General features: G+C 45.2%; 17 protein-coding genes, 3 long non-coding RNA genes, 3 other non-coding genes and 2 pseudogenes across 49 annotated transcripts; 12 read left to right on the top strand and 13 right to left on the bottom strand.

Moving 5' to 3' along the window:
* Positions 1-3,707: 3,707 nt before the first annotated feature.
* LOC148129865 (uncharacterized) lies at positions 3,708-15,485 on the bottom strand. The gene is made up of 3 exons (XR_015750582.1): positions 15,399-15,485; positions 12,610-12,653; positions 3,708-3,842 (listed from the first exon to the last, which is right to left on the bottom strand). It is a non-coding gene; the product is annotated as an uncharacterized LOC148129865 (long non-coding RNA).
* A 40,106-nt stretch (positions 15,486-55,591) lies between these two features.
* On the bottom strand, positions 55,592-88,001 carry LOC148129864 (uncharacterized). 5 transcript variants are annotated; one of them, XR_015750667.1, is made up of 5 exons: positions 87,755-88,001; positions 65,428-65,563; positions 61,489-61,571; positions 60,741-61,083; positions 56,172-56,647 (listed from the first exon to the last, which is right to left on the bottom strand). XR_015750667.1 is itself a non-coding variant. In XM_087971899.1 (4 exons), exons 1-4 carry the CDS (start codon positions 87,047-87,049, stop codon positions 61,043-61,045), a joined length of 318 nt encoding a protein of 105 aa, XP_087828025.1. In that variant the 5' UTR covers positions 87,050-87,096; the 3' UTR covers positions 60,432-61,042. The 5 variants fall into 5 exon arrangements, 1 of the variants encoding a protein (XP_087828025.1); XR_015750665.1 differs by lacking the exons at positions 56,172-56,647; positions 87,755-88,001 and adding an exon at positions 66,444-66,516 and having other exon boundaries at positions 59,493-61,083; XR_015750666.1 differs by lacking the exon at positions 56,172-56,647 and having other exon boundaries at positions 60,432-61,083.
* Positions 82,280-82,398, top strand: LOC113422998 (U5 spliceosomal RNA). Its single transcript, XR_003372322.2, has one exon. It is a non-coding gene; the product is annotated as a U5 spliceosomal RNA (small nuclear RNA).
* Positions 88,002-88,076: 75 nt separating the features above from the next.
* Positions 88,077-248,061, top strand: CNOT1 (CCR4-NOT transcription complex subunit 1). 9 transcript variants are annotated; one of them, XM_087971876.1, is made up of 49 exons: positions 88,077-88,237; positions 105,667-105,938; positions 108,730-108,837; positions 117,210-117,308; positions 119,558-119,626; positions 120,346-120,400; positions 121,407-121,610; positions 122,315-122,483; positions 124,112-124,238; positions 126,379-126,489; positions 140,313-140,483; positions 141,065-141,192; positions 142,252-142,492; positions 146,001-146,120; positions 150,272-150,394; positions 150,633-150,784; positions 154,288-154,438; positions 157,019-157,223; positions 158,682-158,822; positions 160,634-160,758; positions 163,184-163,470; positions 188,812-188,890; positions 189,741-189,971; positions 191,009-191,149; positions 191,797-191,976; positions 192,933-193,049; positions 193,183-193,293; positions 203,246-203,323; positions 203,659-203,836; positions 212,772-212,902; positions 213,005-213,301; positions 217,789-217,929; positions 218,009-218,113; positions 223,252-223,371; positions 223,728-223,919; positions 226,702-226,844; positions 228,205-228,313; positions 228,404-228,573; positions 230,297-230,549; positions 233,427-233,675; positions 234,188-234,351; positions 236,846-236,963; positions 240,620-240,721; positions 241,705-241,878; positions 244,243-244,392; positions 244,748-244,928; positions 246,458-246,590; positions 246,844-246,978; positions 247,062-248,061. In XM_087971876.1, the coding sequence occupies exons 2-49, from the start codon at positions 105,837-105,839 to the stop codon at positions 247,138-247,140; spliced, it is 7,149 nt and encodes a 2,382-aa protein (XP_087828002.1). In that variant the 5' UTR covers positions 88,077-88,237; positions 105,667-105,836; the 3' UTR covers positions 247,141-248,061. The 9 variants fall into 9 exon arrangements, with proteins under 9 accessions (XP_087828002.1, XP_087828005.1, XP_087828001.1 ...); XM_087971879.1 differs by having other exon boundaries at positions 158,679-158,822; positions 189,741-189,875; XM_087971875.1 differs by having other exon boundaries at positions 158,679-158,822.
* Positions 154,569-154,702, top strand: LOC113423000 (small nucleolar RNA SNORA50). The gene has a single exon (XR_003372323.1). It is a non-coding gene; the product is annotated as a small nucleolar RNA SNORA50 (small nucleolar RNA).
* LOC148129863 (uncharacterized) lies at positions 197,691-198,769 on the bottom strand (annotated as a pseudogene).
* On the bottom strand, positions 198,808-199,962 carry LOC148129862 (uncharacterized; annotated as a pseudogene).
* On the bottom strand, positions 245,399-246,593 carry LOC148129861 (uncharacterized). The gene is made up of 2 exons (XR_015750670.1): positions 246,001-246,593; positions 245,399-245,945 (listed from the first exon to the last, which is right to left on the bottom strand). It is a non-coding gene; the product is annotated as an uncharacterized LOC148129861 (long non-coding RNA).
* A 7,014-nt stretch (positions 248,062-255,075) lies between the features above and the next one.
* Positions 255,076-270,245, bottom strand: SETD6 (SET domain containing 6, protein lysine methyltransferase). Of its 7 annotated transcripts, none has more exons than XM_026684174.2 (8): positions 270,109-270,245; positions 269,665-269,809; positions 269,183-269,324; positions 268,303-268,497; positions 264,108-264,228; positions 263,596-263,776; positions 262,541-262,683; positions 255,076-255,679 (listed from the first exon to the last, which is right to left on the bottom strand). In XM_026684174.2, the coding sequence occupies exons 1-8, from the start codon at positions 270,217-270,219 to the stop codon at positions 255,377-255,379; spliced, it is 1,341 nt and encodes a 446-aa protein (XP_026539959.1). In that variant the 5' UTR covers positions 270,220-270,245; the 3' UTR covers positions 255,076-255,376. The 7 variants fall into 7 exon arrangements, with proteins under 7 accessions (XP_026539959.1, XP_087828015.1, XP_087828017.1 ...); XM_087971889.1 differs by having other exon boundaries at positions 269,183-269,321; XM_087971891.1 differs by lacking the exon at positions 268,303-268,497.
* A 123-nt stretch (positions 270,246-270,368) lies between these two features.
* On the bottom strand, positions 270,369-305,856 carry NDRG4 (NDRG family member 4). 6 transcript variants are annotated; one of them, XM_026684177.2, is made up of 17 exons: positions 305,745-305,856; positions 298,208-298,299; positions 297,366-297,410; positions 285,291-285,396; positions 283,209-283,329; positions 282,251-282,313; positions 281,450-281,510; positions 280,241-280,327; positions 279,049-279,105; positions 278,283-278,386; positions 277,294-277,350; positions 277,159-277,210; positions 276,357-276,404; positions 275,684-275,719; positions 273,769-273,820; positions 272,880-272,918; positions 270,369-271,914 (listed from the first exon to the last, which is right to left on the bottom strand). In XM_026684177.2, the coding sequence occupies exons 1-17, from the start codon at positions 305,779-305,781 to the stop codon at positions 271,760-271,762; spliced, it is 1,212 nt and encodes a 403-aa protein (XP_026539962.1). In that variant the 5' UTR covers positions 305,782-305,856; the 3' UTR covers positions 270,369-271,759. The 6 variants fall into 6 exon arrangements, with proteins under 6 accessions (XP_026539962.1, XP_087828020.1, XP_026539964.1 ...); XM_087971894.1 differs by lacking the exon at positions 272,880-272,918; XM_026684179.2 differs by lacking the exons at positions 297,366-297,410; positions 298,208-298,299; positions 305,745-305,856 and adding an exon at positions 287,140-287,470.
* Positions 293,006-299,720, top strand: LOC148129860 (uncharacterized). The gene is made up of 2 exons (XR_015750669.1): positions 293,006-293,035; positions 297,968-299,720. It is a non-coding gene; the product is annotated as an uncharacterized LOC148129860 (long non-coding RNA).
* Positions 305,857-309,604: 3,748 nt separating the features above from the next.
* Positions 309,605-323,249, bottom strand: GINS3 (GINS complex subunit 3). Of its 2 annotated transcripts, none has more exons than XM_026684191.2 (3): positions 323,040-323,249; positions 322,161-322,391; positions 309,605-310,927 (listed from the first exon to the last, which is right to left on the bottom strand). In XM_026684191.2, the coding sequence occupies exons 1-3, from the start codon at positions 323,220-323,222 to the stop codon at positions 310,697-310,699; spliced, it is 645 nt and encodes a 214-aa protein (XP_026539976.1). In that variant the 5' UTR covers positions 323,223-323,249; the 3' UTR covers positions 309,605-310,696. The 2 variants fall into 2 exon arrangements, with proteins under 2 accessions (XP_026539976.1, XP_087828024.1); XM_087971898.1 differs by lacking the exon at positions 323,040-323,249 and adding an exon at positions 322,687-322,960.
* Positions 323,250-323,937: 688 nt separating this feature from the next.
* HYDIN (HYDIN axonemal central pair apparatus protein) lies at positions 323,938-609,777 on the top strand. The gene is given in 88 exon segments (XM_087971902.1): positions 323,938-325,184; positions 326,526-326,657; positions 328,211-328,336; positions 330,184-330,303; positions 333,643-333,777; positions 334,798-334,997; positions 343,463-343,587; positions 345,613-345,814; positions 347,193-347,376; positions 351,084-351,183; positions 354,374-354,492; positions 358,798-359,021; positions 359,298-359,365; positions 372,223-372,458; positions 385,994-386,094; positions 395,015-395,150; positions 395,566-395,730; positions 406,602-406,754; positions 408,639-408,877; positions 415,554-415,812; positions 426,450-426,593; positions 433,858-434,001; positions 435,930-436,243; positions 450,486-450,599; positions 458,970-459,063; positions 460,198-460,314; positions 461,450-461,659; positions 465,068-465,205; positions 473,248-473,425; positions 474,509-474,636; positions 474,881-475,014; positions 476,189-476,325; positions 480,169-480,296; positions 481,824-482,015; positions 482,658-482,804; positions 483,305-483,544; positions 486,022-486,172; positions 487,897-488,091; positions 491,452-491,622; positions 494,706-494,879; positions 505,808-506,010; positions 506,013-506,069; positions 507,439-507,576; positions 520,452-520,635; positions 520,887-521,028; positions 521,239-521,407; positions 521,899-522,549; positions 523,155-523,370; positions 526,392-526,585; positions 527,254-527,436; positions 528,134-528,253; positions 528,922-529,081; positions 529,163-529,335; positions 531,718-531,916; positions 532,853-532,952; positions 533,859-533,958; positions 534,437-534,605; positions 534,707-534,945; positions 536,785-536,911; positions 537,343-537,547; positions 545,585-545,820; positions 546,437-546,588; positions 546,666-546,855; positions 547,517-547,628; positions 547,781-548,035; positions 548,508-548,650; positions 549,192-549,410; positions 549,949-550,109; positions 550,286-550,401; positions 550,890-551,121; positions 554,786-554,998; positions 574,489-574,627; positions 575,111-575,276; positions 576,205-576,352; positions 579,626-579,833; positions 581,070-581,291; positions 589,475-589,644; positions 590,250-590,448; positions 591,117-591,275; positions 591,739-592,019; positions 601,264-601,483; positions 603,144-603,356; positions 604,302-604,465; positions 606,097-606,247; positions 606,672-606,902; positions 608,892-609,116; positions 609,226-609,413; positions 609,415-609,777. Coding segments are annotated over 87 exon segments (15,402 nt in total). The 5' UTR covers positions 323,938-325,184; positions 326,526-326,537; the 3' UTR covers positions 609,713-609,777.
* Positions 609,778-609,864: 87 nt separating this feature from the next.
* VAC14 (VAC14 component of PIKFYVE complex) lies at positions 609,865-650,295 on the top strand. Its single transcript, XM_087971886.1, has 19 exons — positions 609,865-610,085; positions 610,169-610,319; positions 615,246-615,413; positions 615,813-615,875; positions 617,191-617,298; positions 617,993-618,102; positions 618,531-618,637; positions 623,239-623,373; positions 624,305-624,460; positions 625,539-625,599; positions 625,880-626,024; positions 628,433-628,498; positions 635,671-635,830; positions 637,623-637,755; positions 644,425-644,599; positions 645,380-645,498; positions 646,628-646,707; positions 647,848-647,998; positions 649,858-650,295. Exons 1-19 carry the CDS (start codon positions 609,982-609,984, stop codon positions 650,030-650,032), a joined length of 2,367 nt encoding a protein of 788 aa, XP_087828012.1. The 5' UTR covers positions 609,865-609,981; the 3' UTR covers positions 650,033-650,295.
* A 449-nt stretch (positions 650,296-650,744) lies between these two features.
* Positions 650,745-717,629, top strand: MTSS2 (MTSS I-BAR domain containing 2). 3 transcript variants are annotated; one of them, XM_026684186.2, is made up of 15 exons: positions 650,746-650,981; positions 664,264-664,325; positions 680,603-680,676; positions 683,626-683,710; positions 684,529-684,620; positions 684,812-684,886; positions 685,571-685,579; positions 697,564-697,721; positions 703,646-703,753; positions 707,620-707,720; positions 708,400-708,520; positions 709,451-709,570; positions 712,021-712,185; positions 713,032-713,197; positions 713,960-717,629. In XM_026684186.2, exons 1-15 carry the CDS (start codon positions 650,763-650,765, stop codon positions 714,724-714,726), a joined length of 2,322 nt encoding a protein of 773 aa, XP_026539971.2. In that variant the 5' UTR covers positions 650,746-650,762; the 3' UTR covers positions 714,727-717,629. The 3 variants fall into 3 exon arrangements, with proteins under 3 accessions (XP_026539972.2, XP_026539971.2, XP_087828013.1); XM_026684187.2 differs by lacking the exon at positions 709,451-709,570 and having other exon boundaries at positions 650,745-650,981; XM_087971887.1 differs by lacking the exon at positions 685,571-685,579.
* A 1,402-nt stretch (positions 717,630-719,031) lies between these two features.
* Positions 719,032-758,321, bottom strand: SF3B3 (splicing factor 3b subunit 3). The gene is made up of 26 exons (XM_087971885.1): positions 758,188-758,321; positions 757,662-757,767; positions 755,724-756,050; positions 751,800-751,972; positions 750,646-750,787; positions 749,552-749,664; positions 748,795-748,932; positions 748,611-748,714; positions 748,231-748,396; positions 744,730-744,825; positions 744,109-744,181; positions 733,561-733,712; positions 731,991-732,146; positions 731,248-731,403; positions 730,616-730,759; positions 729,592-729,714; positions 727,465-727,619; positions 726,897-727,071; positions 726,041-726,246; positions 725,733-725,889; positions 725,169-725,294; positions 724,149-724,361; positions 723,619-723,717; positions 721,484-721,627; positions 720,566-720,670; positions 719,032-719,655 (listed from the first exon to the last, which is right to left on the bottom strand). Exons 2-26 carry the CDS (start codon positions 757,729-757,731, stop codon positions 719,515-719,517), a joined length of 3,654 nt encoding a protein of 1,217 aa, XP_087828011.1. The 5' UTR covers positions 757,732-757,767; positions 758,188-758,321; the 3' UTR covers positions 719,032-719,514.
* LOC113423001 (small nucleolar RNA SNORD111) lies at positions 755,147-755,229 on the bottom strand. The gene has a single exon (XR_003372324.1). It is a non-coding gene; the product is annotated as a small nucleolar RNA SNORD111 (small nucleolar RNA).
* A 25-nt stretch (positions 758,322-758,346) lies between the features above and the next one.
* COG4 (component of oligomeric golgi complex 4) lies at positions 758,347-781,314 on the top strand. Its single transcript, XM_026684183.2, has 19 exons — positions 758,347-758,492; positions 758,566-758,648; positions 758,735-758,849; positions 759,573-759,747; positions 764,058-764,251; positions 765,165-765,270; positions 765,974-766,131; positions 767,038-767,096; positions 768,552-768,685; positions 771,252-771,370; positions 771,905-772,071; positions 772,696-772,861; positions 773,516-773,578; positions 773,970-774,086; positions 774,414-774,506; positions 777,397-777,480; positions 777,722-777,823; positions 780,356-780,484; positions 780,640-781,314. Exons 1-19 carry the CDS (start codon positions 758,400-758,402, stop codon positions 780,772-780,774), a joined length of 2,292 nt encoding a protein of 763 aa, XP_026539968.2. The 5' UTR covers positions 758,347-758,399; the 3' UTR covers positions 780,775-781,314.
* A 60-nt stretch (positions 781,315-781,374) lies between these two features.
* On the bottom strand, positions 781,375-807,806 carry FCSK (fucose kinase). Its single transcript, XM_026684182.2, is given in 24 exon segments — positions 781,375-783,708; positions 783,925-784,148; positions 784,716-784,815; positions 793,086-793,273; positions 794,061-794,180; positions 795,106-795,249; positions 795,736-795,963; positions 796,882-797,048; positions 797,369-797,495; positions 797,498-797,578; positions 797,798-798,162; positions 799,114-799,187; positions 799,788-799,958; positions 800,476-800,577; positions 800,861-800,988; positions 801,194-801,365; positions 801,566-801,685; positions 801,791-801,871; positions 802,668-802,765; positions 803,037-803,109; positions 805,697-805,822; positions 806,268-806,318; positions 806,569-806,720; positions 807,610-807,806. Coding segments are annotated over 24 exon segments (3,255 nt in total). The 5' UTR covers positions 807,680-807,806; the 3' UTR covers positions 781,375-783,615.
* A 21,253-nt stretch (positions 807,807-829,059) lies between these two features.
* On the top strand, positions 829,060-843,151 carry ST3GAL2 (ST3 beta-galactoside alpha-2,3-sialyltransferase 2). The gene is made up of 6 exons (XM_026684190.2): positions 829,060-830,148; positions 833,057-833,250; positions 837,370-837,549; positions 838,780-838,825; positions 839,636-839,755; positions 840,594-843,151. Exons 1-6 carry the CDS (start codon positions 829,819-829,821, stop codon positions 840,765-840,767), a joined length of 1,044 nt encoding a protein of 347 aa, XP_026539975.1. The 5' UTR covers positions 829,060-829,818; the 3' UTR covers positions 840,768-843,151.
* A 2,116-nt stretch (positions 843,152-845,267) lies between these two features.
* On the top strand, positions 845,268-882,906 carry KCTD19 (potassium channel tetramerization domain containing 19). The gene is made up of 17 exons (XM_087971864.1): positions 845,268-845,361; positions 846,964-847,074; positions 847,160-847,485; positions 847,562-847,733; positions 847,830-848,021; positions 848,741-848,872; positions 849,796-850,021; positions 854,351-854,511; positions 855,187-855,290; positions 859,060-859,202; positions 863,667-863,750; positions 865,177-865,282; positions 869,504-870,089; positions 880,547-880,732; positions 881,291-881,445; positions 881,624-881,725; positions 882,770-882,906. The coding sequence occupies exons 1-17, from the start codon at positions 845,268-845,270 to the stop codon at positions 882,881-882,883; spliced, it is 2,994 nt and encodes a 997-aa protein (XP_087827990.1). The 3' UTR covers positions 882,884-882,906.
* A 3,280-nt stretch (positions 882,907-886,186) lies between these two features.
* Positions 886,187-917,335, bottom strand: PLEKHG4 (pleckstrin homology and RhoGEF domain containing G4). The gene is given in 24 exon segments (XM_087971863.1): positions 886,187-887,310; positions 887,520-887,704; positions 888,959-889,192; positions 889,285-889,401; positions 891,376-891,546; positions 891,991-892,180; positions 892,418-892,642; positions 892,760-892,849; positions 893,340-893,589; positions 894,266-895,041; positions 895,459-895,653; positions 896,973-897,098; positions 898,366-898,504; positions 904,303-904,451; positions 904,681-904,779; positions 906,995-907,113; positions 909,613-909,799; positions 910,020-910,113; positions 910,400-910,523; positions 911,193-911,411; positions 913,187-914,617; positions 914,619-914,921; positions 916,266-916,445; positions 916,590-917,335. Coding segments are annotated over 24 exon segments (5,724 nt in total). The 5' UTR covers positions 916,705-917,335; the 3' UTR covers positions 886,187-887,304.
* Positions 917,336-929,499: 12,164 nt separating this feature from the next.
* On the top strand, positions 929,500-963,340 carry FHOD1 (formin homology 2 domain containing 1). The gene is given in 26 exon segments (XM_087971874.1): positions 929,500-931,041; positions 933,763-933,869; positions 934,820-934,884; positions 946,300-946,367; positions 946,507-946,612; positions 947,459-947,553; positions 948,075-948,186; positions 948,431-948,525; positions 948,612-948,755; positions 948,833-949,014; positions 949,172-949,282; positions 949,978-950,001; positions 950,554-950,607; positions 953,973-954,088; positions 954,179-954,972; positions 954,974-955,063; positions 956,233-956,385; positions 956,518-956,700; positions 957,077-957,196; positions 957,968-958,129; positions 958,226-958,416; positions 959,878-960,070; positions 960,246-960,417; positions 961,276-961,452; positions 961,659-962,436; positions 962,480-963,340. Coding segments are annotated over 25 exon segments (4,263 nt in total). The 5' UTR covers positions 929,500-930,375; the 3' UTR covers positions 961,742-962,436; positions 962,480-963,340.
* Positions 963,341-987,573: 24,233 nt separating this feature from the next.
* Positions 987,574-1,006,393, top strand: HSD11B2 (hydroxysteroid 11-beta dehydrogenase 2). Its single transcript, XM_026684197.2, has 5 exons — positions 987,574-988,129; positions 1,002,250-1,002,462; positions 1,002,962-1,003,147; positions 1,003,668-1,003,805; positions 1,005,434-1,006,393. The coding sequence occupies exons 1-5, from the start codon at positions 987,865-987,867 to the stop codon at positions 1,005,793-1,005,795; spliced, it is 1,164 nt and encodes a 387-aa protein (XP_026539982.1). The 5' UTR covers positions 987,574-987,864; the 3' UTR covers positions 1,005,796-1,006,393.
* A 1,840-nt stretch (positions 1,006,394-1,008,233) lies between these two features.
* ATP6V0D1 (ATPase H+ transporting V0 subunit d1) lies at positions 1,008,234-1,049,451 on the bottom strand. Its single transcript, XM_026684204.2, has 8 exons — positions 1,049,020-1,049,451; positions 1,043,409-1,043,580; positions 1,035,336-1,035,514; positions 1,035,047-1,035,126; positions 1,033,560-1,033,637; positions 1,010,899-1,011,075; positions 1,010,172-1,010,249; positions 1,008,234-1,009,411 (listed from the first exon to the last, which is right to left on the bottom strand). The coding sequence occupies exons 1-8, from the start codon at positions 1,049,153-1,049,155 to the stop codon at positions 1,009,250-1,009,252; spliced, it is 1,062 nt and encodes a 353-aa protein (XP_026539989.1). The 5' UTR covers positions 1,049,156-1,049,451; the 3' UTR covers positions 1,008,234-1,009,249.
* Between the last annotated feature and the right edge of the window lie 1,547 nt (positions 1,049,452-1,050,998).

The following is a 1,050,998-nucleotide window of genomic DNA, read 5'->3' as shown; positions in this document are numbered from 1 at the left end:
AAGAAGGAGACAAACTATTCTCCAAAGCTCCAGAAGGCAGGACAAGAAACAATGGTTGGAAACCAGTCAAGGAGAGATGCAACCTGGAATTAAGGAGAAATTTCCTAATAGGGAGGACAATTAACCAGTGGAACAGCTTGCCCAGAAGTTGTGGGTGATCCATCCCTGGAGGCTTTTAAGAAGACTTATCTGAAATGGGATAGGTTCTCCTGCTTAAGCAGGGGGCTGGACTAGAAGACCTCTAAAGTCCCTCCCAGCTCTATTCTAATTCTAATATTCTAAACTTGCTGGTTTGTGCTATAACATCACAGAAAGAATAAAATCAGTTTAAAGACCCCATCCTACATCCCAGAAAAAGACAACAAACAACCTTTCAGAAGAAGTATTTCACAGAAACTCTTTTTCAACTGGTTAAAAGAGCTGTTTGTCCCCACCAGATTTTACACAAATGCTTTGGATGTTGCTCCTGGTCATCCCATCATGGATCTCTTTTGAAGGTTTTGCACAATCCCGGCAGACAGCACAAGAAAACCAACAAAGCAGACACAAGTATCTGCCATAGTTTCTCTCCTTGGTGCCGCTCAAATGTTTTGAGAGATACATGTACAGGATAGAATACAGAATAATAGAATTGGACGGTCTACGGAGATTCTCATTCATTTAGTTTTCTTCCAAGTTTTGTTGGATTTTTATTTTTGTAAGCATACATCAATATCAATACATGAACAGTGTGGCCTCTGGGCATAATTCATTTTGATACGAGCAGCAATAACGATAATCATAACAGTTGTTATATTAATCAAACTTATATAATCCTAGTATTACTATACATGGGTTTTTTAGAGTATTTATTCAATATTTCAATGTTCCACTTTACTGGCAATGATATAATAAGCATAGATGATAATACCATCTTTCAACCTCTGATCTTTTCCATCAAATTATTACTTATATTCTGTTATATAAAATTTTTACCGGCTAATATTCCCCCTATTTCTTATTTTTACCTCTATTGTAGCTTCTAACAAGGTCACCATTGCCAATCCTAACATTAATACACATGTTTATATTAAGACATAGTCCTCCATTATTTGGTTGTTGAAAAGTCACAATGCGGCATCCAAGTACCAGTCTTCCTATTATTTGAAAACACTGTCCATCAGAGCTGAAGAAACTTCTTGGATGAGGAAGAGAAATGTCTTCGAAGAAAAACCAGAACGTCCAGTTGCTTCTTGGAGAAAGCACTTTTGGGACAATAGGATTGGAAGGGACCCTGGAGGCCTTCTAGTCCAACCCCCTGTCCAAGTAGGAGATCCTATGCCATTGAGAAACCTGGCTGATATCATGGGATGAATTTATTCCCATTGCTAATCTGTTTGTCATGCCCCTGTCGAAATCTGATTCCAAGGGGGAGGCCGAGCAGCTGACAGGGGGTGGGAGTGTGACTCGGTTGGCTGTGGAAGAAACTGGGGAAAGGCAGGGAGAGGCAGAGCAAGAGAGAGGGAATTCAGAGGAAGACCCAGGCCCACCCCCTCTTCATCCTAGGGCATGCTGGGAAGAACAGAGAAGGGAACAACATGAGTTGCATGGCTTACGGGGAGGAAAGGGCCCTGATTCCCTTCATTAGCTGCAGCTGGGAACACAGGGAGTTTGCGCACAGCAACTTGTTGAAAGCAAATCGCGAGTTATCTTTTATTGTCAAGGCTTATCTGGATTCCTGGCGTCTTCCCAAGTGTGTGTGTTTTGTTGGCCTTTGAAGTCTGCAAATTGCTTCTCCTGCCCTGTCCAGTTAATTGCTGCAGCGTGATTTGTGTGGATTTTTATTTACAGGTTGTATGTACTTTGTTTTCAGACTGAATTACCTCCACTTAAAGACTGTTCTTAGGAGAGTTTTTTTCTCCAGCCGAAGGTAACTGGACATTAGGGGCAAAGTTGGATGTATTAAAGGGACTTTTCTTTCTTATGTGACTGTGTTGCCTTTGTGCCACGCCCCTTTGGGTCATCACACTGTTCCACGGATTAGTTGTTCTCACGGTCAGGAAATTTCTCCTGAGTTCTAGTCTGGATCTCTCCTTGACAAGTGATGGAGCACCACACCTTCCAGAGGTGAGTAATTCCAGTGATTAATTATCCTCATAGCCACAAAATTTCTTTGTAGTTCTAGTTCATGGAATTTTCTTCAATCTGATGTCCCTCCCCTGACATCTTGGGATTTTCTCAACCGATGTTGGTTGGGCAATTCTGGAGCTCCACCAAAAATTGGAGAAGGTGACACTAAGCCACCATATCTTTCAACTAGCTCTATACCCCTGCTTCACTACGAAACTCTCTGGTCGGGTTTAGTTTTTGAGGAGGAAAATAAGGGGGAGGGGGAGAATTCTGCCTCTGCCTACCAGCATCCAGCGGTATTCATCTGGCTAGCATTCTGTCAGTGTGTGAGAGAGTTGAGGGCTGTTTGGAAATTGAAACTGTTTGCTGTGTGAGCAAGGAGACAGCAAGGAGCCTGGGTGTGGCTTAGCTCAGCTGTTCTGTGCTAAAGCTGCTTGGTGCTCTGAAACTGAAACTGAAACTCCTCTCCTCTGCTGTGTTTTGCATTTGGAAGAGATTTCTTTCCAGGTGGGGAGAGGGAGTAGAACTCCTTAGCATCAGAGCACGTTAATAATAATAATAATAATTATAATATAGGAAATTCTAATGCTCTGATGGTCATTTGGAAAAATCCTTTCTTAGTGAGCACCTGGAAGGCAAGAGGAACATACGGGCCAAATGTCAAGTTCGTAGGCTTTACGGTTGTGGAGATTTGGTGATGATGCGTGAGTGGTATTTCGCTTTTATATATAAAAGAAGATTTGGTTTAGCAGGAGGCACGAATGCAGACGCTGCAGTTTGTAAACCATTTGTTTCTTCAAAGAATCTGGTCCACCCCAAAGTCACAAAAAAAGACCACTTCTATTGTTAGAAGGAACAGGTAATCTCTTTCTTACCCTTTCCAGTTTTATTGGCCTAAATTCACATTTTACTAAATTGTCATGTGCCTTCTCCAAAGTAATCTCTGTGCTCCTTGATGCATGTTTTTCTCCTGTCCAAAGTCATCCCATGCAGAAACCAAGTGACTCTCCAAATGATCACCTATACAGGTAGTCTTTGACTTATGACCACAATTGAACCCAAAATTTTTGTTGCTAAGCGAGACAATTCCCAAGTGAGTTTTGCCCCATTCTATGACTTTCCTTGCCACAACTGTTAAGTGAATCACTGCAGTTAACACAGTTGTGGTGTGAATCTGGCTTCCTCGTGGACTTTGCTTGTCAAAAAGTCACCAAAGGGGATCACATTAGTCCAGGATATCAGTCAGCTGCAAGCATCTGAATTTTGATCGTGTCATCATGGAGATGCTGCAACAGTCGTAGGTGTGAAAAAAAATCATAAGTCACAACCATAGAAGTGTATGCGAGGGCGGGGGGGATCCTGTCACTTTGTTTAGTGCCATTGCATCAATGAACTGTTGTAAGTCAAGGAAACCTACAGTATCAACGTGAATCTGAAATTAAAAGGAAGAACGAATTCCCCTGGACTGGCATTTGTTGGAAATGGTGTAGGATCTCCTGCTTGGGCAGGGGGTTGGACTGGATGACCTGCAAGATCCCTTCCAAGTCCTAATCTAATCTAATCTAATCTAATCTAATCTAATATGGCGAAAGGGTTCTTCTGGATATGAGCTGCCAAGCAAGATTTGCATCTTTTTAAATGCCCAAAACTCACCTCCTGGATGGGTGGCTCCAAAAGACTGATCAATTTGTTCAATGGTAGGAGGAATAGCTTGAGAGTTAAAATGAACACCACTAGGGAAAAAAGAAAGATTCATTAAAATCGATCAGTCAAATGGAAAGCTACCCACGCGTTCACAAACTGCTTCATTTTTTATTTTCACGGTTTCTTTTGTTGCTGATTTCCACAACCTAAAAAACTAGAATGTCCCCATTTTTTTTTTTGCAGCGTGGAAGAAACTTGCAACCAAGACCAACTACCTTGGCTCAAAGCTATTTGTGATCTGAGGCTTCAGGTTAAATATCCTATCTCTGCTTCTAACCAAATCTGCTCAGACGTGAAATTCTAGGGCAGAGGTCTTTCGGTAAAAGGTTCAAAAATGTATTTTAATGCACTTTTGCGTCATGTACAAAATGCTTTTGTTGCAACTATTGGCTTTAATGGGGGTGAGAAAAACAGAATGCTAGTTCAAGCCAAGTCCATGCTTTCTTACTTTCATCAGATCTTCTGCAATTACAGTTTGAAATTTGTAAAAAGAAAAAAAAGGGTTTAGAAGAGAAAGCCCAAAGAATTAACATGCATTGTTGCTAGTTTCTCATCACAGATTAAAGAACTATTTTTGTCTCCATCATGCCAAATATCTTGCGAGAAATAATACAGGTAGTCCTCAACTTAGGACAAATGAAGCCAAAATTTTGGTTGCTAAGCAAGATGTATGTTAAGTGAGTTCTGCCCCAGTTTATGACATTTTTTATTAGGTGAATCACTGCAGTTGCTGTTCCCTACTTTTTTCCCCATACGTGTAACAATGCATCCCTGACCATATGCCTTTGAAAGTACCCATGTGTTTTCCCTCTCCTGTACCACAAAAATGCGTGCCAGCCCATTTGTAAATCATGTCCTTCCAATGTTAATAACCTTTCATAGTATCTCCAATTAGGCAATCCAAATCCTCCTCTAGTTCTGGCATCCTGTAACAGTTTAACATTAATTCATGCTTTCTTCCCTTGCCATTGAATTAGACCAAGGCCATTTATTTCCTCCCCAAACCTAGATTCTTTTGCTGCAATGTTTTCCAAACGATCATCTTGGAGAGGTTGTGGCTCACGTGTGTCTCTCCCTCGCACGCTCCCTCACACATGCACAGACTGGGCGTTGGTTCTTACCTGATACGCCCCTTCTCGGCGAGCAGCAGGAGCATCCAGAGACTGGGATGTGCTTCTGAGTCCTCTTCTTGCAGGCTGAGCTTTAGATGAGGAAACGCTCCGCCCCCTCACGTGGTATCGCGCAGCGCTCCCCAGTTTTTTGCGATAACGAGAAGAGAGGTTATTAATTCTTTCTAATCTACTATTGGCTCCTTGGCTGAAGCAAGATTCCCCACCAGACGGAGAAATTAGGTGGGCTGATGCTCCTCGCGTGCTCGAGAAGGGGCGATCAGGTAAGAACCAACGCCATTCTCCCTCGAGCCGCTCGGAGCATCCAGAGACTGGGACATACCAAAGCTGGGCTGTCCTACGGGTGGGACTCAGCTGGCCCGAAGGCCCCTCCGGATCACTGATGACCCTCTGTAAGACCCGTCGGCCAAAAGAGGCTTCCGCTGAGGCGCACGTATCTATTTTATAATGTCTGATAAACGGGACGGAGAGGACCAGGTGGCTGCCCGGCAAATGTCAGCGATGGGGGGCTTGTGTGGCCCAGGCCGCCGAGGTGGCTGCACTTCTGGTGGAATGGGCGGTTATTCCACCCGGAGCGGGCAGAGAATGGGAAAGGTAGCACCTCGCAATAGTAGCCCTGATCCAGCGACTGATGGTGGAAGGAGAAACCTTAAGCCCCAGTGACCTGGGTTGAAAGGATAGGAAGAGGGATTCCGACCTTCGCATGGATTGAGTGCGCTTAATATATATACGCAAGGCCCTTCTAACATCTAGGGTGTGCCAGAGGACCTCCTGCCCCTGGAGGGCCTAGGGCAAAAATTTGGTAGAACCAGTTCCTGTGACCTATGGAAGGGAGAGTTAATTTGGGTAGGAATGTGGGGTCAGGACGAAGGACCACCCGATCAGCGTGGAATACACATAGATCGCTCCTAACTGACAAAGCTGCTATTTCCAAACTCGACGAGCAGAAGTAATAGCTACTAGAAAAACTACCTTAAAGGTGAGAAACTGAAGGGATGAATCCTCAAAGGTTCTAACGGGGAACGTAGTGAGAGAAACGAGGACCTTGTTGAGGTCCCATGTGGGGAACCTGTGAACAGTGGGAGGGCACAGGTTGGTGGCACCCCAAGGAAAGATCTAATTCGGGGTGATGAGAAAGGGAACCGTAGTTATCACAGGAGACCACGGTTGAGAGGGCAGAAACTTGTCGCCTCAGGGTGTTAGGTGCGAGCCCTTACGAAGGCCTTCCTGAAGAAAATCTAGGATCTGAGCCACAGAGGGAGAGAGGGGATCAACCTGAGACCCGCTACACCACTTGCAGAACCCCTTCCAAGTGGCATCATAAATTGCAGTAGTGGAAGGTCGCCTAGCGGCCAAAATAGTGTCGATGACTTGACTCGAGAGATTCTCACTAGTCAGACGGATCCGCTCAACCTCCAGACGGTTAACTGGAGCCATTGAGGCTCCGGATGCAGAAGGGGCCCCTGAGAGAGGGAGACCCTGTCCGGGGATCCTCCATGGGGCGCTACGATAAATGCGGAGATCCGCAAACCACGGTCGCCTGGGCCAATAGGGAGCCACCAGGAGAAGGTCTGCCCTCTCCTGAAGAAGTTTCTGTATTACTCTGGGAACTAACGGGAGCGGAGGGAAGGCATATAGGAGCCCTGGGGGCCATGGGCAAAGCATGGCGTTGTGATTCTCCGACCGGTGAGATGGATACCGGGAGAAGAACCGTGGAAGCTGAGTGTTGGACGGGAGGCGAAGAGATCCACCACCGGAAGGCCGAATATTCTGGACGCTTCCTCGAATAGGGATGGATGGAGACGCCATTCTGCCTGGTCCACCGTGGCCCTGCTCAGCCAGTCCGCCTGAGTATTGTCTACTCCGGAGATGTGTTCGGCTTTTAGTGATAGGAGGTTGGATTCTGCCCAGCGCAAAGGCGCCGGCTTCCCTCATTAGCTGGATGGACTGGGTGCCGCCTTGCCTGTTGATATGGGCCTTGGCCGTGACGTTGTCCGTGAGAACGAGGACGTGATGTTTGCGGATCTGAGGAAAACTGCGCAGGGGCCAGATGGACAGCGTGAAGCTCTAGCCAATTGATGCTGCACCTTTGCTCGGACGGCCACCATCTGCCCTGTGCCGAGAGCGAGTCGAGATGAGCGCCCCAACCGACAGGCTTGCGTCCGTCGTGACGGTGAGTCGTTGAGGTTCCGCCAAGAGGTGGCCTCTGTTGATGGCGGGATTGGTCCACCATAGAAGAGACGTGAGGACCCTTGGAGGGACCCTGACTCTGGCCTTCGAGTTGCTTCTTCCGGATCGTTGGAACGGGAGCAGGAACCACTGGAGGGATCTGCTGTGTAGACGGGCCCAGGGAATAATAGAGATGCATGACACCATTTTGCCCAACAATTTAGAGAGGTCCAGTAAGGCCACCCTCCTTGAACGCCTGATCTGTTTGACCAGGGCTTGAATGCTAAGGAACCTCTCCTGGGAGAGGAAAACTCTTTGAGAAACCGAATCAATTATGGCACCCAAGTGGTTGATTCGGGTGGAAGGGGTAAGTTGGCTCTTTTGCCAATTGACTAGAAACCCGTGTGCCTGTAAGGTGGAGAGGGTGACCCTGGTATCCCTGACTGCCTGGGATTTGGACGGGATAGAATAAGGATATCGCCCAAGTAGCAGTGGAGGCGGACGGGAACGCTCCTGAGATGAGCCGCCAGGGCCGCCAGGACCTTGGTGAAGGTCCGGGGGCCGAGGCCAGTCCAAAGGGAAGGGCCACGATTGATAATGAAGGCTATTATGACAGAACCTGAGGAATTTGAAATGGGAAGGCCTGATTGGAATATGGAGGTATGCCTCCGAAAGATCTATGGAAGATAACCAGTCTCCCCGCCTGGTGCCTAAAAGAATTGATTGCAAAGTGTGCATTTTGAATCTACGCTGGATAAGGTGACGGTTGAGCCGTTTCAAGTCCAGGATGGCTCTCCAACCCCCAGAGTGTTTGGGCACCACAAAGAGATGGGAGTAAAACCCTTTCCTCTCTGATCCGGAGGGACAGGTTGAATGGCCTGGATGTCAAGAAGATGATGGATGGCTGCATCCATTAGTGCACGTTTGGAGGGATCCCTTGAGGAGGGGGAGGGGAAGAAACAATCAGGGGAGCGGACCTGAACTCCAGGGCGAGGCCAAACCTGATTGTGTCCCTAACCCATGCATCGGATGTGGATATGTCCCATTGGGCGGCGAAGTGGCTGAGGCGGCCGCCAATGGGGGAGGAAGAGGCTCTACCTTCTGCGGTAGGGCCTTCCTCCCGATCCCCGAAAGGGTCTCTTGTAGCCGCCACCGCCTGGATCTGTCGCCCGGTCCGTGCGGTCCTGGGATCGGAAGGAAGGGGTCTAGGGTATCTGGGCGGGAAGGGGGTTGGTAGAAGGGGCGTGGAAAGCTCCTCCGAAGGGCTGAGAGCCCCTGGCCTCCGATCTTCGAAAAGGGAGGGCAGATACTTTCTCTTACTGCGCCCTCGACCAGCAGTGGTTCCAAAGCTGGGCCAAACAGTTTATCTCCCGTAATGGGAGCAGTGGCCAGCTTGACCTTATTCTTTACGTCCGCCTGCCAGTGTTTGAGCCATAGCATGCGTCTAGCCGTGACGTGCGACGTGATGGCCCTGGAAGAAAATTTTACCGACTGGTAAGTGGCGTCAGCCGAGAACTCGGCTGCAGCCACTAACTTCGCTATATCCTGGTGAGCTCTGAGATTGGAAGCAGGGATGTGGTCCTTGAGCTGACGTAGCCAGCGGATAGAGGACCTCGTGAAAAATGAGGCGGCCATAGCTGATTTAATGGCCCAGGCGTCAGATAGGTGAGCCCTGCGTAGCGCCTGCCCGCCCGCCTGTCCTCAGGTTTCAAGGCCTCTAGGGCCTCACTAGGGGTAGAGGAGGAGGCTAGACCCACAATGGGGTCATCAACCTCCGGGATATTCAGAAGGTTAGACAGAGCCAATCGAGATTAAAGAATCTCTTGTCTTGGCTAGAGGGAGTGGGAGGGGTCCCTGAGGAGGTAAGTTGCTTCGCTACCAGATCTACGAAGATGGGAGGGGATGGGATGACCTCAGCTTCCACCACTGGTTGGGTGAAAATGGAGTCTTCCGGGCCCTCTGGGACAGGGGGTTTCTGCAGTGGACTGGGAAAGAAGGCCAGAGACATTCTTGGCCTTAAGGAGGAGGGACTTGAACATATGCGGTTTGAACAGCCCCCAAAGGAGGGTTGGTCGGGGGAAGGGTCCTCGTCCTCCCACATCTCCCCTCCATGATGTCAGCCTCTAAGAGGGGTTCACTGTAGCGGGAGGATCCCATCCGGGAATCCTCTTCCTCTTCCCTGAAATCCCCAAAGTCCCCTTCCTCCTCCACCTGGGCCCCAATCGGAGGAGGGCTGTCCCTCTGAGAGAGTACCTGATCAACTGGGGGACCGGTTGTGGAAGGGATCTGATTGATATCGAGTCGTGCTCGGAGGCTCGCGGAGAGAAGCCTGATCTTGTCATGTGTTGTAGTCCTCTGCTATGCCCTGGCGGATGGCTGATTCCATCCAAGCCCTGATGTGAGGTGGAACCCCGGAGGTAGAGGGTTCATCGTGGCGCAGACCAGCGGCTGTGGGTGTAAAGGTGGCTTCGGGGTCCGTCTGGTCGGAGGTCCGGGGTCGGAAGACCCTGGCGAACTGCGCCTAGGTAGGGAAGAGGGGTCTGAGGGGAGAGATTGAGCAGAGGTAGAAGGGTTTGGAGGAGGAGGTATTGACGGCTCCGAGCGGGACTCCTTGAACGCCGGTCAAACTCTTTTTCCAACGCTTTGTGGCGCCTTAAGGCGTCACGTTGGGCGGCCTTGGAAGGTTCCTTGTCCTGTCTAGAGCCCTTAGGTTCCTTGTCCTGCCTGCGCAAGTAGTGGGACTTTGCCTTAGCCTTCAAAGAAGGACGTTTAGAGGGATTGTCGCCTGCCATGTTAGATACAAATACTAGCAAAGGCGGTTGGCTCGCCCAGATCAGGCCTGGATGAGGCCGGGTGAAGGTGAAGCTGGCCCTCTCCCCTTTTGGAATTTGTTGTGTACAGAGATAACAGTAAGGTATCTAAGAAATATAGTATGTACAGAAAAATAGATACTCTAGTTGTAATTCTTCCTTTTCCTTTTGATTGATTTTTTATCTTTATTATGCTCTTGTACCAAAAGTATATACAGGTTATCCGTATATATTTATATATCTACGAAAAATATTATTGTACAAAACAAAAATTATTATTATTTTTTTTTTTTAATATATTCCTTTGTATTTGTATTAAGTATATATATATATATAGATAGATTTCTTTTCTTTCTTTTTTTTTTTTTTTTAAACAGTAACCGTAACAGTGAGAACTTCGTATATCTCAGTACAGGCCAATCAGTCAAATAAACACCTGAGGCCTATGGTAGAAGAAAGAGCCTCTGGCAGCAGGCCTCCAGACAAGAAAAATAAAACCGGAGGGGGGCTGCAACTTCGCCCGAAAACGGGCTGCGGAGGCCAACAAGTAATAAAAGAGCCAGCCAGGTGGAAGAAATGGGCAGCTAAGCTTTGACCCAAGGCCTGGGGCTCCAATTCACCGCAGCTAAAGAAATTCAAAATGGCGCCCGACCACGATGCGGAGCCAAAATGGCGGCCGCAAGCTGAACTGGCCGGGACGCCTTCGGGACGGAAAGGGAGGGCTTTGCTGGTCAGCTCAGCGCCTAGGGCCCTAGGGGCGATGACCCTCCCGATCGGTGTTTAAGGTGGGGGAATCCAGCAGTAAAGAAAACGCCGTGCCACGAGGCAACGCGGAGGCAGCGGCGATCTGATAAGGGTGGGGGGTCGCGCTATCGCGCTGCGAGCCCGCAGCTTTGCCCCAAGGACGGGGAAAATTTTCCCTTAAGTCCAGACCCTTTGCGCAGGAGGAGGAAGGAAAGGCAAACCTTATCAAGACGAGAGGGTTGTAATAGGAAAGAAATGTGCGATCAGCCAAGGAGCTCTCTGAAAACACAGCCTGACTCTTCGAGGCTGAGCAAAAGACTGGGGAGACGCTGCGCGATACCACGTGAGGGGGCGGAGCGTTTCCTCATCTAAAGCTCAGCCTGCAAGAAGAGGACTCAGAAGCACATCCCAGTCTCTGGATGCTCCGAGCGGCTCGAGGGAGAAGCGCCCCTCCAGCAAGATCGACGCAATGGGGTGTGGAGGATGGGATAGCATGTGGCGGAATTTACCTGCTTTATTCCTCCCTCAGAAGATCAACACAATCCTAGCCCAACAATTTGACGGATTAAGATCAGTCGAACGATAAGGGCTGCTCTAAGACACCAGGGAGGGAATTTTGTGACACAGAATTTAACAATGAAGTTGTGGTAACCGGATTAGGTTATACCAGCCAGGATTCCCAATGCCACACGGAGCTGAAGATCCCACTTTGCCCTAAAGGCCGTTTCAAACAGGCCATGTTTCATCCTGAAAATAACCATCGTTCTCCAGCAAACACGCAGTAAGAAACTGTCATTAAATAGACCTTTTTGGTTTGCTGGTTCACCCATCAAGGGTAGGCAAAAAAATCTACCTTTGTTTACTTATTAAGCTACAAAGGGACAGTTTGTACAAGATCAGATTTTTAAAAAGATGCTTGGTTTAATGGATATTTCTCTCAGATAAATTAGGAAGGCAATTGGTCATACAACAGCTATCCAATAGTTTGCAACCAAAGCTTCTATCTGAAATATATATATATATATATATATATATATATATATATATATATATATATATATATATATATATATATATATATGGATCTTTGTTATTCGGGTTTTCTCACGAAGATTGGAAGTGTCTAGGCAACGCTGATGAAGTCTCATTCATCATCTTCAGGCTTGTGTCTTCTGCTCTGTGCCTCTGAGAAGCACAGAGCAGAAGACACAAGCCTGAAGATGATGAATGAGACTTCATCAAACGCTTCCTAGACACTTCCAATCTTACGCGAGAAAACCCAATAACCAAAGATCCACATACTGCTGAAACGTTGGTACAACATACACACACACACACACACACACACACATATATATATATATATATATTATAATATAAATAACATTATCTGGCTTCCTCATCTGAGGTAACTCAAAATTCATCTGCACTGTGCTGGATCGGAGAGGATACAATCTGTAAACTCCAATCTCTCTTTTCAATCTTCTAAATTTCCCTTTTGAGCATGTTTAAGCAAGACACGGCTCTTTCAAAACCCACCAGTTTTAACCATTTTCCTTCAAGAAGTATCTCAAGAAATTTGATGTCCTTGGGGTGAGTCCAAAATGTCAACTCGGTAGTCACAACTATATGAATTTTTCTGGTGTATATCAGGAGTCTCCAAACTTGGCCAACTTTAAGACTTGCGGACTTCAACTCGCAGAATTCCTCAGCCAGCAAGGCTGGTCGAGGAATTCTGGGAGTTGAAGTGCACAAGTCTTAAAGTTGGCCAAGTTTGAAGACTCCAATGTACATAAAAAAGGCAGGAATTTGGTTGCATAATTGGAGCTACCATCCTTTCTCTTCTGACATGCTCCTCCTATAGACAGCCCAGCTGTTACAGAATTGAAAATGTCTTAATAGTCTTTTTTCGTGGCCATTGGAGAGACCATCTAGCTACTTACCAGTACTTTAACTTCACTTTAGTCAAGTCATAAACTTCAATCACCTAAAAAAGAGAAACAGAAATTGTAAAAACGATGATAAATTAATTAATCAATGTCCCCTGGAATTGTAGAGCATATTTGACTTCTGTAAGGATGTTAGTCAAAGATAAACTTAAAAACATACAATTACATGGGAATAAAACAAAGGGAGAGAAGGATATTTAGTTCCAGTTCTATTTTTAGTTTGAATTTGCTTCTTTAGCATTAGTCCCCTGAAGAGACCTGGATTTCATCTCCCAGAATTCCCCAGCCAGCATGTATTTATTTTATTTATTTATTTTGTCAAACACTTACAATACAATAGAAATAAGAATAAACCTAAGTTTAAATACATGAAATAGGAACTAATAATTGGGGACAATAGGACAGGGACAGTAGGCACGATTGTGCGCTTATGCACGTCCCTTACAGACCTCTTAGGACAGAGGTTAGTTTGAGGGTAAAGGAGTGGGGGTTTGAGCAGGTGACAACAGAATCAGGTCGTGAGTTCCAGACACTGACCACTCTGTTGCTGAAATCATATTTCCTGCAATCTAGTTTGGAGTGGTTTACGTTCAGTTTATATCTGTTGTGCGCTCTTGTGTTGTTGTGGTTAAAGCTGAAATATTCATTAACTGGTAAGACGTTGTAACGTATGATTTTATGTACTATGCTTAAGCCCAATCTTAGCCAGGGTAGTTCAAGGTTGTCTAAGCCTAGAATCTCAAGCCTGGTGGTGTAGGGTATTCAGTTGCGAACAGAGGAGTGTAGTACTCTTCTTGTAAAAGCATGTTTAAGTCCATGCTTCTTAAAGGGGCCAAGGTTGAAAAACAGTTTTAATGCCCGGAGCAATGGATCTGAAGATGTGTGTTACGGAAAGCAGGAAGGATACGAGAAAAAGTAAGAGACGAGGGTGGGCTAGAATGGCAAAGAAGCAGAGGAGGAGATAAAAAAGAAGAAATGAAAGCACAGCCATAGTAAAGGAACACAAACCTTTTTGGGTTACTTTTGGCCTGGATGGTTGAATCTTCATTTACATATAACATTAACAGAAGTGTGTCAACTCATAAAACATTCCTATGCCTGTTTTATAGTTGCCATAAACAAGGGGGGGAAGGAAGGAAATCTGGAAGATATTTAATTGGAGAATGTGACATCCAGCCCGTGAAGGTGCTTAATTGGAGAATCTGATTTATGACACACTCAGAGTTGGCTTCATAACAGGTGCATGACCTGTATGTCGCCTCTAATACATCTTTTGAAGTTTTTTGAAGTTTGGCTCGAGAATCATGATTTAATTAGGGCGATCGCTGGAATCCTGACAGAAAGCCAACCCTCGTAACAATGACAAAGTGGTCAACGCAGAAGGCCAAAGCCAAACATCATCTATCAGTCTCAAAAGCTGCAAAATCAATGTTCAGCTGCTGCTTTGCATATCATGGTCAACCATGGTTTGCTTTTCCCATGAATCAACTATGGTTCGCACATGATAAACCACATTCTGCCCAAATGCCACTGGAGAGAGTGACTTCACCAATGGCTTACTTCAAAAGCTTCCATAAACCCGGGCAGCACTAAGTTGCTTAAGAGAGCTTGGCTGATCTATGAGAAGACATTATTCCCCCCCAACAAATTCTGCCCCACACCTGCAGGAGCTTCAACAGGGGGAGAAGCATGGCTCCCCTGGTTGAGAAGGAAGGCAAAGCTTCTTAAAAACTCTAAAATACTTTGCCCGCATGGCACAAAAAAGGAGAGGAACAGAGGTTCTTCTAGTAGAGTACGGGGTTGGACTAGAAGACCTCCAAAGGCCCCTGCCAATTCTGTTACTCCATTATGTTCCAATAAAGTAAAGGGAGGCCCACAGGTTCTGCAAGATGCTGCCAAATAGCAAAATTGGATATGACCGATGAGAAAACGATTAAACGAGAATGGCACAATTGGGCCGGAGCAAGGAAGGAGCTGCCCAAGAGATAGTGGGCAGCCTCTGCCAGCCCAAATATGGAGAAGGGAAGCCAAACAGAGGCTCACCCATCACCTTCCTTATACAGGTAGTCCTCGACTTACAACCATAACTGAACCCAAAATTTCCGCTGCTGTGAGACTTAATGTTTGCCCCATTTTACGAGCTTTCTTGCCACAGCTGTTAAGGGAACCACAACTGCTGCAGTTAAGCCACATGGTCATTAAGTGAACCTGGCTCCCCCATTGCCTTTGCTTCTTAGGTCACAAAAGGGAATCATGTGATCCCAGGATGCTGCAAGCAACATAGATATAAATCAGTTGCCAAGCACCAGAATCTTGATCGTGTGACCATGGGGGATGCTACAAGTGTGAAAAAATGGTCATAAGTCACTGTTTTAGTGCGGCTGTAACTTCGAACAGCCACTAAATGAATATTGTAAGTCAAGGACTACAAATTAGGGAGGCTTCTTCTTGTGAAATCCAACCTCCCTGCTGATCCAAAAGCTGTCAGGATATTCTGGGCTAAAACAACACGCTCAAATCTTGTACAGGGATCTAAAATTAAGGCATTAAATCCAGACCAATAAAAGTGTCAGTATCAATATCACTGCAGCAGCAGCAGCCAGACCAGTAAACACACACGATGTAAATACTGGGGAGAAGCAGTAGCCATGGAGACACAGCTGCACGGTTGTGGCTCAGAACATGGTGTCGGTTTTGCAACAACCTGTACTGCCAAACATGCATGGACTCTTTTGGTTAGATGCGCAGAAAGGGAGAACTGTAACTTTTGGGCGTGAGATTACCTTCAGTCTTTGATTGAAAGCATCGAATAGCAGTTTGATTCCGTCCTGAGTCAGGTTAAGGATGAGGTCATGGCTGAGAGGAGACTGGAAAACAAATCAAAGAAATTCATTTTTGAGTTGCTGGCAGAGAATTCCTGGAGCTGTGTGTGATGACCCAAAGGGGCATGGCACAAAGGCAACACAGTCCGATAATCAGTCGGAGTCCCTTTATTAGCTCCAACTTTGCCCCCAATGGCCCGGTTACCTTCTGGCTGGAGAAAAAACTCTCCCAGGAACAGCCTTTGGCTGCAGAGAATCAAGGCCAAAACATGGTCAACAAAAACTGTAACTATAAGTCCAGTCAAGGCAAGATGAGGTCATTAGTCTGGCAGGTCAAGAGAAGGAATTTCAGACGTGAAGGCTAAGCAATAACTCCACACGGTTGGGAAAATGCCAGGAACACAGATAAGCAAAGTCAACACATGAAGAAAACTGTCAGATCGCTGCCAAAGAAAGATGTCATTCCAACGGCGCAAATGTTTACAGCAGCCAGTCCCAAATGGATGCTCTTCTGAGATACAAGTAGTCCGCAACCTTAACTGGGATCACAATTCCCACTGCTAGGCAAGAAGGTTGTTGAGTGAGTTGCGCCCTGTTGTACGACTCCCTTTTTTTTGCCACGGCTGTTACGCGATTCACTACAGTTGTTAAGTGAATCACACAGTTGTTAAGCGAAACCGGCTTCCCCCATTGACTTGGTGTGTTCGGAAGCCGGCTGGGAGAGTCACAAATGGCGATCACGTGGCCCAGGATGTTGCAAACGGTCATAAATACATCCTTGGTTGCCAAGCGCCCAACTTTTGTTCACGCCACTTTGGGGAGATTGCAATGGTGGTAAGAGTGAGGGCCAGTTGTAAGTTATTTTCTTTCAGCGCCGTTGCAACAGTCGCTAAAGCGAACGTTTGTAAGTGGAGGACAACCTCTGCCTGCCTTCAATTTCTACAATTTCCAATCAGGATGGGCTCCCTTGGGTGAGCATTATGGGAGTTGGAGTCTTAACACCTCTAGAAGGCATCTGTTTGGGGAAGGATGTTGAATATGGAACAGTAAGTCAACCAACATCTGATGTTCACAGTTTAGATCAGGGGTCTCCAACCTTGGCAACTTGAAGGCTTCAACTCCCAGAATTCCAGTTGCCAAGCATCTGAGTATTGATCATATGACTATGAAACAGTCGGAAATGTGAAAAACAGCCATAGCCATGAGCCTCGGTGGCGCAGTGGTTAGAGTGCAGAACTGCCGGCTGCTTCTGCTGATTGCTGGCTGCCTGCAATTTGGCAGATTGAATCTCACTAGGTTCAAGGTAGACTCAGCCTTCCAAGGTGGGTAAAATGAGGACCCAGATTGTTGGGGGCCAGAGGCTGACCCTGGAAACTGCTTAGAGAGGGCTATTAAAACACTGTGAAGTGTTAAATAAGTCTAAGCGATACTGCTATTGTCATTATTTTTGCCCTTCCCTTCCCTTTCCTTCCTTCTTCTCTCCTTTCCATCCATCCATCCATCCATGATACGCAGTGGTTAGAATGCAGCGTGGTAGGCTAACTCTACCCACTCCTAGGAGTTAGATTCTGACCAGCTCAAGGTTGACTCAGCCTTCCATCTTTCCCAGGTCAGTAAAATGAGAAGCCAGATTGTTGTGGGCAAGAGGCTGACTCTGTAAACCACTTAGAGAGAGCTGTTACAACACGGTGAAGCGGTATATAAGTCTTAAGCACTATTGCTATTGCTATGTCACTCTTTTTCAGTCCTGCTGTAACTTTGAAAGGCCACTAAACTAATGGTTGTGAGTCAAGGACTACCTGTCTTCAAAGGATTAAGTCCAGACACATGGCTAGTCAGAAACAGTCAATCACTCATGACGGAGACTCCTACGATACATTAACTCCCATCTCTGAAATCACTTCCTACAACTCTTGGGCAAGCTGAAAGAGTGAGTAATAGGTTTTGTGTACCTTATAGTTCCCCATTCCACCTATTGCTTTGAAAAAACTTCTGCTCCTCACGAGGAGTTAAGAACCGCACAGGCAGTTGCAGGCAGATGTCTAAACTCATTTCCAGAAGCCAGCTGTTTTACACTTTTTTTTTTTTTTGGTTAATGGCTTTTGACCTCCTCAACTGAGAAAAGCTAAGCTTAAAAGAATTAACAAGGGATATAAGTGCACGCAAGAACCTTGGGCTAAATTTCTTCAAGTGAATCCTTTCCCACCCTGAATGATTTGCTTGGATAGAGCCAATTGCATTTGCAAGCATATGAGCAGTGCCTCTCAAAAGTTACCGCTTCTGCTACTCAGGAAATTTCAAATGTTAGAATGAATTTCCTGAGCAGTGCAGAGCAGTAACTTTTGGAAGGTGCTGTTCAGATGCTTGCAAGTACAACTGGTTCTATGCAAGCCTTAAGCGCCATTCTGTTTATTTTATTTTATTTTATTTATAGTCTCTCAAACCTTGTAAAACAGAGCACGATCAAAACAAGAGTTACATTTTCCTTTCTCAAAAGCAAAGCAGAATAGTTTCTGTCCAAAAGAGCCGTGTTTTTCAACCTACTCAACTTTAAGATGTGTGGACTTCAATTCCCAAAATTCCTCTCTCCACATACTGGCTGGGGAATTCTGGGAGTTGATGTCCACATATCTTAAAGTTGTCCCGGGAGACAAAAACACACCAATATAGGAAGACACCAAGGAAAGCAAATATTGAAGCATTTGTTAGAACAGCTATAGAAACATCTAGTCAAACTATATAAACAACATATGCTATTATTTAATTGCATATTGCTATTATTTATAAAGGGTGTACTTTGCAAAATCCACCTGCCTAGTGCTTGATCTGCACACAATTCTCTCTAAGCAAGAATGCCTGTGATTGGGCGTTGGTTCTTACCTGATACGCCCCTTCTCGGCGAGCCGCGAGGAGCATCCAGAGACTGGGATGTGCTTCTGAGTCCTCTTCTTGCAGGCTGAGCTTTAGATGAGGAAACGCTCCGCCCCTCACGTGGTATTGCGCAGCGTCTCCCCAGTTTTTGCGATAACGAGAAGAGAGGTTATTAATTCTTTCTAATCTACTATTGGCTCCTTGGCTGAAGCAAGAGTCCCCACCAGACGGAGAAATTAGGGTGGGGCTGGATGCTCCTCGCGGCTCGCCGAGAAGGGGCGTATCAGGTAAGAACCAACGCCCATTCTCCTCGAGCCGCTCGGAGCATCCAGAGACTGGGACATACCAAAGCTGGGCTGTCCTACGGGTGGGACTCCGTCTGGCCCGAAGGCCCCTCCGGATCACTGATGATCCTCTGTAAGACCCGTCGGCCAAAAGAGGCCTCCGCTGAGGCGTACGTATCTATTTTATAATGTCTGATAAACGGGGACGGAGAGGTCCAGGTGGCTGCCCGACAAATGTCAGCGATGGGGGCTTGCGTGGCCCAGGCCGCCGAGGTGGCTGCACTTCTGGTGGAATGGGCGGTTATTCCACCCGGAGCGGGCAGGGAATGGGAAAGGTAGCACCTCGCAATGGTGGCCCTGATGCAGCGACTGATGGTGGAAGGAGAAACCCTAAGCCCCAGTGACCTGGGTTGAAAGGATAGGAAGAGGGATTCCGACTTTCTCATGGATTGAGTGCGCTTAATATATATACGCAAGGCCCTTCTAACATCTAGGGAGTGCCAGAGGACCCCCCTGCTCCTGGAGGGCCTAGGGCAAAAGTTTGGTAGAACCAGTTCCTGTGACCTATGGAAGGGAGAGTTGACTTTTGGTAGGAAGGTGGGGTCGGGACGAAGGACCACTCGGTCTGCATGGAACATGCATAGATCGCTCCTGACTGACAGAGCTGCTAATTCCGAAACTCGACGAGCAGAAGTAATGGCTACTAGAAAAAACTACCATAAAGGTGAGAAACTGAAGGGATGAATCCCTCAAAGACTCGAACGGGGAACGAGTAAGAGAAACGAGGACCTTGTTGAGGTCCCATGTGGGGAACCTGTGAACAGTGGGAGGGCACAGGTTGGTGGCGCCCCTAAGGAAAGATCTAATTCGGGGGTGATGAGAAAGGGAACCGTAGTTATCACAGGAGACCACGGTCGAGAGGGCAGAAAATTGTAGTCTCAGGGTGTTAGGTGCGAGCCCCTTGCGGAGGCCTTCCTGAAGAATTCTAGGATCTGAGCAACAGAGGGAGAGAGGGGATCAATCTGAGACCCGCTACACCACCTGCAGAACCCCTTCCAAGTGGCATCATAAATTCGTGTAGTGGAAGGTCGCCTGGCGGCCAAAATAGTGTCGATGACTTGACTGAGGGCTTCTCACTAGTCAGGCGGATCCGCTCAACCTCCAGACGGCTAACTGGAGCCATTGAGGCTCCGGATGCAGAAGGGGCCCCTGAGAGAGGGAGACCCAGTCCGGGGGGATCCTCCATGGGGGCGTTACCGATAAAAAGCGGAGGTCCGCAAACCACGGTCGCCTGGGCCAATAGGGAGCCACCAGGAGAAGGTCTGCCCTCTCCTGAATGAGTTTCTGTATTACTCTGGGAACTAACGGGAGCGGAGGGGAGGCATATAGGAGCCCTGGGGGCCATGGGCAAAGCATGGCGTTGTGATTCTCCGACCGGTGAGACGGATACCGGGAGAAGAACCGTGGAAGCTGAGTGTTGGACGGAGAGGCGAAAGGGTCCACCACCGGAAGGCCGAATATTCTGGACGCTTCCTCGAATAGGGATGGATGGAGACGCCATTCTGCCTGGTCCACCGTGGCCCTGCTCAGCCAGTCCGCCTGAGTATTGTCTACTCCGGAGATGTGTTTGGCTTTTAGAGATAGGAGGTTGGATTCTGCCCAGCGGCAAAGGCGCTCGGCTTCCCTCATTAGCTGAATGGACTGGGTGCCCCCTTGCCTGTTGATATGGGCATTGGCCGTGACGTTGTCCGTGAGAACGAGAACGTGATGTTTGCGGATCTGAGGAAAAACTGCACAGGGCCAGATGGACAGCGTGAAGCTCTAGCCAATTGATACTGCACCTCTGCTCGGTCGGCGACCATTTGCCCTGTGCCGAGAGCGAGTCGAGATGAGCGCCTCAACCGGACAGGCTTGCGTCCGTAGTGACGGAGAGTCATTGAGGTTCCGCGAAGAGGTGGCCTCTGTTGATGGCGGGATTGGTCCACCAGAGAAGAAACGTGAGGACCCTTGGAGGGACCCTGATTCTGGCCTTCGAGTTGCTTCTTCCGGATCGTTGGAACGGGAGCAGGAGCCACTGGAGGGATCTACTGTGTAGACGGGCCCAGGGAATAATAGAGATGGGTGACACCATTTTGCCCAACAATTCAGAGAAGTCCAGCAAGGCCACCCTCCTTGAACGCCTGCTTTGTTTGACCAGGGCTTGAATGCTAAGGAACCTCTCCGGAGAGAGGAAAACTCTTTGAGAAACGGAATAAATTATGGCACCCAAGAGGTTGATTCGGGTGGAAGGGGTAAGTTGGCTCTTTGCCAATTGACTAGAAACCCGTGTGCCCATAAGGCGGAGAGGGTGACCCTGGTATCCCTGACTGCCTGGGATTTGGACGGGGATAGAATAAGGATAACGCCCAAGTAGCAGTGGAGGCGGACGGGAACGCTCCTGAGATGAGCCGCCAGGGCCGCCGGGACCTTGGTGAAGGTCCGGGGGCCGAGGCCAGTCCAAAGGGAAGGGCCACGTATTGATAGTGAAGGCTATTATGACAGAACCTGGGGAATTTGTAATGGGAGGGCCTGATTGGAATATGGAGGAATGCCTCCGAAAAGATCTATGGAAGATAACCAGTCTCCCGCCTGGAGCCTAAAAGAATAGATTGCAAGGAGTGCATATTGAACCTACGCTGGATAAGGTGACGGTTGAGCTGTTTCAAGTCCAGGATGACTCTCCAACCCCCAGAGTGTTTGGGCACCCCAAAGGAGAGTAAAAGCCCTTTTCTCTCTGATTCGGAGGGACAGGTTGAATGGCCTGGATGTCAAGAAGATGATGGATGGCTGCATCCATTGGTGCACGCTTGGAGGGATCCCTTGAGGAGGGGGATGGGATGAAATAATCAGGGGGACCTGAACTCCAGGGCGAGGCCAAACCTGATTGTGTCCCTAACCCATGCATCGGATGTGGATATGTCCCATTGGGCAGCGAAGTGGCTGAGGCGGCCGCCAATGGGGAGGGAGGAAGAGGCTCCACCTTCTGCGGTAGGGCCTTCCTCCCGATCCCCGAAAGGGTCTCTTGTAGCTGCCACCGCGTCTGGTCCTGTCGCCCGGGACCGTGCGGTCCTGGGATCGGAAGGAAGTGGGTCTAGGGTATCTGGGCGGGAAGGGGGTAGATACTTTCTCTTACTGCGGTCCTCGACCAACAGTGGTTCCAAGCTGGGCCAAACAGTTTATCTCCCTTAGTGGGAGCAGTGGCCAGCTTGACCTTATTCTTTACGTCCGTCTGCCAGTGTTTGAGCCAGCATGCGGCGAGCCGTGACGTGCGATGTGATGGCCCTGGAAGAGAATTTTACCGATTGGTAAGTGGCGTCAGCCGAGAACTCGGCTGCAGCCACTAACTTCGCTATGTCCTGGTGTGCTCTGAGATTGGAAGCGGGACGTGTTCCTTGAGCTGACGTAGCCAGCGGATAGAGGACCTTGTGAAAAAGGAGCGGCCATAGCTGATTTAATGGCCCAGGCGTCATATAGGTGGGCCCTGCGCAGCGCCAACTCCGCCCGCATGTCATCAGGTTTCAAGGCCTCTAGGGCCTCACAAGGGGTAGAGGAGAAAACCAGACCCACAATGGGGTCATCAAGTTCCGGAATGTTCAGAAGGCTAGATAGTGCCGAATCGAGATTAAGGAATCTCTTGTCTTGGCTAGAGGGTGTAGGAGGGGTCCCTGTGGAGTGCTTCGCTACCGGATCCACGAAGATGGAAGGGGAAGGGATGACCTCAGCTTCCACCACTGGTTGGGTGAAAATGGAGTCCTCCGGGCCCTCTGGGACGGGGGGAAGGTTTGCAGGGGACTGGGGAAGAAGGCCAGAGACATACTTGGCCTTAAGGAGGAGGGACTTGAACATGTGCGGCTTGAACAGCCCCCCAAAAGTGGGTTGGTCGGGGGAAGTGCCTCGTCCTCCGACATCTCCCCTCCATGATGTCAGCCTCTAAGAGGGTTTCACTGTAGCGGAGGATCCCATCTGGGAGTCCTCTTCCTCTTCCCTGAAATCCCCAAAGTCCCCTTCCTCCTCCACCTGGGCCCCAACCGGAGGAGGGCTGTCCCTCTGAGAGAGTACCTGATCAACCGGGGGGACCGGTTGTGGAAGGGATCTGATGGATAAAGAGTCGTGCTCGGAGGCTCATGGAGAGAAGACTGATCTGGTCATGTGTTGTAGTCCCTCTGCAATGCTCTGGCGGATGGCTGATTCCATCCAAGCCCTGATGTGAGGCGGAACCTCGGAGGTAGAGGGTTCGTCCTGGCGCAGACCAGCAGCAGTGGGTGTAAAAGTGGTTGGAGGAGGAAGTATTGACGGCTCCGGGCGGGACTCCTGCACGCCTGTCAGACTCTTTTTCCAACGCTTTGTGGCGCCTTGAGGCGTCACGTTGGGAGGCCTTGGAAGGTTCCTTGTCCTGTCTAGAGCCCTTAGGTTCCTTGTCCTGCCTGCGCAAGTAGTGGGACTTTGCCTTAGCCTTCAAGGAAGGACGTTTAGAGGGATTGTCGTCTGCCATGTTAGATAATAAATACTAGCAAGGGCGGTTGGCTCGCCCAGATCAGGCCTGGATGAGGCCGGGTGACGATGAAGCTGGCCCGCTCCCCCTTTTGGAATTTGTTATGTACGGAGATAACAGAAATATATATACTCTAATTTGTAATTTTTCTTCTCCCTTTATTTATTTTTATGTTTTATGCCAGGTGAATATACAGGTTCTACGTATACCTCTATATATCTATGAGAAATATTGATGTACAAAAAGAATTTTTTTTTTTTTTTTGTATTTGTATTTCACATTAGGTGACAATATGCCATACATTAGCTTCAGGAGCTAAACAGCCCCTGGTTTTAAAAATATCTTTTTTTTTTTTTTTTTTTCAATGTCATTGTAACTTTGAACAGTCACTAAACAAGCTGCTGCAAATCAAGGATAATATGCATTGTAGCCACAGATTTTTCAATGGGATTAAAACCCTCTGTCAGGAATTGAACTCTTGGTGTTTTTTTTTTTTTTTTTTTTTGAAATCTATAGAAACAGTAACCGTAACAGGGAGAACTGTATCTCAGTACAGGCCAATCAGTCAAATAAACGCCTGAGGCCTAGAGTTGAAGAGAGGGCCTCTGGCAGCAGGCCTCCAGACAAGAAAAAGAAAACCGGAGGGGGGGGGCTGCAACTTCGCCCCGAAACGGGCTGCGGGAGGCCAACAAGTAATAAAAGAGCGGGCCAGGTGGAAGGGATGGGCAGCTAAGCTTTAACCCAAGGCCTGGAGCTCCAATTCACCGCAGCTAAAGTATTTGAAAATGGCGCCCGACCACGATGCGGAGCCAAAATGGCGGCCGCAAGCTGAACCGTCGGGACGCCTTCGGGACGGAAAAGGAGGGCTTGCTGGTCAGCTCAGCTCCTAGGGCCCTAGGGGCGATGACCCTCCCGATCGGCGTTTAGGGTGGGGGGAATCCAGCAATAAAAGAAATGCGTGCCAAAGGCAACGCGGAGGCAGCGACGCGATCTGATAAGGGTGGGGGGTCGCGCTATCGCTGCTGCGAGCCCACAGCCGCCCCAGGGACGGGGAAATTTTTCCCTTAAGTCCAGACCCTTTGCGCAGGAGGAGGAAGGAAAGGCAAACCTTATGAAGACGAAGTTGGAATAGGCAAGAAATAGGCAAGAAATGTACGATCAGCCAAGGAGCTCTCTGAAAACACAGCCTGACTCTTCGAGGCTGAGCAAAAGACTGGGGAGACGCTGCGCAATACCACGTGAGGGGCGGAGCGTTTCCTCATCTAAAGCTCAGCCTGCAAGAAGAGGACTCAGAAGCACATCCCAGTCTCTGGATGCTCCGAGCGGCTCGAGGGAGAATATATTAGATTAACAGAGTTGGAAGGGACCTTGTAGGTCATCTAGTCCAACCCCCCTTAGAAAATAGACTTAGATCAAGACCGGGCTGGGTATAGCACCAGGGCTGTGGTGCTTTGGGGGAATAACCTTGGGGGCATAGTAGGTAGAATCATAGGGCTGGAAGGGACTTGGAGGTCTTCTAGTCCAACCCACAGCTTAAGGCAGGAGATCTTATACCATCCCGGTCAAGTGGTTGTCCAGCCTATTTGTCAGAACTGTTACCCTTTGTTCCAGCCCTGCTTCGCTAGATATTAGCATGCCGTAAACTATGGGAGGAGGGAACTGGGGGAATGGGGAAACCGAAACTAAGCTTAGTGCCTTCCTGAGACATCGACTCAACATCCCAAGGTCCCAGGCCTGGGAAATGGAATATAAGGGCTCAAGATCTAGCCTGCCTTTGCAGGGACAGTTACCAAAGCAACTTCTTTGAATATACCTGGAGAAATGGGAGATGGTGTGTGTGTGTGTGTGTGTGTGTGTGTGTAATGAGAAAGGGAAAGTTAATAGAGAAGTTTTCACATGCAAAACCTCCGTTCTGGCTTTGATCTACTGTAACCACTTGGCTTTTCGTACAAGTATTCTTTTCACTACAGATAGAGTCGAGAGTCTTACTTTCCTAGAAGACCAAGTTGGGACAGGGCTGATATCAAACCAGGGCTGACACTATTTGTGAAACCCTCCAGTTGATGGAGCAGCCACAACATGTTCTCACTGTCTGGAAATTTCTCCTTAGCTCTGTGTTGGATCACTCTTTAGAATTAAGCTTACTTCTTGTCCTGGCCCTCTGAATAATTTCAGGGTCTTAGTTATAGCATTTGTCCCAACATGAACATGGAGAAAGGGATAAGTGTTGTGGCTCACTGGAGGCCTGCGGAGCTGGCAGCAGAGTTGGACAGTGGGGAGGAACATGAGCCAGTCCCGGAGTCTCGGACAAGGGTCCTGCATCCGATACAGAGATGGGGCCAGGGCCATCTGGGAGTTGTGTGCTGAATCCAGAGCCTCCAGAATCTGACATCAGTGTGGCAGAGGAACAGAGGGATCCGGTTCCCAGTGTGCGTATGCACAGAGCTGCCAGAAGGCAAGAACAGTTAAGACAAAAGGGGCGACTTGGGACTAAGGCTTGGAGATGATTGGCCCTCCCATAAGACATAAAGGAGGAGCAAAGGGACATGAGCCTTTGCAGGAAGCAACCTTGTTCGTACTGGTTGGTTTAAACTCTGAAGCTCTGTGCTGACTTCGTTCTCCACTTGTACAGCTAATTGGCAATTTAGTCATTGGCAGCATTTCAAGGGAAATAAAGGTGGGTGCCTATCAGCCTTATCCCGAAAGACTATGGCAGACTTCTTTTGGGCTATTCATAAACTGTTTGGGACTCACTGCGGGCTGTGAATGCATATAATTCACAGCCGTTGAAATTTTAAAAAAAGGTTTTGGGGAACAGCGTGTGATTGTTACTGTCTCAAGAAGCCTTGGTCAGAACAATAATAATCAGAAGTGGAATAAAGAGCCGTAGTCTAAGCTATAGTCAAATAGGAGGCATTAGGCCTATGCTCTTATCTGGCCACAGACAAGGCAACAATCAGATTTAAAGGTAGCCAAGCAATGGAGAAAATATTTGCAGAATTCTCCCATGAAACAAACTGGATATGTGTGATAAACACCCTTACAGGTTTTTCAAATTAACGGTTATGGATAGACATTGTTGATTAAATAGTATCTCTGTGGTGGAATAAAGGAAAATAATATTGACGAAGAGAGAATAAACAGGGCAAAAGATATATATTAAAAGTTACAAAAGGCATTTCAACAACGGCATGTATCTGTGGATAAAACCAGCCAGATACTGAGCACTGACAAAAACTGGGACTATTTGTGGATAAGAACATAAGCTCTTTTCAGTTTCTTTCTTCCCAAGAAGCAAAATCCATGTCACAAGGAAATCAGTGATTCCTGGGTTTTTCTTTTTAAAATCCTCCCCGCCTTTCCTTACCAAAAATATAACAGAATGCAAAACAAAAGGACGCTTCAGTTCAGATGAATAGGAAGCATTGTGATGTTAGACTGCGAAGTGTGAATCTGAAAACAGGGCTTGCGATAACCAGAATGAGATTTTAATCATGTATGAACAGTTGTTTCTTTAAAGCGCCAATATGTCATAAATTCTGCTTTTAGTTCTTCTGCTTTTACAGGAGAATTAATTGGCTTTGATGAGGTTCAATCCCTAAATTTCTTATATTTAGGGATTGAACCTAATCAAAGCCACTATCTGTGAAAATCATCATAATCTCTTGAACAAGGGATTCTCTATTAAATGTTTCGCCATTTTGAGATATGCCATGGGATAACTCCACAGGAAAAGCTCTGCCACGAAAACCATGTCATTTTTTGAATGTATTCCACCCCAAGAACATGAAAATGAGCTTAATTTTGAAATCCGAGGTCAGATTCAAAAGTTATGTATTCCTATAAATTGAGTTCTTTCCTATACATTGAGTTCTTTCGCCATTTTGAGATATGCCTTGGGATAACTCCACAGGAAAAGCTCGCCTACGAAAACCATGTCGCTTTTTGAATGTATTCCACCCCAAGAACATGAAAATGAGCTTAATTTTGAAATCCGAGGTCAGATTCAAAAGTTATGTATTCCTATAAATTGAGTTCTTTCGCCATGTTGAGATATGCCTTGGGATAACTCCACAGGAAAAGCTCGCCCACGAAAACCATGTCGTTTTTTGAATGTATTCCACCCCGAAGAACATGAAAATGAGCTTAATTTTGAAATCTGAGATCAGTTTCAAAAGTTATGTATTCCTATAAATTGAGTTCTTTCCTATACATTGATTTCTTTCGCCATTTTGAGATATGCCTTGGGGTAACTCCACAGGAAAAGCTCGCCACGAAAACCATGTCGCTTTTTGAATGTATTCCACCTCGAAGAACATGAAAATGAGCTTAATTTTGAAATCCGAGGTCAGATTCAAAAGTTATGTATTCCTATAAATTGACTTCTTTCCTATACATTGAGTTCTTTCGCCATTTTGAGATATGCCTTGGGATAACTCCACAGGAAAAGCTCGCCTACGAAAACCATGTCGCTTTTTCGATGAATTCCACCCGAAGAACATGAAAATGAGCTTAATTTTGGAATCCGAGGTCAGATTCAAAAGTTATGTATTCCTATAAATTGAGTTCTTTCCTATACATTGAGTTCTTTCGCCATTTTGAGATATGCCTTGGGATAACTCCACAGGAAAAGCTCGCCCACGAAAACCATGTCGTTTTTTGGATGTATTCCACCCCGAAGAACATGAAAATTAGCTTAATTTTGAAATCCGAGGTCAGATTCAAAAGTTATGTATTCCTATAAATTGACTTCTTTCCTATACATTGAGTTCTTTCGCCATTTTGAGATATGCCTTGGGGTAACTCCACAGGAAAAGCTCGCCCACGAAAACCATGTCATATTTTGAATGTATTCCACCCCAAAGAACATGAAAATGAACTTCATTTTGAAATCCGAGGTCAGATTCAAAAGTTATGTATTCCTATAAATTGAGTTCTTTCCTATACATTCTGTTCTTTCGCCATTTTGAGATATGCCTTGGGGTAACTCCACAGGAAAAGCTCGCCCACGAAAACCATGTCGCTTTTTGAATGTATTCCACCCCAAGAACATGAAAATGAGCTTAATTTTGAAATCCGAGGTCAGATTCAAAAGTTATGCATACCTGTAAATTTGAGTTCTTTCCTATACATTCAGTTCTTTCGCCACTTTGAGATAGGCAACTCCCTCCTGCTTCCCCTGGACCCCAATCTCCTCCGGCTTCTCTGGGGAACCAGGGAGCCATGCCCAGGGTGGGTTTTGAGGGGGTTGAATCTGGGGGTCTCACTGCCTGACAAAGTCATTGACCAACCGTAGCAGTTTCAGTAGGAATTAATGATATTCTGGGAAGCCCCAGAAACTGATTTATCCTGTTAGAAGGACACCCAGTACAGGAAGTCCTCGACTTTCAACCCCAATTGGGACAGAGAAGTTTGTCATACAGTGAGACCTCACCTGACCATGACTTGCAACCTTCCCACTTGGCTTCCCCGTCGACTTGGCCTGTTGGAAGCCCCTGAGAAGGTTGCAAATGGCCACCACGTAACCCTGGGACCCTGCAACCATCCTCAATGGGAGCCAGTGGCCAAGTGCCTGGATAGCGATCGTGTGACTGCAGGGACCCTGTAACCACCTGCTTCTAAGTGGTGTTTCTCAGCCTGGTCATGAATGCTAAATGAATGGTCATAAGCCAAGAATCACAGAATAGAAGCTGTGAGAGGAGACCTTCGTGATCATCTAGTCCAACCCTCTTCCCCAGTGCAGGAACCCACGGCCACAAATACACCATTGACATAGACGGAACTCTCGTTCTTGTATTTTAATGGGCTTTTCTTTATTTTTATCAGGGAGAATTATTCAGAGCCAAATCTGATGTCACTTCAAGGAACTGGGTGTGACCTGGGAGGAGAGTCACCTCCAACTCAAAAAGGACCTCAGAGGCCGGAGGAAAAGCAGCCCAACAGCCAAGAGGAGAAGCCCTTTCAGTGTTCGATGGGTGGAAAGAGTCTCAGGAGGAGGAGATCCCTCCCTTCCCATCAAAGGATCTGCCCTAGTGTTTCTTTTGGACTCTGCACAATTAAGTGGCACCAGCTGGTCTCTGTAGATCAGTCACCTACAGGAGTTCTTCCTCAGTTCTTTCTCTCTGGAAAAATCAGAAGGTTAGACATGAATTTGGGCCAACGATCAAATATTCTTAGCTAACAACAATGGCAACTCCAAATGTTTTTGGGCAGCAGGAAGTGTGTATGTTAAATGGAGGAGAAAGAAGGGGAGGAGCTGAAGCTCTTTGCAGATGTTTCAAGCCATTTTGGGGCTCTTGTTGGGATTCATCAGGAGCTTCTCCAAGTTCTTCAAGCAGCCATGAAGCCATTTTTCGTGAAGCAGTGGAGGTTCTTCTGCAAATGTGAGGCTTTCTAGGAAGCCTTCCAGCCACTGTAGTGTCCCCTCCATGGGTCCTTCATAAGACTGCTGCCTGAGGCTCTGGGTGGACTCTTCTAGAGGCCTTTTTCTTTGGACTCCTTGGATCCCTTCAATGGAGGCTTCCAGCCATTCCTGAGTCCCTCCTGGGGGTTCTTCAGCTCCTTCCTCCTCCAGGTTCTTTATTGATGTTTCAAGCCATGGCTTGAAATGCTGTTTGGACCCTTCATGACCTTCCTCCAGCAGGTTTCTCAAGGTCTTCTGCAGCCGTTCTTCAAGAGCAGGTCTTGGTCCGTCTGAGAGAGAGATGTTGAAATGTTCTTGAAGCCACTTGAGTATGTTCTCCACAGATGCTTCAGGAGATTCCTTCTTCAGGGCCTCTATGGGCTTCTCCAGCCACCCCTTTCTCCGAGACCCAGCCTCTGATTCCTGCAAGGGTTCCATGCCTTTCCTGGAAGCATCCACCCTTTCCTCCTCTTTTCCTTTTGATGTCCCAGCGGCCTAGTCCCGGGTTACATCTTTTGGTACAGACATAAATCAAATTCATGCTCACTTTATATACCATTTCATACCTTATTTACCATTCTATATTTTCTATATGGCTTCTCCCCTCTTTTCACTCTCTTAATTCTATTTTATTTATTTCATCTCGATTTAGATCATTATACTGATATCTTTTGTCCGTTCTGTAATCATCTATTTTTCTTTTCTTATTAACACAATATTTCTCCTGGAATCACTAATTGAAGTATGACGCCTTTATATCTTTCCCCTAAATTTAACACTTAAAATAATATATAATTCTCATTCTGATTCTTCTTAGCACATTCTAAAACTACCTACTACCTTTTAAGATAGAAAAATAATAAATTTATAATATTATTGAAACAATAATCCATAGTATATTAAACTTTATCATTTATGCATTTTTGGTATTTTGTTAAATCATATAAAGATCCAGTTTTCTAACATTGTTTCAAGTAAAGATACAAGAATACAATCTTATGTACTTTTGCAGAATCTCTTTTGTAATCCTAGTCTTTTTACCCCCCCTCCCCCCCCCCCCGTCTCTCGATCTCCACCGTCTTGGTCTCCACTCTCTTCTGTAAACACAAGCTATTTCATTTAGCCCTTTCTTTTTAAACTTTCTCTTCCTGGGGTCTATCTTTCCCCTAAATTTAACACTTAAGATAATATATAATTTCCATTCTGATTCTGCTTAGTACATTCTACATACATTTTAAAATAAGAAAATAATACGTTTATAATATAGTTGAAACAATAATCCAAAGCAAATTAAACTCTATCATTAAATCTTAAACATTTTACATATTCCCTTTAATATTTTATTAAATCATATAATATTCCAATTTTCTAACTCTATTTCAAATACAATACTACAATACAATCTTGTGTGCTTTTTGCAGAATCTCTTTTTTAATTGTATTTTACCCTTTGTCTCTGAAAAAGATCTGTTGTTGTTTTTTTAAAACAATTTTATTAGTTTTTAAAAACAAACAAAACAAACAAAACATAAAAACATCCGCTTTCTTTCATAAATATATACAAACAGTGTGTCGGTTGGTTCATCAGTTTTGTGCATTCATTTCATAGTCTCAATTGCAGTTATATTACATAACAACTCATATTGTCAATCCAAACTTATATATCCTAATATCGCTATTAATAAATCATTTGACTATACTTTTAATCATTCATATTTTATGAGAGAACAAAACTTCAAACCGTTTATTCTATAACAAATCATATAGTCATACCAAATCTATCCTAAAAACACTTTATAGATATATGTCAAATAACATAGGCAAAAGAAAAGATAAAAGTATTCCTTGCTATCTAACTTTCTAAATATTCTATTATCGTATTTTGTCATCTAACCACTGATAAAAAAGATCCCAAATTTCATAAAATTGTTTATCCTCTTGCTCTCTAATTTCAAATGTCAATCTACTCATCTCAGCACATTCCAATATTTTCTTAATAATTTCTTCCTGTGATGGTATTTTCTCATTCTTCCAGTTTTTAGCAAATACAATCCTAGCCGCTGTTAACACATTTACAATCAGGTATTTCAAATCTTTACTATATGTATCTGGTAAGATTCCCAATAAAAAGAACTCCGGTTTCAAATCTATACGTTTTTTTGTCATTTTTTCCAACCACATGCGAATTTTAGTCCAATATTTTTTAGCGTCCTCACAAGTCCACCACATATGTTAATATGAGCCAGGTATCTGATGACATTTCCAGCATTTTTCAGATTTGTTCTTGAACATTCTTGCTATTCTTGTCGGGGAAAGTGCCACCTGTAAAACATCTTATACAAATTTTCCTTATATGCTGTTGACATTGTCATTTTATAATTTTGAGACCACAATTTTTGCCATTTCTCTAAATCAATCCCATATCCAAAATTCTTCCCCCAAACAATCATAGTTTCTTTAACTTGTTCTTCTTCTAATTTAATTCCCAATAAATAACCATATAATTTTTTAATCACCTTCTCATCAGTACCCATCAAAATCTTATCTAGATCAGTCTGTTTATCATAGAATCCCTCTGTTTTAGAATCTTCATCATACCTTGAATGTATTTGCGCATATGAAAACCAATTCATCTTTATACCTTGTTCCTCTAAACTTTGTATTGATTTAAGTTCACCCTTTTCATCCAATAGTTCCCCATATCTAACTGTTTGTTCCTTCTTATAAATTATAGGATAGGAAAATGCTTCAATAGTCGATAACCAAACTGGAATTTTCAAATAACATTGTCTTTTTATCTTCTCCCAGTTTAACCACAAAGACTCCCGTATATAATGTCTTCTAAAATAACCCTGTGTTTTAGTTCCCTTATACCATAAAAAAGCATGCCAACCCAACAGCAAATCATGACCTTCTAATGTCAACAATCTAGTCTTTCTTAATGTTATCCATTCCTTAACCCACATCAAACTTGCAGCTTGATAGTACAATTCCCAATTGGGCAGACCAAAACCTCCTCTAATTCTAGCATCTTGCAAAAGCTTTAGCTTTATTCTCGCTTTCTTACCTTGCCATATATACTTCAACATAATTTTATTTAAATCATCAAAGTAGTCTTTTCCGAGCCTAATTGGTATTGTTTGAAAGAGAAATAGGATTCTAGGTAAAATATTCATCTTAATTGTTGAAATTCTCCCTATTAATGACAATTGCAAGTTTTCCCATTTCTTCAAGTCTATAGCTATCTGTTGTTTAAGTTTAATATAATTATTCTCTTTTAATGTGCTACATCTTGCTGTCAAATGTATCCCCAGATACTTAACCTTATTCGTAACTTGAATTTTCAGCAGGTCTGGCAGTTCTTCTCTTTGTCTCAGTAGCATGTTCTTTGTCAAAATCTTTGTTTTGTCTTTATTTATTTTCAAACCAGCCACCTCACCATATATCTCTATCTTTTCCAATAACTTTGGAGCTGTTTCTAACGGATCTTCCAAAATAAAGACTAAGTCGTCAGCAAAAGCTTGCAGTTTAAATTCTTCCTTTTTAATTTTCATTCCTTTTATGCTTTTATCATCTCTAATATTTCTATTCAACACTTCCAAAGTCAATACAAATAGCAAAGGAGATAGGGGACATCCTTGTCTTGTGCCTTTTCTTATATTAATAAAATCTGTAAGTTCTCCCTCCATCATTACCTTTGCTGTCTGTTTATTGTATATGGCTTCTATTGCTTGGACAAATTTTCTGGCAAAACCCATCTGTTCCAATAGTAATAACATAAATCTCCAGTTCACGTTGTCAAATGCCTTTTGAGCATCTAGAAATATCAAAGCCATTTGCTTTTCAGGATGTGCCTCATGATATTCCAAAGTATCCAAGATTACTCTCATATTATCTCTAATTTGTCTCTTTGGCAGGAATCCATTTTGATCTGGGTGAATAAAATTATTTAAGTATTTTTTAAGTCTTTCTGCTAAAATTGAAGCAAAAATTTTATAGTCTGCATTTAATAGAGAAATAGGTCTATAGTTCTTAATTTGCAGTGGATCAGCCTCTTCTTTTAGAATAAGTGTAATATAAGCCTCTGACCATGTTTTAGGTATCATCTTCTTTGACATAGCTTCATTCATAACTTCAAGCAATGGAATGCTCAATGATTCTTGAAATGTTTTATAGAATTCTGCCGGAAGCCCGTCTGGACCCGGTGCTTTCCCATTATTTTGTTTCTTAAGTGCTTCAGTTAATTCCATCATTGTTATGTTGCTTTCTAGCATTTCTTCAATCTCTTTAGGCATCTTCGGTAGGTTAGCATTCTGTAAATACTGTTTAACTTTTTCTTCATCAATATTCTCTTGTTTATATAGTTGCCCATAAAAATCTCGAACAATTTCCTTTTTCTCCTTGTTACCATAACAAACTTGGCCTTGATCATCTATTAACTTCAATATTTTTCTTGATTCTTTCTCTTTTCTCAATTTATATGCTAGCCATCTACCTGGTTTGTTTGCGTCTTCAAAATAATTCTGTTTAGCATTTCTAATTTTCTGCACCAATTCTTCTTTCTCTATTAATTCCATTTTATGTTTAGTTATATCCAACTTCAATTTAATTTCCTTTTTCTGTGGCATTTTCTGTAATTCTTTTTCAAGTCTTTTATATTCCTCTTCCAAGATCTTAGTGGCTTGCCTTTTCCTAATGTCCTTTCTTCTTGTATAATCTATTATCAAACCTCTAACATATGCCTTCATTGTATCCCAAACATTCTGCAATGAAGTATCTTCTTTTTTATTTTCCCTAAAGAAAAAAACCAATTCTTTCTCCATCCATTGTGTAAAATCTTTTTCCTTTAAAATAGTATTATTTAATGTCCATCTCGATCTTTTTTTTTTTTGTCCCTTCCATTTAATTGTCATTGGGCTATGATCTGCCCAAGTACTTGTTTCAATATTTGTTTCTTGAATATTAGATATTAATTCTGATGAGATCCAAATCATATCCAATTTTATTTTCCCTAAAGAAAAAAACCAATTCTTTCTCCATCCATTGTGTAAAATCTTTTTCCTTTAAAATAGTATTGTTTAACGTCCATCTCGATCTTTTTTTTTTGTCCCTTCCATTTAATTGTCATTGGGCTATGATCTGCCCAAGTACTTGTTTCAATATTTGTTTCTTGAATATTAGATATTAATTCTGATGAGATCCAAATCATATCCAATCTGGACCATGATAAATGTCTATTTGAATAAAAAGTAAATTGTTTAGCTTTAACATTTCTTTCTCTCCAAATATCTTTTAAGATTAATTCATCTGTCATTTTAAAAAAAGATTTAGGGAGAGTCTTTCTATTTTGCTTTGTTGTTGTTGCTATATAATCCAGTTTATTGTCCACAATTCCATTAAAGTCTCCCATCATAATTATATTAACATAATCCAGTCCAGTTATTTTCATGTGTAATTTTTTATAAAATTCTTCTTGTTTATCATTCGGAGCATAAATTGCAATCAAGAGTATTTTCATGTTATTGTCCATTATTTCCACCATTAATACTCTTCCGTCTTCATCCGTATAGATCAATTTTGCTGGGATGACCTCTTTAATGTATAGAACCACTCCTCTTTTCTTACATTGAGTCAAAGAAGTAAATATTTTCCCTAATTTTGGTTGTACTAATAGTTGTTCATGTTGCTTTTTAATATGTACTTCTTGTAAACAAATTATATCAAATTTTAATTTCTCTAATTTATGAAAAGTTTTCCTTCTTTTAACAGCTGAATTAAGTCCATTTATATTCATTGTAATCAATTTTTTTTCCTCCATGATTATGCTTTATATTTAGGTCTAACAGCTCTCGTGGATCTCACTTCACGCTGTTCTTTCCTATCCACCTGTCCACCTACTGCACCTTCCTCTTCTTCAATCTCCAATTGTTCCTCTTGAAACTCAATTAATGTGGTTTTTTTAATGTATTCCACCCCGAAGAACCTGAAAATGAGCTTAATTTTGAAATCCGAGGTCAGATTCAAAAGTTATGTATTCCTATAAATTGAGTTCTTTCCTATAAATTGAGTTCTTTCGCCATTTTGAGATATGCCTTGGGATAACTCCACAGGAAAAGCTCGCCCATGAAAATCATGTGGTTTTTTTAATGTTTTCCACCCCGAAGAACATGAAAATGAGCTTAATTTTGAAATCCGAGGTCAGATTCAAAAGTTATGTATTCCTATAAATTGAGTTCTTTCCTATAAATTGAGTTCTTTCGCCATTTTGAGATATGCCTTGGGATAACTCCACAGGAAAAGCTCGCCCATGAAAATCATGTAATTTTTTGAATGTATTCCACCCCGAAGAACATGAAAATGAGCTTAATTTTGAAATCCGAGGTCAGATTCAAAAGTTATGTATTCCTATAAATTGAATTCTTTCCTTTAAATTGAGTTCTTTCCTATAAATTGAGTTCTTTCGTCATTTTGAGATATGCCTTGGGATAACTCCACAGGAAAAGCTCGCACACGAAAATCATGTCGTTTTTTAAATATATTCCACCCCGAAGAACATGAAAATGAGCTTAATTTTGAAATCTGAGGTAAGATTCAAAAGTTATGTATTCCTATAAATTGAGTTCTTTCCTATAAATTGAGTTCTTTCGCCATTTTGAGATACGCCTTGTGATAACTTCTCAGGAAAAGCTAGCCTCCGAATATCATGTGGATGTTCAATGTTTCCCACCCCGCAGAACAGGAAAATGAGCTTAGTTTTGAAATCCGAACTCTTCTTCAAAAGTTATGCAGCATTGCTTCTAAATTGAGTTGGACCTTCCAGTTTGAGATACGCCTTGTGATAACTTTTCAGGAAAAGCTAGCCTCCGAATATCATGTGGATGTTCAATGTTTCCCACGCCGCAGAACAGGAAAATGAGCTTAATTTTGAAATCCGAACTCTTCTTCAAAAGTTATGCAGTATTGCTGCTAAATTGAGTTGGACCTTCCATTTTGAGATATGCCTTGCGATAACTTCTCAGGAAAAGCTAGCCTCCGAATATCATGTGGATGTTCAATGTTTCCCACCCCGCAGAACAGGAAAATGAGCTTAATTTTGAAATCCAAACTCTTCTTCAAAAGTTCTGCAGCATTGCTGCTAAATTGAGTTGGACCTTCCATTTTGAGATATGCCTTGTGATAACTTCTCAGGAAAAGCTAGCCTCCGAATATCATGTGGAGGTTCAATGTTTCCCACCCCGCAGAACATGAAAATGAGCTTAATTTTGAAATCCGAGCTGTTTCAAAAGTTATGCCTTGGGATAACTCCAGAGGAAAAGCTCGCACATGAGAGCCATGTACATTTTCAATGTTTTCCACCCCATAGAACATGAAAATGAGCTTAATTTTGAAATACGAGCTCTCTTTCAAAAGTTTTGCCTTGGGATAACTCCACAGGAAAAGCCTGCACACGAAAACCATGCGGGTTTTCAATATTTTCCACCCCGTAGAACATGAAAATGAGCTTAATTTTGAAATCCGAGCTCTGCTTCAAAAGTTATGCCTTGGGATAACTCCACAGGAAAAGCTCGCACACGAAAATTATGCCGATTTTCAATGTTTTCCACCCTATAGAACATGAAAATGTGCTTAATTTTGAAATCCGAGCTCTGCTTCAAAAGTTGTGCCTTGGGATAACTCCTCAGGAAAATCTCGCACATGAAAATCGTGTGGATTTTCAATGTTTCCACCCCATAGAACATGAAAATGAGCTTAATTTTGAAATCCGAGCTCTGCTTCAAAAGTTATGCCTTGGGATAACTCCACAGGAAAAGCTCGCACATGAAAATCATGCTGATTTTCAATGTTTTCCACCCCATAGAAAATGAGGGGAGTGTGTGTGTGTTCTCGCCCCAAGCCGCTTCTACCGGCCGAAGTGGCTGTTGAGCGCACTTGGGGAGCTTCCCTCGTGCAAAAGAGTCTGCTTTAAAGGCGAGGGGACAGGGGCAGCCACGCCTCGCCCGAAGCAGCTGGGGACTGTGTCCTTTAGGGAGCTTTTGATGGGCAGATAGAAGCGGCCTGGCGGCGAGGGGAGTGTGTGTGTCTACCAGCCGATCGAAGTGGCTGTTGAGCGTGCTTGGGAAGCTTCCCTCGCGGAAAGAGTCTGCTTTAAAGGCCCTCGCCTTTAAAGGGAGCTTTCGATGGGCAGATAGAAGCGGCCTGGCGGCGAGGGGTGTGTGTGCGCTCGCCCCAAGCCGCTTCTACCGGCTGATCAAAGTGGCTGTTGAGCGCGCTTGGGAAGCTTCCCTCGCAGAAAAGAGTCTGCTTTAAAGGCGAGGGGACAGGGGCAGCCACGCCTCGCCCGAAGCAGCTGGGGACTGTGTCCTTTAGGGAGCTTTTGATGGGCAGATAGAAGCGGCCTGGCGGCGAGGGGAGTGTGTGTGTGCACTCACCCCAAGCCGCTTCTACCAGCCTATCGAAGTGGCTGTTGAGCGTGCTTGGGGAGCTTCCCTCACGGAAAAGAGTCTGCCCTAAAGGCGAGGGGACAGGGGCAGCCACGCCTTGCCCGAAGCAGCTGGGGACTGTGTCCTCAAGGGAGCTTTCGATGGGCAGATAGAAGCGGCCTCGCGGAGAGATACGTGCACATGGGCCGCTCTAGTTGGGGAGGAAATTCAGTCACCCCCGAAAAGACGGCCTAGCTGTTTTTTCAGGGGTCAAAAAAAAAATAAGGCCCGGCCTTATTATGTGAGAAACACGGTATATATATATATGTGTGTGTATGTGTGTGTGTGTATGTATATATGTATGTATGTGAATATATATATGTATATATGTATATATGTATATATGTATATATGTATGTATATGTATGTATATATATATATGTGTGTGTTATGTCTCCCCTTTAATTGCAGGCGAGCAAAACAAAAAGCAGCCGTTTCAGAATTAGTTCAAATCAAAAACAAACCCCCACAAGAGAACGGCTGGAGTAATTCCAAAACACAGCAATAAATCCACACTCTGTCCGGCAATCCTGGCGTAGCAGTAATTCACAAGCCTCAGAGAGTTTATTGCATATCTTCACTCCATTTAGACACTTTGCTTCTGGCGAGTTCCACCAGCCCAGCCGTGTCCTTTTATCCACTTATGGATCGTGTTAATTTCCCTAATTAATTACTGGCTCTACGCCTCCTCCCTAATTGCAATTGGCGTCTGAGCCTCCTTCTGTTTCTGACGTCAAGCCATAAGTTCTCCAAATTGTCATCTCCGCTGGAAAACTCTCTCATGCCTTCCCTGTCAGCCATTCCCGGCTGCTGCTCAGATAACGAACCAGAGGAGGTCGAAGGTCCTGACAACTCTATTAAATCAGGTTTATCTCCCCTTGTTACATCCATCTCCTCATCCTGGCTACTATCCAAGTCACTAAGCAATGCTGGCTCATATTTTGCTGCCATATCTTCGTCGCTCAAACTCATATCTGCCACAGGAGCAGATTCCAAACCCGGAGCCACAACAGTATCCCTCACCGCAGGGCCCTTCCCCCGGGTCTGACGATCCGGATGCGGTTTCAAAGGGAAACATTCATGAAAGTCCCGAATAATGTCTGGAGCATGAACTGCGGACGCATCTGTCCACGAAAAAACCTCCGAGTCATCCACTCTCCTCCCGACTAAGTACTGGAAACAACCCTTTAGCCAACGCGAATCAGTAACGCTGACCACCGTGTCATCAACATCAGCCTCCTCACGGGGTGTTGATGGGGAAGCCGTACCAGCGGGAGCACGCAGAGGACACTCCGGGGAGTCAGGAACCAAGAGGGAATGATGAAAAACAGGGTGAATGCGCATGGAGCGCGGTAAGATGAGTCGATATGCCACAGGGTTGATGACCGCCTCAATCGGAAATGGACCGATGAAACGATGGTCCAGCTTCCGAATTGGGTGATCGACCCAAAGGTGCCTTGTGGATAACCACACCTTGTCACCCACAGCTAACGGAGGCGTTGCTCGACGTGACCGGTCCGCAAACCGTCTTCTTTCGCCCTTTCGAGTTGTTGCACTACTAAACGGTGAACCGCTTGTAATTCCTTCCAGAAAATCTTGTGTCTCAGGAACCGGGGAATCCATCAAAATTAACGGGAAGAATCGCGGATGATAACCCACATTCGCGAAAAACGGCATTACATGAGTGGAGGTATGTTGAGAGTTATTAAAGGCGAATTCTGCCAATGGGAGGTATTTCGCCCAATCGTTTTGTCGATGATTGACAAAACATCTCAAATATTGAGTGAGAATGCCAATAACCTTCTCAGTCCCGCCATCAGTTTCCGGATGGTGCACTGATGCTAGGCACACCTGAACTTGTAACGCCGCCATTAACTGTTTCCAAAACTGCGCAGTAAACTGGACCCCATGATCCGAAACCACTCTATCCGGCAGTCCATGTAGACGAAAGACATGCTGTAAAAATAACTGGGCCGTAGTGCGGGCCGATGGTAATTTCCGACAGGGAATGAAATGAGCCATTTTAGTCAGCATATCGACTACCACAAGCACCGTCGTGAAGCCCGACGAGGATGGTAAATGCGTGAGAAAGTCCATGGAGATCGCTCCCCATGGTCTGCCCGGAGTAGGCAATGGTTGGGAGGAGTCCAGGGGGCGCACCCGACGCCGCTTTCGCTTGTCTACATTGTATGCAAGAAGCGACGTAAGAAAACACACTGTGTCAAACCCGAGGCCACCAAAAAGTCCGGGTGACCAAATGCAAAGTTTTATAAAATCCAAAATGACCAGTAGCGGGGTTGTCATGACATTGCGTCATGATGAGAGCTCTGAGCGACCTGGTGGGTACATACAATAAACCCCGATGTCGTAGCAAGCCCTCTTCAAAGGACCATGGGGAATCAGGTCCAACGTCCCCCCGTCTCTGCTGCGTCCACACGTCCAATTGTTGCGCCTCCCGTATGCGAGCCCGCAAATCTACTGGATCTTGAAGTATGGCCAAGGATTCCGGTGGCAACACCGTTCGTGGAGGAAGAGGATCCTCGGGACCGAGACAACACATCTGCTCTCCGATTCTGTTCACTTGGAACATAAGTGACGGAAAAATTGAACCTTGCGAAAAACAACGACCACTGGATCTGACGTTGGTTCAACTTCTTGGTGGTAGACAAATGTTCCAAGTTTCGGTGATCCATCCGAACCTCCACCTTGTGCCGAGCCCCCTCTAGATGATGTCGCCAGGTCTCAAATGCAGCCTTAATAGCCTTTTCCCAGATGGTATAATTGCGCTCAGAAGCTGTGAGCTTCCTAGAATAGTATGCGCAAGGGAAAAGAGGTGCGCCATCCTTCGGAGCTTGCAACAATACCGCCCCGATAGCTACATTAGAGGCATCCATCTCGACCACAAATGGACGATTCGGATCAGGATGCCTCAATATCGGCTCGGCCACGAACGCTTTCTTTAAAGTTTCAAAAGCCTGTTGTTGCGGAGGCCCCCACCAGAACAGGACCTTCTTACGGAGGAGCTGAGTGATGGGATCCATTAACTTAGCAAAATCTGGAATGAAGGTCCTATAGTAATTGGCGATCCCCAGAAGACGTTGTACGTCCTTTACTCGATGAGGGGCTTCCCAACTACACAAGGCCTCAACCTTTTTAGGGTCCATAGCAATGCCCTCGGGAGAGATGATATGCCCTAAAAACTCTATCGATGACTGAAAAAAGAAGCTCTTCTCCAGTTTCGCGTAGAGTTTATGCTCCCGAAGACTCTGAAGCACTTGACGAACCTGCTGAAGGTGGTGATCCCTGGACCGAGAGTAGATCAAAATGTCGTCCAGATAAACCACGACAAACCTATCCAGCATGTCCCGGAAAATGTCGTTCATCAAATGCTGGAATACCGTGGTAGCGTTGGTCAGACCAAATGGCATTACGGTGTACTCGAAATGACCATAACGAGTGCCAAACGCCGTCTTCCACTCAACCCCCTTGCGCATCCGAACCAGGTTGTAGGCCCCATGCAGATCGAGTTTAGTGAAGATAGTAGCCTCCCGCAACCGCTCCATCAATTCTGGAATGAGTGGCAATACAATACAGTGGCCTCCTCATGATCCCCAATAATCATACGCACTGGCTGGGTGGCGAAACGAATGGGCCCAGACTTGAGCTCGTGCCCATCCACGGTTTCCACCTTAATGGGTGGATCCAAGCAATCAATGGAATTTCAAAATGCTTGACAAAAGTTCAGTCCTTAAGGTGGTTGTAGCCTCTGAGTCCACCAGTGCAACGGCGGGAATTCCCTCCTTCTGGGACTGCAAAAAGATTCGAGTGTCCAAAAGTAAATGCCTAGGAGGGCCAGGATTTACTTCAGCCATTTGGGGTGGAGGTGTGGAACGTGCCCGACCTAGGGTTTCCCCGAGGTCGGGCCTACCCTGTTTCCCGACGGGCCAGGAGTGGTTTCAGGCACGGGTCTGCGAGTCCCTCTCCGAGTGCAGGAATTAGCAAAATGTCCCGGACCCCCGCAATAAAGGCACAAGCCTTCCTGGAACCTTCTCGAACGTTTTCGCACAATTAAGCGAGGGCGGAGTGCGCCTAACTCCATCGGCTCCTCAGTCTTAACCGTGGTTTGAAAAACTTTCGGTGGCGTGGTTTGTGCACAAGAAAAAGAAGGTGGTTCCATAACGGGCCGTTTGCTTCCGCACTGTTGTAAACGGGCTTCAATACGTAAGCACTGGATTACCAATGCATCCAGAGCTGAAGCCCGCTCTGCATAGACTAACTCATCCTTGATGGTATCAGACAAGCCTTCCTGGATAATCCATATTAGCCGGTTTGTTCCAGTTAGAGTCCATACACAGCAAACGAAATTCTGCAATGTATTCCTGCAGGGGACGTTTCCCCTGATAAATGTCCCGTAACCGTCTAGCCACAGTTTGCATTTTAATTGGATTTTCAAACATAATCCTCATTTGTTGTAGAAAATCCTGAAAGTTGTCCAACGGGCTATCTTGAATTAACAAGGGAGTAGCCCATTTGGCAGCCTGCCCAGATAATAGGCTAATCATAAATCCTACCTTAGCCCGGTCATTTGGGAAATCTTCAGGCCTCAAAGATAGAAATAATTGGCACTTCCCCATAAACGCCGGGAACATGTCCGTTTGCCCTGAAAATTTCTCCAGCATGGATACCGGGCTTTTCCTCAAGGGAGGGGCTGAGGGAGCAGTAGCAGGGCTTTGCAAGCTGGAAATATGATTCACTAATTGTGTCACCTGATTTTGAAGAGTCTGGTTGCTCTGAATCAGTTGATTTATCTGTTGCTGTTGCTGCTCCACCAAACGCTGCAGTTGGGTTTGATCCATCTTGGTTTAAAGATGGTTTGTGTGACCAGAAGCAAAAATGTTATGTCTCCCCTTTAATTGCAGGCGAGCAAAACAAAAAGCAGCCGTTTCAGAATTAGTTCAAATCAAAAACACCCCCACAAGAGAACGGCTGGAGTAATTCCAAAACACAGCAATGTCCGGCAATCCTGGCGTAGCAGTATATGTATATGTATATGTATATATATATGTATGTATGTGTGTTGTGACTGGAAGGATTGAGCCTGCTAGGAGTTTTGAATCTGATGCATCTGAAGACGGAAGGTTTGAGCCTGCCGGGAATTTGGAGTCTGAGGCATCAGAGGATAAAGATGTGAGCCAGGAGAATGAAGGAGTGTTGGAGACACGGTCATCTCCAGAACCTTCCACTTCATTCATACCTCATGTGTCAGTAGCTGATCCACAGAATGAGCCAGAGGCTTCGAGTGATGACGAGACTGACGGATGTTGGCTTGATGCTAGGACTAGAAGAAGATTGAAACGTCAATCTCAATCTGAAAGGAGACATCAAGCCAGAGATTAATTAGAGAGACTGACACGCCCCTCCAGGGGATTTAAGGAGGCATGCTGGCTCGTAATCCTTGTCTGAAGCAAAGTGCATTTTGGGATTCGTAGAAGCCGTTTTGACTCTCTTAGCCGCAGCGTCGTGATTTATGGTCAGCTCGGACTTGCCAGACAGATTCTAGGAAGACTGCCAAGGACTGTGTAAACAGAAACTATTAACTCTTCCTTGTCTGTGTTTGAGTATTTGGACTTTGGAACTTTGGTTTCTCACCTGTGGATACAGGTGAGACAGAACATTTTTGCTTCAGACCTTTACTCCATCTTATAACCAAGATGGACCAAACACAACTAAAGCAACTGGTAGAACAGCAGCAGCAACAAATTGACCAGCTTTTACAGAATAACCAGGTTCTACAACATCAGGTAACTCAGCTGGTTAATCATGTTACGCAGTTGCAGGCTCCTGTTGCTCCCCCATCTTCCTCCCCTCCTCCCTGGTTGTACCTCAGGTGTCGGCAGATAATCAGGAGAGAGTGCTGGAGTCCTTGGCTGAGGATCAAGCCGAGGAATGCTGGTTTGATGCAAGGCAAAGACGCAGGCAGAAGCGTGAAATGCAACGTAAAAGGAAATGTCAAATCAGGGACTGACTTGAGAGACTGACACGCCCCTCAGGAAATAAAAGAGGGTGTGTTAGCTCTGAATCCTTGTTCGGGACAATTTGTTTATTCGGAATAGAAGCTTTTACAAATTCTCTGTGTGGCGTTTGCCTTTTGATTTATGGTCTTGTCTTGTTATCGGACTTCGCAGGCAGCTTCTGGAAGACTGCCAAGGACTTCTCCAGTCAAAGGAATTTAACTCTGTCGTTCCTGGTCCTGTCTGTTTATTTATATTCCTTTGGAAATTTGGACTCTGACCTCGTGGTCACAGGTGAGACAGAACAGGCTGCCATTGTCTATTTCCTTTTCATTGTATCTTTCATCTCCAAAGAGGGAACAAATCAGGGTTAAAAGAATCAAATGACTTTTTCCGGTTTGAAAGGCTTCGGCGGTGGCAGGAATCTGCGATCGTGCGCAGTTCCTGTCGCGCTTGCCGCTGGCGTGCCCCCATCCAGCTGGATTTGGGGGTTAATAGTCACCCCGTAGAGGTGACTGAAGATAGAGGAGGCCCAACAGGGGTCCGGCGGGATCGCAACCCCCCTCCTCAGCTGGCTCAACTCCTTTCTCCAAAAGTGGTGAAGCGGCGGTCAGCAATGGCCGCCACAAAGAAACTTTCATCCAGACAAGACTGTGCAGGAGGAAGCTGAGAAAGTGAAAGTTTTTGGCTGAACCGGGATAACAAGTAACATCTAAATACCCTGGAAATTCAACTTTCTTAAAGATACATTGTTCCCTAAGAAGATCGTAAAAAGCGGCGGAAGAAAGTTAAAAGGGAAAGGTTTTTTTTCCCTCACTCTCCTTCCCTACGGAAATAGTAGAAAGAAATCGGAAAAACCCGTCTTGGCAACAGAAGGTAATTAAATTTGAAAAAGGGGATATTATATCCCCTTGGATATACCAAGGGGATATTAAAGATTTTTGAACATTGGAATCAAAAAATTTAAAAATTCTTTTTTTGCTATAAGTGGGAAGGGAGAGATAAAGAACTTATATTAAGACTTTGCTGGAGGAGATTGCTTGGAGCTTATAAGATCAGAGACAAACTGTAATAAGACTTCTAAAAAATACATTTTGGAAAGTATAAAAAGAAGAAAGTGCTAAATGAAACAGTTTGTGTTGATTAGGGTTGCTTGGTGACTTTTGGGCTTTTGGAAACTATTTTTTGAAAGACTAAAAACTTTTGGGTTGTTTAAAAAATCTCACAATGGCATTATCTGTTGAAGAATTGAAAATGGAATTTCAAAAGTTAAGAGAAGAGGAACAAGAAGGGAAGGGCTCTTCTGGATCTGTTTTTCAATTTTTGGAAATGGCGATTTCTACCTACCAGGAATTACAACAACAAGAAAGCTGGGATGAAGAAGAAGAAGCCATCTTTAATGAACAAATAACTTTAGTTGAGGAAGAAAAGGGAAAGAGGGGAAAGAGAATGGAGAATTCAAGACTTAAAAAAACAACCAAAAAAAGGAAAAATAAGGTGAAAAATTGATACAATGTCAGAAAGCAACAGAAAAGAGGAATACAACAGAGAGGGGAGATTAAGAGGGTGGAGATTAAGAGATGGGGGGGTAAAAAGGCTAGATTGGACAAGAAAGGGAAGAGAAGTTATAAAGGTTTGAAACAAGATGTAAAAAAACAGATCTTTTTCGGAGAGGGGAGGAGCTGGCGTCGCGACGGTATGGTCTGCAATCGAGCTCCAAGATTGCAGCCGCTATCTTCGCCCCTGGCCGGTCCAAACGGACCTAAACCGTCCCGTAGAGACGGTGATTGTGAAGGGCACATCCTGTGGATCCCAGGGACACCGCAAAGTCCCTGATTGATCCAGGAGAAGTCCCTTTTGCTGGCGGCGGAGAGGCAGCCCCACAGCTCCAGAAAGGAAGAGATCGAAAGAGAAAGTGTGTCGGCTGGGTGAGATCTTTTTTTTACTAATATTGTGAGACTTGAAAGGACACTCTAAGTATAAGAAGAAATCTGTAAGATTTTTGACAAAATTGAATAAGCGGCGATTTTTAAAGCGAGACGTCAAAGTGAGGCTTGGCTTTTTTTTTCTTTACTTTTTTTACTGGACTTTATCGCGACTTAGCAGTTAACTGGACTGAATTTTCCTTTATATATATTCTTTTTTTCTCTCCTCCTTGATTTCTCAATTTTTCAGATTAGAGGCTCTCTTTAGTTACTTTTCTTTTTATATATATATGTATATATTTTCTCTTTTTTTTAATCTCAATTACGTTTTTCTGGGAGGAGGGGGAAAGTGAGAACAAAGAAACTTTGTAACACTGCCAACTAGAGGCTTGAAAATATTTTACTTGAAGTGGAGAGAACTGTGAAAGACTCCTTCTCAAGGACATTTCAACTTGATAAAATAGAGGGAAGACCGCGGCAGAATATTATTACAGATGTTCTTCTGGACTTCTATCAATAATTTAACACTTGAAGCTTGGCTTTGAAGTTTGTGGAGAAGAGAGTCATAATAAGAGCCTTGGATAATTAAATAAAGTGCAGTGTGTTTTTTTCTATTTTCTTTTAGTTGTGTTACCCCTCCTTACCAGCTTTACTGTAAACTTTTATCTTTGCAATATTTTAATTTTTGCTTTTTATTTTAAAGGGAAAGCCTCAGAATTTCTCCTTTTTCTTTTTTATCCTCTTTTCCACTGGGATTTTTGCTTCTTCCATCCATGTTCTTGGTCTATTTTGGTTTTTTTTTATTATTGAGATTTTTCAATTGGATTAAGGTGTGAAGAACCTGAAGAAACTTTTCTTTTTATTATTATTACTATTGGGCTTTTTTCTTCTTCTTATTTTTATCCTCTATTGTGGATTATAATTGACTATTTCATAATTGGATTAGGGTCCAGAAGAACCTGAAGAATTTTTTTTCTTTTCCTTTTTCCTTTACTACCATTGGGCTTTTTATCATTGGGTTTTTTACTCCCTACTATTTTTATTTTCCATTTTGGACTATAACTGGCTACCTTACCAATTGGATTAAAGTTTAAAAGAACTTGAAGGTCTTGAATCGTTTAAAATGAGTAGGAAACTCATACTTTCTGGCATCTCTACCTCTACTTCTGCCTCCCCACCATCTGGAGGACAACGTTTAATTCAGACAATGTTAAAGCAAGATAAAGAACAAGAAAAAGTGACTCTACAGATGATTATGCAAGGAATCCAAGATCTCAAGATAAAATCAGACACCATTGAACAAAGAATAGAGAACATTGAACAAAGAACAGGGAAGACCGATGAAAAAATTGAAAATATTCAACAAATGATGGCGAAGTATGATGAGAGATTCCAAAAAATTGAAGAAGAAGATAAACAAAGAGAGAAGATTGGAAATATTGATAGCAGATTAACAGTGGTTGAACAAGATAAAAGTGGGATGCTGAAGTGGGAGATGGATAGGTCAGAATTCTATATCAGATTTCAAAATATAGAGGAAGAAAAAGGACAAAACTTAGCTGCGATAATGATAGAAATTCTGGCTGAAGCTTTGGAAATAACAGAGGAAAAGATGATGGATGGAGTAGATGAGGTATACCGAGTCTTTACAAGATATGCGATGAGAAACAATTTACCAAGAGAAGTTCACATCAGATTTACCAAAAAATCAATTAAAACACAAATACTACAAGTGGCAAGAGAGAAGACGTTGAAATACAAAGACAAGGAGATTGTGGTTTTAAAACAAATACCTAGAAGAGTGAGAGAGATGAGAAGAGAATATCGATTTTTGACTAAAATGCTATTGAAAAAGGAGGTGAATTATAGATGGTTGATTCCAGAAGGACTAATGTTTACATGGCAAGAACAGAGACACAGAATTGATTCAACTGAGAAAGCAGAACTTTTTACGCAGAATTTTTTGGAAGGAGAGAGGAAGAGGCAGAAAAAGAGGTCTCACTAATTGAATTCCAAGAGGACCAAAAGGGGACTGAAAAAGAAGAAGGCGCAGTAGGTGGACAGGTGGAAATCAAAGAACAACGTGAACCAAGATCTACGAGAGCTGTCAAACCTAATTATAAAATATAATCATGGAAGAGAAAAAACTGATTACAATGAATATAAATGGACTTAATTCAGCTGTTAAAAGAAGGAAATTTTTTCATAAATTAAAGAAATTAAAATTTGATATAATTTGTTTACAAGAAGTACATATTAAAAAATAACATGAACAATTGTTATTACAGCCAAAATTAGGGAAAATATTTACTTCTTTGACTTAATGTAAGAAAAGAGGAGTGGTTTTATACATTAAAGAGGCTATCCCAGCAAAATTGATTTATACTGATGAAGATGGAAGAGTATTAATGGTGGAAATAATGGACAATAATATAAAAACACTCTTGATTGCAATGTATGCTCCGAATGATAAACAAGAAGAATTCTATAAAAAATTACACATGAAAATAATTGGACTGGACTATGCCAATACAGTTATGATGGGAGATTTTAATGGAATTGTGGACAATAAACTGGACTATACAGCAACAACAACAAAGCAAAACAGAAAGACTCTCCCTAAATCCTTTTTTAAAATGATAGATGAATTAAATTTAAAAGATATATGGAGAGAAATGCCAAAACCAAACAATACACTTTTTATTCAAACAGACATTTACCATGGTCCAGATTAGATATGATTTGGATCTCAATAGAATTAATATCTAATATTCAAGAAATAAATATTGAAACAAGTACTTGGGCAGACCATAATCCAATGACAATTAAATGGAAAGGACAAAAAAAAAAAGATCGAGATGGACGCTAAATAATACTATTTTAAAGGAAAAAGATTTTACACAATGGATCGAGAAAGAACTGGCTTTTTTCTTTAGAGAAAATAAAAAAGAAGATACTTCAATTCAGAATGTTTGGGATACAATGAAGGCATACGCTAGAAGCTTGATAATAGACTACATAAGGAAAAAGAACATCAGGAAAAGGCAAGCCACTAAAGTCTTGGAAGACGAGTATAAAAGACTTGAAAAAGAACTACAGAAAATGCCACAGAAAAAAGATATTAAACTAAAATTGGACATAATTAAACATAAAATGGGTCTAATAGAGAAAGAAGAACTGGCACAGAAAATTAGAAGTGCTAAACAGAACTATTTTGAAGACGCAAATAAACCAGGTAGATGGTTAGCATATAAATTGAGAAAGGAGAAAGAATCAAGGAAAATATCGCAGTTAATAGATGATCAAGGCCAAGTTTGCCATGGTAACAAGGAGAAAAAGGAAATTATTCGAGACTTCTACGGGCAACTATATAAGCAAGAGAATATTGATGAGGAAAAAGTCAAACAGTATTTACAGAATGCTAACCTACCTAAGATATCTAGAAACTGAAGAAATGTTAGAAAGCAATATAACAATGATGGAATTAATTGAAGCACTTAAGAAACAAAATAATGGGAAAGCACCAGGCCCAGATGGGCTTCCGGCAGAATTCTATAAAACATTACAAGAATCATTGAGCATTCCACTATTAGAAGTCATGAATGAAGCTTTGTCAAAGAAGATGATACCTAAAACATGGTCAGAGGCTTATATTACACTTATTCCAAAAGAAGAGGCTGATCCACTGCAAATTAAGAATTATAGACCTATTTCTTTATTATACGCAGACTATAAAATCTTTGCTTCAATTTTAGCAGAAAGACTTTAAAAATATCTAAATAACTTTATTCATCCAGATCAAAATGGATTTCTGCTAAAGAGACAAATTAAAGACAATATGAGAGTAATTCTGGATACTTTGGAATATTATGAGGCACATCCTGAAAAGCAAATGGCTTTGATGTTCCTAGATGCCCAAAAGGCATTTGATAATGTGAACTGGAGATTTATGTTACTACTATTGGAACAGATGGGTTTTGCCAGAAAATTTATTCAAGCAATAGAAGCCATATACCATAAGCAAATGGCAAAGGTAATGATAGAGGGAGAATTCACAGATTTTATTAATATAAGAAAAGGTACAAGACAAGGATGTCCCCTATTTCCTTTGCTATTTGTATTGACTTTGGAAGTGTTGAATAGAAATATTAGAGATGATAAAAGCATAAAAGGAATGAAAATTGAAAAGGAAGAATTTAAATTGCAAGCCTTTGCAGATGATTTAGCCTTTATCTTGGAAGACCCTCTAGAAACAGCTCCAAAACTATTGGAAAAGATAGAGACATATGGTGAGGTGGCTGGTCTGAAAATAAATAAAGATAAAACAAAGATCTTGACAAAGAATATGTTACTAAGACAAAGAGAAGAACTGGCAGACCTATTGAAAATTCAAGTCACGAACAAGGTCAAGTATCTGGGGATATATTTGACATCAAGATGTAGTACATTAAAAGAGAATAATTATATTAAACTTAAACAACAGATAGCCTTAGATTTGAAGAAATGGGAAAATCTACAATTGTCATTAATAGGGAGAATTTCAACAATCAAGATGAATATTTTACCCAGAATCTTATATTTTTTTCAAACAATACCAATTAGGCTTGGAAAAGACTATTTTGAAGACTTAAATAAAATTGTGTTGAAGTATATATGGCAAGGTAAGAAAGCGAGAATAAAGCTAAAACTCTTACAAGATGCTAGAATTAGAGGAGGTTTTGGTCTGCCTAATTGGGAGTTGTACTGTCAAGCTGCAAATTTGATGTGGGTCAAGGAATGGATAACATTAAGAAAGACCAGATTGTTGAACTTCCGGTTTGTCGGCTTCGCGAGCGGCAGGGATTCGCGATACTGCGCGATCCCTGCTGCGCTAGCCGTTTTTGGTGCTCCGATCCGGACGGGTTTGGAGCTAAGGCTGCCCTGCAGGGGCGGCTGAAGATAGGGGGGATCCGGAGAGGGGTTTGGGGGTGTTGCAGACCCCCTCCCCGGCCGGCAGAACCCCCTTTTCCCAAGACGGTGCAGCGGCGGTCCGTAATGGCCGCCACAAAGAAGCCGGCAGCTGGGTAAGAATGCGCAGGAGGAAGAGGAGAGAGCCTTTGAAAGTGAAAGTTTTTCTTGGTTGACCCAGGACTCTAAGACATATTTAACATAATTCCTGGAAATTATGGCTTTTTGAATGATACTTTCCAGAAGAGAAAACAAGCGGCAATTTTGAGGTGCTGAAAGTTTACTCTCCTTCCCTACGGAATCAATAAGTGGATACTGAGAAACCTGTCTTTTTCAGGTAAAAACTGGCTTTATGTGATAAGTGGGAAGGGAGAGGACAAAAAATATATTTATATGTTAAGATTTTGTTGGAGGAGATGCCTTAAGGATCTGAAGACTGAAATGTATTGCAATAAGGCTTTAAGATACAGATTTGGACTTTCTTTTTTTGATTGATACTACCCCAGGAAGAGAAAGTGAGAACTTTGTCTTGGCTTGGATTGATTGATGACTTTGGGATTGTTCTATTTTTTGAAATATCTTGGTTGTTGCAAGAAGAAAGAAGGGGAAAAAGAAAAGAAAAGAAAAGATTTATAATGGCTTTTTCTGTTGAGGAACTGAGAAAAGAATATGAGCGAACAAAAAAAGATGACAAAGATGGTGTAAAAGAAGCCTTCCTTTTCTTAGAAATGGCGCTTGCTACCTATCAACAAACACTACAACAGATGGAGGCAGAAGAAGAAGAAGAAGAAGAAGAAGAAGAAGAAGAAGAAGAAGAAGAAGAAGAAGAAGAAGAAGAAGAAGAAGAAGAAGAAGAAGAAGAAGAAGAAGAAGAAGAAGAAGAAGAGGAAGAAGCCATCTTTAATGAATTTCAAAATTCAACTAAGAAAGAAGGAAGAAAGAAAGGAAGGAAAATGAAGGACTTAAGATTTAAAAAAACACTCAAGAAAGAGAAAAATAAGGTGCAAAATCAATATAATGATAGTAAACAAAAGAAAAAAGGAACACAACAGAGAAGGGAAGCCAGTAAGGCAGAGGCTAGGAGAAGGGGGGGTAGAAAGGTTTGGTGGGAGAAGAAAGAAAGGGAAAAGGTGGAGAAAAGCCACAAAGTTTTGAAATTAGATGGGAAAAGAGGAATCTTTTTTAGGGACAAAGGGTAAAGTATAATTTCTTTAAAAAAGATTTTGCAAGGTACATAAGATGGTATTGTAGCATTTGTATTAGAAATAGAAAATTAGAATGGTTTAAGAGTTAATAAGAGATTAAAATGTTGAAATGTTTAGTAATGATTGATTTTAAAATTTAATAAAATATTAAAGGGAATGTTTAGAATATTGAGTTTCAATTAAAAAGTTTAATATGACTATGGTATTGATGTTATTATAAAATTATTATTGTAGCATTTGTCTTTGGAAAAGGCAATGGGAATGTTATAAGATTCAATATTTAGATCTATTATTTAACATTTTGGATTTATTATTTTTCTCTTATTAAAAAAAAAAATTAGTAGATAGAATGTACCAAGCAGAATCAGATTGGGTATTAGGTGTTATTTTAAATGTCAATCTAATTAATTTAGGGGGAAGATAGAAAGGCATCATACTCTGATTAGTGATTTCAGGAGAAATTCTTTTTTTTTTATTATAAGGAATGAGACAAAGGGATAATAAAGAATGGACAAAATATACAAATATAATGACTCAAATTAAGATGGATTAAATAAGATAGAATTAAGAAGAGTGAAATGTGTGGAGAAGCTAATATAGAAGACATAGAATGGTAAATAAAATAGGTAATGATATGTAAGATGAGCATGAATATAATTGAAGTCCATGTAGAGAGAGGTACCTGGGGCCAAGTTACTTTCCTAAAAGATTTTTTATAGGTTTGTGTGTTGTGTGTTTATGTTTTTGGGAGAATTAATAAAACCTTGCAGAAATATAGAATGAGAATAATGGTAATCAAGTCAGAAAGAAAGAGATGAAATAATAATAGTGAAATTGAATAAGAGTAAAGAGAAGTAAAGAGAAATTGGATAAGAGGTATTTGTATGCTCATATGGAAATGGTTTAAAATAGAATTATATTGTATAAAATAAGGTTTTATTTGACTTGTAAAATTTATAATGGAAAAAGGTTCAAGTATGTAATGGTTAATGATGATTTATTTGTCTTTAAAATCAATAAAATTTGTTTAAAAAAAAAAAAAGAAAGACCAGATTGTTGACACTAGAAGGTCATGATTTGCTGTTGGGTTGGCATGCCTTTTTATGGTATAAGGGAACTAAAACACAGGGTTATTTTAGAAGACATTATATACGGGAGTCTTTGTGGTTAAATTGGGAGAAGATCAAAAGACAATGTTATTTGAAAATTCCAGTTTGGTTATCAACCATTGAAGCATTTTCCTATCCTATAATTTATAAGAAGGAACAAACAGTTAGATATAGGGAAATATTGGATGAAAAGGGTGAACTTAAATCGATGCAAAATCTAGAGGAACAAGGTATAAAGATGAATTGGTTTTCATATGCGCAAATACATTCAAGGTATGATGAAGATTCTAAAACAGAGGGATTCTATGATAAACTGACTAATCTAGATAAGATTTTGACAGGTACTGATGAAAAGGTGATTAAAAAATTATACGGTTATTTACTGGGAATTAAACTAGAGGAAGAACAAGTTAAAGAAACTATGATTGCTTGGGGGAAGAATTTTGGATATGGGATTGATTTAGAGAAATGGCAAAAATTGTGGTCTCAAAATTATAAAATGACAATGTCAATAGCCTATAAAGAAAATTTGTATAAGATGTTTTACAGGTGGCACTTTTCCCCGACAAGAATAGCAACAATGTTCAAGAATAAATCTGAAAAATGCTGGAAATGTCATGATACCCGGCTCATATTACCATATGTGGTGGACTTGTGAGGACGCTAGAAAATACTGGACTAAAATTCGCATGTGGTTGGAAAAGATGACAAAGAAACACACAGATTTGAAACCAGAGATCTTTTTCTTGGGAATCTTACCTGATACATACAGTAAAGACTTGAAATATTTGATTGTAAATGTATTAACAACGGCTAGGATTGTATTTGCTAAAAATTGGAAAAATGAGAAAATACCATTGCAGGAAGAAATTATTAAGAAAATGTGGAATGTGCTGAGATGAGTCGATTGACATTTGAAATTAGAGAGCAAGAGGATAAACAATTCTATAAAATTTGGGACCTTTTCTATCAATGGTTGGATGATAAAATACAATAATAGAATATTTAGAATTTTAGATAATAAGGAATATATAAAAAGATATTTTTTCTTTTCTATGTTATTTGATATTATATCTATAAAATGTTTTTAGGATAGATTTGCTATGACTATATGATTTGTTATAAAATAAACTACGTAAATTATAGTTATCTCATAAAGTATTAATGAATAAAATTATAGTCAAATGATTGTTTTATAGTGATACTAGGATATATAATTTTTGATTGATAATATGAGTTATTATGTAACGTAATTGTAACTGAGACTATGAAATGAATGCACAAAAACTGATAAACCAACCGACACACTGTTTGTATATATTTATGAAAGAAAGCGGATGTTTTTATGTTTTGTTTGTTTTGTTTGTTTTTAAAAACTAATAAAATTGTTTTAAAAAAACAACAACAGATCTTTTTCAGAGACAAAGGGTAAAATACAATTAAAAAAGAGATTCTGCAAAAAGCACACAAGATTGTATTGTAGTATTGTATTTGAAATAGAGTTAGAAAATTGGAATATTATATGATTTAATAAAATATTAAAGGGAATATGTAAAATGTTTAAGATTTAATGATAGAGTTTAATTTGCTTTGGATTATTGTTTCAACTATATTATAAACGTATTATTTTCTTATTTTAAAATGTATGTAGAATGTACTAAGCAGAATCAGAATGGAAATTATATATTATCTTAAGTGTTAAATTTAGGGGAAAGATAGACCCCAGGAAGAGAAAGTTTAAAAAGAAAGGGCTAAATGAAATAGCTTGTGTTTACAGAAGAGAGTGGAGACCAAGACGGTGGAGATCGAGAGACGGGGGGGGGGGGGTAAAAAGACTAGGATTACAAAAGAGATTCTGCAAAAGTACATAAGATTGTATTCTTGTATCTTTACTTGAAACAATGTTAGAAAACTGGATCTTTATATGATTTAACAAAATACCAAAAATGCATAAATGATAAAGTTTAATATACTATGGATTATTGTTTCAATAATATTATAAATTTATTATTTTTCTATCTTAAAAGGTAGTAGGTAGTTTTAGAATGTGCTAAGAAGAATCAGAATGAGAATTATATATTATTTTAAGTGTTAAATTTAGGGGAAAGATATAAAGGCGTCATACTTCAATTAGTGATTCCAGGAGAAATATTGTGTTAATAAGAAAAGAAAAATAGATGATTACAGAACGGACAAAAGATATCAGTATAATGATCTAAATCGAGATGAAATAAATAAAATAGAATTAAGAGAGTGAAAAGAGGGGAGAAGCCATATAGAAAATATAGAATGGTAAATAAGGTATGAAATGGTATATAAAGTGAGCATGAATTTGATTTATGTCTGTACCAAAAGATGTAACCCGGGACTAGGCCGCTGGGACATCAAAAGGAAAAGAGGAGGAAAGGGTGGATGCTTCCAGGAAAGGCATGGAACCCTTGCAGGAATCAGAGGCTGGGTCTCGGAGAAAGGGGTGGCTGGAGAAGCCCATAGAGGCCCTGAAGAAGGAATCTCCTGAAGCATCTGTGGAGAACATACTCAAGTGGCTTCAAGAACATTTCAACATCTCTCTCTCAGACGGACCAAGACCTGCTCTTGAAGAACGGCTGCAGAAGACCTTGAGAAACCTGCTGGAGGAAGGTCATGAAGGGTCCAAACAGCATTTCAAGCCATGGCTTGAAACATCAATAAAGAACCTGGAGGAGGAAGGAGCTGAAGAAACCCCCAGGAGGGACTCAGGAATGGCTGGAAGCCTCCATTGAAGGGATCCAAGGAGTCCAAAGAAAAAGGCCTCTAGAAGAGTCCACCCAGAGCCTCAGGCAGCAGTCTTATGAAGGACCCATGGAGGGGACACTACAGTGGCTGGAAGGCTTCCTAGAAAGCCTCACATTTGCAGAAGAACCTCCACTGCTTCACGAAAAATGGCTTCATGGCTGCTTGAAGAACTTGGAGAAGCTCCTGATGAATCCCAACAAGAGCCCCAAAATGGCTTGAAACATCTGCAAAGAGCTTCAGCTCCTCCCCTTCTTTCTCCTCCATTTAACATACACACTTCCTGCTGCCCAAAAACATTTGGAGTTGCCATTGTTGTTAGCTAAGAATATTTGATCGTTGGCCCAAATTCATGTCTAACCTTCTGATTTTTCCAGAGAGAAAGAACTGAGGAAGAACTCCTGTAGGTGACTGATCTACAGAGACCAGCTGGTGCCACTTAATTGTGCAGAGTCCAAAAGAAACACTAGGGCAGATCCTTTGATGGGAAGGGAGGGATCTCCTCCTCCTGAGACTCTTTCCACCCATCGAACACTGAAAGGGCTTCTCCTCTTGGCTGTTGGGCTGCTTTTCCTCCGGCCTCTGAGGTCCTTTTTGAGTTGGAGGTGACTCTCCTCCCAGGTCACACCCAGTTCCTTGAAGTGACATCAGATTTGGCTCTGAATAATTCTCCCTGATAAAAATAAAGAAAAGCCCATTAAAATACAAGAACGAGAGTTCCGTCTATGTCAATGGTGTATTTGTGGCCGTGGGTTCCTGCACTGGGGAAGAGGGTTGGACTAGATGATCACGAAGGTCTCCTCTCACAGCTTCTATTCTGTGATTCTTGGCTTATGACCATTCATTTAGCATTCATGACCAGGCTGAGAAACACCACTTAGAAGCAGGTGGTTACAGGGTCCCTGCAGTCACACGATCGCTATCCAGGCACTTGGCCACTGGCTCCCATTGAGGATGGTTGCAGGGTCCCAGGGTTACGTGGTGGCCATTTGCAACCTTCTCAGGGGCTTCCAACAGGCCAAGTCGACGGGGAAGCCAAGTGGGAAGGTTGCAAGTCATGGTCAGGTGAGGTCTCACTGTATGACAAACTTCTCTGTCCCAATTGGGGTTGAAAGTCGAGGACTTCCTGTACTGGGTGTCCTTCTAACAGGAGAAATCAGTTTCTGGGGCTTCCCAGAATATCATTAATTCCTACTGAAACTGCTACGGTTGGTCAATGACTTTGTCAGGCAGTGAGACCCCCAGATTCAACCCCCCCCCCCCTCAAAACCCACCCTGGGCATGGCTCCCTGGTTCCCCAGAGAAGCCGGAGGGAGATTGGGGTCCAGGGGAAGCAGGAGGGAGTTGCAAGGATTCCCTCTTCCTGCCTGAACCGGATTGCAATGAGCACCTGATCTGCATAATGACCTCCGTCAAAACGGTCACAAATTGGGTCTGCTTTGACCTGATCACTGCACCAACTGAGGGCAGAGATCCCAGTCCCAACAATCCAGGGCTGCCTGGGAATAGAATGGAGGGGGGGATTGGCCTGAATTCTGAACCGGGCAGTAAGTGTCCCCTGGGCTTCTCAGCCCTTTGGCTGCCCAATGCAGGTCAGCTGGGGAAGGTCTCCTCCCTCTGGGCCTCCAGGGCTGCATCTTCCCCCCCAAACGTTACAGGGTTTTACTGAGACGGGACCTGGACACGGAGAAATCTCATAATCAAAGTGAGACAGAAAACCTAAAGCCTCTGGGATTTTTAGGCAGGAATGTAATTGCATGTCATTCATTTCATGGGTTTCAAGGAATCTAAAATGTCCCTGACATTCCATAGTTTCAGGTGATATATACACAAAGCTCTCTGCAGAGGGAAGATTTTATGAGTCACTTGAATCTGAATAGAGCTGGAAGGGACCCTGGAGGTCTTCTAGTCCAACCAACCCACTGCTCAAGCAGGAAATCCTATACCATTTCAGACAGGTGGCTCTCCAGCCTTTCCTTCAAATCTCCCAATGAATTAAAAATTAGAATTTCACAAAACAAATAATAAATTAGAAGTGGAAAATTAGAAAAAAAACCCTTTCCAGTCCATCTGAGTGTGTCCGGAGGAGTCCTAAGAAGGCTTTCCCTGACCTGGCCAGAGCAATGGGGAAAGTGAGGCACAGAGACGGTGAATCTGGGAAACCCACTTTGGGGTCCAGACCTTCCCCATTTCCCACAAGCTGCAGAAGGAGAGAAGCAGCAGCTCTTCCGGTCTCCTCCTCCTCCTCCTCCATGATGGCCCTGGAGATGCTCCCGGGTCCTTCCTGCCCCCTTTGCTCTGGGATCCCTTCCTGGGGATCCTGAGGAGCCTCTGATCTTTCCTGGCCACCATGGGATTGAGTGGGAAAGGATCCCCCAAGGAGAGAGATCCCTGCATTGGCCATGATGGCAGCTCGGAGGGGGCAGGAGACCCCCATTCTGGACAGGGAAGAGGGACGGCTGGAGGGAGGAGTGAAGGGATCCATGGGGGCCAAAGCGGAGGCTCCTTCCCTCCATGGAGGCTCAGACACAACCGCCCCCCGCCATTTCCTGGGCTGCTCCCTCACCAGCCCCCAGAAAGGTCAAGAACCCCCCAGTATTTCAGAAGTTGGTACGTTCCAATGACTCTCTGCCTGCCCAGAATCCCCCGTCCAAGTGGATCAGCCCAAAGAAGCAGCAAAAGTTGCAGCTAATAAAAAACAAACTCCATTGCCATGATGACGTTTTCAGGCCTCCATCTTGACTTTAGAATAGAATATAGAAATAAAATAGAACAAATAGAATATAGAAAAGAATAGAATATAGACATAAAATAGAACAGAATAGAATGTTTAATAGAATAGAAAATAGAATAGAATAGACTAGACTTGTTTGTCACTTTAAATGTAAACTGATTGGTATAGATTAAAATGAAATTTCATTGCACACAGCTGTTGAGTCTATGTGGTACCTTCTATCCCGATTCTGAGCCACCCTGGCCCTCCTGCGACCTCAGTCGAGCAATGGCTGGAGGGATCCAAGAACCTTTGAGGGGCCAGTGTGACCTTCCTGACCTTCCTCCCCCTCCCCTCCCCTCCCCCGGGAGGTTCCCCCGCTGCTCTCCTGCCCCCCAGCGCTTCTCCTCTGGAGAGATCCAGGGCACCCCGACCATCCCTGCTACCCCCCCAGCCCCACCCCCCATTCCTTTGGAAAGAAATCTCTTTTTTCTCCTTTCAGCATTTGGCTTCGTTCAGTCGGAGCCTCCGATTTCCTGTTTTCCCTAAAAATGGGGGCTCTGCTTTAGTTGCGTCTCCCTGATTTTGCCTTTGATATTTGTCTCTCTTGTCTTCTTTCAGTTTATTGGGGTCTTTGTGCAACCATGGTGGTTCCTTCTGTGATCCTCCTTCCCTTCCCTTCTTTCCCTATTCTTTTTCCTATTCCTTTCCTCCTCCCTTCCTCACCTATTGACTTCATTTCCTTCCCATCTTCCTCTTCTGCTTCTTCCTTTTCCTTCCCTCCTCCTATTTTTTCTTTTCCTTCCCTTCCCTTCCCTATCCTTCCCTTTCCTTTTCTTATTCCTTTCCTCCCTTCATCTATTGACTTCAGTTCCTTCCCATCTTCCTTTTCTGCTTCTTCCTTTGCCTTTCCTCCTCCTATTGATTTCCTTTCCTTCCGTTCTAATCCTGCCTTCAAAAGAAAAGCTCCATGGGTGACTTCGAACTATCCTCAGGGGAGTCTCAGTTCCCATGGAAAGACAAGGGGGAGAGACCCATCCACCTCCTTTGTGGGTCTCTCTGACCCTCCCCCCGATTTCTTCCCCTCTGCTGGGACTCGGGGGACCCTGAGCGGGTTTCCCTCCTGCCTCCGTCCCGACCGTTCCAGGCAACCTGGCTGGGCCTGTCAGTCAGCAGAGGAGCCACTTTCCCTCTGGCCCCAAGTGGCCCCCCTCCCGTCAGACTCGGGGAAGGAGGGAGGGGCAGGAAAGACGGGGCTGCGGAGAGGAAAGTCTGAGGAACTGGGTGGTGGTGGGACTCATGCGGTGTGGGGGTGTGTGATTCTGCCTACCGAGATGAGGTGGACCCTGTTCTGTCTTTAAATTGCTGGCTGAATATAAAGACAGTCAGGCAAACTCTACAAAGACTTCCATACAAAGTTTCTTTATTGAATCACAAGGCATTCTTAAGGTATAACTCACAGTTATGTCGAGATTCATCTAATGTCTAAATCTTTGCATAGCTGACTTCATAGTGTGAAAGTATAGTGATCTTCATCCCGTAATGATGGAGCAAAGGGTGAGACTCCAACATGCTGCTGGGGTCCAAGCAAGAGTAAAGGCAACTCCCCCAACCCAACCAAGGGTCAATTCAGTGACCAATCAGGATTACAGATGTGACCACCTGACATGAACTACATTTCCCATGATGCATTAACTACATTTACCACAACTACATCCCTACATTTACAACTACATCCCCCTTAAGGGGATAGCTCCCAATTCTCAATTAACTATATACTGTCTGGACAGCACAGTCCAGTTGCTTTCATGGTGTGGAGACAATAACTTGGTTCTTAACACCAATAATACCAAGGAGCTTCTAGCGGTCTATAGAAGGAACAGATCAGACCTCCAGCCCTTGCTTATCAATGGAGACCGAGGGGACCTTCAAGGAAGGCAGCAAAAAGATGCAGAGACACTGCAGGTGGTACTCGACCAACAGTTCATTGAGCGACAGTTCAAAGTTACATCATCACTGAAAAAAGTGACTTATGACCGTTTTCCACACTTACGACTGTGGCAGAATCCCCATGATCAGGTGATCAAAGTTGAGATGCTGGGCAACTGGTTCCTCTTTATGACGGTCGCAGTGTCACTGAATCAAGTGATCCCCTTGTGCGATCTTCTGGGAAGCAAAGTCAGTGGGGAAGCCAGGTTCACTGAACAACCCTCTCACTAGCTCAACAATTGTCGTGATTCACTTAACAACTCTGGCAAGAAAGGTCGTAAAATGGGGCAAAATTTACCTAACGACTGTCTCCCTTAGCAACAGAAATCCTGGAGTCAATTGTGGTCCTAAGTCGAGGACTCCCTGCTATGGAAAATCTGGTGAGATCCAGCCCTGGGGCTTGGAGTCTGGGGGAGGTGAAAGCAAACAGAAAAGAGGGAAAGAAAAAGAGAAAAAGTCACTTTCTTGACTCATCACAACATTCCCACAAACCTCACACAGAGCAGAATGAATGGTGGGTGTGGGCAGGGGTAGTATTCGCACTCGTCACCAGAAGAAATCCAGCTTCTGAAAGGGAGAAACTGACAGTCTCTGTTTCTGAAAAACTCTGCAGGGTTTTCAACTGGACAGTTTGTTCTGGGTACACACACACACACACACACTTTATATGGGGAAATGAGCCCCCGAACCCACAGCCACACCTCCCTGGTTGGGCCTGCAGGGACTTTTCTCCCCGGATTTCCTCCTCTGGGCTTCGCTCAGCTGGGAGAAGGAAACGGTTTGTGGAAGGCAGGTGGATAAAAAACTCCCACCTTCTTCTCTTCCTGACAGGTGTGATGATGCCAGGAGGCTCTTTGTCCACTTCTCACCCGCCTGGATGGCTTCCGATCGGAGCCTGGCAAGAGAGGAAGCCAATGAATTCACCCCAAGGAAGCAGAAGTGGGGGCCCGGGGCCCTCCCCTCCCTGGGCCCCTGACGATCCCCCACTTCCTTTGGCAAAGCTTCCTCCCCCAACCAGAGAGCCCCTCCAGCCACCGTGAAGTCTGGGGTCGCTCCAGCCCTCCAGGCCACCTGCCTGCCTGCCGCTGCCCCCCCAAAGTGGCTGACACCACCACACGATCAACTATTTCAAACTCGTACAATAAATTTATTCACAGAAGAAGAAAAACTGGCAGGAATTTTTGAATAATTATGATAAATTAGCCAAAAGGGAAAAAAATTGATTCTTGCAACCTGAAATTTTTGGATTTGTGTGTGTGTGTGTGTGAAAAGAAGAATATACAATAAAATAAAACTCTGCAGCTGTTCTTGTGCACAATCTTTGGGTGAGATTTGGCCCTGCAGTTGAACAGCTGATTTTTAATGGTCTGGAGACTTTTTCCTTGTAATTTCTTTCGAACATAGAATAACAGAGTTGGAAGGGACCTCGGAGGTCATCTAGTCCAACCCCCTGCTCAAGCAGGAGCAAATATTAGCCTCTACCTTGGATTGAGCTCACAGCCTCCTGATTGTGAGATGAGAAGTCCACCTCTAGGCCACCGCACCTTTAGCTTTGACTGCACACAAGAGGGAGTCCCTCAAATTGCAAAAGCCCCATTTCCCCTGCCTTGCCCTATGGATGTTTGAAAGGCATTAAAAATGGGGGGGGGGTCCTCCCCTCCATCCCCCTCCCCTCTCTTTTCTTCCCTCAATATTTCTCTTGCGTTGCTTTCGCTCTCTGGGCTCCTGGTCCTCTCAGTGGCCTCTCTGAGCTCCGCTCCTGCCTCCCTCCCGCTGTCCCAGCCCTTCCCCTGTCCTCCCCTGGGGCTGCCCCAGAGCCCCTCCAGGAAGCCTGGCAGGAGCACAGGGGGCAAGAGTTGGGGGCACCTGGAGGGGCTGCAGGCATTGAGGGCAGCTCTACACCTCTTCCCTGTTGGGCCATGTTGGGGCTCCGTCTCCAGAGGCTGCGGGCGCCCCTGCTCAGGATCCGGGCAGATCCCCTGGCGCCCCTTTTCCAGAGCAGCCCCTCCGCTGAGGAAGAGGCTCCCCTGGGGGATTCAGCAGCCCTCCCGCCCCTCCCCCTATTATTTAGGGAATTGTGTTTGTGGCTTTTTGTGCTTTTTCCACATAGCAAAACATTTACTAGGGGAACCATTATAAGACATGCTGGTGGCTATTGACTTGCATGGATTTTTAAAATTATTTTATTCCTGTATCGTACATCAGGTTCCATTTCTGCAGCGACAGTGCACTGTCTGTGTCGGGGCTTTTTAAAAGATCCATCATATTTTACGCCCCGATTATGACCGTTATTCTCCTCATTGTACAACGGAGCCTCTTTGGAAGAGACTAAGATGGGGTGCCGTCATTATAACCATTGTTCTCCTCGTTCTACCACAGACTCAAAGGAACAAGGAGCGCTGTGATTGGATGAGACGCTCAAAAGGAAAGGCGCCTTTTACCCAGACAGGAGCTGAGAAAGAACGCGGGGGCTGAGAGCTCTGGCTCCCCTCAGAGAGGAGCGGCGAGGGGTCTTGGTGGGGGGAGGGGATGAGGATTTCGGGGTCCCTGGAGGGGGTGGCTGGTCCGGGCCAAGGAAGCGGGGCGGGAGAGGAGAAGGGGAGAACCGGGCTGTCGGGGAGGGCGGGAGGAGAGGGGCGCTTCGTGCTTGGAGAGGGAGTGGGAGAGCAGCGGGCAAAGCGCCCGAGAAAGGCGGCAGAGCCGCAGGAGAAGCGAGCTGAAAGGGCCCAAGAACAGTTTAGTGGCCCTCAGCAGTGGGGAATCCACGGGGTCCTGCCTAAGCAGGGGTTGGACTAGAAGACCCCCAAGGTCCCTTTCAACTCTGTTATTCTGTCTACTCGCGTAGAGTCTCCCGCGGCGGCTTCGACGGCTCAGCTGGCAGCGCAGCTGGAGCATCTCCGGTGCTAAGCAGGGATGCTGGGGGGTCCTCCTCCCCTCTCTTATCTTGCCTCCACTCCCACTCCTCCTCCTTTCCCTCCTTCTCCCCCCTCTTTCTGCTCCTCTTTCTTTTCCTCCTCCCCTCCTCCTCTTCCTCTCTTGCCTCCACTCCCAGTCCTCCTCCTTTCCCTCCTTCACCTCCCCTCCTTCCCACTCCTCTTCTCCCCTTCTCCTTTCCCCTCTTTCTCTTCCTCCTCACCTCATTCTCTTCCTCTCTTTTCTCTTGCCTCCCCTCCCTTCTCTCCTTCATCTCCCCTGCCTCCTTCTCTCCCTCTACTTTCTGCACCTCGTTCTTTTCCTCCTCTCCTCCCTCTTTCTTATCTTGCCTCCCCTCCCCCTCCCCTCCCCTCCCCCTCCCCCTCCTACCCCCCTTCCTCTCTCCCTTCCCCTCCTCCTTCCCTCTCCTCCCCTCCCCTCCCCCTGTCCCTCTCCCCTTCCCTCTCACCTTCCCCCCCTCCTCCCCTCTTCTTTCCCTCCTCCTCCTCCCCTCTTCCGCTCCACTCACTTGCCCTCCCTTCCCCCCTCCTTCCCTCCTCCCTTCTCCTTTCTCCCCCTCTCCTCTTCCTCTCTCCTCCTCTTCCTCTCTCTTCTCTTTCTCTCTCTCTCTTCTCTTGCCTCACCTCTCCCTCCTCTTTTCTTCCTTCACCTCCCTGTCAGCCTTCAAGATTTTCTCCCTTTGCTTTGCATCTTTCGGCTGTCATAAGTAACGGGGGGGGGGGGGGGGAAAATATGGGAAGTGAGCTGGAGGTGTTACAAACTAGCACTGTATAAACTGAGAGGGGGGAAGAGTACATTCTTGCTTAGGTTTCTATTTTTTGCTTAGCTTTCTTTTCTATGCGCAGCTGCAACCCTTTATCAAACTATGCCAAGGTCAACGGACAGAAGCCTCATCACCACCTGAAGATGTCCACATGATGATATTCACAACTTTTAATTGGAAGAACCATTTGAACTATTGGGGGTGGGAACATTGCCATCACTTTGTATATGTGATTTACGCGCCTATTTCCTCAGATTCAGAATTCTTTTGTTGCTACCACTTGCCTTCCATTAAAAGGTATCTTTTCTCTAATTAAAAGAGTCTAAGTATTTCTTTCTTGGATTTTGAATGGAGCACCAGCTGACACTTCCTTTCTTTCCCCTCCTCTTCTCCCCTTCCTCTTTCCCCTCTTTCTCTTCCTCCTCCCCTCCTCCTCTTCCTCTCTCTTATCTTGCCTCCCCTCCTTCTTTCCCTCAGTCACCTCCCCTTCTTCCCATTCCTCTTCTCCCCTTCTTCTTTCTCCTCTTTCTCTTCCTCCTCCCCTCGTCCTCTTCCTCTCTCTTAACTTGCCTCCCCTCCCTCTCCTCCTTTCTCTCCTTCATCTCCCCTTCCTCCTTCTCTCCCTCTTCTTTCTGCATTTATTTTCCTCCTCTCTTCTCCCTCTTTCTTCTCTTGCATCCCCTCCCCTCTCCTCCTCCCCCTCCCTCCCTCCTCCTTTCCCCCTCCGCCTGCTCCTCCCTCCTCCCTCCCCCTTCCTCCCCTCTTCCCCCTTGCTCTCCCTCTTCCTCCCCCCGTCTCTCTCCCCTTCCTCCCCTCTTCCTCCCCTCCTTTCCCCTCACCCTCCTTCCCAATCCCCCTTTTCCTCCTTTCCCTCCTCCTCCCTCCCCATCACCAAGGAGAGGATTCTCTGTCTCTGCCACATCCAGCTGCTCCTGCAAAGCCTCTGAGAGCCAGGCAAAAGTGCCCCCCACTGCATGACATTTTGGGGGGCTTTCAGTGCCCTAGGACTCCGCAGGCTGTGGTGATGCCATTCCCTTGATCAGGAGCAACTTACCTGCACAGGTGGAGAAGTATGCAGAGGCCAAAGAATACATAGGCCCCAAAGACAAACACTGTCACTTTCCAGGGGTCTCCAAGGACGTTCTGGGGTCTCCCACTGGATGTCTGCAGGAGTTCATTCGGGTCCATTTCTGAAAGAGAAAAGGGATGGAGGAAGAAGAGAAAATGGTGGTTCCCTTCCAAGACTAACCATCCCAAGGTCAAACTCCCAAGCAAGAGAAAAAATACCGGAGACCAGAGGCCAACATAATGGATTTTCTCTCTCTGTTTCTCTGTATCGATCTGTACATCTATTTATGTACCTATGTAATTATCTCTGTAACTATCTCTGAATCTATGTAAATATATATTTATCTATCTACGTACAGTAACTGTCAGGAGCAACTTCCCTTCCCTGGTGCAAAAAGACTCCAAAGATTACCAAAGTTATACCTCATTATGCTTATTGTGTTTCTTTTGTACACGTATACAGTACATATATAACAATGTAATACATCTTTTGTTCAGTTTCTTATTTATATTTGGCCTTGGAGCTCTAATAAATAAATTGTAAGTCAAAATTGCTGTCAAAATGTTTCTTTTTTCAGATTCTTGTTTTCTTTTAGGAGTTCTGCCTTCTCCCATCTTGCTTTAGAACCAAGCAGATAATTGTTCTCCCTTCGAAGGTTTTCTGCCTGCAAAGCTTCATTTTAAATATTTTTTTTCTCTAAAATACCAAGACCAGAATAAAATTAACCTCCCAGGTTTTTACTTGAATTATCAGACTTGTTTAAAATAAAACCTAATTAAACAATATTTTGTTTTTATATGTAGCCTTCCATTTTAATTACTTCAGTTTTGCTATGTTTTGAACAAGTTGAAAAGAGTCACCTCTAATTTTCCCCAACTTTGTTCCAGGCAACATAGATTAACCCAGAATATTGTAGAATATTTGTTCAGGGGAGGAAGCTAACAAGAATTTAATATGAAATTCTGGAAGAAAAGTCGGGGTTGCTACCTAAAAGTTCTCACCTACTCAGTCTCTGTTCAAAATCTTTGCAGAGCTCTTTCTTTTCTGCAAATAGTTGGAGATTTTTCTGTTGTGTTCCTGTCAATTATGAAGAACAGAGAGAAATTAGACTCCATAACTTTTTTTTTACTTGAAACTTTCTTAAATTATAAATATAATTTCATGTATTTGTGTGTCTGTGTGTGCGTATAGAAATCCAATTCTACTATTTCTGGTATAACAACCAGCAGTTTTTTTTTTTTTTTTTTAAAAAACAGTTTATTAGTTTTTACAATTAAAAACAACCAACGATACATACACAAATAAACGAGGAAAAAAAAAAGAAGGAAGAAAAGAAAGAAAAAAGAAAGAAAAAGGAAGAAAAGTTAAAAGCATTCTTATTTTTACAGCTTGCAAGATCTTTTTTTTTCATAGCCTTTGATTTATGTCATATACACACACCTATTCTATACATATATCGCTATCTCATTATTATAGGTTAATACTTTCCTCTTATGCCTTATGGTATATAATTTATCTTTGATCAATCCAATTATACCAACAATTCCAACTATCATAATATAGTGAAGTATCTTTTGTTTTTTAGTGCCAAAGTCAGTTTGTCCATTTCTGCACATTTTGAAATTTTATCAATAATCACTACATCTGGTGGAATTTGATGTTGTTTCCAATATTGAGCGAAGGCTAATCTGGCCGCGGTTAAGATGTGTATTGTTATGTATTTAGCTTTTTTGGAAATTTGTTTGTCAAAGATCCCTAGTAGGAAGGACTCTGGTTTATATTCGATCTGCTCTTTTGTAATTTCTTCCAACCAAGTTTTGATTTTCTTCCAGTAATTTTGGGTTTCTGTACATGTCCACCACATATGGAAAAAGGTTCCTTCTTTTTCTTGCATTTCCAACAATACGGACTCATGTTGGGGTGCATCTTCGCTAGTCTCGAAGGAGGGAGATGCCATCTATAAAACATTTTATAAAGATTTTCCTTGTATGCTACCGATTTTGTGATCTTATTATTCCTGCCCCAAACTTTTTCCCATTCCGCTAGTGTAATACTACGTCCTACGTTCCAACTCCACGCAATCATATTCCCTTTTACAATTTCTTCTTCTAATTCTGTTTCTAGTAAATAATTGTAAAATTTTGTTATTTTTTTTTGTCCGGTCCTAATAAAATTTTATCTAATTGTTGAAGTTTGTTGTTAATTCCAAATTCTTTCTTGTCTTGTTTGTACCTACTTTGAATCTGAAGGTAAACCCATTGATCAATTTTTTGTCCCTGGTCCTGAATTTCCTGCCTCGATTTCAAATTTCCTTGTGGGTCCAATAATATTTAATCATTTTAGAAATTTCCAGATTGTTTGGGTGAATCATCGCCTCCATTGTTGAAATCCATATTGGTATTTTTATGTAATGTTTTTTCCGTATTTTCTTCCAAATTGTTAGTAGCGCGTCTCTAATTAAATGTCTATGAAAATATTTTTGACTGGTTTTCCCTACATCCCATAAGAAAGCGTGCCACTCCCTTTGTAAGTCGTGGCCTTCTAGAAATAATATTCTTTTATTAGTTAAATTCACCCAGTCCTTCAACCAAACTAACGAGGTGGCCATATAATATAACTCCCAGTTTGGGACTGCTAACCCTCCTCTGCTCTTCATATCTTGCATTGCTTTTACATTTATTCTGGGTTTTTCCCCTTGCCAAATAAATTTGAGAGTTATTTTCCCAGATATATAAACAATTACAGGCCGATTTCACTCCTAAATACTGATTATAAAATATTCACTTCTATTATAGCAAAAAGATTAAAAAGATTGCTAAACTTGTATATACATGAAGATCAAAACGGATTCCTTCCAACTAGGCAAATAAAGAATAATCTAAGAACAGTATTAGACGTACTAGAATTTTATGAAGCCCACCCTGAGAGACAAGTAGCACTCATGTTCCTAGATGCAGAAAAAGCTTTCGATAATCTGAATTGGCAATTTTTAATTCAAAAAATTTATAATTTGAATCTGGGTACCAAATTTGAAAATATTATAACAACTATCTATGACACACAACAAGCCAATATAATAATAAACGGGGAACACACTCGCCCAATAAAGATAGAAAAAGGAGTGAGACAGGGCTGCCCACTCTCTCCTCTGCTCTTCATATTATCATTAGAGACATTATTAACGCGAATTAGGCGAAATTCAGATATAAAGGGATTAACGGTTAAGAAAGAGGAATTTAAATTGCAAGCATTTGCGGACGACATGATTTTTTTCATTGAAGAACCAATAGATAGGGGACTAAAATTGATGAAAGAACTAGAGAAATTTGGAGCAGTAGCAGGACTTAAAATAAACAGGAAAAAAACCAAATTAATGACCAAAAATTTAACAGAAAAACAGAAAATAGAATTAGAAGAAACAATGGAAATACAAGTGACAAAGAAAGTGAAATATCTAGGAATTTGGCTAACACCACACTGTAAGTCACTTAAAGAAAATAATTATGACAAATTGTTACATCAGGTAAAGAAAGATTTAGAATCATGGAGTAAACTTCAAATTTCACTATTAGGTAGGACTGCCACCATTAAAATGAACATTCTCCCCAAATTTCTATACATATTCCAAACGATCCCAATTAAATTACACAAAAAGTTCTTCGAAGAACTTAACAAAAAAAAAAAACAACCAGCAATGATTTCTTGGGTATATTAGAAATGCTCAATGAAACCGGGAGATCAGGAAATTTTCATAGACTTTGAGTTACAGCTAAATATTTATACGGCCACATTATTCTAGGTCTTTATTGTTATTTCCCCTCTAAAAAGTTTTAGAGAGTTTTTCAAGTGAATTGAATTACTTGGATGTTATATTAAAAGTGGAAAAAAATCTGAAGTGATTTACCTTGGTCTGTTTGGGTTTGTTTGTTTTTTTGTATCTCAGAAACCTCTCAGCCTTTTAATGGAGTCTGCAGACTTTCTATGTCCACCATGCAGGTGACCCTGGACTTGTGATCACAATGGAGCCCAAATTTCTGTTGCTAAGCGAGACAGTTGTTAAGTGAATTTTGCCCCATTATACGACCTTTTTTTTAAATAAAATTTTTATTAATTTTTAAAAACAAACACAAACCCTAACCCTAAACCCCTAACCCTAACCCTGAATTTTGGAAGGAAGTAGACATTGATTTTCAGCCATCTCAGCAGACCCAAAATTTGTTCATGGAGTTGGCCTCCACTATTGCACATACTTTAAATGTCTCGAGTTGTTATCAGGCATGATATTCCCTCTGAAAAAAAAATCGGGCCGGCCAAGAGACCCCCCACCGCGCGCCAAGAAATCGCCCGCCCGGCCCGCCGCTCCCGGCCCGCCGCTCACCCGCCCGCCGCTCGCCCTGCCTGCCCCGCCCGCCGCTCACCCCACCCGCCCCTCGCACCGCCCGCCCGCCACTCGCCCTGCCCACCATTCGCACCGCCCGCCGCTTGCACCGCCCGCCGCTTGCCCCACCCGCCCGCCTGCCGCTCACCCGCCCACCCGCCGCTCGCCCGCCGCTTGCACCGCCCACCGCCGCCCCACCCACCCACCGCCGCCCGCCCGCCGCTTGCACCGCCCGCCATTCGCACCACCCGGGCATTCCCAAAATCGGAATTCGATTTTAATCGGAAAAATATCATGTCTGTGTTATGTATGTGGAGGGACCAAGATTGGAGATCAATGGCCTTGGGAAGCCCAGGAATGGAACTATTCTATTGCATACAATGTCTCTGCCATGCCCTGTCACCAACCTGAATTGAGGTGGGAGTTGGGAAGAACTATTGTGGCTCAGTGGTGTCTCGCTAGTTCCCAGGGAAAAGGGCCATAGGTGGGGGAAACCACCTGTCTGGAGGTTCAGGAATGGAATGCAACTTCCAATTCCTGGGCCTATTGGCCTAACAACACTAATAATTTCTGGTTAAACTTCTCTTCAGAAAATATCACTGAAGCTCCCCCTGGAGTGCATTGGATTTGTGGCTTATGGTTATAGCACTCTCCCAGTGGGTTGAAAAGGTATTTGTACCCTTGTAGTAGTAAATCCTGCTTTTTTCATGCTACCCCTTAACCAGCCACAGGTATTGGAGGTTAACCATTGGGAAGGTAGACATATATATACATATAAGCCACCGTGAAGCAGATGGCAGCCAGGAAGCCCATGTAGCTAAGGGTGACATAGAACATGACAACGGCGCCTTCGTTGCATTGCAGGATGATATCTCCAGACTGGGAGCAGAGGTCAGAGTCAGGGAAGGGGGGAGAAGCTTCCAGCCAGATGGAGCAGATGATAATTTGGACACCAGAAGAAAACAAGATGATGGAGGGGGCCAAGTTCTTCCCCAACCAACTCTTCGCTCGGTTTCCTTACCCTAACCCCTACCCCTAACCCTAACCTTAACCCTAACCCATACCCTAACCCTTAACCTAACCCTAACCTTTAACCCCTAACCCTAACCCTCACCCTAACCCACACCCTAACCCTCACCCCAACCGAAACCCTAAGCCTAACCCCTAACCCTAAACCCCTAACCCTAAACCCTAACCCCAACCCTTACCATAACCCTAACCCTAACCCAAACCCAACCCCTAACCCCAACCCCTAACCCCAACCCCTAACCCCAAACCCTATCCCAAACCCTAACACTAACCCTAACCCCTAACCCTAACTCCTAAGCGTAACCAACTGACATTATTCTGAATCTTGACATTACCAGCCCACCCAGAGAATTAATAAATTTTGTTCCAAGGGGGTCTGAACACAATGTCAAATCCAGCCAGCGACCAAGAAGACCTGGGAGCGACTGGAGGTCAAGATTCCCTGCTGTTAGAGGCAGCAGGGAAGCTGACTTGTTAGCAGAATTAAGTCTTGGCGAAAAAGCAGCTGTAAAACCCAAATGGTCCCTGGGAGTTGGTTGGAAGGATCCTGAGGAAAAGCCTCCTCCAGGAGTGACCACTACCCGTCGGCGTGGAAGAGAGGAGCCATGGCAAGAGAAGGAAAGAAAGAATTTTCTACTAACTCAAGCCATGCATCTTCTAAATGAAGCTATCGGAGAACCTCAAACTGATCATTTGCATGAATACTGCAAGGGCCCCCTGTAGGCCAAATGGAAGAACGTTGAATTGGAAACATCCCATTGGGCAGTTAAAAGCAGTTTTCCATTCATCCCCTTCCTTAATTCGAACTCGGTAGTATGCTTCTCTCAAGTCGAGTTTTGTAAAAAATTTCCCTTTGGCCAAGTGGGCCAACATATCCTTCATCGAGGGGAGGAGGTACACGTTTTCCACTGAAATAGTGTTGATGTTTCTATAGTCAACACATAAACGAAGGGAGCCATCTTTCTTTTCACAGAACAATACTGGGGGCTGCTACCTGGGGTCTAGCAGGTTGGATGAAACCACGTTCCAAATTTTTATCGATAAATGAACGCAGCTCTTCTAGCTCCCGCGGTGTCATCGAGTACAGTTTCGGTTTTGGGAGTTTCACCCCTGGTAAAATTTCAATGCTGCAATCTGTTGAGCGATGGGGGAGAAGCTCGTCCGAGGCCTTTTCACTGAATACCTCCTCTAAGTCCCAATATTCCTCCGGAATTTTCTCCTCCCCCTTCAGGCTCTTGGTGCCAGTGGAGGCCAGCTCAGTGGGATTCTTAAGTTTCAATTGAGATTGCTCCTCCCCTTCTGGGCGTTGGTCAGTACGTATGCGCAATGATCCCCTCCTCCAATCCATGTGGGGTTTCCATTTCCGGAGCCAGGGCAACCCTAGTATTAGGGGACGCTCCATCCCAGGAGCCACAATAAAACACAAAGTCTCTCTATGCTTCCCCATCGTCATTTCTATTGGTTCCGTTATGAAATGTGCAGGGCCACCCCCAGCTACTGATCCATCCAGTTGGCAAAAGGCTGATGGTTGATGCCAGAAGGCCTTTTGTTCACTTGGCAGGAACAAAGACACAGAATTGACACAGTTGGAAAAGCTGAGCTATTCTACTTGGAATACTTTAGAGAAAAGGAGGAAGAAGAGAGAAAGGAAGAGTCACTAATTGAATTCCAAGAGGAGTGTATAGCAGTAATTGAAAAAGAAAAAGAAGAAGGTGCAGTAGGTGGTGAACTCAGAGAACAACGAGAATTGAGATCTATTAGAGCAATAGAGAATTGAGATCTATTAGAGCTTAACATGGATGAAAGAAAATTGATTACGATTAACATAAATGGACTTAATTCGGCTATTAAAAGAAGGAAAGTATTTCACAAATTAGATAAATTAAAATTTGATATAATCTGCTTACAAGAGGTACATATTAAAAAGCAACATGAATATATACTAAAACAAGAAAAATTAGGGAAATTATTTACATCACTGGCACAATCGAAAAAAAGAGCTGTGGCATTATATATTAAAGAAACAATTTTGGCAGAACTAATTTATACAGATGATGGAAGGATTTTGATGGTGGAGAAAACGGATAACAGCATTAAAACACTTTTAATTGCAATTTATGCCCCGAATGATAAACAAGAATTCTATAGGAAATTACATACAAAAATAACTGATTTGGACTATGTTAATATCTGCATGATGAGTGATTTTAATGGAATAATTAATGACCAGTTGGACTATAAAACACAGAAAACAACAAAGAAAGTTAGAAAGATACTACCAAAATCCTTCCTTCGAATAACAGAATTTAATTTAAAAGATGCATAGAGAGAGAGAAATACAAGTAAGCAATATACTTTTTATTCAAATAGACATACATCCTGGTCTAGAATAGATATGATATGGATGTCAGCAGAATCATTGACTAATGTACGACAGATTGAAATAGAAACAAGCACATGGGCAGATCATAATCCAGTATCAGTTATTTGGAAAGGATACAAGAAGAGATCTAGATGGACTCTAAATAATATGATTCTGAAAGAAAGATTTTAAACAGAAAATAGAGAAAGAACTTGTTTTCTTCTTCAAAGAAAATAGAAAAGAGGATACATCTTTACTGAATCTCTGGGGCACGATGAAGGCCTACACAAGAGGCTTGATAATAGATTATATTAGGAGAAAAAACATAAAACAGAAAAAGACATTTAAGACATTAGAGCAGGGGTCTCAAACACAATTTACCTGGGGGCCGCTGGAGGCAGAGTCTGGGTGAGGCTGGGCTGCATAATATTATACTTTATATTATACTTTATATTTATATTATACACTAATATTATACTTTCATATCACGGTGGGGGCCACAGGATATCGTCCTGCGGGCCACAATTGGCCCGCAGGCCGTGAGAATGAGACCTCTGCATTAGAGGATGACTATAAAAAACTGGAAAAAGACTTACAGAAGTCCCCACAAAAAAAGACATTAAAAATAAAATGGATATAATTAAACATAAAATGGGACTAATGGAAAAAGAGGGATTAGCACAAAAAATTAAAAGTGCGAAACAGAATTACTTTGAAGATGCAAATAAACTAGGCAGATGGCTAGCTTATAAACTGAGAAAGGAAAGAGAAGCAAGAAGAATTAGCCAATTGATAAATAAAGAAGGACAGGTTTGTTATGGAAATGAGAAGAAAAAAATTATACAAGATTACTATGGAAAACTATACTTTCAAGAGAATATTCAAGAAGAAAAAATCAAGCAATATCTTCAGAAAGCGAACTTACCTCAGATACCCAAAAATATTGAAACAATGTTAGAAGGAAGTATAACAATGATGGAACTAACAGAAGCCTTAAAAAAATGCTGGGAAAGCTTCAGGTTCAGATGGGTTGCCAGTGGAATTCTATAAGACTTTTCAGGAAATATTGACTTTTCATCTTCTAGAAGTTATGAATGAAGTTATGTTAATGAAAAGAATACCAAAAACATGGTCAGAAGCATACATTACACTTATTCCGAAGGAAGGTACAGCCCTACAGCAAGTTAAAAATTATAGACCTATATATTTATTGAACTCAGATTATAAAATCTTTGCTTCAATTTTGGAAGAAAGACTAAAAAGATACTTAAATAATTTTGTTCATACTGATCAAAATGGGATTTCTGCCAGAGACAAATCAAAGACAATGTGAGAATCATTTTGGATACTCTGGAATATTATGAAGCACACCCTGAGAAGCAAATGGCCTTGATGTTTCTAGATCAGTGATGGCTAACCTATGATACGCGTGTCACTCGTGACACGCCGAGGCACTTTGACTGACACGCCTGTTGGTGTGGGGAAAACCTGCACATTTTGAGGCTGCCTGTGCTCTGCTCCAATCCCTGCTCCCTGCTTGTTGCGTGGAGGCATGGTGTCACCGCTGCTGCAAGATCTTTGTAGCAGAGAACCAGTTTTAACCGCCATAAACTGAGGTTTGTCAGTTTCATTACCTCAGGAACGCTACAGGAGGAAAGGAGATCCATGAGGTTCACAGCCCTGTAAGGTGGCCTTCCGATCCCCACATCCTGCACCTGCAGCCCTGAGACCAGGGAGACGAGTTTCACAGCCCGGTGTGATCACCCTAGCCCAGTCCTTCATAAACCAAATTATTGATATTTCTTGAAGTGACACACGACCCGAGGAAGGCTACACTTTTTCCCGATTTTCGACACACCAAGCTGAAAAGGTTAGCCATCACTGTTCTAGATGCTCAAAAAGCCTTTGACAATGTGAGTTGGCAATTTATTTTACTGCAACTGATACAAATGGGCTTTGGTAAGAAATTTATCCAAGCCATTGAAACAATATATCATGAACAAACTGCAAAGGTGATGGTGAATGGAGAATTAACAGAATCCATAGATATAAGAAAAGGGACAAGGCAAGGCTGTCCATTGTCACCTCTGCTGTTTGTGCTAACATTGGAAGTGTTGAACAGGAATATCAGAGAAGAAAAAGAAATAAAAGGAATGAAAATTAAAAAGGAGGAATATAAATTGCAAGCTTTTGCAGAATGCAGATGACCTGGTATTTATATTAGAAGACCCAATGGAAACAACACCCAAATTAATAGAAAAAATAGAAGAATATGGAAAAGTAGGTCTGAGAATAAATAAAGACAAAACAAAGATACTAACAAAGAATATGTTAATAAGACAAAAGAAAGAGTTGGAAGAAACTTTAAAAATACAGGTCACGTACAAGGTTAAATATTTAGGGATCTATATTACACCAAGATGCAGTACCCTGAAGGAAGATAACTATGTTAAACTCAAACAGCAGATTGAGACAGACTTGATGAAATGGGAAAAATTACAACTATCATTGATTGGGAGAATATCCACAATTAAGATGAATATATTGCCTAGAGTTTTATATTTATTCCAGACAATTCCTATTCAATTATGGAAAGAGTTTTTTGAAGATTTAAACAGAATTGTGTTGAAATATATTTGGCAGGGTAAAAAAGCAAGAATAAAATTAAAGCTGTTACAAGATGCAAGAATAAGAGGAGGGTTTGCCTGGCCCAATTGGGAGCTGTATTACCAGGTGACAAGTTTGATGTGGGTAAAGGAATGGATAACACTAAGGAACAGTAGATTATTGACTTTAGAAGGCCATGACTTGCTGCTGGGATGGCATGCCTTTCTCTGGTATAAGGGAACTAAAACACAGGGGTATTTTAGAAGACATTATATTCGTGAGGCATTGTTTTTGAGCTGGGAGAAGATTAAAAGACAATATTACTTAAAAATTCCAACATGGATATCAACTCTTGAAGTTTTTTCTTATCCAATAATATATAAAAAGGAACAAACGGTTAAATATGGGGAGTTATTGAATGAAAAAGGTGAACTTAAATCTATGCAAACATTGCAAGAACAAGGTGTAAAAATGAATTGGTTTTCTTATTTGCAAATACAATCTAGGTTTGATAAAGACTCCAAGGCAGAAGGTATTTATGATAAGTTGACTGACTTAGATAAAATTTTGATGGGTACTGATGAAAAGGTAATTAAAAATTTTTATGAACATCTATTACAATTTAAATTGGAGGAGGAGCAAGTTAAAGGAACGGTGATTGCTTGGGGGAAAAATTTTGGATATGGGATTGATTTGGAAAAATGGCAAAAATTGTGGCCTCAAACTTATAAAACGACAATGTCAACTGCATATAAAGAAAATTTGTATAAGATATTTTACAGGTGGCACCTACCCCCGACGAGACTTACGAGAATGTTTAAGAATAAATCGGATAAATGCTGGAAATGTCATCAGATACCTGGTTCATATTACCATACGTGGTGGACATGTTCAGACGCATAGAAATATTGGACTAAAATCCACACATGGTTGGAAAAAATGATAAAACAACATATAGACTTTAAACCAGAGATTTTTTTATTGGGAGTCATACTGGACATATACAATAAAGAACTGAAATATTTGATTGTAAATGTTTAACAGCAGCTAGAATTGTATTTGTGAAGAACTGGAAAAATGACAAAATACCTATGCAGGAGGAAGTTATCAAAAAAATTATGGACTGTGCTGAAATGAGTAAACTAACATTTGAAATTAGAGAACAAGAAGATAAGCAATTTTATATGATATGGGATTTGTTATATCATATCCACAGTATTTCGCTACTAATCTAGTCACTAATCTACTAATCTAGTCACTATGTTGAAGAATGAAATAAGATTGGTTTGGCATAATCTGTTTTTAACAAACCCATGCTGACTGCTAGTTATTACTTTACTCGTTTCTTGGCAGATGTGTTTTTTTATTATCTTTTCCAGTATCTTCCTGGGCATTGATGTCAGGCTGATTGGTCTGTAGTTTCCTGGGTCTGTTTTTTTTCTTCCTTTTTTTTGAAGACGGGGACCACGTCAGCTCTTTTCCAGTCCTCTGGTAGTTCCCCGGTGCCCCAGGATTTTTGAGATATGGTGCATTGGTTCGGAGATGACCTCTGCCAGTTCCTTTAAAACTCTGGGGTGTAATCCATCAGGCCCCAGTGATTTGTGTTCATCGAGATCAGACAGGTGTTATCTTACTATTTTGTTGCTTATTTTAACTTTTATTTCTGGTCTATTACAGTTATGTTTTTGGAGGGTTGAGCTATAGTTTGTTTTTGCATGAAGACCGATGCAAAGAATGTTAAGCAGCTCTGCTTTCTCTCTGTTGCCTGTTACTGCCTTGCTGTCTTCACTCCTTAGTGGACAGACTGCTTCCTTGATTTTTTTCTTGTTATTTATATGTTGGAAGAAACTTTTTATTATCTTTGACTTTTGTTGCAAGTCTTTGTTCGTTCTGAGCCTTTGCAGATTCTATGTCCTTCTTTCCATTTTTTGTACTTGTCCTTTTTTTCTTTCAATTTGCCAGATAAATCTTTGTGCAGCCATGCTGGTTTCTTCTTGGATTTCTTGTTTTCCCCCCTCAGTTGTATTGTACTGTCTGGGCTTCTATGATTGTACTTTCCAGAGTTTCTCAAGATTCTTGAGTTGTTTTTCCTTTTCCTTTCCTTTCCTTCCTTGCTCTCATTTCTAGAACACTGGCTCTATCCCAGGAGTGCCCAAATGCATAAATGCCACTGCTATGTATGTCTGGCTGAATCGAGACGACGTCCGGCGGGCCCTTCACATTCCCCACTCTGCCAAACTGGGAACTTTTCAGGTGACTGGCTCTGCCTCGGACACTCAAAGGCTGCCCAGAGCAAAGGATCTGCTGCTCAGCACTTAGAGCAGCAGCAACCAAAGGCTTCAGCTAGAGATGGAAGTGCCCTTTGGGGCAAAGGGTCTACCAGAGAAGGGCAGACCAATATTTCATGGCCATTCATCTCTGCAAGTATTTGGGGTTAACTGGCCACAGGCAGTTCTGCTCCTGGTTGCCCTTTTCCACTGCAGAGTGGATCGAAATACAGCTAGTCCTCAACTCGCAACCACAAGGGAGCCCAATTTTTTTTTCTTGCTAAGTGAGACAATTAAGTGGATTTTGCCTCATTTTATGACCTTTCTTGTTATAGTTTTTAAGCAAATCACTGCAGTTGTTAGTAACATGGTTATTAAGTGAATCTGGGCTCCCTATCGACTATGTTTGTCAATAGGTTGCAAAAGGGGATCACGTGACCCTGGGACACTGCAACGGTCATAAGTATGAACCAGTTGCCAAAGGCTCTGACTTTTGATGCTGCAATGGTTGTGAAAAAGTCATCATTTTCAGTGTTGCTGTAACTTCACTCACCATTGTAAGTTGTAAGACCACCATTGTAAGACCACCTATGTCAGCCATTTGCCTTACAAATGTTGCCTTCCAGATATATTGTCTGCAAGTCCCATAGGCCCAACCAACTTTAATAGAATTTCAAATGCTTACTTTCAAATTGTACTTCCTAGACATGACTAAGTTAATCTATAAAGCCACTTTGCTTGAACATTATATCCCATTCAATAATATAGCAACTATTTATTTCAATGTATAGGACCACCTACCTCATATCATAACTCTGGGCGGCTAACAACAGTCAAAACCTAACATAATTTTTTTTTTGAACAAATTTTTTATTAATTTTTAAAGACATACAAAACATACAAAAATTCAAGACATAAAAACATAAAAAATCTCTTTTCTGAAAGTTGCTTAATCCCGGGTCAAAACTCTTGGTACAGACACACATTCAAATTCATATTCATTTTACATACCATTCCATATCTTATTACATTTTCATTTTTCTATATAGCTTCTTTCTTTTAAATTTTCTCAATTTTATTTTATTTATCTCCTCTCAATTCAAATCATAATATTTATTCTTTGTCTGTTCTATTTCCAACTATCCGTTTATCTTTCTTCTTAAAAGAAAAAAAAAAGAAAAACCTTCTCCTGTAGACTGGTTGGAGTATGACGCCTATGTCTCTTTCCCCTATATTTATAATACTTGATTTAAAATACATAACTTACGTTGGGATTCTGTCTGGTACATTCTGACATTATACAATATCATCAAAACCAATACAAATCTATTCATTAATATTAATATTTATTCATATCTTAAACATCTAGCACATTTCTTATCAATTAGGTCACATATTTCTATGGGAGCACCTATGCCATATTAATTCCATCCCCCACATCACATATTATAAATCATTATTACATTACATGTTCCCCTCTCCCTCTTCAAACCTCTCATTTCACAAGTAGTTTCAATATTATAACATAGCCTAATCATTGGTGTTAACATTCATTTATATCTTTAGACATTTTACACATTTCAATTAATTATCATACCATTATGGGAACACTTCTTATACTTTCCAAAATTATTCCCCCCCCCACATCACCAATCTTAAATCGTTATTTCATTAAAGTACTCCCCTCTCTTAACAAAAATTTCACTAAATTATACTAAATATTTATCACATTTTAAATTACATATTATTTCCAATCTTCTATAATTATTTCTAAATACAAATATAAAAATGCAATCTTATGTACCTTTCTAGAATCCCTTTTCCAATAAAATCTATCCATTATCTCTAAAAAACTTTTGTTTTTTTAAATTTTGCTCCCCACCATTAAAGCTTCTCATCCCTTCCTTTCTCCCTTGCTTCTTCTTCTCCTTATTCTCTTTACCCCCTTGTCTCTCCACCTCCCTTTTATCCTGTTTTCCCTCTTTCTGTTGTTTCCTAACACAATATCCTCTTTTCACCTTATTCTTCTCTTTTTGGATTGTTTTCCCAGGTCTTAAAGTCTTCTTCTCCTTCTTCTCCTCCTTTTCTTCCCCAACCAAAGTCACATGTTCTTCAAAAATGGCTTCTTCTTTATCCTGCTCATACAATTTTACATAAGCACAGACCGCCATTTCATAAACTGAAAAAGAGTGCCAAAGACATCTTTCCTTTCTTGCTTTTCTCTTTCATATTTTTGATGTATAAGTTCTAGTTCATCCACAACTAATGCCATTGTACAGAGAAATTTTTTTTTCAGAACAACCACCCAAATGCTTTTAGTCTGGGATAATTCTCATAAAATCCAAAGTCATCAAACAGTCCAATCAGCTGATTCTTTTTAATACTTTCTCTTTTTCCACTTTCTCTTTTTGGGATAAAGTTTGATCACAAAGTTCTCTTTAAAATATATCTTTAGTAAGTCTTATTGCTGTTTAGTAACTCTTTAAAATTAACTCTTTAAAGTTTTAGGCAGTCTTCTCCTTATTTTCAGGTTGCTCCAATTTTTTTTTTCCCTCTCCCTTCCCACTCACAGCCAAAAAAAAAATTCTTATTTTTTTTTTCCCCTTTGAATATTCAGAAATCCTTGCTCCTTCAATATTCATTTACCTCCAGAACAAATTCCCGGATTTCTCTTATGGTTCCACTGCTGTCACATTAGGGAGGAGAGTGAAAGGCAAGAAAAAAAAACACTTACTTTTGAAATGTTCGCCGCTTGTATCTCTTTCTAGAAACAAAGTATCCTTAGCAGCCTTCGAGGTTACAGGAACTCTCTCTCTTAACTTTATCCCAGTCAGAAGCAACTTCCACAGCTCTTCCCTCTTCCTCCATCACAAATCTTACCCGGCTGCTGGCTTCTTTGAGGCGGCCATTACTGACCGCCGCTCCACCACCTCAGGAAAAAGGGGTTATTCCGGCTGGAAAGGGGATCTGCGTTACCCCAAAACCTCTGTCTGGATCCCCTCTCTCTTCAGCTGCCTCTACAAGGCAGCCATAGCCCCCAGACCTATTTAGATCGGGGGCACCTTGGCAGCGAACGCGGCAGGGATCGCAGAGGCGTGAATTCCTGCCGCTACCGAAGCCGCGCAAAACCGGAAGCCCAAAATGGCGAAAGAACTCAATGTATAGGAAAGAACTCAATTTATAGGAATACATAACTTTTGAATCTGACCTCGGATTTCAAAATTAAGCTCATTTTCAGGTTCTTCGGGATGGAATACATTCAAAAAACGACATGATTTTCATGGGCGAGCTTTTCCTGTGGAGTTATCCCAAGGCATATCTCAAAATGGCGAAAGAATAGGAAAGAACTCAATTTATAGGAATACATAACTTTTGAATCTGACCTCGGATTTCAAAATTAAGCTCATTTTCATGTTCTTCGGGATGGAATACATTCAAAAAATGACATGATTTTCGTGTGCGAGCTTTTCCTGTGGAGTTATCCCAAGGCATATCTCAAAATGGCGAAAGAACTCAATGTATAGGAAAGAACTCAATTTATAGGAATACATAACTTTTGAATCTGACCTCGGATTTCAAAATTAAGCTCATTTTCATGTTCTTCGGGGTGGAATACATTCAAAAAACAGTATGATTTTCGTGGGCGAGTTTTTCCTGTGGAGTTATCCCAAGGCATATCTCAAAATGGCGAAAGAACTCAATATATAGGAAAGAACTCAATTTATAGGAATACATAACTTTTGAATCTGACCTCGGATTTCAAAATTAAGCTCATTTTCAGGTTCTTCGGGATGGAATACATTCAAAAAACGACATGATTTTCGTAGGCGAGCTTTTCCTGTGGAGTTATCCCAAGGCATATCTCAAAATGGCGAAAGAATAGGAAAGAACTCAATTTATAGGAATACATAACTTTTGAATCTGACCTCGGATTTCAAAATTAAGCTCATTTTCATGTTCTTTGGGATGGAATACATTCAAAAAACGACATGATTTTTGTGGGCGAGCTTTTCCTGTGGAGTTATCCCAAGGCATATCTCAAAATGGCGAAAGAACTCAATGTATAGGAAAGAACTCAATTTATAGGAATACATAACTTTTGAATCTGACCTCGGATTTCAAAATTAAGCTCATTTTCATGTTCTTCAGGGTGGAATACATTCAAAAAACGACATGATTTTCGTGTGCGAGCTTTTCCTGTGGAGTTATCCCAAGGCATATCTCAAATCTTTCCCCTTTTACTAAAGATTTCCGTGGGGAAAACCTAACATAATTAAGGTTCCAGTTATAGAATTCAAGATGGGAATGAATTTTTACTCCAGCACACACAGGTGTCTTAACTTCTCATTCAGTTATTGTTTGAACTTGCAATGGTGCTGAGCAAGTGGCAATTACCACCGGTCATTGCGCTTGCGTTGGTGGTAGCATCCCTGCGACCACGATTGCAAGGGCTCCATGTCTGACTTGCAATGACAACAGTGCAGTGTCCCAGTCGTGTGACTGCAACCAGTCTTTTTCACTGGCTTTTTACAAGCAAAATCAATGGGACAACCAGGTCACAAATGGAGACCATGTGAAATCCTTGCTTAATAATCTGCAGTGATTTGTTTAATGGCAATTGTATTTCCAATGCTAAAGCACAATCACGTCATGCTTTATGATGCTTAGCAGTGGAAATTCTGGTTTCAGTTATGATCGCTGAGTTCTCTTTTACTTTCTCTGAGACATGAGGAGTGTGTAATATCTCGGCCCAACTTGGCACTCAGAAAAATTCACTTAGACTTCTGCTGGCTTGTATGAGCAGAAAAGAGTTTCCTTAGTGAAAAAGCAACTGAGAACTTCTTGGTCCTTGTACTTGGGACATGCATGATCTAATTTTAATGGTGGGAAGAAAGAAGGGACAGCCCTTTCACAATCTTCTCTTGTTACAGCTCACAGATGTCTGCCACCTACCAAAGACAATATATGGATATGGCTCCCTTCTACAAGTTTTTGACACAAAATTTTCATGCATTGGTTTATAATGGTGATGTGGACATGGCGTGCAACTTTTTCGGGGGTGAAAAATTCATTGATGCTTTAAATCAGCCTGTAAGTACCTGAGGAAAATGTTTCTTTCTTCTAGGCATAAAAAACTGTTTTAGGAATGGAAGATTTGCAACAAATACAGGTAGTCCTCGACTTACAAGAGTTGTTTAGTGACAATTCGAAGTTACAATGGCATTGAAAAAAGTGACTTATGTTTTTCACACTTACGATTGTTGCAGCATCTCCATGGTTATGTGATCAAAATTCAGATGCTTGGCAACTGATTCATAGTTATGACGGTTGCAGTGTCCCAGGGCCAGGTGATTCACTTTTTGTGACCTTCTGACAAAGTCAGATTCACTTAATGGTATTACTAACTTAACAACTGTTGTGATTCACTTAACATTATAAAAATGGGGTAGAACTCTCTTAACAAATGTCTCACTTAGGGACAGAAATGTTGGGCCGAATTGTGATTGTAAGCCAAGGACTACCTGTATTGCAGACATTTGTTTTTCACATTTCTGAAATGGCTGCCTTCTCAAAAATGGGTGCTTCTCAAAGACCCTTCAATTATTCTGTTGAAGAAAGCATGCAAGAGGCTATTGGGAGACAAAGGAGAAGAGGGAACTGTTGTGGCCTATCGGCCACTGGCCCCTCGACCAGCTGAATCAGAGGAGGCAGTGGCACGGGAGTCAGGGTCAGCATCAAGGCAACCTGAGAACTCCGATGGGGAAGGGGAGTGGAGCTGGCAGAGAAACAGAGGCAGAGCCTGGGCCATCCATCAGCCCTCAGATGGAGAGACAACAGCCCCCAGGTCTGGAGGTGGCTGATGAGGAGGAACAGCTGGGTCCAGTGCGTCAGGCACAGAAGGCAGAAAGGAGAGCAGTGGAAATCTATGGGCCGGTCCTTGGGACAAAAGAGCCACCGCTGCCAGTGAAGCCCCACCCTAGCTCTGGGGATAAAAGGCAGGGGGCGGAGATGAATAGATGTGGCAGACAACTATTCATCTTCCGGCCAGATGGACTTGGTAGCCTCCAGTGAGAAACTTTTTGCCAGGGCTGCCAGCGCTTCTAATAAAGGAATCTTTGAGTTAACTTCAGAGGGGTTGTCGTGTTTGGGGAACTGTGTCAGAACAGAAACATTCTGGAAATCTTCAACCTTCTGATAAATGGCCATTATCAAATATTGTGAGAAAAACCAAACCTGATAACGGTGTCTAACAAAAGTGTCTTAAGTTCCAAAATGGCAAGTAACTGTTAATTAAGCTTACTTTTTGTGGGGAGAGCCAGTTTGGTGTAGTGGTCAAGGCACTGAATTGGAAACTGGGAGACTGTGAATTCTAGTGTCAGAGTTCTCCCTAAGGACTTTGGGTCAGTCACCCTCTCAGCCCCAGAAAGAATGGAATGGTGAAATTTTGCCAAGAAAACATCAGGGACATATCCAGACAGTTGCCAGCAATCAATATAGGCTCGAAAGATTGTGTACTTTCAGTGACATCACTGAGCTTTCTGTCTTCAAGTGGGACAAGACACAAAATGCAAGAAAGTACTTTTCCTGCAGGAATTGGCCAGAATGCAAGACCCCATCTACTATGCAGCAAAGCCAAGGAGAGGAACATTTTTACTTGCTTGCTTTTGTCACCTGGAAAGGGCTCTACTTTCTCAATCTCTTTTCCTATAATCTGGTCACCTGATCTATTCCTGTTCTGCTTATCATTTCCACCTATGGTTTCTATTTGTTTTTTGTAATATTAATATAAATTTTTATGTTTTATATCTGATTCTTTTTTACATTTGTTGTATTATTTACTTATTGTGTACTCCCCAGAGTAACTTGGTGAAATGGGCAGCAATATGAGTTTGATAAATAAGTAGATAAATAAGACTATTTTAAGTAGATCATAGAGAAATCTGGTTACAAGCTCTGGAAAACGATGTGGCAATTACCAGAAGCAAGCATGTATTTGACATGATCAAATCTTGCTTTATTCCTTTTTTAAGGCTAGGGAACATCTGTAATAAATTGTGGAAAATGTCATAGGCATAAAGTAACTTTAGTCAATAATTTCTCAAACTATCCCACAATGTGATTGGGCTGGATATCCCAAAGGTGCTTTTTCAGGAGGCAACTGGACTTTCTTGTTTTTTTTTCCCTTTTGAAGACATTTTGCTTCTCATCCAAGAAGCTGCTTCAGCTTTGACAGGATAGTGGGGAAAGGAGCTGAAAGAGCCACTGCCAGAGCTGAAGAAGCTTTTTAGATGAGAAGTGAAACGTCTTCAAAAGAAAAAAGAAAGAAAGTCTAGTTGCCTCCTGAAAAAGCACTTTTGGGACAACCCATGACCTGGATGACTAAGAATCTCTACAGACCTATGGGCTGGATGGTTAATTAACTAGGCAAACTGCAGCTAATTATGTGATCCTGGAAAAAAAGCAGCAGTTGCTATGTGAGCATCTATGATATGCTCTGAAGCATCTTTTCTCCTTTGAATGCTTTGAATTCAAATATTTAGTATTGAGAAAAGATAAGAAAATATGGTTATACAGCTACCTAAACAGATGCCATACAGATGGATAAAACCTATTATCTCTTGTTCTATAGAGCATGATATCAAACAATGGATTTAAATTACATAAAAGTAGTTACCAGCTGAAAGTTAAGCAGAACTCATTTAGGAGTCTGGTAACACCTTTTCTGACAAACAAATTGGCATAAACATTCGTAAGGTAAGGGTGATTTCATCAGATATATATGTAGCTCACAAAAGTTTACACCTTTAATTGTTGGGAAAAATGTTATCAGACTCTTGATATTGGGCTACCATAGACTAAAAGGGGCTCTACTGGATACTAGTAGTTAACAGGAAAAGCTATTTGACAGTTGAATCATTCTCCAGGGAGGCTAAAAGAAGAGGCAGAAAACAACCTTGTGTTTTCTAATAGGGAGTCATTTGTAAGAACTCCCAGAGATGTGTCCATTAGTCCAAAAAGTTGGGATCTCCAGTTCATTGGATGGTAAGCAGGTTTCTCCCTGAGCTGATCCTTCTGCCTTTCATCATACAGGTGCTTAGTGAATACCAGCCATGATATTTCAATGATCAAGTGGCTGGATTTTTTAAGGAATACCAAAACACCACATTCCTCACTGTAAAGGTCAGTGGACAATTATCATCTAACAGTCGTTCTTATCAAGGCTCACATCAAAGAGGCGAAAATCTCTCTTTTCCCCTATCCATAGAAGCTAACAATTACTTTACTAAGGGGTGGATGTTGTTTTTCAAGGCACAATGGCCCTTGTGTAGTTGAAAAAAAATAATTTTCAATCTTTGGAAGGAACCTCTATGGCAAAGTGGAGATGCTTTGACTCTCCCACTATTACTGAATACTTACTTGTTATAAAGTTTGCTGCCTCCCATCTCAGCTTTATGAAAGAACTTGTGAAAAACAGCTCCAGCACTGATCACCAGAAACAAAGCAACAGGCTGAATTTTCACACTACACTACACCATAATAGCAATAGCTCTTAGACTTATATACTGCTTCAGTGCTTTGCAATCCTCTCTAAGCCATTTACAATCAGCATATTGCCTCCAAGAATCTGGGTCTTCATTTTACCACATCGGAAGGCTGGAAGGCAGAGTCAACCTTGAGCTGGCAAGACTAGAAACTGCCAGCAGCAGGCAGAATTAGTGTAATGCTGCATTCTAATGCATCTTATTTGGTTCCAACTTTGTGGGATGTGTGAAACAAGGTATTTCGTTCCAGGAATCAATTACAATAACATACAGGTAGTCCCCAACTCACAACAGTTCATTTAGTGATGTGTAAAGTCACAATGGTTCTGAAAAAAGTGACTTATGATCATTTCTTACACTTACGATTGTTGCAGCATCCCATGGTCATGATCAAAATTTGGCTGCTTAGCAACGAACTCATATTTATGACAGTTGCAGTGCCCTGAGGTCACTTTTGTGATCTGATAAGCCAAGTTTCAGTTTCAGAAGCCAGATTCAGTTAAAACTGTTACTAATGTAACTGCAGTGATTTGCTTAACAACCATGGCAAAAATTGTCATAAAAGAGGGCAAAATTCACAAATAAAGCAACAAATTTTGGGCTCCATTGTAGTCGTAAATCGAGAACTATCTCTATGGGGGAGAAGAAATCGTCGAGTTATGACAATTGGGACCGGGTTGCCATCGCTCAGCCATGTGGTTGTAAAGCGTGACATCAGATGACCTTACTGCTTAACGACCCCCTCGCTGACTGCCCGTGGGAGGCGCCCCTGGTCGCAAGGCTGGCCGTTTTTCCTCCTGCCTCATCGGCTCGCCTTTCTCGCCTCCTTCTCCGCAGGGCGCTGGACACATGGTGCCGCAGTACAAGCCCGGACCGGCCCTGGAGATGTTCCGCCGCTTCCTCGCGCCATCCAGCCACGCCTGAGCCGCTCGCCGGAAGGCGCCCCTGTAGCTGCCCCCGCCAGTCAATAAAAGGCCCCGCCTGATCTCGCTGTCTCATGTCGTCACTCCGGTCGCCCCGCCCAAGTCGCCGAAACCAGGTGCCCTTTCTGAAGACCTCAGCCTCTCGTCCCACCTCTGCCCGTTGCGCACGCGCGTCTGCTCTCGCGACTGACGCTACCGCTTACCAGCGGCGCGCTGCGATTGGCCTCACCGGGCTCGATACTTAAACTATCCAATCGCAGTCCTACAAGGTCTTCTGAGTCTCCGCAAGGTCTTCTGAGTTTAATCGTCCCCGCCCATTTCCCGTCTCCATCAACTTCATGAGGGCATTTTTGCGGCCCTCCGTCTACTAGAGTGCAAAGGAGACATCGGGGTGTCCTTCTAGGGATTGGGTAGAAAACTGGAGGCGGACTCGAGGACCAGCTGGGACGGATCTCTATTGGTCAAAGTTATTTCTGCGCAGGCGGATTGAGCCTCAGGTCCAGGTCCCGCCTCCTTGCTTTGCGTCCTGCGCGGAGGAAGACGGGAAGAGAAAGGCCGCGACGTGAGCGCGCGGCCCCGGTCGCCATTTTGTTTGGGGGACCAGCTCGAGAGCTGACTAGGGAGAACGCGAACGGCTAGTCCGGCGCCTGGTCTGGCCCGAGACCTCTCGCCCCGAGCCACACGAGGTGAGCTCCGCGCCTGCGCCCCAGGATGGAAAGCGACGGAATTTCCAACGCGCCGGGGGAGGGGAGCAGTCTGCCGGCCATTCCGGACGCTTCTCCCGACGCAGCTAAGTGGGGAGGCCTTTGCGGCGGTCCTTCTTTCGTATCCCGGGCGACTGCCGGGAGGTTGGAAGTCCCCCGTGGCGGTGACGGACCAGGCACAGCTCCCCGCGAAGCTTTCCGGGCCGCCGCTGCCCTTCTCTCGGGCAGCACGTGGCGGTCCGGGGCTCTCGGGGGCCGCTGCCGCCGCCTCAGGCCCGAGCGTGCCTGGAGCGGTTGGGCGGACGCGGCTGGCGGGGCCGCTTTCTCGGCGGGACAGGGAGTCTTCCCGGGCGGTTCCTGCAGGACTCCAGGAGGAAGATGTGCTGTGAAATTCAGCCCTTGAAATTCAGTCAGTCAGAGCTCCTCGTTCCCTACCATTCTGGGTGCCCAAGGCGCGTTTTTCTTCCCGTGGGTGGAATATTGAGCTCGCCGAAGAACTTCGGCAAGTGGCGATTGAAGACCTTGTGCCCGTGAACTTGCCAGGTTGTAAGACAAACGGCAGGACTAAAAAGAACCGGTTCCAGTCTCGGCCCTGCAACTGCTGCTAATTTTCTTGATTGAACGAGATCTCTGTTGTAGGATTCTAGCATACAGAATAGTTTTTAATCTAGAGTTTATGAAAATGGATAAGAGAGCCAGTTTGGTCTAGTGGTTACATTAGAAAGCAAGAAAGACCCCGAGTTCCATTCCCGCGTTTGCCATGAAAGCCAAATGGGTGAATTTGGGCAAGTCACAGCCCAACTCTTGCCCCGAGCCATATTGTGGGGGAAATAGGAGGGAGGTATGTTGGATATTTTTCCGCCTTATTTGTAAAATCAATAAATGCAGGATATAAATAAAAATAAGCTGTAAATTGGGAAGCTGCTGATTCAGATCTGGGCTCTGCTATAATTTCTTTGGTAATAAGTCTTGCAGTTTTATCTGTAAATATGGTAGAAGCATTTGTAGCATTCGTTTTAATATCTTTTGTCCCATCTATCATGGTTTGTAACTTAAATCCTATTTTTTCAATAGAATGTGATTGTCATATGTGATTGTCATATGGATTGTTTCTTCCTGTTAGTTTTGCCTGTAGAGGTCATCCTGAAGGGACAGCTCTTCTGTTAGATTCCAACTTGTTTCTTAATGAAACTGTTGGGAGATTTGTGTGGAACTTTGGGATGAGGAGCCTCTTAACTATGATTATGACAACTAATCTTGCTGGCCAATTGTAAGGATTTTAGGCTAAATTCAGCAATGGACTACAGAAGTTATAATTAGAGACAGGTAAGCTAAAAGTTGTGTAGATAGTTGGGAAACCAAGCTTAATAATTGTGATTTGGCTTATTCTGTATGGTGTCACACTTCCTCTGAGCAAGTAGATCCACACTCTAGGAATGTACTATTACCAACTTTGCTAGATTTCTAGGTACTGAGAAGGAATGCATTTTCACTACTTTGTTAGCTTTCACTACCTCTGGCAACAGTTGCACATTCCTTAGTTGCAATAGGGTTAGACTGCTGAAATATACTCTGCACAGAGATATTTCCATAGTTTCCAGAAGTTCATTTGGTGCTATGCTTCAATGTAGGACTTTGCTTCTAACAAATACTGCACATTGAATACCTGACATTATGAATGTAGACATATATAGGTATCATGATAGAATTAGAGTGAACATTTTTGCTGCAATGTTACATTTCCTTGTAATTTTTATTGTAAATGCCTAATCCAGCATCTTTACATCAACACTGCTGTGTATGATATTCCTATTATAATTTTAACCCAATCCCTTTCTTTGTTAGGTATTTGGCATCAATAAAATGTAGTTATCAAGAGCAGGTAACTCAAATAATCTCATAGGAAGGTTGTCTGAGGTTCATAATCTTTCGGTTATTTTTTGTGATGTCATTTGCAGCAGACCAACCTAATTGTAAGTGTGATATGAAGATTGGGTGGTGGTGGTCATGATGAAGATAATTAAAAATTATGGATAATTTTTGGGCCTTCTGCTTGAGCAGGGTGGTTGGACTAGAACAGGGGTCCCCAACCGCCGGTCCCATGCGGACCGTACCGGTCCGCGGAACAAGTCTTACCGGGCCGCTGGTTGCTGGGCGCCGCCATCTTTTTGATAAAAAGTGCTTCCGGTGAGCTTTTCCGGGTGAAAGCTCACCGGAAGCACTTTTTCATCAAAAAGATGGCGGCGCAGCGCTCGTGAGCTTTTCCGGGTAGAAAGCCATTTCTACCCGAAAAGCTCACCGAAGCGCTGGTGCCGCCATCTTTTTGACGAAAAAGTGCTTCCGTGAGGTCACCGGAAGCACTTTTTCGTCAAAAAGATGGTGGCGCCCAGTTGATGCCGGTACTGGGCCGCGGCACCCAGCTGATGCCAGTACCGGGCCGCGGCGTAAAAAAGGTTGGGGACCCCTGGACTAGAAGACCTCCCTTCCAGCTTTGTTATTCTGTGGGGCTTAGATTTTTTCTTTTATGGACAGCAACTTAGCATCATTAGTGTTTTTTTTTGTTCATCTGTTCAGTTTGAAAGTAGGCTTAGACTATTTTATGTGGAATTTCTGTGTTCTGAATGTGCCATTTATCAATATTTATATGAAGCCCATGAGATCTTCTAAAACATCAGTATCTTGGGTTTTTGAACAGGATTAAGGATTAGTAGCATCTTTTTCAATGTCCTGATATGTTTTGAATACAAAATATCTCATTTGAATCCCTAGCAGCTACAGTTGGAAAAATTATTTTCTTAAAGCCCTGGAAAGCAGCTCCTAGTTAACATAGACCAAGCTAGATGTCCAGAGTCCAAATCAACATAAGGAACATTCTGTGTGTTCCTTGAGTTTTTAGAAGAAGTGGTTCCCTCGTATCAATGAAAGCTGCTCTTTGAAAAAATGTTGCTGAATATTTCATCGTGGTATTTCTAAGCATGTTGAATAATTCTAGTTCTTTATGCTTTCTCCCAATTAAGATAATACTGAACTGAAATTTTTACAAACATGAAAGCGACTAAGTTTAATATATGTAGTTAGGCAATTGTTAATTTTGGTTTGTAATATTCTGTGACTATTACAGTTGCCAGGGTTTTAAGAGCCTTTATTCTTTTTGTGAAATGATACCACTGTTGAATAATAAGAATAAGCTGTGGATGTTTTGTTACTTTGGAAAGAAGGAAGGAAATGGAAAAAAATGTGTATATGTTAGAGATCATAAAGATAGGAGTGTAAGTCTGAGCATGAGGAGGAGAATCTGAATAGAATTTTTCTGGTTCATATTTTCTGTTTGAAGGTCTTTCATAATTAACCTTATACCTTCACTTCTCTGCATATATTCATAAATCCTCCTCATAAAGGCAGACCACTTTCCCATTCTCTTAGTTTCATAAATACACACTGTATCTATCTTTCACATTATTTGGTAATTAATTCTCTTCACATTTATTTGCTATTCAAGCCACAATCTTCCATATGCCGTGCTGTTACTGGATAAAGTCTTAAAATGGTAAGAGAAAGTTTGTGAATCTTTGAAATCTATAATCTTCCAGTACTACAGGGAGATCAGAACTCAGTTTAAGTCTTATTAATAGATAAAGAGTTCTGGTGGAACAAATAACATAGAAAACAGTTTTCTATGATACCCTTTATAGCAGGGGTCCCCAACCACCGGTCCGCGGACCGGTACCGGGCCGCGGAACAACTCCTACCGGGCCGCTGGCTTGCTGGGCGCCACCATCTTTTTTTCACGAAAAAGTGCTTCCGGTGAGCTTTTCCGGGTAGAAAGCTCACCGGAAGCACGTTTTCATCAAAAAAAGATGGCGGCACCCAGCTGATGCCGGTACCGGGCCGCGGCGTCAAAAAGGTTGGGGATCACTGCTTTATAGTACAGGTGTCAAACTCGAGATGTCACATGACGTATCTGGACTTTTCCCCACTTTGCTAAACAGCATGGCCGTGGCCAGCATGTGATGCATCTATCTGCCATGCATCTGCCAGCCCTGCTTTACAGGTAGTCCTTGACTTACAACCATAATTGACCCCAACATTTCTGTTGCTAAGTGAGACAGCTAAGTGAATTTTGCCTCATTTTATAACCTTTCTTGCTGCAGTTAAGTGAATCACTGCAATTGTTAAGTTAGTAACATGGTAAGTGAATTTGCTTTCCTCGTTGGCTTGTCAGAAGGTTAAAGAAAGTGATCACATGACTCGGACACTGCAACCGTCATAAACCGTTGTAAGCAACTGAGTTTTGATCACATGACCATGTGGATGCTGCAACGATTATAAATGTAAAAAATGGTCGTTACTTTTTTCAGTGCTGTTGTAACTTTGAATAGTCATTAAATGAACTGTTGTAAGTCAAGGACTACCTCTATTGAACATGTTCCATTTGTTGGAAAAAGTATATGAAACGTTATATTTAACAACTGATAGCACCTCCTTTTAGCAACAGTGAGTTTAACCAACAATGAGTTTAACAGTTTTAACATTTTTCCCATACATTGGCTTGGAAGTACTTGACCCTTCTTTAACAGAATTAGTCTGGCTCTTACTTTAGGGCTATCTTGTTGAAGATGCTAACAATTTATGCCCATTGTTTATTAAATTTGTTTCCAGTATTAATTGCATGTGTGCATTACTAATATTAAATCATTGGAGGTCCTCTAGTCCAGTGATCCCCAACCTTTTGACGCCGCGCCCGGTACCGGCATCAGCTGGGCGCCTCACCGGGCACGCGTTTTCATCAAAAAGATGGCGGCGCCAGCGCTTCCGGTGAGCTTTTCGGGTAGAAATGGCTTTCTACCCGGAAAAGCTCACCAGAAGCGCTGCGCCGCATCTTTTTTGATGAAACGTGCTTCTGGTGAGCTTTCTACCCGAAAAGCTCACCGGAAGCACTTTTTCATGAAAAAAAGGCACCCAGAAAGCCGCGGACCGGTAGGAGTTGTTCCGCGGACCGGTACCGGTCCGTGGACCGGTGGTTGGGGACCCCTGCTCTAGTCCAACCCCTTGCCCCAAACTAATGGTTAATATACTATCCCAGACAAATGGTTATCCAATCTTTTCTTATTGCTTAATCATTCTTACAGTCAGGAAATTTCTCCTTTCCAAGTTGAATCTTCCTGTTGACGAGTTTCCACCCATTGCTTTTTATCCTGCACTCAGATGCTATGGAGAATAAATGGACACCCTCTTCCCTGCATGACACATCTAGCCCATGGGCTGCGAGTTTGACACCCCTGCCTTAGCCAATCATTTTGGCAGCTGCAACACATTGCTGGCTCATACTTAAGTGGTGGTCCACTAGGACTCCTGTATCCTTTCATAGTTACACCTGTTGAGCCAGGTGCCTCCTATACCTGTTTTTCCTGTCTAGCTGCAGGACTTACTTTTCTCATCACTGAACTGCATCTTGTAGGATAGGGCCTGATACTCAAGCCTGACAAGGTCCTTCTGAATCTTGAGCCTATCTTTCAAGGTGTTCTCCATTTCCCCCATCTTGATGTCATTTGCAAATGTGCTGAGTTTCCCTTCTATCCCCTCATCTAGATCAATATGTAGATGTTGAAGAGTACTGGGCCCAAGACCAAACCGTTAGGTAGCCCACTGGATGCTTCTCTCCATGTAGATGTGGCTCCATTGAGGATCCGCTGAGTGTGGTTGGACAGCCAATTGTGAATCCATCTGGTAGTGAGACACTCTATTCCACATTGTTCTATCTTACCAAGAAGTTGGCTGTGATCTACTTTGTCAAATGTCTTACTGAAGTCCAAGTATACTCCATCCACAGCATTTACCTGATGTAATAATTTAGTCCTTTTATCAAATAAGGCAATTAAGTTTATCTGGCATGATCTGTTTTTAACAAACCCATGCTGGCTTCTAGTAATCCGCTGTTTGACTACCTTTTCCAGGATTTTCCCAGAAAACTAATTAGTTTTCTGGATCCACTTTTTATCTTTTGAAGATTACAGCCACATCATCTCTTTTCCACTCTTCTGGTAGTTCCCTTATGCTCCAGCTACTGGTTTTAGAACATTCTGCCCCATATGCCCAAACACATATCCAAAGTATTACTTCAAAACACATATCCAAAGTATTATTTCAAATACTCTTATACTATTCTCTGCAAATTTTAGGGCTTTTGTGCAAGCTTTGTGCCTTTAATCCTTTCTTGAAGTGCTGAAAGTTATTTATTTCATAAAGCTTATAGCATCAAGGAAAACAAAAACATAATAATTAAATCTAGAATGATATCAAAACCCCAAAATATCTACATAAAATTCCAAATAAAGCCCAGGCTGGACAGTTGCATATAGTCAGCTGGGACCAAAATAACTGTCCAAATTTTCAGCAAGGAGGGGTTGCCTGTACTTAGGGAGAAAATATTACAAAAGTGGAACTATTAACTGAGAAGTCTGCCATGGACCTTTTGAGAGGGAACTGCCAGCATGTCCAATTTTGATGGACAGATTTGGTTCTGGCAAGGCTTTACCAGATTTATCTTAGTGTTGAACTGAGGTAATGACTAGCAGTTTGAACTGGGTCTTAGAAATGACTTCACTAGATAGGTAGTCCTCATTTAATGATAACAGTTGGAACAGGCAACTCCATCATTAGGCAATGTGGTTGTTTTGTAAGACATAACTTGCAATAGACTTAAGATCTCACTTCCATTGTGGTCATTAAGTGAGACACCATGGGACTGCAACTTGCGATTATACAGCCTGATGCTGCATTAATTCTGCTTATTGGAAGCTGATTCTGAAGCACAAAAATGGCAGTTGTGATTGTGGGAGTCTCCAATGATCCTAAGAGGAAGGACTGGTTTTAAAGTTACTTTTTCAGCGCTGTCATAACCTTGAATGGTTGATAAACAGCAGTTGTTAAATTAGGACTACTGGTAGATGTAATTCTATATTGGTGAGCTATTGTGCCAGTAGTCAAGCTGCTGCAAGACTGCCCCACATACAATACATTTCAGTAGTCTAATAGAGTAGTGATAATGCCCTATGCTAGGGGTCTGCAACCTTAAACACTCAAAGAGCCATTTGGACTCTTTCCCCACAGAAAAGAAAACCCCGGGAGTCAATAATTTAACAACCGGTGTGGCCAACTTGATGTCACTCACTCCCACCCAGCCACCTCCTGCTCTGGAATATGGAGCGAGTCTCCATCCCCCGCTATTACCCTTACCTTCTCAGGCCAGGCGAGGAGTGACAGGGAGGGGTGGGGCCAGCCAGTGGGAGCCACAGCAGAGGGCTGAAAGACCTGCATGTGGCTCCAGAGGTTGCAGAACCCTGCCCTATGCTGTGTGATTCACTGTAGCAAAATCCTCCCACTCCTGGTACCATTAGTGTCAAAAGCAGGACATCAGCCAAAGCCTTCCTGGCCATGAAGCATATAAGTAACCAATAAAGGAGAATATTTGTAGCTCAGAGTTGAAATGAAGATCCTTGGTGCTCTGTTGAGCTTGGTTGTTTTCTTGCAGACATTTCATTACCTGAACTAATCACCAGTCTAGCAACCTATCCCCTTCATTGCAGATCCCAGGTCAAAAAGAATCCCAGGTACTAAACAAGATTGTGTCCCAATCATCCTTCTGGATCCTATTGGGGAATCTGGGTGACTTTCATTGAAATGTGCTGTGTAGAGGTTGTGGGTGTTGGTTGTTTCCAAACAAAACAGGAAATTCACTATCCAAAACGTTTGATGGAATAGTAATTTGTTGCAATCGAAATGCAAAACAGAGAAGAAATACTGCTGTTCATTATTACAGAAATTATAGAATTCATTATAGAAATAATGAAGTGAGAGAAGTAATGTCTAGAGCAGGGGTCGCCAACCTTTTGGACCTCAGGGACCACTAAATTCATAATTTTAGATCCTAGGGACTACTAACCGGTTCTGTGGGCATGGCCTAATTTGTGGGTGTGGTTTGGTCATGTGACTGGCTGGGCATGGCTTGTATGTAAATATAAATATTTATATAAATATTGAATTTTTTATTAAAAAAGAGCAGCTTTTACCCAAAATCAGGCAAAGCAGGCAGATTGAATTGCTCACAGAATCACAGATTCATTCAGAGATCTATCTATCTGCCATTGGTTAGCTCAATCTGTCACATAAAATTTGCTTGCAAGCAAACTCACAAAATTAACTCACAACACACCATGCATGTAAATATTGAATTTTTTATAAAAAAAGAGCAACCTTTACCCAAAATCAGGCAAAGCAGGCAGACTGAATTGCTCACAGAATCTATCTGCCATCGGCTAGCTCAGTCTCTCAAATTTGCTTGCCGTGAGTCTGCACTAAATTTGCTTGCAAGCAAACCTTTAGTCCTAAGGGAGGTTCGGCTGTGCTGAGCCGAAGTTCTAAAGACTAGCTAGAAAGCAAGAAATCCAACCATTTCCTGCTTCCTACCTAATCTAAATCTCCCGGCACAGCAGAACAGATGATGGTCGGAAAAAGGAAAAATAGCAATTTAGCAGGCAAGTTTATCGGGTAAGGAGTGAGTGGGCGGGAAGGGTTCGTGCCAGCCATGTGAGCGACGCAGCCTTGTGTTTCTGCGCAGCCTGGATTAATTGTTTTGTGGGGGTGCTCTGGGGGTGAAATTTCTCTGCGGCCCACCAAAATTTTCTCACGGCCCACCATTTTGTCACTGATTAGAAGTGTTTTGTATTTTGCCATTTCACCAACAGTCCAGCTTTGTCCCTGTGCCTGCTGTGCCAAGTGCATAGCACTTGTATATATCTCTTGTTGGTCTCAGCCATTGTGATACCACTCACAATGATAACTGTCACGTCCAGATGTCCCAATGTCATTGTCATCCTCACTGGCCCGTTTCCGTTTCCGGAAATACAGGAAGTGATGAAACGGGCCTATTTTTTGGCCTGCAAAGGCTTGAGGGAAGCTGAAAAAGGCCCGAAAATCAGCTGGGAGGCACACGCATGCGCAGTGAGGTAAGGTTGCCTGGGGCTCACGTGCCTGCACAAATGGCTATGTGTGCCACAAGTTCACCATCACGGTTCTAGGGTGTTAGCTATTTCTGCCAGCTTAGTACCGTGTTTCTCCAACAATATGGCCTCCACCAATAGGAAGACCCAACATGATTTCTAGGCATGAGGTGAAATTTAGCCCACCCCCAAAATTTAGGCCTATTTAATCCATGCGTTTCCCCGCCATTTCTCATATCGTTCGTTAGAACTACATGTGGTGAAGAGAAATGGGGGGGGGAAGGGCGGGGGGGAGAAAACTTGCCTTTAGGAGTGCCCTGCAGGTAGCCTAGACTAGAATACCCCGATCTACCGATAGAACATCAGCCAATAGAAGCTCCACGAAGGCAGAGTCCCCAGCTGCTTTGGGGCGAGGCGTGGCTGCCCGTGTCCCCTCACCATTAGGCAGTGTCTTTCGGGCAGTGGAAGCTCCCCAAGGGCAGTCACCAGCCACTTCGATCGGCTGGTAGAAGCGGCCTCGGGGCGAGCGCACACACACACTCCCCTAGCTGCGAGGCCGCTTCTACCGGCCGATCGAAGTGGCTGGTGACTGCCCTTGGGGAGCTTCCATCGCCCGAAAGACACTGCCTAATGGTGAGGGGACACGGGCAGCCACGCCTCGCCCCAAAGCGGCTGGGGACTCTGCCTTCAAGGGAGCTTTCGTCGGTTGATAGAAGCGGCCTCGTGGCGAGGGAGTTTGTGTGTGCGCTCGCCCGAGGCCGCTTCTACCAGCCGATTGAAGTGGCTGGTGACTGCCCTTGGGGAGCTTCCATTGCCCGAAAGACACTGCCTAATGGCGAGGGGACACGGGCAGCCACGCCTCGCCCTGAAGTGGCTGGGGACTCTGCCTTCAGGGAGCTTTCGTCAGCCGATAGAAACGGCCTCGTGGAGAGGTACATGCGTATGGGCCGCTCTAGGTGGGGGAGGAAATTAAGTTACCCCCGAAAAGACGGCCTAGCCTTCTTTTTGGGGGTCAAAAAAAAAAAAGGCCTGGCCTTATTTTGTGAGAAACACGGTATCATCTGCAAATTTGGTAAGTTCCCCTTCTCTTCCCTCATCTAAGTCGTTTATGAAGATATTGAAGAGTACTGGGCCTAAGACGGAATCTTGTGGTACCCCACTGCTTACTTCCATCCATGTAGATGTAGACCCATTAAGGACTACTTGTTGAGTACAGTTTGCCAGCCAGTTATGAATCCATCTGGTGGTGATGCTATCTATCTCACTTTTTTCTAGCTTACCAAGAAGTAGGTTGTGGTATACTTTGTCAAATGACAATTTCATTCTTTACTATGTTGAAGAATAAAATAAGATTTGTTTGGCATGATCTATTTTTAACAAACCCATGCTGACTGCTAGTTATTACTTTATTTGTTTCTAGATGTTGGCAGATCTGTTTTTTTTTTTAAATTACCTTTTCCAGTATCTTCTCAGGTATTGATGTTAGGCTGATTGGTCTGTAGGTCTGTCCACATCCCTTTTTTTTAAAGATGGGAACCCACATCAGTTTTAGTTAGTGTACTTTATTGTCATTGCACCTCGTACAACGAAATCAAACACCATCTTTCTTTTCCAGTCCTCTGGTAATTCCCGGGTGTTCCAGGATATTTGAAAGATGTGGGGCAGTCGTTCTGAGATGACCTCTGCCAACTCCTTTAGAACTCTGGGATGTAATCCGCCAGTTCTCCTATACGCTGCTTCGAGAGTCCAGGATGGGTTAGACTCCTCCCTATTACATCATAAAGCTTAGTCTGCTGTATAAAAGGCCAGCCTCTAGCCAGGTCCCCCAGCTTTGACTCAGCTCCTAGTCAAAACGAGCTTTCTGTCTTGGAAGCAGAGTTAAGGATAGTAGCTAGCAATTAGCTGGAAAAGGTTGCAGGTTTGATGTCAAGCCTCTGATACACAGCTGCTCCGAGGCTAAAAGTTTCGCTCCTGGGTTTCACTCTTTGCTTGGGGCTCTTAGAGCATATAGAGCAGTGGTTCCCAAAGTGGGCGGTACCACCCCTGGGGGCAGTGGGATGCCTTAGGGGTGCTAAGAGGCAAGGGGGCCAGCAGGGGGCGCTGGAGGTGGGCCCTCGCAGGGCACAATTCGGGTGAGAAAAATCCTGCTGCCGCTGCATTGGGCGAGGCCCTGCAGGATCACCCCATTGACTTGCACACTTCAGTGCAGGGGGCTCAATGGGGTGATCCTGCAGGGCCTCGCCCAATGCTCTCCTTTCAAGCATCCTGCCGCCACCACATTTGGGGCGAGGCCCGCAGGATCACCCCATTGACTTGCACACTCTGGTGCAAGAGGCTCAATGGGATGATCCTGCGGGGCCTTGCCCCGAAAGCAGCGTTGGGAAAGGAGAGCAAAGCCACTCTGGCTTTGGTCTCCTTTTCAAACATGACGATGACGCGTTCGGGGCGAGGCCCAGCAGGTCCACCCCATTGAGCCCCTTGCACCGGAGGCACCTGCCCAAGCAAGTCCGAATGGAGTGGTGCACAGTCAATGGGGTGAGCCTGGGAGACGGAAAGAGAGAAGGAAGAAGACAAAGAGAAAAGGGAAAGAAAGAAAAAGGGACAAAGAAAGAGGGGGAGATGGAAGGGACAGAAAGAAAAAGAAATAAAGAAGGAGGGAGGGAGGAGAAAGATAATGAGATATCTATTCTAGTCCAATCACCTGCTCCAGCAGGGTTAGAAGGGAGTGTGTGTGTTTGTGTGTTCTCCTTGTAATTTACCAATACATTTTGGTTTTGCCTTCTTCAGAATTGGCACTGTAATACATTGGGGAAAAGTATTTTTTTAGGATGGAGGTTTGGTCCAATGGATCCTGTTTAAAGCCTCAACAAAATGTGAGAGCTTCCTGATAGTCTTGGCCATGTTTCGTCCACAAAATCTTTTAATTAATAGAAGCCAAAGATGCTTCAATGTGCTGGCAAAGATGCTGGCAAAGATGTTTCAGTGTGGAAAAGGGCCTCTAAACTAGGCCTCATTTCAATCTGATGCATCAGGTCTCTCTCTCTCTCTCTCTCTCTCTCTCTCTCTCTCTCTCTCCCTCTCCCTCTCTCCCTCTCCTCTCTCCTCCTCCCCCTCATTCCCTCCATTCCCCCTCTTTCTTTGTCCCTTTTTCTTTTTTTCCCTTTTCTCTTTCTTTTCTTCCTTCTCTCTTTCCTCTCTTTCTTTCCCTCTCCCAGGCTCACCCCATTGATTTGGTGCACTGCTCCGCTCGGACTTGTTTGGGCGGTGACTCCAGTGCAGTGGGCTCAATGGGGAGGACCTGCTGGGCCTCGCCCCAAACGCGGCGGTGGTGGCATGTTTGAAAAGGAGACCAAAGCCAGAGGTCTATAATTTTTGCTGCAAAGAATCACAAAAGCTTCTGGGTTGTGCACAAGAAGGGATACACATGTCAATGCAATTCAGCAACATAAAATAAAGAAATTCAAATAAAACAAATCAACTAGAATCGGCAAAGCATCTCTGATTAGATTTTATTCACTACTAGAATCTAATCAAGATGCTTTGCCAATTCTAGTCCAATGATCTGCTCCAGCAGGGTTGGAAGGGAGTATGTGTATATGTGCGTGCATGGCTGTCAAAACTCCAAAAACAGGTCGAGTAGTTGTGGGGAGGCCAGTCATAAATTAGAACACTTGCTAAGCAACCGGCCATTAAGTGAGGACCACTTGTATTTGGTTTGCCAGTCACCAAACCACACCCACCCAGTCATGTGACCAGCAAGCAACACCCCCAAATTAGGCCACGCCCACAGAAATTTGAATCCCGCTCCTGGGTGGGGGGCATTGAGGATGAGTTTGTAGCACCAAGGGGGCAGTGGACTGAAAAAGTTTGGGAACCACTGCTATAGAGCGACAAAGGCCCTCCAACAATTTCGTAAAGGTTGCAGGTTTGATCTCAAGCCTCTGACACACAGCTGCTCCGAGGATAAAAGTTTCACTACTGGATTTCTCTCTTCGTTTGGGGCTCTTAGAGCCTATACAGCAACAAAGGCCCTCTAACAATTTCTCCTCGTGCAGGCAGCCATTTATTACCTCAGCAGAAAGCATGAGGCTGGTGGCCATTTTAATTGGCCAGAAGCGTCGGTTTGTCTTATTCTATGGCAATATTTCTGAGAAAACTATCAGTGAGATCAAGGGACACATATTGAGGGTTGCTTCCAGCACCTCTTGTGTACCCCTGGTTTGATCATGGAGGCCTTCAAGCAGACAGAAGCCTCTGGATTAGAGGCACACACACTCCTGGCCCAGAAGAAGAAGAAAAAAAGGAAGAGTCAGGATGGCCAGTCAGCTCAAAGGGAAGCAGTGGCAAAAATCAGGGCCAAAGCCTTCGCTCCAAAGAAAGTTTCCCAAGCTGAACTAAAGGCTGAAAAAAGGAGGCATGCTGTGCTCGAGAGACAGTTTGCTAAAACTCTGGACCAAATGAGGGGACGTTTGCAGCAGGCTTCCCTTCCAATGGAACCACAGGTTGGCCAAATTGTGCGGCCCAGGGAACAGGGAGTCCATTCTTCTTCCTTCTCCTATACCCAAACCTGGTCTCCTATGGTAACAGAGGAGGAAGGAGGTCCCCAAGACCTTAGCAAATCAGGACCCCATTTTCTTCAGGCCCCTACAATTCCATCTCCCAACCAGACCACTCAGGGTAGCATTAGACATAGGCCCGAAGCTACCTTCACCCCCCGCTGCTGGCCTACGTCCTGGAGAAGCCCACTCAGGCAGTGGTTCCTCTGACATTTCCCTAGTAGTCTCTTCTGCCATTCAATGAGGATTAGCACAGGGCTTACAACAGCTCTTTCGGCCTCTGGGGGTTGAAGATTGGTTCCCCAATCCCTCTTTAGGGGCCTCTCCTAAACACAAGGAATACCCTAGACCTCAGGAGGTTGGTAGGCCCTCTACTCAATCTGATTGGAGGGGATTATGGGGAAAGGGATTACTCACTCCCCTCAGAGCATAGCCACTCCTCCAGGTCAGAGGAGGAAGAGGGTGAGATCAGAGATCAATATATGTCTGAGGCAGAAAGTTTCCTCCAGGACCAGCCCCCCCTCAATGGAGGTCTTTAAGCCAGCCTTATTTAAACCCCCTATTACAGAAGGTCTTGGTCACTGCCCAATTGACCCTGGAGGAGGTGGCACCTGAACCCCAGAGGGATCTTTCAACCCAAGGGGATACTCTTTTCTCTAAACCTGTGGTCCACACAGAGGTTTTTCCTTCTCTGTTATTTTTGGACCTTGTTAAAGAACAGTGTGCCACCCCTGCTGCTTCATCACACGATCGGCATTTCTACAATGTAGGACCAGCCTTGGCCTCTACTCTTGTGGTCCCTTCGGAGGAGGAGGAGTGGTCTCCTCCTTCTCTGGCACCCCCACCGAACCAGAGGACATGTCAAGTCTGAGGACAAAAGATCAGAGCAAATGCTCAAATGTAACCATCAGGCCTCAGCTTAGGCTGTCCAAGCATCAACAGCAGGGTCATTTTTTACCAGAGCCTCACTCCCCTGGCTGCATCAGTTACAGGAGCGCCTTCCTCCGTCTGATTTTAGATCTCAACAAAATTATTGCAGCGGCTGAATTTACGGCGGATGCCACTCTGAATTCAGCAAAATTTGCCTCCAGAGCCATGGCCTCTCGATCACAGCTAAACGACTACTTTGGCTCTGGAACTGGCAATCCGAATCACGCTATAAGTGGAAGCTGGCATCGGCTCCTTATGCGGGTGAGGCTCTGGATCCATATTTGATCGAGACCAGGGATAAGAGGAAGGTCCTCTCCTCGACAGGTAAGAAAGCGGATTACCGCCCAACCCCTTATTTCCATCCCTCATCTTTCCGGGCCGAACCCTCCCCTTGCTTCCCCCGTCATCAGAGGGCCTTCCCTCAACACCAGGAGCAGTGCCCTGAGGTGAATAACCGACAACAGCACCAATATAAGGGTAGATGGTCCTTTCGAGGAGGAGGGGGCCGTGCCTTCCGAAGCTCCAAGTGAACGCCTGTTCCCCCCTCCCATTGGAGGTCATCTGGCCTTCTTTATCACCAGATGGGAGGAGTCTACATTGGATGCCTGGGTCCTCAATACAATCAGATCGAGTCTGCAACTAGAATTCCTTTCACCTCCTCCAGAGCATTTTGTGACTTGCCCCATATCACGGGATGATGCCAAAAGGGCCCTAATGGAATTGGCCATCCAGCATCTTGTCAATATTAGGGCTATTCAACCAGTTCCTGTGCACCAGCAAGGGTGAGGGTTTTATTCCAGTTTTTTTGTGGTTCCAAAGGCATCGGGGGGGTGGGGGTGGCATGCCATCCTAGATCTGAATTTTTAAACAGGTTCATCCCATACAGGTGTTTCAAAATGCAGACCTTACATTCCATCCTAGAGAGCATTCAGGAGGGCGACCTCCTCTCTTCCATAAACCTTACGGAGGCCTACTTCCCCATTCCTATCTGGCATCATCACCGCCAGTTTCTTCATTTTTCCTATCAGTACAGGCATTCCAGTACCGGACCCTTCCTTTCGGGCTGTCGGCTCCCAGAATTTTCACCAAAGTACTGGCATTGGTGGCTACCCTTCGGGCAGTTCCTGTCAGACTTCAATGTTACCTGGACGACATCTTAATCCAGTCCACATCACACTGATCTGCCCTACAATCTCCCCTTGGCTCATAGTCTGCTGGGAAAGATGCTCTCTTGCGTTGGTATCATCCTGTGGGCAAGACTGCACTCACTGACTCTTCAGTGGTTCCTGCTCCTCTTTCAAAGAGCAGGCACCAGCAACTCTTGCTCCAGGATGCAGATCCTCCCACAGGTTCTGCGCTCGTTTCCGCTGGTGGCAGTCTGTGGTGCTTTGGAGGGGGCATCCGTTCAAAGAGCTGGACATATTGCTGATCACAACAGATGCCAGCTTCCAGGGCTGGGGGGCCGTGCTGGATAGCGAGATGGCCCAGGGACGTTGATCATTGGCAGAGGGGTCTTGTCCGATAAACTGGTTGGAACTCAGGGCTATCTTTCTGGCCCTCAAACACTTCCGTTCAAGGGTGACGGGGCCATGTACTGGTGATGACAGACAATATGGCCGCAAAGGCACATGTCAACAGACGGGGGAACAAAGTCTAGGGCCTTGATGAGGGAAGCCGAATGCCTAGGGCGTTGGGTAGAGAGGAATCTTCTGTCCATCAGGGTGGATCACATATCTGGGGTCGACAACTCTCAGGCTGATTGGCTGAGTCGGAGTGTGGTCGACCATGCGGAGTGGAGCCTCCACCCCTCTCTGTTCAGGGAACTACCCATCAGGTTCAGACCTGTTTGCATCTCCCCTGAATGCTCAGGTAACCAGATAGTTCACTCAGATTCTACACTCAGGGAGGGAGCCAATGCGCTTCGGAGCAGATGGCCCCCAGGTCTCCTCTACGCCTTCCCCCCTTCCGATCATTCTGGCGGTCATTCGAAAGATGTTGGAGGAGAAGACGGAGCTGATTCTCCCGGCACCTCATTGGCCCAGGAGACCCTGGTTTGTGGATCTGGTGAATCTATCGGTTGCCCACCTTTGGAGAATCCCAGACCACAGGGTCTCACTTCTCCAGGGACCCCTGGTTCATCCGGAGCCACAATGATTCCACCTAACCGTGTGGCGCTTGAGTGGCAATACATGAGAGATTCGAACATTCCGGATCGAGTCATCCTCACTGTTCATACCTCATGTAAGCCTTCCACAACGCACATTTACGATGCCACATGGAAGGTTTTCTACCAGTGGTGCCAGAAGGCGGACCGGGTTCTCACCACAGCAACTGTAGCTGATGGTCTAATGTTCTTTCAGGTTGGGTTGGATATGGGGCTTTCACCCAATACTCTCCACCGCCAGGTGGCGGCCTTATCTTGGCGTGCCCGGAGAGATGGCTCTGCATGCTACTTCTGGCATGCATGGCATAGGTTCACCATCACGGTAAATGGGAGGGGAAGAATGGTTGGACCAGATGGCTGAGTATGTTTAAGGCCTCTCCCCCCCTCCCCAATTCTGAAAAAAAAAAAAAAAACCCTTGGGGACTAGTTTGCAGACTGTGTATTGGCTGTATCTGAAATCATTGCTGTAGTTGACTCAGAATTCATGTATTTAGCATGGCAGGTATAGCATTTTAGTGCATGATTAATAGAATGTTCAATGAATGAACAATGAAATATAGAAAAATACCGTCATATTTTAGGAAGTTTCTGTGCATAGGAAATGATGTTATGGATCGGGTGTCCAAATGTGCCTTGTCTCAGGTTTGGTCTACTTTTTCATGTGTTAAACTTAGTTTGCAACTCTTACCATTTTTCAGAATAAAAATGGAAGGTAATATTATTTATTAATGCTAACGTAAAAATGTCTGCTTTATTTTTCAGGTGCCATGTTTCAGGACATAGTGGGAGTATTGGGAAAGAAGAACTAAAGATACAACATAACTTGAGATACAGGCTAAGTGGAAAAAAATTAACCTGTCTCTGAGGTGACTAAAGGGGAATAATGGTGATTTTGCGCCGGGCTCGGCCGCCTGCTTCCGCCCCAACCAGCAATGAATCTTGACTCGCTCTCGCTGGCCTTGTCTCAAATCAGCTACCTGGTGGACAATTTAACTAAGAAAAACTACCGAGCCAGCCAGCAGGAAATACAGCATGTAAGTGAGGAGCGTCGCACTACTTTGAAATTGTGATGGAAAGAAGATAAGCTTATTCTCAGCTAATTTTGTATCACTGCTTTTCATACTACTTGAATTTCTTCATATAACAAAAATGGATCTTACTGTAATCCATTTGCTGAAAGCTGTGTTTCATCTGGTGACATCGACAGTTTGCTGTCTCCAGATTAGTATCCAAATTGTGTTAGATGGCTTGGACTAAGTTCATTTACCACTTATTAAAATTCCTGTGCTTAATTTTGTTTGCTGTCAGAAGTGTCAGAAGTGCTGAGTCAAGAGAGTCCATGCCAATAATTGCTTTGCCCCTTTTTTTTCTTTGAGAGTAAGAGTAGATCCACCCCATGTTTTTTTGGCCAGTCTGTCTTTATGGATATTTTCCATGTTTGATTGCATTGATACAGCAAACATCTTTGATATTTCTGGATCAGTAGGATGAAGAAAATGTTCTCTGGAATATATTGTTACGCTAAAAAACATGTTTTGTATTTAGCCTTTAAGATAAGTATACAGTTAATTTTTAGTTACACATTTTTGTGAGTACATTTGATATTTTTCAGGTTAAAATGTAACTTTATATTCTAGTACATTCTAGTACAGGAATTGATGCAGGTAATTCAGTTTTTATATAGGCTGCACACAGTTTGAAAGCAAATTGACTCCTTTTCCTGACTTTAATCTTTTTCGACTTGAGGAAGTAGATAAGATTCTGGTTGTTAGCTATACCAGCTCTGTAAATATATGCATGTCTCCCCTAATTGGCTAACTTGGGAGATAATGTGGATGCATCACCTCTTTGAGAGATGGTTCCATTGTCTGTTAAGGAGGCTCCTTCCTTAAGAGGCCATCATGGACACAATAGTACTGGACAATTTATATTGAGTTTCCAACATTTATCTTTGGGGTAAGGTAGTGGAGAAGTTGATTGCACAACAGCTTCAAAGAACTATGGAAGAAGTGGATTAGAGTAGAACCTCTGGTCACGACCACAATTCATTCCATAACTTTGGCGATTTCTTCGTCTTTAGGAATTTCTGGGTCGGGTCGTGTTTGATCGCCACCCGAGTATGTGTTCATGACCAGATTCAAAAATTTTGTGAATTTTTTGGTTGGAACCCGATTTGGTCGTAGTTAGAAGCGTTCGTGACCAGTGGTTCTGTATCTGGATCCCTTTCAGTCAGGGTTCAGGCCCAGGTATGAGATGACACTGATGGCATTCTTGAATGATCTCTGACGAGCAGGACAGGGGAAGTCTTGACCTTGCTCTTGACCTCTCAGCAGCTTTCAATACCACCAGTCATGGTATCCTTGGGGGGGGGGGTGTTTGGTGACACAGTGTTATGCTGTTTTTCCTTTTGAAACTGTTCCAATTGGTAATGATAGGGGAAGGCAGGTCCAGTTTGTGGCCTGTCATTTGGAGTACCACAGTATTTGATGCTCTCTCCTTTCCTGTTGAACATCTACATGAAGGTGAGATCATCCATGGGATCAAAGGGAGAAATAAATAGTGTGCTAATGATATCCAGACATTTTTGTCCCAGACTGTGCAAGTGATGCTATGGAGGTCCTGTTGCTGTCCTGGAGGCTGTGGGGCCTGTATGGGGAACAACAGGCTCAATCCTAGTAAGATTGAATTGCTTTGGGGTTTAGGACTCCCTGCTTCTAGGAATGTTCCACCCAGTGTTTTAAATTCTACTCGGTTCTAGTAAGTTCTACTCAGGCAGATCCTTTGTACATGCATGGAGGTTCTCCTAGTCTTGGGGCTCTTGCTTGAAATACAGGGTGGCAGCCATGATAAAAAGGGACTTTGTACATCTTTGTGCTATGCATCCATTCCTGGATAGGGAAGCCCTGCTCATGGTTATTCACATCTTAGTCATCTCCCTCTTGGATTATTGCAATGCACTGTATCTGGTGCTGCCCTTGGAAAGCAGTTGGAAGTCTGCACTGTGCAGTAACACAGGCAGTTATGAGTGTCAGTCACTTGCTCATGGACACCGTGCTCCATGAGCTGCATTGAGTGTTAGTGTATTTCTAGGTGAAATTTGGAAGTGGGGTGGTGAAAGCCCTTCATGTCTGGGGACCCGCTCTCTCCAGTGATGTCTACCATCCTGTTAGAGCTGGCAGGCAAGGTATGCTCTGACCCTGCCCCCCCAAAATGCCAGCTTGTTGAGCCAGGAAGAGAGCTTGTCTGCCCCCAAACCCATCCACTGGAACATTCTTCCCCCATAAATTAGAGTTGGTCCACTCCTGCTGGCGTTTTGAAAGACATTGGAAATCTGGCTTTGACATAAAGCCTAGGGTCCTGAGAGTTCTTGCCTGCAGAGTTGGTTTAAGTTATATCTTGTTTTCAATGGGATTGTGTCTCCCTCCCCCCCCCCCCGGTTTTTAACTTCTTGAGCGGCAAAGTCATGTCAGCGGGACAGGTGGCCATATGAATGTAGCACATAAATTCCAAATGCCCTCTGGCAGAACTTAACTTCTGGAAGGATCCTTCTTGAGGACATCAATTAACTTCCAGGGGAAGTTATGGACTTGAGAAGCCTGTATTGCCTTAGCTCCCCATGCCTCTTTAAAAAAAAGCACTACTTTGGGCAGTTTTTCCCAAGATAAAAGTATTGGGGGAATCCTTTTCTGGTGGGAGAAATGGTCCTGCAGATATCTAGGTGCCTAACTAAAGCTTTGATCTTGACTTATATTTTATCTTGAGGACATGTCTATGTGTTTCAGCTTGGCTCTTGAAGCTAATTTGGGGTTATTTTCTGCATCTTAGATTGTGAACCGGCACGGACCTGAAGCAGACAGGCATTTGCTACGCTGTCTCTTTTCTCATGTGGATTTCAGTGGCGATGGTAAAAGTAGCGGTAAAGATTTCCACCAGGTACATTTGTTTGTTTGTTTATTTAATTTATATTGCTGCCTATTTGCCCATGGCGACTCGAGGTGGCTTACACAATGTAAAACCATGTTTAAAACAAAAAATAAAAAACAATAAAAACTAAGAAAAAGAATCAAATAAATAAAGTACAATAGAACAAAACCTGGAAAAAAAATCACCTCAATTCCCACCCACCCCGCTCCGATGACAGCAGATCACAATAGCCATTTGATGGGCTCCATTCCGCTCTGAGTTCCCACCCTTAGAGAAGGCAGGTTGAAAGCCCTCAGAACTATAAGCCCGGGGAATTCCATCACCAGCCCTGCGGCGAGGTCCAGGAGCCCAGGTAGGGAAGCTACCTTGCAGCAGGGAGCTGGTACAGCAGCAGCAATCCCACTTGAATTGAAGTTGAAGTGAAGTGAAGAATTTTCTATTACTCTCCGTTGCGCTGAATGGAGGATCCAAAGTGTGGGTTGGCTCTGCTTCCTTGCTTGAAGGCTGAGTCAATCAAATGCTTAGTCTTCCTACTTAGTCTTCCTACTGAGCATGCCCAGTTTTGACTTAGTCTTCATGCAAGTAAGATGCGTGGAAAAGGGGCTCTAAAGCATGAAATTTAGAACACGCTTTGGATCAAGAGAAAAAATCCCACAAAAACAGAAATCAAGCTAAATAAGGAACTGTGAGTAACTGTGTTAAAGCTGCCTCCACGAACCATCGGAGCAGCCGTGGGGCGGGTAACAGCTGTTTGGTGCTTTGAAGAAAGCCGCTGCCGCTCCATATGAGCGGGCAGAGGGGCACTCAGCTATCCTGAACAAAGAAGGCTTGCCACATCAAGGGCTAAAACCCACAGGAATGGGAGGAAAAGAAAAGGAGGATCACTGCTCAGTTACCGCTGAGCAAATTCCAAAAGGCAAAAGCATCCAGGACCCACAGCCATTAATTTGGCTCAGAAAGGGAGCCAGGACCCTTAAAAGACCTTGAAGCACAGAGGGCAACAGCACTGATCAGTTTCAGCTGGGCATACTTGCAAACGGCCAGATTCTAAAGGCCTGGCTGCAGGGCTCCACTGTGAGTGGGACAAACTGTCCCACAGCACAAAGGGGACAAACATGCCGGATTTCTCGAAAACGGAGGCAAGTGGGGAGGTCCAAGCCCAGCCAGAGAAAAAAGCTCTGAAGGAGCCAGGGTAGTCAATAAAACAAGTGAAGGAAAAGAAAAACCCTTGCACAAAGTTTCTAAAGCTGATGAAAGGGGGGCTCTAAGGAGGCAGAAAGCCATTGAGAAAAGCTTTGCAAGGGCAGAAAAGGAGGCGGAGAAGAATGAAACTTCCCATGCTCCAGCAAATAGACCAATAGAGATAAAGCAGCAGGAAGGGTTGGCTATCTATCGGGAGGAGCAACTAAGGGAGACAGATTTTTCTGATGAAGAAGAACCGGTGATAGATACCCCAACATTTACGGGTCTATTTCGACCTCAGTTGTTCAAAATGCTGCTAGGCAAAACCAAAGCGGCAACAGGTTTGGGTACTGACCCAGTAACAACAGAGGCACTTCCAGATTTAACAAATCTGAAGGATTTGGTGGGATTCAATTTTTTTTACTATCGGTTCTGTGGGTGTGGCAGGGGAAAGATACTGTGAAATCTCCAGTCAGAGGTGGTATTTGCCGGTTCTCTGAACTACTCAAAATTTCCGCTCCCGGTTCTCCAGAACTGGTCAGAACTTGCTGAATACCACCTCTGATCATTTCTATGCAAGGCCTAAGGTGGACTGTGAGAAACTACATTCACCTGAATTGTTCAGAGAGGTGACACAAGGACAATTGACCCAATTGGTGTCATTCCCAACACCAGGCAGGAATGAAAAGAAAATTTACAACATGGAATTGGATGAAATATTACAAGCTCCAACAATAGATGGACCAGTGGCAGCTTCAACATCCTCGACCATCTTAGCCAATGAGGCAGAGGATAGCCTGAAGGGGACAAAAGAGCCAAACAGACACCCCAGAAGGTCCACCAAGCAGCTGCATGGGCAGTAAGAGCAACCTCAACTGTGTCCTTTTTCAGCAGGGTGGTCTTGATCTGGCTTCACCAGATGCAGGACAACGTAGTGATCTTTGATCACATCAGGACCTAAATAAAATAATAGCAACAATGGAACTTATAGCAGACACCATTCTCAATGGCGCCAAATATGCTTCCAAGGCTATTACATCATCGTTGGCAGTGAGGCACCTGGTTCGACTCTGCCATTGGTAGGCGGATTTAAAACACAAATGGAGGCTAGCGTCTGCCCCAGTCAAGGAGGACAAGTTATTCGGCGAACGAATTGAATCCCTGCTAGCAGAGACTAAGGACAAAAGAAAGGTTTTGTTTAAAATATAAAGCCAGGCAGACATACGTTCCTCACCTTATACACAAAGGCTGTCTTTTCCGGCCACAGATGTGGGGGCTGGGTACCAACATTCCCAGAGACCATACACACATGGACAGACACGACAACCAGACAGAACCGGGTTTTGAGACAGAGATGGACAGCAGTTTCAGGGAAGACAGCCATTCAGGGGCTCAACCAGCAGGCCCTTTCGCCATACCAAGTAACAACAGGAACCGTGCACTCATCGACGGAAGATTGGGCCAGTTTGTTGACTGATGGGAATCAACAATGACGGACACTTGGGTCCTAAACACAGTAAGATGAGGCCTAACTCTGGAATTCCTCTCCACACCTCCAAACTCCTTCAGAAGACGCCCGATTTCAAGGGACAGATCAAAAAGGAGCATCATGGAGGCAGCAGTTCAACACTTGTTGGACATCCAAGCTGTACAACCAGTCCCACGGGACGAACAGGGGCAAGGGTTCTACTCAATCCTGTTTGTAGTTCAAAAGTCGTGGGTGGGGGTGGAAAGCAATTTTAGATCTCAAAAGACTAAACAGACATATAGAGTACAAGAGATTCAAGATGCAGTCCCTCCAGTCAATTCTGGGGAATATCTGAGAGGGAGATATCCTCAGTGGACCTCACAGGCATATTTACACATCCCGATTATCCAATTCCATGAAAGTTTCTGCATTTTCACTATGCAGGATGACACTACCAATACAAGGCCCTCCTGTTTGAACTATCCTCAGCACCCAGAACATTCACCAAGGTACTGGCAGCGGTAGCGGCACATCTCAGAACAATACCAGTGCATATTCAATGCTACCTGGATGACATATTGATACAGTCCTCCTCCCCCTAAAAGTAAAGGAGGACTTAGAGACTACAATACAAACATTACAAGATCATGGATTTTCCGTGAACTTCGACGAGTCATCTGACTCTGACCAAATGACTGCTACACTTGGGAGCAGTCATAGACACCAACTCCTGCGAAGTTTACCTGTCACAGGAACTCCAGGACAACATAAAAGCAGTAACAGGTCAGGTAATCACAGCCCCAGCCGTAACCCTGGACCTGCTCTCAAAACTGCTGGGCAAAATTATATCCTGCATTTTGGTCTTGCCTTGGGCACATCTGCATGCAAGAACCCTACAATGGTTTCTCCTGCCATATCACAGATCAGGCAGGAGCAATGCGAAGATAAAGGTGCAGGTCCCACCAAAAGTGAAGCAATCCCTCCAGCGGTGGAGGTCACAAGCCATAACCAAGGGCTGCAAATTCAAGGAGCCCAACCGCCTGATCATCACACCAGTTTGTTTGGCTGGGGTGCTCACTGCCACTCCCAAATCACACAGGGTCAGTGGTCCAGAGCAGACCTTAAAAACAACATCAACTGGCTGGACTCAGAGCGCTGCATCTGGCCATAAAAGAAATTCCAAGCAGATACAGAGGGGCCAACCCATCCTAATCCTGATGGACAACGTGGCCACCAAGGCCCACATCAACCAACAGGGGGGACACACTCCAGAACACTCATGCAAGAAGCAGTAAGCTTAGGCTTCTGGGCCGAGAAGCACCTCCTATCGATCAGAGCAGAACACATCTCAGGAACAACAAATGTGCAGGCAGATTGGCTCAGCAGAACAATAGTCAACCACTCAGAGTGGCGCCTGCACCCAGATCTGATCAAGGAAATGACAACCAGATTTGGGAATCCATCCCTGGATTTATTTACGTCCCCAATGAACACACAATTGCCGAGGTTCTATTCAAGATTCCTGACACTGGGGGCAGAAAGAGCCAACACTCTCCATGTAGCGTGACCCAGGGGACTCCTGTATGCCTTTCCTCCACTTCCATTAATTCTGAGGGTGATCAAAAAAGTGATAGAGGAGAAGGTGGAAATCCTATTCATATCGCCTCACTTTTCCAGAAGGCCATGGTACGCAGACCTGGTCAACCTATTGATAACCAGGCCACGGAGAATACTCCCAGACAGGGTCGCCCTTACCCAGAGGGCCTTACTGCATCCAGAACCGCAATGGCTCCAACTGACCGTCTGACACTTGAGCAGAATACACTGAATCAACTCAAATGCTCCACCAAGATCATACAGACGCTCTAGAAATCTAGGAGGTTGTCAACCAACAGGATTTATGACGCCATTTGGAGGACCTTCTGTGGCTGGTGCTCCAAAGCACATATTGATCCAACCACAGTGTCAGTAACACAGGTACTAGATTTCCTTCAGGAGGGAATGGATAAAGGGCTGTCCCCCAATACCTTACGTAAACAGGTAGCGTCAATAGCATCAGTCTTGGGCTGCAGGACCCTAGAGTCTCTAACCCAACACCCATTTGTGCACACCTTCATCAGAGGGGCAACCAACTTAAAGCTGCCGGTAATCCACAGGTATCTCACCTGGGACCTAACCAAGATCCTGAGAATGCTCATGATAGAGCTGTTCGAGCCACTACGTTCTGCCAGCTTACGTTTTCTCACCCTTAAGATGGTATTTCTTATGGCCATTACCTCAGCCAGACGGATATCCGAACTGGCAACTCTCTCCATAAGGGAGGGCCTTTGCATAATACACCCAAACAGGGTGGTGTTACGGCTGGATCCCACCTTTCTCCTGAAGGTGAATTCCACCTTCCACAGGGCCCAAGAAATAGTACTGCCAGACTTCTGTCTGAGACCAGTCCAGGAATTGGAAAAGAAATGGCATTCTTTAGATGTCAGTAGGGCCATATGCATCTATCTAAAGAGAACAGCCACTATTAGGAAAACAGAATCAATGTTTGTGTCAATCAAACCTAATTCTTTGGGCCACAAGGTTTCATCATTGACCATGGGTCAGTGGATTCGGGCATGCATCACAAAGACTTACGAACTCCAGTCTTTGCCACTGCCTGGCCGAGTGACAGCCCATTCAACTTGGAGTGCAGCCAGAATGGCAGCATGGAACACACAAGCCACTATTGAAGACATCTGCAGGGCAGCAACATGGTCTTCACTGTCCCCATTCATCAGGCACTACAAAGTGGATGCATTCGCATCAGCGGAGGCGGCCTTTGGCAGAAGAATACTTCAAAGAGTGCATACGGAGGTGGGACTCAGAACCAGACTACTACCCATCTTTAGGACAGCCAGCTTTGGTATGGCCAACACTTTGGATCCTCCGTTCAGTGCAACAGAGAAAGAGCGTTGTCTTACCTGAAGCACATATCTCATTGTGCTGAAGGAAGATCCAAACCCACCCTGGCAACCATCAGGTCCTGAGCCCAGGAGTAACCAGAAAGAGCACCAAAAACATCCTCCTTCAGTGCAGTGAGAATATGCATTTCAGGTAAGACAATGCTTTTTTTGCTTTTTATATTTGTCTTGCAGTTTGACAACTACACTACACTATTCGCTACATGGGGTTGACATTGAATACCACTTAGACACTTCAACCAGAACATAGTGACACAGGCCGCAACAGGCATGCCTTAGTGTGCCATGTAACACCTTTACAAGCTGCATTGGTTGCCATTTGCTTCTGGGTGCAATTCAAGGTTCTGATACTAACCTGTGAAACCATACATGGCATAGGGCCTGGCTACATGAGGGATCGCCTCTCTCCCATAACATCGGTCTGGACAACTTCATCCAGCTGGGTTGGTGCACTGTTGGTTCCTTCAGTTAAACAATGTCTCTGCTCAAGACTGTAATAGCACCTGCCCTCTGGAATGAGGTCATTCCCACCCCCCCACCCCAGATCTGGATACCCCCATTCCGTGAAGCTTTTCACCCAGGCCTTTGGCAAGGGGCAGGGAAATCTTCATAGTCACATTCAGGTGCTTGGCAGCCCACCCACATTTATAATTTCAGCATGTGCTTCAACTGCCCACATACACACACCTCTATCGTTTTGGCTGCCTTGCATTCTGCCACCAAAGGCTTATGAATGGCCAGCAGCTACCTTGGCCAGATAGTCCTTGTTAGTGGCAGGAGAAAGAGATGGAGAAGATCAGTTGGGGGTAGCAGGGCTAGGTATCCGGAGCGGAGTGCAGAATGTTCAATGGGCAGAAATGGGAGGGGGGGTAGGTGAGGGCAATTAAAGCAGAAGCAAGCATGACATGGTGATGGAGCCTTAGGGTGGGGATGAGGCACTGGGCAGGAGATGGGCCTGGCCCTGGCCTAACAGCTGCAATCTAGATTACCAGGTCAACCATTGCTAAACTTGCAGCAATCATGTGATGTTTTGCTTAACAACCACTTGGCCTTGCAAGGGAAGTTCCAGTCCTAGTTAGGCCCCTTCACTTTTGACAGAAGTTGCCATCCCAAGAATACCTGTATGTATCCATATACCTAGCCATTTGGAGGAGAATCAGGTGATCTATCCTGAGAGGGTTTCAAAGTGGAGTTCCTACCAAAAAGCCCTGTGCCTTCGCTCCTTTATTCTCTGCTTTAGCAAATAGAAAATCATAAAGATTCCTGAAAACTAAAAATGGAGAAGGAGCGTTTTAGACATTGCAACAACTTGGAATTGCATCTCACTTTACAGACCCCTCACATCCCAGAAATAAACTGTTTCAACTCCTACCCTCAAAACGATGCTATAGAACACTGCACACCAGAACAACTAGACACAAGGACAGTTTTTCCCGAACACCATCAAATTATTTGCTAAACAAATAATTCCCTCAACCTTGTCCAACTATTTACAGAGTCTGCACTACTATTACTATTAATCTTCTTATCACTCCTTATTGTATGACTAACTTTTTCGTTTGTATCCTTACGATTCATATGGACTGTTTCCTAGTATGATTTGATTGCTTATTGTACCCTATAACTATCATTAAGTGTTATACCTGGTGATTCTTGACTCTTCATGAATGTATCTTTTCCTGAGAGCATTGGCACCAAGACAAATTCTTTGTGTCTCCAATCGCACTTGGCCAATAAAAGAATTCTAGTTCTAATTCTTTTAAAAATGTATAGAGGATCTCAGAAGAGCCTTATGTTTTTTGATATTGAGCATATTAAAATTAAAAGTGAATATTGTGGAATATTTATTGAATTATTGAAAAATAACAGTTAATCCCATTAGAAATCAGCATAAATAAAATAATTTTCATAAAATTCTACTTTTTTTAACAAATGACATTGTTTTAAATTTTTGCAATTTTTTAACTTCTGGCAACTGATTTTGTGGACCCCTGCAAGGGTTTGGGGGGTTCCCACAGGGGTCTTCAGACTACACTGTAAGAAAATCTGGTTTAAAGTAACAATTCAAGATACAGCTTCTTTCACTAATAGCTTTGAATCAAACTCTTGTTCTAAGGGCATATTTTAATCTAATAGTTCTTTTGGTTTTAGGGCAACTTTTTACTTGTTTTTTTATATAAAATACTTATTCATATATCTTGGGTACCATCCTCTTTAAGTACATATCATGATAATATGTTACAGTGTACATACCAGTAATAATTATGAATTATATCTATGTTCTCATCTTTGAGAAAGATAACCAAGCAAACTGTTAGCTGTCTAGTCTCTTCCACAATATTCCTTTCATAAGAGCTTGAAGACCTGGCTCTGCCAATTGGTCTGAGGACCCTAGGGAGGAGTACCACACTGGAGTTGGCTACTAGATTGCTAGCAAACCCCCCTCGCTAACCCATCTTTCATTCTCATATCACTGTATTTTCAGTGTTTTCTTTTTCATTGTTTATTCTATCATTCTGTTTGTTTGCTACTTTCATCTTTAAACTTCTTTTCATTTCTATTTTTATTGTTGTAAGCTGCCTATAATAGCCCCACCCTAGGCAAGCTTACAACAGGTTGGCAATAAATCAGTTTATCAAATAAACATTAAAAAGTATTTCTTATACATTCAATGGCAAAATGGTTCAAAGAAGAAGCCATATGAATGGTTTTATAGTTGTATTGTCAGGTGCAGAGAAAACCTTTTATATAACCATCTCCTTTCTTTCCAGACTCAGTTTCTGATCCAGGAGTGTGCATCATTGATTACAAAGCCAAACTTCATTTCAACACTGTCCTATGCTATTGAAAATCCATTGCATTATCAAAAGGTTTGTATAAACAAGTCAGAATTTGTTGCACTGTTCAGCCAGTGTTGCCTAATTTATGATTGCAAACATTATTTTAGCCCTTCAAGAATGTTTTAAGATTGTGAGATATTGAAACCTTAATTTGTGCATATCAGACTCAAGCAGCAATGAATTAAAGTATAAAAATCAAATGTAAAAATGTAGCTAGGAGAAGCAACTTTAAAACAGATTACAGGAGATTCTCCCATTTTAAGATTGGTATGCCACAGTCGTTTGTTTATGCAATATCAACTTCATAGAAAGACTAAGATAAAAATGATTGTAGTTAATCAGCATCACAGGAAAGTTGTGTTAATCTATAATAACCAAAAATCAAGAGGAAAGTAGTAGTAGTTTCTGATTAACACATTTTATTAAAAGACATGAGTTTTTGTGTACTGCAACTCACTTCATCAGATGTAAAAAGTATTTGGATTGACAAAGGATTTATATTGGAATTGGGGAGAAGGGAGGGGAAAATTTCAGCCAACCTCAGAAAGTTGTAACTGAGTTTTTAGCATATTACAGGTGCTGATTGATAAGTTACTTCTCATCCATTTCACACATAATCTATCTGCATAACCGCCTTGCCAACCCTCCCATTCCCTCCACCTCATCCAATCTAAATCTTAACTCAGTCCAGTTGTTTTGCGTATCTAAGCTTATGGAAACCCCAGGCTTTTAATAAAATGTATTAGTAGGAAATGTTAATGTGAGGCTTCAGAGACTTGATTGGATGAAATAGGAAGGATAATCATTTATAACTGAGATATTCTTAATAAATGTGAGCTTTCTTTTTCAGTAGGGGTTGCTCAGCATCCTTATATAAATGTTGAAGAACTGGGGAGGGGGACAATCTGAAAATCTTCAGTATCCCATGATTAAACTATGAGTATAATTGTGTTTGTTCTCTGTGAAGTAGGAATAAGTCAGCAGAATGTTGTGAGTTGTTTTCTGATTCAGTCTTGATTTTCCATGGGTTAATGCAGTCCTAAGAGCCAGTTTGGTATAGTGGTTAAAGCACCAGTCTAGAAACAGAGATGGTGAGCTCTACTTCCCCTTGGGACAAAACCAACTGGGTGACCTTGGACCAGTCATTCTGCTTCAGTCCTAAGAAGCTGGCAGTGGCAAATCACTTCCCCAAAAATTTCTGATAAAGCTGCAGGGATTTGGAAGCTGTCAGGAGTCAGTGTTGACTTGAAAACATGCATGCATGGATGTGTGTGTGTGTGCACATACACACAATTAAAAATCTAGACATAAACGTTTTCAGTCACAGAAGAACTGAGATCATTCTCTCTCATCTAAGTGGGTGGTTTACAATGGTGGTTGACATTCTGTGATCTCAGTGGCTGGACTTTATCATCTTAATAGGATCAAGAATATTAGGCATTTACAAAAGTTGGTTGTATAGTAAAACATCAATGCAAAATGTAAAATGTAATAAATATTGAGTATTGATTTCAAACTCCTATCATGTTTGTCAGAGCTGTTATAAGCATACTCGGCATGCAGAGTTAAGGTGCATCAAGTTCCTGAATTCAGTAGTTCTCTTCCTTCCAAAAACCGATAATGAACATTCAATTTTTAAAATATAGGTACTATAGTCCTCACTTGTTTAGTGGCCATTCAAAGTTTCAGTGGCACTGAAAAAAGTGACTTAGGATTGGTTTTCACACTTACAACTGTTGCAGCATTCGCAAGGTCACATGATCAAAATTCAGACACTTTGCAACTGGCATGCATTATGACAATTACACTATCCCGAAGACCTGGGATCATAACATGGCTTCCAACAAGCAAAGCCAGTGAAGGAAGTCAGATTCACTTATTCACTTCACCTTGCTAAGCAAGGTGGTTACTTTGCTTAGCAACAGAAATGTTGGGCTCCGTTATGGTTGTAGAATGGAGACTTCCTCTGAAGCATTGACCAAATATTGCCCAACAAAAATAAGCATCCGATTTGTGAAGTGCAGGTGTGCTGTTTGATAAAAGGAGACTATTTGATACCACAATTTTTCAAACCAAGATGCTTATAGTGGTAAAACCAAGACTTATTATGTTGGCTTGGGGAAATGCTGGAAATTGTGGCTTCATGAATCTGAATTATACTGAGAATCCTGTTTTTGTCTTCAGTGTTGTTTAGAAGTTTGTTATTGGGCTGCTTTTTTTGCTTTCATAATTTTTGTCTCTTCTATTAAAATTGTGTACAACATTCTTGTTTCTTTCAGAGTCTTAAGCCATCACCCCATCTATTCACCCAGCTGAGCAAAGTGATCAAATTAAGCAAAGTTCAAGAGGTGGGCTTTCTATTCTATTATGCTCTCAGCATCTTGGGGGGTGGGAGGGGAGCATCCGCATATTGATGGAGTCATAGAAATGCCCCAGCTAGTATACTTCTCTTAGCCTTGATAAATAAGTAGGAGACAATCACCAGCAGATCCTCCACTTTTACCCTCTACTTCCTGACTGTTGTAATATTTGTTATTACTGTACTTCAGAATGCCATGACCATCACCCTTGTAATCTTGATCCGCTGGACGGATGGCAGGTTCTATTGGGCATAATGGGGAGGGCTACAAAAGTGGGACATTAGAGCAACAGTATTCAATCTTTGCTCTGTCTGGTTGCCAACCCCGGTTTGTCATTAGAAGCATGAAGTGGGAAGGAAGCCTCCCGATCTAGCCTCTTGCTCAATGCAGGAATTCAAATTAAAGCATCCCAAGCAGAAGACATGCAGTAATGGGAGTTCATTCCCTTTCTGGTTTCACTGTCAGATTGTTCTTATGATTCAGAATTTTTCCAAAACTTAATTGGAATCTCTTTGCAACATTATACCCATTACTCTATGCACTCTGATTTTGATACAGAATTGCCCATGTTTCTCTTCTGTGGGATCATCTTTCAGGAATTTTAGTAGTGCTATCATATTCCCCCCCATTTTCTTAAGAGTAAGCATACCCAGGTTTGATGGTACTGAATTATAATACATTAACTTTTAACTTCTCTTTATTAATAGGTTATTTTTGGCCTTGCTTTGTTGAACTCTTTCAATCCTGATCTACAAGTTTTTGGTAAGATATTTTAAATGGTAACTGGGTAGGAAGCTTCTTTCTGAATTTTTAACATAGTAGTTTTATTAGCACAACATACTGTTACTTTAGCCATTATTGTAGTTCACCATTTTTATATTCACATAATACAGAGAACAAACTAAACCACAAAAATAATTAAATCTAGTCCTAACATGTTATGTATATGGAACCGTAAGATATATGTCAATGTCATTTTATCCTTGTATCTGTAGAAAGTGAAATGTGGAATTTTAAAAACCTGTACTGATTGCTGAATTGCAGAAAAAAATCTCTTCCCCAAGGCATGCTGAGATATGAGATTAATTGGAAAGCACTTACTAACTCACTATTCCTAACTGTCCTATTTTACCTTTAGTAGGTGTTTCTATAATATAATGTCTGTACTGGTAGTCCTCAGCTAACAAGGGCAACTGGAACTGGAATTGCTATTGCTAAGTAACATACCCATAAAGCATGAGGTTATGTGGTGGTGCTTAGTAATGCTAATTACCATCCTTAAGCAAATTATTGTGGGTCATTGAGCAAGGACTTCATATGATTGCCATTTCTGATCTCTTGTTAGTGTCCCCATTGATTTTGCTTGTCAGAAGCCAGCAAAGAAGGTTACAAATGGCAACATGTGCCTGGCATGGGATGCTGCAGTGGCCAGATTTCTAAGGACCAGTGTATACAAGAATCTCTTGTATCATTTACTAGAAGGCAGTTTTAGAGATACCCCCAAAGCAATTGACTAGCATGCTAACAGTTTCTTCCCCCTTTTTTATAGGATACCCCTTTGAATTTAATGTCTAAACAAAATTCTGAACTTCAGACGATGTTATGTTTGTAGGAAGGGTCATGCTGAGTGATTCTTTGATATGGAGCTCTTTTGTAAGATAATCTAAACAATGCACATGCATTCCTTTTAAATCACAAGAAAAAACATTTTGTGCTTATTCCTAAAACAATCGTTAATTGCGGTCTGTCTTTTTTTTCTTCTTTCAAGCTGCTCAGTTTATTAAACAGAAGCTTCCTGATCTTCTGCGCTCATATATTGACGCAGACGTCAGTGGTAATCAAGAAGGTGGCTTCCAAGATATTGCAATAGAAGTCTTGCACCTCCTCCTCTCCCATCTACTTTTTGGGCAGAAGGGAGCCTTTGGGGTTGGACAGGAACAAATCGAGGCTTTCCTCAAAACATTGCGCAGAGGTAAGTTATACCCATCATGTGTCTCTTTGAAGCCCACTTCTAAAGAGCCTTGCAGGAAGTAAATTAAGTGGAGTTCTCTGAGTTATTGTATCCCTGGCATGATTATACTTGTTGATGACCTCAGTTGGGGACAGGGGAAGCAGTGGATCCATGTTGATCTGTCGATATATCAGTGGCTTCTGATACAATCCCATTATTGTTAGCCCTACAAGATAGATGAGACCAAGAAAGAAATAACGTGGGTCTAAAGCTTTTTTTTAAATAAAACAGCTATAGTAACAGAACCTTCCATGTCTGAATGTGCTTCCCTTTTTTAATCTTCCTGTGAATTGGGGGTTGTGGCAGTCCCTCCAAGTTGCTTGCATAAATCACTTAGGATTTACTGGAAGAATATGGCCCACCACCTGATCTACTTTGGCCTGCAGTGGTCTTAAAAAAGAATTCAAGTTTGTCATTCTATCTCTGGACTCATGTAGAACCACGTTATTTTAATAAGTTGTAACAATCTGGCTGGGGTTTCTCTTCCCCCCCTTTCCCCCTCTCCTAATAAAATTAGTAAATCCCAACCATAACACATAGAATGAAGAAGACAATCAACAATTAATTGCTTAATAGCATGATTTAGAATAAAAAACAGAAGTGATAAAGGAACCTGTTTTTATGTATGTGCCCATTGTGAATGCTAAGCTTTCTTTCATCCCTAGATTTCCCTCAGGAGCGTTGCCCTGTGGTGCTTGCACCACTCCTATACCCTGAAAAACGGGACATTCTAATGGACAGGATCCTGCCTGACTCTGGAGGGATAGCAAAAACCATGATGGAGAGTTCTCTTGCAGACTTTATGCAGGAAGTTGGCTATGGCTTTTGTACAAGGTATGTAGGTGGGAGTTTCACTGAATTATTCAAAGTGTTTTTCAAAATGAAAGAAAGGTAATTTAAATATTGGGAGATACAACATTGTAGTAGAATGCCAAACTTGCACAATATTGATGTGAAATAAATATAGAATTTAATGCTCTATCTAGAACTTCCATGTGATAGTTCTTTTGCTTAGTAATCTTGGCCTTTGAGATTTGAGGAGGATACCTGGATCTTTCCCACCCAAGCCAAGAAGCAACCAATTGCTCTACTTTAAAATAGTTATTTAACCACTGCTTTGTGCTATTTAAATCTCCGAAGATTGCTCCACCTGTCTGTTATTCCCAAAATCTGACTGCGGGTTTCATATTGGAGCCCAATGTTTACCCAAAAAGAAAGTGCTTGAAATATTGCTTCAAGCAAGAATCCAAAAGTCCCCAGGGAATTGCAGAGTGAGGTGTCTGAAGCTCTAATTGGACATAAATAGACCATGCCTTATCCTGAATCTTCCATGAAGATGGGGCAGAAATGTTTATCTCTGGACACATAAAGTCTTGAGTAACTGATATATTTTTGGGAAGGCCCTCTTTTTGGAAAGATATTCAGGTTACTCAGTTATTCATTCATCTCAATTTTGGACCTAAAGTCATCTTAAGTCCAGCCAGAATTATAATTGATTAAAAAGGCCTGATGAGAGAATTTCAGAACCTTTGAGGATTACTGGAGAAAAGGCCTGCTTATGTATCTGTCACTTATATCTCAGCACATGAGGACACCTTCTTTAACAGTCCATAGGCTCAGGTGAGAATCTTGAAGGAGAGGTGTTCTTTCAGGTATGGTGGCCTAGTGTTGGGGAAACAGAGGGAGAGGTGAAAAGAGAGATCAAGCTAGAATCACTACCTATCCACAAGTGAACTGCAGTGGTACATTGGTGCTCATCGCTAATTTGTTCTGGGAGAAGCGACAAGTACTAAAAATGAGTACTGAGGAAATTATGTGACTTATCACGTGACCCTTTATTTCGGCTGGAAAGAGTAGCAGGTCATGAGGCAACTGATGCTAGCAAGTTATATTTTATGTGTTGAGTCCAGAAGAAAAGTACCAGGACAAGATTTTTGCTTCAAAACGCATTGAGTACCGAAAGTGGACGAGTTTTGAAGCAGTTGCATACCGAGGTATGACTGTAAATCCAACCCCCCTTGATTGCTATTGACCCATAACTAACTTTAACCAGGTGCTGATCATTAGTTGAGAAGATTCCAGTGCAGAAGGTTTTAGCAATAAGTCAGTTAAATTCGTGCCTGACACCTAGAGAGCCTTTTCATTTAATATATATAAGTCAGTTAATGTTCTCCAGGGTTTCCAAAGGGACAGAGTCCAATGTGAAAGACTAGCTTCTTGGACATTTTTACATAACTTGTCTACATTATAGTCTTTTGGAATTAAGTGAAAACCTTTTATTTTCAAACAATTTAAATAAATAATTTTAGAATTATTTTTATTTCTGAGATCTTCAAATTATTATGCATTTGCTGCTTGTATAAGCCGCCATTGTTGTCTTAGAGTTACTTAATATGTAAGAAGAGAGCTTCATTAATTGGGCAATGTAATATTTTTAATAAAACAAACATTATCTTTCATAGCGTGGAAGAATGTCGCAGTATCATCACACAATTTGGTGTTGGGGAGGTTACAGCTGCCCAGGTTGCCAGGGTTTTGGGAATGATGGCTCGCACACACTCTGGATTGACAGATGGCATTCCATTACAGGTTTGTATTTAAAAGGGGCTTTAAAGATAAAGGTTCCCCTGCACGTGCATGCTAGTCATTTCCGGTTCTATGGAGGGTGCTCATCTCCGTTTCTAAGCCGAAGAACTGTCTGAAGATGTCTCCGTGGTCATGTGGCCTGCATGATTAAACACTGAAGTTGCACGGAGTGCTTGTTACCTACCCACCAAAGTGGTCCCTATTTTTCTACTCGCATTTTTTACATGCTTTCGAACTGCTAGGTTGGCAGAAGCTGGGACAAGTAATGGGAGTTCACTGTTAGGTGGCGCTAGGGATTCAAACCGCTGAACTGCCAACCTTCTGATCGACAAGCTCAGCATCTTAGCTATTGACCCACCGTGTCCCTAAAAGAGGTTTTAGAACTGTCAAAAATCAGGTTTTTTTCTGGAGAACACGCCATTTCTTTGATAGCACAATCTGTCGTGGTCACTATTGAAAGTCCACATAAGACATTTATCAGAAGGCAAACTGGTGAGGTTGCTCCTTGTACTGGTTCATCATTGCCTTTTTTTCTGGATAGGCGAACATACCATTGAACAAATCTCTGAACTGTGGTCATCTGCCTTTTTATTTTCTATCTAGGTCCAGGAGTATCTTTGGAAATAAGGATGGTTTGGGTGGTTCTGTTTTACCTTGTTAAAAATGAAAAGGGAAATAGTAGTCTTCATTTAGTGGCAATTTGTAGTTGCAACAGTGATGAAAAAGAAACTTTACAACCAATCTTTGCATATAGAACCTTTACAGCTCTATAAGGTCAAAAGTTACTGTTTTGTTTAATAACCAAGTTGCCAGTCCACTGTTTGATCACTAAACAAGGACTGCCTGTATTTAAGAAATGGGGATAGGGGTCTTGGTGGGCATTAAGCAAAATGTCCCTGGGTGTGAGACTACATTACTCTATTATTAAGTGAAATAAATGATTAAAATTTTAATTGACTTTAAAGTCAGCTAGAAGGGAGCTGAAATTTTCTTTTTAAACACTGCCTGTTGAAATCGTCTGCAGTTTGTGCTTTCAACTTATTGATTATTTAAGTCTGTCTTGTAGTCATACAGAAGCAGCTTGTTGAATCAGTACTTGGAGATCTTGACAGCTTATTTCCCTGATTCAGCAGTTGCTGCTGGTGTTCTTGCTGCTGTCATTAATACAGGTGTTCTGACCTAGGCTTCCCCAAAAAGCACTAAGCAAACTCATTATCCCGGCAAAACCCCTTTTATTAACCTAAGATGAATTTCTTGCATTCACATTCAGCCAAAGGCCTGGCAAACACCTCTTTCGAGGGTGTAATTAGGAGCACAAACCTTATCTAGCTTGGAGAGCTGCCAAGGAAATATTTTCGCACAGAGTCTCTGAGGTGCACAGACAGATCTTCACACTGCTGCAACGAACGAACGAATTGTTTCCTGCAAAAGCCCCCTCCCCTTTTGCTCCTCTTTTAATCCCTATGGGAGGGATTAAAAGAGGAGCAAAAGGCCATTCACCTGTGGCCTTACTCCCACATCAACCCTTAGTTCGTAATTGTTCTTTTCTTTTGGCAGCTCTGCACATGCACAGGCTGGGAACCAGCTCCAGCTGCTCTCCCGCCTCACTGCTGTCCGACTCCAAAGGCAGCTGATAACTGCCAGCCTGTCCTGGCCCCATCTCTGCCTCTGATGCAGAGCCCTCCTCTGAGCCTTCCTCAGCCTCCAGGACTGGCCCATGTTCCTTCCCAACCTCCTCACTCTCTGACTCTGCTGCCAGCTCCACTAGTCACCGGCAGGCCACAACAGTGGGATGGTTTAGCAATATGAACTGAAGGCAGAAAAGGCAGTGTATTGGGACAGAATACTAATCACAGATTGCACTGGAACATCCAAGGGTACTTTTCCCTAGAAAGTTTATCAATTAGCTGAGAAAGACTTACTAAAATATGTGGCATGATTTGTCAGGATAATAAATCTAAAACTGCAAAAAAAGGATAAAAAGCGGGTTGCTTTGCTACATGTTTTCGCATGCTTTGAAGGCTACCATGTGGGAGCTGGGAGACTGCATCCATCTGCATGACTTAAATATTTTACTTCATCTCCAGAATACATTCCTTCTCTAAAAATAGTATAAACATGCATCTACATGTTTCATTTGCAGTCTATTTCTGCCCCTGGAAGTGGAATTTGGAGTGATGGAAGAGATAAAAATGATGGAACACAGACTCATACATGGAATGTTGAAGTTTTGATTGATGTGCTTAAAGAACTGGTATGTTCATAAAATGAAATCCAAAAATGTATTTCTGGAATTAAGAAACTCAATGACTACTAGGGCTGCTGGTGGCCAAATGCTAAGACAAGACTTCCCTCAGATCCTCCCTCCTTTACATTCCCATCTCCTTCCTTCCACCAGGGTGCCAGACCCCGCGTGCTTTCCGCCTCCTGTGCATGCGTCCTGGCAGAGCACCCAGCCTGTGGGCTAAGGCAGCAGATGCTGGCCCATCACTGTCTCCAGGGAGGCCCTGCGTGCCAGATCTAACCACATCACAGGCCAGATTTGGCCCGCGGACCTTGAATTTGACATGTCTTATTTAGATGAAAGTTAGATGCATCTATTTATAAGATCAGAATATTGATCAAGGTACTTTTATAAGCAATCTCTTGATTATTAAGAGCAGGCAATAAAATGTAATTGAAAACAGGTAAAACTGTTTTTTTCTGCATTTCCAATTTATTGAGGGAAGTCTTAACTGTCATAGGAGTTAGTAGAAAGTGTACTTTTAATTCAGAATACATGATGCTTTTGTCAGTACAAAGGCTTGAATGCATTAAAGAGCTCATTATGCTAAGACCTGTACATAATTAAAGTTACAAATATTTTTAATAGTATAATTTAATCTAGCCTATATTTTGCCATTTCTCTAGCTAGAGATTTTTTTTTCTTCTGTCACCATTCCCATCCTCCATGATTTCTCAAGTATTAGAGAAAAGTCCCAAAGGTACTTTTTCTTTCTTTTTTTAAATATATTTCTATTATACATTTTCTTTAATATACATAACTATTCATAATTATACAACATCATTGTGTACTAGATACATCAAGTCCCTTTTTCCCTTTCCATCGTTATACATCCTCGCTAAAACTATCATATCGTATAATCCAGTGATCCCCAACCTTTTTTATGCCGCGGCCCGGTACCAGCATCAGCTGGGCGCCGCCATCTTTTTTTGATGAAAAAGTGCTTCCGGTGAGCTTTCTACCCGGAAAAGCTCACCGGAAGCACTTTTTCATCAAAAAAAGATGGCGGCGCCCAGCAACCAGCGGCCCGGTAGGACTTGTTCCGCGGACCGGTACCGGTCCGCGGACCGGTGGTTGGGGACCCCTGGTATAATCCCTCCATCATACCATATTATACATACAAATGATATCTATTATTTGTTTGTTTCCATCATAATATACTATTCCAATCCTCACTTTATGCATTACATGTTCTCTTCATGTACAATTCAAATATATTCATTTTTACATTATTTATTCTTACATCTTCCTTTATCCCTGAATAAAAGTAATTTTGTTAATCTTCTTTCCTTATTTAACACTAATATCTGCAAGTACCATTGTAAGTCTGACCATCTCGGCATGCTATAGTATCTTTTTTATTACTTCCTCCTCTGTAGGTGTCCTTTCACTTTTCCACTTTTGTGCGTATAGGATTATAGCTGCATTAATATATGAATGATTAAATAAATAAGTCTTTTATCGTATTTCCCTGCTATTATCCATAATAAAAATAGTTCTGGTTTCATATCTGTTTTGTTGTTTCAACATTTCTTCTAACCAATTCCTTATATTCAGCCAGTATTTTTTCACCACCGGACATTTCCACCATATGTTATAGTAGGATCCCCATTTTCTTTGCATTTCCAACATTCAAGTGATATATTAGGGAACATTTTTGCCAATCTTGCAGGTGGCAAATGCCATCTGTAAAACATTTTGTATGAATTCTCTTTGTATGCTTCTGATAATGTTAGTTTATGGTTTCTCTCCCATAATTTTTGCCATTTATCCAATTCTATGGAGTATTCCAAATTCTTCGCCCGAACAATCATCATTTCTTTTTACATATTCTTCTTCCATGCTGACGTTCATTAAATAGTTATACATTTTCTTTATTAATTTTACATCTGGTCCTAACATTATTTTATCCAAGTCTTGGGGTTCCTTATATAATCCATACATTTCTCAATCTTTCTTGTATCTTGTTTGAATTTGAATAAGCGGCCACCAGTCTAGTTCTATTCCCTGTTTTTTTAGTTCCTGATTGGTTTTCAACACTCCCTGTTTGTTTAAAATGTCTTTGTATCTTAAAATCTTATCTGGGTCTAAAACATTGGGATATACACTGCTCAAAAAAATAAAGGGAACACTTAAGCAACACAATGTAACTCCAAGTCAATCACACTTCTTTGAAATCAAACTGTCCACTTAGGTAGCAACACTGATTGACAATCAATTTCACATGCTGTTGTGCAAATGGAATAGACAACAGGTGGAAAGCATAGGCAGTTAGCAAGACATCCCCAATAAAGGAGTGGTTCTGCATGTGGTGACCACAGACCTCTTCTCAGTTCCTGTGCTTTCTGGCTGATGGTTTCGTCACTTTTGAATGCTGGCGGTGCTTTCACTCTAGCAGTCGCATGAGACGGAGTCTACAACCCACACAAGTGGCTCAGGTAGTGCAGCTCATCCAGGATGGCACATCAATGCGAGCTGTGGCAAGAAGGTTTGCTGTGTCTGTCAGCATAGTGTCCAGAGCATGGAGGCGCTACCAGGAGACAGGCCAGTACATCAGGAGACATGGAGGCCGTAGGAGGGCAACAACCCAGCATCAGGACCGCTACCTCCACCTTTGTGCAAGGAGGGACAGGAAGACCACTGCCAGAGCCCTGCAAAATGACCTCCAGCGGGCCACAAATGTGCATGTGGCTGATCAAACAGTCAGAAACAGACTCCATGAGGGTGGTATGAGGGCCCGATGTCCACAGGTGGGGGTTGTGCCAACACCATGCAGGACATTTGGCATTTGCCAGAGAACACCAAGATTGGCAAATTCGCCACTGGCGCCCTGTGCTCTTCACAGATGAAAGCAGGTTTACACTGAGCACATGTGACAGATGTGACAGGGTCTGGAGACGCCGTGGAGAACGTTCTGCTGCCTGCAACATCCTCCAGCATGGTCGGTTTGTCAGTGGGTCAGTAATGGTGTGGGGTGGCATTTGTTTAGGGGGCTGCACAGCCCTCCATGTGCTCACCAGAGGTAGCCTGACTGCCATTAGGAACCGAGATGAGATCCTCAGACCCCTTGTGAGACCATATGCTGGTGCGGTTGGCCCTGGGTTCCTCCTAATGCAAGACAATGCTAGACCTCATGTGGCTGGAGTGTGTCAGCAGTTCCTGCAAGACGACAGCATTGATGCTATGGACTGGCCCGCCCGTTCCCCAGACCTGAATCCAATTGAGCACATCTGGGACATCATGTCTCGCTCCATCCATTAACGCCGCGTTACACCATAGACTGTCAAGGAGTTGGGGATGCTTTAGTCCAGGTGTGGGAGGCGATCCCTCAGGAGACCATCTGCCACCTCATCAGGAACAGGCCCAGGCGTTGTAGGGAGGTCATAGAGGCACGTGGAGGCCACACACACTACTGAGCCTCCTTTTGACTTGTTTTCAGGACATTACATCAAAGTTGGATCAGCCTGTAGTGTTTTTTTCCACTTTAATTCTGAGTGTAACTCCAAATCCAAACCTCCATGGGTTGCTAAATTTGATTTCCATTGATATTTTTTGTGTGATTTTATTGTCAGCACATTCAACTATGTAATGACCAAAGTATTTAATAAGAATATTTCATTCATTCAAATCTAGGATGTCTTATGTCAAGTGGTTGACATCTTATTTTTGTGTTCCCTTTATTTTTTTGAGCAGTGTATTAATGCTTCTATCATGGATAACCAGACCGGAATTTTCATGTAGTGGTTCTGTCTAACTTTTTCCCATACTGATATCACACCGTTTCTAATGTAATGTCTTTGAACATATCTCTGTGATTTATTTTTCCCGTCCCATAAGAATGCGTGCCATCCCAATTGCAGATCGTGTCCCTCTGTTGTTAACATTCTTTTATTTTTTTAATTTATCCATTCTTTTATTTTTTTAATTTATCCATTTAATTTATCCATTAGAATTGATGCCTGATAGTAAAGCTCCAAATGTGGAAGCCCAAACCCACCCTTGTTTTTGGAGTCTTGAAGCATTTCCCTTTTAATTCTAGGTTTTTTCTCTTGCCAGATGAATTTAGAAATCACTCTGTTTAGATCCTCACCATACCTTTTTCCTAATTTTATCAGGGTTGTTTGAAATAGAAATAGTAGTTTCAGTAAAATATTCATTTTTATTGTAAATATCCTTCCAACCAGAAATCGTCTTCTTTGATGGATATACATCTTGATGTTAACCAAATTCCCAAATATTTTACCTTTTCAATCAATTCATTTTTCTGTTTATAAGATTTTTTGTCAACATTTTGGTCTTTTCCTTATTTATTTTGAGTCCTGCCACTGTACCAAACTCTTCTATTTTCTTAATTAGTTTAGGTCCTGTTTCCAAAGGATCTTCCAAAATAAATACTAAATCATCCGCGAAAGCTTGTAATTTATAATGTTCTCTTTTTATTTGCAAACCTCTTAATTCTGGATCTTGCCTAATCAGTCTGAGCAGAACAACATTAATATGAATAGAAGGGGGGGGTAATGGGCACCCTTGTCTCGTACTTTTATTTATATTGAATTCCTCTGTTATTTCTCCATTTATTATAACTCTCGCTATTTGATTGGAATAGATTGATTTGATCATTTCTACAAAAAAATTACCAAAATTCATATTTTCCAATTGCTGTGGCATAAATTGCCAATCTATATTATTGAAAGCCTTTTGTGCATCAGTGCTAACTGCTTTTTGGAGTGAGTTTCATAGTATTCCTCATTATTTTTGAGTTGTCTTTTTGGTAAGAAGCCATTCTGGTCTGGATGGATAAATTCATTTAGAAATCTTTTAAATCTTTCCGAAATTATGGAGGCAAATATTTTATAATCTACATTTAATAGTGATATTGGCCTATAATTTTTTATTTGTTGAACATCTGAATCTTCCTTTGGAATTAGTGTGATATATGCCTCCATCCAGGTTTTAGGTAGTTTGGCCTGTAGTAGAGCTTCGTTATAAAGCTCCAACAGTATTGGTCCCAATATATCCTATAGGTTTTTACATAGTTCTGCAGGTATTCCATCTATTCTGGGTGTTTTATTATTTTTCTGCCTTGATTGCTTTGATTATTTCTGCGTCCGTTATCCTTTCATTCAGCATCCCTCTTACTGAGTCTGATACTTTGAGTAGTGTTGCTTTTTCCAAATATTGTATAGTTGTATCTTCTGGTCTTCTTTCTTGTCTATACAAATTTCTGAAAAATTCCTGCGCTATTTTCTTTTTATCCTCATTTTAGTGGTGGAGAATACCTTTTTCATCTAGTAGTTGATGTATCATTTTCTTTTTTTCTTCCTTTTTCAATTTGTACACCAACCACCTCCCCGGTTTGTTTGCATGTTCAAAAAAAATTTGTTTCGTCAATTTAATTTTTTTGTGCTATTTCCTCTTGTACCTCTTGTTCCTCTTGTAGGTTCAATGTATGTTTTGTTAAATCTCTTTTTTCTATTTTGTTGTTTTTTGGATTTTTCTGCAAATCTCTCTCTCTAGTCCTTTAAGCCCTTCTTGTAACCTAATTTGCTGTTGTCTATTTTTCTTGTTTCTTCTTGCTATGCATGTTATCGCTAGACCTCACATATATGCTTTCGCCGTCTCCCAGACAATTTGTAAGGATGTTTCCTCTTTTTTATTTTCTTTTTTAAAAATCCATTTCTTTTTTCATCATTTGTCTAACCTGTTTGATTCATTGTCTATCTCAATTTCTTTTTTTGTCCTTTCCACACAATTTTTATAGGGTTGTGGTCTGCACATGTGTTCGTTACTATCTCTACTTCATGAACTTTCCTCATTCCCGACGTCATCCTCACCATATTTATTCTTTAACATGATTGATGCATATTCGGGTAGAAAGTATACTGATTGGTCTTTGGATTAAGTTCTCTCCAGATATCCTGTAGGCTCATTTCATGTATCATGTCAGCGAAGGCTTTTGGAAGTGTTCTTATTTTTTTGTTTCTTTTGCTACTTCTGTAATCTTTTTTGACATCCACGATGACATTGAAATCCCCGATGATGCATATATTTTCATAATCCATTTCTGGTTTTTTTTAATGCAATCTTTTGTAAAACTCTTCCTGATGCTTATTCAGGGCATATATTGCAATCAAAAGAATTTGTTTCTGATTTATTATTATCTCTGTCATTAGTATTCTCCTTTCTTCATCTGTATAAATTTGTTTAGCTTGTAACGCTTCTTTAATATATAATACTACCCCTCTTTTCTTTTGGTATGCTAATGATGAATACAATTTCCCCATTTTAGGGTATTCCAGTACATTTCTGCATTGCCTTTTAATGTGGACTTCTTGGAGACATGTAATGTCCAATTTTAACCTTTGTAATTGTAAAGATTTGTTTTCCGTTTGTGGGGAGTTCAATCCATTTATGTTCACAGAGAGCATCTTTACTTCCTCTTCCATCTTTTTCACTTATATATAGGTCTTACGCTTCTGGTTGTTCTTACCTCCCTCTGTATTTTTATTCTTGCACTTTCTTGTTCATCTCGCTTTCCTTTTTTCTTCCTGTTCTACTGTTTTTTCTTCTATTTGTAGTTCATCCTGACTTTTACTTTCTACCTCTTCTCTACTTTCCTGTTCTTCATTTACTGTAAAGTGATGTTCAAAGAACTCATGTACCTTATCTATAGTGTCTATTCTGAATTTTTTGTCTTGCCAAGAGATCAGCATTCCTTCCGGTATCAGCCATCTAAATGTCACATTGTATTTGATCAGTTGTGTTGTTAAAAATTGATAAATGGAAGGCTTATCCTTGCAGACAGCTAGTCATTTGCATTCTTTTAGAGAGTTGTTGAGACCATGTAGAGGTTTATCTGTGTTGTCAGGATCACCTGAATGGTGCAAATGGGTATGAGCCTTCTTGGAACTGTTGAAAAGTCTGTTGACTGCAGATAGATGATGTCGTATCCCTCCACTCTGTTGAGAGAGGGCAGTTCAGTTTTGATAGATAGCCTCTTTGATCTCTCTTTCAAGCCAGCAGTCCTCTCCATCTCCGGACTTTGCTGTCTTCAGAATTAACAGAGCTGGAGGTCATCAACAAATGGTCTGCAAGAATTTTGGTGGTCCACAGTGCAGCTGGGTGAAGGAGCTGCTCTGGGATGAACAATGGGCAGTGCCTTGTAAAATAGCTTGACTCCCTCCTCTCTCTGGTAGCCCCTCAGATATTGGAAGACTGCTATCCTGTCTCCCCTGGTCCTTCTCTTGGCTAGACTAGCCATGCCCATTCCTGTAACCTTTCTTCATATGTTTTAGTCTCCAGTCCCCTAATCATACTTGTTGCTCTTTTCTGCACTTTTTCTAGAGCCTCAACATCATTTTTGTAGTGTGGTGACCAAAACTGGATGTAGTATTCTAGGTATGATCTTACTAAGGCTTTATAGAGTAATAATATACGAACATATATATACGAACATCAAGTGAGAGCTGCACTGAAGGCTTTGAATCCCAGTAAAGCTGGGGTGCTGGGGATAGTAGTAAAGACTTGTGCCAATCAATTAGCAGGGATCCTGACAAAGATCTTTAACATCTCCCTGCAACTGGCCTGTGTTCTGTCCTGCTTGGAAACAGCCACTATTGTCCCAGTCTCCAAGAAAACAGCAATTAACTGTCTAAATGACTACAGACTTATCGCGTTAACATCAGTAGTGATGAAATGCTTCTCCAACACCTTAGGATATGCCTCCCACCAGACTTCGACAAACATCAGTTTGCCTACAGGGGGAGCAGGTCGACAGACGATGCCATAGCTATTGCCTTACATTTTGTACCGAGCCATCTGAGAAACCCGGAAACTATATCAGGATGCTTTTCATTGATTACAGCTCGGCCTTCAATACTATCCCGCCGAGCATCCTTATCGAAAAGCTAACTGGTTTGGATTTTCCATTTGCGACTGGATCAAAGACTTTCTGAGGGACCGACCACAAACTGTGAGGGCTAGTTCTGTCACATCCACCTCCCTGAAGCTTAGCACTGGCTCCCCACAGGGTTGTGTGCTCAGTCCCTATCTGTACTCACTGTACACACGATTGTGTATCGTCTGACCCATCCACTGTGACCATTAAGTTCACAGATGATACATACAGATGATGTATTGGGTCTCATTACAGGTGGAGACGAAACAGCGTACAGAGGGGAGGTTCAAAAATTATTCTCATGGTACCTAGAAAACAACCTGCACCTAAACATCAGCAAGACAAAGGAGATGGTGTTAGTCTTCCAGAAGAAGAGAGAGGAACCCATCCCACTTTACATCAAGGGGGGCTGTGTGGAGAGAGTTTCCTCCTTTAAATTCCTGGGAGTCTACTTCCCAGGAAAACCTGGAAGATCTTACCTGGAAAACCAACACAACCCAGGTGGCAAGAAGGGCCCAACCAAGACTCCATTTCCTTAGGGTCTTGCAAAAGAATGAAGTGGAACAATGAATGATGACCTCCTTTTACCCATCCACAATAGGAAGTGTCCTCACATACTGCATGATGGTGTGGTATGCTGGCTTGACAGCTGCAAATAGAAAGATAGAGCGTAGTCTGCACAGCACAAAACATTGTGGGCTTTTCCCTGATACCACTAGATGACATCGCCAGGGCTTGCTGCCTTAGAAGAGTGAGGAAAATTCTCAGGGACAACTCACATCCCGGTCAGCACTTCTTCACTCTCCTACCATCGGGTAGGAGATAGAGAAGCAGAGCCAGCCGCACCAACAGGCTGAAGAACAGTTCCTACCATGGGCTGTCAGACTTCTGAACGGAAAATAACTTCATTTCAAGATAGTATGATAGACTTGCAGGGTCGGCGCGTTGTCACCTAGGCAACAAGGTCACCTAGTATAAAAAGATTGGGACTGGGTTAGGGACTTCTTCTTTTTTTTTAATTAAAGTTTATTTGGGTTTTCACACACAAAATACAAGTAAAACATCTTTTTTGAAAAATAGCATGGTCCCGGGTTACACTTCTTTAAACAGACACAAACTCAATTTCATGCTTATTTTTGTGTATATCTTATTATCTTATTACTATTTTATTACTTATTACATATCTTATAACTATTTTGCATTTTCTATATAGTTTTTCCCCTTTTTTAATTTTCTCAATTTTATTTTGATTATCTCATCTCAATTCAAATCTTTATATTTATACTTTTGTCTGTTCTGTTTCAATTTCATATTATCTTTTCTCATTAAACAAATTTTCTCCTGTAGTTACTAATTGGAGTATGACACCTTTATATTTTAATTACATCCATTCAACTCTTATTTAAACTTCAATATATACCTTAAGGTTGTGACATTCAATATAATACATAATACATAACTTCCAATCGAATTCTGCTTGGTACATTCTTATAATACACACTATATTCTTTAAAAAAAGGATTATAAATATATGGAATTAAAACCCTCATTCCATTCCAATTCAGTTCTATCATTAATATTAAAATCTTAACATCTTTAACATTTCTTTTCAACTAAATATATTTCCTTGAAGACACGTATAATCTCCATAATTAATTTTTCCCTTATTTCTCTTCACATATGTTTTATAAATCATTAAATATTCATTTTGTTACATTTATTTATTGACAAACATTCCACTAAATTACGATAACTATTTTATCAAACATTTTAATCATACATCGTTTCATATTTTCTAAAATTATTTCTATTTCTAATATAACAATACTATCTTATGTATCTTTGCAGAATCCCTTTTTCGATTAGATTTTCACCCATTATCTCTAAATAGGCCCTGTTTCTCTATATTTTGTTTCTGTCCTTTATAACTTCTTTTCCTTTCTTTCTTCCCTCTCTTCTTCTCCCTCCCCTTTTAACCCCCTTGTACTTCTAATTCTCTCTTCTGCATTTCCCTCTTCTGTTGCTTTCTGATTTTATACTTATTTTTCAATCTATTTTTTTTGGGGGGGGTTGTTTTTCCCAATCTTAAACTTTCCATTCTCTTTTCCCCCTTTCCTTTTTTCCCCCACCTAAGATTGCTTGTTCATTAAAGATGGCTTCTTCTTTGTCCCAATCTTCTTGTTCTGCAGGCATTTCTTGTTGTTTCTCATATTTCCAAATCTCCATTTCTAAGAACTGTAATGTGAAGCCAAAAGAACCTCTCCCTTCTTGTGCATCTTCTTTGTACTTTTTAAGTTCCATTTTCAGTTCTTCTAAGAGTGGAGCCATTTTAAACAGTTTTAAACAACCACCCGATTGATTTTAATCATTCAAATACAATAACCAAAAATCCAGAGATCACCAAGTAATCCAAATGCTCCCAAGCTGTTTCTTCTTATTTCTTTTTCCACTTTCTCTTCCTGGGGTTTTATTATTTTATTGCAATGTTTCAGTTAAGATGTATCTTTTAGAAGTCTTGTTGAGATTTTACGGTAAGTTCTTTTTAATTCCAGGCAGTCTCCTCCCTTCCAGATCCTGCCCTTTTATTCTTTTTCTCCCCTTTCCTGTTTTCAAAGGCTTTTAAGTATCCAGAAATCTTTATTATCCCTTTGACTTTTTATTTTCAGCATTAAATGCCTATTAATGTCAAAGTGGATTTTTTTCGAATTTCTTGCTTAAGTCTCTTAGCTGTCAGTATAGGAAAAGGAAAAGGAAGAAAAAAAAAAGAAAACCAAATCTTTTCCCTTTTCTCTCTCCTTCGCTGCTTAAAAATCTTCTTTGGGAACAGTGTTATTTTTTTTACTAGTTTCAATTCCAGGGTACCTTGTTTGTTGCTTTTGCTGTTTGACCTGGTCAACCAAAACTTTCTCTTCTTATCTTCCTCCTGCACATTCTTTTCTGGTCGAGTTCTTCTTTGTGGTGGCCATTTCTGACTGCTACAACTGCCTTTGGGAACGGGAGTAATGGCCAACTGAGGAGGAGAGATGCGGCTCTCCTCAACCCTGTAGGCAGTCTCCCCCTTCTTTACCACCTCTACGGAGTGGCTTAGCCCCGAAACCAGCCGGCTCGGGGCGCTCCAGCGGCGAGCACAAATCGAAACCGCGCAGAGTCGTGGTTTCGGTCTGTCGCTGTAGAAGCTCAAACCGGAAGTCCCCTGGGTTGGGGACTTCTGTCCTCACTGAGTTCTATTGGGGAGAGGGGTGCACGAAGGGAGGCTCATTGTACACATGAGGTCAATCTTATTGTACACATGTTGTACTCTGACAATAAAAGTAGTAGCAGTAGTAGTAGTAGTAATAATAATAATAATAATAATAATAATAATAATAATAATAATAATAATAATATAATACCTCACTTGATTTTGATTGTATCCCTCAGTTAATGCAGCTTACGATTGCATAGGCTTTTTTGGCTGCCGCTGCACACTGCTGGATCATATTGAGCTGCTGCCCACTAAGACTCCAAGATCCCTCTCACAGTTACTGCCTGGTTTCTTTACTGTTTCCAGGATGCCCCCACGGGCCAGATCTAAGCACCCCCGCAGGCTGGATCCAGCCCACGGGCCTTGAGTTTAACACCCCTGCCATAGACAATCAGAGAAGAGGCCACAAGCTGGCAGTCCCAGGTTCATTCAGGAACTGGTCTTGGTAATTTAAATTCATTCATAGTAGTCCAGTGCTTTGACGTAATCCTGATGCTTTCCTAGGGTTGCTACTCATGTTAAGGGTCTGATTTATTTCAGGCCCCCAAAGTAAAGCTCCTTGTTCCTCTCCTACTATTTCTTGCAGCCCCTCCCCCTTTTGTGCCTTTGCTTTATGTGAGTGGTGTACGCGCTTTCTAGTCATGTGAACAGAGCTTCGTGCTTGAGCAAAGGGCACTTGTGATCCGTTGCAAAGTTCCACTCACACGAGTGGAGACGCTCCATTCACATGAGTGGAGGTTTGCACATGCTTGCAAGCGACCTCACTTCATGCGCGCTCATCTCTCCTGGTTTCAAACAGGCCACAGCCTGTTGGGGACCCCTGCTCTAGATCTCCTTTTAACTCTTAGTTTAATTGATTTCCTCAATTGCCCACATATTTGTCTCATTGGAACAATGCCTGGTTGTACTGCGGTGGTGCAATGGTTAGAGTGCAGTACTGCAGGTCACTTCTGCTGACTGCAGCTGACTGCAATTTGGCAGTTTGAATTTCACCAGGCTCAAGGATGACTCAGCCTTCCATACTTCCAAAGTCGGCCAAATGAGGAATCAGATTGTTGGGGGCAAGAGGCTGACTCTGTCAACCGCTTAGAGAGGGCTGGAAAGCACCGTGAAGCGATATATAAGACTTGAGTGCTACTGCCAGTAGCTTATCTTTTCAAAAGTTCCCAGCATTTGTACATCGTTTGAGCTGAGGAGGTTTTCCATGGGATCCTGTCTAGTCCTTCTCCAAGCTAGCTAAGATTGACTCTCCTGAAATCTTGTGTCCATAATATCCGCCTTCATTGCAGCCTCTCTGAAAACGTTGTTATGTTGTCCAGAAGAATCTTATCCAGCTCTTCTGCCTGCCTGACAACTCCAACCTCATTAATGTCTGAGATGCTATTACCTCTGAACTGAACCTTGTGCTGGTTTTCAGTGATATGTGCACTTCATGTAGAGTGCTACTTATCCTTCTCTTCTGTCTGTTCTCTTCCTTTTGAATACATCCTGCCCTTCAGTCCTTACATCCCATTCAGGAGTTCCTCCCGCAGATTTCAGTAATGCCTGCTAAGCTAGCCTTCTCTGCTTAAGAACTTGCTTCTTCTTTTCCATGCTGTGTGTATTTGTATAGCAACATGGGGATCCTTGGCTCACCTGGGCACCTCTGTATTCTGCAGACTCCTTCCAACCCCATCCCATTCTCGGTGCTTGGTCTTGTGCTGTTTCTGGGCTATTTTCTTCTTCCTCCATAGCTTTCAGATTTGCATGTTGCCTTTCAAACACATTCTTCCCGGTTTTGTGAGATACAGACCATCTCACCAGGAGTCTGCTGTTTTGAAAATGTGTCTCATTATCAAAAAACTAAAGTTCGCAGTGCATGATTACTTGTTGGCTTCTAATATATTTTTTATTCTCCCTGGATCCAGTTTTTCCATTTTCCTTCCCAGCCCTTCATAGTTCCTTGCAGTGTCCTTAAAGTTGTGTCTGGCTGAGTCATTTGAACTATCTAGTGGATCAAGAGAATGGGCTAATTCTCAGTGGATGTAAAGAAGTCTTTAAATCTTTATGTTCATACCATATGTCTCTGAGGGAGAAAGAACTACTTTGTTCTCTTGGCAGATTATCCAGCCAATGCTGCTTCAGCCCCTCTCAATAGGGTGTTGCAGTCACTACCTCCCTTTTGTCCAGGGCAGAGGCAGGGATCCTCCTTCCCTTGCAAAGGGGCTGGAGTCTGATTTCTTGATTCCTGAGGTGGAAGTTAGCTGTTCTTCCATCTCCATTTAGGAAACCTAAAACATCATCAGTGGCAAGGAAGGGAATATATTCTCAAACTATAGTGAATAGCTTTGTGGGGTCACATTCCTTCCTTCCACACAGCATCCTCTTGATAATTATTTTTTTAATCTTCCGGGAGGCTTTTTGCTATCTGTGTCCTTGCATAAAAGCTTCCTATGTCCAATCCAAATATTCCCTTCTTTCCTTGATAAACTTGGAGTAAACTAGTCACTTCATCTTTTTTGTTGTTTTGTTTTGTGTTTTAGGGCTAGGAAAACAGTAAACCTCACCTTTTCTGTACTTTTTAAAATGTATTCATCTGACTGTGCTATGTTAATCCATGGAAAAGTGGGAAATATTGCATATTAAACTACTGCCTCTTTATATCCTCTGCAGAACCCAACCTTAAATTTCAAGGAAGTAACCTATGAGCTGGACCACCCTGGATTTCAAATTCGTGATAGCAAGGGCCTGCAAATTGTAGTCTTTGGAGTTCAGCGAGGATTAGGACTGGAGGTTTTTCCAGTTGATCTAATATACAGACCTTGGAAACATGCTGAAGGCCAGGTAAATATGCAGCTCTCAGATTTTTTCTCTATTTTAATTTTTTATAATGACTATACCACTGTTTATGAGATTTACTTATTTGTTAATTCATGAGTCTTCACTTGGGTGTAGCATGATTTAGAATTTTTAAAAAATAGCTGATCTTTCAAATGATAAGCTTTTGAATGAATGCTTTGAATTATTAGTACATATTATTGGGATTTCAAAGAATTAGGATTTATAGCAAGGGAGATAGCAACAATCACAACATCTTTGCTGATTGTAGATGTTAACTAAAATTAAACTTAACTTTGAGAGTTACAAGGAATAAAATATTTGCTTTAGAAACTGAGCTTTAGGCATATGAGATTTCCCCCACCCCCTTTCTAGTAATGCAATAATGCAGTGTTACAAATGATAAATTGGTTGTGGCAAGAGAACAAATCAATGTTTTAAATTTTGTTTTGAAAGTGAGCAGGAAAATCAAAACTAATTAAATGCATAAGAGTGGGGGCAAAATGTGAAGGAAAAGATGATGAAGATCCACACGTAATGTGGTTAAAGGCCTGAAATGATGATTCCAATGATGTCATTTTTTGCAGCTCTCATTCATTCAGTATTCCCTCATTAACCCAGAGATCTTCTGTTTTGCTGACTATCCCTGTCATACTGTTTCCACGGAGATCTTGAAAGCACCACCTGAGGATGATAATCGAGAAATTGCCACATGGTAAGCATATTGCTTTTCTTAAGATGCACTTGCTTGGCGGGGTCATAGTGAGGACAGTATTTATCATGAGACCTCTCTGATGGAAATAATTTTTGAAGCTCCAAGAGCACAGACAGTTATATGAATCAACCAAAGAGGGGCATTTTTGTTAAGGCACCAGATAGAAACCAGGGGATGTTGAATTCTAGTGCTGCCTTAGGCATGAAAGCCAGCTCAGTGACTTTGGGCCAGTCACTCTCACTCAACCCAAACCACCATACAGAGTTCCTGTGAGGAAAAGGGGGAGAAGAAGAAATGTTTGGTATTTTTGCGGCTTTGTGTTATTTATAAAAATAATAAAGGTGATATATTAAACAAATAGTAAGATTAGTAGGGGAATAGTTCCAAGCACTGAATGTAGGGGAATAGTTCCAAGCACTGAATGTATTGGCTAGACTATAATAAGTTGCATAAAAGTTAAATGTGTAAATTCCATGGATGGTCCCATTTTTTTTATACTTTGCAATAATGAGAGATGAGAGACAAAAAGAGGGACTTATGTAACTCTGAAGCTTTCTTAGCCTGTGTTTTTAATTCTTAGCCTGCCTTTTTCAAACCTTGAACATTTATTTACAAGATTTTTCCACTGATAAATGTAGTCAAAACCAGTATAATTCAGGACAATGAAAGCTCATTAAAAAAGCCAGTTCGCAAATGTTTCCAGTATACACAGTGACTATGGTCTTTCAGGTCCCAGAAATTTGGAGTTTTCTGTGCAATAACTAGTGTTTTGAATTGCATCCAGATTCAAACTAGCTATTTTAGGAAGGAATCCTATGTACATCGTAAGCAGGTGCAGAGTCAGTCTGGCTGTCGTATTCTGGGCCAGTTGTACACTTTTCAAAGCAGTCTCATGTAGGACATTATACTGTAAGAATCCAAATGGGAACATGATCTTTGCTGGAGTGTACAAAGAGTAGCAGCATTCTCATTGCAAGTAACAATGTAGAAGTATTTAAGTAAAGCTAAAAAGCCATGTGAACTTGCTCATAAATTTCAATTTTGTTTCTTTTTTGTTAGGAAGAGCCTAGATTTGATTGAGTCCCTGTTGCGGTTGGCAGAGGTGGGCCAGTATGAACAAGTCAAGCAGCTCTTCAGTTTCCCTATCAAGCACTGTCCAGATATGTTGGTCTTGGCTTTGCTACAGATCAACACTTCTTGGCATACTTTGCGGCATGAACTCATCTCCACCCTTATGCCCATTTTCCTTGGCAACCACCCAAATTCTGCTATCATCTTGCATTATGCATGGCACGGGCAGGTAAGGATTTGAAAGGGGCAAAAGTGGAGATACCTTGCTTTTTCTTTGGCCTCAGAAGAGTGGTGTAGTGTGGATTTAGTTATGTGATGTGCCTCAAGCTGAGCTCTGTTGTTGTATATGCAAGAGGCCCCCAACCTTTTCAACACCAGGGACGGCTCTGTGGAAAGAGGTTTTTCTGTAGACCTGGGAGGCATGGTTACGTGCTCTGACTACATTCCACGTGTGTGCAGATGGGGTTTCACTCATTTGTGTGGCACCAGTTTCTGGACTGGTGGCCAGTTTGTGGACCTTGTTGTATGCTATGAAGTCATTGAGAGAGATTGTCTAGACTCGCAGGGGTTCCCAACCTTGGCAACTTTAAGACTTCTGGACTTCAGCTCCCAGAATTCCTCCTCCAGTCAAGTTAGCTCAGGAATTCTGGGAGTCGAAGTCCACAAGTCTTAAAGTTGCCAAGGTTGGGAACCCCTGGTCTAGAGCAGGGGTGGGCAAACTTTTTGGCTCAGGGGCCTCATTGACTTTTAAAATTTGACAGACGGGCCGGGTCAGCACAAGATTTTTTGGGAATCGCCCCCCCTTCCCCCCCTTCTCCTTCCCCTCCCCTCGGAGGCCCCCTGAGTCAGGAGTTGCTACCGCCGGCGCAGCTCCGCGCGGCTCCAGTCCCGCGTTGCCTTGGGAAGGGAAAGGCAAAAAGGAAGAGCCGCAGCAGCGGCACTGGAGGCTCAGGCTCAGCGGCTCCTGGTTTTGCCTTTCCCTTCCCAAGGCAACGCAGGACTGGAGCCACGCGGAGCTGCGCCGGCGGTAGCAACTCCTGACAGCCCCAGCCGGACACCTAAGCGGAGCCCGGGTGGAACTGCCTGTTGCTGCTGCGGGCACTGCTGCGGGCGTCTGGCTGCCCAAGTAAAGAACCGCACCAGCTCAGGGCAACTGTGAGGAGCAAGAGGGGAAGCCAAGGTGCTCATTTCATAGCAGTCAACTTCGCTCTCTTTTGCTCCAGTTAGGTGCTCCCGGCATGCACAAGGAGCATGAAGGGAGGCAAATACCGCACGGATGCGTTTTAAAAGTCAGAGAACTTTGCCCAAGACTTCTCGTGTATTCAGGGGCTACACCTCTCCCAACGATGAGCTGGTGGCGATCTAACAAAACGTCTTCCAGCTCTTAAAGATTCACTTTAAGAGCGCCCCCATGGAAGAAGCCAAGAACGAGAACAAAAGTAGAGGCGGCGGGGGCAACAAGGGCATGTGATGGGTCCCTCCATGGTCCCCTCCCAGGTGACAGCCAGGGCTTTGACACCTACTTTTTTCCTGAGAGGTGCGGTGTCTGCCTCCCTTCATACTCCTTGTGGAGGGACACACATGCCCCGTCACCCCTGCCGCCACTACGTTTGCTCGGCTTCTTCCATGGGGGCACTCTTAAAGTCGACCTTTAAGTGGTCCCGGAACATCCGCCCACCTGCCCGGCACCCGCCCTCCCGGAGCGCTTTCTTCCTTCTTCTGGAGAACGTGCCTCTTCCAGCCCGGCCTGGCCCAGCCAGCCAGCAGGTGACCACATGTCCTGGGGCTTGTTGCGAGATGCCTGCAGCATGCTCTGTTTTATGTGTCAGGCCCAGCAAGTCCGAGCAGCCGGCGCATAGAACAGGGTGGTGCCGGACCATTGGAGAAGCGGAGCAAAGCCGGAGATGAGTAGCTGCCTCTTTCAGCGCAGAAAGCTTCCCCCAACCAGCCGGCTGGTCCCCTCCTCCTCGGCCATACAGAACAAACAGGCAGAGAAGGAGGTGACCAGCTGGCCAGTTGGGGAGGCTTCTTGTGCTGCGAAAGAGGTGGCTAATGATCTCCGGCTCCGCTCTGCTTCTCCAACATCCGGCGCCGCCCTGTTCTATGTGTCAGGCCCAGCAAGTCCGAGCAGCCGGCGCATAGAACAGGGTGGTGCCGGACCATTGGAGAAGCGGAGCAAAGCCGGAGATTAGTAGCTGCCTCTTTCGGGGCAGAAAGCTTCCCCCAACCAGCCAGCTGGTCTCCTCCTTCTCTGCCTGTTTGTTCTGTATGGCCGAGGAGGAGGAGACCAGCCGAGAAGCGCGCTGCCAGGCGGGGGCCACGCGGCGCAGGGCAACACGCCACCGCCCGGCCCTGGCAAGGGAAAGCAGTGGGCGTTCCCTGGGCGGTGACCTCGACCCCGCCACCAGGGAAGCGGCTGCCCAGCTCCGTGTTGTGTGTGCGATTTTTTGGCGTGCGGCGCGGGGTGTCTTTTGGCCGGCCCCGGTTTTTTTTTTCCAGAGGCGGGCCGTATTAAAATGACCAACGGGCCAGATGTGGCCTGCGGGCCGTAGTTTGCCCACCCCGGTCTAGAGCCTTGGAGTTCACTCTAAATAGCCTGATGATTTCCCAGCTCTCTTTCATGCTTGTCAGATCCAGGAATAAAGAAGAGACAGTACTGAAGTACTACCTGGAATCTGTTGTGAGATTGTTTGGAATAAAGAAAAGTGGAGAAGAGCCTGCTGTGGCATATGCATTTGCTGTGTTGGAGAGAGAGGAATGTTTTTGTAGAGTTTTCTTATTGCGGATTCCAACAGCACTAATTATCAATGCTGTGTGGCCTGCCTGATTCTTCTGGGTGCCAAATACCCTCCAGAAAGAAGTTGCACTTGCATTTAATTAGCTATCTGAATAAATGCCTTTATGGAAAGGTGGGGGAAATATTTAAGTATTTGGCAAACTTTAGCATCTTTGATCACAGGAGAAGCATTTGAAAATCAATTAAATGCCACAGTTGTTGCTCCCAATAATCCTCTTAATTGGCTTCCCTCAATGCTGCTTCCTACAGACCAGGCATGTCTGGCAGTGTGCTGAAAGTAAATAATTGCAGTAAATAAAACATCAAGAAGTAGAGGTAGTGGATGTGGTTTCAACTAAGAGGGCAAGAGATGGGCAAGAAGAGCAGAAGTGGGACAGTGTATTTCCTATGTGTTGCCTACCTCTGGTTTCCACTTGGTGTTGCCTCTCCCTTTGATGAAAGGCTTTCAGAGTGGTGGATTTTCATGTGTTTTGCCTGGATTGCCCCATTGAGAGACCTGGATCAGAAATGTCCGAAAGGTGCTTTTTCAAAAGGCAACTGGACATTCTTGGATTTTTTTTCTTTGAAAAGGTTTTGCTTCTCATCCAAGAAGCTTCTTCAGTTCTTGGGTGAGAAGCAAAACGTTTCTAAGCCCCAAGAAAGTTCAGTTGCCTTTTGGAAAAGTACCTTTGGGACAACTGTGACCTGGAGGATTGAGAACCTCCATAGGCAATTCCCTTCTTGCTTTGAGATTGGTGGATGGATTAGAGGAAGGTCATGAGAGTTAGTGCTCTCAGCCTTGCACCTTGACGTTACTGTGGCCCTGGGCTCAAATCCAGCATATCCAATTACAGTGGATTATCACGGATTATAATAATAGAGGAGCAAGAATCTGGTCTCTGTCACCAAGCCAACAACTAAATAATTATGGGACTAGACTAACATTTAATTTTGTTCTTAGGGTCAGTCCCCTTCAATTCGTCAGCTCATCATGCATGCTATGGCAGAATGGTACATGAGAGGAGAACAGTATGACCAAGCAAAATTATCACGTATCCTAGATGTGGCCCAAGACTTGAAGGTGAGTCCAATTTTTGTGTTGCTTCTATTTTGGATTATTATAGTACTAGTGTTGGTGCCAAACATACAGTTCTGGCCCAGAGGAAAACTCCATGTTTTTTTATTTTTTTGTGCACATTCCTAAGTCAGTGTTGACTTCTAGTGACTGCCTGGACTAATCTTGGCAAGATTTTGGAAGTAGCTTGCCATTCCCTGCTTCCTTAGGCGAGACTAGAACTCACAGTCTCCTGGTTTCTAGCTAGGGCCTTAATCACAATACAATACTGGCAAGCTGGTTTTTATATACCATATTACAAAAGTTAATGTAATACATAACAAAGTATGAGGTTTAGTCTTGATTACACTTGTGTGGTAATAACTCTTTGGGATAAGTCAAGGAGAATCATGCCTTGTCTTTAAGTTAAGATGCTGCCATATTGCTAAATTGGTAAATTACAGTACACAGACATAATATTTTTCCGATTAAAATCGGAATTCCGATTTTTTGGGGAATCGCCCGGGCGGTGCGAGCGGAGCCCGGGAGGGCGGGTGGTGCGAGCGGCGGGCGGACAGGTGGTGCGAGCGGCGGGCGGGCGGTGCGAGCGGCGGGCGGGCGGTGCGAGCGGCGGGCGGGCGGGCGATTTCTTGGCGCGCGGTGGGGGGTCTCTTTTGGCCGGCCCCGATTTTTTTTTCAGAGGGGAATATCATGCCTGAGTACAGAGGATCCTTGACTTTCAACGAAAGTTGGTACCGGAACTTGTATCACTTAAGCCATGCAGTTGCTAAGTGATTTATATCCAATTTTATGATCTTTTTTCCTGCAGTCATTAAGGAGATCATATAACCATTAAGCAAATCTGACTTCCCCATTAACTTTGAAAGGTTGTGAATGGCATTTTTGGGATCCTGGGACACTGCAACCATCATAAGTGCAGGCTGGTTGGCAAGCACCTGAAGTTTGATCACGTGACCCCAGAGACCATGCGACGATCATAATTTTTTTACATTATTTTAACAATACTTAGAAACAAGATAAAAACCATATATCAAAATGATCAAAATGACACATGTAGCAGAAGACAAAAATGAACAGCAACAGTCATGACTCAAAAAAATGCAATATTATAAGGCAAATTGGGGCAGTGAAAGTGAAAATCTTTGCTAGCTTCAAATTTCTACTTTGGGACTTCTCAGTGGAAATGGGAGTTTTCTTGGGTGTGTATGTGTGCATTTTAAGACACTTGAAAGAAAGAAAAAGAGAGAGAGAAAGAGAGAGAGAGAGACAGAGAGAGTGGGAGAGAAGTTCTTTCTTGTGCAAAAAGAAAGTTCAGATTTTTTTTAAAAAGGAATTTATATAAACCTCAGAAACACAGAGGCAGGGAACGCCCAGTTTCATAATCTATTATCAAGCAGCATAGCTAAGGCATATGGTTCCATTCATTATGCAAGACTCTTTTAAAGAATCCAAATTTAAACTGTATTAGAACCAAATAATTTTATACATTTATAAATGGTTCTTTTATTCCAAACACATTTCTATAATAAATTGGAAGTGTTTTCAGTAAAACAGTGCTTCCAGATTTGGAAAGTAAATACTTAATATTTAATAAAGTATGTTTTTCCTTTGATTTGATTTGGATAGTATTTGCTTAGAGGCAAATACCAGGCAGGAACTGAAATGGATTAAAAAAAAAAATCCTGGAAGCGGACTTTAAAGTCCCAGGAGTTGAGCTTGATACACACACACACACACACACACACACACACACACACACACCATGCTTGCTTGATGTAAGGGAGACTATCTTTACCTCAATTTGTTCTTATATTGCAGTTTTATTCTAAAACGTGTAAAGAAAACAAAAAGCACCTTAAATTTAGGACTTGAGCCATCTTTAATACGGCTCCAGGCGCAACCCTATTTCTACTATGCAGTTTGTAGCACATTTTTGTATTATATTTTTAAAATTGTAAAGGTGAAGGGGAAAAAATTGGCTCGGATCACCAACCACCCATATCTCCAGAAAAATGTTACACTGAAGAACAAACAATAACCTCAACAAATACCGTGTTTACGACCTATCCCAAAAGTAAGGCCTAGCCTGATTTATTTGGAGTGGGCCTAATATAAGGCCTATCCGAAAAAATAAGCCCTAGTGAAGGGGGTTGGCGTGGCCAGCACAGAAGGCAGCCCTTCCCTTCCCCAGTCACCTCATGGATGCAGTGGGAGGGAGGAGGAGATTACCCTTTCCTCCTTTGGGCTTGAAACACACACGCACGCACATGCTTGCTAGAAAGGGACATGCTGTGTTTTGCTTCTACAGTAAGGACAAGCTTCCCACAAACTTCCAGAATTGCTTGAAATTCTCATTAGTGTGAGAGGCTACATGCTGCTTCTGCAGGGGGAGGCTTAGTCCCCTTACGGGCCCTGGCCCTGGTGGATGCTACAGCTCTCATGCTGCCCGTGTGAGGCAAGCATGGCACTTTCCCTGGTCGCCTGTGGTGGCTCTGCAGCCACCTCGCCTTCCGCCCAGCGCAGCTCACCTCCAAGCCCCAGTTGCTACCTAGCAGCCTCCTACCTCCCGCTAAAGCTACCCCACGCACTGCTGGCATGAGAGCTGCAGCACCCACCAGGGCCAGGGCTGTAGCACCAAGTAGATGTGCAGGCTGGTGCTCAATAGCCCAAAGGAGACTCCTTCCAGCCAGAGTTCCGTGTCCAGCCAGGGAGCGGTTCCCAGGAGTGCCTGATTCTCAACCTGCATGGCTGCATGGTGGGAGGGAGCTTCCTGCCCACCTGAAAGAAAGACTGGGTCGTCTCCCCCCCAAAAAAAACCTCAAGCACCAGGCTACAGACTCCACCCCAGGGAGCCTCAACCGGGGCCTAGCTCTCAGCATGCTCCACCCACCAGGAGGGCGAATCGCTCCCTAGTAGATTGGATACAGACCATGCCCCTCCTGGATCTAATGGGATAGGTAGGTACAACTGGGGGGAAACAGGCCTGTACTTAAGTTGTTCCCAAGCCAAACTACTCCCCAGCTTCTGCAAGAAAATCTAGGTAGCCATAATATAATACATTGATGTTGGGTTTGACAGATGAACAAGCTACCTCAGTTCTCAGATAATTATAATAACGGAATTGGAAGGGACCTTGGAGATCTTCTAGTCCAGGGGTCCCCAACCACCCGCGGACCGATACCGGTCCGCGGAACAACTCCTACCGGTCCGCGGCTTGCTGGGCGCCGCCATCTTTTTTCATGAAAAAGTGCTTCCGGTGAGCTTTTCCGGGTAGAAAGCTCACCGGAAGCACGTTTCATCAAAAGATGGCGCCAGCGCTCGGTGAGCTTTTCCGGGTAGAAAGCCATTTCTACCGGAAAAGCTTACTGAAGCGCGGCGCCATCTTTTTGATGAAAACGTGCTTCGGTGAGGTCACCGGAACTTTTTCATCAAAAGATGGCGGCGCCCAGCTGATGCCGGTACCGGGCCCCGGCGCCCAGCTGATGCTGGTACCGGGCGCGCGCGCAAAAAGGTTGGGGATCACTGTGAATCTAGTCCATTAGTAGCTGTTTAGGAGAGGAGAGGACAGAACAGAACAGAATAGTTGGGAGGGAGCTTGGAAGTCTTTGAGTCCAACCCCCTGCTCAGGCAGGAAACCTATAACATTTCAGACAAATGTTGTCCAATCTCTTCTTAAAAACTTCCAGTGTTCGAACATTCACAAGTTCTGGAGGCACTAATTAATTGTTAATTAGTTTGTGAGATAGTACTTACAAACTATTAGCTTTTTTTCTTCCAGCATATTAGCTGTCCAATATGCAGTATACAGTATTCCAGTATTATTGGGAGCTCCATCCAATCATCAAAATACCTACAGTTCCTGGTCCAGTGTGAAACAGTGGTAAATCTGAACTAGAAGGATGTAGTCACCAGTTATGATGCTGAAGAGGAGGGCCTTTCAGTCTTCAGCAGGCATGCCCTTTCTGGGGTCATTGATTTCTCTCGCCACATTAACCCTGCTAATTTTTAGGATTCCCAAGGAACTTCCACCTGGGAAAACAGGTGCTTTCTCCCACCCCAAATGCTGTGCGGTGGAAATGAATTTGCAGGACCGCTACAGGAAAGCTAGTAGAGAGGTCAGGCTTGCCATATGGACTAGCAGCTTTTTTTTTCTTCAGGCATTGTCTATGCTGCTGAATGGTACTCCATTTGCCTTTGTTATTGACCTTGCTGCCCTTGCCTCTCGGCGGGAATACCTCAAACTAGACAAATGGCTCACAGATAAAATTCGGGAGCATGGGGTAAGTAGGGTTTTCTTAATTCATTCTGCAAGTTGTTTTCTGATTAAAACAGTTGCTTATTTTAAAGTGTCCTTCTGTTTGTGCGTGCAAAGTATGCCCTAAAGTGTGTTGAACTTTAACTCACCCAAAGCGTATCTACTTCTATTTATTTATATCCGGCTTTTATAATTTTTTAATAAATATTTTGTGCTTATACTATATGCAACTCATACAGCTTTGCACTTCTTCTTTTCCCTAGGAGCCCTTCATCCAAGCTTGTATGACTTTTTTGAAGAGAAGATGTCCCTCTATCTTGGGTGGTCTTGCTCCAGAGAAAGATCAGCCCAAAAGTGCTCAACTTCCACCAGAGACTCTAGCAACAATGCTAGCTTGCCTTCAGGCTTGTGCTGGGTAAGCAAATCATGGTCTTCTTTACAAGGATGTCTGTTTAGGGCACGTTGACAAGGGAAGAGGAAGGCCAGGCTTGGGGGATGCCCCCACCTCGCAAGATCCGTCCCCGCCATTCTCTCCCAGCTCTCTTTGCTGGCGGCAACAGTGAATGTACCACACCGAAGGTGGAATGCTCAAAGGCAAGTGCAGGGGCGCTCCACTCCTGCACTAAGGCTCCAGCCATGCCACTGCCGTGACAGGGTGATGGCTCTTTCATCCTTCTGCTGCGACAGGGTGACAGGGAGCCGCAGCAGAGGCCCAGAGCTGCATGCAGCTCTGGGGCTGCAGGTTGCTGACTCCCGGTTTAGGTGCTAAAGCAGAGAAGGGGAGTTTAGAGTGTAATATTCTGTGGCTCAGCTACAGACCCGCTTGGCCAATAAGGTTGAGGTAAGAACTTTGTGGACAAATAGCAAGTGGAAAGGAGTTATGGATTTTAAATATAGAATACATGGATAATCCTTAACATTGTTATATGTAAAATATTATTTGTCTTAAACCAATAAATGTTTTTTTCTTCTATTTATATATCCCGTATTGGATCTACATTTAAAATTTACAGCATCAAAATGCATGTTTCTTGGGTAATTTTCTTGGCAGCAATATGAAAGTGGTTTACTGCTGCTTTTTAGCCTGTAGCCTCTTGATGCACTTCCATCAAGTACTAGTTAGGTGTAACCATGCTTAATAGTTATTTTCCTCCACGTAAAACGGTGAGGTGAAAGACAGAAGGGTCTGTGTGCCCCTTCTCAAGAGGCCACCCTTAGACCCAATCGTGTTAGACAACTTTCATCCAATATCGAAACTTCCTTTTGAGGAAGGCTGTTGAGAAGATGGTTACTGCTCAACTTCAGAGAATCCTGGATCAAGTGGATTATTGGACCCTTTTCAGTCTGGGTTACAGTATTGGTGTACAATACTGAGATGGCATGAAGATCTTTAGAGGACTTATACAGCATGATGCAGCTAACTAACTCTAATGTTAACCCTCTTCTTTAAAACATATAGAGATAAAGTACTCACAACATTCATCCCAATGTTTTAAAGATCTTACAGTCAGGAAGTTTAAACAAATTATATGTAGCTGCAACTTGTCATTTTGGATCTGGTGTCTATAGCTGGAGAAGGTAGTTCTTGACCAACTTCCCTGTGGCTTTCCTTTATCTATCTGCACCAGTGGTAGTATTCAGCCGGTTCTCACTGGTTCAGGCTAGCAATGATTTGGCATTGCGCGCCAAACTGGTTGTGACTTCTGGCTGGCCACCCCCCTGACCTGGTCGCAGCTCTCTCGCTTGACCCACCCGCCCGATGCTTGTGGTGGGTAGTGGTGATCCGTCCGGGAAGGCAGGGACCCGGCTGCCTCCCGTAGCAGCGCCTCTGCCACCTCCACCCACTTCCTTTCATTTTTTCCCCCGGGAGAAGTGAGTGGTGGCAGAGGTGCTCCGTCCAGGAGTGCACGTGGATGTCCTGGAGCTGCTTGCTTTCTTCATTCTCCCGCTGCCTGCTGCTCTGGAGCTTGCCAGATCAGTTTGTCCCAGACCAGGTGTGAGAGAGAGGAAGGTGTGTGTGTGTGAGTGAGAGAGAGAGAGCGAAAGAGAGAAGAAAGAAAGAAAGAGGAAGGAAGGAAGGAAGGAAGGAAGGAAGGAAGGGAAGGAAGGAAGGAAAGAAAGAAAGAAAGAAAGAAAGAAAAGAAAAGGAAGAAAGAAAGAAAGGAAGGAAGGAAGGAAGGAAGGAAGGAAGGAAGGAAGGAAGGAAGGAAGAAAGAAAGAAAGAAAGAAAGAAAGAAAGAAAGAAAGAAAGAAAGAAAGAAAGAAGAAAGAAAGAAAGAAAGAAAGAAAGAAAGAAAGAAAGAAAAGAAAGAGAAAGAAAGAAAGAAAAAAAAGAAAGAAAGAAAGGAGAGTGTGTGTGTGTGAGAGAGAGAGAGAGAGAGAGAGAGAGAAAAGGAAAAAAAGAAAGAAAGAAAGAAAGAAAGAAAGAAAGAAAGAAAGAAAGAAAGAAAGAAAAAGAAAGAAAGAGGTCAAGGTTGCAGACCCCTGTTCTAGTCCAACTCCCTGATCAGGCAGGAAAACGGAGGATGCCAAACTCTGAGTAGAGGTCCTGGGAAAGGTGTCAGAGTAACAGAATAACACTTAGAAGGGACCTTGGGGTGAACCCTATACCATTTCAGAGAAATGGCTGTCCAGTCTTTTCTTAAAAACTTCCAGTGGTTGAGCACCCAGAACTTCTGGAGACAGGCAGTTCTACTAGTTAATTGTTCTCACGGTCAGGAAGTTTCTCCTTAGTCTTAGTTTGCTTCTCTCTTTGTTCAGTTTCAATCCATGGCTTCTTGTTTGCTTTCTGGTGCTTTGGAAAATACATTGCCCCCTCTTTCTGGCAGCCCTTTAAAAGCCTGCTGCCTATCACACCCTTGGGCAAAGCATGTTCCTCCTTTCAGTGGTCCATGAAAGTATATCTGTAGCATGTAGATAATAAAGTCAAAAAAAGTTGAACAACATTTTTACAGAACTATAGATACGTTGAGGCTGGGTGACAAGGAATGGCTGGGAAGGGAGGGGCCAGGCAAGGCACCCTTGACATGAGTGACATTGAGTTGGCCACACCCACCAGGCACATCACCAAGCCATGCCCACCCAGTCACATGACCACCAAGCCATGACCACCCAGTCACATGACCACTAAGCCGCGCCCACTAACCAAGCCACTGCCACAGAACTGGTAGTGAAATTTTTTGAATCCCACCACTGATTTGCACATAACTCCTCTACATGCCCATCCCACTAGATCAGAGAAGGTAGCAGCTCCAGGTGCCTTCCCTGACATACTGCCATCTGTGGTGACCTAGTAACCCTGCCTTTTCCATGGCTGCCACGCCTTGTGGAACACTTTCCCCCTGGCCATCCAACAAGTCCAACTGTTTTAGCCTTTTGGAAGGCTATCAAGTCCTGCCTTTTCTCCCAGGAACTGAGGTAGTCTTGAATGCCTAGGCATATTTATTGGTGGATTCTGGGAGGGTGACTGAAGCACCAGGTTTTTAGTTTGGTTTTATGGGTTTGTAGTTTTGTTGTGGCAGCCTAAAAGTTGTGCTCTAAATTGGGAAGCCATACAAAACTTTTTAAAAAAAGAAAAAGCAACCATCAGTGCCATCATTCTCCTCCTAGATACAGGCATAATCGACATCTCAATCCCTGACAACCAAGTCTTCATCTCTGAATCTATCTTTGAGATTGTTTCATGTCCTTCAGCCCTTGTTTGCTGGGGAAAAACTGTTAAAATGTGTTGAGTTTTTTGTCCCTCAGTTATACATTTATATATTAGAATGCATTGGAAAAAAGAGATCTAAGCTCAAACAAGCCAGTTCTAAGATAGAGGATTTGCTAGCTTTTCCACATAGCCAGGACCAAATGCAGTTCTTGAACAGTGCTAAAACAAACTGAATTTAAGTAAAAATAACTTGGTTTCTCCATTAGAAGTGTATCGCAAGAGCTGTCGGAAACTATTCTCACCATGGTAGCCAACTGCAGCAATGTAGTGAACAAAGCCAGACAGCCACCGCCTGGCGTGATGCCCAAAGGACGTCCCCCCAGTGCTAGCAGCCTGGATGCCATCTCCCCTGTGCAGGTATGTAGCAAGCGTGAGAGAAGCAGGTAATAGTTCTTTTGCCTATTGGTTTTTCAGTGTGCAGAATTCAGCCTCATTCAAAAGAAGTTCATCCTGTTTTCTTTGCATGGTGAATGTTACCTTGCAGGTTAAGCACAATCTTTGAACCTGATTGGCCCTTTACAGCTTCTCAGGCCAAGCATCAGTGCTAGATTGTAAGGGCTTGTGATAATGGGGCTCTTCGGCTCTCAGCTGAACTGCTCTTTGAAAAAGCAAGGAACAATTCTTGGACTGCACTCACATGTGCCCTTTCATTATTTATTTTCTCAATATTGTATTTGGCTCTATTCTACTGATTAAAAGAAAAAAAAATGAATGAAAGATAGGCATTTGGGCATATGTTTTAAGAAATTATCTGCAGTAAGGCCATGCTGAAGTATGGAACATTATGGTCAGTTGGAAGATAGTTGTTCTGCATGTTAATCGGGTGGGATGCTATCGTTTGGGCCCGGTTCTATAGAATCCGTAGCTCTGAAGAGTAGCAGACACCGAGCCAGTTCGGTGTCTGCAGCTCTGTTTGGCCCAGCCGCCCGCCCGGGCTCTTGGCTGTCCTTTATTTCCTGCTTTTTCAACCTCAGCTGCTTTGCACGGCACAGATGAGGTTGAAAAAGCAGGAAAGAAGAGGAGTTTGAAATGCTGTGCATCTGTACGCAGCGCTTGTCAGCTGTCCGAGCAGCACAGCTGAGGTTTTTTGGAAATGGTCTACACACACAAGCACAAAACACACGCTCACCAGGGGTGGGATTCTGCCTGCCGGAGAACCAGCAAATCATGGCACTGGCTGGCCCCGCGCACTCACTCCTTACCTGGTATGCGCACCGTCAAACTTGCCTACTAAGTTGCTATTTTTCCTTTTTTTCCCCGACTATCAGCTGTTCTGCTGTGCCGGGAGATTTAGATTAGCTAGAAAGCAGGAAATAATTGCATTTCTTGCTTTCTAGCTAATCTAAAAGCAGAACTGAACCTTCCTTAGGACCAAAGCTTCTATTTTTCAGTTCAGACTCAAGTAGCTGATTGCAGATAGATAGATCTCTAAGTGAATCTGTCATTCGGTGAGCAACTCAATCTGCCTGCCTGCCTGCTTTGCCTGATTTTGGGGAAAAGTTGCTCTTTTTTAAATAAAAAAAATCAGCATTTACATACATGATGTGTTATGAGTTAATTTTGTGAGTTTGCTTGATAGCAAATTTTATGAGTTTGCTTGCAAGCAAATTTTATGTGACAGACTCAGGTAACCGATGGCAGAAAGATAGATCTCTGAATGAATTTGTGATTCTGTGAGCAACTCAATCTGCCTGCCTGCTTTGCCTGATTTTGGGTAAAAGTTGCTCTTTTTTATATAAAAATTTCAATATTTATATAAATATTTATAATATTTACATATAAGCCATGCCCAGCCAGTCACATGACCACCAAGACATGCCCAGTCAGCAAGCCATGCCCAGCCACACATGACCACCAGGCCACACCCACAAATTAGGCCACACCCACAAAACCAGTTGTTAAGAAATTTGAATCTCATCCCTGATGTTAATGTCATCGTTCCAAGTAATGGGCCCGATCAATTCAGGACTCTGAGGCTGTGGCTTTTCTCAAAGATCAATTTTATTGGGTATATCATATCAACACATTCAAATGTAAAAGCAACTCTAAACATTTTCTGCGTTTTGTTATAATAAAAAGAAATAGATATCACTGACCCATCCCTAGTGTCACTGGTCATGTTAACCAACCAGGTGGATGGCAGGTTGCTCAGCTACTCCCTCTAGCTGTTACAAGTCTCGTTGAGATGGCCTTGATTCCCACAGGCCTTATTGCTGTTATGTCTGGCATCTGGGAGGAAATTATCCACACCCCATAGTAGGGCAACTAAGAAATGAAGTAAAAGGAATATGGCTTCAGCTAAAGGCATTTTGAGAGTTGACAGTTCATTTGTAATCTAAAAGAGCCATCAGCAGAATTCTGAAGAAACATCTCTTTGATGGATAACATGACTTCACTCTTATTTATTATGCTGATACGTTCAGAGGCCGCATCAAACTCATTGCTTTTCACCAGCTGTCCTTTATTTATGCTTTGATGTAGGTACACTTTCAAATCCAAGCTCACTTTGGCTTATGGCATTCTCCCTCTCCAGATAGCTCTGCTGGGTGTATTTCTCCTCTTAACCTTTCTGATTACCTCTGTTTATTGTGATTTTATGTCCTGTCTCTTTCTAGTCTGAGAGAATAAGGCTACCTTCAGTCTTGAGGGCCATTCTGTATATCATCTAATTTCCAATTTTGTAGGCAAAACTACAGTTGATCTTTTAGCTTTTCAGAGCTGCTGATTAGCATTTGGGGAATAAAAAGCCACTCGAGGTGGGCTTTCGTTTCTGATCTTCATGATTCTTCTTATGTTGGTAGGAACAGACCCATCATGTCAGGATTTGATGGAAAATGTTACTGATTTGGCAGGTGTGATCTAAATAAACATGATAAACCATTTGATACAAATATATAAATAACTGTTTTCTTTTCCTTGATATTTTATTCTTGTCAGATTGATCCGCTTGCTGCTGGGATGGCATCTCTCAGTTTAGGTGGCCCAACGGTTCCTCATACCCAGAGTATGCCTGGATTTCCTCCAAACTTGAGTTCTGCTTTTAGTACTCCTCAGTCACCAGCAAAAGCATTTCCACCACTTTCTACACAAAACCAGAACACACCTTTTAGTGGGATTGGTGGGCTCTCTTCACAGCTTCCAGGTACGGTTGTATTCAACAAGCTTCTGCTCATTAGGAAACAATTCTGGAAGTTACTCTGCTTCACCCTCCTTTTGGAGCCAGACATTAAATACTATGGCTTGTTCCTCTTCTCACTGAAGGCCTTCTGTTCCCAAGAACCAGTTCTTTCTCAAGAGATTGTACTTCCCAAATTTTCTGAGCTTGTAGAATGAAAGCCAAAAAAAAAAAAAAAAAGTGGGATATGCAATAACGCATTTCTGAATACATGAAAAATAGAGGAAGCTATTTCAATATAACCAGTGTTATTTGGTGTGTACAAAACTACCACTATCATTGATGACCTCTGCAACGCCCTTTATATTTTCAGGGTAGTGAAATCCTTGAGCCCTGTACTTTGAACACTCCTTTGTACATTGGATCATTATATCAAGGGAAATAGCAATAACAATAACACTTAGATTTATATAGTGCTTTACAGCAGAGGTCCCCAACCGTTGGTCCGTGGAGCACTGGTGGTCCATGAGATAATTTTGGTGGTTCGCGACGCACCTGGGTGAAGCAGCTGCTCTGGGATGAGCAATGGGCCAGTCCTGTGAGTAGAGCTCTGGATTTTGGGACAGGACAGGCAGCTTATGGTGGGGCTGGAAATCTCCGCTGTAGAGGTGCAGGAGGTGCAAGTTGCAAAGAGTAGTGCAGCCCTCGTGGCAGGAATGAGGTAATGATGCTGTTGTGGTGAGGGGGGTGGGGGTGGCAGCACAGGCGGTCCAAAGCAATGGCTGTCGGCAACCCATGGCCCTTTTTTCCCCCTGCTGTGGCTTACTGTCGGCTGAATCCACCATTGGCTGGCCACGGCCCTCACCCACCCCTCCCACTCACTCCTCGCATGGCCTGAGGAGGAAGGGAGAGAGAGAGATGAGGGAGAGAGAGAGAGAGAGATCAGAGAGAGAGAGATGAGAGATCCTCGTATTTTGTTTTCTGTGGAAAATGGGTCCAAGTGGCACTTTAAGGTTGCAGAAACAGGCAGCCAAGCTAAGTGCCTGAAGGACTCCATTCCATCACTGTCCAGCTGCTTCATCCAGCGGTGCGCTGGATTCATATTAGTGGTCCATGGGATTTAAAATTATAAATTTAGTGGTCCATAAGGTTGGGAACCCCTGTTTTACAGCACTCTCTGAGCAGTTTACAAAAGTTGGTGTATTGCCCCCAACAATCTGGGTCCTCATTTTTTCAACATCAGAAGGATGGGAGGATGAGTCAACCTTAAGCCAGTCAGGATTGAACTCCTGGCTGTAAGCAGAATTTGCCTGAAATGTTGCATTCTAACCACTGCACCACCACGCCTTTTGAGGAATGGGCAGTTAAGAAATATGAAACATAAATAAATATGAAATATATACCTAAAATATCAATCATTCAACAGTTGGCCTTTTCAAGGATAACTATACTGTTCTGAAGTCAGAGATTTTGTTTTTTCAGTAGGTGGTCTCACAACCGGTAGTCTGGGTATTGGAACTGGCAACCTTGGCCTCCCTGCAGTGAATAATGATCCATTTGTGCCAAGAAAGCTGAACACATCAGGATTGAACCAACCCACATTCCAGCAGAGTAAGGTGAAACCTTGTAAGTGGTGATGTTTGATTGTTGACCAGCCCACAGCTTTGTTGGTTTAGGCTGCATGGTGCTGTGTATGTAACAAAAAAGGAGTGACTCTGACAGCACCGGAGCTGTGGACAGCCTTTCAGTCAGTACTTTGCAACACTCCCTTTAGAAGAAATTACAGCTCCCAAAATTTCCTTTAGCCTGCTAAAGAGGTCTCTCTGTTCTTGCTTTTGGAAACCTCTCTCCCATTTCCTTAAGGAGCTGTCACAGTTCAGTTCTCAAGCATCTTTGAATGTACAGCATGTTTGAGATCTTCCCACAGATGTTCACTCATATTGTATGGGAGTCCAAAGACCATTCCAAAATGTGTATCTTTTGTGGCCAGTTTGAAGCTACACAGTATGCTAGATTTTTGTCTTACTGAAATTTCCAATATTTTTTCAGCTTATGGAATTTCTTACTGAAATTTCCAATATTTTTTCAGCTTCACTTTCCTATAGGACCCTGATGGCAAACCTATGACATGTGTGCCACAGGTGGCACACAGAGCCATTTATGCCGGCACGCAAGCTGCAGGCAAGCTTACCTCACTGCGCATGTGTGCGCCTCACAGCTGATTTTTCGGCTGGTTTGAGGCCTTTTTCGGCCTCTCAGAGGCTTGAGGATAGCTTCTGCAGCCTTTGCAGGATGAATAATAGGCTCGTTTCATCATTTCCTGTAATACCGGAAGTGATGAAACGGGCCTATTATTTGGCCTGCAAAGGCTGCAGAAGCTATCCTCAAGCCTCTGGGAGGCCGAAAAAGGCCTCAAACCAGCCGAAAAATCAGCTGTGAGGCGCAGTACAGGTAAGGGAGCATGGGGGCGATTGCGCGCACATGCGCAGGGGGCATGGGGGGGGCACGTGTGTTACCTTCTGGGTGCTGGTACGCGAGTGCGAGCACAATTTTTGGCACAGGAGCCCAAAAAGATTAGCCACCACTGCTATAGGATATGTTAATATTGAATCATCCTTTCTTCCACCTGCACAAGTATTCCTGTGCATTGGTTGGATAAGCCTTGTGGTTTTATTGGCAACTTTTTCAAAAATGGTTTGACATTGCTTATTTCTTAGGGTCAAGAGAGAATGATTGGCCCAAGGTCCCCAGTTGGCTTCATGCCTAAGACAGAAATAGAACTCATAAATTCCCAGTTTCTAGCCTGGTACCTTAACCACTACCCCAAACTGATTCTCCTCTTCAAATATTTCACTGATTTTTCTCTCAATGTGTAGTTGAATAGTTTAATTTTTGTTCTGTTAAATCCAAAGTACTTTGTTTCAAAGTTCTCTGTCTTTTGTGCTTTCTGAGCTCAGTTGTTTTCTGGCAGACATTTCATTACTCAAACTTAGGTCACATCATGAGAGCTAGTCTAGTGATGATGATGATGATGATGATGACATAGCCCTGATGATATGACCTAGGCACTTAACTCACCCACAACTATTAAGTTGTGTCCTATTTTATATTTCCTGCCAAGGTTGTTTCATTGTGCTCTCAGCCTCTGCCCAAATCTCCTTTCTGACCTCAGCATCTGAGAGATGTTTGGTTTTTTGGATCCTCAGCATCTGAGAGATGTTTGGTTTTTTGGATCCTCAGCATCTGAGAGATGTTTGGTTTTTTGGATCACATGACCACCTTTCATCCTCTACCAATCGGTGTGCTGGGTACCAACTTCCCTGACTAGTAGAGGCAGTTGAAACATTGTAGGGTGGCTTCTGTTAAGTTGGTGCCATAAAATAAATGCATTTTCCAGCATTTCATGTTTTTAATTTGTACGTGCCTTTTTCCAACAGCTGACTTATCTCAGGTATGGCCAGAGGCTAATCAGCACTTTAGCAAAGAGATTGATGATGAAGCCAACAGCTATTTTCAGCGTATTTATAATCACCCACCCCATCCCACCATGTCTGTAGATGAGGTGAGTTTGGAGAGCAAATGCTTTTATTTCAAGTATTATCAGACACTTGGCATTGCAGGTGCTGACAATGGTACTTTCTTTTGGGTTGCAAAATAATGACAATTGTAAGTTTTGAAACATTGCTTTTGTACAGTTACAGCCAACCTTTGCATTTTCAGTATATGCTGTATGCAAAACAAAATTGCTGTAGGTAATTCTCACTTACTGACCTTGTTCAGAGGCCTTTCAACCTTGGAACAGCAGTGAAAAATAAGACTTACTTTCAGAGGCATTATATTAGGAATGCATTATTGCTAGTATGGGAGAAACTAGGAGAACAACACTATTTGAGGATACCAGTTTGGCTTTCGACAATGGAAGCACTGGTTCATCCAAATGTTAACATAGAAAATATTGTTATATAAAGATATTTTGAATGAGAAGAGGGAACTCAAAAACAATTGAGTGATCAAGGGATATGACACAGTATTCACAAGTACACTTACATTCTAGATACGAGAAAGATGCAAAACTATATGGTTTTTATAAAGAACCAACAGAACTAGACAAGATACTAACAGGGACAGAAGAGAAATTAATAAAGAACATATAGTTACTATTACATGAAATTGGAGGACGAACAAGTAAAGGAAACAATGATAGCATGGGCAAAAAAAATTGGTTACACAATTGAATTAGATAAATGGCAAAAATTGTGGGATAGGAATTACAAATTAACAATGTCAAATGCATACAAAGAAAATTTGTATAAGATGTTTTATAGATGGCATTTTGCAACAGCGCTGTTGGCAAAAATGTTTGAAGATAAATTGGCTAAATGCTGGAAGTGCCACCTGGGTCATATCATATGTGGTGGACTTGCCCAAAAGCAAAAAAATACTGCACAAAAATATATATGTGGTTGGAAAAAATGATAAAACGGCATATTGATTTAAAACCAGAAATAATTCTATTGGGGATTCTACCCAAAAAATACAGTAAGGAAAATGTATATTCATGTATTAACTGCTGCTAGAATTATATTTGCACAAAATTGGAAGAGTAAAGAAATACCAACAGATGAGAATGTGATTAGGAAAATATTAGAATGTGCAGAAATGAACAGATTAAGGAGAAAGAGCAATTAAGGAGAAAGAGCAAACTGAATATTATATGATATGGGATCTATTTTATCCATGGTTAAATAATAAAATGGAAGTTAGAAACAGGGAAGCAAAATAAAGAAGATATGTTAAGAGATAAGTAAATATTATAATTAGTATGTGGAATATTACTATTTTAATATTGTAGAATTAATATCAATGTAACAAACGATGTTGCAAATTTTGATGATTGTTCAACTAAGATATTTGTACCCAGACAACACACTATTCAACTGAAGATGGAATGATACATTTTAAAAAATAAAAATTTCATTTAAAAATAAAAAAATTATGGGGGGAAAAAAGACTTACAACTGGTTCTCTAAGTTGCAGTCATTGATCACAATTTGGGCACTTGGCAACAAGTGTTCATTTACTATGGCTGCAGCATTCTGCAGTCATGTGATCACCATTTGTGACCTTTGAAACTGACTATAAGAAAATCCATGGGGAAGCCGGCAGAAAGTCACAAGAAATGGTCCTATCACATCACTCTTACCAACTAGTGATTATTCACTTAATGACCAAGCCGGTACTGATGTCATAAATCGGTGTGGTCACTTGATTTGTGCTTAATGACCGCTTACCAACAGAGTTGCTGGTCCAAATTGCAGTTGGTGAGTGATGACTACCTATATTTTAAACATTAATCTATTAGTAAATCTCATTGCTGATGTATTTTATTAAGAATGCCTTATTATATGCCAGATAATAAGAGGGTCTAGCAAGTAAACTTACACTGGTATTTTTGAAAACGATTCAAGCTTTAACTGAACCCAATTTTAAGGAAATATTCTTGTCCAGAACAATATTTTTTTCCTTTGCATGCCTCACAATCTACTTAAGGCAGAATTTTGCCATCTTTTAATGTCAGGATGGTTTAAAAATATGAATTGGATCATTTTATAGTCCCTTTAAAATGTGATTCATCAGTATTAAGCATTACTGTAATATATAGCCATATACATATACAGCCACTGAGCTGGGTTGTCTTGAAAAAAACAAACATGGCCAGATAATTGAATTTTAACTGAATGTTCCATGAACTCATCAGGAGTCAAGGTCAACTTGTGGCAGGCTTGAACTTTTCTTCCTTTAAAAAATTGTAATAATTATTTTTAAAAATCTTGTGATAACTAGCCTAATAAATTAAAGTTTTATTTACCACCACCTTTACAGAGAGCTCTAGCCAAACTTTGGCCGGATTAACTGAAAAAACTTTACATTTTATGTAGGGCTCTGCACAAATGAGTTTTCTTTATAATATTCTGATTTTCTTACAGGTGTTAGAAATGCTACAGAGATTTAAGGACTCTAACATTAAACGGGAGCGAGAAGTATTTAACTGTATGCTGAGGAATTTATTTGAAGAATATCGTTTTTTCCCGCAATATCCTGATAAAGAGCTCCACATAACAGCCTGCCTCTTCGGTGGGATAATCGAGAAGGGATTGGTGACCTATATGGCCCTGGGCCTGGCCTTGCGCTACGTGCTTGAAGCCTTACGAAAGCCTTTTACATCCAAAATGTACTATTTTGGAATTGCTGCACTAGATAGATTTAAAAATAGGTGGGTGTCTCTTAATTCTTTGTTAATTTATTTCAAAAATGTTTGAATCTTTATATAGATCCCCTTTAGCAGTATATTTAGTTACAAAATTGGTGATATATTGTTTATTTAAAATAAACTGCATATTGCAATTTTTAGATGAATTCTATAATAAATATATACATCCAATACACATTTAGATTAATAAAAAGACTTCACATTTTAGAATGAAGGAAATATTCCTAACCCGGACATAGGTACAAGATTTAGTTTGAAAATCCTGGCTGCTGGATTTTCAATCTTGGCTAAAATTATGGCTAATGATAATTATCTTGTTCTACATACTTTTCCCTTTGGATGGTTGAATTATAGAGTGTATCAATATATATAGCTCACATGTGCACTCATATCTATGTTCATATTTATCTTTAAACATAAAAATGGACAGTGGCGTGAATAGCAAAGAACACTGTAGCCAATTTATGACTGATTAGCATCACTACCAGGACTCTTTCCCCACAAAATACCTCAAAATGAATTTTGCTCAGTATTTCTGATCCATGAAGGATGATTTTTTTTCCTTAGTTTCTTTTGCCTGTAGTTTTCAGAACTCTCTAGAAAGAAGTAGTAAGCTATAATATATTTGTCTTGTCTTTCTGAGTGAACCAGTCTTTGGTAAATTTTCCTTTCTTCCCAGAGCAAATGAATCTTTGCACTTGTACTTCCTTTTTGTCCTCTGATATTCCCACGGCTATAGTTGCTTTTGCCTCATGTTTCTTCATCTCCCATGATTTGGGTGGGACCAGCAGATCATACTGACTGCAGCCTCACCTAGGAAAGCTTGCTCATAGGGAAAGAATTTATAATTGTTTTTATTTTACATTGTTTTAAAAGAGTTGCATAGCTGCCCATTTTGTAACAACGACCCAGAGTGGTGAACAAAACAATAAAAGCACATACCCTGCCCCAAACAGTTGGAATAAAAATCAATAAGAACTCAAAACTCTATGAAACTCATGGCGCTCCAGGGCAGCCCTCTCCTGCACATGTCGACATCTTCCTTGGGCTCATCCTATCCCCAACATTTGTGGGGAAGGCCAGGACTTTAAGGCTTCCTGGAAGGCAAGGGGTGGGGGTTGTGCACTGTTCTGGTGGGATCAGGGCCAGAGCAAATAATATTTTAAACTCCTAGCAAATGACCAGGATGCATTGAGGTATTTGGGTTTTCTTCATAAACGTTGTCCTCTGCATTTTGGGCAGCAGAGGCGGGGTAGTGGTGGAAGCCATTGCAGGTGGGAAGTCTCCCTCCAGCGCTTACTGTCATCAGAAGAGGAGATGATATGACTAAAAGAGGAAATGGGATGAATGTAGAGGACTAACAACTAGGCTAAAAAGCTAAACCATAGAGTATGTCACTGCCATCTATTTTGTTTGCTAATGCCCATTCCTTAGAGCCAAAAATGGATCACATGAGGCTAGGTTTAATAACAAACCTGGGGATGAGAAACTGCTGTGTCGTCATTGCAACAGAAATTTGGTTAAAGCTCTCTGTCCCAGATAGTGTTGTTAGCTTGGTGGGATTCTCAACATTTCGGCTGGACCACAGTTTGGCTCTTAGCGGTAAATCCCATTTGGGGGGGGGAGGGTGTTTTCTTTTTATATAAATGACAGATGGTGTAATGTCAGTGTGGTCTCAAGTTTGTGCTCCCCTGATGCTTTTGACTGCCAAATACAGATCTTCCTTTTTTTAATGTATTTTTATTGAGTTTCTTTTATTACATCATAAAATATCATAATTCCAACAGCATTCTTAGCATCCATACAGGTTCTTAATTTAAATATCATAATACATTATATTATGTTTATCTAATATTAAATAATAGTTTCCACTATAATTACTATCCTTATATCTTTATATAGTTTACATATTTACATTTTACTCTCATAAGGATTATTCCAATTAGATTTCTTGTCTCCTTTCTTAGTTCTGTTTGTTAACCATTTATACCAAGTTCCAATTTTAAAACAATTCTGAGTCATCTTTTTCTCTCAGTCTCAATGTTAACATGTTCATCTCAACACTTTCCATTATTTTATGTATTATCAATTCTTTGTTGGGAGTATTTAGTGTTTTCCATACCTGCACAAAGGCTATTCTGGCGGCTGTTGTAATGTGTAACAATAAGTATTTTGCCTCTTTTGGTAATTTATCCTTGATGATTCCTAGAAGGAAGGTTTCTGGTCTGAGCTCAATCTGGTACCCATTAATCTCTTGTAACCAATTTTTGATTTGGATCCAATATGTCCTGGTCTCGGGGCATAGCCACCACATGTGGTAAAATGTACCGTCAACTTTTTTACGTTTCCAACATTTGGGACTTACATTGGGATAAATTTTTGCCAATCTCGAGCTAAATACCATCTATAAAACATTTTGTACATATTTTCTTTGTATGCTGCGGATACTATTAGCTTATAATTTACGTTCCATATTTTCTCCCATTCCTCTAATTCTATAGTATATCCAAAATTCTGTGCCCATGCGATCATTGTACCCTTGACTGTTTCCTCTTCCATTTTAAAGTCTAATAAATATTTATATATTTTAGTTATAAGTTTTTGTTCTGATCCCATTAATATTTTATCTAATTGATTCTGCCCTTTGTCAAAGCCAAAATCTTTTAGGTTTTTTTTTATATTTATTTTGGATTTGCAAATATGGCCACCAATCAATTATGATTCCATTTTGTTTTAGTTCTTGATTTGATTTTAATTTCCCTTGACTATCTAATAATTCTTCATAGTTTACCATTTTCCTTAAGTCTAATCTATTTGGATGGATTATGACTTCCATGGTTGACAGCCATCATGGGATTTCCATATAGTGCTTACCTTTTCCCAGGTTGTGATCAATGAGTCCCTTATTAAATGTTGATTAAAATAGGTATGCACTTTTGTTTTCCCACAAAAATGCATGCCAACCTATCAGGAGGTCATGTCCTTCTAATGTTAAGATTCTCTTGTCTTTTAATTTAACCCAATCCTTAATCCAACTCAACACCGCTGCCTGATAGTAGAGCTCCCATTCTGGTAATCCAAAACCGCCTCTGCTCCTATTATTTTGTAATAGTTACATCTTAATATGTGGCCTCTTGCCCAACCAGACAAACTTAGACATTTTATTTAGTTCTATAAAGAAAGGTTTCCCTAATTTAATTGGGATCATTTGAAATAAATATATTAGTTTTGGTAAAGTATTCATTTTCAAAGTTGCTATTCTTCCTAATAGAGATAATTTCAATTTGGTCCATAATTCTAATTCTTTCCTAATTTGTTTAATCAATTTAATATAGTTGTCCTCTTTTAGTGATGAACATCTGAGTGATAACCAAATTCCCAGGTATTTCACCTTTTTTACTATTTGCAGTCCCATTATGTTTTCTAATTCTACTTTTTGTTTTTTATACAATTTTTGACTATCATCTTAGTTTTGTTTTTGTTTATTTTAAAACCTGCCACTTCCCCAAATTTTCTATTTGTTGCAACAATATTGGTCCCGAATTCATTGGATCTTCTACTATAAATACCAAATCGTCAGCAAATGCCTGAACTTTATATTCCTCATTTCTAATTTTAATTCCATGAATCTCTGGGTTTTGTCTGGTTGCAGCTAGCAACACTTCTAAAGACAAGATAAATAGCAGAGGCGATAGTGGACACCCTTGTCTCATTCCTTTTGCAATTTCGAAGTCTTCTGTGCGATCTCCCTTTAGTAGTACACTCGCTTTGTGATTTGAGTATATTTCTTGTAAAGTTTTTTCTATATTAGTGTCGAAATTCAGCTTTTTAATTTGATATAACATGAATTTCCAATTAAGATTATCAAATGCTTTTTGCGCATTTAGGAAGATTAAAGCTGCCTGTTTTTCTGGGTGAGCTTCATAATATTCAATTGAATTTAGTACTGTTCTAATAGTGTTTTTGATTTGTCTATTTGGCAGGAAAACATTCTGGTCTGTATGTATAAATTCACTCAAAATTGGTTTCATTCTTTCTGCCAATATTGTCATAAATATCTTATAGTCCGTATTTAGCAACAAGATTGGCCTATAGTTCGCAATTAGTTGTTGAGTGGTGCCATCTTTTGCAATTAAAAGAGATGTATGCCTCGGATCAGGACCTCGGAAGTCTAGCTTGCATTAATGCCTCATTATATAATTCCAGTAATATTGGTTCAAATATTTCAGATAAATTTTTATATAATTTGCTGGGTAAACCATCCGGACCTGGTGTTTTATTATTTTTTTGTTTTTGTATTGCCTTTTGTAGCTCTATTAGTGTTATTTCTTTGTTAAGTGTTTCTCTGTTTTCTTCAGAGATTGGGCTCAGACTGTTTCCCTCCAAGTAGTGTCTAATGTTTTCTTCCATAACTTCTTGTTTATAAAGCTCGCCAAAATACCTTTGCACAATTCTCTTTTTATCCTCCATCTGATAATACAACTGTCCCTTCCTCATCTTTAAGTTGCTGAATTAATCTTTTCTCTTTTTCTCTTTTTAATTTATGGGACAACCACCCTCCTGGTTTGTTTGCTGATTCAAAATAATTATGTTTGAGAGTTTTTAAATTTATGTGCATTTTGCTCAATGTCTATCAAATTTAATTTGTGTCTAATTATTCCTATTTCTTTCTTGGCTTCCATATTTTTTGGATCTTTTTGAAGCTCATATTCAATTTTTTTAATTCTTTCTTGTAATTTGTTCTGTTTCTTCCATTTTTCTTTATTTTTCTTAGCTACATAAGCTATTGATATACCTCTCACAAAGGCCTTTGTGGTGTCCCATAAATTTTGTAAGGTGGTATGTTGTTTTAGGTTAACCTTAAAAATACTTCTAATTCATCTTTAATTCTTTGAATGTATTCTTTTTCTTTTGTTATTTGTGGGTGTAGTATCCATCTCCTTTCCTTTTATTCTGTCTTTTCTATTTAATTTTTACTGGACTATGATCGGCCCATACATTGGGCATTATTTCTACTTCACTAATGTCTTTCCCAATTGCCCCATTCACCCACACCATATCAATTCTAGACCAAGATTTATTTATTTTTTGAAAACAATTTTATTGGTTTTTAAAGACAAGCAGAACAAACAAAACATAAAAACATCCAGCTTTCTTTCATAAATATACAAGCAGTGTGTCGGTTGGTTTACCAATTTTTTGTGCATCCATTTTGTAGTCTCAATTACAGTTACATTACATAATAACTCATATTATCAATCAAAAATTAAATACCCTAGTATCACTATTAAACAATCATTTGACTATAATTTTATTCATTCATACTTTGCGAGATAACTATAATTTACTTAGTTTATTTTATAACAATTCATGTAATCATACCAAATCTATCCTAAAAACATTTTATAGATATGAATCAAAAAAAGAAATATATCTTTATATATTCATTATTTTCTGGAATTCTAGATATTCTATTATTGTGTTTTATTATCTAACCATTGATAGAAAAGGTCCCAAATTTTATAAAATTGTTTATCCTCTTGTTCTCTAATTTCAAATGTCAATCTACTCATTTTAGCACATTCCAATATTTTCTTAATGATTTCTTCCTGCGATGGTATTTTCTCATTTTTCCAATTTTTAGCAAATACAATCCTAGCCGCTGTTAATACATTTACAATCAGGTATTTCAAATTTTTACTATATGTATCAGGTAAGATTCCCAATAAAAAAATCTCTGGTTTCAAGTCTATGTGTTTCTTTATCATTTGTTCCAACCACATGCGAATTTTAGTCCAATATTTTCTAGTGTCCTCACAAGTCCACCACATATGGTAATATGAGCCAGGTATCTGATGACATTTCCAGCATTTTTCAGATTTATTCTTAAACATTCTTGCTATTCTTGTTGGGGGAAAGTGCCACCTGTAAAACATCTTATACAGATTTTCTTTATATGCTGTTGACATTATCATTTTATAATTTTGAGACCACAATTTTTGCCATTTCTCTAAATCAATCCCATATCCGAAATTCTTCCCCCAAGCAATCATAGTTTCTTTAACTTGTTATTCCTCTAGTTTAATTTCCAATAAATAACCATATAATTTTTTAATCACCTTTTCATCAGTACCTGTCAAAATCTTATCTAAATCAGTCAATTTATCATAGAATCCTTCTGTTTTAAAATCTTCATCATACCTTGAATGTATTTGCGCATATGAAAACCAATTCATCTTTATACCTTGTTCCTCGAAATTTTGCATCGATTTAAGTTCACCCTTTTCATCCAATATTTCCCCATATCTAACTGTTTGTTCCTTCTTATATATTATAGGATAGGAAAAAGCTTCAATAGTCGTTAACCAAACTGGAATTTTCAAATAACATTGTCTTTTAATCTTCTCCCAATTTAACCACAAAGACTCCCGTATATGATGTCTTCTAAAATAGCCCTGTGTTTTAGTTCCCTTATACCATAGAAAAGCATGCCAGCCCAACAACAAATCATGTCCTTCTAGTGTCAACAATCTGGTCTTTCTTAATGTTATCCATTCCTTAGCCCACATCAAATTTACAGCTTGATAATACAACTCCCAATTAGGCAGACCAAATCCCTCCTCTAATTCTAGCATCTTGTAAAAGTTTTAATAATAATAACATGAATCTCCAATTCACATTATCAAATGCCTTTTGCGCATCTAAGAATATCAAAGCCATTTGCTTTTCGGGATGTGCCTCATAATATTCCAAAGTGTCCAGAATTACTCTCATGTTGTCTTTGATTTGTCTCTTTGGCAGAAATCCATTTTGATCTGGATAAATAAAGTTATTTAAGTATTTTTTAAGTCTTTCTGCCAAAATTGAAGCAAATATTTTATAGTCTGCATTTAGTAAAGAAATAGGTCTATAATTCTTAATTTGCGGTGGATCAGCCTCTTCTTTTGGAATAAGTGTAATATAGGCTTCTGACCATGTTTTAGGTATCTTCTTCTTTGCCATAACTTCATTCATGACTTCTAGCAATGGAAGGCTCAGCGATTCTTGTAGTGTTTTATAAAATTCTGCCGGAAGCCCATCTGGACCTGGTGCTTTTCCATTATTTTGCTTCTTAAGTGCTTCAGTTAATTCCATCATTGTTATATTACTTTCCAACATTTTTTCAGTCTCTTTAGGTATCTTAGGTAAATTAGCATTCTGTAGGTACTGTTTGACTCTTTCCTCATCAATATTCTCTTGCTTATATAGTTTCCCATAGAAGTCTCGAATAATTTCCTTCTTCTCTTTATTGCCATAGCAAACTTGGCCTTGATCATCTATTAACTGTAATATTTTCCTTGATTCTTTCTCCTTTCTCAATTTATATGCTAACCATCTACGTGGTTTGTTTGCATCTTCAAAGTAGTTCTGTTTAGCACTTCTAATTTTCTGTGCCAATTCTTCTTTCTCTATTTGACCCATTTTATGTTTGATTATGTCCAATTTTAGTTTAATGTCTTTTTTCTGTGGCGTTTTCTGTAGTTCTTTTTCAAGTCTTTTATGCTCATCTTCTAAAACTTTAGTGGCTTGCCTTTTCCTTATGTTCTTTTTCCTTATATAGTCTATTATCAAGCCGCTAGCATATGCCTTCATTGTGTCCCAGACATTCTGAATTGAAGTATCTTCTTTTTTATTTTCTCTAAAGAAAAAGGCCAATTCTTTCTCCATCCATTGTGTAAAGTCTTTTTCCTTTAAAATAGTATTATTTAACGTCCATCTCGATCTTCTTTTTTGTCCTTTCCATTTAATTGTCATTGGATTGTGGTCTGCCCAAGTACTTGTTTCAATGTTTGTTTCTTGAATGTTAGATATTAGTTCTGTTGAGATCCAAATCATATCTATTCTGGACCATGATAGTGTCTATTTGAATAAAAAGTAAATTGTTTGGTTTTAGCATTTCTTTCTCTCCATATATCTTTTAAATTTATTTCATCTATCATTTTAAAAAAATATTTAGGGAGAGTCTTTCTGTTTTGCTTTGTTGTTGTTGCTGTATAGTCCAGTTTATTGTCTACAATTCCATTGAAATCTCCCATCATAACTATATTGACATAGTCTAATCCAATTATTTTCATGTGTAATTTTTTGTAAAAATTTTCTTGTTTATCATTCGGAGCATAAATAGCAATCAGGAGTGTTTTCATATTATTGTCCATTATTTCCACTATTAATACTCTTCCATCTTCGTCAGTATGAATCAATTTGGCTGGGATATTCTCTTTAATATATAGAACCACTCCTCTTTTCTTACATTGAGTCAAAGAAGTAAATATTTTCCCTAATTTTGGCTGTACCAACAATTGTTCATATTGTTTTTTAATATGTACTTGTAACCAAATTATATCAAATTTTAATTTCTCTAATTTATGAAAAAATTTCCTTCTTTTGACTGCTGAATTAAGTCCATTTATATTCATTTTAATCAGTTTTTTCTCTTCCATGATTATATTTTGTAGTTAGGTTTGGCAGCTCTCGTAGATCTTGGTTCACGTTGTTCTTTGATCTCCACCTGTCCACCTACTGCGCCTTCTTCTTTTTCAGTCTCCATTTGGTCCTCTTGGAATTCAATTAATGAAATCTCTTTTTCTGCCTCTTCCTCTCTCCTTCCAAAAAATTCTGCGTAGAATAATTCTGCTTTCTCAATTGAATCAATTCTAAGTCTCTGTTCTTGCCATGTAAACATTAGTCCTTCTGGAATCAGCCATCTATAATTCACCTCTTTTTTCAGTAACATTTTAGTCAGGAATCGGTATTCTCTTCTCATCTCTCTCACTCTTCTAGGTATTTGTTTTAAAACCACAATCTCCTTGCCTTTGTATTTCAACGTTTTCTCTCTTGCCACTTGTAATATTTGTGTTTTAATGGCTTTTTTTTTGTAAATCTGATGTGAACTTCTCTTGGTAGATTGTTTCTCATCGCATATCTTGTAAAAACTCGGTATACCTCATCTACTCCATCCATCATCTTCTCCTCTGTTATTTACAAAGCTTCAGCCAGTATTTCTATCATTATCTCAGCTAGATTTTGTCCTTTTTCTTCCTCTATATTTTGAAATCTGAGATAGAATTCTGATCTGTCCATCTCCCACTTCAGCATCCCACTTTTATCTTGTTCAACCACTGTTAATCTATTGTCAATGTTGCCAATCTTCTTGTCTCTTTGTTTATCTACATTTTTTTGGAATCTCTCATCATACTTCGCCATCATTTTTTGAATATTTTCAATTTTTTCATCGGTCTTCCCTGTTCTTTGTTCAATGTTCTCTGTTCTTTGTTCAATGTTCTCTATTCTCTTTTCAATAGTGTCTGGTTTTGTTTTAAGGTCTTGGATTCCTTGCATAATCATCTGTAGAGTCACTTTTTCTTGTTCTTTATCTTGCTTTAACATCGTCTGAATTAAACGTTGTCCTCCAGATGGTGGGGAGGCGGAAGTAGAAGTTGAGGCGCCAGAAGGTATGAGTTTCCTACTCATTTTGAACGATTCAAAATCTTCTAATTCTTTTAAACCTTAATCCAATGAGTGAAGTAACCAATTATAATCCAAGGTGGGAAATAAAAGTGGTAGAGAGTAAAAGGCCCAGTGATAGTAAAAAAAAAAAAGGAAAGAAAAATTCTTCAGGTTCTTCTGAACCTTAATCCAATTATGAAATAGTCAATTGTAATCCAAGAGAAAAAGATAAAAATAATAAAAGGAAAAAAGCCCAATAATAATAAAAAAAAGATGAGAGAAAAATTTCTTCAGGTTCTTCACACCTTAATCCAATTAAGAAATCTCAAAAATAACAATAAAAAAAACATAAATATAAGCCAAAAGTATGGATGGAAAAAGAAAAAGTCCCAATGAAAAAAGAAAAAGGAAAATTTTTGAGGCTTTCCCTTTAAAATAAAAAGCAAAAGTAGAAATATTACAAAAATAAAGTTTTTTTTTAAAGAAAGAAAGGAGTACAATAGAGCTGGTAAGGAGGGGTAACACAACTAAAAATTAAAAAGAACACACTGCACTTTATTTAATTATCCAAGGCTCTTGTTATAATTCTCTTCTCCACAAGCTTCAAAGCCAAACTTCAATTGTTCATAGAAATCCAGAAGAACACCTGTAATAACACTCTCCCGTGCTCTTCCCTCTATCTTATCAAGTTGCAGTGTCCTTGAAAGGGAGTCTTTCACAGTTCTCTCAACTTCAACTAAAATATTTTCAAGCGGTTGGCAGTGTTACAAAGTTTCTTTGTTCTCACTTTCCCCCTCCTTTCCCAGACAAAACGTAATAGAAGTAAAAAAAAAAAAAAAAAAAAGGAGTATATATATATATAAAAAAGATACCATATATATATATATATATATATATATATATATATATATATATATATATATATATATATATATATATATATATATATATATATATATATATATATATATGGATCTTTGGTTATTCGGGTTTTCTCCCGCGTAAGATTCAAAGTATCTAGGCAACGTTTCGGCGAGGTCTCACTCGCCATCTTCAGGCTGGTGCTTTCGGCTTGGTGCCAGTGCAAGCAGTGTGTGACCGGAGCTGCCATCTCTCTATATATACAAGTGGTGGGGGATGGTGTGCTGGGCTGGTTGGCTGTGCTGCAGCCTCTTGATTGGTTGATGGAGTTGATGTTGGTATAATGGGCTGTGATGTAGCATTTTGGGTTTTTAATATGGCTTTGAGTTTGGGGTCTGGGTCTGTGTTTGTTTGGCTTCGAGTTCGTGGTCGTGCCACATCTTCATGGTGGGGGTCAGTTCGCTTCATGTATGGTTCAGAGGAGTTTGAAGTGGGTAGTGATGCAGCTGCAGTGCGGCTTCTGGTCTGTGGTCGTGTCTCATCTTCTGTGTGCGTGTGAGTCTGATTTTTACGTGGAAGTGTGGTGGTGGCATCTTGTGTGGCCCTCATGGGTGTGGGTCTGGTGTCATTTATCATGTTGGGTACTCGTCTGTTCATGAGGGCGGGTTTCCAAATGGCTGGTAAGCGGGAGGTGTCATCTCTTTTATTCATGCTGTGTGGGCGTTTTTCTATCTCTATGGCTTCTCTGATTATCCTGCTGCTGTGGTGTTCAGTTTTGGCGATAGTTCTGGTATTTTTAAAGTCAATCTCATGTCCTGTGGCTTTGAGGTGTTGGACCAGGGAAGAGGTTGGTTCTTCTTTTTTGATTGAGTTCTTATGTTCTTCAACGCGTGCACTTATTCTTCTGTTAGTTTGTCCAATGTATGTGGTGAGGCAGGCAGTGCAGGGGATTTCATATACTCCTTGGTTTGTTAGTTTGACCCAGACCCCAAACTCAAAGCCATATTAAAAACCCAAAATGCTACATCACAGCCACCCGCTCAGGACATCACATCAGAAAACTCAAGAAATTACACCTCAAGAACTCAAGAAGTCACAACACAGCAAATGACCCAGGATATCACAGCACAAGACCAAGGATACCACAGCAATAAATCTCACAAGGTCATCACACAACCCATTACCCAAGCTGTTACTACACAGGAGGCTAATCGAAAAGAGATCAAAACACAAACGACCCAGGAGATTACAACGCAAGACCCAGGATACCACAACAAAAGAACTCACAAGCCCATCACACAACCCATTACCCAAGCCGTTAAAACACAAGAGGCTAACGACCCAGGAGATGACAGCACAAGATCCAGGATATCTCTACAACAAAAAGGCCATTACACAGCCCATTATACCAACATCAACTCCATCAACCAATCAAGAGGCTGCAGCACAGCCAACCAGCCCAGCACACCATCCCCCACCACTTGTATATATAGAGATGGCAGCTCCGGTCACACACTGCTTGCACTGGCACCAAGCCGAAAGCACCAGCCTGAAGATGGCGAGTGAGACCTCGCTGAAACGTTGCCTAGATACTTTGAATCTTACGCGGAGAAAACCCGAATAACCAAAGATCCACATACAAATACCAGCGAGAACCTCAGAAAACATATATATATATATATATATATATATATATATATATATATATATATATATATATATATATATATATATATATATATATATATATATATATATATATATATATATATATATATATATATATATAATATATATATATATATATATATATATATATATATATATATATATATATATATATATATATATATATATATATATATATATATATATATATATATATATAATATATATATATATAATATATATATATATATATATATATAAATATATATATATATTGATCTTTGGTTATTCGGGTTTTCTCCCGCGTAAGATTGGAAGTATCTAGGCAACGCTTTCGATGAAGTCTCATTCATCATCTTCAGGCTTCTGTCTTCAGCTCTGTGCTTCTCAGAGTGATGTGAGCTTGCAGCTGCTTCTTCCTTTTAACTGCTAGTGGGGGTGTGACTTGATTGGGTGGGGGCTTGGCTGTGTTCTGATTGGGTGGGGGTGTGTTCTCATTGGTTGGGGGTTTGGCTGTGTTCTGATTGGTTGGGGGGTTGGGGGGTTGAATGACACCAGACCCACACCCACGAGGGCCACACAAGATGCCACCACCACACTTCCATGTAAAAAGCAGACTCACACCCACATAGAAGATGAGACACGACCACAGACCAGAAGCCGCACTGCAGCTGCATCACTACCCACTTCAAACCCCTCTGAGCCATACATGAAGCGAACTGACCCCCACCATGAAGATGCAGCACGACCACGAACTCGAAGCCAAACAGCAAGATCACAGCTCACCAGCTCAACTCTCCCAGTAACTAAGACCAACCTGAGCACAACCGAGCCCCCACCTGAACAGAACACACCTCCAGCCAATCAGAACATGGCCAACCCCCCAACCAATCAGAACACAGCCAATCAAGTCACACCCCCACTAGCAGTTAAAAGGAAGAAGCAGCTGCAAGCTCACATCACTCTGAGAAGCACAGAGCTGAAGACAGAAGCCTGAAGATGATGAATGAGACTTCATCGAAACGTTGCCTAGATACTTCCAATCTTACGCGGGAGAAAACCCGAATAACCAAAGATCCACATACAAATACCAGCGAGAACCTCAGAATATATATATATATATATATATATAAGAAAAACCAGTCCAGTTAACAAATGCTAAGTCGCGATAGAAGTCCAGTAATAAAAAAAGTAAAAAGCCACGCCTCACTTTGACGTTTCTCTTTAAAAACTGCCGCTTATTCAGTTTTGTCAAAACTTTTACAGATTTCTTCTTATTCTTAGGGTGTCCTTTCAAATCTCAGAATATTGGTAGAAAAAAAGTTCTCACCGAGCCGACACACTTTCTCTTTCAGTCTCTTCCGTTCCGGAGCTGTCCCAACTTCAGCAGCTTAATGGCTGCCTCTCCGCCACTGGCAAAAAGGGCTTCTCCTGAATCGACCAGGGACTTTGCGATGTCCCTGGGATCCACAGGATGTGCCCTTCACTATCACCGTCTCTATGGGACGGTTTAGGTCCGTTTGGACCGACCAGGGGCAAAGATATTGGCTACAGTCTCAGACCCCCGAGATTGCAAGCCATATCGTCGTGACGTCAGCTCCGCCCTCCATTCTAGACCAAGATTTTTGTGGACTAGAATAAAATGTAAATTTCTTCTCGTCTGGATTTCTCTTCCTCCATATATCTTCCAAATTGGTCTCTTGCGTTAGGTCAAACAAGGGTTTTGATAGAATTCTTTTTTTTTCTTCCTAGTCTCTTCTGTACTGATACAATCTTTTTTAACATCAACAATGGCATTGAAGTCCCCTATTAAACAAATATTTTCTTCACCTACACTAATTATTTTATCATATAATCTCTTATAATATTTATTTTGGTTATTGTTGGGGGCATATATCCCCACCAATAGTAATTATTTTTGATTAAAATTAATTTGTATCATTAAAATTCTTCCTTGCTCATCTGCGTAATTTTTTTTGCATTTATCCCTTTTTTTTACATAAATTGCAACCCCCCTTTTCTTTTGATCTGCCAATGCTGTGAATAGTACACCTAACTTGGGGTATTCTAGATATTTTCTGTGTTGTTTTTAAATATGTACCTCCTGTAGGCATATAACGTCAATGTTTTGCTTAGTTAATTTAGTTAGTATTTGTTTCCTCTTAATCTGGAGTTTAATCCATTGATATTTATTGAGAGTAGTTTGATCTCTTCTTCCATTGTTAATTCTGTGTCTACCTATATCTTCTGTTGATTCTTGCTTCTCTTTGGGGTCTTACTCTTAATGCTTCTCTCCTTGAGTATTCTCTCTTTTCTTTGCCTCTCTCTTCTTGATCCATTTCCTGTATTCCCTATTGTTGGTCTTCCTGTTGGTGGTCCTAGCTCTTGCTTTCTGACTCCTCTTTACTACTCCCCTCTTCCTCTATTTCTGTCAGCTGGTCATAGAATTCTTGCGCCTTTTCAATGCTGTCAATTTTTACCCTTCTTTCTTGTCATGTCACCAGCATTCCTTCAGGAACCAACCCTCTGAACCAGATATTTCGTTTATTCATCGAATAAACAGTATCGCCAGAGATCTGTAATCCTTCCTCAGTGCTCTCACCCGCTTTGGGATTTATTTCAAGGTCATAATCTCTTTTTCTTTATACACCATCGGCTCGTCTTTTGTGATTTTATACACAATATCTCTTATATTTTTCCTAGCAAACCTAATGTGGACCTCCCTTGGCAGCTTATTCCGTCTGGTGTAGTTTGTGTGGATTCGGAAGACCTCATCCAATTCTTTCACTATTTCCTGTTGATCCTTTTGCAATGCCTCTGCTATCAGATGGGACATTATGGCTCCCAGATCTTCATCTTTGGATTCCAATACATTTTGGAACCTCAGATAGAATGCTGCACGCTCCATTTCGAGATGGATGATCGAATCCTCTAAATCTCTGTTCATTTCTGTTACTTTCCTATCCATCCTCTCCAGTCTCTTGTCTGTTTGTTCAGCTTTGGTTTCTATATTCCTTATTTTTTGTTCATTCTTTTCTATTGTCTGTTGGATCGTTCCTATCTTCTCATCCAGATTTTGGATCTTACCCTTCATTTCTCCCATTTCTGTCTTCATATCTGTGTGATTGTTTACCATTGTCTTCTGCATTTTGAGCATTGTTTCCGGGATGGCTGTTAATGTTGCTTGCATTGTCTGCATATTAGCAGCATTGCTTGTTTTTTTCTGTGTTCAACATTCCTTCTATTGTTTTTTGGCCAGCTGGGGATGCGATAGACACTGATGAGCCAGAAATCGTTTTTTTCCCTTTCAGAGTCGTTGCCGTGATGTTGCCAGAGTCATGTTCCTAACTTTGTTGTAGACATCTTCCCACTTTATCATTCACTATTTAATTTCCCTTTCGTTGTCAATTCTATTCAGTAATTTCCTTTAAAATGTATCTTTGCACCTCTCTAACTTATAGTATTACCGTATATGCCGGCGTATAAGATGACCCGGCGTATAAGACGACCCCCCAACATTTCCACTCAAAATATAGTTTGTTATATACTCGCCCCCTCTTCCGCACGCCTTCCACTTTTGCACTTTTTTTTTTTTGAGGCACTTTTGTCTACCGTGGAAGCGAATCCCGTGAAGCCGAAAGGAGCAGCCAGCCTTCTCCCAGCTCCCAAGGAAGCGAGGCTCGCACCGCCCGGGCTCCGCTGAGGTATCCGGCTGGGGCTGTCAGGAGTTGTTACCGCTGGCGCGGCTCCGCACGGCTCCAGTCCAGTCCGCGTTGCCTCGGGAAGGAAAGGCAAAAGGAAGAGCCGCGGCGGGCTTGGCAATGGCAGCAGCGGCTCCTGGTTTTGCCTTTCCCTTCCCGAGGCAATGCGGGACTGGAGCTGCGCGGAGCCGCGCCAGCGGTAACAACTCCTGACAGCCCCAGCTGGATACCTCAGCGGAGCTCGGGCGGTGCGAGCCTCGTTTCCTTGGGAGCTGGGAGAAGGCTGGCTGCTCCTTTCGGCTTCACGGGATTCGTTTCCACGGTGCGCAAAAGTGCCTCAGCCGCGGGCAGCCGCAGTGCTTCCCAATTACTATTTGCCGGCGTATAAGACGACCCGGCATATAAGACGACCCCCCCAATTGGAGGCATCTTTTTCAGGGCAAAAAAGTCGTCTTATACGCCGGCAAATACGGTATATATTATTCAAAGTTAATTCAATCTTATATAAAATCTAAAGCTAACCGGATAACCAATATTAGAGAAGAGAAAAAGCAAGAGGGAGGGCAGGAGGAATGATATTAAAGTAAAGAAGAAAAGAAAGGAATTGTATGATAGAATAGCCTAAGATAGATAGATAGATAGATAGATAGATAGATAGATAGATAGATAGATAGATAGATATGCTATAACTTATTCTTGTACAACTATGTTATGTTACTATATTATAATATGTCAGCTATATTCTTTATCCTTAGTTATAGAATTCATATAGAATTTCTTTTAAACAAGTAATAGATATTAAAATATAAAGTTAAACAAATCTAGATTCTATTATATATATAACCTTATTTCATTAGTTATTAATAATCAATAAACAAGATAATATCAATCTTCTCACATTTAGATTTTTAAATTCCTAATATGCAGTTTTTAAGTTCCTAATATGTTCAATCAAACCTTAATCAAAGTATTATTTCAGTAATTATGATCTGTAGAAAAAGGTCCAATATTGTTCATTCGCTTTCCTTTTCCTGTCCGTTCACATTTTGTTTAGTCACAGTCTGTTGCATCAGCTTCTCTTTTCTGTATAGTCTCAAAATGTCACTTCCGTTCTTGTTTCTTACTTTTTTCACCATTCTTCTTCCTTTACAAGCCACAGGTCCATCAAATTAAACTCCAAATTCCTGAATAGTCAGTCTAAACCAACTCCAAATTTATCAGAACAAGTCCAGAACACAATCAATCTTTAATCAAATAAGTCAGCTTCAATCTTGTCTTAAAGGTTCCTGGCTTTCATCACCGGATTCCCATTTCCATTCGGACTTCTGTCCGCTTTTATAAGACTCACAGTTCTGCCATCTCTCCTCGACTTTCACTTTCCGTCTTCTTCACTTTCCAATCTGATCTGTCAATTGAAGCCAAAAATGCTGTTCCTGCTCTGGTGTCTTCCTCACTGGGTTAAGGCGCCGCAGCTATGGTCTGCCATCGAGATGGCAGATCACTCACACGTTGCAGCAAATGGGGTCTCCCTCGAAGCTGTCAACCGCCACCACCGTCAAACTTCTCCTCAGGCTTCCTCACACCTTCGTCCCTCCAGGATCTACGTGCCCTCACTGGGGCCTCTGAACACGCAGATTGGGGATGCGAGAGCAGAGCTTGCTGTTCTCTCCCCACTCCGCCGCAGCACCACCCCCTTCCTCCCAAATAAAGACCGTTCTATCTGTCTAGGAAATGTTCTGTTATCATTATTACAGCTGGCTATATTCCTCCTTGTGCAGAGATGAGGCTCTGAATGTTCTTTGTAAATACACTCTGTCCTATCATGTTTTAAGATGGCCATTATTTTGCCAGTGCCAAAAAAGTCTACAATTACGGATCTCAATAATTACCATCCAGTTGCACTTACATCCATCATAATCAAATGTTTTGAGAAACTGATGAAGGACATTATTGTATCCAGTCTCCCTCCAACATTTGACTCGCTTCAGTTTGCTTACCCTCCAAATTGCTCTAAGAAGATGTTATTTCTTCTGTTCTCCATCTGAGCTTGGCACACTTAGAGGAAAGAAACACTCATGCAAATGCTGTTTGTTGACTTCAGCATTTAATACAATCATCTCTCAGCATTTTGTAGACAAACTGGGCTTTTTAGGCTTTAATACTCCTTTGTGCAACTGGATTCTTGACGTTCTTATTGATAAGCCCCAGTATGTGCGAGTTGGGATTAATATATCTAACACCATTTTCTTGAGCACATGTTCTCCTAGGGCTGTGTCCTAAGTCCACTATTGTTCACTCTGTTGACCTATGACTGCTGTGCTAGGTTTACCACCAACCATATTGTGAATTATGCGAATGATACAACAGTAGTGGGCCTTATTCAAGATGACAATGAGGATGCTTACTACAAGGAGGTGGGGGTTTAGTGAACTAGTGTAACAAAAACAGCCTCATTTTAAATGTAGGAAAAACTAAAGAGGTCATTGTCAATTTCAAAAAAGGCAGGCAACAGCCACAAACCTTTATGTATAAATGATTGACCTGTGGAGGTGGTTAGCCGCATCAAGTTTCTGGGTGTGCAGCTAATGAGTAGACTAGCTTGGTCACTCAACAGTGAGACACTGGTGAAGCAGGCATAGCAGTGCCTGCATTTTCTGCATCGCGTGAGAAAAGTTCATCTTCCTCTGTCCTTACCACTTTCTATATAGGGACAATTGAGAGCATCCTGTCATATTGCATTACTGCCTGGTTTGGAAGCATTACTGCTTCAGACAGGAAGGCAGTGTAGAGAGTGGTGAGGATTCCAGAAAAGATAATTGGTAGTTCACTTCCTTCTATCCAAGACATAGCATATAAGTGATGCTTGAGCAGAGTCCGCAGGATTGTCTGGGGCACTATATCTCCTCTTCACAATCTGTTTTCCTTGTTACCTTCTGGGAGGAGGCTTTGTGGTATCCGAGAGCAGGCAACAGAATTTCATTTTTAATGTGGGCCAGTGTGCTCACAGTAAAAAAAAATTACAGTAGAAGTTATCTATCTATAAGGTCAGTATGGCTTGGGCATTTCACAGCAAAACAGATTATTTTAGTGTTGGTTATATTGAAGTGAAAAGAAGCATTCTAGTTCTTGGGGAATTGATTTCTGCAGAGGTGGTTTTGCTGAAGACTCCTGTCACATATGACAACCTCTTACTGTGGCTGTATTTTCCTTGCTGCAATAGTAGACCTTTTCCTGATAAATTGGCTTGTTTGCAGTAGGCTATTTCTTAGCAACATGTAGTCACAACTATTAGTTCAGACTTTTTAAAATAATTGTTGGCAAAGGTGTCTTCAGGATCTGATACTTTCATCAAAAAAAATATTTATTTTTGTCAATTGCTTACAAGATAATAGGTATAAGTAAAAACATAGTTATGAATACATGGATACATAAAAGAAAAATAAAAAAACAAAAGAAACAATATGACAGGGACGGTAGGCACGTTGGTGCGCTTATGCTGTTTGCTCTTGTGTTGTTATGGTTGAAGCTGAAGTATTCATTGACAGGTAGAACATTGCAATGTATGATTTTATATACTATATTTAGATCGGACCGAAGGCAGCGTAGTTCTAGGTTTTCTAGGTCTAGAATGTCGAGTCTGGTGGCATAAGGTATTCTGCAACGAGTAGAGGAGTGAAGAACTCTTCTTGTGAAATATTTCTGGACTTTCTCAACTGTGTTAATATCAGATACGTAATGTGGGTTCCAGACTGATGAGATGTATTCGAGAATTGGTCTAGCAAATGTTTTGTATGCTCTAGTTATTAGTGTAATATTACCAGAGAAAAAGCTACGTAAGATTAGGTTAACAACTCTTAACGCCTTTTTGGCTATGTAGTTACAGTGGGCTCTAGCACTTAGGTCATTAGAGATGAGTACTCCAAGATCCTTGACAGAGTTTGGATCATCAACAAGGTCTTGACTATTCAGCCTGTATTTTATTTTCTGATTTTTTTTTTGCCAATATGTAAGACAGAGCATTTATTTGTTGAGATTTGAAATTGCCATTTGCTTGACCATTCTGATACATAGTCAAGGTCTTTTTGAAGGGTAGCAATATTGTCTGTTGTGTTGAATGGCTTTACATCATCAGCGAAGAGAACGCAGTTGCTCTCGATATGATCACAGAGGTCATTTATGTAGAGTATGAAAAGAGTTGGTCCTAGAACACTGCCTTGGGAGACACCACTGTTGACAGGTACAGAATTTGATAGGACGCTCCCAATTTTGACCATTCGTTGTCTGTTTGACAGGAATGCTTCTACCTAGTTATGAAGGTGTTCAGAGATACCGTAAGATTTTAGTTTTAGGAGTAGTTTGTCATGTACCACTGAATCAAAGGCTTTACAAAATTTTATGTAGATTGCGTCTATTGCTTTACCCTGATCTAGTGTAGTCCATATGTTTTTGCAGTGTAAGAGTTGCAGATTACAGGATAGTTTTTTCCTGAAACCAAATTGTTTATTAGAGAGTAGGTTGTTTGTTTCTAAGTGGAGGATGATGGATTGGTTAATAATTGATTCCATGACTTTACAGGTGACGCAGCATAAAGAGATTGGTCTATAATTTTCAACTAGGCTGGGGTCTCCCTTTTTGAAGATGGGGATGACCATGGCTTGTGACCATAGTTTTGGCAAGGAGCTGGTCCAGAAACATTTTTCAAAGATTATGCTTAGAGGTTTGGCTATGGCAGTGGATAGCTTTTTTAAGAAGTAGGCACATATTCCGTCCGGTCCAATAAATAGAGATGGTTTTAGATTGCATAGTGCTTTTTCAACATTGTCTTCTGTAAAATCGAGGTGTATTAGATCATTGTAGTTGTCTGTGGTTCGACTAGGAAATACTGGGCATGATCCATTGCTGTTTACAAATACTGAGCCAAAGAATGTGTTAAAGATGTTGGCTTTAATGGTGTCGTCGTTGCAGTCTTTACCATTAGGTCTATCGGGTGGGATGGACCTTGAGTCTTTTATTTTGTTGTTTACAAAATTGTAGAAAGCACGGGTGAAATTGGTGCATAGGTTTTCTTCTTGTTTAATGTGATAATTGGTGCATTCAGTTTTTATCTGGTGGCATAAATTTTTGTGTCAGCTTTTGAAGTTGGCAATGTGACCAGATTTGTTTTTCTGCCAAAGTGATTTTTTTTTTTATTGAAGCTTCCTTGTTGTTATGGGTAATTTGTTTCTTCTGGTTTTGGGAGTTGTTAATGGTACATATAGTTTGATGACTTGAGTTCAAGTAAAAATACGTTGTAATGGTCTTCTACAGTATTGCATCCAGAGAATAGAAATTGCCAATCAAGGGATGAGAGATCATTGTTTATAAGATCATAGTTGCCTTTTTTGAAGTTATAATTGGGGATTCCATCGTGATGATTTTTGTGTGGACGTATGTTGAGACAAAAGTCTATCATATTGTGGTCATTGTTGGAAAAGGGTTCTTTAATTTGTATTCCGTAAATTGAATTCAAACTATTGCAGAAGATGAGATCGAGGCAGTTGTTAAGTCTAGTGTTGTTGGTTACTAGTTGTTCTAGTCCCAGATTTGTTACTGCATTGTAGAAGGTTGCATGTGTGGGTTCAGTTGTACATTCGTTAAGGGTCCAGTTAATGTGAGGTAGATTGAAGTCACCAAGAAAGATAAAAGCGTGTGGGCAGGATGCTGCCCATGTTAGTAGTGTATTTCGCTTGTTTGCATGTTCGATGTCATAATCAGGGGCTCTGTAACATAGTAAGAACCGAAATGTGATATTTAAGGACAGTTCACAGACGATGGTCTCAGGAATAGCAAGCTCCTGGGTAACTTGGATGTTTTTTAGATGTAGGGACTTTTTATAGAAGATAGCACCACCACCTCCTCTACAGATTTCACGATCTGATTGGTAAACATGATAGTCTCTTACTGTGGTAACGGAGTCAGGGAGAGATGCGTTGAGCCATGTTTCACAGACAAATATAATGTCGAATTTAGCCATATTTAGTAAGAGGAGAAATTCAGGTATTTTATTTACAAGGCTTCTTGCATTGAGTAGCTTGCATTTAAGGCCAGTTGTGGTTGGAATAGAGGTAGTTAGTTGCCTACTTTTGAGTGATGTTGGATTGGATGGGGTGGGGTTGGATGCGGAGTTGTGGGTTGTGTGACTTCCTTTTGATGCAATCAGCTCGGTAGTCAATGTATAGGTCCTTTTCTCCATTGTCTACACAGTTTTTGAGTTCTTTCCAGAGTTCACAGGAGCAGATTCTTTGCAGTATGGATAAGTGTGGTCTTGAGCGAAGTTTTTTGTGGTTGGTATTGGTTTTTGCAATGGCGTTTATTGTATGAATGAATATGCGTTTGCTGGACTCAGTTTTGCATACAACTCTACAAAATATTGGGGCCATAGAGCCGTCATTGTATTTGTACCCAGGGCCATCTCTGGTTATTTCAATGATATCTTCAGGAGAGATGCTTGTTGTATTTAAGTTGCTTATGATATTGCGAACTTTGGTGATATCGTCTGATTTGTTGGTGTCTTCGAGACCAAATAAGATGGCATTTGCAGACATGATATTCTTCCGATTAAAATCGGAATTCCGATTTTTTTGGAAATCGCCCACCCCCCCTTCCCCCCCCTTCTTCTCTTCCTTCCCCTCCCCTCGGAGGCCCCCTGAGTCAGGAGTTGCTACCGCCGGCGCGACTCCAGTCCCGCGTTGCCTCGGGAAGGGAAAGGCAAAAAGGAAGAGCCGCGGCGGCACTTTGCAACAGCAGCAGCGGCACCGGAGGCTCAGGCGCAGCAGCTCCCGGTTTTGCCTTTCCCTTCCCAAGGCAACACGGGACTGGAGTCGCTCGGAGCCGCACTGGCGGTAGCAACTCCTGACAGCCCCAGCCGGATACCTGAGCGGAGCCTGGGTGGTGCGAGCGGAGGCCACTGAGCGGCAGGAAAAGGGAGCTGGGCAGCCACGGACCATCTGTCTCTCCGTGCAGCATGCCACCGCCCGGCCCTGGCAAGGGAAAGCAGCGGGTGCTCCCCGGGCGGCGGCCTTGGCCCCGCCCCCAGGTAAGCGGCTGCCCAGCTCTGGAGCTGATCCACACGTGACTGGCTGGAAAGGAAGGGTGTGTAGCGTTGGTGTTGTGTGTGCGATTTCTTGGCTCACGGCGCGGGGTCTCTTTTGGCCGGCCCCGATTTTTTTTTCAGAGGGGAATATCATGCCTGCATTTGGATGTTTCTGCTCATGTTCCATGGTGTCTCTGATGAGTAAGGAGATATTATTTGTGGAATTATTTGAAGGAATAGTAATTGTTTGTGGCTGTGGTTTGGTGGTTATTTTTGGTTGTAGTTGTGATTGTACTTGAGGTAGTGGTTGTGGTTGTTGTGGGATTTGATTTAGAGCTGATAGGTACTCACTTATCTGTGCTGTATTTTTTTTTCAAGAGGGATTAGGCTTGCTTGTATAGTTGTTTCAAAACGTGTTGCTAAGCGTTTTTCTATTGAGTGAATGAGTGATTCTATGTTTTCAACTCTGTCAGGTAGGGTATTCATTTTTTTTAGGTTAGGAGAACATGATGGATGTAGATAAAAGAATGTATCTGAATTTTTAACCATATCAGGCAGGTTTTTGTTTGCGTTTAAGCAGGCAGGGTGGGCTAGATTGTCTCATAGGCGGCATTTGATGTAAATTTCGCTTTCATTGATGGTTTCAAGACATCTGAAACGTGCAGGATTCTGGGAGGTCATTGGTAGATATATTTTTCTTTTGTTTTAGTTTGGAGTTTTTGGCTGGCATGGTCAATGGCAATAGTACACTAAACAATTACAATAGCTAGTTAATGAGATAGGTAGACAGTTACTTAATGAATGTTGGTAATTAATAAATGTTAATTGATATGTTAGAGAACAAATGAAAAGTAAGGTTACTTATTACTAAAAATCAATGAATCAATCAATTGGTTATTCAAATCACTCTAATCAAAATAATTTTGCTAAGCAACAAACAGCCTAATTTATTACAGTAATTACTAAACACACTGGTCAATTAAATTAACTAAATCACTGATTTTACTAATCAGATATTCAGTAATTACACTATATGCACTAAACACTCAATCATAATAATCAATAAAAACAATAAATCAATTAATCATTTGATAAAAATTAATTGTTTTAAAGAAATTGATTTGGAGATATCATTATCTAATCTTTGATATAGGTCTTGAGGTAGAAAGTTATAAGTTTTGAGATACTGAAAGTAATGAAGTATTATTGAGAGTAAGTTTGCTTTGCTTAGCTGTTGCTGATATCTGAGAATAGGTTTATAACCCTAATAAACTGGCAGGAGGCCTCTTTTCCTGGGCTGGAGAAACAGCAGTTTCTTTGTGTCAAACACTCTTTCCTCTTGAAAACAACCAGTGAGCAAGGGTTTACACTCTCTGTCTTGTTTTGTAGATTGAGTTTTTGAGATAGTAAAGATGCAAAGATGCTGAAGGGTGGGATCTCTGGCACCTTCTTCAGCAGAGATAAACAGAACAATTCACAGGGAGGCAACAGGAAACTTTTTTTTTGTTTTCCCTTGATGAATGGGATTTCTGGGTCCCTCCTAGTTAATTAAATACACTTTCAAAGTTTGTTGCTTTAAGAGAAAGAGGCACGTAGATAGTCTTGCACTGACAATTCAAACAGTTTATATTTTTACTATGTAGACTCAGATTTGTATTGAGCATTCGCTCCTGGCTTGAATATACTTCTGCTTCTATCACAGGAAATAGAATTGCTTCCAATCTTCACAGGAGTTCAGTTATAACAAAACTAAGTTACTGTCCTTTTAAAGAGGGAGTCTGGATTAGCAATTTGGTGAAGAGGGAAGGAGGGGTGGCGGGGGAGGGGAAGCAGTCTGCTTCACACCCTGGCTGCAAATGTCTGAAGACCAACTCACAGCTCCCGGTGCTCCCCGCCCTGCAAGGATGGGATGAATCTCACCGTCTCACTGCCTTACCTTCTAGTAAAGATGGGTCGAGTTGCAGATCGTTGAGCGCTTTTGAATAGAGGGCTTTACCGAGGAATGAGCTCTTTTCTGGCATGCTGGTCAATGATGGGAGGAATCAGAAATCTCCGAGTACTTTTGAATTGAGCGTTTACTGAGGAATGGAGCTCTTTTCTGGCTTGTTGGCAAGTCTCGGGCATTAGGCTTTCCACCTCACCATCTGGACCCGCAGGGATTTGAGGGCTTGTTGCCTGGCACTGCCCCTCACGCTGCCGCTACTGCCGACACCATCAATCAGTCAATCAAACATTTATTGTCAATGTACAACGTGTACAATGAAATTGAAAAAGCAGTGTTGAACCATTGCACCATCATGTCAATTTACCTATATGACATCAGGGTGCATATAACCGAAGGCAGAAGCCTTGTGTTGCAATGCCACAATACTGCTTTTGTCACTTCACTCCTTGATCTTCCCTCTCTGGGGTTATTTTTAGTTGCTGATCAGAAGCAAAACATTCATGAGGCAATGGCATGGCTGTTTTGCAAAGATTAACTATTTTTATATTATGCTAATAAGTTATGGATCAGACTGTTTATTTCCTACTACTAATAGCTAATTTTGTTGACAGATTGAAGGACTACCCTCAATATTGTCAACATCTGGCATCTATTAGTCACTTTATACAGTTCCCTCATCACCTGCAGGAGGTTTGTATTAAATTTATGGAAAGTAAATCAGCAAAGGTAGTAAAGCAGCATGAAACAAATTAAGCTTGTGTTCAGTATCACTTACAAAAAGGCATGTAAGGATTTGTAAAAATTCTTTGCAACAAGCTTTCATCATTTAAGGGAAGAAAAACAAGTTCCTGCATGGAAAATTGCCCTTAGCTTTAACTCTCAGTGTATCACAGTTACAGAACAGCTAACTTGAATTCCTTCTAATTTTTGCCAGATGTTTTATAAAGGGTTATGAAAAGGGGTGGAGCAAATGCCTGTTGCTTATACCTGGGTCCTGAAAGTAGCCAGAAGAAGAACAGGGGAGTTAAGCTTTTAAAGATCTTGTATTCTACAGGCCTAGGAGGTTTAGGATCTCTGCATTAATCTTATGCCAGTTGGAAGAGTTTCTGTACAAAGTAGACATATTGCACTTTTACATGGGACTACAAACATTGTTAACTATAAAGATTATGCTATTACTTAAAAATTCCTGTACTCATCATTTGTCCAAAATTGAAATTGGCTTTTTTTAGTCATTATAGAAACCTTTTAGTTTTTTTCACAGAGAGAGAGAGAGAAAGAGAGAGAGAGAGAGAGTATGTGTATGCTAACACTTTATTTCAACCAAATGTGTATATCAGTGATTGCATGATCTCTATAGATGCCATGCATGAAAAAAAATAACTATTTTATTTATAGTCACATATCAAGATTAGAAATTAGAAAGTATGTATGTATAATTAAAATATATATTAAAAACAGATTAGATATTTCTGCAATGGCTTCTAGGATTAAGGTTTGTTGTATGTGAATTTTAACAACCTTTCCTTGTCTGTCGAAGTACATTGAATATGGACAGCAGTCGAGAGATCCTCCTGTGAAGATGCAGGGGTCCATCACCACCCCTGGAAGTATTGCCCTGGCCCAGGCCCAGGCCCAGGCCCAGGCTCCAGCAAAGACACCTCTCGCTGGCCAGGTTAGCACTGTAGTCACCACTGCCACCACCACCAGCACTGTCGCAAAGACAGCCATTGCGCCTGTGGGTCGAGTCAGCTTCAAGAAAGATGTGCCAGTAAGTCTTTGCTTCCATGCATCCGGCAGAAAGCACCTGAATAAAGGAGGTTTGGGATAAATGAATGCAATGGTTTTCGTTTGTCATTTGAAACCAGAAACTCTGGTCCTTAAATAAGGATATAGTCAAATAGCCAAGTTGCTTTGTTGTATTTAATGCCTTTCAGGTACTCCACTTATAACCAGTCCTCACAGTTACCACCATCACAGCATGCCCATGTCACATGATCCAAATTTGGGCGCTTGGCAACTAATATATATATATATATTTACAACGGTTTCAGTGTCCCAGAATCATGTGACTTCATTTTGCAACTTTTCCAGCAGGCTTCTGACAGATAAAGTCAGTGGGGGAAGCTTGATGATCTTAGTGATTCACTTAACAACTGCAGTTATTTGCTTAACAATCAAGGGAAAACGGGTCATAAAATCAGGTGTGATTCACTTAACAGCTGCTTTGCAGCTCAGCAGAAACTGGTCTCAATTGTGGTCATAAGTTGAGGACTCCCTATATATAATTAACTCTGAATTGTATTACATATACCAATTATTGCCTACATTCTGCTCTCTGCCTGCCTTTTTGCTTTGCAGCTCTTCAAATATTTTATCAGTCTTGCTTTAAAACAAGGGTGGAAATTCTTCAGGTGAAAGTGTCAATCTGTCATTGTCCTCCTCCCCCTCCCCCTCCCAGGGAATCTGGACATGAGAAGGAGAACTGATTCCCATGATCAGCTCATTCCATGTCTTTGTGCACAACCAGAGATAACAGCAGTTAAGCCAAGGAGGATCTGACTGGAGTTCTTGACGCATGCGTTCATTGAGATGTGGAAAGGCTTCCCTTGAACAGCTTCATTGCATGAATCTAACAAATTTCATTTGTTGTTGGCTCTCCAAGGAAGGATTCTGGCTTCTGTTCTCCATAGTAGAGTGTGGCATCAAGGCTTCTCTGGATCGGACCCTATTATCTAAGAATGCCTGTGATCTATTGCAGTCTTACCTAAGTTAACTCCTACTCTCAATGTGGTTTGTCTTTTGCAGCCTTCTATTAATACAACAAACATTGATACTCTGCTAGTGGCCACAGATCAAACAGAGAGGATTGTAGAACCACCTGAAAATGTTCAGGAAAAGATTGCTTTTATCTTTAATAATTTGTCTCAATCCAACATGACTCAGAAGGTAAATATTGCACAAATTTAACTCTGATTTGGAGGAGAGAGGAGAGGGACTTCCTGTGTTATAGTCACATACAAAGAAAGGAGTGACTAACCTGATATTTTTGCATATGTGAAAGCTTCCTTTTCCCACCACTCTTCTGTTTGTTCCCGGGAATGTTTAAATATGATCATGTTGATGTAGCAGTCTTTGAAATGTAAATCTGGAACTTCTTCAACATTGCACGTTATTTTTCCACATATCCAGATATTTTAAGACTTTAAAGGTTATCTTAGGCCAGCTTCCTGTAGAACCATTTTATTTGCAATTGATGAGTTTTTAAAGTTTCTGTTTTGTAAATGTGCATTCTGTCAAAGTGCATAAGCAAATATATTTAGTAACACAATTGATCTAAGGCGCTTTTTGGGAAGAATGAGGTGCTGCAAATATTACTATCAAAAGAAAAGTTTCAACATTGAAATATCTCAATATAATTTGTATTTGAGCAATTTATTGAAAACAGAATACACATTCTGTCAACTTAACAATTTTCAGAAGTTATTGTTTTATTTCAGATCTTTATAATTCCTCATCTGTATGAATTGCAGAATCATTTCCAGTTCTATTACTTCATTAATCCCTTTCTGTTTCTTGTTTGTTTATGGAGCCAGGTTGAGGAACTGAAGGAAACTGTGAAAGAAGAATTCATGCCTTGGGTTTCACAGTATCTTGTGATGAAGAGAGTTAGCATTGAGCCAAACTTCCATAGTCTTTATTCAAATTTCCTTGACACTCTTAAAAATCCAGAATTTAATAAAATGGTTTTGAATGAAACATACAGAAATATCAAGGTTGGTGCCATACAGTCATATTTTCATCGTAGTGCTTTGCAAAGGTAGATCAATTGTGCAACAGATATGGAATGCATTAATTGAAACTTAGCAAACCAATCGTGATTTAGTTCAGGGGTGTCAAACTCAAGTCCCGGGGGCCAGATTCGGCCCATAGGGTGCTTAGATCTGGCCTGTGGGGCCAACTTGGAAATAGTGAAGGACTGGCCCACAGTGCCTCTGCCAGCGAAAATGCACCCCTTCTGAGCTCCATCTTTGCTAGCAGAAGGTAGCAGGAGACCATCCCAGCCAAAAATGGAGCTTGGGAGCCTGTTTTCTCTAGCAGAGCACTCAGGCCACCACAGGTGCCCCTAGTATGAGTGATGTTAAGCTGGCCATGCCCACCCTGGCCTCCGAGGCCACGCTCACCCTGATACATCCCTAAATCAAGTTTGACACCCAGATTTAGATACTGTAACATACATAACTTTTCCCTCCCCAATTATTTTCCTGTTTATGGAGGGGTGTTAAGATATTGGCTCCATCCAATGCAAATTAAGAGGCCTACACAAAAAAAGAGATCTCAGATGTTCAAGTTGGCTTTAGAAAATGCCAAGAAATACAAGGCATTATTTATAATGTACACTGGAAAATGGAGAAAACCAAAGAATACCCAAAACAAGTCAGTTTAATTAACAAAGGCCTTCCATTGTGTCAATCACATCAAGTGCGGAATGTGTTTGTAAAATGGGAATCGCAGATATTGTCTTCATGAGTAATGTATTTACAGGTCAAGAAGCCACAGAATGGCAGAACATAGTAGAGTGGCTCCCGTGTTAAAAAAGAGTGAGATGAGGCTTGTATTCTTTATTCAGCCAGTATGCTGAATAGCTTGAGCATCCCCAGAAGAGCTATTGTGTCAGATTTGCACTCTTTCTTCTTGACAGAAGCTCTCTCTTCTTTTGGAAAAAACGTAGGTGCTGCTTACATCGGATAAAGCTGCTGCCAACTTCTCAGACCGTTCGTTGCTGAAGAACCTGGGTCACTGGCTGGGGATGATAACACTGGCAAAGAATAAGCCCATCTTGCACACGGTGAGGATCCTTCCATATTTTCCCGTTCCCTGGTTTCTGCATTGACCTACAAACACAGCAGGTATAAAGAATGAATAAAATATGCGAAAGAAACCAATTTAGCTTCTGACATTGTCTCATTTATTTGTTTTAGGATTTGGATGTCAAATCTTTGCTGCTAGAAGCTTATGTAAAAGGACAGCAGGAATTGTTATACGTTGTGCCATTTGTTGCTAAAGTATTGGAATCCAGCGTAAGAAGCGTGGTAAGTCTAAAGCACAGAGTACTTAGAATGCAAATTACATATAGAAGTAAGAATCTCCCATAAATTTCAGTGCTTTTAATAACTTCAATGGTTTCTAAGTCTCTTGTGACATGTCCACAATGTGATCCTGAAATGGGATTTAAAATATTGTCTTAAACAGGATAAGTTCCCGTTACTTACCCCAGCTTCTGCCAAACTAACAATTTATTTGTGTTAGAAGCATCACAATTAAAATAAGGCATACTACACAACATAACATTTAAAATACAAAATTCAAGATTAAAATATTTACAAATTAAACAAATCTTGCCCAGAAACTAGCAACATTAATTGTGTTCTGTCGTGCTGTGTGATTACCCAGGGCTGGGTATAGAAGCAACACAGCCAGAACAAAGGCTTAACTCCTCCTTATTGCTCCACCTTTCTCCTAAAATTCACTGCAAGTCCAGGGGCAAATCTCTAAACATGCACCTCCAATAGTTCCTGGCTGCTATTAGTCCAGAGGAGCAGCACAATTCTGAGAGCAGCCACAGTTCAGCCCCCTCCAAGTGGTGTCACCATGTCTCGAAAGTGATCTTGACTACCAACAGCTCCTTGTCCCAGATTGCATAATTCCGTTCTGCCACTGACAGCTTCCTGGAATAGTAGGCACATAGGAACAAGGTTCCATGAAGAGTGTAAGCCTGGAGGAGCACGGCCCTGTTGGCTACATCTGACCCCTCCATCTCCACAACAAATGGCCACAATGGATCACAATGCTTGAGAATAGACTCAGAGACAAAGGCAGGCTTGATGGCTTCAAAGGTCCCTTGCTCCTCCACACCCCACTGAAACTTTACCCCTCTCTTGAGTAAAGTGGACAAGGGGGTTGTCGGTGGCAAAATGGGAAATGAGTTGGCAAACTGCAACAGACGTTTTATGTCCTTCACCTGCCGCAGGGGCTGCCATTGCTGCAGTGCCTCCACTTTATCCCAGTCCATCTCCAAGCTGCGCAGGAACACAAGGCTGCACCGCCCACATGGCCCGCGGGAACCCTCCCCGCCCACTCATTCCATACCCGGCAAACTTTCCTGCTAAGTTGCTATTTTTCCTTTTTTTTCTTCTTCTGACCATCAGCTGTTCTGCTGTGCTGGGAGATTTAGATTAGCTAGGAAGCAGGAAATGGTTGGATTACTTGCTTTCTAGCTAATCTTTAGATCTTTGCTCTGCTTTTAAGCACAGCCGAACCTCCCTTAGGACTGAAGATATTATTCAGTGCAGACTCACAGCAAGCAAATTTTATGTGACAGACTCAGGTAGCTGATGGCAGATAGATAGATCTCTGAATGAATCTGAGCAACTCAATCTGCCTGCCTGCTTTGGCTGATTTTGGGTAAAAGTTGCTCTTTTTTTATAAAAAAATCTATATTTACATACATGGTGTGTTGTGAGTTAATTTTGTGAGTTTGCTTGCAAGCAAATTTTATGTGACAAACTGAGCTAGCCGAAGGCAGATAGATCACTGAATGATTCTGTGAGTAACTCAATCTGCTTGCCTGCTTTGCCTGATTTTGGGTAAAAGTTGCTTCTTTTTTTATAAAAAATTCAATATTTATATAAATATTTATAATATTTATATACAAGCCATGCCCAGCCAGTCACATGACCACCAAGCCACACCCACAATTAGGCCACACCCACAGAACCGGTTAGTGGTCCCTGGGATTTAAAATTATGAGTTTGGTGGTCCCTGAGGTCCAAAAGGTTGGCAATCCCTGTTCTATAGTCCACTATAAGCTCCTTGGTCTTATTATTTCTCCTGCTTAGCAAAGTGGTGGTTCGCTCACAGGCACTGCAAGACCTGCCGGACATGGTCCTAGTGCTTTCACAATGAGAACAAATAGATGAGGATGTCATCCAGGTAGATGACCACAAACTGGTCCAACAGATCTTGGAAGACATTGTATATGAAATGCATAAACACACCGGGCATGTTGGTCAATCCAAACAGCATGACGTTGTACTTGAAGTGGCCATAGCACATCCATTTGTCCCTGGCTCAAACTTGGACAAGGTTGTAGGCTCCCCTCAAGTTCAACTTGGTAAAGATCTTGGCCTGGCAGAGCCGCTCAATGAGTTCAGGAATGAGCGGGAGTGGGTTCCGATTCCATACTGTGGTTGCATTAAACTTGTGGTAGTAACAGCACAATCTGAGCTCCCCTGACTTCTTAACAAAGAGCACCAGCGTGGCTAATAAGGAGGTCAAAGGCCAGATGAACCCCTTCCAAAGATTCTTATCAATGAACTCCCACAAGGCCGCCAGCTCTGGTTCTGAGAGTGAGTAAATCCAGCTGACTGGCTACTTCGCATCAGGCATGAGCTCAATCAGGCTTAGGGTTGTTGCGGAGCAATTGATCCACCTCCTTCTTCCTGAATACATTGGTGTACTCCACCAGCTCAGCTGGTTAGTCCAAGACTGGCCCCTCCACCATACCCCCTGCACAAGTATGAAGATGATGAGCAGCAAACTTCAGGCTGGTGAATGCACCACTCCGGATGACCAAATGACCTGCGGTTCATGATCCAGCAAACACTCCAACTCAAGCACCAACGGCGAATTTGGCGCCGCAGCCATGTAAAACACCAACTTCTCCACATATGCCCAAATATGCATGTGAAGGGGTCTCGCCAACATGACCACCGGTCCTGACTGCACAGCCGACTGTCAGTTGTTTCCACCAATACCAGCTGCTGCGGAATGGCCCAATGCGTAGCAAAGTCCAAATCCATAAAGTTTGCTGGTGCCCCCAAGTCCACCTCTTCCTGACCTGGCAAAGACACAATCACTGTGAGAATGAGATGCTGCAAAGGGGTTGGTTATGAGGCTGGGGCGATCCCCATCCAAATGAGCCCTGCCTACATAGCCCTATAGACTGGGCCCTGCCCTTTCCCCACCACCAATCCCGCCACCGGTTTGGTTGTCTTTGTGGGGCACGTGGCCGCTATATGCAAGCAAAGGCCTTTGCGATGCCACTGGTCTTCCTCAGCTTAGGTCACGCGCATCTGCACACCCAACTGCATAGGTTCTTCCTGTGGCAGTACCGTCGCCGTCTTGGGTGCGGACAAGGCCTCTGTGCATCAATGCATAGTTTAGTTTACTTTATTGTCATTGCATCTTGTACAACAAAATTAAATGCCATCTTCAATGTACATTATACATAAAAAAATAAAACACAAACACATTCTTCACATTCTATACAATTGAATTGAAAACTCCTGATATTGCATAAGTATTTATTTATTTATTTGATTTATATTGCCGCCTATTCGCCCATGGCAACTGAAGGCGGCTTACACAATGTCAAATCATATTTAAAACAAAAAATAAAAACAAAAACAATAAGAACTAACAAAAAGAATCAAATAAATTAGTAAAGTACAATAGAACAAAATTTGGGAAAACAAAACAAAAACAAAAAACAACTCCCACCCCTCCACCCCGATGACAGCGGGTCACACTAGCCATCTGATGGGTTCCATCCCTCTCTGGGTTCCCCAGGCCCACTGGCAAAACCAGGTCTTCAGTGCCTTTCGGAATAGTATTAACGAGGGGGCCATTTTAATCTCTGGGGGAATGATGTTCCAGAGAGATGGAGCCACCACAGAGAAGGCCCTTCTTTTAGGTCCCACCAGGTGTATCTCCCTCAGGGGTGGGACCCTCAGCATTCCCTGCCTCCTCACTCTAATGGGTTGAGTAGATGTCACTGGCAAGAGTTCTTTCCCCAGATAACCCGGACCCAAGCCGTTAAGGGCTTTAAAGGTGACAACCAGCACCTTGAATTGCACCCGGAAGCAAATTGGCAATCAATGCAGCTCCTGCAGGAGAGGTGATACATTTGCACACCGGAGTCTGCATAAAACCATGCGGGCCGCTGCATTTTGCACCAACTGGAACTTCCGGATGCTCTTTAAGGGCAGGCCCATGTAAAGCGCGTTGCAATAATCAAGACAGGAAGTGACCAGGGCATGAGTGACTATGAGTAGGGACCGCTGATCCAGGAAAGGGCGTAACTGGTGCACAACCCGCAGTTGCGCAAAGGCCCTCCTGGCCACGACCACCACCTGCTCTTCAAATAAGAGTCGTGAGTCCAGGAAAAACCCCAGATTACGCACAGGGTCTGTTTGGGGTAGTGCCACCCCATCCAAGACTAAAGGTGGTAATTCTCCCTGAACCAATGAAACCCAGACCCAGAGCCACTCGGTCTTGCATGGGTTTAATTTCAACCTGTTGCTCCCCATCCAGCCCCTAACAGCCTCCAGGCACTGCAAGAGGGAGGACACAGCAACACTTAACTCACCACGGGCTGAGATATACAGCTGAGTCTCATCAGCATATTGGTGATACCTCAATCCATGGTGATGGATGATCTCACCCAGCGGTTTCATACAAATGTTGAACAGGAGCAGAGAGAGCACCGAGTCCTGCGGAACCCCGTAAAGCAGTGGGCGAGGGTTGGATCTCTCCACTCCTATCAACACTGACTGAGAGCGGCCGCAGAGGAAGGAAGTGAACCAAGACAGCACAAGGCCTCCCACTCCCATCTCCTGAAGCTGTCCCAGGAGAATCCCATGGTCAATGGTATCAAAAGCTGCCGAGAGGTCAAGTAGAGCAAGGATGGATGCACTACCCCCATCCCGCTCCCGCCAGAGATCATCCAAAAGTGTGACCAATGCTGTTTCTGTCCCAAATCCAGGCCTGAATCCTGATTGGTAGGGGTTGAGATAATCCGTTTCATCCAGAAACCTCTGGAGCTGCTGCGCGACCACCTTCTCAAACAACCTTCCCCAAAAAGGGAAGATTGGAGACAGGTCGGAAATTATCCAACCGGGTGGAGTTCAGCGATGGCTTCTTCAGAAGAGGGCAGACCACAGCCTCCTTAAAGTGCTGGGGCACCGTCCCCTCCTGTAGAGAAGCATTAATCACTGCCAGAGTCCACCTGCCTGTCACCTCCTGGGAAACTTTCACAAGTCAGGAGGGACATGGGTCTAAAATACAGGTGCTCACGCGCATACTCCCTAGGATCCTGTCCACTTCCTCAGGAGCAACAGGGTCAAACCGTTCCCAGATAACATGGCAAGAACCTGCCACAGAAGCTTTCACCGGATCAGCAACCATGCCGGCATCTAACTGGGAACGAAGTCGAGCGATTTTGTCTTCCAGAAAATCCGCAAATTCCTCAGCGCGTCCCTTCAGGTGGACCTCTATCTCCTCCTTCCATAAGAGGAGACAGCTCACTTTAAAGAGGGTCACTGGGCGATTATCTGCAGATGCAATTAGTTTAGAGAAGTATTTACATTTCGCCTCACGAATCGCCACAAGGTAGGCCTTAGTAGCAGCTCTTACCCGTGTTCGATCAAGTTCACCTCCTGTCTTCCGCCAGCAATGCTCTAGACGTCTCCTCATGCGTTTCATCCCTCTTGGTTCCTCTGTATACCATGGAGCACAGAGAGGTCTATGGGTGAGGAGAAGTCACAAGGGTGCAATCCTATCTAGAGCCTCAGTCACCTTCCTATTCTAAATAGTGACTAAAGAGCTCGGCTGGACTGCATAATAGATCTGTAGTTATAACCCCCACCACCTTCTGGAACCTATCTGGATCCATTAGTCGATGGGGATGGACCAACCTAATAGGTCCTGCCTCCCTGTGGGAGGAGGCAGCTTTTGAGAAACTCATTGTCACCAGACTGTGATCTGACCATGACAAGGGGAGCAAGGAGAGGTCTACCAATTCCAGGTCACATAGACACTGCTCCAACAAGAAAACCAAGTCAGGACTGTGACCACTATTACTAGTCAGGCTCTGAATAATCTGGGACAGGCCCATGGAAGTCATGATTTCTATAAAATATCAGGCTACCTCCGACCCTGACCCCAGAGAAGGCAGGTTGAAGTCCCCCAGAACTATAAGCCTGGGGAATTCCACTGCCAGTCCTGCGGTGAGGTCCAGGAGACCAGGTAGGGAAGCTGCCATGCAGCAGGGAGGCTGGTATAGCAGCAGCAATCCCATCTGATCCCTTGAGCCCAATCTGAGAAAAAGGGTCTCACAGGGACTTGTTGAACAGTGCCTCTGGAGGCTACTAGAGATTCTCTGATGACAACAGCCACACCTCCTCCCCGGCCCTGAGGTCTAGACTGGTGCCATGCTCGATAACCCACTGGGCACATTTCTGCAAAAGGAACGCCTCCCTCTGGGCTCGGCCAAGCTTCAGTTATACAAGCCATATCAGCCTTCTCTTCGAGGATCAAATTGGCAATAAGGCTAGCCTTATTGCAAGCTGATCTCACATTTAAAAGCAGAAGTCTAAGACCAGGGCCACCACAAATCTGCTGACCAGGAAAATGAGGTGAGTGCAATGGGGCAAAACATGAGATTGGTACTAAACACTGAGATTGTGTTCCCCGTGCCTGCCCTCTCCCTTGTCTCCCATATCTCCTGTTACTCGACACCATTGAAATAGGACGCACTCCTCTGCCTTCCCTGAGAACCATTCCATCCCCCATCCCGAACATTCTTCTTTAAAAAGGGGAAAAAAGAAAAACTACTTTCACTGACAGATTGTTGGGGGCAAGGTGAGTTTTACAGGCACTCTAGCATTTGCTCTCAGCATCCTCAAACTCACATCACCCATTATTGCTGCAGAGGGGTCACATCCAGCTCCTCTTATCTCCTAATATAATCAGAATACGTCCACTTGATGCATAAACAGCGCCCTGCCCAGTTGCTCTCACCCACCAAACAGGAAGCTACTCTTCCCCCCACCAGGTCTCACTTGGGGGAAAGGGACCAACATACTCTCATTCAACTATACAGTAGAATTGAATATAGTTCAATTCTCTGGGATAGAAGCTGTTTTTCAGCCCATTTGTCTTTGTTTTTATTATTGTCCTGTACTGTGCCAGATGGTAATAGTTGAAAAAAGGGTGCCCAGGATGAGATGGATCTTTAAGAATGTTTTGAACTTTCTTAAGGTAGCGGGAGCTATAAAGCTCTTCCAAAGAGGGGAGAGGGCAACCAATGATCCTCTGGCCAGTGATGTTAACCCTCTGGAGTGCTTTCCTATCTGCCACTATGCAATTGGCAAACCATACACAGGTGCAGTAAGTTAAAATACTCTCTATGGTGCAATGGTAGAAGGTCACCAGTTTTTCATTCAGTTTTTTCCTGAGAAATCTCAGGTAGTATAATCTCTGCTGGGCTCTTTTGCCCAGTGCTGCAATGTGAGCACCCCAGGTCAGGTCCTTTTTTATGGTAACTCCCAGAAACTTAAAACTGGCCACTTGCTCCACTCAGTCTCCATTGATAAGCAAGGGCTGGATGTCTGATCTGTTACTTCTGTACTCCACTATAAGCTGCTTGGTCTTATTGGTGTTAAGGATCAAGTTACTGTCTGCACACCATGAAAGCAACTGGTCCACCTCATCTCAATAGGAAGACACATTCCCCTGGAGATGAGTCCCACCACTGTTGCATCATCTGCAAATTTAGTAATAGTATTACTAGCGTGAGTTGGAATGCAGTCATGTACATAAAGAGTATAGAGTAAGAGACTGAACACGCAATCCTGTGGCGTACCAGTGTTATGAATAAGGGCTGAGGAGATAGGATTATCTAATCTGACCCTCTGAGAGAGACCAGACTGGAAATCCATAATCCAAAGGCAGATTAAATAAGAAAGTCCAAGATCCGTAAGTTTAGACACTAGCCTATGTGGAAGAATTGTGATAAATGCATAAGTGCATGAGGTCAGCCGCAACTCTCTCAGATGCTGGTTCACTACCTGGGCCTTGACAGGATCCTCAAACACTGCCCATAGCTAACAGCAAAACCCAGCATAGCTGTCCAGCAACGGGTTGGGATGGATTAGCAGGGGAGTCGCCCAGCGAGCCGCTGACCCCATCAAAAGGCTAATAAAAAAACCACATGTCCTGGTCAGTGGGGAAATCCTTGGGCAGAGGCTTATGTACAGCTGGCACTGCCCAAAAAACAACAGGAATTGAGCCAGTGAGCCATCATACTAGCCCAGAACAGTTACAGGGCATTTGTGATGCAGCCTGGCAGCTTGCAGCTGTGCGAGCTATGCAGAGAGGAGGGCTACTTGCTGAGATAAATGTGCATTGTCTGCGTGAAGCTGTTCCATTTTGTCCAGCAACAGCAGTTACGTACTCTCCAAGCGCGGTGAGAGGAAACAAGTTAGTTTGTCTGGTCAGGACCAAAATGTGATTACTCAAGGCTGGGCATAGAAGCAATACAGCTGAAACAAAGGCTTAACTCCCCTTTATTGCTCCAACTTTCCCCCCAAAAATCCCACCATTCACTGCAAATCCAGGAACAAAGCTCTAAACACGCACCTCCCAATAGTTCCTTGCTGCTATTAGTCCAGAGGAGCAGCACAGTTCTGAGAGCAGTTCAGGGATTTTAGTTCCAAGGAGTCGTCATCACAGGAAGAGTTCCCTGCTGTAGCACAATCCACAGCAGAACTTTGTTGCTGTGAACTCGCACATTGCCAAACAGGGCAAGACACAGTAAAGTATCCAGAGGTCGAGACTGGAAAAAGGCAACACTTCTTCCTGACAAGAATCCTTCCCAACAGCATCTCTTTAAATCTCATTCCCAAGTCGTCAGGTCGCCCTGCCCTGATCCCGCCTCCTCTCCATTATCGGAGGGGGGGGGAATTGCTCATCGGCTGAACTCCGTCACTCCTCTGCTCTGCTGTCTGCCCTCCTGTCCCCTTGCTTGGTCATCCTACGCCCTCTCTCATTCACTTCCCAGGCCTGGGGGACCTGGGACTGCTTTATCCTGCTCCTCCAGTTGTTCTTCCATCAACCCAGGCTCTGACGGCCATGACATGCTGCCAGGAGGTCGTCAAGTGTACTCTGGTCAGGACATAAAGGGCAGGTATACATATCTGTTGTTTTTTGCATATCACCACAATTGCAAAGAGCAGAAGCAACCGACAACCCCATTTATTCAGAGGATCTCTGAATCTTGTACCCATACACAGTCTATGCAATGGTTTCCATACGTTCCAGCTTTCACCAAACCCAGGTGCCAGCTCCTCTGCTGGTTCCATCCAGTGTTGATTCTTTGTAGGTTTCCATAGGCCCACTCCACTTTCAAATTCTTCACATTTCCATCAACCTAAGAAGCTTTTCCTGGATTTTTAATCTTTGATGAGCTAAATCTAGCAGTTCAAAAGCATACAAGTGCGAGTAGATAAATAGGTACCCTTTCAGCAAGAAAGTTACTGCATTCCATATTTCATGCTGGCCACATGATGAGAGAAATGTCTCTCAGACAGTGCAGGCTCCCTTGGCTGAGAATTTGAGATGAGCACTGCCCCCTTGAGTCAGTCACGACTGGGCAGGGTTAACCTTTAAACCTTAAATCCTCTATAGTGTTGAAGGCAGAAAAGCACAATTCCACTCATACTTTAAAAAAAAGGAAATGAGCAAGAATAAGTATGCAGTACATTTTGTCTGTGGCATTAACTCTGTGTGATTTTCTGTGTCAGTCGTCACTTAATATAGTGTTCCTAGAGAATGTCCACAAAGCTTTTGTCCAGCCCTACACAAGTTTGTCCTCATCAGCTGGGAAAAGCTGTCCCAGATCCACATGCATTCGAAAGATAGGATGTCAATTTTTATAGAAGTAAATAAGTATATTGGACATCTTCTATTTGGAAGATAGGGCAGGGGTGGAAAACCCCTGGTTCTACTAAGCTACAGCCCCCATCACTCCATACCTTTGGTATTTCAGACTGCAGTCCTGAGAACATATGGCAAACCACTACTCATCTCTGGATAGAATTGTGCTGCTCCCTTTTTAACATGTAATAGTGTCAATTCTATTTTATGTTTCCCAATGCCATTTTTAACACCAGGATGCTGATTTTCTTCCTTCTCACCTTGTAGGTTTTCAGGCCCCCAAATCCATGGACCATGGCAATCATGAATGTTCTTGCAGAACTTCATCAGGAACATGACTTAAAGGTAAATTGTATGTTACTTATACTTTTCAACTGTCTCTTGTTTAGAACATGAATGTGCTTCAAGGTTTGGGCTCAACTGCTGAATATGATTAAATCAGATCAAAATGTTGAACCAAGGATATCCTGCTAAAGTAGTCGCTGAAGTAGTCAAATACTTTTATGTTTCTAGCACAGTTTAGATTTAATTTTCTATGTAATCTTACCTTGAAAGGAATCATTATTTTGCAAAGTATGCCATGATTTGGAATGATGGATGGACATTATTGTGAAAAATCACTATCAATATAGCTTAAAATAATTACATTATTAAATCTGAAATTGTTAAATATTGTACAGCTGAATCTGAAGTTTGAAATTGAAGTGCTCTGTAAAAACCTGGCCCTTGACATCAATGATCTAAAACCTGGTAGTCTTCTAAAAGACAAGGACCGGTTGAAAACCCTGGATGAACAATTATCTGCTCCAAAAAAGGATATAAAACAAGCAGAAGAACTACCACCAATTACTACTACCAGTAAGTATCAGAATAATTCTTGTCTGCACTATACTAATATAATTTGTATTTCCCAGAGTGATGAGTAAAACAAGGTTGTTCTCAGATTTATTCTTTGTTAACAATTGTCACCAGTCTTGTGCACCAGCTTCATATGAAACTCAAAATATTTAAAAACAAAATGAAAGGTCTGCTGCCATGTCTTCTTTTCTTTGCTGCTTGGTGGAGAGTTTCAAACACTACAAACCTTTGTGAAGGACAGGTCTATCAAGGGCTATGGGCCTCGAAGACTCAATATTATCTTCAGCATGTCGTAGCTTCAAATACTAATTGCAGGGATTGATGGAAGTTCCTAATCTCCCATTTGTTTAATTTTTTTTTAAGTTTTATTATTTTTTTAGACAAACATAGACAAACACAACATAAAAACATCAGCTATCTTCCAGATATATACATGCAGTGTGTCGGTTGGTTTACAAATTGTTTTGTGCATTCACTTCATAGTCATCACTTACAATTTCATTGTATATGTTCTCATATTGTCAATCAAATATTACTAAATACATTAATATCATTGTTAATCATTTGACTATACTATTATTCATGTTTTACAAAATAATCCATACTTTACTTGATTTATTTTATGACAATTCATATCATCCCAATTCTATCCTATAATTATATTGTAGTTATAATAAAAATAATACATCTTTATATATTCCTTATATTCTAAAAATCTACATATTTCATTATCATGTTTTATTGTCTAACCATTGATAAAATAAATCCCAAATCTTATAAAATTGTTTATCTTCTTGTTCTCTGATTTCAAATGTCAATCTACTCATTTCAGCACATTCCATTATTTTCTTAATAACTTCCTCCTGCGATGGTATTTTCTCATTTTTCCAATTTTTAGCAAATACAATCCTAGCCACTGTTAATACATTTACAATCAAATACTTCAGTTCCTTCCTGTATATTTCAGGTAAAATTCCCAATAAAAGTATCTCTGGTTTCAAGTCTATGTGTTTTTTTGTCATTTTTTGCAATCATGTGTGGATTTTAGTCCAATATCTTTTAGCATCCGTACACGTCCACCACATATGGTAATATGAGCCAGGCATCTGATGACATTTCCAACATTTTTCAGATTTGTTCTTGAACATTCTTGCTATTCTTGTCAGGGGAAGTGCCACCTGTAAAACATCTTATACAAATTTTCTTTATATGCTGTTGACATTGTCATTTTATAATTTTGAGACCACAATTTTTGCCATTTCTCTAAATCAATCCCATATCCAAAATTTCCCCCCAAGCAATCATTGTTTCTTTGATTTGTTCTTCTTCTAGCTTAATTTCTAATAAATATCCATAGTTTTTTAATCACCTTTTCATCAGTATCTGTCAAAATCTTATCTAAATCAATCAATTTATCATAGAAACCTTCTATTTTAGAATCTTTATCATACCTTGAATGCATTTGCGCATATGAAAACCAATTCATCTTTATACCTTGTTCCTCTAGTTTTTGCATAGATTTAAGTTCACCCTTTTAATTCAAAATTTCACCATATCTAACAGTTTGTTCCTTTTTATATATTATAGGATAAGAGAAAGCTTCAATAGTCGATAGCCAGACTGGAATTTTCAAATAACATTGTCTTTTAATCTTTTCCCAGTTTAACCACAGAGCCTCCCGTATATAATGTCTTCTAAAGTACCCCTGTGTTTAGTTCCTTTGTACCATAGGAAGGCATGCCACCCCAAAAAACAGATCATGTCCTTCTAATGTCAACAATCTAGTATTTCTTAATGTTATCCATTCCTTGACCCACATCAAATTTGTAGCTTGATAGTACAATTCCCAATTAGGCAAACCAAATCCTCCTCTTATTGTAGTATCTTGCAAGAGTTTTAGTTTTATTCTCGCTTTCTTACCTTGCCCTATATATTTCAACACAATTTTATTTAAATCTTCAAAGTAATCTTTTCCAAGCCTAATTGGAATTGTTTAAAACAAATATAAAATTCTGGGTAATATATTCATCTTGATTGTTGATATTCTCCCTATTAATGACAATTGTAAGTTTTCCCATTTCGCCAAATCTAACGCTATCTGCTGTTTGAGTTTAATATAATTATTCTCTTTAAGTGTGCTACATCTTGCTGTCAAATGTATCCCCAAGTACTTGATCTTATTTGTGACCTGAATTTTCAAAACATCCGCCAATTCTTCCTTTTGTCTTGATAACATATTCTTTGTCAAAATCTTTGTTTTGTCTTTATTTATTTTCAAACCAGCCACCTTTCCATATACCTCTATCTTTTCTATCAATTTTAATGCTATTTCTAGTGGATCTTCTAAAATGAAAACCAGATCATCTGCGAATGCTTGCAATTTAAATTCTTCCTTTTTAATTTTCATCCCTTTTATATCCTTTTCTTCTCTAATATTTCTATTTAGCACTTCCAAGGTTAACACAAACAACAAAGGTGACAGTGGGCACCCTTGTCTTGTTCCTTTTCTTATATCAATAGAATCCATTAATTCTCCCTCTATCATTACCTTTGCCGTTTGCTTATGATATATAGCTTCTATTGCATGGATAAATTTTTTACCAAAGTCCATCTGTTCCAGCTGTAATAACATAAATCGCCAATTCACATTGTCAAAGGCCTTCTGTGCATCTAAAAATATCAAAGCCATTTGTTTTTCAGGGTGTGCCTGGTAATATTTCAAAGTGTCCAAAATTACTCTTATATTGTCTTTAATTTGTCCCTTTGGCAGAAATCCATTTTGATCGGGATGAATAAAGTTATTTAAGTATTTTTTGAGTCTTTCTGCCAATATTGAAGCAAAGATTTTATAATCTGAATTTCATAGGGAAATAGGTCTATAATTCTTAATTTGTAATGGGTCAGCGTCCTCTTTTGGGACAAGTGCAATATAAGCTTCTGACCATGATTTAGGTATCCTCTTCTTTAACATAACTTCATTCATAACTTCTAACAATGGAAGATTCAACGATTCTTGTAATGTCTTGTAAAATTCTGCTGGAAGTCCATCTGGGCTTTCCATTATTTTGTTTCTTAAGTGCTTCAGTTAACTCCATCATTGTTATATTGCTTTCTAACATTATTTCAATCTCTTTAGGTATCTGGGGTAGGTTAGCATTCTGTAAGTACTGTTTAACTCTTTCATCATCAATATTGTGTGTATAGTTTCCCATAGTAATCTCGTATGATTTTCTTCTTCTCTTTACTTCCATAGCAAGCTTGTCCTTGATCATCTATTAATTGCAATATTTTCCTTGATTCTCTCTCCTTTCTCAGTTTATATGCTAACCATCTACCTGGTTTATTCGCATCTTCAAAATAGTTCTGCTTCGCATCTCTGATTTTCTGTGCTAATTCTCCTTGTTCCATTAATCCCATTTTATGTTTAATTATATCCATTTTTAACTTAATGTCCTTTTTCTGTGGTGTTTTCTGTAACTCTTTTTCAAGTCCTTTATACTCATCCTCTAATGTCTTAGAGGCTAGTCTTTTCATAATATTTTTTTCCTTGTATAGTCTATTATCAAACCTCTGGCATATGCCTTCATCCCATACATTCTGCATTGATGTGTCTTCTTTTTTATTTTCTTTAAAGAAAAAAACCAATTCTTTCTCCATTCTCTGTATAAAGTCTTTTTCTTTTTGTATGGTATTATTTAATGTCCATCTAGATCTTCTTCTTTGTCCTTTCCATTTAATTATCATTGGGTTATGATCTGCCCAAGTACTTGTTTCAATGTTTATTTCTTGGAGATTAGCGATCAATTCTGTTGACATCCATATCGTATCTATTCTGGACCATGATGAATGTCTGTTTGAATAGAAGGTGTATTGTAGCCTAATCTCCCATTTGTGAGTGCCACAGAGTTATCCAATTGACCCCTGTAAAAAAATAAGTTGCTGGATACAATGTCTTGGACTGATCCATGGGGGCATTGGTGAACTGTCCTTTGGGAGAGAGGATGTGGTGGTTGTTATAGGGGCTTGGTAGATTGAAGATGGGGATAATGCCTACATGGAACTTTCTTAGGGGCTGGGGTTCATGAAGTTGAAGAAAGTAGACAGGAGGGAGGATGCTCATTGCAATGATACCTAAAGGAATTTATGGTGGGAGACATAGGGAGAAAGATGAAATTTGATAATAGTCCCCTTTCAGGGGTCCAAACCTCATTTTTAGAATAAGGTCAGACAGTCTTCTGCTACAGCTTCTAGTCTTTTTTTTCCTCAATTTTTTTTATTTCAATCTACATATAACAACAATACATTAACAGTGTGGCATCAATATATCATACATCTCTCATTGCATATATTCATATTAATTCATACTTCTTCAATATTTATTTTCAACCTTACTCTCTCCAAATGCCTACCACCATATCAATTAAACATACCTAGTAATTCCATTATTCAATTTTCTCCCTGTTTTCATTTTATTTTTTTAAAATAAAGAATTCTCATTTGGCAAGCAGTATGATTCCAGGTTTCACATCTCAGTACAAACATGACCATAGTTACCTATTCATTTTATTTGTTTAATTTCATATTGCGTCATCCTTGTCATTAATTAAATATTAAGCTTATCTTATCCAATCCCAATTCATGTTCTCATATCTTATTTTACAATATCTAAAATTCTCATCTCAATTCTGTTCATCTATTCAATTCCAAATCCTGATATATCTCCTTCCATTTTTCTTAGTATATTCTCATATCTTATTTTACAATGTTATCTAAAATTCTCATCTCCTTTCTATTGTTATTTCTCATATTTTTTTCTGTCACATTTGTCATTTTATCGATCCTTATCTGTAAATATAATTGTCCCCTCGAATTAGTAATTCGAGCTAACCACCTTCATTCTTCCTTAATATCAATCTCCCTATCTAGTATAAAACACAAATATATATATATATTTCTCAGATTCTGCATTATATTTTCTCTATAAATCATCTATACATTACAAAATGCTATTTTCAATACATTCTTATACATCCCAACGTATTGCCTTGCGGAATCCCCTTCCTAATCCCTTTTTTCACCCATTATCTCTCACTCTTTGAACAGTGTACCTTCTTTTCATCCTTGTTTGTTTCCTGTTCCTCTTTATTTTCTGGTCCTTTCTCTTAATTCCCCTTTTCCCCATTCTTATTCTCCTTTTCTCGTTCCAGTTATTAAACTTTTCTCTCTCCCTCTTTTGATTTTTCTTTTGCACTTACTTTTTCTGCTTTTTCCTTTAACCCTTTTCCTCTTTAACCATTTTCTGAATCATTCTCCCTTTTATCATCCCATCAGACCACAAATTTTTAATTCTAATTCTTTTCCCCCCTGCTTAGATAATTGTTGTTCATTTTGTCCTTCTAAGTTGGCTTCTTCTTCATAAAACTCCTCCTCCTCTGGTTTATTATGTTCTTGTGTATGCTGAGTCACCATTTCTAATTTCTGTAGTACATAATTACACATTTCAAGTTTGATTTTTATCATGTTCCTTGTATCTTGCATATCCGATCTTATATCTTGTGAGTCCAGTCTTATATCAACAAGTAGCTCCTCCATTATATCTTCTCCTTTTTTCTTTTTCTTTCCTCTTCCTTAACAGCTGAAATCCTCTTCTTTAGTAGATATATTCAATCCCAGAGTCCAGTATATTATTTCAGCCAATATCTTTTGAGTTTATTTTCAACAATTCATACTCTTGAGTCTTTATTCCGAATCCTCTAATTGGCCCCCCAACTGTTTCTCAAATTACTGGCAGTAATAAAGTTCCTTTTATTTTCTTTCCAGTTCCAAGTCCAAACTCTCAAAAAGACCAGACACTCGTTTTAAAACATACTAAAGTTTTCCTGTACCATCAGGTGGCACTCTTGAGTCTTTTTCGTTTTAACTTTCTTTGTTGAATATAAATTTTTTATTAAGTTCGCTAATTTCAATCATTAGCTATTCTTTTCAATACACCCAATTCCAGCATTTAGTTATGCCCTTTAAGTGCTCACAGTTCAATATCTGTCCAGTTTAATTTTTAAACCTTTGTTGTGTTAATGTATTTTTCTTTAAATTTCTCCTCCAAATTAGTCCAATAGAATAATCAAATCCAAATTTAAAAACCAATTTCTTTCTCATTTTCTGTGGTGGCCACTTCCACACACTTTCCTCCAAAATAGCCCTTTAATTTGATACTGGGGTACCTCAAAAGCGATGTCCTTTGCCTGGTTCACACTCTGCTCGCTACTTCTCTCTCCAGCACAAAACTTAGTTTCCCGGAGTGTTCTTTATCTTCATGGTGGCCATTTTAGAACCACCGCTACAGCTTGCCTTTGGGAGGGATTTTCCTGTCAGGGAGGGGAATTGCGGCTCCCCTCGACCCTCTCAGCAATTTCTCCCTTCTTCACCAACCCACCAGGGTGGCTCCGGTTCCGATTGGGACCCTCCAGCAAGTGAGCTCAGGCAAAACTGCACACGATTCCGCAACGACACCGACGAGGAACAAACTGGAAGTTCTGCTACAGCTTCTAGTCTTGAATACCAGGTCTGTCTCATCATGGGCAGACCTACCTTGCATTATTGAGACTTGGGTCAAGACTTGAGAGTTGTGCTTTACACCAACCAGAGCTTTAGGCAGAGAACATATAGTGGTGATCCCAGAGGCTCTGAAGTGTGCTAGAGACACTTTTCTGCAATAAACAGAATTAAATGCAGTATTTGAGGCAGGATAGAATGGAACTGCATTTCTTTTGATATGGTTGGGAACTGTGTTTCTGTAGATGAAGCCAAAAATTGCTTTTGCCGTTCGTTTATTACTGAATTTCTATGCTGTTGCCTATTGTTTTAACTTGTATTCCATTTGTAATCAACTGTTATTTCAAACTCTGAATCATAAGTTTTTATATAACTCCTTCAGTCTGTAACACAACTCATTAGTGGAGTTAAAGAAGGTGCTAGTTATAAAATCCAGTTCTCTTTGGTGCTGGCAGGATTATTTTCATGGTCATCTACCAGATATATTCAGATGCATTTCTCTTGGTGGACATCTGAAAAAAGCCTTATGCTGCTTATCAGTTCTGAGAAACAGACCACTATACATTTTTTCTCCCTCTACCCTGGGATGAGGAGTGGAGATACCCCTATACATAAAGATAGAAAACTTGTTTCTGCTTGATACACCTCCTAAAAGACCTTTTCACATGTTCAAATATGAAGGATAAGTGCAAAGAGCGTTCCATGTAATTGGGGGCAACCCTGTACAATTTTTTTTTATTTTTTTTTATTTTTTTTATTGAACAAACACACACAAAAAGAAAAAAACAATGGTCTTGGTGTACCACACCTTAGTTGTCTTATAAAGAATAATACATCTTTACATTTTATATACATAGTATATAATATATTATATAAACATTAATCCTTGTTTATATTTTTTTATCTTTCCTGGTTTCCAACCCGTGATAAAACTTTCTCCACATTTTGTAGTAATCAGAATCATCCTTATTTTTTAATTCTTGCGTCAATTTATCCATTTTGGCGCAGAACCAAATTTTCCTAATTATTTCTATTTCACCTGGAGTTTCTTTACATTTCTATTTTTGGGCATAAACTAATCTTGCAGCTGTGATTACATGGATTATTGAATACATTATATCTTTGTCATATTTCCCCACATTAATTCCCAACAAGAAAAATTCGGATCTATATTATATTTTAATTTCGCACATCTCTTCTAACCATTTCTGGATTTTCTGCCAGAACATTTGGGCTTTCTTACAGTTCCACCATAGATGATAATACATTCCATTTTCCTTATTACACTTCCAACATGTAGGGGATAGATTTGGGTACATTTTAGCCAACTTAGATGGTGGATTATGCCATCTATAAAACATTTTATATACCGTATTTGCCGGCGTATAAGATGACTTTTTTGCCCTGAAAAAGATGCCTCCAATTGGGGGGGTCGTCTTATATGCCGGGTCATCTTATACGCCGGCAAATAGTAATTGGGAAGCACTGCGGCTGCCCGCGGCTGAGGCACTTTTGCGCACCGTGGAAACGAATCCCGTGAAGCCGAAAGGAGCAGCCAGCCTTCTCCCAGCTCCCAAGGAAACGAGGCTCGCACCGCCCGAGCTCCGCTGAGGTATCCGGCTGGGGCTGTCAGGAGTTGTTACCGCTGGCACGGCTCCGCGCGGTTTCGCGCGGCTCCAGTCCCGCGTTGCCTCGGGAAGGGAAAGGCAAAACCAGGAGCCGCTGCCAGCTTCCTTTTTGCCTTTCCCTTCCCGAGGCAACGCGGACTGGAGCAGCGGAGCCGCGCCAGCGGTAACAACTCCTGACAGCCCCAGCCGGATACCTCAGCGGAGCCCGGGCGGTGCGAGCCTCGTTTCCTTGGGAGCTGGGAGAAGGCTGGCTGCTCCTTTCAGCTTCACGGGATTCGCTTCCACGGTAGACAAAAGTGCCTCAAAAAAAAAAAAAAGTGCAAAAGTGGAAGGCGTGCGGAAGAGGGGCGAGTATATAACAAACTATATTTTGAGTGGAAATGTTGGGGGGTCGTCTTATACGCCGGGTCGTCTTATACGCCGGCATATACGGTAAATGTTTATAAGAAGCATCTCTGGTGGTGGTTATGAAGCATGCATAGTTTATTGACAACCCATCCATTGTCATTGCCAATGCTAATTGTCCCAATATAGCTTTTATTTGGACTTCTACTCAGTGTAGGAGGTATGCCAAATGATTATAATTTTAGAATACTTACTAATGCAATTGTAAAATTTAGCAGAGCAATGTTTTCCTTTACACTTACTTGACTTCTCTGTTATTCTAATGAAGCATTTTATTTCCAGTAATACATCGGCTATGTTTCTGAATGTAAGTTTAATTAAAAAAAATCTTATGCTCTTGAATTTTTTAGCTACTTCTACAACTTCAGCTACCAGTACCACATGCACAGCTACTGTTCCTCCACAGCCACAGTACAGTTACCATGATATCAACGTATACTCCCTGGGAGGGCTGGCTCCACACATTACTCTAAACCCGACTGTAAGTATCAGCTCTCCTGTGCGCTGGCTGGGGTGGGTGTTACTTGTTTGTATTGGTGTGAAAACTAGACAAGATGGATTGTAATGGCTGCTCTCTTTTCAGATTCCCTTGTTCCAAGCCCATCCACAGTTAAAGCAGTGTGTGCGCCAAGCCATAGAGCGTGCAGTTCAAGAACTGGTTCATCCAGTAGTGGACCGCTCGATTAAAATTGCCATGACTACTTGTGAACAAATAGTGAGGAAGGATTTTGCGCTGGACTCAGAAGAGTCGCGCATGCGTGTGGCAGCACATCACATGATGCGGAACCTGACGGCTGGCATGGCCATGATTACCTGCAGGGAGCCCTTGCTGATGAGCATTGCGACCAACCTGAAGAACAGCTTTGCAACTGCGTTGCGGGTAGGTGTGTTGTTCACAAGAAAGGCTGTCTGGAACAAAGGGAGTTGGAAGCATTTTTAGGATGTATTTGAACGTTCAGGTCAATATTTCTTACATGAAGATTGCCAGTGATACTTTCCAAGGTATTTCAAAGAATGAGATTGGCCACCAAGGAACACCATATGATTTGTTTCATCCTTTCTTAGAGTCGCCAGATGTAAATAGCCAGGTATGTAAGCCCAGCAGAATAATATCTGTCTACCTCTGTCTGATAGATCCCAATTGGATAAAGCACACAGGATATAAATTTGCATAAAAATAAGAGAAAATTCCACCATCACAAAAGATGGCATGGAGGTTGCGTAAAACCCTAAACATGAGGAAAACCTAATATAAAATCCACATTTCTCTGCTCTGAGAGCTTAAGGGAAGATGGACTGTATGTACCAGTCTGATAAGATTGCATATCTGATGAACGCATAGTTGAGTGGAATTCTTTAAAAGTGCAATGATTCCAGGAAGCTGTTTAAAATTAACTACAATTTAAAATTCAAATAACATGTGCAATTTAGATTAACTGGTTTAATTGAAACATACCTCTTTTAGAGTAGATTGGTTAGAAATAAATCATAATTAAGATTAACCACAGTGTCCTGCATTTGAACAAGAGGGTGACAGCAATTAATCACAAATTGAAGAAAAAGCTTGACTCAGACATGATATTCTTCCGATTAAAATCGGAATTCCGATTTTTTGGGGAATGGCCCCCCTTCCCCCCCCCCTTCTTCTCCTCCTTCCCCTCCCCTCGGAGGCCCCGAGTCAGGAGTTGCTACCGCTGGCGCGGCTCTGCGTGGCTCCAGTCCCGCGTTGCCTCAGGAAGGGAAAGGCAAAAAGGAAGAGCCGCGGCGGCGCTTTGCAACGGCAGCAGCGGCTCCTGGTTTTGCCTTTCCTTCCCGAGGCAACGCTGGGACTGGAGCGAGAGCTGCACCAGCGGTAGCAACTCCTGACAGCCCCAGCCGGATACCTGAGCGGAGCCCGGGCGGGCGGGCGGTGCGAGCGGAGCCCGGGCAGGCAGGCAGTGCGAGCAGAGGCCGCTGGGCAGCAGGAAAAGGGAGCTGGGCAGCAATTTCTTGGCGCGCGGGGGGGTCTCTTTTGGCCGGCCCCGATTTTTTTTTTCAGAGGGGAATATCATGCCTGTTGGCTCTTCTTTGTAGCTACATCAGAAATGAAGAGAAAATACTGTATTGTTCGGATCCAAGCCAAATGTATTTTGTATTAAAATAATTTCTAAACAAAATCAATCTCAAGAATTAATACTTACATCTGATGAAAATTATTGAGAATCAGAAAATCCTGAAATAATTTTATGCTGGATATGTTAAAATTAAATCTGAATTCAATACAACAGACAATTCAATTTTTCCCATGAAGTCTGTAATGCAGAGTGTGAGATTAGCTTAGATTAAGAAATGCAGAACATATAGCTGTCACATCTAAATTCATGTGTATATCTGAGAACTTGGTATGGCTGTTTAATAGATGAAATTTGGCATGCAGGCAACTTAGGTTTAAAGGAAATATGATGGTATGCACATCCTACCATTTCAGGAAAGGATCATTCCGTTCGTCCATTGCCCTGGCAGCTCTGCTGGGTTTTGGAAATAAATCCTCCAGTTTGGAAGCAGTTTGTGATATAGCAGACTTGAAATGTGATATCTGAAATGTTTCTCACATGGTTTTGTGACTACATAGAAACAGGCACAACTTTTTTTTTAATAAAGTTTTATTTGGGTTTTCACACATGCAAAATAGAAGTAAAACATCTTTTTTGAAAATAGCATGGTCCCGGGTTGAACTTCTTTATATACAGACACAAAACTCAATTTCATGCTCCTTTTTGTGTTCTATTCCATATCTTATACTATTCTACATTTTCTATATAGTTTTTCCCTCTTTTAATTTTCTCAATTTTATTTTGATTATCTCATCTCAATTCAAATCATTATATTTATACTTTTGTCTGTTCTGTTTCAATTTCATATCATCTTTTCTCATTAAACAAATTTTCTCCTGTAGTTACTAATTGGAGTATGACACCTTTATATCTTTTAATTACATCCATTCAACTCTTATTTAAACTTCAATATATACCTTAAGGTTATGACCTTCAATATAATACATAATTTCCAATCGAATTCTGCTTGGTACATTCTTAAAATACACACTATATTCTTTAACAAAAAAGAATTATAAATATATGTAATTATAAACCCTCATTCCATTCCAATTCAGTTCTATCATTAATAATCATTAAAATCTTAACATCTTTAACATTTCTTTTCAATTAAATATCATACTTCCTTAAAGATACATATAATCTCCATAATTAATTTTTCCCTTATTTCTTGTCACATATGTTTTGTAAATCATTAAATATTCATTTTGTTACATTTATTTATTGACAAGCATTCCACTGAATTACGATAGCTATTTTATCCATCATTTTAATCATACATTGTTTCATATTTTCTAAAATTATTTCTATTTCTAATATAACAATACTATCTTATGTACCTTTGCAGAATCCCTTTTTCCATTAAATTTTCACCCATTATCTCTAAATAGGCCCTGTTTCTCTATATTTTGTTTCTGTCCTTTATAACTTCTTTTCCTTTCTTTCTTCCCTCTCATCTTCTCCGTCCCCTTTTTACCCCCTTGTCTCTCTACTTCTAATTCTCTCTTCTGCATTTCCCTCTTCTGTTGCTTTCTGATTTTATACTTATTTTTCAATCTATTTTTTTTTGGGGGTTGTTTTTCCCAATCTTAAACTTTCCATTCTCTTTCCCCCTTTCCTTTTTTCCCCCCACCTAAGATTACTTGTTCATTAAAGATGGATTCTTCTTTGTCCCAATCTTCTTGTTCTGCAGGCATTTCTTGTTGTTTCTCATAGTTCCAAATCTCCATTTCTAAGAACTGAAATACAAAGCCAAAAGAACCTCTCCCTTCTTGTGCATCTTCTTTGTACTTTTTAAGTTCCATTTTCAGTTCTTCTAAAAGTGGAGCCATTTTAAACAGTTTTAAACAACCACCTGATTGATTTTAGTCATTCAAATACAATAACCAAAAATCCAGAGATCATCAAGTAATCCAAATAGTCCCAAGCTGTTTCTTCTTATTTCTTTTTCCACTTTCTCTTCCTGGGGTTTTACTATTTTGTTGCGATGTTTCAGTTAGAATTTATCTTTTGGAAGTCTTGTTGAGATTTTGCTGTAAGTTCTTTTTAATTCCAGGCAGTCTCCTCCCTTCCAGATCCTGCCCTTTTATTCTTTTTCTCTCCTTTCCTGTTTTCAAAAGCTTTTGATTATCCAGAAATCTTTATTATCCCTTTGACTTTTTATTTTCAGTATTAAATGCCTATTAATGTCAAAGTGGATTTTTTTCCAATTTCTTGCTTAAGTCTCTTAGCTGTCAGTATAGGAAAAGGAGAAAAAAAACCAAATCTTTTCCCTTTTCTCCTTGCAGCTTAAAAATCTTATTAGGGAACAATGTTATTGTTTTTTTAATAGTTTCAATTCCAGGGTACCTTATTTGTTGCTTTTGCTGTTTGACCCGGTCAACCAAAACTTTCTCTTCTTATCTTCCTCCTGCACATTCTTTTCTGGTAGAGTTCTTCTTTGTGGTGGCCATTTCTGACCACCGCTATAACCGCCTTCGGGAAAGGGAGTAATGGCCAGCTGGGGAGGAGAGATGCGGCTCTCCTCAACCCTGCAGGCAGTCTCCCCCTTCTTCACCACCTCTACGGGGTGGCTTAGCCCCGAAACCAGCTGGCTTGGGGCGCTCCAGCGGCGAACACGGATCGAAAACTCACAGAGACGAGGTTTTGCTTGTCGCCGAAGAAGCTCAAACCGGAAGTCCCGAAAACAGGCACAACTTTGAATTTATAACTAATGAGTTTTGCATGAAGACCATCATATGGGAGGTTTTGATACTGGGCCTATGTACAATTTGATAGATTTGAGCAGAATTAGAAGTAATAACTGAGAAAAATGTCCATTTGCAAGTAGGATTTCCTGATTGCCAGGGAAAATAGGTGGAGTCTGTCATTGAAAACATCTTATAGATTAAAATCAGTTATTCTTATAGGTTTAATTTTTGTTTGGCTATAACAAGGCTGTGAAACTCATGGCCCATGGGCTGGATGTGTCATGTGCTGGCCACTCCCATGCCTGGTTTAGCGAAGGCGGGGGGGAAAGTCCCGATACATCATGTGACGCTGCTGTGACGACGTGAGTTTGACTCCCCTGGTCTATAACCAATGAGAGAAGAGATCTCTATCATAGAAAACACTCTGTGCTCTTAAGAGTAAGCTCCACTGAATTCAGTTACATTGAACCCTTAACTAAAATATGTATATATAATTGGGTAAACAGATTCGTTCATGTTAAGTCATATAAAGTGAAGTCTGTAAGATGAACACCATTCCCTTCTAATGTCTGAGTTTTTAACAGGCAGCTTCACCACAGCAGAGGGAGATGATGGAACAGGCTGCAGCCCAGTTGGCTCAAGATAACTGTGAGTTGGCCTGCTGCTTCATTCAGAAAACAGCGGTGGAAAAAGCAGGTCCTGAAATGGACAAGAGGCTGGCAACTGTAAGTACCTGGTTGGTTATGGCTCTGGCAATCTTGTGTAGTCCTCCTGTCATTCACCTCTGTCTTTCTTCATTGATAGGAATTTGAGCTCCGAAAACATGCCCGGCAAGAAGGGCGCAGGTACTGTGATCCTGTGGTTTTGACTTACCAAGCAGAGCGGATGCCAGAGCAGATCAGACTGAAGGTGAGAAATGAGAGTCTTGAAGCATCTTGACATCTTCAACCTGTGAGCAAGAAACTACTGGGTACCTAGTAGAGGTGTCAAGTGAAATTGCTCACCTACGTATATTTTGGACATGATATTGTATTGATTGTACATTACTTTTTTACATTTTCAGTATTATGTATTTTTGGCTGCCTGTATATCAAAAAGTTGTGAATGCCTTCAGCTAAATTTATATTTTAGAAATCAGGTAGAATTTCATTTCAAGATAATTCAAGAGGAAAGAGGAAAACATTACAGTTTTGCATCTGCCCTACTGCTGCATCCCCAGGCTAACAGTTAAGAAGCTAAGGATAAATTGCTTCACAAGTGGCCAGGCCACAGGAGCCCAGAATAATCCAGTCTTGTCTTTTCTTTCCTTGGACTTTGAATTCTGACCCCATTGTACATTTTCTACATTAAGTGAAGAGTACAAGGCTCTTAACATGGATTCATAAATATGCATATATAAAGTAGTATAATGTTATTGGAAATCATGAAGCATCTTCTTCTACATTGACCACTTCAGACATTTTGTTTTAACTTCTCAGGAGATCCAGTTTCAAATGGCTTTAAGCCCTGTCATCAAAGCTCAGTTTTACCATAACACATTAACACCAGGAGAGATCAGTAGAGGATCTGAGTCACCCATAGGAGACCATGCATAGTTCTATGTCTTTTTTCATTGGAAAGGTGTTTGTAGAATCCTAGTTGGAAGGGCCCTTTTTGCCTTCAAAGCTAGCTTCCCTAGATGGACTAGATGACCTCCAAGGTCCCTTCCAACTCTGTTACTGTTACCTATTTAATGCAAGACTCTATGTGAAAGAATCCCTGACAGAATGTTGTCCAGATTCTGTCTGAATACTATATACATTCAATTTACTATATACTATAAAATCAGTCTCTAATGCAAACTTCGGTTCAGTGTGATGTGAACAAGTGTAGGTTGTGACAGCTGCACAATGGATGTTCTGACCTGTTCTTTCATCACAGTAAGGAAGGAGAGGTACTGCTGCCCTTACTGCAGAGGTCTCCCTTTCCCAGCTGTTCATGTTGTGGCCCACCAGTGGCTAGCGGAGGTCGGACAGTGTCGGACAGTGAGGAGGTTGGGGAGGAACATGGGCCAGTCCTGGAGGCTGAGGAAGGCTCGGACGAGGGCTCTGCATCAGAGGCAGAGATGGGGCCAGGACAGGCTGGCAGTTATCAGCTGCCTTTGGAGTCGAACAGCAGTGAGGCGGGAGAGCAGCTGGAGCTGGTTCCCAGCCTGCGCATGCGCAGAGCTGCCAAAAGAAAAGAACAATTACGAACTAAGGGTTGATGTGGGAGTAAGGCCACAGGTGAATGGCCCCTCCCATAGGGATTAAAAGATGAGCAAAAGGGGAGGGGGCTTTTGCAGGAAACAATTCGTTCATTCGTGCAGCAGTGTGAAGATCTGTCTGCATTTCCGAGACTCTGTGCTGAGTCCTCCTTTGTCAGCACTGAGTTTGAAAATATTTACTTGGCAGCTCTTCAAGTTAGATAAGGTCTGTGCTCCTAATTACACCCTTGAAAGACTGTTTGCCAGGCCTTTGGCTGAATGTGAATGCAAGAAATTCATCTTAGGTTAATAAAAGGGGTTTTGCCAGGATAACGAATCTGCTTAGTGCTTTTTGGGGAAGTCTAGGTCAGAACAGCTCATAAGGTGGTCAATAAAACTGCCCCCCAATTTATTGAGAAACTCCAGAGCACCACTGAATGCCTAGGAAAGGCTGCCTTAAAGGAGCTGCAATCTGCTCTGTAGTTCTGAGAAATCAATCTCTTCACAATGGATGGTTGAGGGAGATGCCCAATTTCTGGACTAGGATAAATGTATTGCAGACTAGACGGTCAACATCATCAGCTTCGGTCATTCTGTCACCTGGGCCTTGAGATGAGCCAGGCACAGAGAGAGCAGTTGCAAGCTTCAGCCTAATTTCTTAGATACATTTTTCAACGAGGCCAGTATTCATTCCTTTAGAATGCCAAAAATCCATGTTAGCTCTTTGCAAAACTGAGCATACTTTGGTGATCTATCGTAAAAACTTGGATTTTAGGTTTTCATATAGTAGTAAATATATGCCAGTTGAGGATTTGCTATCTATATGGCTGTTTGATGACTCAAAATTTACATTTTCAGTATTGTGTATTTTTGGCTGCCTGTATATGAAAAAGTTGTGAATGCCTTCAGCTAAATTTTAGGGATTTTAGGCTCCAGGCTTCTCAGTAAACCCCACCTCACTGCCTCTGAAGCAGCCTGGACTATCCCTTTGACTTTTTATTTTCAAACACCTCTGAAAATATGACTGTTCAAAGGGTGGTAGCAATTTATGGCCCTGTTGCCTGTGTAACAACTTTTATACTTTAATTTTATGCTATTATTTGTAGGACTCTCAGAGTCTTGAAAATGGAGCATCTTATAAATCAAATTGGTTAGCCAGTCAGCAATGTTCCACATTGTTAGAGATCTCTTAACCAAGGAATTTCACACTTCTGGCAAAACTACTCCATAGGGACTTCCTTATCCCTCATTTGAATATGTAGAGGGAGGGGGAAGGGGGAGGGAGTGGGGGGGAGAGAGAGAGCCCTGTGATTCCTATCATGTCCTGGTTTTCTTCTTACCACTGTGCTCCATGCCCCCCTCTCTACCTGGATGCTGATCCCCAAGCCTCCAGGGAGTGTTTACTGATTAGCTTTTATAGTTGCTTCTGAGAGGGTCTCACTTTTTCTTGTTGGAAACCAGCATCTTTCCCCATAGATTTAATTCTGGGTGGTTTCTTTTTATCTCTGACATCCAAGGACACACTAAAAGCTCTTTGTTGTTAGAGTCAGTAGAAGTAATAATAAAGAACTTGCATGGAACTTCACACTGAAGCAGATATCCTTCCCATCCATCCATTTTGTCTTCTCAGTTATGTTTTAAATAATGTACTGCTTGAATTTAGGTAATGTTTTTTCTTATTGCTTTTTCTTGTTTTATTTAATTACTTTAAATTTATGTATTTATTTAAATTAATTATAGAGCCACCCATCCCATGGCAATTTGATATTTGATATTTTACTTGGTAAGTGTTCCAAGCACTATGTACTCTTTAGGCACTGCCTGACTCCAAATCAACTCTTGACAGTCACAATATAACAAAAACAAAATAAAAAATAGAGAAATATTAGCCTGACATTTAACAGAATTTATATTCTGTTTCCATGCTGGCCGAAGGGCCATCCTGGCCTTGTTTACCCTGTGTCTCTGTCAGGGTGACTACTGCAATTGTCCTAGGCTAATGCTGTTTAGGGTATCTGAAAGTGTTGGTTTGGCCTTCAGGACCATTTCTGAAGGTCAATCTGCAAATTTCCATGGCGTTTCCAAAGCAAGCAGAGCATGGAGAGCTCAGGAAGCGCAATATAGTTGGGATGCCTTCTGAACCTAGCAGCTCTGATGATGATGGCTTCCTCAATGTCAAGATGTAGGGCCTGAGATTTGAAGAGTGGAGTGAAGGAGACAGAGGAAAACTACCCATTTCCAGTCTTGGTGTCTTTGTTTTCTTTCTTCTCCTATGGTGGCAGTTGGATTTGGACCCAGTGCTCAGCAGGCTCTGTTACTCCACCCTGACTCTGGCTGCAAAGTTGTTTCTGTGACTCCATGGCCCTTAAAGTCTGCTCAGCTGCCAGAAGCACTCTGGGGAGAGTTTGCTTGGACCGTGATGTATCTAGTAGTCTCCCCTCTCATGGAGAGGGGCATTTTCTTGTTCAGAGAGGAGCTGAGCCTTCCTTTGTTCAGTAGAGCCATTTTATGATTGTGGCCCCTACCTTATTATAGCAGAGACTGTGTACAGATCTGAAATTCAGGCATGCAGGTAGTTTGTATTTCAGAAAGTTTATTGCAATTACCTTCAGTAAATGACAGTTTTTCCCTCTTCATGATGGAGAGGGGAATTTTGATATCAGCATACTATTAGAAAATACATTATTAATCTGTACCACAGTGTCCACTCAAACATGGGCCTTATAGATTCGCTAACTTTTCCTTTAGACACCTTGATTCATCAAAGCCTATAGCAGAATCTGATATTCTCTGCCTTGTTCCAAATAGGACATAACTTTTTTTTAAAGTCAAGTTCTTCCTGGAACAATCAAGAGACTCTTGATAATGTTATGATAATAAATGTGATAAAAACATTTATAATAAGTGTAATAACAAATGAAAATATTGCCACACAGAGCAATACATTAAACATCCATTATGCACATATAAAACAGATAGTCAGCAGTTAACATATAAATAGAGAACCAAAACCAGAAGAGACACTTCATACTCCAAATACTATTTGGAATAATTCTGTTTTTAATAGCTTGCTGAAAGCCCACCAAGTGGAATCCCTTTCTTGCCTGCTCTTCTTCTGCTAGTTGCCTAAGACCTGGAAATTGGTTTTTTCATCAGGCACATTGAGCTTGGTGAGTGATGTGTACTGTGTACATGTAATACAGAGCTAGATTTCCAGCAATAATAGGGACTGCAGACCTCCATTGATGCTGTCTATCTTTTGCTTTCTTTTCCTTGGTGGACCTGTTGAAGAAGTTGATTGCGAAGAAGTTATGTTTGAAAGTTAGTGTATGTTTTTGCTTTTAACCCCCATGAAGCAAAAGTTGTACATATCTATTGGAGCATTCCTCTTTCAACTGCTGTGGGGGCTGGGAGTGCTGCCATTGCTGAAATACAAGTCACAACAGCCTCTTCACCAACTGCATTCTCTGGTGCTGCTGGGAAGTTGTTATTTACCATATCATTTGTCATATTTGATATTTACCATATCAATCACACTGAGTGCAATTGCTCAGTGCCATAGTATTGGTGTGAAAGAAGCATTAAATATACCTAAAAAAGCAGGCAAATGTGTAAACTAGAAAGATCTGCTCTTAAACGAATGAATTCTAGTTGAATATCTTCACACAGTAGATTCTGCAGTAACTCTTTTCCTGAATTAGTTGCAAGCAAGAGTAATTGAGGAATCTACTCTCAATTGAGGTAGTTTGACTGAATTGAGGTAGTTTGACTGAATTGACAGCTGTGGAAATATTTTACTGACATTCCTTATTTGTTTTTTAAGGTTGGTGGTGTGGACCCAAAGCAGCTAGCTGTATATGAAGAATTTGCACGGAATGTTCCTGGTTTCCTGCCAACAAATGATTCAAGTCAACCAACAGGAATCCTGGCCCAGCCTATGAAGGTAGCAGTCCACTCGAGTCAGAAAAGGCTGTTCAGGGTCTCATCCAGTGGCATATGAAGAACACTTTTGAAGAATAGCACTATTCTTCAAAACTCACATACTACAGTAGAGGAAAAATTTAAAATCTACTATGATTTATTAAAGGCTTAATGTTTATCCATTTCATAGAATCACTGAATGTAAAAGTTGGAAGGGGCTTTGAAGATCAGCAATGTCCATTTGAACAACAATGTTTTTGAAGATGCTGATAATAATGCTCCTGATGAAAACTAATCCAAAAGCATTTTTTAAAAGCAAGTATTTAAAAGGATCATTCCTCAGTGATCTGACTGCATCTTTGCTTCATCCCAATACAGCAAGCCTGGGCAACTGATGACGTGGCACAGATTTATGATAAATGCATGGCAGAGCTAGAGCAGCATCTGCAGTCTGTTCCCCACACGTTGGCCATGAATCCCCAGACACAAGCTCTGCGGAGCCTTTTGGAGGCCGTAGTTGTGGCTCGTAATTCTCGAGATGCTATTGCAGCCCTTGGATTGCTACAGAAGGTATGTGCATAAACTCAGGGTCAAACGTGGTCACTTTTTTGTGGAGAGAATAGTTGCTGGGTCTCCATAAACATAGTGGGATTTGGAGTGCAAGCACTCTGAAAAGATGATAAGGATGTCCCTACAAAGTCCCTAGCTGAAGGATCAGGGCATCCTGGGCTTCCTACCTGTTCTGCAGTCTTAAGAACTCCCATTGGAGTTCTTGTAAGAAAGCTGGAAAACTAGCTGTTTTCTTCTGCCTTAGGCTCTGCTTGGTCAAATTTCCATGGTAGCTACAGGATAAGCTGCAAACCTTTACTCTGATGAGCAGAGAGGATGGTCGTAACAGGGGACCTGTGAATTATTGGTGGCTCCCCTATTAACAGTTCCTCACTTTTTTCCTTATTAGCTGTCTTTTATAGTTGTTTTTTTTTGTAATAGTAATGGTTACTCTTTTACTATTTATTAATTTAACTATTTTAGCCTTGTTATACAATATCCAGAGTTTGTGAAATGGGTGGCTATATAAGATAACAAGTAGATTGATAGAGACGTCATTGGTGGACTTTTCTTCCAAGGTTTCCAGTGAGTCTAGGATAGCTTGTTATCAGTCAGACTGAACATCCTGATACTATCGTGTCTCCAGGTCTTAACCCTTTGACCAAAGGTATTTCCTTTCAGACCAGCCCTAGAAAACAACAGGCAAAAATATAAAGCCCAGCAATATAAAATGTAATAAACCTTGTGCTAAAACTAATTTAAAACTCCTAAAACTTAAAAGAGTGTAACTATACAATTTTGCACATGAAAAAGATTTAATGTGAAATTCCCTTTTTAAAACAATGAAATCCATTACTTAGATATAAGAAAATTTACTGATAGAAAAATAATATAGGAGAAACAAGGGCAAACAACAGTTAGAAAGTTCTATATGAAATCATTAATCAGCGTAACTGAACTATTTATTTATTACATTTTACTTACTTACATAAAATTTTAGGTCCCAGCACATTGTCTGCTGCTGCTGCTGCTGCTGCTACTACTAGTAATATTACCTTATCTGTCATCTCGCTTAAGCATTCCTCTCAAGTGTGTAAAATGTTGAAGAGAATTCAAATCCAGCCTCTTTGGTAAAGCCAGTTGCTTTGCTCAATAAAGGCAAACATGTTCCATTTCTGAAATTACCATCTGCTTATAATTGCTTGATTCCATGGTTAAGTAATGAAAATGCTGAACCAAATTATAAAGCAGGAGTCCTTGTATGTGCCAGAAAAGTGGCTATCCAATTAGTTATGACCACCCTCTGCACCTCTTCCACCTGTTTTGATCTGAAAACAAATTTGGAGATGACCTTATGGGAAAAAATTTGGACAAATTTGGAGATGACCTTAAATGAGAAAAGGAAAAGATAACAGCAGTCCAGAGGCTGAAGCAAACATGAGAAAGAAACTCAAAATAACTCTGCCTTGATATTGTTTAGTGTAAGAAGAAATGGAGCACAACTTGGGGAGGCTTTCAAGATTCTGTTAGTATACCCTCTTAACCGTAAAATAGCATTCCTGGAATCCCCACAATATCTGTTGTTTTCACGTGCCTTCCATAAAGAGTTGACATCCTATTCTCAGGAAACCAATCCATATTTCCTTTCCTGTGATAGTCCTTTAAGCATTAAAAGATCCTTTTGTTACCTCTTCCCCTTCTGTTCTTTGGCCTAAATGTACCCAGTTAAGTACACCTGTACAGAGAAGACTAAGATGATGAGGCACTTGAAAGCTCAATCCTATGAAAGTTGTCCTTGACTTACAACCACAATTGAGTCCAAATTTTTGCTGCTACGCAGAACAGTTGTTAAACGAGTTTTGCCCCCTTTTCAATCTTTCTTGCCACAGTTGTTAAGTAAAACACTGCAGTTTTAAATTAGTTGTTAAGTAAATCTAGTTTCCCATTGGCTTTGTTTGTCAGAAGGTTTCAAAAGTGACCATATGACCCGGAATGCTGGAACCGTCATAAATATGAGTCAGTTGCCAAATTTAGTCACATATGCTGATGCTGCAACAGTGGTAGGCGTGAAAAATGCTGTTGTAACTTTGAACAGTCACTAAACAAACTGTTGTAAGTCGAGGACTACAACTCAAGTCCACAAGCCTTAAAGTTGCCAAGTTTGGAGACCTTTGGGATAAAAAAATGTTGGGGTTGTTTTTTTTAGAAAACAGAAGATGAATCACATCTATTCAGAACAGAATCAACCTACTACAGGTAGTCTTTGACTATGACCACAACTGAGCCCAAAATTTTTACTGCTAAGCAAGGTTAAGTGAGTTTTGCCCCATTTTATGACTTTTTTGTCATACAGTTGTTAAGCAAAACACTAATTGTTAAATGAATCATGCAGTCATTAAGCATTTCTGACTTCCCACATTGTCTTACTTGTCAGAAGCCACTTGGAGAGGTTACAAATGGTGATCCCATAACCCTGGGACAGTGCACCTGTCATAAATACATGCCAGTTGCCAAGCTCCTGGATTTTGATCATCTGACCCTGGGGATGCTCCATAGGTAATAAGTGTGAAAATCAGTCATAATTCAGTTTTTCAGTGCCATTGTAAACTTCAAATGATCACTGAATGAATGATTATAAGTCAAAAACTTATCTGTACAGGTTTTGTGAGGCTTGTGCATCATAAAAGAAGTGAGTTGTTAACTATTTCATTATATTCTTAAAAGATATAAAATGCAGTCTGAAGAGAGAACTAATTTTTTTCTGCCAGAAAATTCATTAAGAAATACTTTCCTTTTCTGACAGGCGGTTGAAGGATTATTAGATGCTACAAGTGGTGCAGATGCAGACCTCCTTCTCCGATACCGTGAATGTCATTTGCTTGTATTAAAAGCCTTGCAAGACGGCCGTGCCTATGGCTCTCCCTGGTGTAATAAGCAGATAACAAGGTCAGTCATCATCATGACATTGGGGGTGGGAGCTTTGAAGACCATCGCATGGTTTTCTCAGAGTTTTCTCAGAAAATAAAGCAAATGTAAAAGAAAAAGAAAAGTATCAGGACTGGATTCATGCCCCTTCAAAAGACTTAATCTTTCTATAAAATAAATGCATGAAGCTGAAAAAGCATTTTGTTTTGAATATGGGATGAAACGGTCTGGTCAGAAGGTCCTTTTGTGTTGAATTTAGTGAAACAAATATGGAGCAAAGGAGTCGTAGGCTGTCTACTGTAGAATAAATGTTTGAAGCCCCTATTCTATCGTTGACCCAAATAAAAACTTAGTTTGTTTTTTTAAGTTCGTTTAAAATTCCTATAAGATACAATAAGAACGATTTAAGCAAAAAAGCAAGCATTCCAACATAGGCTTCAGTAAGGCTATCAGTAAGATTCTTTGTGACAACATTTTAAAAAGTACATCAGTGTACTTTTCCATTATAAATCTGGGCTTAACTCTAATATTTCTCATCAAATAATCCAAGCAGGATTGATTTGCATAAGTATCAACTGTCTCCAAAGGAAAGCTCTAATTAGCTAAGAACACATGCTATTAAATTTGAAAACTATAAAAATTCAGTTTGTCTGCTGAGCAAAACGTATTCAAAACTGCCTTGTCTCTTCCCCCCCCCCCCCTCCCCCACACTTTGTATAAAAGTTTTGTTCTGAGGCTGACAGAAAGCTCTCTGAATGTGGGTATTTTCTCCCAATAGCTCCTATAAAGTATTCATGTAATTGCTGAATGGTGCCTTGATTAATGTAATCCCACCATTCAGGCTTAATGTTCTTAGTTCTGTATAAGATTACATTGTACACTTAGTGCTGCTGTTTGAGTACTGTTTTAATCTTAAATAAAAGAAATAATGCCTGTGATATGATTAATATATTCTGAGATGACTACTGAAACAAGTTATATCTGAGAAGTAAGATATATTTAAGTAAGATATATTTCAAATGACAGAAATCAAACATAGTTGCTTATAGTATCTTTCTGTTTTTAACTTCCTCTGAATTTTTTCCTGTGAAGCCACAACAAATGACATTACTTTTTGAAGTTATTGCTGTGTAGTAGGTAAAACTTGTGGTGGTTTTATTATTATCCCAAATGGTTTTGTTTTAGCTGTTTTCTGTTCTTTGTGGATGGCTCAGCTAGAACTGATTTGCTACCACTTCCTGCTGACCTCCTTGCTGCAGGCCAAGACATGACTTGTGTCTGCTTAAGCTGAAGAGACATATGAAGCAGATTAGTCAATCTTTGCCTGCTGAGAGTTAGAAGAAAACCAAATTAACATGAAAAAGTGACAATATTTTTCCAGATGTCTGATTGAGTGTCGAGATGAATATAAATACAACGTAGAAGCAGTAGAGCTCCTGATTCGTAACCATCTAGTTAACATGCAGCAGTACGACCTTCACCTAGCTCAGGTGAGTTGTTGACATTGGCTTTCATGAAGACAATACAGATGCTCTGTGATGGAAATGGCTCATTCTGTTTGGCATCTATGCTCTTTCCAGTCCATGGAGAACGGCTTGAACTACATGGCAGTGGCGTTTGCAATGCAGCTGGTGAAGATCCTGCTCGTGGACGAGAGAAGTGTGGCTCACATGACAGAAGCAGATTTGTTCCATACCATTGAAACTCTGATGAGAATAAATGCTCACTCCAGAGGAAATGCTCCAGAAGGGTAATGCTCAGACGTCGGTGAGGGTGACCAAAGGAGCCTGATGGCTCTTTGCAGAAACAGCTGCTCTGTCATTCCCACCCCACGTTCTTCCTGGGTCAGGAGTGACAGAGAATGCTATCCTATCCAATCTGCAATTTGTTTAGGCTCACTGTGTTGTCCACAATACTTAATACAGGTAGTCGTTACATTATAATAGTTCATTTAGTGACCGCTCGAAGTTACAATGGCACTGAAAAAGTGACTTACGACCGTTTTTCACACATGACCATTGCAGGATCTCCGTAGTCACGTGTCCAAAATTTAGATGCTAGACAACTGGTTCATACTTACAACAGTTGCATTGTCCTCGGGTCCTGTGATCACCTTTTGTGCTCTTCTGACAAGCAAAATCAATGGGGAAGCCAATTTTTCTTAACAACTGTGTTACTGTCTCTCTTAGCAACAGAAATTTTGGGCTCAAATGTCACAATTTGAGGACTACCTGTTATTATCATTCATGCATTTGACTTAGTTAATTTGTCAATTTTCTTTGGAAGAAAAAAATAGGATAATACAGGTAGTCCTTAAGGTACAACGGTTCACTTAGCAATGGTTCAAACAACATCATTCCCAAAAGTACTTACGGCCTAGTCCCAGAGTTACAAATGTGGCAGCACCACAGCCGTTGTTCACCCTTGTTCATTGCCCCTGCCTATTCCTCCCCCACCCAAAACAGGGACCTAACAGACATTGTCGCTGCTGGGCTCGTCCCCATCTCATCACCGATCACTCAAAGATCCGCCTTTGACTCTCCGCCTGCAGAGTCAGGGCCATATGGTAGAAAAGCCGCCGTCTTCTCGGATGCTGGTGAACCTGCTGCAAGAGGCTTTTTGCACAGACAGGGGAGAGGCGTGCAGGAGTGCGAGATCGCACCTGCAAAGGCTTCCATCCCCTTTGCAAAAGGCTTTTGGCGTGGAGGACGCAGGGCATGACATCATATCCCCGAAGGCTTCCGTTCTCCACAGCAAAAGGCTTTTGCAAAGGGGACGGGGGCCTAAAGTGCTCTTTCAGACTCATCAAGGCTGCCCGGCGCTCTAAAAGCGGATTGGGTATCCTGCACAGGCAGCCTCAGGGAGTCAGCCAAGCTGAGCAAAGCACACTCGCCCCACTCTGCCTCTGTTCATACTGCTCCGCTTTTGGAGCACCGGGAGCAGGCAAGGAAACCGTGCTGACGTGCAAACCCCATGGCAGAGAGGCTGGAAAGGAGGCAGCTCACTTGATGAGAAAGAAGGAGCAGTCAGCCTGTTCTGAAACTCCTTGAAAGGTAAATGAGGGAGTGATAATGGGATGAGCGTACTATGAGATAGTCTCATAGTCTCTATGAGTAAGCGGAACATGAGATAGTCTTGGGTGTTCAGAAGCAGGTGGCCTGTTCCACCACTAGGCCCTCCATGGTCTTCCTCACCCTGAGATATCTCATGTGCACTCAACAGCTACACATTCAATTAACAAATGCATTGCAGAAAGCAGGGAGGGATCACATTCATTTAATATCCAGTTAACGAATCCTCAGGTTACCAAAGTAATTGACAGGCTCTCTTGTAACTTGGGAATTACCTGTATATGGCATGTGTTGAGGAAAAGTGAGGCGCAAAGGTTAAAATAATGTGCTGTAGCTGTACAGAAGCCAAAATAATGGGCTGTAGCTGTACAGAAGCCAACCATACCACTTTGATACTTACAGGTTGCCACAGCTAATGGAAGTGGTACGATCCAACTATGAAGCCATGATTGATCGTGCTCATGGCGGACCCAACTTTATGATGCATTCTGGGATCTCTCAAGCCTCAGAATATGATGATCCTCCAGGTCTGAGGGAGAAGGCAGAGTATCTCCTGAGAGAGTGGGTGAATCTTTACCATTCTGCAGCTGCTGGCCGGGACAGCACCAAAGCCTTCTCTGCATTTGTTGGACAGGTAGAACTTGGGGAAAGAGAGGTGCTTTTTTCAACAAAACTATAACATAATGATTATAGAACTTATGAAGAGTTGTGTAGTATTAATTCTGTCTCACGTGTACTGAAATCCATATTAAATAGTTTGAATGAAAATTACCTGCTTTCATCATTAAACTATAATCTTAAATCGGATGCAGAGCAAAAATAACCAGTATGAAACAGCAAACAAATTTAAGTCATGTAAAATAATAAATAGTGAAAACATTTTACAGGATGCTAATAAAAACAGGCAAAACAAAGGTGGACAAAGTCAACAAAGTTTGCTCAACTTTGCCTGATCTTGGTAAAAGTTTGCTGCCAATTGGAACTGAACAGGTATTATGGTGGCTACTTTGGGGAATGCCTGGCAGATCCTTTTCCCCTCAAACATAATGCTCTGAGCATGTCGCCAAGGGGGAAATGATCCATCAGATGCCTGGGCCTGGCTTGGTAGCATGTAAAGTAGCTCTAGGACATGAGGGAGCTCCTTTGAATACCCTTGCGTAGGCTGCAGCCTTGGTGTGGCTAAAGACCTGAATTTTGAATGCATTGAGTATTGTACTGCAAAATATTTATGGGGAAAAATAGATGGGGTCATAGCAAAAACTGTTAAATTAAAATTAAATAATTACATTAAATTAATCATACAGTTTGTCTGTTGTCCACCATGCATTTAATCCTTTTCCCATTCTGGAGTTTTATATGCAGCTGACCTTGCAGAGCACTCTGTAGTGGCTTCAGCAACCAAACAACAGCCAATCTTACTATGGAAAAGTGTTAAATAAAATAATAATTTTCAATATGGACAGACTTAACCATAGTTTCAATTGGGAAACTGTGACCATCCTAGACCAAGCCAAGTCCAAAAACGCTAAGGAATTTCTGGAAGCCTGGCACTCTGACAAATTAGCCATTAACATAAACATAAACAATATCTACAGACTATGCAAAAGACACCATCAAGCCAAAAAGACAACAAAAAGATCAAAACATCATCAGTAATCAGCATCCAGATGACATAGAATAAATCCAAGATTAACAACAATCAAGTAAACAATATCCCAATCAAGGAACTGCCAAACAGGCCAACAGTAAACAGCCCCACCAAAGAACCTTTACAACCCCACCAATACTGACAGGGTAAGCCACTAGAACATCAACTGAGAGCAAATCCCACTCCTTACTAGGTGATGTAACCTAGTTTGGGCAATGAAATGTCTGCAATAAAACAACCAAGGACCCCTGATAGTAATTGTCAAATTCACAGTATTGTTGGATGAAACAAATTACTTAGACATGTTTGCAGAGAGACCCACCCTTGCCTGAATACATTTAATATCCACTGCTTCAGATTATTCTTAGGTCCATTTTTGTCGTTTCATGCTCATCTGTTACCTGTTGGCTCAGAGGCTATTTCTGGAGAGGGGTACTTTCTTGCATTGTTCATAGTTGGAATAGAGATAACAGAATAATTTATTTTTTATTTATTGAATTTATATTGCCACCTATTCGCCCATGGCGACTCAAAGCAGCTTACAGAATATAAAACCACATTTAAAACAATAAAAACTAATAAAAAGAATCAAATAAATTATTGTAGTATAATATAACAAAATCTGTACTTGCTCCAGTACAAATTGTTTTTATGATATGAAATTCACCCTGAATCCTCCCAAAAATGAGATTTTATTTTGAAAGATTACATCTTCAAAGAATAACACTGTGAGATTAATATTTATTAATAATTAAGACAATAAAAGATTAGTAAACAATTTCTTAATGGAAATAATGGCTTCTTTTAGAGCTCATGAACTCTTAAGTTTCACCTGCTGGCATTGATAAGTATCACATCTTGCTAACATTCCCTGGAGGTAATCTTTTGTATGATATGGTGAAACAAAATTAAGTTCTGTACTTAACTGGTCTGAAAATATATTTGAATTAAATTACTGAGACCATGGCAACATTGTTAGTGAAGTTATCTTTCTGCTCTTTTTACAATGTACATATGTACAGCAGATGTGCTTTGAGGAAAGTGACTTACAGTATGCTTCAATTTACGAATGAAATTATATGTATTTCTGTTGTCTTAGCTTTGTAACTCCAGGATATTTAGAATCTATAGCCAGCCATGTAATTGTAATTCCCTTCCCTCACTCATGTATACAGTCATGTATACACTCATTCAGTTTTAATGTCTGTCTTAGTTCAATGTAAATTGAAAACTTTTTATGGAGTCAGACTCATTAGAATAAACAAATTTAGCATTGCCTCTGAATAAGTTGACATTGAAATATTGTCAATAAGTAGTGTGTATGTTGTATGCTTCATTCTGAGTGAAATATCCATTTCTTCAGTCTCTCCTTACTATAAGTGGTGCCTCATTCTAGAGCATACAGGAAGTGCTCAAGTTGCTTGTCAGTCTTGCTTGCTCTTCAGGGACATGGAATGGTCCTCTGTCAGCAGGACTTACCTTAAGGACTTCTTCCTAGTGTTATTCTCATGCTTTGGCAGGGTCTGCTTGTCAGCAAAGCCATCTCCATTTGGATCTAGGGCATCTTCAGGGGCAACACTACGAATTTCATGCGATCCATCCATCTTTTCTTTGGTCTGACTGACCTTTCCTTTTCCCCAAGAGGGTGTGGCCTTAGGGATCTCTACCAACAGGGCGAACTGGCCCTGTGGGCCTCCCAGCCAGCACACAGCTCCACAGCACTTGCCTGGTTCTTCATGATGCACCCCTAGTGAGTGAAATGCTGAGATTTAATCCATCATTAGCCCATTACACCCACTGCCTTCCAACATTGTAGACCATCAATACTTCTTTGTATTAAAGATACGTTTTTTTAAATATTAATTCATTGCCATCCCCAAACAGATGCATCAACAAGGAATCCTAAAAACTGATGACTTAATCACAAGATTCTTCCGTCTTTGCACTGAAATGTGTGTTGAAATCAGTTATCGTGCTCAGGCTGAGCAGCAGCACAACCCTGCTGCAAACCCCACTATGATCCGTGCCAAGTGTTATCACAACCTGGATGCCTTTGTGCGTCTTATTGCACTGTTGGTGAAGCACTCTGGAGAGGCTACCAATACAGTAACAAAAATCAACCTGCTTAATAAGGTTAGTGGTGTCCTTATTTTCCCCAGATGATAAGCTATGGGGAGCTATGGGGGAGCTAGAAAACATTGACATTATTCCACTAACACAATATTGTGTTATAATTAGTGTATAAAAAGTGTATAAATTGGTATTGCATCCCATACCTACCTATTGAGAATCCTGTGTTTCTGACCCTCAGCCCCTGGAATACTGGCATACCTTTATGGATTGCTATTAGATAATAAATGTTTTAGTACTTAAGGAATATTTATGAATATGAGATGAATTTGTGCTCTCTGTTAAATAAGGGAGAAATAAAATAATGGATAAGTATTTAGTCATCTTTGCCAGAGATATTTACAACCAGATAAAGGGAAAATATTTCCTCAAATAGAATATTTTTAACATTTAAAAATAAAATATGTCATAAACTGTTACTTCTAAGGGATTCCTCCAACTCTACCTTTGTAGAAGGTAGAATTTCAAAGTGATTTGATCACATGCTGAGTCAATTTATTCCTTTGCATTTACAGGTTCTTGGGATAGTGGTGGGAGTCCTTTTGCAGGATCATGATGTTCGCCAGAGTGAATTTCAACAACTTCCCTACCACCGCATCTTCATCATGTTACTGTTAGAATTAAATGCTCCTGAACATGTCCTGGAAACTATCAACTTTCAGACCCTCACAGCTTTCTGGTAGGTGTAGAAGTGCCCCTGAAAACAGACAGCATGTGGCAATAAGCCAGACTTACAGGGCTGTCAGTTTATAAGTAATGGAGATGGTGGCCAGAGGTGATCCAATGTTCTTCTTGTGCTTATTGGCTTACTGTCCCTCAGTAAGAAAGGATTCATTACTCAAATCAGTCTCTAGAAACCAAATGGAAAGGTCTGTTTTCTTAGAAAAAATGTTTGGGGACAGCACTTTTTCTCAAATCTTGACTCACTTTGAGGTATCCATTTTGGTGTCCAGGACATTGGAAAAGGAAAACTTTATGTGCAGATCTTAAAGTGGCTCTCTGCAGCCCTTCTCCTCCCTAGATTTGTTCCTCAGTCTACTGTTTCTGGCCTTCAGAACTAGATTACTGAACAGCCATGACATAGAGAGCTTTATTTATAATGAAACACATTAGCAGATACAGTACGATTTGATATTGCTGAACTATCTGCTGCCTGAAAGAGTTGCGCTTAGGGAAAGAAATGTGTTTAAACAATGTCTAAACCAGATTCCTCTTCCACATTTTGGAATGCGGAGCACTTAAACATCTGAACTTGGTGGAAGGTGCTACAGTCTTACTGGGCTCCTTTTCAGGAGAAAGCATGTTTTAATTAATCGGTCTCAGTAGAATTTCTAGTGCAATGCAATTATGCATGGCTCCCATCCTCCCTCAGCCCTTTGCATTTGGCCAGTAATGCTTTCAAAGTCCCAGGTCCCGATCAGAGTGTCTCAAGAGGATCACACTGACTCCAAATTCTTTCAGCCCCTTTGCAACATCCACTGTCTGAGGCCACATGGAATTCTTGACTGTCTCATCTGTCTTTTCCCAAGCAAACACTGAGTGAAGCTCCTGATATTCTTCAAGGTCTCTGCAATCTTGGAATCTCTGTTTGCATAGTCAGTGCCTTGGGGTCTTTTGATTGTTGTTCGATAGCATCCTCAATTAGAAATAGTTTTAAATTAAAACCCATTATTTTTAAAGGCCAAAAGATAGCTAACCTTGCAAGATTCATGTGTTCTTGCCTGAGCCATCAAAATATTTTGGTCATTTCTTTAAAAGAAGTTTATGCATGTGCTTCCCTGAAGAGGTGGTAGACCTTTCAAGCTGAAGAATCCCTCCTTTGAGGAATTGTTCTGAGCCAGAGCCCTTGCTTTGTTTGGGGAAGGGGTTATTCTGGGGAATTTGGTTGCCCAGACACGAGTCTTCCTCATCCAGTGAGCATATCTCCATTAGGTGGCGGAAAGGTGGGGTTGTTACCCAGAGGGATGCTTCTCTCTTGGCCAGTGAAAGAGCAGGTGGCCTCTGGAGCCCAAGAATCACCCTTTCACCAGCCAGGAATGAGGAGCAGCTTAAAAACTTCAGTGACATCTGTGGACGCTTTGGAAAAATTCCATGGTGGATAAGGAAGCAACTAAGCTGGGAAGGGAACTGGACAACCCCCTTTGCAGCCCCATCAGATTTCTCAGTTCATTGAAATCAAGACACTTTTCCAAATCAATGGAAACTGTGTTTCAGCTCAGAAGAGAAGAGTGCTGTCCCTTTGGCCCACAGAAGAAATAGCCATGTATGAAAAGCAAGTCTGGTTGGTATATTAGAGATGGTTTTATGGACCTAGCAAGTAAATTGAAGTTGCAATACAGGTAGTCCTCAATTTACAACCACAATTGGGACCAGATTTTCCGTTGCTAAGCAAGCCGTTGTTAAGCGAATCATGCCTGATTTTACAACTTCTTTTTCCACGGTTATTGAGTGAATTAATCAGTTGTAAAGTGAATCTCATCATTAAGTGAAGCCAACTGACCCCTTTGACTTCGCTTGTTGGAAGCCATCTGGGAAGGAGGCAAATGGCAATCACATGTGCCTGGGATGCTGCAACCATTGTAAATATAGGCCAGTTGTCAAATGCCTGAATTTTTATAATTTCACTGTGGAGATGCTGCAGTGATCATAAGTGCAAGAACCAGTCATAAGTCACTTTTTTCAGTGCCTTTGTAACTTTCAACAGTCACGAAACTGTAACGTTGTAATTTGAGGACTACCTTCAAATGTACTTTTTGTTATGACATTGCCTCTTAAATAAGTAGTAATTTAATTGCTTTTCAGTCAACTTCATTTCTTAGGGAATGACTTAGTATGCTTTTAAATAAAATTGTATCTATTTTTGTAATCTTTATGTTGTGATCTGAAAATATTTAGATAATTTGGACCATAAGATCTTTGAGAGAAGGAATAACTTTTATTTTAAAAGAGACCATGAAAATTGATTTCTGAAATTTCTGGTTTTGTCTTTTCAACTAATGATATTTGCATTTATATTTCCATGGCTATAATGTGATACACAAGACAGCTTTTTTGTTTTTAGAAAAAGTTATTTATATCATAGTTTCTGTTTGTTGCTGTTATTATGTTCTCAGATTATAATGCAGTTTTTTAACTGGCTAGTAATGCACTGACCACTGTATTTTTTATTTTAGCAATACATTTCACATCCTGCGACCTACAAAAGCTCCAGGTTTTGTTTATGCTTGGTTAGAACTGATCTCTCATCGGATATTTATTGCAAGGATGCTGGCACATACACCACAGCAGAAGGTGTGGCTGTAGTTTATCTTCTCTTACTTATGAAGCTTCCGCAGAATATTAAAATATATCTTGGTTGTAGATTTGGGTTCTATGGGTAGAAATTAATCAAAGAGAGAAGCAAATCAGTGGAAGGACTTGCCTCCAGAAGTTATAAATGCTCCAATACTGGAAATTTTTAAGAAGAGATTGGATAACCATTTGTCTGAAAAGGTTTCCTACCTAAGCAGGGGGGTGGACTAGAAGACCTCCAAGGTCCCTTCCAACCTTGGAGGTCTTTCTATTCTATTCTATTGCTTGGCTGTATGATGTTTAATATAATGTACTTCCTATCTTTCCATAAGGCAGGGATCTCCATCCTTGGGAACTTTAAGACTTGTGAATTTCAATTCCCAGAATTCCTGCAACTCTGAGAGTTGAAGTTCACAAGTCTTAAAATTCCCAAGATTGAAGACCCTGCCATATCGAAGTGGCTAAGAAGTTATGTCTCATTTTAAGATATCAAAACTCAATTCTGCTTCATGGATACAAGTTAATCACAAATAATGTTGGTTGTGTTTTCATTCTATATGTTTGGTACATATAGAGCTCATTCATAGAAATTAACCGTTTATACAGGAACAAGGCCTTCTCAACAAAGCTGCCAGGTTAAGGCTGGATCCAGCTCATTCCCTCAGTAGCACGTTTTTATCTGTTCAATGGACCAGGAGTGTTCTTTTTCTCTGTCAGTTGTTTTGAATAATCATCATAAGAAACAAGAAAATAGTTAGGAGTCTCTTGCAGGAAATAACAAATTCTGTGATCAAGCTTTGACCTTGAAGTCCCATACCAAAAATCACTATTCAGATGGTCCTACCCTTTGTCTTATAAAAACCAAAAGTACAAGTACAGATTAGGTGAAACCTGGCTCAAAAACAGTAACTGTGAGAGGGATCTTGGAGTCCTAAGGGATGATCCAGCAGTGTATGGCGGCAGCCAAAAAAGCTAATACAATACTTGGCTATCTAAACAGAGGCATAGAATCAAAATCACGTGAAGTATTAGTACCACTTCATAAAGCCTTAGTAAGGCCACACCTGGAATACTGCATCCAGTTTTGGTCCCCACATTACAAAAAAGATGTTGCGACTTTGGAAAAAGAATAAAGAAGAGCAACTAAGATGATTAAAGTCCTGGAGACTAAAACATAAGCAGTTTTAGTTGCAGGACTTGGGTTTGGCCAGTCTAGAGAAAAGGACGAGGAATGACATGATAGCAGTCTTCCAATATTTGAGGAACTGCCACAAAGAAGAGGGGTCAATTTATTATCTGAAGTACCAGAAGGCAGGACAAGAAGCAATGGATGGAAACTAATCAGAGAAGCCACTTGAAATTAAGGAGAAACTACCTAGCAGTGAGGACAATTAAGCAGTGGAACAGCTTGCCTTCAGAACTTTTGGGTGCCTCGTCACTGGGGTTTTTAAAGAAAAGACTGGACAGCCACTTGTCTGAGATGGTATAGGGTCTCCTGCTTGAGCAGGGGGCTGGACTAGAAGACCTCCAAGGTTCCTTCCAGCTCTATTCTGGTTGATTGATTGAAGAACTCTATGCCGTAGAGATAGGTGCACGAGGGACACCTGTAAGCTTTTATTTATTAAATTTATACACTACCCATCTTGCCTAGAGGCAACTCTTAAGTGGCTAACAACCAAGTACTATAAATAAAATATTGAAATAATAAATATTAACATTAAAATTGACTTAAAATTAACGAAGATGGCAAAGGGGCCCCAAGAACCGACCACGTAGTTGAAGTTTTGTGCTAGCTGTAGCTTCCGAGTACTCTTCAACCTCATGTAGAGCAGGGGTCGCCAACCTTTTGGACCACAGGGACCACCAAACTCATAATTTTTGATCCCAGGGACCACTAACCAGTTCTGTGGGCGTGGCCTAATTTGTGGGTGTTGCTTGGTGGTCATGTGACTGGCTGGGCATGGCTTGTATGTAAATATTATAAATATTTATATAAATATTGAATTTTTTATTTAAAAAGAGCAACTTTTACCCAAAATCAGGCAAAGCAGGCAGGCAGATTGAGTTGCTCACAGAATCACAGATTATTCAGAGATCTATCTATCTGCCATTGGCTAGCTCAGTCTGTCAATAAAATTTCTTCAAGCAAACTCATAAAATTAACTCACAACCCACCATGCATGTAAATATTGAATTTTTATTAAAAAGAGCATTTTACCCAAATCAGGCAAAGCAGGCAGATTGAGTTGCTCACAGAATCACAGATTCATTCAGAGATCTATCTGCCATTGGCTAGCTCAGTCTGTCACATAAAATTTGCTTGCAAGCAAACTCACAAAATTAACTTACAACACACCATGCATGTAAATATTGAATTTTTTATAAAAAAAAGAGCAACCTTTACCCCAAATCAGGCAAAGCAGGCAGATTGAGTTGCTCACAGAATCATTCAGTGATCTATCTATCTGCCATCGGCTAGCTCAGTCCCTGAAATTTGCTTGCCGTGAGTCTGCACTGAATTTGCTTGCAAGCAAACCTTCAGTCCTAAGGGAGGTTCGACTGTACTGAGCCGAAGTTCTAAAGACTAGCTAGAAAGCAAGAAATCCAACCATTTCCTGCTTCCTAGCTAATCTAAATCTCCCGGCACAGCAGAACAGATGATGGTCGGAAAAAGGAAAAATAGCAATTTTAGCAGGCAAGTTTGCCGGGTAAGGAGTGAGTGGGCGGTGAGGGTTCCTGCGGGCCATGTGGGCAGCGCAGCCTTGTGTTTCTGTGCAGCCTGGATTAATTGCTTTGTGGGGGTGCTCTGGGGGTGAGATTTCTCTGTGGCCCACCAAAATTTTCTCAAGGGCCGCACCCCACCGGTTGGCTGATGTAGAGTGTGTTGCAGTCGTTAAACATGAGATGATCTGAGTAACTGAACACAGTGATTCCTGATCCAGGAGATGATATAAATTGCACAAAGGCTTTCCTAGCCACAACTGCTACCTGCTCTTCAAACCATTGGCAGGCTGTTGCTAAGCAAGAGTGTCACAAACCCTTCACATAGCTGTGAGGAAAAAAGTTTGAAGACCACAGAATCCATTTTTGTCTATTGACCTCCACATCATGCTGTCAATTTCAAATTCTTAGAAAAGTTCTGGGATTTCCCATGTTCTTTCCCAGTACCAATTCAAGTGCGACACTGGAGAAATCAAAGGTCAAATGATCACAACCTTTGTCCTGAACAAGAGAGAAAGGATAAAAGGCTGCATGTTAACCTCCCCAACCATAGCTCTTTGGCCAAGTTTGACAAAAATCTTTTTAATTTCATATTATTGTACTTCTGTTGTTTATTGTTTTATTGTTGTGTTTACTTTTTTCAATCTTTTTTCCATTTTATTGTTGTAAGCTGCCTGGAGTTAGCACCATGACAAGATGGGCAGCAAATAAATTTAATATTTATTAAAAAAATCAATCCAGGCAAGCCAATTCATTGTTCCATTTCCTTCCAATGTATGCTTTTACATTGGCTTCTGGGAGCTCAAAGATGTTTAGAGTTGTCCTGATATGCTGTTGAGTACAAGTTTGAGTACAATCACTGGAGTTAGATGGGAAGTGTTGGAAACATATTAGCAAAAATGACATTGCTCTCATTCCTTACTTTCTCTTTCTAGGGTTGGCCCATGTATGCACAACTCTTGATTGACCTGTTTAAATATTTGGCTCCTTTCCTGAGAAATGTGGAACTTGCCAAGCCTATGCAAATTTTGTACAAGGTAAATTAGGACACAATTTGATGAGGAGAAGAAAGGAAATTGGAACAGACTAGAAGAAAATGGAATGGCTAATTAATTCCTGTAACAAACTGAAGGAGTTAACAATGCTTTTCCTTTCCATGTAAAGATTGCTATATTACTGTTTACTGAACATACGCTCTTAAATCTAGCTGAAAACAAGGTGCACATATCTGAGTGCTCATTAATGCTACTTTTAACAAAATTAGTTGATTACAGTAAATTCACTTCAGTGATACTTAGTGATATTTCTAGGATTTTTCCATCATGACTGACTATATAACTCATTGGTAGAGTCCATATCTTTTACATTTGACTCAGTTTACAAAAATTATGAACAACTCATTCCTACCGGTGCATGCCGACCTTCCTCATTTATCAGCCAGAAGACTCTAATCCAGGTCTTTGCCACTGGCCCTTGCGCAACATCTGCCCAGGAACTTTAACATGGATTCCCAATGGAAAGCCAAATGGGTTGCCAAACACCCAGACATAGGAAGACATATAAATAACCCCACAACAAAGGTGTTAGGCTTTGAACTACCACATCAGCAATGGACAACCCTGAATGGCAGTCACACCTCATATGGTGTCTGCTGGGGCCTTTGTATCAATGGGGCCTGATACCCTCCCCTCACTGTGACTGGGCTCCCATGTCAAACTGTAGATCACATCATGATTGCTGAGGGCTTTCTACCAGTCCAGTATCTGGTTTTTTTAATATAAACGATGCTGTGCTTCAGTGGTTAGATGGCGTAGACATTGGTATTTGAACATAGATTTTTTTAATATTTATATTTTATTGGGGTATGAAATGTTAATATATATTGCTAGTCCATGTGTGACATGCCATACGCTAAATAAATAACTGCAATTCTGCTGTCTTGAGTGTCTATGCTGTATGCCTCTCACACTTTCTCTCATGATAGATTGGTAATTTATCCTCTTAATGCTCCTGTTCATAGGGAACACTGCGTGTGTTACTGGTATTATTACACGATTTCCCAGAATTCCTTTGTGATTACCACTATGGATTTTGTGATGTGATTCCTCCAAACTGTATTCAGCTAAGGAATCTGATTTTGAGTGCCTTTCCACGTAATATGAGGCTTCCTGACCCCTTCACTCCCAACCTTAAGGTAAGATAATTGGTACTTTTATTTTTTTAAGGTATTTATGTGTTAGGATTTTATTGTTTTAATGCTGGAAGCCATACAGAGTTGTTTGTTACAAGATGGGCAACAAATAAATTCAATAAATAAATACACTGCAAGTTCTGTAATGTTGAAAGATTTAAGACCGTGTATGTTGTGTTGCAACTAGTTCTCATTTAGTGACTTGTTTAGCAACCCTTCACAGTAAAGAAGTGATGAAAAAAATAATGCTGTGACAAATTCTCACATTTACAACTTTAACAGGCCTATAAAGCAAAGGAAAGCTGCAGTAAGTTGCAGATTCGCTTAGCGATTTCTTTGTTTAATAATCAAGTTGCTGGGTCACCAAATAGAATAACATGATAAGAAGGGATCTTGGAAGGCTTCTAATCCAGCCACCCTCTCAAGCAAGAGACAACGTTTCCTAAGAAGTCAATTAACTAATTTGTTTTACTATTTCTTTGTCTTTTGTCCCTCCTGTCATCCAAAAGTGTAGTTTTGGTCTCTCAGTTTGCATTCTGGTGTCCCTTGGGTGTGGCAGACCTCAATTCCATCTTTTCTCTTAGTTCATTATATATTTCTTTCAAAAGCATGCTGCAAGGGAAAGCACCAAATGTCCCAGTTTGTTCAGTTAGATAATTACCTCTCTATCCCACTTAGCACAGCATGATGGATGCAGCATGAGTGAAGCGACAGGGAGAGCCGTTAGGGGGAAGAGATGAAGAGCTAAGGAGCTCTCCTGCATCCCTGATTTTGCCGGAGTGCTGGTAGAGGGAACATTATTTGCACTGAGTTAGTTTTAGACTCTGAAACTGGCTGAGTCAGCCAGGACATCATCGATCCTGACATGGCTAAAGGTTGACTTAGCCAGCCATCCTCCTGAGGTCAGTAAAATGAGGGTCCAGATTGTTGGATGGGAGAAATACGCTGTCATTGTAAACTATAAAGCACTGTGGGGCGATATGTAAGTCTAATTACTGTTGCTATTGCTATAAGTAAACAGAACAGAGCTCTTTGGAGAATTCAGCTTTTTTGTTTCCATTGGAGGAAGTGAGAGATGTAGGAAACTGCTCTTGTGCCCTGCAGGAAATGCCCTATGTTTTCTTCCCTGAAGACAAGAATGAGGCATGCTGCAAGAGGAAACTGATTCCCTTTCTAAAAGACAGGAAAAATACTTACCCTCCATTCTGAGGAGCTCAGGGGGTCTGCACAGGGAAGGCTTTTTACCCTGAGGAGCAGGAAGCAACCAGTGGTGGAGATTTGAGATGCCTGTGTTAGGGATATACACCCTAGCAGAACGTGCAACGGCAGTCTAGCAGGCAGGCAGATATGTGAGACAAAACTAGTAGCTTACACTCAGTAAGACAGATACACTGTGCAAGTTAAATAGTTTTTATTCCAGCAAGATTTATAGCATAGTCAATACAGTCCATATATCATACACTAAGTTCAGTTAGTCCGGGGGTTATTCAGTTTGTAAAGTCCAGTGTCGAAAAAGAGTTCATTAAACTTACAATCAATCAGTCCTGTCTCTTTTGCAGTCAGAGATATGAAGAAAAATCAAACCCCTTTTCTTCTCTCAGCAAACACGCAGTTATCACCATCAATTCATCATTGTCAGCATTCCAGTAAAAGCCAGGCAAACAGTGAGCTCTCTTGCTCCCTCTTATGGTGATTTTACAACCGCACTCAAAAACTTGGTTTACAGTTTAAAGTGATACATACATAAACTCACTAACATAGTTTATATATTATTTTACCCAAACTAAGTTAGGTAACCAATGTTATCCCTAACAGCCTGAACAACCGAAGCAGCCATCTTGCCGTTTGGATAATCTTGTCAAGAAAATCTTGTTTTTGTACTGGTGGTTGAATTGGAGACATGATGAAAAGATTCCTATGGCTCTTTAAGCTTTCTCACAAATATAGGAGTAAATTATGAATGAAAATGTTGCTAAAGGAAAAGTTGACATTTCTTGCAGCTTTTATTCTTACATCAAGTACAAGTAGTCCTTGACTTGTAACCAAAATTTCAATTGCTAAGTAACACAGTTGTTAAGTGAATTTGGCTTCCCCATTGACTTTGCCTGTCAGATGGTTGCAACAGTGACCCTGGGACACTGTGACCATCATAAATACATACCAGTTGCCAAGTGACCAAATTTTGATCACGTGACCACGGAAATGCTTGAACAGTTGTGTGAAAAGTGTTCATAAGTTACTTTTTTCAGTGCCGTTGTTTGAACAACAATCACTGGATGGTTGTAAGTCGGACTGTCTGTAAAATTACTTCGTGCTTCTTAGAAAACATGCTAACCGTGTTAAGATTGTTGGGTGCATTCTTGGCAGGTTGACATGCTGAGCGAGATCAATATTGCTCCACGGATCCTCACCAATTTTACTGGTGTGATGCCACCTCAGTTCAAGAAGGATTTGGATTCCTATCTCAAAACTCGTTCTCCAGTCACGTTCCTCTCCGACTTGCGCAGCAACTTGCAGGTGAGACCTTTGTTCAAGATCAAATTTGTAGTGAGAATGGCACTAGACATTTGCCCCACAGATGGGTGTTTTATTAAGCAGGTCTAATCTCTGGGCCACTCCATCATGCTTCCCCCCCTTCTCCTCCTCTGGACATTTTTAAAAGCCAGCAAGGTTTAAGTTTTACTGCATTACTTGCTTAATGTCTCAGACATCGTTGCTTTTAAAATCTTGTATATTTAAGTTGTAGAGTTGTTGCTTGGTGAGTGGTAGGAAAAGCAGAGAAACTGCTTGCTCCCAGAATTTTATCAAATTTCCCTCTTCCTTAGAATTCTTCCTGATGAATGATTCTCCTTCTTTGCCTTTGTTCCACCAGGTATCAAATGAGCCTGGCAATCGTTACAATATTCAGCTGATCAATGCCTTGGTGCTTTATGTTGGTACACAAGCGATTGCACACATTCATAATAAGGGCAGCACACCATCCATGAGCACCATCACCCATTCAGCCCACATGGACATCTTCCAGAACCTTGCTGTCGATCTGGACACAGAAGGTAACCCAGAAGCAAGAGAGGATTGGGGAATAAAGCTGCAAATATGATTTTATGGGTCATGGGACCATCCTTTATATTTTCCACACCAAACCCCCAGAAATGGTTTTTATTTAACTATTTCACTTCAACTTTTATTTAACTATTTCACAACTAGAGTAAATGACAATTATTATTTATTATTATTATTAATATAAATAGAAAGAGCAACATGTTCAAAATCCATATAAACAGTGTGTTGTCTGGTTACAATTCTTTTGAGTAATATTCATCATAGTAATAATAATAGTATTCTGTAATAATTATAATAAGTGATTTTCCCTCATTGATACATATTATTAGTACTAATCAAAATTAATTGAAATCAAGTTAACCCTAATATTAAAATTAATCTTTCTCTTCTAGTTTTTGAAGTTCTAACTCCTGTTTCTCTCAATTAACCACCAATAAAACAGAACCCCTACCTCAAAATATTCAGTGTCTTTTAATTTCAAATGTTAATTTATTCATTTTTGCACATTCTAAAATTTTTGTTATTATCTTTTCTTCTGTTGGGATCTCATCGCCCTTCCAATGTTGTGTGAACACTATTCTGGCCACAGTTAATACACAGTTAATTATTAAATATGTATTCCTTTTACTGTATTCATCTGGTATGATGCCCAACAGAAACATTTCTGGTTTTAAATCTGTATGTTCCTTTATCATTTTTCTAGCCAGTTGTGTATTTTAGTCCAGTATTTTTTTGTTTTCAGACATGTCAATCACATGTAATATGAACCCGGAGTTTGATTGCACTTCCAACACTTGGCCGACATATTCTTAAGCATACTAGCTAATCTTGCTGAAGAAAGGCTGCTAGCTCCTGCAATGACTAGTTTGAATCCTGATTGACAGGGATCCAGATAGTCTGTTTCTCCCAGTATCTACTATCCCCAACAAATATGGAGATTATAGAGTTGCAAAGTACAGAACAAAGTACAGTTTGTTTTAGGGCTCCTTATTGAAAGAAGACAATACCTCATTTTCCCTCATTAACCACCAATAAAACCAGCCCCCAGCCATGAAGGGTAACCTGCCCCCAGCCATGAAGGGGACAACCTGCACCTTGAAATGCACCCAGAAACCTGCTGGCCACCAATGCAGACCACAAAATAGTGGTGTTTCATGTATCAAAAACCCAACATTCTTACTTACCCATGCAGCCAGTGACATACTTGAGGCTGAAGAAGTTCCCTCTTTCCTGGAGAATTTGTTGGCTTTCCTTGCTCCCTACTGAGACAAGGGCAAAAGCAGGGCCTCTCTAGACTACCCTATGGGCACATCTGGACACCAACATCCTTTGTTCTTATAAGACCACAACAATGTTTGTTGATGGCGGAAAAAATGGCTGACTAAGTTGTATGAACCAGGCCAATTTTCTGAGCCTCTTTCCAGCTTGCACAAAATATAGGGCACCAAATTTGAGCACTAGGTGTTAGATAAAAGCAAACTTGTCTTTTCTGTGTTTTTCCCTTGGTTCTCCATTCCAGGTCGGTACCTCTTCCTGAATGCGATTGCCAATCAGTTGCGATATCCCAACAGCCACACGCACTACTTCAGCTGCACCATGCTTTACTTGTTTGCAGAAGCCAATACAGAAGCTATTCAAGAGCAGATCACCAGGTACTGTTGAGAATGAGGAGAAGATATATGAGACTCAACAGGGTTTTAGACCAAGAATTTAAAAAAAAAAAAAAAATCTTAACCAGAAAGCCAGATTACACCTGTTAAGTTTTAAGGGGATAGCAAGCTCCAGATTTAAAACTAAGATGTCACTGCAGCTACTTCAGTGAGCTATTGCTGTTTACCCTAAAAGGCTTTGTAATTGTTTCTGCTATTTGCCTATTTTCATAATTTCATCTTGGTTTTTTTATAGGGTTTTGTTAGAACGACTGATTGTAAATAGGCCTCATCCCTGGGGCCTCTTAATCACCTTCATTGAATTGATTAAAAATCCAGCATTTAAATTCTGGAACCATGAGTTTGTTCACTGTGCTCCAGAAATTGAAAAGTGAGTAAATCTGAAGCCTTGTGACTTTGTTTTGGGAGATTAATCTATTTGTTTTTAAATTAAGTCCTTCCTCCTTGTTCTAGGCTGTTCCAGTCAGTCGCACAGTGTTGTATGGGGCAGAAACAGGCACAGCAAGTAATGGAAGGAACTGGAGCCAGCTAGAAGAAGCTAACTTTGTGGGAACGATGCCAGCCTGGAGTTCTCTATCAAGCTGACAGAAGAAAATGGGTGGGGCTGCCTAAACTATGGGGCTGCCTTCTCTCCCCGAGCTTAAACCACAGGTCTTTTGGCCAGAAATCTCCCACATGGGCATGTTACAAAGTTGAAAACTAATTTTCTCACTCTTGGCCAAAATTCAGAAGATACTGTGAATATAATTTTGAACTATTGTAAATACACAGAACAGAAATATTTGTTGGAACTTTGGATTTGTGCATATTGTGTTTCAAGAGAGGCATATAATGTGTGCCTGACCAGCTTATAATAAAGTGGTGGCTGCTGATGCCAAGCCCTTGTCTGGGGCAGATCTGCTCATCTGACATTCCCGGACTCCCAAAGAGTATATGGAAACGCCAGTTTAAATATTATGTAACTTATTTTTCTTGGGGGTGGGACTTCTAAATCACAAAAACAAAGGATGCTCAGGATCCTATAGAATATTAAGGGGAAGGTGGGAGAGTGTTGGGACCCAGGATGTTGCTTTTCCCATACCAGATGCTGCCACCCAAGGCCGGCCAATGGAGTCGGGCACTCCTTGGCAGAGAGAAACCTCCAGTCCTTCGGAAGAGTCCTTTTAGCAAGAGAAATTACCAGGCCTATACATTTTCTTTCTTTATGCTTGTAAATTTGGGAGGGGAGGATGTGAATCTGTTAACTGCTCCCCTGTGGCCACAAAGTTTGAGTTTGTAAAAAGAACAAAAAGGACCAATACAGCCCATTTTGTAAGGATTTTGAATGTTTTGTAAATGTATTGGTCCATGTGTTGTATTTTGTAGCCTTTCTAGTTCTCTTGGGCTTTAGTTCTCCCATTTCTTGTATGTATGCCTTCTGCAGTTAAACATTAAAGTCATGACAAGCAGCAAATGTCTCTCATTCTCTCAACACCTTCCACATTACAGTTAGTCAGAGAAGCAAAACATTTTTATTTTATTTTTAAACTAACAGAAAAATAAACACAAATTTAAAAGGACTTTCATTCCATGAAGTTAAAATTGAGACACCACTCAAAGTTAATTCCAAAAAGTTCAAGATTCACAATATAGTACTGAGGATATGAGGTAAGATGACTAGTGTTAGAACACAGAACATAGAATCTTACAGCTGGAAAGGACCTTGGAAATCTTTAGCCCAAACCCCTCCTTAATCAGGAGACCCTATGCCAGTGATGGCTAACCTTTTTGTCTTTGAATGCCATAGTGCATGCGTGCGCGTCCCCCCGTGCATGCACAGCAGATACCCGACAATCAGCTGGCGGGGGAGGCGCACGCATGCGCAGTGGATCTGTTCCGGGCAATGGCTCGCATGTGCCAGCAGAAATGGCTCTGTGCCACTTCCGGCACGCGTGCCATAAGTTTGCCATCATGGCCCTATACCATCCCATTCAAAGAGGTCTGTAGTCTATTTTTGAAAACCTCCAGTGATAGAGCAGGGGCTCAGTGGTGGCTCAACAGTTAAGATGCTGGGCTTGTTGGCTTGAAAGCTGGATTTGATGACAGGGTAAGCTTTTGTCCTCCCAGTCCCTGCCAACCTAGCAGTTTGAAAACATGGAAATAGGTACCACTTCGGTGGGAAGGTAACATGATGTCATGCTGGCCACATGACCATGGAAATGTCTTCAGATTGTTGGTTCGATTGATGTTCCCAATTCGGGTCTGAGCCTGGTGCCAAGGCCAATGAAGGATGTCAGACATAAGGTGCAGTTTTGATTGCCTTTTTATTGGAGAACTCCAAGGAAAAGGGGTCCTGGCCAAAATGTCAAGAACCAAGAACAAAGGATTAAGAAAGCTATAAATTTTCACTAAGGTTGAAGTGGGCCAAGGTAGGATAATAAGAAATATCATCTAATAAACATTTTAATAATGATCTAACAATTTGTTCTGTTGGTCTCTAGCTGTCCCTATTCCTAAGCCTTGGCTAATGAAGGCTCCGCAAGTTATCTAAATACACATTCTATTTGCTCCAGGCCATCTATTCCTAACTTCTAGCTGAGATCTGTTACTCTGTTACTTTTATCAGCTTTCTAACTACCCAGAATTGTTACAAGTTTTTACACTTGCATATTTCTTGTGAATAAGCAGTCTTACCTAACCATCTGAAATTAGATAACCATCCTGTCAGTCAATTCCATCTGCCTTCCTATTCTTTCAGCCCCCTGGGTTTGCTGCTATTTTTGTGATGTATGTAGCTCGGCTGTGGAGTTCCTCTAATTTACCCAGAATCTACACACAACATTGTCCAAGTAATGCACACACACCTTTCGATGCTAATACCATACCTTAGAGACATCCTGTTCTGAACTGTCATTTGCCATATACCACCACCTTTTGCTGCAGCAATAAAAGTCAGGCAAACTCCACAATTACAGGCTTCCTGATTTATTTTCAAGTGTGTGCCATGACTTTGCTTTATTTTAGCAGACAGCCCATCATCCCTCCCCCCCCTTTTGAATCTGAAAATGGTTTAACTTTCCATGATTCACCAAACATGTCTACAGAGAGATCCTGTAATTTGCTTACAGGCAGAAAGGCAAAGCAGAAGACATTGTAATCCACAACATGTGATTAAGAGAACAAGGATTATGGCTGTCAGGGTCATTATCAGGGTACCTAACCATCTGAAATTAGATAACCATCCTGTCAGTCAATTCCATCTGCCTTCCTATTCTTTCAGCCCCCTGGGTTTGCTGCTATTTTTGTGATGTATGTAGCTCGGCTGTGGAGTTCCTCTAATTTACCCAGAATCTACACACAACATTGTCCAAGTAATGCACACACACCTTTCGATGCTAATACCATACCTTAGAGACATCCTGTTCTGAACTGTCATTTGCCATATACCACCACCTTTTGCTGCAGCAATAAAAAAAACTCCCCAGTCTCATTAGCTAGATTTCCCTCACTGCTTGTACATACATAACGTTATTGAGAGACTTGAGTCCACTGAACAAGGTAATTAAACTGCCTTTCAGATAAAGTGGGTATAATATAGATGGATGGGAGGAGCACAGTTACATAGGTCATATGCCAGGAGTGTCAAACTCAAGGCCTGGGGGCCAGATCCAGACCGCAAGGTGCTTAGATTTGGCCCATGGGACCACCCTGGAAACAACCAAGGACTGGTCTGGAATAGCAGATTGTGGGTATTTCTTCACTCTGGAAGTGATCTATCCAAGGTGCCAGGCCTTCCACTTTTAGTATGAGTAGTCGAAAGCACTTGAAAGCACCCTTCCACTTTTGACCCAAGGAGGTTGTTGCTCCCCACAGCTTTACAAGCACCCAGTCTCCAGGCTGAAACAGAAGTACTGGTTGATCTAGTCCAGGGTATTGATTTTCCTGCAAATAACAGGAAAGAAAATTCATAATTGTGGTGGTGATGGGGACAAGGATGCCAACGCTTGGCTAGTCCCAAGCCCTGTTCCCAGGACGGATGATTTCATTGATGCTGCTCCCTGCATCTCCATTCTGACAAATCTCTTCCGCAGCTGTACTATCGAAGGGCTGTGGCATGTGGTCAGGAATTTCCTTGCATTTGAATTTCCTTGCTTCTCGTATTTTCTTAGTTATTCAAATTTCCTGCTGGAGTGTTCCTATACTGAAGTCTGAATCTTTAAGAATACCTGAACAATTACCACCAGTTCTCCATCTTCTTCCTCAGCTTCTCACTCAATCCACCAGTTTGCTTCTTCCCCAAATTTGATCATGCAGAACATTGTTCACCCTGAGGACTTCAACCAGATGTTGGAAGCTTTAACAGCTTCTTATCAGAGCAGTTGTCCTGTTCTTGTATTCCTTCCCAGTACTCAAGATGTTCAAGGTGACAATGATTGCCTCTGCCTGGTGCTACCGCACAAGCCTCCCAAAAAGAGGGAAAAAGCAAACCAGCTGGCCACGGAGCCTTGGAAGCAGCCCAACAAGCAGAAGCGCTGTGCCCAGAAAGTGGCAAAAGAGGTATTTTTTGCCCCAGAAAGGGGAAAAAAGGGGCCAGAGGGCTGCAAGTGCAGCCCGACAGTTGTCCCCAACCCCCTGCGCCACCATTTGTGCTGGCTACGCCCACCCTCCCAGGCTTATTTTTGAGGTAGAGGTTTTAGGCCCAGCCCCACAAAATTAGGGTTGGGCTTATTGGGATGGGTCGTGTTTTTTGAGAAACACAGTAGTACCAATTTCTCCACTGTCGGCAAGCTGATCAGGCACCGGGTGCACCCTGAATCTAATAGGGTCAAGATGGTGACTTTTACTCCCGAGTAGGACACCAGTATCTCCACCCTGGCAGTCATTGGAATGATGGTGCCACTTACCATCGGGTCATATTCCCCTTTGCTGTCGCTCTTGCAGAAGTGGTCGCCAGGCTTGTTGGACGTCGGAGTTCCCTTTGCTGGATTGGTCTCATAGAGGAGGAAGGCAATCCAGACACCCCATGCTGGTGCTTGTTCGGTGCAGCTGCAGGCAAGCCAGAAGACAATGGGATGAAGGGGCAAGTGTGTTAGGATCACCTCTACCTCCAGCATGCCTCTGCCTCCACCTGTGCTGGTCCTTTCATGAGAAAGAGCGGGGCAGCTGGCTGCAGAGCTGCCAGCTTCGGGAGGTGGCCCAAATCCCGAAGATGGCAGCTCCATAGTCCAGAAAGAGATGGCCGAAAGTCATTCTGCCCTGAAACAGAGGCATTCCAAGCCTTCAGTGTATCCCAGGATTGCAGTGCTGAGGGTACTGAGTGGAGCCTTTTTCACCAATGGCAGGAAGATAAAGGAGAGTTTTCCTGTCTGTCCATTTCTCAAGCTCGATGTGGACTGGGGGAAGGATGGTGGTTGGGGATTCCTTTTCCCTACCTTTTACGAGGAAGGCTCCATTCCAAACCTTCAGCGTTGCAATCCTGGGATACACTGACGGCTCGGAATGGAACTTTTTTTACGAATGGTGGGAGGATGGGGAGTTTTCCTGTCTGTCCATCCCTCAAACTCAATGCAGACTGGGGGAGGGATGGTGTGTGTGTGGGGGGTGTTTCTCCTTCCAATTTTCCTGGCTTTCATAGGGAAGGCTCCATTCTGACCCTTCAGCATATCCCAGGATCTTGCAAGGCTTGTTCTGGCGTTGTGTGCTGGCGGTGGCACTGCATACACTGCATACACATACACCAGTGCAGCCACTCACGGCAGGATACCAGCTGCGCAATGCCACACAGCCTTGTGGTGTCCTCCAGGAGGCTGTGCCGGTGTGGCAGGCCTCATGGCAGTGCTGCCACTCCTACACACGGCTCGCTCAAGTTGCAAACAGCCGAGATACCAGCTGAGTGCAATGCCACACAGCCTTGTGGTGTCCTCCAGGAGGCTGTGCCGGTGTGGCAGGCCTCATGGCAGTGCTGCCACTCCTACACACGGCTCGCTCAAGTTGCAAACAGCCGAGATTTTTGTGGCCTTTACGTGCCTGGGATGCCTGCAGAATACCAGCTGGGATGCCTGCAGGATACCAGCTGCGCAATGCCACACAGCCTTGTGGTGTCCTCCAGGAGGCTGTGCCGGTGTGGCAGGCCTCATGGCAGTGCTGCCACTCCTACACACGGCTCGCTCAAGTTGCAAACAGCCGAGGATACCAGCTGAGTGCAATGCCACACAGCCTTGTGGTGTCCTCCAGGAGGCTGTGCTGGTGTGGCAGGCCTCATGGCAGTGCTGCCACTCCTACACACGGCTCGCTCAAGTTGCAAACAGCCGAGATTTTTGTGGCCTTTACGTGCCTGGGATGCCTGCAGAATCCCTGTTCCGGTGAGGCCCAGCATTTGGGCTCCAATGCATTCTCCTCCTGTGCACTCATGGCATGTCCAGCTCACCAAGTCTGGCCTGCTGCACCTCAAAAAAAGTAAGGCCTCCTCCAAAATAAGCCCAAATGCTTGTTCTCAGTCTAAAAACTCAAGTCTTATTGTCGAAGAAACACAGTAAGAAACTGAGATGGCCTATGGGATTTGAACAGCTAGATGGTTCCCTTATGGGGTGTGTTTGTGCCAGCAACCTACCTGATAGAGCCAGTGAGCGTAAGGCTGGGGAACCACATGGAACCACTATCTGCTTTATCATGGGCCCCGAAATGACTGAGACCATGATCCTAGGGCTAGTCTGGCTAAAGAAATGGAATCCAGCAAATGATTCCGAGAACAAGAAAAGAAAATGGCTAAGCAACAGGAAATACGGAAAGCGCCAGGTGCCAGTCACAAATCATCAAAAATGAATTCCATGTTCAAAAAGCGATTCCAAGTGTATTCCATGATGTCCAGGGAGATGGAGATGCTTAGCACCTAACTAGGGGATTCATCCAGCTGGCCAAATCCTGTGCTTTTCAAATAAAAGATGGGTCCCTGAGGATGTGCATTGATTATAGGGGTATAAACACCATTTGTGTGGAGGACATGTACCTCCTGATGAAAGACACATTGGGTTACTTGTCAAAGGAAGTTTGACAAGCTGGACTTGAGGGAAGTGTACTACTAAGCTGGACTTGAGGGAAGTGTACTACTGAGTGAGGATTAGAGAGGGAGACAAGTGGAAGACTACATTCAACTGCCCCTTAGGATGTTACCAATTTCGGGTGATGCCATTTTGACTCCAGGGGGCACCAGCCGTGTTCATGCAGCTAATAAATAAAGTCCTACATGAATACTTATACAAGGGATACTGGTGTACCTGAACAATATTTTAATTTATAACTGAGACTATAGAACAACACGTAAACCTTAGCTGTGCTAAGGAAGCTGCTAAAAGCCCAACTATCTTCTGACTTCTTCTGACCTAGGGTAGTGTCATGCCCCTGGTGGAGTCTGACTCTGAGGAAAAAGAGGAACAGCCAACAGGGAGTGGGAGTGTGGCTCCAGAGGTGGTGGAGGAGGCTGGGGAAGGGCAGAGCCCATCCCCTATCCATCCTAGGTCATGCAGGGAGGAGAGGATCAGAGAAAAGCAAGGTCTACTCAAGAGAAGATTACCATGGATTACCACCTCATGGCTTGCAGGTGGGAGCTATGTATATAAGTTTCCAACTGCGCAGTTAGAATTGCTGAAGTCAATTAGTGTTCACCTTGAAAGAGGCTTATCTTTGCTGGCGTTCTTCCCATGGACTTTTCTCCGCTATTTTCCTAGAGTTTATAATTAGTTATCTCGGCTTGCTTCAGAACTCTCATCAATGCGGTTTATTTTGGTTTTGTTTGCCTCCTTATTTACTTTTGTGACTTTAAACTGTGTCTAATAAAACAGTGAAGTTGAAGGCTTTACCGGACTTTAATATGTTTTGGGTTATTTTGAGAGACTACGGGTCATCACAGGTAGTCTAACCAGGTTAGACTACCTAGGGTATCTCCAGGCAAGGTGAAAGCAATCATATAGTGGGTGGTCACAAGGACCAGAAGATAGTTGCAGAGTTTCCTAGGATTCACAAACAATTCATTCCCACTTTCGCACAAATAATACTGCCCATCATGAACCTGTTAAAAATGGGGAATGGGGTGAACCCTAACCCTAGACCAAGTCAACCCTTGGACTGTTTTGTTACCTTCCCACCGAAGTGGTACCTATTAATCTACTCACATTTGCATGCTTTCCAACTGCTAGATGGGCAGGAGTTGGGGCAAGTAATGGGAGATCAACCCCGTTACGTGGCACTTGAGTCTCAAACCCAGGTTGTTAGCTTTTCAGGTGACAAACTCAATGTATTTAACGACTGAGCTGTTGCGCCCCTTTAAGTTTTCATACTGTGGGTCATATTTTAGAGATACTACCTACCAGTTGCGGTATCCACTTATTTCTATACAGTCTTCATAGTAAAATGTTTATTCTATGCCAAATTTCCTGTAATCCTTTAAGAATTGAACCTGACAAATTATTCCAAGCTATGACAAAAGTCCAACTTTTTGTTCATCTTTGTGACATTCTGATCACCAGCATCTTTAATTCTTGTGAATGAACATCACCAAAATATATTGGTGCCTGCAAAATTGTTCAGAGGTGTCATGTTAAAAGTTGTTGGCTTTGCTTCTGTGGTAGACATGGATGTAAACAGCTTTCTTCTGAAGAAAAGTCTGAGCAATTAGGTCCTCGAGGGACAGAAACAAACTCCAGCTATGGAATTCATTTTTATTGCCTATGAAAACAGCCTCCAACTGCTTAGAAGGCATCCAGGCCCCAAAACTGCCACCCTCACAGCAGCAACTACTTTGCCAGATCAAGCAACTGATGCAGAATCTTCTTCTGGCCGTATCGCACTTGGAGGGCAAATTGCTCCCGGTGGCTTAATTCCAAATAAGCCTGCAGGTCTCCCAGCATCGTTTCCTCCTCCTTCAAACTGGAGGAAAAAGCCTTCAGTGTTAGCATTGTGGCATCAAAGAGAAGCTTCTTCTGAGCAGCACTCAGGTTGGGTATCATAGTTACTGACTGGATCAAGCAAGCGGTCCCTTTTCTATCAGTCTTAGCCTCTTTAAACTCTTTGAATTCCTCTGCAGACATAGTCAGCACCTGTGGTAAGACACACACAAACAGACCACCCCTAGTTAGAGATGTCAACCAAAATCAAATTTCACCAAGCAAACTCACTTTTGACTTTCAATCTAAAACTGCTTTTCTCAGTGGATTTCAAGCAGTGACTCAGCTCATCTTTTCTTAAAAGTCTGCCAATTTCATCCTTTGCAGGGTTTTGTCTTACATGCTGTATGACTATATGCTGCAAGACAGCGAAAATGCTCATAGAGAAGAGAATCACAGCATAATTGAGGAGTTAATGCAAGCATTTTACAAAACACCAAGTATGTAATGCATACATAAAAATAATGGGAGAAGGGGGAGATTTTCACAAGTGGAACTCTCTGTATTATTGGTGCCATTCTGCAGTCACATGTTTTTCTGTGCTGGAAATATATTTCAACATATATATATATATTTAGGAAATATATTTTCTCTACAGGTAGAGAAAAATATCAGTAGGCAAATTGTGTCTTTCCTAATACACCATTCCAAGCTCTATTCCTCCATGGAATAGAGAAGAGCAGGAAAGTATCCAAACCCATCTACTCTTTAGTCCAAGAGAAAATGCTTCGCAACCTGCCGACTGGAACCAGGACTGCTACTCAGGCAACAATACCAAAGACTTACAACTAGAGCCAAAACTAACAATTCTTTTGGCTCTTCAACCTCAGAGCAAGAAGGGATGGATGAAATATTCAGAATATACACAAGATACATGACAAGCAACAAACTCCCCAGATTTTCTAAGAAGGCAATAAAAGCAGAAATACTACAGAGAGCAAGAGATAAGCCATAAGGGAGAGAAATAGTAGTCCTGAAACAGATTCCTAGAAGAGACATAAGGAAACAGTATCAATTTTTGACAAGTAAATTTCAGATGGCTGATACCCAAGGGAATATTGGTGCCTTGGATGGGAAAAAAACATTGACTGATAAAGCAGAGCAATCTTATGACCAGTATTTTGGGTCGTATGAAGAAAAAAGAAGAGGGAAAATAGAAGATAAAAGGCAAGAGGAAGCAGTAGGAGGGGTAAACACACAACAACAGGAAGGTGAAATAGAGCTGGATGAAAGAGCAGAACGAGAAGGCGCAAGGATAAAAGAACAGAGAAATAAATAAGAACAACTAGAACAACAAGACCTATTTATAAATAAAGTCATGGAAGAAGAAATAAAGTTGCTGTCCATTAATATAAATGCATTGAACTCTCCTATGAAAAGGAAAAGGATCTTTAATAAATTAGAAAAATTAAAGTTATATTTAATTTGTCTTTAAGAGGTCCACATTAAAATACAATATAACAAATTGGAATATCCTAAAATTGGGAAATTATATTTTTCATTAAGCACAGCAAAAAAATGGGTTATATATTGAAGAAACAATAGACCCTGGACACATTTTTGGAGATGAAGATGGGAGGATTTTGATGGTGGAGGTGACAATGAATTATATACAGATGCTTTTGATAGAAATATATGCACCAAACAAGAATTCTATGAAAAACTCCATCAGAAAATTGGAATATGAACATATTTGCATGGTAGGAGATTTCAACACAATTGTAGATGCAGAATTCGATTATAAAAGCAGTAAAATAGGCAAAAAAGCTAGAAAAACACTTCCAAAGACATTCTTCAAAATGGCAGAATAGGTATTCAAGAATATAGATAGAAGAAGAAAACTCAATATTCATTTTATTCAAATAGACATAAATCTTGATCAAAAATAGATGGATGTCACCGGAGTTAAAAGCAAATGTGCAAGAAATAGAAATGGAAACAAGCATTTGGAAAAAAAATACTTTGAAGAATTAAATAAAATAATATTAAGGCAAGGGGAAAAAACAAGAATAAGTTGAAAATGCTACAACATTCAAAAAATACAGTGGATTGCCAGATTGGGAATTGTACACTGCTCAAAAAAATAAAGGGAACACAAAAATAAAACATCCTAGATCTGAATGAATGAAATATTATTAAATACTTCGTTCATTACATAGTTGAATGTGCTGACAACAAAATCACACAAAAGTTATCAATGGAAATCAAATTTAGCAACCCATGGAGGTCTGGATTTGGAGTTACACTCAAAATTAAAGTGGAAAAAAACACTACAGGCTGATCCAACTTTGATGTAATGTCCTTAAAACTCAAAATGAGGCTCAGTAGTGTGAGTGGCCTCCACGTGCCTGTATGACCTCCTTACAACGCCTGGGCATGCTCCTGATGAGGTGGCGGATGGTCTCCTGAGGGATCTCCTCCCACACCTGGACTAAAGCATCCCCCAACTCCCAGACAGTCTGTGGTGCAACGTGGCGTTGGTGGATGGAGCGAGACATGATGTCCCAGATGTGCTCAATTGGATTCAGGTCTGGGGAACGGGCGGGCCAGTCCATAGCATCAATGCCTTCGTCTTGCAGGAACTGCTGACACACTCCAGCCACATGAGGTCTAGCATTGTCTTGCATTAGGAGGAACCCAGGGCCAACCACACCAGCATATGTCTCACAAGGGGTCTGAGGATCTCATCTCGGTTCCTAATGGCAGTCAGGCTACCTCTGGCGAGCACATGGAGGCTGTGCGGCCCCCTAAAGAAATGCCACCCCACACCATTACTGACCCACTGACAAATTGGTCATGCTGGAGAATGTTGCAGGCAGCAGAACATTCTCCACGGCATCTCCAGACCCTGTCATGTCTGTAACATGTGCTCAGTGTAAACCTGCTTTCATCTGTGAAGAGCACAGGGAGCCAGTGGCGAATTTGCCAATCTTGGTGTTCTCTGGCAAATGCCAAATGTCCTGCATGGTGTTGGGCTGTAAGCACAACCCCCACCTGTGGACATCGGGCCCTCATACCACCCTCATGGAGTCTGTTTCTGACCATTTGAGCAGCCACATGCACATTTCTGGCCCGCTGGAGGTCATTTTGCAGGGCTCTGGCAGTGCTCCTCCTGTCCCTCCTTGCTCAAAGGCGGAGATAGCGGTTCTGATGCTGGGTTGTTGCCCTCCTACGGCATCCTCCACATCTCCTGATGTACTGGCCTGTCTCCTGGTAGCGCCTCCATGCTCTGGACACTACGCTGACAGACACAGCAAACTTTCTTGCCTCAGCTCGCATTGATGTGCCATCCTGGATGAGCTGCACTACCTGAGCCACTTGTGTGAGTTGTAGACTCCGTCTCATGCTACCACTAGAGTGAAAGCACCGCCAGCATTCAAAAGTGATCAAACCATCAGCCAGAAAGCATAGGAACTAAGAAGTGGTCTGTGGGCACCGCCTGCAGAACCACTCCTTTATTGGGGATGTCTTGCTATAACTGCCTATGCTTTCCACCTGTTGTCTATTCCATTTGTACAACAGCATGTGAAATTGATTGTCAATCAGTGTTGCTACCTAAGTGGACAGTTTGATTTCACAGAAGTGTGATTGACTTGGAGTTGTTTAAGTGTTCCCTTTATTTTTTTGAGCAGTGTACATAGTTACTTACAAAGACATTATATCAGAAATGCATTATCATCAGTATGGGTAAAAAAACAACACTATATGAAAATACCAGTCTGGCTCTCCACAATGGAGGCACTCATTTATCCAAATGTAATTAATATAGAAAACATTACCGGATTACAAAACGCATCAGAGTATAATATGCACCTTGGTTTAAAGGATGAAAACAAGAAAAACACGAGTTCCATTTTTGCTCTCCCCAGTGTCCAGAAGCACTCTGCAGGACAAAAATGGGCCTCAAAGCCTCCGCGCATCCCATTTTTGCCCTCCCCAGCATTCTGAAGGCCATAAACTGGCCTGTATTTTTTTTTGGGGGGGGGTGTGTGTGTGCATCTTATAGTCTGAAAAATATGGTACATATTAGATTCTACATATATTAACTGCAGCTATAATTGTATTTGGACAACAGTGGAAAAGTGAAGAGATCCCTACAGAAGAAAATGTGATTTAAAAATATTAGAATGTGCAGAAATGGATAGACTAACACTTACAATTAAGGAAAAGGAAGAAACTGAATATTTTTGGATATGATACTTATTTTATCAATGGCTAGCTAATAAAAACAGAAGTTAGAAACATGTAGATGAAAGAAAAGGACTGATGATATGAGAGAGGTTTGTTAAAATGGATAAGCAAATATTGTTATTATTATAGAACTAAAACCAATGTGATGAATATTGTTGTAAACACTTCATTATTTTCTAAAAATATTTGTATCCAGACAACACACTGTTTAACTAAAATTTAAATCTTTTTATGTTATAGATATATTAAAAAATTACCATATTTTTCGGACTATAAGATGCTCCAAAGTATAAGATGCACCTTAGCTTTTGGAGAGGGAAACAAGAAAAAAAAATCTGCCTCTGCTTCCCAGCAACTTGCCTCCTTGCAGCAAACAGCCTGTTTCAGCTTCAGCACAGCCTGATTTAGTACAAGCAGCTGATTGTCGGTTGGATCAGCCGCCCGACAACCAGCTGTTTTTGGCTGCAGGATCGCCATTGCCTATTGCCACCTCTGTGTGCCCCATTTTCAGCCTCTGCATCCCATTTTCAGTCTCTGTGTGCCCTGTTTTTGGCCTCCACGTGCCCTATTTTTGGCCTGTTCAGGTATCGGAATGGGCTGAAAACTGGGCCCCTGGAGGCTGAAAACAGGATGCAGAGGCTGAAAACACGTGGAGGCAATAGATGACCCCTGCAGCCTGAAACAGCTGGTCATGGGCTATGTGGGAAAAGGAAGCCTTTGCTGTCCACTGGGCTTTCCTAACTTGGAAACAGTTCTTAGAGGGTAATAAAATCCCATTTTAGTGTGGAGAGTGTGGAGAGATCATACAAAATTAGAGGCTTTAAATACCCCAAGAAAATACCCCTAAACAACTAAGATGGGCTCAATATTTCAATTGATTCAATTTTAATCTCTGTTTCATACCAGGAGAAAAAAATTTGGGCTGATGCTTTTTCATGTATGCCTCAATACAAAAATACCAAGGAAGTGGTACATTCTATCATCCCTTCCAGCCAGCTCACAGTGTCAGCTCCATAATTCTGTGCAAGGGGAATTATCCAGGTTAGTGTTAGATTTACTGATGCAGAAATTTAAAGAGGCTTTGGAACAAGATTCTTGGTTCCAGAACCATAAATATGCCAAAACAAGATCTGGCATGGAAAGGGACTAAAGTGTACATCCCAAATAGTCACAGGACACTAGTGTCAGAAAGAACACATGATGCAAAATCAGTCGGTCATTTTGGATTTGTAAAAACTCATCATCTTGTGAAAAAGCAAGTTTTGGTGGCCAAAATGAAAAGGGACATAAAAAAATATGGTGCAAGTTGCTCAGTTTGCACTTCCATGAAGCAATTGCCTGGGAAAACCCCAGGTCACCAGCTAGGGAAGTAATAGCAATGGATTTTATTGTCTGAGAGTACTGGAAATACTGGAATATGGACAGTAGTTGACTTATTCTCAAAGCAAGCATCGCTTATAGCTTGTCCAAAGCTCTCCTCAGCTAAAAGTTTGGCCAAGATGTTTGTGCAGCATATTTATAGACTGCATATGGAAGTATCATCTCAGACAGAGTGGTTATGTTCCCTGCAAAATTTTGGAGAGAATTAATTCAATCAATAGGATGCCTGAGATTCCTCAAGAAACTTCCTTTTCAACATTAACAGAGTGGATGGCCTGGGGTAAAGCTTTGGGAAAAGCACCAAAAAACAACAACAGGCAGGTAAGAAAAAGATCTACTCAAAGGGAATTTAAAGTGGGTGACAAGGTACATTTGTCCACAATATACTTGACCTTTAAAATACCTTATAAAAACTAGGTCCTAAATATTGACCCTTTTACTGTCATAGCATACATCAAACCAGTTGCTGTAAAACTGCAACTGTCAAGGGATTTTAAATGGATTTATCCAGTGTTTCATGTAGCTTATTAAAGCTGGTTCAAGAATGAGGCCAGTAAAGAAACCACCTCCACTCCCAATTCTAGTTAAGGGAGAGAGGCATTGGGAAATTGAAGAAATTTTGGATTCTAGATATTGTAGAGGAAAATTGCAATATTGAGTAAGGTGGAAAGGACACCCCTTTGTGGAGGCACAATGGGTAGCAGTGAATGTTACAGCAGCTAAGCTAATAAAAAAAAATTCATTCTAGATACCCTGAACAACCTCGGTGAAGGGGGAGATTAGGTAATTAAAATCCTAAGCATAGTCTATATGTCTATATATTTGTTTTTATACATTTCCAAATCTATTCTTCTTTTGGGGGGTTGGAATGTAGGTAACTTTTGCAGCTACGTGCCTCTTATTTTCAAATTGCCATTAGAGTAAGGAGTTGTTGCGTTAGATGGAGAAATGAAACCTCAATGATTCCACTGAAGACTGGGAGAGCCTAAAATCTTTTCAAGGACATCGTAGCTGGTGTGAGGTTGAAGCAGACAATTCCCATAACAAAGTGAACTTATTTACATGGACTATGTGAGAGGTTGGGTGTTTGGCTGGGGAAATGGTTTAATTCTATGAACTGGTGTCTGGGAATCTCAGTTAGTTTTGCTTCGACATTACCATGCAGTGTATTCAATAAACAAGATTTTCAGAAATGGATTCTATTTGGATTCTCAAGCTGGCTGTTGACAGTTTTACTCAATGTTAATATATGTTACTAGTCCATGTATGATATGCCATACACTAAATGAATAAACCCACAGTTGAATCTCTTGATATGTGGAAAATTAATTCTAGGCTTTTGAAATTAGAGCAGCCATAACAACAGCATAAAGCAGGGAGCATGCCCAACCTTCCTGCTGCTTAACCAAAATAATTCCCGGATTAGGATGTTAAATCACTCACCTGCAATGCCACTGAAAGCTCCTCCTCAGTGAAAACTCTCTCCCAGCCAATCACAAATGCCCCTTCCTCACCCACCATTTCCTGATGGCAAAGGAAGTTCCATTGGTCCAGGACCAGCTTTTCTTCCATGTCTGTATCTGTGGCTGATTGAATAACATAAAGTCAGAAGCAGCTCTGGAATGCTTTTTGGAAAAGAAACAAGCCTGTCCTTCTCTGGTTCAAAAACCTTTTGTCTTCCTGGTTTAATTGAAAAGTGGCAAAGTAGCAGTTCTCTTCTACTTAAGTGTTGGTTGGTTGGAATTTACAAATAAGCAACCTTCTCAATCTAGTGAACACAACTGAAATGTTCAGTGCGGAAGAGACTTCAGCTCCATCCTAAGAAAACTGAGTGTTCGGCCACCAGGGCCAGGGAAGTCACCACCCTTGGGTGATCTTGCGCTTCACCAGTTAAGGCCATTCAGGGTCCTTCTGGACTCCTAGCTACTGCTTAGAGCAGGTGGCAGCCATGGCCACAAGGGCCTTTGCATGGGTTCTCCTGATGTGTCACTTCTGCCCTTTCCTCAGTTGGAAGGCTCTTCTGCTCTGCTGAGCTAGGATTGTTATGCTGCACTCTACATGGGCTCCCCTTGAGGAGCAACCAGCTGGCTTAAAATGAAGCAGTACCTGCAGCAACAGGCCTATCAACCAGCCCTCAATGGATTGTCTTCAATTGTTTCTATCTATCCAGGAAATTCCTGAAAGTGAGTGCTTTCCAGGTTCTCTTTTTGTTACTGTTCATCAATCTGTTCTGCCTAAATGTAACATAATCTCTAGTTCAACTGAGCTCTATTAGAGGCAGAAAGTCCTTCTCAAACATTGGAAGTGCCCCCCCCACTTCCCTGAGTGCTATATAATCAATTACAATGGCCTCTCCAGCCCACCTTCCATTACGCTCTCAGAAGGAGATTGTCAGATGATGACCTGCCCTGTATTGTCTGACTGAACCTGTCTGAAACAGAAAATCTCCAGTTTCAATTTGAGGTCCTCCTCGTGCTAAATAAGGGTCAGCCACTTGCCTTGAAGTGCAGCTTTCAGCAGCGTCGACATTTGGATGTCAGCAGTGTCATTGGTATTGCCAGGATAGGCCTCAGCAAAGCCATACATGTGGAGGAGCTGCCAGTTGGCCATTTCTCCATAGGTATTGAAGATCTCCTGGCCTTTGCGCACAGGCTTCGTGGTGACCATTTTCAAGGACTCCTGCCAAGACAGCAGGAAAGGGGGCCCCTTCAGATTCCTTCTTGTTTTGCTCTGCTGAGTATCTCTAGAAAAAAAGCTCTGCCTGGACCATCTGCAACCAATTGTCTCTCAACAGAAGTCATTTTCACTTCTGCTAAGTGCTGAGCTGTGCTTGCTCCACTGACCTAGAAAAGGGCATCCACGGCAGGGCACAAAAAGAAGGGTATCCCTGCCCTGAATCCCTTTTCCCGATATAGCAGGTGCAGCTCACCCTTCAAGCCTTCTTGGAAATGCATGTCTCAGGGCAATGCAACCTCAGGGATAGTAGAATGGCAGTGAGGCTCTTGCTCACCGGAGAATATTCCAAGTTGGCATTGTGGTTGGCCACGTGATTTAGAAGATCTGCCAGAGGCACCATCACTGGAGGATTAGGTTCTTCCTCCTCTTCTTCCTCATTCAGAGTTTCTTGGAAACTGCATCAAATTAAAAAGAAGTGACTGAAGCTCTTGAAGGAGAACAAAATTACACAGAGGCACATAAGGAGGGCAGCTGTGGGACCCCAAAATCTGCAAAGCTGTAACTAGGCTGACAGCCAAGCGGCCACTAAATCCATAAATTCTTTGGTTAAGGTTTTTGTTTCTTCACAGTATTCAAACTACATAAAAACGATAGACACTTTCTGCTAAAAGCTCAAATAACAGATGTTATGAGTTGCAGAAGCTAGGAAGGCTAGTCCTTGTTTAGTGACTACAACTGGGACTGGCAGTTGTCATTAAATGAAGTGGTTGCTAAGTGGAAAATCATGTGACAGAAACCATGCTTTCCTTCCCTGTCCCCCTTAGAATGCTCACCTTGGCATTGAGATAATTAGCAGTTTGTATTTGCATTCATTTAGAGAGTAACCTAATAATAAATAAAACTGAATAAGATTCATGGCAATAGTTTTACTCAGTGACCAAAAAAATTTGAAGTATTTGAAGTATTTTTAAATTTGTTTTTATGTTTTATAAGCTGCTCAGAGTCGATTGCTGAGAAAAGTATCTACAGAAATCAAATAAAAAGCAAATAAGAAAAAAGCAGGCACACAATGGGAAATATATTGGGCTGTTTGTGTGATGCACTAGCAGCTGCCACTGCCAACACATTGCTTTTGATGTGTATTCCCCATTAGGTACTTGCTTACTCTCTTGTAATCCCTTCTTCTCCAATCCCTCTGCTCTGCAAGGAAGGAGAAAAACAACAGGTCAGGGACACAATGGGTACTGACAGTACTAGTGATGATGTGATCAGGGGACACCATAAATATCATGTGGGCACTGTTTAACGTCCATCTCGATCTTTTTTTTTTGTCCCTTCCATTTAATTGTCATTGGGCTATGATCTGCCCAAGTACTTGTTTCAATATTTGTTTCTTGAATATTAGATATTAATTCTGATGAGATCCAAATCATATCCAATCTGGACCATGATAAATGTCTATTTGAATAAAAAGTAAATTGTTTAGCTTTAACATTTCTTTCTCTCCAAATATCTTTTAAGGTTAATTCATCTGTCATTTTAAAAAAAGATTTAGGGAGAGTCTTTCTATTTTGCTTTGTTGTTGTTGCTATATAATCCAGTTTATTGTCCACAATTCCATTAAAGTCTCCCATCATAATTATATTAACATAGTCCAGTCCAGTTATTTTCATGTGTAATTTTTTATAAAATTCTTCTTGTTTATCATTCGGAGCATAAATTGCAATCAAGAGTATTTTTATATTATTGTCCATTATTTCCACCATTAATACTCTTCCGTCTTCATCCGTATAGATCAATTTTGCTGAGATGACCTCTTTAATGTATAGAACCACTCCTCTTTTCTTACATTGTCAAAGAAGTAAATATTTTCCCTAATTTTGGTTGTACTAACAATTGTTCATGTTGCTTTTTAATATGTACTTCTTGTAAACAAATTTGACAACGTGAACTGGAGATTTATGTTATTACTAGTGGAACAGATGGGTTTTGCCAGAAAATTTGTCCAAGCAATAGAAGCCATATATAATAAACAGACAGCAAAGGTAATGATGGAGGGAGAACTTACAGATTTTATTAATATAAGAAAAGGCACAAGACAAGGATGTCCCCTATCTCCTTTGCTATTTGTATTGACTTTGGAAGTGTTGAATAGAAATATTAAAGATGATAAAAGCATAAAAGGAATGAAAATTAAAAAGGAAGAATTTAAACTGCAAGCTTTTGCTGACGACTTAGTCTTTATTTTGGAAGATCCGTTAGAAACAGCTCCAAAGTTATTGGAAAAGATAGAGATATATGGTGAGGTGGCTGGTTTGAAAATAAATAAAGACAAAACAAAGATTTTGACAAAGAACATGCTACTGAGACAAAGAGAAGAACTGGCAGACCTGCTGAAAATCCAAGTTACAAATAAGGTTAAGTATCTGGGGATACATTTGACAGCAAGATGTAGCACATTAAAAGAGAATAATTATATTAAACTTAAACAACAGATAGCTATAGACTTGAAGAAATGGGAAAACCTGCAATTGTCATTAATAGGGAGAATTTCAACAATTAAGATGAATATTTTACCTAGAATCCTATTTCTCTTTCAAACAATACCAATTAGGCTCGGAAAAGACTATTTGATGATTTAAATAAAATTATGTTGAAGTATATATGGCAAGGTAAGAAAGCGAGAATAAAGCTAAAGCTTTTGCAAGATGCTAGAATTAGAGGAGGTTTTGGTCTGCCCAATTGGGAATTGTACTATCAAGCTGCAAGTTTGATGTGGGTTAAGGAATGGATAACATTAAGAAAGACTAGATTGTTGATATTAGAAGGTCATGACTTGCTGTTGGGTTGGCATACTTTTTTATGGTATAAGGGAACTAAAACACAGGGTTATTTTAGAAGACATTATATACGGGAGTCTTTGTGGTTAAACTGGGAGAAGATAAAAAGACAATGTTATTTGAAAATTCCAGTTTGGTTATCGACCATTGAAGCATTTTCCTATCCTATAATTTATAAGAAGGAACAAACAGTTAGATATGGGGACTATTGGATGAAAAGGGTGAACTTAAATCAATACAAAGTTTAGAGGAACAAGGTATAAAAATGAATTGGTTTTCATATGCGCAAATACATTCAAGGTATGATGAAGATTCTAAAACAGAGGGATTCTATGATAAACAGACTGATTTAGATAAGATTTTGATGGGTACTGATGAGAAGGTGATTAAAAAACTATATGGTTATTTACTGGGAATTAAATTAGAAGAAGAACAAGTTAAAGAAACTATGATTGTTTGGGGGAAGAATTTTGGATAAGGGATTGATGGCAAAAGAAATGGCAAAAATTGTGGTCTCAAAATTATAAAATGACAATGTCAACAGCATATAAGGAAAATTTGTATAAGATGTTTTACAGGTGGCACTTTCCCCCGACAAGAATAGCAAGAATGTTCAAGAACAAATCTGAAAAATGCTGGAAATGTCATCAGATACCTGGCTCATATTACCATATGTGGTGGACTTGTGAGGACGCTAAAAAATATTGGACTAAAATTCGCATGTGGTTGGAAAAAATGACAAAAAAACGTGTAGATTTGAAACCGGAGTTCTTTTTATTGGGAATCTTACCAGATACATATAGTAAAGATTTGAAATACCTGATTGTAAATGTGTTAACAGCGGCTAGGATTGTATTTGCTAAAAACTGGAAGAATGAGAAAATACCATCACAGGAAGAAATTATTAAGAAAATATTGGAATGTGCTGAGATGAGTAGATTGACATTTGAAATTAGAGAGCAAGAGGATAAACAATTTTATGAAATTTGGGATCTTTTTTATCAGTGGCTAGATGATAAAATACGATAATAGAATATTTAGAAAGTTAGATAACAAGGAATACTTTTATTTTTTCTTTTGCCTATGTTATTTGACATTATATCTATAAAGTGTTTTTAGGATAGATTTGGTATGATTATATGATTTGTTATAGAATAAACTGTTTAAAGTATTGTTCTCTTATAAAGCATGAATGATTAAAAGTATAGTCAAATGATTTATTAATAGCGATATTAGGATATATAATTTTGGATTGACAATATGAGTTGTTATGTAATATAACTGTAATTGAGACTACGAAATGAATGCACAAAATCGATGAACCAACCGACACACTGTACGTACATAAGAGAGTTGATGTTTTAATGTTTTGTTTGTCTTGTTTGTTTGTAGAAAATCAATAAAATTGTTTTCGAGAAAAAAAGAAATATCATGTGGGCACTGGTCATAAAGTTATTTTTTGGCAGTATTGTACTTCAAACAGTCACTGAACATAGCAGTGGGCTACCTGTATGTTTACTTAAAATGCAACCATTTCACATCTCTCCTGCCCAAACACTCCTCTCGGAGGGATTTGGTTTTGATTAAATATTTCTACCTGCATAGTTGCCCAAAGGAACTTCTTTTATCAGGAATTACTTTCTGTCTTGCTGAGGCTGCTAGTCCTTGGCCTGTGCCTCTTCCTATTACCTGTAAGCCATGACAAATGCCACCAGCTTCCGATAGAGCTCCAGTGTGTGCACCTTCGGGTTGAAGATATCTGGGTGGGCCTTCAAGAAGGGCAAGATGATAGAGGAATACTCCATCTCAATATTGGCCAAGTCTTTCTCCACAGCTTCGAGGACTCCTGTCCCTTGCAGAAGCTGTGCCCGTTCTTCATGACCCCTGCACAAGAGAGCCAGCAGAAAGAGCAGCTTCCTCACTGGAGAAGAATGCCATATCTTGTGTGTCTAATCCCAATTGGCCAAATAAAGTCATCCTATCCTACCCCAAAAAACGAAACTATAGGGAAAAGCTTGCAAGTTGTTCAGACATCCATTTCACAAACACTACTTTTGTATCTGCTTTGCTGAGATTTAAGTTTAGCTTCTGATGGAAAGCAGCTTTCATAACAGAAGAACAGGAGTGAGTGGAAAAGGGGGAAGTCTTAGGATGCCTCTGGGAAGCAGCAGGTTTGAAACAGCTGCCGCTAAAATGGCTACCACAAACACAGCCAGCTTTAATGGCTGTTGAAGCCAGACAGTTGAAACCTAGCCAGTTTTCCAGTGTAATTAGCATCTTAGACCAAGCCAACCCAAGAAATATTGGGGAAATCCAGGAAGCTTGGCATTCAGACAAATTAGCCCCTCTGTCTCCTCAGCCTTCCTTCTTCTTACTCCCGGTCAGATCTTGCTGTCTGCTTTGCCTGTTATGTTTTTTAATGTGTGTTTTTTCTATTCTTCATTTGGCCTCTCCAGTAGGCCTTCCTAGCTTCAGTGCATCTTCTTCACTGTCTGAACACTTGCTACATTCACACTATCTACACTGCACAGGAGGCAGGTAAAGAAGCCAGTGCAGCAGCTCCTCTTACCAGAACATGGGGTGATCCAAGTCAGTGAACTGGGGCCAGAGAGAGAAATAAGGCCCCCATCGGGAACTACTAAGTGTGCATTCGTAGAGGAGTGAAACCAGGAGAGGAACCCAGCCCGATGAGCTCTGAAGGGAGGCTTCTTCTAGTGAAGGCAGAGACAAGGAAGGCGAGGAACATCAATGGAGGGAACAAATCCCCCCTCCAGCACTGCAGAGGAGCTGCAGTCGAAGGAGCCCCTCCCGCACCCTCCGGTGGGGCCTCTGAAGAGCCCGGACTTCTCTTCCACCCCCTCCTCCCCCACCCCCCACCCCCGCAGAAGACTTGCACCTGCTTCTTAGACTTCCACCCCACCCACCTTCCTTCAGGGGCTGAGGAGGCCGGAGCGCGACCACCAGAAGGCCCGGGTCCCCTTCGGCACCCGATCCACCGCATCGCGCCCCAAACACGCCCCGATCCCCCCTCAGCACAGGCAGCGCCGGTACCTTTCCGCAGGAGGGGAGCGAGGGCGCTGGTGTGCTGGGACAGGAGCGCCGTCCGGGGAATGCTGAAGAGCTCTTCGCCGGCACCCAGGCTCTCCCTGGCCAACAGCCCGTAGGCGGCCGCGGTGCCCACGCGACTCACGCCGACCTGCAAGCAGGAGAGGGCAGCGGCCGAGAGCGCGGCTCCCTCGCCCAGAAGGCGAGGAGAAGCCCCGCAGGAAGGCAGGACGCGGCCAAGAAGCTTCCGGGCTCGAAGCTTCCAGCTCCCCCCGGCCCCCATTGGAAATGCAAGAGGCGCATCCGGAGGCTCCTTCCTCGGGCGAAGGACCCGCGAGGGGCGCCACGCAACAGACTCCCACCCCACTGCAGGGGCCACCTCGAGAGCCGTACAACTGGGACTCAGTGCCGCGGGGGCCCCTCCCACCAGACCCCCCGGCGCAGGCCTACCTTGGCGCTCAGCTGCACGCCGGCCTCGGCGCACCAGCGCAGGAAGGCAGGCAGGGCGCACGCGGGAGATGCGGGCTCTCCGCACCGCGGCCGCTTCGCCGCCTCCGCCATCCCCTTCGGCCGCTGGCTCGGAAGAGAGCGGAGGCACCCGGAAGGAGGGCAATGGGCCGGAAGAGGAGGGCAGAGGGGGCGGGGCTGAGTCGGATTCCCCCTCGTCCCCCCGAAAAGCGCCGCGAGAGGAAATGAGCGAGAGCCGCGGCGAAATGAAGAGAGGCGGCGGTTTAATAGGCTCCAAGTCTACAAGGCGCTGCAAAATAGGACAATTCCGTCGGTCTCCGGCCCGGAGCCGGAACAAGACAAAAGAGGATGCGGGCGATCACGGTGACGCGGCCCCGCGGTGGGCTCGACGCCGGTTCTGGCGATGCGGGAGACTCGACGTGCCCCTTCGGACTCCCTCCGGCCCCACCAACGGGAAGGGGCGGCCCTCCGGTCTCGGGAAGTTGCTCGCGGGCGGCCAGTTCCAGGCCGGAGCCTGGATGGCCTCTAAAGCCGAGGCCGGAGGGGAGCGGAGGGTTGGGCTCTCCCTGCCCCATGCAAAATGACACCCACCCCCACTAAAGGGCCTTGACTGGGAATCGGCCCGAGCAGCAGCCGCCGCTCTGAATGAGGAAGACCTCCCGACTCTCCTGCCCGGCCTCCCTTTACTCCCTGAGGCCCATTTCCTGGCCCGGCGAGTGCGGGGAGGCCCCTGCCTGCGTGGCTGCGGCGCTTGATGCCCACCTGCCCACCTCCGAGGGCCTCGGTGGCGGTGCGGCGGCTGCTGCCGACCCAGCCCAGCCAGCGCTCCTCCCTACCGCTGGGGAGGGGCTGCTAGGAGGGCGGATCAGCACCATCCTGTCCCCTGCAGCGGGAACCTGGCAGCGGACGGGGATCAAGCGGCTCCAGAAGATTCAGAGCCGTTCTTGGAACAGACCTCCCCTCCGGCCGGAATCTCCTGCTGCTCCCACTGTGAGCCTCTCAAGCAAGGCCTCCTCCCTCGGGGCTCCCTGCCACCCAGGCAGTGGAGGGCAGAGGGGAACTTCCCACACAAGCCCCTCCCGCTTGCAAGCGTCGTGCCTGGCCCACTTTGCAATTCCTGCCCAGCTGCTAGAATCAACTGCAGCTCAAGCATCTATCTGCGGGAACTGCTGCTGGCTGAGTTGAGTTACAGACCAACTTCCAAGCACAAGGCTGCACTATCCTTTCAATGCTGCCATTTTCCATCCCCACCAAAGGCCAGGAGCAGACACTTGCTGGGGCACGTCCTTTGAGGGGAAACGCCTTCAGGATGGCCAATCCCAAGCAGTGCCCTGCTTGCCTCCCTGTTCTGGGGGCACAGGCCAGGTGTGTTGCTACAGGAACCAACAGGGCTGCTTGGGCGGAAGGACGGATTGGAGCATGGGAACACAGTTACTCTAAAATGACATCTCTAACACAGGAAGGCAGCCTTGGGTAGGAAGCTGCTGCTTTCACTTTGAATCTGTCATGGCATTGGGAGAGATGGGCAGACAAGGAAACAGAAGCCACGAGAAGCAGCAAAAACAGCGGCTGGTGAGTAATGCAATGGTGGGTGGCCACAGCTCCCCGAACAAAGATGAGGCACTGGGGACTCTCAGCAGGACACCTCCATGGTGTGGTTGATCTGGCCCGTAGCTTCACTGCTTTCGGAGTGGGTGCAGGCTCTGGGACGGCTGCCATCCACCGAACTGGCACTGGTGAGGGAGGCTGTGCGCGAGCGGGCCAGGCGCGTCATGCTGGCCGAGGGCACTGCAGAGAGGCAGAACAAGGATCACTGGGGGGGACGGGACTGGGCAACTCGGGCACCCAAGAAGAGCCTAGATGGCACAACCAGGGAAGTGGCATTCTGCTCCGACTTCTTTGGAGCATGCTGGGATTTCGTTCACTATGGCAGAATGGGACAACTCGCCACAGGGCAGCTTCATGGGACAACTCCCCACGGGAGAATGCCAGAGGCGAGGGGAGCCTCCTCTTCCTTCTCTGCTTCATCCTCCCCAATTTTTTTCCTCAGTCCAAGCTACAGAAAAGGAGGTTCTCCTCCAGAATTCTCCCATTACCTCACATTAGATGGATGTAACTAATAAAAGGAATTACAGCCCCACATCAACTCAGGCAAGGTAGCTAGAGGTGGTGAGTTGCCCCAGACCTTCAGTATGGATCCCAGCCTGTTTTGGAAGGCGAGCCGTTCCAGCACTCCTAAGTGCTCTGTGGGGCTGAGCCTTTTGCCATTGGCCAGGCTGGCTCTGGCTGTCAAGAAGAAGGGCACCAGGCTGCTTCTCCCCAAAGGATGGCAGTCAATGACTTGGGACGCAGGACCCCAACTGGCAGAGCTTTTACTCTGTGGCTCATCTCACCCCGTGCCTCTTCGTGGCAGCAAAATAGAGAGGAGCACCAGCTTCTCCCCAGAGGACAAGGAGCCCTGTGCCCCCTCCCCCCCGCTTTATTCCCAGCCAATGGACCTGCGGAATTATTGACCATCAACCCCCGGAGAGCCATTGCTCCCATTTCTTTTGATCCCTCAGATGCCTCCCCTCTTGATCTGGCCATCTTTCTGGGAGCTGTTAGGGAACCTCCAAAGCATGGCCGAGGGAGAAGCTCCATGACTTCCCCTTCACAGCAGGACACACTCCACAGCAATCAGTGTGTGGCAGAGGAGGGGCAGGGGCCACACACAGCAAGCAGAAAGGGAGCAGACATTGCAGGAGTGCCTGTACCTGATCCTCCACTCAGCCGCCGGTCCTTCAGGTTCGCCACTGAAAAAAAGGTGGAGGGTTGAACAGGAGGGAAAAGGCGAGACAACGCTGGGGAAGGGGCGAGAGGATAGGCACCCTCAAGGTGTGGTGAGCCCTGGCCAAACTGGGCCACTGGACAAGGGGCAGGCAGGAGCTCAGGCTGAACTGAGGAAACACCAAGGCACAGCTGCTTGCTTTAGGCACTCTGCTGCCCATTGTGCATCTGGGTGCCTGAGTGGGCTTCCTCTCTTATTTTCCAGTGGTCAGCAGACAGATACAAGAGGGTGGCCCCCACCAAAGAAGCCAGGGGAGGGGGGGGGCAGCCCTTGGGAGTTACTGGGAAACGGGCTCCTGAGACCCTCTCAAGGAAGCTAGGTAGGAAGCCAAGCCCAGCTGGGGAGAGGGAGCATCCACGCTTCCTTTAAACTTTCCAGCAGGGGTAGAGGTGGGAGGGGGCCCTTGGCTCCTGTTACCCCAACCTCCCCAGTTTGTCTCTGTGTGGCTGCTGTGCGCACAGGGACCAGCACTGTTGCTTGCTCAGCTGATGGAGCAGCCCAGAGCAGGGCCGTTCCAAACTTGGCTCTGGAGAAAGGTCGCCCACTTTGGGGGGGGTCTGCTTGAAAGAGGACCAGCCTTGTGGGCATTTGTCCCCATTTTCTGTCCCTTCAAAGCAAATACCTTTCAAGCTGGACCAACCAGAGAAAGTGAGCCCAGCTGCAGGGGCTGCTGCTCCCCCATGCAATTCGGGCAAATGGATGGCATTCAAGGCCACAGCTCTGATTCAGCAAGACTTGGCCCGCTTTGGGGCTAGTCATGAGCCCCTCTCTGGCCAGGCCAGCAGCTTCCTATCCCAAAGCCCAGGTGGTCTCACCGTAGCCCATTCCTTGCAGGAAGTACTTGAACGCCTCAGTCAGTTTCCCAGGCTGGTAAGAAAACAGAGAGACAAAATACAAATATTGGGTTGCTCCATCCGTGGGGGTTTTTAAGAGAAGACTGGACAGCCACTTGAGGTAGAGCAGGGGTATCAAATCAAGGCCCTTGAGCCAGATGTGAGGTGCTTAAATCTAGCCCGTGGGGCTGGCCTGGAAATAGCAGAGGACCAGCCCGCAGTGCCTCTGGCCGTTTTGGCTGGCAAAATGTTGCAGGAAGCCATCCAGGTTGAAAACAGGGCGCATGTGGGCTGTGTGTGCCATCCCTGCTTTAGCTGGCACAGTGCTGCAAGAGGCCCTCCTGGCTGAAAATGGGGCACAGGGGAGCGTGTGCCCCCCCCCCCGTGCCCATTTTGGCTGGCAGGAGGCATCCATCCCATCTCACCCCCCCTCCCCGCCCAGCCCACGAAGGAGAACTACAATGCTAATCCAGCCCTCCAAGTCCAGTTTGATATGAAGACATTGGAGGTCTTCTAGTCCAGCCCCTGCCTCAAGCAGGAGAACCTATCCCATTTCAGGTAAGTGACTGCCTAGTCTCTTCTTCAAAGCCTCCAGTGATGGAGCACCCATGATTTCTGAAGTTGTTCCACTGGTCAATTGTCCTCCCTGATAGGAAGTATCTCTTTAATTCCAGGTTGCTTCTCTCCTTGATCAGTTTCCAACCATTGTTTCTTGTCCTGCCCTCTGATGCTTTGGAGAATAATTTGACCCCCCTCTTATTTGTGGCAGTCCCTTAAATACTGGAAGACTGCTATTATGTTACCCCTAATTCTTCTTTTCTTTAGACTAGCCAGACCCAAAATCCTGCAGTCCTTCTTCATATGTTTTAGTCTCCAGGCCTTTGATCACCTTAGTTGCTCTTCTCTGAACTTTTTCCAAAGTCTCAACATCTTTTTTGTAGTGTATGGTGACCAAAACTGGTTGCAGTATTCGAGGTGTGGCCTTACTAGGGTTTTATAAAGTGGCACTAATACTTCATGTGATCTTGATCCTGTGCCTCTGTTTATACAACCCAGGATTGTATTAGCTTTTTTGGCTGCTCTGCACACTGCTGGTTCATGTTCAGGTGACCATCCACTAGGACTTCAGGTCCCTCTCATTGTTACTGTTTCTGAGCAGGTATCACCTAACCTGTACTTCTACCTTTGATTTTTCCTGCCTAAGTGTAAAACTTTGCTTTTCTCCACATTAAAATTCATTTTGTTGTTCAAGTTTGTCAGGATCTTTTTGGATCCTGAGCTTGTCTTCTAGGGTGTTAGCTATTCCTGCCAACTTGGTGTCATCTGCAAGTTTGATGAGTCCCCCTTCTATTCCCTCATCTAAGTCATTTATTGAAGATAAAGTCATTTATTGAAGATAATTAGGCCTAAGATGGAGCCTTGTGGTACCCCATTGCTTACTTGTATAATCAGTTATAAGTACGGTTTGTCAGCCAGCTACAAATCCATCTGGTGGTGATGTTGTCTATTCCACATTTTTCTAGCTTACCAAGTAGTAGAATGTGGTGTCCACAAGTTGAACCAGAAGACCTCAAAGGTCCCTTCTAACTGTTACTCTGTTAAATAAACTTTTGGGACATTTCATATTCACATCCAGTTTGTGAATTTAATTCTAATTCTATTTTATTTCCACCACCAATGATACAAATTCTTCATCAAGACCAGAGGGAAGGGGGAAAAGGTGAAATCTTGAAAGGCAATAGAGCCTTTTCTGAATCCAGAGAGGTTGAGAGGAGGGCCTCTGACCAAGAAGCCATAGCCCACTTCCCAGGGGGCCTGCCCTGAGGGGAGTTGGGCTTGGTTCTGGCCCAGCTCCAGGCTCCTCTGCAGGCTGGGTACTGAAAGCAGGAGAGCTCACCTGAGTCACTTGGGGAAGCCCTCCGGAATCAGCCATCTAAGAGGAAAGCAGAGGTTGCATTTGTGCAGGCTCCTCCTGCCCTTGAGATCATCCCCCCCAGATGGCCTGGCCTGCCCTAGATCTGAGGGAGGCTGCCCAGAAGCTTCTTCTACCTTTCTTTAGGGCAGCGCTTGAATGTGGATGCTTGCGCTTCAGACATGATGATTTTCTGCCCCTTCTATCAAAGTTATTTGGGGAGGGGGGACCAATGTCTGGAAAGTTGGAATTGGTCTCCAAGCCCCAGCAGGGAAGAGCCAAAGGCTAAGTGGGATGAGGTACCAGTCAGGAACAGTCAGTGGAAGGAGGGACCGTAGTGCTTTGCATCTGTGCTACAGCACTAGCAAAACCCACTCTTTGTACACGGGGGCTAATGGGCACTTTCCTTCAAACTTGGCATGCCTAAGTGTGTCTTCAGTGTGCAAGCCCCCCTCTCCCACCCGTTGCCCATGCCTTTGCTTGGATTGAGGTTGTAAGGAAAAAAAGATCACACCTCAGGCTGGATTTGTAAGATCCCACAGGGAGGATGCACAAGAACGAACTAGGCAACCGGGCAGAGGAACACTGCTACCATCAGGGAAGGAGAACATCCAGGAACCCCTAGTAAGGGCTGGCATGCACTGGTCTGCCAACTCACCTTCAGGAAAGTGGTGGTGGTTGGGTCCAGCTTGGAGTTGCATTCAACCTGCAAAGAACAAAGCTTCCACTAACACCAGGAATGGAGGAGCACATGACCTAAGATCTTTTCCCTGGCAGGGGCCCAAACAGGATTCCCCCTTCAGTTAAATCCCAGGAAACCCTACACTAAGGGCTAAGCATGCATCGTCTTGTTCTGAAGCTAGAGGAAATAATCTTTAAGCAGAACGAAGCAACTGGTAACAGGTTTCCTAAATGTGAATTCTCACAACCTAGATGTGTAAGAACAACCTTCATGAGAAACAGAGACTGTGCCCATTCAATATCTATTCTGCTCTATCACAAGAGTAGCCTGATAGAACTTCCATCTCTATCCCTAAAATCCTTGGGAATGACCATGGAAGTGCAAGTTTGAGGCAGCTGCCAGTCACTTGCCAGGAGGCCACCCAAGAAGGGAAGACCGGCTGCTCCAGGTCTCCTGCAGCCTTTCAGGAACAGTCAATCAAGAAACAGACCAGGCCAGCGTTTCTTGGCAATGCACTTCAGATACAGTGGTCCCAGTGGCCATAATTAGAGCCCACTCCATCTGAGGGCACCAGATGGGGGCCAAAACTATTCCAAAGAAGTCAAAAGCACCACAGCACCACAGATGCACTCTGGGCACTATGGCAATATTTGCTAGAAGTTGCCCTTCTGACAGCCGTGGCTGAGAAATGGCTTTCTTCTCTAGGCCTTGCAAAGATCCAAAGATTCGAGCGAGCTTGCAGCCCCTTCAGCCCAGCTGGGTAAACAGCTCCACTCACCACACCATCTTCTGCAGGGGCATTGTCACCCACCACCAGCATCACTGGGCAGCTGCGGACCCAAGGGGAGAAATGCAGTCACCAGAACAGCCTCCCTCCTGGCCACCACCATCCCACTGTCCTGCTGGGACTTACCGGAGCGTCTTGGCATTGGGCGCACTGCCAGGGCGGTTCATCTCCAGATCTCTGCGGCTGAGAGAAAGAGAGGGATTTCAAGGAGATATGGAGGAGAGACAGAGCCAAGCTGGGCCCCTCTGGCCACTGGAAGCTTCCAAGGCCCAGTCTAATCATGAGCCCAAATCTCCACAATGCAGACCCAGCCTCACTTTTTAATGGAGTTGCCTTTTTGCCCACATTTATGGGGTCCACCTCATTTCCTGACTGGGGGAGAATGCTTTTTAAACTTTGATTCTAGATCCAGGATGTGTTTCCATTTGGTCCTTGCACCTTCTAATGTGGTATTTCTATTGCCTGGCCTCCTTGGTGATGATTTTTCAGTTATTTCATTGGCTTGTTCTGGTTCACCCTGAGACTTTGGCAACAGAATGACTCGGGTGCCCAAACAACCTAATACTCCAAGAAACACAGCAAAGCAGATTTTTTTTAGAAAGATGCAGGTTTACAAGCAGTGAGAGCAATTGGCGAAGAGAGGCAAGGAGATAATGGGTGTAATAGAAACTTTTTAAACCGTTAAAGAGAGTTCACTACAGCAGTGGCAGAGACAACCTCCCACAAGTTCAGGGTGCCACCACAGAAAAACCACCTCCCCTTAGTGTCACCACCTCAGATTCCAAGATTATCTTGGAATCCACCAAGGTGCCAGGGGCCCTCACTGCCAAGACAGGTGTGTCACAAACCGCCTCTGATATGGGGCGGGGGGGACGACGACACAAACTTTCCAGATGGCAGGAAAGATGGTCTGAATGCTGCTTCCTTCCCTGGTGTGCAAGCTTAACTTGTTGAGGGGCTGCTGCCAAGCTTGCTAGTTCTGGCTTCTACCTACAGGATGAGGGCGTGATGCAACCAAGAAAGCAATTCCCATGATGTGGAAATTAGAGCCCTTTTCTCTGCCACAGTCCAAGGGGGCTCTGGGTCAAGGAAGTTTGGAGGAGGGACCACTTTACCTGTTGTACATACTCCAGAAGAGCTGCAGGTTGAACTGGTTCACTGTGCTGGCAATTTGCTGGCGATAGCTCTGCACCAGCTCCATGTTATTGGCCAACTCCTCCTGTGGGCATGGAGATGACAAAGGCAAAGAGAGGCCTGGCAAGCAGCCCCCTGGAGCCCAGGCCTGCTCCTGGAAGTGGTAGTCAACCCCCTCAGGCCCAGCCCACCCTTGGGGGGCAAGGCTCTCCACACTTCTGCCAAGTAAGACCTCACTAAGGCAGCAGCCGATTGCCAGTGACTGTGAAGAACTTGCCTGGGGGTGGGAGACATGGCAAGGGACGTTTGCATTGCTAGTAACAGGCAAGCTAGGTACAGATGCTTTTGTCTAGAGCTTCTATCTGCCCACTAGAAGTTCAGAGATCTACCTGCATTGAAGGGGAGCTCCCTCTTACTCAAGCGTGAAATGCAACCCAACAATTCAGGTGAGACATGACCATGGATCCCACAATACCTACCAGTCACCCCCTGGCCCAGTTTCCAGTGTTAGAACAACCCCGTTCAGTGGCATGGGATGTCAGGGGAAACTGTTGGCAGAATGGCTTGGTGTCTCTATCATCACCTTTGCATGTGTGGGTGAGCTTTTTAAAGCAGTTTCTATGACTATCCTAGGGTGGCTGCCAGTCTTGCAAGCAGCCACCCCTAAGAGGGGAAAGGATTCCCTGCCCTGCAAGAAGGACCTGAGAGGCCTGTAAACCTCCCCATCTGCCATTGCTGTCGTCTTACCTGGCTGAACAGATGAGACAGCACCATGTCAGATAATGTGCTGGTCAGGCCAGAGAGCTGAAAGAAGGAGATGGATGTCAAGGGACACAACATCACTTTCCCACATCCAGCACAAAGCCACCTAGGTGCTGAGAGTCATTGTCTGGCCCTGAGCAGGTTAGACAAAGACCCAGCCTTTGATATTCGGAGTTTGGCTGCACGAAGAGTAGGGAGAAGCCCCATTATTCTACCACCTCTTACTATATTCAACAGCAGTAGGGTCCTTCAAGTTTTTAGGTTCTATAATCTCCCAGGATTTGAAATGGACACCTAACATTAGAACCATTATTTAAAAAGCACAACAAAGAATGTTCTTCCTGCATCAATTTAGGAAATTCAGAGTGCCCAAAGAGCTTTTGACAGAGTTCTACAGAGGAATTATTGAATCTGTCATTTGTACTTCTATAACTGTCCAGTTTGATTCAGCAACTAACCAGGACAGGTACAGATTCCAAGGGATAATTAAACCTGCAGAAAAACCAGTTGCAATCAGCCTTCCACTAAGGACCTGTGCATTGCACGAGTCAGAAGGAGAGCTGGGAAAATAACTAGACACCGCACATCCTGGACATTAGCAGTTTCAACTCCTTCCCTTGGGATGCTGCTTTAGGATGTTGCATGCCAAAATACGTAGACACAGGGACAGGTTCTTCCCTCGTGCCATCACTCTGCAGAACACAACTTTCACAGTACTGTCTTGTCTAAATTTATTTACTCATATTACATTATTATTATCCTTCTCTACTTCTTATTGGTATCATTGTGATTACTATTACTCTGTTACTTTGCATGTACACTGAGAGCTTCTGCGCCAGAGACATTCTTTGGCACACTTGGCCAAAGAAATTCTATTCTATTCCTATCCTAAATTCTATCCTATCCTATCCTAGTAGGAACTCTATTCTATTCTTATCCTGAATTCTATTTTACTCTACTCTACTCTATTCCTATCCTGAATTCTACTCTACTCTATTCTATTCCTATCTTGAATTCTATTCTATTCTCAGCCTAATCTCTTGGCATATGTGCCAGACTGCGACTTCTTCAGATCTTCTACACCCCTGCCCTCAGGAGATTTCCGCTCTTCATCCCTTTGTGCAGAGCTATCTCCTCAGCACAGAAAAATTATGCCCAACCCACCCTGGAAGACTACCTTGCTGGCAGCCCAGTCAATCCACCCTTTGGCATTTGGGTCAACATTGATCAGAACGAGGCCTTCCACCAGATCTGGGAAGATCAGCTGCAGCAAAACAGATACAGAGTTTATTCTGGCTATCAGATTTATAAGCATCCAAAGGCAAGGGAATATGGAAGAAAAACCTGCAAGTTGCATTCACACAGCATACATAAGCAGATCTAGAGGCTACATTTGGATAATGTGCAAAACTAGGGTTGTGCAAAGCATTTGAAATAGATGTTGTGAAAAGCAAAGTCTTTCATCTGAAGCACCCTCTGCAAGCTTTGGAAGCATTTTCTGTTTTGCCTACTTCTCCACAAGAAAGGTTTTGTGTTTCACACAGAAAGAAAAGAAAACCATTGCAAAGTCCTAGTACTTATTTAAAGTTAGAATATTGAAGAAGTTATGCTTGTTATTTGAGAAGACTCCTGAAAGAGCCTCCTGACTATGAACTTTATGAACTTCATATGAACTTTGAAAAATGTGGTCCCAGAAACCCACACAGAACTACTTCCTGACACCATCACAACAGCAAGGGCTTCAGTTCAGAAGAAGACCCATCCCTGAGATGGGGAAGGATGATGCAATGGAGAAAGGAGGACAGGGTCAAGTCAAAGGAAATCAAGCACAGAAATGGTGGCCCTCTTGCATCATTGTGGTCCCATAAGTGATAGGGAGTGGCTGCAAAGGCGAGACTCTTTGTGCCAGCTCTGCCTACCATAAACCAGCGTAATTCATGCTCTATGTGTGGGTGAAACCAGACAATTCTCTGTGGGTCCCAGTTTGGCAAGAGCTGCAATTGGCTGGTTGCAGGCACTGGGTGTGGCAGCCATGGAAATGTCCAATCGGCTGATAACCTCAGCCCAACCTAGGGATACGGGCACGATGGAAGGAGCTGAGTAGGTCTTGGCAACCTTCAAGAACTTGTCTGACACCATTTTCAAGGGGTTGCTCATGCAAGACAAAGTGCTTATTTTTGGCTTTCAGGTGAATAAGTGCAGGCCCTGATAAAAGCAGAAAAGCTTTCAGTTAAATAAATGTCCACCAGATGGCGGTACATGGGTTCTACTCTAGAAGATGCCAAAAGACAGGGTTCCTTCTCAGAATGCATATAGGCCCCTCCCTCCCCTCCCTCCCTCCCTCCCTGATCTCTCCTTTTACCCCCAGACCAAGTAGAACACTTACGGCAAATTTGGCAAGAACATAGGCACCTGCTCCGACTCCAATTCCAATCACATACTTGAACCTATGAAAAGGGAAGCGTCAGACTTCTTGGCATCACTTCCTTGCTTCATTGCCTGCCAGTTCCCAAGGCTCAGTTTATGGCCAACTAGAATTGGGACCGTCCAGATGGGCTTACAGTATAAATGGTTCCAAATGATCACCTACAAATGGTTGTTAAGCAAGGACTACCTGGATTACTTTTTAAGAAGCTCCAAAACATGGTGCCTTCATAACAATTTTGCTAGGCTAAGCAGGAAAAGAGCCATTTTTGAGACATGGTTTAATGTGAGCTCTGATCAGCCTAAAACCTTCAACCACCAGACCACCAACTGAAGCTTTATTGAATACCAGTTAGTTGCCCCTCAACTGTTTAACCACTTGCTCAAAAGGGCCAAACTCTGCATTTTGGAAAAAAGTCCTTGTCAGCCACCTCTGAAGCAGGAGAGACTCATTCTCTTTAAAGAGCAAATTGTAGCCAAATGCAAAATGCCAGTTTTATCAGCTGCTCAAAGGCACCAGGAGACGGTGAGTTCTGCTCCTGCCTCAGGCACAAAATTAGCTGGGTGACCTTGGGCCAATCCCTTTCTCATAGCAGGAGGCAGTGGCAATCCACTGCCAAGAATGTGCCAAGAAAACAGCAGGAGGACCCCCGTCCATGTAATCGCCAGGAAGTAAGACTGTACCACACCATAAAGGCCATTCTACCAGGGCAATATGAGCTCCCCCCCCCCCAACAACAACCTGATGACACCCCATGCTCACCCAAAATGTTGGACCACACTGGGCAACATGGCAGCTAACTGGTCCATGGACGGGTACTGATACCTATGGAAACAGCAAGCGAGAAGTCCTGAAAGATTCAATCTCAATCTCTCCCTCTCTCCCTCCCCCCCCTCTCCACACTGTATATTTATATTTCACATATGACATAACAGAATACAGCATTAATACATAAAATTTCACAAAAACAGTGTATAAAATATGCACATTTTTAGCAATTGGACAGCAATACTCTTGAGGTGATGTATTTCATGCAGGGATCCAGAGAACCTTCTGAGGTGGCATTCCATTGCAATATGATATAAAGTTTGCAGGACATTCCCACAATCCCCATCAGGATTCTCAACCAATGCCCGTCTTATCCTGGTGTAGGAGGATCTTCCAGGGAAAAACTCGGGAGCAGCCCAACCCTTCTGTGGGGAAGCTGCTTCTCTGAGTCCGTTTGGGATTCCCAACTGGAGCAGCTCCAGAGGAGTCAGGCTGCTATGCTTGCCTCTTACATTCCCTGGAGTTGTCCTTCTAGAACAACCCCCAACACAATTCACATTTGCCTGAATTAACTCACAATTAATTTTTAATTAATTAGTTATTAATTTAATTAGTTAATTTAATTTAGGCTAATTAGTCTTTTTTGCATGATATATATTACTATCAGCTTTAAAGTCACAGTAGCAGTTTGTGATGAAAGATTACCTTATGCAAAAAGGGCCCTATCACCATTTAGGGCTAACACACACACACACACTGCTCTCCCCCCCTCTGCATGACTAAGGAGATCCCTCCAAAGGAGCCCTTCATTTGAGTCCCCTCTGAGAGCCACGTGACAGGGACTCTGAGGCAGATCCATGATCCAGAAAAGGCCTGGCAAGGAACCACCAGGGACACAATCCCCCACCTGGCCATCTAAGAAGACACAGAGGCCTTCCTGGGAGATGCTTACCCCTGGGGAAACTGGGAGGCCCCAGACTGCTGCCCAGGCGCATCCACATGGCACACCACAAAGTGCTTCATGATCTCTTGCATTTCCTCAGAGTTAAAGAAAGTGTTGAAACAGAGTTTGTCTGCAAGAAATAGGAAGAAAATTAGGGCTAGAAATCGAATGAACTCGAGTATTGACCTCTCTTACTATTCCAGGCAGGGCAGAGGCAACCAGAGGCTTCGTTCCCTGTCTTAAGCTGTTTTTGTGTTACTCCAACACTAAAGACTGGAATACTCTACCTGACTGTGTGGTTTCTTCCCCAAACCTCAAAAACTTTAACCTTAGACTATCTACTATTGACCTCACCCCTTTCCTAATAGGGTGTAGGGGGCGTGCATAAGTGCACCAATGTGCCTACCATCCCTGTCCTATTGTTTCTTTTATTTTTCTTATATGTACCCATTTCATGTATTCATAACTATGTATATACTTATACCTATTATCTTGTGATTGACAAATCAAAATAAATAAAGCTTTTCAGGACTGTGAAACCGCTACTGCTTTCCACATGGAATGTCTATGGAGATTCTCATCATCCAGGTTATCATTGTCCCAAAGGTGTTTTCTTCAAAAGGCAACTGGACTTTCTTTGTTTTGCTTGAAGATATTTTGCTTCTCGTCGAAGAAGCTTCTTCAGTCAGAAGTCAGAACTGAAGAAGCTTCTTGGATGAGAAGCCAAAGGTCTTCAAGCAAAACAAAGTCCAGCTGCCTTTTGAAAAAAGCACCCTTTGGGTTCCAGGAGGAATAAAAGTGGAACAAAGATGATGGTTATTTATTAATGGCTTTTCTAACACTTTGCAATTAAGCTGCCATCTCTTCCAAGGTGACTCAAGCCCTTCCTGTTGATGGACTCATTTCAGCCCATTCCAGTGTTTCCATGCAACAATTGGCAACCTCCTCAGGGCAAGTGGAGAGTATCTGGCAAGCCAGCCAATCCACTCCATTCAATGGAGGTTCAGCCCCAGCCAAGGCTGAAGGACCCTTGACTAGCTGGCCTTTCTCCCATTGCCTGTCCTTCACATGTTTCTCATGCGGAAAGTGATTGACATAAGCTGGGCAAAGAAACCCCACTGGCTGTCTCTGGAACTTCAGCTTCAGCCCATCAGTCTAGGGAAGAGAAGGACCAGGGGAGACTTGATAGGAGTCTTCCAGTATTTGGGGGGCTTCCCCAGATAGGAAGGGATCAAGCTATATTCTAAAGCACCTGTAGGCCAGACAAGGAGTAATGGATGGATCAAGGAGAGATTTAACTTGGAAATAAGGAGGAATTTTCTGACAGTGAGAACAATCAACCAATGGAACAGAAGTTGCCTTCAGAAGTCGTGGGAGCTTTATCCCTGGAGGCTTTTGAAGAAAAGACTGCACTGCCATTTGTCAGAAATGATGTAGGCTCTCCTGCTTGGGTGGGAGGTTGGACTAGATGATCTACAAGGTCCCTTCCAACTCTATTAATCTGTAAAATCTCTTCCTTTCCACGCAACTTCTTTCTTCCTATGCCATGGGGATGATGACCCTGGTTAAGCTGGCAGGCTGCCTTATTTAGTTTTCAGGGAATTTGGGTGTTTGCAAGCCTTTCTAGTCAATTTATGGAAGCACAGACAATGTTTTAGCTATCTCCTGAACTAAGATTAGGGAAAAGAACTCCCTTTCAGCATCTTCAGCATTTCTCTCCTCCTCTGTAGAACAGGAGGAGGCCAAAAAGGAAAGGGGTTTTGTTTTGTTTTGTTCTTTGCTATGTTCACACAGCAAAAGTACTTAATACAGTTTCTGAATTCACATGATGCTGTGAATCAAAATTAACCAAAACTATTGGGTCTGCACACTATGCCATAGAATGAAGCCTTTTCCATGGCATTGAAAAACTTGGCACATCAGCAAATGTCAACGAAATGGCCGCCTTGTCATTGACCATGTCAATCCCTCCTCCTTTTGGTAGCCAAGCACAAACAGCCAGTTTGCAAGTCAGGCACAACAGAGCCAGCTTTAGGGGAACGGGGGCTCTGGCCCTCCCTCCCCAACCAGAATTAAAAGTGACCCACTTACGATTGAGCCCCACATCATGGTAAGTCAGGAGAGCTGGGCGGTTCCCTCTGGCGGATCCCCGAAGGACAACATGCAGCAGTCCATACGGTGTCTCGATGTCATGCTCCTGGAGGAGAGAGGAGAGATGGTGATGCGAGGTCAGCCTGGCTGAAGGGAGCCGGGCTGCTGTCGCTGCCCCCTTTTCTAGGTCAGGTCCCCCAAGGAGGGGGGCACATGGGGAGCCATGGCAGCCCCAACCCACTGTGATGGCTGCATTCTTCCCTCCGGCCGCCATAGTTCGACTCTGCCCAGGAGCCCCCCAACCCAGCCTCTTTGCACACTGTCGTCTCCTCTGCAGGGTTTTCCACAATGTCAGGCTCAAGGAACCAAGAAGGACACCAGGAGTTCCTTCAGAGGAACTTCTTACTGGTGCTTGCACAGAAGTCTTGCCTGCCTATTAGATCTACCTGTAAACTGCTGGGGTTCCCCCCACCCTTTACCTTTTTTCTGCATGCCAAAGACACTGAGCTTCTCTGCCTCTTGGCTTCCCAAAAAATTCCCTCCTTCCTGTTAAACTGGCCAACATTCCCCCAGTCAAAGTCCCTCAGGCTTTGCTCCAGCAAATAGCCCAGCATTTATATTCCCTCCCTTTCTTGGATGAGGAATTATGGCTCTGCAGAACCTGCTTCTCCATAACTGCATTCACACAACCTGATTCCCTTGGTTGTGGAGTACACAGAGGTACACATCACAACATACATTGGACCATGAACAAACCAGATATGCCAGGTGTTTGCCACCTGCTCAGCCACAGGAAAAGACAAGCGGCCTTCTGCAAATGCAGCAGGTAGGTGGCTATTATAAACACAAATATAACTTCACTATCAGCAGTTCCAGCAAGAGCAACCCCAGATTGTGAAGGATGTTAAAGTTTCCCAGGGCTGAGTTTGCCTGCTCGTAAAGGCAGAGGAGGCTTTTAGCCCTCTTCCAGCACCCCCTGCTCCATCCAGCCCACCAGCACCCTAATGAAGTACAGCTGTTGGATGAAGGAGGGGTCTTCTCCCACCTGGAGCAGCCAAAGCCTGCCAGGGGGATCAGGCAGCTGCAGAAAAAGCAGCACCTTTCCTGCAGAGGGGACCAAATCTCTTCACCAAGGCTGACCAGCAGCAGGGATGGAGAGGGGGCAGAGAAGGTACCAGCGGTCAAATCATGAGCCCAAAGCACTAGAGGACTGGCGGTTGGCAGCATCCCAAGGGCCTGGGCCCTGTGACGGTGGATATTCGGCCTCTGCCTGCAGCTGCCGACCAGCAAGGCACAAGTTCAAAATCTTCGCTTTTGCATTTGCAGCCTCCGCTCCGCCTTCGATCTCAGACTGGTTCAGCCTCACCTGCTCCCAGTCCCCGCGGCTGACGCACCGTTTTCTGCCTCAGTGAGAACTTCAAGGACACCGACAAGGTGTCGCCCAGCTCCACAGCGAAGCCCCCGCCCGCAACCGCTGCATCGCCCCAGCAGGCCAGCCTCGTCTCCACCGCGGGCGGATGACGCGGCCCCCCGGGAAGCCCCCCCAACAATCCCGGCGGCCACCAACAAAGCTCCGACCCTCCCGCGGCAACCGGGGAACCGCGCTGCGCAGGAAGCCCCGCTTGGAGCGGGCACGGCGCCCGTCGGGCAACTGCTCCTCCGCGGGCTGGGCGAGAACTGAGAGCGGGGAGGGCGGAGGAGGATCAGGACAAGGTCGCTACCCGGCGCAGCCCAGCGCCCTGCCCGGCCGGGGATGCCGTAGCCGAGGAGGGCGAGGACCGAGGCCGGGCTTGCCTCCGCGTCTCGCCCTGTTTCCCGCCTCAGCCCCCGGCCGCTTCTGGGCACCTACCCCGTCCCAGCACTCTGGCATCTCGGGAGCTCCGGGGATGAAGCGGCGCCGCGTCCCTCTCCGGCTCTCCGCTCCCGGACTCGGACCCGCTCTCTGCACCCGCGCCGCGCAGCTCTGCAGTGGGCTGGCCTCGCCGGATGCATTTAAGGGCCAGCCGCGCCCCTCCCTCCCCCTGCTCGTCCCCCGCCCGCCGGGCGTCCGCTGGCCGAGCGCCCGCCACGCTCGCGGAAGGGGCGCACTAGAGCGGCGGCGGCGGCGGCGGCAAGCCCTGGCTGGGGCAGCGCCCAAGAAGCCTTGTAGGCCGCCCTTAAGAACAAAGGCTCGCTCCGCGGCCCCGAAGGAGGGAAAGAGGAAGCGCCTCCCCCCCACGCCCCATCTCCACCCGCGGGCCAGCGCTCTGGCGTCGGGCCTTCTGGCTGGGCGCGGCCGGCCCTGGAGGAGCTGCCCTCCCCGTGCCCGGCGAAGCGGCCTCAAGACCCCCGACGCGACTTGAAGCCGGAGTTGGAGACAGCGGCGAGGGGAGGGGGAATCCTGCGGAGAAGCAGATCCGGGGTCCCCGAAGGGAGGGTGAGGGCAGAATGAGGGCCCAACAAGAGCCTCTTGCCCTTCCCTGCCTCTGCAGGCAGCCCTGGTGACATCGGGCGTTGGGGGGGGGAGGAGGGCAGCCCTCCTTGTCCACTGCTCCTGCGAGGGAGGCTAAGGCTGGCTGGCTCCCTCTTCTGCGGTCACCTCACATGGCTCCCAGGAAGAAGGATGCCCAAATCCCCCACCTGTCCCCATTTGTTGGGCCTCTTTTCTTACTGCAATGCATCTCCTTTCTGCTCTGGACTTTACACTATTTAAGGTTTTTAAAAGATCCTTAAGTCAGCAGTTATTAGTTCAAAATCCATGCATATGTAACATGCTCTTCAGGATTTTCTTTAGCAGCAGCAAATTCCCCCAAAAAGCAATCAAATCAGTAATATTTGCTTTATAAAATCCCTCATTCACAGATGTTTGTTCACTGCCTAAATTTCAATGACCTCTACCTCTGAGTTTCCTCCACTCTTGGAAGAATACTGCACCCCTCCAAGGGCCTGGCTCCTGCTCAAGCCTCAGTCTGCCAGGTCAAATCAGTTACAGACACCCCTCCCCAATAATCTAATCCAACAAAATGACATGGTGCTTGGTTAAGGAGATAAGATCCAACTACATTTTTCTACGGATATCTTTGGACATCTCCCTGCTCTCCCCCCCACCCCATATAGCTGTCTATTTGACAAGAAAGTGACTCTGGGAAGCATGTGCTAGACATGTAGAGAGTCTAAAGATAATTCTTGAAAATCTACTGATTGAACCATGCCATCATTCATATCTATTATTATATCACACTATTTGAACAATCACTGTTGGGTGTGTTTGTATGACTCATTGATTCATGGTCAGATATGGTTTATTAAATTAACTCTAAATTCTGAGTTCACAGCACATTGAAATTAACCGCTAGGTTTATATGAGTCTTAAGCTAAAATCCAGTGGGCTGGCTTGTGTCTTCTGTGAAAGTAGCCATTTGTAAAATTTAGGCATTTGGTTTTCTGACCCCATGACGGTAACCATTAATCCATCCTATCCTTTGAGTAAGCTCTGCATCAAGATGGAGCAAAGTGCTGAGTTCCTGGCTTCTGTTCTAGGTCCTAGTGTTGTTCAACCAATTAATCTGATGAGGGGTTAGGAAGCATGATTATCACATTTCCAGGTGACACAGAAATTGCAAAGTCAGAGAGGATAGGATCACCTTGATAAGTTGGAGCAATGGGCAGGATTAATTTCAGCAGGAACAAATGTAAATATCTACATTTGGTTAGTAAAAGCCACAGGGAAGTAATAGGACTATACAATAGATTGTGCAACCACTATATAATAGATTGTACAGTGGTTGTGAAAATGATCTGGGTGCCTTAGTGGACTAGAACCCAAATCTAAGCCAACAAAAGGAATACTTCCCAGGACCTCCCAAAAAATATCAAATGCTGTCCTAAACTGCATTAAGAGCAGTCGTGTTGAAGTCAAGAGAAATCACCTTTCCACTTTATTCAGAGTTCATTCAGACCACCTTAGGGATGCTGCACCCAGTTCTAGGCACCAGAATCGAAAGAGTCCAAGAAGCCAATGACAAAAGGCCTGGAAGAAAAGAACTAAAAGGAACAGTTGGAACAGTTAAGTGTCAAGACGAAGGGACCAGGAGACAGTACAGCTATAGTACAGCTGCCTTTCACTATCTGAAGGGGCCTTATGCCAATCATTCCAGAGCAGAAAGCGAAAAATCTGAAGTGACAAGGCAGCAGACCATCTGGTGGGACCGCTCCACAAAGGAAGAGGGTGAACCTGATTCTTCTGTGTGGAGGGGCTGGAAAAGGGGCTAGTTAGCCAGGGGCAGCATGATCTCCAGGAACCTCCTATTGTCTATTCTCTGGCTTCAAATTATGGGGCAGCCTGTCTATGAAATAAGAATATGAATTATTTGTGACATTTCTAAGGAACTCGTGTGCTTTTATGCTTAACACCTGCTTGTGAGTTGAACAAGCTTGACCAGCCAAGGCTCTGTCCCCCCTTTCAAGACCCTTTCAAGGTCACCTCCTTCTCTGTGCTGCCTCCCATTAGGAGGTCAGATTTTGTCAGCCCATTACAGAGCCTTGCCAAATGAGGCCCAGATGCTAATGTTCAATTATTGTCAGAGGAAAAACAAAAATGTAACCATCTAAGCAATTTGCAGGGGACTTCTAGGACTCCATGGTTACATTTTCAACTTGTCACCATTGTGGGAAGCTGATAGCCTAATTTTAAAATAATTTTTTAAAAACCAGCTAATGTGGCATATTCTGTTTGAAGAAGCCAATTTCACACCTACACCCACTCCGCAGAGCCAAGCTGAGGGGAGGGTGACAAACAAAAGCTCAGCGTTCCACTATACTTGGTGCTGAAGCTGGCCCTGTCCCACTGGCCGGCCATACCACACTCGCCTATGGCCACCAAGGGGCTTCGCTCTCGCCATGCACCATCATCAATTCTCCCCTCGCTGGCTAGCTTCATTCCAGCCTTCCAGGCTGTTGCAGCAATTTGGCCCAGCTAAGATATTTTGGACTATAAGCACCTCCATTCCTAATTACTGGTCACACTTCCTTGGTTGATGGAAATTACAGCTTAAAACATTGGAATTCACCAGAAACTGTTTTTCTGCCTTACAGGGCATAATGCAAAATAAGTAGCATGCAAATAAGTTCATTTAGTACCAAGTAACTGTAGCATGCAAATAAGTTTATCTTGAAACCCAGAGAAGTAATTCTTTCCTCTTAGCATAAGTTTCTAGGTTTAAGTAGGTTGAGTCTGTGGAGTTGGGTGTACAACTGAAAATATTCTTTGTTCTCTTCCCTCTTACTGGAAAGAGGAAGAGTGTATTTAAATGAAGAACTGTATTCATACAACATGCTTAATCTGATGAGTGAAAAGCCAAGCACACACACAAAAACAGTGCGGTTAGGTTTAATTTTGTTTAGTTTTGTGTTAGTTAGAACACTCAGCCTTTTTTATTAGTTTCTTATTCAGTGTATCTGCAAATCCAGAAAACGGGTTCATTTACTACCAAGTAATTTGAGTTGTGTGAACACCTGTAGTTTTGTATGTTAAGCCAACCTAAAGATGCTGTGTGTCATGTAATTTTTAAATTGGGTTATGCTTCAACATTTTGGGTAAACCCCAAAGAGTTTCCTTTCACAAGAGCAGGTTCTTCCCTTAGCGAGGGCTTTGCAAATAAGACTTGCAGGCCAGAACAGGGGCTGCCCAGCATTAGGAAAACAAGAATGTAATCTGAGGCCTAGTTCCTGTGAAGAAGGGTTTCCACCTGCTGCCCCACCTTACGCACCTCAGAGGCACTTAGGGATGCTTCTGATGCGGCTTCAATTCCTGCCCTGAGAGGCCAAAGAAGACCCAAGGCCCCCAATTCTCAAGGCAAGATAAATGTTGCTTCACCAAAAAGCCAGGCTCTTGCAGCAGCTTCCACTGCAGGTCCCAAACAGCACTTTAAAGAAACAGCCATGGGAGAAGGAAGTCAGTCTGGAAGGGGGTCCAAAGCACTGACATTAGCCTAAGACCGAGGGACTGTGTTTTTCATATGATTGGTCCCCAGTTTAAGAAGAGAGAGAACAACTGCAATGTAGTAACCACTGAAAACCCATCATTTGGTGCCCAGCACTTTGGACTGAGAAGACTCTGTTCTTGGACACATGTGTGACATTTTTCTTGCATTGGAAATGCATCATCCTGAGATCCAATTGAGAACAAATTGGAATTGTGACTTCCCCTGCAGCCTAAAATTGTGTTGGCCAGACCAAGTCACACCAAAATGCTGTTGAATTTTATTTCTGGCAGCAGTAGTTCTCCCAATAATTCAGTATCACCTGAAAAATTGGCAAATATTCCCTCCACCTCTTCATCCAAGCCATTAATACAAATCTTGAAGAGATGCAGGTCCCAGGACTCATTGTTATAGCCTTCTACTAAAATTCTTCTCCCCAATTTTAATGAGGTCTTTGACTACATTTCTGAGCCATCTATAACTTGGTTTAATATATTGTCATCTATGCCACATTTAATTAGCTTGATAAAATGCAATGAAGTTGGTCTGGTAAGATTTATTTTTGTCAAATCCATGCAGATCTGGTTATTTTTGTTATTCAGAATGAAAGACTTTATGATCTGCTGCAGAATCTTCTCAGAAATCAGTGCAGGGTTAGGATTTGCTGCATCTTCCTCTCTTTTTGGAGAAAGGGACATTTGCTCTCAATAATTGTTATCGGCTTCTGATTCAGTGTATTTCAAATCCAGAAAATGGGTTCATTTAGTACCTGGTAATTTGTGTGAAAACAACTGCGGTTTAGTTTCCTTCATCCTACCTTCCAGTAATTGGGCACTTCACTAGTTGTCTAGGATTTTTCAAAAACAAGCCATAATGATTTGGCCAGACCATCAGGTTTTTTCAGAATCTGGATAAAATTCACCAGGTCCGGGAGATATAAACTCATTTATATATTCATTGTAAGGTAGGTACCTTCACTCCTGTCTTTCCAAAGGTCCCTCAAATCCTAGTGGTGCCATCAGTCCTGGGGAATCTAGGGAAATGGCAAACTATTGAGTGGCCCCATTATAATTGTCATTCCCTTCACCCTTTATCTTTTCAGCTGCATTTTTATAGTTTTTAGTGTTTTAATTATTATTATTTGTGTATTGTTTTATATATAATGTGGCTTATCAACAAATGAGTCCCAGCCACGAAAACCAACACCGGACCCAAAACAACACATGACGCCACCACCAATCTCCCTCACCAGACTCAAACCCAAACCCATCCCATAGACGAAAGGCAACCACAGTCCAGAAACCAGACCACGGCTGCATCATCAGCCCGACCCCCAAACCAAGCAAACTGATACACACCATGAACACATAGCCAAGCCTCAAACTCAGAGCCAAACCAAAACCCGGAACATCACATCACAGCTACCCGCTCAGGATATCACATCACAGAACTCAGGAGGTTACACCACAAAACCTCAGGATGTTACAGCACAGCCAATGACCCAGGAGATTACAGCACAAGACCCAGGATGTCAAAAAGTCAGAAAGTCATCACACCGCCTATTACCCAGGTCGTTACAACACAGGAGGCTGACAGACACACAGCCAATACCTCAGCCACACGTGTTCTTAAGAAAAAGCCAGCCAATCTGCAAACATCAACTCCATCAACCAATCAAGAAATGACAACACAGCCAACCTCCCCATCAGTATATATAGGGAGATGGCAGCTCCGATCACGCTTTGCTCACACAAGCACGAAGCCGAAAGCACCAGCCTGAAGATGGCGAGTGGGACCTTTAAGTTTTCGTGGGTACTTTCATGTATGGTATTCAGCTTTGTTTGGGTATTTTCCCACGTCATTATAGTTGTGCTTTTAAAGTTGTAGCAACGTTTCGGCAGAATCTCATCTGCCATCATCAGGCTTCTGTATTGTGTTCGTCTGTGAGTCAGACTTTCACAGCTGTTTCAGTTTTAAATTTGGGGCTAGCCTATTGCTAGAATGTATATATATTTGTTTTCGTAGATTTTCACAGGTACAGGTATGTAGGTCTAGGTGTGTTTGGGTCTTTTCCCATGTAAGATTAGCCTGAGTTTTCTGATGTGATATCCTGAGCGGGTGGCTGTGATGTAGCCTTCTGGGTTTTAGTCTGGCTTTGAGTTTGGGGTCTGGGTCTGTGTTCTTGGCGTGTGTCAGCTTGTTTGGTTTTGGGGTCGGGGAGTGCGACAGCTGGTGCAGAAGCCATGGTCTGTTTTCTGGATGGTGGTTGTCCTTCATTTATAGGATGGGCTTGGGCCTGGGTCTGATGAAGGGGATTGGCGGTGGTGTCCTGTGTTGTTTTGGGTCTGGTGTTGGTTTTCGTGGTTGGGACTTGTTTGTTGGTGAGGGCCAGCTTCCAGATGTCTGGTAGGCGGGAGGTATCGTCCTGTCTATTCATGTTATGGGGGTGTTTCTCTATCTCGATGGCTTCCCTGATTATTCTCTTGCTAAAACCCAGAATGCTACATCACAGCCACCCGCTCAGGATATCACATCAGAAAACTCAGGAAATTAAACCACAAGAACTCAAGAAGTTGCAACACAGCAAATGACCCAGGATATCACAGCACAAGACCAAGGATACCACAGCAATAAATCTTACAAGATCATTACACAACCCATTACCCAAGCCGTTACTACACAGGAGGCTCATGGAAAAGAGATCAAAACATAAACGACCCAGGAGATTACAACGCAGGACCCAGAATACCACAACAGAAAAACTCGCAAGCCCATCACACAACCCATTACCCAAGCTGTTAAAACACAAGAGGCAAATGGAAAAAAGATCACTACAAAACAAACGACCCAGGAGATTACAGCACAAGATCCAGGATATCTCCACAACAAAACTCACAAGGCCACCACACAGCCCATTATACCAACATCAACTCCATCAACCAATCAAGAGGCAGCAGCGCAGCCATGCAGCCCCCACCACCAGTATTTATAGAGAGACGGCAGCTCCGATCACACACTGCTTGCACTGGCACAAAGCCAAAAGCACCAGCCTGAGGATGGCGAGTGGGACTTCGCCGAAACGTCGCCAAGGTGTGTTCAGGTCTTTTCCCGTGTAAGATTAAGAGTATCTTAATCTTACACGGGAAAAGACCCGAACACACCTAGACATACATACATACATACATACATACATACATACATACATACATACATACATACATATAAAAACAAGGTTGCCTAAATTGTCAAAAGCAATTAAAAGGAAAGTCCTCATTCCTGTCAGTCCCGGGCTTCCATCCTTTCCTTCATCCTGCCCTTCAAAATTGGAGGTGGAACTCCACCATCCCTCCCTCAGGCAAATCTCTTCACTCAGCAGCTTCTCTCACTTCCAAAATTACAGGGACTTCCCTACAGCTTCAAAGCAGGGAAAACATGAGATCCCCAGTCAGTTTTCTGGGCTGTGCCATGTAAGCCTTTCCCTCAATCCATCTTCTGTTCCTTTTCCATCTTCCATAATCTCCATTGACATCCCCTTCATCAACCAGGAGTTGCAGGATCTAAATCTGGGTCAGTTACCAGGACTAGAGATTTAGTCTTCCGAACTTTTGGACTTATGCTGGAGCCCATCCACAGGGAAGTGTGTCTGCTAGAGAAAAGTTCCCTAAAGATGGGCTCCAGAGTCCAAAAGCTCAGAAGACTAAAATTCTGGTCCCAGTGACCGACCCAGATTGGATCTTGCAATCTTCACCATGAGATGTCTCTATTCCCTCACTTTCCTCTTTCTTCTAATTTCCATTCTCCTTTCTCACTTTCTTCAAGACTTTCTCCCGTCTTCTGATCAACCCTCTCCCTTTCCTCAGTGCAACTAAATGGACATTTCCCAAGGCTAAGAACTTCACCACCTTAAAAAAATTCCAGATACCTGCTTGACTACACTCATTTTTACTTTTCTCAGATGTTATACAGTCACTTTCTCTGCTCCTTTTTCTACAGTGTATGTCCCAACTTTCTGCTTAGTCTGTGCATTTTATATCTGTGTATTTGGTTTTTCCTACCTACGTGCAACTCCTGAACTGTACCTTGCTGGTGTGCAAGTCTATGATGTTCCTTCGGAATTTTGAGTCTCTCTTCTGAAGTGGTCTCAATTATCCCCCATTTTGATGTCATCTGTAAATTTGATGAGTTTCCCTTCGATCCCCTCATCTAGATCATTTATGAAGATGATGATGAAGAGCACTGGGCCCAAGTCTGGATCAGTCTGGGCTCTTTCTTTTTAACGTATAGAATGGACTCTCATACCGTCAGTCACTTGTACACATCTAAAGGAAAACTATGCAAGGAAAACTTGCAACTGACACGCAAGGCTCCTGAGCCACACATGACTCTTGGTGACATCCATCAATGTTGATATACTTGAGCAGGCTAAGACTGTTCCAAACAAGACTGGCTGGACTCCTGCAACCTCTACCAATGTTGTCAGATGCCTTTCTTCACTGACTTTCCCACTCCCAAGAAATCACCATTGTCCTCATTTCACCAAGATGGGCTACTTCATCCTTCTGCTGATATCCCCTTTGCCAAAGAAAACAACATGGCTGCCTGATAAAAGCAGAACATAAAAGCAGGAAAGGAAGGAGGGGAAGGAAGCCCCACTTCTTTTTATTCCACCTCCACTTTCCTGTTCCTGTACATCTCTTTATTTATGGTTGTCTTCAATCCTGCCTTGAAAATGTTAAGCTGTATTAACAGAGGGATTCAATCAACATCAAGGGAGGTACTAATACCACCCTATAAAGCCTTATTAAGGCCACACTTAGGGTACTGCATCCAGTTTTGGTCACCAGGCTATAAAAAAGATGTTGAGACTCTAGAAAAAATGCAGAGAAGAGCAACCAGGATGATTAGGGGACTGGAGGCTAAAACATACGAAGAACAGTTGCAGGAACTGGGCATGGCTAGTCTAGTGAAGAGAAGGACCAGGGGAGACATGATAGTAGTGCTCCAATATTTGAGGGGCTGCCACAGAGAGGAGGGGGTCAAGCTATTCTCCAAAGCACCCAAAGGCCGGGCAAGGACAATGGATGGAAATTGAACGAGGAAAGATTTAACCTTGAAATAAGGATAAATTTTCTGACAGTGAGAACAGTCAATCAGTGGAACAGAAGTTGCCTTCAGAAGTTGTGTGGAGCTTCACTGGAGGCTTTCAAGAAGACACTGGTCTCCCATCTGTCAGAAATGGGGTAGGGTCTCCTGCTTGGGGGGGGTTGGACTAGATGTCCTACAAGGTCCCTTCCATTAATCTGAAAACCTGTTAAATTCTTCTTTCAGCTCCTTCTTGGGTTTCACCAGTTCCTGCTTTCCTCTGAGAAACAGGAAAACCAGCCATGGCCTGAACCACCCACACCATTTCTGTAAGGGTTTAGTACACCCCTTGCCTTGCAAAGGCAGCCGGTGAGGCTTCTGCATTGACCCCATTTCTTCCCATCTCAAGGATGGGGAGGAAACACACAAGGGTGATGCATGAATAAGCCTTTTATTTCACAGAAAAAATAGCAGCGGCTGCTTTGCCCTTTCACTTTACACCATTCATGCCATTTGCCTTTTACCTACTGCAGCTTTGCAAAGGCCACTGGCAGCACCAGCTGGGCCCATAGATCTCCAACGCCATTGTAGATTTGGTCAGTTAGGTTTTGGCGTTATGCATTTTAAATGTCAAACAAAATATCAACCAGCTACTAGCCATGCTATATGCAGCCATCCCTGCTGACGGTAAAGACAGCTTGGGCACATTTAGCCAGTGTCTCAGTCTTACACCAGGTTTTCTCACACCACTCTATGCAAGTTGCAATTTCTATGGTATTTAAGCCCTCAGTCACTGAATGAAAAGTACATTTCTAGCCAATAGTTTGTGGCCTGAGATGCACCTGCCAGGAGTTAGGCAGCACTCCGACCTTCTCAGATACAAAAAATGATCTCACCCAGAATGGGACACACACCCCACCCCCAGTGACTCTTTTTTGTTGGATTTCTGCAACTTCTGAAATGTTGGTCCTGCCAAAGCAGCAACTTCCCTTTTCCTGGGTAAGGCAGACAAAATGGGCCCCTGCAACCTTACCTTCCAATCAGTGTCCACTGCAGGCAGGAAAGTGTCTGAATTCTCCTGGAAGGAAAGAGATAAAATCAAACCCTGCTCTTGCAGCACTTCGGATTCCTATAGATCCCACCTATGGGTGGGAAAGCGGGTGTCCTGCAAAGAGCCTTATCTGCTAACCTCCATAAAGTGGTCATTTGCCATCATGGGGCCCACCCAAATTATAAACATAGGTGTCAAATAGAATTTTGGCTGATCCTGAGGAAAAGTGAAGCAGAATTCAACCAGGTTAATATGTGGATGTCTGACGACCTGGAAAGGCCAGGATTATATGCTGGACTGGAAAGTTGAGGGAGCGATCCCAGGGAAAAAGAGTCTTTCCTGGGGCTTTGAGGGCCAAGCAGGATTTGGGAGCCCAGGCTAGCCTGTGGCCTGTGAGGTCAGCTGCTCTTTCTGTCCCTTCTTGGGATGTTTCTTTCCATTCACTATTTTCTTTCTCTTGTCCTCAGGGCCTGTTTCCCTCTTTCTTCGCTCCCACCACCATCCTGCCAGGAAACTAACTGCATCTGGGGCGGGGAGGGTCAAAATGTTGGAAGCAGCATTGCAATCCTCCCCTTCTTCCACAGGTGTCATGATTTGCACACACCCCAGGGAGGGAGCTGAGGTCTGGATGCTGCTGGAACAGACAAGGGGCTCTTGCCAGGATCCAAAGCTATGGCAAAGGTCCTTTGGGATGCAGCCAGGCCTGCATCCTGGCTTGTCGTTCCATGCTCTCATCACCGGCTCTAGGCAGACTCTAATCAAGCCGAGGGACCTGCCTCCAGCTCAGCACAATTGGAACTCCAGGAGAGAAGCGAAGGACTCACCATCTCAGCATCCTGTCCACGGAGCAGAGGCTTCTCCTCTGTAAATCGCTGCTCATGTAGGCTAGCCATGGTCACTTCCTGGAGCAACAGTCCTGGGCAATGAAACAAATCTACATTAGTCAGTGGTTTTCCCCAATCCTGGAAAGCCAGGGAAAAATCTGTCCTGCTACGATGGCAGGCCCTCCTGGTCAAGAATGCAAAGCACTATGTGCCTGGTAATATAAGCAACCTGGGGGGTGGGGGAAGATTTAAAGCCCCCTACAAATCTGGCCAGATGTGAGCAGGGAGGGCTGCAGTTTGCTCTTTTGAAGTCCTTCTCCCAATGGCGGCCCATATGCACTTTGGCTTAACTGGGGTTGCATGGGCCATGGGGATGGGGCAGAAAGCCCTGAAAAGCCCCCTGATGTTGGCTGCTCTCCCCCGACCTTTCTGCACTCAGCCGAAAGAGAGCGGCCCCCACAAAAAGATGTGAGTCCCTGGCCAAATGACAAACAGCGAAAGAGAAGAGAGGCTCTGCTTGCAGGCCTCTGCCATCTCCCTGGGGGAAAATCACTGGGAAACATACAAGAGGGCTTGGAAGACCCCACAGCCCTTTTGCTGCTTTGGACCTGTGGAAATTGTGATTTGCTGCCAGCAGTTGAGGACTGCTTGGGCCTGGTGGGCTGTCAGAATTGCCTGTCCCACCTGGGACTCAGTGAAACAAGGCCATTATGAGTCTGGGTGGTCTTAGCAACTATAAATCTCCAATGGATAAATCACCATGATTAGAATAAACCAAGATTGTTTCTTGATATATTGGAATTGATTGCCAGAGGAATAAAAAATGATTGATTTGTGAGGTTGGGAATGCTTTGGGAAATGCTTGCAAGGGTCTCCAGCCTTAGCAACTTTAAGACTTGTGGACTTCAACGACCAGAATTTCTCAGCCAGCATGGAGTTTCTCCAGCATAGGCTTTGCCATGTCCTTCTCAGTGCTCTGCTCTCCACCTGTGAGCTTAAGAGAGCACAGGAATAGTGTGGCACTCATGGACTTCAGCACAGCTTCGGACAAGGCTGCCTGAAATCAGCAAGCCAAAAAGGGCCGCATGGAGCTTCTTGTTGGAGGGACTCTGCTGAAGGCCCTCATCGATCCTTCTGCCAAGCTGGGGGGAAATGAAAAGGGGATCTTATGTGACATTGCTATAAATGACTTTATAAATAGTTTGTCAGTATATAAGAAATTATGAGCAGGGATAGACATAACAACGAATTAGCCAATGGGAACTGCTTGGTGGCTAGGAAACAGCACCTGTTGTGAGCCATGTCAGATGGCTCAGGGCCTGGGCAAGGCTGGGAGTGGCCAGTCTGTATAAATATAGAGCTTCTGTAGTTCTGGTGGTTCTGGTTGCTTCTGTTTCTTGTTCTTCTACGTGCTACCACATTGCAAGAGCTGCATGGGTATTGTATACATGCATCAAGTTTTATATTATTGTATATAAACAAGTTTCTTCTATAAATGAATCCTTATGAATTATTTACTTGTGCGCTGGTTGGATTGCTGCAAACTCTAACATAATTCATTATATGTGGTAGGGGATGTTAATCCCCTTTTCAACAAGTATAATGAGTCAGGAAGAACCAAAGAAAAATGAATAAAAATGAATTTCTGCTTATAGAAAAAAAAGCAGAAATTCATACATGAGATGGATAGACACACATTGCAGATTGCAGGCCTGAATATCCATGAGGAGTACAGGGCAAGAGGGAAAGGGTTGCCTCAACAGAAACATGAAGTTTGGATCATAACATTTAATTCTCTTTTAATTGAAGGCTGTTTCTACAAGGCACACAAAACCCCTGGGCATGTTTGCTCTCTCCAGTAATGGATTGCACTCACAGAGAGGCCACAAAAAGAGCTTTGGGGGGCAACACAAAGTAACTAGACAAGATGGTGGTCTCTGCTGCACTGCCAACGGGCTTGCACATTCATAGTTGAAGCAAATTTGGTATCAGTGAAGAGGATAGGATTTGAACTCTATAAACATTTCAGTCATATGAAAAACAAATCCAGAGACTCTAAGAGGCTAACTATACTCCAATTCATCACTACAGGGAAGTTTAAAAAGAAAGAGAACCCCCAACTATAAGCCACGTCCAATTCACAATCAGTCTGACACAGTGGTGGGATTCCATTTTTTTTACTACTGGTTTTGTGGGTGTGGTTTAGTGGGCGTGGCAAGGGAAGGAGACTGTAACATCTCCAGTCAGAGGTGGGATTTGCCGGTTTTCCAAACTACTCAAAATTTCTGCTACTGGTTCTCCAGAACTGGTCAGAACCTGCTGAAGACCACCTCTGGTCTGACACCTTCTGACCATCCTTTGGGTGTGTTGCGTTGAGTCAGTGTTGACTCCTGGCGAACCCTTGGACAAGTGCCTGTATATTTTCTGGCAAGGCTTTTGGAAGTGATTTGCCAGGGCCATTGCCTCCTTCTTGGGGCTGAGAATGACTGGTACCCAGCTGGCTTTGTATCTAAGGCAGCCTTCTGTTTCTAGCATGCTTTTAACAAGACACCAAATTGGTGCTCTCCAGCCATCTCTATCCTCTCCTCCACCACATCAACCTCATCCCTAAAAGCTCAGTGGAAGAGCCAGGGGTGAGGGTCCTTCTGCAGGGGAGTTGTGGCAGAACGCCCATCATCCAGACCTTCAGCAGGCAGCCTCTGAGGTGATCCATGAGACAATGGTGTCTACCTTGAATTGTAGCTGGCAGCCAAGCAGCAACCAGGAACAGTGTTAGATGGCTGGTTCATGTGGCCTGGATCGCAAGGGCGGCTGCTTTTTGAACCAGTCGGATGCCAAAAGCATTCCCAGAGCAAATGCCAGGGGTTGAATTATGAGGCCTCCTGGTCCAGAAAGGGCAGAAATTGGCATCCCAGTCAAAGCTCTCCTGAGGGAATCACAACTGAGGGAACAAACTGATAACACTTCAGGTCATCTCTGACTTTGGCAAGAGGCCTGCACAAGCGTTAAGGCTAGTCAGATGAGAACCAGCAGGGCTCAGGCAAGAGAACTCTACGTCTATGTCAAAATGTGCTGACTCCCAAGGGCAGAAAAAGAGAAGCCAAAGTCCATTGAAAAGGAAGGGCAAAAAAAAAAAAAAGGGCTTCAGCCCTGGGCTGTCTAGCTAACATCTTGTCTGTAAAGTGAAGCAACTTATCTACCAGGATCAAATACACTGTGGTTAGTTACTAAATGCACAGGTGAGTTTCTGGAGAGCCAAGATTTATTGCAGCACCTTGTCACTGCAAACTGAATAGCTCTCTAGGCAGGTTGGACAAATAAGGTTGCTGTCCCTTCTAACACGGGGGGGGTTCTTATGGTTGGAGAGCTGCTTCCTTAAGCAACAAAAACTAGCATAAAAGCTCTACAGCCAATTTCTGGTTAGTTAATAAAAAGTCTTTTGTCTGCGATGTAAACTACAGTTTTATCAGCCAAGTGAGGGGGTGTTCATTATGTTCTGCATTGCAAGCTATAGGCATTTAGATCAGCTTGACTGCTGTGTATTTTTAGCTTTTCTGAAAAGCAGCCATAAGGTGGCTTTATTATTGGAAAAATAAAAATACATTTCATTTTTCCTGTTCTTGATGATTTTGCATTTTGCAACTTGAATACCCCTCCCCCCAGCATCCCTTAGTAGCCATGAAGGCCCAGATAAAAGAGCAAACCTTCACATGGACCTTTCTCCCCCATATCCCAAATGCAGAACCAATCAGGACATTACTATTGTTAAAATATATTTTATTTATTTATTTGGCTTTGCTTGCTTTATATCCATCTGAGCCCCATAGTGGTTGGGGAATTTCTCCAACCCACAGTCCTGAGTCATTCAAATGAAAACAGCGCAAAAGGAAGTAGAGTTGTGGTTCTCCAGAATCCCTATGGGTCACGCCTCCCACATCCTGCTGTCCTGCGCCTTTCAGCCAGCACTAGTCCACTCCAGTCACAATCACACTCAGCAGGTCCACAGCACCCTGTGTTGTGGTTCACTGGCAGCAGATGCGGACGGCTGAGGTCTTGGAGAGCGAGAACTCAGATGAGGGGCCTGCATGTGATGCAGGGATGGGGCCAGGACCATCAGGGAGTGGAGCGCTGCCTTCGGAGATTGTGGAGGCTGGCAGCAGTGATGAAGAGGTCCCCAAGGAGCCCGTGCCCAGTGCACATGTGTGCAGGGCTGCTCGAACGAAAGAGCAGCTACAGCAGCACAGGCAACTCGGGAGTAAGGCTGAATCTCCCTTAAGAGATAAAAGCCAGCTGAGAAACCGGAGTTCTTTGCAGGAAGCAAAAAAGTTTTTGTACTCAAGCCTTGTGGATGTTCGGAGTATCTTGGTTGGTGTTTGGAGACTCTTTGGGTTTGAAATATTTCTTAGTAACTTTATCTAGTGTTCTTGGCAGCCTTGTACAACCTTGGCAAGGCTTGTTCTTATCAGAGACAATTGGTTTGAAACAGCCTTTTAACCGTGAAGGAACAGAATTCGTAAAGAATCATTAAACAGTTTTGCTGTTACCTCTGTTTCAGGTTTGTTTCCTTGGAACAAGATTTGGGTCAGAACACCCTGGAGTGGGGATAGCATTTCAATAGGAGTGCAGGAGCCTTGGAACAGAAAGCCTGCACCTCAGAGGCCCGCAAGAATCTACCATACACATTGGCTTCTGTCTCAAAATGTGAACAAGCTGTCATGTTGACCAAAGTCATTTCCTATCCTTCAAGGGAGAAAGGCCGTGTGGGCCACAGAGAACTTTGCGGAGATCCAGGGAATGTGACATGACAAGCAGAAGCAAAATTGGGGTCAGGCAGACCCTCCCAGATGACGGGAGTACCCTGGTGATATACTAGTGATGTACAGTGATGTGGTGGGCATTGAAACAGGGGTCATGTAGCAAAGCTTCCCCATAACATGATCCCAGCCACATCTGAGGAACAAAGGAGCATCTCCCAAAATAGCTCCCATCTCCTGTCTCCAGTTGCTGAAAGGGCAACCGCTGGCAACAACAAACGACTTTGACTGGGCCAGTCAGGCTTTATTCAAAATTCATGGGCTGCAAACCTGCCACTGAATACACCTGATCAAGAAGTTAACATGAGCTCAAAAAGACCGTGTGATTACATTATTCTCAGTAATCAGCAAAATTAATTTTAGGGGAATAGTGAGAAATTTCCAAAAACTGCTGCTCTCAAAGTTTGTTTTGAGAGAGTGAAACAATAAGCAAAACCTTGACTGGAGAGAGCTCTCTCTGTCAGAAAGTGCTTAAAACCTGAGGTTGAGACAAAAGGCAGAGCACAGCCCACACCTCCCCTGGGCAGGAGAGGGCTGAAGCCAAAGGCCAGATCCTGTTCCTGAAGTGCATTGCTGGGCAGGCCAACAGAGTTGCCATTTCTCAGCTTCAGAGGGAGGCAGGTCTCCAAAAGCCACAGGATGCGGCTGGCATCTCTTTCATTTAACCTGCATCATTAATCTGCATCATTTTTCATTTAACCACACTTTACTTCATACTGGTGATGGCTAACCCATCAAACTGTGTTGCTTTGCAACTGCTCCTCTGCCATTCTCTGTAAAATGAGTAATCTTGGGATGAAATTTCATCCACAAAGGGACTGAGAAATGAGGCTTCCTGCAACAGAATAACAAAGTTGGAAGGTTCTTCTATTTCAACCTCCTGCTTAAGCAAGAATCCATCCCATTTCAGACAAATGACTGTCTTCTTCTTAAAAGTCTCCAGTGATGAAGCACCCACAACTTCTGATCCACTAGTTAATTGTTCTAATTGTCATGAAAGTCCTCCTTAGTTTTGGGTTGCTTCTCTTCTTGATTAGTTTCCATCCGTTGCTTCTTGTCCTGCCTTCAGGTGCTTTGGAGAATGCAGCTTCATCTCTCATATAAATCTATGGAAGGTGATTTGCAACTTTCTGTTCTTTAATTCTCCTTCAACTTTCATTTTCATAGCATGAGAAATGCTTTGAGGGAGAGATGCCCTGGAGGGCTGGGACTTTTTGGATGAGAGCCCTCCTGCCTCTGGAAAAGTTGGCACCTGAGATTAGTTATGTCTTCACACATACCTACACACCCTTGACATCCCTCCCCCAACTGATGGCTTGGAAAGGGTTCCTTGTGGGTTACTTTCCAGCTTTCAGTCATGGTGTTTATTATTCACTGGTTTAAGGGGTGGATCCTACAGCTTTATTCATTTTCTCTCATATGTTATAAAGTGCCTAGAATCAGAAGACTATCTGACCCACAAATGGCCTTCAGGACAGGAGCCCCCATTGCTGATCTCTGCCCAGCTGCCCAGTGCAGACCCTCCCCTTTGCCCCCAGCCAAGTTCAGCCTCTGCATCCCTGCCCAGTCCTGCTCCTGTCCTGTCCCTTTATTCAAGACAAAGCCTGACTGGAGGTGTCCACCCACTGACACCAGGGGCAGGAGACCATCGTTCTGGGGAAGGCAGGCTTCCTCTTCTCTCCCAAAGCTAGTCCATCAGCATTAACCCTGTGCAGTTGAAGGGCGGATCTGCCGCCCCGCTTCTCTTTCCTCCTTTGCTCCCCCCAAAGAGAGACTATCTGGTACAGAGGAATCCCTCTGGAGGAGAGGAAAGCTCTCCAGGCCAGCGACTCGGCTGCTGCAGCCTCGTAGCTCCTATCTTTGCACCAAGCGAGGTTCCAGCCACCCACCGCTTGAGAAAACCGGGTTTCAGCTTCTCCGTTTGCACCCTTTTCTCCCTCCCAAGAGTCACCGAAGGCGAGGAAGCGGAGGGTTTACGCGGAGGAGCAAACAAATAAAGGAGACATGTTCAAGGTGGGGTTCGGGGAGCAGCCCTGTCACCACCGCCTGCCAGCGGCTCCACGCAGATCCTGCGGCGCTGGGTCATTTCCATCCTAGCATTAAGCAGCCGCTAAGACTTCCCGGCGAGGAACGCGGAGGCAGCAATTGTTCCGCCGGCCTGTACCTGCCCGCCCCCACCACTGCACAGCGGCTCCCCCCCCCGGACCGCCTGCCCAGCCAAGCCTCAGGTGCGCCAAAGGAGCAGTTCCCCAGCGGCGCCTCCCCGCCACCCCCCATCCCGCTTCTGAAACGGGAGGCGTCGCCTCGGGGACCAGCCCTGCCCGCCGCCAGATCGCCTTCCCGCGTCTGCGGCGGCCGCCAAGCCCAGCCTTTATACCACCCGCAGTTGCCGCCTCGGCGCTCGCTGCCCTTGGCAACGGCCGGCCTGCGGCGGGGCAACGGGGGCGGCTGGAGCGGCTCCTGCGCTGCAAGAGCCGCGCTCAGACCGGGATCACAAGGCCGCGCCGGCCCCGCCACCAAAGCCTCCCGAGCGGAGAGGGCGGGCGGGCAAGCCGAGCCAAAAGCCGACCCTGCCTCGCCGCCGGCCCGGCCGGGTTTCGCCAGAGGTGACGGGGCGCAGCCCCCCGCACCGCGGCACTGAGGGTCAACCCGCACCGGAGCCCTCCCCGGTCCAAGTGGAGCCGGCCGGGCAGCCGCCGCCGCCGCGCCCGCGAAGCCCTTACCTGTCAGCAGTTCCAGCTTCTGTCCCCAGCCCTTCATGACGGCGGGCGGCGGAGGCTCTGCGAAGCCGGCCAACAAGCGCGCGAGCGGCGGGGAGGGGCAGGGCGCGGGCGGCGGGCATGGCTCCAGAAGGGAAGCGGGCGGGCTCGGGAGGGGCTCCAAGCTTCGCCGCCGCCCGCCCGGCAGCCTTGCGTGTCCTGCGGGGCGGCCGAGCGGCGAGCCCGAGTCCCGGAGGCCCTTCCCGGGCGGCGGGGCGGCGGGGGCAGCGAGCGCGCGAGTGAGCGAGCGCGAAGCCACTTACGGGCTGCGGCCGAGGCTGGCGGAGCGGCGCTGGGCTGCTTGCTGCGCGTTCCGGCCCGGGAGCGTCTCCGACTCCGGCTGTGCGGCTCTCCCGGCCGCTGCGGGGAGGAGCTTCCCTGACCGGCTCCCTCGGGCTCGGCGCTGCGCGGGGCGGGAGGTCGCGCGGCTGAGGCGGGGAGGCGCTGGGGGAGGCTGCGCGGCGGCGGCGGAGTGACGCGGGCGCCCCAACGGGCGGGGGCAGTCAGTCCACGCCCAGCCCTCCTCGGCCTCGCCCCCCCGCCCAGCGAGGCCGTGGAGAGGCCCCGGGGCCGTGCCCGGGGTCTCTGCCGGCGAAGGAAGGCTGGCCCGGCTCCCCTCTCGATGTTCCCCGGGAAGCGGGGCCGACGGGAGGGCGAGACACCAGGCGACAGAGGTCCGGTGGACCGCGAGCCCGAAGATGCGTCGCCGTTCCGAAGCCCGGAACGCCTTTGGCCGGACATCGCGGACGGGCATGGAGTCCCCGGTACTAGCGGAAGAGTTGGGTGTTGTCGGGCACTTAGCGAAAGGAGGCTCCATGGCGCTCTCCGAGCTTGGTGCTTTTCTTGCAGACGCTTCATCACCCAAGCTAGGCAAGCGCTAGACGACGTTGTAGCACGGAGGATGTTACCTAGTTGGGTAGTGAAACGTTTGCAAAAAAAACCCACCAAGCTCAGAGAGCCACAAGGAGCCCCCCTTTCAACCCTGAGCTACCAAACTTCTCCTTCTATTGGTACTCAGCAAAATGCTTTATTAAAATCGGCTAATTCTGTTGACAGCACCTCAAGGAGGACTGAGCAAGCCAGGCTTTTTTTTTGGGGGGGGAGTTGATTTTCCCAATCTTAAACTTTCCATTCTCTTCCCCCCCCCCCTTTCCTTTTTCTTCCCTACATAGAATTACTTGTTCATTAAAGATGGCTTCTTCTTTGTCGCAATCTTCTTGTTCTGCAGGCATTTCTTGTTGTTTCTCATAATTCCAAATCTCCATTTCTAAGAACTGAAATACAAACCCAAAAGAACCTCTCCCTTCTTGTGCATCTTTGTACTTTTTAAGTTCCATTTTCAGTTCTTCTAAAAGTGGAGCCATTTTAAACACCTTTAAACAACCACCCAATTGATTTTAGTCATTCAAATACAATAACCAAAAATCCAGAAATCAAGTAATCCAAATAGTCCCAAGTTATTTCTTCTTATTTCTTTTTCCACTTTCTCTTCCTGGGGTTTTTGTTGCGATATTTCAGTTAAAATTTATCTTTTGGAAGTCTTGTTGAGATTTTGTTGTAAGTTCTTTTTAATTCTAGGCAGTCTCCTCCCTTCCAGATCCTGCCCTTTTATTCTTTTTCTCTCCTTTCCTGTTTTCAAAAGCTTTTGATTATCCAGAAATCTTTATTATCCCTTTGACTTTTTATTTTCAGTATTAAATGCCTGTTAATGTCAAAGTTGATTTTTTTCCAATTTCTTGCTTAAGTCTCTTAGCAGTATAGGAAAAGGAGAAAAAAAACCCAAATCTTTTCCCTTTTCTCTCTCCTTCGCAGCTTAAAAATCTTCTTAGGGAACAATGTTATTGGGTTTTTTTTAATAGTTTCAATTCCAGGGTACCTTATTTGTTGCTTTTGCTGTTTGACCCGGTCAACCAAAACTTTCTCTTCTTATCTTCCTCCTGCACATTCTTTTCTGGTCGAGTTCTTCTTTGTGGTGGCCATTTCTGACCACCGCTACAACCGCCTTCGGGAAAGGGAGTAATGGCCAGCTGGGGAGGAGAGATGCGGCTCTCCTCAACCCTGCAGGCAGTCTCCCCCTTCTTCACCACCTCTACGGGGTGGCTTAGCCCCGAAACCAGCCGGCTCGGGGCGCTCCAGCAGCGAGCACGGATCGAAGCCTCACAGAGACGAGGTTTCGGTCTGTCGCTGAAGAAGCTCAAACCAGAAGTCCCTATTGGCCTTTCTGACCACTCCCCCCCGCATATCTCTTTATGGCTCTTGGTCAATGCAGTTTTTAATGTTTACTTCAGCCAAGCCTTGTTTGCCTAGAAACAAATGCATAAACAATTTAAACCCATTTATTTCAGCAACAGCACCTTCGCAATAAAGTTTGCTCCAACTGCTTGTTAGTTTTGCACCATTTGGCTATATCTTGCAATAATTCCCGCCTGATTTCTATTTCTTGTTGCATCACACATATTCATTCTATGTCACTATATACCGTGTTTCTCATAAAATAAGGCTGGGTCTTATATATTTTTGAGCCCCGAAAAAACGGCTAGGTCGTCTTTTTGGGGGTGACTTAATTTCCCCCCTTGCATCCTCATCTAGAGCGCCCCACGGGCAGCCTCGCCTCCAGCCGCTCCTAACGGGTGATCATGGCGAAGCACAGAGAGCTCCCTGCTCCCACCAAACACCTTTGCTGCAGACCCAAGACCTTTGGCACCCGCCGCTATTGCTTTCCCTTCTGCCCATTCCGCCACGTTTGGAGCTACCGCTTCCGTGTTGGGAGTGCCGCCACCATTTGGAGCACAGCCGCCACGTTTGGAGCTGCCGCTTCCGTGTTTGGAGTGCCCCTGCCATTTGGAGTGCTGCCGCCATTTGGAGCACCGCCATCATGTTTGGAGCTGCCACTTCCACATTTGGAGCTGCCGCCGTGTTTGGAGTGGTGGCAGCGCTCCAAATGGCGGTGGTGCTCCAAACAGCGGCAGTGCTCCAAATGCGGACATGGCAACTCCAAACAGCGGCAGTGCTCCAAACAGCGGTGGGGTTCCAAACGTGGAAGCGGCAGCTCCAAACGCGGCGGTGGCATGGGCAGAAGGGAAATTAACAGCGGGGGGCGCTGAAGGTCTTGGGTCTGCCGCAAAAGTGCTTGGCAGGAGTAGAGAGCTCTCCGCGCTCTGCCATGATCGCCCATTAGCTGGTGGCGAGGAATTGCTGCCCGCGGGGCGCTCCTAACGGCAAGTCCCTTCCCCCCATTTTGCATTTTTTTAAAATAGGCCTAAATTTGGGGGGATGGGCTTAATTTCATTTTATGCCTAGAAAACATGCTGGGTCTTCCTATTGGGGGAGGTCGTATTGTTGGAGAAACACAGTAATTATGTGAATTGTGTGGATATGTTAACTTCTCTCATGTTTTCATCATAAGCTAAAAAATAATTCAATATCATGTTTCTAACATTTTCTATTGGCCATTTTAATTCTCAGCTACCAACAGTCTTATACTCATCTAAACATGCCCATTCAAGTCTCCAAAATTTTAATATCACCAAGAGCAGTTGTTATATATAATTTTTATGTATGTGTTATTGCGTAGAGACTTCAGAGTCTTTATATTTGTTTTTGTCTTGCATTGTAACATGCACAGCATTGGTGGTATTCAGCCGGTTTGCATCTGTTTGTGGGTTGCTGAACCGATAGTGACTTCTGGCTGGCCATGCCCCCGACCCAGTTGCTTGAGCAGGAGGTTGGACTAGAAGTCCTCCAAGGTCTCTTCCGCCTGTTATTCTGTAACTCGCAGTTTTGGAGTGGGTTGATAAATAATATACTCAAAGAAACAATTGACTTGGTGTTTTTCATATTTAATAAAATTATTTAAAAGAAAATGTTCCGCACACTTTTCACATGGTCTATTATGTGATCTATTATCTGTCAGACAGGATTAACAGGCACTCCTTGGCTCAGACACAAGCTTATAAACATTCTATCTCAAGCCCATGTTCCATGGTTCTATACGCGGTTTTGGCCTCTCTTGAGGAACCAACCACCAGTTTCCCACAGTATCTACCCGATTGGTTTGTTCTAACAGGATTGGCACACTCCAGGTTCCAATGCCATTTTCTGGTATGCACTTTTCCTGTGGCAACCCGTCCTCTGGAATGAAGTCCTTCAGAATTTGAATGGCTCCCACTGCTGCTATTTTGAAGAGTCCTTTGGCAAAGACAATCAACCTCCCTTTCTTTGCTGCTCCCCTCTGGGTTTATTGTCTTTACCATCATCATTTTGTTTGATGCTGTGTTTTTGTGAGTTTTGTTCTGACTTTTAAGTATTTTTAACAAGGGTCAACTGCCCAAAGTGGCTGGGAGTCTGACAACATATAATTTTAATGATGATGGGATTGACTATGAAACCCCAAGAGGCAGCTTTTTAACAGAGAGAACTGTTTGCCCTCAGGCCCTGGATGTAGTCACAGAACTGCAGCTCAGAGACTTTCTTCTAAGAAGGCCGCATTTCTAATCACCTTTGTGAGTGCGAAGACACAGGCTACACTCCTTGGATCTGTTCTGATGGTCCTCAGAAAGGCCACTTGACTGGCAAGTAACAGGAAACTGGGACTAAAAAAAGATAGCTATATGCTTACGTTTCAATTACTGCTACAGAAAACTTGCTGGACAATAGCTAATTATTCCATGCATTTCTAAAGTCCTTCTTTAAATTATTACAACAAAAATCTAAATAGAAACATTGAAATGTTATTCCCCAAAGCAATTTGTTGCTGCTGCTGTATCTATTCATTCAGAGTCAGAACATTATTTGGCATCCTATCTCAAATTACTACTGGAAATAATTTTAATTGGATAAGTGAACATTGGTTCTTCTCAGTGCTTGAACCCAAGTATCCACAAAATCCACGTTTCCTACAAGGCCTCTTTGTGATCTTAGCTGTCCACGTCAGTGAATTTTCTCTTTTTGTAATTCTGGATGAGGCTAGATATTGTGATTTGGGAGGCCTGACCCATTTCCCAGCATTGGAAGTCTTGGAGTCCCTTCTGACCAGTCTGGAATAAGGCCCGCTCCAACTCATCCAGCCGGGCCACCAATGCAGATGTGTCCTCATTGAAAGTATTCTGGGAAGAGTCCATGATATGACGAAAACGGCCAATAAATGTCTACCAACAGAAATAGACCTATTTAGCATGGAAAACGTTAGCTTGGATTCTTGCAACCACCTGATTCTTGGATAGATACAAAACATCTGTCTCTGTGCCAGGTTTCATTTTAATCACGAAATTGTTAACCTGGGAAAGGGAAGATGGAGCAGTGCCAGATCAGGGACAGGCAACTCAGTGCCTCATGGGGGTCTTAAAATTTCAATTCCCAGCAAAACTAGGCAGTGTCGTTTAACATTAGGAATAAGTCCCACATAGCTGTAGTCCAGAAACTGCCTCGCCCTGCTCCAGACATCTTAGCATTCGTCCTCATTAGGCGGAGCCTTTGAGAGCTGAAGTATAGCAACAGTTGGAAAGCCAAATATCCCCAATTCACATTCAAAGGCTGCCAGAATGAAATGAAAGTTCTGAGTGCCCTTGAAATGGATTATATGCACCTTATTCAGCAGTAGAGCCTGATTGAGACCATTGCTGAACGAAGCCTGAAACCATAACTCAGAACTGATAAATAATCACTCCACTCCTATCCCAAGGATCAGTTCAGAGCCTTTCTGAAATGGGAAGTTTAACGAACATCAAAATAATATTATGAGGATGATTATTGCTCTACTATACCTAGACAACACATTGTTTATATAGACATAGAAAATTTTGCTCTTTCTATATTTAACAAAAATTATTTAAAAACAGTATTTTAGATGGCTCTAGTAGAAGAAGTTGCCATCTGGGACAACTGCTAGATGGCTGCAGAAAGATAAGAAAATGGCATTTTGCTACCATTTTGTATTTTCCAATTTCTATAACTTGGACCCGATAACTATCATACGTGTGTCCATTGAAGCAGAATTTTTGTTTAATCGCAAATAGGGCTTTAATAATATTTTTATACATGCTTAAAAGAGAACTTTGATTTCACACATGCATACACTGTATAAAATGATAAATGAGCTTTAAAATAGATTATGCCCATTAAATTTAAGTCTGCTAAACTGAGTTTTGTTAAGTATCACTTCTGAAAATTATGGCTATTTTTCTCTGCTTATATTTGGGGTTGCCTCTCTCTTTAGTTGTTCCTTCTTTTTACCAAAAGCCTTAGAATTATGCCTTTTGGGCTATTGCAGTCTTTTGTTTGCTCAAATATCAGCCTCCAATAGAAAAATGTAACAAACAAATGTATATTCCCCAATAAAAACACTTTTTTAAACATTTTCAATACAAATGTTCTGGTAAAAATTATTTTAAAAGAGTTTTTCTTTGGATAAGAAAATATAACACAAATGAAGGCGAATATACGTGTCCCAGAATAATGTTGCAGGATCCAGCCTGGCTGGGTCACGGATACCAGAGGTTTAGACCTTTTGAGCTTTTGAACTCCTGCTGGAGCTCATCCTCAGAGAACATCTCTCTAGCAGCGTGTGTGTTTTGGGCTATTCTGTGTGTGGTATTTATATGATGCCTGTTGTGTGTGGCTTTTTAGATGTTGATTGGGGTGTTGATGGCTGGCTATTGTTGTTGGCTATTGTTCACTTATGCTACCAAGCCCTCACCTCCTAAGAACTTGATAAGCTGGTGGTAAATCAGAACTTCTGTTGACTAATGAGAGGCCTGCTTCCCAGGCGTCAATTCTTTCCCCAGATGTTTTTGTGCCTGCTTGTCCAACAAATTGAGTAGACATATATCGCTTCACAGTGCATTACAGCCCTTTCTAAGTGGTTTACAGAGTCAGCCTATTGCCCCCAACAATCTGGGTCCTCATTTTACTGACCTCAGAAGGGTGGAAGGCTGAGTCAACCTTGAGCCGGTGAGAATTGAACTGCCAAAAGTTAGCAGAAATAGCTTGCAGTACTGCATTCTAACCACTGCGCCACCATGGCTCATTAGCTGCAAAATTGAATGTATTGCAACATTCATTGCAACAAGGTCAGATAAGGAGATCTGAACTCATTTGTAGTTCACATTGCAATGAGCAAGGACATACATTCAATTTTGCAGTACTAAGAGTGTTGGGCAAGCAAGTAAAAAAACAGCCAGGGAAGTGATTGAAACCTGGGAAATGGCCCCTTGTCAGTCAACAGGAGTTCTGATTTACCATCAGCCTGGCAAGTACATAAAAATTCAAACAAGCTTTTCCTCTAAGTGTACTCGGTTGATGATGGCAAGCCCAAGACCCAGTCTGCCTAAATATACAAATGTGTTAACCTCTTCAATTGGTTCATCATCTAATTGCCATCTATGTTTCTGATGCTGTTTTCCAAAAACCATGATTTTTTATTTAGAGTTACTAATGGTTAGGGAGTTGACCTAGGGAGTTGGCAATAAGAGTTGAATCTTCTTAATAGCCTATGCAATCCTACTTGTGAATACAATAATAAAATCATATCACCAGCATAGAGTAAGCTGTTACAGTATGTATTTAGGATCATCGGCATATGTACCTTCATTAACCCTGGCAAATCATTGATATATAAATTAAATAATAATAGGCCCAGGATACACCCTTGCCTTACCCCTTTATTTGGGTGAATCCTTTTAGTCAGCACCCTCAAACAGGTACTTGTGTAAAGGGCTTTAATCAAAGCCAGCAGTCTAGGTTCTATTTTAAGAGATGTCAGTTTTCTCCATAGTACTTCTCTGTTTATCATATCAAATGCTGCTGTGAGGTCTATCAAAGCAGCAAAAAGGGATCTTAAAGGCATATTTGGCAATTAGATGGTAAAGCAGTTGTCAACAGCGGATCGGCTTTGTCTAAAACCTGCTTATTCTTCTGCAAGGACATGGTTTTACTCTACCCAGATTTCAGTTCTATTTAAACAAGGGTCTCCAAACTTGGCAAGTTTGAGACGTGGACTTCAACTACCAGAATTCCCGAGCTAACAGGACTGGAGGAGGAATTCTGTCAAGTTTGAAGACCCCTGATTTAAAAGGAACCTAGCATATATTTTTGCTACAATGTCAATCAGTCTGATGGGCCTGTAGTTACTAGGATCGTTTTTATTTTCTTTTATATATATATGGGACAACTATTGACATCTTCCACCCATCTGGTATATGGCAGGTGTTATTTATGTGTGTAAAAAGACCTGCCAATATTGGACCCCATCAATTGGGAAATTTCTTAAATAATTCTGCTGGTAAGAAATCTTCACCTGGGGCTTTATTGCTATTTAAGCTTTTAATAATGGATTGTATGTCTTTTCTCCTGGCCAAGGGGGAGGAGTTCTAGGGTTTACTGAATCATTGCTTAAGGACAGTTTCTCTACAAGTTCCATGGAAGCAAACAAATACTGATAATAATTCTCCCAGACCTCAGTACAGATTGGTATATCAAATGAAAATCTCCATTCCTTTAGAACACCTGCTACAAAGTGCCAAAATATTACCGAGTTATGACTTTTGGCAGCCAACTTGAATTCTGACCTTAATTAACCATCACCTACATATTAAGGGTCAATAAATAAAATCTACATTGCACAGGAAGTACAGGTGAAACTCGAAAAATTAGAATATCGTGCAAAAGTTCATTTATTTCAGTAATTCAACTGAAAAGGTAAAACTAATATATGAGATGGACTCATTACATGCAAAGCAAGATAGTTCAAGCCGTGATTTGTCATAATTGAGATGATTATGGCTTACAGCTCATGAAAACCCCAAATCCACAATCTCAGAAAATTAGAATATTGTGAAAAGGTTCAATACTCTAGGCTCAAAGTGTCCCATTCTAATCAGCTAATTAAGCCATAACACCTGCAAAGGGTTCCTGAGCCTTTAAATGGTCTCTCAGTCTGGTTCAGTAGGAATCACAATCATGGGAAAGACTGCTGACCTGAGAGTTGTGCAGAAAACCATCATTGACACCCTCCATAAGGAGGGAAAGCTTCAAAAGGTAATTGCAAAAGAAGTTGGATGTTCCCAAAGTGCTGTATCAAAGTACATTAATAGAAAGTCACGTGGAAGGGGAAAGTGTGGAAGAAAAAGGTGCACAAGCAGCAGGGATGACCACAGCCTGGAGAGGATTGTCAGGAAAAGGCCATTCAAAAGTGTTGGGGACTTTCACAAGGAGTGGACTGAGGCTGGAGTCAGTGCATCAAGAGCCACCACACACAGATGGATCCTGGACATGAGCTTCAAATGTCGTATTCCTCTTGTCAAGCCACTCCTGAACAACAAATGTCAGAAGCGTCTTACCTGGGCTAAAGAAAAACAGACCTGGTCTGTTGCTCAATGGTCCAAAGTCCTGTTTTCGGATGAGAGCAACTTTTTCATCTCATTTGGAAACCAAGGACCCAGAGTCTGGAGGAAGAATGGAGAGGCACACACTGCAAGATGCTTGAAGTCCAGTGTGAAGTTTCCACCGTCTGTGTTGATTTGGGGAGCCATGTCATCTGCTGGTGTTGGTCCACTGTGCTTCATTAAGTCCAGAGTCAACACAGTCCGTCTACCAGGAGATTTTGGAGCACTTCATGCTTCCTTCCGCAGACAAGCTGAATGGGGATGCTGACTTCATTTTCCAGCAGGACTTGGCACCTGCGCACACTGACAAAAGCACCAAAACCTGGTTCAATGACCGCGGGATTACTGTGCTTGATTGGCCAGCAAACTCGCCTGACCTGAACCCCATAGAGAATCTATGGGGCATTGCCAAGAGAAAGATGAAAGACATGAGACCAAACAATGCAGAACAGCTGAAGGCCGCTATTGAAGCAGCCTGGTCTTCCATACCACCTCAGCAGTGCCACAGGCTGATAGCTTCCATGCCACGCCGCATTGAACTTTTGCATGATATTCTAATTTTTCGAGTTTCACCTGTATCTGAAATATTTTTTCACTGCAATGTTTTAAGATGAAAATTATTTGGGTCTTATCGTCCATACAAAGAAAGGAGAAAACAGGAACCCTAAGCTTGGGCTGTTAGTACACAATTATAATGCAGAATTACATCACAATTAGGCTAATGTGCAGTGCAGAATTGATAAGTAGTACATTAATTGAATGGACTGTTATTATATTCACAAACTTTTTCTTTTGAAGGGCTCTGAAAAATGCAGCATTTGGTAGCTGTTTCACAGGAATAGACTACAAGTCGGTCTTGAGAAGACTGGGTGGTGTTTGCCCCTCACCCCAACCCCAGGTTCAGATATATTTCCATTGTTGGTCGTGGATGGTGTAGCACTTCCCTATTCACGACTATGCAACTGGGGAGTCCTTCTGAACTTGTGCTTACTGTTCAAAGAACAAGTGACAACTGTGGCCAGCACGCTCATCTTGTGCACCTATTGACATGGAGGCCCTTCAGTTATTCATGTACTGGTCACCTCATGATTGAATTACTGCAAGGCACTGTACATGGGACTGACCTTGAACACATCCAGAAACTATCACTGTTACAAAATGCAGTGACATGAGCAGTAATGGGCATGTTCTTGCTATGTCCATGGATCACTGCGGCTGTGCAAGCTGTGCCAGTAGGCTGCTAAGTGCAATTCAAGGTTTGTTGAAAAAGCCCTGTGTAACATTGGGGGGGGGGGGATATCTGAGGCCTATCTCCAAACATTTCTGCTTGCCTGGTACCCTGACAGAATGGGGGTGTTCTAGTCCTCCCTATGTTGTCACCTTACAAGTGTGAGGAAGCATTGTTAGGTATAACATTGATACCAAATATGGTTTGGGTGAATAAATATATAAAACTTAGATATCATGGTTTAAGTGCTTATCACTTTAAGCACAATGCTGCAGGCAATTAGCCGATTAAGGGTGCGGTTAGAAGTTACAATATAAGGAAGCATTAGAAGCTGGAAAGCTTACTGCGACTAACTGTGTCTTACTGCGACTAATTGTGAGTGCCTGTGACTGAACTGTTCTTGTTTGCTACTGTTTGCTGATTTACTGCGTAATTCTACTGTTATACTGTTTGAACTTCTTGCTGAATATCCAGCGTTTGTTCCTCTGGAGAGAGGCACCGGAGGAGGAGAAGATATCTTTATCGGCTGATAAAGATATTGCAAAGACTCTTAACTTGGACTGTAATAGTGAGTCTTACTGGATGGAAATATAGTGAATGACTATTGGACTGAATGACAATGCTTTAAAATCTAAATGGATTAAAAGCTATTTAAACTACAAACAGTGTTTGTGTTCAGTGTGTGTATACTCTGGGGCCCTTCCGCTCTCGTTTGGCTGCCTGGCTTGACTACTGCTGCAATACTCTGCTAGGGGTTAATCCCCAAACACTAACATTGGTTATGGGCCCAGCAGCATAGTCTAACTAACCAGGATATAGCAGAGAGAGTTGGTGTGAGTTGCACATTACTGTAAAAAACAAACTGTTTTAATTAGTTTAAAATAGTTAAAATATCTGAAGAGTAATGGCACAAGTAAATTTGTCACAACTGTCCATGATATCCAGGCTGGACGGAACAAACTATGTTTCATGGTCAATGAAATGTAGTTTACTTCTACGTAAAGAAGGTTTGTGGGACATTATAGCAAACCCACCAGATGTGAGTAGCTGGGATCCTGCTGATGATGATGATAACGAAAAGTTACAAGACTTTAAACTGAAGAATGAGCAGGCTTTATGCATCATAGGACTGACTCTCTGTGATCAGCAGCTTGTCCATATTCGTGGAGAAGAAAATGCTGCAAACTGCTGGGAGAACCTCAGGAAGATTTATGTTCGGGACAGTGTAGGAGCACATATAAATCTTACACGGAAGCTTTTTCGAACGCATCTTCAAAGGAATGGAGATATGTTAGTTCATTTAAACTGTATGAAGAGCATTTTTCAAGAATTGCAAGAAAAAGAGCTTATATTTAATGAACTGCAACAAGTCTACATAATATTATCTTCATTAGATCAAAGCTATGATGACTATGTGACTTCGTTGGAAGTATTGCCAAAAGATAGCCTCTCATTAACCGACATTACAGGCAGGCTACTAGAAGAAGCCAGAAGAAGGCGTGAGCGTGACGAGCTGAGAGAAGATAAGAAAGAAGAGAAATTATCTTCAAAGCCTGTAAGAAACCAGCTAAGCAAAGTACAGCACCCGGAAGAAGAGAATTTATCTTCGACGGCATACACAATTAAAAAGTGTTTTAATTGTGGAAGCAGAGGACATCTGGCAAAGTTTTGCAAAAAGAGAAAAAGCCAGAATATAAAAAAGCCAAAGAAAGCATTTGAACTAGCCATGTTTAGCAAATCTGATGTGAAGAATGATATATGGGTGGTTGACAGTGGCGCATCCCACTGCATCACAAGAGATAAGACAAAATTTATAAAAATGTCTAAAAGCTCTCAACATATATCTCTTGCAAACGGCTGGAATCTTAACGCGAAAGGTCAAGGTTTTGCACATTGTCCGTGCATAAACCAGGATATAAAAATGTTGTATGTACCGCAACTAAAGTTTAATTTGCTTTCAGTAAGGGTATTAGATAAATTAGGTTATGTAATTACTTTTAAGGATAATAATTGCATAATTGAAAAAGATAACAAAAGGGTAACTGCAGCTTTAAATGGAACATTATATGTCTTAGATAATAGTAAGAAAGGGGAGGCACAAACTGTATTTAATAATATAAAACCTCATAATGAATGTATCCATTTATTGCATAGGCGTTTGGGGCATGTAAATTTTAAAATGCTAAAACGTACAGTTGAGTTATCTGAAGGAATAAGGTTAAAACCTTGTGATAAATATTTGCGTTGTAATGTTTGCTGTGAAGATAAGAGCAAAGTATTGCCTGCAAATAGGCTAAATGGTTTCAAAACAAAAGAACCTTTAGAAGTAGTATTTGCAGACATCATAGGTCCAAAGAAACCCAGTATGGGGGTGCTAGATATATACTGAGCATTATGGACCATTATTCTAGATATGGGTTTTGCTATTTAATGAAAAGCAAAACTGAAACATATCAACATTTTTTCAATTGGCTTAGGTTTGCTGAAAGAAAGTCTAAAAGGCAACTGATAACCCTGGTGACAGATAACGCACGAATTTATTAATAACAAATTCCAGAACAGACTTAAGGTAGCTGGAATAGAGCATAAGAAGTCTGCTCCATACAGGCCAGAACATAACGCTTTTATTGAAAGAAGAGGCCAAACACTACAGGCAATGGTTAGAACAATGTTAAATGATTCTGGGTTACCTGATTCTTTGTGGGGGAGGCTACAATGTGTGCTAATAACATATTGAACAACGTTGTTAATACAACAACAGGTGAAATACCATTTACCAGGTGGCATGGCAGGAAACCTGACCTAAGTTACCTGCACACATTTGGTGCACCAGCATGGGTGCATATTCCTGCACAACTCAGAAAAAAAGGGCAACATAGAGCTAAAAGATTTTTCTTCGTTGGTTATCAGGCAAACCATAGGGCATATAGATTTTGGGAGAAAGGCACATCTAAAGTGTTATGTAGTGCTAGTGCCCAATTTCTAGAACATGAAGGATGGGAGAAATTAGAACAGGATGCCAATAAAGATGTAATTATTGAATCCTATAGAAATCCCATTAGTTATCCCTGTAACTTTAAAAATAAAGTAAAGAGACAAATACAGGATGAAATAGTGCCCATAAAGGAAGAAACAGATTCAATAGCTGAACAGGATGAGGAAGATGAACAGGTAGTAGTTCAACAAAGTCCTCCTGTAAGCCCTGTAATTCCCAGAAGAACTACACGTGTATCTAGACCGCCTGATAGGTACCAGGCTAACACAGTGTGCCAGATTAATCAAGTTCCTAATTCTGTAGAAGAAATTAAAAAGTATCCTACTAAGGAAAAAGAAAGATGGTATGCAGCAATGAATAAGGAACTGAATTCATTAAGAGATATGAAAGTGTATGAGAATGCCAAATTACCTGTAGGTAAGAAGTCCATTGGCTGCAAATGGATATTTAAAGTAAAAACAGATAAAGATGGTAATTTAATCCATAAGGCAAGGTTAGTAGCCCAAGGTTTTAGGCAGAATGCCAATGACTACGATGAGGTGTTTGCACCTAGTCTTAAGGCAGCAACCTTGAGGGCAGCTTTAGTGTGGGCAGCTAGTAAAAACTATATAGTTAACCATCTAGATGTGGAAACTGCTTACTTGCACGCCCCATTAAAACATACTATTTACATGAAAAAACCTGTTGGTATTAAAAGTGAAAATAAGGATAATAATGATTGTTGGTTGTTAAAGAAAAGCATCTATGGTCTTAAACAATCAGGCTATGAATGGAACCAGTATATTGTAAAGGAACTAGACAATATAGGATTTAAAGCTGGTTTAGCCGATCCATGTTTGTTTAAGAGGGAGACAAATGGGAAAGTATCATTATTATTACTATTCACAGATGACATTGCATTGATAACTGAAACTAATGATGAAGCAAATAAAATAATAGCATCATTAGGAAAGAGAATAAAGATCAAGCAATTAGGGGAGATAAAGAAGTATCTCGGTTTGAATATAAAGAAAACACGGAAAGGTTTTAAGATATCTCAGGAAGATAAGATAAGCAAATTGCTAAAAGATTACAAGATGGAGCTTTGTAAGCCAGCTAAGACTCCAATGAGTCAGGAGTTTAGCAACACTGATGAACAAAGCCCGGAGTTTGATAAGGTGATTTATCAATCTTTAATTGGTAGTTTGAGTTATATTAGTAATTGGTCTAGACCAGATATTTCGTACTGCGTGAATCAGTTGGCTAGATTCAATTCTGCACCATGTGAAAGACACTGGAATGCAGCTAAGAGGATATTAAGATATCTTAAAAAGACAATGAATTATTCATTGTATTTAGAACCAAAGGGTGATTTAATTCTGAGTGCTTATGCAGATGCTAGCTTTGCATCAGAAAGAGACACTAGAAAGTCGACTTCAGGAACAGCCATAATGCTGGGTAAGACATTAATAGGCTGGAAGTCAATAAGACAACAGCATATAAGTTTGTCTACTATGGAGGCAGAATTCTCCTGTTTATCACTGTTATGTACAGAATTAATAATGTATAAACAAATGTTAATTGATATAGGTATAACTGTGGATTATCCTATAATTATACATGAAGATAATCAGGCAGCAATTCAAATGGCCACAAATATTGGAGTAAAAACAAGGAGCAAGCATACAGATCTAAGATACCTAAACGTGAGACAATCTGTAAGAAGTAAGATGATTCAGCTAGAGTACTGTATGTCGGAGGACAATTTAGCTGATAATTTTACTAAAGCCCAAGGTGCCAGTAAGCACCAGGAGAGTTGTGAAAAATATGGGATAAGATTGTAAAAGGTATTATATATTTATTTCACCCAAAGGGGGAGTATGTTAGGTATAACATTGATACCAAATATGGTTTGGGTGAATAAATATATAAAACTTAGATATCATGGTTTAAGTGCTTATCACTTTAAGCACAATGCTGCAGGCAATTAGCCGATTAAGGGTGCGGTTAGAAGTTACAATATAAGGAAGCATTAGAAGCTGGAAAGCTTACTGCGACTAACTGTGTCTTACTGCGACTAATTGTGAGTGCCTGTGACTGAACTGTTCTTGTTTGCTACTGTTTGCTGATTTACTGCGTAATTCTACTGTTATACTGTTTGAACTTCTTGCTGAATATCCAGCGTTTGTTCCTCTGGAGAGAGGCACCTGAGGAGGAGAAGATATCTTTATCGGCTGATAAAGATATTGCAAAGACTCTTAACTTGGACTGTAATAGTGAGTCTTACTGGATGGAAATATAGTGAATGACTATTGGACTGAATGACAATGCTTTAAAATCTAAATGGATTAAAAACTATTTAAACTACAAACAGTGTTTGTGTTCAGTGTGTGTATACTCTGGGGCCCTTCCGCTCTCGTTTGGCTGCCTGGCTTGACTACTGCTGCAATACTCTGCTAGGGGTTAATCCCCAAACACTAACAAGCATGCCTTCCCTCTCATAGCTCCTACTCTCTGGAACAGCCTACTTTAAAAAATACACAATGCCCTCTCTCATGGGGTTCCAAAAAGCCCTTACATACTAGCTTTGTCATCAGGTCTAGGGTTACAATCATGTATTCTTCAGGGCTCTGGTCTGGTTTGTTACTGTCATGACTCTCATAGTCTGAGTTGCTTTTGGTACGGTTTGTTTTAAACGGTTTTATTTACAAGGTAAACAGAGTCTACTGGAATGGGTGGCTATAACAAGTTTCAAATAATAATGAAGAATTATAAGCTGTAAGAAGCAGATCTTTTACCTGTAGTATGGACTGAGCTAATTCAGTATTTTCAGGATTGTCAAAATTGAGTAACTGGGACCCAAATCCATAGTAATATGGCCCCAATTTATGCAGGTCAACCACACTGGCATCCGCATTAAACACTGTCCGCCAGCTCTCCTTGTACACCTTTGGTAGCTCCACAGAAAGAATCCTCCGCTTGTCATACAAGCCTTTGGCCAACCAGAGAGGGATTTCCAACTTTGAACCCTGCATAATGGGACAGAATACAAAAAAAGGGAGAATACAAAAGGATATAACTGAACATTCCCAATGCTGCTCCGAGTAGCCCTGTAAGTAGTAATTCAATGGAGGTCACCCAAGCGCGAGACATCTGCAGCAGCCGGATTTCCCACTTTAAACGCTATCCAGGAGGCAACCGTGACTGCTCTTGCAAAGGAAAGAAGCGGTGACGAAGTCGCGGAGACAGCAGACTCATTGTGCATTTCTGCGGTGGGGCGGGCCTCGTTCAGCCAAAGTGAAAGCGCCCCCACGGGAAACCTACCACGCCAAGAAGGGCTTCGAAAGCCCCTCGCCCGCCCCCCGCACGGGCTCTCCAGTTAAGGGAGGGACGCGAACTTCTGAGCGCGGGGACCGCAATGCCAGCACTCCGCTTCCTTGGCATGGGCGGGCAGTCCTTCCCCGGACTCGGCCCGCCAGCGAGGCTGCCAGCTGGACACAGGCGCGGCCTGGCCTGGCCTTAAGCGCCGCCGACTCCAATCCAACCGCCCGGCCGCCCAGACCCGCCACCGCCCGTCTAAAGGAAGCCGCCGAGAGTTCCCCCCTCCCGGGCAGACGCTACTTCCGCCGCGCGGCCGCCGAGCGCCTGAGTCCGCAGCGGCGCGGAGTGGCCCTCACCTCCGGGAGCGCCTTGCCGGGCGCAGCGGCCGCGTCGGCCCTGGCTAGGAAGGCAGCCAAACGAGGCCAGGCGACCTCGGCACGGCACGGCAGCCGCTCCTGCGACATAAGGATGTCGGCCAGCGAAAGGAAGTTCTCGTCGGGGCCGAGCGCGGCCTCCACCGGCGCGTAGGGGTCAGCCATGGCGCCTTCCGAGCCTTTCAGCGGCCCGTGCGCCTGCGCGGCTGCGGCTGCTTTTCCTTTGGCTGCGAAGGGCGGGGGCGGATCCTGGGGCACACACCCTCCCACCCGCGGAGGGGGCTAGGTGGGGGTTCCCTAAGGGGCACGTGGGCCAGCATTGTCCCAGTGCAGGGGGTTCCAACGTTGGGAACTTTAAGACTTCAACTCCCAGAATTCCTCAGCCAGCAATGGGTTTGTTTAGATTGCTGAAATTTAAAAAACAATCATGGTTTGGAGAAATCACTCTGAGCTTTCCTTACTCTTAATAACTGCTTCAGAATTTTCTGTAAACGTTTAATTTTATTTAACTTAATTTATTATATGTGTTCTTAAATATTGATTTTGGATTATAAATAAAAAAAAACATCCAATTTAGAGGCCTGTAATGCTCTACTCCAGAGGTCACCAACCTTTCAGACCTCAGGGACAACTAAATCCATATTTTTAAATTCTGCGGACCACTAATATGAATCCAGCGTGCTGCTTGACGAAGCACCTGAACACCCAGTGACAGGATGGGGTCCTTCAGGCAACTCGACGTCACTCACTCCCACCCAGTTACATGACCCCCCAGCCATGCCTACCCAGGTTTTGTGGCTCCAAGTGTTTTCTATGGGAAACAGGTGTCTCTGTCTCTCCCTCCCTCTCCCCCACTCTCTGTCTCTCTCTCATCTCTCTCTGTCTCTTTCTCTGTCTGTCTCTCTGATCTCCCGCTCTCTCTCATTCTGATTCTCTGGTGCTCTCTAGGTCTCAAGGGTGATTCTTCAGCTTTTGTTGATGCTGGACACACCTCGGTCACTCAGGGAGACACACGACCTGCTCTCCACCCTGAGATACTCGCCCGACCCAACTGCGGCCAATGCGCTGCATCGTAATGGGCTCCAGGAGGAGGAGGGGATGCCGTCTCCACCATTGAGAAGCGTGCTAAATTTAACTGTGCTGCACAAGGCGCTGCAAGAGCAGTGGGCAGGCCATGGAAGTGGCAACAACAGCGGTGAAGCGAAACGGCCAGAGAGGAAATTGTGTGTCTCCCTGAGCACCAAAAAGGGCTGGAAGAAATGCCTGTGAAATCCAGCAAGAGATGAAGGAAGTACAATGGCGCTTTGCTCCTGCTCTGGACTATGGAGTGAATCTCCATCCCCCACCCTTACCTTCTCAGACCCACAAGGAGTGGCGGGGAGGACGAGGGGCAGGGCCAGCTAACAGGGAGCCACAGCAGGGGGACGAAAGAGTCACGGGTTGCCAACATCCGTTGCTTCGGCCCACCTGCACCACCCCCTTGCCGCAACAGCACTACTACCTCGTTCCGGCCAGCAAGGTCTTCGCTACTCCTTGCACATTGTACCACCTGCAAAGTTGCAAGTTGCATGTAGCACTTTCTATAGCAGAGACTTCCAGCCCCACCATGAGCTGCCTGGCCGGTCCCATATTCCAGAGCTCTAGTCACAGGACTGGCCCATTGGTCATTCTGGAGCAGCTCCTCCACCCAGGTGCTCTGTGGACCACCAACATTTTCTTGCAGACCACCGTTTGATGACCTCTGTTCTACTCACTACTTCCCTTCAATCTTGAAATGGACTTGTCAATACACACAGGCTCCAATTATTCAACTCCAATTATTCAGCTAACTATTCTCATGTATTCTAGCACTGATGAGGTTACCTAGCTTGAGTAATAAAACCTCTGCATAACAACAGCAGAGTTCAGGGAGGACCAAGGACCCCTAACTGTACTCTTCTAATGATGCTATAGAACAGCCCACATTTTGACAGCTTTTCTACCATAACCAGAGTCTTGCAAACTGAATGCTTCACCAAAATCAGAGAGGCTGGAAATCTCACCAAGCAAAACCAGCAACTGAAGATGGACCACAATTATGTTATGCCAAAGCCAAAGATGCAGTGACTCGAGCACTCTGCGATGTAGGTGAGAAGTGCGAAGTTCACAGGGTCCTTCTATCGAGAAAGGGCTGCAAAGACATGTGGACTTCAACTCCCAGGATTCCCCAGCAGCACATACTGGCTGAGAAATTCTGGGAGTTGTAGTCCACAAGTCTTAAAGTTGCTAAGGTTGGAGACCCCTGTTTTAAAAAAAGGGTGGGGATGGAGTCACTGAGTCAGTCGCGAGTCAGTCGCAGAGCTGAGGCTGCTCCGCCAGACCGCGATAGCGGTGACGCGGCTTCCCGCAGGAGAGGCGGCTAAACTCACCGACGCTCTCAACTCTGGCTCGCCTGCTGGCCTTGAGGAGCCGTCCAGGCGGACTGAGGAGGGCGGGGCGCGCACACGAGACCGCCGCGGGGCCGCACGCGCGAGGTACTTCCAGGCGTCTCTCGGAGGCGGGGCGTGCGACTGTTGCCATAGCGACGCGGCAGCGCGTTGCTGGAGCAACAGGCGACGTGCGGGCCCTTCGGCGTTGCGGAGTCGAGTGCCGGGCTTCGGGACGTTGGGTGGGTGCGCTCTGCCGGCCTGCGTCCCCTCCAACGCCTCCCCGTTGGCCTAGAGCCGGAAGCGTCGCGGCGTACTCCGGAGCGGAGCCCCGGAGAAGCCGCCGTCGGGGACCCTCGGGGGGCGTTTCGGCGATCGCTTCGTCGGTCCGCCTGGTGAGTCCTGGGCTGCCCGCCGGACGTGCGGGAAGCGCAGCCGGGGGCGCCGGGGAAGGTTCAGCCAGCGGTGGGCGGAGCGGCGAGCGGGCGGGTTTCTGCTGGGCTTCCCCCCCACCGCTCCTGGTTTCTTTTACAGCCTGGAAGCCTGAAATGCAGGATTACCCTCTGAAGGCTTTTGCTCCCGGGGGAGGAGAGGGGAGGTCAGTAGGAAGTGCAGACTCCGCCCGCAGGAACCTCCGCGCCGCCCTTCCCGTTCCGAGGAGGAGGAAAGCGGGACAGGCGATCCCACCCGGAACCTCCCCGAAATCTGCCCCGTTCCAGCTGCCCGGGTGCCCCGCCTGCAAACGGCCTTTTGGGACACTCGGCTTGGGTGACCCTTGCAACGGCCGCAGTTCAAAGGCGGCGGCCTCTGCCAGGCGGCCTCAGTCTGGAGCGGAGAGCTTCTCTCGTCAGACCCAAAGGAAGGACCTGAAAGAGATGCTCCCTTGTTGCTGAAACAGGAGCCAGAGTTTACCAGGAAAAAAATAATACTTCCAAGCTAGAAATCGGATCGTAAGACAAGGGTTTTTTAAAACTCCCTCGAGGATCTATTTCTCTCATTAACAGTCCAAATAATACTTTGCATACTTCCCAGCTTTTAAAGAAGCTTATTGTTCTTTTTTCAGAGACTGACAAAGATGCTAACTGATAGAGCCCGGAAATCTCTGCTTCCTTTGAAGTTACCAGAAGGATTTCAGAGCAAAGTGGTTGCACCTCGAAATGCAAAGTTGGTTACAGAGGAAAAGAAGGATGCTCCAGTATGTTCCTTTAGGGATGGATGCGGATAAAGGACAACTTCCTTGGGTTGACCTTCACACCTGTTGACTATATGGCCTTAACTGTGTTGTTTTCTTGATAACATTAATATTTTACCACTGCCTTCTGCTTGGCTGGTTTTTGACTTCCCAGTAGAACAACACTGTATTAAATTTGCACATCACCTGACTCTCAACAACTTTGGGTGACTTGCAGCAATTAGCAATACAATTACAATAAAATCAGTAAATTATAAAAATTTGATAGCAAGTATGACAACTAGAGAGTTTTCATACTTCCTTGCTGATGGTGAAGGTTGGTCTAGTCACCAACCTTGGGATTTCTTGATGGTTTCCCATCAGTGTCTGAAAACACTCATTTCCCAGAAAGCAAACTGGAACAATAAGCAAAAGTAACTGAGAGCCAGTTTGGTCTAATAAAGCACCATGCCAGACACCAGGAAGCTGTGAGTTCTAGTCTTACCATAGGCATAAAAGCTCCTGGGTGATTTTGGGCCAGTGCCTCTCTCTGAGGCCAACTGCCTTCACAGGGTGGTTGTTGGGGGGGGGGGGAACAAAGGTGTGTTGGATATGTTTGTCTCCTTGAGTTATTTATGAAAATAATGAAGGATAAAAAAATTAAATCTAAAAAAATAGCTTAACCAAAAATACAATTCCAAAACAGGTGAAGTCTGAGACTAAACTTGCATTTTTTAGATCCAGCACCCAATTCATTGAGGATGATAGAAATGGACCCAAGAAATGAAGTGCCCTTGTCTTAAGATGTCAGTTGGGACTGGAATATCCATCACTATACAAGGCATCACTTAGTGACAACAATCCCTGCACTCCTGCTGCTGCCATTACCCGAATCTCATAGTCCTTAAGCAAGGCAATTTCCTGCCAGCTTCTCACACCTCACATCTCAGTGGGGAAGCAAGCAGGAAGCTGTGATTCCCAGGCTTCAGGTGCTGAGTGGGGGAAGGAGCAAGGGGGTATGGGTGTGTGTGCAGGAAATCACAGGGAGGGAGGGCAGTGTACAAAGGAGACATGAGAGGCACAGGTCAGGGAAATGGCACCAGTTAGTGGTGGGAGAAGTGCAGTGACATCTGGGGAGGGTGCATGGAACTTCAAGGCCTGGTTATAACCACTGTTTATTCAGCACCATCATAATGTCAGCTTTGTTGAGCTGCAGGATGCTTAGAAATGCTTAATGTATCCCAGACTCCCATTGCATAGAAATCAAAGCTAATGACGATCAAGGTAATGCAACACAAAAATGCAACCTCTCCACAATTTCAATTCAGAGATGGCTTTGTTCAACCTAAGGAAAATAGGGAAGTATAGAAGAAAGCTGCAAATTAATGTTATTACAAATGAAAATTCCAATAATTGAAATGGACGATCTGCATTTATGTCTTTTAAAAGAATTTCAGTGGGAAATCATTTTTCATGGACTCTACCACAATAGGTTGGAAACACATCTCATGGAACAGGAACAGCAGGAAGAGCCAATCTTGATGAAGGTGTTGATGCACTTTTGCTTCTCTTTGCAGCTGACACCCTCGGCTTTTCTGAAAGAGATATCTCTCACAACAGAACAAAGGCTGGCAAGCACCCATGAAGTACACTTGCCTCACATAATTCAGCTTTTGGACATGAGTGAAACCTCACACCAGAAAGTAAGTATTGTTTTTTTACTTTAGGGCAGGACCTGTGGGCTTCTTGCAATACATGGGTATGAAAAGATATGGCACAGGATTTTATTAGCTTAAAAAATACTTGTATATTTTTATATTAAAAAAAGAAGAGATGCCAAAGGTAATATGAATTGGTTGAAAAATCCTAAGGCAAAATTTGATGTGGCATCCAAGAAGTAGGAGTGGAAAATGTGCGCCTCTGGGATCATGTCTCAAAATGGTATCCTTGGAGTTGTGCCTATTGATGGGAACCATCCAAAAAATAACAACAAAATGAGGCTGTTTTTCACTTTACCCCACACAATACCAATTTATTAAAATCAACCTTCAATTTGATTGATTTTTGGCTAGCAGAGTTTAGATGCATCTGAATAAAGCATGCCATGTGTTGCATGCTCAGATGTATTCTGTCTGCCACCTTATGCATTTATGAAATGCCTGACATTACTATAATGGAGAGCCAGTTTAGTCTAATGATTAAGGTTAGAAACTGGGAGACCGTGAGTTCTAGTACTGCCTTAGGATCTAGCCCCTAGACTTTGAGCCAATGACTGTCTCTCAGCCAAACCAACCCCATAAGGTTATTGTTATGGGAAAATTAGGAGGAGGAATGAGTATTAGATATATTTACTCCCTTGAGCTGTTTATCAAAGTAATAAATATGAAATATAAATTAAATAACTAAATAACATTCAAATTAAAAGTGCATAAAATTTGTTCTGATTTAACTGATATTCTGCTTAAAACCCATTCCCTCCTAGTTTCTTAAATAAATTTGTGATGATAAAACCAGTGGCCGTTTGTTCTCCTTTAATGGAGTATCAGGCCCTTTGCTCCTGAGCCTTTCACTTCACCATATTTAACTGAAAGGAAGCCAGCCCAGATTGCTCCCACCCTGTGGCCCAGGAAATACCGTAATAGTCTCCCCTTGGCTACTACAGCCAAATCTCAGCAGCTGGGAATCAGCCCTAATTCTTTCTGCCACAGAATGAAGCCACACTAGGCCACTGATTCATCTAGCCATTGGTTCTTCCTTGGTCATGTAGAGCACAAGCTTGCCAGGGAAGCCGCAAAGCATGAGGTGGGCCTGATATTTTTTTCCTACGAGATATTCAAATAGCAAATACAGGCAGTCCTCCACCTACAACCACGATTCAGCTCAAAATTTCCATTGCTAAGCAATGCAGTTGTTAAATGCGTTTTGTTCCATTTTCAACTTTTCTTGCCACAGTGAATCACTGCAGTTTTTAAGTTAGGAACACGGTTGTTGAGTGAATCTGGCTTCCCCATTGACTTTGCTTGTCAGAGAGTCACAAAAGGGAATCACATGATTCCAAGACATTGAAACCATGCCAGTTGCCAAGCATCTGAATATTAACCATGTAACCGTGGGGATGCTGCAACAGTGGTAAGTGTGAAAAACTACATATACCAATCACATAAGTCGAAGCCTGAGGGCAGGGCTGCAGCTTGGAATCTATAAAATCTTCTGGGCTATCTGGTAGTCAGAGCTTTCCTGGGGAGAAAAGCTTTCTGGCTTTGCCATGGCCCTTCAAAGCACCAGAGATTTGTCAGACCCCCATATGGCCAGAGTTGAGAGAGCCCCGAGGCTTAGCTTTACTTACAAAGGCAGTTGTGAGTACCCTGGGTTATTAACTCTGGCTAAGTTTTAAACACCTCACATTTCAGTCAATTATACTGTTTTGCTCTATTTAATGGATCTTATTGCCAATGTTAGCTGCTCTTTACCAGTTGCTGTAATGGTTATTGATGCAATGTAACTGCACTAAGGAACCCCAGTATTTCCATCTATTGCTCTGCATCTTCAGTTCTCCTCGGTTGATCTGGATCGGACTCTGTTTCAACCATTCCCATCAGAAGTGGTTTTTCAAAATTATGCCCCTTGTGAGCTCTACGAAGTACCACTGATCCTGAGGAACAACGACAAGGTAGCCTTCATCAGCAGACTTGGGATATGGTTTGTGGGGGGAGGGGGTCATGGGAGGAAAAACTTAGGTTTCAAAGAGTTATAACAGTTTTTCTTATGGAATGATAATCATCCGGATAAGCTTTTTCAAGAGAAAGATTTGCTTTAATGCAACCTATTTAAAGATGAGCTATAACAATATCTCTTTATTGTATTTTTGTTACTTCCATGAATCGAAAGATTTCTAGTCTTAATGAAAATTTAAGGCTTCATCCATACTTTGAACACTTCACTCTTAAAAATCCCAGCAAGATTATTTTAACTATTCTTTCTAGTTGCCATTTTGAAACTGCAGGGGCAGAAGGTTCAAAAGGAAGCAAATTTCTGTACTGCCAATTTTGTTCTCTGGAAGAAAACTTGACTCTCAATGAACTATTTAAAAATGGAGAGAGTGAAGTAGAGTTTCATGGTATTGTTTATTTTTAAACTTCAGCCTCCTGGTTTTACTTCAATTGTCAGAATGTACTCTTGGGATCCTAAGATATTCAGACATTCTGTTGGGGATGCGTTTTTATCAGAACAGTTAATACAGTTAGTATATTTTTTACCTAATTGAACAATCATAATGAGATTATATAGCTTCTGCATCCGTTATATTTTTAGTCACAAATAGTCCAAAATAATTTTGCTACCCTTCAAATGGCAACAGCAATTTAGTTTCCTTCCAGTTTTGTAGTAAGTTACTTTACATCAATAAAATGCAGTGCAGAATTATTCTGATTCTTGTTATTTTTCTCATGATTTTTTCTCAGCTAAGCAAAGAATTGCACAGCATATTAAGATTATGTAATTTGTAATTATTTTGTCTTTTGTTATTTTTCTGGATTTCTGGAAAAATACATCCATCTCATCTGAAACTAACTCTTTTATCTTTAAAAATATGCTAAAAGAGAATAAACCTTATATTTAGAAGTCTATTTCCAATTTTAAAAACCATCTGGCAGACAGTACAGGACAATAAAAACAAGGACAAATAGGCTGAAAAACAGCTTCTATCCCAGGGCAGTAACTCTGTTGAATTCTACTGTAGAGTGCAATATTAATGCAATATCAGGGGTTTTCAATTCAATGTATAGAATGTGAAGAATGTGTTTTGTGTTTATTTTTATAGTCATAATGTACAATGAAGATGGTATTTAATTTTGTTGTACGAGGTGCAATGATAATAAAGTAAACTAAACTAAACTAAAAGATGCCTGTTTGCTATGTCTTGACTTAAAGGTAAAGGTTCCCCTGCACATACAGGTGAAACTCGAAAAATTAGAATATCATGCAAAAGTTCATTTATTTCAGTAATGCAACTGAAAAGGTGAACCTAATATATGAGATAGACTCATTACATGCAAAGCAAGATAGTTCAAGCCGTGATGTGTCATAATTGAGATGATTATGGCTTACAGCTCTTGAAAACCGCAAATCCACAATCTCAGAAAATTAGAATATTGTGAAAAGGTTCAATATTCTAGGCTCAAAGTGTCCCACACTAATCAGCTAATTAAGCCATAACACCTGCAAAGGGTTCCTGGGCCTTTAAATGGTCTCTCAGTCTGGTTCAGTAGGAATCACAATCATGGGAAAGACTGCTGACCTGAGAGTTGTTCAGAAAACCATCATTGATGCCCTCCATAAGGAGGGAAAGCCTCAAAAGGTAATTGCAAAAGAAGTTGGATGTTCCCAAAGTGCTGTATCAAAGCACATTAATAGAAAGTTATGTGGAAGAGAAAAGTGTGGAAGAAAAAGATGCACAAGCAGCAGGGATGACCGCAGCCTGGAGAGGATTGTCAGGAAAAGGCCATTCAAAAGTGTTGGGGACTTTCACAAGGAGTGGACTGAGGCTGGAGTCAGTGCATCAAGAGCCACCACACACGGACGGATCCTGGACATGGGCTTCAAATGTCGTATTCCTCTTGTCAAGCCGCTCCTGAACAACAAACGTCAGCAGCATCTTACCTGGGCTAAAGAAAAACAGACCTGTTCTGTTGCTCAATGGTCCAAAGTCCTCTTTTCTGATGAGAGCAACTTTTGCATCTCATTTGGAAACCAAGAACCCAGAGTCTGGAGAAAGAATGGAGAGCACACACCGCAAGATGCTTGAAGTCCAGTGTGAAGTTTCCACAGTCTGTGTTGACTTGGAGAGCCATGTCATCTGCTGGTGTTGGTCCACTGTGCTTCATTAAGTCCAGAGTCAACGCAGCTGTCTATCAGGAGATTTTGGAGCGCTTCATGCTTCCTTCCACAGATGAGCTTTATGGGGATGCTGACTTCATTTTCCAGCAGGACTTTGCGCCTGCCCACACTGCCAAAAGCACCAAAACCTAGTTCAGTGACCCTGGGATTACTGTGCTTGATTGGCCAGCAAACTCGCCTGACCTGCACCCCAAAGAGAATCTATGGGGCATTGCCAAGAGAAAGATGAGAGACATGAGACCAAACAATGCAGAACAGCTGAAGGCCACTATTGAAGCATCCTGGTCTTCCATAACACCTCAGCAGTGCCACAGGCTGATAGCTTCCATGCCACGCCGCATTGAGGCAGTAATTGCTGCAAAAGGGGCCCAAACCAAGTACTGAGTAAATATGCATGCTGATACTTTTCAGAGGTCCAGTATTGTTCTATGTACAATCCTTGTTTTATGGATTGCATGTAATATTCTAATTTTCTGAGATTGTGGATTTGGGGTTTTCATGAGCTGTAAGCCATAATCATCACAATTATGACAAATCACGGCTTGAACTATCTTGCTTTGCATGCAATGAGTCCATCTCATATATTAGTTTCACCTTTTAAGTTGCATTACTGAAATAAATGAACTTTTGTAGAACATTCTAATTTTTCGAGTTTCACCTGTACATGCTAGTCATTTCCAGTTTTAGGGATCAGTGCTCATCTCCGTTTCAAAGCCAAAAAGCCAGCGCTGTCCAAAGACGTCTCCGTGGTCATGTGGCTGGCATGACTAAACACAGAAGGCGCATGGATCACTGTTACCTTCCCACCAAAGTGGTCCCTATTTGCATTTTTACGTGCTTTTGAACTGCGAGGTTGGCAGAATCTGGGACAAGTAATGGGAGCTCACTCGGTTACGCGGCGCTAGGGATTTGAACCTCCGACCTTCTGATCAATAAGCTCAGCGTCTTAGCCACTGAGCCACCGCATCCTCATGTCTTGACCTATGGGGAGTTTAAATATTTTTATTGTCACCAGCCCTCTCCCCATTTACCAAACAGAAGTCCCACTATTTTCTTGTGGTCTTGATTTAATCTTTTCACTGAATGCTTCTTTTAATTCCTGCATTTCCTGCAGATCCCACGGCTTGTGAAGATTGTTTGTGAGAGTTCACCTTACTTCAGAGTCATCAGCCCCAATGATGTGTGCAACAAAGTCGCACCTGGCATGCCATCCACATTCCGCATTCTCTTCACTCCTGAGGAAAACAAGGCAATCCTTTTTTAATGTGTTGTTCTACAAAGTCATTCTCTATAAATATGCCAACCCCCTTCTGTTTCACAGGTTGACACAATATCGCTTTTCACTCTCTCTGTCATAATGATTAGAAAACTGGCAGACTGAATGCATGAATCCTAGCAGTACTAAAATACAAATCTGTGAAACACACAACATGTGTGTGTATATGTGTGTGTGAGAGAGAGAGGGAGAGGGAAAGAGGGTGGGAGGGAGGGAGGGAAAGGGAGAGATAAGGATAAGATGGTGGAAGCAGTGTTATGCTGAAAGTAATGCATATACAAGGAGGCAAGTCTTGGCTCACAAGAATGCTTCCCTCACCTTGTCCTACTTTCCTCTCCCCTTCTGGACACTTCTGCCTTCAAACAAGATGACAGAGAATTAGTCTTACAAGAGAAGATAGACGGAAGCTGATTTGACCATCTTGTTTAGCATAATTGTTTTGGTTTAGTTAACATGTATGCCATGGGTTATTAAACAAGGCTCAATGGCAGGCTTTGCATTTGTATTGACTTTATCTACAGTAAATATCTGTATTGCAAGAAGATTGCTGGATATTTCAAACTCTCCATGAGTTTGTGGAGATTGTCCATGCTTCCCTATTCTTGCAAACCGTGCTTTTTCACACAAATGTATTAATTTATACAGTGCCTTTTGTGCTCTATAAATTTTTCATCTCTCCTTTTGAGAAACTCGTCAAGTCCAAGATTCTAGTCATAAGTTGAGGACTACTTATCTGCAAGGGCTCTGATCTCCTCTGTAAGGGTAATTTATTTATTTATTTATTTATTTTTGTCAATTTCTTACAAGATAATAGGTATAAGTAAAAACATAGTTATGAATACATGGATACATATAAGAAAAATAAAAATAAAATAAAAGAAACAATAGGACAGGGACGGTAGGCATGTTGGTGCGCTTATGCACGCCTCCTAGAGACCTCTTAGGAGGATCATGGAGAGATTTCTCATTTTTTCCATTCTTCTTTCTACCCAGGATTATTTCCATGAATTAACTTGCATTACTGAGAGGGAAAAATTCATTGTCCCTATCCGAGCAATTGGTGCCAGAGGCATTTTGGATTTCCCAGACCAACTGAATTTCTCCACATCTCCCGTCAAGTACAATACACAGAAAACCTTGCTTGTCCGGAACATTGGCAACCGAGAGGCCTACTACCAGATTGCCACCCAGAGGTGAGGTTTTGAATTTTCTCCCTAAGCCGAAAGGGTTAAGCAAGGGTAATTAATAGAGACCAGCAATAAGTCTGCCAGTGGTTTGGCTTTTTATCTTTCAGAGACTTGATAGATTTGTATATATAGAGGCACAGCACAGGCTTTCACCAGCTATAAAAATCCTCTCTTGAACTATGTTAGAAAGTGCCCGTCCTGATGTTCTCTTCTATCTGGTGTCTGGTGGCTTTGAGCAGCACTAAGCCTCCTCCAAAACAGTGGCTCTGCTCAAGTATTCCGGTGCGCCATGAATCAAAGTGAGTGTGCTTCTTGCTCACACTTGCCACCTTCCTTGCCACGCTCCTCTTGTAGGTCAACCCTCTTCTGTGCTTCCAGATGAGGCAAACAGTGGTTTATCACTAATGTAGCAACGAAAAGGGGGAAGAGATGTCAAGAGAAGAGTAAACTCCCCTCATGTGTCTGAATGAGGCTTCTTTGAAAACAGCTCCATCCTCTCTTGTGATTGTACCTTCTCTTTCTCGCCCCCCCCCCCAAGTTTTTTTATTTGTATTTTTTATACATCTCTTCATGTGAGCAATGTGATTCCAGATTACAATATTTATACATAGTTATAGTTACACTTTCAACTTTCTTAATTAATATCACTTCAAATTATTATCCATTCGCCTAATCTTTAGATAAATTTCCCTTTCATATTTCAATTCATTAATTCAGTATCAAAATCATTTCATCCTCAGATATATTTTCAATTCTTTATCCCCTATTATTTCCATTTTCAGCTTACCACCTATTTTATATTACCTTATGTATTGTTATCATCTATAACTTTCTCAAGAATAATATATAATTAGACAGTCAATGAAAAAAGGAGTAAAAGTAAAGTAAGATTAATACATTTAGGATCCACTTAGTATATACCCCCATCTACAATATATCTCATATCTATTCCAGAGATATTCATATAATCATTTCATATTTTTTCTTTGTTTCCAAAATTTCCCTATATAATTTTAATAAATTTTCATTCCCCTGCTTTTGGTTATAGTATAATTCATTCATTATAAATATTTTACATTCCCACATAATCCCTTCTAGTTCATTATATTTTCCATTTTTTCATATCCTTTGTATAATAAATTGTATTTTCTATTTCATGTATACCACAAATAAAATAAAATAAAATAAAAATAGAGTTAATTTCCCCTTTTACTTCCCTTTGACCAATTTCAACCTATAGCACTTATATAACTCTAATTCACACCTTTTAAACATAATTAATACTAGATTTTCACCCAAATCATATTTTCTATTTTCCTAATATCATTTAAATAGTCATTAGCATATTTTAGAATATGTATATATATATATATATATATATATATATATATATATATATATGTTTTCTGAGGTTCTCGGGTATTTGTATGTGGATCTTTGGTTATTCGGGTTTTCTCCCGCGTAAGATTGGAAGTATCTAGGCAACGTTTCGATGAAGTCTCATTCATCATCTTCAGGCTTCTGTCTTCAGCTCTGTGCTTCTCAGAGTGATGTGAGCTTGCAGCTGCTTCTTCCTTTTAACAGCTAGTGGGGTGTGACTTGATTGGGTGGGGCTTGGCTGTGTTCTGATTGGGTGGGGTGTGTTCTCATTGGTTGGGGGTTTGGCTGTGTTCTGATTGGTTGGGGGTTGGCCATGTTCTGATTGGCTGGAGGTGTGTTCTGTTCAGGTGGGGGCTTGGTTGTGCTCAGGTTGGTCTTAGTTACTGGGGGATTTGAACTGGTGAGCTGTGATCTTGCTGTTTGGCTTCGAGTTCGTGGTCGTGCTGCATCTTCATGGTGGGGGTCAGTTCGCTTCATGTATGGCTCAGAGGGTTTGAAGTGGGTAGTGATGCAGCTGCAGTGCGGCTTCTGGTCTGTGGTCGTGTCTCATCTTCTGTGTGGGTGTGAGTCTGCTTTTTACGTGGAAGTGTGGTGGTGGCATCTTGTGTGGCCCTCGTGGGTGTGGGTCTGGTGTCATTCATCATGTTAGGTACTCGTCTGTTCATGAGGCGGGTTTCCAAATGGCTGGTAAGCGGGAGGTGTCATCTCTTTTATTCATGCTGTGTGGGCGTTTTTCTATCTCTATGGCTTCTCTGATTATTCTGTTGTTGAAGTGTTCGGTTTTGGCGATAGTTCTGGTATTTTTAAAGTCAATCTCATGTCCTGTGGCTTTGAGGTGTTGGACCAGGGAAGAGGTCGGTTCTTCTTTTTGATTGAGTTCTTATGTTCTTCAACACGTGCACTTATTCTTCTGTTAGTTTGTCCAATGTATGTGGTGGGGCAGGCGGTGCAAGGGATTTCGTATACTCCTTGGTTTTCTAACTCGATTTTGTCTTTAGGGTTTCTTAGGATGGTGGATATTTTTCTGTTTGTGCAGAATGCTGTTTTAATGTTGTGTTTTTGGAGGATCTTGCTGATTTTGTCTGTAGTGCCTTTTATATATGGGAGGAGGGCTTTGCCGTTCTCTTGTTCTCTGTCTTGGATTTTGGTTGGGGTTTCTTTTTGGATTAGGTGGGTAATCTTCTTTCTTTGGAATCCATTGGCTGTTAGTACGTTGGTGAGAGTGTTTAGTTCGGTTTTTAGGTGTTGTTCATCAGCTAAGCATTTTGTTCTGGAGATGAGTGTCTCAGCTACGGAATTGATCTGTGCTGGGTGGTGGTGTGAGAGTGCGTGTAGATAGCGGTTTGTATGTGTTTTCTTCTGGTAGATGGTGTGTCCTAGGGAGCCATTGGGTTTTTGTATACCAAGACATCTAGGAAGGAAGTTGATTGTTAGCTTCTGTTTCCATGGTGAATTGTATTTTGGGGTGTAGGCTGTTGAGGTGTGTGAGGAAGTTGTTCAGTTTTTCTTTCCGTGTGGCCAGATTATGAAGGTGTCATCTACGTATCTGAGCCAGAGTTTGGGTTTGTGATCATATTTTCTAGAGCTTGTGTTTCAAAGTGTTCCATGTAGAGGTTTGCGATGACAGGTGAGGGGGTGATCCCATGGGTGCTCCTTCTATTTGTTTGAATTTTTGTCCCCACCCAATCAAGTCACACCCCCACTAGCAGTTAAAAGGAAGAAGCAGCTGCAATCTCACATCACTCTGAGAAGCACAGAGCTGAAGACAGAAGCCTGAAGATGATGAATGAGACTTCATCGAAACGTTGCCTAGATACTTCCAATCTTACGCGGGAGAAAACCCGAATAACCAAAGATCCACATACAAATACCATGAGAACCTCAGAAAACAAATATTGCACCTCTACGGGAGGAAACCCACCATCTGACCAGGACTTATGAAAAACTTGAAGTCCAAAGAGCTTCCATCTTATGTGACCTCGCATTCCTATGCAACTGCCGAGATCAAAATTTAATTCCCACAAGCTTCCAATTGAAATTCCACACCAACACAGCAGCCACCAAACGCATCCTAAAAAGAACAGAATTGGCCCTAATTAGAAATGAACTTCACACAAAAGATTTCTCCTAGACCAAATCAACAAAGATCTCCTCACACTTCACCTCAGACTCAGCAACAAGATTCACCCCTTACTTTGGGACAAATCCAAACAACTCGCTGTCTGGAGAGCCGAAACACAGACCACCCTCAAGACAGACACACACACCAACAAACTCAGAAAACTACAACAACGCCAGAAACCAACTCCTCCCCCTCACAGCCACACATGAAACAAACAGTGCACAACATCTCAGACAAGATCCTCACCGAAGCCGAAACCAAGGTCCTTTCAAAAGGATTCAACTTTGCTGTCGCTCCCAAACACATCCCCACAGAAACCATCATATGCGGAGTTGAAACCAGCCTGACCAAAACCAACCCTGATGATGCTAATAAAATGAGACTCGAAATCACCAACATCCTCTGCACTAGCAAACCACCCAAAAGCAACTTATCCAAAGAAGAACAAACTGCACTACGTAACCTGAAAGAAGACACCAGCATAATAATCCTACCAGCAGACAAGGGCAAGCGACAGTGGTTATGAACACATCTGACTACCAAACCAAGTTAACCAACCTACTCCTAGACCCCACATACAAACCCCTAAAGACAGACCCCACCACCTACCTAGAAAAAAACACCAGATCCAAAATAAAAGCCTCCCCATCAGTGAAGAAATCCAGCAAAGAATCATACCCACAGAAAAATCATCCAGATGCCCTAAGCTTTATGGTCTCCCCAAGATACGCAAAGAAGGAACTCCACTTAGACCAATAGTCAGCTCTATAGGCTCACCTCTACAAAACCTAGCCAAATTTCTCGCCAAACAACTACAGCCCTATGCAGAATCCATCAACTCACACGTAAGAAACTCATTCCAGTTCATCGAGATCATAAAGAAACAAAACTTACAACCCAGCGACCTACTAGTGAGCTTCGATGTCATATCCCTCTTCACCCAAGTGCCAATAAAAGAAGCCTTGACAGCCATCCAAAACAAATACAACCCCCCCCCAGCACATCCTAGATCTGACCAACCACTGTCTATCCAATACATACTTCACCTACAACGGACAAAAATACAAACAAATAGAAGGAGCACCCATGGGATCACCCTCTCACCTGTCATCGCAAACCTCTACATGGAACACTTTGAAACACAAGCTCTAGAAAAATATGATCACAAACCCAAACTCTGGCTCAGATACGTAGATGACACCTTCATAATCTGGCCACACGGGAAAGAAAAACTGAACAACTTCCTCACACACCTCAACAGCCTACACCCCAAAATACAATTCACCATGGAAACAGAAACTAACAATCAACTTCCCTTCCTAGATGTCTTGGTATACAAAAAACCCAATGGCTCCCTAGGACACACCATCTATCAGAAGAAAACACATACAAACCGCTATCTACACGCACTCTCACACCACCACCCAGCACAGATCAATTCCGTAGCTGAGACACTCATCTCCAGAACAAAATGCTTAGCTGATGAACAACACCTAAAAACCGAACTAAACACTCTCACCAACATACTAACAGCCAATGGATTCCAAAGAAAGAAGATTACCCACCTAATCCAAAAAGAAACCCCAACCAAAATCCAAGACAGAGAACAAGAGAACGGCAAAGTCCTCCTCCCATATATAAAAGGCACTACAGACAAAATCAGCAAGATCCTCCAAAAACACAACATTAAAACAGCATTCTGCACAAACAGAAAAATATCCACCATCCTAAGAAACCCTAAAGACAAAATCGAGTTAGAAAACCAAGGAGTATACGAAATCCCTTGCACCGCCTGCCCCACCACATACATTGGACAAACTAACAGAAGAATAAGTGCACGTGTTGAAGAACATAAGAACTCAATCAAAAAAGAAGAACCGACCTCTTCCCTGGTCCAACACCTCAAAGCCACAGGACATGAGATTGACTTTAAAAATACCAGAACTATCGCCAAAACCGAACACTTCAACAACAGAATAATCAGAGAAGCCATAGAGATAGAAAAACGCCCACACAGCATGAAAAAAAGAGATGACACCTCCCGCTTACCAGCCATTTGGAAACCCGCCCTCATGAACAGACGAGTACCTAACATGATGAATGACACCAGACCCACACCCACGAGGGCCACACAAGATGCCACCACCACACTTCCACGTAAAAAGCAGACTCACACCCACACAGAAGATGAGACACGACCACAGACCAGAAGCCGCACTGCAGCTGCATCACTACCCACTTCAAACCCCTCTGAGCCATACATGAAGCGAACTGACCCCCACCATGAAGATGCAGCACGACCACGAACTCGAAGCCAAACAGCAAGATCACAGCTCACCAGTTCAAATCTCCCAGTAACTAAGACCAACCTGAGCACAACCAAGCCCCCACCTGAACAGAACACACCTCCAGCCAATCAGAACACAGCCAAACCCCCAACCAATGAGAACACCCCCCACCCAATCAGAACACAGCCAAGCCCCCACCCAATCAAGTCACACCCCACTAGCAGTTAAAAGGAAGAAGCAGCTTCAAGCTCACATCACTCTGAGAAGCACAGAGCTGAAGACAGAAGCCTGAAGATGATGAATGAGACTTCATCGAAACGTTGCCTAGATACTTCCAATCTTATGCGGGAGAAAACCCGAATAACCAAAGATATATATATATATACATACATACATACATACACATACACATACACATACACACACACACACACACACACACACACACACACACATATATATATATATATATATATATATATATATATATATATATATATATATAAATATAAATATAAATAAATAAATATAAATATAAAATAAAGTTTTTGCACGTATTTATATGTATGGTATTCAGCTTTGTTCGGGTATTTTCCCACGTCGTTATAGTTACGCTCTTAAAGTTGTAGCAACGTTTCGGCAGAATCTCATCTGCCATCATCAGGCTTCAACGTTGCTACAACTTTAAAAGCACAACTATAACGACGTGGGAAAATACCCGAACAAAGCTGAATACCATACATGTAAGTACCCGCAAAAACTTAAGAAAATAAAGATAGATAGATAGATAGATAGATAGATAGATAGATAGATAGATAGATGATAGATATAGATCTTTGGTTATTCGGGTTTTCTCCCGCGTAAAATTGGAAGTATCTAGGCGACGTTTCAATGAAGTCTCATTCATCATCTTCAGGCTTGTGTCTTCAGCTTTGTGCTTCTCAGAGTAAGAGAGTTCTCTTTACTTTGAGAAGCACAAAGCTGAAGACACAAGCCTGAAGATGATGAATGAGACTTCATCAAAACGTCACCTAGATACTTCCAATTTTACGCAGGAGAAAACCGAATAACCAAAGATCCACATACAAATACCCGCGATAACCTCAGAAAACAAATATATATATATATATATATATGGTATTTAGGTTTCTTCGGGTATTTTCCCACGTCGTAATATTTGTGCTTTTATTATAGCGACGTTTCGGCAGAATCTCATCTGCCATCCTCAGGCTTGTGTATTGGGTTCTTTTTAATCTTGTGTGTCAGGCTTAGCAGCCGTTTTTTGTTTGGATTTGGTGCTGGCTTTCTGCTTTATTTGAATGGTTTTTTCCTCATCTTGATTGGCTAGGAGTCTAGGTCTATTTTTATTGGTCTTCGAGTTGCTGTGTTCTTGATTGGTTGGCAACATTGTGTTTTGTGCATTGGGGTTTCTTAGTGCAGCTTGGTTTCTTGTGAATGGCCGATAATTATTTATTATATTATTATAAATCTCTATACCACAATCCAGGCAAGCACCTGGACACAAACAACCCCCCCCCCCAATACCTCCAGCCCAAACACGCACCAGCCAGCTACCCAAATGAAACCTAGCTTCCTAATAAATAATTATTGGCCATTCGCAAGACCAATAAAAACAGAATGGAATGGAAAAGTCCTAGTTTAAGCCCCCAAAAGCTGGCTAAAGTTGGGGCTAATTGGATCTGTTAAGAGAGTTAGGGCAAGCAATGGAGAACCATTTCTTCCAGGCCCCTTTATTCCCAAGCAGAACAAACCTGAGGCATTCCTTCCCAAGCAAAACGACAACCCAGCGATTCATAGTTCACATTTAAGAAGAGGTCCTGTAGCTCTTTTGAGAGAGGGTCCCTCGTTTGCTACCTTGCTTGAGATAGCCAAAGGAAATAATCTGCAGGTGAGCCAAAGAATAAATTCAGCTGAATGTCCTGTTCTGATGGGCAGATGTGAGCATGAATGCATGATATATCTCTGGCCAGTTTGGATTGCAATGAAGTTAAAATATAATGAAATTGTAATGAAAAATGAAGCTTCCAGAGGCTATGGCTAGACTTCCAGGCTGTAGCACAGAAGCATTTATACCTTCACAGTAACAGAACTTGCAGTGTGCTGCCCTCACTGGAAAAGTTGGGATATGTGCAGAGCTACTGTATGCCTTGAAAATCACCGATGTTGAACTATGTAGCACAGTCAAACATGAGCACAAGAAATGTCTCATGACATTTGTATAATGTATGTGATAAAATGCTTTGTGTTACTGCTATAAAATATTTTGTAAAATTTGGATTTTGGACATATCTATAAATTAGCCCTTGTTTTTAAAAGATCCTACAGTGCAGTGTTTTGCTCATTTAGTGGCTATAAAGAGAGAATTTTAGTAGTAGATAGAAAGGGAAAAACTATGATTGCATCCTGGTTTGTATCTGTGGGGACTGCTGTGTAAAACTATATGGAAGTAAAACAGGGAAGGGTGCTGTGGATGAGGTGGGAAGACAGGTTTGTTTTTTGCACCAATCTGAATGAAACCATTGTTTCAGGGTGAGAAGAGAAGAAAAGTTCTCGTAGGACTCATCTACTGTCGATTTCACTTCCAGCCACCATTTGTTTGATGTATAATTTAATCGGGTAAACCTGGTCATAATAAGGGATGTTGCTTCTTTGCATTACAGACCCTTTTCTGTCAAACCCTCCATTGGGACTCTTGGAGTAAATGAAACCACACAATTCACTATTGACTTTTATCCAGAAAAAAGTGGCAACCACTGTAAAGACCTTGTTATACATTATGATACAGGTGAGAACAGGGAAATCATATATTTTTTTCATTTATGTAATCCTGAGATTTCAGAGACTTTGGATCCTAGCAGTGCATCCTACATTTATTCCTTTTTTAGTGCATAATACTAAAGTGACCTATGATTAACTTGCATTGCTGAATGAGATTTTCCTTGCAGCTGATGATACTGTAGATAAGCCACTCCCTATGAAAGAGAAACCCTACCACCTACTCTGAGAACTGTTAGGGAGGAGATGTCTTCACCCTCTTCCTCTTACACAATATACCAGCACTGACCTGCCTCTTATTCCTCTGGAATGCACCCTTTTCCTCCAGGAAATTCAGAGTACAGGTAGTCCTTGATTTACGACCATTTTGTTTAGTGACCGTTCAAAGTTACAACAGCACTGAAAAAATGACTTATGACATTGTCAACTGTCTCACCAGTGAACCCGAAATAAGGAAACACTCTCGGGAGCTTTGAATTTCCCAAAGTAAAACTTTCTTAGATACACCATTTTGGTACTGAAGAATCAAAACGAGCTGTGGTTTCCCATGCAAATGCTTGCTTAGTTAAACAACAGCTTCCTTTCTCCCCACCCTTGAGATGTTCTTGTGTTATGGGAAGAGTCCATCTCTTTCTCAAGCACCTGCAGGTGTGATCTTGATGGTTGCCAGGCTCTCACAGTCTACACACACATTCTCAGGATTGTATTTCCCCCTTTCCTCCCCCAGTTCATTGGTAGTTGAAAAGGTTTGAAAAGGGCAAAGCAGTTGAATTTTGATGGACTGCTTTTCACACTTACGACCATTGCTGTATCCCCCTGATCATGTGGTCAAAGTTCAGATGCTTTGCAACTGACTCATAGTTATTTTTTTTAAGTAAAAGTTTTATTAATTTTAACAACAAACAAAAAACACATAAAACATAAAACATAACATAAAAACATCTGCTTCTGACAAGCAAAGTCAATGGGGGAGCCAGATTCACTTAATTATGTTACTAATTTAACAACTGCAATGACTGGGGCAAAAAAGTTTGTAAATGAGGCACAACTCACTTTACAAGTGTCCTGCTTAGCAATGAAAATTTTGGGCTCAATTGTGGTTGTAAGTTGAGGAGTACCTGCACTACATTCCTTCACTTCAAGAGAATCCTTTAGTTACTTAGGGTTTCTCCCAGAGCAGGGATGTCAAACTCGTGACGACCTGTTGTCGTCACATGATGTATCTCAATTTTTTCTCCTTTACTAAACTGGGAGGGCTGCGAGTTTGACACCCCTGCCCCAGAGTATTGCACATTTTGCTCTTGTTTGATCTTGGATGGGGTTTCTGGGGAGGGTAACAAAGGGGTTGAATTGCCTCCATTTCTATATAATGTGTTTGACAGTGGATTTTTGGTGATCTTTTCAAGTTTCATGAGCAACAACAACTGTTTTTCAAAATCTCAAAAAATTTGCTTTTTTTATCAATGACACATTGCTACATTCCTGTGTTGTGTGAAGATCAGACTTTGATAATCCATATTCAGAATGCTGTTCTTTAAATAAATCAGAATCTCCCACACTCACACCTGATTATCACCCCATTGATTAAAACAACTGACACTAATTTCCCCTTCAGATGAACTGAAAATCCTAGAACAGGGGTGTCAAACTAGTGACTCACACCCACCCCAGCTCCACAAAGGGGAAAAATGTTGGGAAATGTCACGTGACAGCAACGTGATGCTGCGAGTTTCACAACACTATCCTAGAGGTTCACTTACTTACACAAGCATAATGTTTTTGACTTATTTAATTAAATTCTCTATTTATTTTTAGGATGTGTGTGTGAATGTTTTCAGTCATATTTGTGCAGAAATATTAAAAATTCAAAAGGTTTCACAAATTTGGTTGTCCTAACAAACTAATTTAAAGAATATGGTTCTTTGCTTGAATTACTATAAAATAAAATAATGTTTTGTGAAATTAAATCAAATGCTTTTTACAAAAGATAGACATAGCTAACATAGTTGATTTAAAAATTTTCTGACCTTCCAAGGAGAAGACATTCATGTCAATTTATATGGAGCTGCTACAGATGTCAATGTGAGATTGGATAAGAATTCCTTGACAATCGAGAAGACTTATATCACTTTAGCCAACCAGAGGTCTGTAGTCATACACAATTGGAGTGATATCATTGCACATTTTCAGTGGAAAGCATTTGCAACACATGAAAAGGAAGAAGAGAAAAAACAGATGTAAGTTTGGAATGAGACATTTTTTTTGAGTAATGGACCAGGAGTACATTTTTGTGCACACTAAACTATTTCTTAAATTTGTTGCAAATTTTACAACACATAACAGTTTATAATAATATAATTTTTATGTTTTATTTTTATCCAATTGCAGAATTCTATATTTCTTCCTATTTTATTCTATCATATTCATTTCAACACTCTACTCACTTTCAGCCTGTTGGGTGAAAATTTTCTTTATTTAGAAGCAGCTTTGTTTTTTTCCTGCAAATAATGGCTGAATAATTACTAGCCTTAAAAATATGACAAAAATGTACTTCATTTTATAGAGAGCCAGACATTTTTATCTTGATATTCTAAAATGTCACTAAAGAATAATTCTTCACAAGTATAGGGAGAAAAATAATCCGGAAAGGCTTTTTCAAAGGCAACACATCATTGTTTAAAAGTTTACATTTTTTTTAGTTTCACACTTTGGAGGCTGATGATTGGTTCAATGAGGGCAGGATCCTAAGCAGATGTGTTCCTGCAAGGGAAAAGAGCGCTCAAAGATTAGAAAGAATGGTTTGGTGATCATTTCTGCTAGTTCCGGGCCAGGGAGTCTTGAATTTGTTTAAATTAGCTAAGTGTGGTCTGTGATTGTAATAAAGATTGATTGATTGAGAATCATAGAATCAAAATCATAGAGATAGAAGAGACTTAATCTAGACCAGGGCTGTCAAACTCCTGGCCTATGGGCCAGATGCATCATGCGCTGGTCAGGCCCATGCTTGGTTTAGTGAAGGGGGGGAAGTCCCAATAGGTCACATGATGCCGCCGTGATGATGTGAGTTTGACACCCGTGATCTAGACCAACATCCTGTTTAGGGCAGGAATTCTTATAACCTCATTTTTTTTCTTGTGTGGGGTTTTGTTTGTATGCCATTCTGCCCACCCTACTTCCTTATACGAGAGCTCTTTTAATCTAATGGCTAAGGTGCTGGACTAGAGAAGAGACATCTGAATCCTGACTCTTTTAGGCTTGGCGACCGACTGAGTTGGCCTCAGGAGAAAAACTGCATGAATTTGTCCCCAGGCCTGCCAGGAGCCAAGGTGCCTCTATGGCACAAACAAAACTCCACGCAGAACTCATTTCACAGAATTACCCATTCTTCCTGGACAGGTTTCTCCTATAGAATTTCAGGTCAATGGAAACACATACCAGTTTATCAAACTCTGCTATCCTATGGTCACTTCCTCACAGGTCCTGTCCTTATCACACCTTTGACTATTATGAATGCGATGATCCTCATGGTGTCTGTCCCCTTTGCTTCTTAACCAAGCATTCTTTGGAGTCTGTTACAAAATACAACATTTTATCTCTTTCTTCGCGGGGCTCTAGGATGTGTCAAACCCTGCAGGCTGAACAAAACAGTGTGCTTGATCAGCTTCTGGTGGAATGTAACATGAATCCAGCACTTCGTGAGCATCTCTCTATTGTCACCCGTACCTTTGAGAACCGACGGGCAACTGTCCATGAAGATGTAATGCTCTTCAACAATAAAGTCTTTTCCATTGAGCCTCTGGTGAGAAATTCCGTAGGACAGGGGAGTGGGGGGTAAGCAAGGGAATAGGTTGGTAGAATTTTTTTAAGTGCTTTAGATGCCTTTTATGTAGAACAGAGCCTTCATTAGTGACCTGAGGGCTCAGATGTGAAACTTGAAGGAGAGGCAATCCTTCAAATGCCCAGGGGTGTATGTGTGATATGTCAAACACCAGCGAAATCAGGAGAGTCAGGCAGTTCAAATGTGTATAAAGATTTATTGTAAGCTTAAGCTCTTTACAAGAATCCAAACTACTAATGGTTCAGTGAAATTAGCAGGAGTTAAGAATAGAAAGGAATTCACGGTTGGCTGAACTTAAATCTCTTGTAGGCACAAAGGGATTCATGAGTGATGACGCATTTGACCCCTCTCTCAGGCTCAGCCTGGTCATCTCCTACAGGCTGGCCCTTTTCATTTAGTAAACACCTGTTTGAAGCTCTTTATCAGAGCTTAAGCAGGACAATAGATTGGATAGACTGAGATTTGTTCCCAACAAGCAAAAATAGTGATGTCTGTCCTACTCACCTTGGTTTAGAAGGGGTTTAAGCTTACTTAAAGTAACATACTAAGAGCTTCAGAGTGTTTTTGGATCCATTGTTGCAGTTGGGAGTCAAATTATTTGTGGCACATGATCTTTTAACCAGCTTAGGTCTGATGATGTCCTGTAACCCTGAATGAATGGAGAGAGCATTGGGATGGCCTTCATCCTTTTCAATTAATTAAAGGCTGTTTTTGATGGGCTAGCTAGATTGCTGACAATAGCTGGTAAAGATTGTTACATTTTGCCAATACCCTGCTGCATCTTTTATTCTTAACATTATATTTTGTTAGTTTTTAAATTCTTGATGTGTTTCTGTACTAATAACACTCAATGGGTAAGTCTACTTATCCATTGAGTGTTATTAAAAGTATTCTCTATAACATAGAAATCCAGGTTCATTGTGTTGGTCTGATTGTCTTGCTTTTAAATTGTAGAGCCACAGATTTCAACAATAAAAATTTAAAAATAAATAAAAAACATCAGTAAACAAAATTATCCTCATTTTATCCTAAAATGAGGACTAATAGACCGAGAAACAGTTTCTTTTCCAAGGCAATAATTGTCTTGAATCAAACAGTACACTTGTGATTTAGTTCTATGTATAAAGTGGCATTTATAAACTATCTAACTTAATATATGTTTTAAATAGGTTTTAGTTTTTAATTATTATTATTATTATTGTTACTTTAATTATTTTACTTTTTAAATACTGTGTAGAATGATTGTGATGTGGTGTTTGGGGCACTTGGCTGGAGTAGCTTTCAGTAAAGGTATTCTATTCTAAAATTATTTCACAAAGCCTTAGAAAGTGTTATGATTATGTAGTTCTGATTTTCCAAGAGCACTTCAATCTTTGCAACAAAGGCAAGATACATTAAAAAAAAATCCAGTCTGGAGTTTATGATATGCTTGGCCCCAAAGTTCAGGGCTCCTTTCATAGGATTAAGAATGTGATGTTTAATGTTAAGAGAATACTGTTCACAAATAACAGCATTCAGGAGTGTGGCCCTGGCAGCCTCATCTTCGTCTTAACCAGGTATTTTAGTCTTGGTGGTAAGAGGATTTTTTATTATTATCCATAAGAGGTACTGTATGTCTTGGGGTTAGAGTTATCCATTCCCAGTTTATTTTCTTTGAATGCTTTCCTTTTCTCTCAAGGCTGAGATTCATAAGTGGTTGTAGAGGGGCCACACACCAGCATCATAGGACTGGTTCACTGCCCTGGGCATTGGGGTAATGGGCATCCATAAACCCAAATAGCCGATCTAGAAGTGTTATGCCAACAATAGGCTGATGTATTTAGCACTGAGCTGGGACAATACAAAGGGACACCCATTTCACTCAACCTCAATCCAGCAGTAACTCCAATCCGATTAAAACCATGCAGGGTTCCCTTTGCATTGAAGCCTAAAATTGATGCAGAACTAGACAAGCTGGTACAGCAGGGAGTACTCAACCTATGAACTGTACCCATTGGGAGACTCTTATAGTGACTCCAGTTAAGTCTAACAAGGATGTTTGCATCTGTGCAGACTACAAGTGCACCATAAACAAGGCACTACAGCAGCATGCTTACTGTGATGACACGGGGCATGGCACAAAGGCAAAACAGTCAATGTATCCTGCCACTGCGCCTCCTGAATCCTGACTGGAAAGTCCACAGGGTCCTCAGTGGCTGCGAACCACTCCAACGGGATCACCATCCAAGGCAGAATTTTGTCCTCCCTTCGGGTATACTCGGACTTCTGGGACAATGCATCAGTGCGCTGATTCCACCCACTCGGAACATAGGTCACCCAGAAATCAAATCAGGTGAAACACAGTGACTATCACATCTGAAGCTGGATCAGTGTCCGGGCTGTACGTAAGTGTTCCAGGTTGCAGTGGTCCATCTGAACCTCGACCTGGTGGCGAGCCCCCTCCAGATGGTGGCATGTCTCAAAAGTGACCTTAACCGCCAATAGCTCCTTGTCCCATATTATATAATTGTGCGCTGGAGCCAACAGCTTCTGACAATAATAGGCGCATGGGAACAAGGTGCCTGCGGTGGCATAGGCCTGGAGGAGCACCGCCCCAACGGCCACATCAGAGCCATCCGTTTCCACCGCGAACGGCTGGAATGGATCAGGGTGTTTGAGGATGGGCTTGGAGGCTTCCTGCTCCTCAGCACCTGCACTAGGAAGAGGATGAGAGCAGATGCCAAGAACAATGTTTCATCAGGCCATGTTTCAGGCCAAGTCTGCTCCTGGAGAGCTGGCTGGCTTGTTCTAGCCTCTCTGCTTCCTTGGGGATTGGGGAATGGGCTTCCATGGATTTTATTACAGATACTTCTTGGGTTTCAACCATTGGTTCAGTGACCACTCAAAGTTATGGTGCTAAATGAATGGTACTTGTGATGGGTTCCCTTAGTTCTGGCTGCCACAGTGTTCCTGCAATCAGGTGATCATGGTTTCTGAATTTTGCTTAATGGCCCATGCGGCCCTTGTTTAATGATGGCAACCAAGACAGCCAGAATTCCCATTGCTAAATGATGTGGCCATGTGCCAACACACTTTCTAATTGCATTGGAATCCAGTCTTTTCCAGTGGATCACTACTTGTGCTTCAGGTCTTCCTCCCCTGCTTTTAACAACCTAAAACTCCCAGCAAAGCCCTGAAAGTTGCCCGCCCTTCCAGGAAAAAGAGGGCTCTCCCGAACAAGTGAGAGGGCAGCAGGAAGGCTGCCAAGTTGCTTGATTTGCTAGGTGAGGCAACTTGTGTTTCAATTAAGCCATATGGTTTTATTGTTTGGAAATATACAGTATATATTTCTGGTTTCTAATTCAGATATATGGTTGTGCAGAATGGTTTTTGAGTACAGAAAGCGAACCTGCAGAGCAACAAACAAAAGCCTTTGTTTGAGTAAGACTGTTCTCACATTCTTTTCAGACATTATCCAAGTCTAAGAAGAAGCAGGAAGATTCAGTTGCGCTCTTTGCTGCATCATTTAGTTTAAAAAGTTTCTTTTGGCTTCTTTTCAGTCCCTTTTGTCATCCAGAATAATATTGGTAGCAATTGTAAGTGTCTGTTCTGGAATTTTAGAAAACAGAGCTGAAAGACAGACATTCTTGAGCTTTCATATTCATTGTCTTTATTCTACCTTTCTTTAGGAGGGAGATGTTTGGCCCAATTCTACAACTGAAATCAGTGTGATGTTCAGGCCACAAGAAGCTGGGATGTATCTTCAGACGGTCTACTGTGATATTACGGGTATAACCTTAAATACATATTCCTATTTTAGGATACAGGTGATTTCAGTTTCCCAGTCTTGTGAAAGCTGGTCCTGATATCCTGATCCTCAATTACAATAAACACAAGAATTTATTTCAGTCATAATTAAATAGAAGCCTATGGCAGGAGTTACAAACCTTGGTAACTTTAAGATTTGTGGACTCCCCGAGGAATTCTGGGAGTTGAAGTCCACAAGTGTTAAAATTGCCAAGGTTGGTGACCTCTGGCCTATGGAATAGGATGACATATGTCATCTGCTCTTCTGGACAAAAGAAAAGCAGCAGCTCTGAGCATTTTTAATTCTCCTTTATTGAGAATCAAGCTGTCTGGTATGTAAAGCCTCTTTACTTTTTTTTAGCAGCCATTAAAGCTGGTAACAGCCCTTTTTATAGATCAATTTCATCTGAGATGCACAAGTCTTTCCAAGATGGAAGCCTTAACAGATTGTCTGTATGGGTTTCCAAAGATCCATTAAGAGTCTGTTCTATTATGCCGTTGTGAATTGGCATTGTATCCTACTGCCACTTGCCTAGCTGCAATTTGAGCAATAGGTATTAGACGCTGCACCAGTGGTGGTATTCTACCAGTTCGGCCCATTCTGGCATACCGGTAGTGCTGAAGATCAGCCGAGACCAAACCAGTTCTCTCTGAGGAGCTGCTATTGGGCCCACCCACCTGCCTGGGCTCCCATGCTGACCTTTATTCCCTGCTTTTGGAGTGCAGCTGCTTTGCGCTGCACAGCAGATTGCCGCGCGTCAGCTTCTGAAGCGACAGGGAGAGTGCAAGATTGCAGGAGGTGAGTCGGAAAGCCTGTGCGCCTGCGCAAAGTGTGTCTTTGGCACATGTGCGTGCACAAGGTGCGTGTGTGCACGCAAAGCGCATCCACCAAGCCACGCCCACCGCACTGGTGGTAAATTATTTTGAAACCCACCACTGCACTGCACCTTTAAAGCCACCCATTTGGTTTTGGTATGTGAGCTTAGTCTTGCCCCAACAATCTTCTGGAAAGCTCTTCAAACATGGTTTTAAAGCAACCTTGGGGAACCCATGGGAACAGGGAAACTGTGAGGTGGTTATATTGCATTTAGAATGTTGTCCATTCTCACACAGTAGTTGTTTATAGTTTTTTAACTTTTATAGTTTTTTAACTTTGATATATCTCTGCTCAGAGATATATTTGTGAGATGGGCAGCTTTAAAGCCTTGAAAACAAATAATAATTCTTAAGGCTACACCCAAGCCATAAATATTAAATTTTTTATGTGAACTCCTTAATACTAAAAGGCCAAACATTTGCCTAATTCAAAGAGCTTAATTGAGGCTTCCTTTTCCTTTTGAAGTTGAAAACCTCAAGTAGATATTCCTGATGCTAGAGGTCCCTCTTGTGGCGGCAAAATAACTTGTAAAATGAGGGTGAAGGTTCGTTCTCCGAGCTTGTGGGTTTTGTTAGCAGGCTAGGTAATATCGTCAGCGGTATTTAGGGGATGCCAGTGTTCTTCAGTTTATAAGGGCTTCAGATGTGGGTGTCAATTGAGGGTCTTGCGGTGGATTATGAGATGGCTCAGGTGTGAGTCATCTGTGAGAATCTTGTGATAGGTCTTTTGATGAGGTTACATCAGGTCAGGGTCATTGGGGGGATTTGTGTGGGTTGGTCGAGGATTGGTGCTGTCTCTGGTTGGCTGTCCAGTTGATTTGGATTCTAAGGGGTTCGTAGGCTGGTTGTAGCCCAATGTGTCTGTTGGTGGCATTGCTTGTGGAGTGCCAGGCTTCAGTGAACTCATGAGCGTGATGGGTGGTAGTGTGGCCAATGCTTTTTGTGTTGCTCCAATCAAACTGGTGCTGTTTGGTGTCCGGGTGGGTAGAGATTAAGGATTTGGGATCATGGCATTTGACTGCCAGCCAGTGTTCATGGATCCTGGTTTTTCATTGACGTGATGTTTGTCCCATGAAGAATTGATTACAGTTGATGTTGTAGATTGCGTTGTTTCTTTCATCCTTCTATATTTGTCTTTGGTTCTGGATGATTTCTGGCAGAGTGTGGCTGTGGGTTTGTGAGCTATTGTTTTTCCTAAGGATTGGAGGATTCTGGCTATCATGTAAAATTCATAAAAAGGAAGAAAAGAAAAATGGTGAAAGTAAAATAAAATCAAGAAAATACTGTTTTTGCTGAAAAATCCTTGCTATGTTAGCCAGATATAGAACATAGACTCATACAGGGAACTTGGAGGTCTTCTAGTCCAACCCCCTGGTTCCATCCTAGTCAAATGGCTGTCCTGTCTATTCTTGAAAATCTCCAGCAATCAAGCCCCAACAATAACTTGTAACTATCCTTGTCCCTATTACAAGTACTGTACATACATAGTTCTGAAATTATTTTAGCATGAAATTGGAAGTCCTAATATTAAAACAAAAGTTCAAGATTTCTAATGAGACACCCTTACGTGAATGAGCTTTAATTAAAACCTGAAATTTTACTTTGACTGACTTGAGTTCATCACTACCGATTGGAAAACCGTAGGCAGCTTTCAGAGCTAGGTGAGCTGTTGTGGCCAGTTAGATGCCTCTGCGAGAGGCTTTGCAAGCAGAGGCAGCACAGTGGTGGAATTGCCAGCCAGGAGATGGTTCTGGCTGACAAAAATTTTCTCTAGAGGAAGCAGAAATTGCTCCCTTGTGCTCTGGAAAAGCTGCTTCTCACAAGGAGACAACAGGAATTTAGTTTCTTTTTGCCAATGTGGTCGGACAGGCTCAGGAGAAAATCCCACTTGTCCCCTTTTGAGCTGCCATCTCGACTCCCACTGGTTATCCAGAATAGTTGCATTGACAAGTTCCTAAGCAAAGTGCCCACCAGAGATTGGAAACTTACCCACCCTCATTCCCAAAGGCACTGATTGCTGCTCATGCTCAAATTCCTGCCACCTCAGAAGAAGCCTTCACTAATCAGTTCAGGTAAAAAGGGCTGAAACTCAAATGTGAACATGCTAGTCCATGTATGACATGCCATATGATGAATAAATGAATAAATAGCAGAACTCCAAGGCAAGAGAGTGATGTGTACACAGCTAGGGGCAAAGCTCAATGCCTCCACTTTCTGATCTTGTTTGTTCTGTCACATATTGTTTAAAGAATTGTGCCACCATTAATTTCCTGAAGATGAGTTATCATTTCTACAGGCCGAGAAACCAGGCTCCCTTTACGTATCAAGGGGGAGGCAATAGGCCCCAAGCTACTTTTCAACTTTGATCAGCTGGACGTTGGGAAAATTTTTGTGGGATCATCTCACAGTTATGAGGTAAGTTCAGTTGTTACAGTGGGGTCCTGGGTACTCTCTGAGCGTGGTTGTTTGCTTGCAGATGTTTCTTTACCTGATTAGATAACATCAGCAATGCTAGGGATTGTGGGGTTCACTCGCTCATTGTATATACCGTAATAGCTTGTCTTGCCAGTGCTGGATGAGGGTATTGTTTTCTGTTTGACTGTTTGACTGGTATTAATCCCTGCTTATCTGGATATTGGCTTCTTGTTTCCTTTCTTGCGTTTTATTGCCCATTTTGAATGTTGTGTAAATGTGGTTTGTCTTTCTTTGTGTCTGTAGAGGCTGATTTGTCTGAATGCCACGCTTCTGGGAATTCCCTAGAGTTTTTGGATTTAGCTTGGTCTAGGACAGGGGTGTCCAAACTCAAGGCCTGCGGGCCAGATGCAGCCCATGGGGTGCTTAGATCTGGCCCGTGGGCCCACTCTGGAAACAGCAAAGGACTGGCCCGCGGTGCCTCTGCCAGTGAAAATGGAGTTTGGGGAGGCTGTGCATAGTCTCCCCAAACTCCATTTTCCCTGGCAGAGGGCTGCAGAAGGCTGTTGTAGCCAAAACTAGAGCCCAGATGTGCCATCATAGCCGAAAATGAAGCCTCAATGAGTGATGTCGATCTGGCCGAGCCCTCCCCCCCCCCCGGCCATGCCTGACCCCCCGAAGTCAAATACAACACCCTAGGTTCTAGGATCAATAAGATTCTCTTTCTTCTTACAATGTGTTGATCAAGTTTGTAGAGGAAATTCAGGAAATTTAAATGAAAAATTAGCAGAAGAATAGTAGTTATTTCCCTTTTAAAGTGCTGAGTTCTTTCTTCCTGTCTGTCTTTCACTCTTTTCTTTCACGCCTTTCCTCACTATTGAGCTTAAGTATTATTTGCCCATCTTTAAACCAACCAAGCGTTATTATAAAATTGACTGCCTTCATTGTCCTCCCTCCTTAGATCTGTTCTAAGTCACTGCTAGATGCTCTTCCCTTGCTTGTGAGTCTGTCAGTAGATTCCTTTATCTAATTGCTTGTCAAAATTAGATCCTGTCTCAATTTAAGTGGGTCAGCGGAACAAGCAATCCTCGCTTGTATCCATAATTCTGCTCAAAATTTCTGTTGCTAAGCAATGTGATTGTTAAGTGAGTTGTGCTCCATTTTAACATCTTTTTTGCCCTGGTTGTTAAGCAAAGCACTATAGTTGTTAAGCGAATTGTGTGGTCGGTAAATGAATCCAATGTTTACCCATTGATTTTGCTTGTCAGAAGCCCCTAGGAAGGTTGCAAATGACTGCCCCAACGGATGTTGCAACCATTGCAAAAAAAGGCCGGTTGCCAAGCACCTGAAGTTCAATCGTATGATTGTGAGGATGCTACCACAGTCATAAGTATGAGGACGGGTCATAAGTCACTTTTTTCAGTGTTGTCATAACTTTGAACAGTCATGAAAGGAATGGTTGTAAGTTGAGGACTTCCTGTACACACTGTGTGCACAATTATTAGGCAAGCTGTATTTTGGAGGATTAATTTTATTATTGAACAACTATAGTGCTCTCGGTCAATCCAAAATGTTAATAAACCTCAAACCTGAATATTTAAGAAAGTAAAAGTGAGGTTATGGATTTCTTAGGAGAATATCTATATGTGCACAATTATTGGGCAACTATTAGTGTGCAGAATTATTATGCAACTAAATAAAAATGAAAATTTTCCCATTTTACTCATTTATTTTCATCTGTTAAAGTGAGAATAATAAACAAACAACTCAAAATTTACAAATAAACATTTCTGACAATTCAAAAAAAATCAATGACCAATATAGCCACCCTTCTTTTCAATAACAGTCATAAGACTTCCATTCATTGAGTTTGTCAGTTTCTTGATCTATTGACGATCAACTTTTTGTGCAACAGCAACCACAGCCTCCCAGACACTGTTCAGAGAGGTGTACTGTTTTCCTTCACTGTAAATCTCCCCTTTAAGAAGGCCCCACAAGTTCTCAATAGGGTTTAGGGTCAATAGGGTAAAGTGAGGAAGGGGGCCATGTCATTATTTTTTCATCTTTTAGGCCTCTTTACTGGCTAGTCACCCAGTGGAGTACTTCAATGCATGCAATGGAGCATTGCCCTGCATAAAAACCAGGGTCTTCTTGAAAGATGCAGACTTTTTCCTATATCCTATTCCTTCCTTCCTGCTTGAAGAAAGTCTCTGTCAGGCTACAGAACTTTTCCTATTCAATCAACTAGAATGAACTTCTGAAAATGTATCAAAACGTATCAAAAGGAATCCTTTATTGAGATGAGACAATTCATGTAGGGGTTAAAAGCAGCGTCTAAGGTCTCTCAGGGATGCAGAGATAGATAAGGGAGTTTAAAACCCCTCCCCTTATCTTGATGTGTATTTAGTAAAACAAAGAGCCAACATGTTAATTCCCCCACCCCCTTTTTAGAATGATCTTTTCCAGGGTTTCCCAGGACACATTTCACTGTGGAATTTTTATGGTCTCTTCATCTCCTGGCTGTCTCTCTCAGAGGCGATAGGTTCCGGCCATCTGGGTTTCATCCCTCCATTGTATCATGTGTAGGTTATACAAATTCGATATAAGATTAAATATATTCAGGTTACATCAAGAAGGATTTCTTTATCAGTCTCCCCCCCACCTTTTCTTCTTCCATTGAAGAAATGACAGATACACAATCTGACAGTCTCTTCTAAAAAGTAGGTTTGGGGAGTTGATTTTGAGTCCATCTTCAATCCAAAAAGGTGCAACTAGCTCATCTTTAATAACACCAGCCTATACCAGTACCCCACCTCTACCTTGTTGGCATCTGAGTGAAGTGGAGCTCTGTGCCTGTTGTGTCTGCGCAGGTGCGGACACATAATAGCCCACCACGACTAGCATGGGAAATACACTTTGAAGTGATTGGGTAACGGCATGGCAGGCACCTGCTATATAAGCGTTGCCCACCAGCCGTTACTGGTTGTTGAGTAAGCAGTTGTACTTACCGGAATAAACTTGAGTTGCGGATCCCTGGCTCTGAGACTTCATTCCGGCCGTATTTAACAGTGCCTGTTACTGATCCAGCCATGGCTCATCCATCTGGTTCATCAAGAATCACTCTCATCTCATCAGTCCATAAAAATCTTTGAAAAAATCTGTCTTCAGATATTTCTTGGCACAATCTTGCAATTTCAACTTATGTGTCTTGTTAAGTAGTGGTCAGATTTCAGCCTAACCCTAACCCTTAACCCTTACCTTGGCCATATTTCTGAGCACTGAACACCTTGTACTTCTGGGCACTCCAGGTAGGTTGCAGTTCTGAAATATGACTGCACTGGAAGATAATGGGTTCCTGGTAGGTTCATATTTGATTCTTCTCAAATCTTTGGCAGTTAAGGTATGTGGTTTTTTTTTTTTTGTCAATAGTTTCTTGCGACCCTGTTGACTATTTGCAACAAAATGTTTTATGGTTCTGTGATCATGCCCCCAAATCTTAGCAATTTCAAGAGTGCTGCATCCCTCTGAAAGACTTTTATTTATTTATTTTTATTTTTCAGAATCAGTTAAATCTCTTTTTGGGCCAATTTTGCCTGAGGAAAAGAAGCTGCCTAATAATTATGCACACTTTGATATAGGGTGTTGATCTCCTTAGGCCACACCTTCCCCCATTATACAATACACATCACCTGATCTGCTTACATCCACTAAGCATTTAAATTTATATAGCTTGGAGGTGCAAAATATGTATACAAAGGCTGATACGATCAAAATACTCCCTTGCCTAATAATTGTGCACTCAGTGTATATCATCAGTACAAATGCATAAAGTATATAATGTCTAAATAAGAATAAACCCCAAATTTGCCCACGTAGCACCAAATCTTTCAATGTCGTCTGAAGCAATCTGATCTTTATAAGCTTTGGAAGGGCAGGAGGGGCATTTGCCCTTCAGCAAAGGGTCTCCGGGATTTCTCAGGCCAGAGAGTGATGATGAAAAGAAGCCTAGGTAATACTCTTACAGGACGGAGGCATTTCTGCAAAATAAATGGGTAGGGATTCAAGGATGCCCCATGACGGTGCTGGACCCAGTTGCTATGATGTGTATTGCCAGAGCCACCAGTAACAAATGTTGGCTAGGTCAGTTCTTCAGGCCATTTCTAATGCAATCCAGTGTCAGAACCCATTTAGGTGGATACCTTTGAACTGTGGCTTTTCACACAGCTTAGAAGTAACTCAGAGCTACCACTGTTCTTGAACTGCCAAGTTCCTTCCCCCACTTATCTTTCTATCTTCTCTCTGTGCCAGGCAATCTTATCTAACCAAGGAGCTATTGATGCCCTCTTCCACCTGATGTGGCCCTCCACTGTGCTGGGTGCCTGTTTTGCCTTTCAACCCAGAGAAGGAATCCTTGAACCGGGTGGCCATCAGGCCATTCACATTTCTTTCAGCTCTACTGTCCTGGGCCCCTTCTCAGAAGAATTCAGGTTCCATGTGAATGGATCTCCCCAGCCTGTGACCTTAGTGATTCGGTAAGTCCCAACATTTAGAACATCAGCTAGAGTCCTTGTTAAGGTTAACTAACTTTCACAGAGGCATTTGCACTGTCTGGTGAGGTCTGTTAGCCATGTGCAGATTCATCTCTTCTTTGTGATAAGAAAAAAATACACTTGAATGTAAAATGTTTCATGGAACTCATTCTGTTGGGCATCTGGCAGAATCAGTGGGTGTCTTCATTGCTTATCTCTGCTGGAGCAGCATGGTTTGCTCTCTTTGTATTTTAAAAATCTCTCCGTTTTTCACCTCAGGGGCTGCGTCATCGGACCCACTTTTCATTTCAGTGTCCCCTCTCTTGATTTTGGGGATGTCTCCTTCGGTAAGCCAGTCCTCTACATTCATTTTGTTTGGGGATTCCACCTTGGCCTATTAGCCCAATGTGCAGTGGTGGGATCCAAATTTCTTAACAACCAGTTCTGTGGGCGTGGCCTAATTTGTGGATGTGGCTTGGTGGCCGTGTGTCTGGGTAAGCTTGGCTTGGGTGGGCATGGCTTGGTGGTCACGTAACTGGCTGGGCATGGCCAGGGTGACTGGCAAACCAAACACAAGTGGTCCTTGCTTAATGGCGGGTTGCTTAGCAAGTGTTCTAATTTACGACTGACCTTCTCAGAGCTATTTGACCAGTTTTTGGAGTTTTGACAGCTATGCACACACATGCATGCATGCACGCATGCACACATTCCTTTCTAACCCTGCTATTCTATGATTCTGTAAGGATCTCCTGCTGGAGCAGGGGGTTGGACTAGAAGATGACCTCTGAGATCCCTTCCAGCTGTAGATTGCTGTGCTGTTTCAGAGTCTTCTAAAGCTAGGGTTTGTGTCCTTCCTTCCTCTCCTTTTTTTCTCCCTCCCTCCCTCCATGTATTTATCTATCCATCCATATATCTTTTTCACTTTCTCCTCTCTCCCTCTCTTTCTTTCTTTTTCTTTCTTTGTTCCTTCCTCTCTCCCTTTCTTTGTCTATCCCTTTTCTTCCCTTTGCTTCCTTTCTATTTTTTCTTTCTTTCTCTTTTCTTTCTTATCTCTCTCTCTCTTCCTCTCTCATTCCCTGTTTTTCTTTTTCCCTCTTTTTTCTGTCTTTCCCTCTCTTTCTCCCCCCTTTCTGTCTCTCTCTCTCTATGGCTCTCTCTCCCCCATATCGCTCTCTGTCTCTCTCTCTCTCTCTCTGCACCTCTCTCACTTCCCCTCTCTCTCCCCCACTCTGTGTCTGTGTGTGTCTGTCTCACTCTCTCTCTCTCTCAAAGTCGTGGCCGGGCCAAGCCAGCAAGCCTTCCTTGGAGCTCTTTTCTACTTCTTTCATTTCTTCTTTTTGGAATCCAGACTGGCTGAACAATGATCGCCACCCATGGTGGATGTGTCCCTTTGGGCGATCCTTCTCCTCCTCCTCTTCCCCCCCCCTCCTCCTCCTCTCACAACCAGCAGCTGTGGCAGGGCTGGGAGGGTGCACACATGCGGGGAGACCCTCCTCAAGCAAGCAGCCGCCTGCCCCGCACCCAGTTTTTCTGTGCTTTGGCACTTGCTTGAGGAGTGTCTCCTCTCGTGTGTGCACCCTCCCGGCCCCACCACAGCCGCTGGTCACGAGAGGATGAGGAGGATGGTTGCCCAAAGAGATGCTTCCACCACGGCTGGTGATTGTTGTTCAGCCAGTCTGGATTCCAAAAAGAAGAAATGAAAGAAGTAGCGAAGAATGCCAAGAAAAGCTTGCTGGCTTGGCCCAGCCGCGGCTTTGAGGGAGAGAGAGACACACATAGAGACACACACACAGACACAGAGAGTGGGGGAGAGAGAGGGGAAGATAGGGACCTGACCGCTTCGCTATTCCCCGCCATCACCCTTACCTTCTTAGGCCAGGCGAGGGAGGGGAGGTTGAGGGGCACAGAGGGCAGCTCCCCCTGGCAATCCCCCTTTCCCTTGGTGCTCTGACTTCCCATGGCCCGCCGGCCTGAACACCAGGTCAGACCACTAGAAGGGCACTTCCCCGCTTCTCAGCAGAGCTCTTGTGCTGGCCACTGCAGAACCCTCCACCACCTTCCCCAACTTCTCCCTCAACTTTGAAATGATGACGTCTGTTGCTGACGCGGGTGCAACTGGTGGGTGTGGTGGGGCCAACCAGGGGCGATTGTTTCGGGTCCAACAAAGGGGCTGTGGGCGGGAGAGGGAAGGGGTGGCAGGCAAAGGGGTCATGTGGGTGGCAAAGTGTCATGCAAGGGTTAGGGCCCAGTAGCTATGGTGAATCCGAGCTAAATTTCACTGTACCAGAGAACATGTGGAGAGACTCATGTACTCCTGCTGCTGGGAAAGCAAGAGAGTCTTTCCCGCACAGCGAAAAGTTTGCAAGTTTCCCTCCAATAGGGAAACAGGCAGCTCCAGGCGGCAGAGAAGCAGCCTAGTTGAATCCTGTTTCTCTCTGCTACCCGGAGCTGTGCTGGGAAAGACTCTCTTGCTTTCCCAGCAACAGGAGAACACGAGCCTCTCCACATATCCTCCGGTACAGTGAAATTTAGCTTGCATCCACAGCAGTCTGCATCTCGCCCCCCGCCTGGATTCACCGCAGCTGCTGGGCCTTACCTGCTGGGGGGCTAGGGTGGTGGGTGGCAGTGGCAAAAGGCAAGTGGGGTAGGGGGGAAAGACGACTGGCAGTGGCAGGTAGGTGACTGGGCCCTGGAGCTTGCAGAACCTCACTCACCCAGGGAGATCAGGCAGGGCACAGCGGAAGGCATGCAGCAATGGCTGGCCTGGCAGGTGGGCAAAAGCAGGCTGCAGGCGATGCTGCACATGTGCGATAAGGACTGACTGGGCATGGAGGGGAGGGGGAGGGCCAGCCAATGGTGCGATTTGCCGGTTCTCTGAACTGCACAGAATCATAACAACCGGTTCTATAGAACCAGGCAGGACCGGTAGAATCCCACCCCTGCCAATATCCATCTAGTCCAAGGCTTGCTTTGCAGTCCCAATAAGTCCCCCAGAGGGACTCAGGTCCTCCAGGCTAGATAAGGCAAGAAGCTTGTTTCCTGCTGGTCATTTGCTACCTGCTGGTCAAAAGGAAAGCATGCTTCTTGGATGAGAAGCAAATGTTTTCAAGGAAAAAAGCAAGAAAGTTCAGCTTTTGAAAAGCACCTCTGGGACAACCATGACCTGTGACTGAAGAACCTCCATAGACATGCCCAGATGTTCAGTATGTTCACTTGGGAGACGGGACAAAGGGGAGGGGAGGGTGGGAAGTAAAGTCCAAGCAGCAGGGAGTGCAGTCAAGCTGTGGTGACTCCTTTGGAGGATGGCAACTCTTTTAGGAGACTCCACAGAATCAGAGGCTCTGTGGTGAGGAAAGGCTCTCAGGAGCTGTAACTGGAAAAAAATTGTGGATGGAATTTTAATAGCTGATGGAATCCTCAACTTGCAACTGTAGTCAAGCCTGGCAATTGCAGTCATAAGTCACAATGCTAGCAAAAGAGGTCATTGTGTGACTGACCTGACTTTACAATCTTTTTTACAGCAGTCACAAGTGAACTGCATTTGTAAAGTAAATGTGGTGGTCATTAAACAAACATGGTGGTTGTTAAGTGAACTCATGGTCTGCTGTGGGCTGGGTGATTCTAGAAGCGGGAAATAAATGCTTCTTTCTAGCAAAAGATTCCTCAATTGCCATCCCATGGCCTTCTGATGCTGCAAATGGCCCTGCAGTAAAAGGGGTCCGGTTGCTGAGCGCCCTAAATGCAGTCACTTTGGAATCAAACTATCAATAGCTTTGAGGGGCTGTCGTAACTTTGATCAGTTGCTAAACGATCGGTCATAACTCAGGACTACCTATATTGTGTATGCATTTCCATATTGTGATCTTCTCTTCTTTTTTTAAAAAAAAAGATTTTTATTTTTTAAGACAAACATATACAGACAAAAACATAAAAAACATAAAACCATCTTCCAATTATATACATACAGTGTTTCAGTTGGTTACAAATCTTTTGTGCTATCCTTTCATAGTCCTTACTCACAAGTTATATAGGTTCTCAAATTGTCAATCTGGTATATGCTTATATGTTTATCAGTTACTAATCATTCATTTGACTAAACTATTATTCCATCATTTTATACGAGATATTCTAGATTTTATTGTAAATTTATATTATACATTTATCCAATGGTTATATATTTTGTATTATATTCTATATCAATCTATTGATCTTCTATTACAAAACTTAGTCTATTTCATTACCATGTCTTTTTATCTAACCATTGATAAAATAAGTCCCATATCATAAAAATTGTTTATCTTTTTGTTCTCTAATTTCAAATGTCAATTTGTTCATTTCAGCACAGTCCATAATTTTCTTAATAACTTCCTCCTGCATAGGTATTTTTTCATTTTTCCAATTCTTAGCAAATACAATTCTAGCCGCTGTTAAAACATTTACAATCAAATATTTCAATTCTTTATTGTATATTTCCAGTATAATTCCCAGTAAAAATATCTCTGGTTTAAAGTTCTATGTGTTGTTTTATCATTTTTTCCAACCACGTGTGGATTTTAGTCCAATATCTTTTTGCATCTGAACATGTCCACCACATATGGTAATATGAACCAGGTACCTGATGACATTTCCAACATTTATCCGATTTGTTCTTAAATATTCTCGCAATTCTCATCGGGGGTAAATGCCACCTGTAAAACATCTTATCCAAATTTTCTTTATAAGCAGTTGACATTGTCATTTTATAATTTTGAGACCACATTTTTTTCCATTTCTCTAAATCAGTGGTTCCCAAACTTTTTAAGTCCACCGCCCCCTTGGTGCTACAAACTCATCCTTGGTGCCCCCCACCCAGAGGTGGGATTCAAATATCTGTGGGCGTGGCCTAATTTGTGGGTGTGGCTTGCTGGTCATGTGACTGGGTGGGCGTGGCCAGGTGACTGGCAAACCAAATACAAGTGGTCCTCACTTAATGGCCGGTTGTTTACCAAGTGTTCTAATTTATGACTGGCCTCCCCAGAGCTACTTGACCTGTTTTTGGAGTTTTGACAGCTTTAGATCAGGGGTCTAAATCCCACTCCTGCCTGTGTGTGAGAGAGAGAGAGGGAGAGAGAGAGGTTGGATCAGATCTCTCTCTCTTTCTCTCTCTCCCACCAACGCCAGAAAGCCACCGTCAGTCAAAATTCATATTAGTGGTCTCCGGGATTTAAAATTATGAGTTTGGTGGTCCCTGAGGTCCATCCTCCCAGACTGGCTTTGCTCTACTTTCCCGATGCACTGCAGGGCCGGTGCTTCAAACATGGATGGGGGGAGAGAGAGAGAGAGGAGAGAGGGAGAGGGAGGGGAGAGGGAGAGGGAGGGGAGAGGGGGAGAGGAAGAGGAAGAGAAAGGCAGGCGGGCAGGAAGACAGACAGACCTTTTGGATGGATGGATAGGTAGATAGGTAGATAGATAGATCTATATTGGTAGATTAGGTAAGTAGGTAGACAGAAAGACAGACAGGTAGGTAGATAGGAAGGCAGGCAGGCAAACAGACAGAACTTTTGGATAGATGGATGGACGGACGGACGGACAGACAGACAGACAGAATGCGACAGCGGCAGCACTTTGGGAAAGTGGTGGCGGCGGCTTTTCCCAATGTGCTGTCGCATTCGAGGCGCTGGTTCCAGTGTGGTACAACAGTCAATGGGGTGAGCCTGCAGGGCCGGCGCCTCGAACGCCCCCTGCCACCTCTTAGCATCCCCAAGGGGGTCAGCAGAGGGGTGCTAAGAGGCAGCAGGGGGGCATTCGAGGCACCGGCTGGCCCTGCAGGTATTGACTAGCACCGCTCTGGAGCCGGCACCTCCAGTGCAGAAGCAGTGGCACGTTATGTCCCGCCGCAGCCACATTTGACACGCCACCCCCTGCTGCCTCTTAGCGCCCCTCTGCTGGTCCCCTTGGGGACACTAAGAGGCGTCAGGGTGGCGTTCGAGGCACTGGCCCTGCAGATTCACCCATTGACTGTAGCACCGCTCCAGAGCCGGCGCCTCAATGGGTGAAACTGCAGGGCCGGCCGGCTCCTCGAACGCCCTCCTGCCGCCTCTCAGCACCCCTCTGCTGGCCCCCTTGGGGACGCTAAGAGGTGGCAGGGGGCAGCGCATCGAATGTGGCTGCGACGGGACATAACGTGCCACCACTTCTGCATTGGAGGCGCCGGCTCCGGAGCATTGCTACAGTCAATGGGTAAACCTGCAGGGCTGGCACCTCGAATGCCCCCCTTCCGCCTCTTAGCATCCCCAAGGGGGCTGGCAGAGGAGCGCTAAGAGGCGGCAGGGGGCGGCGCATCAAACGCGGCTGTGGCGGCACATAACGTGCCACCACTTCCTCATTGGAGGCACCAGCTTCGGAGCAGTGCTAGTCAATGGGTGAATCTGCAGACCGGCTCCTCAAACGCCCACCTGCCACCTCTTAGCATCCCCAAGGGGGCCGGCAGAGGAGCTCTAAGAGGCGGCAGGGGGGCGGCACGTCGAACGTGGCTGCGTCGGCACCAGCTCCGGAGCAGTGCTACAGTCAATGAGTGAACTTGCAGGGCCGGCGCCTTGAACGCCCCCCCGCCGCCTCTTAGCTCCCCCCCTGCTGGCCCCCTTGACTCTTAGCACCCCCCTAAGGCATCCCACCGACCCCCAGGGGGCGGTACCGCCCACTTTGGGAACCACTACTCTAAATCAATCCCATATCCAAAATTTTTCCCCCAAGCAATCATCGTTTCTTTAACTTGTTCTTCCTCTAGTTTAAATTCTAATAAATGTCCATAGAGTTTTTTAATTACCTTTTCATCAGTACCCATCAAAATTTTATCTAAATCAGTCAACTTATCATAGAAACCTTTTTTTTATCTTTATCAAATCTAGATTGTATTTGTACATATGAAATCCAATTCATTTTTATACGTTGTTCTTCCAACGCTTGGATAGATTTAAGTTCACCCTTTTCATTCAATATCTAACTCTTTGTTCCTTTTTATATGTTATTGGATAAGAAAAAGCTTCGAAAGTAGATATCCATAATGGAATTTTTAAATAATATAGCTTTTTTATCTTCTCCCAGTTTAAGAACAATGTCTCTTGAATATAGTGTCTTCTAAAATACCCCTGTGTTTTAGTTCCCTTATATACCAGAGTAAAGCATGCCATCCCAACAGCAAGTCATGTCCTTCTAGGGTCAATAATCTACTGTTCCTTAATGTTATCCAGTCCTTTACCCACATCAAGTTTGTCACCTGATAATATAATTCCCAATTGGGCAAAGCGAATCCTCCTCTTATTCTTGCATCTTGTAACAGTTTAAGTTTTATTCTTGCTTTCTTTCCCTGCCAAATGTATTTTAACACTATTTTATTTAGGTCTTCAAAACACTCTTTCCCTAATCTGATTGGATTCTTTCGTCTTGCTAATATGTTCTTTGTTAATAACTTTGTTTTATCTTTATTTATTTTCAAACCTGCTACTTTTCCATATTCTTCTATTCTTTCTATTAATTTAGGTGCTGTTTCCAGTGGGTCTTCTAGTATAAATACCAGGTCATCTGCAAAGGCTTGCAATTTATACTCTTCCTTTTTAATTTTCATTTTATTTCTTTTTCTTCTCTGATATTCCTGTTCAACACTTCCAATGTTAACACAAACAGCAGGGGCGACAGTGGACAGCCTTGTCTAGTCCCTTTTCTTATATCTATAGAATCTGTTAACTCTCCATTTATCATAAACTTTGCAGTTTGCTTATAATATATCGTTTCTATGGCTTGAATAAATTTTTTACCAAAGCCCATTTGTTCCAGTTGTAGTAACATAAATCGCCAACTCACATTGTCAAAGGCTTTCTGTGCATCTAAAAACATCAGAGCCATTTGCTTTTCAGGATGTGCCTCATAATATTCCAAAGTATCCAGAATTATTCTCATATTATCTTTAATTTGTCTCTTTGGCAGAAATCCATTTAGATCAGAATGAATAAAATTATTTAAATATCTTTTCAGTCTTTCTGCCAAAATCGAAGCAAATATTTTATAGTCTGAGTTTAATAGGGATATAGGTCTATAGTTTTTAACTTGCTGTGGGTCTGTATTTTCCTTCAGTATAAGTGTAATGTATGCTTCTGACCATGTTTGGGGTATTCTCTTCTTTGACATAACTTCATTCATAACTTCTAGTAATTGAAGATTCAGTGTTTCCTGAAATGTCTTATAAAATTCCGCTGGCAAACCATCTGGACCTGGTGCTTTTCCAATGTTTTGTTTTTTTAGAGCTTCTGTTAGTTCCATCATCGTCATGTTCCCTTCTAACATTATTTCAATGTCTGGGTATCTTGAAATTCGATTAGCGACTCTTCTTTTCTTGTATCTTCCTCCTTTCCTCTAAAATATTCTAGATAGAATAGCTCAGCTTCTTCAACTGTGTCAATTCTGTGTCTTTGTTCCTGCAAGGTGAACATGAGATCTTCTGCAGACATGATATTATTCCGATTAAAATCGGAATTCTGTTCTTTTTGGCGCGGGCGGCGGGCGGGCGGCGTGGGGCGGGCGGCTGGCGCGAGCGGGTGGGCGGGCGGCGCGCGAGCGGGCGGCGGGTGGGCGGGTGGCGCGGGCGGCGGGCGGGCGGCGCAAGCGGCGGGCGGGCAGCGTGGGCAGTGGGGGTCTCTTTTGGCCGGCCCGATTTTTTTTTCAGAGGGGAATATCATGCCTGCTTCTGGTATTAACCATCTGTAATTTACTCCTCTCTTAAGTAACTCTTTAGTCAGAAATAAGTATTCTCTTCTCATCTCTCTCACTTTTCTCGGTACTTGTTTCAGTACCACAATTTCTTTGTCTTTATACTTTAGCATTTTCTCTCGCCACTTGCAGTATCTGTGTTTTAATAGTTTTCTTTGTAAATCTAATGTGCGCTTCTCTTGGTAGTTGCATATCTCCTTGCATATCTTGTATAGACACGGAACACTTCATCCATTCCATCCATCGTCTTCTCTTTGGTTATCTCTAACGCTTCTGCCAGGATTTCTGTCATTATTTCAGCAAGGTTTTCACCCTTTTCTTCTTCTGTGTTTTGGAATCTCAAAATTCGGACCTGTCTATTTCCCATCCCAAAGATCTGCTCCTGTCTCAACTTCACTCAATCGAGTATCAATATCTCTTTGTACATCTTGTTCTTCAATTTTCTTGAATCTGTCCTCATATTTCATCATCATCTGTTGGATATTCTCAACTTTCTCATCTGTCTTCTGTTCTTTGCTCTATATTCTCTGTTCTCTTTTCAATGTTGTCTGTTTTTGCTTGCATATTTTAGATTCTTTGCATAATCATCTGCAGTGTCACTTCCTTCTCCTTCTCCTGTTGTAACATCATCTGTATTGATCGTTGTCCTCCAGATGGTGAAGAGGAAGATGTTGGTATTGAAGAAGCTGAGGCTCTTATTTTTCTATTCATCTTGTAATACTTGATGAAAAAAGAAAGAATAAGAGACGAGGGCAGACAACTGCCACCCCAATAAAAAATAAAAAGAGAAAAAATAAAAAAGGAAAAATTTTCAGGCACTTGTATACCTTAATCCAATTGGTTCCAGTTATAAAAAAAAGAAAAAAAATGTAAAAGGAAGAGAGGGTGAAAAAATAAAAAAAAAGAAATTTAAAAAAATAGAAGTCTGTGTTCATCTTAATAAAAAAGATACAGCAAAAAGAAGGAAAGGGAGAAAAATATATTCTACTTCCTGGATCAAAAGGCTAAGATTCCAACATAAAAATCCAGTTGGAGGGGAAGTAAAAAAAAGGATGACAGACAATTCTGACTGGAAGCAAACCACTGCCACTTAAATGTCCAAGGCTCTTTGGTAAATCAAATCAGAATTTCCAGTTCTGTTTTCAAGGTCACTTCAGTCTTCTTTCAACTTCAACTCCAGACACTGGCTATCAATAGTTTCACAGAAGAGCACCTGTATAAACAATCTGCCATGCTCAGAAAAAAGCTCCTTGAATGTAACTCCAATGTATAAACAAGTAGAAAAGAAAACAATGTATCCAAGCCTCTAAATGGCAGTGTTACTTATTTCTCTTCACTTTCACTTCCCCTCGTATATCCAAAGCCAGGAATAGATAAAAAAAGTAAAGTCTTTAGAAAGAAAAAGAAAAAGGTAAATCTCAAGTGAAAAAGCTAAAAAAAATAAGAGTCCTAATCAAAAGAGACTTTCAAAGAGATTATTTAAAAAGTAAAAAATTAGAGGAAAAGATCAGTCCAGTTTAAAATTGTGAAGCTTTAACCAAATTCCAAGTTCCAATAAAAAGGAAAAACCCTTCAGTTTAAATTTAGCTTAATCTCGCTGCTTAACCTCTTTTGTCCTCACTTTTAATTTCACTTTAAGTCTTTTAGGTGTTCTCTCCAAAAAATAATAAGTAGAAATTAATCTCACCAAACTGACACACTTTCTTTCGCGATCTCTTCCGTTCCGGAGCTGTGCCAGCTTCAGCAGCTTAAATGCCTGCCTCTCCGCTGCTGTCAAAAAGGGCTTCTCCTGGATCTACCAGGGACTTTGCAGTATCCCTGGGATCGACACGATATGCCCTTCTCTGTCACCGTCTCTACGGGACGGTTTAGGTCCAATGGGACCGTCCAACAGCAGAGATATCGGCGGCGATCTTGGAGCCTCAAGATTACATGCCGTACTGTCGCAACGCCAGCTCCACCCTTCTGTGACCTTCCCCTCTGAAGCTGTGAAACAAGGGATTTCAGTGATTTTTTTCAGGGTTGAGAATGGGATAAAGTTTGAAGTTTATGCAAGAAGCTCTCTTGGTGAAAGGAAGGCAGTGCTGCTGCTACTGCTGCTGCTGCTGCTGCTGCTGTGGCTTCTCTGATCTCACAGTTCTGTCCATTTTTTTGCGAAAATGTCAGTCCCAACTTAATTTTAGTAACTATTGATACTTTCTGGGAAGATCTTTATGTTATGTCTCACCTTTACAAAGGAGGTGAAAAGTCCAAACTTCCACTGAATACAAATAGGCAAGCAAATCCAGCAATTATAGAGTTAACTCCTTTGAGCCGATAATGTTCTTGGCAGTCTCACACACACTGCCTGCCAAATCCGACCAGATAAGAGCAACATAAATCACGAAGGCTTTCAGGAAACAGACTGCACCGAAGCTCCACAGAAAAACTCACACTTTGTCCTGAACAAACTTTCCAGAGCGAACACACCCACTTTTATTTCCTGTGGAGCGTGTCAGTCCCTCAGTTCAGACTCTGATTCGTCCCTTCTTTCTGCGTTGCAGCTTGCACTTTTGCCTATGACGCTGCCTCGCATCAATCCAGCATTCCTCAGCTTGATCCTCAGTCAGAGACTCTGATACGCCTTCCTGGTTATCTGCCGACACCTGAGGCACAATCAGGGTGGAAGGCATTGCCGAAGAGGAAGGTCCTGAGGAGAAAGGCAGTTCCAAATCCTCCTCTTCCTCATTGTCCAAGTCTTTGTCCTCTAACAAAGCAGGCTCAAACCTCAAAGCCAAATCCTCCTCTTCCTCATTGTCCAAGTCTTCGTCCTCTAACAAAGCAGGCTCAAACCTCAGAGCCACAACATCTTTATAGCATGAAATTCATTACAAGTGTAGCGTAATGTGGCTTAAAATAGCCATAGTTCAGAGAAGGAAGCCCTGGAAAGCTATAGTATCTGACAGGGTTGGTTTGAATGCCACTCAGGAAAGCAGATATTCCTCCTACATTCTCTTTGGTCTTCCTGGCACTGCTTTTTTTAAAAAAAAAAAAACAAGTTTTATTAATTTTTCAAAAACAAACAAATCATCATTAACCATTACATACTTGAACCTTTTTCCATTATAAATTTAACAAGTCAGATAAAACCTATAATTCTATTTTAAACCATTTCCATATAAGCATACAAAAACCTCTTATCCAGTTTCTCTTCACTTCTCTTTACTCTTATTCAATTTCATTATTATTATTTCATCTATTTCTTTCTGACTTGGTTACCATTATTCTCATTCTATATTTCTGCAAGGTTTTATCAATTCTCCCAGAAACACACAACACACAAGACATAAAAAAAAAAAAAGATCTTTTAGGAAAGTAACTTGGCCCCAGATATCTCTCTCTTCGTGGACTTCAATTATATTCATGCTCATCTTACATGTCATTACTTATTTTATTTACCATTCTAAGTCTTCTATATTAGCTTCTCCACACATTTCACTCTTGCTTAATTCTATCTTAATTAATCCATCTTAATTTGAGTCATTATATTTGTATCTTTTGTCCATTCTTTATTGTCCCTTTGTCTCCTGGCACTGCTTGATGGACCACTTTTGCAAGATCAGTGGGGGGGAGGATGAGGAGGAGGAGGAGGAGGAGGAACAATGATGACAACAACAATAACAACAATAATAGTCTGGAAGTCAGCTGCTTGTGGCAGTGCTGCCAACAAAGAAAGTGGCAGAAAAGGCAGAGTGATAGACCAGGGCATCCTGGTTATGGGATCTGGATGCCAAGGGTGGCCTAAGGTTGTGGAGGACTCTGTTATAAGCCCCACTCTGCATCCTGGATTGGGTTGAAAGGGTGACCATAGCAGCAGAGGCTCACTAGAAGTCCCAGGTGTTTCACTGGTGGGGTCTGGAGACCATGGGGGTGCATTTGTTCACTTTTGGTTGCAGAGTTTTGATGCAATATGGCAGTGATGGTCGGGAGGTGTGGGTGGGTGGGCAGGCCTGAGCCAGAAGCACCTAAGAGTAAGGGAGGTGTGTATGTGTGGGGGGCATTATTGGTATTATTGGGCAGAGCTATAGATAGAGTAGGAATCTGAGAGCAGACTGTATGCAGACTTGCCAGGAATTCTGAGTGTGCCTCCAATACCCTATGGTTATTAAACTTTCAACTCTTCTTCAGTCAGGAAGTGCTTCTATGAAGAAAATGACTAGCCCAAAGACACCCAATGAGCTTCCTTGGCCTAGGATGAACTTACAAAACACCACACCTCACTGCCTCTCATTTCCTTGGTTCCATCTGTTGTCATTCTTGAGCTTTTCCTCCTAAGAGCTGCCCTTTATCCCACTACCCTAAAGAGTACAAGCTAGCAAGACCTAAAGTTGACTTTGTGTAAAGTGGGAGGGTTTGCTTTGGTGGCCTTGTCCTTTTCAGAACCCTAATTCAGCTTACTTACAACCTCCATTCTTGCTTCCAGGTTTTCCTCAAACCCTGTCCTGCTGCCTCAGCAACACTTCACTGGTGCCCATGACTTTCAGCCTGCATGTCCCAGGAGATGGTAATGGAGATCCAAGTATTAGGAGTCAGGATCAAGCCTCTGACATCTCAAGGCCAATGTGGAGAAAGGCATGGTTTGCATCTGCAAAGCCCAAGGAATTTACCATCTCTCCTAGCTATGGTACCATTCGCCCCCAAGGATTTCTGGATATTGAGGTACAAAGTCACTGAAGCCTTGAAACTGAAATTTGAAGTACAACTAGTTATCTGTAGAACTTAATTGTGAGATTAAAATGCAATGTAAAGACTTCCTGAAATCAATCAATGGCCCTTGAAAATGCTGAATACTTAGTGAGTTGTTAATTATTTACCTTGCTCTTGAAAGATCCCTAGTCTTGGATGAAGCAAGCAGCAAATATAACATTTCTTCTCCAGATAAACTACGGGTAGTTCTCAACCTAAGACCATTTGCTTACTGTGTGCTCAAAATAACTATGGTACTTAAATACAGGTAGGCCTCGACTTAAAATAGTTCATTTAGTGATCATTTAAAGTTACAACAGTACTGAAAAAGTGACTTATAACCATTTTTCACATGACCATTACTGTATCCCCATGGTCACATGATCAAAATTCATATGCTTGGCAACTTACTCATATTTAGTTTTCCACTAATTTCCTTCTTTCATCCTTACTTGGTAGTATGCCTGTTGGAGATTGAGTTTAGTAAACCCTTTTCCTTTTGCCAGATGCCTCAGCATATCTTTCATGAAGGGTAAAGGGTAGTTATTGTGTATGCACATGGTATTAATTTCTTTAAAATCAATGCAGAGCCTCATTCCCCCCCCCCCCCATCTTTCTTTTCCTTAAATAACATGGGGGTTATCCATCTATCTTTGATTTTGCTGGCTGTATAAACCCTCTGGCCAGGTTGTTATCAATGTCCTCCCTTGGTTCCCTCAATTCTCTGGGTGTCATGGAATACATTTTGGGTTTAGGTAACTGCCCCTTCCACAAACTCTAGCGAACAGTCTGAGGGCCGGGAGGGGGGGCAGTACATTGCATTCTTCTTTGCTAAAAACATCTGCTAAGTCTCTGTATTCCCAAGAATCAAAGGGATTCCAGGGGGTTGTTCTGATAACACATCTGTTGCCTTATTCTGATTGTCTGAGGTTTGCGGTCTGTTAGCCTCTTCATCAGGTGGAATTGGAGGCGGTTCAGGGCCGAGCGCTAATTTGAGTTTCCTTTTTTTTTTTAATAAAAGTTTTTATTAATTTTAACGACAAACAAAAACACATAAAACATAAAACATAACATAAAAAACATCATCATTCTTCATATATTTATAGACAGTGTATCGGTTGGTTTACCACTCCTTTTTGTGCATCCATTTCATAGTCATCATAATAATTATGTTACATAATAACTCATATTATCGATCAACAATTATATATCCTAATATCATTATTAAACAATCATTTGACTATAATTTTACTAATTCATACTTAAGCGAGATAACTGTAATTTAGTTACTTTATTTTATAACAAATCATAAAATCATACCAAGTCTATCTTAATAAAATATTCTAAAAGTGTTATCAAGACCAAGAAAAAATGTATATTCGTTATTTCCTAAATTTCTAACTATTCTATTATTATATTGTATTATCTAACCATTGATAAAAAAGATCCCAAACTTCATAAAATTGTTTATCTTCTTGTTCTCTAATTCCAAATGTCAATCTACTCATTTCAGCACATTCCAATATTTTCTTAATAATTTCTTCCTCTAACGGTATTTACTCACTCTTCCAATTTTTAGCAAATACAATCCTAGCCGCTGTTAATACATTTACAATCAAATACTTTAAGTTTTTATTATATGTATCAGGTAAGATTCCCAATAAAAAAATCTCTGGCTTCAAATCTATATGTATGTTTCTTTGTCATTTTTTCCAACCATATGCGAATTCTAGTCCAGTATTTCCTGGCCTCCTCACAAGTCCACCACATATGGTAATATGAACCAGGAATCTGATGACATTTCCAGCACTTTTCAGATTTGTTCTTGAACATTCTTGCTATTCTTGTCGGGGGAAAATGCCACCTGTAAAACATCTTATACAAATTTTCTTTATATGCTGTTGACATTGTCATTTTATAATTTTGAGACCACAACTTTTGCCATTTCTCTAAGTCAATCCCATATCCAAAATCTTCCCCCAAGCAATCATTGTTTCTTTAACTTGTTCTTCCTCCAATTTAATTTCCAACAAATAATTATATAATTTTTAATCACTTTTTCATCAGTACCTGTCAAAATCCTATCTAAATCAGTCAATTTGTCATAAAATCCTTCCATTTTGGAATCTTTAAGATACCTTGAATGTATTTGCGCATATGAAAACCAATTCATCTTTATACCTTGTTCTTCTAAATTTTGCATCGTTTTAAGTTCACCCTTTTCATCTAGTAATTCCCCATATCTAACTGTTTGTTCCTTCTTATAAATTATAGGATAAGAAAAGGCTTCAATAGTTGATAACCAAACTGGAATTTTCAAATAACATTGTTTCTTAATTTTCTCCCAATTCAACCATAACGATTCCCGTATATAATGCCTTCTAATGCCTGTGATTTAGTTCCCTTATACCATAGAAAAGCATGCCAACCCAATAGTAAATCATGTCCTTCTAATGCCAACAATCTAGTCTTTCTTAACGTTATCCATTCTTTAGCCCACATTAAATTTGCAGCTTGATAATACAACTCCCAATTAGGAAGGCCAAATCCTCCTCTAATTCTAGCATCCTGTAAAAGTTTTAATTTTATTCTCGCTTTCTTACCTTGCCATATATACTTCAACACAATTTTATTTAATTCTTCAAAATAGTCTTTACCTAACCTAATTGGTATTGTTTGAAACAAATATAACATTCTAGGTAAAATATTCATCTTAATTGTTGAAATTCTACCTATCAGTGACAATTGTAAGTTTTCCCATTTTTTCAGATCAGATGCTATCTGCTGCTTAAGTTTAATATAGTTATTCTCTTTCAGTGTAGTACATCTTGACGTCAAATATATCCCCAAATATTTAACTTTATTCGTAACTTGAATTTTCAATAGGTCTGTCAGCTCTTCTCTTTGTCTTAATAACATGTTCTTTGTCAAAATCTTTGTTTTGTCTTTATTTATTTTCAAGCCAGCCATCTCACCATACATCTCTATCTTTTCAAATAGTTTTAAAGCTGTCTCAAGAGGATCTTCCAAAATAAAGACCAAGTCGTCTGCAAAGGCTTGCAATTTGAATTCCTCCTTTTTAACTTTCATTCCTTTTATATTTGTATCCTCTCTAATATTTCTATTTAACACTTCCAAAGTCAATACAAATAACAAAGGGGATAATGGACATCCTTGTCTTGTACCTTTTTAAATATTAATAGAGTCTGTAAGTTCTCCATCTATCATTACTTTTGCCGTTTGCTTATAATATATGGCTTCTATTGCTTGAATAAATTTTCTAGCAAAGCCCATCTGTTCCAATAATAATAGCATAAATCTCCAATTCACGTTATCAAATGCCTTTTGGGCATCTAAGAATATCAAAGCCATTTGTTTTTCAGGATGCGCCTCGTAATATTCCAATGTATCCAGGATTATCCTCATATTGTCTTTAATTTGTCTCTTTGGTAAAAATCCATTCTGATCAGGGTGAATAAAATTATTTAAATATTTTTTAAGCCTCTCTGCCAAGATTGAAGAAAAGATTTTGTAGTCTGCATTCAATAAGGAAATAGGTCTATAGTTCTTAATTTGTAATGGGTCGACCCCTTCTTTTGGGATAAGTGTAATATAAGCTTCTGACCATGTTTTAGGTATTTTCTTATTTACCATAACTTCATTCATGACTTCTAATAGTGGAATGCTCAATGATTCTTGTAGTGTTCTATAAAGTTCTGCCGGGAGACCATCTGGTCCTGGTGCTTTTCCATTGTTCTGTCTGTTGAGTGCTTCAGTTAATTCCATCATTGTTATAGCACTTTCTAACATTTCCCCAGTTTCATCAGGTATCTTAGGTAGGTTAGCATTTTGTAAATACTGTTTGATTTTTTCCTCATCAAGATCCTCCTGTTTATATAATTGTCCATAAAAATCTCGAATGATTGCTTTTTTTTCTTTATTACCATAGCATACTTGGCCTTGATTGTCTATTAACTGTAATATTTTCCTTGGTTCTTTCTCTTTTCTCAATTTATATGCTAACCATCTACCTGGCCTATTTGCATCTTCAAAATAATTCTGTTTAGCACTTCTAATTTTTTGTACCAGTTCTTCTTTCTCTGCTTGATCCATTTTATGTTTAATTATGTCCATTTTAAGTCTAATATCTTTTTTTTGTGGCGCTTTTTGTAATTCTTTTTCCAATTTTTTATGGTCGTCTTCTAGAGCTTTAATCATTTGCCTCTTCCTAATGTTCTTTTTCTTTGAATAGTCTATTATTAATCCTCTTGCATATGCCTTCATTGTATCCCAAACATTCTGTATTGAAGTGTCCTCTTTTTTGTTTACATTGAAGAAGAAGGCCAATTCTTTTTCCATCCATTGTGTAAAGTTTTTTTCCTTTAAAATAGTATTATTTAATGTCCATCTAGATCTTCTTTTTTGTCCTTTCCATTTAATTGTCATTGGATTATGGTCTGCCCATGTACTTGTTTCAATATTTATTTCTTGAATATTGGATAATAATTCTGTTGATGTCCAAATCATATCTATTCTGGACCATGATAAATGTCTATTGGAATAAAAAGTGTATTGTTGAGTTTTGGCATTTCTTTCTCTCCATATGTCTTTAAGATTTAATTCATCTGTCATTTTAAAAAAAGATTTAGGAAGAGTCTTCCTATTTTGTCGTGTTGCTTTTGCTGTATAATCCAGTTTATTGTCTACAATTCCATTGAAATCTCCCATCATAAGTATATTAGCGTAGTCCAGTTCAATTATTTTCATGTGTAATTTTTTATAAAATTCTTCTTGTTTATCATTCGGGGCATAAATTGCAACCAAAAGTGTTTTTGTATTATTGTCCACTATTTCAACCATTAATACTCTTCCATCTTCATCGGTAAAAGTCAGTTTTGCTGGAATAGTTTCCTTAATATACAAAACCACTCCTCTTTTCTTACAGTAAGTCAGAGAAGTAAATATTTTCCCTAATTTTGATCGTGCCAGTAGTTGTTCGTGTTGTTTTTTAATGTGTACTTCTTGTAGGCAAATTATATCAAATTTTAGCTTCTCTAATTTGTGAAAGGTTTTTCTTCTTTTAGTAGCTGAATTCAGTCCATTTATATTGATAGAAATCAATTTTTTTTCCTCCATGGTTATGCTTTATATTTAGGTCTAACAGCTCTCGTGGATCTTACTTGTCTCCACTTGTCCACCTATTGCACCTTCCTCTTTTCTCATTTCCATTTGATCCTCTTCAGATTCAGTTGAAATGTTCTCTTTTTCTATCTCCATTTCTCTTATTTCAAAGAATTTCTTGTAGAATGTTTCTGCTTTCTCAATTGAATCAATTCTGTATCTCTGTTCTTGCCACGTAAACATTAATCCTTCTGGAATCAGCCATCTATAGTTCACCTCTTTTTCCAATAGCCTTTTAGTCAAAAATCGATATTCTCTTCTAATCTCTCTCACTTTTCTAGGTACTTGTTTTAAGACCACAATCTCTTTGTCTTTATACTTCAACACCCTCTCTCTTGCCACTTGTAATATTTGGGTTTTAATAGTTTTTTTGGTGAATCTAACATGAACCTCTCTTGGTAATTGGTTCCTCGTCGCATATCTTGTGAAGACTCGATATATCTCATCTACTCCATCCATCATCTTTTTTTCTGTTATTTCCAAGGCTCCAGCCAAGATTCCAATCATTACTGCAGCCAAATTTTGTCCTTTTTCCTCCTCAATATTTTGGAATCTAAGATAAAATTCTGACCTGTCCATCTCCCACTTCAACATCCCACTTTTTTCTTGTTCAACCATTGTTAATCTGCTATCAATATTTCCAATTATGTCATCTCTTTGCTTGTCTTTCTCTTCTATTTTTTGGATTCTCTCATCATGATTCACCATCATTTGTTGAAAATTTTCAAATTTTTCATCAATCTTCCCAATTCTTTTATCAATACTCTCCATTCTTTGTTCCATGCTCATTTTAAGATCTTGTATTCCTTGCATAACCGTCGTTAAATCCACTTGTGCTTTATCTTGCTTTGCCATTATTGAAAGTCGTCCTCCATATGATGGGGAGACAGGAGCAGAAGTTGAAATGCCCGAAGGTAAAATTCTCTTACTCATTCCGTGACTCAGAGTCTTCCGGTTCTTTTAATCCAGTTAATAAGGTGACCAATTATAATCCAATTAGAAAAAGGGAAAGCACCAAAAAAGAAAAAAGAAAGAAAAAAGCCAATAAAAAGTAAAAAGCCCAAAATTAAAAAAGAAAAATTCTTCAGGTTCTTCAAGACCTTAATCCAATTGTGAAATACTCAATTATAATTCAAAAGTAAAAATTAAAAATGAAGAGAAAAAAGAGACAAAATAAAACCAACAATGTAAAAAATTAATAATAATAATAAGCAAAAAGAAGAAGTTCTTCAGGTTCTTCCCACCTTAATCCAATTGAGAGATCTCAAAAATAGAAAATAACCATAAAAATAAGTCAAAAGTAGAGATAAAAAGGCAAAAATCCCAATAAAAAAGGATAGAAAGGAAAAAATAAATACTCTGAGGCTTCCCCTTTAAAAATAAAATAAAATAAAAATGAGGTAAAATAAAAAATAAAAATAAGTATACCAATATTACAAAATGCTGTGGGGTTGGAGGGGAGGGATAGAACAGTTAATAAAAAATAAAAAATAAAAAGCACCCACTGCTTTTTATTTATCCAAGGCTCTTATTTGGCTTCTCCACACATTTCAAAGCCAAGCTTCAAATATTCAATTAATAATAGAAGTCCCGAAGTGCACCTGTATAAACATCCTCCAGTGCTCTTCCCTCTATCTTATCACTTCCAGTGGCCTTGAGAAAAAAGTTTTTTCCCAGCTCTCAACTTCAAATAAGATATTTTCAAGCCTCTAGTTGGCAGTGTTGCAAAATTTCTTAAAACCACTCCCCCTTCTTCCCCCCTAAAAAAGCCTAAAAAGAACGAAAATATATGTATATATATTTAATTTAGAGAAAAAAAATACTAAAGGGGGCCTCTATTTTATAAAATATAAACAGTCAAAAAGGAGAAAAAAGAACTAGTAAATATAAAAGAAAAAACCAGTCTGCTTAACTAGATCACCATAGAAGTTCAATGAAAGGAAAAAAAAGGTAAAAGTAAAAAGCCAAGCCTCACTTTGACAGTTCTCTTTAAAAATCGCCGCTAAGTCAGTTTTGTCAAAAATCTTACAGATTTCTTCTCATTCTTAGAGTGTCCTTTAGTCCCGAATATTAATATTAGAAAAAAAAAAGTCCTCACCAAGCCGATACACTTTCTCTTGTGATCTCTTCCTTCTGGAGCTGTCCCAGCTTCAGCAGCTTAATGGCTGCCTCCCCGCCGATGGTAAAAGGGCTTCTTCTGGATCAATCAGGGACTTGCGATGTCCCTGGGATCTACAGAACGCACCCCTTACTATCACCGTCTCTACGGGACGGTTTAGGTCCGTTGGGACCGACCAGGAGCGGGGATATCAGCTGCGATCTCAGAGCCCCGAGATTGCAGCTGTATCGCAGCGACGAGGCTCCGCCTTCCGCTAATTTGAGTTTCCAATAGCCGCTTTTCCAAATGATCGTAGGACACCGTTTGTCTAGCCAGGCGGGACCCAAGATGGCTGATTCAGTCATTTTCAGTACTACTATAAAGTGAATCAGCTCCCAGTGCCTACCTATCTCTAGCATTAGCTGTTCAGTGACAAGCATGGCTGGGTGGCCTCCTATTAGTGACCCATCCACTTGTTTGAATCGGATGGGGCTTTTTAGGGATTTCGTGTTTATCCCCAATTTTTCTACCATGGCAGGACTGATGAGACAACGGGTCTCAACAATCTATAATGGTCTCTATGTCCGCGTGGGTCCCTGTTCTGGGCACTGTTCTGTTAATCTTGCTTTTAAGAGAAAAGGACGGATGACTTCACTTACCATTGGGTCATCTTCCTCACTGTCTGCACTTTGTATTATTGGCGCATCGAGGACCAGAGTTCCTTCCTGTCCTGTGGCACCAGAGAGGGGGACCTCCACGGCCTGGCAGATGAATTTTCCTTTTTCGACCGGCCTTATGGGAGTCTTCTTCAGCTTGGCTGGGGTGGGTGCTCTCACTTGGGGCACAGGAGCTGGCACCAAATACTCAGAAGCTCAATGACCCTGTTGGCCACTCTTGTATTTGATATGGGGTAGTGCGGCGACCAAGTTGTCTTTGCGCTGTTTTTCTGGCCTGATGCGCCGATGTGGTCTTATTTCATTGTCCATGGCAATGGCCACCCGGTACCACTCAAGGATTCGATCTCCCGGTGCTCTGCATAGGCATATTTTTAGCAATTCCTCGTCCAGGCACTCTTTGAAATAATGCACCAGCATCTGTTTCGGCCAATTTCTCAATCTCCTGGCCAGGCAGCAGAATTCTTGGATGATTTCTTTTGCTGGCTGACCTTTTTGCTTCATCATTTTTATCTCTGCCTCTGCTTCTTGGGCTTGGGAGGAATCCTCGAATCAGGCTGATAGCTCTTGCAGGAAGTCATCCAACTCTGGGGCCCCTTTGTCATGAATGAATGAATGAATTCTTTATTGGTCAAGTGTGATTAGACACACAAGGAATTTGTGTTGGTGCATATGCTCTCAGTGTACTTAAAAAAAGGAAAGATAAATTCATCAAGAATCATAAGGTACAACGCTTAATGATAGTCATAGGGTACAAATAAGCAATCAAATCATACTAGGAAACAGTCAATATAAATCGTAAGGATACAGTCAGCGTTCCAGAAAAACCCAACTCCAATTAAAAACTCCGAGACAGGCATTTTCTCAAAATTTCCTGTTATTAGAGTAGTTATATTGGCACATCTGGGAAAACCCGAATCTGAACGTTCTGGGTTTTCCTCCGATAAGTAAACAATTACAAATCCATCCCCTGCACCCCTCATTCCATCACATGCCCCAATCAGCATCCGTTCCAACTTGAGACATTCTGTTAAATGGGTGCGGATGAGAAGGAGCAGGACTCAGGAATGCAAGAAACTCTTTATTTACAAGCCGGAATCAAAAAGCGAACAAACATGGTCAGCGCCAGCTTTTTATAGCCGGTGCTGTCCAACACTTCAGCCATTGACGGGACTCAATCTTCCTGCCAATGTCAGACTCCACTCTGCATATAATGTAAATTCATGTAAATGTAGCGTAATGCATATTTAACACATCCCCTCTACTACTCCTCAGCCAAGTGCAGGAATAACATGGCCCTGACTTTAAAGAAGAATGCTATTATGTCTAACCACATACACTCCATGAAATCTCCCCTCCCATCTTCCCATGCTCAAGAATGTGGCAGCATGGAAGCTTCTGGTGCTAATATGACTTCCAAAGCTGACAGGCGCCCTCCCCCGAAGAAAAAAAATCACGTCCTGAAAAATACAATAAATAAAACACAACAAGGGGTTAATGGGTATATTTTTCTGCCTCTTTTTTATATTCTTCAGCTGCTTCCATTAGAGCTTTTTTTGTATTTTCCCAACCTTTCTTTAATGATTCCATCCAATCCATTAAGGACATGGATGTTGGGGGTCCTCTAGGTAACTTGGGCATAGGAACAAAATCTATGTCGGTAGTAATTTGGAAAGGAGTCAAGCCAGTGCTACTGTGTACTGCATTATTATAAGCCACTTCTGCAAACGGCAATACATCCGCCCAGTTTTCTTGCTGATAATTTACATAACATCTAATATATTGTTCCACCATGACGTTCGCACGTTCAGATGCTCCATTACAAGAAGGATGGAAAGCTGAGGTAATTTAGCAGTAAATTGAATGCCTCGATCTGAGATCACTCGACAAGGCACTCCATGAAGTCAATAAATGTGCTTCACAAACAGTTTTGCTAGTTTTTTGGCAGAAGGTAATCCATTACATGCTGTGAAATGGGCTTGCTTGGAGAACAAGTTGATGACGGTCCATGAGAGTCATGACTGCGCTTTAGTACCATCAATCTCAGGGTACTGGGAACATAAATCTTGTTTCCTTTCCAAGCCAGTCCTTCACTCATTGTCAAATCAGTTTGATTCTCAGCAAACCATGGATCGTTTAAAAGTACTGCTTTCAAATCAGCTGTTGGTTTATCCTCAGGGAGTTCAGAATGGTGTTTGGCTTGGGCTCTGGTGATTGCTTGGGTGGCAGGTTGGGCTTCTGAAATCATGGCGTGCACTATTTCCTCTTGGCGACTGTCAATTTGGGGTTTTCTAGACATTGACCAATAAATCCCCCGGAATATATTTCAGTTTAAAATTGAATCTCTTAAAGTATTGAGCCCAGTGAACTTGCTTGGGGGAGTTTTCGAGGAGTTTTTAGAGCCTCGAGGTTTTTGTGATTAGTCCACACTTCGAATGGCTCCTTAGCTCCTTCCAAAAAGTACCTCTAGGACAAGAGGGCCCATTACAAAGCAAAAGCCTCCTTCTCCCAATCTGCCCACTTACGCTCCATGTCAGTCAGTTTCTTAGAGTTGGTTAGGTTTTGGCTTAGAAGGAAAATTCAAAATCATGGTCATGGAGTTGGGTAAACCATTCCAATGCTTCCTCTAGCAGGTTGTCTCCCAGGATGGAGACAATTTCTCTCTCATCATGGAACTCATCCCCATGGCGATCAATGTAGGACCAGGCTCTATTTCAAAAGAAAGAAAGCTTGCTTGCAGTCCCAACAAAAACAGGCTTGGGCAGGCTTGAATGCAGCAAAAAAGCTCATATAATTGAGTGTGGTACCCCACATGAACAATTAATTAAGTTAGAATAATTAATCAGCGGAACAACTTGCCTCTAGAAGTTGTGGGTGCTCCAACGCTGGACATTTTAAAGAAGAGATTGGACAACCTGAAATGGTATAGGGATTCCTGCTAGAGGTGGGGTTGGACTAGAAGACCTCCACGGTCCTTTCAAACCTGTTATTCTTTTTTTTAACAAATTTTATTAATTTTCAAAAGACCAACAAAACATAAAACATAGAAACATAAAACCTCCTTTCTGAAAGCTACTTATAAGTTTTGAGAAAACAAATAAACATTGTTTTATACAACATAGTTCCAAATTATCATTTAAACACATACATACCTTTTCCAAATTTCTCGTTGTTTCTCCCTTTAGTGATATTCCTCCTAGGTTTTATTAATTCTCAGTCGAACATAAATACCCAAAACATAAAACATCCTTTTGGAAAGTGGCTTAGCCCCGGGTTACATCTTTTTTTAACAAATCTAAATCAAATTCATGCTCACCTTATATACCATTACTTATCTTATTTACCATTCTATATTTTCTATATAGCTTCTCCCCTCTTTTCACTCTCTTAATTATATTTTGTTTATTTAATCTTAATTTAAATAATTATACTTATATCTTTTGTCCGTTCTTTTTCAATTATCCATTTATCTCTTCTCTTTAACAGAAAATTTCCCTTGTAATCACTACTTGAAGTATGACGCCTTTCTATCTTTCCCCTAAATTTGAAACTTTAAATAATACATAATTTCCATTCTGATTCTGCTTAGTACATTCTACATGTTACATTTTAATATAAGAAAATGATAAGTTTATAATATAGTTAAGTATATAATTTCCATTCTAATTCTGCTTAATGCATTATGTTAAAATAGGAAAATAAAGTAGTAGATTTATAATAACATTTAAACAATAGCAAATTAAACTCTACAGCCAAACCTTAAACATTTTACACATTCCCTTATATTTTATTAAATGTTAAAGTCTATCATTATTAAGCATTTTAATGTTTAAATATTTTTAAATCTTATAATATTCCAATTTACTATTTCAAATACTACAATACTATCTTGTGTACTTTTGCAGAATCTTTTTTTTTAATTGTGCATTACCCTTTATCTCTGAAAAAGATCTGCTTTTTTGCATCTTGTTTCAAGCTTTTGTGGCTTTTTTTCCCTTTTTCCCTTCCTTTCTTCTCCGATCTGGCCTTTTTACACCCCCCCCATCTCCTAACCTTCGCCTTTTTAGCTTCCCTTCTCTGTTGTATTCCTCTTTTCTGTTGCTTTCTGACATTATATCGATTTTTCACCTTATTTTTCTCTTTCTTGGTTGTTTTCTTAAATTTTAAATTCTCCATTTTCCTTCCCCTCTTATTTTCTTTCTTAATTAAAACTTTTTGTCCATTAAAGATGGCTGCTTCTTCTTCTTCTTCTTCTTCTTCTTCTTCTTCTTCTTCTTCTTCTTCTTCTTCTTCTTCTTCTTCTTCTTCTTCTTCTTCTTCTTCTTCTTCTTCTTCTTCTTCTTCCTCTTCCTCTTCCTCTTCCTCTTCCTCTTCCTCTTCTTCCTCTTCTTCCTCTTCTTCCTCTTCCTCCCAAACCTCTTGTTGTTGTATTTGCTGGTAGGTAGAAATCGCCATTTCTAAAAAATGAAAAACAGCTCCCAGAGAGCCCTTGCCTTCTTGTTCTTCTTCCTTTAATTTTTCAAATTCCATTTTTAATTCATCCACCGATAATGCCATTTTTTCTTTCTTTTCTTTTTTTAAAACAACCCAAATGTTTTTAATCTTAGAATAATTTCCAAACGTCCCAAAGTCATCAAGCAATCCAAACAGACACGAAATATTTCATCTTCTTCCCTTTGCACTTTCTCCTCCTGGGGCAGTATCAATCACAAGTCTCAAAATGTATTTTAAAGCCTTATTACCATTAGTTTCTGATCTTATAATCTTCAAGGCGTCTCCTCCAACAAAGTCTTAATAAAAAATTTTTTTTTTTAATCCTCTCCCTTCCCACTTATAACAAAGAGCTTTTGGTTTTTACCTTCTGTAGAAAAGCAGGTTTTTCAGTGTCCATTTGCTATCTCCGTAAGGAAGGAGAGTGAACTTTCCCTTTTAGAACTTTCATTCGCCGCTTGACAGCCTCCTTTGGAAACAATGTATCATTGAAAAAGTCAGATTTCCAGGGTATTTAAATGAGTCTTAATGTCCCGGTTCAGCCAACAAACTTTCACTTTCTAATTCTTCCTCCTGCACAAATCTTGTCCGGTTGTAGATTTCTTTGTGGCGGCCATTACTGACTGCCGCTCCACCGCCTCTGGAAAAAGGAGTCTAGCCGGCTGGGGAAAGGGGTTGCGATGTCCCCAGACCCCTATCTGGATCTCCTCTGTCTTCCGTTACCTATCCAGGGTAACGACAACCCCCAAATCCAATCGGATCGGGGGTACTTCAGCAGCGAGCGCAGCAGGGACCTGCAGAGTCGCGGATTCCTGCCGCCACCGAAGCCTTGCAACCGCTCAAACCTGTTATTCTGTTACCGTAGTACAGATGTGACAGGACACACAGCTGAATAACAATGGCTAATCACTTTAACAGCAAATTTCCTGGTCCCTGTTGTGCATTGTGGCCATAAGTAAGAAAGAGCTGTAGCACAAAAATAAAATGTAATAGCAAATATTCAAGCTAGGATGGCAATAATCTCTCAGCAACTTGAGAATCCCTGTTTTCCTTTTCCACTGCAGGTGACCTTATGCTCAAACACAGTGAAGACTTATGAAACTGCCCTGGTAGTGGACATCAAGGGTAGTGGTGAGGATGTGCTGGCCCTCCCAATTTCAGCAAGGTACTCTTTATATAATTTCTGCAATGCTGCGGCCTCTATGGGGATTCCAGTCTTTGTCTCCTTTCTAAACAAGATACATAGAAGGGAATGGAGTGAATAAGGAATGGGACGACTCACTGCAGCCAGGTGGGTGTGGCTGGCTGGCTGTGGCCAGGTTAACACCGAGGATTAGATGCAGCCGGCTTGGGGTGACTAGGTAGGTGTGCCAGGTTTACCAAACCATATGGGTGTGGCCGGGTGGATGCAGAAAAAATTGCCCAGTGCAATTTGTTCTGGATGTGGATGTGGAGCAACTCATAACACTGCCAGAACAAAAATCACCCAGAGACATGCTGGCAAATGGGAAGCAAGGAAGTGGCCAAGTTTGAAAGGCAAGAGGTGGATTCCCCCCCCCCCACGCACACCTATACACACCCATTTGCAGAAATGCTCCATTTTTCTTTCTCCTTTCCAATGAGAGGTTTCCTTCCCTTTGGCAGGGAAGAACAATGGCTGGGTTTATTTATCTCAACCCTCCCACTATTTGCAGAAACACTCAATTTTTCTTTCTCCTGTCTGAGGAGACCTTATATCATTTCAGACAAGTGATTGTCTAGTCTCTTAGAATGCAGGAGAATGCTCTTAGAATGCAAGGCTTGGGCTATCATTGTGGTTTTTCATACTCTTATGATTTATGTTCTTATGCTACCTTTGCTTGTAATCTTGGCAGGATGGCCAGATAAGGATCTCTTTCCTAATAGATCTAAAGGAATGATGTGCATACCCATAAATAAAAGGGACATTTGCCTAGTTCATATTAAAAAAAAGAATATCAGAATGTAGACCAACAAACAAAGAAACCAGAATTCTACATTTAGTTGGGATTGTTTATGACATTAACTGTGGGAAAACTGATAAGGAAGACATAGACCAATAAAATCAGGAAACCAAAGAAAACAAACTGGTACATCTTCTATTCACTGTGACTTTCTCAACACTACATGTGGAAGCAGAATATTTCAAGAGAAATAAATGGCTGGAATAAGAACCAGAGAAAAATATTAGCTTTGATTAAATGCATTGTGTTAATCTAAAAATTTAGTACCTGGATAAAGCATAACACATGGTATAACTAGTTTGCCATATCAAAAAAGAATATCAGAACATAGAGAGAGATGGTGGCATCCAAAATCAAATTGTTAGCATTTGAGGGGAGAGGGGGAGTCATAGGAAGAACTACGTCAAACTGCACTGAAAATCTAAAACATCCACTCTCCCCTCCTTCTGTTTATCTCCTCCTCCATTTCCCCCACTCCCCAATTTTGTGGATTTGACCAATGATGAATCCCTTCCCTGATTCAGTGAGATTGTTGCAAACGGATGTGCTTTGTGAGGATTTATAACTCTAAAGAAATGTAGAAATTACAGTCAGTACTCATCATCCTCACATGCTCCATGTTGTGAACCAGACACCAAACTTTGCAGGGAAACCTCTTGTCGGAAAAGAGAGAGAAAAATGGAGTGTTTGTGCAAATGGGGGAGGGGGGATAAATCCACCCAGCCAACCCCCTTTCTTGCCAAACTTTGCAAGGAAACCTCTTCTTGGAAAGGAGAAAGAAAAATGGAGTGTTTCTGCAAATGGGAGTGGGGAGAAATCCACCTCTTGCCATTCAAATTTTGCCACTACCCTACTTCCCGTTTGCCAGCACATCTCCAGGTGATTTTTGTTCTGGCTGGGCACCGAGTTGGCTCCACATCCAATTGCCCAGCTGGATGTTTTGTTTTTTTTAATAAAATTTATAAATTTTTATAAAATTAGTTTTTAAAACAAACATAAACAAACAAGACATAAAAACATCAGGCCATCTTCCATATATGTACATACAGTGTGCCGGTTGGTTTACAAATTGTTTTGTGCTTCCATTTCGTAGTCTTCAATTACAATTAGATTGTATATGATCTCATATTTTCAATCCAATATTAAATACGTTGGTATCATTATTAATCAATCATTTGACTATACTTTTATTCATTCATGCTTTGGAAAATGATCATATTTTACTGAGGGGCGGAGGGGTGGAGCTGGCGTCGCGACGATACGGCATGTGATCTTGGAGGTCTGAGATCGCTGCCAATATCTTTGCTCCTGGACGATCCTATCGGATCTAAACCGTCCCGAAGAGACGGTGAAAATGAAGAGCGCATCCTGTCGATCCCAGGGACACCGCAAAGTCCCTGGTAGATCCAGGAGAAGCTCTTCTTGCCAGTGGCAAAGAGGCAGCCATTAAAGCTGCCGAAGTTGGGACAGCTCCGAAACGGAAGAGAACAGAAAGAGAGAGTGTGCCGATTTGGTGAGAACTTTTTCTTTATTCTAAGATCTGAAAAGACACTCTAAGGAAAAGAAAGAATCTGTAAAAGTTTTGACAGAAGTGATTAAGCGGCGATTTTAAACAGGAATGTCAAAGTAATGTTTTTTTTCTCATTGCTGGATTTTCTATACATGATCTTATATTTTGAAACTGGACTGTTTTTTTCTTTTTCATCTATTTTTTGCTCCTTTTTGATTTTGTAACTATTTTAGGCTAGAGACTCCCATTTAGTTATTTCATTTTTTAAAAATATCTTTTTCTTTTTTTATTATTATTAATTCTTATTGCATTTTGCTTGGAAAAGGAGGGGGAAAGTGAAAGCAAAGAAACTTTGTAACACTGCCAACTAGAGGCTTGGAAATATTCTATTTCTCTTGTGACCAGACAAAGCTGAGAAAGAAAGAATTGAGACTTTCTTTCAAGGACATTGCTATTCGATAAGATAGAGGGAAGAGCATGGGAGAGTATTATTGCAGGTGCTCTTCTGGGTTTCTATCAACAGCTGGAGTCTGGTGCTGAAGGTTATAGAAAAAGAAAAGGTGATAAGTTTCTGAAGAAGAGTGTTATAACAAGAGCCTTGGATAACTAAACAAAGTGCAGTGTGTTTTCTTGATTTTTTTTTAAGCTGTGCTACCCCTCCTCAACAGTTTACTTTTTGAAATAGCTATTTTGACTTTTAGTTCTTTGGAACTTGTCTTTGCTTGTTTTTTCTTTATGCTTGTCTTTGGAAGTTAATTTTTTACGTTTGTTTTTTATTTTAAAAGAAAAGTTTTAGTATTAATGATTCCCTTCCTTTTCTTTTTAAGGGAGTAGCCTTTTTTTTTTCTTTTTCTCTTTTTGATTTTCTGGTATTTTTGTTTTTCCATCTACCTCCAATACTGGTTTTTTCTTTATTTTTATCTTCCTGGCTTTTTTTTTCTTTTTATCTTCCTGGCTTTTTCTTTCTTTTTATCTTCCTGGCTTTTTTTTTTCTTTTTCTCTTATGCAGTCTTTTATATTTGAGACCTCTTAATTGGATTAAGGTGTTGAAGAACCTGAAGAATTTTTCCTTTTTTTAAAGCTTTTTATTCTTCACTTTCCCGTCTTTTTTAAGATTTTACAACTTTTTCTCCTTTGTATATGTTTATGGTTTTTTCCTTCATTTTTGAATTTTCATTGTTATTTAACTAATCGATTGGATTAAGGTATACAAGAACCTGAAGAAATTCTTTTTTCTTTTTTTATTATTATTACTATTTGGCTTCTTTTTTCCTACTATTTTTATTTGGAATCGCAATTGGTTACTTTACAATCGGATTAAGGTCTAGAAGAACCTGAAGATTTTGAATTGTTTGAAATGAGTAGGAAATTAACAGCTACCGGTTCTTCAACTTCTACTTCCTCCTCTCCATCATCTGGAGGACAACGTTTAATACAGACAATGTTAAGGCAAGAGAAAGAACAAGAAAAAGAAAAAGTGACCCTGCAGATGATTATGCAAGGAATTCAAAACATTCAAACAAGATCAGACAATATTGAAAAGAGAATAGAGAACATTGAACAAAGAGCAGGGAAAACCGATGAAAAAGTCGAGAACATCCAACAAATGATGATGAAGTATGATGAGAGACTACTAAAAATTGAAGAAGAAGATAAACAAAGAGATAAGAAGATTGGAGACATTGATACCAGATTAACTGTGGTTGAACAAGATAAAAATGGTATGCTGAGATGGGAGATGGACAGATCAGAATTTTATCTCAGATTCCAAAACAGAGGAAGAAAAAGGACAAAATCTAGCTGAGATAATGATAGAAATATTGGCTGAAGCTTTGGAAATAACGGATGAGAAGATGATGGATGGAATAGATGAGGTTTATCAAGTCTTCACAAGATACGCAATGAGAAATAGCCTACAAAGAGAAATTCACATCAGATTTACAAAGAAAGCCATTAAAACGCAAATATTGCAAGTGGCAAGAGAGAAAACATTGAAAAATAAAGATAAGGAGATTGTGGTTTTGAAACAAGTACCCAGAAGAGTGAGAGAGATGAGAAGAGAATACCGATTCTTGACCAAATTCCTACTTAAAAAAGAGGTGAATTATAGATGGCTGATTCCAGAAGGTTTAATGTTCACATGGCAAGAGATACAGAATTGATTCATTTGAGAAAGCTGAATCATTTTATACAGAATTTTTCAGAGGGAAAGAGGAAGAGGCAGAAAAACAAATTTCACTAATTGAATTCCAAGAGGACTGCCAAATGACGACTGAAAAAGAGGAAGGTGCAGTAGGTGGAAAGGAGGAAGCCAAAGGTCAATGTGAACCACGATCCACAAGAGCTGCCAATCCTAATTATAAAATATAACCATGGAAGAGAAAAAAATGATTACAATTAATATAAATGGACTTAATTCAGCCGTTAAAAGAAGGAAAACTTTCCATAAATTAGAGAAATTAAAATTTGATATAATCTGCCTACAAGAAGTACATATTATAAAGCAATATGAACAATTGTTGATACAGCCAAAACTATGGAAAATATTTACCTCCTTGACACAATGCAAGAAAAGAGGAGTGGTTTTATATATTAAAGAGACTATTCCAGCGAAATTGATTTATACTGATGACGACGGAAGAATACTAATGGTGGAAATAATGGATAATAATACAAAAACACTCCTGATTGCAATCTATGCCCCGAATGATAAACAAGAAGAATTTTATAAAAAATTACATATCAAAATAATTGAACTGGACTATGCTAATATAGTTATGATGGGAGATTTTAATGGAATTGTAGACAACAAACTGGACTATACAGCACAGAAAACAATAAAGCAAAACAGAAAGACTCTCCCTAAATCTTTTTTTTTAATAAGGTAGATGAAATAAATTTAAAAGATACATGGAGAGAAAGAAATGCTAAAACTAAACAATATACCTTCTACTCAAATAGACAATTATCATGATCCAGAATAGATATGATATGGCCCAGCTGGATGTTATGTGCCCACCTGGCCACACCCACCAGGTACCCCCCACCTGGCCACATCTATGTGGTTGTGTCAACCTGGCCACGCCCACTCAGCCACCCCAAGTCATTGACTCCCAGCCAGCTGCACCTAATTCTCCGTGTTGACCTGACCAGTCTACGAACCACTCAGCCAGGGGTGGGATTCAAAAATTTTAACAACCGGTTCTGTGGGCATGGCTTAGTTGGTGGGTGTGGCTTGGTAGTCATGTGACTGGGTGGACATGGCTTGGTGTTCATGTTATTGGCTGGGTGTGGCCAACTCAATATCACTCACACTGAGGCATGCATCTCCTCTCCTGGCCTCTCATGACTGGGGATGCTGCAACAGTCGTAAATGTGAAAAATGGTCATAAGCCACTTTTTTCAGTGCCATTGTAACTTTGAAAGGTCACTCCACACAAGCAAAGTACCAGCAAAGGAGGGGAAAATAACTCCAGAGAAGTTCCAGAGACAGGAAGTCTAGTCTTGACAAGAATGTGATAAGGGTTAACGGAGAGGCAGTTTCTGTAAGCCAGGGGTCCCCAATCACTTTGCACCGGGACGCAAAGAAAATAAAAATAAAAAATAAAATAAAAATGGTGGCTTTCTTCGCCTTCGGTGAATGCTGCTGGGATCAGGGATCAAGGACACAAATGAAAGAAGGGGAGGGAGGAAGCAACCAAAGCCTGTCCTACTCTCTGGCTCAGTGGCTTCGGTTTCCTCCCGCCTCGTTCCTCTCTCAGTCGCTCTCTCACTCCTCCACCAGCCCAGGAAGAAACTGCTTCAAAGAAGCCTGCAGGGTGGCTTTTCCTGTCTGCGCAGCTCCTCCGAAGCGCCCGTTCACGCCCACCTCACCGCCAATCAATCCAGGTTCAATCCAGTGCTCCATTCTGCCTGCCTGCCTGCCTTTGTTTCTGGTTGTTTCGGAGCAGCTTCGGCTGAGAATAATAACTATTTGCCTCTTTTACTCAGCCGAAGCTGCTCCGAAACAACCAGAAACGAAGGCAGGCAGAACGGAGCACTGGATTGAACCGCGGGCGGCGGGGTGGGGGTGAACGGGCGCTTTGGAGGAGCTGCGCCAACAGGAAAAGCCACCCTGCCGGCTTCTTTGAAGCAGTTTCTTCCTGGGCTGGTGGAGGAGCGAGAGAGCGACTGAGAGAGGAACGAGGCAGACACCTGAGGGATGAGGCTGAGGGAGGGAGGGAGACACCTGAGGGATGAGGCTGAGGGAGGGAGGGAGACACCTGAGGGATGAGGCTGAGGGAGGCAGGGCCGAGAGGCAGGGCTTCTCAGCCGTTCTGCAGGGACTTGTCCTGAGCCACGGAGACAGCCGTGGGCCGCCGCCGCCCAGCGCTCAGTTTTGAAGGCGCTCCTCAGCCAGGCGCAGTTCCTGAATCTGCAGCTGAAACCCTCTGTTTTAAATGTCCCAATAGAAGAGAATATCTGTCGCTCAGGGTTGCAATGAGGAGGCATTGGCGCTCCCTGAACTTGGTGGTTTGCTGGCAGACATTTTATTACCCGACTAGGTAACAAGATGTTACCTAGTCAGGTAATGAAACGTCTGCAAGCAAACCACCAAACTCGGACTCCCCCCTCCCTCCCCCGGTCCTTGAAAAAGTGTTTCTGCGTGAAACTGGTCCCTGGTACAAAAAAGGTTGGGGACCACTGCTGTAAGCAACACCAGAATGTTTCCTTCCTGCCTTCCTTACAGGATTAGGCCAGTAATTTCTTCTAACACCCGGTTCTCTGAACTGCTTAGAATGTTAACAACTGGTTCTAGCGAATAGGTACGAACTGGTAGAATCCCACCCCTGCACTCAGCCATGATGTGCCCACCCAGTTACACCCACCTGGCTTCAGTGAGTCATCATAGACCCCAGTGAATTAGTTGTCAGCATTTTAGTCCAATTAAATAGAATGTCATTCTTAAATGTTACAATTAGAACTGTAGTTGTAATAATTTGATTGTATGTTCACATGACTTTTCAAATGTGACACAAGGATTAAGATACTGAATTTTGATTGATTACATACCATCAAGTGGTTGTTGACTATTAGTGATCACATAGATGTATTTTCTCCAGGGGGGTCTGTCCATAATCAGGTCTTTCAGGTCTTCCAATGGTGCCAATCAAGGAGAGAGCCAACCTAGAACTAAAGAGAAACTTTCTGACAGTGAGAAAAATTTATCAATGGATTGGCTTACCTCCAGAAGTTGTGGGCGCTCCATCTGTGGAGCTTTGTAAGAAGAGATTGGACAACCATTTCTACAGAATAGCAATAGCCCTTAGACTTATATACTGCTTCACAGTGCTTTACAGCCCTCTCTAAGTGGTTTACAGAGTTAGCATATGGCCACCAACCATCTGGGTCCTCATTTTACTGATCTGGGAATGATGGAAGGCTGAGTCAACCATGAGTTGGTCAGGATTGAACTTCTGGAGTGAGCAGTGAGTTAGCCTGCAGTTCTGCATTCTAACCACTGCACCACCACAGCTCAATATAGAATAATATAGATTCTCCTGTTTGAGCAGGAGGTTGGACTGGAAGACCTCCAAAGTCCCTTCCAACCATTTTACTCTGTTCTGTTCTTCTGTGCACTCATCATTGCTATAACTGATTATTCCCCCCAGCTGCAGGTCATCCTCCTTTTCTGTTTCCTTCCTCCTTTCCCAGCCTTAGAACCTTGTCTAGAGTAAATGGCTTTCACATAATATATTTGAAGTAGGACAACTTGCCTTAAATGAGGACACTGGTTTGATTTGTTCAAAACTGTTTGTTTGTTCATTTGTTTTCTTGGCTGTTTATGGTATTCTCAGGAGTCTTCTCCAAACCCAGAGTTCAAGAGCATCAATATTCTTTTTGTCCCACTTCTTCAAAATATGACTTTCACTTCCATAGAGCGTCACGGCCTTTGTAGTTGTAGACATATCATATCATTTGACTATCTTTTCCAAGACCTTCCTGGTCATTGGACCAAGTGTTAGTCTGCAGCAGCATATTCCTTGATTGCTTGTCCTTTACAATTGAAGATGGATCATTATAGGTTTACAGCAGTTTCCTTTGGTGATACTCACTTGTGTGAGCATGTTGGTTATGCAGCAGCTATCTTATAAGTTCATTTCGCTCACTTTTTCTGGAGATTGGTAGGGCATTTTGAAATCTGACTGAGAAATAGCAAAGGGAATTCTAGAGAAACACACTGGCTTGTCATAAACGAGGCAGGTCACATGGTGCTGACAAGGACTTGAGCCTGAGGAAAGTGACGGAGCGTTGCGAACATGCTTGACACACCTCTAGCTGGGATTTCCAGATCCAAGTCTGATTTTCTGTGAAATATGGCCCTCAAGCCTCAAAAACCTGAACTACTGGGAAAATATCAAGGCCCTCTTGAGACTTCCAGCAGCTTCACTTTTAATGTACTGTGTGAAGTTTTAGAAACCTACATCCTCAGATAACTAATAACAAGATGATGAGACTTTTTCAAAATTATACCTGTGTTATTCTCTGTATCTCCATTGTGGATTAGAATTTTTAAAAGATCTTTTTATTGATTTGTTTTTCTGATTAACTAGATGCCTCACACCTCCACTACATGTGGCTAGCACCACTGTGAATTTTGGACGTTGTTTCCTGAATTTTCAGTATCAACAAGTGGCAAAACTTGTTAATGAAGCTGACCTTCCAGGGTGCTATGGTGTTCTTTCCCAGGTTGGTTGGATTTTTGACTTTTCTCTTTCCTATTTGAATGCTTCTGGAGGGGACTTTTCCTTCATATTGATGGTCTTGTACAGGAGGATGAAACTGCAACATCCGTAGGGGCAAGGTGGATTTAACAACGTGCCTATAGAAAAGAGGAGAGAAATGTTTTAGCCCAGTTCATTTCTTGAACTGTACTCTTGTTTACATTTTATTTAAGGATGTTTGGATAAGTTCTTGTTTTGTTGCTTTTATGCTATTGAGAACAACTGCTGAAAAGTTTGCTGAAATAAATTTTCAGAGCTCTATCATGAATGATAAAATACATAAACAAAACACATGGATTTTATTGGGGAAGACAGATGGTGATGGCATAGAAACAGAAAGACTTCAAGCAGGTAATTCTTACTGCTTTATCTCCACCTAGGAATATAAGAACTCTCCCACCATCTTGTATTCAAGTCCAGCGCCTTGTGGTATTATTCCACCTCATGCTACAGTTGAAATCCCATTAGCTTTGGAAGTCAAGGAAAAAGGCCACCAGGAAACAATGGCCTACATAGCTATCTTTGGGAATGAAGACTTTCCCCTGGTGAGTGGATTGAATGAGCAGGAATAAAGAGGCTTGTATTACATCTTGTATTGCCTACGGTAAGTTCAATAAAGTTCCTCTGCCATAGGAGGACAGGAAAAGGTCGTAATCTATTGGTAATGATAAGCTCATTGGTTTGCTTTATGTGAGAAGATACACTAGAGAAGGAGAAAGAGGCAGATCATTTATTGAGATGGATCCTAGGATCTGCTGTTCTAGTATTTGACACTAGAACGAAGAATGGTTGAAAATGGTACTCCAGATGATCCATAGCAAAATAGTATTATATGGGTGTGTGCCAATGGTTTGGGAATGGTTAAAAATTCCATATGTAAGTGGCTAGATCTGAGTCTAGAATATAGATCTAGGAAAAATCCCTTTTAAAATCTTACAATTAAACGTTTATTTCTAATTTATTCTGGAAATAAATTGGGAATGTGTACTGCATCAGTATGGGACGCGGTGGCTCAATGGCTAAGGCACTGAGCTTGTTGATCAGATGGTTGGCAGTTCAGCGGTTCAAATCCCTCGCGCCTCATAACGGAGTGAGCTGCCGTTACTTGTCCCAGCTTCTGCCAACCTAGCAGTTCAAAAGCATGTAAAAAATGCAAGTAGAAAAATAGGGACCCCTTTGGTGGGAAGGTATCAATGCTCTGTGTGCCTTTGGTGTTTAGTCAGGCCGGCCACATGACCACAGAGACGTCTTTGGACAGCTCTTCGGCTTAGAAACAGAGATGAGCATCATCCCAGAACCTTTACCTTTACCTTACTGCATCATTCATTTGAGAAACAGAAGTTTTTCCATATAATTTTACTGTTCAAGATATTGAAGCACTTGATATGGACAGAACAAAGATCCTAAGAATGTTTATACTCCCTAGGTTTCAGAAAGGAGGCTGAAATGCAAGCCTCCTCAGGTGCAATAATGTTTGTAGGGATAGAAGGGAAAACCCTCCTAAGCCAGTGCAATACTTCAACTTCAACTCCAACTTCAATACTTCTCTCTGAATGTTTAGTTTGTTGGCTGTTCCTTGGGTGAGAGTTTCTCCTGGGACAGATAGTTATGTTATTGCCATCTGTTCTTGAGTGGGAACTTACTCCGTCAGGAAATCTATCCTCCTCAGAAATAAGGAATCTTATTCAGCCAGCCAGCCAGTCAATTTCGATAGCCACCCAACTCAACAAAGTGACTCTTGGTGGACATTGCCAGAATTTGACTGCCTGCTTCCATTCCTTCAGGGCCCTCCCCTCCTCCTCCCCTGTCCTTACAGTCTATCTTCCGGCTATGGCTTGGAATGGCACAACTCACCATGGCCAAGTTGCTGCAGCTAACTCGCTGCAAACAACTCTGCAGGACAATTCAACAAATACAAAAGTTAAGTTAATTTCAATGGAACCATGGCAATAATAATAAAATAAAGAAAGTCAATCCAGTAATACAAGAGTTACAATAATTTTGAAAAATGTGTAGTCACCAATAATAAAAGTAACTGAATGAAATGATTAATACAGCATTGAATTGTCCTGTGGTGAGTTGATTGTGGTGAGTTATCCGAAACCACCTGTGGCTCCCATCTCATCCATCCAATCCAAAGGAGGAGGCCTAGCATTCAGCATCAATGGACCACCAAGAATCCTCTTCAACTTTTAGTTGTGATCACATACTGCTTAATTAGTCTTCTCTCACTGGACTGCTCAACACCTCATCATTTAAACCTGCACCTCCTCACTGTGAAGGTAGTCTGCTTTACTCTTTAAATCTTTCATGTAAATGTTAACGATCCAACCTCTTCTTACAGAATCCCTTTACTCTCCTCAGCTACCAAGAGAGACCATGAGGAGATGTCTATTCTAATGTCTACAATGTACATAATGTAATGCTCTACCTGACTCCATTGTTACAGCCTCAAACCCTCCAAGCTTCAACCTCAAACTGTCCACCATGGACATCACCACATTCCTAAGAGGTTCTTAAAGGGGGCATGCATAAGCACAGCTGCGTGCCTACCATCCCTATCCTACCGTCCCCATTTATCTGTATTTACTTCCTTTGTTCATGGTTATGTTCATACCTGTACTTGTTATCTTGTACATATTCAATAAACAAACAAACAAAAAACAGAAGCATTGTTCATTTCATTTAGACCGAGTTTGTTGGGACAAAGGGTTTCACCATCTACTATAGGCAGATGGATCAAGACATGTATCACAAAAGTTTATGAAAGCCAATCATTGCAATTGCCGGGTAACATAACTGGACATTCAACCAGGAGTGCAGCCACATCAGCGGCATGGAAGACACAGGCCTCGATTGAAGAGATCTGTAGGGCAGCAACGTGGTCATCACCATCTCCATTCATCAGAAATTATAAACTGGATACATTTGCATCAGTGGAAGCATCCTTTGGAAGAAGAGTGTTACAAAGAGTTCACATGGAGATGGGGGCTCGGGACAAGGAGTTGGCCCACCCTCAAGACAATTAGCTTGGGTACGTCCCACGCTTTGGATTCTCCGACCCGTACAACTGAGAAAGAGCGTTGGGCTTACCTGAAACACATCTTCTAGTTGTAAGGGAGGAGAATCCAAATCCCACCCTTAGATAGTTAGTCCCGAGCTGAGAACGGTCAAGAACGAGCACCAAAGAACTTTCCAAGTCAATCATCAGCCTTCATCAAAAACGGCATGCACAGTGGAAAGGGGGCTGGACTAAACTTTGATTGACTCCGTCTTTAAGCAAGGAAGCAGGAGACATCCACCAGATAAAGCACCAGATAAAACAGCCACCAGATAAAGACTGAATGCACCAATTATCACATTAAACAAGAGGAAAACCTTCTACACACCAATTCCACCCGCGCTTTTTACAATTTTGTAAACAACAAACTAAAAGACTCAAGGTCCATCCCACCCCTGATAGGACCTAATGGTAAAGACTGCAACGATGACACCATTAAAGCCAACATCTTTAACACATTCTTTGGCTCAGTATTTGTAAACAGCAATGGATCATGTCCAGTATTTCCTAGCCGAACCACAGAAAACTACAATGATTAATACATATCAATTTTACAGAAGACGATGTTGAAAAAGCACTATGCAATCTAAAACCATCTCTATCTGTTGGACCGGAGGGAATATGTGCCTACTTCTCAAAAAAGCTATCCACTGCCATAGCATAACCTCTAAGCATAATCTTTGAAAAATCTTTCAGGACCAGCTCCTTGCCTAACCTATGGTCACAAGCCACGGTCATCCCCATCTTCAAAAAGGGAGACCCCAGCCTAGTTGAAAATTACAGACCAATCTCCTTATGCTGCATCACCTGTAAATTCATGGAATCAATTATTAACCAATCTATTATCCTCCACTTAGAGATAATCAACCTACTCTCTAATAAACAATTTGGTTTCAGAAAAAACTATCCTGTAATCTGCAACTCTTACACTGCAAAAACATATGGACTACACAACTCGATCAGGGCAAAACTATTCCTAAAACTAAAATCTTATGGTATCTCTGGACAACTGCATTACTGGATAGAAGCATTCCTGTCAAACAGACAACAAATGGTCAAAATTGGGAGTGTCCTATCAAATTCTGTACCTGTCAATAGTGGTGTCCCCCAAGGCAGTGTTCTAGGACCAACTCTTTTCATACTACATAAATGACCTCTGTGATCACATTAAGAGCAACTGCGTTCTCTTCGCTGATGATGTAAAGCTGTTCAATACCACAGACAATACTGCTACCCTTCAAAAAGATCTTGACTATGGGGAGAGGGGGCGGAGCTGACGTCGTGACGATACTGCATGCAATCTCGGAGGTCTGAGATTGCAGCCAATATCTTTGCCTCTGGACGGTCCCAACAGACCTAAACTGTCCCGAAGAGACGGTGAAAGTGAAGAGCGCATCCTGCCGATCCCAGGGACACCGCAAAGTCCCTGGTTGATCCAGGAGAAGCCCTTCTTGCCAGTGGCAGAGAGGCAGCCATCAAAGCTGCTGAAGTTGGGACAGCTCCGATTGGAAGAGATTGGAAAGAGAAAGTGTGTCGGTTTGGTGAGAACTTTTTTTTTATCATTACTCTAAGACTTAAAGGGACACCCTAAGGAAAAGGAAAAATCTGTAAAAGTTTTGACAGAACAGAATAAGCGGCGGTTTTTAAACGGAAACGTCAAAGTAAGGCTTGGCTTTTTATTTATTTTTTCTTATTACTGGACTTCTATCGCGATTTAACATTTGCTAACTGGACTGGCTTCTTTCTTATTTACATCTATTTTTTCTTCTCTTTTTTGACTTTGCAACATTTTAGGTTAGAGGCTCCCTTTCGTTACTTTTCTTTTTTATATATATACTTTTTCTTTTCTTTAACTTCTATTACGTTTTTCCTGGGAAAGGAGGGGGAAAGTGAGAGTAAAGAAACTTTGTAACACTGCCAACTAGAGGCTTGAAAATATCTTAGACGAAGCTGAGAAAGCTGAGAAAGAAAGATCAGAGACTCCCTTTCAAGGACATTGCAACGTGATAAGATAGAGGGAAGAGCACGGGAGAGTGTTATTGCAGGTGTTCTTCTGGATTTCTATCTACAATTGAAGCTTGGTTTTGAAGTCTGTGGAGAAGAGAGTTATAATAAGAGCCTTGGATTATTAAATAAAGTGCAGTGTGTTCTTTTTATTTTTTTAAGTTGTGCTACCCCTCCTTACCAGCTTTAGTGTACTCTTTTTTTAAAAAAAAACTTTATTTTTGTAATATTTCCATTTTTGCTTTTTATTTTAAAGGGAAAGCCTCAAAAAAAATTATTTTTTTTGCCCCTTCTCCTCTGGGATTTTTTGCTTTTTCCATCCATACTTTTGGTTTATTTTTATGTTTTTATGTTTTTATTTTTGAGACCTTTTAATTGGATTAAGGTGGTGAAGAACCTGAAGAATTTTTTCTCTTTTTCTTTTTTTGTTCTTTTTAAAACTTTTTTGTTTCTTCCCTTCCTTTTCACTTAACTATTGATTGGATTAAGGCTCAGAAGAACCTGAAGAAATTTTCTCTCCTTTTTTTTTTATTACTATTGGGCTTTTTTCCTTCTACCATTTTTATTTTTCATCTTGGATTATAATTGGCTACTTAATTGGATTAAGTAATTGGATTATAATTGGCTACTATAATTGGATTAAGGTTCAGAAGAACCTGAAGATCTTCAATTGTTTAAAATGAGCAGGAAATTTATAGCTTCTGGCTCCTCAACTTCTACTTCCGCCTCCCCACCTGGAGGACAACGTTCAATCCAGACAATGTTAAAGCAATACAAAGAACAAGAAAAAGTGATCTTACAGATGATTATGCAAGGAATCCAAGAACTTAAAACAAAATCAGACACTATTGAAAAGAGAATAGAGAAAACTGATGAAAAAGTGGAGAATATTCAACAAATGATGGTGAAGTATGATGAGAGATTCCAAAAAATTGAAGAAGATAAACAAAGAGACAAAAAGATTGGAGACATTGATACCAGATTAACAGTGGTTGAACAAGATAAAAGTGGGATGTTGAAATGGATGGACAGATCAGAATTTTATCTCAGATTTCAAAACATAGAGGAAGAAAAAGGACAAAATCTAGCTGAGATAATGATAGAAATATTGGCTGAAGCTTTGGAAATAACAGAAGAGAAGATGATGGATGGAGTAGATGAAGTATATCGAGTTTTTACAAGATATGCGATGAGAAATAACCTACCAAGAGAAGTTCATATCAGATTTACAAAAAAAGCCATTAAAACACAAATATTGCAAGTGGCAAGAGAGAAAACTCTGAAATACAAGGGCAAGGAGATTGTGGTCTTCAAGCAAATACCCAGAAAAGTGAGGGAGATAAGAAGAGAATACAGATTCTTAACTAAAATGTTACTGAAAAAAGAGGTGAATTATAGATGGCTAATTCCAGAAGGATTAATGTTTACATGGCAAGAACAGAGACACAGAATTGATTCAATTGAGAAAGCAGAATTACTCTACGCAGAATTTTTTGGAAGGAAAGAGGAAGAGGCAGAAAAAGAGGTCTCATTAATTGAATTCCAAGAGGACCAAATGGAGACTGAAAAAGAAGAAGGCGCAGTAGGTGGACAGGTGGAAACTAAAGAACAACGTGAACCAAGATCTATGAGAGCAACCAAACCTAACTATAAAGCATAATCATGGAAGAGAAAAAACTGATTACAATGAATATAAATGGACTTAATTCGGCTGCTAAAAGAAGGAAAAATTTTCATAAATTAGAGAAATTAAAATTTGATATAATTTGTCTACAAGAAGTACACATTAACAAACAATATGAACAATTGTTGGTCCAGCCAAAATTAGGGAAAATATTTACTTCTTTGACTCAATGTAAGAAAAGAGGAGTGGTTTTATATATTAAAGAGACCATCTCAGCAAAATAGATTCATACTGATGAAGATGGAAGAGTATTAATGGTGGAAATAATGGACAATAATATGAAAACACTCCTGATTGCAATTTATGCTCCGAATGATAAACAAGAAGAATTCTATAAAAAATTACATAGGAAAATAATTGAACTGGACTATGTTAATATAGTTATAATGGGAGACTTCAATGGAATTGTAGACAACAAATTGGATTATACAGCAACAACAATAAAGCAAAATAGAAAGACTCCCTAAATCCTTTTTTAAAATGACAGATGAAATAAACTTAAAAGATATATGGAGAGAAAGAAATGCTAAAACCAAACAATACACTTTTTACTCAAATAGACATTTATCATGGTCCAGAATAGATATGATTTGGATTTCAACAGAACTAATATCTAATATTCAAGAAACAAATATTGAAACAAGTACTTGGGCAGACCACAATCCAGTGACAATTAAATGGAAAGGACAAAAAAGAAGATCAAGATGGACGTTAAATAATACTATTTTAAAGGAAAAGGACTTCACACAGCGGATGGAGAAAGAATTGGCCTTTTTCTTTAGAGAAAATAAAAAAGAAGATACTTCAATTCAGAATGTGTGGGACACAATGAAGGCATATGCTAGAGGCTTGATAATAGACTATACAAGAAAAAGGAACATCAGGAAAAGGCAAGCCACTAAAGCTTTAGAAGACGAGCATAAAAAACTTGAAAAAGAGCTACAGAAAACCCCACAGAAAAAAGACATTAAACTAAAATTGGACATAATTAAACACAAAATGGGTCAAATAGAGAAAGAAGAATTAGCACAGAAAATTAGAAGTGCTAAACAGAACTACTTTGAAGATGCAAACAAACCAGGTAGATGGTTAGCATACAAATTGAGAAAGGAGAAACAATCAAGGAAAATATTGCAGTTAATAGATGATCAAGGTCAAGTTTGCTACGGTAATAATGAGAAAAAGGAAATTATTCGAGACTTCTATGGGCAACTATATAAGCAAGAGAATATTGATGAGGAAAGAGTCAAACAGTATTTACAGAATGCTAATCTACCTAAGATACCTAAAGAGACTGAAAAAATGTTAGAAAGCAATATAACAATGATGGAATTAACTGAAGCACTTAAGAAGCAAAATAATGGAAAGGCACCAGGCCCAGATGGACTTCCGGCAGAATTTTATAAAACATTACAAGAATCGCTGAGCCTTCCATTGCTAGAAGTCATGAATGAAGTTATGTCAAAGAAGAAGATACCTAAAAAAAAGGTCAGAAGCCTATATTACACTTATTCCAAAAGAAGAGGCTGATCCATTGCAAATTAAGAATTATAGACCTATTTCTTTACTAAATGCAGATTATAAAATTTTTGCTTCAATATTGGCAGAAAGACTTAAAAAAATACTTAAATAACTTTATTCATCCTGATCAAAATGGATTTCTGCCAAAGAGAAAAATCAAAGATAATATGAGAGTAATTTTGGACACTTTGGAATATTATGAGGCACACCCCGAAAAGCAAATGGCTTTGATATTTTTAGATGCACAAAAGGCATTTGATAATGTGAATTGGAGATTAATGCTATTATTATTGGAACAGATGGGTTTCGCCAGAAAATTCATTCAAGCAATAGAAGCCATATACCATAAGCAAACGGCAAAGGTAATGATTGAGGGAGAATTGACAGATTCCATCAATATAAGAAAAGGTACAAGACAAGGATGCCCACTATCACCCTTGCTATTTGTATTAACTTTGGAAGTGTTAAATAGAAATATTAGAGACGAAAAGAGTATAAAAGGAATGAAAATTAAAAAGGAAGAATTTAAATTGCAAACCTTTGTGGACAACTTGGCTTTTATTTTAGAAGACCCTTTAGAAACAGCACCAAAATTATTGGAAAAGATAGATGCATATGGTAAGGTGGCTGGTTTGAAAATAAATAAAGATAAAACAAAGTTTTTGACAAAGAATATGCTATTAAGACAAAAAGAAGAATTGGCAGACCTATTGAAAATTAAAGTCACGAACAAGGTTAAGTATTTGGGGATACATTTGACAGCAAGATGTAGTACATTAAAAGAGAACAATTACATTAAACTTAAACAGCAGACAGCGTTAGACTTGACGAAATGGAAAAATCTACAACTGTCACTAATAGGGATAATTTCAACAATCAAGATGAATATATTACCCAGAATCTTATATTTGTTTCAAACAATTCCAATTAGGCTTGGAAAAGACTGCTTTGGAGATTTAAATAAAATTGTGTTGAAATATATATGGCAAGGTAAGAAAGCGAGAATAAAGTTAAAATTCTTGCAAGATGCTAGAATTAGAGGAGGATTTGGTTTGCCTAATTGGGAGTTGTACTATCAAGCTACAAACTTGATGTGGGCTAAGGAATGGATAACATTAAGAAATACTAGATTGTTGACATTATAAGGACATGATTTGTTGGGGTGGCATGCTTTTTTATGGTATAAGGGAACCAAAACACAGGGCTATTTTAGAAGACATCATATACGGGAGTCTTTGTGGTTAAATTGGGAGAAGATTAAAAGACAATGCTATTTGAAAATTCCAGTCTGGTTATCGACTATTGAAGCATTTTCCTATCCTATATATACAAGAAGGAACAAACAGTTAGATATGGGGAAATTTTGAATGAAAAGGGTGAACTTAAATCTATGCAAAAACTAGAGGAACAAGGTATAAAGATGAATTGGTTTTCATATGTGCAAATACACTCAAGGTATGATAAGGATTTTAAAACAGAAGGTTTTTATTATAAATTGACTGACTTAGATAGATTTGGGAGGATTATATGAATTGTTATAAAATAAGTAAATTATAGTTATCTCGCAAAGTATGAATGAACAAAATTATAGTCAAATGATTAATAATGATACTAGGGTATTCAATTTTTTATTGATAATATGAATTATTATGCAATGTAATTGTAATTGAGACTATGAAATGGATGCACAAAAAATTTGTAAACCAACCGACACACTGCTTGTATACTTATGGAAGAAAGTTGTATGTTTTTATGTTTTGTTTGTTTTTGTTTGTCTTTAAAAACCAATAAAATTTACAAAAAAAAAAAAAAAGATCTTGACTATGTATCAGAATGGTCAAACAAATTGCAACTTCAAACCTCAACAAATAAATGCTCTGTCTTATATATTGGCAAAAAATATCAGAAAATAAAATACAAGCTGAATAATCAAGACCTTGTTGATGATCCAAACTCTGTCAAGGACCTTGGAGTACTCATCTCTAATGATCAAAGTGCTAGAGCCCACTGTAACTACATAGCCAAAAAGGCATTAAGAGTTGTTAACCTAATCCTGCGTAGCTTTTTCTCTGGTAATATCACACTACTAACTAGAGCATATAAAACATTTGCTAGACCAATACTCAAATACAGCTCATCAGTCTGGAACCCACGGTACGTATCTGATATTAGCACAGTTGAGAAAGTCCAGAAATATTTCACAAAAAGAGTCCTCCACTCCTCTACTCGTTGTAGAATACCTTATGCCACCAGACTTGAAATTCTAGACCTAGAAAACCTTGAATTATACCGTCTTCGGTCTGATCTAAGTGTGGTATATAAAATCATACATTGCAATGACTTACCTGTCAATGAATACCTCATTTCAACCATAACAACACAAGAGCACACAATAGATACAAACTCAAGGTTAACTGCACCAAACTTGATTGCAGGAAATACGACTTCAGCAACAGAGTGGTCAATGTCTGGAATACTCTATCTGACTCTGTGGTTTCTTCCCCAAACCCCAAAAACTTTAACCTTAGACTGTCTACTATTGACCTCACCCCTTTCCTAAGAGTTCTGTAGGGGGCGTGCATAAGCGCACCAACATGCCTACCATCCCTGTCCTATTGTTTCTTTTATTTTTGTTATATGTACCCATTTCATGTATTCATAACTATGTATATACTTACACCTGTTATCTTGTAAGCGATTGACAAATCAAAATAAATAAATGAAAAAATAAATAAATAAAAATACTCCAACTCGACAGTTGAGTGGAATACTCAATGGTATTCCCTTGGAGGGAGCTTCAGCTACAGCACCCTGGAACCCAGTCCAGTCTAGTGCTGTGTCCATCACAGCAAAAAATAGGTTTTAGATACGTTTCCCCCTCTTAACTAGGTTTGCCTCCTGACCTGTGATATAAATGAAGTATTAAATTGATACCTAAGCACCAAATCCAACCATGCATGAAAATTAACCTTCCTCAATTTAAATGTAATTGTGTGGACTTCACCTTCCAGGATTCTCTGTCATTCATGCATCAAGAGGTCGCTTAGATTGTGGAAGACTATTTTACAGTATCCAGTCATAATAAGTTACAATAATTGTTGCTGTATTAATGTTTTCTGCTTGCTTCTTTTTATTCCCTGCCACAGAAAATCCAACTGGTGACTTTTGGAGAAGGTCCTGTTGTTTATGTGCATCCATCTAAGATAGATTTTGGCTGCATCCAGGTTTTAAAGAATGTTTCCAGGGCACTTTGTCTTTCAAACGAGTCTGTTATTCCTGCACCATTTAAGGCACAGATGGTAAGTAAATTTTGAAGCTGACTTATGTTGGGAAGTAAAACTGAAAAAGTGTTTTTTGTTAATTGCTTTTGCCATGATTATAGGAGAAAGCCTCCCATGAAGTCATTTCCAGATGGACAGCACTTGGAGCAGTGGATATTCTAAGAAGAGATATAGGTTAATAATTAGCAGTTTGGAATATAGACCATAGAACAGTAGGGTTGGACGGGACTCTGGAGGTCTTCTAGTTCAAAAATTAAATGAATTACTAAAAATCAGACTGTAGCTGTCAGTCAATGGCATCCAAGAAGTCTAGAAGGAGTGCCTGTTTTAGTAGCCTGCCAGGCAGAAGGAACCAGAGGTCTCACAAGGTGCTGATCAGAGTGGCAGGTTGATTGCTGCTCACCTATGGATAGGAATCTCACCAGACTGACAAACTAACTATAGAGCTGCCAGGTAGACTCTGTGAAGCTTTAGAGCAGAACCCCTTTCAGCTGCTTCCTCCCATGAGCGGTTCAAGGCCAGTCACCCTTTACACTCAACTCAGCTCCAGACCCCACCAACTACCTTGTCCGTTCTTTTCTTACAACTGACGATATACAGAGTTGTACATTTTTCTAATTGGTAGATGCCTAATACATACAGCGCATATATAAACTCCATAGCCCCATTTGTATCATATGTTTTGACTACTGAATTTGGGTTTGTGCAATGTGCTGGATCATAAGCTAACTGAACAAGCTGGATTTGTATAATATGCCGGAGCCTCTTTAGCAGTGGGTAGTGATGTCTCTTAATCTGATTTAGAACCCTTTGGGGCAGGCTTTGATAGAAACCATTTTGCTGAGATAAATACTGAGCTCCTTTGGAGAAGTAAAAATTAGAACAAACAAAAAGGTATAGACTAAGAAAAGAAAGCAGAAAAAGAAAGACATCTGACTTAATTTTTATCAGTAGTTACTGGTTTATTAATATTATAATAATTATAATATGAATGGTACAAAATGTTGTAAAACATCAGAAAATCTCTGTCATAGTAACGTATATTCCTGCATCCTTTGATTTTGTTTGAATAGAAAATAGATGGATCACATTTTTGACAATTTTGATAATAACATATTTCCAGTTTCTCAAAATAAATAAATAATGATGATGGTGATTTGTAGACAACCAAATGTTCAGACTGGATTTGGCATTTTTATATACCTGTGAGTCCTTCCCAAGGACCTCAGATAAGCAGATGTTGATGCTTATATCCCATCGTAGGATATCAGCTGTTCTGAGTCAAGCTACCTTTCGCAATTGACTGATCAATGTTGAATTGGTCAATGCCCATGCTGTTCAAGTTGTTTGCGGATTGCACCCAGGGGGCCTATGACTATTGATGATATCTTTGCTTTCTTTTGCCGTTTTGAGGTCTTTATGTTTTGTTTTGTTATCTTCTCTTCTGCTTTCTCTGGGTACTGGCAAGTCCACTGTTCAGACAGGTTTTGTCTTTCTTATTGATAGTTGTAGACTCTAGGGTGTTATGTGGCAAGTGCCTGTCTATTTTAATTCTAAAGTTCCGGAGCACTTTAGCTTCTACATTTTCTATTACTTTGTATATTTTGTGATCCCACCAAACTCACATCCATTTCAGAAGTGCTCCCTTTAGTATAGCATGGCATATCAAAAGAATCTTAAGAAATAACAACTCAATGTAAAATAAGTTTTAACTTCAGGGATCCTTGACATGTTTTGTTTGTCAGTTCTTGGTAGTAAAAGTATACCCATTTTAATGGGCAGGATGGGTTTTTTATTATGATTTAACACATTTATATTTCCTTAATATGTAACTTGCCTTTTAAAATGTTGAGATCTGGCACAGATGAGTTGATTGATTGTGTCTTTTTTATTGTGTTTCAGGCCCATACTCCTTCGCAGTGGAGAATTGACCCCAGTGAAGGGGTGGTTCCTCCAGAGGCAGAAATATCACTTACTCTTACTGTTAATTTGGATGATACCGTATTGTTTCAGGACAAAATCAGCATGGCTATAGAGAATAGTAATTCTTATATTATTCCAGTCCAGGCCACTGGCATTGGAACCACCATTGTCACAGACAAGCCATTTGCTCCTGCCATCAATCTGGGACCCCATTTCAGGTAAGAGTCGTTTTGTCTGTAGTTGATCAGGAGCCAGAGGGCTCTGACCCACATGGGACGTTCAATCAAGCTTACGCAAGCCACATTTCGTTAGGTAAGTATAATTCCGTCCAGATTAAGATGGGCCAGAGCTTGCTCAGTTGGATTTATTTCTGAGTCTGAATCACTTTCACATTCTTGTTAACAACTAGGACAAAAAGGCAGAGGGAATTTTGTGAAATTAGCAAATGACTCAAAACTGGACAGGATATGTTTTACCCTAGAAGACAGAAGCCAAACTCAAAATAATCTGTAAATTGATAGGTTAGAGCAAGGGTCTTCAAACTTGGCAAGTATAAGACTTGTGGACTTTAACTCCCAGAATTCCTGAGCTAACATGACTGGAGGAGGAATTCTGGGAGTTGAAGTCCACAAGTCTTAAAGCTGTCAAGTTTGAAGACCCTTGGGTTAGAGAAGTGAATAGCAATGAAATGTAATGAACATAATGAATAATGAATGTAAGAACAATGCAAAGTTCTTCACTTCAGAAAAAAATAAAATATTAAGATACTGTGAGAAAGATACCTGGTTTGATAATAGAATAGAGGAAATGGAATTTGGGATAGTATTTTATCACAAGCCAGATACAAATAGGCGTGGCAGACGGGTGAGCTAGCAGTGAGGAGCAACACAGCGAAGCAGATCCTGAGAGGAGCATGGAAAGCAACAGGAGAGCATCGATGCAGCCGGAAGCTGCTGCTGTTGGTGGAGCATTTCAGCAAAGAGGATCAGCGAACTGGTGACTGAGAAGGCAACAGAGCAGCATGGGAGACCAACAGGCAATGGGGGGGGGGGCGTGCCATGAACTGAGAAAAGCAGTGAGAGCTGAATACCTGGTAGTGACAGGAGAAAAGCAAGTAGGAAGGGAGGATAAAAAGACAACACAGGACAAGGCAAAAATCAAATATGAGTAGAGGAATATAAGGAATATATAAAGGCAGAAAAGAAAGAGATAAATTAAGCCCACAAGAAGGCAGGCGGAAAAGGATCATAAGAAGGAAGGGAGGAAAGGGACAATCATAGAACATTCCAGTACAGCCTAAGAACAAATTTCGCACTTAAGCCCACTCAACACTGAAAATTTTAAAATTGGACAATCTAAATGATCTGCTAGAACCTCAAAATTTTAAACTAGACAATTTTGAACCATAGAACATTATATATAATTGGACATTTTTCCCTTTTAAAAATGTGTGGTAAAACTTTATACACTTTCACTTTCAATTTTTTTAAATCCACTCAAGGAAGAAAAAACTGATACTATTTGTCATCTGCAGAACATGTTCCATGTATACACTTAATGCCCATGGAATACCCAAACACACACACACAAAATGTAAACTAATCAAGTTACTAGAAGAAAAAGTAAAGGGTCTAGAGGAAACTCTAACCACTCTGAAACTCAACCCACAAAATGAGAAATCCCAAACTTTGCAAAAAGAATATGCCCAGATTGAACATAATAATAATAATGATCAAACAACTTCTAAAAGAATTGACCCCTTAGAGGAAGAAGAAGACAGGTGGAAACATGTCACTCATAGAAAAAAAAAACATAAACCTAGTGTAAAACCCCTGTCCAAACCAACCCACTCTGATGCAGCTCCACTGGTGCTAAGCAATCAATTTCATGGACTCTCACGAGAAGAAAACATGCAGACACATAGAAAAGAAGCACCATCAAATGTCCCTAAAAAAGTAATACCATCAAATGCTTCTGTGACAGATAGAAAAACACCCCAAACCTCCCTAGGAAAAAAAAGGCAAGCGCTGGTGATAGGAGATTCAATTCTCAAGGGAACAGAACCTGCCATCTGTAGACCAGACAGTCTATTCAGAGAGGTATGTTGTCTCCTTGGAGCTAAAATCAAAGATGTGGCTGAGAACCTAACCAAAATAATAAAATCCACATACTACATGTCTATTACTACATGTAGGGACAAATGACACTTGAAAAAAGGACTTGAAAACAATATTGATTGTGAGCAGCTAGGCAAGAAAGTCAAGGACTTAGGTGCACAAGTAGTTCTACAGAATGGTTTTGACAGAATCCATGCATGGGATGTATTCAGCTCTGTTTGACTATAGACTGAATAGAAAAACTGAAGACACACCCCTTCTGGGCCACTGTCTCTAGTTCTTGCTCCTCTATACTTTATAGATAGAGGGGTGTTGGCAGTATTTTATTTAGATTTTTTATTTTGGATTACCCGCACAACAGTCCTTAAGGGACTAATAGCAACAACCACAAGCCTCGTTTTCTTTGCCTTTTGGCTTTAAAAGGAAGGCTACATCGTAGAGGCTTTTGCCGGCTGGGCAGCCTGCCCGTTTAAGGGAGACCTAAACAGCCAGAGCACGGACGGCACCTTCGATCAGGATTAGCCGACCGGCTTCGTGCCAAACAGCTGACGGAGAGATCGCTCAGACCGAAATTGGAAGGCTTCCTCATCGTAAAGCCTGTCAGAAAGCCTGCCCAAATAAGGGAGCACTGTCTAAGCAGAGCTGCTGTGTTAGCCGCAACAAGGTTCTGAAAAAATCCCCTCCATATTCCTCCATATGGCTCCAGACTTGTGCCAGGAAGAATCCTAACTCCTTGGGATCCCCCCCATATTTTACTTCCAACAGAGGCACTTTGGAGTTCTACGTCTTCTGGCAATTACCCCTCCCGCTGGGGGCCCCTGGACTGCTGCTGCCTGTTGCGCTAGCCCGGGTTGATTTATGGGGGTGGCTGCTCTGATTCTTCTGGCTGGGGCTGCCTCCCCCTCCTCTCCCTCATACCTTTGAGCTTCTCCGATAGCTTCATTTAGAAGATGCATGGCTTGAGTTAGTAAAAAATTCATTCTTTCCTTCTCCTGCCATGGCTCCTCTCTCCCACACCGATGGGTAGTGGTCACTCCTAGAAGAGGCTTTTCCTCAGGATCCTTCCAACCAACTCTCAGGGACCATTTGGGTTTTGCAGCTGGTTTTTCCCCAAGATTTAGTTCTGCTAACAAGTCAGCTTCCCCTGCTTCCTCTAGCAGCAGAGAATCTTGTCCTCCAGTTGCTCCCAGGTCTTCTTGGTCGCTGGCTGGATTTGACATTGTGTTCAGACCCCCTCGGAAGAAAATTTATTAATTCTCCGGGTGGGCTGGTAATGTGGAGATTCAGAATAATGTCAGCTGGTGCTCCATTCAAAATCCAAGAAAGAAATACTTAGACTCCTTTAATCAGAGAAAAAATATCTTTTACTGGAAATCAAGTGGTAGCAACAAAAGAATTCTGAATCTGAGAAAATGGGCGCGTAAATCACATTTTCAAAGTAATGGCAACGTTCCCACCCCCAATAGTTCATTTGGCTCCTCCAATTAAAAGTTGTGTGGGCATCATGTGGGCATCTCCAGGTGGTGATGAGGCTTCTGTCCGTTGACCTTGACATAGTTTGATAAAGGGTTGCAGCTGTGCATAGCATAGGATAGAAACCTAAGCAAGAATGTACCCCCCCCCCCAGTTTATACAGTTCTGGTTTGTAACACCTCCAGCTCACTTCCCATAACCATTCTCCCCCTCCTCACCCCGTTACTTATGACAGCCGAAAGATGCAAAGCAAAGGGAGAAAATCTTGAAGGCTGACACATGGTCTGTACTATCTCCATGATGAGCTTCTGGCAAGGGATGGGTTGCATCTCACAAAGATTGGGAAGAATGTTTTTGGAAATCGACTGGCTCAGCTTATCAGGAGGGCTTTAAACTATTGGGGTCAAACACCAAATAGGAGACAAGAAGCATTCCCAGCGCCAGAATTAAAAATATCAAGTGCCTATATACAAATGCGCAAAGTCTGGGGAACAAACAGTGAACTCGAACTACGAATACATGAAGGTAGATATGATATAGTTGGAATAACAGAAACTTGGTGGGATGTAACCCATGACTGGAACATACTGATAGAAGGATACAAACTCTTTAAAAAAACCAGACCCCATAAAAGAGAAGGTGGAGTTGCACTGTATGTAAAGGACCACTATAGTGCTACAGAAATGCATGAAACCAAAGATGAAAACCTCCTAGAATATGGGTCAATATAAAGGAAAAAAAAAGAATCACATGGCCATAGGTATAGGAAACCCAATCAAGCAGAAAAAATAGATTTCCTTTTTGCCAAGCAACTAACAAATATATGTAGGAAACACACAATAGTAATGGGAGACTTCAATTATCCTGATATCAATTGGAAAACTAATTCTGCACCAAATGAGAAATCAAATAAATTCCTAACCAACCTAGCTGACAACTTTGTTATCCAAAAGGTAGAGGGTGAAACTAGAGGGACAGCCATATTGGACTTAATTCTTACAAACAGAGAAGAAGTGATAGAGGGAGTTGAAACTGCAGGAACCTTGGGTGAGAGTGACCATGTCAGACTAGAATTCAACATAACACAAACACAAGCAATAGAACATAATGACACCAGAGTCTTGAATTTTAAAAGAGCTGATTTTAATAAACTCAGAGAGAACTTGAGAGATTCCTTGGATGCATATTCAGAGAAGCTGCAAGATTGCAGAGAAAAGCCAGTGAAAAGGTTTAGGAGTGTAATATAACAGCACATTTTGGGATATTTGAAGGGGAATCACACGGGGGAAAAAGTCAAGACACAAATGTTTCATTGGCTAGGACGTGGATTTAAATTATGGAAGAAGGCAGGAACTCAGTGATCTAATGATGCTTCTCATAGAACTGCATGAGACGGTTTGAATATCAACTCAAAATGCTTGGTGAGGGACATCAGAAATGCAGGTTTGGGATCAGAAAATCTTCTAACAGTGGGGCAAGGACTTTGCTTAATATGCAGCTCCTGGCTGGCTACGCATTTCTTCAGAAGAAGGTCTGCTTTAAATATGTCATTTTAAGGTTAAAACCTGGGGCTGGGGGAGGGATCTGGGAGTCTCCAGCGGAGGAAGATGAGACCAGGGAGAGGGCCAAATCCTTGTCCTCCAGAGGAGCCCTGCCACCCCTCTCAGGCCATGCAGAGGATCCCTGGATGGCAGTGCAGGCTGTCCAGGGCCCTAGGCAGTGGAGGGCAAGCACCCAGCCCAGCCCTCGAACTCCCAGAGCCCCGGGACCCCACAGCCCAGCCCAGCCCAGCCCACTTCTCTGATGGGGTGCCTGACTGTTCTTACCTCCTCCTCGAGGCTGCTGCTGCTGTTCTTGCTCTCCTTGGCTAAATGGCTCATGGTATGTGCAGGGGGGCAAAGTATGTGGGTCAGAGGGAGGCTCATTCCCTCTCCATGTAAGGTGACCTGGCTTTGTAACCAAAGCATCCTCAGTGATAGGATGGGAGACCACAAGGAGAGGTGAGGAGGGGACAAGGGGCTGGCAAAAGGGCAGCAGGGATGCTGGTGGCCAAGTGCTAATGCAAGACTTCCCCCAAATCCTCCCTCCCTCTCATTATAATCTTCCTTCCTTTTTCCCTTTTCTTCTTTTTCCTTCCCTCTTCCTTCTCCTTTGTTCTTCCTTCCCATCTTCCCTTCTTTTTCTTTTTCTTTCCTCTTTTCTCCTTTCTTGTCCCTTCTTGGATGCACAAATGCAAAAGGGAAAACATTTCTCAATGCCTCCTTGCCTTGTGATCAAATGCCACTTTTGCTAGTAGTTTGTTTTCCTAGCACTCTTGCCAATTAAAATGGAGCTCAGGAGGGGTGCACATGGGCCCTCCGTTTTAGGCTGCAAGGGCCTCCTGCAGCACTGTGATAGAACTCCATTTTCACTGCCAGAGGGCTGCAGGAGGCCTTTTTTGCAAATCTTGCTTACTGGACTAACAGAGGCTGTTGAAGGTGCATATGAGAGCTTTGCTCCAGGACTTGTAGTAAACGTGGGGATGTTTGGGGGCAAAGTTGCAGCAATAAAGGGGAGCTAGGCCTGTTCTCTGGTTGTGTTGCTTTTGTGTCATGCCCTGGATCATCACAGCAGTCTGCCAATATTTGAGGGACTGCCACAGCGAGGTTGAGAAAAACAGAATGATTTAGAAAAGCAGGGTTGGATGGAGTTGACAAGATCCTCAAGAAAGAAAAGTGATATGAAGCGGTGTATCATATGCTTCATCAATAGCCTATCAAGGTTCCGAGTGACAAACCCAACCAAGTCAACACTCCAAGATGTTCAGATTTCTCAAAGAACTGTTTTATTGAATACATCATTTTGGCATGCATGAAAGCAAAACCAACTCTTAACTATTTCCCACAGTTTTCATATAATTAAAGAATAGATATCCCACCCCTCCTTGTCACCTAATTGTCCAATTGGGTGTTCTGGCATCTCCCTTGTAACTCCTTCCAGGCTGGCCAGCACCTGTTGAGATGACTTTGGTTCCCATGGGGCAATCTGTTGTTACTGTCTGGTTTGACATTCCAAGCCTTCCCCATCCCCTACACCCTTACTGTGTGGCAAGCAAAGAAATGAAAAGATGGCTGCAGCAGCCTGGATCCGTTTTGAAATTGACATAGGCAAGGTTAAAATTATTTGTGATGAGCGGTATGAGTGTAATCTACAGTTAGATTTTCCTTCTCTTATATTTTGTCTTTATTCATTTGCTTATTTTGCACATGATTGCTTCCTCTGAAATGCAATTGTATAGTAGGTCTGTCTTCTGTCACTTTGCTAGTTTGGATCCCTGCTGCTATCGTTTCAAGATCACCAACTGTGGGCGTCGCACCCATCAGCTTTATTGGATGACTGAAGGTTTTGCCCCATTTCGCCAGCACAACACATTCCCTGCCATCAGCGCCAGCACGAAGAGCCCGACCATCCCCGCAAAGACAGAATCTCAAGGTCCTGTGTTCAAGCTTCAGCCACTGAGAATGGAACTGGCCCCAGGAAAGAGTATGGACATGGTCCTGGAAGGATCTTCTGACATCCCCAAGGTATTCTTCTGGATCCTGTGCTCGTGGGCAGGTGATCTCCAGAGTTCCTTCTAATCTCTATGATACAAAGCGTTCCTTTCATGGCATGGCACTTCAGGTTCTGGGAATGGTCAACATCTGAGCAGGCCAAGCGGCTGCAATTGCTAGAATTACAGTATATCACAGAAGTGAGTACATCCCCTCACATTTTCTAAGTATTTAAGTATATCTTTTCATGTGACAACACTGAAGAAATGATACCTGACTACAATGTAAAGTAATGAGTATACAGTGTAAATGTGCTGTCCCCTCAAAATAAACAACACATAGCCATTAATGTCTAAACCAGGGGTCGCCAACCTTTTGGACCTCAGGGACCCACCAAACTCATAATTTTAAATCCCAGGGTCCACTAACCGGTTCTGTGGGTGTGGCCTAATTTGTGGGTGTGGCTTGGTGGTCATGTGACTGGCTGGGCATGGCTTGTATGTAAATATTATAAATATTTATATAAATATTGAGTTTTTTATAACAAAAGAAGCAACTTACCCAAAATCAGGCAAAGCAGGCAGGCAGATTGAGTTGCTCACAGAATCATTCAGTGATCTATCTATCTGCCATCGGCTACCTGAGTCTGTCACATAAAATTTGCTTGCCGTGGGTCTGCACTGAATAATAGAACCTTCAGTCCCAAGGGAGGTTTGGCTGTGCTTAAAAGCAGAGCCGAAGCTCTAAAGACTAGCTAGAAAGCAAGAAATCCGACCATTTCCTGCTTCCTAGCTAATCTAAATCTCCAGGCACAGCAGAACAGCTGATGGTAAAAAAAAAAAAAAAAAGGAAAAATAGCAACTTAGCAGGCAAGTTTGCCAGGTAAGGAATGAGTGGGCGAGGAGGGTTCCTGCAGGCCATGTGGGCAGCACAGCCTTGTGTTCCTGTGCAGCCTGGATTAATTGCTTTGGGGGGGGGGTGCTCTGTGGGTGACATTTCCCTGCAGCCCACCAAAATTTTCTTGCGGCCCATCCGTGGGCCATGGCCCACCGGTTGGCGACCACTGGTCTAAACTGCTGGCAACAAAAGTGAGTACACCTCTAAGTGATAGTGTCCAAATGGGGCCCCAAGTAGTCATTTTCCCTTCCTGGTGTCATGTGACTCATTAGTGTTACAAGGTCTCAGGTGTGAAGGGGGAGCAGCTGTATTTAATTTGGTGTTATCACTTTCACTCATACTGGTCACTGGAAGTTCAACATGGCACCTCATGGCAATGAACTCTGAGGATATGAAAAAATGAATTGTTGCTCTATATAAAGATGGCCTAGGTTATAAGAAGATTGCCAAGGCCCTGAAACAAAGGTGCAGCATGGTGGCCAAGACCATACAGCGGTTTAACAGGATAAGTTCCACTCAGAACAGGCCTCGCCATGGTTGACCAAACAAGTTCAGTGCCTGTGCTTAGCGTCATATCTAGAAGTTGGCTTTGGAAATAGACATGTGAGTGTTGCCAGCATTGCTTCAGAGGTTGAAGGGGTGGGGAGTCAGCTTGTCAGTGCTCAGACCATACGCCGCATGCTGCCCCAAACTGGTCTGCAGGGCTGTCATCCCAGAAGGAAGCCTCTTCGAAAGATGATGCACAAGAAAGCCCGCAAACAGTTTGCTGCAGACAAGCAGACTTAAGGATCTGGATTTCTGGAACTATGTCCTGTGGTCCAGTGAGACCAAGATAAACTTATTTGCTTCAGATGGTGTCAAGCGTGTGTGGGAGCAACCAGGTGAGGAATACAAAGACAAGTGTGTCTTGCCTACAGTCAAGCATGGTGGTGGGAATGTCATGGTCTGGGACTATATGAGTGCTGTCGGCACTGGGGAGCTACAGTTCATTGAGGGAACCATGAATGCCAACATGTACTGTGACATACTGAAGCAGAGTATAATCCCCTCCCTTCGGAGACTGGGCCGCAGGGCAGTTTTCCAACATGATAACAACCCCAAACACATCTCCAAAATGACCACAGCCTTGCTAAAGAAGCTGAGGGTAAAGGTGATAGACTGGCCAAGCATGTGTCCACACCTAAACTCTATGGAGCATCTGTGGGGCATCCTGAAATGGAAGGTAGAGGTGCACAAGGTCTCTCACGTCCACCAGCTCCGTGACGTCATCATGGAGCAGTGGAAGAGGACTCCAGTGGCAACCTGTGAAGCTCTGGTGAACTCTGTGCCCAAGAGGGTTAAGGTAGTGCTGGAAAATAATGGTGGCCACACAAAATATTGACACTTTGGTCCCCATTTGGACACTTAGGGTGTACTCACTTTTGTTGCAAGCAGTTTAGACATTAATGGTTGTGTCAGGGTTCTGGTGATTGCCCTAATTAAATCATGAGCCTCGAGCCAAACTTCAAAAGAATCCAAAAGATTTCTTCAGAGCAACATATTGGCACTAAATGAAGCCAACTCTGGCATACGAAATTTACAGTCACCTCTAACCCTGTTTCCCCCCCTCTCCCCTGGGTGTTTCATAAATCAGATTCTCCCAGTGAAGCACGTTCATGAGCTGGGTGTCATCAATCACGTTCTCCAGTAAAGGATTTTCATGGGCAGAGGATCCGGTAGCCTAGCTACAGTCTTTGTAAGATAAGTGGGGAATGTACTTCTGGTTTTAAACTGCCATACTGTTCCTTCAGATTCCCCCCCCACCCTGTTTATGACAACTTGAAAACAAGCATTGGAATGTTTTACGAGTTGACAGGCTGTGTGTTGTGTTATTTTGAGGGGACAGCACATTTACACTTATACAAGCCGTATACTCACTACTTTACATTGTAGCCAAGAGTCATTTCTTCAGTGTTGTCACATGAAAAGATATACTTAAATATTTACAAAATGTGAGGAGGTGTACTCCTGTGATATGAGGCTTGACAGAGGCCTCGCTTAGCTGTTGTATGTCTGTGGAGATTCACATTCATCCAGGTCATGGTTGTTTCAAAGGTGCTTTTTAAAAGACAGACTGGATTTTCTTACTTTTTTTGTTCAAAAATGTTGCTTCTCGCTCAAGAAGCTTCTTTAGTTTTGGATGAGAAGCAAGATGTCTTAGTTGCTATAAGTGTAGTCCTTCATGGGTCTAAGTCTACATGGAGGGAAGTAAGTGGTGGGGTGCCACAAGGGTCCATCTTAGGCCCAGGACTCTTCAGTATCTTCATTAACGACTTAGATGAGGGAATAGAAGGAGAACTTACCAAATTTGCAGATGATACTAAGCTGGCAGAAGTAGCTATCACCCTGGAAGATAGTCTCAAGATCCAGATGGGTTTTGACAGACTAGAACACGGAGCCATATCTAACAAAATGAAATTCAATGTAGAGAAAAGTAAAAACTTACACTTGGGCAAGAAAAACCAAAAGTACACATATAGACTGGGTGAAACCAAGCTTAATCAGGGGTGGGATTCTACCAGTTCTGTCTGACTCTACAGAACCGGTAGCTCTGAAGAACAGCAGACACAGAACCGGTTCTGTGTCTGGTGCTGTTTTGGCGCACCCACCCGCCTGGGCTCTTACCTGTCCTTTATTTCCTACTTTTTCAACTGCAGCTGCTTTGCGCGGCACAGCTGCGGTTGAAAAAGCAGGAAAAAAGAGCTTTTCTAACTGCTGTGCACCTGCACGCAGCACTGCTCAGCTGTCCGGGCAGCTCAGCAGGTCATAAATTGCACTTGCGTGATGCATGCATGCGCACGCAACGCAGAGCAACAGAACCGGTAGTTATACCGGTCGGATCCCATCCCTGAGCTTAATAGCAGTAACTGTGAGAGGGATCTTGGAGTCTTAGTGGACAACCAGCTAAATATGAGCCAGCAGTGTGCAGCCGCCGCCAAAAAAGCTAATGCAATCCTAAGTTGCATTAACAGAAGGATACTATCAAGATCAAGTGAGATACTAATACTACTCTATAAAGCCTTAGTAAGGCCACACCTAGAGTGCTGCATCCAGTTTCGGTCATCACACTTATAAAAAAGATGTTGGGACTCTAGAAAAAGTACAGAGAAGAGCAACCAGGATGATTAGGGGACTGGAGAATAAAACATGAAGAATGGTTACAGGAACTGGGCCTAGCTAGTCTAGTGAAGAGAGAGACCAGGGGAGACATTTTATTTATTTATTTTGATTTGTCAATCACTTACAAGATAATAGGTATAAGTATATACATACTTATGAATACATGAAATGGATATATATAAGAAAAATAAAAAAAGAAACAATAGAACAGGAATGGTAGGCACGTTGGTGCGCTTATGCATGCCCCCTACAGACCTTTTAGGAAAGGGGTGAGGTCAATAGTAGACAGTCTAAAGTTAAAGTTTTTGGGGTTGGGGAAGAAATCACAGAGTCAGGGAGAGTATTCCAGACATTGACCACTCTGTTGCTGAAGTCGTATTTCCTGCAATCAAGTTTGGTGCGGTTAACCTTGAGTGTATCTATTGTGTGCTCTTGTGTTGTTATGGTTGAAGCTGAAGTATTCATTGACAGGTAAGCCATTGTAATGTATGATTTTATATACCACACTTAGATCAGACCGAAGACGGTGTAGTTCAAGGTTTTCTAGGTCTAGAATTTCAAGTCTGGTGGCATAAGGTATTCTACAACGAGTAGAGGAGTGGAGAACTCTTCTTGTGAAATATTTCTGGACTTTCTCAACTGTGCTAATATCAGACTGATGAGCTGTATTCGAGTATTGGTCTAGCAAATGTTTTGTATGCTCTAGTTAGTAGTGTGATATTACCAGAGAAAAAGCTACGTAGGATTGGGTTAACAACTCTTAATGCCTTTTTTGGCTATGTAGTTACAGTGGGCTCTAGCACTTAGATCATTAGAGATGATTATTCCAAGGTCCTTGACAGAGTTTGGATCATCAACAAGGTCTTGACTATTCAGCTTGTATTTTATTTTCTGATTATTATTTTTTTGCCAATACGTAAGACAGAGCATTTATTTGTTGAGATTTGAAGTTGCCATTTGTTTGACCATTCTGATACATAGTCAAGATCTTTTTGAAGGGTAGCAGTATTGTCTGTTGTGTTGAATGGCTTTTCATCATCAGCGAAGAGAATGCAGTTGCTCTTAATATGATCACAGAGATAGCAGTATTCTAATATTTGAGGGGCTGCCCCAGAGAGGAAGGGGTCAAGCTATTCTCTAAAGCAGTGGTCGCCAACCAGTGGGTTGGAAACCACTGGTGATCCGCGAGAAAATTTTGGTGGTCCGCAGAGAAATGTCTCCCCCGAAGCACCCCCACAAAAGCAATTAATCCAGGCTGTGCAGGAACACAAGGCTGTGCCGCCCACATGGCTCACCCACCCGCTGGCCCCCACCCTTTGGCTGAGCGCAAACCTTACCTTGAGTAGAGCCATGCGAGCTGGAACTGGAAGGTAAGACCAATGGCAGGGGAGGGAAATCTGCCCCTGGGTGGCTTGCTGACATTGATGGGAAAGTTGGTCCCATATTCCAGAGCTGCAGTAGTTACAGGACTGGCCCTTTGGTCATCCCAGAGCAGCTGCTCCTCCAGTCCATGGCAGGCTGGTGCACCTGAGTGGAGAAGCAGCTGCTCTGGGATGACCAAAGGGCCAGTTCTGTGACTACTGCAGCTCTGGAATATGGGATTGATTTTCCTACCAATGTCAGCAAGCCACTGCCAGTCAAAATTCATATTAGTGGTCCGTGGGATTTAAAATTATGACTTTGGTGGTCCCTGAGATCCAAAAGGTTGGCGAGCCCTGCTCTAAAGCACCCAAAGGCCAGACAAGGAACAATGGATGGAAATTGAGCAAGGAGAGATTTAACTTGGAAATAAGGAGAAACTTTCTGACAGTGAGAACAATCAACCAGTGGAACAGAAGTTGCCTTCAGAAGTTGTGGGAGCTTCATCACTTGAGACTTTCAAGAAGAGATTGGACTCCCATCTGTCAGAAATGGTGTAGGGTCTCCTGCTTGGGCGGTGGGTTGGACTAGATCAGTTGTTCTTAACCTTTTTGAAAGAATCACCCCCTTGAACCATTGAGGAAGTTATCATCGCCCCCCTCCCCCAACATAACCTCTCAATCACAACACAGGGAAATAATTCTTCAATTTATGCAAGCACGTTTTTTGTTTTCTTTAAAATTGTCATCAGGACATATTGACGCAAATAATTTATTTCCAGTCTTTTTCCCATATCTCAACTGTGTGAAAAATTCTGATGCCACCCATCACTTTACTCCCAAACTTCATGATACATGTATTTCATTATTATCTTATTTATTCAAGACACTTAAATGCAATGACCACTGAAAACAAAATTCAACTGCAAGAAAATGAAATGCCCCCCCAAAACAGTAACATTTAATGATTTAATTACAAGTGAATCTTAAGACGCAAAAAGAAATATAAAAAGGGCATAAGAACAAACCGCAATGCAGGAACTAAGAATTTCAAGAAGAAAACTAAGTTAAGATTTGAGGAAAATATATATTTATGCACACTGTAAAAAAGGTTAAAAAGACACAAAGAAAATTCTTACAGAAGGAAAGCAACAAAAATCAGAGCGACAAATTTAATGCTTAAACTGAAGAAAAATATATATATCTACACAAAAAGTTTACACGAAGAGCACAACAACAAAAATTGAAACCATAAAACCAAGAAACCAAAATATAATATCAAACTGGAGTGCACGCTAAAAAAGTACAATACAAAGAGACACACAAAATGTTTTACAGAGCACAAGAAGAATTCAAAAACGAAGCCGAAAACTCAAACTGGAACGTGAAATCCAATGCAAGCAAACACAACGAAAAGAGCTGAGACAATCATTAACGAAGAAAATGTATGTACACAAAAAGCAAAAAAAAGAACATCAGTGGCTGCCTTCTGCTTGGCGAGCTGATGCCCATTTCTTGATGTCTGGAACCATTTTTGTTAATCTCATTTTTAAATCACCGTGCTCAGTGATCTTCAACATGTTCCTTGACTTAGAAAGGATCTGTTGGACAGCTCTGAAGCCCCTCTCCACTAAGTAAGTGGAAGGAAAGGCTAAAAGAAGCAACTTAACTTCCTCCCACAATATTGGGTAAGTGTTCCTCATTTTCACCCAAAAAGCTTCGTAGCCAAAATGTGATTGGGCTTCACAGTCGTATTTCAGATCTGTCAGTGGCTCTTGCAGTTTGGGTTGAGGTTGTGCAAAGTCTGCTGTGAAAGGATTTAGCACCCAAGTGGGCACTTCCAGATTTATCAGATCATAGAATCTGGTTTCCATATCTTCTTTTAGTTGCTTCAAGTGGCAGCAAAAAACGTCCAAATCTTCTGTTTGGAGTTGACGTTCATTACCAAGGTTTGGGAACTGATACAGCTCCTGGCGACTCATGTTGCTTGCAAGGAGGTCCAATTTGGAAATAAATAAGCAGATTACTCCTTTGGCCTTAAGAAAATTGGTTTTATCTCCTTGCAGCTTTACGTTCACTTCATTCAGCTTGTCAAAAACATCAGCGAGATAAGCTACATCCAGACATCAAAGTTTAAGAGAACTTCTTAGACTTGGATCAATGGATTCAAGAAATTCGACAACTGTGTCAAAAACTTTGTGGAATCACCACAAACACTTTCCTTTTGAAAGCCATCTTACTTCGGTGTGCAAAAGGAGACATTCAAACTCCTCATCATTTTCTTCACAAAGCTTGTGAAAAAGTCGGTTGTTCAAGGCATTTGACTTAATTTTATTCACAGCGTTAATGACGTAATGTATAGACTCGTGCAAATGGCCACTCAAATTTTTTGAGACAAGGTGCTGTCTATGAACGATGCAATGGACAGTCATAACTCCAGGTACAACCGATTTTAGATGAGCTTGAAATCCACAATATTGTCCAGCCATGGATGCAGCTCCATCTGTTGCACGTGCCACGATGTTTGTCAAAGGGGTGTTTTTCTCATTAAAAAACTCTTCAACCTTTTTAAATATCGAAGAACCTTTTGTGTCAGTGGCTAAATTTCGAGCAAATAACAGTTCTTCCCCGATCTCTTCATTTCCATTGATGAAACGGACATAAGCCAATAACAAGGCTTCATTTTCACGAATCGTTGACTCATCAATCTGCATCACGAATTCTGTACTTTTCAAGGTGTCAATAAGCCTTTCTTCCACATCAGCAGCCATTTCATCAATTCTTTTTGATATGATGTCATTGCTCAAAGGAATCGATTGCGTGACAGTGCTTGCACTGGGCCCCAACATGGTGGCAACAATCTGTTTCACTGCTGGTAAAATCAGCGTTTCTCCGATAGTGTGAGGTTTGCCACATTTTGCTATCAACAAAGATACTTCATAGGAACAAATGAGCCCCTTGTCGGCGTTGAGTGATGATTTTCCAAATAACTTCTCAACAGTGCTGCGACCCTCAAACTTGGTCTTTAAGGATTGGAAAAACGATACCAGTTTGTTGGCTTTATCCGAATGAATTCTTACCAAATGGTATTTCAGTTGGGAAGGCTTCATCACTTCATTTGAAAATGTTTTCTCACAAAGAAGACAAAACGGAAGCTGTACGTTGGAAGGAGATGGAATGAATCCCAATTTTAGGTATTCCGTCGAATATTGGCGACACTTCCTCTTCTTGACCATGTTGAGAGGTCTTCGAAATGAAAGGCACTAACTGCAAATTAAATTTTCGACTGCACTGGAAAACAATAAAACACACGTGGACGTCGACAAACCTAGTTTCAACAGTTACATTGACATCACAGGGGACAGCCACTCAGCATGCAATGTTTCGAAAGAAGCGCTCACCCCTCCATCACTGCCCATTCTGGCCAATGGCGCGCCACTGTATGGGTGGAGTGATAGAGGCTGCTGTGCAACACGCATGAAGATGAGCGATGCATATTCACATATGTACAGCGTTCTGTACTGAAGCTAGCTAGAGGAACATCTTAAAACACAGTTCAATCCACTAATAGCGAGCGATTTGTACGACAGATATACAGTGGTTCACTGTAAGAAAAAAGTCTCAAAAGTGTCCCCAAAACTTGTCGCTCCATCGCCCCCATATTGCCCCCCTTCCATTCCTTTGCCCCCGTGTCGCCCCTTTTCGTTCCATCGCCCCCCTGAAAAATGAAATTGCTCCCTGGGGGGGGCAATATCACCCAGGTTAAGAACCACTGGACTAGATGACCTACAAGGTCCCTTCCAACTCTGTTAATCTGTTATCTGTTTAAAGAAGTGCCGTATGGTCACCTTAAAAGAACCACCCAAGTAAAGTTATCAATGTTATTGGCTAACATGCTCTGTTTTCTTGCCTATCTGTGTTTCATTAATCTTTTCTGGTTTTTATCTGAGTTTTTAGTAGGGAGAACTGGATTTTTCTCATCCACTTTACTCTGAGATAATAGAATAGAATAGAATAGAATAGAATAGAATAGAATAGAATAGAATAGAATAGAATAGAATAGAATAGAATAGAACAGAATACTTCATTGGCCAAGTGTGATTGGACACACAAGGAATTTGTCTTGGTGTAAATACTCTCAGTATACATAAAAGAAAAGATACATTCATCAGGAGTCGAGAATCATAAGGTACAACACGTAATGATAGTCATAGGGTGCAATAAGCAATCAAATCATACTAGGAACAAAGTTACAAGCAACAAAGTTACAGTCATACAGTCACAAGTAGGAGGGGATGGGTGATAAGGAGTGATGACAAGATGAATATGTTGCTACAAATTGTATCTTTACATCTGCTACCGGGAAATGATATAACTTGCTCTTGCTTCTGGAGCCCTGAGAAAATCTCCTTCAGCTCCTTTTCAGGGGACCTTTTCAGTCTGGCCCCCCCCTTTGAGTAGGGCATGTCTATGGCCCGGGGTTCGTGTTGGGAGCCTTCCTGAGCAGGCGTTAGGAACTGGATAGCAGAGGCTTTCTGTGGGGGAAGCCTTTCCCATTGAGATGGCAGAAGGAATCTTTATTCCAAAATATTTGCAAGAAGGGCAAACAGCATGCAGGATGAAGCTGTTGTTTTTTTCTGGGTGGTTTGGTTCCAAGTAGGGCAGGCCAGCAAAAGCAGTCATAGTTGGGAAGGGAATATCTTAATTGCTAGAGTCGGGCAACTTTAAACTTGGCAACTTTAAGACTTGTGGAACTTAAACTTCCAGGTATTCTGGAAGTTGAAGTCCATACCTCTTAACATGCCTATGGTTGTAAAACACTGCTCTAGAGTGGAGGTTTCTAACCTTGTCAACTTTAAAACTTGTGGACTTCTAGTCCCAAAATTTCTCAGCATGAGAATTGAAATCCACAAGTTGGCAAGATTGGAGAACCCTTCTTTAGAAGACCATGATTGGCTGCCAAGTCTTAAAGTTGCCAAGGTTGGAGACCCTTGGAAGGAGGCTGCTCATAGGAGGCTCATAGGGAAATAGCTTCCTGATGGAAGCAGATAATCTCCCTGTTTCAGCTCCAAGTCCTATATAGCAAAGGAGAAGAAATGTAGCCGGTCCACACAAAGTAACCAGTGCTGGGCAGAGCACCTGGTGAACTGGAAGTTTAGGTGGCAAACTGACTGAAGCAGGTATTTCCAAGGGACCTATGGGGTTTTTGGCCAGCTGGCTTAGTCCCATTCATTCTGCTACTCTTTGCCTGAACAGCTGGTAAAGGAGAGATTGCTGTGCCATGCGATCATAGGGAAGCAGTCTGGAAAAGAACGTATCATGAAGGTTGATGTCACTTGTGAATTCATCGCACCAGTTCTGCAGATTTCCTCCAGAGCAGTTACTTTCCGCGTGGAGAAGGTGAGTGCTTTGATACCATGACATCCTTCTGGCTGTTGACATCAGACTAGGCCAAGAATTCTGTGAGCCAGCTCCCTCTGGGACATTGGAATCCCAAATCCTTGGAAAGATTGCCGGTGATATGGGGGAGGCTCAATAAAGGAGCTGATACATACATGGCTAGGACTTGAAAAGGGGGATTTATTCTGGATATTAAGATACCTATGCTGATAAGGTAGTCATATATCATCATCATCATCATCATCATCATCTATTCACTGCAGGATGAAGGGCCTCTTTTGCATGTTTGCATTTTTTTTCTTTCGCTTTGTCCCAGTCCAGAGTCTGCAGAGGCATTCCTATTAGGTGGACAGAATTTTGATATTTTTTGAATAGGAGGGCAGAAAAAAAAATTCCCAGCAAAAAATTCCTAAGAATAAAGTTAGTTTAACAATAAATATAATGCGCACAGAGACATTCTGATTAACAAATGAGTCACTCTGTGTGTGAGAAGGGGCAGGTCTCTAAATTTGATAAACATTTTTTTAAAAAAATAAGGTAAGCTTGGGCTGGATGGCTTAATGAATGAAGCGGGTGCATGCTGCATGTGTTTTACCTTGAGGAAAGGCAAATGAGGGTGACTGCATTTCATTTTGAGCCTGAAACAAACATGCTTTTGAACATTTAGCTAAACCAAAACCTGCAACATTTTGTCTGTTCTCGATTTTGGTTGAGAGAATAGCCAGAGGAGTATCATGGGTTGAGCCAGGAAAGACTGGTGAGCCTCACCTCTCTTTCTTGTCCTTTGCTGCATGACTGGTAAAGCCCTCTCCCCAGTTTGTCTAGGATTGCCCACCCCCATTGGCATTGCCAATGCCCTGAGCCTCTTCTCGTTCCATGTCCTCCCATGTAATGTCATAAATACATTCATATTTTATCATCTCATTTTAAGTTTACATCAAATTTTCCTTCTTTCCATAATGTACCCATTCTAATCATCAGATTTATAAATCATGAGTTCATTTTTTCTTTTTTTCAGTAAAAAATCATAAGGAATTTCCTTATGTCACTAATACATGAAGTCGCTGGTCACTCTTTAAGCTGATGTTTCTTGACCTTGGCAACTTGAAGATGCATGGACTGGAACTCCACACATGCTGGCTGAGGTTTCTGGCAGCTGAACTCCAAACATCTGCAAGTTACCAAGGTTGAAAAACACTGTGAATAAAGAATAGGACTAGGACTGAACAGAACAGAATAGAATAGCTTTATTGGCCAAGTGTGATTGGACACACAAGGAATTTGTCTCCAGTGCATAAGCTCTCAGTGCATATACAAGCAACAAGTGATAAATCTTGATCATAATCATAAAATGCAATAATCATAAATCATAAGTTACAAGACTCAATGATAGTCATAGGATACTAAATAAGCAATCAACATAAATCATACTAGGATACTAAATAAAACAATCAATATAAATAGTAAGATATAAGCAACAAAGTTATAGTCATAAGAAGATAAGGAAATATGTAATAGGAAAGTGGTGCGTTTCAAAAAAAATTCCTACCGGTTCAGAGCTTGCTTCAGAGCCAGCTTTGTAACCAAAGCATTCTCAGAATAGGATGGGAGACCACCAGGAGGGGACAAGGGGAGGGGACAAGGGAATGACGAAAAGGCAGGGCTGCTGGTGGCCAAGTGCTAAGGCAGGACTTCCCTCAGAATCTGACTCCCTCTCATTATAATCCCTTTCCTCTCCTTTTTTCCCTTTTCTTCTTTTTGCTTCCCTCTTCATTTTCCTTTCTTCTTCCCCTCTTTCCTTGTTTTCCCTTCCTTGCTCTCTTTTTCTTTGTCTTTCCTGTCCGTTCTTGGATGCTCAAATACAAAAGGGGAAACATTTCTCAATGCCTCCTTACCTTGTGATCAAATGCCATTTTTGCTAGTAGTTTGTGGCCAAAAACTGAGAAGAAACCAGGCTCAGTTTATCCCGTGCTTGCATTTAGTGGGAGAATCCACATACAACAGCACAGAGTGAGGGCATAGGGGGAAAATACCTTTAGCTCGTGCAGTATATAAGGTCCTCAATGGAAGGCAGATTGTTTTTTTTCCTCAGTCCTAATTATCCATTGAAGTCTGTGTCAGTCTTGTTTGGTTGCTATGCCAAACCAGACAGTTACAGAGGTGCAGATGACAGACTCAGTAATTCCTCTGTAGAACTGGATCAGCAGCTCCTTTGAAAGCCTGAGCTTTCTGAAATGGTGCAGGAAAAACATTCTTTGTTGCCCTTTTTTTAGTGACATTTTTGATGTTAGATATCCATTTTAAATCTTGAAATATTATAGAACCTAAAAGTTGAAGGTCTGTACTGTTGATACTATTTTCTAGTATTGTAAGAGGGGATAGAATAGGAGGGCTTCTCCTAAAATCTACTAGCATTTCTACAGTTTTGAGTGTGTTCAGCTCAAGATTGTTCTGGCTGCACCACAAGGCTAGTTGTTCAACTTTCCATCTGTATGCAGATTTGTCGTTGTCTCAAGTGAAACCAATCACTGTTGTATCATCTTGCAAACTTCAGTACTTTAACAGAGGGATTGTTTGAGATGTAGTTGTTGGTACAGAGAGAGAAGTGGAGAATGTTAATTGTATAAGTATCTGATATGGTTTTGCCTACATTCACCTGCTGCTTCCTATCTGGTAGGAACTTTTTTTTTTTCTGCCAAGTTGGCACCGACGACAGCTGCCTCGGTGAAATGCTCTCTAGTGGTTTCTTTATTCCTTATTATTATCTGCAATTCACTAAGGATTTCATACTCACAAGACCATCTGCTAAGAATTAGGTAATGTTTCCTTAAGGAGCAGCTTTCTGATTCCTCACCCCCATCTGTCTTTGCAAACGCGGAGGAGATTCTAGCTAATTCCCCGGTACTATGGATTACAACAAAGAAAGCAAAGAAGCAGCAACACCGAAAAAGGAGACGAGGTAAACGAGTGGGAATTTTAAACAGACTAAGGAATGGGGGGGGGGGGAACTCCTCTCCCGTCAATCTTTCTGACTAATTTACACTCACTTGCTAACAAGATGGATGAAATTCGTCTCTTAAATAGATGGAATTCTGATTTTTACAATTCAGCTGTTCTTTGTTTTACTGAAACCTGGCTTAATCCACATGGGGACAACGCCATATACATTCCAGGATTTCAGACATTTAGATCAGACAGACTTGAAGAGACATCAGGTAAAACAAAGGGTTGAGGATTATGTTTATATATCAACAACAGCTGGTCTCAGGATATAACTATAATATATAAGTTCTGTGATGAAAACTTAGTCTTTACATATCAACTGCAAGCCATTTTATTCTCCACGTGAGTTCTCTTCATTTCTCCTAATAGCTGTGTATGTTCCTCCACAACCCTGTGTAAACAAGGCATTACAAACTCTTGCTGATCAAATTATAGAGGCTTTCAAACAAGCAAATTTAAGGAAAGAGCTCCCAAAATATTGTCAGCATGTAAATTGTCCCACCAGAGGCAAAAATATTTTAGACCACTGCTACACAATAGTAAAAGATGCTTATAGGTCTTTACCACAAGCAGCTATGGGACACTCTGACCACTGCATGATTCACCTTGTACCTGCCTAACAGACAAAGACTTAAAACCATGAAACCAACAATTAAATCAGTGAAGACTTGGTCGGATGAGGCAAAGTTGAAACTCTAGGCCTGCCTTGATTGCACTGATTGGAATGTTTTTGAAGATGCCTCTGCAGACCTAGATGAGCTCACAGATACTGTAACATCATATGTTAGTAACAATAAACCTTGGTTCACAGCTAAACTTAAGCAGCTACGCCGTTCCAAAGAGGAAGCCTACAGAAAAGGTGACAGAATGCTATACAACCAGGCCAGAAACATATTATTAATGAGAGATCAGAGCAGCAAAAAGAAGCTACTCTGAAAAGTTAAGGAATCAGTTCTCAACAAATGAACCAGCAAACATGTGGAAAACTCTTAAAAACATCACTGGCTTCAGCAAACCTCCTTCCCAGGCAGAAGGAAATCAACAACTAGCAGATGACCTGAATGTGTTTTACTGCAGGTTTGAAAGGAAACTACAGCCATCTATCTCCACAACCCACATCTCAAACACACCAACAACAGCCAAGCCTCCTACAACTGGCCCCAATCCACTGGATTCACAATCTCTGGTGATCACAGAAAAAGAAGTGCAAGATCTATTACACAGACAAAAGCCAGGAAAAGCACAAGGGCCAGACAAGATAACTCCTTCTTGCTTAAATGTCTGTGCTGACCAATTGGCCCCAGTCTTCACCCGAATCTTCAATAGATCACTAGAGATGTGCTATGTTCCTTCCTGCTTCAAATGCTCCACTATCATCCCAGCGCCAAAGAAGCCCTCCATCAAGGAACTGAATGACTACAGACCAGTTGGTCTAACATCTGTAGTTATGAAAATCTTTGAAAGGCTTGTGCTGTCCCACCTGAAAACCATCACAGATCTGCTGTTAGATCCCATGCAGTTTGCATACCAAGCAAATAGATCAACAGATGATACTGTTAACATGGCTCTGCATTACATCCTACAACACCTTGAATCTCCAAATACCTGTGCAAGGGTCCTCTTTGTAAACTTCAGTTCAGCATTCAATATCATCATTCCAGACACTCTTCTAAGTAAATTAAACCAACCAGCAGTACCTGAACACACTTGTAAGTGGATCATAAGCTTCCTAACAGACAGGAAGCAGCAGGTGAAGCTAGGCAGAATCACATCCGATACCTGTACAATCAGCACAGCCCCCCCAAGACTGTGTGCTTTCTCCACTTCTCCCTATATACCAATGACTGCATCTCAAACGATCCATCTGTTAAAATACTGAAGTTTGCTGATGACACAACAGTGATTGGTCTCATTCGAGACAATGACGAATCCGCATACAGACAGGAGGTTATACAACTTGCCTCGTGGTGTAACCAGAACAATCTGGAACTGAACACACTCAAAACCATAGAAATGGTGGTAGACTTTCGAAGAAACCCTCCCATACTACCACCTCTTACAATACTAGACAACATCGTATCAACAGTAGAGACCTTCAAATTTCTGGGTTCTACTATATCACATGACCTAAAATGGACACCTAACATCAAAAATGTCATCAAAAAAGCACAACAAAAAATGTTCTTTATGTGCCAACTCAAACTGCTCAAACTGCCCAAGGAGCTGCTGATCCAGTCTGTCATCTGCATCTCTATAACTATCTGGTTTGGTTCTGCAACCCAACAGGAAAGACACAGACTCCAGAGAGTAATTAGGACTGCAGAAAAAAACAATTACTACCAACCTACCTTCAATTGAGCACCTGTATACTGCACAAGTCAAAAAGAGGGCTGTGAAAATATTTACAGACCCCTCACATCCTGGACATAAACTGTTTCAACTTCTTCCCTCAAAACGATGCTATAGAGCATTCCACACTAGAACTACTAGACACAAGAACAGTTTTTTCTCGAAAGCCATCACTCTGCTAAACAAATAATTCCATCAACCCTGTTCAACTATTACAAAGTCTGCACTACTATTACTGTTAATCTTGTCATCACTCCTTATCACCCATCCCCTCCTACTGTGACTGAATGACTGTAACTTTGTCGCTGGTATACTTACGATTTATATTGACTGTTTCCTAGTAGGATTTGATTGCTTATTGTACCCTATGACTATCATTAAGTGTCGTACCTTATGATTCTCGACTTCTGATGAATGTATCTTTTCTTTTATGTATACTGAGAGTATTTACTCCAAGACAAATTCCTTGTGTGTCCAATCACACTTGGCCAATAAAGTATTCTATTCTAAAAAAAAAAAAAGTTTATGATCCATTTGCAAGTATGGTCAGGCACGGCTGGCTGAATCAATTTAGTGAGTATATTTGGAATAATGGTACTGAATGCTGAGCTGAAGCCTACAAAAAGGACCCTTGCATAGGTCCTTGGAAATTCAAGATGTTATAAAATGTAGTGCAGAGCCATATTGACAGCATAATCTGCCAATCTATTTGCTCAGTAGGCAAATTGAAAGGGGTCTAGCAACAGATCTGTGATGATTTTCAGGTGGGCCAGCACTAATCTTTCAAAGGTTTTCAAAATTATGGATGTCAGAGCAACAAATCTGTAGTCATTTAACTCCTTGATGGAGGGTTTCTTTGGCACTGGGATGATAGTGGAGTGTTTGAAGTAAGAAGGAACATAACACATCTTGTGATTTATTAAAGATTCTAAGCAAACGAATTAATTTTGCTGTCTTTGCTAGTTCTGCCATTTTCACCAACCACTTATTTTGGATATTTCAGAAACTTTCTTTTTTTGTGCATATAGTTGTCTCACAGCAACCATATAAACACATAATCTTTCATGTCTGTCAAGCAGCCCCAAGTCATGTATCAAACTTTGGGTGCTTAACAACTGGCATGTATTTACAATGGTTGCAGGATCCTGGGGTCCTGGGACTGTCATTTGCAACCTTCCTAGGGGACCTCTAATAAACAAAGTCAATAGGTGAAGCCAGATTTGCTTAAAAATAACCCTTCATGTCATCCACATTTCCAATATAAACCTGAGATACTTTTATACATTCTAGATAACTTTTCTGAAGTCATATACCAAAAGCACATCATTTTGTAAAAAATCTCTTCTGGGTTATAACATAATGTGAATGTTCATCCTTTTAACCACCTATATTCCTACTGCTCCAACAGTATGTTATGTCCAAAATTATTAACCCATTTTATTATCTATTCTTTCATGTACACATGCTCTATTTCAAATTTCAGCAAGCATTTATATATTTTGGTGATACCTGTTCATCATTTGTACAGCCATTTTCCTTTTTCTGACATACTTTTCTTTCTTCCTTCCCTGTCAAGGATACTATTCTCCCTCTTTCTCTTTTTCTCTGTCCAGCCTCCATGCCCGGCAGCACCAAACATGTGATGTGCTGAGCAGATACTCTTGAGCAAAGGAAGAGTTGCATCATAATTAGTCTAGTGGTACAGAAGACATCAATATTCTTTGGAAATATTTTTTAAAATCGAGTGGTCCTTCATTAATTGCCATGGGCCACTGATCGGTTCATGCACGAAGTAATAGACTGAACTTCAGTGGCCCTTTCTAACATTGTCATAATGTGATTCTACCTTATTTTGTGTGTGGCACTTGCCTGTGTGTGTGATTCTTGCTCAGTCTTTCGTTTTTTTCTCCAGAACCCCAGTGATATTTTGACCGCAGAGTATAAGCCTCTGTCCTTGAAGAATGTTTCCTCTTTGCCACTCAGGGTTGTCCTTTCTTTGCAAGAGCCCTTTGCCCTCTGTGATGCAAATCACAAAAAGATTCCAGTTCCTGAACAGGTAAATCCTTCATCTGAATTCAGTCCACATCCTGGATAGCAGAACGGTCTCGGATGCTAGAATGTTAATTATAGTATAAGAAAACTACAATTAGTAATGTGCAGGAAACAGAAAATGTGTTTTGTTTCAAAACCAAAACAAGCAAATCACATTTTGGAAATTCTGCCAAGTTTCAAATTTTGGTTTGACAGAACATTTTTGTTGCTTAGGGTTTGGGGCAGAATCAAACCTGCAGGGATCCCAGAGCCAATCTCATCCAGGCTGAGTTAGGGAAGGTTGGTGTGACTCACCTCTCTCCCTTCTATCCCCTAGTGTAACATATTATCATAATCTATACTTTCATACCATTGTAATCTATATTTTCAGATTTGTTAATCATTCTAATCTGTTCCTAATACTGTACCCAGTCAGAGTCCTTATGGAGTTGGACAGCTTTACATGTTTGGCGAATGAAGAGATCCCAATAACTGTTCTCCCCCTCCTCTTTCCAGTGCTTTCTGTTACTCCCCCCCCCTTTGTTACCCCCCCCCTTAGCTGCTGTCCACATCCTTGGCTTTCTCTTGCTCATCCCCCATCTGACTTCTGCTAAGTGCTTTAGTCCAGTGGTCCCCAACCTTTTTTGTGCCAGGGACCAGTTTCACTCAGAAACACTTTTTCAAGGACCGGGTGGGGGGGTGTCCGAGTTTGATGGTTTGCTTGCAGACGTTTCATTATCTGACTAGGTAACATCTGATGTTGTTACCTAGTCGGGTAATAAAACGTCTGCCAGCAAACCACCAAGTTCAGGGAACGCCAATGCCTCCTCATTGCAACCCTGAGCGACAGATAGTCCCTGCAGGACGGCTGAGAAGCCTCGCCTCTTGGCCCTGCCTTCATCAGCCCCATCCCTCAGGTGTCTCCCTCCCTCCCTCAGCCTCATCCCTCAGGTGTCTGCCTCGTTCCTCTCTCAGTCGCTCTCTCACTCCTCCACCAGCCCAGGAAGAAACTGCTTCAAAGAAGCCGGCAGGGTGGCTTTTCCTGTCGGCGCAGCTTCCCCAAAGTGCCCGTTCACCCCCACCCCGCCTCCCACGGTTCAATCCTCCGTTCTGCCTGCCTGCCTTCGTTTCTGGTGGTTTCGGATCCTCTGAAGCGCCCGTTCACGCCCCGCCCCGCCCCGCCGCCCGCGGTTCAATCCAGTGCTCCGTTCTGCCTGCCTGCCTGCCTGCCTTGGTTTCTGGTAGTTTCGGAGCAGCTTCGGCTGAGAAAAAGAGGCGAATAGTTATTATTCTCAGCCGAAGCTGCTCCGAAACTACCAGAGACGAAGGCAGGCAGGCAGGCAGGCAGAACGGAGCACTGGATTGAACCTGGATTGATTGGCGGCGGGGTGGGGGTGAAACGGGCGCTTCGGAGGAGCTGCGCCGACAGGAAAAGCCACACACCCCCCGGCTTCTTTGAAGCAGTTTCTTCCTGGGCTGGTGGAGGAGCGAGAGAGCAACTGAGAGAGGAACGAGGCGGGAGGAAGCCGAAGCCACTGAGCCAGAGAGCAGGACAGGCTTCGGTTGCTTCCTCCCTCCCCTTCTCTCATTTGTGTCCTTGATCCCCGATCCCAGCAGCATTCACCGAAGGCGAAGAAAACCGCCAATTTTTTTTATTTTTTTTCCTTTGCGGCCCGGTACAGAGTGCTCCACGGACCGGGACCGGTCCGCGGCCCAGTGGTTGGGGACCCCTGCTTTAGTCCATTCAGAGTCTACCAGAGTTGGGAGGCCAGTAAACTTCAATGAATAAATAAATGTACACATAGATACATATGTAACTGGAAAAACAGAGCTCCAATTTCCTTTTTTCCCTAGAATGTCCTCAAGGTATGCTTTAGCCATTTAAAAACATGCACAGAACCCATCGTGCCCAAACTAATCACTAATGTGTATTTTACTTTGATTCCAATTCAGCCTTTAAAAATGGACATTGGAGAGATACATCATCTTTCAGTCAGGTTTAACCCTGTCTATAGAGATGATCTGTGTAGTCGCGTATTGGAAGAGGTTCTTGTTTTGCGTTACTTGGAGCATCCTCACGTGGACTATGTTGATCTCCGGGGAGAAGTGCATTTCCCAAACCTCCACTTCCAAACAATGGATCTCGATTTTGGCTGCATCTTGAATGACACAGAAGTTATCCGTGACATCAGTATGAGCAACTGCAGTCCCCTTCTTATCAGATATCGCTGGTCCTTCCTCATAGATGATCGTGAGTCCTTCATCAGGTACAAGCCTTCAAATACTCTGGAATTTTGCCTGATTTCTGGTTATTCATAGCACATGATTCATTGTGTATTAAGGAATTCATTTTCAATGGTTGGTCTTTAAGGAATTACTTCTGATTAAGAACAGTATTCTAGGAGAGGCTCCAGATTCTACAAATAGCACCTTTCTCATTCTGAGTTTTCAGCAGTTTTCATAGTTTTTATTTTTCTTCTTTAGTACAGGTAATTCTCATTTAGAGACCACAGTGGGGACCAGCAGTTTGACAAAAGTGGGCATTAAGTGAAAAAAAATGACATGACTTCATCTGTGTTTATGGTTCAAATTTATTTTGCTTGACTGCATCAGACAGATATAACCCCAAATAGTCAGATGAGTCCTAATGGCAGGGAGTGATGGCAGAAGTGATTCACAAGGAAGCTGGATAAAAGGACATTGCCCCTTTCCCCATCCCCTGCCCTTTGAAACATTCACCCTGGTGCTAGGATAATTAACAAGGAGAAAATGGATATTTTACAATCACGGGAGATGAAGGGGCTATAAGAGAGGGCACATAATGGGAATACACAGAGAAAAGAATCATCTAGAGCTGTCTCTTCGCCTAGCATGCTTGCCAGAGCTACTTAGGAAGCAAACAAAAAGCTGTCAATTTCAGGCAGCAGCCTCCAGCGGGCAGCTCCTCTTCCCTCCCCCCTCCCCCCCCTTTCTCCGTCCCTCTCTCTCTCTTTATAAATGTATAGGGAAGACAAAACTAACAAAAATAATATAGAGGAAAGAAAGAAAGACAAAGATGCAGGAAAAAAAGAAAGATCTATTTTCTTGCAGCAAAATGCAGATGTGATTACAAAATTATCTTTACAGTTACAAAAAGAAAAATTTAGATATAAGAAAAATTTGGTATAAGATGGGCAGCTATATAAATGTTTTAAATAAAGAAATAAAAATAAATTATTCACCCTGAGTTGCCTTTAGCAAGATAGGTGGCATACAAGTTCTCTGGGAAAGCCTAGCATGAATCCTTTTTTAAAATTTTACTTTATTTTTTATAAAAACTTTTTTATTTTTATAAACAAACAAATAAAACCTTTCTATTCATTCAACAGTGTATCAGTTGGGTACATATATCTTTGTTCACATAATAACATTATCATACATATTTTACTTATATATATTTATAATCGTTCTAACCAGTATTTTATATCGCGTGTATCACTTATATTATTCTTAACATTGTAATTATTGTCTTTCAATGATATATTTCACATTCATTTTCTTTATCTAACTCATTCGTTTATTAACAATAGTATATTATACTGTACTTATATATTTCAATTTCTTACTCTTCTATCCAGCCATTTATAAAATAAATTCCAAATTTTATAATACTTTTTCTTCTTGTTCTCTAATTGCCATTGTCAATCTACTCATTTCTGTACATTCCATTATTTTCTTAATTTTTTTCCTCATCCATTGGAATTTTCTCATTTTTCCAATTTTGTGCAAATACAATCCTAGCTGCTGTTAATACATTGATAATCAAATACGTTGACTCCTTGTTATAACCCTCAGGCAAAATTCCCAATAGAAATGTCTCTGGTTTTAAGTCGATACACTGTTTTATCATTTTCTCCAGCCACATGTGTATTCTACTCCAATACTTTTTAGCTTCTGTGCATGTCTATCACATATGGTAGTATGATCCTGGTGACTTCTGACATTTCCAGCACTTCATCAACTTATCTTTAAACATCTTGGCAATTCTTGTTGGGGGTAGATGCCACCTGTAAAACATACAAATTCTCTTTATAGACCGTTGACATAGTTAATTTATAGTTTCTAGACCATAATATCTGCCATTTATCCAAGTCTATTCAATATCCAAAGATTTCCCCCCATGCAATCATTATTTTATTTGCTCTTCCTCTAATTTCATTCCTAATAAATAACCATATATTTTTTAATCAACTTCTCTTCAGTGCCTGTTAGGATTTTATCCAATTCAGTCAGTTCCTTATTGCGGCTTTGCTCCGCATTTGGAAGGCTGCCCACTGGGTGGTCGAATGCATCAAGAAAGACACCAACGCAGGTTCTATCTTGGATGAGCTGCCCCGATCACAAGTTCGGGAAGCTCTTTTATTAAAAACACACAGTGATAAGTCATAAGCGGTGAATTCTATCCAATCATTAAGTTACATGAGTAGAAATATTAGTGGACACATAGTTATATCCAATTACAGTGCATAAGGTCAGTTTAAAAGGTACAAAGTAGCCAATTAGCGTTTGCACTCCAGTTATTTGCCCATGATGACGTGTTGTTGATTGATGTTCCTGGTACACGCCTTCAGCCTACGTGAGGCCTTGAGGCCTTGAGGCCTGGTATGTACCGAAACTATACAAGCTAATTTAGTACTGCATCTCCTCTGTTTTAGTTTTATAGAGAGAAATTTCTTCTGGATCTTCGTCACTGCCCATGCGAAAATCTGTGCGAGCGTACGCATCAGGGTCTTCTGAGGGTTTGACTTTGTACAGAGGTTCCTTTTCCCAGAGGGCATTAACCTGTGCAATGGCATGCTTTTCAGCTAACAAGGATAGACTATTGGAGATAGTGCGAATAAAAATTGGTAACACACATGGAAGAATAACGCATCCTACAGCAATCATACCTATGAGAGCTACTATAGCTTGTAATCCTGGTAGTTTTGGAAACCAGGAACTAAAAATATTTTTAAGATCAATACCTTGCCATACTTGATTAGGATTATAGGTTAATTGTCGCATCTCAGTTGTTAATTGTGCTACTACTTTGCCAACTTTATCAATTTGAAGACAACAATTCGTAAGATTGAACCTACCACACACCCCTCCTTCTTTGGCTAGTATGTAATCTAAAGCCAAGCGATTTTGGTAGACAGCTGTGCGTAATTTGTAATCTGTAGCAGTTGCTAGAGTGTTTAGAGCCTTATCTATTCATTGGCCAGCTAAATCTAAAACAGCTTGTAAACGAATGATTCTATTAATCATATATATGTGGGGGTTAGGTCCAGGTATCCCCTGTATGTTCTGATTGACAGGGGAAGCCTGCAAAGGCATTATCGGTGTTTCTTTTCCTGCGGGATAATGTATCATACACAGGGATGCCTAGTTCTTGCTTAATGGAGATCGGGAGGAGGAAAAAGGAAGGTCTTATCCACCCCAATACACATGACCCTTGCCAATCTGCAGGAAGGGACGGATAGGCTAGGTTACCACAAATCCAATACATGTTATTTGGGGCTGTCCAAATTTGGGAAGATGTTGTGTCATTGAGATAGGGCAGGAGGGAGGTGTTGAACTTGGCAGGTGTGGTGGTAGCATTGTCAGGTGCTGTCCAAGTCTGGTAGGAGTTATCCCATGTACCTTTTGCAATTTTTTCTGCCATATCCATGAACATGTTTTTTGCAATAACACTGGTATCAGGGGCTTTATCTAATTTCCTCAAATTATTGTATACCGACCAACCTAATGATGTTTCCTTACCTTCATATATGATTTCGGTTGTTATGGTAATGTAAGTGTTTGGATCCGATCCTGTGCCATCAATCCCTATACCATAAGTATCCAAGGTAGGGTGTTGTCTGGAGATGGTGATTTCTACCTTATTGTCTGTGGTAGACCCTGATATTTGTTTGAAATGTGACAGATGATTGCAGCCCAAGTACCCTCCCCCAGTATAAACACAGACACAAGACCAACCCGAGCACTCGATGGAACCTCCACAAGGGACCCATTGATTGGGGTTCCCTATGGCCCAGTTGATGGGTGTAGGACACAAATATTTATGATTGTGAGCGTATGTTGTTTTCCAGTCAACCGACCCGCATGAATACCCCCTGGTTTAGAACAAGCAATACAAACATCAAAGGTTAAAACAATTGGGTTAGTACCGTCCTTGAGCATGGTGGTGTGGTTTAGGTAATAAAGTTTTCCCTCCCCCTCAGGATCAGATCTGCCAGAGGTTCTTGGAAGTCCCGTTCATAAGGTAACGTTGAGACGAACAGCCGTCTTGGGATCATAGCAAATGGTTTTTGAGTTCATCTTTTGGCAGGTTTTTCCGGTAGGAAGGCACTTCTGTGGTTGTTGGGTATGGTATATGAGAGTTAGTTGAATGAAGCCTGCTTGCTTAGTTTTGGTTAGGCAGGGGGAGTTCAAAGGTGTTGATCTGGAAAGAAGCATTGCTGGAGATACGGAGCCATGGCTGAGGGAGTGTTGACCATCGGAGATAGGGGGGGGAAATGTCCCCAGATGCGGTGCAGGTCAGCAGGAGGGGAGTACCTGGCGTGAAGTACATCACTCGAGATGGAATGGAGACCTTGGAGGCATGTGCAGCAAGAAGGAGGAAGAGGGTCGGCAAGGCAACGAGACGAATCATGATGATATGTCTGCAGGTGGTGATTTTTCTGCAGGTGGTGATTTTTCTACCTTGGGGTGGTATGGTCTAACGTGTCGTCCAGGAACCCACAGGACACGATCTGGAAGCTGGATAGCTGGATAGCTGCGTAGCCGCGACCCCAGGTGAGGAGACCAACAGGGCCCTTCCAAATGGGGTCTGGCAGTTGGCTGTAGTATACCTGTGGTTTGGGAGAATCAGGGGAAGGGGGGGAGGAAAAATGTCGCTCCGCTGCCGTCATAGCAGGGGTGCCGGAGAGATTGAGGAAGTTGAGAGTATAAAGACAGAGATTAAGAGTGTCTTGCATCACCGGGAGGCTAGGGGTTCTTTTCCCTTTGATCAAATGTCGTTCTAACGCTGTTTTTAGCGTTAAGTTAGCTCTCTCTACCAGGGCTTGTCCCTGACTGTTATAAGGGATCCCAAATTTGTGGGTAATTTGCCACTTAGCGCAAAATTCTGACATAGCTGTGCTAGTGTATGCAGGACCATTATCTGTTTTTATTTCATTTGGGCATCCCAACGATGCAAAAGTGCGAATGCAGTGATTGATGACATGTTTGGAGGCTTCTCCTCTTTGCGGGGTTGCCATTATGAACCCTGAATAAGTATCAATTGTGACATGCAGATACTTCCAGGGGGCAAACGGAGGAAACTGAGTAACGTCCATTTGCCATATTTCACAGGCTTTCAACCCGCGGGGATTTACCCCTAAGGGAATGGAATGGGCTTGTTGACTACAGGTGGGGCATTGCTGCCTAATGGCTGAAGCTTCGGCCATAGTGAGGTTGAAATGTTTCATAAGAGCTTTAATGTATGTGAAGTCATGATACCTGCAGCCGCTTGATCAGCCACATCATTGCCTTCCTGGAGGATTCCTGGGAAGGGTTGGTGGCTGCGAATGTGTGCTACAAAGAGCGGGTGCTGGCGCTGTGCAACAAGGTGTTGCAATGTAACAAAAAGAGAGAGAAGGTAGCGGGAGAGAGGTAAGAATCGTGAATAGTAGAGACTATTTGGGTAACATATAGGCTGTCTAAGATCAAGTTGAGGGGTTCGTTAAAATTCTGGAGGACTAATATGGTTGCAGCAAGCTCAGCTCTTTGTGGTGATGTATTGCTTGAAGCTGAGGTTGCTGCAAGGATATTATGTCAGCAGGCTTTTTCCCCCAGGTAAGGGCTTCAAATAATGGAGAAAGAATATCAGTGGTTAAAGACAGGAAAGGTCGGGCCCAGTTTATGGTACCCAGATATTGCTGAAGTTGAACCAGAGTTTTGCTCAGAAAAGCGATGGGCTGGTATTGCCCCTCCCTTTCTCTGGTAATTCGGTGAAATCAATCTGTGTTCTCTGGAAAGGCCAGCCCACTAGGGGTCGCCCTCCCATTTCTTTTTTCCTTGCTGCTTTCTTGTTTACTTTCAAACATATACTTTTTCCAGAATTCCCCTCATTGCATTCACAGAAACTACCTTTACCCCTTCTCAGTTTCTCTTTTTCCTCAGGTTTCCAATCCTAACAACTCACATTTCTGCGCAGACCATAAGGGAAGGGAGGGAGCCCTTTTATGACCTCCCCTTCTCCTGTCATGACTGCAAATCCTGATTTCCTCTTTCCTTCCTCAACCCTGCTTGATCCATCCACAAACCATCTTTCCCCTTCCTTCAAAGGAGTTTCTTCCAGATCCTCCCTCACCTTTGTCATCAGATCTACTTGCAACAAACAATCATGGTCCTCAGTTCCCACGATTCTGCAAGCCTTTAGATAGTCCGAGAGGGAAGCCCCCCCTCGGGCAGATAGAGGCTGCAGAATCCTCTTGCAATCCTCATTTGCATTTTCAACAGCCAGTTTTAACAGAAGCTCTTTACGGGCTTCTTCATTTGAGATTTGCCTCTGAATGGCTTTCTGAAGTTCCTCTACAAACTCAGCATAAGGCTGATGTTGTTAATGAAGCCTCTGACATATGGTGCCTGGATGCCGTACATGGCCACGGCTTGTTTTAAATCTCTGATTAATTTCATGTGTAAAGGTTCAAGTCTAGGCACCATATTTCCGGCTCCATCCCCTATATATTCAACAGGACAGAGAGAGAGAGCTCCTCCAGGGTAAGAGAGCCCTCCCTGCTTGCGCGATCGCTCCCATGGTTGTTTGATCCTCCGCTGAATTTGAGTTAGGAGGATTTATGGGTTTAGGAGCTGTGGGGGAGGAAGCTTCTAACTGGATAGCGTCCTTTGTTTTGGTTTCAGCTGTATAAGGAGGAGGACCTGGGGGGGCTTTGGTCAGTGCTAAACCATGGATTTTTAAACATTCCAGGACTATTCTCCATGTGGTCAGAATCTTTGGCAGAGCCCTGGGGTTATCATGAAAACAGTCACCCAAACGTTGCCATGTGGAGACTTTCAAGGACCCTTTCTCCGGATAAGCCGGATATTGTGTATAAATGTAAGTCAAAAGGGTGATAAGGTCCTTTTTAGTTGGAACCGGGAGCTTTTTGCCCTGATTCCTAAGAATACGAATTGAGCTCTTCGTTAATTCTCCTAATTCCTGCAAATATGCTATCTGCGCTTTGGAGAACTTTCCGCCCATACTCACCTGAAGGGAGGATGTCTTCTTTAAGGAAGATTCCTGGGGAGGGATCCGTGACACGAGACGGCGTCCCTGAGTTGCAACTGGCTCGTCCGGCCGGGTGAGATAAGCAGTCGAAGATAAACGCACCCGTTTCTTTTAACGGATCACGTCGGGGTCACCAGATGCGGCTTTACTCCGCATTTGGAAGGCTGCCCACTGGGTGGTCGAATGCATCAAGAAAGACACCAACGCAGGTTCTATCTTGGATGAGCTGCCCCGATCACAAGTTCGGGAAGCTCTTTTATTAAAAACACACAGTGATACGTCATAAGCGGTGAATTCTATCCAATCATTAAGTTACATGAGTAGAAATATTAGTGGACACATAGTTACATCCAATTACAGTGCATAAGGTCAGTTTAAAAGGTACAAAGTAGCCAATTAGCGTTTGCATTCCAGTTATTTGCCCATGATGACGTGTTGTTGATTGATGTTCCTGGTACACGCCTTCAGCCTACGTGAGGCCTTGAGGCCTGGTATGTACCGAAACTATACAAGCTAATTTATTACTGCACCTTATAAAACCTTAATGTCTTTTTCATACCTTGTATGTATTTGCAAATACGAATACCAATTTATATTTATCCCTTGTAAATCTAATTCTTGCTTTGATTTGAGTTCACCCTTTTCATTTAAAATTTCTTCATACCTAATAATGTGTTCCCTTTTGAAAAGCTGTGGATATGTAAAAGCTTCTAATGTTGATAGCCAGACTGGTATTTTCATATAGTGGTAGTCTCTTATATTTTCCCATACTGTCAATAAAGTGTCCCTAATGTAGTATCTCCTAAAATATCCACGTTCTCTACTTTCTTTATACCATAAAAATGCATGCCACCCCAATTGTAAATCGTCCCCTTCTAGCGTTAATAATCTGGCATTTTTCAATAGAATCCATTCCTTCACCCACATCAATATTGTTGCCTGATAATATAGTTCCCAATTGGGTAGTCCAAAACCCATCCTGAAATAATTTTGTTTTAATTCTTGTCTTTTTTCCCTGCCAGATAAATTTCAACATCATTTTATTTAAATCTTCAAAATATTTTTTCCAATCTTATTGGAATCATCTGGAAGAGATATAATATTTTTGGCAATATGTTCATTTTAATTGTCGTTATTCTACCTATTAAAGATAATTGTAATTTTTTCCATTTTTTCCAAGTCTATCACAATCTGTTGTTGCAATCTCTCATAGTTATCTTCCTTAAGTGTTCCACATTTAGCTGTTATTTGTATCCCTAAATATTTCACTTTTTTTGTAATTTGAATATTTAATTTATCCATTAATTTTTTCTTTTGTTTTTCTGTCATATTTTTCACTAAAAATTTTGTTTTTTCTTTGTTTATTTTCAGTCCTGCTATTTCACCAAATTCCTCTATTTCTCTAATCAACTTAGGGCCTGTTTCCAGTTGTTCTTCCAATATAAAGTCCAAATCATCAGAAAAAGCTTGTAATTTATACTCTTCCTTTTTATTTTAATTCCCTTTATTTCTTCATTTTTCCTAATATTTCTATTCAATACTTCCAAAATCAATACAAACAACAATGGGGATAGCAGACAGCCTTGTCTGGTTCCTTTTTGAATGTTAATATTTTCTATCAATTCTCCATTTATCATTGCTCTTGCTGTTTGCTTGTTATGTATCACCTTTAATGCTCTAATGAATCTGTCTGCGAAACCCATCTCCTCCAATTGCATCAACATAAACTGCCAATTCATATTATCAAATGCTTTCTGTGCATCTAAAAACACTAATGCCATTTGTTTCTATGAATGGGTTTCATAGTATCCAGAATATTCAATATTATCCTCATATTATTTTTTATTTGTCTCTTGGGCAGAAATCCATTTTGGTCTGAGTGTATGAAATAGTTTAAATATCTTTTTAACCTTTCTGCCATTATTGAAGCAAATATTTTATAGTCAGCATTTAGCAGGGACATTGGTCTATAATTTTTTATTTGTTGTGGGTCGGTATCTTCTTTTGGTATAAGTGTAACATATGCCTCTGTCAGGTATTTTATTTTTTATCAAAACCTCATTCAGTACTTCCAACATTGTAGTAGAAATTACTTCCTGTATTGTCTTATAGAATTCAGCTGGTAGCCCATCCAGGCTAGGAGCTTTTCCAGTGTTTTGTCTATTGATTCTGTCAGTTCCATCATCGTTATTTCTTGTCTAACATGGTGTTTACTTCATCAGGTATTTTCGGTAGTTCTGCCTCTTGTATATATTGGTGTATTTTGTTTTCTGATATTGCCTCTTGAACATATAGTTTCTCATAGTATCTCTGTATTATTTTTTTCTTCTCTTCATTTTCATAACATAATGTGCCATTTTCATCTATAAGTTGTGATATTCTTTTTAATTCTTTTTCTTTCTTCAGTTTATATGCTAACCATCTACCTGGTTTGTTTGCATTTTCAAAATAATTCAGTTTAGCCCCTCTAACCTTTTGTGCCAATTCTTATTTTTCCATTAATCCAATTTTGTGTTTGATTATATCCATTTGATTTTTGATATTTTTTGTGTTGTGTGTATCTTTGTAAGTCTTTCTCCAATTTCTTACATTCTTGTTCTAAGATTTGCTGTGTTTGTCTCTTTTTAATGTTTCTTCTTCTTGTGTAAGTTATAATAACACCTCTGGTATATGCCTTCATAGTATCCCATACATTTTATAGTGAGGTCTCTTCTGATTTAGTTTCTTTAAGGAAGAAAGCCAATTCTTTTTCCATGTTATTAATAAATTCTTTTTCTTTCAAAATCGAATTATTCAAAGTCCATCTTGATCTTTTCTTTTGTCCCTTCCATTTAATCCTTATTGGGTTATGATTGGCCCAAATATTTGTGTCAATATTTACTTCCTGGATGTTAGTATCAAATCTGTTGATATCCAAATCATATCTATTCTTGCCCATTATAAATGTCTATTTGAATAAAATGTAAATTGTCTATTTTTGCTGTTCAATTCTCTCCATATATCTTTAATATTCAACTCCTCCACCATCTTAAAAAAGGATTTTGGTAATATTTTTCTGTTCTTATTTGTTTTCTGTGTTTTATAGTCCAGTTCTGAATTTACAATTGTGTTGAAGTCTCCAAAGATACATATCATATTCCAATTCAATAATTTTGTTGTGTAGTTTCTTATAAAATTGGTCTTGCTGATTATTGGGAGCATAAATTGCAATTAAAAGTACCTTTAAATTGTTATCTGTTATTTCAACCATGAAAATTCTTCCTTTTTCAACTGTATAAATTTGCTTAGCTTTAATTGTATTTCTAATATATAAAGCAACTCCTTTTTTATTTTGTTGTGCCAATGATGTGAATATATCCCAATTCTAGAACAATTCAACACATGTGCATGCTGTTTTTTAATAGCACTTCTTGTAGAGAAATTATATCCATGTTTAATTTTTCTAGTTTGTGAAATATCTTTTTCCTTTTAATTGCCGAATTTAGTCCATTTATATTTATAGAAATTAGTTTCTTTTCTTCTTCCATTGTTTAAACTTCAAAAGTAGGATTTATTGCTCTTGTTGTTCTTTGTTCTCTTGGTTCTTTAATTAACATTTTGCCATCTACTGCTCCCTCCTCCTGTCCCCTTTCCTCCCTTTGTTCCTTCTCCATTTCCTTTGCCATTTCTTCTCATATTTTAAGTTCCTCTTCTCTTGCTCTCTCATCTTCTGCTCCTCTGAAGTATTCATTATAGAATAGTTCTGCTCTCTCAACTGAGTCTATTCTGTGTTTTTGTTCTCGCCAAATGAATGTCAAACCTTCAGGAATCAACCATCTATAATTAACTTCTTTTTTGATTAACATCTTTGTCAGAAATTGGTATTCTCTTCTTAAATCTCTCACTTTCCTTGGTATTTGTTTCAAGGCTATGATTTTTTTCCCTTGTACTTCAATAAATCGTCTCTTGCTTTCTGCAGTATCTCTGTTCCTATGGTTTTCTTGGTAAATCTCACGTGTACTTCTCTAGGTAATTTATTTCTCATCGCATATCTGGTGTATACTCGGTATATTTCATCCATTCCATACATCATTTTTTCTTTAGCTATCTCCAAGGGTTCCGCTAAAATTTCTGTCATGATTTCTTTGAGGTTTTCTCCTTTTTCTTCTTTGATGTTTTGAAATCTTAAATAGAAATCAGCCTTTTCCATCTCCCAGAATATTGAATCTTTCCCTTTTTCACTTTCAACCATTGTCAATCTATTATCTATTTCTCCTACTTTCTTATCTGTTTTATCACCTCTTTCTTCCATCTTCTGTATTTTTTCTCCATATATCCTGGAGCCTCTGTGGTGCAGTTGTTAGAGTGCAGTATTACAAGCTACTTCTGCAGCTAGCTGCCTACAATTTGGCAGTTCAAATCCCACTAGGCTCAAGCTTGACTCAGCCTTCCATTCTTTCGAGGTGGGTAAAATGAGGACCCAAATTGTTGGGGGCAATATGCTGACTCTGTAAACTGCTTAGAGAGGACAATAAAGCACTGTAAAGCGGTATATAAGTCTAAGTGCTATTGCAATTAACACCTTCCATCTTTTCCATCCTTTCCTCCAGCTTTTCCATTGTATCATCTGTACGCTTCCCTTGATCTTGTATTACTTGAAGCATTGACTTTATTTCTTACATTGAAATCTCTTTTTCTTTCTCTTGCTAAAGCATAGTTGTAATAGATCGTTGACCAGCTAGGCTCAGAGATAGAAAGTAGGAACTGATGATCCAATAGGAATTCTCTTACTTATATCAGATCAAATTATAATCCATTCGCAAAAGCCCCAAAAAATTAAAAATAAATCTTCAGGTTCTTCTCTACCTCAATCCAACTTTATCCAAAAGAAGAAAAGAAAAACATAATGGAGTTAGAAGATCCAAAAACAGAAAAGGAAACTATAAATTCGAAGAAGAAATGGAATAAAAATGTATACAATTTGAAAAGTCTAATATATTAAAAAAAGAAAAAAGAAAAGAGAGATTTTCCCAAAAAAGTAAAGAGAAAAGAAAATCAAATCTGTCCACTTCTACATAGAAGAGGAGAGGAAAAGGGAATAACAAAAAGAAAAAAGACAGAAAAAGATAAAAATAGAATCCAAAGATGCCAAATTATATCCACTTGTTAATCCACTTGTTAGTCAAACTATCAATAAGGAAAAAAAGAAAAAATGGAAAAGGAAAAAAAAGTAGAGAAAAGAAAACCAACATTCCAAATTAATCCACATTGAGAAACTGAGCCAGAAAGTAAAACAACCCCCCCCCCCGCCAAAAAAAAAGAAAGGAAAAAATAAATCCAACATATGTTCCAGCAAAAATAGAATAAAGAACAAAAAAAGTACCAGCTGTAATTTATAAATCCATGTCACTAAGTAAACCAAAATCTCAGTGTAGCATTCAGTCAGTCTAGAAAGCCAGAATCAAAAAACATATATATATTATCCAAGGTCACAGTGTTCTTTCTCTTTCTTTTGCTTTATCTTATTCAACTTTCCAATTGTGTACCAGCTATATGAAAGCAGCAGCTGTTTTCAGTGCTGACTCATTATCTTTCTCCACTTCTCTGTAGTCAAAATAGCTTAATCTTTAAAGTCTATTGTTCTTAAAAAAAAATCCTGTGACCTCTAGATGGCAGTATTGCTTAGCTTTCCTTACACATGTATCTTAGTTACACTGTATCTCTGTGTTCTAAACAGTGAAAGTGAATAAAAGTCAAAAGAACAAAGTACTTCAGAGATTTTAAACTAAGAAACAAAAAAAGTTCAATTTCTTCTTAATTTTTAAGTTCAGTCCAGTCCAGCTGTTCAAAGCAAAGAAGCAAACAAAATATTCTTTTTAAAAATATATATAAAAAGTCTGAATAAAGTTGACAGCTCCCTGCCGTTCGCCGCTGCCCTTAACTTTCCTGTCTTCTTTCTTTCTTTAATAAATCTTTCACTTGGTGTACTCCTCTATCTTTATTTTTAAAAATAAGAATTTCTCACCCAGACCAACACACCTGCTTCTTTCTATTCTTTTTCCATTCTGAGGCCGGCACAGCTTCTTAGCGGCTCGAGATTAATGGTCGCTTCCCACCGCTGCCAGACTGTAGGAGCTTTCCTGGATCAACGAGGGACTACGATGTCCCTGGGATCGACAGGATGCCCTCCTTTCACTTACCATCTCTCTAGGACCATCTAGCTGCGGGGGTATCGGTGTCTTTCTCGGAGCTCTGAGAAAAGCATCTTTCCGCTGCCGCTCAAGCCCTGCCCTGCCCTCCCCTGGCCTAGCATGAATCCTTACTGGAAGGATTGGAGAAAGCACTTGGATTCACTCTGCCAAGCAGCTCAAGGCACCCAATCCTTCCTGTAATGCACTGCAATTTCAGGTAGTTAAATAATCTAGTAGACCCTAAAGAAGTGAGTGGAAAATTAGTCACCCCAAACAGCAAATGGTTGACAGATAAATTTAATAAGAATATAAATAAATAAAAACTCTATTCTAACTTTTATTAATCTTTTAAATAATTTCCTAAGAAATTGTGCTTAACTCTTATTCAGAGCATACATTGAAACCATAGTAAATCATAATTTTTCCTTGATAATTGCAAACTGTCCATTGTTATCTTTCAATAATCTATGCTAGGAATGTTGCATCCAGTTTTGATTGCCACAATATAAACAAGATGTTGAGACTCTGGAAAGAGTGCAGAGAAGAAGAACAAAGATGGTTAGGGAGCTGGAGGCTGAAACATATGAAAAATGGTTGCAGGAACTAAGTATGTCTATAATCTACTGAAAAGAAGGGCTGGGGTGACATGATAGCAGTCTTCTAATATTTGAGAGGCTGTCATAGAGAAGAGGAGGTTGATTTATTCCCCAAAGCACCTGAAGGCAGAATATCAGATATCACTCATAAATCACTGTGATGCTTTGGATACCTTACATCCTACAAAATAATCTGATTTTTTCTGGGCTTTTAAGAAACAAGTTTTTAGGTTTTTTTGTACTGGTGACAATTTTATTGCTTCTTGCTTTTTCTTTGAGGTTTTCAGCCATTGCAGCATCCATCCCCACCAATAAGTCTTCTCTCTAGAAAGATCCATGCATTCTGAACACCCCCTGCCTTACTCCCTAACCCAGCCTGTTCCCTCCAGTAGCAGCAGGTGGAGATTCAGATTGGCCTCTCTCCCTTCCCAAAAACTCCTGTGTTTCTCAGGTTCAGCTCTGAAAACATTTGGCCTCTTCATGCCCAGAAAAGGACAGAAGAGCAGGAGATCCTGAAGCCGCCACAAAGCCCCTCAAGGTGCAAGATTCACAAGGATTCCATCAGGTTTGTATATGACAAATCCACCAAAGGCCAAGAAGGTGGCCTTAATAAGGAATACCTTTGTGCCTCTCCAGCAGGCCCTCTGGAGAAAGGGCTGGACAAAGTGGAAAGGCAAAAGGAGGAGGTGTGGACATGTGTCAAGAGTCTCAGAAAGCACCAAGATCAGGATCATGGGTCACAATAGTGAGGACTGGGGACAAGGCTGCTGTTCTGACTTAGGCTTCCCCAATAGCACGAAGCCGACTCATGGTCCCCATAAACTCTGTTTATTGAGTTTACAGTGAACTCCTCTCCAGCAAAGTCCCAGCCAACAGTCTGTCAAGATACTTCCCAATTACAGACCTTTATTAGGTTTGGAGAGTTGCCAGGATGATATCTTTCAGATACCACCTGTAGCAAGAATGCAGGAACAGATCACCCAAATGAACTGTTTCCTGCAAAACCCCACTCACCTTTCACTCCTCTTTTATTCCCCATGGGAGGGGCCATTCACTGTCCACCTGTGGCTTTACTCCCAAGTCAACCCTTAGCTGTTCCCTTCTTCTGGCAACTCTGTGCATGCACACACTGGGAACAGGCTCCAGCTGTTCTTCTGCCTCACTAATGTCTGACTCTGAAGGCAGCTGATAACTGTCAGACAGCCCTGGCCCCATCTCTGCCTCTGATGCAGAGCACTTGTCAGAGCCTTCCCCAGATTCCAGGACTGCCCATGTTCCTCCCCTACCTCCTCACTGTCTGAATCTGCTGCCAGCTCTGTTGGCTGCTGGTGGGCCACAACAGCTACTTTAAATGTTGCCCATGACCATCAGGGGCCAACCTAATCTATTTTTTCATAAGCTAATTCATTAATTTCATATTTGGCCACAATACTATGGAGGCAAAACCTCGCTATGGCTGAGGATGAGTGTCCTCACAAGATTTTTCTCACCTCAAGATTTTTTTCCTGTGCAAAAGAGATCCTTCTGCCCATGTTGATAGAAATAGCTGAACAGTCGCTGAGGAAGAAGCCGCCTGTCTCAAGCAGGTGCTGTTGCTGGGGAGCCTATGGCCAGAGACCCTGCAGGGAGCTGGGAGGCAACTCTGCCCAACCCAGCGCCTTCAGCTCGTGATCCCAGGGGCTTTCTGACACTCCGGTGGTTTCAGGCTCTTTCTCATGTGGGGAGGGTAAGGCACAGCATAGTTCTGCACAAAGAGATACACTGAGGTGGGGCCACTTATCTTTCTCTTTGTTTTAGTCCAAAGATAAACATTAAAAACAAGGCAGTTTGTTGGAAATGAATTGAAGCAGTATTTTTTCACACATGGATTCTGAATTTGTGCTGAAATTCTATTGAGAACCTTCTATGGGAAAGGACCTTTTTGGCAGGAAATATACTCCAAACACACATGGTCCTTTTCAACTATGCCATGCAGTTCCTTTTTAATGAAGTTTCTTTTTAAAGAAGCAACGGATGGAAACTAATCAAGGAGCAAATAAACCTAGAATTAAGGAGAAATTTCCTAACAGTGGATCAGTTTCCTTTCAGAAATTATGGGTGCTCCATCCCTGGAGGTTTTAAAGAAGAGTCTGGACAACCATTTGTCTAAAATGGTAGAGGGTCTCCTCCAAGTTCCCTTCCAACCCCGTTATTCTGTTAATTCTCAAAGCAGTTGCATGATTTGGATGACACTCTTTGGATCCCATCAATAGTACTGGGGAAAATTGATTATTATTCTGTGCTTTAGTTAGTTTAGTTTTAAGTTAGCTTATTATAGCTATGATTCTTTGACGGTAAAGACCTCAGAGTTGTAGGACTGGGGAGGTGCAGGCATTGGGGAGCAGCCCCAGGCAGATGTTCTTAACATGTTCTAGGGCACAATTTGGGCACAAGTGGGTATGTGGTCGAAGCGAATTTCTACCAACTCATAGCCATTCAATTCCCCACACACCATTTCCTGCACTGCCTACCACTTTAACACCGATAGCAAATACCATCATGAACAAAACCAAGGCAAAAGTGCCAAGATACAATTAATGTGGTGATGAAAATTATTCAGTTGTATCCAGTTGCTGCATTTGATTTTGTGAAATGGCATCTGCTGATCAAAAAAGCAGCCTCTGCCCCTGTGGGAAAACATTGGGATGAGGAAGTGTGTCAACTATGGAATTCACTGCTGCCACATTGTTGAAGAAAGTGGGAGGGGTGATATTAATTGAGTAGCTCTTAGTAGACAAAATATAGTATTTTGATAGTTCAAGATTACAGAGTGTGGTGCAAAAAGAATTAAAACTTACTTTGGGATTGGTGCACGTGATCTGGTGATGAAGGAAAAGGGGATGGGTTGTAGCTTGGGACTTTGTGGGGAAGCCGGAAAGATTTAGTTCCAGATTTCCCCAGTATGTGCCCTGGTACTGTTCCAATAAAAGTACTTTGAGGTGGCGTGTGTCTTGGAGTTACTGACAGGACTGGATTTTCCCTGGAATGCTGACAATAATCCAGAACTGTAACAACTTTCAGCTCTCCCAAGAGGGAGCTATCAGGGGTGCTGAACCCCAGGATTTGTTCCAACAATGGATCAATCCAAAGAATCAGCCAACATGGGAGGTGAGACAGATAGGCATTGTGGGCGGCACTGGAAGATTAATTCAATCCCCCAGCCCCTCTTTGGAGGAGATAAGGTATGCAGAAGAGAGGCAAGATTTAGGAGCCCGGCCCGAAGAAACAGATTCCTGGAGAAGTTGTCAGACGGGACAAAAAAGCTGCCTGGAGAATTCATTCCATCAAGTCTTTTACATACTGCAAAGGAGGTATATTGGAGGTGTGGAACTCCAATTATATCGGAAGGCCAACAGGATCGAATTTCAAGGGAGAGACGAGAGATGCAGACTACAACAGGTATGTTGCAATCTTCAAGTCCTTCTCCCCCACACCCAGAAGGAAATTTACCCCCTGCAGAAAGTATCCGTCCAGGGTGGGGATTTTATCCTGGTCAAGGGTGGATCCAGTACCAGTGGATGCCAGCGCCAGCAATGCCCTGGCCCCACAGAGAATTAGCGATCCCTTCCCAACAAAGGAATCTGTACAGGCAGCAGGAAGCAGCCAACCCCCTTTCCTCATGCAGGGAACGAGGCAACAGTCAGCCTCTTCATGGCTAGTCCCTGATCAGCCCCCACTCAGAGCAACCCTGCAGAGGCCCTTCTTCCAGAGAATACCAACCCCCAGACCAGACCAGATGCAGTTTAAGGCCAATTTTGACGGACGCCATTAACATTTATCTTATTTTCTCACTCAAATCTGGTCTCACATAGACCAATTTGGAGACCAATATGCAACCGAATGTGATCTAGTTACTGCAATAACAGATGGGATGAATGAGGGGGATGCTTCTGACTGGGTGGCGCAATTGCACTACGAACAGGCCCCAGAACTACAGGATGTCAATGCATTTCTTCAATTGCTGAGACTCAGATTTGAGAATCGAGACAGAGTGGTTGAAAATGAGGACAAATTAATGGAAATGAAACAGGGCAAGCGACCCTTATCAGATTTTATATGGGACTTTAGAAGGGTTGCAAGCCACCTCATAGATTGGCCTGAAAAATTAATCTTGCACTATTTTAAAAATGCCATTGACCCAAAAGTAAAGAAGCCCTATGACATTAGGGGAATACCAGAGACCCTGCAAACGTGGTATGTGGCCACCCTCAAATTCGACCATGACATCAACCTGAAGGCCCTCCTAGGAGAGCTGTGGCCAGGCGACAGCTGACCAGACCTGCTAAACTGCTCCCACCCAAACCACCAGAATGATAAAGTGTTATTGTTGTGGCCAGGGTGGCCATAGAGTAGCCGACTGGCCCCTGCATATGTTCCACAAGCTCCACAACCGAGGTCTGATACAGCTGCCAGGGGGTGGAAAAGTCAAGGAAAGCCGCCCGACACTAGCCGCTTTGCTAGACATACCATAGAGGGTCCTCTCCATGCAGAAGGGAGCAACAAACTTCCAGACCAACACAGCCTTCCTGGACAACCCACTGATGAAGACGATCCTATGGGAGTGCACCCATCACACCTTTTACCGTCAAATGAAGTTAGTGGTGCCTGACATGGGGGAGGCAGGGGAATTAGAAGCTGTCATAGATACCGGATGCTCTAGATGCCTTATTGGGCTTCCCATAATTGAACAATTGGGCATAAAAACTAAACCACTAAAATGCCCAATCAGATTTTAAGTGGATGGGACATTAATTGAGGGGACCCCAGCCACCCAAATGACAGAGTTAATCAAACTGGAGATGGGTCCTCACCGCGAACTCATACGTTTTATAGTAGCTCCAAGAATGTCAGAATCTGTCATATTGGGACTTGCTTGGCTACATAAATGGGCCCCTACCATCAAGTGGGAGGATGGATTCCGGAAAATCATTATTGGAGTGGGGCCACTGCCCCTCTTCCTCCCACTAAGAAACCACCATCCAACCTGGGTCCAGCAACCACCGCCTCGGACCTTCTTCTAGGTACTCCCGAAGTGCCCAAACAATATAGAGACTTGGCTGAGGCATTCAATGAAGAGGAATGTAATGTTTTACCTCCCCATCAAGCCATAGATTGCGCCATATAATTAGAACCTGGGGCAAAACTGCCAAAACCAAAGATGAATTCCATGACACCAGCTGAAATGACTGAATTAAGGAAATACATCGATAGCAATTTGGACAGAGGTTTCATTGAACCTGCCAAATCTAAGTTGGCCGCTCCAGTGCTGTTCAAAAAAAAAGAAAGATGGCGGGTTGAGATTATGTGTTGATTTTAGGGGCGTGAATGCTGTGTGCGTCAAAAACATGTATCCTCTCCCCCTTATGAAGGACTTATTAAACCACCTGTCAAAAGGCAAGGTTTTCACCAAGCTAGATCTGAGAGAAGCTTACTACCGAGTCTGCATAAAAGAGGGAGATGAATGGAAAACAGCCTTTAACTGCCCTTTGGGTAGTTTCCAATTCCGAGTCATGCCTTTAGGACTTCATGCCCCCCCCCCCCGCAGTATTTATGCAACTCATCAATGAAGTGTTACATCCGCACCTGTATCGGGGGGTCCTGGTCTACCTAGATGACATCCTTATATTCAGCGAAACCATTGAGGAACATGTCAAATTGGTCAGACAAGTCCTGAAAAACCTTTTGGTCGCCAAGTTATATGTAAAACTGTCAAAATGCGAATTCCACAAGGAGTCACTGGATTACTTAGGCTACCAAATATCCAACCAGGGAATTGAGATGGACCCTGGAAAAGTGAAAGCCGTGCTGGAGTGGCAACCCCCCAAAATACGAAAGCAACTTCAAAGCTTTTGGGGTTTTGCCAATTTCTATAGACAATTCATTCCTTCTTTTGCCGAGGTTGCCCTCCCGTTGACAGAGTTATTAAAAACGGGCCCTTCACCCACCGAACTGAAGCCCAGTCAACCCCTTGCTTGGACAATGGACTGTCAGAAAGCTTTTGAAACCTTAAAACGCCTCTTTGCAACTGAGCCCATTCTCCAGCATCCAGACCCGACCAGACCTTTTATAGTCCAAGCTAATGCTAGTGATGTGGCAGTAGTGGCTGTTCTGCTACAAAAGGACTCTCAGAACCGACTGATAGCTTGCGCTTATGTGTCCAAAAAGCTAATGGACATAGAGCAAAGATGGGCAGTCTGAGAGAAAGAAGCATTTGCAGTACGATGGGCTTTGTTGACTTGGAGGCATATCCTAGAAGGGGTGAAGGAACCGTTTGAGGTGTGGACTGATCACAAGAACCTCGAGGCTCTAAAGACACCTTGGAAGCTATCACCTAAACAAGTCTGCTGGGCTCAATACTTCAAGCAGTTCAACTTCAACATGAAAACATATTGGCAGACACCCAGTCCAGGAAACCCCAGTTTGACAGTCACCAAGAGGAAATAGTGCAGGCTTTGATATCAGAAGCTCAATCAGCAGGCCAAGTAACCACTCGAGGCCAAGCCAACCGCAACCCCAGGCACCTGGAAGACAAATTGATCACGGAATTGAAATCAGCCCTATTGACCGATCCGTGGTTTGCGGAGCATCAAACTGAAGTAACAATGAATGAGGGACTGGCTTGGAAAGGGACTAAATCTTATATACCCGCAAACCTAAGACTAATGCCACTAAAGCGTAGCCATGACTCGCGGCCGGGGGGACATTTCGGGTTCTTAAAAACCCTACATTTAGAAGACAGTTCTGATAACCAAAAATAAAACCTGACATCAAGGACTATGTAAAAAGCTGCTCAATTTGTGCCACGATGAAACACAGAACTGGAAACCCCACTGGCCTCCTCCAACAAGTAGCTGAACCAACACAGCCGTGGGAAGAAATTGCAATGGACTTTATTGTAGAATTACCTGAGAGGAGGGAATACAATCATTTGGACTGTTATTGACTTATTCAGGCCCACTTTACAGCCTGTAAAGGACTTCCATCTGCAAAAAAGCTTGCAAAACTGTTCGTGAAGCATATCTAGAGGCTACACGGAGTACCTCGTAGAATAATATCAGACAGAGGGGTACAATTTATTGCTAAGTTCTGGAAGGAGTTTTTAAAGTCTATTGGGTTGTCCCAAGGGTTATCCTCAGCATTCCATCTGGCCTGCAGCAGAGCAGCGGAAAGGGCTAACGCCATGGTGGAACAATTTATTAGATGCTATGTAAATTATCAACAGGAAAACTGGGCTGAATTATTACCATTTGCAGAGGTTGCACAGGGTTGACTCCATTCTAAATCAACACTGGCATGGAAGTTGTCCCTATGCCAGAATTACCAAGAGAACCTCCTACATCCATGTCTGTAACAGAATGGATGAACTCATTGGAAAAAGGTTGGGAGGATACAAAAAAAGCTTTGACTGAAGCTGCAAAGGATTACAAAAAGCAGGAGGACAAACATAGATCCCTCCAACCACAGTTTAAAGTAGGAGACAAAGTATATTTGTCAAACAAATATCTTACATTGAAACTTCCTAGTAAGAAGTTGGCGCTTAAATTCTTAGGTCCATTCCCGATTTCAAAAATAATCAATCCGGTCACGATCCAATTAAGTCTTCCCCGGCTATTGAGAAAAATTCACCCAGTGTTCCATAGTAGTTTATTAAATCCAGCTGTTACATCAATGATAAGACCAATAACAATCACTCCTTCTAAACCTTTAATTGTACAGGGTGAGACACATTATGAAATCAAGAAAATCCTCAATTCTAGATTACACCGAGGACGGTTGCAAAATTTGGTCTTATGGAAGGGTTACCCTATTTCAGATGGTACTTGGGTAAAAAGTTGGGATGTACATGCAGATAGATTGGTTAACCAATTCCATGAGGAATTCCCCCACAAACCAAAGGGTCCTCTTGGAGGGGGGAGAGAGGGTTAAGGGCAAAGCATTAACCCTTGGTTGTGTTTTGGTTCTTATTTTCTTATAGGTGAATGATATTTCAAGGGGGGATGCCTGTCAACTATGGAATTCATCGCTGCCACATAGTTGAAGAAAGTGGGAAGGGGTGATGTTAATTGAGTAGCTCTTAGTAGACAAAATATATTATTTTGATAGTTCCAAGGTTACAGAGTGTGGTGCAAAAAGAATTAAAACTTACTTTGGGATTGGTGCACGTGATCTGGTGATGAAGGAAAAGGGGATGGGTTGTAGCTTGGGACTTTTCTGGGGACGCTGGGAAGATTTAGTTCCAGATTTCCCCAGTATATGCCAGGTACTGTTTTAATAAAAGTACTTTGAGATGGCATGTGTCTTGGAGGTACTGACAGGACTGGATTTTCCCTGAAATGCTGACTAAGTGTTTGTCTTTAGTTTATTGCATTTTTAAAGAGTTTATTGCTTTTAGAAATTGTGGAGCAGTTTTATAAATGCAGTGAATAAATTAAACTGAACATTACCTATGAACCTATGGGCTGAAAAATACTTCCTGTCAAAAATTTCTATCTGTAGAAGGTTCCCAATGAGATGGAAAAATTGTACACTTGAATGACAATGCAAAAAAAAAAAAAAAAAAAACCTAAGGAGGGGGGATTGCTGGTAAAGAACTCATTATTTGATGTTATATGAGCCCCCACCCCTTAGAGTTGAACAGGAGTGGACAGGGGAAATCTTGACCTTTATGCTGGCATTTAAAATTTTCAACTGGAGCAAATATTCTAATGTATATTTATTATATACTAATATAATATGCAATTATATACTAACATATTTATACAATTAATCAATTTCAATAACTAAGGCAAATATATAGATGCCATTCTTGGCATTACAGAAGCTTAATGCTTCTTCTATACTCCTAACTGTCTTGAGCAATATAATTTACACTTCTCTTCCATTAAATTACCTCTAGAAAAACAGCTGTTGAAGAAAATACCAGCTGTGCAAGTGGAGAAGAGATTTCTGTTAAAGAATTGGATGATGTACAAATTATGCCTGAAATACAGGTAATGGCATAGGCCAATTTTCTTTGATCAACAAAATTGTGGCCTGTTGAAATTCTGCTTCCTCTTCTATTCAGGGTAGGTAGATGACCACTGGAAGATGTGACCAGTGGTAGCATTTCATAGGCCAGAGTCCTGTCAGTGGAGACTATAAGACATGGCAAGGGCCAGTCAATTTTCTAGAGGCCTGCCAGAACTGGTTTCACTCAGCTCCTCTATTCTGCCATGTTCACCTGTTTATTGGCATAGCTTAGCCCTTGCCTGCCCCTCCATCCTCTGATCTCTTGCCCTCCAGTGAAGGCATTGGAGGGGGGAGTCCTCAGTGTTTATTGGGGAGGAGGAGAGGTCTATTAGGGCTCAGTTTGGAAACTACTTCTGAAAGTCCTACTTTTGGCCTTGGGAAGTCTGGTTCTCTTCATTTAGGACTTGTCCTAATTGCATCTCCAGTTGGGATTACTGTGAGGCCCTTTATGTGTACTTGACCTGAAGCTGCAGCTACTGCAGAAGATGTCAACCATATGTGGTTTCAGGTAAACCTTCTGCATTGGCCACCCAGGAGCCCCTCAGCCAAGTTTAGACTTCGTTTTTTGGCAAAAAAAGAAAAAGGTTATAAACAGAGGGATCAGAACTGATGACAGGTCATCTTCATTGAAGCAGACCTAGGAAATTGCTCAGTTCATCAGAGATGAGATTACCCTGCTGTTTGGGCTGTAACGTCCACAATTCTTATCATGTTTATTTGCAAATGAGCCTTGTTCCTTTCCACTGGAATACTGACCAATGCATAGGAGCCTTTAAAAAAACCAAAATATTGTTTCGAGTGAAATTCTGTGATGACAGGAACCAGGTATTCCTGGTCAGCTGTTCCATGGATGTTAGCTAACTTTTCAGTTTAAGCCCTCTATTTTCTTCGGATGTAGTGGAATAATCCAGATATTTAATAGTCTTTACATCCTGTCCCATTTTTGCATCATTTGTGTCTTGTCAGGGATGAATTGTGGAAAAATTGGTTTTAAAATAGTTTTTGAAAGCCTCCAAGCTGAGAGATTTTGTGAGCTAAACACATACTGTACACAAGGGAGTTTGTCTTTTCTGTTCCTGTTTCTTTTTCTGATGAACATGTGCTCTGTTTTCTAGTTATTTTTGCAAACTTCTGAAGTAGACCAAGAGGCTCCAGAGAATAACCAGCCAGGAACCAAAGATGTCCTGTGGTGTGCAGAGTCAGAGGAGCCACACTTGACAGGCGTGGAAGAAGTAAGCCCACTTGCCACTTTGCTGCTGAGGGTTGGGGACCCAGGACAGAGGTGGCTCTTCCTCAAGGGTTCTTCTCAGGCAGGGTCTGTTCTTCTCCTTGGGTTTGGGTCAGGGAGCTTTCCAGACCTTTCCCAGCTGGCTAGAAGCTCTTGTTTCTTCCTTGGCTTTTTAAAGCACATGATCTGAATAAGCCCAGAGACAAGGTAGGGTTTGTAACCCTTGTATTAAAAATGTAGAGGTTTATTAGGAGTTGTTGAGCTTTGCCCAGAAAGAATCAAAATATGGAGAAAGGCCTTGAGTCCAACCCCCTGTTTTGTGCTGGAATCCAGAGTGTTCTTATTCAGTGTTATTTCTGATTTTCCTGTCAGTATTTATTATGGTCTTTTTCTGATTTATTTATTTCTACAATGTGTATGTTTTTCTCTTATTTCCTTACTTCAGGGTTTTCATCTTTGGCCACTACAGGATACCTTTCGAAGCCCTTCAGCCAAATACATTGCTGCAAGTTGTTGTAAGGGCTGAAGCACTCCAGAAAACTTAGGCTATAGTCTGAGAAACAAAATCCACCTCATTTTTTAAGCCACTCATTCATTTGCAGCAATCCTTCCTTTCTAGTCTTCTCCCATTCCATGAGAAGAACACCCTCGAGGTCAATGGAGATACCACGGAGAAGCAAAGTTCACGGTCTTTGGGACCATCTTTCATGGCAACTGTTGCTTGCACACATTTAGCATTACTTTTACAGTAGCATAATTGCCTTGAGGACTGGGGAAATTGCATTACTCGTAGAGTATTTGTAGCTTGAAGTTGAACTGTAGTCTTTGGTGTTCCCTGGGTTTCAAAAGTCTGAAGGAAAACCATTAAGCACAGAGAGCACCAAGAACCCCATAAACTTCATTATTCTTTCCATGGCCCATTGATCTGTCTTTCTCTGTTAGTACCATCTCTCAGAAGGAAAAAATGTTTGCCTTTGTTTTGTTCACTGCCTGTTTGTTCAAACAGGAAACTCAAAACTGGAGGGAAGGGAAGACCTTAACAAGTATCCAGCAGTGCCCACTTATGGGCAGCAGAGCTAGCAATCCTGGGGCACCTTTGCAATCCTGGAGCAGTGACTCTTTCTTTCTTGCTTAATCAGGTTTTTGACATCTTGCCACTATATGGAACATTGCAGCCAAATGAGACCCAGCAAATGTCATTTACTTTCTACGGCCATGCCAACATTGTTGCTTGTGTCAAAGCACTCTGTGAAACAGAGGGAGGCCCCACCTATGAAATTCTGCTGCGGGGTGAAGCCTCATTTGTTCGCTATGTGTTTGACCAAAAGGAAATTGATTATGGACTGCAGGTAGGTCTAATGTGCTGTTTGTTTATTGAATACACACGTGCGTGCACGCACATACACATGAAATGCTGTTGAGCTCTCAATCCTCTTTTAGGCCTCCGCTTTTTCATCATACTTCCTTTTATTCTCTAGAACAGCGGCTCCCAACCTTTTGAGCACCAGAGACCAATTCCATGGAGAGAGTTTTTTTCATGGACCCGAGGGGGCCTGGTTTCACATGCTGCCTGCATCCAGCAGATGGGGCTTTGCTTGTTTGCTGGCATGCCGCAGGGGTTGGGGACTCCTGTTCTATAAGTCATCCTTCAGGCACAGTCTTTACATAAATATATGTCCTCAAATGAAGTCCTGTGTTTTGCATGGGTCTCAGCATTTTATGAAGATTTCTGAAGGATTGGGCCTGTAACGTCATAGAAAACTTTCCAGGCTGGAATGATCTGGCATCAGTCCTCATGCACTTAGAAATGTTTCTTTTAAAAAAAACAAAAACAAAACAAAACAAGTTTTATTTCAGTTTTCCACATTTTAAAAACAGCTCTTTGTAGTGAACAGCATGATTACAGGTTTCCACATTTACATACAAATATGACCATAGTTACATTTCAACGTATCTTAATAATGCTTTTATACATTTTCTATTTTATTGCATTATTCCAGATGCTTGCCTCTTATTTAATTCATAATTCATAATTATCTTCATAATTATTATGCTTTAGTACTTTTAACTGTCACATTTGCATATTTCATCATAAGTTCTAATTTGATAGTCATTTTAAGAATTAGTTTCCCCCCTAAATTATCAATTTGAGTGTGCCATCTCTAAGTATTACATATTCATTAATTATCTTCCCTGTTAAATTCCATTAATCACTTAATTTTTATTACCTAAAAAAATAAAATTAATAATCCCATTAAAACCAGATAGCATATATAAATCAAACTCTGCATGGTTTTTCCCCTTTTTAATTTCAGAAGACTTATTTACAATTTCAAAAAACAGAACATATTAATCTACTCATTTAATCCTGAACCCTGATGTTAATTCCATTTCAGTTCTCCCCCTATATTATTTCAGTTATTTCAATAGATTTTATACACATATTCCATTAATTATTCCATTCATCTTTATACATTTAAACAAACGAGCCTGCATTCCAATAATAGAAAATATCTACTCCATTACAACCCTCCTCATATTTCATTTCAATTATTTCAATATATTTAGTAAACGTATTCCATTAATTATTCCAATTTATCTCTATACATATAAAAAAGAGCTTACATTCCAATATCAAAAAGTATCATTTCTGTTTTCCATCTTAATCATCTATATATCCCTATTTCCTACAATATTCATAACTTTAAGTATATTTATGCTACTCCCCATCACCTTGCAGAATCCCCTTTTTGAATATTAATCAGCCATTGTCTCTGTGTCTTCTAAATAAGCAGTTTCTTTTCATTTTTTACAATTCCCATATTTCTTTGTTTCCAGAACCTGTTTCTTATCCCTTCTTTTCCCTTTCATTATCCACTTTTTTCTTCCACTCCAGTTTTTATCCCTCTCCCTATTTATAGCTTCTTTCTACCCTTCAAATTTCTGCTGTTTCTTTTTACCTTTTTTAATTTTTTGTATATTCCCCTCTTTATTTAACTTCTTACATCTCATATTTTTATTTCCCACTCTTTTCCTCCTTCTTTTCAGAATTCTTTGTTCCCGGTGGTAGTTAAAAATGGCCTCTTCTGTAGTCAGTTCCCCCTCCTCTTCTGTCTTTTGTCTTTGTTGTTCATATTCTGAAATTGTGTTTTCCATAAATTTTAAAGCAAAGCCCAACGATTCACCTCACTCTTGTAATGTTTCTTTCATGTTTTTAAGTTCCATTTTTAATTCCAGAAGTTGCCATTTTATACATTTCTGTTTAATAATTTAATCCAAGTAGTGTCCATGAGATTAGTTTCCAACTGTCAGCTTTTGTTTTATTCCTCTCAAATTTTTGGTTCACAACTAATCCAATACCAAATCCATGTCAAAATCAACAATTAATCCCAGGGCAGAATCTTAATTCTTCTTTCTTTGTTTCAGTGATTTAATTTTCCAAAGTTCTTGTTTTATTGTATCAGTATTCTTTACAGTTTTTAAGAAACAGAGTCTTTTAGAAAAAAAACAAATTAGATTTAACCATTAGATGGCACTCTTTATTATAACAAATCTTCACCCCTTTTTTTTATTCAGCTATTCAGGGCTTTTTAAACCACAATCTTCCAAGAAAAAAGTCAAATCCAATTGGTATTAAGTTTTCCCTTTAACAGTCTCAAATTCAGCTTTATTAGTGCCTATGTAAAATCAACGTATATTTATCCAAATTAGTTAGAAGTTTTCTTCTTCCAGCTTTTCTACCTTTCTCGGTTCAAAGCCTCACCACTGTCGGAAACAATTCACACCTTTTTTTCTCCTTTCTCTTCGCCGCTTTAAATCCTTTCTTAAAAATTCTTAAAGATTAATCCTGGGGTACCTTTCATTTAATTATAACATCCTGTTTTTCCTGCTGTCCGCTTCTTTCTCTCTCCTGCACAATCTTATTCCAGCTTACTCTTCCCCTTCACAGGGTGGCCATTTTAGACCACCACTTCAGACGTCTTTGGGAGGGAGCGTTTGCCAAGCCAGGAAGGGGATTTGCGACTCCCCTTTACCCGGCTGATGGTCTTCCCCTTCCTTTGCTGCCCCTACGAGGCATCTTCTGCCCCAGATCTAGCCGATCAGGGCTCTCCGATGAAGAAGCACAGACCAAAGCCGCGGATGATCGCGGTCAGCGGTCCGCCTTCGGGGAAGTCCAAAACCAGAACCCGCGCTTAGAAATGTTTCTGAGTGATGGGAGGGACTATCCAATTGTATCTGATTCTAGTGGGCTACTAGAACAACTCTCCCTGCAGCTCATCCCAGCCAGAAGGAGTGGGGGAAGAAAAGGTCTCAGAAGGGACCCTCCCTAATTTTCAGGGAGGGATGGAACATCTGTGAATGTACAGAAATGCCAGAACTTGCATATAAATAGAAAAACATATAAATATGTTAGCAAACTAAATAAAATGCTATTATGTTTTTCCAGAGGTGAAAATTGAAACAGTTTGAATAGTGGATGACCTGATGCTAGCTAAAAGTTTGGCCACATTTCTTGGAATGATGCTGCTTGAACCTCATTGCAGAATAACATTTTCATCATTTTCCCTCTCAATCCATGGGTTAACTCACTTATGCATCTAGGCCCACTGAACGTTTCTAACATTGAAACATTGTGTATGTGTAGTAGAAGAAATCCCTCCCAGCTTGCCTGGTGAAGAGTTGTGAGGGAATCAGGAAGGGGGCTTCAGCCAAAAGCAGGGGTTGTTTCAATTAGCATTGTCCTCTTCTCTCCTAAGCCCTTGGACCACATCTGTATGGCTGAGATTATTCTGAGAAACAAAGGAAAAGTTGGATTTGAATACTCTGTGCTTGATGCCATCCAGGCCTCAGCTGACAACCCTCCCCCCGGTGTGCCATTGACTCTACCCGCCACTGTAAGTAATATTGAAGGAGGCTAACCTAGGGGACCATGTGTGTGTGTGTTTTTTTAATTAATTAATTAATTGATTGATTGATTTGATTTGTCAGTCGCTTACAAGATAATAGGTAAAAGTATAAACATGAGTAAGAATACAGGAAATAGGTACGAATAAATGGGGACAATAGGACAAGGGACAATAGGCACGATGGTGCACGTATGCACGCCCCTTACAGACCTCTTAGGAATGGGGTGAGGTCAGTAGTGGATAGTTTGAGGTTAAAGGAGTGGGGATTAGAGGATGTAACAACAGAGTCAGGTAGTGCATTCCAGGCGCTGACCACTCTGTTGCTGAAGTCGTACTTTCTGCAATCGAGTTTGAAGCGGTTTACATTGAGTTTGTATCTGTTGTGTGCTCTTGTATTGTTGCAGTTGAAGCTGAAGTAGTCATTGACTGGTAGGACATTGTAGCAGATAATTTTGTGTGCTATGCTTAAGTCTAACCATAGGCGACATAGTTCAAGGTTGTCCAAGCCCAAAATCTCAATCCTGATGATATAGGGTATTCTGTTGCGAGCAGAGGAGTGTAGTACTCTTCTAGTGAAATCAGTGGTCCCCAACCTTTTTTGTACCAGGGACCAGTTTCAAGCAGAAACACTTTTTCAAGGACCGGGGGCGGGGGGGGGGAGAGATTCTATTTTCCATTCCCAAAACTTTATGTTTACCCTACAGCTAGCATTAAAGACACCTGACTGCAGTCTCGCTAGTTCTAGGTCTTGCCCAGCTGTGTAGCTACAAAATTTCATGCAGATGTTTCTCTTATCTCTGTTTGGTGAAAACAGGAATTGAATGAGGAGCATTTAGTCAGTGTGTTTTCCCTAGGAAGCTCCTGTAGTCCTTGTTTAGGGATCATTCAGAGCTACGATGGACCTCTAACATCCAGCCCAGGAAGAAACTGCTTCAAAGAAGCCGGGGGTGGCTTTTCCTGTCGCCGCACCTCCTCCGAAGCGCCTGTTCACCCCTACCCCGCCCGCCCGTGCGCGGTTCAATCCAGTGCTCCGTTCTGCCTGCCTGCCTTCGTTTCTGGTTGATTTGGAGCAGCTTCGGCTGAGAATAATAACTATTCGCCTCTTTTTATCAGCCGAAGCTGCTCCCAAACAACCAGAAACGAAGGCAGGCAGGCAGGCAGGCAGAACGGAGCACTGGATTGAACCGCGGGCGGGCGGGCGGGGTGGGGGTGAACGGGCACTTCGGAGGAGCTGCGCCGACAGGAAAAGCCACCCTGCCGGCTCCTTTGAAGCAGTTTCTTCCTGGGCTGGTGGAGGAGCGAGAGAGCGACTGAGAGAGGAACGAGGCGGGAGGAAACCGAAGCCACTGAGCCGGAGAGCAGGACAGGCTTTGGTTGCTTCCTCCCTCCCCTTCTTTCATTTGTGTCCTTGATCCCTGATCCCAGCAGCATTCACCGAAGGCGAAGAAAGCCACCATTTTTTAAAAAAAAAATTTCTTTGCGGCCCGGTACAGAGTGCTCCACGGACCGGTACCGGTCTGCAGCCCGGTGGTTGGCGACCCCTGAGTGAAATAATTCTGGATTCGCTCAATTGTATTAATGTCTGATATACAGTGCGGATTCTAGACTGAAGAGCTGTATTTGAGTATTGGTCTGGCAAAGGTTTTGTATGCTCTAGTTAGCAATTCGATATTTCCAGAGGAGAAGCTTTGTAAGATTAGATTTACAACTGTTAATGCCTTTTTGGCAATGCTGTTGCAGTGAGCTCTGGCACTTAGGTCATTTGATATGAGAACTCCAAGGTCCTTGACAGAGTGAGGATCATCAACAAGGTCATATCCGCCTAGTTTGTATTTGGTGTACTGATTTTTTTTACCAATGTGTAGGACAGAGCATTTTTTTGTTGAGATTTAGAGTTGCCAATTGTTTGACCATTCAGCCACATAATCAAGGTCTCTTTGAAGGACAGTAGCACTGTTGGTGGTGTTGAATAGTTTTACGTCATCCACAAAGAGGACGCAGTTGCTTACAAGGTGATTGCAAAGGTCATTTATATAGAGTATAAAGAGTGTGGGTCCTAGAACGCTGCCTCGGGGGACACCGCTGTTAACTGGAGCAGGGTTTAATATAGTGCTCCCTATTTTTACTATTTGTTGCCTGTTTGACAGGAATGCAGTAATCCATTTATGAAGGGATCCGGAAATGCTGTAAGAGTTTAGTTTTAACAGTAGTTTTTCATGTACCACTGAATCAAAGGCTTTGCAGAAGTCTATGTAGATTGCGTCTATAGCTTTACCCTGGTCAAGTAGAGTAGTCCATATGTTTTTGCAGTGTATGAGTTGAAGATTGCAGGACAATTTTTTCCTGAAACCAAATTGTTTTTTGGAGAGTAGGTTGTTTGACTCTAAGTGGAGGGTGATGAATTGGTTAATGATTGATTCCATGACTTTGCACGTGATACAACACAGTGAGATTGGTCTGTAGTTTTCAACCAGGGTGGGGTCACCTTTTTTAAAGATAGGTATGACCGTAGCTAAGGACCATAGGTTTGGTAAGGAGTTGGTTCTGAATGATATATATAATGCTTAGGGGTTCCGCTGTGGCAGAGAAGAGCTTTTTAAGAAGTATGCACATAATCCATTGGGGCCAATAGATAGGGATGGTTTTAGGTTATGTAGTGCCTTTTCTACGTTATTGCTGATCTATGCAAAATATAGAAAGCAAGCAGATTCTTGCATCAGAATCCAGAGGCCCTATGCAGTATTCAGACAGCCATCAGCCTCACCACAGTTTCTTGTGAACTCACTTCCTTGGCTTCATACCCGCTGACTCCCGGCTTCTAAGTGGGTCAGAGTGGTCAGCATGTCATGAGAGCTGCAGAAAGTAGGCAAGAGGACCATAATAGAGAGATGCTAGATATGTTCCAGGGGCAATGAGGAATGAAACATATTTTAAGTTCAAAAGAACACATAACATTCAGCAGCTCAGACACTTCCTTAATTCACAGAAGTATAATAAAGGGAAAGATGTACAGCATAATCAGTTTTTGTTGATATAGTTGATGTCGAATCCAACAGAATGGAGCTGGAAGGTCTGCCTGTGGCTGCACCCCAATGCCTACACCTCCCCAGTCCTACAACTCTTTACTGTCTTTACTATCAAAGAATCATAGCTATAATAAGCTAACTGTCAACACTGAACTGAACCTGCTAGAGGCCCTTTTCCTGGTTCATCATTGCCAGACTGTATATGGGAGGGGGGAGGTTGGAATTTGAAATTTCTTGTGAGAACCAAGGTTATCTCCAAGTTGATGGATGAAGACGGAGAAGAGTGCCTGAGAAGCCCTGCCAATTTATCTAATTGGCCAACGTGACCAGTGACATTGGGGGGGGGGGAGGGGTGATTACTGATTTTAACTATGATGAAACCATGGGAAAGAGTTGGTTTTCAATCAAGTGTGTCAATAAAGAAGTTCTTTGAGGAAGTGCCTGGCCTCAGTCCTGATTTGCTTGGGTTCATTAGTCAGAACCTTGACACTAACTTCAAAATAAAGAATAACTTAAAGAAAGCAATAATAGTTTTCCCCAGCACTATTGATAGAATCCAAAGAGTGCCATCCAAATGATGCAATTTCTTTGAGAATTAATAGAATGACAAAGTTGGAAGGGACCTTGGAGGTTTTCTAGTCAAACCCCTGCTCAAGCAGGAGACCTTCTACCATTTCAGGCAGGTTGCTGTCCAGTCTTTTCTTAAAAACCTCTAGTGGTGAAGCACCTACAACTTCTGTTCCACTGCTTAATTGTCTTCAGTGTTAGGAAGTTTCTCCTTCTTTGCTTCTCTTCTTGATTGGTTTCCATCCATTGTTTCTTGTCTTGTCTTCTGGTCTTTTGGAAAATAAGTTGACCCCTTCTTCTTTGTGGCAACCTCTGAGATATTGGAAGACTATCATGTTACCCTTAGTCAAGTGGTCCCATAGAAAGTGGGGCTGCTATACCGGGCTACATACTGGTCCGGGACGACAGAGAATCCCTGCCTCTGAAAGTCATGTTCAACAGGCGGCTGGAGAAGCTAGTCTGTTTCCTGAACCAGGTGTGGAACTACTTGGAGCGAAATGGAGCAATGTACCCAGATGAAGTTGCCTATATGATGCAATTATTTTGAATCTAGAAGGAGAGGCAGCAGACTGGGTGGCGTTTCTCTATGATGAAGGGCCCCTAGATCTGGGGAATATGGATGCCTTCTTGGATGAGCTTCTAGCTAGGTTTGGAGACCCTGCACAAGCCCTCCAAGCAGAATCTGGGATCTGCATCATAAGGCAAGAGAATAGACCAAGTAACCAAAGGCAACTACAGAGTTTCTTGGGCTTTCCCAACTTATATCACCAACGTCATTCCCTCATTCGCACAGATAGCCCTGCCCATCACCAAATTACTAAAAATGGGTGGAGGAGGGATGAAACCCAAGCTGAGCCAGCCGCTTAACTGGACTGTGGAATGCCAAGGAGCATTCAAAAGGCTCAAACAGCTTTTTGCAGGGGAGGCAATTCTTAAACCCCAGAGGAACCATTTGTAATGCAAGCCAATGCTAGCAATGTGGCAGTGGGGGCCATTCTGCTCCAAAGAAATGTGAAGAGGATGCTGCAGGGAATGTGAAGAGGTTGTGCCTACACTTTCTGGAAATTGACTGACACCAAAAGGCCTTGAGCGGTGTGGGAGAAAGAGGCATATGCCATTTGATGGGTGCTGCTGACTTGGAAGCAATCCCTGGAGGGCAGTAAGATCCCTTTCAAAGTTTGGACTGACCACAAGAACTTAGTAAGCCCTAAAAACCCCAAAGAAGCTGTCCCCTAAGCAAGTACGATGGGCTCAGAACTTTTATTGGTTCAATTTAACCCTTTGGTATTTGCCAGGTGGGGGAAGAATTTCCTTGTGGATGTGCTTTCTCAGATGCCCCAATACAAAACACCCAGGAGGAAATAGTTAACTCCATTATCCCCTCCTGGCAAATGGCAGTGCAGGTCTCTGCGAAGCGACGGCTGCTAGCCACTCCTCAAATGGCTGACAGTGTGCTGACCCAACAGCTAAAGGAACCCCAGAAAGAAGATGCATGGTTGAAAGACCACAAAAACGAGTTGATGATGAGGGAGGGCCTCATGTGGAAGGAAGCCGGCAGACCACTTCGGGTTCATAAAGACCCTTCACTTGCTAAGAGGCAGTTCTAGTGGCCCAAGATGAAGAAAGACATAGAAAACTATGTAATCAGCTGCCCAGTGTGTGCATCCATGAAGTGATTGTCAGGGAAGACTCCTGGGCTGTTACAGCCATTGGCCAAGCCCAGCCGATCATGGGAAGAAATCGCCATGGACTTTATAAAGGAATTGCCTGACAGTAATGGGAGTACTGTGATTTGGATACTGATTGACTTATTTTCAAAGCAAGCACAGTTCATCGCCTGTCTGAAGGTTCCCTCAGCCCAGAGTTTGGCCAAAATGTTCATGCAGCATGTCTGTCGGCTGCATCGAGTCCCTGTGATGACCCAGGGCGTGGCACAAAGGCAACACAGTCAGATAATCAGTAGGAGTCTCTTTATTAGCTTCAACTTTGCCCCCGGTGTCCTGGTTACCTTCTGGCTGGAGAAAAACTCTCCCAGGAACAGCCTTTGACTGCAGAGAATCAAGTCCAAAATGTGGTCAACAAAAGCTGTAACTATAAGTCCATTCAAGGCAAAATGAGGTAATGGGTCCGACAGGGCAGAAGCAAGAATTCCAGATGTGAAGGCACAGCATTAACTGCACATGGTTGGGAGGATGCCAGGAACACAGATAATCAAAGTCAACACAAGATAAACTCACCTTTGCTCCCAGCAACTGCTGTACTCAGCATGCATTTCTTTTAAACTCTCATTCCCAGGTGTGGCTAATGAAGGGAATCAGGGCCCTTTCCTCCCCCATAAGCCACGTAACCCACATTGCTCTCTTCTCTATTCCTCCCTGCGTGCCCTAGGATGAGGAGGGGTGGGCCTGGGTCTTCCTCTTAACTCCTTCTCCCTTATTCTATCTCTCTCCTGCTCTGCCCAGCTGGACTTTGCCCTTCCCCAGTTTCCTCCACAGCCAATGGAGCCACACTCCCACTCCCTGTCAGCTGTTCGTCTTCCTCCTCGGATTCAGACTCCAACAGGGGCATGACTGTCCCAAGGCACCTCATTTCAGACTGGGGGATGCAGTTTACAGCAAAGTTTTGGTGGGAGTTCATAAAGCAAATAGGATCAGCCCAGGGATTTAGTTTGAGTTCCATCCAAGTACCAATGGGGTGGCAGAATGAGCCAACACAATACTGGAGCAATACCTACGTTGGTATGTAAACTATCAGCAAACCAACAGGGCAGAGCACCTACCTTTTGCAGAAGTGGCTTATAATAAGTTGATGCATAGTAGCACTGGGCTCACCCCTTTAAAGTAACCACAGGAGTTGAGTTTATGCCAATGCCAGAATTTCCAAGGGAACCCCCTCCCTCAGTAACCTTAGCTGAATGGATGGACACCCTAAAAGCTGCCTGGGGAAATGTGCAAAAGGCACTGAATAAAGCCAGAGAGTCACACACACACAAAAAAACCCCAGGCAGATCGGAAAAGAGCCCCCCAGAAGGAGTTCAGGATTGGGGAGAAAGTATACCTTCTACTACATATCCGAAACTGGACCAGCCTTGTAAGAAACCGGGTCCTAAGTACATCGGACCATTCCCAGTTGTTTGAATTGTAAACCCAGTTACAGTCCACCCACTTCATGTGATTTTGATTCTATGCCTCTGTTTATACAAACAAGGATTGCATTTGCTTTTTGGGCTGTTAAGTGATCATCCATTAGGAGTCCAATGTCCCTCTCACAGTTACTGTTTTGAGCCAGGTTTCACCTAATTTGTATTTGTGCCTTTGGTTTTTCTACTTAGTGTAAAACCTTGTTGACCTATGTCAATAAAAGTAGTTTTAATCATCCTGTGAGGTTGATTTCTTGATGTGGTTAGTCTTGCAGGTACTCTCTTTTAAAAGATCAAAAGGAAACTCAAATTTATGCAGATTATAACTTCATAGCAGATTTAATTGATTAAACCACCCCTACCTCTCAAAAGAACATTGTTGAAAAAGAAATAAGATGTAAATTCTTTTCAACACAGTACAATCAGTATCCAAACCAAATATAATACAAACTCTTGTATGGATTGTATGGTTCTGAAATGGCAAAAACCTAAATAAGCATTTGAATTGAGAAAGCTATAAACTGCAGGTTCTTAACAATGGCAGCGGAGACACCAGAATGGCCATCATTGAGTGGTGCAGTCACATGACTTCGTACTTTGTAACCATGACACTTAGTGAAATGGCAGTTCTGGTCCTGATTTTTGCCATAAGTAGAGGATCATCTGTAATTACTGTATTCCTATAACATATTATTTGTTATCTATAGTTTGCTTTTTTCTCTTTTATTTGAGTTTTGTTAACCAAATATTTTAAAAATTCAATAGTAATATACTTTGACTAGAAAATAGGTACAAAGTGTCTTATAATATATTGTTTTAATTGTCCATTAAATAGATTAGCTATATGATGTTTCTGACAATGCTATTCAAGATATATTAATTACCTGCTGGTATAAATATTGTTTATAATGTTTATTATAAACCTATAAAACATATAGTTTTTTAAACATTTAAAAATAGTAAAATTTATCTCTGCCTATCTCTGCATACCAGGAAACAGACACAGGTTTAAGTTGGGTAGCTACAACTTTTTAAACAGAAAACAAATTCAAAATGATATTGACTCTCAGAGAAATAGGTTCTCCCCGTTTGCTGCCATTTTCAGAATTGATGGGCCTTCTCATCATTCTGAGATTGAACTGTGGTTCCTACCTCATCTGATACCTTTGCAAGTCAATGATGAATCATCCCTGTGCTTTGGAACTAACATCTGGGCATCCTTGGGAGTTGTGAAAGACGGCTAGGGGTTTTGTGCAAAGGGTGAAGAGTTTCATCATTCTGCCTTTTCCATCTTCTAGAATTATATTGACTCAGGAAAGGAGCAAATATTGAAAGTCTATTACTTACCAGGAGTTCCAGAAGTCTTTCAGAGAACCTTCCAAATACAGGTGGCTCACCTGGAACCAGATAGTATCACTCTGAAAGGACAGGGAATTTTCCCTAGAATTTGCTTGGATCTGCCCAGGAATATTCGCGGTAAGAGTACTTGTCTTCCCATGAAACTAAGATAGCTGAAAAATATAAGTTAATTCCTTCACGAATATTCATGAAACATTATTTTTTGTTTTGGGTTTCAAACAACAATCTTTTAATTAATCTATCTGAATTCTCTATCTAGTATGAAAATGCCAGGTTTTCATAGTAAATATCCTTTTCATACTAGAATCACAAATATTGGCTAAGAGGGTTAATTTTAAATATTGTTTTCCCTTCCCGAGAATATTTCAGTTTTTTTCTTAAAATCATGCTCTTTGCCAATGTATCTGCAGGGGCATGAAAAATATCAGCTATCCATTTTTGTCTCAACCACATATAAACAAGAAGTCAAAATTTGATAAGCATGAGCTTATTCGAAAGCAATGACTTTCAACACTGAACTTGTTTTTTAAAAGAAGTCTTGCTAGTTAATTCTTGTGTGCATGAAAACATTTGTACTATAACAACAAAGAAAAATGCATTTGCAGTTGTCAGGCTTAAAGATCAGTGTCTTGTATTTAAATAAGTAAGCTCAATATCAAAACACAAGATATAAATAGCAACCTTCCAACCAAACTAACATGGCAGTCTTTTCATTTTGAATGATAATTTTATTTAATTATTTAATATTTTTATTATTTAGATAGTCTGGCTTTCAGTCAATGCATGATTTTAAGGCAACTTCCAAGAATTAAAAATGCAAAATATAGAACATAAAAAAATTGTGGTTAAAATTAAAAGTGAAAATTAAAATCAGCATCAATAAATAATTAACCATGAAAAAGCTTGTGAAAAGAGGTGTTTTTTCTATGTTCCCACTATATTGAAAAATAAGGGAATGAAGAGCCCACTTTCTTGGGGAAAGCATTCTAAAGCATGAGAGCTCAATATCCTCAGGATACACCCACGGACTGCTCAACTATCCAAATGGAAAGCAGCAAAGGAGCCAAATTAGTCCATTGATGTTATTAAATGCACCCTGAAAGCTGGAGTCTAGAATATGGAAGCCACTGAAAAGAGCATAGCCTCTTTCAAGTGCATTTGCTCTCAGTTCAGAATGCCTGGCTTTCCTGCTTTACATAGGAAATGAACGGCACAGCATCATCTTCAAAGAAGTGAAGCAGCGACTAGAACAGGAAACACAGAAAGAATTCACTAGTAATTCTGAAGCATTGACGACTGAACCACCCATGGAAGAATCCTTCACCACGGTAAGATGAACAGCTCTTCCATCTGACTATCAGCTGAGCTGGGTGGAGGCAGTAAGGTAGAATTAATCCCCTGAGGAGCAACCACACTCCTATATGACACAACCATCTCAGGAAGTGGCATCAAAGGCCAATGTTTGGGTGGGTGGGTGGGGCTACATCCTGTTCTGTGTGAGGTCAGGATGCAAGAGTAGAAGTCCAATACTGCCATGGACATGCTAGAGTTGACTCTTCCTGATGTCTTTAGCTTGACACACAACTGCAGATGGAGTTGGAAAGGCTGCTTGTTCAAGAGCACGCTCTGGAGCAACAGAAGCTGCTGGCCTCTGTTTCAGTGGATGACCCTGCTGGCTGTCAGCGAGCTCGCCGGAAACTGGTCAAGTTAGTGCATATAGCTTCTTTTTGGTCCAAGAGGATAGGCTTCCAGGAGTTTTCCCAGGGAATCATCAACGAAATGCATGCTCCCAAACCTGTTCACCTGGTCTTTTGGGCCTCTCTTTAGCAGGGAGACACACTGTCTAGCCTGAGAGGCTAGCTGTGGTTTTCTCTTCTCTAGGCTGGGTAAATGCTTGTGAAAGGATTTCTGTGCATGAAGGTACAAAGAAAGGAATCGAATGATGAATAGTTAAGGAAATAGGTCTCATGGCTGCCATTCCCCCAAGCCAAGCTTTGCAAAGCTGGCAACCTGACGTTAGCAACGGAGATGGCAGCAACAGGAAGGGAAGAGGATTGGAATGCAGGGAGGAGATGGGGGTGGGGCAGTGGGAAACATAAGCATGCTTGCCAAGGAATGAGGAACACTTGCTAGCCAAGGTCACCTAACAGAGTGCAAAGCAGAAAAGCCTGTGAAATCAAAGGCCTGTTGCCCAAACAATATACCAGCATTTAATTGGATGTTTGCTGATAACCGGAGCGGGGGTGGTGGTGGTCAGGAAAAAGAGGATGTTAATTGCATTGTCTGTGCGAAAAAAGCCAGATTAAGCTCTTGTCACGTATACACTTGACAAAACAATGGTCCAGGAGTCTTTCTTTGCTGGGTGAATGAGTGGGATAGTTGACACTAGGTACCGTATGTCTAGCTTAACAAGAAGTGACAGGGTAGCTGTCTTCCAGTACCTGAGCAACTGTCACAGTCAACCTATTCCACAAAGCACCTAAGGGCAGCATAAGGAGCAACCAGCTCTTCAGCAGGCGATCCAATTTCAAACTAGGAAGAAATTTCTTGACAGAAGATTTAATGAATGGAACAGCTCCACGATTTGTGGGTGCTCCATCCCTAGAGGTTTTCAAGGAAATATTGGACAACCATTTGTCTGGGGTGGTATAAGGATTGCTGCCATGGGCATTGGACTAGAAGTCCTCCAAGGTCTCTTCCAGCCCTCTGAGTCTAGGACTCTATGGCTTGCCGCTTAACTTCCTTTCTCTCCCTCATAAGCACAGCCAGTCATGCCAGTCTTTAGTGTAGTTGAAATGAATGAACTGGCGAAATTTCAGATTTTGTGGAAAATATTACTCATCCTATTTATGTTAACATCATCATCATGCTTGTTTTTAGAGCCCAGCTACCTGAGTATATCTTAGATTTTGGCTATATAATCATGGGCACCATCAGAACTCACATCATCAAGATCACAAACACTGGCCACTTCCCTGTCTCCTTCCATGCAGATCGACGGGACCTACGGGATACAGGTACAAGAATGGCATCATTCCATTTTTTTCCTAGCCTATGTTGAAACAGTAAACAATGGTTTAAGGCCCAAATAATTGAAATGGAACAAAATACATTGAAACTTCCCATGTTTACTGAACAAGTGTAGTTTTTTTAATATGTCCAATTGTCCATTGCTGGTCATCTCCTATGCCATGGAGATTGCAGTGAGGGAGGAAGGATCTCTCAGGAACTCTTCCTAGCCTTGCTCACTTTTATCTGTGTTTGCAACATGAGTCAACTTACTGCTGCCCTTTTACCCCAGACCAGAAGAGGCTTCTGTTACCGTGACAAAAAATAATGCCAGGTCTAACTTGCTGATTAGCACCAATAAGAAACAAATGAACAATTGGTAAGCCCTGGTTCAGCCTGTTCAATATACACACACGTACATACATATATATGTAGATGTGCACACCCAGACAGTCGCTATCACTTACAAATCCTAATGACTATGTTCACATGTTACATTAAGCCAAAATCAAGCCAAAGCTCTGTCCATTTATTTTATTATTTATTTATTTATTTTTGTCAATTGCTTACAAGATAATAGGTATAAGTAGAAACATAGTTATGAATACATGGATAAAAATAAAAAAAACAAAAAAAACAATAGGACAGGGACGGTAGGCACGTTGGTGCGCTTATGCATGCCCCCTACAGACCTCTTAGGAAAGGGGTGAAGTCAACAGTAGACAGTCTAAGGTTAAAGTTTTTGGGGTTTGGGGAAGAAACCACAGAGTTAGGTAGAGTATTCCAGACATTGACCACTCTGTTGCTGAAGTCATATTTCCTGCAATCAAGTTTGATGCGATTAACCTTGAGTTTGTATCTATTGTTTGCTCTTGTGTTGTTATGGTTGAAGCTGAAGTATTCATTGACAGGTAGGACATTACAATGTATGATTTTATATACCATACTTAGATTGGACCGAAGGCGACGTAGTTCTAGGTTTTCTAGGTCTAGAGTTTCAAGTCTGGTGGCATAAGGTATTCTACAATGAGTAGAGGAGTGGAGAACTCTTCTTGTGAAATATTTCTGGACTTTCTCAACTTTCTCAAGACTGAGCTGCATTCAAGTATTGGTTTAGCAAATGTTTTGTATGCTCTAGTTATTAGTGTAATATTACCAGAGAAAAAGCTACGTAAGTTTAGGTTAACAACTCTTAATGCCTTTTTGGCTATGTAGTTACAGTGGGCTCTAGCACTTAGGTCATTAGAGATGAGTACTCCAAGATCCTTGACAGAGTTTGGATCATCAACAAGGACTTGACTATTCAGCCTGTATTTTATTTTCTGATTTTTTTTGCCAATATGTAGGACAGAGCATTTATTTATTGAGATTTGAAATTACCATTTGTTTGATAATTTTGATACATAGTCAAGGTCTTTTTGAAGGGTAGCAGTATTGTCTGTGGTGTTGAATAGCTTTACATCATCACTGAAGAGAATGCAGTTGCTGTTGATATGATCACAGAAGTCATTAATGTAGAGTATGAAAAGAGTTGGTCCTAGAACACTACCTTGGGGACACGACTGTTGAGAGGTACAGAATTTGATAGGACACTCCCAATTTTGACCATTTGTTGTCTGTTTGACAGGAATGCTTCTATCCAGTTATGCAGGTGTCCAGAGATACCGTAAGGTTTTAATTTTAGGAGTAGTTTGTCGTGTACCACTGAATCAAAGGCTTTACAGAAGTCTATGTAGATTGCGTCTATTGCTTTGCCCTGATTGAGTTGTGTAGTCCATATGTTTTTGCAGTGTAAGAGTTGCAGATTACATGATACTTTTTGCCTGAAACCAAATTGTTTTTTAGAGAGTAGGTTGTTTGTTTCTAAGTGGAGGATGATGGATTGGTTAATAATTGATTCCATGACTTTACAGGTGACGCAGCATAAAGAGATTGGTCTATAATTTTCAGCTAGGCTGGGGTCTCCCTTTTTGAAGATGGGGATGACCATGACTTGTGACCATAGTTTTGGCAACGAGCTGGTCCTGAAAGATTTTTCAGATTATGCTTAGAGGTTCTGCTATGGCAGTGGATAGCTTTTTAAAGAAGTAGGCACATATTCCATCCGGTCCAATAGATAGAGATGGTGCAATAGATTTAGATTGTGTAGTGCTTTTTCAACATTGTCTTCTGTAAAATCGGTATGTATTAGATCATTGTAGATTTCTGTGGTTCGACTAGGAAATACTGGGCATGATCCATTACTGTTTACAAATACTGAGCCAAAGAATGTGTTAAAGAGGTTGGCTTTAATAGTGTCGTCGTTGCAGTCTTTACCATTAGGTCCTTTCAGGGGTGGGATGGACCTTGAGTCTTTTAGTTTGTTGTTTACAAAATTGTAGAAAGCGCGGGTGGAATTGGTGCATAGAAGGTTTTCTTGTTCTTTAATGTGATAATTGGTGCATTCAGTTTTTATCTGGTGGCATAAAGTTTTGTATCGGTTTTTGAAGTTGGCAATGTGACCAGATTTGTTTTTCCACCAAAGTGATTTCTTTTTGGATTGAAGCTTCCTTATTGTTATGGGTAATTTGTTTTTTCTGGTTTTGGGAGTTGTTAATGGTACATATAGTTTGATGACTCTTTTGACTTCAAGTAAAAATATGTTGTAATGGTCTTCTACAGCAGTGGCCCCCAACCTTTTTTGTGCCGCGGCCCGGTACTGGCATCACAAAATGATCCACGGCCCGGTACCGGCATCAGCACTCATGACAAGGCAAGGTGAGCCAAGCGACCGGCCAGCCAGCCGTCCCCCACTTCTCCCCGCCACCTTCAACTCCTCCTTTGTACCTTTGTCGATGGGCTTCGCTTCGGGACGGCTTCGGGATGGTTGCTCGGCTCGCCTTGCCTTGGGTGCTAAAAAAATCCTCACGTCTTAGTTTCATTCGAAGCCCCCCCCCCCTTCGATGAAACTAAGGCGCGAGGATTCCTTCAGGAACCAAACGCCACTTTCCAACCGGAAAAGCTCACCCGGAAGCACTTTCTCGTCAAACAAGATGGCGGCGCCCAGCAAACTGGCGGCCCGGTAGGAAATGTTCCACGGACCGGTACTGGTCCGCGGCCCGGTGGTTGGGGACCCCTGTTCTACAGTATTGCATCCAGAGAATAGAAATTGCCAATCAAGGGATGAGAGATCGTTGTTTATAAGATCATAGTTGCCTTTTTTGAAGTTATAATTTGGGATTCCATCATTGTGATGATTTTTGTGTGGACATATGTTGAGACAAAAGTCTATCATGTTGTGGTCACTGTTGGAAAAGGGTTCTTTAATTTGCATTCTGTAAATTGAATTCAAACTATTGCAGAAGATGAGATCGAGGCAGTTGTTAAGTCTAGTGTTGTTGGTTAGTAGTTGTTCTAGTCCCAGATTTGTTACTGCATTGTAGAAGGTTGCATGTGTGGGTTCAGTTGTACATTTGTTAAGGGTCCAGTTAATATGGGGTAGATTGAAGTCACCAAGAAAGATAAAAGCGTGTGGGCAGTGTATTTAGCTTGTTTGCATGTTCAATGTCATAATCAGGGGCTCTGTAACTAGTAAGAACCGAAGTGTGATATTTAAGGACAGTTCACAGACGATGGTCTCAGGAATAGCAAGCTCCTGGGTAACTTGGATGTTTTTTAGATGTAGGGACTTTTTAAATGTAGCATGTAGAGCTTGGCTATCTGTTTTTCAACATCTATCCTTCTGCAGTTGTTAGTGGGGATCCAGCACCTCTGTACTGGAATGTCTTGGAAATGCAATATATATGGAGTTCAGGAGGGATTTATTTTTATAAGTAATGAGAGCTGTTTCTATTGCTGTTATCCTGAGTCAGGTTTCAACACTGAACTGGATCGGGTGAAGAATCTGCCTTTCTGCGAAACAGAGACGTTTGAAATATGGTTTGACCCCCAGAGTGCTGGCTGTGCCCTTGGAGAGATAGAAGTGCTGCTGCCAATCAAGGTGCTTGGAAGGTTTTTTTATACACACACATATGTGCAGAGGCATACACAACTGCACAAACTCACGTACAGAGTTATCTTCCCTAAAAGGGGGAAAACAGACAAAAATTGTCTGGGTCAGACTATGATGCATTAAGGAAGGGGCTCACCACTTCCTTGAATGCAGTTGGATCACCCTCTCTTTCAAGGAGGGGTTAGCCTTTGCCTAAACCAATCACACATACCCTCCCAGGTGGCCATAATCAGCCAGGAGGGACCTGGGTTTGACACAGAAGTGGCCAGACTGACCTCTGAGAAAAGCCGGTCCACTTGCTCAGACTCCACAGAATGCAATTCCCTCACCGCCCCCCCCCCCCCACCCCCAGTCACCCACTTCAAGGCCAGAGTCTAACATGGAGTCTACTTGAATCATTGGAATCATGCAATCCTAGCAGATTCCTCCCAGCATCTTTGCAAGCGAACTTCAGAGCTATTCTCCCCAGGAGGGCCTCAGTCACAGTGGATGCAATAAAATTGAAGAAATAGTTGTGCTTCACTACCCTTAGTTCCATGGGGCCCTTACTGCTAGTGGCCCCAGCCTGTGTATGGTCAGACTTGCTCCTGGTGATCCACCAACTGTGCTCTAGGCCTCTCTTCTCCATCTCCCTCGGCTCCTCCAAAAACCAGGGGAATTCTGGGATGCAGGAGTGAGATGAAGGCCATCTAATGTAATCCAGAACCCAGATGCCTTCTCATTCTAGGTAGCCACCAGAGCTTTGGTCAAACCCTGCAACAGATCCTCAAATGATCCCAAGCTCCCTCTGAACCCTGCTGGGTACATTAGCTATCTGGGACAGGTCAATTTAGTAGGTCTGGCCTTCGTGTTTGGGGAGGTGATGTAGAGAACTGCAGGGTTACTGTTTATACTTCAGTCATCTACCTTGTAGGGTTTTTGATAGTGCAATTGTAATTTGCAGGATCAGGACGCCCTGAGTTACATGAGTTACAGGAAAGGAAAAGACAGGGGATATGACGTGAGAGCTGGGCAAGTAGATTTGAACAGCTTATCTGATGAACAGTTTAGTTAGCCTGCCTGTAGAACCAACAGCTTATCCTAACAACTACAAGAGCAGAATGACTGTGCCTTTATCTAGTGGAGTTGGCTTGGATATGTGAACCAGACCACCCCTGCTTGGTGGGAAGGAACTTAAAGGCTAAAGGAAAGATCCTCTGCCCTGGGAGTCCCACCTGCTTACTACAAGATGGAGTGGAGCAGTGGTTGAGATGGCTCCTCCAGACTGTGATGGCCTGCAGGTAATGGGGGCTGTCCTTCAGAGCCTGAATTGCCTGGATTGTTCTCATTTCCTTTTTCCAGTTGTACTCTCTAATCAGGATAAAGGGCCCAGGGAAGGTGGTGTCCATGTGCCTTGCAGCATTTGACCTATGGTTATGCCAGAAGTTCTGAGGGTGAGGATAGATGGGTCTGGGGGAGAATGGAAGTCATATACCATGCATTACGCTCAGGAGGGTTTGATACGATTTGCTGCAGGTTATGGCTGGTCCCACGTTCCACATCTCTCTTCGGGCCACCGTGATCATGCCATCTCTCTGCATGTCCAATGACAATCTGGAATTCTCTGCTGTCCAGTGTGGACAGTGCCAGGTGGAGACCATCCAGCTTCACAATCAGCTGCAGGTCGTATGCGAGTGGTTTGCCACAAGCAATGAACAAATGAAAAAGGTAACATAACACTGAAACAGATCTCTCTTTGCTCTTCTCTGCATCTTGAAAGACAGCTTGATCTGTAGGAATTTGGAGTGGGATGGAAATTAAGATACAGTTTTGGTTCTTGGGCTGAGCCCTTTTGATCTGTGTAACATTCAGGAAAATTTTAGAAGTGAAAAACAAGATTTTGTTTTCATATAAATTTAATAAAATAAATTGCAAAAGATTTGCCACAGACGCTTGATTACACAACTCTTGATTCTGTTTTGATCCATGCAAATCCTTCACAATGCAAAATAAAACTCCACACAGCCTAATGACCCTATACTCTATTTGATAAGTTTTTAATCACATATTATGGATCAGAAATATGCCTGTGCAGTGGAGAAGATGGAGTTGGATTCTTGTTTCTCTTGAAACCTCCATTAGCCTCACTTGCTTGCAAAAGAAAAACCTTTCATCCTTGTTCATATGAATGGAAAACTCACCTTACTTCCAGGGACACCATAAAGGTGTTTCTAGAAACTCAGTCAAAAGTTTGGTGTGGGCTGAGGCAATAATTCTCATCCTCCAGGGTGTGCTGTCTTTCAGAAGGATTCTTCAGAATAGCATAGAGGCAAGCTTTGCTCATGACTTCATTGTTTGTTGTAAGCTCAGGTGGATAAGCACATGCCGATAACCTTGCGCCGGAAAATGCGTGAACCCAAGGTGAAGCCCCATGTCTTTGAGATGATTCCCCCGTATGGGATCCTGGCTCCCGGAGAGCGGCTCAATGTGCAGGTCAAGTTTGCCCCAAGAGAAGAGGTATGAAATGACAAAGCTGTTTGGAGCACAAGAAGTATCTGAAGAGCAGAGATGCATTGATGGCAGGAGCGGTGAAGAAAGACAGGGCTTCATTGGACAATTCAATTCCTCATGCAAAGTGGATTTATTAAGGAGGCATTATGCCTGGATGTTTCCTCACCTTCCCTTTCAGGATTAAGTCCATTCCTGCTCTTAAATTGGCTTTATATGGAAGGGCAGCTGGGCTTCCCGTTCTGAGCTCAGGCACTATGAAGGGAACGATACCTCAAAGTGACTGACCAGACACTGATTACATTCCAATAGTGCAGATAGACAGCAAATCTTTTGGGTTAACCCTTTGCATTTCTGTCCAACAGGACAGAACCCAAATCTCTCTTTCCAGCTGTTCTGAGTTGAACAAATACTACCAGCTGAAGCTGTGAGACTTCTGGGTTTAGATGATTTGGGTTGCCTTTTTATCTGTTCTTATTTGTAATAAAATATTATTTTTTATATCTTAGAAATTGTACCACAATGTCCTGATCTTGAGCATTTCGCAAAGCACTCAGCAACTACTGCTGAATGTCTCTGGGCAAGGTCTGGAGCCACGTCTTGAATTCAGCCCCTCCCTCCTGGAACTGGGGCCTCTCCTTCCCTATGGCATTGGGGATGAAGCTGAAGTGGTAGTGAAGAACCCCTGCAGCTTCCCTATTGAGTTCTACTCCTTAGAATTTGACCAGCAATATCTTCTAGAAGAGCGGGTGAGCTATCTGTGCCAGTTAAGAATAACCCATAGTATTTATTGAATAAATAATCCTCCTCCAAGAAGATATTCTGAGATCAGCAATTAAAATGTCTTTTGGATGCAGAAATGTATCACAATGTCTGTAGACCTTAGAATAAGTTGTCCTTAAATCAAGGACCACACTTGAAATGGTTGGGGGGGGGGCACTCTCCCAAAAGTAAAAGGCATCAGAGGATTTAAATTTAATTAAACTGATTATACACCATGTACTTAACAGTATTGCTATTGTACCAGCTTCCCTGCTCTTAGCAACCTCCTTACCTGAGTTTGTTGACTCCATGGCCAGGTTGGCAATGGAGTTCCCCAGGCTTATACTCTTGAGGACTTCAGCTTGCCTTCTCTGGGACAGAGTCTGAGATAGTTCAGAATTCACCATAACGGCCTGTTCCCAGTTATCCAGAACCAAATGCATAATAGTGGTCATACATCTGACTATCAGAGCTATGACAGGGTGTTCTGCATTTTGGAGAGAGATTGCTTTCTCCCTGTCTTGGTCAGATCACTCCCTGCTAAGCCTCTAGTTCTCTATCATCTCCTGCCTCGGCAGGGGGGCTTGCCTTATTAGACTGGCTAACTTCAGGGGATTGATTGACCCAACTGGACTCCAGAAGGAGCTTGGCTGGTTCTGGAAGGTCTACAGTCCATTCAAAGCCTTGGTGGCTACTTATTGTAGCCACCCTGCAGTTTCAGGTGACCTGATCTCTCCTTGGAGGGCTTAATGGTGGGATTCACTTACAAGGTTGCTGTGAGGAGTGTATGGTGTATCTTGTGGATATAATTGCTTGAATATAGTTGCATCCAGTTTTGGTCCCCGCACTATAAAAAAGATGTTGAGACTCTAGAAAAAATGCAGAGAAAGAGCAACCAGGATGATTAGGGGACTGGAGGCTAAAACATATGAAGAATAGTTACAGGAACTAGGCATGTTCCTGTAACTAGTGAAGAGAAGGACCAGGGGAGACAGGATAGCAATATTCCAATATTTGAGGGGCTGCTTCAGAGAGGAAGCTATTTTCCAAGGCATTTGAAGGCCAGACAAGGAATAATGGATAGAAACTGATCGAGGAAAGGTTCATCCCAGAAATTAGGAGGAATTTTCTGACACTGAGCACAATCAACCAATGGAACAGAAGTTGCCTTCAGAAGTTGTGGGAGAGGATACATGATTGGCTCTGAGTGATGGTTCATTCTTCCTTGAGGGAGGAGTTGGTTCCAATAGCTTACAGAGATGCTGGCACATCCTCTCCTCAAGAGACTATCGCTCAACCCAACTGTCTGGATAGTTTTCATCCAGTCACAAACCTCCCTTTTATAGGGAAGGTTGTGGAAAAAATGATCATATGGCAGCTTCAGAGGATCTTGGATGAAGTGGATTGTCTGAACTGCTTTTAGTCAGGATTGAAATCAGGTTATGGTGAGGCTAAAAAAGCATTCATTGTGCTCTTGGATGACAGGGGGGAGATGAGGCCAGTATTACCACTCTTGTTTTTTTGAACTCCCAATGGCCTTCAGTATTGTTGATCATGGTATCCTTCTGGATTAGCTTCAGGGGCACTGTGTTGTGCTGGTTCTCCTCCTTCCTTGGGGTCTGTTTCAGTTGGTATTGATGGAGGGAAGCCCACAACCCCTACTTTGAGCTTGGTCCTCTCTCCCTTCCTATTGAATATCTGCATGAGGATGCTGGGTGAGGTGAGGAATCATCAGTATGATGATATACCTAGTTTTACATCTCCATGCTGGGTCACCTGAGGGATGCTGTGGATGTCCTGTCCTAGTGCCGTAGAGACAGTCGTGGCCTGGATGGGATGCAAAGGGCTCTATCTCCGTCCAAACTAGACTGAATGAATTTGGGTGCTTGTGCCTTCTAGGGACAAAGCATAAATGTGCACATTCCTTGACTGATGAAACCCATGCCCAACCTACTGAATGGACTTTGGTTTCCAGCCAAAAATGGAAGATCCCCAGAACCAGGAAACTTCTTGGTTTTGCTTAGTTTGAACCGAAACCTGTTGATCCTTATCCAGGGCCCTACAGCCTCCAGAACAGGTGGATAACAAAACCAAGACAAATCCAAGTCATCAAGAATGCTCAGGAGGAAAAGTAAAGGGGACAAATCAAAATACAAGTTCACAAAGATTACAAAATATATTTTGCTGCAACTTCTATTTTTTTCCATTCATCTTAAGAACTAGACAGGTAGAAACAAGTGGGAGCAGAAGGTCCCTTTAGATAGGTGAAAAAAGCGATAGGTGACATCTAGGATTGTAGAAATTGTCCTTCTAAAAAGAAATGCGAGTTTCTAAGAGTTTCTAAGATAAGAAAAAAATCTAGGTGGATGGGGCATTTCAGAATAAACCCTCACCTGGAATCTGTCTGAGAGTGCCATGCATGAGTGCCAGAAAGTCTTCACTGTTTGCCCTGCCTTGACTGCAGATTTTGCGGATGCTGAAGGGCTACGATAACCACCGTATCCTTCTGCTGCCTCCTCGCATGCCAGGAGAGAAGCTGCCTATTGAAGTGCTGGAATATTTTGAGGAACAAAAGAAGATTCAAGGCGACCAGGAAGGATTGAATCTGGATAATGGTGAGGGAGGGCCCTGTGGCACTGCAGCCAGCCAGGAGTAGCGTGTTTCTGCTCTGTCCTTTTCTGCCCATTGAAAAGAGCAAACTCCCTTCATCTTTTATTAAAGAAACACTCTGGGGCTCTAATTTTCTGCCTCTGAGGAGAAGTCTAGTGATGGTCTTTGTTAATGTCAGGAAAAAAGATAAAGAGGCAGAAATGATGTGCTTCACATAAATTCATTTCATTTAGCCATTGGGACAGAATAACTCCTGATATGTCACAGATGAAAGGTTGCTGCTTAATTGATTTTCTTTTTGAATATGGAATAAAACTTCTGACTCCTTCCTGGAGGAGCAATGTAGGTGTAAGATAAAGGGGAAAGTGCCAGTCATATCCAACTCTAAGGCCCAGTGCTCATCTCCGTTTCTTCCCCGAGGGAGTCAGCACTGACCCTTTCTGTGGGCATGTTGCTGGCATGACTATATGCCAAAGCACACAGAAGGCCGTTATCTTCCAAAATGATACCTATTAATTTGCTGACATTTGCACGTTTTCAAACTGCTAGGTAGGCAGGAATTGGGGCAGGTAACAGGAGCTAATTCGGATCTTGAACCCCAGGATTTCTGTTTTCCAGATGACAAGCTCAACATCTTTAACCACTGAGCCATTGTACCCCCTCATGATTTAAGTATATCTTCGCATTAGTCATATGAATGTGATAAACAAATGTAGAAGTAGAAACAAATCCTTTGAGTAGAAGTCGTTGGGCCGTTTGGCTAGTATGGTCCTTGAAGTATCTTCCATGCAAATGAAACCATTTAAGTGACTATGCAGGCTAACTCCAGTTTCCCTTTGGCAACCAGGAGCAATGGCTGCTTGAGGAGAGGCCAATTGGAGGATTGGTGCTCTGAGCTTGGCTAATTCCAGCCACAATACTAACAAAACAAGCCAGCTAAAGGTGGAAGCTGGGTGCACTGCCTGCAGTCAAGGAGGGGTTGCCCTACCCATCATCTTGCATGGAAATCACATGCTTCTTGTTTGGGAAAGACGTGGAAAGCCCCCCACACAAAGTGAAGTGAAGCCAAGGAGGCCCAATCAGCCTGAAGCTGGGACCCTCCTTTTCCAACACACAGAGCCAGGCTGGAGCAAGGGCTGAACTGGGAGATTGAGTTCTGCCCTTTCTTAGGTACGGCAGCCAGTCCAGACCATCTCACAGGAGGGCTGTGGTGAGAAAACAAGAGGCCAGAGCATTGGACATGTAGACTATCTTGGCCCAAAATAAAGGTGGGGTAAACATCAAATCCATAAAGTAAGATAGACAGAAGAAATTAGATCATTTGGCTGAAATATTTCTCTGCTTTGATTGTTAAGAATTGCTGCCTATTTCTGGCTAGGGCTTATCTCATAGTCTCGTGGTGGAACAATTAATTGCACATTAAATTTCTACTCCAAAATAGCATTGCCTATCAAACAAAAATATAATTTTACCATTGATTTAATGGAGACACATATAAATGCAGCTACGGTGTCTGTTCTGGGCCTGTCTGTGTCCCGGATAGACACAGAACCACAAAGCAGTCCTTGAAGAGGCAGGGAGCAGTCAGGTCAGAGGCCTCTCCCATGGCAGAAATAGTGGCTGCAGTTACTCTCAACACTCTGCTGTGTTTTGCTCTAGAATGCTCCATTGGAAGCATTCTTACGGGTCTGGTGTGCATGGCATCCTTCCTCTTTTTGTTCCCGGACAGAGGAAGAAGAAAGCACTCATTTTTCTGAACATGGAATGAAGCCTCACCCTTCAGTTATGCAAGCAGCAGTCACAGGGGGCTCTGCTCTTCCTTCTCTGTCACTTATGGACAATAACCGGACACTCCAGGCAGAATCCAAAATTGATCAGGAGGAAGAAGAGGAAGAAGAGGGAACGGAAAAAGGTCAAATGCAAGGTGAGTGCATTCTTACAGTAGCTTTTAGATACAAGTGCAGTAAAAAGGATGCCAATAGGAATGACCATAATTGTTTGCTTTCTCTATTTTGCTGGTAGCTTCATGAGTGCTAAAAACAATTGTTATAAATTATTTAAGATAAGTGAAGAACTTGACAGGAATTGTTTTATGCAAAGCTATACTGCTTCAGGCTTTCATCACACACATTCAAACACGGGTGCTTTGGAGACTGTCAGTTTTACTTCAAGGCTGAAGAGTTAACAATGAACAACGGGATGTAAGCAAATCACAGCTGGCTTTGAAATATGAGTGTGCAGAAGAATTGTCCAAAGCTAATCCAGGGTTCTAAGAGCATGGTCAGCCACTGCAGAGGCTCAAGTTTTTTGTTTTGTTTTTTCAAACAGGAACATCACACAAAAGCTGGAATCAGATGATTCCAGCAAAAGAGAGTGTGGCCAGAGCTGCTTCTTAAATAAGGCTGCAGCCAATCATTCATGATCAAAAGGTTTACTCCCTTCCTTGACAAGGGACCTAACAGACCTTTGCTGCTCTGCTCTCTTTTCTACCTGTGCAGGGCCCAGGAGGCTTTACGATGTGCTCATCTGACTTCTCCACATGCTCAGGTGGTGCCTGAGTTTGAATAGCCTCAGTGGATTCCTGATTGTATCTTTTTCCAGGCTGTCATTTCACAGGCTCAGCTGAAGCAGCTTCTTCCAGATCAGATTCAGAATCAGCCCCACGGCAAAGGCTACCTGTCAAGCAAGGGGTGCCTGCTGTGGAACGTTTTTTCTTTACTCATGTGGGGGCTGCATAACCATCCCCTCCTGGAGGCTTTCATTGAATTGAATAGGTGCAAATGAAGAATACTGAACCCGGGCAAAAAAATATACCTGGAGTCAATATCTGCGTTCTATTTTTTATTAATCTGATTCAATTTATTTATGAATGATGGATTAGCCTTTCTAAAAGTAGTTTGATAATGGATGACTACATTTTTTATTTTTATTTTATCTATCACATGGCTAGTCTAGGGAAGAGAAGGACCAGGGGAGACATGATAGCAGTCTTCCAATATCTGAGGGGCTGCCATAGAGAGGAGGAGGGGGTCAAGCTATTTTCCAAGGCACCCAAAGGCCAGACAAGGAATAATGGATGGAAACTGATCAGGAAGAGATTCAACCTGAAAATAAGGAGGAATTTTCTGACAGTGAAAACAGTCAGCCAATGGAACAGAAGTTGCCTTTGGAAGTTGTGGGAGCTTCATCACTGGAGGCTTTCAAGAAGAGTCTGAACTGCCATCTATCAGAAATGATGTAGGGTCTCCTACTTGGGAGCGGGGTTGGACTAGATGACCTACAAGGTCCCTTTCATCTCTGTTAATCTGTTACATCTGTTACATCACATTTACTTGCCACTCATCTCCTAGTTCAGGTGACATATTGCTCGTATTGCTTTATTTGAATTCTGATTTGTCATAGAATGTAAAGATTGGAAGGGATCTTAGAGGTAATCGTGTCCAACCTTCTACAGTACTCATTGTAGAAATCCACCATAGCCCATCCCCAAACAAATTCCTTCCAGCCTCTGCTTAAGCACTCCAAGGTAAAGCAAATACATCACCTCTCTTGAGGTACGTTGTTTCATTATGGAACAGCTCCTATTAGAGACATTTTCCTGATCATCAACCCATATCTGCTTCCTCGTGATTTACGTCCATTGTTTCTTCTTTAATCTAGTGGAACAATTCTGCTCTGTCTTCATGTGGCTGCCCTCTGTATATTTGAAGACTGCTATCTATCTCTTGGAAGACTTCTCCAGGGGAAACATACCCAATGCACACCACTGTTCCTCTTAAGTTTTTCCTTCTTCACCTCTTATTGTTCTGTTCTTCAATTAATGTTCTTTCAAAATGTAGGACCAGCACTGGGTACAATATTTTAGTTGAAACTTCATGCAGAAAAGGAACTTAATGCAGAAAAGGAAGAATTATGACTCCTACTGATTTTGACATTCTTAACTTTTTGTTCATTTAGAACTGCATTTGCTTTTTATGCAAGTGCATTCGATTGTTGTATCATGTTTTTAATAGATTAACAGAGTTGGAAGGGACCTTGTAGGTCATCTACTCCAACCCTCAGCCCAAGCAGGAGACCCTACACCATTTCTGACAGATGGCAGTCCAATCTGTTCAGTCAAGATACCCCGATTCTTTATATATATACTGTACAGCTATGTATAATGTGATTCCTCTGATCCTAGATTCATCCATTTGATTTTTCTTACCCAAATATGGAACTTTGTGCTTTTCCTCTTGAAATTCATTGTGCTAGTTCCTCCTCATTGTGTCTTGTTATTCTGGTGATCCTGAATCTTCCTACTGTCCATTATAGTCATGGCTATTTCCCCAATAGGGCAATTCTATTCTATAATCCTCATGCAAGTTTATGCATGAGGGCTCTACTATCTGCTGCTCAGCGCTTCCTTCCAATATGACAAAGATTTAGGATGTATATTTACCGAGTATGAGTTTTTATCCAGAACTGCATCCATCTAATGATAACATAGTTTAGTCCATATTTTGCCATCTTCTCTACTAGAATCTTGTGGGAAAATCAGTCCAGACATGGTATATTACATTATTATGATCAACTAAACTATGAAAAATGCAGATCAGATTATCTGTTATCTGATATGATTAATTATTGATAAAGTATGCAGGTTCCTGCCAAATAATGCATTCCTTTTTAAATGTTCACAAATTCATTGCCGTCTACTCTCTTCCAGTATTTTGCCCACTATCAGAATTAATTGCCTGACCTGTAGTTACTCAGGCTGCTTCTTTTCCCCTGTGAACAGCACAGAGAAGGAAAAGGCAAGGTAATGGATGAATGTTATGAGGCAAAGGAAACATTTTTTATTCTGCATCTGTACATATTATGCAAATAATAAGAATAAATTCTTAGAGGCCTCTTTTGGGATTGTGTAAATGTAGGACCAGCACTGGGAACAATACTGCAGATTCTGTTAAATGTGGCTTCTCTTTCTTCAGAGATCTATCCTCTCCTCTCCTAATCTCAAGCTCAAATGATGGATATTCCCCATTTTCCATCTCTGACAGCTGCAAGTAGCCAGATCAAGTCAGCTGGGAATGCAGTTACTTCTTGAGTGGGTGTTGCTGGTTCATCTTGCTGGCCTGCTCAGTGCCTTCTTCATCAAATTGGAAAAGCAGATATTTGTCCTTTAGGGAGGGAGTTTTCATAGAAACCCAGTTCACACCAAAACAATCTCCTCAGAAGTTCCTCAGGAATGTTTGACATGGGTTCTGCTACCTGGTTGACCACAATGCAATTTTTTTTCCAGCAGGGAGTCAACAAAGCCTCAACAAGCATAAGGAAGCAGTTGGAGAGCTAGACAACAATCCTGTTTCTAAAGCCATTGCTCGCCATCTTGGCATTGATATCACTCCAGAAGGACGCGCTGCCAGAAACCGTAGGGGTATTGCTATTATAATTCATGGAGCTCCCTTTACAGGTAAATGGCTTTTCTTGGAGAACTAGAGGTATGTGTATGGAGAGACATAGCTGTTTGCCCCAAGCAGTGCCCCCTGAAATTAGATTGGGCCATTTCCACAGACTCCTCTGGTTCTTTCAATCTTTTCTATGGTAGCCAGTTCTTTTATTTAATGTTAAGAATTTGGCTTTGGTTTCCTAAGTCTTGAAAATGAATGTCCTGTTCACCTCATATAAAATATTAAATGCATGTGATTTTTAACAAGATTTTGTTATGATATAATGTTTTTCAACTTTAGGAGTGCTGGTCTCCTAACCTCCTAACTGTCCCTGCACCTATTGAATTAGACATTTTTTTGGTAAATTAATTGACTGATTCAGAACAATGATACAGTGGAGCAAGTCAGCTTTACAGAGTTATTCAACACTCTACCACTATATTTTAACATCAAACTGAAAGATATTCCACACACCTGTGGGACAAACTTTATGTGGCCTTTATGGTATCTTCAGCTCAACACTGAGGCACCTGATGAGGAAAACTGGCTGCCTTATCCTCTCAGACCAATCTGAGTTGCCCGAGGAAACCTAATATTCTCCTGCATGAGGCTTTGACCTCAGCATTATTCAACTTTGACATTAACTGTGTCTTTTGCTGTAAAGAAAGAGTGTCATTTTGGGCTTGATTGTCAGGAACAGTGGTGGGGTTCCTCTGATTGGGGACTTGTGGCTTCTGAGCATAGTGGACCTTGCTGGCTTTTATATTGAATGTAATGTAATTTTGATTTATTTTTATTTTATTTATTTATTTATTCAATTTATATGGCCACCTTATATAGCCAAGAGTCATCAATCATGCTCTCCAGTTAGAATTTTGCGCAGAAACTTCTGTCGCCTGAAAACTATCTATGGAATGCAGTTTCGGTTTTGCAAGCTGCTGCACTGCTCCCCACCTCCCTTTCTGCTGGCAACTTTAAAAGACCAGAGAAATATTTTATGAGTTGACAGCCAATACAGCTGATGTAGGCTTGGTATTACATGGCCATAATATGGTACAGTACATGCTGGACCAGCTGAAGCTTTCAAATGCTCTTTGAGGGATGCCCCATGTAGAACGTATTGCAATAATTCTAGCAGGAAGTAAATAAGGCACAAATAGTCATGAGTTGTGCCTCCTGATCCAAAGATGTACACAACTGCTACGCATGTATTACAGATATATTTATGCGAAAGCTCCCCTGGCACAGCTACCACCAGTTCCTATGTGAGTCCACGAGAACCCCCCGATTGTGCCCCAGCTTTGGAATGGAGGAGTATAATCTCATTCAGGGTTACAGTGGGAAACAATTATATCTTGGGGGGCTGAAAATTTTTTCTTCATGATCAAATCACTTTTGTCTAAGCATTGCCTTCTGTTCCTCAAGATTCCTCTTACATCCCGTTACACTTTCCCCTCCTTGTGTCTCACTTAAATACTTTTTAATATTTCATACACATAGGGTCTGGTTTTGATTGTCTATGAAAAACTCTTTGGAGATAAAACAGTTGTTTGATCTGAACTTGCAGAATAATTTAAGTTCTGGACCACAAATCTCTAGCCTAAACAGACAAGGAAGCCCATGCTTAATTTCTCCGAACATTCCCTGTGCAACATAAAGACCTTTTATACTAGCCATATTCATTATCCTGTCTTCAGTCCTCCTGGAGATAAAATGATACAGCTACACAAGGGGACCTTTGCCCTGTTCACCTGGCCAGGGCTGGAGGTCCCTGCAGCCAGCCAGACCACTAGTTGCATTCACCTGTGGAACCTGACACAAAAATCGGTTTTCCTATTGTCCTAGCTGCATAATAGTTTGACAACAAAAGCTGCCCTTCAAGAGTGACCTCACAAGCAAAAGTGAGACTGCTGAGTATTCCACAATGGAGTAGAGCAAAATGGAGTCCTAGAGGTGAAAGCCCCTTTAGTCCCAATTTCCTTCTCTGTGTTGGAATCCCAGTTCTGGGCAGATGATTGTCCACCTCTGGATTGAACATATCTCACCCACCATTCTTCTGATTAATGGATCTACTCTCAAATTTTAGGATTATGATTTTTCTAATATTCAGACAGAATCTAAATCTGCGTGTGAAATTATAAGCTTTCTCTGAAATCCAGTTTGGAAAAAATGCTTAGTTTGTGTAGCCATTTTGAGAGTTCAGAAATGATACAAGTGTCACAATCCTTAATAATTCCAGAATTCAGAATCCTCAATGAGAGAGCCATCTTCCTGAACAAAAAAGTGTGGACCACTGGTATTTGAGTGCTAGCTGTTACAACATACGTATAGTTGCATAAGGGACTGCAGCAGCCACTGTGTAGGACAGACTGGCAGAAACTAGCAGAGCATATTAACAATCAGAAGTCATGATGAAAACTTCTTAACCTCATCACACATGGACAGACTCATCCATAGTCTCAACTGGAAAACTGAGGATCCTAGACTAGAGGTTCTCAACCTGTGCCTATGGACCCCTGCGAGACCTCAATGTCATCACAGGGTGTGTGTGGAGGCTTGAGGAAATGTTATAATTTAAATCTACAGTTAAATCTTGGAGGTCTGTAGCCATGGTCTGTGGCCACAAAAAGTATTTAAAAGGGGTCCATGTTGAAGAAAAGGTTGAGAACGATTATCCTAAACCAGGCTAAATCAAAAAATGCTAGGAAATTCCTGGAAACTTGGCACTCAGACAAATCAGCCATTAACAGGTATGTAGATATAAACAACATTCACACACCACTCAAAAGACCATGAAAAAGCTAAAAAGAAAACAAAAAGACCAGAATGCCACCCTACCAGCAGTCAGCACCCAGATAAACTGGAATTAGCACCAGGATTAAACCATTACTTTTATTTTTATGTTGTGTTTTGCTTTTTTATGTATTGTTACTTTCTAAGAGTCATCATTTTAAAATGGGTAACTATTAAAATAATTAAAATAAATCAATAACATAGAATCAAGATTTAAGTCTTGATTGTATGTTATTCATTTATTTAAATTATGGTGGCAAGAGAATCCAGGTGTATCTGTGTTTGAGAACTTTTATATCTTCCATTTCCCCAGGGAAGACTAGTGCTGCTGTAGTCCTGGCGAAACACTACAGTGCAGCTTGCTTGTCCATTGACTCGGTGGTCCTGGAAGCCATCTCAGATGGCAGTAGTTCAGCAGGGCTTCGTGCACGGGAACTCTGCATCCGAGCTGCTATTGAGCAGGCCCAGCGAGAAAACGACGATGGTGGTAAGCAAGACAATGAGTTCTGGGGAGTTCGGCATGACCGCATGTTTCCAAACAAACCTTGCTTTCCTCCCCTCTAACCTCTGTCTGTGGTTTTGGCTTCTCTCAAGAAGCTTGTCAATTTTCAGAGTCAACTTTTGCTAAACGCTTGCATTCTAGAGATGTGTTCCAGTTTTCTTAAATGTAATCCTTTCCTCCAGTCTGAAATGCACTGACAGTGTAACAATGGACAAGTGCATCAGAATCTATGGGAATTGTAAATCCTGGATGACTGCCGTGGTACGTACACTTCTGAGAGCCCGGGATTCTGCCTTTAAGGCAGGGGACAGGGACATATATAGAGAGGCCAGGGCAAACCTTAAAAGAGGCATTAAGATGGCAAAACAACAATACAAATATAAGGTGGAGAAACATCTAGCAGATAACAACCCAAAGGAAGTGTGGCAGGGACTGCAGCACCTAACTAACTATAAGGGCAACACGAGGAACATGGTCAGCGCTGATAGAGGAGTTGAACATCTTCGTTCTCTATGAGTGAAAAGACCAGATCCCATAACCTGTCATGCCCCTGTTGGAATCTGATTCCAAGGGGTTGGCCAAGCAGCTGACAGGGAGTGAGAGTGTGGCTCCGTTGGCTGTGGAAGAAACTGGGGAAGGGCACAGTCTGCCTGGGCAGAGCAGGGTAGAGGTAGAGCAAGGCAGAGGGAATTCAGAGGAAGATCCAGGCCCACCCCCTCTTTATCCTAGGGCATGCAGGGAGGAACAGAGAAGGGAGCAACATGAGTTGCGTGGCTTACGGGGGAGGAAAAGGCCCTGATTCCCTTCATTAGCTGCAGCTAGGAACACAGTTTTAAAAAGGGAATTTGCACACAGCAACTTGTTGGAAGCAAATTGTGAGTTATCTTTTATTGTCGAGGCTTATCTGGGTTCCTGGCGTCTTCCCAACTGTGTGTGTTTTGTTGGCCTTTGAAGTCTGCAATTCCTTATACTGCCCTGTCCAGTTAATTGCTGCAGTGTGGTTTGTGTGGATTTTTATTTACAGTTTATATGTACTTTGTTTTCGGACTGAATATCTTCCACATAAAGACTGTTCTTGGGAGATTTTTTTCTTCACCCGAAGGTAACTGGATATTGGGGGCAAAGTTGGAGGTATTAAAGGGACTCTTCTTGCTTATGTGACTGTGTTGCCTTTGTGCCACGTCATCACATAGCCTCTGCCTGCTGGCTTTCTGATTCCCAGCCACTCACTTTATACGAACACCAAGTGAGAACTGCATTGAAGGCTGCATTGAAGGCTGCAAAGCTGCAGGTCCAAATGTGGTGCTGGGGATAGTGGTAAAGACTAATTAGCTAGATAGTGGTAAAGACTAATTAGTGCCAACAAGTGACAAGGATCTCCAACATCTCCCTGCAAACAACCTGTGTTCCTCATGCTTGAAAGCAGCCACTTTTGTCCCAGTCCGGAAGAAAACAGCAATTAACTCCCTAAACAACTACAGACCTATTGCATTAACGTCTGTAGTGATGAAATGCTTCGAAAGACTGGTTCTCCAACACCTTAGGGAATGCATCCCATTGGACTTTGACAAACATCAGTTTGCCTACAGGGGGAACAGGTCGACAGACGACGCTATAGCTACTGCCTTACATTCTGTAGCGAGCCATCTGGAGAAACCTGGAAACTGCTCGGCCTTCAATACTATCCTGCTGAGCATCCTTATTGAAAAGCTGAATGACTTGGATTTTCCCTCTTCCATCTGCGACTGGATCAAAATCTTTCTGAGGGACCGACCACAAACTGTGAGGGCTGGGTCTGTCACATCCACCTCACTGAAGCTTAGCACCGGCTCCCCACAGGGCTGTGTGCTCAGTCCCTACCTGTACTCACTATACACACATGATTGTGTATTGTCTGACCCATTCACTGTGACCATTAAGTTCGCAGATGATGCCACCATATTGGGTCTCATTACAGGTGGAGATGAAACAGCGTACAGGGGGGAGGTTCAAAAATTATCCTCATGGTACCTAGAAAACAATCTGCACCTAAACATCAAGACAAAGGAGATGGTGTTAGACTTCCAGAAGAAGAGAGAGGAACCCGCCCCACTTTACATCAGGGGGGCTGTGTGGAGAGAGTTTCCTGCTTTAAATTCCTGGGAATCTACCTCAGCAAAGATCTTATCTGGAAAAGGTAAGATCTTTGGGGGGTCATAAATCATTAGTGAAGGACCTTCTTCAAAGCAATGGAGTACATTCCTCCCCCCAAGTCACAAGGCTGATTCAAGCAAGCTATTTGAACAAAATAATTCAAGGAGCAATTTCTTTTGTTTAAAAGCCTAACATTTCTTCATCTCCTCCTCTCTTTATAAAAAAATAAAAGCATAACACAGCCACAGTGCATGCAACTTACTGAAGTATTTTTCCTAATGAATTTTTCCCTTCCATCGAAATCGGCTGACACTCAACTATTAGCTTGCAGCACCATCTGAAGTAGGCAATAAATTCCTTTGGGCAATCAGCAAACTTCATAGCCATGAGGCTCACCCCCTAAAGAGAGAAATCAGACTCAAGTAAAGCAGCCTATACCCCATCTGGTGGTCAAGAAGAAATTTACAGTGAAGTTAAAGAATTCTTACCATTTTTTTTCCTTTTTTCAAGAGTGGGCAAGGAAGTTCCCCCCTCTTTTTCTCTTCAGCCCACTGCTACATCTGGGGCTCAAAGAAAAATCTCCCTGAAACTATTGTGGACAATTTAATCAATTTAATTCAAATGTCCCAAGAATTACTGCAACCTAACATGGGCATAGCAACAGCGTCTTCCTGACCCTCTGCTGCCACCTTGTGAAGCAAGTGACAATAATAGGCATATTTCTGTGTTCGGCCCTGAAGTCTTCAGACTACACTACGCATATTTCTGCGTTCAGCCCTCTAGTCTTCAGACTTCGCGATGCAACCTCTAGTGCCCCCTTGTGTTACAAGCTCACAATGCACCCTAGAAGTGGCCATATTGTGTGCTCTGCTAGCATCGCCCAGACTCTGCAGTGCCACCTACATGCTCAAGTATTAAATCCAGCTGCTACCTGCTTGCAGTGCCCACTAGTACAAAAAAGGTAATTGCATGGAAAACCACTAAAATTTTCCAAAATTCTCCCTTTGCCAAGCATGGCAACTTCCTCAGCCATGACAGATGTCTCTGATGTACCAGAAGACCTGATTCCTCCATCCACCCTTGTTGTAAACGTGGAGCTGATTCCTGACACCCAGTTTTAGATGTCCAACCCTCTGGAGAAGCCGCAATACCTCAGAAGGCCTACGACCTCAGACAGCATAGGAAGCTTACCTCACCCGCGGTGACACGCTTCAGAGAGGATTGGGAAAGGCAGTATCACCATCATGCATGGACGGAGCTGGTCAAGATCTGTGACACGCCCAAAAGCAAGTTGCCCTTCGAGAGCCTCTTCCTGATGCAGAAGGAGTTAGAGGAACACCTCGCACGGTGGAGAGACAGTGAAAATAAGTTTAAATACATACAGTCGAACCTGGAAGACCCAGAGTTCCAGGAACACTCATTGCTTCAAGGAGGCAAACAAAGAACGCGAAGACAGCGTTTGGGAAGGTAGAAACTCCCTCGAGGCCACGCTCCTCATTGCGCTACAGAAGGAGCAAATACCAAGGGAGAAGTCCACATCTGACATAGGTCTTCAATCACAAGCAGCTTCTTCCCACCATTCTAAGAAAGCCTCCTCCCTCCATCCCAAATCGGCTAGATCACAGGCAGTTTCCAATGTCTCGCGCCAATTCTCTGCTGCCAGTAGCGGCTCAGCAGGCTGAAATAGTGGCTCAACAGGCAGAAATAGCGGCCAGACAACAGGCAGAAATAGCCAAAGCCCAGGCCAGACAACAGGCAAAACTAGCCAAAGCCCAGGCCAGACAACAGGCAGAAATGGCCAAAGCGCAGGCCAAATTGGAGTTGGCCAAACGGCAAAGAGATGCCTCAACAAAGATGGCATGTGCCGCAACATGGCAGAAGATGGCCGACAACACCTCCCTCCGATTTGCCCTCGAACAGTTGAGAGAAGAGAGCCCAGATACACGGGTCAAAGCCTACGTGGACGAGCAGCTCTCGCTACAAAATGAGCAGATGGAACCGCCTCAATTGCCTAGCAGTCTCCCTCAACCAGGGAAGCACAGGGATGAATCTCAACCACAGACTCTACATATCAGTTACGCGACTGACATTGTATGACCTAAAGTACGAGATTCACTTCCCACCAACAGCAAACCTTCCCCAATTGATGTTGTACGTACTAAGGTCCGAGATTCTCTTCCCAGCACCAGCAACTCTACCGCAACGTCTCACACCCTGCTAGCCAAGCAATTTAGCCCACCAGTGCTTACAACGACTTCTTGACGAGTCAATATGCCATCAACGACAACTGCCACACTCAATCCACAGGCAGCAGCGTTCCTGGCACAACCTCCAGGCAGGGAGTGTGCTGTCCCAGCCAGTCTATGGGAATTGGATAGTTACTTAGGAATTATGAGCTGTCCCCTTAAGGGAATGCATCGTGGTAAATGTAGTTAAAGGTATCCTGGGAAATGTAGTTCATGTCACATGGCCACATCTGTAATCCTGATTGGTCACTAAATTGACCCTCGAAGGGTTGGGGGGAGGTTTTCCTCACTTTTGTCTGAACTCTCTAACTGATGGCAGCTTCTTTCTATCGCTACGAAATGTGTTAGGAGATAACCATCTTTTACTACAAGGCAGATATACAAAGGATTGGTCATTAAAGAAAAACTTCATCACAAACGTGAGTTATGAGGATACCTGATGAACCAATAAATGTAATTTGTTATGGTCGTTTTGTTGAGTTATCTATCTGCATCTGTACAGCTTCAAATCCACCTCTGTGCAGAAGGCAGAAAAATAATCACACCAGAGTCTTAGATCTTAAAAGAGCTGATTTTAATAAACTCAGAGAGAACTTGGGAAAGATTCCATGGATGAAAATTCTAAAGGGAAAAACAACTCAAGAATCTTGGGAAACTCTGAAAAATATTGATCATAGAAGCCCACACCAGCACAATGCCACTGAGAAAGCAAAACAAGAAATCCAAGAGAAAACCAGCATGGCTGCACAAAGATTTCTCTCACAAATTGGAAGAAAAAAGGGACAAGTACAAAAAATGGAAAGAAGGACAAACAACTAAGGCAGAATATCAGCAGATAGCCAGAATCTGCAAAGACGAAGTCAGGAAAGCAAAGGCTCAGAACGAAGAAAGACTTGCAACAAAAGTCAAAGATATAAAAAAAAAGTTTCTTCCAACATGTAAATAACAAGAAAAAAAATAAAGGAAGCAGTCAGTCCACTAAGGAGAGAAGACAGCAAGAAAGTAACAAGCAACAGAGAGGAAGCAGAGCTGCTGAACTCATTCTTTGCGTTGGTCTTCATGCAAAAACAAACTATAGCTCAACTCACCAAAAATATAACTGTAATAGACAGACCAGAAAAAAAAGTTAAAATAAGCAAAAAAATTGTAAGAGAACACCTGTCTGATCTTGATGAACACAAATCACCTGGACCTGATGGATCACATCCCAGAGTTTTAAAGGAGCTGGCAGAGGTCATCTCAGAACCACTGCACCATATCTTTCAAAAATCCTGGAGCACCAGGGAACTACCAGAGGACTGGAAAAGAGCTGATGTAGTTTCCATCTTCAAAAAAGAAAAAAAAAAACAGACCCAGGAAACTATAGACCAATCAGCCTAACCTCAATACCCGAGAAAATACTGGAAAAGATAATTAAAAAATCTGCCAACATCTAGAAACAAGTAAAGTAATAACTAGCAGTCAGCACTGGTTTGTTAAAAACAGATCATGCCAAACCAATCTTATTTCATTCTTCAACATAGTGACTAAATTAGTAGACCAGAAAAATACTGTGGACATAATATACTTAGATTTCAGCAAGGCATTTGACAAGTAGACTACAACCTACTATGGTAAGCTAGAAAAAAGTGGGATATATAGCACCACCACCAGATGGATTCGCAACAGACTAACAAACGAGTAGTCCTTAATGGGTCTAAGTCTATATGGAGGGAAGTAAGCAGTGGGGTGCCATCTTAGGCCCAGGACTCTTCAATATCTTCATTAACAACATAGATGAGGGAATAGAAGGGGAACTTACCAAATTTGTGGATGATACCAAACTGGCAGGAATGGCTAACTCCCTAGAAGATAGGCTCAAGATCCAGATGGATCTTGACAGACTAGAACACTGGGCCATATTTAACAAAATGAAATTCAATGTAGAGAAAACTAAAGTCCTACACTTAGGCAAGAAAAACCAAGAGTACACATATAGACTGGGTGAAACCAAGCTTAATAGCAGTAACTGTGAGAGGGATCTTGGAGTCTTAGTGGACAAGCAGCTAAATATGAGCCAGCAGTGTGCAGCTGCCGCCAATAAAGCTAATGCAATCCTAAATTGCATTAACAGAGGGATGCAATCAAGATAAAGTGAGGTACTAATACTAATACTAATACTATAAAGCCTTAGTAAGACCAGACCTAGAGTACTGCATCCAGTTTTGGTCATCACACTATAAAAAAGCTGTTGAGATTCTAGAAAAAGTACAGAGAAGAGCAACCAGGTTGATTAGGGGACTGGAGAATAAAATAGATGAAGAATGGTTACTGGAACTGGGCTTGGCTAGTCTAGTGAAGGACCAGGGGAGACATAATAGCAGTCTTCCAATATCTCAGGGGCTGCCACAAAGAAGAGGCTGTCAAGCTATTTTCTAAAACACCTGAAGGCCAGACAAGGAATAATGGATGGAAACTGAACAAGGAGAGATTTAACCTGGAAATAAGGAGAAACTTTCTGACAGAACAATTAACCTATAGAACAGCTTGCCCTCAGAAGTTGTGTGAGCACCATCACTTGAGACTTTCAAGAAGATCCCACCCCTGAAAGGACCTAATGGTAAAGACTGCAATGATGACACCATTAAAGCCAACATCTTTAACACATTCTTTGGCTCAGTATTTGTAAACAGCAATGGATCATGCCCAATATTTCCTAGTCGAACCACTGACAACTACAATGATCTAATACATATCGATTTTACAGAAGACAATGTTGAAAAAGCACTAGCAATCGAAAACCATCTCTATCTATTGGACCGGACGGAATATGTGCCTACTTCTTTAAAAAGCTATCCACTGCCATAGTCGAACCTCTAAGCATAATCTTTGAAAAATCTTTCTGGACCAGCTCCTTGCCAAACCTATGGTCACAAGCCACGGTCATCCCCATCTTCAAAAAGGGAGACCCCAGCCTAGTTGAAAATTGCAGACCAATCTCTTTATGCTGCATTGTCTGTAAAGTCATAGAATCAATTATTAACCGATCTATTATCCTCCGCTTAGAGACAAACAACCTACTCTCTAAAAAACAATTTGGTTTCAGGCAAAAACTATCATGTAATCTGCAACTCTTACACTGCAAAAACATATGGACTACACAACTCGATCAGGGCAAAGCAATAGAAACAATCTACATAGACTACTGTAAACCCTTTGATTCAGTGGTACACGATAAACTACTCCTAAAACTAAAATCTTATGGTATCTCTGGACACCTGCATTACTGGATAGAAGAATTCCTGTCAAACAGACAACAAATGGTCAAAATTGGGAGCGTCCTATCAAATTCTGTACCTGTCCACAATGGGGTCCCCCAAGGCAGTGTTCTAGGACCAACTCTCTTCATACTCTACATAAATGACCTCTGTGATCATATTAAGAGCAACTGCATTCTCTTCGCTGATGATGTAAAGCTATTCAACACCACCAACAATACTGCTACCCTTCCAAAAGACCTCGACTATGTATCAGAATGGTCAAACAAATGGCAACTTCAAATCTCAAAAAATAAATGCTCTGTCTTACATATTGGCAAAAGAAATCAGAAAATAAAATACAAGCTGAATAGTCAAGACCTTGTTGATGATCCAAACTCTGTCAAGGACCTTGGAGTACTCATCTCTAATGATCTAAGTGCTAGAGCCCATTGTAACTACATAGCCAAAAAGGCATTAAGAGTTGTAAACCTAATTCTGCGTAGCTTTTTCTCTGGTAATATCACTCTACTAACTAGAGCATACAAAACTTTTGCTAGACTAATACTTGAATACAAGCTCATCAGTCTGGAACCCGCATTACGTATCTGAAATTAATAAATTGGAGAAAGTCCAGAAATATTTCACAAGAAGAGTTCTCCACTCCTCTACTCATTGTAGAATACCTTATGCCACCAGACTTGAAACTCTAGACCTAGAAAACCTAGAACTACGACGCCTTCGGTCTGATCTAAGTATAGTACATAAAATTATACATTGCAATGTCTTACCTGTCAATGAATACTTCAGCTTCAACCATAACAACACAAGAGCACACAATAGATACAAACTCAAGGTAAACTGCACCAAACTTGATTGCAGGAAATATGACTTCAGCAACAGAGTGGTCAATGTTTGGAATACTCTATCTGACTCTGTGGTTTCTTCCCCAAACCCCAAAAACTTTAACCTTAGACTACTATTGACCTCACCACTTTCCTAAGAGGTCTGTATGGGTCGTGCATAAGCACACCAACGTGCCTACCATCCCTGTCCTATTGTTTCTTTTTATTTTTCTTATATGTATTCATTTCATGTATTCACAACTATGTTTATACTTATACCTGTTATCTTATAATTGCTTGACAAAATAAATAAATAAAAATAAAATAAATAAGAGATTGGACTCCCATCTGTCAGAAATGGTGAGGGTCTCCTGCTTGGGCGGGAGGTTGGACTAGATGACCTACAACGTCCCTTCCAACTCTGATTATCTGTTATTTGTATAGAAGGCAACTAAACTCAAGTTTTTCAAGATTACTCTCCTAGAATGCTAAGAAAAAAGGAAAATACTTGTCCTTTTCATAAAGACTCAAGCAAATCAAACAGAGATGGAAAATTCTGTTTGTTATGAAAGTCTTCTTGGAAATTAAAAATCAGAATGATTAAACAGGCCTTTTATATGTAAAAGTAACTTCACTGGACTCATGGAACTTCCTAGTACTAAGAAGGGTGCTAGAGATGAAAAAGGGAAACCTGGTATAGCTACAGTATTAAAATAAAACAAAAATGGACAAAACAGCATTGATCTCACTGTGCATATGAACTTAACTTGCCTCATAAACAAAAGCAATATTTAGGAAAACATTCAAAGCCAATTTTGCTTGTCTACAAAAACATAAAACAAAACCATGTTAATTTATTGAAACTAGACCAGGAATATATAGCATTGGAAAAGATGAAAAAAATGGAATAGCAGATTTAAGATTTATCTTAAATCACCTTCTGGGGAAGTAACAGAACAAGACAAAGGAGGAATTTCAATCCTGACATTTAGAAAAAATATAAGATTTTAACGCTGGCATCCATTTAAGCTACAAATAAAAGTATGGACAATTGTATTAACAGTACTCCAAAATGTTAATAGAAATTGCAGAGGAAATAATTATCACAGGAGGCATAAATGGAGTGCCAGACCCATGGTTTTGTTCAATACTTGAGATTAAAGAACTCAAAAGCTGGGAACTATACATTTTTCTCAGGAGGACACCAAACATACCCAAGAAGTGATATGCTCTGGACCTCCAAGGCCATTGAGTGGAAGAGATGCAGATTTGCTTTAAGACATAGGCAAACCATGCCCTAATTCTCATATCTTTCTTTCAGGTATTAGAAGAATTTTCTTGATCTTATTTTATTCATTCAGTACAATGATTAACAGTAGTCCACATTGTTAGTGGTCTACTAGTAGAGATATACTGTGCATATAATGACATGCAGGCTTTGATGTTTAGATATTCAGATTGAGGTGTTCCTGACATGTTTGACCCTGGGGTCATGTGAAAGGAAGATCCTTGTCAACGTTGCAACTGACAAACCCAACCAAAGCAAGCACGATCAAGACCTTCCAATCTCTGAATGCAAAACTCTATTGATCTCTGAATGCAAAACTCATTTCAGCACTGATGAAGTCAAAGCCAGCTCTACCTAATTTCCGCATAAACCCACATAATACAGGATAGATTTCTCCCTCCCCCGTATTATTACAAATCAATTGTCCAATTTAATGTCATTGTATTGTTATGAGAAAAAGTCTCTGGCCTTGGCAAACACCTGACCGAGTATCCTTGGCTCTCACAGCTTGTCTTGTTGAAGTCTGGAGCCTGCTTTCCATCTCTCCCTCCCCTCCCCTCTGGTCCTTTGGCAAGTTGAGAAGCGATAATGGTTGCAACAGCATAAGCGCGCTTTGAGCTTGACAATCCTACTTTTGTGTGGATTACTATGAGGAGATGTGGCGTCTTCTTGAGGAGATACTTTGATAGAGCCAGCTAAGTATATGTTGGTTCTGAGGCTTCAGCAGTTCAGAGGGTTGCTAGAGGGGAGTGGGGCAAATTAAAATATTTTCTATGCCTCCCCATTTCTTAAACACTTCATTAATTTTTAAATTGAAGAGAAGCTTCCCAGCTAAGTAATTGTGTGTAGCAAAAATCTGAAAACTCTATGTTCATCAGTTCAACAGTTCATTTGAAGGGGAAATTAGAGTCAGATGTTGTAATCCATAGGGTCCTAATTAGATGTGAGTGTGTGGGTCCTTCTTTAAAGCACAAAAATATGCATCAATAATAGAGTGATGTGGAAGCAGGTCATGGCTGCAATAGGCTGCAATCTCCTCCTTTCAGAGGAGATTTGGTTTATCAATAAAAAATTAATACTTTTCCTGCCTGTTCAACAAGGAAGAAAACTTTTCTTGCGCTCCTCCTGCTAGCCTTGTTCCTCCCCTCCCTACTTTTTTTCCAAGGCACAGAGGGGCAGCCAGCCCTTGCTCTTGGCACCCGGCTGAGCACTGAGGCTTTGGCCAAGCACACCTCGAATGGCAGCCAGCAGAGCTCCGAGTCCAAGACAGGGCCCCTCTCTATTGTCTCCCGGGGCTACCGAGGAAGCACCGCCACGGCCAAAGGCAAGCTGGAAAGCCACCTGTCTCTGAAACTGAGCAGCAGCAGCAGCAGCAGCAGCAGCAGCAGCAGCAGCAGCAGCAGCAGCCAGATCAGCCTGGATCCCAGGTGAAAATCCATCAAGCTCAGTCCCATGGACAGGTAGTCCTCACTTACTGACTATAATTGGACCAACAATTCCATCAAGAACTGGCACGGTCGTTAAATAAATTGTTGGGGGCTTTTTGACATCCTGTGACTGTGTCTTAACCTTGCCAGCATCTCCACTGACTTCACTTCTCCGAGGCACTGTTGGAAATGAGGGCCGTTTGCCATATGTCCAAAGCACAAGCAAGGGAATGCAGATACGCTGCACCTGCAACAAGTTTGAAGCCTGGTCGTAAATCTCCTTCAGCCCATTGTAACTTCAAATGGTTGCTGAATGAGTAGTCAGTAAGCAAGGACCACCTGTATGACAGTTCACCGAGTAGTAGAATGCCAGCTTTCAATTAAAACTGCATCTCCCACCCACCCCCCCCCCACATTTGAAATGGATAGTCAGGTCAGCCGTGCTTAAGGATTAAAATGCTGGTTGACAGTCTGAATGACATCTAAATACCAACAATTAGTTTGTAGCAGTTTTCTTTAATTCTTCTATGAAGTGATTGGATCATTTCCTGGTTTAGTCTTCTTTCTAAATTCCTTTCTGACTTGTCTGGGACTCCTTGCTATATCTGACATATAATGTCTGCCAGTGAGAGGTACTTTACATTCCTTTCCATCTGTCCCTTGGTTTCCTCTAGCATACCACCTAAGAAAACTTTTGAAAAACTTCAAAGTCTTCCAGTAAAATCATCAAGTCTGGTCATCCTTGTTCTTTGCGGATGCCTCTTAATTTAGCTTTTCTTATTTCAGAATTTAATTTCTCAATTCTACATTTAGATTTGATAGGCAATCATGAAACAGCTTAATTTTTTTAGTCTTTAATATTTAAATGTGAGTTCAAATTTGTGATTTCAAATCCCCTGAGATTGTAATTTCTAGGTTGAATCCTGTCATCCTATTTTCGAAAGCTTTTATTGATTTTAGTCCTTACACTACCTATTCTACTTTCTCCTTTTCTTCATTTCTGAAAGCAGTAAAAACAATTGGTTAACAGTTTTAATCATTTTTCTCTCCAAATCCTATAATTAATTTTGAAAATGATATGTTTAATAAGCTTAATATCTTCTACATTTGAAGTGCATTACCAATACTTCCTTCATCTATTCCCTCACTTCTGTATTCCTTTCTTTTGGGGCCTTTCTGAAATATTATTCTTCATTAACCAAAAGAGAAAAAGTAATAAATCATTTCATTAAGATAGCATATTGTAATATATGCAAAACAGGTAATACAGAAAAATAAAATATTTACTTGTTAACTACAAAAAGTGAATGTCCACACATTTTAGCATTAGTCCCTAACTGGTCTGTTAATTTTCTAACTGCCTTCCCAGGTACCCTCCAGCCCGATCACCAGCGCCCCCCTCCAGCGACGCCTGAGTGTCAGTGCCAGTGGAGTTGGTGATTATGGTCTGATGAGTTGCGTACTTCCAGATGAGCTTTTGGTGGAGATACTTTCAGAGAGGATGCAGGTAATGGCAGCCGGAAGGAGAAACCAAGGGGAGCTCTAGGCACAATAGCTCATAGAAATATGTGTAAATTACCAAGTGAACTTTTCCAGTTTCTACAGACATATGGATGCAGATTTATTTATTTATTATAAAAATATTTCCTATTTCATTGCTTTGCTTTACTTAAAGGATAATTGAATGTCTATGGAGATTCTCAATCATCCAGGTCAAAGTTGTCCCAAAGCTACTTTTTCAAGAGGCAACTGGACTTTCTGGTGTTTCTTTGAAGATGTTTTGCTTCTCATCCAAGAAGCTTCTTCAGCTCTGACTGGATGGTGGGGAATGGAAGAATTTATACTCCTTGCAGACAGCTGGTCATTTTCACTCTTTTAACAAGTACTTAAGGCCACCTGGATGTTTATCTGTATCATCAGGGTCACCTGAATGGTGCAAATGGGTGTGGGGCCTCCTTGGAACTTCTGAAATGATTGTATTGCAGACCGGAGATAGATGATGCCGTATCCCTCCCCCTCTGTTGAGAGAGGGCTGTTCAATTTTGACATAGATGTCTTCTTTGACCTCTCTTTCAAACCAGTGGTCCGCTCTGTCCAAAATGTGGACTTTGCTGTCTTCAAAAGAATGGCCTTTGCCTTTTAAATGCAGATGGACTGCAGAAACTAGTCCTGTTGGCTTTGTTCTCCTGTGCACGTGGCTCACTTGCATTGTGCTGCAGGAAATTTTCCTCTAATTCTAGGTTCAATTTCTCTTTGTCAATTTTCCACTTCCCCATCTAGTTCTGCCTTCAGGTGCTTTGGAGAATAAGTCAGCCCCTCTTCTCTATGACAGCCCCTCAAGTATTGAAAGATTGCAAAAGCCAGAGGTCATGAGACTCTCAGGAAGAACAACAATAGTGTACACAGCAGATTGCAAGGAGAAAGCCACTATCTTCCAAAAAGAACACTGCTGTTCATCTATATTTTGTGAAGGGTAATGTGGATAAGCTAGAGAGCTATTGAAATAATGTTCTGTGGACAGATGAAACCAAAATAGATCTTTTTTGACTTAATGAATGAAAAACATGTTTTGATAGAAGAGAAATGCTGCCTCTGAACTAGGATAGCTTCCCATCTTTGATGAAACCAAGATGGATTCTGGATTGTATGGCAAATTCTACAGGAAAATGTCAGGATATCTGTCTATGAACTGAAACTCAAAAGAAAGTGAATCACACAATGAGACAACAATTCAAAACATAAAAGCTGTATGGAAGTTATGTTTTGGAATGGTCAAGTCAAAGTCCTGAGCTTAATCCTATAGAAACATGGAAGGACCTGAAATGGGTAGTTTGTGCGAGGAAGTCCACCAAAATCCCCAAGTTGAAGCTATTCTGTCAGGAGGGATGAGCTAACATTCCTCCATGCTGATGTGCAAGACTGATTAACAATTATTGGAAATGCTTAACTGCAGTTATTTCTGCCCAGAGGGATCACACAAGTTACTGAAAGTAACGGTTCATAAATATGTAGCTTTGGATCAATGCATAAATGAACATGTAATTTTACAGACTTTACTGAGGTGAAGAAGGAAAAACTTAAGAGGAACAGCGGTGTGCATTGGGTATGTTTCCCCTGGAGAAGTCTTCCAAGAGATAGATAGCAGTCTTCAGATATACAGAGGGCAGCCACATGAAGACAGAGCAGAATTGTTCCACTAGATCAGGGGTGGGCAATTAATTTCTGTCGGGGGCCACATGGAAAATCAGATCTGCATTCGAGGGCCGAACCAATTTTATAAAAGGCCATTATAAAGGGCCCATTATAAAATGCACTGATGTACTAATACTGAATCTAAAACTTGATCGAATTCCTCACTTTCTGCTGAGCCCACATAAATGATTTTCCATTCCAAATCTACATTGGAGAAAAAAGACTTTTAAATAAAACGTTCAAAATTTTGGTCTTCCAAGCTCTCCCCACTCCCAACAGTAACAAAACCCCTTCCAAACCACAATCTCTTTGAACTTGAAAACAAAAAAACCCTAATACTTAGCTTCGATCAAATCAAGCTCTTACAACCAAATGCTGAAGTCAGTGGCACTTACTGAAAATTAGTTGGGTGGGGAGGGTAATTGAAGTTTCAATTTCGAATTACAGCAAGCAATTCTCCAACACCATTTCCTCCGCTCGAGGGGGAAGAGAGAAGGCAAGGAAAGGAGCTCTTTGCCCGCCAGTTAAGTCTCAGTTTGCAAGGCTTGAACTAGCTCGGTGATTTTATTTCGCTACCGAGGTTAGCGAAAACTGGAATTGCTCCCGAGTTGGCAAGGTCCGATCACTGAAACCGAGGTTAGCGAAAACTGGAATTGCTCCCGAGTTGGCAAGGTCCGATCACTGAAGCGCTCTTCCAAAAGAGCAGCTTCCGGAAGCAAAGTAACACTGCGGCTGCTCCTGCTACTACTTTCCACGCTTTCCAATCGCGAGTCCCAGGAGAGAACAAACAGCAAACCGCGCTCAGGGGCATCCAAGCCCACCTAAAGCTAGGCCGCTGCTGGTGGAGCCTTGCCCTGCCTTGGTGCCCCGTTTCCCGGCTCGGCGGTCCTGCTCGGGCGGCACTTTAAAAGCCCTCCTCCTCACGTACACGCCCGATGAGCCGCTCACCACGACGGCGGCAACATGGCTGCTCCCAGCACCCGAGCAACTTCCCAGCAACTTGCGGCTTCCTTTTTCCTCGCGGGTGCTTGCGCCTGGCCCCAAGCCGCGTGGCAGAGGGGAAACCCGGAGCGCCGCCGGGTCACCTCCTCCAAGCAGCCTGCCCGCCCGCTGGGCGGAACCCTTCCCGCTCCTTGGTGGGAAGACGCTCCTGCCTGCCGAGGCCTTTGCAAAGTTTAAGCCTGGAAGCCCCAGAAAAAAAAGGGGACTCACCTTCGGAGAGGTCCTCTATGCACTCGAAGGTGATTTCGAACTGGAAGGGGTTGTAGAAAGGCGAAGGGTTGTCCAGCACCACAACGTTGTTCACCTGAACCTTTGCCATATTGGGCGGGAGGGGAGGGGTGGGGGAAGGAAGCGTGGGGAGAGGACCCACAAACAATAGTCGGACCGTGTTCCTCCTGGCGCCCGGGAAAGTGCCTCGTGCGGGAGATGCACGCCAGCCAGGGATGGAGAGGCGAGTTAGGAAACTTCACCGCTGGCTCTCCCGTCTGCTGCTCCCGCTGCCTTCGGCGAAAGCATCGGCCGGGCGGGCGCTGCCGTTGTGTGCCTCTCTTCTTTTCTTTCCTGCCCCGAGAGCGCTCTGTGCTGTTTTGCAGCTTTGGGGGCCACGCGGCGCAGGGCAATATGCCACGCCCAGCGATTTTTTTCCAGAGGCGTGCCGGATTAGACAGACCAATGGGCCGGATGTGGCCCGCGGGCCGTAGTTTGCCCACCCCTGCACTAGATTAAAGAAGAAACAATGGATGTAAATCACAAGGAAGCAGATATGGGTTGATGATCAGGAAAATGTCTCTAATAGGAGCTGTTCCATAATGAAACAACGTACCTCAAGAGAGGTGATGTATTTGCTTTACCTTGGAGTGCTTAAGCAGAGGCTGGAAGGAATTTGTTTGGGGATGGGCTATGGTGGATTTCTACAATGAGTACTGTAGAAGGTTGGACACGATTACCTCTAAGATCCCTTCCAATCTTTACATTCTATGACAAATCAGAATTCAAATAAAGCAATACGAGCAATATGTCACCTGAACTAGGAGATGAGTGGCAAGTAAATGTGATGTAACAGATGTAACAGATTAACAGAGATGAAAGGGACCTTGTAGGTCATCTAGTCCAACCCCCCTCCCAAGTAGGAGACCCTACATCATTTCTGACAGATGGCAGTCCAGTCTCTTCTTGAAAGCTTCCATTGATGAAGCTCCCACAACTTCTAAAGGCAACTTCTGTTTCATTGGTTGATTGTTCTAATCTCATGTTTTAGACTCATTTGTTTAATTGGGTTCTCTTTGCCTAGTTTTAGGACTTGTGTGGAGAACTGATCATGTTTTAGGTCATATTTACATGAAATATTGAAAATTCAAAGGGGTTCACAAACTTTTAAGCACCATGGGAATGGAGTAGAGTAGAGTAGAATTTTTAATTGGCCAATTTTGATTGGACACACAAGGAATTTGTCTCTGGTGCATAAGGTCCCAGTGTACAACAAGTAAATAAATCACGATCATAATCATAAAAAACAATCATAAATCATAAGATATAAACTAAGTCAGTGGTTCCCAAAGTGGGTGGTACCGCCTCCTGGGGGCGGTGGGATGCCTTAGGGGGGCGCTAAGAGGCAAGGGGGCTGGCGGGGGCGCTAAGAGGCAGCAGGGGGGTGTTCAAGGCGCCAGCCCCGCAGGGTCACCCCATTGACTGTTTCATTGCTCCGTAGCTGGCACTTCGAATGTGGAACCCGCGTGCAGCAAGCCTTGCCAAGTCTGTCTACCAACTTATCTACCTCCCTACTTATCTACCAATCCATCTACCTACCTCCCTACCTCCCTACTTATCTACCAATCTATCTACCTACCTATCTACCTACCTACTTATCTATCTACCTACCTACCTACCTACCTACCTACCTGTCTCTCTCTGTCTCTGTCTCTCTCTATCCATCGATCCATCCATGTTCAAAACACCATGGGAAAGTAGAGCAAAGCGGAGGGAGGGAGGGAGGGAGGGGGAGAGGGAGGGGGAGAGGGAGGGGGAGAGGGAGAGGGAGGCTGTCAAAACTCCAAAAACAGATCAAGTAACTCTGGGGAGGCCAGTCATAAATTAGAAGACTTGCTAAACAACCGGCCATTAAGTGAGGACCACTTGTATTTGGTTTGCCAGTCACCTGGCCACGCCCACCCCGTCACATGACCAAGCCACGCCCACCCAGTCACGTGACCAAGCCATGCCCACCCAGTCACGTGACCAGCAAGCCACACCCTCAAAATAGGCCACACCCACATAAATTTGAATCCCACCCCTGGGTGGGGGGCACCAAGGATGAGTTTGTAGCACCAAGGGAGTGGTGGACTGAAAAAGTTTGGGAACCACTGAACTAAGTGCTAGCCATACGATACTAAATAAACATCATAAATCGTAATAGGATACTACATAAAGGAAATCAACATAAATCATAAGATACAGACAACAAACTTATAGTCATAAGAAGCTAATAAAATAGGTAATAGAAAAGATGAGAAGGATAATATGTAATATAGCCTACTAGGTAGTTTGACATCCTAGGGTACAGACTGTATTGTGGGAATTAATTGCTTAGCAAAGTGATGACATTGGGGGTGGGGGTGGGATTGTGTCTGGTTGTTTTGGTGTGCAATGCCCTATAACATCATCTTAAGGGAAGAAGTTGAAACTGTTTATGTCCAGGATGTGAGGGGTCTGTAGATATTTTCACAGCCCTCTTTCTGGCTCATGCAGTATATCGGTCCTCAATGGAAGGCAGTCTGGTAGCAATTGTTCAATCAATCAATCAACCTTAATTGTCAAGAGTACATGTGTACAGTGAGATTAGCTGAGCCTCCTTTCATGCACCACAACTCACAGTGAAGACAGAAGTCCCTAACCCAGTCCCTATCTTATTACACTACACGCCAGCCCTGCAAACCTATCATACTATGTTGACATGAAGTTATTTTCTGTTCAGGAGTCTGACAGTCACGGGTTGAAACTGTTCTTCAGCCTGTTGGTGCAGCTGGCTATGCTTCTGTATCTCCTACCCGATGGTAGGAGAATGAAGAAATTTTTTCTGCAATCCTAACTATCTGTTGAAGTCTGTGTGTTCTTTGCTTAGTTGCTGTGCCAAACCAGATCTCAGCCAGTCCTTGAGTATTGAAGATTTGTCCTGAAATGAATATAAACTCTAGCTCCTTTGGTAGTGCAATAATGATTTATTCTTTAAATCATCAAACAACAAATACTCTTATCTGACAAGAAAGGCTAAAAGTCAGGCAAGGTTAGCGTTGGGATTGAGTCTGTTTCTTTTCCTTTTATTACCATTTCCATTAGACACACCCCACCACACCCAAGCCTACACGCAGCTCTAATTCTGGCTATGCCTACCCCCATTATCCTCCGATGCTATTAACTCTATAACATGTCTACATCCCTAACTTATCCCGACCCTCACTAACCAATCCCTACCTTGTGCCACCTTCACCATTTATTGAATTAAGTCTAAATTATCACCCATATGTGCCCCAAACCCCTCTACCACGATGCGCTGCATCGACACTTCAAAAGAGCCATTAATTCATCTCTAGCCCCGCAGTTGCTCCAGCATATGCTCGGCAGTGCCGCATTGCTGACATCATCCCAGTGCGACTCTCAACACCATCAGCCCGCATGTAGGAGGAAAACAGTTCCGGCGGCAGCAGAGGCTAGTTGACAGTCTTCGTGATGTGCTCGGAGCTGACAGACGCTGTGGCAAGTCAACAGTCTCCACGGCGAATTGACGGGCTTCGCAGCAAGCTGACAGGCCCCGCAGCGAGGTGACAGGCTCCATGGTGAGCTGACAGGCCCTGCAGTAAGCTGACGGGCTCCGCGGCGAGCTTGGAGCAGGTCCTTGGGCAGTCTGAACTGAATTGGTGCAGGAAGAACTGTCATGAAATTCCCCCCTCCCATCTTCCCAGGCTCAAGAATGTGGCAGCGTGGAAGCTTCTGGTGCTAATATGGCTTCCAAAGCTGACAAGAACATTAATAGACATTGTTATTGTTGTTGTTAGTTGCGAAGTTGTGTCTGATCCATCCCATGGACAACATTCCTCCAGGCCTTCCTGTCCTCTACCATCTTCTGGAGTCCATTTAAGCTCATGCCAACTGCTTCAGTGACTCCATCCAGCAACCTCATTTTCTGTCGTCCCCTTCTTCTATTGCCCTCAATCATTCCCAGCATTAGGCTCTTCTCCAGCGAGTCTTCCTTCTCATTAGGTAGCCAAAGTATTTGAGTTTCATCTTCAGTATCTGGCTTTCTAAAGAGCAGTCAGGATTAATCTTCTGTAGGACTCACCGGTTTGATCCCCTTGCAGTTCAAGGGACTTGCAGGAGTCTTCTCCAGCACCATAGTTCAAAGGCCTTAATTCTTTCACAGCCATACATTGCAACTGGGAAAACCATAGCCTTGACTATGCACACTTTAGTTGACAGGGTGAAGCCTCTGCTTTTTAGTGTGCTGTCTAGATTTGCCATAACTTTCCTCCCCAGGAGCAAGTGTCATTTAATTTCTTGGCTGCAGTCCCCATCTTGGAGCCCAGGAAAATAAAAACTGTCATTACCTCCATTTCTTCCCCATCTGCCAGAATAGGCAGGGTGACAGTATACATCCTTGCCAGACTTGTTTCCCAATTTTGAACCAATCGGTGGTTCCGTGTCCAGTTCTCACTGTTGCTTCTTGACCCGCATATAGGTTTCTCAAGAGAAAAATAAGATGGTCTGGTATTCCCATCTCTTTAAGAACTTGCCACAATTTGTTGTGATCCACACAATCAAAGGCTTTAGCATAGTCAATGAAGCAGAAGTAGATGTTTTTCTGGAACTCCCTAGCTTTCTCCATGATCCAGCATATGTTGGCAATTTGATCTCTAGTTCCTCTGCTGGTTAATTGCAACATTCCTCCTCACTAAACATTCCCCGTCATCATGCCACTGATTGTGCCATCGAATTAGAACCTGGGGCAAAGCTGCCCAAACCAAAAATGTACTTCATACATTGATACCAATTTAGCCAGAGGGTTCATCAAACCAGCAAAATCTAGGTTGGCAGCCCCAATATTATTTGAAGAGAAGAAAGATGGTGGTCTCAGATTATGCGTTGATTTTGGGGGCATGAATGGGGTGTGCATACAAAACACGTACCCACTCTCCTTAATGAAGAAGGACTTGTTAAATCACCTGTCAAAAGGCAAAATCTTTACCAAGTCAGATCTGAGAGAAACCTATGACCAAGTCCGCATAAAGGAAGGAGACGAGTGGAAAATGGCATTTAACTGCCCTCTGGGGAGTTTTCAGTTCCGAGTCATGCCTTTCAGACTCCAAGGGGTCCCCGCTGTATTTATGCAGCTGATCAATGAAGTGTTACATGCACATTTGTACAAGGGGATCCTTGTTTACTTTGTTGACATTCGTATATTCAGTGAGACCCTAGAAGAACATGTCAAATTAGTCAGACAAGTACTGAAAAAACTTTTAGCTGCCAAGCTATACACAAAGCTGTCAAAATGCAAATTCCATAAAGTGTCTTTGGACTACCTGGGCATCTCAGTGTCAAATCAGGGGATTGAGATGGACCCTGGAAAGGTGAATGCGGTGCTAGACTGGCAGCCCCCAAGGACACGTAAACAACTTCAAAGCTTCCTGGGTTTTGCACATTTTTATTGACAATTCATCCCTTCGTTTGCCGAGGTCGCCCTCCCTTTAACAGAGTTACTGAAAACTGGGCCTTCCCCCACCAAACCGAAACCTAATCAACCCCTTACTTGGACAATGAACTGTCAGAAATCTTTTGAGACATTAAAATGCCTTTTTGCCACTGAGCCTATCCTCCAACATCCAGACCCAACCAAACCTTTTGTAGTCCAAGCCGATGTCAGTGATGTGGCTGTTATGGCGATTGTTCTTCAAAAGAACTCTCAAGACCAGCTGATGCCTTGCACTTATGTGTCCAAAAAGTTGACAGACACAGAGCGTAGGTGGGCAGTTTGGGAAAAAGAGGCATTTGTCATGCGATGGGCTTTACTATTTTGGAGGAATTTTGTGGAAGGAGCAAAGGAGCCTTTCACAGTGTGGACTGATCATAAGAACCTCGAGGCTCTGACGACCTCTTGGAAACTTTCCCCTAAACAAGTTCACTGGGCTTAATACTTTAAGAGATTCAATTTTAGACTGAAATATATCCCGGTGGGGGGGGGGACGACTTATTGGCAGATGACTTATCGAGAAAACCCCAATTTGACAGTCGTCAGGAGGAAGTAGTGCAAACTATGATATCAGAAGCCCAACCTGCTGGCCAAGTGACCACCAGAGGACAAGCCCAATGCAGTTCTAGACTCCCTGAGGACAAACTGATAACAGATTTGAAAGCAGCACTCTCAAATGATCCATGGTTTGCTGAAAATCAAACTGATTTGACAATGAGTAAAGGATTAGCTTGGAAAGGAAGCAAGATTTATATACCCAATATAATGAGATTGATGGTACTAAAATGCAGCCATGACTCTCAATTGGGGCGGCACTTTAGGTTTTTTTAAAACCCTAGATTTAGTCAGAAGACAATTCTGGTGGCCAGCTGAGGAATATAAAAAACAGGCAGACAAACATAGATCTCTCCAACCACATTTTAGGGTGGGTGACAAAGTGTTTTTGTTAACTAAATATCTTAAGTTGAAGTTTCTTAGTAAGAAGTTGGGACCTAAATTTCTGGATCCCTTTTCTATATTGAAAGTAATCAATCCAGTGGCTGTCCAACTTAGCCTCCCTCAGCTGTTAGGGAAAATACACCCTGTATTCCATAGTAACTTGTTGAAGCCTGCTATTGGTTCCAATCTATGACCAATACCAGTAGTTTCCCCCCCTCACCCCAAGTCTTTGGTAGTACAAGGTGAAGCACATTATGAAATCAAGAAAATCCTTGACTCTAGATTACACCGAGGATGATTACAATATTTAGTGCTGTGGAAAGGCTACACTTTGTCAGAAGCTACTTGGGTGAAAAGTTGGGATGTACATGCAGATAAATTGATTAAACAATTCCATGACAAGTTCCCCGACAAGCCAAAGGGTCCCCTTGGAGGGGGGAGAGAGTGTTAAGTGGCCTGATGACAATACGTTAACCCCTTGTTGTGTTTTATTTATTGTATTTTTCAGGACATGATTTTTTCAAGGGGGAACTCCTGTCAGCTTTGGAAGCCATATTAGTACCAGATGCTTCCACACTGCCACATTCTTTTTTTTAAAAAAACAAACTTTATTCAGTTTTTCACATTAAAAACAAAAATCTCTTTTTAGTGGACAACATATTTCCGGGTCATCACCTTTACATACAAATATGACAGCAATTATACATTGATATATGCATACTTAATTCTATTATTACCTTTTCCATTCCAAATTTTCAGTAAGGAGAGAAACAAACACATTAATTGTAGCCTCTTTCATTAATCTAATTTGAAACATCTTTTTGTTTCATTTCAATTATTTCAAATATAATCCTTTAGTATTTGTTTTTAAACATAAACATAAACAATATGTGTTTGCCTAATAATAATAATAATAATAAAGTTTAATTCTAAATTCTTTCATTAATCTCAATCTAAACATCTTTTTATTTCATTTCAATTATTTCAAATATAATCCTTAATATTTATTTTAAAAATAAAAATAAACAATATATATTTGCCTAATAGTAGTAATAATGAAGTTATCAACGTCTCTCCTTGCTTTTAATAATCTATATTAAACTTATTAATTTAGCTGGTTCTTTAGTCTGTCATATTCCCTTTCCATTACACAAGGGAAGAAGAAGGGGGAGCCTCCTCGCCGACGGACGGTAGATCGCAACTCTCTGCGGCTATCGTTCGTGCTCTTTCGTCGGAGAGCCCCAATCATTCTGATTAGGGGCTGAAACTGCCTTGGCCCCTCCAGAGTAAGAGGAAGCAGCAAGCCTGATTGTGGGGAGCCGCATCTCCCCCCCCTGGGCTTGGTTTTTTTTTTTCCTCCCGAAGACGACTGCAGTGGTGGTCTAAATGGCCACCCCGAAGAGGACGACTCAGCTGGACTAAGATTTGTGCAGGAGGGAAGAAAGAGGTGGATAACATCTGAACCGGGACAACTGGGCAATATAACTAAACAAAAGTACCCCGGGATTAAGGTAACATAGAATTTTTAAGAAAAGAGAAGTGAGCGGCGAAATTACAAAGGGACAGAGAAAAAAAAATATTTTTGACAGCTAAATGGGGCTTCGAACCGGGAAAGGAAGAAGCTGGAATTAAAGATTTAATAAAACTGGACTAAAATAATTTGGGAATAAACAAGTATAAAACTAAAGCTGGACTTAAGATTGTCAAAGAATAATAATAACAAAGTTTACAAATTGGAGACGACTGTGCTGGAATACTGAGGTTCGAAAAACCTTAAATAAAAAAAATAGGGGAAAAAGGTGAAGACTTTGTATAATGGAGAGTGTCACCTTTTGATAAAAATTTGGTTCAAATAAAAGGGAAAGCACCCTGTTTTTGAATGAACTGGTGTGGATATAACATTACAGAAACATTGAAACAAAGTAAGAATTTTAGAAAGTGAAAGCAGAACCAGAATAAAGGAAAAAGCAAGGAAAGATTGTTTGTGGGACTGATTGACGTTTTTGGTATAAACCCAGGACTGGAATAACTGAGAACCTTAAAAAAATGAAAGAAGAAAGAAGGAAAGTAAAAGTGGTTTCTTTTTGTGGACTTTAACGATCATAAAATATAAGAATGTTGATATCTCTTCGGGAATTAAAAATGGAACTTAAAAATATGAGAAAATTACTACAGGAAAGAGGCGAATCACTTTGCTCTGTGCTAGAAAAAATGGAAATGGCGATTGAAGAACAAGAAGAAAGATTTTCAGAGGAAGAGGAATCAACTCAAGGAGAAGACATTTTAAATAGACAATTAACACAAAGAATGCTACAAAGAAGTGGGGAAAGAAGGAAGGTTAAAAACTTGAATCTTAAGAAGGCAATTAAAAGGGAATACCTGTGAAGTCAGGAAAGGCAGGAAGATTCAGCAGAAAAGGGGAAAGGAAGATATTAAGAAAGAGAGGGATATAAACTGGAATGAGAAAAGATATGGGGAAAAGAGGGGGAGGAGAAGCAGCAAGAAACAGGCATATGAAAGAAAGAAATACAGAAATAGTAAAATGTTGAAAGGAAATTGTTTCTTCACAATTAAAAGAAGGAATACCTGTGAAGTCAGGAAAGGCAGAAAGACTCAGCAGAAAAGGGGAAAGGAAGATATTAAGAAAGAGAGGGATATAAATTGGAATGAGAAAAGATATGGGGAAAAGGGGGAGGAGAAGCAGTAAGAAACAGGCATGTGAAAGAAAGAAACACAGAACTAGTAAAATGTTGAAAAGAAATTGTTTTTTCAGAGATAATGGTTGATGAATTAAAAAGGGGATTCTGCAGGGTGACAAGGGGTAATAAGAATATTTCTGCAATTAAAAATAGTTAGAAAATAGGGTAATATAGATACTGATAACTCTTACTAAAGAGGGGGGGATATGCTGTGGAATCCAATTGAAAAGATGTAATGATTAATGGTCTATTGGGAATTAAGATGAGGGAATAAAGGTATATTCTAATCATTAAGGTGTCACACTCAAAATACTAAAAGAGGGGAAACCTATACTTGTTCTTTTTTCTTTTTGTGTGTGTGTGTTAAAATTTGTATTAATTTAGAATTCACACTGCCACATTCTTGAATGTGGAAAAATGGGAGGTGGGGTTTCTTAGAGCATATATGGTTAGACATAATAGCATTCTTCTTCTAAGTCAAGGTGATGTTATTTCTGCACCTGGCTGAGGAGTGGTTGAGGGGATGTTTCAAGTTGGGACGGATGGTGATTGGGGCATGTGATGCAATGAGGGGTGCAGGGGGTGGATTTGTAATTTTTTACTTATTGAAGGGAAACCCAGAACTTTCAAATTCGGGATTTCCCAGATGTGCCAGTTTACTACTATAATAAAAGGAACTTTTGAGAAGGTGTCTGTCTTGATTGGGGTGGAGGTTTTCTGGAATGCCTTTCACTTGCATTAGTGGGATGTGTACACAGCACCCGACATGCTGTTTACTGGCCTAAATGTGGTGTTCTTCCATTTTTTGGACAGCTGAGTGATTGCTATCGTGGCATGGTGTTCGATGGGTTAGAAACTATGTTTGCCCGCAGCATGGTATCAGCACTCCTCTGCCTACTCAAAGCAATCAACAACCGGCGGTATATCTATTTCGTGAATCTCTTCCAGGATTTTGCGGCTATGAAAGCTAGAGAGATAAGCAAACAAGAGCAGGAAGGTAAGAAGGATGTGGTTCTTGTGGGCTCATCCAGTCATTCTTTTTTGTGTCTTATTCCCAGTCACATTCTGTAGAATCAGGCAGTGGAATTTGTGGTTGTCAGATTTGAGTTCCTTCTTCTTTCGCCTTGCCTTTCTTGCCTGCTTCTTCTGTTTGCAAGAACTGTAATGAGATAGGAACTCGGGCATTGGCATCATTAATGCCAGTGGGCAGATTGAGGCATTTCTTTTCCTTCTCGATCTCTGTGAAAGAGCGGGCACAGCAGGAAGCTGTTGCAAGAGAGAAAGCTCGTCTTCAGGAAATGGATGAAGAGGAGTATGATGCCCTTACTGAAGAACAAAAGATCCAATTTGACAATGAGCTGCTGCAGGCCTTACGAGAGAGAAAAAGAAGGTGAGGAATCTTTTCCCTTTCAGGTCTGCAAATTTGCTTGGGTCCCACAGAGGAAGGTGAGTTGTGGTTTTGTTGCCATGCACAGGATGTGGCTCTTACCAAAACTGTGGACCTTAATCTAGGGGAAAAAACTAATGAAATTCATGGCTAAATGTTTTATAGACATTTGTGTAGATTTATTTAAATTTCTCCTTGTTAAATGCCTGGAAGGGAGCTGGAGAAGCTAGCTCGAGAGCTGGAGGAAAAGAAGCATCAACAAGAACTGGAGCGCCAGCGGGAGGAAGAGGAGGTGAAGAAGAAGTCCAAGCGATATAAGAGGGATGGGGGGAAAGAGAAAGAAGAGGCAGCAGGGAAAAAAGGCCAGCAAGGAAGCAAGCAGGTAAGTCTCAAGGAGAGTCCTGCCCAACTGCTGCATCACTGTCAACCCCACCAGCTGGACCAGTCCAAGGGGTCAGAATTTTGCAAGGCTGATGGGGTTTGACTTCTTGGTTACAGTGCAGTGAATTAGGGAGGTGCCTGAATCACTTCCAACCATTATCTGGACGTTCTTAACTTAAAACAATTTTAGGTCTTTTGCCTAAGCAACAGAACTGGTATATTTCTATCAGGGCCATCTTCTTACACTCTATATGGGCAACTCCTACACCATTATACTTTGGACCAGTAAATTGATGCTGCTGATGGAGCAATCTAGATGGCTTTGCTCTTTGAATTGTCATTACTGATGACCAGGTAGGGGATGCCAGTTTCCTTAGTCACAACATCCGGGTGCTGGAAAGCCTGGGAGCTTGGTTTATAGAGGCTCTTTTCCTTGATGCAAGCGCAAGACAGTTAGAGCAGCTGAAGGCTTCCTTCCTTTTCCTCTCACAGAACCCCACCATATCAGCTTACAAATCAGAAGGGAAGCTGAATGAAGGGCTAGAGAGAAAAGGTTCTGCAAAGGAGCGTCCAGATGTGAGTGTCAATGACAAAGATGAGAAGAAAAAGAAGAGCAGAATGGCGCTGCAGAATGAGCAGCCAGGCACAGCGCCTCCTGCAGCCCAGGAAGAGGAGGAAGCAGAAAAGGATATAAGCGAGAATGAGAAGAGCTTGGCACAGCGGTTCAAGCTGTACGAGGCCAGCCAGAAGGAGATCGCTCAGATCCTGATGTTCTGGGACAGGGTCCAGCTGGTGCAGCTGCAGCCACCAGGCTCAGAGGATAAGCAGGAGGAAGCTGAGGATCAGCGCCAGGCTCCATCCGGTCGCAAAGGCAGGAAGGACCGGGAAAGAGAGCGCCAGGAGAGGCTGGAGAAGGAGCGGGCAGAGAAGGAGCGCTTGGAGAAGGAGAAAGCAGAGCGGGAACGCCTGGAAAAGCTGAAGGCCATGGAGGATAGCAGAGCCGCTGGGTTGGAGGGAGAAGGAGGAGGAGAAGGCATGGAGAGGGACCTTGGCATCCCCTCTCTGGAAATCCACGTGCTCAGTTCCGAGGAGTCCAGTGGCAAGCGGATCCTGGAAAGTGGCAAACTGCCCAGGGTAATCCAGGTGAGCCCTGGGGTTATCTGCTCAGTGAGTAGGCTGGGCTGGGCTTTGCAGGGAGGAAGTTGCAGGCTGGTGGCAAGGTTTATGATGGGATTCAGGAATTCATTAACTTGGGGGGAAACCTTAGTGCAAGGGATGTCCAGTCAGACTGAGAAAATGTGGGTCACTCCAAAGGGTCAAAAAAGGTGCCCTGTAGTGTCTTGCCTTTTTACAAGCTATATAATATCTATGTGTATATGGGATGGTGGGGGTGTAGCTTACTCATGGTACAGACTCAAGAACCACCAAGTGGGAACCAACCTCCAGACATTTTGTCCCCTGGTTTTCTCAAAAACATTTTTTGATGCTAATATGCCATCTAAGAGCAGTTCCATAATCTGTGCTCTTATGGTTCCTGCATCATTGGCTTGTTTGAACGACTGAAGGCTGACCATTCAATGCAGAGCTTCTGCTCAACTGCCAGGAAAGCCAAACCTGGATCCGAAGCTGCCCCTAAATAAGTCGATAAGGCTTTGGGATAAGGCTAAAAACAAAGGTTCAAGGTCTGTGTTTGCAATTTCATTAAGCACAGCATGGAAGCAACAACTCCATTTTATTCCTTGCTCTAGATCTTGAATGGTTTGGGGCTGGGTCCCTCAGGGCCGCCCATTCCTCCCACCGCCTTTTTCTCAGTGATCCCATACCCCGAGAAGCGACCAGCACAAGTTGCCTCAGAAGCTCTCAAGCACTTCACCTTCATTATTCCTGAAGAACTGAATCAAGAGGAGGACAAAAAGGAGGGTGAGAGTGGTGTGGAGACTCCAGCAAGTCTCCCTGTGGCAAAGGTACGGAGTTGCTGCTTAGGGGTATCTGGGTTGCATGAAGTAGCTTGGTTGACAGATGCTGATGATGCTTCTTAGGGTGTAAGCCCAAATCCTGACAGTAAAGGTGCTGGTAAATGTCTCCTCTGACATGAACAGACAGAGGAGTATCTTTCCATTCTTTGACCTTTAGTGTATGGTCTGGGACAGTGCCCAACTGAGGTGAGTTCAGAGGATGGCTACCAAGATGGAGAAGGGTCTGGCCACCAGCCCTTCTAAGAAGTGCTCAAAGGATTTGGGTAATTTAAATTTTATTTTTTCTCTTTAAAAAAGAGAAGAAAACTTAGGGAAAATACAATGCAATCATAACAAAATAACAGAGTTGGAAGGGACCTTGGAGGTTTTATATTCCAACCCACTGCTCGTGCAAGAGGCCCTATACCAATTCAGATAAGTAGCTGTCCAGTCTCTTCTTAAAAACTTCCACTGATGGACCACCCCAACTTCTGAATGCAAGCGGTTCGACTGGCTAATTGTTCTCACTATCAGGAAATTTCTCCTTAGTTCTAGGTTGCTTCTCTCCTTGATTAGTTTCCATCCATCCATTGAAAATGTTGCCCCGAAAAATATGGAGCCACCTGCAAATTGAATCAGAACAGGACATGTCAGAAGTAAGGCAAGGCTCTAAGTGGGGAATGGCCTTAACCCTGACCCTAACTCTAACCCTCTTGCCAGCTCCCCTCTGTGTGCAAAACCAGTGTGCTGGGCCAGAGAAAGAAAACTCAGATCCTAATGATCTAAGGTTTCTTTCTCCAACCAAGCATGTCAGCTCCCCTCCCACCATGCCCCAGAAAATCAGAATTCCAGCCCAAGGTAGGGAGGGGGGCTTGTGTGCCATGTTAGAGAAATGGGCAGCCTGCCAGCTCAGCTGCCCTCTCTGCCTCAGGCTAGAAAGAAAGTCTTTGGCAAGTTGTCTGGTGCTGAGTTGCAGGAGGGAGAGGAGATGAATCAGCACTGAGCCATTGGTACAAAGGACGAAGCCCAGAAAAGATGGTCCCTAAGTCATCACAGCATTTATTTGATAGTTATTTATTTATTTATTTTATTTTATTTTATTTTATTTATTTGATTTGTCAATCACTTACAAGATAACAGGTATAAGTATAAACATAGTTATGAATACATGAAATGGATATGTATAAGAAAAATAAAAAAGAAACAATAGGACAGGGACGGTAGGCATGTTGGTGCGCTTAGGCACGCCCCCTACAGAACTCTTAGGAAAGGGGTGAGGTCAATAGTAGACAGTCTAAGATTAAAGTTTTTGAGGTTTGGGATAGAAACCACATAGTCAGGTAGAGTGTTCCAGACATTGACCACTCTGTTGCTGAAGTCATATTTCCTGCAATCAAGTTTGGTGCAGTTAACCTTGAGTTTGTATCTGTTGTGTGCTCTTGTATTGTTATGGTTAAAGCTGAAGTATTCATTGACAGGTAGGACATTGCAATGTATGATTTTATATTCTATATTTAGATCGGACCGAAGGCGGCGTAGTTCTAAGTTTTCTAGGTCTAGAGTTTCAAGTCTAGTGGCATAAGGTATTCTGCAATGAGTAGAGGAGCGGAGAACTCTTTTGTGAAATATTTCTGGACTTTCTCAACTGTATAAATATCAGATATGTGATGTGGGTTCCAGACTGATGAGCTGTATTCAAGTATAGGTCTAGCAAATGTTTTGTATGCTCTAGTTAGTAGAGTGATATTACCAGAGAAAAAGCTACGCAGGATTAGGTTAACAACTCTTAATGCCTTTTTGGCTATGTAGTTACAGTGGGCTCTAGCACTTAGATCATTAGAGGTGAGTACTCCAAGGTCCTTGGCAGAGTTTGGATCATCAACAAGGTCTTGACTATTCAGCCTGTATTTTATTTTCTGATTTTTTTTTGCCAATATGTAAGACAGAACATTTATTTGTTGAGATTTGAAGTTGCCATTTGATTGACCATTCTGATACATAGTCGAGGTCTTTTTGGAGGGTAGTAGTATTTTCTGTGGTGTTGAATAGCTTTACATCATCAGCGAAGAGAACACAGTTGCTCTTAATATGATCACAGAGGTCATTTATGTAGAGTATGAAGAGAGTCGGTCCTATATATAGTGAGTGTGGTTTAGTCTGAAAAGATTCCTGTCTGTAGGCAAAAAAGCAATCAAGAAACTATTTTGAGCAATTCATCGTGTGCTGTTCTTGGTTTCCCCATGCCTGACACTTTATTAGCAAGTTGTGCCTGGTTTTGCAGTTCTAGTAGTGCATTCTTGTGTTCTTCCTCAATCTTCTTAATAAAACTTACAGATAAAATCTTTGAAAGAAGTTCTCTTGGCATTAACCATGTCCAGACTGGCTGCTGCCCCAAAATACTTCATCCTTGATACAGTGAAAGGAAATAGAGTTGCTTAATATATATATTGCCTTGCACTACATGTTGGAATGTAAATATGCTACTCCATTCACAAAGTGATTTTCTGAGAGATCACGTCCAAATGTGTCCATTCTTTGAGAAAAGTTGATTCCTACTAGCACAAAGATCAAGTGGTACTCCTTTATGGTTATCCACTAGCTAGCCAATGATATGAAGATATATAACCTAAAACGTTTCTGTCAGCACTGTTAAGATTATGGTGGTTGGACTTCCTGATTCCTAGTTTCACACTTTCCTTCTTGAGGGGACCTTGGTGCTCTCTGAGTCTCTGACTTTTCTTGCAGATGTTTCATTGTCCAAACTAGGTAACATCATCAGTGCTAGTAAGGAGTGGGGTTTGCGCTCAGTTGATGTTCTAATGGTTTGCCCTGTCAGTGATGGTGGGGTTGGTCTTAGAGGTTCTTTGGTTGGGCTGTTTATGATTGGCTTGTGTGGCAGTTCCTCAATTGGGGTATTGTTTACTTGATTGTAGGTTTGATATTAATCTTTGTTGAATGTTAATGTTAATATTAATGTTGATATTCTCATTTATTGGCTTTCTGTCTTGCTCTGTTTCTACTGGCTTTCAGGAGGATCTGGCCACCCCTACTCGAGGCAAGTCCAGGAAGGAGAAACCTGAGGTCTCCCGTGAAGCCCCGAAGGAAAAGAAAGGTGCCTCTCGCAGCAGAAAAGGCATCCATCCCAGCCCCGGCACCATGACCACGCTGTCTGAGCTTGATCAGGGCAGTCCCACCACAGAGGCTTCCAGTGAGAAGCTGCTCAGGTTAGGGTCCTGAGGCACAAGCCCCCGTGGGGGGGAGGAGGAGAAGAAGAACCTGCATAGATCGGCCTGCCCTTGCGGTCAGGGACCGGGAGATGAGGAAACGCTGTGGGCCACAGATGGGAACGGAAGGGCCCCTCCCCAGCACATAAATAACCGTTTCTTTTGAAATGCCCATTTTTCTGTTTGTTTGTTTTTTTCTGTTTTTAAGTCTTACTGACTTTAAATCTTATCTTACGGGTTTATGTTTGTTCCTTGAACCTTCTGAGGTTTTGTCTGTTTCTAAATCCACATGGAGAGAAGTAAGCAGTGGGGCACAACAAGGCTCCGTCCTAGGCCCAGGACTCATCAATATCTTCCTAAATGGCTTAGATGAGGGAATAGAAGGGAACTCAGCAAATTTGCAGATGATACTAAGCTGGCAGGAATAGCCAACATCCCAGAAGACAAGCTCAGGATCCAAAAGGACCTTGACAGATTTAAATAGTGGGCCCTATCCAAGGGGAAGGAAGGACTTCTTCCCCAATGTCTAAGGAGCATCTTTTTCAGAAAACAGGAGAACTTGCTTCTGTGATGGAGCAGAGAATTCTGTGCCCACGAAGCTTGCATTCAAAAGTTTGGCCTTAGAGACGCTGGCTTAAAGCAGATCTGTTGTGCTTTGTATTCCACAGGTTGAACTGCTTTCGCTGGATTGTACCTGCTAATGGGGAAGTTTCGATGCGCATCCATTTCTCTTCCACCAAAACAGCACTCTTTGATCAGGTTCTAAATTTTGAAATCCTTGGAACTCGGAGACAGTATCAGGTGTGCTGCAGGGGCACCTGCACGTACCCTACCATCTGCCAGGATCCCACGTAAGCAGGAGGAAACAGCCCCGCCTCGTCACGGGCATATTCCATGCTAAGATACAGAGCAGTGAAGCTGGACATATTGTGGCCCTTATTGTGTCCTCCAGTATGGATGCAAGAGGCCCCCCAGCTTGGACTTTAGCTGAGGAGACACCTGTCTGTGGCATCTTTTCATGAGTAAAGGATGCTACCTTGTGGGTTTTTCTGCCTTTTTGAAGTTAGTAGTCAGAAGCTGAATTGGAAATCGAATAACGTTACTGTGACCAAATCTCCTCTTAGCATCTGAATTGCTTTGGGTTACATGTGATTTTATCTGTTTCAACATAACAAGGCTGATCCAGTTGTTAAAAAGTTGTCTTCCTATAGACAGCAAAATAAATGTGGATTTTTCCATCTAAAATGGGTGGGAATTACATTATCCTAAGAATGAAGATTGTACTTTTCAACAATTTGTTCTCTTTGTACTGTCAACATTGGCAGATACTGCAGGATGAGAGTGTCTTAAGGGAAGACTTAAGGGAATTGCTCTGTAGAGGGTCTGGTCTGCATTGGGTACCCTAGTTCTTTAGATCAGTTTCCTTGTTCCCCAGGAAACCAGCAGGGTTCTTTGGATGGTTGCTGGCATCAGCTCCTGCCCATGTCTTGTATGCTTGGACCTCTTATTTTGTTCAGCTGCTGACGCATCTGTGCTTCTCTGATCCAGGATAGTGTTTCCCCATCGTAAGAAGACTATCAAGCCTGATGAAATTGTCTACAAGAAATACATCCTGAGCTTGGGTGTATTCCACTTTGGTCCCTTGCTTTGTGGCAAGTCAAGAGAAAAGTAAGTATTTGTGGGATATAAGAGGGGGGCATCAAGGAAAGCACAAGAGGATTTTCAAAAAGAGATTATTTTTTTTCCACCAATGCAATCAAAAGCAACGTTGGGCTGAAGGCATCAGCATGCTACGTGCAGAGAAGCAGCCTTTCAAAAAGCCCTTTTTCTTTCTTTTTAACTGCAGCTGTGCCTCGCACGGCAGCTGAAGTTGAAAAAAATCAGGAAATAAAGGTCAAGTAAGAGCCTGGGTGGGTGGGTGGGCAAAACATCAGCAGACATAGAACCGGTTCTATGTCTGCTGCTCTTCAGAGCTACCGATTCTACAGAGGTGGACAGAACCGGTAGAAACCCACCCCTGGATATAACAGTAGCCAGTAGCCTGATTGTGGAGTAGGGAAGTGCAAGCTGAATTGCCTTTTCACATGTCTAAAAGAAGATGCTTAAGAGAATGTGTAATGTCGGGATCACATTGCTTTGGTGTTATTTATTTATTCATTGATTTAATCAAGTTTATAGAACCGCCTAACTCGACTGATTCTTACAGTATAAGCTTACAATATAAACAACCAACAAAAACCTCAATAAGGTGGTTGAAACAACAATAAATATAGCAGCAACCCAAAGACCCTTTGGCCCCTGTCTTCTCCCTTCTGCCTCCCTACTGTGCTCTCTAGGTACAAGGCTGCACGATATCCCAACCACTTTGAAAAACTCACCATTCTCAACATCTCCCCTTTGGAGGTCGAAGTGCACTTCTTCTTCCAGCAGGACTCCAGGGCAGTCACGTACCTCTTGGACCCACCCATGCTGATGCTGAAGCCGAACCAGAAGCAAGTAAGGGCTTCTTACTTTACTTTCCCTAACAGCCTTCACTGTCAGAGGAGATGCCACTCAGGCCCTTTCCTGTCCTTCCAGGTGTTGACCGTCTGGGCTTACCCAACAGCAGCTGGTGTGTTTGAAGATAGCATCATCTGTTGTGTGAAGGAGAATCCGGAGCCAGTCACCTTCCGGATCTGCTGCCAGGGGGTTCGCCCAGAAGTGGAGCTGGACCGCCGACAGCTGCATTTTGAAAAGTTGTTGCTGCACAGGTTGGGCTTTTGGAGATCAACCTATTTTAGCCATCTGTTTGTCTCTTCCCTTCACCTGGAACATTGGGGGAGGGGGGGATATTTTAGGGGATTTTTGACCAGCTTTCTGGCCTTAGGTATCATAATGCTGCTAAAGTCTAAATCTAAGTTATTTGATTGGGATTGGGTTTGGAGGGGTATCATTAAATATGGCCATCTGGTTTGCAACAGCAAATGGCCATCCTGCTAAAGGTTTTGTAGAATACTGTTTTCCCAAAACCTTGATTAATAGGTCTCATTACTTGCTATTTATATGTACACTGTGAGCTTATGTACCAGAGACACATTTCTTGTGTGTCCAATCACACTTGGCCAATAAAGAATTCTATTCTATTTCTATTTATTTTATTTATTTATTTGATTTGTCAATCGCTTACAAGATAATAGGTATAAGTATAAACATGAGTAAGAATACAGGAAATAGGTACGAATAAATGGGGACAATAGGACAGAGACGGTAGGCACGATGGTGTGCTTGTGCACGCCCCTTACAGACCTCTTAGGAATGGGGTGAGGTCAGTAGTGGATAGGTTGAGGTTAAAGGAGTGGGGATTAGAGGATGTAACAACAGAGTCAGGTAGTGCATTCCAGGCGCTGACCACTCTGTTGCTGAAGTCGTACTTTCTGCAATTGAGTTTGAAGCGGTTTACATTGAGTTTGTATCTGTTGTGTGCTCTTGTATTGTTGTGGTTGAAGCTGACTGGTAGGACAATTTAATAATTTTGTGTGCTACACTTAAGTCTAACTGTAGGCATCGTAGTTCAAGGTAGTCCAAGCCCAAAATTTCAAGTCTGGTAGTGTAGGATATTGTCTGTTGCAAGCAGAGGAATGGAGGACTCTCCTAGTGAAATACATCTGGATTCGCTCAATTGTCTTAATGTCCGATATGCAGTGTGGATTCCAGACTGATGAGCTGTATTTGAGTATTGGTCTGGCAAAAGTTCTGTATGCTCTAGTTAGCAATTTGATATTTCCGGAGGAGAAGCTTCGTAAGATTAGATTTACAACTCTTAATACTTTTTTGGCAATGCTGTTACAGTAAGCTCTGGCGCTTAAGTCATTTGATATGAGAACTCCAAGGTCCTTGACAGAGTGAGGATAATCAATGAAGTCATATCTGCCTAGTTTGTATTTGGTGTACTGATATTTGTTACCAACGTGTAGGACAGAACATTTATTGGTCGAGATTTGGAGTTGCCAATTGTTTGACCATTCAGACACATAATCAAGGTCACTTTGAAGGACAGTAGCATTGTTGGTGGTGTTGAATAGTTTTATGTCATCCGCAAAGAGGGCGCAGTTGCTTATAAGGTGATTACAAAGGTCATTTATATAAAGAGTGTGGGTCCTAGAACGCTGCCTCGGGGGACACCGCTGTTAACTGAACCAGGATTTGATATAGCGCTTGCTATTTCTTCTCCACCCCATCCCATCCCAATTTTCAGTGGTAAAAGGCAAGTGCCAATGAGGATAGGGTTTCTGTTTGAATAGGACAGTCTACTCTAGATGGCCAGAGACTTGAAATATGTTAACGGTATGTTGAACATGGAGTTGTGGTCCTTCCTGCTTCTTCTTAACAAAATAAATTCCCTGACACTGTTTATGGCAGGACTTCAGATCATAGAGTCCAAGGATTTTACTGTCAGCCTTCCAAGTAACAAATCCCCTGAATAAAAATGCAAGGCATCCATCTTAAAGTCTGTTTATTAGGGTTCTATTAAATTGGTAAGAAACTGGTGTAATTCTTACTCTGGCTAGATCCCGGAATTACACCTAATAAAAGCAAACGTTTGAAACTTCCCCCCAGAATCACAATCTCCAATCAATTCTCAGCCCATCAGTCCGGTGACTCCAAACTCCACCTTCCACCCGCTGCAGGCATTTTCTCTATTCTCACATGAAAGAATGCCACCTAGACATAACCCTCCCCTCCCTTATCTCTAGAACCCCCCACCAGCTAAAGAGTGTCAAGCCTGAAGTAGCATTTAAATTCTTTTTCAGAAAGCCTAAAGAAGCTAAGGAAAAAATAGACAAAAGCTAGAAAAATATGTTTCTATTATGTTATTATAATAAATTGGTTTGTAATGTTTTATTGGATCTTTTTTTTAAAAAAATCTGTATGAGCCACGCAGAGTTGCTTAGATGAGATGGGTGGCCATATCAATTCACTAAAGTAAATAAGATACATTAATATAAATTCATAAATAACTTCATATTTGAAAAGTAATCCAAATGAAATAATTCAGAAAAACAAGGCCTAATACTGCAGGAAGGCTGAATTTACACCTGAAATTGGGATTTCAAAATATATCCGCATCTGCCTGGCTTCTCTTGTGTTTGCAGAAAGGAAACAAAATCACTTTACCTAAAGAACGTGACTCCCCTGCCAGTCGCCTGGCGGATCAGTGGCCTGGAGAACATTGGCGACGACTTCTGCTTGTCTGAGGACATTGGCATCATTGAGCCCTTCACTGAGCACTGCCTGCTGGTCAACTTCAAGGCCACTAAAGCCCTCAACCTCAAGAAGGCTATCCGGCTGGAGGTAAGGCCTTGGCAAAGCAATCCACCCAGCTCGGAAAGCTTGCTGGATTGGATTGTGACCATTAGCAAGAGACGCAAGGATTGTGATCAGTTTCCATTTCATGACCAGTTCCCTGACAAATCCTGTCCTTGACAAGTACCGCCATTGCAGAGCCCACAGAGCTAAGTAGGGCAGGGAAGATGTCCAGCTCCATCTGCATCAGAGACACGGGACTGGAGGGAGAGGAGGCAGCGACTTCTGGCATGGGAAGAGGAAGGATAGGCAGCACTGCAGAAGCAGCAAGAACCAGAGGAGGAATTTGCTCCTCAAGACAATACAGCCACATTACAGGGTTTCTTGTGGGCTCTTGGGGAGTTGGTGGGAGAGGAGAAGATCTAAGAACATGGGGGACGGGGGGGGGGGCATGGAGGCTGATGGGGAGAAGGGGTAATCTTGAGGGACAGGAGAAGAGCAACAAACAAGACAAAATGGTCAGCCAAAAGCCATCTGAGTCCAAGCCAACACAGACTCCCCCCTATCCCAGTTTTCAGAAAGATAAGGCTTGCAAGATTTTGTTGCTGTAATTGGGGAAGTCTGAGGGCCAATATTTCTTTTATTAAAAAGAAATATTGGCCCTCAGAACTTCGGTTTCTTAGCTTCTTACTTCGAAGGGCTGGCAGGATCATCTATCGTGTCTCAGGAATTGTGTCTTTTCTGTCACAATCTGTGTCTCGAACAGTATTCTTCCTCAATTATTTATTTGCTATTTATTCATCAAATATATATCCCCCTTCAATCACACAACACCCTTGGCAGCTCATATAATGTGCAGGAGTATATTTATGAAAGTGAGCCGACCCTGTCTTGGACAGGGTCTGGTCTACAATAGGCAGCGCCGTGGGCTGACCCTGCCAGCTACAGTATCCATCAGAATAACAATCCTTGTGGTCATTTTAGGTTTCTGATGCAGAAAATATTCTGGGAATTGTTCAGATTGAAAATATACAGATTGTTGCTGAGGCCTATGATGTCGCCCTGGATATCAGTTTCCCCAAAGGCAAGTTATCTTTTATTTATTTAAATTAAATTAAAATTAAGATTCTTTTGAAACTCTGAGGATTTTCAGTTGAGTGCTCACTGGGAAGCATTTGAGGAGAATCAGTTGTGTCCATCCGTCCGTCCCTCCCCCATTACTTCCCTTGGTCCACAGCCTTTTCTGCTGCACCTGCTTTCCACCTGACCTTCCCCTTTGGGGTCAGAAGACAGTGATGGAGGTTGGATCCTTGCTGTCAAAGGAAGCACTTTTCAATACATTTTTATTTTCTTCAGAAAGTTAAAATACAAAGAGAAAAAAGAAATCTTAGAAAAACAATACAGATCTAAACAAAACATTGAAAAAATGTGCATTACAAAAGAGAAAAAAACAAAAACAAAAGACACATATAAATATGTTGCCCCCTACATGGCATAGGGCCTGGCTACATGAGGGATCGCCTCTCTCCCTAACATCGGTCTGGACAACTTCATCCAGCTGGGTTGGTGCACTGTTGGTTCCTTCAGTTAAACAATGTCTCTGCTCAGGACTGTAATAGCACCTGCCCTCTGGAATGATCCACCCCAGATCTGGATACCCCCATTCCGTGAAGCTCTTCACCCTAGAGGCAGGGAAATAAATCCCTCCCTTCATTGCACTTGACATCTTTTTGTTTTATTGGGTTTTTCTTTTATAGTTTCTTTGACATTTGAAGTTTGTTGTGAGGTTAAGAGTGTGTTGTGGGGCAAAGTTCCCGTCAGAGCTGAACATCAGCATCTGTCAGTGGGGCATTTCTAGGATGGTCTGTGACAAGTGAGAAACTTCGGCCTGGTGTTTCTGCTCACCTGAGTCAGGCAGAAGCATTATGGAAGAAAGTTTTGAGCATTTTCCTCAGCTTCATGCTGTCTTTTCTGTTTGTGGCCCAAACAGGAACAAATGGTGGTTTGGAATTTGGGGTTGTCAGAGTTATGGACGAAGCTAAGCAAATGTTATCAATGAAGAACAAAGGCAAATACGAGATTGCTTTCAGGTAAGCCCTGCTCCTCAGGAAATTCCCTTTGTTTTTCCTTTGCTCCCTGCTTCAGTATCATTAATTAAAGTTTTATATCTCAGTGAAAGCCTCAAAGATAAGTCATTCGAGCTCGCCTCACTCACACTTTTGTCCTGCAATTCTAACAATCCAAATCCTGCATGCCCTTTTTGTTCAATAAAGTCTGGATTGTTCACATTTTATTTAACTGTTAATATTTGAGGCCTTTTTTATTTTGAAATGTGTGCATGCATGCTTTTAATCTGGAATGCTCCCCTTGCCACTGTGGGCTGCATGCTGTTTGGAGAGGCACACTGGCTTTTGCAAAGCTCTGTGAGTGTTAGACTAAGAAATGGTGGGTGGGTGGCTGGACGGGCAATTGAGATGATGAGACCTCTCACCACAAACATCCCATCAGCTGTTAAAGAAACAGATGCAAGAGACTGTGGATTTTTAGGATTGTGTTCTTCTTCCCCAGCTTGGTTATTGAATCCACAGAATATGGGATGTCTAACCTGGGTCAGCTGTTCACCATCCAGCCCCAGAAGGGGAATCTGAGCCCCAATGACCGCCCTACACAGGTCCAGATTGTCTTCCATTCGAAGGAGGAAGTGAAAATTGAGGACAAGCCTGTTCTGCAGTGCCACGTAAGACCCCGGGTGTAACTGGCTGGAAAGAAGGTGGCTCAGCTAACATTAGACCCAACAAGGTGGGAGCCAGCCTGAGTCTCTTCTCCCCCTTGCTCTAGGTGATTGAGCCTTCCCTCTGTGAGGGGGGGGAGACCATTGCCACCATCCCCATCCGATTGTCAGTGCTGTCCTTATTCAGCAAGTACAATATTGTCCCTCCATCCGTCATTAACTTTGGGCCGCTCATGAACGGCACCCGGAAGACCAGCAGCTTCACCATCGAGAACAAGGGGGTCCTGGACTTTAAGTTCACCACCTGCAAGCAAGTCCGTGACGTTGTGATTACAGCAAGGAAAGGGTGAGCTTCATCTTCAGGGATTAGGCCTGGGATCTGTTAGCCTGATTTGTTCTGTGCGTGAAATCAGGTGTACATAGAACGGGGACATTTTCTAAATATTTAGCATTAACGAGAGCAGCAGAATTTCATTTCTTGGCACAGCCACATCTTTCTATGTGCTCATGTGTTTCTTGAGATTTATTTATTGTGCTAAAGTTCTCAGAGCAGTTTCAAAATTATTTCAAATATTAAAACTTTCTTATAACAAGAAATGGCAATATGTAACTAGCACAAGAAAGAGATAAACATTCACATACCTGGAAGAAGGAAAATGTTTTTGCCTGGCAAAAGGATTCATTTTCTTTAGAAGTTTCCTAAATGTGGCAGCACTCAGAGATTGCAGTCTGCCAAAATGATCCCAATAAAGCAGAAGCCGCTCTGGCCCAGAGAGTGGTCTAAAGGTTGGTACCCAATCGTAAATTTTAATTTTAGTCACACCCTTCGAAGAAATCTTAGTGGTCAGTTCATTCAACTGGGATCTACTAGATCATCTCTGATAGATGACCTTTGAAGACCTCTGGCAAAAGGGAACTTCCCATATAATGAGACACTTAAGTGACAGCCTGTTCCACTGCACGATACTTGATATCTTCAGGAAGCTCCTTCTGGTGTCTACCCTGAAGGTTCTTTATTGTACAGGTAAAGGTAGTACAGGTAGTACAATCAAGTATTTACAACCACTTGTTCAGCAATCATTCAAAGTTATGATGATGCTGAACTGGAAGGACTTAGAGCCAGTCACACGATCACAATTTCTGAGGTTCTCTGCCGGCTTCGCACAAGCGAAGCCCACGGGGAAGACATCAGGAAGGCTGATTTAGGAGTCTTCTTGTTTTGGTCCATCTTCTTGGGGGACAATGATCCTACTTCAATCAGGAATTTGCATATTTACAAGGGTTACACTGGATTTGGATGATCTCAGAGGTGCTCTCAGATGGGATTGAAGGCTAGCCTGTCATCTGGGCTTGGCTAGTCTAGTAAAGAGAAGGACCAGGGGAGTCATGAGAGCAGCCTTCCAATATTTGAGGGGCTGCCACAGGGAGGAAGGAGTCAAGCTATTTTCTGAAGCGCCTGTAGGCCAGACAAGGAATAATGGATGGAAACTGATCAAGGAGAGATTTAACCTGGAAATAAGGAGAAACTTTCTGACCGTGAGAACAATTAATCAATGGAACGGCTTGCCCTCGGAAGTTGTGGGAGCGCCATCAGTTGAGACTTTCAAGGAGAGATTGGACTGCCTTTTGTCAGAAATGGTGTAGGGTCTCCCGCTTGGGCGGAGGGTTGGACTAGATGACCGACAAGGTCCCTTCCAACTCTGATTATCTGTTATCAACATGTTGCCCCCTCCTTGATTTAACTTTTTCCATTTACTGTTCTACCATGAAAAATTTTGGGGAATGGAGTAGGGAACTGCAGCCCTCACAGCCCTTGAGAAATGAAATGACACTTTAAAGGAAGGAAAGGCGCACATACATCAAATGTTCTTGTCAGAACCCTCACAGTTACAACAATCGAGGAGTGTAAAATGTGAAAGTGGAAGCAGAGCTCAGATTCTCCACAAAAATCCCCTGGGGGGGGGGGAATCTTCCAACTTGGCCAGTGTGTGTGTGTGTGTGTGTGTGTGTGTGTGTGTGTGTGTGTGTGGTCTCTCTTTTGATTCTATTATGGCCCTGGGAAGGTGAGTGTGGGTGTAAAACACATTCTCAGAAAGTGGGCTGTGCATCTTTGCGTGACCTTCCAAGCCTGTGCTCTGAGACTGCAGATAAGATTCCATCTATTTTGTAATGCTTCCTCTTTCAGAAACTCTAACATCAAAAGTTCCCGTTCCCGTGACACAGACCTCAGCCGGCAGAATGCTTTTATGAGCACGGGCAGGCAAAGCAAACATGCGGACTCTTTGCAGAAAGACATGAACCTGATAGGGCAGGTAGGCAAAGGATGGCTTCCCCTAATTTGCACTTCTCCCCCTCCCACTGCCAGCCTTGATTAGGCAACGTTCATGCTTTATTTGGGGAGAACGGGCTTGGGGCAGGATTTTCCCATCCAGGTTTCTCCATGCTGCTCCAGGACCTCAAGCCCTGGAACATGTCCAAGGGAAACAGGGCCAGGCACATATGATCCAGAAAGTGTGGCTCCGGTGGGGACGACCACACTTGGGGTGCTTCTCTGTAAATCAAGGAAAGACTTTGCCTGTATCACTTTGCCTTATTCTCACTGATCCTTGAGAAACAATTGCCACCGCTGAATCACCAGGGCTCCTTTGCAGGCTTGTTTGTCTACATCTCCCTCTCTTGCAAAAGAACAGCTGGAATCAGCCAGCAGTTGTTTAAGAGAAAGCAACCCCTGTCTTCTCCACAGGCTCGCTTCTCTCTCGGTATGTTCACTGTATCTCCGGGGTATGGAAACATTGCCGCAGGAGGCCATCAGGTCATCACGGTGGATTGCTTTGCTGAGCCTGCTGGGAAGTGTGAAGAATACCTGATCATTGAGATCACAGACCGAGACCCCGAAGACAGTCCAGGAGGCATCCTCTACACTCTTGTTGCAGAGTCCTGCATCCCAGGTAGGCAGACCTGCTCCTGGCTTACACTGCCTGGGGATACACCATGATCCACACTCCGAAACCAGGAAATCAGGTTTCATTTTTTTCTGAGAAGTAAGCTATTAAACATGTAATTGTCCCTTAGATGAAGGCCTGGTTTAGAAAGAAATGGGCACAAGAAAGGTTAGAATGCATTTCTGGGGGATTAGCAACATACAAAGATTTCTGAAAATATTTCTGATGAAGGCATTAGCACCTTGGCATGGAGGAAGGCTACCTCAGTTCTGCGGGGAGACTGGCTTCCTGAGGAAGGGGGCAGGCATGACTATTAGTGTAGTTATGGGCAGATGGAGATGTGGCAGGAGACATGGGTGGGCTGCACCCAGATAACACAGTCTTGGTCTTCTTTCCCCCAATACCTGGTCATTGGACCTTCTGAAGCCCAGGCTTTTGACTGCTGCTGCTATTGAAGGCCAGACACCTTGCAATGAAGTTCTTCTCAGTTCGCTGTGGATCAAATCATTTAGATCCACTCTAAGTTGGATGTCAGCTGAATGCTAGTCAGAACTTTGAGGCAGATGTGGGCCTGGTCTGTGTCAAGGCTTCCTCTGTTCAATTCCTAGGAAAGAAGAATCCTTGCTCCATAGATTTAGAGAAAAGTATTTTTACTAGGAACAAACTGAATGCAAATGGTTTCAAGCAAGCTCTGAGGCTTCAGAGCGAGAATACAAATATAGTATACTGCCCAGCCCCCTGTAGCTAGGCAGCCAGAGGCCACCACATACCAGAGCCAGCTGCCATGGCCTTAAAGATAACTGCCATTGCAAAGCTGCAATGTAAAATTCTCCACAGTTGTATGGCAGCAAATTCTCCCCCCTATTCTCCCCCTATTTTATGGCAGCAAGCAACAAGCTGGCTGACATTCAGCCCCCCGTAACGGAGGCATTAGCCATATAAAATTATACAATGAAAACATACAATACATCACACCAAAACTAGCAATCTCTTCAGGGTTTGTCAGGGTATTTTCTATAGAAAGTCGAGGAGTTTAGGTGCCCAGACATGTTTAGCATCCACCCATTCGACTGCGCAAGGGGAAAATATTTCCAAGAAATTAGATATTGGACCCTTCCTCTAGATTTCCTGGAATCTAGGATTTCTTTAAATACAAAATGCTGCTCCCCTTCAATCAGAGTGGGTATGGGAGGAGTGTCAAGTGCAGGGTGAAGGGGTTTTCAGGTTTCAATAAACTGCAATGAAATACAGGGTGAATACGCTTTAGGTTCTTGGGCAACTCCAGTTGCACAGTGACTGGATTAATTATATTTACAATAGGGAATGGGCTCACATATTTAGGATCAAGTTTCTTAGATGATTGGGTGGATTAAGTACTTTGTGGAGAGGTAAATTCTGTCACCTACTTGAAAATTTTTTGGCTTCAGATGTTTTTTGTCAATTTGTTTTTTATGTGTCTAACATTCCTCCTCCAGCACCTTACGGGCAACGGGCCAAGTGTTCTGCAGTTGTGCTATCCACTTCACTAAGGAGGGCACATGTGCTTTCTCTTGTGGAAGCTCTGGCATAGTTATGAAGTCCTGACCAGAGGCCATCTTAAATGGCATGAACCCCGTGCTGCTATGCACAGAATTGTTGTATGCTACCTCTGCAAAAGGCAAAAGGTCAGCCCAATTGTCCTGTTGGTAATTAGTTATGAGGAACTGTTCCAGGACTGCGTTCATTCTCTCAAAAGCCCCATTAGTTTGGGGGTGATGGGAGGAGCTTAAGCCCTGGGCAGTTCCCTACAGCTTCAAGAATTCCCGCCCAAATTGCAATGTAAATCGCACTCCTCTATCGGGAATAATGTGCTCAGGTGCACCATGCAACCTATACACATGCTGTATAAAGAACTTTACCTAACATCTTTGCGGAGGGAATTTTGGGGACAGGGAGCAAACTGTGCATGTTTTGAAAAGAGACCCGTAACAACCCAAATAACAGTGTTCCCCTACTTTCAGGCAATTCCACAATAAAGTCCATAGATATTTTTTTCCATGGTGCCTGGGGTTAGCCAGTTTGTAAAACTCCTGTGAGTTTCCCTTTTGCCGCAGCACAAACTGGACAGCCAGCCACATAGCTTTCAATGACTTTCTTCAAGGAAGGCCTCTAAAACTGCCTCTTAACCAAGTGCAGGGTTTTTATGAATCCAAAATGTACTGCTGACTTAGAGTTATGGGCGCCCTTTAATATGGCGTCTCTCAAGCTTGAGGGCATGTATAATTTGGCTCTGACCCAACCCAGACCATCATGCATGGTACAGTCATTTTTGTGAGTAGTAAGTCATTCATCAGATTTTAGTGCTTCTTTGAGCTTCTCAGACAGTTCATTTGAAATCTTAGACTCTTCTTTCCCCTGAACTCTAGTGGTTACCAGGGCTGCTAGCTGCTTCAAGGGGATAACAGGTTTGACCACTTCAGCTTTAACGCCATTGTTTTGAGCAATCTAGACAAAGCATCCACCATAAAATTCTCCCCCCTAGGACATAATGAAGAGTGAAGTTGAAATGATTAAAGTGTTGAGTCCAGCAGATTTGTTTAGAGGATAGCTTGTGTGGAGTTTTCAGGGCTTGCAGATTGTTATGGTCAGTCCATACCTCAAATGGCATCCTTGCCCCTTCCAGGAAATGCCACCAAGTGAGTGGGGCCCACCGCACTGCATACGCCTCCCATACTGCCCACCTCTGTTCAATCTCAGTGAGTTTTTTAGAAGGGTATGCGCATGGCTGTAGCAACCCCCAAGAATTCCTTTGCAATAACACTGCCCCCATGGCTACATCACTCACATCGGACTGAATTACAAATGGGGCCTCTGGGTCGGGCTGCTTCAGCATGGGCTCTGTTGCGAACATTCGTTAGAGCTTTTGAAACACTGCTTGGCATTCCATTTCCACTCCTTCATTTGAGATATGATAACTCAGTTAATCAATCTTATCTTGGTGAAATTCACATTTTGAACGTTTTGTATACAGTTCAGCAGTTCAGAGCCTTTTAAGGACTGCCCACACCAATTTCACATGTTCCTCCCTCGTTTCAGTGTATATTAAAATATCTCCAAATACACCAACACTTCCTTGTACAAAAAGTCATGCAGTACCTCATTGTATCAGCTTTGGAAGCCCTATTGAAATTCGATGCTCCCACACTGCCACAATTGAGCCTGGGAAAGTGGGAGGGGGGAATTGGAGTATAGTTAGACCGAATAACATTCTTTTTCTGATTCAAGGTCAGGTCATGTTGCGCATAGTGAAAAGGAAGTCTTACTTTGGGACGGATGGTGATTGGGCCATGTGATGTGGTAATGGGTGTAAGGGATGGATCTGTAATTTTTACTTATTGTAAGAAGCCCGGAACTTTCAGATTCGGGATTCCACAGTTGTGCCAGTTACTATCCAAATAAAAGGAACATTTGAGAGATATCTGTCTCAGAGTTATTGGTTGGAATTGAAGTTTGCTGGAATGCTGACATCCCGAATCTCGAAACAAACTCCAGCACCCCGAAAAGGGGCTGTCAGGGGTGCTGAGCCCCAGCACTGACTCAAAAAATGGAGCAGTGTGAAGTTTCTGAAGATGAAAGAAAGAGAGGAAGCTACAGAAGGAACAGTGAACCCGGGCACCTGAGAACTAATTGAGACTCCGTGCCCTCCTGAAGAATTTGTACAAGTGATGGAAGCTGCAGAGGAAAGATGGAAACTAGGCACTCGGCCCAAGGAATCAGATTCATGGAGAAGCTGCCAGACTGAGCTGAATCCAGAGATGGGACTGGAGGAGAAGCTGCCTGAGCACCTATCCTACTCCAGCCCTCTGAGATCGGTCCACGAGACAGAGTGGAGAAGCTGGGGGGGGCTTTGGAATCAGACAACTCCCAAGACTGGAACCTGTTGCCTCCATCCTGCAGCCAGTCATTGGCAGGGATCCCAGAGCAATTCCAGCAATTTAAGGTGGGGAGTTATCTCTCACAGCCATAACCTCTCCAGCCAAGCTGGATCCTAAGTCAGCCCACGTTCACTTTCCCTAATCCAAGACTTGACAGTGGAACCAGCGTGGCATCGGTCAGAGGTGGCCCAAGGATCGGCTCAGCACAGCAGGCCCAAGCAGCAAGGGAGGGACAGCAGATGCAGCCGACATGGGGTACATTACAAACCCCAATTCCTCCCCCTCCACAGCCAGCAAGGAGATTACCCCCTGTGGAGAGTATTCCTCCAGGATGGGGATTCTATCCTGGTCAGGGGTGGGTCCGATGCCAGTGGATGGCAGCACCAGTTGCACCATCTAGTTTGGGAGCACCATGGGCCCAAGGAGCAGCGGCGATCCCTCCTCAGCGAGGGGATCAGCACAGGCATCAGGCTGCAGCCCCCCCCCTTTTTTTCCAGCACGGAGAAGAAGGGAATAGGCAGCTCCCTATTCAACAGGTTCCAGTCCAGCCGCCCCTTGGAGCAACCCTGCAGGGACCCTTCAGGAGCCTGATATTATTCCCATCCTCAAGAAAGGGAAAAAACCCCAACCCCAGTAAATTACAGACCAATCATCTTAACACCAATACCTGGGAAGATTGTGGAAAAGATAATCAAGAAATAGATCTGCAAACAACTAGAAGCAAAAACAGATCATGCAAACCAAATGTCAGTGTTCCAGAAAACGTCCACTCAAACAAATGACTCGGAGATAAGCATCTTCTCAAAAGTTCTGTTTTATTTGGATAGTAAACTGGCACATCTGGGAAATCCCAAATCTGAAAGTTCTAGGTTTCCTTGCAATAAGTAAAAACTACAAATCCACCCCTGCACCCATCACCACATCACATGCCCCAATCACCATCCATCACAACTTGAGACATCCCCTCACCCAGGTGCACAAATAACATCACCTTGACTTAGAAGAAGAATGATAACCATATACACTCCAAAAAATTCCCCCCTCCCATTTTCTCAGGCTCAAGAATGTGGCAATGTGGAAGCATCTGGTGTCAATATGGCTTCCAAAGCTGACACCAATCTTATTTCCATTCTTTGATAAAGTGACTAAATTAGTAGACCAGCGAAATGCTGTGGACATAATATAATTAGATTTTGGTAAGGCATTCGACAAAGTAGACCACAACCTACTTTTTGATAAGCTAGAAAAATGTGGAATAGAGAACATTACCACCAGAGGGATTTGTAGCTGGCTGACAAACTGTACTCAAGGAGTAGTCCTTAAATAGTACTACATCTACATGGAGAGAAGTAGGGTACCACAAGGCTCCGTCTAAGGCCTAGTACTCTTTAATATCTTCATAAATCACTTAGATGGGGGAATAGAAGGGGACTCATCAAATTTGCAGATGACATCAAATTGGCAAGAGTAGCCAACATCCCAAAAGACAAGCTCAGGATCCAAAAAGATCTTGACAAACTTGAACAATGGGCCCTATCCAACAAAATGAATTTTAATGTGGAGAAAAGCAAAGTGTTACACTTAGGCAGGAAAAATCAAAAGTATAAGTACAGATTAGGCGATACCTGGCTCAGAAACAGTAACTGTGAGAGGGACCTTGGAGTCCTAGTGGATGGTCACTTGAACATGAGCCAGCAATGAGCAGCCACCGCCAAAAAAGCTAATACAATCCTGGGTTGTATAAACAGAGGCATAGAATCAAGATCACATGAAGTACTAGTACCACTTTGTAAAACCCTAGTAAGACCACACCTGGAATACTGCAACCAGTTTTAGTCACCATACGCTACAAAAAAGATGTTGAGACTTTGGAAAAAGTTCAGAGAAGAGCAACTAAGATGATCAAAGGCCTGGAGACTAAACATATGAAGAACGACTGCAGAGTTTGGATTTGGCTAGTCTAAAGAAAAGAAGAAATAGGGGTGACATGATAGCAGTATTTCAGTATTTCAGGCTGCCACAAAGAAGAGGGGGTCAAATTATTCTCCAAAGCATCAAAGGGCAGGACAGGAAACAATGGTTGGAAACTGATCAAAGAGAAAAGCAACCTGGAATTAAAGAGAAACTTCCTATCAGGGAGGACAATTGACCAGTGGAACAACTTTGCCAAACCTATGGTCACTAGCCACGGTCATCCCCATCTTCAAAAAGGGAGATCCCAGCCTAGTTGAAAATTACAGACCAATCTCTTTATGCTGCGTCACCTGTAAAGTCATGAAATCAATTATTAACCAATCCATCATCCTCCACTTAGAGACAAACAACCTACTCTCTAATCAACAATTTGGTTTCAGGAAAAACTATCCTGTAATCTGCAACTCTTACACTGCAAAAACATATGGACTACACAACTGGATCAGGGCAAAGCAATAGACGCAATCTACATAGACGTAAAGCCTTTGATTCAGTGGTACACAACAAACTGCTCCTAAAACTAAAATCTTACGGTATCTCTGGACACCTGCATAGGTAGAAGCATTCCTGTCAAACAGACAACAAATGGTCAAAATTGGGAGCGTCCTATCATATTCTGTACCTGTCCACAGTGGGGTCCCCCAAGGCAGTGTTCTAGGACCAACTCTCTTCATACTCTACCTAAATGACCTCTGTGATCATATTAAGAGCAACTGCATTCTTTTTGCTGATGATGTAAAGCTATTCAACACCACCAACAATACTGCTACCCTTCAAAAAGACCTCAACTATGTGTCAGAATGGTCAAACAAATGGCAACTTAAAATCTCAACAAATAAATGCTGTCTTACACATTGGCAACAAAAATCAGAAAATAAAGTACAGGCTGAATAGTCAAGACCTTGTTGATGACCCAAACTTTGTCAAGGACCTTGGAATACTCATCTCAAATGATCTAAGTGCCAGAGCCCACTGTAACTACATAGCCAAAAAGGCATTAAGAGTTGTAAACCTAATCCTGCGTAGCTTTTTCTCTGGTAATATCACTCTACTAACTAGAGCATACAAAACATTTGCTAGACTAATACTTGAATACAGCTCATCAGTCTGAAACCTGCATTACATATCTGATATTAATACAATTGAGAAAGTCCAGAAATATTTCACAAGAAGAGTTCTCCACTCCTCTACTCAGTGTAGAATACCTTATGCCATCAGACTTGAAACTCTAGACCTAGACAACCTAGAACTATGACGGTTCAATCTAAGTATAGTACATAAAATTATACGTTGCAGTGTCCTACCTGTCAATGAACACTTCAGCTTCAACCATAACAACACAAGAACACACAATAGATACAAACTCAAGGTAAACTGCATCAAACTTGATTGCAGGAAATATGACTTCAGCAACAGAGTGGCCAATGTCTGGAATACTCTACCTAACTCTGTGATTTCTTCCCCAACCCCAAAAACTTTAACCTCAGACTGTCTACTATTGACCTCATCCCTTTCCTAAGAGGTCTGTAGGGGGCGTGCATAAGCGCACCAACATGCTTACCGTCCCTGTCCTATTGTTTCTTTTTTTCTTTTTCTTTCTTTTTCTTATTTGTATCCATTTCATGTATTCATAACTATGTTTATACTTAGATAACAGGTATATCTAATAATCGCTTGTCAAAATAAAATAAATAAATAAAAAACTTGACTTCAGAAATCGTGGGCACTCCATCACTGGAGGCTTTGAAGAAGAGACTAGACAGTCACTTATCTGAAATGGTATAGGTTCTCCTGCTTGAGCCAGGGGCTGGATTACAAGACCTCCAAGGTCCCTTCCATATTCCTATTCTGTCCTATCCTATTCTACTCAAGGAGGAGGAAGGGAAGGAGGAGGACAATGCAACTTTTGTCTCGGTTGTTTCATCTCAGCAGAGACCCTTCAGGTCTGGGGAGAATCTATCTAGCAGCCCTGAAGGTGGTGCAAAAGGCAACTTTGCAGTTCTCAGGTTGAAGGCAGGCAGCTGATATTAGAAGAATGGGTTGGGGAATGCTGATTCGTTGCCAGAATCCTTGCTGATATTGCCTCCTGCAGTTCCTGTGGTGCAAGTGATGAGGAAAAAGTCTCTGAGACTTGATGTCATTTTGATTTCCCAAGGATTTTTGACTGACAATCCAGGGATCATTTACGAGGAGCATCGGATCTGTAACAGTGGCAACCTCAGCCAGGTGCTGAAGTCCGTCGGCTGCGAAGGTGTGTTTGTGACAGATGAGAACAAGTTTCTTTTTAACAATGTCCTGGTTGGGCACCAGGCAACAGCCCGCTTCAAGATCTGCAACCCTGGCCGAATCCCCTGCGATGTTGTCATGACCACAAAACCCATTTCTGCCAAGGTAAGAAGGACAAAGAGTGTTTGCATCACATGTTTTGTAACGTTGTCCCATTCCATTTCATGGGAGGCTCGGAAGAACATTAATCATGTGGCAATTGGCCGAGCGCTTGCGCCCTCCTGTCTTGTGAAAGGGTAGTTGCTCTGGAAGCCATTGGTTTTGAGAGGCCAATCCCACAGGGCTGTTCCTGACTTTTCCTACAATAGACAGGAAGCCAAGGTTGTCCATTCCCATTACAACAGGCAGGCTGAGTCAGGGAATAGCAATAGCCCTTAGACTTATATGCCACTTCACAGTGCTTTTACAGCCCTCTCTAAGCGGTTGACAAAGTCAGCCTCTTTCCCCCAACAATCTGGGTCCTCATTTCACCCACCTGGGGAGGATGGAAGGCTGAGTCAACCTTGAGCCTGGTGAAGATTAAACTGCCAGAGTGCTGGCAGTCAGATGAATTAGCTGCAGTACTGCACTCGAACCACAGCGCCACCATGGCTCTTAGAGATATACTGCAGCCAAACTCCATAGCCTGTAAAGGGTGGAGGTGTGGGTGATGGGTGGGGTCCTCAGATCTTTCTCTGGGGTGATTCCTGAAGTTCTGCTTGCTCTATGGATGTTTCCTCAGTCCACTGCCCGAATCAGCGACACCTTTGAGCTCCATTCTGTGCGCATGTCCATCGCCAGTCATTCGCATGCCTTTGCTACCCTGACCTTCTCACCACAGGCCATGCAAAACTACCAGTGCATTTTTGAGGCTTCAGTAGATGCAATGCCCAGGTAATTTCCAACTGGCTACTGAAGAGGGCACATTTCTTAATTTGCACATAAGAACAGTGATTCCTTTTGTCTTTCAGTGTGGTTGCCAGATCAAGAGCTCTGTCCTTTGAAGTCAGTGGAGATGGCAGCCTTCCTCAGATCACCATTGTGCGCCCTGTTCTTCACAATAAAAAGGGAAACCCGCTCCTCCTCTTCCGAAAGCTCCTCTTAGGTCACACGGAGGCACTCCCCCTTGTCCTTAAGAACAGCGGAAGCCTTTTAGTCCAGGTAGCGGCCAGTGCTCAGAAGAGCAATCGCAGATTGGCAAGGGGGTCTTGAGGGGGTAATGCTTAGAGCACCACTGTGGCAAAGGAAGCGCTCTCTCTGCCCTCTTTCCTTGCTGGGCTATTAGTGCTGCTCCCTTGTTTCCACTCCTTTGAGAGCTGCCCTATTTCCAGGGATTGTAAAAGAAGGGCAGCTGAGTTTGGGGGTGGGTGGGCAGACTGGGGAAATCCAGTGTTCCTGATGTAGCCTACAGGCTGCCAATTGAAAGCAGAGCTGTGAGAAGCTTTCTGAGACTCAAGACTCTACACTAAAAATGTTGAGTGCTGAATAACTATGAGGAGAGCTAGACAATGTCAGAGGTTTCCTTACCAGGTTCCTCAAGGCCTTCAACAGTGGTAGGGCTTCTAATGCCCTGAAAAGTTCCTAAAAATCCAGGGGTACTTTGGAGCGTATGCTTCTGCCTTGAAGAGAGCCTCCGTTGAACTGGACTGCACAGTCAAACATCAGCACAGGAAATATTTCATGACAGTTTGTATTAGATCATAAAATGCTTTAGAATAATGTTGTGTCATGAAATGTTTTATAAAGTTTGCCAAATTTCAGTTCCATGGAAGTCATGGGTCCCATTTCAGGGCGTTGATGTTTGCATTGCTCCCTCTCACAGTTGTACCTGGATGTGTCCGATGAGAGTGGGGCCTTCACCCTGAGGCCCAGGCCCACCACCCAGTGCATTTACCTCTCTTCTCAGAACGAGGAGAGTGAGTCCAGCGATGGAGGTAAAAGCTGCCTCTTCTGCCTGGGGCAAGGGATCAGGGCCGAGTGTGAGTGCAGCACTAGCTGCCCCTGGGCCGCTATGGGTCCCTGCTGCAGTGCCAGGGAACTCTTTCCACGCTTTTAGCACTCACACTTGCTCTTTGCATCTTTGTAGTCCGAAAACCACACACGGCCTCCTTGGTGCTGCACAACGGGGAGGCAGCTGAGTTGGATGTGATTTTCCAGCCCAGCTTGGTCCAGCGGGTGGAAGGGCTGATCCACCTCTCTATTGTGGACAACCCGTATGAGGAAACCAGCATCCAGATGGTTGGCGAAGGCTACCAGGATAACGTCACGCTAGACAATGTTCATAGCCCAGTGGTCGATGCAGAGCACATTGAGGGGCAGCTGGAGGAGAACACAGGAGAGGGTGAGTCAGCCTGAGAAACTGCAGAGGCTGTGGAAGGCGGGCGGGAAAGGCCCTTCTTGTGCCCCAAGGCTTGCAGGACAAAGGGCCCAAATTGCTTGTTCCTCTTCCTTTGCCCAGCAAGAGGGCATCCACCACCAGGAGACCCAGCCTTGCTTGAGGAGGCTGGGCCAGGCCACTCCCACCCATTTCCCTCCCCCTGAAAGAGAAGAGGTCTGAATATGGGAGGTTGTCTCTCAGTTCATCAACTGAATGCTTTTCCTCTTCCTCCTTAATTCACGATCTGGCCAAACCGGATGCCGTCCTTGGTGGGAAGGGTGGGGGATACGAAACTTGAGGGCAAGGCAAGCCCAGCAAAGCCTGCGGTGCAGTGTCCCTCCTTCCGTTTCGCTTGGTCTTGCCAGTGCAGGGGTTGGGAAGGGATCCGGGTGCGGCTGCCGGAGGGGTGCAGACCACTCACCCTCTTCTCTGACAGCAGTGAGAATGGACCACATCCAGTTTGGAGATTGCCACATTGGGAAGCTGTATCAGGCTGCATTCTCAATCACAAATCACAGCAAGTTGGACGTGATGAGATTTGAATGGCCTGCTGTGGGCCCCTGCCAGTTCTCCCCGCAGGTAGGCTGGTGGTACTCCAATTGCCAGATCCAAATGCGATTCCTAACTTTGTCAGGCCGGGGAATTCCCATGTTTGGTCCTCAGAGGGATCTGTGACAACATGGGGGGCCTATTGGGGGGGGAGTTGCCTCTGAAGGGAGGGGAAGCCAGGCTTTTAAGAGATGTCCAGACATATATTTTGACACCCCGCCCCCAAATAGTTAAAACACGGCTCAGAATAGTTTGGTCCCATCCACTGGGAGGGAGGCACAAATGAGGTGCTGGGGTTCCATGTTCCCATTCCTAATTTAACAGGCTTTTTGTCATGTCACTCAGCAATTACCTGACTTCCAGAGAGATTGTTTTTCAAGTACAGCTCGAGAGCAATGATAGCGCTTCCTAGATAAGGAAGCCTTTCAGAAGTGCCAGGGCAAGCCTCTTCCAGTTTGTTGCCAAGAAAACTAGATGAACGTATCTGTGAAATGGCCCGGAGCCAATGAATGCTGATTCCTTGATTCTCAGAATTTTGTCCATCTCAAAATGTTTGAACTCTTCTCTCCAGGTTGGCCATCTCCATGCAAAGTGCACTAAAAACATCACTTTGGCTTTGAAGTCCAGCCTGCCCATCACCCTCCGGGAGCAGCTCCTCAGGTGCAAGGTGTCCAGAATTGCCTTCCAGTGCCCTGCTGACCAGGTCCCGGACTGGGATGATCGCTTGCATACGGTCAAATGGGTGGATGTGTCAAAAGGTGTCCCAAGTATACGTCCAGCAAAAAAGAAGGTAGGAAAGCAGAATCAAAGAGTTGTGCCAACTGCCCTTCCTATAGGGCCATCACTGGGGAGGCAGCCACTGTAGAGCCCTCCAGATTCTCATTGCCACCCATCCACTGCCTTCAGTGCATCTTCAGCGCATTTAGCACCTCTGATTTCATAGATGTAATTTCATGTATCTGGGCTGCTGCTCCTGCTGCAAAAATCCTGGTGATTTCTGTGCCCCCCTCCTACCCTATCTAATGGCCATCCAGACATGGCTGGCTAAGTGTAGGATCTGCGTAAGTTCTGTAGCATGGAAGGAAGGAAGCAGGGAGGGAGGGAGATGTAAGAGAGCCAGCCCTGCTCCACCTCCTTCTTCGCTGGTGCTCCTGAGGCAACTGCCATCACAGCTGAGTACCGTGTGCAGAGAGCACAGACTTTCTAGGCCTTTCCTGGTGGTTGCTCTTTCTGGCCTCTTGTCTTGGAGCAGCCATCAAACAAGAGACTTCTGCCCGCAGCACTGACGATGGGCACAAAGCCTTCTGACCCTTCTGCTTTTGGGGCAGGTGATAGAGACTGATCCAGAACCTGCTCATATGACTGTGGAGGAGAGTAGCCAGGACCTGGTGCTTCGAGTGAGTGCCAACGTTGACTTTGCCCAGTATAAAATGGATGAGGATGCCGTCCACTTCAGAGACACGTTACTCTTCCAAACAAGGGTATTCACGTGAGTAAGATGAGACCAAGTAAAATATTATGATCAAGAAGACTCTGCTTTCACCAACATCCTCTTTGGAGCTGTCTTTGATTCTTTGGCCCTCACAGCCACTTCCTTTGTATCTCCTTTTGTTATATATCTCAGCTCTGAGCCTTCATTTCCTCCCTGCTCTGTTGCCCTCACAGGATGGAGCTGTCCAACACGGGGAATGTGCAACTGGAGTATTCCTGGAAAGTGGTCATGGAAGAAGGTGGGAAGGCTGTCAACTTTGCTACTGAACCTTTGTCAGCAAGCCCAGAAGGTACCGCTTTCTCTGCCCATTTTCCTCTTGCTCTTCCTTCCCTAACAATCACCTGTTGCAAGGATCTCGACTTTGCTGCAGATCTTTTGTTTTGTGTTTTTGCATTGTCTTCCACCATCCTTTGTGGCTTACAACAGTCTCTGAAGACGCTATTGGACTTCAGTTCCCAGAATTCTCAACTAGGATGAGGATTCTTGTTGCCTAGGATGTTCTGGAGCAGAAATCAAAACCCTGAAACTGAGGAAACCAGCTCTGGAATATCAGTTGCAGGGGATGGGGTTTGCTGTGAGTTTAAACTGGAAAATGCTTCTGTTAGTAGATGAGTCTCTCAAAATATGATTTATTTTAAAGTGAGCAGGTTTCCTCAGTTTAATATCCTACAGTTTGGGAATTTCTGGAGGGATCCATTTTGGGAAGCAAACAGAAGGTCAGTCGAAAGAAAGTACAGTATTTACAGAAATGTGTCAATAAACTGTTCCTTTTGCCAGGGAACCCATCTAGAGCATCAACTGTTTCCATCAAGGTCCAGCCTAGCCGGCCCTTCAGCCAGCTGGGAAGCCTCCTGGAGAGTTTCTCTTCCTACGTCTTTCCAGTAGTCACCCGCCCTCCATTCTTCATGGAGCCCAGCAGCGGGAAGATCCCTCCAGGGAAATCTCAGTCCCTCCAAGTTAAATTCTCTCCCCAGGAAGTAGGAGAGTTTGAGGGTCGGCTACTCTGCAGGTAAGAAACCAGAGGTGGCATTCAGCAGGTTCTGACCAGTTCTGGAGAACTGGTAGCGGAAATTTTGAGCAGTTCAGAGAACTGGCAAATACCACCTCTGACTGGAGATTTTACAGTATTCTTCCTGTGTGCCACACCCACCAAGCCATGTCCGCAGAATCAGTAGTAAAAAAATTTGAATCCCATCACTGTAAGAAACCATCTCATCCAGCCATAATGGGCACATTTTATAGCAAAATAGGTTAAATCTTGGCCAGGAAGGTGCAGCTTTCCCTCCACAATTCTGTCCTTTTGCCCTGGCAATGTTATTACTGCCATGTTGAGTCCCCCTGAATGTATTGGCAAGAGAGGACACGAAGAGCAAAAGGTGGCATCTCACCTTGAGAAAATTGATTCTTATTTGTCTGGAACAACATTTGGAGTATTACAGGTGAAACTCAAAAAATTAGAATATCGTGCAAAAGTTCATTTATTTCAGTAATGCAGCTTAAAAGGTGAAACTAATAAATGAGATAGACTTCTGGTTGACCTTGCGGTGTGAACGCCTGGAAAATAGTGGGCCCTGCAAAATCCAGCTTGTAACCACTGTCGGGAGACCCTTCGAGGTTATAGCTGCCTTGGAGGGACGGTGAAGGAAGGAGAGGCGCTTCGCTGACTACGAGGAAACCACAATTTCCTCATTAGGTCTGAAGCAAGCTCTCCCCGAATGACAGCAGGGACGACAGCCATTTTTTTGGGCTGTCACAAAGCTGGGACAGCCAGGACCACAAGATTTGAGCAGTGTATGGACAGAGCATTTAAACTGGGTGAGATAATTACCAACTTTTACTCTGAAGATTGGAAGTAACAACATGGATATTAAAAGATAACTCCTACGCTTAAGATAGCGGCGGATTGACGGAGAAAAAAAACTGAGAACAAAGAGGCAAAAGAAAGCTAAGACAAGCTAATAAAATGCAGAAAGCTTGGAAAAAGCTCAAATAATTTGAAGGCAATCTTCAGGAGAATTTATCTGGTTTATTTGTATTTTTAAACCCCCTGGATTTAATTGGAAAATCAGCTGTTTTTGACAACAATTTAATATTGGATTTGGGTTAAGAGAGCCATCTATTGGAGGAAGAGAAGTACTACAGCACTATAGCTGCAGCATACTAGAGAACCCTAACCCTCTTCTTTGAGTCTCACTGTCGCCCAAGCTTAATTTAAAGGGGAAAGTTCCTCAATAGGAATTAGAAAAACCTCATCCAGGTCGATCACACTGTTCCTTAGTTTCTATGCTTGCTTCATCAGTCGGCTGTCACAGCTTTGGACAGGCATGCAATGGCCATCTTTTTCTTCCTGCCAGCACGAGAGCTTCTTCTGAATCAAACAAGGAGTTTGTAATCTCCTTGTGATCAATGGAGTGTCCTCTCTCTCTTCATCACCTATGATTTGGGTCCCTCAGAACCTCCTAGCAGGTTGAATTTTGGCACAATCCCACAGAGCCCCGTGGAGATGCACTGTGTCAGCACTTCAGCCCCATCCACTTCCCCTATCTCCTGTGGCAGCCCCTCAAGTTAAGTTTATGGTTAGAGTCACCTTACAGGGAAGATGAGCAGCACAAAAGTTACATAAATAAATAAAAGTACTGGAAGACCGTTATCAATGTCCCTTCTGATCCTTCTCTTTGATAGGCCAGATTATTCTTCTATCAATCAGTCTATCCTTTTTTTCAGATAGGCCAGGCCTAGGTCCCTCAACCATTTGCCATATGAATTAGCCTTCAGACCCTTTATCCTCTTTGTTGTTCTTTTCTACACACTTTCTAAGGTTTCAACATCATTTTTGTACTGTGGTAGCCAGAATTGGATGCAGCATTCCAAAGGGTGGGATCACAGTAGAGTATAAAACGCTACTATCCTCATGATCTTGATGCTATCCTTCTGTTGATACGATTTAAGACTGCATTGGCTGTTTTGGGCAGCTGCAGCATACTGCTGGCTCATACTTAAGTGGTGAGCTACTTGAACTTCTAGATCCCCCTCACAGTTAATACTGTTGAGCCAGGTATCGCCTATTCTATACCTGTTTTTCCTGTCTAGGTGCAGGACTTACTTTTCTCATCACTGAACTGCATCTTGTAGGATAGGGCCTGATACTCAAGCCTGACAAGGTCCTTCTGAATCTTGAGTCTATCTTTCAAAGTGTTCTCCATTTCCCCCATCTTGATGTCATTTGCAAATGTGCTGAGTTTCCCTTCTATCCCCTCATCTAGATCAATATGTAGATGTTGAAGAGTACTGGGCCCAAGACCAAACCTTTAGGTAGCCCACTGGATGCTTCTCTCCATGTAGATGTGGCTCCATTGAGGATCCGCTGAGTGTGGTTGGACAGCCAACTGTGAATCCATCTGGTAGTGAGACACTCTATTCCACATTGTTCTATCTTACCAAGAAGTAGGCTGTGGTCTACTGTGTCAGATGTCTTACTGAAGTCCAAGTATACTCCATCCACAGCATTTCCCTGATCCAATAATTTAGTCATTTTATCAAATAAGGCAATTAAGTTTATTTGGCATGATCTGTTTTTAACTACCTTTTCCAGGCTTTTCCCAGGTATTGATATCAGGCTGATTGCCTGGATCCACTCCCCTCTCCTTACAGTCTACAATTGCAGACTACCTCCTATGGTTTGGAGACTAAAAGACTTATATCCCTATCCTTTGAATGCTTCCAAATTTTTTGCCTTAGTCAAAGGCTCTCAATTTACCAGTATAGATGTCACTCATGGATGTTTCTGTCAGCATTTGACTCACTGGCTGTTGGCACTATTCGAGTGCTGGTGATTTGGCATGCTATCGTTAGTTGATGTCATGTTCACAATTCCTGCATTCACCATTTGCCTTGCTTAAATCTGCAAGGCCAACTATTATTAAAACTGTACCATCTCGACGTTTGAACTACAGTAGATGTCAGGTTTGGCTGTGGCTTTTCATATCATAGCAGCCTCTCAAGCCACTAATTGTGCATTCTCATCTCAAATGTCCAAGCTCCCCTGCCAACTTCTCTCTCCTCTTATTAGTGACCAAGTGGCACAGTGATTGACTGAAAATTGAGAAAATTCAGGCTTACCAAACCTTCAAGCAGGTACAGGGTGGGATGCTACCGGTTCTGCCCAGCTCTATAGAACCGGTAGCTCTGAAGAGCAGCAGACACTAAGGTTCTGTGTTTGCTGCTATTTGGCCCACCCACCCGCCTGGGCTCTTACCTGTCCTTTATTTCCTGCTTTTTCAACCTCAGCTGCTTTGCGCGGCATAGCTGAACTTGAAAAAGCAGGAAAAAGAGGCTTTTCAAACGCTGCACACCTATGCGCAGTGCTTTTCAGCTATCTGGGTGACACAGCTTAAGGTTTTTACACATGCGCAAAACGTACTCACCAAACCGGTAGTAACACTGGTTGAATCCCACCCCTGAGCAGGTACCTTGCCAGATGGCTCAACTAGAAAAATATTTGAGAACATTATTTTATGCAGAGATGACCTCTGTTTATGGCTCTCTCTGGGCACCTGGTGATGAAGGGACAGGTGAAGAGAGTTTCAATGCAAAGCAAGCACATGCATAGGCCTTGGAACATCCTTAAACCATTGTTTTGCATTCACTCCTCATCCAGGCTTCTTTCTTTCCAGTATGCCTAATCTGAAGCTGGATGAGGAGGGCCCCATCATTGCTGTGAAAGGGAAGAGTCTCCTGCCATATTGCCACTTTGAGCTGGAAGACTCTGATTACATCACTGCAAACAGGCGCAATTCAGACTTGCGAGGACCAGGAGGAATGAGTCTGGACCCTCAAACGAAAGTGATTGAATTCACCTCTGTGGGAGTCCATGTCAAGAACAGCAGGTGAGTATCAAGCCAACTGAGGAATGCTCTTTGATCGTTTGGAAGCTTCATCATCATCCAGCAGAGCCATATTCGGCTTTGGCCCTGGGGGTTCCCTCCTTTCAGTCCTGGGGTGGAACTTGCCCCCTGGCCATTGGCCTTGAGAGACTCTTCCAGACTCTCCTTCCGACACTGGCCCTCCTCAGCTGGACTGTTCATGTCTTCGTCTGCACTTTTCCCTTTAAACATGAAACAGTTTTTAGGGATTCACTTAAGTCAAATTTTAGGTGGCTGTTTCAATATAGTTTATGGGTCCCTTGTTATTTTATAAAAATAACAGTGTGTTATGATGATTTAATTTCTGTCCTTAATATGTGTTTTATTATTTACTTATTTTTGATTTATATGGCTACCCTGGTTTAAGGTATTTGTGGACAGATGTACAGATAGTCCTTGACTCACTACCACAATTGGGACTGGAATCTTGGTAGTTGAGCAAAGCAGTCGTTAAGTGAGACAACATATGACTGCTTTGTTCAATGACTGCAATCCCAGTCCTTCTGGTGCTAGAGGCAGTTTGGTAAAGTAGGTAGTGTGGGATGCCTCGGGGGTTGGGGAGGCCCAGGCCCAATCCTCTCTGCAGAAACCCAGTGGAAACCACTGACTTTCTGGGGAAGCCTACAGGGGAGATTTCAGGTGGCAGTTGGATTGGTCGAGGGGCACTTGGCAACCGGTCAAAACTGCAAAGTAATTGCCAAGTGCTCAAGTTGCAATCCAGTTACTGTGATGTATGTGTGTGTGGTTGTCTATGTGTGCAAATTTTGTAATGGTTGGAAGTGCTTTGGAGGATTAAATTCAGGAGTTTTTTATCTTCTGAGTGCTACTTGGTGTTTCATGGCAGCTGTTGCATTGTATGTTGTAGATGATCCCTGTTTTTTTCTTCTGGAGCTACCAGGCCTTTTGGTTTACCCAGGGTATTTTGGAGCGGTTTAGTTGGTTTGTGTGCTGTGGTGGTTGTAACAGTCGATTGGTGGTTTCTGAGATAACTTTTGATATATGGCAGTGTTATCCTTTTCAGAGTTTGTGTTAGAGTAATCAGGCACTTTTTGATAAAGTTGCACGGGTGCCCATTTTATTGGAAGATATAGAGATGAACTCTTTCCTTTTGCATGATTGCTATGCTATGTTTGTGCTTATCTAAATAATGTTCTTAAACCGCTTTTCTTGTGGGAGGTTGGATGGTTACTTTGATACTTTGAGTGCTCGGATGGTGTGGATAGTTTAAGATAGACCTGTGTTTCTCATTGGCCATCATGGCCTCTGCTGATGAGACTGTCCAGGTAGGGTTGTATGTTGTTGTTTATGTCTCCCCTTGTAAATTTTATTCCTTTAAAGACATCATTGATGGTCTTATGTGTGTTCTGTAGTTGATCCTTTTCAGGGGTGGGATTCAAATTTTTTAACAACTGGTTCTGTGGGCGTGGCTTAATTTGTGGGCGTGGTTTGGTGGTCAGATGACTGGGTGGGCGTGGCTTGCTGGTAACATGAGTGGCTGGGCGTGGCCAATTTAGCAGTCCATTTTGCCAATTTAGCAATCCATTAAACAATACACAGCAGCCCTCTTTTCTATTCTTCTTTTTAATACTGCATGAATTTTTTTTTACTGGGGGGAGAGATTGGCAATGTCTGGGGAAGGAAAGGCATGCTTTTCACAGGTCTTATGGATATATTTAAAGGGCCAGCTAATGTCATTGATGTTGGGAGATTCATTAGTGAGGCGATAGTGACTGGATGTGCGATGTTCACTGGTGCAGTAACTGGAGTTGGTAAATTAATAGGTGTGGTGAGTATTAACAGAGAACTCATTGGGCTAGAGATGTTAACTGTGCTGGGCTTCTCATATTCATTGCAGCAGCCACAATGTGAGGAGCTGCTTCTTTGGTACTGTGAATTTTGCCCCATTTAACAACCTTTCTTGCCACAGTTGTTAAGTCACTGCAGTTATTAAGTTAATAACACAGTTGTTAAGTGAATATGTCAGAAAGTTGCAAAAGTTGATCACATGATCCTGGGACACTGCAACAGTCATAAATATGAACCAGTTGACAAGCATCTGAATATTTTTTTTAAATAAATTTTATTGGTTTTTAAAAACAAATGTAAACAAACAAAACATAAAAACATCAAGCTGTCTTCCATAGGTGTACATACAGTGTGCCGGTAGGTTTACAAATTGTTTTGTGCTTCCATTTCATAGTCTTCAATTACAATTACATTGCATATGATCTCATATTGTCAATCAAAAATTAAATACCTTAGTATCATTATTAATCAATCATTTGACTATACTTTTATTCATTCATGTTTTACAGGATAGTCATAATTTACTTAGTTTATTTTATAACAGTTCATATTATCAACCCAAATCTATCCTAAAATCATTTTGTAGATATAATAAGAAAAAAGTACATCTTTATATATTTATTATTTTCTAAAAGTCTACGTATTTCATTACTGTATTTTATTGTCTAACCATTGATAGAAAAGATCCCAAATTTTATAAAATTGTTTATCCTCTTGTTCTCTAATTTCAAATGTCAATCTACTCATTTCAGCACATTCCAATATTTTCTTAATGATTTCCTCCTGTGATGGTATTTTCTCATTTTTCCAGTTTTTAGCAAATACAATCCTACCCGCTGTTAATACATTTACAATCAGGTATTTCAAGTCTTTACTATATATTTCAGGTAAAATTCCCAATAAAAATATCTCTGGTTTCAAGTCTATATGTTTTTGTCATTTTTTCCAACCACATGTGGATTTTAGTCCAGTATTTTTTAGCATCCGCACAAGTCCACCACATATGGTAATATGAGCCAGGTGTCTGATGACATTTCCAACATTTTTCGGATTTATTCTTAAACATTCTTGCTATTCTTGTCTGGGGAAAATGCCACCTGTAAAACATCTTATACAAATTTTCTTTATATGCTGTTGACATTGTCATTTTATAATTTTGAGACCACAATTTTTGCCATTTCTCTAAATTGATCCCATATCCAAAATTCTTCCCCCAAGCAATCATAGTTTCTTTAACTTGTTCTTCTTCTAGTTTAATTTCTAATAAATATCCATACAATTTTTTAATCACTTTTTCATCAGTACCTGTCAAAATCTTATCTGTCAGTCAGTTTATCATAGAAACCTTCTGTTTTAGAATCTTTATCATACCTTGAATGTATTTGCGCATATGAAATCCAATTCATCTTTATACCTTGTTCCTCTTGTTTTTGCATAGATTTAAGTTCACCCTTTTCATTCAATATTTCACCATATCTAACTGTTTGTTCCTTTTTGTATATTATAGGATAAGAAAATGCTTCAATAGTCGATAACCAGACTGGAATTTTCAAATAACATTGTCTTTTAATCTTCTCCCAGTTTAACCACAGAGACTCCCGTATATAATGTCTTCTAAAATACCCCTGTGTTTTAGTTCCTTTATACCATAAAAAGGCATGCCACCCCAACAACAAATCATGTCCTTCTAATGTCAACAATCTAGTATTTCTTAGTGTTATCCATTCCTTAACCCACATCAGATTTGTAGCTTGGTAGTACAACTCCCAATTAGGCAAACCAAATCCTCCTCTAATTCTAGCATCTTGCAAAAGTTTTAACTTTATTCTCGCTTTCTTACCTTGCCATATATATTTCAACACAATTTTATTTAAATCTTCAAAGTAGTCTTTTCCAAGCCTAATTGGAATTGTTTGAAACAAATATAAGATTCTGGGTAATATATTCATCTTGATTGTTGAAATTCTCCCTATTAATGACAGTTGTAAATTTTCCCATTTCGCCAAATCTAACGCTATCTGCTGTTTAAGTTTGATATAATTATTCTCTTTTAATGTACTACATCTTGCTGTCAAATATATCCCCAAGTACTTAATCTTATTCGTGACCTGAATTTTCAATAGGTCTGCCAGTTCTTCCTTTTGTCTTAATAGCATATTCTTTGTCAAGATCTTTGTCTTATCTTTATTTATTTTCAAACCAGCCACCTTTCCATATGTCTCTATCTTTTCTATCAGTTTTGATGCTGTTTCTAAAGGGTCTTCTAGATGAAAACGAGATTATCTGCAAATGCTTGCAGCTTAAATTCTTCCTTTTTGATTTTCATTCCTTTTATATTCTTTTCATCTCTAATATTTCTGTTTAGCACTTCCAAAGTTAACACAAACAACAAAGGTGATAGTGGGCACCCTTGTCTTGTTCCTTTTCTTATATTGATAGAGTCTGTCAGTTCTCCCTCTATCATTACATTTGCCGTTTGCTTATAGTATATAGCTTCTATTGCTTGAATAAATTTTCTAGCAAAACCCATCTGTTCCAACAGTAATAACATAAATCGCCAATTCACATTATCAAATGCCTTCTGTGCATCTAGAAATATCAGAGCCATTTGTTTTTCAGGATGTGCCTCGTAGTATTCCAAGGTGTCCAAGATTACTCTCATATTGTCTTTAATTTGTCTCTTTGGCAGAAATCCATTTTGATCAGGAGGGATAAAATTATTTAAATATTTTTTAAGTCTTTCTGCCAATATTGAAGCAAAGATTTTATAATCTGCATTTAGTAGAGAAATGGGTCTATAGTTCTTAATTTGTAATGGGTCGGCCTCCTCTTTTGGAATAAGTGTAATATAGGCTTCTGACCATGATTTAGGTATCTTCTTCTTTAACATAACTTCATTCATAACTTCTAGCAATGGAAGATTCAACGATTCTTGTAATGTTTTATAAAATTCTGCCGGAAGTCCATCTGGGCCTGGTGCCTTTCCATTATTTGGCTTCTTGAGTGCTTCAGTTAACTCCATCATCGTTATATTGCTTTCTAACATTTTTTCAGTCTCTTTAGGTATCTGAGGTAAATTAGCATTCTGTAAGTACTGTTTAATTCTTTCCTCATCAATATTCTCTTGCATATATAATTTCCCATAGAAGTCTTGAATAATTTCCTTCTTCTCTTTGGTACCATGGCAAACTTGGCCTTGGTCATCTATTAATTGCAATATTTTCCTTGATTCTTTCTCCTTTCTCAATTTGTATGCTAACCATCTACCTGGTTTGTTTGCGTCTTCAAAGTAGTTCTGTTTAGCACCTCTAATTTTCTGTGCTAATTCTTCTTTTTGTCAGTCTGTGCTCCCTTTACATCCCAAGAAAGAAATACTCAGACTCCATGGGTTAGAGCAAAGTTATCCTTTTACTGGAACATAAAGTGAAAGCTTCAGATTTAATTCCGAATCTGAGAAATTGGTGGGCAGATCACATATACAAAGGAATGGAAATGATCCCACCCCCCAAAGTCCAAATGATTCTTCCAATTAAAAGTTCTGAATACGATCATGTGGCCATCTCCAGGTGGTGATGAGACTTCTGTCACTTGACCTTGACATATTTTGATAAAAGTTCGCAGTTGCGCAAAAGGGGACAGAAGCTAGCCAAGAAATGGAAAGTTAAAGAAAGGAATCCCCCCTCCCTTGCTAACCCAGCAAAGGAATGCAAAACAACCTCCAGCTCTCTTCCCCTCCAAATTCCCCCCTCCCACCGTTGCTATGGCAGCCGAAAGGAATAGATTAGCGTAGCAGCAGAGAAGCAACAGTTAGGATACAGAATATACTTATTATGGAAGAGATCTTGAGGCTGACATTCGGACCCCCTAGAAGAAGGACATTAGTCCCTGTAAGAAAAAATAGCATAAACATACATTAACATTTGCACACATCTCTATGGTTTATCAGGATATTTGCCATAAAAGTTCTTGAGCAGTTCAGGAGCCCTAATGTCTTTCTCATTTACCCATTCAGCATAGGACAGAGGAAAATGTTTCCAAGCTACAAGATATTGGATACGACCCCTCCATTTCCTAGAGTCTAGAATTTCTTTAATTTCGAAATGTTGTTCACCCTCAATCAACAATGGTACGGGGGGATCAGACCGGGCCGGTCTCAAGGTACAGGTATGTTCGGGTTTCAACAAATTGACGTGGAAAACCGGATGAATACGACGAAGAGTCTTTGGTAAAGTCAATTGAACAGTCACAGGATTTACAATCCGCTCAATGGGGAAAGGACCCACATACTTAGGGCCCAACTTCTTCGATTTCTGGGTAGTCTGCAAATATTTCATCGAGAGGAATACTTTGTCGCCCACTTGATACGACATCTGCGGGGCTCGCTTTCTGTCAGCAAATTTCTTATGAGACTGGTGCGCCTCGTCCAAAGCTTTACGAGCGACCGGCCAATTAAGTTGAAGTTGAGATATCCAGTCGCCCAACGATTGGACATTGGGTTTTTCTCGAGGCAGTTCAGGTATGGGCACAAAATCTTGCCTCGTTGCCACTTTGAAAGGAGTAAACCCCGTACTACTGTGAACAGAGTTATTGTATGCCACCTCCGCAAAAGGCAGTAGATCCACCCAATTGTCTTGCTGATAGTTTATATACCGTATTTGCCGGCGTATAAGACGACTTTTTTGCCCTAAAAAACATGCCTCCAACTGGGGGGGTCGTCTTATACGCCGGGTCGTCACGTGTGGCCAGTCAGGGCTCCTCCCTGCAACCGAAGCCCTGAGGAGACACTTGGCTTCAGACGCTCCCGTCTTCCCTTTGCTTTCAAAGGTAAAGCGAATTATTTTACAAAGCCTCCCCTGCCCGAGAGGGCAGCCCAACCCAACGTGGGGAAGCTAATTTCCTGGGGCCTCTTCCGTTCCTCCCCGACCTCCCTACACTGCGCGCCTCTGACGCGCCGGTCCCTTCAGCCCAGCGACCTTTTCCACCTCAAAGAAAGGCCAGGCGGGAGCTGCTCCAGCGGAAACAGCCACCATCCTTAGCCCGACGCGGGGAGAACGGGCGAGGTTAGCGCCCGCCAGCCCGTCCTTCCTGCCTTTGGAGGCACCTGCACGGAGCGCCTCCGCGGCTCAGTTTCCCCTACCGGCGGGTCCTCCTTTCGTGCGGAGGGCTGCGGGGAAGCGCTCGCCCGAGAGGATCTCTCCTCTCTCTCCCCACAAGGTCAACATCTGCGCTGCAGAGGAGAGGGCTGCAGCCGGTTCCTCCTGCTTGCTGAGTGGTGGGGAAGCCGCGGCCCGCCCGTGCGAGATTTGGCAACGAGGGGCAGGAGGAGGCACGCACACACCCGCGGCTCACTTTCCCAGCTCTGCCCAACCCTTATGGCTCTGGCGCGCCCTGGCAGGATGAGCGGAGGGTCCAGCGGGAGGTGCTCGCTGCCCGCCAGGGCCGCGCCAGAGCCATAAGGGTTGGGCAGAGCTGGGAAAGTGAGCCGCGGGTGTGTGCGTGCCTCCTCCTGCCCCTCGCCCAAATCTCGCACGGGCGGGCCGCGGCTTCCCCACCACTCAGCAAGCAGGAGGAACCGGCTGCAGCCCTCTCCTCTGCAGCGCAGATGTTGACCTTGTGGGGAGAGAGAGGAGATCCTCTCGGGCGAGCGCCTCCCCCGCAGCCCTCCGCACGAAAGGAGGACCCGCCGGTAGGGGAAACCGAGCCGCGGAGGCGCTCCGCAGGTGCCTCCAAAGGCAGGAAGGACGGGCTGGCGGGCGCTAACCTCGCCCGTTCTCCCTGCGTCGGGCTAAGGGTGGTGGCTGTCCGCTGCGAGCGGCTCCCGCCTGGCCTTTCTTTGAGGTGGAAAAGGTCGCTGGGCTGAAGGGACCGGCGCGTCAGAGGCGCGCAGTGTAGGGAGGTCGGGAGGAATGGAAGAGGCACCGGAAATTAGCTTCCCCACGTTATTGGGCTGCCCTCTCGGGCAGGGAGGCTTTGTAAAATACTTCGCTTTACCTTTGAAAGCAAAGGGAAGACGGGCGGCAGCAAGGGAGAAGGGAAAGCAACGGTGGAAGGTCTCCCGATATGAAGTTCCCCACCAACGCAGGCAGCACCATATCTGGGCATGCAACAAAAGTACTTCCTAAGAGGCCGGACTCCGCTGGCACCGCCTCCAAGTGGGGGGTCGTTTATACGGCAAGTATATAACAAACTCTATATTTTGAGTGGAAATGTTGGGGGTCGCTTATACGCCCAGTCGTCTTATACGCCGGCAAATACGGTAACATCTAAGGTATTGCTCTAGCACCCCGTTAGTCCTCTCGCAGGCCCCATTAGTTTGGGGATGGTGGGTGGAGTTTAAGCTTTGGGTGGAGCCTATTAACTTCAAAAATTCCCGCCAAAAGTTCGAGATAAATTGGACTCCTCGATCAGAAACTACATGCTCAGGAACACCATGCAACCTGTAGACATGAATAATGAACATTCTGGCCAATGACTTCGCCGAAGGGATCTTGGAGCAAGGGATGAAGTGGGCTTGTTTGGAGAACAAATCAGTCACCACCCAGATGACGGTGTGTCCAATGCTCTCGGGTAGGTCTACTATAAAGTCCATGGAAATTTCCTTCCGAGGAGCAGTTGGCCTGGCCACATTTTGCAACAGACCTGGTGGTTTACCAGGAGGTCTCTTTGCTGAAGCATAAACTGGGCAGCTCGCCACATAAGTCTCAATGTCCTTTTTCAACGAAGGCCACCAAAACTGCCGTTTCACCAAATGTAGAGTCTTCACAAACCCAAAATGACCAGCCGCTTTGGAATCATGAGTTTGTTGTAAAACTTGGCTTCTCAGGATTTGAGGTACATACAATTTCGCACCTATCCAAGCTAGACCCTCTCGAACGGTGCAGTTGTTCGCATTCGCCAGGAACCACTCATCCGTCTTCAAAGCCTCCTTAAATCGTTACATGAAGTCAATGGACAGATCCCTCTCCTGGTTCCTCTTTTGCGCCCTGGTAACTACAGGGGCAGCCAGCTGTGTAGTGGACATGATGGGCCTTATTACTTCTTTACGGATACTGTTATATTGAGGCATCCTAGACAAAGCATCGGCCATAAAAAATTTTCCCCCCTGGAATATACTTCAAGGAGAAATTGAATCGCTTGAAAAACTGAGCCCACCTAACTTGCTTAGGGGATAGCTTCCGAGGAGTTTTTAAAGCTTCCAAATTTTTATGGTCAGTCCATACCTCAAATGGGTGCTTCGCTCCTTCCAGAAAATGCCTCCAAACTAGTAATGCCCAATGGACTGCAAACGCTTCCTTCTCATTTAGTTGAAGCAAGACCGCCCCCACCGCCACATCGCTCGCATCAGCTTGGATCACGAAAGGGGCGTCCATGTCTGGGTGTTTCAGAACGGGTTCTGCAGCAAAAAGTCTTTGAAGCTTTTCAAATGCAGCTTGGCACTCCATGGTCCAATTCAGCGGTTGGCTGGGCTTTGGTTTCGCTTCCCCCTTTGTCTTCAGGAGGTTGGTGATGGGCATGGCTATTTTTGCAAAGGACGGGATGAATTGCCGATAAAAGTTAGCAAATTCAAGGAAACTTTGAAGCTGTTTTCGGGTTCTCGGCGGGGCCCAGTCCAATACAGCTCGCACTTTCTCTGGGTCCATTTCAATGCCCTCGGGTGAGATACGATATCCCAAGTAGTCGATTTTTTCTTGATGGAACTCACATTTGGATAGTTTGGCGTACAATTTGGCGGCCCTCAGTTTGTGCAGCACGGAGCGTACCAGCTTCACATGTTCATCTCTAGTCTCCGGCGGGTGGGCGGGCGGCGGGTGGAGCGAGCTGAGCCCGGGCGGGCGGGCGGGCGGGCGGCGAGCGGCGGGCAGCGCGAGCGGAGCCCGGTGGGCGAGCGGTGCGAGCAGCGGGCGGCGCGAGCTGAGCCCGGGCAGGCGGCGGGCGGCGCGAGCTGAGCCCGGGCGGGCGGCGGGCGGCGGGCGGCGCGAGCTGAGCCCGAGCGGGCGGGCGGCGCGGGCGGCGCGAGCTGAGCCCGGGCGGGCAGGTGGGCGGCGCGAGTGGCGGACGGTGGGGGTCTCTTTTGGCCGGCCCCGATTTTTTTTTCAGAGGGGAATATCATGCCTGGTAGATGAAAAACAAAAATACCAGGAAAGGGGAAAAAGACTTTTAAGGCTTTCCCTTTAAAATAAAAAGCAAACGTAGAGATTGGACTTCCAAAGAAAAAAAGAAAAACAAAGACAAGCTCCAACAAAGCCAAAAACCCATATAGTTATTACAAAAAAAAAAAGATAAAAAGAAATACAATAAAGCTGGTGAGGAGGGATAGCACAACTTAGAAAAAGTAAAAAAGGGCACACTGCACTTTGTTTAATTATCCAAGGCTCTTATTATAGCTCTCTTCTCCAAAGACTTATCACCTTCCCCCCCCCCTAAGTTTCAACACCAGACTCCAGCTGTTGATAGAAACCCAGAAGAGCACCTGCAATAATACTCTCCCATGCTCTTCCCTCTATCTTATCAAATAGCAATGTCCTTGAAAAAGAGTCTCAGTTCTTTCTTTCTCAGCTTTGTCTGGTCACAGGGAAATAGAATATTTTCAAGCCTCTAGTTGGCAGTGTTACAAAGTTTCTTTGCTCTTACTTTCCCCCTCCTTTTCCGAGCAGGATATAATAAGAATTAATAAGAAAAAGAAAAAGATATTTTTTAAAAATGAAATAACTAAAGGGAGCCTCTAGCCTAAAATATCACAAAATCAAAAAGGAGAAGAAAAAAAATAGATATAAACGAAAAAACCAGTCCAGTTTCAAAATACAAGATCATATATAGAAAATCCAGCAATGAAAAAACAAACAAACATTATTTTGACATTCCTGTTTAAAATCGCCGCTTAATCACTTCTGTCAAAACTTTTACAGATTCTTTCTTTTCCTTTGGGTGCCCTTTCAGATCTTAGAATAAAGAAAAAGTTCTCACCAAATCGGCACACTCTCTCTTTCTGTTCTCTTCCGTTTCGGAGCTGTCCCAACTTCGGCACCTTTAATGGCTGCCTCTTTGCCTCTGGCAAGAAGAGCTTCTCCTGGATCTACCAGGGACTTTGCGGTATCCCTGGGATCGACAGGATGCGCTCTTCACTTTCATTGTCTCTTCAGGATGGTTTAGATCCGATAGGACCGTCCAGGAGCAAAGATATCGGCAGCGATCTCAGACCTCCCAGATTGCATGCCGTATCATCGTGACGCCAGCTCTGCCCTCTCGACAAGCATATGAATTTTGACCATGAGGATGCTGTAATGCCTGTAAGTTGAAAAGCAGTCATTTCAGTGCCATTGTAACTTCAAATGGTCACTAAATGAATTGTTGTAAATTGAGGACTACCTGTATATACAGAAGTTAATCCTGTTAATTTCAAGGGGCGTACTGGATTCGGCTTCTTTCTGAACATGTAATTTCCAGAATAAAGTTATTGGCCTTATTGGAAGGTGGGAACAGAGGGTGGAAGGAATGGTTGTTAAATCGAGGGCTACCTGTATGGACTTCAACCTCCAGAATTCCCCAGCCTTCTTTTCGCTGCAGAGCCCATATCCAGTGTCAAGATGAAGAGATGAGACACCATTTTATCAATAAAAAATTAATTTTGGATTATTCACTTTGTAAGGTCTGGCAGTACGCTTAAGCCAAAAACGAACCAAAACAAAGACTTAAACGGAGGCTTGCAAATCAAAGAAAGCAGACTTTACTTTTTAATCAAAGTTAAAGTTCTAAGAAATTGTTCTTAGTTCTCTAATTACCTTCTACATCTCTAGTCATGTAATCTAACTAGCTGTAAAACTCTAGAAATGTAATCTAAGATTTACATCTTTCTGCAACAGACAGATTCTTTTCTGGCAGTGTTATCTTTTCTCTATTGTCTGCCTAAATGATCACTTCAGCCTTTTGTTAACACCATAGGTCAAAGATGTGTGTGTGAATTGCTTTGACAGTTGGATATATAGTTACGTGCCAATTCCTGGAGGAAATAGGGGTGGCATTTATGGAAGGATTCATGAAGGATTTAGATAACAGGACCATATACTTGATACAGGAGGATGCAATTGATTTCAGGCATATGTTTAACAATGAATAAATGCATAAGGAAATACATTTACAGCAGGATAACATATTTTACAAGAGAACAAATGTCTATAGAATAACTTTCTACTTAATGCTATGATATTTTACTTTTTATTTATTATCATTATTCCCTTTCAACTTTATATGATCACAATCTTAAAATCAGACCTACAGTATGAATACACTCTAAGTTCTTATTCTTACACCAAAACTTTCTAAAATGAACAGATGAAAAACTATAGAGCTTCAAAGACAGTACTTAAGGATAAAGTGAACTTCATTAATGAAGTTAAACACCCACACACCCATCCATCCGAACATCAATACAAAACCACAGGTCACCCTGTCCGAAAAGGACCCTCCAAAAATAACAGACTTGTAGGCAGTGAACCAGATGCAAATCCCAGGGAGGACCATCTATCTATAAAGCCAAAGGACAAGGGGCTGGGGAGGAGGAGGTAGGGAGATCAACCCGCAATCCTGTAAATCCCAAAGCTAGCGCCCCTTAAAAGAGAAAACTCCTAGAAAACACATACGCACCCAGCCCTTTCGCACCAGCATAGCTAAAAAGACACTAGCCAAATTGGCTCTGCTGAGCCCAGAGAGGTCTTGCAGCTTGCCAAGAAGCCGGAGAATGCAGTTGGTGAGCATGCGCACTTTAGAAACTGCATCCCACCTTCGGGGTTGTTTCAAAACATGATGGGGCTGTTTTGTTCACCGCTGATTGAACGAACCTGAAACTGTTGCTGAGCCCAATGTATGTAGCAGAGACGGTGTGGGGTTAGTTTGGTCAGGCAAATTATTCCCCCCCCCCCTTGCTGCTAAGGTGGATTCCTGAGTGCTGCGCTGCAATGTAGAAATGGGAAACGGAGCAGCCAGCATGAGGGGAGCAGGAGGAACAGGGAGAAGAGAAGGGCAGCAGGCAGCCTCCTCCTTCCCTCATGCCGGCCACTCCGTTGCCCATTTCACCATTGCAGTGTGGCACCATGGAGCTTTCCCCACCCATCACCGCCCAGATGCCCATGCTTCTCCCAAGGATTTCTTTGCCTAGCTGATTTGCAGCTCCTTCACGTTTCTTGCCATTGTGTGCAGGGAAAGAAAAGTTTGCGTGGGGTTAAAAAAAAGTTAAATCAATCGCGATCTTTCTCTTTTGCTAGAAATTGGAATTGATTGATTTAACTTTTTTTTAGCCCCACACAAACTTTTCTTTCACTGCACACAATGGCAAGAAACGTGAAGGAGCTGCAAATCAGCTAGGCAAAGAAATCCTTGGGGAATTTGTTCACCTGGCCAGCTCAGCCATGGGGCTTCCTGGCCACGGGAAACAGGAGAACGCACTGGCAGTGAAGCAAGCCAGGCAAGCCCAAGGATGGTGGGGGGATCAGTGCAGCGGCCTAGGCCAGCCGGGGAGTCGACTCAATCGGGGCTTGCTTGCAGGTTCACTCACCCAGGGAGATCAGGGCCTCAGCAAAAGGCAGGCAGCAATGGCGGGCGAAGGCAGGTTAGTAATGGCGAGCAAGATGAGGAGTGACTGGGCAGGGTGAGGGGGTGGGAGGGGTGGTGCCAGCCAAGGGCGCAATTTACTGGTTCTCCGAACTGCGCAGAATCATAACTACCGGTTCTATAGAACCGGTCAGAACCGGTAGAATCCCACCCTTTATCCTTTTTTAAAAAAATAACATTTTATTGAGTTTTAACAAAACAAATAAAACATCTTATTTGAGTACAGCATCGTTCCGAGTTATCACATTTCCATACAGACACAATTTCATATGCATATTCATCTTATGTATTCAACTTCATAACTTATTACTCTTTTTCCAACTTCTCACTATTTCTTCCTTTACTTCTCTTAATTTTCTTTTATGGTTATCTCATTTTCTTCTTATTCAATTGTATTTCTTTTACCTAAATTTCTATATCTTTTTATTCACTGTACTTATACTTTAATCTGTCTTGTTTACAATTTCATATGTACTCTTCCAACATTCTTAAGAAGCAAAATTCCCCCTATGATTGCCAATCAAAGTGCAACACCTTTAAATCTTATTTTTATTATCATATGAAATCTCATTAAATATTGAATTTGTGCATTCTAAAATTATAACATTCAAATTTCTAATATCTATTTTATATCATGTAGATCTCATCATTCAGACTCTGCTTGGTACTTCCCCTTGAAAAAGTAAAAAGAAAAATTCTAAAAACATATATATATAAAGCACAACTATAATGACGTGGGAAAATACCCGAACAAAGCTGAAGGCCATACATACATACATACATACATACATACATACATACATACATACATATATATATATATATATGTATGGTTTCAGCTTTGTTCGGGTATTTTCCCACGTCATTATAGTTGTGCTTTAAAGTTAGCAACGTTTCAGCAGAATCTCATCTGCCATCATCATCAACAATACAGAAGCCTGATGATGGCAGATGAGATTCTGCTGAAACGCTGCTACAACTTTAAAAGCACAACTTTTATAAAGATAATGACGTGGGAAAATACTCGAACAAAGCTGAAGGTCATACATGTAAGTACCCGAAAACTTAAGAATATATATATATATATATATATATATATATATATATATATATATATATATATATATATATATGTGTGTGTGTGTGTGTGTGTGTGTGTGTGTGTGTGTGTGTGTGTGTTATGTCTCACCTTTCCAAGGCAGATGAGAAGTCCAAACTCCAACCAAATACAGGCAGGCAAGAAGATTCAGTATTTACAGAGTTAATTCCTTTAAGCAGGCAATGTTCTTGGTAGTATCACACACGCTGCCTGCCAAGTCCGACAAGATAACCAGAAACATTAATCACGAAAGCTTTCAAGAAACAAGATACACCGAAGCTCAACAGAAAATTCACACTTTGTCCCGTACAGAGTTCCCAGATGAAACACACCCACTTTTATCCCCTGTGGGGTGTGTCTCCATGGCTCAGCTCAGTCTCTGATTCGTCCACGCCTCCTGCGTTGCAGCTCACACTTTTTCCTGCGACGCTGCCTCGGATCAAGCCAGCATTCATCTACTTGATTCTCTGTCAGAGGCTGCTCCGATATGCCCTCCCTCTCCTGATTAGCCTCAGGCTGTCCCTCTCTGCCAAAACCTGAGGCATAATCAGGGAGGAAGGCATTGCCGAAGAGGAAGGTCCTGGGGAGGAAGGCATTCCCAATTCCTCCTCCTCCTCATCTTCCGAGTCCTCTTCCTCTAACAACGCAGGCTCATGCATTGGAGCCACAAAACACACACACACACACACACATATATAAACATTAGTAAACAAAATAGTTATTCAAAATCATTCTAGTACTGGTATGAACCTTGTAAATCTTTCACGTTTCTTTTCAATATCTATCAATCTTTGAGAACAATTGAAATGTTTCCCTCCCTTCTTCATTATTACTTAACTGTTAATAAGCATACCATTGGATAGTCATACAGTTTTATCTTATAAATTATTTACTATTAATAAGCAAAATAATTATTCAAATTCATTCTAATAACTGGTATAAATTTCCTTATACATCTTTCACATTTCAATATTTTATCAATCTTTAGAAACAATTGCAATGTTTCCCTCTCTTCGTTATTATTGCATTAATTATAAATAAACATACCATTACAAAACAATACAGTTTTATCTCATAGATTATTTACTTATTTCATTTCTAACTCATTACAGTATTCTACTGTCACAACACTATCTTTTGTACCTTTGCAGAATCCTCACTTCTAACTAAATTTAACCATTGTCTCTGTGTTTTCTAGCTGAGCAAATACCCTTAATCCTAGTACGTTTCCCCTTTTTCTTTATTTCCTGTTCTTGTCCCTCATGAGTTCTTTCCCTTTCTATCTTTCCCCCCTTTTTCTCATCCCTTTTTTTATACCCTTCTCTCTCTAATTTTCCCTTCTGTAGTTTTCTTTTCTGCTTCTCCTTGCTGTTATACTTCTTTTTCAGACTATTTTTCTTTTTGGCTGTTCCCTTTAATCTCAAACTTTTAACTCCTTTCCCCCCTTTTCACCTTATTACCACACTTTGCATTATTTGATCATTGAAAATGGCTTCTTCTTTGTCCCGTCCTTCTTCTTGCTCTTGAAGCTTTTCCTTCTGCTTTTCATAGTTCAGGATCTCCATTTCAAGAAATTCAAATACGAAGCCAAAGGATCTTCCTCCCTTTCTGCATCTTCTTTCTGTTTTTTAAGACTCAACTTCAATTCCTCCAGGAGTGATGGCATTTTAAACACTTTTGAACAACCACCCGATTGACTTTAAGTAAAAACAGAAAAAGAAAGAAAGAACCAATGCCAAAAACTTTTTTTTTAAATCACCAAAACAATGTATCCTCGGGAGTCTTTTCAAAGTTTCACTGTTAATCCTCTTTATTTTTCCAGGTGGCACTCCATTTTTCCATTATTCCAAGTCCCACCCTTTTGCCTCCACTCTTCTCCTTTTTAGGGCTTTAAAATGACCAAGAAAAAAATCTTTATTCTCCTTTTGACACTTAGATTTCAGCTTAAGGTTGCCTATTAGTGTCAAAATAGATTAATATACATTTCTTTCCATACCATTTGTAATTGTCAATATAAAGGTAAAAAAAGGGTTTTTAACCTCCTTTTCTCTCTCCTTCGCCGCTTAAAGATCTTCTTTCAGAAGTATCCCTCTAAGTACTTTTAGATTCAGGGTACCTTGCTTAGATGTTCTCTGTTGTTTAACCCGGTCTGTCCTGCTTTCCTCTTTGTCTTCCTCCTGCACAATCTAATCCAGTTGGGTTCTTCTTTGAGGTGGCCATTTCTGACCACCGCTGCAACCGCCTTCAGGAAGGGGAGTTTAGACCAGCCAAGGAGGAGAGATGCAGCTCCCCTCCACTCAGCTAGCAATCTCCCCCCTCTTCACCACCTCTACGGGATGGCTTCAGCCCCGAATCCAAAGGATCGGGGCGCTCCAGCGGCGAGCACAGATCGAAACCGCGCACAATTGCAGATTTTGGTCTGTCGTTGAAGAAACCCAAACTGGAAGTCCACCCCGATCCTTTTTTATTATGACAAAGGTATACCAGATCCATACTTATAGAACACCTATAGATTCTAGGTGTTGCATTATGTCTCCTGAAAACAGTGATCTCATGGCTATTCCTTTGAATGGTTGATAGATTTGGTTGATAGGCAAAGGCTGAGGAGATAATGTGTTTGCTTATGTGCATATTTAAAGTAATTTATAATTCATGGTCATGGTCATGATGTGCACTGAAGATGGTGTTTGATTTCGTTGTACGAGGTGCAATGACAATAAAGTAAAGTAAACTAAACTAAACTAATTTATTTATTTATTTATTTATTTATTTTTAAATCTTGCACATTTCTTTCTTTTGTTGCTTTAGGATTTTGTAATAATATTTTTTCATATACATTGAAATAACATTGAAATAAAGGTAGAAAAATGTTATGGAGTATGTTGTTTGGGAATAAGAATTTGTGTATGCTTTTCTGTGTGAAAGATGCTGTGTTGTCATTTGATAACCAATTTTTGCAGCAAATGCAAGACTGTACAACAAGGAGTATCAATCTAAAAATTAATTCATCGCAGACCGAGGTAATTTTGTTTGGCAAGGAAAGTCAAGTGAAAAATTCCCAATATAAATATTCTTGGCCAAAAAATGCAGTCATAGATGAATTTCTGTACCTTGACAGAATGATGGGTAAAGAGGGAATACATTTCGATGTCAAGTCCTGGTAGAGGAACAGTGGTACAACTCCAACCACCGACTCCTATGATGTCTTATAGGATTGCCTGGTTTGTTAAAGGAAGTCAGATCAGAGGCTTTTCTTCCTGTGTTATCTGGAAGTAGGAATTGGTACATCACGAGAAACATACACACTGAGGAAATGGAACAGTTCCAGAGTAGTTCTGTAAAACAAGAGATCCAGTGAAGAATGTATGAATGATAACTGAATATGGGCTGATTTCAAAAGTGAAATTACTTGTGGTAGAGAGGGGGAATCAATGGGGATCCAGTTGCAAGCAGATATATGAAGGAAGAGTGGATGACCTTAGACAAAGAGGTTGAATGGGGTGAAGAGAGATGCACCTGTGTCTGCTCTCGTCCGAACGGCAAACGCCAGGTGCCAGCATTGCATGGCAAACTCAGCTCCGCTGGTGTGCGTGTGAGACTAATATTGTGATGCGCTAGAAAAGGGGTAAGGGTGGCATTGCAATGCCATGATGTTGCTTTCAGCCATCTGACATTTAAAGAATATTTCTACCTTCCCTTCTGGCCTTTAGAGGGGACTGAAGACTTGGCTTTACCATCTTGTTTGAGATCCAGTCATGGTGGCATGTGTTAGGGATAACATTGTTTACCCTAACTGGTTTGGGTAAAAATAATAAATAAGTTATCATGGTTTGTTGGTTAAAGTGTGTGTAACTTTAACTACAAGAATGTAATTAAGGGTGTGGTTGTAAAAGCACCATAAAAGAAGCAAGTCAATTGCAGCTCTCTCTCTCTCTGGCTTAATGATCCCTAATTACTGGATGGATTGATGACTGCGTTTTTTCCTTACTGGAACGGAGGAGAGAAAGGAGTGTTGATTTCTCAACGGAGAGAAGAGATAATACGGACTGATTTATTGTAAGTGAACTGACATTGGCTATTCAATACGGACTTTGCAAATTGAGTATCCCCGACTGGACTGACTGAAATGATACATGACTAATGGACCGTTTATTTTGACTATGCTATAATTCCTAATGGAATAAACTATATTTTTGATAGCACAAGCGTATCTGTTTTTTACTGCGTGTTAACTAAAATACAAACTTATCTCACACATTTACCTCTCTGCCTATCTGACTACGCTACACATTCTGTTTAGTTTGTTTTCCTTAACACTCGTTGGGGAATTCAGGCTTAGCAGCATGGATGCTGCTAAACAGTTACATCTTTAGCAGGCTGGATTGCACTTTTTCAAATTGTGGTTGTTATGTTTACATGTCTTTTTTCCCATTTCTTTTAGTGTTTGTAATGGCTTTTGTTGTATGGTTTTGGTTAAAGTTTGCTTGTGTGTGTGTGTGAATGTATTCATTTTGTGAGCTGCCCAGAATCATATATGTGAGACAGACAGAGAGAAAGAATAAAAGGCATTCCCCAAAGTCCTGGATGAAGGGAGAAAGGTTTGCAAGGTTTCCTTTCTTTTTTTCTTATCCAGTGCTTGTAATTCCTCAGCATGTTGTTTCTTTCTTCCTTCCTGGGCATCACATGACAAAAGGGAAAAGTGTGATAGGTGTGTGTCCATGGAGCTCAGGCACCCAGTCCACTATGTTGTGCCAGTCCAGCCAAAACGTGGAGAGAGTTTGAGCCTCAACTAATGGAACTGAATCTCTTGGTGAAGGGTAGTTTTGTAGCTCTTTCCTCTATGTAAAGACTCATTTTGAATACATTAAAAGGCCTGCTGCTTCAGCGTGATGAAAGAGAAACACCTGGCTAGGTGGTCCTTATGATCCCCTTGTCTTCACGGCAGGAGCTTTGCCATCCTGAACCCCACCAACGCCACCTACTCTTTCCAGTGGAGGTGTGAGCAGCAGGAGGAGAGGAAGACTCCCCCAGCCTTCATCTGTTTCACTGAGCGGGGGCTCCTTCGGCCAGAGAAGAAGATAGAGGTGTGTGCGTGAAAAGGGGGGCTCAAGCCCAGAAAGCTCGGCTGCTCTGAGCCCCTTCTGCTCTGGAGCCCTCGGTGGCGGCTTGAAGGAAATTCCTGGCTTCTGGTTCAGCCCATCGTAGGGCTCTTTGTGGCTCTCCTTATCCAGGGGGGGCGGGGGGGGGGGGCAGATACGGAATGCTGGGATATTTGCTCCTGCCTTAATCTCCTTTCCAGCAGTTTGGAAGTGAAGGCGGGAAGGCTTCTCAGCTGGTAGAAAACCCTCTGTGGCCCTTCACACAGCAATGAAAGACTCACCCAAGTCTTCGATATACTGTAATATTTTAAATCTTATTTAACCTTTAAACATCCAACAGTTAAATGCTGTTTTGGAATTCTAGCACACTTTTAAAGGCTTTGGAATTAAAACGCCAAATTATTCCATTATCCTGCCCAGTGAGAACCATCCTGTGCCAGAACTTTGGATCTGTCTTTTCCTCTCTAGATCATATTCGAATTCATTCCCAAACATCTGGATATTACTGAATCCTTCTGGACCTTCACCATTTTCGAACACAACATCACGGTCCCTTTCCTCCTGGTGGGCCACACAACTGACCCGGCTGTCTCTTTCGAGAAAGTCCACCTGAATCTCCACTCGCTTCTGATTGGTAAGAGCAGCCCCGGAGGACTTGGGGGCCCCAGGGCTCCTGCTCCTCCTCCCTTTCGGTAGCCCCACGGCCACGAGGGGCACTGCATGCAAGGCAGCCTTCCGTCAGCTCTGCTAAAAACAGTCTTTCCACTTTAATTCTGATGTGCAGGTAATCCTCCACTTACAACAATTCATTTAGTGGCCATTCAAAGGTACAACGGCACTGCAAAAAATGACCTAGGACCGTTTTTCACAGTTCTGACATTTGCGGCATCCCCACGCTCCATGGCATCCAAATTCTGGGCAACTGGTTCACACTTATGACCATTGCAGCGATCCCTTTTGTGACCTTCTGACAAGCAAAGTCAATGGGGGAGCCACATTCACTTAACAACCAGATTACCAAATTATCAACTGCAGTGATTCACTTAATAACCGGGGGAAGAAATGTCATAAAAAGGGGCAAAACTCACTTAACAAATGTCTCACTTAACAACAGAAATGTTGGGCTCAATTGCGGTTTTAAGTCGAGGACTCCCTGTAATCATTTGGATGACAAAGCAGAGAAGACCTCAGGGGACAAGGAGAAATTTCAGCTCCTGCAGCTGATTTAAACCTTCTGCTCTTTCAAGTCCACAGAAAGAAAAACGCAATGCAGACATTAAATTGGGACGCCTGGAGGAGGAGCCTCCCTTGCGCTTCCCACTCCTCCCTCCCTCCCTTCCCTCCCTTCCCTCCCTCCCCTCCCTTCCTCCCTCCAAACCAGAATAAACATTTGTTTCCTGTGATTTAGGCATTCTGCTGGGGCATCTTAAAAGCACCTTGGCCTTCTTTTGCAGCCACATTGCAATCAGTTTGCTAAGATCTGTTTCACAAGTTTTTGCCAAGCCATTTTATCTCGAGTGAAATTTAATTCCTAAATTCCCTGAATTCCACACTCTTTCCAGGACATGAAGCTCGTGAGTGCATCCATATTCACAATGATGAGAACAAAGCCTATACTTTTGCTTTCCGAGACGCTTCCCGTTTTTCAGAGGGGCGAATCAACTGCTTGAGCGTACAGCCCATGGAAGGGCTGGTCCTGCCTCGTTCCAGGTGAAGGAGAGAGAGAATTGGGTGTTAAAGGGGGCAAGCAGCCCCTCAGGATGAGACCTGATGTGGCTTTGAGGTAGCTTAAGATATGTTTGTGTGGCTTATAGCAGGGATGAACAAGGGGACTGTTGTGGAGTGCCGAACTAATGTAACCTGGTTTGAGGTCCTCAAACTCCATCACCTCAACTCCTCAGGTTGCTCCAGGTGAGAGGTGTGCTGTGCAGGTGCAGAAAAGCACTTCTTCTCCTCGCTCTCCCTCAGCTGCCAGCTGACTGAAGGAGCACCCAGTGACTGCATAGAGTTGGACCCAGCCAGTGGTGGGATTCAAAATTTTTTACTACTGGTTCTGTGGGTGTTGCGTGGCTTGGGCGTGGCAGGGGAAGGATACTGCAAAATCCCCAGTCCCTCTCCACCCCACTAACCTGCTTTTCAGCTCCGTTCAGCTTCTTTTTTACAGGTCAACCAAAGAAGACCCAGCCAATCAGCTGGGACTCAATGGGAGGCAGAGAAGAGATGGGGTTGGTGGGGCCAGTCAGAGATGGTATTTACCGGTTCTCCAAACTACTCAAAATTTCTGCTACCGGTTCTCCAGAATACCACCTCTGGACCCAACTTTCCTTCTTCTCCTGTGGCACATTTATTTACATTTGATTTCTCATTTCTGATTGACTTTACATGAGCCGGCCACTGTGGGCAGGGACAGCCAAATGGTCAGTTGCAGTGGTGGTATTCAGCCAGTTCTGACCAGTTCTGGAGAACCAGTAGCGGAAATTTTGAGTAGTTTGGAGAACTGGCAAATACCAACCCTGACTGGAGATTTTACAGTATCCTTCCCCTGCCATGCCCACCAAGCCACACCCACAGAACCGGTAGTAAAAAAAATTGAATCCCACCACTGGTCAATTGAGGCTGAAGGGGCTATAGAATGCCCGTTCTGGCTTGCAGGATGGATGGATGGGAAGAAGATGATTTAGGAGACTGACTGGGGGTGTGGGGGGTGCCTCAAATGTATCATACTCACTGCTGTTTTTTATTTCTGGTTTGGTTATTTTTTGCACTCTTTTAATCTGATGTAGCCTCCCAGAATTGCAATTTGCAAGTTGGTGGCCATAAAAATTGATTAACTAAAAATTAAAAAAAATAGAAGTACAGATAGTCCTCAGCTTACAACAGTTCATTTAGTGACCTATTTCATTTAGTGAAGTTACAACAGCACTGAAAAAAGTGACTTATGACCATTTTTTACACTGTTGGGACATCCCCATGGTCACATGATCACAATTCAAACCATCCCCTTTTCCAGCGGTGGGATCCAACAAATTTAACAACTGGTTTGTCCTAAAGACTAGGTGGGTGTGGCTGGGGTGGTGGTCATGTGACTGAGTGGGCATGGCCAAATCAATGTCACTCACGGCAAGGTGGGGTGACACAGGTGAGCTGCAATGGTGGTGGCGATGGCTAGAACCTTAGACTTACCTTTGTGCAGCAACAGCAATGGTGATTCTTCGACACTGTTGCTGGGTCTCTTTGCCCAACAGTCAAGGTTTTTAAAAAGGTTTTTGCAGCAGGAAACGGTGGGCGGCTACTTCTGGCCTTTGTTGGTACAGCTGGGCACACTTGCCCTGAGACACTGGCCTCCAGTCTCCACCTCTTTGCCAGTCAGAACTGAGCCTGTGGCAGCTGGAAGCTTCTCATGCTGGCAAAGAGGCAGTGGCTTCAGGCTTCTCGGTGGGGAGCTCGGCCGCCTTTCGGGCCCTGCTCTGGACTGCTGCCTGCTCAACCTCCGCTCTGCCTCGGGTCTTGCATCCAGCCTGCCACAAGGGGACATGCCACTTCCAGGCCAGCCTGGCTGGCAGATGGGCAAACAGGCGGCCCTTGGGGGAGGCATTTTCTCTCAGGCCTCCTACCTGGAAGGCCCCGCAGAAGCCAAAGCTGGGCCCAGAAGGCAGCTTAGCTGCATCGTGTTCCCCCCCACCAAGCGGTCCTTAGGCTGAGTGCAGCAAGCCTGGAGCGGATCTTCCTTCCTCGCCATCAGACTTAACTTCCAGCCCACGGGGTTCGCATCATTTCTCACAGCAGCGGCCCGACTTGGGGCAAAGGGCAAATGCGCGGCATACGGGCGGAGGCCCCGGGGAAAGCCAGAGCCAGGGTTGGTGCCCCCCTCCAACCCGACGTGAAGGGTGAATGAGCGGCATGCGGGCGGAGGCCCCGGGGAAAGCCAGAGCCAGGGACTGGCATGTCCCCCGACCTTAGGGAAAGGCAAGCGGGCGGAAGGGTGGTGAGAGCCAGGCCTGAAAAGTGAAAAGCTGAATCTTGCTGTGTCCACCCCAAGGTGGCCGCTCAGCCGAGCGCCTTACCTTCACAGGCAGCCACAGTGAGCAGAGCGGGCGCAAAGATCAGCTGGGCTGCATGGTCTGGGCAAGCGAGCAACGGAGCCAGAGTGGTGGGTGCAGGCGTGACTCTATAGCTACCGGCCAAGGCGAGTGGGGCCAGCCAATGGTGGGATTTGCCGGTTGTGCATAATCTTAACAATCAGTTTGCCTGAAACAGTCCAAACCTGCGAATCCCACCTCTGCCCTTTTCCGACTTTCTGACTAGCAAAGTCAACGGGGAAGCCAGTTTCACTTAACAACTATGTTACTAATTTAACAATTGCAACAATTCACTTAACAACTGGGGCAAGAAAGGTCGTACAATGGGGCAAAATTCACTTAACAAATGTCTCACTTAGCAACAAAAATTTGGGGCTCAATTGTGGCTGTAAGTCAAGGAATACCTGTATTTTTCTTTTTAAAAAAATGTTTTACAGGATTTTCTCCCTGAGATTTTGCTGAGGCCTTCCCTTTTGTTTTTAGGGTCCTTGGATGTAACTATTGTGCTCATCATTAAGTGGAATGCTTGTTCTTTAATTTCTTGAATTCTGATTTTGTACAGAGGTAAACAGCCAACTTGCTGTCAACAGCAGATCTGGATAGGTCCGCTTTTTTACTGGAAGGTGCTCAGGAACCACGGACCAGCATTTTAAAAATTTGGCATTTACTTATTAATTTATTCATTCGTCCAGTTTATATGGCTGTTTATCTCATCCTACCTGAGTTGCTAACAATAATTAAAACAGTGTAGAAACACCAAAGAATAATGAATCAAGGGATGCCCATCGGGTGCAGCCAAGCCAGAAGCCCAGAAATCAACCCCACCACTGCATGGGCTCTGACACGCACCCAGATCCTAGGCCCAGAGAGCTAACTCAACCCAACAAATGTGTTTTCTCACCAGATTCCCCATTCACGTCCACTTCACACCAACCCAGGAAGGAGAAGTGAATTTCAACCTTCTCTGTGACGTCAAGAAGAAAAGCCAGCCGCTCTGTCTGAATGTCAAAGCCACTGGCCACACCATGAATGTCTCCGTGAAATGTGAAGAAAACCACGGGGTGGTGACAGAGCTGAACCCTGAGCATCCGAAGCAGATCCACTTCCGTGAGGTGAGAGGGTCATGAGCAGAGCAGGGCTGGCCTGAACATACATGCAGGAAGCTTGGAGACCTTCTTCGGTGGGCTTTGCTTCATGGCTTCCTACTCAGCATCTTCAGTTCTGTGATAGAAAAGGATCAGCTGCATGTCCTGGCCAATTCAATCCTCCCCCCGCCCCCAAGAATCTCTTTCTTTCTCTACCTTGTGGATTAGAAGCTTTATGATTGAGGGGTTTTATAGCCGTCACTCATGGCCATCCCAAAAGGTAGCCCAGAGTCATCTTCTTCCTCTTGAATGATCGGACTCAGGGTCTGAACTCCTTGGGAGCTAAAAGTTTGTTGGGCTTACTTTTTTTTCAGGAGCCCTCAACATTTCAGGGGCACATTAGGAATTTCATCTTTTTTTCCAAATCAATGGAAAAGTCCACCAAAAGTACACAACCACAACTGTCCATCATTGATATTTTGTAAGAAAAATAATAATTTTTAAAGAAAATTTGAGGCCTGAAATAACTTTTGGTAATATAGCAGTACCAGAGGCTGCTACTTAATTTTGCCAAAAATGTCAGCTTTTCTGTAGGTCCTTGAGTTTGTGGTGGTGGTGGATACTGAAGGAAGACATGATGGCTGCCTTGGGTACCACAGGGACCATTCCCTCCTTACCTGACAGAAATCTAGACCAATACCCTGAAAGGAGATTTGATTTTCTTGAATGATTGTTTGTATTATTAAACTCAACTTGGTTTGGAGTCTAATTACATCCCGGGGTGTCCCCTTACATCCTCTCCTTCCATCCTGCTGGGATTGTTGAGGAAGGTGGGAAGGCATCCCTGTGTATTGGAGGGGGAGGGAAGGCACAGATTCTGAGGGCCTCACGAAATACGGCATTTCTGAGGAACATCCCTGGAGGGCAGAGGCAGAAATGCTGAGCTCTTGATACCTGAGGGGCTGTACTGGAATTCCCTCCACGGGAACCCCAACCCCAAACTCCCTGGACTTTTCTTTAGGGCCTCTCTCTCTCTCTGGGTGTGGAACATCCTTCCATTCCCAGGGCCTGTGGTTGGGAACTGCTGTACCATGAAGTCTGGCCACCTCCCTGATGGGCAGTGAGGAGGACCACCTGCCTTGGAGGACGAGGGTGGCAGAGGAGGGAATGCAAGGCAGGGCCGTCTTTGAGGAGAGGCTGGCAAACCTTCCAGCTGGAGGGAGGGGATGAAGCGACTAACCACCTTCTCTCTGTTCTGGACAGATGCAAGTCAATGATTACGCAAAGTGCAACTTCTCCATCCTCAACACCGGCAAATTTAACTTCACCTTTTCCTGGGAATTCTGCAATGGCAAGAAGTTCCGGCAGTATTTTGCCCTCTCCCCAGAGAGTGGCTCTGTGGAAGCCGGAGAGCGGGTGGAGGCCAGGCTCTCCTTCCACCCGCTGAAGGCCTTCACCTTAAAGGACATGGAACTCAAGCTGCAGGTAGGAACCCAAGGCTTCTGTTGCCCATGGCTGTACCATGAACCCCTGGATGTCTAGCACCAGTTCCAGACAGGGCAGCCTGGCCCAAGGAGGAAGGAAGCACTCCCAGCCAGCAGGAGTACTGGTTGGAGCAGGAGGACAGTCATTTATGCTCCAAGATCCAACTTTGCTTCTGAATGACCAGGTCACAGGGCTCTTATGGGGAAAAGAGGAGCAGGAAGGAGCAGGGTAGGTTTGTGCCTTGTGTTAAGAAGGAGGTATAAAAAAGAAGGAGGTATAAAAATATTGGGGAGAAAAAACCCCTGGCTGAAGTCTCTTTCTGGAGAAACTGTATCTAGACATGGTCCCAGGCCTATCCTCGTTTACTCAATGCCCTTGGTCTTCAACGAGACTTGCTCCCAGCTAAATCCGGCTGTTTTTTTTAATATACAGTATTCCTATTCTGCAGTTATTGCATTCAAAGTGAACTTATAGCGATTACATCAACATAACAATTATATCCTTTACATGCTCACTTATGTTTATGGACATACTGAGTCCCCCTGTGATTTTGGAGAAAAAGTGGCATATAAAATAGTAATGCTCTGTTTGACTGCAACAACTATTAAATAAATGAGCTTTTGGCAGTCCCTGAGCTAGTTTTCTGCAGCAAAACCACATTAGTGGCTCTTTTGTTTGTGGTGTTGCAGTGGCCAAGTCTTGTGTCAGGATTCCGGCAGTTACCCCAATTAAATCACGTCACCTGACAGCAAATCTACCTGTCTTCAGAGAAATCAGCCAGCCACAGCCAGCTGTGCTTTCTTCAGATGCCCACAATGTCCCACTCATTGATGGGATGTTTTCTGCACAAGCCTGACAAACACACCATCGTTTCAGACACCCTCAGATTCCAGGATATCAACCATTGATCTCAGGGTGACTTATCTTTTAACAAAGAAGTGAAAGGGACAATTGACTCAGAAATAACTGATCTAAAATTCATTAGATGATCTTTAAACCCCATACATCTTGGTTTACCCAGAGATCAAACTTTCTCATAACATTACACATGTTAATGGGCTTGCAAATGGAAGAATATCTGTGTCAGGGTTCCAAGTAACACCCCCAACAGAATTAAAACTCCGAGGCAGGTATCTTCCTCAAAGCATAAGTTTGTTGGAGGTGTCATCATGAGGTGCTGCATGAGCACTTGTACAAAGGGGTCCTAGTTTACCTAGCCATCTTCCCACCTGATGGCCAGAACCCATTTGTCCAGCCAAGCAAGACTTAGGATGAGCGACTCCATTATTTTTGGGGCTACCACAAAATATATGAGCTGCCAATGGTCTCCCATCTCCAAGTCTCACAAGCTCAGTGACTAAAGTGACTGGGGCTCTGCCTATTAACGTGCCATCAACTTGCTTGAAGCGTATGGGGCGCCCCAGGGGCTTAGTGTCTATTCCTAGCTTCTAGGACTTCCGGTGGCGCTTCCGTCAACGACAGATCAGAGAGCACAATCGTGCGCAGCTTTGATGGGTCCCTAAGGGACAGGAGTCATCTGACCCACCTCGGAGGGGTGGGGGAAGAGGGGGAGACTGCCAGCTGGGTCGAGGGGAACCGCATCTCCCCTCCCTAGCTAGGTATTACTTCTCTGCAAGACAGGGAGAAACAGCAGTCTAAAATGGCTGCCCTGAAGACGGAAAGCTGCCAGGACCTAAGTATGCGCTGGAGTGGTGAAGTGGTGAGCAACATGTAACCAGATAAAAGAATTTGATTTTTTCTTAACAACCCTGAGAAGTAGAAAGAAAGAGCCCTCGCTTAAGAGTATCACAGCGACAAACAGAAAATAAGAGGAAAATACAAGGTAAACAAAATTGGAGTATAAAAATTTACAACGAAATTAGAGACTAAATTTTGAATAATATATATAATTTGGCATTAATTAGGCATGGGCTAAAATGCCAGACTTGCCTGGAATTGACTATTTTTAAGAAAGCTAATCGTGGATAATTGAAAAGAGAAAAGAAAAGAACTTTGAAAAGTGGAAAGTGATACAGAGCGCCATCTAATGGTTAAAGATTTTTTTCCTACAGATTTTTATGGAAATTTACTGGTCTTATAATTGTTGTGAGATAAAAGACAAATAAAATAATAAGAACCCCGGAAATTTTAAAAAGGGGGGAAAAATTCTACTAAGAGGATATACAAATGCAATTTCCTGGGACTGTTGGGTGTTGATTGTTACAAAGAGACAGAAGGATTAATAAGGGAAACAAAGATAAAAGGAGACTTTTGGCAAGGATTGCAACAAAAGCCTTTGAATATCAATAACTTTAAAAAATGGAAGAAATAAAACAAAGACTTTAAGTTGGAATTGCAAATTGTAAGAGGAATGCTGAAAGAAAGAAGGGAATTACTGGACATACTGGCAAAGAAAATAATGGCGATGGTAGAAGAACAAAGAAATTTCAGTGAGGCAGAGTTAAAGGAAGAAGAAAGTGACTTAGACATGGAGAACAAGAGTTACTGCCAAAAGACACTAAAGGAACTAAAACTATGACATTGATGACAGAGTTAATAAATAAAAGAGAAAACGCTCCCAGAATTAAACAAAAGAAGAAGAAATTCTACAAGAAGAAACTTCAAAAAAGAGAACAGGAGGGGGGGGGAAGATGGGCGAAATATTAGAAGGAAAAAAGAAGGAAGACCAGGGAAATTTAGAAAAGGGAAAGTTGGCTAAAATTAAAAGAAATAATAAAGCTGAAAAATTTAGAGATAAGGGTTAGGGATTCTATAAGGGGGATACCACATTGAATATATATCTTGCTGGGAAATATCTTAGGAATGTATAACTACACACACATATGAACTGTATATGAAATATGCTGTTATGAACCATTTTTAGAGGATTAAAACAAGGGAATGGAAATGAATTAAAAATATGATTAGTAATGATTATAAGTAAAGTGAAGATAAAATGAAATATATTAAGAAGCTATTTTAGTGATTTACTGGAGGGGACACTTTAAAATATATACATTTTAAAATATACAGTTGATTATTTAATGGATATCAGAAGTGTATAATGAGAATATTTTATTATGATTAAAGTGGGGGAATGGAAAATACCATGTAGATCCTAAATGCTTTATTCTATTTTTACTCTTTTTAGATAATTTATTATATATCGGCTTAGAGAAATTTAAGGATAATAATGATGTGTAATATAAAATAAAATAGGTGGTAAGCTGAAAATGGAAATAATAGGGGATAAAGAATTGAAAACCTATGTGTGGATGAAATGATATTGATATTGAATCAATGAACCAAAATATGAAATGCAAATTTATTTAAAGATGAGTGAAATGGATAATATGAGCTGATATTATATAAGATTAATGGAAATGAAAGTATGACTATGTACAAGTGTTATAATCTGGAAACATGTTGGTCACATAAAAAGATGTGTACAATAAAAAAAATAAAAAACTTTTTACAAAAAAAGTGTCTATTCCTAGCTTCTGGACGATAGGGAGGCTAATTAGGCACCTGGTGCATCCAGTGTCTATTATGGCTTTGATGTGCCTCTGGGCCCCTATTCTGGGTACCACTATTCGGATGTTATCACTGACCTTGCTGCTCTCGCTGGTGGTTCCTGGAGTGGGTTCCGGAGCCAGAGTTTCTCCCCCCTTTAAAGTTGGGGGAAGAACCTCAACAGGTTGCCGAGCAAGTTTTTCTCTGTCCTGCAGCTTCCGTGGAGTTTTCTTCACTTTAGAACTCAGCGGAGTCCAGGGATGGGGGATGGGGCTAGGCACTTTGACGCTCGGTGGTCTTACTGGCCACATCTGAAGCACTTGACCATGGAAGGAGGGGCTGGCTTCAGTTCTCCGACCAGCTTTACGCTGGTCCGACGTCCCAAGGGCATTTCCCCGAAGTTAGTTTCCAATGAGGGTGGATTTCGAGGTCCATAGCCACTGCTATCCAATACCAGTCTTGTATGCAGTCAGGGATCTCTCTGAAGGCACAAGCTTGCCTAAAGTCCTGGTCCAGGGCCACTTTAACTGGTGAATGAAAAGGCGTTCTGGTCTTCCGGTTTGTCGGCTTCGCGAGCGGCAGGGATTTGCGAAGCTGCGCGATCCCTGCCGCGCTAGCCGTTTTTGGGGCTCCGATCCGGACGGGTACGGAGCTAGGCTGCCCTGCAGGGGCAGCTGAAGGTTAGGGGGATCCGGAGAGGGGTTTGGGGGTGTTGCAGACCCCCTCCCCGGCCGGCAGAACCCCCTTTTCCCAGGACGGTGCAGCGGCGGTCCGTAATGGCCGTCACAAAGAAGCTGGCAGCCGGGTAAGAATGCGCAGGAGGAAGTGGAGAAAGTGCTTGAAAGGAGAAAGTTTTTCTTGGTTCCTAGGACTCTAAGACATATTTAACAAAATTCCTGAAAAGTATGATTTTCTGAATGATACCTTCGAGAAGAGGAAAAAAGCGGCAGTTTGATGGTGCTGAAAGGATAGCTTACCCTCTTTTTCTACGGAATAAAAAGTGAATATTAAGAAACCTATTTTTTTTTAGGTGAAAACTGGCTCTAAGCGATGAGTGGGAAAAGAGAGGACTAAAAAAAAATATTTGTATGCTAAGACTTTGTTGGAGGAGATGCCTTAAGGATTGAAAGACTAAAATATATTGCAATAAGATTTTAAGAAATAGATTTGGACTTTCTTTTTTTCTGATTGATACTACCCTAGGAGGAGAAAGTGGGAACTCTGTCTTGGTTTGGACTGATTGATAACTTTGGGATTGTTTTATTTTGGTTGTTGTAAGAGAAAAGAAAAGAAAAGATTTATAATGGCTCCTTCTATTGAGGAACTGAGAAGGGACTATGAGCAAGCAAAAAAAAATGGTAAAGCTGGTTTGAAAGAAGCCTGCCTTTTTTTTTTGGAAATGGCGCTCATTAACTATCAACAAACATTGCAACAGATGAAGACAGCAGAAGAAGAAGAAGGAGAGGAAGCCATCTTTAATAAATCTCAGAACTCGACCAAGAGGGAAGGAAGAGGGAAAGGAAGAGAAATAAAGGACTTAAGATTTAAAAAAATATTTAAGAAAGGGAAAAATAAGGTGCAAAATCAATATAATGATGGTAAACAAAAGGGAAGAGGAATACGACAGAGAAGGGAAGCCAGTAAGGCAGAGGCTAGAAGAAGGGGGGGGTAGAAAGGTTTGTTGGGAGAAGAAAGAAAGGGAAAAGGTGGAGAAAAGCTACAAAGTTTTGAAATTAAATGGGAAAAAAGGAATCTTTTTTAGGGATAAAGGATAAGTATAATTTCTGCAAAGAGATTTTGCAAGGTACATAAGATGATATTGTAGTATTGTATTAGAAATAGAAAACTTAAATGGCTTAAGAGTTGATAAGAGATTAAAATGTTGAAATGTTAATAATGATTGGTTTTATAATTTAATAATATGAGGGGAGATTTAGAATATTGAGCTTTAATTAAAGAGTCTAATAAGATTATGGTATTGATGTTATTATAAAATTTTTATTATAGTATTTGTTTTTAATATTTAGATTTATTGTTTAACTATGTATTTAATTATTCTGGATGTATTATTCAGTTAGAATGTACCAAGCAAAATCGGATTGGGTATTGGGTGTTATTTTAAAGATTAACTTGATAAATTTAGTGGGGAGATAGAAAGGCATCACACTCTGATTAGTGATTTCAGGAGAAATTTCTTTTTTTTTTTATAAGGAATGAGACAAAGGTACAATAAAGAATGGACAAAAGATACAAATATAATGACTCAAATTAAGATGATTAATTAAGATAGAATTAAAAAGAGTGAAATATGGGGAAAAGTTAATATAGAAGACTTAGAATGGTAAATAAAATAAGTAATGATATGTAAAATGAGCATGAATACAATTGAAGTCCATGAAGAAAGAGATACCTGGGTCCAAGTTACTTTCCAAAAAGATCTTTTTTTATGTTTTGTGTGTTGTGTATATATGTTTTTTTTGGGGGGGAGAATTAATGAAACCTTGCAGAAATATAGAATGAGAATAATGGTAACTAAGTCAGAAAGAAATAGATGAAATAATAATAATAAAATGGAATAAGAGAAAAGAGAAATAAAGAGAAAATGGATAAGAGGTTTTTGTATGTTTATATGGAAATGGTTTAAAACAGAATTATAGTTCATCTGACTTGTTAAATTTATAATGGAAAAAGGTTCAAATATGTAATGGATAATGATGACTTGTGTGTTTTGAAAATTAATAAAACTTGTTTTAAAAAAGAAAAAAAAAGAAAAGGCGTTCTGACCAGTTTCTTCGTTTTCCTGCCACTCTCCAGAATTTCCAGACCAATTCTTTCACGGCTGTTCCCTCTGCTTCAGGTCCTTCGTTTCAGCTTCTGCTTCTTCTTTCTGGGAAGTATCCTCGAATCGGGTCCTCAGCAGCTAGACCAATTCATTGGCATCCTCTAGTTCTGGGGCCCCTTTGTCGTGTAATTGGGTTATCCAGTTGGTTGCGTCTCCTTCAGTCATGCTGTCTGCAATCACTGTGATTATTTCCTGGTCTGATTGGTACTGAGCCCCAGAGCAACCAAGATGGGACCAGATTTGGTTCAGGAAGTACACCGATTTTCTCGGGGTTCCATCAAACGTGGCTTTGAATGGTGGAGGAAGGGCGGCTGGCTGTGCCGGCTGAAGAGTTGGAGCAGGTTGAGGAACTGGGACTGGCATCCATTGGCACTGTACCCAATCCTGGCCAGGGTAGAATGCCCATCCAGGAGGAATTTGGTCTGCGGTGGGCAGTCAGAGGGGTGGCTGGCAAGGTGGGCTATTGGGCCTCAGCAAGCCTATGGTCTGCCTCCATGTCCCCAGACTGGAATGACTCAGAGGCTCTGGCTGCTGACTAGGGAAGGCTCCTGGTGGAGCCTATTATCCCAGTAAACTGGACCTGCTGGGAAAGACTCAGGAGCAGTCTGCTTTGAGCCGAGTTGAATGAAGCTGGTGTTCCACTTTGGAGTGTTGTGTTCCCTTGGGCCGGGAAGGTGAACGTGGGTTGAGCCAGAATCCAGCCAGGCCAGCTGCTTGGAGGGAGTTGAGCAATGCTGTCCATGCTGAGCTGACTGAATCTCTCCGGGAGATCGGCTAACCATTGGCTTTGAGATGGTGGCAGGAGGCCCCACTGCCTAGACTCACTGACCTCAAGGGGCTCATTGCTCTCCACTTGAAGACTGTGGTGCGCTCGGCCCGGCCCGATGTGATCTGGGGTTCCTGGAGCGTCAGCCCTCCAACCAATTTTTGAGATTGTGGGATTTCTGTAGCTTCGCTCCATTTGGAAGGATCCATCTGTGTGATCTGCCAAGGCACCAGCTCTTTGGGCCGGACGCCCTGCTGAAGCTCGGCCTTTGCAGCTTCCGCTTCAGCCACCACACCTGCCAAGGACCCCGGACAGTGGACCTGCAGGACAGGGAGCTGCTTGGTAGTTTTGAAAGGAGATTAGGTTAATGTCAGGGTTCCAAGTAACACCCCCAAAAGAATTAAAACTCTGAGGCAGGTATCTTCCTCAAAGCATAAATGTATCGGAGATGTCATATTGACACATCTGGGGAAAACCCGAATTTGAAGCCCCGCGTTTTCCCCACCCCAGGTAAAATTTCCCTTGCATCCACATCTGCATCACATGGTCCGATCAGATCAGCGTCCCAACTTCAGCCAACTTCTATCACGCCTTCCCAGGTGCTGGCTAGATGTCCTTGGCTCCCAAGGGAAAGAATGTTGTTATAATTACACAACACTATCTTTACCTCCCCCCTCCCGTTCTCCCAGCTTGCTTAGCCACCGCCGGGGCAGCCCTGTGGACTCTCACTTAAGATGGTTATAGGGCTGACAATCTGATCCCTCTTAAGAGGATACTTTCCACTGCCTGCACCTTTTAGGTTTCTAGTGTTGCTAGCCTCACCATATACTTTTTTGTGTTTTGTTGTTAAATTTCTCAACATGTTTTGTTATTAAATAAAACATGTTGAATTCATTGATGTAGCCTAGTGCAGAATAATCCATCAGCAATGGAATTATTTATAAATTGTCAGTGATAAAATGATAAAAGCGTAAAAGTGTAAATGATAAAAGCCTCTTTGGAGACGGCCAGGTGCTCTTTTCTGCTCTGCTCTGCTGAGACTGTGTCTTCCTTCTTTCATAGATAAGCCACGGCCCTACATTTACATGTGTGTTGCAAGGCTCAGTGTTGGCTCCCAGTATCCATTTCTCGGTCCTCAGAGTGGACTTTGGCAACAGTTTCATCTACCAAGCTGGGATGCCCATTTCCAAGAGAACCTTGGTGATCACTAATAAAGACAGCAGGAAAGCCAGGTGAGCTGCAGCCTCTTGAGGTGAGTCCTGGTGGGATGGAGCAGTAGGTGGCTATGTGAGGAGAATGCTCATCAAGGATGAACTCAGAACTCCCTCCCTCCCATCCGTCTGTCCACCGACATTCCCAAACAAACACAAAATGGCTTTATTGCAGAGGATTACCGAAGCCAGTGTATTAAAAGTTCTCCCTGGAACAAGAGCCAGGAGTCCTCCCACCCCAAGGGTCGGACTCTCCTCTGTTGGCTTCTCCCCCTCGAGGCTCTTCTTTCCCAAACGGCAACACAGGGCCCAAGTCCATTGGAGGTGCCAGAACTTGCAAGACTGGAAGGTGCTGGATTCAAAACCAGCAGGCTCCTTGCCTTTCCATAGTCTCAACCTCTTTCTTCTCCTGGAATCAGACAATTTGGGAAGGGGTCAGTGTTCAAGTGTTTTATAATGCAGGACAAATCACTTCTGGGGTAATAAACCTAATTTTAACACACATGGGATTAAATGCTGGTTTATTTCGATTTGTTAGTTTTGGAAACTGGTGGCAACACAAGGAAGTCATTGGTTCCCAATACAGTTTGCAAAGCCAGATTCTTCTTCTTCTTATCTCTTCAAAGTGTGGAGTGCTTGTTCATCAACACAGCCTACCTTGAGATCGGTTTCCGTCCTGCAGCTCTAAGTCCTGGAGAAAAAGTGGAGATTTCCATCAGCTTCTATCCTCGAGAAGCCATTTCCTACCATGAAATGGTCACCTTTGAAATAAATGGGATCTTACAGCAGACTGTAGAGATCTTTGGGAAAGGCATTGAGATGAAGGTGAGACTAGGCAGGCTCCTGGGAGGAAAGGGTCGGGGGAGAGAGTCGGCCTTCAAGCCTGCTCACCTGCTGCTCTGTAGTGGGCAAAGGGGGTTTCAGCACCTCCTGCCCAGTTACTCCTGCAGTTTTGAGAAGTCCGCATTAAAAGCAAGGAGTTAGGTTTTTAGGAGCTGCTCCTCACCCCCACTATGCTCACCACACTATGGGTGTGGGGGGCTAAATGGTCCTGATCTCCTATGCACACAATTAAAAAAAGTTTGCTCATTTATGATTTGAAAGTGGAGCTTGATTTTTTTTTTTTTAAAGGAGATTTGGGACTTCTGAAGAAAAATTTGCAGCTATCTCTGAGTAATCTGGCCAGCTTCAAAGCACCAACATTTGAGCCTAGAAAGCTTTTTCAGAGCATTGCTGATATTGTGCTGTGATGTTTCAAAAAAAGAAAGGAAAGGAAAGGAGGAGGGAGAGAGAGAGCGAGAGAGAGCTGGGCCAAAGCAGCACATCAGGACCCCACCCTGACTGCGACATGCAGCAGCCCAGCGCAGGACCCCATTGACTCCTTCCCTCCCTGGTTCAGCCCTCTGATCTCCTCCCCCTTCTTTCTTATCTCTCCCCCCACCAATTCATTCCACTTATTCTCTTCTTTAACCCTGCCTGTTTCCCACTCATAGATAGATGTTGTGGAGCCTCCCCAGAAAGTACTGAAATTCGGAGCTATCCCTCCAGGGCACATTGTGAAGAAGGGAGTCACACTAGTGAACAACAGTGTCACATTTGTCGTATTCAGCCTAAGTTTTGTGGCTTCCATCCCGGAATTGCAGGAAGCAAAGGTAGGACTTGTCCCTCCTGAGATGGTGCCCAGGAGGGCCTCAGCAGGGGGAGGGGGCCGGTGGGTACTCCTGCCCCAAGGGATTCAAGTGGCTGCTTCTCCAGACGAAATAGGGGCTGCTGGGTGGGCCTCCCGTGGGGTAAAAATCTGCATGAAAAGTTCCACTTTCTGTGGGGCAAGGAGGAAGAGCAGGAGGCAGTAGAAGAGTGTGGGTGAGAAATGCACTGTGGGCCTCCTGGTCTCTGGGGCACCAGCAGAGCCCAAACTCGGAACTTGTTTGGAGCCAGATCATTTTCCATGCATCTGGAGGAAGACCAGCTATTTCTCCCCACTGAAAACATCTCCCAGTTGAACCTCTGCCTGTCCTGCAGTGTTGCTGGACATGAGATTGGCCAGTTGGGACTCTTTTCAGGAGAGGAGCATCTCACATCATGGCGTCTTTTCCACTGGGTGTCTTTGGACAGGTGCTCACTATGTCTCCTAGTGGTGAAATCACTTTGAAGCCCCAGGGGGGCACCTGTCACGTGGAAGTGACATTCAGTCCGAAGAGCCGCATCCTGCCCTTCTCTGAGGAGGTTCTGCTCGAGTGCCAGGGGGTCCTGAACTCCCTCTTCATTGTGCAAGGCTGCTGCCAGGGCGTTGAAGTCCACCTGGACCAGGATCACATCCCTTTTGGAGCTGTGGTGCTGCGGAGCCAAGCTTCTCGGCGCATCATGATGCAGAACTCTGGAGACCTCGGAGTGGGGTAAGCCAGGCAGCCCTATCCGGGGGGGGGGGGGGCTTCTGTGCCCCTCCTGGTCTGGAATGGGATGTTTATGCACCAACCCTTGGCCATGCCTCCAGCCACCCGCCCCAGCCAATTCACAGCCAGCTTTCTTCTTCCACTGGTGCTGCCCTGGCTATTTGCCATGGCCAATGGGCCCCTGGCCCTCCCCCTTGCCCTTTGTCCCTGCCCATTTGCCCAGATACCGTTTCACCCGGGCAGTTTGCTGCATGGGACCAATACTCCCCAGCCAACCAGGTGGCAGGCAGAAGCAATGGTGCTGCGGGGGCAATGTGCGATTAGCGATAGGCAGGTTGATTGCAGAGGCTGTGGGTTGGGCACCATGTGATGCAAAAACATTTTTTAAAGCTCTGCAGCTGCTCTGCAGTTTTTTTAAAAAGGGGCTATGTTTTTAATTGACCCACTTGGTCAATTGGGTGGCTCCAGAGTATGGTTCTGACAGGTTGTGCAGAGGGGGACAGGCTCCAAGTTATAAAAAGGTGTTGGAAACGGCAAAGCTGCAGCGTGAAAGCATCCTGCTGCTGGGGTCCGTGCAGATCTGTCACCAGGACCAGAGAGGAATAGAGGGGAGTGGAAGGGGGAGTAGCAGCCACCACGGCAGACAGGCGAGAGTGTGTTGGGGGGATGTAGGAAGGGAAGTAAGGATGCCTATAGGGGCCTTTGCAGAGACAGCAGGAAACAAAAGTGGGGAAGAGGAGCCAGCCCTTAGGAGTTCTGGAGAGAGAAGAATGGAAATTGTGATTGTGTGTGTGTGTGGGGGGGGTGTATGTTTCCATAGCACTACCTGGGTGCGTAAGTGTGAATAGAGTACGGAGACTCCACAATAGGGACAGATTTGGGGCTTTGCAGCTTGCCGCTTCTTCTGACATGCTAAAAGAGTCCCGACACGTTTTATCTGCGGAGGGATCAAATGGGCCTCTGCATGGCTCTCAGCTCACCTCTCCCAGACCCCTTCCCCCTCCGTTCATGCCAGTCTGGTTTCAGTCCCCCTTTCTCCAGCAGGAAATCCTTTTGATGTCTAGCTTTAGTCTCCTTCCTTGCATTTTTAACTTACTGGTTCTTGCCTTCTAATCCACTCTTTTTATGTCAACTTCAGGTTGTTCTGAAGTCCATTGTTGTATTTTCCCTCAGCCATTTATCCTGTAAGCTGAATATGTCCAGGTCCTTAATCAACCACAGTGGAGAATAGCTGTTAACCTGTTTTGTTCCCTGTTAATGGATGTCCTTTTTATTTGGGAGTGGGAGAAGGAGGGAAGGAGAAGCTGGATGATGAAAACAGGGAGAAGGCAGAGGAAGGATGGCTCGACTTCACTAAAAGTTGGAGTCTGGCTAGGCAGATGCTTTGGAAGTGATCGAGACATACAGTATCGGAGATCATTATCTGGGAGGAGTTTGAACTGATTCAAGTGGAATTTTGCTACCTGTGTTTTGGGCCAGTGCTTCTCATTGTTGGCCCAGGTCTCTCTGAAGGGGAATACAGTTGAGCCACAGTGGTGGCTAATGCTTCTTTACAGGAGGGGGTGATGCCATCTCTGTTGCTTAAGAGACCATGGAGCATTTTCATCCCATTTCCAATCTTCTCTCTTTGGAATAGATTGAGAGTTATTGGTGTGTAGTTGCAGAGGTCCTGGAATCAGAATAGAGCTGGAAGGGACCTTGGGGGTCTTCTAGTCCAGCCCCCTGCTCAAGCTGGAGATCCTATACCATTTCAGACAAGGGACTGTCCAGTCTCTTCTTAGAAACCTCCAGGGATGAAGCACCCATGACATCTGAAGGCAAACTGGTTAATTGTCCTCATTGCTAGGCAGTTTCTCCTTAATTCCAGGTTGCTTCTCCCCTTGATTAGTTTCCATCCATTGTTTCTTATCCTGCCCTCTGGTGCTTTGAAAAATAAATTGACCCCCTCCTCTTTGTGGCAGCCTCTCAAATACTGGAATACTGCTATCATATCCTTACTAGTCCTTTTCTCTCTCTAGACTAGCTAAACCCAAATCCTGCAACCATTCTTCATCTGTTTTAATCTCCAGGACTTTAATAGTCTTAGTTGCTTTTTGCAAAGTCTCAACATTTTTTTTGTAATGTGGTGACCAAAACTACTGGATGCAACATTCCAAGTGTAGTCTTTTTTTTTTTTTAAACAAGTTTTATTTTTCAAGACAAACAATACATAAATACACATAAACACAAAACATAGAAATATAAAAAATCTCTTTTCTGAAAGTTGCTTAATCCCGGGTTAAAACTCTTGGTACAGACACAAATTCAATTTCATATTCATTTTACATACCATTTCATATCTTCTTAACATTTTCAATTTTCTATATAACTTCTCCTCTCCTTTAAATTTTCTCAGTTTTTTTTTTATCTCCTCTCAATTCATATCATAATATTTATTATTCTTTGTCTGTTCTATTCCAGCCAATCATTTATTTTTCTTCTTTAAAAAAAGAAGAAGTACTTCTCCTATACACTATATGGAGTATGATGCCTTTATCTTTTTCCCCTATATTTATAGTACTTAATATAAAATACATAACATACATTGGGATTCTGTCTGGTACATTCTAAAATTATACTATATTATCAAAAATAATACAAATCTATTCATTAATATTGATATTCATTCATATCTTAGATGTTTAACTCATTACTTTTCAATTAAATCACATGCTTTTATGAGAGCCCTATTTTTCAAAATTATTCCCCCCCACATCACATATTATAGCTCAATATTTCATTGAAATGTTCCTCCTTCTTCTACTTCAAATCTCATTTCACAAAGGGTTTGCTAATATACCATCTTCTAATTATTAATATTAACAATCATTTATATCTTAAACATTTTATCCATTTCAATTGAATATCATGCCTTTGTGGGAACACTTATGCTTTCCACGATTATTACCCCCCCCACATCACAATCTTGAATCATATTTCATTACAGTACTCCCTTTTTCTTAACAAAAATTTCACTTGTTTATGTTAAATATTTTATCACATTTTAAACTACATATTATTTCTAATTATCTATAATTACTTCTAAATACAAATATAAAAATGCAATCTTATGTACCTTTCTAGAATCCCATTAACGATAAGACTTATCCATTATCTCTGAAAAACTTTTGCTTCTTAATATCTTGCTCCCCACCATTAAGGCTTCTCATCCCTTCCTTTCTCCCTTGCTTCTTCTCCTCCTTGTCCTCTTTAACCCCTTGTCTCCCCACCTCCCTTTTATTCTGCTTTCCCCCTTTCTGTTGTTTCTTAACATAATGTCCCTTTTTCACCTTATTCTTCTCTTTTTGGGCTGTTTTTCCAGATCTTAAAGACTCCGCTTTTTCCCTTCTCCAATCAAAGTCCTTTTCTCATCAAAGATGGCTTCTTCTTCTTCTTTGTCCCCATTATCCTCATTCTGCTTCACATAAATATAAACCGCCATTTCTAAGTATTGGAAAATAGTGCCAAGTCCATCTTCCCCTCCTTGTTTTTCTCTTTCAAATTTTTGATATATAAGTTCCAATTCATCCATAGATGATGCCATTGTGTAGAGAAAAAGTTTTTCCAAACAACCACCCAGATGATTTAATCAGAAGTAATTTCCAAAGGTTCCAAAATCACCAAACAATCCAAACAGACTGTTTCTTTTAGATACCTTCTTCTTCTTGACTTTCTCTTTCTGGGGTTAAAGTGATCACAAATCCTTTTCAAATATATTTTTTGGAAGTTTTTAAACTCTTTGCAATTCTAGGCAATCTTCTCCTTATTTTCAAATTTTGCTCAGATTTTTTTTTCACTCTCCCTTCCCACTCACAGCCAAAAAGATTTTTTTTTTCCCACTGTCACTTTAGGAAGGAGAGTCGAACAAAGAAAAAAAAACTTTTCCCTTTAAGGTATTCACAGCTTGTAACTCTCGCAAGGAACAATAGATACTTAACAGCTTTCAAGGTTCCAAGTCACTTTCTCCCGTCTTGTCCCAGTTAGAAGCAACTTTCACTTTTCTTTCAGCTTTCTCCCTCCTGCACTTGCTTACCCGGCTGCAGCTTTCTTCGTGGCGGCCATTGCTGACCGCCGTTCCTCCGCCTCTGGAAAAGGGAGTTTAGCCGGCTGGGGAGGGGGTTTGTGGCACCCCCAAACCCCTTGCCGGATCCCCCCTATCTTCCACTGCCTCTACAGGGCAGCTGTATCCCCCAGATCCAAATGGATCGGGGGAACCTTGGCGGTGAACGCAGCAGGGATCGCACAGTGGCAAATCCCTGCCGCCGCCGAAGGCTAGCAAACCGGAAGTTTTTCCAAGTGTAGTCTTACTAAGGCTTTATAAAGTGGTACTAATACTTCAAGTGATTTTGACTCTATGCCTCTGTTTAATACAATGAAAAATTGTATTAGGTTTTTGGCTGCTGCTATATACTGCTGACTCATATTTAAACGATTGTCCACTAGGACTCCAAAGTCCATCTCACAATACTGTTTTTGAGCCTGGTTTCACCCAATTTGTACTTGTACCTTTGGTTTTTCCACTCAGGTGTAAAAACCTTGCTTTTCTACACATTAAATTTCATTTTGTTGGATAGGGCCTATTATTCAAATCTGTCAAGATCCTTTTGGATCCTGAGTCTTCTGGGATGTTGGCTATTCCTGGCAGCTTGGTATCATCTACAAATTTGGTGACTTCCCCTTCTCTTCCCTCATCTAAGTGGTTTATGAAGATATTGAAGAGTACTGGGCCTAAGATATTGAAGAGTACTGGGCCTTGTGGTACCCCACTGCTTACTTCCCTCCATGTAGATGTTGTACCATTAAGGACTACTTGTTGAGTATGGTTTGTCAGTCAGTTACAAATCCATCTGGTGGTGATGCTGGCTGTCTGCATTTTTGTAGCTTACCAAGAAGTAGGTTGCGGTCTACTTTGTCGAATGCCTTGCTGAAGTCTAAGTATACGATGTCCACAGCATTTTGCTGGTCTACTAATTTAGTCACTTTGCCAAAGAATGAAATAAGATTGGTTTGGCATGATCTGTTTTTAACAAACCTGCGCTGGCTATTAGTTATAACTTTATTTGTTCCTAGAAGTTTCCAGATCTGTTTTTTTATTATTTTTCCAGTATCATCTTAGGTATACACTCTTCTTCCTTATGTGATTGGTTATCTAGTGGTTTTTGCTTGGAATTAGGTTCTAAAGGACATGAAGATTGGGCCCCCTGCCCCTCAATTTTAGTTAAAAGTCCTTTTGATAAGATGAGCCAGTATAAGATCTTGCCTCTTCCCCTCAAGAAAGCAGAACTCTTGAAACAAGCGGCATTTCAAAAGGAACTTTTATTGGGTGATAGTGATAGCAAGAAGAGTAAGGTAGCATCTGAAGTTTCTGCTCAAAAACTGTTAGGTTGATCTGAGGCACTGCTTGCTCATTCTTCTGGAGCTGAGATGGCCCCAGGCTCATCCTTACCCCCTCCTATCCCCAAGGAAGGTACATCAAAGTAGTAAAGGAAAAGCCAGAAACAGGAAAAGGTTATAAAATGTCACCCAGGCCCACTCCCAACAGAATGGCAGCGTCCTGCTGATAGGGATCCAGTCATTTCCCAAATATATTATTTCCAGTTCTTATGAGGCTCACTCCATCCCTTCCAATAGGCCTTCATGGTCTCGGAAGCCGAAGTTCTGTTAACAACACCAGTGGTTCATTTCTAAAATCCTTTGCTCCCTCATAGGATGTTGGCCTTTTGTTGGAAGTCGAGATGAAAACACCAGTTGTGCTCGTAATTCCTTAACTTTCTTCCCTAGCTGTTTGTAATCTTGTTTTCAGATTAACTGTTGCGTCATTGATTCCCACATGTAGAAAAAGCGGTAGTAATTCGTGGAGTTGAATATTTTAGCAAGATACTCAGTTACATCTTTGGTTTTTGCTCCAGGGAGACTATATATCTCCCCAGACTAACTGCCGGGTCTGCAGACTATAGTTTCTGTTCCCCTAAGAACTGAATCTCCTATCACCAGTAATCACATTTTTTTTCTCCTAGGTAAGTCTCACTCTTTTGTGAGTGTCCATATATTTTCATTCAGAGGGAGGCTATGAAAGCAGCTGTTCAGTTCCAGAGGGGCTTCAGTGGACTGGGCTAGGGTAGATAGTAGGGGCTTTGCTCTTGGTTGTTTTCTTCTAAAATTTCCATCGGTCTTGCACTTTAGGTATAGCAGGGGTGGGATTCAAAAATCCCAGCAATCAGTTTGCTGCCCAGTTGCTGGGTGGGTGTGGCCATGGTGGCCGTGGCCTACCAGAACTTCCTGTGGCTTCCGGTGGTCTCCAGAGCCTGGGGGAGGCTGTTTTGGCTGCCCCCCCCCCAGGGTCCAGAGGCTTCCCCCGAGCCTCTGGGAGTGCGAAAACAGCCTCCCCCAGGCTCTGGAGGCCCACCGGAAGCCAGAAATAGGCCCATTTCGCAACTTCTGGGACAGCCATTTTTCGCCTTCCCAAGGGTCTGGAGGCCTTTCCTGGGCCCTGGAAGCTGGAAACAGGCCTGTTTCCGGACATCTCGAAGGCCCATTTTCCCCCTTCCCAGAGCCTCCATGCAGACCCTGCACTTTCCTGCATCATGTGGAGACTTCTGGGAGGGGAGGGGTGGGCAGGGCCAGCCGATTGATTGAAATAATGGTTCGGCAAACCAGATGCAACTTTAATATCTGGTTCGCCCGATCCAGTAGAATCCCACCCCCGATATATAGGCTCATTTTTACAGAAGCTATTTGTTCCCTATTGTATTCAATTCAGGTGTATTAATTTTCTTCTTTGTATTCATAGTTGGGGTCATCATTAGTTTTTTTAGAAGCTGTTCTGTTAGGAATATAAGTCACCTAACAGGTATTTGGGTTGGACAATATATAAACTAGGATAGACATTTTAAAACTATATCTTTAAGGGAATGCAAGACCATGCAATTGGGTGTGGTTTCTCAAACAGCCATAAGATGGAGCCAGAAACCTGGGTTGTTTAGTTTAGTCTCAGAAGAGAGTGTGAGTCAGTCTCTGTTTCCTTCTGTTGGAAAGTATTGCCGTTCTTCCATTTTTCCTAATTGACTGATATTCTGGATTTGATGTAAGTCTGATACTGAACTGTTTTTGACACTGGACTTTGTTACTGGATTATCCTTGGATTGAAACCTGACTGATTTACCTGTGAATGACTTTTGGACTGCTTGTTTTTGAATTTTGCTTAAACCTTTCTGGAAGTAAAAACCTACATTTACTGTACAGTGTATCTGTGTGCTGTGTGTGTATTATTCAAACACTACTCTCAAATACGTTTCCCTGTATGCGCTCATTCTCCTAACGGGGAATTACCTCAACATGTTGTTCCCTATTGTATTTTATTTTGGTGTAATCTTCTTGTTTACGTTTGGATTTCTCATTTTGTTCATTGAGTTTCAGAGTAGCTAGAGTTGCCTCTAGATCCTTTACTTTTTCTTCTAGTAATCTGGCTATTACTGAAGTCCTCCTTGCCAGAGAGCAGTCTGTGTGGCCACCTACCTGAGGGCATCTGCCCATCCCACTGGACCAGGGAGGGTGGACGCACTCCAGGTCCCTTGTCTTAAATATTGCAATCTAAGTGGGATCTAGGAAGAGTGCCTTTTTCACAGAGGCCCCTGTTCTATGGGACATCCTTTTCCTTTTTTCTGGCAGCCCCCCCCCCCCTTAACTTTTTGAAAAGCCAGAATTGTCTCTGGGATCAGGTGAAGCTAAAGTTAGAAGCTGGTGCTGTTGTTCACATCAAGGGTATGTGTGGATGGGTTGAGCTTCCAGGTCAGTTCACTTTGTTTTTATTGTTTATCTTTTGTATGTGTGTTGTTATAACCACTCACAGTTGTGGTTTTAGGATGGGTGGCTATAAAGGTTTTTGAAAAAAATAATGAAGCCAACTCAGAAAGTCTAGGACAACTAGGAGTCTAGGACAACTCTCTGTGGCCAACTTGCCATGACCAACTCACTGCAGGACAAGTTACATTAATATGGAAGAAATGGTGGAATAGAATCATTAAGAAAAGATGCCAAAGGAGGGAGTGCAGGAACCTTCCTAGCAGGATAAGGCCCAAACTATAACAACCTTCCCGGCTCTCCCTCCGCTGCTGGATCCAGTTCAAAGGGCCAATGATGGGTGACCAAGAGCACCATGACTGGGGTTCTTCTCTTTCCACCCTGCCCCTGCCAGCTGACCAACCGCAATGAAGACCTTTCCTCTCACATAAGGTCTTTGGGTCTCTCAATGGCTGTCCTGTGCTCTACACCAATTTCGTGTTAGGTGGAGCTCTTGCATGATTTTTCAGAAGTTGGTGAAAACACTATTTTCCTGAACATTTTTATTTTATTTAATTTATTTGTCAATTGCTTACAAGATAATAGGTATAAGTAAAAACATAGTTATAAATACATGGATACATATAAGAAAAAGAAAAATATATAAAAGAAACAATAGGACAGGGACAGTAGGCACATTGGTGCACTTATGCCCCCTACAGACCCCTTAGGAAAGGGGTGAGGTCAATAGTAGACAGTCAAAGGTTAAAGTTTTTGGGATTTGGGAAAAAAACTAGAGGCTCAGCTTTTAGCTATGGGATTGAATGGCTTTGGTGTGTTATTTGATTGATTGTGGATTTGGAGTATGTAAATGTGAGCCTCTGGAGGTTTCTGATTGGGGTGATGATACCTAGAAGGAAGAGACACATGTTCAATTTTAACCAATGGAAACCACAAGCCTTACATCATCCTAATGCAAGTTTGCCTGCTAGGTGAGGTGTCATTTCTACTCAAGCTACTTTATTCTAGATCCTTGCATGGCAGATGCTTGGTGCCTGACTGAATTCGGTTTATCTCAAGCAAGTTGCCCCATCAGAGCCCATCAATGCTTTCGTAAGAAGCCACCAGAAAGCCCTGGGAAAGGGAAAACCACTTCCACAGGAGTGTGGCATTGTTAGGAGCCCTTCTCTTGCAGCTTTCTCAGCATCTGTCCTCTGATGCCACTTGCCCCCCTGCCTGTTCCCGAGACTTGCTGGCATTTTGCAATGCATGGGGGGTGGGGGTGAAGAAGACAGAAGAAGCTGGCTAGCTGAGGAGTTGAAATCCACAAGTCATAAAGTTGCCAAGTTTGGAGATCCCTGTCTTAAGCCATCCAGTTTCCTGAGTGTGCATAACTCCTGAGGGGAACCATTTTCCTTTTCTTTCAAAGCTTCCGATGGGATGCCAAACGCTTCAGACCAGACTTCTCCATCAAACCGATAGAAGGTTACATTTCTCCAGGAACAAGTGTCCCCTTTGAAGTGACCTTCCACCCTTGTGAGCAGAGTCAGGACATCTGCTATGAAAACCTCCCGTGTCACATCCAAGGAGGGGAACCCGTGAGACTCACACTGAGTGGATTGTGTGTGAGCGTCCCGCCTGTCAAAGAGGTGACTGATGGGGCACCTTGAGCTGGGAACACCTGGGCAAAAGCAAGGATGGTCCAAATCCAGTCCAAGGTGTAAATGGGCCACTCCTGGCACCCAAATGTAATGTAAGTCAAGTTACAGGAACCTTGGCAAAAGGAGCCATCAGAACAGAGATGAAAACACAGATGGTTTCTCTCCATCTACTCAGTCTGTGATGCAGCCTCTTCAGAGTCAGTCCCCCCATAGCCTATCTACACACCTGCAGAGCCTTTGATGTGGAGGGTGGCTCTGTGCCAGAGTTGGGAAGGTTCCGTGTCTTTGGCTGCAATGGCCATCTCTGGGCAGGAGAGCCTGGAGCCTTCTCAGTCTTTATGCTCAGCCTATACGTGAGGGGACAAACTCATCAGGTGGTGGTCAAGAAGGGAGATGTGGGTCAGGAAGTGTTGCTTTTGGTTTTAATAATACTGTACAAACTCTCCAGGACAGGACATTGACATGTGAAGATTTGTGCCTCATTTATTTACTGATCATTAGTTCCTATGTCTCTCTCAAGATGGCATCTACAAGCCATAGATACCCCTTGGGTTCCTTCAGTGATCATCTTCAATTTTTTTAAAAGAGAAGATGTGTTGAAAAATGAAGACTGGGACTCGGCCTCAACTTGATTTTCATCATTGCACCTGCCCCCCCGATGCCACAGGCCTGCTTAGATCATAGAACTGACATCATAGGGCGGGAAACGGGTCTCAAGCTGAGCTAAGCAGTTGAGATACCTACAAGAAACAGGGTGGGGTTGGAAGCCTTTTGAAGGCCTACTCAGAAACTAATACTGCATAAACTCTTTTATTGTTGCAAAGTATAAGAATTTTGAAAACCTGACAGAAACTCTCTCTATCCCCTCTTATAGCAAAGAGAACCAAGGTGTGGCAATCTTGAGGTTTTCCCCTCTTGTTTAGCTGAGTCAATGTGAATTTTATTCGAGAGTTGCTGACTTTGTTTTCAAGGCAATCTCCACCCCACTTACCCCTCTTGCATGTCAGTTTTTCTCTTTGATGGCAGCCATTGTGTGAGTCTGCCCCTAACATGCCATCAGTGTTGTATCCATTTTGGCAGAAGTGCTCCCATTTTGAATCTACATGTCACTTTTCCGAAAGGTCATACATTAGATGAAATGCATGAGCATAAAATTGGTCAACTGCCAGAAGCACTGAAGATAATGGCAGCTCACAAATCTGATAAGTAGACAAAGAAATGCCTTATCTAGATGAAGGTGCTCAGACATTTCAAGTAATAAAACAGCATCGTTTTTGAAGGGGAGAGGAAGACTTCTTTTAATCCATATAAGGATCTAGTGCAGAGATGGGAAGGGCGGTGGTCTCTCTGGATCACTCTGGCTCCTTTTTTCTTGATATTTTGAAAGGGGAGGTCCTCTCCATCTTATTTTGGACCAATGATTTGTCTGGTGAGGTTTTCAGGGAAAGAAAGAAAGGTCTGCACTTCTTAGCAAACCACCCATGCATGTTAAGTCCAATAGTGGAATTAATGAAAAGCAGAGATTCTTCCATGTAAATAAAATTCAGAAATATTTTTAGTGCTTGTCATTTAGTAAAAGTGACCTAAAAAGATGTTACAGACTTATTTCTGACTACCATAAACATGGCTCTTCCATTATTTCTTACAGGTGGTGAATTTCATATGCCAGGTGCGTGGAAAGCAGACACAGACCATCATGCTATCCAACAAAACTAACCAACCGTGGATGTTGCGGCCCATTATTGAGGGAGAACAGTGGAAAGGGCCAGAGTACGTCAGAGTGGAAGCCCACCAGCAGAACAAGCCCTATGAAATCACATACAGGCCTCTGGCTATGAACGTAGAAAACAAGAAGGACCAGGTATCCCAGAAACAAACAGCAAAAGGAGGGGAAAGATGGGGGGCTGGGGGCCTCAGAAGCTGGGCTGGATGAGGGTTGTTGTATGTCAAGAGGGATCCTTGCATTTCTTTGTACATTCAGTTGCCATTTTATTAGAACCACACTGCCCATAAAGGCTTGAAGCCTGACCAACCCTGTTCCTTTTGTGCATGAACCCCATCCAAGCAAATTCTTGGCTTCAGGAGAAAGTAGTCCTGTGGTTGTTGCTGCTACAGATGCTTCTTGCTCATCAGCAGCATTCTTTATTTTAGGCCTCTTTATTTTTGTTGTGGTTCTTCAGAGCTTGTCAAGGTAACTTGGATGGAAAGTTCATGCCTTTTTCAAGTACAGGGTGAACCACAATGAGCTGAGAATTAACATGCCAAAAAGGCCAGATGTAGCAAAGGTAAAGAAGCTGAATCCAGAGCAGAGAACTTCCATGGGTAGGCCCAACAGTCCTTGGGAGAGAAGGGGTTCCTGGCCCTTCTTGTGGTATCTCTCAAACTCTCCAAAGCGGAAGTCTGCAGTGTCTTGTCCAGTTAAGACTAGCTATTCTTTGGAGGTCCCAGTGCTCTGATTTAGCCTTACTTACCTGATAGTTTAAAGCAGTGGATTTGGATAGCTGCTTATGAGCAGGATCGCCCAAAGTTTTCTGCTGCCTGGCCCTAGGTCAGACAGCATCACAAGTATGGTGATACTTGTGCTGGAGAAGCTTATTTGAGTCAACTGTTTGGAGAAGCAGCAATCATAGCTGCCCATGACAGGGGGAGAAGCTAGTTGGACTCTTGAGAAGTCTTGCAGGTTAAGAAAGTTCGTTCTCTTAAAACTCTCCTGAGTAGCCTCAATCAGGGGAGACGTGACCATCTCTGTTGGGGATGGCTTGGACCAGTGAAGAGATGTTGCCTGAAACTCTCCTCTTTTCTCCAGGGCTCCGTCTTCTTCCCCCTCCCAGATGGAACAGGGCTGCTTTACCTCCTGCAAGGCACTGCTGAGCCTCCCAAGTCAGCTGGGAACATCATGAGGGAAATTCCGTGCAAAACATCCTACACGGAACTGCTTCCCATCACCAACTGGTTGAACAAGCTGCAAAGGCAAATGTGGAAAAAGGGCTGGGCAGGGCTGGCAATTTCACCCCAGGCAGCAGAGGAAGACCTGAGAGAAAGGGGGGAGGAGGAGGCTGCAATCACACAGGAGCCCACAGGTTTCAGTGGGGTTAGTTTGCACCCCCAATTTTCCTTTGGTTGTTTGAGGCCCCCATTTGTTTTCTCCAGCCATTGATCCTGGGATCTACCAAAGCAACAGGAGAGAGGTGTTTGTTGCCTTATTTGTAAAAATAATGAAGGTGGGATACAAATAAAATAAAACCCCAAGAGCTCTAAAGTTAGCTTGTCTCATCTTGCCTGTCCTTGGGGGCTTCTGTGCCCCTTTGAAGAGAAAATATATTGCTAGTGAAGCACTGTTAGGATAGAAAAAGCTTTCATGAGTGTCAATGGTATTGACTGCCTGGCTGGGTCAGAACTTGGAGACCCGTTCATGGGGAGCGTAATTGTTTGGCCAGCCGGACTGTAAGCAGTTAATTCAAAGAGTCTCTCCTTGCTAACATTTATTTGGAAGGAAAGTTACAACAACTCCACCCCTCCTTTCAAATTCTATAAGGCATCACTAGGATGTTTTGTCTCTTGTGTGAAAGCAGGGGCCAGTCTACGCTGCACTGGCAACTTCAATTAGACCTCTTCCACAGCGACAAGTTAAGCAGACCATTCCTGCTGCAGAGGAGGCTAGAATGTTCCTTTGGGATTTAATAAGAATGTTATTGTTATTACTATTTATTAAATTTCACAATTTCCCACTCTACATGAAATTGCTGGGAGATTTTCTGAAATATATTTTGAAATTCAGGCCAATTACAAATAACTGGATAATAGATCCAATAAGGGTGACAATCTGAGCCATAATCCAAGATACATGTAGTCCTTGGTTAATGGCAGTAATTGGGACCAGGAATTCCTTCATTAAGCAATGCACTTGGGGAAGTGCAGCATCACCACGTGATCACACCAACAGGATCACCTTTTGTGATCTCCTGCTGGCTTTCTCCATTGATTTTGCTTGTTGGAAGGTGGCAGCGAATGTTGCAAATGGTGATTGTGTGACTACAGGACACTGCAATTATTATTAAGTGCAAGCTAGTGGCCAAGTGCCCAGTTCACAATCACATGATTGCACAGCTGGTACTGTGAGGGCCAGTCAGTTCATTCAGTGCCAACCTGTCTATGAAAGGGCACCAAGAGAGTGGTTGCTAAACAAGTGCTGCCTGTTCTTGGGTAGTTCAAAGGCAGTTGAGTCAACTTGTGCACAGCGAGAAAATTCTGCTTCTCCTGTCATTCCTGTCCAGGATTACATTCTGAGCCTAATGTGGCAATTGAGATGTAATATTTTCTTAACTAGGTTTCTAATTTTTTTAACTATCTGCATCACAATAATTCTGCTTTTTCTTTCTTGTTAATTACCTTGAGCACCATTTTTAGTGGAAGGTTTGGGGGGCAGGGGCGGAAATAAATTAGAGAACTGGATCTATCAATCCATCTGAAAATTGAAAACCTGGCAATTCTACGATAGGGTAGATGTGGTTGTTTTTATTTAGTAGAAAAGGCACAGGGGTGAAAAACTGGATGTCGGTCAGTCTTAGGCTGGGAACTGAATGGCTTCCTCTTCTGACTAGGTTCCGGGTGATACTTGACATGATAAAGCCAGAAAAACTGGAAGTCACAACCACCCTGAAAACTCTGGACTATATTGAAGTACCAGCTTCCACCAAGAAGGACCACAAGCTCACCTTCTTCTCTTACAAAGAGGGCATGTACACCGCCAAGGTAAAGAGCCTCCCTTGTTTCTGGGACCCCGGCAGCTTCTCAGGCTTTTTCTTGACCCGGAGCGTCTCTGTATAAGGAGCAGCTCTTTGCATGTCCTCCCGAACCTTTGGCACAATTTGATTCGGGAACTTAAAATACAATTTTCTGGTGACATTTGGTCATTGCTTTTCATATGAACATGCATCAGCTGAGAAGAAATATCCTGCCTTTTACACCTTTTTTTTCCCTGTAGCCTGACCAAGCAGGACCGCTGAGAGAAAGTAGACCTCGGAATTGTTTCAGGGATGCTCCCTGCCTTCCACTCAAAGGCCTCTCAGTAGCAGAGGCAGGCAGGCGGGTCAGCCTGAATGCCAGAGGCCTTTTGTCTTTAATCTGCCCGGCCTTGCATGGCCAGATCATTCCCAAGACTCTCCTGTCATTTCAGGTCACCTTCCGCAATGAGGCCACTCAGGAATTCTTATTCTATCTGATCACATTTAAAGCCACCCCGTGTGGCCCACTAGGCACCCTCGAGTTGACCACAGCTGTCCGGCAAAGCACCGCCTCCTCAGTCAAGGTGGAGAACCCGCTGCACTACCAGGTGTCCTTCAATACGGACTGCAAGGTGCCAGACATCAACCTGCCTCCTCAGTTCATGGTCCCTGCTCAGTCTGAGGTACAAGCCTGTCTTGGTAACCTGCCAGGCCCCAGAGTTTAGCAGACCCTTTTACCCTGACCTCCTGCTTGCTTTTATTTCCATTCTTTGAGAAACTTGAGTTTCTTTTCCTTTCCTGGCTTTTGTTCAATCCTTTCCTCTTTCTTCTTTCCACCTCTTGCAGTAGATATCATACAAATCTTACCTCTAAAGGCCGTAGTCCAATTCCCTGTCTGCCCAAGGCAGGAGACCCTGTACCATCCTGGACGAATGGCTGTCCAATCTCTCCTTGAAAATGTTTCTTGTTCCTTATATATTGAAAGAAACTGTCTGTTATTCCTGACATTCGTTGCAAGTCTTAGTTCATTCTTAACCTTAGCCTTCCTGACTCTTTCCTTACAGATTCAGGACATTTGCTGATATTATGTGCCCTCTTTCTTTTTTATAATTATTCTTTTTGTCCCTCAGTCCTTGACTACCATCAGTCACAGTACTGAGCAAGGGAGTGAGGAATGTGGTGGTTCTTCTCCTTTCTATGTGGTGCTCCAAGACTGCATGGACAGGTGGTGTTGACCCATGCCTTCTTCAAATTTAACAAACACAAACTGTGTAAAAAAGCAAAACTTTTTTAATGTGGTGCTGGGAATTCTGCATTCCCAGCCAAGAGTCAGTTAAAGCTAATTGTCCGATATCAAAAGCAAGCCCTTTCAAGGTTGCGAAAGGCTGCCAAAAACAGATGACTAATTACTGATTAAATATCCACCAACAGAAGTTTCAAAAACAAACCGGGCTTTGATGAGAATTCTGAGTCTAAATAACTTCTTTGCTTCCTGCACAGAACACATCCCCAAAGGCTGGCTTTTATCCCTTATGGGAGGGGCCATCACCTTCCAGCCTTACTCCCGAGTTGTCTTGCTGCTTCAGATGCTCTTTCCTTCAAGCAGCCCTGTGCACACACGCACTGGGCACAGGCTCCCCAGGATCCTCTGTGTCACTGCTGCCAGACTCCACAAGCTCCGAAGGCAGCTCCCCACTCTCCGATAGTCCTGGCCCCATCCCTGCATCACACGCAGGCCCCTCATCCGAGTCCTCGCTCTCAGAGACCTCTGCGGTCCGCACCTGCTGCCAGTGAACCACAACAGGGGGAGAGAGGTGGACTCCATGTTTCCCTCACTTGTGTGGGCTGCAGGGCTTGATGCTTTCCCCTTTAACATCCACATGAAACTGATGGAAGAGATCCTGCACTGTTTCAGAGTCAATAACATGTCTTAATCACAGACCATGTTCTACGGTCATAATTGAGGATTACCTGAATCTTTGAAGATTTCATGGAATAAGACCCGAGTTTGCTACCCCCAAGTGGCTTTCTCTCTGGCCCTCCTTGCCACACTGAATTCTTGCACAGACAGTCCCTCCCAGGGCCAGCTAGGGTCTTCTTAGGGCTCTTTCTCATACTCTACCTTTTCAGCATTCTTCTTTTACTGTTCAAAAATGCTCCCCTGCTCCTCTGATCTTCAGTGAGTCTGCAAACAAGCCCCAGTTGGGGCTGCTGTGTTCCTCTTGGAGGGAATGGCTCCCTTTCCCTGGTGCCCCCCCCCCCCATTAACTGACGGGGGAGAAATATGAGGCAGGGCAGGGGTGGTTTTTGCTGCCCCTGCTGTGGCCTGTCACACTTCTGACCAGTTGTTGTATTAACACTTTTTGGTGGACTTTCTCAACACACTGAGTGGCCAACTAACTGCACAGCTAAATGATTCTAATGTGATGTGTTGACTGACCTGCCTTTCTCCAGACCTGCCTTTCTCTTCTAGGCCTTGTGGCTTCGGAGCTCACCTTGCTTCCCCTCTTCCTGTTTGGCTCCCCCGTCCCTTTGGCACCCCTGTTCTCTTCCCCATCATGGGCCCTCCTCTGCCCTGTGGTTCCTCCTCCTCCTCTTGGTCCCGGAGGCGGGTGGGAGGGCCCAGGACCCTCTCCTCCTGGCCCCTCGACTGAGCCACTTCCTCTTGCCAGGGGACGCTGGTCTTCGAGTTCCTGCCAATGAGGCCCGGGGAGACCAGCGGGCGGCTGGCCCTCAACAGCAGCGACCTGGGCTCTTTCCAGTACGACCTGATCCTGAAGGCCACACCGGCCCGCCTAGAGAAGCCCCTCTGCTTCTCCACCATGCTGGGCAGCAGCCAGAGCTTGGTGGCCAAGATCGTCAACTACACCCGCCAGAAGACAGAGTATTCCACCAAGGTGAGCTGGCAGGGAGGTGCGGTGCCCGCCTGCTGGGTGCATCGGGGTGGTGGTGGTGGCGGCGGGTCCGGAGCGAGGCCGACGCGCCTCTCCTCTCCCCTCCCCGCAGATCGACAGCCCGGACTTCCAGGCCGAGAAGGTCATCAGCGCGCCCGCGGGCGCCCAGACGGGCACGGAGGTGGGCGTGGAAGTGACCTTCGAGCCCTGCCAGCTGGGCGAGGCCCGCGGGACCCTCCTGCTCTCCTCGGCGGCGGGCGGCGACTACCTGATCCCGCTGCGGGGAACGGCGCTGCCCCCGGCCGCAGGGCCCGGTGCATATCCGGCTGGGCGCCAGCGCGGTGCTGCCCTTCAAGAACGTCTTCCTGCAGCCCACGGCCTTCAGCTACGCCGTGGACAGCGCCGCCTTCTCGGTGCGCGCCGCCGAGACCATCCGCCCCAAGAAGACGACCACCATCTCCGTGGCCTTCGAGGGCGCCGGCGGCGGGAACAAGGCGCCGGTCACCGGCAAGCTGGTGGTCTCGTGCCCGCGTGCCGCCGGGCTGGGCTCGCCCGTCAGCTGGGTCTACTACCTGAGAGGGGTCCCGCCGGAGAAATAGCGCGCGAAATAAAGTTGTTCTCAGAAAGGAAAGCGCATCCGCTGCCTCATTTGGGACGGGAGGACTTCCGGGTCGCGGGGCCTTGGAGGGAGTCGTGGGTTCCGGTCCTTCGGCCTCCACGCAGGGGGCGCTGGGTTGGGATGACGTCACGCGGGGAGGGAGGCGCGCAGCTGACCCGGAAGCAGCAGGCGCGGCGTCATGTGACAGCCAACATGGCCGCCGCCCGGTAGCCGAAGCCGGTGCCGCCGCTAGCCTTTCGCACGGCCGCGATGAACCCGGAGAAGGACTTCTCGCCGCTGACGCCCAGCATCGTACGCGCCCTGAACGACAAGCTGTACGAGAAGCGGAAGGTGGCGGCGCTGGAGATCGAGAAGTGAGACAGGCGGGCTGGGGTCGGGCGGGCTGGGGCCCGGTGGGCGGCGAGGCAGGCCCAGACTCGGCTCTCTCCTCTTGCAGGCTGGTGCGCGAGTTCGTGGCGCAGAACAGCGCGGCGCAGATCAAGCACGTGATCCAGACGCTTTCGGTGGAGTTCGCGCTCTCGCAGCACCCCCACAGCCGCAAAGGGGGGCTCATCGGCCTGGCCGCCTGCTCCATCGCCCTGGGCAAGGTGGGCGCTGCCGGGCCGGGCCAGAGGCGGGCGGGCGGGCTGGCCAAGCTTCGGCTCCCGGCATCCCGCTGTGCTCGGGCTCCGAGGGCTCTGGAAGCCGGGCAGAGAAGCCGGCAGGGATGAAGAAGGTTGACTTGTGGCTCTTTGCCAGTCAAGGCGGACCCCATCCCCGAGGGTCGAGGTGGGAGCGTGAGAGGGATTTGAGATGTGCTCCCTCCCACCCTAGGAGAGTCCGGGGTGGCTGAGGCGTTGCCCGCAGATAACTGGAGGGGCTCTGGGATGGGGAGCTAGATCTGCTCCCAGCCTGAGATCCTGGACCACGTGACTGGGTCGGTGATGGAGTACCCCAATGCGAATGGAGTGATGTCTGAGGTGGCCTCCATGACAGTTTGGACCTGTAGTTAATCCCCCCTTTTCCTTATGGGTTACCATGGTCCAAAACGTTCACCAATCACAAATGTTCATTTTGTTATGGGAAGCAGTCTACAACGCCAGGGCATCTGCTCGGCGTGTCCTTGGGATGACAGCAATGTCCTCTGGTGCTGACAGAGCTGGAATACTCACTTGCATTCCAACCATCCCCTCCCTGTTTTTGTCAAGCTGCAAGAGAAGAAGAAATGTAGGTGAAAGTGTGGGTCAGTTTTGACATGCTGACCCCGTCCTCAGAAGAAGGGTAGACCTGATACAATAATAAATTACTTAACAAGCACCTACCATTGCAATCCCTATTGGGGCTGCTGAGGATATTTAGGGTGAAACTTTGCTGGCCTAACATCTAGAGCAGCTACCCACTCAGCATCCACTAACGGGGAGCCTTTCCACAACACTAGATATTATAGTTTTCCCTTGTGGTTTCTGGAATCAAGTATCCTTTTCACATAATGTTCTTCTCCCCTAACTAGCATAGGAGGAGGAGGTACTTCCCTGACAGGCCTCAGTCCTGAGTCTCAAAAGGGTTTTAAAAGACTGCAATTAAATACTGGATGGATCCGTCTAAGGCTTCCCGGTAATCTCAATTCCACTGTTATTGCATTTACAATCCGATTGATTGAAAGGACCCTATATATTTGGGACCTAATTTTTTTTACAAGGTTGCCTCTGGTTCAGAATTTTTGTGGACAAATACACCTTTATCCCCCACTCTAAATTCTCTCTGGAGGGCATCTTGGCTAGGATCTGGACTGAAGGAATTCTTGGGCATGCCACAAAGTGTGCTTGTTTCAAGAACCGGTTAAACACAGTCCAGATTACGGTATTCCCAGCACTCTCAGGCAGCTCCATTGAGTGAAAAAGAAATATAGGTGAAAGTGTGAACCAGTCTTGATACTGTATCTTTAGTTGTGTGCCAAACCAGACAGTTAAAGAGGTGCAAATGACAGACTCAATAATTCCTCTGTAGAACTATATCAACAGTTCCTTTGGAAGCCTGAGCTTTCTGAGATGGTGCAGGAAGAACATTCTTTGTTGTGGGGGTTTTTTTTTGTTTTTTTTTGAGGACATTTTTGATGTTAGGTATCAATTTCAAGTCCTGAGAGATTATCGAACCCAGAAACTGGGAAGGTCTTTACTGGTGAAAACTGTGTTGTTTAATATTGTAAGAGGTGATAAAATAGGAGGGCTTCTCTTAAAATTTACTATTTGTACAGTTTTGAGTGTGTTCAGTTCAAAATTGTTCTGGCTGCACCACAGGCCAGTTAAGGTAAAATTAAAGGTAGAAGAAGTCTGCTTACAGTCCTGCTTTGAAGCATATGCTAGCTAGGCATTTGTTGGATTAAGTTATTCAAGTCTGCTCTAAGTTGGAGCTATGAGGGGGATCCCATCTAACTGAAGCACTCTCTGCCGTGGTTACTTGGGAGGAGTTTGTTAGTACTGAGGAAGTGGACAAGTTCTCAAAACTGTCAGCTCAGCCACCTGAATGTTTATTTCATGTCCTACCTGAGTAGCCAAAGTTTTCTTGGGGGAGACATGAGATTGGGCCCTTCCCTTATTTGAGAAAAAGGAGAGTAGTCCTGCCATCAGCAAGTCATTTCAGGTCCCAACCTTGTTAGGCAACTTTTGTCTTGTCTCCAACTTCCTTTCTACAGAAAATTGTTGAGAAAGTAGTCATGCTATAACTTCAGAGAACTCTGAGAAAATGAATCATCAGTCTGTTCATTGGCCTTCATATAGGATTACAAACAACATTTTTCATACTTATGGGAGCAGGATGAGGATGGACATCCTCTCCTTGACTTCTCGTTGGCCTTTGAAACCACTGATCATGATATCTGGACTGACTTGAGGACTTGTGGAGGGAATAGTGTACATAGGTTCTCCTCTTTCTTCTGGGATCAGTTCTAGTTGGTATTGATGGGGTGGGGAGAAATAAATCACAGCCTCTTTTTTGGAGGTGCCTCAGTGCTTGGTGTCCTTCCCATGCCTGTTTTAATATCCATATGAAACTGGGGGATAAGATGTCACCTGTGTGCCCTGTCTGACAGAATGGTGCCATAAAGGTTCTGTCTTGATATCTGAATGGCACAGAGTAGGTGTGAGCACAACCATAACACTACTGTAGGCTCTGGCATTGCATCCAGCCAAGAGTTTTCCATCTCCATCAGTATTTCTCTACTATGGTTATGGCATGCAAGCCACTTGGTGACAACCGATGGATTGCACTAAACCTGAACAGAACTGCTTCTCAATTTGAACATCTGCCTCATTTCATCAAGTGGCAACCATAGCAGAAGAGCTTTTGCACAGATTTGTCTTGTTACCAATTGCACCCTGTCCTGCATTGTTCATAATTCATGCCTTGGTCACCTTCTCTCTGAGTTACTGCAGTGTACTCTATGTAGGGCTGCTCTTGAAAGCCATTGAGTTGATCCAGAATACAGTGGCCTAGGCAGTCATAAATGCACTTTTATGTTCCCATGTCACACCTCGGCTTGGCAAGCTGTGTTGACCTTCACTCTGCTTCTGGTGCAGTTCATGGTGTTGGTTGTTACCTCTAAAGTTCTTCATGCTCAGGACCAGGTGATTTCCAGGACCATTTCTCCTTGGTGGTTTCTAGCCATACTACTCAATCCAGCATGCTGCAGGTCCTATCAGTCAAAGAATGTTGTCTTGTGGTATATTTGGGAAGTGCTATGTTTGCCCTTAGGAAGGCTGGGCAAGGTGGTTGGAATGTCTACATTTGTCTACATTAGTTTGGCTGGGCTCTTTTGGTCTTCAAACTGAACCATAGTTTTGCAAAATTCTGGGCCCTTTGATTTCGGTCCACAATTATTATTTATTTATTAATGAAATCTATACACTATCCAGTTCACAGTCTATGAGTGGTTTACAAGCCAACCCCCCCGCCCCCCTTTAAAAATCTGTACAAAAGTCAGAGTTAAAAGCGGGGGAGTGACCTCCAGCCAGCATCCATCCCAGTGTTGCCATCCACTCTGTGCCAGTGGTCAGAGCCCTGTTTTAACATTCTTCTGGAAGGCTAGCAGAGTAGCAGAATCTTACCTCAGGGGCAGGATGTTCTGCAGCAGTGGAAAAGGCTGTCTTTCTAGACCCCGCCAGCTGGAAATTTTTAACTGATGAGTCCATAATGTGCCTTTTGTGCTTGATCAGGGGGACCAGTCAGTGTAGTTGGGCAAGATGGTTCCTCAGGTATCCTGGTCGCATGCCACTAAGGGTGATAACCTACACCTTGAATTGGACCTGGAAGCAATCTGGTACCCAATGCAGCTCATGCAACAGAGGTGTTGCACAATCCTCTGCACAATCCTAGGGATGCCCAGAATCGTCTGTACTACCGCATTCTGTATCAGTTGCAGCTTCCAGATACTCTTTAAGGGCAGCCGCATGGAGAGTGCATTGCAGTAGTTCCTACAGGAGATGAGTAGGGCATGAGAGAAGAGCTGCTCCATCTAGGAAAGATCACAACTGATGTACAACACAAAATTGAGCCAAGGCCCTCCTAGCCCCGACTGCCACCTGCTCTTTAAGTAGGAGTCGCAAGTCCAGGGGGATCTGCAGATTACGTGCCAGGTACAGAAGAGCCTCTCACCCACAACCACTCTGTCTTCCCATGGCCCAGCTGAAGCCTTTCTTTTCTCCACCCAGACACCCACAGCCTCCAGGCACTGTGAAAAAACACCCCCAGCATCACCTAGTTCACCCGGGATGGGGATGTACAATTGGGACAGATGAGCTCACCCAGTGGCTTCATGTAGATGTAAAGGGGAAGACGGAGCAAGGATTAGGACAGGAGGGCAAAAGCCTACACTACAAATTAGATTTTTCTCATGTCCTTTCTGAGAGGGAAGAATTTACTGAGAATTAGAAACGTAACAGAAAAAATAAAAACTGAGCTATTGGTTCATGTTTACGAGCTGACCTTAAGCTAAGCTCGGATAAACTAAGAAATTGCTGTCAGAATGAGATTCTGAGTCATTGTTTTTTTGCTGAATCAAGCAGCTTTCTTCTTGGGGTCTCCATCAGCAATTGGGATGGTAGGGAGACAGTAGGACAGCAGCTGTTTGGAAAAGGGGCAGACCAAAAGCAGGACTTAGCTGCTCCTTTCCCCCACTCATTTCATGGGAGGTCTCAGCAGCGAGCTCTTCTGTGAGGCGAGCGTCCCTTTTAGTGAGTGGCATCTTGGGTCAAGCTCCAGACTCAGCAGTCCCAGGTTGAAAGGAGGCTGAAAAGATAACAAGCAGCCAAGAATGCCCTGCAGGCCAAAGTTATTGTGGGGCGGGCTGTTTAGCTTAGGGCAAAGGAGGTGAGGCACCTCATCTTAAAGTAATGGGGGCCACAAGTTTTGATGGCTACAAAGTTGGCATTGGGCAATCCAAGAACAAGGAGATGGTGGTTGTCTCCCACTGCCATGCCCGAGGAGGGGAGACCTTGCTAGGCCAGTCCTGATGTTCTCCATTGCGGTTTGGTTGCCAGGATTCTGGTCTGTACCTGAAGGAGCTCATCGAGCCGGTGCTGACGTGCTTTGGAGATGCTGACAGCCGGTTGCGCTATTATGCCTGTGAGGCCCTGTACAACATTGTGAAGGTGGCCCGGGGCGCCATTGTCCCCCATTTCAACGTGCTCTTTGATGGCCTGAGCAAGGTAACCACTGATGAGCAGAGTCTGGAGGTAGAAAACAGTTCCTGGGTGGCGGGGGGTGTCCCCCAGCAATCTGGAAAAGGGGAGGAGGACCATTCATGTCTTTGGGGCTCCCAGGATGAGTTCTGGCCTCTGAAAAAGCCAGACGCCAGAGCATTTGCACATAGCAGCAGTACAGGGGGCTGGAGGCTGCCTCAACGGTTGATGTCCCTTGGGGTGGGACCTGTCCTGGGTTCCACCCCATCCAGGCTCCCTCAAGGGCCTCTGAAGATGGATGGGGCGCGAGGGCAAAGGCCTCCATATGCAGCAGGAGGGAGGCTGCAGCGCCAATCTGGATCTTGGGAGCAATGGGAGGTTCTGCGTGTCCTGCAGGCTCCTCCTCTCGTCTTTTGCCCTTCCCAGCTTGCTGCAGATCCTGACCCAAATGTCAAAAGTGGCTCTGAGCTTCTGGATCGCCTTCTGAAGGTACTGCTCCCTTCCTTGTCCATTGAAACCGGGGGGACGGGGATGGGACTGGGGGGAAGGCCTGAAGAGGGGAAACAGCTGAGATTTTGGGGGACAGCCCTGAACCAGAAGGTGGGATTTTCTGAACAGATTTTCCTTTTTGGCTTTCAGCCTACGCAGGAACAGTTGAGGTATAGGGAAAGGTCCAGTGTTGGAACCCTTGAGGGCTCCTGTCTTGAATGTGTGCCTGGTCCTTTCCAAGTTGTCCCTTCCCACTTCTGGGACACCACTTGCTTCTCTGACATCTTGAGATTCCCTGGCCTCACTAACCAGGGAAACATGGGCCAGTGGCGTGGTGTGAGTGCCATTCCCTGGAGCTACCTGCAACTGCCCTGCGCTAATGGAATGCTTTAAAAGCCTCCTCCTCCTCCTCCTCCTCCTCCTCCTCCTCCTCCTCCTCCTCCTCCTCCTCCTCCTCCTCCTCCTCCTCCTCCATCCGCCCAGGGCTGGAAAGGCAGCCTGGCCTTGCAGCAGGAGTTGCCACAGCTGGCTGTACCTTTCCTGCTCCCTACTGGCAGTAGAGCTGAGATGGTGCAGGTCTGGGGACAGGCCTCACAGCACACTGGGCCACGAACGGCCACGTATCCCGTTGATTAGTCAGAAATGGGAAGGTGCTCCTTTTGCCTGAGCTTCTAAATCAGACAGGCTGAGGCTTGAAATAGTAAAATTTGTAAAGAAATCAGGAGTTGACAGGCATTTGAAAAATAAAAGCAGATTTGTTAAACGAATAAATGTAGCATGAAATACAGAATATAATATATTAGAACAGTACTGTGCGACAATTGAAGCAAGGCATTTTGTAGTAAGGTAATATGTGACCACAATCTGATTCAGACGATGACAAAAGTTTTCCCAGTTTTACAGAAATCATACAAAAAAAAGCATTTAAAACTTTTTAAATCTCAACTGGCTTTTAAAAAGTTTCTTGCCTTTCATTATTAAAATAAATAGAAGAGAAAATAAAAAAAAGAACAAAACCAAACAATTGTTGAATTTGTTTTGCAAAGCCTTGTAGGAGAAACTCTTAGACAACAACCTTTTCGCTCCAGTAGTTGAAACTGAAAACACTCCTGGTGAGGCAACCAGCTTAGCAGAATAGAATTCTCTACTGGCCAAGCGTGATTGGACACACGAGGAATTTGTCTTGGTGCACAGGGAGAGATGTGGGGCTCCACAAGGTTCTCAGCAGCTTGCCTGCTGGGTGGAGGTCCATGACTGGCTGCAGGGATGGGCGGGTGAGAGCGGCCGCTTCTTTCTCTCCTCTCTGCCTTGGCAGGACATTGTGACCGAGAGCAGCCGCTTTGACCTGGTGAGCTTCATCCCGCTGCTGCGAGAGCGGATTTACTCCAACAACCAGTATGCCCGGCAGTTCATCATCTCCTGGGTGAGCAGCAGGAACACGTCGCTTCTCTGCTCAGCTCCTGTTACTCTGAGGAGGCTCTGGAAAGGGTTTCTCGTTCTCCTTGGCCCCACTTGGAACACCTGAAATCTCACTGCAGATAACGGGCTTAGCTCATGCTGCCCTTGGAGTGCTTTTGTAGGTGGCTTCACAGTCCTGAGTTGGCCCTAACCTCCAGAGTGACCACAGATGGCTCTTTTCAAGGATGGAAGACTTAAAGAGTGACCCCATTTCCCTTTTAGTCCTGATTTCTCCAGCATCCAGAGAGAAGCGTTATAGGTGTTCATAGGCAATAAGCCATGGTTTACAACTACAGTGGCTAAGTCCAGCTGTGTTGGTAAACCAAACAATGTATGTACATTATGGCTTATGTGGGTGGGACCCATTTGGTGCTCTCAAAGCCCAGCTGAGATGGCAGCCCCTGAACGGATTCTTGAATTATTGGCAATTCCCCACAGCCGCAGCCTTGCTGAGAGGGAAGGCAGCTAGCCCAGCGTCGGCCACGGAGCTCCCTGGCCAAGTGGGGGCTGAAGCCACATTTGTCCGGTCCACATTCCATGTGTCCCTTTCCTGTGATGTGGCTGTTGACGGGATCCACAGTCCCCAGGCTGGCTGAGTTCCTCAACTCTTGTGCTACTGCAGCTCTCTAACTCTGTGGTTTTGCTCCCTCACGTGCTAGATTTTGGTGCTGGAATCTGTTCCTGACATTAATCTTCTAGATTACTTGCCAGAGGTTCTAGACGGACTCTTCCAGATCCTAGGTGACAACAGCAAGGAGATCCGTAAAATGTGAGGACACTGTTGGGTCTGGGAATGGATGTCTGGCAACTGAGCTGCCAGTCTAGGCGCGAGGAGGGGAGGGGGATGTGCAGCTCTCAGAGCCTTAAAAAGCTGCTTGAGCCACTGGTCAGCTGCCATGGTCCGAATCCTTCCAGCAGCGCAGTCTGAAGTGGGCTTGTTTGAAATGGGCTGGGCTTCCTGTTACCCAAAGTCAACCTACAGGCAACCCTGCAGAGCAGCTGGCTGCCCCCTGGCTATGGGTGGGAGGGCAGCATGGGCGTTTCCTGAGCCCTAAACTCTCCTTCCAAAGTGCAGAGGAAAATCCTACAGTCTGCAGGGAACAAGTTGTGTCAGGAGGTTTGGCTGATTGCTGTCTTTTCTGGAAATGTGCTTCTTATCATCCTAAGCTTCTTTTCATTCCTGGCCTTGTCCTCCAGGTGTGAAATGGCACTGGGAGAATTTCTCAAAGAGATCAAGAAGACCCCTGCCAATGTCAAATTCGCTGAGATGGCCAACATCCTGGTCATTCACTGCCAGGCCTCCGGTATGCCTGCGTTACTCTCTGGTGTGCATCTTGCTAAGCGGCCGGTATCTCTCTTTACCCGATGCTTTGCAAACAAGGAGTGGGTCAAAAAGGAGATAGCCACAAAGTGCGCCAAACCCATGTGCTCCAGGCTCAGCAGGGCACAGCAACATCTTTCCAACATGGCAGCTCCTTTCCAGCTTCCCAAGGACCCGGCCCAACCACCCTTGGTTGGCTAGCCCCTCTCAGCCTTTGTGTGTTATGGGGAATTGAGGCTCTTAGGCCTGTGACATGGCAGAGTTTGTCCCCCACTGGATGGAAGAACGGGAGAAGTGGGGAGGGCTATTTGGAATAGGTCAGAAATGGCTTGTCCTGCTCAGCCTGCAGATGGCTAGCCTAGAAGGTGCCGGGGGTCCCCACTTCCTATTGCTGCATTAGGAGTGCCAGAGAGGAAACGGGCGGATGAAGGGCAGGAATGGCTGATGCAGGGAATGTGACTTCTGTGTGTATAGCTTTGCATCCCCTCCGTAGGGCCTCTTCCCTCTCTGACCAAAGAAGTGGCAACTTGCCTGTTGTGCTTTGTGGCATGGAGGCAAGCAGGTTCCATTCCCCCCCCCCGCTAGCCTGCCCTGTGGCCTCTGCTGCCCTCCAAACCATTTTACCTTGGCTGCCTAATTGAACGGCCCCCAGAAGAAACCCTTTCACTCGCCTATTCATCTCCCCCCAAGGATGAGTTCACGTGACTCACTAGATCTTGAATGGACTTGATGGATGCAGCCCCTTCTTCATGCAGACCTTTTTACATCACCAAATCAAACATTTTTTTTTTGTTTATTACACAGACAACCCCTTTCACAAAGACATCAGAAAGTGCCCCGCATATTCAGGCACAGCAACAGCTTAAAGCAAAAGTCGCCAAGCCTGGTTCCTGAATGGCTGCTGCAGGTATTCTGTAGCCACACTCCCAGAAGCAGAGGGGTTGTGTCTGGGTGGAGAAAGGAGGCCCCCCACCCCCCCAGCCCCATTTTGGAAGCCATCAAGGGCAGGCGTTTCAAAATGGGGCATTTTCCTTTCCCTGAGCTGACACTTCTTCCATTGGGTCTTAAGTCATCCAGCTGAATTAAGGGTTGCTGAAACGCAGGGACCGGTCAGTGCAAGCCAGGAAGCTTTTGTGGCCCTAATGCAGGCGGGCTGTTTGGGATGGGAGGTGAAGTCCTGTTCTCTCACAGGACTGGCAAGAATGCTGAACTGGCTTGCTGGTGAATCAGTTGAAAAAGAAAACAGCGCAAGGGGGGAAAAAATCTTTTTAAAAATGGGGACATTTTGCATGCAAAGTCAAGATGATGACCCCCCCCCCCCTTCAGCTATTGGAGCATGGCTGGCATGGAACTAAATCTGCAGAAATGCAAGAATATTTGCGTGCCTGCAAATAAGTTTTATGTTTTCCCCAAAAGAGATCTATGCAGGTAGTTCTCATTCAGGTCCCACAATGGGGATCAGCCCGTCTGTTGCTGCAGCCCGTCAACTGCTTTCCTTTTCCCCAGCCCTTCAAAAGGCTCAGCTGGTGCTGGGATAAGGAGCAAGAGAGGAAGTCAGGCTTGTTTTAACGTTCTTTGGCCAGGAAGGATTACGATAGACTAAGCCAGTGGTTCCCAAACTTTTTCAGTCCACCGCCCCCTTGGTGCTACAAACTCATCCACGGTGCCCCCCACCCAGGGGTGGGATTCAAATTTCTGTGGGTGTGGCCTAATTTGAGGGTGTGGCTTGCTGGTCATGTGATGGTGGGTGTGGCTTGGTGGTCACAGGACCGTGTAGGGACCGGTTTGGTGGGCATGTGACTGGGAGGGCGTGGCCAGGTGACTGGCAAACCAAATACAAGTGGTCCTCACTTAATGGCCGGTTGTTTAGCAAGTGTTCTAATTTATGACTGGCCTCTCCAGAGCTATTTGACCTGTTTTTGGAGTTTTGACAGCCATGCACACACATACACACACACTCCCTTCCAACCCTGCTGGAGCAGGTCATTGGGCTAGAATCGGCAAAGCATCTCTGATAAGATACTAGTAGTGAATAGAATCTAATCAGAGATGCTTTGCCGATTCTAGTTGATTTGTTTTATTTGAATTTCTTTATTTTATGTTGCTGAATTGCATTGACATGTGTGTCCCTTCTTGTGCACAGCCCAGAAGCTTTTGTGATTCTTTGCAGCAAAAATTACCAACCTCTGGCTTTGCTCTATTTTCAAACGTGCCAGCACTGCCGCGTTCTAGGTGCCGGCCTCGCAGGTCCACCCCACTGAGCCCGCTGCACCGGAGAGACTTGCCCAAGCAAGTCCGAGCGGAGCGGTGTACCAAGTCAATGGGGTGAGCCTGAGAGAAGGAAAGAGAGAGAGAGAGAGAGAGAGAGAGAAGAAAGAAAAGAAAGAGAAAAGGGAAAGAAAGAAAAGGGGACAAAGAAAGGGGTGGTGGTCGAAGGAAGGGACAGAAAAAAAAAGAAATAAAGAAGGAGGGAGGGAGGAGAAAGATAATGAGATTTCTATTCTGGTCCAATCACCTGCTCCAGCAGGGTTAGAAGGGAGTGTGTGTGTTTGTGTGTGTCCTCCTTGTAATTTACCAATACATTTTGGTTTTGCCTTCTTCAGAATTGGCACTGTAATTTATTGGGGAAAAGTAATTTTTTAGGGTGAAGGTCTGGTCTATTGGATCCTGTTTAAAGCCTCAACAAAATGTGAGAGCTTCCTGATAGTCTTGACCATGTTTCATCCACAAAACCTTTAATAGAAGCCAAAGAGGTTTCAATGTGCTGGCAAAGAGGTTTCAATGTGGAAAAGGGCCTCAGTCTAAACTAGGCCTCATTTCAATCTGATGCATCAGGTCTCTCTCTCTCCCTCCCTCCCTCCCAGTCTGGCTTTGCTCTACATTCCTGATGTGCCTGTAGAGCTGGCACCTCGAACATGGATGGATGGATGGATAGATAGAAACAAAGAGACAGGTAGGTAGGTAGGTAGGTAGGTAGGTAGGTAGGTAGGTAGATATATTGATAGGTAGGTAGGCAGGCAGGAAGACAGGCAGACCTTTTGGATGGATGCATGGATAGGTAGGTAGGTTGGTAGGAAGATAAATAGATGGATTGATGTATGTATGGATAGGTAGGTAGGTAGGTACATAGATGGATTGATGTATGTATGGATGGATAGGTAGGTAGGTAGGTAGACAGAAAGACAGATAGACCTTTTGGATGGATGGATGCATGGATTTGTAGAAGGCTTTGACCACATGACCAATATCCAGGATCCCGCTCAACCAAGCCCGCCCCTCTTTGTAGTTGCCGTGCCTGACAGCAAGTTCACAGGCTGCCCCTCCCACCAGGGATCAGCCTCCCAAGCACCCCAGGGCACTCACGTTGTAGAGGGCGGTGCTGTTCCCTGCTTCCTGGAGCCAGTACAGGGCAGGGTTGAGGAAGCCCAGGGCAGGCAGCGGTGCAGCGTTGGAAAAGTAGACCAAAGCCATGCCACCGCCGCTGCTTTGGAGGCACCGCCCCCCACAGGCACATCGGGAAACATTGACTCCGGAGTCGGCGCCTCAATGGGTGAACTTGCAGGGCTGGCCGGGGCCTTGAATGCCCCCCTGCTGCCTCTTAGCGCCCCTCTGCCGGCCCCCTTGGGGACGCTAAAGGTGGCAGGGGGGCGGCGCGTCGAACACGGCCACAGCGGCACATAACGTGCCATTGCTTCCGCATTGGAGGTGCTGGCTCCGGAGCATTACTACAGTCAATGGGTTAACCTGCAGGGCTGGCGCCTCAAACGCCCCCCTGCTGCCTCTTAGCATCCCCAAGGGGGCCAGCAGAGGGGCACTAAGAGGCGGCAGGGGTGTGTGTGTGTTGAATGCGGCCGCGGCGGCACATAATGTGCCACCGCTTCCTCATTGGAGGCACCGGCTCTGGAGTGGTGCTACAGTCAATGAGAACCTGCAGGGCCGGCACCTCGAACGCCCCCCTGCCGCCCCTTAGCGCCCCCCTAAGGCATCCCACCGCCCCCCAGGGGGAAGTACTGCCCACTTTGGGAACCACTAGACTAAGCAGCTGCACCTGGGGAAATACACATCCAAAGCAATCTATTGGCACCACCAGCTATGAGGGCCCTGGGCAAAGAGCCACCTGGTGTAGTAGTAGTGTTATTGTTGTTTGTTACATTGATTTTCCTCCCATCCCTGCTTATTCTCTTGGCCTTCCTTCTTCTCCCCTCTTTCTGCTGCACAAGGCGGGGGGAGGAAAACCAAACAGGTCAGGCACAGTGCCAGGTGCATTGGCTGTCAGTGGGATCACTCACACACACTGCAGGGGGGAGAGGAGGGCATTGGTCATCAAGTTATTTCTTCAGTGCTGTTGCAACTTCAATTGGTTGCCGATGGAGGCAGCTGGTAAGTGTTCCTGTGTCTGCTGCTAAAAACCCTCTCATCAAGCACATCGTGTGTCCTGCTTCCTTTAGCTTCAGGTGCATTTGGCATTTTTTCTCTTCCTGGGAGAGGAGGGCAGAGGTGCCTCTTGGCTCATGAAACCTGCGGGTGGTACCTGGGATAGAAGCAGCAGCCAAGCTTTCACTGTTTGCATTTCTTTTCCCGCAGATGATCTCATCCAACTGACGGCCATGTGTTGGATGCGGGAGTTCATCCAACTGGCCGGCCGGGTGATGCTTCCCTATTCTTCGGGGATTTTGACAGCCGTCCTGCCCTGCCTGTCCTACGACGACCGCAAGAAGAGTACCTGCTCCTGCCTTGCAGGGGGTGGGCTTCCTGGGGGAGGGGGCTACTGCTCTTCTGGCCCCTGGGGGGGGGGGTTGTGGCTCTGGTGGTGAGGCTTGGAATCCGAGGGTTCCTCCCACTTCCCTGGGTGGAGGTCAGCCGGAAAGCTGTGGCTCCTGGGCGAGAGAGCAAGCTCACAAGGGGTTTTGTTTGCTTGGAATGAGCAAGAGGGTCTCTCATCTCTGGGCTGACCCACCAGGATGCAGTTTGGAAAGCAGGTCTGTGTGTGTGTGAGAGGGGCTGGGGGAAGGGGGAGAGAGGGAGAAGGAGCTTTTCAGATAAAGTTTTTGGGGGAAGGTCAGGACTTTGCACTTGGCAGCCTTTTCCTCTCTCTCTGCTTCAGGGGTTACCTCAAATTCTAAACTTTGACATTAACTTAAATTGTTGGTGGCAGAATTGGTGGTACAAATCAAGAAGCCAAACGGGCTCCCTCCCCTTGCACGCAGTCCCAAAAGAGGAGGCTCTTCGGTCCTCCAGTAACCACACGGGTGTCGGCCCCCAAAACTCTTGCTCGCCAGGGACCTTCTCCAGGCAAACGGGGGAGGGTTTCTTGGGGGCCCCGTCTAATGAGCAAGTGCAGCCTTGCTACCCTTGCAGGAGCTTTGTTGGGCCCTGACTTCTTGGTGGCCCTCACAAGCCAGACGGTGCAAGGGAGCAGGGAGAGTGCCTAGCCGTGTGGGAAGGAGGCAGAGAACCTGCGTTGCCCTCCACGTCGTGCCCTGGCCTGCGTTTTCCAGTCCCTAAAATCAGTTGCAAAGTCCCAGGAGCCCTTCTGAGCATTGGGGCCGGGCAGGAGGAACTCCCTTTGATCCCAACCTCCCCGCTTGAGGGTCTCCTGGGGATTCTCCTGGTCTTTGTTGGAAAACCTTCCTTGATCAGTGAAATGCAGATATTAAGGAGGTGGCCGCTGTGGGCAATCAAAGCTTGATGAAGTTAGTGACCCCAGAAGATGACGAAGCAGATGAGGGCAGGGAGCCCCTGCCAGCCCCCCCAAGAGAGGCTGGCCAAGAAGAGGCTGGCCCCAAGGCAAAGCAGCCCCCGAGTGGTGAGTCCTGTTTTCCAAGCGCTGGAATAGCCAGGAGCAGCAGCAGCATCTCCATCTTCTCGGGGCTAAGAGGACTTGGGGCATCTGGGGCTCAAAGAGCCTGAAGGGCAAATTGCTGTCCAGTTCCACCTTCTTCAGCCAGGCGATGGGGTTCCCCTTAACCAGTGTAGGGCTCTGAAGTGGCTTCAGTTTCCCCTGGAGCCCAGGCAGGAGCTTGCTGCTGCCCAAAGTGGCCGGCTCTTCCTTGGTCGGTCTGCAACCGAGAGCAGCAACCGATGCTGCAGACGCGAAGGGAGTATTGCGAAGGGAAACCCCTCCTGAATTGATAGATAATGGGAGCCTCCTTTGCCATTGTGAAGTTGCTTTCTCCAGTTTGGTTGTTGCTTTGAATTGCGGGTCCCTTTGGGGGTCCCCTACTTCTCGCCATTTCTCAGATAACGGATTAAGAAGCCATTCTGGGCTCCTCTCAACCTGCACTGACTTCCTTATTTATGTGGGGCAGTTGCCAGCTCAGCTTCAATGGCCCGTTGGCTGTGTAACCTTTTGCTTGAGTTGTTGCAGAGACAGCAGGTGGCCTGGATGCTGGCAAGGGGCCGGAGAGCTGCTGAGGGCCCCAAGTGCCCCAAGTTCAGAAAGCCCTGGCCCAGAGGCCTGGGAATGGAGGCTCTGGACAGCTGCAGCCAGGCAGTTCCCAGCCGCTCTCCCTAGAAGTTCAACTAGATAGTCCCACATGGGGGGAGGTGGGGTTTTCTTCCCAGAAGATGCATGCTCCCCCCCTCGGAGAAGCCAGGCTGCTGCTTGTTACGCTCCCTCTGCTGGAGTTGCCTGACCTCAAGTCCATTGCCCTTCAGGCGTCGTCCACGGCTGTGGCCAGCACTGCAGAGAGCTTGTGCCTTGCTGCTCATCAGAGAGCTTGTGCCTTGCTGCCTCATGCAGCAACGGGGGGTGATGGTTTGCTTTCTGGTCCTCTGGCAGGCAGAGCTGGGCCTGGGAAGAAAGGAGTTTGCCCCCCAGCTTCTTTCCAGGTCGATTTTGGGGAAGACTTGAGCTTCAGCTCACCTGCTCTCTCTTCCTTTAGGCTGCCTGGATGTCTCCAGTGAGTCGGATTTCAGTAGCGCCAGCATCTTTGTGCCTGCCAGGTCAGTTATTCCTGCTGTTTTGAAAGCGGGGTGGTGGGAGGTCTGGAGGAGGAGGAGGCTTCCTGTGCCCGGAGGTATTTGTGTGTGGGGGCTGAGATTTTGGGAAGCCTCTATTTTTGCTAGGTGTACCTAATCCTGTGAGATGGGTTGAGCAGAGAGAGAGCAACCAGCCCAAAGTCCCTCAGCCTGCCTAAGGTGGGATTAGAACTCGGCCTCTCCTGATTCCTCGCCTGGTGCCTTAACCACTAGACCAATCTGTTTCTCCTGCTTTTATCTGCAGCATGGAGAGGACTTGTGTGACCCTGAACCTTGATGGAATTGTGCAGGTCCTGGATTGTCACCTTCATGATTCCACAACTGGGATGATGACGCGGATTGCAGTCTTGAAGTGGCTGTACCACCTGTACATCAAGACTCCACGCAAGGTAGGCCTTCAGATCCAACCTGATCTTGAGAAATGGGTTTTATTGCTACTGGCCTTTGTTTAGATTGGAAAGGAGCCATTTAAATAGCAACTCTAATGTCACCTGAACAGAGCAAATAATTTCTTGATGCTTCCTTAGATGTTACTCAGAAATAAGAAGTGTTCTTCATTTACCCATGTGATAAATTCATTATGTTTGGATCATACAAAGCAGCATATCTACCACTGGTTGCTTGCCACATGAGAAGCTCTGTCTCTGCCTGAAACCAAAAAAGGGATGCAAGGAAAGGTCAGTCACAGAAACACAACAGAGCCTCTTTTGGCAGCTGTAGCTGCTGCTTTGTACACCAAGTTTCTGGGCATGGCCGCCATAAATATGCTTCCCATTTAATGATCATTTCAATTACCACTCAGCCTGTCTGGACTAAAGCACCTTCCAAGTTCTCTGAAGCGGAAGCCTAGGCTTTCAGGGATCTGACACTGGGATTAGTTCTTCATCAGAAGACCTTCAGAGAAGGCTTACTGGGCAAAGTCATAACCAGGCAGAAGAGAGAGATTCTGGATATTCAGACCCTTGGAAAAATGAGTTCTAACCCCTTAGGAAAGGAAAATGGGTCTTTGTGTGTGTGATTTGTACTCATCACAATGAACCAAATAGACAGTGAAACCCTAAAGGGTAAAGGGGGCACAGTTGTGCCCTACGTGAAGACAAAGAATTATTGCTGGTGACTCGTGTGACACAACAATTTCCAAGAATTCTGGAAGATCCTTCCCCTCAAAGCAAGATTGGCCCATCCTTGATATCCTTCCTGAAACCCTTTAAAACAGAGGTGGGGATCTCAAGGAAACGGTGAACTGGTGAGGTGATCGCATTGTCTATAACTTTGAATCTGCTCTCCCCTAGTCCTTTGATTATGAAATATTTTAATGTTCCTTTCATGGCTTGTTCACCACTCACAGTCACATTTTGTGAGATGGATGTCTGTAGATGATGAAATAAATAAATCACTAAGCCCAGTGATAATTCTGTCTGCCTGCCAAAACAGAATGTCTCTAATGTGTTTCTGGTAACAACTTCAGGTCTTTTTAGAAGCTGGGCTGGAACATGATAGGATTGACCTTTTTTTGAGTATTCTGTGTTCAGTTTTCTGGCCTATCTGGACAAGAATAAGAAAAGCTTCCTGATAATATATTTGAGGATAGGCTCCTGGGAGTAAGGAAAAATATCATAAAGACAAAAGACTCTTCCAAGAAAGTGAAGCTCCATCATCAGGCACTTGGGAGATGTAGGAAGGATGAACCAGATCCGGAGGACTCAGGTGCTGTTTCCATCCACCTGATCTGTCTGTGGAAGAGAAGCAGGAAGTACAGGAGAATTCTGGACGTGAACAGTAGCAGCCTTTTCAAGTGGTGTCACCAGAAGAGAATTGACTGCTGGGACCCGGATTGGAATTTTCTACAAAAAGGATGGGTCATTCTCATCACAGCAACCGATCCAAACTTTAGAGAAGATCAAGAAGACTGATCTGTCCCATTGACAGATCAAATGCCCTCGGGGACACTGATGAGTTGGTGCCGTGATGAAGGGATAGACATCTGTTTAGAAAAACATTCCTTAAGGCGTGGGGCAACTTGCCACAGGACAGTTCAACAATTTAATTTAATGGTTCTCGTTCATGTTTTATTTTGTCCCTCCTTTTGCATCCTTTCTTTAATGATTCTATTCCACCATTTCTTCAATATTATTGTAACTCTTGTCCTGTGGCGAGTTGTCCTAGACCCACAATGAAGGACATTCCTGAAGTCCCTGCCCTGCCTCTTGCTTGACCAGACATGCCTCGAAGGCTGACAGAGAATTGGAAATATAGCAGCATTTTCATTCCCCAAAGAGGAAGGAGCGTGGTCAGTTAATTCAAGGCTGTGGGGTGCAGAATTGTTGGTTTAAATGGCAAAAGGTGGATTTAAAGGCTTTAAAAAAGACCTCCTAAGAGCAATGACCAAGGGAAGTCGTGGCCTCTCCTTAGTTGAACGAGAAGTTGGGCCCCACAGCCTCAATGTCCTCTTTGGTTTCACGAGTTTACCAAAATTAGAACAGTCTATTAGACCGCTCAGATGTCTGACACCATCTTCTTTGGTTTTAAAGTTTTGTTTTATTCCTGATTTTCTGCAAGCATAAGTATAACTATTTTTGTTAGCATGACCATGCGGTAAACTCTTTTTGAGATTGTAGGCCATGATGGTTGCAAGGCGTTACCCCTCCACAGGCAAGGGGAGCGGCCTCAAAGGGGGGGGGAGCATCACAAGGCAGCGATAGAGTGTGAGGGAGGTGGGCAGGTGTGAAATGTGATATGTAAATAAATAAAACATCCCGTGATGCTTTGTGACCTTGAAGGTTTCTCTGCTTTTCAGATGTTCCGGCACACGGACAGCTTATTCCCAATCTTATTGAAGACGTTGTCTGATGACTCTGACGAGGTAAGGGGAGTTTCTCTGCTGTTTTATTGTTCACTCTGCAGAGCATCTTCGGGAGCTGCTTCATCCTGCCTTGCATGGGTGTCGCAGTCCCTCTGTCTCAGGGAGGCAGAGATTTCTGAACTCTTTTTGCATGACTCTGACCGCATCTACTGCAGTGTTTTTGAAATGTCCCGTCCTTTGGCCCCTGCATCAATAAAATGAATTTGTGTGACCCCTGTTTTTGTTTAATTTTGTTTCCCCACCATAGCCATTTTCACTATCACTCTCATTGATTGCTATTACCTGTTTAACTTTCTGGGAATTGCCCAGAGTTGGGCAGTTTTGCTCAGCCTTGGATGCTGAACGGAGGAATTCTTTCTCGCTGGGAAAAGAGTCAGCTTTGGAGAGCTGGTTCCTCCCAGTGAGCTCTGGGCTTCCCAGGCAGGGAAGGGCCTCTCTGGACTTTGGATCCAAGGGTCCAGGGATTCCTTCCTCTGGGTTAGGGTCCCAGCTTTTGTGCAGAGATGGAGGTAATAACATGCAGGCCTATTTCCACCCTTTCTCTTTAGTTTCTCTCTCTCAGAGGAGACAGCTCCTTTGTGTGTTCTTAATTATATATCCATTTAGCTTTGACAGTCCAAAATGTGAGATTTAGTTCCTCTCCTTCTGTGATTCTGCCAAGAAAACAAGATCGCCATGTCTGTGTGGTCCCCAAGCCATGATCTTCTGGGGTTCTCTCCCCCACTTTCCCCCACCATTCTTTCTGGCTCTTGGAAGGAGCCTCTTAAGGTGATGTTTCTAATGACGCAGATCTTTCCACTTGATATTAAGTTGGTTGAAATAAACCAGGAACCGCTGCCTTTCTTGGATTGTGCGCTTGTTGGTGCCGATTGGTGGCCTTTGCCCCTCGTTAACTCCTCCTCTGCTGGGATTGCCGGCGGTTGGTCTCTCGCAAGGGCTGATGTCCCCGAGGGGGCTTGGACTCCTCAGGGAGAACCGTCTGTGTGGCCTTGGAAGAGCCTTCGTTCATCCCGTCGTTTCCTGAGCCCAAAGTGGGCATGACTGGAGGAAGCGACCGGGAGACTTGAGGCTGTCCACTTGCAAGGGGAAACTGAGGCCTGGGTGGGACTGTGTGGGTGCTCTACACTTTTATACATTTAAACCACTAAATCAAGCCAAAGGAAGCACCTGTTTGTGGAAAGAACTTCCCATTTCTGCTTGGGAGAAAGCTAGTGGTGGAATCGCCCAGTGGTGGTCTCTGGGGTAGCTCTGCTCCTTTCGCTGGCATGGAGGCTCCCGAGAGTTTTCAAAGGGCCAGTGGTTTGTTCTGGTGGGCAGAGGCTCTGCCTGGCCTGTGCTGTGCACCCTTGGCAAGCCTCCAAGCCCCGTCCGGCCCGTGGCATGAGTCGGTTGTCCTGGAGGGGGCCCTCGAAGGGCCGCTTGGGCTGTGGGGAGAGGGTCTGTCCTTGGATTGCTGCTCAGGCAGAGTGCAGCTCCCGGGTATGCTCCCACCTGGAAGGAGACTTCATGAAACGGCCGTGTCTCTTCTGTGGCCACTGTGCAGCTCTTGGGTGAGCCTGGACATTGGAGTCTGAAAAGGGTCTTGGCCTCTGAAGGGCCTCTCTCAAGCCAGCTCTGCGGCATTTCCATGGGGCGGTCAGGGACAGAGGTGACCTCCACCCCCACCCCCGCCTCCCCTTCTTCTTTCTGCGCAGAATGGCTTACATCAGTTCTGGAGACCCCAACCTCCCCCCACGGCCTTCCTCCGTGCAGCGGAGACACCCTGATAGCCCACTGTGGGATTCTGGCCGCTTTGCCCCACGGGCGTCCTGAGCTCTGGCAGCATTTAATGCTGTAGATTTAAGGCAAACTGGACCTAACTCCGCTGCAGACCTCCTTGCCTCAGTCCTCTCAGGGTGGCAGAGCAGTGGGGGGGTGAGTATGTGTGTGTCTGTGCACACATCTGTATGTGTGTGCAGGTAAGCCTGCCTTTGAGCCGCAGGAGGAAGTGCTTGCAGAGCTTGGGAGAGCAGGCCTGTGACTGTGGTTGCAGCCAAGATCTCTTGGGGTGGGGGCAAAGTCAGCTGCTTCCCTTGGGATGATCTAACTCCCCTCTGAGCCAGCCCAGCCCAGCCCAGCAAAGACCCCCCTGCATGTCCCCAAAATCCTTGGCCTCGGTCTCTCTGCCAATCAGCAGAAAGTCATCTGGACACTGGTGGTGGAAGATGAATACCAGCTGCCTCCTATCATCTTCATGGGATGCCAAGGAGAACAAAGGGGGCCTTGTTCACAATGTAAATCCCCCCCCCGCATGCCTGTTCGCTGCCATTTTTCCCACCATCCATGTTTCCTTGGAGAGTTGAGCCAGGCTCCCAGGGTGCCCGAAAGAGGCCCAGGTGCTCCTTCCGAGGGGCTTCTGCAGTTCCCTCTGCTGGAGCAGAGAGTTGGGAGGAGGCCCATCTGCTGTGGGGGGGCTGGGAGCTGGAGGTGCTGCTGAGGAAGGAGCAGCTGATAGCTCCGCTGGCACTGGCCCTGTTGCCATGGCAGTGCTGGGCATTGGTGCCCTGGCAGGATGTGGCTTTCCTTGCCCCTTGCCAGCTTCTCCCGTAGCTCACACCACACCGAGAGAAGGGCTGCCTGGGGTGGGCTCCCTGGAGAGACGTGTCCTGCATGTGAACAGCTGCCCTCCCCCTCCCCCAGCGGGTGTCCCCAAGGAGGGTCCTGCAGGTCGGCTCTTGGGGGAGGGACCGCCTGGTGGTGTGTTCCCAGGGCAACGGGGGGGGACGGGGACGCTGGGCTTCTAGAGCGGGGGAGGGGCTTCTTGGCTTCTTAGAGGATTTCCAAATGAGACAAAAGTCCTTTCATCCCTTCCAGGATGGAAACCCATATAATGGGGAAGCAGGAAAGAGAGTCAAGGAAAAGAGAGTGGCAGAGATGCCCCCCTTCTCGGAGGCTGAACCCTCTCACGTCGCTTCATCCTCTCAATGAGATTAAAACCAGGACCTGGGAGAGGTGATAGGCCGTGGCTAGTCTTCACCGTGAACATTTCACTCTTTTCCTGCTTTCTTTCCTTTTCCTTTTTCCTTTCCCTTCCCTATATGGCCACCCAGCCTGCAAAAGTGGCTCTGGGTGGCTAACAATAGATTAAAACAATAAAATAATACTAAAGACCAGGAATATATATTGATAAGCATGTCCCATTTCTGCATGATTTCCCCCAGTGCTTCACCTGCTGCTGTGATGGACTCCTTTGCAGGCTTCCAAAGCTGCCTCTTCCCTGAGTCTCCAGGTCTGCTTTTGGCAGCCTCCAGGGTCTCCTTGAGATCAGCAGAGGGCAACTGACCCTCCTTGCTTTCTGTTAGGTGTTTGGTTGCCCAGGGTGAAGATAGGATGCGCTGGTTGGCTTCTGCACAAACACTGTGGCTGTTGGCTTCATGTCTTCCCTTTCCATCAGGGACTCAAGGTTCCTGCCCTTGGGGCACCTCATGAGATAATTGGGCTGAGTGAAGTTCCCTGTTGGGGGCCTGAATTTGAATCTCCTCCGTCCTCGTCCAACAAGTTTCTCTCTCCTGAAACGGAGAGCAACCCGCTTACTAGCATGTGCCAGGAGTGAGCCCAATCTTACCTTTTGAAAGTCCCAAAGTGCCTCTTGAAAGGATCCCAAGGCAGGGTGGGGAAGAGGGACCAAGGACACCTGCGAGGAGAGGCTGAATACAAGTCCCAGCTCTCAGCTGACCTCATGAATTCTGGGATGCCTCTTCAGAACTGCAGAGAATCTGAAGGAGGATTCAGTCTCTGCTCTCGGGATGTTTGCCTTCTGGGTCAGTCTGTGGGGCAGCAGCTGCTGCTGCTCTTCAGGAAACAGCCAGGAGGGCCAGCAGCTGGATCTGCTGGCTCAAGTGCAGCCTGATAGCCTGCACCAGGAGGAGCCGTGGAGAGCCGCGAACAGAAATGTATTCAGGGGCAGCACGTTGCCTGTGAATTGCTGTCTTTTCCTCTCTCCGTTTTCATGGTTGAATTTAAGGAGTGGGAAGGGTGGAGAAACCCAGAATTACAAGAATCACCTTCAGTAGTATGATGGTGATGGTGATCCATCAAGTTGACATCGACTCTTAGCAACCACGTAGGTGGATCTCCATGATGGGGTCCCCTTAACTCGGTCTTTTATGTCTTTCAACACTGCCCCCCGCCCCCCCATCTGAGTCTTTGTTGCCAGTTGTCCTCTTCTTCCCTTCCCTTCCTCTTTTCCCAGCATCAGAGCATTCTCCAAAGAGCTGAGTCTACTCTTCATGTCTGAAACAGGATAGTTTTAGTGGGTGGTTTGTATCCTGAATGCATGGTGGAAAGAGTCCTCATGTCCAGGAGGGAAGGAGTGCCTCCTGTCTCAGCAATGAGCTTTCTGGGTTGATTTGTTCAACACTGATTTGTGTTCTAGGTGGTCTGAGTTTCCCCCAAGAAATGTTACCAGTCCACTCAAGCAGGAAGCATTGCAGTGGCCTTGGGGGTCAGCCCCTAAAATAGTAATTATTGTGCTTTGCATTTGTTTATTTTCTTGCTGAATTGTGTTTCTTTCCAGTCCTTACTAAATATTCTTCCACAAAATGACACCTTCACGCATAAGCTTTAAATTTGATGTAAACAATAAACCTAATTGCTGCATTTGTTTATTTTTATTTTATTTCATTCCATCTTTCTCAACATGTGACTTGGGTGGGGTACATCATAAATACATAACACAAGTAAAGCAATACAAAATAAATATATATGCTTGCCAAGTGAAACTATTACTAGGGATGTTAATATAGCCAAAGAATGGGTTCCTTAAGAAACTCGGGCTCAGGCACATGGCCAGCTCTTCCAAGTCCCAAGGGAGGAAGGGCTTTAAAGGTGACAAGCACCTTGGATTGTACCCAGAAGCACACTGGAAGCCAATGTAGTACAGTGGTGCTATGTGCTTTGAACATCTATTCTCCTTGCCGTCACATTCTGCACCACGTAAAGCTCTGCTCTTCAAGGGCAGTCTCATGTAGAATGTGTCGTAGTAATCTAGATGAGGGGTCACAAGAGCATGAGGAACTCCGATCCAGAAACTGGTGTAAAGCCTCCGATCCAGAAACTGGTGCAATTAAGGTGTGCAAAGGCCTTACAGCATTGAAGTTTTTTGAAGTTTGGCCCGAGGCTCATAATTTAATTAGGGTGATCGCTGGAATCCTGACACCCAGACTGCCTGCCTTCTCTTGGGGACAGACAGGATGGAGCTTAGGATGGGTCAGCCATGGATCTTGAATCATTGTGGCTGCACAGTGATTCAGGGCTAATTGCTTGCTGCTTGTTACCAACCTGGTTTTCCCCAACACAATAGTAGAAAAATATTGTCACCAGAAGGCCCAAATTCCAAAACTGCTCAATTTTGCTTGGTTGGTGTTCAGGACTGCCTCATAGATTCAGAGAAAAAGTAGAACTTTTACTAGGAAAGAACTGATTGCAGCAAAAGTCGGGCAAGGTGTGCAAAGAAATAAATTATAATAAATTGAAACTAACCCCAGAGCCCAGCCCCTCAGTAGCCAGGCAGCCAGAGTTCAATCATTGGCCAAGAAGATGTTTTGGGAATGTCTCTGGTGCAGGTGCATCGCTCATGCCAATCCCAGGACGGTTGGCCTTGAAGATATTAAACAACCCAAGCTGGCCTCTCTGAGTCCAGGCCTCTCCATCGCTTCTCAGAGATCCCAGTTTCACTTCCTGCACACTTCCCCTTCCAAATACCCATTGTTTGCCCCCCTCCCATTTCCATGGCAGCTGGCAGAAAGTTTGAAAGAAAGTGAGCATGCCCAGGCTGACGGTTGGAGTCAAAACCTATTGCACCCCATCCAGACCCTCCAGGCACTAGGACAGGAATCCACAGCATCACTCACACAAATAAAAGGTGGCATTGTCAGCATATTGATGATAGCCCACCCCAATCCATCAGATCACCTCACCCAGTGGTGCTATGCAGATTTTAAACAGAGAAGAGAGACCCGAGCCCTGGAGCCCCTCACAAAATAGGGCCCTTGGGCTGGCTCTTTCCCTCCCCCATCAACACTGATAGGACCAGTGGTGGTATACTACTGGTTCGGCCCAGTTCTACCGAGCCGGTAGCAGCGGAACAGCGGCTCTCTCCACCGCTCTGCTGTTGGGCCCCCCTGCCCACCTGGGCTCCCAGACTCACCTTTATCCTCTGGATTTGAAGCGCAGCTGCTTTGCGTGGCACATAAGAGTGCTGCATGGCAGCGGCTGAAGCAACCGGGATCATGCAGGCTTGCAGGAGGCGAGTTAGAACGCCTCTGCGCCTGCACAATTTTCGTGTTTGCTGCGTGCAAAGCCACGCCCACGCAAAGCCACGCCCACCAAACCAGTGGTAAAAATATTTGAATCCCACCACTGGATTGGACCCAACCCAAAAGGAGGAGCAAAACCAACACAACACATTGTTGCCCACCTCCAACTCTCAATGCTGGCCCAGAAGGACCCCATGATTGATGACATCAAAGGTTCTTGAGAGAGACCAAGAAGCGCATAGCAGAGGTGGCATTCAGCAGGTTCTGACCAGTTCTGGAGAACTGGTAGCCGAAATTTTGAGTAGTTCGGAGAATTGGCAAATCCCACCTCTGACGGGAGATTTTACAAAATCCTTCCCCAACCATGCCCACCAAGCCACACCCTCAAAACTGGTAGTATAAAAATTTGAATCCCACCACTGGCGCATAGGTGGCCCATTATCCCCATCCCACTCATGCCAGAGATCACCCAAGAGCATGACCTCGGTCCTGGAACCCAGCCTGAGCCCTGATTGAAAGGGGTCCAAATAATCCCCTTCAGGATCCTCTGCAGCTCCCACGTGACAGTTTTCCCCTCAACCTTCTCCAAAAGGGGGCAGTTGGAGACTTAGACAAAAAAATTGTCCTTAAAGGAACCACGCCCTCCCTCAATTATTAACATCCCTCAATTATTAACAACTGCCCTGACCAATCACAGGTCCCCTCCTTGGGAGCCTTAACCAACCAGAGGGGCAAGATTTAAGAGAGGGGGCTGCAAGAGACCTGCCCACTTCCTCAGGGGCAAGGGGACCAAATTCCCTGCAGATGCCCTTGCAAGACTTGGCTGCCCATTTCCTGGTGGCCTCTATCAGCCATTTTCTCTCTTGCTGATCTCAGGTTATTCTCAAGGACCTTGAAGTCTTGGCAGAGATTGCCTCCTCCCCGGCTGGCCAGATGGAAGGCCAAGGGCTGCAGGAGGGCCCCGGGCTCCGGTTGGAACAACTGGACTTGCCTGTACCCACTTCAGGCAAAAGTAGCCAGGCTTTCTCCTCCTCCGGTAAGTGCTTCATCGCCAGCCGCTCCCTGGCAAAGGGAGCAGGTTCTGAGCAGCCCTGGCCTTTGGCTTCTCATTCCAAGGGTGGCCGTGTATGGATAGAAGTTGCTTCTCATGATGGTGGAAGAGCAAAGCCTTCTGCTTCAGATGCTCAGAGGTTCTCCTGGCGGGTTTTGCTGCTGGGGGTTTGGGGGAACGGAGCAAGGCCTTTCCAGGATGCATTGTGAGGCTTGTAAGGACAGGATTTCTTTTGTGCCAATGGTATTGTAATGGAATCAAAATCTTGGCTTTCTTCACCTCATCTTAAAGCCAATTGCTTGGCCTTGTCCCTGCATGCCAAACCTGAGCCGGACAAAATGAAGAGTGGTCTCTGTAAAAAGTAGCTGAGGGATGCCAGGAGAGGGTACTGCAAGGCTGTTAGCTCTGCGAAGGCTGCCCCATACCCTCCGCTGAGGCTGCCTTGCCCTTGCGGTAGCACGGAAGAGGCGGTGGTTGGTCTGGAAGCCTCCATTGAGTTGACCATTGCAGGTGGGGGGCGGGGCTTGAGATTGGGCTGGGTGGGTGGTGACCAGCCTTTTATTTCTTTCCTAGTATGATTTGATTGCTTATTAGTAACCTATGACTATCACTAAGTGTTGTTTTATGATTCTTGATGAATGTATTTTGTTCCTTTTTGTACACTGAGTATATGCACCAAAGACAAATTCCTTGTGTGTCCAATCACACTTGACCAATAAAGAATTCGGCTACATATAGTATGTTTGGCTGTTGGGTTTTACAAAAGGTTGTCATTTTGCAAGGAGCCCTTTCTTCCCTGAAGATCTGAGCAGACTCTAAATTCCTGTTTTGGAGCAGAAGTCTGCTGAGCGTATTCTCTGGCACCAGGCAGTTCCGCTCCATTGTCCAACCTAAACCACGCCTGGCCCTTGCGGGCGACTCTGCTGGAGGTTCTCTCAGTTCATTCTGGAGTTCATGGCCGTCTGTATATCTAGGTAGGAAAGGATATTTCTCCACGTTTGAGTGCACCTTATCTGTCTTTTCCAACCATTAATGCTCATGAAGAAGCATTAGATGAAATGAAGCACGGCTTTCAATCTTCAGATAGGCAATTCAGCCTACAGAAGTCTTGGCAATAGGGAGGATTTCTGGGACAAAGTCCTCACCGGGTGAAGAACAACCTGGTTTGGGAGCCTGTGATAGAAAATTAGAGAGATCCAGAAAATGAGAAGCACCTCTGGGAAATTTTTTCAGATTCACATCAAAGGGAGGTGGTCCTTCCCTTAAATGGGGCTAAAAGGGGCAGTGAAGGTAAGCTGTTTGCAGGCCTGGCCTTGGGACTGTTTGTCCTGTTTATCCAGATTCTTTGGGAGACAATCTGGTGATGGATTTTTGGAGGTTAGTTCTGAGCAATTAAACAAGATGTTTTGTCTTGCCAGGAGATTCCCATTGTCAACTTCTCATGGAACTGCTAGACATTCAGATGAGCTTTTAAAATAAACTATTGAAAATGTTTATTGTGACAAGTGAATAATTGTCTCCTCAGCCAGCTTCTCTAAGATATTGTGTTGTGCAGGGTTGTCTCTGCACCCTCAGAAGGACATGCATGGCTCACTTGTTGCAGGAACTCCAGAAACATTTGACCATTTTTTCCTTCTACTTAGGACCTGCAGGAGGAACAGACTCCTTCGGTTCAGGAGCCCTCACTAACAATGCTCTGCAAATTCCTTTGTTGTCTGCAGAACAGGTGGGGTCTCCATTCCTCTTCTTTAGGTAACCTCCTCTGTTTTCCTTCCAGGAGCCAAGAGCATGGGGTGCTCTCCCTCTACTCCCACCATGAATTCCTACTTCTACCAGTTCATGATCAACTTACTCAAGAGGTTCAGCAGTGAGCGGAAGCTGTTGGAGATCCGGGGAGCTTTCATTATCAGGTGAGCCCAGGCTACGTCTTCTCCTGCCTCTGAATAGTTTGTCCTTCATGGGTTGCCATGATTGGAGCCTTCTGCCAGCTGTATGATAGGCTCTGGCCTCTGGTCCTTTTCTGGAGATGGGGCCAGAAAGAACAACCTCCTGACCATCAAGTAGCACAAGTACTGTTTGGTCCTCATGGAAGGGAAAAATTTGCCAGCATTTGCTAAAATTATATGCCTGTGTTTTGGAATGCTCTTCAGCAGCTGACCATTTTGAAATCTGGAATTATCCTGAGGTAAATTTTCCAAATTGTCTTCCAGACCCTGTTTTCAGTTCATCACCACAAACACTGGAGAGACGTCATTCTTTGTCAATTACTGGACTAAACTCATCCTAGATTGGCTTGGGTCTGGGGTCCGCAGTGGGCCAGAACAAGGGGTCCAGCTGTAGGGATTACCTGCTGAGAAACAGGAGAAGAAAAAGCAGCTGAATTTCCAGCAAATTCGATTTAGACCAGTGTGGCTACTGCTTGCCTGGGGTCTCCTCCTCTGAAAGTCTCACCTGTCAGCCAGGAGGAGGCAGTTTGGAGGACCAGATATACATCTGGCAGCTTGAGAACATGCAGTCACAAAATGGTTGCCACGGGAGACTTGCCTCTAGATAAAATGGTAGCTCCACTGAGCAAGAATGCTCATTAAACCCCATTTGCCTGCCACTTCTAGTTCCAGCGGTTATTCACAAGCGTTCTAGTGCTGTGATGTTGATGCTATTATATATCTTGGTACAAATGATCTGTCCCAGAAGGATGTACTTTCTGTTCAGAAAGACTTCCAGAGCTTGGGGTATGAACTTAGTAATATGGGCTGTATGCTTATCTTTTCAGAGGTTCTACCACCAGTATACAAGGAACAAAAAGGGAAAGGGCAGCGTGTAGCAGAGTTTAATGTGTGGAGTGGTATAAAAGGGAAGGCTTTGGTTTTATTAGTCATGATGTCTGCAGCTGGTCCAATGAAAAACTGTACAAAAGAGATGATTTGCATCCATCAAAGAAAGGGACTGAGTTAACTTGGCATTAAATTCACAGATTTCCTGGATAAACATTTAAACTGAACAGTGGGGGCAGAGAATCAATGGATTCAGAACATTTCTGTCTCCAGCAACCTAAAACTAATAAGGATACCAGTGCATGCAAAATAGATGTTTGTGCAGGTAAGATTATCAACCTTGATGCCAACTAAAACCAAGCATTTAATAATCAGTGCCATACCATGTGCACTAATCAAACAGGTGGCAAGAAAGTAGGGGCAGGCAGGCACAACACAGATTATGTAGACAGGAAACACAGTGTCAGACATAAAGGTCTCAAGTGCTTATATACAAATGCACAAAGTCTGGGGAACAAACAGGGTGAACTCGAACTACAAATACATATTATAGCTGGAATAACAGAAACTTGGTGGGATGAAACCCATGACTGGAACATACTGGTAGAAGGATACAAACTATTCAAAAAAAACAGACCCCATAAAAGAGGAGGTGGAGTTGCACTGTATGTAAAGGACCACTATATTGCTACAGAAATGCATGAAACCAAAGATGAAAATTTCCTAGAATGCATATGGGTCAACATAAAAGAAAAAAAGAATGACATGGCCATATTATAGGCCACTCAATCAAGCAGAAAAAATAGATGTCCTTTTTGCCAGCCAACTAACAAACATATGCAGGAAACACATAACAATAGTAATGGGAGACTTCAATTATCCTGATATCAATTGGAAAACTAATTCTGCACCAAGTGAGAAATCAAATAAGTTCCTAACCAACCTAGCTGACAACTTTGCTATTCAAAAGGTAGAGGGTGAAACTAGAGGGACAGCCATATTGGACTTAATTCTTATAAACAGAGAAGAAGTGATAGAGGGAGTTGAAACTGCAGGAACCTTGGGTGAGAGTGACCATGTCATACTAGAATTCAACAAAACACACAAACAAGCAACAGAACATAATGACACCAGAGTCTTGGATTTTAAAAGAGCTGATTTCAATAAACTCAGAGAGAACTTGGGAAAGATTCCATGGATGAAAATCCTAAAGGGGAAAACAACTCAAGAATTTTGGGAAACTCTAAAAAGTATGATCATAGAAGCCCAGACCAGCACAATATCACTGAGAAAGAAAAACAAGAAATCCAAGAAGAAACCAGCATGGCTACACAAAGATCTCTGGCAAATTGAAAGAAAAAAAGGACAAGTACAAAAAATGGAAAGAAGGACATACAACTAAGGCAGAATATCAGCAGATAGCCAGAATCTGCAAAGATGAAGTCAGGATAGCAAAGGCTCAGAACGAACAAAGAGTCAAAGATAATAAAAAAGTTTATTCCAACATATAAATAACAAGAAAAAAATCAAGGAAACAGTCAGTCCACTAAAGAGAGAAGATGGCAAGGAAGTAACAGGCAACAGAGAGAAAGCAGAACTGCTTAACTCATTCTTTGCATCCGTCTGCACGCAAAAAGAAACTATAGCTCAACCCACCAAAAACATAACTGTAAAAGACAGACCAGAAATAAAAGTTAAAATAAGCAAAAAAATAGTAAGAGAAGACCTCTCTGACCTTGATGAACACAAATCACCAGGGCCTGATGGATCACATCCCAGAGTTTTAAAGGAGCTGGCAGAGGTCATCTCAGAACCACTGCACCATATCTTTCAAAAATCCTGGAGCACCGGGGAACTTCCAGAGGACTGGAAAAGAGCTGATATGGTCCCCATCTTCAAAAAAGGAAAAAAAACAGACCCAGGAAACTATAGACCAATCAGCCTAACATCAATACCAGGGAAAATACTGGAAAAGATAATAAAAAAACCAGATCTGACTTCCGGTTGCAGCGCTGTGGCGGAGTGGGGAGAGAAGAGCAAGCTCTGCTCTCTCGTACCCAATCTGCCCATTTGGTGACGGGCACGTAGACTCTGGAGGGGAAGACGAAGGTGTGAGGAAGCCCAAGGAGAAGTTTGACAGCGGTGGCAGTTGACAGCTTCAAGGGAGACCTCATTTGCTCCGATGTGTGAGTGATTGGCCATCTCGATGGCAGACCGAAGCCGCGGCGCTTTAGCCCAATGAGGAAGACACCAGAGAAGGAAAAGCCACTGGGAAGATTTGAAAATAACGGAGGCCAGGAAAGCCAGGCAGACATGGGGGTGAACTGCCCATAGTCTCATGAACTGCCCATAGTCTCATGATTCTCCCCAGCTGAGAGGCTTCTTTCATCCCTGGGCTGCTGCCTCCAGCGTAGGAGAGCTGGGTCTCTTCAGGACTATCCAACTGCTCTCCTTGTTCCTTCCTATTTAGAGCTGGCAAGAAACTCCAAGGTGGGCTGAGAATATTGGAAGAAGTTTGACAGATGTAAAGTTAGGCAGGTAGTAAAAACAGGAGGGGATGATAGTCGGATGCAGGGGGGGAAATAAAATGGATCACAAGATTGACAATAGAAACAACAACAAATGCATAAATTTAAGCTGTATCAATGAAAATCAAGTTGAGAAAGTCCTTGTGAGGATTTTAAACATCTTCAGTACTGAATGGGGATGATGGTGTCTGGGGAAAATCGATATTCCAAAGGAACAAGCACTTCCAAAAAGTTGCTGCTTGTTCACTGAAACAGGACAGCAGAGTCAAGAAACACAAGTGTGACAAAGGGTGAATGGGGGGGGGGGGGCTGAAACTCATCTCCCTCCCCGAAGGCCTTGTGACTGCCCGGGAGTCCCGAGTCTGCCTCCGCTTGGGATCAGTTCTCTTAAGAACAAAGCCTGGACACCAGCGGGGCTTTACAGGGGCTCGATCAGGCCCCCCACACTGGTCGTCAGCCCTGGTGGGCCACCCGGTTGATCCCGGCGACTACCTTGTTCGTCCTCTGGTGTGTCAGATATAAGATGGGGAAGATACTGGCCCCCCACAAAAGGTTGGAATGACTGTTTCTCTCCTCAGAATGCTTAGGATCATTCATCCAAGATAATTTTAAAACGGTTTTACATTTATCCATTCTTTTTTTGTCTTATTTCTACTTAGGTTGGTTTGCCTTTTGTATATTCTATGGAAGTGGTTCTCCTGTCCTTGTGGCAGTCTTGATTATCTGAGGGCAGCTTGTGTGCTTGCCCTTCCTCACCTTGTTTGTGGTCCTCCAGTCAGTCTTGCTCTTGGCCACTGTCAGGATGAGCCTGGTCCTTCTCTTGCCCCCCACTTGGAGCCCGGGGGTGATTGTTGCTTCTTTCCTCCTAGGACCGAGGGGGAGCGCAGCAACCCCCAAGCTACCTTTGAACCTAGGGATGGAATAGAACTCACCGCCTCCTGGTTTCTAGGCTGGTCTTTGGGCTCCCACCTGGCATCACAGGATCTCATTGTTTATTCTGCACTGCTCTTTGGTCACAATAAAATTTGACTTGGTTCGAAAATATAGGGTGGTCCCCTCAGAGGCAACTCTGGTCACCAGAGGTGAGCTCTCAGAAGTTCGAGGTTTTGTCATGCCCCTGTTAGAATCTGACTCGGAGAGAGAGGAGGAACAGCTGACAGGGAGTGTGGCTCTGGAGGTTGTGGAGGAAACTGGGGAAGGGCACAGGCAGGCTGGGCATTCAGAGAAGACCCAGGCCCATCCCCTCTTCATCCTAGGGCACGTAGGGAGGAGCAGATAAGGGAGAAACCTGAATGGCATGGTCTACAGGGGAGGAAAGGGTCTTGATCCCCTTCATGGGCTACAGCTGTGATGACTGTTTAAAAGGACAAACTGCGCATGGGTCAGTGCTGGAAGCAAAGCGTGAAAATATTTCCAGTCTGTCAGTTCTTATCTGAGTTTTGGCGTCCTTCCCAGGGTGTGTATTTCGACATCTGTGGACATCTTCAAGCCCTTATCCTGCCTTGTCTCATTAATTGCTTGATTGTGGTTTGTGTTGTTTTTTCCTATTTCTAATTTATATGTATCTGGAGTTTGAACGGAAGTTCTTCCTTTTCACAACTGTTTGTGGGGGAGTTTTTTCTTCAGTCAATGATAATTGGACCTTTGAAGCCAAGTTGAAGGAATTAAAGGGACTTCACCTGTTTTTGTGACTTTGTTGCTTTTGTATCCCACCCTGGGTCATCGCAGGTTTCTTAATGGAAATTAATGGTAGCAAATTTAAAAAACACTCAGGAATTAGAATCAAACATTAAACCGAGTTTGGTCTCCGATTCCCCCCATCTCTTAAAAAGACATTAAAGAAAAGGCAGTAATTCCTGCGAAAACCAAGTTTACATTCATGCCTAGCAGATTTTGACCAGCGCTGAGAGAAAACTGTGGTGGTTCCAGAGGTTTGGTTCAAACAACGACTGGTGAGGTCCAAGAGGTTTGGGCATTATTGCCAGGTTCAGCCGGGCCCCAGATTGGCACTGGGAGGAGGCATCTGAGGAGGCTTGTGTGCCAAGCCCAGTGCTTCTCCAGGCTGGTGCTGTAGGTGACTGCCAAGAGACGCTTTGCTTTTCCCACTTGACCATAGACTGTTCCACCAAACTGCATGAGCACAGAGGGAAAAAGGAGGCCAGAAAGGATGGTGAGGGGTGTTAATTCATGACTGGCCATGTTTCTGGTCTCAGTTTGGGGATTTCAAGCAGTTGGTATATTGAACGGGGAAAGAAGAGCTCAGGCTGCCAGGAGGGCATCTGAATAAGTTTGCTCCATTCTGAGCAGGGTGTGTTGTCAACGTTTTTTGGATTATGGATGTATAGTTCTCCTTCTGGGGTGTTTTCCTTGCCCCTTTTGTCTTGGTTTTCAAGATGGGCCTAACATCGCCCATTAACAAAATAACAGAGTTGGGAGGGACCTTGGAGGTCTTCTAGACCAACCCCCTGCTCAAGCAGGAGACCTTGTACTATTTTGGACAAATGGCTGTCCAGTCTCTTGTGTTGCTGATCGAGGGAGGGAGGGAGGGCTTCTCTGTCCTTGGGGCTTGGTGGAAGGCAAGAGGGGCCTCTGGTGAGGGTCTGGGCCAAGGGCTCGGGGAGATCTGACAGAGGAGACCCCTTTCCTGGCTGCCCTTGAGGTTAGGAAGTGCAGAGCCTCCTCTCTTCAGCCTCTGGAGAGCAGCAGGATAGGGAGCCCGCCCAGGAATGGCCCCCTCCCCCCAAAAAAGCCTTGAGAGCAGCCTCTTGACAAACATCATTGGAGGGGGGCTTGGAGTGAGCCATCCAGGGACCCCGCCCCCGGATTTCCCTCCCTGGGCACCTTGTCCTTTTCTCAGAGGGGGCCGTGCACCCCACACAAGGCCAGGAGGAGCTGGGGAGGCAGTTAATGGTGTGTGTGTGGGGGGGCTGGTGGCTCTGCCAGGCCGGTTTTCCTCCCGATCGGCTGCCTTCGCTCCCTTTGGTGCACATCCAGGGAACTGCAAGGTGGCAGCAGCCGTGGGGCGTCCCAGAGGGGCCCAGGCTCAGGAAGGGCCCGAGTGGGATTCTCCTGAATGAGGCTTCAGAGCCTCTTGTGCTTTTGCCTCTCTGGCTGGGCAATTCCCAACCAGAGAGGCAAAAGCACGAGAGGCTCAGGTGCAAAGGAGCCCCCTGCCTTGTGCTTACCTTGGCCATCTCGGGGAGGGGAGGTTGCAGGGCGCCCTCCCTCTGCGCTGCAGCCTTTCAAACTGGGCGCTGTGTTTCTTGGTGTCGCGCAGGCAGCTCTGCCTCCTCTTGAACGCAGAGAACATCTTCCACTCCATGGCAGACATCCTCCTGCGGGAGGAGGACCTCCGCTTCGCTTCCACCATGGTCCACACCCTCAACACCATCCTCCTGACGTCTTCTGAGCTCTTCCAGCTGAGGAACCAGCTCAAGGATCTGAAGAGCCCGGTAGGTTGGAGACAGGCTCTCCTGGGCTCTCTCCCAGCCCTCCAAGCTTGGCTTCCTAGGTGGCACCCCCATCTTCAAATGGAGAGGTGCGTTCCCCCCCCCCCCCCAGATTGTGCTGTGGGAGGGAGGGAGCATTTCCACAGCCAGAAGCTCGCTCTGCCCGGCCAAGGAGCCTCTTGGGCCCACAGTCTCCTCCATGAACCCCGAGCGAGTCCGATTTGGACCAACCTAAGCTGAGGTCAGCAGTGAAAATGGCTTCCCTCTAATCCTACCCGTCTCCCACCCTTTCGGTCCCAGGAATCTCCTGGAGAAGGGCGTTGAGGAGAAGGCCCTGCAGAGTGGCCAGCAAGGGGGCCGTCTTTGCAGTGGGGAGTGTTGGGCCACTGTCACAGACCCCCTCTGCGCTTGTGGGGGAGGGACAAATTCCACGTGGCCCTGGGCGGCTTCTTCTGCGCTGCTGCCCTTCAGCCAGGCTGACAGAGCCCAGCAGGCCAGGCGCCCAATTCCCTGGCAGAGACGGATGCCTTCGCTTGCTGGGCAATTTTTCTTTTTCCTTCCTACGGTTTTCACAGTTTTGAAGGTAAACATTTGCTCAATTCTGTTTCGGTATCAGTTTATGGAAGTGTTAAAAGTGTGAATCCACATAAACCCCCCTGTGCCTTTTTCTACACTGTTTCGCCCTCCACTCTGTTTTCAGTCCATTTGGGACTGAAACGTTCAGAAAACGCAAAACTAAGTAGACTTGAGCTGCAAGTGATTTTTTTCCCCTTGTTTCCCCAGGAAAGCCGCAACCTCTTCTGCTGCCTCTACCGCTCCTGGTGCCACAATCCAGTCACCACCGTCTCGCTGTGCTTCCTCACTCAGAATTACAAGCACGCCTACGACCTCATCCAGAAGTTGTATCCTTCCAGGGGTCTGCATGGCTCCCTCCCTCAGGATGCTTCTCGGGGTGGAGAGGAGGGGGCTCTGCATTTGGAGGAGGGGTAGAAAAGGTTTCCAGGGGAAGCATCGGGAAGGAAGGGGGATGGGAGGCTTGCTTTTCTCACCCCACAAGGGCGGCTGCTTCCTCCAATGCTGGCCTAGGGCCTCATTCCACCAGGAGAGGAACTTTCATGGACCCACCGTAGGTGATTCAGGGAAGTGAGACACCCAGCCTGGAGGTCCCGATGACCAGGAGTCACAGGATTTGGCAGAAGGCCAACTGAAGGTAGTTTCTATTTCAGATTAGCACTCCACAGCCCTTTGATTCACTCCCTGCAGGAGTTTTTGCAGGAGCAGTGGACGCCAGCAGGAGCTTTTCTGTCCAATGGTTCTCCAGCCAGACTGACGGGCAGGTCTCAGGGCATTGAGGCATGCAGCATTTCTTTGCAAACCCTCTGTGGATATGGCTCCCCACTCCTGTCGTCGTCCTACCCTGAGGATGGGTGGCTTAACGTTCTTGAAAAGATGCAGGATTTCAGAAACTTAGCAATGCAGTTTCAGGAATAAACCTCTGTCATGCTATGCTAGATGCAGATCATTGCCTGCGCCTTGTGTTCTTCAGATGAGGGCAGCTACAATGAGAGCTGCAGTGGTTAGAATGCAGGACTGCAGGCTACTTCTGCTGACTGACTGCAGTTTGGCAGTTCGAATCTCACCAGGCACAAGGTTGACTCAGCCTTCCATCCTTCCAAGATGGGTAAAATGAGGACCCAGGTGGTTGGGAGCAAGAGGCTGACTCGGTAAACAGCTTAGAGAGGGCTGTGAAGCACTACGAAGGGGTATATAAATCTAAGAGCTATTGCTACAGGAGCCCCTGCTTTCTGGTGGTTTGCTGCCATTTTCAGTTGGGGCAGGGGGCTTTCAAGAACACCCCAATTCTTTCTTCCCACACCTGTTTTCTATGGATCACCTCCCCCCCTTTTGAAGGTTACTCATAAAGAGCCTTGCTGGATTTGGGGGCTCCCCTGCAGTGGAACCCTCTGTGTGAGCCTTGAAACTGCCTGGGGGGAGCTTGTTTGCGTTTAAATGCCTTGACTGCTGATCCAGTGGAGACCTGGAGGTTACAGTTGATTTCCTGATTGAGGTTGACAAGCTGGTCCAGTTGATTGAATGCCCGATCTTTACCTGTGAGTTTTCTTCCTCTCTGATCCTTTTTGCAATGTGTTGTGGCAGCCTCTGTGTCTTCATGTACTTATGTATTTATTAACTTATATAGGCACCTGTCTTGAACCAGCACTGGGCAATCCAAAAGCAACAGATTAAAAATCTCTGTGCACAACAGAAAATGTTAAAACTACAAGTATTAAAACCAAATCAAAGCCAGGCACCATCGGTAAACTTTCACTTGCAGCCCACAGCAAATTCACCTCATCACTCTCACCCTAAACCGGCGTGGGGGGAAAGTCTTCCACAGGGCTTCCTGGTCACCAGAACATGGCAGCTTTTAAGAGAGGGGACTAGGAGCCTATCTGATCTGGTGGGGCAGGCAGATGTCCATAGAGAGGGGCAGCCCCACAGATAACCTGGTTCTGTGTCATGTGAGGCTTTGAAGAGAATAAGTGGCCTCTCAGATGCCAACCGAAAGAAACTGGGACAGCCTGAACTATGCACGCTGCCCAATTCTGGACCAATTGTAGTTTCTGAGTAGTCATCAAGGGCAGCCCTATCGAGAGTACATTGCAGTAATCCAAACTGGAAGTGACTCCCGGTCCAGGAAAAGGTTTCCACAGGAGTTGTGAGTGTGTGACTCAGTCTGGGGAAACTGGATTGAAGTGCAAACAGTTGCCAAGCATGATCATGTCCTGTGACAGCAGGGCTGTGGTGGTTGTGCAACATTTTGTGAGGGCTAAAATGTGAGGGCTAAAAATGCTCTTTCGGCTATAAAGCACCCATTCTGTGGCTGTCGTAACTCCAATTTGTCATTAGCGCACTCCTGCACCTGGTCTAGAAGGGGGTTCCTTAGGAGCTCCGTCCTGGCTCTGCCCCCCCTCCCCCCAAGTCTTCTCGTCCTGCTGGCTCTCCTACCCAAATGCTCTCCTTCCCTGGATCCCTCCCTTCTGCTTCCTGGGCTTTGACCCATGGTGGGCTGATGCCCTCCTGCGCTTTGGACTCTGCCAGGCCTTGGGCTCAAGCAGCCTTTTTTTTAGTAGCCCACCTACCAGATGGCTCCTTGTCACTGGATTCCAGGTTTCAGCAGCAGCTCCGACCTCATGGCTGCAGCCTTTGGCCTGGCCACATGGGTCACGGCAGCCCTGGCTTTCTTCCAGATCTCCGCCTGCAGCTGCTGGATGTGAAAAGCAACCCGTATCTCCTCAAGGCTCTCTACGGGCTGCTGATGCTCCTGCCCCAGAGCAACGCTTTCCAGCTCCTTTCCCACCGGCTGCAGTGCGTCCCCAACCCGGAACTCATGCAAACAGTGTAAGTTGCACCTGGGCCAAATCTGGGATGCCCTGACCAAAGCCCTCCCCTCCCCACTCTCCAAAGGGGCAGCAGGGGCTGAATGGGGAGCCCTCCCGAGGGAGGAGGTGGCCTGTTCCCCGCCTTGGAAGGCCTGGCTACCTCCAGCCACCTGCTCTCTTCCAAGACTGCACCATCTTTAGCCTTTGGGGTGCTTTCTGGACAAACGGAGCCGTGCCCAAAGTAACCACGCTCTTATTCAGTGCAGGCAAAGCGGCTGAAGTGCCTCCTCAGCACCTCTAAGGGCTTCCCCACCTGCCCTGTGACCCTGCAGCCTTTGCAGAGGGCATGGCCCCCACCCCCTTGAAGGGCCCTCGGGCATCTTCCAAGCAAAGGCCCCACCAGGCCCTTCTTGGAGTGCCTCAGCTGCCTTTTGGACTCCCAGGGTGGGGCTGGCAGGCAGCTGGGTGCAAAAGGGAGCAGGAGGGTCCTGGGAGACGGCATCTCAGCTCTCGCCCAGCTGGTCCCAGCTCCGTCTATCTCCATGTACTATATTATATAATATATGGAGTTATCTCTGGTAACTCCAGAGAGCCGAAGCCTTTGGCACCCAAGGTGGAAAATTCCCCTTGGACTGTCGTTATGGAAACTGGCCCCAGGGGAGCAGCTGCCATCCCCGCAGGGGGCAGAGGCTCCTTGCCCAGCCTCCCTCCCCTCCTGGCCCTTCCCAGGGAAGCTTGGAAGAAGCCAGGCTGGCCTTGGGCTCCCTCCCGGAAGGCTGTGCTGGGAAATGCTCTTGGGGCAGGGAGGCGAGGTCCTTTTCTTCCCGAGCGGGATGGATGGGGCTCCTTGACTGCATTGAGGGCTCCAAGGCTTGGAGGGGAGTCTCCCTGCTCCCCTCCCCCAGCAGCGTCACAACCCCTTGAAGGCTTCTCTTCTGTGGGGCCGGACTCTCTTCCTTGCTGCCTGGGCCTTGGAGTGCCTGGAAACCTGGGATTCCCACTCACTACCGGCTGTTCTTTCCCCTTTGGGGCAGGGTTCCCTCCTCCCACCCACCATTTCTCCGGGGAGTGCAGCATGTCAGCCCCACTGGAAGAGGATTTGGGGCCTTCCAGAATGGCCATCTGTCCTAATAGTGTGAGGGACAGAGGGTGATCTAGTCCAGCCCTCACAGGGCACATTGCAGCCACCCTGTCCCTAATGGGCCAGAAGCAGAGGAGCCACATTTGGGGTGGGGGGGGGGGGTGGAGCTTCTGCTCACAGAAGTGGGAAGAGACTTCCCAGTCAGGATTGGGGGGCAGCAAAGAGCATCTCCTCTTTGTGGAGTGGAGGGGCCATTGGTCAGCCCAGCCTCTCTTTTAAAACCGCATTATGGGGGTTTCTGTCAGCCCCGTTTCCTTAGGGCTGTCAGGCAGGCCCAGCATCTTGAAAACCAGGAGAAAATTTGCTTGAGCCTTGTGGAAAACCAAAAGAAATAGTCCCACCCCCAAACGGAGACTGCTCACTGGCATCCTGAATGAGGGTCCCAAGGGGGAAGAGCTGCGCCAGGGTAACCCCCCTTTGCAGTGGGGCTGGGCTGCCTCTGTATGCAAATCCTACTCTGGGCTCCTCATGAGGAAGGGGGCCCGGAGACCCCACCATCCCTGCCCCTTCCAGCCACCCTCAGAGGTGGGGCCTGGGGCCTTCTGGCTGGAAGGGAGCCCCAACCTCCTGTTCTGCGGCCCTGCTTGGCTTCGGTCCTCCCTGGGCTTGGGCGGGGGGAAGTGGCGATTCGGCCACCGGCTGGACGGCAGAGCCTGCTTGAAGACTGGCAGGGGTCCCGGTGCCGAGCCCTCCTGTGAGTGACCTGGGCCAGCTGACCCTCCGCCCTCTTTCCGCAGGGACCCTGCCAAGGCCGGCCAGGCCTCCAGGAAGACGGTCGTCGGCCCGGCCATCGACTATGCGGAGCTGCTGCAGCACTTCGAGCGGGTCCAGGGCAAGCACTTGCAGGGCCGGCACCAGCGGGCCGTGCGGGCGGGGGAGCCGCCGGAGCGCCGGGGGGCGGCCGCCTTCTGACGATCTGGGCGAGGACGGGCCCCCTCCGCTCCCCACGGACTTGTCGGGCCGGAGCCGCGCAGCCTGCCCGGCCTTCCTTCGGCCGACCGCTCCGGAGTGGCGGGGCCGGACTTCGGGGGGAGGGGACTGGAGGTGCGCGCTGGTCCGCGTGTGTGTCGCCCGGCCCCTGCAGGTCTCCCCGCGGCCACGGCCGGCTTGCTGGCCCGCGAACCCCGCGTCCCGTTGCTTGAAGGACAGAGCTTGAAATAAAGGACTGGAACGGCTCCCCGCGCCCGGAGACTCTGTGGCCCGTTGGGCGCAGCGCGAGCGCGGCCGCTTCTGCTGGACGTCGCTCAGGCGCCGGGGGGCGGCGCCCGAGCCGGGGTCTTGGTAGGAGAGTCGGGGGTTTCCATTGTAAGAGGCCGCCGGGCAGGAGGCGCGAAGCGGCAGCGATGCTCGGGGACCGTCCTGGAGGAGGAGGCCCTTCGCCCGCCAGACGCTCCGCGAGAACGATGGGCGCCCACCGCCTCCCGCCCGGCAGACCCTCCGGGACTCTCGAGCCGCGCCCGGGCCCCGCTACCACCGCCAGCGCCCCAGTCCGAGCGCGCCGCGCCAGTTGCCGGGGCTCCGCTGAGACGCGACGGGGAGGGGGCGCCCCTCCCCGCCCACGTGACCGGAGCGCGCCCCTCCCCGCGCCGGCATCCGAGGCGCGCGGCCGCCCCCTGCCGGCTCCAGCGGCGCCCCCGCCCCCATGGCCCGCCGCCGCGTCCCCGCGCCTCGCCCTCGCCGGCCCCGCCGCCAGCCGCCCCGGCCGGGAAGTGACCGAGCGGGCGCGCCGCCGCAGAGCCTCGCCCGCCGCGTCGCAGCAGCGCAGCGGAACGGAGCAAGCGGGCGGGCGGCCATGGAGGCGGCGGAGAAGGAGTGCGGGGCGCTGGGCGGCCTCTTCCAGGCCATCGTCAACGACATGAAGGTGAGCGGCGCGCAGCGAGGGCGCCTCTGGGGAGGGCCAGCTTGAGGGGAGCCTGGCGGGCGGCGGGGCGCCGGCCTCTGCGGGTCTTGGGCGCCCCCGCCCGGCCGACGCCCCTCTGGCCGACACCGCCAGGGCTTCGGGGCGGCCCGGCTCGCAGCTTGCGGGGAGGCGCCGGTCCCGTTTCCCGGTGCTGGGCGGGGCAGAGAGCCCTGGCCGCCGCGGGCAGCGCCTTCTCGAGCCGGGGGCGCTCCGGAGCCCCTCGTACCCGGGCGGGGGGCTGCCGCTTGCCTGAAGGAGCCGCAGACGCTGCGCCCGGCCTCGGGACGGCTCTCAAGCGGAAGTGCCCTCCCGCCGCCGCCGCCGCCTTGGCCCGGGGGTTCGCCTCGCCGGAGCCCCCGCCCTGCACAGGTGCGGCCGGGAGCGGGGATGTTGGGGCGGCGCCGGGGGCTGGGAGGGGCCCGCTGCCTCTGGGGGGCTTCCCCACGCTCGCCCGCCGGGCCCTTTGCTGGTGGGGCAGCGCTACAGTGTCGCCTTCGCCGCAGGGCAGCTGCCTGTGCGGACCGCCTCGGGCATCTGCGCCCTGGGCAGGCCGAGGGAGGCTGCGCTGCCTTCCCTGTTCCTGCGAGGGCGAGGGGCTCCGCCGGGGACTCCCGCGACCTCCGCCGCCTTGGCTTTGGGGCTGCGGCCTGCTGGCGCGCTGCCCGGTGCAGAGAGCGCGCTGGGGGCCCTCGCGGGCTGCTGCTCCGGCTCGGCGCTGGGCCTTCTTGCCTCCTTTCCCGCCTGCGCGTCTCTTCTCTGCCCCAAACTGCCTCCCTTGAGAGGCCCCAATAGCGGGCAGTTACTGGCCGAGTTGTTGCCCCTTGGCAGCCAGCGCAGTTGATGAGTTCTGGGCCCCTCGAGGAGGAACGCAAAGGGCCGGCAGTGGGGATCATCCGTCCAGGAGGGCAGGAAGGCAAGGACCCAAAGCGGTCAGTGGTGGATGTCTCTTCCCGAGGGCCTCCAGCAGGCAAAGCAGGGTGGCTGGTCCTTGGGAAGGGGGCGTGCATAAGCGCACCAACGTGCCTACCGTCCCTGTCCTATTGTTTCTCTTATTCTTTTATTTTTCTTATATGTAACCATTTCATGTATTCACAACTATGTATACATTTATACTTATTATCTTGTAAACAATTGGCAAATCAAATAAATAAATAAATAAATAAATAAATAAGGGCTCAGTTCTCTTGCTGCCACGGGAGCGGAGAGCTGCCCCTCCCAGGTTGGCCAGCTGTTCTCTGCTGGATGCCCAGGGCCATCCTGGGATAACTCTGAGTGAGAGGGCGGTTCAGAAATTCTGGCCTAGGCTTTCCCTTTCATGTAGGTAAATTTTATTTATACATTTTTCCTTAACTTACATGAGTAATCAGTGTAATGTCTGGGTCAATATACCTATATATTTCCTCCCACAAGACGGGAGGAACTGCTGGGTGCAATGTATTTCCTACCCTGGATTACTCAAAACTGCCCAGATCAGGCCAAAAAAGGGGCCCAGGGAGCTGGAGCCAGGTTCTGCTGTCCAACATGGGCTGTAATTGGAGAGCCTCGCCACAGCCTCTCCAGAATGGCTACTCTGGGTCAATTTTGGCCCAGGCTGAATGATTACAAGTGCCGTCTGGGGTCTCTAAGGCTGCTCCAGTTCACTTCTGAGCAGTGGTGGTACTGGTTCAGCCCAGTTCTGCAGAGCAGCAGAGACAGGACCAGTTCTCTCCGCCCCTCTGCTGTTGCACCCACCCGCCTGCCCAGGCTCCCATACTGACCTTGATTCCCTGCTTTTCAAGTGCAGCTGCTACGCAGGGCAGCTCCTAAAGCGACCAGGAGAGGGCAGGCTTGCAGGAGGTGAGTTAGAACGCCTCTGCCTGTGCAAAGTTTGTGTTTGGTGCACGTGTACACGCAAAGTATGTGCACGCGCACAAAGTGCACCCACCAAGCCACGCCCACCAATCCAGTGGTAAAAGTTTTGGAATTCCACCACTGCTTCTGAGGGTTTCTCTGCATCTTCTTAGGAGCCTCACCTGGTCTCCAAATGAAGGTCCCTTTCTCAAAAAGTGTTGTCTTCCAATGTGGCTGCAGGTGGCCAAGTTACAATCCCCCCCCCAAAAAAAAAAAAACATGAAGAAGAGGGAGAAAAGGAACAAAGATGGCCCTGAGCTGCTTTTCAGCGTGGAAGTTTTTCTCCAGTCCCAGGATTCTCACTGAAGTGTCTTTTAAAATAACATTTTTAAGATGTAAAATCTGCTTTATTTATCAATATTTTGATGGTGTTTCTGTTGATAGATTCTAAGTAAAATAAAACCTGGCCAGGAATCTACCCATGGAAAATGCAGGGAAGGCCTCATAACTGTTCCGTTGTGCTGAGACCCTCCCACGATTCCCAGCAGTTGGACTCTGCCAGGGAATTCACCGGAAGTTCCCTTGAGCTGCTTTGCCTGCTCTTCTTTTGCTGGGGGGGGAGTAACCATGGTCTGGCTGTGTAGCCCCCCTCCCCCCCACATGCCTTACTTGATGACTGAACTGATACTGAGTTTAGATGACGCTTGAAAGGGACCAAATGGGCCGGATCCCATAAGCTGAGCGGGTGATGCAAATTTAAGTCCACAGTCTTTGGTGGTTCTGCCAACAACCGTATGTGGTTTATTATCTTCCTAGCTCCAGTCTGGACTTGTAGCAGGGAGTCTGCTAAGCAAGAGATGAGAACAATCTGAAGCAATTTAGGATGAATCTGGAGTTCTGAACACAGCTCACTTTGGGGGCTGGTTTGCTCTTGTACCGAAGTCTTAAATGGATTATGACAGGGTGGGGGGGACAAGGCAGAAGACGTTATACAGGGCAAGTAAAGCAAGTTTGTTTGTTTATTAAACAAATTTCTATGGCTACCCCACTTGCACATGGTGACTCCTGGTGGCTTACCACTTTAAAAATCCACAGTATGAAACCCCTACTAATTTGCATATCTTAATTTATGTAGATCAGATGAACAACTGAACACTCAGAGCCACATTCAGTTTGGGGAAGGGTTATTAACTTCCCTCCCAGTTTTAGGGAAAACATTTATGAGGACTTTATGATAAAATCTTATGGCATTTCAAAATTCAGCTGGTTTATTTCATTGGTTTTTGCGGATTACTACAACCAGTGTATTCGTCTTTACTGACTATTGTGCTTCAAGGCTAACAAGCTTCCCTCTGGAGTGTTTGGTTTGAGAATGCTTCCTCTTCTAGGGATTTGTTTTGGGATTCCTGTTAATAATGGTGAAGGACTGTTCCCCCTCCCCTCTGAAGAGGGTTGGGGTCTGCCTGATTGCCCTCCGCTGTGGTCCATCCTGTTCAGCTGCTGCTGTCTCTCAGGGCAGGGTCAGCATCTGTGCTAATTGTTCATCCTCCCTTCCCACTCCCATGTGGTAGGCCGTCCAGCTCCAGCTCCACAGAAGGAGCCAGGCTGATGTTTAGGCGTTCTGGTCAATGAGTGGACCAGCACTTTTGGCGCACACGCAAGGCCATGGGGGCCCTTCCAGCTCAGCCATTGGCTCAGGATGTGTAACTAATAGCAGCTCCTGGGGAGGCAAGGACCTCATGAGCTTTCCCTGGAAACCTGGTCGACCTGGGCCTTTGGGGCTTTGCGGATGGTGCTTCCTTGGCCCAGACATCTGGGGCTGGTCCTTGGCTTTCAAGTGTCCAGTTGATCAGTTTACAAATGTTTCTATTCTTACTATATTCTGGTGGCAGTTCTTGACTGATAGCATCCTAAGTTTGGAGTCCTTCTAGTCCAACTTCCTGCTAAGGGCAGGAATCCTGAACACCCCCACCCCCCCAAAATGCTTTAAGGTTCCCATGATCCCGGGGGCAGGTGGGGCCGCTGCTCAGTAGCTTCTGTAGTTAGGAAATATTCATGTATTTCCAGTTTGGATCTCCCCGATAAATTTCTACCCATTAGCTCTTCTCCCAGCCTTGGGTGCTGTATGATCAAAGTTCACAATGCGACAGCCTTTCAAGGAACCATGGGGCTGAGAATGGGGCAGAAGAGCTTCTGGCTGGCTGTTTGCTTGCCTCACTGTCCTGGTTGTTGCTCCGGGGTCCCAGCTCTCTCGCCTCTGCCCAAGTCCTTTCTCCTTACTAGAGATGTTTCCTGCTGTTTAGCCAACGTCTGCTTCTCTGCAGTCTCCACCCCTTGCTTCTCATCCAGGACTCCAGAGCAATAGAAAAGTTTTCTCTCTTCATCTTTGACATGACAGCCTTTCTGCTTTTTTGAAGACTTCTCTTAATCTCCATTTCAGCCACATACTCCCATCTCCTTCAGCTCTTGATTTTAAGCCCTCTGACTAATTTCTCAAAATTCTTCTTAAAATATGGTGCCCAGATCTGAAAGCAGCATTCTTGTGCTAATACACTGATAGCCTTTTTAGCTCATGTTCAGCATCTGATTATTTTAAGATGCCTTAATCCTTTTCACACCTGTTTTTTCCAAGTCACTATATTTTCTTTTTGTTCCTAAATACATAATTTAGGCCTGCAAAATTTTCGTTTGGCTCAGATTTTTAAATGATGAAAATCCTTTTAATATGATTTACCTTCAAAGGCATCTGTAGAGCTTCAGTTGATGTGACAGGTTGATAGAGAGGCTTCAGTGCTTCACCCACATGTCGCAAAGGAAAAAGGATGGGGAGGCCAGGCTTTCCCTGCCTCTCCACTTGGGAAGAGGTGAAATTCTTGAGAAGTCCAGAGGAGAAAGGAGATGTTGCTATAGAAGAGTGACAGTTGGCTTGACCCTTTTTAGCAGCTGCCAGGAGATAACCTGGGTTCAGATTATAAAGGAATCCTGGCTAGAAGAAGTTGGGAATTGTGATCAAGGTTAGGTAATCTTACTGAATTCTCCAAGGAAAGGTGGGATATATAAAACTAAGCATGAATCTGGAAGTGGTATGGAAAAGGATATCTAGTATTTATGGAACCCTTGTTCATCTTGGCTTTTCTGTTTGAAGGATAAGATTATTCAGAGAGTTGAAAAATAGCAGGAATGCTAAGTAAACTTTGGAAATCTTGATCTTAAGGGAAACTAAAGACATTTAATAGTCAAAATTAAAAATGTTTAATTTTATCTTAGACTACAAAGATGTGGATTTTAGTTAAATAAGCCAGGCTGAAGATGCTAATGGAAAAAGGGGTCTGATGCAGTTGGGAAATAATGCATAATTCCAATGAGTAAAAAGGAAAAAGTCATGGAGGATTGAGCATCGACACTCACAAGATCGAAAGAAGCCCAGGTCACTAAGGAAAGGAAAGGCCTGGGCGTGTCAGAGAAGCAACTGTTCTGAGTGAGAGAAGGGATCGGAGCTCTTCCAGGTGACCAGCACCATTTCGGCTTCCAAGGGGTGTGGCTAAGGGAGGCTTATTTACTTGGACTCACTTCTCCAGGGCAAGAAGAACTGTTTTCCCGGGGTGCTGAGGGAACCTTGACCTGTTAACCAGAACAGATTCTAGAGACCAGTTGATTATTGGAGAGCAGGTGGTTGTCTCTGACTTTTAAAAGGACAGGGCTTTATGAGCGAGGCTGTCACATGCTGGTACCTGCAGAGCAGGTCAGAAATCTGGAAGCACCTTGAGCAGTACAGGGAGCAGTTTCCAGAGACCAAAAGTAAAAACAGATGGACGGGGAATCAATAGCCAAAGACCGGTGGAAGTTTCTTTATTCGACGGGCCCAAGCAGACTCCCAACTTTGGGGGTGCTCCAATTTTGATTCTTTCCTTGGGCAGGGATTGGCCTCTCTGCCTCAAGAGCCACTTCTAAGTCTGGCATTGTAGGAATTATGTCCAATTATGTAGGAATTGCTACTCGAAAGGAGAAAAGGACAACTTTCCCAGGGAAGTCTACTTTAGATATTAGGGGGGGAAGAGATAATGCAGTGGAGGCTGAGAGAGAAGGACCTCGCCTATAGTCTTAGTTACTGTGTGAGATTCCTATGAAAGGAGGGAACCTCATCCTCAGAAAGTTGCTAAAATGGGACTTTATCATTCTCTCTAATGGTATTGCGAAGGGGGTGAAATTTAACAGATGCCGAGAGCTTCTTCCAGACATAAGCATCATATATGACTTAAGCATTTATCTATGGCTATGGAAGCCACAGGCACATGCACCTTGAAAACTGCCATAGAGTTTTCATACTGGCCATAGAGTTAGGATTGCCCCTTTTATTCCTCTCTCTGTCTCATGAGGGAGACCAAAGATACCTTTGTCCTGCCTCCTGTCAGAGGAGGAAAAAGGAAGCCACCCAGGAATGGTGGGGCCATAGCAACCATGGGAGCTAGATGTTCACTGATGGGTTCTTCTATCTGAGGCACACTAATTATTCAGAGGTGCAAAATCATGGACAAGAATTAGAAGACCATGCTTCCAAAATTTGGAATCTCCAGCAATGACCTTCCTAAGGGCAAGACAAGAAGCTGTGGGGGGGAAAATCAGTATAGAAATGAGGAATTTCCTGACAGTGAGAACAAATAATCAGAGGAGTGGTTTGCCTTCAGAAGTTGTGAGTGCTGCATCACTGGAACTTTTCAAGAAAAGATTGGACAACCATTTGTCTAGAATGGAATCGGGTTTCCTGCCTTGGGCAGGCAGTTGGACTAGACCACCAAAGCCCCTTCCAACTGTATCATTGTGATTTCACGATTTCTAGATCTTCCCTAGAGTCTTAAGAGCTCAACCTCCCAGCTCTGAGGAGTCACAAGCACAAGAAAGGAGGTCTTGGTCCCTCTCCCCAGCATAACCCCTTCCAGTATTGCACATGTAGTTGCAGACGGCTTCCTTCATTTAATTATTAAATTTTATGTGCCACTCATCTAAGGTGTCTAAGTAGGTGATAGTCTAAGGTGACTCTCAGACCTGGCAAGAGTTCACTCGTTAGGCTGATCCTCCTTCAAGAGCAGCACAAAATAGTCCCATATTTATCTTGCATGTGGCATATGGGGGGGGAGGGGGGGCAGCAGAGTGTCTCTGTTTGAGCATATGTTTGGAAAGGCCTTCTGAGCAACACATTGTAAAATTGCGTAGGTTGTGTTGTTGGAGTCCTCTTGTGTCTCCTGGGTGGCGGCTGTTTATCTCATGCTTCCAGGGGAACCCAGCATCCTTCCATTCTGCTCCTTGCTGTAAACATTCCTGCAATGATGTATTTGTCCATCAGGCCGTGTCAATGTGGGCAGCCGTCGCTGGATTGCTTGGTATCCTGGCAGTTGACCTGAGGATAGCAGTGCCTACCCAGGTCACCCAAAGCAAGATCGTGGATTTCGGGAGCTGCTGGGGGGCCCCACTGGGGTCCAAGGAAGAGCACTTGCCCGGGAGGGAGACTTTGGTTCTTCTCCTGGGGGAGGGCTCTTCCTTGGCTGTGGAAGGGACACGAAAGCGTCTGGGCAGTGCCATGGCCTGGCACTTTACCCTCAAGCAGAGGGTGGCTGCGTGTGGACTCAGTGGGGCCTCATTTTCTCTGCTGAGGTCGGGCTGTCTCACCTGTCAGGCTGCAGGCCGCCATTACAAACGGATGGGTGGCACCTGCCGGCTCTCGAGTGCTCTGCCTGGAGGAGACAAATGCAGAACTCGAGTATGGCTTCCTCTACGGGTTGGGCCCATCCCTGGTTGGATGCCAGCTCTTCTTCAGCCCAGCTCAATGGGAGGCTCCCTTCTTGCCTGACCTTCCAGCTATACTGAGGCTCCTTCTGCAACTGGGTGTCCTCTCTTGCCCTGGCTGAGCCCTGCAAGGAGGCCACATTTGGAACCAGAGGCTCCCTTGGCTCCCTTTTCTCTGTCCTTACACAAACATGAGTTGGGGTTTTACCTACTGAAGGGGGGGTTCTAAAGCAGTTGGCGAACCTTTTCAGCACCGAGTGCCGAAACGGGAGTGCACCGGAAACTAAAAGAGCAGCTCAGGGAGTTACCCTTCCAGTTTCCAGCACTCCCTGCGCGCAAAGACCAGCTGGCATGCACACGCCAGAACCTGGAAGAACAACAGCGACGACTGGCATGTCTGGAGAGATGGCTCTGCATGCCACTTCTGGCACGCATGCCATAGGTTCGTCATCACAGTTCTAAAAGTCTCCCCATTTCCCATGTCCTGGTTTCCCAATTGTTTTCAGAAGGCCTAGGGGCAAAATGGCTCTGTTCAGCCAGTCCAGCTTCCTCCTGGTCGTCCCTGTTCCTGCAGGTTCTGCAGGCACCCTGCCCTCACTTGCTCCCCCGACTTGGCCCCTTCCAGCCTGGATGGATTGCCATGCAGACCCTCTGCTGCCCCAGAAGGTTTTTCTCTCTGGTCTCCAGGCCTGCCTTCCCTGCACCTGCATGAGAGGCTGGCAGAGTGGCTTTCCGTGAAGCTCCTTCTCCTCGTGCTCCTCCTTCCCTGCACTGTCATTTTCCTCTCTGTGTGTGTGTGAGAGAGGGTGGGGGGAGAGAGAGCGCTTACAGGTAACTTGGCTTGTCTTTGGAGTCTTGGCAAATCTCCCAGTTACTCTGTGTCCTTGTCCTCCCCCTACCCCCCCCGCTTCTCAATTGCTCCCAGCTTACCCGCCCCCCCTCGGTCCCAGGAGTTTCGGGTGGAGCCCTCCTAGCTGCCATCTTCCAGTGTGTGTTGATGCTCTCCCACGGTTCACTTTGCACCAGCCCGATTGCAAAACCTGAAACAGCTCCAAGGCCCTAAGTTCCATGATGAGGGAGGGCTCGATTCCTCCAGACCCCCCAGCTCTTGCCTCTCTGCCCGATGCTCTGGCGGCCCTGGAATTGGCAGGCTAAGAAGAGGGTCCCAACGGTCTCTTCTCAGCTTGCAAGATGGTTTCTCCTTCATGGCAGTTTAGACCTCCCGATTTCTCATACGTTTCCTCCTTTGAAACTGCTGGTGCAACCGTGGTTCTTCTCCTCTGTTCTCCATGTCTCTTTTATCAGTAAAATATCTTTCCACCCCATCCCGATCTTTGCACATCTTTCAGTAATTTGTGTCTTCTCTTTTAAACAAACGTTCTTCCTCTCCTTAAAAGTAAACGGAAGGTTGTATGAGTTGGTCCAATTCCATAGCCTGTAAATCTAAGAAATAAATATGAACATTTTCATAGCACCATTGGTCCTAATCTTTGCGTGTATTTATTCAAAGAAACAAATGTAACTTTCCATCTTTGATAGATTTGCCATTTTCTGAAGTAAAAACATTATTTCACTCCCATTCATATTACCCAACTTGAAATCTGTCTGACCAAATTATGTTTCTGTTTTGGAACCAGAACCAGAACCAGGCACCCTGGTCCATGGGAAGGCTCTGGCTGTCCTTACAGTTTCTGGCTGGGTCTAGCCTGTCCATCTTAAGACTCTGCTCCCATTGATGGGTCCTTTTCCACAGGAGGATCAGGGCCTCCAGGGACCACCCATCGCTTGGAGAAATGCTCGGATGTCCTCGTTCTTGTGGCTTCCCAGATGTTGCTTGCCTTTTCCACAGCATTGTCTGGCTGAGTGGGTCCCATTGATTTCATCTCCCATAAATATCCATCCCCTGCTTTATGCGGAGACAGGGCAGCCTGATTGATGTGACGACACGTGTTCTGCTTCAACTGGACTCAACTCTGAGGTGTTGTTTGTGGGGACTAACCCAGCACCAATCCAAAGGCAGCAATGCAGCTCCCCCCCCCCTCAGATGAAACCTGCTCTGTATTCCAGCATCCCCACAAAAGAGCTCAATGCTCTTTCTTGGCATAACAGCCTGCCAGGAATGCGATGATTGCAGCATTATTCATTTCTTTGTTCCAATAATGGAAAGTTTTGGGTAGAGGAGATGGCATGCCTGATGGCAAGGAAGGAGGCTCCTTCTGACCGTTCCCCCTGCCTGGCTCCTCAGCATTCCCCACTCAGTCCCATCGGGGGTCCCTCTTTCGCAGCCACCCAGGTGAAGAGCAGCTGGGAAGGGAAGGAGACTCAACTTGCTGGGAGGCTCATTTCAGGCAAACTAAAAAGCACAGTTAGTTGTTGAAAGTGGGGGTCTTGATACTCTGCCACCTTTTTGTGTGTGAAGGGAGGAGATCAGATGTTTCTCATTACAGCTTGGGGTAGGGGGCTTTCCTCCTGCTGGGAGTGGGCAGAAGGAGAGGGGCTGAACTGGAACTCCTGAGTTTAGAGCCCCATCTCTGCTTTGGATCCACACTTGGAAAAACCTTGCGTCTGCTGGCTCAGCATTCTTCCACAGGAGCACTAAAAGAAGCTCAGGCCTGGGGAGGGGGCACTTCGGCACTCCTCCCCCTGCCCTGCTGAAATGAGGGCTGCTAGGTGGAGGAGGAGGAGGAGGCACCTGGCTTTGCACCTCGGCTCCAAAGAGAGGCTGGGCTGCTTCACCCCTCCATTCGCCCCCACTGACTTGGGCAAGAGCAGCTCCTGTGGATTGCCATGCTGCCAGTGCAGGCAATTCGGGCCACGCAAAGCCCAGTGCAAGAATCCTCCCCATACTGGAGCCCAAAGGAGCGGCCACAGAGGGAGGCGCAAGTGGCCCAGGCCCAGATGAGGTGCTGGTCCCCACGGAGTGCTTTCAAGCAGAAAGGGGCACCAGAGCCCAGCTCAGGCAGCCCTCCCCACCAGCACTCAGGGGACCTGGGGATGAGCCCCTTTTTCTAAGATCAGGCGAAATCTGCTCCTGGCAACATCTTCCATGTCCGGCCTGTTGGGACGATGAGTCTTAGTCTTTGGCCTCCTCACAGCCAGGCCAAGAGCAGGCAGGGGCTTTGGGCAGGCCATGCCCCCTGCTCTGGGTCCAGACAAGGGTTTCCACTGAAGCTTTTGCTTTGCAGTGGGCTTTTCAGGCAGGCTCCCAATAGCTGTCCTTCACAGCATGCTAGCTATTCATGGATTTACTTTAAAGAAAGTAAATAACAGCCCATAATAATAGTTAATAAGTAGACATGGAAGCCAATGGACACCAAACCCAGATTTACAGACTAACAAGAGTTTGAAGGGACACCCCCTCCCAAGCAGGAGACCCTACACCATTTCTGACAAATGGGAGTCCAATCTCTTCTTGAAGGTCTCAAGTGATGAAGCTCCCACAACCTCCGAGGGCAACTTCTGTTCCATTGGTTGATTGTTCTCACTGTCAGAAAGTTTCTCCTTATTTCCAGGTTAAATCTCTCCTTGATCAGTTTCCAGCCATTATTCTGAGTGCTTTCGAAAATAGCTTGACCCCTTCCTCCTCTCCGTGGCAACTCCTCAGATATTGGAAGACTGCTATCCTGTCTCCCCTAGTCCTCCTCTTCACTAGACTAGCCAGGCCCAGTTCCTGCAACTGGTCATCAATGTGTTTTAGCCTCCAGTCCCCTAATCGTCCTGGTTGCTCTTCTCCAGAGTCTCAACATCTTTTTTATAGTGTGGTGACCAAAACTGGATGCGGTACTCTAGGTGTGGTCTTACTAAGGCTTTACAGAGTGGTACTAGCACCTCCCTTATTCTTGATTGTATCCCTCTGTTAATACAACTTAGGATTGCATTGGCTTTTTCGCTGCTGCTGCATACTACTGGCTCATATTTAACTGGTTGTCCACTAAGACTCCAAGATCCCTCTCACAGTTACTGCTATTGAGCCTGGTTTCACCCAATCTATATGTGTCCTTTGGGTTTTTCTTGCTTAATTGTAAGACTTTACTTTTCTCTGCATTGAATTTCATTTTGTTAGATACGGCCCAGTGTTCTAGTCTGAGCCTATCTTCTAGGACAGGGGTCCCCAACCACCGGGCCCCGGACCGGTACCGGTCCGTGGATCATTTTCTACCGGGCCGCCGGTTTGCTGGGCGCCGCCATCTTGTTTCGACAAGAAAGTGCTTCCGGGTGAGCTTTTCCGGTTGGAAAGCGGCGTTTGGGTCCTGAAGGAATCCTCGTGCCTTAGTTTCATCGAGGGGGGGGGGCAGCTTCGAACGAAGAGCCGTCCCGATGGCGGAGGAGATTAAGAAAGCACAAAAAAGCACAAAGGAGGAGTTGAAGGTGGCGGGGAGAAGCGGGGGACGGCTGGCTGGCCGGTCGCTCGGCTCGCCTTGCCTTGTCATGCGTGCTGATGCCGGTACCGGGCTGCGGATCATTTTGTGATGCCGGTACTGGGCCGTGGCACAAAAAAGGTTGGGGGCCACTGTTCTAGGGTGTTAGCTATTCCTGCCAGCTTGGTATCATCTGCAAATTTGGTAAGTTCCCCTTCTATTCCCTCATCTAAGTCGTTAATGAAGATATTGAAGAGTCCTGGGCCTAAAATGGAACCTTGTGGCACCCCACTGCTTACTTCCCTCCATGTAGACGTTGTACCGTTAAGGACATCATCTGTTCTTAACAAACCCGTGCTGACTGCTAGTTCTCACTTTACTTGTTTCTAGGTGTTTGATGTTAGGCTGATTGGTCTATAGTTTCCTGGGTCTGTTTTTTTCCCTTTTTTGAAGATGGGGACCATATCAGCTCTTTTCCAGTCCTCTGGTAGTTCCCTGGTGCTCCAGGATTTTTGAAAGATATGGTGCAGTGGTTCTGAGATGACCTCTGCCAGCTCCTTTAAAACTCTGGGATGTGATCCATCAGGCTCTAGTTGCGTTGACCTGGGGCTGGGCACCAAAGCCACACAGCTGGAGTGAAGGTTTAACTCCCTTTTATTGTTCAAACTTTTCCTCCCAAACTTCCCACAGTTCCCTCTAAATCCAAGAGCAACGCTCCGAACGCACGCACGCATGTGCACACACATGTCCACTAGTTCCTGGCTGCTGTGAGTCCAGAGGCGCAGCCAGTTCTGAGAGCAGACGGAGTTCAGGGAAGTTGGTTCCAGGGAGGCCTCGGCGCATGGAGGGGTCACTGGGGCTGCTGAAGCAGAGCTGTGTCGCTGGGTTTAGCAGAAGCCTGTAGAGCAGTGGAGACCTCTTTGGAAAGCAAGGAGACTGTTGAGAGATGAAGTTGAAAGTGTGCATCTTCTTGTGTCCCGGAGGGGCCACCGAGTGTCTGGGGAGGGTTGGCAGATTCCATGTCTTACCTTACAAACAGACCGCACCTGGCGTGGCCAAAGTGGCATGACCTGTTTGCTCTGAGCAGGGCTGGGACTGGCCCAGATCGGGGGCTTCTGACTTGGGGAAGGAGTTGGCTCCAGCAGGACCTTTCTGGCACCCAGGGAAAGGAGCAGCCTTTCCCCCCTCCTGCCTTATGGGTCTCTGCTGTTACCCAGGGAACAGAGAGGCGTCCCGGCCGGGGGTACTCAACCTCTTTTCTCCTTGTCTTCCAGAGCTCCTACCCTGTCTGGGAAGACTTCAACTCAAAAGCCACGAAGCTCCACTCCCAGCTGCGGTGAGTTCTCCTGCAGAGCAGCTGCCGTTGGTTTCCCTGCCCAGGGAAGCGGATCGCTCCTTTTTCGAAGAAACAGTCGTGGTCTTGGTGCCTCTGGTGCTTTATGTTGGTGCTTGTTGTAAAGTGGGCTGGTTACTTGGACGGCTGTTCAGAGAGCTGGGAGTCCGGTTTGCAAGCAGACGCTGGTAGGCAGGACCTCTGGATTTCTGCCAAGGCAACCCGTCCTGCTGAGCGTCTCCGGCCCAGTCAGGCTGTCTCCGCTCCGTTATAAATGTGCAGGGAGGTTTTGCTGTGGGGCTTGTCAAAAAATCCAAGTAGATTAAGAGAAGCCAGTCCCCCTGACACCCCCTTGTTGATGTTTCTAGAGAACTGTGGTGGGTGGGGGAGGCTGCTGCTCCTCTGAACAGCTGGAACCGCCACCTGCCCAACCCAGCTGTTTCAGGCTTCAAAGGCAGCACCTTCAATGGTGCCTGGCCAGCAGCTAGCGGCTGGCGGAGATGTTTCAGGGCCAACCACACGCGACGTTCCCTTTTCCTTGCCAGAGATTTGCAGCCGCAGTTCCAATGGCAACGTCCAGAAATGTTTCCAGCAGCCTCATGCAATCTTTCTGCACTGGATGTAAGTCCTGGATTGTCTCTGTTGATGGCCTTGCCCCCCCCCCACACCTGCATCCCAGGCTGGGGCCAGGTGGAGGAGAAGGGCAGCTGGGCTGAACCCACTTTCTTGATGCCTTTATTGGCTGGAATTGTTTATAACCTGCCCATCTGGATAAGAATCCTCCCACAGTAGCTTTCCTTTCCAAATAGAAATTTGATAAATGTGATTTAAAAATGACCAAGGAATTCTGGGGACTCTCTTGGCATATCCAGGAAGGGGGACGAGTCAGGTATGTGGCTTCTGGGGTAGCCCCAGGCATTAAGCTGCTCTTTGAGTGGAAAGGGGAGATTAAATGTTTTAATTGAGTTTAATGACCCTCCCTGTCTTTGCTGACACTGCAGAAAAGGAAGGCTGAGCACAGGAGCTGAGAAGCCCCCTCAAAATGGGCTTCCCTGCAGTTTGGGGGCTTCTTCCCTCTTTCTAACCTTTAAACTCTCCTTGCATAGGAATCCCCAGCAGGCGTCTTTGACCCAGATGAAAAAAGGCACAGGCACAGGTGGTCGTGGTGGCGGGGAGAGAGAGATTGCTAATCCATCAGGAAGCAGCTCGAGACTCCCAAGGATCTTGAGAGACTTGAACCCTGGGCCATAGCTAAGCATATGCTGTGTAATAGTGAGGAGCGAAGGCTCGCCACAGGTAGGGAAAGTCAGGTGCACAGAGGTGTTAGATAGCTGGCTGAGCCAGAGACAAGGCACCACTGATTCTGCCAACGCTCAGTGGGGCCAGTGCAGCCAGGCTGCCTCAAAGGAGGGAGGACCAGGAAGGGCAGCCCTTCCACTCTGGGCCATGCTGGGCAAACGCCCTGGGATCTCCCGGGGAGAGATCCTCAGAGAGCACTGAAATGCCTGAGGGGGCTATTCTGCAAGGCTTCTGAGGGCTGCTGGATGGGGGCTCACTGGGGCAGATTGGGTAGGGAGGGCCAAACTCAAAGGAAGGAGGGATTTTCCGACAATGACAATTATGAAGCAGTGGAGGAGCTGCCTTCTTAGTTGTGGGTGCTCTATCTCTGGGGTTTTTCAAGCCAGACTGGGCCCCTGTCTGTCTGGGATATTGTGAGGATTTCCTGGCCTGGGCAGGAGGTTAGACTAGAAGGCCTCCAAAGTCCCTTCCAAGCCAGATCTTATAATTGTAGGGCAAACATGGTGGCCCAATTGCTTTGTGATTCCAATAGTTGAGGGGAATGCCTTTTCTGACCCTCCGGCTGTCCAATTGTTTTGCTGGTCCATTCCCCTGGAGGTGCTGTCATGTGGATGAGTTGCTGTTGTTGCCGTGTTGAGACTATGAAATTGCACAGCACTGCTCAGAGTGAGGGTCCTTAGCTCAGAGGTGGCTCAAGGGAGAAGGGAGGGAGGGAAGGCTGCAATAATGCTGGAAAAATCAAATGGAGAACATATAGCACTGGATGGAAGAAGGAAAGAGGCAGGAGAAAAGAATGGAAATTTGTGGGACATGCTTCCAAAAGATGCCAATCACAGAGAAGAAGCTGGGCCACATAAGAGGTGGGCAGTGCCAATGGTTGGCCTCCTTGAAATGAGAGAATGAGAACATGGGAAGTGACCGTCTACTCTAAGAGGTGCAGAAAAAGTTGGCTCCTGGGAAGATTGTGGTGGTGGTGGTGCCTGTTGTTACTCTGCGGGGACAGGGCCACCAAGATACGCCACGAAGGGCCCCTCTGGTGTGCCTTGTTCTGGGTGGTGGTGGAGGGGACACAGAGCAGGTGTGGAAAGCAGAGAGGGCAAGCTTGATGGAGATCCCTTGCAAGGCAAAAGGGCTGAAGCATTTTTAAAATCCAGAAGTCCACGCGATAATATTCGGAAGCCCCTCCCTCATTCACTGAACCATGAGGAGGAGGAGCACAGTCATGTTTGCAGGATTCTGTTCTTCTATGCCATCAAAATAGAAACAGCTTCAGGCTACCCGTGGAGTTGATTTTCCAGTCTGTTCTGCTTAGAGGGCTGCCCTGGGGAGGTGAATCTGAGGGTGGAGGCATTTTGATCTGGTGAGCAGCGGACGGCGTGGCAGCAGCTAAGATACTCTCTGTACTTGGTTAAGTGGAGGGCCTGGTGGTTTGGAGCTCAGCTCTCCAAAGATTTCCTAAGATTATCCTTCTATTACCCTCTCCTATTGGTGTCTTCTTTTACCACTCTGTTGTTTGTATCTTATGATTTATAATAGTTGTTTGTATGTACAGTGAGAGCTTATGCACTGGAGACAAATTCCTTGTGGGTGCTTGTGGGTCCAATCACACTTGACTCTAAAGAAAAAAGAATATGTTCTCACTGCATTTCTAAGAACTACAGAGAAATGGAGGGCTCGTTTCCAGCCCTTGCTTGCCAAAAGAGGCTCAGGATCTTCTTACGTTCTTTATCCTGCTGGGGTGAAAACGGGGTGGAAAAGGGCTTGTTGGGCAAACTGCTTTGGAGGACATGGGACCAGTTGGCTGACAGGGTTAAATTCAGCTGTTGCCCAGAAACAACATGCTCTTCTAGTTTTGTGGGAAAATCCTAATCGGCTCATGTGTTTTTAATGTTATTTGTTATTGACAATAAAGCTCCCTTTTGAATGCTTAGCGCAGTGCTAGTCTTTTTGCAGGACTGTCCCTCTCAGGTAGACAGACCAGGAGAGAATAGAAAAGAGGCTGGTAAAATGAGGACCCAGATGGTTGGGGGCAAGAGGCTGACATTTGTAAGCCACTCAGAGGGGGACTGTAAAGCAGGATTCTGTTTTGGACAACCCACCACCCATCACACCACTTTCTGTCAGGGTGTAGTTGATACTTATCATCATATAGTTTGGGATCACAGGGAAGCAAAGCTAAGAGGCTGGATTCTTCGGAATGGAGAGCAGGGCCCGATTCAACGGCTTGGTGGGCCCAATAATCAGCTGCCCTGTTTCCTTGGGAAATCTCACTATGGTCTGCCTGGGCAGTGAGTGATGGCTAACTGAGATGGTTTTCTGACAGCCATTTTTCTAGCAAAGGCTTCATCTTTAAACTTTTCCCCTCAGTGCCTGTAAAGCCACAGGCTTTCCACAGAGCTGTATGGGTGTGTGCAGCCAAAAATGCATAACGACTATCAGTATAAATGTTGGTGCGCAGACCAGCTGACAAATGGCATGCTTCAATCAGAGCTAGGAGCTCAGCCGCTTGAGCAGACCAGTGAGAGGGGAGCTGTCGTAGGAGAAGGGGCCCATCTTTGGAAACTATAGCCAGTCCTGTGCATCTTTTTCCATTTTTGACAAATGAGGAGCTATCAGTCCAGAGTTGAGACTCGGGATTGTCAAAAGGCTCAGTCCTAAGATCTGCATGAATGCCCACCACAGATTCCAAAACAGTTAAACAGTCATGCTTGGGACCATCCTCGGGGGGGGGGAGGCAGGAGGGTGGCTGGGTTTAGCCTCTCATATCTGTGAATCTGTGAGTCTGATTCTAAAATCTGCCTTGCATGCTTAGAGAGCCGGCATGAGGTGGCCCATGCTGGGAGAGTCTGAATTGAATGAGGCATATAGACGTTAAGGGGTGCCCCCAAAGTTATTTTGTGTCTCTTGGATGAGGATGGCTGTCGCTGCAACAGACTGGAGACAGGCTGCCCATCCTCTAGCTACTGGATCCAGTCCTTTAGATAGGTAAGCGACAGGAACTCTTTCAGGACCCAGTCCTTGCAATAAAACGCCAAGGGCATATCCCTTCATTTCAGAGTCAGAAAGTTCAAAGCCTGTCATCTGGTCAGGCAAAGCCAAAGCAGAAGCAAGAGCTAATGCATCTTTCAAGCCCTGCCATGCTTTCTGGTGTTCTCCTGTCCAATCCCAGGCCATGTCCTTTTGGGTCAATTGATAAAGGGGTGCAATAACAGAATACATCGGAATCCACAATCGTGCATAGACAGTGATGCCCAAAAAGTTTGCAGCTGCTTAACGTTAGTTGGCACAGGCAGGGATGAGATGGCTCTCATGGAGTAAATGGCAGCCTTTGCTCAGAGCAAAACCCAGGTCCTATACTTCTTGAGTGGCCCATTGGACTTTCCTCCTAGATACTGTGCATCCCTTTTCAGCCAAGTGATTGAGGAGGGCGATTGAAGTACTTTCAACATCCTTCTGGTTTTTCCCCACTATCAATAAATCATCCCCATATTGCAAAAGGAAAGCTTGTTGGGTGTCAAAGTCTTTAAGATCCTGGGCAAGTGCTGCAGCAAAAGCTGTTGGACTGTTATAATAGCTCTGTGGCAGGCGAGTCCAAGTTAGCTGGCACTTGGAACCATCTGAAGGACTTTCCCACTCAAAAGCGAAATATGATTGACCCTGTTTAGCCAGGGGGATACAGAAGAAGGCATCTTTTAAATCTATGGCCGTATACCAACTCTGGTTGCTAGAAAACGTAGTCAGCAAAGTATAAGGATTAGCCATGATGGGGGTGGAGTGGGTGGAGCCTAATGTAGGCTTCCCTCAGATCGTGAACCATTCCCCAAGACCCATCAGGTTTGGGGACAGGAAAAATTGACGCTGACCAATATGATTGTGTGGGAACAAAGAGACCAGTTTTCAGGAAAAGTTCAATCTGAGGCTTAATGCCAAGCCTAGCTTCCAGTCTGATGGGATACTGGTGGATTGCAATTGGTTGAGCGTCTGGGAGGAGCTGAGCCATGTGGGGTGTGGCAAATTTTGCAAATCCAGGAGTTCCTTGGTACCACACCTGGAGGTTTATCTTGTTAGAGTCTGGGCCGTTAAGGATCATTCCCTTTTCCAGGAAACAAAGGTAAACCTTTTCTGGGGGAATTTTAAGGGAAACTCATTGCTGGGTGCATTGTATAACTGCCCCCAATTTTCCTTTTGGGCCCTTCCCAAAAGGTTGATGGGACATTGTGGCAATATTAGAGAGGAATGCTTGAGTGATGGTCCCGTTTGACTCAACAACCATTGGGAGACTGATTGGGGCATTCTCTCTTACGTCCCGGTTGCTCCAACGATGAGTGTGGTTTTGGAAGAAAGGCAGGGGATTTATCCATCGTTTAGGACACTAAAAGTAGCCCCTGTGTCAATCAAAAAGGAGTAAGATTTGTTCCACATTTTTAGCTCCATCAGAGGGTCTGAGGAAGCAATTGGCCCTCCAGAGCCCAGTCAATAATTGTCCAGATAAAACTCAGGAGTCTGAACTGTCTGTGGGGTTTCTGGCCTGAAGCTTCCCTGCCCCGTTTGTCCTCGTCCCCGACTGGGCTGTTGTTGTTCAAGGGGACATTCTCTTCTCCAATGCCTAAATTTATCACATCGGGCACACTGGTCTCTCTGGATGGAGTTACTCCTGGGATTAGCTGAAGTTCCCCTCCCTCTTCTTTGGGGACTCAGTGCTGCTGCTAAAAGAGCAGCTTGCTTTCTCATCCTCCTGTCCTCTTTCTTTTCTTCCTCTTCCTTCTCTCTGGGCATAAACAGTGAAGGCTGTCTGAACAAGGGTCTCTAAGTCCTTAGCAGTCGGGGATTCCAGTTTTTGCAACTTCCTTCTTATGTCATGGGCTCATTGGTCCACGAAAGTCATTTTTAGCAAAACACTATTGGCTGGACTGTCAGGATCGAGGTCAGTAAACCTCCGGAACCCATCCTTCAAACGATTCAGAAGGTCAGTGGGGATTTACTGTTTTGGGGATGCCCAGGCTTAGTCCCTGAAGGATGGAATCCCTGGCTCTCTGGAGAATGAGGGAGCCCTGATCTGTGTTGGGGTCAACCTCATATTGCTGGGGATAAAAAGAGCCAGGGGTTCTGGCCACAAAACTGCCTCACCACGGTTAGTTTGAATGCCATGTTGTCTAGCAGCTGTATAGTGCTCCATGGTGGGTTTAAGTTGTTGCTTCTCTTCAATAGACAAAAGTGCCGACCTGAACAAGGTAACCTCATCAGTGCTAAGGAGTTCCAGGTTCAGCTCATCTTCTTCAGTTGAGCCTGGGTCAGCTTGAGCCACGGTGGTCTCGAAGCCTAACCCGGGGGAGAAATGAAGGCAGGCAGGCTGCAGGGGGCCTGGCGCCTCCTCAGGAAAAGTCAACAAGCCCTGAGCTACAAAAGCATTGGGTGGCCGAAGGTCTTCTTTGGATCAAGTTGGTGAAACTGGTTATTTGAAACCTCTTCAATCTGGCCTGGCCTGGAGCTACTTTTTAATACCTTCAAGCATGTTCATTGTTATTTTACTTCTCTTTTCCCCCTTTTTTACTATTGTAATCTGCTTGAAGTAGCCCCACCACAAGATAGGTGGCAAATTAAATTAACAAATCAATGTCTTAAAAATCAACTTCTGCATTTTTTTGAGGCGGTTCAGATCTTCTCTCTGAAGTGTTCACAGTCACTGCTGCTGGCCAATTATAATTTCCGTCCAAGGCCATTTGCATGAGGGAAGGTTGCCTTCCATGCTGTATCTGCTAACGGGTTTGGCTGTCAGGTGGAAGAGAAGACATTTACCAGAAGATCTGTACATTTTGAGGGATTTCATATTGTAAGTTCTGACAATACACTTAAGCCAAAAATGAACCAAAACAAATACTTAAATGGAGAATTGCAAATCAAAGAAAGTAGACTTTATTCTTCGATCAAAGTTAAAGATCTGGGTAAGAACTTCCTAGCACATCACAAGAGACATAGGTGGAAAATTCTACAAAATATAGAAAGATGCCCTGTCCTCCTTATACACACAAAAGTCTTTGTTCTTAGTTCTCTAATTACCTTGTAAATCTGTAGTCATGTAATCTAATTAGCTGTAAAACTCTAGTCATGCAATCTAACTAAAATTTACATCTTCCCTGCAACAGATAGATTCCTCTCAATGTTTACCTTTCATTATCTCTTCTCCTATTGTCCTCCTAATTGATCACAATTGACCACTTTAGGAGGCTATTAACAGCATCCTTCAAAGGTGTGGATTCCTCCCAATGGAGGTAGTTACAATCCCAGAGAGGTACGTTACCTTCCCAAGGGTGATGCCAGGGTGAAATGTATCAGATGGATTCAGATTGATTTAGATGGGAAAATCATGTGTCTTAATAGAAGATGGATTGTCAGATCCGTGTATCTGCCATTCTTCAATGGAAGAAGAAGGGGGGGGGGAGTTGGTATAAGTAATCCTGTTTGATGTAAACTGAATATATTAAATCTTATATTAAATCTGTATAACTTGCACACGATATACAACTGGAGGACTGGAGCCAGATGGCTAGAAACTTGTCACCTCTGGAGAGATAGCAAGAGGAGAAGGGACCATAAAAATTCCAGCTCTAGAAGATAATCCCTGGGAAACTCTTCTAAGATACGTTCCCAGAAAAAGGGGGGGGGGAATTAACATGTTGGTTCTTTGTTTGACAAAATCCACCTCTAAATAAGGGGAGGGGTTCTAACTCCCTTTATCTGTTACTGTATGCCTGGAAACATCTTAGACTCTGCTTTGACTAGTGCTGAGATTCATTCCCTTTCAATAAAGGATTCCTTTTGGGACTTCCAGTGACGAGATATGGGCGAATGGAGGTGCTGAAGCTCGCTCTGGGTTTCATGCTATCTCCTATTGCTGTTGGAGTGACCCTTAGGGGTGCATGCATCTTGTAGAGAAGTGTGCCAGTGTGGGGAGACTCAAGTCGTGGTGTGGAAAAGGCGATTCTCATCGCGACGTAGAGAAACTCTGTGGAGACCGACAACAAGAGACTGTCAGCAATCGCGGTCCTAAAGCCTTGACCGTTGCATATAAGAGGAAGCAAGTGAGTGACAGACTGGCGAACAAAGAGTGCGAGTGAAAGAATTTGCGATCCTGATTGAGCATTGAATATTGGAGTAACTTAGTCGGAGTGAAGCCCGAAAACAGTGGCCAAAGCAGATATGAGCGGCGGCGAAAGTGAAAGGGCTTGTGAGACAGAAGAGGGTAAGGACACAAGCGATCGGACAGAGAAGATAAGAGAATCGGAGGGATCTGAGAGACTGATAATAATTGGGGGAGAGAGAAAAAAAAGAAAGAAAGAACAATAATTTAATTTAAGGGAACTTTAAAGGATTTGAATTGTGGACTTTGGGGAAAATTGGAAGGATGAACTTGAGATGGGGGAAGACTTGAAGTAAGGAATTAAATTACAACTTTAAATATTCCATGAACAAAACTGAATAATTTACTAGTCTCCTTTTGGATTATTGGACTGAAGATTTATTAAAGAAAGAGACTATTTGAATCTAAAAATTGATTTGTTAAACTTTCAAACGAAAGGAGAAACGACTACAGCGGAAAGTGTGGTGAGATAGTGAAATCAGAGACATTACTCAGCAACTCTGTACTTCCGGTGCGCTCGGTGAAGGAATCTTGAAGAACTGAACAATTATATTAAGACACTTTAAGCTTTTAAATTTGCGGATTGCAACAATTATTTCTTGACACCAACTTAACTGATTTTTGAATGTGGTAAATGTAATTTATATATATTTAATTGATACATTAGTAATATTGTAGTTTATATTTGGTTATAACACACATAAAAAGGGAGGTGATAATTAATTATTTAGGTATAGATATTTGATTATAGGCGTTGATTAGATAATTAAATAATTAATTGTGATTAATTGTGATTATTATAGATTAACTAATTAATTATTGTATAGTAAGGTTGATATATTTATATTTAGATTTGTAAGTATTTGAAATATTATTTTATAACACTATTTTGAGATTTGGGATTCTATAGCATTTATAGATATACAGGTTAATATTATTTAAATTTAAATAGAGGAATTTGATATATTATTAAGAATTACAAATCCAGATATTTGATTTAGAAATTAGCTGTAAGAGTGCTCTGGAAAATATATATATATTGATAAGAGAGGTTAATCCTGTAACATATCATATTATTTAGCGTAGTGGCCATTTATAGTTGATATTTCTTAATAGTGAATGTTAATTTGGGACAACATATTTAATATAATACAAAAACAAATTTTACAAGAAATGACCTCTGTCACTAATACAACGCTTAAAACTGGAAAGAAGACTTCTTCAATACAAACAACTTCAATGTCATCAACCTCAGTGATGGCACAAAAGACAATTGAAGAAACTTTATCTGGAGAAAAACAACCTATCATCACGAATGCCAATATTCAATCGACCCTTCTTACTTTACAAGAGTCCATGCTGAAGCTTCAGGAAATAGTGGTAAAAAGTCATATTGAATCAAGAGCTGACACAAATGAACTAAAAGAAGAGATGGGAAACTTAAAGGCAGAAATGAAACTAGACATCCTAAAGCTGGATCAAAAAATTGAAACAATACAGCAAGCACTAGAAAGGAATGAATCAACAATAAAGGATGTTGAGAAAATGGAAAAAACGGAATAGAAGCTGGAAATGGTTGGTCAGAAATTAAGAAATGTGAGTAAAGAAATGGACGACTCCTTGGTATATTTGGAAATGGATAAAGCCGCAGCATATCTAAGATTCCAAAATATAATGGAATCTAAAGAAGAGGACTTAGAACAAGTGATGGCAGGCATATTAGCAGACCTATTGGAAAAAGATAAGGATGATATTCTGAAAGAGACGAAGTATACAGAGTGAGCACAAATTATGCAAGACGACATAAACATCCAAAAGAGGTCCATGAGAGATTTGCCAGAAGGAAAGTTCGAGATATTATATACAAAATTTCAAGAGAAGAAACAATTACATACAAAGGGAAAGAAATCTTGGTGCTTAAACAAATCCCAAGAAGAGTGAGAGAGCAGAGGTGAGATTACAAATTCTTGGCGAACCAATTAAACCAAAAAGGTATCATATTTAGATGACTAATCCCAGAGGGAATGCTAATCACTTGGGAAGAAAGAAAAATTAAAGTAGACTCCGTGGAAAAAGCCCAAGAATTCTATGAACGATTGATAGGCCATGAAGAATCAAGTAGTAGAGACTAGTTAGAAATGAATTTGCAAGATGACCAAGACTACCAAAAAAATAGAGATGGGAATTGTAGGAATTAAAAAATAAACAACATTAAGAGAGAGAAGAACCGAAGATGCACAATCAGCCACAAAGAGAGACAGGAGTAACTACAAGACAAAGAGCAAGAGTGATGGATGAAGAAAAAAAAATACTATCAATTAACATAAATGGCCTAAACTCTAGGATAAAAAGGAAAAGAATATTAACCAAATTAATTAAACAAAATGCAGATATAATATGTTTACAAGAAACTCATATAAGGAAGGAAGAAGAAAAATATTTAGAATGCCCCAAGCTAGGGAATTTATATACGTCGCCAGCAGATTTTAGGAAAAAGAAAGGGATAGCAGTATATGTGAAAGACGATATGAAAGCAGAGCCAATTTGGATAGACCCCAATGGAAGAATTCTGATGTTACAAATTTGGATTAAATCAATTCTAATTCTACTAGTGGTAATCTATGTCCCTAACGATAACCAAAAGGAATTTTTCAAACAATTACATGAGAAATTAGTGGAATTAGATAAAAGGAATATTTGTATCTTGGGAGATTTCAATGCTATTGTGGACCACCAGAAAGATCATAGTAGTGGGGGGGAAAGAAGAAAAAAAGAGAACTACCAAAAACACGTGAAGCGATGATTATTGAACTAAATTTGATAGACATGTGGAGGAAATTAAACCCTGAGAAAAAGCAATTTACATTTTACTCCAACCCTCACCAATCATGGACACGAATTGATATGGTGTGGATGAATGGTGAATTAGTAAATGAATTAAAAGAGATTGAAATCTTACCAAATGAATGGGCAGATCACAACCCGATTCAGATAATGTGGAAAGGCAGGAAGAAACCAAGGAAAAGGTGGACCTTAGATACACAGTTAATTAAAGAGAAAGAATTTATGAATAAACTTGACGAGGAATTAGACTATTTTAAAAAAGAAAATAATAATGAGGCAACTACGAAACAGAATATTTGGGATACAATGAAGGCAATAATAAGAGGCATAACGATATCATACACCGCTAAAAGAAATAAAGAAAGATATGCCCAACAAAATAAATTAGAACAAAGAATCAAAGAATTAGAAATTCAGCTGCAAAACACCCCAAAAGATTGCAAATTGAAAAAACAGATGATAATAACTAAACATAAATTAAATTTAATCGAACAAGAAGGAATGGTCTCAAAGTTAAATACAGCCAGACAGATATTTTTTGAACAGGCCAATAAACCAGGAAGGTGGTTGTCCTATAAACTTAAAAAAGAAAAACAAAAATGATCTACCAATTAATAGATGAGAATGGGGATGCCCAACAAGGGAGAGAACAGAAAAAAGAAATTGCATGTAAATTTTTTGAAGATCTTTATAAAAAGAAGGAGGTAGATGAGGATATGATAAGAAACTATTTGGGTATTACTAAAGATAAAATAATCAAGGAGGAGATGAAGGAAATGTTAATTAGAGATATTACATGGCCCGAGTTAAAAGCAGCAATAGAAAACCAAAAGAACAATAAAACCCCAGGACCCGACGGGATACCCGGGGAACTTTATAAAAAAAATAGGAGAACAAATAAGACCTTATGGTGGAAGTATATAATGAGGTCCTACTAGCAGCAAGAATGCCGGATTCATGGAAAGAGACATTGATATCATTGATTCCGAAAGCAGATTCACGACATATACAAAACTATAGACCAATTTCCCTGTTAAATACTGATTATAAAATATTTACCACAATTATAGCAAATAGACTGAAAAAAATATTGAATGAATATATACATAAAGATCAAAACGGATTTCTTCCTAATAGACAAATCAGGAATAATTTAAGGATAGTATTAAATGTTTTGGAATACTACGAAGCCCACCCTGAAAAACAAATAGCCCTTGTATTCTTGGATGCACAGAAGGCCTTTGACAATTTAAATTGGCAATTCCTAATTCAACAAATTTACAATATGAATCTAGGCACTAAGTTTGAAAACATCGTGACTACAATTTATGATTCACAAAAGGCAAATATTATAATTAATGGAGAGTACACGCGCTCAATAAAAATAGAGAAAGGAGTTAGGCAGGGATGTCCATTATCCCCCCTGCTCTTCATATTATCTTTGGAAACATTGCTTACACGAATTAGACAGAACCCAGGAATAAAAGGACTAAAAATTAAAAAAGAAGAATATAAACTCCAGTCATTTGCGGATGATATGGTATTTTTCATAGAGGAACCAATTGAAACAGGTCAAGAATTACTGAAAGAGTTAGATCAATTTGGGGAAGTTACAGAACTTAATAGGGAAAACATGAAATTAACTAAAAATTTAACAGAAAAACAAAAACTAAAATTGGAAAGGATAATGGGATTACAAATAGTAAAAAAAGTTAAATACCTGGGAATTTGGTTGACAGCTCAATGCAAAACTCTAATGGAAAATAATTATAATAAATTATTACAGCAAGTTAAAAAAGATTTAGAGATATGGGTTAAATTGCAAATCTCCTTATTAGGGAGGATTACCACTATAAAAATGAATATTCTGCCCAAATTTATTTACTTATTCCAAACAATACCAATAAAAATACATAAAAATTACTTCGTGGAACTTAAGATAATCACCAAATTTATCTGCCAAGGGAAAAAACTGAGGAAAAACCTAAAGGCAATGCAAGATATGAAGAGCAGGGGAGGTATGGCACTTCCAAATTGGGAATTATACTATAGTGCAGCCTCCTTACTCTGGTTGAAAGAGTGAGTAAATCTGTCGAATAAAAGGATCTTATTTTTAGAAGGCCATGATTTACAGAGGGGATGACATGCATTTTTATGGGACATTGGGAAAGTTAAGCAGAAGTATTTCCACAGACATATAATTAGAGATTCCTTATTGGCTAATTGGAACAACAACAACAAAAAAACATTATTTAAAAATCCCAATTTGGATCTCAACGATGGAGGCGATGATACATCCAAATAATCTAGATCTTAATAAAATGATAAAATACAAAGACCTTCTTGATCCGCAAGGAACTTTAAAATCATGGCAAGATCTCCAAGAACAGGGGCTACAAGTAGACCGGTGGGCTTACTTGCAAATTCAAAATAGATATAGCCAGGACAAGAAAAATTTTGGAATTTTGAAAATTTTGGAAGGCACAACAAATAGATAAAATTTTATTACGTCCAAATAAAAAAAATATAACTAAATTTTATAATTATTTACTAGAGACGGAATTAGAAGAGGAAGTAGTGAAAGGCAACATGATAGCTTGGAGCAGAAACATAGGACGTAGCATTACATTATTAGAATGGGAAAAGGTTTGGACAAGGAATAATAAAATTACAAGATCAGCAGCATATAAAGAAAATGCCTATAAAATGTTTTATAGATGGCATCTTCCACCCTTGAGAATAGCGAAAATGTCTCCTAAAATGAATTTGAATTGCTGGAAATGTAAAAAGAAACAGGGAACATTCTTTTACATGTGGTGGTCCTGCACTGAAGCCCAAAGATACTGGCATAGAATAAAAAAGTGGTTAGAGAAAATAACGGCAGAGCAAATTGAATTAAAACCAGAGTTCTTCCTATTGGGGATATTTAATAGACACATTCCTAAAAATGTCAAATATATAATACTGCATATTCTTACTGCGGCCAGAATAACCTTTGCACAGTGTTGGAAACAAGCAGATATTCCAACAGAGGAGATGGTTATACAGAAGATAACAGCCTGTGCAGAGATGGACAAGTTAACCTTAGCACTTAAGGACAAAGAAACATAAGAATATTATAGAAGCTGGGAATGCTGGTATGACTGGATAGAACAAAAATAGAAAATATATTAATAAATAACGTAAAATGTAAATCATAATTATATATTTGCAATAAGATGTATTTGTAAATGTATCACCAATATTGATAACAAACAAGGAACCATAGACTGTCGATAGTAGAATTGTTAGTTTTTTAATCATTTTCTTTTTTTCTATTTCTTTTCTTTCGTCTTCTGTGTGTTGTTGTTTTTTTGATATTTTGGTTTTGTAATCAATAAAGTTTTTTTGTTTTTTTTAAAAAAGAATTCCTTTTGAAGTGCCTGGCTTTCAGAAGTTCATTCTTTTTTTGGTTGAAGGGGAAAAAGTCCATTGCTTACAGGAATATAACTGATTGCAGGCATGTGTTTATAATTGTTTTAAAACAAGTGAAAGGTTAAGGAAATCTATTTTACAACAGCAAGATAACAAATGCCTACTCTCTACTTAATGCTATAATATATTTTGCTACATTTATTTATTTATTTATTTATTACTATCCCCTTCAATACGTTGCGTAGGGTAGAAGGGGGATGCCTTGAACCCAAGGGATGCGTCCTAAGAGCCTTTCAGCGAGTGCTTCTTCTCAGGGCCTCTTGTTGTAGGGGGGAATATAAAGTAGCCAGTTTCCAGGGAACAGAAAAGTGAACAAAGGGCTGACTGCAGTTTGGACTGCAGGTTGGCAGAGAATTTTAAGGAGCAGCTTGTAACAAACTTCCCCTCAAAGTCAACAACGTGCTTTTGTCTTACCTTTCCCTCCTAAGGAAGGAAGAAGACGACACAGCAGCCTGTCTGCTAAGGCTGTGCAGAGCTTTCAAAGAAGGTGCATTGTGAAGTACACTGGTGTGAAAAAGAAGCACCTCTCCTCAAAGCATTAAAGCAGCTGCATCCTTTGGGATGATTGGTTGCTCCAAATGCTGCCTCCACCCGTGTGTCCCTGCACTAAAGCAGTTGCACAGCGAAGAAAACAAGAGTAGAACAAGTGCGTGCTAGATAGATGCCTCTGCTTGTAAGAGGGGTTGCCTGCCAGGAATGTGTCTGCAGAAGAGCTCCTGGTCAGCTTCTCTTTCAGATAACACGTATTGAAGATGGGCAGGAAGTGCAAGAGAACTTGGTGGTGTTTATAATTCCATGTTTTTGGATGCATCCACCTAAATATCCATCTGGGCCTGATTGTCTAAGGAGTCATTCGTATGCAGAGGACACCCCATCTCTGCTCCAGCTGAGCGCAAGAGGCTGCTTCGGACTGGAAGGTCTCAATAGCTGGAGTCGCCTAGGCTGGCCCCCTCTTCTGCCATCCTAGAGAAAGGAGGAAGGTCTTCACTTGGGGAAAGCCCTTTTGCCATAAGCCGGGTCTTCTTGTTTCACTCGACCCGATTGTGTGTTGCCTTGGTTTGTGTCATGCTGAGGTTCTGTACACTTTTGATGTAAGGAGGAGTCTTTCCAGACCAGCAGGCACATTTGATTTTTCTACTAGGGAGAGTCCGGTTGAAGGCAGTTGAGTAGGTGTTTGGGTTGGTGAGAGGAGCAAGCCCAGGCAGGAAATCAACTTGGCAGGTAGTGTAAATCTCATTGCATTGAGATTGGCTAAAAATAAAGGGACTTCACACTGCCCCCTTTCCCTTCTTCTGTCCCAGACAGTTGGGGGAGGGTCTGCCTGAGTCCCTTCCAAAGGTTATTTCCCTGCTCCAGACTTCAAAAAGCTCCAGCCCCCTTTTGCCTGGGAAGCTGCCTCTGTCTGTCTCTGCCAAGGTTGCCTTCCTCAAGCCCTGCAGCTTCCCCCATCTGAGGCTCCCGTGTCTTGTCACTCCGCTCTCCCACAAAAGCCCCCCTCTCAACCTGAGCCCCTCTTTCTTCCTAGGACCACCATATTGGCTGCAGTGGCTTTCCTGGAGGCCTTCCAGAGAGTGGCAGACATGGCCACCAACACCAGAGGTAAGGAGATATGGGGAGCTTTGGGGAGGCAAAATGGTGTACCCCCTGGGAAGGCCCTTCCAGGGCTTGGAGGGGGAGTTTCATTGGCCCAGTTCTGGGAATCCCTCTCCTTCTGGCACCACCCCATGAACTTGGGCCTGGGGCCGGGAAGGTCATCTTCCAAAGAGGGAGCGAGCAGCTGCCCCCTCCCCCTTTTAATTGGGGCTCTTACCCTCCCGTTTGGTCCATCCCTTGTGTGGATGGGGTTCCTGGTATGAGAAGCACGTACATTCCTGTTTTTATTTTTGGTCTGGTCCTTTGGTTCCCGGAGAAGAGTCAGCCTGAAAATGGAACATTTCAGAGCATTTTTTTTTCCTGTTTGAAGCTTCAGAGCAGAGAGAATTGGCGTGCTCAGAAAGGGTTGGTTGCTGGTGAATTTCAGTCTGGATCGCAGATTGGCTAGGGAGGAGGAATTGGAGACTCTGAGGAGCATCAGTGACTCTGGGCAGAGAGTGGATTTCTGCTGCAGGATTTGTCCCTCCCCTCCCCATGCACAGATGTTTGCATGTATTCATCTGGCCTTAGCCAGAAAGGAAGTTGAATGCAAGGATCCTTTTAAAAAGGCCTTTGCATCAACAAGAGAAAGATTCTTAAAGGGGGGTGTGTGTATTTTCACATATATCCCCTCCATATGTTTCCTTTAACGCCCCTGCTCCCCAGTTTTTAAAATCGCAATTATTAGCCAAACCAGTGCGTGTTTAATAACTGTGTCCATGGTAGGTTTGAATCCCCACCCTGGTTTTGGGGGGCTTCCCTGCCAGGGGATCTAGGAGAGGGCTGAGAGGGCTGCAGCCCTTTGGAAGAGAGGGCAGAAGGGCAAGAGGGGTGGGGAGAAAAAGCCACCCCCAAGAAGGGCCTGGTTGCACTTCTGGTGGCAAACCTCCATTTGGGGTAGGTGGGCATCTTGAACTACTCCAGGAGACCCTTCAAGAAACCAGGGAGGGAGCCGGTCTCAGGGTGAGGGTGGCGTTGGGCCACCTAAGGGTGGCAAGTCTCTGTGCGGGGGGAGGCCCAGAGAAACTCTTCCCAGGTGCCCCCTGGGGGAGGAGGGTAGCCGCTGAAATCCTTCAGTTGGCCTGGAGAGAGAGAGAGGGGATGCCCGCCTTGCCCCATCCCACCTTCTCCCACCGCTTTTAGCCAACTCTGTCTCTCCCTCACTTTGACCCCCAAGCTCCCCCCACTCTTGTCTGTGAGGGCTTCTAGTGAGGAAATTCTACCTGGGTGAAGTTTCCTATGGAGGAATTCATGAAATCCGAGGCAGCCATGGGGGCTCGAAGGGCTCTCCAGATGGCCAGGTAGTCTGAAGGAGAGGCGGCCTCAATGTGGGGAAGTGAATTAGAACCTTGGTGCGTTTCTTTAAGGAGATTTGTTGAAAGTGAATAGAAGGAGGTTGAGAAAAAGTGTTGGCAACCTTTGATTTTAGAGGCAGGTTTACCTCAGAGTCTTTTTCCGGTTTCAATTCCTAGCGGATTCTTTTTGAAGAGAAAACTTGGACAGTCCAGGGTTTTCCAGCTACTTCTGATTCTCTGGCTGTGCTGTCCCAGCTCTTCTATGGGAATTGGATAGTTACTTAGGAATTATGAGCTGTCCCCTTAAGGGAATGCATCATGGTAAATGTAGTTAAAGGTATCCTGGGAAATGTAGTTCATGTCACGTGGCCACATCTGTAATCCTGATTGGTCACTAAATTGACCCTCGAAGGGTTGGGGGGAGGTTTTCCTCACTTTTGCCTGAATTCCCTAACTCATGGCAGCTTCTTTCTATTGCTACAAGATGGGTTAGGAGATAACCTTCTTTTACTACAAGGCAGATATGCAAAGGATTGGTCATTAAAGAAGAACTTCGTCACAAACGTGGGTTATGAGGATACCTGATGAACTAATAAATGTAACTTGTTATGGACGTCTTGTTGAGTTGTCTATCTGCATCTGTACAGCTTCAAATCCACCTCTGTGCAGAAGGCAGAAAAGTAAAAGAGGTTATCTCCTAACCCATCTCGTAGCGATAGAAAGAAGCTGCCATGAGTTAGAGAGTTCAGGCAAGAGTGAAGAAACCTCCCCCAACCCTTCGAGGGTCAATTTAGTGACCAATCAGGATTACAGATGTGGCCACGTGACATGAACTACATTTCCCAGGATACCTTTAACTACATTTCCCATGAAGCATTCCCTTAAGGGGACAGCTCATAATTCCTAAGTAACTATCCAATTCCCATAGACTGGCTGGGACAGCACACAGGCTCTGAACAAGCCACCAGCTCCCAAAGCAGCCTGCCCCAACGATTCCAAAGCGATATGGGGTGGCTGGCCCTTTCTCCCCCTCTTTTCTTTCCTGAGAGGAATGCTCAGAATCTGCTTTATAGATGGCACCCCAGAGAGGCTCTGGCTTCCATGGGGTTGGGGGCAGAGGCCAGAGCAGTGAGGGACTCTGCTAGGCTTTGCAACAGCCTGGAGGGAGGCCTCCACCAGATTCCAGGGAAGAGGGGGCTTCCTCCCGTCTCGTGCTTCCTGGCCCCTGGGCCTCCTTGTGGCACGACTCTGCTGCTGTTGCCCAAGGTGAAGACTTCCAGCTGGCTGTTTTTCCTGGGGGGTGGGAGGGAACTTACAGCATGGGCCAGATATGGTTGGGTAGGGTTGGATTGTGGAACTGATCAGAGAACAAAATCCTTGAAGGTAAGATGGCGGCTGCCAGAGGACATCGCGACTCTTAACCGATGGTCGTCCTTGCGGGGGGCTCTGGGAGATGTCTCCAGCCTGCCTCCTGTGGAGGCCTTTGGCCCATGCCCTCCAGGAGACCCAGGGTGGGCTGACCTAGTCCATGATGGCTTTGCTGGTCTGTCTCTTCAGTCTTTTCCAAAGTGGGCTCCCCGCCTTTGCCAGTTAATCACAGAGGAGCCTCTTTTCTCTCCAGGAGCCACAAGGGATATCGGCTCGGCACTGACCCGGATGTGCATGCGCCACCGCAGCATCGAGACCAAGCTGAGGTACTTCACCAAGTAAGTGTGCTGATTCTCTTGTGCAGCTCCATTGCCAAGAGACATTTCCCTCTCAGAAATAATGGGGAGCAATGGACTTTGACGGGGGGGGGGAGGGCCTTCTGGAGCAGGCGGCCACTTCCTGGACCAGTCTTGCTCCCTCTGCTCGGTGGCCAATTCCCTCAGGCCAGGGGGGCCTTTCTCGCACTCCAGGCTGGTCTCCCTCCCCCTGAGGTTGGGAGTCCCGGGCATTTTTCTGACATGCAGAGCAGAGGTGCCCACAAAACCTGCAACCTGGGGAGTTGGGGGGATCCACTGGGCTGCTCAGTAGCCCGATTGGCATGTCGGCAGGCAATGGGTACTGTCCTTTGCTGCAATCAGGATCAGAAATGCAGGGCATGCTGGCTCTAGAAAGCCTTCACTGGGCCCATTCTGAGCCCTCCCCTTTATCCCTGCGCCCGGAAAGGCTTCATGCCCAGTGGAAGCAGGAGGAGCTGGGGCTGAGGGGTATGGAGGCTGTGCTTGGTTCCAGAAGGCGTCACTTGGCAAGGCAGCGTTTTCTGTGTGTGTTTTTCTCTCTCTCTCTCTCTCTCACACACACACACACGCACATGCACACACACACACATACACACACACACTGTTCAAAAGGGATCCCATTTCCAGGCCGATTTGTTTAGGGCAAAAAAAGAGGAAGGTGGCTCTCGCTGGCTGGAGGCATCCTCATCCTCCCCAGCGCTGCTTCAAGAGAAGGGGTAGCTGCTCCGCTGCTCTTCTCGGCCCTGGCCGAAGGAAGCTGCCCCAGAGGAAGCTCACCTCTTCTTTCTCTACGGCTGCAGTGCCCTCATGGAGAGCCTGATCAACCCCCTGCAGGAGAGGATCGAGGACTGGAAGAAGACCGCCAACCAGCTTGACAAGGACCACGCGAAAGGTAGAGCAGCTGCCCCTTGGAGCCGGGGGCTCGGGCCACGCAGGGAAGGAGCTGGCAGGGTGTGCGGGCACCTGGGGTGACTGGAAATGGGAGAAAGCTGTGGGTCATGGCCCTCAGTGCTTGTCTTCTGCCCCTGGGAAAGCCTATAGCTGTGGGGGAGCTTCACGGTGGCCTCTTTCCTGCCTCTTCAGAGTACAAGCGAGCCCGCCACGAGATAAAGAAGAAGTCTTCTGACACCCTGAAGCTCCAGAAGAAAGCCCGCAAAGGTGAGGATCTGAGGGTGTGGAAAGGAAGACGAGGTGATTGCAGGGACAGCGGCCAGGCTGGTAGAAGTGGACAGTCTCCTCCTCAGGACAGGGAAAGGGAAGGGCAGCCTTAATTGGAACTTGCCTCCTTGAGAGATTTCAGCTGCTGTTGCTCTCCAGGCTTGAAAGGTGGCAGCAGCTGACATCTGGAATGCCAGAAAGAAAGGCGGCTGCCTAGAAGCCCCCTTCCCCCTTCCCAGTGTTTCTCGTTGGCCTTCCTGGCCATGGCCCTTTGGAAGGAGAGCAAGCGGCACCTGAGCACCTATCCACTGGCTTTCCCTGGATGGGGTGGAAAGAGGCAGATGTTTCCAGAAGGTTCTGCATCTGGTAGGAAGAGAGGGAGGAGGAGGAGGAGGAGGAGGCTTCCGTTGAAGATTGTGTGGGACCTGAAATGTGCTCCAGGTGGCGGCTTTGGGGCGTTCTCCGATTTCGCTCTGCCCTCCTGCAAGGCCCTTGCTCAAGGGGAACCTCTTGCTCCATCCAGGTGTGATTGAAAAGCTAATCGCAGGGAGGGGGAGGGGTGCCTCCCTGGGGGAAAGAGGCAGAGGAGTTTGGGCGGGGGGGGGGGGCGGAATCGGTGTACCTGCCTTCTTTCACACATTCTTGTCTTTCTCCTCTTTTTCTCCTTCCCACATTCTTCTGTAGAGCTACTTGGTAAGTCCAATGCTGCCAACCCAGCTCCCACCCTCCCTCCCTCCCTCCCTCCTCCATGGCCTTTGCTTTGTGCCCTCTTCCTTCACCATCCCACCCAGCTGGGCCTGAAATGAAAGAAAACCTCCTAGGCCACCGTAGCTGGATCCCTTGAAGTTCCCAGGGACCGGACTCGAGTTCCACCTTGGTTCTCCTTCAGAAGGAAGCCCTGGCTTTCTCCTCTCCCCAGGGATTCCCTCCCAGGAAGCCTGATGAAATCATCTAAATGATTCTTCAGATCTTACATTGTAGAGGGCCACATGAGCAAAGGAGAGCTGCTTCACGAGCCCCATTTGTATAAATTGCTTCTTTTCTGCCCTGCTGGCAAATCTAGTAAATCCACTCGCTTCATTGACGTAAATACAGCATTATAGGACTCTGTAGATCAAAGGAACCATCAAGCCAGACACAAGACTGAGCACAGAAATCCAGACTTCCTGAAAGCTGGACCTCTGTGAACAAGAGCCCGCCAGTTCTCTGGTTCCACAGTCTTTATTGGGAATTTTAAAATCTTTATTTACTTTTATACATGCAGATTAAAACATTTCTGTATTGCCATAATTCATCACAACTCAAGGTCACTTATATGGTAAATTTTAACTTGAAATCTGCCTCCTTATTACTCAAACCTGTTATTCTGGGTCTTGCCCCCTTGATACAAGATAGAACCAGTCTTGAACTTGTGTGATATCCTTTCAGGACATTAAAGAGGGCCCTCCTCCTCTCAAGCTCTCTTCATAGGATCTGGCTTCTTATTTGGTGGACACCATCCTTGCCCTTCTCTATCCCCATCAATTTTGCTTAAATCCTTCTTGAAGTGTGGTGCTCAGAACTGGATTTGCTGCAGAAAGTGGATCTAACCAAAGCAAAATGAAATGGATCCCTGACTTCTGGTTTGGAAGATACACTCTTGTTGGTGCAGCTGAAGGCTGCAGACTGAATAGAGTTATCTTTTGAGATGCCAGGTATTTCCAATATTCCTGCCCTGCTTCTGTCATTGTCATTGGGAAGGTTTTGCTTCGCTTGGGAAGGCTTTTCTGGGCTCGAATCAGTTGATGGCCAATCTCTCCTGGTGGCCGACTGGACAGGTCCCAGCAGTCTTCTTAGCAAGGCTTCTCAGAAGTGGTTTGCCATGATCTCCTTCCGGAGCCTGAGAGGGAGGGATCAGCCCAAGGTCACCCTGCTGGCTTTGGGCCCAAGGCGGGACTAGAGCTCACTGCCTCCTGGTTTCTAGCCTGGTGCCCCCAGCACTGGACCAAACTGGCTGTCTTTGGGAGGAACACATCTGCACATACTTAGGAGAAGTTGCACAGAAGTAGATAGCCCAAACCTACTTTTCAGGTGGACTCATCAGGTACATGGCAGCACAGAGGGTTCTTGGTCACTTTCAGGGGCTGCAAGTTGTCACATGCATTTGCTTCACCTTTTGCCCTGGCCAGTGGGAGGCTTGGAGTTGGGACATACAGGATTCTGTCCCACTGGAAGTATCCAACTGTCAGGGTTGTCTCAGATCAATTCCTAGGAAAGAAAACCCTTGACTCCATAGATTCAGAGAAAAGGTACTTTTACTAAGAATGAATGCAGCAAAAGTCAGGCAAGGTCTGAAGCAAACAGGTGTGAAAAGGACACACTGAAACTCGGCCCCACCCCCAGTAGTCAGGTAGACAGAGTCCAATCATTGGCCAGGAAGATGTTTTGGGAATGTCTCAGGTCCAGGTGCTCCATGCCGCTGTTGTGCATGCTGTTCCCAAGACGGCCTTAACCAACCCGAGCTGGCCTCTCTGAGTCCAAACTCCCCCTCTACTCTCACGCCACTTGCATGCTTCCCCTCCCAAATGCCCATTGCTCCCTCCCTCCCCCATTTCCATAGCAGTTGGCAGCAAGCTTGAAGGAAAGCGATGATGACCAAGGCCGACACCAACAAATGACCTTGACTTTTCCTGTCAGTGAACAAGCTTTGGCCCTTGGCTCCACAGCACCCACCAGAAGGAAGCTTTTATTAATGTGCAGTTGGAATCCGTCTTTCTGGTAACTTAAATGCATTGCTTTATGTGCTGCACTCTGGAATGATAAAAAAAGAACTTTGGACTGTCTACAACATCCCTCTTGGTCCTCTGTCTTGCAGCTCCTTCAGTCTCTCGTCAAGGGAATTTGTTTCTAGGCCCCAATCTTCCTAGCTGCACTGAAACCTGTTCCAGTTTCTCTGAATCCTGGTGTGAGGAATCAAAAACGTCCTGTAGTTTTGCAACCATATCGCGCTGCTGCTCCCTATCCAGTTCATAGCGATGCTTTCTGTTCAGTTGGGTCTGAATCTCAGCGGTTTCATGGACCAGCTCTCTTTACATTTTCCAGTGTTGTGAGGCTTCTTTCAGCTGTTTTATGCCCAGCTGGGATCGATTCTAATAGGGTGTAAGCCTTGTGGGGTTTTGGCCACCTCATTTCCTTTTACCTCTGAGCGTTCCAAGAAAACAGCTTTCAGTATGTAGTCAGTCAGGTGAGGTTCAGTTAAAAACCTTTTCACACGTATTACTGACCAAACTGGCTACCCAGCATTCTGTATCTGTTTCCTAAGCTTGGTTCTTTTCGGTCTTCTCCCGTCCGCCTGTTTCCTACAGCTCTGCCAAACGGGGTCTAGAGAATCCGCTTGATTTTGATCCTGTGACCGTGTGTGTGTGTGTGTGTGTGTGTGTGTGTGTGTGGAAAGTGGTCGGAGTCACTTTTTTCAGTGCAGTTATAACTTCAGAGGTCACTAAATGAACGGTTGTAAGTCAAGGACTACCTGTCTCTACCTGTCTTCTGGAGGGCGCAGCTCCAGCCTCTCGGCTCTTCTCGTGTGGAGGCTGGTTTCCCCCCTCAGAGGCTCCTTGGCTGCCAAGAGGTGGCCTCTTGTCCCTAGTTGTCTCTTGGGAGAACCGGGGCCTGCCTGACCAACCGACTGGGGCCTCCAGGGACAGCCTCAGACAGCAGTGGCTTCTCCAGGGAGGCCGGTTCCTTTGCAAACAGGAACGTCAGTGCGGGTCTCCCCTGGGAACTTTCTCTGCAGTTAGACTCGACCAGTGCGAGGGAGCTATCGTGGCTCTATATGGTCAGCATTCAGTATCTCAGAAAAGTGTGTATTCTTGTATGACTAATAAGACACACATAATAAAAGGATCCAGGCTGGGTTTCATTTTGGGCCTGTGCAAAATGCTCACCAGCCCCTCTCCTGCCTCCTCCTCCTCCTCCTCTTTCTGTCTGGTCCAGCTCTCCTCTCTGGGGATATCAGTCTGGGAACCAATGCTGAGATCCACCCTCTGATCCCAGAGGCAGCAGCGCCAATGGATGCAGAAGGGGCCAAGCCCATGGGATGTGCTAAGACCCCCATTTCCACCCTTCTGAAAGGGCAAAACAAACCAGCTGATTTCCAGCTATTTACTCAGCTTACCTCTGAGTTGGTCTGAACTTGGCTGACAAAAGTCCTTCCTGTGTGAAATTGCCTATTCTTTGGCATCAGTATTTTTACCGCCAAGCAGGATGTCAGGATCTCAGCCTTCGCTCCCCAAATCCTTGGCCTCTGCTTGGCTGTTTCCAGACTTCCCCGATTCTCCCCGCTCCCCCCGCCTTCCATGCATGTTGGCTGCTGGCAGTTGTGGTGGGAAGATTCTTTGAAGGGGAACAGGATCCACCTGCCGCTTTTGCTGTGACCGGGTGTGAGCCCAGCGAATATTGTGCCGGAGCAGCTGTTCTCAGACCTGGTTGGCTCTTGTGCTATAAACGGGGAGAAAGACACACACACACACACACACACACACACACACACTGAATCTGCAAAAGAGGCTATGTGGCAGCTGGGTTTATTCCCCCTGTCCACAGGGGTGGTGGAGAGGCTGTTCTGGAGGGCCGCGACAAACTCTGCAGAAGAGCCGATGAATGTGAAGGCTCTTCTGCGTGCCATCCTTTTATCTGGCGTCCCTGGGATGAAGCAAGAGGGAGCCAAAAACCTCCGGTCAGCCAGTCTCTCTGGCCTGCTGGTCCTTCGTCCATGGGTGGGTGATGGTGCCCACTGCCTGAGGAAGGGCAAAAGGGATTTCCATCAAGGAGGCCAAATTCCATCTTGGGGGCTCAAAGCCGCCAAACTGCTTGGGAAGCCGATGAAAGTGATGAGGCTTTCGGCACTTGGCAGAATCATTGCAGCCCAAAAGACTGAGTTTGGGCCAGGAAAAGTGTCCCTTAAAAGACCTGACTTTCTAGCGTTTGGAAGCCGTAAAAGAGCAGCCCCCTCCTCTTTTGCCTCAGATGCTTTCAGCCCACCTGATATGGAAGTGCTGCCTCTTTTGTGGAAGAGCTTTAAGATGGAGACCGGCAGTGGTGGGATTCAAAGTTTTTTACTACCGGTTCTGTGGGCGTGGCTTGGTGGGCGTGGCAGGGGAAGGATACTGTAAAATCTCCAGTCAGAGGTGGGATTTGCCGATTCTCCAAACTACTCAAAATTTCCACTACTGGTTCTCCAGAACTGGTCAGAACCTGCTGAATGTGGCCACCTCTGAAGACCGGCCTCCTCTCTTGGAAATTGGTTTTGGGCCTGCAGGCTCTTGAGGCCCAAGGAATCAATTCCAAGATATTTGGAGGTCTAAGTTTGTCAAATGGTCTTCTCGTTAATTTCCCATCTTTATTTATATCTAAATAGAAAATGCATATATATTCGAATAACTTTATTGTCAGTTTGAATGTACATATACATTGAATTGGCATATAGTAAAATGAAATTTTGTTGCATACAGTTGTCTTTTTTTTAATGAAGTTTTTTATTTAAAAAAAAAAAGACAAACACTAACGAACACAAACATAAAACATCAACATAAAGCCCTCTTCCAAAATACAGTGTATCGGTTGGTACATTTCTTTCGTGCAATGTCACAATATTAACGGTCTTCCCTTCCAAACATACATTCATATTACATAAGTCAACTATACATATTATATTATGTTATATTGTATTATTATTGTATTGTTGTTAGACCCAACTAAATATGTATATATTTCTTATCGAGCAAATCTCTATTTTAACAAACTTGGGGTCATACAATTCATTTCCTTATATTCAATTATATAACATAGTTACGTCATATTATCTTACATATTATACTATTCCTTTCCATAACATAGTTTACTTCTCTATTTTCTTATCTAGCCATTGATAAAATAAATCCCAAATTTTATAATATTCTGTCAGCTGGTGCTCCATTCAAAATCCAAGAAAGAAATACTTAGACTCCTTTAATCAGAGAAAATATATCTTTTACTGGAAATCAAGTGGTAGCAACAAAAGAATTCTGAATCTGAGAAAATGGCCGCGTAAATCACATATACAAAGTAATGGCAACATTCCCACCCCCAATAGTTCAATTGGCTCCTCCAATTAAAAGTTGTGTATATCATCATGTGGGCATCTCCAGGTGGTGATGAGGCCTCTGTCTGTTGACCTTGACATATTTTGATAAAGAGTTGCAGCTGCGCATAGCATAGGATAGAAACCTAAGCAAGAATCTAACACCCCCCCCAGCTTATACAGTTCTGGTTTTTAACACCTCCAGCTCACTTCCCATAACCATTCCCCCCTCCTCCCCCCGTTACTTATGACAGCCGAAAGATGCAAAGCAAAGGGAGAAAATCTTGAAGGCTGACATATTCTTTATCTTCTTGCTCTCTGATTGCTAATGTCCATTTACTCATTTCTGCACATTCCATCATTTTCTTAATCACCTCTTCCTCTATTGGAATTTTTTCGCTCTTCCAATTTCTAGCAAATACAATTCTAGCTGCCATTAACACATTTATAATCAAATACGTCAATTCTCTACTGAATCCTTCAGGCAAGATACCCAATAAAAATATCTCTGGTTTCAAGTCTATATGCTGTTTTATCATTTTTTTCAAGCCATGTATGAATCTTAGTCCAGTATCTCTTAGCTTCCACACAAGTCCACCATATATGATAATATGAACCAGGTATCTGATGACACTTCCAACATCTCCGATTTGTTCTTGAACATCCTTGCTATTTGTGTTGGGGGTAAATGCCACCTGTAAAACATCTTGTACAAATTCTCTTTATGCACTACCGACATTGTCAATTTATAATTTCGAGACCATAGTTTTGCCATTTATCTAAATCTATCCCATAACCAAAATTCCTCCCCCAGGCAATCATTGTTTCTTTAACTTGTTCTTCCTCCAATTTAATTCCAAGTAAGTAACCATAAAATATTTTAATCATTTTCTCATCGGTACCTGTTAAAATTTCATCCAGTTCTATAAGTTCATTATAAAATCCCTCTGTTTTACAATCTTTGTCATACCTAGAATGTATTTGCATATATGTATACCAATTCATCTTGATTTCTTTCTCCTCTAGTTCTTGTTTAGATTTGAGTTCACCCATTTCATTTAAAATTTCATCATACCTAACCGTGTGTTCCATTCTATAAACAACTGGGTATGCAAATGCTTCTGTAGTTGACAACCAGACTGGAATTTTCATATAATGTTGTTTTCTTATTTTTTCCCATATCAACAATAAAGAATCTCATATATAATGTCTCTTGAAATAACCATGAGTTTTACTTCCTTTATACCATAAAAAAGCATGCCATCCCAGTAATAGATCATGACCTTCTAATGTTAATAATCTAACATTCCTTAACAAAACCCATTCTTTGACCCATATCAATGCTGCTTCCTGATAATATAATTCCCAGTTAGATAAGCCAAGTAGCATCTTGTAACAACTTAAGTTTAATTCTTGCCTTCTTTCCCTGCCACATGTATTTCAATATTATTTTATTTAAATCCATAAAAAAATTCTTTCCCTAATTTAATTGGAATAGTCTGGAACAGATATAGTATCCTTGGTAATATATTCATCTTAATTGTAGATATTCTCCCTATAATTGTAGATTCTGCCAGTTTTTTTAGATCTATTACAATCTGTTTTTTAAGTTTAACATAATTGTCTTCTTTCAAAGTTCCACATCTTGCAATTAAATATATTCCTAGGTATTTGTTTGTAATCTGAATGTTCAGTCCTTCCATCAAAATAGCCTTTTGTTTTCCTGTCATATTCTTAACTAATATCTTGGTTTTATCCTTATTTATTTTCAATCCTGCCACCTGTCCATGTTCTTCAATTTTTCCAAACAATTTAGGCGTTGATTTCAATGGTTCCTCCAATATAAAAACCAAGTCATTCGCAAAGGCTTGTAGCTTGTATTCCTCCTTTTTTATTTTCATTCCCTTTATTTCCCTATTGTCTCTAATATTTCTATTTAATATCTCCAAAGTCAATACAAACAATAATGGCGATAAAGGACATCCTTGTCTAGTTCCTTTTTCAATATTAATATTTTTCGTCAAATCTCCATTAATCATCACTTTAGCAGATTGTTTTTGATATATTGCCTCGTTTTTATAAATCTTTCTCCAAAGCCCATCTGACCCATTTGTAGTATCATAAACTGCCAGTTTACATTATCAAAAGCTTTTTGCGCATCTAAGAATACCAAGGCCATTTGCTTCTCTGAGTGAGTTTCATAATATTCCAGAGTGTCCAAAATTATTCTTATGTTGTCTTTAATCTGTCTCTTCAGCAGAAATCCATTTTGATCAACATGTATTAAGTTATTCAGGTATCGTTTAAGTCTTTCTGCCATTATTGAAGCAAAAATTTTATAACCTGCATTTAACAGGGAAATAGGTCTATAATTTTTAATCTGTTGTAAATCAGTGTCTTCTTTTGGTATCAGAGTAATATATGCTTCTGTCCATGAGTCAGGTATTTTAGCTTTCAATAAAACTTCATTCATCACTTCAAGCATTATTACTCAACGGTTTCTGTAAGGTCTTATAAATTCAGCTGGGAGACCATCCGGGCCCAGAGTCTGCCCAATATTTTGTCTATTTAATGCTTCTGTCAGTTCCATCATTGTTATTTTCCCTTCTAGGATTATCTTAATATCTTCAGGTATTTGAAGTAACTCTGCTTCTTGTAAATATTGTTTAACTTTTTCTTCTTCAATATTCTCTTGCTTATACCATGTCTCATAATACTTCTGTATTATCTCTTTCTTTCCCTCATTTCCATTGTGACTCACACCGTGATCATCAATCAGCTGTATTATCTTTTTCGCTTCTCTCTCTTTTTTCAGTTTGTATGCCAACCATCTACCAGGTTTATTCGCATTTTCAAATAAATTTTGTTTGGCACTTCTAATTTTTTGAGCTAATTCTTCTTTTTCTGTCAACTCTATTTTGTGCTTAATAACCTCCATTTGTTTTTTGATGATCATTTTTTGTGGATATTTTTGCAATTCTTTCTCAAGTTTCCTGTATTCACCCTCTAATATCTGTTGATTCTGTCTTTTCTTAACATTTCTTCTTCTTGTATAATCTATAATCAAACCTCTAGTATAGGCCTTCATGGTGTCCCATAAGTTCTGCATTGAAGTTTCCTCCTTTTGATTCTCCTTAAAGAAGAATGCCAATTCTTCTTCCATTTTCTGTAAGAATTCTTTTTCTTTCAAAATTACATTATTTAAAGTCCATCTTGATCTTTTCCTTTGTCCTTGCCATTTGACCCATATTGGGTTGTGGTCCGCCCAAGTACTTGCTTCAATATTAATTTCTTGTATATTAGAAATTATTTCCGATGACATCCAGATCATCCCAATTCTCGACCAAGATAAATGTCTATTAGAATAAAATGTATATTGTCTATCTTGAGATTTCATTTCTCTCCAAACGTCTCTATTCTTAAGTTCCTCCACCATGTTAAAAAAGGATTTTGGAAGTGTCTTTCTACTCTTTTTATTAAGTTTCTGTGTTTTATAGTCCAATTTTGTGTCTACTACAGCAGTGGTCCCCAACCTTTTTTGTACCAGGGACCGGTTTCAAGCAGAAAATTTTTGCAAGGACCGGGGGGGAGAGAAGAGAGGAGGGGGCTTTTCCTGTCGCCGCAGCTATTCCGAGCGCCCGTTTCACCCCCACCGCCACCCCACCCCGCCCTGCCTTGCTCCAATCCACAGTGTCCCGTTCTGCCTGCCTGCCAGCCTGCCTTAGTTTCTGGTTGTTTGGGAGCAGCTTCGGCTGAGAATAATAACTATTCGCCTCTTTTACTCAGCCGAAGCTGTTCCGATTCAACCATTAACGAAGGCAGGCAGAACGAGCACTGGGTTGAACCCAGCGCGCGGGCGGGCGGGCGGACGGGGTGGGGGTGGGGGAGAAACGGGCGCTTCGGAGGCGCTGCGGTGACAGGAAAAGCCCCCCCCCGCTTCTTAGAAGCAGTTTCTTCCTGGGCTGGTGGAGGAGCGAGAGAGCGACTGAGAGAGCTGACCCAGAGAGAAGGACAAGGCTTCGGTTGCTTCCTCCCTCCCCTTCTTTCATTTGTGTCCTTGATCCCCGATCCCAGCAGCATTCACCAAAGGTGAAGAAAGCCGCCATTTTTTTAAAAAAAAAAAATCTTTGCGGCCCGGTAGAGAGTGCTCCACGGCCCGGTACCGGTCCGCGGCCCGGTGGTTGGGGACCCCTGTACTACAGCATTAAAATCTCCCAACATGCAAATATTATCATATTCCAATTCTACTGTCTTCTCATGCAACTTTTTGTAAAATTCTTCTTGTTATTAATTTGGTGCATAAATTGCTACTAGAAGCGTTTTCAAATTATTGTCCATTATTTCCACCATCAAGATTCTTCCTTCTTCATCTTGTATAGATTAATTTAGTCTTAATTGTATTCTTTATGTATAGTACCATTCCTCTTTTATTATGTTGAGCCAATGAGGTATATAAATCACCAATTCTTGGATACTTCAGCATTTGGATATGTTGTTTGATGTGGACTTCTTGCAGGCAGACTATATCTAATTTTAATTTTTCTAATTTGTGGAGTATCTTTTTCCTTTTGATGGGTGAGTTTAATCCATTTATATTAATTGAAATCAATTTCTTTTCTTCCATTGTTTATGCTTTATATATAGGATGTATTACTCTCATTGATCTTTCTAGGTTCTCTAGGCTCCTCTCTTCCACTAACTGCTCCGTCTTCTTACATTTCATCTTTTTTCTTTATCTCTTAACTCCACTATCTCCCTTTGGGATTTATCTGTCTCCTCCTCTCGTTTTCTCTTCTCTTCTTTCCCTCTAAAGAATTCATCATAGAATAGTTCTGCCTTCTCTATTGAATCTAATCTATGTCCTTGTTCTTGCCAGATAAAGGTTAAGCCTTCTGGTACCAGCCATCTATAGTTCACTTCTTTTTTAATTAATATTTTCATCAAGAATTGATATTCTCTTCTCAACTCTCTCACTTTCCTTGGTATTTGATTCAGAACTATTATCTCTTTCCCTTTGTATCTCAATGGGTCATCTCTGGCTCTCTGCAATATTTGCGTTTTAATTGCTTTCTTAGTGAACCTCATATGGACTTCTCTTGGTAATTTATTTCTCATAGCATATCTTGTGAATACTCAAAATACCTCATCTATACCATCCATCATTTTCTCTTCAGGTATCTCCAGGGCTCCTGCCAAGATTTCTGCCATTATTCCTGTTAAGTTTTCTCCCCTTTCTTCTTCAATATTCTGGAATCTCAAGTAGAATTCAAGTCTCTTGATCTCCCAGCCCAGCATTCCTTTTTCCTTTTCCTGTTCCACCATTGTCAGTCTACTATCTATTTCTCCAACTTTTTTATCAGTCTGGTCTCCATGTTGTTCTATTTTTTGAAATCTCTCTTCGTATTTTATCATTATTTGTTGAATATTCTCAACTCTCTCATCTGTTTTCGTTGTTCTCTCTTCTATTCTTTCCATCCTGTCTTCCAGACATTTACCTTGGTCTTGTATTAATTGCCCTATCATGTGTAGTGTCATCTCCATCCCCTTTTCCTTCTCCTTCTCCTTCTGCAGCGTAGCACGAAGGTTCCGCTGGGAATTTGGGCTTAGCGAAGAGGTTGATTTCTTCATCATTAATTAATAATTAATTAATATCCCAATCAAAAATGTTGCACAAAAAAGCTATCTTCAGGTTCTCCAAACCTTAATCCAATAAGCGAAGGTAATTAAAAAATAGTAAAAAAAAATTCTCAAAGAGAAAATGCAAAAAAGAAAAAGGAGAAAAGAGAGAGAAGAAAGAAAAAAAATATTAAAAGATAAAAGGGGAAAAAATAAAACTAAGTCCGAGTGCTGGGACTCAGGCCTGAAAAAAGAGATTTTTTTAAAATAATCCAACAGCAAAACCAAAATCAAGCTGATAATTTAATAACTAACAATTCCTAACTATCTATAGATAGATAGATAGATAGATAGATAGATAGATAGATAGATAGATAGATAGATAAAATAAATAAAATAAAATAATAAAATAAATAAAATAAAATAAAATAATAAAATAAAATAATAAAATAATAAAATAAAATAAAATAATAAAATAAAATAATAAAATAAAATAATAAAATAAAATAAAATAAAATAATAAAATAAAATAAAATAAAATAAAATAAAATAAAATAAAAATTACCTGGACTTTTCTCGCACCCCCTGGAATATCGTCTCGCACCCCAGGTTGGGAACCCCTGCCTTAGAGATAAGCAAATGCTAAAGAAATTTGAATTCCATGTATGTACAATGGAACACGGTTGACTTTCAGTCTTGAGAAATGCCTGTTTCTTCTCCTGTGTGCACTTCATACATTTCATATCCCACTCTGATCTTGCCTCCTGTCTATATGCTATATAGTAATAATAATATGTCATTTGACTTCCAATCCTTTAATCCCTGCTGCAAAAGTAAGCCTGCTGCGGTAGTTTGTTTGGTTTAGTGTGTGGCAGGTGGAAAGCCAGAGCTACTCCCCAGGAGAGCCTTGGCCCCGGGGCCAGGGGAAAGAAGCCATGATGGTCTCATCTGCTGTTGTTTACAGGCAGGGGGGACCTCCAGCCTCAGCTGGACAATGCCCTGCAGGACGTGAATGACTTGTATCTCCTGCTGGAGGAGACGGAGAAGCAGGCAGTCCGCAGGGCCCTGGTGGAGGAACGGGGCCGGTTCTGCACCTTCATCGCATACCTGCAGCCAGTGGTGGTAGGTGCCTTTATTTCCAGAGTCGGTCGCAGTTTTGTAGGGACTGGGCAACCGTCCAAGGGGTTCCCCTCCCTTTGCTTGGCCAGATCTTGGCTTTTAAGCCTTGGAACAAACCGTTGGCTCTCGTTGCCCACTTGAAATGCTGCTCTCAGTCCAGTTTTGCTTGTGCCTGCCCATGTCCAGTGTCCTGCTTTCAGGCATGCAGAGTGTAGTCTCTGCAACAAAGAGAATTTATGTCCAGGGCATCCTATTGAGCTACTCCCAGGAATGCTGGAAAGGATGAAGTACCTTGCCAAACTTGGCACCCAGAATCTGAATGTGAAGAAGAGGAAGGTACCCTCTTGGCTGTTTGGGTACCAGGTGCCAACCCAGAGGGTCCAGGTCTTTCTCTCTTGGTGGGAGTTGAGGTGGAGGAGCTGAGGTGGCTTTCCTAGACTGGCCTCTTTGGTTCATCCCAGAGTGGCATCCGAGGCAATGCAGAATTAGAGACGAAGTAGGAGGTTTCTTGAAAATTCCAATTAAGAATTGATCTCAGCTTTTCCTTTGACTCCTTTGTCCAATTTTTTTTAATCTATGAGTTTTGGGATCAATATTTATTGTCTGGGAGATGCTCTGCAAGTTAAAACCTATGAGGTTTTGGGCCTTTCCCTTTTCCCCGTTGCTTTCCATGTTGAATTTGTCTTTGGGAGTCCTTCTGGCTGCTCTACCCTGCCAGCCATTCTGGGAGCAGCAGATAGGGCCAAGAGGGCCAAAGGGTGGCTGGTGGCAGCCAAATGAGCAGGCTGGGCCCACAAGGGGAGGGGGCTGCACAAGTGGGCGGGGGCAGGTGTGTGTTGGCAGATCCTTGTGTGCCTCCATTCTCCACATGGAGACTCGGGAATGGGCCAGGACAAGTTTCAGGAGGTCTTGGGAGACCCCTGCTCTTTGGGGCACCGAGGGGGACACAGTGTCTGGTGGTAGCAGCAGTCCCCCCCCCCAAATTCCAGATTCAAAACCAAATGGCATGCCTCTGCAAGACCCCTGCTGATGTGGCTCCAGTTCTCCTTTTCCCATCATCCTCTGACCTCCCAGAAGGTCCTGCTGGTCAGACCAGCGTTTCCTTTCTCTCAGGGTCCAGCTAGGCTGCCAGTCAACAGGACCCAACACCAGCCTCCCTTCCACTGTTGTTCTTGCATCACTGTGAGACCAGCTGCCCTCCCTCCCTCCCTCCAGAGATAAGACCGAATCTTTGGTTGAGCCCTCCTCCTCCTCCTCCTCTGTAAAAGTGTCCAGTCTCCTTGGAGGCCATCCCTTGGAGACGTTTGATGGCCCCTCTGGGTTGGGTCTCTGGGCACACAGACTTTGGGGTTAGCAAGTCACAGGATTGGGCTGACCCTCCCTATCCCAGAGTGGAGCAGCAGTATTCAGAAGGAAGGAAAAGCTTAGACATCCAGGATGCAACCAAGGAAGGAGGCTGAAAACGTACCATCACTTGCTGAAGAACTTTGAGTAGAGAAGAGGTTTGTGGCTGTTCTCCCAGCTGATGCTTCGCTTGGCCCAAGCAGACGAGGCAGAGGAGCATCTCCAGCTTTGGTGTTTGGCAACTCACTCATGAGAGCAATATTGGCACCTGTTGCGACCTTTGGTGCCAATCCCGTTTGCCATTAAGCTTTTTTGAAGGTTTGAATGTGAGCACAAACATTTAAGGTGTTTGTGGTTCTCCATAAGATTGCATAGGCAAATACCCAAATTGCCCTTATTTGTCCACTGTTCTTAATTCTGAATTTTTTCATATTTGTTTTTGGACTAAAGGGAGGAAAGTTTGCCTGGAATGATGTTTTTTTTTTTTAAATTTAATTTCAGTAATGTAACTGTAATCCCAGCAGGTTTCACATGGATTAACCTGAATTACATTTCTAATTTTTGAAATTACACAAAACCTCAGCTGGCAGATCCAGCCCTTTGTGGCTTCTGCACTGTCCGTAGCATTGTGCAGCTGAAATGTAGTAGCAGAACTCAGAGGCTCCGTAGAGATCAGGAGCAAGCAGAAAATCAAATCCCACAACAACCACAACCACTACCTCAACTACAATCACAACTACAACCAAAAATAACCACCAAACCACAGCCACAAACAATTACTATCCCTTCAAATAATTCCACAAATAATATCTCCTTACTCATCAGAGACACCATGGAACGTGAACAGAAACGTCCAAATGCCATCTTATTTGGTCTCGAAGACACCAACAAATCGGACAACATCACCAAAGTTTGCAATATCATAAGCAACTTAAATACAACAAACATCTCTCCTGAAGATATCATTGAAATAACTAGAGATGGCCCTGTGTGCAAATACAATGACGGCTCTGTGGCCCCAAGATTTTGTAGAGTTGTATGCAAAACTGAGTCCAGCAAACGCATATTCATTCATACAATAAACGCCATTGCAAAAACCAATCCCAATCTCAAAAAACTTCACTCAAGACCAGACTTATCCATACTGCAAAGAATCCACTCCCGTGAACTCCGCAAAGAACTCAAAAACCATCTAGACGATGGAGAAAAGGACCTATACATTGACTACTGAGCTGATTGCATCAAAAGAAAGTCACACATCCCACAACTCCGCATCCAACCCCACCCCATCCAATCCAACATCACTCAAAACTAGGCACGCACGCCCCTAACTACCTCTATTCCAACCACAACTGGCCTTAAATGCAAGGTACTCAATGCAAGAAGTCTTGTAAATAAAATACCTGAATTTCTCCTCTTACTAAATACGGCTAAATTTGACATTATATTTGTCTGTGAAACATGGCTCAACGCATCTCTCCCTGACCCCGTTACTACAGTAAGAGACTATCATGTTTACCGATCAGATTGTGAAATCTGTAGAGGAGGTGGTGTTGCTATCTTCTATAAAAAGTCTCTACATCTAAAAAACATCCAAGTTACCCAGGAGCTTGCTATTCCTGAGATCATCGTCTGTGAACTGTCCTTAAATATCACATTTTGGTTCTTACTATGTTACAGAGCCCCTGATTATGACATCGAACATGCAAACAAGCGAAATACACTACTAACATGGGCAGCATCCTGCCCACACGCTTTTATCTTTCTTGGTGACTTCAATCTACCTCACATTAACTGGACCCTTAACGAATGTACAACTGAACCCACACATGCAAACTTCTACAATGCAGTAACAAATCTGGGACTAGAACAACTAGTAACCAACAACACTAGACTTAACAACTGCCTCGATCTCATCTTCTGCAATAGTTTGAATTCAATTTATGGAATACAAATTAAAGAACCCTTTTCCAACAGTGACCACAATATGATAGACTTTTGTCTCAACATATGTCCACACAAAAATCATCACAATGACGGAACCCCCAATTATAACTTCAAAAAAGGCAACTATGATCTTATAAACAATGATCTCTCATCCCTTGATTGGCAATTTCTATTCACTGGATGCAATACTGTAGAAGACCATTACACCATATTTTTACTTAAAGTCAAAAGAGTCATCAAACGATATGTATCATTAACAACTCCCAAAACCAGAAAAAACAAATTACCCATAACAATAAGGAAGCTTCAATCCCAAAAGAAATCACTTTGGCGGAAAAACAAATCTGGTCATGTTGCCAACTTCAAAAGCCGATACAAAAATTTATGCCACCAGATAAAAACTGACTGCACCAATTATCACGTTAAACAAGAAAACCTTCTACGCACCAATTCCACTCGCGCTTTCTACAATTTTGTAAACAACAAACTAAAAGACTCAAGGTCCATTCCACCCCTGATAGGACCTAATGGTAAAGACTGCAACGACACACCATTAAAGCCAACATCTTTAACACATTCTTTGGCTCAGTATTTGTAAACAGCAATGGATCATGACCAGTATTTCCTAGTCAAACCACAGACAACTACAATGATCTAATGCATATCGATTTTACAGAAGACAATGTTGAAAAAGCACTACGCAATCTAAAACCATCTCTATCTATTGGACCGGACGGAATGTGAGCCTACTTCTTAAAAAAGCTATCCACTGCCATAACTGAACCTCTAAGCATAATCTTTGAAAAATCTTTCAGGACCAGCTCCTTGCCTAACCTATGGTCACAAGCCACAGTCATCCCCATCTTCAAAAAGGGAGACCCCAGCCTAGTTGACAATTACAGACGAATCTCTTTATGCTGCGTCACCTGTAAAGTCATGGAATCAATTATTAACCAATCCATCATCTTCCACTTAGAAACAAACAACCTACTCTCTTATAAAAAATTTGGTTTCAGGAAAAACTCCTGTAATCTGCAACTCTTACACTGCAAAAACATATGGACTACACAACTCGATCAGGGCAAAGCAATAGACGCAATCTACATAGACTTCTGTAAAGCCTTCGATTCAGTGGTACACGACAAACTACTCCTAAAACTAAAATCTTATGGTATCTCTGGACAACTGCATTACTGGATAGAAGCATTCCTGTCAAACGGGCAACAAATGGTCAAAATTGGGAGCGTCCTATCAAATTCTGTACCTGTCAACAGTGGTGTCTCCCAAGGCAATGTTCTAGGACCAATTCTCTTCATACTCTATATAAATGATCTCTGTGATCACATTAAGAGCAACTGCGTTCTCTTCACTGATGATGTAAAGCTATTCAACACCACATACAATACTGCTACCCTTCAAAAAGACCTTGACTATGTATCAGAATGGTCAAACAAATGGCAACTTCAAATCTCAACAAATAAATGCTCTGTCCTACATATTGGCAAAAAAAATCAGAAAATAAAATACAGGCTGAATAGTCAAGACCGTGTTGATGATCCAAATTCTGTCATGGATCTTGGAGTGCTCATCTCTAATGATCTAAGTGCTAGAGCCCACTGTAACTACATAGCCAAAAAGGCATTAAGAGTTGTTAACCTAATCCTACGTAGCTTTTTCTCTGGTAATATCACACTAATAACTAGAGCGTACAAAACATTTGCTAGACCAATACTCGAATACAGCTCATCAGTCTGGAACCCACATTACGTATCTGATATTAACACAGTTGAGAAAGTCCAGAAATATTTTACAAGAAGAGTTCTCCACTCCTCTACTCGTTGCAGAATACCTTATGCCACCAGATTCAAAATTCTAGACCTAGAAAACCTAGAACTACGTCGCCTTCGGTCCAATCTAAGTATGGTATATAAAATCATACATTGCAATGTCCTACCTGTCAATGAATACTTCAGCTTCAACCATAACAACACAGGAGCAAATAATAGATACAAACTCAAGGTTAATCGCACCAAACATGATTGCAGGAAATACGACTTCAGCAACAGAGTGGTCAATGTCTGGAATACTCTACCCGACTCTGTGTTTTTTTCCCCAAACCCCAAAAACTTTAACGTTAGACTGTCTACTATTGACCTCACCCCTTTCCTAAGAGGTCTGTATGGGGCGTGCATAAGTGCACCAACGTGCCTACCGTCCCTGTCCTATTGTTTCTTTTTTATTTTTTTGTTTTTTATTTTTCTTATATGTATCTATGTATTCATAACAACGTTTTTACTATTATCTTGTAAGCAATTGACAAAAAAAAAGAAGCTTGGAAGCCCCCAGATCAGATGAGAGGGTCAAAGGGTCACAGGAAACATCCTTGTCCTCAACCCGCCCTAGTGTTGCCTCTGCCAAAGAGAGGCTCCCTTTTGCTCCCTTTTACCGGACCCTGTGGGTTCTGAAGCTGAAGTAGGCACATTGGGTGACAAGGCTTCAGGGACTGCGGCCTTTCCTGGCCTAGAAAGTGGGGCTCACCTTGACCAGGGAAAGAGCAAGCTCTGGTATGTTGGGGCTGATTCAGGGCTATTGCCTGCACACGGCCAAGACTGACTCTTTCCTTTACCCTTTTGCAGAACGGAGAGATCACCATGCTGGGAGAGATCACCCACCTTCAGGGCATCATTGATGACCTAGTGGTGCTGACAGCCGATCCACATAAACTGCCAACAGCCAGTGAGCAGGTAGGGAAGCCCAAGAGTCATGTCTCATGGTGGTCCATATGCCCCTTGAGTGGAAGGGGGATCGACACAGGGCGTTGCAGCCTCCGCTTTCCTCCAGAGTCTGTGACTTAAAACTCCGGAGTGTGCCATGCTCTGCGCTCAGAGAACAGGTTCCAGTCCACTTTGAGGACTTAAAATACACCTGGGTCCCTCCCTTCCCCTCATGTCTTTACTCAGGACTGAACCTCTGCAGGCAGCCTGAGCCACAAGGCCCAGATTGCCTGCAGAGCTGCCAGCATTGATGAGTTTCTGCTGGGCAAGGCAGGGATGTGGTCATAGCAAAGCAGAACGCCCACCCAGAGCCTGGTCACCTTCAACTACTCCCGAGAAAGAACAAGTTCAAACGTGTGACTGTGTGAATCCACTGGGCTTTCCTGGGAGCCTTCCTGGACCCAGTTCCCCAGAGTGCAATCTTTGGAAATGACTTCTCCTGCCTTCACTTGCCTTTTGTGTTTGCCGATGGCTTAAACCATCAGACACAGAGCAAGAACCCTCCATGCTCGTAGCTTCTTTGAACAGAGGCAGGATTGTTATCCAGAAGGGTGATAATTTATGACCATTTAACAGTAGTATGAAGTTATGACGGCTTCTGAAAAAGTGACTCACGAGCCACCTTGAAGTTGTGACCATCCCGCCATCCCCGTAGCCACAGGATTATCATTTCGGCCCTTGACAACCAGTTTACACTTAACGACGATTGCAGCATCCTGCAGTCCTGTGGTCACAATGAGCGACCTTCCAGGCAGTTTCTGGCAAGCAGAGACAATGAGGGGGTCGAATTTGCTTATGACCATGTGATCCGCTTAACAATTGTGGTGAATCACTTAATAACCACAGTAAAAATGGTTGTAAAATTGGATCTGGTCATGTGATGACTTGCTTAATGACCACATTGCTTAGCAAGTGAAATTCTGGTCCCCACTGTGGTCATAAGTCAAGTGCCATAAGTGTGTGACTAATTGTAATAAAAACCAGTTTGGGCAAAAAGGGAGGGATGCTGATTAAAGGTGTGTCGCCTTTTAATATGTCACCTTCTAGGTCAGATAGGGGAGCCCTGGTGGCGCAGTGCTCAGTCGTGCAGCACAGTCCTAAAGGCTACTTCTGCTCACCAGGCTCCAGGTCGACTCAGCCTTCCGTCCTTCCAAGGGGGGTAAAATGAGGAGCCAGATGGTTGGGGGCAAGAGGCTGACTCTGTAAACCACTTAGAGAAGGCTGGGAACAGGGGTGGGGGGGATTCAAATTTTTTAACAACCGGTTCTGTGGGCGTGGCTTAGTTGGTGGGCGTGGCTTGGTGGTCATGTTATTGGCTGGATGTGGCCAACTCAATATCACTCACATCGAGGCACGCATCTCCTCGCCTGGCCTCTCGTGACTGTGGGGATGCTCAACAGTCGTAAGTGTGAAAAACGGTAATAAGTCACTTTTTTCAGTGCCACTGTAACTTTGAATAGTCACTCCACACAAGCAAAGTACCAGCAAAGGAGGGAAAAAAACTCCAGAGAAGTTCCTGAGACAGGAAGTCTAGCCCTGCCAAGAATGTAATAAGGATTAACGGAGAGGCAGTTTCTGTAAGCAACACCAGAATGTTTCCTTCCTGCCTTCCTTACAGGATTAGGCCTGTAATTTCTTCTAACAACCAGTTCTCCAAACTGCTTAGAATGTTAACAACCAGTTCTAGCGAATAGGTGTGAACTGGTGGAATCCCACCCCTGGCTGTGAAGCACTATGAAGTGGTATATAAGTCTAATAACTAATAACTAATAACCAGGAAGGCTGGTTGGGACCAAGGGAAAGTTAATGGTACCTTATCTAGCAAAAATCTCAGATCCAGCTTAATGTCAACTGTCCCAGCCTGGTCAGTTAGAAAAGAAAGGCCCCTGGGCCACGATTAGCCCAAGGACTACTTTACTAAAGCCGAAGTGGTTAGAGAAGAGGCAAAGCAGGATCTGGGGTTTTCCCCCTGGTTATCAGTCAATGTTCAATCAGGTGTTTGGGAAATGGTGCCTGTCTTCTTGCACCAGCTCCGCATTTTTTGGGTGCGACCTTGAGATGGCCAATGCTTCCCACTGGACGGTAGTGCTTTGTTTTGATTCCTGCCTCCCTACCCCCCACTGCTCCCTTCCCCTGTTACTGACATCAGGCTGTCAGCTTGCAATGCGTAGCTTTGCTGAATGACAACTATGTTCTTTTTTATGACAGGAAAAAAGGAACAAAATGACCAGATAAATAGCAATAGCACTTAGACTTATATGCCACTTCATAGTGCTTTCCAGCCCCCTCTAAGCTGTTTACAGAGTCAGCACATTGCCCCTAACAATCTGGGTCCTCATTTTACTCACCTCGGAAGGATGGAAAGAATTGCAAAAGAACAAAGTGGAAGAACGAGTGATGACTTCCTTTTACCAATCCACTATAGAAAGCGTCCTGACATATTGCATGACGGTGTGGTATGCTGGCTTGACAGCCGCGAATAGAAAGACATTACAGAGGGTGGTGAGCACAGCACAAAACATCGTAGGCTGTTCCCTGATACTACTACCTCGCTAGGTAGTAGTATGACCTCGCTAGGGTTCACTGCCTTAGAAGAGTGAGGAAAATCCTTAGGGACAGCTCACACCCCGGTCAGCACTTCTTCACTCTCCTACCATCAGGTAGGAGACATAGAAGCATAGCCAGCTTCATCAACAGGCTGAAGAACAGTTTCTACCTGTGGGCTGTCAGACTCCTGAACGGGAAATACTTCATGTCAACATAGTATGATAGACTTGCGGGGCCGGTGCATTGGGCAATAAGTTCACATGATGCAATAAGATAGATAGTGTGTTTGTTAGTAGGATTCACTGGATTAGGGATTTTTCTTTTTTGTCTTCACTGTGAGTTGTGTTGGGGGGGATGCACGAAGGGGGGCTCAGCCAATCTCATTGTACACATGCTGTACTCTGACAATAAAGGTTGATTTGATTTGATGGAAGGCTGAGTCAGCCTGGAGCCTGGTGAGATTCGATCTGCCAAATTGCAGGCAGCCAGCAGGCAGCAGAAGGAGCCTGCAGTACTGCACTCTCACCACTGCGCCACTGCGGCTCATCAATAAAGCTGGTTTTGAAACAGTATTTCTGAAAAGAAGCTCAGAGCTGTCTGAATACGAATCCGCAGCATAAGCGTGCTCAAAAGGTCAAGTGCCACATAAGGTAGCCTCCATAGGAAGCTACTACTGAATGGATATCATCGTTGTCTTTGTCATCATCATCGCAGGTCAGTTCCAGGCTTTTGTGCTCTGGTCACACTTCACTTAATGCGACCAGGATTAATGCAGCCCCTTTAAGAAAGCCAGGCAACCAGAAAAGCAACCCGAGAAAAAGGTGGTGCTGAATCAATTCCAAGTGGGGCATCTCTTCCTTGGAGCCACGGACCGAAGGGCCCCAACATTGGAGAGCAAAGGATTGGAATAGTTTAGGAAGCTAGACTGGGTCTCTGGGTGACTCTATGTGAGTTGTTGGTTGAGGGAAATTTTGCCTGAAGGCTTGTGTTATCCGGCCCCCAGTTCAAGAGTGGTGCCTGCAAGGAGCCACAGAGACAATCAGGCTGATGTCCATCCTATGTGCCTTGGGCTTTGCTTTAAGAAAGTCCTGGTGGAACAAGGAAGCTGTGACCCTTCACCGGCAGCGTCTTGGCTGCTGTCTGGGCGAATATGGCTTGGCCAAAGGCAGGCAGAGCCTCTCTTTGGTTTGGGTGGTCTTTGCATTGCCTCTCGGGCTCTGCTTGGACGGAAAAATCTCTTAGGGCCAGAAATGCCATAAGGACCTGGCTAAAATGACTTTTTCTTGCAGGTGATCCAAGATCTGAAGGGCTCTGATTACAGCTGGTCTTACCAAACCCCTCCATCCTCCCCTAGCAGCTCAGGATCCCGCAAATCCAGCATGTGCAGTAGGTATGTTTGGGTCGGCTTTCTTTTTCCCCGCTAAGTCCGCTCAGAGCTTACGAAACTTGAGTAGGTTCAACGATACCCCAAGTGTAACCACGTCTTGGTGGCCAGAGTCCTTGTGACGTACCAATTACTTCCCAAACTGAGTTGCCATGGAATAAAATCCAAGAGCACCAGGCCTGAGCAACTGTGGCCAACAAATGGGAATGAACTTGAGCAACGGCAGTTCTCTCCGTCAGGTCAAGCAAAACATTGTCTTTGATGGTGGTGTAACATCTGTCAAATGAAAGTAGCTGGGAAAAGTTCTGCCCCAATCTTTAAGACATGTTGCTCTTGATCTCGCCCCAAAATTCTTCATATACATTAAAAGTGCTTCTGCCTTTAGCTGAGGAAAAAAAATACATTGATTCGTGTAACCTGCAGCATAATAAGTCCCCGATCAGCCTACTTTATTAATCCCAGCTGAAGAGGAGAAGCTGGAAGGCTTGTTCATGGTGGAGGAGGTGTTCTTTTGTAGTCCTTGACTCAGCTTGTCTTTGCTGCCCTCCCCCAGCATGAGCAGGGCATGTAAAGGACTGTTGGGCTTACCTTGCCTTGAGCAGCCTCTGACTCCTGCAACCAGTGTCCTCCCTGGGGCTCCCTAGATGCACAGCATCTCACCTGGTTTCACATTTTACTCCCATAGTGTGGCACAACCTGCCAACACCCGCCTGTCCAGTGTCTCATCCCACGACTCGGGCTTCATCTCGCAGGATGCAATGTTCTCCAAGCCTCCTTCACCGATGCCCTTGGACATCACCAGCCAGGTGAGCTAAAGGTGAACAAAGAATGAAGTCCAGGACAGAATTATGGCTCCAGTGACCCCTCCCCATAAAGGCAGGCAAGTGCCGTCTCCTGAAAGAAGCTGGTTGCAGCCTGAGACCCCTCCTCTCCTGTGAGCGATTCAAGGTTCTCTCCTTTCCTTGGAAATGGAGATGGAGTGTGGTTTGTCCCTGATTTGCACTGGGTTGATTCCATTATGTCCCTCGGGAAAGGATTGGACCAGTTCCCTTTTGAAGAAGAAGGTGGGCAGTGAGGGAGTCAGGGACCCTGAGCCCTGGGAGGAGGAGCTGGAACCCTCTTTGGAGCCCCTTCTTGGACTGGAGGAAGGAGAAGACATCCTTGGCTTTCCTGGCCCAATTCAAAGGCTAATGCTGGCACTCCTCCAGCAGCTCTCGAAAGGTGACCCTGGCATGAGGACATCAGCCCGGGGTGGGGTGGGGGCTTCTGGCTTCAGAGGGCTCTCAGGATCCCCCTGGTGGCTCACAGTTTGGGAGCTGGAGGTCAAGAGGAGGGAAGATCCAGCTCTCAGGAGATCTCTGTCACTGCAGGTGGAAGGGGGGAGTTTCCCTCCCCCTCACGATGGCCTTCCTCCTCCTCCTCCTCCTCCTGTAGGAGAGGCTGTCCCATTTCTCCCAGCTGCTTTCATTCCTGTCTCTGTCTTGTCCCGTCTCCTCCATCCTCTTCCCAGCCTCAGGACAGGCCAACCCCGATGAAATGCCCCAGGGTGGCATGTTGAGGGGAGCTGCTGCCACCCCACATGTCAGTCAAGCTGTAGTCTGTCTCTGCTGCTGCCGCCACCGCTGTTGCCGCCGCCATCCTGAGCCTCCCTAACCACTCCTTCTCTCCTCTTTGTGCGTGTCTGTTTGGCTGCTGCTGCTGCTGCTCCTGCCGCCGACCTCACTTGGGGCCTCCAGAAGTCCTCCAGCTCTGCATCGTCTGAAGCCTCTGAAACTTGCCAGTCTGTTAGTGAATGCAACTCCCCGACCTCGGTTACTTCTGGCTCTGCCAGTGGGCTGTATTCAGATGGCCAAAAGGTGAAGCTTGAGTCCCCCACCCCCCGTCCCCCCCCCCGCACACACACACATACTTTCTCTCCCCTATTTTATTTTGGGGCCCACCTGCACCTGGTAAAGAGTTGATGCATGGCACATTGAATGGCCTTGGCCTCCTGCCCCAAGGCTGGTTTGGTTGCTTTCTGCTTCCTATTGGCTGACCAGCTGAGGGAGCTCCATGACCAGCTGTGACCCTGGACTCCCTGGGCCTGAAGCCTTGTAGACTTCAACTGGCAGGGAGCCCACCCTACCCTCGGCAGGGTTAGCTCCTCTCCGTGAGGGCTTGGGATCCGGCCCATCTCTAGCAAGATCCTTCCCCCAGGAGGCCAGGGAAGAGCCTACCGGCCATGGGGAGGGTGCAGTCCAAGGACCCAGCAGGCACTTGCCATCCTCCAGGAGTTTGATGAGCGTCGAGCAGACCTGCCCTGCCCTGGGAGGGACCAGTTCTCCTCCCTTGGTTGCCACCCCAGGAACTTGGCAGGGGGGGGGGAAGATATTTCCAGCCTGTCCATCTTTAGAGCTGTTTCTGCCTTCAATCCAGCCACTCCGGAGTATTTCAAAGGGGAGTGAAAAAAGAAGGGAAATGGACTAGTAGAACTGATCCATGACGGGACTGACCCCCAGTTATGCCACTGAATTTTTCCCTAATGTCTTCCTAGTGCGGGGAGGAGGGAATTGGCCAGGAAGAGTCAGCCACCCTGCCATCCTACTGTCCGAAGGGGACATCACTGGTGGTTGAGCATGTGCAGAGGGCCAGGCTCACTTGCCTGGAAGACCTTAGCTGTAGTCAAGGATGGCAGGAGGCCTTTGGCACTGGACATCAGGACCAGATCAGTCACAAAGTCTCCTGCGTGTCCCTCTTCCTCAGGGGGCAGCATCCCAGTGGTGGCCTGGCCTAACCCCCCACCCCCCCACCCCTTGGTGCAGGCTGTGCTCCATGCTGGGGCCTTGGGGGCTAGAGGCCATCAGTCTGCAGACCTCCAGGGAGCAGTTGGCTTATTTATTGTTTTATTACTTTTAAGAACAGAGGGACTCTGGATAGTGTACAACAAAATATTAAAAGCATAAACACAGCATATAAAATAACAGTAAATAAAAGAGGCAAGGAATGTTTAAAAAAATAATTAAAAGGTGGCTTTTCCATGTGCTAACCAGCCCTACGGCTGCAGGCTCCCCTGAGCTTCAGGCCGCAGAGCCACGTTTTCTCTCCTTTCCGGAAGGCCAGCAGAGTTTGGAGGATCTCCCACTGAGAGGCTCCAGAATCCTCTGGCAGACGGGATCCACAGCATCCTTCCTCCTTGGCAGTTGGTCTCCCTGGATCTGGTCCTGCCTTCCAGGACCACGTCCACTCCCACCTCTGAGGCCACCCTCAGCCCCCCCTTCCAGCCTTCCACTCTTGGCAGAGGAAGCTTGGCAGCCCTTCATGGGGATCGACTTCCAGCCCCTCACCGTCTCGGGGACCTTTTGCAAAGACCCCGGAAGTGCAGGGCACTTTCCTAAATATTCAGGGGCCTCAGGAAAGGACATGATGGAAACATGATGGAAACTGCCCAAGGCTGCCATGCCCTTCACAAACACCTGGATTAAAGGGAGAATAAATCAGATACCTTTATTAAGCCACACACAAGGCCCCTGCTTATCCAGAACTGTTTTGGAGATTTCTGCTTTGCGGAACTGGGCAGAGTATCTGGGAGGGTGTTGTGGTTCGCCAGCAGCCTCTGCAGATGGCAGTGGAATCGGACAGTGGGGACGTCTGGGGGGGACTTGGACGAGGGTCCTGCATCCAATGCAGAGATGGGAGTTATGTGCTGACTTTGGAGCCTCCGGAGTCTGGCAGCAGTGAGGCAGAGGAACAAGGGGAGCCTGTTTCCAGTGCGTGTATGTGCAGAGCTGTTAGAAAGCGAGAGCAACAGACAAAAGGGGCGACTCGGGAGTAAGTCTGGGAGGTGATTGCCCCTCAAGGTATAAAGAACAGGCAAAAAATGATGAAACCTTTGCAGGAAGCAATGTCGTTCAGTTCAGATTCATTCGTGAAGCTCTTTGTACTTCAGTTGGAATTTTTTTCTAGTTCATTTGACACTTCTGTTATTGGCAGCACTTCACAGGGAAGAAAGGTGGGTGCTTATCTCAAGGTAGTGCTTGAGATTCTTTACCGGCTGGGAATGAAAATTATTCCCAGCATTGCAATAAAACAAGACTTGTTTTTAAAATAAGCGTTTGCGTAATTACGGTCTGGGTCAGAACAGAGGGATGCTGTTCCAGGGGATGCCCAGGGCGCTGGCGTAGCAGGATGGTCCTGCCAACTTGGCTTCTGGGTGCCAGCGTGGCCTCTTTGTGCCTTGATGGCGTCTCACAGGCTCAAGGGGTGCTTTGGCCCCCTCCCGTGGCCTCGCCAGTTCCCTTCCCCTCTTTCACAGCTTTATGTGTTTCAGGATTGGTCCAAGCTCCCCATCTATGAGCAGCCGGGGGGGGCAAGCGCTCTGCAGCGCAGAAAGGATCGTGTGGCAGAACCAGGCTCGGCCTCCCTGATTTATCCAGGGCTCAGCTTGGAAGACGGTCCCCGGCCTCGCCTGTCCCCCGCTTCCATTGCTGCCAAGGTACGGCTGGGCCCCAGGAAGCGCCCTTGGGCCACATCGGCTGGTCTGGGGGTTCATTTGGGGCTCTGTTTGGGCCACGGCCTGCCCAGCCCGTGATCCCAGATCCAGGCAGATTTGAGGGAGAGATCCTATGCAGCTGGTTTTCCTTCTGGGTGTTTGGATAATTGCTCGCTTCCAGTAGACAAAACAGACAGTGGGAAGTTGAGGAAGACGCTGGATCTTCCCCTTCAGTGGGCCCAATTTGAAAGTGTTTGCCTAAGAGATTTTCCAAGGAGGAGGCCTCTGCCTTCCTCGCCAGCTGGGGCTGAAGCAAGTTGCTCTCTGCAGAAGAGAGGCTGGGCAAAGGGCTCCCCCATTTAATCCTGGTCCCCAGATAAAAGATCCCAGAAGGCTCTGCAGGGTGAACAACTTAAGCAGCCAGTAAATGCAGCCTTCTGAACCTGGCACCTATCCCTGAAGCTGTGAGTTGGTGCAGAAGTAGCCAAGGAACTGGTGTGTGTGTGTGTGTGTGTGTGTGTGTGTGTGTGTGTGTGATGAGAATTTTGCTTGTCTTTCTGACTCCCAGTCCCACCTCAGGAGCCTTGCTGACTGCAGCCCCCTCCTCCCTGCCCCCAGGCAAGGAGCCCAGGTGGAGCCAGAGTGGAAGCAATGAGGTGGCAGCTGCAGGATGCTGGCCTCCATTCCTTCCTTTGGAGGTCCATCTGCCTGAGCACAGGAGCCCTGCTTAGAGCTGGGGGAAGGGGGAGGGGGGCTTGGGACGCTGCTCTTCCCCCCCCTCCCCCGCCCATCTCCCTCCAAGAGGGGCCACTTTGCCCGAGGCACTGACCCTCTTTCCCTTCTCACCAGCACGGGGAGGAGGTGTCGCCAGCAGCCAGTGACCTGGCCATGGTGCTGACCCACGGCCTGAGCCTGGAGCACCAGAAGAGCAGCCGGGATAGCCTGCAGTTCTCCAGCGGCTACAGCACACAGAACACCACTCCGTCCTGCTCTGAGGACACCATTCCCTCTCAAGGTAGCAGGCCGGCACCTGGCTGGGCGGGTAGGGTGTATGGCCAGGCCTCTCCAAGCCCCTTCAGGCGATGGCAGATCCCTCATAGCCAGAAAACAGGGTCCTCCTCTGGAGCGGAAGCCCAGGAAGGCCAAGTGGCAGAAGCAGCTGCTCTCAGCCAGGCAGGACCTTCCTTGGCCTTCCAGGAGCCCCACATCACTTGGCGTGGCACACCTGCCCTCAGCAACCCCCGTTGCTGGCTGAAGGCCTCTCCCAGTTCTCCATTTCTCCCAACAGCGGAAAGAAGCTCCAGGCACTTGGGCGTCGTTGAAGTTAAATGTGCTCTGCGCTTTGACTTAGAAGGTTGCAGGCCAAGTCATGACGGCCTCGATGTGCCCCACCCCCACCCCATTATGTGCCTAGCCTTATGTAGCCACATGCGCTTGAGGCAGCTTTGTGCTGAGATGGATTCTGACTCAGGCCCGGCTGGCGAGGGGATGGCCTCCACCTGCTCTGCCTCAGTGACCAACTCCAGAGAGGCTCAAACTGCTTCTGTTAGCTTTGCCCACTGTACAAATGAACCACAAGGCAAGTGGCTCTGCCTACGCCCCTTCCCCCATGCCCCTAGGAATTAGGGGGGGGTCTCTGCCTGTGCCGCTCTCCCCTCCTCCTTGTTTTGCGCTGGAGCCAAGTTTTGGTCATGGCCCGTTTCTGCCAAGGCCGTCCTCTTATTCGTGGTCCTTTGCTGGTCCCTGCTGCTGATGTGTCCGCCTGTCCCTTCCTCAGGTTCAGAGTACGACTGCTATTCAGTGAACGGGGACATCGAGGGAGACAACCAGAATGAATTAGACAAATCCTCGACCATCCCTCGTAACAGCAATATTGCTCAAAATTACCGGCGGATGATCCAGACCAAGCGACCAGCTTCAACGGCCGGTCTGCCCATTGGCACCGCCTTGCCAACCGGGACGACGCCCGGTGTGGCTACCATCCGTCGCACCCCTTCCACCAAGCCCACAGTTCGCCGAACCGTCTCCAGCGCCGGTCCAATTCCCATCAGACCCCCCATCGTCCCTGTCAAGACCCCCACCGTGCCTGACTCGCCCAGTCATGCCAGCCCCCTCCGGATGGGCAGCGAGGAAAGTGTCTTCTACACCGATGATGCCTGCTCGCCGCATGGTCTGGACTTCACCAAAGCCTCCCCCAAGAGGCTGAGCCTGCCCAATGCCAGCTGGGGTGGCAATGCCCTGGAGGTCTCCGTGCATGTCGGGACCGGGAAGCCTTCCACAGAAGAGGAGCAGCAGCTGGCCGCCAACCGCCATAGCCTGGTGGAAAAGATTGGCGAACTGGTGGCCAGCGCTCACGCCCTGGGAGATGGCCAGTTCCCTTTCCCCACGGTGTTCTCGGACCCTGGTCTTGAGGAGCAGACCCCCATCCTCCCCCCGGCCGCTTCCAGCGAGCCCCCCGCTGAAGACATGCTGGTAGCCATCCGCCGTGGGGTGCGTCTTCGTCGAACCATCACCAATGATAGGTCAGCGCCACGGTTTTTGTGATCGCTCTGCTGAGCTGTTGACCCGAACTTGGCAAAGGACTGGGAAACGTAATGGAGGCTGGGAGAACTGCCAAAAGGCTGCCATGCCCTTCACGGACACCACCTGGTCAGGATCTGGGTTCAAAGGAGACTGAATGAAATGCCTTTATTAGACCACCACACCCAAGGCCCCGCTTATCGAAACCTGCTTTGGGACCTGTTTTCCACCTTGTCCCTTGCGCTCTTTCTCTCTGCCCTCATCCGCAGCCAGGTGGGAAAGCGGCACCTGCCTCCCGCCCAGCTTGGAGCAGCAGCAGAGGAACCCCCACCCAAAACAGACCCTCCTGTCCTGTTTTCTGGCTCTTCTCTGCATTCTCCTGCCCGGCAATTGGCTCCTCCAAAAGATTTGCAAGACGGAGGAGTCTAGCAATCCACCCCCTTCCTGAGATGTGGGCTGTGGGCCATACGGGGAGCAGGACCCCTTCCTGGGGGCTTCCTTGAGAAGAAGACTCTCCCTTCCAGTTGAGGGGGTGAGACTGTCTCAGCCGGGAGGGGCTTCCGTAAGAAGGGTTGCCTTCTTCCTTGCCCAGCCCAGGCGCCTCAAGCCTGGCTTGCGCTTCACAGAGCTTAGAGGCCTCCATGGGGCAGGACAGGTGGGCTTTTGACACATGATTTAGAGCACAGTTTGCATGGAGGCGCATGGGCACATTGACACCCCTGAGCCTTTCCTATGGCAGAATGCAAGAATGCCTATCAAGACAGATGGCGGAGGGTGGAGATCAGGCCAGGTTCAGACATGAGGAGGATTCTACCTCAAGTGGGTGTGGGCTTTGCAGCCCTTCCCTGAAGGCAGGAGGAGTTCTGGTGGGGGAGCAATGCCAGGGTGGGGCATCTTGAACACGGCACTTGCCTCAAACCATCTAAAGGCCTCAGTGTCTCCTGGATCGGGGGTGAGGGGGCTTTAAAGGTGGCTGATCTAAGGGGGCATCGGGGTAGCTGCCCTTGGGCAGGTTCCTCTCTTCTGGCCAAGCTCTTGACCGACTGAAGAAAAGGGGGGTCAGGAGATGCTCCTTTGGTTGATGCTTTCGGGGGGTCGTTTGAACCCAGCAAACACCCTCAGCTCTGCGACCACACGATTGGTCTGGCAGATCACCGTGACTGATGCCTTTGGTTTGACATGCTGGTGCTGGCTGGGCTCACATGCTCCACGAAGCCAGTCTTGGTTGGCTTGATTTCAGCTCCGCATGATGTGCAAGGCCATCCACGTGGCCAGATTCCCTTGGAAGAGCACAAGCGGTGCTGAAGCTGCACCAGGAATGGCCGAAACACACAAGGAAGTCCTGAAGAGGGACTTTCGGAAGCGGCTCCTCTCTCTCCTTTTGGGAACCCACGGCAATTCCATGGTGGGATGGTTCTGACGACTAAGGACAGAAGCTGTGAGGTGAGCCGTGGCCCAGACTTGCTTAGCTTCGCTCTGGTGGCCTGAGCCACTGACCTGCCTTGGAGTGAGAGCCCAGGTGCTTCATCACACCGCTCCTTGGCCTCTGCCTGCGCCGGGGCTGCTTCCGTGGCAGCTATGCCTCCTGCCTGTCTTGCCTCGCTCACTTCTCCACCTTGTTCATTCTTGTCTCACCAAACTCTTCTGCACTTTCATCCCCAGCATGTTTTGCGTCAGAGGCTTGCCTCATTGTATAGTCCTGACCAGTTTTGTTTACAGACGTGGAATCTGCCTATTTTTGTAGTTGGCAGGAAGGTTTTTAATGGGGATGTTGGCAGAAATGATGCCATGATGCATTTATTCACAGCTGGCACGCGATGCAGCTTTTCCATGGTCTGGATCCAGCTCTAAAGAGACGTGAAGGTGCTGCTTCTCCCCAATTCTAATATGGTGATCTTCACTTCTCTCCGAAACTAGAAATTAGTCTCTGTTGGCAAAAGGAAAGTGATGGTGGGAAAGAGAAGAGGGTTTTGAAAAGTTGCAGTGTGGAAGAGCAGAAAGTAAACGGCATAGAGACATGAAGACGACTTGAGAAACCTGCCTTGCCTTGGGCAGAGCTAGGAAGGGGAACTGTTGCAACCCTGCTCATCCTCCCGTTTTTAGTTGGCAGAGATATTTGACGCTGGGCTTGGCATGTCTGGTACATGTGGCATCCAGAGGTGCACATGTGGCACATGAGAATGAAGCAGAGAAAGCAACATTGAAACTGGGGGGAAAAGTATATTTAGGAAACTTGAATTATTTCCAAGAGGCACACATGTAGGGTAGGTTTTAGGGCACCGATTTTCCCAACCTGGTGTTGGGACTTCCAGTTTACACCTCTGGAGAACATGAAGTCCGACAAGGCCCTGTTCCGAGGGACAAAGAGCTTAGGGTACGAGAGGTTCTGCAGTGGGCTCAGAAGGGCTGGGGGCTTCCTTGGCAATGGAGAGGCAGCCTGCCCCCCCCACCCCGAAGGCCTTTTGAGGGGGCAGCATGGTGGCTCCAGCATCCCAAGAGGAAGGCCTCACTTGTACATAGCCCTTTCCTCCCCACCCAGTTCTACCCGTGTCTCTGTGTGCCACATCATTGTAGGCCCCTCACTCTTCGGCTCCTGTGATAACTTTCGTTTTAACACGCCAGCCTTCCTGTGATTCCCACCCCCCTCAAACGTGACTATGTGAGATTGTTGCTTTTTGCTTTTCCAATTTGTTTGTACAATAAGAAACAAACCTAAAATGTCTTTCAGCTGATGTAACTGTCCTGGTGCTGTTAACTTGTTCTTCCTTCCCATCCCATAATTTATTTTCCTTCTAGCAGTCCGAGCTTACATACGCCCTTCCTTCCAATTTAGTTATGTGATTTTTTTTCATTCAAAATAACCACCATTACAGGTAACAAATGCACTGTGAAGATTTCAGTATTAATAAAAGTTGTACTGTAATTAATGCAAATCGTTCCTCCTCTTTATTCTGCCCTTTTCGATTGAAAAAAAACAACTGTAGAAGTTTAGCAGTTTCTTCAACCCCACAATTACCAAGCCAAACTCATCTCTACATTTTGTAGCATGGCAGATTCTTAGCTGGCTGGACAGAACTGCCTTCAACCCCAATTGATACGGGGCATTGGATGATCGTGGCTGGGCCTACATCCAGAATGGGAGCCTTGCGGTGAAGTTGCCCAGAGCATTTGTGTGACAAATGGGAGGGCATATAGTCCAGTTTGTTGGCCAGGCCATCTCTGCAGCATGGATCATTTCAGGACCCGTTGTGCTGTTGCACTGGGCTGAAGCTACCTAATCTGGAATAGATCTATATTTCCTGACTGAGCAGGGGGCTGGACTAGATGATCTCCAAGGTCCCGTCCAACTGTTATGTGTGTTAAATACATGTGATTTTATATCATATAAATACATGTGAGTTTGTATCATCAGAAAAAAAAAACCAAGCTTTTGTAGATTTGAGAAATGAGAATTGCCCCCCTTTCCATAGCTCAAGAGGCAGTTCTAAGGTTTGTAGGCATGTGAAACTCATAAGCAATTTAGCCCAAGGAATCCCTTCAGTCCTCAGGCCCCTTTTGGTTCTGAGACTACACAAATTTCATTCTCTCCCAGCTATTTCTGCAATTCTAACCACTGAATTCCAGGTATGCCGATGGCCTGAAGAACTGCCTTCCTCTCCCAACAACTGCTGGGGGGTGGGGGAGGCAGCCCTGCTGGCAAACCTACATCTTTGGCTGCTGGGGAGAGTGGGATGACACCTCCTCCTGGTGCTCTACTCGACTTTCACAACTGGGGTCAGAGTTTTGTCAAGCAGAAATTGGACTCCGGAAGATTTTCCTATCTTCCACACAATGGTAGTTCCAGTTGAGGACCTTGTACTAGAATAGACTGTTCATCTCTCTTCTGCCTTACAACCTGCACAAGCACTTTGCAATCTGTATACTTAACAGAGTAGCTTGAAAACCAAAGGATTAAGGTGTTGGGCTGAAAGCCAAATGATGCATGGCAGCAGGAAAAGGCATAGCTGCTTTAAAGATACCCCTGCCTTCCTTCATTTTTCAATCTGAAGCACTGCACAACTCTTACTTTTTAAAGGAAAATGTCTAGGAGCGACCCATCCACTGAGCCAACACACATCACAGGAGTAATTTGGCTTAGTCCATTAGCAGAAATGAAGGTCTGAAGAAACCCTGTGTCGTTTCAGGTCAAAGCATGGATTTGGACATCAAAATGTTTCTTAGCTATGAAAAAAAAAAGGTTGAAATGCAACTCATCCCCACAAAGGATGGATCGCCCCACTAGCTCTGCCAGAGAAGGATTTCCTTAAATCCATGCACACACACACACTCTAGCAAGCTCCTTTTTTAATTCTTTTAAGATTGTAATCACCATCTCTCTAATGGGCAAAATACTAATTTGATGCAAAACTATTTACAACATAAAAGTTAAAAACAATAGAAATAGTAGGATGGCCAAGTAGACAAAACTTCGAAAATGCTGGTTAGGAAGAAAATCAGTTCTAGCTTCCAGCCCCCAACACTCCCCGTGGCTTTGTCAGAATGGAGACGAGAACTGCAGGGTGAGACCAACCAGGTCAGCTCACTGTGAAGCTACCGATGGCCCACTGGCCGGGATTTGGGGTGGGGGTTGTGGCATGGCAGCTCTGCTGAAATGGGCTTATGAGACATTATCCCTCGGAGGGCTCAACCTCTGTGGGCTGACCTACTGAGCTCCAGGACAGAAACCGGGTCAAACAAAACAGGACAGGACAGGGAAGTTTCTTTCAACCCATCTCCAAAATAAGTCCTTATCAAGTCCTCCAACAGCTCAGCTCAGAAAGCATAGCGCGTACGGATGTCCTCTAGTTTCTTTGAGACTTCTGGAGGAGTCCGGTCCAGTTCTTCAGACACGTTCTTCTGCTTGTTGGGCTCCATGGAGTTGAATTGCTCACAGAGGTCCCCATCAATAACATTCTAACAGGAAAAAGAAGGCGGAGATTCCAGTCCCAAGGAACAGCACATACAAGAACAGTTGCAGCAAAAAGTCAATTAACAACCAGGATGGGCACAACAGATGCCCAATTATTGGATTACCCAACAGCCAATTTTTAAACTGAACTCACTTAAAAAAAATGAATCCAATCTATTTCAAAAGAAAAGCTGTCACTAGACCGCGGTCCCAACTCTCCCGGCCACCAGGGGCCTCGTGATCAGGGCTGAGCCCACCCAAAATCTCGCTGTTGTTGTCACAAGGGATCTGCATGGCTGGCCCAGGAATAGCTCCCCCCTCTGGGAAGGCAAGACAAGGCATCTAAGCCAGAGGGCCCAACCCTGGGTGGTCCAGGCGGAGAAGCTCCCGGAGACGAGGGTGAAAAAAAATCCTGCCTGCTCCCTGGAGCACACGAAGCCCCTCAAACAGGACGAGGAACAGAGGCGCCTCCTTTCTCTGCTGCCTCATCGGGCATCTCTTGACCACCCAAACCTCCCGGGGCAGGGAGGAAAGTTATTTATTTGCTTCCTCTAAACATTTTTAAATTGACAAGGTCAAGTGCACAATTAAAACATTCCATTTCATCCAATTGTCTTAAAATATATTGAAGATTGTGCAATATTCACTGCCAGGTTACAAAGGATGGGAGGGGGGCTCTCCAGGAGGAGGCCACTATCTGAGAGGCTCTGCCCCCCCTTTCAGGACCCGCCTGTCGGTCCCAAGGAAGGGCAGGGAACCAGAAGGGATGGCACTGAATGCTGCCCAGGAAGCCACAGTTGCTTCAAGCTGCCTTGGAGCAACAGCTCTGTCCGAAGAGGCAGAGCAACAACTGTCCTGCAGCAGAGGGCCCCAGCCGCCCTTCAAGGGAGACGAGGCGGAAGAGGCCGGACCTACCTTCACGGGGAAGTAATAGGAGCGGAAGCTGAGGTGGTCTCGACCACAGAGAGGCGGGTGCTCAGAGCGGAGGTGCATCTCAACATGTTGGAAGAAATCGTGATCCTGAAAGAATCAGAGGATGGTCAAGGAGAACAACATCATTGGACAACCAGCATAGAGAGTACAGCTGCTCAACTCTGCAAGAAGGAAGTAGCTGACCACTGGCTGACCGATACTGGATGCAAGGGCAACACAGCTGCGGCAGCTGCCGTCCCCACTGACTGCCAGGGTTGATTCACAGATCTGGCTGGCTGGGGAGTGTCCTCTTCTCCCTTCCCTACTCCAAGTGTATCCTCCCCAAAGCTTTGTGTTCACTGGAAACAGACAACCATTACAGATAGGAGTGTACCATTTTTGGGTCAAGCTGACCAAACAAGCTGAAGCTTCAACTGTAGAATGGTTGATAGAACGGCTACATCTTCATCCTCCCTTTGGTCACGTCTCTACATGGCCCAGTCTGTATGTGATCCCCCTTGGGGTCATGTACAGACTGGACTCAGGCATCCCTGTGATTTATGCTTAGTGTGAGGGACTGCAAGAGGCCTGAGCAACCTCAGGGGGTCACTCTGGATGGACCCCAACTTTCACTTTGAGTTTTATGTGCGTATTTGTAAGTCAAGATGGCTGGAACATGTGTCAGCAAAAACTCCATGGTGCTACTGATGTGCCATTTCTTCCAGTAACATTGGCCCTGACGGGAGTCCAACAACAGCCAACCTTAAGAGTTTACAATGGAGTAACCCACCTGCAGAGGAGTGGAGGGCTCCTGAACAAGGCTCAACTCCCAGTCTTTTGTAACTCAAGCGCCTGTCTGGATGGCATCATCAACCCAGAGGACAAAGAGAACAAAACCTTCCAGCACAGCATTCCTCTCACCTCGTGCGATGTAAACGGGACCAGGATGCCGATGCCTCCAGACAACGTTGTATAAACAAGCGACTCGGAACCTCCCGGGATCAGGGTCGTCTTCTGCAGAGACAGCACCGTTTCTCCTACGTGGTAGTTCATGATCACCTCGGCCTGGAAGTCAGATTGGTGGGGATTCAGACAATGCTCCTCCTCCTCCCCCCTTGCCCTCCCTGCCCTTCGGGGAGATGAGTCCTTCCAGGTAAGGAACAAGGCTTTATGAGTCCACTCGTGACTAAGCACGTGCCTAAGAGTGAGGCTGGGTGAGGGAGAAGTGCCCAAGACACCTCGGTTCCCCAGGAAACCAAAAGTAGGAAAAAAAGTTCTGGTCATGTCAGTGTAAAAACAGGAAGGAAGGGCCAGGTGGGTCTGCTGCTAAAAGATGTTGAGGCCAAAAGATGTAGCACTGAGGGGAACTCTGGTTAAAGTGAGCTGACCTGAACAACTGAAGGATGGAGAGGCAACTGAAGGGAAGTGCCAGAGTCTCCAGAGCAGCTCTACTAAGAATCTTGAAAGATCCTCCATGTTATGCTAGAGCCCCTTGAGAAACCAGAGGGAAAACATAAAGCCGCAGAATCCAATATTCAGAAATTTGGGGGAGAAGTGATCACCTAGACTCACTACAGACTCTTCAACTTGGTGCTGATAGCCAGCAAAATTTTGGAGCAGATTATTAAGCTGTAACTTTGTGATTGTTTAGAAAGAACAATGACTCTGGCATTCTGGGTAAGGCATATTAAGCCATCTCTGTTTTTTATACAACTGACAGTTCACACAGAAACACACATCAGAAAAATTATGCATAGAGTTGGCTGAACACATTTATCCAGCAAGTAAGTTGAAGAATGATTTGGGTGTGGCATTAATGCTGTGCCACTGAACACATTTATGAATGACATGGAGAAGGAATTACAAAGTTATCAAATCTGCATACAGAATAAAGACAGAAACATCCTAGAACTATCCTGACGTAGACGGATGTTGACAAGGTAGCATGGCAAGGATACCCCAAAGGGCTCTATGCCAGCCCCAAAGAGGCCGAGGAAAGGGAGCCCAAAGCAAGAGAAAGCTGGGTTGGCAGACCATTAAATCTGGTGGAGCCACCTACAGGTTCAGAACAGGGATTGCATCCCTTTCACCTTCCTTATTTGACCTGTATCTTGGATGTATTTATGGGGAAGACAGAACCTGGAGAATCAAAACCTGGAGTAATGACTCCAGAATCCAGAAGGAACAACCAGAAACTTTCATATGCTGATGACACAACTCTCCTGCTAAGAAACAACCAAATCAAACACAAAACATCTGATCAAAAAAAATAAAGAAAAAGACAATTTGACCTCTTCCTGGATGTCAAAAAGAGTTATGAAGACAGCAAAGGTGTGTGAGAATTTATCTTCCTAGGATCGCAGATTGATCAAAGGGGTGAAGGCAGCCCAGAAATAAATTATTGGACTGCACGGCAAGGAGGAGCATGAATCGAGCATGGAAAAGCCAGGGCCGCCTCAGTCTAGCGACTAAGAGCAGAGGTTTGTCTGCACTACTGCATTTCCTGAAGCTGCAAAAGGCAGACTGTGGAAAGACGAGGCAGGAGGAAACCAGCTCATTCAAGCGGCTGTGCGGAGAAGGGACCCGCACACTCCACAGACAGCAAAAGGGTATAAAACCAGAGCCCTGGAAGGCCCAAATCACAAAATTCCACCTTACTTGTTTCAACTCTGTCATGGGAACAAAGTCTCTGGGAAAGAGAGTTTTGCTCAGAACGGTTAAGAATTATGCTTTGCCAAAAGACACTGTTTTCATGCTTTTCCATTATGTTTTTTTATTGTGTGGTAAGCCACCTAGTTACTTGGACAGTGAAATGGATGGCAGGTAAGTTTAACAACTAAATAAATTTAGTGAATTAAAAAAAAAACCAGACCTAACTGGAAGTTGCTTTTGCTCTGGTGCATAAAAACCATGAATTCAACGAGAATGGATTTTTCAATCATTAGTTTTCTCAGGTTTTTAACGTAGTAATTTGTTTTTTCATCGCAGATGAGAGCAGATTACAAATAATGGGGGAAAGGGAGGGTTCTAGTAGAGCCGCCCTAGGAAGGACCTACTTTTTGGGATGCGCCATTGAGAAGGCCCCTGTCCCACAAAGCCTTGTTGCCAGTTGGGTCCTCATCGACCTCGTCGTTCGTGTTGGGCGGCAGCCTCACCTGCAGGGGAAGGAAAGGGTTAGGGTTAGGGAAGGGAGCCCCTCCTCCACGCCCCAGGAGGTGGCTGGGAGCCTTCAATCAGGGGAGCCAAGAGCCACGGGAGCTTTTGACCTGCGGGCCAGTCGGGCAAGTCCCCCGACTCTGGATCCCTTCCAAGAGCAGCGAAGGGTAAGCCTGACCGTGACCTCTCCACTGCCTGCCCCCCCCCCTCTGCCTGGCTCGGAGGCCTTGCCTGTCCCTCAGCCAAAATCAATAGGAAAGAAAAAGAAACGAGTGCCAAGTGATAGGTGGGTTTCAAAGCCGCCCCTCCAAAGGGCGAGGCTCCACTTTGCGGGCCAGGTGCTCCGGTGCCCCCTGGATTTTACTGCTGAGATCCAAACTATCCGTGGACACTTTCCCAAGGCAGACCAGCTCCTCCCAGGCTGACTCACCACACAGATGTTGCCAAACTTGTCAGCTCCAGCCACCGTGTCATAGTCCAGGAGGCAGGCAGTGGTGACCCAGCGGGGATGAGTGTCGTCTGCAAAAATGATCAGCTGGTTTTCATTTCTCTTGTATCGAACCCAGATGAAGCTTTCCTGGACATCAGACACAATCACCCTGTGCCCGACTGTCTGAATCCCACAGATGGAGTTGGCAATGTGCTGTATGGAAAAGCAGTTCAGAAAAGGACTTGTGAATCCAGAGGCAGAATCTGGGCACAGGAACTGTTACCGCTCTCGCCTGAGTTCAGAGCTAGGAGTCCCAATGGAAGAGCCTGCTGGATTTCCATGAGATCCGGACAAGCGTCCTGAAACGCCCCCACCCCACAATTCAGGAGGGTGAAATGGCAGCCTTGTTTGGGGAAGGAGGAGTGGCAAGCAAGGCAGAGCCGAGGAGGAGGCCGAGGAGGCCACAGGATAAGGAACCGCCTCTCCCAGCTCCTCCACGCAGGACAAGGCCTGGCTGCTCTGCGGCTGTACCCAAAGGCTGGATAGTACACACACACACACACACACAGAGCAGTGGCCTGGCAGACCCCTCCTCCATGCCACCCAAGCAGAAGCCGTGCTCTTCACGTGTCCAAGGAGTGGCTGGGGGGTGTTTCCAGAAGTTGCCCACAAAAGCTGGCAGAAAATCAATCCAATCGGGCTTCTCTCCCCCGGCCACTCTAAGTGGCACATTTACTGGCAGTTAAGACATCTGAGACAGGTGTGACTGCAGGGATCTCCTTCCCAGCACTTTGAATGTGGGACGTTGCAAGTTCTAAACTCTTAAGAAAGACAACCGACAGCCAAGAGGGACTTTCACTGGGACAGAGAAAGGAGGTAAAGCCGCCCTCTGCAACTCCTTGCGACTCACCTTGAGGGAACCCAAAGCTCCCACAGGAGGCCAGCCTGGAACTGGGATGTGGCCCAAAGGCCCCAGTGGCTGGAGAAGTGCCAGCTCTTCTGGCAGGGCAGCCCCCGTACCTTATTCTCACACTTCCGGAGCAGCTTCTTCTTGCCCAAATCGTAGACTCGCAGCAGCTTCCCCACGCCAATCAGCACCCTCCCTTGGAAGGGGGCAATAGCTGCGGGCACCTCCTCCACCGGCGTCTGGATGCAAAGGAAGGGAGGCCCTGAGACGCTGAAGCCCAAGGGAGGCCGGCCCGAGGCTCATGGGCCAACCCGCCACCTGGAGCCCCTCTTGAGATTTGGCGTCAACCCTGCACAGGAGAAGGGAAGAGGCCTCCTCCGGCAGCTCCCATGCCCAGAGCCGGCTGCCTGCTCAAGAGGAACCATCTCCCGACGAGGGTTTTCTCGTCACCCGCAAGGCCTGCAATCGGGCCCCAATCCTGCCCTTCCTGAACTGCTCCTGCAAGCAGGTCCCTGAGGCTCCCCTCCAACCTCCAGCGCTGGCGGGAGAATTCTGGGGGTCGAAGCCCACAAGCCTTAAAAGGTGCCAAGACCCCCAGAGGCTCCAGAGTCTGAGCTCTGCCTTTTGCCTTATGTGAGGAGTACCCCCCCTCACCCTCACCCCCCCCCAAGGCTCACCTTGTGCAGGAACTCCAGCTTCTCACCACTATTCACCAGCTTGTAAGTGTAGACAAACCCTCCGGCAACCGAACGTGGGTTCAGAATGAGGTCTTTGGCCATGCCCACCAAGACATGCCAGTCGTCGCCCGTGTTGGCAAAGCGGCACACAGCCACACTGAGGGCAAGCACAGCAACAACCAGTGGGCCAGAGCCCTGGGTCTGGGGAGGGGAGGGGGCCCAGGAAGGGGTGGGGGTGGGGGCAGCCCTCTCCATTTCCACCTTCCTCAGCCACCTGCCCCAAGGCAATCAAGGGGAGCTGCGGTTACCTGAAGGCGGCCTCGTTCTGCTCCAGCTGCACAAGGTCCAAAGTGTTTCCCTGGATGGGGTTCATCACCCTGACCACCGAGGCCCACTGACCGTTTCCTGCTTTGGGAGCCCCAAAAATGGACTCGGGAAGGTTCTTGTTCAGGAAGGCAGCCGCCATCTCGGCAGCAAGTTCCCTCTCGTCTTCTCCTGCGGCTTCCACCATTTCCTGGGATGCACAGAGAGGAGAAGAGAATGGGGGGGGGGGTGCCCAGGTTGGGGGGGGGCTCTTTTCCCCAACCCAAAGGCCTCTGGAGTCCAGGCCCAACTCTGGTTGTGGAAAACCTGGGCCTTCCCTGGGCCTCCAGGGAAAGATCCCTCAGGCCGTGGAGCAGAGCAGGACAGGTGGCCCGGAGGCTGAGCTGCCGGCCACACACCTTCCGACCAGCTGCACCTTTTCTGACAGAGAGTCAGAAGCCCCCCCAAAGGGAAAGCCCAAGAGGGAGCCACCATGTCCCACCTTCTGGGTGTTTCTAAGTTTGGGGGAATCTGAGCGGCCGCCTTAGAAGGGGCTCAGCAGCCCCAAAGGGGGAGGAGTCTCCTTCCTGTATCCACTCCCTTCAGCGGTCCGCACGCGTCAGACTCCCAAGGAGAGGAGCTGGAAGGCGGCCCCAGAGGGACCGAAAGCGCCTCTGGGAGAGGGAGGCAGGCAGGCAGTGGATCGGATCAGAGAGGAACCCAAGGCGGCTTCTGCCAACCGCTTCTGCCCCTCCCCTGACCCTGAGCGCTTCTTCCTCCCCAGGGCAGGCGGGGCAGAGAGCAGAGCAGAAGCTGGACAGAGGGGGAAGGGGCAGAGAAGCACTGGGCTCCTCCAGCTACCTCGGCCATCTGCTGCTTCCGCTGGGCTTTGGTCGCCTCCGTGTAAGCATTGTGGTCAGTCTCGATGATAATCAGGTTGCTGCTCTCGGGGTGGATCACAAACTTGCGGGGCGTGTATTGTAACGGGAAGGCAACCTGGTTGAAGACTGCGCCAAGCTTCTCCAGGGCTAAAATCCTGCAGGAGCCAAAAAGTCACTGCTGCCTGCGGAAGCCCAAATCCTGCTGCCTCACCAGGGCTGCCCAAGGGGGGTGGGGGCCCACATTGGCCTCTGCTCGCTTCTTTGCTGCACAGGCAAACCTCCCCCCCCACCCCCATCCTCACGGTTTTCACACGAGGAGGGGAAGAACCGCTTCCTATCCTGGAAAACAGACCCAGCAGGTGATGCTGCTGGATCCCGCGTTGCTTCCCACTCAGGCATCGCTCTGACTCTTTCCCGCCATTAAAAGCATGAGAAAAGCGCAGGGCTCACCCCACGGCTGCCCACCCCATGCCCTCTTTCCCCAGGAGGGAGGGACACCTGGTCAGCCTAAAGACCCCCCCCCCCCGCTCTGCCCCGTCTACACGAACCTCAGGGTGTTGGTGGAAATGGCCACAATCCCCTCCGGGCACTGCTCTGAGGCAAAGCCAGAGGCAAACTCCAGGGTCTCGTAGGAGAGGGGGGTGAGGTGGAAGCGCGACTGGTAAGAGTAGCTCAGCCAAGAGCGGCTGGACATCGCCAGGACCTGCAGTGGAGCAAGAGCAGAGACAAAGCGTGGCCGATTTCTCCCGGGGGCTTCTTTCGTGTAGGAAGTCCCACTGGGCAGAAGCCAGGTCCAAGATCCTGCCGGAACAGGCCGAGCATCAAAAATGTTTCTAGGGAGCCCTAAAACAGACCCTGTTTCATCAAGAACTGAGGGTGGATCAGGGTTTGCAAGCAGTTCACAAACAACTCGAAGTTTCAACGTGCTCCAAGTGAAGCCAGGTTGAAAAAGACTTCCTGAGATCATTCTTCTTGAGTATTTTGACTGCTGCATAGGACATTAAAGGCCAGCAGCACACGAGGGGGAAAAAGGGTCCTCACTTGACTGACCAGCTCTGCCCTACCTGAAGGATGCTGGCAAAATGTAAGTGACCAGGCTGAGCCCGAGGGGTCAGGAATGTCATCAGCCTCGCCCTTTGCACCCACAACGGGGGAAGTCCAGCCCTCCTTGACTTACACTGACTTTCATCTACCACCAATTTGTCCATAGTTCAGAGGTGGAATAAACTGGCGCTCATTTTGGGGCTAGGGTTGGCTCCCGATTTCTTGGGCCTAGCAAAAACTGCCAATGAATCTTCACATTTTCTGACCTGCATTTTCAGGTTTCTGAAGTTACTACCGAACGACCCCTCACTTAGCCAGCTCAGTTGTAACAAAAGCATAACAGAACGAGGGGCTGTGGCCGGTCCTTTCGACTGCAGCAGCTGCCACAATGTCCCATAGTTATATGACTGCCACTTGCGACCTTCCTGCTGGCTTCTGACAAGCAGAGTCAAGCTGGCAAGAAGTCACAGTCATGCGACATCACCCTCAGCAATCACACACTATTCACTTCACAACCAGAACTGCTGTTGTAAGTCCGTGTGGTCACAATTTTTTGCTTTATGAGTGTATTGCTTAGAGTTTCCGGTTCCAATTTCAGCCACAGCTCCCTGCCCAAAATGTCTTAAAATTCCCAGCACCTGATCACAATCTCAGCGTCTTCAAGAACAAGCGACACGAACATTGAATATCATCCCTACTGTACAAAGAGACTCAGACAAGCGTCTTGTTTTTCTATATAAACTTTTCCACATAAACTCGTCTTCCCCTTTCCCTCCTCTCCAACAATATTCCTGCCAGCCAAACACAGCTGCTGCTTTTATTCTGTATTTGAGAAAAAAATAAAGCTTCATAAACTACCGTATTTGCCGGCGTATAAGACGACTTTTTTGCCCTGAAAAAGATGCCTCCAATTGGGGGTCGCCTTATACGCCGGGTCGCCTTATACGCCGGCAAATAGTAATTGGGAAGCACTGCGGCTGCATGGGCTGAGGCACTTTTGCACGTGGAAGCGAATCCCGTGAAGCCGAAAGGAGCAGCCAGCCTTCTCCCAGCTCCCAAGGAAGCGAGGCTCGCACCGCCCGAGCTCCGCTGAGGTATCCGGCTGGGGCTGTCAGGAGTTGTTACCGCTGGCGCAGCTCCGCAGCTCCAGTCCCGCATTGCCTCGGGAAGGGAAAGGCAAAACCAGGAGCCGCTGCTGCCATTGCAAAGCGCCGCGGCTCTTCCTTTTGCCTTTCCTTCCCGAGGCAACGCGGACTGGAGCCGCGCCAGCGGTAACAACTCCTGACAGCCCCAGCCGGATACCTCAGCGGAGCTCGGGCAGTGCGAGCCTCGCTTCCTTGGGAGCTGGGAGAAGGCTGGCTGCTCCTTTCGGCTTCACGGGATCGCTTTCCACGGTGCACAAAAGTGCCTCAAAAAAAAAAAAAAGTGCAAAAGTGGAAGGCGTGCGGAAGAGGGGGCGAGTATATAACAAACTCTATTTTGAGTGGGAATGTTGGGGGGTCGCCTTATACGCCGGCATATACGGTACGTCTCACTATGCCCCTTTAAAAACCCCAATGAATATCCCTGTGTAATGTTTTCTCTTTCCCCCTGGGACTGCCTCGCCTTCCATGGCAACCTGTCCTACTCACCGCCTCCTGGCCTTGCATCCGGACTCTGAACAGCTTCACAGGGCGGGACCCAAGGTACCTGGTCCTTGTGTCAGACAGATCACCAGTGACAGGATCAAGGACGGTTCGGAGGAGCACACCATTCTAGATTGCAAACACAGAGAACCAAAAGGAGAGAGGAGCAGCCAATTAACTCCAGGGTCCAAGTCCACCTTGATTCTAATACCTTTATCATTGCAAGCTCCTCTCTGACCTGAGCATGGATAGGCACAGCACCGTTACTGAAGTAGACAAGCCCTTCTAACTTCTCCAAGTTAAGAAAGGAATGCAGCCAACAACAGCAGAATCTTTGCAGTAAGAGTGGAACTCTTTTCCACCCCAGAAAGTCCTGCCCCATAGAAAGGGGGACGGGGGGGGGCAGAGAGCAGCAGCATTCATGGCCAACCATGTCATTTGGAGAGTTGAAGGGGCCCTTCTTCTTCTCCTCCTCCTCCTCCTCCTCCTTCTTCTTCCCCAGGGAAACAGCCAAGGACTCTCTTCTCTTTCGCTTCCTCCCGGAATCTTGGGGAGGGGGGAGAACCAGAGCAGCAGGACCACCCCCACCCAGGCCCAGGCTGCCCATTTACTGGCCGCGCTGGACAAACAGGGTCAGAGGGAAGACGGCTTGTCCATGTCCACCCAACCCAGCCAAACTTCATGTCTTGGAGGGAGATGGGCAAGTTTCACAAGAAGCCGCCTGCATGTGAGTGGAAGTTTCCATCTTCTCGTCTTTTGGAAAAAATCTCCCCTCTAAGGCATTCAAGGCATGAAGATGGCTTTTTTTTTTTTTTTTGGCATTTTTCCTGTTTTGTTTGATCATAAAAGTACTTGGCATAAAATAAAATCTGGCAATATGAAGGGGAGAAACAAAGAAGAATGTACCAACCGATGTTTCTCTGCTGGACTGACTGCCAGAGGACGTGGCTGTTTCCTAGAGCTGCCCTGCCTGACGGAAGCCCGCCAGGGGCTGCTTCGAGGCTGGAAAGAGTCCCCGGGGATGCCTCACCTGTAAGCCAATGTTCAGGTACAAAAACCCAATGGAGCTCCGTTCTCCCAGCTCATCTTGCTTCTCGGCGCCACCCATTTCCACGATGCACAAGGATTCCGGCTGTGCGGGAAGAGCCTGCATACTCAGAGGCTGCAGACAGTCCTGGGGAGAACGAAGGGAGCAGGGAGGGAGAAGCCAACGGCTCATTCCCTGTGGCCTTAACACACCTTCAGAGCCATCTGGAGCGCAAGAGGAGAGGCAGCTCTTTTCCGCCCCAGCCCCAAGTCAGGCTTTTAATTTTTTCATGGATTTCTACTGGTAAACAACGTCCTTTTACTTATGTTTCAGAATCCTTATTTGTTGGGGCTAGAAATGCATCTTTCTTCCAGAATGCCCAGAAGCAGAGGTTCCCGCTTCAGATGGGGAGAAAGATGGCATGCCAGGCATTTAGTTAAAATAGGGCTAAAGTGAATGAAAAAAAATTGGGGGGGTATCAACAGCTCTTGCAGAGTTTCCAAGATGCTCCTTGTTTCTAAGCACTCATCTTCAGCAGGCCCCACGCTCAGCATATGCTCACCCAGAGAAAAGGAAGCATGCACCTTAGCATAATAAACCAGTAATGCAGATAAGCCTTCAAGCCAGCCACTTACTGAGGGATCCAGGGAAATGATCCGTACAGTGTTGTCTACCAGCCCAACCGCAAGGAACCGGGAGCGCTGCTCTCCAGGTGGAACGTTTGCCAAACTCATGCACACAACATCGGCCGACATCTCCTTCCTTTCCGTGTATTCATTCAGTTGCCCAGACTAGGAAGCAAAGAGACGAGAAGAAGAGGCGGCCAATGAATCGGAAAGGGGCTAAACTGACAGAGACTCTCACGGCAGGCAGCGATCAACTGGTCCTGTGGCTGCTTGGCATTATATCCACTTCCAGTGTCCTGCAGCCACTTTTGACAAAACTGGCCCATAGCAAACAATGGGTTCACTTAATAACCATCACAAAAAAGGTTGTAAAATCAGATCAGTTGTGTGAGTGACCTGCTTTATGACTGTCACAACGCACAGCCATATTAGCAGGCCCCATTACAGTTGTAAGTCAAGGATGACCCATTTTTCCAAGCCATCCTTTTTAAGAAACTGACCACCGCTGAGCTGGCAAGCAAAGGCTGTGAAGGCTGCCAGGCAATGGCCGTCTTGGGAAGGTCATGGCATTTGGAAGAGGATCGTCTCTGACAACACTTCCTGCTCCTGACTGGCTGAGAGCAGAGCACCGGCCTTTCCCACGAGAGCCTCTGCTCCATCAAGGCCGCCCTGCTCAGAGCCCCAAACCAATCTCCAGCCCCATCAATCCTCCTTTACAACCCAGCTCAGATCTACTTTCTATGCTCACGTACTGGATCCATCTCAAAGTAAACCAGCTCTCCTCCGGTCAGCGCGATCACCACTTGTCTCTGATTCACAGCGCATTTGACAATGGTTTTTTTCCCAGGTGTTTTCCATTCGTTAACTCGTTTATCTGCTCTTATGTGCCTGATGCCATCAGGATAAACCTGAAGGGAGGCAGTGAAGAGGTGCTGAAAAGGCGGCAGTGGTCATTGCTTGCCCACCACAAACAGATGCCCCTTATGGTTAGCAATTCTCTTACAATTCATGATCATTAAACTTTCCATCCCAAGTAATCTAGGAAGGAGGAACAGCTCAGTAACCAGCAATTTGAGAAGTACTACAGTTGTTTTTAAAAAAATAAGCCCATGTACACAAACCTGAATATTTACTTTTTTTAAAAAAAAAAATAAGGATATAACAAAAAGACATTTTCAGAATCATCTGTAGCAAGGAAACACTAATGGAAACCTCCCAAGAAGGGCTAGTATTTTTCAGGAAGTGTCAATTCGGTCACTCCGGGAACAGTTAGCTCCTTTGTTAGAAGTGAATTTTTTTGGAAGAGGGAGCAGTTAAGGTCAAGTTCCCTGGGATGGTAAGTTTTGCACATCCTAAGAAATCTATATTATTCAAATCATAAAAACAGCCGATAAGCAGAGTAACTCTGTGCTCTGGCAGCCACCTGAAATTCACTTACACTGATCACACCAGCACTGTGCTATTTTCTTCCCTGGTTGCAAGCCAGCAGCTGTTAATCCAACCCTAATACTCATCCACTTACAAAGTAATGTTCCCATCAAGACAGCCGTAACATCACATTGCTGTTTTGACCTTAGTAAGAAACAACTCATCTGTCAGCCCTTCTGGGTAACCCAGGCAGAGATAAGACACAATGAGCTAAATTAACAAAATCTGGCAAGACTGAAAGCACCAATTTCCATTCTTCAAATTTCATTGTTTGCTCCATTCAGGTGGATCCTCCCTTTGGCTGTTAAGCCATTGGGGCTTAATAGTGTTTCCTAGGCAGCATTTCTTCTCCCTTTTCCTCAAAGTTACCCATGGATTCCATCCCAACAACAATGATTTTGGGGGTGGGATTCTACCAGTTCTGTCCACCTCTGTAGAACCAGTAGTTCTGAAGAGCAGCAGACACAGAACCGGTTCTGTATCTGGTGCTGTTCTGGCCCGCCCACCCAGGCTCTTATCTGACCTTTATTTCCTGCTTTTTCAACTACAGCTGCTTTGCGCAACACAGCTGCGATTGAAAAAGCAGAAAATAGGGCTTTTCCAAACGCTGCGCACTTGCACCCAGCGCTGCTCAGCTGTCCGGGCAGCTCAGCAGGTTGTAAATTCTATTTGCGCAACTCGCGCATGAACACGCCACGCAGAGTGACAGAACCGGTAGTTATACCAGTCGGATCCCATCCCTGGGGTGGGGGGTTAGGAAGCAAGATGCAAAAAGAAAGAAAAAAGGGCCCCAAAACTCATCTCTGCCTCAAAATCAAGCCCTCCCTCATGGCGAGTAATCTCACTTAATGGATAAAATAAAAGGGCAAGGCAGCTGTTAAGCCGTGGCCTTACCTGCACCAAGGCATCGTCTCCCAGCAGTGAGCAGGACAAGGTGGGCGTGGTCCCAAGGAACCCTGAGTCAGTCACTTCCTCCACGGTTTCTCCAATGGACAGGACTAGGGTGGCATTGACGAAAGACACAATGATGTAAGCATCGAATTCATCTGGTGGGAGAAGAGGAGGGGAAGATTAGAGGGAGGTCTGTGATGTAAAGATGAGCATCTCTGAGAATTGCCATAAGGCTCCCAAGGGGGAAATGTTTCACCATTAGGAAGCCGTGGCTAATCTTCAGGGAACCAAATTTGACATCAGGTAAAAAATATCAGAAACCTCAGGTGATTCATTGGTTTCTGATGTGAACCTAAAGAGTAGGAGCAGTTCCATCCGGAGCCTGGAGGTGCAAAAGTCCAGAGCTGAATTCTGAGAACAGTCACATGATCAATCTGCAAAACCATCAGGCTTATTTAGGAATCCCAGAGCTGGAAAGAGACACGGAGGCCATGGAGTCCATGGATCCAAATGTCGGCCTCCGGCCTGCAGAGGGCACTCTGGCTCCTGCTTGAGCACTGCTGCCAATGAAAGGGAAGCCCTCCATCTCTTGGGTCCTCGGTTTGACTCTCAATTTTCCTGGTTCATAATCAGCATAATCTTCATAATCCACAGAGCAGGATGCTTCTCTGCAATTGATTCTCCATTGGAAACTATTACGGTTTGTTTCAATTCTTTGATTATACGCTGATAAACACTCAATTGCAGACCCAGGTGCTTAGCGGCATAGACAAGACTGTGAGAATGCACAAGAGACTCCAAAAACCCACAGCTCCTGTGCCTCATAGGCATGAATAATGCCAGCCATCTTATTAGATGTCGGGCAGGCCAAGCCATGTAACACCAGATTGGGTGCTCCAGGGCCTATGCGAGGTCGACACCCAAGGCCAGATCATTGCACAGCTTAAGCCAGAAAGTGAATCGTGTCTTGCAAAGCTGCAGTCAAGGCTGCCATCACTTGGGTTGAAAACATTCCTAGCGATGCCAGGCGCATGGCTGCTGCCACTAGAAACCAAGGGCAGCACATTAGACAAGCCTAGCAGAGAAGCAGTGCTTGCTTTTTCCAAAGGGTTGTTAGTAAGGTCACTGTGGACACCGTGAAAGTCCTTCCAAGGCCTAATGAAGGAGGCCAGCGAAAGTCATCAGGAAAAGGTATCCTCCTTTTGACAAACCATTTTCCACCCGGAGGCCAAGAACGGAAAATCTGTCCAAGTCAGGGATGACAAGTCATAACCAAAACAAAAGAGAGAGTACTTTTGATAAGACGACATGCATCTGTGAACATAACCAGCACCAATGTCTTTGTTGGCTCTATATTAAGCTTCAACATCATCTTTGGGCCAGCAATCAGATCGCACAAGCCCCTCAGAGGAGAGATGGTGGCCACATTCCCCATCAGCCTCTGACCCTGCAGCCAGAGAACAGAACCCAGACGTGGCAATTCACAGCAGCAAAGAGAAGGCAGTCATCATCTCCTCCCTGGAGTAAGGGGCCAAGGACCCTGGAAGGCTCAAGACCATTGTTTCAGTGAAACACAGATTGGTGGTGGCAGGAATCTTTTACAATGCAGTTTTTTGCTGGGATCTGGGGAAAAACTCCCATTGCAAGAATAGATTGGCTTAACAAGCATGTAATTTGCTTAATGACTGTGGTCACTTGCTTTACAACTGTTGTAAAAATTGTTGTAAAATCAGGTCACATGGACATTCCAGGCTCAACTGTGATTGTTAAGTGAAGACTACCTGCATACAACTTTAATGTCACTCAGGTGATCCAGTGGCAACCAAATAACTTCCTGATAGCATTTTTACTCCTACTCCTCCCAAGAACAAACAGAAAAGCTTCAGAATAAGAGTTGGCATTGTAGGCCATCTGCACTCCTTCTAGAGTCTCAACATCTTTTTTACAGTGTGGTGACCAAAACTGGGTGCTGTCAGCCCTGAAGCCATTTTTTATGCTGGAGCCATTTTGAACATCTTTAAGGCTCTGACAAGTAAAATTCAATTCAGCTATAAAACTTGATTGAGCGGTCTTATTAAGGCTTTATAGAGTGGTATTAGTAGTACTTATTTGATCTTGATTGTATCCCTGTGTTAATGCAATTTAGGATTGTATTCGCTTTTTTGGCTGCCGCCACACACTGCTGGCTCATATTTAGCTGGTTGTCCACTAAGACTCCAAGATCCCTCACAGTTCCTGCTATTGAGCCTGGTTTCACCCAGTCTGTATGTGTCCTTTTGGTTTTTCTTGCCTAAGTGTAGGACTTTACTTTTTTCTACATTGAATTTCATTTTTTTAGACACGGCCCAGGGTTCAAGTCTGTCAAGATCCATCTGGATCTTCTAGGGTGGTTAGCTATACCTGCCAGCTTAATATCATCTGCAAATTTGGTAAGTTCCCCTTCTATTCCCTCATCTAAGTCATTTATGAAGATATTGAGGAGTCCTGGGCCTAAGACGGAATCTTGTGACACCCCAAAGCTTACTTCCCTCCGTTGTAGACTCTAACTTAGACTGTAGGCTCAAACCACTGAGTACGGTTTGTCAGCCAGTTGCGAATCCATCTGGTGGTGATGCTATCTATCCCACTTTTTTCTAACTTACCAAGAAGTAGGTTGTGGTCTACTTTGACCAATGCTTTACAAGATATAAAGATATTCTAAATGAACAAGGGGAACTAAACTTGAAACAAGAACTGGAAAATCAAGGAATTGATTTGGCCTGGTGGGGCCATTCATCCAAATACAATCAAGATACAAGAAAGATGCAGAATTGTATGGATTTTATAAAGAACCTTTAGAACTAGACCAGATATTTTTAGAGACGGATGACAAATTAATATATATATATATAGCTATTTATTGAATTTTAAAATTGAAGAACAAGAAGTAAAAGAAACAATGATAGTATGGTCTAAAATTTTTGGATACACTATACAATTAGATAAATGGCGAAAACTTTGGGAAAGGAATTATAAATTGATGATGTCAATAGCTTATAAAGAAAATTCATATAAAATGTTTTATAGATGGCATTTGCAAGGATGGCAAAGATGTTTCAAAATGTATCTCCCAAACCTGCAAACAGATACCGGGTTCTTATTATATATGGTGGACTTGCCCTATGGCAAAAAAATATTGGTCAAAAATAAAAGAGTGGCGAGAAGGAATGACAAAACAAATAGACTTAAAACCAGAAATGTTTTTGTAAGGTATTTTACCAGAAAAATATATTAAAAAGAATTACATATTTAATTTTACATGTGATAGCAGCAGTGAGAATTGTGTATGCACAAAATTGGGAAAACAGAGGAAAATGTAATAAATATTAGGATGTGCTGAAATGGACTAACTTTGAAGATTAAGGATGACACAGAATATTTTTTAACTTGGGAACTATTTTATCAATGGTTAGAAAATAGAAGTTAGAAAATTAAAATTGAGGAGGATATTGTAAATAAAAATGAAGTAAGCATGTAACTAAATAATGAATGTTGAATAAATAGGATAAAGAAATATGATTATTAGATTTGGAGGACAATGGTAATAAATGTGATGTTTATAAGGTGTGATATTAACTATATGTTAAAACTGAACAGGGTGTTTAATTAAATAATGGAAAGTGTTTAATAAGGATAAGTGAAGATTATGATGAATAGATTGAATAATGGTTATAATTAATATGCGTATAAGGTTTGTTATTTGTATTTAAGAGATTGTACCCAGAAAGTACACTGCCATTGTGGGGATATGATAATTTTATATATAACGAAGGAAATCGCATAATAAAAAATAATTTTAAAAAAGGACTACATGTTGAGTATGGTTCATCAGCCAGTTACGAATCCATCTGGTGGTGATGCTATCTATCCCACATTACTCTAACTTACCAAGAAGTAGGTTGTGGTCTACTTTGTCCAATGCCTTACTGAAATCTAAGTATACTACATCCACAGCATTCACTGGTCTGCTAATTTAATCACTATGTCGAAGAATGAAATAAGATTGGTTTGGCATGATCTTAAAATGATCTTCAGAAAAGCTATTAAGACTGTTAGGAATTCTCAGCAAAAGTAGAAAATCCTATTTACACAAAATGAAAGTGTTAGCATCAACTACTTGAAATGGCTTTGGACTCTTCCGTTAAACAGCCAGCTGTGGTCCCTTCTCATTCTAAAAAAAACTAAAAAAGCCATGTTGCAAGAAGGAGTCCCACATTGGCCCAGAAGATTCCTTAGTGCAACTGGAAAATGCATTCCAAATTTAGAAGGCCAGAGTATTCCAAGACCTCCCACAGCAGGGGTGTCAGGACTAAAAAGACCGAAGAAGTATTTTTTAGTTGACAAGGGGAGCCACCGAAGTCCCACCAGCCCTAACCAGCAGGATCCCTGCGATTGAGCCACACGCTTTGCCCAGCAACACTCCCCCACCCACCCCATTCCAGCCTCCAGCTCCTCGGTAGTTATTTCACTGAAAGACCCTCCTGGGCAAAGAGTGAACAGTGAGGCTCAGCTGGGCTTTCTGGTGCAGTGGCATGGACCAGCTCCAGCCTCCTGGATTTGGGGGTATTTCTAGCTAGCCTGAAGTCATCTTCTCTGCCCCGCTTCCCCCCCACCCCCAAAAGGAAACAGCTTTAATCTTTCTAAATCTCACTGAATAACAGAGTTAGAAAGGACCTTGAAGGTTATTGCTAACATTTCACTTATTTTTTATGTTTAGGTGATCTATATAGTGACTAATAGGATAATTGTGTACCTACTCATCCTGGTCCATTCTATAATTCTTCCAATGCTAGAACTCAACAGGAAAAAAGCAACTCCGTTTAATTTTAGGTTGTCAGCAAGAACTGCTAACTAGAATCAGCTTCCATGGACTCTGCTCAGTCAAGAATTAAAGTTCAGTGTACTTCTTCTCACTTGCTGGTCATTATGCCAAAGCTTGAAGAACTAACAGTTTCAAGAATCAGAGTTCTAACATGTTGCAGGCTGATGGTCCCGATATGCTAGACTTTGCCCATTGAGCTGTTAGGGAAAGTGAGAACTGAGAGTTCATACCAAAGTTCAGACCTAGTTCAAGTTCTAGGCGTGAAGCTAAAAGAGAGCTCACATCCAGCATTTTGTCTTACTGAAGTCAACAGGATGAGCATCTACTTGACTGCAGATTGTCCATGCCTATTGGATTTTCTAGGTCTACTGGAGGCTCTTTCAACATATTCATTGGAAGACTTAAACCATTTTTAATCTGATATCTTAGATGCTTGTAAAGGATTTGCAAGATGTCAAAGTAAATTCCACTGTGTACCATTCTGATTACTGATGCATAAAAGCACTCAAAGGGCAAGCCGGGTATTCAACAGAAAGGAATTAACTAGATGGTGATCACCAAGCAGCCCAAGCCCCGTGTCAGGAGCATGTGTGAGAGCAAAGAACAAATGTGGGGGCAGGACCATGAGAGCCAATTCTGTCCTTTGGCAAAGCACTGAACAACAGGGTTAACACCACAGACAGACACCTGAACTCAAGGCTGCCCTTTGGCTTCTCTTCCCTGAAGCAAAGCAGGGGGCAAGTCCAGAGGCAGGAAAAGTTTTAGATTTGCAGAGATGCTCCCCAACAGGTAGAGTGTGAGTGGGGAAAATGTGCAGGTACCTGGTACAAGCACTAGTGCAGCCCAACCTGGCTTTACTACAAGGGAGGAGTGGGAAGCCGCAATGAAACCAATCAAAGTGTTGCCCGCACTGTGAAGGACGCCATCAGGAAGAGCCTTTTGGGGGGGAAACACTGCATACGCAGGTGGGAAATCAATGGATGCTCACAACATGGATTGTGATGATAGTGGGGTCTTTGTAGCTTGGGGCGATGGCAGCCATGGAAATACCGGAGCTGGATCCACTAAGCCTGATTTCTCCGGATGGGTGGATTTCGACTTCTGGAATTCTCAGCAATACGGCTGCCAGCTGAGGAAGATGGGGGATGCTGTGGTACCTCCCAAGTATTAGGTCAGAAGTTATCTAACCTCAGTACCCGTAGAGAGTAAGAACTCTATCTTGTACATGAATTCCAAAAATTGGGTGTGTTTAAGATTTGGTAACCAACCTGAATAGTTATATCAAGATTCCCAAGTTTTATGGAATATGAAAATGAACACATATTCTATCTATTAAAATAGCTTAGGAGACCCTAAGTCTACTTGAAAGCACATGGGAAGCCTGTGCAAGCGACATTATCTCAGTCACAGGAACGTGAAGAAGTTCTAGGTACATGAGAGAAAAATACTTTTGCTGTACAGCTATGTGAGCAAAGCTTCCAGTACAGAGAAGGCAGCGTGGAGAGGAGACCCTTCTTATCCCAAGAGTCCAGGCAAAGTCTTGATCCCTTCAGCCCCAAAGGCCAAAGATTGAATGTCTCAAAGCTGGTGGAACCCACTACCCAAAAAGCACCACATATCCTGTAGCTTCAAGTACACACCTGTGGGAGGAGATCAGCACCTCCACTGCCAGCCACCTGTGAAAGAAAACAGAAGGCTTGGTATTGGTAGTATCATAACCACATACCAGCCAAGGTTAGCATTTGTCCAGAGTTGTACAGACACCACAGAAGAGAGAATGAAGAACTTCAGAGGCAAAAAACAGAGGCCTACAGGATTACCACAGCACAATCATCCCGGTTCTGGGTCATTAGCACATGCCAAGGTAAACCACTGAGAATTAAGCAGGCCATCCGGTGATACATTCCAGGAAAAGCATTAGGAAAAACCCAATATTGGCCCAGTAAAAGCTCCATCTTAGCAAATGGGCTCCAGCATTTGAGAGCAACAAATCTGATTCCACACTGAACACCTGGATGGAGCAATTTCCAACATTTTCCTGGGAAAACCTATGCGTACAGGTAGCCCTCACTCAACGATCACCACCAAACCTGGAATTTCCACGATAAGTCATTGCAGTTAAGCAGGTCACCAAATGACCTGACTCTTTTTTACAATTGTTATAAAGTGAGTCATGGTGGTCATTAAGTGGATCCATTCTCCCAAATGAGCATTTTTTGCCAGATTGCCAGAGTCATATAATCGCAGGATGTTGCAACTGGTCATGGATGTGAGCCATTTGCCAAGCACCCAAAGGGCAGCCACATGGGGGGAGCTGGCACAAGCAGCAGTCATGGTTTCAGTGATGGGTTGAAAGTAACTTTGGGGAGGGGGTCTGTCGTAACTTCAAAAGGTCATTAACGGAGGAGTACCTGTAGTTCTTACTCAGTTGCAGCAACCATGCTACAAATCCCAAGAGGAATCCCAGGGAGAAATAGACGGAGCTGCCTTCATGTGGTTCCACTCAACTGGCATCGAAGTCACAGCATTGACTTTATGCTAAAAAAAATCTGCAGACTAGTCCAGTTGCTCTCTCAGCATCTCTCGGCTCACTGGGTCTGAGTTACTACAGAGAGTGAAGCCAGTCAGAATCCATGGGTGTGTGTGGGGGGGGGTGTATGTGTAGAACTAACCCTGTGTCACTTTCATTACAACCGGGGGGGGAGGTGGGGGAGGCTGCAGTGGTGCTCAGTCTCAGCCCCTCCAATTCTGGGCCATTCTTGCTTCAGCTGCTGCAGCTCTTTGGCAAACATGAGTCGGTGACTGGGCTGAGGCCACCCAGGAGGAGGGATCTCCTTCCGGATTCATTTGACTAGCACCGTAGAGCAGAGATGGATCAGGGATAAGAGGGAACTGCCCACTGAGCTGTGGGAAAACCCTTCAGCGCTGCCAAGAATTCCACTGTAAAATGAGTGGCCATGCACATCTTTCAAACACACAGAGCAACCAAACGGATCCCTCAGATGCCTTAAGAGGTCGTCCTCTGTCCTAAGAAGAGATTTGGAGTGGCCGTGATTTACTGTATGGTCAGAAAGTGATCTATTGGAAATGACAGCTGTCAGGACCTTCCATATTCAGATAATATCTCCTTTGCTGTAAAATAAAAACCAGTTCAAGAGTGGGCTCACATACATGGTTTAACAGTCACAACTCATGAACAAGATCATATTCACAATGGAGTCACAAACCAACCAACATTCCCCTCGCTCATGGAAGTTGCTGCCACCCCAGACAATAAAACCTTAGACTCCACCCCCACCCCCCACAAGACCAAGTTATGCACTGAGGAAGGGGCACTGCCAGGTACCTGGGCAGCCAGCAGAGATAAAGCTTCTCTCTGCAGCCCCATTTCACATGCCGGCACTCCCAACTGGCAATTTCTGGAACAGGCGTCACCTTAATCCCAGGAGGACAGTCAAAGAACACGACTGCCCAAACTACGTAATGCTGTGTGTGTCCTGGCTGCCCTACCTCTGAATCTGTCTGGAAAACCCTGGCAGAGGGCGGGGCGGAAGCCGGGGGGGGTGGCAGGCACTACACAGTCCACGATTCTCATCAGGCTATCAGCATGTGAGTGACTTGGAATCAGGCATGATGCTTCCTCAGTCCAGTTCATCTCATTAAACCCACATATCCTGCATGCTCTTAATCCACCCAGCCATCCCACCCAACGTCACCTTCTCATCTCAATATACGCCTAGCCCTTCTCCCGCTCAGCTTGCTACACAGCTCCCCTCCCCTCCAGCAAGCAGGGTTGAGGTACCTTCGCCTGGCCTGCTCTTGCACTTCAGCAGGGAAGGCTTCCTCCCTGCGCACCAGTGCTCCCTTCGTCTGCCTGCTTTATGAGCCACCTGCTGCTCTTTGTCAATTGCACACCCACATTCCTCTCTCTCCTCCTGGCTCTCCTCCATGCTAGCTACTGATCTTCCTCTGATGCTCTCCCAGCAGCTAACTACACCCAGCTGGTTCCATCCACTTTTCTTCAGGTACCACAACTGGCCGCCTAAATTGGCTCTTCCTTGCTCTGCAGCTGCTTGGTCTGAAATGGTGAGCAGCCGCCACATGGCACTCCCCAACTGATCTAGAAGGCACATGCAATGCACTCACCACCCACAATGCTAACATTTCCTGAAAGCAATGAAAACAACAATAAGTCCAGTGCCAACCTCTTGCTGGGGCAGGCCGGTATGTTATAGCTTTTTCCCTGGTCCTTGTTGTTTATACTTCACCTATCTACACTAAATTCAGCCTGTCACCATCCAGCAATCCTCAAAGCTCTTAAACATTTTCTACAGACCTACTTCTGCTATTTATGCAGCCTTATTACATATGACACTGCAAAAACATCCAGGCATATACCACATAAAACAACTTTCCACCCTCTGAATCATCACTTAAATGACCTATTTGAAAGATAAAATACCCCTGAGCTAGCTGACCGCCCCCCTTCATAGCAAGCTCCTCTCAAGGGAGCCCAGCCAAGAGATTTCCACAGGTAGCAGAGCAGAAGGACCGGCACCAGCCTGGCCCAAACTTTCATCTTGCTTTGTGGCCAGCTCTTTCAACTAGAAACAGACTGGCAGGAGTGGTTGCTGTTCAAGGGAGACACGTAGTCCCCATCAACAATCCCACGGCAGCACTCCACAGTATAGCTTTAAAGTTCCAAATGTGCTCAAACACAGCCCCACGGAAACATACCACAGTAACCCAAACAGGATACAATCGAGGCCTGGCATCTGCATTTGATGTACTAACACCAGCTATGAAGACAAAGTCTGGCCATTCCCCAACTCTGGTGGACATTCAGATTCTAGGAAGTCACCAAACTACAATTTTAGGGGGAGTGCGTATCCCCTGTAATTTAACCTCCTATTGTCTAACTTGCAACCAACTAGGAGTACTTCAATCTTGTTTGTACTGATTTTCAGTTTTGATTAACTGAACACCACAGGCTAATGTCCCATTGAACAATCACCTTGGACTGCAACAGAAAAAGAGGGCAGAATTGGGCTTTATCAAGATCCTGGTTTTCCAGCCTCCTCCCACTAGGCAATCTACCCAGCAGCATCATTTGAATAGCAAGAGGGCACAAGATGAAGCCCTGAGGTATATTATGGTCACAACTAGAGGCATTCAAAATGCTTTGAGACAAAAAGTTTAGCACACAACCCGTCACAGTCTATTAAGAGGAGCAAAAAAAAAAAAAAAAAAATTCAGGAGCTGCCCTTGTAGCAGACCATGCAGTCTGGCCAAGCAGCCCTGGTTCTTGGCCCTGATCGATGAATGGGTGAATACAGTGATAAATACCTAGAGCCATGCGAATTGGTTCCAAGTTAAGTGCCAGGGAGAGCAGGGCAGGACCACAGAAGCTGAGGAGGGAGGGGAAATGACTAAGAGGGCCCCAGAAATCGCCCCATGGTCCAGATAATGCTATATCACCAGGACACGGGAGCTTCAGGAGGCACGTTACACCCACCCATCTTGTGACGATCACCGATTACCCAAAAGGCTGCAAGCGGTGGGTGCCTCGCATTAGGACCGCCTGACACTGCACCCCCACCGTGAGTTGTGGGCAGACCAGCCGTGCCCAGATGCCTCAATCTGAGCCATGCTCCTTCCCAGTTCTCTCCACACACGAGAACTCTTCCTACCTTCAATGTGTCTCCTCACTGTCCACACGGCATTAGGATTACCGGGCAACTCTGAGACCGCCATTTCAGACACCTAGCATGATACAGGACGATAATTTAGATGCAGAAGATTTGTGAAAATGAAATGGCCTTAGAGGCCAATCGCAAACACAACAGAATCAGGATGTTGCAAGCCCTCCTTCCTTTTTATACAGCTAAATCCCAGACATACAAAAAAAACTTTGAAAAGAAAAAAGTAGGGAAAAAATAGCTTTTGGGGGGGGGGGTTGCATTTTTATCAGACATCTTAACAAGAGAAAGGAGGGTTGGTCTGTTTTACTCCTTTACAGGAAGGAATGGGGACTCCCAGGCCTTTAGGTGCTTCAATCTGACTGGCAGCAGCTCTCCAAGATCCCAAGCAGGGACAGCCACCCCCCCTCCCCACCCCCCAGAACTGGTCCTGCCTTGTAGCCCAATAGGGATCATCAAAAGCCTGTTTCCCAGAGAGAACAAAACCACAAAAACACGGAGGGAAGAAACACAGCCCTTCGGTCGTCAGCACAAACTAAAGCAATGAAACCATTCTCAACGTTGGGCTCAGTCCGTCAGGTGGGGCTCCACACTCATCCAGAGGCTCCTTACCTCGAGGCCGTGTCTCAGGACCCTCAGAGACGAACGAGGGCCCCTTCCGCACGCCACATACAGCTGAGGGGTATCTTCGTTTGCAAGATCAGCAATCTGCACAGAAATCCCAAAAACGGCAATAAGAAACCAAGCCAGCCATCTGAGGTCTGTTTCTGTTTCTCTCCCAAAGCAGGCTGTCCCCGTCTGATGGGACGGGAACCTAGACAGAGACTTAAACCTGGAGAATTTAGCAGTATAACGAGGAACAAACAGCAGGATTTAACTGTAAAGTATCACTATCCCCAGGCCATCTGTCTGGCACCCTAACTTTAAACAGATCACAGCACTTGCCCCCAGGAAGTGCTTGTTATACTTTGCTCGCTCACCTAAATAAAGGCCAAAGCAAGTTTCCTGTCACTCACGGCCATGGGTATAAAAATGATTTTCTCCCAAGCCTCATGTTTTACAAGCACCTTGAACCTTGTCCAGAGGTTATGCCCATATATTCCTGGCCTGCTCCAGACACCCATTTCCTCCAGCCCCCCGCCTTATTGCCTCTCAGAGTGAAGTGAGAGGGCCCTTCGTGGAGCATCTTGCCCAAGGACCCTGGCCTGGCACACCCCCACTGAGGCTCCTGGCCCTTGCAGAGACCCCTCTTCTCCCAGGCACTCCCCTCCTTCAGTGCCCCCCCTGCAATAACGGCTGGTTGCAAAGTCAGATGTTCAGACTGGATTTAACCTTCTTGTCCCTCTACCGAGTCTTTCCCAAGGACCTGGGATAGGCAGCTGTGGTTTAACTGTCCCAAGGAAAGCTGCTTGTTAGAATTGACTGGTGGCAATTTCATCCATCTTGATGGTGCTCCAGGGGTTTGGGGGTTGCTCCCAAGGTGCTTGGTAGTCTCACTGCTTTCCTTTGCCACAGACGTTCCGCTTCTGTTTGCAGGTCTTTGTATTTTGTGATCCCCACCCCCCAGTCCTTTCTCTTCTCTTCTCTGTACTACCACACCCGCTATCTAGACTTCGTCTTTCCGATTGACAATTGTTAAGTCTGGGGTGTTGTTGCATGGCAGAGTTTGAATGGCCTGTTTGAATTCTAAAGTCTCAGAGCACTTTAACTTTTTCATTTTCTACGACTTGTCTATTTTGTGGTCCTACCAGGCAAATGGTATTTCGTGGAGATCTTCCAATTCTTGTTTTTTTGTCATGCCATTGTTTGTAGTCACTGCACCATTTCCTTGTAGCAGCTACCCACGGGGGCGGCTGTTTCTTGAGCTGCTTTGCTGTCAGTTGCTGTCTGCTCAATTCTGGCTCTGTATGCCTTTGTTCCTAAGGCTTGGTCTTGTGCCGCTAAAAGGAGCCCCTCTGCCTCTTTCTTCAGCTTTCCTGCTCTTAGTCATTGCCAGGCCTCAACTAGTAATCTGTGTGTGTGTGTGTGTGTGTGTGTGTGTGTGTGTGTGTGTACACGTACACACTGGCCATGTAATAATTTGCCTTGCCGTGTCTCTTTTCTATTCTTCATTTGGTCTTTCTTGTGGGCCAGCTTCATTAATTAATTAATTAAGCCTTCATTGTGTGCTAGCATCAGCGTATCTTCTTGGTTATCCTATTATCTCTTTTATTCATTAAACATGAAACTCAGTCAACTGAACATTTAAAAATGTATCACAAATGTAACTGACTGGCACTAATGGTTGATATGGGTTGCTGCCAGCATCCTAGGTATCAACCAAGTACCTTAAACTGTGAGTAGTGCAGTTTTTTGCAGTTCTGCTGGTTTTATTGCAGGAAGCTGCAATTTCTTCATGTATTTTGTAAAATTCTTGGACATGGTACCACGTGCCCCGATGACGATGGCTATCACTGTGACATGCTTCATCTATAATCGCATAGTTTCGATGGCCAGGTCGTGATATTTCGTGATTTTTCCCCAGCTTTTTTCCTTCAACTCTGGGGTCTCCTGGTACAGCAGTATCAACACATTGTACACTTCGGTTTTCGACAACCATTTGGCATGTTGTGTTCCAAATGACAATCTATATTCGAAAGTCTGACAAGATCTCTCTTTTTCATTTTCAACAACTTTTTCCACTTTTTGTTCCCATGACTTTTTGGATGCAGGTAAGTCGTATTTTTTACATAATGACCAGTTGATTAATTTAGCAACTCGGTCATAATCTAGCTTTGTAATCAGTTTGCATAATTTTGCTGCACTCACATATTAAATGTGAAACAGTTTCAACCTTGTCATTGCAAAGTCGGCAGTTTGGACTGTCAGTGGTTTTTTGTATCTTCACTTTCATGGCATTAGTCTATCGTGCTTGTTCTTGAGCAGCAACTATTAAACCGTCCAATTCTTTCTTGATGGTTCCCATCTTAAGCCATGCCCATGTCAAGTTGTGATCACATTTTCCTTCAATGTTTTTCAAGTGCTCTCCATGCAAAGCTTTGGTTTTCCATCCATTTAATCTGTCATCCAGAAGGCACACTTCTGAGGTGTGAGCAGATGGCCCTGTTTAATCAAAGGAATCCTGAGCTGGCCGGGCAGCCCCTCAGGCCCTGTGCCATGCAGGGATTTACAGAGAGCGACCAGCATCGTCAATTGGCAGAAGCCAACCAACAACTGCTGCAGAGAAGTCATACAGCATACTGAGGAATGCTCATTACTGCCCACAATTTGTAAAACTTCTCAGTCACATTCCTTCCCTCTGAAATGATACACACACAGAGAGACACAAAGATCCAAATAGCTCCCATCCTGATGACCTCCAGGAGCTATTGAAGACCTGACTCTTCTCCCAGAATTTGGGGCAGGTTGATGGTTCAGTACTATTTGGAAGGGTTTTTTTATAGAAATGTATCCCTTTGGGGTGCTTATGAAGTCTTTTTCTATTTCCTGTTATTGCACTGTTTGGAGATTTTTTCACAATTTTTTAAAATTAAAAATTATGGTTATTGTTGAGCTGAGCTCTTTCTTGTGTTTGGTCTTGGACAGCAAATACGTTTTGATTGATGTATTATTTGTAAGGTATGTAATATTTATAATGTAGTGTTATGTATAAGAATTTATGGAAAATAATCAATTTTATTTGCCAAATAAAATGGCAATTTCTTTGAAAGTAGTGATTCCTTTTTAAAGAAAACGTATCTTACCATTTTAATGATGAAGTTTATAATTACTACTAATGGAAGGGGAGGAGTTGCGTATTGTGGCATGATGACAAAACCCAAACACTAAACTGTCGCACAGCTTATGGACCTCCTGAGTCCTAACAAAAAAAGGCTGGCCTGCCAGCAGCAGGCAGGCAGAATTACATAAAATGTGGCATTATTCATCATGAACAGAAACTAACCATTTGCTCCCCTAAATAAGGAAGAGAGCAGTAGCTCCAGAGCAAATTTCCCGGCTGGCCTGCCCTGCACTTCTGTTCTATGCTGGGGCTCTACTAGCTCCTGCCACAGCGAACTCGGCACCACCTGTAAAAGCACCACCATTTGCCATCCATGTGGAAGAGCAACGTACCTGGCAGGACAAAATGGGAGAGAGACTGTCCAGCTCATCCACCAATACCAGGTTTTTAAGGGGCCGGGGCTGGAAGAAGAAGGTGTCCCCCTCCTCCAGTGGCATCGCAGAGGAGAACTCGGGCTCATCGTCATCATCTCCAAGGTGGGCAATCTGGTAGAGGTAGCTGCAACAGAAGAGGGGCAGGAAGGGACAGGCAACCAGAGAGGCTTCGCGTCAAACAAGACGAAAGGGTGAGGCTCCTGCGTTGCCTTTCTCTGCAGACTGCCTTCCCACGCCTGAAGGACCTCCAGGTATGGAGAAGATGGAACTAGAATGCAACCAGAACCCCGTTTAGGCCCACCTCTTGCTTTGGAAGGGAAACTGGAGATCTTACTTACTGGTTTCCAAACTCAGAAGCCACAAAGAGAAAGCCTGTTTTCAGCACGCACATGGCTGCAGCCACAGGGACGGTGTCAAAATACTTCAGCCGAATTTCTGTGACCTGAAACCAGCACAAACTGCATGAGACACTCCTGGTAGTTTTAGGCCTTTTTTTCTCAAACTAAATGTGCTCAGACTTACCATATCTTCATCAGTCTCCAAGGTGATTTTAAAAATATCACCCTGTTCTGTTTGAGCTAAGAAAAAAAACATAGACTTGGTCTTGTGGGTAGCAGAGCAGACAAAGATCATGCCTCTCTCAGGGTCATCCAAGTCATTCTGTCGAAACAAGAGGACCAGGTTAGTGGTTGAAGTAGAAAGGCTGGCCTCGAAGGGCCAAAGCCAGCTGTTTAAGAACATGAAAGGGCACCTGTCTGCATTTCTGCTGAAAAGCCTGCAATCAACTAGAGGAAAAGGGGCTAAGGAACCGTCCTTGATGAAGATGAGCACATTTCTGTTCTCTTTGGAGGCCCTAAAAGATGTGAGCCCTCCTCCATAAGGGCATGATGCAACAATGCTCTCTGACCAGCTCTCTTCCTCGTTCTCCAACTGGACAGCTTCATGGATAGCTTTCCATGTTCCCTCTATCAAAGCCTTGTTCATCCTTACAGGGAGATATGAGCATGATAAAGACTCAAAGGACAGAAGTCAATGATGCAATTAACAAGGCCAAGATTTTCTATATCTTTTTCTTATTTGGGGAGAGATCTGGAGCTTTTATTTTTTAAATGTAACTATTTCACAGCTTGCACCGAGACCTTATGTTTTGCCTATTTCCTACCATTCTCCTTTTCCTCCAAGGACTGCAGAAATGAGGTTTAGGAATACATTGGGATGGGGTTTTTTAGGTACTGAGGAAATGGTGTTTTCAGAGGAGTAAAGGTCACAAGATACTTACCCTCCTCCTGGGAATTGGACATCGAATATCTGGCTGGTCACCGAAGTTTTTGTAGGTAATGTAGTTTTCAGAGCAAATCAGTACCCCACTTGGACCATCAGAGCCTCCGGGAACTATAGAACACGGTCATAAGCACGGCCAAAGGACAAAAGGAGCTAAGTTCATATTTATTTTCTTTATATAAAAAGGAAAAGTTATTTCTGGCAACATTATTTTTTTTCTTTACATAAAAAGGGGAAGTTCTTTTTGGCAACATATATTATTAAAGTTCTTTGTGGCAATCTTTCGGCAAAACAATTGAATGGCAAACACTAAAAAGGCTGCCCCTATCCTTTCAAGTGTTCACCTATCATTATTAGAGGTCGATGATAAGGACTGGGAGACCAGAAGCACAGCAAGGAAATGTGTAAGTGAAAAGGAGGAAGAGAAGTATTAAGAGGCCAGAAAAAGAATTTTCTGAAACAGGTTTTCAGCTTTTCAAGAAAGAGACTTTAAAATGCTGTTGCAACTTTGGAAAAAGTGCAAAGAAGAGCAACTATGATTAAAGACCTGGAGACTAAAACATATGAAGAATGGTTGCAGGATTTGAGTTTGGATAGTCTAGAGAAAAGAAGGACAAGGGGTGACATGATAGCAGCATTTCAGTATTTGAGAGGTTGCCACAAAGAGGAGGGGGTCGATTTATTTTTCAAAGCACCAGAAGGCAAACAAGAAACAATGGTTGGAAACCAATCAGGAGAGAAGCAACCTAGAATTAAGGAGAGACTTCCTGTGAGAACAATTAACCAGTGGAACAGCTTGCTCCAACACTGAAGGTTTTTAAAAAGAATCTGAAACAGTTTAGGGTCTCCTGCTTCAGCAGGGCATTGGACTAGAAGACCTCCAGGGTCCCTTCCAGCTTTATTCTGAATGATTGCTTAATTTTTCAGAATAGAAGATCAATACACACAATCTGTTTGTTAGAGGATGAAACAACACTACTAAGATTTTATTAAAGATTCTATGGCATGTACAAAACATAGAGAAACCTTTCTCCAGGTTTATGAATTCTCTATATGTGCCTTTTTCCCTACAAGGGCTGAGAAAGAGGGTACCTGTTATCAGAAAATTGCCATGTTCCTCCAATGGTTCGCTGTATTTCCTGACCACATGGTTCAAACCTAAGTCCAACTCATAAAATGTCAAGGTCTGCTGGGTGTTTGCTGCAGCTTCTCCAGTGGGGTCATTGTCAGCTTCCTAAGGGGAAAAATACCATTTACGTCCCATGTGAAATTTGAGTAATTTATTCTTTTTAAAAGTATAATAGGACATGTCTAGTGGAAAGCACACTCAGGATGTTTTATAATCACCTGTAAAAACTGGCATAATTCAACAAGATCAAAGGGTTCCTATCTGTCCTGCAAAGCTTCCTACCCTTTCCCTAAAGGCCTTTGCAGAGCCCAGCCATCCAGAGTTGAGTCAACGTGTCCAGAGCAAGCGTCCTCAGGAAGCAACCCCATCTTTACTGCACTACTTCAGACCATACAGGCTCAGAAGCCACATCAGGCCGAACGCTCTTCGCACAACCCTGAGCTGCAGTGCAGGTGCTCCTTTCCACGGCTTCTCAGGAACGGCCATTTTGGCCTCAGGTGGGAGATAGCTATCAATAGCAGTAGCTACACTGAAAGCCTTACACTCCACCAGCTCTCCATCCCACTGAAACCATCTAACGTGGTCCATGTGTGCACTGAAGGATTACAGTGGGGAGGGGTGTGTGTGACATTTTACATTTTACAATGGCCAGAAGTGTTTTGTGGTACATAAAGCATCCTTTTCAAGGCCACTGTAGCTTCGATCAGTTATTAAATGATGTTTGTAAGTCAAGAGTAGCCTCAGCAGAGATAGATAGCACAGAATCACAAAATCCATGGAAATGGGTCCAGGCTGACATTTTCATTCTGTCCACTCTCCCAATAGCTGCAGCTGCTATCGCCACCAAACAGGTGGGAAGGAGAGGGTTTGAGAGAGTCTCCTTCCAAGCCAGTGCTAGCACCCCACAATCCCAAGCTAAACCCAAAACCCTGCCAAATCAAAGCACAGACAGGGTTGACAATTGCACTCCCTAGGAGCACCTCTCGTACATCCATTCCTTGTGCTGAAGAATGCGCTCATGTTGCAAGCCCAGGAAAGGAGCCGTTTCAGAACAAGCTCAGCAAGCTGACCTAACACCAATCTCATTGTTTTAGAAATCCTTTGAGAGAGATACTACCTCGTAATCCATTTCCAGGCAAGCAAACATGGGATTTTCAAACCCAACATCGACTCCAACCACATGATAAACCAAGGTGTTGGCCTTGTGGGCTTCCAGTGGGGAAGAAATGGTGAGCCGAGCAGCTGCGTCTCTGTTCAGGATGTACACAAGTTTCTGCTTCTCAATGGCACCTGCAGGCAAAGAGAGGAAATGCTGAGCCCCTCAGGCTCAAGGTCAAAGCCGCCCAGAGCTTGTCCTGCTCAGCCTCTGGAGACTCCTCAGGCCAGCTGGACAGGCAGGGCTCAGAGTGCCACTTCAACTGGGGTCTCCTTGCCCTTCCAATATGAAGTTCAGAATGCAGAATAACAGAGCTGGAAGGGGCCTTGGAGGTCACCAGACTGCTTTTAACTAAATTAATCAGTTTAGTTTTCCATCAAAATCTTGTCCAGTAAACATACGGTTTAAAGCTGGTCTATTTCAATAATCTATATATATATATGTATCACATACACAGGAAGCAAAGCTAATCTGGCACTGAAAGAAAAGGCAGTCCCATCAGAGGAAGAAGGAGAGCTGGTTAGTGCAGAGGCTAAATATTTGGGCCCTGCCAAGAGACTCATTGCTGCTGCTCTTACGATCAAGGCATAATGGGCAGAAGGAATAACTTTCGAGGAATGAGAAGAAGAGCCGCTTCCGAGACAATGGTCAGGCAAAAGAAATTGAAGTCTGGGCTGAGTGGGTGTCTCAGACCAGACCATCCCCAGCTCTCACGAAGGCAGAGGGAGGGGGGGAGCATGGACAGGCTTGCAAGATTCTACTGCTAGAACCTTAACATAAAAATCCTATTAGAACTCATGACTTTGGTTCTCTAGCTTCACCTAGCCTGAACCTTAACAGCTGATATCAATCCTGTAAGTCTGAATGTGCTTTCTGCACATTCTCTCTCTCTCTTGATCCTCATGAGAATTATGGAGCTTCTTGTCTGGGATACTTACTCAGATGTAGCAGCTCTTCTTCCTATTCCTTATTTCTTCTCTCCATTGCAAGTCAGCACAGCTGAAAATAGTAAGTTGACTTTCCATTAAGAAAGTCAGAAGTGCCTAAAAATTTCAACCCTCCTCTAGGGCCATAAGTGGGATGCAGGGTAGGTGGGGGAATAGTGTGCAGCCACAGACCATTTTGAACCATAAACTTTCCCAATGTAATTGATTCTTCAGCACATTCTTCTCAATATGTACTTCAATAAGTATTAGGGCTACTTTACTTGATGTGAAAAAACTCAAACCTAGACTACTTCATAAAGCTTAAGAATGTAATCAAGTTTTAAGAATCTCTGCCCTGAGCGGAGACAGAGATTTGGCCCTGATATCTGGAGACAGTGGGGATATGGATCAGGCCTTCAGATCAATATTGAGGGGGCCATGGCTTTTCACTGCCAGCCCCACCCCATTGAGCGACATTCCCTCTTTTATGGAGTTGCCCTATGACAGACTGAGCGGGTCTGGAGGGTTTTGGAGATCTTCCTGGACTCGGTCCTGCTTCACATAGGGCACCAATTGTGCCCTTTCCTGGAACAGAAGGCGGCCCTGCTTAGGGTCACTCACGCTTTGCTGCACAACACTGCAACGGCACTCTCCGAAGAGCATCCAGAAGCTGCAACTGGGCCAGAATGCAGGGTTCAGGAAATTGTGAGGGTTTCTTGGTTTCTCCATCTTCCATCTTTCCTACGTGAGCCAAGCCGACTCGCATCAGGCTTCTAAGTATAAGGTGCTTTCATGCCTTTTCTGCCACACTACTAGCTGAGCTCGGATTGGCCCCAAGCCTGCTGATCTTCTGGGAAGCCTTGAAACCTGACTGTTTGCCCAGGAATCAGGATCATGAAGTTAGTGAAGACTGAGTAGGTTGCTATGATCTTGTTTTTATTCTCAGATGTTACTTTTAAATGATATCATGGTTTCAATGTTATGATTTATCCTTGAACTCCATTTGCTGCCCATAGCTTTTATGGTTAAAGAGGCAGCCATCCACATCAGTTATATTGATCAAATAACTCTCCCCTTAGCCTTCCTGTTCCTTAACCTAAATGCACCCCACTTTTTTTAAACCATGCTTCATAAAATCTAGCCCCCACCTTCTCCTCAGCTTGGCCCTCTTTCCAGTTCCTCACCATTCTTCTTATACTGTGACAATCAAAACTGGACAGTACCACAGGTACAGCCTGAACAATGACCTTACATAACCTAAACATTATCCTATTAATGAGACTATTAATTATAATTAATTTTAATTAGCTGCTACACACTGCAGGTTTATTATTCTTAACCTATGGTCTACCAGCAACCAAGATTTTTCTCACAAATATTACTGCCAAGCCAACTACCATAGTTCCTTGAAAATAAGACCCAGTCTTATTTTCTTTTGGGCCCAGAGATAAGCACTGGGGCTTATTTTCAGGGATATCTTTTTTTTCCCCAACTACAGGAGGCAGTGAGTGTGGGGGCCGACAGGAGCGGCAGCACCGACTGGAGTGGCTGGCACCATCCTCTGTCCCACCATGTACTTGCCTGCGGCTGCAACAGGCCTTCGCCCTCTCTGCCTGCTGGCCCTGCTGCTGCTGGAACACTGGCGCTCGGATCTTGTCATGCCAATCGAGCTGCTTTTGGCAGAACGCTGCGTGTTGAGTTGTGCCATCGGGGCGCGTGAGCGCCTCAACTGGCACAATGAGCCTTGCAGCATCCAGCTGCGAGTGGCCGCAAGCGGCTGCAGAAGAGGTCGGATAGTGGTACGACAGGTGTCAGGGCATGGGGGGCCTAGCTGCAGCGCTCCTAAGATAAGTGGGTGCAGGGCACATGGGTCACCTCCAGCCCCTGCCCTAGCTTACACCTGTGCCTCATCCCACCTTGTACATTGACATGGGTGAGGCTTAACTAGGGCTTATTTTGGGGTAGGGCTTGTATTAGGTATAGGCGTGGAAATCGGGCTAGGGTTTGTTTTCAGGATACATCGTGTTTTTGGGGAGACACAGGACACTACACTACTCATCTGACTTCTCCCCTCTAAGAGGAGAATTCGACATTTCTCACAACTGGACTTCATTTTGTTGAAAAACTAAAAAAAGGCCTTTGAACATGTCTCCATAGATGCCATCAATCCCCACCTAACTTTAGGAATCACATCAACTGAACATCCCTTCTATCTCCTCATCAAAGTCATTCATAGAAATGTGAAGAGCAGTGCCCTGCGCAGAACCTGAGGTCACCCACTGGATACATCTCTCTCTTTCTTTCAAGCCAGTGTTCCTTCATACACTAAATCTATTGTTTGTCACCAAGATGTGTTTAAAAGCCAACAAGTAATTATAACAAGTACCTGATCAGACATGGATCCAAGTGTCTCCATAGTTTATTTCAGAGAAGAGACATGAATTCCTAATCATCATTTCAGGCCAAACTGCTGGTTTTTCAACTGATTCCACAGAAAATGACCTTGTGAAAATGCCTAGCAGCATTTGAGTCAAAGTTAGTATTCTATAAATCAGCTACATCTTGATCTTGTTTTCAGGAAATATGTCTTTCTCTGAAATCCATGAATTCTGACTGGCTGCAACCACCATCCACTATACCCCCAAATTTTATGATAGCACCTCTGATATCTTTTCAAAAATCCAAGCAAGTCCCATAAGCAACATTAAAACCTCTGATCAAAACACTTATTGGCCATTTTAATATAATACTAGCCTTAGGAATAAACCACAACCAGCTGAGGCCAGACAACATAAACCATAAATTCATAAAACATGGAACTCAGTCAAATCATTGCCAAACATAAGCGCAATAACACAGATATGGACACCAGACATTAATGGCATGCATCATCCAACATTTGCTTTTGTAATCAATTTCTTTAACCATTTTTCCCAATTGCCATTCTCATACAACTTACTGATCATGACAGCTCGCCCTTTAGGATCCACAGCTAAGTACTGCCCTGGAACAATTCTGCGGCAGCCGCTTTTGCCAAAGGTTTCCTGATGAATTTTCTCAAACACATTTTTAGAAGGCTGGTATTCCAGGATGACGATGCGGCCTGAATCACTGCCCACCACAATGTAGTCCTTGGTCCCACCAGTTAATCGGAAGGCCATGAGGGAGCGAATGATGCCAAAAACTTCTACCGTCAACAAGGTATGAACCTTTCCGGTGTTTGGATCTGGACGAAGCAATTCCAAGATTTTCCCTCGGGAAACAACAATTTCTTGCTGCTTAGTACCTGCAAAATGCAAGCTACGATCAGCAATTCAGGAGGATTAAAGCCTTAGCCTCCCCATTAACTTCAATCCAATGGCAGTTAAGAGCTGCAAACCATCCTTGACTTCTTTAGACTCCCACACTGTAGCCCATTCACTTACCCAAACCATTTTAGGAAAGGCAGGCAAATATAGGATGAGGATTCTGTAAGTTCCTTAGCAGGCAAAACAGTCTGGGCTGGATGCCAGTTGGACAAAACCTAACGTGGCGAGTGAAGCTGGATCTTTTTATGTGGGACTCTTACTACACTCACGAAAATGGACAAGATTGGGTTGCCCCAATGTGTGGTACCATAGGGCTCTCCAGCTGTCTCCCACATCAAAACAAAGGCATGCTTGAAGCCCTCCCCCAGTTCAAGGCAAAACACCATCGATATGTTGATGATACTCAAGCTATACCATGCTGCCCTGACTAAAACTTGGGAAGCTGTCAAGGGGCAAAATAAGCTCAGATTAAATCTTTCCCAGACCAAGTAATAGAACACAGATAGGTATTTGAAAAGCATCAATTCCAACAGTCAACCAGAATGAAACTGTGCTCTTCATGAAGCAGTGGTTACTGATTTGGGAGCCCTGGTGGAATCAGAAATGCAGGCTCCCCTTGCTTTATGCTAAAGGCAATTTTCCCCAAAACCTCATCTAACCTCACATAATTTTTATCCAACTACATAAATTTTATTCACATTACAATGTGAATAAAATTGATCAATTGTATAGCAAATTTGCACAAAACAAGGAAAAGCTATACTGCTTAAGTCAGTCCTCCCTGTGAATCAGAGAGGAGACTAGATAAGCTAAATCTACCTTAAGGTAATAAAGTACTAACAGAATCCTGCAATTCTGAAAATATGAACTTCCAGTCACTACTTTTAACCACTTCATACATTAGGGTAGGTCCTCTTACTTTATTTCTATGACTGAGAAATAAGCCACTGAGAGCCACTGAGGGTTCCTGCTTCTCTAAGCTGATCTGCTTCCTAGGTAGCATCATTACATACGGGCTGTGGCTCCCCACATCTTTGCCCAATTGCCTTTGGTGCACCAGTTGCTAGTCTACATACAGTAGGGTGCTTCAGCAGTGACGGTGCATGCCTTGGTCATATAATGTTCATTACTTGGGGTTGCCTTTGGAGAAGACCTGGAAGCTACAACTGATTCAGAATGGAGTAGTGAAACTGGGTCAATCCTGCCACTGTGAAGCCTCTTCTAAAGTTGCTGCCTTGGTTACCAATAAGCTTCTGGAGGCAACAACTCAAAATACAGTAGGTATTGCCCTAGCATGGCAGAATCTGTCCATTCAGCAAGAATATCTTGAAAAGGCCTACTAAGAGGCCTCCCGCACCAAACTTTAGAACACGAGCCAAGTAACAGAGCCTTTTCTGCTGTGGTCCCCACACTTTAACCGCTCAGGCCATCAAATACAACCCAGGTTTTAACTCTAGTTGATTGCCAATGGCCTCCTTCTCAGGGGAGGTTGTCAGAGTTCATAGCATCACGTCATACCTGCTTTCTGCTTTCCCTCCTTTGGAACTATACATGAACGAGCGTGGCCTTGCGATCAGAGAGAAGTTTACCTGAAAAGTTCCCGTGGATGGCATAGCTAATGCCAGTGGCCCGTTGAAGAGTTAAGTTGTACAGGAACATGGTGCCGGTTGGTGTCGCTTCCCTTCAGCCCACCAGCTAGAAAAAGAGTTAAACAACGAACCCCGTAAGTATTGGGGGCTTCGTAGAACCTTTGCAAGCCCCAGGAGGCCGAAGGATTTCTTCTCCTTGAGTTCCTGCAAGGGAAGAGACCGGGGCTCGGGCAGAAAGGCCCCAACGCCCTTTTCGGAGCGCGCTCGGGATGAAGAGCAGGAAACGCCGCGGCAGCGGGTTCATGGGCCAGGCCCGAGAAGCAACACAGAGAGGCCCGGCGCAGTCTTGGATACAATGCAGAAGCTCATCCCGCGCCAGGGCCAAACGCGACGGCGGGGAGGGCGCTGGGGCCGGCCTAGCGGCCTTGTACCCGCGCCGCAGCCGCCCTCCCAGGGACGGTCGCGCCGGAGAGAGGATCGCAGGCGCCCCACCTAGCCTCCCCGGGCGAGACCCAGCGGCACCTACCGCAGAACGGCGCGGATGGCGGCGGATCCCGTCGCCTCCTCGCCTGCCGCACGGCCCGCGCTCTTCCCCGGGGTCCTTCGAGGCACGCGGCGCGCAGGCTGTCCTCGCCGCGCCTGGCGCCGCGCCGCCGCGCGCGAGGCCCCCTCGGTCCGCGCGTCAGGCTCCTCGCCTCGGCGCCCAGGCCCGACCGGATCTCTGCAGCCGCCGGCGAGATGTACGCCTCGGCGCTGTCGCTGGAGCAGCTGCGCGCCCTCACCGAGCTGCCGGAGCTGGAGGCGGCCTACGGGCGCCTGTGCCGCGAGGAGGTGGGGGCGGGGGCGAGGCAGGCGGGGGGCGGGGGGAACGGGCGGCCTCGAGTGCGCGTCTGCTTCGTTGCAGGGCGAGACGCGGGCGGAGCTGGAGCTGCTGCTGGAGCAGCGCGGCGCCCTGGAGGGGAAGGTGGCGGCGCTGCACCGGATGGGGTGAGTGGCGGGCGGGGCGGGGCGGGGCGGGGCGGGGGGTCCCGGGACGGAGACCCTCACTCGCCGCTCTTTCTCCGCCTTCGCAGCCCCAACCTGCAGCTGATCGAGGGGGACGCGCAGCAGCTGGGGGGCACCATCGCCTTCACCTGCCGCCTGGCCGAGAACGTCAGTAGCAAGGTCCGCCAGCTGGACCTGGCCAAGGTTGGTGCCGCCGCCGCCCCGGAGGAGAAACGCTGAGGCGGAAGGGCCGGCCGGCCCTGCTCCCTTTTTGCAGCACAATTCCACAATTGAATACAATTGGCAGAGGGCCAAATAGAAATGAGAAGGAAAGGAAGGGGGAAAGTGGGGAAAGGAGGGGGTGGGATAAAGGGCGCTTGAGGTCCGACTCTTTCCCGAGCCGTGGAATGGACTTAAATAACAGTCTCCACTTAATTACGGAGATGCTACATAATAGCGAGAACTGCAAAGTATCGCATCTTAATAAATCTTTTTAATGTCATTCCACACAGGGACAAAATTGTTTTGAAAGAGTTTGGAGTTTGTATTTGTCAATGTAGCCCCAGAGTATTTAACCTTTTTCTCCACCTTAAAACCTGGTTTTCTTGGCAAAATTTCATAATCTGAATAACCCCCTGGATAAATTTTTCTCCAAAATCCATGTCTTCCAAAACTTTAAAGTACCAATTTAAGTTATCAAAAGCTTTCTCTGCATCCAAAAATATCAGAGCTGCTTGTTTCTCATTATGAAATTGTAGTATTCAATAACATTCAAAACAGTTCTTATATTGTCTCCCAGTTGCCTTTTTGGTGAATGTAAGACTGTAGACATTTCTTCAATCTTTCTGCCAGTACTGCAGTAACAAATTTATAGTCGTTGTTTACTAATGAAATTAGTCTATAAATCTGCTCACCTTGTTTTGGCAGAACCGCCTCTACCAGGCCATCCAGAGATCAGATGATATTTTGGACCTGAAGTTTTGCACCGATGGTGTCCAGGCAGCCCTACGGAGTGAAGACTATGAGCAGGCAGCAGCTCATGTCCACCGCTACCTTTGCTTGGACAAGTCGGTCATTGAGCTGAGCAGGCAGGGCCAGGAGGGTAAGAGGGCCATTTGGTGTCTGGCTCTTCCTGGTCCCCCTGCCCCATAGCGTGGGCCCTTCACAGAGGGCCTTTCTGCTCTCAGTCCTTCTGGGCCAGACCTTCTCCAGTGTCATCTGTTTGTAACATTTTGTGAGGTCTTTACTGAAAAAGATAAGATATCAAATGGTATAAATTGGCATGGTGGCATGTATATCATTACTGTGTTACATGCATGTGTGTTATAAAATGCCATATATATGCCCCACCCAATCAGAACACAGCCAAGCCCCCACCCAATCAAGTCACACCCCCACTAGCAGTTAAAAGGAAGAAGCAGCTGCAAGCTCACATTACTCTGAGAAGCAGAGAGCCAAAGACACAAGCCTGAAGATGATGAATGAGACTTCATCGAAACGGGTATTTTCCCACGTCATAGTAGTGGTGCTTTTAAAGTTGTAGCAACGTTTCAGCAGAATCTCATCTGCCATCATCAGGCTTTTGTATAGTGTTCGTCTGTGAGTTAGAGACTTTTACAGTGGTTTCAGATTTAAATTTGGGGCAGCCTATTGCTGTGCCAGAATGGTTTTTTCTTCATCCTGATTGGTTGAGAGTCTTGGTCTGTGTTTATTGGTCTTGGAGTTTGCTGTGTTCTGCTTGATTGCGGTTTCTAATATCTTCTGTCTGTTTTGTGGCTCTTTTTGTGTCTTGATTGGCTGGCAACATTGTGTTCCTTTATTGGAGGCCTTTAGTGCAGCTTGGCTCCGAGTAAATGGACGGCTATCATTAGTTAGGAAACTGGGTTTCATCTGGGTGCCTGGTTGGGGTGTGTTTGAGCTGGAGGTATCAAGGGGGATCTGTTTGTGCCCAGGTGTTTGCCTGGCTAGTGGTGTGGAGATTTTTTTGTTTATGAGTGCAGGCTTCCAAATGATTGACAGTCTGGTGGAATCATCTCTTCTATTCATGCTTTCAGGTCTTTTTTCAATCTCTATGGCTTCTCTGATGATTCTGTGGTTGGGGTTTTCTATAGTGGCTAGGGTTTTGGTGCCATTGAAGTTGATGCTATGACCTGTGGCTTTCATGTGTTGGACTAGTGAGGAAGTGTGTTCCAGCTTTTTTACTGCATTTTTGTGTTCATCCAGGCGGGTACTTATTCTTCTATTGGTCTGTCCAATGTATGTGGCCGGGCATGATGCACAGGGGACTTCGTATATGCCTTGGTTTTCCAGGTCAGTTTTATCTTTGGGGTTTCTTAGGATGGCTGCTATTTTTCTGTCTGTTTTGAAGGCAGTCTTGATGTGATGCCTGTGTAATATCTTACTGGTGTTGTCTGTAGTACCTCTTATGTAGGGCAGGACAGCTGTTCCATAGGTCTGTTCATCTTCTAGGTCTCCATTATGTCTCAATGTGTTTTTGTGGATCAAGCCAGTGATTTTGCTTTTGTGGAAGCCGTTGGCTGTCAGTACTTTAGTCAGGGTGCATAGTTCAGTCTTTATGTGTGTCTTGTCTGCCAGATGTTTGGTTCTGGTGATTAGTGTTTTGGCCATGGAGTTTATCTATGCTGGGTGGTGGTGGGATTGGGCGTTGAGGTAGCGGTTGGTGTGTGTTTTCTTCTGGTATATGGTGTGTCCTAGTGTGCCATCTGTTTTTTTGTAGATTAGTACATCTAGGAATGGTAGTTGTTTGTTGATTTTGGGGTGTGTGCTGTTTAGGTGTGTTAGGAAATTGTTTAGGTTTTCTTTTCCATGGGGCCAAATCACGAATGTGTCATCGATGTATCTTAACCATAGTTTGGGTTTGTGGGTGGCATTAGCCAGGGCTCTGGATTCGAATTCTTCCATGAACAGGTTTGCAATGACGGGTGACAGTGGTGATCCCATAGGGGCTCCTTCAATTTGCTTGTATCTTTGTCCTTTCTATATGAAATATGTGTTGGTTAAGCAGTGTTCTGTTAGTTCCATGAGGTGTTTAGCTGGTTGGTATTTATTTTTCATGATTTCAAGGGTTTCTTTTATCAGGACTTGAGTGAATAGTGAAACCATGTCGAAACTTACAAGCAGATCTTCTTGCTCCACGTGTAGATCTTTGATCATTTCCAAGAAGTGGTTTGAGTTTTGTACATGTGAAGCTGCTGTTTCAGCATGGGGCTGTAGCTGTTTTGCTAAGTGCATACATGATATTCTTCCGATTAAAATCGGAATTCCGATTTTTCATCGCGCCCCCCCTCCCCCCCTTCTTCTCCTCCTTCCTCTCCCCTCGGAGGTCCCCTGAGTCAGGAGCAGGGAAGCAGCTGCCCAGCTCCGGAGCTGATCCACACCACCGGCTGGAAAGGAAGGGTGTTGGTGTGTGTGTGTGTGCGATTTCTTGGCGTCTCTTTTGGCCGGCCCCGAAAGAGCGCACGCGGGGCGGGCGGTGGAGATGCGGGAGCGAATGCGAGAAGGAAGCGAACCTCGTTGCAAAGTGGGTTTGAAACTTGCACTCCAGAGGCTTGGAATTAGTCCGGGTTTGGGGAGGGGGAGAACGGAGAAAGGCGAGGCTGGGCTGCTCCAGGAGGAGAAGGTGGAAGGTGCCCTGGGGTCTGAGCCGCTCGCAGCGGAAACCACCCTTAGCCCGACGCGGGGAGAACGAGCGAGGTTAGCGCCCGCCAGCCCGTCCTTCCCGCCTCCGCGGCTCGGTTTTCCCTACCGGCGGGTCCTCCTTTCGTGCGGAGGGCTGTGGGGGAAGGCGCTCGCCCGAGAGGATCTCTCCCTCTCTCTCCCTGCAAGGTCAACGTCTGCGCTGCGGAGGAGGGCAGGAGGTTCCTCCTGCTTGCTGAGAGGTGAGGAAGCCGCGGCTCGCCCGGCGAGAATTGGGAACGAGGGGCAGGAGGAGGCACGCACACACCCGCAGCTCACTTTCCCAGCTTTGCCCAGCCCTCGCGGCTCTGGCGCGGCCCTGGAGGGCAGCGAGCACCTCCCCGCCGGACCCTCCGCTCATCCTGCCAGAGCCGCGCCAGAGCCGCGAGGGCTGGGCAAAGCTGGGAAAGTGAGCTGCGGGTGTGTGCGTGCCTCCTCCTGCCCCTCGTTCCCAATTCTCGCCGGGCGAGCCGCGGCTTCCTCACCTCTCAGCAAGCAGGAGGAACCGGCTGCAGCCCTCTCCTCCGCAGCGCAGACGTTGACCTTGCAGGGAGCGGCGGGCAGGGCGAGCGGCGGGCGGGCGGGGCGAGCGGCAGGCGGGTGGGCGGGCGGGCGATTTCTTGGCGCGCGGTGGGGGGTCTCTTGGCCGGCCCCGATTTTTTTTTCAGAGGGGAATATCATGCCTGTAAGTGTTTGCTAACACCTGGGCACAAACAGATCCCCCCTGATACCTCCAGCTCAAATACACCCCAACCAGGCACCCAGATGAAACCCAGCTTCCTAACTAATGATAGCCGTCCATTTACTCGGAGCCAAGCTGCACTAAAGGCCTCCAATAAAGGAACACAATGTTGCCAGTCAATCAAGACACAAAAAGCCACAAAAACAGACGGAAGATATTAGAAACACCAATCAAGCAGAACACAGCAAACTCCAAGACCAATAAACACAGACCAAGACTCCCAACCAATCAGGGTGAAGAAAAAACCGTTCTAACACAGCAGTAGGCTGCCCCAAATTTAAAACAGAAACGGCTGTGAAAGATTGACTCACAGACGAACACAATACAGAAGCCTGATGATGGCAGATGAGATTCTGCCGAAACGTCACTACAACTTTAAAAGCACAACTATAATGATGTGGGAAAATACCCAAACGAAGCTGAATACCATACATATAGATACCTGCGAAAACTTAACACACATATATATATATATAGAGAGAGAGAAGAGTATTTACAACAAGACAAATTCCTTGTGTGTCCAATCACACTTGGCCAATAAAGTATTCTATTCTATATCAGCATAATATCTATATCACTATATACACTATGTCAGCATAATAACCATTGTGATTTTTCTTGAACACTAAACTAATTGTAAGAAGTCAGTAAACTCATATCAAAAGCACATCCTCAAAATTAACTTTGAAGCTGTCCCATGTTGTTGCCTCTGGCCTGCAGCAAACCTTGAATGTGGCTGTTGTTACTGGTTTTAAAGGCTTCTAGCCCTGACTTGCCAGGAATACCAGATGTTTTTGACTTTATTCAGCATTGGAATTAGAATTTATCCTCTAGTTATGATTGAAGTAGAGCTTACTCTGAAGTTTTTCTTCTGTCTCCAGTTCATAACCTCCTTAAGAACCTGAATTATTTAGTTAAATTAATCTCAGCATCTATAAATCAAAATAATATTGAAATAATCTCTTCCCTGGCAGGTACCATAACTGATGCCAACTTGAAGCTCCTGCAAGAAGCAGAACAGCAGCTGAAGACAATTGTTACTGAGAAATTTGATGTTGCCATGAAGCAGGAAGACCTGCTCCAAGTGGAGCGCTTCTTCAAGATCTTCCCCCTGCTGGGCCTGCATGACGAAGGGCTGAGTAACTTCTCCAGATACCTTTGCAAGCAGGTGAGCACCCTGCAGGTCTGGGGGTGAACAACAACACTTTGTGCTGCTGAGGGGATTTCTGACTCCTCTGCACTCTGTCAGTCTGGTGGATAAACGGATGGAAGAGGTCTGGCGGCCCTGCTTTTTCTTCTGATCCGCTTTGGCTGAAGATAAACAAGCAATCTGCAATCAGTTTTCCTTCTAATGTTTGATGTGTCCTTGTTATCATAGGAAAGAGTAAGCAGTCAAGCTTCATCCTGCCAAGTTGTGTTCAGCTTGAATCAGCCGTACTGCAGAGATCAGTTAATAAGCTGCAATACCTGGGGGTGCACCCCTAAACTGGGGGTGCGATTAATCTTTCCCAGTCTTAGCCATCTATAAATTTCTCCCCATTCCTTCTATAACTTGAATTTACCTGAAGTTTGCATATTTTTGTGCATGTGATAAAAGTTAGAAATAAATTCATAATTCTTGCTTCAAGAATATATGCTACTGGCTTACCTCTTTTTTTAGTTTATTAAGTACCCCTTTCCTGGAATCCAATATTAATTATCCTTTTCCTCTTGGTTTTCTATAAGTTTGAGAATTCCTGTATGAAGCAATCTCTTCACTGGATTTTCACTATTAGAACTTCATTGGCCAGCTGTTTCCTACCACTTGCGATGAGTGAGAATTTCCTTTTGAATCATCTATCTTCTGAAAGAGGAATCTTGCCATGAATTTATAGAAGATGCACTTAGTACATTTTGTCTGTCTCAGCTGATAATTGAAGTCTTTCATAATTGCCTACTATTTGTTCTTTGGAGTATCTGCAGTTTGTTTCAGGAAGACCTTGGGGAGTTGGTGTGCAGTAGGAGATGGCAGTGGTGAGCCAACTTGCACCAATGGGTGCTGTGAGACAACAGGGCAGGCTAACGGAGCCTCTCCTTTCCAGGTTGCTAACAAAGCAGAAGAGAATTTACAGTTAGCGTTACAGACTGACCCAACAGACCGGCGATATGCAGTCCTGTTTGCAGACACACTGACGCTCCTCTTTGAAGGTAAAGTTCTGCTCTGCTTTCATCCTGAAAACTCAGAAATGAATAAGGCATTACTCCTTGGGTGAACCCCAGAGGAACCTCCACAGCCATGTCGAGCCTTCCACCTTGCATGGCTGGGGCCCTTGAGCTCCTTTGGGCTGCTTCTCTATGGAATGTCATAGAGGAGGACAAAGGAAGCAGGAAGCTAGACTGAGGCCTCCAGGGAGTCTTTGAGTTGTAAACAAAATACAAAGCCTTCGTAGGCTCAAGAGGGAGTGGGGGAAGGAGGGAGGGAGGGAGGGAAAGAGACCTGTGGTGGCGCAGTCCTTAGAGTGCAGTATTGCAGGCAACTTCTGCCGGCTGCCAGCAATCTGCAAATCGAATCTCACCAGGCTCAAGGTTGACTCAGCCTTCCATCCTTCCGAGGTGGGTAAATGGTTGGGGGCAAGATGGTTGGGGGCAAGAGGCTGACTCTGTCAACCGCTTAGAGAGGGCTGTGAAGCCCAAGTGCTATTGCAAAGGAAGGAGGCAGTGGAATTGGCAGGAGCCTTTTGCTGTGGTTCCGGCTGATTTATGTACTTAAGAGAGAGCAGGCAAGGTCAAAACCTACTTTTTAGCTCATTGATCCCTAGTATGTTCCTCTTTATGTTAAAAACTAGCAACTTGGCAGCACATTTTCTGCTCCCTGTCACCGAAGTTTGGTGGGTCTGGTGTTTCTTTGCAGGGATTGCACGTATTGTGGAGACCCACCAGCCCATTGTGGAGACATACTATGGGCCTGGCAGGCTTTATGCTTTAATCAAGCATCTGCAGGCGGAATGTGATCAGCAGGTGGAGAAGGTGGTGGAGAAGTTCACCCAGCAGAGAGACTACCGTAGGCAGGTGAGGAAGGGTGTTCCAGGCAAATCTCCTGTGACGGGCTGGCTCTTGCTCTCAGGAGTGTGTGTGAAATGGAAAACAGCTTGCTTTTGGTTGAGAACAGAGCCCCCTGCCTGGAATGTCCTTCAGGATGTTCCAGTCGAGCTGCGCTGGGGCCGGACAAGCTTCAGTCACCCTACGTGTTCAGCAGTGGGCAGGAGAGGGAATGTGGCCTTTGCTCTCCCACCCAGCATTACAGGAGCTGTTCTGACTGTAACTGTACTAAAGAACTCCTGGTACTTCTGAAGAAGGAAGAGGCGCCACTCCATGTTGGCCTTGGGCCCAATGGGGATCCTTGGTCCTGGGAAGCAGAGGGCCTTGTCCAGGCAGGGCTGGACTCTTCTCCTCAGGGTCCTCTGGGCTCTGAATCAGGCTCCGTGCAGTGGCTCCTGCCCTTGGTCCCGAGAGCCTTTGAAGGGTGGAAAGGGCCCCCATGTCCCAAGCCATCCTTCCAGCAGGGAGACTGAGGCAGGGTGGCCTCCTTCAGGCAGCCTTGCGGCAAAGCCCTTCTGCTTCCTAGCAGCTCCTGCAGTGAGAATCACACCTGGGCTAAGCAGGGAGAGGAAGCGGCTGTCAAGGGTGAGAGCCGAGGCTCAGATTGTCCAGGTTTGCCTCATCTTTGGAAGCTGGAGACAAGAAAGGCAGCCTGCCCCGTTGGACAGCCTGCAAAGCTCTGCCCTTTCCAGAGCTGGACCTGCTACTCCCAGCGCGGTCAGCTCAGAGAGTCCTGGAAATGGGTCGGGCAGCTGCCAGGCCTTTTTCTCTGACCACCTCCAGCTTTGCTAGGGCTGCAGCCACTGCTGGTTTCGGCTTGCCCAGTAAAGAGTGGGGGGTGTGTGTCTGATAGCTCTTGTCTTCCAATGGTTGCAGTTCCAGCACGTTCAGAGCAGCACGATGAGGAGCCTGGCAGGAGAAAAGATCGAACCCAGGTGGGACACAACTTTCTTCTCTCTTTTTTGTCGGGTAAAAGAAAAGCAAGGCCGTCTTTTTACTGGGGGAGGTTGGGATTTGCTGAGCAACCACGTCTGTGTTGGTGTTTCTACCAACTTCATTGGACTGGCTGGCTGCCAACAGCCTCCCAGAGGGCCAGCCAGGGCCGCCCCTTCCATGTAGGGCAGTGGTGGCACCAAGTACCCAAACCAGAATGTGAGCCGGAGACTGAAGACCAGCTGGTCTCAGGTTTCTGGCGCTCCGGTGTGTGTGAAGACTGCGCCAGAAACCAGAAGAGCGGCTGGCGACAGCGCACGTGGCCGCAGAGCGGGCTCCGTATGCCACCTCTGGCAGGCGTGCCATGGGTTCGCCATCGTGGACATGGGGGCTTGTCCTTCCTGGGGACGTGAACGGTTGGTGCGGCTTCCTCTGGGGACTTTGGATGTCACCCAAGTTGGAATGTGGCTTGCCTGGAAGCTTTGAGCTCCCTTCTTGCTCTCTGAGCTGCACAAGAGAGGCCAGATTTGTGGAGGTGAGTAGCTGCTTTCCAGTCTGACTTGGGGGGGGAGTTAAAGTTCCCCTTGGAGTAGCATTGTCCAACGGGCCAAAATCCATGGTGTTCTTCGTTTAACAATATAATTTTTATGACAGAAATTTTAAGGGAATAAAAACAATACAAATTTTGAAGAAAAAAAAGGAAAGAAAGTAAAGCATTAAAATGGAATGGGGTAAAATGAAACAAACAGAAAGGAAAAAAAGAGAAAAAGGAGTTATAAAGGAGAGCTTTCTTAACAGCAATTACATTTATGTTTTATCCTCTCTCTCCGGTTACAGCATAAGTTCCTTCTTTCCATAGTCTACCCTTTCCAATCGTCAAATCCCTACACATGTTCATCTTTTTCTTTTTTCAGCAAAAAGTCCATAAGGAGTTTTCAGTCTATTCAGCTTTCAACTAATAAATGTAGTTATTGATCTTTCTCTAATCAAACAAGTCAGTTTTGCCATCTGCTAGTTCTGTCATCTTCACCAGCCATTTCTCCACTGTGGGAATTTCAGGGTCTTTTCATATCTGTGTGTGTGTAATAACCATGCAGCAGTTGCCTTATGCAAATGTTCCCCAAGTCTTTTCTGATTTGCTTATCCATTAGTCCCAGCGAGTAAAGTTCTGGTTTTGGTTCTTTGATACTCCTGTTTATTTCTGTGGTGTTCAGTTGTTGGGAAAATCTGTCCAGGAGTGTCCGGCTGTGCGTAGAATCCGCTAGCCATTTCTTTGCCTCTGTGTCCCTTGTGACAACTGAAGGAGAACTTTCGGCAGAGCTTCTGCAGAAGTGCCAGGAAGGGAACTGAAGGCAGCCAGGCGTCCCACTCAGATGGCTCATTGTTAGAGATTCTGGCTTCACAGAGGAGGTTCTCTGTCCTTTTTCTCTGGCTGACCCTTGCTTTGCTTCTCACAGGGAGCTTGACCCTATTTTAAACGAGGTCACCTTGATGAATGCCCGCAGCGAACTCTACCTGAGATTCATCAGGAGGCGCATCACCTCTGACTTTGAGGTGGGAGATTCTGTGGCCTCTGAGGAGGTGAAGCAAGGTAACATGCACGTGTAGCTAGAGAGCCAGGTGCAGGGGGGTCGATTGCCTTCCTTCCTACAGCTCTGAACCCATGACCACCTGCTCCTTAGCAGGGAAAGTGAACCCCCAGGCATGGCGGGAGCCCTGCACCCCTGAAACGGGGGTTTGCGGCCAGAGAGAAAGCAAGCATCCAGGTGGCCCTTGACTAACACCCACAAGGGAGCCCAGAATTTTGGTCACGAGCTCTTGTAGTTGTGAGTCGCGCCACAGGACCAGATTCAATTTTGCAACTGTTTTTAAGATAAGCGAACCATGCCGTGATTAAGCAAACCCAGCACATTCAATGGGTGTTTTGTACCGTTTTCTGCCAGAAAATGGCAAAAAAATGTTGCAAAATGGCCATGTGACTGGGACACTGCAATGGATCGTAGATGCGAGCCATTTTTTAAACACCCAAAATTCGACTGTGTGAGGCATTTGTAGCTTTGGGGCAGGTTTGTAATTTAACATTTTTGTAGTACAAACATCTGAGTGGCTTGTTAATTAGTCAAGGGCTGGATATGATGGACTGCCTGGATGATCTCGGAGAAAGGAGCTGCTGCTGCTGCCGCTTCCTAGGAAGCCACTGGAGAGGAGGGGCAGGAACGGCAATCATGGAACTGTCGAAGAAAGAGAGAGCCAGCCTCTTGAGCCTAGCTTTAGATCACTTTAGATCAACAGAGTTGGAAGGGACCTTGTAGGTCATCTAGTCCAACCCCCTGCCCAAGCAGGAGGTTCTACACCAGCTCTAGCAGCTCTTCAGCCATCCCAAGTAAACCAGATAGGAGTCATAACTAGACGAGATGGAGTTGCTCTGTGAGGGAGATGTGTGAGTCCTACATGTGATAAAACAAACAAATCTCCTTTATTGTAAGGCTACATTGACAGAATCTTGCAAATCTGAAAGGACAAACTTCCCTCCCCGTCTTCATTGCCAGCTCCCATCAGGGCAGGTCCATCTTTAGTTTCTCTCTTTGACCTGGGCAGCATCTCTCTCCCCTTTCATCAGGTCATCCTGGCTGTCCATTATATCACTATTAAATGTTACACTTAATAGCGTAACATTTTACCTGATTTTTATGAAAGTTGGGTTTTCACATGTTACCTCATAATGCAGATTATATGTATGGTGTGAATTAAAATATTGTGGTTCATAAACCATGGTTTGTGATTTAGTACAACACAGGGTTGCCTACATTCTAGAAAGTATGTATGTTCTCTCTCTCTCAAGAAACTCATCTTCTTATACTTAGTTTTACTGCACAGATAGTCCTTGATTTACAAGTGATTGCTTAACAATGGTTTAATTTAACAATGGCCTATGAGAATGTCAGTTATGAACTAAATTTAACTTTATGACCATCGCCCCTTTATGATCGTGTGATTGCAACCAACTTGCATTTATGGCTAATTGCAGAATCCTGTGGTCATGTAATCAAGAGATGCAACATTTTACCGCACTGTGTTTTGTATTTATAGTTGTAAACAATAAAAAATATATGTAAAAGAGTTGCAACATTTTTTGCTGGGCTCCATAAAAAAAATCTGGAATCACATTTACAAACCCTGTGACTCAACTTATCCCTGTCCCATCTGTGGTCATAAATTGAGGACTGCCTTATGTCATGTAAGCTGCTATTGTATCAGACATTGCATAAAATGTATTTATTGATGATATTAGCCGCAGTTTCACCCAATCTGTAAGCAGACTCCCCATTTTAGCCATTAGGAGTGCCAGAAACCACCCCAACCTGGTCAGTTAGGAAAGAAAGACCCCCGGCCTATGATTAGCCAACAGTATACTTTACTAAAGACAAGGAGGTTACAGAAGAAGCAAAGCTGGATCTGAGGTTTTCATGTGCAAAAGATGCAGTTAACTTTCCCTTGCTCCTGGGCAGCCCCCCTGGTTATCGGTCAATGTCCAATCAGATGTTAACAATGTGTTTGGGGGACTGAGCCAGATCTGCATTATTTTGGTGTGACCTTGAGATGGCTGGGACGATACCTCTGAGTCCCCTCCCTTTCTCCCTACCCCCACTGCTCCCCCCGTTACTGACGTCAGGCTGTCAGCTTACGATGCAATGCGTAGTTTAACAGAATGGCAGCCATGGCCGCCTCCTTTGTATGGGAAGGGGATGGCTGGGAAGGGGCGGCCCTCGGGAGGAAGTGACAGCTCTTCCATCATGGCCACAGCTGCTCTTGTATGCCAGGATACCTGTCCTTTCCACATGTCCCGTCTCCTGCCTTTCGTGCTGCAACCCTCATTCCTCAGCAGCAAAGAAGGAAGACCCTTCCCCAGATTGGCCAAAGATGCCTCTTAATATAGAGAGGAGGAATTAAGGTGCCTCAACAGAGATTTTCCATCTGGAGCCTTTGCAGCTCTATCTCTTCTGTATCTATTGACCTCTCCAGTAGTAGCTGCACAGAATTTAAGTCTCCTTAATTCAGTATTTTGGTTACATCTTTTTCACCTTTGTGCAAATCCCACTTCTGTCATTTTTCAAACCATTCTGCTGTTTCCTAATCATTGTGGTTCTGTTCCACAGAGCATCAGAAGTGCCTGGACAAACTGCTCCACAATTGCTTTCTGAGCTGTGTCATGCAAGAGTTGATCGGCTACTACATCACCATGGAAGAGTACTTCATGAGAGAGACTGTGAATAAGGTAGGAAGAACTGTTTGGAAGTTTGCATCTGTTCTCCTTCCCTTCTTGGATGGAGCAGGCCATTTCAACAAAGCCAGTTGTGTGGGTCCGTTCCCTGCATGGAAAGCTCAGAGGGAAGTAAACAGCCTTTGCTGGGTCAATGTAGGGTAGCTTTGTCAACCTGACTGTTCCAGCCATCCAAGCTTCAGCCAGAAGTTTTTCCAGCTTGTCAGAGATGGAAGCCAGATTTTCTTAGCTGAAGTAACTAGACTCTCCTGCTTAGGAGTTTCTCGGTTTCCTATAGTGGTGGCTTGGCTTACCAATGGTGGTTTAATCAGCAAAATTTAATACAGTTTGAATCAAGCCGTAGCTGAGCAGAGGAAACCAGTTTGACATTTTCTGCTGAGGAGAGAGATCTTTCACTGTCTTGTCTTCAGAAGCAGCAAAATTTGGAAGCCAAGTGCTTAGGCCTCCCTGATTACCTGAGTAGAGCCAGTGTTTGATGCATTGACAAGCCCCGAGTAAACTATGAATGCCTGTTGGCTTTTCTGCTAGGCTGTGGCCATGGACACCTGTGAGAAGGGGCAGCTAACCTCAAGCGTGGTGGATGATGTTTTCTACATCGTGAAAAAATGCATCGGGAGGGCTCTTTCCAGCTCCAGCATCGACTGTCTCTGTGCCATGATCAACCACTCCATCACTGAGCTTGAGTCAGAGTTCAGGTAGGTGGTGGGGAAGGAGATGGACCACGTGTGGAGCTCTTGCGGGAACCTGAGGAGGTTCTGCTAAGTCTCGTCTAGGTCTCTGGAAAACAGATATCAGCTGCTCTTTGGACTGTGTGGGCTTCATGCAGACCTTACTGTTGCACACAATCAGAACAGATTTGCAAATTTGGGGGCTGGACTAGGACCTCCAGAAGGTTGAAGGAGATGATCTCCAAAAAACCCCGTGGTCCCATGACTTTGATTTCCCGGAGTTGTGAAATTAAGGATTGGAGGGACTGGAAGTCTGACAGAGGAACTGTGCACACTTTTTCAGATTAAACTTATTTATTGGAACGTTCTGAGTTTGAAATAAACTATAGATACCCAGATCCCACTATTTCCTGCTCCTGGTGGCTTGGGACGGACTCTTCCTGCGCCCCAGGGCGGAATTCATGTTACCCAAAGGTGGGCAGCAAGGAGCTTCCTTTGCTCTGCAAATCCCGCCAGCTTTGCATCCCTAGCCAGGGGTCAGAGCTGGGGAGGGAGGGAGAGGGGGGTTTGCAACTTGAGGCTCTTGGTCCTGGGTCTAGTTGGCTCCCTGAATCTCCAGCATTCTTGCTTGAGGTTGCCTTCTTTCCACAGGGAGATCCTGGGCCACAGGATCAGGGTGGGCTTCCCGGCCACCCCTTTCCAAGATTTCCAGAGGGGAGTCACCAGCGCCGTGAGCCTCATGCAGAGCAGCCTGCAGCAGGGGAAGTTCGACCCTAAAGGCATCGAGAGCACCGATGAGGCCAAGCAGTCCTTCCTGGTGCGTTGTCCGGGTGGGAATCTGAGGGACAATGCATGGATTGGAGGGAAAGGCAGAGGGCCGGTGTTGAGGACCAGGCAAAATGGTCGTTGGAAGCACCAACCCAGCGTCATTCGTGGGAGAGGAGAGGTCGAAATGCTTGTCTTATTCCATACCTGCTATACATTGAATGTCTGTTGAGGAAAGGAAGCTGAAGAGCCCACGCGTTGGCTCTTGTGTTGAGGGACAGCAAGGGAGCAGCTGGATAGGGGGGTGGCAGTCTTTGTCTCGGAGGGCAGCCCCACAAGTCTGATGATCAAATACAGGGAATTCTCCTTGCAGTAGCCTCCCCCAAACAACTGGGCTTGGCCTGTAGGGCTTTCTCCATCCATTGGGCCAGTCTCTTTCCTTCCCTGGATGGGGAACAGCTTGGGTCCAGGTTTTAAGAGTCAGCTGGATCTGAGAGGGAAAAGGAAGTTCAGGATCAGGTGCCTGGACCAACAGATCCTCTTCCCTGGCAAATGAAACCTTCCTTCGTGTCCCCCGGGTTCCTCCTCCTCCTCCTCCACGCCAAGTTTCTTCCTCAGAAGAGCCATGACTGAAATGCTAACCTTGGAGGCAAAAGCCCTTAAAGGTTGGAAAAGGTCCTGACTGTTCTGCTCACTCTGGTTTCAGGTGACTTTAAACAACGTGGAGGCCTGCAGCGAGAACATAATGACGCTGAAGAAGACCCTGGAGGTACTTGTGGGTTCTGAACTCCTGGCTGGAAGCAGGTGTCCCTGTGTGTTTATGTGATTCAAATCCATCTAAATTAATACACCAAATCATAAAATCACTTCATCTCAACTAGAAGTCCGGCTTTATTTTGGGAGGTCCTGCCTGGCTTGTTCCAAAGAAACCAGGATATAAACCGTCTTGGAAAACACAAGGATGCTGAGTGTGGAGCAAGAGGTTGTGGTCCCTGGCCGGGAGGCCACACCTAGAGACTTAGGCTGTATGGGAAACGGGAGGAAGAATTGAGCAGTGGGAGAGCCCCACCTTCTCTTGCAGTGCTTCATTTCCACCAGACTTGAGGTCTTCCTTCTGCAGAGCGATTCTTGTTTGCAGCTGGGTGTCTGTTTCCCTACAGAGCGACTGTTCAGAGCTCCTCAGCCAGGGCTTTGGAGGAGAACAAGCTCGGCTCAAGCTGGAGAGTTGCCTTTCGGACATGGATGCCGTCTCCAGCAAGTTTCGTGACCTGCTGCAGGTGAGCTTTGGACCCTTGGAGCGTTGCCTGTGCCAAGGCCGCCCAGGAGGAAGGGAAGCTGGCCAGTGGGCAGCATCCTTGCCTGGCAGGAGGTGAGCTGGGGCTGCAAGGGGAGCTTCTCTTCCACTCGCCCACATTTTGCCGAGGGTTCCTCCACTTCGGCTCAGGGAGATGATACCAGTCTTGAAATATGTGCAGCTTCTCTTCGCCCAAAGGCCGGGAAGCCCCAGGCCCCCTTGGCCAGGCTCAGCTCCCAGGTGGCTGCGGCGTAGAGGGGAGCCAGGAGACCTAACGAGGGGCTGCTGATTGGCCCTTGTTCTCCCTCAGGAAGGCCTGAATGAACTCACCAGCTCAGCAGTCAAACCTCAGGTGAAGCCCTACATTAACCTCTTCCTGTCTGTATCCCACAACATCGAGGAGGTGAGTGTGCAGCCCTCGATTGTTCGTTTGCTTGCCTGAATGCAGGAGGCTGGAGAAACATTTTTTTGGGGGGGGGGCTTCTCACCATTTTTGAAGACTCAACTGGGGCTGTCTAGGGGAGAAGATGTGGTGGAATCAAAATGCTGCGGGGGGGAAAGATAGCTTGAATAAGACACGTTGTGGTCTTCAGTAAAATACGAAGAGCCCGAAAAGGCTGAGGAAGAATCTCAAGATCAACTCTCTTTGGGGTAAGAGGGAGGGAAGGGGCCATTTGGAAATAGCAAGTTTAGGAAAAGATTATAATAATGAAAATCCAGGGGGGGGGGAAGGAAAAGGAAAACATAACCAAAAGTATTTTATCAAATGGCGGAAGAATTAGGATTAAAAGATATATGGAGAGAAAGAAATCCATACAAAAAAACAATATACCTATTATTCAGCACCACACACATCATGATCAAGATTGGATATGTTACGGACAAATGTGGAAATTGAACGTAATATAAAAGAAATAGAAATTGAAACTAACACATGGGCCGACCATAATCCTATTAAAATAATTTGGAAAGGATTGAAAAAGAACAGAAGATGGATGCTAAATAAGGAGATCCTAAAAGAAAAAGAATGTCAAGATGATGGAAAAAGAATTGGAGTTCTTTCTGAAAGAAAATAAAAAACATCAAACATCAATTCCAAACCTATGGGACACGACTAAAACATATATCAGGGGCTTAGCAATTTCATATAATACACGTAGATACAAGGAAATAAAAGGAGAACAATCTAAACAACTAGATACCCTTGAGTTAGAAAAAACACCACATAATAAGACAGCAAATATGGAAAGGATAATGATTAGACACAAATTGAATATGTTAGCACAAGATGAATGGTTACAGGACATGAAAATGATAAAACAGAATTATTTTGAACACGCGAACAAGCCGGGAAGATGGCTAGCCTACAGACTTAAGAAAGAGAAGGAAAAAAGATCAATCCAACAATTGAAGGATGCTGATGGTACGTTACAACATCAAACTGAGAAGAAAGAACATATTGTTAAAAGTTTTTTTGAGGAACTATATAGTAGGGAAGACGTACCAGAGGAAAATATCCAACGTTATTTAGAAGGGAAAGGGCTACCCGCGACCCCGGAAGAGAATAAAGAAGAGATAAACAGGGAAATAACACTAGAAGAACTCCAAGAAGCAATCCTGAAACAGAAAAACAATAAGACACAGGGACCGGATGGTCTCCCAGGGGAAGTGTATAAAACGCTCCAAGAAAAATTAGACATGCAATTGTTAGAACTCTACAATGAGGTACTGACAACAGCGAAGTTACCCAAGTCATGAGGGGAGGCATACATAGCATTGATCCCAAAAGAAAATTCGGACCATCGATTAATTCAAAATTATAGGCCCATATCCCTTTTAAATGTTGACTATAAAATATTTATGTCCATAATGGCAGAAAGATTGAAAAAACCCTTAACCAGATCATAGCGACCAAAACGGATTCTTACCAAATAGACAAATCAAAAATAATACCAGAATGGTAATGAATATAATAGAATACTATGAAGCAAACCCAGGAAAACAATTGCCAATGGTCTTCCTCGATGCTTTAACTCAGACCCAAACTGTTGGAAATGTGGAAAAGAAAAAGGCACTTATTTCCATACTTGGTGTACATGCCAGGAGGTGAAAAAAATATTGGAATACAATTAGACAATGGCTAGAAGAAATCACGAATCAGAAAACTGAATTTAATCTGGAAACTTTATTAGGTATAATAACACAAAAATGCAATAAAACAGATAGATATATCATGTTACACATATTAACAGCTGCAAGGATTTCGTATGCACAACTCTGGAAAGAAAAAGGGGTTCCACCAGAAGGCATGGTTATAAAAAAATAATAGATTGTATAGAGATGGACAGGCTAACAATGAAAATAAAAGACAATAATGATATCAGGCTATATAATTGTTGATTGATAATATGAGCTATTATGTAATATAACTACAATGGAGACTATGAAATGGATGCACAAAAAAAAGTGGTAAACCAACCGATACACTGTCTGTAAACTTATGAAGGAAAGGATGATGTTTTTATGTTTTATGTGTTTTTGTTTGTTGTTAAAATTAATAAAACTGTTTTCAAAAAAGAAAAAAGAAAATAAAAGACAGAGAAGATTCAATTTACTATACGGCCTGGGATGAGTGGTTTAGAAATAAAAAGAAAATAAAATGGCAATTAGGAAAAGAATGAGGGAATATCTAAATATGTAAATATACTATAGAGAAGATTGATGTGTAAGGATAAAAGAGATTGATTTATAGCAAGAGAAAGATGTAATGGTAAAGGAATAAGTAGATACATATACTGAAAAGGAAAGGCCACCAAGAGGTCTCGGTGCAGTAGGGTTCCCATATTGCTTGTGCTGTCTGTTCCCTTACCTGGCCTACCTGAAGAGCTGGTGAAGAAGCTGGTGAAGAAGCCTCTCTGAAAGCAGAAGCGGCCTCAAGACTCGCCTTTCCTTGGGGTGGGGGGCTTGCCAGTCCAGCGCCATCCTTGCAGCCAACTGCCTTCCTACCTGCAGGGTTTCTACCTCCCCAGGGAACAGCCCTGCTGCCCCCAAGCCCTCGGCCGGGCGGGTCTTCCGAAGGTCTCTGGAGGCGAGCCAGGCCTCTCTTCTACGGCTCAGCCCCTGCGCCCCATCCTTTGGCTGCACCTGGCTTCAGTGGACATGGAATTGCTGTGGTGCCAGCTGGAGCCGCCTCTGCCACCCCCCCCCCACCCCCCCACCCCCGGTGCTCAAGGGAGGCAGAGGAGGGGAACACTTGGTAGAGAAACCAGTTCTGTTCTCTGCTGCTCTTTCAGGAAGAGTTTAATGACTATGAAGCCAACGACCCCTGGGTGCAGCAGTTCATTCTGAACCTGGAGCAGCAGATGGTGGAGTTCAAGGTAAGTTGGAGGCACAAGATGGCAGGGAATTCCTCAAAGGGGAATTGGTCATTTCAAGAAGAAGGCAGCTGCCCCACTGTGTGTGATCCCCTTGCCAAGGGAAGAAGGGCCGGGGCACCTGTTCCCTGGACACACCGGCCTTCTCTCTGGACAGGGCCTCCCCCTCCCCCCAGCCTGCCTTAGCCTGCTTCTGGCAATAGTGCCATCCCGAACCAAGTCTTCTCCCCCCACCCCCCTGCAGGCAGGACTGTCCCCTGTGATCTATGATAGCCTCACCAGCCTGATGACCAGTCTAGTCGCTCTGGAGCTGGAGAAGGTTGTTCTCAAGTCCACCTTCAGTCAGGTAAGATGGGGTAGAGAATGCCATTAAAGCCAACCAGCATTAAAAGCTGAGTAGTTATTTGTACGTAGAATAACTTCAAGCAAAGTGTCCCATCTTCTGCATGGCAGCAGGGCAGATACTTTCCTTCTCTCCACTCCCCAATCCTTTGGAGGGTTCATTTCAGCACTGGGATAATTAGCAAAAGGGAATCATTGTATTTATGTTCAATGAAGGTTTTAGAAGAGAGTAAAGAGGCACAAAATGAGGAATGCACTAAGTTGTTTGCATAGCATGTTGCCAGAACAAGCACGTTGCTTTCTACGTTTATTCCCCATTGTGTGCCTGCTTACTCTCTTGTCATCCCTTCCTCTCCAGTCTCTCCATTCTTCAAAGGAGAAAGAAAGGAAAAACACCAGGTCAGGCATAGATCAAACATATCGACTGAGATTGAGGGATGCTGCAGAGCTCATAAATGGAGGCATAAGTCGTAAAGTTATTTTTTTTAGCATTGTCATAACTTCAGTCACTGAACAAGGCAGTTGGTAACTGAAGCCTAGTTGTACTAGACGTGGTCAGTGTTCAACCTGTGATCCACTGAGACAGCCAGGTCTTTTTCACGTCGGTTGCTCATTGTGTTCCTTCCACCATTCCTGTTTCATGCTTTTGATTTTGTTCTGCAGAAGTGTAGGACTTTGCAGTGTCCCCATTCAGATCCTTTAGAATCTTGATACTGTCCACTAAGGTGTTTGCTGTCCCCACAATTTTTTGGGTAGGTTGCTCCTCTGTATCCATATCACTTAGCCTGTTTTGCTGTCTTCTTTACTAAAACCACAAGACACCCAACAACCTCACATTCCCAGCTAAAACTGATTATAATGGATTCTTGATAAACTCCTGCTGGTTTCTGACAGTAATACATTCTTCTCTGTTTAGCAACTTTCTATTAACTTGCTCAAAACTAAGAATATGCTGACAATCCATAGTTGTTTGGGTTCTTTTTTGCTCAACGCTTTGCTTCTCCAATAGCAATAGCATTTAGTCTTCTCTACTGCTTCGGAGTGCTTTACAGCCCTCTACAGAGTCAGCCTCTTGCCCCCAACAATCTGGGTCCTCCTTTTACCGACCTTGGAAGGATGGAAGGCGGAGTCCACCTATGGCCCCCCCAGGATCGTACTCCTAGCACCATGCAGAGTTGGCCTGCAACGCTGCATTCTAACCACTGCGCCATCACAGCTCCTCAGTCCTCTGACCGTCCCCTTGTCCTCATCCATGAAGTCACAGAAGGGGTCAGCGAGATGACACTCTGGTCTGGTCTTGAAGAATCTAAAGACATTCCTTGTAGCTGTGTGTCTTTTTCTTTCTTTCCCCCCCTCCCTTTTTTTTTTTTTTGCTGCTACTCCTTTGCTCAGTTGCTCTTTCTGGCCCTTCTGAGGGGAGAAAAGCCAAAGCAGGAGCGGAAGCGGGGCTCTGCCTGCCTCTGTGAGAATCCTCCCCTCTTCTCCATGGCCTCTTGTCCAGGACGTTCTTGAAAGGGGTCCCTTGAGACCTCGTGTGCATGGACAGCCATGCTCCAATTCCACTATGCTCCCTGCCTCACTGGATCCCGGATGCCTTTCCCTGTTCCTTAGTAGTTAGGATCCAATCTAAAAAAGGTGATCCCTTTGTCTCTCTCTCTTCTCTGGGAAGAGGATCCTGCAGGTCTAGTCCAGGATCTGCCTGGCTTAACTGCCTCCGCAGATCCCCACCACATCCTCTGTTGTTTCTCCTTCCTCAACTGGGCCCACAACCTGGGTGCCAGTCCCAGGGCCCCCCAACTTCAGATCCGCTGCTGCTTTTCCCCTTCCGCCTCTTGCTTTGGAATGAGCTGTTCCTTCAGCCTTTGCATCCTGAGTCTCACTCCGCCGTTGTTTCAGTAGGGCGCCAGATCCCTTTTGCTTCCCACGTGATGACTTGGGCTCTGCCTGCCTCTTCTCCTTGTTCTGCTTGTTGGTATCCTTGGATTGTATAACTTGGCCAGTTCTTTTCCGTGTGCTCTGAGCCAGGGATACTGCAGCTGTGCGAGGGGAATGCCCACTGGGCAGGGCTGGGGGAGTGGCTTGCCAGAGGAGGAGGATGCCCCACAGCACAGAGCCCCCCCCCCTCCCCCCCGGAGCCCCTGCTTCTTATCGAATAGTCACAGGGCACCACAGGCAAGTCTTGGCCCTCCGAGGCTGTCTCCCCTCTTCTTAGCCCTAAGAGAGGAAAGGGGAGGAAGAGGTCCCGCTTTCCCTCCTCCTTGGGAATCGATCCGGCCTTGGACAGTCCCTGGCCCTTGTGGAGCATCTGTGCCAACTCCTTCGGCCAACCCAAGAATGTGGTTGAGATGGATGGACTGGTGGGCGACAGAGGGCGACAGAGAGTAGGGGGCTTCTCTGGAAGGGGGCCCTTCCCGAACTTCCCTGCTAGGTGGTATTCAGAGGTGAATCCATTCCAGGAGGCTCAGCTGGGCCTGGGATGGGCCTCTCGCGGCCAGCTGCTGGTTCAGCCATGCTTTGCCACTTTCTGTCTCCTCAGCTTGGCGGGCTGCAGTTTGACAAAGAACTGAGGTCCCTGATAGCCTATCTGACCACTGTCACCACCTGGACCATCCGTGACAAGTTTGCCCGACTCTCCCAGATGGCGACCATCCTCAACCTGGAAAGGGTGGGCCCTCCAGCTTTGACTCCCCCTTGGCAGGGCAGCCGGGTAGGAGGTGGATGGGCCAAAGACCAAAGGAGGCCGGGCAGCGGCTCTGCAGCCATCCGGATGCTGTCCGGTCTTCTGCCAGACGGGCAGACCGTATTTTGCTCTCTTTCTAGGTAACAGAGATCCTGGATTACTGGGGGCCCAATTCGGGCCCTCTGACGTGGTGCCTGACGCCAGCAGAGGTCCGCCAAGTGCTGGCCCTCCGGATTGATTTTCGCCATGAAGACATCAAACGGCTGCGCCTGTAGCTGTCCAAGAGCAACTTCTTTTTCTGTCCCAGAGCAACTTCCTTATTTTATTTTTTTTGAAAATGCGTTGCTCCTTCCAGCCAGGACTGCTGCTGGAGCAGACAGAAGCTTTGCCACTCGCCGCCTTCTTGCTAGGGAAAATGGGATGCTGTTCTGTTGGAAAGTGGGAGGAGAATTGTCCTAGCCAGCAACCTCAGCTGGGTTTGGGCTTCTTACTTAGCTGCATTTGTGCAAGATGGTGGCCCAGTTGCCCAGCACAGTTCTGCAGAAACCCAACATCCCAGGTCAATTCATGGCAGCACCCCACCCCCCACCCCCAAGAGAAAAGGTTTCCCAGACCACGATGGAAGGGCCCCTTCCTCTTGGGGCTTGGCCCAGGGCTTTGCTCTTGACTGTGGGGGGGTCAGGAGTTTAGCTGGAGCTTTGGTCAGTCACCTCCTGGAACCTGTCATGGGTGCTGGGACCCCAGAGGCCAACATGGAGAAGGCTAAGTGAGCTGCAGACCCAAAGGAATTTAAAATAAACTTGCTAACACCATAATGCTGTTGTCACAGCTCCAGCAAACACACTCCAAGGAATCAAAACTCCAAGGCAGGCATCTACCTCAAAGTATAGATTTATTAGGCATGTTATATTGGCACATCTGGGGGAAACCTGACTCTAGAGGATTCAGAGTTTTCCCCACCCAAGTCAAACTCCAAAGTTCTTCCCCTCAGGTCACACGTCCATCACAGGGTCCAACCAGGTTGCAGCCACCATCTTGGCTGGCTTTGGTCCACGCCTCTCCAACACCTGGAAGAACATCCTTGGCTCCCACGGGAAAGAACACTGTTTTGGCTACACATCCCATTATCTCCATCTCCCCCTTTTAGTTCTCACAGCTCCAACTGGCCTGGCTGTGGCAGCCCTGAAGATGCTCCCAAAATAGCCAGCATAAAAATGGCTTCAGGGCCGACAGCTGTTTGACAAGTGGACAGTGTGCAGGTGCGGGTACAACTCTTAAACAGCTTAAATGGGCACCTTACGGAATTGGTTTCACAGTTTGGGCTTTCTGTTCAGGAGAAAAGAGGGAAGACAGGATATAGCCACCTTCCAATATTTGAGGGGCTTCCCATAAGGAAGAGGGGGGTCAATCTATTCTCCAGAACCCCTGAAGGCAGGACAAGAAGCAATGGATAGAAACTAATCCAGGAGAGAAGCAACTAAGGAGGAATTTCGTGACAGTGAGAACAATTCATCCGTGCAACTAGTTGCCTCCTGCAGTTGTGGAGGCTCCAATTGCTGGAGGCTTTTAAGAGGAAGCTGGGCAGCCACTTGACTGGAATGGTGCAGAGTCTCCAGCTTGAATGGGGTTGGACTAGAAGACCCCTGAGGTCCCTTGCAACTCTCTTAACTGTAATTGGCCATCGGCTTAGATGGCAGACAAGATTGGGCCAATTCCCAGCAACTGTTCCCTTCTGCCGATTCCCTCCAGGGAAGACAAGGGGGCAGCTTGAATGCCAAAGTAGCCACCTCTGCCTGCTGCTCTTGGCTCTCCTGCTTGGCTGGTGGTTGCAGCTGACAGAAGCAAAGTGCCCTGTTAGGCAATCCAGTCTAACTGGCCTCTGGCTGACAGCATAGCTACTCTGGCTTAGCTATTGTAGGTGGAACATCATGAGGAGATAATGTAGATGGGTAAACCCATTGCTGAGACATCAGGACGGGAAACCAGGGCTTTAAACAGGGAGCACATTTTGGTGGAAGAATTTCCTGCAGACTGGAGCTGCTTGCTAGTGAGGATAGGGTGAACTGCTCTCTTCAAACAGAGGCTGGACGGCCGTTGGTCAGGGAGGCTGAATTGGGGGACTCATGTTGGGCAGAGCTTTGGCTAGAGGATCTCCAAATCCCTCCATGAATTGGAATCCTGTGGATCCCATAAGAGCAGAACCCAGGGTAGAGAGGGCCTCGGGGGTTGTTGGAACTGGTCCCTGTGCTCAGGGCAGGCCTCGGTTTCAAGACCTCCCATCAAGAGGGCACCAACCGCCTTGGTGGCCGATGGCTCTGCCAACCCCACTCGCCACTTGCAGTCCAAAGCTTGGAACAGGAAGCAGATTTTCTTACTCTGTTGGTTCCTGTCCTGCCCTTCCGTTGCCCCAGAGAGGCCTCCTTCCTCCTCTTTGTGATGACCCATCAAACCTCCCCCTGTGTCTTCTTCCACAGCTAAATGTTAGCCTGTTGTCTTAGGAGCCCCTTCTCTGAAGCAGCTGTGCCTGTATGGCATTTCTTTTGTTGCTGGGGGCTTTCTTGCATTTTACTTTTCTAAGTGAAAAACAAAACCAGGTCCCAGGCTCTCACTTGAAATTTTAATGTACTACAAGAGCAATTTTCTCTTGCCTGCAACATCTGTTCTGACCATTTGGCTGGGACAGGACCTGCTGCAGCTGTTTCAAGGGGTCCCAGTTTATGATGTGTCCTTCCTAATACGGTACAATTTCTGAGATTACAAGCAATGTATTGATACTTTGAATTTTAAAATCCACCAGATCCTGATTAGTTCTTAAGAAAGCAACCAGTGCAACCTTTATCTTGTAATTGCAAAGGAATAATTGTGGGTATTCACAACCAATGTGCTGCTTGCTTTGGGGACCCATTTGTGTGAAAAATAGATTTGCCAGGCCGAATGTTGCATGCTTCGTACAACAGATGCAGTCCTGCTGCTTTCAACTCTTTCCAAGAACTTCATCCCGCCGCTTGCTTGGTTGGGATCTGCAACACAGCTGTGGTTGTCCCCACAGCAGAGCTGGTGGCTGGTTCCTGCACCCCCTTTGTGGTGGAGGAGGAGCAGAGGGGGGAGCTGCTCTTTCACACCTCTAAAGTGTGCGGGTCCCCCAGAAGCTCCACCTTGAATCCCACTGGGTCCACTTCCACAGTGTGCAGGGTGAAATTTCCAAGGACCTGAAAGGGACACGGGGATAAATGGGCTTTGAGCTGGACATCTTCTGCAATTCATGCCCTCGTAGCCCTTTTGTCTTCCTATCCCTCCATGGGGAAGCCCTCGACCCCACGCCACCCAAGCAGCCCCCTCCTTTAGAAGGTTTCTGCGTTGACCTCCCCATAGCTCCCAAGCCTTCAGAGCATCCCTCTTCCAATGTGGGGATTGCTTCCACCTACCGCAGCTTCCGCCAGGATCTCCCGCAAGGCCACCCAGTTCCTGGGTTCTTTGGTTACCAGGCAGAGGAAGCCGCCCCCACCAGCTCCGGCCAGGCTCTGCCCATAGACGTGGGGCTGGAGCACCTCCATGATCTGCCGGACCACCAGAGGCTCACAGCCAGGGGCCATCTGCTTCTTCTGCAGCCAGTACCGATTCATACACTGGCCCAGCAGAGCCAGGTTGCCTGGAAGGAAAAGGTGCGGAGGGTGGCAGCACCCCCCAGCTGCTCTCTGGGGAATGGGCGTCCAAGGGCCCCCGCAACACTAAAGTCAGTCTGCGCATCTGGTCCCTGGGACACATCATGATCGTCCTGCTTGGCTTCCGAAGGGGAAGGGAGAGGAGGGACAGAGGGGGCCCATCATCCAACTCCTGGATGCCAACTGTTAAGGGCATGGGGCATCTCTGGGTGGTCCCCCAGCTCCCCTCCCTCCCACTTGGCTCAAGATGACTCCAGCTGGATGCTCACCCATGCCCTCTGGCAGCCCTTTTGCAACCAGGAAGATTTGAAGACCCTGGATGTGGGCAAGACCCCTCTTAGTCCAGCCTTGGGTTTCCCTCCGCAGTTTATTCCTACCCCATTGACTTAGGAACCCTCAAAGTCCTTCTGAAACCAAACCGTGTCCTAGGGTTTCTTCCGCAAGCACACTGACCTCCCCCCGCCAAAAATGTGGGGGTGTCCTCCAGCCATCCTCCGACTGGTCTGGGTTTTCCAGCTCCCTTCCTGGCACAGCTTCATCTCAAGTGTGGGTACCTTGTTTAAGGGCTTGGGCGCATTCTTCCGCATTGCTCACCAGGGCACTGGCGGTCTCTACCACGGTGGGCAGCCTGGCATACCAGTTCCTTAGAACATCCTGCAGAGAAACAAGGCAATGCCTTTCAGCACAAACCTCCCTTCTCAGGTGTGTCTTTGCATTGATATTGGGGGGGGCGGGCCTGAGAGGCGCACACCCACCTTGTGTCCACATTCTTGAGCTTTGGGGCAGCTGCAGGCAGCAGTCCTGCCACCACTCCCCCCCCCCCACCCCGTGGGAGGTGCCCTGGAAGGGCGATGCAGGGGGGGGGCTGGCAGCGGGAGGCAACCAGCTGGCTGTGGACCTTCCCATCAACTGAGCAGGCAGGTTCCGGAAGAGGCGCCTTTGCTTGGGTCTGCTCCCAAAGGGGAACCGCGTTCAAATGCAGCTGAGCGGGGGGGCATCTTGGAGAGAAGGTCAGGCAGGGATGGGGTTCAAGTGTCCAGGCCCCCCTGTCAGTTTAGAATAGCTGGGGGGTGGCACTTGGAGCCCCTCTTGGTGGCTGTGGGCAAACAGCAGCACAGCAAATTATTGTTTCCAACATCAAGACTGCAGGAGAAAAAAGACTTGGGTAGCTGCAGATCACTCAAACTTGACCCTGTTTCTCGAAAATCCTGGGGCGAGAGATGAAATATGTGGTTATCCTTGTTTAGAGACGAATGCACAGCTTGACAGGAGCCGGGATACCCTTAGCCAGACCTAATCTTGTTTGCTAAAGTAACCAGGTTAGCTGACCAGGGGAATGCAGTAGAGACTCCATCTCTTTTCTTCAGTGAAGTGCTCAAAAGGGCCCCAGAGGCCCTAATCAAGGCGGCAAAAGAAGCAGGGCTGCGCTGGACAGGCCATCATTCAGGGACTGACCAGCCAATCCTGTCAATGGCTCCATTGAAAGAGGGGCCAGAGGGGTCAAGGAGCTTGCAAGACTCGACCTGAATGAGGAGAAAATAAAACAAATCCGACGGAGGTTTGCAGAGTGGTTTACACAAAGCCTCTCAGCCAGGAAGGTCAAAGGTTGGGCTTGGATGGGGGCAGGGAACCATAATGCAGGCGGGGGGAGAGAAAATATGTGAAAAGGGTCTCCATGTCTACCTGTAGGTAGGTTGCAAGATAAAGCTGATGGGATACAAGGGTCAGGGAAAGAGGCATCCACAGAAATCGGGGCAAGAGCAAGAAAAGAAACCACACACCAGTCAGAATATTTGGCCCTAGAATTTAAACACCCTCCGTCTTGGGGACTATGTAGAAAGGACCCTCACCGGAGCCTTTCAGAAGGGAATGAGATGATGAAGGGCCTGGAAGGAAAAGGAGCCACAGATGGAGATCCTTGGTGTGTTTAGCCCAGATTAGGGAGAGTTGATCAGAAGTATCAGAATGGCTGTCATTTAGAAGATGGGCAGATGCTTCAGGGTTTTCCAGAAAACAGGAGGAGAAAGAATTAACTTAAATTACAAGGTAGATTTAGTTGGATGTCCAACACTAAAAGCTTCCCAACAATGGAACAGGGTATGTTGTGGGTCCCGTCTCTTAGGGATGTGCATCTGGTGAGACCATGAAAAAAGGCCTTATTGGTGGTGGCCATTTCCTTCTTCCCCCGGAGGTACAGTTGGGGGCTCCCTTGCTGGCTTTGTCCGTGAGCCTGGGACCATGAATGGGGGCAGAGCGGATCCAAGTGTGTCGCTGCTGCCATAAGGGCACTGAGTTACAAGGTTTGTGTTGCGGGTTTTAAAGTAGTAAGCCACCCAGAGTCTCCTGTGGGCAAGTTGGGTAACCATATAAATTTGTTTAAATCAATAAATAATAAACAGACTAGGAAGGCCTCTCCAACAATCAACTGGTTTAGATTGAGGCTGGAGGAACATCCCTGCACCGGGCTTTTTTTTTTTTTTTGCACTACATCATCTCCAGAATTTCAAGCAAAGATCCACGGATTCTATGAACTCTTTAAAGAGACCAGGTCACGTCCACTGACAGTGAAGCACTGAAGGTAGGAGTGTCTTGGTGGGGGTGCAAAACGTCTCATTCAGACACTCCGGTATTATTATTTTTAAATCCACACTCGGGCCACAGGATTATTAGAATATTCTGACCAAAAGTTCCAAACCCTGATAAAACCATGTCTGTTGTGAAAACCAAATCTTAGGTTTTCTTCCAAATTATCCTTCATGGCCTGCTGCAGAAATTTCCTGGGACAAATGCTTCTGTTTCCATGGCTGGCCTTGAGTGGGTCTATTAGATTCCACTTTCTATACTTATCTCTCACACACACACACACACACACTCTATGCATATGTGTGTGAGCATACATAAATTATACACCATACACACACAATGGTGTGTATATTTTCCTGCATGTGTACATCTCTGAATGGATATGTACAAAAGGTGAACGTAATAAGATGGAAAATGTTTTTAAATTCCACTGGGACAGAAATCTAATAAGTAATAGCAACAATTTTGAGTTTGCTGGACTTCTGCATGGGGAAAAATGGTGGAATGGCAACCTGGTGAAGATGGGCAGCCAGGTGTTAAGCTCAGGGCAACCGCACTTCCACACAAGGAGAGGCCGTTTGTGCTTTGGAAAACTGCTCCTTGACAGGAGACTCACAAGATGCAAAGGGATTGTAGAGCGTCCCTTGAATCTGGGTATAGCACAGGGGTGGGCAAACTTTTTGGCTCGGGGGCCGCATTGACTTTTAAAATTTGACAGACGGGCCGGGTCAGCACAAGATTTTTTGGGAATCCCCCCCTTCCCCCCCCTCTTCTCCTCCTTCCCCTCCCCTCGGAGGCTCCCCTCCCCTCGGAGGCCCTCTGAGTCAGGAGTTGCTACACGCCGGCGCGGCTCGCGCGGCTCCAGTCCCGTTGCCTCAGGAAGGGAAAGGCAAAAAGGAAGAGCTGCGGCGGTGCTTTGCAACGGGAGCAGCGGCACCGGAGGCTCAGGCTCAGCGGCTCCTGGTTTTGCCTTTTCCTTCCCAAGGCAACGCGGGACTGGAGCCGCACGGAGCTGCGCCGGCGGTAGCAACTCCTGACAGCCCCAGCCGGACACCTGAGCGGAGCCCGGGAGAAACTGCCTCTTGCTGCTGCCGGATCACCGCCGGGTCGCCTCCTCCAAGCAGCCTGTCCGCCCACCGGGCTTCCCCTCTGCCGCGCGGCTCGGGGCCAGGCGCAAGCGCCCGCGAGTTAAAAGGAAGCCGAAAGTTGCTGGGAAGTTGCTCGGGTGCTGGGAGCAGGCTTTTAAAGTGCCGCCCGAGCAGGACCGCCGAGCCGGGAAACGGAGCACCAAGGCAGGGCAAAGCTCCACCAGCAGCGGCCTAGCTTTAGGTGGCTCCAAGCAGCCCGCCCCGCCCGCCGGGTGGAACCCTTCCCGCTCCTCGGCAGGAAGACGCTCTAGCCTGCAAGCTTTGCCTTTGCAAAGTTTAAGCCTGGAAGCCCCGGAAAAAAAAGGGGGATCGGCAGGGACTCACCTTCGGAGAGATCGCATTCGAAGGTGATTTCGAACTCCCAGCCGAGGCCTTTGCAAATTTCTTTTCTTTCCTACCCCTAGATCGCTCCGCACTGTTTTGCAGCTTTGGGGGCCACGTGGCACAGGGCAATTACGCCACGCCCAGCGATTTTTTTTCAGGGGTGGGCCGGATTGGACAGACCAATGGCAGAGATTTTTTTTCAGGGGCGGGCCGCATTGGACAGACCAACGGGCCGGATGTGGCCCGCGGGCCGTAGTTTGCCCACCCCTGGTATAGAGACTGGGGGAGACAGTGAGCTCACAGCTGAAGCAGGACCTGCAAAAGGCATTGGGTTTGCCTCCCCCCAGCACATACTTTCTTAAAGAAATTTGGAAGACAATTCACAGTAAAAGATCTTTGAGGCAGCAAAGCAGTCAAGCTGCCCAGTAAGTGATCCTTCATTTCAGATTTCTTATTTGAAGATAAGAAGAAGCCATTTTAAAATATTGAAAAATAATTAAAGATAAAAATCTTGCCAAGTTTAACTTTAAAAAGTTGAAAGCAGACTAAGGGGACAATTTAATTTGGATTTAATATTTTAAAGTATTTTTTAAAACAAGTAAACAACACATATTTCTGTGGGAAAGAATTTTATTTGGATTAATTGGGGACAATAATTGGACAATTTTGCAAAATAAAAGTTAAAGGAATGTTGCTAAAGATCATCTCATTAATGAAGGATAATGTCTTGAAGTAAATTAAAGACTTAAGCATTTAGAGAAAGTTGAGTGGAGTCCCTCTTTTACTTTTATTTCCTGTTTTTAGAGCGAAACAGTTATTGGTTTCTTTATTCTTTATTCTTTATTATTAACTGCAATTCACAATTCATGCTCACGAGACCATCTACTAAGAATTAGGCAATGTTTCCTTAAGAAGCTTTCTGATTCCTTCCTTCCTCCCCACTCCTTTTGCAAATGCGGAGGAGATTCTAACTAATTTCCCGGTACTATGGATTACAACAAACAAAGGAAAGAAGTGGCAGCACCGAAAAAGGAGATGAGGTAAACGAGTGGGAATTTTAAACAGACTAAGGAATGGGGGGGAAAACTCCTCTCCCTTCAATCTTTTTGACTAATTTACGCTCACTTGCTAACAAGATGGATGAAAGACATCTTTTAAATAGATGGAATTCTGATTTCTACAATTCAGCAGTTCTTTGTTTTACTGAAACCTGGCTTAATGCACAAATTCATGGGGACAACACCATATACATTCCAGGATTTCAGATATTTAGATCAGACAGAATTGAAGAGACATCAGGTAAAACAAAGGGTGGAGGATTGTGTTTATATATCAACAACAGCTGGTCTCAGGATATAACTATAATATATAAATTCTGTGATGAAATTTTAGAGTCTTTACATATCAACTGCAAGCCATTGTATTCTCCACATGAGTTCTCATTTCTCCTAATAACTGTGTATGTTCCTCCACAAGCTTGTGTAAACAAGGCATTACGAACGCTTGCTGATCAAATTATGGAGGCTGAAGCCAAACACCCAGATTCCCTTCCCATCATTTTAGGGGATTTCAATCAAGCAAATTTAAGGAAAGAGCTCCCTCTTTCTGCGCCAACTCAGAAAGCTCAAACTGCCCAATGAGCTGCTGATAGAGTTCTACAAAGGAATTATTGAGTCTGTCATCTGCACCTCTATAACTGTCTGGTTTGGTTCTGCAATCCAACAGGACAGACACAGATTCCAGAGGATAATTAGGACTGCAGAAAAAACAATTACTACCACCAACCTGCCTTCAATTGAGGACCTGTATCCTGCATGAGTCAAAAAGAAGCTATGAAAATATTTACAGACACATCTCGGACATAAACTGTTTCAAAACGACGCTGTAGAGCACTGCACACCAGAACAACTAGGCATTGAACATTTTTTTCCTGAACACCATCACTCTGCTAAACAAATAATTCCCTCAACACTGTTCAACTATTTACACTACTATTACTATCTGCACTACTATTACTGTTAATCTTCTCATCGCTCCTTATCACCCATCCCCTCCCACTTGTGACTGTATGACTGTAACTGTAGCTTGTATCCTTACGATTTATATGGACTGTTTCCTAGTATGATTTGATTGCTTATTGTACCCTATGACTATCACTAAGTGTTGTACCTGATGATTCTTGACTCTTGACAAATATATATTTTCTTTTATGTACACTGAGAGCATTTGCACCAAAGACAAATTCCTTGGGTGTCCAATCACACTTGGCCAATAAAGAATTCTATTCTATTCTATTCTATTCTATTCTATTCTATTCTATTCTATTCTATTCTATTCTATTCTATTCTATTCTATTCTATTCCTATTCCTATTCCTATTCCTATTCCTATTCCATTAGAAAAGGAGTGAAATTTGCAGAAAGAGCCCGTAGCAGTCTTCTAAGGATCAAGTTGAAAAATTATCTCTGTTCTGACATTTCAGGGTTGCTGACTTTCCTTTGAGTAGCGGTGCTATACTTTACTTCAGGGGTCCCCAACCACCAGGCCCCGGACCGGTACAGGTCGGTGGAACATTTTCCACCGGGCCGCCGGTTTGCTGGGCGCCGCCATCTTGTTTTGATGAGAAAGTGCTTCCGGTGAGCTTCTCCGGTTGGAAAGCGGCATTTGGGTCCTGAAGGAATCCTCGCGCCTTAGTTTCATCGAAGGGGGCAGCTTCGAACAAAACTAAGGCGCGAGGATTCTTTCAGCACCCAAGGCAAGGCAAGGCGAGCCGGCGACCGTCCCGAAGCCGTCCCGAAGCGAAGCCCATCGACAAAGGTACAAAGGAGGAGTTGAAGGTGGCGGGGAGAAGCGGGGGACGGCTGGCTGGCCGGTCGCTCAGCTCGCCTTGCCATACGTGCTGATGCCGGTACCGGGCCGCGGATCATTTTGTGATGCCGGTACCGGGCCGTGGCACAAAAAAAGGTTGGGGGCCACTGCTTTACTTTACTTTATTGTCATTGCACCTCGTACAATGAAATCAAACACCATCTTCAGTGCACATCATGACCATGAAAATAAACACAAACACACATCATTCACACTCCATACATTGAACTAAAAAACCCCAACACTGCACCAACTGCACTATACAGTAGAATTCAAAAGAGCTACTGCCAATAGTATACCAATAGTAAGGTGGCTGCTTGAAAGCAACTGTGACCAGCAGACATCCCACTATAGACCAAATATGTGGCTGCTGTTCTCAGTTCTGGGAATTCTCTTCACAACTCACCAAGTTGTCAGAAGAGAAGCTTGCCTGACATTTTCAGAGCAGGAGGCCATCTTGTGCCAAGCAGCCCCTGCAAATCATCTGGAGAGTAGGTCTAGGCCATGGACCAGATTTCCTTATCTGATTCCTTTTGATTGGATCTAGAGCAGGGTGGGCAACCACGGCCCGCGGGCCACATCCGGCCCGTTGGTCTGTCCAATGCGGCCCGCCCCTGAAAAAAATATCTGCCATTGGTCTGTCCAATCCGGCCCACCCTGAAAAAAATCGCTGGGCGTGGCGTAATTGCCCTGTGCCGCGTGGCCCCCAAAGCTGCAAAACAGTGCGGAGCGATCTAGGGGTAGGAAAGAAAAGAAATTTGCAAAGGCCTCGGCTGGGAGTTTGAAATCACCTTCGAATGCGATCTCTCCGAAGGTGAGTCCCTGCCGATCCCCCTTTTTTTCCGGGCTTCCAGGCTTAAACTTTGCAAAGGCAAAACTTGCAGGCTAGAGCGTCTTCCTGCCGAGGAGCGGAAGGGTTCCACCCGGCGGGCGGGCGGGCTGCTTGGAGCCACCTAAAGCTAGGCCGCTGCTGGTGGAGCTTTGCCCTGCCTTGGTGCCCGTTCCCGGCTCGGCGGTCCTGCTCGGGCGGCACTTTAAAAGCCTGCTCCCAGCACCCGAGCAACTTCCCAGCAACTTTCGGCTTCCTTTTAACTCGCGGGCGCTTGCGCCTGGCCCCGAGCCGCGCGGCAGAGGGGAAGCCCGGTGGGCAGGCAGGCTGCTTGGAGGAGGCGACCCGGCAGTGATCCGGCAGCAGCAAGAGGCAGTTTCTCCCGGGCTCCGCTCAGGTGTCCGGCTGGGGCTGTCAGGAGTTGCTACCGCCGCAGCAGCCCGTGCGGCTCCAGTCCCGCGTTGCCTTGGGAAGGAAAAGGCAAAACCAGGAGCCGCTGAGCCTGAGCCTCCGGTGCCGCTGGTCCCGTTGCAAAGCACCGCCGCGGCTCTTCCTTTTTGCCTTTCCCTTCCTGAGGCAACGCGGACTGGAGCCGCGCGGAGCCGCGCTGGCGGTAGCAACTCCTGACTCAGAGGGCCTCCGAGGGAGGGGAGCCTCCGAGGGACGGAGGAGGAGAAGAGGGGGGAAGGGGGATTCCCAAAAATCTTGTGCTGACCCGGCCCGTCTGTCAAATTTTAAAAGTCAATGCGGCCCCCGAGCCAAAAAGTTTGCCCACCCCTGATCTAGAGAAATAAGGTTAATTCAAACCTCACTAGTTCCAATGGATCTACTCTAAGACTAAATCCAATTCTGTTTGTCTATCGAAGGTCTGCAATTATGGCAGACAGAATTCCAAAGAACTATTGTACAAGTTTGTATTTTTCATAGGAGAAAATCTGTTCCACACTTTTTTACAATACAAGCTGTGCGTTATTTTGGCTGTTTCTTGTAACCTTGCCAAACCAGAGGCATACACATGTGAACTCTAACCACCTTTTCACCTAAGTGTATTGAGGGTTTGTGTATATGTCAGCTATGGAAGCAGCATTAGGAGATCAGGGACAGCACCAATCAATACTCACTGAGAGAAAGATGTGCAAAGGGGGTGCTAGACAGAAAATGTGCCTCACATACCTGGAGCAAGTTGCGAGCAAGGCGGGTTTTCCCCGTGTACAGCAAGAGCAAGTGCTGGTTCAAGACGTGGACGAAGCCTTCCGGCGGGGTGATCTCTTCCACTTCGACCTTCAGGGGCAGCTGGGCCTTTGAGCGCCCAATCTTAAGCCCTGGGACCAGGCCCCCCACCTGGTCTTGCCATCCGCCACCTGAAAAGGAGAGCGCAGGAGCTCAGACCCAGGCAAGGTAGCTCTGAGTCCGGGAGTCTCCGCTCACTGCTCCACAGCAACCGTTGGAAATGGGCGAGAGCAGCTCCTCCGTCTCAACTCCCCTCTCAGGTAAGAGGGGAAAGTTCCAACAAAGTCCTGCAACCAGGGGGGAGTGCGAAGGATGCACCGTCCCGGCCAGAGGCCAAAGAGGCATTTTCTCAGAACCTGGGAGTCAGAAGGGAAGGGGCCTCCAGACACATCTAGTCCAACCCCCAGACTGTCCAGGGACCTCCAGGGAACATGCAGCTGGTTCTGTCTTCCCATCATGACCTTTCTTCTAATGCATACTGTAAGCTGAATCTCGTTCCCCGCCTTTTGGTATCTGGCACTCTTGGTCCTGCTCTCTGGGGCTGTGGAGAATGAGTCCACTCTATGGGATAATGCTTGCTTCTCTGAAGGGAGCCACCTCATCTCCCCCCCTCCCCCCCCCCGAGCTCTTCAGCTTCCTTTCACTGGTTTCCACTCTTACGCATCATCTGGCCTAAACTCTCTTCAGGCTGTCAGTGTCCATTTTAGACTCTGGTGCTGAGAACCAGGTGGGATGTTCCAAGTGGGGCCGGTCTGAGGAACAGGGTTAAGTAACAGGCAATGGCTTCGCGTGACCCGTGAATACGTCCAAACGGAGCCTTTGCCCTTTTTAGCAGCTGCAACACCCGGCAGACTGATTCTCTTCTCCTCCCGATGCTGGGAAGGGCTGCTCCAGGCAGCAACAGGACAAGCCCCTTACCTGTGGTCAAAACCTGCTCCAAGTGTAGCACAGCATGAATGAGGGAGTCTACACCAGCGCAGCGCCCAGATACGCGATACAGCGCCATGATCACTGCGCCTGCCAGGATGCTGCTTGTCCCTGGGGAAGAACACAGACACGGCCTAGGGAAAGAACCCGCCTTGTGCCCCTCTGCACGGAGGTCCCAGAGGGACCATCAGATGGTGTGGGGGGAGAGAATCTCGGAGCCCCCTTTGAATTCTCAAAAAACTCAGAGCTGGAGGGTCCCAAGGGGGAGGCGGATCATTTGGGGAAAGCTTTGAGAGGCCTCAGAATGTTCCCTGGAAGTAGCTCTCTTCACACAATGGAGGGCTTGGCGATCAGGGCAGAACAGGAAAAGACTCGCCTCAAAGTCTGACATGGGGGGTGTGTGACTGGGCCGGTTGAAAAGGGCCGTTTGTGGACCAGCTCTTTTCAGAGGCGGGGAGGCTTCTGCCATAAAGGAAAGGGGAAAGAGGCGGCTTCTGCCATAAAGCACCAGTCCTCATTCCCTGCGTTCCCCCACTCCCAGGTCAGCCTGGCCAGGAACCCGATGGACTTCTGGAAGGGCCTGAAGGGCTGGTTGGCTCATGGCCCTGCTTTCCCAGTGGCTGCTTCGTGGGAATCTTGATTGGTCTGCACTGTTTTCTTTCTCTGCGTGGTTGTTTTCTTTGGGGGGGGGCGGAGGGTGGTCATTCGGCACTGTTCATATTTTAATTGTAAGCTATCCAGAATCACTAATCTGAGATGGGCACCTGGAAGGATGGATGGATGGATGGATGAGGGGTCCTTGGTGCTCTCTGAGCTCGGTTGTTTTCTTGCAAATGTTTCATTAGCCAAACTAGGCAACAGTGGCCAGTGCTAGTGCCAACAAGCTCAGAGAGCACCACGGACACCTCATTTCAACCCTGTGCTATAAATATTCCACTTTATTCGGAATGAATGAATGATAAGGTAAAGAGAAGCAATTTCCATGGCTTGCTTGGCCTCTCAACCAACCCACAGTAGGCTGCGAGCCACCACCTACCCAAGCCCGATCCATGGGGCAGACGAGACCAGGTGTGAAGCTCAAGGCCACCTCCGAAACGTTCTTGCAGCTGTTCTCGCAAGGTTTGGGGGGACAGGAGATTAACAATGTGAGTGCAGACCAAGGCTGCTTTGAGCAAGGCTCCTGGAAGAAGAGACGGAGTTGCAGCAAAGGCCAAGTGGGCCAAGCTCCTCAATCCTGCCCTGACCCTTTCTTTCAGAGCCCAGGTGCAAGGGAGCCTGAACTGAGGAGCAGGCAAAGACCATTGGCCAGGAGTCGCCCCGAAGGTCCAGCCAAGACTTGAGAAACAGCCTGAAGGCTTAAGATGCAGTGAAACTGGGCGGGGGAGAGTCTCCCCCGCTGGGCCACCACCAACATGACAACGTTTCAGAGAAGGAAGGACAGAGCCAATGGGCACGATTCACAGTGCCTCTCAAATGGCAGGAGAACCCAGCCAATCAGGCAGTAGAAATGTCCTGGGTGTCATTCAGGTTGGGAGAAAATGCTCTGCCCGATGATATATTCTATGAGCATCTTGGCTAACTAAGACACAACTTCTCCAGAATCCAGAGGGCATCATGGCAAGCGGCCCACCCTTTAGCTCCACATTCCGAAGGTGCAAATTCTCACCTGGCATATGTGGCTGGCAGTAATCCCTCAGGTCCTCTAGGTCACGACAGACCAGCTCCACCACCACCTCTCCCTCCAGCCTTCCACTGGTGCTGATCAGTTGCAATTCTGGGGTGGCAATGCGTCGTGCCTGGGCACCAATAGGCCTGCGGCCGTCCACTAGGACAGCCACATCCACCACTGCTCCACCGTGTTCATACGTGATTGGAGGGGTATCGCTCCAGCCCCCTAGAAAACACTGGTCATGTCACCAAAGATCATCAAGGCAGAACCCACCGACCAAAGCTGAGCTTCTGCGCCTCTTTTACAGCCGGTGGCATTTCTTGGCTCAAGCCTCTCCTGGGCACACGAGGCCAGACTGATCCAGTGAAAGCCAGGAAGAATTTGGAGGCTACGGGTCATCAAGAAGGGCCGGGCTGGGCTGGGCAGAAAGCGAATGCTCTGAAGGGCACAGGATGATGCAGAGTTCTTGCTGCCCTTGTCCACCAGCAAGAGAAGGTTGCTAGCAAGGGAAGGCAACTGCGGAGCCCCCACTAACTATGGAATTGGGGGAGGGGTTGAAACAAAAAGGACTCCCCTCTTCATTCCGTGTAGAGATTTGCACACTGTGAAAAGTTGAGGAGTTTCGAATTGCCTTCAGCAAGACTAGAATTGGGAGAAGGAAGCCTGGAGAAGTGTTAGCCCTGGGAGTAGGTCACATTCTCCACAACCAGCAATGATTGTTGGGCTTTAAGGCAAACACAAAAAAGCTATGAGTAAACCCAGAGGGGAAAAGATGGAGGAGTCCCTGGGGAAGTAACGGTTTGGAGGCGTTTCCTTTCGCTGCACTTCCTGCCTGTTGCCTCACGCAGGAGAGGACAAAGCGCTAGCCTGGATGGAGGACAATCCTTGGAGATGGAGGGGCCTGAATCAGGCATCTTCCAACCTTGGTCTGCTCAGGGCTTGGGTACATGCCAACCCCCCACCCCCACCCCCACATACACCCCCGCACTAGTTAAGCCAGCTGCCCCCAGGCCCTCGCTGCCCCAAGCTGCAAAGCAGGCAGATTTCAGCCAAGTGTTTAGTCAGCCAAGGGACCAGTCTGGGCCCCTGGTGGGCCAGCTCCTCCCGGCAGGCATCGCCAGGTGCTCCGCTCTTGCCACCTACCGGAGAGGTCGATCCGTGCAGGGCACTCCACTCTCACCCAGCAGCCCAGGGGAGGCAGCTCCTCCTGCCAGAAGCTGATGAACTGGCAGGAGACCAGGATGGCCCGACGGATGAGGATCTGCTCGGCCCCCTCGTAGTGTCGGGCAGCACGAACCAGCAGGATGGGTCTGCAAGAGGAGGGGAAGCAGGCTGTCGAAAAGCAGAGAAATTTCCCCAGGGCCACTGGAACATGGCAGCCCTGCTGGGCCCCTCCAAGAGCCTCCTGGCTGCAGGGAAGGCTGGCAGGGGTGAAGCATCCCCCCCATGTGCTGCACAGCCTCCCTCAAGTGGCTCAGGTGCTGGACGGTAGCCAGTGGCGGGGGGGGCAGAGCCAGCTGCCTGCCATTAGCAAGGGGTCTTTCCAGGCAGCTCTGGGGCCGGGAGACAAACAGCCCCCTCTGCTGAGACTGCCCTATACCTCTGCCCCCCACCCCCGCCCTTCCAGTACCTGCTTAGCCACTTCTTCCTCTCCACAGCAAGAGCCTTTACACCCTGAGCGATGTTTCCCTTCTCCAGTTGCTGGAAGGCAGCGGCCCAAGCAAGGTTGGCTGTGGGGCCACTCCGCAGGCCCCCTCCCCTCTGGCCATGCAGCCCAAGAGATCTGCGATGCACGCGAGGGCCCGAGCAGCGACCCCCAGATCCCCAGCAGTGGCAGCCACTAGGGAGGAAGCAGAGTCCAGAGGGGCTGGGAATTCTCCCTCTCCTGCCCCATTGGCACAACCCCTGGGGAACTCAGGTCACCCCCAAGTGCCTGGGCAGAGGGCTGGGCCAAAGAAAGCTCTCCCCCAACCAACAGGCGGGCCTAGCAAAGGAGCACGCTCGGCCTGAGATAGAGGTTGGCAAATGGGGGGGATTCGTGGGCACCCCGCTTCCTTACCCTGGTCCAGAGTATCCAGCAGAGCCTCCCCAAAGCCCTCCAGGATGGCCGAGCGGACCAGGGGCAGGAGGCTGCAGTTCCTCTGCTCCGTCAGGACCCGCTGGATCTTGCGCTGGGCCTGGAGGAAAAAGTTGGCCCTGCGGGAGGCCAGTTCCGCCTCCTGGTCCAGACAGGCCCTCATCTCCTCCCAGGACAGGCGCCAGGCCCTCCTCCAGGACTGCAGCTGCCGGGTCTCTGGGGAGCCCAGGAGCCACAAGAGGCCCCCGAGGTCCAGGGGCTCCGAGGCACAGAGCACAGGGAAGAGACGGGCGTTCAGGAGGCAGCGCTTGTCCGGCGGGACATCTGGGCTCCACAAGTCCTGGCTTCTGCTCAGGGGAGGACACAGGGGAAGCAGGTGGCAGTGGCGACGCCAACACTCGGCTCCTGTCCCAGAGGAAGGGCCCTGAGGCACGGGCCCTTCAGCAGGTCCCAGAGGAGGGGCAGGGCTGCCTTGCTGCTGGGGGCTAGGCTGGCCCCCCGAGAGCAGGGCAGAGGCCAAGGCCAGCAAGACCCAGGGCCCGGAGCCTGCCAGCCTCCCCCCCTCTCTGGCCAGGACTAAAGATGCCTGTTTGCTAGCAAGCATCTGCATGAGAAGAGAGGAAGATGCAGCAGGACTTGGCGAGTGTTATCTCAACCCCGCAAAGCAGGGCTACCAGAACCCAAACAAAAATGTGTCCCAGGTGTCTCCCAATCACTGCCACAACCACCACGGGCCTCCCTTATTGTTGGCCTGAGATTGCATGGTAGGGTGCAACACCCCCCGCCCCCACCCCAGTTTCTCTCTGAAGTCCCTACTGCACTCGCAGGGGTGGGGTTCCAAGAGTGGGCCTGGGAGAGAAGAGGGTGGTTTCTGCATGGCTCTGCCTCGTCCTCGGAGGACCACTGGCTCCTCCAGGGGCTAAGCAAGTCTGCGTTCGCTGCAGGCTTTGTTTCACTCCTGAGTTCTTCTGAGGTTGAAAAGAGACCAGATCTGAGCAACACCAAATTCAAGGCAATCTGGCCTTGCAGGGGCCAGAGCAGCCCCTCTCCTGCAGTGGCCTCCAGGACAGGCACACGGACCTGTTCTGGCCCTGCAGCTGCCCGTCCAAAGCCCTACGCAAATTAACCCTGGTTTCAACAAGAACCCCCCCTGTGACCGCAGCTTCCCTGCCTGCGAATGGCTGGACATCCTGCTGCTCTCTGTCAGCCCCCGTGGCTGGCTCAAAAACAGGCAGCATCCCCAGGCAGGAGTGAGGTCGTCTCTGGAGCCTCACGGCCTCACCCAGATGATCACCTACCGTATTCCAGTCCGGTGGTACAAGGCTGCCCAGGGCAAGTTCAAGAAGGTGCCATTCTCCTCGGTCGCTGTACTCTGTGGAGAACCATCTCTGGCCTCAGAAGTGGCCACCCCCTCGGGAATGTGTGGCTGTCTCTGCTGGGAGAGGGGTGGGCTTCCTTGTGCAGGTGGCCAGCTGCTGCAAGCACAGCCTGCTCGGTTACGAGGGCCAGGGGCCTGATCCAGCCTCTCCACGTGCTACTAAAACTCTTGCGTGTGTAACCTTTACCTGGATGAAACCAAGCGCCCTCGGGCAGAACTTTTTCAGCCAAGGGGCTCCAAATTGGCAAGCTTAAATAAGGCATCCAAAATCCATGGCTCCCTTGGAAGTGAAATTTGGCCATTTTTACAAAATGTTTTATGAGATAAAAGCTATCATAAAGCATTTTATGACCTAGTATTGACTACACTATAGACTTTGGCGGTGGCTACTTTCAAGGCAGACACTATGAGAAGCTCTGCCATGCTTGAAAGCACTGGAGCTTCTGGCCAGGACATCTCTCTGAAGCCACCATTCTGGATTTTGTTTGTTCTGACAGAGTCAGCTCAGGGGCTGAGAAGGTGGGGACTTGCAGGAATCTTCCAGAAGCCTGGAGAAATTCACCACACAGATGAAAAGAAGCATCTTACACCCACCTGCCAGTCATCATGACGTCCACTCAGAGTGAATACTTTGCAGCTCAGGTGTCTCAGCCGGATCACGTGTCCCTGAATGACCACGTCCTGAAGTAAGTGGCTTCTGAGGGCCACAGAGGAGGCCACATCCAGCCCAGTGAGGAGGCAGCCAGAACGGATGTGTAAGGGACCCTGACGGAACACCAGGCAGCCGTCCGTCCTTGCTCAGAACTGGTCACACAGGTCCTGGCCAGAACTGGACACCTCAGTCCATAGGATTTGCCTTGGTGGCACCGCAGCTGCTTTGCATGCAGGCAGTCCCTGGCTCCTCCGAGGAAGGCGGTCAAAGCGCCTCTTTAAAGAGACAGGCAACTCCCACCCCCCTCATTCTTAATGCGGGGGGCTTCTTGCAGCCTTTCAGTGTAACAGCCCCCCATCGTGGGCCAGACCTGCAAGAGAGCCTCCTCCCAGGGGGTCTCTGGGACAAGCAAGACAGCAGCCCAGGATGCTTATGGGCTACAGCCACAGCTTAGCTGCATGGAGGCATCCCTTACAAGGCCCCCTGTGCCTGCTGCGCCCAGGGGCAACCTCGGATTCTGACCCTTCCAACGTCCCAGTCCTGCCCCACATCTGTGGGTGATCTCTGGCCCCCATTCCGCACCCGCCAGAGGAAGTCCAGGAACACCTGGGAACAGAGACCACCGCCCACCTGCAGGCAGCAGTGCTGGATGACGTTCCCTGGCCCCACAACCACAGCGCCCTCCAGCAGGCAGTTGGTGACAGAGCAACCTTCCTCCAGTAGACGCGGCTCCTGCGTGGCAGAGAAGGGAAACGCCAGGAAACCTCTGCCAGACGGAGAGCTCCGGGAGGCACCGCAAGGCCCGCTATTCCCTCCGCCCTCCCCCCTCCAGTGAGAGTGGGAAGAGCGCAAGCTGCCAAGAGGGACTTGCCTCCCCAACAGGAATTGGGGCACAAGGAGGTTATTCATCCCAATTGCCACGTAACTCCCCCGGCCTTCGGACTCCGGCCACTTCTGTCTCCTAGCCAAGAGGCCACATCCACGAGGAGAAGGCTGGACTGACTGACTGACTTACTTCCACACTAGAATGGGCCACCTTGCAGAAAGCCCTGCTGTGGGCATCACCCAGCTGAGGGGTCAGGCGGCAGATGTGCTCCCTCGCAGAGGAGGTCATGTACTTATAGGTGCCATCAGGAAGGTAGGCTGGGAAGAGAAGGACTCCGTGAACCTGCCAGCAGCCGTCACCGGCTCCAGGCCCTCAGGGGCCCCCAGTTCTGCCTGCCAAACTAGGGAGACTTTGTCCCTCTCCCCCCCCTCCCCCCCCCACACCCCCAAGTGGGGGTTCCAGATCCTCTCCTCTCCTCCTGTCGCTTCAGCCACCCGGCCAGGCGTGTGACGGGAGACTCACCCATTGTGAGTGGCACCGTGCGGAGAGTCTTCCACAGCACAGTCCGGGCACTCCGAGCTGCCCTGGAGCCCTGGGCATCTCCTGCCCCAGCCCCTGTTTTGTGACCGGCCACGAAGGCCTCCTCCGTCACTGCCTGGGCCATGCACAGGAGCAGGTCGAAGAAGAGAGACAGCTGTGGGGAGAAGAGAGTCGGCAGACTGGCCGTCGCCCCGGGAAAAGCAGTTGCCAGGCTGCTTGGCGAAAGGCAGAGCCCCTCAAGGCTGCCCTGGCTCCCCCCTCCTCTAGGAGCCTGACGGGCCTCTCCGGGGAGTGGGAGGGGGCCCTTCCCCTTGGGTTCCCCAACCTAGGGGGTCTCTCTCCTGGCATCCCCACCTGGAGGGCCGGGGCTCCCGAGTCCAGCCCCATGTAGGTGCAGGCATTGAGTGGGGGGATGACGTGGGTGGCCAGGAGCTGCTCTGCCGCTCTGGAGGAGAAGAAGACGACCCCGCACACCTGCCGGGGGGGGAAAGGGAGGGCAGCTCTGGCTTGTGGGTCTGAGGAGGCCGCCCCCTCCCCCCCTCGCCCGCCACATCCCTGCACACATCCCTCCAGGCTCACCAGGGGGACCTTCCCATCGGGCCCCAGGCATCGCTGGATCTCCTCCTCTGAGCTCTGGTAGAGGATGTCTTGCACCAGCCCCTGTGGACGCACAAGGGCCGAGTCGGGCTTGGCTGCTCCTCCTGCCAGGCCCTCTGTGCGTGTGTGTGTGTGTGTGTGTGTGTGTGCGCGCGTATGAACTGCAGGCCATGGCTCCTCTGGCACTGCTGGCAGCCCGGGGGGGGTGAGGAGGGGCAAAGGGGCTGCACCTTTCAGGCAATCACTGCTGGGCCCATCCTTAGGCTGCACCCCGGACCCCAACAGGCAGGAAAGAGCCAGGAGGAGGGAAGGCAAGTGCTGGGGTAGGATCCCAGGAAGAGAGCAGGGGAGGGGGCCCACGCCCTCTCCTCCTTGGCTGGCACCCAGAAGAGCCACTTCCTTTTCCAGGCAGCCCAGCTGCCCCCTTGGGCCCCACTGCCGCAGCCTCTCGCACAGCCTGGACTCCAGACTGCTTGCCGGGAGGGCAGGAAGACCGGCACTACCCCGGGTCCCCCTCCCTCCCTCTGGGGGCCGTGATCCCTTCGCTCGTGCCAGGATAAAATCCAGCTGTTCTTTAGACGTGGCTTGTGCCCTCGTGCAGAGCCTCCACACCGGGCTTTCCTGGTCTCTGCGTTGGCCGAATCCCTAGCAACTAACTGGGGATTTTTCTCACGGCGGAGACAGCGGCCTTCGTTATTTTGGACTTCCTTTGTGTTCTTCTCTTGTCATTTTAGAGAGAGAGACACCTTTTCGAATCGCACAGGGAAAGCCGGGGAGAAGCCTCTGCATTGAAGATTATGAGGCACAGGAGGGAAGCCCCCCCCCCCACGCCTACATAAGCCATCTTCCTGGGGGGCACCTGAGAATCCACCGAGTAGACGCCATATTGCCTGGCATAGGAGATGCTGGCGGGCACTGCAACCACTTTCACCCCCTGGAAGTTCCGCCAGTCAATTTCTGTAGGGCGAAATGGGCTTCGTCAACCCTCCAGCCCTCCTTCCGAGAGCCGCCAAGCCCCACAGATCATCTGAGCAGGAACCAGGGCCCCAAAGCAGGCCCTTCGAGGCCAGGGGGCCCGGCACAGGGGCCCTTCCCTCCTCCACCGGCCCCTCCCACTCTTGCCTCTGTGATGAAGGCAGGATGAGGGGCCCGTGGGCACATCCGGCCCCTCTGCAGCAGAGGGTTCCGTGGGCTTGCAGGTCACCCCCTGCCCTGCGGACAGGCTCACCGGGCATGGCAGGGACCGTCAGAAACATATCGGTGCTGGAGACCCACACGCCTGGGGGAGACCCCCTGCAGACCTGCAAAGGAGGCGAGAAGGGGTTAGCACGAGCAACTGGGCAGCTCCCCCAGAAGCCTTCAGAAGGGAGAGGCAAGTCCAGCTGTCCCAAAAAACCGGTGGGGGGGGGGGGAGCTCTCCCTGCCCAGATTATCTTCAGACATTCAGGGCTGCTTAGCATGGTTGATGCTTCTTCTGTGGGTTTTTACGGATTACCTAGATTAACATGTCCACCCCACCGGCATGTAACTCTGGCCTGCAAATGGTCAATGAATTGACCACAATAACCATTAAAATGAGTTAAAAGACCAGGAAGCCATCATTGCACCAAACAGGGCCAAACCCCGCAATTCCCAGGACCTTCTGCATTCCGGAGAGAGGAGCGCCGTTCCATAGGGTAGTTGCTGCGACAAGGGAGGCTTGCTTCTTGGGCCCTTGTCCACGCCCCGGATAAGAGAGAGGAACCCGGGCACGCCTCCCCCCCAGGCCCCGTGGGAGGAGCCCAGCCACAGAAGACAGGCACGCCCGCCCAGAGAGGGCCCGGAAGGGCCCCAAAGGCATCTAGAGGTCCCCTGAGAGCCAGGGCAGCTTGTGAAGCCAAGGGGCTGCACTTTGGACCACCTGCAACTTCCAAGTAGTCTTCAAGGGCGGCCCCATTGCAACCCCCAAACGGGAGATCAAGAAACCACAAGTGACACCAAATAGGACCCCCTAGTCTAGGAAAGTTTCTCGAGGAGGGGTCCAATTCTTATGTGCAAGTGGGACCCTCCCCCGGCTTAAGGATGAATTCACCACGACTCTGACCCAACTACCTGTCGCCTCTTAGGAGCTAAGCCAGTCAGGATAGATGGCTCTAAAGCCCGTGTGGCTGATCTTATGGGACCCACCGGCTTCTCTCAGATCTCCAGGCAGAAGCCCACCTCCACAGAAGCCCAGGGGCTCCGCTGGATTTGCACATCCAGAATGGATCTGAGGACTCCCCACAGCAGCCCTGCCGTGCCCCGACTCCCCTCTCCTCAGGGAGAACTGAGCCACGGGGGGCGCGTCGGTCGGGTCCTCCTTCCCAGCGGGTGGCAGATGCTTCCTCCGCCAGCCCTCAGTCTCTGCCACCACTGCTTCCCACGGAAGAGCTCCTCCAAACCCCGGGGGCTAGTCTGCAGGACCCACCAGCAGAGAGAAGCCCCAGGCCAGCCCTGTCCAATCATGCCAGAGTCTCAAGAATCCCTCTGGATTCCAACGGGATCCACTTGGGCCCAACGCCCTACAGAACATGACGCCCCACCCCACGGCGATCTCGTTACAACAAGGGACTCCTGTTAATACTCCCCCGATCCCATCTCTGCTGCCTCGAGGTAAGAAGAGATCCGCTGCAGGACCATTACTGGGAAACCCAGATTGCAAGTGCCAATTTGGCAACAGACCCACAGCTCTGGCGTGGAAGCCGCTTCCCAGCTGAGCCCATTTTGCAAGCATCACCAGTGCCCTGCAAAGACAGCCCCCGGCAGATGGCCAGCGCCACCCTCCACGAAGGGCGGGTCTCTGAGAAACAGCCTCCCAAGGCACGGCTGGCCCCACCCACTGGCTACTTTCCCAAAGAACGTGGTTTGGTCAGCTGGGCTGGGGAGCACGAATGCCGACGGCACCAACGGAGCGGCTGGTTCCATTGGGCTGCTGATTTATTGATTTATTTGAAAATTTCATATTGCCACCTACTCACTCACAGCAACTCAAGGTGGCTTACAGGAAATAAAAACAGAACATAAAAGAAATCAAAATAATAAAATAACAACCCCCCTCACCCCACTCCACCTGCAGCGACCACACACACTTCTACCAGCCACTGAATGGGCTCCATCCCCTCTGCGTCCCCCAGGCCCCCTGGCAGAACCACGTCTTCAGGGCCTCCTGGAAGAGGGTTGGGGGCCAGGCTCACTTCCGCAGGGAGGGAGCCACCCCAGAGAAGGCCCTTCTCCTGGGTCCCGCCAGAGGTACCTCCTGAGGGGACGGGACCCGCAACATGCCTTGCCTCCCCACTCTAGTGGGAAAGGGGACGGCAAGAGACGTTGCTGTGGCTCCGGGGAGGGTGGAGTAGGGGGCTTCAACACAGGGTGGATTTTTAAACATTTGCCAGCCACTCGGAGTCACCTACGGGAGTCAGCTGGCTGTATCCATTTGTCACATAAATAAGCTTGTGTCCAGCTGGGTCACCTTATGCAGGCCTGGTTGCCCACTCGCTGCTTTCAGGCTCCAGGCATAAGCCTGCCAAGCGAGCTCCTTTTGAAGCCTGCCAGGGCTGACTCGTGAGGAGCGCCTCTATCTGCCAGCACAGACATCCAGCCGTGTCCCTGTTCCTAGCAGAGCACAAACCTGGTCGTGTCACAGCTCCCGTTCGCATCCCATCAGGTGCACGGAGGGTGGGCTCCTGCCTCCTCTCCTGGAGGGGCCCCAGAGAGCTGGGACCCTCTTTGGCCCCCTCTCAACCCCTGCCAGCCCAAGGGAGGGTCGGTCTCTCTGCAACTGTAAGCCCCCTTCCTCTGGGCAGCAGGTTCCAGGCAGCTGCTCTGGCTCTGTCCGACCTTCGCTCCCCCCCCCCACACACACACACTCACTTGCTCTGTTAAGGTGGCCAGAAGCTGATCCAAGTGGCAGGTGAGGACCTCGGTGTGGGCTGCAGGGTCTTCGAGAGGGAGGCAGAGAAATGCACGGCTGCAATCATCGAAGAGAAAGTCCCGGCCCTGGCGGGAGGGGGACACGTCACCGGATGTCCCCATTGGGAGGAAGCAAGCCTAGGAACCCACAGGCTCCATCATCCTCAAGCCCCACACACTGGCACACAAGTGTGTGTGTGTGTGTGTGTGTGTGTGTGTGTGTGTGTGTGTGTTGGGGAGCCCATGCCAATCCTGGCCTGCATGGCTACTGTTCTGCTATGATCTCTAACTTTGCTCCTCTTCTGAACTGACCCGCTGCTTCCGATTCTCCCATTTGTTCCGGGGACGGCGGTGTCCTTTGGCCTGACCAGAGGCCCAGGGCAGGGTAGGCTGCCTGGGGGATTCCCCACCCCCCCGCCTGGAGCTCCCCCATTCTCTAGTGGGAGCCGGGAACCTGCCTCTTCCCAGACAGGCTAAGCAGGGATCCCACAAATGCCAAATCCAGCAGAGCAGAAACAGAGTCTTGGCTCACCATGTGCAAGACGAGAATCCTGGCCTCCTGCAAGACGTCAGCAGTGACAACCTGGAGCAGCAGATAAGAGAGACCCGAATGTGCTGGGCCAGAGGCAGCTCCCATCCCCAACTGGGGTTCCAGGGATGGTGGGGAGGGGTCTCACAAATGGATTCCAAACCCACCGGAGGAGGAGTGCAGCTACAGCTGCTGTGCAGAAGGCAGGTTTGGCTGACCTGCTGGGGTCCCAGCTAAGCTGAAAAGCAGGCGCTAAGGGGGCAGGTGAGCTGGGGGTGAGGCAGGAGATGTTGGGGGCGCTTACCGTATGACCGGCCTGAGCACTCAGGTGTTCTGCTGCCACCAAGAGAGCATTGAGGGTAGCCCCTCCGCTGCCCACCTGGGCTTTGGGGTCTTCCACAGTGAGCAGGATGGTCTCCCGGCCCAGGGAGCCTCTGTCTCGGCGGATCTCCAGCTCTGGAAGGCAAACAAAGGGTCAGCCAGTCCGTGCGGGGTGTGGTCAGGACTAGCCAGGCAAGGAGGCCACTGGCTGCCCAGGAAGCTCCAATTAGGATGCCACCAGGGCACCCCCCAAAGGCAGGAGCAGTGAAAAGGCTTCCGGGACACCAAGGTGAGCTCCCAGCCTCCCTGGAGCCCTTTCCTCCTCCTGCCCCTCTTGACTGCGTCACCAAAGGCAGAGCTGATAGAGGGTAGAACCCATTGGTCCCAAACTGCTTTATTCCCCTTTCCTGCTTGGACCACGGAAACCGGTTGAGGAAAGGAGCAGGGGAGTTCGTGGCCAAGGCCTGGGCTCCTGAGCAGCCACGGTTGCTATCGGAAGGTGCAGAGGACAAAGCAGAAGTGGGCGGCCGGCAGGTTTAGGAAGAATAAGGAGCCGCTTGGGAAGGATGCAGGCAGCCACGCTGGACCAGACCAAGCATCCCCTCCCTCGCGGAGGAAGCCCTTGGGCGGAGACTAGCCAGAGCCCCAGGCAGGACAGCAACCAGGAAGGCAGCTCACGGCTGCCCCCGCCTCCAACAGGGGCTCAGCCCGGGGCCTCTCCAGAAGGGACCCCCTGAAAGCAAGGAAGCACCAGATCGTGGCCAGCTGGGGAAAGGCGACCTTCCTTTGGCCTCTCGGGGATGCCCTCAAGCGGGTCCCGGGAGGCTGCTGGCCTGGACCTCGGAGAAGGGCTCCTTCTCCCGCAGACCCCCGTCCTCGCCGCCTTCGCCTCCCAAAGGGCTTCCGTGCCCAGAGGGGCTCCATCCTCGCTCCCTTAAGCGAACTGCGCTGAGCAGCTGCGGGGCGGCTGGAAGGAGAAACGGCTCGGCCTTTTCCCCACCGAAACGGGCCAGCCGCCTCTCACCTCTCTGGAAGGCGAAGGCGCTGTCCCTGTGCTGGCAGGTCAGGACCACCACCGTCCAGTCCGCGGCCATCCCGCCCGCCACGGCCGCCCACGGAGAGCGGCGTTCAGGGGGCTCGGAAGCGGCGGCCGGCCAAGTCCAGCGGCCGTGCGCTGGCCTTTTAAGGCGCTGGGCAAGCCGGGAAATGCAGTCCGCTGCTCCGAGGCGGAGTCGCTGGAAGGGGCGGGCGGGAGTGCGCGCGCGTCTCCCCCGCCCCGCCCGGCGCCCGCGTGGCTTGGCAAGGCGGGCGGCGAGAGCAGCTTTCAAGGAGCGGCCCCCACTCCGCCCCCGGCTCGCTTCGAAGGGTGACGCGGAGAGTCGGAAAAACGCCCGCCCGGCGGCTGCCTCTTGTTCCCCCGACGGCCGCGGCCACCACGAGAAGCGGAGCGGGACAAGCCGCTGCTTCCCCAGCCTGGCCCGGCTGCATCGGGAGAGGCGTCCGATAGCGGCGTCCTGCCCAGTTCAGCCCCGGGTCGCGCCGCCCAGCCTGCCCGAGCAGTGGCGGAGGAAGGCTCGCGGATTGCCCTGAGCGCCGGCCAATCCCCCTTGCCCCACACTGTACAGCCGAAGCATCTGCTCAGCTGCGGGGGGACCCCGTCGGGCCTGGTGCCCTGAGCAGGAGCTCAGGCTGCTTCAGGCGCCACTTAACAGATAATCAGAGTTGGAAGGGACCTTGTAGCTCATCTAGCCCAACCCAAGCGGGAGACCCTACACCATATTTGACAGATATTTGGCAGTCCGACCTCTTCTTGAAAGCCTCCAGTGATGAACCTCCCACAATTTCCAAAGGCAACTTCTGTTCTGTGGGTTGATTGTTTTCAGTCAGAAAATTCCTCCTTATTTCCAGGTTGAATCTCCTTGATCAGTTTCCATCCATTGTTCCTTGTCTGGCCTACAGGTCACCAATTGGTGGGCCACGGCCCACTGGTGGTCCGGGAGAAAATTTTGGTGGTCCGCAGAGAAATGCCACCCCCAGAGCACCCCCAAAACAATCCAAGTTGCACGGGAACACTGCCACCCACGTGGCCCGCGGGAACCCTCCCCACCCACTCGTTACCTGGCAAACTTGCCAGCTAAGTTGCTATTTTTCCTTCCCCCCCGCCATCAGCTGTTCTGCTGTGCCCGGATATTTAGATTAGCTAGAAAGCAGGAAATTGTTGGATTTCTTGCTTTCTAGCTAATCTTTAGATGTTCGGCTCCGCTTTTAAGCAGAGCCAAACCTTCCTTAGGACAGAAGCTTCTATTATTCAATGCAGACTCAGGTAGCAGATGGCAGAAAGATAGACCTCTGAATGAAATTGATTGTTGAGCAACTCAATGTGCCTGTCTGTTTTGCCTGATTTTGGGTAGAAGTTGCTCTTTTTATTATAAAAAATTCAATATTTACATACATGGTGTGTTGTGAGTTACTTTTGTGAGTTTGCTTGCAAGCAAAGTTTATGTGACAGATTCAGGTAACCGATGGCAGAAAGAGTGAATTTGTGATTCTGTGAGCAACTCAATCTGCCTGCCTTTGCCTAATTTGGGGTAAAAATTGCTCTTTTTTAAATAAAAAAATCAATGTTTACATAAATATAATATTTATATACAAGCCATGCCCAGCCAGTCACATGACCACCAAACCACACCCACAAATTAGGCCAAGCCCACAGAACAGGTTGTTAAGAAATTTGAATCCCACCCCTCCCTCTGTGTGTTTGTGTGTGTGTGTGAGAGAGAGAGAGAGGGGGGGGTTAGATCAGATATCTCTCCCACCAAAGTCAGCAAGCCATCATCAGTCAAAATTCATATTAGTGGTCCCTGGGATTTAAATGAGTTTGGTCCTTGAGGTCCGACCCCTCAGGGGTCGACCCCTGCTTTAGAGAATAGCGTGACTCCTTCCTCTCTGTGGCAGCCCTTCAGATATTGGAAGACTGCTATCCTGTCTCCCCTGGTCTTTCTTTTCTCTAGACTAGCCAAGCCCAGTTCCTGCAACCGTTCATTGTATGTTTTAGCCTTCAGTCCCCTAATCATCCTGGTTGCTCTTCTCTGCACTTTTTCTAGAGTGTCAACATCTTTTTTTATAGTGTGGTGATCAAAACTGGATGCAGGACTCTAGGTGTGGTCTTACTAAGGCTTTATAGAGTGATATTAGTACCTCAATTGATCTTGATTGTATCCCTCTGTTAATGCAATTTAGGATTGCATTAACTTTTTTGGCTGTTGCTGCACACTGTTGGCCCCTACCGTGTTTCTCATAAAATAAGGCCGAGTCTTATTTTTTTTTGAGCCCCGAAAAAACGGCTAGGACGTCTTTTTGGGGGTGACTTAATTTCCTCTCCCACAAACACCCCAACCTAGAGTGCCTCATGCGCAGTCACCTCTCCACGAGGGCACTTCTATCGGCTGATGGAAGCTCCCCGAAGGCAGAGTCACCAGCCGCTTCTATCAGCTGGTAGAAGCAGCTTTGTGGAGTATTGAGTGCGCATGGGCCGCTCTAGGTGGGGGTGTGCGTGGGGGAGGAAATCTATCGACCGGTAGAAGCAGCCTCAGGGTGAGCGCCCACACTCCCCTTGCCACGAAGCCATTTCTATCGGCCAATGGAAGCTCCCCAAAGGCAGAGTCACCAGCTGCTTCTATCGGCCGGTAGAAGTGGGTTTGTGGTGAAGGGAGTGTGGGGGGGGGCACTCTCCCTGAGGCTGCTTCTACCGGCCGATAGAAGTGGCTGGTGACTCTGCCTTTGGGGAGCTTCCATCGGCTGATAGAAATGGCTTCGTGGCGAGGGGACTGTGCGTAGGGCACTCCTGTCAGGAGTGCTCTGGGGGCAGCCATGCCTCGCCCCGAAGCGGCTGGTGTCTCTTCCTTCGGGGAGCTTCCATCGGCCAATAGAAACAGCTTTGTGGTGAGGGGAGTGCGCATGGGCGTTCGCCCCGAGGCCGCTTCTACTGGCTCATAGAAGCGGCTTGTGACTCTGCCTTTGGGGAGCTTCTATCGGCTGATGTTCTACCATAGTAGATTGGGATATTCTACATGCAGGGTGCTCCTAAAGGCAAGTTTTCTCCCCCCTTCCCCCCATTTCTCTTCATCTCGTGTAGTTTTAATGAACGATGTGAGAAATGGCAGGGAAACGCATGGATTAAATAGGCCTAAATTTTGGGGGTGGGGCTTAATTTCACCTCCTGCCTAGAAATCATACTGGGCCTTCCTATTGGTGGAGGCCGTATTGTTGGAGAAACAGGGTATTTAGCTGGTTGTCCACTAAAACTCCAAGATCCCTCTCCCAGTTCCTGCTATTGAGCTAGGTTTCACCCAGTCTATATGTGTACCTTTGGTTTTTCTTGCCTAAGTGTAAGACTACTTTTCTCTACATTGAATTTCATTTTGTTAGATATGGCCTCGTGTTTTAGTCTGTCAAGATCCATTTGGATCTTGAGCCTATTTTCTTGGGTGTTAACTATTCCTGCCGGCTTAGTATCATCTGCAAATTTGGTAGGTTCCCCTTCTATTGCCTCATCTATGTTGTTAATGAAGATATTGAAGAGTCCTGGGCCTAAGACGGAACCTTGTGGCACCCCTCTGCTTACTTCCCTCCATATAGACTTAGGATTTAGGATTAAGGACTACTTGTTGAGTACGGTTTGCCAGCCAGTTGTGAGTCCATCTAGTGGTGGTGCTATCTATCCCACTTTTTTGTAGCTTACCATAAAGTAGGTTGTGGTCTACTTGTCAAATGCCTTGCTGAAATCTAAGTATATTATGTCCACAGTATTTTTCTCATCTACTAATTTAGTCACTGTGTTGAAGAAATAAGATTGATTTGGCATGATCTGTTCTTAACAAACCCGTGCTGACTGCTAGTTCTTACTTTACTTGTTTCTAGGTGTTTGATGTTAGGCTGATTGGTCTATAGTTTCCTGGGTGTTTTTTTTCCCTTTGTTGAAGATGGAAACTACATCAGCTCTTTTCCAGTCCTCTGGTAGTTCCCTGGTGCTCCAGGATTTTTGAAAGATATGGTGCAGTGGTTCTGAGATGACCTCTGCCAGCTCCTTTAAAACTCTGGGATGTGATCCTTCAGGTCCAGGTGATTTGTTTTCATCAAGATCAGACAGGTCTTCTCTTACTATTTTTTTGCTTATTTTAACTTTTATTTCTGGTCTGTCTTTTACAGTTATGTTTTGGGGGTTGAGCACTGGGCCCCAGGACCGCGGAGGAGACACCGCAGGCCACCTGGGAGGCACGGCCGCCAGGAACCCTCGCCCAGCACAGCGGGTCTGGGCTAAGGCCGGCCAAGGCCTGGAGCTCCCAGCCCCGCCTTCAGGGACATCGGCTTGTCTGCAAGGTGTGGCTCGGCTCCTTTGAGCGAGGGCTGGCATTGGCCGGGACGAGGCGCCGGGAGCCCCAAGGACAAGCTCGGCCTGGCCGCCTCCAGCAGAGGCTGCCTGGGGAAACAGCCGCCGGCTTGCCTCGGCTCTTTCCGCAGCTTCCCCCACTGCAGACGGCCGCCTGCCCGGCTCCCCTCCCTGCGCAGCGGCCGCCTCTGGGGCGCCCCGCAGCCTCCAGCCGAGGGGAGGGGAGGGGCCAGCAGACGGGCCGGCAGAGGAGGGGGCTGCCCGGCCACAGTTGCCCGTCTGGGCCGCGCCGCGGCTGCCTTGCCAGGGCGGCGTGTGGGGATCCGCGCTCTCGGGACTCGGAGCCGAGCGCCCGCCGCGGGGTTGCGCTTCCCCGGCTGCGCAGCTTGGACGGGAGGGCGGGCAGGGCCGGGGCCGGCGGGGAGGGCGGACCTTGTCGGCGAGGCGTCGCTTCCCTCGGCCGGCATCGGCGCGGGAGCCAGAGCAGCCCGGCCCCCACCCGCTGACCCTCGATGCAGGAAGCGGAAGACCCCGCCCGGCGCCCTCCCCTCCATCCGGGCTCGCGCCGCGCCCTTCCCCGGCGGACGGCAGCTCCTCGCCGCCTCCTCGCCCTCGGCTGGCTCCGCGGCGGCGGCGGCGGCGCTCTCCGGTAAGCGGGGCGAGCGGGGGTGTCGGACCGCGTGCTGCCTTCGCGGGAGAGATGCCGGGAGGCGGAGCGCGCCGCCCGCCTTCTCCGCTGCCCGCCGAGCGCCGCCGGCCACTCGGCTCGCGCGCCGCCGCTGCAGCCGGCGCAGGAGGGCTGGGGAGGCTCGGCCGCTGCAGCTGGGGCGGCGGGAAGGGGCGTCGCCGCCTCTCCTGGGTTTGAGGCGGGCCAGCAGGAGGCGAAGGCCCGGCCGGGCGATCTCGGCCGGGCGTCGAGGCGCAGCGGCCTCCCTGGCGCGGCGGGGTCCGGGCGGCTGGGCGTCGGCGCTTGCGAGGGAGGCCCCCGCCGCGGACGGAGCCTCCTGGCCTCAGCCCCCGCGCGCCAGGCCCGGCCTCGGAGGGGCCCCGGCCGGTTCCCCCAGCGGCCCCGGGGAAGGAGCCCCGATCTGGAGGCGTCTCGTGCTGCGCTTCCCTTTTGTGCCGGGGCTGGAAGGGCTAAGCGGGGAGCCGGAGAAGAGGCTGCCCGGCGGAGGACGGGCGAAGGGCTGGCAATCGGCTTTCCAGCTGGGCGATGGGGCGATGGGCCCCCGAATAGGATAGAAAGCCGTGCTCGCCCCCCAGGGAAGAGCAAGGGAGGGACGGCGGGGCGGGAGGCTTTGGAGCGGGAGGTGCAGCTGAGCACCTGCAGAGAAGGGCGTGGAGGTGTGAGCGTTTGGCCGGCAGGCTGGCCGGTGGAGGAGCAGCTGTGTGCCTCGCTTAGCCGCTGCACGAAAGCTGCATCTGGGTCGCTGGGAGAATGCCCTGATGGTGACATTGCACAATAGAAAGTTATCATTACATATTATTAGGCAGATGCTGATTCAAAGGTTCCAAAAGGCAAATGAAGATTTGCACAGGGCAGGGCAGGTTTATGCCTGACAGGGTTGGGAAATCCATAAATGTGACTTGGATGCTGGTGATATATGATATTAAGCAGAGCGCAGATCTGAAAATGCGTCTTAACAGTACCGAGTTTGTGCTTGATAGGGAAAATACAACAAACAATTCACCATAAACAAAGAAAAACTAAGAAATGAATTTGTATCCCTTGGTGAAGATGGGAAAGGGGGCACATAAATTTCAAAATGGCCAAATTCTTAGTAGGGTAGTTTGGGGTCTGTGGCATGAAATGAATAGTTATTACTTATTAATCGAATTGGTGCAGCGACCTGTGTTTTATTATCTGCATTGCAAAATTGGGAACATTTTAAGAAAACAAATGCTGGGGTTGTGGGGGGCAAGCAGGGTTGGTTGTGGTTTAAGGAAGGACCCCTTGCAGTGTAGGAGATGAATATTGATTAGTCTTAAGTGAATTTTCTTTTCTTTTTTTTAACTCTTCGACTTTAACTCTTTTGGCTTATTGTTCCTTGTTCTCATATGAAGTTTCTTTCCCTGAAACGAAACAGCAGGATGGAAATGGTTGCAGGCTGTCTCAGGAGTCCAAGGGCTAACATCCCTTGGTCCCTGGCGACTGTTTCCAAGCACAGCTTCGTGTATTGTATGAATCCAGCCATTGGTGCAGCGTGTACTTGATATATAGGACATCCTGGGGAGAAGGTTTGTTGGGGAAAGGCCCCCCCCCCCAGGTCCCTTAAGACTGACATCTCCTCAGGAGAAGAACCCAGAGGCCCACTGAGCCTTCCTGCAGGGGAGGGGGCCGTGTCTAGACCCAGAAGAACCTTTGGGGTTAATAGGAAACGTTTTCGTGAATTCCAGTGTTCAGATCTCTGATCACAACTGGGCCAGCACGAAGGGAACTCATGTGGTCCTGTGGAGCAGTGCTGAAGAACATGGAGCTTAGACAAAGGAGAACCTCCAGCCAGCTGACTTCCTCTTTCCCCAAGGAGCTGCATTCACACATTACACTTAAGCCGTGGGTTTGGTAATTTGAATAAGCCATAAGTTTTTCTTTTTTTAAAGATTTTTTATTTTATTTTTACAACAAACATAGACAAACACAAACATAAAACATCAAATAAAATCATCTTTCCATTATACAGTGTGTCGGTTGGTTATAAGTTTTTCATACAACACACTAAACCATGAGGTATGGTTTGCCCATCCTGTTGGTTAATCCAAAACCAATCAGACTGCATTCAATCTTACCAAGCAGGTTTACAAAGCTATTTCTGACAGTGAGAACAATGAACCTTGCTTGCCCTCAGAAGTTGTGGGAGCTTCATCCCTGGAGGCTTTGAAGAAGAGACTGGACGGCCATCTGTCAGAAATGCTTGGGCGGGGGGGTTGGACTAGATGACCTACGAGGTCCCTTCTGACTCTGTTATCTGCTATGGTGTGGTTTTTGGTTTTACCTTTGCAATTAGCCATGGTTGACAGTGTGGGTGTCTGTGGCAGGGAGAGGTGACCAGGTGTGCCCCCTGCCTCTCGGACCTGTGTCCAGCCTCAGGTTTCAGGTCCGAAAGGGCGAGGTTTGCATTCTGCAACCCTGATCTGTTTTTCACCTTTGCAGCAGGCTCTGCTGGTTTAGAGAGGTGATCCTGAACCCCAGATGTGCCTCCTTGGACCCACAGCAGCAACCCCAACTCTTCTCTCCCCCCCCCCCCCATGTGAATTGGATACTCAGGGGAGGTGGTGCTATGTGAGGATGGCATCATTCTTATTTTTAATCCAGGAACTATTTGGGATATGACAGGATGAAGTGTGAATGAAAGTTAAAATAACAAATAATGAAAGTAATAAAATTAGTGATTACGTTTAACCTCTCACCCACTTTAAAACATTTTTATATGGCTGCACCTCCTTTAATTTGAAATATTGTCAGGTACTTAGCAAACCTGAATGAACTCAAAAAATGCAATCTTTGACTGGAATGAACTGCTCAACCTTTTGCACCAGAGTTCCCTTTGCGGCTTCTTGCCCTGCAGGGACTTTTCATTTCTGTCCTGGTAGAGAAAATACGGTTCTGCTCCGGAGATGGGAATGGCGGGGGGGCTGAAGGAGAAGGAGGGCCTTCCTCTTCCTTCTGGCCCTGATGAGATTCAGCCAGATTCTGGTACACCCCCACCCCCCATGAGCTTCCTCCTCCAATCTGGAGGCCCTGGGGGAGAGTATAGCGGGGGAGGGGCAAATCCCATGATTTTTCCCTTCCTGAGCGCCTGGGTGGAATTTCCTGTTGCCGGGGGCAACCAGCTGGGCCTGCGTGGTGGTTGTCCCTGTTATTTTGTACAGCAGAATAAAGAATTTCTTAATTCTCCTTTGGATTGTGCACAATCTTTTCTCTTTGCAATCCAAAAGTGCTACTATGGCTGATTTTGGAACAATTGCGTGATCAAATGAATGTGTTGTCTCCTATGGCTTTAACCATTTCATCAACCTTGTGCTTCTTTTGGTTCACTATTGCCTCAGATCTTGTATAATGTCAGGTGAGGCTCCATTCAAAATCCAAGAAAGAAAACCTTAGACTCCATTGTTACAGAGAAAAGGACTTTTCCTGGAAATGGATGTGGTAGCATCAGAAGAAATACAAGATAGGCACGAAAATCACATATAGAAAGTTATCCCCATGTTCCCACCCCCAGTAGTTCAAACTGGCCATCTAATCTGAGGTGTGCATAATGTCATGTGGGGGGGCATCTTCAGGTGGTGTTTCAGACATCTGGCAGGCCAGGACGGTTGACCTTGGCCTGGATAGATAAGGGGCTACATCTGCATAGTAAGCAAGTAAGCATCGTCAAGAAAACATCCCAAGTTTTACATTTCACACTCTCAAGCCTCCGGCATTCTTTCCCCGCACTAGGTCCAATTAATCTTCCCTCCCCCCATTTTTACGGCAGCCGGAAAGACAAGCAGAAGAAGGATTCTTGAAGGCTGACACCTTCTTAACCATCAGAAGTGTGGGCAGGTGTGACTTCTCCCACGAGGATCCAGAAAAGTCCACCAGCAAGCAGCTGCCCCTTTCTGATGACTCGGCATCCCTTCTCCATGGTCAGCGCTAAAGCAGGGACAAAAAGGCAGCTTCATGTGTCTTCTTATGGTCCCACTGTCCCACTGGGCAATCTTTGGATGGATGAGGCTGACCTTTGGCATCCAAACCCATCTCGTCCTGGGACGGAGCCTTGCTCTCTTTTTCCTTCTGGTTTTCTAACCCACGGATGTGAAACTCAAGGCCCGGGGGCCAGATCCACCCCACGGGGCCACCCTGGAGACAGGGAAGGACTGGCCCATGGTGCCTCTGCCAGCAAAAACAGCCCCAGGAGGGCTGTATGCGGCCTCCCTGGACTCCGTTTTCTCTGGCCACCAAAGGCATCCCTGACATGAGTGACATTGAGCTGGCCACGCCCAACCTGGCAATTCCCCCATCCCCCCAGGTCAAACCCAACCCTGAAGTGGCTGGCCCTCAATGAAATTGAGTTTGACACCCTGTTCTAACCCATTGAATCAGAAAAGGATAATATATTTATTGTTCAATTTTAGGTGGCTTCTAAACCGCAGAATTACTAGGACCGTTTTTTAGCCCTTTTTAGTACTGTAGGATGTTTGATTTTTGCCCTGTGCTGTTGCTCATCTCCTTGAATTGTCATCTCTATGGCTCACTTGAAATTTCACTGAAAGCCATGTTCTTTACCTCCCCAGGTCGGACAGGAATAGGGCAAGGGAACCCCTGGCCTAAGCGGGAGGGCCCAAGCGGGACAGCCCAGGTAGGAAGAGCTGTTGATGTCACTAGCGGTAGCCCAAAGTTCTGATAGGAAAGTCTGTCTCCACTTCAGGCAGTTCTCCTGGCCAGCAAGGCTGCCAGAACCTCCAAGATCTGGAAGGATTTCTGGTTCAGAGAAGCTTCTTTGATTCAAGGATGAGGAGAACATCTGAAAGTTTGCTTCAAGCATTGTGGCTGTTGAGGTTCATGGAATGGTGGCCAGCTCCTTTTGAGGCTCAGGAAGAGTGTTTTGCCAGAGATGTTTTTATTGGGAATTTTGCCTGAGGGTTACAACAAAGAGTTAACCTACTTGATTATCAATTATCAAAGCAGCCAGGATTGTATTTGCACAAAATTGGAAAAATGAGAAAATTCTGATGGATGAGGAAATAAGAAAATAATGAAATGTGCTGAAATGAGTAAATTGACAATGGCAATTAGAGAACAAGAGGAAAAAGATTATTATAAAATTTGGAATTTTTTTTAATGAATGGTTAGATAGAAGAGTAAGAAATTGAAATATGTAAGTACAGTATAATATCTATCGCTGATAATTGAATGAGTTAGACAGAGTAAGAAAATGAATATGAAATATACTATTGAAAGTCAATAAATATAATGTTAAGGCTAATATAGTAAGTATATATGTGATATAAAACACTGATTAGAAGGATTATAAACATAAAAAAGTAAAATATGTATGATAATGGTGTTATGTGCATAAAGAAATGTGTACCCAACTGACACACTGATGAACAGAAAGAAGGTTTTATTTGTTTGTTTTTCTTGTTGTTATAAAAAAAAATATATTTTTTTAAAAAGGAGAGTGTTTTGATTCCTGGGCAAGAGGAATCAGGCCCTTGTGACTTAGGGCATTGCATTTCTTCCACTTGGGTGCACCTGGACAGGTGATAGTGGTCTGTTATTGTTGGCCTTGCTAGACAAATCAGACAAGGAACATGACAATGAAATCCCTTTCATTGTAAGGCTACATTGACAGAATCTTGCAAGTCTGAAGGTACAAACTTTATCTCTGATCTGTTAGGACTGGCCCTTCCCACGATTCATCCACACACATCCCATTAAAGTGATGCAAGTCCTGTGAAGATGGCCTGCACTGAATAGAAGCAATACGGTTAAGGTTGGATAAACCAGTAGCAGATTTGGTTTAAGCAATACCCACATGCATCAAAATATTTTTTTTAAATGTGATACTTTGCCCTCTTGAATGCAGAATGTATTCTGGTTATTAGGATAAACCACAAGGCTGTGCTTCCTGGTTTAGCAGTCAGGAAATGCAGGAGAGGTGAATCGGATTCCCCCATTCTCAGGAGCAGTACACCTTCAGGGCTCCAATAGATTCCCTCTCCCTGTCCAGAAAGATGGTCAAGACACTTTGGTTGCATCTAGGACAACTTGCCACAGACAACTCACTCTGGGACAAGGGTTGCACTAATACCAAAGAAATGGTGGAATAGAATCATTAAAGAGAGGATGCAAAAAGAGGGACAAAATGAAATGTGAATGAGAAAAATTAAACTTATTTGAAATAAATAAAATTGTTGAATTGTCCCACAGAGTTGCCCCGTAGCGAGTTGGCCATGGCAAATTGGCAGCAGTGAGTTGGCCGTGGCAAGTTGTCCCCTTCTGACTTTTGTTTCAGAGGACATTGCAGTCATAAGGTCTCCTAAGAGTAGCAGTATTTTTATTGTTTTATTAATTGTTATTGTTTTTTATGGATGCTGTTGTTGTATACTGCAAGCTGCTTAGAAGTACAGTGAGTGGATGGTCTTAGGGGTTCATTTGCTCCCAGAAGACTCCAAATGGCTTGAGGTGTCCCTGAGACACCCATCATCTTGTTTGAATGGTTCAAGAGGGGCGGACTGGGGTCTCCCACCATGCGAGATGAAGGGGACTGAAGCAAGTCTTTTCTGTGGATCTGACCCCAACAGGTGACGAGCCCCTCACTTCCCCTCACTCGGGCAGCAGGGAGTCCTGGCATTGGTTAGTCTTCCCTGCAAGGTTGTAAACAGCTGTTGCTCTGCTCCATGAGACACATAGTTTATTGGTCCTTTATCCTCCTGACTCTCCTTGGAAATGGGGTCAGCAATGTATTTTAGTAAATAAAAATAAATAAAAGAATATAAAAAAGAATAAGAGGGCCTTACTAGTTGCAAATGCCAACATTTACTTCTTGGAGAGGACATTTGATGCCCTCCAGACGTCAGAAGTGAGCAAGGACGGGGCAAGGACAGAGTGGCTCCACCAGCCTATCATTGCCACAGAGGCAGAGGAGTGGTGGATTGGGCCCTTTTCATGTTGCTGCCCAACTGCTGAAGGGAATTGATTGCACAGTTGATGCTCCCTCCAGGCAGACATTTTTCCTCCCATTGAACCAACGGCTGCCTCAGTGTAACTTCAATCCTTGTGGAGTCTTTGGAACACATCTGTCTTGCTTTGGTTTTGATTTTGGTTAGCATCCTGCACCAAGGTGAGCCTTAGCCTTTCTGCCTTTCTCCTGTCTGTCTGCTGAAAAGGAGAGGGGCTAATTGGAGGGGGGGGGTCTGTCAAAGAGGAGGCTGACGGAGGAAGGCCAGCAACTTGTGCAGGGCTGTTCCGCCAAAGAGGGCAGGGCCAGAGTCTATGGGGCAAAACTGCAAGGAAGGCAATGCAAGCTCAATGCAAGGAGGAATCACTGGGTGCTGCATGGAGCTGAACTCAGGGTGGAATCTGACTACACAAAGTGCGTAAGATGCATAAGATGATTACTTCCCCAGATTTGAAAATCATACATTTGTTGTCGCAATCTAATACTGCTCGGTTGCACTGAAGTTCAACTTGGAGTCAGATTTCTCTTCCAAAGACTTTTTCACAAGTGCCAGGCATCTCCCATCCTAAACATGAACATTTGTTTTTTCTTTCCTAAAGAAAAACTTCACTGTGTTATATTCAGCCCAATTACCTAATTCAGAGGCCTCCAAACTTGGTGTCATGCCCCTGGTGGAGACTGACTCTGAAGAAGAGGAGGAACAGCCAACAGGGAGTGGGAGTGTGGCTCCAGAGGTGGTGGAGGAGGCTGGGGAAGGGCAGAGGCCGGCTGAGCAGTCAGAGGAGGATCCACGCCCATCCCCTATCCATCCTAGGCCACGCAGGGGGGAGAGGATCAAGGAAAAGCGAGGTCTACTCAGGAGGAGATTACCATGATCCTCCTCGTGGCTTGCAGCTGGGAGCTATGTATATAAGCTTGTAACTGCGCAGTCAGAATTGCTGGAGTCAAAGTTTAGTGTTTCCTTTGAAGGAGGTTTATCATTGTTGGTGTTCTTCCCATGGACTCTCCCTGTTATCTTCCTGGAATGTATGATTAATTATCTTGGCTTGCTTCGGAACTCTCGTCAATGCGGTTTGTTTTGGTTTCCTTTTGCCTCATTATTTACTTCTGTGACTTTAAACAGTGAAGTTAAGTTGAAGGCATCACCGGACTTTAATGTATGTTTTGGGTTTTGGGTTATTTTGAGAGACTATGGGTCATCACACTCGGCAACTTTAAGACTTGTGGACCAACTCCCAGAATTCTCCAGCTATGCTGGCTGGAGAATTCTGGGAGTTGAAGTCCACAAGTCTTAAAGCTGCCAAGTTTGGGGACCCCTGGCCTAATTTATCAAGAACAATTTGAAATATATTTTTCTCTTCCACTTATTCTGTCTCACACACGCTACTTAATCAGCATACTTTCACCCAAGGAGTAGAAGAGGTGGGACTGAGCATCCTTGGTTGTGTCCATCAAAGGTAATGAAGAAACAAGAAGAGTCTGGGAAGATTTGTTCTGACTTTGGGTAATTCCTTCCCTCCGGGCATTTCCCAGCCCTGCAGGATTTCTGAAAGGCCAGCACAGGGTTGGATCTCGCCTGCAGCCGGATCCTTTGGGGCCCGAGGATGCCCTTCCGGTGGCCTTGGAGGTTGGCGTTTCAGCCTTTGGCCCACCTGGCATGGTTGCCCCAGAAGCAGCCGAGTCGTTCTGCTCTGCCAGCCTCAGCCAGTATTTGGCAGTTTTCACTGAATGGCTTTCCACGTTTATTATTCCTTGGAGCCCTATACCAACCACGGCTTGTTCATGGCTCTGGGCATTGTGGGGCATTTGTCCAGAGCCTCCCCCCCCAGCTCCTTGTCCCCTTGGCTGCAGGGCTGGTCACTTGTGCTAGGACTGGAGGCAGCTTCCTCCTGCAGCTGCCTTTTTCTCCACAAACCCTCAGCAACTACCGTTGTCTTGCTTGCTCTAAGGAGACGTCATTCCTTTTGTGCCTGGCCCAGTGAACAACCTGTCTTCTGGCCACATCGTCTCATTTCAGTTGTCACTCATGCATGTGTTTGTTTAGACTGTTCTGCCCCTCCTTTCATGGCTCTTTGGCCACCTCCATTATCCTCAGAGAGCAAACATGTCCTGGCAGCCATTTATGCCTTTTTGGGTTTCTATACAAGTCCAAAGGGCTTCCGTGGAAAAAAGGCTCTGGATTGGGGAAATGCTTTGCAGGAATATTTTCAAGCATAGGTTAAATTCCAGAAGGAACAGTGAGCCCAGTGAACAATGGCATCTCTCCTGTTATTTGGCACAGGAGCACCTGGGTGCTGGAAGCTCCTCCCAGTGAGATCCTTCTGAACATAAATGAGTCAAATGAGGGAATAGAAGGGGAACTCACCAAATTTGCAGATAACACTAAACTGGCAGGAATAGCCAACATCCCAGAAGACAAGCTCAGGATCCAAAGAGATCTTGACAGCCTTGAACACTGGGCCCTATCCAACAGAATGAAAGTCAATGTGGAAAAAAAGCAAGATTTTACACCTAGGCAGGAAAAGCCAACGGTATAAGTGCAGATTAGGTGAAACCTGGTTCAAAAACAGTAATTTTGAGAGAGACCTTGGATTCCTAGCGGACAATCGCTTAAATATGAGCCAGCAATGTGCGGAAGCAGCCAAAAAAGCTAATACAATTCTTGGTTGTATAAACAGAGGCATAGAATCAAAATCATGTGAAGTATTAGTACCACTTTATAAAGCTTTAGTAAAGGCCACACCTGGAATACTGCGTCCAGTTTTGATCACCCCAAAAAAGATGTTGAGACTGGAAAAAGTGCAAAGAAGAGCAACTAAGATGATCAGAGATATTGAGACAAAAACATGGACAGTTGCAGAAAATTGCTATGGCTAATCTAGAGAAAAGGACTGGGGGGACAGGATAGCAATATTCTAATATTTGAGGGGCTGCCACAAAGAGGAAGGGGTCAACTTGTTTTCCAAAGCACCAGAAGGGAAGACAAGAAACAACGGATGGAAACTAATCAAGGAGAGAAGCAACCTGGAATTAAGGAGAAACTGCCGAACAGGGAGGACGATTGGCCAGTGGAACAGCTTTGCCTCCAGATTCATCACTGGAGGTTTTTAAAGAAAGACTGGACAGCCATCTATCTGAAATGGTATAGAGTCTCCTGCTTGAGCAGGGGGTGCCAACCAGTGGGCCGGGGACCACTGGTGGTCCGTGAGAATATTTTGCAGGTCTGCAGAGACTCATTTCTGGCGGAGTTTGGGGGAGAGAAAGAAAGACTTCTGCTGCTTCTGCTGTTTTCCTTGCATGAAGCCAAAAGTCTCAGTCTCAGTCTCTCTCTCTCTCTCTCTCTCTCTCTCTCTCTCTCTCTCTCTCTCTCTCTCTCCCCCCCACCAAGAATGGAGCTGGAGACGTTATCCTGCGATCCCAAATAAAGAATGATCAATTGGTAGGAAAACGGGGTGGGAGATTTTCCTGCAGACTTTTTGTGGGATTTTCCCAGGGTCTCTGGTCCGTGAGATTTAAAATTATGAGCTTGGTGGTCCCTGAGGTTCAGTGACCCCTGGACTAGAAGACCTCCAAGGTCCCTTCCAGCTTTATTTTGTTTGATTGATTTTGGGCTGTCCAGGCTTGCTTTGCAGTGCCTAAGCCCTTGGCGGCTGCTTTCTTTTGGGGTTCTCCAGTCTCTTTCTCACGGTCTCCTTCAGCAAGTCAGTGGTTTCCCACCTGATCAAGCAAGTGGGTCAACAGCATATTTGGGCTCAGAGCTTTTTAATGGAAACGGATCCTCCCATGAACTCTTTTCCTCTGAGGATGCAGGAAATTGACAGGGGTCCCTAGCGAGTCCCTCCCTGGCCTCCTGGTCCTTCTTCTAAGAAGAGGCGTTTCCAAATCTTGCTGGCTTCTGGCCTCAGAAGAGCCAGCAGATCCCTTTCCCCAGGCAGGCCAGGCTGTGCAAGGATGGCTGTCGGGGCAGGCTGCAAGGGCCGGGGGGGGGTCTCCCCCATTGATGGGTCTCCTGCTTCAGGGCTGGAACATCGGTCACAGTCCCAAGGGGACTCAGGGGGGAACCAAGAGGGGGGCCTGCCTTTTCCTTGAATTGATCAGCTGAACTTGGCAGTTGGGGGGCTGCCTCCCTCCTCTGGACCGCCCTGCTCCTGCTGGCCTGGCTGCCAGAGAATGTTCCGGACGGTTATCGGGAGTGTCCATTGGGGCAGCGCCGGCCTGTGGGAGGCGGGGAGCCTGAAGCGGCTCTTGAGGCAGGGAGTCCACCTCCTCTTCGTTGGGCTGCAGCTGCCCTGCCCTGCCCACAGCCGCTGGCTCAGCCCAGACGGAGGAAATGACAGGGCGGAGAGTGCCTGGGGCCCTGATGGAGGGCGGCTCTAGAGCCCAGGAACCCAGCCTTCCCTGGCCTGGCAGCTCCGGGGAGGCAAGTGGGAGCCCCAAGGGCCTACCTGCATGGCCCCCGCCCCCACCCCTACTGCTGTTGCTGCAGCAGCTCCTGGAAGAAGAGCAGCACCTGCCCCGGGCAGGGAGGCTGTGCGGCTGCCGGAGGCTTGTTCTGCACACGGCTGCTTGCTGGGTTGGGTAACCAAAACTTCTTGCCCTGATCTGTCGGGGCTTCCAAGTTCCAAGACAACAACAACAACAACTCAGAATGTGCAGCCCAACGTTTGTAAGGAACTGAAGTGGCATTTTCCATCCTGCACCAGGTCTTGGATTCCTGCCCCGCCTTCCCTTTAGGGGCTGAAAGCAGCTTAAACCCTCCACAGCCCTCCTCCTCCTCCTCCTCCTCCTCCTCCTCCTCCTCCTCCTGCCAGTCCTGGGAAAGGCTGGGACAACCCCAGCAGTCTGCACAACGGGCCTCCGCCAACTCAACAAGCAGCCTGGCGCCTTCAGGCCCCCGGCAGCCATCAGGCATCTAGGCACAGCTTCTTCCCCTCCTGCCTGTGCCAGCTGCCGAAGTTCTTGGGGAAGACCTCCCGCTTGAGTCGTCTCCTCCTCCTCTTCCTCCTCCTCCTCCTCCTCCTCCTCCTCCTCCTCCTCCTCCTCCTCCTCCACCACCACCACCACGAATGACCTCTGGCTACCAGTTTGCCTTGGCGCCCTGTTTTCCAAGGCAGGGAATGATGGGGGAGCCGGTCCCTTCTCCTCCCACAATCTTGGCAATGCTCACTTTGGGAGCCAAGCTGCCTTCCTGGCTTCTCTCAGGTGGCCCTCAGGAGCCATCGCGGGGCCTTCTGCTGCTGGGTCTCTGGGGAACATACCCAGCTGCCCTTTCCCTGCCCCCCTTGGAGCAAGAGCCCCCTTCTGCTCTCATCCACCCTGCCCTTCCAAAATGTGAGGAGCAGATTCCGGAGCCCGGCTAATCTGCCCCGCCCGTTAGCATGGCACTGTGCCAGCCCCTCTCTGGGACCGAGGCTTGCACTCGCTCTGGTGCCACAGCCCTGGGCTTAGGGGGAGAGGAACCATGGGGCTCCCAGGCAGGGTCTGGAGGGGTCTTGAAAGGACCAAACGGGGCAGAGGAGACCCCCCTTTTGGAGCAGGAGGATAGGGGAAGAGGAGGGGGAGGGGCTGCCCTTGCTGGCCCGTGGCAGAGTCCCTTCCCCGGGAGTGCCTGATGGAGTCGGCTGGAGTGTGTCCTTGGCTCTTGGCTTCCGCACAGCTGGCCAGGAATAAAAGCCCCTTTGTGCCTTTTTCCTGCAGGCAGTTAATGAAACGGATGCTGGCTGAGAGGCTGCAGCCCTATTAATTGGATAAATCAGCCGGTCTGACAATGCAGGGAAGTTCCGAAAAGCCCCCACTGCCCTCGGATGCGATGGTCCCGCAGGAGGCACCCAAGGCAGGCCGGCCGGCCGGCCGGAGGGGAACCTGGAGCCTCGGAGGGGCTGCCTGGACTCCAGGGCCGGCTTTCTGCTCGCTCACTCGCTCTTTCTTTCGACTGTTGGTGTGGAGCCTCACCCTCCGCTGGTGCAAGTGAAGCGAGAAGACAGGCTCAGATGAGGGGGGGGCCTTTCTGCTGTTTGGAAGGAGGCCCTGAAGGGCTCCGTGGATTGAGGAGGGAGGGGCAGGAAGGGGGGCCCCACCTGTCTGGAGGCACCTCCCCCCTCAAAGGCCAGCCGACTGAGTTCTCCCAGACAGAGGCCTCCAAGGGAAGAGGGTCTATGACAGGCAGGCAATTTCAGCGCAAGGTTTCCAGGGGGGCGCTTGGCTGGCTGGGGTAAATTTCTGCCCAATGGTGGAGTGGCCTGAGAGGGTCTGCTGGCCGGATTTGCTCCTTGTTAGTCCGATGAAGCAGCGGGAACCTTGACCGTGCATTTAACCGAAAAGCTAGAAAGGAACTTTTAACCAAGAAAAACTGTAAGGAACAGATTTCAGCTACACTTCCAGATCACAGAATCACAGGATTCTCTTATATTTAAATCTGTGATGGGATCACAAGAGATTCTCTTGGCCTTAAGACCACAACTCATCCTGGAACCCTCAATGGACCCTCACCTACACGGAGGGAAGCGTGCAGTGGGCTTCCTCTCTCTTTGGCCCAGGACTCTTCATTATCGTCATAAACTATTTAAATGGGTTAGAAAGGGAACTTACCAAATTGGTGGATGACACCAAGCTGGGGGAGAAAAGCCCATACTTTGGAAGATAGACTCAAGATAGAAAAATCCCTCAACGGACTTGAATGCTGGGCCTCATCTAACAAAATGAAATTCCATGTAGAGAAAGTAAGTTTGTCAGTAAATTTGTCTTTTTAAAATACAGTATTTTGTCAATGTTGCAGGAAGAACAATCCAGTCTTCCTCCTATAACACCTAGAGAGAAAGAACAGAGACCTGTTGAGCTGTATAATCTATAATTGTAGTCAGTGTACAATACATTAACAATGAGACTAAATGCGACTCCTTTTGGTTAGGTTATCTTTATTTCTTTGCAAATTAATTCAGAGCCTATCCTTAAGAGGCTAAAATGGAAATTACATTTTTGATAAAATGTGTGGCCTCCAATATTTCTGTTACTTCTCATGGCATGTACCGTTTGGGCATTCTCTTGTATATCCTGTTTGGTATCAATTTTGTGGATGACACCAGGCCTCAACACGCTGGACTCAAAATTTAGAAGGATCTTGACAGACTTGAGTATTGGGCCCTGCCTGGCTCAATAGAAGTGACTCTGAGAGGGATAACTTGGAAAACTTGGCAAAATGTTTTCTTTTTTTCTGCTTGAAATGGCAAACAGAGCCACTCTGTGTCGTGTTTCACATGCTCCAAACTCTCCAGGCTGAAGGGAAGGCTGAAGATGGAGGCACGCACCCTCCATCCCACCAGGTGACTTCGCTGTTGGAGCTGGTGGTCCTAGCAGGCCTGTGGCCTTCCGAGTGCCCAAGGGGGGCTCTTGCCCCAGTTCCAAAGGCTGGCAGTCTTGGGAGATTTGCAGAGGGTGCACGAGAGGCTGCTGGGGAGCCCACCAGGTGGCTTGCAGCCCAGAAGGGCCCCCCCAGAGGCGGCTGACGGATGAACCGAGTCTGAAATGGAAGGGAGGGCAGATTCCCAGGCAGCTGGCAGTGCTGAACAGGAAGTCCTTGACTTACAACAGTTCATTTAGTGACCGTTTGAAGTTGCAACGGCACTGAAAAATGTGACGACCAATTTTTCACACTTGTGACCGTGGCAGCATCCCCATTTGTCACAGGATTTGCATCCGGATGCTTGGCAACGGATTCATAGTTAGGACAGATGCAGTGCCTGGGGATCACAGGATCCCCTTTGGGATCTTCCGACAAGCAAAGCCAATGGGGAAACCAGGTTCACTTAACAACTGAGTTACTCATTTAATAGCTTCAGTGATTCACTTGGCGACTGTGGCGAGAAAAGTCATAAAACGGGGCAAAACTCACAACAGATTTCTCCCTTCACAACATAAAGTCTGAGCTCAGTGGTGGTCGTAAGTGGAGGACTAACCTGTACATGCGGACAGTCTCCCTAACGCAGAAGAGAAGGCTGGAGGCCGGCTTCCCTCTCCTTTCCTCCTTGGAGGCCCGCTGCTTCCTTGCCTGGGCCTCCCCGTCTCGGAGAGCCCAGGGACGGAGGGGGGGGTTGCCGCTGGGGTCCCGGCTGCATCTCATTCAGCAGGCCACAGAAGGATCCCCCCCACCATCCGGTCAGAGCTAATTCAGCTGCTTGGAGGAGAGGAAAATATCGCCCGGCTGCCTTTTGGGAAAAGGCCCTTGAGGGGACCCTGGCCTGCATGGTTGAGGGTCTCCATGGACATTGGACCAAAGGAGGCGGATGCTGGGGGGGGTGCTTCCTTCAAGCCCTCCTTGGCTCCTGGGGGGCCTCATAGGAACCGGAAGTTCTGCCTCTCGATTCCCCACCCTGAGGAGGAGCTGTGGGCCGGAGGAAGCCCTTGCCCCCAGGGAAAGCAGGGAGGGGGCTTGGGACCAGGATTCCTTGCGGGGGAGTCTGGCTGCTTTCATGTCCTTTGCGTTGCAGGGGTGCTTTGGTAGAGGAATCTGACTTTTGGGGCGGGGGTAAAAAGATGTTTATTTTTTCACATTTCAAAAACATCTTTTTTTAGTAACAGCATGATTCCAGGTTTCAACATTGCCATACAAACATGACCTTGGTTACATTTTCATCTTTCACATTTGATCTCATATCATTACATTACGTATTTTCTATACATTTTTCTCAAATACTTTCCTCAAACTTATTTTATATATTTTCTATTCATTTCTTATTTCTTTTTACTTTAAATAATTCTCATATCTTCATATTCATTATACTTTATACTTTTATCTGTCACATTTGCAATTTAATCACATATTCTTATTTCATTATTCCAAAAATTCCATCCTAATTCAAAAAATTCCCCCTATAATTACTAATTTGAGTGAACCACCCCTTTAGCTTATACATCATTTAATTAAGTCCTCTTTAATTGCTAATAAGTTATCACTTTTTAATTATCACCTTAAAAGCTAATAACAATAATCTCCTAACAACTACGTAACAACACGTATGCATTTTAGGCCAGAGGAATCTGACATTTTGAGGAATGGTTTAATATTTGGAACAATGTTAATATTTGGAATTCCAAAATATTGCATGCATTTCTACTGCAAGAGGTTGTCCATGTGGGCTTTGGCTGGAGACTTGCAAACTGCCGTGCTGACCGTGCTGCGTTCTGATCTGTTTATGCTGAAAATAAGAGCTGCTTTTCCTCGAAGCACGACAGCAGCACATCTTCTATGTGGGGCCCATGGATGACGGGCAGCTGCCTCGTGTGCTACCAAGGGGGGAAGGCGGGGGAGGAGGGGCCGTTGGACCCACTTTTGCACCCTTTGGGGGCCCTGAGCCACTGGAGATTTGACTTGTTGCCTGTTTCATTGCATAATTGCAACCTTTCTCTCTTCCCCCCCCCCTCCCCAGGTTCACATTTTGGCTGAGCACCTGCCAGAAGCCTATTGAAAAGTTGCGGCCACAGAGAGCAGCGCAAGGAAGTGCCACCCTGCAGCTCCATGCCTGGCAGATGCCACGCGAGGGAAGATGCTGCTGCACTGACTGGGCATTACCTGTGCCGCCTGGGGGGGTGCCCCGGGCCAAGGGTGCAGGGAGAGCCCGGCCCAGCCAGGAGACCTCACTCTTTGGCAGAGCTGCAGATGTCCTGCCCTCTCGCCAGCCCTGGGAAGCAGAGGGCCTCCTCAGAAGCGAGGGGCACCCATGGGGAGGGGCAGCAGCCGGGGGCCTCGAGGAGGCGGCTTCTTAAGCCCGAGGATGTTGGCAGCGTGGCTCTGATAGCGGCTGCTCTCCCTCCCTCCGCGCAAGACCCAGCATCCTGAAGCTAGGAAGAGGGGCAGAGACCCCCCAGCCCTGCCCCCGAGTCCCAGCAGTCTCCAAAAGGAGAGGGTCTTCTCCAGGCAGAAGAGACATTTTCAAAACAGGTTTTGTAGGAACTCAAAACGACAAGGAGGCCCTGCGGATTTTCCTTCTGCCGTTAAAGGTCTGGTCCCCGAAGGCAAAAGTTCTTGGGTGCTTCAGTGCAGGAGGACCATCTCTGGTCGGGCCATCGCTTGTCCTGGTTCGGGAGGGGTAGTCCAGTGAAGTCCAACTCTTGGCCGGCCCTGCTCCCCCCTCCCCTTTCCCATTGGCTGCAGCTGTGCGGAGGGGCCTTCTCCTCGGAGCCCGCCATGAAGTTTTCCTTGCGCTTCTGGTTCCTCTCCACGGCGTTCCTGCTTGTCTTCATCATGTCGCTGCTCTTCACCTATTCCCACCACAGCATGGCCTCTCTGGACCTCGGTGGACTGAACGGGTTCCACCAGGTGAAGCTTGTGCCCGGTTACGCCGGCATGCAGCGCCTGAGCAAGGAGGGGCTCTTGGTGAAGAGCTGTGCCTGCCACCGGTGTGCCATGGAGCCCAGCGACACCACCTGGTTCGACAGCCGCTTTGATGACCACATCTCCCCGGTGTGGACCAAAGAGAACATGGACTTACCGCTGGATGTCCAGAGGTGGTGGATGGTGAGTCCCACCAGCTCTTTGCCGAGACCGAAGCAGCTGCTCAGCTCCTGCAGGAAGGGCAAGTCCGTGCCTCCTGCTTGGGCGAATTTGTCTCAAGAACTTTGCTGGGCAATTTTGCAAACTATCCCAAAGTCCTTTTGGAGCTGCTCTTTGGGACCAAGCTCTTTTTCATTGTTTAAGCTGTGTGATGCTCTCCTGCCTGTCCGTTCCCTTCACCCTCAGCCCTTTGAACACCCCACCCCCCCAGCCCTTGTGTGCATAAGAGGCCTCTGAGCATTCCTGCCTTCAGTTTTCTTCAGTGGACCTCCAAGCTGACAAGCCTTTCGCTTCCCTTGAGACTGTGGAGCTAATCTCTTTTGGCAGGTTTTTTTTCCTTTTGTGACAGAACCCTGAAAAAGCAGAAGAATTAATTCATGGGAAAGGGCAGGTGGGGGCTTAGAAACAGAAGGCATCCACGCTAATTTGGTGTCGTATCTTTTATAATCAGCCAAATGTTGCATCCAAATGTGGTACAAGAGAATAACGGAGAACAGAGTCTGGGGGGAGAAGCATTCGTCTCTGGGATTTGCAGCCCCGGCACCCGAGGCCACGGAGACAGGAGCTGGTTGGCTTTGCCTCAGGTTGAGGCCTTCCTTGTTTTGGTTCCCGCCTCCTGGCTTCCTATTGAGAGCCACTTTGGTGCAGTGAGTGAAGGTGCTAGTGAGGAATAAAGAGACCCGAGTTCTAGTCCTCCCTTAAGCATGCAGGAGTGCAGGACGGTCACTGCCTCTTAGCCTTAGACAGGGAAGTCAGGAAAGAAGCCCCAGACTTCCTGAAATGTGTCCTGCAGCTGCTCCCTTGGGGTCAAGAAGGAATGGCCACCAGATCTGCCTTTTTTGTTTTGTCCTGAGGTGCTGGGGACCTCAGGCTGCGCCAGGGCTCGACTGTGCTCCTTGTCTGATTGGGGTCACCTAGTAGTAAATGCCGTGTTTGCTCTTGCGAACCAGTGCAAACTTTGTGGCTGCTAAAGAGTAAAATAGCAGTCATGCCCCCCAATTAATTCTATAGACTCACCTGGAGCAGCCATTTTTAAATGTGGCTGAAATCTGAGAAAGAATATTTCTTGTGAGTCAAGAAATGCTCTGCTTTCAAATACCCTTTTACAACAGATGAAGCATTTAACGGTTAACTAGAAAAGTGCCATAAAAACACAGGCAAAAGACATTTCAGGACCACGAATTGCAATCCAAGTATCTGGGTATCTAGTTGTCAACCTCAACTAGCATGGTTGCAATTATAATAGTCAGATCAGATCAGTCCCCTTTGGCCCCCTTGTCAGATTTAGCTTTGACAAATAATGAGCTTCATCAACATCGAGTTCAACCTGTGACTTTGGGAGGCATTTGATGCCTTTAACAAGCCCCCACTTCTGGGCCTGCCGGCATTGCCTTCTAAAATAGCAAGGGAACGTTGGTCTGCTGGCCTGGCCCGGCTCCTTTATTTTTGAGAAATTCTGGAAAATGGGTGAAATGCCAGGCAGGAGGAAGACAGGTATCTAACACCTTCAAAAGGTTGTGTGTGTGTGTGTGTGTGTGTGTGTGTTGCCATGTTTATGGTAGCTCTCTCCAAGTTGAGTGCAAGAGGCAGGTTGGAGGAGAAAAGCCGGAGCCTTCGTTCTTAGGCTGGAAAGCTGCAAATGACCAGAACTTCACAACAGGACTGGGGAGGAAGGGAGTCCTGTTGTGATGGTCTGGGGTGATCTTGCATTGCGTTGGTTGTCCAAGATGTGGAGCCTGCTTCATTGCAGGAGGCTGCCCCACGTCCCCTTTCTCCCCTATGCACATTCTCTATCTTGCCTTACCGCCCACCCAGCCCTTTGCAGACTCTGCCTCTGAATGTGGCCGTGTGGAATCCTCCCTGCAAGCCCAGGGACAGAGGGACTCTTCCTCTCTTCAGCTGCTGTCCCTGAGGCCTCAGGATGGGCAAAGGAGGAAAGGATCCACTGGAGTCGGGGGGGCTGATTGGGTGAAACGTGGCTCTCCCGTTTCTCTGCCAGAGGAAGGCAGTCCTTGTCCACCTGTCCTGCTCCTACTTCTGGGTGCCCTTAGATGCCCACCTGTTCCTGAGTCTGGTGCCAACCAGCCTCACTGTCCCAGAGGACAATTTCCTGGGACACCTGGCACACCCCAGCTTTGGCGAGAGACAACCGAGGGGTGCTGCTTTTCTTGATCAAAGGAAGCAGAAGCTTTTTGATGTGTGCCATGTTCATCTAATGTCCATGGGGCTAAGCTGAGAGCACTTCACAGCAAACCCATGCCTGTTATAGCTAAATTCAGTCAATCAGGGTAACAGTAAAGCATCAAAAACCAATACAGCAGTAGCCACTATTATGTCTCCAACATTAACTATTATGTCTCCAACAGGCAAACATTAACACTGAAAAAGAGGCTGAGTCTTTCAAAGGTCTTCAAGATTCAGTGTTACCTTAAATTGGGGAGGGGGGCAGCATTGCCTCCAAATGCCAGGTGTGGCTAGATAGTCTGGATGGGGAAAAGGTGGTCTCTGGCTGCTACTTGTGAGCTGCCCCCAGAAGCCTCTGGCTGGCTGTTGTGAAAAGCCCTGGACCAGGTGGGCCTTGTCCTTATTCAGTTCCTCAAATGGCCCTTCCTCAAGCAAAGGGGACTTTGAAAAAGGATCTCTTACAGAGGAGGCTCTGAAGGCTTTGGATGAGCACTTAATGGTGGCAGACCACTTCGTTGCACCTGAGATGGAGCTGTGCCCCAAAGATGAGTCTCGTCTGTGTTTGTAAGGTTCCCTTGGATCAACAGCTCCCGCCCAAGTGCTCGCGGCCCAAGTTCGGCTCTCCTGTCCTCTCGTTCAACCCCCACCAGACCTTTTCAACTGTTGTAAATGGTTCTGCTTTTTCTAGATGTTGCAGCCCCAGTTCAAGTCCCACAACCTTCACGAAGTGTTGAGCAAGCTCTTCCAGATTGTTCCGGGCGAGGATCCATACAGGTCCCGGGAGTCCCCATCCTGCCGGCGCTGTGCTGTAGTGGGCAACTCAGGGAACTTGCGAGGCTCTGGCTATGGCCAAGACATCAATGGACACACCTTCATCATGAGGTGAGGGGCGAAGTGGGGAGGGCGCGGAAAGGAGGACCTGGGAACTATGGGTGAGGGGGTGCAAGCAAGCAATTTGTGCAAGTGATATATTTATCATGGCTTTTATTATGCTCTGTTGCCATCAGAATAACCTTAAAAGCTGGTGTATCTAAAAATATATGGATTCCAACAAAATAAGCACAGAATTGGGTCCTCAGAAAGTTTTCTGAGTGCTTCATCCTAAAGCAAGCATGTCTGTGTCCTTCAATTAGATGGGAGCAACTCTTTTAGCAGATTTGATTCTCCAGATAGGCCACTGTGAGTGTGTATGATAGCTGCTCCTATAGAGTTCTGGCTGGAGGCAGCAGAGTTGTGAACCAAGCTGACCAGTACAGTTTGTTACCTACATTTGTCTAACGGCGCCTGCAAACTTCAACAGTAGGCCAGGAGTCTAATCCAGGGCTGTGGTATTCACCAGCATACGTTCATACATGAGATTCAGAGAAGGAATTAGCAGAGAATAAACCACCTGCCTTTTCTAGAAAGGAGGCAATGAGCTGAGCAAGAGCCAGAACTGAAAAACATAAAATAGACCTTTCCTGAAGACCAAGGTTTCCTTGATCCCACCACCTCCGGCGTCCTCCTCGCCATTGGAAGAAGAGATGGGTGCATCTCCTGTGCCTCTCACGCTTTTCCTTTCCTTTCCTAGCTCTTTGGAGCCTTTCGATGCTCTTTTCGGCCTCTTGGTGGTGTAATTTGTTTCAACATGAAACATTCAGTTTATCATCAACCATAGCTGCAAGTAAATAACTTTGTACTTGTTTCTCTTAAATGTCAGTCAGTGACTTTTATCCCATTTTTCTAGCCATTAGGATCAATTTTATTTCTGTCTTCTAAGAAATTAAGTGTCTCACCCAATTTTATATTATTTAGAATAGAATAGAGCTGAAGATACTTTGGAGGTCTTCTAGTCCAGCCCCTGGCTCAAGCAGGAGGCCCTATACCAGTTCAGATAAGTGACTGTCTAGTCTCTTCTTCAAAGCCTCCAGTCAAAGCCACCCCTGATTTCTAAGGAAGTTTCCAATTCCAGGTTGTCCTGCCCTCTGATGCTTTGAAGAATAATTTGACCCCCCTCTTATTTGTGGCAGTCCCTCAAATACTGGAAGACTGCTATCATGTCACCCTAATTCTTTTTTTCTTTAGACTAGCCAGACCCAAAATCCTGCAGTCCTTCTTCATATGTTTTAGTCTCCAGCCTTTGATCATCTTAGTAGCTCTTCTCTGAACTTTTTCCAAGGTCTCAACATCTTTTTTGTAGTGTATGGTGACCAAAACTGGTTGCAGTATTCGAGGTGTGGCCTTACTAGGGTTTTATAAAGTGGCACTAATACTTCATGTGATCTTGATCCTGTGCCTCTGTTTATACAACCCAGGATTGTATTAGCTTTTTTGGCTGCTCTGCACACTGCTGGTTCATGTTCAGGTGACCATCCACTAGGACTTCAGGTCCCTCTCATTGTTACTGTTTCTGAGCAGGTATCACCTAACCTGTACTTCTACCTTTGATTTTTCCTGCCTAAGTGTAAAACTTTGCTTTTCTCCAGATTAAAATTCATTTTGTTCGATAGGGCCCATTGTCAACTTTGTCAAGATCCTTTTGGATCCTGAGTCTTCCGGGATGTTGGCTATTCCTGCCAATTTGGTGTCATCTGCAAATTTGATGAGTCCCCTTCTATTCCCCCATCTAAGTGATTTATGAAGATATTGAAGAGTACTAGGCCTTAGACGGAGCATTGTGATACCCCACTACTTACTTTTCTCCATGTAGATGTAGTACTACTTAAGAACTACTTGTTGAGTATGGTTCGTCAGCCAGCTACAAATCCCTCTGGTGGTGAGGCTGTCTATTCCACATTTGTTAGCTTATCATTTATTTGAAAATGTGATAGCATTCCGCTTCCAGTTCCTCATCCAAGCCATTAATAATAATGTTGGAGAACCATTGGGGCCATTTGCTAACATTACAATTTAGATATGCTTTTCAAGAAATTATTCGACTAAAACATGAAATAGGTTATTTCAGGTTTAAGACTCACCACCTAAGTGTGACGTGTTCCTATTTTTTCTTTTTTAGGAAATCATGGGGAAAGCATATCTAGATAAATCTGTATGGAGATTCTCATAGTTGCCCCAAAGGGGCTTTTTGAAAAGGCAACTGAACTTTCTTATCTTTTTCCCCTTGAAAACGTTTTGCCTCTTATCAAGGAGGCTTTTTGGCTTTACTGAAGAAGCTTCTTGGATGAGAGGCGAAACATTTTCAAAGAGGAAAAAACCAAGAAAGTCCAGTTGCCTTTTGGAAAAAGCACCCTTGGGACACACTGAGCTAAATTAGAAAGATTATGGAGTAGTGGCAGGATTGAAAATTAATAGACAGAAAATGAAACTTTTAGCAAAAAATTTAACAGATCTACAAACCATAGAATTAGAAAGAGTACTCGCACTTCAAACAACAAGAAAAATTAAATGGGAATATGGCTGACAGCACAGTATAAGGCGATAAAGGAGAATAATTATAATAAGCTATTACAACAACAACAAAAAAAGACTTAGAATTATGGACCAGATTGCAACTGTCATTACTAGAAAGAATAGCAGCCATAAAAATGCCTATATTACCAAAATTTATTTATCTATTCCAAACTATTCCAGTTAAATTAGAAAAGACCTTTTTCGATAATCTTAATAAAATGACAGCAAAATTTATTTGGCAGGGTAAAAAACCCAAAATAAAAATGAAACTACTACAAGATATGAAGAGCAGAGGAGGCTTTGGATTGCCAAATTGGGAATTATATTATAGTGCAGCAACATTAGTTTGGCTAAAAGATTGGATTAATTTAAAAAATAAAAGAATATTAGCTATAGAAGGTCATGACCTTCAGAGGGGATGGCATGCCTTTCTTTGGGACACGGGACCCACCAAACAAAAATATTTCCACAGACATCTGATTAGAGATTCGCTGATATACAGCTGGATCAAAGTTAAAAAGAAACACTATATAAAAATCCCAATCTGGCTATCTATAATGGAAGCAACGATCCACCCAAATAATTTAGACCTGAACAAAATGTTAAAGTATAAAGACTTATTGGATACAGACGGAAACTTAAAAACAATACAGGAGCTGCAAGAACAAGAGCTACAAGTAGACTGGTGGGCTTATTTTCAAATACAAAGCCGATATAAAAAGGATGTAAAGGAGTACGGAATATACTTGAAACCTCAACAATTAGACAAAATCTTATTAGGCCCAGATAAAAAAAAATTACCAAAATTTATAAGTATCTCCTAGAAGTAGATTTAGAAGAAGTAGTGGTGAAAGGATGTATGATCGCATGGGGTCAAAATATTGGTCATAACATAAAGTTATCAGACTGGGAGACTGTATGGAATAGAAATCACAAATGAACAAAATCAGCAGCATACAAAGAAAATGCATATAAAATGTTCTATAGGTGGCACTTACCCCCTTCGATTAGCGAAAATGTACCCTAAAATGAGTCCTATATGTTGGAAATATTAAAAAAAAGAGGGAACATATTATCATATGTGGTGGTCTTGCCCAGAGGCTCAAAAATATTAGTTCAAAATCAAAAATTGGCTACAGGAAATCACCAATGAACAATTAGACCTAGAACCAGAACTCTTCCTATTGGGGAGCTTCAAAAAATAATAATAATACTGCTGCCAGGATCGCCTTTGCCCAATGTTGGAAACAGGCATAGAGGAACTGGTTATACAAAAAGTTATGACTTGTGCTGAAATGGATAAATGAATGCTGAGTTTAAAAGATAAGGAAGCTTCAATATTTTATAAGGTATGGGAACAATGGTATAGCTCGATAGATCGGAGACAGATTAAGGATAGGTAATTATTAAATATAGAATATAGATAGAATAAGAATATAATTATGCACAAATTAATACCTGTAAATATTGCACAAATGATCGTTATATGATAAGCACTACAAATAGCTGTTATTGAGTGATATGTTTTTTATGTTTTTAATGTAATAAAAATTCAATAAAATTTATTTTTTTAAAAAAAGAAGGGGTGAAACATCCTTTTCCTTTCTGCAGAATGAACCAGGCCCCTACAGTGGGCTTTGAGTTAGATGTTGGGAGCAGGACGACCCACCATTTCATGTACCCTGAGAGTGCCAGGAACTTGCCTGCCAATGTCAGTTTTGTTCTGGTGCCCTTCAAAGCCTTGGATCTGCTGTGGATTGCCAGCGCCCTCTCAACAGGCCAGATCCGATTGTACGTATCTCTGAGGGGAGTTGATTGGAGGAGGAGTGGGGAGCGGATATTTGGGGGAAGCCTCTACCCCTCTCCTTTCCATCCCTTTCCAAAGGGAGTTGGTTCACTGTAGCTGCCGTGGCTGGCAGTTATTCCATCTGAGGTACTCAAGGCCTGTGGCCAAAGCGGCTGCAGCTACCCTGTGCGTAGGCTGCTCTCCCCGCTTCCCCCGCTGCCCAAGTTGCCTCTGGCTTGGAATATTGCTTTCTCCTAAGGGCTGCCCTTGACGATGACTCGGAAACTACCACCTGGTCCAGAATGTGCAATACAAGCAACTGCACTTCCAGGCACCCCATGCCATGCGCTGCAGGCTTCCGGGTGCAATTCATGGTACTGGTGGTCACCCAAGAAGCCCTGCAAGGCAGAGGAGGGAGTTCTCTCTCTGCCATCCTGCAAGACCCGACACTGTTGGCATCTTCTGTGTCTCTTAGGGGACCCCAAAGTCATGCCTTCTCTGTCAGCATGTGCCCCGTAGAGCAGTGTCCATCCCAGGATCAATGGTACCAACACTGATGCCCTGTCAGAAGGACCCAATCGCCTGTTGTCTCCCAGGTCTTGGGTCCAGAGATTGTATGAGCCTAAGTTATTGGAGATGTGATTTGTCCTAACATGGTGTATTTAGTTATTTTATATTGCAAAGTCCCTGATGAGATGCCCGGAGCTGCTTGGCAAGTGAGCAGCCATACTAATAGTAGAAGTAAGGAAGACCCTGCCCAGGAAGGGCTGAAGAGCAAGGAAGCTCCTCTCTTTAACTCCTCTGTTTATGCCTTGGACTAAGGACACCCAGAGTTTGCCCTCCTTCACGTAGGGGATTGTCTATTGGGGGGAGCCTGGCGAGGTCAGAGAAGCTCCCTCTGGTCCTTCCACCTGGCCTGCTGCGTTGGGGCTCACCTTATTTGTTTATAAAACATATAGACCACCCAAGGTTAACTCTTAGAATCCCTTGGAGCAGGCAGGTGAGGGTTGTGTATCTTGTTGCCGTGCTGCTGGGGCAGAAGCAGCTGATCCTGGCTGGGGAAGCGTCTGCCACCTTTGTTTCTTTTACTTCTGAAGTGGTGCAGACCTTCCAGGGCCCCCCCCCTCTGCCCGTTACTTCTGGCAGCTGCTTCCCCTGGGCCCTTTCTGCCCGGAAGGGAGCAGGAGGAGCGCAGGCAGCCTTCTCTCTTTCACGCCTTGTTTGTTCTCTTGTAGCACTTACGCACCAGTGAAGCCGTTCCTCCGGGTGGACAAAGAGAGGGTAAGTTAGGTACAGGTTACTTTCAGCATTTGTATATCGCCAGTGGTGTGCTGTATCCCCAGGGTTTTCTCAAAATGAAGGAAATGAAGGAAAACACCACGTGAGAAAACACACAAATAGGGATAGAGCGCCCACTCCACCCCACCGGAAGGAAGCTTGCCCGAGCTGCCCCTCGGGCTGTTCTGCATCCCTTCGGCAGAGAGGGGGGGGGAGGAAGGGATAAAGCCCACGGGCGGATTTCCCAATCCTTTCAGGTGCGTTGCTGCCTTTAGCAGAGGATTGGGCTGGATGGCCCCGGGAATGTTTGGTTTTACTTGTCTTAAAGTATTGGGGGGTTGCAGGGTGCCTGGCCCAGGGCTGTGTGCCCTTGCTGCCGCCTTCCCTTCCGTGCCCTGGCCCTGCCTGGATGGGCCAGAGACCCGAGGCGCTCTGATACTTTGGAGGGTATGGGGAGGATCTGAGGGTGGAAAAACCTCCTAAGCCTGGACCTTCTGATTTTATGCTGCAAAGCTTCCCACAACAGGCCTCTGCCCGCCACCTATTTTGGTAGGGTCCTTGAGTCTCACACATTGTGCATCCTGCTTTAATTGCTGGGATGATTTTTACAACTGACGTGTTGGTTTAGTAATGTTATTTTCATCGTGTGTGTAAACCTGTTCTGTAAAAGCAGCATTTGGACTAGTAGATGCCACCAACCCTGTGAATCTCTGCTGGGGCTTCTCCATGATTTGTTGTCACCCAGAGACCTGAAGTTGAGCTGGCTGAGCCAAAAGCCCTGTCTTGATTGTTCCTTTGGTCTCTTGCCTTTAGGTTCAGATCTACAATCCCGCGTTCTTCAAATACATCCATGACCGGTGGACAGAGCACCACGGCCGCTATCCCTCCACTGGCATGCTGGTGCTGTTTTTTGCCCTGCATGTTTGCGATGAGGTCAGTTTGATAGGCCAAGCAAATTGTCCTACCTTGTGGGAGTAACAGCAGCACTCCTGCTGATTAAATGATGTGTATACTTTGATTTTGAACTTCGAAAACAGCGTTTTAGTTATATTTTTTCCTCGGATTTGGGATGTGCAGGAAGAGGGCTGAATTGTAACCTGTTCTCCTCAGAAATGGGAAGAGCAGGCTCTCCCAACTGAGATTGTCTCAGCTTTGGGCTGGTCACTTAACAGTGAAGGATCTGGGTGAAGAGGCAGGAAAGGTGGGATGATGAACCAGGATGGATCACAAAAGCCATGGGAAAGAAGAGTCGGGACAGTTTCTAGAGATGCTCAAGCAGAGGCCAGGCAGCCATTGATCAAGGAGGTGACATTCCCCCAGGTCATCTCTGAGCTCCCTTCGGATGCCATGAAGCTTGAAGTCAGAGTTGTCATTCCTGGATACCCTGTGTGTATGTGTGTTGGCCTGGTGAGTGGGAATCCTTTGGGTGCCAGTCAAAACCAGTTTTGGAGGAAGGCTGAAAATTGGGAGTGCTGGTTAAATTGTCAAGAGGAAGTCAGGAATGGGGCTAGCTTTTGGGTCAGCAGTGGAGGAAATAGTTTTCCTTCAGATTATTGCTCTATGTGATGTCAGACATTTTTCCTTGTTCTGGGTGCCGGTGGAGGAGATTAGAAACCAACGTTCAGCCCAGGGAAGCCAATGAGGGAAAGAATGTCAGTCATTTCTTAATCCCATAAGCTTTGGGCCCGTTTCAGTAGAAAATGTGGGCTGATGCCTAGGTGGTCTGGAGCCTCCCCAGTGAGTGGGTCTTCTTTCCCTCTCCCGGCGACAGGTGAACGTCTTCGGGTTCGGGGCAGACGGCCATGGCAACTGGCACCACTACTGGGAGAACAACCGCTATGCTGGAGAGTTCCGGAAAACCGGCGTGCACGATGCAGACTTTGAGGCCCACATTGTGGACATCCTGGAGAAGACGAACAAGATCAGTGTTTATCGTGGCCACTGAGGTTTCCAACAGCTGCCGGGCAGCCTGGCTGTCGGTGGCTGGGTGAGGAGGGACAGTTTTCCGGCACCAGATGGCAAAGCCGCTCTTTGAAGAGGAAACGAGGAGCTTAGGAAGGGGAGGACACCAAAGCCCAGGAGGTTCTGGGAAGCAGATGCAAGCGGAGAGCAGCTCCTCCTTCCTCAGAACAAAGCAATGAGATGCAGCAGCCCCAGAAGGAGACGAGCAGTGGCCGTTCAGCCGCCTCCTCTTCCTTCTGCCCAAGCCTGACTCTGTGGCCGAGACCCCCTTTTGCCTGCAGCAAAACAAGCACCAGGAGGGTCTCCTCCAGACTCTTTTTTAAAATTAAGTTTTTCTTCAGTAAATGGGAGTAGCTTTCTGCCTTTGTCCCAGGAAGTCATTTTTATTTTTTCCTGTACAATTAGGTGCCAGGCTGGATTGCATTTTGTCCCAGACATGTAAACTCATGCAGAAACCTTGGAAGGGAAGCCAGGAAGCGCCTGGAGATTGTGAACGTTGACCTCTAGCTCAAGGCGTGTGGTGTATATTTGCCCCAAGGGCAGATGCTCTTGTTCCTAGAGCCTCCCGAAGTGCTCAGATGCTGCAGGCTGCGACTCAGACTCTTCGTTCCTGTCCGCCCAGACTTCCTTCCTCCCTCTCTCCTGCTCTGTTCATGGCAGGGATGCCAGGAAGGGCTGCCCTTCCGATCTTGAGGGGGGGAGCACTCCAGGGCCTCCAGATTGCAGCCTTTCTCCGGGGGAAGGATGGGGGTTGATGGACGGGTCACATGGAGTCGGAATCCCGAGGCCTTCCAGGTTGTCACTTACAAGCGATTATCATTTTCTAGGCCGCTTTCTGCAAAGGAGCCATTGGAGCTAGCAGCTTTAGGCCTGCCTTCGTCTTGTTAGCCAAGGGGAGGGCCTTCAGGTGGGTGTATTCCTGCCTGCTCTTCACCGAGAGCAAGAGAAGGGGCCCCAGAGGGAGCCTGGCTGCCTTCCCTTGCTCTGGGTGCAAGAAGCGGGAGGCTTCCCAGTTGCTTTGGCGATTAAGGCCTTGTAGACAAAGGGAAAAAGCGAGTTGCCCATAAGTGGTTTTCTTCAAGAGGACAATCCCAGTGGTATCGGTATTGAATCAGTGTTTTGTTTCTTGAAATAATTGAATTCTACGGCATGAAGGAGCTGTGGCAATGGTGGCTTTTTATTACAAGCATAGCTAACAATATTTCCCCAATAAGAAATGGCAGCAATCGGGCATCTATAAGCCAGCCTGCCCTTGGAGGGCCAATAGCTTCTGGCCAACCCCCGGGCAGCTTTCTATGGTCGCCTGGAAGGGGAGGGTTCCCTCCCCAATGGTGCTGGGCCGCCCTTGTGCTTCTGGGACAGCATCCGACCTTATTGCCACCCCTCCCTCCCTGCTTACTGCAGCTGGATTGCAGTTTCCCTTTGGTGTGACCTGCGACTGGCCCTCGGCACCCTCCAGCTTGGGGCCTTGAGCTGCAGATCCTGCAGCCAAGGAGACGGCGGGTTCAAGTGTGCCCAGGATCCCTGGACCTTTTTGCCTTCGCTCAGCCATTGTTTCTCCACAGAAGAGGTTCGGGGAAAGTCAACTGACTCCGAGAGCGGCAGGTCCTCGCCAATGTCATCGGGACTGACCTGGAGTAGCCACTCCTACATCCAGAGTTGCTTTGCTTTGAGTCTACGAACAAGAATTGTGTGGCCTTGAGCTTTTCCCCCTTGATCCCTGCAACTGAGGTACCCGCTGGAAGCTCCCTGGGCTCTGGGGCTCCAGGCCTGGGAGAGGCAGCCTTCTTCCCACATCAGCTGCAATTGCAATGCCTCCAGTTCCCTGGGGTATTTTTCCGGAGGGCTTTCTTAGTGAGCGTATCTTTTTATATGTGGAGCGCTATCAGCAGTTCACTAAGGAAGCCCCTAAGGAATCCCACTGTCCCTGGGTGGCGTGGCCTGGCATGGGCTGGTGGGAGGCTGGCTAATCCCAGGAGCTTCTGCAGCTGGCAGAATGGCTGCCTGGCTCCACTGAGGCTGCCATTCTTGTCAGAGGGAGGGGGAGAACGCTCTGAAGTAGGGCGATCGGATGGTCCAGCCTGGGCATCTTTCTGTCCAGAACAGTCTTTGCCAAACCAGCTGCTGCTTCAGCTCCAGCGGCCGTTGCCTGACTCTTGCAAATCCTACAGGCTTAGGAGGTCCTACAGCCAAAAGGTTTTTTGTTTTTTTGTTTTTGCTTCCTGCCCGAGAAGCTGCCTACGCTTCAAACCAGGGATGCTGCCCCTCCCTCATTTTGTTATTTTGTAATTTCACAGGCTGCAGTTTGGAAGAACTGGATTTGTTTTGTGTTCTGCTACACAAAATAAAAGTTGTACTTTTTCCTTCTGGGGGCTCCTGGTATTTATGCTGCATGTGTCTTGGATCCTTGTTCAGCCGCAGGAGATGCCCAGGAGGCAGCCAAGGCTCAAGTCCAGCTGCTGTCATTGGCTCCAAGCACAGGCCCCAGTCTAACCAGTAAGATGGAACAACTCCCGTCCATAACCTCGATGTGTTTCTATTAATGCTTCCCACGATGGAGTGGCTGGCTGGTGTTGAGCTATCCCACCTGTACGCTTACTTGTTTCTCCTATGCACTGCAAAGCCATTTCACCTATCCTGCAGTTGTGAGTCCCCATGCCTGCTGGGATTCACCACATGGGTGGCGCATCTGGACAAGGCCTCCTCCAGGACCGTCCAAAGCTTACAGCCTTGATGACAGGAACCCTCCTGGCCACGCCTGTCTTGTTGGTAGCCTCTCCGGCTCAAAGCATCTAGTCCACACTTAACAGACCACGGGGAAAGGAGGTTTGGGGCCCTTGCCTTATTTCCTCCTCCAGACTGTTCCCCTACTCATAGGTAGTCCAAGGACATCTTCCCTTTTGGCTCCTCACAAGAGATCCATCCGTACCATTCAGTTTCCAGAAGGGCCACTCTATTCTAGGTCTGCTTCTCTATGGCGAATGGCAGATTGATTTGCTCAGTCAGCAGAGCCACCACCCTAGAAACGGCCCCAGGTACAGCAGGGCAGGGCATTCCGGGACTGGCCTCCTGCTCAGTGGTGGGATTGACAAAGTTTACCAACAGTTTGGTGGGTGTGGCTTGGGCACACTTCGTGTGTGCCTGCGCCCCAAACGTGCACTTTGCACAGGCACAGAGGCATTCCAACTCACCTGCAGCTGCACTCTCCCAGTCGCTTCAGCAGCTGCCGTGTGCCACTCAGCTGTGCTGCACAAAGCAGCTGCACCTCAAAAGCAGGGAACAAAGGTGGGTGTGGGAGCCCTGGCGGGCAGGTGGGCCCAACAGCAGAGTGGCGGAGAGAACCGGTTCGGTCTCTGCCGCTCATTGGCGCTGCAGGCTCAGCAGAACCGGGCCAAACCGGTCCGAATCCCACCACTGCTTCTGCTCCATGGTCTTTTTGAGGTTTCTCATCTAATCCAGCTGCGGATCAAGCAGGAGAGGAAGGGACGCCTTTTGCAGGCCTCACTTTCCCTTCTTCCTCTCCCCTTCAGGGCAGTTCTTCAAGTCTGATCTCACATCTGTTCCAGCTCAGCATGGCCTCTGCCAAAGACCACCATCTTTCCCTTATTGTGGTCCTGCATCTGCTGAGCCTCGGATTTTGTCCACTGCACTTGGAACATGGAGCCCACCGTGTTCGTTCCATCATGGATGGTGGTGATCTCCCTTAACCTGACAAGAGTGGTTTTGTTTAAACTTTTTATTGAATTATATCGAAACACCTGAGCATGTGCATACACAGAGACGCACATAAAAAGCACAAAACCAAGCACCAACAGTAACATTCCCATAATTGTATAGCAGAAGGCACCCATCATTCCCCTGCTTGGGGTAAACCATCAAGTCCAAAGGGCTGTGCTTTAACCTGCTCTGAATGAGTGAGAGAGATGGGATTGCTGCTGCTGTGGCAACATGGACGGTTTTCGGAAAGCATCTGCCAGAGTCATGTTTTTATTTTTAGTGTTAACTTACACCAAGTAACCAACTTTTGGAGACTGGATTGAACTTGCAGTTGGGCCAAACGAATAGTTTACAATTTGGTCTACCAAAGCAGAAGAGATTGAAAAAAAAATCCAGTTTGCCTGAAACTATTCCAGTGCATAAAAGAGAAATTACAACCTTTTCTTTTAGGGTTTAAAACTGCTAAATTTGAAAATAAATACTTGCAGTGCTTTCCAGTTTTGTGAAGGATACTGCATTCATTCATTCATTCATTCATTCATTCATTCATTCATTCATTCAATTCATTCTATGGCCGCCCATCTCAAATCAATAAACTACAGTTGTGTTACTTTTGTAGAGTATTTTTATCTGCAAATTTTGAATAGGAATGGAATTGCCAACAAATCATTCACTGAAAACTTGGAGGATTACAGGTCCTTGATAGGTGAAGAAAAATGGCAAATCCAGTCAAAACATCTAACTGAAACCAACATAACAATTCATTATGCGTTACATCCCTGTAACGATATTGATGGAAACCCTGCAGAAATGGAGGCAGAGGTTTACTTCAAGTCAAACTGTTGAAGATGAAAAGGCAGGCAATGGCCAATTCCATAAAAGACAGCCAAGTTTAAAACTGGAACTTGAGGAATGTGCAGGAAACAACCTGAACATTGAAATAATGTAATAATGTAATAAAAACATGAATACAACGGGGGCAAAGAAAAGCATTACACAACATGGTCAATTTCTACAAACAGTGGAGGAGGTGAATGCAACCTGGCATTGATTTACAAATGGAACATTAAAAAGGGAATCTGAAAAGTTGATTTTGACTGCTCAAGAGTAAACTGTTTGAACTAATGCAATCAAAGCAGAACTGAAAATTGTCATTTCAAAGTGCAAATCGTGCAAAGAGGCAGAACAAGTAGGTCCTATATTTAGATTGTGCAAAAAGATTGCACAGGTGGAAAAGTGGAAACATGAAAAAGTGAGGTTAAAATATTGTGCGATTTCTGAATATAGACTGATAAAGTCTTGACTCAACACACCAGATTTAACTGGTTGAAAAGAAGAAAGTGGATAATGGATGTGGCTATATGAGGGATAGTAGAATAGGAGAAAAATAATTGGAGAAGATTAGGAAGCATCACGATCTGAAAATCCAAGTTGAAAGATTGTGGCATACACCGGCCTTGGTGGTCCCAAGAGGCCTCGTAGCGCAGTGGTTAGAATGCAGTACTGCTCACTCCAGGAGTTCGATTCTGACCTGCTCAAGGTTGACTCATCCCATCCTTCCAAGGTTGGTAAAATGAGGACCCTGATTGTTGAGGGCAAGAGGCTGACTCTGTAAACTGCTATAGAAAGGGCTGTAAAGCACTGTGAAGCAGGATAAAAGTCTATTGCTATTACTATTTGCACACTGGGTGTCCTATCAAAAAGTCTTCCAACTGTCACTTGCAAAAGGCCACACTGCGTGTTCTACACACAGATCTTATTTGGTTTTTGGGAAGAACTTGAGGTGTAAGATGTGCCTTCACGTTATTATAAACAGATAATAACAATTTAAGGGAGATGAGTGGCAAGCAAATTTAATAAACAAGCAAGCTTCAATGTGCAGGCTTATCCCATGATCTAGGCATGTTACCTGGAATTTTAGTGTTCATTATTAACTTTTTAAGGGAGATTTTAAAAAAACCATGTTTTAACATGGCAACTCTGGCCTCTTGTTTAATTTTAGAAAACATGGGGGGGGGGGTGTTTCTTCTTGGTATGCAGGAACTTGTCATTTCAGCACTAAACAACAGTGTGTTCTGAAAGTCCCCAAATGCACTTATACTTTTAAAGAAAGATACAAACCCAGCTGGGAAAGAGTAGTGCAACCCCCAAATTTGCCACTTCTGCAATGTTATCTAGAATCCATGTTTTCTGTTGTTTAATTCGCACATGTGATCAGTGCCTTTTATGGTGTCATCAGTTGCTTTCTGACTGAGGCAGGCATCAGGTCTATCATTTATTTCTGTTCCCTGTATAAAAACTCGACCTCCCCCCGAACAGGCGCTTTTTCCTGGGCGACTCCCGTTTTCGGGGGGCAAAGCCGCTCCTGACCGGGGGCTGGAAGGCCTCCCCCCCCCCAAAGTCCCCTCCTCCCCAGGGAGGCAGCCGGGGGGGGGCTCTGGGATCATCGGCCGGTGGCTAAGCGGGGGAGGGAGCGGGCCGCGGCTCCTCCTCCGCACGTGCCCCCGTTGCCGGGCAACCGTGGCGGCGGTTGGGCAGCTGTGCCGGCCCGGAGGCGGCGGCGACCCGGCATGGTGAGGGGGCGGCCGGCGGGCAGGCGGGGGCCGAGGCGGGCGAGGTGGGGGCGCCGGCTGACCCCCGTGGCTCTCCCGCCCGCAGGACCCGGCGGCGGCGGCGGCGGCGAAGGAGGCGGAGGCGTCGTCGGGGGCGCCGTCCGGGGGCCGGAGGAGCCGCCGGTGCAGCTGAACGTGGGCGGCTGGGCCTTCGCGGTGCCGCGGGGCAAGCTGGCGCAGTTCCCGGAGTCGCTGCTGGGCCAGGCGGCGGCGGGGTCGGCGGGGCAGCGGCTGTTCCTGGACCGCGACGGCTACGCCTTCCGCCACGTCCACTACTTCCTGCACACGGCGCGGCTGTCGGGCGGCAGCGGGCTGGAGCTGCCGCTCCTCTACGAGCAGGCCGGGCTGCTGCGCCTGGCGCCGCTGCTGCAGGTGCCCGGAGGGGGGGGAGGAGGAGGAGACCCCGCCGCCCCCTCCCCTCCCCCCCCCTGACGCGCCTCTCCCGCAGAGCCTGGACAACCTGAAGGAGGGCAAGCACAACCTGCGCGTCCGCCCCGCCGACATCCCCATCGCCGAGCGCGCCTCGCTCAACTACTGGCGGACGCGCAAGTGCATCAGCAAGCCCTGCGCTGCCTCCGCCGCCGCCGCCGAGTGCGCGCTCAAGAGCCCCGCCTGCTCCGGTAAGGCGGGGGGTGCCGGCGGGTCCGCTCCCGCCCCCGCGGGGTCCCCGAGCGCCGCCGCGACGCCCCCCCTCGCTCGCTCCTCCCTTCCCGCAGGGTCTCCGGAGAAGGCGCCGCTGGGGCTGATGGACACGCCGCTGCTGGACACGGAGGACGAGGTGCCCTACTGCTTCCTGCCGCTGCGCCTGGTGGAGGAGTTCCCGGCGCTGGTCACCGACGACAACCTGCTCTGGCTGGCCGACGCCGCGGCGCTGATCGAGTGCGAGAGCGGCGAGTTCCGCTTCATCGGTAAAGGGGGGGGGGACCCCGCGGGGGAGGGGGCGCTTGCTGCGGGGCTGAGTCCCCGAAGGCGCCGAGGGAATTGGGGCGGAGGCCCCGCGCAGGAGCCGGTAAAATCTCGCTTTCCGGCACGGTCGGCCCCCTCGGCTACCTGGCGAGCGCTCAGAGGCGAAGAAAGGAAGGCAGCCCCCTTCCAGCCGGGCCCAAGAACGGCTGAGAAGCCCCCGGTGCCTGCATCGCCCGTTATGGCAGATTCTGGCTGTCTCTCACTCACTGGGGCTCCAAGCTTCCCTGGGAGCCCCCGTCGTCGGTCTGTTCGCTGCAAGGAAGGAAACGGTGAAGCATAAGGAGGAATGGGGGGGGGAACCCTGCAACTTTCCCTGTCTCCCTCCACCTCGTTTGACTAGTTCCTTTCCCCAGAAAACAAAAACTGCCCCGCTTTTGACACAGGACACCTGGAGCTGCCATTTCTCAGCCCCTTTCAAGAAATTGCTGCTTGTACAAAACCAGGGGTTGTTGGATCTTTCCCTGTGTCTGTATTGTTTCCACATCCATCTCTTTCTGGCTGGCTGGCTGACTCTGTCCATCTCTTGCTAGGAATCCCCAGTTTTGCTTTCCCCCAAAGTCACTCGAAATATATGTATATAGCATGCAATGTGATGGCAAAAACACCCTGCTAGACCTCCAGGTTGCTTACTTTCTGGTGTGCATTTTTTTTAAACAACTAGCTAATTTTCTTCGCTCAGAGAAGATTCTTTTGCCTGATAACTTCTCCAGCTTGGATGCACTGGAAGCTGAAGCAGAAGCTTTGGGCATTCCCAAGGTCATAGAAGCCGTGAAGATCTTCAGGAATAACCCAGGTGCAGTTCTTACAACATTTTAAGTTCTGTGTTGACTGGTTTCCATGTAAAAGGGATTACTTGGGCTTTCTTTAATTACAGAAAGGGAGTAATAATAGCTTGGTCATATTCATTAGGAAACTGTGCAGAATATAATAAAAAAAATTGAGCTATTTGTTACTAAAATCCAATCTTCTCTTTTTGGAGAAGGTGGTTGAGAAGGTGGTCGCGCAGCAGCTCCAGAGGTTTCTGGATGAAACGGATTATCTCGACCCCTACCAATCAGGATTCAGGCCTGGATTTGGGACAGAAACAGCATTGGTCGCACTTTTGGATGATCTCTGGCGGGAGCGGGATGGGGGTAGTGCATCCATCCTTGCTCTACTTGACCTCTTGGTGGCTTTTGATACCATTGACCATGGGATTCTTCTGGAGCATCTTCGGGGGATGGGAGTGGGAGGCCTTGTGCTGTCCTGGTTCACTTCCTTCCTCTACAGCTGCTCTCAGTCAGTGTTGACAGGAGGTGAGAGATCCAACCCTCGCCCACTGCTTTACGGGGTTCACAGAGCTCGGTACTCTCTCCGCTCCTGTTCAACATTTATATGAAACTGCTGGGTGAGATCATCCGTCACCATGGACTGAGGTATCACCAATATGCTGATGAGACTCAGCTGTATGTCTCGGCCCCGTAGTGAGTTAAGTGTTGCTGTGTCCTCCCTCTCGCAATGCCTGGAGGCTGTTAGGGGCTGGATGGGGAGCAACAGGTTGAAACTAAACCCATGCAAGACCGATTTTTTTCCCCAGATTTTGTTCTATTGTACTTTATTAATTTATTTGATTCTTTTTGTTAGTTTTTATGGTTTGTTTTTGTTTTTTTTTTAAATATGGTTTTACATTCTGTAAGCCATGTTAATGCCAATGTCTCTTTGGGTGTTTTTCTTTAGGCTCATGTTCCAGTGAAGCCTCTAAGTCTCAAGGCTGTCAGAGGAGCACGGCGGCACAGCAGCAGAGAGTTCGGGACCCATCAGTCCTCCTCCCTTTGTACCCAATGGTGCTGGGTCTCCTAGTCAAGTACCCTGACTCTGCTCTGGGGCAGCTCCACATGGAGAGCACCCTGGATGGGAATAAGCTCTACATATCAGGGAACGGAGTTCTTTTTCAGCATGTCATGTATGTCCCCTGGACAGTTTGGATGTTCTTGTTTCTAATTTCTAACATTTGGGATGTAAATGCAAATGCAACCCTCCATTACAGCACAATGGTGTGAAGGATGTGCTCTCCAGGCAGCTCCATGGGATGGTACCAGAATAATTTTTAGTTTAGTTTAGTTTAGTTTAGTTTAGTTTAGTTTAGTTTAGTTTAGTTTAGTTTAGTTTATTGTCATTGCACTTCGTACAACAAAATCAAACACCATCTTCAGTGCACATCATGACCATGAAAATAAACACAAACACACATCCTTCACCCTCCACACATTGAACCGGAAACCCCCAACACCACACCAACACTGCACTATACAGCAGAATTCAAAAGAGCTACTGCCCTGGGAGAGAAGCTGTTTTGCAGCCTATTTGTCCTTGTTTTTATTATCCTGTACTGTCTGCCAGATGGTAATAGTTCAAAAAAAGGGGGTTCTCAGGATGAGATGGATCTTTGAGGATGTTTTGAACTTTCTTAAGGCAGCGGGAGCTCTAAAGCTCTTCCAAAGAGGGGAGTGGGCAACCCATGATCCTTTGAGGGGCAATGACATTAACCCTCTGGAGTGTTTTCCTATCTGCCCCTGTGCAATTGGCAAACCATACAGGGGGTACAGTATGTTACAATCCTCTCTCTATGGTGTAGCGGGAAAAGGTCACCAGCAGTTTTTCAGTTGTTGTTTTCTGAGAAGTCTCAAGTAGTATAATCTCTTTAACCAGGACTGTAATGTGGGCACCCCAGGTCAGGTCCTCTTTTAGGGTAACACCCAGAAACTTAAAACTGGCCACTTACTCCCCTCGGTCTCCATTGATAAGCAAGGGCTGGAGGTCTGATCTGTTCCTTCTATAATCCACTATAAGCTCCTTGGTCTTATTAGTGTTGAGGACCAAGTTGTTGTCTCCACACCACGAAAGCAACTGGTCCACCTCATCTCAGTAGGCAGACTCATCCACGCCCCCGGAGATAAGTCCCACCACTGTTGTATCATCTGCAAATTTACCAATAGTATTACTAGCGTGAGTGGGAATGCAGTCATGCACATAAAGAGTATAGAGTAAGGGACTCAACACACAACCCTGTGGTGTACTAGTGCTAAGAATAAGGGCTGGAGAGGTATGATTACCTAATCTGACCCTCTGTAAGCGGCCAGACAGGAAATCCATAATCCAAAGGTAGATTGAATTAGAAAGCCCAAGGTCCAGAAGTTTAGACACTAGTCTATGTGGAAGAATTGTGTTAAACGCAGAACTAAATTCCACAAAAAGCATCCTCACATAGCCCCCCGCGTTGTTCTAGATGAGTCAGAGCAGTGTGAAGAGTGATGCCTATAGCGTCCTCTGTAGATCTATTTCTTCTGTATGCAAACTGATGTTTATCAAATGTATGCGGAAGACCAGAAATGATGTGCTGGCAGACCAATTTCTCAAAGCACTTCATGATGATAGGAGTGAGTGCCACTGGTCTGTAATCGTTGAGGTTATTGATAGGGAACTTCTTTGGCAGCGGAACAATGGTGGAAGCCTTCAAACGAGATGGAATAGTGGACTGGGATAAAGACCGATTGAAGATCCTGGTAAAGACTCCAGCCGACTGATCAGCACAGTCTTTAAGCACTTATTTTATAATTGGAAAATTCTCAATTTAAATAGCGTTTCCCCGGCTCACATTTATTTCCTCCTGGGTCATCTAGTCTATTAGTGTTTATGGCCTTTGCATTTTCTTGCAGCCATTCCCAGGATGGGGGAGTGAGGGATAAAGTTGCTCTGTGGCCAGGAATGAGTCTATCCCAAAGGTTGGCTAGATTGCCAAATATAATCCAAATCTGCTGACAGAGGATGGCATGCCTCATGTTGGAAGAAGAGCCATCTTCCTCCTGATGTGGGCATTATTATTAGATCCTGTAGTAGTTTTAGAGTCCCGTAGAGACGGCAGGACGGGTCAGTCCAGATGTGGCAAAGTTTGGTTCCCGGCTGGTTTTCCCTGGGATGTGGATCAGAGGTGGTATTCAACCGGTTCGCACCTATTCGGGTGAACCAGTGGCAGTTATTTGGCATGGGTCGCCGAACCGGTGGCAATCCCTGGCTGGCCCCAATCCGGTCGCCTGGTCGGTCACTTGCGATCGCTCTCCTAGCTTTCCGTCCCCCACGTCCTCTTTCTCCCTGGGGAAAAGGAAGAAAGGCATGGACTCTGCAAGTCTCACTTTCCCCGTGTGAGTTAAAGTGTCTGGAGTGAGAAGGAGTGCGGTCTGACAGAGGGGGTGGGGGTGAATCGAGCCTTAGAGCACTTTTGCAACGTAAAAGAAATGCATTTTGAAAGCAGGTCTTTTAAAAACTTCTCCAAGGATTCCCCATGGATGCTGCAAGTATCGCTTTCCCCTTGTGAGTTAAAGTGCTGGAGTGCGGTCTGACAGAGGGGGTGGGGGAATCCACTCAAGCCTTGGAGAAATTTAAAGGAGCTGTTTCCAAAATGCTTGTCTGTTAAGTGCTCTGTGTGTGTGTGTGTGTGTGTGTGTGTGTGTATGAGAGAGAAAGAAAAGGAAGGAAGGAAGGAAGGAAGGAAGGAAGGAAAGAAAGAAAGAAAGAAAGAAAGAAAGAAAGAAAGAAAGAAAGAAAGAAAGAAAGAAAGAAAGAAAGAAAGAAAGAGGTCAAGGTTGCAGACCCCTGTTCTAGTCCAACTCCCTGCTCAGGCAGGAAAACGGAGGATGCCAAACTCTGAGTAGAGGTCCTGGGAAAGGTGTCAGAGTAACAGAATAACACTTAGAAGGGACCTTGGGGGGAACCATTTCAGAGAAATTGCTGTCCAGTCTTTTCTTAAAAACTTCCAGTGGTTGAGCACCCAGAACTTCTGGAGACAGGCAGTTCCACTGGTTAATTGTTCTCACAGTCAGGAAGTTTCTCCTTAGTCTGAGTTTGCTTCTCTCTTTGTTCAGTTTCAATCCATGGCTTCTTGTTTGCTTTCTGGTGCTTTGGAAAATACATTGCCCCCTCTTTCTGGCAGCCCTTTAAAAGCCTGTTGCCTATCACACCCTTGGGCAAAGCATGTGAGCCCTTTCCTCCTTTCAGTGGTCCATGAAAGTATATCTGTAGCATGTAGATAATAAAGTCAAAAAAAGCTGAACAACATTTTTACAGAACTATAGATACATTGAGGCTGGGTGACAAGGAATGGCTGGGAGAGGAGGGGCCAGGTGAGGCACCCCTTGATGTGAGTGACATTGAGTTGGCCACGCCCATCCAATCACATGACGACCACCAAGCATGCCCACCAAATAAACCACGCCCACAGAACCGGTCGTAAAAAAATTTGAATTCCACCACTGATGTGGATGGAGGATGCCGACTGAGAGCCAATAGAACTCTTATTCTCCAGGAAAAGAACACAGGATGGGCCAGGAGGGGACTGTAGCAGCGGACAAACCGCTTCATGTGGAGAACTGTGAACAATGATAGGCAATCGGTTGTTTTTCCTTCTGGATCCATTTTCTAGCTGGCTGCTCCCAAGACCCTCATGGATCCCATGGAGTGGTTTTAACTTCTTTGAGGGGTGCTGATTTCGTCCTGGGGTGCCTCTGTCAGATGGAACTGAGTAGACAGAGTTGTGTCGTGGGACTAACCTATAGTCAGTGTGTTTTGTGGTGCCCTCTAGTAAGTACCTGCAGCATTTGGTGGGCCCTTTAAGGATGGTTTTATGGGAATATCAGTCAGTCATCTTGATTGATAGTCAAACAGGAAACAATCTATTCATGGAAATACCGAGGAGAAACACCCTCCCCCAAAAAACATTGGCATAGCAAATTGCTGTACATATACAGGGGAAAAAACCCACACTCCCTCACACTGAAGTTGCTATCTAGTTGGGTAATGAAACTCCACAGAGACTTCACAGTTCCACCCTCAGCTGCATAATAATCCTGAACTTGTTTGGTCTTAAATTATGCTTTGTACATTTTATTATTTTAAAAGCCAAGGTCTACTAGCTTCTGCATGGAGCCAAACAATATGTTGACCCTATGACCCAAAAGCTTCGGTTTCTAACTGTTCAATATTTTATGTAATGAAGTGATATTGCTAACAATATTGCTTAAGCAAGGTTTAATGGCCAATTAATATGCATGTGATGAGGATCTGCATCTTTTTTTTAGGGTGAGGAAATCTGATATATGTATATGAAGTAGAAAAGCAGTAGGTAAGAAGTCTGTATAAAGATGAGAGAAGGGAAAGAAATAATCCAATAGCTGTCTTAAAATAGGAATGATAAAAAAATCTACAATTCTGGCAAGTTTTTCTCTTTTTCTATGCAAAGGAATTGGTTAGGAACTTGCAGACTTCCACTTACACGAAATACATCTGAACTTCCACACCTTTGCATGTATTTGGATCAAATGGATCTCATCTATGAGCCAATGAAGGACGCTTTAAAAAGATTTCTAAATCCGAAGACGCCCACAGATTCCCTGGTAAAAAGTAAGTTGTGCCTCCCTTGGGATTTATTATGCATGTGAAACTGTTGTGGGAATCATCTGGGTAAGGAAAAAACATCCAAAGGCTGTGGCAAACATCGCAGAAGAGGGGTAACGGTCATCGGGGGGCCAAGCTGACCTTGAAGGAGACTTTGCTTTTTTAAGGATGAATATATGATAGAATAATTGATGTTTTCTCTTAGTGGGAGAAGAAAATTAAAATGTTGCTTAGGCATTTTTAAGGATGTTACCAAGCTGTCCTCCTATGTGCATTTACTTGGAATGGAACACCATTGACCTGAATGGCTTTCTTCATTGGACACACTGAAATTGTCCAGTCATATTTTAGGTTACTGTACTGTACAAATTCAGCTCATACACTTAGTTGTTGACCTGCACAACATTGTTGAGAATTCCCACATAAGATGATCTAGTATATAAGCCAAGGGATCCCTGGCTTGGTAATGGAACTTGTGAAGTAGATCTTAGAATAGTTACAGATCGCAAAATGGTTTGAGCCAGTAATGAAATTTCTCTGATTTCCTTCCCTGATCCAATCATTTATAAGGAAATTGTGTGGTTCAGATGGCTAAGCACATTTCATTCCTTCAAGAATCCTTTCCTTTGTGTTGCAAAAGTATAAAAGTGGACCTTCTGCCATTTGGATTGTGTTTTGTAGATGCAGAGTGGGCAGCAGAAATAACAGCCTTTTCCCTCCATCATATTGTCAAAGTCTATGTAGGAAGCCACTGGTATGCCACCTATTTGCACACGTTATTAAAGGTATAATTATTAAGTATCTTTATCTTGCTTGCTTTAGAGTGGCCAATATTTAGCTAAATGTCAATGGAGCTTCTCAGTCATCCAGGTCACAGTTGTCCCCAAGGTGCTTTTTCAAGAGGCAACTGGACTTTCTGTTTTTTCTTTGAAGACCTTTCGCTTCTCATCCTATAAGCTTCTTCAGCTCTGACTGGATGGGGGGGAATGGAATGATTTATACACCTTGCAGGCAGCTGGTCGTTTGTGTCCTTTTATTTAGACAATCGTTGAGGCCACTTGGAGGTTTATCTGTGTCCTCAGCAGGGGTGGGGTTTCAGCTGGTTCGGGCCGGGTCGGGTGATCCAGATGTTAAATTTACATCTGGTTCCCTGAACCCATAATTGAACCAACTGGCTGGCCCCGCCCACCTTGCCCCTCCCAGGAGTCTCCACGTGGCCCATTTTGGATGCAGTAAGTGCAGGATCCGCACGGAGGCTCTGGGAGGGCAAAAAATTGCTCTTCCGGAAGTCCGGAAATGGGCCTGTTTCCGGCTTCTGGAGGGCCTCCAGATCCCGAGGGAAGCCTTTTTTGCCCTCCCAGAGGCCCGAGGGAAGCCTCCAGACTCTGGGGAAGGGGAAAAATGGCCCTCCCGGAAGTTCTGGTAGGTCACGCCCACCATGACCACGCCCACCCAGCAACCGGGCAGAGAACCGGATGTTGGGATTTTTCAATCCCACCCCTGGTTGTCAGGGTCACCTGAGTGGTGCAAATGGGTGTGGAGCCTCCTTGGAACTGCTGAAAGGACTGAGCTGTGGTGTGTTCTTGGATAAGAAGTGAAACATCTTGAAAGAAAAACAAGAAAGCCTCTTGAAAAAGCCCCTTTGGGACATTTAGGCTGCTTATCCTAAAGAAATCTAGAGGAAGCATGTTGTGTAACTAAGCTCAGAATACATGTGACAGTTTGCACAGAGAACTTAAAACCTGACCTCTCATGATTTTTGTTGTGCTTTTTGTTGTGCTTCTCCTGGTGAAATGCAGGCTGGGATGTGTGAGAGAATTCCAGAGTCATCCATTCCCTTTCCTGAATTCTGGTGACCGTGGAAGAGCTTCTACCTTAGAGAGCTCATCCTCGCATCCCCCAAACCACAAACCAGCCCTGGAATTCTTCTTGTGGTACGGCCTTTGTTTCGGCCTTTGTTTTGTCCCCAGGCCAGACTCGAGCCTGCTTAAAGTCCAGGGAGTTCTCTCCCCTTCCAACCCAGTTTTTATCATGGGCTTCACCTTCAACAATGGGATTGGCCATATGGTGGGCTTATCTGCTTACTTTTTACTCACCTCTTCCGCCTTCCCAAAAGGCTTGTGGGTCACCCAGGCTTTCTGGAAACCCAGGTATAGCATTCCTTTGAAAGAGCTGGAGTTTGCCAGCTGAGTGATGCTAGTTCTCTCCCCAAGTTTTTTTGTTTCCTTTTTTTGCTGACACCAAACTGGACTTCCTATTGCTTACAGGACTTTGAGCCCTTTTATCTCCTGTGCAAGAGATTTGAGGCTACTTGCCACTTGCTGCTTGGCATTGCCACTCCTTTATATGGAGGGTGCTCCTTTTTCCTGGCTCTGCCCCCCCCACGCCCATTCCCCCTCCTTCTATCCTGACTGCCAAAGGCATGCAGGAGGATTACTGGATGAAGTGGGAAGGAAAGTCCATGAAGTTCTCTCCTCAACAAGGTTGACCTGTCAGTTGGGCAACTTGAGAGAAGCCTCTGCCCAAAGATCCAGCCCAGCCCTGCCGCCTTTTAAGGAGAGCCACTGGTTGGCAGTTTTCCTGCTGGCAGGGGATTCTCAGAAGGAGGGGAAGCTAAGCCACAAATGGTCCTCCATTACAGAGGTCTCCAACTCCAGGCCCTGGACTGGGACCATCCCATGGCCTGTCAGGAAGTGGGCCATGTAAGCAGAAGACAGGATCTAGGTTGTGTGTGAAACCACCCCGCTCCACCAGTCTGTGGAAAAATTGTTTTCCCTGCAAACACAGCCCTGGTGCCAGAAAGGTTGGCTGCTGCTCTATTACAAACGGGAAGGGCTGTGCCTTCCTCCTGCTAGCCTTGGGAGTGAGGCTGGGCAGAGCTTGGAGGGTGAACTTCAGCCAGTCTGGTCCCAGTGGTTCTTCTGCCGATGGGCCCCATTCTAGAGGGGCTGCCTGGCAGGGTCCTTACTTTCTCTTGGAAGATGACATAACTTTCCAGTCCACATTTTTTCCTCACTTTTAGAGCTATTTATGAATCTAGCATGAGGGCACAGGATTTTGCTTGAGATTGTGATGTTTTAAAATTATTTTATCTGAGGATAGAGGAACTCTGGGTCACTTAATAAATGTTCAGAGTATGACAGACACCCCAAATCTACACACTGTGTGATCCTGTTTCAAAGTGACAATGGTCCCCATGGTCATTTGCCCTTATGACCAACCCCGGGAATGTGGCAGCACCCCCGCCTCTCTTGCCCCCATCCTGCCTTGAAAGGACCCTGCAGCGCATTGGGGTCTGCTGCTTCCCAGGCCCCCTGGAAGAGACCGCCATTGTCAGTGCTCCAGCAATTCCTCGTGGAAATGGCTTTCAGAGCTTTCAGAGCTTTCTGCCTCGATGACCTGGCCACGAGGGTCCTTTCTGCCACGAGGGGCCTGGCCCTTCTTTTACCCCAGAAAGGCAGGGGCACCTGGCCAAGAGGAAGGGCAGGACCAGGAAAGGCAGGGGCACCCCGCATTTTCCTTCCCCCTTGTTTCTCGCTGGCAAGAGAGCCAACTTCACAGCAGACACGTGTACAAGCCCCCCCGGGACAGAAAGTGGAGCATGGGGTATCCTGGGGGTGAGGGGGGCCTTGGGGAGCCCAGGCAGGGGGACTTGTGCCTCTACTGGGCCTCCCAGGAACCCCCCACCTCTGAGCTCCACTTAATGACTGACACCTTCGGTTTTAAGGAATGCACAGTGGGGGGGGAGCAGGGATGGCTGGTTGTTACTTGATAATAATAATACTTTATTTGTGTCACAGACCAAAACACAAGTACAACAAAAGAAGAACATGGGAAAATTAATCATGAACAGTTGGTCACCAAAAACTTGACTAAGGGGAATTACAGCGTTCTCTGATGGTTACAGCTCTTAAAAAAAATGGAAACCAAAGAAGTGATATATGAGGAGCCATCCCCTAGACAATATAAGAACAAATTACTAACATTGGGTCTAGAAGGGTCTGTTTCAAGGAGAGACAGTAACTTAGATCTTGATGTAATTCATTTAATGTTTGTCCCAATTTTCGGCCCTCGTGGGCAGGCTTCGTTATGGTCATAACTTGAAGGCTACCTGTACTACATTGGGCTGCTGTGGCGTTGCAGTTTTAGTCTTTTAAAGACCAGCCAAACTGATAAAAGCATTTTTTCAATGACTTTTGAGACTCAGGACAATCAATGTATCTGATTTTTTTTTTTTTTTTACAAAATATATATATGCCATGGTAAAAGTGAGCAAAAGACATTTTTACTGCAGCAAACTCCGGTGGCCGTTTCCCCTCTGGAACCAAGGGAGGAAGCCTGGCAAAGTGGACGGCCTCCAAGCCATAGGCTGATTCCATGCCAACAACGCCAGTCCTCCGTGGTGCCCCTCTGCACCTGATATTATTTTGTCGTTGTGAGCTGTCTTTCGAATACAAATCTGGGGGGTTTTGGTAAGGAAAATAGTCTTTTCCATTTGAGAGAAAGCTTATGGAAAGAGCTGGTTTGAAATCTCTTACCTTTTTTTCTTTTTAGTTTCCAGAGTTGTTGTCAAATTGCAAAAAAGTATATTGGATTGCTTATGGCCAGAGTCTCCTCATTCATGGAGATGGAAAAATGTTTCGACATGTTCTCAACTTCTTAAGACTTGGCAAGTTGTATTTACCATCTGAATTTAAGTACGTTAATTACTGTTTGATGCACATTATGTCTGGGATAGCTAAAGAGCAGTTCGACCTTAAGACAGGGTTGGAAGGGCTCCGTGTCCTGAATGGCTGCCTCTCTCAACCACACTCTTTGTAGAATCCGGCTTCCTCCCCAAAGTTCTATTTTCTCTATAATTGGAACAATTTGTGTTTGCCAATTTCTCTTAGGTTGTTCCTGTTTCGTTATGCCCCCTATAATGTCATTAAACAATTTGCAGCAACAAATCAGGAAACGAAGCTAAACATTGTTTCAGAAATATCACTAGTGATGTAAGGGAATGTGATGATTATTTCTCCCAAATCTTAGAAAGCACATTTGTCTGGTGAAGGACTTAGCACTTGGGCACGGCCAGGGGAGGCTGCAGTGCCAGAGCCCCACAGGGCAGATGTCCTGGGCCCCAAGGGATAACTGGGGCAGTGTAGGTCTCCCCCTGCAGCAGCTGAACTGGAGGTAGCCTTGTGTTTGGACCAGGCCTCCCTCCTGCTGGGTAGCTAACTTCATCATGGCTCTGGGGAGCTTATACTTAAAATGAGAAAATCACCAAAAGAGCTGCACAGCAACCAGCCATCCAGGGTTTCACGAACACCCTAACCCAAGGGAAACAGTAATGCTTTGAGAGATTGGGTTGGAACAGGGGTGTCAAACTGGATTTCTTCTAGGGCCGAATCAGCACTGTAGTTCTCCTCTGGGGGCCGGGGGGGGGACGGATGCCTCCTGCAGCACCCTGCTGGCCAAAACAGGGCGTGGGGGATCCGGGCGCAGCCCCCCTGCGCCTCGTTTTCACTCTCTATGGCCTCCTGCAGCAATGCTGGCCAAAAAACAGGCCCATGTGCCCCGTTTTTGCCCTGTTTTTGGTCTTTTGGGGGGCCTGTTATGGGTCTGTTTGTGGGCCCAGTTTTCTGCCATTTTGGGCATGTTTTTTGGCACGTTTTTCTGCCGTTTTTCAGCCCTGGTTTCAGCCAGCAGAGTGCTGCAGAAGGCCATGGAGGGTGAAAACAAGGTGTGTGTGGGGGGGGGGCACACATGGCCCGTTTTAGCCACCAGAGGCATTGTGGGCCAGTCCCTTGATATCTTTAGGCAGCCCAGCCCGCGGGGCCTTGAGTTTGGCACTCCTGGGTTAGTGCTACAGGGATCTCTGGGGGCGGGGCTGTCATTCCAAAGTCCAGGTGCTGCAACAGAAAAGGCATTGCTCTCGTGCTTCGACGGATGGATGGAAGTCAGGCAGAGATGTGGGAAATTGTACTGTATAATCTGGCCTTATGCTATGGCGGCCTTCAGGGGGAGAACCAGCATCGTAAATTGCAGCAGAATACCACTCACAATTAGGACAGCTTGTGTAATAGTGGTGTTACTTGAGTGTAGCGAGCCATGCCCAATACGGCCTGCACTGCTGCATTCTGGAGCAGCTACAGCTTCTGAATTGTCTTCAAGGGCACCCTGTGTAGATTGCATTGTAATAGTAATCAGACTGTGAAGGGACTATGTAGGATTTAATGTAGAACTGGCCAAGCTGTAACTGAAGGCCAGAGTCTTCCAAACATCCAGTAACCAGAAGTACAGAGTGGAATCACAGAATCATAGGGCTGGAAGGGACCTCGGGGTCTTGCCCTTGCCCAAGGCAGGAGATCTTATACCATTCTGGTCAAATGGTTGACCAGTCTTGAAAACCTCCAATGATGGAGAATCTACAACACTGGGAAACAAACTGTTCCGCTGATTAATCATTCTTGCCATCAAAAAAATCCCTCCTTATTTCCAGGCTGAATCTCCCTCTGCCAAGCTTCCACCCGCTGCTTTTTATCCTGTCCACAGGTGCTCTGGAGAATAAATTAATGTCCTCTTCCCTGTGACAGCCCCTCAAGTATTGGAAGATCACTATGTTGTTTCCCCTCAGCCTTCTCTTCATTTGGCTAAATAAACCTAGTTCCCTTAGTTGTTTATTATATGACTTAAGCTCCAGCCTCCAAATCATCTTTGTTGTTCTTCTTTGCATTCTTTCTAGAGTCTCAATATCATTTTTGTATCATGGTGACCAAAACTGGATGCAGCCAGTATTCCAAATGTGGCCTCACTAGCGCAGTGTAGAGCAGCACTATCATTTCTCATGATCTTGATGCTGTTCCTCTGTTGATGCATCCTAGAAATGTGTTGGCTTTTCTGGCAGCTAACTCGTAATAAGTGGTGATCCACTCAGACGCCTAGATCCCCTCAATTACTATTGCCACAGATATAGAATAGAAGGCAGGTACCTTCTCTTCTCCCCCTGTGCATTTGGTTTCTTCCTACCTAGGTGCAAGAGCAGACTTTTCTCATCACTGAACTGCTTCTTGTCGGACAGGGTGCAATGCTCAAGTCTGTCAAGATCCTTCTGAGTCTTGAGGCCGCCTTCTGGACTGTTGGCTATTCCCCCCGTTTTGGTGTCATTTGCAAATCTGATGAGTTCCCCTTTTATCCTCTCACCTAGATCATTTATAAAACTCGAGCCAGATGGACTGCTCTGAAACTAAAGACCCTGAAATCAATATTGTATTGAGCCTTTTGTAGACAGCTTCCAGGCATAGTCTTTCTTTCTTTCTTTCTTTCTTTCTTTCTTTCTTTCTTTCTTTCTTTCTTTCTTTCTTTCTTTCTTTCTTTCTTTCTTTCTTTCTTTCTTTCTTTCTTTCTTTCTTTCTTTCTTTCTTTCTTTCTTTCTTTCCTGGTTTTGGAATGCTTCATTAGCCTTGTGCATCCAGTTGCAAATCCAGTTTCAGATTGAATGGAACAGGGATAGGACATGGTTGTCTTTGAAGCATGGAAAACTGATGGCAGAAAAAGATTTAGTGGTCCGTCAAGGCTGCCCCTTGAGTTTACTGGTTTTTGCTTTCTTTTTTATTTATTTGTTACTTTTCTTTTAATATTCTATTAATTTTTTATTTTTTTTGTCAGGTAATAGACAAATGTTTATCCCGGGCATGTTTAAACTCAGTTGCTGATGACCGAGCCCCTGTCTCTGCTGGAAGTTGGTTCCAAGCTTCCTTTGCTTATCTTCAGCTTCCCTGTTCTGTTTCCCCCTAAGCCCATTTCAGGTCTCTCCGGAGATGAGGAGCTTGGCCGGGATCCCAGAGACCTCACTTTGCCCTTTGGTTGGCTGGTGCTATTCCAGACCTCCTTTATTTTTCCCTGCTCCATCAGCTGTGGACTTGGGAAAGAGAGCAGGGCAGGGGGAGGGCACAAGGGCACCACCAGTGTCTTGGAAAGCCTCTCCCCCAGCACCTGACCCACTTCCTGAGCCAGGGTCACTTGGTTCTGCCACCAGTCAGGGGAGCCTCGCCAGGTCCAGGCCTTTTCCTCCCAGCTCCCCTCTGATGTGCTCAGAAGGGTCTCAGCTAAACCAGTTGGGATGTTTATAAATTAAATATGATTATAACAAATCATGGGCTTTGGGGCTTATTATATTATGAAGTTACAATTGATTTAATTTGTTATTTTCAACGATTGTTTTGTTCTCTATACCGAGCTTGGTTATGTCTCTGGAGATTCTCAGTCTTCCAGGTCATGGTTGTTTCAAAGGTGCTTTTTCAAGAGGCAACTGGACTTCCTGGTTTTCCTTTGAAGACATTTCAAAGAGAAGCAAAGAAAGTCCAGTTGCCTCTTGCATCTTTGGAAGATGCACAGCTATCTTCTACTGAAAGGAAATGGATCACATTCATTTTATAGCTCAATTGATCGTTCAGTTCGTTAAGTAGATTTTGGTTCACTTTCATTTGCCTGGCTAGAAACCAGGGAGCAGGATACCCTGACAAAGAGAACTGAGGCAGTTTCAGGTGGGGATTTCCCCCGGTTCCTTTCAGTTCCCCTCTTTTTCAGAATTTAAACCTGGCCGTGCCAATTGGTCCCAATGGGGGAATTTCATGCTGGGGGTGGTTGATCGACTGATAGCAGCTTCCACCTCCCCCCCTTGCACACCTTCCTCCCCATCTTTAGTTATAACTTATATTTTATTGTAATTTGCATATGATTTTGTATATTCATATATTTATGGTTTCATTTTAATACAAGCCATCCAGAATCGCCTTGTGGTGAGATGGGTGGCAAACAATTTAATAAATAAATAATAATAAACTTAGAATTGCACAGTTACAAACCTCTGCCACCTCCAGGACTAACATGGCTTCCATGCCCATTTGGTCCATGAGCTGGGGAGCCTTAGATTCAAGTGGCTTAGATTCCCTGCCCTGGCTTTGTTTGGGTATCAGGCAATGCTTGGGAGGACCCTCTGAAAGAATCAGGCGGCCTTCCAGGGTGGAAAGACAGAACTTCAACAGGTTCTCAACTATGTGTCAATGGTAAAATCATCAATAAAATAATTTCTTTTCCTTTTGTAACATTTAGGAAAGGTTAATGGGGAATCTCAGGACAGTTGATTTGACGTGATTTGCTTTTTCACCTCATGACAGGGAATGGTCACTTTTGTGCCAGGAAGTGATAGAGTACCAGATCCCTTCTCTGCTGGAGGCTCTGGCTCAGTGTGACATGTACAGGTATGTATGTACGTATGTATGTATGTATTTCTCTCTCTCTCTCCCCCTCCTCCCCCGTGGGCGCATTTCCCATTTGCTGCTCAGCATAAATAAAATTCAGTGTACTACAGGTAGCCCTTGATTTACAACCACGATTGAGCCCAAAATTTCTGTTGCTAATCAAGACAGTTGTTAAGTGAGTTTTGCTCATTTTGCAACCTTTCCTGCCATAGTTGTTAAGCAAATCACCGAAGTCGTTAAGCTAGTAATGTCATTGTTAAGTGAATCTGGCTTCTCCATTGACTTTGCTCATCAGAAGGCTGCAAAAAGGATCGTGTGACCCCCAGAGACACCTCGACCTCCATAAATGCCAAGCGTCACGTAACTGGGGATGCTGCAACAGGCGTAACAGTGAAAAACACCCAGGAGTCATGTTTTTCAGTGGGGTTGCAACTTCTAACGGTCACTAAACAAACAGTGTTCAGTTGAGGACGACCTGCTGGGGGTGCTTCATCCCTGGAGGTTTTTAAGAGGCGACTGGACAGCCATTTGTCTCAAATTCTACAAGGTCTCCTGCTTGAGCAGGGGGTTGGACTGGAAGACCTCCAGGGTCCCTTCCAGCTCTATTCTGATTGATTGATTTATTGATTAACCTCTTATCAGTCATCAGCTAGGACCAGAAGACTGTAGTAGGAAGCAGGAACTCGAGGTGAGGAAAAACAAAAAATGGGAGAGGTGCAGAAACCCCAGCCCCCCCTTCGCTTCCCCTCCCACACTGAGCGAAGGCTGGACTGTCTCAGAGAAGCCCCTCCCTTTGGAATGCATGGGGGGGCAGTTTTAAGCCACCAGGGTGGGGTGAGAGGATATTTGAACAATACGCAAAAGTTGGATATCTTGCGCTTTGGCCAAGCATTTGAAAGTGTCAGTTGCTCCTCAAAATCTTTTTCTCCTGCACCTTAGGAAAAAGGGAAGAGCTTTAGAGCTCCCGCTGCCTTAAGAAAGTTCAAAACATCCTCAAAGATCCATCTCATCCTGGGAACCCTTTTTCTGAACTATTACCATCTGGCAGACAGTACAGGATAATAAAAACAAGGACAAATAGGCTGAAAAACAGCTTCTCTCCCAGGGCAGTAGCTCTTTTGAATTCTGCTGTATGGTGCAGTGTTGGTGTGCAATCAGGAGTTTCGGTTCAATGTGTGGAGGGTGAAGGATGTGTGTTTGTGTTTATTTTCATGGTCATGATGTGCACTGAAGATGGTGTTTGATTTCGGTGTACGTGGTGCAATGGCAATAAAGTAAAACTAAACTAAACTAAACTAAAAAAATATTCACATAGTTTTATCCTGTTCTTGACTTCTAGCCTTTAATAGGAGAATTTTAACAACCACCAATATTATTGAGGCATAGAAAGTGGTTCCTAAAAAGATATAAAATGTTTGTGTTCCAGATTATGGGTACAACAGCAAGAAGTTCAACATGTAGCTTATCCCGTTAGAAACCTGGAGTCTCCAATATCAGAGAAGGATACTGGTTCCAATGAAGTCCTTCAAGATGTAATGTTATTGTTTATTATTACTATTGTTGTGATTGGTCACATAGTCATTCAGATGTTTGGATTTGGCATTTTTATCCAGCTGTTGAGTCCTTGCCAAGGACCTGGAATAGACAGGTGTTCTTTGATATTGTTAAAAGTGTCATCACAGGATGTCGGCTGTTCCAAGTCAAAGCTGCCTTTTGCAATTGACTGATGGGGATTTTTTCATGAGGTGCTCCAGATTTTTGAGATTGAACCCAAGGAGCCTCTGACCATTGGCACTACCTTTGCTTTCTTCTGCCACAGTCATTCTATTTGTATTTTGTGATTTTTTTCCCTTCAGCTCTTCCTCTTTTATTCTGCTGCTGTTATTATTACTACTGTCATGCTGGTTTCTTCTTTCTCATTTTTGAGCACTGCAGAAAAAAGTATCCTTCCAATGACAGGGTGAAAAAGTTTGCCCCTTGAAACACAGGTCAAAAGAAAAGTTAATGCCAGGCTCAGAAAACAAAGGGAGGGGGAAACCGGGGTGGGGGTGGGGTTGTAATCAAAACATAGCAGTATAATGGACAGCAAGACAGAGCAAGTTTCTACACTTCCCATCAGCTTTAATAACGTTGAGGGAGCCCTCAATTTAAGACCAGCCTTTTAACCACTATTCAGAGTTACTACGGCCTTATGACCCCTGCAGCACTTCCAGCTGTAGCAAACTGTCACGTGACTACATTTCTGTCACATGACTACATGTCAGGTGCTTGGTAAGACTTTATGACGAAGTCAGCATCCCACTGTCACATGGTCACATTTTGCAATCTTTCGTGCTGCCTTCCAATGCTTTTTGATGGTTTTTGGCAAAAAAATCCCCCATTCAGAAGAATGGCACTTTGGAGCTTCCGGTTTGGGCTTCTTCGGCAATGGAATGAAATCCGCGAGCATGCGTGGTTTCGATCCGTGCTTGCCACTGGAGCGCCCCGATCCTTTGGATTCGGGGCTGAAGAAGACCGCCAGCTGAGTCGAGGGGAGTGCATCTCTCTCCTCCTCAGCTTGGCATTACTCCCTTTCCTGAAGGCGGTTGCAGCGGTGGTCAGAAACGGCCACCTCAAAGAGGAACCCAACTGGACAAGATTGAGCAGGAGGGAAGACAAAGGGAGAGAGCTTGACAGACCGGGCTAAGCTGAGATAACATCATGCAAGGTACCCTGGAACTAAAATTATTAAGAGTGTTATTCCTAAAAGAAGATTTTTAAAGCGGCGGAGAAGAGAGGGGAAAAGGAAAAACAAATATTTTTTCTCACATTGATAGCTGCAATCGGCTTTGAAAGTTAAAAAAAAAGAGACTCAACTAAGAAATTAGTTGTCAGCTCTGAAATTCATTGCTGTCATCAGTGTTGGGAGGGAAGTGATGTAATGGCATAGTTCTTAGTAGGAAAAAAATATGAGTTTGAAAGTCAAGGTCACAGAAAGTGGCGTAGTAAAAAATTGTACATGCAAAATAATTGGTTCATGTGATTAATGAGGTGTGAAAGTGGGTGGAGGTAGGTGGAATTTTGTGGGAGGTATGTTAGTACTGAAATTCCACCGGACTATACCAGTCTTTTTTGTTCTGAGTAAAGCTTTGAGATTATGCTGGTCTCAGAGTTACTGTTTCAAACGAAGGATTTCTGGAAGTCTCACATTTGTGTTGATTTACTTTGACACTAACAGGTAATCCTAAAATGAAATTAAAGTGTCAAAGGGAAAATAAAGATTTTTTGGACAATCTAAAGCCCACAAAAGGAGGAAAGTGGAAAGAAAAAGAAAGGGTGGACTTGGAAATAACAGAGAATATCACTTGGAAATAAAAAGAATTAACTGTGAAACTTTAAAAAGATTTCCAAAGGATATACTGTAACTGAAACTTTGCTACAATATAACAGAGCCCCCAGAAAGGAAAAGTGGATGAAAGAAGCAAGAAGAAAGAGCTTTGGATTACTTGGTGATTTTTGGAATTTTGGGTGTTGGATTTTTAGTGGTTTGAATTAAAATCAATTGGGTGGTTGTTTAAAAGTGTTTAAAATGGCAGTACTCCTTGAGGAATTAAAAATGGAACTTAAAAAAAATGAAAGAAGAGTCGCAAGAGGGAAGAGGATCCTTTGGCTTCACACTTCAATTTTTTGAAATGGTGATTTTGAACTATGAAAAACAACAAGAAACGCTTGAAGAACAAGAAGGGTTGGACAAAGAAGAAGCCATCTTCAATGACCAAACAACGCAATGTGGGGTAAAATGGAAAAAGGGGGGGTGGAAAGGAGTTAAAAATTTAAGCCTTGGGGAATCAACTAAAAAAAAGAATAGTTTAAAAAGTAAAAATAACATTAGGAAGAAGCAGAAGAGAGGATTACAGAAGGGAGAATCAGAGAGACGGGGACAAAAAGAGGGGAAAGAAAAAAGGAAAATAAGTTATAAGGGACAGGAAACAAGAAATAAAGAAACAGGGGAAACGGACAAGGATTAAAGGTATTAGCCTACTTAAAAGACAGAGATAATGGTTAAAATATAAATTAAAAGAGAGGATTCTGCAAGGGTACAAGAGATAGTGTTGTTATATTAGAAATAGTAATGAGCTAGAAAATATGAATCATAGGTGATTAAAGTGAAAGATAAAACTGGTATTGTGATGTAATGGAATGCTTGCTAGGAAAGAAAGGGAAGGAATGAAAATAATTTAATTGTTTTTAAGGATTTATAAAATACAATTGAAGAGAAATGTGAAAGGTTTATAATGAAATCAATATCAGTTGTCAGGATGAATTTGAATGGATTAATCATTTTATTCATTATTTTTATATATTTTTTCTTTTTTTAGAATTAAGTGTGTATTGTTAAGGGAAAGCGGAATTCGGTTGATAAGAGTTATACGATATAAAATAGATATTAGAAATTGAATGTTATAATTGTATAATGTATAAATTAAATGTTTAATGAGATTTGAAAGGATAATAATTTTAAAATGTAAAGGTGACACACTTTATTTGGTAATTATAGGGGGAACCTTGCTTTTTAATGGCTGGAAGGGGAGGGAATTTTCTTCTTTCTCTTCCCTTTCGGGATGATGATGGAAAAGAATCTATGAAATTATAAGTAGGACAGACAAAAGTACAAGTATAATGACTAGAAAGATATAGAAATTTAGAAAAAAATATGTAATTGAATTAGAAAGGAATGAGATAATTATAAAATAAGGCTGAGGAAAGTAAGGGAAGAGAAGAATTATTGAAAAATTGATAAAATAGTGATAAGATATGAAATTGAATACAAAAATAACTGTAACTGAGATTATGTCTGTATGGAGATGTGATAACCTGGAGTCATGCTACTCTCAAAAAAAGATATTTTATTTCTATTATGTTTTGTGAAAACCCAATAAAACTTTTACTAAAAAAAAAAAACTCTAGTGCTTTGCTTCAGTGAAAAATGCCTAAAACACAGGTACAGTCATGTAGGTGCCTCAACTTAGACCACAGTGACCTAAGACCAGATTTCCAGCCTCTCTCGTGGTTCTAAATTGAGGACTACCTATATGGCCTTTCAGTTCTTGTTTTTTCCTTTCTTATTGGAGAAACCTTGCTGCTTTTAACTCTACTTGGTTATTTTATCTTATAACTATAAATTCTATAATGTCTTATTTTTTTGCTCTAGTGGTTATTGCAGAATATAATAAGTATACTCTAGTGGTTATTTCAGAATATAATAAGTATACCAAGTACAATCCTGTGGAGTCTGACATCCTTGGTTTATAGGACTGCAAAAGATCTCTACCGCTACCTACTCCTGTTTGTGGCCCCAAGTATATATTTTAGAAGGCTAGAAATGAATGGTTTACATTGGAAAAAAATCTGTGGCAGATATACTCAGCAGAAATCATCTTTGGATTTATATAAGGAAGAATAACAATAGCAATTGATAGACTTATATACCCACTTTGTAGTGCTTTCCAGCCCTCTCTAGGCGGTTTACAGAGTCAGCATATTGCCCGCAACAATCTGGGTCCTCATTTTACTCACCTCGGAAGGGTGGAAGGCTGAATGAACCTTGAGCCTGGTGAGATTCGAACTGCCAGATTGCAGGCAGTCGGCAGTCAGCAGAAGGAGCCTGCACTACTGCATTCTAACCACTGCGCCTCTGTGGCTCTTTGCTATAATACAATGAATACATTATTAATTATGCTTCAATTGATTTTTTTTCTCTTCCTTTTATGAAGCATCTGCATTTTGCTGTGGATTTAGATCAGTGTGCCAATAACTGGAATATAGCTAGAGAACCACAATCCGTTGAAGGGAGTGATAGAGAGAACACCAAGTACACCAGCATTTCCCCCATTAAGGGAGCAAAGCGAAAACATCCCTGGGAAACATCCAACTCCTCCGATGACTGGGGAAACTCCTGCCTTTTCCGACAGGAAGGAAGCCCCCCCAAGAAAAGAGGAGCTAAAGGCAGCTTTACCAAATCCCTGGAGAACAGTGACCCCCCCATTCAGAAGCTCATTTCTCTGGTGCAAGGCTGGGATATGGCTCACTGCAGATGCTGTGGGGCTCCCCAGGGACCAGGATCTGGCGAAGACTCTAAATGGAGAGCATTGTCTGTGAGGCCCCCCGCTGCCAGCTGCTCCAGGACCTCCAGTTCTGAGCTCTCTAGTAATGAGGTGGACATACAAGGAGCACCAAGAGCACCAGGAAATCTGTCCAAGGCTGGACTGTGCAAGCAGGGTCCCCTGCCTCCCCAGGGCTGGCTGGCAAAGGCAGATGAGCCAAGCAATTTGGAGGAACAGAGTGGCCAGAAAGAGAAGGGTAAGTGGAACGCTTTCACTTGCTGCTTGTAAATGACTTCTGGATTTGCTTGATTGGGAATAAGGGACTGTTCTCCATGGCTTATGTCAGCCCCCATCCATCTTGAATCGGATCTGGGGCTGCCACAAGGGAGGCTGGGTAACCATGGGAATGAAAGTAAAGGGAGAAGGGAGGAAAGCCACAACAACATTCTGACAACTTATTTATTCTAGAAGTCAGGGATTCCTTAGAAATTGTAGGTAGATCTTGAAAACATTTATTTTGCCCTGAGCCTTGTATTTTTAATTGCATCCTGTTCAGGAGGTGGCTTAGCGATTGACTTCTTCACAAGATAGTCATGATCTTTGGAGTAATTAAAACATATGGTTTTTCTTTCCTAAGTGTAAAACCTTACTTTTCTCACCACTGAATTGGACTTTCTTGGATAGGGCCCAGTGTTCAAGTCTGTCAAGATCCTTCTGAAGTGTTGGCTATTCCTCCTAGCTTGGTGTCATCTGCAAATCTGATGAGTTCCCCTTCTGTCCCTTCATCTAAATCAGGGATCTTCAAACTTGATAGCTTTAAGACTTGTGGACTTCAGTTCCCAGAATTCCTCCCCCAGTCTTGTTAGCTCAGGAATTCGGGGAGTTGAAGTCCACAAGTCTTAAACTTGCCAAGTTTGAAGATCCTTGATCTAAATTGTTTATCAAAATGTTGAAGAATACTGGGCCCAAGGCAGACCTTGAGAAACAGCAGTTTTATGCCACATGTTTCTGTCTTATTGAGAAGTAGGCTATGGTGTACTTGGCCAAATGCCTTTGAAGATTACTGGGCCTAAGTCAGAACCTTGGGGTCCCTCATGGCAGACTTCCCTCCATGTAGATGCACTTCCATTAAGGACTACAGGTTGAGTGTGATTTGTCAACCAGTTACTAATCCATCTAATGGTGATGCTGTCTATCCCACAGTTTCTATCGTAACAAATAGTAGGTTGTGGCCTACTTTATCAAATGCCTTATTGAAGACGAAGTATACTATGCCCATAGCATTTCGCTGGTCCACTAATTTAGTTATTTTGTCAAATAATGCAATAAGATTTGTCTGGCATGATCTGTTTTTGACAAAGCCATGTTGGTTTCTGGTAATAGCTTTGCTCATTCTAGGTGTTTCCAGATTTGTTGCTTGATTAACTTTTAGTTTAGTTTACTTTATTGTCATTGCACCTCGTACAACGAAATCAAACACCGTCTTCAGTGCACATCATGACCGTGAAAATAAACACAAACACACATCCTTCACCCTTCACACATTGAACCGGAAACCCCCAACACCACACCAACACTGCACCATACAGCAGAATTCAAAAGAGCTACTGCCCTGGGAGAGAAGCTGTTTTTCAGCCTATTTCTCCTTGTTTTTATTATCCTATACCGTCTGCCAGATGGTAATAGTTCAGAAAAAGGGTTCCTAGGATGAGATGGATCTTTGAGGATGTTTTGAACTTTCTTAAGGCAGCAGGAGCTCTAAAGCTCTTCCAAAGAGGGGAGAGGGCAACTAATGATCTTCAGGGCAATGACATTAACCCTCTGGAGTGTTTTCCTATCTGCCCCTGTGCAATTGGCAAACCATACAGGGGTGCAGCAGTATGTTAAAATGTTCTCTATGGTGCAGCGGGAAAAGGTCACCAGCAGTTTTTCAGTTGTTGTTTTCTGAGAAGTCTCAAGTAGTATAATCTCTTTAACCAGGACTGTAATGTGGGCACCCCAGGTCAGGTCCTCTTTTAGGGTAACACCCAGAAACTTAAAACTGGCCACTTGCTCCCCTCGGTCTCCATTGATAAGCAAGGGCTGGAGGTCTGATCTGTTCCTTCTATAATCCACTATAAGTTCCTTGGTCTTATTGGTGTTTAGGGCCAAGTTATTGTCTTCACACCACGAAAGCAACTGGTCCACCTCATATCGGTAGGCAGACTCCTCCCCCCCGGAGATAAGTCCCACCACTGTTGTATCATCTGCAAATTTAGCCATAGTATTACTAGCGTGAGTGGGAATGCAGTCATGCACATAAAGAGTATAGAGTAAGGGACTCAACACACAACCCTGTGGTGTACTAGTGTTAAGAATAAGGGCTGGAGAGGTATGATTACCTAATCTGACCCTCTGAGTTGGCCAGACAGGAAATCCATAATCCAAAGGCAGATTGAATTAGAAAGCCCAAGGTCCAGAAGTTTAAACAGTAGTCTATGTGGAAGAATTGTGTTAAACGCAGAACTAAATTCCACAAAAAGCATCCTCACATAGCCCCCCCGCTGTTCTAGATGAGTCAGAGCAGTGTGAAGAGTGATGCCTATAGCGTCCTCTGTAGATCTATTTCTTCTGTATGCAAACTGATGTTTATCAAATGTATGCGGAAGACCAGAAATGATGTGCTGGTAGACCAATTTCTCAAAGCACTTCATGATGATAGGAGTGAGTGCCACTGGTCTGTAATCGTTGAGGTTATTGATAGGGAACTTCTTTGGCAGCGGAACAATGGTGGAAGCCTTCAAACAAGATGGAATAGTGGACTGGGATAAAGACCGATTGAAGATCCTGGTAAAGACTCCAGCCGACTGATCAGCACAGTCTTTAAGCACTCGGCCAGAGATACTGTCAGGACCGGCAGCCTTTCTAGGGTCCACAGCCCTCAGAATGCTCCTCACCTCCTGTTCCTCCACAATGAGGTGGGGGCTACAGTTGGCTGGTAGTTGTGTTTTATCTGTCTCTGATGTCTCCACTTTAAAGCAATCAAAGAAATGATTTAGTTCCTCTGCCAATGAAGCATCCCCCTCAGCAGGGATGACATTGGTTGGTTGATGGTTTGTAATTTGTTGAATCCCTCGCCACACCTGCCTCATGTTATTGCTATAAAAATTATCCTCAATCTTCCTCTTATAATCATTCTTGGCCTTCCGAATACCTTTCTTCAGATTAGCTCCGGCAACACTATCTTGCCCATCACCGGACCTAAAGGTCCTGTCACGCAAGAGGCCCTGGACTTCCTTGGTCATCCAGGGTTTCTGATTGGGATAGATCCTAATACGTTTATCCACAGTGATAGTATCTGTGCAGTGTTTGATATAGCACAGAACAGTTGCACTGTGCACCTCTAGGTCAGGGTGGTAAAAGATGTCCCAATTTGTGTTCTCAAAACAGTCCTGAAGTTGTTAGGAAGCATCTTCTGGCCAAGATTTCACTGTCTTTATTATAGGCAGAGCCCGTCTCCTAAGAGGGATGCATGCTGGTGCTAAAAGCAGTGACATATGGTCTGATTGTCCCAAATGTGGTAATTGTATAATTTATATTTCCAGGATCTTCCCAGTTTTGATGTCAGGTTGATTGGTCTGTACTCTATAGTTTCTTGGATCAATTTTTCCCCTTTTTTGAAGGTGGGAATTACATCAGTTCTTCTCAGTCGTCTGGTAGTTCCCTGGTGTTCCAGGAACTGTGAAATATGTGGTTTGGTGGTTCCAAGATTACAGCTGCCAATGCCTTCAGAACTCTAGGATGTAGTCCATCTGGTCCTGCAATTTCAACCTGTTCTAGACTGGATAGGTGTTGTCTTACCATGTTGCCTATTTTGACTTGTATTCCTAATTTGTCTTTTACAGTTCTGCTTTTGGTAGCTTGGACTCTTTTTTCCTTTTATGTAAAGAAAAATGCAAAGAATGAATTAAGCAGTTCAGCTTTCTCTCTGCTGCCTGCCATGTCCTTGCCATCTTCTCTTTGTAGTAGACCAATTGTTTCCTTTACTTTTTTTCTTCTTTTTTACATGTTGAAAGAAAGTTTTAAAAATTATTTTTTATATTTGTTGAAAGTCTTAGTTCATTCTGAGCTTTAGCTTTCTGACTTCATCTTTGCAGATTCAGTCCATCTTTCCATTTGTTTATACTTATCCTTTTTGTCATTCAGTTTATCAGATAGTTCAATATGCAACTATACTGGTTACATCTGGATTTTTTTGTTTTTGAATGGTATTGTGCTAGATTAGGCTTTTATAATCTCATTTTTCTAGAGTTTCCCAAGTTCCTGGAGAAGAGAGGGAGGGAGGGAGACACACACAGAGAGAGGTTGTTTTTTAAAGATGTAATATTTTAAAAAATGACCTTTGGTACTTAGAAAGTCAAAAATGATCTGTTGGAAAAAGTGATGTTGAGAAGGCAGAACCCAGAGATTCTGCATCCGTTTTCTCCCAGGAGGAAAATGAAACTGAGGAGAAGAGAGGTGGGTGCTTAATACAGACTAGGAGGGTGAGAGAGAATTTAGCTAAAGGAACTGATTTTGGTCTCCAAGGCAGAGGGGTTGTCTCCCAGAGGATGAGGCAAGGTGCTGCACTCCAGAGCCGGTCTGCTCCAATGTCCCGCCTGAAGACACACAGGTGGGCAATGGAAGGTGCCTCGATGTGCAGCTTCCATTGGGGCTGTCATGGCCATCAGGTGGCTCCAGCTGGTTTTCGGGTTTCCTGCGGGCTGCCCTGTCCCGCCCAGATCTCTTCACCTGCCCTCCGTTGTCTCCTGGCTGCAGTGGGCACTGGAAGCCTTTCCTTCCTTTGTAAACTATCATCCAATACATGTGCAGAACATGTGCTATACAGTGACACACAAACACACACACACACACATACACACACCAGTTTCACAACTACAACTAAAAAAACTTGATTCTTTGGGTGCTATGTATGTTTTTTAGTGTTTTGTTTGTTTTACCATGGGGTCTGCTTGTAAATCTAGTAAACAGTGGAGCAAGAAGCCAAGGATGCATGAAACTCAAACGCTTTGCTGCCATCTTGTGAATGAATGATTGCCTTGAAAAATAAATTAAAAATGAAGGAATGATTGGGTTAAAAGTAAGGTAAAGACCAAAAATTAATGGTTAAATGGAGTTGATGAGAGGCTCTGAAAGATGACTAAGAAGTTTAAAGAACAAAATGAGTAAGAAGTTTAAAGCACAAAGCAGCATGGAAACTCTGTAGACATAAGGAAGGGCTAGAGAAGTAGAGAGGGACGGTGAATTGTGTTCATATAACCTGCATTTTGCAGGAGTTTGTTTTCTCTCTTGCTTGTTACAGTTTCTCTATGCTTCACAAAACACCCTTATCCCGAAAGGAAATAGCATGATCAATATTTATGTCAGCAACCATTCAGGTGTTCCTGCATTCAATTCCCACACGGCTTCTGCTTGCATCATAAGAAAGCCCTGTGGTGGAAAAAGGACTTTTGTTTTCTCTTATTAAACTTTCCCTGATGAGAATTTGAATTCATAAGAAGAAGCCTGCACCGTTACCAACTCTTTCATTACAAAGCCTCTTTGGGGCGTGTGTGTTTAATTTCATCCTTGTTGTTTTGAGAAGGTCATAATTAATTCCTTTGTGTGTTTCTACTAACCTTGTCTTCAGCTCCAGAAAATGTTACAGACAAACAGTTGTCCAGTTCTTTCTTGAAAACCTTCAGCAACGGAGCACCCACAACTCCAGGAGGCAGGCTGTTCCATGGATTGATTGTTCTCACAAATTATTCTCAAAAATAGTCTGAGCCATGTTCCTTAGACTGAAGTGGAGTGCCTAATGGACGAACATCTGGGCTGCCAGCAGTTTCTCATGAAATTGGAGAGATCGAGCCAGATGCTATCCACAGCACTCCTGGGTGCTTTGTAATATTTTCATTTGTCATTTTTATGAGGACTCACAAACAACATTGCAGGTGTTACCAAAGTGGGTTCAGTGTCAGACCTGGCTCCACTGAGGCGAGGCAAGCTCCCAAGAGACCCAGGGACATACCGACTGAAGAAAGTGAAGCCGCCGTAATCCAGACATCTCCCTCACAGTCATGTTTGGCAGAGTGGCCTTTAGATGGAAGCCGTCTTGCCGACTGGAAGATGGGATTGCTGACCCCCACGAGACAGGCTCCTTGGCTCCCATCCCTTTGATTTGGGCAATCTTTTGCCATGAGGTGAAATCATGGAGGTGCCCTTGGCCCTTTGGACACTGTCATGGCCGCCATCTTGCCTTTGTTGTTGACCTCCTTCCTCCCGCCAGATGCTGCTGTGTGAGAAATAAGTCCCACATTAGAAACAATGTAGTTAAGTTAGAGAAATGAGCTATAAGTAAAATGTGAAATTTCCCTCAGTTTCTATCTTGTCATCGTGTCTGCATTATGCTCATTGAATCATGTTTACCACAGAATTTAAGCTCTTCTTGGGTTTTTTAATTCTCATGTTCTGAACATGAGGGTTTACCACAACAAAGGCCAGTATTTCTTTTTTTTGGTTTTTCACTGAGCATGTTTAGAGGACTAATTTCAGTAACATGCCTAATTTCTGTAGTGCACAGGTCTTACTTGAGATTGTGACTTCAGAATTCCCTCCCCACAATCATCCTGTCTGCTTCTCTTCCCCGAACGCTCACAATCTGCTTCATCTGTACCAGGGGTGGAATTCCGTTTTTTTAACAACAGGTTCTGTAGGCGTGGCTTAGTTGGTGGGTGTGGCTTGGTGGTCATGTGACTGGGTGGGCGTGGCCAGCTTGACATCACTCATGTCAAGGGATGCTTCTCGCCTGGCCTCTCATGACAGTGGGGATGCTGCAACGGTCATAGGTTTGAAAAATGGTCATGTCATTTTTTCAGTGCCATTGTAACTTTGAATTGTCACTAAATGAACTGTTGTAAGTCAAGGATTACGTGTACAAAAATACAAAAAGCTGCTTTGCTTGCAAAAAGCTGCCCTAAATACCAGTCATTAAATTAAAAATACCTGCAAGCCAGAGTTACAAATCAGGCAGGGTGCCAGAGCACCTTGAGGAATGAAAATAGTTGAAATGCAGTGATAACTATCAAGCAGCCATTTCTTGCTCATAAAATGAAACCCTTTAGCAGAGAGGTCATTTAAGCTCTCCAGAAAAAGCACACCCAAGAAAAGCAATCCTTAGATCCATTTGCACCACTTAAAGATACCAGCTGGTCTCACTCACCTCACAAAGATAACCTAAGGAAATCATCCAGATTTAAGGAAAGGTCATATGCCCCCCAGAAAGGCTGTAAAAAAAATCAGTGCCAAGCTTGCATCCTGCCTCTTGGAAGTATACCCCAAAAGGACAGTGCCAGATAGTACTAAAGCAGTGAAGGAAGACCCCCTCCCAGAAAGAAAAAGAAACCATGAGGCAGGAAAAAATTCAAACACAATACAAATAATTAAATCACAACAGTAGCTGTTCCTTGTTGAAGCTGAATACGGAAAATTATCCCATCAATAAACACAGGATTGGGACTTCCAGTTTGTTCCTCGTCAGAGTCGGAGCGGAATCCACGATCATGCGCTGTTTCGCCCGAGCTCACTTGCTGCAGGGTCCTGATTGGGACCAGAACCACCCTGGTGGGGAAATCGCCTGGAGGGTCGAGGGGAGCCGCAATTCCCCTCCCTGACAGGAAAATCCCTCCCAAAGGCAAGCTGCAGTGGTGGTCCTAAAATGGCCACCACGAAGACAAAGAACACTCAGGGAAACTAAGTTTTGTGCTGGAGCAGAGAAGTAGTGAGCAGAGTGTGAACCAGGCAAAGGACATCACTTTTGAGGTACCCCAGTATTAAAATAAAGGGCTATCTTGGAGGGAAGTGTGTGGAAGCGGCGACCAGAGAAAGTAAGAAAGATATTGGATCCTATAAAACTTGGATTGGATTAATTTGGAGGAGAAAATTTAAAGGAAAATACTTTAATACAACAAAGGTTTAGAAATTAAACTGGATAACTATTGAATTATGGGCACTTAAAGGGCATAATTAAATGCTGAAATTGAGTGTTGAAAAGAAAAGAAATAATAGCTAATGATTGAAATTAGCGAACTTAATAAAAGTATTATATTCATTAAAGAAAGTTAAAGGTAAAAATACTCAAGAGCGCCACCTGATGGTACAGGAAAACTTCAGTACGTTTTAAAAAGTGTCTGGTCTTCTCAAGAGTTTGGATTTTGGAACTTAAAAGAAAATAAAACAAACTTTATTATTGTTATAGAACCATCCGAACAAAGACTCAAGAGTATGGATTGTTGAAAATAAATTCAAAAGATATTGGCTGAAATAATATACTGGACTCTGGGATTGAATATATATATTAAAGAAGAGGATTTTAACTATTAAGGAAGAGGAAAGAAAAGGAAAAAAAGGAGAAGATATAATGGAGAAACTATTTGTTGATATAAGATTGGATTTACAAGAGTCAAGATTGGATTTGCAAGATATAAAGGACATGATAAAAATTAAACTTGAAATGTGCAATTATGTACTACAGAAATTAGAAATGGTGACTCAGCATACACAAGAACAAAATAAACCAGAGGGGGAGGAGTTCTATAAAGAAGACGTCAACATTGACAGACAAAACGAACAACAATTATTTAAGCAGAGGGGGGAAAGGAATTAGAATTAAAAATTTGGGGTCTGATGGGATGATGAAAGGGAGAATGGTTCGGAAAATGGATAAAGGGAGAGGGAAAAAGCAGAAAAAGGAAGGGCAAAAGAAAAATCAAAAGAGGGAGAGAGAAAAGTTTAATAACTGGAATGAGAAATGGAGGGGAATAAGAATGGGAAAAAAGAGAATTAAGAGAAAGGGCCAGAAAACAAAGAGAAATAGGAAACAAAGAAGGATGAAAAGAAATTACATTGTCCAAAGAGTGAGAGATAATGGGTGAAAAAAAAAAGGATAAGGAAGGAGATTCCGCAAGGTAATCTGTTGTGATATATAAGAATATATTGAAAATAGTATTTTGAAATGTATAGATGATTCATAAGGTGTTTGAGAAAGTATAATGCAGAATCTGAGAAAAACATATATATTTGTGTTATATACTAGATAGGGAGATTGATATTAAGGTAGAATGAAGGTGGTTAGCTTGAATTATTAACCAGAGGGGACAATTATATTTACAGATAAGGATTGATAAAATGACAAATGTGACAAAAAAGTAATATGAGAAATGACAACAGAAATGAGATGAGAATTTTAGATATTGTAAAATAAGACATGAGAATGTATTAATATAACATGAATTGGAATTGGATAAGATAAGCTTAATATTTAACAATAATAAGGATGATACAATATGAAACTAAACAAATATAATGAACAGGTAACTATGGTCATGTTTGTATTGAGATGTGAAACCTGGAACCACACTGCTTGACAAATGAGAATATTTTATTTTAGAAAATAAAATAAAAGCAGGGAGAAAATTGAATAATGGAATTACTAGGTATGTTTAACTGATATGGTGGTAGGCATTTGGAGAGAGTTTTGAAAGATTGAAAGTAAGCATTGAAGGATTATGAATTAATGTGAAATATATGCATTGAGAGATATAATTGGTATTTTTAATTTTGCCTAAACTAAAACGTATGAGATATTGATGCCACACTGTTAATGTATTGTTGTGCATATGCAGATTGAAATAAAAAATATTTGGGGGGGGAAAATAAACACAGGATGAAATGTCACCAAGTACAGAATTAACCTTCACCAAAAACCAGTTTTAGACCAAAACTCAGAAAGGGTATGTAAGCTCACGTTTGCTAGCCAAGAAGCCTTGCTGAATGTCACTCATCTTGGTTCCCTGTCACTAAAAGCTTTGCTTCATTATTCAATTATTTCTTCAAAGTGCTGATTGTCCAGGGAAGTATTTCCTCCCAACAGCAGTATAAAAATCTTAAAACAACCCTTCCCCTTTAAGAAAGTCAAGCCCCAGAAGCTCCGGAGACAGGAAGTCTAGGCATACTGGCAAGAAATGTAATAAGGGTGGAAAAAAACAAAAGGAGATTGCTTCTAAGTACCAGTTCTCCGAACTGCTTAGAAAGTTAACAAGGGGTTCTATAGAACCGGACAGAACCAGTAGAATCCCACCCCTAATCTATACGAGCCTGAAAACTGCCTCTGGCTTCTGGTGGTGCAGCTATGCCATTGGTTTCTGGTTTCTGCCCATGGAAAGTTGCTTCCACTCACTGTCATGAATGGGAATCTCCAGGGTCCTTTTTTACCACCTGTCCATCTGCTCTTCATTCCTCCCAACCGTTTCCTTCAAGGATCGTTTTCAACGCCTCTCACTTGTTGCAAAAGTAGACCAGGTGGTTTCCAAGAAGAAAGCATTGCATGTCACAACTGCAGACTTTGGTCCAAGGAATTAATAAAAAATAAGCTTTTAATTTATTTTTAAAAATTGTAATATCAATGTTACTTCCATGTGCTATATTTTAGTAAGTGTAAGCCACCAGGGGACCTATCTGTGAAATATTTTAGGAATTGTTAGCAGTTAAAAATCTGGCATGAGACTTGTTGCAGAAGCAGAGTGAAATGGGACTTACTGATTAATTGCAATTAAATGGCTGAGATTTTGTACTGTAGTCACAGAGACGTTGCCTTGTTCAAACCATCCATGGGACTATTTTGTGCATCCTCTGCAGGAACAGCCCTTGAAGAAACAGCTCCTTGCCAAGCCCTTGATATGAGGGGCTTGATTCTTAAGGTTGAGCACCCTCCCGTTGTGCCGGGTGATGGCTCCTGTGTTTTCCATGAAGGCAGCATTCTCTACAGCATGGGCGCCGAAGAGCTTACTCTGGCCTGTGCCTTGGCACCCCCAGTGGACAAAGGTAGAGAGCAGTTGCGCGCGTGGGTAAACTTCCTAAGGGAGGCTGTGCACACATAACATCCAAAAAGAAATTTGGAAATCTCCCCAGCAAGATGTCACTCTAAAATCTCATGCATGGACTTGCTGGTCGTTATGCTATGAGTCCAATCTGAGAAAAGGTCAAATGATCATGAGGACGGCAGGGCATCATATTTCCCCAGACACATTGCAGGAATGATTCCAGGCATTCGGTACTAATGATATCTTCAGTTATTGCCCCGCTTTTCTCCCCAAACTGAAGCAGCTACGCTTTCTCTCAAGGGAGAGAAACTGATTATCCAGTACAAAACTGGAACTGGGGATCCCCCTTGTGCCCCTGTCCTTAGAGCATGCAGACTGGAAGAGCAGCTCACCTGGGGCTGAGTTATGATGCTGAGTGAAGGAAGTGGCCATCCCTGCTCCAGGAGAGGAGGAAGGAGGCCATGGGCTTCATTCCCCGCGAAGGCTGAAGGGAGGGTGAAGAAGGCAGAGTTGGGTAGAAAGGCAGGAGCAGAGGGTCACAGTCTCTTTCCTCCTGCAGATGTCGTTTTTCTGAGCTTCCCTTTAACTCAAGAAGAAATTTTTTATGCCCAGAAGTGCCACGGTTTCCTCACGGATGTCATCTTGGATTCTATAAGACAGAAGGATCCCAAAGAAACCACTGCCAAAGTAGAGCTCCTGGTCCGGAGGTTGTGGGTAAGGAGGGATCTGCTGCTTCCAGCCCAGAGATGCTTTTGCTAGGGTGGCGAGCAAGCGTTGCCCTTTCCGGCATTCCAGCCGCTCCTTCCAAAGGGCTCTTTCAGGACGTTAGGCCTTGCAAAGCAGGGAGCATCAGGTTCTGGCTCTGGAGTTTGTATACCCTCATTTCTTGCAGCGCCTGCAGATCACGGCGAAGGAGTTTGTGGCTGAGCTCCTGAATTCAGCACCCTTTCAAGCTGATGGCTATTCTTATGAGAAGTTGCTGAAGTGGATTGAAGTAAGTGCAAAGGATAGTTGGGCTTCCATCCCCGAGGGAAAGTTTGCCTGTTTTGTGGCCTTCCACTCACAGGGGACAGAGAAATGCCACTTGCAGTGCAGGCCTTGCTTTCAGCCACATGAGGCATGCCCAGGTTGGACAGGGCAGGGGTGGGATTCTACCGGTTCGGCCCAGTTCAGGAAAACCGGTAGTTGTGAAGATCAGCTGGGAGCTAACCAGTTCGCTCCAAAGATCAGGATATTTCCTTCTTTTTTTCCCACCGATCAGCTGTTTTCCAAAGATCGGTTGTGCCGCACGATTTAGAATCTTCTGATTTCTTGCTTTCTAGCTAATCTAAATCACGCGGCACAGCTGATTCCCCCCGCTGTTGCACTGCTCCACCCGGGTGGCTTCCCTGAGGCCCAGGAGGCAAAAAACGGGGTGCAGGAGGGTGCTGTGCCTCCCCATACCCCATTTTTGCTCCCAGGAGGCTTCCCTGAGGCCCAGTGGGGGGGGGGGTGAACCACGCTAACCTAGTCACATGATCACCTGGCCATGCCCACCTAGCCACGCCCACAGAACCGGTAGTTAAAACTTTTGCATCCCATCCCTGGACACGAGTTCAAGCAAGGCAGCTCCAAATGCCACCCACCCACCCTCACCCCATTGGCAGCCCTCAGTTCACCAAAATGGGATTAGTGTAATAAGACGGGGACTGGGTTAGGGACTCTTCTCTCCCCACTGTGAGTTGTGTTGGGGGGGGCGGGGTGCACGAAGGGAGGCTCAGCCAATCTCATTGTACACCTGTTGTACTCTGACAATAAAGGTAATAGTAAGATGTGGCAGTAAAATGGCAGTTTTGGTGGTGGGCTTTTGCTTGGATGAGCATGCATCTGGAAAGCAAACCACTGTGATTCTTGACACCTCCCCCTGAAAAGAGAATGAAACGGGGGGGGGGCATTTCAACTGTCCCCCCAGGAGGCCATTTGTGCAGCTGTTGCCAAGGCTGAGATGTGGCCTTTGACCCAGCAGAAATTGCTAGCGAGCATCTCTGTTTCCTTTCAGTTCACCCTGCCTTTTGCCTGGAAATACAGCTGCTGCATTAACTTGCTTATTAAAAAAGGATACTTTAAATCACTCTCACATTTTGTTATTGGAAAATATTTACAGAACCCTTAATAAAACTGAAGTCTTTTGCTGCAGTTTGTTAGAAGTTTCTTTTTCATTTTGAAATTAACCTGGTAAAATTAAAATGCATGCATCCATAAAATACATGTATAAAATACATACAACGAGATTGGAGGACCCCTGCTCCGGCTGTTTCCATCTGGGTGGTTTCAGAGTTCTCTGGAAGTTGGGTCAGAAGATCCGTTGATGCCGTGTGCCAGGATCCGGTTGGAGGCAAGCCAGAGGGAGGGCCCCAGGGGTCCTACAGTGGGACAATGGGGGGCGAGGGGGGCCGACCAAGTAGGGCTTCTTCAGTTGCTGGTTTCTACAAAACAGGCTTGTCCCTTCTGAGCCAGCGACCCAGGTCTGGAGTCCAGGTGGCCACATTGCCGGAGGCCTCAGTTCCCTCCTCCTGTGCTCTATGGGGGCGGACAAGTGCGGACAACCTGGCATGCACGGAGACCTGCATGAGAAACCGGCTTAGCTGCCTTTCAGGTCCTTCAGTAGCAGCAAGCCATGGCCAGGGGGGAGGGTGGCACTTGAGACTTCTCTTGTTTGCCCTTGGATGCCATGCAGTGGCAGTGAATGGGAGGGGGGCTGCTTGAGGGAAAGCGAAAGTGACTGCTGCTTGGGGAGAGCTTCCTTACCCCCCACCCCCCCCTTGGCTGTATCTCCCCAGAACTGTTTCAAGGCCACCCAGTTGGGAGAAGGTGGCAGCTGCATACCAACCTACCTTTGAATGACCCTTCTCAAAGCATCTTGCTTGAACCTGATTGGTCGGGAGGGTGAGGAGGGCAGTGATGGGAGGAAAATGTTGAACTTGGGGGTTTTGGCATGCAATTCTCCATGCTGGCTATGCAAGGCATAAAACTATACCTTCCTCAGCAAATGAAGCCAAGGATCCTTTCCATTGAGGTTTAAGTTGCAGCAGGTGCCATGAATGGACGGGGCCCAGAAAGACACACTGAAGCTGCAGCCGGTGCTGTTCTGCAGTGGTTCTCCATTAGCTCCTGGATATCCTCCCGGGGCTCATTGTAGGATTTGTTACAGTTTAGTCTTCAGTCACTGACAGATCCAGGAGTCAAGAAGGGTGCCTGGGAATTTTCCTGACAATGGGACAGGCGGTTCCATCTTGTACTGGGCTGAACTTGGGAGACCATTTGTCAGTTTCCTTTTTTTGAGTGGTGGGGTCCGGAACTACACAGGATTATTGCAAATGAACCAGGGCGATATTTTTTTCCCCCTTTGTGAATCATGTTAAACAGCATAGGGCCAAGGGCAGAGCGATGTGGCACTCTACTGATGTCTCCTTCCCAGCTGAACTGAAGCAGGGAACAGGCACTATTGGGAGCCAACTGGGAGCCCAACTGGGAGTATAGACCCTACCAAGCAAGAAGCAGCTAAAGTTAATCTGGCACATTTTTTTTTAGCGAGGTGTCCATGCTGGTTCCTACCGATTCCAACATGCTTAACCGAGTGCTCACAAACGTGCCAAGGAATTGTTTGAAGACCTTTGCGGAGTACAGAAATCAAGTTGCTGGCCCTGTAGTTTCCCAGGCCCTCCCTCCACCTGCTTTTTTTTGGTGGGGGGGTGAGGTGATCTGTTCTCCAGCCTTGCAGGCCCTTCTCCAGGACTGTCCCAAGTTGATGAGCAACTGCAGGAGAGAATCCTCTCGCCCCACCCCCACCCCCGGTCCATCCTCAGCAGCCAGCTCTCTCCTCCAGTGGCACAACCACAATCAGCCACCGCTTCATTTTCCTCACTGGGAAAAACAGGGACAGAATCTCTGGGTTCTGCCTTCTCAACATCACCTCTCTCCACTTCCAGCAGAGTTGCGCTGTCTTTGACTTTCTAACATACCGAAGGTCATTTTTTAGAATACCACATTTTTAAAATTTGCTTTTGTTAACCATCTTATTTTGAGCTTTATTTTTTCAGCTAGTTCCTTCAATTTTTAGGGACTCCCGGTATTATTCTTCCTCTTCCTTGTTCCATCTGTTCATCATTTTCAGCTTCATGTTTATGAATTTCCCAACCTTTGAGGACGTTCTTCCCAAGAACATAAAGCCCGTTTCTGTTTGCCTATCATCTCAAATGCCCCAAAACATCCTCGGGGAAGTAACTGAATGGTGGATGGAAGAAGGAGGGGTTGTAACAAATGTGTGATGCATATTTTTTGCCTATGATTGAGCATGTAGGGCATGGCACTTTTTAAATCCACAGAGTTATTCATCAGCCTCCATTTTAGAGGACTTGCATCTCTCCCTTGTATGATTTAGTACAGGTCTTGGTCTGTGAATTTCCATTTGCACATAAGCCCCCTCAGTGGATTCTCTAGCACACACCCTGGAGCCCACCCTCCTGATGAAGGAGCCGAGGCCCTGTGGACCGAAGACAGCTGGGACATCTTTCTCCATCTTGTGGGATTACAAGTCTGGCCCGGTGGAGATGAACTACTTTATCCCATGCAGCATCTATCTGGATGTCATGAAGACTGTAATGATCTTATTTTCAATTTTTCATTTTTTTTTTCAATTTTTAAAAAAATTTCTTTTCACAATTTTTAAAAATGTTTTCAATTTTTTTTCAATAAAAATATTTTTTTTTATTATAATTCTTTAGAAATTTTTAAATTCTTAATGATCTAAAAGGATAAAAATAAAGATCATGAAAAAAAGATACTTCAAAACAAGGAGGACAATGGTGAAGAAGAGCAACTAAGATGGTAAGGCCTGCAGTCTAAAATATATGAAGTATGGTGGCAGGATTTGGGTATGGCCAGTCTAGAGAAAAGGGGGACTAGGGGTGACATAACAGCAGCATTCCAGTATTTGAGGGGCTGCCACAAAGAAGAAAGGGGGGAACTTCCTAACAGGGAGGACAATTAAGCAGTGGAACAAATTTGCCTTCAGAAGTTATGGAGGTTTTTAAGAAGAGACTGGACAGCCACTTGTCTGACATGGTTATAGGGCCGTGGTGGCAAACCTATAGCACGCAGGCTGGAAGTGCCACACAGAGCCATTTCTGCCAGAGGTCACCGGAACAGACCCACTGTGCATGCCAGTCAGCCAATTGCCGGGTATCTGCTGCGTATGCGCAGGGGGAGACGCGTGCATGTGCAGGGGTGGGTTGTGCTTGAATTGCATTATGGGTGCACGCACGCACTTTCAGCACGTGACGAGAAAAAGATTAGCCATCACTGGTATAGGGCCTTCTGCTAGAATAGGGGGTTGGACTAGAAGACCTCTTAGGTCCCTTCCACCTCTACTCTGATTCTAATCTAAGCAATAAACATGCAGCCAAACAACTGGAAGAAACAACTTTTTATTGAGATTTAAACATAACATTGGTGTTACATATTAGGACATTTAGGACTACATATTAGGACTTTATTTCTAGCAGTAACAATAATTAAAGAACAACCAAAATCAAGGAGTCCCAGAAATATGTGAGATGCTGTGTTCCTGCCAAATTTAGTCTAAGCTTTCTTCAGTTTTTTGTAAGTTCTATAAAAGCCAATAATAGATTAAGGAAAAAATATTTCTGATGTTCCTAAATCCTGTACAGAGGCTCTCTGTGTTGTATTGCACCAAACCGCTGTAATATCTGTTCTCAGAAAGTGAAAATGTTAATTCTTAAATAAATGTATAAAATAAAAGCCATATTTATAGATTGTGAATGGAACAAAGATGTAACTAACATAAAGACAGGAGGTTCACGGAAAGGAGGGGCTACAGCAGCCACCTCTAGTTGTCTCCCCGAGTCCTGTATGCTCAACAAACAACCTAACACTGTGGAACTTGCTTTTAAAATCATTCGTGTGCATCAACTGAACTCAAAAAAAACCAGCTCAACAGGCTGAAAGGTCCGAGTCAGGTGCCTTTATTGTGAACGAGAGGATCAGAGAAAACTCCCAAAGGGGCAGAAACCAATGAACCTTCTCCCTTCAGGTGGAGAATGGAGACCTTGTCCTGCCAAGCAGAACCACGCAGGGCTGCTGTTTTTACCTCGCGGGAAGGCAGGTGGGGTGACCTGGCACTTAGCTTTCTGTGGTACTTGCTTTCAAAATCATCCGTAACCCCCAGGCAAGAAAGCAAGCTAGATTACAAGGTTTAAGGTTCTTGCAGAAATAAGGACATCTGGGTTTTCTTCCCTTCTGCATGTTTATACAATTACTGAAAATCTGGTGTGAACTAAACCTGCCAGCAGCAAGCACTCGGGCCCTTCCCCACCCGCCCCCACCCCTGCCGCCACTCCAGTTGGCCTTTGGGTCCACCACTTGAGCCACCAACCGGCCTTTCTCAGCCACTGCCGCTTCCCTGGGCCCTCAGCTCTCAGACTGCCGGAAGAGGCGGCCTGGCCCTGCTTCCCTCCTGCAGAGCTTGTCAGGAGGATAAGGGCCCATCTGTGTCCTGGGGTCTTCTGACTGCGTTCAAACCTGCAAGACAGCAGCATGTGGGAGATGCACCGGGAGACTCCTGGGCTGCCCCAGCCACCCGGTCCTTGAGGACGCAAGCCTACTCATCCCACCAGGAGCCTGCAGGTGGCCTGCACAGACCATCCTCACCCTATGCCCTGCAGCAGCCATGGGGGCAGGACTCTCGGGAGGGAGGCGTCGGCTTGGCCTGCCCAGCACCATTTGCTTACCGCTGAAACATACTGGTTGCTGGGGAAACAGCCTTCCTCCCTCTCTGTGCAGGTGAAGGAGAATTCGTCTGCTGCTGCCGGAGGGAGAGGGGATCTCCAGTCCTCACCCAAGTTGTGAAGGCAGCTGTCAGAACTGCTGGAGCCGCTTCCAGGCAGGCCCTGGGAAGACTCAGAGCTCTCGGTGGCTACAGGGAAAGAAGAAAACTCTGGGCACCTTGAGAAGAGACAACCCTGGTGCTGAAGGGGAGAAGGGCTTCTTCTCCTGCAGCCCCCCCCCCCCCCACCCTCAGCACCTTTCCTACCTGCCCCCCCTCCTCCTGCCCAGAGGGGCTCCATCCTTGCTCTCTTAAACGGGACTGCACTGAGCAGCTGCGGGGCTGCTGGAAGGAGAAACGGCTCAGCCTTTGCACCACCAAAATGGATCAGTGTGGCCTCCGCCGTGGCCGGCTGCTGCTGCTGCTTTCCTCCAGGATCATTTATCAGCAAGTCAGAAAAGCAGAAGTCACCCCCGGCTCATGGTAGGAATCTACTTTCCATTTCCCTCCACTGGGAACATTCCATGTTTATTCCTAGGCTGTTTCTGTTCTTAGCAAAGTTTAAAAGGAAGCAATCTCATGCCACGATTGCAAAATTGCCTTTGGGCAATGAGTTTTGTCAACCAGGCAGCACCAATCTGATCCGTGTGGCTTCTGACTTCCTCTTCCCTCGTGAAATCTCTGCTGATCTTCCTCTAGCCAGGCTTGCTCCTCTACGCCCCTAGTGCCCCTCTGGTGAGTCGGGGTGGGAGGTGGGGAGCCAAATTAGCTCTCCTGCTAGGAACGAGCGCTGCAGACAAGGGCTGCCCAGTCACGTTGCTGGCACCTCACATTTCCCAGAAAAGTAATGGGTGAACCAAACAGGCACATGGTTGTCTTGCTCCAAGTCAAACTAAGTGCCAGGTGTTTGGTATCAATTCTGCCCGAGGGTCTCGGTAACCTTCCTGCCACAGCCCTGGGCTTGGAAGTCCCTTGGATTCTGCTCCGGCTGCATGAAGGGCCTGAGAAAGCAGCTCACCCAGAAGCCGCCCCAGGGCTTGTCACCCAGTGGGGGGGCTAAATGGACCAGGACGTTTGTCCTTCCGCCATGACACGAAACTAGACCCTGGGACACACAACGTTAGATGAACATCTATTAGCCCATGTTTAGGGTTGAGCCCAAGGCCAGCCACTGAGTCACCCCCAGTATCCCTTTCCTGCTGCTTTGGGAAGTGGCTGCTCAGAAGGCGCTCAGGGAGGTTGGGGCTTCCAAGGCAGAGGCTGGGAACTGAGCTGCTTTGCTCCAGAGGGGGCTGGGTGGCTGTGGTGGCCGTTGCAGGATTAGGCTAACTGAAGAGAGATGCTCCAGGAAATCTCCTGGTGGGCCGTCCTTTCTGAGATGGTGCTAGGGAGGAATGGACTTACTCATAGAGGGCTGACTGCTTGTCTCGTTCTCCATCTCCTCTTCCCCAGCCCGTAAAGGAAGGTTGGTGGGCAGCACTGTAGGCAGCAAGGTCTGATCCAGGTACATGTGCAGGTTGAGAGGCGCAATCCCCGAGCAGGAGGATCGGCTGCCGGCGGACAGAGTGGTCGGAGATCTCTTGAAAGGGTTGGCATGGTCGAAGAGAGACACCGCGATGGAAGCCCGGGTCCTGGCGCCTGCCACAAAGAGAGGAATTCATCACGGAGACCGGGGCCCTCTTGGACGGCCAAAGGGCACCTCGGGAGGAGCACGCGGGGGAGGGGCTCACCTCTGCCTTTCATAATGTAATTGATGGCTCGGTCATGGATGGCAGCCTCGCTAGGCTTGATGTCCAGGAAAGGCTTGTTCCCAATCCCCATGGACAACATCTCCTGCATGCGCACTTCTGGTGAGGAGGAATGGCGGCCATTAAGAAGCGCCATGTGCCCCCCCTCCCCCCAAATCAGGCATTATCTTCCCCCACTCCATCACAATCCTTCCAGGAGTGCAGCCTCCCTCCAAATTCTCCAATTCTTCTAATTTTGCTCCTCCACTGGAACACAACACGCAACTGTCCCCAATCTCTGGATTTCCTACACACCCAGAACCACCTCTATGACAGCAGTGAATATTCCCTTAGTCTGTGAGAATGGAGAATTCTGCTATCCTGCCCTGTGGGAAAGGAAGCTGAAGTGGCCTTGGAAGTTATTGGGCAGTGAGGCCCAAGTGAAGCAGGCAGAAAAGGAAGGGGGGAGGGGCTGCCTGGGGCTGCAGAAGAGATGCAGGCTCCAGGGGATCCACGGCTGCAGGAGGCGTGGACAACATTGGTCAACTAAGAGCATACGTCTAGATGATCTGAACGCACCAGAAAGAAGGTGGCAGTTGCAGAAGGCCTGGGAGTTTGGCAGGCCTTAATTAGGGGATTTTAGCAACAGCTACACACCCCTTTTGGATAGCTACACAGCCGCATTATCAAAAGCAGTACTATTATCAGCATGGAGATAATTAAGCCAAGAAACGGGAGAACAATTAGATGACTAGCCAGATGCCAAGAGCATCTCTGGATAGAGCCAGCACTTTGCTGAAGGCCACCTGTATCATTAACAGGCTAAAACAGTTAATTTCACAGAGGAATTAATGTCTGTCTCTCCTTGATATACATACAATATCCAGAAAAAAAGGCAAAATAAAGAAAATAAAGCCAATGCAAAGCTATGCCTTGTCTGATCAAGCTTCAGAGCTCAGGACAGGGGTGGGGTGGTGGTGGTGGCTCGATGGGATGAAGACTGATTTTTGAGAAAAGGAGACTCGGGTTGAGGTTAACAAGCCCCGGGGGCAGAAGTTAATCCCACACCACACCCCCAAGCAATTAGCTGAGGGCAACCACAAAAGTTTGGCAAAGATTCCAGAGAAGCAAGTCCAAAGAGATCCAAAAGGAAAGTCGGGTGAACTGGTGCACAAATAAGTCAAATGGCGCTTTCGTTTATCATCACACCTTCCCTTCCAGGTAGGATCTCATCAACTGCCATTCACCTAATCAGACCATCTTCATTCCGCTCTATGGCCCCGCCCTCTTTCGTTTTAGTTCCAGGTGGGTCTATAGGCACCGTTAGCAGTCTAGTCTGGATGTAGTCCAGCTCACCCGCCTTGCTTGGGCAACACATTCCCCATGAAAGGGAGGCAGGCCAGAAACGGGAGTTACGGAGCACAGGTGGGCGCAAAAGCAGCTGCAGGAGCAATTTCTGGCTCCTCGCTACCTTCGTCTGGGGAAAGCTGCCAGGGAACGTTGGAGAGCACATCGCTCCCTGCGACCTCCTAACTGCAAGCCGCTGAGAGCAGCCAGAACTCCAAGGAATGGTCAGTGCTGTTCTAACTTTGAATGGTCGCTTTGAATGGTCAGAACCCGAGGACTTGTCCAGCCACTAAATCATATTTCTATATAATGTTTCCTGTTTATTCCCCATGAAGAAACTGCCCCCCCCCCAGATCAGCTCAATACTAGATGCCTCTCCCATCCTGCACGCTCCTCCTGGTCCTGGTCTTGTCCTCTTTCCCAGAACCGCCTCCTGTGAGAACCGTTCCAGGCACTTCCACAAGTCAGAGAACCGCCTGCAGAGGCTTTGCTGGCAGTCCTGGGAGTGTCGAAACACGACAAGGGCAGCACTTGTGCCTTCAACGGAAGAGGAGAACCTGGAGGCAGACTCCCTCCTTTTGGGACCTATTGGCACGAGAAGCTCCGCTTTCCCCTGGCCAAGGCACAGGCCACCCAGCCCCTGCCCCCAGGACCTTACTTAGGGGAGCCCCCTCCGCTCCCTAGGACTCTTCTCACGAGCCCCCCTCCTTATCGGAAAGCAGGTGGAGGAGCTGTGTGGGGACTGGCCTTTGTTGCGGGCAGCTTGTTCCCAGAGGATCCTGGTGATGTCGCTTGTCCAGGCCTGCTTGGCCTCTGGGCTGCTGGCTTGCAGGACGTAGGTGTCCCTGGATTTCCACCTTCTGAACCAGATCTCAAAGCACAGGCCGCTCTCCCCCGAGTTCTCCGTTAGGCCAATTTCTGCCATCTGCCGGGATGAAGAGGAGAGCCCATCATGCATGATGCAGCTGAGGCGGCCTGTGGGGCCAAGGGGCAACTTCCATGGGGGAGGAGGAACAGAACTGGGGTCTAGGACCAGGAAGCCATGTGGCCTGTGAGGCAACCCCTGCCTTGATCCCCTCAGCCGGCCTGGCAGGCTGGACACTGAGCCGCTAAGCGCTCTGAGAAAGTCAGCTCCAGCCCACTTGAGAAGGTAGAACATCTTTCCCTCCAAAGGCCACAAAATGTGAAGATCCATCTAGAAAATGGCAGAAAAGCTGGGCATGGGGCATGATCCTGCACACCCAGGGGCAAGAAAGTGTGTGAGGCAAGCACGAGGGGCTGGAGACCACAGCGCCTTCTCTCGTCTCTCTCTTGTGCAGCCCACCCTACCGGCCGCATCCAGCTGCACCCACTGTGGCAGACCCCCTGGAGAAGTCCTTCCCTTAAAGGAACGCTTGTAGAGGTAGACATCCAGGGCGCCCTCAACTCGCTTGGGCTTGCTGAAGAGGATCAGGTCTTCAAAGAGGAAGACGTGGCGCTGGTACTTCCTTCGGCCCAGGGAAATGCTAAACCCGTCCTGGCGCACCAGCTGTCCCTGCTCTTTGAGGTTCACCTAGGCAGAGGAGCCAGGAAGTCCATTGTTCTTGGGGACCCCCAGAAGAAGGCAGGTCCCCAAAGATGCCCCTGAAGACGAGCAAGGTGAAACCCAGCCTCTTCCCCTTCCCAGAGCTCCTCACAAGCCCAATTCCACATGCCAGTGAGGGGTGGCCTTCGTGGGACTGGAGGGGGGAACTCGGGGAGACCGAAGCCCGGCACCCATTGGCTTCCCCGCTTCTGGGTCAATACATACGTCACAGTTGCGGATCGCATCCATGGCCAGGAGGTCATTGCCATGCTGCAGCTGGAAGCGCACCATCTGCTCCGCCGCCCGCAGGTACGCCAACTCCTGCTCTTGGGCCTCCCCGCCCGTCCTGACGAGGTCTTTGAGGAGCAGGGCATACTTGCTCATGCGCTGGATGGGCTTCAGGAGGTAGGAGGCCAGGTCCATCTTATCTCCCAGCTGCATCTGCTTGAACTGCCAGCCAAGAGAGCAGCCTCAGCAGGAAGGGGCCCCGGAACTCAGGGGGGGCCCCCACTGCACCCTTGGGCAGGGCAGCCCTTGTCCTCTCGGGGAGGTGCCCGACCAACTTACCCGGAAGAAAGCGTTCCCCTGACTGGCCAGCAAGGAGTCGGACTTGGGCTTGTTTTTGCTGTACAAGGCATACATCCCAAACTGGTCCTTCTACGAGAAAGGACAGAAACCCAAACTAAGCGAGGATCTTTTCTCCACCTCCAGGTCCAAGACATCTTTTCAGGTAAGGGGGAAAAGTCAACCACTCTCACTCTCACTCTGTGCTACCCGTGAAAGGATTGACAAAAAGAGACCTCTTTAATTCTACCAGCATGACTGACTTGCTCCAACCTGTCTCCAACCGGACAAAAACCCTTCCAAGACCACTGTAACTATTACGATAGGCCTGACAGAGACACTTCTGTGGGGAGGGTTAAACGTCAATTATTACAAATACCTATTAACATTCTAGCAAATTCATTCATTCCGCGGCAAGAATGACATTATGAAGAGCCAATCTTTTGGGCTCAGAATCAGTTTTATTGCCATGCTGCAAATTTGCTCTGGACTAGACCATCTGGAGCAGCCGCCCGCCCACTTTCTCCTCTCCACTGCGCTGCCACTGCTCCACCCAGGAAGTGCACACACACACACCCCTTACATGTCTCAGGAAGCAATGGCTGACGCGCAGAGGATGGCTGCAGCAGTGCTCCAGTTCTCTCAGGAAATACTGGCTGTGGAAGTTGTACATCTTCTCCAGATTCCCAAAAATGACGCTTCGCTTTCCCCTCAGATCTTGTGGCAGGTCCGCCCGCTCCATTTCAGGGAAATAGTTGCCAAGGATGTAGCGCAAAGATCGCACATACTCCTGCTCGGTCATCACCATCTCCTCCATGATACGCTCCGGTTTGCTGAAATACAGGAAAAGGAGAAGAGTGCATTTGGGTGTGAGGCCTTTCGCTGTATCCGACCTTTGCGTGGCCATCCACACCTCTGAGGGTCAAGAGAGAAGAGCCTTAAAGCTGGCAGCCGACGTCAAATACCAGAGCCAGCCGGCCTTTGTTACGGGAGGAACAAGGGAAAGACGCATCCGCCATATTCCATTCCACCGACCGGAGGCAGCAGCCTCTGTTCTTGGGGGCCATTGGCATTTCTCAGGAAACAGGGCTTGGTAAGATGTGGATAAGGTAATCCAGGGAAGAGGCCAACCGCTGTCTCTGGAAGAACAAGCTCACCTCCTTGGATACCACGAACGGCATGAGACGTTGGCGAGAGGCAGACATCAAGCGATACAATACAAATAAAGAACAGAACTGCTTTGAAGGAGGCACAGAGGCCCCCTCCCCCGTTAAAGCTGCCAGGTGCCCTGCCCATCTATGCTGGACCCTTGTTCTTTCCCCAAAACTGTCCCTCACAGACTCTGGCATGAAGGGCTCCAAGTCTTCCTCCACCTTCAGTCAGGGGCTGGCTGAGAAAGCAGGGCCAACATGCTCTGCGGTCGGGATGACCCTGAGACCAACTTCCTGCTTCATCCACAGCCGGTCCGGGACCAAGTGCCATGACTGGGGAAGCACAGTCCAAACCCACCTGCTCCAGCTCCTTGCCTCCGGCACAAGGCCCCTCAGCCTCGGATCCTCTTGTGGACGGAAGGCAGGCGAGGCAGGTGAGGAGCCGAGGGGCTGTTGGCCTTGCCAGGGCCCACCCACTGGCTCCATGCTGCTGACTTCCAAGCCTTTAATCCAGACTCTGGTGCTGCCACAGTGGCTGGGGCCAGCCCAAGTCCAAGGTCCCTCTGAGCTGGAGAGGTCAACACTCTGGGCCTTCCTCAGTTTCCTTCTGGAGAAGAGCTGGGCAGAGGGAGGGGCTCCCCCATCAGAGAGGCAGCAGGATGGCTTAGGAGTGTCAACAGCCGGCTGGCAAGAGTGGCTGCAAGCAGCCTGGACCAGGCCCTCTCCAGCTCCATCGCAAGGCTCCCCCGTGTTGCCCCCGGGCCACCTGGAAAGCAGACCTGGCCTCTCAGGTAGAGGCACCACACTGGGGACTTTGGCCAGAGGAGCCAAGCAGGGCTCTCCCTCCTCTGCTGGGAGAGGAGGGCCTGGCGGCGGCTGGATCCTCCGCGCAGCTTCCAGCCTCATCTCCAAGCCCTGCTTGGTCCTTTGACACTTGGACCAGACGAGCTGCCACTTCTCAAGAGGATCACCGCTCGGCAGCAGACAGGCCAGCTTCTTCATATTTTGGAACTGGCTGTCACTCATGCCTGGGTGCTGCTCCCGGTAGCTCTGCAGACACCCCACAGCAGCAGAAGAGTTGTCCCCACTGAGGCTGGCAAGGAGCTGCATCCCCTCCTCTGCCCACTTGTACGCCTGCAGGGAGGGACAGAAAGAAAAGCTCACAGGAAAGGAAAAAGTGCTCGGAGACGCCTGGCAAGCTGGAGCAGATTCTCCTGGGGGCTTCCTGGACCCTCCTGGGATCACGGAGGGAGGCTTGCTTGCGGCCCAGGAGGGACCCTAAAGAAGAGACTCTCGTGGCCAAGGGGCTTTTGGCTCTTCCCAGCTCAGCCGGGCTTCTTGCCCCCCCACCCCACAGCCCTCCCTTTCGGCTGCTGGTGGGGCAAGGATTCCAGCCCATGCCACACTTTCCTCGCGGGGCTCAAGAGTTTGGCCCGGGCCAGGAGGGCCTCACCAGCCAAGAGGGGTGGGCTAGCCCCTCCAGCCCCCAGGAGAGGGTAGCAAAGAGCGGGCAGAGAAACGTCCCGGCTGCGTCTCCTCAGGAGGACCCACCTCTTCCAAGAATCCGTAGAGCTCAACCGCCTGCTCCACCCGGCTCCTGCCGGCCTCCAACTCTCGGCAGAATCCCTGCAGCTGGTTCTGGTACTCCTGCAGCTGGACCCTGCAGCCTGCCTGGCGCCCCGTGGCCAGTGGATGTTCTTCCCTGTCCCACCTCCTCAGCACTTCCCGTCCCCTCTGGCAATACCCCTGAAAGCAGAGCAGAGCAGGGCTCCTTAGCCAAGCACCACCTTCCACACGGACAAAAGCCTCTGCCCTGCTCCGGGTGTCGGTCCCGAGAAGGCCTCCAGGCAGCCAAGGTTGGCTAAATCCAGAGGGGGTCGGAAAAGAGAGCCAGTCTGGTCTAGGTTAGAAAGCAGGAGGTGGTGAATTCAAGTCCTGCCTTAGCCATGAAAACTGACTGGGTGAGTTTCGGTCTCTCTCTCTCTGCTGGAGCAGAGATTTTCGGGATGGCCAGTTGTCACTATGCCTTTTCAAGTAGCACTTAAAGGCAGAGCAGCTTGGAGAATACAGAATAACAGCGTAGGAAGGGACCCTGGAGGTCTTCTAGTCCAACCCCCTTCTTCTCAAGCAGGAGACCCTATACCACTTCAGTCAAATGGTTGTCCAGTCTCTTCTTAAGAGCCTCTAGTGACGGAGCATGTTGGGTGACTGTCGCTCTACACCCTGCAGCTGTGCTGTAGATGGGATAAGGCCCATGTCTGGCTCCAAGGTCAGTTAACATCTACAGGAAACCACTGAGCTCAGTCTTGGTAAGTTCTGGACATCACTAACAGGCAGACGACCCTCAGCTCTCTGTCTCTGTGACATCTGAATTGGTTGTAAGGGATAAGGGCCACTTAACAGACTGAATCCTGACAAGACGTGGGCTTCACAGTCAGGTGGGAAGAATGGCTCCACGGTTGGCATTGTCTCTCGGGGTCCCAAGTCTCCTCTGTGGACAGAATATCTACGGGTGACCTGCCAACTATGACTGGACAGGAACAGCCTCGCTGCAGATGTTCCCATGTGGTGGATCCTGTTTCTAGATGACTGTCATGAGTTCGGTCCCAAAGTGCCCAATGCGGCAGGCAGGGGGCAGGAAAGAGGGTTCCCCTCTGCTGTGGCCCCCAGTCAGCTCTCCAGCCAGGCTCAAGGTTTGGTTCGGAAGTCCCAAAGACCCTAAAGAAGCTACGACCAGGATCCCTGTCGCTGAGCTCAACAATGGGACCCCGTTACAGACCCCAGGGACTCACAGGATGCCTCTGCTGGCGGGGGGGGCTCTGCAACGCTCCCCCAGGAAAGTTGGGAGGCACCTAGAAGAAGCACTTGAAGGCACCTGCTGAACTCAGCCTTCCCAACAGGAACTTTCCCTCCCTCCCTCCCTCCCTCCTTTTTCATGAACATTATTTTTATTCCACAGCTTTATACCATTTTAATGTCCTGTTGTATTATATCACCTATTGTTACACTTAATGTAGGGAACAATATACAAGAGGGAGGGAGAAGGCATGGACTGTAGAACTCACATCTGCCAAAAGTGCCAAATCCTGGAACTGCCTTTTGGCTTGAAGCAGCCCGTCCAGAGAAGGATGGTCCAGGGTGTTCAGCTCCAAGAGGCGCTTTTCGCCAACATTCTTGATCCAGCTACAGATCTGAGAAAAGGAGGCAAAAGTAGATTAATGGCAAGAATGGGCCCCTCTGGCTCAAGCTGTGGGCTGTTAATTGCTCGGTGATGGCCGTGAAGCCCAGGGAAAGAGCCACCACCGTCAAGGCCACGGTCAGGCAAGCAGAGCCTGAATCCGTCCAAGAAATCAGCATGGAGCACCTATACGTTCTTGGAGAGTCAACTGCAAGACAGGGAACATCTTGGATCACATACATTAAAGCAACAAGGGGTCAGAACCCAAATATTCCACATGACATGGTTTATTATTGTTCTGCATTTTGTATTCTGATGTGGCCTAATGGCTAATTTATTATAGTTGTTATTCCAAAAAGGTAGTTTGAGAAAACATCTCAAGACAGTTTCTCCTCTCCTCCACCCTTGCAGTTCTCATGAAGATCAAGAAGAACCGGGACCGTTGCATCACCCCCATCAAGAGGCTACCCCCAAGCATGGTCAACACTCCCTTAGTATTATATCCAGGCTGAAACCTAAAAATGCTTGAGATTATTCATTTCCTCTTTTGAAGTCCAACTGTTTTCTCAACAACCTTTCCTAAAAAGGAAAGACAACTTTTTAGTTGGCTAAAATTGCCCAAGACTGCTAGGTCCAGGAATATAGGTCAGGACCTTTTCAGTGGCACAGTCTGAAGGATGAGGACGGCCATGGGGATGATGATTTATAGACACTCCACTGCAAAAGAGGACAGTTTACACATTCAGTGAAGTTTAAAACAATTAAAAACATAACAACAAAGGACAATACCCCAGACTAAAACAGCTACAAGTCAAAAACCATGACAGTAGCTCCACTAAAACACCAACCTCAGGCCTGGGACTTTGCAATATTCAACAAGGACGTCAATAATGTTCATCTGATCATCCACCTGGCCTTAGAGTACCCAGGCAGCAGGTCCACTCTCTGGACATTCCCCTAAAACCATCCAGCAACCAACCGGAGTTGCTATTAGGGTTCCCTAGGGCAGCTCAGCCCATGAATGCCACTGTGATTATTAATGATGGGGGCAGAGATTTATTTTCATATTGTTTTTGTCACTGCAAATTCACAATTATTTCTTGGAGTTGCCCAATAATAACAGTCCCACATTATAAGAATAACAGAGTTGGAAGGGACCCTGGAGGTCAGAAGAAAGTCCATTAAAAATGTGACTTATTCGTCACTCCCCCAAATTCAGAGCAGCCCCTGACAGCCCTAAGGTGCCCGTCTGATAACCCTGCAAAACACCTGGCACTGACCTCTTGAAAGCATCGCTCCACAGCTTCAAATTCCACCAGCCATTCCAGGGCTTGGATGCGCCTGTTAGAAACCAGCACCAGCTGGTGCATTCCTTCGTCCACTTCGTTGTAAAGAGTGCCAGCCACTTTCATGGCATCTCTGAGAGAAAAGCAAAGGCGGTTGATCAATGAAGTTCCAACCCAACCTGTCAGGGCTATTTGGATGCCAGAAACCCTTGTGGAGAATCCCCATGTCACATTACTATTAAAATAGCCCGGAAGTCAGGTAAACCAGGGGAAGGGGAGAACAGGCCGTGGCAAATGGCCAGGTGGAAGGGTTGACTAGGGGTCACTACCTGTTCGAAGTTGCTCTGAAGCTGCCTGGGAACTGGTCTAGGTGAAGAAGGAAGCACTGTTTCTATATTCTCAATTCCTACCTTCCCAAAGGTCATTGAGATTATTATTTTTTTAATTATTTATTTATTTTTATATTTTAAAAAATATCTCTTTTGGTGAACAATGTGGTTCCAGGTTTTTACATTTCAATACAAACATGACCACAGTTACATATTCATCTTTCGTGTTCAATTTCATATCATATTATTACTTATTCCAATTTCCTTTAAGTATTCTCAAATATTTTTATATTCATTATACTTATTTTATCCAATTCCAATTCATATCATAACTTATTTCATTTTTCTTTAAATATTCTCATATCTTGTTTTACAATATGATGTTTTTTAAAAATATAAAAATAAAAAAATTATTGGGAGGGGGGGGAGACCTGGCTGTTGACATCATGGCTGGATCACAAAGCTGTGAGAAGACCACCAACCACGGCAGGATCTGAGAAATCAACTTCCAGGTGGCGCCCACTATCAGTGGTGGGCTTGCTATGGCAGGCAAGCCAGGCAGATCAGGTCACTCTTGGGAAGTGTGATAAAAAGAAAGACAGAACAGGTATATCTTTAACGCTGCAACTTAGTGAGACACATCAAAAAATTAATACTGGCAAGTCCAATATATATTCGAGCATTATTTAGTCTATGGCTAAAATTTGTTTCAGATGGAACAAATCCATGAAGTATTCCAGGCAGTCTCCTTCCTGAGCAAGACCAAAATGATCCCAGCTGGCAAGGACCACATGAAAGTTTCAGAGAGAAAGAATGTGGCTGCCATTCTGCTGCTTGCTTCACATGGCATCCTGCCAGCATCCTGACCTTACCAACGGCAGGAGGGGGAGATTGGAAGGTGGGCTAGGGGATTGAAGCAAGAGCGTCAGCCCTGACCATGAGGAGCACCAATCAAGGACAAAGTCAGCAAAAGGAATGCAAAGAAGGGGGAGGCGGGAACACAGGGTCCCTTTCCAAAACAACCGGAGAACTTTTAATTGGCATTGACTGGTAACGGAGATGGCCAGGGGAAAGGGGAAAGTTAACTGCATTGTTTTCACACCAAGCCAGCCAACTGTCAGCTTGGTCTCATCGCTTTCCTCCACGCTTGCTGCCAGCTGCCTGGAAATGGGGAGGGGGGAGCAATGGGCATTTGGGAGGGGAAGCGTGCAGGTGGGGTGGAATTGCTGAGAACCGATGGGGAGGCTTGGACTCAGACCTTGCCTGACTTTTGCTGCACTCATTTCGTTCTTAGTAAAAGTATCTCTTCGCTGAATCTATGGGGTCAAGGGTTTCTTTCCTAGGAATAGATCAGAGGCAGCCCTGACACCAACAGATTCTGCCTCCACTTTGTTCTCAGTCAAGTATACTCTTACAGCCAGGAGTCTTTCTTTGCTAATGGATGACAGTGGCCTGTGTTTTATTGGAACATTCCTATTGCAACCCTGAATCTCACGATCCAAGTCATATGCCCCACCATACCCATCAGAAGGAAATCCTCTGAACGCACCAGACACTTCATAAAATGGCTTCTGAAGAGCAGAGTACACTTAAGATGGCTGTTTGTAGACAGAACACAATTTGGAGATGCTATGGAGAATTGCAGTGAGTCAAAACCCATCCAAAGGCTTTAGGATTCCCTGAGTTGCATCCCTGCAAGCTTACTTGGTTTACTTTTTGCTAATCAGTTAGCTAAGGTGTGTAGGAAGCACATGGCAATAAACTTTAACAACTCTGATATCAACTGGGAGTAAAATTCTGTGAGTGGAAGATCACACAGGTTCCTGATGAATCTAGCTTGCAACTTTAGTAAAAGATGAAAAAAGCCTGGATTCTAAAAGTGAGCACTATCTGGTTGCTGAGATCTCCATATCCTATTGTTTTAAATGCATTTTATTACAAGATTCCCAGGGAGAATCTCACTTTTGGTCGAAGGCAGCTTAACTATTAGATGGGAATATCCCAGGACTAGGACTTCCAGGGGGAGAAAATGAAGGATTATCCGATCGCCAAAGAGCAGAGATGATGCCCAGGTAGAGACTGGCAGCTGGGTCGGGAGCCAGGGACAGTGGGGAGACTCTGGGTAAGGAGAGCCAAGGCATCCCTCACTTGGGCAGCTCCCCAGAAGAAAATCCAGAGGAAACCTGCAGGTGTTCAATGCAGGGGAGAGCACTGAAGAAGTAGGCGAGCAGCGGAAGAAGTAGCTGGTTGATAGCTCAAGAGGAGCCTGCTTAAGAATCCCAGGGTCGCCCCCAAAGTCCACTTCTGGATTACAATAATGTACAAAGAGATCTCCCGAGCAGCAGAGCAACTAAGCCAACTATTGACTTGGACTTGGATTAAAGTAAAAAGTAAAGAATTATAAAGGTTTAAAAATAAATAAAAGCAAAACAGTTTGCCAAAAATCTGCATTAAGGAGCTTTAAAACAGATTAAGTGGGCAGTTACATTTAGAAGAGTGTTTCCTAGTTTAAAGTACTATTAAATAAATAAATACATACCTACATACATACCTACATAGGGATGAGGACTGTTTAAACTTTCTAAAAAGGATTGGTTGGTTTCATTAAAGAAATAGGGGAACTTGCAAAAAACCATGTGACCCTAGAACTAGAATTAAGGATACAAAGAAAAAAAGTCTCCTTTTACTTTTCTCCTTTTTTGGATTACAAATGGAAGAAGAGAAATAGGAAAGCAGAAGCTACGAGAGGACTCTTCACAGGGCAAATACAGGGAGTCCTTACGGCCATGTTCCTTCAGTGAACACTGGAAGTTGCAATGGCACTTGCGACTGTTTCTTACAACTGTTCCAGCATCCCATAGTCACATGACCAAAACTCGGGTGCTTAGTAACTGGTTCAAATTTACGACGGTTGCAATGCACCAGGTCATGGGATGGCCTTTTGTGATCTTCTGACAAGCCAGATTCATTTAACAACCGTGATCCTGAGATTGGTTATGGCAAGACTTGTGAAATGGGGCCCAACTCAACAACTTAGCAACAGACGTTTGGGACTCAGCTGTTGTCTTAATCAAGGACTACCTGTGACAGAGAAAGGGATTTCAGTCCTTGACTTATAACCAGTCGCTCAGCAGCCATTCACCCACTTACACCAGTAACACTACTATTAAATTTGCAGATGATACAACAGTGGTGGGACTTATCTCCGGGGGGGATGTGTCTTCTTATTGAGATGAGGTGGACCACTTGCTTTCGTGCTGTGAAGACAATAACTTGGCCCTAAACACCAATAAGACCAAGGAGTTTATAGTGGATTATAGAAGGAACAGATCAGACCTCCAGCCCTTGCTTATCCATGGAGACCGAGGGGAGCAAGTGGCCAGTTTTAAGTTTCTGGGTGTCACCCTAAAAGAGGACCTGACCTGGGGGGCCCACACTGCAGCCCTGGTCAAAAGGGCCCAGCAGAGATTATACTACTTGAGACTTCTCAGAAAACAGCAGCGGAATGAAAAACTGCTGGTGACCTTCTCCCGCTGCACCATAGAGATCATTTTAACATACTGCACCTCTGTATGGTTTGCCAATTGCACAGGGGCAGATAGGACAGCACTCCAGAGGGTTAATGTCATTGCCCCTCAGAGGATCATGGGTTGCCCTCTCCCCTCTTTGGAAGAGCTTTAGAGCTCCCGCTGCCTTAAGAAAGTTTAAAACATCCTCAAAGATCCATCTCATCCTGGGCACCCTTTTTTTTGAACTATTACCATCTGGCAGATGGTACAAGATAATAAAAACAAGGACAAATAGGCTGAAAAACAGCTTATATCCCAGGGCAGTAGCTCTATTGAATTCTACTGTAGAGTACAATATTAATATCAATTCAATTTTCAATTCAATTGTATAGAATGGGAAGTATGTGTGTTTGTGTTTTATTTTTATAGTTATAATATACACTGAAGATGGCATTTAATTTGATTGTACAAGGTGCAATGACAATAAAGTAAACTAAACTAAAATTCCGATGAAACCTTCCAAAGCCACAGAGGCCAGTTCTGAAGTTCCGATGGCCGCCCCACCCGCAGGTCGTGGGAGGACCGCACTTCAGGCGCTTGGCAACCAGCCTGTGCTGTCATTGGTCCTTGTCCCATGATCACAGGACCACAGTTCCCAGCTTATTTCCAGTGTTCGGCAAAAACTGGAAGAAGCGAACTACGGAGGTTTGTTTACGGACTGTGGCATTCCCTTAATGACTGCCACAAAATGGCCATAAAATTGGGTGCAGTCATGTGGTGACCTGCTTTACAGTCACCACGACTTACAACTGTAATGGGCCAGCCCCAGGGCCGTCATGAGTCAAGGACTCCCTGCATGTCAAGAGATTTTACAACTGACTTTTAAAGAATTGGGGAAGACCATGACAGCGTTGGTGGCTGAGTCTGCAAGAGAGTCAGAAAAGGCAGAGGACACACGAGGGCTTGTCTGGAAGACCTGCCTGTTTGCCCAGGCCGAGGGCCCTGAGTGGGTGAAGGGCCCCGTCTCCTACTTATAACTGTCTGGTTTGGTTCTGCAATCCAACAGGACAGACACAGACTTCAGAGAGTAATTACGACTGCAGAAAAAACAATTACTACCCACCTGCCTTCCATTGAGGACCTGCATGCTGCACGAGTCAAAAAGAGGGCTGGGAAAATATCTACAGGCCCCTCACATCCTGGACATAAACTGCTTCAACTCCTACCCTCAAAACGACGCTATAGAGCCCTGCACACCAGAACAACTAGACACAAGAACAGTTTTTCCTGAACGCCATCACTCTGCTAAACAAATAATTCCCTCAACACTGTTCAACTATTTACAAAGTCTGCACCAATATTACTATTAACCTTCTCACCACTCATCACCCATCCCCTCCCACTTGTGACTGTATGACTGTAACTTTGTTGCTTGTATCCTTACAATCTATATTGACTGTTTCCTAGTATGATTTGTTTGCTTATTATACCCTGTGACTATTATTAAGTGTTGTATCTTATGATTCTTGACTCATGACGAATGTCTCTTTTCATGTACACTGAGAGCATTTGCACCAAGACAAATTCCTTGTGTCCAATCACACTTGGCCAATAAAGAATTCAATTCAATTTCTATTCTATTCAATTCAATTTCTATTCTATTCTATTCTATTCTATTCTATTCTATTCTATTCTATTCTATTCTATTCTATTCTATTCCTTATTCTATTCTACTCTATTCCTTATTCTATTCTACTCTATTCCTTATTCTATTCTACTCTACTCTGTTATAGCAGCAACTGTAGATTGTAATATTTTCTTGGCTGCCCTATCTATTTTCATTTCTTTATACTGTGCTTGTCTTTGCTTTTTCTAATGTATGTTACGATCATTTGCTGTCCACAGCCCCTTGTTTGAGATGGGCAGCCACAGGAGTGGACGAAGAGAGGACTCAAAGGAAGATTGGGGAAGCTGTGGGGCGAGAGCGAATGAGACCCTCGCAGAGAAGACTGGCAGGGAGGCCTGGCCCTGCACGGCCGAGGCCTCTTCGCTTCCTGCCCTTTCGGCTCCCTAGTCCCAGAGCGGAGGCTCACCTGCAGTCCTCGGGCAGCATCAGGCAGGATTCCTCCTTCTTGAGGCTGGCCAGGAGAGCGCCCCCCTCCAACCGTAGCCTGGCCAGCCTTCGGTCATCCAGAACCATTGTCATCCTTTGCCTGGAACTCTTCAGCAGGGCCCCGGCGTCCTAGAGCCAAGGAAAGACCGGGCTTAAGGCTCTGGGGTGGAGGCAATGACCGGCCTTCTGACCCGAGGGAGGGCAGCGAGCCAAGGCCAGGAGCCTTCATGGCCTCCAAGGGCCTTTGCACCCACCCCCAGGGTTGCAGGAGGTTTGTTAAAAAACGTTTTGCCACATGGCCGCAGGCCCTCGGCCCAGGGAGCCTTGGCTTCTTACCAGAGTGGAGCCAGAGACTCACCTGGGGTTTCTCCGGCCATCTGCTGGACTCCACGGCTTCCACTGTCTCTTTGAGGAACAGACGAGCCTCTTGGCACCCAGAAAGCAAGTGCTCCAGACGCTGCAAGGTCAGCACAAGGCAACCCCGTGGGTTAACAGGCCATCCGCCGGGTGCAGCTCCCGAACCCAAGCCAAGATCCCGCTAGGGGGGGGAGGGGGGGGGGGGGGGGAGGCCCTATTTTCTCTTCCAGGAAAAGGCCTTGCCGTTACTCTGCTTGGGCAGGAAAGCCTGCCTTCCCAGGGGAGCTGCCCAGGCCCAGGAGCCTTCCCCAGCAGCGCAATCCGACCCGCCACTCCTGTGGCCCTCTGGAACCCCTGGCTTAATCCATTGCCCCAAATGGAAGAGAACGTTTTTCTTCTCAAACCTCCCTCCCTGAACACCTGGAAACCAATGTTCTGAACAGGTATAGCCAGGACCACATTTTCTGAATGTTTGCTTATATTGGCATGAATATTAGCAGGACTTCACGTCAGTCAGTCCTACCAATGTATAAAGGGAGTCATCTGACCCCTCCCCCCATCCCAGAGCCCAGGTGACTTCCTCCCAAGGGGGAAATGCTGGGGTCGGGGCGGGGACACTTGCAGCCAGCCCACTGCCAGTACCATTTAGTCATCCATCATGTCACGGCAAACTTGGTCGCTTGTGTCCTTACGATTTATAAGGACTGTTTCCTGGTATGATTTGATTGTTGGTTGTACCCTATGACTTTCATTAAGTGTTGTACGTTATGATTCTTGATTCTTAATGAATGTTATATTTTCTTTTATGTATACTGAGAGCATTTGCACCAAAGACAAATTCCTCGTGTGTCCAATCACACTTGGCCAATAAAGTATTCTATTCTATTCTATTCTATTCTATTCTATTCTATTCTATTCTATTCTATTCTATTCTATTCTATTCTATTCCATTCCATTCCATTCCATTCCATTCCATTCCATTATATTTCTATTCTATGTGTCAGTATAAAAAAGCAGATTCAAGAGGAACCTTTTCCAATTAACAAATTGTATGAAAAGATGGATGTTTTGTGAGCTGCAGCTCCCTTCATCAGATGAGGCTCTTGAATAAAATGGGTTAGTTGGAAAAAGTGTTACTAGTCACCTGCTGCAACGCCTTAAATTCAATAACAGACCCCAGCCCTCCTTTTAGCTGCAATCCTGGCAGCCAACCGTTCTGGCACCTGGAGATCAGCCTCTCCCGAGCTCCACTGTGCAGGAATCCTGCCCATTCTTCCCTGGAAAACTGATCCAGAGGAATGGGGAGGGGAGGGAATGGCTTATTCCAGGTTATGCCAGCCCGTTTTTGTGGTCTTTGCATCTGAATTTTGCCTTATTCAGTCCAAATCTTGGAATTTGTTCTTTTGTAGATCTTGCTGGTTTTGTTTTTGGTCTTCCAGTTCTCCCAAGAATTCTCTCATTCAGATGAGAGCTTTACGCTTCCTTTAATAATGGCAATTACCATCTACATCCTTGGTGCCTGACAGGAGGCGGCTTAACTTCTGGAACGCAGGCCTTGGTCTCTGCCAGGCCTGAGATGCAGCCTGAGATGTCCTGCTCATCTGGCCACAGAGTCTTCCTCCCAAAGCATGGAAGGGCATCCAGGGGCCGTCTGGAAAACAGGAGGCCCGCCCTTCTTGACGAGCGGGGCTTCGTCTGCCTGGCTCTTCTCCCCTGAATCCCATTTGCACCCATGGCAGGAGAGGCTTAAGAACCGCAACAGTTGTTCTAAGGATCCCCCCGGAGGGCCTCTCAGATTGCTTTGGACAGGCAGCCATTGGAGAAGGTTCACCATGGACCCAATTTGACTCTAACTTTGGATTGGTGGAATCCTGGAGTTTTGGAGATGATTTTGTAACTTCCATTTTCCGGCAGCATACCACGCCCCTAGGACCTGCCCAGTGGGAGCCACCTGCATTGGCTTTGAAGACAAGGTTTACCGCCAGAAACTGAGAGCACATCATAAGTGGCGTCACAGGACAACACTCAGAGTTACCTAAAAAACCCTGGCCTTCCGGTGCGCCCACCCACCCACCCCGGGCTAGACTGTGCTTTCAGACTGGGACTGGAGAGCCACCTCCGTGTCCATCCACGAACCCAAAGGAGCTTCCCCGCTATGTGTATCAGTATGTTATCCATTCAACCCAGGTTCTCGTAATATTCAGTGGCAAAATATGCAAAAATTCAGAAAATCCACAAGAGAGAGAATCCTTTTTTTATAGAACTATAGATCTGCTGGAATTCTGGATTACTCAAAGTTTTCGTGCCTGCCTCACCATTTGGAAGTGCAGCCACTTCTGGTGGCAATAGGGAAGCGATCCGCTGAATTCTTGAGGCAGCTGATGGCTCTCAATATGTTTATGGAGGGACTTCAAGGAATTGAGCAGTTCACACTGTGAAAGAGAAAAGAGAGGCATCTTCAGGTCACACCAGAAGACTGAAAACTGGCACACACGAACCTCCAATCCATATAACCCGTCCAGCTTTCTTCAGTCCCCATCCTGCAACTTTTACCATCCAGGAGGGACAAGGATCTAAGTGACTGGTGGTGGCACTGACAGCCTCAAGGACCTGTCCACTCCCTGAGGTGGATCCCTAGAGGGTCACACTGTTCCCAGATAATTGGATCAGACTCTTGGATGTCCACTGCCACCCCACTTCTCCTGCTCTGGGATTTTGGCTGCTGGACACATTTCCAAGAGTGGAACCCCCCCCCTCCCTCTCTGGAGTAAGCCAAGTCCCGGGTCGGCTTGCTCCTCTATTACTGATTCCCCCCCCCCCCCTGCCCCCAGCATTCAACAGCAGCAGCCAGTGCTTTTGGCAAGCGAGAGGAGAAGGCGGTGGCATGCCAAGCTCTCGAGTTCGGTGGTGGTGCAATTTGTGGACTCTGGGCAGGTCTGGCACTGCAGCAAACGGCAAGGCAGGGCTTGTGGGAGAGACTGGGGCTAAGTGGGGAAGGGGAGAGGCTGGCCTGGCACTTCTCTGCCTGGCTGGGCAGGGGCTCCAGCACCCAAGGCTGTGCAGGAGGCGAGCCTGGGAAGTGCGGGACTGTCAAACGTGGCGCCAAAGGTAAACTAGCTGTTGGGGATGCAGTGGGGAGGAAAGGCCCAAGCAGCTTGAGACCCAAAGAGTGGGAAGAGGAGCATGGGGTCTCTCAATGGGTGGGGGCAGGCTGGACACAGTGGTCCTGTCCCTGCACTAGGCCTCCCATGGTCCTCCCCACTCCTGAGCCACCTCATGCGCTCTTAACAACCCACACGTTCGATTAACAAGTGCACTGGGGAGAGGTGGACTGGGGCTCATTCATTTAACAAGTTTCAATTAATGAACGTAACTGGCCGGCTCCATTACATTCCGAACTCAAGGGCTACCTGTACACAGAGGAGGGACAGGTGAGCCCAGCAATGTGTTAATGAACTGTGGTATCTTAAAGTCAGAATTGACTCCTGGCAGCTGCCTGGGTCTAGGACAACTGCGTGTGGCCAGCTCAGCGTGCTGTTATTCAGTAGTATTCAGGAGATGGTGGCAGAGTTTGGAAGGGGACAAGGAGATATAAAAGACAGCCTAGAGCCTTGTTGGGAGGTTACCGTCCCACTGACTTAGGCGAAGGAAAACTACTGACTCCCACCCTTCCATGCTATCCAAGGAAGTGGTCCTTCAACTGAATTCTAATTTTTTTAACACTAGGCTAATTTCTGGTAATAGATGTTTTATGATCCAGAATAATCAAATGTATTGTATCCCAAGAAATTCCCCAAACCATGATGGCACAGTGGTTAGAATGCATGACTGCAGGATACTTCTGCTGACTGCCTGAAATTTGGCAGTTCGAATCAAGGTTGACTCAGCCTGCCATCCTTCCCAGGTCGGTAAAACGAGGACCCAGATGGTTGGGGGCAAGAGGCCGACTCTGCAAACCACTTAAGAGAAGGCTGTAAAGTCAAAGTGCTATTGCTAAACTACATTCCCAATGATGGTTTTGCATCGCCAACCACCAGAATTCAGAACCCAACACCCAATTTGTGTCAAGATGGTTAATTCTTCCTGCACAAAGGATGCACAAGGTTAAGTCTGAAGACATCAATGCATAAGCCAATTCTGAAAAATAATATATACAAAGGTTTCGAGAATCAGACGGATAGTCTGCCTCTGGTGCATTTTTCATAGTATTTTGGTTCAAAATTTATTAGTTTATCTGAGGATGGGCTTATCTGTGAATATATATGATATGGTGTTTAGTGGCTTTAATTATTAATGCCTTTTAATGTTAAATCATGTCTGGCAAACCACTGGCAGCCAGGGCAGATCTTTCTCCTACGATCCCTGTACTCGGCTTCGTTCAGTTAGCAGTTTTGCACCAACTGAACTCCCCGTTTCAGCCTCAAAACAGAACATAGCAAGGCGTGAATAACTATCATCAGCCTGGTACAAGAAATGACTCAGCCTCACCCTCTGAGTGGCAGATAACAGCTCCGCCCCCACATGCTGACCAGCAATCTGGACACATTGAGCCCCAGTACAAGCACGTGTAGGTCATGCTCTAGATGTCCAGCGTTAGTTGCTATACAGCCTCTTGTTTTCTGATTCCAGCAGCACGAACCCCTTGGCCAGAAAAACGGAGACTTTGCGCACGTTGACAGGAAAAGGGAGAGAGGGGGAAAGGCAAACCGGGAACAGACCTCCTCTGGGCTGGAATGGCTGCCTGCATATTTAGCAGGTTTATATGGGCCACAAACGCCTACAGGTGCGGCAGCAGGATTGCTCTGGGGCTGCTCTACCCCTTCCCCATCCTTTACAAACTCATGCTTTGGAATACAGAACCAGACCAGGCTCCGGGCCCTTTGAAATGGTGGGCGAGGATTCCTGAAGTCCGAACCTCCTCGCACCTGCACAGCAGCAGCTGGCGGCCCTTCTGTCTGGAAGGTGTGGTCTCTCTCCACAAACAGCAGGGCTCTCTGGATGCAGTGGGGGATGATCTCCTGCAACAATAAAACACATTTCTCTACGGCTCCTGCTCCAGTCAAAAGTTTTCTTTGATATCCAGCTAAATAAGGATGGGCAGGAATGTTCTCTGCCTTCCTCTGTTAAGAAGGGAGGAAGAGGCCAATGGGAGTACTTGTCCTAAGGCCAAGTCCTTCACCTGTGAGCGGTTTCTTACCCAAATGTTTCTGGCACTTTCAGGGCATCCAGATTTGGCGGGATGGAACGCTGGCAAAGAACTGGGAAAGGCAAACCATGGCTCTGTGTGCCCAGTGGGCACCCAACAATTGGAGAGCAGCATTCAGCGGAAGGAAGTCTCACCTGCAAAGTGCCTAAGGCTGTGAAGACAGCTGGGACTGGGGAGGATCCTCGGGCATCTACCAGGATTGTCAGGCCCAAGGCTTTGCGCTCCGGCCTGAGGATGAAAGGGAATAGGAGACAGAGAGGAGGCTCTATATAGCTATTCAAAATACTCCTCGAGGAGGTCAGAGAACAGTGAGAAATTAAAGTGGCATATCTAAGCTGCTGTATCTGGGATTCCCAGAGGACATGGAAGTACCCAAGTCAGCTAAGAGCCACATCCGTGTTTCTCCCCTGGCTAGAAATCTACCATTATGAAGCTCAGAACTGACAGAACAATTAAAAGTATTCAGTGCACAGAACACTTGCTGACCGCGTCTTCCTTGCCTTTTCCCACAAACCTGAGAATGCTGCGTAAATACAGGAGAAGGCGTGTTATTTCACTGGCATTGCAGTTCGGGCACAACCAAATTGTGTTTCTCATTGTGATGATGACCACGGCCCGGCCGTATCTGTCTCTGGTACCTGAGAAAGAGGCTCCGTTTAATTTGTCTAATTAATTAGGCGAAAAACCCCAACCAAGGCCCCCTTGAAGTGGCCATTTATTGCTCTCTAATAAACAGAGAAATGGCTTTTTCAACCTATCTCATGAATGAATAAATGCAAACATGGCAAAATATTTTAAATAACAGGATGGTAGAAGTTGAGGACGATTAGGAGAAACACAAACTCAGATCCACACAGAACTGGACTCTTGAGGGGCCCACCTAGAATAGCATTTGTTTTCTTTGGTGGCAGATCTTCCTGAGCCCCGCTGGGAGTCTGACTGCCGAGCGCCATAAACTCTTTTGGGGAGAATGGCTTATGTCCCCCACCCCCCAGCTGGCAACTCAGGCTGGTTCTCTTAAAGCGCCTCTGGTTCTCTTAAAGCGCCCCTTCACTCTGCAAGGACTGCCACAAACTCCAGCTCCTCCTGCTCTTGCTTAGGCCCCCGGCTGCCCACTGTTCCTCTGCAACTGTGGCTGTCCAAGGAAGGGAGACCCCTCAGCCTCTTTGGGGAGTGGGGGCCTATGCGCAAAGGCCCAATTCCCAGTGAGAAAGTGAAAAGCGTTTCTCAGGTTCACAAATGACTCTTCCCTGACCGCTGCATTCTTCACAAATCATAAAGGCAGCAACAACCTCCGGAGGCTTTACCTGGCAGGCAGGCAGCCCCACTCCGAAGCATCTCCCAGTTCACGCTCTCCATGGACAGGGAGTCTGTTTCCAGAATCCCCCTGGATGGAAAGGGTGGGAGTTCTGGTTGCATAGTCACAGCTGCGGGGTCTTTTCCCCCAGAGCCGCCAGGAGTGCTCAGTACCAGGCTGCTGTTATCAGCTCCTTCACTGGAATTTTCTGTCCCATTTGATGATGTTTCTGTAATAGGAAACAGCTTTCAACGCTAAGAGTTTAATTATTCCCATTTGCCTTCAGAGGCAAAGCACATACTCACTGATTTACCCTGCCTCTTTGCAATTGAACGGGGGAAATTAGCTTAAGGCTTTGCACTGGAATCTTCAGGCTCCACCTGACTTCTCTGCCATCCCTTCTCTCAGTAAAAGTTCCCTTTGAAAGGCCAAGGTCTGTTTCAAGAGTCTTCATGCTTTTCCTGCTTTCCTGAGATGATAGCTGGGCAGGTCCTTACAAGGACAGGACGACCAGCAGCAGGAGAGACAGACTCAATTACAGCATGGATGGGGGCACTGCTGGAGAGAGATCACCTTGCACAAGGTCTACCCAAGGAGCAGCTAAGAGTCAACACTTATTTGAGGGCAAGAAAGCCACCACTGGCCTTGCACAACATCTGCCCGACACCTTCAACATCGATTCCCAATGGAAAGCCAAATGGGCTGCTGAACGGCCAGACATAGAAATATATACAAATGACCCTACAAAAAAGGTGCCAGATTTTGAACTTTGAATGGAACCATGTCAACAATGGACAATCCTGAATTCACAGCTCACACAACGTCTGCTGGGACTCCCTGCATAAATGGGGCAGCGTATCCTCCCCTCAGGGTGACTGCAGGGGCCCACATCACATCATGACCGGCTGTAAGCTGAGGGCATCTACCGGTTTCTTTCATAGGAACGATCCTGCGCTTCAGTGGTTAGAGGACCTAGACGTTGGTATTGTGCTGGACCAGAACCCCCAGATTATAGTGCCAAAGATTAGCAACACAACAACACAGGAATTTCTGTATTGGATGAATAGCTGTAGATGGAGAAGCCAGATTCACTTAACAACCGGGTTACTAATTTACCAACTGCAGTGATTCACTTAGCAACTATGGCAAGAAAGGTTGTAAAGTGGGGAAAAACTTCCTTAACAAATGTCTCACCTAAGAACAGGAATTTTGGGCTCAGTTGTGATCCTAAGTCAAGGACTACCTGTCCAGCTTTTTTGGATGAGTGAGAAGCTTTGTTCCTTTTTTGTAAACCAATCATGTCATTGCAACTTTCGTTGTGTGGCTAAACTTTGGCAGTAGAATCTGGGAGTTCTGGCCCGGCACGATAATTGTCAAGGCAAACATTCTATGCAGTTTGCAAGCTCCTTCCTGGGCAATAAGACGGAAGCCTCCAGCACTGCCCAACCCCCACGTAGGAGCCCCCCCCTCGCCCGCCCCCCGCCCCCCCCCCCTGGCTTTGATTCTGGGGAGACAAAGGTTTCAGGGCAGAATATTAAATGGGAAGCTAGCAGACCGCAAGGAGATAACTAGCCACCAAGCGTGATCTTCATTTCCAATAATGCCCAATGACCCACCAGCAGAAAATAAAAATCAGCTAACTAACAGCCTAGGGGGAGCACTGCTATTCTTTAAACGTGCCCAATTTGTCCAGCAAAAACTAAAAAAGATAAGCTAGAAATTATAGGAAGCATCCAGGGAAGCTATACATAGGGAGTTTGCTGTGCTCCTGACATGTCCAATGGGCCAACCCTTCTGAGGCAATTCTTTGCCCATGGCATATTTTCAAAATCCTTAAAAGGTCCACTAGCCCAAAAGGCTGCTGGCCTCTGCAATTAACCACTGTGCCATTCTAAACTTGAGTTCCCTTTCCTGCCATTCTCCTGTTCCAGAAAGAGGCCCTGCCTGGCACACTCCATCTCCCTTTCCCCAGGGAAGGGCAGAAAGTGGCCGAATGTATCATACCTGTGGCCTGATCCCCCTCTGGGATGAGCTCGGTGTGCTCTGGCCATGCCTGAGCTGGAAACAGGGCTGGGAGGGGGGGTGCCAAGGAGTTTGTCTTTGGAGCTTCATGGATTGAGTTGCGTCCACCTTCCAGGGAGGCCCCCGTGCCTGACTCCTTGTCTGGGGAAGGGGCTTGGCTGCCCTGTTCTCTTCCCACCTTCTTGGAAACACCTATCTGCAAAGCATGTGGCGAGAGATCGGGCTGATCCACAGAAGGTGCTGCAGCACCGCCTTGGTGGAGGCTGCTGTGGGGGGCCTCTGCCTGCCCAGCGGCTTCTTCTGCTAGAGGCCTGGGGCCATTTTCCTTCGGCTTTGTTTTCATGCTCTTCCTTGGCTCAGCCTCAGAACTGGGAAGCAGAAGATTGTCTCCCGCTCGCTGTTGACAACTATCCACATTTTCTTGCCCTGCCTCCTGGGAAAGGGAGCTTTTGGGGATTAAAGGGTCTCCAGAATTAAGTTGCCACTCATTCTTCGGGGGGCTTTGCTTAGTGTGCGACTGGTGATGTCCTTCCATGCTTATTCTATTGCCCAACTCCATTAATGGGTCCACTAGTGTCCCTTCCGTGTGCTCTAGAAGATGCAGTTGTTTCAACCATTCAGAAGATTGGCCTTTAACTTCCACCAAGTGTTTCTGTGAGGATTGGTGATCAGCTACTCTCCTCCTTGAAAAGGTTCTCAGCTGTGATGATTTGATTATGGTTGGAGAAGTTGCCTTTCTCTCCAGCCTTTCTGTAAAGCTGTCAGAATCCTGCTCGCAGTTCCTGATCTCTGTCAGGACGACGTCACCTACACTTTCTAGACCCAAAGCATCAGGGTAGGATGCAGAAGGCTTGGGGGACCCCAAGCAGCCTCCTGCCACGGTGGAAGAGCCTGCCCCAGGAGCCTGACCTTCAGCCTCCTCTCCATCCTTGTAACTGCACGTGGCAGGCCTCCAATCAAGCTCCCGTCCTGGATGTGTCAATAACACCTTGGCAAACTGTGGTTCCTTAATAGAGGAAACAGTGGGACTCAAAGAAGCTGGATGATCCTCTGGGTTGCCAGGATGTTTCGGGAACAATTTATCACACTCTGTTTCATTATTTTCAGAACATGCAACAGTTGGCATGTCAGAAGTCCTCAGCTGCCCAGATGGCACCGATGCAACAGCTGAACCAGCACAATTTCCCCAGCGAGGCCTATTGTTCTGACTGTGCTGCTGGCTGTCCTTGGCTTCCAGGCAACAGAAAGTGCTGGGCTGAGCAGAAGATCCTTTCGGGCGGCCAGAGGTGGGCAGGGAGTCATCTGCCAAGTCCGCCTCTTCTCCTTCCCCATCCCTTCCACAGGCCTCCCTGAGCTCTGGGCTCCCACGTGCCTGATCGGCAGGCTCCTCCATTATCCCAAGGCCGGTCTCAGAATATCTCACCCTCTGTGGCTAAGAAGCAGTTTTCCAGTGTGGTTCTCAACCATTTCCTGCTGACTGAGCTCAGCCATTCCACAGTGAAGAGAGAGACACACAAGGCAGCAGATGCCACAAACTCCTCCACGCTATGTTTCTCCTTGGCCAAGGATTTCGCTATGATCCATGGAGACTTTCTCAAGTACAGAACCACTTGCAGGTAAAAATTCTCTGGTCTCAAGATCCACCAGTCGAGAGAAGCCAGCTGGATGACGATCTTCTCATGAACCAAAAGGGCCAGCCTCATGCTGGAAGAGCAAACTGTAACACGGAACCTGATGGAATAAGAAAAGCCAAGGGAATCGTTTACCAGCAGTTTCTCAATAAGGGAGAATCTAATATTATCTCCCCCATCCCATAATTATAAGCATCCCATACTTGAGAAAAAGCCATTTCAGGTTCATAATTGCTTAAAGATATTAAGCCTGGCACACAATGATGCATTACTTATTCTAAGAAGTAGCTGTCCTTACTTGTGGAATAAGGTAGAAATAGAGCATTCATTCCCCTGAATTTGCTACTTTCAAAAAGGCTGTGCAGAAAATTATTCAGAATATGAAGATTTTGTATGACTATCACGCCAGTGTTTTATGACTTAAAGCTGTCCTGTCTTTGCTTCCAAATGGGGCTAACAAAAGTTGTGATTGTCTGAAAAGTCACATAAAGAGCTATCTCATTAAAGCAGGTAAATCTTTTTTTTCTATCTCATGCAAAACTCTGACAAAAGTTGGGTCCACTTCAATTAGTAGCAAAAGGGTACTCTGTTCACCCTTTTTTAAAGCTAAAGCAATTATTCCAAATCAGTTTGAAGCATGTATACTCATCATTTTGAGCATAGTAGTATTATTCTTCAATCTGAAAGTTCTCTTCCATGCTTAAATAACACACACGAAGATGTTGAAATCCACTGGAAACATCAAGTGAGTACAACAGCTGGACTGTTATCTGGGGCAAGCAGAATTTGGCAGCTTGATAACATTTTAAGTAACTCCTCTTTTGAAAATAACTTTCCCAAAAGATGCATTTAAGGTGAATACTATTAGGAAAGGTGACTGACTCCCCTTCTTAGATGAGCCCCATAGAAAGGAAACAGTTACGGGGAGGCTGAAAGGAGCCACTTGAGCCCGATTCAAGCTGCAATCGTGGTCACGTTCTGTGGTCACGCTTAAGCAGGGAAAACGAGCCCCTCACTGTCCCAGGGGAGACCCTCAACTTTGCTGGCATTGTGACCTCACAGCATAGTGAGTTTAAGAGATCTGAATCCCTTGGCATCATCTCAATAAAAAAATTGCTACTTTTGTGAGATGGGCACCTATCTTAAATATAAACCTGCTCTCTAACACTTGCAGTTCTTTGAAAAGTCATCTGCCTAAGCATTATTTTGGTAAATACAAGTTATACACATTTAATACGATAAAGTCTAACAATTCTGGCCCTTGAAAGCTTCTGCAGTATTGTTCTGTTTGCTTAGGAATGAGTGGGGCAAAGAATCGCAAGGCCTTGGGCACCCTTTAGGGCTTCTTGGCTGCAGACCCAGCCTGGCTATTAGGCTCCCTCCCTTCGAGAGACGATTCCTTTTGAGCCTGGAGGCAGCAAGATACTCACAGGCTTCCCGCTGGACCCACCACAAGATGTGCTTGGCAGGAATCAGGTCGGTGAGGTAGCAGAGGCCATCCCTGCCGCAGAGCTTCTCCACCACATCAAAGACCTGGCTGATGTGATTCCAGAGGGAGGGTAAAGCCCAGAGAGGATGTTCTGGATGCAGCCGTCCAGTGGCCGGGAATCCTACCAAGAGAAGGAGAGTCAGCAGAGCTGGCAACTGGATCTCTCAGGCTGCAATCACGAAGGGCAACTGGAGGAGCTCCCCATCCCTCCAGACCCCCAACTTTCCCCAAGACAGTTCTTGCAGCGCCAGAGCGGAGCGCTCACCTAGTCCCGACGGATTGGCGGCAGACAGCTTACACTGCAAAAACTTTCCTGACTGAGCAGGGTGTGGTTCCTGTTCAGCTATTATGATTGTAGCATGTGAGAGAATACATGGCATGTGTTTGTGAACATGAAAGAGGCAGAAGAGCATGCACCAGAATGTGTCTTTCTTGTTCTTACAAAGCTCACAAAACCATATTCTCAACCACTATACTATATACATGATAATAAACTCAGTTAAGGTTCAAGAATTCTTTATGGCTATAAACCATTCTTTATGGTTCCTTCGGGATATACTGCATTATGCAGACAAAACAAAATATATATGGCAACGCTGCATTATCTGCCCTTACATTAATGTCGTGTCCCAAGAGCATTAGAATACATGACAGGCGAGAGCCAAAGAGATGTATTTAAAGAGGCACAAAAGGGAGCATTTTGTGGGGACAAAGAGAACAGTTACATTCGTCTCTCTTGCCCAGAGCATTTGGTGGAGCACAGCTCAGGCATTTACAGCCAGCCAGGAACTCTAACTGGCCTAACTGGCTGTTCCAAGCTCTAAACAAATTCCACAGGTTTTGAATGATCCCAAAAAGGCTGCTGTGTATCTGACATTTCTCTGCCAGCGGGAAAGAATTGCACCACCCAGATTTACTCCCAGTTTGTAAAAACTTCTGCTGCGGCTTCAACGCTGCCTGCAGGGGCTGAGAGCCAGGATTGTGCACCATCAGCAGTTCTGCTTCACACACACACACACACAGAGAGATTAACTTGTCACCGCCAAATAAACCCGAAGGACGCCTTAGCGCAGAGAGTCTGCCGCAGGCGAGAGGGTTTGCCTTCCCCCGATGACTAAGGCTGAGTGGCGCCCTTCAAAGGCAATCCCGGCTGTTCCGCCAGAGGAAGCCCTCGGGGGATCTCCGCCAGGATCCCTCCTTCCCACAAAGCGCCCCCCGCCGGCCTTTGGCGCAGCTCGGAGAACCGGCCTCTCCTCCCGGGCACTCAGGCGGGGCTGGCAGGAGCCGCCCCCCGTCGCCCTGTTTCCGCCCTTCAGGGGGCTCTTCTCTGCTTCGGTTCAGCGCCAGCCACGCTGCCTGTGGCCAGAGAAGGGCCCGGGGTGGGGCTCCCCGCGGCCCTGCCCTCCGTCGCGGCTCCGGAGGCCCTTCCTCGCTTCTCAGCCGAGCGGAGCCAAAGGGCTGGAGGGAAACCCAGCCGGGCGCACCTGACCCTGCAGCAGCCCAGAGCCGGCCACGCAGGGCAGCTGCCGAGGGGCCCACGGAGGGAGCCCCCGCAGGACGCCGTCTTTCCCGGCCTGAGAGCCTTCTCGGGTGGGGAGCGGACTGGCCACTGGGCTCCGCCAGCCCCGAGAGCAGAAGGGCCGGAAGGAGCCGCGGAGCCCCCAAATTGGCAGGCCGCCCCCGCGCCACGACCCACTGGCCTCAGACGCGGCCGCGCTCCCGCCCCCGTGCACGCGCCCCCCAGACGCCAACAGGCGGCCCCGCCGGAAGGGGGCGCAGCTCCGCAGGGCCGTTCGGAGCCGGCGGGGGGCGGGGCGCGAGAGGAGCTGCTGGCGGCGGGTGCCCTCTTGCGGTTGCCGAGCGACGCGGCGGAGGCCGAGGGGCCCGCCAGGCCCTCAAGTCTTTGCGTCTGGCCCTCGGGAGCACCGCGGCCTAAATGCCCCCCTTCCCCTCCAGCGCCACCGCCGGTCTCGTCCCCCCCGGGTCCCTGGGCTCCCTGTCTGCCTTGGGGGCCGAGCGGGGCGGGGTGCCAATCCTGCGGCCTCTTCGGGAGTCTCGGTGTTGATATGGCCGTAAAGAGCCCTTCTGAAGGCCTGGACCTGGTCCTCCACTTAACGACCGTTTTTCTCAGCGGCCGTTTCAAGTTACAACGCCTCTGCGGCCCCGGTTGGGATGGGGGTGGGCTTGACCGCTGCTCACTCTGCGTGGGATCGTGTGGTCGCCCACGACTCTCCTCCCTGTCCTAGAAAGTCAAAGGAGCCTCTCTGAAAAATTTCTCCTGAAAATCCTGTTTGGATTTCAGCCTCAGTGGGGAGATTTGCCTCTGTGGAGGCAAAAGTGGGGCGTCCCCCTCCCTGCTTGGGGCACCCTGCACGCTTTCCCTGGGACGAAAGTGCCTCCCCACAGCTGGAAGTGCTGGCATTGCAGTTGTTCAGCAAAGCCTTTTCGTGATGTCTCACTTAACAAACGTTTGAATGACTGAGGTTCCAGTTATGGTCATAAATTCACCACTAGCACAAGTAAGATACTTAACAAGCAATTTCCAAAAGTATTTAAAAAGAGAGACTTGCAGACTTAATTGTCTTTTAAAACTCTGCACCAGTTGCAAGCAAGATGGCAGATTCCATAATCTTCTTGTGCCCAAAGCCATGGAAAACGGCTGTCCTGCAGTCTCCTGGCAGGGAGCAGCTTTCTTGGGCAATCTCCCATCCTCTCCTTATCTAAAGAGGTGCCAAGGAGTTGGTCTACTCGCAGATTCTTGGTCTTTGCGGCTCCATTTCACAGAGCTGTCTTCAGCTGACCATAACTCCCCAGCATGTTTCTACTTTGATCTATTTTATCGAGGAAGAGACTGGACCTGCATCCACTTCAGATTCCAGGGAAACATGGTGAGGTCAGGAGTGCCAGCTTTCCAGACTGGAATGCCCTCTCCGCATAAAGAGGCAGGCTTAGAAAGCACCTGAGGGATTGGGTTAATCTGTAGAAACAAGGGAAGTCTTTCTTTTTCAGTTATTTAATAAAATTAAATTGTTTCTGTATTAACCAAGTGTTCCTGCCATCCACTTTCCCCCATACCACCAAGTGACCCTAAGGGGCCTATTCATTTCTAAATCAGAAAAGTAGCAGAAGAAAAGAATAATAAAAGAAAAGGCTGCCAGAAGACATGACAAGCGGCTGAAAAACCTTCCCTCCAGCCAGGCAGTCAGCAAAACCTCCCATCTAGTCGAGCCTGAATAACCCTGGAGCTGTGAGGTTTGTGGTTGGTTTCTTCCCTTCCCGTTCCCCGCACAGGAGACTCCCAATCTCAGGCACTGGGAAAAGCCTCAATTGGCCGCTCAGTGTTCCCTGCCTTTTGCTTCAAAATAACTCGGCCGGCCGTCCAGTCTCGTCCACATTCTGTGCTGCTTTGGGACTGTGTCAAAGACCTGCAGTGTTTACACAGCGCTTCCGTTCTCAGGGTTTGTCTCTTTCTCTAAAAATGCTGGACAATGAAGCAGCAATCCAAAGTGGATCTCCCCACTCCATCCTTCCTGTATCTTCAGCTATGAATTTCTTTTGTTTTATCAAGTTTACGAGTTTTCATAGCAACAACAATAATAACAACAACAACCTTTTTTTGTCATTATACACATGTACAACAAAATTTATTTTTGCTTCTGCTGGTGCTATCCATAACAAAAGTACAATACAACATGAATAATATAGAAAGTGGTCATTATACAAGTAATTAGGGAGAAGCCAGTCATATCTTTCCATGTATGCATGGAATGATTGTAGTCTGACAGCCCATGGATAAAAGCTGTTTTTAAACCTGTTTGTCCGGCTGGCTATGCTTCTGGCTCTGCTTTGATAGTAAAAATGAGAAAAGACACTGACCAAGGTGTGAATCGTCCCGAAGTATCTTCCTTACTCTGCTGGAGCAAAGAGACCTGGCAATCCTGCATTGTCCAGATTTCAAACTAATTATGGCAATAAATCTTGACTAGAATCATTTCGTCCCGTTCCTTCCTTCCTTCCTTCCATGGGAAGAGAGATCCATTTGGTTCAGTTTCAAGCTAGGAGAAAGACTCTGGAAACATGGAGGCTGATTGGAAAGAAAGTTTAATGATGAACGGAACCAACAGCAGTCCTGAGTCAGCTGATAAAATGGAGTTGAGAGTGCAGGTTTTTTTATACGTTCTTTGGGCTTTATATTTGAGCTTCCTGTTCCTGTGCAAGAACATGTCCTTTAATATTCTATTGGCTGTGGTCAGATTCCTATGGGGTCAGGTAGGGGTCATAGCTGACTATAGGCAAAAGAGGAAATGCAAATCCTAGGTGCTTATCTGAGCTAATCTGGTCAACCTCTGGCTTATTGTTTATCTGAGCTTCCAGGTGAAGTTTGGACTGCTTTGGAGGTAATGCAATGAAGGCGCTTGTGTTCTGAAAGGGTTTCGGCAATTCCTATTGTGCCTCATGACTTTCTTCCTGTGTTGGGTCTTGGGTGAAGGGTTGCTTCTAATACTATTACTCTGCTTTTGTTACTATCAAATTTTGCTGCAAGCAGTTTCAAAATATCCTGTCTTGAATGGATTTCTGTCTGCAGTATTTGCCTATGAATAGAGCCATCTAGATAGTTGGCTTCTTTTTTCAATAAGCTCTTTATCTCCTTACATGCTGACATCTGCTGTGCGCTATTAAGAAAAATTGGGGGCTGCTTTCTGCCTCTAAACACATTTCTCCCTTTGGGGAAATACAGTGTAATATTTTAATATTATTTTTAATATTCCTCAAAATATTTCATTCTTCTAGGAAGGGGAGCTTCCCACATTTCCTTCCTTCCTTTAAATTCTAGACCAGGGCTGTCAAAATTCCAGGCCATGGGACGGATGCGTCATGCGCTGGCCACACCCACACCTGGTTTACCGAAGGGGAGAAAAGTCCCGATAGGTCACGTGACACCGCCGTGATGATGTGGGTTTGACACCCTTGTTCTAGACCTTCCTGTCATTTCCAATTAATGAAATCTTGGCTGTCCTGTCCCTCAGATTGGGAGTTGTCTCATCCACATATACAAAGCAGCCCTGTTTAGCCCTTTTCCCAAGGGACCACATAAGAAACTGGGACTGTTGTGGAGGGCCGCCTCCCTTGGTCCCCATAGCTGGCTGGTCAGGGAAAGGGCTGGATGTGGCCTGCAGGATGTAAAATGCCCAGGTTTGGCTTAGCCTAAGAGCTCAGCTTTGGTCCCTGTTTTCTCCTTTTCGGTTCTGGAAATCACTAAGCAATGTACTCAGAAGTTGCAAAGTCACACGACCACGTTGATTTGCAATAGCAGTTACAGGAGCCCCAGTTGCCATCCTTAGGCAAACCCCGTTGCAGCCATGTGATCACCATTTGCAGTTCCCCGCTGGCTTGCTGGAAGCCAGTGGTGAAAATCACAGGATTGTGGGACACTGCGAACCCTGTGATTGCAAGCCAATTGCCCAGACCCTGAATCATGATCACAAGACTGCAGCAACGCTGCAACAGCTGCAAACTCCAGAACCTGCCACGTGTGCCAAACTTTCAGCACCGGTGCTACTTCAAATGGCCACTGAATGAGCCCTGAATTAAGCAAGGACCATCATCAGTTGTAAGAGAGCTCCTTTGGTGCAAGTGGGAATGGCCTGCTAGATTTTAAAGAATGGGTCCAAGATATGAGGTGCTACTTAGTTTTGAAAAGACTTTGTGACCCATTTTTGTGATAAAGGTGACGAGACATTTCAGCTGCTGCAATGGGGCTCAGGTTTAATTAACAGAATAAAGAGGGAACCTTGGAGGTCCAACCCCCCTGCTTGAGCAGCAAACCCTATTTATTATCTAGTTCTATCTGTCTGGCTGGCTGTCTGTCTGTCTAATCTACCTACCTACCTACCTACCTACTTATATATATCTGTCTGTCTGTCTAACTATATCTATCATCTATGTAATCTATCTACATGCCTACATACCTACCATTCAAAAACAGACAACGAAAAAGCCAAAAAGCAAACGAAAAGACCGCAATACCTCCTCACTAGCAATCAACACCCAGAGAACTCTTCAACTTCATAAACAATTTAGATGAGGGAATAGCATGAACTTTGCAGACGACACTAAACTGGCAAGAATAGCAAATACCTCAGAAGACAAGCTCAAAGTCCAAAACGATCTTGACAAACTTGAACACTAGGCCTAACCCATCAAAATGTGATTGATTGGTGGGAAAAGTAAGGTTTTACACTTAGGCAGGAAAAACCAAAGCCACTGAATAGGTTGGTTCACCTGGTTCAACAGTAGTGACTGAGAGAGAGACAGGTGTTCCCTCTAATGGGCACCCACTTAGATATGAGCCCACCGTGTGCTGCAGCTGCCAAAAAAGCCAATGCAGTCCTAGGCTGCATCCACAGAGAGAGAGCATCAAGATCACATAAAGTGATAATAGTGCTTTAGTTTATACTACACTGGTAAGACCACACTTCTGGCCACCACCATACAAAAACAATGGTGAGAGTCTAGAAAGAATGCAAAGAAGAGCCACAAAGGAGATTAGGGGGTTGGAGGCTAAAACATAGGATGGACGGTTGCAGGAACGGAGTATGGTCTAATGAAAAGGTGACATGATAGCAGTCTTCCCATACTGAGCAGGAGGCCCACCTATCCTGCACAGCACCTGAGGGCAAGATAAGAACTAACGGATGAGAACTTACCAAGGGGACATTCATAGATACATAGAATTAAAGAGAAATTTCCTGTCAGTGAGATCCATCAGTGGAATAGCTTGTCTCTAGAAGTTATGGGTGTTCCATCACTGGAGACGAGATCGTTCTAAATGGCTCAGGGTCTCCTGCTTGTGCAGGGAGTTGGACTAGAACACCTCCAAGGTCCCTTCCAACTCTGTTGTTCTGTATTCTGGAACCCCTCCGCTTCCAGTCCAACTGATGAAGCAGCCCAGCGGGGTCCCTGCATGGCTGGAGGTAGGCGAGGGGCAATGGGGAGCCCCACAAGGGAGGCCCTGACGGCAAAAGGAGGAAGAGAGCCTCCCACTGAGCAGCCCCACCAGCGCCCTGAAAGGGCCCCGCTAAGACAGAGCAGGAGAGGCACCCCAGGAGGCCTTGAGGCATCTTCCATCTTCTGCTTGGCTGATATTTTATGGTAAGAGGGGAAAAAAAGATGGAAGAAGCTGCAGGCGGCAGGAGCCGTTACAGAGGCTGCCAGGCAGGGCTGAGAGCCGATTCCAGTGGAAGTTCAGGGAAACCACTCCACTGTGAAGAAGCAGTTCAACCAGGGACTCAGCCAGGGATAGGGTGGGTGCATTTAGCAAAGGCTGGATAGGGACAGAATGCTTTGACTGGAGCCTGCACTTCACAGGCGGAGGGAGGGAGGGAGGGAAGAAGATGTTGTAGCACTTGAAGGAGTAATAGAAACTGGAAATAATGCAACATAGGATCAAATACAACTGAAGCAGGGATGATTCTTCCTCAACCATTTGAACCGTCTGTTTCATGCAGAAACGAATTGGGGCTCACCGAGGCTAGGATGGGCACCAGACGAGTAATCTGTAACCGGAGCCCAGGAACCGCACCCCCCCCTTGTGCTTTCCTCCCTGACAGCTGCACTATGGATGGGGTTGACTGGAAGGCGGCGGCTGCTGAAAGAGCCTCCAGGCTCCAGGATGCAAATCCCACGGCAGGCCATGGTTGCATCCGGAAGAGCCTCTGCCACGCCTGGGAAATCAGCCGAGACCCAATGACCCCCCCTCCCCAGATTTTCCAAAAGGCTGGGCAAGCGCTGTGTCATTTCCTCCTTCAGTTGTGCTGGAAAAGTTGACAAGGAATTCTGTGATTATAATTTGGCTTCCTATGACTACTAAGGAACCATGGAAACCACACAAATCTGCACTGGGGTTTTCCTCCTAATGTTGGGATCGTTTTTTCAAGGAAAACCAACTCAAAGTGCAGCTGACAATTCAGGGGGTGACTGACAGGTCCCAGGGGAGCTTCCAGCTGTGGCAGCAAAGGTTTATTCATGAACCAGCCTGGAAACCTGGGGCATCGGGCAGTGCTTGCTGTGCATCGTCCAGCTGCAAATAGGTGCCCAAAGTCTCCCAAAGAGGAATGCCAGGAGAAGCCCTGGGGCAGCATGAGGGCCCTCTGCCCGTGGAGGTGCAGCCGCATTCCATCAGCTTCCAAGCCCCTGAAAATAGGCAGGAAGGGAGGAAAGAAGGGCTAGGAACGAGGCTGCCAGAAGCCCAACAGCTGCAAGTATAGATTTTTTTCATCCCATGTTTTGGGGAGTCATTTGAAGGCAAAATTCTGGGCTGCAACTTTTATTGAGATTATAGTCATTATTTGTAAACTCTCCTCCCTCTCTGGGGAACCCAGGCCAAGGCACAGGAGCTGTGCTCTCCGGGCCCATCCAGTCCAGAAAGACTCTTCTGCCAGTGGCCAGCTGGCTGCCCCAGGAAACCCTTTAGTCTCCCAGCCAGCCAACAGCCCTTCTTTCCCAGGACTTCCATGGTTGCCCCAGTCCCTTTCCATAGCCAATCAAGTTGGCAGCCAGAACGTTGCACATAGCAGTGAATTCCAAAATAGAATTAACATTTTGATAAAAATCACCCCTTTGTTCAGATTCTTTTATGTTTCCGTTTCTTTGGTTGATTTGTTTCTAGTATTTTGGGAAGGGAAAATAATTTCTCCTCCTTATCCATATCCTTTCCACACTAAAAAGCCTTCAATGTCTCCTCATTCCCTAAACCTTTCCAGCCCCTTGACTATTTTACTTGCCTTCCTCTGAACCTTCCCTATCAATTCTCCATCCTTTTTGAGATATGATCTCAAATTGTACACGATAATCCACACATATAGTTGCATCATTGATTTATAGAAGTATGTGGCATTTAAACCATGGTCACACTTCTGGGTGACTCATGGCAGGCTCAAGATGGGGGGGAGGGGTTGGGGGGGTCCTGTTCTTTCCATCTGTATGACCTTTGACACCACTGACTTCTGGACCAGCTTAGGGGACTGGAAGGAGAGGCATATAGAGGGTTGGTGGTGCTCCTTTCTCCAGCGTGGTTCGTCAGTGTTGTTCAGTGTGTGTTGTGTATGTGTGTGGAGAGAGAGAAAGGGGGGCGAGAGAGGAAGGGAGAGGGAGAGTCTTATATGGGGCAGGCAGGGCATGTGTGCAAAAGCTCTCAGAGAGCAACGGAGTCCCACCCTCCTTTGGGCGGCTCCGAAGGCCAGGGCCCAAAGAAGGGAGAGGAGCTCAGTCAGCTCATGGCCCAGAAGTCCCAGAGTCCAATCAGAGTCACCGGCCACACACCCAGTTCCGGCAGGCAGAAGGTTCTTCCCAGCAGAGACAGGAATGCCGGTCCCTGCCCTGCTCCGCCCTCTGAGGCTGGGATCCATTCCCCTCTCCTCTGCTGCCTCCCTGTAGAAACAGAGAACTAGAACTGGCCAACCTTGAGGAAGAGATCAGATGGGCGATGAACCGACTGCCAAACGACAAGACTCCAGGGGTTGACATCATTGCTGCAGAATTACCGAGACCCCTAAACACTTGCAGTCGGTAGAGATCTATGCCAGAAAATCTGGGAAACCAACACATGTGGCCACAGGATTGGAAATGCCCAGTGTTCATTCCACTGCCAAAAAAGGGCGACGCTAAAGATTGCTCCACATATTGCACAGTTGTTCTCATCTCATCCCTCACAAATCAGCAAGGTTCTGCTTAAAATTATGTGACATCATCTGGCACCAACTATTGAAAGGGAATTACCAGATGTCCAAACTGGCTTCTGAAGGGGTCATGGCGCCTGGGACCATATTGCAAATCTGTGCTGGTCATGGAAAAATCTGGTGAAATAAATTTTACCAATGGTGGGAACAGAAAGGAGGGACCCAGAACAAAAAATGAATAGGATTTGTAGAATGGATAATTGAGGTTATGTAAATAAGCACAATGGAATATGATGGATAAGACTATGGAGATAAGTTACCTTTATAAATGTATAAATGTATGTAAGATATCTATCATATACTATAGTATGTGTGGCAAAATCAATGTCAGGACGATCACACCGTGTCCAATTTTTTAACAATTTAATCAATAAAATGTTTTTTTTTTAAATCTCGTGAATATCTAATGGTTTTCATGTGCTTCACCAATTACATGAAAGCCTTGATCATGAGATGCTATGGAGATCCCTACAAGACCTGGGGCTACCAGCCCATCTGGTCAAGTTGGTGCAATCACTGTACACTCTACAGCATGGAAGTGTCCACGGAAGCTCACTGGCTGTCCACGGGGAAATGATGGCCGGTGAGCCCCCTGGAGCTCTGATTCTGCCGTGCAACAAGGGGGACTCCACCTGGTTCCTGAAAGCCTTTCTCATCTGCTGCATCTGCAGGGACTGCGCCAAGGTCCTGGGCGCCCACAGACAGCCCCACTCAGACGCTTCTGGCTGAGCAGACCAAGGGATCCTGCGGGAACCCCCAGATCCGATTCCAACTGATGTGGAGACCTGAAGCCAGAAATATCTTGGAGCGGTGCAAGAACATGTGAGTCTACAAGCCCAGCACCACTCTGAGGAGGAAAGTGGCTTGTAGTTGTGCTGCTTGGCAACAACTGGAGGATGTGTGTGTCTCTGAAGAGCACAACTTCTTTTTTTTTTTTTTTGGACAAACTTTATTAGTTTTTTTTTTACACACACAAACAAAGCATAGGATGTAGTAACATAAAATATCTTTTCTAGAAGAAACAAATAAACCATCTTATTTAAAAAGAAGATAATTCCAAATTATCACACTTCTATAATTTAATATATATATTTATCTTATCTAATCAACTTCATATCTTTCGAAACTTCTCTTTATTACTCCCTTTCCTTCTATTTAATCATATTTCTTCTGCCTTGAAATTATATACTCATTGAATATATTTTCATTAGTTTTCTTCCACATCCTGTCAAACTTAAACATTACACAAAACATAAATACATAAAACTTCTTTTTGGAAGGCGGCTTACCCCGAGTTAACTCTTTTTATACAGACATCAATCAAAATTTATACTCACTTAATATACTATCTCATATCTTATTTAGCATTCTCTATTTTCCATATATTTTATCTCTCCTACTCATTCTTTTAATTCTATTTTATTCCATCTCGATTAAATAATTATATTTGCATCTTTGGTCCGTTTTCTTTCAATCACCTACTTATCCTTTCTATCTAATACAATATTTCTCCTGTAAACCCAGATTGAAGTATGACAACTTTTTATCTTCCCCCTAAATAACACTTGAAATAATACATATTTTCCGTACTGATTCTGCTCAGTATTACATTTCAAAATAATAAAACAAACAAATAATATTGAATTTGATAAGTAATAATAAAACTAAAAAAAAGTAAAAAAGAAATATTAAATTTATAATATAATAAAAACAATGTTTCATAGGAAATTAGATTCTATTATTAATTCTTAAACAATAAAGATAATATTTCATAAGAAATTAAACTCTATAATTAAATCATGGCTTCCCTTTAATACATTTTTAAATCATATAATATTCTAATTTTCTAACTCAGCTTCAAATACTAATGTCTACAATACATTCTTATGTACTTTTGCAGAATCATTTTTATAAAATTATCTTACCCCTTATCTCTGAAAAAAATTCGTTTTTTAGCATCTTGTTTAAAGCCTTTATGACTTCTCTTTCCTTTTCCCCTTTCTTTCTTCTCCATTCTAACTTTTTGACCCCCCCATCTCTCCAATTTCACTCTCTTAATCTTCCCTCTCTGTTGTATTTCTCTTTTCTGTTGCTTTCTGACATCATATCGCTTTTTCATCTCATTTTTCTTTTTCTTGGTTGCTTTTTTAAGTTCTAAGTTCATCTTTTCCTTGCCCCCCTTCCGCTTTTCTTCCTCCACTAAGTGTGTTTGTCCATTAAAGATGGCTTCTTCTCCTTCATCCCAGTCTTCCTGTCGTTGTCGTATTTCTTGATAGGTAGAAATCGCCATTTCTAAAAAGTGAAAGATAGATCCAGAAGAGCCCTTATCTTCTTTTTTCAGTCTTTGAAATTCCATTTGCAGTCCTTCAAAAGATAATGCCATTTTTTCTTTCTTTCTTTTTTGAAGCAACCCTAATGTCTTTAGTCCCCCCCCCTTTTTTAACAAAAATTCACAGAAATCTCAAAGTCACAAAGCAAACCAAATCAGAGCAAGCAGTTTCATTTAGCACTTTCTTCTTTCTATATTTTCACCTCCTAGGGTAGAATTTAAATACACAGTTCCAAGATGATCTTCTAGAAGTCTTAATGTCTTTTAATCCTGTTCTTATAGGCTCAAAGTAGTCTCCTTCAGTACAGTCTTATAATAAGTCTTTATCTCTTCCCTTCCCCTTGTAAAACATAGAAAGAATTTTAAGTTTTTAAATCCAATGTCCAGAAATCCTTTATCCCTTGGCTTTAAATTTCAAATTGAATTACCTTCGGTGCCCAAGTAGATTTTCCAGATCTCCGTCTGCTATTTCTATGGGGAGGGAGAGTGAAGAAAAAAAACTTTCCCTTGACAGCTTTCTCCGCCACTTTCCAATCTTCTTTGGGAAACAATGTATCCTTCAGGCAATTCAAGCAATTCAGTTTCCAGGGTATTTAAGAGTTGTTATTGTCCCAGCTCAGCCAGCACTTTCACTTCTGCTGCTTCCTCCAGCACAAATCTTACCCGGCTGCAGGCTTCTTTGTGGCGGCCATTACTGACTGCCGCTCCACCACCTTGGGAAAAAGGGGTTTTTCCGGCTGAGGGGGTCTGCGACACCCCCAAACCCCTGTCCAGATCCCCACTCTCTTTGGCTGCCTCTACAGGGCAGCCATATCCCCCAGACCCATTTGGATCGGGGGCACCTTGGCAGCAAGCGCAGCAGGAATCGCGGACAGTCGCGAATTCCTGCTGCCGCCGAAGCCACGCAAAACCGGAAGCCCTAAAGAGCACAACTTCTGTGCACCCCCCTCTACTTCCCTGAGGAACGCCTGGTTTCCTTCCGTGCCACTGAGCCCAGCCTGCCCTGCGACTTTCGGGCAGGCTTCACACCCTGACTGAGTGGGCCACAAAGTCATGTTTTAAATACTTGGTACTTTTTTTTATTTTTATCCTTTATTGTTTTTATAAATAACCCAAGGCATCGATTACCTAACATTCCTTCCTCCTCCTATTTGGGCTGAGAAAGCGATTGGCCCAAAGACACTCAGCCAAGTTTCATGCCCTGGGCTGGACTCGAACTCAGTCTCCTGGTTTCTAACTTGGTCTGGTGGGTTGCTAAAAGGAAGCAAGGCTGTGGCATATGCACTTGAAAGAAAACTGGGATGTCTGTAATTGTGGAGTCTGTCTGGCAAGAACTCACAGAGAATATGCACGTGTAACAATTGTACCAGTCCTAGGTGGTTAGAGAAGTGATAACAGCAACGAGGAGTTAGACATCCTGCATAGCTCAGCCAGAAGTTAAGAACAGGGATGACCTGCAGCAAATAGAAGGTGTATTAGACAACTCCTGCAACATCCATTAGCCAAGGCTTAGGAATCGGGAGGTCAATTGTTAGATCGTTACTAAAATGTTTATTAGAGTATTTGTTTTATATACCCCGTCTTCTGCTTTAGTGAAAATGTTTCAGCATTCTTAATTCTATTGTTCGAGGTTCCTTGGCATTTTTGGCCAGGACCCTTTTCTTGGGGCGCTTCAAGGAAAGAAAAACCGCCCCTCATGTCTGGTGTTCTTCACCGGCTGGGCATCAGGCTCAGAGCCCAATTGGGAACCAATTAGTGTCTTAACCACTAGACCAGGCTGCTTCCTCGGAAGTTGGCTTCATTTTTGTACCGTCTTGAATAAATTTTAATTTCAAAATATTTTAAAAAATAGCCACCTCTAATTTATTGGGGTAATGTGGCAGTAGAAAAAAAGGTACAAAACGTGGCCTAAAGGGAGTATCAAATGCCAAGCGACCATTTTTTCCTTTTAATTCTTTTCCACTTCTGCTAAAACGGAGTTTCTGATGTGGCTGACCGTTGAAGCAGCCCATCGGAGGGACGGAAGCTGGGAAAGAGGAGCCGATGCCCGCTGGGCAAAAAGAGACCCGCCTCCTCGGGCTGTGCTGAGCCTTCCTCAGTGGGGCCGAGTCAGGAGTCCCCACCCCCAGGACGCCGGAGTTGGGGCCAGCGCCACCCCCACCCGGGCCCCGAGATCAGAGGGCCACGTTGGCCTTCCCGGTCCAGGGTCCGGAGGGCGGCTTCCTCTGCTGGGCTGGAGGGCGCAGACCGGAGCCCCGCCGCCTTCCACAACCTTCAGGGCCTTCAAGAAAGGAAGCGCGCAGGGCATCAGCCGCAGCCGCCGGAGCCGCCGCTGGGGGTCTTCGTGGGTCCCCGCCCTGGAAGCTCCGCCTCGCCAATCCCAGGCCAGCGCCGCCCGCGCGCCCCGCCGGCGCAGCTCCGTCCGTCCGGGGAGAGCGCCGCAGATCCGCCGCCGCCGCCGCCGCACCATGGCCGAGCCGGAGCCGCCGGGCGTCGTTCAGTGCCGCCTGCAGTACCTGGAGGACGGGGACCCCTTCTGCTGCGCCTCCTTCCCCGAGCCGCGCCGCCCGCCCAGCTCGCCCGTGGCCGAGGCGTTGCCGCTGGCCGCCCAAGTGCCCGCCTTCCTCCGCCTGCTGGGCGCGCCGCTGCGGGTGAGCGCCTCGGGGGTGGCGGGGGAGCAAGTCGAGGGGAGGCCAGGCGTGGAGCCCCGGCCGGGCGTGGGCGATGCCCGGGCACCCTCGGCGGGTCGGTGCCGGCCACTCGGCCCAAAGGAGCCGCGCGAGCTGAGCCGGGCAGCGGCCCCGGGCTGGCTGGGGCGGCTTCTATTCTGAGCGGCTCGGGTGACGCGCTCCGGGCCGCGACCTTCTGCGCCTGTTGCTAAAAACAGCCGGGCACAAACAGGAAAGGCCTTCCCGCCGCGGGGCCCGCAGGGCGGCTCTTATCGCTGCCCGCCGGCTTTGGGCCGCTGAAACCGCGGAAGGGCCGGCCCAGCCTGCGGGAAGTGATATGCAGCCGAAGCGCTTGGAAGGGCCGGCTGCCGAGGAAGAAACGTTGGGCCACGGGGACGGGGACGGAGCGCCAGCGGCCTGCCCGGGGCTTCCGTGAAACGGGCAGAGGAGCCCTGGCCAAAGGCGGCGTTTCTCTGGCCTCACCGGATGCGCAGGATAGGGCGGATAATGCGGCCCAACATCTGACCTGTGTGACGACAAGGCTGTGGCGCACACCTGTTTGTGGCATTTACCTACCTGCAGGCGGCTAGCCTACCCATCAGAAGGCCAGAGCAGGCAGGCTTGCTTAGCCAGAGCTACTCAGAGTGGGCTGAGCTCCTTGTGGTCACATGGTCAACTGTTTGCCCTCTTCAGTCCCACTTGAGCCCTTCCATTAATCTTGGATGCTGCCCATCTGACTTATTCATTGGCATCTCTTCCAACTTCCCTCAATCTTGCCAAGCCTAATTGGTTTTCTCCTAGCCCATCGTCCATTCCTTGACATGCTTCAGCTTTTGCATGCTTTGTCCTCTCGTCTTGGAGAGCAGGCAGGGCATTTGACGGAGGACTGCTTGCAGATCCCACGTTCTTGGTAGTAGCTGCCGCAAAATAAATAATTTGGAAGCATCTTGTTATTGCCTTCCTTTTGGTCATTCTTAGTGCCCCATTTTCATAGCTGGCCTTTCAGAGCCAGAAAGATCATTGCTTTAGTCTGATCTTGGCTGCATTCAGATACTTCAATTTTTATTGAAACTTGGACAAAATATTTTATATAATTAAAACTGAATGTCTGAATAAAACATCCACGATTCTGCATAGGTTTTTCCCTAAGACTAATATCTTCTTCATTTTTCTACCGCATTCTCCATTCCTTCTTATTCAAGTTGTGTGCCATTTCCATCTCTTTCCCATAAACTTTCAGATAACTGAATATGCCTGTTGATATTTACCTCTACTTTTTAAATACTTTACGTTAATTTGACTTGTTCTACTTCCCATTTTTTACTTTCACAAGTCTTATTTCCTTTCTATTAACTAAATGGAAGTGGCTGCTTATCTCAAGTCTACAGTTTTTAGCTTCCTGACATCATCATCTCCTCCACTTCTGCCATTATTACACAGTAACATATTTATGGTATTGGAGACATGGGGGGAGCACCCATTTACGTTCTGCTGTCCTTCTCTTCTGACTGACCCTGTCTCTAAATTTGTTATAGTCAGCAGTTTTGTTATCTGCAAAGGTTTCCAGACGAGCAATCGAGGGATCGTGCTAATTAATGCTTTCCTGTTGAGCAGGTGCCAAACGGTACCTCTTTTCCTCCCTTTCCAGCAGAGTCACCTCCTCTTTCTAAAGATGGAAAAGATTTCAGAGCAGTCTTTCCAACTTTTAACTTTGCTTTTTTTGGCTCCTCAAGTGCTCTTCCTTTGGTTGTAAATTTCCATTTGATCTCTTTATTTCTCTCCTTGTCCATGTCTTTTTTTCTTTCTTGACCTTGAAGTCAGGCTGAGTTGTCCCTTCTTCTTGGTGTCCAGGGCTTTCCAGTTCTGACTTTCCTTGTCTGCCACAGGATTTATTCTGAAGACTCTTTTTGGAAGTTTGGGATTTCCCTCCTTTAAGGGACTTTCCCCCCACTTCCTCAGCTTTTCTTTCGTGTAAGGCAGGCGGAGGAAGCCTGCTCTTTTCATTGCTCTTCCCTTCGGACTCTTCCGTTCTTTTCCTGACTTGCTGACTCCTCTCCTCTCCATTTGCCTCCTCAGTGCCAGGCTGCCCCGGGTGAGGCCCTGACTGACTGGGCTGCCCTTTCCTTTCCGGATTCGCCCCCTGGGGCCCTTTTTTGTGGCCAGACCAGGAGGTTCTTAGGGGCCACAGAAGCTTTGGGGGCTCCAGTAAGAGCTGGGGGCAAATCCATCCTCCGGGTCTCTGGAGCCCTGCCTGAGCTGGAGGCCTCTCCCTGAGTCTGGATGGGTGCCTGCAAACTCCTGCCTCCCTGCTTGCAGGCCCTGGTTCTTCTTTCTTCGGTGCTGGGAAGAAATTCTCCTTCCAATCCCACATCTGCTTTTCTGAAATGGACACAAAAAGAGGAAAGCAGGCAGGGGGCCAGGCTGGACCTGGGGATCTGGTGGGGTCTCCTGGCTCCTCCCTTCTGAGCAGCTCCAGCTGGATGGGCAGGGGGCTCTCACCCTCCTTAAAGGGCATCTGATGGCCTGGGATTGGTCCTGCACCTGAACAGGTGGAGGTGAGGGCGGGATCCGGCCCTGCCTCCAAAGGAGCCAGGGTTAGGTGCCAATGCAGGCACCGCCTTTGCCCGTGCTGGGAGAGGGGCCAGGAGGGATCCCGGAGCAGACGCTCCGTGCTTGGCTAACATCCAGATGTGCCTCTTGCAGCTGGAGGACTGCGCCTTGCAAGTGCTGCCTTCCGGATACTACTTGGACCTGGAGCTTTCACTGCTGGAGCAGAAGGACGACCTGGAAGCCTTCTATGAAGACATCAGGTGAATCCCTGCTGGGGGGGTTTACCGCCTTTTGCACTGGAAAACTTCCCTCCTGTGCACTTCAGGCCACCGCATCTGGCGGTTCTAATCTGGAAGGAGAAGCACCTCTCAGCTTGACACCTCTCAATGTCAGAAGTTACACTCGATGTACGTGAGGCAAGCAGGCGCCATGTGCTTGCCGGTCCATGAGGAGGCTCAGTTCATCGTGCATGGTGCCCACACCTGCAGCTCCTTTTTCCTCCCTGGCCCCAGTTGCTGGCTGCAGGGGAAGGCCTAGCATTTGCTGGGCACCCTTCTATTTTTATTTGGGTGGTTTGTTGATCAGATTTTTAAACTGCCCAACTTCCTCACGGGGGGACTCTGGTTGTTGCACAAATAAAATATTCAAATACAAAAACAGGGTTTAAAAACTTAAGAAGAGGCAAGAATGAATTAAAAATCATGTTAAAAATGAATTAAAAGGAGGGAAGGGCGTTTCCATGTGCTAACCAGCCTTGCAGCTGTGTGCTCCCCTGGGCTCCAGGCTCTCCTTTCAAGAGAGGGGGGGGGGCTGCCTCACTTCTGGGGGGCAAGATATGCCCCCGGATGGGGGCAAATGGGCGATGGCCTGGACCCTCCGTCCGAATCCTTTGGCTGACGGGATCTGCAACAGGCCTTTCCTACCAGGCCAGGTGGGAGGTGCTGATGTGATGAGATGAAGCCTGTTCTGTAGGTAGCCCGTCCCCATACCACCTGGGCTTTATAGGTTACAACCAACACCTCGAATTGGACCCGGATGCAGACCGGCACCCACGCATTTCATGCAGCAGAGGAGTTGCATGCAATGTTTTCTGGACGCTGCCTTTCGTTGAAGCAGATGGCAGGCCCTGTGTGTGTGTGTGTGTGTGTGTGTTGGGGGGGGGTTTTCTTGGTCCTGACTGGTTTCCTTACTTGGTTTCCTCTTGTTGCAGCAAAGGGAGGCGGCCAATCCTGCTCCTGCGCACGCAGCTCTCAGTCCGAGTGCATGCCATCATCGGTGAGTCCCGCCTGGGCCTGGGTCGTGGAAGGGCTGCTCTGGAGGGCCAGTGGTTGCCCCACCTTTCAGTCACGTTGGTGATCTTGGTGGAAACGTGAACCCTGTGACAGTTGCTGTAGGAAAGACCGATCTCTGCCTTGGGATTAACGGGGAAGCAATTGGCAGACAATGGTGCAGGAAGAACTGGTATGAATCCAGGGTGAGGAATGGTGGCATGGGAGAATGGGAGGAAGAAACAACCTGGAGGGTGAGCGAGCAACAGGTCTGTACCACCGGGGGGATGTGGTGGGTGAGGGAGAAGCAGAGGTGGAGTAGAAAGCAGCAAGAAAGGCGGCGAAATGGAGCTCCCCTCCCTCCCTCCCTCCCTTCCCCGCTTGGGTTTGGATTCAGATTCCTTCATGGACAATCCAGGAGCACCAAAAAGGGGCCTCTTTGCCCCAGGCAGCCTGCTGCCCTTGGGTTGAGGTGGCCACCAGGGAAGGCATTGAGGAGACCAGGGAATCTGGTGGGCTGCTTGTTTCCTTCCAGGTTTCTGGTTTGGGAGCTTCCCTGGGTGGTCAATGGTGGGCGTCAGTCCACGAGGCAGACCAGGTGAAGAAGGTCAGGACTCCTTTTATTGTGAGCAGCCTTGTGCAAGTTTGTGCTCCCCGCTCCCTTTATGTGGAGGGGGTCTTCTCAAACTGGCTGCTTGGCCCAGCTGAAGCCCTGTTTATCTGGCCAGTGCTGGGGGTGGTTTTTCCTTGGGGCCGTTCCTTCTGCCCGCTGTAGAATGAGACAGAATGGTTTCTTAGCCCAGCAAGGGAGGTTTCAAGAGAAAGCCCCTTGTAAAGCGGAGCAGGTGCTGATCCTGAAGGATAGTATAAACACTTAGAGGATCTACCGGTCGCCTGCAGATGAGGCCCATCTCTGCGCTGGGGATGCGCTGGAGTCTGGGCTGGGGGGACGAGGGACCGGCTGAAGGGGGGCTCTGGGATTTGCCATCGTTGCCCCTGAGCAGGGGCTGAGCGCCACCCGGGGCTCCTCCCGGGACGGTGGCTCTTGTTTGAGGAACGGGTGTGGCCATCCTGCCCCTCTGCTCTGCCAGCGGTTAGTTCAAGGCCTGGTCACGGCCATCGGGCCTTTGAGCACCTGCAGCTGCGTTGGGAAGACGGGAGCCTTCCCTGGATTGTGTCCGTCTGTCCATCCGTCCGAGATGCCAGAGGCGCACCAGGGTCCCCTCCACGCCTGTTTTGGCCATGGGCCTGTTGGGAGCATCCCTGGGCTTAGAGCAGCCCCAGCAGTGTTGGGCCCCGAGGTCCCGCTGTGCTACCAGGTTTAGAGGCTGGATTGTGTGACGATGGTGGGCCGGCTGATGACTCAGGTGGGGCTTTTTTGCTTTTAAGTACGTATCGTTAGTCTGGGATTTCATCCATGAATGCCTGAGGAAAGGGAAACGGTCTTCCTGCTGCTTCGCACCCTGGTTTTGCCCTGCGGTTTCTGTCCCTGAGAAGGCGGGGTGGGGTCTTCAGACAAAGTGCAGCTGTCAGCAGAACCCCTTCCCTGCCGTGACCCTTGACCTTAGGGCTGGGGGCTCCCTCCCTCCCTCTCTTTCTCTGCTCTTCCCTCCTAAGTCAGCCTGTGCAGGCCTGGCCGCCTGCCCACCCCGCCCACACGCCAACTTTCTATTACTATTTTCTTTTTTTGGCAACACTTTATTGGGTTTTTCTGTTTATACATAATACTATTACTATTTGAACAATACTGTGCCAATATATATATATGCATTTATACATCCTATCCAATGTTTCAATACACACTACTTCCATACCCTCATAACTATTATATACATTATTTACTTACATTTTCTATTCTTATGTCTATTGTCAATCTTTCCCATATTGCATTGTATTCCATGTCAGCTTTCCCTTTTAGCTCCATAGTTAATGTATCCATTTCCGGGCACTTGAAGATTCGGGAGGGCTGGCGTTTATTCTCCCAGGACTGTGTTCATGCCAACTTTCCAAGGAAGATTCCTGGGGCTCAGGCGCAGAGTGGCAGAAATGCTGGGGGAGGGGCCAAGCCACCCAAGGGGACGTCCTGAGGTGACCCCACAGTGGGGAGGACTGGCTGAACCCGCGGGGTGGGGGAAGCACCAAGGCAGCAGCTGCTGCTGGCGAGACTCTCTCAGCGCTGGGCAGCTGTGGCTATTTTTAGCCTATTAGCTTCGGGATGCGCTATCTGGAGCCACCTTTGAAGAAGGAAGCGGACGTGAAACTAAATGAAGGAAGTGAATAGCAAAAAACGAGTCCCCTCCAAGGAAGGGGCTGCTGGAAGAGAGGAGAGAGGCATCGTGCGCTGCCCCTGCCGTCCAGAGGAGCCATTCCCAGCTCCGACTCTTGCCCTGCCCGGTCAGGGTCTTCTGTGGGCCCCTCCAGGTGGGGCCGCACTCTCGGTCTGCACCCTGGCCGGGCTGGTCCCAGAGGGCTGAAGGAGGCAGAGCGGCTGCTCCCTCTCTGGGAGCAGTTTCCCCACTCTGGGCTGTTTGTGGGTTTGGGACCCAAGGCACTGGGAAAAGGGGGCTGCAGGAAGAAGAAAAGTGGGGAGCCCCATGCAAATGTTGGGGTTCAATGGCAGCAAAATGCTGGGTTCTTTGTCTTCACACCTTGGCAGAAAGGGTCTTAGTTCATAAAAGCTTCTGCAATTCTGTGCGTGCGTGCGTGTCTGTGTAATTCCTTCTAGACAGTTTATGCTGCCCCTGCCCAGGCCTTCCCCATCACCCCCTTGAGCCAGCCGGACAGTCACCTGGAGAGCCACTCTGGAGGCCGGGGGGTGCTGGTGGGTGGTGGGGGTGTCTGGGTTGGGCTCCTCCTCGCTAGTCTTTTAATTTCTCAGCTTTGGGGTGGGGCTTGGGGGGGATCTGTGGCTATTTGGGGATCAGGGAAGGGGGGGGGCGCTGAGGATCAAAGGGCGGCACTATTGTCTGCCTTTGGGGCCTGCAGGGAGCAGCCCCCCCCAGGCCTTCTGGCTTCTGCCTGCCTGCCTTTCCTTCCTGCTTCCTGGAAGCCGCATTTCCGGTGAGGCAGCCCCCTTTTGCTGCACCAGCTCCTCCCGGGGAGGCCAAGCCAGGCTGGTGCTGCGAGAGCTGGAAGAGGAAGGGAGGCAGGCTGGGCCATTCTTCTTCGGGCAGGAGTCCCTCTGGGCCAGGGCTGGGCTCCACAGGCTGCCATCAGTTCACATGTGGAGTGCTGGCACTGCGCCAGGGAGTGGGAATCCACTGGGTGATCTCTCTTGGGGATCCTTCAGCTCTGGGCTCAGCTCTGCCATATCCATTCGGCCTGTGCTTTGGGGTCTGCCTCGGGGGAATGGAGCCAAGCTGTCCGTGGGCCCAGGGATCCCCAGAGTCCTGCAGAGCTGCCCCACCAGCGTTTTTTTGGGGAGGAGGTGATCCTTGAGGGTCTGCTGCCCCTCCTCTCCCCCCCCCCTCTCCTGCACCTGGGAAGGGTGTAGCGTCACCTGGGCTGCTGGGCTTGTGCAAAGCCAGGACTGGCAGGTGCTTTTCCTGCTCAAAGGGGAGAGCGCGCCTCCCTGGCCTGTGAGGCGCCAGAGGGTGGCAACCCAGGATTGTGAGGATCAAAGCTGGCCCAGCATGTCAGTTATGTACCAGCAACATAGTGGAAACACTCCTGCTGATCTCCTGCAGCCCAGTTTGGCTGCTGAGTTTCCGGGGGAGAAATGGTCCTGTGATTGCACCCATTTGGTGGCTGGAGGAGGCCAGCAGGAAAAAGGGAGTTCTAGCGTCTCCCCCCAACTCTGCCCAGAAGGGGCATCCGGTTGTTTCTGCTGAGTCACCTCCTGTTTGGGTTACTGCAACATGCTGGAGGTGGAGTTGCCCTTGGAGACCATCCTGAAGTTACAACTGGCCCAGTGGCAGCACCCCAATTCTGGCTCACCCCAGAAGCCTCTTGCGGCCTGAGCTGCACTGATTCCCAGTTCCCCCCGTCCCCCCAGACTGCCTCTCAAGGTGCCTTGGAAGCTCCACCCAGCAGGCTGTTTCTGGGACTGCCTCTCCCTGCCTGCCCTCCCGGGTGGGTGTGCTCCAGACCCCTCCCATAAGTGTTGCCCCCAAGGCCCTGCCTTCTTATGGCCAGCTCAGCCCTGTGGGGCAGCCTGCTGCTGAAGATTGAGGGACCCCCCCCCCCTCTTAGCCTTCCAGGAGCTAAGACCTGCCTCTTCCCACCCATATTGGGCCAGGAGAGGGTTGAGACGGGTGGGGGGGGGAGTTGCTTGGCCTGGCACCTGAGTGGGGAAGGGTTGGTTTTAACTTAGGTTTCAGGTGTTCCTGAGAGCAGTCTAGAGTCTTGTATGACATAGGCACGTTCTGTGATTTGTTGAAGAAGACTTAATAAGTAGGTTTTGTCTTCCACAAAGTCAAGGAATCAGACCTCGCTGGTTGGGATGCCAGGCCCAGGTGCCCCATCCAAGTCCTAGGGTTTGGGGGTCGGGAGGGGTTGCTTCAGAACGATGCCAGGAAGGTCAGCCAGGGCTCCTTCCAGCCTGGGGCGAGAGCAGCTGGGCCTGAGGGAAGCTTCCTCCCCTCCCACCGTAACAGCTTCCCGTAAGTGTTCCTGTTGCCCCCTAACTCTGCCCGCCCAGTCTCCCCACCTGGCAGTGCCCCCATCCCAAGTGCATAAGAGCCAACCTGGGCGGGGGGGGGATCCCGTACCTGTGGGGCTTCACCCGCGATCTCAGCATAACAGACCCCCCAGTCACTAGGGCACCCTCCTCCAGCTGCACTGAATGGCAGTGGCCGTGCCTGGGGTTACTAGATCTCCATGAAATTGGGGGTGCTTCACTGAAAGACTTTGCGCTTAGTGACGGACAATCTGGGCCCAACTGTGGTCGCAAGTTGAAGATTCCCTGTGCATCTTTGCCTTTTAAAGAGAAAATGGTGGCTTATCTTTGGGCAGAGCATTACCAGGTGTTCTGCTCAAGGAAGTAACCAAATCCCTCTTTAATGACCCCCTTGACTCAGGTGACCCCCATGGAGCAATAATGGGGCCCATCTATCCACCAGCTTTTTTTTTAAATAAAATTTTTTATTTTTATAACAACAACAAAAACAAATAAAACCTTTCTATTCATAAGTGTGTCAGTTGGGTACACATTTCTTTATGCACATAACACCATTATCATACATATTTTACTTATATATGTTTATAATCCTTCTAATCAGTATTTTATATCACATATCTACTTACTGTATTAGCCTTAACATTATATTTATTGACTTTCAATAATATATTTCATATTCATTTTCTTACTCTGTCTAACTCATTCAATTATCAACAATAGATATTATACTGTTGTTACATATTTCAATTTCTTACTCTTCTATCTAACCATTCATAAAATAAATTCCAAATTTTATAATAATCTTTTTCCTCTTGTTCTCTAATTGCCATTGTCAATCTACTCATTTCTGCACATTCCATTATTTTCTTAATTATTTCCTCATCCATCGGAATTTTCTCATTTTTCCAATTTTGTGGAAATACAATCCTGGCTGCTGTTAATACATTGATAATCAAGTAGGTTAACTCTTTGTTGTAACCCTCAGGCAAAATTCCCAATAAAAATGTCTCTGGTTTTAATTCTATAGGTTGTTTCATCATTTTCTCCAGCCACATATGTATTCTAGTCCAATACTTTTTAGCTTCTGTGCATGTCCACCACATATGGTAGTATGATCCTGGTAACTTCTGACATTTCTAACACTTCGCCGACTTACCTTTAAACATCTTGGCAATTCTTGTTGTGGATAAGTGCTACCTGTAAAACATCTTATACAAATTCTCTTTATAAGCTGTTGACATAGTTAATTTATAGTTTCTAGACCATAGTATCTGCCATTTATCCAAGTCCATATTCAAAGTTTTTCCCCCACGCAATCATTGATTCTTTAACTTGTTCTTCCTCTAATTTCACTCCTAGTAAGTAACCATATAATTTTTAATCAACTGTCAGTGCCTGTTAGGATTTTATCCAGTTCAGTCAATTCCTTATAAAACCCAGCCATCTTAATATCTTTTTCATACCTTGTATGTATTTGCAAATACGAATACCAATTCATTTTTATCCCTTGTAACTCTAATTCTTGCTTTGTTCTGAGTTCACCCTTTTCATTTAAAATTTCTTCATATCTAATAATGTGTTCCTTTTTAAAAATCTGTGGATATGTAAAAGCTTCTAATGTTGATAACCAGACTGATATTTTCATATAGTGATAATTTCTTATTTTTTCCTATACTGTTAATAAAGCATCCCTAATGTAGTGTCTCCTAAAATACCCATGTACCTTTCTTTATACCCTAAAAATGCATGCCAGCCCAATTGTAAATCATGCCCTTCTAGCGTTAATAATCTGGCATTTTTCAATAGAATCCATTCCTTCACCCACATCAATATTGTTGCCTGGTAATATAGTTCCCAATTGGGTAGTCCAAAAAACCCTCTCACCCTTGCGTCCTGCAGTAGTTTTATCTTGATTCTTGTCTTTTTCCCCTGCCAAATGAATGTCAGCATCATTTTATTTAAATCTTCAAAGTATTTTTTTTCAATCTTATTGGAATCGTCTGGAATAAGTGTAATATTTTTGGCAATGTGTTCATTTTAATTCTACCTATTCTACCTATTAAAGCTTTTTGCCTCTGTCTATGAATCTGGTACTTTATTTTTTGTCAGAACCTCATTCAATTCTTCCAACACTGTAATAGAGATTACTTCCTGTATTGTCTTATAGAATTCAGCTGGTAGCCCGTCTGGTCCGGGAGCTTTCCCAGTATTTTGTCTATTTATTGCTTCTGTCAGTTCCATCATTGTTGTTTTCTCATCTAGCATGGTCTTTATTTTATCAGGTATTCTCGGTAATTCTGCTTCTTGTAAATATTGCTGTACTTTGTTTTCTAATATTGCCTCTTGTTCATATAGTTTCTCATAGTACCTCTGTACTATTTTTTTTCTTCTCTTTATTTTCATAACATAACGTGCCATTTTCATCTATTAATTGTGGTGTTCTTTTTGATTCTTTTTCTTTCTTCAGTTTATATGCTAGCCATCTACCTGGTTTATTTGCGTTTTCAAAATAATTCTGTTTAGCCCCTCTAATCTTTTGCGCCAGTTCTTCTTTTTCCATTAGTCCAATTTTGTGTTTAATTATGTCCATTTGGTTTTTTTATATTTTTGTGCTGTGGATATTTTTGTAAATCCTCCAATTTCTTATGTTCTTGTTCTAGAATTTGTTGTGTTTGTCTCTTTTTAATGTTCCTTCTTCTTGTATAGGTTATAATCATACCTCTGATATATACTTTTATAGTGTCCCATATGTTTTGCAATGAAGTTTCTCCTACTTTATTTTCTTTAAAAAAGAAAACCAATTCTTTTTCCAGGTTATTAATACATTCTTTTTCTTTTAAAATTAAATTATTCAAAGTCCATCTTAGCCTTTTCTTTTGTCCCTTCCATTTAATCCTTATTGGGTTGTGATTGGCCCATATATTTGTATCAATATTTGCTTCCTGAATATTAGGTATTAAATCTGTTGACATCCAAATCATATCTGTTCTTGACCATGATAGATGTATATTTGAGTAAAATGTAAATTGTCTATTTTTGCTATTCAATTCTCTCCATGTATCTTTAATACTCAGCTCCTCCACCATCTTAAAAAAAGATTTGGGTAATATTTTTCTATTTTTCTTGTTTATTTTCTGTGTTTTATAGTCCAGTTCTGTATTTACAATTGCATTAAAGTCTCCAAAGATGCATATCTTATCATATTCCAGTTCAATTATTTTATTGTGTAACTTCTTATAAAATTGGTCTTGCTGATTATTGGGAGCATAAATTGCAATTAAAAGTACTTTTAAATTATTATCTTATTTCAACCATCAATATTCTTCCTTCTTCATCTGTATAAATTTGCTTAGCTTTAATTGTATTTCTAATGTATAAAACAACTCCTCTTTTACTTTGTTGTGCCAATGATGTAAATATATTCCCAATTCTAGGACAATTCAACAAATGTGCATGTTGTCTTCTAATATACACTTCTTGTAGGGAGATTATATCCATGTTTAATTTTCCTAATTTATGAAATATCTTTTTCCTTTTAATAGCCGAATTTAGTCCATTTATATTTATAGAAATCAATTTCTTTTCCTCTTCCATTATTTAAACTTTATAAGTAGGCTTTATTGCTCTTGTTGTTCTTTGTTCTCTTGGTTCTTTAGTTATCATTTGGCCACCTACTGCTCCCTCCTCCTGTCTCCTCTCCTCCCTTTGTTTCTTCTCCATGTCCATTTCTGCTCATATTTTGAGTTCCTCTTCTCTTGCTCTCTCATCTTCTGTTCCTCCTAAGTATTCATTGCAGAATAATTCTGCACTTTCCACCGAATCTATTCTGTGTCTTTGTTCTCGCCAGATGAATGTCAGACCTTCCGGAATCAACCATCTATAGTTTTTTTTATTTTATTAATATCTTAGTCAAAAAATTGGTATTCTCTTCTTAAATCTCTCACTTTCCTTGGTATTTGTTTCAAGGCTATAATGTTTTTTCCTTTGTACTTCAATAAGTCATCTCTTGCCTTCTGCAGTATCTCTGTGCTTATTGTTTTCTTGGTAAATCTCACATGTACTTCTCTGGGTAATTTATTTCTTATCACATATCTAGTGAATACTCGGTATATTTCATCCATTCCATCAATCATTTTTTCTTTAGTCATCTCCAATGGTTCTGCTAATATTTCTGTCATAATTTCTTTAAGATTTTATCCTTTTTCTTCCTCAATGTTCTGAAATCTTAAGTAGAAACCAGCCTTTTCCATCTCAGAATATTGAATCTTTCCCTTTTTCCTTTTCAACCATTGTCAATCTATTATCTATTTCTCCTACTTTCTTATCTGTTTTATCACCTCTTTCTTCCATCTTCTGTATTTTTTTCTCCATATATCATTAAGACCTGTTGTATATCTCCTTCCATCTTCTCCATCCTTTCCTCCAACTTTTCCATTCTATCATCTGTACGCTTCCCTTGGTCTTGTATTACTTGAAACATTGGTTTTATTTCTTGCATAGAAGTCTCCTTTTCTTTTATCTTTCTCCTGCCGAAATATCATTGTAATTGATCGTTGACCAGCTGGGCTCAGGGATGAGGAAGTAGGAATTGATAATCCAGTAGGAATTCTTTTACTCATATCAAATCAAATTATAATCCATTCACAAAAGCCCAAGGAAAAGTAAAAATAAATCTTCAGGTTCTTCTCTACCTTAATCCAATTTTATCCAAGAAAAAAGAGGAACAAACCCAAAAATAATGATATTATTAGTTATTAGATAGTTAGAGAATCCAATAACAGAGAAGGAGACTATAGATCCAATAGAAAAAAATGTAGTAAAAATATATGAAATTCAAAACATTAATCCACTTGTTTTAAAAAAAACAATATCCAATTGTTAATCCACTTGTTAGGGGGGAAAAAGGGGGGGGGGAAGAGTAGAGAAAAAGAAAACCAACATTCCAAAATTAATCCACAATGAGAAACTGGGCCAAAAAATAAAACAAGCCCAAAGAAGAGGAAAATAAAGGAAAAAATAAATCCAACACACGCTCCAGCAGAAATAAAAATAAGCACCAAACAAAAAGAAAAAAAGAAAAGATACTAGCTGTAATTTATAAATCCATGTCACTAAGTGAACCAGAATCTCAGTGTAACGTTCAATCAGTTCAGAAAGCCAAACACCAAAGCATATATATTAACCAAAGTTACAGTGTTCTTTCTTTTTCTTTATCTCATTCAACTTTCAAATTGTGTACCAGCTTTATAAGAGCAGCGCCTGTTTTCAGTGCTGGCTTGTTATCTTTCTCCACTTCTATGTAGTCAAAATAGCTCAATCTTTAAAGTCTATTGTTTTTTCCCCTGTGACCTCTAGATGGCAGTATTGCTTAGCTGTCATCTTAGTTACAGGGTATCTACTGAAAGTGAAGAAAAGCCAAAGGAAAAAAAAGTACTTCAGAAATTTTAAACTAAATAACAAAAAAAAGTTCAATTTCTTCTTGATTTTAAGTTCAGTCCAGTCCAGCTATTCAAAGCAAAGAAGCAAACAAAGTATTCCTTTTTTTGTGTTAAAAATAAAGAGTCCAAATAAAGTTGACAGTACTCGCCGTTTGCTGCTGCCTTAATTTTCCTGTTTTCTTTCTTTCTTTAATAAATCTTTCACTTGGTGTACTCCTCTACCTTTTTTTTTTTTTTTTTAAGTAGGAATTTCTCACCCAGACTGACACACTTTCTTCTTTCTGTTCTTCTTCTGTTCAGAGGCCGGCACAGCTTCTTAGCGGCTCAAGATTAATGGCTGCTTCCCACCACTGCCGGATTGTAGGAACTTTCCGGGATCAACCAGGGACTTTGCGACATCCCTGGGATCAACCGGATGCGCTCCTTTCACTCACCGTCTCTCCAGGACGGTGGGGGTCCACTGCGGGGGTATCGGCGTTTTCCTCAGAGCTCTTGAGACAAGCGTCTTTCCACTGCCCTCCCCTGTCCACTAGCCTTGAAGGACGAAGCTTCCAAATCATCCACGTGCAGACAATTAAACTTGGATCTTAGCTGGCTTGTCTTGGGGTAGAACCCATGGGACCCCAATTCTCTAGAACGGCCGAATGCATCCTCCATTCAAAATCCAGGAAAGAAATGCTTAGACTCCATTAATCAGAGAAAAGGTATCTTTTACTGGAAGTCAAGTGGTAGCAACAAAAGAATTCTGAATCTGAGAAAATGGGCGCGTAAATCACATATACCAAGTGATGGCAACGTTCCTCCCCACAATAGTTTAATTTGTCCACCAAATAAAAAGTTGGGTCATGTGGGATCATGTGGGCATCTCCAGGTGGTGATGAGGCCTCTGTTGACCTTGACATATTTTGATAAAGAGTTGCAGCTGCGCATAGCATAGGGTAGAAGCCTAACCATGTCCCCCCTCCTCCCCCCATTACTTATGACAGCCGAAAGATGCAAAGCAAAGGAAGAAAATCTTGAAGGCTGACAGCATCAGAGGGAATTGTGCTGGTTGTGCCTTGGCTAACTTAAATCAACGCTATTTTTTGCTCCCTGGTCCCCTGGTATTTTCAAGGGGCAGCCCTGCAGAAACTGGCCGGAGACAAGCTGGCTCTCTGGTCAGGGAAATGCTGGATTAGCCGTTGCCTCTTCAGAGGAAGGCACCCCCTGATCAAAGGAAGCCAGCTTGTCTTCAGCTGATTTCTGCAGCATCCGCCCTTCTAGCCCCCCTGGCCAGGGACCCCTTCGACTGCGGCATGGGCTCCCTGAGGCGTTGGTGGGGTGCACGTGGGAGGAGTCCAGAGCCTGACCTGTTTCTCTCCCCCAGAGAAGCTGTACTGTTCCAAGGGCCCGGAGCTGAGGCGTTCCCTCTTCTCCCTCAAGCAGCTTTTCCAGGTGAGGCCCTGCCAGCGTCCCTGCTCCTCTCCCAGAGCCCGGCCGGGGCCTTGGCCAAGGAACAGGGCAGCCCAGCCCAAGGGAGGGGAGCTTCCGGGGGCCTCGGGGGGGTCTTTCAGGCTCTGCCTTTGGGCTGCAGGAGGACAAGGACCTGGTGCCGGAGTTTGTGAACTCCGAAGGGCTGACGTGCCTCGTCTCGGTGGGAGCCGAAGCCGACCAGAACTACCAGAACTACATCTTGCGGGGTAAGGCGCCTGCCTGGGTAGCTGAAGCGGCCCAGCGGGTGGCCAGGCCAGGGAGTGCTCCCCTCGCCCCTCTTTCCACCTCCCTGCCTCCCACCGAGGGAGGATCTGGGCTAAATTGGGGGAAGGGGGCCAGAAGCCCCTGGGAGGGAGGAGGGGCCATCCCTGCGGTTCTCTCCCACCAATGTTGCCCCCTGGTGGAGAACTGAGTAAACAACCAGCCACTTGAGTGGGGGAGGGGAGGGCCTCTGCCTTTTCTGCCTCTGCTCTGAGAAAGGCGGCTGGCTGGGCAGCTTTCAGTGGGTCCAGGGCATTGGCCCCGCCCCTTTTATGGGTGCAGCAACAAAGCACAGGAGACCCAAGGTAGACTTTGGGTGCCTGGTGGAGGAAGGGGGGGGGCTGTCCATCCATTACCCCTCCCCCCCACCCCACCCCCGTCCCCAAGTGTGGGAAGTGCCACCTTCTCCCAGGGACTCTCCTGCGCTTCTCTGCAGGCATCCGCGTGGCTTCCTTGATCACCACCCCCCCGCCAAACTCTCTGTGCCGGTGAGGGCAGAAGCCGGGGCTGCCCTCCGTGGCCAGTGAGGGGCCAAGGCCCAGGGGACCCTCTGCCTCCCAGGCCCTGCGGTTTTCACCTTTGCTTTGGAAATTAGCCCTTTTTTCACCTGGATGCGCCCGTCCGTCTGGGGGGGGGCTTTCCACAGGAGGGTTTTGGCTGCATGTTCTGCAGAAGTGCCCCCCCCCCCAGGCAGTGCCCAGGAGTTGAGCAGCCTGGTCCACCCCCTCCTGCCCTGGTGCCCTCAGTGCCGCTGGGGCTCCCACGGGATGGCTCTTCTCCCTGCCTTGCAGCTCTCAGCCAGATCATGCTGTTCGTGGACGGGATGATGGGGGTGATCCAGCACCCAGAGACCCTGCAGTGGCTCTACGCCCTGACGGGCAGCCTGGTGAGGGAAGGTCCCCTCTGCCGGCAGAGGGCGTTCGGGTTTTCCTTGCTTACTCCTGGCTTCAGACCCTTCGCTCGGGATCTCCTCTGGCGATCCCCTCCCCAGCAGCCCTGGGAGGAGATCTGGCCGGCTCAGCTCATCCTTCCTGCGGTCTGAGCAGCTGGAGATTGCGCTCCTGTGCTTCTCTAGGGTGGCCAGACCCTCCAGTCGGCACGTCCAAGGGCATTGTCCTGGGAGCAAGGCCACCTCCGGCACGCCTCGCCTCCGCCAAGGGCATCCCTGGACTGGGTGGTCCTCGGGATCAATTCAGACCTTGGGCCTTCAGAGCCTCCAGGCAGAATCCCAGCGGGGGAGGGATCAGAGGCGTGAGCTCAAGGAAGACCCCAGAAGCCATCAGCTGCTGGAAGCGCTGGACATGTATCCCTCCTGCGCAGCCCACGCTTGAAGGGGCCCATCTCTACACCCCTCGTTGCCTTTGCCGGAGAAGGCCGGCTCACGCAGCTCCCTTCACCTTCCTCTAGTACCGCCTCGTGGTGAAGACGGCCCTGAAGCTGCTCCTGGTCTTTGTGGAGTTCACCGAGTCCAATGCCCAGCTGCTGATCCAGGCTGTGGGTGCTGTAGAGCAGGTCAGAGGTGAGCGCAGAGCCTGGCGCCTCCTGGTTTCTCCTTGGAAAGTGCCACCTTCCAGTCTCATCAAGCAAACCACTTTGGGTGGCCCCCAAGGGCCGCGAGGGGCAGGCCGCCTCTCTGGGGGGGGGAGGAAGAAGAGGGGCCCCGGCATGTCTCTTGCAACGGAAGGCCTTCTGCCCACGTGGCGATGCTAAGAGGGATCTTCAGGCAGCCCCTCCTCCTCCCTTCCTGACTTCCTGCCTTTCAGGTGGGCTTCCGTGGTCTCGCCTTGTGGCCATCCTGGAGCAGAAGAGCGGGGCTGACACGGAGCTCCAGGTGTTTGCAATGACACTCATCAACAAGGTGAGGGCGGGCAGGGCGGGCAGGTGGCACTTCCCGGGGTGGGTGGCTGGGGCCAGCTAATGGTTGTGTCCTGTTGGGGCTTGCAGACCTTGGCTGCCCTCCCTGACCAGGACTCCTTCTACGACGTGACAGATTGTCTGGAGCAGCAGGGCATGGAGCGACTCGTCCAGGCCCACCTGGCCAGCAAGGGCACCGACGCAGACCTGAGGCAGCAACTTGCCCTCTACGAGGTGAGGACCCACGGAGGGAGGCCACCCCGCTGCCTGCCTGTGCCTGCTTGCTGGCTGACCGCCTCTCTGATTCGCAGAATGCCCTGAAGGAGGAGGACGGGGCAGAAGAGCCTCTGCTGGGCCCCCGGGCCAAGGAGCGGCGCAGAGGGGACGAGGGCCGGCAGGGCGCCCGGCACTCCTTGGCCCAGGAGGAGGACCGAGGTGCCCTTCCCAGCCCTCCGCAGATGCCGGGCCTGGAGGAGGAGAGCCGTGAGCAGCCGTGAGTTGGGCGTGGGGCATGGATGGGGGCCCCACATGTCCCCCCAAGGCTGCCATGCTGGCCAGTGGAAGCCTTAATCGAGCTCTCCTCGGGGGCCCAGAAAGCCCCCCGTGCAAGTGGCTGATCAGCTGCAGCTCTTCCCCCGTCTCCCTTGCAGGCCCAGCTCGACGGGCTCGTACAGCAGCACCTCCTGCATGCAGCTCTCTGCGCCGCTGGGCCCTGGGGAAGGAGAGCAGCTGGCTGGCCTGGGCGAGAGGAGCGTTTTCAAGTAGGTCCCGGCTGGGCGGCCAAGCGGACTGTGGGGGACGGGGGCAGCTTGCAGGCGTGGGAGGTTTGCCCAGAGCCGCCTTCCTGGGGTTTTCCTGGGCAGGGACCCGTCTCTGCCGTTAGTCCCGAGGTCTCCCTTGCCAGCAGGTGGAAGGTTCGGGTGCCTCTCTCTCTCTCGGTGGGGGGGACACACACAGGGAGCCCTTCTCCCTAGGCTCACTCTTCTCAAGCAGACGGTGCCGTGGCAGCCTTGGCCCCCAGCTGCAGGTTGGGGCCACAGCCCGGGCGGGAGGGGAAGAGGCTCAGCTGCTGCAGCTGGCAGAACGTGGCGCCTGGTGACTAATCCGATGAGGCCCCCAGGGCCCCCCCCAGGGCCCTCCTGCTACTTGGGGAAGGAGAGGGTTGTCTGTCTCTCCCCCACCAGACAGGGGCCAAGGCTCCGAGGGTTGGGGAGGATGGCGTGTGATGCACAGGGGCAGCTCCCTCCTTCCCGGGCCCCCTGCAGCGTCTTTCGGGCTGCCTCCTCTCCTCCGGGCCAGCGTGCACCGGCGGGCTGATTCCCCAGGCCCTGCAAGGGGGTTGAGAAGCAGGTGGGGTTGCGTGTGTGTCTGTTCTCTTTCTAGCTGCTCTGAGCTTCTCTCAGCTCTCTTGCGCTCTCCAGCACCTGCCCGGCTTAAATGCTATTTCCTCTTCCAGACTTCGCGAAACGGCCTCTGCTTGGTAAGTGACGGCCTGGGTGTGGTGTGCAGTGGTGTAAGTCAGTGAGGGGCTTGTTGCGTGTCATGGCTGCCTCTGCTTGGTAAGCGACAGCCTGGGTGTGGCAGGCGGGTGGGCAGCGTTGAGCTGCCCTCCCTGCCAGCAGGGCCGTTTCCTGGGCAAGAAGTTCCCTGGTTGGACTTTGGGGGTGCTTGTCGCTCCGCTGCCCTCTCCAGCTGCCAGGAGCCCGAGGCAGCCGCTTGGCTGAGCTGGCGTCCTGGGGCCACCCGCTTCCACCCCGCAGAATCAGGTGGGAAGAGCGTATCCCATCCGTTCCACAAGGGGGCGCCCTGCTGTGTCCGGGGAGGCCTCCATCCCTACTTTGGGTTCCCTTGGTTGCAGAATCCAAGCGGTGGCTACCTTGGCCAGATGGCCAGGGGGAGCACGGCTCCTTCCAGAAAGCGCCCCCAGCCCCACCCCTGCTGCATGTCCCCCTTGCCTCGGGGGCTGGCTTGGCCGAGCTTGTGGCACAGTGCGGAGGAGGGCCCACTGGCACTAATTCCCTTTTTCTCCCAGGCGAGAGGAAGCCCCCCCGGTATGTGGGGACAAGCCCATTCTGAGGCACTTTGAGTAAGTACGGCGTGGCCTGTGGTCAGGCGGAGGGCCTGGATGGAGCTGCTGAGCCAGCGGCTCCTGTCCCCCCCGCTGGTCCTGGGCCCCAGGAGAGGGGCTTGCTTGGATCCATTCCCAGGTCACATGTTGTTAACGTTGCCCCTTGGGTGTCGCTGAAAGGCCCCCTGGGAGCCCTGGGCAGTTTCTGCCACTTGGTTTGCCTAGGGACCAGGCTTCCTTCCAGGGGCCAGCAAGAGCTTTAAGCCAAAACCATTGGGGCCCGGTGGCCATTCCTTGCCCAGGGACTGGTGCGGAGGGCAGTGCACACAGGTCGCTGACCTGATAAGACCCAGACGGGTATAAAATGGAAAGCTTTGGTCCGTTGCATTTTGTTTGAGAGCAGTCCTTGTTACAAAGCCATCGGGGCCAGGCTGGTGCATCATGCTCCTCTCCTCCTTTCCTCCTGCACATGGCCTGCGCATGGATCATGTGTCCAGCATCTTCCCTCCCGATTCAAATCCTGCCTGCCTGCAAACAGCTGTCTGGTAAATGCCCCTTGGGAAACTCTTCATTTAAAAAACACCTGAAAAATAGGCCCTTAATAAACTAGGATTGAAACTCGTTTCTAAAGTGAAAGCCAGCAGTCAGGAGGCCGCTTTTCTTGCGGCCTTTTCATGAATCTCAGTTCAAGAGAACAACCGGGAGTATTTCGCTTGGCTGCCCTCAGCTTCCCAGAGCTTGACCAAGCCCCCTTCCTTCCCATGGCCACCGGTGGTTTAGCCTCTACGTCAATCTCAGGGGATCCTTTTTCTGTATTTCAGGGAAGTTGGGAACCCCTGGCTGAAATAAATCCCCTGCCCCGAAGTGGTTTTTTCAAGTTCACGTAGTGGTGTGCTGATATTAAGGACGCCTGGCGTTGTGCACAGAGCAAGCGGGGGGCTGGAAGGAGAGGCCACTGTGGTGCTACCCCTGGCAGAGTCATCGGAGGAGGGAGGGAGGGGGTGAGGCCCAGCATGGCCCGACAGGGCTTCTGCCGCAGGTGCGTGTCCTAGCTTATCTCGGGGGAGGGAGGCAGCCTGGATCTCACCTTTCAGTTGGTCTGGGGGATCTGAGGCTCCTAGATTTGGATCCCGACTCCCAGCTGAATTAGCGGCCGTTATTCTGGTGCAAAGCTTGGAGGAGATGATTTGGCTGGCACAGCAGCAGGTGCCTTCAGAACCAGAGCACAAAAAGGAGAGCGCGTCTGGGGGAACACGTGTGTGCCCTTGCATGCACACAGCCGTGGCCCCCGCCCCCAGTCCAGGAATCCAGGCCACGGGTGGCGTGTGGTGGGCGGGGCTGAGTGACGGGCATGGCTCCATGCGAAGGGCCCGGCCAGGTTTGTCGGGCCTGGAGGCCAGTCTGAGGGGACCAGGACAGGTGCAGGTCAGAAGCGGCTCCTGCCCAAACGCTGGACCTCGGGAGGCGTCCGATCTCCCTTTCTCTGCTTCAGGCAGAGGCTGCACTCTGGAGGAGGGCAACCCTGTCAATCCCCCGAGGGAAGAGCGAGAAAAGTTTAATGATGTGAACAGGATTGTGGGTCTCTCTTGCACTCTCGGTCTCCCCATGGGTGCGGGGGCATTCAGTGCGCAGCTCTGGCTGGGAGGAAAGGCTGAGGGGTCCCCTTCAGGCGTCCTGTGGGTGCTGCGTCCGTCCTTTGTGCCCAGGAGGGCCCTTCTCTCTTCCCCTGGCATTCCCCCCTCGTGGCCTAGGCCCAGCAGCTCCTTTGGCTTCAGCCACACTCAGCCTCTGGGCGGCAGGGCAGGACCTCCCGGGGGCAGGAAAGGCTGCCAGTGCCCACTGCAGCCAGGAGAGGACAGGGGGCAGGTGAAGAGATCTGGGCGGGACAGGGCAGCCCCGCAGGAAACCCGAAAACCAGCTGGAGCCACCCGATGGCCATGACAGCCCCAATGGAAGCTGCACATCGAGGCACCTTCCATTGCCCACCTGTGTGTCTTCAGGTGGGACATTGGAGCAGACCGGCTCTGGAGTGCAGCACCTTGCCTCATCCTCTAGTGCCTTACCTGTGCGAGGACACTCAGGTGTCCTTGCATGAAGGCAAACAGGAACACCGGATTCCGGTAGGGCAGGGATTACATCTGAAACTGTCAGACCCTTAATACTTTTTTTCTGGCTTGCAGCTTGATTGTTACTGGTGACCTTTATGGGTAATGTTTATTGTATTGAGGCCAGCTGGGTTCCTCTGTGTGTTTCCACATTGTCATAAGGTTATAAGGGACCACAAAGGTTATCCAGCCCAGCCCCCAGCTGAATGCCAGATACACGCAGCATCTCTGACCATCTGGCCTTCGCTTGAATACAAATGTCCCAGGAGAGCCCACCATGTCATGTGGCCGTCTGTTCCACTGCCAGACAACTTGTGAATTCAGGAAGTTACCCTGATGTCCTAGGATGGACCTCATTCCTCCCCCCCCGTGGCTCTGCTCCTCTTCTCTGGGGAAGAGAAGATACATCCGCTCTCCCTTTGGTGCCACAATCCTACCTTTCTCTCCAACGGTCTCCTCCTCTGTAGGGTAAAGGGAGCAAGAGCCTTCCGGCCGTCTTCCCGGTGGCCGCTTCTGGGCTCACTGGGCCTGTCATTGGCCTTACGCCCACAACTGGACACAGGACTTCCCGATCACGATCCCTGGGTGGCATTTGCCTTGTTCGCAGCTACAAGGCGCTGCTGGCCTCTGTTTAGCTTGGGGTCGCCAGAAGCCTCCAGACCCCTTTTTTACCTGTACTTTTCTGCTGGTCTTGTGCCTCACGCTTCTCCTTCCCAGGTGGAGAATTTTACATTTCCCGCATTAAATTCCACCCTATCAATTTCACCTCACTCAAGCCTGTTCAGATTTTTTTGAACCTCTCGGGCCCACCAGGCTTTGTGCCCTGTGCAGACTTTGAGGTCTCCTTGACTCTCTCATCCAGGCCCTTTGATGTACTGGGAAACGATCCCCCCCGCAGAGGCCGTGAAGGAAGGGCTCCCGCACACCTCCTTTCAACCTGTGCCTAGTTTCCTCTGCCTTGGGGGATGGGTTGGCCGTGGCTTGGCCTCTGAGTTCTGAAAACTCCCAGCAATGGCTCTCCCTTGGAAAAACAGGGGTGGGGGGTCCTTGCTCCCCAAAACAAGCCTGTTTGCAGCACCTGCCTTTGGAGGGTGTTCCTTTGCCGGTAAGCCTGGTAAATTTTCATCGAAAGTCAAGAGGGGCTGGCAGTGTTGGTGGGCGCCCTCTCTCGGCCACTGCCTAGATGACTAGTAAGAGCTCACGGTTGGCACTGTCTGCTGGGCACAAGGGCGACAGTGTCCCCCATGCAGTGGTGTGGAGTGTCCTCTTCTCTTGCAGAGCCCGTTTTTTAGAAAACCTGGCTGCCTCCCAGAAAGAGAAGATCAGTGCCATCAGCCGTGGACGAGCAGAGATTCTGGCTGAAGCTGCTTCGAACACTGAGCCAGCGGCCCCAGGTAGGGTGCAGGAGGCCCAGCTTGTCCCTTCCTTGGTTCTGTTCTCTTCTGCTTGGCCTTTTCCTCTTTAAGTGCCCCTTTCTGCCATAGGGAGGTGGAGTGAAGGAGAAAATGGAAACCTTAACTGGGAAGAGCCCAGCTCAGAGCCTGGCTTGGATCACCAGGAGAGCAAGGAGGACGTGTCCCCCAAGGAGGCCTCTTTAAGCCATCCCTTTGACACCTCCCGCGTCTTGGGCCCGGACCCAGAATGTGCCCCGGGTGGCATGAGGGGGGCTCTCGAGAGCAGCAGTGCTTCTGCGAAGAGAAAACTGATGCTCGACATGCTGTTCGCTAATAAGAGCCCGCCAGGCATGGAGAGGACGCTGCTCACAGACCAAGGCATGGAAGAGACGGGGAAGATGGTGCGCCAGGAAGAGGAGAGCCAGGAGAGGACGGGCCAGCGGACCAGATTGCAAAGCCAGTTCAGTGTTGAAGCCGAAACCAGCCTGAAGAGGCTGGACAGGGCCCAGATAATGGGAGGTCCACTGGGGCTTGGCTCTCAAGCTCTGAAGATCCAGGATCTGGACTTCTCAGACCTGTGTGAGGAGGAAGATTTGGATGTACAAGAAGCAAAGGTGGCCAAGACGAGCTTGCCCCCCATGGCTTTGGGAGCAGGTGAAGACCTGGCCCCTCCTCTGATTCCTGGTTGTGCTCCACCTCCTCCAGCTCCTCCTCCTCCTCCACCTGGCATACCTGGTCCGCCTCCTCCCCCTCCACTCAGCAGCCCCCTTCTTGGGGGAGAAGCCAGCTCCCCTGCCAAGAAAAAGAAGACGGTCAAGCTCTTCTGGAGGGAGCTGAAGGACATAGATGGCCCTGCCCGGGAAAGTCGCTTTGGGCAGGCTACTTCTGTGGGCATCCCTGGAGAAGGTCACAGTTGACTCTGCTAAGCTGGAACATCTCTTTGAGTCCAGGGCAAAGGAGGCTCCGAGTTCCAAGGTAAGTTGCTGCGTGAAGCTGCAGCTTGGCCTATCAATGCTCTTCTCTGGCTGGAAGAGAACATAGAACATACAATGACAGAGTTGGAAGGCACTTTGGAGGTCTTCCAGTCCGATCCCATGCTCAAGCAGGAGATCCTATATGGACAAATGGTTGTCCAACCTCATCTTGAAAACCTCGCGTGGTGGATCACCTACAACCTCTGAAGGGAAGCGGTTCCACTGGTTCTCACTGTCAGGAAACCTCTCCTTAGTTCTAGGTTGGATCTCTCCTTGATAATTTTCCATTCATTGCTTGTCTCGCCAATAGGTTGACCTCCTCCTCTCTGTGACAGTCCCTCAAATATTGGAAGACTATACCATGTTGCCCCAATCTTTCTCTTTATTAGACCAGACCTATCTTGTTGGATAGCGCCCAATGCTCAAGTGTTATCAAGATCCTTCTGGATCTTGATCCTATCTTTTGAAGTGTTGGCTATTCCCCCTAGCTTGGTGTCGTCTGCAAATTGGGTGCGTTCCCCATCCCTCCCCTAATCTAGATCATTTATGAAAATGCTGAGAAGGACCGGAGCGAAGACAGAACCTAAGGAACAGCAGGTGCCCTGGCATCACTTCCCGGCTTGGAGATGTGGGCTGCTCCTCCTCTTCAGCCTCTCCTCCACGGCCAGACCCTGGGCTCAAAGTACAAGAGCAAAAGGAACTACTCTGCCACTCCTTCCCCGTCCGGCACAGCAGCTTCCCTCCCCTCCTTGGGCTCCCTGCCCCACAGAGGTTCTGTGTAGAGGTGCTTTGCGGGTCTCTTGGCTGCTGGGGTTTTGAGTTGCAGGTAGACAATCTTCTGATCCAGCTGGTCCTGCTTTGGGTCTGGCCATGGAGAGGCCTCTTTCCCTTGCTCGAGGCATAAATGGGCGTGATAAAGAAGTAGAGCAGCTGTAGCTCAGGGTGACTGGTGTCTCGGCCTGGCCGATGCTTCCCTGTTAGACTTAAGGGCCTCACTTGTCCTGGTCTCAGCTCTGCATCCTCAGGAGCCTCTTGACTTTCTTGGCTTATAATGGTGGATTTGGCAAAAAACTATCTGGGTTCTCTTTCTTACTTGTCAAAGCCAAGAAAAGCAAAGGCGCACCTGGATCCTGTGTTTAATCTGTTCCAATCCTGCTGCTCCCCTTTTAGAAAGCTGTGGATGGAAGGAAGCTGATTGTAGTCCTGGATCCCAAGAGGAGCAATGCCATCAACATTGGCTTGACGGTGCTGCCTCCCATCCATGTCATCAGGACGGCCATTCTCAGCTTTGATGAGTTTGCCATCAATAAGGAAGGGATTGAGGTGAGAAGGGATTTCCTGGGGTGTCCTCAGTGCTTCCAAAAGCTTCCCGTTCAGGAGAACGTCAGGAGATTCTGATGGATCCGAAGGAGGTTTTGACTCACCTTAGTCCCTCTGGCTTTTTTGTTGAACCAGAAAATATTGACCATGGTTCCCACAGAGGAGGAGAAGCAGAAGATCCAGGAGGCCCAACTGGCCAACCCGAATCTCCCTTTGGGGTCAGCCGAGCAATTCCTGCTCACGCTCTCCTCCATCGCAGAACTCCCGGCTCGCCTCCAGTTGTGGACTTTCAGGCTAGACTACGAAGCCCTGGAGAAGGTACTTGTGCAAGTCCTGGGTTGACCAGGGGTGCAGAGCCAGACTTCAGGACGACCCTCCCTGCTAGCTTGCAGGAAGAATCTGCTGGTTAGCAAGGAAGGGCGAGTCCAGGTCAATCTGGCAGCCGAGCGTCCCTGTGGATGCGGGGCACTTGTCTGGCATTGCTGCCTGACGTAGTCGGTAGGTTTGGAGACGGGGTGTCACTCCACCCCATGAGTGTCTGACCAGATGGCTCTTTTCTGACTCCTCCCTTTTCCGCGTTTCCTATTCCGGGAAGGTTTGGGTACCTTATTTATTTTATTGATCAAATTTATTTGCCGCCCGTCCTGAGGTTCAGGTGACTCTGACTGGAACCTTTTTATTTTCTTCTCTTCAGGAAATTGTAGAGCCTCTGTTCGACCTGAAGCTGGGCATGGAGCAACTAGTCAATAACCAGACCTTCAGGTGTATTCTGGCCACCCTTCTAGCCATGGGCAACCTCCTGAATGGCTCCCAGGTGAAGCATGACATGGCTGCCTCTTAGGAAAGTCTCGTGCCTGGTGTCAGACCTGCCCTAGTCTGATTTCCTAGGAAGTAAAACTCTCAACTCCATTTGGTTGAAGTGAAAAGGCACTTTGACTAAGAGACGGTGATTGCAGTAAAGTCAAGCGGAATCTAAAATCTAGACGTCTAGCTTCCCCTAATCCTTTCCCCCCCTGCCCCGTGGTCTGCCCATGTGTGGCCAGTCCGGCACTGCCGAGATGCTTTGGGAGACGCTGAGGTGTTTGTGCGGGAGAAGTTCCCCTCTCGGGGTATACGGCCTTGAAGACCTCAGCTCTAGCATGAACCGGATTCCGAGCTTCTCTGTTCTTCCTCACATGTCAGTTCTCCCTCCCAATTTCCCATCATAAAAGTATACAGCTTTATTGGCCATTTGTTCCCCCTCCCTTCCCTGATTGATGGCAGAACTGCCAGCAAGGCGCCAAGCTGAAGGTGGTGGATCTGACACCTGGCTCTGGCATTGGATCAGAACGTATCTGGAGATGATCAAAGCCTTTTTCCCTGGTCTGTCCTAGTGAAGTCTCTGGGATTGGGGGCTGGTTTCTGAGGTGGGGTGCGAGGCCAAAGCCTGCCCTGGTGTCCCTCCCATAGCCTGCTCCTTACTAAAAGTCCTTTTAAGACATCCAGGATCAAAATAGGAGCATCTGAAGGCCTCCCAGCTCTTTGTGGACAGTCTCTGGAGCGACTTCCCCAGCACCTCTGGCACTTACGAGGTTCCTTGTTTCAGAGCCGAGGGTTTGAGCTCAGCTACCTGGCCAAAGTGTCGGAGGTGAAAGACACCGTCCACCGGCAGAGCCTCCTGCACCATCTGTGCCACTTCGTGGTGGTGGAGTTCCCAGCCACCACAGACCTCTACTCGGAGATCGCGGCCCTCACTCGCTGTGCCAAGGTGAAGGGCCTTTCCTTCCCCATTTTGCACCCGGGAGGCTGAGTTTGGTTGCTGAGGTCCAGCCCAAATCCCACAGCTCCCGTCTTGTCTCCTCAGGTGGATTTTGAGGAGCTGGCAGAAAGTCTCCTGCAGCTGGAGCAGCGGTGCAAAGCCTCCTGGGAGCACCTGAAGGCCATCGCAAAACACGATTGCAAGCCGGCACTCAAGAGCAAGCTGCTGGGTTTTCTGCAGGCCAGCACAGAGAAGATCGGTCTCCTTAAGATCGTCCACCGGCGGGTGTTGAACAGGTCTGTCTCGCTCGCTCGCTCGCCAAGAAGGGCCTCTGTTGTGTGTATGGCCATCAACAGAGCAGTGTTCCGCTTAGAGCCAGGCGCAGCTTCCCACAAGCAAATGGCGGTGGGCCTCGGGGAGGACACGGGCGGCCAAGAGGAGGCTGAGCTTCTGTTAAGTGGAACTGATCCCTGGATTGGCCACATCGCAGCAAGATGGTGGCCCTGGGTTCCGTCCCCGAGGCAGCTCACTTTAAGGGCAGGGTCGTCCAGGCCGGAGGGAATGAAGGCGCTGAGGACAAAGCTCCTCACAATCCACTCGTCCCTCAGTTGTGGGGGCCGGAAGACCCTTTTCTGTCCTGGGAGATTCATTCTGGAAAGGGTCGGGTCTCCCGTGGAACCTCCAGGCTGGAACATCCTAGGAAGATGAATGCCCAAATATTTCAGGAACGGCCGGTGCAGTTTTGCACATTCCTGAGGTGAAACTGTCCCATCCTTAAAGACCCTCCCTCCAGAAAACAGCTCTCCCCCCCCCCCCACAATGGCATGGCTACAGTTTGACCAAGTGGTTCAGGGTCTGGGAGTCTTGAGGTGCCTGCTCACCTGGTGGCCCCAGCACAGACCTCGACTCCCTTGCTTGCAACAGCTGGACAGGTTCAGACCTGAGCTATATGTGGATGGAAGCTGGGGCTGCCCCCAGAGGAAGGCCCTTGCCCCGAGAGTGGGGGGGGGCCAGCAGAAGCCGGTGGCTGTATGAAGTCAGCCACGCTGCTTGCTCTCCCTCTCGGCTGCCCCATCGGGACAAATTGCTGTGTCCCCCCCGCCCACTTTCCTTGGTGCGTTTGTTCAATTTGGTCTTTTGCTTATTTTGTAGTAATTGCTCTTTGAATGTTAAGTTGCTGAATATCCAATTTTAAAAGGACCTTCATCATGCTTGAAAGCTGTAAAATGAGATGGGAATGTAACCTCTGGAGTGAGAAGAGACCAACCAGGCTGCTCCTGGAGGGATTTTCTGCCCAAGGGCTGCAGTCTACCTCTCCCAGGGGGAGGGACAGGATTTTGGCTTTTCTGCTGCTCCATGCATCCTTCAGCCCCCACTGGGGGGGGGGATTAGGGCTCCGTCCGGATTCGGCATCATCTTTTTGGGGTCCCTGGAGGTTCTTTCAAGGGAAGGGGGGGGGGGAGGCACTTGAGCAGGTTCTTGCAGTGCCTTGGAGGTCACAGGCCAGTCTCTGTGGCAGTGCCACCTCGGACCCACGGACAGCAATAGCACTTACATACCACTTCAGAGCCAGTCTCTGGGTCCTCCTTTTACTCACCTCAGAAGGACGGAAGGCTGACTCAACCTTGAGCCTGGTGAGATTCGATCAGCCAAATTGCTGGCAGCTGGCAGGCAGCACAAGGAGCCTGCAGTACTGCACTCTCGCCACTGAGACACCGCGGCTCAGGCTTTCTCTCTCTCTCTCTCTCTCCCTCGAGGTTCCGCTCCTTTCTCCTGTTCCTGGGTTACGACACACACTCGGCGCAGAACATGAGAGTGACCAGCTTCTGCCGGCTCCTGCGGGAGTTTGCCCTGGAGTACCACACGTGCCGAGAGCGTGTCCTGCAGCAGCAGAAGAAGCGGGCAGCCTGCCGGGAGAGGAACAAGACACGAGGCAGGATGATCACTGAGGTGCGCGTCACCCAAGGGGGCTCAAAAGGTGCAGCGGGACACGGGCACACAAAGAGGCGATCCGTCTGTGTCCTCTCCCACCCCCTCGGGGCTGGCCTCACGGTGGCCCAGAACAGCAGGAAGAGACAGAGCCGCCACGGGGCCTGCATCCTTGGGCATCTCCTCTCTTTTGCAGATGGAGAAGTTTGCTGCGGCCAGCAAGATCGAAGGCGGCTCTCCTCCTCCTGCAGTGCTATCCGCCAGTCCAGAGCAAAAGGATGAAGCCAGCCACAAGGACATGGCCAGTTTGCTTGTCTCCCCAGCAGAGGAGGCACCGCTCCCCGGGCACCGCTCTCGCGCCAGCAGAGGTAGGACGTAGCCCCGGGGTGGCTGGCACAGGATTTGGCCTGGGCAGGACTCCTTTGCCTGGGCTCTCTGGCAGCTGCACACGATTCCCCGCCCCTTCCTGCTCCTTTCCGGTCCTTCTGGGTGCCTCCGTTTCCCCCTCCTCCCTTGGTAGCTCCCAGCATTGCTAAGGGCCCTCCCATATTCCCCTGCTGCCCTCCATCTCCCGGGGATTTCAAGTCCTGTTAGCTGGATTAGCAGGAGCTCAGTGCCCTGGCCCCGGCGTGGCGACAGGCCCAGGCCTTCCTGCAGAGGCCAATTGGATGGCATGAAGTGAGAAAGGAGCGCGAGGCAGCCAGTGCCGGCCTTATGGGAGGGGAGAGAAGCCCCCGAGGGCATTCCCACTCTTTACCTGGCTCTCTGTAGAGCAGCAGTCCCCGTGTGCGCTTGGAGCCTTCGGTGGGCCTCCTTTGGCCAGGGAGCAAATTCTGCAGGTCTGTCGAGAGGACCCCCTGACCGCTGGGCAGGCCCATAAAAAAGGGGGCTTCCTCTGTTTCCAGGTGTTTGGGCTCTTATTTCAGGGGAGCCTTTTTCTCGCCACAGAATTGAGCCCAAACCCTTCTCCCAACTGGGTGCTGCAGGTCCCACCCGGCTTATCTTTAGATGGCAGCCCATTCTGGGGAGAGAGGTCAGCGAGGCAGAGGAAGGAGGCCTCCCCCAGGGCAGACGGAGCCTCATCTGCTGGAGGAGGTTAAGAGGGGGGGGCTGAAGGGTGCACTGCAGTTATGTGGAGAGACGAGATGAGCTGGCTCAAACACCCCCCCACGCACACAGAAACATGTCAGCAACTGCCCCCACCCCTCAGGAGTGTCCCCATTTAGGTGCTGGGAAGCCGAGTCCTGCCGGAGGGTCCACCCCCCAGGAGGAAGCTGCTGGCTCTCCCGAGGATGCTTCGGAGGAGATCATGAACCGCCTGGTCAAGTCCGTGACCCAGAGATCTCCTGCACGCTCAGGCCCCGCGAAGGAGCGCCGGCGGTCACGCGGGAACAGGAAGTCCTGTAAGGGTTGCCTGCTCCGTCACTTGGGTGGAGGCCAGAGGAGGCTTCTGCTGTGGCCCCTCACCCTTGGAGGGGGGGGCGATTGATGTGGGGGGAGAGGTCTCCCTGCCCCTCCCCCAGGGTCCGGGTCCCCTCTCAGAGCAGGCCCCGCCCCGCCAAGAGAGGGTCTCCGCGTCTCCCTGACCTTTCTCTTCCCTTCCTTGCAGTGAGGCGGACCCTGAAGAGCGGCCTTAGCGAGGAGCTGGTGCAGGCCCTGGGCCTGGCCCAGTCAGCCAGCGTGGCCGTGTGAGGAGCCCCCGGAGGCCGTGCCGGAGACTGGAAGAGGCAGGAGGGGGGGGGCTTGGGGAGCCTTTTCCCTTCAAGAGGCTGCCTCCCTTCGCCAAGAGGGGCTGGGGGTCCTGTTTGGCCCCTTGGGGAGCAGCCTTCGCTTGGCCAGCATGTCGGCCTGCGTGCTTGTGTGGCTGCTCCTGCTCAGGGCTGGGCAGCCGAGTGTTTCAGAGGGGGGGGGGCTGCTGTCTTGCAGTGGGGAAGGGGCCGGCGGGGTGGCCTCGTGGCCCTCCAAAGCCCCAGAGGGAAGGGCTCTTCCTGCCCAGCCCCTCCGCCCAAGGACAAACCTCCGAGGCCTGCCTGGCCTTTCCTGGAGTTCAGCATTAGAAAGGAGAAGTCAAGGCTGCTCTGGCGGATGTGGGGTAGCAGCCGTGTGCCTCTTCCCCGGCCCCGCCTGCCTGCTACATTCTCAGTTGCTGCTCGTGAAGCGTTTTGGAGAGTGAGCTGTGTGGAATTCCTCCCCCTCCCCCCAGAACAGAAAAGCGGCTGTTGGCTGGCACACTCACTCACACACACACACACACACACGCACACACCGCCACCTTCTTCCCCAACAGCATTCCCCACCCCCGCACACACGCGCACGCACACAAACCCCTGAGCTTTGGGGCCCAGCAGCCCCCGAGAAGGACTCCAGAGACACAAGAGCGGAAGGGGGTTTGCCTGCTCCTGGGGGTCCCTTTCTCCAGGGCGCTTCAAGGTGCCGGATCTCAGGCCAGGCCAGTGCGGCACAGGCTCTGCCGTGGCCCATGGCACCCATGGCATTCTGGAGGGGTTCAGGACACACACACACACACACACACACACACACCCCTCCTTGAGTGGAAAGAGAAGGAGTGGAAAGCAGCCCAAGAATGTAAAAAAACGTGCCGTAAGATCGGAAAGGTGGCCGGAAGGGCTCTCCCTCGTTGCCCCCCTTGCTCTTGGTCCAGCCGCCTGGGCTTGGCTGCCTCCGGTGCTTTAAGCGTCCCATGTTCTGTTTCTGAGCAACCTTCCATCCAATGCCACTTTCGGCCTCTCTCTTGACTTGTTTGCCCTTCACATGTCGGTTTTGCAACAGGATTCGCATGTGGTTCTTTCTGTGTGTGACCACAGTGCCTCTATTGTGCTGGGGCCTCCCTATGTATTTGGTCTGCATTCATCCCGCCTTCAGTCTGCAACCTCTTCTGTTATTGTGTGCATGCTCACGCACACTCTCTCTCACACACACACACATACACTTTGAAGGACTCATTTCAACTCCATTCAGCAACATCCTTCGTTACCAAAGGAAGACATTTCATTATACATTCATTATTTATTTCTTAATGTCAACTTCCCTGTAGTATAATAAAGTGAGCAGAAGGACAGATGGCTAGGGAGCCATTTTTGCACCTTTTGGCCAATGTTCCTCCTGCTGCTCCTCATTTTTGCCAACTTTTGGGGTCTCGGTTCCTCCATCTGTCTTCCTGTCTTCAGTAAACGTCCTTCAGAGATATACACGTTCATCTTGTTTTTCACCGTTCCTTTTTGTCTATTAAATAAAGCTACGTTGGTTGTTAATAATTAGTTTTTAAATTCATATTCCTTGCTGCACCATATAGTGTGTGTATGTAATGTCCCCAGCACAACATACTTGAAATGTCAGATATTTCTGAAAAAGCTAAATTTATATGCAAGAAGCAACCAAAAAGGCACCACGCGTTTCTGCTCAAATCTGAACTGTTCATTACGCATTCACTGATTCATATGCATGCTTAACTTACACCACGTACCACAATTGCTATATTAAGCAACCAGCCTTCAAGTCTTTCCCCGAGAAAGAGTCCATAATTCAACATGATCTTCATTGTACGAGATGGGAGCAGTTGAAGCTCTGGGCCACCTTTTTCATCAGAAAACCCAAGATTGGATGCACCAGAGTTTCTTCAGGCTGTTCTGCTCGGCTGGGCTTTACAGGGGTGGCTGGTCCCACCCTGTGATGGGGTGGCTTATGTGGGTGTGGAGGTGATCTGTTAATGAGTAACCTTTGGTGGCATTGTTGGCTTGAGGACCGGCCAAGTATCCCGTAGCAGTTCTCCATGCTCCTCCCGAGCCTTCAACTTCATCCCCCACTATTGCTTTAGTGCTGGCAGCAGCAGAGAGACCCAGGCAATCTCCCCTGGGCCCTTTCAATGCACAAGGCCAACGTGGGTTCAGGGTGGGCTGCAAGGGCGAACGGCCCACCAGTGGCACAGGAGGGGCTCCTCCAAGAAGCAGAAAGAGCCCAGGACTGGCCATTGCACCTCCTGTCCTTGGGCCAGTGGCTTGAAACTTGCCCTGGAGGAATCTACGGCTGAAGGATGACCAAGGCCTTCCCTCCAAGGTGGTTGAGGTCTTCCTACTCCCTGATTGCAAGGTGTAGTTGATGTGGTTCTTTCCAGGCAAGGAGCTCTCCATGTTCACAAGTGTAGCAAAAGTGGGCAAATCCTGTTTGGTTCCCATCGTTTCTCCCCAGGGGCCACCGGCTCGATAGGGCCGGAAGGCCAAAGCTCCCAGGCCATATGCCAGGGGAATGAAAGCATCAAAAAAGGAAATCGTAGGTAAATGGGACGTGACCTTCACCTGTCCCGTGATTGCAAACATCTGTGGGCTCTGGCTTGCTTGGTTTAGTGGCTGTCTGCATGCACGGCTGACCTTGCAAGAACATAAAAGTGCAGGAGCAAAGGCGGGAAAGCAGAAGGCAACTCCAGTGCCAGAGCCACCCAAGGAGGAACCTGACAGTCGCCCGAAGGCTCGGCCCTTTCCCAAGACATCAGAAAAAGCGGAGGAGGAACGCGAGAGCCATCAGATCCCCTCTGCCACGGAGAGCCAAGGCATCTTCTCTGCTTCACTAAAGCTTCCCTCCACCTTTGGCTGAAGCATCTTCCTGACTCAGGTGTAGAGAGAACCTGGCAGCTTCCCTTCCCTGGCTTGGCAGGGCTCTCCAGTCCCCCAGAACGTCTCAGCCAGCGGCCGTCTTTGTGGGAGTGAGGGTCCCCCACTTCTGGATGGGAAGCCACCTGCAAGAAGGGCTGGGGTTCCTTCGCCCTGTCCTTATTATCAAGGTCTTGAGATGTTAAGACTTCTTACCCAACCGGCGATGGGAAGGGGGGGCCAAAGGGAGCAGCCCTTTCCCATTTGGGAATGGGTGCAGCTTCCCCTGAACGAGAAACTTGAAAACGGAGTGAATAGTCCTTAGAATGTAGTACTGGCTGCAGGCTACTTCTGCTGCCTGCCGGCCGTTCGGCAGTTCAAACCTCACCGGCTCAAGGTTGACTCAGCCTTCCCGCTTAGAGGGGGCTCTGAAGCACTGAAGCGGTATGCAGATCTAAGGGCTATGGCTATTGCCTGGCTGAGACCCCCGTGTGAGGTTTCAGAAGGTCCCTGACAAGGCCTCCCATAGGCCATAGGCTTTTGTTTGCGCATTGTCCACATTGCCACACCGGCATGCTGCGGACAGGCACCGCCAGCTTTGCCTGGTGACAAGGAGGCTGACCAGTCCTGGGCAGCTCCTGAGACTGAGGTGCATGGGTGGCCAAAGGGAGAGACCCGTGTCCAGCAGGCCTGCTTGTTCTCAAGTTATGTGAATTTGGATTGAAATGCACTAATAAAAGGGGGGAGGGGTCTAAAGTGAAAATGCAGGTTGTTCAGAGTGTTGTATGTGCAGCCCCTGAGGCCGTGGAGAGACTGACCTTGAAAGAGGAATGGCCTGAACTGGCATTTTCCCCTTAAGCCTTTTAGTAAGACTAACTGGTTTTGAGTTGTTCTCTCCCTCCACCCCACCCTGCCAGCCCCATGTTTTGTCAACAGCTCCTTAAGGGAGCACGGTGGCCGCTGGAACAAGCCGGCCACCTGGAACAGAAGGGCATCTGAAGGTGAGCAGCTTGGCTGATATCCCAGGAAGCTCCTTGAGGCCTCGGATGTGATAGATTTGCTTGGGGCATGAGAGGCATTCGGCTTAAGTGGGCCTGGGACTCGAGTTCTGCCGACAGGCCTGCTTCTTGCCTGTTGCTGGGGCAAAGATAGATTCTCTCATTGGCCCCAGATTGTTTTCTGAAGCAGGTGCCTATGCCAACCCTTCGAATCCTAGAAGAGTCACTGAGGAGGCCATGGAGGCTCCCTCCACAGTAGCTGTTAAGGCTCTGCTTGACCTTACCCAATGAGGAAGAGTCCACCATTGTTTTGCCACTGTTGGCTGTTTCTGTGATTTAAAGATGTTGCTGTGTTGTGCCCCCTGAAACAATGAATTTCTGGGTGATACAGAACCATCAAATGCTAAAGGAGATCTTAAAGGCAACTGGTCAACCGTCTGTCCTGAGTAGCTTCTTCAGCAGATGGCCACGTCTCCTGAGGCGGGCGGTTCTATTGCTGAAGAGACCTGATTGTTAGGGAATCTTTCCTGGTGTCCGACAGAAGTGAGTCCCTTGTCATCTGGGTACCATTCCTTGCCCCGATTGTTGGACCAACTTTAAACATTCCTTCCCTACCTTCTGACACACGAAGACACGTTTCCCCACCATTATCAAAACAAAAGCGAAGCATATGCAATAACTCCAACTGTTCTTCACGTGGATTTCCCTCTAGGTCCCTTGTCAATTTGGTTGCTCTCCTCTGGACAAGCTCCATTTTGCCAATTGTCCTTGAAATGTGGTGCCCAGAATTGAATGCAATATCTCATGTGTGGTCCACCCAGTTCATAATGGAGGGGAACGATCACACCGGAACTACACAGGAGCTCAACCTGAGAGCACCTGGACTTCATTCAACAGCAGAGCCATTAATGTACACTTGGTGGTGGGTACAGGGGTTCAGCCAGCCCAGTGTTTATCTAATGGTTCAGAGTCCAGCACATGTTCTGGTCTAGGATCTCAGGGGAGGCTTTATTAAATGCTGAAGTCAAAGTACTTCATGTCCAAGGCATTTCTGTGGTCAACCAAACTGGTCTCGATAGCAAGAAAATAGATCAGATTGGTTTGACATGACCCACTCTTGATAATCCCCTCCTGGGTCCTGTCAAAGTCCACAAACCAACTGCTTAATCATCTTTCTCGTAACTTTGCCTGGTATTTGTATCGGTCACACCACTGCAACACTGTGAGTGGTACTGGGTGCTCCTTGTTGTGGCCTGGGGTTACTGCCACTATGCAATCTGCATTGGCTTTGGGGTCCCTACCTGGCTAGGGACCAGGTTATTTGAAGGACCCTCTTCTCCCAACCAGACCCACCTGGCCCACCAGAGAGGGGAGGCAGGGAAGGTTACCATCAGGGAGACGTTATAGGTGTCTTAAAATGAGGACTGATAGACTGAGAAACAGTTTCTTTTCCAAGGCAATAATTGTCTTGAATCAAACAGTACGTTTGTGATTTAGTCCTATGTATAAAGTGGCATTTTTAAACTAAATTAATATATGTTTTAAATTGGTTTTAGACTAAGTTTTTAATTATTACTATTATTTCTTTAATTATTTTAATTTTTAAATACTCTGTAGTGTGATTATGATGTGGTGTTTGGGGCACTGTGCTGGAGTAGCTTTCAAATTTCATTGTATTTTGAATGCATTGTATTCTATTCTATTCTATTCCATTCCATTCCATTCCATTCTATTCTATTCTATTCCATTCTAAGGAGGTCCAAGGCGGGACCAAGAAGAAGAGCCTTCTCTGCGGTGGCCCCCTCCCTCTGGGACATCCTCCCCATGGAGATAGATTGACCCCACCTGGACTCTTTTGCAAGGCCCCCAAGACCTGGTTCTGCCAACAGGCCCAGGGACCCCAGAACAAGTGAACTGCTTGACTGTTGTCACCAGAAGGATGGAGGGTTATTGTTTTCTGTAATGGGATTTTATCCTTTATCCCAGAGTCACTGAGAGGGAGTTGGGGGGGGGGGCTATATAAATGTTCTTAAATCAATATCTGAGGGACCACCTCTTTCCTTTGGCTCCTGCCCACCTGCATGCCATGTTGTGGGACCCAGGAAGGGCCCATCTCTACTGCAGCCCCAGCCCTTTGGGATGATTTCCAGATATCTGGAGCCTGGATGTCCCCCCTCCCTCTCTGGCCCTTGACGGGCATCTGGCTGACCTTGCTGGGGCCTTTCCTGGAGATTGGCAGCATCATGGCTTCCTCCGCTCCAGGGCACAAGCTGGCACCCTCCTCTGGGCACGCCCTACAGCCTCCTCTTCCTCAGGCTGTGGCCACGTTTCTCTCTCATTACTTTAGCAACATCCTTAGGCTAAGGGCGGGACTGGTGATACCTCCTAAATAGCTTTCTTCAACCTGATTTGCCATTTTTGATCAGTTGCACTGAGGGTGTCTTTCAAGCCAACAAAATGTCCACTTAATTCTCACTCATCCTACCAGCTTATCAGCCAATCATGAGGAACTTTGTCAAATGCTTTGCTAAATCAGGAGGTCTTATGACTGCAGCTTCTCCACAATCCATCTAGGACAGCGGTATCAAACTCCATTTCATTGAGGGCTGGGTCAGGATTGTGTTTGACCTCGGGGAGCCAGGAGGGAGGCGTGGCCAGCCCAGCTTCACTCATCGAGGCTCCATTTTCAGCCACAATGGCCTCCTGTATCCCTCTGCCAGAGAAAAGGGAGCCCGGGGGGACCGCATGAGGCCTCCCCGAGCTCCGTTTTCTCAGGCAGAGGATTGCAGGAGGCTGTTGTGGCCGAAAACGGAGCCTGGGAGGGCCATGCACAGCACACACACACAGCCCGAGTTCTGTTTTCCCTGGCAGAGGCACTGCAGGCCAGTCCTTTGCTGTTTCCAGGGCAGCCGCGCAGGCCGGATCCGACCCACGGGCCTTGAGTTTGACACCCCTGATCTAGGAAGTAATTAGTCAAACAACCTGGCAAGACTTGTTCTTGACAAACCCACGCTGACTTCTTGTGCTCACAGGCTGATCTCTAGACTCTTCTACTTAGGTTGCTTGATGGAGCTCAGCTTAGCATCCTCCTTTCCCCACTTTTCAAATTTTCAGGCATTAAATCTCTGCTCCAGTCAAACTGCCACTTCTGCCTGTTTCCCAGGATTTTTCCATGAATTGCTTTGACGGGGACTTCAGCTCCTTTTTTCTTTTTCTTTTGCATGTGATTTTGCTCTGGAGATTTGAGCAGATTCATAGTAAAGAGCTATGAATACCTCCCTGCCTCCCTTTCTCCCATACGGTACATGCTTCGGCCCAGGGGTGGGATTCAGCCAGTTCTGATCAGTTCCGGAGAACTGGCAGCAGAAATCTTGAGTAGTTCGGAGAACCGGCCAATCCCGCCTCTGACTGGCCCCGCCAACCCCATTTTTTCTCTGCCTCCCATTGAGTCCCAGCTGATCGGCTGGGCCTTATTTGGTTGCCCTGCACAGGAGAACGGAGCTGGAAAGCAGGTTAGTGTGAATGGAGATTTTGCAGTAACCTTCCCCTGCCACGCTCACCAAGCCACGCCCACAGAACTGGTAGTAAACATTTTTGAATCCCACCACTACTTCAGCCCCTTAGAGATTCTTCATGACATCTTCAGCCCCTTAGAGATTCTTTCTCCCTTGGGACCCCAGATGGACAAGAGGAGGAGGAGGAGGAGAGAATAGAAAACAGAAAACAGAATACAATAGAACAGAATAGAATTCTGAAGGCAAGCTGGTTAATTGTTGTCATTGTTAGGAGAAGGAGAAGGAAGAGAAGGAGGAGAAGGAGGAAGAGGAGGAATTGATGTTCTTGTCAGAAGGAATCTAGCCCACATCTAAGGGTTTTCCAGGAGCCTGCAAATGTTACACTGAAGCCCCTTTCATGGTTGTTTGAGAAATTAGGGATAGGCCATAACATTGGAGAAGGGCCCCCCAAAAGTGGGGGGGGGGGGGGACCTAGGTCAGTTTGAGGGATCAGCTAGGCAAACTCCTGGAACAAATGGTTAAGCAGTCGGTTTGCGAGCAGTTAAAAAAGAATGACTTGTTTGGCAAGAACCAAGGACCCAGCAGGGTTTCTCAAGATATCAAATCTAATGGTTGTCCAGTCTAGTTCATGTATTGGCATCTTGGCCTTGAACTTCTAAGGTGGCTCTGTTGAATAAAGAAGATCAGGTTGATTCTTCATTCAGCAGAGTCACTCTTGAAATTCAAGGCCCAAATGGCAATACATTGGATTGATATGGAGCGAGCTGAAGAGTTGTTAATCCCACTTGAAGTTAGAGGGAAGTGTCAGTAGGGATCTCCACTACAGGCCTTGTGCTGTTTAATATTGTTATAAATGACTTGAACAAGGGATTGGAAAATAAAATTATCAACCTTTCAGGTGACAAAAAATGTAGTGCACTCCTTAGGTGAGAGCATCACGATCCAGGAGCACCTTGACAAGTTGAACTGATGTTAGAAACCAGCAACACAAATTTCAGTGGGGATAAGTTCAAATGGAATGTGGACAGGATGTGGGGGGGGGGGCAGCAGTGCAAAGCAGCTCTACCTCTGAAAATATCTGGGGCAATTGATGTGGATTGAAAGAGAAACTTGGGCCAAAAGTCTGATGCAGCTGCAAAAAAAAGAAAGAAAGAAAAGAAAAGCAAATGCAAATTTGGGCTGCATCAACACAAGTAAAGCATTAAATCAAAACTCTACTTTGGTCAGGCCGCACCTGGGTTGTCCTGCCCTGTTTTGGGCACCACATTTTAGGAAAGACATTGACCAACTGGCATGTGCCCAAAGGAGAACAAGGAGTCTGGAAAGGAACAACTTAAGGGGAAAGGAGGGAAGTGCTGGGCCTGTTACTATTAGAGAGTCGCGTTTGTTGTTTGCAACTCTCTGAAGGGGAATCCGGTGCCGTGCAGGGCAGAATTGTTTGCACTGGTTTGGCAAGACAGGACACAAAACAATGAGTTTCGATTTCAGGCAGAGCTAGGAAAAAAGCCAATCCCGCTCAGCAACCACCCAGGCCGGAGGAATTTGCAAGAAGCTGGAGGACCCGTGGCGGTTCCTGTGCCGGGCAAGGGTTCCATTGCAGCTCCCCTCTTGGCACAGAGAGGCTCTCTAGGTGGGGCACCCCCAAAGCAACGGCAGCCTAAAGGAGGGTCCATACTGGACAATGCAGCATGAAAATGAAATCAGCCTGATGTTAGAAGTGACCTTGTTGAAAGACTTCAAGGGAGCCATTCTTTAGAAACGAAAGAGCCAAGTCTATCTTCACTGTAAAACTAGAATTCACCCGCGCATTTAATGCTGCATTTAATGGTTGATCAAAGACAAGATTGTCACCTCCTCACCTGTCTTCATTGGCCCATAAGTGCAAGAATGCTCTTTCCTGCCAGAAACTCCTGTGTGGATGGGCGCTGCTTGTGACGTATTTCCCTCCATCTCTACTCCATTTTGTTTCATCCTGTAATCTACACACCCTTTGTACATTGGCTTGCAGAATGGTTCTCTCAGTGTGCATCTAATGAAATCTAGAATGATTCTTGCTGTTATAAATGGGTTTCTACTGTGTAGGAAAGTCTTACAGTGGCCCAGTCTGAATGTGCAAGAGCCCCTTTGCAGACGACGGAAGACCTGGGGTGGATTGGGAGCAGCCAGCGTGGGAATCTCAGGGGAGGGGTCTGGAGTGGGAGGAAGCATCTTGGTGGTGGAGGATGGGTTGTGGGAAGATATGATAGGAGGCTGAGCGTGGGCTGCTTTCAAAAAAGAAGGTCTGGCAGTGTCCTTATTCTGCTTCTCCCCGCTTCTCAACCCCAGAAACCTCAGGTCAGCAGGTTTTCAGAGTCCCTGGCTTTCAGCTGCTGCTGCCAGTCTGCAATGAGGGGCAGCCTGGCCTGGGTTGCCAAGGACGGGCTGGGTGCAAGGACGGGTTCCCTTTTTGGAAATGTGCCCAACTGGGTTTCGGGTGTGGCAGCAGCTGAGACTTCAGGGCAGGGGTGAGGGTGTGGCAGATGTCCTCTGGGAGTCTCTGATGGCTTTCAGGAGCACTGCCCCACAGTGGCTGGACGCGAGACCCTGTCCCTTAAGTTGGGCTCTGGGGATCAGTTGAGACTGTGGATGTCGTACCAGCCTCCCTGCCTCAAAGCAACCTCCCTACCTGAGTTCCTCAGCTCTCTTTCTGCTTGGTGGCCAGAAAGTTGCCCAGGCTTATGAAGGTCCTGGAGAATTTCAATCGGCTCTTCCCAGGCGCTGGGTCTGAGATGGCTCCAGAGGTTTTGGCCTCCATGACAGTCATAGACCTCTCCCGGCTCACCCGAGCCCAATAGGGGACAAATACCCAGACACCTGTTTTGCAATGGGCTATGGCAATGTTAACATTAACAAATACAGCAATTTAAAAATAAAACAAAATTATCAGCACACCTTCTGCCATTTATACATGGGTCAAACAGATCTTTTGTGCAAGGAATGTGAACCAGCCTCCAGTCTGAGACATGATTGCATGAAAACCATGTTTTCTTTTTCCATTTAAACTGAGCTCAGGATTTCCATCTTTTTTCAATGTGTTTCTCATGTACTGATAACTAGAAAGGGAAGAATAAAGACAACGTGAAAGATCCTCAACTCTCAGATTGAAGGACTTAACTAGAAGGACAGAGTGTATGTTCAACAAGGACTCACTGACATCTACCTTCAGTTCCTTCTGTGGGCATAGTTTGCAATTTCATTGTAAATGTTTGGCAAGGTTTATAGATGTCATGAACAGCTAAATATTTAGCACTTTGGGGATCCAATTTCAACCTGCCATACCAACGCGAGGACCTTTTCATCATTCTAAGGTTTTTATATGGAACTCCATCTACATGGAGGGAAGCATGCCGTGGGATGGCACAAGATTTGGTCTTGGGCCCAGGACTCTTCAACATCTTCATAAATGATTCTAGATGAGGGGATAGAAGGGGAACTCAGCAAATTTACAGACGTCACCAAGCTTGGGAGAGTAGCTTTGGAAAACAGATTCAAGATACAGAAGGATCTTCACAGATTTGAGCATGGGGTCTTATTTGAGAAGATGCAGCTCAGTGGTGAGAAAAGCCAGGCCCTGCACTTAGGCAGGAAAGATCCAATGCATGGGTGCAGGAGGTAGCTGTCTCGATAGTAGTGTGACTGTGAGAGGAAGCGAGGAGCCCTACTGGAGCACCATGGTAGTATGAGCCAGAAATGTGCTGCAGTTGTCAAAAAAGCCGACGCAATCCTGGGCTGTATGAAGAGAGGGATAGTGTCAAGACAACAAGAAGTGATAGTGCTACTTTACACCATACTGTGAAACAACAGTTTCACAATCATGCATCCAAATACGGTCACTGTGATATAAAAAAGATGCTGAGACCCTGAAAAGTGTGCAGAGAAAAGCAACAAAGATGGAGGCTAAATCATATGATGAATGGTTGAGGGATGTACGTATATCTAGTCTAATGAAGAGAAGGACTAGGGGTTATGTCGTGTCCGTCGCAAGGAAGGAGACTCGGAGCCAGTGACTTGGTTCAGCTCATTTATTAGATCTCCGAGATCGGCTCGGCTCGACAAGGGAAAAGCGGCGGCTTTTATTCTTTGGCCGCGGCGGCCGCGGCCAATGACACCGCTTTGAATCTCCCGCGATTAGTTTCCACCAATCGCGGAAGATTCGTGGCGGGCCAATCAGCGCGTCTCGCTCGGCCAATCAGCTCGCCGCGCGTCTTGACCAATCACCGCGCAGCGTTTACGAGTATGTAAATGACTGTACAGAACACCCCTCCCCTCTTGGTATGGTCCTACGTAACGTAGTCCCGTAAGTAGGCGGGGCTTCGTATTGTCTACTTGACCTGCGCAGGTTAGTTGGTGCTTGGCTCTCGGCGGTTCGGTCGGGTTCTGTGTTGCTCTCTGCCTCGTCGATGGAACCATCTGGAAGGGTGAGCCGGGCCTTTCGTCGCAGCTCCCTCCCGGTCTACCGGGCTGGTTGAGCTGCGGTTGTTGCCGCTCCCACCTGGTCTTTCTGGGCTGGTTGAGCTGGCCTGGCTGCTTCTTCCTGGTGAGGCTTTGAGCTGGCTGCTTGTTGGTGAGTATTCCCAGTTTCTTTCTGGTGTGGGTTGGTTCTTGGGGTCTTCCCTCCCCTCTTGGTTTGTGTTGGGGGGGTCCCCTTCTTTTTCTGGGTATGTGTTTGTGTCTGTTTGCGTGTCGGTTGTGTTTCCCGTGGTTGTTCTTGACCTTAATTGGTCGATATGTCGCTTCCATGCTCGTCCGTCGGTTGTCTGTAAACGGTACAAGCGGGGACCTGTCACTTGGGTTATGGTTGCTGGTATCCAAAGTGGGTCCCCGGTAAGGTTCCTTGCGGTATACTGTGTCGCCTGGTTTAAATGTTCGGTCTTTGCTTGAGGAGTTTGGGGGTTTTTCTGGGTTGTATGTGGGGTGCAGTCTGTCTAATGGGGACCTTAATTTTCTCCCCATTAATAGTTCTGCCGGGCTTTTGTTAGTTGTTGTGTTCGGGGTTATGTGTTGTATCAGGAGCATTTTATTTATTTTTTCTTGGATTTCCCCGTTTTCTATTTTCTGGATTGTTTTTTTTGTAAATTGAACCATCCGTTCCGCCCTCCCGTTCGCCGCCGGATGTGCCGGCGCTGTCAACGCGTGTCGTATCCCCCGCTCCGCTAGGAATTTTTCGAATTCCAGCGAGGTAAATTGGGGCCCGTTGTCGGATACGAGGACGTCTGGGAGGCCGTGGGTTGCGAATAGTTTGCTGAGTTCTTTGGTGACGGCCTCCGTGGTGGTAGTTCTCATGTTGCTTACCTCCAACCAGTTGGAGTAAGCGTCTACCGTGATGAGGAAGGTGTGGCCTTTAGTGGGCCCGGCAAAATCTATGTGGATCCTGGACCATGGTCCCCTAGGGGTTTCCCATTCCAGGATTGGGGCGGCAGGAGGGCTGGGTCTGGTTTCCTGGCATCTGCTGCACGCTGCCACCCAGGCCTCGATTTGTTTGTCCATCCCTGGCCACCAGGCGTAACTTCTGGCTAAGGCCTTTGTCCTAACGATGCCTGGGTGTCCCTCATGCAATAATTCCAAAACCTTTCCCTGTAATTTTTCTGGAATAACAACCCGGTCCCCCCAAAGTAAACAACCCTTTTGCAATGACAGTTCAGTTTGTCAGTTTCGGAATGTTCTGAAGTTTTAGTCGTCGTTCCTTTCGGGCCACCCCTTCTCTACCCAGTGCAATACCCGCGCCAGACGTTTGTCTTTATTAGTTTCCTGGGCAATGTCTGACGCGGTTATGGGCAGATCGGGCAGGGTCTCTATGCTGAGGGTGATCGTCGTGGGTGCTGGGTCGGTGTCGAAGTCTGGTAGCGGCGTGCGACTCAGGGCGTCTGCGTGGGTGATTGTCTTACCGGGTTGGTGCGTGAGCCGGTAGCTGTAGGCGGCAAGGAATTCGGACCACCTTGTCATTCTAGGGGATAGTATGTTCGGGGTGGCCCTGTTCCCTGCTAGGATTCCCAGCAGCAGCTTGTGGTCGGTGACGATGGTGAAGGTTCGGCCGTAGATGTACTCGTGGAACCTTTTGACGGCGGCAACGATGGCCAGGGCCTCTTTGTCCAGCTGACTGTAGTTCCTTTCCGGTTTGGTGAGGGTTCATGAGAAGAAGGCGATGGGTGCTTCTTTTCCGTCGGGGAGAGTGTGGCTGAGGACGGCGCCCGACGCCGAAGGGTGATGCGTCGCATGTGACAGCTAGCGGTAGGGTCTCGTTGTATTGGATGAGGCATCCGAGGTGAGCAGGTCCTTGGTTTTGTTGGAGGCGGCTTCCTCGCGTTTCCCCCAAGTCCACAGAGCCGCCTTGTCCAGGAGCCTATGCAAAGGCTCCGTTGCGGTCGCCTTCTGGGGCAGGAAAACGTTGTAAAAATTAAGCAGTCCTAGAAATGCCTGTAGCTCCGTTTTATTCTTCGGCCTAGGGGCTTCCTTGATTGCTCTGATTTTTTTCTCGGTTGGGTGAATTCCGTGCCGGTCTAGGAGGTACCCCAGGAACTCGACCCTTTCGGTGTGTAATTGGCATTTTTCTTTTTTAACCTTCAGCCCTGCATTTTTGAATTTTGTTAGGACCTCCCTCAGGCGACCCTCTAGCTCTTTTTGGTTGGTTGCCGAGACCAATACGTCGTCGAAGTAGGGCACCACCCCCTTGATTCCTTGCAGGAGTCTCTCCATGAGGCTCTGGAATATCCCTGGGGCCAGGCTGACTCAAAACTGGAGTCTCTTACAACGGAAAGCCCCCCGGTGGGTTACTATGGTTTGCGCCTTGGCCATTTCTGCGTCGACCAGTAGCTGCTGATAGGCTTGTGCCAGGTCGAGCTTCACAAAGACCTTGCCTCCCCCCAGTGAGTGCAGGAGATGCTGCACTACTGGGACGGGGTAGGCGCTTTGCTGCAAGGCGCAATTGAGGGTGGCCTTATAGTCCCCACAGATCCTCACCGACCCATCGGGCTTGACGGGGGTGACTATGGGGGTCTCCCACCGGGCATGGTCGATTGGCTCGAGGACCCCTTGTCTGATGAGCTTGTCTATTTGCTCATCAATCTTTGGCCGGAGTCGAATGGTACTCGCCGTGGTTTCAAGCGAATTGGGGAACGCTGGGGTCTAGGCTGAATGAAATAGGGGGCCCTCGGTACTTGCCTAGGGTGCCGTCGAACACTTCCTGGAGGTCCCTCGCGAGTTGTTCCTCCCAGTCGGCCTCCCGATGTGGTCGATGCCCGTCACCTCGATTCCGGCGGCGCGAACCACTGAAGTCCCAAAGGCTAGGGCGGTCTCGGTCACGATCGTCAGGGGAAGCCTTGCTGTACGCCCCTTGAAGGTTACCTCGAACAGGCCTGTCCCGACTACCGGTATGCGATTTCCTTGGTAGTCCTTGATGATTAGGCTTTGGCTTTCCAGCCCTCCTCTGTGGATGGCAGGCACCAGGCGCTTAATTTCCCACCATGCAACCATGGAGAGGTAGGACCCGGAGTCCACTTCCATCTTGCATGGCTTGCCCTCGATGCTCACCTCCACATATACTTTCCGGGCGTCTGTGCTGGAGGAGTGGCCGATGACGACCGTCTGGTGGGTTTCCTCTCTCCGCCTGTTCCCGCCGTCTCGTCGGCCCCGTCCATCTTGGCTCCATCGGCTTTCGGCTTGGCGGTCTCTGGGCCTGGGGGGGGCCGTCTCGTCTCCGGTCGTTGTCGTCTCGCCGCCGGGGGCTGTGGTTCTTTTTGAGTCGGCAGACTCGGGCGATGTGGCCTCTCTTGATGCAGTGCTGGCATATTGCATCGAAGAATCGGCATTCCGATCGAGGGTGGTCGTCTCTGCACCCGGCGCACAGTTGCCCCGACTTACGACCTCGTCGATCGCGTCGATCCCGGTCCGTCTGGAGCCGATGCACGTCCTCTTCTCCATCGGTGGTGTCGGAGGCGGAGTCGAGGTCGCCATGGTGTGTGGTGGTCTCTTGGCGGCTTGCTTCGGAGCGCGTCTTGGTTGCCGTGCCTGCCTCGGTTGTCGCATTTCGGTCCCTGGTGTCGGGCCTCCGCATCCGGGCCGCTGACTTCCGGGTTGCCTCGGCTGCGGTGGCGTCTGCGAGGACGTCGGCGAGGGCAATGTCGCCTTTTGCCATCAATCGGCTCTGGAGGACTGGATCTCTGAGTCTCACGGTCTCGGAGGGCCTCGTCCATGTCCGTGAAGCCACACATGCCTCCGAGATTCCGTAGATCGGCCACGAAATCGCCGATGCTCTTGCCCGCTCGTTGGTCTCGTCGGTAGAAGTCGTGCCGCCGGATAAGGGTGGGCACGTCGGGGGCATAGTGGTTCCGGAGCAAGGGTTCGAGATCGGCCCAGTCCATTGTTTTCACGTCCTCTGGTTTCGCGAGGGCTTTCGCCATTTTAAACACTGCGGGCCCGCAGTGCGTGAGGAAAACCACTCTTTTCTTCTGCCCGGTTGCATCCTTTAGATTGCTATTTTCGAGGAACATCAGGAATCGGTCGGTGTACAATTCCCAATCCTCAGTAGCTGGGTTAAAGGGTGCGGGCGGTGCGATGCTGGCCATCTCGTCGGGCTCGTTTCCTCTGGACACGTGCACGGTGGGGATCAGTTTTGGGATCCCATCCTCGTCGCCAGTGTCGTGTCCGTCGCAAGGAAGGAGACTCGGAGCCAGTGACTTGGTTCAGCTCATTTATTAGATCTCCGAGATCGGCTCGGCTCGACAAGGGAAAAGCGGCGGCTTTTATTCTTTGGCCGCGGCGGCCGCGGCCAATGACACCGCTTTGAATCTCCCATGATTAGTTTCCACCAATCGCAGAAGATTCGCGGCGGGCCAATCAGCGCGGCTCGCTCGGCCAATCAGCTCGCTGCGCGTCTTGACCAATCACCGCGCGGCATTTACGAGTATGTAAATGACTGTACAGAACAGGTTATATGATAATTATCTTGAGGGGGTGTCACAGAGAAGAGAGGAACAACCAGTTCTCCAAAGCACCTGAAGGCTGGACAAGAAGCAATGGGTGCAAACTATTCAAGGAGAGACCCAACCTAGGAGGAGGAGGAATTTCCTGACAGGGAGGACAATTAACCAACAGAACAATTTTGATGGCCAGAGGTGTGGATGCTCCAACACCAGAAGGTTTCAAAAATAGACTGAGCAACCCTTGGACCAGGCTGGTTTAAGGTCTCCTGCATTGAACAAGAGTTTAGACGTCCGAGATCCCAGGATTTTATGTTCTATGTTCTTATCCTTTTGAATTATAAATCAATTCTTGCTGTAACAAGTTCTAAAGAAATGATTGGTCTTGGGAAGCCATACTTATCCAATCATTCATGTAAGTCAGATTTCCAGCCATTCTGGTAAGAAGCCCAAGCGTTCATTGACCAAGAATATAGGCTCTTTTAGGAAGAGACATTTGTAAAAGCTGAGGAGGACCTTTGTCAATGCCAGCCTTCCTTGAGCATCAGCCCAATTCTGCTTGTTCTGCAGAAGACGACTCGAGGGACTCGAGGTGGAGGGGCAGGAGAGAGGCTGGCCCTCAGCTAGAGGACTGGCAATCTCTTCATGGGTCACCAGAGCAAGGTGGGTGAACTAGGACAATGATTCCCAACCTTTCCACCTTGCAGACCAGGTGGAGGGGAGAGGAGATGGTCTGGTGTGAGCAGTGGGCCTGGCACTGCGTTGTGGGCTGGGGAGCCCTGAACTAGAACACGACTGGTTGACTTTAAAAGCTTTGTTTTCTAATATAAGCACCCTACCTTCGCTCGCTTGGAATATAGAATAGAAAAGAAATAGAAATAGAAATAGAAATAGAAGAGAAGAGAAGAGAAGAGAAGAGAAGATAACGGAATAGAATAGAATTCTTTACTGGCCAAGTGTGATTGGACACATAAGGAATTTGTCTTGGTGCAAATGCTCTCAGCGCACCTAAAAGAAAAGTGAAATTATTCTCTTGGGGAATGTGGAGTTAAAAATGACAAGGTTTCAACTTACTTCTCTCCTTTTATAGACAAGGCTGCATTCCATCAGCTTGACTGTTGGCTCACTTCAGGGTCACAGATCATGGCTAGCCATCCATCTGATCAAAAAGTTCATTTCTATGACCCTTCCATTACTGTAGAGCTTACAAGAATCTTATCAGAGAAATATTCTACAAAATTATCCTACCCTTCATATCTAACCTCAAAACATCCTGGATCTTGATACAGCTTTGCAAAACATTCCTTTCAAGTTCCAGCTACAGTGCAGCTTGTTAACTGTTTATTGTCTGGCTAATAACTCTTTTGGTAACAGCTGCTCTGCCTCAAGGCCAATAGTTGTTTTATAAATACCTGGATCATTTTAAGAGCTGCTGGTAGGTGGAAGGTTTAAGAAGATGAGTTCAAATCACCAGGACCAGATAAATTACACCCCAAGATTCTGAAGAAACTGGCAGGCATGATCTCAGAACCACTGAACCATATCTTTCAAAGATGCTGGAGCACTGGGTAACTGCCAGAGGACTGGAAAAGAGCTGATGTAGTTCACATCTTCAAAAAAGGGAAAAAGTGGATCCAGGAAACTACAGATCAATCAGCCTGACTTCAATACCTAAGAAGATCCTGGAAAAGATAATCAAGCAATGGATCTGCAAATACCTAGAGGCAAACAAAGTCATAACCAGAAGCCAATATGGGTTTGTCAAAAACAGATCTCACTTGATAAATCTTATTGCATAGGTTGACAAAGTGACTAAGTTAGTGGACCAGAGAAATGCTGTGGATATAATTTATTTGGACTGCATTTGATAAAGTAGACCACAGCCTATTACTTGATAAGGTAGAAAAATGTGGGTTAGATAGCATCACCACCATATATAAGATTCGCAACTGGCTGACAAACCGTACTCAACGAGTAGTCCTTAATGGGTCTAAGTTTACATGGAAGGAAGTAAACAGCAGGGTACCTCAAGGTTCTCTCTTAGGCTCAGTACTCTTCAATTTCATAAACAATCTAGATGAGAGAATATAAGGGGAACTCATCAAATCTCTAGACAACATCAAGCTGGCAGGAATAGCCAACCTCCAGAAGATAGGCTCAAGATGCAGAAAGATCTTGACAAACTTGACACTGGACCTTATCTAACAAAATGAAACTCTATGTAGAGAAAAGTAAGATTTTACATTTAGGCAAGTCAAATCAAATGCACAGGTATAGAACTGGTGGTACCTGGCTCAACAGGTACCATCTGTAAGAGGGATCTTGGAGTCCTTGTGGATAAACGCTTAAATATGAACCAGCAGTATGCAGCAGCTGCCAAGAAACCAGTGCAACCCTAGACTGAATTAATAGAAGGAGAGAATGAATATAGAATGCAGAATATAGAATAATAGGGTTGGAAAGGGCCTTGGAGATCTTCTAGTCCAGCCCACCCCCCGCTCAAGCAGGAGGCCCTACCATTTAAAATAAATGGCTGTCCAGTCTCTTCATAAAAGCCCACGATTTCTGAAGAGAAGCTGTTCTACTAGTTAATTGTTCATACTGTCATGAAATTTCTCCTTAGTTCTAGGTTGCTTCTCCCCTTGATTACTTTCCATCCATTGCTTCTTGTCCTGCCTTCAGGGGCTTTGGAAATCAGGTTCACTCAACTTTCTTGTTTAGGGCAGCCCCTCAAATATGGGAATAGTGCCACCATGTCACCCCTAGTCCTCTTACTCACTAGCCTAGACATACCCAATTCCTGAAAACGTTCTTCGTATGTTTTACTTCCAGCCCCCTAATAATCTTTGTTGCTCTTCTCTGTACTCTTTCCAGTTTCAACAACTTTTTACATTGTGGTGATCAAATCTGAATGCAATGTTCTGTTATCTTAACCAAGGCATTATAAAGGTTATCCAGCAAGAAGGGAGGGTCATTTATTAGTTCAGAGTGGGTAACATCAATGTGCTGGTGAGGGACATATATTAGCTGGCTCTCACCCAATCCTAGATGTTTTGCAGATTTGGAAGGAAAAAACAGACTGAAGCTGAATCCCAGTAAAACCAAATTACTGTTCATTCAAAAACCATTTATGCCCCAGCCCTGAAAGAATTCCTCCCCATGACGGGGCATGTCCACGATTTGGGAATCCTTCTCATGGCTTCTGCTGGTAAGCAGGAGTGGGAGCCCTACCCCGCAGCCTTATAGCACCTAAGGCTTCCCTCCAAGCCACGAATGAACCCTTCTGACTTCAGTCATTCAGCCAACTGTGAGTTCATTTCATAGTGGTATAATGTATCTTACATTCACTATTTTACGAAGAATATTTGAGGTCATGGGCTTTGTGAAATTCAGATATCCTTGGTTCATGGAAATCATGGGAGCTGCTAAGCTAGTAACTCTATCAAAAAAGGTGTTTAAAACATGTTGATTAGCACAAGGCCAAATTGCAAATCTGGGAAGCCCTACTTGGAACTTTCCTTGGGTTGATGTAAAACCATTTGGGTGCAGTTGCAAATCAACCGCATTGCGCTGCTACTGCCCAGCCTGTTGGCCTGGATGTTGTGAGGTTTGGTTTATGGAGTTCAAGATATGCTACATCTATAGCACTCCCCTGATCTATAAGCACGTCACCCTGCCATCCATCAAAAGAGAAAACTTCAAACTGCTGGTAATGGAAGCTTTCCTTTCTAAATGCTCCCAGAGATGCTTTCAGGCAGGGCTCTGCCCAGTACAGACAGGAGACCACCGCCTTCCCTTTCTGGAATGTTGGGGTTCTCTTCTTCTCCCCCTTCAAGGGCCACGAGACAGACTTTAGCTGGCCTTGCAGAGCCCAATCCATACCAGAAACAGAGAGGGAGGCCTCCTTTTTCTCAGCTGCCCAGAGAGGAGCTTTAAAGCCGGTGGCTCCCCTGTCTTTCCTGCAAAGCAACCATACCCTTCCCAGGCCTTCCCTTCCACCTGAGCCATGCTGGGCTTTGGGTTCCCTGCTCTTTAGTCCTCCAGGATGCCAAGACTGCAATTGGGCCCCCTCCCCATCAGCTGCCCACCCAGCCTTTTGCTCCTCCTCACAAGGCGGCCTTGAGCCGGCCCTTTCAGCCTTTGGCTATCCTGGCCTGTTCCCTTCAGATTTCTAGCCACCTCATTTCCCTCCAAGATGACTTGCAGTTCCCTTCCCCTCCCTGCCTGGCCGCTTTGACCTGATTTGGGGGGGCCTTGGGCTGTTCCACTTGCAACCTATAAAGTTTATTTCCTTGTCTATGCAATTGGCATTTGGTCCGTATAAAATTACATTTTACAGTTTTCTTTTATTGCTAATAAAAAAGTAAATAATTTTGTTTCCTGTTGCTATTAAATACAGAAAGATTGCAATCTGGCTGGGGATGGCGGGGAGGCCAAAGGTGAACTCCTCCCAACTGATAATTGTGGGCAAGACTGTGTGCATTGTGGAGCAATGAATGGCAGTGCCCCTCTTCACACACAACACACTGATCTGGGTCAAAGAGCAGGGGAATGTTCTGTGGGAACACCGGATGGGAGAGGAGATCCATCCCAAGAAGCGCCCCCCCCGCCCCCATCTACAGGAGTCAAATAACTCCACCCCAGCAGGCCTGCTGCCCCAGGAACAATCCTAGCCAGCCAACCAGCCCAACTCAAGTGGGAGAGGAACAGGCAGGAAAAAAGTAGGCATGTTGTCCCCAAGGTGCTTTTTCCCAAAAAGCAGCTGGACTTTCTTGGTTTTCTTCTTTGAAAATGTTTAGCTTCAGAACTGAAAAAGCTTCTTGGATGAGAAGCTAAATGCTTTCAAAGAAAAAACCAAGAAAGTCCAGGTGCCTTTTTGAAAAAGCACTTTTGGAACAACCATGAGGATTGAGGAGCTCCTTAGGCAAGTGGGCTGGTTCTTGGCAGAACTCGTGGCATCTCTGAAGTCTCGGTTGGCTGAAGTGGCTGAGCCCAATGCATGGCCAAGAGACTTGCTGTCCTTATGTGCCCTGGAGAGAAGTCCATTCCCTGCGACAGCCCTTCCAATCTCTTGGGATGCCTTTGTGCTTTCACTGAGCTGGCACCCATTTCCTCTTCTTGGGATTTCACCTCCAAGCTGGTCACTTGTTCCAGTTTCTCAGCATCCATCTTGCAAGCCAAACTGGACACAATAGCCAACATAGTTATCACTTTCTGTGAACTTGACACTGTATCTCTGTTGCTGCATCCAAACCTGCATTGGCTCTTTTGCTGCGACAACACACCACTGCTGTTAGGACACCCAGGGCTCTCACAGGTAACACCGCCAACGTCCCAATTGTTTTTGTTATCTGGGCATCCAGATTTTTCTATCCTACACGGGGCCCAGAAGAGAAATTCACAGAATGCCAGTGCATACTTTCCTCCACATGGAAACAGTGGTAAAGGACCACATGTTGACCATGGTGTTCAGCCCAACTGTAAATTTATCTGGTGGTGAGACCATTCATCCCATATTATTCCACTTTATCAAGATGAAGGCTGTGGTCTACTTTATCAAATGCCTTACTGAAACCCATCCTCAGTATTCTCTTGGTCTGCTAAACTAGTCACATTGTCAGAGAAAGCAATGATGTTTTTTTAAAAGAATTCTAATAATGACACCAGCCAGTTCCTTTAACTCCATTTGGTCAGCGGGATTTGATTCAGGACAGCTAAGTGTTCTCTCACTTCCTCAACAATATTGACTTGCATTTCTCTTTTGCAACCCCCTCCCCGAGTTCATGCTGGTGTCATTTTTTTAAAATTCAAGAGGTCTTCCGATTATCTGCTTTTGCTAGTCTGTTCTCTGCTCTCCATTTTTTTTAACTTATCCCTTTTGTTTCTGTTTCTTAGTGAATTTTTTACAAACAATAATGCCAGTTTCATCAGCTGTTTCCCATTTTTTCTATTTGATATTATTTGGATCTTAATTTTTATCTTATTTTTTAGAATTTCCAATCCTGCTGAACTATTTATCACTTCAAAGTTTCCATCCATGAAATCCTTCCTACTGCTTTTCATTTACCACTAACCTGACTACCTTTCACTGTTCTCACTGCTTGCAATATGTTGAATTCTAAAATTACATAAAATAATATAGAAACACAGAGTTGGAAGTCTTCTAGCCTGACCTCCTGCTCAAGCATACCATCTCAGGCAAATCTCTTCTTGCAACCCTCCAGCGTTAGAGCATCCACAACTTCTGGAGGCAAGTTGTTCCACTGATTAATTGTTCTCCCTGTCAGGAAATTTCTCCTTAGTTCTAGGCTGGATCTCTCCCTGATAATTTTCCATCCATTGCTTCTTCTCCTGCATTCAGGTGCTTTGGAGAATAGCTCGACCTCCTCTTCTCTGTGGCAGCCTCTCAAATATATTGGAACACTGCTATCAAGTCAGCCCTCTTTGTAAGCCTAGACATGTGGCTGGGAAAACAGCTGTAGCAATGTGGTGGCACACTGTGGTCCATTTTAAGGTCCTAATTTCATGCCAGCAAGGATGGTAGAGGAGCCATTTTCCTCTCCACCCCTTTAACATCTCAGCAGGCAGGTCAGAGCTTCTCTGGATACAGCAGTAAATCATTCTAGGAACATAAAACACACATCGTGTGACTCAAGGGGGAGGCTCTGATAAATTGCTTTTATTGTAGATGTAAATCAGCTGATAAGATCAGCTACCACAGAATATACTAATCTCATCCTATTTATGTGTCATCTCCAGGGCTTCCACCCATGCGTATTTCCTGTTCTTACATAGCAAGTCGTAAGAAATTGCGGCCTACATTTTGGATGCGTCTGCAGCATTTTGATTGTAGTCTTGAGGGCTCCAGCCTTCACCATTAGTGGTGGACCTTCTTTGAGTAGTCGGGAACTGCCTTTATCTGGAGACAGTTTGGATGAACCCTTTGTTCATTTTGACTTGAATTCTAGACTGAGCCACCTTGGATCATGTTTCAGACTTTTCAAAAAGGCTTGTTTGACTTCTACAGTCAGTGGCACCCGACAATCTTCGGAGAGGCAAAACTTGGGTTGTGGAGCCCTCTGCTCCCGAACTTCTCTATGTGGTCAGAGCCAGGGAGTTTCCATGGCTTTTCCTAGAATAGGTTGCTCCACAGGCTTCAATGAGAATGGTGAAGTTGACCTTAAAGAACTGTATTGTGCAGATTTGGAATAGTTAGCGGTAAAAGGAAATCAGCCACCAAAGAACATGGTGGCTGGACACTATCAAAGCTGACACCGGCCAGAGCACAGAACAACTCCAAGAAGCAGGGCAAGATCGGAAGATGTGCAGATACTGGGCCCATAGAATCGCCAAGAGTCGGACATGACTGAATGGATAATGTCATCATCATTATGCAGATGGCACTGAGCCAGCACCCAATGTCCCGTTCTTAAGGAGAAGTACATCAATCCTCTTTCCCTCCAAGATGACACAGAGTCTTCTACCTAAATTTCTGTGGAAATGGCGCTATTAGCCCTGGAGAATTGTTTTGGTTGGAAACTGGACCAAAGGGTTATATTCTGCTTTGTTTCTGCCGGGCCTCGGAGCCCCTTTTCAGCGCATACTTATCACGGCATTATTCTGGACCGCCTGGACAAGAAGTGCGCAGATGGTCCTGTTTTGTGGCCATTCCAAGAGGAAGACTGGACATTTTGGTGGTTGTCCTCTGGCATCTTAGAGTGTTGTTTCACCTCCCACATTGTTTGTTATAAGAAACCACTAGAGAGATGTAGCTAGCTCAGAAAGTTGCTTCCCAGCCTTCAAAGGGGCCAGATAGAAGAAGCTACGAACCCCCATTACTAGCTAGTAACAAGGTAAACTTTCAAGTGCTGGTTAAGACCTACAAACTAGAAAACAGTTTGGGGATCCATGAGCAGAAGAGCCCCCATTTCTTGCAAGTGCTAGATTTTCTGGAGAAACCCTTCTCTGTGATGTGATGTGCAATTGGTGAGACTCGAAGCCTTCTCGTTGCCCACTCTTGCTGGAGTTTCTTCCAGGGTAACTTTCCTGGCCCTGGCATCAGGCCCCCTTCAGGTAGGAGCCTCTGCACGCAAGTTGTTTGGTCCTAACAACTGACAACAGGCCAACACTTTTATTTATTGAATGTTGATTTTAAGCATTCCCTTAAAGGAAAGAATAGACGTCAGTGATGACGTGACGATAAAGATCTCCCCTTCGGGCTATTTGGCACAGCAGTTGGAGTGTTTACTCCAGGACTCATTGGACTTAGACTCCACCTCAAACTACAGATGAAATTAGGGAACATTTCTTCGCAGAAAATTGTTTCTGTCTGATGTCGGTAGCAGGAGATACAACATTTCATAAGCAGCACCCCTTCTCTGAAGCTTCCAACACAGCCAAGTGGCATTTTAGGCCAGGGGGGTAACTTTGGCTTCCACTTTGCTGAAATACTCAGGTTGGGCTGGGCAGCTGCCAAGGGTCTATCAATGCCAGATGCCACCGGGGCAAGAGGCGCAAAGATTACTATCAAGTGGCTGTGTGGGGAGAAAGCATAGAAGTTGATCGGCTTGACAAGGTTCTCTCCCCCTCTTGGCTATCAAGAGGAACCCGCTCCATGAAGGCTGGAGAGGAGGGGGGGAAGAGGCAAGATCCAGTTGGTGAGGGGAGCGCAGGTGCCAGTGGTGATCTCAGACTGTCATGTTGTGCAATTGTCACTGGATCCTTCTGCAATATTTTAATATTTACCTGTTAATGACCATCCCGGGATGTTCTTCTTTGGACAGATCTAAATAGAGAGCAGAGAATGGGCTGCGTTTCCCCCTCGTGCATCTTCATTCACAGCAGGGAGGAGGAGGAGGAGGAGGAGGAGGAGGCCAGCAGGGATCGCTTCCCTGGGGGCTGAGCTGCCTGTGTCTTGGGAGGCCCTGAGCCCTGGTTGTGGGAAGGCAGCAGCTGTGCAGGGGGGGCCAATAGTGCAGCTGCTGGACAAAGGGGTCCCTCCAGCCACCCAACCCTGCTCAGATCGGACTGGGAATGCTGGAGGGGGGAAAGATTTGGAGGGCAGCCCACCGGAGGCCCTGTGCTAAGGCTGGGGAAGAAGGGCCGCAAGACACCCAGTGGGGAAGGCATCCTCCAGTGGGCTTAACCCACCGGCTGCCCCGCTCCCGCGCCCATTTACGCAGGGAAGAGGAGCTGCTGCCCCCTCCGGAGCGAGCGGCCGGCTCCTCCCGCCTTCTCAGCCCGGGCTGCTCTTCTCCCTCCCCAGAAAGCCTCCTTCGCCCCTCCCCCCGCGCCTCACTTCAGGCCGCTCGGCCCTGAGGCGGGTGGGAATGGGGCCCCTTTTAGCAACTCCACCGCCGCCCGCAAGGGCTGCAGAGGAGGCGAAGGCCCCGCTGGCTCGGCCGGCCCTCCCGCGGCTCCCGCGCTTCTTGCGGCTCCTGAGGCGCAGCGCTTCCCGGGCGGCGGGGGGCTCCGGAGGGCAGCGGCGGAGCCCGGGCCCCTCGGCACCCCCCACCCAGAGCGGCCTCCAGCTTCTCCCATTGGCAGCAGGGCAGGACAGCTCCGCCCTCCGCCCCTTTTTACAACTCATGTGCCGCTTCCCTCCTCACTCCGTCGGCCGAGGCGCGCTCGGGACACCCCGGCGCGGCCGCCGCCTGCCTTTGTTTGCCGCCGCCCGAGCCTGCCTTGTCGCGCAGCCCCGGCCTCCCGCTCCCTCCTCCCGGCCGGCTCCCCGCCCTGCCCCGCATGGAGCTGGGCTGGGCGTGCAGCCTCTCGGTGTGGCTGCTCTTCCTGGGCAGCCTGGCGCTGCGGCTCCTGCGCTCCGACCTGTTGCTCAGCCGGCTGCTGCTGCTGCGCGTCGGGCTGCTGGCCGTCCTGCAGGCGCTGGGCCAGGCCGTCCTGCCGCCGCCCCTCAGCGCCGCCCTCACGGGGGCTGCCTGCTGGCTCGTCTCGGCCAGCACCGCCCGGCGGAAGCGGATCCCCACGCGGGGGAAAGCGGTGGTGGTGACAGGTGAGTCCGGCGCGCCCGAGGCGGACCCTTCGGGGCAAGAGCCGGTGGGCCGGAGCCGCGCCAGGGAGGGCTCGGCTGAGCACTCGGAAGGCGCGGGGCGGCCCGGCCAGGGCGCGGTGGTGGGAGCAGGGGGGGCCCGGGCCCTCTCCATCCTTCACGCTCCTCGGGGCCGGCCGCAGCGGGACCCAGCCTGGTCTCCGCGCTCTCCGGAACGGGAAGGAAGATGCTGGCGCCGGCAAGACGCGCTCGCTGCCCAGAAACGCGCGCTTATCTCCTGCCGGCCCAGAAGGGGCCCCTCCGCCGCGGGGCCGCGAGAGCAGCTGGGAGCTGCAGGCAAGACGCGCCCCAGATCCGGCGCCCCTTCCGACGGGTAGCTCGCCCGCCCCGCGCTGGCTCGCGCCTCTCTCCGGCGGGGTTGCAGCCTCTCCCCCCGACGCCTGCCCAGACGCGGCCCTCCTGCCCCGGCTCCCTGCCGGCCTCGCGGAGAGACGGCGCTTCCGAGCCTCCTGCTGGGCGGACGGCGGAGACGAGGGCAGAGGGCAGCGCCGCCCCACTCGGAAGCCCCCGGCCACGCGCTGAGGGTCTGGCGGGGCCCGAGGGGGCCTCGCCCCATGAGACCGGCTCAGGCGCCGCGGCGGCGGAGCGGCAGCCGGGACGTGGCCGGTGGAAGCCGGATCCTGCGCGGCTCCTTCGGGCGCGCCCCGGGGCCAGGCTGGACGAACGCGGGAGCGAGGAACGGCCGGCCGGCTCGGATGCTCCACGAAGGCCCAGAAGCCGGCTGGAGGAGGCGCAGCGCCCGGGCTGCCCTGGCGGCGGATGCGCGCGAGGCTCTGGGGCTGGAAGCAGCCGCGGAGTCCTTTCCAGGAGGGCGGCCCGGCACAGCCTTCGCGAAAGACAAGGCCCGGGGGGGGGTCCGGCTATTAGAGCCGAGGCTGCCTTAAGGGGCCTCTGGGGGGAAGCGGCGGCTGATGCTGCGGGGCTGCCTTGTCTCCCCCAGTGAGGATCCACCCACCTGGGCTGGAAGGGACCGTCGGGCGCCGATGGGTCAGGCTTGGCTTGGCAGGGCCTTTTTCTCTCTGCCTGGTGACATGCCTGGCGTTGCCCCTTCTTTGCCCCCTCAAATGGGCCTCTCCTCCAGGAAACCGGCCTGGAACAGGCGCCACCCAAGTAGGGACCCCGGCTTCCCCCAGAAGCATTTGCAGGCTAGCTATTTTTATCAATCTGTCCTCCCTGGGGGTGGGGGGCAGGTGGTTTTGGTGGTGGCATCAGCTGGTGGGGGACCCCAGTCTCAGGGGCAGCCTTTCTGAATGAGAACAAGGCTGGGGTGGTGACCAGGCTGAGGAACAGTTTGTTTGGTGGGAAAATTACAGTTACTAACTGCTGAAAAATTACTACTAACTCTGTCAAAAAATGTGGGTTAGACCGGGGGTCGCCAACCTTTTGGACCTCAAACTCATAATTTTAAATCCTGCAGACCAGAGATCCTGGGAAAGTCCCAAAAAAAGTCTTCAGGAAAATTCCTCACCCCATTTTCCTACCGTGGGATCGCAGGATACCGTCTCCAGCTCCATTCTCGGGGGAGAGAGACTTTTGGCTTTGTGCAAGGAAAGCAGCAGAAGCAGCAAAGGCCTTTCTTTCTCTCCCCCAAACTCCACCAGAAATGAGTCTTTGCTGGCGCAGCCTCTTGGAGCAGGAGGCCTTGCGGGGTCCCAAAGACTCATTTCTGGTGGACTTTGGGGGAGAGAAAGAAAAACTTTTGCTGCTTTATTACATGCAGCCAAAAGCAGAAGAAGAAAGAAGCAGAAAGAAGCAGCCCGGTGGCCAGGCGAGGCGCATGGAGCAAGTGGGGCAAGTTTCCGCCCTCTGCCCTTTCCCCTCTCCCTTCACTACCTCGTGTGGTTCGCAATGCAAGCGACGCAAGCCTTGTGTTCCTGTGGGCCATCTGGGCAGCACAGCCTTGTGTTTCCACGCAGCCTGGATTAATTGCTTTGGGGGTGACATTTCTCTACGGACCATCAAAATTTTCTCACCAGTTGGCAACCACTGCATTTGACAGCATCCCTACCAGATGGATTCATAGTGGCTGACCAGCTGCACTCACCATGTAGTCCTCATTGGAACTGCATCTACATGGAGGTAAGTATGCAGTGGGTACCCCAAGGCTCTGTCTTAGGCCCAGTACTCTTCAACATCTTCATCAATGATTTGGATGAGGGGATAGATGAGGAGCTCATCAAATTTGCAGACGAAAGCAAGCTGGCCAAATACTCCAGACCAGTGGTCGCCAACCAGTGGGCCGGGGACCATTGGTGGTTCACGAGAAAATTTTGGTGGTCCGCAGAGAAATGTCACCCCCAACAAAGCAATTAATCCAGGCTGTGTGGGAACACAAGGCTGCGCCACCCGCATGCCTGTGGGAGCTCAAGGCTTGCGTCACTTGCATTGCAAGCAACATGAGGCAGTGAGGGGAGGGAGGGGGGGAAAGGGTGGAGGGGAAACTTGCCCCACTCACCCCACGTGCCTGGCCTGGCCACTGGCTTGCTTCTTTCCGCTTCTTTCTTCTGCTTTTGTCTGCACGCAAGGAAAGCAGTAGAAGTCTTTCTTTCTCTCCCCCAAACTCCGCCAGAAATGAGTCTTTGGGACCCTGCAAGGCCTCCTGCTCCAAGAGGCTGCGCCAGCACGACAAGTCTCACAAAAACTTATTTCTGGCAGAGTTTGGGAGACAGAAAGAAAGACTTCAGCTGCTTCTGCTGCTTTCCTTGCATGAAGCCAAAAGTCTCTCTCCCTCTCCCCCTGAGAACAGAACCGGAGATGGTATCCTGCAATCCCAAATAAAAAATGATTGATCGGTAGGAAAATGGGGTGAGGAATTTTCCTGCAGACTTTTTTTTGGGGTTTTCCCAGGTTTTCTGAGCCGTGGGAGTTTGGTGGTCCCTGAGGTCCAAAAGGTCTCCAGACGATAGGCTTAAGATACAGAAGGATCTTAACCAACTTGAACATTGAAATTCAATGGGAAAAAAGGTAAGATTCTACATTTAGGCAAGAAAAACCAAATGCACAGGTATAGCATAGGTGGTACCTGTACCAATAGTAGTAAGTGTGAGAGGGATTTTGGAGTCCAAGACAATCACTTAAATATGAGCCAGCCATGTGCTGCAGCTGCCAGAAAGGCCAATGCAATCCTAGGCTGCATTAACAGAGGGATAGACTCAAGATCAGATGAAGTGTTAGTACTTTGTAAGGCCACACCTGGAATAATACTGCATCCAGTTCTGGTCACCACAATGTAAAAAGGATGCTGAGGCTTTTTAGAAAGAGTACAGAGAAAGGGCAACAAGGATGATTGGGGGACTGGAGGCTAAAACCTATAAAGAGTGATTGCTGGAATGGGTTTAATTCTAGTTGAATGAAAAAGAAGGACGGGGGGGGGGGACATGATAACAGTCTTCCAGTACTTGAGGGGCAGCCACAAAAGAGAGGGAGTCAACCTATTTTCCAAAGCACCTGAAGGCAGGACTGGAAGCAATGGACGGAACCTCTTGAAGGAGAGAAGCAACCTAGAATTGAGGAGAAATTTCCTGACAGAACAGTTAGAACAAGAAATTAGTGGGACAACTTGAGTTCAGAAGTTGTGACTGCTCCAACACTGTAAGATTATAAGAAGAGATTGGACAACCTATTGTTTGAAATAATATAGTGTTTCCTGCCTGAGGATCTCCAAGGTCCCTTCCAACTCTCTTATTCTGTTATTCTATTCTATTATTCTGCATTTAGAGTGGGAAGTTTCTGGTGCAAAGACCGTCAAAAGGAAAATGTGGAATACTTTTCAAGGCGATGCACTGCCAGCCAACGTACTACTCTTCCTGTGTTTTCTGATGGGGTCATTTGGGGGTTTTTGAACTGTATCTTAGAGCCGTGCGTTAGTCTGGAAGCTAATAAGCTTGCTTGGTTTGAAAGCGTTGGGTCAGCGGTCGGTTGGAACCGCAGGGAGCATCCAAAGGACACTTCTCTGGTGCTGTTTGCCGCTGGGTTCAGGAGAGGCTCCACCCAAGCCAGATCATTTCTCAACTGGGAGAGATGCTCGGAGGGGGCCGTTTGCTGTTCTTCGCTTTTTACAGCCATCCAGCTCTGGTTTTCCCATGAAAAAAGCAAGCTGAGCTCTAATGAGACACATCTGGCCCTGCGGTACATTAGCTGCTTCTGGTACAATCTGTTGCACAGCCTGTTCCCAGGTCAAATGGCCCAGGCTCCAAATACGCCCAAGTGCTACTGCAGACTCTTTTAGGGATTCTGGCAGGTTCTTCGTCTCCAGGAACAGCTTCTGGCCAACTGGGTGAAGCCCATTTGCTTGGGGCTGCTGCTTTAGCTGTGCTGCTCCAAGTGGTAACACTTGCCAAGGACTGGATTACATTTGGTTTTAATTAAGAATAGAAATCTGTAGGCCTCAGGTTTGCAACCATTAGCTAGTCTCTACTTAGATCAGATTCTAATGTGATTGTTGGAGTGGGTGGAGGGAATAGATTGGATTCCTTTGGTTAATAAGGAAATGATTGGGCTAGTGTTATGCGTGCCTTGATCTCTCAAATCTTTCACGATTGTCATTCTCTGGATTGTTTTGTTGGTTGGTGCAGGGTTGGGATGGTTTGTTGGTTGGTGCAGGGTTGGGATGGTTCCAGAAATTGGGGTCCTGCTTGAAAAAGAATTATTCAAATAAAGGAATCCTGGATTTAAGCTCAGGGGAGGCCTGGTTGAAGCCTTCCAGATGGATGGCTGCTTAGCCTTGCTTGTGCCAAGAGAATCCCATGTGACCGTGATTTACGATGGTTTTTGCTGGAAACTGGCTTTTGCTTCTGGCTTCCAGGCAAAAACAGCCATTGTGACCAGTGGGTTTGCTTAACGGCCACAATGCAGGATTTGCTTAACAACCACTGCAAAAGACGTCACCAAATCGGGCCAGTCACCTGGGTCCCTCGACTTATAGAGGATTATGTGCTGCAACAATTATTTCCTGTGATTTGGAAATTACACTTCAGTTCATGTAGCCTAAAATTGTATTTTTTAAAAAATCACATCCGTAGGCTGGCTCATTTTCAGCAATTAACTACAATTCCAACATGATTTTCACAAATATTATGATCTGCCTAGTAGAGAAACCCAGCTTCCCTTCCGTAAACATCAGTTACTTCCTGTTGAAAGGTTGCCCTGCAGTTCTATCTGCTCAGCTGGTAAGACAGTTATCAAAGGTCTCTGATGGAGGAATCACGTTGTCATCACAGCTGCAGATGACTCCTCTTGCTGCCAGTTTTGGTGAACTTTAAAAGAGTTTATTTATTTTATTAAATTTTTTATGCCATCCATCTTCCCTATAGGGATACTCTGGGTGATTTACAGAATATAATTATTATTTTTGCTGCGACAGATTAGCAATAATGTACCAATAATCTACAGATTATTATTGCTGCTGGCCATGGGCATAGCAATCCCCGAATCAGGAGATGTTACCTATTCCTTAGGGATGCTTCCGGTCCTTGATATTTGGAGGATATTTTGGAATTGCCAGATTGAACTTTCATAGTTTAAGGGACATGATCAAGACTGAAGGATTGCCCGCGTCCTTGTGGGGAACAGAATCGAACTTAAAATCATAGAATCAGAGGCCTGGAAGGGACTTTGGAGGTCTTCTAGTCCAACCCTCAGCCCAAGGCAGGAGTCCTTATTCCATCCCAGACAAATGGTTGCTCAATCTTTTCTTGAAGACCTCCAAAGAGGGTGCACCCACAATTCCAGGAGGCAAGCTGTTCTATTCGTTCATTGTTCTCAGTGTTATGATATTTCTCCTTAGTTCTAGGTTGGTTCTCTCCTTGATCCTATTACATCTTATCTTGCCCTCAGATACTTTGGAGAACAGGGTTCTTTCTAACGGCCGCTCAAGTATTGGAAGACAGCTATCATGTCACCCTAATCCTTCTCTTTGTTAGACATGCCCAGTTCCCTTAACTGTTCTTCAAGTGTTTTAAGCCTCCAGCCCCCTAATCACCTTCGTTGCTCTTCTCTGGACTACTTTTTGTATCGTGATGACTGATATAGATCAGTAGTGTGATATAGATCTATTCTAATACTGATATAGATCAGTATTCTAAGTGTGGTGCAATGTAGAGCAAGGATATCACTTCCCGTGATCTTGATGTTGTCCCTTTGTTGATGCAGCCCAAGACTGCATTGGCCTTTTGGGCAGCTGATATCAGATAAATTTATTCCAGAATACTTAAGACTGGAAGAAAAAAGCAGTTCATTTCTACAAATAAAACTAGATTGCTCATTGGAAGTACTTCATAATGCAGCTAAACTATTCTGAACATATAATGCAAAGCAAGTCTCGGAGAAAGCTCTGAAGCAAATCAACACTGAGGCTGGCTAGATACCTCCTGCCACTGATGACACAAGCAGTACTTTATAAGAACTTAGAGAAATAGTTGTAGGCAGACAATCCTGGCAAAACATTGTCTGTCCAGTCACAAAGAGTTGCAAAACTAACAACCTCCTCCCCCATCACGACCAAAGAATAAAGAGCAAAGGAGCAAAAAGATGCTTTCCTGAAAATCTTCCTCCCTCCCCTCTGGGGCTGTCAAGGGCACTTTGGAGCTAAAAAGGTTCCACAAGATTTAGTGCAGAGGAGAAATTTAGAGGGTGGCGCGTCCCTTTGGCTCAAGGTCCCCTGCCTCTGTGCCAGGATTATGCCTTCTGCCTGCAACCTCTTGCTTTTGTCACTATAGATCTGTGATGGCGAACCTATGGCACACGTGCCGGAAGTGACACGCAGAGCCATCTCTCCAGGCACGCCAGCCATCACCCATTGCTCTACCGGGTTCCGGCGTGCATATGCGCACCAGAAACCGGAAGATCAGGTGGCCAACGTGCATGCGTGTGATGGAAACTGGAAGCTCAGCTTCCCAGCGCGTGCATGCATGCCAAGGAATTGCTTTTCCAGTTTCCGGTGCTCCCCCGTGTGCACACGCACTCCCATTTCTGCACTCGGTGCCAAAAAGGTTCGCCAACACTGCTATAGATGGTGATCGCTTAATTTCTACATCACTTTCTAGATCCCTGTATGAGGAGGAGGAAATCAGGAATGACTTCAGTCATCCTTAGATGAAATTATATTAGGCGACTGAGATTGTTCTTCTTTCGTTTTATCTTTAAAACGTTTTGCTTCTAATGTGAAAATTCACATTCTTAGGTTTCATTGAGGAGATTGGAGCTATCAGGGTCTGGGGCAGGAGCTCTTCCCTCCTGTGTCGTGTGGGAAATTTTAGCGGAGAGCAGCATCACCAGCCCCCCCAGGGCTCTCCCATTCAAGCCCATCGCAGGTGCCTTGCTTAAAATGTGGCAGAGGAGTCTCTTTCAGGAGTTTCTAGGACTTTAGTTGTGTGATCAAACGTGCACCTTCCAAAGTGGCCTCTTAAAATGTGGAACTGAAGGTCTGGTCGTTGTCTGACTGCTGAGTCGCTTTGCCATCTTGGTGTGCCATTTGCCCTGCCTCCCCTTGCTCCAGAGGAGAGGCATTCCAGGGGTGAGCGCAGGACAATCAGGAATGCCTGTGCGAGGGACCGAGGATTCAGCCCTGCGGCCCTTCTGGTGGCGGGAAGGGAATTCTCTGCCCTCCCTCGGCGAGGAGGGGCTAAGGAAGCAGCCATGCCTTTCAGCACCAAGGAGAGCTGCAGCCTGTTCCAGCCAAGGGAGGGGGCCGCGGCAGAGCCTTCGGGGAGCCCTTCCACAGCCCCCACCTAAGATCAAGGTCCATTCTCCTAGGGGAGGGGTCTCTGTGGAGCAGCAGATAGTGGAGCAGGAGGGAGGGGGCCCCTGGCTGAGCTGAGAAGTGCTTCACTTCATTAGACGTGGTTGCCATAGGCTCCTTGCCGTATTTGGGGTGACCGCCACTCCTCCGTCTCTGGCCAGGAGCCCAAGTCCCAGAGACTTTCCTCAGGCAACAACCGGGATGCAGCAGAGATTTGCCTGCTGGGAATCCTTTCAGCTGCGAGGCTTCCCTCCTCAGTCCCTCACCACATCTTCACGAAATCGGTTGAAGTTGCAGCAGAAGAGAAGTCTTTTGCAGCTTTGGGAGGACTGAAATAGCACGTATGTTGTATCTGGTAAAACACTCCTAATTATGTCTTCTCTTATGTCTTCTGACTTCTGAATGAATCCTTGTAGAATTTGTCTTTTTCCCTGCAATTTCCAGGCAAAGCAGAATCACCAAAAAAACAACATAAAACAAATCTTGAATTGGGACCACAGCTTAGAGTGTAACCTCATGGTTCCTGGGAGAGGAATCTCAGAGAATGGGAGAACATCTTAGGTTTCCCTGAAATAAGACCTAGTCTTATTTTCTTTTGGGCTCCAAAATAAGCACTAGGGCTTATCTTCAGGGATGTCTTATTCCCTGCCCCCATGTACTCTCAGAGTACATGGGAGGCTCACTGCTGCTTGCTTGCAGCGGGGTAGGAGGCTGTGCAGTGTGCCACTGCTGCTGCCACGAGGCAGGGGGTGCAGCTGCCCCTCAAGACTGCACTGGCTTACCTCAGGGCCCCCGGCCATCTATGCCCCAACACCTGCCTTGCCTCACGGCAGCACCTCCAGCAACTCCGTCCAGCAGGACCTTGCATGGCTGCCAGCCCACTTCTTCTGCTGGCTTTCATGGCCTCAACAGAGCAGAAGGCCAAGTAATCTTGTGGTGATGCGGCGTTGAGGTGAGGTGGGGCATGGAGCTGTCCCATGTGTCCCACTGGCTTACCTCAGGACCTGCAGCCAGGCATATCCGTGCCCAGACACCTGCCTCGCCTTGCAGCCACAGCAGCATCACATCACTCGGCCTCCTGCTCTGTTGCAGCCGTGTGAGCAAGCAGAAGTAGGTCGGCAGCCCCACGAGGTCCTGCAGGGGCTTCTTGGAGCCACCTTCATGAGGCAGCCACTCCATGTTGGGACGTGGAGGGCCTGGCTGCAGAGGCCCCGAGGTAAACTGGTGTATGGTGTGTGGGGCAGCTCCACCCCCACCTTGTTTTGTGGTTGTGGCACTGTGAGCAACCACATGTAATGGGCAGGTGGGTGGCTGCGCAGGCGCTTAAGTAGGGCTTATTTTGGGAGTAGGGATTATATTGCGTGCAGGCACAAAAACACAGTAGGTCTTATTTTCATGGAAACACAATAATACAGCTGAAGAAGGGCCTGACAGGAAGCCCCTCTGCCCTCATCCTGGTCCATCTATGCAGCTGGTGTTTTTTAAGAGTGCCAAATAGATCCCTTCCAGTTTCAGCCAGGGATGGTGGTGGTGACGATGATTTCCAAACCAGTGAGTGTTCAGAAAGAAAGAAAAAGAAAGAAAGAAAGAAAGAAAGATATCTAGAAGCTCTCAGGATTCTGAATCTATTGATATAGAATCAAAGGAAGCCAAATTTGGCATGGTAGGGGAAACACAAAAGGGGGGAAAAATGCTCAAAAATGGGCCAGAGTCAGTCTGGGAGTGCAGGAAAAACAATTCTTCAGAAACTACCTGAGGCCGAATGGGCCTCTGACGGTCCCAGCTCAAGCCTCCATCCCAATCACCACGGCCCCAGAGCAGCCCCACACCCCTCTTTTCTATAGGGACGTCAATCCTGCGTGCACACAAACACCCCCAGACATGCAAGATATACTTTGTTCCAGAGGAGAAAATGAGCAAGACCGCTGCCCACAAAGTGGTTGACACCTATTTTCTTGTTCTCCCTACTTTGCTTCTATGGGGTCTCCCCTTCTTAAAATGCGAGCCCAGAACTGGATACCAAAGATCCACTGACTGGTGACCAGAGAGGAAAGGTGATCACCTTTCAACTCGATCCATTTGCTTTTTTTGGAACTGCATCACAGCCTTGGCCCACATTTGGCTAGGACTATGGCGCCCTGAGCCCTGGGCACTAGTATGGTTGTGCACCGTCCCCACCTTATTTTTCCAATTTAAATGTAATACACAGATTGGCCAAAATTACCAAAATACATGGTCTTATACCATTTAGAGGTTGACGGTGATAAAGAGTGCTTTGGTTTTTGTTACTATTTTACATTGATGGCAAAATTCTTAAGGACTGTTGGCAGACCACAAGACAAAATGCTCTAGAAACAGCATACAATAAAAGTGCACAAATGAAAGAGAGTTAAAGTAACAAATCTCGAAATGATGAGCAGGTTGGAATCAAGACCAGCCATCTCTGGGAGCGCTGAGCACCGTCCACCAGGGTGGAAACTGTGGCTAAGGACCAGGGGAGCTGCTGAAAGGCAGGGCCTCCCACATCGGCTCCCCATCGCTTTTGATCCCATCAGTCCTGGCATCCTGGGTGGCTCAGGGGGTGCGGAGGCTCTTAGGAACTCAGTGTGGCTGTTTCACCTTTTCCTCCGGGACAGTTAGGAAAAAAGATGAACAAAACTGGGGGGAAAATATGGGAAGTTGCTGTTGGAAAACAACATTGTTTTCCGTGCAGAACCATTGTATGATTTGTGCCTCACTAGAAAATTCTATGGCACACAGTTTTTCTTTTCTGGATACATCGACTGGATTCACAAAATATGGCAAATTATACCCAGGTGAACAAAATGCAACTGCTGACTCCATATTCCGGGATGTTCCCAAACAAAGCAACCATCATTGACATACGGTGTCAGTCAAGACCAAGGCTGTGTTTCCACAACATGCTGAGTCAAAAATTGCCAGACACATCTCAGTTGGGTCAACGGTGGGATGGAGTCCTGGGTGGGCAGAGGGGGCCCGCAGGGGGTCTTCCCAGCCACCCAGAGAGCAGCTGAGAGGGGTGCTGGAGGCTCTCCCGTGGCTCCGATGATGGCCTGGAGGGAGAAGGGATGGTGGTCAGATTTGTAAGCGACACGTGTACTGTAGAGAAATGGTTAAGAGAGAACGAGGAGATTCAGATCTGGACATGCTTGAACAATGAGCCAAAATGAGCAAGAAGAAATTTAACTGGAGGGGAGGCATCTGGGGAAGCCATTAGAAGGCATAAAAGGAGGAGGGGGTGGGTGGGTGGGTGGAACATTGGCCTAGCAGTAGCACCAGTGTGAAAAAGATCTGGGTGTTCTTGGCAGCCACAAGTGGGCCATGGCTCAGTAGTCTGATGCAGCTGCTAGAAAGGCAAAAGTACTTCGGTGGCCCCTCAGGATGACAGTTCAAATATGGGCACTGCGGTGTAAAACAACAGAGACAAACGGGTGTCGGGGTAGAAGAGGCCAGCAAGACAGTAAGGGGCCTGGAGGCCAAGGATGGAACAATGAAAGGACTGGATGCGTTTGGTGGAGGAAGAGAAAATGGAAGGAGGCGGCTTCAGATGTCTCAAGGCTGAGGGAATGGACTTGGCCTCAGGAAAAGGCCACCCCCGTCACTGCGGGAGGAGGAGTACCCCAAAGGCTCCTGCAGATTTGCACCAAGCAGCAGGTGGAACTAGATGACGTCTGATGCAAAGCTTGAAACTGCAATATAAGCATTATTTTACAACCTCATTTCCAACAAACTAACAGAACAATTAATATATGCATATGCATGTTAATGCAATTAATATTTGCATATGCACACACTAGAAATGTGATGCAATATTAAAATTTAATATAAAAAGGACCTAGAAACGTCTATATCCCAAGTGAAGAAGCTCCAGAAAGAACAATGGCCAAATTAAGATCATCTCTTTTTTGTCAGAGAAAGGATGACAGATGGTGACACATATGCAGGAATCGAAAGCATCTGCCTGTCTAGCAGCCTCTTTAGAAATGCCGCCGCAGCAGCAGAGGAATCCTTTGGCATTGGAAGGCTGCCCTGGGGTTACTCCTCAGAAGCAGCCGGGGCAGTTGAAGGAGCAGCCTTGGGGCCTGGCTAACGTCCACCATCAGCTGGGTGAACTCACGTGCTTCGTTGCCCAAGGCCACCAGACTGACCTTCCAGAGAAAAACCAGTTAAAATGCAGAGATGACCCAGGTGGGTTCAGGGATGAGATGGCCTGTGGCTCCAGGTTCTGTGAAGGAACCGAGAGCTGACAAAACTGGATAAGGAAAGAACTGAAAGTTTTCAGGCGTATCTCCCTTGCCGTAAAGGGATCACGGGGCCCAGTGAGCTCTGACTCTGCCACACATGGAGGATGGGATGAAGAAAACCTGGAGGGAGACGGCATCATCTGTGCAGAGTGGAGTGGCTCAGAAATCCAGCCAGAAGGGAATCCTGCTAGAAAACAGACCCCCCCCTCCCTTGTTTAGGCATGCATGCTTATTGATAACATTGGTTTGCTCCCCACTCGTCACTGGTGTAGCCTCCTTTTTCCTTTAGTCTTGAGCTCAAGGGTGGCCCCAGTTTGGCCAAGGAGAGAAAAGGTCCCCTGGGCTGGCTGGGCTGGTTCTGTGCCCTTTGGGTGGAAATGTGGGCCGAGGGAGTGGCAGCCGGTGTGCACACAAGCCCGCAGCAGCCTCCGCTTGGCGTGCTGGCAGCTGGCCGGCAGCTGTTAATGGTTAATGTTGCCATAAATCTGCTGGAGAGGGAAGTTCTATCACCATACCTATCAGAGGGGGAAAGAACATCCTGTTCCTTGCTTGCCCCAGATTGTTTTCATTCTTCCCCTTTCTCTCCCACTTGGCGTGAGAAAGTCGAGTCCTCCCCTCCTCGCCCCTCTTGCCATTTTCTCCACTCCTGGGAGCCAGCCTCGTCTCTCCTGCTGGGGAGGGGGGGGGTTGGAGGCCAAGAGCTGCTGCTTGGAGCCCAGGAGAAAGGACGGGCCTGGGGCACAGGCCTGGGGCTCCCCCCTCCGCTGATACATCAGGGTGCGCCCTTCAGGGCTTCCTGACCTGAAACCCTAACCCACTTCTGCTTTTTCCGCTGCCTGCCCCCTCTCTGAAATGGGGCTGGTTGTAACTTAAGAAAGAAAGTGTGATGGGCGCATTTGGGGGGCTCTGCCTTTCTCCCCGTGGTGGCTGAGTCCAGAAAGAGGCAGCCCAGGGCCCCTGGACGGGCCTCTGCATGGCACTATGAAGACACCGGTTGCTGTATCCCACACTCCTGTTTCATGAAGTGGCTGGTTTTCTGGGCGGGCTCAGTAATACCCTCCTGTATCGTACAACTAATGGATGCTTGCACCTTCCAAGCAAGCTGTAATAGGATATTAGCACGTTGATTAGACAGGGGTTAACAGATGGAGAGAACTTCCGCACTCCCTCAGCTGTGGACCGTACACAAGCTGTTCTTTAGACTCAGTGGTTGGTGAGAAACCTCGGTTCCATGTTTGATCTGCTGCCATGGTTCACAAAAGCTGCCGAGGGGAAAGGCAGGCCAAGGCCCAAAGTCCCTGTGGTCAGTGGGGACTGCAAACCACTCGAGCTCCCAGCATAGGGGAGAGGGGTGCAGCCAGCCTGGGCAAGGCCCAACACACAGGCGTGAAGGCCTTGGCGCCAGGAAGTGTCTTTCACCAGCTTGGCTGAGCGGGAATTGAAAAATCAGAAAGTTGTCAAAATAAAGAACCTCGTTGATATTGTTTAAGGTCTCTTGTCATACTTTCACTTCCAAGGCTCAGGTGCTCATTTAATTTTTTCTCTGTGCCACTGTTTACAGCAAAGGTCGTCCTCCACTGCAGAGTCCCAACTGTTCTGAAAACTTGGGTTTTTTCTGGGTTCTGCATGTTCCTCCCACCTTGTGGCCCAATAAGCAGGACCTCTGGCATTCAGGGATACTATACAAATACATCCCATGGGGGGACCTTGTACCTCACCCAAATAGGGTTTTTAAATCCCCATCATTATGGGAAAGTTAAGCATATAATTAATTCTGTTGAAATTAATTCCTAACAAGATTTTTATGGTGACTACCCATTCAGTGCATTTAAATGTTGCCTCTATTTGACCAAAATTGTGAAAAACAACAGGTTCTTGGGTAATGCATGATTGTCCCATAATTAAACGCTTCCTGCCCCCCTCTCCCCTTCCACCTATTCCGACATGGCTCACCTTTGTGCCTTCCTCATTTCCATCTTCAAAACAACTCTGGAAGAAGGCCATGACTCTGAGAGCCTCCTGTCCAGCTCTCCCACCTCTCTCTTTACACCCCCACCCAGGATGCGACTCAGGCTTTGGGAAGGCAGCTGCCCAGCATTTGGACCGGCTGGGGCTCACTGTCTATGCCAGTGTGCTGGACCTGAAGAGCTCCGGGGCAGAAGAGCTTCGGCAGACGTGCTCGCCACGGCTGACCCTCCTGGAAATGGACCTCACGAAAGCGGAGGACATTCGGCGAGCCCTGCAGTTCATCAAGGCACAGACCGGAAGGACAGGTAATCTGCCCCCAGCGCCTCTCAGTTCCGTAGAAGACGCTGTCTCCATCTATTCAGAAGGAGCCCTCCCTCTTTCCTAAGATGCTGAGGGGACGAGGATCATGGAGACTTCCCCACGTGGGAAGATGACTCCTGGCCTTGAAGGGGTGTCCAGGCACTGGCCTACAGATGCCAAGGGAGAGTGTTCCTGTGTCCATTGGCCTAAAACGATCTGCCTCCCCCAACGTCCCGATTTCCGAGGTCTCTGCCCCACTTTGCTCTTGGTCTTTTGCTGTCTCCAGCCCTGGCCAGTGTGTCCCCCTGTGTGGGGAGTTGAGCTGAGGACAGCTCTTCTGCCCATAGAAGAAGTGATTAGAAAACAGCCACTGTCTGGCATTAACAGTTTCCATGGGCCAGACTTCATGCTTGGCTTAATTTGTGCCCCCTCCTCCTCCTTCCGTGCCCTCTCGCATGCTGCAGTGAGCATTTCCGTGCTTCCCTCTTTTGTTCCAACGGGCAGGTCTCTGGGGCCTCGTGAATAACGCTGGGTTCAACGACACCATTGCTAATGCGGAGCTGACGCCGCTGCCCCACTTCCGCACCTGCATGGAGGTGAACTTCTTTGGGCCCCTGGAGCTGACCAAAGGGCTGCTGCCTCTGCTCCGCTCATCCCGTGGCAGGATCGTCACAGTCAGCAGCCCGGCTGGTAAGGAGCCCCTTGCTCAGGCTGAGCCCACGGGAGAGTGTTAGGCCTGCGATGAAAGCGGCCACTCAACCCCCTGGGAAAGCAATTTAGTTTTCTGGGTCTGTTTCGTTAGCAGATCCTTCTGAGGGCTCTATCTGCACCTTCATTTGCTAGAGATAGGTGCGTGTCCTCCCCATCCCTGGACTACGACCGGTTGCCACAGCAACCCGTTGTTTTGTTCAGTGACTCATCGGTCACAGGTGATTCTTCTTTGGCCCATTAACAGATCAACCCACCCTGGCTTTACCTAGCACAATAGCTGGTCTGGTGCATTGTGTGAACCGAGGCCCTTGTGCCAAGCTTTGCCCCCTATGCAACTGCAGTTGAAGTTGCTGGCCATTTCGGTCTGATCCATTCACAGGTGCTCCCCAGTAACAGTGACCCGTGGAGTCCTCTGGGGAGGAGGCACTGCTGCTGGGGGCCTTGAAGCCGTGGAGAGGGCCGAGGAGAGGCGCAGTAAGGCTTATTTGTGTCCCCCCAGGCAATATGCCCTACCCCTGCTTGGCCAGCTACGGGACCTCCAAAGCAGCTCTCAGCCTTCTGATGGACACCTTCCACTGCGAACTTGCTCCCTGGGGGATCAGGGTGAGCGTGATTTTTCCAGGGTACTTCAAAACAGGTGAGGCTGAAAATACTTGGATAATGCTGTGCTGATTCCTCCTCCTCCTCCTCCTCATTCTAGCCATGGTTTATCCACTGCAGGATGAAGGCCTCTTCTGCATGTTTCCAACCAGTACGGTCCTGAGCTCCCTTTTGCCACTTGGGCCCACCATATTTGCTGATGTCGTTGATCCGTCTTGTTTTAGGTCTCTCTTGTGGGCACTTTTTACCAAGCGGGATCCATTTTGTGACTGCCTTGGTCCACCTACCCTCCGTTCTTCTTGCTCTGTGACCGGCCCGTTTCCATTTCAATTCTTTTTCTCTCTTGATGGCATCGTATGTTTTCATTTGTTCTCTGTGCAGGTCTTCCTATCTTTGTCTTGTGATGCCGAGCTTGTATCTTTCCATGGCTCTTTGTGCCACTCCTAGCTTTTGCATCCATTGTGAGGTTCATGCCCATGTTTCACTGACATAGGTTAGAGCAGGTGGCACCCACTGGTTGAAAGCTTTTCAAGCACAGGGGGAACTTGTTCTTGAAAACTACACTTAGCTTGCCAAATGCCTCCCAACCACATTTAAGAGTTTCCTAAATTATTGTTCCACCTTCCATTGAGATCTGCTGGTCAAAGTATATAGCATGTAGCGGTCTACTATATCTAATTCTTCACCAGATATACCTTTTTCCCCTTTCTTTGGTGAATTTATTAAACATAACCTGGCTCTTTTTCAGGTTTATTTGTAAGCCGAATTGTTCTCCTGCTTTGTGCAGCTCTTGTAGGTGTCTTTGTAGCTCTTCTGGGTCTTGTGAGACGAGAACAACATCATCTGCAAATCTGTGATTTAAATAGGTAGCATTGATTTTTATTCCATATTTTGACCAGTCTAGTTTGCGAAATACTTCTGCAAAGGCAGGCTGAGAAAAAGGTAGATGATATTGTATCACTTTCTCATTTGCCTCATTCTTTGATTTCCACTTCAAAATCATTAAGGCAAATTAGTGATAGCTGAGCTGTATGTATGGATACGTGCATTTCTCCCACCTACAGCAACTCGACATATACTTTAAGATCTCTGCTGCTTTCCAGTGAGATTTTTCTCTGTGGCCTTCTGAGCTCAGCAATTTCCCTGGAAAGTCAGCGCATCTCAGGAATTGATCCAAGCCAAGAGGTCCTTATCAGGGGACGTTTCCCTGCAGGTTGCGTGACTTAGCTCTACTCCTTCCAGGGGAGGCTCACCCCGGGCCTTCCCGGGTGTCCTTGCTTCCCTTCTTTCTTGAGTGGGTATTCCAGAAGGCCTGCAACAAGGACTCTGAAGGTCTAAATCAGGGGTGTCCAACCTTGGCAACTTTAAGACTTGTGGACTTCAACTCCCAGAATTCCTCAGCCAGCTTTGCTGGCTGAGGAATTCTGGGAGTTGAAGTCCACAAGTCTTAAAGTTGCCAAGGTTGGACACCCCTGGTCTAAATGATTGTGAGAATGTCGCATGCTGCGTGGAGCCAAGGGAGCAGGCAAGCAATCCTCCGCTCTCATTTAAAAATACAAAGCGAGATTCTTGGAAGACCAGGCTTTAGATTGTTAGCAACCGTCCCTGTTTTGCAGACCCTTATGGAAGAGTATGAAAGCTCTCCTCCTCTCTCCCTTACTACAGGTGGCAGCTGTAACCCCGAGTACTGGAAGGAGAGGAAGGACCAGCTCCTTGCAGCTTTACCCAACGACCTTCTGGAAGCCTATGGAGAGGAGTACCTTGAGGAAATCAACAGGCAGTTTGTGGATTTCATGAAGGTGGCTGTGGAGGACCTCAGCTCGGTGGTGGACAGCATCACGGACGGCCTCCTTTCCACCAAGCCTCTGCTCAAATATTACCCAGGGAGAGGCCTGTGGCTCATGTACTTCATCCACCATTACCTCCCTCACACAGTCCGGGACCTTTTCCTAAAAACCTTTTTTATCAACCCCAAACTGCCACAGGGATTGTGTCCCAGGGCCTGCCACACCCCCACACCATCGTGAGAGCTGCTTGGGTTCTCTTGCACGCCCCCCACCCCAGAGAATCTCTGGAGAAAGTTTCCTTTTTATTCCACCTGTATCCAGATCCAGATCGCTAGAAGAGGAATTTGTTCCTATAGAAACAGGCCAGTGCCATTTTGTCAGCCCCCCACCTCGGGGGGGGGGGGGGGCCAATCCTGGGTTGCCTTCCTCAATGACTTTCCTTGAGGGGGGGGAACACACCTGCCCTGGCCGTGGATAGAAGCAGCATCCTTTCTAAACAAAAGCTTGTCCTGGACTTCCCCCAGTGTGCCAAAGGAGAGGGCAGAAGCTGCTGCTAGCCGAAACAAAGAGCTTCTGGCCACCTCTCTCATATACCTCCTTAAAAGTTGCCTCAGGCAAACCAAGCTACCTTCTCCTGCCCCTTGCTGGACAGGGACTGACCTCAACGTCGTGGCCTTTGGCCTCTATGGCTTGGGCCACTTCTCCTCCTCCTCCTCCATGGCAGCCCCCACCATGGAAAGCATTAAGGGGGCCTCACCGGTGAGCCTTTTTTTTTTCCTTCTTCAAAAGGAGCACAATTATATTGTTACTTAGTTAAATAAAAAAAAAAACTTCATTATTGGATTGGATATTGTGCTTTACTGGGAGCCATCCAGATACTGTTGGGTTTCAATGCCAGGAGCTCCTGGCCGCAACCCCACCCCCCCAAAGAGGCTGGCTCCCCAGGACAAGGCGGCCCCTGCCAGGCAGAAAGGGAGAGTGGGAGAAGCGTGGGAGGAAAGGCCCTCAGCGCTGGCCTTTGTTCTTCTGCCAATGGGCACCTAGGACGGGATTGATCACCTGCCACGCCCTTGTTCAACTTTCCTTAGTTGCTGTTGTTCTGTTGCTTAAAGTTCTATTCTGTGAGACAGTAGAGCAAATTGAAGGAATTTTCATGGTTTTTATGGGTCAAACAATTTCAGATTAACTGGGAAGTAACAAGAGTTGGAGTGGGCTTTGGAGGCTTTGTAGTGCAACCCCTCCTCAGACAGGAGACCCCACACCACTCCGGACAAACGGCTGTCTAGCCTCTTCTTGAAAACCTCCAGGGATGGAACACTGTTAGGAAGTTAGCAGCAGAGTTTTAGTAAGGATTAGTCCCATATAAATCGCTTTTACGTTCATTGAAAGTCAAGCCACCTGGCCCACCCAGAGCCAGCAAACCTTGCTGGGTTCCCTCAAACCCCACCAGCCTGTTCCCTCTGCATGGCACCCGCCAAGGCCTCTGGTTGGAGACAGGAGCAGAGAGACGGCCTCAGGGCACGCAGAGGAACACACGCCCTTCTGGGGGAGGGAAACGGAGCAGCACCTACTGGGCCTGAGAAACAAGGCAATGGCCAAGGTGGTGCAATGGCCACAGTCAACTGTTTGAAGGGCTGTAAACAAATCGGGTGCATCAGCTGTTTCTCCAGAGGAGGAATAAAGGCCCAGAGGCTGAACTACAGCTGTTGGCTAGGATTGCTGGAACCCAGAGCCCCAAACCACCTGGTGGGTCAAAGTGACCCAGTCCAGCCTCAGGAAGCGGGATCGGTTGTCCTCAAAGGATCAGGGAGCTCGGGCCGTTTCCACCTGGTCTCTGAGCTCCTCTTCCTAGGGAAGGTGACGGAGGGGTTGCGTGGCAGCTTCAGGGAACTCTGGATGAAGCAGATTGTCTAGTCTCGGTTGGGGGTGCAGACCAGGATTGGGGTCAGAGACGGCACTGATTGCACCATGGAGGGCCGCTGGCACTCCTTCCTCCGGGGCCAGTTGAGGGCCAGGTTGTGGCCCCTCCTCCGTGGGGTGCCTTTGTTCTCTCTCCCGAGCTTTAACATGGCTGTTGAGTGAAGGGATCCATCATCAGTATGCAGAAGACACCCAGCTTTATGTCTTTCCCACCCTTTGAGCGGTGCCTTGGATATCCTCTCCCAGCGTCTAGGGGTTGTTGGGGACGGAAGGTTGCAAAAGAAGCTCCAACTTTTGCATCCATACTTGTACTGGGAGGCCCTACTCACAGTAACCCTTGGAACCTCCAGGTCAGACTACTGTTAGACACTCTACATGGGGCTGCCCTGGAAGACCCTTGGGAAACTTCAACTGGTGTAGAATGCAGCCATGTGGGTAGTATCTGGCGCCAGATGCACAGCACTTGTAACACCATTCCTGCATGAGCTGCACCGGCCACCAGTGTTTCCAGGTGTAATTCTGGGTGCAAAATTTTAATATATTTTATGAGCTGTAAGCTGCTCAGTCATTGACTGAAATTGGTTTGCTTGCTGGTTTATGAAAGAGAACCGCCCACTTGCAAGGACTGAGTGGAAGCCTTGGTGGGACGATCCTTGGACCCTTCCGTTCACAGTTCAGACCAAACCTCCCAAGAAGCCCGAGCTCTGCGGTCTGCCAGAGGCACAAGAGGCCGGAAGAGAGAAAGAGCGATTCAGTGGTTCATCACTATGGTTTAAGAGGAAGATACACAAACACTGGGAACAGCGCGATCACTGAGCACACACGGAGGCTGACGGGACTGACTTCCCACCCACAATAGCCAGGGAAAGGCAGCCTTTGACAAGGACCCGGGACTGTGCCCGGGGGGGGGGGGGCGGGGATGGGGCAGGCGGGGCCCGTTTTCTCAAGGGTGGTGCAAACAGATGGACGTCTGTCATTTGTTGCTGCTCAAGGGTAGCAAGCCTGGCAACAAAGACCCCACACACACACACACACAACTCCCCAGGGGCCATCTCAATAGAAACGTGGGACTTTCAGCAAGAGCTCTGGGCCGGCTCCGAGGGAAGCTTTTTCGATTACCGCTGGTGGGAGAAAAGTTGCTGACGAGGTCAAAAGCACCAGCCTCACCTGCTCAGGTGAACGGGCTGATGCAGGTGCCCAGTCAGGCCTTACGGATGCCCAAGAGACGGAGCAGTGGGGAGAGCTCAGAGCCACCCCGGGCAGGGAGATCCTCGCCTGAACTTGGGGCTGAGACCCCCAGGGCCCTTGCAAGGAGCGACCCCTGACCATCCTGGCAGGGGGAGAGGGGGGGCTGGAGCAGCTGCTGCTTAAGGCCAGAGCCGCCACCTGCAGAAGACAGGAGGCCACCCAGGGAGGGAGAAGCAGGCAGGCCCCTAGGAGGGTGGAACTCCGGGCAGAGGATCACTTGGCTGCCCTGACCGAGGCTGAGAAGCCCCTGAGGGTGGTGGCAACAGGCAGCCGATGCTAAGAACTGGCCACTGGGTGTGTCCCAAATGGGGGCACCAGGATGGCTGCGGGTGTGAAGCCTTCTGATGCGCCCAGCAAGGGGCCTTCTCAACAGCACAACGAGTTGGTACAGATACAGCACGACTGAGCCTGTCCAATTCTGGCAGGCAGAAGGAGTCCAACAGGAAAGGGGGATGTGGGTGGAAACCCTCCTGCCTCAGCCGCCCCATCCAGACATCTACGGGCTTTGCCAGGTGAAGGGAAACACTCAGAAGATGGGGATGTAGTTGTCGATCTTTGCTCGGTGGCGCTGCGCAATGCACTCTGCGATCCACACAATGTTGCGACATTCTTGCTCCTTCAGCTTCACAAAAGCGTAAAACACACCGAAATGGAACTGGTTCAGGAAGGCCAGTTTGTTCAGCTTCACCTGCCGGGAAGAGACACACCTGAGCAGGCATCCTGCAGTCCCGGGAAGCCCCAACTGGTCAGGGGAAGAACCACCTTCTCCCATGGGCTTGGCAGGGGAGGTTTTTGCAGCCCCCCCTCCCCCCCCGTGACCTCCGCTGTGGTGGCCACCCCCCACCCCATTGATATCTGGTCAGCCTGTCCAGGCTGAACGTTGGCTTTCAAAGCACGGCTCTCCCCCCTGCTGAAGCCAGGCAGCTGCTCTTGAGGGCCCAGCCTCACCACTGCCCTACTCTGGGCCAAGGGAGCCTGCTGGGCGGCAGCAGGGAAGGGGGGGCTCTCCTCCCCCCCACTGCACCTTTGCAGAAAGTCTAGCTCTGGCACAATGGTACCCTGCTGAAGCCAGGCAGCTGCTCTTGAGGGCCCAGCCTCACCACTGCCCTACTCTGGGCCAAGGGAGCCTGCTGGGCGGCAGCAGGGAAGGGGGGCTCTCCTCCCCCACTGCACCTTTGCAGAAAGTCTAGCTCTGGCACAATGGTACCCTGCTGAAGCCAGGCAGCTGCTCTTGAGGGCCCAGCCTCACCACTGCAGAGGGCAGCCAAGGAGGGCTTTGGATTTCTCTGCTGCCCTCTTCTGAGGCTCCTCACCATCACCATTCACGGAGGGCAGCCTTGGGAAAGGGTCCCGAGAAGAGCCGCGGCAGAGCAGGGACGGCCCCTCTGTCTCCCTTCCACAGCCCGGGGGCCTCCCCCCTTCGCCATAAGGAGCTCCCCCCTGCTCACCTCGTGCTCAAAGAATCGGTCTTCGAGGGTTTTGTCACCAGGGTTGCTCCCTGCTCCTTCAAAGAGCAACTTGTATTCCTGCAGGAGAGAGGAAAGTGAGGGGAGAACAGGGGAAGCTGGGCCCCCACCCACCCGTGGGGCACCTTCCCTCAAGCGGTCAATGGAATACAATTTGGCTGAGAGGCTGTAAAAGAACCAGCAGGGCAAGAAAGGCACCATTCAGGTGGATGGATGGCTAAGGGACAGGGAAGCCAATGCTGGCCTCAAAAGCAGAAGCCCCTGAGCCCCGATTCTGCTTCACGCCCAAAACGCAGCGGCTGGATGACCCTGGCCAGCCCTCCCCCTGCCCAGCTCACGGGAGGGAGGAGGAAACCTCAGCTGCCCAATATAAAGGAAGGGAAAACTACAAGCCAGCCTCTTTTTCGCTGGACCAGCACCAGGTGAAAGCAAGAAGAAATGTCCAAACTTCTCTCAGCAAATGCTACCCCCCCTGTACTGGGAGCAGCGCCACATGCAGAAGAACTCCAGCCCAAAACTCCGGGGCAGGCCAGGCTGGGAAATGCCTGCACTCAGGAAAAGAGTCGCCAAAAAAGACACCGGCTCTAATGCAAAACTCAAAGTTCAGAAGGATCCACCGACGCAGGCGACGCTGGTCACTGTTCAAAGCTGGACTGGCTGTGCGGCTCCCTCGCACTGACCAGCCCTATGACCAGCCCTGGAGCCTTACCGGGTAGTAGTTGGCCACGGTTTTGACTTGCTCGTAGTCATCTGCCCGGGCGAGCTGAGCCAGGCCCTCGGGGTGGAGCTTGCCGCAGTGGGGGAAGAGCTTGGCTCGGTCCTCCTTGGACAGCTCGGTGCCAAAGGAATTGATGGTGATGATGAAGGCTCTGCGATCGGCTTCAAACTGGAGGGAAAGAAGGCGAGGCCAGCAGGGGATGCAGCCGGGGGGAGAGCAGGGCAGGATCAGAGACAGACAGCATGGTGGGGTGCAGCCCATTCAAAAGCATAGGAGAGACCAAAGATAAAAATTGTGAAAAGCTAGAAGACACAAAAATATATAAACTATTATGTAGATATGAAAAAACAAAGAGTCCAAAAGAATCTAAACAATGATGAAATTGCTAAAATGTGTAAACTTTTGTTGAGATTTTAAAGAGAAGAGGAGCAGCTTAACGAATGAACCATAAAGTGGACTTTTTGGTTGCAATGCAGGTAGTCCTCAACTTATGATCACAACTGGGATTAGAACTTCATCACTAAGCAAAGTGACTCACACCCAATTTTTTACCCTATTAAGTGAAACACTGTGGTCATTAAGTGAATTGTGGTTAAGTGAATCTGCTTTCATCCATTGATTTTGCTTGTCAGAAGTAATTTTGTGGTACGTATAAAGACACTTCAAATGTTTGTTTGAAAAAGAAACAACATGAAGTGACATTTTAATCATGCTCTGTGTAAAAAAACTTTAAAAATGGGTTCAAATACATACAGGTAGTTCTCGAGTTACGAATGGAATAGAGCCTGCCCATTCCATTCGTAACCCGAGGATTCGTGGGAGTGAACCTCATACTTTGAACGGGATCACTCCCTCCTTTCGCCCACGCATTTGCTAATCAAATGTGAGGCTCGTTAAGTGCACATGAGGTATTTTGGGGGAGGGGGAAAGCGGGGGGCTAGTGATGCCGAAGGTGACCAGTGGCCTCCCACTGAAATACCTCATGCTCCCCACAATTGCTTCCCCCCCCCAACCTGCCATGCCAGGTCATTTACCTTGTGAAGATCTAGCAAGCGGTCTCCTCTCCAGCCTCTCAGCTGCCTGCGCTCCTTTGCAGTTCCGTTCGGCCCTCGTGTGGCTCTCCCCAACCTGTTGCAGGCAGGAATGGAGCTTCGGGGGGGCAGATCTGGCCCCCCAACACTCCATTCCACCTGCAACAGGTCGGGGGAGGCCCACGGGGGCCAAACGGAGCATCAGAGGGCTGGATTCACCCCTCAGAAGCTCCATTTCAGATGGCAACCTGCCAGGTGAGGCCTGCGGAGGGCCAAACGGAACTGCAGAGGGGTGCAGGCAGCTGAGAGACTGGAGAGGAGACTGTTTGCTAGATCTTCACAAGATAAGTGACCCAGCACAGCTGGTTGGGGGGGGTGGGGGAAGCAGTTGCGGGGAGCATGAGGCCCTGCAATGTTTTGGACGAAAGTTGCAAAGCCTCTGCAGTTGTTCGTAAGGCTAAACAACTGCCATGGTGCTGCAAGATTCGTAGTTCCAGCCTTGTTCACAAACGCTTGGGGGCACTTATCATGCAACCTCAAATGTTTGCTAAGGGAATGCCCAAAACCTGTAGTTTTATACAGAGGATTTTAAAGGTTAATATTTAATTTAAGCTAGAACTTTTCCTTTTAGGACTAATGGTAAACAGTTAGCAAAAAATCACAGAAGTTTATTTAAAGATAAGATTACTGCAACAAAATTATTATATGCACAGAGATGGAAAAAGGAAACTACCCTCTGTGGAGGAAATTGACAGACCTCACAGAGATGGTCAAATTAACTTATCTGATTAGAGAAAAAGACTATCTGCATTTACTGGACCTAATTCTTATTAGTAGAGAACAAGTGATAGAGGGAGTTGAAGTTGCCAGAACTTTGGGTAAAGTGACCATGTCATATTGAAATTCAATCTAATGCAAACACAAGCAATAGAACATAATCCAGCCAGTGTCTTAAATTTTAAAACAGCTGATTTCAACAAACTCAAGAGAGCCTAAAAAAAATTCCATGGACGAGAGACTTCCGGTTTGCAATCTTTCGGCGGCAGCAGGGATTCGCGACCACGCGATCCCTGCTGCGTTCACCGTCAAGGTTCCCCCGATCCATTTGGATCTGGGGGATATAGCTGCCCGCAGAGGCAGCTGGAGACAGGGGATCCGGCAAGGGGTTTGGGGGTGTCACAAACCCCTCCCCAGCCAGCTAAACCCCCTTTTCCCGAGGCGGAGGAACGGCGGTCAGCAATGGCCGCCACGAAGAAAGCTGCAGCCGGACAAGCAGGTGCAGGAGGGAGGAAGCTGAAAGAGAAGTGAAAGTTGATTCTAACCGGGACAAGACGGGAGAAAATGACCTGGAATCTTGAAGGCTGCTAAATATATATTGTTCCCTGTGAGAGTTTTAAGCTGCGAATATTCTAAAGGGGAAAGTTTTTTTTCTTTGTTCTACTCTCCTTCCTAAAGTGACAGCAGGAAAAAAAAAAAACCTTTTTGGCTGTGAATGGGAAGGGAGAGTGAAAAAAAGAATTAGAGCAAAATTTGAAAATAAGGAGAAGATTGCCTAGAATTACAAAGAGTTTAAAAACTTCCAAAAAATATATTTGAAAAGGATTTGTGATTACTTTAACCCAGGATCCCCAACCTTTCGCCGCGGCCCGGTTCGGCGTCAGCTGGCGCCGCGCCGGTTCGCGTCAGCTGGCGCCGCCATCTTTTGACTCCGGTGATTTTCGTCCAAATAAGCGGCGCGCTTCTGGTGAGCTTTTCGGGTAGAAATGGCTTTCTACCGGAAAAGCTCATCAACGCTGCGCCGCCATCTTTTGAAAAATTGCTTTTTACCAAAAAGATGGCGCGCCCAGCAACCAGCGGCGGTAAGGCTTGTTCCTGTTTGTCCGCGGACCGGCGGTTGGGGACCCCTGCTTTAACCCCAGAAAGAGAAAGTGAAGAAGAAGAAGGTATCTAAAAGAAATAGTCTGTTTGGATTGTTTGGTGACTTTGGAACCTTTGGAAATTACTTCTGATTAAATCATCTGGGTGGTTGTTTGGAAAAACTTTTTCTCTACATAATGGCATCATCTATGGATGAATTGGAACTTATATATCAAAAATTTGAAAGAGAAAAACAAGGAGGGGAAGATGGTCTTGACACTATTTTTCAATACTTGGAAATGGCGGTTTATATTTATGTGAAGCAGAATGAGGATGATGGGGACAAAGAAGAAGGAGAAGCCATCTTTGATGAACAAATTACTTTGACTGGAGAAGAGAAAAAGCAAGAGAAAAAGGGGAAAAGGTCTTTAAGATCTGGAAAAATAGCCCAAAAAGAGAAGAATAAGGTGAAAAGGGGATATTATGTTAAGAAACAACAGAAAGGGGGAAAGCAGAATAAAAGGGAGGTGGAGAGACAAGGGGTTAAAGAGGATAAGGAGAAGAAGAAACAAGAAAGAAAGGAAAGGATGAGAAGTCCTAATGGTGGGGAGCAAGATGTTAAGAAGCAAATTTTTTTTAGAGATAATGGATAAGCTTTATGGTTAAAGGGATTCTAGAAAGATACATAAGATTGCATTTTTATACTTGTATTTAGAAGTAAACATAGAAAATTAGAAACAATATGGAGAAGGCGGAGCCACGTCGCCGCGCTACAGCTGTAATTTCGGGGCTCTGAAATTACAGCTGAGATCTTCGCCCTGGTCGGTCCCAACGGACCTAAACCGTCCCGTAGGGACGGTGATAGTAAGGGGCGCGTTCTGTTGATCACAGGGACACCGCAAGTCCCTGGAAGATCCAGAAGAAGCCCCTTTACCATCGGCGGAGAGGCAGCCATTAAGCTGCTGAAGCAGGGACAGCTCCGGAAGGAAGAGAAGACAGAAAGAGAAAGTGCATCGGCTGGTGAGATTTTATTTTAATTATTTGGAACTTAAGCTCACTCTAGAAGAAGAAGAAATCTGTAAGATTTTTGACAGAACTCGATAAGGTGGATTTAGTGGCGATTTTTTTTAGAGCTGTCAAAATGAGGCTTGGCTTTTACCTTTTTTTTCTTTCCAATGAACTTTTATTGTGATCAGTAATGGTAACCAGACTGGTTTTCCCTTTTATATTTATCCATTTTCTTTGGTCTGACTGTTTATATTTTTAATAGAGGCTCCCTTTAGTAATCTTTTTTTCTTTTTGTATAATTATTATTATTTTTATTGGGCTTTTCTTTTTTTTTTTGGAGGGGAAGAAGGGGGAGTGGAGCAGAGAAACTTTGTAACTTTGTAACACTGCCAACTAGAGGCTTGAAGAAATTTTATTTGAAGCTGTGAGAACTGTGAGAAACTTTTTCCCAAGGACACGGAGTTGATAAGATAGAGGGAAGAAACCTGAAAAACATTTCCACAGGTGTCCCTTGGGGTTTCTACAATCAACTGAATATTTGAAGTCTGGCTTCGAAGCTTGCCATAATAAGAGCCTTGGACGTTTAAATAAAATGCAGTGTGCTTTTTGTTTTATTGGTTGCTAGCTTTTACCCCTCCTCCTCAACCCCATAGCATTTTGTAATAATCTTACATATTCGCTCATCATTATTACTATTTTTATTTATTTCTTTTCTAAAGGGAAAGCCTCAAAATATTTTTTTCCTTTCTCCTTTTTTTTCCTTGGGGGATTCTTGTTTTTCCACTTATATATATATTTCCCTTTTATGGCTATGTTTTATTGTTTGGAGACCTCGCAATTGGATTAGGGTGTGAAGAACCTGAAGAATTTTTCTTTTTCCTTTATTATTATTATTATTTTTTAATATTACTGGGTTTTACTCTTTTTTTTTTTCTTGTTTGACTATCGTAACTGAGGATTAAGGTTTAGAAGAACCTGAAGAAATCTCTTTTTTTTTTGAAACCTTTTTCTTTTTGAATTTTGGGCTTTTTATTTTTACTGGTTATTCTTTTTCTTTTTTTTTTACGTTTTCCTTTCCCTAATTGGATTACAATTACCACTCTGCTAACTGGATTAAAGATTGGGAAGATTCTGAATTATTCAAATGAGTAAGAAAATTCTACCTTCTGGCACCTCAACTTCTGCTCCTGCCTCACCATCAATTGGAGGACGACTTTCAATAATGGCGAAGCAAGATAAAGCACAAACAGACTTAACGACGGTTATACAAGGAATTCAAGAACTCAAAATGAGTACAGGGAGCATTGAACAAAAAATTGAGAGCATCCAACAAATGATGGTGAAATATGATGAGAGACTACAAAGAATGGAAGAGAAGGATAACCAAAGAGATGAGAAATTGCAAAAAATGGAAGAGAAAGACAACCAAAGAGATGAGAAAATTGGAAATATTGATGACAGAGTAACCGTGCTTGAACAAAGTAAGAATGAGATGTTGAAGTTGGAGATGGACAGATCAGAATATTATCTCAGATTTCAAAATATAGAGGAAGAAAAAGGACAAGATCTTGCTGCAGTAATGATAGAAATCTTGGCTGAAGCACTGGGAATAACAGATGAAAAGATGATGGATGGAATAGATGAGATATACCGAGTTTTTACAAGATATGCGTCGAGGAATAAGTTACCAAGAGAAGTTCATATCAGATTTACTAAAAATCTATTAAAACACAGATATTACAAGTGGCAAGAGAGAAGACATTGAAATATAAAGATAAAGAGATTTTGGTTTTAAAACAAGTTCCCAGAAAAGTTAGAGAGATGAGAAGAGAATATCGATTTCTGACTAAAATATTACTGGAAAAGGAGGTGAACTACAGATGGTTGATTCCAGAAGGATTAATGGTTACATGGAAAGACCAGAGATACAAAATTGACTCAATTGACGAAGCAGAAGCGTTTTACAATGAATTTCTTAAAAGAAGAGAAACAGAGATAGAAAAAGAGATCACCCCAACCGAATTTCAAGAAATGGGAAAAGAAGAAGGTGCAGTAGGTGGACAAGCGGAGACTAAAGAACAACGTGAAGTAAGATCAACGAGAGCGGTTAGACCTAAATATAAATCATAATCATGGAGGGGGAAAAAATGATCTCTTTGAATATAAATGGACTGAATTCAGCTATTAAAAGAAGGAAAACTTTTCATAAAATAGAGAAATTAAAATTGGACATAGTTTGTTTACAAGAAGTACATATTAAAGAACAACATCAACAATTATTGGTTCGACCGAAGATAGGGAAAATGTTTACTTCTTTGACACATTGTAAGAAAAGAGGCGTGGTTTTGTATATTAAAGAAACCATTCCAGCAAAATTGATCTATAAGGATGAAGAAGGAAGAGTACTAATGGTTGAAATAGTGGATAATAATACAAAAATACTTTTGGTTGCAATCTATGCCCGAATGATAAACAAAAAGGATTTTACAAAAATTACATATGAAAATAATTGAATTGGACTATGCTAACTTATTTATAATGGGAGATTTTAATGGAATTGTAGACAATGAACTGGACTATTCAGCAAAAACAGTACGACAAAATAGGAGGACCCTCCCTAAAACTTTTTCGAAATGATAGAAGAACTAAATTTAAAAGATATATGGAGGGAAAGAAATACTAAGATTTAACAATACACTTTTTATTCGAATAGACATCTATCATGGTCCAGAATAGATATGATTTGGACGTCAACAGAATTATTATCTAATATTCAAGAAATAAATATCGAAACAAGTACATGGGCAGACCATAATCCATTGACAATTAAATGGAAAGGACAAAAAAGAAGATCTAGATGGACATTAAATAATACTATTTTAAAGGAAAAAGATTTTATACAATGGATGGAAAAAGAACTGGCCTTTTTCTTTAATGAGAACAGAAAAGAAGATACTTCATTACAGAATGTTTGGGACACAATGAAGGCTTATGCAAGAGGATTGATAATGGATTATACAAAGAAAAAGAATATTAGAAAGAGGCAAATGATTAAAAGTTTAGAAGAGGATTATAAAAAATTGGAAAAAGAATTACAGAGAACACCGCAGAAAAAAGATATTAAACTTAAAATGGACATAATTAAACATAAAATGGACCAAACAGAGAAAGAAGAATTGGCCCAAAAAATTAGAAGCGCTAAACAGAACTACTTTGAAGATGCAAATAGGCCAGGTAGATGGTTAGCATATAAATTGAGAAAAGAGAAAGAATCCAAGAAAATACTACAATTAATGGATGAACAAGGTCAAGTCTGTTATGGTAATAAGGAGAAAAAGAGAATTATTCGAGACTTTTATGCACAATTATATAAGCAGGAGGATCTTGATGAGGGAAAATTAAACAGTACCTACAAAATGCCAACTTACCTAAGATACCGGATGAAACTGGGAAAATGTTAGAAAATCCTATAACAATGATGGAATTAACTGAAGCACTTAATAGGCAGAATAACGGAAAGCACCAGGACCAGATGGTTTCCCGGCAGAATTTTATAAAACACTACAAGAATCGTTGAGTATCTCATTGTTAGAAATTATGAATGAAGTTATGATAAACAAGAAAATGCCTAAAACATGGTCAGAAGCTTATATTACGCTTATTCCAAAAGAAGGGGCTGACCCGCTACAAATTAAGAACTATAGACCCATTTCCTTATTAAATGCAGACTATAAAATCTTTGCTTCAATTTTGGCAGAAAGGCTTAAAAAATACTTAAACAATTTTATTCATCCTGATCAAAATGGATTTTTACCAAAGAGACAAATTAAAGACAACATGAGAATAATTCTGGATACTTTGGAATATTATGAGGCACATCCTGAAAAACAAATGGCTTTGATATTCTTAGATGCCCAAAAGCATTTGATAACGTGAATTGGAAATTTATGTTATTATTACTGGAACAGATGGGTTTTGCTAGAAAATTTATCCAAGCAATAGAAACCATATATTGTAAGCAGACAGCCAAAGTGATGATAGATGGAGAATTTACAGATTCTATTAATATTAAAAAGGCACAAGACAAGGATGTCCATTATCCCCTCTGCTATTTGTATTGACTTTGGAAGTGTTAAACAGAAATATTAGAGAGGACACAAACATAAAAGGAATGAAAGTTAAAAAGGAGGAATTTAAGTTGCAAGCCTTTGCAGACGACTTGGTCTTTATTTTGGAAGACCCTTTAGAGACAGCTTTAAAATTACCGTATTTGCCGGCGTATAAGACGACTGGGCGTATAAGATGACCCCCAACATTTCCACTCAAAATATAGAGTTTGTTATATACTACGCCGTATAAGACTACCCCTCTTCCGCACACCTTCCACACACCAAATAAAAGGTAAAAGAACCTCAGATTTGATTTCAACATGTTAATTTATATTCAAATGCTTATGACATGCAGGAAAACTGTCACAAGGCTGTATGTTATCAAACATGTACAGTAAACATAAAACAGTGCAAGTTTATTAAACGTAATTCACTAAAGACAACACACTCCTCCTCAGCGCAAGCAACACTCCAAGTGGACCCTATGGACGGGTAGATGCTTCTCAGGAACACAGGCAGGCAGCCCACAACCCAGAGGGACTCTGGCAACACACTGTAGAAGAAAAGAAGAAAAACAGCGGGCGCCACCTCCTCGTGTAAAACCTTTTTAATAGATCCATAAATCAGAGATAAAATGATACTCACAAACATAGGAGTATGACAGGCACATCAAGAGTATAAACACTGGATCAGCAAAACTACGGGATAGGTAACATGTTTCTGGGGACACGCCCCTTCGTCAGACCTTGCTGAGCTCCCAAAGGAATGTTCATAAATAGTGTGAGGGTGGCTAAGACCCCTCCCCATCCTGTATTATACCAGCCAATAGTAAATGCCAGGGGCTAATTCACTAAAGCTGAATGGAACAATAAACCTATGGGAGCTGCCATGCTGTTTGTTTTCTAAGCTTTTAACCAAACTGGAACTGTCAATGATAGAAGGAAGATAACAAATAGAGGGAGAGAGCAAGTGCCAGGCAAGTCCCTAGCAAGTTTGCTGGCATGACAGTTTCCCTTTAAAAGCCTTCAAACTCCTGTTCGTCATCTGATATGAAAAGTTCATCAATGACATCTTGGGATACAGTTGCAAGGCAGTCATCGTATGGATCTACCGGTAATTCCGTGTCAGATGATGTGGCCTCAGCTTCAGCTTCCTCTTCATCTTGCCACAAGTAATCGTCCTCCATACCATCTAATGAATTTGATATGCCACACTTCTTGAAAGACTTGATTACTGTTTGTGCATCAATATCATTCCAGGCTTTTACGACAAATTGGCACAAAACATCCAACTGTGGAGCACGCATGTTTCCTCCTTTTGTGTATGACTTTTCGCCGCTAACCATCCATTCATTCCACTGTTCTCGAATGCGATCTTTAAACGGCTTGTTTAGGCACACATCCAGGGGCTGTACCAATGATGTCAATCCTGCAGGAATAACTGCTGCATCTGTTTTTATTCTTGCAAGCCTTTCCTTGGTGGTGGGAGTTAAATGAGCCCTGAACATATCCCACACAAGTAGACTACGTTTTGAAGTAGACCACCTGGTCGTCTGCTCCATACATTATCCAGCCATAGTTTCACACCCTCCTCATCCATCCAGCCTTTTTCATGCACGTGCACAAAACAACCAGCAGGGAACTTGAGTTTTGGCATTGTTTTCCTTTTAAAAATAATCATAGGTTTCAGTTTGTTGCCATCAGCTGTACATGCTAGTACCACTGTAAAACTTGACTTCTCATGTCCTGTTGTTTTTATCAAAATAGTTTTTCACCTTTTTGATGGACAGTTTTATTTCCAATCATATCAAAATTCATTGGAGTTTCATCCATATTTCCAATATTACTTAACGCATAGCCATGTTTAGTGCGCTGTTGTATTACGTATCGATGGAAACTATCCACTTTGTTATCCAGATCTGCAGGTAATTTATGGGCAATTTTGTCTTTTGCCTTAGTACCAGATCATGCCTTGCCATGAATCTACTACACCAGGATATAGTGGCCTTAAAATTGTTGCTGTAATCTGGGTTAGATTTGGCCCACTGAAGTGCAAACAAGCATATTGTATTTCGTGTCACCACATAACCATTTTGGCGATGCTGAGCCACCATGTCTGCTACATGTTTTTCTAGCTCTGGCCAGTGTAGGGTACCTCTTCTTAATGCACACTTACCCCTTGGCATACTCTTTAATGCTTTTTCATTTGATTTCCAGTCCCGAACCATCTTTTCTGTTACTCCATATTGTCTTGCAGCAGCACAATTATTATGTTCCATGGCAAATTTTACAACTTTAAGTTTAAAACTTGCATCATATTTCTTTCTTTTTGCTGGTGCCATGATAGGGTTGATAGGGGTTTGACTGCTGGACATTTTCTATGCTGTACTTAAATGCTGTACAATGGTGCAGTACTGTGGTTTGCTATTGGCTGTATACAAAGCCTGATTGGATTGGTCCCTGCTCCCTGTCTGCCCTCCCTGGCTCCTGTCTCCATGTCACTAGCAGCAGTCTGGTCCGCCCTTGAATCCATATTATGGATAGTACTAGTATTATAGTACCATACCATATATTAATACCAAGTGACATACTGTATATTATGACCTGATAAGAGATTTGGATAGGGAGTATTTATCAAGGTATGCATAAGAAGGGGAGGGGGCGAGAGAGAGTTGCAAAATGTATAAAAGTGTACCCCTGTGTGCTATTATTGTTACCGATATTACACGAGTGCCATTAGTATTAGTATTAGTGCCATTACAGTACCTGTCATTGACACCATTGTACGGCCGCAGCGCCTCTGGCCCGCCCCTGCATCTCCCTGTGACCGGCACTAGTGCGCAAGTGCGCATGTGCGAGCTCTGCGTGAGACAAGGGGCGGGCTGGAGCGCCGCTGCTTCCCGCCGAGCAGAGCGGGCCAGTCACGCCGAAAGGCTGGCACCCCTGTCTCGCTGCTGATGCTCGCCGCAGCCACGCTGATGACCCGCCCGGCGTCCGCTGGATACCGCAGCGATACTGGAAAAGGAAGCAGCCTTTATTTTGTACTTGCAGATCTATTCCCCCAATAGACACCAAGTATCTTTCCTGGGCTCAGATGCTGAGTCGGGCTGCTTATGACTTGGACAGGAGACCACCAAGAGCTCTAGGGAAGTAAGCCACATCCCAGAAAGTGGCAAAGGCAAAACCATTTCCGCATTGCTCCCAAGACAACCCTATGGACGCTGAGACAATTAAAAGGGTGACTTTAGGTGGGCTCCCTTTATTGCACTTTATTTTTACTGTATACCTTCTCTTGCAATTATTTCCTGACAACACGGAGACGGGACCACGAGGTGATCCTTCCCTTCCACTCCTTATTTTTTATCATCACCATAATTTTCTGAAGTAGGCTGGGCTGGGCTGGGCTGAAAAAGCCCCGAAATAGCTACCAGGTCAAGTGGGAACTCGATTCTGACCCTTCTTGGTCCTATCCCCTCGACTTCTCCGATAAAAGCCCTTGCAGTGAGTTGGGGTTCCTTCTTGAACCGCAAAAAGAACCAGCTTTCCTTTGGAGCAGAGCCTTTTACAATTCAAGCAACGCCGATCTGAAGCGGATTCCCATCCCTCTTGGCGGGTAGATAAAGCAATTTAAATCAATTAAGCGTCGGGGTTTCCGGGAGGGAGAACCGATCTGCCGAAAGTCGTGTCCGCCTGGCTTGGAAGCGCCCGGTGAAAACGCCGCGGCGTCAAGATGAAATGAAACCGCGCATTTCTCATTCACAGCAACCAGCGGTTCCTCGGTTGACGGGCGGAGAGATCCCGTTAGCCCTCGATCTGTTGGATCCCTGGGACTGGAGGCTGCTGCTCTAAGGAGAAACGAGGGGAATCGCGCCTGAAACCAATTCATAGCCCCAAAGTGGCTGATAATGCTTTAAGAAAGTTGGTCGCAGTGACAGAGATCCAAGTCCAGTTAAGCCGGACCTGTGCCAGCGCTCAAGCAGCCTCGGTTTTCCTCGTTTCCTTGGGAGCTGGGAGAAGGCTGGCTGCTCCTTTCGGCTTCACGGGATCCGTTTCACGGTGCGCAAAAGTGCCTCTGCCGCGGGGAGCTGGGAGAAGGCTGGCTGCTCCTTTCGGCTTCACGGGATCCGTTTCCACGGTGCGCAAAAGTGCCTCTGCCGCGGCAGCTGCAGTGCTTCCCAATTACTATTTGCCGCGTATAAGGCGACCCGGCATATAAGGCGACCCCCAATTGGAGGCATGTTTTTCAGGGCAAAAAGTCATCTTATACGCCGGCAAATACGGTACTGGAAAAGATAGAGACATATGGTGAGATGGCTGGCTTGAGAATAAAGAGAAAACAAATATTTTGACAAAAAATATGTTATTGAGACAAAGAGAAGAGTTGGCAGACCTATTGAAAATTCAAGTTACGAATAAAGTTAAATACTTGGGGGATAATTTTGACTTCAAGATGTATTACATTGAAAGAGAATAACTATATCAAACTTAAACAGCAGATAGCATCCGACTTGAAAAAGTGGGAAAATTTACAATTGTCTTTGATAGGTAGAATTTCAACGATTAAAATGAATATTCTACCTAGAATTTTATATTTGTTTCAAACAATACCAATCAAGTTAAGTAAGGACTATTTTGAAGAATTAAATAAAATTGTGTTGAAATACATATGGCAAGGTAAGAAAGCGAGAATAAAATTAAAACTTTTACAGGATGCCAGAATTAGAGGAGGATTTGGCCTTCCTAACTGGGAGTTGTATTATCAAGCTGCAAACCTAATGTGGGCTAAAGAATGGATAACATTAAGAAAGACTAGATTATTGATATTGGAAGGACATGACCTATTGTTGGGTTGGCATGCTTTTTGTGGTATAAAGGAACTAAATCCCAGGGCTATGTTAGAAGGCACTATATCACGGGAATCGTTATGGTTGAATTGGGAGAAAATTAAGAAACAATGTTATTTGAAAATTCCAGTTTGGTTATCAACTATCGAAGCTTTTTCTTATCCTATAGTTTATAAGAAGAAACAAACAGTTAGATATGGGGAAATATTGGATGAAAAGGGTGAACTTAAAAAGCGATGCAAAAGTTAGAAGAACAAGATATAAAGATGAGTTGGTTTTCATATGCGCAAATACACTCAAGGTATCTTAAAGATTCTAAAACAGAAGGATTTTATGATAAATTGACTGATTTAGATAGGATTTTGACAGGTTCTGATGAAAAGGTGATTAAAAAATTATATAGTCATTTGTTGGAAATTAAACTAGAGGAAGAACAAGTTAAAGAAACAATGATTGCTTGGGGAAAAACTTTGGATATGGGATTGATTTGGAGAAATGGCAAAAATTGTGGTCTCAAAATTATAAAATGACAATGTCAGTAGCATATAAAGAAAACTTGTATAAGATGTTTTACAGGTGGCACTTTCCTCCGACAAGAATAGCAAGAATGTTCAAGAACAAATCTGAAAAATGCTGGAAATGTCATCAGACTCCTGGCTCATATTACCACATGTGGTGGACTTGTGAGGACGCAAAAAAATATTGGACTAAAATTCGCATGTGGTTGGAAAAAATGACAAAGGAACATATAGATTTGAAACCAGAGATTTTTACTGGGAATCTTACCTGATACATTTAATAAAAATTTAAAGTATTTGATTGTAAATGTATTAACAGCGGCTAGGATTGTATTTGCTAAAAACTGGAAAAGTGAGAAAATACCATTGGAGGAAGAAATTATTAAGAAAATATTGAACTGTGCTGAAATGAGTAGATTGACATTTGAAATTAGAGAACAAGAAGATAAACAATTTTATGAAATTTGGGATCTTTTTTACCATTGGTTAGATAATGCAATATAATAATAGAATACTTAGAAACTTAGGAAATAATGATTATATATATTTCTTTTTTTTCTTTTTTTTGGCTTTGATAATATTTTTAGAATATTTCATTACGATAGACTTGGTATGATTTTATGATTCGTAATAAGATAAGTTAAATAAACTATAGTTATCTCGTTTAAGTATGAATTATTAAAATCAGTTAAATGATTGTTTAATAACAATATTAGGATATACAATTGTTGATTGATAATATGAGTTACTATGTAAAATAACTATTATGAAGGTTATGAAATAGATGCACAAAAAGGAGTGATAAACCAACCGATGCACTGTCTGTAAATATATGAAGAAGAATAATGATGTTTTTATGTCGTGTCTTATGTTGTTTGTGTTTTTGTTTGTTGTTAAAATCAATAAAAAAACCTTTTTACAAAAAAAGAAAAAAGAAAATTAGAAACAATATGTAACCTAAAATGTGATAAAATATTTAACATAAATTAGTGAAATTTTTGGTTAAGAAAAGGGAGTACTGTAACGAAACATAATTCAAGATTGTGATGTGGGGGGTAATAATCTTTGAAAAGCATAAGTGTTCCCACAAAGGCATGATATTTAATTGAAATGGATAAAATGTTTAAGATATAAATGATTGTTAATATTAATGATTAGAATATGGTATACTAGCGAAATTTCTTGTGAAATGAGAATTGAAGTAGAAGAAGGAGGAACATTTTAATGAAATAATGAGCTATAATATATGATGAGGGGGATAATATATAACTATGGAAAATAGGGCTCCCATAAAAGTATGTGATTTAATTGAAAAGCAATGATTTAAATGTTTAAGATATGAATGAATATTAATACTAATGAATAGATTTGTATTATTTTTGATAATATAGTATAATTTTAGAATGTACCAGACAGAATCCCAATGTATGTCATGTGTTTTATATTAAGTATTATAAATGTAGGAAAGAGATAAAGGCATCATACTCCATATAGTGTGCAGGAGAAGTCTTTTCTTTTTTTTAAAGAAGGAAAATAAATGGTTGGCTGGAATAGAACAGACAAAGAATAATAAATATTATGATATGAATTGAGAGGAGATAAATAAAATAAAATAAAATTGAGAAAATTTAAAGGAGAGGAGAAGACATATAGAAAACTGAAAATGTTAATAAGATATGAAATGGTATGTAAAATGAATATGAATTTGAATTTGTGTCTGTACCAAGAGTTTTAACCCGGGACTAAGCAACTTTCAGATAAGAGATTTTTTATGCTTTTATGTTTTGTTTTATGTGTATCTATGTATTGTTTGTCTTGAAAATAAAACTTGTTTTAAAAATAAATAAATTCCATGGACGAAAATCCTACAAACAACTCAAGGAAACTCTGAAAAATCTGATCATAAAAGCCCAGTCCAACACAAAACCACTGAAGAAAAAAAACAAGAAATCAGCATGATTGCACAAAGATCTCTCTGCTAAACTGAAAGCAAAACGGAAAAGTACAAAAATTGAAAGAGGGACTAACTAAAGCAGAGAATCAGCAGATAGCCTGAATCTGCAAAGGTGAAGTCAGGCAAGCAAAGGCTCAGAATGAACAGAATGAACAAAGACTTACAACAAAGTCAAAGATAATAAAAACAAGTGTCTTTCAACATTTAAATAGCAAGAAAAAATCAAGGAAACGGTAGGTCCACAAGAGAGAAGATGGCAAGGAAATAAACAGGCAGCAGAGAGAAAGAAGAGCTACTTTGCATCAGTCTTCATGCAAAAAGAAACTATAGCAAAACCTACCAAAACCTAATTGTAAAAGACAAGACTAGAAATAAAAATTAAAATAAGCAAAAAAATGATTAGAGAACCCCTGCTTGATGAGTACCAAGATCAGACAGATTACATCCCAGAGTTCTGAAGGAACTGGTAGATGTTATCTCAAAATCATTGTACCATGTCTTACAAAAATCCTGAGGGAACTATTGGAGGATTGGAAAAAAGCTTATGTGGTTCCCATCTTTAAAAAAGGAGAAGAAAACAGACCCAGGAAACTACTACAGATCAATCAGTCTAACATCAATACCTGGGAAGATACTGGAAAAGATAATCAAAAAATAGATCTGCAAACATCTAGAATCAAAGTTATAACTAATAGCCAGCATGGTTTGTTAAAAACAGATCATGCCAAACCAATCTTATTTCATTCTTTGGCAAAGTGACTATATTAGAAAAACAGCGAAATGCTGTGGACATAGAATATTTAGTGTATTCATCAAGGCATTTGACAAAGTAGATCACAACCTACTTCTCAGTAAGCTAGAAAAAAGTGGGATAGACAGCATCGCCACCAGATGGATTCGCAACTGGCTGACAAACCATACTTAATAAATAGTCCTTAATGGTACTATGTGTACATGGAGGGAAGTAAGCAGTGCAGTTCCAACTTAGGCCCAGGACTCTTCAGTATCTTCATACATGACTTAGATGAGGGGGGGGACTCATCAAATTTGCAGATGAAAACTAAGCTGGCAGGAATAGCCAACATCCCAGAAGACAAACTCAGGATCCAAAGAGATTTTGACAGCCTTGAAAAATGGGCCCTACCCAACAACATGAATTTTAATATGGAGAAAAGCAAGACTTTACACCTGGGCAGGAAAAAAACCAAATGTACAAGTACAGATTAGGCAAAATCTGGTTCAAAAACTAACTCTGAGAGGGACCTTGGAGTCCTAGTGGACGATCACTTAAATATGAGCCAGCAGTAGCCAAAAAAAGCTAATATAATCCTTGGCTGTATAAACAGAGGCATAGAATCAAAATCAAAATCAGTATTAGTACCACTTTATAAAGCCTGCATCCAATTTTGGTTACCACATTACAAAAAAGATATTGAGACTTTGGAAAAAAAGCAAAGAAGAGCAACTAAGATTATTAAAGGCCTGGAGACAAAAACATATGAATAACGGCTGCAGGATTTGTGTTTGGCTTGTCTAGAGAAAAGAAGGAGTTGGGGTGACCGGATAGCAGTATTCCAGTATTTGAGGGGCCATCACAAAAGAAGAGGGGGTCAAATTATTCTCCAAAGCACCAGAAAGCAGGACAGGAAACAATGGATGGAAACTAATCAAGGGGAGAAGCAACCAGGAATTAAGGAGAAACTTCCTAACAGGGAGGACAAGTAACCAATGGAACAGCTTTGCCTTCAGAAGTTGTGGGCGCTGCATCACTGGAAGTCTTTAAGAAGAGACTGGACAGTCCAAAATGGTATAGGGTCTCCTGCTTGAACAGGGGGCTAGACTAGAAGACCTCCAAGGTCCCTTCCACATAGACTAGTGTCTAAACTTCTGGACCTTGGGCTTTCTAATTCAATCTGCCTTTGGATTATGGATTTCCTGTCTGGCCGCTTACAGAGGGTCAGATCAGGTAATCATACCTCTCCAGCCCTCATTCTTAACACTAGTACACCACAGGGTTGTGTGTTGAGTCCCTTACTCTATACTCGTTATGTGCATGACTGCATTCCCACTCACGCTAGTAATACTATGGCTAAATTTGCAGATGATACAACAGTGGTGGGACTTATCTCCGGGGGCGTGGATGAGTCTGCCTACCGAGATGAGGTGGACCAGTTGCTTTCGTGCTGTGAAGACAATAACTTGGCCCTAAACACCAATAAGACCAAGGAGCTTATAGTGGATTATAGAAGGAACAGATCAGACCTCCAGCCCTTGCTTATCAGTGGAGACCGAGGGGAGCAAGTGGCCAGTTTTAAGTTTCTGGGTGTTACCCTAAAAGAGGACCTGACCTGGGGTGGCCACATTGCAGCCCTGGTTAAAGAGATTATACTACTTGAGACTTCTCAGAAAACAACAACTGAAAAATTGCTGGTGACCTTTTCCCGCTGCACCATAGAGAGCATTTTAACATACTGCACCCTTGTATGGTTTGCCAATTGCACAGGGGCAGATAGGAAAACACTCCAGAGGGTGAACGTCATTGCCCAGAGGATCATGGGTTTCCCTCTCCCCTCTTTGGAAGAGCTTTAGAGCTCCCGCTGCCTTAAGAAAGTTCAAAACATCCGAACTTCCGGTTGCAAGGCTTCGGCGGCGGCAGGAATCCGCTTCTCTGCGGGTCCCTGCTGTGCTCGCTGCTGAGGTACCCCCGATCCAACTGGATTTGGGGGTTGTCGCTGCCCCAAAGAGGCAGCGGAAGACAGAGGAGATCCGGGCAGGGGTCTGGGGATATCGCAACCCCTTTCCCCAGCCGGCTAGACTCCTTTTTCCTGAGGCGGTGGAGCGGCTGTCAGAAATGGCAGCCACAAAGGAATCTTCAACCGGATAAGACTGTGCAGGAGGAAGACAGAAGGAGAAGTTTTCTTGGCTGAACCGGGACAAGAAGTTACTTTTAAAACACCCTGGAAACCTGACTTTCGGATTGATACATTTGTTTCCAAAAGAAGTTTGTTACAGGCGGCGAAAGTGCTGAAGGAAAGTTCACTCCCTTACGGAGAAAGCAAATGAGCACAGAAAAACTGCTGCTTTGAGGTAAAAACAAGCTCTTTGTTATAAGTGGGAAGGAGAGGACTAAAAAACAATCTTTAAAAACTTGTTGGAGGAGACGCTTTGAAGATTATAAGACCAACAACTAATTGTAATACGGCTTTAAAATATATTTGGGATTTTGCCCCAGGAGGAAAAGTTGCAAAGAGAAGAAGAGGAAATAATTTGTCTGTTTGGATTGTTTGATAACTTTGACATTTGCAAATTACTTTAAGATTAAAAACATCTGGGTTGTTCTTAAAAATTTACAATGGCACCATCTGTGGATCAACTAAAAATGGAATATGAAAAATTAAAAGAAAGAGAACAAAATGGCAAGAATTCATTGGGAGCTGTCTTCCACTTTTTAGAAATGGCAGTTTCTACGTACCAGCAAATACTTGAGGAAGAAGGAGAACAAGAAGAAGAAGAAGAAAAGGAAGCCATTTTTAATGGACAAAAGTTCGATTAAGAAAGAAAATAGGAAGAGAGGAAGGAAAAATGAGAATTTAAGATTCAATAAAACAACCAAGAAAAAGAAAAATAAGGTGAAAAAAAGGTATAATGTTAGAAAGCAATTGAAAAGAGAATTACAAGAGAGGGGAAGCTAAAAGGTGGAGGTCAGGAGAGGGGGCAAAAGATCAGACTGGAGAAGAAAGGGAGGGAAAAAGGGAAAAAAAAGCCACGGTCTGAAACAAGATATCTTTTTAGAGATAAAGGATAAAGGACAGTGTATAATTTAAGAAAGATTCTGCAAGAGTACATAAGATAGTATTGTAGTATTTGCATTTGGAATAGTCTATTGGAATATTATAAGATTTAACAAAATATTAAAATATTAAAATGTTTTATAATGATAGATTTCAATATTTAATAAAATATTAAAGAGAATGTGTAAAATGATTAATGCTTAGTTATACTATTAATTAGAAATAGAATGGAAATTACATACTTAATTATATTATAAGTTTATTATTCTTTTTTTTTTTTCAAAATACAATATGTAGAATGTACTAAGCAGAATCAGGATAGAAATTATGTATTATTTTAAGTGTTACTTTAGGGAAAGGCACCACACCTTAAAAGTGATTACAGGGGAAATTCTTTGCTAAAGAGAAGAGATAAATAGATGATTGGAAAAGAACGGACAAAAGATACAAACATAATGATTTTGAAATAATATGAAATAAATAAAATATAATTAAGAGAGTGAAAAGAAGGGAGAAGTTATATAGAAAATATAGAATGGTTAATAAGATATGAATGGTATATAAGGTGAGCATGAACTTGATTTAGGTCTGTAAAAAAAGATGTAACCCGGGGCTAAGCCACTTTTCAAAAGAAGTTTTTTGTTTTATGTTTTGTGTTTTGGTTAACTATGTTTTGATTGTGAATTAACAAAACCTTGGAAGAATAAAACTAAAGGGAGAGAAATTTGGAAAAGACATGTATAAATGATAATTAAGGAGGTTTTATCTTTTTATGTCTTGTTTTATGTTTTGTATTTTGTGTGTTTATGCTTGATTGAGAATTAACAAAACCTTGATAGAAAGAAATATAATTGAATAAAAGTGAAGGGAGAAACAATGAGAAATTTGGAAAAGATATATACGTGTCTAAATGGAAATGTGATAATGTGGAACTATGCCTTAAAAAATAATGCTTTATTTGCCTTGTTAAAACTTATAAGTAATTTTTGAGAAAGGAGGTTTTATACTTTGATGTCTTATGTTTTGTTTGTCTTTAAAACTAATAAAACTTGTTTTATATATAAAAAAAGAAAGAAAGTTCAAAACATTCTCAAAGATCCATCTCATCCTGGGACCCCTTTTTAAAAAAACTGTTATCATCTGGCAGACGGTACAGGATAATAAAAACAAGGACAAATAGGCTGCAAAACAGCTTCTCTCCCAGGGCAGTAGCTCTTTTGAATTCTGCTGTATAGTGCAGTGTTGGTGTGGTGTTGGGGGTTTCCGGTTCAATGTGTGAAGGGTGAAGGATGTGTGTTTGTGTTTATTTTCATGGTCATGATGTGCACTGAAGATGGTGTTTGATTTCGTTGTACGAGGTGCAATGGCAATAAACTAAACGAGCTCTATTCTGATTGATTGACTGGTATGATTGAAAACCCCTTATGGACATTTTTGCATAGAAAATGAGAAATGAATTCTGTGATTTAAGGTTTTGATGATAAGAAAAGTTAGATTATGGAAAGAAAAGTATCATGATGCCACATTAGAGAGAATGGTTAAAATATAGTTGCACTTATAAGTGCTGTGAATAAGATTGGAAGACACTGTTATCATTTTTTCATTCCTTTCTATTTTTCTTTCAACCTTTTTTCTTGCACATTTTGCTTTCTTTTTCTCTTTTCTTCTTTATAGTACTTTGCATTAGTTTTGAACTATTTAATACAATACATTATCTAAAAAGAAGGGTAGGAGCATTAGATAGGCAGAAGGAAGCAGAAAACGTAGTATGTGAAGATTGCATCTATCAAGTGACTTGCATTCTGGTACTGTCTACTTTCTGGCAAAGGTCCCATATCTGGTGAACTTTTAAGTGCTGCTGTGCAGAACCAGGCAACCCTGTACGTTGCAGCAGGGCTGACATGGGACAGCAGCAGGGAGTTTAGGATTGTCCTCTGTGTGCATGCAATAATGGCAGGGGAGGCTTAACCACTCTGGTATCAGCACTGGAGCACACATGCACTGCTCTTTCGGGGGGCCTCTCCAGGGAAGTCCTTGTCATGCCCCTGTCGGAATCTGATTCGGAGGGGGAGGCCAAGCAGCTGACAGAGAGTGGAAGTGTGGCTCCTTGGCTGTGGAAGGAACTGGGGAAGGGCACAGTCTGGCTGGGCAGAGCAAGGCAGAGGGAATTCGAAGGAAGACCCAGGCCCACCCCCTCTTCATCCTAGGGCACGCAGGGAGGAATGGAGAAGGGAGCAATGTGAGTTGCATGGCTTACGGGGGGAGGAAATGACCCTGATTCCCTTCATTAGCTGCAGCTGGGAACACAGTGTTTAAAAAGGGAAGCTGCCACAGCAAAGTTGTTGGGAGCAAATCGTGAATTATCTGGTATCGTCTAGGCTTATCTGGGTTCCTGGCATCTTCCCAACTGTGTGTCTTTTGCTGGGCTTTCAAGTCTGCAATTCCTTCTCCTGCCCTGTCAAGTAATTACTGCAGCGTGGTTTGTTTTGATTTTTAGTTACAGTCTGCATATACTTTGTTTTTGGACTGAATTTCCTCCACGTAAACGCTGTTCCTGGGAGAGTTTTTCTCCAGCCAAAGGTAACTGGACATTGGGGGCAAAGTTGGAGGTATTAAAGGGACATTTCTTGCTTATTTGACTGTGTTGCCTTTGTGCCACACCCCGGGTCATCACTGTCCTCTTCCTATATCCGCCTTCCAGGGCAGCTGAGGGGAGGACCAACGAGGTAGGCCAAGTGGCAGGACCCCCCACCCATCCACAAAGGCCCCCCTGCTCTCAAAAGCAACAGGGCTCCTAGCTCTTGGTTATCAGAAATAGGAAAACTAACTGTGGTGTTGAATTTCAGACAAAAGGCAGCATGAGTCAGCAACTACCTGCATGCCAATATTTTCTGCAACGAAACTGTCTAATTTCTATCTTGGGAAAATCAGATGCAATTTTTAAAAAAAGTTTGTAGTACAGGAAGTCCTCGGGTTACAATGGCTCCACTTCTAAGCGTCCCTTTTGCAAGGAAACGAAGCTTTCAGCCTGCGTCAGTTCTCCATTCGGGTGAAAAGTGTTTGAACGCCCCTGAGAAGCTTACAAGTGGAGCCATCTGCTCCGTTTCTGGGGGTGGGGATGGAGAATAGGGCGAATGCTGCAGACCTCTGCCGTCGTTTGTAAGGGTGAACAATTGCCGTGGTGCTGCAACAGTCACAATTTGGGACTTGCTCGTAAGCACTAGGGGGTATTTATCTCGTACCTTTGAATGGGCACTAAATGAAAACCTGGGGATTACCTGTACCTTTTTTTAGCCTGAGAGAAACTATTCTTAGGTGCAAAAAAAAGAAAAAAATCAATGGATGTCCAATACTTTGTGACACATTTAGAGTTTTTCCAGAAACTGCTTGGCCTTGAGCAAAGACAAAGGATGCCCCAAAGGAACAGAGCTGCCCTCTTACAGCTGTGACCAGCACAGGCGGAGACTCTCCTCTCCTGCCAAGCAAGCAGGAAGCTGGACACCCCCACCCCCCATGGAGCAGGTGCTCAGCTGGCTCCTACCTCCAAAATTGGGCACATGGCATCTGCGGTTGTGCCTCCCAGGCTCTTGCAGAACTTGTAGAAGGACTCCAGGTAAGCCTAGGGAGAAAGCAGCCCACAGTGAGCACCTGGCCCAGCAAGGCCAACAAGAGCAACCCACGTAAGCTACCAAACGGCCCACAGAGTTTGGAGCTGACAGCCTGGCAGGGGCACTGCCCTCCAAGGAGGTGGGGAGGGGGCACCCGGTTTGGCGGAACAGGGAGAATCTTGAGACCAAATCCCCAGGAGACAGGGACTCTACATACGTTTGGGAACATACAAAAGCCACATCCAAGTAGGCAGCTGAAGTGGTGGGCCAATTGCAGGCTACTTTGGACATCAGCACTCAACGCCTCCTTGCCCTGCTCCCCACCTGAAATCTCTGAAGGCCTTTTCTGTTCAGAAGATTCAACCAGCCAAGGCGGACCATGAAGCCACACAAGGAGGAAGCAGGAGGCATCCTTGGCCAAACCTGTCCAGCAGCCTCTATGCTCAACTCCCTGCCCAGGCAGCTTGGCAGACCCCTCCCCACTGCTTCCCACATTCCTTTTTGTCTTTCATGTCCACTGGGAGCCGCCTGCTTATGACCTCTGGCTCATGGGAATCCGTCTGATCAAGGGAAGTAGGTATAACAGCATCCTGTTTTGCCAGGCACAAAATGAACCAGGAACCTGGAGCAACCAAGTGCTTGGAGGCCGAGGGAGTGGCAACCGCTTCCCTCAGCACACTTGACATCCCCACCTCCCCACCCTCCCTCGCCTCACAAAGGGCCCACACCCTCTTTCAGCAGCACTACCAGTGGTTATACCAGGGCAAAGGGATTGTTACACTGAGCTCCTCAAGGACAAACCCGTGAGGTCTTCCATCAAGTGCTGCAAGCGGTCCAATTCACCATTTGCCCTTGAAATCCAAATGGGTGCTCCTCCTCCATATTTACTTCTCAAGTGTAACAGGAGTGTTAATTTAATTCTGAGAGTTCTCCTATGCAAGCAAGATGATCACATTAACTCTCCCTCTGCTGCCATCCAGAGACAAGAGCCGAACCTGGTGGTTCTCAACCTTTGCCTCACCATTTGGGCCACAGGCCATGACCACGAACCACCCAGACTTAAGATTTAAACTGTAAACTTCAAGCAAGCCTTTGCGGACCCCCTGTGAGGACATTGCAGCTCCCCAGGGGTCTGTGGGCTACGTGTTGAGAGCCACTAGGCTTACACATCCTTAGAAAAGCAGGGGTTCCCGTTGGTCTCTACTGTTTACTTTGCAGCTCCTATGGGGGGGACTGAAGGAGAGCAAAAGGAAAGCTCCAGGGTGCAGGAGGCTGAGGCCTGCCCAACATGGCTCCTGCCCCCTCCTCCCTCCCCACTTGCCCTGGTCCTTCCGGCTTCAGTTGGTCCTGCAGACCCAGCCACGTTGCCCAAATGGGAGAAGCTTTGTAGCACCACATTTATTCGTCTCTAAGCACTAACCTTATACAAAGTGTTTCGTATAATTTCTATGTTCATCTCATCCAGGTCCTGCTCAGATATGCAATCCTGGAAAAAGGCGGCTGAAAGAGAAGAAAAAGGGTGAGCAGGAGAAGAGAGAGACCCCTCTGGACCCCTGCTCAGGCCTGCAGCCGCCCCTGCTTTGTGGAGGAGGAGACCCCTCACTGGCAGGCCCTGATGCTTTCCACAAATGGCCAAGCTTGGCAAGGCCACCAGTTTTCCTGCCCACCTAGGATTGAGGCCCCACCTGATAGCTGCCCTCTTATCTTACCGAGAGGAGTGTCCACCAGGATGGCATTGTACAGCTCAGCTGGCGTCTGGGCAATGTTCACAGCCTCCATCTGCTCAAAGCTGCCCAAGGGGTGGCATTTGGGTACCAGTTCTGCGATGGAGCGTTGATGGAGCGTCCCAGTAATCAGCAGAATGACATTGTCAATCATGTAGCTGTAGCTGAAAGGAAGCAGCGACAGCTAGGACAGCAAGCAACCCCATCCTCCCTCGCTCCAGTGGAGGGCCCGTCGCCATCTACAGGGCCCCATCAATTCACATGCACATCCCCAAACAAGCTTCAGGGGGTTTCTCAACAGCAATGCCGCACAAGTGTGGAGCAGACCATGGACTGGGACTTTGGCTATTTGGGAAAGCTACGACTTCAAACCTCAACATCTCAGCTGGTGGGGAAGAGTCGGCGGGGGGCCTCGTGGCAAAAGCACTGAATCAGAACTACAAAGGCAGGCCCAGATCCAAGCCTGTCCTTCCGGGTGGCACTGGGTCAGTCGCTTTCAGCCCAGCCACAGCCAACCCAAGAAAAGGCCCGGTCCTCTCCAGGCAGGGCCTCCCCTGCGTGCTCAGAAGCACAGCACACGCCGGCACCAGGAGGGCAGGAGCCTGAAAGCCCCTGCCAGCAAGGGGGGAGTAAACCCCGGCTGCTTTACTCCAAGGGGATCCTCAGAAGGCGGTGAAGAGCAGGGCGCAAGAGAGCACGGACCCAAAAGATTGGGGGAGGGAGGGCAGGAAAGCAGTCCGAGTTCTCTGCTGTATCCCAAGCAGTCCTTTTCTTTTAAATTAAAAGTTTTTAATTTTATTTTTACACATCTCTTCACGTGAGCAACATGATTCCGGATTATAACACTTGGACATAGTCATACTTTCATTTCCATTAATCTTATATAATATCATCTCATATCATTATCCAATTCACTCATCTTTAAATAAATTTGCATTTCATATTTCAATTCATTAGTTCAATATCAATATCTTTTCATCCACACATAGCTTTTCAATTCTTTATCCCCTATTATTTCCATTTTCAGCCTACCACCTATGTTATTTTACATTACACATCATTATTATCGTTAATTTTCTCTAAGCGGATATGTAATAAACTATCTGCAAAGAGTAAAAGTAAAATAAAGCCAATGTATTTAGGATCCACGTGGTATTTTCCATTCCCTTACTTTAATCATAATAAAATTCTCTCATTATACACTTCTAATATCCATTAAATAATCAACGGTATATTTTAAAATGTATATATTTTAAGATATTCCCCCCAGAAAATCACTAGAGTAACTTCTTAACATGTCTCATTTTATCTTCACTTTACTTGTAATATTAATAATCATGTTTTTTCTTCCTTTCCCCTTATCCAAAGTTTGTCCATATATTTTAATTCATTTCCATTCCCATTTTTAATCCTCCAAAGAAAGGGTTCATAACAGCACAATTCATATACAATTCATGTTCATACATACATATATACATATATATACATATACATATATATATATATATATATATATATATATATACATATATATATATATATATGTATATATATATATATATATATATATATATATATATATATATATATACATATCTATATGTATGTATGTATACGTATACACATATGTATGTACACATACACACACACACACACACACACATACACATATATATATACATATATATAAAAATACAGTCCTAAAATATTTCCCAGCAAGTTTTAAACTAAGTACAAATATACATTCCCATGTGGTATCCCCCTTATAAAATCCCTAACCTTTATCTCTAAATTTCTCGGCTTTATTATTTCTTTTAATTTTAGCCAGCTTTCCCTTTTCTAAGTTTCCCCGGACTTTCTTCTTCTTTCCTTCTGGTATTATTTTTATTCCCCTCTGCCTGTCAGCTATGTTTTCCTTCACCTGTTTCAGTTCTCTTTTGGGGGGGTTTCTTCTTATATAATTCCTTCTTCTTAGTCTTGGGAGCCTTATCTCTTTTATTTGTTGTCTCTGTTGTCAGTGTCTCTATTTTAAATCCTTTTATATCCTTTGGCAATGGTCTTTGTTCTCCATATTCTTCTAGGCTGTTGTTTTCCTCTTCCGACTCTTCATCTCTGAATTTTCTTTGTTTTTCTACAAGTTGCAATGCCATTACTTTTCTAATCATTGTGTCCAGCAATTTCATTCTTTCTTTTAACATACCTCTCACAGTTTGCAGCCCCGACTTAAATTATTTGCTTATTTCTTTCATTTCTTTATTAAAGATCAAATTTTTCTATTATAGTCCTTGCCAAAAGTCTCCGTTTCTCTCTCTTTCTTCATGTTTTTTTGTCACAGTCAACCTCCAGCAGTCCCAAAATATTGTATTCCTTTATATTTTACTGTAGTCCCCACTTTTTTTAAAAAAAGCTTCCGGGGTTCTTGTATTAATATTATTCCATTTCTTCTTTCTTTCAAATATTTATATGACCAGTAATTTCCCATAAAAGCATAAAAGAGGAAAATCTTTCACCATTAGGTGGTGCTCTATATCACTTTCTTTTCAAAATTTTTTAATTTTTAATTCTCTTTTCCGTAGTATTGTTAAATTTTATCCATTCCAAATAAATCCAGCATTTTAGCCAATACATAATTGATGTCCAATTCTGTATATTAGTCCAAATTTAATCTCTGTTTTCATATAATTCTTTTATTTCCGGTTTTTCCTTTATTCAAAGTCTTTTATCCAGTTACACGCCATTCACCACTTCCACTCTCCAGCACAAATTAAGTCCCGGCAGCTTCCTGTCTTCAGGGCAGCCATTACAGTGCCGCTTCTCCGTCTTCTAGGGGAGTAGATACCAAGCCAGGGAGGGGAGATACAGCCCTCTCAACCCAGCTTGCGGTCTCTCCCTCTTCCCCCCACCCCTACAGGGCAAGCAGGGATCAAAGCCAACAGGGCAAGCAGGGATCAAAGCCACGTACGATTGCGGTGTCTGGTCCGTCTTCGACGTCCCCAAGCAGTCCTGAAAGCAATCAGACCAGCTGCTGATCAGGACAGTCAGGGCTCCCATTGCCTGCCAGGGCTCGAGATTTCGTCACAGAGTCCTTTCCACAAGTTCTCACGTGACCTCTTTACATTTTTGGCCTTTAACTCTCATTATAACATCAGGAGCCAGTGATTAAAAGCACTGGCTGCCCCATTTGATTCTTTCAGGCAGGCAAGGTCAAAAGGGGTTTTGAGAATCTCACCCGTTCACTTACACCAGGAACTGAGAGTTTCACTTTTTTTTTTTTTTTTGAGAAAGTCACTGTCCATCCCAAGACTGATGCCATTTTGAAGGAGCACTTCCATCATCCAGCAATCATCTCAAATCATCCAGATGTTTAGATAACAGATTTTCAAAGAACTGCTACACTAGGGGTAGGAAACCAGCACACTGCTATTTTCCCAGGGTTGTTTTTTTGTCACCTTGATGCCACGCAAAATCACGTTGCTGAACCACAGTACATGCATAAATACATATATATATAGTGATATAATATTCTGGAATTTAATTGTAAACAATATCTATGTATTTATGCATGTATTTTGGAGGCCAATCTCACAAGAAATTACTCTGGGTGGTGTACAATAATCATCCACTATTTTTGTATCCATTTTCCTGGGACCCCCAGAACTGATAGCATAACCAGGTCTTGAGGGACTTCTGGAACTTCCAAAGAGAGGAGGGAGCTGGTCCTGTTTGGGGGCAGAATCTTCCACAAGATGAGTGCTCTGGCAGAGAAGGCCCAGAGGAGCCGAGAGGGGCACAGGAATGTACTCATGGGCCTGAGAAGAAATGACCTGCAGATCAGGCTTCCCTTTTGGGCATAAATACTTGGAAAAATTATTTCTGAAGAATTTAATTAGGGCTACGGCAAAGCCAGGTTCACAGTGTTTTGCACCTGGCCTCAGATTTTAGTAGCCTGTTGTATAACTACACAGCCACACTCTTTAAAAATAAAACCAGTGGGGCCATGCTGCAATGGCATCTACCTTCAAGATGGGCTGTCCTACAATTCTGGGTTGTCTTCAGGTGAGACAAAATGAGTTGTGAGGGCAGCTCCAACGGAGCGACCAATGCTCCTCCTGTCCTTTACACGCTTCCTCCTGCCACAGCCATGCTTGGGTTTGTCTGGCGACACCCTGCAGCTGCTACGGTTCTTCACAACTAGACACAAGAAGAGTTTTCCCCCGAAAGCCATCACTCTGCTAAACAAATAATTCCCTCACCCCTGTTCAACCATTACAAAGTCTGCACTATTATTATTACTATTATTATCTTGTCATCACTCCTTATCACCCATCCCTCCCACTTGTGACTGAATGACTGTAACTTTGTCACTTGTATCCTTACGATTTCTATTGACTGTTTCCTAGTATGATTTGATTGCTTATTGTACCCTATGACTATCATTAAGTGTCGTACCTGATGATTCTCTACTCCTGACAAATTTATCTTTTCTTTTATGTATACTGAGAGTATTTACACCAAGACAAATTCCTTGTGTGTCCAATCACACTTGGCCAATAAAGAATTCTATTCTATTCTATTCTATTCTATTCTATTCTATTCTCTATCCCGTCCCATCCCATCCCATTCTATTTAAATTCTATTCCTATATCCTTCTATTCTATTCTATTCTATTCTATTCTATTCTATTCTATTCTATTCGATTCTAATTCTATTCTATTCTCTATCCCGTCCCATCCCATCCCATTCTATTTAAATTCTATTCCTATATCCTTCTATTCTATTCTATTCTATTCTATTCTATTCTATTCTATTCTATTCTATTCTATTCTATTCTATTCTCTATCCCGTCCCATCCCATCCCATCCCATTCTATTTAAATTCTATTCCTATATCCTTCTATTCTATTCTATTGTACCCTATGACTATCATTAAATGTTGTACCTGATGATTCCTGACTCTTGATGAATGTATCTTTTCTTTATGTATACTGAGAGTACTTACACAAGACAAATTCTTGTGTCCAATCACACTTGGCCAATAAAGAATTCTATTCTATTCTATTCTATTCTATTCTCTATCCGTCCCATCCCATCCCATCCCATTCTATTTAAATTCTATTCCTATATCCTTCTATTCTATTCTATTGTACCTATGACTATCATTAAATGTTGTACCTGATGATTCCTGACTTTGATGAATATATCTTTTCCTTTATGTATACTGAGAGTACTTACACCAAGACAAATTCCTTGTGTGTCCAATCACACTTGGCCAAAAAGAAATTCTATTCTATTCTATTCTATTCTATTCTATTCTATTCTCTATCCCGTCCCATCCCATCCCATCCCATTCTATTTAAATTCTATTCCTATATCCTTCTATTCTATTCTATTGTACCCTATGACTATCATTAAATGTTGTACCTGATGATTCCTGACTCTTGATGAATGTATCTTTTCCTTTATGTATACTGAGAGTACTTACACCAAGACAAATTCCTTGTGTGTCCAATCACACTCGGCCAATAAAAGAATTCTATTCTATTCACCACTGAGGGCAACGGAGCTGGACTGCGCAGAGGAGTCCCCCACTTAGAACTGGTAGTTCTGGGATAAGATTAGTTCCCTGCTTTGGTTTTTTAGCAGCCACTTGCATTAGGTTTCATCCTGGACAAAATAGCCGGGTTGGAAGGGATCTTGGAGGTCTTCAATCTCTGCTCAAGCAGGAGACCCTATTCTATTCTGGACAAGTGGCTGTCAATCTCTTCATAAAAGCCTCCAGTGATGGAGCCTGGACAATTTCTGAAGGCAAGCCATTCCACTGATTGTTCTCACCGTGAGGAAGTTTCTTCTTACTGATCTTACAAAATACATTTGTGCGCACAGACCTTCCAATCAGTGTTGTCTCCTGGGGACTGCCTGGACAATCTCCAGCAAGACTTCAGGAATGGTTGGTCATTGTCTCCTTCCTAGGACTGAGAGAGAGGAATGGCCCAAGGCCACCTGGCTAGACTAGAACTCACAGTCTGCCCATTTCTAGCCTGGTGCCTTAATCACTACACCAAACCTAAACGTGGGATTTCTCATTGTTGTCATGACACCTAAGTCGCTCCAAAAGACAATCTGTCTGAATTGACTTAGATCAGTGGTCCCCAACCTTTTTTGTGCCAGGGACCAGTTTCACACAGAAACACTTTTTCAAGGACCGGGGGTGTCCGAGTTTGGTGGTTTGCTTGCAGACGTTTCATTATCTGACTAGGTAACATCTGATGTTGTTACCTAGTCGGGTAATAAAACGTCTGCCAGCAAATCACCAAGTTCAGGGAGCGCCAATGCCTCCTCATTGCAACCCTGAGCGACAGATAGTCCCTGAGGACGGCTGAGAAGCCCCTCTCAGCCCTGCCTTCATCAGCCCCATCCCTCAGGTGTCTCCCTCCCTCCCTCAGCCTCATCCCTCAGGTGTCTGGCTCGTTCCTCTCTCAGTCGCTCTCTCTCGCTCCTCCACCAGCCCAGGAAGAAACTGCTTCAAAGAAGCCTGCAGGGTGGCTTTTCCTGTCGGCGCAGATCTTCCGAAGCGCCCGTTCACCCCCACCCGCAAGTCATTCAATGACCATCTTGAAGATCGGCCAATATTATCTGGTTGCCGCCACAGAAAAACCAGCCCAACATTTCTCTGCCTGGGGCCGGTGGCCATTTTGCACTCACCGGCCTCCCCAGGGAACCTGAAATTCCCTTAAGAGGTGCATCAAAGAAGCCACCTTCTCGGACCAGGCCACCCAGCGCAGCAGATCCAAAGTGGCTCCAGCGGAAGGCACCAAGAGAGAACCAACCTTTCCCTCTGCACAGGAATGTGCGGACTGGGGACGAGAGAGACGATGGGACGATGTGCCCTGCGGCTGTTTCAACCTTCCACACACAAATAAGGAGGGGGCTTTTGGAGTACAAGGGGGTTACGGAGGCTCTCAAGGTGAATCCTTGCTCAGTGCAGGAATCGTATTAGCCAAGAGACGGTTCTCTAGCTTCCACTTCAACCCTGGTGACTTTAAGCTGTAGAGGCCTGGACTCCCAGCATGCTGGCTGGGGAATTCTGGGAGTTCAAATTCATGATTGTAACTGAGATGGGCAACTTTACCATTAAGCAAAGTGGTTGCTAACTGGGAAATCACAATTGCAACAGCAAAGTGACTACTCAATGACTAGTCATTTTCATGCTTTTCTTTTGTTTGCCTCCTAACCACTCTGTCACCCTTTGGCAGCAGGAAATGGAAAAGAAGGGAGAGACTGCCGACAGAAATTACGTACTTGCCCCCCCTCCCCCCCAAAAAAGGAGCAGAGACCGGAGAGGGAGAGATTTCAAGAGAGTAAGCTATTTGCTCTTCTACACATTGAGAAAAATGTGGTTGTGCTGGCAGTGGGAAACACCTTCCTTTCTTGCAATCTCTTTCTCCCCAATTTGCAGGACTCCCTCTAGATGTCGTAAGAGCTACTAAGAGTTCAGGACAGTAGTGGATTCTTTTTGCAGGATGATCTGTCAGGAACAGCTTAGCGGATTCCTGAAGTGAACACAAAATTAAACCTATAACGTCCCTTCCAACTCATACATCCTACGTCAATTCCCCGGAGTCTCCTTTTCTCAAGACTAAAAAAGCCAGCATTTTCAACCCTGTCCACAAGATTTAATATTTGGTCTCATCATCCCAACGTCCTTTTGTTCATTTCTTACTTTGCAGAACATTGAATAATTACCGAATACTCTGTTTTGGACTGCTTAAGCCCCCCTTAATCCAGAATTGTTACAAAACCCCCCTCTTTAAATTAAATTCTCTTCAATTTCTAGTGAATTCAACACAGAAATTCAAGGCTAGCATAAGGGGTTGTGATCTTAGGAGACAAGGCATAAACAATTCGTAAGCGTGAGGTAAGACAGACTCTAGAAGTCCTCTGAATCATCGGTCAAAGCTTTCCCTATTTACGTGAAAGCAAAGCGTGTTGTGTTTCCACATAACCCACCCAGTGGACTTTCTGCCGGCCAGATTCCCAGGGATTTTTTTTCAGCACTTACGTGATGAAATCCAGGAAACTGGCCAAAGGCTCGTAAGCGTGATTCCGCATGTGGCGGAACTCCACAACCATCTTCTCCTTCAGCTTGTCATCAATGACAGAGACAGTGAGAGGGGAGGCCTCGTTGGCCAGGAAGTTCCCATAGTCCGTACTCTGGAGATGAAGCTTCAGATCTGAAAAATTAAAAACAAATTTCAGGCAGGAAAACTGATGGAAGACAGACCTGGCAATCAATCTCCCCTGTAGGCTGGAGCTTGGTATTTTTACTTGCCTAATGAACAAAGTATGTCAGCGGCCACCTTAGGCTTGCTTGTGCTTCACTCCTAGGCAGCGAAAGACTGGACTGTGGGCAGGGGGAACGAAGGGGGAAAATGCCTCGGGGAAACGAAAGGGCTGCATCTCCCTGAGACACGGCCTCAAGGTCACCCAGCTGGAAGAAGAAGGGGCGGCATACCAAACTATTGGACTGTTAGACTGTGCTTGGATGTTAGGAAAGCATCTTGACTGAACTGGTTGCACTGGGGGGAGCAATGAGAGACAGTTAAGGGAGGGAAAAGTAGAACTTTGGCGTGCAATTTTCAATTTTACCTTCGCACTACTGCAATACACTTGATTTCTAACAAATTATACCTTTCTCAACAAATGGAGCCAAGGATTGTTTCTATTTAGAAGTTTAAGTTGCGGCAGGTCTGAGAAAGTGTACCAAGTGTCTTTCTAGGGATCTAGAAGCATCAGTCCCTTGGGACAAATCTCTGACAAAACAGGCCCCTCCTTCAGGTGCCTTTTCCTGTCTAGTAGCTAAGCCAGCTTCTGGAAGGTGTAGCTTCTAGGGAGACTTGAGTGGCCCTGCAAATCCAGGTCACTGCTGAGTCCTACTTGAGAACACAGAAGGAAATACAGTATACCATTTGCCTTCAAGCAAGAACTGGTCAAAGTACAAAATAGACAAAGTAATAGAAAATGTAGAAGCTAAAGTGCTCCAGAACTTTAGAATTCAAATAGACAGGCACTTGCCACATCTACAACTTGCCCCTGTCTACAACTGTCAATAAGAAAGACAAAACCTGTCTGAACTGTGGACGTGCCAGTACCCGGAGAAAGCAGAAGAGGAGAGAAGATAACAAAACAAAACACAAAAACCTCAAATAGAAATGGAATGACTTCGGCAAAAGAAAGCAAAGATATCATCAATAGGTGCAATCCCGAAACAGCTGGAGCACCACTTTGAACAGCATGGGCATTGACCAATTTACCATTGATCAGTCAACTGCAAAAGGCAGCTTGACTCAGAACAGCTGATATCCTGTGATGGGATATAAGCATCAACATCTGCCTATCCAAGGTCCTTGGGAAGGACTCACAGGTATATAAAAACGCCAAATCCAGTCTGAACATCTGCTTTTCTATGCAACGAACAATAATAATCAAAGTCTTTAATTTTTAGCCAAAGAAATGAAGTGCAAAGCACTAGGAATATAGAAGTGGGCCATTGTTCCACTCCTACTCCATACAAGACCCAAATTAAGCACCTTTGAAACATGGCAGATTATTTTTCTCTACTTCGCGAGAGACCCGCCTCTCCAGCTTCTCGGCATCCCAATGACTATTCCTGCTGAAAAAGGACTGCTTCCCCATCTGTCCCACCTCAGGCAAACGTTCTTCACATAGCAAACGTTCCCTATGAAGAACAGTCTTTTCTTGCTGTTCAAGTCCAGTCCCTGCCCCAACAGACTGAGCCAAGCCAGCTAGGATAAACACTAGTTGAGCTCCTCACAGAGCGACTGGCAGCCTTAATCTCCCTTTGACCTTTTCAATGGTTCAATCTGACACTTTTTAGCCAGCCAAAAGTCTCAAGTCTTGGGGTAGAGGTGAGGGGACAGAGAGTGTGAGAGAGAAACGGATTGGAACCAGATAGAACTGACATGCTTGCAAAGACTGCTCAGATTTGGGGGATCTGGAAGAGTTCAAGGCACTCTCTGCCTTCAGAGAATCCACGAACTGCATAATTACTTTTCAGTTCAATATCAAAAAGGCAGAACAGAGAAGAGGGGGGGATTACATGCTAAATCAGGAGGCCCAGAGCACCACTTTCTTAGTGAGTTGCAGAGAGATGGAATGGAGACAGTCCAAGCAAGAGTGAAGCCATGTATGAAGCAGTCTAGAAAACGTTGATTTTCAGCTTCTGGGTGAGGTTTTATGGTATACTAGATGTGTCCAAAATAGCAGAAAGAGTGAGAGAAATGAACAATGGCCAGTGATGATTCCTGGCCAGTTAAAGTCCTTCTGGGCAATGGACAGAAGGAGAGATCACCCTCTTGTGCCTCGGACAGGTGTTCCTTGCAAGGAGATTGCAGGATGGAAGAAGTCTTGTGGTCTCTTGAATGGGTGGGTGGGTTAAAGAAAAGAACAACTTTCTTGCACTTGTCATGCCCGACTTTTAAAAGAATTAAGTTCGACCCTTACTTTCTTCATCGGTTGAGATACAATCAATTTACAGTTGAAAACAAGAGCACAAAATAAACTTCTTGGACAGTCAACTTTCCTTCCAAATTACAAAAAGCGATTGTACTTCAATCACTTCCAAATAGAATACTGCAAAGAGATAAATGAAAAGGAGTGATGTTCACTTTTAAGCAATAGAGGTTCAGATTGAACTTGGTGCAGAAAGTGAGAGAATTGTTAGAAATGTTTAAAGGTGAACTGCACTGAAAATGACAAAGATCCTTAGCACTTTGGATTCTGAATAGCTACAAGAATCTAAGGGAGAGATCACCATATTGGGTATTAGAAATCCTAAGGTTTTGGTAGAAATTTGGAATATAATTTCCTAATGTGGAATATAAATGGAACAAGTGATCCGCAAAAAAGAAAATTATTTCACTATTTAAAAAATTGAAACAGGATATATAGGCTTGTTTACAAAAAGCATATACACTGCTCAGAAAAATAAAGGGAACACAAAAATAAGACATCCTAGATCTGAATGAATGAAATCTTATTACTTTGTTCATTACATAGTTGAGTGTGCTGACAACAAAATCACACAAAAATTATCAATGGAAATCAAATTTAGTAACCCATGGAGGTCTGGATTTGGAGTTACACTCAAAATTACAGTGGAAAAAAACACTACAGGCTGATCCAACTTTGATGTAATGTCCTTAAAACAAGTCAAAATGAGGCTCAGTAGTGTGTGTGGCCTCCACGTGCCTGTATGACCTCCCTACAACGCCTGGGCATGCTCCCGATGAGGTGACGGATGGTCTCCTGAGGGATCTCCTCCCACACCTGGACTAAAGCATCCCCCAACTCCTGGACAGTCTGTGGTGCAACATGGCATTGGTGGATGGAGCGAGACATGATGTCCCATATGTGCTCAATTGAACTCAGGTCTGGGGAACGGGCGGGCCAGTCCATAGCATCAATGCCTTCGTCTTGCAAGAACTGCTGACACACTCCAGCCACATGAGGTCTAGCATTGTAGTGCATTAGGAGGAACCCAGGGCCAACCGCACCAGCATATGGTCTCACAAGGGGTCTGAGGATCTCATCTTGGTACCTAATGGCAGTCAGGCTACCTCTGGCGAGCGCATGGAGGGCTGTGCAGCCCCCTAAAGAAATGCCACCCCACACCCTTACTGACCCACTGCCAAACCGGTCATGCTGGAGGATGTTGCAGGCAGCAGAAGGTTCTCCACAGCGTCTCCAGACCGTCACATGTGCTCAGTGTAAACCTGCTTTCATCTGTGAAGAGCACAGGGTGCCAGTGGCGAATTTGCCAATCTTGGTGTTCTCTGGCAAATGCCAAACGTCCTGCACGGTGATGGGCTGTAAGCACAACCCCCACCTGTGGACGTTGGGCCCTCATACCACCCTCATGGAGTCTGTTTCTGACCATTTGAGCAGCCATATGCACATTTGTGGCCCGCTGGAGGTCATTTTGCAGGGCTCTGGCAGTGCTCCTCCTGTCCCTCCTTGCACAAAGGCGGAGGTAGCGGTCCTGATGCTGGGTTGTTGCCCTCCTACAGCCTCCTCCACGTCTCCTGAAGTATTGGCCTGTCTCCTGGTAGCACCTCCATGCTCTGGACACTACGCTGACAGACACAGCAAACCTTCTTGCCACAGCTCGCATTGATGTGCCATCCTGGATGAGCTGCACTACCTGAGCCACTTGTGTGGGTTGTAGACTCCGTCTCATGCTACCACTAGTGAAAGCACCGCCAGCATTCAAAAGTGACCAAACCATCAGCCAGAAAGCATAGGAACTGAGAAGTGGTCACCGCCTGCAGAACCACTCCTTTATTGGGGATGTCTTGCTAACTGCCTCTGCTTTCCACCTGTTGTCTATTCCATTTGCACAACAGCATGTGAAATTGATTGTCAATCAGTGTTGCTACCTGTGGACAGTTTGATTTCACAGAAGTGTGATTGACCTGGAGTTACATTGTGTTGTTTAAGTGTTCCCCCTTTTTTTTTGAGCAGTGTATTTTTAAAAAGGATTTAAAATTTGACCCATTACCTTGATACCTGGGATAACATCGAGGATGAGGAAAAATCAGAAAGGTATTGGCTTTTATCTTGTACCGACCATGAGGAAAGGGCCTGGCACACCACGAGTGCAAGTGCACACATAATTCCTGATGCAGCAATGGAAAACAGTGCCCAGGAGTGAAAGGGCAGCTTGCCTGAGGTTCTGGTTCTGAGATGCTCTGGATTGGGTTCTTCTATGCCCCAGAAAGCCTGGTTGCTGTCTGGGATGCTCAGCTGTGGCTGGATTCCAAAAAGTTCCTACAATTGCAGCCAGACTGGCAACCGTGAACTTAGCGGGGGTTCCCTCTGCTTTGGCTACCAGCCCTGCAAGGCCCTTTGCCCTTCTCTCTTGAGTAGCGTCCAGAAAGCACAGCGGGTGCGGAATGGGAGGACCAGCCAGCCAGGCCGCTGACCCCAGCCAGAGGGACCCTCTCCCTGCCCCGCTGAAGCGTTAAAAGAAAGGACCACGAACCGCTGCCTGGGAAAGGCTGCAAAGGCCCTGCGGCGGCTGGCCACCGTTGGGGAGGCAGGCAGGGGCTCCTGCACCCCAGGAACCGGCTTCCCTCCCACAATGCCCGATGGTGCCAAGAGCGCTTCTCCTTCACGCCTTTGAAGGTCTCAACTTCCCCCAAGTCTAAACCCGCCGTTCCGTGTTTTAAACCTCATGAGCTGCTTCGGGTGGGGAAGGAAACGGACAGGCGGGGTATGAATTCAGGCCAAAGGAAGAGAGCAAGCAAAGGCGGATTCCACCCATGACGCCCAAGGAAAGCGGGACCCTCCCCCGGCGGGACCACCGAAAGGCCCTTTCCCGCAGGCAAGCAAAGCAGCCACGCCGCTTCCTCTTTTTCGGCCCCGGCACCAGACGCCGCATCCCCGCTGGCCCACGCAGGTCGGCCGAGACGGCCCGGCGCCCAGCACGCCCCTCCCGGAGGCCACCCCCAAAGCGGCGCCGGCAGAAACCGGAGAGGCGGCCGCGGTGCCCCTCCCCGGGACCGGCCCGAGGGCGGAGCGGCGCCTCTCCGAAGCAGAAGCGGCCCCGTCCGTCCGGCAGCCGAAGGGAGGCCCGCCGCTGCGCCACCGACCTTCCAGGCTCTCGCACTGGACCAGGTTGAGGTAGTCGGCCTGGCTGAGCACCCCGGCCTTGAAGCCGCGCACCAGGCCCTCCAGGTAGCCGCTGTCCACGTTGAAGTAGAGCTCTGGGAAGCAGGAGAGCAGCATGGCGGCGGCGGCGGCGGCGGAGCCCGGTCTGTCCCGTGACGCCCAGCACTTCCGCCGCCGCAGAGGCCATAGAGACACACAGAGGAGCGGCTTCCGGCGCCGCCAGAGCTTCCCGTCTTCGGGAGAGCGTCTCCACCTGGGCTGGGCCAGAAATACTCCGCTGGAGGGACGGGAGGGGGGCTGGAAAGCTTCGGTTCTAGGAACGCGAGGGAGACGCCGAGGGAGTCCGGCAGCTGGAAGGGAGCCTGGAAGGCGGGCCCTGTGCCTCCGCGCCCGGCTGCCCGCCTCCTTTCCCAGCCTCTGCTGGCGAGGCTCCTTCCGGGGGCCCGGAGCGGCAACAGAGCCCAGCCGCCGGGAAATCTTTCCTGAGGGCAGGCGGAGGCCCAGAACCGAAGCCTCGGTGGGTTGCAGCTGCGGGTGAGGCCGAGAGTCAGGCTTCCGTGCGGGGGGCGTTGTGGGGCCCGGCCCTTCCCTGAGGCAGCTGCGACTAGGAGAGTCCGGGGGGTCGTGGCTGGGCCTGCAGGGCGGCTGTTGGGCGCCTCGGGGCTCTTGGCTCTCCAGGAGCCGCTGCAGAATCGCCCCTGGCGGGACTGGCCTTCTGGGGGATACAAAGCCCCGCCTGGCCTTTGCCGGGCCTCCCTCCCGAGGGCTTCAGAGGGTTGTTCCAGGACATTCCCTCGCTGGAAAGGGGCCTTTCACCCTTCGGGGACCCGAGGCCGCCCCTCCTTGGGCCCCGGGAGTGGAATGCCTTGGAGGAGACGCGTTGGGCACCCCTTGCTATCCCAGGTGCTGCCAGACAGACAAACATCCGGCTGGTCTTTTCAGAGAAGGTGTTCAACCTAAAACATTTTTTGCAGCCCAGACTCTGCTGCTCCGTTCTTGCCTCCCAAATCCCATATTTCTGCAACCTGAAAGACAAAAGGTTTTGGAGAAACCTGGCCTGGCAGAAACGGGTAGTCCTCCAGTTCACTTAGTGACTGTTGGAACTTACAACTGAAAAAAGTGACTTACGACCATTTTTCACACTTATGACCATTGCAGCATCCCCCAAGGTCACGTGATTTACATTCAGATGCTGGATAACTGGTTCATATTTATGACGGTTGTAGTGTCATGGGATCACGGGATCACTTTTTGTTGACCTGGCAAGCAAAGTCAACTTAGAAAGCCAGATTCACTTAACGATGCTGTTACTAATTTAACAACAGCAGTGATTCACTTAATAAATGGGGCAAGAAAAGCTGTAAAATGGGGTAAAACTCACTTCACAAATTTCTCACTTAGCAACATAAATTTTGGCTCAGTTGTGGTCATAAGTCAAGGACTACCTGTAGTATACCTAGAACAAGTTGTCCAGAGACACTTTTTGATAAATTTTCATATTTATTTTTTATTCTCTGCTTTATATATACTATTCACCATTCTCTTGGGTGTTACCATATGTTTCACATGTATGAGGTCTGTTTCAGAGTCACCTCTCTATATTTTTTAGTTCTGATTTGGAAAATAGGGAATATCATCACTCCCATTAGAAGAAACCAGGGGCAGCTTGACTCCTGCCTGCTGAGTTGAGGCAAAAGGATGTTTTTATAAATAAAAGAATCTGAACACTGTATTGGAATCTGGAAAACAGAAATCCATGGAAAGTAGGGATAGGTTTGAACAAGTAAGATTATGGAAATAAGATATAAATAAGGCTGGAGACCCTGGTACATTCCTGTTTTGATTAAGGTTGGATGAAAACTGGAGAATCACAGTTGAAGCTAAAGTGCTTTTAGCTTTTATTTAACATCATTAATGAAAAAAAAAGTCACATTTCTTGGATTCTTTCTCATAGGCGATT

The sequence above is a fragment of the Notechis scutatus genome, chromosome 9 (assembly GCF_049901735.1).
Source record: "Notechis scutatus isolate UNSWTSFEM ecotype Mainland chromosome 9, rNotScu1.2, whole genome shotgun sequence".
In the NCBI taxonomy this organism is placed as follows: Eukaryota; Metazoa; Chordata; class Lepidosauria; order Squamata; family Elapidae; genus Notechis; species Notechis scutatus.
The sequence above is the reverse complement of the archived record's forward strand: the minus strand, read 5'-3'. Positions and strand labels throughout refer to the sequence as shown.

What these genes read in the sequence shown, in the direction of transcription:
- LOC148129864 (XM_087971899.1), bottom strand. Translation starts at nt 87,049, where the DNA reads ATGAGTTCGTTGCTAAGCAGCCAAATTTTGATCATGACCATGGGATGC. An exon ending in ATACTTCTCCACCTGTGCAG is followed by an intron (nt 61,572 to 65,427) that starts GTAAGTTGCTCC and finishes CTCTCTTGCCAG; the next exon opens with GCTCCGATCGGAAGCCATCC. An exon ending in CCTGTCAGGAAGAGAAGAAG is followed by an intron (nt 61,084 to 61,488) that starts GTGGGAGTTTTT and finishes CACCTCCCCCAG; the next exon opens with ACTCCAAGCCCCAGGGCTGG.
- CNOT1 (XM_087971875.1), top strand. Translation starts at nt 105,837, where the DNA reads ATGAATCTTGACTCGCTCTCGCTGGCCTTGTCTCAAATCAGCTACCTG. An exon ending in AGAGGAAATGCTCCAGAAGG is followed by an intron (nt 228,574 to 230,296) that starts GTAATGCTCAGA and finishes TGATACTTACAG; the next exon opens with GTTGCCACAGCTAATGGAAG. An exon ending in ACTTGCGCAGCAACTTGCAG is followed by an intron (nt 244,393 to 244,747) that starts GTGAGACCTTTG and finishes TTGTTCCACCAG; the next exon opens with GTATCAAATGAGCCTGGCAA.
- SETD6 (XM_026684172.2), bottom strand. Translation starts at nt 269,941, where the DNA reads ATGGGGGCCGGGGGGAGCTGGAAGCTTCGAGCCCGGAAGCTTCTTGGC. An exon ending in CGCTCCCCTCCTGCGGAAAG is followed by an intron (nt 269,325 to 269,664) that starts GTACCGGCGCTG and finishes TGCCTTCACTAG; the next exon opens with AAGAAGCCTCCCTTCAGAGC. An exon ending in AGCTTTCAGTGGCATTGCAG is followed by an intron (nt 255,680 to 262,540) that starts GTGAGTGATTTA and finishes GTCTTACCACAG; the next exon opens with GTGCTGACTATGTCTGCAGA.
- NDRG4 (XM_026684177.2), bottom strand. Translation starts at nt 305,781, where the DNA reads ATGAAGGGCTGGGGACAGAAGCTGGAACTGCTGACAG. An exon ending in GAAGCTGGAACTGCTGACAG is followed by an intron (nt 298,300 to 305,744) that starts GTAAGGGCTTCG and finishes TTCATTGCCCAG; the next exon opens with GACTGTTGCTCCAGGAAGTG. An exon ending in TGTCTCATCTGTTCAGCCAG is followed by an intron (nt 278,387 to 279,048) that starts GTAAGACGACAG and finishes CCATGCCCACAG; the next exon opens with GAGGAGTTGGCCAATAACAT.
- GINS3 (XM_026684191.2), bottom strand. Translation starts at nt 323,222, where the DNA reads ATGGCTGACCCCTACGCGCCGGTGGAGGCCGCGCTCGGCCCCGACGAG. An exon ending in CCGGCAAGGCGCTCCCGGAG is followed by an intron (nt 322,392 to 323,039) that starts GTGAGGGCCACT and finishes CCCATTATGCAG; the next exon opens with GGTTCAAAGTTGGAAATCCC. An exon ending in TAGCTCAGTCCATACTACAG is followed by an intron (nt 310,928 to 322,160) that starts GTAAAAGATCTG and finishes TTCTGTTGGTAG; the next exon opens with ACATTTATTGGCCGTTTTCG.
- VAC14 (XM_087971886.1), top strand. Translation starts at nt 609,982, where the DNA reads ATGAACCCGGAGAAGGACTTCTCGCCGCTGACGCCCAGCATCGTACGC. An exon ending in GCGGCGCTGGAGATCGAGAA is followed by an intron (nt 610,086 to 610,168) that starts GTGAGACAGGCG and finishes CTCCTCTTGCAG; the next exon opens with GCTGGTGCGCGAGTTCGTGG. An exon ending in TTCTGGATCGCCTTCTGAAG is followed by an intron (nt 615,876 to 617,190) that starts GTACTGCTCCCT and finishes CTGCCTTGGCAG; the next exon opens with GACATTGTGACCGAGAGCAG.
- MTSS2 (XM_026684186.2), top strand. Translation starts at nt 650,763, where the DNA reads ATGGCCCGCCGCCGCGTCCCCGCGCCTCGCCCTCGCCGGCCCCGCCGC. An exon ending in TGTATTCAGATGGCCAAAAG is followed by an intron (nt 709,571 to 712,020) that starts GTGAAGCTTGAG and finishes TATGTGTTTCAG; the next exon opens with GATTGGTCCAAGCTCCCCAT. An exon ending in CCGCTTCCATTGCTGCCAAG is followed by an intron (nt 712,186 to 713,031) that starts GTACGGCTGGGC and finishes CCTTCTCACCAG; the next exon opens with CACGGGGAGGAGGTGTCGCC.
- SF3B3 (XM_087971885.1), bottom strand. Translation starts at nt 757,731, where the DNA reads ATGTTCCTGTACAACTTAACTCTTCAACGGGCCACTGGCATTAGCTAT. An exon ending in GCTTCTGAGTTTGGAAACCA is followed by an intron (nt 748,397 to 748,610) that starts GTAAGTAAGATC and finishes CTTCTGTTGCAG; the next exon opens with CTACCTCTACCAGATTGCCC. An exon ending in TCCGGAAGTGTGAGAATAAG is followed by an intron (nt 724,362 to 725,168) that starts GTACGGGGGCTG and finishes TTTTCCATACAG; the next exon opens with CACATTGCCAACTCCATCTG.
- COG4 (XM_026684183.2), top strand. Translation starts at nt 758,400, where the DNA reads ATGTACGCCTCGGCGCTGTCGCTGGAGCAGCTGCGCGCCCTCACCGAG. An exon ending in CGCTGAAGAAGACCCTGGAG is followed by an intron (nt 773,579 to 773,969) that starts GTACTTGTGGGT and finishes GTTTCCCTACAG; the next exon opens with AGCGACTGTTCAGAGCTCCT. An exon ending in AGCAGATGGTGGAGTTCAAG is followed by an intron (nt 777,481 to 777,721) that starts GTAAGTTGGAGG and finishes ACCCCCCTGCAG; the next exon opens with GCAGGACTGTCCCCTGTGAT.
- ST3GAL2 (XM_026684190.2), top strand. Translation starts at nt 829,819, where the DNA reads ATGAAGTTTTCCTTGCGCTTCTGGTTCCTCTCCACGGCGTTCCTGCTT. An exon ending in GGACACACCTTCATCATGAG is followed by an intron (nt 833,251 to 837,369) that starts GTGAGGGGCGAA and finishes TCCTTTCTGCAG; the next exon opens with AATGAACCAGGCCCCTACAG. An exon ending in TCCGGGTGGACAAAGAGAGG is followed by an intron (nt 838,826 to 839,635) that starts GTAAGTTAGGTA and finishes TCTTGCCTTTAG; the next exon opens with GTTCAGATCTACAATCCCGC.
- KCTD19 (XM_087971864.1), top strand. Translation starts at nt 845,268, where the DNA reads ATGCGTTACATCCCTGTAACGATATTGATGGAAACCCTGCAGAAATGG. An exon ending in GATCTTCAGGAATAACCCAG is followed by an intron (nt 848,873 to 849,795) that starts GTGCAGTTCTTA and finishes GTTTTTCTTTAG; the next exon opens with GCTCATGTTCCAGTGAAGCC. An exon ending in CCAATGAAGTCCTTCAAGAT is followed by an intron (nt 865,283 to 869,503) that starts GTAATGTTATTG and finishes CCTTTTATGAAG; the next exon opens with CATCTGCATTTTGCTGTGGA.
- HSD11B2 (XM_026684197.2), top strand. Translation starts at nt 987,865, where the DNA reads ATGGAGCTGGGCTGGGCGTGCAGCCTCTCGGTGTGGCTGCTCTTCCTG. An exon ending in CACAGTCAGCAGCCCGGCTG is followed by an intron (nt 1,003,148 to 1,003,667) that starts GTAAGGAGCCCC and finishes GTGTCCCCCCAG; the next exon opens with GCAATATGCCCTACCCCTGC. An exon ending in TCCAGGGTACTTCAAAACAG is followed by an intron (nt 1,003,806 to 1,005,433) that starts GTGAGGCTGAAA and finishes CCCTTACTACAG; the next exon opens with GTGGCAGCTGTAACCCCGAG.
- ATP6V0D1 (XM_026684204.2), bottom strand. Translation starts at nt 1,049,155, where the DNA reads ATGCTGCTCTCCTGCTTCCCAGAGCTCTACTTCAACGTGGACAGCGGC. An exon ending in TACGAAACACTTTGTATAAG is followed by an intron (nt 1,033,638 to 1,035,046) that starts GTTAGTGCTTAG and finishes CTTTCTCCCTAG; the next exon opens with GCTTACCTGGAGTCCTTCTA. An exon ending in CCGTGGCCAACTACTACCCG is followed by an intron (nt 1,010,250 to 1,010,898) that starts GTAAGGCTCCAG and finishes TCTCTCCTGCAG; the next exon opens with GAATACAAGTTGCTCTTTGA.